At 43.4% G+C, this 1,153,433-nt stretch overlaps 1 protein-coding gene across 10 annotated transcripts; it reads left to right on the top strand.

Annotated features, from left to right (window-relative positions):
• The first annotated feature begins 535,627 nt into the window (after positions 1-535,627).
• On the top strand, positions 535,628-1,138,276 carry adgrl3.1 (adhesion G protein-coupled receptor L3.1). Of its 10 annotated transcripts, XM_067983443.1 has the most exons (23): positions 535,628-535,996; positions 656,926-657,035; positions 712,624-712,678; positions 745,397-745,566; positions 820,780-820,993; positions 898,510-898,619; positions 966,104-966,901; positions 1,019,824-1,020,117; positions 1,022,084-1,022,187; positions 1,031,055-1,031,240; positions 1,038,482-1,038,520; positions 1,054,238-1,054,421; positions 1,055,378-1,055,500; positions 1,057,511-1,057,716; positions 1,060,238-1,060,411; positions 1,067,712-1,067,921; positions 1,074,352-1,074,572; positions 1,076,820-1,076,886; positions 1,077,749-1,077,840; positions 1,093,737-1,093,905; positions 1,103,017-1,103,142; positions 1,105,931-1,106,027; positions 1,136,271-1,138,276. In XM_067983443.1, the coding sequence occupies exons 4-23, from the start codon at positions 745,437-745,439 to the stop codon at positions 1,137,071-1,137,073; spliced, it is 4,347 nt and encodes a 1,448-aa protein (XP_067839544.1). In that variant the 5' UTR covers positions 535,628-535,996; positions 656,926-657,035; positions 712,624-712,678; positions 745,397-745,436; the 3' UTR covers positions 1,137,074-1,138,276. The 10 variants fall into 10 exon arrangements, with proteins under 10 accessions (XP_067839544.1, XP_067839540.1, XP_067839548.1 ...); XM_067983439.1 differs by lacking the exon at positions 712,624-712,678; XM_067983444.1 differs by lacking the exons at positions 535,628-535,996; positions 712,624-712,678 and adding an exon at positions 536,266-536,282.
• Positions 1,138,277-1,153,433: the final 15,157 nt, after the last annotated feature.

Genomic DNA, 1,153,433 nt, shown 5'->3' with positions numbered 1-1,153,433 from the left:
TCAGCTTCCTTGACCTGTCTGAGGAACAGTGCTTAGGAGTCTCAGATTGTCAAGGCAGGTGGTCGTGGACCTCTGCAACCTCCTCGAAGAAGACCTCCTGCCTGCTGGAACCGGTGGCCATTTTATGCCAGTACAGTGAAAGTGACCACTGCCCTCAACTTTTATGCCTCTGGATCATTTCATGCTGCCATGGGGCAAGTAGAGGGTGTCTCAGTCAACCACCCACAAGTGCATCAGGCAGGCAACTGATGCCTTATTTGCCAGGGCCAGTCAATATATCTCCTTCCCAACTGATGATAGCGGTCAGCTGGAGAGAGCATTGGGATTTGCAGCTCTGGCTGGCTTTCATAGCAGGTTGCCATAGACAGCACACACAAAGCCATCAGGGCATCCCAATCAGCCAGGAACCTTTGTTAACCACAAGTGCATCCACTCCATTAATGTTCAACTCGTGTGCAACCACAATAAGAGGTTCATGCAGGTATGTGCCCGATATCCAGGGAGCTGCCACGATGCCTTTATCTTACGCTAGAGTAATATCCCCCCCAATGTTTTGCCCTGGCACCAGTCTTAGAGATGGCTGCTTGGGGATAGGGTTTACCACTTCTATCATGATTGATGACACCTTTTTGAAACCCCACCACTCCACAACAGAATAGGTACAACAGCAGCCACGTTATCACAAGATGCATCATAGAGCAAGCCATTGGGATGCTGAAGTTGAGGTTCAGGTGATTTGACAGGTTTGGAGGCTCCCTGCAATAGTCGCCAGCCAGAGTCTCCAGAATAATTGTGGTATGCTGTGCCCTGCATAACATCACTCAACAGAGAGGACTGGAGGTGCAGGAGGAAGAAGGCTTGCAGGACTCAAAATCTGATGAGGAAGAGGAGGGTGAGGAGGAAGATGGAGGACATGGCTCACAGAGTCTGGATCATCTTGTGGCCCAAGATGCAAGGGATGCTCTCATAGCACAGCGCTTCACCTAGCCAGCTGTCACTTCTACCACTCTTATGGCCAGCTCCTTACACTAACAGTCCTGCAACCATCATTCCATTGCTGTACAATCCTCCAAATTGTCACCTTGTAAACATTGAACTGACTTCCACATCTATGACATAAAAAGCAGGCACAGAAATTGCCTTGAAAACAGAGTGCACACGAAAGTGACAGAAGTGAAAAAGGTTTTAACGTGCACAAGAAGACAAATATTAACAAATCAATTAGTGTACCACCCAAGTGTGAACCCTGAGTGCTCTTTTTAGCCGATGACTTCCTAATTCTACCACTTCTACGAAGTGCTACCCCTGTGGCTTGAGCAGCGATGGTGGCAGGCTGCTGTGTATCTTCCTCAGACTCCTGAGATGCTTGTGGCTGATGACCTCTGGGTACTCGAGCCCAAGGATCCTGCTATGGACTACTGCTCCTGGACTTCTGTCAGGGCAGTCTGGACCAGCTGGAGTTCAGACACCATCTCGCACATTGGTTGAGGGAGTGGTAATGGATGACTCCTGCTGATGTCTTGAGAGAGGTCTATATGTACGGTGTCCATTCTTCCAACCTCCCTCCCTTGGGGCAGCAGCACATCAGTCCTGCTGGTCTGCGGGGGAGCAGGCTGGAGGAGATGAGTGACGCCTTGGAAGTCTCAATCTACTCTGTCCACCAGCTTCTCTAGGGTGGAGCAGACGTTGGAGCCCAGAATCTGCATTGCAGCAGTATGAGTCTCTAGGAAGGTTACAAAGGCTGGTAAGAATGACTTCTGTTGTGAGGGCCTGGCACCAGTGACCACATGCTCCAGGATAGATTGCAGAGTTGATAACTCCTGCAAAAGCATCTCACAGATACTAGAAGTGAACTCCACCATCCTCCTGCCATGGTGGACAGACTGCCTGGCAGGACTTCCAACACCTCACACATTTGTTCCTATGCCTCAAGTATTCTCCTTTTCATGGCTGGCCCCTGGAGTTTCTTTCTCTGTTCTGCTGGGCAGAGCTTGGAGAGGACAGCGCCTTCTGGCACATATTCTCCTCAGATGTCCCTATCACCACTATCTGCTCCTGCTCACTTGTGCTATGAGACTCACCTCGTGCCGGCCCATCTATCTGATTAACACGTCCACTCAATGTGCCAGTATTTGCGCTGGTGCCTGCAACGCATGTAGCATATGACTGCATCTTCAGGATGGAAGATTTCCTCTAAGGAGTCTTCTTCCTCAGTGGGCAGGGGCTCCTGTCCTACCTGTGAAGGCCCTGGAGGAAAGAAGAAAGGGTGAGGATTTAGTAACGGTACTTATAAGATGTTAATGTGCATATGAAGTGCTTGACCATATTGGTTGATGTGTCGGAGTTGGCTGAAGGTGCAGGTGGTTGTGGGAGATGAGGGGCTGTGAGTTGAAATCAATCACCCTGCTCTGCTGAACGGCCAAACTCACTATCAGCAATGTTCAGGATGCTAGAGGTGCCGTATATTTCCAGTGCCTCCTCCTCCGCCGGGGTCATTTCCACGAACTCTGGTGGTCCTCCACCGGTCCTGGCCCTCCCCCTGGTATTCTGCGCTCTCTTCTCTGGCAAAAGGGGTAGGACAGCGTTATGAGTGGCTGGCAAGGATGTGTCCTTCTTCTTCATGTAGTGCATACGGTGAAAGTGAGAATCGAGCAGATGTAATAGGAGTGGGGATGTCATGCATTAGCGGAGATTGGCTACAGTGCGAATTGAGCTTTGCTGAGAGGAGGTGCAGGTCGAACAGCTCGCAGGAGATATGATTAGGATGAGCGTATTGGCAGCAGTGAAAGGAGGAAGCAGGAGGTGAGGATTTGTAAGAAGTGAGGATGAGAGGTGGTGCAGTATACCATTGTGGTGTGGAATGGTATGGATGGTGTAGGAGGGACAAGAGGGAGTGGAAGGAGGTGCATTGCAGGAGATGGGTAAAGAAGAACCTATACTGACCTTTCCTAACCTATTCAGGCCATTGAAACATTTCCTACACTGGACTCAGGTCCTCGGTGTCACATTCGTGCTGCTCACTTCCTCAACCACCTCAATTATGTGAAATATTACAAATCAACTCTGTTTCACAACAGCAACTAAACAAAGCTACCATACCGAACCAGTGCCTATCTAATAGCCTGTGCATCACACTGTCTTAATCCGCATTTACTAGAACCGTAGCATAGAAGGGAAGTGGTTTCACTTTACACTCATGCCAAAATAGAGTCAGGGGCTAACCTGATGCCAGAGCGCATTGGAGTGAGTCTCCGTCATCCAAGCAGTCTCACTCCACTAAGTTCCAGAGTCCGGTTGGGTCCTGACTTCACATTTACACTGCAACTTTTCTTTCCCGCATTACAACAGTGACAATTCTTCAGAAGTATTTCATTGGCTGTGAAGTGCTTTGGGGCATCCAGAAAGGCACTATATAAATGCAAGATCTTTCTTTCTTCTAACCTTTTGCACCAGCACTTCACTTGTTGTGTAAATGCAGCATTATAGCCTTTCAAAGTATTGTGTTGTACCAATTCATCGTTACTTATTTCCTCATGGCTATCCCTCTTGGGAATGTACAGAACACTCCCTTGATTCCTGCAAATTATTCCGAATGAAAATTAAACACGATCCAACAACAAGAACTTGCAGTTGTGGAGCACCTTTATCGTAGCAAAATGTCCGAAGGCGCTTCACAGGAGTGTTATCAAACAAAATTTGAGACAGAGTCACGTAAAGAGATTTTAGGACAGCTGACCAAAAGCTTGGTCAAAGAGGTAAGTTTTAAGGAACTTCTTGAAGGAGGAGAGAGAGGTGGAGAGGCAGAGAGATTTAGGGAGGGAATTCCAGAGCTTAGGGCCTAGTCAGCTGAAGGCATGGCCACCAATTGAGGAATTTGAACACAAGGATGCAAATTTTAAATCTGAGGCGTTGCTGGACCAGGAGCCAAAGAAGGTCGACGAGCACAGGGGTGATGGGTGAATGGGTCTTGGTGCGAGTTAGTATAAGGGCAGCAGAGTTTTGGATGAACTGAAATTTACGGAGGGTGGAAGATAGGAGGCCGGCCAGGATAGCATTGGAATAGTCGAGTCGGGAGGTAACAAAAGCACGGATGAGGATTTCAGCAGCAGTGAGCTGAGGCAGAGGTGCAGACGAGCGATATTACCGAGGTGGAAATAGGCGGTCTTGGAGATGGAGAGGATATGAGGTCATTAGCTCAGTTCAGGGTCAAATAGGACTCTGAGATTGCGAACAGTCTGGTTCATCCTCAGACAGTGGCCAGGAAGGGGGATGGAATCAGTAGCTCGGGAATGGAGTTTGTGGCGGGGACCAAAGACAGTGGCTTCGGTCTTCCCAATATTTAATTGGAGAAAATTTCTGTTTATCCAATAGTGATTGTTGGATAAGCAGTGTGACAAATCAGAGGCAGTGGAGGGGTTGAGAGAGGTGGTGATGAGGTAAAGCTGGGTGTATGAGCGTACATGTGGATTCCCGCAGGGATCTGTCTTGGGGCCTCAATTATTCGCAATATTTATTAACGACTTAGATGAAGGCATAGAAAGTCTCATATCTAAGTTTGCCGATGACACAAAAATTGGTGGCATTGTAAGCAGTGTAGATGAAAACATAAAATTACAAAGGGATATTGATAGATTAGGTGAATGGGCAAAACTGTGGCAAATGGAATTCAATGTAGACAAATGTGAGGTCATCCACTTTGGACCAAAAAAGGATAGAACAGGGTACTTTCTAAATGGTGAAAAGTTAAAAACAGTAGATGTCCAAAGGGACTTAGGGGTTCAGGTACATAGATCATTGAAGTGTCATTAACAGGTGCAGAAAATAATCAGCAAGGCTAATGGAATGCTGGCCTTTATATCTAGAGGACTAGAGTACAAGGGGGCAGAAGTTATGCTGCAGCTATACAAAACCCTGGTTAGACCGCACCTGGAGTACTGTGAGCAGTTCTGGGCACCGCACCTTCGGAAGGACATATTGGCCTTGGAGGGAGTGCAGCGTAGGTTTACAAGAATGATACCCGGACTTCAAGTGTTAAGTTACGAGGAGAGATCACACAAATTGGGGTTGTATTCTCTAGAGTTTCGAAGGTTAAGGGGTGATCTGATCGAAGTTTATAAGATATTAAGGGGAACAGATAGGGTGGATAGAGAGAAACTATTTCCGCTGGTTGGGGATTCTATGAGTAGGGGACACAGTCTAAAAATTAGAGCCAGACCTTTCAGGAGTGAGATTAGAAAACATTTCTACACACAAAGGGTGGTAGAAGTTTGGAACTCTCTTCCGCAAACGGCAATTGATACTAGCTCAATTGCTAAATTTAAATGTGAGATAGATAGCTTTTTGGCAACCAAATGTATTAAGGGATATGGGCCAAAGGCAGGTATATGGAGTTATATCACAGGTCAGCCATGATCTTATCGGAGCAGGCTCGAGGGGCTGAATGGCCTACTCCTGTTCCTATATTCCTATGTTCTTACCTTTCGTGTTTTTGGATGACGTCGTCTAGGGGCAGCATGTAGATGAGAAATAGGAGGTGGGTCAATCAAAGGTCCTTGGGGTAGTCCAGAGGACATCCATCCAAAATGTAAAATAACATCAACAAAACAGAAATGCAATGAGCCTGACATCAGATATCCAAACAATCCTCTTCCTTCCTATTTCCCCGCTGATGAGCAGTCTGTCTGCCTGCCTGTCTAACATTTCTCCTTCTTTTGAATATGTGGAAAAGGAAAACCCAAAGTGAGTCCATTGTGGCAATATTACGTGAGACTATGTATGTAGGCATGTGTGTCTGAACAGATGGATGCATATGCGTGCACATATTGGACGTAGGCAAGCTTTCAACCAATGATTTTAGCTGGGAGTTTCTGCTAGTTGGACTGATTTTTTTTTACATATGCTTTTCACGAGGCCCTGGCTTATTGTGCGGAATCCATGAAACCTGTGAATAAAAAGAGACCAGCCCTAAGCGCACTGTGTGTACCTGTTAGATAATAGTATGGAAACATACAGCTAAAGGAGCTTTTCTATGTAAAAAACAGAATATATAATATAATGAACAACAATTGTGTTGTGGGTGAGTTGAAGGTTGTAATTCCACTGAGTCCTTTTGATAATTTTGATGTGGGACTTAAATTTGTTCTTGTGGTTTATAACATAAAACAAGCCACTTTATTTAACAATTACTGACTTATATCTTGCTGTCATTCATCTCATTCAAATCTAATGTTCAAGGTAAGAAATCTAGAGCAATTTTACTTGCAGAGTGTGTACAAGATGAGTGGGTGTTCTGAAAGCTGTTCAGGAAACGTATTGCCTGAAGCAGGTCCAACTTCACAACAATGGTCAAACTATTATTTTAACTGCAGTGGTGATGGACAAATAAAAATTGCACTCAACTTCTCCACTGTAGATAAGGTGGTTAAAAAGGCATACGGGATGCTTGCTTTTATTAGCCGAGGCATAGACTATAAAAGCAGGGTTGTTATGCGAGAACTGTATAAAACATTGGTTAGGCCACAGCTTGAGTACTGCATACAGTTCTGGTCACCACATTACAGGAAAGATGTGATTGCACTACAGAGGGTGCAGAGGAGATTTACGAGGATGTTGCCAGGACTGGAGAATTTTAGCTTTGAGAAAAGATTGGATAGGCTGGGGTTGTTTTCTTTGGAACAAAGGAGGCTGAGGGGAGATTTAATTAACGTATATAAAATTATGATGGGACTAAATAGAGTGGGCAGGGAGGACCCATTTCCCATACCAGAGGGGTCAGTGACCAGGGGGCATAGATTTAAAGTAATTGGAAGAAGGATTGGACAGGAGCTGAGGAGAATGTTTTCACCCAGAGGGTGGTGGGGGTCTGGAACTCACTGCCTGAAAGGGTGGTAGAGGCAGAAACCCTTAACTCATTTAAAAAGTACCTGGATGTACACTTGAAGTGCTGTAACCTACAGGGCCATGGACCAAGTGCTGGAAAGTGGGATTAAGCTGGATAGCTCTTTTTCGACCGGCCGATTGGCCTCCTTCTGTAAATTTCTATGATTCTATGGAGCATCGTGTCAGGTCCCTGGCATATGTAAAATGTAATTGGTGATAGTTTAGCACTTTATAGAAATAAATACGTGTGCTGTGGCAGATGGAAGAGCCTTTCCGCTTGTAGCAGGCCAACATTTGTTTACTTCTTGTAATGTGACACATGGGGTTTGATATGACACAAAGTGAACAAAACGTACCCACAGCGTGTTACTGGATCAGAACATCAGATGTTCTGGCCTTAGATTTCATAACAGTACTACATTGATGTCAGTGCAGAATAAAAGTCCACTGGTATCATTTAAAGGTTACTGTGGCTCCAAGCATAAACACAAAAAAAAATATGCTGATGTCTTTTTGGTCAAGGATCCACTGAGCGAGAGAGAGAGAGAAAGAAAGAAAGAAAGAATGGCAACATCCTCGTAAATCTCCTCTGTAACCTCTCTTGTGCAATCACATCTTCCCTGTAATGTGATGACCAGAACTATACGCAATACTCAAGCTGTGGCCTAACTAGTGTTTTATACAGTTCTAGCATAACCGCCCTACTCTTATATTCTGTGCCTCAGCTGAAAAAGGAAAGTATCCCTTATGCCTTCTTAACCACCTTATCTACCTGTCCTGCTACCTTCAGGGATCTGTGACATGCATTCCAAGGTCCCCCTGTTCCCCTACACCTCTCAGTATCCTCTCATTTATTGTGTACTCCCTTGCCTTGTTTGCTCTCTCCAAATGCATCACCTCACATTTCTCCGGATTGAATTCCATTTGCCACTCTTCTGCCTCCCTGGCCAGTCCATTGATATCTTCCTGCAGTCTACAGCTATCCTCCTCACCATTAACCACACAGCCAATTTTTATATCATCTGCAAACTTCTTGATCATCCCCCCACAAAAAGCAAGGGACCTCGTACTGAGACCTGCGGAACCCCACTGGAAACAGCCTTCCAGTCACAAAAACACCCGTCGACCATTACCTTTTGCTTCCTGCCATTGAGCCAATTTTGGATCCAACTTGCCACTTTCCCTTGGATCCAATGGGCTTTTACTTTTTTGACCAGTCTGCCATGTGGGACCTTGTCAAAAGCCTTGCTAAAATCCATGTAAGACTAAATCAAACGCATTACCCTCATCTACCCTCCTTGTTCCCTCCTCAAAAAATTCAATCAAATTAGTCAGATACAACCTTCCCTTAACAAATCCATGCTGACTGTCCTTGATTACTCAGTGCCTTTCTAAATGACGATTTATGCTGTCCCTCAGAATTGATTCCAATAATTTGCCCACCACCGAGGTTAGACTGACTGGCCCATAATTAATCGGTCTAACCCTTTCTCCCTTTTTAAACAACGGTACAACGTTAGCAGTCCTCCAATTCTCTGGCACCACGCTTGTAGCCAGGGAGGATTGGAAAATGATGGTCAGAGCTTGTGCTATTTCCTCCCTTGATTCCCTTAACAGCGTAGGATAAATTTCATCCGAGCCTGGCGATTTATCTACTTTCAAAGATGCTAAACCCTTAAATACTTCCCCTCTCACTATCTTTATCCCATCCAATATTTCACACTCCTCCTCCTTAACTATAATCTCTGCATCGTCCTACTCTTTTGTGAAGACAAACGCAAAGTATTCATTAAGAACCGTACCCACCTCTTCTGCCTCCACACATAGGTTACCTTCTTAATTTCTAATAGGCCCTACTCTTTCCATAGTTGCCCTGTGTGTATTTTTTTTTATTTGTTCATGGGATGTGGACGTCGCTGGCGAGGCCGGCATTTATTGCCCATCCCTAATTGACTTTGAGACGGTGGTGGTGAGCCGCCTTCTTGAACCGCTGCAGTCCGTGTGGTGAAGGTTCTCCCACAGTGCTGTTAGGAAGGGAGTTCCAGGATTTTGACCCAGCGACGATGAAGGAACTGCGTTATATTTCCAAGTCGGGATGGTGTGTGACTTGGAGGGGAACCTGCAGGTGGTGTTGTTCCCATGTGCCTGCTGCCTTTGTCCTTCTAGGTGGTAGAGGTCGCGGGTTTGGGAGGTGCTGTCGAAGAAGCCTTGGCGAGTTGCTGCTCTGCATCCTGTGGATGGTACACACTGCAGCCACGGTGCGCCGGTAGTGAAGGGAGTGAATGTTTAGGGTGGTGGATGAGGTGCCAATCAAGCGGGCTGCTTTGTCCTGGATGGTGTCGAGCTTCTTGAGTGTTGTTGAACCTGCACTCATCCAAGCAAGTGGAGAGTATTCCATCACACGCCTGACCTGTGCCTTGTAGATGGTGGAAAGGTTTTGGGGAGTCAGGAGTTGAGCCACTCACCGCAGAATACCCAGCCTCTGACCTGCTCTCGTAGCCACAGTATTTATATGGCTGGTCCAGTTAAGTTTCTGGTCAATGGTGACCCCCAGGATGTTGATGGTGGGGGATTCGGTGATGGTAATGCCGTTGAATGTCAAGGGGAGGTGGTTAGACTCTCTCTTGTTGGAGATGGTCATTGCCTCGCACTTGTTTGGCACGAATCTTACTTGCCACTTATGAGCCCAAGCCTGGATGTTGTCCAGGCCTTGCTGCATGCGGGCTCGGACTGCTTCATTATTTAAGGGGTTGTGAATGGAACTGAACACTGTGCAATCATCAGCGAACATCCCCATTTCTGACCTTATGATGGAGGGAAGGTCATTGATGAAGCAGCTGAAGATGGTTGGGCCTAGGACACTGCCCTGAGGAACTCCTGCAGCAATGCCCTGGGGCTGAGATGATTGGCCACCAACAACCACTACCATCTTCCTTTGTGCTAGGTATGACTCCAGCCACTGGTGAGTTTTCCCCCTGATTCCCATTGACTTCAATTTTACTAGGACTCCTTGGTGCCACACTCGGTCAAATACTGCCTTGATGTCAAGGGCAGTCACTCTCACCTCACCTCACCTCTGGAATTCAGCTCTTTTGTCCATGTTTTGACCAAGGCTGTAATGAGGTCTGGAGCCGAGTGGTCCTGGCGGAACCCAAACTGAGTATCGGTGAGCATGTTATTGGTGAGTAAGTGCCGCTTGATAGCATTGTCGACGACACCTTCCATCACTTTGCTGATGATTGAGAGTGGACTGATGGGGCAGTAATTGGCCGCATTGGATTTGTCCTGCTTTTTGTGGACAGGACATACCTGGGCAATTTTCCACATTGTCAGGTAGATGCCAGTGTTGTAGCTGTACTGGAACAGCTTGGCTAGAGGCGCAGCTAGTTCTGGAGCACAAGTCTTCAGCACTACAGCTGGGATGTTGTCGGGGCCCATGGCCTTTGCTGTATCCAGTGCATTCATCCGTTTCTTGATATCACGTGGAGTGAATCGAATTGGCTGAAGACTGGCTTCTGTGATGGTGGGGATATCGGGAGGAGGCTGAGATGGATCATCCACTCAGCACTTCTGGCTGAAGATGGTTGCAATCGCTTCAGATTTGTCTTTTGCACTCACGTGCTGGACTCCGCCATCATTGAGGATGGGGATGTTTACAGAGCCTTCTCCTCCCATTAGTTGTTTAATTGTCCATCACCATTCACGACTGGATGTGGCAGGACTGCAGAGCTTTGATCTGATCCGTTGGTTGTGGAATCGCTTAGCTCTGTCTGTAGCATGTTGCTTCCGCTGTTTAGCATGCATGTAATTCTGAGTTGTTTATAAAACATCTTTGGGTTTTCCTTGATTTTACTTGCCAGTATTTTTTCATGCCCTTTCTTTGTTTTCCTAATTTCCTTTTTAATTTCACCCCTGCACTTTCTATACTCCTCTTGGCTGTCTGCAGTATTGAACTCTCGGTATCTGACATAAGCTTCCATTTTTTGCCGTATCTTACCTTGTATGCTCCTTGTCATCCAGGGGGCTCTTGATTTGGCAGTCCCACCCTTTTTTTCTTTGTTGGAACATGTTTGCTCTGAACCCTCACTGTCTCTCCCTTGAATGCCTCCCACTGCTCTGACACTAATTTACCTTCGAGTAGCTGTTTCTAGTCCACTTTTGCTAAATCACTTCTCAGTGATGTCGGTTGAGAGCTAAATATTGGCCAGGACACTGAGAGAACTTCCCTGCTCTTCTTTGAATCATGCAATGGGATCTTTTTCATCCACCTATCAGGGCAGACGGGGCCTCGGTTTAATGTCTTGTCCAAAAGATAGCACCTACGACAGTGTAGCGTTCCTTCGTTACTGCACTGAAGTGCCAGCCTGGATTATGTGCTCAAGTCTATTCTTAATGTATAATGGGGTAGACTAGTTACCTATTATACATTCAAGGCTGAGTTAGACAAATTTTTGATCAGCAAGGGAGTCAAAGGATATGGGGAAAAGGTGGGAAAGTGGAGTTGAGGTAAAAATCAGATCAGCCAGGAATTCATTGAATGGCGGAGCAGGCTTGAGGGGCCGAATGGCCTACTCCTGCTCCTATCTCTTATGGTCTTATGGGAGCGCTCATCAGAATATCGGACATGGAGGTTAGCGCACCCAAGCGATGCCTTCTGATAGTCTGCATCCCTTAAAGTTGATTGGATGGAAAATCAGGCAGCTAACAAATTGCACCTCCACGCTGAATATTGCAATTAACACTCCTGTTGGGTGAAATTGCACATCAGGAAGTGTTGAATCATAACTTCAGTATGTGCCACATAATGTTTAGTAACTTGACAGGAGAATTATCTCAAAAGGACACCATCTTTATAAACGTTATCAGATAAATGGTTTTCCTTTTGTTTGCGTACAATCACGCAATGATGTAAATCGAGACTCTTGCTTGCAATGTCATCCTGATGGAGATGATGTAAAACACGACTAGATCCTTCTTCACCACCAGTAAATAAGAAAGGTTTGACAAGACACTTTTTCTTGAGAACAGAACCCCTTTAAGCTTTCGTGTCTAATAAGCATGCTGGATGACACCTGGGCATCTACTGCACACAAAACCAATTCAGAACATGATATGAGACACAGCAAGCTAGGACGTCCTTTGCAAATAAATCATCATAACAATGAATTTTTAACCTGCAGAAGCAGGATGGTTCATCTTTCGGGGAACTATTTCCTTTCAAATTCAAATTTCATTCGTTGCTCGAGTACACTGCTGACCCAGCTGGCCCCACCTCTCTCCAGGTGAGCTGAAGTGTCATTTGCAATAATGAGCCGATCACATCTGCCATACTCGCATGGGTAGCCTGTGAGATGGAGTCAAAATATAAGTGGGCAGGAGTGTACATCTGCAGTCTATTCAGCCCACATGCTTAAGATGATGGGCTCTCGCAAGGGTACTGCACCAGCAGAAATTAAAAGATACTAATTATCAGATCGTCAGTGGCAAAATCAACACACTCAGATATGTTGAGGATAATACCAAATAAAGAAGGAGGTCCTTTAAATGTTGATATATACATGAACCATTGAAAGCCAACCACTGAAACTGTATGCTGCCCAGGGAAGTTCATAGTAAGGGGATGGATTATATGAGTTTGTAGCTTTTCAGAATGACTTGTATTGAGGGGGAGACCTACCTTCATGACACCAGTGCTGCTGGCACCATCGATATAATCTAGTCCTGCCTGGTTGATGCACATATTAACAACTAAAAGTCATCCTAGGTATCTGGCCTTCAGAACTGAGAAATGCTCTCGAGCCAGTATTTAAGAGATGTGCCCATTGCCAGTGAGTTCTATGGTTTAAAGGTGTGATATTACATAATTCTGTAGCACAATAAGGTATTACCTTTACACAATAGAGTACTTTTAATACCACAGAATTTTTTTTAAAAATTTCAAAATATACTTTATTTCATAAAATTTAAGCAAAAGTTCAATGTAAATATCACAATTACAATTCAAAACAATACAATACAGATTGTATACACTACAATCCCATTATTACAATTCAAACACAGTACATATCTTACAATAAATGGTGAATAATACAAGGTAGGATGGCCTTACATGGTGGCCTTCCCCATAGAGCCTTTGCGTAGGCCGCACCTCGCTTCAGACAGCCTTGCAGCATGTAATCCTGGACCTTGACAACACTCGGTCGGGGACAGCTCCTTCAGCTTGAAGATAAGCAGGTTTCGGGCGGACCAAAGGTCCTCCTTCACTGAGTTGATGGTCTTCCAGCAACAGTTGATATCTGTCTCGGTGTGCGTCCCGGGGAACAGCCCGTGGAGCACAGCGTCCTGTGTCACCGAGCTGTTGGGGATGAACTGGGACAAATGCCAATGCACCTCTTTCCACACCTCCAGCTGGACGGAACATCCTGCGTCTGCTCGGCCAGCATGGCTAGACCCAACCTTGTCAGTGTGGTGGACAGGTAGAAACTCAGCACGTAGTGACACTTGGTGTTTGCGCACCGGCAGCCACACACAAAGGTGGCCATCAGGATCAGGATGGCATTGGTGACGCCCTTCCCCCTTTGTCTGGGGGCTTGTACATGGTGTCCCTGCAGAAGTGGTGCATCTTGGACCTCCAGACAAAGTGGAAGATGGCTCGGTGGACTGGCGGGGAATGGACCAGACCTGGGCCACGTAGAGCAACACCGTGAGCACCTCACACCACATCACCAGGCTCCTGCCGGCCATGGAGAGGGAGCGCCGCCCCCCACATACCAAGCTTCTGTTTGGCCTTGGCGAGCTGCTCCTCCCAGTTCTTAGTGCAGGCCTGGGGCTCCCCAAACCAGATCCCTAGCACCTTCAGTGTAGTCAGAAATAATCATCCAACTCATTCAGTGATTTCAGGAGTACACAGCCATAACAAGGCCCTCCATGACCTCCAGCCCCCAGTGAACTATGGTTTAGTCACTGTTGCAGTTCTGGTGTATGCTCTCTGTGAGAGTAAGTGTTTGTGTAACATTATAAAGAGTCAACAAATGAATGGAGTACCAGAGTGAGCAATCTATTACTCCCAACAGTGCTGGGTCTGAGAAAGGGACTCAGTGAAGGATCAGAGACAGAGACCTCGATATTAATCCTCCCCCCACCTCCCCCCCACCCCACCCCCACCGTGACAGGCGGGAGAGGCTCGGGGGTGTTAAAAAGTGGAATCTGAGTAACCCGACCACGCGTGCACGGCCGCCGCCATTTTTACAGCAGCGGATATCAGGGCGTCCAAATGTCCTGACGTGGAGAGGCAGGACGCTTATTAACATATTTAAATCAGACTCCTACAGTGCAATTGGGAGACCGATTTGAAATTTACTCATGCTGCACGGGTTTCCCAGGCGGGAAACTTGGCAGTGAAATGGAGGCGGGAGCTGCCGGCCCCACAAGGTAAGTGGCTCTTTCAGGACTCCTTGTGGGCCAGGAGGTGCAGGAGTGCTCCCCCCAGGCCCCTCAACGAAGCCTTCGGCCTCTCCAAGCCTCGGTCTTCAACCATCCCCCTCCCCAGCCCTCCCAATTGCCAACCTCCCCCCCTCCACCGATTGTCAAATGGAGCTTCCTCCCCCAACTCCTGATTGCCGATCCTGCCCCCCCACCCCCATTGCCGATCTTCCCCCTCCCTCCCGAACGCCGGAGACCATCCACAAGGGTCCACGTGGCCTGCTGCCGGGCAGAAGGCGGCCCTACAATATGTTAATGAGGCCTTGCTGTTAAGATCGGCAGGGCCTCCACCTCCTCGGCCTTGCCGGGTTCTTCCGCCATTTTCAGCCTCCCCCACACCCTCCACCCGTGCCCATTAATATCGGGGCCAGAGAGAGAGGGACTCAGGGAATGATCAGAGACTGAGTGAGGGACTCAGTGAAGGATCGGGGACAGAGGAGCGACTCATTGAACGGTCATTAGAATGGCGGTCGGGGGTGGGGGGTGTTTGCATTATGTTCCTGTCTGCCGCCTTTTTTACCCACCTCAAAACAATCATGGGAGAGCCTCCCGTCCCAGGCTATCTTGAGTTTATTTTACATTCAACGGTCACAGCCCGATTATGTTATTGGCACCTCAAAAAATTGGGAGGCCGGCATGGGTCCAATCCCAACAGCCAGACATGGTGGGAGTCAGAAGAGTGGCCAGAAGAGACCAGGGTGGGTATTTTAATTTAACTTTACTGAGAATTCTTTGTGGACCAGGAGAAGCAGGAGTGCTCCCCTGGGCCCTGCAAGGAATCTTTGGACCACCCCAGTTCTGGTCTTGCCTCTCCCTCCCAGCGCTGGTATCTCCTTTCAAACACTCCCCTCGGCAATAACTTTATGCCGGGGACTGTTCCCTTGGGTCCCTGGTGGCGTCGGGCTTCCACCCAAATTCACGTACCCACTCAACCGCCCTGATGCTACCCTCACTGGTTTTGGATGGAAATAGCTCTGCCAAATACTAATGAGAACTGGGAGTTAAAATGGCCTGGGTCTCATGTTCATGTGTCCGGGAGAATTCCCAAACATCCCATGCCTCGTCCATCCTGAATGCACCCTGATTTAAAATCCGGGCTATTACTTCAGATATCTTCACAGATGAGGGGTTTCCTTACAGCACAATCCTTGCGGTCGCCAAGATCACTGTTGTCTGTTGCAGCTCCACAACTTTGCAATACAGAGGCCTAACCATGGGGGAGGACATCCCAAGTCTGCAGGAGGCAGACGCCAACCAAGAGGATGCAGCTGGGAAACACCAGGGAAGACTGATGCACTATCTGCTAGTCACTTACCCACAAATCATTCATGCAAGTACATGACATAAGCAAGCAATACTTTTTCCATTGCTATCATAGTTTCATAGTCGGTACAGCACAAGAGGAGGCTATTCAGCCCATCGTGCCTGTGCCGGTTCTTTGGAAGAGCTATCCAATTAGTCCCATTCCCCTGCTCATTCCCCATAGCCCTGTACACTTTTTCCCTTCAAGTATTTATCCAAGTTCCTTTTTGAAAGTTACTATTGAATCTGCTTCCACCATCCTTTCAGGCAGTGCATTCCAGATCATCACAACTCGCTGCATAAAAAAATGTTTCCTCATGTCACTTCTGGCTCTTTTACCAATCACCTTAAATCTGTGTCCTCTGGTTACTGACCCTCTGCCACTGGAAACAGTTTCTCCTTGTAGATATTTACTCTATCAAAACTGTTCATGATTTTGAACACCTCTATCAAATCTCCCCTTAACCTTCTCTGTTTTAAGGAGAATAACCCTAGCTTCTCCAGTCTCTTCACATAACTAAAGTCCCTCATTCCTGGTATCATTCAAGTAAATCTCTTGCACCCTCACTAAGGCACTGTCATTCTTCCTAAAGTGTGGTGCCCAGAATTGAACACAATACTCCAGCTGCAGCCTAACCAGCATTTTTTAAACTATCATAAGTTCCTTGCTTTTGTATTCTATGCCTCTATTAATAAAGCCCAGGATCCCATATGCTTTTTTAACGGCCTTCTCAACTTATTCTGCCACCTTCAAAGATTGGCATACAGACACCCCCAGGTCTCTCTATTCCTGCACTCCCTTTAAAATTGTACTATTTAGTTTATATTGCCTCTCCTCATTCTTCCTACCAAAATGTATCACTTCACACTTCACAGCGTTCAATTTCATCTGCAATGTGTCTGTCCACTTCACCAGTCTGACTATGTCCTCCTGATGTCTGTTATTATCCTACACATTGTTTACTACATTTCCGAGTTTCTCGCCATTGGTAGCTATTCTGCTGCCTCTTAATCAGTCTCTGCACTGAATGATGCCTTATCCTCTGTGATTTCAAGCGGCATCGCAACTCACCTTGTCCTCTCTCTTCTGACTTCACCAGCCTCCTGTCCTCCCTAAATCTCTCACTCCAAATAAACTCTCCTACTCATTGTAGGGAAATTTGGGTCTTTCGTGGACCTGAACGATAGTTCAGACAAAGAAAGGCACCCTTACGCAGTAGTTTCATTGCTCAAAGTGATTATTTAATCATTTAAAAAGGAATACATAAGCATGAAGCAACTCAATCAATACATAGATTACTCTACCCGATTCCTACAAGCAGGCATAAAGCAAAAGCAAGTAGCGCACACAACCTCTATAAAATATCAAGGCAGCCATCTCGAAGTGGGGTGTCGATCACTGCAGTAACAGGTGCATCGTTGAGGGATGTGTCGAGTGATGTGTCAAATGATATGTCGAGGTTCTTTGTCTTCCCATCAAGGTTTGACTCTTTGTCAAAGTTCAGAAGCAAAGTATTGAAGTGCTTATTGTTGGAGGAGCTCTAACCGCTGTAATTGTTCAACTGTTGCTCCTGCAACTGTTGACCATTGAAGCTTCTACAATGTCCTATCTTTATATGGTTTTTAGTTGATAGGTTGTACTCCAAGTCACAAGAAGGCCCTGTTTGGCCACTCACCCATTATTACATTAATGATGAATGGTTGGTTGGACCACTCAAGAACCATGTGAATCCACTGCATCTTCTTCTCCATGTGAATCCAGGTGCATTTACGAGCTTTTGTTTTGAGAACCAGGACGTTGTTGAGCATCAACGTTGTCCTGAGGACAGATGTCGGTAGAACCTTCTCGAAGCTTCTCTACAACTGTTGTCTTATCAGTTGTTTAGCCTTTGCATTTACGGTGAGACCGAAGCCTCTCGAACCTTCTGGAAAGTGATGAAAGCTTCTGTCTTTCATGCTTATCGGTTGTTATTGAAAACCACAGCTTGTTGATGTTTCTGAACTCTGCTACTTTTGCAGTTTTAAACTGATGTCCAAATGTCCAGTTTAAACTGACTGGACACTTTGCTGACTTTGCAGTTGTGAATTTATACTGTCCAAATGTCCAACGGTAATGTCAAGGGGCGAGTTAACCCTTGCTTTCACATGTACTATCCTTAAAGGGACCAGTTGACCCTTTATGTTGAGTCGTCCAGCAGTTCAAAAGAGTAAAATGGGGTCTGATCCAAAGTCCAAAATCCTTACACCGTATCCATTGCCAATTCCTTGATCTTGCCATCTCACATGATCTCTGTACTCCCATGGTCTCGATCACAGACAAGGCCATCTCCAATCACTTCCTTGTATCCCTCACCACCCACATCCCGTACCCCCTTCCAACACCATACCTCTGCCCCTGGAAAAAAAAAACTCTCCCCAAGTCACTTGCAATGTTTAAACTAACAACTGCCGAGCCTTTGACCTTCCATTCACCACAGTACTTCTGCAGTTGTTGATCTGCTCAACCATTCCTTCACCTCCACCTTTGATGCCTTTGTCCCCAATCAATTCTTTAATCTCTCCCATCCTGGTTGTTTCCTCTGGTATGCTCCCTAGCTTTGCTCCCTCAAGTTCAAGGGGTGCAGACTTGAGTGTATGTGGTGGGCAACTGGTTAAGCCATCCATCACCAGATCTATCTGGATCACATGAAGCGCTACTGGGCTTCACTCTCCTCTGCCAAAATTGCCTGGTATTCCGGGATCACCTTGGAGAGTAAACATAAACCCCATCTTCTTTTCTCCACTACCAACTGTCTCCTTAATTCCCTCTCCCCTGCTCCCTCCACCCTCACCTCCAACAACAAGTGCGAGGAGCTCATGGACTTTGCCACTAAAATTGAGACGATACCTTCAGCTGCCTCTGCTGCTTCCCTCTTCCCCTTACCTACCAAACCAAACCTTCCACAGGCCCCCCCTACCCTACCGCTGATCCCACATATTTCACTAGTTTCTCCCCTGTCTCCCCTTGTGCCCTCTTCAAGCTCATCTTGACCATGATACCCCATTCCCACTAAACTGCGGACTGCCCAACTTCCCTTTCTGGCTCACATGCGTACAGTTTTGGTCTCCTTATTGAAGGAAGGATATACTTGCCTTAGAGGCAGTACCACGAAGGTTCACTAGATTAATTCCAGCGATGAGAGGGTTATCCTATGAGTAGAGTGGGCCTATACTCTCTGGAGTTTAGAAGAATGAGAGGTGATCTCATTGAAACAAAAAAGATTCTGAGGGGGCTTTACAGGGTAAATGCTGAGAGGTTGTTTCCCCCAGCTGTAGAGTCTAGAACTAGAGGGCATAGTCGCAGGATAAGGAGTTAGCCATTTATGACTGAGATGAGGAGGCATTTCTTCACTCAGAGGGTTGTGAATCTTTGGAATTCTCTACCTCAGAGAGCTGTAAATGCTGAATCATTGAGTATATTCAAGGGTGAGATAGATAAATTTTTGGACTCTAGGGGAATCAAGGGATATGGGATCAGGTGGGAAAGTGGAGTTGAGGTTGAAGATCAGCCATGATCTGATTGAATGGTGGAACAGGCTCGAGGGGGCCTATGGCCTATTCCTGCTCCTATTTTTTATGTTTATGTTCTTATGACATTGTAAATATGGACTGCCCTCCTCCCTTTCAAAATAACCGTAATCACCCCCTTTTGAATAAACCCACCCTCGACCCATTTGTCGTTGCAAACTACCACCCCATCTTCAACTCCTTTTCCTCCCCAATGTCATTGAACATTTGTTGCCTCCCAATTCGATGCACACCTTTCTCCCAACTCCATGAAACAGCCCTAATCAAAGTTACAAATTACATCCTCTGTGATTGTGACCTTGGTGCATTTTCCCTCCTTTTCCCCCTTGATCTTTTTGCACCCAGAGCATATACATCAATGGCTTCTCTTCCTGTCCCCACACTGTTACCTCTGGAATCATCCAAGGATCTATCCTTGGCCCCCTCCTATTCTTCATCTCCATGCTGCCCTTAGCAACATCATCCAAAGACATGGGGTCAGCTTTCACATGTATGCGGATGCTGCTGTTCCACTGCCACTCTGCTGACAGACTGCTTGTTCAACAGCCAGCCTTGGATGAGCCGCAATTTCTCCAGTTAAACATTGGGAAGTCTGAAGGCATCATCTTCAGCCCCCACTACAAACTCCGTACCCTTGCCACCGATTCCATTACTCTCCCCAGCCACTGTCTCAGGTTGAACCAGACTGTTTCCAACCACAGTCTCCTAGTTGACCCCAAGTTGAGCTTCCGATCCCATATCCTCTACATCACCAACCTCTGTCCCTTCTTCAGTCCATCTGCTGCTGAAACTCTCATCCTTTTTGAGCATTCCAATGCCCTCCTGGCTGGCCTCCCATCCTCTATTCTCTGTAAGCTTCAGCTCATCCAAAACACTTCTGTCTTATCCTATCCCACAACAAGTCCTATTCACCCATCACTGACCTACATTGATTCCTGAGTCACCCATGCCTCCAATTTAAACTTTTCATCCTTCTATTTAAATCCCTTTATAGCCTGGCCCCTTCCTAGTGCTGTAATCTCCTCCAGCCTTACAAACTCCCCCAGAGATCTCTGTTTCTCTGACTGTACATCCTACCTTCCCTTCACCCCACCATTGTCGGCCGTGCCTTCAGCCATCTAGGCTGCACACTCTGGAATTCCCTTCCTAAACCAATCCACCTCTCCATCTCCCTCTATTCCTTTAAGACCCTGCTTAAAACCACATTTTCGACTAGGCTTTTGGTCAGCCCTCATAATATCTATTTCTGTGGCTCAGCGCCATTTTTGTCTGATTGTATCTCTGTGAAGGGCCTTGGGATGTTTTATATAAATTCAAATTGTTATTGTAGACAAGGAAGTAATTTCTCTGACTGGGTTGGACAGCATGAGAATTAGATTCAGTGAACTTGGCTGAAGAGGACCAGGAGGAACAGCAGAAAGCAGTCAGTGAGGTTAGGTGGCAGAGAAGGTACATGATCAGTCCCACAGATATCTCATAGAGTTGCCTAGGAATGACTAACGAGCAGTGCCTTAAGAGTTAGCCTGCAGGCTGCACTCAACTAAAGTCCTCCCATTACCTGGTGCATGAAGCCCTGGTCCGAGCCAGTTTAAATTTCCTGGGTTTGGAGGAATGGGAAGGTTGCTTCCAAGTGGTAGATTTAGACCAATCAGGTTGCAGCCTTTGCCTGTCCTCCAGGCCCAGAGATTCAAAAAGCTTTTCTGTTAGTGTTTAGGGAACTTGGAGCTCAGAGGGCATGACTGGTAGGCAGGCAGGCGGCAGAGGCAGTGATCAGCAGCAGTGGAGTAAATCACACTGAGTAGCATGGTGGAGGATGGCAATGGTCCAGAGCAGATTTGGAGCACAAAAAGGTGAGATACAGGCAGGCAGCCAGTTTATTGTGCAAATGTAACCATCCTTAACTCCCTCCGTTATCCCAAATCTTAGAAGGAAAAGGAAGAAAAACTGGCATCACATAACAAGCAAAAAATGGAGTGAGAAAAATCTGAGGACAGTTGTCAGCACTTGAAGTGCCTAAAAATTAGTACTTTAATTCCTTTGAATGGTGGCGCATCAAAATATTAATTGCACGAGCTAGATCTCCCCCTGGTAGGCCTGCTGAGGGAATTGATGTCACGCATGTACAGAGACCCAAATAATACTAGGAGAGAAGGACCAGCAGAAGAAAGCATCAAACACAAGCCCCAGTCCTCCAAGAAACAGTATGCATTTGGGAGCAAACCATATTGGACAGATTTCCATCAGGTCTTGGGCAATTCAATGGGCAAGTTTAAGTTTAATCCTTTAAAGTTATCCTCGAAAATGCATTTTTCAATGTAAACATTCAGCTACTTGGAGAGACAGCATGGTTATTGAAAGAAATAGGAGAAAAAAATTATTTGAGTGATTTATCATTTACCTATTACCCACAAATAAAATAAGCTAGCAGAATATAGATTTTAATGTGTCTATTTTGCTGCAGCTACTGGTTCCTGTTTTTTTTATATTCATACATTCTCGGGATGTGGGCTTCGCCGGCGAGGCCAGCATTTATTGCCCATCACTAATTACCCGTGAGAAGGTGGCGGTGGGCCTTCTTCTTGAACCGCTGCAGTCCGTGTGGTGAAGGTACTCCAACAATTCTGTTAGATAGGAAGTTCCAGGATTTTGACCCAGCGACGATGAAAGAACAGTGATATATGCCCAAGTTGGGATAGTGTGTGACTTGGAGGGGAATCTGAAGGCGATGGTGGCAATACTTATGGAGTTGTGCGAATCAGGCTCTTACCTCTGTCCTGCTATTATGGCGGGTGTTAATCACTCCCAGAGAGAACATAATACCAGGCCAATGTCACAGCAATTGTGTGGCTTTTTCAAACCAGAGAATAAGCCCTGGAGTTTGGAAAAGAGGTGCAGTGGGAAGTGGAGGTTTCTGGGAATGGGATGTGCCTGTGCCCTAAACTAGATGGCATTCCTGCTTCTGTTGCAGTGGATGTGGAGCTACTGTCCCACTAGTACTGGGCAATTGGGAGCTGTTGCAGCATGTACAGTTGAAAGAGAAATTGGAGTCAAGGGCTGATGTTGGAAAATGGGGTTGGAATGGAGCTACCAGGGCTTGGAGCTGAGACAGAATGATGGGTTGAATGGCAGAAAGTAGGCACTGAGGGCTGGGAGGGAGAGAGCAGAACTCCCTTGTTGGTCTTGAGAGAGGGAGTGAGACATGAGGAGAGAATGGACACTAGGGCAATGGAAGAGAGGAGAGGTTGGATCTTGAGAGTTAAGTGAATTTGAAAACTTAAATCTGAAAGAGACCATTATTCAATTATATTGACCAAAGTGGACTATGAGGTCAATGGATGTGTTTAAATAGCAGTTTTTCTTTTATATAAAGTTATTGCAGCATGTGACGAGGAGTGTTTGAAAATTTGAAATAAATGCTCACAAATCCCCTCCCACCAGCTGAGCTAAAATAAGAAAGTGGGTTGAGTTCAGTAGCTGTTGGCGAAGTCAGTGGGTGAAAGCAGTGCCTGAGCAGGATAGGGCTGTGAAGCTGACTCAGTGATCTCCCATTCTCTTACTCTCTCACTCTCCCTTAAACTGGGACTGGAACACCATACGGTTGTGGAGGCCTTTCAATTCTTTCTCTTTATTTTTCTCTTTCCCTCTCTCCCCAATCTCTCTTTTCAGTCACTCTTTCTTTCCCAAACTCTCTTCCCATTCTCTCCTCAATCTCTCTCTCCAGTTTCCCGCGCTCTTTTTCTCTCCCCAATCTCCTCCTTTTCCCAATCAATCGCTTCAAAGTGTCGCTGCCCCCATTTTCCCTCTCTCCATCCAAGTTCTGTCCTCAGTTTTTCTGCACCAATTTTCACGCCTTACCAGTCACATTCTACCACATTCTCTCTTAATGATGTGGAGATGCCGGTGATGGACTGGGGTGTATAAATGTAAGGAATCTTACAACACCAGGTTATAGTCCAACAGTTTTATTTGAAAATCACAAGCTTTCGGAGGCTTCCTCCTTCGTCGGTTGGGGGTCGAGATTCATTGAAAATTAACGCATATATAGTCATAGAACAATGCCTGGTGATTACAGATAATCTTTCCAACTGCCCGTTATCAAGGCCATCAAATGAATTGAATAGTGTTCAGACAGAGAAACCTTAGATACCCCAGACAACTGAATAGACAAACGGCCAGAACCAAAGAAAGAGAGGGAGAGAGAGAGAGAGAGAGAGGGAAACATCCGAAAGGAAGAGAAAGAGAGAGAATGACCCGTTGTATTAAAAACAGATAACTTTTTTTTCCCCTGGTGGGGTTACGTGTAGCGCGACATGAACCCAAGATCCCGGTTGAGGCCGTCCTCATGGGTGCGGAACTTGGCTATCAATTTCTGCTCGACGATTTTGCGTTGTCTTGTGTCTCGAAGGCCGCCTTGGAGAACGCTTACCCGAAGATCGGTGGCTGAATGTCCTTGACTGCTGAAGTGTTCCCCGACTGGGAGGGAACCCTCCTGTCTGGCGATTGTTGCACGGTGTCCGTTCATCCGTTGTCGCAGTGTCTGCATGGTCTCGCCAATGTACCATGCTCTGGGGCATCCTTTCCTGCAACGTATGAGGTGGTCAACGTTGGCCGAGTCACAGGAGTATGAACCATGTACCTGGTGGGGGGTGTCCTCTCGTGTGATGGTGATATCCATGTCGATGATCTGGCATGTCTTGCAGAGGTTGCCGTGGCAGGGTTGTGTGGTGTCGTGGACGCTGTTCTCCTGAAAGCTGGGTAATTTTCTGCGAACGATGGTCTGTTTGAGGTTGGGTGGCTGTTTGAAGGCGAGTAGTGGAGGCGTGGGGATGGCCTTAGCGAGGTGTTCGTCATCATCGATGACATGTTGAAGGCTGCGGAGAACATGGCGCAGTTTCTCCACTCCGGGGAAGTACTGGACGACGAAGGGTACTCTGTTGGTTGCGTCCTGTGTTTGTGTTCTGAGGAGGTCTATGCGATTTTTCGCTGTGGCCCGTCGGAACTGTCGATCGACGAGTCGAGGGTCATATCCCATTCTTACGAGGGCGTCTTTCAGCGTCTGTAGGTGTCCATCACGTTCCTCCTCGTCTGAGCAGTTGGGGAACACTTCAGCAGTCAATGACATTCAGCCACCGATCTTCGGGTAAGCGTTCTCCAAGGCGGCCTTCGAGACACAAGACAACGCAAAATCGTCGAGCAGAAATTGATAGCCAAGTTCTGCACCCATGAGGACGGCCTCAACTGGGATCTTGGGTTCATGTCGCGCCACACGTAACCCCACCAGGGGAAAAAAAAGTTATCTCTTTTTAATACAACTGGTCATTCTCTCTCTTTCTCTTCCTTTCGGATGTTTCTCTCTCTCTCTCTTTCTTTGGTTCTGGCCGTTTGTCTATTCGGTTGTCTGGGGTATCTAAGGTTTCTCTGTCTGAACACTATTCAATTAATTTGATGGCCTTGATAACGGGCAGTTGGAAAGATTATCTGTAATCACCAGGCATTGTTCTATGACTATATATGCGTTAATTTTCAATGAATCTCGACACTCACCTGACGAAGGAGAAAGCCTCCGAAAGCTTGTGATTTTCAAATAATTCATTGACAACTTTTACAAGCATGGAGTCTCATTCCTTCAGCTTTTAATTATTGTTGGAGATTTAAAAAATAAATGTGTTAAGGTCATGAAAGGCGCTATATAAATCCAAGTTCCTTTTTGCTTGGTAGTCACTGACAAAGCCGTATTGTTGTGGAAACTACGATTCCCTAAAGAGGTTGTTCTCGACCTGTGCACATTCCTGTAGCCACAATTAGAAACCATTTCCACAACAATACGGCTTTGTCAGTGACTACCAAGCAAAAAGGAACTTGGATTTATATAGCGCCTTTCATGACCTTAACACATCGCATAGTGCTTCATTGTCAATGAATTACTTTTTGAAGTGTATTCATTGTTGTAATGTAGATAAAAGCAGAGCTTAGAGGGAAAAATGTGCTTTCTGGTGATGAGAGCAGAACCCCGAATTCAGAATGGCAGTGAGAAGGTGGGAGCTATGCTTATGGGTGAGTCGCTGGAAGGATTTGGGTTGAGGGAGAAATGGGCGGGTAATGCTGCCAGATTTGTTTAGTCTGTTATAAATTGTAGTTATTCAACCATACAATGGAGCGTGTGAGGAAACAACATCCCATTGAAAATGTACACAGAGACAGCACAGTCATTGTTAAGTATTTTTGACAGAAAATATACAACAGATCTATCGCCATATAAAAAGAGAAAACAGATTACTGTTATTTGGTGTAGACCCTTCATCTGAAATAGACAGATCTTTGTTTTTGATATTTTATATATTTTTCTAAGCAATTAGTATGATACCATGGATATATAGAATATTAACAAACTTTTTACACCTGAGGAAAGAATAAAACACTTTTATCGATTCTGAATTCGTAAAGCATTCCGCAGTATTAAAGGAAAAAGTAGGGTAAGTGTACGTATAGGATTAAAACATGAGTGAGCATTGTGGTTATATGCCCTAACCCTCAATCAGTGGGTTTTTATGTAAGATGTCTTTTGTCAACACTTCAGAGAAGTGATCAATTTTCACTGCATAGTTTTTGTTACTTCGAAAGAATGCATAGTCCTCTCCAATCTCAGTATATGCTGGGAACTCTGGCTGTCACCACAGCATGTGGGGAACAGGGGGAATCCAAGACCTGTTCTTGGGCAGGTATAAGGAAAGGTGAACCGACAGGCTAATTAGATACTGTTCCAGAGGACACTCATGATTCTTTTTATCAACTGATGGAATGTGTCCTCTTGTGTGCATGCCTGAGGACATATCCAAAAGATGAGAAGTACAATGGCAACCTCTGCACAATGATCTTGAACCCAAGCCCCCATACCTCCCCCAGCACCATAAGTGAAGCTTCACGGGCATGAAGTAAACCCCCTGCAGTATCTTCAGTTGCCTCTCTCATCGCCAATTGCTGGTAGTAACCCTATAAGGAGTAATCAAGCTTTATTGTGCAACGTGAACTTATCTACCTTCTCCAGCTGTTGCAGAGCCCAGGCCTGCCCTGAAGCTATCCAGGCACTGACGCCTTTCGTTCAGGCGATCCAAAGCCCATTTGATGATGGGAGTTTGCAACTTCTTACTTACATCTGGCTGCACCAAAATGGAAATGTTTGCTGCTGATATCTTTAACTGTGGTTTCAATGGGTAACCATGCTCTTAAAAGCCAGCTTAATAGTCCATTATTCTTCAAAAAATATTCAGTGACCTTCAACTGGTCCAGGATAAATGAATGAATGAACAAATTTGTTGATCTTGGGAATTTGACATTCACAAAGATAACTTATTTTACTGGATCTTGCAGACTGCCTCCACAACATTATCCCCAGCTTCTCCCCTGATCCTGAGGTTGGGCAATGGATTCCACTGCCAAAGATTTGAGGTCTCCTGGATCTCACTACATCCATTAAGGGGGTCCTCCACATATTCTGCAAAATGTAACTTGCAGGTACTTTTTGGACCCAGTGCCATATTCTGATTAGTTGTCCCATCATTGTCACCATTTGGTGGCTTATAAGGATCAGGTTGTTCAGGAGCTTTACTGTGATTACCAAATATTAGTTTACCTACATTACAACAGTGACAATACCTCAACTGTATTGGCTGTGAAGCGCTTTAGAACTTCCCAAGGAGGGCAAAAGCACCATATAAATGCAAGTTCTTTTTTTCTTTCGAGCTTCCACCAACAGATTAGCAAAGTCCAGGGGAACTGAAAATCTGAGCATCAGCTCAGCAGTAAATGAATGGAGTTCAGTGAAAAACTGTCTCAAGTGCTTTAGCATCAGAGAGGAAGAAAATCCCATGTCCTCATGTCTGGTTAGTATATCATAGCTTAGAGTTATGTAAAGTTACACAATCTCTAACTTATTTTATGGAGTGCATTTTATAATAAAAATTGGCATGTACAAAGCAGCAGTTGTAAGTTAATGTTGCTGGAGAACTTCAGTGAATTGTGTTGTTTGTAGAGTCGGCTTCATTGTAGACTGAGCTCAACTTTCATCCCTCGCAGACTTTATTTGGTTATTACTTGTCACAACAAAGATGTCCTTTTACAAAGCCTTTTTAATCAAGGAGGACCAAGAATTTATTTGCATAAATTAACTCCACATAAATAAATCACATGTATTTTCAGTAACATTTTAATCTTTCTGACGCGAGGATTTGAATAATGTATAGTAAGAATTACTTACTTATAAGAAGACTAATTCAAATAACTTTATTTAACAAAGCAACATCTATTTTAAGAGATGTTTACCATCAAACCATCTCGTATTTCTTTACTGTTCCATAAACAAGCGTAAAACAATATCTAATATTAATTTTATTTGTTTGATTTGGTGGCATAATCTCAGTGCCTGTTTCATTAAGATCGCAGTGATTGCCTACTTTATTTTTTCCTCTTCATAGGTTGAGGTAATCAGGCAGTGTATTTAAATGGGAATTCATTGTTTTGGTGCTTTCACGAGTCAAAGGCATTTCTTTCAGAACCGCACTGTCAGGAAATGGCTAATCAACTTGGATAAATTAAAGAGGCTTTTCCCCTTCCACTTTATTTTATGCCATAAATGTGGTGTCAATAATTTAAAATAATTAATTTGTAACTGAGATGTACTTGAGGTGCACTTGATTTTCATATCAGCATTTGTATTTGAAATGGTCATTGTAAGCACCTCCTCGATTGGATTGCAACACAGACTAGAGAAAATAGAACAAAATAAGCCACCATTATTGCTAACCTAAATACTTATTACTCAATTCTACCCTGCCACTCTGAAGGACAAAATAATTCTCTTTATAAATAGATTATGCTTTTTAGAGAATGTTCCTCATCTATTGCAAAAATGGGCTGCATTTCCTTTAGTAGGAAGATATAAAGGGGGTGAAATTGGTCTTGGGCGGTACGAATCGCCACCCGATTTACACGCCGTCCAATTTTCTTTTCCAAAGAATGGCAAGTAAAACAGTAAATGAGCAATGGGAGGCTATCAAAGAGGAGATGGTTCGGGTACAGTCTGGACACATTTCTACAAGGGGGAAAGGAAGGGCATCCAAAGCTAGAGCTCCCTGAATGACTAAAGATGTAGAAACAGAAAGGGGAAGCTAATGATAAACATTGGGTTCATGATTCAGTAGAGAACGAAGCTGAATACAGAACGTATAGGGGAGAACTGAAAAAGGAAATAAGAGGGGCAATGAGAGTGTATGAGAATAGATTAGCAGGTAACATAAAAGGGAAACCAAATGTCTTTTATAAACTTATAAATAGTAAAAAGGTAGTCAAAGGAAGGGTGGGGTCAATTAGGGGCCAAAAAGGAGATCTTCTTGTGGAGGCAGAGAGCATGGCTGAGGTACTAATTGAGTACTTTGCATCTGTCTTCACTAAAGAAGACGATGCTGCCAATATCACAGTAAAGGAGGAGGTGGTAGAGAAATTGGATAGGATAAAAATAGATAAAGAGGAGGTACGAGAAGGTTGGTAGCGCTCAAAGTAGAAAAGTCACCCAGTCCGGATGGGATGCATCCTGGGTTACTGAGAGAAGTAAGGGTGGAAATTGCGCAGTCCCTGACCACAATCTTCCAATCCTCCATAGATATAGGAGTGGTGCCAAAGGATTGCAAATGTTACACCCCTGTTCAAAAAAGGGGAGATGGATAAACTGACAACAACAGGCCAGTCAGCCTAATGATGGGGAAACTTGTAAAGACAATAATCCAGGACAAAATTAATTGGCACTTGGAAAAAATATGGGTTAATAAATGAAAGCCAGCACGGATTTATTAAAGGCAAATTGTGTTTGACTAACTTGATTGAGTTCTTTGATGAAGTAACGGAGAGGGTTGATGAGGATAGTGCAGTTGATGTTGTGTATGTGGACTTTCAAAAGGCGTTTGGTAAATTACCACATAATAGACTTGTTAGCAAAATTGAAGCCCATGGGAGTAAGAGGCAGTGGCTGCATAGATACAAAATTGGCTAAGGGACAGAAAACAGTGCAGTGGTGAACGGTTGTTTTTCAGACTGGAGGAGAGTATACAGTGGTGTCCCCTAAGGGTCGGTTTTGGGTCACTGCTCTTTTTGATATACATTAATGACCTGGACTTGGGTGTACAGGGCATAATTTCAAAGTTTGCAGATGATACGAAACTCGAAAATGTAGCAAACAGTAAGGAGGATAGTAACAGACTTCAGGAGGACATAGACAGCCTGGGGATGTATGTACACAAGCCTTTGAAGGTGGCAGGACAAGTCGAGAAGACTGTTAAAAGGGCATATGGACCTTGGCTTTATATATAGAGGCATAGAGTACAAAATTAAAGACGTTATGCTAAACCTTTTATAAAATACTGGTTAGGCCCCGCCTTGAGTATTGTGTCCAATTCTGGGCACCACACTTTAGGAAGGCTGTCAAGACCTTAGAGAGGGCACAGAGGAAATTTACTAGAAAGGTACCAGGGATGAGGGACTTCAGTTACGTAGAGAAACTAGGGAATCTGGGGTTGTTCTTCTTAGAGTAGAGAAGGTTAAGGGGAGATTTGATAGAGGTGTTCAAAATCACGAATGGCTTTGATAGAGTAAATAAGGAGAAACTGTTTCCAATGGCAGAAGGGTCAGTAACCAGAGGACACAGATTTAAAGTAATTGGCAAAAGAACCAGAGGTGACATGAGCAAAAAAATGTTTTACATAGCGAGTCATTATGATCTGGAATGCACTGTCTGAAAGGATGGTGGAAGCACATTCAATAATAACTTTCAAAAGGCAATTGGATAAATACTTGAAGTGGAAAAATTTGCAGGGCTGTGGGGAAAAAGCAAATGTAAGGAATCTTACAACACCAGGTTATAGGCCAACAGTTTTATTTGAAAATCACAAGCTTTTGGAGGCTTGCTCCTTCATCAGGTGAGTGTGTGATTCCTTGAAGGTTACCGCATTTATAGTCAGAGAACAATGCCTGGTAATTACAGATAATCTTTCCAACTGCCCGTTGTCAAGGCAATCAGACAGAGAGACAGTACATACAGGACTACTGAATATACAAACGGTCCGAACCCAAAGACAGAGAGAGAGAGAGAGAGAAACATCCGAAAGGAAGAGAAAGAGAGAGAATGACCAGTTGTATTAAAAACAGATAACCTTTATTCGCTGGTGGGGGTTACGTGTAGCATGACATGAACCCAAGATCCCGGTTGAGGCCGTCCTCATGGGTGCGGAACTTGGCTATCAATTTCTGCTCGACGATTTTGCGTTGTCGTGTGCCTCAAAGGCCGCCTTGGAGAACGCTTACCCAGAGATCGGTGGCTGAATGTCCTTGACTGCTGAAGTGTTCCCCGACTGGGAGAGAACCCTCCTGTCTGGCGATTGTTGCGTGGTGTCCGTTCATCCGTTGTCGCAGTGTCTGCATGGTCTCGCCAATGTACCATGCTCCGGGTCATCCTTTCCTGCAACGTATGTGGTAGACAACGTTGGCCGAGTCACAGGAGTATGAACCATGTACCTGGTGGGTGGTGTCCTCTCGTGTGATGGTATTTTCTGTGTCGATGATCTGGCATGTCTTGCAGAGGTTGCCGTGGCAGGGTTGTGTGGTGTCGTGGACGCTGTTCTCCTGAAAGCTGGGTAATTTTCTGCGAACGATGGTCTGTTTGAGGTTGGGTGGCTGTTTGAAGGCGAGTAGTGGAGGCGTGGGGATGGCCTTAGCGAGGTGCTCGTCATCATCGATGACACATTGAAGGCTGCGGAGAAAATGGCGTAGTTTCTCCGCTCCGGGGAAGTACTGGACGACGAAGGGTACTCTGTTGGTTGCGTCCCGTGTTTGTCTTCTGAGGAGGTCTATGCGATTTTTCGCTGTGGCCCGTCAGAACTGTCGATCGACGAGTTGAGCGTCATATCCCGTTCTTACGAGGGCGTCTTTCAGCGTCTGTAGGTGTCCATCGCGTTCCTCCTCGTCTGAGCAGATCCTGTGTATTCGCAGGGCCTATCCATAGGGGATGGCCTCTTTGACGTGGTTAGGGTGGAAGCTGGAAAAGTGGAGCATCGTGAGGTTGTCCGTGGGCTTGCGGTAGAGTGAGGTGCTGAGGTGCCCGTCTTTGATGGAGACCCGTGTGTCCAAGAAAGAAACCGATTCTGAGGAGTAGCCCATGGTGAGTTTGATGATGGGATGGAACTTGTTGATGTTACCGTGTAGTCTCTTCAGGGATTCTTCGCCGTGGGTCCATAGGAAGAAAATGTCGTCGATGTATCTGGTATATAGTGTTGGTTGGAGGTCCTGTGCAGTGAAGAAGTCGTGCTCGAACTTGTGCATGAAAATGTTGGCGTATTGGGTTCATGTCACGCTACACGTAACCCCACCAGCGAAAAAAGAGTTATCTGTTTTTAATATAACTGGTCATTCTCTCTCTTTCTCTTCCTTTCGGATGTTTCTTTCTCTCTCTTTCTCTGTCTTTGGGTTCGTACCGTTTGTATATTCAGTAGTCCTGTATGTACTGTCTCTCTGTCTGAGTGCCTTGACAACGGGCAGTTGGAAAGATTATCTGTAATCACCAGGCATTGTTCTCTGACTATATATGCAGTAACCTTCAAGGAATCACACACTCACCTGACGAAGGAGAAAGCCTCCGAAAGCTTGTGATTTTCAAATAAAACTGTTGGACTATAGCCCGGTGTTGTAAGATTCCTTACATTTGTCCACCCCAGTCCATCACCAGCATCTCCACATCATGGGAAAAAGCAAGGAAGTGGGACTAATTGGATATCTCTTTTAAAGAGCTAGCACCGGCACAGTGGGCTGAATGGTCTCCTTCTGTGCTGATTCATTCTATGATTCTATGATTGACCTTAGTGGAAAAGAAAGTCAGGCAATGTGTAAGACGGGCTGCTGATTCGCTATCGCTTGTTTTGCACTATTGCCAGAGACCAATTTCACCCCAAAAGACTCTCAATTTATTTAATATTCTCTTTTGACCTGTTGGCAGTTAATTTTTTTTAAATTCATTCATGGAATGTGAGCGTCGCTAGCAAGTCCAGCATTTATTGCTCATCCCTAATTGCCCTTGAGAAGGAGGTGGTGAGCCGCCTTCTTGAACCGCTGTTAGGTAGAGAGTTCCAGGATTTTGACCCAGCGACAATGAAGGAACAGCGGTATATTTCCAAGTCGGGATGGTGTGTGACTTGGAGGGGAACGTGCAGGTGGTGTTGTTCCCATGTGCCTGCTGCCCTTGTCTTTCTAGGTGGCAGGCTTGGAAGGTGCCGTGGAAGAAACCTTGGCAAGTTGCTGAAGTGCATCCTGTGGATGGTGCACACTGCAGCCACAGTGCGCCGGTGGTGAAGGGAGTGAATGTTTAGGGTGGTGGATGGGGTGCCAATCAAGCGGGCTGCTTTGTCCTGGATGGTGTCGAGCTTCTTGATTGTTGTTGGAGCTGCACTCATCCAGGCAAGTGGAGAGTATTCCAACACACTCCTGACTTGTGCCTTGTAGATGGTGGAAAGGCTTTGGGGAGTCAGGAGGTGAGTCACTCGCCACAGAATACCCAGCCTCTGACCTGCTCTTGTAGCCACAGTATTTATGTGGCTAATCCAGTTAAGTTTCTGGTCAGTGGTGACTCCTAGGATGTTGATGATGGGGGATTCACTGATGGTAATGCCGTTGAATGTCAAGGGGAGATGGGTAGACTCTCTCTTGTTGGAGATGGTCATTGCCTGGCACTTGTCTGGCGCGAATGTTAGTTGCCACTTATCAGCCGAAGCCTGGATGTTGTCCAGGTCTTGCTGCATGTGGGCACGGACTGCTTCATTATCTGAGGGGTTGCGAATGGAACTGAACATTGTGCAATCATCAGCGAACATCCCCATTTCTGACCTTATGATGAAGGGAAGGTCATTGATGAAGCAGCTGAAGATAGTTGGGCCGAGGACACTGCCCTGAGGAACTCCTGCAACAATGTCCTGGGGCTGAGATGATTGGCCTCCAACAACCACTACCATCTTCCTTTGTGCTAGGTATGACTCCAGCCACTGGAGAGATTTCCCCCTGATTCCCATTGACTTCAATTTTACTTGGGCTCCTTAGTGCCACACTCGGTCAAATGCTGCCTTGATGTCAAGGGCAGTCACTCTCACCTCACCTTTGGAATTCAGCTCTTTTGTCCATGTTTGGACCAAGGCTGTAATGAGGCCTGGAGCCGAGTGGTCCTGGCAGAGCCCAAACTGAGCATCGGTGAGCAGTTAATTGTTGAGTAAGTGCCACTTGATAGCACTGTCGACGACACCTTCCATCACTTTGCTGATTATTGAGAGTAGACTGATGGGGCGGTAATTGGCCGGATTGGATTTGTCCTGCTTTTTGCGGACAGGACATATCTGGGCAATCTTCCATATTGTCGGGCCGCCGCCGGGGACCCTTGAGGATGGCAATCGGGAGGGCCGAATGTCGGCGTTCGGGGCTTGGGGGTGGCAGAGGTCGGCCGCGATTAAGGCGTCGAGAGCGAGGTATCGGGGCTTGCGGGGAAGGCATCGATCGTGGCAGGGGTGAAAGGGAGGCCACGATCGGCAGAAGGCTTCCTTGAGGGGACGGGGGAACACTCCTGCTCCTCCTGGCCCACAAGGCGTGCTGTAAAAAGCGCTTACCATGTGGAGCCGGCAACTTCTACCTCCCATTCACTGTTGGGTTTCCCGACCCCTGGGAATTAAAATTTAAATCGGGCTCCCAATTACATTGTATGGTGAATTTTAAATATGTTAATGAAGTGTCCCTCCTCTCCACGGTGGGATACTCCGACGTCACGAAACCCGCCGCCATAGAAACGGCAACGGGCGCGTATGGTTGGGGACGTGTACCCCATTTTTTCATTTTTCACCCCCACTACCCCGCCGACCCTCTCCCACCCATTGTGGGAGGATTAATATTGAGGCCAACGTTTCAGGTCGATGACCTTTCATCAAGTTCAAGTCATCGACCTGAAACTTCAACACTGTTTCTCTCTCCATAGCTGCAGTGTTTCCAGCGTTTTCTGTTTTTATTTCAGATTTCCAGCATCCGCAGTATTTTGCTTTGTAAATTTGAATAAAGTTTGAATTCATAATTAGGCTGTCCCATGCCGTCAATGAGAGCCTCCTGGAATACCAGCAAGAAAAACACGACTGTGTGATTTCGGCACAATGTCAATCCAATGCCCACTCCTGCGATTTTCTGATTTCACTCCCACATATGTACAATTGGCACATTCAATGGCAGAATAAACCTTCATATTTCTTCTTGAAGAACATTGTGTTACTGATTATTAATAAAAAAAGACTTAGATATAGCACATTTCATGACTTCAGGACATTCCAAAGCACTTTACAACGAATGAAGTATTTTTGAAGTGTAGTCATCGTTGTAATGTGGGAAATGCAACTAATTTGTGCACAGCAAGGTCCCACAAACAGCAATAAATGACCAGATAATTTGTTTTAAGCATTGGTTGAGGGATAAATGTTGGCCAGGACAATAAGCAAATAAAACAGTCAACAGTATGAGTTGAAGAAGCCAACATAGGCAGCATTGGTAATATGATACAATATGATTGAAACTCTGGATCCATTTTACTATCTCACCTGGTAAATTCGCCTTTACAAAATGAAACACTGACCTGCTGTCATAATCCCAATTGCTGCATGTGTACCCTCTAGTTATGTTTTTCCATTCACATTAATTGAATTAGTGGTGATTTGTGACTAAATAAGAATGCCTCAAACATTGATACATGAAACACAATGTTTGATGATGTTTTAGCCATTCTTATTACACAACTTGATATGAGACTCATAGGTTTTACCAGTAATTGTGCCATATTATGAATTAAACAGGGCCTCGCAATTGAGTACTCCTATTTTTTTTATTTTGTTGCAGTAATTTGTACAATTATTTTTGTCCAATTAGCTTACTTACTAAGTGTTTAAATTTGAGTTGGATGCATTGGGCAAAATGAACAGCAAAGCATTATGATTAAGTGTGTTGATTTTGTCGTGAGTTTCATCACACCCCTAACGTGATATTCTTCGTGGCAATCATTACCTGACTTTATAATGTCACAATTTACAAATGCGTAATTCTGGGAACTGGGGAAAATCTGGGACAAATGACAGCTAAATAGCTGGAGAACACATATAAAAAGTATATTATCAATGTATCAACTCTACTGAATATGCACGTGTGTGTTTGTGTGTGTGTGCGTGTGTCCGTGCCCGTGTCCTTGGGTTCCAATACATAAGATGCATTTATCATACCGAGCTGTAGGTTAGGGAATGGGTCAGTGCTACAGTACAGAAAGGGCTCAAGGTTACCCTGGAGTGCAGGCTGCCGAAGTAGTTTACTGTCAGTGAGCTAGTTCCTTCATAGATAAAGATATACTGCAGCTGACTCTTCCAAAGGCTCAACGAGTTAAAGCAGTAGCTGGTTCTTGCATTTGATCACTACTGAACTATCACTGCTTATCTGTGTGCATGTTTGTATGTGTGCGCATGCATGCCTATGCATGTGTGTGTGTGATGGTGAGAGAGAGATCTGAGGACAGGATTGTGATGCCTCAGCTGTTGTATAGGTTGCCAACATTCACTTTCAAGGCTGATTGGTCAGTTATCTTAATAAATCCTTAACACTATTCAAAGAAGAGCAAGGGGATTCTCCCGATGTCCCTCAACCTTTATCCCTCAACCAACAGCACCAAAAAAAAGATTATCTGGTAATTTATTTCGTTGCTGTGTGTGGGAGCTTGCTAAGTACAAATTGGCTATTGTACTTGCCTGCATTACAACATTGACTGCACTTCAGAATAACTCTTTGGCTGTGAAGCATTTTGGGACATCCTGAGGATGTGAAAGTTCTTTATTATCTATCAGGCTGACTATGACTCATTGGTAGTGAAGCTTTTTAGGACATCATGTGAAAATGCAACTTCTTCCCCTCTTCAAAGCATGAAAAATATGCACTCAGGCTCTGTGATGAAGGATGACTCGCACCCATGGAACTGAGCAGACATGAGAGAAAATGAACAGCTCAATACCTTCCCATGGAGAAGGAGGGAAATAACTGAGGGCCATCATCCCAAACCATATTAATAGATCTGCCAGCAAATTATAGAGGAGAACTGGCAGAAACATTCAAGCAGATTGTTTGCCCACTCTGTTGGCTAGGAATGGTGTATAGATAAGCTTTCTGATTTTGGGCATTACTTTTTCTTGCATTTGGGTCCAAAAGTTGCATGAGGTCAATTGCAATCTCATTCCTCAATGGGAAAAAAAGACAATCTCAAGACAGCTTGTGTACTGAGACTTTATTGTTTCTTTTATGAGAATGTAGAAAATAAATTGTTGTAAATATATTTCAAGGATGGGACACACTTGACGAGTTAGGGTAGCATCTCAAATAATGACAGTGCACTCATCTGGGAGGACCCCAGATCATCTATGCCAACTCACAACTAAAATGTTTCAAGGAAATCTCTCAACTGCCCTGCTCCAAACAGTTTAACTGCAATATCAGGAGTTGGGAACCAGCACAGGTTGTCCATCATCCTTGTAGACAGATTGGAAGGCTTGTAAGGTATGTAACAGTCATCTGTGACCCCACAGCATGTTATTCAACTCCACAACATCTTTTATAATAGATTCTTTTCTCCCTTCCTGCCCTTGACCTTCTCTGTTCACTATTTACCTTCAAAGTTTCTATCTGCCTTGAGTTGCCATTGTAGCTTTGCATCACATCACAGGAAGAATACATCCATGGATTTTTTTCCAATTTTACTAAAAGCATTTCACAGAGAACATTGTACTGAAAAATATTGTGTTTGGTTGGGTTCCAAGACTTCTGTTTATAACACAAGTTTATCATGTAGCAAATAAAGCTTCTGTTGTATAAACTGCAATACCGCATGTTTTGGATGCATTATAAATATGCTGCAACTGTATGAACAACAGCATAAAATTTTGTTGTGCGTTTTTTTGTTTTCATAAAGTGCAAATGACCAAACATTGGCCATGGAGGCCAGCTGAACCCTCAGTGCTATACAAGACAACGACAACTTGAATTTATATAGCACCTTTAACACAGGAAAATATCACAGTATAATCAAACAAAAATTGACACTTTGCCAAAGAAGGAGACATTGGGATGGGTGACTAAAATCTTGGGTGAAGAGGTAGATTTTAAGGAGAGTCTAAAAGGAGGAGAGATAGGTGGAGAGGCGGAAAGGTTTAGGGAGGGAATTCCAGAGCTTCCAGTCTATAGGACTGAATGCATGGTTGCTAATGGTGGGGTAAAAGGGTTGCACAAAAGGCCAAAGTTGGAGGAATGCAGAGTTCTTAGAGGGTTGTAGGCCTGGAGGAGGTTATAGAGTTAGGGAGGGGCAAGGCCATGCAGGGATTTGAAAACATGGATGAGAATACTACACAAGTTTGGAAACGAGGCGTTGATGGACTGGGTGCCAATGTAGCTCACCGAGCACAGGGTGATGGGTGAGAAGGACTTAATGCAGGTTAGGATACGGCAGCAGAGTTTTGGATGAGCTCACATTTCTGGAGAGTGGAAGATGGGAGGCCGGTCAGGAGAGCATTGGAATAGTCGAGTCTTGAGATAACAAAAACATGGATGAGGGTTTCAGCAGCAGCTGGGCTGAGGGAGGAGTGGAGACAGGTGATGTTCTGGAGGTTGAAGTAGGCGGTCTTTGTGATGGAGAGGATATGAGGTCAAATAGGTTGTCAAGGTTGTAAACAGTCTGGTTCAGACTGAGACAGTGGCCAGGGAAGGGAATGGAATAGGAGGGGGAAGATGGCTTGTAATATCCTGTGTCAGCAATGTGCTTCGCAAGCAGCACCTGGATACTCATATCACTGCGGTACTTCAGTTAATAACTTTTCTTTTAACATAACTTACCTGTGAAGTAATGGATTGGAACCTGAAATGTGATCCTTCACTTATCACTTTGATTTTTGTTGCATTAATGTATGGCATTCCTGCAAATAGCTCTTAAAACAATACTGCCTAACTTAAGTCACAGATTGTCTATATCAGATGCATTCCATTCACATTTGTGTCCATAATAGGAAAATAGCATAGACGCATCGGGACAGTACATAATATTGCAACAGGATGATATCACATGTATAAGCATGTGGTTCTGAATTCTTAGCTGCTAGGATAAAATTCTAGTCAGTGTATTTACCAGGTTTAAATTCAGAGCCAAATGAGCCACCTGCAATCATTTGAAGTATAGAAACCTTGTTAGGAACATAGGAACATAGGAACAGGAGTAGGCCATTCAGCCCCTCGTGCCTGCTCCGCCATTTGATAAGATCATGGCTGATCTGTGATATAACTCCATATACCTGCCTTTGGCCCATATCCCTTAATACCTTTGATTGCCAAAAAGCTATCTATCTCAGATTTAAATTTAGCAATTGAGCTAGTAACAATTGCAGTTTGCGGAAGAGAGTTCCAAACTTCTACCACCCTTTGTGTGTGGAAATGTTTTCCAATCTCACTCCTGAAAGGTCTGGCTCTAATTTTTAGACTGTAACCCTTACTGCTAAAATCCCCAACCAGCTGAAATAGTTTCTCTCTATCCACCCTATCTGTTCCCCTTAATATCTTATAAACTTCGATCAGATCACCCCTTAACCTTCTAAACTCTAGAGAATACAACCCCAATTTGTATAATCTCTCCTCGTAACTTAACCCTTGAAGTCCGGGTATCATTCTAGTAAACCTATGCTGCACTCCCTCCAAGGCCAATATGTCCTTCCAAAGGTGCGGTGCCCAGAACTGCTCACAGTACTCCAGATGCGGTCTAACCAAGGTTTTGTATAGCTGCAGCATAACTTCTGCCCCCTTGTACTCTGGTCCTCCAGATATAAAGGCCAGCATTCCATTTGCCTTCTTGATTATTTTCTGCACCTGTTCATGACACTTCAATGATTTATGTACCTGAATCCCTAAGTCCCTTTGGACAGCCACTGTTTTTAACTTTTTACCATTTAGAAAGTACCCTGTTCTATCCTTTTTTGATCCAAAGTGGATGACCTCACATTTGTCTACATTGAATTCCATTTGCCACAGTTTTGCCCATTCACCTAATCTATCAATATCCCTTTGTAATTTTATGTTTTCATCTACACTGCTTACAATGTCACCAATCTTTGTGTCATCGGCAAACTTAGATATGAGACTTTCTATGCCTTCATCTAAGTCGTTAATAATTATTGTGAATAATTGAGGCCCCAAGACAGATTCCTGCGGGACTCCACTAGTCACATCCTGCCAATGTGAGTACCTTCCCATTATCCCTACTCTCTGTCGCCTTTCGCTCAGCCAACTTCCTAACCAAGTCCGTACTTTTCCCTCGATTCCATGGGCTTCTATCTTAGCTAACAGTCTCTTATGTGGGACCTTATCAAATGCCTTCTGGAAGTCCATATAAATAACATCCATTGACATTCCCCTGTCCTCTACTTTAGTCACCTCTTCAAAAAATTCAATCAGGTTTGTCAGGCACGACCTACCTTTCACAAATCCATGCTGGCTCTCTCTAATTAACTGAAAATTCTCGAGGTGTTCAGTCACCCTATCCTTAATTATAGACTCCAGGATTTTCCCCACAACAGATGTTAGGCTAACTGGTCTATAATTCCTTGGTTTCCCTCTTTCCTTTCTTAAAAAGCGGAGTGACATGTGCAATTTTCCAATCTAGAGGGACAGTTCCTGAATCTAGAGAACTTTGAAACATTATAGTTAGGGTATCTGCAATGTGCTCACCTACTTCCTTTAAAACCCTGGGATGGAAACCATCTGGTCCTGCGGATTTGTCACTCTTAGTGCCATTATTTTCTTCATTACTGTTCCTTTACTTATATTAATTTTATCGAGTCCCTGTCCCCAATTCAATATTAGTTTTCTTGGGATTTCCGGCATGCTATCCTCTTTTTCTACTGCAAATACTGGAATGAGATATTGATTGTCCCGTTCTGCTGGTAAAAGTTATGTTTTAGGATCGAGGAAGCAATAAGTACACTAAGGGGAAAGTTGAAATTCATAAGTGCTGTTATGTATATAAAAGACTCATGCTATTTATTTCTGCCTTAGTGAAAGATTCAATGATCATTTCATCTTGGATTATGCAGTGACACTTGGTAGGTGATTTTTAAAAAATTCATTCATGGGATGTGGGTGTCGCTGGCAAGGCTGGCATTTATTGCCCATCCCTAATAGCCCTTGAGAAGGTGGTGGTGAGCCGCCTACTTGAACCGCTGAAGTCCGTGTGATGACGGTTCTCCCACAGTGCTATTAGGTAGGGAATTCCAGGATTTTGACCCAGTGACAATGAAGGAATGGCAATATATTTCCAAGTTGGGATGGTGTGTGACTTGGAGGGGAACGTGCAGGTGGTGGTGTTCCCATGTGCCAGCTGCCCTTGTCCTTCTACGTGGTAGAGGTCGCGGGTTTGGGAGGTGCTGTCAAAGAAGCCTGGGCGAGTTGCTGCAGTGCATCCTGTGGATGGTACACACTGCAGCCATGGTGCATCGGTGGTGAAGGGAGTGAATGTTTAGGGTGGTGGATGGGGTGCCAATCAAGCGGGCTGCTTTGTCCTGGATGGTGTCGAGCTTCTTGAATGTTGTTGGAGCTGCACTCATCCAGGCAAGTGGAGAGTATTCCATCACACTCCTGACTTGTGCCTTGTAGATGGTGGAAAGGCTTTGGGGAGTCAGGAGGTGAGTCACTCGTCGCAGAATACCCAGCCTCTGACCTGCTCTTGTAGCCACAGTATTTATGTCCATTCCTATGTTATGGCTATTTAGCACTAAAACAATGGTTCTATGTGAATATTTTTAATCTACAGTGACACTTGAGCTGACCATTCTTCTTGGTTTTTGATATTCAGTAATAGTAGAATTACTCTTCCTGTAAGTATTGTTGTACTGACTCAACTGCAGTGCTCAAGAGGTCCTGGCTGTTTTGTTCCTTCTGATCTGAGCACTGGCATCTGTGGGTAATTAAAGTGCCACTATATTACAACAGCGTTAGCAATTTGCTTGTGAAGAGTAGTTATTGGTTCCTTGTTATATAGATGTCCAAAGAGCTGTGGTTTATGGCAAAATAAACAACTTTATGGCATGCTCAGATAATTCAGAGATGTGTGCGTGTTTATTCCCCATAAACCGCTAGTCTCCGACAAGCATCCTATCTATACAACATAGATGCTTACCAGGGAGAAAGAATTGAGGTTTAAATCAATTTCATTGTTTTCTGGCCAGATCTGCTGAGAAGCTGTTGACTGACAGAAGCATAAGACATTTACAGATGAGGAAGGCCATTTGGTGCACCTTAATTGATCCAGAGAGATCCAAGAGACCCATGTTGCAGTATCTAATTGTTTCTTAAACGATTCCAATTTTTTTGACTCCGCTGCTCTATCTGGAAGTCTGTACCATTTGTTAATCAATGTTTGTGTGAAGAATGTCCTGTTATTAATCCTAAATTTAGCTTGAATCTTTCATAGTCTCGCAATTTAATTTAAAGTAATGTTCTGGATTTACCTTTTCCAATTTCATATACCTTTATTGGATAACCTCTCAGATGCCTCCTTTCCAGAGAACAAAAGAATTTGCATTTATATAGCACCATTCATAACCTCAGGGCGTCCCAAATTGGTTCACAGCCAATGAAGTGCTTTTGAAGTGACGTCACTGTTGTAATGTAGGGAAACACATCAGCCAATTTGTACTCAGCAAGGTCCCACAAACGGCAATGAGATAAATGACCAGATAATCTATGTTTAGTGATGTTGGTTGAGCGAAAAATGTTGGTCAAGTACACTGGGAGAGCTCCTCTGCTCTTCTTTAGAAAATGCAATTGGATCTTTTATGTCCACCTGAGAAGGAAGACGGGACCTCTGTTTAACATCTCAGCTGAAAGACAGGACCACCAGTTCTTCACTACAACACTGAAGTGTCAGCCTAGGTTATATGCTCAATTCTCTTGAGTGAAGATTGGATACATGACCTTCTGACTTAAAGGTGAGATTACTACCATTGAGCCGAAGCTGGCACTATTGGCTGTAAAGCCCAAGTCCCTCAATCATTCCTCATAATTCAGCTATTTGACACAAGAGATTGTCTTCATAGCATTTCTCTACACTGCCTCTAGTGCTTGAATCTCTCCATGTTTTTCATTGACCAGAACTGGATGCAGTACTTAAGGTATGTTCTGACCAGAACACGATGTAATTTGCCCATGACTTCCTCTGACCTGTGTTCTGCTGTTCTGGCTATGTAGTTCAACATTCTAATACGTTGTTGATTGCTGCTCTGCATTGGTTCGATCTATTGAGCATGAAGTCTACCAAGAGTCCTGGTTCTCATTTTGCTTTTGTCTTTGCCTATTCAAAGCTATTCACAGCTTATTTTTTTCTTCCGATATGCAGAACTTTATATTGAATCAATAAAATTTCATCTGGCATCGTTTTGCATATTTTACACAACTTGGTCTGTAATTTCTGAGCTGCCTTCCCCAAATCCACTGCCCCTCCTAATTTGGCATCATCTACAAACTTGACCAATCACGTTGATGATATCCTGCCAGTGGCTCAAAATAAAAAACAAATAAAGTAAAATTGATTTAATTTCTCTATAAAAACATCTTTACACATGGAAGCAACATGTTGGGACTGAGTGCTTTATAAAAAAATCAACCCAATAGTCTATCTGCTAAAATCATGTTTTCCCTCTGCTGTGCAAGACATTTTGGGGCATCTTTTTGTGTGTGACCAATGCTACAAAAATGGAAGCTGCTGGTGTGATGATAGCTCCCCTTCAACCTCCTTTAACTTCTTTTTTCGTTTTCTCTTTTTATTATCTTTTTTCCTTTCATTTTATTGCAATCATTTTTTCTTTAACTATTTATTTTGTGTCCCTATCTTTCTTAGAATCTGTTGTGATTGTATTTTTAATAATTAGCGTTTAACCAATCCCCTGTTAGAATTAGATTGTCTTATCTTAGTTGCTCGAACTGCTCAATGCGTTGTTGTTCTCACAGTGGGAAAAAATAAACCAGATTGATTTTCTGTCTAATATTTAGATTTCACAAGAACTGTGACAGCCAGAAGCTTCTGAAATCTGTTGTTATGGACCAGGACAGTGAAATCAGAAATTGGGAAGTGGCTATTTGGATTTTTGAGGCCAATTATTCATGACTGTAAAATACTGAGTAGTCTCTCAAGTACCACTCACTGTTTGCATTGCCCATTTCCAGTTATTCTTTTAGAATGTTTTCCTATTAAGTCTGATTTGCAGAAAAATGAACTCCTTGATTGGTGTTAATTACAGAAGTGATTGGGAGAGATCAGGACAATCAAGGAATTACAGAGAAGGAAACATATTGGGCAAAATATTAAAGAGAAACAGACCAAAGCCCATAGGAAAAGCAGAGAAAATACGACACGTCTGATATCTAAATATAAAGTATAAACTCTGTATTCACTATCATAAGAACATAAGAAAAAGGAGCAGGAGTAGGCCAATCGGCCCTTTGAGCCTGCTCCGCCATTCAATAAGATCATGGCTGATCTGATCCTAACCTCAAATCGAAATTCATGTCCAATTTCCTGCCCGCTCCCCCTAACCCCCAATTCCCTTTACTTCTAGGAAACTGTCTATTTCTGTTTTAAATTTATTTAATGATGTAGCTTCCACAGCTTCCACAGGCAGCAAATTCCACAGACCTACTACCCTCTGAGTGAAGAAGTTTCTCCTCATCTCAGTTTTGAAAGAGCAGCCCCTTATTCTAAGATTATGCCCCCTAGTTCTAGTTTCACCCATCCTTGGGAACATCCTTACCGCATCCACCCGATCAAGCCCCTTCACAATCTTATATGATTCAATAAGATCGCCTCTCATTCTTCTGAACTCCAATGAGTAGAGTCCCAAACTACTCAACCTCTCCTCATATGTCCGCCCCCTCATCCCCGGGATTAACCGAGTGAACCTTCTTTGTACTGCCTCGAGAGCAAGTATGTCTTTTCTTAAGTATGGACACCAAAACTGTATGCAGTATTCCAGGTGCGGTCTCACCAATACCTTATATAACTGCAGCAATACCTCCCTGTTTTTATATTCTATCCCCCTAGCAATAAAAACCAACATTCCGTTGGCCGCCTTGATCACCTGCTGCACCTGCATACTAACTTTTTGATTTTCTTGCACTAGGACCCCCAGATCCCTTCGTACTGCAGTACTTTCCAGTTTCTCGCCATTAAGATAATAACTTGCTCTCTGATTTTTCCTGCCAAAGTGCATAACCTCACATTTTCCAATATTGTATTGCATCTGCCAAATCTCCGCCCACTCACCCAGCCTGTCTATATCCCCCTGTAGGTTTTTTATGTCCTCCTCACTCTCCACTTTCCCTCCCATCTTTGTATCATCTGCAAACTTTGATATGTTACACTCGGTCCCCTCCTCCAAATCGTTAATATAGATTGTAAAGAGTTGGGGACCCAGCACCGACCCCTGTGGAACACCACTGGCTACTGGTTGCCAGTCCGAGAATGAACCATTTATCCCAAATTTCTGCTTCCTGTTAGATAACCAATCCTCCACCCATGCCAGAATATTACCCCCAATCCAGTGATTCTTTATCTTGAGCAATAATCTTTTATGTGGCACCTTGTCGAATGCCTTCTGGAAGTCTAAATACACTACGCCCACTGGTTCCCCTTCATCCACCCTGTACGTTATGTCCTCAAAGAACTCAAGTAAATTTGTCAGACATGACTTCCCCTTCGTAAAGCCATGCTGACTTCGTCCTATTAAGTTATGTTTATCCAAATGTTCCGCTACTGTCTCCTTAATAATAGACTCCAAAATTTTACCCACCACAGATGTTAGGCTAACTGGTCTATAATTTCCAGCCTTCTGCCTACTACCCTTTTTAAATAAGGGTGTTACATTAGCAGTTTTCCAATCTGCCGGGACCTTTGCCGAGTCCAGAGAATTTTGGAAAATTATTACCAAAGCATCCACAATCCCTACTGCCACTTCCCTCAAGACCCTAGGATGTAAGCCACCAGGTCCAGGGGATTTATCCGCCTTGAGTCCCATTAATTTACTGAGTACCAATTCTTTAGTGATTTTAATCGTATTTAGCTCCTCCCCCCCTAGAGCCCCCTGTTTGTCCAGTGTTGGGATATTCTTAGTGTCCTCTACCGTAAAGACTGAAACAAAATATTTGTTCAGCATTTTTGCCATCTCCATGTTTCCCACCATTAATTTCCTGGTCTCATCCTCTAAGGGACCTATGTTTGCCTTAGCCACCCTTTTTCTTTTTATATAACTATAGAATCTCTTGCTATCTGTTTTTATATTTTTTGCTAATTTATTTTCATAATCTATCTTCCCTTTCTTAATCAATCCTTTCGTTACTTTTTGCTGTCTTTTGAAGACTTCCCAATCTTCTATCCTCCCATTAAGTTTGGCTGCCTTTTTTGTCCTTGTTTTTAGTCGGACACTATCCTTAATTTCTTTACTTAGCCACGGATGGCTGTCATTTCTTTTAGACCCTTTTTTCCTCAGTGGAATATATATTTTTTGAAAGTTGTAAAATAACTCCTTAAATGACCACCACTGCTCATGTACCGTCTTACCCTTTAATCTATTTTCCCAGTCCACTTTGATCAATTCCGTTCTCATACCATCATAGTCTCCTTTATTCAAGCTCAGTACGCTTGTTTGAGAACCAACCTTCTCACCCTCTAATTGGATATGGAATTCAACCATGTTATGGTCACTCATTCCAAGGGGATCCTTAACTAGGACATTATTAATTAATCCTATCGGGTGTAAAGGATTATCAACAATAACAAAATTCTATTCTATTGCCCTAAAAAATGAAATACAAAGACCTCCACTGGATATTAAAACTCTAAAAAATATAATCTTTTTGACGGTTAAATTTGCATCATGTATTCTGAGCTGGGGATAGGATCCTCTGAAGATAAGGCATACTTTTCATAACAAATGTCATACTTTCCATAACAATCTGTTAATTGTGCTTAATGGCACAATTGGTAGGTGGTGGAAAGTTTTTTGTACTCATTCTTATGATGTGGGTGTCACAAGGCCAGCATTTATTGCCCATCAATACTTGCTCTGAGAAGGTGGTGGTGGGTCTTCTTCTTGAACAACTGCAGTCCATGTGAGCAGTTTAATACAACCGAGTGGCTTGCTAGAACACTTCAGAAGGCAGCTAAAAGTCAATCACATTGGTGTCGGCCTGACCGGGTAAGGACAGAAAGATTTTTCTCCCAAAACGACATTAGTGAACCAGTTGGGTTTTTAACAACAATCTGACTGCTTCATGGCCACTAGTATTGAAACCAGTATTTTATTGCCAGATTTTTTAAACTGAATTTAAATTCACAACCTGCCGTGGTGGGATTTGAACTCACATTTTCTGGATTATTAGACCAGGCCTACTCAATTACTCATCCAGTAACATAACCACTTGCTACTATACCCACATCAATTTCAGGCCCAAGTTGCATTGTTAGTATAAGAAATTAACTCCCCATTCCCCGCTACCATTACCATGATTATTATCTTTGGAAAGCCAGCAGTGGGGAAAATGTATATAATTAGAGGCCTGCTTGCTCTCCAGACACGACCTTCTGGGAGACAAGCCTGCAAGGGTATAATTCAGCTTGCATTGTACTGTCCTACATTTTAATTCAGCTACAGAAAAGTAGTCTGCTATCAAGCATGTGATGCAAATTCACCAGAATGATACCAAGGCTGAGAAATTTCTGTTCTAGAGAGAGTCTTGATATACCAGGACTATTTCCATTGGAGCAGAGATGGCTGAGAGGAGATTTAATAGGGATTTTTTTTAATTATAAAGGGTTTTGAAAGGTCAATTAGGGAAAGACTCTACTTAGGGAGTCAGTGATATGGGGTCATCAATTTAAAATTGTTACTAAGAGTGAGGAGAGAGGTTAGAAGAAATGTATTTATGTAGAGAGCATAGAATGTCAGAAACTGCTGCACACTTTTAACGGAAAAGTTGTTAAATACTTGAAGCAAAGGAAAATACAGGGCAAAGGGGAGAAAGCAAAGGATTTGTTTTAGACTGCTATAGCAAGGAGCCAGCACAGAATCAATGGGCCAAATGGCCTCCTTCCATCTATGATTTAATGTATCAATATTGGTGTTACTTTGTATCCATAGTCAAGTACAGGATGTTCTCTCTGACCTGTTTGTGTAATGGACAGCCACAGGAAGATCAATTGAAATTGGTGATTAATACACGGTACAAGTCTTGAAATTCTGAAGTCTTTTCTAGTTTGTTACTAACTGAAACTAATAATAAATGTTGCATGCCAAAGCTTTCTGAAGACTGAGACGTGATCTGGTGGCTTTGGTTGTAAGCTTATTTGAGACAGAAGTAGCGACATGGTAACGTTGGAACCAAATTTGCATTCATTAATACCCCATGTGTGTCAGTTTATGGGGCGTAACAGAGTGGGAAAGCTGTCGGTAATCCATTTCACCGGATCCCTACCGAGTTTGTACTCGACATTCCACGTTTAAGAAGGTTATGGGTGGAGTGGGGGTGGGGTGGTGTAAGGTACAGGATTTTTAGTAAAGGTTAGTATGGCCACTTAGTAAAATGTGATCAACTTTGGACTTTTTGGCTAATGGAAAAATCCCAGCCTGTAAGTTGTTAAACAGGCATTTTGTCAGTTAACCACAAACCACAGACCTTTGTCTGCTGCTAAAATAAATAGGAAACATTCATATGACAGAAAAAGGTCACGACTTTGGATACTGCATCAAAAAAATGGCAGAGAAGAGAAAAAAAACCTTTTATAGTAGTCGGAAGCCATAAAATTAAGGCAAAGGATATTGCCATAAAAGGTATCGACAAGGCTCACCTCAAAACTGTATAAAAGGAGAACGAACTGTGCTATCATCAGGAGAGGCAAAAAGACGAAGAGGAGGAAGAATCACTTCGATAGACACTTCTGGCTCTCCCCAGAACAACGGTCTGGTCAATATACATTCTGAACCATATTCCACAGTTGTGAGTATTGCTTAGAGCTGTTGCTTATTGTTTTTTGGCAATCAAATAATGTGATAAGTAATCTTGATACCAGTTTCTGTGGTTAGAACTAGTAATAAGATTATTTCCCTAAACATAGGGACAAACATACAAGATTCCGAGGGGGCTTGACAGGGTAGATGCTGAGAAGTTGTTTCCCCTGGCTGGAGAATCTAGAACTATGGGGCTCAGGATAAGGGGTCGGCCATTTAAGACTGAGATGAGGAGCAATTTCTTCACTCACAGGGTTGTGAATCTTTGGAATTCTCTACCCCAGAGGGCTGTGGATGATGAGTCATTGAATATGTTAAAGGCTGAGATGGATAGATTTTTGGACTCTAGGGGAAGCAAGGGATATGGGGATTGGGCGGGAAAGTGGAGTTGAGGTCAAAGATCAGCCATGATCTTATTGAATGGTGGAGCAGGCTCGAGGAGGCGTATGGCCCACTCCTGCTCCTATTTCTTATGTTCTTATGTTCTTAACAAAATTAATAATAATCCTACAGGGGGGATTGGTGTGAAACTGACAAGAGTTTTGCAGTACTATTTAAATGAATCATTTCAATGTGCTCCAATTTTTAGATGTTCCAGTGTATATTATGCACAGTGGTCTTCATGCAACCACATTGTGGGCATCCAAGTTTGTGGGCACCAAGCTGCACACAGAAGTTAGTTTAAAGGACTGAGTAAGAGGATGGTTTTAAAGCCATTTCTGCATTTATTTTTTTCTAGTGCTACAGGCTTTGGGACAATTGTTCCAATGCTTTTTTTTCTGTTAAAAGCATTAGTGCTACCAATGGTTTTCCCAGCAGGAATCCCCATATATATGAGCTTTTTTTGGAAGAAGAGGAGGGAAATTAATTGTGGGATGCCAGCCCAGTCAGGATGTACTAGAGGTGCACGGTACCTACAATCCTCACTTTGGTGGAGGATTAGTGCATCCAGAGGCTCCAATTACCAAAGAATGCAGCAGAACAATGACATGACCAACGATGTTGCTGGATGGTTCTTCAAAGGCACCCTCATCACAGGACATCATGGTTTCAGTGATACTGCATGAAAGACAGCTTGGCCAGGTGATTGACAACCAGGTTATCCTGATTGGCCACACCCACCAAGATGCCACCAAACCATATCTGCAGGCCTGCCACACCTACTTAGCAAAGACAACAAAGAACTGTCTTCACAGACTCCAGTCAACAGGATGCCAGATGCAGAGCTGTACCATATGCTGCGAGGACACCTGCAGCTATCATGAAGTATTGGGCAGGCATACTCGGTGACAGTAATGATTAGGTGCTACCTCCAACCTACTCCACTTCTTTCCAAGCATGCTACAATGATGTTCCATTGGGGATCTGGAGTGGTAAACAGGGCCATCTATCCCTGGACCATTTAAGCATGATAAATTAGGATTCCAGCCTAGACCCACAGATGGGCCCTACATCCCACATACATCAGGTCCGAACAGGCATGAGGGGCTGAATGGCCTACTCCTGTTCCAATGTTCCTAACTGAGGGCTAGGGTATGGGAACTCCATACCCTCGGGAATGGGAACTCCCGAGTTAGGGAGTCCCCAGCTCCCTTTCGTTAATGACTTTGTAGGGGAAGACAGAAGCTCTATCCCTACAAGGCGATAAAGTAAATGTCAGCACAAGGACAAGACCTGACGTAAATGTCTTCCAACCAAGTTTGGGACCATTCTGGCATTCTCCCCCCTGGACGTGTGGTCGCACTCAACAAATAAAACCCCATCCTTACTAAAAGGGAACACAAGGTGAATCGCTGATCACCAGCGAGGGAGCAGATTGCGTGGTTAGCTGCCTGTCAAGATGAGCATGGCCACAGTTTCTGCTGAGTCCCTTTGCGATTCTGACCTCATGGGGTCACCGATAAAATGGAACACATTTCATGAGAATGAACTGGTGAGCATGTCAGTTGCTTCATTGCAGAATACAGTGGAAGTTGGTTTGGAAGAGTTGCAGACTTGATCACACAGTTGGGCAACATCATGAAGCAAGGGTTGTACTGCAGGCTGTTGTTGAGCAGTGTCTGGCATCAATTGCACCTGCAGTGGACACCTCAGGCCAATAGACAGTGAGCACCATTGAAGCATCAGTCAAAAATATTCCCACTGATGCTGAGAAGTTGAGTTCACAATCCAAGAAACAATAAAGGCTGGTTTTGATGTGCTGGGAAACATGCTCGGAGATTTGCAGACTGTCGAGAGATCACTGGCTACCCCCAGGCATCGCCCTCCAGCAGTAGTGTGTGAGCAGAAGCACAGAAACAGACCTTCTTGGCATGTGGCTGTGGGCAAGTGACAGAAGAAGCACCCAAAAGCATTTTAGCCCTACAGTTGGAATAGACCAAGCTACTGCTGGCCCACAAGTAGAAACGTCTAGGTGTGGGACACATCGAGATACTCAGACCAGTAGAATCACAAGCAGCTTCATAGTCTACCTCACAGGATACCTATACATCTGTATCTTCCAATTGGGCATCATTTAAGAGAGTAAGAAGAAACAGTATCACAGGGGGACAATACAGTGGTGCATCAGGCTGAACATATTGCACAGATGCACTCTTGAGATAGTAAAAGCAAATGCTCAACAATTAAAAGTTTGTTTTTAAAATGAAAAGGAAGCAATTTATTTGCACTTAATGCAAAACAAAGCAATTAGTCCAGTGTACAAAAGAAACATTAGTCTTGTGTTAAAGAAAGCAACCAGACAACTTTAATTAAAATATGTGTACAAAGGTCAGCATTCTGTCACTGATAAGTACCCATCACATCAATGTCTCTTTGAGTACTGGCTGGTGTACTGCAGGGAGTTCTTGGTCTCCCTCATTTTTCCTGGGGCCTGCCATGTTGCAGTTACTCTTCCACAAGCATAAGTATGCCTCTTCTACTGGCAATTTAATGCAGCATTCAATATACCAAGGTTATCTGCCAATTCCCTAGGTGCATTGTGCAAGGCATCACCAGAGTGGTCCAAACATCATAAACATTTTTTTTTAACCAAGCCAAATTCCTGAACTTTTATTTTTCTGTGTTCAACAAAAGACTCCATTTTGACGAGTTTTATAAGCTCTGTCCTATTGTGCTCACCTCTAAAACTCAGTCTGCTGACTGTGCTGTTTTTATGCCAACTTCAATTATAAGATATTAACATGATCTATGGCTGAAGTAACTCCTGAGTAAATTTTAATGCCTGCCTTTAATTGCTCCTTAACAAGCAAGAACACCATTAATGCTGGGGCAGGACATTTCACATGTTTACTCTCAGAAGCAATGTTAGGAGTGTGGGCAAAAGTTAACACTCAGTCTAGTAACGACGTCTCACAAAAATTATGATACCAGCGATGGCAGTCAGCACCTGTACTATCTCACCCAAATTGGGGTTTTTGTGTAACCAGAATGTTCGTCTTTGTGTGTCATTTTAATCCATTTCCTATGTACTTCCAAAAGTTAAGCACAGCCAAAGAGAGCATGGAAACATCAGAACTGCGTACGTTGACATTTTACTAAATATTGCTATTTACTGAGGATCTCATAACTAGTTATTATTCACAGTCCATCCATTTAATCAGATGTATTTCGAGTCACACACAAGAGGTCTGTTCGCAGAGTTAAAGATGTTGAAAATGCACAGCATGACTCTCATTGCTTCTGAAATGCGTATTGTGATATGATTTTCAAGTGTAAATTGAATAATAATTAGCAAATATTATTTATTACTTAACCACAATTTTGGTGTCTGGGGTTTGGAACAAAACAGAATTTTGGAAAATAGCACCTAGGAAATTAGATGGGGCAGAGATGTGGAGAATTGGACCAAGACTTGTTGAAAAAGAGTTGCTGCCTCAATTTTCTGCATGATCCACAGGAAACTTGTGCAACTGCCATCACCTTTCCTCCATCAAACAAAAAGTAAAATACTGTGGATACTTCAAATCTGAAATGAAAACAGAAAATACCAGAAACACTCAGCGGGTCAGGCAGCATCTGTGGAGAGAGGGAGGTAGGGTTAATGACCTTTCGTCAGAACTTATGTAATTCACTCAGGTAGCACACATAGGAACCCTGATGCTGTGAAATCAACCAATGATGGCCTTATAAGGAAAAGTAGGTTTGCTACTCTTGCATCATAACACAGGTGGAGATACAGCTATTCTCAGTGATAATAGCCACTTGTGCTAAAGCATTTATGTTCCATTAACTCTGAAACAATTTCTTCTAACTTCCCTCTTAATTCCTCTGATTATCCTAAATCTATGCCCCTTTGCTACTAATTAGCCACTGGAAACAATCTTTCACTATTACCTTCAGAAAACTTTTTATAATTTTGAAAACGTCTGTTAGATTTCCTTTAACTTTCTCTGTTCCAGTAAAGAAAATGTTCCATTCTAGTGAATCATTGTTGCACCTCTGGCTCTCATATCCTTCCTATAATGGGGTTCTGAGAACTGGGAACAGTACTCCAACAATGGCCTACCCAATGTCTACAAATTCAAAGTTGTAGAATCCCATTTCCTTTTTTTGACTTTTTCTGCCTCTTCGACATCCAATATTGGATGAACAGAAATTTCCTCCATTGTCCTCGGTACCCCCCACAAACTCTGTTCCTTAGCCACCGACTCCATCCCTCTCCCTGGTCATTGACTGAGGCAAACGTAAAATCTTCAACGGACCAACGCAATCGGGCTGTGTAATAGAACGTCATCGTTACTCTTTTTCCTTTCTATTAAAAAGTATTCCTTGATGTATTTAAAAGTGATGACCTGGTGCAGTTTTATTAGTGCAGCTGAAAATTGGCTTATCACCAAAAATAAGCATTTTTAACAAGAATGACCAGTCTTCCACTTGTGAGTAACCTGATATAAAATCCCTGAAAATGACTTTAAATAACTGTACTGAACCATTTAATAGTTTCATTGGTGTACACTAGTCAGTTTGTTAGTAAATTAAATATTTTTTGATCTGAAAAAACGTTTAAAACGTGCCCACTAGAGCCTGTGTGCCTAAGAAAATGAGCCCAATTTGAAGAGCCTTCCCGAACCAGCGGAATGGGCGGAATCCTTCAATTTCAACCTAGGGGTGTGACCAGTTATGTGGGCGGGGCCTGATCCAGCGAATTGAATCTTAAACCAGTGTAAAAGATCACGGAAAACACAAACGTAAGTAGTTTTGGAAGTGACTCACTTACGTTTAAAATTCCCCGATCTTTTGCGCTGGTTCGGCCGATTCCGCCCAGATTGCACTCATATTACTGATGGAAACAAATGGAAACTCAACCCCAATGAGTCTGATCATAACGGTAACTCTTTATGTTCAGTTGCTATGAAAGCAGCTTAACAATTCGTATCAAGCCTCATCTTACCGAGTGTTTCCTCCACCTGCCTTTGAAAAGATTAAAAAACCACACGGGGGGACACGTGCAAAAGACACAAATGTTCAGTTCAGATCACAAGGGGATGCCACTGCTAGAGCCTGGCTTACAGCATCATATAGTTAGATATTGAGTGGTACCGTCACACTGCTGAATGTCAGATACTTATGGGAGTGAACTGCTGTACCCAAGAGAATATCTAAAGCAAGACCCCACACTTATAAAAATTGGATTCAGATAATGTCATAACCCTCAAAAATGAAACTCAACACCAAAGTCTTTAACTTCTCCAGGCATCCCTTTATTATTCATTGCGTAGTTCAGGAGATTTTATTCAGTTTGAGGGAGAAGGACCATCTGCCAAAAATGTCAATTGCAATAGATGCTGAAATCAATTGTCTTTGAATTTATTGATATGTACTAGAGGATTAATGATTGTGACATAACTATTGCAAGTAATACTCAATACTTAGCTCCCAAAAAATTGTCAGTCATTTTCATAATATTGGGGGAGAGGCAGCCAGTCATAGTTGACCTGAATCTAACTGCACGAGTTTAGCTGCTTTTACATCACAGCACAGGTTTTGGCGAAGGGCGCTGCTGTCTAACATTTACCTGTGGGCGGTGTAGCCGAGCTGCTTGTAAACAGTCTGTACCTGTAGGGCTTGCTATTCGCATGTACATCTTCTGGTTCACTGGCTTTATAAAGAACCATGACCTTTACGGTACAGCAGGCTGCAGAAGTCTCATATTGGGAGCCATTGCCACAAGTTGAGCATGAAAGCTTTCTTTTAGTGCCCCTAGGTTAGCCATTCACGCAACAATCATTTCTTTTTATTTGTGCCAAGTTAACTGATCAGTGCCTTTATTAACAATAATGCAGCTTTAAAGCAGATGGTCGAAATTATTCTTGAGCAGTGAGGACTTTGTACAGGACTGAAATGTTTCTAGGGAATAAGTGTTATTATGGCTGATGAGAGAGATTCCCTGAAGGCACATAAACAGCAGGAGATCTTTATCCTCCTGCTACAATGCATTACCTTGATAAATATGTTTTGTTTATCAAGATAGATCACAAGAAAATGGGGAATGTGTTGATGTGTGATGATAAAGTACTTTGTGATAAGATACCAAAGAGGAAGAGGGCAAAACATCGGCATCTTCAGCTTAATTTTGTGTTTTTTAACATGGTATTAATTTTGTGCTGATTTTTTGAAGATCTTTGAAAATTATCCCCATGTTTCCAAAGGATTGGAGATGGAGTTGGTCACCCTCAGAGACCATGATGAGAACATGCTGTGCATGTAGGCTGCAGAAACTGGCTGAATTCTAACCAGCAATGAGCGTCACAGTCAGTCCAAGTTAACGTTGTTTCCAATTTTCTCCCTTCCTCTCCTGAAATCACTAACTGTTGGTATGGTCCTAGCATCACACCTATTTATCTATTCCTTATGCGAGAGCCTCTTCACTAGCACTTTGACAGTAAGAAGCCTTCAAAGTTTAGCCCAATCTTGTTCTCACATGATAGCAATATATGCACTCTCATGGAAGATGCTCTGGATAACAATCGAGAGCTGGGACCATGTCTGATATTTATTTACCCCTTTCTCTACCCAGGGGGAGTGGGGTCAATTGTCGCACCCCCAACTGCTGCCCTAGTTGAGATCCATGATGTGGAGATGCCGGTGACGGACTGGGGTTGACAATTGTAAACAATTTCACAACACCAAGTTATAGTCCAGCAATTTTATTTTAATTTCACAAGCTTTCGGAGGCTTCCTCCTTCCTCAGGTGAATTTTGTGGAATCAACTAACTCAGCAGAGACCAAGGATTGAACTCAGGGCCTTCCTGGTCTGTATGAATGAGTACCACATTGTGCAGTGCATTTAAGCACTAAGCTGTTGGGTGATCTGTCACAAGATCAGATTTAAAGGCTCCAGATTCAAACTACGGTAAAGCAATAACTTGAACAATGATGCATAAAGAGTTGGCATGAAGAGCCATTGCAATCACTTGCGGAATTTGCACCTCAGATTGTTATTCTCTCGGGACCACTGGGGCACTGAATGCCTTGACTACAAACAGCCCCATTGCCACTATAGAAAGGGATGCCAAGGTCAGATAGGCACTGGGTCAGTGTAATTGAACATTTCGAGACAAAATGATAGGAACTGAAAAAACAGTCTTTTCTAGTTGCCAGGATGAGAATGCTATGAAGTGCAGAGCTGGATATATTTTGCTTTGGATGCAAATGAATAGAGCAGTGAGTGAAAACACATTGGAGTAAATGTTCACTTTCACCGTTGGGTGGAAAATGGGCGGTTGCAGCTCAGCCGACCATTTTACATACTGCTGGATTTTTATTTCCATTGTCTTCATCGGGCGGGGTATAAAATGGGTGCTGAGCCTTTACCACCCATCTTCGTGCCCAGCGGTAAAAGTGAAGATTCACCCCAATGAAGGAAGTTATGTTGAACCTTTATAAAACATTGGTTCAGCCACAACTGGAGTATTGTGTCCAATTCTAGGCACCGCACTTTAGGAAGGATGTGAAGGCTTTAGAGAGGGTGCAGAAAAGATTTACTAGAATGATTCCAGGGATGAGGGACTTCAGTTACATGGATAGACTGGAGAAGCTGGGGTTGTTCTCCTTAGAGCAGGGAAGGTTAAGAGGAGATTTGATAGAAGGGTTTAGTTAAAGTAAATAAAGAGAAACTGTTCCCATTGACAGAAGGGTTGAGAACCAGAGGACACAGATTTAAGATGATTGGCAAAAGAACCAAAGGCGACATGAGGAAAAACTTTTTTATGCAGAGTAGTTATGATCTGGAATGTGCTGCCTGAAAGGGTGATGGAAGCAGATTCAATCGTGGCTTTTAAAACGGAATTGGATAAATACTTGAAAGGAAAAATTTGCAGGGCTACCGGGAAAATGTGGGGGAATTGGACTAACTGGATTGCTCTTACAAAGAGCCAGCATGGGCTTGATGGACTGCATGGCCTCCTTCTGTGTAGTAACCATTCTATGATTTTATCATTCACACATTGCTGCATTGCCATTTTCTGAAAGTGAACCTCTGAATCAAATTTGATTTTTTCTGAATAAACCTGAATAGCCCCAGTTTGGATTCTAAAGGTTTTGAGGTTATCCTGGATAGGTTATAGGGACATATGTAGAGTCTGCACACTGCCAGTTTTTAAAAATGAATTGGTAGATATTAGCTTCATGTGAAAAGACAAGATTTTGTATGGTAGATGGTTATGCCTTACTTTGCCTTGGAGTTACTCAGAAACACATCTGTTTATCTTGACTGCAGGTGCTGTGGAATTTGCCTCATTTGTAGGATGGACCCACCACACCAATGGCAAGTGATATACAATTGTGAATGTGCAAGATTGCCTCTGGGCAGTTGTTTAAAACTTGTCAATTGTGACTCTCATTTTCTGGCTGCAGGTTTTCTCCACTAACAGTGGAAGACCCATAAAGGCTATCAATTTGAAAACTGACCTGCCCAACAAAAATGGAAACTGTTGGTGGCTGTTTACTTTGTTGTTCTGCCTTTCCTGTCACCAGCAGTGCAAGGAGAGAAAAGACACTTCTAGGGGTGATTCTTCCCACTTTTGGCACCAGCCCCCTTTACATAACAAGTTTGCTACCAAATTTCCAGCCTGTTCTGCACTTTAGGACCCTCATGAGTGTGGACCAAGCAGGAACCTTTATAGACAACCAGATTCCTGCCTTGTAATCACTCCCAAGTAGCCACTAATTCCTGTTATCAAGAAATTTGGAACATTCCAATTCAAAAACAAAGTGCATGTTGATAACACTTTATCCTCCCTGGGAGTCTTGAACTTATTGAAAACAGTGACTAGTAACGTCAAAGAATTAAGAGCAAAGGTTCTGCTAATCAAAAAGTTTTCTCAACCCGAAGGAGTGTTAAAGAGAGTTTTATGGCTTGCCAGTCAGAAATTCCACAGTGCCAAGAATGGTTTACCACAATGATTTCAGGAGTGTCACAGTCCGAGGTCATGAAAGTCTTGCTGCAGTTTTCTCTATTAGAATGTTTTTGATCAGTTTCAAAGGGATAAGAAATCAGTCCAATTCAGACAATCTAGATTTTGCAAAAGTTTTGTGAATCTGAATCTGCAGCAGTTTGCTGCATTGGATGTCATTATAAAGTGCAATCCAGCAACTAGCCATTTTTCTTTTTAGTTTTGATCTGAACAACCAACTAACTGCTGCAGTGCACAAGTATTGGCAGTTCTGCTCAACGAGTATGAATCCCAAAGGGGGCAATTTTACCGAGAGATGGGATCGGCGAATGGGGAGGCCAGGGAAAATGACAAGTTCACAACTAGGCGCCACCTGAGGCCTGGAGAGATTTTGAGTTCCTGGGCCTGATTTCCATAACGTAGATAGGACTCCGACCCAAACCCAGCCGGAATCACTGCCTGATGGGCGGTCAGAAGCGGGAATTCAGGCGGCAGGAGGCCGCTGCCAGGGATCCGACAGAACAGCCCCAAGCAGTCAGGTGTATCAGAGGGGGGCAGTTGTGTATTGATCGCAGTCATGGGAGGGGAAATAAGCCCTGGGCAGGGGAAGTCCAGAGTTTCCTTATAGAGTCCAGAGGAGCACGAGAAATTTTAAACTTATCTGGGTCTCTTCGTGGGAGCCTTGATCCAGTTCCCGGCAAGTTTGGCCTGGCGGGTATCTTTGGTGCCCATAATTTAAGATTGCAATCATCCAGATTGGGGTGATAAGACAATGGGTAAATCCATCCATCCAATTTAACTCCCCCAATCCTGTTTTCACCGGTCACAACAAGCATTTTCATTTTGGCATTCCCTCGGGGGCAAGGTGGCATAGCTTCAGCCAGCTCATCTGAGGCAAAGTGGCTGAAGGGTTTTGCTGATGGGCATTTCCCAATCACCCCTCCTGATGGAATCATCCGATTGTCAGCTCGGATGGTGTCAATCCATAAATTCAACTGTCCCACCATCAAGTGTGTATCCAGAAAGGGGGAGAAAATCATCCCAAATAAGGCAATAGTGACTAGTACAGTTTTGTTTCCCTTTTGTCCTTTGTAGTTTCAACTAAAGGATTTGCCCGTAGTTCTTCTGTAATGGCTGTTTCGGAATTATTCAAAATAATTCCCTGTTTCAGTAGCTTATGCAATGATCGTGAGGGACTGAATTGTAAGAAGTTGAAGTTATGGCTTTCTGCAACCCTGGAGAAGGGGAAAGGGAAATTTGGCACATATCGCAACACCCGGAAGGTTCTGAAATGCTGTGTGCTGTTGAGCTGTACCACATTTCTGGTTATTATTAAACACGCTCTGTTCTGTCTTTTCTTTGGATTTTCTTTGGAAGATGTAGAAGCCCTATTATCCAAATTGGATGTGGGTCTTCACATTTGTCACTTTTTTTCCCAGATCCAAATCAATATCTTTGCCTCTGGTTCTAAGAACTGTCATTCCGCCTCCTGTCGAGCTTAATCACCTTGAACTGGAAAATTGTTCTGCTGCAATGCAACAACATACTGATCTAGTGTTAATATTGGAAAGGCTGTTGGTGAAGACCTGATTGGTCTTCAGGGCTCCTTGCAACTTGTGGTAAAATAGAGCTCCAAAATAACCATGCAACAGAAATAACTAGAATTTATTTATTTGAATCAAGAAGAGTTGGTAAAATTTTCATTTTTTTTCATATCTCCTGAATTTGGGTTTTTTTCATAGTTCAGTTCTCATCTCTATGATATAAATTTAGTCCCTAACTTTTCAAAATTATCAGAGTCCACTCACACGGCTATATGTCAATTTTTACCAGCAAGCCAGAAATGAACAAACACACAGTGACCCCTTAAAAGAGTAACCAGGTTTAAACCTGAATGCAATAAGCTAAAGTAAAATGTAGCACAGAGCGTGGGAAAGCCATATTTTTTGTGCCCAAAGAATCCAAGGAGATTGGTCTGTTAGAATTGTCAAAGGCTATGATATGTAAAAGACATGAATATAAACTCAATACTGAACAACTTGAACTAGATTAGCACTAATTTAGGGCTACGTAACTTGATGTGGTTTCTTAGGTATTTTGATTGAAGTACCATCTTCTTCAGACCAGTGCTTCATGATAATGGGCTCTATTTTAGCACCCGCGATCGGGTGTGTTCCTGGCGGGGGGGGCTCCGAAAATCAGGGAATCCCGGAGCGGGTCCGGAGCCCGGCTCCAACCCGCCCACTTCCGGGTTCCCCACAGACGCGCCGACGCACGCGCGCAGCCCCCGCATGTGGGAATCCCGCAGGCAATTAAAGCCAGCAGGGTGCCACTTGAGAGTATTTACCTTGCTATTTCAGGTCATTAACAGACCTGATTAAGGGAATATGTCAGGAGGGGTGGGATTTTAGAAACAACTAGGACTGTTTCCCATACTGGGGGAAACACTCCCAGTTGAAATGGACGTGTTGCAGCTATCAGCCTGTGGCAGCTGCAAAGGTCCATTTGACAGGTGGGGGGGGGAGACCCTCACTCATTGCAGGAGGCCACTCTGTCACTTGGGACAAAGTTTGGCCTCCACCACCCTCCTCCTGACAATCAAATTCACCAACTTGCACACTTACCCCGGTGTCCAGACACATGTACCTACCTTGCAGACCCCCTCAGATGTTCATCTTCCGGATGGGGGCCGCCGTAGCTGCAGTCATGACCTCCTTGGAGGACGAACAGCATCACCAGCCTCGACGGCCAAGCCGTCCACCTCTGACACGTGGAGCTCCACAACACAGTGCTGTGACACATCCACCTGCACAGCAGGAGGGAGGGCAACTGCAGAGAGAGATGCATCGCAGGGGGCACTACCCTCGCCACAGGGTCTACAGACCGAGGCTCAGCTTCCTGGACCTCTCTGAGCAGCAGTGCACACGGAGGCTCAGAGTCACTCGACATGTAGTCGTGGACATCTGCAGCCTCCTTCATGCCGAGCTGCTCCTGGCTGGCCCGAGCACCATCTTCCTACCTGTCGCTGTCAAAGTCACCACTGCCCTCAACAACTTCTCCTTCGCATCCTTCCAGGGTGCCACCAGGGACATTGCCGACGTCTCTCAGTCGTCCGCGCAAAAGAGCCCTGCAAATACACCTACACCCACTCTGCAGTGACACAATGGGTGGCATCAGGTGTGGGTCTTCATTGTGATCCTCAGGAAAGGGCATTATTGCACCAACCAGACAAGATTTCCAAAGATGTGGCAATAGTGGTGCCAATATAATATGTGATGTGAGTTGCTCAGAAATTAAATATAAGTAAAAACCATGACAAACCCTCAAACACCCTTGTGCATCCCCTTCATGCTCACAACACGTTTGCCTTACGCTTCCTACTGCACATATGTGATGCATGCCCTGTGGCTGCAGCACAGGTAGTGGCAGGTTGAGTGAGGCTAACTGTGAAAGGGATGCATGAGAGGGTGAGTATGAGAGAGAGCCATGAGATTGTATGAGGATTGGGTTGAGTGGTAGTGGCGGGATGAGTACTGGTGAGGTGAGTAAGAGCAGGTAAGATGAGGATGAGGTTTGAGTGGGTGTGAGGGGTGATGTGACAGAGTAGTGTTGGCAGTGCAGAAGGAGATGTGGGGTGGGGGCAGTGATGTGGCAGACGGAGTGTAGGGGAATGAGTATGTGTACTCACTTTCGCTGACCTACTGAGGTCATTGCAGCGCCTCCTGCACTGTATGCAGGTGGGCGATATGTTGGTGGTGCTGGTGACCTCCTCTGCCACCTCGAGCCAGGCCTTCCTGGTGGCAGAGGCAGGCCGCTTCCTCCCGCCCGCCGGGGGGAAGATCTCTGTCCTCCCCCTCCTCCTCACCCCATCTAATGATACCTGGAGTGAGGCATCATCAAACCTGGGAGCAGCCTTCCCCCTGGGCTGCTCCATGCTGTATTTTTTCCTATTTGTTGCAGCATCTGTCAGTGGAGGACTGCCCCTTTAAATAGAGCTCCTCCAGCTGACAGAGCTTACTGCGCATGCGCAGCCCGCCCGACGCGCAGATCAGCAGTGGGGAACCCGGAAGACCAGGTAAGTGGATCCAATTCGGCTGCGATCGTGCGGGGGGCAGACTGATTTCGCCCCGCCGCGAACCCGCAGCCCTGGCAATATCGAGCCCAATATGTCAGTTTGCATTCCTTCATATAAAGAGCAACATTTCTTTTGTGTGAAAAGGTAAAAACTGAATGACAGCGCCTAAACAAAGAGTGTCATTACAGTAAAAATGTTGATCATCCAACTTCAAAAAAAAATTAGAGGATAACCAAAAAGAAACCACATCAAAGGACCTGCACCATAAAGGAACCAAGATTAATCATTTACTCATTTGTAATACAACTAAAATAAAACATTTGTAACATTTGTGTATGTCGGCAAGGGGAAAACTTGTGTAAGTCGGCAATAGTAAAAGCACATGGCGGGTCGCCTAATTGTCTTCTAAGATGTTCTTTAAGTGCAGTCGTTACATAGAATTACATAGTCTACAGCACAGAAACAGACAGTTCAGCCCAACCAGTCAATGCCGGTGTTTATGCTCTACATAAGCCTTCTTTCGCCCCTCTTCATCTAACCCTATTGGTATCCTTCTATTCCTTTCTCCCTCATATGGTTATCTAGCATCCCCTTAAATGCATCTATGCTATTCGCCTCAACTATTACTTGTGGTAGCAAGTTCCACATTCTTACCACTCTTTGGGTAAAGATTTTTCTCCTGAATTCCCTATTGGATTTATCAATGACTATCTTACATTTATGGCCCTTAGTTTTGGTCTTCCGCACAAGTGGAAACACCGTCTCTACATCTACCCTATCAAACCCTTTCATAACCTTAACGACCTCTATCAGGTCACGCCTCAGCTTTCTCTTTTCTAGAGAAAAGAGCCCCAGCCTGTTTCAGCTTTTCCTGATAATTATATCCTCTCAGTTCTGGTATCATCCTTGCAAATCTTTTTTCCACCTTTTCCAGTGCCTCTACATCCTTTTTATAATATGGAGATCAGAATCCTCCCAGTATGATCTAACCCAGGTTCTATACAAGGTTAGCATAACTTTTCGGCTTTTCAATTCAATCCCTCTAGAAATGAACCCCAGTGCTTGGTTGGCTTTTTTTAACGACCTTATTAATCTGCGTCGCTACTTTTAGTGATTTGTGTATGGTGTTCCCCTCGATCCCTCTGCTCCTCTACCCCATTTAGAATCTTGTTATCCAAGCAGTATGTGGCCTCCTTACTCTTCCTATCAAATTGTAAAACCTCACACTTATCGATATTGAAATTCTTTTGCCAATTACAAACCCATTCTGCAAGTTTATTGATGTCTTCTTGTATTTTTCAGTCTTCCTCAGTATTTACTACACCCCTCAATTTGGTGTCGTCCGCAAATTTTGAAATTGTACTTCTGATTCCCGAGGCCAAATTGTTTATGTAAATTGTGAACAACAGTAGTCCCGGCACCAATCCTTGTGGAACACCACTTCCCATCTATTGTCAGACTGAATGGCTATCCTTAACCCCTACTCTCTGCTTTCTGTTCTGTAGCCAACTTGCTATCCATTCTGCTACATGTCCCTTGATTCCAGAAGCTCTGACCTTAGTCATGAGTCTACTATGCGGTACCTTATCGAAGGCCTTTTGAAAATCCTTCAGGTTGTTTTTGTACGATAATGATATGAGTGTATTGTGTAATCAAATCTAAAGAAATAAACCTGGTTGATTGAAGAGCATCATCAGAATTTTCAGTCATTAATACATACTTTCTTTCCATTGAATATCTACTTTTAACTGTTTGGGTCACAGAATGACTGTGCTCTATTCAGTACTGTACATTTTTCTGATAATTTTCTGAATGGCTGAATTTAAATTGAATAGTGATGGATTTTTTTGGTTATATTTTATAGATTGATGGACAATAAACATGGAAAGGCAGTGATCTATTGAGAAAGGGAAATTGGGTGTAGGGAGATAGAAGGAAAGTAGGGATATGGAAATGCCGTGATCTATTCAAATTGAGGGTAGTGGTGTAGGGATAAGGAAGGGGATATGGAAATGCAGTGATCTACTGAGAATGTCGATCACTGACGAATAACCTCACAGCCAGGCCATTGGAGGGTGATGGGGATATGGAACTGTAACCCAGCAGGAAGTCAACACCTTCAGAAAAAGATTGGAGAAAATTGCAATAAATAAAGAAAATTAAAAATTAACATTTTGTATATCATGGGATGAATCAAAATAATTTTTTTAATTTGATGTATATTAGTGTTTTCTGTGTGTTTCCGTATGTATGTGCAGTACTGAGGGACTGCCGCATTGTGGGAGGTGCCCATTTTAAAATGAGATATTAAACTGAGACCTGACTGTTTGTTCAGGTGGTTGTAAAAGAGCCCATGGCAATTTTGTGCAGAATTCTTGGCCAACATTCCTTCCTCAACCAACACCATCAAAAACAGAATAACTGACATTCAACTTGTTGCTGTTAGTGGGGCCTTGTTGTGTGCAGATTGGCTGCTGTGTTTACCTACATAACAACAGCAGCCACACTTCAAAAAAGGATTTCATTGATTGCCAAATATTTTGGAATGTCCTGAGGATGTGAAAGATGCTATATAAATGCAAATTTATTTTTTTCATTCATGTTAAGGGTATGAGAAAATGAGAATAGAAGCAGTTTCGACTTTTGGTACCCAGTGTGCTAAAGTGTCCAGACCCCAATTTAATAAATAAAGAAACGATCAAAAATATCTGTCAATGAATTTGAAAATCCATAGATTTTGAGCCGATACGCTATAACTAATAATAATATTTAATATGTGAGAAATATATTTCTTGTAAGCTCTTAGCTAGAGGTTGCTAAACAGTTGTCCAATGTTCTAAAAATTAACATTACGCAAAGTTTGATTTTGTAGGGTAGATTTTATGAATTTGTGCTCCTAGCAGAGGGCTTTTTATACTGGGACAGCATATCAGGAAATTCAGCACGGAGCTTTTCGTGTCCCAGGGATTCTCCATCTATTTTTGGATAGAAAGCCCTGCAGGGCAGGTGACCTCTGCACCTGAGTTCTCACTATCACTCCAAGCCAAGGAGATTTCATTGAGGTCTTTAAACTATTGAAATGATTAGATTCAATCAAATTGGATGAACTATTTGAATTGGATAGGTTATGGAGGACCAGGGGACACGAGTATGAGCATAGAGCTAGATTCGATGTTAGGAGCTGCTTCTTTTCGCAAAGAGTCATTGACCTCTGGGAACAAGTTGCCACCAAATGCAGTGAGTGGGGATTCACTGCCAGCGTTCACAAGGGAGCTGGATGAGTTCCTGAGTGTAACCAACATAACTCTGTGTGGAAGGCAGGTGGATATTGGTGTCTCCCAGTCATTGTGGACTCCTGGAACTTGTTTGATCGCCTTCAGGGGTCCGAAAAGAATTTCCCAGAGTTTTATCCTAAGTTGGCCTAAATTTTTTTCTCTATTTTATTGCCTCTCCCAGGAGTTTGAGTGGTGGGTGGTTGGGGGGAGCGCAGATAGAAGTGATGGGGTAGAAGTCACACCATGGCAGAGCTATCCCATAGTCCCACTCCCCTCCTCTTTCCCTGTAGCCATGCAATTTTTTTCTTTTTCAAGTATATATTGAATTCCCTTGTAGAATTTACTATTGAATCTGATTCCATCATCCTTTCAGGCAGTGCATTCCAGATCATATCCATATTCCATATCGCTGCGTAAAAAACAAAATCGTCCTCATCACTCATCTGGATCTTTTGCCAGTTATCTTAATTAAAGATCAGCTGATCTTTTCCTGTCATTTGTTTTCAAATGTTTTAGACCATAAAAGATAGGAGCAGGAGTAGGCCATTCGGCCCCTCAAGCCTGCTCCGCCCTTCAATGAGATCATGGCTGATCTGATTTTTACCTCAACTCCACTTTCCCACCTTTTCCCCATATCCTTTGACTCCCTTGCTGATCAAAAATTTATCTAAATCAGCCTTGAATGTATTCAATGACTCAGCCTCCACAGCTTTTTGGGGTAAAGAATTCCAAAGATTCACGACCCTCTGGGAGAAGAAATTCCTCCTCATATCCGTCTTAAACGGGCGACTTCTTATTCTGAGACTGTGCCCCCTAGTTTTAGATTCTCCCATGAGGGGTAACATCCTCTCAGCATCAGTTCTGTTTTATTCTAGTAGTTTTATTCTCCTTTAGCACAGTATTGATGTTCAATATTGCAAGGAGCTTCTGTTGATGGATAAATGTAGCAAATGATATGGCACTGAACCAATACAAAACTGGAGCATCCAAAGTTTCATCTGTGCTTTCTGCTAAGTGGACCGATATCAACTGGAAGGATGGTGTGGGGATGGCAGTGCTGCTGGGCCAGCGAGGGCAAAAATCAGTCAAGGTCTTTGCTTCAGATCATTATCCAGTGATACCCTTTCGTAAACAGAATGTGTGTTTGTGTGTATGGACATCAAGGGCTCAATTTTCCCGGGAAATTGCGGGTGCGTTGGGGGCTCTGAAAATCAGGGAAAGCCCGATCGGGTTCAGAACCCGGCTCCAACCCATAGACTTCCGGGTTCCCCACTGACACGTCTGGGTGCACACGTGCCTCCCAAATGCGGAAGTCCCATCGGCAATTAAAGCCGGCGGGATGATATTTGACACAGTTGTTGAGATAGTTTAAGTAGTTGAACAACTTAATTTTCCACACATTTTGGCAGGGGTGCGATTTTGAAGCATCCTCAGCGTGTTTCCCGTGCTGTGGGAAACACTCCATGTTGCAACAGATGTGTTTCAGCCAGCAGCCAGTCACACATACAAATGCTTATTTGACAGATGGGGAGAAAAGGTCACTTATTGCAGAAGGGCACTCTGTTATTTCAGACAAAGTTTTGACTGCACGATCTTTGTGTTTTCACTGAAAAATTCTTACTTTCCACTCAACATTGTTCAGTTCAAATGTACTTAACGACTTTGCGGACCCCTGCAAACTCACACATTAGGATTGGGGGGGTGGGGGGGTGCGCCATGGCTGCATTCACCACGACGTCCGAGGACGAGCAACATCAGCAGCCTCGCCAGGCACAGCATCCACCTCCGCCACTTGGAGCTCCACAACACAGTGCTGCACCACAGGCACCTGCACAAGAGCACGGAGGGCAACAACAGAGAGAGCAACGTTGTAGGAGGCACTACCCTCGTCACAGGGTCTTCAGGCCGAGGCTCAGCTTTCTGGACCTCTCTGAGGAGCAGTGCATATGGAGGCTCAGAGTCAGTTGCCAGGTAGTCGCAGGCATCTGCAGCCTCCTTCATGCAGAGTTGCTCCCGGCTGGGATGAGCAGCATCTCCTTACCTGTCGCTGACATAGACACCACTGCCCTCAACTTCTTTGCCTCTGGATCATTCCAGGGTGTCACCGGGGACATTGCCTGGGTCACTCAGTCATCTGCACACAAGTGCAGGTGACTGACAGCTTGTTTCGCAGGGCCTCGCAGTACGTCAACCCATTAATGAAGTAGTGAACCCATCTGGTTCACTAATGTCCTTCAGGGAAGGAAACCAGACGTCCTTACCCGGTCTGGTCTATATGTAACTTCAGACCCACAGCAATGTGGTTGATTCTCAATCGCCCTCTGAAATGGCCTAGCAAGCCACTCAGTTGTACAATCTTGCTACAGAAAGTCACAATAAGAATAAAACCGGACGGGCCACCTGGCATCGGACCACTAGGCACCGGACACGATAATGGCAAACCAAGCCCAATCAACCCTGCAAAGTCCTCCTCACTAACATCGAGGGACTTGTGCCAAAATTGGGAGAGCTGTCCCACAGACAAGTCAAGCAACAGCCTGACATAGCCATACTCACAGAATCATACCTTTCAGCCAACGTCCCAGACTCTTCCATCACCATCCCTGGGTATGTCCTGTCCCACCGGCAGGAAAGACCCACCAGTGGTGGCGGTACAGTGATATACAGTCAGGAGGGAGTGGCCCTGGGAGTCCTCAACATTGAATCTGGACCCCATGAAATCTCATGGCATCAGGTCAAACATGGGCAGGAAAACCTCCTGCTGATTACCACCTACCGTCCTCCCTCAGCTGATGAATCAGTCCTCCTCCATGTTGAACACCACTTGGAGGAAGCACTGAGGGTAGCAAGGGCACAGAATGTACTCTGGGTGGGGGACTTCAATGTCCATCACCAAGAGTGGCTCGGTAGCACCACTACTGACCGAGCTGGCCGAGTCCTGAAGGACATAACTGCCAGACTGGGCCTGCGGCAGGTGGTGAGCGAACCAACACGAGGGAAAAACCGACTTGACCTCGTCCTCACCAATCTACCTGTCGCAGATGCATCTGTCCATGACAGTATTGGTAGGAGTGACCACCGCACAGTCCTCGTGGAGACGAAGCCCCGTCTTCACACTGAGGACACCATCTAACGTGTTGTGTGGTACTATCACCGTGTTAAATGGGATAGATTCAGAACAGATCAAGCAGCTCAAAACTGGGCATCCATGAGGCGCTGTGGGCCATCAGCAGCAGCAGATTTGTATTCCAGCACAATCTGTAACCTCATGGCCTGGCATATTCCTCACTCTACCATTACCAACAAGCCAGGGGATCAAACCTGGTTTAATGAGAAGTGTAGAAGAGCATGCCAGGAGCAGCACCAGGCGTACCTAAAAATGAGGTGCCAACCTGGTGAAGCTACAACACAGGACTACATGCATGCTAAACAGCGGAAGCAACATGCTATAGACAGAGCTAAGCGATTCCACAACCAACAGATCAGATCAAAGCTCTGCAGTCCTGTGTAGGATGTTTTGGGGTTGTTCCCACCCAATTGATCGGTGCAGATATCTGGACCCTGGTCTAGCCAAGGAACACTTATACCTCACGGATCGGGGTTTCAGGAAAACCGGACTTACGCTAACGCACCCGGTGATGGATCACGTAGTTGAATAGCACAGAGAACACACAAACTCGTTGTTTGAATTGAATTGGAATATTGGTTTTATTATACCATCAACACGAAGAAAATAATGATACAAACGGTCCTATGCAGTACATTGAGTTACACACACCCACTACAGTACTTTATCCCGCTAAACTAAGAGGTTGGTGGGGACCCTGGAGACACCTATCACACACACACACACACACACACACACACGTATGGTCGAGGCTCACCAATCCTTTGCACTTGCAGGTCTGGCTGACCGGTTCTCTCACATAGGGTTCGTTGATTTCGCTGGAGGCTGCTCCCCTCCCTGGAGAGCTCGGGTGAAAAAAAAAGGAAAGAAGAGCAAAACAAGAGGAGCAGAACATGAGACACCAAAAGCAAGACTGCAAAAACAAGCGAGAGGCAGAACAAGAGCAAAAGCAAAAGAACAAACCAAGAGCCAGGCAGAACAAGAGAGAGAGAACACAAGAGGGAGAGGGGTTTCGAGTTTCCACTTATATACCCGTCCTTTTACAATGGTCTTCGTCACTTAAATGAGGCACTTCATGTCTGTTTAAACAGTTCTTACAAAGTCCTTAAGAATCTTTGATGGCTTTTGATGGTCTCTCATCATGTTGCAATTGCTTTTCTCGATGGGCCATTGTTCATTCCGATTTGTAGAGCACTTGCCACAAGGTTTCCTTTTGCATCCAACGTACTAGGTGTTGATCGGTTTTGCTTTAAAACAAAGACATGGCCCCACCATGTCTGGAGCAGTTGCCTCTTTCAATGGCCGACTGCCTTTCTGATCGTTGACCACCTGCTGTAGGTTTTGCATTAAAACAGAGACATGTCTGAAGCAGTAATTCTCCCACACTCCACTGTGTGTTGTTGATTCGTCTGGTAACCTCTCACCTATCCTTCCATCTTAGGATTTCAGTCAATGGCCAAAGTTTTCCATAGAATTCCCAGAATTCTTACACCAGCCACATCCAGTCGTGAATGGTGGTGGACAATTAAACAACTAATGGGAGGAGGAGGCTCTGTAAACATCCCCATCCTCAATGATGGCGGAGTCCAGCACGTGAGTGCAAAAGACAAGGCTGAAGTGTTTGCAACAATCTTCAGCCAGAAGTGCCAAGTGGATGGTGCATCTCGGCCTCCTCACGCTATCCCTACCGTCACAGAAGCCAGTCTTCAGCCAATTCGATTCACTCCACGTGATATCAAGAAACGGCTGAGTGCACTGGATACAGCAAAGGCTATGGTCCCCGACAACATCCCGGCTGTAGTGCTCAAGACTTGGCCTTGAAGGGAGTGCAGCGTAGGTTTACTAGAATGATACCCGGACTTCAAGGGTTAAGTTACGAGGAGAGATTACACAAATTAGGGTTGTATTCTCTAGAGTTTAGAAGCATAAGGGGTGATCTGATCAAAGTTTATAAGATATCAAGGGGAACAGATAGGGTGGATAGATAGAAACTATTTCCGCTGGTTGGGGATTCTAGGAAGAGGGGGCACAGTCTAAAAATTAGAGCCAGACCTTTCAGGAGTGAGATTAGAAAACATTTCCACACACAAAGGGTGGTAGAAGTTTGGAACTCTCTTCCGCAAATGGCAATTGATGCCAGCTCAAATGCTAAATTTAATTCTGAGATAGATAGCTTTTTAGCAACCAAAGGTATGAAGGGATATGGGCCAAAGGCAGGTATATGGAGTTAGATCACAGATCAGCCATGATCTTATCATATGGTGGAGCAAGCTCGAGAGGCTGAATGGCCTACTCCTGTTCCTATGTTCCTATGTTCCTAGAACTAGCCGTGCCTCTAGCCAAACGGTTCCAGTACAGCTACAACACTGGCATCTACCTGACAATGCGGAAAATTGCCCAGGTATGTCCTGTCCACAAAAAGCAGGACAAATCCAATCCAGCCAATTACCACCCCATCGGTCTACTCTCAATCATCAGCAAAGTGATGGAAGGTGTCGTCGATAGTGCTATCAAGCGGCACTTACTCATCAATAACCTGCTCACCGATGCTCAGTTTGGGTTCCGCCAGGACCACTCAGCTCCGGACCTCATTGCAGCCTTGGTCCAAACATGGACAAAAGAGCTGAATTCCAAAGGTGAGGTGAGAGTGACTGCCCTTGACATCAAGGCAGCATTTGACCGAGTGTGGCACCAAGGAGCCCGAGTAAAATTGAAGTCAATGGGAATCAGGGGGAAATCCCTTCAGTGGCTGGAGTCATAACTAGCACAAAGGAAGATGGTAGTGGCTGTTGGAGGCCAATCATCTCAGCCCCAGAACATTGCTGCAGGAGTTCCTCAGGGCAGTGCCCTAGGCCCAACCATCTTCAGCTGCTTCATCAATGATCTTCCCTCCATCATAAGGTCAGAAATGGTGATGTTCGCTGATGATTGCACAGTGTTCAGTTCCATTCGCAACCCCTCAAATAATGTAGCAGTCTGTGCCCACATGCAGCAAGACCTGGACAACATCCAGGCTTGGGCTGATAAGTGGCACGTAATATTTACGCCAGACAAGTGCCAGTCAATGACCATCTCCAACAAGAGACAGTCTAACCACCTCCCCTTGACATTCAATGGCATTACCGTCGCTGAATCCCCCACCATCAACATCCTGGGAGTCACCATTTACCAGAATCTAAACTGGACCAGCCACATAAATACTGTGGCTACAAGAGCAGGTCAGAGGCTGGGTATTCTGCGGCAAGTAACTCACCTCCTGACTCCCCAAAGCCTTTCCACCATCTACAAGGCACAAGTCAGGAGTGTGTTGGAATACTCTCTACTTGCCTGGATGAGTGCAGCTCCAACAACATTCAAGAAGCTCGACACCATCCAGGACAAAGCATCTCGCTTGATTGGCACCCCATCCACCACCCTAAACATTCACTCCCTTCACCACCGGCGCACAGTGGCTGCAGTGTGTACCATCCACTGCAGCAACTCGCCAAGGCTTCTTCGACAGCACCTCCCAAACCCGTGACCTCTACCACCATAGAAGGACAAGGGCAGCAGGCACATGGGAACATCACCACCTGCACGTTCCCCTCCAAGTCACACACCATCACGACTTGGAAATATATCGCCATTCCTTCATCGTTGCTGGGTCAAAATCTTGGAACTCCCTTCCTAACAGCACTGTGGGAGAACCTTCAACGCACGGACTCCAGCAGTTCAAGAAGGCGGCTTACCACCACCTTCTCAAGGGCAATTCGGGATGGGCAATAAATGCCGACCTTGCCAGCGATGCCCACATCCCATGAACAAATAAAAAAAACTTCCCCATGGACGACCTCAGCCAGACGGAGAGGGCAGTGGGATTCCACTCGTGGAGGGCTTCCCACGGGTGCAGAGTGCAATCCATTGCACCCATATAGCAATACAAGCACCTCCACACGAGCCAGGATTGTTCATCAATAGGAAGGGCTATCACTCCATCAACACTCAGCTCCTTTGTGACCACCGCAAAAAATTCCTTCACGTGTGCGCCAGATACACTGGCAGCTGCCACGATTCCTTCCTCCTCAGGGAATCCAACATCCCGCCCCTCTTGCACGGTCCAAACACCCTTAAGGCTGGCTCTTCGGGGACAAGGGATACCCCCTGCACACGTGGCTCATGACACCTCTGAGGATCCCCATCACCAAGCAACAGTGTCGATATAATGAATGCCACATCGCCACCAGGTCTACTATTGAGTATGCAATAGGGCTGCGCAAGATGCGATTCAGCTGCCTTGATCTTTCTGGGGGAGCGCTTCAATACTCACCAGACGGAGTGGGACGCATTATAGTCGTGTGTTGTTTCCTGCACAACATGGTGCAACAGAGAGGGGTGCCACTTGAGGAGGCCGCATCCACATCTGCCATCCACATTGAGAAGGAGGCGGCGGAGGCGGAGGAAGAGCAGGAGGAACCCATGGGCAGAGCAGCGGATCACTTGGCTGCTCATGAGGCCAGGGAGTCACTCATATGTGAACGGTTCTCCTAACATCAGAAAGTGTGAAGAGTCCAATCCTCACACCACCTGGAAAGAGGAGCGCCCACAACAGCACCCCCACCACCCCTCACTGTACAAAACAGTCCTGCAACTACACACACACGCACTGTAAAGTTACCCAATGGGTGGCATCAAGTGTCGCCGTTCATGGTGAACATCATGAAAGGGCCCTATCACAAAAGCCAGTCAAGAGTGGCCAAGACGTGGCAGTAGTGGTGACAATAATAATATTTAATGTGAGTTTAACAAAAAGCAAATCTAAATGAAAAACATGACCAACCGTCAAACACCCGTGTGCATCCCCTTTGTGCTCACAAAACCTTCGCCTTTCTCTTCCGACTACTTCTACATGGTACAGCCCCTGTGGTTGTAGCAGAGATAGTGGCAGGTTGTTCTTGTTCATGCCCTGACTGCTTTGATGCTTTGGGCCTACGCCCTCTGTGTATCTGTCAGCCTGTTTAAGGCAGCAGAATGTTGTGAGTCCGAACGGCCGTTGTCAGGGCCTGAATGGACTCATTTGTGAGCCGTGCTTGAAGCTCAATGGAGGCTAGCCTTCTGTCTATTGCAGACATTCCCGCACTTACCTGTGACAGTATCTCAGAGAGTTGCTCATGTCTTTGTGACACTATCTCAGAGATTCCCTGCTGTACCTGTGCCATCATTCCACATGCAGGAGTTGGACTCCTCCATCCTCTGCGCTATCATGGAGAGTGCGCATGGCACCTGTTCCAGCACCTCGCAAATGTGCTACTGTCCCTCGATCATTCTCCTTTTAAAGGATGGCCCCTAGGGTTCAGCATTTGTGTCCAGCTGAGCAGAGCCTGGAGAAGAGTGCTCCCACTGATGCGGACTCTCCACAGCTGGCCCTGCCACCAGTGTCTGCTCGTGCTCACGTGTGTGGTAACTCACCAGGTACCAACCCAACTAACTGAGGACTAGGACCCACCAAGGTGAGTATCTGCGCTGGTGGATGGCTCGCTAATATGTGACGGTGCATCCTCAGAGGCCAGCAGGTCCTCTGAGGAATCGCCCTCTGCCATCACAGCAATCACTGAAGGCCCTGTAAGAGCACAGAAGGCAATATTCATCACAGATGTGTCACGTTGCGATGAGCGTACTGAGGTGCTGAAGATGGCGGGGCATGTTAACATTAATTCATATTGTGGAGATGCCGGTGATGGACTGGGGTTGACAATTGTAAACAATTTTACAACACCAAGTTATAGTCCAGCAATTTTATTTTAAATTCACAAGCTTTCGGAGATTTTCTCCTTCCTCAGGCAAATGTTTCAAGATCTCTATTGTGTGTGCTGAATGTTAAAGTTGTGTCACCAGATGTTTGTGGGGTGCCAGTCTCAGCTTCCCCGACGGACAGGCACTCGGCTGAGCTCCAGCACCTCCTACTCCACCTCTGTGAGAACGACGAGTTGTTGCAGCCCCCCTCCGGTCCTTGCCCTCTTCCGTGCATTCTGAGCTCTCTTCCCCTATAAGGGGAGAAAGTACAGATGTGTGAGTGAGTGATGGTAAAGTGGCCAACCGATGAATGCATTGGTTTGGGTGAGGCTGACCGTGAAAGAGATGCATCAGAGGATGAGTATGAGACAGAGCTATGATGTTGTATGAGGATTGGGGTGAGTGGTAGTGGTGGAGTGACTAATGGGGGTGAGGAAGTGCTGAGGAAGTGCAGGTAAGTTGAGGATGAGCCTTAAGTGGGTGTGAGGAGTGATGTGATAGAGTAGTGTTGGCAGTGCAGAATGAGTTGGGGGTGGGGGCAGTGATGTGGAAGACGGAATGTAGGAGAATCAGTAAATGTACTCATTAGGTACAGTTAGGTCATTGACACGCTTCCTGCACTGGATCCAGGTGCGGGAGATGTTACTGCTGCTGGTGACCTCCTCTGCCACCTCGAGCCAAGCCTTCTTGGTGGCAGAGGCAGGACACTTCCTCCCGTCCGCCAGGTAAAACAGATCCCTCCTCCTCCTCACCCCATCCAGTAGCACCTGGAGTGAGGCATCATTGAAACTTGGAGCAGCCTTTCCCCTGTGTTGCTCCATTGTGCTGTCTGGGTGTTTGCTCCAGGAGCAGCCATTGGAGGACTGCCCCTTTAAATCGAGCTCCTCCAGCTGACAGCCTGTGATGCTTAGGACTAGACAGACTAGATGCAGGGAGGATGTTCCCGATGGCTGGGGAGTCCAGAACCAGGGGTCACAGTCTCAGGATACGGGGTATGCCATTTAGAACTGAGATGAGGAGAAATTTCTTCACTCAGAGGGTGGTGAACCTGTGAAATTCTCTATCACAGAAGGCAGTGGAGGCCAAGTCATTAGATGTATTCAAGAAGGAGATAAATATATTTCTTAATGCTAAAGGGATCAAGGGATATGGCGAAAAAGCGGGAACAGAGTACTGAGTTAGACGATCAGCCATGATCATTTTGAATGGCGGAGCAGGCCCGAAGGGCCGAATGGCCTACTCTTGCTCCTATTTTCTATGTTTCTATGTTTCTATGCGGGCGCGCAGTCCGCCCGTTGCGCAGCTTTCAGACGGCAAACCTGGAAGTCACGTTAAGTAGTTCCAATTGACTCGCGATCACATGGGAAACGGACAGATTTTATTAGACACGCAGTCACACCACCCCCCCACTGTCATCCTGCCTCCACTCGAATATCAGGGCCCAAGTGTTGAGAGAATTCGACATGAGGCATGAACATGTTGGTGAAGTATTCGAAGTCTGCTGCTGGTTGCAGACTTTGGTACAGCAAATAAAAATGGAGAGGAAATGAGAAAAATAAAGATCGAAATTTGCAATGCAATTGTCCCAGTCAGTAGATGTGGTGCATAAATAATCATCAGAAGTCACGTAATAATTCCAGTATTCAAAGAATTAATATGTACCAATGGTTCTTTTTCTAAACACTGTTTATCCTGTTAATTGGGGATGGGCAAATTTTACGAAGCTGCAAAGTGATTTAGCAAAAGTGGACTGGAACAGCTACTTGAAGGTAAATCAGTTTCAGAGCAGTGGGAGGCATTCAAGGGGGAGATTCAAGGGGTTCAGAGCAAATCTATGTTCCCACAAAGAGAAAAGTTGGGACTGCCAAATCGAGAGCGCCCTGGATGTCAAGGAGTAAGATAAGGCAGAAAAAGAAAGCTTATGTCAGACACTGAGAATTCAATACTGCAGAAAGCCTAGAGGAATATAAAAAGTGCAGGGGTGAAATTAAAAAGGAAATTAGGAAAGCAAAGAGAGGGCATGAAAAAACATTGGCAAAAAAAAATCAAGGAAAACCCAAAGATGTTTTTTAAATACATAAAGAGCAAGAGGATAACAAAGGGAAGAGTAGGGCCTATTAGAGACCAAAAAGTAACCTATTGTGAAGACGGAAGATGTTCTCAATGAATACTTTATGTCCGTCTTCACAATAGGGGTGGACGTGCAGACATTTTAGTTAAGGAGGAGGAGTGTGAAATGTTGCATGGGATAAACGTAGTGAGAGAAGAAGTATTAAGGGGATTAGCATCTTTGAAAGTAGATAAATCGCCAGGCCTGGATGAAATGTATCCCAGGCTGTTAAGAGAAGCAGGGGAGGAAGTAGCAGAGGCTCTGACCATTATTTTCCAATCCTCCCTGGCTACAGGCGTGGTGCCGGAGGATTGGAGGACTGCTAATGTGTGGTTGATAGTGAGGAGGAAAGCTGTAGACTGCAGGAAGATATCAATGGACTGGCCAGGTGGGCAGAAAAGTGGCAAATGGAATTCAATCCGGAGAAGTGTGAGGTAATGCATTTGGGGAGGGCAAACAAAGCAAGGGAATACACAATAAATGGGAGGATACTGAGAGATATAGAGGAACAGAGGGACCTTGGAGTGCATGTCCACAGATCCCTGAAGGTAGCAGGACAGGTAGATAAGGTGGTTAAAAAGGCTTACGGGATACTTTCCTTTATTAGCCGAGGCATAGAATATAAGAGGGAGGTTATGCTAGAACAGTATAAAACACTAGTTAGGTCACAGCGTGAGTACTGCATACAGTTATGGTCACCACACTACAGGAAAGATGTGATTGCACTGGAGAGGGTATAAAGGAGATTTATGAGGGTGTTGCCAGGACTGGAGAATATTAGCTACAAGAAAGATTGGATAGGCTGGGGTTGTTTTCTTTTGAACAAAGGAGGCTGAGGGGAGATTTAATTGAGGTGTGTAAAATTATGAACGGCCTAGATAGAGTGGATAGGAAGGACCTATTTCCCTTAACAGAGAGGTCAATAACCAGGGGGCATAGATTTAAAATAATTGGTAGAAGGATTCGAGGGGAGCTGAGGAGAATATTTTTTCACCCAGAGGGTGGTGGGGGTCTGGAACTCACTGCCTGAAAGGATGGTAGAGGCACAAACCCTCATCACATTTAAAACATCGTTGGATGTGCATTTGAAGTATCATAACCTACAGGGCTACAGACCAAGTGCTGGAAAGTGGGATTAGGCATGATAGTTCTTTTTCAGCCGGTACAGACATGATGGGCTGAATGGCCTCCTTCTGTGCCATAAATTTCTTTGATTCAAGTAATTGGCAGATGGAGATTTTTATGGCAGCTCTCATTTTGTAATATATTTTTCCTGCAGCTTATCTCACTTCATTTAAAATGTTCAAGCCCAGAGCCTGTAATTCGGAGGGCTGACCTGTGAATGGACTACAAGAATTAGCATTCCCATATAATAATCCACCTTTTGGTACTCAGGAATGTAGCGAATATATAATACGTTTCAAAATCATTCTTTTGTCACCTGTAAAATTGTGAAAGATAAATACAGCGGCAGTCTAATTACACAATTCAAAAAATTTTATTTCATCATTGATCCCAGTGGGTATTTTATGATATAATTGAATATTCTACATCTTTTATCAGAAATAATGGCCGAAAAATTGCTGGAGCGGCACATCTCAAGGCAAACACTGTGATTTGGATTTTTGACCTCCCCTTTCAGATCGTGTTATTTTTGCGCATAAATTGCTGGAAATGTGAGCTGGTAACGGGGCAGTGACATCAACGAGGCATCTGAGACCTCGTGAACGTCAGGTCCAATGGTCGATCTCCTTAACCAATTAAATTTAAGGATAGAGAAAGGAACAGAGGGAATGACAGAGAATAAATAAGGTGAATTAGAGTCAAATTATATACAGAAAGAGAGGGAAAGAATGAGAGTGGATTAAGAGAGAGAGAAAAAGAAGACAGAAAGGAAAAGAAAGAAAAAAATGTTAAAAGATTAAAAATTTTAAATTTTAAAAACCTCTAGGAACAATTTACTACCTGCAGGAGTGAATCTCCACAGTTTCATTGTTCCTATTCTGGGCCTCTTAGGTTGAGAGGCATCTCAGGACCAAATATTATGTCATTAACAAGGTCCTTACAACGTGAAATACCAACCTTGAATGTCTGCGGTGAGATTAATTTATATTAACAGCGCAAGTCCAGCAATTTCATGATGCACAAGGGGGAGGCTCACGGCAAGATGGTAATTTTTTCATTTTTTTGGGAGGCTAGCAGCAAAGCTGCACAAATCGTCCAGCAATTTGTGGTGAATTGGAACTCATGGCATTTCTCATCATCGCCACAAATTGTAGAGTTTTTTACACACTAATAATGGCGGGCACCGTGAACTCACCATTATTTTTCCAGCAATTTCTGGGATTAGTGGGACCATTTTGAATTTATAATAAAAAGTTAAATGCTTTCCTATCACTCCGAGTTTTAGAAGTGCATCTGCCTTGCACTAGTTCCGCTGATTTGAATTCCGTTGGAAGCATCTCTTTGAAAATGCCTGGCCCCAATTCAATAGCTGCCTACCAAAGCACTGTCACCTGTCACCCACTACCCTGACTATTGTGTAGGTTGGCAGCCTGAGTTTAGACCAGACGTCGCAATGGCCAGCTTTTCATCTACTCGGAAGAAAACTGGACGAGCGAGGGGGAAAAAAATACTTAATGGCAGACCTTCCTTTACAGGTCGACTCATGGGATTAAATACAGATTTTCATCAAGTAGATGAAAAATTAGCCGTGGGGAATAAAGCTTATTGATATCTGCTTGTGAATTGTTATTTCTTTTGGATCCTGTCCCATGATTTTTTTTTATTCGTTCATGGGATGTGGGCATCGCTGGCAAGGCCAGCATTTATTGCCCATCTGAAATTGCCCTTGAGAAGGTGATGGTGAGCTGCCTTCTTGAACCGCTGCAGTCCATGTGGTGAAGGGTCCCCCACAGTGCTGTCAGGTAGGGAGTTCCAGGATTTTGACCCAGCAACGATGAAGGAATGACGATATATTTCCAAGTCGGGATGCTGTGTGACATGGAGGGGAAAGTGCAGGTGATGTTGTTCCCATGTGCCTGCTGCCCTTGTCCTTCCAGGTGGTAGAGGTCGCGGGTTTGGGAGGTGCTGTCGAAGAAGCCTTGGCGAGTTGCTGCAGTGCATCCTGTGGATGGTACACACTGCAGCCACGGCGCGCCAGCGGTGAAGGGAGTGATGTTTAGGATGGTGGATGGGGTGCCAATCAAGCGGGCTGCTTTGTCCTGGATGGTGTTGAGATTCTTGAGTGTTGTTGGAGCTGCACTCATCCAGGCAAGTGGAGAGTATTCCATCACACTCCTGACTTGTGCCTTGTAGATGATGGAAAGGCTTTGGGGAGTCAGGAGGTGAGTCACTTGCCACAGCCTCTGACCTGCTGTTGTAGCCACAGTATTTATGTGGCTGATCCAGTTAAGTTTCTGGTCAATGGTGACCCCCAGGATGTTGATGGTGGGGGACTCGGCGATGAATATGCCGTTGAATGCCAAGGGGAGGTGGTGAGACTCTCTCTTGTTGGAGATGGTCATTACCTGGAACTTGTCTGGTGCGAATGTTACTTGCCTCTTTTCAGGCCAAGCCTGGATGTTGTCCAGGTCTTGCTGCATGCGGGCACGGACTGCTTCATTATCTGAGGGGTTGCAAATGGAATTGAACACTGTGCAATCATCAGCGAACATCCCCATTGCTGACCTTATGATGGAGGGAAGGTCATTGATGAATCAGCTGAAGATGGTTGGGCCAAGGTCACTGCCCTGAGGAACTCCTGCAGCAGTGTCCTGGGGCTGAAATGATTGGCCTCCAACAATGACTACCTTTGTGCTAGGTATGACTCCAGCCACTGTAGAGTTTTCCCCCTGATTCCCATTGACTTCAATTTTACTAGGGCTCATTGGTGCCACACATGGTCAAATGTTGCCTTGATGTCAAGGACAGTCACTCTCACCTCACCTCTGGAATTCAGCTCTTTTGTCCATGTTTGGACCAAGGCTGTAATGAGGTCTGGAGCCGAGTGGTCCTGGCGGAACCCAAACTGAGCATCGGTGAGCAGGTTATTGGTGAGTAAGTACCACTTGATAGCACTGTCGATGACACCTTCCATCACTTTGCTGATGATTGAGAGTAGACTGATGGGGCGTTAATTGGCCGGATTGGATTTGTCCTGCTTTTTGTGGACAGGACATACCTGGGCAATTTTCCACATTGTTGGGTCGGTGCCAGATCAACCAATTTCATGTGGTCAAGTGAGCACAGCAGTGGGGGTTTGTGTGACAGAGCTACAATGAATATTATATTCATCTTCCATTCTTCTCATTCTGGTCTACTGCGCATCACCTCTTCTCTCTGCAACAGTGACAGTGCCTACACCCAAATACTGTGGAATTCTTTCCTTAACCACCTGCTTTGCTGCCTCTGTCCTAACCTTAGAAAGCCTCCTCAATACCCATCACTTTGACCTTGCCTTCTTGTCACCTCCTGTAACTTGTCTCCCAGTTCCTGCTGGGTGACATTTGGTTACATCAAATGCACTTTGCTCCTATTTTAGTGCAAGTCGTTATTGTACATGTGTATTTTTACTCCTATCTCAGATACAACATGGTTAGATGTAGAGTAAGGCTCTCTCCACTCTGCCCTCACAATGTATCTCAGCCCTAAAATCAGAATAGTGCACCAGTATGCCATCTATCTATTCTCTATAACAAGCATTCTGTGACTTAGCCAGGTAAAATTGTCAATTTAATGCCGCATAGTTCCTGCTTTATGCTGTGGACTCACCCACGAGAAGCCTCATGAAGGTTGATCTTCTTAACCCCATTTCAGCACAGTTCTTAATAATCTTTTCAAAAAATTAAATGCACAATGTTAATTGTAGTTTAATTTAATAGCTTTTGAATTTTAAGTTGCTGTTATTTTCCATATTTCCTGTCCCTTGGCTCAGGAGGATGGAACAGAGTATCTCATAGGCATCTCATGCTGCCCTTTGGTCAACTCACCAGGAACCGTGTTTGTGTGCTACGGGAGGGATTGGCAAATGATCCAGCCAGGACTGGTGAATATGATGATATTAGTTGGGACTAGGATTAAAACCCAATCTCCAAATTGCAAAATGTTAATCAGTATTCTTGCACTATAACTGCCCAGAACGTTGGTTTCTTTCTTTCAATTGAGAATTTTTCATTGTTAACCGATTGTTCTTTCACCCTTTCTGACGATATTCATGCACCCAAAGGATCACTGACAACAGGAGAGGCACGTCACTCAAGCAGACATTCTGAAGTGCAATGAAGCTGGACAATGAGTGTCAGCAGGTCACTGGACTTTGGAGGTCATCACAACCAGGCCCAATCCTGTGGTCACTTTCTGTCCATAGAATAGAATCATAGAAAATAACAGCACAGAAGGAGGCCATTCGGGCCATTGTGTCTGTGTCGGCCGAAAAAGTACAATACAGCTTAATCCCACTTTCCAGCACTTGGTCTGTAGCCCTGTAGGTTACGGCAGTTCAAGTGCACATCCAAGTGCTTTTTAAATGAGTTAGAAGTTTATAGAATCATAGAAGTTACAACATGGAAACAGGCCCTTCGGCCCAACATGTCCATGTCGCCCAGTTTATACCACCAAGCTAGTCCCAATTTCCTGCACTTGGCCCATATCCCTCTCTACCCATCTTACCCATGTAACTGTCCAAATGCTTTTTAAAAGACAAAATTGTACCCGCCTCTACTACTGCCTCTGGCAGCTCGTTCCAGACACTCACCACCCTTTGAGTGAAAAAATTGCCCCTCTGGACCCTTTTGTATCTCTCCCCTCTCACCTTAAATCTATGCCCCCTCATTATAGACTCCCCTACCTTTGGGAAAAGATTTTGACTATCTACCTTATCTATGCCCCTCATTATTTTATAGACTTCTATAAGATCACCCCTAAACTTCCTACTCTCCAGGGAAAAAAGTCTCAGTCTATCCAACCTCTCCCGATAAGTCAAACCATCAAGTCCCGGTAACATCCTAGTAAATCTTTTCTGCACTCTTTCTAGTTTAATAATATCCTTTCTATAATAGGGTGACCAGAACTGTACACAGTATTCCAAGTGTGGCCTTACTAATGTCTTGTACAACTTCAACAAGACATCCCAACTCCTGTATTCAATGTTCTGACCAATGAAACCAAGCATGCTGAATGCCTTCTTCACCACCCTATCCACCTGTGACTCCACTTTCAAGGAGCTATGAACCTGTACTCCTAGATCTCTTTGTTCTATAACTCTCCCCAATGCCCTACCATTAACGGAGTAGGTCCTGGCCCGATTCGATCTACCAAAATGCATCACCTCACATTTATCTAAATTAAACTCCATCTGCCATTCATCGGCCCACTGGCCCAATTTATCAAGATCCCGTTGCAATCCTAGATAACCTTCTTCACTGTCCACAATGCCACCAATCTTGGTGTCATCTGCAAACTTACTAACCGTGCCTCCTAAATTCTCATCCAAATCATTAATATAAATAACAAATAACAGCGGACCCAGCACCGATCCCTGAGGCACACCGCTGGTCACAGGCCTCCAGTTTGAAAAACAACCCTCTACAACCACCCTCTGTCTTCTATCGTCAATCCAATTTTGAGGGTTCTGCCTCCACCACCCATTCAGGCAGTGAGTTCCAGATCCCCACCACCCTCTGGGTGAAAAAATTTCTCCTCAGCTTCCCTCCAATCCTTCTACCAATTACTTTAAATCTATGCCCCCTGATCACTGACCCCTCTGCTAAGGGAAATAGGTCTTCCCTATCCGCTCTATCCAGTCCCGTCATAATTTTATGCTCCTCAATAAAATCTCCCCTCAGCCCCTTTGTTCCAAAGAAAACAACCCCAGCCTATCCAATCTTTCCTCATAGCTAAAATTCTCCAGCCCTGGCATCATCCTCGTAAATCTCCTTTGCACCCTCTCTAGTGCAATCACATCTTTCCTGTAATGTGGTGACATGAACTGTACACAGTACTCAAGCTGTGGCCTAACCAATGTTTTATACAGTTCTAGCATAGCCTCCCTGCTCTCATAGTCTATGCCTCGGCTAATAAAGGAAAGTATCCCGTAAGACTTTTTAACCACCTTATCTACCTGTCCTGCTACCTTCAGAGGTCTGTGGACATGCACTCCAAGGTTCCTTTGTTCCTTTACACCACTCAGTATCCTCCCATTTATTGTGTACTCCCTTGCCTTGTTTGCCCTCCCCAAATGCATTACCTCACACTTCTCTGGATTGAATTCCATTTGCCACTTTTCTGCCCACCTGACCAGTCCATTGATATCTTCCTGCAATCTATAGCTTTCCTCCTCACGATCAACCACACGGCCAATTTTTGTATCATCTGCAAACTCCTTAAACATGCCCCCTACATTTAAGTCCAAATCATTAATATATACCACAAAAAGCAAGGGACCTAGCACTGAGCCTTGCAGACCCCACTGGAAACAGCCTTCCATTCGACAAAACATCTGTCAACCATTACCCTTTGCTTCCTGCCACTGAGCCAATTTTGGATCCAACTAGCCACTTTCCCTTGGATCCCATGGAGTTTTACTTTTTTGACCAGTCTGCCACGTTGGACCTTGTCAAAAGCCTTGCTAAAATCCATGTGCACTACATCAAACACGTTACCCTCATCGACCCTTCTTGTTACCTGCTCAAAAAATGTAATCAAATTAGTCAGACACGACCTTCCCTTAACAAATCCATGCTGACTGTCCTTGATTAACCCGTGCCTTTCTCAATGACGAATATGCTGTCCCTCAGAATCGATTCTATTAATTTGCCTACCACCAAGGTTAGATTGACTGGCCTATAATTACTCAGTCTATCTCTTTCTCCCTTTTTAAACAACGATACAACTTTAGCAGTCCTCCAATCCTTCGGCAGCACTCCTGTAGCCAGGGAGGATTGGAAAATGATGGTCAGAGCCTCCGTAATTTCCTCCCCTGCAGCCTGGGATACATTTCACCCGGGTCTTGTGATTTATCTTCTTTCAAAAATGCTAAACCCTTTCATACTTCCTCTCTCACTATGTTTATCCCAACCAATATTTCACACTCCTCCTCCTTAACTACAATATCTGCATTGTCCCCCTCTTTTGTGAAGACAGACGCAAAGTATTCATTAAGAACCATACCCACATCTTCTGCCTCCACACAAAGGTTACCTTTTTGTTCTCTAGTAGGCCCTACTCTTTCCTTAGTTATCCTCTTGTTCTTCATGTCTACACTTGCAAACTTACCAGCAGGGGTCCATGAACAAAAATTAGGAATGGGAAATCTGGCTGTTGTTTCTTCCCTCCTCCCTAATCCCATGGCCACTGAGACCCATTTGTGAATGATCACTGCCATGCTGGCTAACTCAGCACAGACCAGGGATCAAACTGTTCTGTATGTCTCTGTACCAACTGGGTAGTGCAGCTACCACTGAGGCCCAGTCATGGTTTTATCATTTGAAAGCTAAGGATATCACCATATCGTCAGCAAACAATTTTCCGAGTTCAAAAGACTGGTCGGGAGCCCTGCCCACTGGCAGTGTGTATGGGAAACTCAGACGCATGGTACTCACGATTTCCAATATAAGCTACCGGTGGATGAAGCTCCCCACCATCCTTGCAAACTTGGAATTTGACCTCATGTGTGCCAATACATAGGGCCAGAATGGAAAACACTTAATCATTGTAAAGCTGCAATTTAGTGCAGTTAATCAACATATTCCTGTAGTTAAAAAATATCACTCAATCAGCAATACAGAAGAAGGGAAAGGTGAACAGCCTACACTCATTTCAAACCGGGTGGAACACAGGAGAGCTAAAGGGACGTCTCATGAACTCGGAACGATTTTGGTAGCTATTCCAGCAAAATATGTCATTTATTTAAATTCTGTCCTAGTCTCAGTACCAAATATTTAAAACATCTAGTTAGCACAGGATTATCTTGTAGTAAATGATCAGATTTAGAATGTCTTGGGATTTAATAAGAAGAGGGCAGCCTGACCTGGCAGGATGAGTATGAGTGAAGGAAATGATTCATTTTGAAGAGGAAATTGACCCAACCACAGATCTTCAAGGTGATACTGTGGCTCATGTTTATTGAGTAATCTGCAGTCTAGGCTAAGCATATGCAAATGTTAGAGTTTATTCCTTTAGAGAACATGCCAAAACATAGGAGATAATTTTAACCCCCAAGAACGAGTGGGTTGGGGGGTTAAAATAATAACTTTTTGGAGTGGGACCGCATCCCAGCTCCAACGCGCCCACTTCTGGGTTTAACCCAGGCAGGTTTGTGTGCGTGTGTACAGCAGACATCAAGAGGTCCCGCCCCCACTTAAAGCCAATACTTAAAGGAGCAATGTACCTCATTGAAATACGTGAGATACTTAATATTTTGTGTATTGGAAAACTTAAATGAGTTTAACCTTACCTGTTCAGATTTCCCATCGCTTCCAATTCACGTCAGGTGAAAGCAGGCGGGAAGGGCCGGATCCATGAGGTGAGTGCTTTTATTGCACTGCTGGTGGGCCCGGAGGAGCAGGTGTGCTTCATCCAGGCCCAATAAGCTCACCTGGCCGACAGGACCCCATGGTCGGCTGACCCCACCCCCCCACCCTCCCCCTCTTCCTGATGATGTACCCCACCGCCGATGATGGACTCTTCCCCCCTCCCCTGATACCCGATGCTAGCTGATCCCACGCCCTCCCGACAATCTCCGATGCTGGCTGTCTTCTCCCCCCCTGCCTCCCGCCCCCCGATATCGTCAGTAGCTGACTTCCCCATGATCCCCGATGCTGGCTGGACCTCACCCCGATTGCTGGACCCCCGATGCCGTCGCTGGCTAACTCCCCTGCTCCCCAATGCTGGCTGGACCCCCCCGACCCCCAATGCTGGCTGGACCCCCCGATGTCGTCCACAACCTCCCACCTCCCCCCCCCCGCCACATCCGATATTTTGCAGTACCTCCCGACGCCCACTCTCTGACTTGCAGCTCCTTTCACTGCTGCCAGGCAAACAGCCTGTCAATCTAACTGCTTGGCACGTGGGAAACCCGGAAGCATAAATACTCACCTTCAGTTGAGTTGCAATCACAGATTGCAACGCAATCAATTTGCTTCCGGGTTCCCCACGCGAATATCTGCGGACACGCTGGGTACCCAGCTCCGAGTGAAAATCATGCCCAAAATCCTCCATTTCCCGGAGTGCATAATCCTTGCCCCGACTTCAGCCTCCTCACCCAGGATGTAAAGAAGTTCGTGTGGGATCTCAGTGTGTATGTGGCAACAGCGGTAAACAAAGAAAAAAGAAACACAACTTATGTCTGCAATCACATCAGGCTTTATCTGTTTATTTGCAAAACAGAGCACAATAACATTGTTTGAATTATATCAAAAGGACATATAAATCTGTATTATGACTCAGCTTGCAGCAAAGAGACATTGGTAAGGGCAGCTTTTGGATTTATTCTTCTATTTGTAATGCATAGATACCACAGCAAAAATGTTAATTTTAAGCTCAGCAGGAGAAGCATTGACGGAAGTAAACTAATCTGGTCCTTATTCCGTTGAAAAATCCTTGACATTTGCATGGGAAATAATTATTTATTCATCACAATTTTCACAGCAAATTCGTACCAGGAACACTTAAGTCCTGATTTTAACTGTTTAACGACACGTAAGTAGGCCGAAGTGAGTGACAGGCCTGCATGGCCGTGCCGGCTTAAAGTCCGAGCCATTTTAACTCTCAGACCTCAGTTAAATTTTGGAAAGCTGACTCCCGACTGAACCTGGCGGAATGATATGGAGGTCAGCGGACGGGAGCGGGATTTCTGGAGGCTAGAGGTCGCCGCCAGGGATTGCAGGGAATGGTTTCCAGGACTAAAGTAAGTCATTGGGTGAAGGTCTGATTTGAATCGCTTCCGGGGAAGGGGAAGGAGAAGCCTGGGCAGGGAGGCCCAATTTCTCCTTGTGGGGCCGAGTGAAGCACTCCTGCTCCTCCTGGCCCACAAGGAAACATTAAGAAAATTTTAAAAATCATTTACCTGGGCCTTTTAAGGTCCTGGATTCATTTTACGGCAGCTTTCCCCAGTGTGATGGACATTGTGCGCGACCAAGGTTAAAATCTCGTTGGGGTCCGAAGGATGTCATTAGACCGAACTTATGAATATTTATAAGGCCCTCACCTTTCTGCAGCAAAGACCTCACATGCCTTCAGAAACACCAGAGCTAAAATAGCGGTTGGCAGGAGTGCACTGCTAATGGGGAGGTAAGTACCCCTCCCCTATTTAACCCCCACTCCGCGCACCCCATTCTCGTTGGGCATGGGGGGGTTAAAATTGGGACTTCAGTATTTCAAGATTGCTGTCAGCATAATTAAAAATGATTTAATGATGACTTAACATGCAAAAGTGTCTTAAGTGCAGTTCTTTTAGACTCAGCTTTTCACAAGTGTACTAATGGAATGTGGCTTTAAATATGACTGTCTTCAGTCTATTTACAGGTGTACACAAATATAATACTGTCTTCAGTCTATTCACAGGTTTATACAAATATAATGCTCTCTTTAGACTATTCACAGGTCTACACAAATATAATACTGTCGTCAGGTGCAAAAATGTTCCTTTGGTATTTTTTCAAGGAGTAGAATTTGCTGCTTACAAAAATGTTGACTGTGAGCTCTGAAGGGAGCTTTGTATTATTTTGTATCATGTCATTGATATAAGGCAGGGCATGATGACTGAAGTGTGCCTGATTCATATGTGCATCCGTTTGGATCTGTGTTTCCTGCTGCTTGACTCAGTGGCGAGATAGGCATCTCCCGGTTCCTGGCTGGATGTTCAAAGTTGGAAAAAGGAAAGGTTGACGATAATGAGCATGTTGAAAAGGCTGGGATTTGACAGATACATTCAAAGAAAAGCACAACTCTATTCAAAAAGATGAAACATTTGGGAAAAGACTGCGTGGCACGGTGGGTTAGACTACAGTCACCTTGAAGGCAGATGCAGAAATCTGCCCATGACTGACAGCTTTGAGGGCCCCAAATGAAATTAGTTTGGGCAATGTCAATCTATTGGCAGGAGTCTTTAGTGGCAATCTCACTCGAGGAGATACTGGTGCAGTGGAAGAATGCACTTCTGAGGATGAGATTAAGATGTGTTGGGCAGAGTAAAAAGAGCTTTACTCTCTATCTGTTCTGTTATACTTCACCCAGGAGTGCCTGATGCTGGCAAAGTGTAAATTGTTCCAGTCTTGCCACTAACATGTAACACCAGCATGAGGATAAAACAATTTGTAGATTCTCCAGGATGATTCCAGGTATGACATCAATTAGATCAGCCGTGGTCTAATTGAATGGCAGAACAGGCTCGAGGGGCTGAATGGCCTACTCCTGTTCCTATGAGAAACTATAGTTTGAGGAAAGAGATACTGGGACTTTTTCCACTGGAGTAGAGCTGGCTAAAAGAGATTTAAAAGAGGTCTTTAAGGTCATGGCGTTTGACAAAGTGAATAGGGAAAGATTATTTCTTCTGGTTGGGGAGTCAGCAACGAGGGGTCAATAATTAAAAATTGCCACAAGAGGTTGAGGAGAGAGGTTAGGGGAAATTTCTTTACAGAGAGTGTTGTTGGATCCTGGAATGCTTTTCCACAGGGACTGGTTATGGCAGAGACCATTGTATATTTTAAGGGAGAACTGGATGATTTTGAAACAGGGAAAAATGCAGGGCTTTGGGGACAGTGTGGAGCAGTAGGATTTGTTTTGGATTGATCTCGCAAAGAGTCAACACATACATAATTGGCAAAATGGCTTCCTTCTGTGCTATAAACTTCAGTGGGTCTAACTGAAAAACATTGAAAAAAATCTCTCGTTTCAACGGAAGGAATAAGGTGGGGTGTCTCTCATCCTCCTGCTCTGGTTGTTATTTGATAGTTCAGTGTTTTACCCCCTCCTGCTCTGATTGTTATTCGATAGTTTGGTGTCTCACCCCCTCCTGATCTAGCTGTTGTTCAACAACAACAACAACTTGCATTTATATAGTGCCTTTAACGTAGTAAAACACCCTAAGGCGCTTTACAGGAGCGTTATCAGACAAAATTTGACATCGAGCCACATAAGGAGATATTAGGACAGATGTCCATAAGCTTGGTCAAAGAGGTAGGTTTTCAGGAGATAGAGGGAGATAGAGATGTGGAGAGGTTTACAGAGGGAATCCCAGAGCTTAGGGCCTAGACAACTGAAGGCATGACCACCAATGGAGGGTCGAAGGAACTTGGGGATGCACAAGAGGCCAAAATTGGAGGAATGCAGACTTCTCGGAGCGTTGTAGGGCTGGACTAGATTACAGAGATAGGGAGGTAGTTAGGGAGATAGTATTCGATAGTTCAGTGTCACTCCATCTCCTGCTGTGGTTATTATTCAATTGTTTGATGTCAGGCCTCCTCCTGCTTTGGTTGTTATTAATTAGTTTGGTGGCTCTCGTCATGTAGCAAGGAAACAGATGCCATCTGAGCCTGTGATCAGCATCAAAAGAAATTTCCAAACAGATTAAAATGTCCCATGAACTTCATAATGTTTATTATAAACTTGCTGGTCTGAAATGAATCCAAGACTGTAAAGGGATCAGATAATATTCTTAAACCGTTCAGGCTTCACTCTGGTGGTTTAAGTTTCACATCTGATATCTTTGGTGAGATCACTTTTATGTACACTCTCTCAGTTTCTCTTTTTCTATTTTTATTCATTCTTGGGATGTGGGCGTCGCTGGCGAGGCCAGCATTTATTGCCCATCCCTAATTGCCCTTGAGAAGGTGGTGGTGAGCCACCTTCTTGAACCACTGCAGTCCGTGTGGTGAAACTTGATTGGCGCCCCATCCACCACCTTAAACATTCACTCCCTCCACCACTGGCGCACCGTGGCTGCAGTGTGTATCATTTACAGGATGCACTGCAGCAACTCACCAAGGCTTCTTCAACAGCACCTCCCAAATCAGTGACCTCTACCACCTAGAAGGACAAGAGCAGCAGGCACATGGGAACAATACCACCTGCACCTTCCCCTTCAAGTCACACACCATCCCAACTTGGAAATATATCGTCGTTCCTTCATCATCGCTGGGTCAAAATTCTGGAACTCCCTACCTAACAGCACTGTGGGAGAACCGTCACCACACGGACTGCAGCGGTTCAAGAAGGCAGCTCACCACCACCTTCTCAAAGGCAATTAGGAATGGGCAATAAATGCCGGCCTCGCCAGCAATGCCCACATCCCATGAACGAATTAAAAAAAACCTCCTTCTCAGTCCTTCCATTGTTTATTTCCCAATCCTAAACCTCATTAGTTAAGGAGATACTCTGTTCACTCAGGTCCCAGATGCCTTGTTTCCCTCGCTGCGCCATTATCAGCTCGCATTGTCAGCAACTTTATGGGCAAAAATGTTTTGAACTGAAGAGTGCAAGGGCAAGTCTAACCAATGGCAGATGTCATTAGATGCCCTGCTACAGCAAAATCTGGCCCATTAACTCCTTGCTGGGTGCACATCCACATCCACAGGCACTGGGCACCTCCTGGCTTTTGCCCAAGTGGCAATTATTCATGTATCAGCCCTGACAGTAAGTGTCCACAAACTATTTGACTGCAGCCAAGGCCAGTCGCGTCCACCATTCCACACACATTGCACTTTCAGCAGGAGTCGCTGGACAACCATCGGGAGCAGAAGCCCCGGCTAATTTTCCTCTCCTTAACACGAGAACACTAAAGTCAATTGTAACATCACGACCACCATCCTAGCTGAGACCAGTTTACTCAGCATAGACTAGGGATCAAACCTGAGACCTTCCTGGTCTGTGAAGATTCATCTACTCACTGGATACATTCATTGAGCCATCACTGAGCTTCTAAAGATAGTGGCCCTTTAGCAGATTTATTTCAATGTACCAAATTTGCTGGATGACAGGGCATTGCCAAGATATTTGGTCACATGTGTATTCCACATGTGGACCTCTTTCAACTGAAATGTTATTTGGATCAATTTTAAATGGTCACTGTGCATACTTGAAGTTATACATTTCCTGTTCGATAGTGACAAAGTAGATTTTGTTTGGTCAGCCGGATGTCTGACTTGCACAGAAACCTATCACCACGTCTCCAAACCAAGCTACCGAGAAATCTACACAAGTAGCGTTTCTGTTTGTCTGATTATAGAGGGCAGACACTCTCCCCCTTTACAGTCTGGAGACCTTAGGCTCAGCTTAGCAGAGCCAAGGCTTTGGGACCCAAGGGAATCGCTGGAGTTTAAGTAGCTATAATCATGTTTCTTTCAACTGGCTCCGGAGTCCAAAAACAAGTGTGTGGTAATTCATTACTAACATTCTATGCCTTGTGAATGAAATTGCAGTCTTAGGAATTGCACATTTCAAAATCATTGGTTATAAATTAAGTGGAGTAGCCATTTCTCTGATTTTTTTTCCACCAGAGATAAATGTAACCCATGATTTTTCTTAATATGTTGAGGTCAATTCTGTCTTTTTAGCGCCAATCGCCATTACCCGTTGCAGCTGGCCAGATTGAGGTCTTCCAATATTGGGCTGCCCCGGGTGGGGGGGGGAGGTTGTGATCACGGAGGGTGGGGGCCTTGGAGGTCACAGCAGCCCAAATTATTTTTGTGGGGCCCAGACGATGCTCCGACCAGTTTTGACCTTAAATGGCAAGGACCCCGATTTGCATAATAAAAGGGGTCTACCGCCTGAGACGGGTGATTGCTTCAAGCACCCAGCAGTAGGCCCCTTTCAAAATGTCGCCGACCTCTTTGTCGGCATTAATGAGGCGGTAAGGTTACAGGCCCCATTCTGAGGCCGTTACCGCTCTGTTTACGCCAGGCGATAGAAGTGAAAATTGACCCCATCGTCTTCAAGGCAAGTTTCCATGAATCTCTCAAAATCAAACACTGACAACGAGCCTTTGCTAAGTACTGGAGTCACACCACAGTTCAGGAAACTACACATTTTCCATGTACTGAAAATATATTTGTCCTTAGTCACATAATACCAGTGCTAAGAATACATAATCATCACTTTTCCAATCTATATTCTATGGAAATATTATGTAAATGAATATCAGAAAGCTGCTTGCTTTCTAACACATCGGGTCACAGCAAGTTTTTTCCCTGCTGGTTATTCACACACTTCTGAAAGTGTTCCTGCAAATCTACTTCTTTTTTGGCCAGTTTTCTTTCCCTCTTTTGAAAGCCTTGGCATACTGGGATACGGCACCAGCCAACACCAATACCTCACCCAAGTAGTCATTCTTCATAATTTAGCCAAAACAGTGAGTGTAAGCAGGCTATTCAACCATGCAGTGCGTCACGGCAGAGCCTACACTATTGTTCCTACCCAAGGTCCACGCATGCAAATTTTTCTTACAGGGATTATGGACAGTGATGAGGAACAAAAACCCAGGCTGATGTTGACACCTTCTTAATGCAGGGCAATGAGGCATCACCTTTGTTTGTCTTTCAGACCGTTTTGACGTGTGCATGAGTGCATGTGCACAAGTTCATTTCCCACAGTGTTGTTTGCAGGGTTGAGTGCTTCTGAAACTTTTTCTGTTGCAGTAACTGGTGCTTGGTCCACTGGAATGCAGGGCTGGGAACTGCATGAGTGAAGTGCCAGGGATGAAAAACAGTGTGTCAAGACCAACCTGAGAGCTTCTTCTGGTTGCAGAGTGTGATCTCTTGCTGAATTTCTGTGGGTTGGAGACTGCTAAGTTACTGGTTGTGGAGCCTGAGATCCAAGTGACACCTACATTAGAAGCATCAATTGCTTCCGTCCCTTTTGCACCCCTTCCCCTCCTTGCCATGGTCTCTCCAGCCTCCTTCTTCACAGAATAGTCTCTCATTGAAGATGAGTGACCTGGCAGCAAGACTGGGACAGTGCAATAGCCAGCATCAAGGCTTGAGACTGAGAGAAAGGCCAGGGCCTTGAGTCACCGCCGTTACTGAAGAAAGAGACAGGGCTCGGTAGGAGCACAGAGGCCTTTAGCCAAGGTGGCAGCCAAATGATACTTGGACCTAGTTGGTCCCTGCTAAGTATAGGCTGTGGGGCAGTTGATGAGAAGTGAGTCACCTGTGACCAATCAGAGCACAGATTCAGTGGCCATGTGGTACCCATTGGCAGATCACAGCCCTCGATAAATAAAACAACAGGTCAGAGGCTGTGAATTCTGCAGCGAGTGACTCACCTCCCGACTCCCCAGAGCCTCTCCATTACCTACAAGGCGCAACTCAGGAGTGTGATGGAATATGCTCCACTTGCCGAGATGGGTGCAGCTTTGATAACAATCAAGAAGCTCGACGCTATCCAGGACAAAGCAATCTGCTTGATCGGCACCCCATCCACTGGCTTAAACATCCACTTCTTCCACCATCAGCGTACCGTGGCTGCAGTGTGTACTACCTACAAGATGTACTGCAGCAACTTGCCAAGGCTTCTTCGGCAGCACCTCCTAAACCCACAACCTGCACCACCTAGAAGGACAAGGGCAGCAGATGCATCATCACCTCCAAGTTGCCCTCCAAGTCATACACCATTTTGACTTTACCATTTGTTCATTGTCGCTGGATCAAAATCCTGAAACTCCCTATCTAATAGCATTGTGGGAGCATTTTCACGATATGGACTTCCGCTGTTCAAGAAAACCCGCCACCACCTTGTCAAGGGCAACTAGTGATGGGCAATAAATGCCGGCCTTGCCAGTGACACATTCTGAGAATGAATAAAAATTAGTCTCCCGACTCAATCGTTCACCCCATTTCAACTTGGTTTCTTTTAGAAATGCTCTCTGTTCCCTTCCGTAAGTTACTAATCCAAGTTCATACCTTGATATCCGCAGACATTAGTTTGTAAAGGGTCTCTCAAGTGAAAGCCGAGGTACTCTATGGAATTGGCTCTACCCTGGCTTTGCTACTTAGTCTGTAATTGCCAAGTATGGCTCTGCAAATGGTTTGTTCCACTTGCTGCCCTGCACATACCTTCTGCACCCACTAAAGAAGGTACAATATTGGGGAACAAAGTCACAAACCATGAAGTGAAAACAAATTTGCATGTGTAAGCTTGTGAATGCCTAGCTGTGGAATTGAGCCCACGATATAAAGGGACAGACTCCACAGCACCAAGACCTCAAATGGTTCTGAAATATAACTGTGCCATAGAAATACATCTTTTACCCAGTGTGAATGACTGCTTTCCTAGCATTTGAAGGCCTAATAAGCTACCTATTAATTGAATAGATAGCATATAGCAAACTACAATTCCCTGCCACATGATCCAGCTACCACAATTTGAGAACCTTCACCATAACATAGGCATTGTTCATCTAATTATGTGATCGTGTTTGCTAGCAACAGTTTATCAAATAAACAAGAGTACTGAATAAACTGAATCTGGGTTGATGCACCAGTACAGTAAATGAGTGCTACAGTGTGTTCCATGTGCCATGGAATGTTAGCACTTGAGTTCACACCCATGGTTTACCATACACTGAGTTCCTGATTGGTACTTCCCTGAACAGCACTATTGCAATCCAAGGCCAAGCTCTTCTGCTTAGAAAAGAATAAGAAGGGAGCCAAGGGGAAACTGAAAAGAGATATAACAGCTGATGTAAAACATTACGCCAAACATTCCTCCAAGTGGGTAGAAATCAAAAACCTTAGGGGCCTAATGTGTTAATGTGCTACATGATTGTTTCTTGGAATGTTGTACAATGGGTGGACACTAAAATTATATAATCTAAAATCAAAAAAATATGCCGTGTGTGTCCTGGGACTTTGACATTGGTGAACCAGAAATTCGAGATGGGTTGAAGAAGCTGAAAACCAAAAATGCTTTGGTACCAATAACCCAGGAATATTTAAAGAAATTAGATAGGACATTTGTGCAGTGGGATAACAGAGAGACATTAAACAATAAAGGGATTTTGAATGACAGACAAATATAGATTGTTTATTCAGGAAGGTGACAGACCCAGCAACTGTAGACCCAATAGTGGAATCATAACCAGCAACTGTAGACCCAATAGTGGAATCATACCCAGCAACTGTAGACCCAATAGTGGAATCATACCCAGCAACTGTAGACCCAATAGTGGAATCATACCCAGCAACTGTAGACCCAATAGTGGAGTCATACCCAGCAACTGCAGACCCAATAGTGGAATCATACCCAGCAACTGTAGACCCAATAGTGGAGTCATACCCAGCAACTGTAGACCCAATAGTGGAATCATACCCAGCAACTGTAGACCCAATAGTGGAATCATACCCAGCAACTGTAGACCCAGTAGTGGAATCATACCCGGCAACTGTAGACCCAATAGTGGAATCATACCCAGCAACTGTAGACCCAATAGTGGAATCATACCCAGCAACTGTAGACCCAATAGTGGAATCATAGCCGGCAACTGAAGACCCAATAGTGGAATCATAGCCGGCAACTGTAGACCCAATAGTGGAATCATACCCAGCAACTGTAGACCCAATAGTGGAATCATAGCCGGCAACTGTAGACCCAATAGTGGAATCATACCCGGCAACTGTAGACCCAATAGTGGAATCATACCCAGCAACTGTAGACCCGGTAGTGGAATCTTACCCGGCAACTGTAGACCCAATAGTGGAATCATACCCAGCAACTGTAGACCCAACAGTGGAATCATACCCAGCAACTGTAGACCCAGTAGTGGAATCTTACCCGGCAACTGTAGACCCAATAGTGGAATCATACCCGGCAACTGTAGACCCGGTAGTGGAATCTTACCCGGCAACTGGAGACCCAATAGTGGAATCATACCCAGCAAATGTAGACCCAACAGTGGAATCATACCCAGCAACTGAAGACCCAACAGTGGAATCATACCCAGCAACTGTAGACCCAATAGTGGAATCATACCCGGCAACTGTAGACCCAATAGTGGAATCATACCCAGCAACTGTAGACCCAACAGTGGAATCATACCCAGCAACTGTAGACCCAATAGTGGAATCTTACCCAGCAACTGTAGACCCAATAGTGGAATCATACCCAGCAACTGTAGACCCAATAGTGGAATCATACCCAGCAACTGTAGACCCAACAGTGGAATCATACCCAGCAACTGTAGACCCAACAGTGGAATCATACCCAGCAACTGTAGACCCAATAGTGGAATCTTACCCGGCAACTGTAGACCCAATAGTGGAATCATACCCAGCAACTGTAGACCCAATAGTGGAATCATACCCAGCAACTGTAGACCCGGTAGTGGAATCATACCCGGCAACTGTAGACCCAATAGTGGAATCATACCCAGCAACTGTAGACCCAATAGTGGAATCTTACCCGGCAACTGTAGACCCAATAGTGGAATCATACCCAGCAACTGTAGACCCAATAGTGGAATCATACCCAGCAACTGTAGACCCAATAGTGGAATCATACCCAGCAACTGTAGACCCAATAGTGGAATCATACCCAGCAACTGTAGACCCAGTAGTGGAATCATACCCAGCAACTGTAGACCCAATAGTGGAATCATACCCAGCAACTGTAGACCCGGTAGTGGAATCATACCCAGCAACTGTAGACCCAACAGTGGAATCATACCCAGCAACTGTAGACCCAACAGTGGAATCATACCCAGCAACTGTAGACCCAATAGTGGAATATTACCCGGCAACTGTAGACCCAATAGTGGAATCATACCCAGCAACTGTAGACCCAATAGTGGAATCATACCCAGCAACTGTAGACCCAATAGTGGAATCATACCCAGCAACTGTAGACCCAGTAGTGGAATCATAGCCAGCAACTGTAGACCCAGGAGTGGAATCATAGCCGGCAACTGTAGACCCAATAGTGGAATCATACCCGGCAACTGTAGACCCAATAGTGGAATCATACCCAGCAACTGTAGACCCAACAGTGGAATCATACCCAGCAACTGCAGACCCAGTAGTGGAATCATAGCCGGCAACTGTAGACCCAATAGTGGAATCATACCCGGTAACTGTAGACCCAATAGTGGAATCATACCCGGCAACTGTAGACCCAATAGTGGAATCATACCCAGCAACTGTAGACCCAGTAGTGGAATCATACCCAGCAACTGTAGACCCAGTAGTGGAATCATACCCAGCAACTGTAGACCCGGTAGTGGAATCATACCCAGCAACTGTAGACCCAATAGTGGAATCATACCCAGCAACTGTAGACCCAATAGTGGAATCATACCCAGCAACTGTAGACCCAATAGTGGAATCATACCCAGCAACTGGAGACCCAACAGTGGAATCATACCCAGCAACTGTAGACCCAATAGTGGAATCATACCCGGCAACTGTAGACCCAATAGTGGAATCATACCCAGCAACTGTAGACCCAATAGTGGAATCATACCCAGCAACTGTAGACCCAATAATGGAGTCATACCCAGCAACTGTAGACCCAATAGTGGAATCATACCCAGCAACTGTAGACCCAATAGTGGAATCATACCCAGCAACTGGAGACCCAACAGTGGAATCATACCCAGCAACTGTAGACCCAATAGTGGAATCATACCTGGCAACTGTAGACCCAATAGTGGAATCATACCCAGCAACTGTAGACCCGGTAGTGGAATCATACCCAGCAACTGTAGACCCGGTAGTGGAATCATACCCAGCAACTGTAGACCCAATAGTGGAATCATACCCAGCAACTGTAGACCCAATAGTGGAATCATACCCAGCAACTGTAGACCCAATAGTGGAATCACACCCAGCAACTGTAGACCCAATAGTGGAATCACACCCAGCAACTGTAGACCCAGTAGTGGAATCATACCCGGCAACTGTAGACCCAATAGTGGAATCATACCCAGCAACTGTAGACCCAATAGTGGAATCATACCCAGCAACTGTGGACCCGGTAGTGGAATCATACCCAGCAACTGTAGACGCAATAGTGGAATCATACCCAGCAACTGTAGACCCAGTAGTGGAATCATACCCAGTAACTGTAGACCCAATAGTGGAATCATACCCAGCAACTGTAGACCCAGTAGTGGAATCATACCCAGCAACTGTAGACGCAATAGTGGAATCATACCCAGCAACTGTAGACCCAGTAGTGGAATCATACCCAGCAACTGTAGACCCAATAGTGGAATCATACCCAGCAACTGTAGACCCAATAGTGGAATCATACCCAGCAACTGTAGACCCAATAGTGGAATCATACCCAGCAACTGTAGACCCAGTAGTGGAATCATACCCAGCAACTGTAGACCCAATAGTGGAATCATACCCAGCAACTGTAGACCCAGTAGTGGAATCATACCCAGCAACTGTAGACCCAATAGTGGAATCATACCCAGCAACTGTAGACCCAATAGTGGAATCATACCCAGCAACTGTCGACCCAGTAGTGGAATCATACCCAGCAACTGTAGACCCAGTAGTGGAATCATACCAAGCAACTGTAGACCCAATAGTGGAATCATACCCAGCAACTGTAGACCCGGTAGTGGAATCATACCCAGCAACTGTAGACCCAGTAGTGGAATCATACCCAGCAACTGTAGACCCAATAGTGGAATCATACCCAGCAACTGTAGACCCAATAGTGGAATCATACCCAGCAACTGTAGACCCAATAGTGGAATCATACCCAGCAACTGTAGACCCGGTAGTGGAATCATACCCAGCAACTGTAGACCCAATAGTGGAATCATACCCAGCAACTGTAGACCCAATAGTGGAATCATACCCAGCAACTGTAGACCCAGTAGTGGAATCATACCCAGCAACTGTAGACCCAAAAGTGGAATCATACCCAGCAACTGTAGACCCAGTAGTGGAATCATACCCAGCAACTGTAGACCCAATAGTGGAATCATACCCAGCAACTGTAGACCCAGTAGTGGAATCATACCCAGCAACTGTAGACCCAATAGTGGAATCATACCCAGCAACTGTAGACCCAATAGTGGAATCATACCCAGCAACTGTAGACCCAATAGTGGAATCATACCCAGCAACTGTAGACCCAGTAGTGGAATCATACCCAGCAACTGTAGACCCAATAGTGGAATCATACCCAGCAACTGTAGACCCAGTAGTGGAATCATACCCAGCAACTGTAGACCCAATAGTGGAATCATACCCAGCAACTGTAGACCCAGTAGTGGAATCATACCCAGCAACTGTAGACCCAGTAGTGGAATCATACCCAGCAACTGTAGACCCAATAGTGGAATCATACCCAGCAACTGTAGACCCAGTAGTGGAATCATACCCAGCAACTGTAGACCCAATAGTGGAATCATACCCAGCAACTGTAGACCCAGTAGTGGAATCATACCCAGCAACTGTAGACCCAGTCGTGGAATCATACCCGGCAACTGTAGACCCAATAGTGGAATCATACCCAGCAACTGTAGACCCAATAGTGGAATCATACCCAGCAACTGTAGACCCAGTAGTGGAATCATACCCAGCAACTGTAGACCCAGTAGTGGAATCATACCCAGCAACTGTAGACCCAATAGTGGAATCATACCCAGCAACTGTAGACCCAGTAGTGGAATCATACCCAGCAACTGTAGACCCAATAGTGGAATCATACCCAGCAACTGTAGACCCAATAGTGGAATCATACCCGGCAACTGTAGACCCAATAGTGGAATCATACCCGGCAACTGTAGACCCAATAGTGGAATCATACCCAGCAACTGTAGACCCAATAGTGGAATCATACCCAGCAACTGTAGACCCAATAGTGGAATCATACCCGGCAACTGTAGACCCAATAGTGGAATCATACCCAGCAACTGTAGACCCAATAGTGGAATCATACCCGGCAACTGTAGACCCAATAGTGGAATCATACCCAGCAACTGTAGACCCAATAGTGGAATCATACCCGGCAACTGTAGACCCGGTAGTGGAATCATACCCAGCAACTGTAGACCCAGTAGTGGAATCATACCCAGCAACTGTAGACCCAATAGTGGAATCATACCCAGCAACTGTAGACCCAATAGTGGAATCATACCCAGCAACTGTAGACCCAATAGTGGAATCATACCCAGCAACTGTAGACCCAATAGTGGAATCATACCCGGCAACTGTAGACCCAGTAGTGGAATCATACCCAGCAACTGTAGACCCAATAGTGGAATCATACCCGGCAACTGTAGACCCAATAGTGGAATCATACCCAGCAACTGTAGACCCAGTAGTGGAATCATACCCAGCAACTGTAGACCCAATAGTGGAATCATACCCGGCAACTGTAGACCCAATAGTGGAATCATACCCAGCAACTGTAGACCCAATAGTGGAATCATACCCAGCAACTGTAGACCCAATAGTGGAATCATACCCAGCAACTGTAGACCCAATAGTGGAATCATACCCAGCAACTGTAGACCCAATAGTGGAATCATACCCAGCAACTGTTGACCCAATAGTGGAATCATACCCAGCAACTGTAGACCCAATAGTGGAATCATACCCAGCAACTGTAGACCCAATAGTGGAATCATACCCAGCAACTGTAGACCCAATAGTGGAATCATACCCAGCAACTGTAGACCCGGTAGTGGAATCTTACCCTGCAACTGTAGACCCAATAGTGGAATCATACCCGGCAACTGTAGACCCAGTAGTGGAATCATAGCCGGCAACTGTAGACCCAATAGTGGAATCATACCCAGCAACTGTAGACCCAATAGTGGAATCATACCCAGCAACTGTAGACCCAACAGTGGAATCATACCCAGCAACTGTGGACCCAATAGTGGAATCATACCCAGCAACTGTAGACCCAATAGTGGAATCATACCCAGCAACTGTAGACCCAACAGTGGAATCATACCCAGCAACTGTAGACCCAGTAGTGGAATCTTACCCGGCAACTGTATACCCGGTAGTGGAATCATACCCAGCAACTGTAGACCCAATAGTGGAATCACACCCAGCAACTGTAGACCCGGTAGTGGAATCTTACCCTGCAACTGTAGACCCAATAGTGGAATCATACCCGGCAACTGTAGACCCAGTAGTGGAATCATAGCCGGCAACTGTAGACCCAATAGTGGAATCATACCCAGCAACTGTAGACCCAATAGTGGAATCATACCCAGCAACTGTAGACCCAACAGTGGAATCATACCCAGCAACTGTAGACCCAATAGTGGAATCATACCCAGCAACTGTAGACCCAATAGTGGAATCATACCCAGCAACTGTAGACCCAACAGTGGAATCATACCCAGCAACTGTAGACCCAGTAGTGGAATCTTACCCGGCAACTGTATACCCGGTAGTGGAATCATACCCAGCAACTGTAGACCCAATAGTGGAATCATACCCAGCAACTGTAGACCCGGTAGTGGAATCATACCCGGCAACTGTAGACCCAATAGTGGAATCATACCCAGTAACTGTAGACCCAATAGTGGAATCATACCCAGCAACTGTAGACCCAACAGTGGAATCATACCCAGCAACTGTAGACCCAGTAGTGGAATCATACCCAGCAACTGTCGACCCAATAGTGGAATCATACCCGGCAACTGTAGACCCAATAGTGGAATCATACCCAGCAACTGTAGACCCAATAGTGGAATCATACCCAGCAACTGTAGACCCAGTAGTGGAATCATACCCAGCAACTGTAGACCCAATAGTGGAATCATACCCGGCAACTGTAGACCCGGTAGTGGAATCATACCCAGCAACTGTAGACCCGGTAGTGGAATCATACCCAGCAACTGTAGACCCAATAGTGGAATCATACCCAGCAACTGTAGACCCAATAGTGGAATCATACCCGGCAACTGTAGACCCGGTAGTGGAATCATACCCGGCAACTGTAGACCCAATAGTGGAATCATACCCAGCAACTGTAGACCCAGTAGTGGAGTCATACCCGGTAACTGTTGATCCAATATAGAATCATAGAAAGGTTTCAGCACGGAAGGAGGCCATTCGGCCAATCGAGTCCGTGCCGGCTCTATGCAAGAGCAATCCAGCTAGTCCCACTCCCCCCGCCCTATCCCCGTAGCCCTGCAAGTTTTTCCTTTCAAGTACTTTTCCAGTTGCCTTTTGAAAGCCATGATTGAATCTGCCTCCATCTCCAGCTGGGAGGTGGAGGCAGATTCTAGCCACTCGCTGTGTAAAAAGGTTTTTCCTCATGTCACCTTTCGTTCTTTTGCCAATCACCTTAAATCTATGTCCTCTGGTTCTTGACCCTTCTGCCAATGGGAACAGTTTCACTTTGTCTTTTCTGTCTCGACCCTTCATGATTTTAAATACCACTATCAAATCTCCATTCAACCTTCTCTGTTCCAAGGAGAACAACCCCAGCTTCTCCAGTCTATCCACGTAACTAAATTCCCTCATTCCTGTAATCATTCTAGTAAATCTTTTCTGCACCCTCTCTAAGGCCATCACATCTTTCTTAAAGTGTGGTGCCCAGAACTGGACAAAATACTCCAGTTGTGGTCGAACCAGTGTTTCAGAAAGGTTCATCATGACTTCTTTGCTTTTGTACTCTATGCCTCTGTTTATAAAGCCCAGGATCCCGTATGCTTTTTTAGCCACTTTCTCAACCTACCCTGCCACCTTCAATGATTCGTAAACATATACCCCCAGATCTCTCTGTTCCTGTACCCCTTTTGGAATTGTGCCCTCTAGTTTGTATTGCCTCTCCTCATTCTTCCTACTGAAATGTATCACTTTGCATTTTTCTGCATTAAATTTCATCTGTCACGTGTCTGCCCATGCCACCAGCCTGTCTATATCCTCTTGAAGTCTATCACTATCCTCCTCACTGTTCACTGCACTTCCAAATTTTGTGTCATCTGCAAATTTGGAAATTGTGCCCAGTGCACCCAAGTCCAAGTCATTAATGTATATCAAGAAAAGCAGTGGTCCTACTTCCGACCCCGGGGAAACACCACCATATACCTCCCTCCAGTCCGAGAAACAACCGTTCACCACTACTCTCTGTTTCCTATTACTTATCCAATTTAGTACCCATTGTTGCTACTGCCCCCTTTATTCCATGAGCTTCAATCTTGAAGCCAAGCCAATTAAGCGGAACTTTATCAAACGCCTTTTGAAAGTCCATATACACCACATCAACCGCATTGCCCTCATCAACCCTCTCTGTTACCTCATCAAAAAACTCTATCAAGTTAGTTAAACACGATTTGCCTTTAACAAATCCGTGATGGCTTTCGCTAATCAATCCATATTGTCCAAGTGACTGTTAATTCTGTCCCGGATTATCATTTCTAAAAGTTTCCCCACCACCGAGGTTAAATTGACTGGCCTGTAGTTGCTGGGTTTATCCTTACACCCTTTTCTGAACAAGGCTGTAACATTTGCAATTCTCCAGTCCTCTGGCACCACACCCGTATCTAAGGATATTTGGAAGATTATGGCCAGTACCTCCGCAATTTCCCCCCCTTAATTCCCTGAGCATCCTAGGATGCATCTCATCTGGACCGGGTGACTGATCTATTTTTAGTCCCTCCTCTTTATCAATTATTAGCCCATTCAGTATCTCAACTACATCTTCCTTTACTGAGACTCTGGCAGCATCTTCTTCCTTGGTAAAGACAGATGCAAAGTACTCATTGAGTATCTCAGCCATGCCCTCTACCTCCATCAGTAGATCTCCTTTTTGGTCCCTGATCGACCCCACCCTCCTCTTACTGGGAGTTTAAATTCCTATAGTTTACATTCCAATAGAAGACTTTTGGATTCCCTTTTATGTTTGCTTCCAGTCTATTCTCATACTCACTCTTTGCCCCTCTTATTTTCTTTTTCACTTCCCCTCTGAACTTCGTATATTCAGCCTGGTTCTCACTTGTGTTATCAACCTGACATCTTTCATATGTCCCTTTTTTCTGCTTCATCTTACTCGCTATCTCTTTTGTCATCCAGGGAGCTCTGGCTTTAATTGCCCTACCTTTCTCTCTTGTGGCAATGTCCCTGGACTATACCCGAACCATCTCCTCCTTAAAGGCCACCCATTGTTGAATTACAGTTTTGCCTGCCAATCTGATATTGGCCCTCCTCTAATTGGCTATTTTTACTTTAGAGTGGTCCTTGTCCTTTTCCATAGCTGATCCAAACCTTATGATACTATGATCACTGTTCCCTAAATGTTCCCCCATTGACACTTGATCCACTTGGCCCGCCTCATTCCCCAGAAGCAAGTCCAGCAATGCCTCCTTCCTCATTGAGCCGGAAACGTGCTGGTCAAGAAAGTTCTCCTGAACACACTTCAAAAATTCCAACCCCTCTTTGCCCCTTATATTATTACTATCCCAGTCTTTATTAGGGTAGTTGAAGTCCCCCGTTATCACTACTCTACATCTTTTGCACCTCTCTGTAATTTCCCTGCAAATTTGCTCCTCTGTCTCTTTCCCACTTGTTGGTGGCCTATAGAATAGTGTGTTGGCACCTCTATTGTTTCTTAACTCTAACCAAATAGATTCTGCCTTTGTCCCCTCTAGGACATCCTCTCTCTCCTGTACTGCAATATTCTCCTCAATCAATACTTCCACCACCCCCCTACCTCCTTTCTTCCCTTCCCTATCTTTCCTGAACACCTCGTATGCAGGAATATTTAGTACCCAATCCTGCCCTTTTTTGAGCCAGGTCTCCATTATCGCCACAACATCATATTCCCATGTGGCTATTTGTGCCTGCAGCTCACCAACCTTGTTTACCATGCTTTGTGCGTTTACACACATGCACTGCAAACCTATCTTAGACTTTCTTGTATTCTCTCTTAGTCTGATCCCATCTAATACTGTATTATTTCTTACTCCAGAGCTATCTTTCTCTCCCAATCCTTTGTGCACCCTGTTTCTTCTTTCCAATGCTACATCCTGTTGCCCATCCCCCTGCCAAATTAGTTTTAACCCCCTCCCACAGCACTAGCAAACGTCCCCACAAGGACATCGATCCCAGCTCCGTTGAGGTGCAACACGTCCGGCCTGTACAGATTCCATCTCTCCCAAAATTGGTCCCAATGCCCCAGGAATCTAAAGCCCTCCCTCCTGCACCATCTGTCCAGCCACCCATTCGTCTGCTCTATCCTCCTATTTCTATACTTGCTAACTCGTGGCATCGGGAGTAATCCAAAGATTTACGACCTTTGAGGTCCTGCTTCTTAATCTCTTTCCTAACTCCTTAAAATCTGATTGCAGGACCACATCCCTCTTTCTACTATGCCGTTCATACCGATATGGACCACGACCTCTAGCTGTTCACCCTCCCCTTCCAGAATGTTCTGCAGCCGCTCAGTAACATCCTTGGGGAGGTGCAACGGGACCTGGGTGTCCTTGTACACCAGTCACTGAAAGCGAGCATTCAGGTGCAGCAAGCAATTCAGAAGGCGAATGGTATGTTGGCCTTCATTGCAAGAGGATTTGAGTACAGGAGCAGGGATGTCTTACTGCAGTTATACAGGGCCTTGTTGAGACCACATCTGGAGTATTGTGTGCAGTTTTGGTCTCCTTATCTGAGGAAGGATGTCCTTGCCAGGTAGGGAGTGCAATAAAGGTTTACCAGACTGATTTCTGGGATGACAGGACTGACTTATGAGGAGAGATTGGGTCGACTAGGCCTATAATCACTTGAGTTTAGAAGAACGAGAGGTGATTTCATCGAAACGTATAAAATTATAACAGGACTAGACAGACTAGATGCAGGGAGGATGTTCCCGATGGCTGGGAGTCCAGAACCAGGGGTCACAGTCTCAGGATACGGGGTATGCCATTTAGAACCGAGATGAGGAGAAATTTCTTCACTCAGAGGCTGGTGAACCTGTGGAATTCTCTACCACTGAAGGCAGTGGAGGCCAAGTCATTAGATGTATTCAAGAAGGAGATAGATATATTTCTTAATGCTAAAGGGATCAAGGGAAATGGGGAAAAAGCGGGAACAGGGTACTGAATTAGACGAACAGCCATGATCATTTTGAATGGTGGATCAGGCCCGAAGGGCCGAATGGCCTACTCTTGCTCCTATTTTCTATGTTTCTATGTTTTGACCCTGGCACGAGGGAGGCAACGTACCATCCTGGAATCATGTCTACAGCCACAGAAAAGCCTGTCTGCTCCCCTAACTATAGAATCCCATATCGCTATCGCTCTCTTGACCTTTCTCCTCCCCTTCGTACAGCTGAGCCACCCATGGTGCTATGGTCTTGGCTCTGGCTGCATGCCCCAGAGGAACACTCTCCGCCACCAGTATTCATACCGATTAGAGAGTGAGATGCCCTCAAGGGACTCCTGCACTACCTGCCTGCTCCTCCTTGTCTGTCTGGCGGTCACCCAGTCCCTCTCTGCCTGCATTCTCTTAAACTGTGGGGTGACCACCTCCTGAAATGTGCTATCCACGTAGCTCTGAGCCTCACAGATGCACTGCAGTGACGCCAACTGCTGCTCAAGCTCCGAAACCCAGAGCTCGAGTTCCTCCAGCTGACGACGCTTCCTGCACCTGTGGTTGTCCAGGACACGGGAAGCGTCCTGGAGTTCCCACATGACACAAGATGTGCATTCCATGGGAGTGAGGTGCCCTGCCATGCCTCGATTTATTAGATTATTAAATAAACTTAACTGAATATAAACTAAAGACTTAAAAAAACACTCAAGAGCTCCTTCCCTTGTGCAGATGTCACTTTGGTTTTTTTCTCTCTCCCTGAAGCTTGCGTTCCAACTCCCGCCTTTTTATGGGCCGTTCCCTCTCCTCTGCTCTGCTGCCTCAGCTACTCTCGGGCCTCCGACTCCCGCCCTTTTATGGGCCGCTCCCTCTCCTCTGCTCTGCCGCCTCAGCTGCAGTAGAATAGTGGAATCATACCCGGCAACTGTAGATCTATAAGCAAAGCCATAGCTAATACTACAGACCCAGGAGCAGAGCCATACTCACAACTTCAGATCTATTAGTGGAGTCATACCTGGCAATTGCAAACCCATTAGTGGAGGCATATTGGCAACTACAGACCCATTAGCAGACTCATAGCTGGCAACATTGTTGGCCTATAGTTGTGCACTGAGCTGTTCAGTCTGCCAGTGGCAGAAATGTGGCTGCCTCTGTTTCTAATGACAATGTTGGCTGCTCCAAGTGTTCGTGCCACTTCATTCATTTTAGTGTCCTTCTGCTATTGGAATGGTCTTCATAGTGACACCCAAGCCAATAACCTGGCATCATTGACTCATCCTTGCTTTAACCTAGTCTAGCAATTTTTGAATGTTGTAAAGTAATCTATGTGAGCACAGAGGATCTGAAAACCACCTAATTAAAAAACTAGATTGTGTTTGAATCTTTAATCAGCACTGTCTCGTAATCTAGCAGAAAACATCTTATCTGCATTAATTGAAACCAGTAAACTTGCTTATTTGCATTATCTTCTGACTGTGATATCCACAACCATGGTGAATGTAAACGGGGCTGGGGCGTGTAGTTTTGTCAAGCATCGTCGTTATTGAGAAATAATCTATCTGAACAGCTGAACGAAAATTGGGATTAATGAAATATTTGAGAGCCCTTGATATCTTTTAAAAGCACCCAACCAGATTTGGAGTGATTCGTCGTTGTGGAAGCAAATTAACCAGCCATTGAGAAGTTAGAGACTGAGACCCAGTGATGCACAAGCAGACCTCCAAAATGTTCAAAAGGGTGTCGTCACAGTGAAAGCACTTCCGATTGAGCCATTAAAACAGACTCCATGCAGTTTGACTGAGCTCCAGGTGCCTTATGAAGTGGGGTAACCTGCAGTGAGGGCTGCAGTGTGCCTAGGCCACATTCTGTCCTTGAAAGTGAGTGTAATATGAACAGGAAAGTGGCTCTAATGTATTGCCTTTGTATCTTCACTGTTTTTTTCAAAGGGTTCAAAGTGTTCTGAGGCATTGACGAAGCTTGTGGCACATTCAAAACATGGAATGAAAATGTTTCAGCGAGGGTAATGAACAAAACACTGCTGTTTCTTAAAGTTGCTGAGGCTAACTAGTGGGATGTCAGGGTTTCAGAGACATACCATGTTCCTGAAATATTATTGAGAGACTACTCAAGATACTGCACCTTACAATGTTTGCAAAGCCACTTTTACACTGCTGATTGTTTGGATCAAATTCCAGGAGAATGGCATCAGTGAACCAGCTCATGGAATTCACACTGCTAAATCCTGTTCTCTTATCCTGGGGACAGAACCATTTTCTATGATCCTGCTACTGGAGTAAAGGAATAAAAATAGAAAATGCAGGAAAAGCTCAAAAAGTGAGGCAGCATCTTTGGAGGATGAAATAAAGTTCACGTTTCAGGTTGAAGGCCTTTTGTCAGAACTGGTAGCTGTTAAAGAGTTAAAGTTTTTAAGCAAGTACAGAGCCAGGGAAAGGGGGGGATGGAGGGAAGGGGAGGAAACAACAGAAGGGAAGGTCTGTGATAGGGTGGAGGGCAGGAATGATTAAATGACAAAAGAGTTGACGGTGCAAGGCAAAGGGGGTGGTAACGGGACAGGTTAAGAAACAAAAGATCGGTCTAGAAGAGCTGTGAATGGCAACAACAGAACCATTACCAGCACTTGCTGTTGGAAAAAATGGGAGGAGTGGTTATGATCTGAAGTTATTGAAATCAATGTTGATTCTGGAAGGTTGTAAAGTGCCGAAACGTAAGATGAGGTGCTGTTCCTCGAGCTTTACGTTGAGCTTCATTGGAACAGTGTAAGAGGCCGAGGACAGAGAGGTCAGAGTGGGAGTGGGACGGGGAATAAAAATGGCAAACGACCGGCAGGTCAGGGTCCCGCTTGCAGACAGAGTGAAGGTGTTCAGCAAAGCGATCACCCAATCTGCGTTTGGTGGGGAGACCAATCTACATTGGGGAGACCAAACGCAGATCGGGTGATCGCTTTGCTGAACACCTCCACTCTGTCCACAAACATGACCCTGACCTGCCGGTCGTTTGCCATTTTTATTCTCCGTCCCACTCTCACTCAGACCTCTCTGCCCTCGGCCTCTTACACTGTTCCAATGAAGCTCAACGTAAGCTCGAGGAACAGCACCTCATCTTACATTTAGGCCCTTTACAACCTTCCGAACTCAACATTGATTTCAATAACTTCAGATCATAACCACTGGTCCCAATTTTTCAGACAGCAAGTGCTGGTAATGGTTCTGCTGTTGCCATTCACAGCTCTTCTGGACCGATCTTTTGTTTCTTAACTTGTCCCATTACCACCCTCCTTGCCTTGCACCATCAACCCTTTTGTCATTTAATCACTCCTGCCCTCCACCCTATCACAGACCTTCCCTTTTGTTCTTTCCTCCCTCCCCTCACCTCCATCCCCACTTCCCCTGGCTTTGTACTTGCTTAAAAACTTTAACTCTTTAACATCTTCCAGTTCTGACGAAAGGTCTTTGACCTGAAACGTTAACTCTTTTTCTTTCTCCACAGTTGCTGCCTCAATTGCTGAGATTTTCCAGCATTTTCTGTTTTGATTTCAGATTTCCAGCATCCGCAGTATTTTGCTTTTGACTGGGATAAAGGAGTTGGATTTGGCAATGTAAATGCTAGGAGCCAACTCACAGATACTGGACCCGCAGGATCCAAACGAAACAAATGCCAGTATCAAACTGGCTTAAGACTGAATGCCACATTTAGTGTTGGAATCGCATTAATGACGCGAATGTTGAATTCACCTTACAGCATTGCTGCCATTGGTAAATGATGCATCACTGTATGAATTATAGCCAAATAGAGTCTTTAAAGTAAGATTTTAATACAAAGTTAGATATAAATTACTATTAGTGTAGGATCTGCAGATTTCTCGGTAGCTCCTTGGATAATGTATATAAAGTGACAGTTTGCAAATGGACACAATAAGCAGAAAGAAGAACTGATTGGACTAATGCAGATTAATTGGTCATTTGTTCCATAGGTTAAATGTACTCATCAGCACATGGTAATGTAGTCAGTATTCAAAAGAATATTCAGGCAACTGTTAAGACAAAGGCAAATGACTCCACCACAAATGTGTACGTTCAAAGTATGGGGGTAGAAATTAGTCTGGGCCCGTCTTTGGGCCCAGACTCAGCGTTGCACGAGCAGGGTAAACCCACACCAAGAGGCCAATTGTTCCTCGGGCCTCATCCACACACTCAGGGTGACCTGCTGGTGCTTGTCACACCTCCACAAGCAGCACGCCTGGCTAGAAAAAACAATTCAAGGCCACCTGCCTTGCCAGCAGCGGCCCTCAGGTAAGTCCCAGGAGGGACTGCTATTTGGAGACCGTCAGATCCCCTCCCTTAAATAGGACGATTTATTACCTTAAAGGCACTACATAAATGCAAGTTGTTGGTGTTGTTGTGTTACAGCTCCTTCATCACCAGGTCAGAGTTGCAGTATTTCCAGGTCACATCGAAACATAGAAAATAGGAGCAAGAGTAGGCCATTCGGCCCTTCGGGCCTGCTCCTCCATTCAAAATGATCATGGCTGATCGTCTAACTCAGTACCCTGTTCCTGCTTTTTCCCCATATCCCTTGATCACTTTAGCATTAAGAAATATATCTATCTCCTTCTTGAATACATCTAATGACTTGGCCTCCACTGCCTTCTGTGGTAGAGAATTTCACAGGTTCACTATCCTCTGAGTGAAGAAATTTCTCCTCATCTCGGTTCTAAATGGCATACCCCGTATCCTGAGACTGTGACCCCTGGTTCTGGACTCCCCAGCCATCGGGAACATCCTCTCTGCATCTAGTCTGTCTAGTCCTGTTATAATTTTATATGTTTCGATGAGATCACCTCTCATTCTTCTAAACTCAAGTGATTATAGGCCTAGTCGACCCAATCTCTCCGCATACATCAGTCCTGCCATCCCAGGAATCAGTCTGGTAAACCTTTGTTGCACTCCCTCTATGGCAAGGACATCCTTCTTCAGATAAGGAGACCAAAACTGCACACAATGCTCCAGATGTGGTCTCAACAAGGCCCTGTATGACTGCAGTAAGATATCCCTGCTCCTGTACTCAAATCCTCTTGCAATGAAGACCAACATACCATTCACCTTCCTAACTGCTTGCTGCACCTGAATGCTCGCTTCCAGCGACTGGTGTACAAGGACACCCAGGTCTCGTTGCATGTCCCCTTTTTCCCAATCTATCACCATTCAGATAATAATCTGCCTTTCTGCTTTTACAACCAAAGTAGATAACCTCGCATTTATCCACGTTATACTGTTCTTGCCCACTCACCCAGCTTTTCACAAATCAGCTTTTCCTGTACATGTTTTCCCTTTAACTTTATTGGAACTCCAGCTTGTTTTCCTGTGTGTTTCCCTGTTTACCCACATGGTTGAGCACGCACTATGAAAATTGAGAAACAAGCTGGTAAAATAATTTCATCCAAGGTGTGAGCGTGCAGTATTACCAAGGAAGTCCAGACTTTTATTTCAGTGTCTAACTTTTTATTACACTTTCCTCCCAATTTTCTCCTCTGCTGTCTTGAAGTTGCTTACTGGAGCTGTACTCTGCTATCTAACTCACTCTTGCAGTGTGATGCTAGATAGTAAGCGTGACCTGTCTATTCGACCACAGGAGACATCGCAGTAGGCATTCAAATGTGTGCTGTCTTCAAGTGCTGGATAGTGATCAGGAACAGGAATCCTGACAGATTTTTCAGCTTCTTAGCCCTGATGTCAATTGTAGCACTCCTCCCACTACCCCAGCTAAGATTAGCTAACTTGGCAGGAACCTGGGTCCCTCCTGTTTTGTGTGGTTCAACATGCCACACAATGCATTTTCCTAGTGAGCAATTGGGTGGGTCCAATGTGTATTATTTCAATTTGATTTTCTGGGCCTGAAGATAAAATGCTCACAAATAAATATTGTTGGGAGGGGAGCAGAATAAAGAGTAAAAAATAATAGAAATGATAAAACTGACAGGTAAAACTAAGCATTTTTAATAATGTCATAAACATATGAAAGTTTGCAGAATTAGAAACATATCTTGAAGGTAAAATGCAGTGTTAGTGGAATAACAGATAATTGGTACAATTAAAACATGGACAGGGAGATGAAAATTCAAAATCCAAAATGAGTTGGTGATGTGGTGATATGGGTGAGAGAGGGACAGCAGCCAGGGAGAGAAGTATAAGTATCTTGGCTGAAAGAACAAAGACAGTTTATGTTAGATATTTTGGACAGGGAAAAATAGCAGAGGAAAACAGGAGAATTGCATGTTTCTGCAGATGGAGCAGGACTGCTTCCTTATTCAATTTCTTGTAAACAGCCAACACGGTCAGGGCAATTTAGGAAGTAATCTTTAGCAATGACCCATGGAAAGGAAGAAAAAATACTGGTACTTATATAGCTTTTATCATATCCCAATGTGCTTCAGAACCAATGAATTATTTTGAAGTCAAGTTACTGCTGTGTTGGTAAGCATAGCATTCAACTTGCACACACAGCCCCACAAACAGCAAATCAGATGAATGCTCAATTAATTTGTTATTTAGTGCTGCTGATTGAGGTTGTGATGTTTGGCAGGACAGTGGGGGAACTCCCTGCTCTTCATATTATGATAATGAGCTCCTTTGCATCGACTTGAGTAGGCAGACGGGGACCTTTATCGTCTCATCCGAAAGCCAACAACTCTGATAATGTCACACTCAGCACTCTCAGTAATACCCTGAAGTGCCAGCCCAGATTTTTTTTATTCTTTCATGGGATGTCGGCGTCGCTGGCAAGGCCAGCATTTATTGCCCATCCCTAACTGCCCTTGAGAAGGTGGTGGTGAGCCGCCTTCTTGAACCGTTGCAGTCCGTGTGGTGAAGGTTGTCCCACAATGCTGATAGGTAGGAAGTTCCAGGATTTTGACCCAGCGATGATGAAGGAACGGCGATATATTTCCAAGTCGGGATGGTGTGTGACTTGGAGGGGAATATGCAGGTGGTGGCGTTCCCATGCGCCTGCTGCCCTTCTAGAAGGTAGAGGCCATGGGTTTGGGAGGTGCTGTAGCGAATTGCTGTAGTGCATCCTGTAGATGGTACACACAGCAGCCACAGTGCGCCAGTGGTGAAGGGAGCGAATGTTTAAGGTGGTGGATAGGGTGCCAATCAAGTGAGCTGCTTTGTCCTGAATGGTGCCGAGCTTCTTGAGTACTGTTGGAGCTGCACTCATCCAGGCAAGTGGAGAGTATTCCATCACACTCCTGACTTATGCCTTGTAGATAGTGGAAAGGCTTTGAGAGTCAGGAGGTGAGTCACTCGCCGCAGAATACCCAGCCTCTGACCTACTCTTGTAGCCACAATATTTATGTGGTTGGTCCAGTTAAGTTTCTGGTCAGTGGTGACCCCCAGGATGTTAATGGTGGGGGATTCGGCAATGGTAATGCCGTTGAAAGTTAAGGGGAGGTGGTTAGGCTCTCTCTTGTTGGAGATGGTCATTGCCTGGCACTTGTCTAGTGAGACTGTTACTTGCCATGTATCAGCTCAAGCCTGGATGTTGTCCAGGTCTTGCTGCATGTGGGCGCGGACTGCTTCATTATCTGAGGGGTTGCGAATGGAACTGAACACTGTGCAGTCATCAGCAAACATCCCCATTTCTGACCTGATGATGGAGGGAAGGTCATTGATGAAGCAGCTGAAGATGGTTGGGCCTAGGGCACTGCCCTGAGGAACTCTTGCAGCAATGATCTGGGGCTGAGATGATTGGCCTCCAACAACCACGACTATCTTCCTTTGTGCTAGGTATGACTCCAGCCACTGGGGAGTTTCCCCCCTGATTCCCATTGACTTCAATTTTACTAGGGCTCCTTGGTGCCACACTCGGTCAAATGCTGCCTTCCTGTCAAGGGCAGTCACTCTCACCTAAACTCTGGAATCAGCTTTTTTGTCCATGTTTGGACCAAGGCTGTAATGAGGTCTGGAGCCGAGTGGTCCTGGCGGAACCCAAACTGAGCATCGGTGGGCAGGTCATTGGTGAGAAAGTGCTGCTTGATAGCACTGTCAATGACACCTTCCATCACTTTGCTGATGATTGAGAGTGGACTGATGGGGCGGGAATTGGCCGGAATGGATTTGTCCTGCTTTTTGTGGACAGGACATTCCTGGGCAATTTTCCACATTGTCGGGTAGATGCCAGTGTTGTAGCTGTACTGGAACAGCTTGGCTAGAAGCGCGGCTAGTTCTGGAGCACAAGTCTTCAGCACGACAGCTGGGATGTTGTCGGGGCCCATAGCCTTTGCTGTATCCAGTGCACTTAGCCGTTTCTTGACATCACGTAGAGTGAATCGAATTGGCTGGAGACTGGCTTCTGTGATGGTGGGGATATCGGGAGTAGGCCGAAATAGATTATGTACACAGGTTCTGGACTGAGGCTGAAACCCACAACCTTCTGACTCAGAGAGAAGAGAACTATCAACTGAGCCAGGCTGACACTTGGGGCATGATTTTAGCATGGTGGCAGGAACTCATCGGGTGGGTGACTAGTCGCTTGGGAAACCCGGAAGTAATTTTAACGCATCAGATTGAACGATCGCAACTCAATTGAAGGCACTTAATTTTACTTCCAGGTTTTGCATCTCCAAGTTGTGCAGCGGGCATACTGTGCACTTGCATGACGTGCTGTGAACTGGAGTATTTAAAGGGCCAGTGCAAAAATGGATTTTGAAGGAGAACGAAGGAACATGTAAAATGGAGCAACACAGAGCCAAGGTAGCACCCAGGTTTAGCAACGCCTCCCTTAAGGTGTTACTGGCTGGTGTGAGAAGTAAGAGGGATGCCTTCTGCCCAGCTGACAGGAGGAAGAGTCCTGCTTCTGTCACTAAGAAGGTGTGGCTGGAAGTGGCAGAGGAGGTGAGCAGCAGGAGCACGTTGCACAGGCCCTGGGTTCAATACAGGAAGTGGTTTAATGACCTAACCAGGTCAGGAAAAGTGAGTACATTTGCTGATTCACCCACATCCTGTGAAAAGAACCTTCCCACCCCGTCTCTCACTCTGTGTTGGCAAGCCGACTCCATCACATCACTCCTCGCACCCAATTAAGTTTCAGCATCAACTTACCTTCACTTTCTGTGCACTTCCTCACCTCCCCATTTGTGAACCACTGCCACTCACCCCATTCCTGATGCAATGTGATGAATCTGTCTGATAGTCACCCTCTGAGGCATCTGTTTCATTGTCAGCCTCACCTAAAGCACTGCATCCATTGGACGACCACGTCATCTTCAGTCTTACTTTCTCCCCTTGTAGGAGAAGAGAGCGCAAAATACAAGGGAGAGGAGTAGAACTGGAGGCAGACCACCACAAATACTCCCCTTGACAGATGCGGAGGAGGAGAAGGCAATGGACATAGAATCATAGAATCATAGAAAGATTACAGCACGGAAGGAGGCCATTCGGCCCATCGAGTCTGCGCCGGCTCTATGCAAGAGCAATCCAGCTAGTCCCACTCCCCCGTCCTTTGCCCATAGCCCTACAAATTTTTTCCTTTCAAGTACTTATCCATTTCCCTTTTGAAAGCCATGATTGAATTTGCCTCCCTCGGGCAGTGCATTCCAGATCCTAACCACTCGCTGTGTAAAAAAGTTTTTCCTCATGTCACCTTTGGTTCTTTTGCCAATCACCTTAAATCTATGTCCTCTGGTTCTTGACCCTTCTGCCAATGGGAGCAGTTTCTCTCAATCTATTCTGTCTCGACTCTCCATTATTTTAAATACCTCTATCAAATCTCCACTAAACTTTCTCTGTTCCAAGGAGAACAACCCCAGCTTCTCCAGTCTATCCACGTAACTAAAGTCTCTTACCCCTGGAATCATTCTAGTAAATCTCTTCTGCACCCTCTCTAAGGTCATCACATGTTTCCTGAAGTGTGGTACCCAGAACTGGACACAATGCTTCAGTTGTGGTCGAACCAGTGTTTTATAAAGGTTCATCATAACTTCCATACTTTTGTACTGTATGCCTCTATTTATAAAGCCCAGGATCCTGTAAGCTTTTTTAAACGCTTTCTCAACCTGCCCTGGCACCTTCAACTATTTGTGCACAAATACCCCCGATCTCTCTGTTCCTGCACCCTTTTTAGAGTTGTGCCCTCTCGTTTATATTGCCTCTCCTCATTCTTCCTACTGAAATGTATCACTTTGCATTTTTCAGCGTTAAATTTCATCTGCCACATGTCCACCCATGCCACCAGCCTGTCTATATCCTCTTGAAGTCTATCACTATCCTCTTCACTGCTTACTACCCTTCCAAGTTTTGTGTCATCTGCAAATTTGGAAATTGTGCCCTGTACACCCAAGTCCAAGTCATTAATATATATCAAGAAAAGCAGTGGTCCCAGCACTGACCCCTGGGGAACACCACTGTACACCTCCCTCCAGTCCGAAAAACAACCCTTCACCACTACTCTCTATTTCCTGTCCCTTAGCCAATTCTGTATCCATGTTGCTACTGCCCACTTTATTCTATAGGCAGCAATCTTGATGATAAGCCTATTTTGCGGCACTTTATCAAACGCCTTTTGAAAGTCCATATAAACCACATCAACTGCAATGCCCTCATCCGCCCTCTCTGTCACCTCATCAAAAAACTCTATCAGGTTAGTTAAATACGATTTGCCTTTAATAAATCCGTGCTGGCTTTCCCTAATGAATCCACCCTTGTCCAAGTGACTGTTAATTCTGTCCCGAATTATCGTTTCTAAAACCTTCCCCACCACTGAAGTTAAACTGACCAGCCTATAGTTGCTGGGTTTATCCTTACACCCTTTTTTGAACAAGGGTGTAATATTTGCAGTTCTCCCATCCTCTGGCACCACCCTCATATCTATGGATATTTGGAAGATTATGGCCGGTACCTCCGCAATTTCCACCCTTACTTCCCTCAGCAACCTCGGCTGCATCCCATCTGGACCAGGTGACTTATCTACTTTAAGTACAGCTAGCCTTTCAATTACCTCTTCTTTATCAATTTTTAGTCCATCCAGTATCTCAACTATATCTTCCTTTCCTGAAAGTCTGGCAGCATCTTCTTCCTTGGTAAAGACAGATGTAAAGTAGTCATTTAGTATCTTGGCCATCCCCTCTGCCTCCATGAGTAGATCTCCTTAATGGTCCCGAATTGGCCCCACCCCTCCTCTTACTATCTGTTTACTGTTTACATACCTGTAGAAGACTTTTGGATTCCCTTTTATGTTTTCTGTCAATCTATCCTCATACTCTCTCTTTGTCCCTCTTGTTTCCTTTTTCACTTCCCCTCTGAACTTTCTATATTCTGCCTGGTTCTCACTTGTGTTAGCAACCTGACATCTGTCATACGCCCTTTTTATCCGTTTCATCTTCCTCACTATCTCTTTTTTCATCCAGGGAGCTCTGGCTTTAGTTGCCCTACCTTTCTGTCTCGTGGGAATGTGCCTAGACTGTACCCAAACCATCTCCTCTTTAAAGCCGCCCACTGTTCAATTACAGTTTTGCCTGCCAATCTTAGATTTCAATTTACCCGACCCTGTTCTCATCCCATTGAAATTGGCCCTCCGCCAACTGAGTATTTTTACTTTAGAGTGGTCTGTGCCCTTTTCCATAGCTATTCTAAACCTTATGATACTATGATCGCTGTTTCCTAAATGCTCCCCCACTGACACTTGCTCCATTTGGCCTATCTCATTCTCTGGAACCAAGTCCAGCAATGCCTCCTTCCTCGTTGGGCCGGAAATGTACTGGTTAAGAAAGTTATCCTGAACATATTTCAAAAATTCCTCCCCCCTGTGCCTCTTATATTATTGTTATCCCAGTCTATATTAGGATAGTTGAATCAGTCGGACGTTTGCATGCCTATCCGTCTGAGATGATGAGACGGGCAACCCGCAGATGGCTGGTGACAGAACTTTAATATCCTTCACACACATAGTGAATTGATGTTATTGGAGATTGAACAGTTCCAGACCTCATTGGAAAGATTGTCACTTTTCCGACGAGTAATTAATTTTGGTTTATGTTGTCTTTCAGGGCCTTCACAGATTCGAAAAGAATCAGCTGCAATGGAAGAAAGCGATTCCTCAGAGGAGCTCATTCCTTCTGAGGGTGCACTGTCACATGACGTACAGCCATGCACCAGCGCAGATACTGGCATTTCGGTGGGTCCTGTTAGCCAGATAGTTGGGTTGTCACCTAGTGATTCACCACTCACAAGTGTGCACAAGCAGACACTTGTGGCAGGGGCAGCTGTGGAGAGTCCATGTCAAGGGGGCGAACTCCTCTCCAAGCTCTGCTCAGCCAAATACAGATGCTGAACCCCTGGGGCAATCATTGAGGTTGAGAATGATAGAGGTACAGTTGCACCTTTGCGAGGTACTGGAAAACGTGCCGTGTACACTCTGCACAATAGTGGAGAGGATGGAGGAGTCCAACTCCATCGCCGGTCGATTGGTGGCACAGGTAAGTGCGGGAATGTCTGTGATGGAGAGAATGCTATCCTCCATTGAGCTTCAAGCACGGCTCTCTAATGAGTCCATGCAGGCCATGGCAACGACCGTGCGGACTCTGGATGCCAAAATGTTTGCTGCCCTAAACGTGCAGACAGATACTTTAGCCGTGGCCTTAGAACGTGGCACATCTGCTCGCCAGCAGAGTGGTGGGAGTGTTATTTCTCGGGAGAGGGATGCGCCCCCACCTCTTACCCATTGCCTCCCCCCCCCAAACCAGTACCTGCAATGCTGCCTCCTCTCCTGATTGCCGAGTCTGCCCCTGCACAGGTGCAGATGGAGCAATCTTTGAATGGACCCTCACGGGCTCCAATACCCAGAGGTTATAGGCAGTAAGCATCTCAGCAGTCAGGACTGGGAACTGAGCACCCTGCCACTACCTCTGCTGAAGTCACTTGGGATGCACCACGTAGAAGTGGTAGGAAGAGAAAGGCTAAGGTGTTGTAATTCACCAAGGGTATGCACAAGGGTGTGTGACGAAATGTCATGTTGTTAATTTATATTGTTTTTTTGTTTATGTCTCATTAAATGTAATACTTCTCACCACCACTGCCACATCTTGCCCATTCTTGAGTCCCTTTTGTGATTACGCCCTTTCATGTGGTTCATCATGAATGACAAGACATGATGCCCCCCATTGGGTGCGTATGTAATGGGTGTATTTGTAGTTGAAGGCCTGGTTTGCGCAAATGGATACCTTAGCATAGTGGTTATGTTACTGGATTAGGAATCCAGAGGCCTTGGACTAATAACCCACAAAACATAAGTTCATCATCCCACCATGGCAGCTGGAGAATTTAAATTCAGTTAATTAAATAAAATCTGGATGAAGAAAAAGTTAGTATCAGTAATGATGACCATGATGCTATTGGATAGTTGTAAAAACCCATCTGGTTCACTGATGTTCTTTAGGGAAGGAAACCTGCTGACCTTACCTGGTCTGGCCTATTTGTGATTTGAGACCTACAGCAATGTGATTGATTCTTAACTGTCCTCTGAAATAGCCCAGCAAGCTACTCAGTTATCAAGAAGGTGGCTCACCACCACCACCTCAAGGGCAATTAGGCGCTGCTCTGATGATGGGTTCCCCATCTTCATTTTCCTCCTCATCCTCTTCAATGTTGCCGGCAGATAAGGATGCTTTCACCCGTGACCCTCTCTGCTGAGCTATATTGTGCAGGATGCAACACATGACCATTATTCTGTACACCCTCGCTGGTGAGTACTGAAGGGCTCCCCCCAGATCTATCCAGGCACCTGAAGCACATCTTCAACATTCCTATGGCTTGTTCAGTGACAGACCTGGTTGTGATGTGGCTCTGGTTGTACTGCTGCAGTGCCTTGTTGGTGGAGTTTGTCACAGGTGCAGGGGGTATCCCTTGTCTCCAAGGAGCCAGCCCTTAAGATTATCTTGTGTGTGGAAGAGGTCCAGGATTTTGGATTCACACAAAATGAAGGAATCCGGACAGCTGTCAGGGAATTTGGCACAGACCTGCAGAAATCTCGACTGGTGGACTCACACCAGCTGTGCATTGATGGAGTGATATCCCTATTGGTTAATGATCAGTTCTGGCTCATGTGGAGGTCCTCAGATTGCTACGTGTGTGCAATCAATTGCACCCTGCTCCTGTGGAAAGCCAGCCAGAGAGTTGAAACCCACTGCCCTCTCCGTCTGGCTGATGTTGTGGCGGGGGAAGTTAATGTAGTCGGCTGCCCTGGCAAACAAGCCATCCATCACCTGTCATATATACTTATATGCAAATAACTGAGAGACCCCAGCGACGTCACCGGTGGCACCCTGGAAGGATCCAGAGGCAAAGAAATTGAGGGCAGTGGTGACTTTAACTGCAACGGGCGATCCGTGGCCACCAGGCCCAAACGGGAACAGTTCTTCATGAACGAGCATGCAGATGTCTGTGACCACCTGCCAACTCAATCTGAGCCTGCGTAGGCACTGCTCTTCAGAAAGGTCCAGAAAGCTCAGCATTTGCCTGTGGATCCTCTCACGTGGGTAGTGCCTCCAGCGACCTCGGTGCCTCTGTTGATCCCCTCTCTGCTCTTCTCCAGGTCCTTGTGGCACACCTCTGTTTTGTGCACCTACTGATCCCAGAACTGCACGCCGTACCTGCCGCAGATGGTGATGTGCCTCCTCCTAAGATAACTGCGGAATAGATCCATTGCGTCCCCCCATCCTGATCTTATCATTTTGAGGGGCTCCAAAATGTAGGTGAATTTGTCTGAACACAAGAATTCTCAGTCTCAACAAAGAAATCTCAGTCTAAACACAAAAAACTCCCAGCCGAAGGTTTGTATGAGAGAACTTTTTATTGAGATGTGTCAATCACTTGAAGGGCCAAATGAGCTTCGGCTGCAATTTGCCTCCGATTCTATGGCGTGTTTCAGAAGTCGTAGGAGACACGTTCAGGAGAAGTTAAATTCGATTCTATTGCAGAATCCATAAAAAGTTAATTGCCTTAAGTCTTTCAAGTACCTGAATTGGCCCTTTAAATATCGACCGCGCTTAAGCCAGCGGGACTTCCGGGTTTCTGTTGCGCGCGCGCATCCTAACGCGCCTGGGTTAAACCCGGATGTACGTGCGTTGGAGCCGGGATGCAGTCCTGCTCCAAAAAGCTGGTACTTTAACCTCCCACCTGCCCCCAACCCACCCTTTCTTGGGGGTTAAAATTGCTCCCTTGATGTAGGATCGAGTGAGGGTAATATGGGGCCCATTAAAACTGGAAATGCTCACAAGAGTATCGCTAACTCAAGAATATTGGACATTAAAAAAAAGACTTAAAGGGAATGTCAAGTGACTATAAAAGGTTAATTAGAGCACATAAATGCTGAGAATTCTGCAGTTTAGAAAAAGTGAGAGGTATTTAAGAGACTATTTATAAGGCTACAATCAGAACTGATTTTGGCCAGATTTGAGGGCAGTGGAGTTCAACTCAATTAAGCTGTAATGTAGAAAATATTATGAATGATTGAAGAATGCTTTCAACCCATCTAAGAGCATTAGTGGACAGAAGGATTGTGTACATTTTAAAAGCAAAGAGAGGTTAACTAGTTGGAGAAGTCAAATACAACAGTGCTCCAAACTTTTAAACAGCAATTAAGGGGTTTTCAAATACATATGCAATAAATCAAGGGTAAAATAAATAAAGCACAGTTTCAGTCCACGCATTATTCACAACCCTTGAGAGTGCTAGGATGTGTTTTGGTTACTCCATCACAAATAGTACAGAGGCAGGGAATGAAGATGATTCTGGGTATCAGGAAATTAAGAATGAAGAAACGTTAAGGAAGTTGGGCTTGTTTCCATGAAAAAGACTTGGGGCTCAATTTTAAAAGTGAAAAATGGCTGGGTTGGGGGTGGGGAGCATTGAAAATTGCCACCATTTCAGACCCGTACCCAACCCTCCTCGAACCCACCCATTTCTGGTTTTCACTAGGACGGGAAGAGGGGCGGGCGACCAACCTGCTCCCAGGAGGCGGGTCGGGCCTCAAAACCTTTCAAGGAGGCTTCAGCCTCCATTTTTCTGGACTTCCCGATTTCAACCCCAGGGGGCCGTGATTCCCAGGCCTTCTGTTTTCCGCCTCGTGAAAGGAGGCGAGAAGGCCTGAGACTAACAGGTAGGTGCTTAGAAAGGCAGAGTTTGTGGGCCCGGAGGAGCAGGAGTGCTTCCCTCAAGCCCAACAAGCCTACCTGCACCGACCGCACCCCCGCCCCCCCATGATCGCGGATGCCCGATCACCGACCCCAATCCTCCCCCCTGACCCCCCATCCCCCAACCCGATCCTCCCCTCCACTCCGATCCTTCAACCCCCAACCCCCGATCCTCCCGACAAAAAAAATAAAAGACATCCTTACATCAAAATTGTACTTCCAGTTTTCCCGACTGCAATTTGACCCCCCTCCCCCCAGCCCCCTTCCCAGCTCGGTTTTAAAATTGAGCCCCTGGAGAGGACACAATTTAAAGTTTTCAAGATTGTGAAGGGAGTTAACAAAATTGATTCACACAACCTACTCACTGCCAGTAGGAATGCAAGTTGGACACAACTTTTTCATCCAAAGAGTTGTAAATTAAATTAAACAAACAACTTGCATTTAGATCGCACCTTTCTCATTCTCAGGGCATCACTAAACACTTCACTTTGTAGGCCAAACGCAGCAGCAAATTTTTGCACAGGCAGGACGCACATATAGCAAATGAAGTAAATGAACGGTTAATCCTGTTTTTTTTTAGTGGTGTTGGTTAAGGGGTAAATGTTGGTCAGGACACTGGGAGAAGTCCCCTGTTCGTCTTCAAATTGCACCATGGGATCCTTTATGTCTACCTGCGCAGGACCTTGGTTTAGCATCTCATCCAAAAGAAAGTACCTCCAACAATGCTGCACTCCCTCAATGTTGCACTGAAATGTTGACCTACATTAGGTCAGATTTTGCTTTGAAAATAACGGTGAGGCTAACAGTATTTATGCACAAATTAGACAGCAACTTCCAGCAAGCACACATGCAAAGTTAAACCCGAAAATCTGGAAGTTGCTGTCCGAGATGCACTGCCCTCCGTAAGCTGCATGAAAACGGCATCTCACCGTCTGGCTCCCCATTCAAATGTACTGAACGGTGTGAAGTTCCTGTACTGACGTCGTAGATATGGACTAAACTCACAAAATGTTAGGACTTGTCCATTCCAGTCTAAGCACTCTTTTAATGGTGTGGTAAATCTTAATTACTGCCAAACAATCTCTCTGGCAGTGAAAATTAACTTTTACAAGTGCAGAGTCTCATTACTTCAGCTTTAAAGTATTGTTGGAGATTTTAAAAAAAAATTTAAATAAATGTTTATTTTACTTTATCTTTCTGCCTCTTTTATCTCTCTCTCTTAATTCAATCTTTCTTACCTTCTCTTTATTTCGATTCCTGTACCTGATTTGACATTGAATTCACTTGTCCAGCTTACACTTCCTGGTCCAGACTTTGCGCTGCTAATTAACAATTCTTCAATCTGATTGGTTAAGGATATACACAGCTGCTTGCCCTGTTCACACAGGTCCCAGATGCCCTGTCGAGGACTCTCTAATTTACACTAACTTGCCGTGCAAAACTCCATAGAAAGTCTCTGGGCAACTAGCTGTTCGTTTGCTGCTCACAGCAAATGTGCTCAACTCGAAGAGTAGAGTTTGAAGCTATGACCTTCTGACTTAGAGGTGAGAATGCTACCATTAAAAGCCAAGTTGGCAGGGGTAGCAATTGAAGTGAACAGTGTAAGCCTGATAAAGAGACAATTAGATATGTTTCTGGAGAGAGAAGGTATTGAGGAATAAAGTAAGATGCCGGGTAAATGGAGTTGATCTGTCACTAAGGGACGATCCTGTGAGCCTAATGGCCTTTTGCTTTTCCTGGAAGTTCTTACTTTCTCTGTTTCCGAGTTGCATGATTCTCTTTGTGTTGCTTTATTTTCTCAATGTTATCTTTATTTGTTTCTTTTATTTATTTCCTGCCATTCATTACTTCCTTCCTTCGTTTTCCTTTAAAGGGATAATTCTGAGCCTCGAAGATTTGGATACAGCAACAGGAAATGGCACAGGCTTAATAATTGGCTACTTAAGCCATGGTGTAGTTTTAGTGGCATTCAGAAACATGGGGGTATATTCTTGCTTTCGTTGATGTCAATGGAGTGAAAATTGGATGGTTTCTACAACAGGTGGACGATCCACTCCACCAGATTAACGCCCAGGCCGTGAAGACAAAAATTGCCCTTTGATGAGGAGTCTGAACAGACTGAAAAACTACAACTAAGATGGCCCTGATCTTCTCAAAGTACCTCATAATCTTGGAAACCTCTTTGATTTTATCCTTCAGTGAGTTGCATATTATTCCAGAAAGTTGCAGTGATATTTTGTCAGTAAAATTGCTTTGAGGCCCTGTAGGCATTTGCACTTACCTTCCCTGTACTCTGACCTTGCGTTGCATTTCTACTGCCATTTGCGAATCAACGCACAGTGGTTTCAGCTGTAGATCAATGCAAAAGTGATAGTGTAATCTCAGAGGCAGATTCTGATTCGACTCTGGAACACAGTAATGCCAAGTGTCAGACCCTCTTCGTAGAGGATATCGCAAACCACTTGGGTTTGGCATGGTGTGCAGTCTCACTCCCTACCTAACAGCACTGTGGGAGAACCTTCACCACACGGACTGCAGCGGTTCAAGAAGGCGGCTCACCACCACCTTCTCACGGGTAATTAAGGATGGGCAATAAATGCTGGCCTTGCTAGCGACGCCCACATCCCATGAGCGAATAAAAAAATCTCTAGTGCATGTGAAGCCAAGTTTAGAATGTGCTCAGGCTATCTGGTGGTCTCTAGAACATTTTTGTAAACTATTTAATGTTTAAAAAGCAGACACTCCCACGTGTGTGCTCAAAACATTACAAATCTTCTGGCCAGGAAGCATAGCTCTGCGAATTATGTGTAAGTGCACAGTATGCAATTTGCAGCCCCGCAATAGGGGACTTGTTGGCTGCGCTTTATACTCACCATTACCGATCTCAGACTAGTATGCAATATGATTGCAGCCTCATGTGGTAATTTCCTAGGCACGGGAGCATTGATGTTACCTCCATGTGGATAAAGGAACCTGGCAATCAATGTATGAATAATTCAGTAAAGACCAGGTATGGCCGGGATACAGTGGCGTGACACTATGCGTTCACTTTTGCAATAGATCATTATAAATGTTAGCAAAAAAACGGAACCAATTAATTGGCTGTAATGAGATATACTTTGGGGTAGAAATTGAAGGGTAGAAATTGAACCTCATTCCACCCATTTTGGAGGCATAAAACAGGTGTAACGATGACCAATTTCGGGGACCAACGTTCTGCGCCCTAAGGGTGCCTAAAAGACATCCCACCCGATGTTGAGTTGGGCCATTTTTTAGGTGCCACTGGCAGTCACCTAAACAGGCGTTAGGCCCAGTTACATATTTGAATGAGGGGCCTGTTTTGGGACCTTTTTCCTAAATGGGGTTGCAATGGGAAATTCAGGGAAATTCCTCTCATACTCCCTAAGGCAATCAAACAGAGCACTAGAATACCATTGTAAACAATTTTACAACACCAAGTTATAGTCCAGCAATTTTATTTTAAATTCACAAGCTTTCGGAGGCTTCCTCCTTCGTCAGGTAAATGTTCAGGAGCTCCTTGAAGCCTACGCATTTATACATCACAGAACAATACATGGTGTTTACAGACTGCCCCTGCAACTGCCCGTTGCCAAGGCAATCACCGTGTTCAGACAGAGAGGTGTCACCTGCAGAACCCCCGAATACACATTCAACAAAAAAACAAACAGGAAAAAAAAAACAGAGAGAGGCAGAAACATCCGGAAGGCAGAGAAAGCCAGCAAATGACCCATTATATTAAAAACAGATAACATTTGTTCGCTGGTGGGGTAACGTGTAGCGTGACATGAACCCAAGATCCCGGTTGAGGCCGTCCTCATGGGTGCGGAACTTGGCTATCAATTTCTGCTCGACGATTTTGCGTTGTCGTGTGTCTCGAAGGCCGCCTTGGAGTACGCTTACCCGAAGGTCGGTGGATGAATGTCCATGACTGCTGAAGTGTTCCCCGACTGGGAGGGAACCCTCCTGTTTGGCGATTGTTGCGCGGTGTCCGTTCATCCGTTGTCGCAGCGTCTGCATGGTCTCGCCAATGTACCATGCTCTGGGGCATCCTTTCCTGCAACGTATGAGGTAGACAACGTTGGCCGAGTCACAGGAGTATGAACCATGCACCTGGTGGGTGGTGTCCTCTCGTGTGATGGTGGTATCTGTGTCGATGATCTGGCATGTCTTGCAGAGGTTACCGTGGCAGGGTTGTGTGGTGTCGTGGACGCTGTTCTCTTGAAAGCTAGGTAATTTGCTGCGAACGATGGTCTGTTTGAGGTTGGGTGGCTGTTTAAAGGCGAGTAGTGGAGGTGTGGGGATGGCCATAGCGAGGTGTTTGTCCTCATTGATGACATGTTGAAGGCTGCGGAGAACATGGCGTAGTTTCTCCGCTCCGGGGAAGTGCTGGACGACAAAGTGTACTCTGTTGGTTGCGTCCCGTGTTGGTCTCCTGAGGAGGTCTATGTGATTTTTTGCTGTGGCCCGTCGGAACTGTCGATCGATGAGTCGAGCGTCATATCCCGTTCTTACTAGGGCGTCTTTCAGCGCCTGTAGGTGTCCATCGCGTTCCTCCTCGTCTGAGCAGACCCTGTGTATTCGCAGGGCCTGTCCATAGGGGATGGCCTCTTTGACGTGGTTAGGGTGGAAGCTGGAAAAGTGGAGCATCGTGAGGTTGTCCGTGGGCTTGCGGTAGAGTGAGGTGCTGAGGTGCCCGTCTTTGATGGAGATTCGTGTGTCCAAGAAAGAAACTGATTCTGAGGAGTAGTCCATGGTGAGCTTGATGGTGGGATGGAACTTGTTGATGTTATCGTGTAGTCTCTTTAGTGATTCCTTGCCGTGGGTCCATAGAAAGAAAATGTCGTCGATGTATCTGGTGTATAGTGTTGGTTGGAGGTCTTGTGCAGTGAAGAAGTCCTGCTCGAACTTGTGCATGAAAATGTTGGCGTATTGGGGTGCGAATTTGGTCCCCATGGCTGTTCCGTGTGTTTGGGTAAAGAACTGGTTATCGAAGGTGAAGACATTGTGATCCAGGATGAAGCGGATGAGTTGTAGGATGGCTTCCGGAGATTGGCTGTTGTTGGTGTTGAGTATTGATGCTGTCGCAGCGATGCCGTCATCGTGGGGGATACTGGTGTATAGTGCCGAGACGTCCATCGTGGTGAGAAGTGTTCCTGGTTCAACTGGTCCGTGGGTACTGAGTTTTTGTAGGAAGTCTGTAGTGTCGCGACAGAAGCTGGGGGTTCCCTGTACGATGGGTTTCAGGATGCCCTCGATGTATCCAGAGAGGTTCTCACACAGGGTTCCGTTGCCTGATACGATGGGACGTCCGGGTGTGTTGGCTTTGTGTATCTTTGGGAGGCAGTAGAAGTCTCCCACGCGGGGATCACGTGGGATGAGAGTGCATAGGATGCTTTGAAGGTCTGGATCGAAGGTCTTGATCAGTTTGTTGAGCTGGTGGGTGTGTTCTTTGGTCGGATCTGCGGGTAACCGTCTGTAGTGTTCCTGGTTGTCCAGTTGTCGGTATGCTTCTTTGCAATAGTCTGTTCTGTTCTGTATGACTATGGCTCCTCCTTTGTCCGCTGGTTTGATGACGATGTTGCGGTTGGTCTTGAGAGCGTTGATGGCGTTGCGTTGTGCTCGGGTGATATTCTGGACTGTCTTCTGAGTGCGGCTGATGAATCTGGCATTGACGCATTTCCTGACAGCTTGAGCATACATGTCCAGCTGAGGGCAGCGACCCTCCGGAGGAGTCCAGTTTGACTCTTTCCTCTTCGGTTGCTGTACCGCGGATCCCTCTGTCTGCTGTTCCGGATCGTCGATTGTCTCATTGGGTTCGCTGCTGAAATCTTGGGGTTTGTGGTAGAATTCCCGGAGCCTCATTCTCCTGATGAATTCCTCTGTGTCCGCCGCGAGACTAGTGGGATCCATTTTGGTAGTGGGGCAGAAATTGAGATATTGAATACCATGGCAGCCCAGTAAATTATCAATTTATCCTCTATCACTGGAAACATCCTCTGTCTACCCACTTTAGGACTCCGTGCCATGTCTTACAGAAAACCATTTTAGTTTGAGTGGTTTGCTTTTCACTAATTTTAAGAAGGCTGAAATGATATTCATAATTTTCAACTGAAGAACTGAGTTATAAACATAATACAAGTATAGTAGGAGCATGTTTGATGCCTTAGGGGAAGTGTAACTTTATTTTCTCAATACTTATAAATAGCTACAGTTGTAAATTAAAATGTAAAGCAATTCTCACCATATATATATTCCCAGAGTTTTAAATATGCACTGTGGCAAAGATATTTGATATGGGAAACATCTTTTAGAAGACCAGAAATATTCAAGATCGTCATATTCCCCTTCTGTAAAACAGATCAAGATAAGCTTGCTGTCTGCCACTATTTTGGATGCTGATGTTTTGTCTGATAGTTATGAATTCTGTATCTATTCTGATTGGAAGAACTGATGGCAATGATGAAGTGTTTCAGCTCCACAGTGACTGCTCTTCTGGTGTCAGACTTGATTCGGTGGCAGCACTCTTGCCTCTGAGTCAGAAGGTTGTGGGATCAAGCCCCACTCCAGAGGCTTGAGCACATAATCTAGGCTGACATTCCAGCTCAGTACTGAGCTGTCTTTCAGATGAGATGGTAAACCGAGGCCCCGTCTAGTGGACGTAAAAGATCCCATGGCACTATTCGAAAAAGAAAAGGGGAGTTCTTCTGGTGTCCTGGCCAACATTTATCTCTCAACCAACACCAAAAATAAATCATCTGGGCATTTATCTCCTTGCTATTTGTGCGACCTGCTGTGTGCAAATTGGTTTTTGTGTTTTACGACATTACAACAGCGACTAGTCTTCAAAAATATTTCATTGGCCGTGAGGCACTTTGGGATGCGCTGAGGTTGTGAAAGGTTGCTATATAAATGCAAGTTCTTTCTTTATTAATTTTTATCCAGGTATAACAATGCTTATTCATTAAAGAAACAATGGGCATATCATTGGGCATCAACAACTGGGATCTTCAATTCCTTTCTTTCTACTGCCCATTCCACATGAAGTGGCTGAGAATCATCATCCACGTGATATTTCACCAGAGACTCTTAAAACCTACTGAAAAGAATTACAAAGACCTCATACTCTTTATACTTTTTCAACAGTTTATGTGCGAAGTAAGCCAAGTAGTTTACTGCTAGTCTCTTGCTATGTTTTCTTCTTCTATGAGTTCACTTTATTGTAAATAAATCTTAGTTTACTGCCTTTTGGAATAGACAGGAGAGCATGGTGGGGCATCCCAAGTGGTCTGCTGTGTGTTATATCATATTAAAAGGGAAACTGCTGGTCCTGTGGCATGCTATCCCATTCACGGCATGCATAAGGGTACAAGTTTCAGTTCATAGGAAACTTGGTCTGCTTATGGAAACTGCCTTTTTGCTATGAACACTGATTAAAAGTGTTGGACAAAGCCTAACTCATAATGCAGCCCTCCCAGGCATGCCTGGGATGTGGTTTCTCACTCATTAACCTCTATGGATATTCCCCGGCCATGGGGAAAGTCAAATTTCTGGTACCAGCAGGCTTTGGTCAAACAGTAACTTCATGGGATATCCAGTAGTCAATTTAATAAATTCAGATTTATGAAGGAAAGCTCTCGTCCATACTGTGTTGGGGCCAGGAGCTCACCAGAGAGGGGGCCTTTGCATGAAAAAAATATTGACTGCAACAATCTGTGGAGACAGGAAATAGAGTCTATAACTAAAGGATGGGGCCTGTTTGCTGACTGGCAAAATGGAGATGCTGCCCATGGGTCATGGGTAAGGGGTGTAGCCCTGCTTGGCACTCCGGGACACTCTCTCAGAGGAGAAAACTGCAGCGTGGAAGGATTGAGGTTGTGACCAGACTTGAGAACAGATGTGTAATAAATTGGAAGCTGCCAATGGAAGCCTATCCAACACTACCATTTACCAAGTGCATAGCACAAAGTGTTGCTGGATATTCTTTTGCACCGTTACTGCTGGCTCCTCTCTACTTTGGGAAATGTTGCAGCACAGTGATATTGGTCATCCATGTTATGTTCCTAGAACTAGTCAGTAACAAAGGAGTTTAAATAGCTGGCTATGCTGATGGATGCATCAGTCACTTGATCTACACATCCATGAGCTGCACATTGGCTAATGATTCAGACTGTCCCTAAGTTAGACTAGAAGGAAACGGAGGCAAAACAGTTGACTGGACTGTTAACCTTGCCTGTTACTGACTGTGTTATTTCTATGGTGCATGTAGGCTATGGGTGTCCTGACCAGTAAAATTCTCCCAGATTGATGACAATCCCTGTATCACCAACCTCTAGTTCTATCGGTCAACCAATTACATATCCATTGTAAAATATTTCCACTGATTTCCGCTTTCTTTATATTCAGAGGTACTGTATCAAAGGCCTTACTGAAATCCAAGTACACCACATTCATTGCCTTACCCCATCAAGCTCTTTTGTCATACCCTCACAGAAAACCAGTAAATTAGATTAGCAAGACCACCATTCCATGAACCCATATCGCCTATCTTTTATGATTTTATTTCTATCTGGATGCTCCATGATCTTATCTTTAATGAGGGTTTCCACAACTTTATCGACAATGGACATCAAACTCACTGGCCTGTAATTTCCTGCATCACTTTTGCTACCTGTTCTAAAATTAGGAGTAATATCTGCTTTTCTCCAATCTCCAGGTACCTATCCAGCACTCAGTGATTTCTGGAACATTTGTGCCAGAGTTCCTGAAATTTCCTCTATTTCCTTAAGAATCCTCCAATGCATCTTATCAGGCCCCTGAGACTTATTCACCTGAAGGTTGCACAGCTGCTTGGCAACCATGTTGATAGTAATGTGCATAGTGTCACAACTTACCTTTGAAACACCCTTCAGTTCATTTTCTAGATCAAATAAGTTACCTGCCTCCTCCTTGGTAAAAACTGAGAGAAACAACATATTTAGTACTTTCGCAGCTAGTGTAGCATCAGTTGTCATGCCTTCAACCAAACCCACTTTCAGTGGCCCCACACCAACCCTCGTTCTTCTTTTTCTCTTAATACAACAAAAAATCTTTTTATTATTATCCTTCACTTCCCTTGCCATTTGCAATTTCAAATTTTTTTTTGCCATTCTAATACCTTTTTACACTTCTGGCATTCCTTTTGGGATTGAATCCATCTTAATTCTGTGCTGTTTTCATTCATGGCCATACTTTTTTTCCTTCTTTATGGGTTGCTTGGTAGTCCAATTCAACCAGGCAGGAGTGTTTTTAAAGTTGGTACTGTTGTTTTGTTTGGGTGCACATTGGTCCATTGCAATCAGAATCATCTCCTTGAAGGAGCTCCATAGTTCTTCCACTCCCTTAGCCATATTCAAACCTTCCAGGCCCACTGTGACAAGACATCTAAAGCGCATTAAGTTGGTCCTCTTAAAATTTGGCAATTTGGTTTAGGTTTTAGTAACCTCTCCAATTCTTGTTATGTCAAACGTGATCACATTCTGACCCCAGGTACTTAAAGCCTCACCCACCTTTCTGTTGGAGATTTGATCATCCCCATTACTCAGAATCAAATCCAGATGTTTTCTCCCCTTGTTGGTTCCTCTACAAACTGAGTCATAAAACAATCATCCAGTAACTCTAGAAATCCCTTCCCTATCTCCCACCGTTGGAATTAGACTTATTAAAATTTGATTAGTGTTTTCACTGGTACACTTTAAGGTTTGCTCCAATCGATATGGCTGTTCACTTATGCCTAACGCAATCATTCTCCGCCCATCCCCCCCATCTATCCTGCCTGGCAACATCTCTAATCCCCCTTTTGCTTAGGTGGAGCTCATCTGTAAAGGCTATCCCTATTCTAAAAGGTATCCCACTGTTTGAGGAACTGGAACCTTGGGCCCGATATTAGGAGGGCGGCGGGTTTGCGGCGGGGGGTCGACTGGGACGCGCCCAGTGAACTCGGGGTGCTCTTCACGGAATCGCAGGCTAGTTGGATCCACTTACCTGTGCTTCCAGGTTTCGCTCTGGAAAGCTGCGCGTCGGGCGGACTGCGCATGCGCAACATAAACTGTCAGCTGGAGGAGCCCTGTTTAAAGGGGCAGTCCTCCACTGACTGATGCTGCAGGATATAGCAAAAATTACAGCATGGATCTGCCCAGGGGGAAGGCTGCTCCCAGGTTTAATGATGCCTCACTCCAGGTATCATTAGATGGGGTGAGGAGGAGGGGGAGGACAGAGATCTTCCCCCCGGCGGGCGGGCGGAAGCGGCCTGCCTCTGCCACCAAGAAGGCCTGGCTCGAGGTGGCAGAGGAGGTCACCTGCACCACCAACATATCGCCCACCTGCATACAGTGCAGGAGGCGCTGCAATAACCTAAGTAGGTCAGCCGAAGTGAGTACACTTACTCATTCCCCTGCACTCCATCTGCCACATCACCGCCCCCACCCCACACCTCCTTCTGTCACATCACCCCTCACACCCACTCAAACCTCATCCTCATCTTACCTGCACTTACCCACCTCACCGGTACTCATCCCGCCACTACCACTCAACCCAATCCTCATACAATCTCATGGCTCTATCTCATACTCACCCTCTCGTGCATCTCTTTCACGGTCAGCCTCACTGAACCTGCCACTACCTGTGCTGCAGCCACAGGGCATGCATCACATATGTGCAGTAGGAAGCATAAGGCAAACGTGTCGTGAGCATGAAGGGGATGCACAAGGGTGTTTGAGGGTTTGTCATGGTGTTTACCTATATTTGATTTCTGATCAACTCATATAACATATTATATTGTCACCACTACTGCCACGTCTTTGCGAATCTTGTCTGGTTTGTGCAATAATGCCCTTTCCTGAGGATCACTATGAAGACCCACAACTGATGCCACCCATTGTGTTACTGCAGAGTGGGTGTAGGTGTATTTGCAGGGCTCTTTTGTGCAGACGACTGAGAGACGTCGGCGATGTCCCCGGTGGCACCCTGGAAGGATGCGGAGGAGAAGTTGTTGAGGGCAATGGTGACTTTGACAGCGACAGGTAAGAAGATGGTGCTCGGGCCAGCCGGGAGCAGCTCGGCCTGAAGGAGGCTGTAGATGTCCACGACTAATGTCGAGTGACTCTGAGCCTCCGTGTGCACTGCTGCTCAGAGAGGTCCAGGAAGCTGAGCCTCGGTCTGTAGACCCTGTGGCGAGGGTAGTGCCTTCTGCGACTCATCTCTCTCTGCGGTAGCCCTCCCTCCTGCTATGCAGGTGGATGTGTCACACTCTGTTGTGGGGCTCCACGTGTCAGAGGTGGACGGCGTGGCCGGTGAGGCTGGTGATGCTGTTCGTCCTCCGAGGAGGTCATGACTGCAGCTACGGCAGCCCCCATCCACAAGATGTACATTTGAGGGGGTCCGCAAGGTAGGTAAATGTGTCTGGACACCGGGTTAAGTGTGCAAGTTTGTGAATTTTATTATTAGGAGGAGGGTGGTGGAGGCCAAACTTTGTCCAAAGTGACAGTGTGGCCTCCTGCAATGAGTGAGGGTCTCTCCCCCCCCCACCCCCCAACCTGTCAAATGGACCTTTACAGCTGCCACAGGCTGATGGCTGCAACACGTCCATTTGAACTGGGAGTGTTTCCCCCAGTACGGGAAACAGTCCCAGTTGTTCGCAAAATCCCACCCCTCCTAAAATGTTATGTTAATCAGGTCTCTAAACGACCTGAAATACCTTAATGATTACCTTAAGTGGCACCCCGCTGGCTTTAATTGCTGGCGGGAGTCCCACATGCAGGGGCTGCGCGCGCATGTCAGTGCGTCACTGGGGAACCTGGAAGTGGGTGGGTTGGAGCCGGGCTCCAGACCTGCCCCGGGAATCCCCGATTTTCGCAGCCCCCCTGCCGCGAACGCACCCGCTCGGTGATGCGAAAATCGAGCCCGTTGATTCCCTACACCAAAGCCTTAGCTATGCATTGGTCTGTCTAATTACCCTTTGTCTCTCTTCACTAGCATGTAGTAGTATTTCAGAAAATGCTACACTTGAGGTCCTTCCTTTAAGCTTCCTTTCTATTGCCCGAAATTTAGCATAAAAGACCTCTGGTCTACTTCTGCCTACGTTATTTGTCCTCATATTTGGTTCCTCCCCTGCTCCCTCTTGCATTCTCTTAACCTGGGACATCAGATCCTTGACTTCTGCTCCCGGGGGGCAATATACCATTCGTTTTTCGGCACCCAATTTGCATGGAATTCTATCTGATAACCGAATACTCAAATCTCCCAATACCACAGCTTATCTACTACTCTTTCTCTTTTTCCCTCCTTCTCTGACAGGCTGCTGGATTGCCTGAGTGCATGGCACATGTCGCAGCCACCCCTTGAGTCTCCAAATCATCTCTCTCCAGTGCAGAGAAACTGTTGGAGAGCCCTGGGGATGACTGCTCCTGCCCCACTCTCCGACCATGACTTCTTGCCCCCTTTCTAACAGAGACCCACCCTCCTCCTCTAGATACAGGGGTCTCCTCCTTTACTCCGACCCTCAGCAAGATCTTCTCTACATCCTCATCTCTAAAAACTTCTCGCTCCCTAACATTTTTATGGGTGACCAGTTGCTCACCAAAGCTGACTACTTCAGCCTTGAGTGCATCGGCCAGCTTCCAGTTGTTGCAGATGGAACAATCTGGGCCTGGAAGGCAAACATTTCACAGCTTCTACAAAGCACAATGTATTTAATCTTCATTATTGCCCGGTAGATATGCCAGAGTCTGTTAGATATGGTTGATGGCATCACGGTGGGCATAGCCATCCTGGCTCTGATGCCTGCTTACCTCTGTGGCATGCCGCCTTTCATCTAATGCTGCTTAAGCCTATGATTGTAAAACTGATTGAGTTTATTTCAAAGCATTACAGTAATAGTACTTTGCAGAAGGTCATTACATTTATTGTAGCTTCCAGGGTTGGTGTTTTTGGATACACTTTGCAGATCCTGTTTTCTTTAAGGGTCTTCCTGTTCTGCTGAACTGTTGGACAGCGTTTCTATACAATCGGTTTCTCTGTGATACTGGGAACAATGACACAGCTGCTTTTCTCATTTCACATGTGTCTGAGCCAGAAAACACAGGGAAAATATATTAAACATTAGCAGGGGCTGGGGGGAGAAATATCTTAATATTCCAAACACTGGCTGAAACATAAATAATTAAATGACTGCACAAAACATTAGGTACAAAATTAAAACCATAAATAATTACTAAATGTCAATTGAAAAGGAAAGCATATTTGAAAAAAAAATTTTTTCCTTCTGTCCCTTTATATTGGGACTTTTATGCCTGTTTATGGAAATGCCAGCAGGCGGGACTTAGGCTCAAATTTTAGGCATGTGAAGGGGCCGTCTAACAGCCTCCATTCTCATGTTGTATGGGTGCATAATTAGGCTCCTACTCAGAATGAATAGGAGTGAATAATGTGTACAGCCCATAACAAAATCAGCACAGGGCACATTTGCAGCAGTGACCAGTCTCATTCCCCACTCATCTGAATCCCACTGGCTGTACAGATACCGTTGGGTGGATAATCGCTGCTATGCAGTTTGTCATTCTCATGCTGTTGAATCCGCCTTGCAACATACATGAGTCAGAGTCCATTGCACACAGAGCCTTAGGTTCTGCAATGTGAAGAGGCCAAGAATGAAATGCCTTTGTACTGTATGATAGTTCAAATTTTGGTGGATAACGCTCCTGTGAAGCCCCTTGGGACGTTTTACTACGTTAAAAGCATTATATAAATGCAAGTTGTTGTTGTTGTTCAGTAATGGCATTTGTCCCATCGATTTTGTAGTTCATAGGAATTTTTACTGAAATATACTTATGGAATCTGCTTCAGGGTTTATCCTTCTGTACAGCTGGAGGTGGATTCTGTGCACTGTGCTGACCAGGTCAATGATTCCACAGCTTAGAGATGGATGGTTGTTGTGCAGCATGGTGATTGCACAAGAATTCTTGATTTTTTTCGAGGAACCAGCAGGGAAGGAGCATTGTATTTTGTCTGATACTCTCCTGTGAAGCACCTTGGTACATTTTTACTACATTAAAGGCACTATATTAAATGCAAGTTATCGTTGTGTTGTTGTTGTATTACTGCAGAACCATTTATGGATAGCAAATCAACTCTAGGATTGTGCCCACTTCCTTTTCTCCATGCAGATAAATATGATGTGGTGCAGGCATTACTCTAAGAAGTAGGACCCACTATTACTTCAACAAATCAGGCCCACCATTACTCTAAGAAGTTGGGCTCATAGTTACTTTAAGAAGTGGGGCTCTGGTGTGAAATGATATCTGAAAGGTTGACTTGGGTTATATGAAGATCATTACAGCACCGTACAGTTCTTAATTTATAGCAGATAGACGAATTTTCTATTATGCCTCAATATAGGTTGGACTTTTTTTATTGGTGGTTTTAATAAAAAATTGTGAAATGGGAAAAGGTACCCGTTGCTTCCAACAACAACTTACTGCTCACATACAGGAGAGGCTCGATGGGGAATCGCAGGCATGATCAAAGAGGAAAGTTTCGAGGACAATTTTGGAAGCAAGGATGGAAGACACAAGGCAGAAGGAAACTGGTAGACAATTCCAGAGCATATCAACTGGTGGAGCAGAGTGAGGGGGAGGTTGAGGTCCGAAATTAGAGAAGCAGAGAGCTTGTGCAGGGACATAAGGCAGGAGGAGATCACAGAGATAGGATGGGATGAGGACTTGAGTGATTTGAATGCAAGGCCAAAACCATGCATAATGAACACTTATCAGGGACTCTCATTTCCTGAGGGGAAATTCTACGTAATTATCCCCTGACTATGGGCAAAATAAGGATAGTTGAGCAAAACTCCAGAATATCTAGTAGAATTGCACAGATGTAAGAGCTATAGCACTTGAAAAACTTTTCTTCCCCCAGCATTTTGGTGCAAAACATCCTCCTGCGCTTACTGACAGACTGGTGCTATCATTATTACAAGAGATCTGATTTAACAGTGAGGTAGCTGCTCTTGCTGGCATTGTGCTGAAAGGTGTTTCTTGTTAGAAATGTGCATTTAGTTATGTTTCAGAAGTTGTCACTGTACAACCGTGATGCTCAGTTGATAGACTTCTCCCGATTTGTCTTGAAGTCTCAAGCCTCTCAAAAGCTTCAGTATAACTGTGGGGGGGAACATCATCTCCTCATTATGGTGCATATCATTGTGTCTTAATATGACAGCATTGCTTTTACACTTTTTAAACAGCTTAGCTCAAATACTATTTCAAGTAAACTGAAACCATTTTTTAACATTAATTGTGAGCATTGCAGTAGCCTTTCTGCATCAAAATAATATATTAAAAAAATAAGCCGATCTCTTTTTGAAAAGTATCAAATTCCTCAATTCTCTCTGTAGTTTCCCTCAGGCCAAACACTGGAGGTTCCTGGGTATTTGCCAGTACTGCTCGCAGCTGACTGAAAAGAGTGCGCAAGAGGCGCTGAGGGACTCCCCATCTGATTTGCCACTTCCACCAACCCTGTACTGGAGACCCTTTACACCACGGAGGTAAGGAATTCAGCCAAATGGGACATTGAACTTTAACCCCCTCCACATAATCTGGAGAGTAATGTGCCTGTTTTTCTTTTTATGTATTCTGCTTTGTATTATGAGAAAGGAAAATGCCCACAAATGAAATTCAGAGCTATCTAACAGAAAAATAATACTTTATTTTTAAGAGATGGGAACAAATTGACTGGGGTTAAGAATTGTGAGGTTGTAGCACACTCCAGGGATTCCATTAAATGTGTCTCACATTTTAGGAAGCCTGCAGAACCAGAAGATAGTCCTCCACACCCACCCCAACCAATGACTCCACATCTAAATGTAGTGTGGTACTGAGCCATACAAACAAGGAATCAAAAACAGAAAATGCTAGAGGTACACAGTAGGTCAGTCAGCATCTGTAAAAAGGAACAACAGGTTAAGATTTCAGGAGGAAGCCTTCATTAGGACTGAAAACTGAAAGATAAATATTACAATCAGAAAAAAGTAGGAGGGGGACAAAAAAAAACAACAGGTACTTCAGCTACGGAGAAGAAGTTAATGGGCTGAATGATCTGTACCCTGCTTCAGAGAAAAGCAGGATATTATTGGATGATATACAGCAACGACTTGCATTTATGTAACACCTTTAATGTAGTAAGATGTCCGAAGTCGCTTCACAGGAGCAGGTGCAGGCCTTTGTGTTTGTTCCTAGTATTTTACTTTTTATTTTAGACCTGCTTCTGCAGGCTTTCCCTGTTATCATTTCTAATTTCCCCCATTTCCTCACCTTCTTCCTTGGGTGGTTCTCCCATCATATGAGCCAAATGCACCTTCTGCTGTTTTGTTAATGTCTTTCTATTGCCTCATTCGGGTGAACTTTTATATCTGGCAAAAACTCGATTATAAAATTCTCATCCTTGCTTTCAAACCCATCCATGGACTCACCCCTTCATATCTCTGTAACCTCCCCCAGTCCTTCAACCGTCCGAGATCTCTAAGCTCCTCCAATTCTGGCCTCTTGCATGACCCCAATTTATATTGGCGGCCGTGTCATCAGCTGTCTAGACCCTCAGTATTACCCTCCCTAAACCTCTCTACCTCTCCCTCCTCCTTTAAGACACTCCTTAAAACCTACCTCATTGACCAAGCTTTTGGTCACCTGTCCTAATATCTCCTAACATGGCTCGGTGTCAAATTCTGTTTGCTGTTGCTCCGATGGACGTTTTACTGTGTTAAAGGTGCTGTATAAATGTAAGTTGTTGTTATTAATGACAGGACTCCATCGTACGACGTCATCCCTGTCATTGCCATCCACTTTGCTTAAGCCCACCCATATTTGGATGGACATATTCAACAGTCGGCAGACAATACTTCCAACAGATAATCCCAGAACTGGTGGTGACCAAAAGGGTGCTGGCCAATTTCCCATTCCCACCTACCCTAGGTCTGCCCCTACAGGATCAGAAGGTTGGGCCTGTGAGTGCAAACCCAAAATGGTTAATGTGACTGTACTGTAAAAAAATGAAACTCGAAATCTGAAATAAAACCAGAAAATGTTAGAAATCCATCAGCATCTGTAAAGGGTAAAGTTAGGTTAATGTTTCCGTATAAAATCCTTTGACATTTTCTGTTTTAGAGACCCCCTCCTGAAGTCTTGTAAAATTTTGAGAGTGATTTTTCTTTTTCAGTATTAAATACGGTGTTTCATTATTTTTGTGAGCTTTGCCATTTTTTTTATTCGATCATAGGAAGTGGGCATCGCTGGCAAGGCCAGCATTTATTGTCTATCCCTAATTGCCCTTGAGATGGTGGTGAGCTGCCTTCTTGAACCGCTGCAGTCCATGTGGTGAAAGTTCTCCCACAGTGTTGTTCGGTAGGGAGTTCCAGGATTTTGACCCAGCGACGATGAAGGAACAGCGATATATTTCCAAGTCGGGATGGTGTGTGTCTTGGAGGGGAACGTGCAGGTGGTGTTGTTCCCATCTGCCTGCTGCCCTTGTCCTTCTAGGTGATAGAGGTCGCGGGTTTGGGAGGTGCTGTCGAAGAAACCTTTGCAAGTTGCTTCAGTGCATCCTGTGGATGGTACACACTGCAGCCACAGTGCACTGGTGGTGAAGGGAGTGAATGTTTAGGGTGGTGGATGGGGTGCCAATCAAGTGGACTGCTTTGTCCTGGACGGTGTCGAGCTTCTTGAGGGTTGTTGGAGCCGCACTCATCCAGGCAAGTGGAGAGTATTCCATCGCACTCCTGACTTGTGTCTTGTAGATGGTGGAAAAGCTTTGGGGAGTCAGGAGGCAAGTCACTCGCTGCAGAATACCCAGCCTCTGACCTGCTCTTGTAGCCACAGTATTTATGTGGCTGGTCCATTTAAGTTTCTGGTCAATGGCGACCCCCAGGATGTTGATGGTGGGGGATTCAGTGATTGTAATGCCGTTGAATGTTGGAGATGGTCATTGCCTGTCACTTGTCTGGCGCAAATGTTACTTGCCACTTATCAGCCCAAGCCTGGATGTTGTCCAGGTCTTGCTGCATGCAGGCAAGTACTGCTTCATTATCTGAGGGGTTGCGAATGGAACTGAACACTGCAATCATCAGCCAACATCTCCATTTCTGACCTTATGATGGAGGGAAGGTCATTAATGAAGCAGCTGAAGATGGTTGGGCCTAGGACACTCCCCTGAGGAACTCCTGCAGTAATGTCCTGCAGCTGAGAAGGGGCCTCCAACAACCACTACCATCTTCCTTTGCGCTAGGTATGACTCCAGCCACTGGAGAGTTTTCCCCCTGATTCCCATTGACTTCAGTTTTACTAGGGCTCCTTGGTACCACACTTGGTCAAATGCTGCCTTGATGTCAAGGGCAGTTACTCTCACCTCACCTCTGGAATTCAGCTCTTTTGTCCATGTTTGGACCAAGGCTGTAATGAGGTCTGGAGCCGAGTGGTCCTGGCGGAACCCAAACTGAGCAACGGTGAGCAGGTTATTGGTGAGTAAGTGCCGCTTGATAGCACTGTCAACGACACCTTCCATCACTTTGCTGATGATTGAGCGTAGACTGATGGGGCGGTAATTGGCTGGATTGGATTTGTCCTGCTTTTTGTGAACAGGACATTCCTGGGCAATTTTCCACATTGTCGGGTAGATGCCAGTGTTGTAGCTGTACTGGAACAGCTTGGCTAGAGGCACGGCTAGTTCTAGAGACAAGTCTTCAGCACTACAGCTGGGATGTTGTCGGGGCCCATTGCTTTTGTTGTATCCAGTGCACTCAGCGGTGATTTTATATTTTCCCCCGCATTACCATCTGTCATTATGAACTTTTTCAAGTAGTTTCGCAATGTGTGACAGGAAAAGAAAATTTATGCATCAAAAATAAAATGTGGTTTTAGATGACAAGAAGGAGTAGCTTTACTTAAATGAACTGCCCTCTATATATAAACACTTTAATATAGGTCAGAATAGTGTTATTCAGTAAAACAGCTGTATTTTTCTGTTGTAATTCCAAACTTGTCATGACTTTAAGTTAAAAAGAAAAACTCCTTTGCCATAATGACAAGGGGTAAATGAGTCTGTATCACGATTAAACAAAACAACTGACTGGGTATATTCAACTGTCTGCATGATCACTTTCACATGTTGCATGCTATCTCTAAATCAGTTATGATAGTAGGACTTTACTTAACTGCTATTAACCCAGTGTACACCAGCTACCCGTAAAGGTTCAGAAAAAGGGATCCAGACAACTGAGGAGGCAGAAACATAGAGGAATTTTCTTTCTACTTTTCCTTTATAAATGTAATGCTCAATCGATTACAAACTATTTGATAGGCACCTATATTTCACTAGTTAAACAGGGAGAATCATGATAGCAGGGGTCTTCTTTCTTTGTCTGGTGGTCTCTCCCCAAACTATTTTAACTTGGTATAGACCAACTATCCGTAAAGGTTTAGAAAAGGGATCGATAATTTTCTTTTCCTCTCACACAATGTGAAACTACTTGCAAAAGCTCATAATGACAGATGGTAATGAGGGGGAAAATATAAAATCAGTGTTAAGACATGAACGACAAAAATAATGGAACACCGTATTTAATACTGAAAAAGAAAAATAATTGTCAATGGTTTACAAAACTTCAGGAGGGGTCCTCCAAAACAGAAAATGTCAAAGGATTTTAATTGGAAATGAAGTCTTCTTTCTTCTTCCACCAGTAGTGTCTCCCCCGAGGCTGGGGCATGATCTTTACTTTTTCTTCCTTCAGAAGGTCCGGAACTTGGCTGTTTTCTAGTTGGATGGATGGTTCTATTTATGTCCCATTTGTTTATAGCAAAGTTCTGACAACCTAGACAGCCTTATCTGCTTTTCCTTAGAGCAGATGTATAGGTTCCAATTGTCACAGTTTCAACAATGGGACGTTGCTTAACTCAGACATTTACAAGTGATCCATCCCTCTTTCTTCTTACTGTTAATTAGTTTTTCTTTCAAGATTGTTTATAAAGAGCTTTTATTTCATTAGAGTTACCAGTTGACCTTGTGACAAGCAAAGTTGCCTCAGTAGAATGCTTTTGCTCCTGGATCCTAACATGTTGGTCTTGCATACCCAGCAGCAATCCCACTATAAACTTGCTGGAAAACCAACAGCCCAGCCTTCACAAATCCACCAAATTAATATTGGGGCTGCCGCCAGGAGTGAAAGATCCGCATGACTCGGGAACTGGCAATGCAAGCATCCTACTGAAGCTAATGTAAAAGCAACTCCATTTAACAATTATTCTTTGTAACTGCACAGTTTAACATTGTACCCTAGATACTATCGTTGGTGCACTACTGAAGATTAACTGAAACTTATAAAGGAGCTGTTTAACACATGATCTTACCGGGGTGTATTTTCTGTTCCTGTACGAACATTTAAAATTTCTTACTAAACTCTCTGTGTACTTTTTAAACACAGGAATTAATCCATTTATTTTAAACAAATTAATGGCCAAGTTTAAAAGGTGTACTTATTGTTCATGCAAGAATAACACTGGGCAGAAAATAAACCCCATTGTTTTCAGTACATAGCTAAAAAGTGCATTTTGACACCTGCACAATGGGTCATGCAGTGTAGTGGAAAAAGTGATAATCCTCAAAATCAATTGTGAACTGCAATTATGAGTCATTTAAAGAGCTGACAAAGCAACAGGGAGGCCAGGACAGATAGTAACTCAGCAAAGTTTGGTAAGGAATGGAGCATTATGAAGTAACTGTCCATATGCTGGAAGCCCTATTGCAAGGAGACAACAGAAGAAGGATGTACTTCCTGGGATTGATGACCAACTCCGTCCCTTCGCAGAATTACCTGGTACAACATACACTGGATGAGGTGAAAAACAGCAAGTACAACCAGCCAGCCACCACAGTACTGACTGAGGCTGACTCAGATACATCTCCACAATGCAAAGCCCAAGGAGGTTTAGGGCCACCAGAATGCCAACAGGCTGCCAGGGAAACCCTGCAGCCACACAGCACATTTACTCCTTCCACAAGGGAATCACTTCGAGTGAGCAGTAGCTTAGGTATTGTGTGTCTGAAACAAAGCACAAGGACCAAGGGGCAGCACTGTGCCAACTCAAGCTGCCAGCATTCCCACATCACACAACGGAAGAATGTACTGCATTTGATTTGAACATTATGCTGAGTATTTACTTGTCATTGACTCGAACATAACAGGAGCCCAGCAATAGGTGGCATTTGAAGAATTGAGTATAGGAGATGGTGATTTGGATTTAGTTACTTGACACATGTGGTTTACAGCTTTAGTAAATGGTGACACTGTGGCACTCAATGAAAGGCATCTTGAATTATTGTCCGTGACTATAGCCTTACTTGTCACATTGCTGGTTCCAAGCTAATTCTTTATTGTCATTTTCACAGGGGCCTGAATGGCAAAATGGGTGCAATTAATGGTCCTCCAGGTTCTGGGAAATCCAGCAGCTCTTTAGAATTGTGTTGTCCATTAACATTGCTGCTGTTAGTCAGTTGCAATAAATTGGTTGACCTGCTGAATATTATAAATGTGGTCTCCTTAACATATTGAACAGCAAACTGCTAGACTTCTGCCAAAGACCTAACTGATGAACAGTAGCACTAACATGGCTTTCATGGAAACATGGACAGAATCATGGACTTCAATCCCCGATGGAGTTGAGGGAGAGATTTCCAAAAATGAGGGCAGAAACAATTAAAAGCTTTGCCAGTTTTAAAGGAAGGGCAGGACCGAAGGGTGCAGAATGGTATGTAGTGCTGTAGGAGTTTGTGTAAGTGGTTTGCCTTGGTGGTTCGAATCACCCCCCCCCCTCCTTACACAGTTCTAGATGGCGGGAATTATGGTGAACAGAACTGACTCACGGACAAGTTTCTCGGACTCAATCGTACAGTGTTTATTACGGTTAACACACACCGCCGTCTTCAACATATCAAAAAAAAAACGGTGGCGTAAGACAATGCAGTATGTTACGTCACTACCCAGCGTAGAGTATACGCTATACCCCACCCACAGAACCTTCCCACAAAACCCCTATGGCTTGGTTGGGAACACACAACACCCCTTCACACAATACCGGTGGTCTTAAGGATGTGGACTTTGCCAATGCTCACCCCGATTGTCCCTTGACTTTCTCGCTGCTTCCCCTTGTAGAAAACGTGTCTCCTGGTTCCATACCACCGACGCAGTATTCAAGTCTCAGTTTGAGGGTCGCCCATACAGTTGAAGAGCGAGGCTCTGCTTCTCATGGTGATTTCTTCTCTCCGCCCCAGCCGGAGTGCTCGGTTCTTGTTGTGAAGGTGAGGACAAGTGAAGACGAGAGCAGGCGAGGAAGCAAGAGAGAGAAAAGTCCCAAAACTGCCTCCTCTTATACCCCCCCATAGTTCCAAACATCTTCACGACAAAAAAATGAAACGTTCCTTTTCCTGCGGTGCTGTTTTTGTAGCCTGCTGTTTTTGTGTAGTCAGTAATCTTACAGTGATGTCCTTTTGCTTGAACCAGTCTGGGATTTTGATGGCCCTCCTTTGTTTGGTTTCCCACCCTTCGGGGTTACCTCATCTGTTGTTGGATCAAATTGTTGGACTATAACCTGGTATTGTAAGATTCTTTACATTTGCCAACCCCAGTCCTTTACCTCATCTAGGCAGTGGTGGTAATGGCTGATAGTAGGTTTCACTTCACACCCGGTCCTGGGTTAAGTGGTTTAACATTGATTAACAATGGTGTCTCCATCTCCTGCCAATTACCGTATGCATTGCCCTTCCTGGCTCATTGTGTTCCCAGAGAAACTCTGCCCGCTCAGACATTTCCCTTAATTGGTTTAGGGGTCTGGTCGGAATCCCTTGTCCATCACACACACCTGGGCCACACCCACTTTTCAAACGGGCTGCTGTTTTTTTCAGCAGGAAAATCTTAAAACACAAAAGTCCACAAAATGTCTGTTTGTAAATCCCTGGGGCCTGCGCCGATGCTTACAGTTGCACAGGTAGCAAATTGCAAGGCCACGGAGGAATTTGAACACAAGGACAAAGGATTTTAAATTAGATGCATTGGAGGACAGGGAGCCGTTGTGGTTCAGTAAATTTGAGGTGATGGGCAAACAGGGCTTGTGGCAGGACCGAATGCGGCCAGCTGCATTTTTGACAAGTTGTAGTTTATGGAGGGTGGATGATGGAAGGCCAGCAAGGACAACATTGGACTAATCAAGTCTGGAGGCAACAAAAGTATACATCCAACTTTAATTATAACAATATCCAGAAATGGTAAATTTCCATAAACTATTTGGAAAAATAATATAATTTATGCTGTTAAAAAAAGTGATCTAATTTAAGACCTTTGCAACATGATGCAAATTAGCTCACTCCCTTAAAGATATATCTTTGAACCAAAGAGTATAAGGACAGAAACACTCACTAACAATCATTACAGTTTTCCTTTCATTTTTATTTAGCTTCCTGTTTCAACTTTTGCCATTAGAATTCACATTTTCCATTGCCACCATTAAATTTCCCTCACCTTAAGCATCATCTTTCTGACCAATAGGTTTTGGTTTGCAGCTTTGTGTAATGTGGCAGAACAGAGGGGCTTTTAACTAGTTGGTTAACAAGGATTGTACTGGTAGTAACTGACGGGGAGAAAATGTTGTACTGAACTCTGTTTTGCTCATCTGTAAAGCTCAAATACATATACATTTATTAAGTATCACAAAATGTATTATTTCTCTCTTTGCTTCATGAAATTGCTTAGCTTTTAAATGTTTGTTTATGTCCACTTGAATCTCGCCATTGGAAAGTATGTTCAACATTTACATTTATCAGCACTGAAGGAGTATTCATTTATTTATTTAACATAGGAACATAGAAACAGGAGTAGGCCATTCAGCTCCTCAAGCCTGTTCTGCCATTCAATTAGATCATTGCTGATCTGTATCTTAACTCAATTTAATCACCTTGTTTCCATAACCCTTAATACCCTTGCCTAACAAAAATCTATCAATCTCAATTTTGAAATTTTCAATTGGCCTAGCATCAACAGCTCAACAGAGTACATCTAAAAATAAGTCTTATTACAGTATTATCACAATTAGCTCCTCAGATAAGACACATTTTTGTGAGTGTAGCAATTAGGTTTCTATTCATAGAAAATGAAGTCTTGCAACATCTTAATTTCATGGCATTGATTCAGATTAATATGAGTTCTTCGCTGACCTATTGGTTAATTGCTGGGCCTCTTGCAGAGAAAAGTGAAGTAAATAACACAACAAAAATATGAGACGAGCTACATGATAGGGAGCTAATCCTTATTCACAGGATAAAGCTGCATATACTGTCTTTGTAGACTTGCTGCCATGTTTCAATGTATGGCCTGCCACAATAAAGCTTACTTAAATATTCCATGGGTGAATGTGTCACTCATAACATAGCTAGGATATTCAGCTTTCAACAGTGACATATTTAACATCATGTTTGAAATCATACGATGATAAGTTCTGTCTTGCAATGTAATAATTAATAATTTCCATGTCGTTCCACTTTTCTTTTAATCATTGTCTTTTTTTTTGTTCCGTGTCACCTCTTCATACAAATGACAACCAAGGAAATTTAGTGTTTTGAGGACAAGAGGATTTTTTAAATTGTAAACCATAAATATTTGTTTTATGAAGGCAAAATTTTGACCAAGTAACCATCTTCAAATAATCTCAAGACACAGCAAAATCATAGAGTGGTTCCAGAAAGTGGATTAGGTTCACAATCTGGTCTGACACCCTGTGTTACCATGGATTTAGATTTAACAAACAAATGCTGCATGACCAGTTTGAGCAGTTACAAGAAGATCTGGACCGTCATGTGCCATTAATGATATCCTGCCAGTGCCAATCAGGATAAATGTATAACTCGCCTTCTATGCCAGTGGCACATTTCAACTCCAGCTGGTGCCACTGCAGGCAGTGTCGAGGTCTATGTCTCAGGTCACCGCTTCAAGAAGTGAATGCAACATCTGGTTCATTTTCAATCCCATGTCATAAGCTGAAGAAAAATAGAACAGAAGATTTTTAGACATTGCAGGATTTCCAGGTGTCTGGGGAGTCATCAACTGTAGCTACACACTGAGTTCCAGTTATTTTCAGAAACACGAACAGGTTTCAACCTGTGTTATCCAAGTAGGAATTGATACCCAGAATATCGTGGCAGGTGTATGTGCCAGTTTCTCAGCCACACCATATTCAGTCAATTATCTCTGCGCTGGAAATGTAAACAGTGGAGATCTGTCTGGTAGCTCGCTTCTTGATGAGATGTGCATGGTCGATGCCTGCATTATATATTCGTTGTGGATTTTTTTATTAACTTCTTGGCATCCAAGTTTACAGTCTGAAACCCTGACCCATGACTCCAGTGGCAAGTTCTTTGAATTTCAGCACAATTGCATTATAATCAAAATCAACAGCCATGCATTTAGTATTACAGAACAGACTTTGGATACTAAAGGCAGGTTTCTAATCATATTTCACTGAGGGGTGAGGGGATCACAGCATTCCCTTTGAAGGTCTGACAGCTACTCTCAATTACATAGCCTCGACCTGTTTTTAGTGGGACCTTTCAGGACTAACAACAGCAAATCTGATGCAGAGAAGTGTGCAGCAGTGTGAATGAACAGTGGGCACTGGGGATCATGCTGCGGCTCAACTCATTCATGATAACTTCATTTTATGTAACATCACAGATTGCATAGCGAACACATGTTACAGAGTGACAGCTGGGTCTGTGTTCGGGATGTGGAGGTTTTGCTTCGTCAATCCTCTGTTATACCTTTGCCACCCTGTAAAAGGCTTGTCAGAGAATCTGCTATGGTGTTGGCACAGCACTGTGATCCTTATTGGCATGCTTTGGTTAATTTTTTACTGTTGTATGAAAATACAATATGAACATGAACTATGCTATCCTTGTACACAAGGAATGCCATCCCATTGATGAGAATAAGGCCTGCATAACATCCCAACTGTGGCACAGGAGCTTAACAATAAGCAAGAGGTTCAGACAAGGATTTGAAGCAAATATTTAGACAAATTATGCAAAACTACCATCTGCTTTGTAAACTTTCTTAAGGATCCTGCCACTCCATCTCCATCCATGAATAGATGGAGATGGGGTGGCCTGTTCCAGCTGGAATTGTGGTGCAGGAGACCAGGCAGCTCCAATTAGGAACATCTATGATGTGGAGATGCCGGTGATGGACTGGGGTTGACAATTGTAAACAATTTTACAACACCAAGTTATAGTCCAACAATTTTTAATCCCACAAGCCTGAGGAAGGGGAAAGCCCCCGAAAGCTTGTGGGATTAAAAATAAAATTGTTGGACTATAACTTGGTGTTGTAAAATTGTTTACAATTAGGAACATCTAAACAGAGTTGGCAGTAGGTTGGGTCCTTATGTTGGATGGAGTGAGAACTGAATTAGAAGGGCCTTTGGCTATTGTCCCTCTGGGCAGGCTTCACTTCATTCACTTTGCTGCATATTTTGGTGGTCTTCTTTAAGAGACCCAGAAAATCTTGCTCAAGTGGATGTGGGCTAGATTTTACAAACCATTCATCATGATTGGTCAGAATACCAGCCCCATTTATGTCCAGACTGACAGTGAGAAGCATTTCACTTCATCTGGGCTGTCAGTAAAATAATGGGACTCAAGGCGGATAAATCCCCTGGACCTGATGGCTTCCATCCTAGGGTCTTGAGGGAAGTGGCAGTAGGGATTGTGGATGCTTTGGTGATAGTTTTCCAAAATTCCCTGGACTCAGGAGAGGTCCCGGCAGATTGGAAAACTGCTAATGTAACACCGTTATTTAAAAAGGGTAGTAGGCAGAAGGCTGGAAATTATAGGCCAGTTAGCTTAACATCTGTGGTGGGTAAAATTTTGGAGTCTATTATTAAGGAGACAGTAACGGAACATTTAGATAAGCATAATTTAATAGGACAAAGTCAGCATGGCTTTATGAAGGGGAAGTCATGTCTGACAAATTTGCTTGAGTTCTTCGAGGATATAACGTATAGGGTGGATAAAGGGGAACCAGTGGACGTAGTGTATTTAGACTTCCAGAAGGCATTCGACAAGGTGCCACATAAAAGATTATTACTTAAGATAAAAAATCACGGGATTGGGGGTAATATTCTGGCATGGGTGGAGGATTGGTTATCAAACAGGAAGCAGAGAGTTGGGATAAATGGTTCATTTTCGGACTGGCAACCAGTAACCAGTGGTGTTCCACAGGGGTCGGTGCTGGGTCCCCAACTCTTTACAATCTATATTAACGATTTGGAGGAGGGGACCGAGTGCAACATATCAAAATTTGCAGATGATACAAAGATGGGAGGGAAAGTAGAGAGTGAGGAGGACATAAAAAACCTGCAAGGGGATATAGACAGGCTGGGTGAGTGGGCGGAGATTTGGCAGATGCAATATAATATTGGAAAATGTGAGGTTATGCACTTTGGCAGGAAAAATCAGAGAGCAAGTTATTTTCTTAATGGCGAGAGACTGGAAAGTACTGCAGTACAAAGGGATCTGGGGGTCCTAGTGCAAGAAAATCAAAAAGTTGGTATGCAGGTGCAGCAGGTGATCAAGAAAGCCAACGGAATGTTGGCTTTTATTGCTAGGGGGATAGAATATAAAAACAAGGAGGTATTGCTGCAGTTATATAAGGTATTGGTGAGACCGCACCTGGAATACTGCATACAGTTTTGGTCTCCATACTTAAGAAAAGACATACTTGCTCTCGAGGCAGTACAAAGAAGGTTCACTCGGTTAATCCCGGGGATGAGGGGGCGGACATATGAGGAGAGGTTGAGTAGATTGGGACTCTACTCATTGGAGTTCAGAAGAATGAGAGGCGATCTTATTGAAACATATAAGATTGTGAAGGGTCTTGATCGGGTGGATGCAGTAAGGATGTTCCCAAAGATGGGTGAAACTAGAACTAGGGGGCATAATCTTAGAATAAGGGGCTGCTCTTTCAAAACTGAGATGAGGAGAAACTTCTTCACTCAGAGGGTGGTGGGTCTGTGGAATTTGCTGCCCCAGGAAGCTGTGGAAGCTACATCATTAGATAAATTTAAAACAGAAATAGACAGTTTCCTAGAAGTAAAGGGAATTAGGGGTTATGGGGAGCGGGCAGGAAATTGGACATGAAGCTGAGTTCGGATCGGTCAATGCCCTGTGGGTGGCGGAGAGGGCCCAGGGGCTATGTGGCCGGGTCCTGCTCCGACTTCTTGTGTTCTTTAGATTTGTGGTTGGGATCAGATCAGCCATGATCTTATTGAATGGCGGAGCAGGCTCGAGGGGCCGATTGGCCTACTCCTGCTCCAATTTCTTATGTTCTTATGTTCTAAAATGAAGGGGACCTGGTGGTGGCGTTGTGCCTTTGATATTCTGAGTTGGAAAGTTGTGCCACTGGTCATTTTTCCCTCCATCTTTAGTGACAACAAGGAACAAAATAATTGAACTAACTATTTTGGTCATAAAGTAACAATGCACAATTTTTTCAGATGGGATGCTTTATATTACTTGACTGAGGGAAGCCAATTTGTGGTTGGATCATCTCATGGTGCCTTCCTTTCCTTTGCCCTTGTTGGGGTTTCAAGTGTATCCTTTGTTTTCCCGCTGGTTGGTGCTTTTCTAGGAGCCTTTGGCTAAATTTTAAAACCGAAGAACAGGTGGGTTGGGGACAGGTGGGGAGCGAAAATTGTCAGTTTTGGGAGCAGGATCGCATCCAGGCTCCAACCCACCAACTTCAGGGTTTATCCCAGATGCATCTGGGTGCATGAAACACGGAAGTCCCGCCGGCACTTAAATCCGGCAGGATGATATTTAAAGGACCATCTGAGCTATTCAAACTGCTTAAGGATGTTAAATTTTTGTGTATTGAGTTACACCAGCCATTTTAAATGTTTCTGGACGTGTCTCCCATGGCCTCTGAAACATGGCATGGAAACGGAGGTGAGTTGCAGCTGGCACCTATTTGGACCTTTAAACCAGGGATTGAAACATGTGAAGAAAAGGTGAATATGCAGCAGGGCAATCAGTTCTCTCAGACAAACCATTAACTAGGAGTTCTTTGTGTTTAGGCTGAGATTTCTTTGTTCACACTCAGAATTCTTGTGTTCAGACATATTTACCTATTTTTTGGGCCTTCTCAAATTGACACCATCAGGATGGGAGGATGCAATGGATATATTCAGCAGTACATCTGAGGCACATCACCATCCATGGTAGGCACGGCCTGCAGTTCTGGGAGTTGCAGCTCCACAAAGACCTGCAGAAGAGCAGAGAGGGGACCAACGGAGGGGCTGTGGTCGCAAGAGGCACTACCCTCATGAGAGGGTCTATAGACAGAGGATGAGCTTCTTGGACCTCTCTTAGGAGCAGTGCCTACAAAGGCTCAGATTGAGTCACCAAGTGGTTGCAGACATCTGCAGGCTCCTTCATGCAGAACTACTCCCGGCTAGGCCTGGTGGTCACGCATTGCCCATCACAGTTAAAGTCACTACTGCCCTCAATTTCTTTGCCTACAGATCCTTCCAGGTGCCACCGGTGACATCACCAGGATCTCTGTCGTCAGCACATAAGTGTATACGACAGGTCACGGATGGCTTGTTTGCCAGGACATCCCACCACGTTAACTTCCCCATCGATGACATCAGCCAGACAGAGAGGGCAGTGGGTTTCCACTCTCTGGCTAGCTTCCCACGGGTACAGAGTGCAATTAAGTGCAGTAGTAATCCAAGGGCCTGCACATGAGCCAGGACTGTTCCTCAACCAAAAGGGATATCACTCCACCAAGGCACAGCTGGTTTGCGACACCAGAAGAGGTTTCTGCAGATGTGTGCCAAATTCCCTGGTAGCAGACCACGATTCCTTCATTTTGCGCGAATCCAACATCCCAGCCCTCTTTCATGCACAAAACAGACTTAAGGGCTGGCTCCTTGGAGACAAGGGATACCCACTGAAGAAGACGAGGAGGAGGAGGAGGAGGTGAAGGAAGACGATTGGCAGCCCATTGGAAGAGCAGCAGCACTACTCCTGGCTGCTCGTGATGTCAGGGAGTCACTCATATTTGATAGAATCGCATAAGGAGATCTGCAAAGTAAAAATAGTCAAGTACTCAGACCACCTGGAATGGCCACCACCAACATCAATACCAGCCCCTGCCCCCCTCCCTCTGTTTGCACAAAACAGTCCTACAACCACACACACACCCATAAACGCTCCCAATGGGTGGCATCAAGTCTCGCCGTTCATGATGAGGGACATGCAAGGGCGCTTTCACAAAAGTGACTCAAGAATGGACAAAACGTGGCAATGGTGGTGACAAGTATGATGTTTATTGTGAATACAAAGAAAAACAAAGAGAAATGAAAAACATGATATTTCGTCAGACACCCTTGTGCATACCCTTGGTGATCACAAAACCTTTACCTTCCTTTTCCTACTACTTCTACAGGGTGCATCCCTCATGGCTTCAGCAGAGGGAGTGGCAGGTTGCTCAGGTCCCTGCCTGACTGCTGAGATGCTCTCGACCTACACTCTCTGGGTTTTGGAGCCTGTAAGGCCCCTATCAAAGACTGCTCCACCTGCACCTACGCAGGAACAGACTAGGCCATCTGGAGAGGAGCAGCATTGTGGGTACCAGTTGAGGGGGGGACAATGGGTAAGACATTGGAGCGCTTTGAGTGGTGTCCCCACTTCCATGTCCCCTTTCGCCATCATCCCTCTCCTGTGCCAGGGCCACATCACTCCTACCAGTCTGCTGGACAACAGCATGGAGTACATGTGTGATGCTTTGTAAGGCCATTGCTAATGTATCTGTCTGCCTGTTTAAGGTGGCAAAATGTTGGTAACCCTGAGTCTGCACGGCTGTTGTCAGAGCCTGAATGGACTCATTTGTGAGCCGTGCTTAAAGCTCAATGGAGCCTGCCATTCTCTCCATCGCAGACATTTCCGCACTTACCTGTGCCACCGGTCCACTAATGCTGGAGGTGGAGTATTCCATCCTCTCCGCTATTGTGGAGAGTGCGCGTGGCACATTTTCCATTACCTCGCAAAGGTGCATCATTCTCCTTTTAAAGGATGGCCCCAGGGTTCAGCACCTGTGTCCAGCTGAGCAGACCCTGGAGAGGAGTGCGCCCACCGACACAGACTCTCCACAGCTGTCCCTGCCACCAGTGTCTGCTCGTGCTCATTTGTGTGTGATGACTCACCAGGTGACAACCCAACTAACTCTGTAATAGGACCCTCTGAGGTGTGAGTACCTGCGCTGGTGGATGGCTCGCTATAATGTGACAGTGCGCCCTCAGAGGCCGGGAGCTCCTCTGAGGAATCACCCTCTTCTACATCGTGTGCCTCTTCAGCTCTCCTTGAAGGCCCTGGAAGAGAACATACAGCAATATTAAGAATCATCACAGAAGTGATGTTGCGATGAGCATCCTGAGGTGTGCAATAGGTCACTCATTGATAATTAATGATGTGTGTGAGGATGTTAGAGTTCTGTCACCAGCCATTTGCGAGCGGCCAGACATGCAAGCGTGTGGCTCATCTAACGCCTCCTCCTCCGTCTCTGTCACGGCCACAATGTGTGTGGGCCCTCTCCGGTCCTACTCCTCTCCCATGCATTTTGCATCTTTTCCTACAAGGGGAGAAAGAACAAATATGTGCGTGAATGAAGGTGATGTGTTCACCTGATGGATACATTGCTTTGGGTGAGGCTGACAATGAAGCAGATGCATCAGAGGGTGACTATCAGACAGATTCATCACATTGCATCAGGATTGGGGTGAGTGGGAGTGGTGGGTTCACAAATGGGAAGGTGAGGAAGTGCACAGAAAGTGAAGGTAAGTTGATTGTGAAACTTCAGTGGGTGCAAGGAGTGATGTGATGGAGTAGGCTTGCCAACACAGAGTGAGAGAAGGTTCTTTTCACAGAGTGTGGGTGAATCAGCAAATGTACTCACTTTTCCTGATCTGGTTAGGTCATTAAACCACTTCCTGTATTGAACCCAGGACCTGTGCACTGTGCTCCTGCTGCTGATCTCCTCTGCCACTTCCAGCCACACCTCCTTCGTGGCAGAAGCAGGTCACTTCCACCTGTCAGTCGGGTAGAGGATGTCCCTCCTGCTTCTCACATCAGCCAGTAGAATCTCTAGGGAAGCGTCGCTGAACCTGGGTGCTGCCTTGGCTCTGTGTTGCTCCATTTCCGTTGTTCCTTCTTTCTCCTTCAAAATCCATTTTTGCACTGGCCCTTTAAATACTCCAGTTCACAGCACGTCATGCAAGTGCACAGTATGCCCGCTGCGCACCTTGGAGACGTAAAAACCGGAAGTAAAATTAAGTACCTTCAACTCAGTTGCGATCTCTCAAATCGATGCGCTAAAGCTTTTTCCGGGTTTCCTATGCGACTGATTACCCACCCACTGAGTTCTCGCCGCCATACTAAAATCATGGCCTTTATATTAATTTGTGAAGTCTTCATTGGTCTTTTTGCAAGATTAAGAAAGTAAACTGTATTGTGTTGGCTGGTCCGTCTTCAATAGTTCTTATCTCTTTTTTAATGGAGGTAGTTTTACTCTGAGACCCTTTCTGATTATTCCACTTCTTGTTTTGTAATTGTCCCTCTTTTAATTGAAGAGGTGATAATTTTGTGCCCATGCTTTCAAAAGTGGTTGTAAGGAAGTTGCAAATCATTTTTTTTCCTTTTCCATTTGGAATTATCTCCTCGAGGAAAATGCCGACATCTCACTCCAAAACGATTTGTTCCTCAGTCTCAATCTCTCCTGATCACAATCACTTTTGTTGCTCATTTGTCATGCTATTGTTAGGAATACGAAAGATCCTTGCATTTTTCATACAATTGGTGTGCCACTACAAATAGTGTCACATTATAGTCTAGGATAGGATTTTTAACTCACACACAGTGAGAATAGAATAGTTTTCATTTTAAACAAAGAACATGTATGTATATTGTGCCTTATCTTTAGCATATCCCAACATGTTAAGAAAACAAGAAAACATACTTAAGAAAAGACATACTTGCTCTCGAGGCAGTACAAAGAGGGTTCACTCGGTTAATCTCGGGGATGAGGGGGCGGACATATGAGGAGAGGTTGAGTAGATTGGGACTCTACTCATTAGAGTTCGGAAGAATGAGAGGCGATCTTATTGAAACATATAAGATTGTGAAGGGGCTTGATCGGGTGGATGCGGTAAGGATGTTCCCAAGGATGGGTGAAACTAGAACTCGGGGGCATAATCTTAGAATAAGGGGCTGCTCTTTCAAAACTGAGATGAGGAGAAACTTCTTCACTCAGAGGGTGGTGGGTCTGTGGAATTTGCTGCCCCAGGAAGCTGTGGAAGCTACACCATTAAATTTAAAACAGAAATAGACAGTTTCCTAGAAGTAAAGGGAATTAGGGGTTACGGGGAGCGGGCAGGAAATTGGACATGAATTTAGATTTGAGGTTAGGATCAGATCAGCCATGATCTTATTGAATGGCGGAGCAGGCTCGAGGGGCCAATTGGCCTACTCCTGCTCCTATTTCTTATGTTCTTATGTTCTTATGTTTCATTAGCAATGAATTAGGATTTTAAATGCAGTCACTGTTGTTATGTAGGTAAACGTAGCAACCAATTGTGCGCAGCAAGATTCTGATAAAACAAATGAGGTGAATGGCCAATTAATCCATATTGGCAGTGTTGGTTGAGGGACAAATTTTGACCAACACAAAAGAAGAACTCTAAGCTCTTCTTCAAATAGTACCATGGATCTTTTACTTCCACTGAAACAAGCAGATGGGACCTCAATCTAATGCCTCATCCAACAGATGGCACCTCCGACATTGCAGCACTCTCAGAACTGCACTGGAATGTCAGCCTACATAAGGCGTTCAAGACCATGGTTGGGCTTGAACCCACAGCATTCTGACTCAGAAGCAAGAATGTTACCAACAGAGACAAGCAGGCACTTAACATTAATTCCTTTAATGCCAATGAAAGAAATGATTTCAAACAGAATTTGATCCTTGCAGCTCTCACCTGGCATTTACTGTAATAATAAAAATCAAACTTATTTTCTGTCACTAAATCGTTGTGTGATGCTCAGAGAACTGATAAGCAAGTGAGACTGGAGATTAGATGAAATTTCCCCCATTATTACACAGAGCAGTTGAAACAAAAACAGAAAATGCTGGAAACTTTGAGCAGGTCAGGCAGCCTCTCTGGAGAAAACAGACAAGATGTTTCGGGTATGGATCCTTCCTTGGAACAGCGTAGTTGCTTTGTTTGAAAAGACTCCCATCAAATACAGTTAATACTACACTTACCAACTCCTTAAAAAGGGGCTCAGTAAATAATTAGTTAAAAATAAGACTGTAAGTTATGATGACATGGATGATCAAATAGTGCATGCATCACAAATGGTTTTAGTCCTGTCATTTGTTACTGTGAGAATGTCAACTGTGGAATGCAACTGATCAAGTCTGAATCATATAGGTTGTAATGTAAAACTGACATCCCATAATTTTCACTCTTTGCACCTTTTGGGGATCAAGGAGAAATGTTACAGTGCTTCACCTTCAAGTTGAGAAGGCTCGCTCTTAATAAAGCATACGGTGTTCTTGGCTTTATGAACAGAGGCATAGAGTACAAAAGCAAGGAAGTCATGCTGAACCTTTATAAAACACTGGTTAGGCCTCAGCTGGAATATTGTGTCCAATTCTGGGCACCGCACTTTAGGAAGGATGCCAAGGCCTTGGAGAGGGTGCAGAGAAGATTTATTAGAATGATACCAGGGATGAGGGATTTCAGTTGCGTGGAGAGACTGGAGAAGCTGGGATTGTGCTCCTTGGAGCAGAGAAGGTTAAGGGGAGATTTAATAGAGGTTGTAAGGGGTTTTTACTGTTTCTCGGGCTTATCATAGGTCAGCCAGTTATATTTTTCCTGAGCTGCCCTGCCCGCTGTGCGGTTGCGAATCGCTTTCCCCTTCCTGATTCTGAGCTGAGGACTTATCGGGCGGTAACAAAGACAGACTAACAGACCAGTGGATTGGTACAAGGAAAACCAATGTTTATTAATAAGAAAACTAAAACTACAAGGTAAACAGTATTATACAGAAGATAAAAGAAATCGCTATGGATGCAATACAGTCTTACACTTAACGGGGTGGAAGAAACGGACACATCGAGGGAAAATTCTAAAATCACAATTTTAGCAATACCCCTTTAACCCCCACCCTTATACCTAGCTAGGTTGTCTTGTGGCGGCCAGAAAATTAATGCTCACCGGTGAAACAGATGAAAAGGCCTGGCCCCTGTGCCCTGCTGCTGCCGTTGACATGTGGTTGCGAGGTTTACTGGATGGCCTTCCTTCTTAGTTGCTAGCAGGCAGACAGGACACCGGGCCAAGAGGCAAAGAGAAGAGAGAGAGAGATACTGGGAAGCCCCAGTTATATCCTCCCGGTATCAGGTTTTTTTCGTGCCTCATCAGCTTGCTCCATTGTTCGATTTGAGCACGAAAACGTAAGACAAAGGACCCCAATCCCTAGCCCATTTACATAAATGGCCGGTTCCTGTACTGATCTGTTCCATAACTGCTTTCCATTGTTCCGAATGTTCCTTGACGGGCTATCTTTTGTCCTGGGATTTCTCCTGCTCGAATTTTGATGTGTAGGCCGGCAATGTTGATGGCTTGCCTCAGGGCGTGAATGCAACTGCATTGTTCAAAGAGAATCCAATTTCAAATGCGGCAGGCCTTTGGCCATGTGTCTGACCGCAGCCATTTTGAGAGACCCTGGATTTTTTAAAACACAGTCACACCAGGGTTATTTTTTTTTAATAACTCCAATAAATCTTCGGGGAGGGGGGGGAACATGTGAAATTTTGCGAATCCCTTCAAGGTGTTCAAAATCATGAAGGGTTTTGATAGAGTAAATAAGGAGAATCTGTTTCCACTGACAGAAGGGTCAGTAACCAGAGGACACAGATTTAAGATAATTGGCAAAAGGGCCAGAGTTGAGATGAGGAGAAATTATTTTAACTCATTGAGTTATTATGATCTGGAATGCATTGCCTGAAATCGTGGTGAAAGCAGTTTCAATAGTAACTTTCAAAAGGGAATTGTATAAATACTTGAGGGTGAGAAAATTGCAGAGCTGCAAGGAAAGAGTGGAGGAGTGGGACTAATTGGATAGCTCGTTCAAAGAGCTGTCACAGGCACAATGGGCCGAATGGCCTTCTTTTGTTCTGTAAGATTCGATGATTTTTTTAAATTTGTTCATGGGATGTGGGCGTCGCTGGCAAGGCCAGCATTTATTGCCCATCCCTAATTGCCCTTGAGAAGGTGGTGGTGAGCCACTTCCTTGAACCGCTGCAGCCCGTGACGTCGTAGCGAGTTGTACAACTGAGTGGCTTGCTGGACGATTTCAGAGGGTGATTAAGAATCAACCACATTGCTGTGGGTCTGGAGTCACATATAAGCCAAAGCGGGTAGGGACGGCAGGTTTCCTTCCCTAAAGGACATTAGTGAACCAGATGGGTTTTTACGACAATCTGGTAGTTTCATGGCCACCATTACTGATACTAGTTTTTTTATTCCAGATTTTATTTAATTAATTGAATTTAAATTCCCCAGCTGCCATGGCGAGATTTGAACTCATGACTCTGGATTATTAGTCCAGGCCTCTGGATTACTAGTCCAGTAACATAACCACGATTCCATGAAAAGTAGGCAGCTCACCAATCTGGCGAGGGAAATCTGGTGGGGCAGCAGAATTTGAATTTGAATGGCCTGCAGCAGCACCTTAAAGGAAGGGGTAAAAGTGTCAGGTGTGAAAGGAAGCACAAGTTTATAGTGGCAGGGAAAACTTCTGTTGCATCTACAGCAGTAGGAAGCCTTTAAAGCTCAAAGCCCACTTGTGCACTCAAAAGGGCCGCTCCCTGACTTCTACCGCCCATGTTTGACGGGCAAGACCAGTTACTGGTGAGAGCAATACGAGCAGAGGTAAAAATGACATCAAGAGTCATCTGACCCTGATTTGCATTTATTGATCCTGTTTTCCCGTGGGAGCTCTGACTGTCGAGATCAAGGCCCGTCCCAAAAACCGAACAGGCGGACATAAATGGTAAGTCGGTGCTTCAATATTATTCCCGACTTTAGTCCTGCTACTGCCCTGTTTTTAGACACAAACAAGCAGTGGGAACACAAAATTCCCCCTCCCCCCACCACGTGTTGGAAGAAGTGGACGAGATGGCCAAATGGCTTTTGTCCCCCTGTTTGATATTTTATTACCCCCTTGACATTAAACTATGGAAAATGCTGGCAAGATGTACAAGGAGTTTTTATGAACTCTGCAGAATGTTGTGTACATATTTTTCCTTATTAATAAGAATGTTGTAAATATATATTTTATATGAAAAGAACAAAGAGGTAATAACATAGTGACTTTTATATAAGATCAGGATTTTCTGTTTTGCAGCTTGCATAATTTGGATACTTGCAAACTCAAAGACTGATCTCATTATCTGAGCTTATCCAGGTTGTAAGGGAACAAGGATAGATCTCTTTCCCTATATTAGTACATACGAAATCACCAGATGCTGACCAGTGAGACTGCCAATATTACCTGAGAAGGTCAATGTACTTTCCTTTAATTTCTCCCTCGACCATTACAGGTAAAATGCATGTCCATTGCGTTACTACGCCATTGAGTGGAGAGGTGCACAAAATCAGCGTGCCAATGGTAGAACATGGAAAAGAACAGCTCATGTGCATTGAGGGACACTTTGCCTTTGTGTACCCCTATATTTATTTCCTGCCAAAATTATATAATCCAAATTTGTTTATTTTAAGAGGGCAGCATATAGATGAGGAAGAGGAGGCAATCAAGGATGGATTCCTGGAGGTATTGGGAGGAGAAGTCATTGCTGGACGTACTGTGGCTATGTTCAGATAGGTAGGACTGGAACCAAGTGTGGGCAGTGCCCTGGAGCTGAACAACATGTATCAGTTGATACATGGATCCAAATAATCATCTGCATAAAGAGAGGTTAAAGTGCCAGGAATGATAGCAGATGTGAGAATTTTACTTTCACTTTTTGACTCGTGTAGTCAGTCCTTAATTAAAAGACCTGTAACCATGAAACCTTTTCAGACTTATTTAGTTAATTGAGCAATGTATGCCAATTGAATAAATCTAGACCATTGTTAGATCCCTTTGTATCCTACATATTTAAAAATCTGAGCTTGCTGTTCTCCGACTGCTTGGAATTGTTTATCTTTTCCACCTGCAGCTTTGCTGCTTACATGGGGAGAGGGAGTAGGATCAAGCTTGATGAAAAGAAAAGAAAAGAGAGTCTGCACCATCTTTTGAATAGTTTTCATCTTTCCCAAGAAATGATTCCTGGGTCCTCTTTAGGACATTGCCTCCTCCATGTTTCATTTCTCGATATTCAATCCTAGTTAGCTGGTAATAGTTCAGGAATCATGGTGCTTCATTTATTCCTATTGCATTGTTAAAGTTCATTACTTCACCATTGATGTGTCCATCATGGTTCCAGCAGATAATTTCCAAGGGAGCAAGAGGAAACCAATTCATTCGAAGAATTCAGGTTCAATAGGTACAACGTTTTGAGCACTGACGAACTGTTAGGATTGATATTTATGAGTGACACAGATTGCAAACCCATGGAGCTGTGCTTATTTTTAGGTGCGACATACATCAAAATAGGTTACATTTTTAAACTAGAATTGGTGATTATCAGTCTGAATGAGTGATACTTTCTGAGTCTCTGCATAGCTGCATCTTCTGGAATGGTAGAAGTTTTCACATTGTTTTAGTCGGGCAGACTCATCACCTGCCTTTTGCAAGTGGTGAGATTTCTTCCAAGCTGGAGTAATCGCATTCAAACAGTTAGCCAGGAGTTGGTAGGATATGTTTTACATAAATAGAACAATGACCTAGATACGTTGGAAATGTTAATAACATAAAAATATAGTGAACAAACATTAGAAAATAACATTTTGTATTGAATTATTTCTGAGAGGTATTTCAACTTCAACCTCTGGACCCCATGAAATCTCATGGCATCAGGTCAAACATGGGCAAGGAAACCTCCTGCTGATTACCACCTACCGCCCTCCCTCAGCTGATGAATCAGTCCACCTCCATGTTGAGCACCACTTGGAGGAAGCACTGAGGGTAGCAAGGGCACAAAATGTACTCTGGGCGGGGGACTTCAATGTCCATCACCAAGAGTGGCTCGGTAGCACCACCACTGACCGAGCTGGCCGAGTCCTGAAGGACATAGCTGCCAGACTCGGCCTGCGGCAGGTGGTGAGCGAACCAACACGAGGGAAAAGCTTACTTGACCTCGTCCTCACCAATCTACCTGTCGCAAATGCATCTGTCCATGACAGTATTGGTCAGAGTGACCACCGCACAGTCCTCGTGGAGATGAAGTCCCGTCTTCGCACTGAGGACACCATCCAACGTGTTGTGTGGCACTACCACCGTGCTAAATGGGATAGATTCAGAACAGATCTAGCAGCTCAAAACTGGGCATCCATGAGGCGCTGTGGGCCATCTGCAACAGCAGAATTGTATTCCAGCACAATCTCATGGCCCGGCATATTCCTCACTCTACCATTACCAACAAGCCAGGGGATCAACCCTGGTTCAATGAGGAGTGTAGAAGAGCATGCCAGGAGCAGCACCAGGCGTACCTAAAAATGAGGTGCCAACCTGGTGAAGCTACAACTCAGGACTACATGCGTGCTAAACAGCGGAATCAACATGCTATAGACAGAGCTAAGCGATTCCACAACCAACGGATCAGATCAAAGCTCTGCAGTCCTGCCACATCCAGTCGTGAATGGTGGTGGACAATTAAACAACTAATGGGAGGAGGAGGCTCTGCAAACATTCCCATCCTCAATGATGGCGGAGTCCAGCACATGAGTGCAAAAGACAAGGCTGAAGCGTTTGCAACCATCTTCAGCCAGAAGTGCCGAGTGGATGATCCATCTCGGCCTCCTCCCAATATCCCCACCATCACAGAAGCCAGTCTTCAGCCAATTCGATTCACTCCACGTGATATCAAGAAACGGCTGAGTGCACTGGATACAGCAAAGGCTATGGGCCCCAACAACATCCCAGCTGTAGTGCTGAAGACTTGTGCTCCAGAACTAGCTGCGCCTCTAGCCAAGCTGTTCCAGTACAGTTACAACACTGGCAACTACCCGACAATGTGGAAAATTGCCCAGGTATGTCCTGTCCACAAAAAGCAGGACAAATCCAATCCGGTCAATTACCGCCACATCAGTCTACTCTCAATCATCAGCAAAGTGATGGAAGGTGTCGTCGATAGTGCTATCAAGCGGCACTTACTCACCAATAACCTGCTCACCGATGCTCAGTTTGGGTTCCGCCAGGACCACTCGGCTCCAGACCGCATTACAGCCTTGGTTCAAACATGGACAAAAGAGCTGAATTCCAGAGGTGAGGTGAGAGTGACTGCCCTTGACATCAAGGCAGCATTTGACCGAGTGTGGCACCAAGGAGCCCTAGTAAAATTGAAGTCAATGGGAATCAGGGGGAAAACTCTCCAGTGGCTGGAGTCATACCTAGCACAAAGGAAGATGGTAGTGGTTGTTGGAGGCCAATCATCTCAGCCCCAGGGCATTGCTGCAGGAGTTCCTCAAGGCAGTGTCCTAGGCCCAACCATCTTCAGCTGCTTCATCAATGACCTTCCCTCCATCATAAGGTCAGAAATGGGGATGTTCGCTGATGATTGCACAGTGTTCAGTTCCATTCGCAACCCCTCAGATAATGAAGCAGTCCGAGCCCGCATGCAGCAAGACCTGGACAACATCCAGGCTTGGGCTCATAAGTGGCAAGTAGCATTCGCGCCAGATAAGTGCCAGGCAATGACCATCTCCAACAAGAGAGAGTCTAACCACCTCCCCTTGACATTCAACGGCATTACTATCGCCGAATCCCCCACCATCAACATCCTGGGGGTCACCATTGACCAGAAACTTAACTGGACCAGCCATATAAATTCTGTAGCTGCGAGAGCTGGTCAGAGGCTGGGTATTCTGCGGCGAGTGACTCACCTCCTGACTCCCCAAAGCCTTTCCACCATCTACAAGGCACAAGTCAGGAGTGTGATGGAATACTCTCCACTTGCTTGGATGAGTGCAGCTCCAACAACACTGAAAAAGCTCGACACCTTCCAAGATAAAGCAGCCCGCTTGATTGGCACCCCATCCACCACCCTAAACATTCACTCCCTTCACCACCGGCGCACTGTGGCTGCAGTGTGTGCCATCCACAGGATGCACTGCAGCAACTCGCCAAGGCTTCTTCGACAGTACCTCCCAAACCCGCGACCTCTACCACCGAGAAGGACAAGAGCAGCAGGCACATGGGAACAACACCACCTGCACGTTCCCCTCCAAGTCACACACCATCCCGACTTGGAAATATATCGCCGTTCCTTCATCGTCGCTGGGTCAAAATCCTGGAACTCCCTTCCTAACAGCACTGTGGGAGAACCGTCACCACACGGACTGCAGCGGTTCAAGAAGGCGGCTCACCACCACCTTCTCAAGGGTAATTAGGGATGGGCAACAAATGCCGGCCTCGCCAGCGACGCCCACATCCCATGAACGAATAAAAAAAAAAGTTCTTGTCTGTAATCCCAATCCCCTCTGGATACAGTTATTCATTATCCCTGTTATGTATATTGGAATACCAGGAACTATGTGTGTAAGTAGGCCACTAAGCAGATGAAGCCAAACATTTGCAATGCACAATGGGGCTAAGAAGCAATTAGAAGGTTATTGCAATGTTGACTAGAGGCCACCGGGCAAGGTTTGAACAATGGAGATATGAGGTTGGATGAATATTATGGATTATGCTTGATTGCCTTTGGGAACCCAGAAGTATCATTGCAGAACTACAAATTGTACCTGATCTGCAGAAGTAGCAGAATTGTTTGGCCAATTTATTTCTTCATCCTCTGCTTTCTGTTATGTCGAAGAGGCTGGACCATGAACCAAGTGGGAACCTGAGAATTTGGTGAGAGTGGGAATTAGGTGTAAAGGGGGAAGGAGGTGTTAATTTTTTTTAAAGAAACAAAAAAACCCCCAAAAAACCACAACAGACTAAAAAGTAATTATCTATAAATAAATATAGACTAAGATATGGCAGAGCAGGTTGTGTGTCTGGACTGCAGTATGTGGGAGTTTGTGGACAGCGAGAGTGTCCCGAGTGAACACATCTGTAGTAGATGTCTCTGCCTCGAATCTCTCCAGCTCAGCGTCATTGAGCTGGAGTGCAAGTTGGAGACACTCTGACACATAAGGGAGGGGGAGGAGTATCTCGACAGTTTGCTCCAGACCTCGGTCACACTTCGTAGAGTGGTATAGGATCAGATCGGGGTTGGTGTGACTGATAGTGTACAGAGTAAGGGGAACCCAGGTGAGATAGAGAACAAGGATCAGCAGAAACTGATCCTATCCAACAGGTACAATGTAGTTGCTATATTGAGGATAAGGATAAAAACTGTACGAAGGACAGCCAGAATGCTGATCATGGTAGAAGTGAGGAGGAGGAGGAGAAGTGTAATTAGGGGAACAAATAGCATCCTTTGTAAGCAGGATCAAGAGTTCCACATGGTATGTTGTCTACCTGATGCCAGGCTGAGGGACATCTCCAAACCGCTCGAAAGGATATTGGAGAGGGAGGGGGAGGATCCAGTCATTATGGTCCATGTTGGGACCAACAACATAGGAAAGAGTAGGCAAGAGGTCCTTTTTTTGACAAATCATAGAATCATAGAATGGTTACAACACGAAAGGAGGCCATTCGGCCCATCGAGTCTGTGTCGGCTCTTTTCAAGAGCAATCCAGCTAGTCCCATTCTCCCGTCCTTTCCCCGTAGCCCTGCAAATTTTTCCCTTCAAGTACTTATCCAATTCCCTTTTTGAAAGCCACCATTGAATCTGCCTCCTCCACCCCCTCAGGCAGTGCATTCCAGATCCTAACCGCTTGCTGTGTAAAAATGTTTTGCTTCATGTCGCCTTTGGTTCTTTTGCAAATCACCTTAAATCTATGTCCTCTGGTTCTTGCCAATGGGAACAGTTTCTTTCTATTTCCTCTGTCTCGACCCTTCATGATTTTCAGTACCTCCATCAAATCTCCTCTCAACCTTCTCTGCTCTAAGGAGAACAACCCCAGCTTCTCCAGTCTATCCACGTAACTGAAGTCCTTCTGTACCCTCTCTAAGGCCCTCCCATCCTTCCTAAAGTGCAGTGTCCAAAAGTTGACACAATACTCCAGTTGTGGTTGAACCAGTGTTTTATAAAGGTTCATCATAGCTTCCTTGCTTTTGTACTCAATGCCTCTATTTGTAAAGCCCAGGATCCCATATGCTTTTTAAGCGCTTTCTCAATCTGCCCTGGCACCTTCAAAGATTTGTACACATATACCCCCAGGTCTGTCTGTTCCTGTACCCCTTTTAGAATTGTACCCTTTAGTTTATATTGCCTCTTCTCAATCTTCCTACCAAAATGTATCACTTCTCACTTCTCCACGTTAAATTTCATCTGCCACGTGTCCGCCCATTCCACCAACCTGCCTATGTCCTCTGGAAGTCTATCACTATCCTCCTCAGTGTTCATCACACTTCCAAGTTTTGTGTCATCTGTAAATTTGGAAATTGTGCCCTGTACACCCAAGTCCAAGTCATTAATATATATCAAGAAAAGCAATGGTCCTAGTACTGACTCCTGGGGAACACCACCATATACCTCCCTCCAGTCCGATAAACAACTGTTCACCACTACTCTTTGTTTTCTGTCAATTAGCCAATTTCATATCCATGCTGCCATTGTCCCTTTTATTCCATGGGCTTCAACTTTGATGACAAGCCTATTATGTAGCTCTTTATCAAACGCCTTTTGGAAGTCTATATACACTACACCAATCAAATTGCCCTCATCAACCCTTTCTGTTACCTAATCAAAAAACTCAATCAAGTTAGTTAAACACGATTTGCCTTTAACAAATCCGTCCTGGCTTTCCTTTATTAATCCACACGTATCCAAGTGAGTGTTAATTTTGTCCCTCATTATCTTTTCTAAAAGATTCCTCATCACTGAGGTTAAACTGACTGGCCTATAGTTGCTGCGTTTATCCTTACACTCTTCTTTGAACAAGGGTGTAACATTTGCAATTCTCCAGTCCTCTGGCACCGCCCCCGTATCAAAGGATGTTTGGAAGATTATGGCCAGTACCTCCACAATTTCCACACTTACTTCCCTCAGCAACCGAGGGTGCATCCCATCCGGACCGGGCGACTTCATAGAATCATAGAAAATTTACAGCACAGAAGGAGGCCATTTGGCCCATCGTGTCCGTGCCGGCTGAAAATGAGCCACACAGACTAATCCCACTTTCCAGCACTTGGTCCAAAGCCTTGCAGGTTACGGCACTTCAGGTGCACATCCAAGTACTTATTAAATGAGTTGAGGGTTTCTGCCTCGACCACCCTCTCAGGCAGTGATTTCCAGACCCCCACCATCCTCTGGGTGAAAAAATTATTCCTCAGCTCCCCTCTAATCCTTCTACCAATGACTTTAAATCTATGCCCCTTGGTTATTGACCTCTTTACTAAGGGAAATAGATCTTTCCTATCCACTCTATCTAGGCCCCTCATAATTTTGTACACCTCAATTAAATCATCCCTCAGCCTCCTCTGTTCCAAAGAGAAAAACCCCAGCCTATCCAATCTTTCCTCATAGCTAAAATTGTCCAGTCCTGGCAACATCCTTGTAAATCTCCTCTGCACCCTCTCTACTGCAATTACATCCTTCCTGTCATGTGGTGACCAGACCTATACACAGTACTCAAGCGGTGGTCTAACCAGTGATTTATATGGTTCCAACACAACCTCCCTGCTCTTATATTCTGTGCCTCGGCTAATAAAGGAAAGTATTCCATATGCCTTTTTAACCACCTTATCTATCTGTCCTGCTACCTTCAGGGATCTGTGGACATGCACTCCAAGATCCCTCACTTCCTGTACACCTTTCAGTATCCTCCCATTTATTGTGTACTCCCTTGCCTTGTTTGCCCTCCCCAAATGCATTACCTCACACTTCTCCAGACTGAATTCCATTTGCCACTTTTCTACCCACCTGACCAGTCCATTGATATCTTCCTGCAGTTTACAGTTTTCCTCCTCACTATCAACCACATGGCCAATTTTTGTATCATCTGCAAACTTCTTAATCATGCCCCCTACATTTAAGTCAAAATCATTAATATAGATCACAAAAAGCAAGGGACCAATAGTGAGTCCTGCAGAACCCCACTGGAAATAGTTTTCCAGTCACAAAAACACCCGTCAACCATTACCCTTTGCTTCCTGAGCCAATTTTGGATCCAACTAGCCACTCTCCTTTAAATCCCAAGGGATTGTACTTTTATGACCAATCTGCCATATGGAATCTTGTCAAAAGCCTTGCTAAGATCCATGTAGACTACATCAAATGCACTACCCTCATCGACCCTCCTTGTTATCTCCTCAAAAAATTCAATCAAGTTAGTCAGATACGACCTTCCCTTAACAAATCCATTCTGACTGTCCTTGATTATCCTGTCCCTCAGAATTGATTCCAATAATTTGCCCACCACCGATGTTAGACTGACTGGTCTGTAATTACTCGGTCTATCCCTCGCTCGCTTTTTAAACAATGGTACAACGTTAGCAGTCCTCCACTACTTCGGCATCATGCCTGTATCCAGACAGGATTGCAAAATGATTGTCAGAACATCTGCTATTTCCTCCCTTGCTTCTTTTATCAGCCTGGGATACATTTCATCCGGCCCTAGTGATTTATCCACTTTCAAAGATGCTAATCCCCTTAATCATTCCCCTCACTAAGTTTATCCCATCGAATATTTCACACTCCTCCTCCTTAACTACAATGTCTGCATCATCCCTCTCTTCTGTGAAGACAGACGCAAAGGGGGTGATTTTAAACCCCAAGAACGGGTGGGTTGGGGGCGGGCGGGAGTTGAAAATAGCATTTTTTTGGGTCGCAACTGCCTTATTGCCGAGTTTAACGTCGGCACGTAAAAGTACAGGCTTCCCACTGGGAATGCAAAGTTCGAAAATTTTGCAGTTGCAACCCAAAGAAACAATTATTTTCAACTCCCACCTGCTCCCAATCCACCCGTTCTTGGGTTTTAAAATCACCCCCAAAGTATTCATTAAGAACCATACCAACATCTTCCGCCTCCACACATCGGTTACCTTTTTGGTCTCTAATAGGCCCTACTCTTTCCTTCGTTATCCTCTTGCTCTTAATGTATTTATAAAACATCTTTGGGTTTTCCTTGATCTTACTTACCAATATTTTTTCGTTCCCTCTCTTTGCTTTCCTAATTTCCTTTATAATTTCACCCCTGCACTTTTTATACTCCTCTAGGTTTTCTGTAGTATTGAGTTCTCAGTGTCTGACGTAAACTTTCCTTTTCTGCCTTATCTTACCCTGTATGCTCCTTGACATCCAGGGGGCTCTAGATTTGGCAGTCCCATCCTTTTTCTTTGTGGAAACATGTTTGCACTGAACCCCTTGAATCTTCCCCTTGAATGCCCCCCACTGCTCTGACATTGATTTACCTTCCAGTAGCTGTTTCCAGTCCACTTTTGCTAAATCACTTCTTAGCTTAATAAAATTGGCCTTTCCCCAATTGAGAACTTTAACTCCTGTTCTATCTTTGTCCTTTTCCATAACTATGCTAAAACTAACTGAATTATGATCTCTACCATCAACATGCTCTCCCACTGATACTCCTTCCACCTGCCCAGCTTCATTTCCTAAAACTAAATCCAGAACTGCCCCCTCTCTTGTTGAGCTTGCTACGTACGGCTAAAAAAGTTCTCCTGTCTGCAATTTAAGGATTTTGCGCCCTCGAAACCCTTCACACTTTTGTGTCCCAGTTAATATTAAGGTTGTTGAAATCCCCCTATTACTGCCCTACTGTTTTTTGTGCACTTCTCAGAAATTTGCCCACATATTTGCTCTTTTTCTCCCTCTGACCGTTTGGGGGTTTACAGTACACGCCCAGTAGTGTGACTGCCCCTTTTTTTGTTCTTTAGCTCAACCCATATAGCCTCGTTAGATGATCCTTCCAACATATCATCCCTCCTCACAGCTGTAATTGTTTCTTTAACCAATATTGCCACCCCACCTTCTTTAAATCCTCCTCTCTATCTCATCTGAAAACCGTGTAACCAGGAACGTTGAGCTGCCATTCCTGCCCCTCTTTAAGCCAAGTTTCAGTAATAGCCAAGATATCGTACTGCCAGGTGTCGATCTGTCCCCTCAGCTCATCTGCCTTATTCACTATACTCCTTGCCTTGAGGTATATACCTTTAAGCACTGCCAAACTAACTTGCTGTTTATTTTCTAACCTTTCCTAAGTCACTTACTAATTTTCTGCCTGCTATCTGAATTCCCATCTGAATCTACACTCAGGTTCTCATCTCGCTGCCAAGCTAGTTTAAACCCTCCCAAACAGCACCAGCAAACCTGCCCGTAAGGATATTGATCCCAGTCCTGTTGAGGTGAAACCCGTCCGCCTTGTACAGGTCCCACCTCCCGCAGAACCGGTCCCAATGCCGCAGGAATCTAAAGTCCTCCCTCCTACACCATCTCTCCAGCCACTCATTCATCTGCTGTATTCTCCTATTTCTATACTCACTAGCGCGTGGCATCGGGAGTACTATCTTTGAGGTCCTGCTTCTTAATCTCTTTCCTAACTCCTTAAAATCTTCCTGCCGGACCTCATCCCTCTTTCTACCTATGTCGATGGTACCGATATGGACCACGACCTCTGGCTATTCACCATCCCCCTCCAAAATGTTCTGCAGCTGCTCAGTGACATCCTTGACCCTGGCACCAGGGAGGCAACATACCATCTTGGACTCACGTCTGTGGCCGCAGAAACGCCTGTCTGCTCCCCTAACTAGAGAATCGCCTTTCACTATTGTTCTGTTGACCTTTCTTCTCTGAGCTGAACTACCCATGGTGCTATGGTCTTGGCTCTGACTGCACACTGCAGAGGAACCCTCTCCCTCACCAGTATTCAGAACTGAATACTGGTTAGAGAGTGAGATGCACTCAGGGGACTCCTGCATTACCTGCCTGTTCCTTCTTGTCTGTCTGGTGGTCACCCAGTCCCTCTCTCCCTGCACTCTCTCTTAAGCTGTGGGGTGCCAACCTCCTGAAACATGCTATCCATGTAGCTCTCAGCCTCGCGGATGCACTGCAGTGACGCCAGCTGTTGCTCAAGCTCCGAAACCCGGAGCTTGAGCTCCTCGAACTCCTCCAGCTGACGACATTGCTGCACCTGTGGCCATCCTTGACACGGGAAGTGTCCTGGAGTTCCCACATGGCACATGCCATGCATTCGACAGGACTGAGGTGCCCTACCATGCCTTGATTTATTAAATTACTAACTAAACTTAATAGAAATAAACTAAAGACTTAAATAAAAACTCACTAGTTACTCACCAATCAGAGCAGAGTTTAAGTACAGCCAGCCTTTCTAGTACCTTCTCTTTATCAATTTTTAGCCCATCCAGTATCTCAACTAACTCCTTTTTACTGTAACTTTGGCAGCATCTTCTTCCTTGGTAAAGACAGATGCAAAGTACTCATTTAATTCCTCAGCCATGCCCTCTGCCTCCATGCGTGGATCTCCTTTTTGGTCCCTAATTGGCCCCACCCCTCTTCTTACTACCCATTTACTGTTTATATGCCTATAGAAGATGTTTGGATTCCCTTTCATATTAGTTGTCAGTCTATTCTCACACTCTCTCTTTGCCCCTCTTATTTCCTTTCTCACTTCCCCTCTGTACTTTTTATGTTCAACCCGGTTCTCACTTGTATTATCAACCTGACATCTGTCATACGCTGCCTTTTTCTGCTTCATCTTACTCTATCTCTTTTTTCATCCAGGGAGCTCTGGCTTTAGATGCCCTACCTTTCCCCCTCATGGGAATATACCTAGACTGTACCTGACCCATCTCCTCTTTAAAGGCCGCCCATTGTTCAATTACAGTTTTGCCCGCTAATCTTTGATTCCAATTTACCCGGGTCAGATCTGTTCTCAACCCACTGAAATTGGCCCTCCTCCAATTGTGTATTTTTACTTGAGATTGCTCCTTGTCCTTTTCCATAACTAATCTAAACCTTCTGATACTATGATCATTGTTCTGTAAATATTCTCCACTGACACTTGCTCCACTTGGCCCACCTCGTTTCCCACAACCAGATCCAGCAATGCCTCCTTCCTCGTTGGGCCGGAAATGTACTGAACACACTTCAGAAATTCCTCCCTATCATTGCCAATTACACTATCCCTATCCAGTCTATATTAGGATACTTGAAGCCCCCATTATCACTACTCTATAGTTCTTGCACCTCTCTGTAATTTCCCTGCAAATTTGTTCCTCTATATCCTTCCCACTAGTTGGTGGCCTACAGAATACATCCAGTAGTGTAATGGCACCTCTATTGTTTCTTAACTCTAACCAAATAGATTCTGTTCTTGACCCCTCTAGGACACCCTCTCTCTCCAGCACTGCAATATTCTCCTTAATCAATACTGCCAACCCCCTCCTTTTTTTCCTTCCTTATCTTTCCTTTCCAGGAATATTTAGTAGCCAATTCCGCCCTTTTTTGAGCCAGGTCTCCGTTATCGCCACTACGTCATATTCCCATGTGACTATTTGTGCCTGCAGCTCACCAACCTCATTTACCATGCTTCGTGCATTTACATACATGCACTCTAAACCTATCTTAGACCTTCTCGTACTCTCTCTTAGTCTGACCCCACCTAATACTGTACTATTTCTTACTCTATTGCTATCTGAATTTCCCAATCCTTTGTGCACCTTGTTTCTCCTTTCTAATGCTACATCCTAGTGCCCATCCCCCTGCCAAATTAGTTTAAACCCTCCCCCAGAGCACTAGTGAACCTCCTTGCGAGGACATTGGTCCCAGCTCTGTTGAGGTTCAACTCGTCCATCTTGAACAGGTAAGAGGCCGGCCATTTAAGACTGAGATGAGGAGGAATTTCTTCACTCAGAGGGTGGTGAATCTTTGGAATCCTTTACCCCAGAGAGCTGTGGATGCTCAGTCGTTGAGTGTATTCAATTCTGAGATCGATAGGTTTTAGCATCAAGAGATATGAGGATCGGGCGAGAAATTGGAGTTGATGTCGAAGATCAGCCATGATCTTACTGAATGACAAAGCAGGCTCGAGGGGCCGTATGGCCTACTCCAGCTCCTATTTCTTATGTTCTTATGTTTTCAGAGAATACCAGGAGCTAGGAGCTAAGTTAATAAACAGGACCTCAAGGGTTATAATCTCTGGATTATTACCCAAGCCACTTGCAAATTGGTGTTGGAATAAGCAGATTAGGGAGGTGAACAAGTGGCTGAAGGAGTGGTGTGGGAAAGAGGGGTTCCATTTCATGGGTCACTAGCACCAGTACTGGGATGGGAAGGAACTGTACTATTGGGTCAGGATCCACCTCAACTGGGCTGGGCCCAGGGTCCGAGTGGAAAGGATAAATAGGGCAGTCACAAGGACTTTAAACTAGTAATTGGGAGGGAGGGCTCAGGTGGAAATGGTAGCAGAAATAATAATTCTAAAACAAATGAAAAGAAAGAGAGTAGAGTAATAGTCAGAAATTATGCTTTAGGCACTACAGGTAAAGAGAGAACTAAAAGATGTAAAATAATTAAATCAGAAGAAAGAAATAAGAAATGTGTGAGAAAAACAACATTAGAGCAGAAGGACCGGTTAGGCCCAAATAAGTGTTCTTTATACAAACGCACGGAGTATAAGGCACACGTTGAATGAATTGTAGGCGCAAATTCAACTTAGAAGGTACGATGTGGTAGCCATTACTGAGACATGGCTGCAAAACCTTCAGTACTGGGAACTGAATACACCAGGTTAGAAGGTCTACAGGAAGGATAGGAAAACTGGTAAAGGTGGGGTGGGGGGAGTAGCCTTCGTGATTGAGGATGAAATTACTTCAACGACAAGAGAGGATATAACGTGAGATAAACAGGTAGTGGAGACCTCATGGGTAGAATTAGGAAATAGAAAAGGATTTAAGACTGCAGTGGGAGTAGTATATAAGCCCCCTGGTAGCAGCTGTGAAGTGGCAGAATGTATAAATGCAGAGATTAGACAAGCATGTAACAAAGGCAGAGTGGTTTTAATGGGGGATTTTAACTTTCCTATAGATTGGGATAAGCAGACGAGCTCATGTCAGAAAGGGAGCAAATTTCTTGAGTGCGTTCAGGACATCTTTCTGCAACAAAAGGCAGTATTTTAAAAGAAATCTGCAGGTGCACTGTGGTGGGGGGGGGAGAAAATCGGTTTTTTTTGGAGTGGGCAGGAATCCCGGCTCCAACCCGCCCAAGAATGCAAACGACCCACAGTCATCTGGGTGCGCGCGCCATTCCTGAACCCAGAAGTCCTGCCAATATTTAAACCACTGAATCAAGTACTTAAAGTACTTGAAATGTCCATAAATCCAATTAAAAATGAAGGCAAGCGATTTCAATGCTGCCTCAACGTGTTTCTTGTGCTCTGTGAAACACGGCACTGGAAAGTAGTCGGGTATCAGCCAACAGCTGTTTGGACATTTAAATCCCTGTTTGACAAATTGTGATAAAAGGCCAGTTATTGCAGCAGGGCACTCAGTTCTCTCAGACAAACTTTTGGCTGGGAGGTCTTTGTATTTAGACTGAAAATTCTTGGTTTCCACTAAGAATTGTTCTGTTTGCACATATTTACCAACTTTTCGGACCTCCTCAAACTACACTATCAGGATGGGGGGTGCGATGGCTGCACTCACCAGTACATCCAAGGACGAGGAATATCACTATCCTCACCAGGCACGGCGTGCACATCCGCCACTTGTAGCTCCACAACACAGAGGGCTGTGCCACAGGCACCTGCACAAGAGCACAGAGGGCAACAACAGAGGGAGTGACATCGCAGGAGGCACTACCCTCATCAGAGGGTCTACAGACCGAGGCTCAGCTTCCTGGACCTCTCTGAGGAGCAGTGCATACAGAGGCTAAGAATGAGTTGCCAGGTGGTCACAGACATCTGCAGCTTCCTTCATGCTGAGCTGTTCCCGGCTGGGCCTGGTGGCATCTCATTACCCGTCGCTGTTAAAGTCACCACTGCCCTCATCTTCTTCGCCTCGGGATCATTCCAGGGTGTCGCTGGTGACATCGCCGGGGTCTCTCAGTCATCTGCACTCAAGTGTATAAGGCAGGTCACTGACAGTTTATTTCACAATACGTCAACTTCCTCATGGACGACCTCAGCCAGACGGAGAGGGGAGTGGGATTCCACTCTGTGGTTGGCTTCCCACGTGTACGGGCTGCAATCGATTGCACACATATAGCAATTCAAGCACCTCCACACGAGCCAGGACTGTTCATCAACAGAAAGGGTTATCACTCCATCAACGCTCAGCTCGTTTGTGACCACCGCAAAACATTTCTTCACGTGTGTGTAAGATTCCCTGGCAGCTGCCATGATTCGTTCATTCTGATGGGAATCCAACATCTCGGACCTCTTCCACGTACCAAACAGCCTTAAGGGCTGGCTCCTCGGGGACAAGTGATACCCCCTGCACACATGGCTGATGACGCCTCTGAGGCACCCCATCAGCAAGCAACAGCGTCGATACAATGACAGCCACATCGCCACCAGGTCAATCATTGAACATGCGATAGGAATACAGAAGATGCCATTTCGGTGCCGCATTCTTTCTGGGGGATCGCATCAATACGCACCAGTGAGAGTGGGTCACATTATAGTAGTGTGTTGTGTTCTGCACAACATGGTGCAACAGAGTGGGGTACCGGTTGATAACACAACATGCCCTCATCCTGCATCCACATCTGCAATGAATATTGAGGATCAGCAACACCATGAGCAGTAGCAGGAGCAGCAGGAGGAGGATACAACAAAGGCTATGGGCCGGGACAACATCCCGGCTGTAGAGCTAAAGACTTGTGCTCCAGAACTAGCCAAAAAGTTCCAGTACAGCTACAATACTGGCATCTATCAGACAATATGGAAAATTGCCCAGACATGTCTTGTCCACAAAAGGCAGGGCAAATCCAATCCGACCAATTACCGCCCCATCAGTCTACTCTCAATCATCAGCAAAGTGATGGAAGGTGTCGTCGACAGTGCTGTCAAGCAGCACTTACACACCAATAACCTGCTCACCGATGCTCAGTTTGGGTTCCACCAGGACCACTCGGCTCCAGACCTCATTACAGCCTTGGTCCAAACATGGACAAAAGAGCTGAATTCCAGAGGTGAGGTGAGAGTGACTGCCCTTGACATCAAGGCAGCATTTGACCGAGTGTGGCACCAAGGAGCTCTAGTAAAATTGAAGTCAATGGGAATCAGGGGGAAAACTCTCCAGAGTCATACCTAGCACAAAGGAAGATAGTAGTGGTTGTTGGAGGCCAATCATCTCAGCCCCAGGACATTGCTGCAGGAGTTCCTCAGGGCAGTGTCCTAGACCCAGCCATCTTCAGCTGCTTCATCAATGACTTTCCCTCCATCATAAGGTCAAGAATGGGGATGTTTGCTGATGATTGCACAGTGTTCAGTTCCATTTGCAACCCCTCAGATAATGAAGCAGTCTGTGCCCGCATGCAGCAAGAACTGGACAACATCCAGGCTTGGGCTGATAAATGGCAAGTAACATTCGCTTCAGACAAGTGCCAGGCAATGACCATCTCCAACAAGAGAGAGTCTAATCACCTCCCCTTGACATTCAACGGCATTTCTATTGCCGAATCTCCCACCGTCAACATCCTGGGGGTCACCATTGACCAGAAACTTAACTGGACCAGCCACATAAATACTGTGGCTACAACAGCAGGTCAGAGGCTGGGTATTCTGCAGTGAGTGACTCCTCTCCTGACTCACCAAAGTCTTTCCACCATCTGCAAGGCACAAGTCAGGAGTGTGATGGAATAATCTCCACTTGCCTGGATGAGTGCAGCTCCAACAACACTCAAGAAGCTCGACACCATCCAGGACAAAGCAGCCCACTTGATTGGCACCCCATCCACCACCCTAAACATTCACTCCCTTGCACCACCGGCGCACAGTGGCTGCAGTGTGTACCATCCACAGGATGCACTGCAGCAACTCGCCAAGGCATCTTCGACAGCACCTCCCAAACCCGCGACCTCTACCACCTAGAAGGACAAGAGCAACAGGCACATGGGAACACCACCACCTGCACGTTCCCCTCCACATACCATCCCAACTTGGAAATATATCGCCGTTCCTTCATCGTCGCTGGGTCAAAATCCTGGAACTTCCTACCTAACAGCACTGTGGGAGAACCGTCACCTCACGGACTGCAGCGGTTCAAGAATGCGGCTCACCACCACCTTCTCAAGGGCAATTAGGGATGGGCAATAAATGCTGGCCTTGCCAGCAGCGCCCACATCCCATGAACGAATGAAAAAAAAGGACGACTAACCCGCGGGCAGAGCAACAGCTCACCTGGCTGCTCGTGAGGCCAGGGAGTCACTCATATGTGAACGGTTCTCATAAGATCACAAAGTGAGAATAATCCAGTCCTGGAAAAAGCAGCTCCAACACCAGCACCCCCCACCACACACACAAAACAGTCCTGCAACGACACATACACCCACTGTAAAGTCACCCACTGGGTGGTATAAAGTCTCGCCGTTCATGATGAAGAACATGAAAGGATGCGATCACAAAAGGCAGTCAAGAATGGGCAAGACGTGGCAGTAGTGGTGAGAATGATATTATTTAATGTGACTTTAACAAAAACCAAATATAAATGATAAACATGACAGTCTGTCAGACACCCTTGTGCATACCCTTCGTGATCACAAATCCTTAGCCTTTCTCTTCCTACTACTTCTATGTGGTGCATCCCCGGTGGCTGCAGCAGAGGTTGTGGCAGGTTGCTCATGTCCATGGCCAGACTGCTTGGATGCTTGTGGCCTACACCCTCTTGGTTTTGGAGCCCATGAGGCCCTGCCAAATACTGCTCCACCTGGACATGTGCCGGGGCAGACTCGAGAGGAGGCAGCATTGCGGGTATTTGTTGAGAGGGGGACAATGGGTGAGACGTGAGAGCGCTTTGAGTTGCATCCCCACTTCCATGTCCCCTTTCGCTATATTCGCTCTCCTGCACCAGGCCCACATCACTCCTGCCACTCCTTCCACCCTGCTGGACAACAGTTTGGAGGACATATATGATGCCTTGGAAGACCAGTTGTAAAGTTTCTGTCTGCCTGTTTAAGGCCGCAGAATGTTGTTCACCGTGAGTCCGAATGGCCGTTGTCAAGGACTGAATGGACTCATTTGTGAGCCGTGCTTGAAGCTCAATGGAGGCTAGCCTTCTCTCCATCGCAGACACTCCCGCAGTCACCTGTGACACTATCTCAGACATTTCAGCAGTTACATGCGACACTTTCTCAGACAGTTCCTCACATCCCTGTAACACTATCTCAGAGATTCCCTCACATACACGTGCCACCATTCCACTAATGCAGGAGTTGGACTCCTCCATCCTCTGCGCTATTGTGGAGAGCGTGCATGGCACCTGTTCCAGCACCTCACAAATGTGCTACTGTCCCTTGATCATTCTCCTTTTAAAGGATGGCCCCCAGGGTTCAGCATTTGCGTCCAGCTGAACAAAGCCTGGAGAAGAGTGCGCCCCCCCGACGTGGACTCTCCGCAGCTGTCCCTGCCACCAGTGTCTGCTCGTGCTCACTTGTGTGTGGTGACTCACCAGGTGCCAACCCTACGAACTGACTACTATGACCCACCAATGTGTGAGTATCTGCGCTGGTGGATGGCTCACTAAGATGTGACAGTGCGCCTTCAGAGGCTGGCAGGTCCTTGGAGAATCGCCCTCTTCCGTCACTCCGGTTGTTAAAGGACCTGTAAGAGAACAGAAGGCAATATTAAGCATTATCATAGATGTGTTATGTTGCAATGAGATGTTCAACATGCCAATTCATGTTGTGTGTGATGAATGTTAAAGTTGTGTCACCAGACGTTTGTGGGGTGCCAGTCTTGCCATCCCCGATGGACAGGCACTCGAGAGTGCGGCTGATCTCCAGGCCCTCCTGCTCCGCCTCTGTGAGGACCACTATTTGTTGTGGCCCCCCTCCAGTCCTCGCCCTCTCGCATGCATTTTGCGCTCTCTTCTAGAAGTGGAGAAAGTACAGACGTGTGAGTGAGTGATGGTGAAGTGGTCAATCGATGAATTAATTGCTTTGGGTGAGGCTGACTGAGAAAGAGGTGCATTAGAGGATGAATATGAGACCGAGACATCACATTGGATCAGGATTGGGGTGAGTGATAGTGGTGGGGTCACAAATGGGGAGGTGAGGAAGTGCTGAGGAAGTGCAGGTAAGTTGAGGATAAGCCTTAAGTGGGTGTGAGGAGTGATGTGATGGAGTAGTCTTGACAGTGCAGAATGAGTTATGGGGGAGGGGGTGCAACTCGGAATGCAGGCGAATCAGTAAGTGTACTCACTTTTGCTGACCTAGTTAGGTCATTGAAACACTTCCTGCTCTGGACCCAAGTGCAGGATATGTTGCTGCTGCTGGTGACCTCCTCTGCCACCTGGAACCAGGCCTTCTTGGTGGCAGAGGCAGGGCGCTTCCTCCTGTCGGCTGGGTAGAATGGTTCCCTCCTCTCCTCACCGTGGCCAGTAGCACCTCAAGTGAGGCATCGCTGAATCTTGGAGCAGCCTTGCCCCTCTGTTGCGCCATTTTTTCTTCTTTGCTCCAGCAAAGTCCATTGGAGCAATGGCCCTTTAAATCTAGATGCTCCAGCTGACAGCCTGTCGTGCGGGTGCGCAGTCCGCCCACTACGCAGCTTTCGGACGGCAAACCCGGAAATAGGATTAATGACCACCAATTAAGTCGCAATCGCATGGGGAACACGTTTGCCGCGTGCTCATTGACCCCCCCGCTCCCCGCTGCCATCCTGCCACTTTATTAAAATCGTGCCCAATATGCCCTAGAACCAACAAGGGGGCAGGCCATATTAGATTTAATAATGAGTAATGAGCCAGATTTAGTTAACAGCCTAACGGTATGTGAACAATTATCTAATAGCGATCATAATATGATCGAGTTCAACATTGTGTTTGAAAGGGAAAAACCCGTATCAGCTACTAAGATTCTAAACTTAGGTAAGGCGGACCTCAATGGGATGAGTGAGAGACTGTCCGCAGTAAACTGGGAAAATCCGTTAATGAGTAAAATGACAGAAGATTAGTGGGAGGTGTTCAAAAAAGAATTTAACGTGATACAGAATCAGTTTATACCCCGAAGGGGCAAGAGTTCTACTTGCCAAAAAAACAGCCATGGATGATAAAAGAGGTAAGGGACAACATAAAACCAAAAGAAAAAGCGAAAAAAAAGTAGCTCAGATCCAGGCGACCGGGAGAGATACAAAGAACAACAAAGGGTGATAAAACAAAGGGTAAGAGCTACAAAAGGGAGTATGAAAAGAAACTTGCAAGGGATATGAAAATCAACACAAATATTTTTTACAACTATTTTAGGAAGAAGAGGGTGGTCAAGAGCAATTTGGGCCCCTTAAAAACTGATAATGGTGATATTATAAATGAAAATAAGGAAATGGTGGACATGTTAAATAGTTACTTTGTGTCAGTATTTACAGTGGAGGAAGAAGATATCATGCCAGACACCCCAAGGAGACAAATTTTGAATCAGGGACGGGGACTCACCATAATTAATGTAAGCAAATTTTAGTAATGGCACTAAAGAGTGACAAATCCCCAGGACCAGATGATTTCCATCCTAGGATGTAATGGAAGTAGGTGAGAACATTGCTGATGCCCTAACTATAATCTTCCAAAGCTCTCTCGATTCAGGAACCATTCCTTCAGATTGGAAAATTGGACATGTCACTCCGCTATTCAAGAAAGGCGAGAGAGAGAAACCTAGGAATTATAGACCAGTTAGCCTAACATCTGTTGTCGGGAAATTACTAGAGTCTATAATTGAGGATGGAGTGACTGAACACCTTGAAAATTTTCAGCTGATCAGAAAGAGCCAGCATGGATTGTAAAGGGTTGATCATACCTGACGAACCTGATTAAAATTTTTTGAAGAGGTGACTAAAGTAGTGGACAGGGGAGTGTCTTTGGATGTTGGTTTATGGACTTCCAGAAGGTTTTCGATTAAGTATCTCATAAGTCACTGTTACCTAAAGTTGAAGCTCATGGAATTGAGGGCAAATTATTGGCCTGATTAGGAAATTGGCTGGGCGGCATGAGACAGAGAGTAGGATTAATGGGCAGATACTCAAATTGGCAGGATGTGACTACTGGTGTCCCACAGGGATCTGTGATGGGGCCTCAACTATTCATTGTATTTATTAACGACTTAAATGATGGGATAGAGAGCCACATATCCAAGTTTACCGATGACATAAAGATAGGTAGCATTGTAAGCAGTGTAGACGGAAGCATAAGATAACAGAGAGATATTAATAGATTAAGTGAATGGGCAAAACTGTGGCAAATGGATTTCAGTGTAGGCAAGTGTGAGGTCATCCACTTTGAACCTAAAAAGGATAGATCAGAGTACTTTCTAAATGGTGAAAAGCTCGAAACAGTGGAGGTCCAAAGAGACCTAGGGGTCCATGTTCATAGATCATTAAAATGTGATGGACAGGTATCGTAAATAATCAAAAAGGCTAATGGAATGCTGGCCTTTATATCTAAAGGATTAGAATACAAGGGGGTAGAAGTTATGCTACAGCTGTACAAAGCCCTGGTTAGACCACATCTGGAGTATTGTGTTCAGTTCTGGGCACTACACTTAGTAAGGACATATTGGCCTTGGAGGGAGCGCAGTGTAGATTTACTAGAATCATACCTGGACTCCAAGAAGCATAGAATCATGGAATCTTGGAAATTTACAGCACAGAAGGAGGCCATTCAGCCCATTGTGTTTGTGCCGGCCGAAAAAGAGCTATCCAGCCTAATCCCACTTTCCAGCTCTTGGTCCGTAGCCTTATAGGTTACGGCACCTGAAGTGCACATCCAAGTACCCTTTCAATGCAATGAGGGTTTCTACCTCTACCACCCTTTCAGGCAATGAGTTCCAGACCCCCAGCACCCTCTGGGTGAAAACATTTCTCCTCAACTCCCCTCTAACCCTCCTACCAATTACTTTAAATCTATGCCCCCTGGTTATTGACCTTTCTGCTAAGGGAAATGGGTCCTTCCTATCCACTCTATCTAGGCCCCTCATAATTTTATACACCTCAATTAAATCTCCCCTCAGCGTCCTCTGTTCCAAAGAAAACAACCCCAGCCTATCCAATCTTTCCTACTAGCTAAAATTCTCTAGTCCTGGCAACATCCTCATAAATCTCATATGTACCCTCTCTAGTGCAGTCACATCTGACCTGTAATGTAGTGACCAGAACTATACACAGTACTCTATCTGTGGCCTAACTAGTGTTTTATACAGTTCTAGCATAACCTCCCTGCTCTTATACTCTGTGCCTCGACTAATAAAGGAAAGTCCATAAGACCATAAAAGATAGGAGCAGGAGTAGGCCATTCGGCCCCTCGAGCCTGCTCCGCCATTCAATGAGATCACGGCTGATCTGATTTTTACCTCAACTCCACTTTCCCGCCTTTTCCCCATATCCTTTGACTCCCTTACTGATCAAAAATTTGTCCAACTCAGCCTTGAATGTATTCAATGACTCAGCCTCCACAGCTTTTTGGGGTAAAGAATTCCAAAGATTCATGACCCTCTGGGAGAAGAAATTCCTCCTCACTTCCGTCTTAAATGGGCGACCACTTATTCTGAGACTGCCCCCTAGTTTTAGATTCCCCCATGAGGGGTAACATCCTCTCAGCATCTACCCTATCGAGTCCCCTCAGAATATTATATGTTTCAATAAGATCTCCTCTTATTCTTCTAAACTCCAACGAGTATAGACCCAACCTGTTCAATCTTTCCTCATAAGACAACCCTTCCATACCCAGAATCAACCGAGTGAACTTTGTCTGAACTGCCTCCAATGTCCTTCCTTAAATAAGGGCACCAGAACTGTACGCAGTACTCCAGGTGTGGTCTCACCAGCACCCTGTACAGTTGTAGCATGACTTCCCTGCTTTTATACTCCATCCCCCTAGAAATAGAGGCCAATATTCCGTTTGCCTTCCGGATTACCTGCTGTACCTGTATGTTGACTTTTTGTGTTTCATGTACGAGGACACCCAGATCCCTCTGTACCACAGCATTTTGTAGTATTTCTCCTTTCAAATAATATTTTGCTTTTTTATTTTTCCTCCCAAAGTGGATGACTTCACATTTTCCCACATTATATACCATCTGCCAAATTTTTGCCCATTCGCTTAACTTGTCAATATCCCTTTGCAGACACTTTGTGTCCTCATCGCAACTTGCTTTTCCACCTATCTTTGTATCATCAGCAAATTTGGCCACAAGACACTCTGTTCCTTCATCCAAGTCATTGATATATATTGTAAATAGTTGAGGCCCCAGAATTGAGCCCTGCGGCACCTCACTAGTTACAGATTGACCCTTTTATCCCGACTCTTTGTTTTCTGTTAGTTAGCCAATCCTCTATCCATGCCAGTATATTACCTCCAACACCATGAGCTCTTATCTTGTGCAGTAATCTTTTATGTGGCACCTTATCGAATGCCTTTTGGAAATCCAAATATACTGCATCCATTGGTTCCCCTTTATCCACCCTGCCCATAACTTCCTCAAAGAACTCTAATAAATTTGTCAGACACGATTTCCCCTTCATAAAACCATGTTGACTCTCCTTGATTATATTATGAGTCTCCAAATGCCCTGCTACTACTTCCTTAATAATGTATTCCAGCATTTTCCCAATGACAGATGTTAGGCTAACTGGTGTATAGTTACCTGCTTTCTGTCTCACTCCCTTCTTGAATAGGGGTGTTACATTTGCGGTTTTTCAATCCACTGGGACCTTTCTAGAATCTAGCAAATTCTGGAAGATTACTACCAATGCATCCATTACCTCTGTAGCCACTTCCTTTAAGACCCTCGGATGCAAGCCATCAGGTCCAGGGGACTTGTCAGCCTTTGGACCCATTAGTTTACTTAATACTGTTTCTCTAGTGATAGTGATTGTTTTTAGTTCCTCCCTCCCCTTTGCCCCTTGATTTTCTACTATTATTGGTACATTATTAGTGTCTTCTACTGTGAAGACAGATACAAAATATCTGTTCAATTCCTCTGCCATTTCCTTGTTTTCCATTATTATTTCCCCAGTCTCATCATCTTTAACTACCTTTTTCCTTTTTATATACTTGTAGAAGCTTTTACTGTCAGTTTTTATATTCCTTGCTAGTTTACTCTCATAATTTATTTTCTCCCTCTTTATTTTTCTTTTAGTCACCCTTTGCTGGTTTTTAAAGTTTTCCCAATCTCCGGGCTTACCAGTAATCTTTGCCATGTTGTATGCTTTTTCTTTTAACCTGATACCATCCTTGACTTCCTTAGTTCGCCATGGTTGGTTCACCCTTTTTGTGGAGTCTTTCCTCTTCACAGGGATATATTTTTGTTGGGAGTCATAAAATATCTTTTTTAATGTTTGCCACTGCTTATCCACCATCATACCATCTAATCTGCACACCCAGTCCACTTTAGCCAATTCTGCCCTCATTCCTTTGTAATTGCCCTTATTCAAGTTTAATACAGTAATTTCAGACCCAAGATCCTTGCTCTCAAACTGGATGTGAAATTCTATCATGTTATGATCACTGCTTCCCAAAGGCTCCTTTGAGATCAATAATTAATCCTGTTTTGTTACCCATTACCAGATCCAAAATGGCCTGTTCCCTGGTTGGTTCCCTGACATATTGGTCTAAGAAACAGTCCCTAATACACTCTATGAACTCTTCCTCAGGGCTACTTTTGCCAATTTGATTTGTCCAATCTATGTGAAAGTTAAAATTACCCATGATTATTACATTACCTTTTTTGCAAGCCCCCCTTATTTCCTGGTTAATATTTTGCCCTACAGTGTAGCTACTGTTAGGGGGCCTATATACTACTCCCACCAGTGATTTCTTTCCCTTGCTATTTCTTACCTCCACCCAAATTGATTCGACATCTTGACCTTCTGAGCCAAGATCATTTCTCATTATACCAATTTCATCCTTTATTAACAGAGTTACCCCATCACCTTTACCTTTTTTCCTATCCTTCCGAAATGTTAAATAACCCTGAATATTTAGCTTCCAACCTTGGTCACCTTGCAACCACATCTCTGTAATGGCCACGAGATCATACCCATTTGTTCCTATTTGTGCCATCTATTCTATTTGTATCCTTAACCACCTTATCTACCTGTCCTGCTATCTTTAGGGATCTCTGGACATGCACTTCAAGGTCCCTCTGTTCCTCTACACTTCTCCGTATCCTACCATTTATTGAGTATTCCCTGGCTTTGTTTGCCCTCCCCAAATGCATTACCTCACATTTCTCTGGATTGAATTCCACTTGCCACTTTTCTGCCCACCTGACCAGTCCATTGATATCTTCCTGCAGGCTACAGCTTCCTTCCTCACTATCAAGGGTTAAATTACGAGGAGAGATTACATAAATCAGGGTTGTATTCCCTGGAATTTAGAAGATTATGGGGTGATTTGATCGAAGTTTTCAAGATATTAAGGGGAGTTTATAGAGTAGATAGAGAGAAACAATTTCCGCTGGTTGGGGAGTCTAGGACTAGGGGACATAGCTTAAAAATTAGAGCCAAGACCTTCAGGAGTGAAGTTGGGAAACACTTCTACACGCAAAGGATGGGAGAAGTTTGGAACACTCTTCCACAAACACCAGTTGATTTGAGCTCAATTGTTAATTTTAAATCTGAGATTGATAGATTTTTGACATCCAAAGGTATTAAGGGATATGGGGCTACGGTCAGTATATGGAGTTAGGTCACAGATCAGCCGTGATCTCATTGAATGGCGGAACAGGCTCGAGGGGCTAAATGGCCTACTCCTACTGTTCCTGTGTCTGGAAGCCACAGGAACTAAAGACATTGGAGAAAGGATTATGGCAAGGATCTTTGGGGTTCTGTGGTTATAGTTTGATTCACACAATGTAGCACAATTTGAGATGCAACTACAAATGTAACCTCTGCTCTCCCTTCTCTTCATGTCTTTATTTTCCTCTCTATCTAGCTCAAAGTTATAACAAGAATATGTTAGCACATGTAATGATGTGTAACTGTGTGAATAGTAGATTGCTTGGTCTGATGTTACTGTATACAAAGTGCATGCTGGGTTTAATTGATGTATTTGACTTAAGTCTTATGTATCTGTAAGCTAAAGTAGGCTTCCTTATGTGCTTTTTGCTGTGGCTGTTTCGAACATAATCTACTGTACTAATTGAAAATCTGTTTCTGTGTCTTGTTTGAAGCTCTAGCTTCCTGTGGAGAAAATGATGACTCTGGGCAGAGTCTTCAAATAAATATCAATGGTACCAACAAACAAGAGATGGCTCAAGGGGGAGATAAGCAACACAGCTAGAAATGCAGTAGTGATAGGGAATTCAATAATTTAGGAGCAGGACTTCAGAGGTGGTAATCTTAGGATTACTTTCCCGGCTATGAATAGGAAGGACAGGAAGATGAAGCAAATCAATGGATGGCTAAAGGAGTGGCGTCAGGAAAAGAGAGTCCACTTTGAGCACTGGCACCAGTTCTGAGACAGAGGAGCTATTGTGCAAGGATGGGCTTCATTTGAACAAGGAGAGTGCGAATGGTGGAAAAAGGGGCAGGGTCCCAGGGTAACTAGGTTCCATCCTAATTTCCATCCCTGTCTAAATTATGGCAGTTTACTGCCTATTTCACTGCAAAAAAATCAGGGTCATCTGGTCTACTGTCACACCTCTGCTTTCTCCCTTTAATGTTCTTTTCAAGCAACTAACTCCCTTTTAAAAGATTTTATGGACACTTGCTCCCATGGTTTGTGGCAAAGAATTCCACATTCCAGTCACTCTGCAGAAAGATTGTTTTTTTAACCTCCCCTCTAATTCTTTTTGTGATTATCTTAAATTTGTGCCCTCTCATTACCATCTTGCAGATCAGTGGAACAATCAATCATGAATCTTGATGATTCAAGACTTCTATTAGCTCAAGCCCTTAACCTTCATCGTTCTCGTGAAAAAAGCCTTAACTTCTTAAGTCCTTGTTCAGAATTGTTAGCCGTCATCCTGGTAACATCCTAGTGAATCTATGCAACCCTTTTCCATTGCTTTTATATCCTTCCTAAAATGAGGTGCTCAAAGCTGCACAAGGACTGCAATGGTTCAAGAAGGCCCACCGCCATCTCACGGGCAACTAAGGTTGACTTTGCTAGTGATGCACACATCCCGAGAATGAATGAGAAAAAATTACAATCTCACTAAGGAGCTGTACAAGTTTAACATTGCTTCCTTGCTTTTCTATGCCTGTAGATAAAAAAATCAAGTATTCTTTTTTTAATTCGTTCATGGGATGTGGGCATCGCTGGCGAGGCCGGCATTTATTGCCCATCCCTAATTGCCCTTGAAAAGGTGGTGGTGAGTCGCCTTCTTGAACCGCTGTAGTCCGTGTGGTGAAGGTTCTCCCACAGTGCTGTTAGGAAGGGAGTTCCAGGATTTTGACCCAGCGACAATGAAGGAATGGCGATATATTTCCAAGTCGGGATGGTGTGTGACTTGGAGGGGAACGTGCAGGTGGTGTTGTTCCCATGTGCCTGCTGCTTTTGTCCTTCTAGATGGTAGAGGTTGCGGGTTTGGGAAGTGCTGTTGAAGAAGCCTTGGCGAGTTGCTGCAGTGCATCCTGTGGATGGTACACACTGCAGTCATTGTGCGCCGGTGGTGAAGGGAGTGAATGTTTAGGGTGGTGAATGGGGTGCAAATCAAGAGGGCTGCTTTGCCCTGGATGGTGTTGAGCTTCTTGAGTGTTGTTGGAGCTGCACTCATCCAGGCAAGTGGAGAGTATTCCATCACACTCCTGACTTGTGCCTTGTAGATGGTGGAAAGGCTTTGGGGAGTCAGGAGGCAAGTCACTCGCCACAGAATACCCAGCCTCTGACCTGCTCTTGTAGCCACAGTATTTATATAGCTGGTCCAGTCAAGTTTCTGGTCAATGGTGACACCCAGGATGTTGATGGTGGGGGATTCGGCGATGGAAATGCCGTTAAATGTCAAGGGGAGGTGGTTAGACTCTCTCTTGTTGGAGATGGTTATTGCCTGACACTTGTCTGGAGCGAATGTTACTTGCCACTTATCAGCCCAAACCTGGATGTTGTCCAGGTCTTGCTGCATGCGGGCTCGGACTGCTTCATTATCTGAGGGGTTGCGAATGGAACTGAACACTGTGCAATCATCAGCGAACATCCCCATTTCTGACCTTATGATGGAGGGAAGGTCATTGATGAAGCAGCTGAAGATGGTTGGGCCTGGGACACTGCCCTGAGGAACTCCTGCAGCAATCTCCTGGGGTTGAGATGATTGGCCTCCAACAACCACTACCATCTGCCTTTGTGCTAGGTATGACTCCAGCCACTGGAGAGTTTTCCCCCTGATTCCCATCGACTTCAATTTTACTCAGGCTCCTTGGTGCCACACTCGGTCAAATGTTGCCTTGATGTCAAGGGCAGTCACTCTCACCTCACCTCTGGAATTCAGCTCTTTTGTCCATATTTGGACCAACGCTGTAATGAGGTCTGGAGCCGAGTGGTCCTGTCGGAACCCAAACTGAGCCTCGGTGAGCAGGTTATTAATGAGTAAGTGTCGCTTGATAGCACTGTCAACGACACCTTCCATCACTTTGCTGATGATTGAGAGTAGGCTGATGGGGCGGTAATTGGCCGGATTGGATTTGTCCTGCTTTTTGTGGACAGGACATACCTGGGCAATTTTCCACATTGTCGGCCAGTTGCCAGTGTTGTAGCTGTACTGGAACAGCTTGGCTAGAGGCGCAGCTGGTTCTGGAGCACAAGACTTCAGTACTACAGCTGGGATGTTGTCGGGGCCCATTGCCTTTTCTGTATCCAGTGCACTCAGCTGTTTCTTGATATCACGTGGAGTGAATCGAATTGGCTGAAGACTGGCTGCTGTGATGGTGGGGATATCGGGAGGAGGCCGAGATGGATCATCCACTCGGCACTTCTGGCTGAAGATGGTTGCAAACACTTCCGTCTTGCTTTTTGCACTCACGTGCTGGACTCCGCCATCATTGAGGATGGGGATGTTTACAGAGCCGCCTCCCCCCCGTTAGTTGTTTAATTTTCCACCACCATTCACGACTGGATGTGGCAGGACTGCAGAGCATTGATCTGATCCATTGGTTGTGGAATCGCTTCGCTCTGTCTGTAGCATGTTGTTACTGTATACAGTTACTGTATCTATGTGCGGGTCCTGTTTTAATGAACTGCATATCAGCACGCCATGCCCTTTGGTCCCCTACTCCTTTACAATCTTATCATTTAAAGCCACACTTCACCATACTTCCCAATTTCATGTATTCAGTAAATTTCCGTACTTTTCCCTCAATTAGGAGGGGTGACCAAATGCGTGAAAAAAGATGAGGCTTTTATGAAGCGTCATGAAGCTTCTCAGCACAGATTGTCCATGTATTTAGTGATGAAGAATGGCCCCAACACAGACCTCTGCAGAGCACCACTCATCATATCTTTCCACTCACGGAAATTTTTATCCCACCTCTTGCTTTCTGCCCTTATCCATATCCAATTAATTAGTACTTAGGTGTCATCTCTTCACATCATTTCTTGCAGATGTCACAAGATTTAACAAGGTCTTCGAATTTTCCTTCATGTCAAAGCTTAATGAGTAAATGCACGTTGTAGTATGTTACTGAACCACAGAGACCAAGATTGAATTCTAACAGGACCAGACAGACTAGATGCAGGGAGGATTTTCCCGATGGATGGGGAATTCATAACCAGAGGTCACAGTCTCAGGATACAGGGTATGCCATTTTGAACCGAGATGAGGAGAAATTTCTTCACTCAGAGGGTGGTGAACCTGTGGAATTCTCTACCACAGAAAGCAGTGGAGGCCAAGTCATTAAATATATTCTGTAAGGGGTTTTGTTTCCGGGGCTTATTGTAGGTCAGCCAGTTATGTTTTCCTGAGCTGCCCTGCCCGCTGTGCGGTTTCGAATCGCTTTCCCCTTCCTGATTCTGAGCTCAGGACTTATCGAGCGGTAATAAGGACAGACGAACAGACCAGAGGATTTGGTGCAAGGAAAACCAATGTTTATTAATAAGAAAACTAAAACTACAAGGTAAACAGTATTATACAGAAGATAAAAGGAATCGCTATGGATGCAATACAGTCTTACACTTAACGGGGTGGAAGAAACGGACACATCGAGGGAAAATTCTAAAATGACAATTTTAGCAATACCCCTTTAACTCCCACCCTTACACCTAGCTGGGTTGTCTTGTGATGGCCAGAAAAAAAATAATGCTCACCGGTGAAACAGATGAAAAGGCCTGGCCCCTGTGTCCTGCTGCTGTCGTCGACACGTGGTTGCGGGGTTTACTGGACGGCCTTCCTTCTTGGTTGCTAGCAGGCAAGCAGGACGCCGGGCCGAGGCGAAGTGAGAGAGAGGTTCTGGGATGCCCCAGTTATACCCTCCCGGTAATAGGTTATTTTCGCGCCTCATCAGTTTGCTCCATTGTCCGATTTGGGCGCGAAAACGTAAGACAAAATGGGCCCCTATCTTGGCCCATTTACATTTATGGCCGGTACCTGTACTGATCTGTTCCATAACTGCTTTCCATTGTTCCGAATGTTCCTTATTGGGTCACCTTAGTCCTGGGATTACTTCTGCTCGAACTTTGATTGTGTAGAAAGGCAACGTTGATGGCTTGCCTCAGGGCTTGAATGCAACTGTGCTTGCCTCACTGCATTGTTCAAAGAGCCCTGTCTGCTCTTGTGGAAAGGTGTTTGCAGAAGTGTTAAACACGGAGCCTGCCAAGCTGTCAGAGAATCCAATTTCAAATGCTGCAGGCCCTTGGTCATGTGTCTGACCGCAGCCATTTTGAGAGGCCCTGGATTTTTTTAAAACAGTCACACCAGGGTTTCTTTAATAACTCCAATAAATCTTCAGGAGGGGGTGGGTGGGGGTGGAAGATGTGAAATTTTGAAAATCCCTTCAACTCAAGAAGGAGTTAGATATATTTCTTAATGCTAAAGGGATCAAGGGATATGGGGAAAAAGCCGGAACAGTGTACTGAGTTAGACGATCAGCCATGATCATTTTGAATGGCGGAGCAGGCCCGAAGGGCCGAATGGCCTACTTTTGCTCCTATTTTCTATGATTCTATGAATCCTGTTCTAGACTGAATTAGCTGATCTCAGGCAGGAATGTCATTCAGGGAAATTCAGTTGGCCTCAGTAGCTTCGATTAGGGATGAGAGAAAAAAATCAGCTAAGGTTCTTGCTCTTGATGACAATTTGTTGATTCCTATTGGAAGTGCAGTATGTGGCCATTGGGTGAAGACCATTTGGACTTGGCTTGGTACCGATCGTATCAAATAATCTGCAAACACACACTATCTATTTGTTTGGACTCCGACAAATTTGCTCTGGATTTAAAAGCAAAATACTGTGGATGCTGGAAATATGAAATAAAAACAGAAAATGTGGAGAAGCTCAGCAAGTGAGACAGCATCTGTGGAGAAAGAAACAGAGTTAACGTTTCAGGGCAGAATTGATGAAAGGTCTTCGACCTGAAACGTTAACTCTGTTTCTTTCTCTACAGATGCTGCCTGGCTTGCTGAGCTTCTCCAACATTTTCTGTTTTTATTTGCTCAGGATTTACTTCAATTTCACATCACATTAGAACAGCTACGGAAAAGGACATGGACCACTCTAAAGTAAAAATACTCAATTGGACGAAGGCCAATTTCAATGAGATGAGAACAGATCTGGTCCAAGTAAATTGGAATCAAAGATTGGCAGGCAAAACTGTAATTGAACAATGGGCGGCCTTTAAAGAGGAGATGGTTTGGGTACAGTCTAGGCAAGGTCCCACGAGGCAGAAAGGTAGAGCAACTAAAGCATGGTAAACAAGGTTGGTGAGCTGCTGGCACAAATAGGCACATGGGAATATGATGTTGTGGTGATAACGGAGACCTGGCTCAAAAAAGGGCAGGATTGGGTACTAAATATTCCTGGATACAAGGTGTTCAGGAAAGATAGGGAAGGAAAAAAAGGGGGGTGGGGGTGGCAGTATTGATTAAGGAGAATATTGCAGTACTGAAGAGAGAGAATGTCCTGGAGGGGCCAAAGACAGAATCTATTTGGTTAGAGTTAAGAAATAAAAGAGATGCCATTAACTACTGGGTGTATTCTATAGGCCACCAACTAGTGGGAAGGATATAGAGGGGCAAATTGACAGGGAAATTATAGAGAGGTGCGAAAGCTATAGAGTAGTGATAACTGGAGACTTCAACTATCCTATTATAGACGGGGATAACAATAATAATATATGGGGCAGAGATGGCGAGGAATTTTTGAAATGTGTTCAGGATAACTTTCTTAACCAGAACGTTTCCAGCCCAACGAGGAAGGAGGCATTGCTGGACTTGGTTCTAGGGAATGAGGCGGGCCAGTGGGGGAGCATTTAGGGAGCAGTGATCATAGTATCATAGGGTTTAGAATAGCTATGGAAAAGAACACGGACCACTCTAAAGTAAAAATACTCAATTGGAAGAGGGCCAATTTCAGTGGGATGTGAACAGATCTGGCCCGGGTGAATTGGAACCATAGATTTGGCAGGCAAAACTGTAATTGAACAGTGAGCGCCCTTTAAGGAGGAGATGGTTCAGGTACAGTTTTGGCAAATTCCCACGAGGGAGAAAGGCAGGGCAACTAAAGCCAGAGCTCCCTGGATGACAAAACAGATAGTGAGTAAGATGAAACGGAAAAAAGGGGCGTATGATAGATGTCAGGTTGATAACACAAGTGAGAACCAGGCAGACTATAGAAAGTTGAGAGGGGAAGTGAAAAAGGAAATAAGAGGGGCAAAGAGAGAGTATGAGAATAGACAAGCGGACAACATAAAAGGGAATCCAAAAGTCTTCAACGGGTATGTAAACAGTAAACAGGTAGTAAGAGGAGGGGTGGGGCCAATTCGGGATCATAAAGGAGATCTACTCATGGAGGCAGAGGGGATGGCCGAGGTACTAAATGAATACTTTGCATCTGTCTTTACCAAGGAAGAAGATACTGCCAGAATCTCAATAAAGGAAGATGTAGTTGAGAGACTGGATGGGCTAAAAATTGATAAAGTAGAGGTACTAGAAAGGCTGGCTGTACTTAAAGTAGATCAGTCACCCGGTCCGGATGGAATGCATTCTTCCAAACATTCGTAGATACGGGGATGGTGTCAGAGGACTGGAGAATTGCAAATGTTACACCTTTGTTCAAAAAAGGGTGTAAGGATAAACCCAGCAATTATAGGCCAGTCAGTTTAACCTCAGTGGTGGGGAAACTTAAAGAAACGATAATCCGGGACAGAATTAGCAGTCACTTGGACAAGTGTGGATTGATTAGGGAAAGCCAGCATGGATTTGTTAAAGGCACGTTGTGTTTAACTAACCTGATAGAGTTTTTTGATGAGGTAACAGAGTGGGTAGATGAGGGCAATGCAGTTGATATGGTATATATGGACTTTCAAAAGGCGTTTCATAAAGTGCCGCACGGTAGGCTTATCATCAAGATTGCAGCCCATGGAATAAAGGGCTCAGTAGCAAAATGGATACAGAATTGGCTAAGTGACAGGAAACAGAGAGTAGTGGTGAACGGTTGTTTTTTGGACTGGAGGGAGGTGTACAGTGGTGTTCCCCAGGGTTCAGTGCTGGGACCATTGCTTTTCTTGATATATATTAATGACTTGGACTTGGGTGTACAGGTCACAATTTCAAAATTTGCAGATACAAAACTTGGATGGGTAGTAAACAGTGTGAGGATGGTAATAGACTTCAAGAGGACATAGATAGGCTGGTGGCATGGGCAGACACATGGCAGATGAAATTTAACGCAGAAAAATGCGAAGTGATACATTTCGGTAGGGAGAATGAAGAGAGGCAATATAAACTAAAGGGCACAACTCTAAAAGGGGTACAAGCACAGAACGATCTGGGGTTATATGTGCACAAATCATTGAAGGTGGCAGGGCAGGTTGAGAAAATGGTTAAAAAAGCATATGGGATCCTGGGCTTTATAAATAGAGGCATAGAGTACAAAAGTATGGAAGTCATGTATTGTGTCCAGTTCTGGGCACCAGACTTCAGGAAAGATGTGAAGGCCTTAGAGATGGTACAGAAAAGATTTACTAGAATGATTCCAGGGATGAGGGATTTTAGTTACGTGGATAGACTGGAGAAGCTGGGGTTGTTCTCCTTGAAACAGAGACAGTTGCGAGGAGATTTGATAGAGGTATTCAAAATCATGAAGGGTCGAGACAGAGTAGAAAGAGAGAAACTGTTCCCATTGGCAGAAGGATCAGGAACCAGAAGACATGGATTTAAGGTGATTGGGAAAAAAACCGAAGTTAACATAAGGAAAAACTTTTTTACACAGCGAGTGGTTAGGATATGGAATGCACTGCCCAAGGGGGTAGTGGAGGCAGATTCAATCATGGCTTTCAAAAGGAGACTGGATCAGTACTTGAAAAGAAAAAATTTGCAGGGCTACGGTGAAAGGGCGGGGGAGTGGGACTAGCTGGATTGCTCTTACATTGAGCCGGCGCGGACTCGATGGGCCGAATGGACTCCTTCCGTGCTGTAACCTTTCTATGGTTCTATGATTCTACATTAATGTTCCCCAATTGAAGCTGGCATAGAGACAGCAGAGGCAGCCAGCAAATTTCAAAGATTAAGCAGAGCAGGACATATCTTGCAGAAATAAAGAAGTTATCAGTGCTTTATTGGTATAATATCAAATCTTATTGTTGGGCATATTGGAGATGGTGCACGAAAGAATGAGTCTGGTGAATCAAGGGCATAGGAAATGTACTATCAGGACTCACTACTACCAAAGCAGCATGAGTAATACACATGTACCAATTTGTATATCAACGGAGATGCATTGTAACATCGCCTGGTATAGGCTATTATATAAGTAGATTTTTTTTTAATTATTCATTTTCTGGATATGGGTGTCACTGGCAAGGTTGGCATTTATTGCCCATCCCTAGTTGCCCTGAGAAAGTGGTGGTGAGCCGCCTTCTTGAACTGCTGTACTTTGTGTGGTGAAGGTACTCCCACAATGCTATTAGGTAGGTAGATCCATTATTTTGACCCAGCGACGATGGAGGGACAGGGATATATGTCCAAATCAGGATGGAGTATGACTTGGAGGGGAACTTGGAGGTGATGATGTTCCCATGCAGCATCTGCTCTTGTCTTTCTAGGTCGTGGGTTTGGGGGTGTTGCCAAAGAGGCCTTGGTGAGGTGCTGGAGTGAATCCTGTAGATAGTATATACTGCAGCCACAGTGGAGGGAGTGGACGTTTACGCTAGTGAGTAAAGTGCCAATCAAGCAGACTACTCTGTCCTGGATGGTGTTGAGCTTTTTCAGTGTTGTTGTAGCTGCACCCATCCAGTTGAGTTTCTGGTCAATGGTGACCCCCAGGATGTTGATGGTGGGGGCCTCAGTGATGGTAATGCCATTGATTGTTAAGGGGAGGTGGTTAGTCTGTCTTTTGTTGGAGATGGTCATTGCCTGGCACTTGTGTGGTGCAAATATTACTTGCCACATATCAGCCTGAGCCTGGATGTTGTCCAGGTCTTGCTGCATGCGGGCATAAAATGCTTCATTATCTGAGAAATTGCAAATGGAGATGAACACTGTGCAATGATCAGTGAAAAGCCCCACTTCTGACCTTATCATGGAGGGAAGGTCATTGATGAAGCAGCTGAAAATAGTTGGGCCTCGGACGTTTTCCTGAGGAACTTCTGCAGTGATGTTTTGGGGCTAAGATGATTGGCCTCCAACAGCCACAGCCATCTTCCTTTGTGCCAGGTATTTTATCCTGATTCCCATTGACTTCAGTTTTACTCGGGCTCCTTGGTGCCACACTTGGTCAAACGTTGCTTTTAGTTCAAGGGCAATCACTCACCTCATCTCCGGAATTCAGCACTTGTGTCCATGTTTGGATGTATCCATGTTTGCATGGCTGCAATGAGGTCTGGAGCCAAATGATTTTGGTAGAACCCAGACTGAGCACTGTAGCTTTGAAATTTGATGGCATCACTCCCGTTCTAAAGGTGTAAAATGGGCGCCTAAGGGTCCAGTATGGCCAGCAGCGTGCCCTGTGTTGGAAGGGCATGTTGGATCGGACTCCTCATTAGGCAGTTCGGGGCTTCAAGTCTGATGTTCACCGGTGCATCAGGGAGGTCACCAAGGCTCTCTACACCACAAGGAACAGCTACATCTAAGGCAAAATACTGCAGATGCTGGAAATATGAAATAAAAACAGAAAATGCTGGAAATACTCAGCAGGTCAGACAGCATATGTGGAGGAAGAAACAGAGTTAACGTTTCAGGTCTATGACCTTTCGTTGGATCCAAAATTGGCTGGAAGCAAAGGGTAATGGTTGATGGGTGTTTTTGCGACTGGGAAGGCTGTTTGCAGTGGGGTCAGTACCAGGTCCCTTGCTTTTTGTGGTATATATTAACGATTTGGACTTAAATGTGGGGGGCTTAATCAAGAAGTTTGCAGATGATACAAAAATGATAGTGAGGAGGAAAGCTGTAGATTGCAGAAAGATATCAATGGACTGGTCAGGTGGGCAAAAAAGTGGCAAATGGAATTCAATCCAGAGAAGTGTGAAGTAATGCATTTGGGGAGGGCAAACAAGGCAAGGGAGTACACAATAAATGGGAGGATACTGAGAGGTGTAGAGGAACAAAGGGACCTGGGAGTGCATATCCACAGATCCCTGAAGGTAGCAGGACAGGTAGATAAAGTGGTTAAAAAGGCATAAGGGATACTTTCCTTTATTAGCCGAGGCATAGAATATAAGAGCAAAGAGGTTATGCTAGAACTGTATAAAACATGGTTTGACCACAGCTTGAGTACTGCGTACAGTTCATGCCACCATATTACAGGAAAGATGTGATTGCACTAGAGAGGGTGCAGAGGAGATTTACGAGAATGTTGCTAGGGCTGGAGAATTTTAGCTATGAGTAAAGATTGGATAGGCTGGCCTTGTTTTCTTTGGAACAAAGGAGGCTGAGGGGAGATTTAATTAAGGTATATAAAATTATGACAGGACGAGATAGAGTGGATAGGGAGGACCTATTTCCCTTAGCAGAGGGGTCAGTGACCAGGGGCATAGATTTAAAGTAATTGGTAGAAGGATTAGAGGGGAGCTGAGCAGAATTTTTTTTCACCCAGAGGGTGGTGGGGGTCTGGAACTCGCTGCCTGAAAGGGTGGTAGAGGCAGAAACCCTCAACTCATTTAAAAAGTACTTGGATGAGCATTTGAAGTGTCGGAACCTACAGGGCTACGGATCAAATGCGGACCAAGTGGGATTAAGCAGGATAGCTCCTTTTCGGCCGGCACGGACACGATGGGCCAAATGGCCTCCTTCTGTCCCGTAACTTTCTATGATTCTATGATTCTATCTGTGTCTAATATTTAACAGGAATAATTTAGAATCACCCTTAACACCTTTGTGCAACCCCTTAGCACCTTTCTTGTGTGCTTGTTTACCTTTCCTAGTTCTCCTATGAGAAATATCCCCATTGAGGACACTTCAGATGGCCGTGGTGGGTGACCTCAAGCAGTTTTGTGCTTTGAGGCCCCGGCTGCAGCATCGCGATGTGGGCCGGAGCAGCTTAGCCCAGCGAGCTGTGTGGCACTCAGAAAGGCATAAGTGAAGTGGGTGGTGGGGGAGTAGCATGCTGTCATCCTGAGAGAGAACAGCAAGTGCCTGTCCTATGGAGCCAAGGCCACTCTCCTGGGACTGCATCTCAGCACTCCTACAGCTCTGTGTGCAGCAACAGAGTGCTGGAGCGATGTGAGACGATGGAACCCCTGTCAATACGGTCCCCAGAGTCAAGAAGGGCCACAGAGCTAAAATTTCTATATTTCTGTTTCAAAGTCAATAGTATGTGAAGACTGGTGATGGGTCTTCACCCACTATGAGGGCGCCATTATGCATATTGACTGGGAGGTCTTCCATGAGCTAGGCAATGCTAAATTTTGTGGTGATGACAATGGTCCTGGTTTCCTCCAGCTAAATATTGGGATGACAGAAACCATCGTCTTCAGTTTTTCCTTTGCGCAAATTCTGTACACTCCAGCCACCAACTCCATTCCCCTTCTTGGCCACTGTCTCAGGCTGAACCAGACTGCTCTTAACCTTGACATCCAGCTCAATCTGACTTGAATTTCTCAGTCCATCTCCTTTCCATTACAAAGACCACCTTCTTCCACCTCTATAATGTTGCCTGCCTCCACCCCTACCTCAGCCTATCCCTCCAGCCTACTTTTGAAAGGCAACCTTTTTTGCAAAGAGAACAGCATGCATGCCAAGATAAGAAATTATTCAGACAGAAACAAAGGCTGCAGCCTAATATTTGTATTGCAAGGTAGACTGGAATAAAGCATCTAACACCTTGCTAGCTGAACTTCAAAGAGCAGGTGAACACTTTTGCACTGTCAGCCACACAGAGTTAGTGATCAATCGTTCTCACCTGAATCTTTGAAGATTTCTCTTTTCTGGCCTATTCGAATACTGCTGAAATATGCTCATTTCTTTGCTGTTGTGCTCCATGACTGGATAAACTCAGGTTATCAATACTCTTTTGTGAAAAAATTCAGGCAAAACAGTCTGGGACTTGCAACCTCCTTGGGTAGCCAATTCAAGCAGTGTGAGATAATTGACAATCATTCTTAATATCTTCAAATTTAACACTTTCTCTGTGTGACACGTGGGAGGCACTACATTCACCCTCCGTGCAATCATCTCCACAGTTGTTGAACCCTGGGAGATTTATGGGCTACCTCCTCACATTGGGACAGGAAATAATGGAGCAGCTTGGCCTTGTTTACCTGATATGGTGGGCAAAGCTCCCTCCTGTTCATAAAATCAGCCCCAGTATTTGATCTTGACTCTCTGTTGCAATGCCATATCTAGAAATATAAAAGTGAGCAATGCCATGGGGAGATGAGTTATCTGATATAACTCATCTCCCCATGGCATTGCTCATAGGTAGTCTAAGGTCTGGACATTTTGTGTAGTCTCCTTCCAAGCTGGGGAATGGCACATGGATTTGGGGAGCAGATCACAGAGAAGGAGTGTGTGGGGAAGTGAATGACTTATAGGGGCCGATTTTCGGGGAGCTCTGAAAATGTCGGAATCCCGGAGCGGGTCTGGAGCCTGGCTCCAACCCACTCACTTCCGGGTTCCCCAATGACGCATTCGGGTGCAGGCGCAGCTCCCACATGCAGGACTCCCACCGGCAACTAAAGCCGGTGGGATGGTAATTTAGATAATAATTTAGCTATTTGAGGTACTTGACAGACCTCATTGAGTGGAGAATTTGGCAGGGGTGCAATTTTGAAGGATCCTCAGCATGTTTCCCATGCTGTAGAGCAGACGTGTTTCAGCCAGCAGCCAGTGGGAGATGCAAAGGATTTTTTGACAGTTGGGGGGAAAACCTCATTTATTGCAGCAGGGCACTCTGTCACTTCAGGCAAAGTTTTGGCTGCAACACCTGTGTCTTTCCACTCAAAATTATTAATTTATACCCAAAACTCTGCTGTGCAAACATGTTTACCAACTTTGCGGACCCCCTCAAACTCACAACGTCAGGATGGGGGGCGCCATAGCTGCATCACTTCATCACTTCATCCGAGGACGAGCAACATCACCAGCCTCGCCAGGCATGCCGTCCACCTTCGCCACGTGGAGCTCCACAACACAGTGCTGCGCCACAGGCACCTGCACAAAATAGTTGTGCAACTACACATACACCCACTGTAGAGTGACCCAATGGGTGGCATCAAGTGTGGTTGTTCATGGTGAACCTCATGAAACAGACTTATTACACAAGCCAGTCAAGAATGGTCAAGACGTGGCAGTAGTGGTGACAATAATAATATTTAATGTGCCATTAACAAAAATCAAATATAAATAAAAAACATGACAAACCGTTAAAGACCCTTGTGCATCCCCTTTGTGCTCACAAAACCTTTGCCTTACGCTTCCGACTATTCCTACGTGGTGCCTCCCCTGTGGCTGCAGCAGAGGTAGTGGCAGGTTGCTCTTGTTCATGCCCTGACCGATTAGATGCTTTGGGCCTACGCCCTCTGGGTTTCGGTGCCCGTGAGGGCCCCTCCAAAGACTGCTCCACCTGCACCTGTGCAGAGGCAGACTCGAGCACCTGGAGAGGAGGCAGCGTTGCGGGTACTGGTTGAGAGGGGGGCAACGGGTGAGACATGGGGGTGCTTTGAGTGGCGTCCACACTTCCATGTCCCCTTTCGCCATCATCCCTCTCCTGGGCCAGGCGCACATCACTCCTACCACCGTGCTGGACGACAGTTTGGAGGATATGTGTGAAGCCTTGTAAGGCCAGTGATTGTGTATCTGCCTGCCTGTTCAAGGCGGCAGAAAGTTGCTCACCCTGAGTCTGAAGGGCCGTTGTCAGGGCCTCAATGGACTCATTGGTGAGCCGTGCTTGAAGCTTCATTGAGGCTAGCCTTCCCTCCATCGCAGACATTCCCGCACTTACCCATGACACTATCTCAGAGACTCCCTCACGTCCCTGTGACAGTATCTCAGAGATTCCCTCCTGTATCTGTGCCACCATTCCACTCATGCAGGAGTTGCACTCCTCCATCCTCTGCGCGATTGTAGAGAGTGCGCGTGGCACCTGTTCCAGCACCTCGCAAATGTGCTGCTGCCCCTCGATCATTCTCCTTTTAAAGGATGGCCCCCAGGGTTCAGCATCTGTGTCCAGCTGAGCAGAACCTGGAGAAGAGTGCTCCCACTGAAGCGGACTCTCCACAACTGCCCCTGCCACCAGTGCCTGCTCGTGCTCATGTGGTGACTCACCATGTGCGACCCCAACTATCCTCCTCTTCCTCACCCCATCCAGTAAGACCCAGAGTGAGGCATCAGTAAATCTGGGAGCAGCCTTTCCCCTGGTCTGCTCCATTCTATAATTTTGGTTCTTTGCTGCAGGAGCAGTATTGGAGAACTGCCCCTTTAAATAGAGCTCCTCCAGCTGACAGCCTGTGATGCGGGTGCACAGTCCGCCCGCTGCGCAGGTTTCCGACCCGGAAGCCATGTTAAGTGGCTTCAATTTACGCACGATCGCGTGGGGAACGGACGGATTTCACTGGGCGGGCTACCCACGCACCCAGTCGCCCCTCCCACCCCCGCCGCCATCCCGCCTCCCTGGTAATATCGGGGCCATAGAATTTAAACAAGAAAATTAAAATCATTGGACCTCAGGAGACGTTGCGGCTCACCCAATTAATAGCACTGGAACATCCTCTCCCGTGTGCCCTCCCAGAAGCATTTTTTTTTACATGATACAGAAAAGGACATAGTCCAGATTGGACCAAGTCCCACATCAAATTTCAAACCCCGGACCCCTTTGGACCTCTTGGGACCTCTTTGTGATTCCATCCTCGGCCCAGGAGTTTCGGGGCCCTTATTTTTATGACTGCCCCATGAGTTAACTGGTAAACTAAGTTGGAGGCAATAATTCGTAGTGAGCAGCCAGATGTAGTCGGGATAACTAAAACATGGCTATATAAAAGACAGGACTGGCAGTTAAATATTGCAGGATGTTATTTTTTAAAATTCATTCATGGGATGTGGGCGTCGCTGGCGAGGCCAGCATTTATTGCCCATCCCTAATTGCCCTTGAGAAGGTGGTGGTGAGCCGCCTTCTTGAACCGCTGCAGTCCGTGTGGTGAAGGTTCTCCCACAGTGCTGTTAGGAAGGGAGTTCCAGGATTTTGACCCAGCGACAATGAAGGAACGGCGATATATTTCCAAGTCAGGATGGTGTGTGACTTGGAGGGGAACGTGCAGGTTGTGTTGTTCCCATGTGCCTGCTGCCCTTGTCCTTCTAGGTGGTAGAGGTCGCGGGTTTGGGAGGTGCTGTCGAAGAAGCCTTGGCGAATTGCTGCAGTGCATCCTGTGGATGGTACACATCGCAGCCACAGTGCGCCGGTGATGAAGGGAGTGAATGTTTCGGGTGGTGGATGGGGTGCCAATCAAGCGGGCTGCTTTGTCCTGGATGGTGTTGAGCTTCTTGAGTGTTGTTGGAGCTGCACTCATCCAGGCAAGTGGAGAGTATTCCATCACACTCCTGACTTGTGCCTTGCAGATGGTGGAAAGGCTTTGGGGAGTCAGGAGGTGAGTCACTCGCCGCAGAATACCCAGCCTCTGACCTGCTCTCGTAGCCACAGTATTTATATGGCTGGTCCAGTTAAGTTTCTGGTCAATGGTGACCCCCAGGATGTTGATGGTGGGGGATTCGGCGATGGTAATGCCGTTGAATGTCAAGGGGAGGTGGTTAGACTCTTTCTTGTTGGAGATGGTCATTGCCTGGCACTTCTCTGGCGCGAATGTTACTTGCCAATTATCAGCCCAAGTCTGGATGTTGTCCAGGTCCTGCTGCATGTGGATATGGACTGCTTCATTATCTGAGGGGTTGTGAACGGAACTGAACACTGTGCAATTATCAGCGAACATTCCCATTTCTGACCTTATGATGGAGGGAAGGTCACTGATGGAGCAGCTGAAGATGGTTGGGCCGAGGACACTGCCCTGAGGAACTCCTGCAACAATGTCCTGGGGATGAGATGATTGGCCTCCAACAACCACCACCATCTTCCTTTGTGCTAGGTATGACTCCAGGCACTGGAGAGTTTTCCCCCTGATTCCCATTGACTTCAATTTTACTAGGGCTCCTTGGTGCCACACTCGGTTAAATGCTGCCTTGATGTCAAGGGCAGTCACTCTCACCTCACCTCTGGAATTCAGCTCTTTTGTCCATGTTTGGACCAAGACTGTCATGAGGTCTGGAGCCGAGTGGTCCTGGCAGAATCCAATCTGAGCATCGGTGAGCAGATTATTGGTGAGTACGTGCTGCTTGATAGCACTGTCGACGACACCTTCCATCACTTTGCTGATGATTGAGAGTAGGCTGATGGGGAGGTAATTGGCCGGATTGGATTTGTCCTGCTTTTTGTGGACAGGACATACCTGGGCAATTTTCCACATTGTTGGGTAGATGCCAGTGTTATAGCTGTACTGGAACAGCTTGGCTAGAGGCGCGGCTAGTTCTGGAGCACAAGTCTTCAGCACTACAGCTGGGATGTTGTCAGGGCCCATAGCCTTTGCTGTATCCAGTGCACTCAGCCGTTTCTTGATATCACGTGGAGTGAATCGAATTGGCTGAAGACTGGCTTCTGTGATGGTGGGGATATCGGGAGGAGGTCGAGATGGATCATCCACTTGGCACTTCTGGCTGAAGATGGTTGCAAACGCTTCAGCCTTGTCTTTTGCACTCACGTGCTGGATTCCGCCATCATTGAGGATGGGGATGTTCACAGAGCCTCCTTTTCCTGTTAGTTGTTTAATTGTCCACCACCATTCATGACTGGATGTGAAAGGACTGCAGAGCTTTGATCTGATCCGTTGGTTGTGGAATCGCTTAGCTCTGTCTATAGCATGTTGCTGCCGCTGTTTAGCATGCTTTTAGTCCTGATTGGTAGCTTCACCAGGTTGGCACCTCATTTTTAGGTACACCTGGTGCTGCTCTTGACATGCTCTTCTACACTCCTCATTGAACCAGGGTTGATCCCCCGGCTTGTTGGTAATGGTAGAGTGAGGAATATGCCGGGCCACGAGGTTACAGATTGTGCTGGAATACAATTCTGCTGCTGCTGATGGCCCACAGCGCCTCATGGATGCCCAGTTTTGAGCTGCTAGATCTGTTCTGAATCTATCCCATTGAGCACGGTGGTAGTGTATTTCGAAAGGAAAGGGATGGAAGAGCGGGGGTGGGGTAACTATACTATTTAGAGACAACATAATAACAATAGAAAAAAGGGACGTAAGTAATGTTAAGTTCGAAACAAAATCCACATGGATTGAGACAAAGGATGAGAAGTGATTGCTCACATTAATAGGTATATTCTACAAACCACCTAATAGTGGAAGGGAAGGGAAGTGGAGGAAGAAATATGTAGTCATATCTATGAAATGAGTAAAAAAACACTGAATAATAATCAGGGGAGATTTAACTACCCCTAGATAAACTGGCAAGAAGTAGTAGATGACGGCGAATGGGGAATGGAGTTTTTACACTGTGTACAGGACTCCTTTCTTTTACCCAGATTGTGAGAACCCCCACAAGAGAGGAATCACTGCTGGATCTCGTAATGGGAAATGAACTGGAGCAGATAAGAGAAGTAAGCGTCAGGGAACCTCGAGGCAATAACATAATAAAGTTTAAAATGATGATTGAGAAAGATGTAAGTAAGACAAAGACCAAAGAAATAAATTGGATAAAAGCTAATTTTGAGGGGATGAGAGTGGAACTAGGGAACATAAACTGGAAAAAAATATTGACAGACAGAGATAAAACAGCAGTGGGAAATATTTAAAGCAGTGATCAATAGAGGTCAGGAGAAATATATCCCACAAAAAAGCAAGAACAAACTAGCCAATAATGAAACATCATGGATGAATAAAGAGATATGGGTAAAATTAAAACTAAAGAAAAAGGCATACTCTAAGTATATAGACAATAAAGGAGAGGACGAGAAAAGGGAAGACGAAGAGGTTCGGAAAGAAGTCAAAAAAACAATTAGGAAAACGAAGAGGTTAAATTAAATTAAATTACCAAGAGATATAAAAATAAATAGTAAAGTATTCTACAGACACAAAAATAACAAAAGAAAAATCAGGATAGGAATAGGACCACAAAGGGATGCATAAGGTAAACTCACAGGTAATGACAGCGAAGTGGTTCGATGTAACTCAATGTGAACAGGGTACATATCCTAATTATCATAACTTGCCTTTTATTTTTACAATTGCTGACTGGCCCACTTTATATTTACTACTTTTGCCATTTTTATTTCAGATTTGCAGTTCTTTATCTTTTTTTCTGAACATTCAGATGTCATTTAATAGCAATTTGAGTTTCACTCTTGCAGCTGATGACCATATGTCTGTGCAGTTAGTGAGGCAATTAGGGATGGACAAATTTTAGATCTGGTTTTTGGTAGTGACCTCCATGTGAGGGAACACCTGGTCAGCTCTGGTCATAATATAGTTAGGTTTAATCTTATTGATCAATCTAAGGCTGCAGCCAATCTAATTGGTCCCAGAATTTAACAGCACTAACTTTACAAAAATGACTGAAGATCTGGCAAAAGTTGATTGGGCAACTCTACTAAATAGGCAATTGAGGACTGGGAACCATGGTTCTATTTAAAACCATTCTCAATCAATATGAAGCCATATTTGTCCCAGTGGTTAAAAGAAGGACACATGTTCAAACAAAACCATTATGGTTGACAAGGAATGTTCAGAGGCAAAATCAGGTTGAAACAGAAGGCATTGTACACACGAAAGGAATTTAACTCACAGAAGAACTGGGACAAGTATCACATGTAGTTGAGGGAGACAAAAACTGTCATTAGAGTAGCCAAGAGATCTCTGGAAAAGAAGACAATATCCACAATTGTGATATTGATAGCAAAAGCTTTTTCAGCTATGTCTGAAGACAGAAGACCATATGGGGCCACTAAAGAATACTTTTGGGCAGATTCAAACTGATTCTCAGGTAATGGCGGAACGGCTAAATAACTATTTTGTATCAGTTCATATTCCTGTAGATGATGCTTCTGTTCCAGATAGGGTGGGGGTGCTCTGTATTGAATAGTATTGCTAATATTAGAATAGATAGTAATGTTATCTTGGATAGATTAGGAAAGCTCAATATTGTTAGGGCTCCAGGTCCAGATAATATCCATCCAAGGGTGATTAGAGATGGGACAGGTGCTTTGGGAGCCCTTTGCCCATGTTTTTAACAGCTCATTCGAGTCAAAGATAGTTCCCTTGGACTGGAAGCTAGCTCATGCAGTTCCTATTTTCAAAAAACTGGACAAATTAGAGCCAGGGAGCTTCAGTCCTGACATCCATTGTTGGGAAGATGCTAGAAGGGATCATAAGCAATGCCTTTTAAGATCACTGGGAAAGGGAAGGGACCATTAGAAATTCACAACACTGCTTCTGGAAAAATAGGTCGTGCCTAACAAATTTGATAGAGCTTTTTGAAGAAGTCACTCGGGTAGTGTATGAGGGAAATCCGGTAGACATTGCTTACCTCGTCTTTCAGAAAGCCTTTGATAAGGTACCTCACACTAGGTTATTTCTCAAGATAGAATCTTGTGATATCAGTTGGAATTTGATATGCTGGATTAAGAATTGGCTCCAATCCGCAGCCAAAAAGTTGTAGTTACCACAGATGTGGTTCAGTCTGGAAACACATTTCTAGTGGTGTCCCCCGGGATCGGTCCTAGGCCCGCTACTGTTCATGGTCTTTATTAATGACCTGGACAGTGGTGTTGGGAACATGGTCAGTGAGTTTGCAGATGACACCAAAATCTGTGCTTGTGTTAAGGCAGTAGAGGAGAGCAAAGAACCTCCGTTACTTAAATAGGCAGAAGGACCTTGGTCTATTTACTTTAGAGCAGTGACCTAATAGAGATCCATAAGATAATTGAAGGGCTGGACAGCTTTGATGGACTAGCTGGTCTTTTCCTGCCCATCAATTTTGTATGTTTGCAGTGCTGAGGGAGTCTGGTGATGTCAGAAGTGCCATCTTTTTAATGATATTAAACTGAGGCCCCTTCTGCCTGTTCAGGCAGATTTAAAAAATAATCCCCTTGTAGTATTCAAAAGCAGAGCAGGTGAGTTCTCCTAGTGTCCTGATCAACATTTATCCCTCAACCAACACTCCTGAAAGCAGATTAACTGGTTATTGATCTCATTACTGTTTGTGGAACCTTGCTGTGCATAAATTGGCTGCTGCATTTGCTAAATCAGAAGTAATTCATTGGCTGTGAAGCCCTTTCTGATATACTGAGTATGTGAAAAATGCTATAAAAATGCAAGTTCCTTCATCTTTCATATAAGAGCATCAAATCAGTTGTATTTCATTGCCAGCTGTACATTGTCCAATCTATAATAGTTTCCTATCTATAATACATTAGTAGTGTAGAATGTGTTGTGTGTAGGAGATATGTGTCCCCTTAACAGACTATGCTTTAAGGTGGATGATACATATTATATCAGCTATCTGAAAGCTTCTTTCTAGAATATAGCTACTACTTCTAAGAATATGTCTTTAATATTCCTTAATTAATATTAAAATAGATAGTAACGCCATCTTGGATAGATTAGGAAAGCTTAAAATTGTTAGGGTCCAGGTCCAGATAATATCCATCCAAGGGTGATTAAAGATATGGGACAGGTGCAATGTGATCTCCTTGCCCATAGCTTCAATAGTTCATTTGAGTCAAGGATAGTTCCCTTAGACTGGAAGCTAGCTCATGCAGTTCCTATTTTCAAAAGAGGACAAATTAGAGCAAGGGCACTACAGGCTGTTCAGCCTGACATCCATTGTTGGGAAGATGATGGGGATCATAAGAGATGCCCTTTATGATCACTGGGGAAGGGACCATTAGAAATTTGCAACACTGCTTCTGAAAAAAAAAATAGGTCTTTAAGTGGGTAAGGTTTCTCTCTCTCATTTTCCTAGTTGTGTTTTTTCTTTGTTTTAAAATACTGACTTTGTGACATGTTGTAGGTTTATTCCATCCAGTGATTACCGAAATTTTAAATGTGTTGAAATTCAAACCTTATCTCTTCATTGACTTTAAATGTGATTATGAAGCCCAATTTGAACAGCTAAATTCCACAGGAGTGCAGAACACCTCAGTGTCAGACAATTCAACTATTTGCCAATTTATTCTAGAAGCAGCAATGTTTTTTTTAAATTTGTTCTCAGGATGTGGGTGAAACCGGTAAGGCCACATTTATTGCCCATCATTGCCAGAGGTGGTGATGGGCCTTCTCCTTGGATCACTGCAGTCTTTATAGTGCTGGTGCTCTCAACAACTTGAAGATGATATAATTAAACCTGGTAAAGGATTTTTTTTCACTGAGATTAAACAAAGGATTTATGCAAAAGATACACAGAAATTGCCTTGAAAACTTTGTAGTGTCTCCTCCAAGTGCAAACAAATAGGTACAAACCATTTGGCCATTGATGGTGTTTAGCAGTCTGAATCAGTATTAATTTGAGTTGAAAAAAAACAGCTTTTATGTTTACCTTGCTTGAAGTCATCAGAAAGTAAAAGTTCCACTAACTACAGTCTGACATTAACAGTTTATTAAACAGAGGGAGATTCTAGGGTCAAGGCCACAGCATAGTTCCAAAGATCTTTTGGGATTACCAACTTGACATCAAATTTACCTGAGTGTTGACATAAAATCCAACACCAAATTGGTTTTATAACATTACAGTTTCCTGATTTGTTTGTAATTGATGCCCCTGTTGGACTTCCTGCTGGGGCACTCTCAAAATGAGAGTCTACATCATTCACAGATCAAGGACAATGCCAAGAACTGGCAGAGCAGGAATCATCTTGACCCAAATATCAGCTTTGCTTAATTAGTACCACTCTCCCTTCCGGCTCAGAAGATTGTGGGTTCAAATCCTGCACCGAGTCCTGAGTCTCCGAGCAATAGTACTAGAGTGTTGCATTTCTGAGGTGCCATCTTTAGCTGTTCCAGTAGTTCTGGTGGGTTTTGAAGACCCCATGGCTCAATTTGACAAAGAAGAGAGTTCTCCTGATGCTCTGAGCCTCCCTCAACCAGCACTACCAAAACCAGATTGAAACGTTATCTGCTGGATAAATAGCTGTCACATTTGCTTCCATAACAACTGTAATTACATTTTAAATCCATTGTATGTGATGCACTTTGAGACATTTCCAAGAGATGTAATAAAGTGCTATATAAATGCAAGTCTTGTTTCTTTTCAGTCAGTGTTGATCCAGGTGTACATCTGAAATACCTCACCCTAGGTCAGTAGACTAATAAAATTGAAGCACGGTCAATGACTGCTCTGGTTTTCTATGAAAATCAGAGTACCACGCTAGACCGCCTAGTCGCACTTCCACAGACACCACAGAGACAGTGATGCATCTGTGTCCACCTCACCTACACTGCAACTAAAATAATTATCCACGTCTTTGTCAGCTTCAGGCTTGATTCCTCCTGTGGTCTCTTTGCTCAGGGCAGAAATCAGAAGGATGGCAATCTCCTACTTATCCAGAACTGTGCAGTTTTTATCCTATCTCATACCATGGGACCCTTATTTTTTTGGCCTCAGTTCTCACTGACCTCCACTGGCTGCCCATTCCACAATGTTACTGCTTTCAAAATCTTCACCCTTATCTTGCCTCCATGGCCTTGCTCCACTCCACCTCTAACTTCCTCCAGGCACTGTTCTTCTTGGTGTGAACTACCGTGCATCTCATTCCCGCCTTCTGCTCCAGAATTTATTGCACAGTCTTTAGCCGTCACAGCCTTGTTGTCTGGGTCTGTCTTCCAAAACTCCTAAACCTTGCTTCAGCTCTCCCCACTTTCAACAGCTTCCATCAAAATCTGCCTCTTGAACCTCACATTTGGTCACCTCCCAATTCCTGCATAGATTCTGAATTTTCCACACTCTCTTGCGAAGTGTCTTGGGATGTACCACCACATTGAAGATGCTATGTAAGTGTGGTAGGTTGTTGTTGCCACTGGTTTCAAAGGAAGCTGGAACAGAAGCCCAAGAAACACAAAGCGTCCTTTGAGTGTTTAACGCTGGCTCACTTACTCAGTGACAGGACTGTCACTCTTAGATTACTGCCTTATGATCATTATTCTATGTTTTGCTGATGTGCCACTTTTAGGCCTCACAGAACATATTGTGAGTGAAAAAATGTTCTTCAGCTTTGTACATTCCACTTTCTAATAACAGGACTGTTAACTTGAGTGAGACTCCCTGAAATAAATGTAACCTGTTTGTGTCTTATGGTAATAAAATAAACAAAGTGCTATTCATTTTCATACACTTACTATATATATTGGGTTATGTTATTTTTATTCCTTAGAAAATTTCAATCTCAAATAGTGGACCTTGGCAGCTGTGCAATAATTTGGATTACAGCTGTGCAATATATTTAACACAAGATGTGCAAGTGCTCAAATGTTAGTTCGGGTTCCAATATGATTGCTTTTTGAACAATGTTCAATTTCCCTGTCATTTAAGCACTTATGGCAAACAGCGGGAGTGACATCAGGAGATTGCACACCTCTGCTTCAGCCATGTTTTTCATTGATTATGATGAATGAATGGACTTGGTGTGTACCATTTCCTAGTATGTGCTCCCAGCATGCATTGTTTTAATAAAGCTTATTTTGGACTTAAATTCATACACAAGAAGTTCACAAGTGCACTAAATGCTCTCTAATGCTGTCTGTGGAAGAAAAGTAAAAAAGCAAGCTAGAAAGGCGGTCTTGTTGAAGGAATGGGGATGGTATTGTTGGTGCTGGCAATGTTATTGTCTACTTCACTGCCATGTGTGTAGTGATAGACCAGACTCCAAGGGTCCTGCCCTGCTTATTATGATAGAGGTTTAACATAGCACTAAATCATTGCTGCAGGAGCTCCTCCTGAGGGCCGCTGCTGGACCACAACTGACCCTCCTCCCAGGCCTTACCTTACTGCACTGCCAACGAGGCAGGCAGCCTGAAATTGAGACCCTTAAATCAGGCGAGCTGCCTCTGGAGGTGCAGCAGCTTGCCCAAATTATTAGTGAAGCCTGAGGATCAAGTTCAGACAAGCCAGTTTGGGTGCACAATCTGCCTGAAAACAGGCCAGAACCAATTTTTACACCGGAGTCTCAAATGAGTAAATAAGCTCAATAAAAGAGATTTTTTAAAAAAGACAAATCATACAAACCGTACATGGAAAAAGAAGGGCCAAACTCTGGAAGGAGTATAGAAATTTGTTAGAATAGATTAACAGTAATATTAGAGGTACAAAGAGAATCCTAGAGATAAGTATAGCTAAAGATGATAAATAATAGTGCTTGGAGAGGAAGTTAAAAGATAAACATGGTCGTAAAATTGAATGAGAAAATAAAATAGTTGAATTATTACTTGAATTTATTCAATTAATATGCACCAGAGAGAAATTACTAACTTACCATCCATCTTGTGTAATACATCCAATATCCTAGAGGATTTTGAAGCCAGCTACATGATCAATTAAGGGGACTTTAGATAAACAAATCCCCTGGGCCAGATAGTATGGATCCTAGGAATTAAAGTTTTAGAATACTGACATCATGGAGGATTTGCAGTGAGTTTTTGCCAGACTTGAAACCAGGCAAATGTAGTCTCTGGGAGTTAAATTGAGTAACCTCCGAAACCGGGCACATGGGGCGGGGTGTGCAATTAACCCATGCCCGGCCGTTGAGATTCAGGCAGCACATAATATTTGTGCTACCTGGTGATTTACCTGATATCTGTGAGCAGCCAGGCCTAGCTGCGCTGTTGAGTGGCTGCTTGCCAGCATGGGGGGCCCAATATCCCGTGAGTGGCTAGCACCACATAAAGGCAGCCTGCACCTCTTATTTGCAAAACATAGATACGGCTTTGCACGGAGTCTACATACGTAAAACACAGACGCAGATCCCATCCCTATGTTTACAAACTGTTGAGTTAAGTTAAAACGTTGAATAAAGGTTGCGCACTATTAAATCCTACATACTCCAATCTGCACCTCACCAATCTGCCGATCTGAGTTTGTACCAGGCCTGCGAGAGAGCGTGCACCAAGGTTCTCTGATGATGTACTAGAGGTCTTGGCGCAAGAGGTGGACAGAAGGAAGGGCAAGAGGCCCTCCAAGTATATGCTGCAGAGGCAATGGGAGGTAGTAGGTTACAAAGTCAATGCCAGGCACGTAGCACCACGAACATGGGTGCAGTGCAGGAAGAAGTTCAATGCTTTGACATGAGTAGTCAAGGTCATCTCCTACTAACTGCACCACTAGCCGCATCCACTGCTCCACGCACTACACCCCCCCACCCCCAACACCCACATACCAACAAACTTTCAATCAGTACTCAACTCTTCCAATCAGATACTTCCTCCTACCTTCACGCATTACCACTGTTGCAAGCCGCACACCCACAACTCACAGGTCACACTGACTGGCAGCTAGTCAACCATGACAGAAACATTACCCAAACATCTTGCAGGACACTCACCGATATACGTCCTGCTTTCTTGCAGGAGAAGGTGGCGCATAACAGAAGGCAGCAAGTGGCAGTGGCTCCATGGAACATGAACCTGCTGTCCTCTCTCAGGATGACAGCATTCTTGTCCCACCCCTGCCACTCTGCCAGTGCCCTTGCTGTTGCCTGTTAGTTAGCCAGCCCATTCCCTGTAGAGTATGAACTTTATTATAGGAACATAGCAAGATAGGAACAGGAGTCGGCCATTTAGCCCCTCGAGCCTGTTCTGCCATTCAATGGGATCAGAGTTGATCTATGACCTAACTACATATACCCGCCTTAGCCCTATATCCCTTAATACCCTTGGTTAACAAAAATCTATCAGTCTCAGATTTAAAATTAACAATTGCGCTAGCATCAACTGCCATTTGCAGAAGAGTGTAACAAACTTTTACCACCCTTTGTGTGTAGAAGCTTTTCTAACTTCACTCCTGCAAGTCCTGGCTCTAATTTCTGGGCTATGTCCCCTTGTCCTTGTATTCAAATATCGGCGACCTCCAAAAACAGGTACAAATGAATCAGCAACCAAAAACAATAATCCAGCAACTAATCTCTAACTCCTGCATGATCCCTTTAAACGGCACTGGTGGGGGTCCTCCATCGGTTTACAACCTGTTCAGCTGTGCGTGGTTGGAGCGTTGAATTCCAAAATTGCATCTGTCCCTTTAAATCAGTGTTGCACACTGATCTACACCATATTCTCCCTACTTTACATGCTGCTGGTGTTCGTTATCAGTGCATACGCAAATACCTTTACCAAGATGGCGTACGGCGCATGTCATGCCAGAATTGTGCGCGTGCATTCAGGACGCCATTTTGGGTCCTTAGGAGGCCATGTAGCACCTAAAAAAATGGGCGCTGCATGGCCCAATTTATGGCCCTCCTTTTTTAAAAAGAATGGAAAAATTAAACTAGGGAACTACAGGCCTATTAGCCCAACATCAGTGACAGTCAAAATAATTGAACCTAGTCTTAGGACTTTGCTGGAGAAGTAACAATGTAGTAATAACCTGATAAGAAATAGCAAGCATGAGTTTTGAAGGGTTAGATCCTGCCTGATAAACTTCAGTGTCTTCTTTGAAGATATTACAGATAAATTCGATGACACTCAATTTCCAAGGAGTAGGTGGTCTTAATTATCCTAACAAAATGCACCACCTTGCACTTATATTGAAATTCATTTGCCATTTACACGCCCATTCTGAAAGTTTGTTAATGTCTTCTTGTATTTTGTCGACGTTTTCCTCAGTATCAACTATACCTCCAATTTGGTGTCATCTGCAAATTCTGATATTATACTTCTGATTCCCAAGTCCAAATTGTTTATGTAAATGGCTAACAACAGTGGTCCCAGCACTGATCCCTGTGGAACATCATTTCTCAACTTCCATCAGTCTGAGTAACTATCTTTATCCCTTACTTTCTGTTTTCTGTTTTGTAGCCAGTTTGCTATCCATTCTACTACTTGTCCCCGGACTTCACATGAATCTACTATGCGGTACCTTATTGAAGGCATTTTGAAAATCCAAGTATATTGCATCCACTGTATTACCCTTGTTGTCTACACTTTCTGTTACTTCTTCAAAGAATTCAATAAGGTTGGTCAAGCATAACATAGCCTTTTGAAATCCATGCTGACTATTCTTTATTATATTTTCAGTTTCTACATGTTTTTCTATTACATCTTTAAGTAGAGAGTCCATTATCTTTCCAACCACCGATGTCAAGCTCACTGGTCTATAGTTCGCTGAATTTGTTCTATCTCCTTTTTTAAAATATAGGAATAACGTTAGCTGTCCGTCAGTCCTCTGGCACTATTCCCCTTTCTATTGAATTTTTATATACGTAATAGAGGCTCTGCTATCTCTTCCCTAACTTCTTTTAATACGCGCGGATGCAATCCATCTGGACCAGGGGTTTTATTCTCTCCAAGTTTGATTAGTTTATTAATTATCTCCCCCTTTTCTATCTTAAATGTCTTAATATTTTTTTTGGTCTCTTCTAATGTCATGTCCACCATGTTAGTCTCCCTGGTAACTACCGAGGCAAAGTAATTATTTAATATTTCTGCCATTTTGCTGTCCTTACCTGTGAGTTTATCTTGTGCATCCCTTAGTCGCCCTATTGCTATCTTAATTTTTCTTTTGTTATTTATGTGTCTATAGAATACTTCACTATTTCTTCTTATATTCTTTGATAATTTCATTTTGCAGTTCCTCTTTGCCCTCCTAATTGTGTTTTTTTACTTCTTTCCTAACCTTTTTATACATATTTCATATATTTCAAGTCCCAAGATCTGGTTTTCCTGAGCACAGCCTGTGCTGGCTGCCTCAGGAAAAATCAAGCTTTCAGTGGGGGCCTCAAACAGGAATTAGGCCCCTTATTTGCATTTGCAAAGTGCCTACCACCTTTTTCAGGCATGAGCACTGCACAGCGATTTTATTTCCTCTCCCAATATGGCGGGCGGCACACTTCCAAACGGAAATGCCCCCCATATTGAGGGCTGAAAAGGCCGGTTAGCACCTGAGAAATGGGTATTGTGCAGATGAATTTATTGGTCCATGAGTTCTCTCAGGAACTTGGGAACGTGAAAATGTCAGACATGATAGGCAATGAGAAAACTCAGGTGGGTATCCTTTTTTTTTGGCCAATTAATACTTAGCCTCAACCTCGTCTCCATTCTTGTAACTCAGTTGTTCCTATCTCAGCAGTTTGATTATTCCAATTCCTATTACTCATTCCAGTCATGGATGTTGGTCATGTTCTTCCCAAATGAGAACTACTTAATATCCCCCAAAAATATTATCCTAAATGCAGTTCAGTTAACCTATGTGCAATTTTCACTGTCATAGATTCATAGAATTTTACAGCATTGAGGCCATTTAGTCCATTACACTTGTACTAGCTCTCTAAAAGAGCTCCAATTTTCCTGCCCTTTCAGTGATGTTGAACGTCCGTCAGCTATGCTGAGTAAGAAATAGCCATCCATATCTAAAACTTTCTCCCCAGATAAATATTCCTATAATCTAACAGGCAACTGAGTCTTCAGATTTGAGGAATGGTCTGATCAAAAGGTTTGTACTCCAAAGAAAGATGATGAGATTCAGAGACTGGTGCCCAACTTGCTGTCACAAATCAAGGATTGGCTCCCCAAATTTAGGACAAGATTCATCCTCTTGACATTCTTCCCTGCAGCGCACATGTTGCAGTTCTTTGTTTCGAATCACCATGCGGACTTGATCTAAGTTTATACTGGAATGTTGGCTAGACACATTGATTTAATCTAGCTACTGCTCAAAAACAAGCATTAGGAATCCTTAAGAAAATTTGGAAAAAAGGCTCAATGAAGTTGCTTAAGGTCTTGTTAAATGAGCAGTTATTTAGCAAAACTAAACACAATATTTGAAGGGATTTAATTTAATGCAAACATATTAGCCAGTGTGCTAAAAATAGTGCACTGAGGAAATTAAATCCTTAAGTGTAGCATGATGAAGTGCATTGTAAAGCCATAGCTGTAGACTTGTACTTCAATATTTAGCTATACAAGATAGCATTTATGAGGTTTTTCATTTGCTTTCTACATTGTTTGGAAAATGACTGGTCCATTATTATTCCTGGACCCCTTTCCAAATGTCTCTGGGCTAATTATATTCTATTCATTGTATCCTTATTAACTGTGCTTCTTTGGCCAATGGCAATTCTTTACAATTATCAATGTTCAAAGTCATTTGCCATTTGTTACTCAAATGCATAACCAATCTAAACCCTTTGGCAAATATTCAACTGCATCTCTCTTGACCGCTGTCTCTTATTTTAGTGTCATCAAAAATTTGACAAGTTTACAGCTGTTTTGATATCCAGGTGTAAAGGTCTAAATGGGGTAGAGAAGCAAAGGGTTCTAGAGGTATAGATTCACAAATCATTGGAAGTAGCAACGCAGGTTAACAAAGCCATAAAAAATGTAAACAAAGCACTGGGGTTCATTTCCAGAGGAACAGAATTCAAAAGCAGAGAAGTTATGTTAAACTTATAAAGAACCTTGATTAGACCACACTTAAAATATGGTGCTGAGTTCTGGTCTCCATGTTACAAAAAGAATATAAAGGCACTTGGGGAGGTGCAAAAAAGATTTACAAGGACGATACCAGAACTGAGAGCTTATAACTATCAGGAAAGAATGAATAGGCAGGGGCTCCTTTCTTGAGAAAAGCGAAGACTGAGAGGTGACCTGATAGAGGTCTTTAAAATTATGAACCAATAGGGTAGATATAGAGAAGATGTTTCCACTTGTGGGGGGTCCAAAACTAGGGGCCATAAATATTAGATAGTCACTCATAAATCCAATAAGGAATTCAGGAGGAACTTCTTTACTCAGAGTGGTTAGAATGTGGAACTTGCAACTACATGGAGTAGTTGAGGCGAATAGCAAGGATGCATTTAAGGGGGAGTTAGATAAGTACATGAGGGTGAAAGGAATAAAAGGATATGTTGATAGGGTGAGATGAAATACGGTGGGAGGAGGCTCATGTGGAGCATGAACACCAAAATAGACCAGTTGCCAAATGGCCTGTTTCTGTGCTGTAAATATTGTGTAATGCTATGTAACTTTTCAACTCAAGTTGTCAAGATTTTTCAATATTCATACAGAATTAGGTGTAAGTAATGCAGTGCCATTGACAAATTAAGGAAATGGGGTTTAATAACATTGTTAAACTGTACTTATACCAGAATTTCAAAGTGTTTTTGGCTCGAAACTGTGTTTACTTGTTGGGGGTTCCTCACAATAACTAAGTTTTAGATTCCCTGTTGCAACAGTAACTTGCTGTTGTGTTTAAAAAAAATGCAGAAATTGGTACACAGCTTTATGCTAATTATCAGGTTCCTTTCAGTTTCAGACAAATCAGTCGCAATAATAAGACAGAAACTACGTCAAAGATTTGGATCATAAACATACACAAAGAAAAGTATGCAAGTTTGTTTGAGTTTTTCATCCTTTGTGTTGAAATATGCTTTCCTAATATGACATGTGTGGAGAAACCACTCCCCCCCCCACCCCCCCCCCAAAAAAAAAATTCAATGAAGACCTTTTAGCAGGACTAAAATTTAAAGAAGTGCACACTTCATAAATGGTAACCTCAAAAAGTCTAAACTGCAGGCACATATCCTGTTATGTAAGATCTTGCTAGATTTATTTGTCTTGTATGAATCTGGAGGGTTGTTTTTCATTGTATTTCTGGAGCAGTGCTGAATCTTCTGTGGCTTTAGTTTAACAAAGTGAACTCTCTGACACTATTGATTACTGAGAACGTCACAGAGCTGCTCAGGAGCTCAGAAAGTAACCGCAGGTCAGTAAAAATAGGCAGTTAGGAATCTAAAATAGAGGCTAAAGTGTAAGAAAGTGCCAGCAACTGTTAACAGAAGCACGTACAGCCCAGGAAGTGATCAAAAATGCTTCTCTCATTATAAGACTACTAACCATCTGCTTTAAACCATACTATATGCCCCCTGTATCATTAAAAAGATCATTATCATATCCCTGTCAGAAACTAACCTGGAGAAAGCAAATAACTGGAAATGTCTATTATAAATTGGCTTGCAGAATTACAGATGAGGGTTTCATAAATCTTAAGTGAAATAAATAGCATCACTTTAGTAAAAACAACACAGTCGCTGTTGTAAATTCCTATATGATTATTTGAATGAACCATTCAGTTTATTTTATATTTTACAATCTATGGTCAATACCCATCATCCTTTATTTCTGGGCAAAATGAATCATAATTCCAAACTTGTAACTTTTTAATTGACTCTGAATTTCTCAGTCAACACAAACCTGGGGCCCGATATTAGGAGGGAGGCGGGTTGCCAGCGGGGGGTCGACTGGGCGCGTGGGTAACGCATCCAGTGAAATCAGTGGGTTTGGTACGCGATCGTAAGTAAATTGAAGCCACTTACCTTGGCTTCCAGGTTTTGCGCTGGAAAGCTGTGCAGCGGGTGGACTGTGCACCCGCATCATAGGCTGTCAGCTGGAGGAGCCCTATTTAAAGGGGCAGTCCTCCACTGACTGATACTGCAGAAAATAGGCAAAATTACAGCATGGAGCAGCCCAGGGGGAAGGCTGCTCCCAGGTTTAATGATGCCTCACTCCAGGTACTACTGGATGGGGTGAGGAGGAGGGGGAGGACAGAGATCTTCTCCCCGGCAGACGGGAGGAAGTGGCCTGCCTCTGCCACCACGAAGGCCTGGCTCGAGGTGGCAGAGGAGGTCACCAGCACCACTAACATATCACGCACCTGCATACAGTGCAGGAGGCGCTTCAATGGCTTAAGTAGGTCAGCCGAAGTGAGTACACTTACTCATTCCCCTACACTCCGTCTGCCACATCACCGCCCCCACCCCACATCTCCTTCTGCACTGCCAACACTACTCTATCACATCACCCCTCACACCCACTCAAAGCTCATCCTCATCTTACCTGCACTTACTCACCTCGCCAGTACTCATCCGACCACTACCACTCAACCCAATTCTCATACAATCGCATGGCTCTATCTCATACTCGCCCTCTGATGCATCTCTTTCACGGTCAGCCTCACCCCACCTGCCACTACCTGTGCTGCAGCCACAGGGCATGCATCATGTATGTGTAGTAGGAAGCGTAAGGCAAACGTGTCGTGAGCATGAAGGAGATGCATAAGGGTGTTTGAGGGTTTGTCATGGTTTTTACTTGTATTTGATTTCTGATCAACTCACATTACATATTATATTGTCACCACTACTGCCACATCTTGGCCATTCTTGACTGGCTTGTGCGATAATGCCCTTTCATGAGGTTCTCCATGAACACCCTTGATGCCACCCATTGGGTGACCCTACAGTGGGTGTAAGTGTAGTTGCACGACAACTTTGTTGCAGGTGCCTATTGTGCAGCACTGTGTTGTGTAGCTCCACGTGACGGAGGTGGACGGTGTGCCTGTTGAGGCTGGTGATGTTGCTCGTCCACCAATGGAGTGATGAATGCAGCAATGGACCCCCCCTCCCCCCAATCCTGATGGTGCGAGGGGGTCCACAAAGTAGGTAAATGTATTTGGACAGCAGAGTTTGGGGTATGATTTAATAATTTGGAGTGTGGAGACAACGGTGTGGCAGGCAAAACTTTGTCTGAGGTGACAGAATGCCCTGAATAAATGAGGGTTTACCCCACACCTGTTAAATGGATCTTTGTAGCTGCCACTGGCTGCTGGCTGCAACACATCTGTTTAAACACGGAGTGTTTCCCCCAGCATGGGAAACACACTCTGGGTAGTCCAAAATCCGAATCCTCCTAAAATCTCCAACTAATGAGGTCTGTAAACAACCTCAAGTACCCAGATAATGACCTTAAGAGGGATCCCGCCGGCTTTGATTGCTGGTGGGAGTCCCGCATCCGGGGGCTGCGCGCGCACCGATTCGCGTCATTGGGGAACTCGGAAGTGGGCGGGTTGGAGCCGGGCTCCGGACCCGCTCCGGGAATCCCCAATTTTAGGAGCCCCCCACCACCACGAACGCACCCGCTCGGCCATCCAAAAATTGACTCCTTGGTTTCAGGAAATCGTAAATAAGCCTTTTGAATACCTTCAAGGAATTAATACTTCTATTTGTGCCTATTAGTGGCTGCACAGCAACATTTTTATTCCAGATTAGTGGAAAGTTTGAATAAGAGTAATATGTAGTATATCAAGTGCTAGCAAAATACAATTAACACCCTAATATAATGGTATGATTGCAGCATATGCGTTTATATCACTATCTCAGGCTGAACCAGACTGTTTGCAGCCTCAGCATCCTGCTGTGCCTCCAACCCCATATCCTCTCCGTTATAAAGACCGCCTACTTCCACCTGTGTGGCATTGCACGCCTCTACCCCTTCCTCAGTCATTCTCCCACTGAACCCCTTTGATACCTCCAGACTTGATTATTCCAATGCTCTCTTATCAGCCCTCCTATCTTCCACTGTCCATAAACATAAAAAAACTGACAAAGTAATAGAACAGCAGGGGGAAACTTTTATAACAGTGATCAATAGAGTCCAGGAGAAATATATCCCACTAAAAAGCAAGAACAAACTAGCCAGTAATGACTCACCATGGTTGAATAAAGAAATAAGGGCAAAATTGAAACTAAAGAAAATGGCATACACCAAGTACATAGAAAACAAAGGGGAGGATGACAAAAGGGAAAACAGAAAGGTTAGGAAAGAAATCAAAAAAACAATTAGGAAGTCAAAGAGAAACTTCAAAATTAAATTATCAAGGAATATAAAAAGAAATAGTAAAGTATTCTGCAAACACATAAATAACAAAAGAAAAATCAGGATAGGGATAGGGTCACTAAGGGATGCACAAGATAAACTCACAGGTAATGACAGCAAAATGGCAGAAATAGTAAATAATTACTTTGCCTCAGTATTTACCAGGGAGACTTACAAGGTGGGCATGACATTAGAAGAAGAGATCAAAAAAGATATAAAGACATTTAAGATTAAATGGGGGAAGATAATTGATAAACTAATCAAACTTGGAGAGGATAAAACCTCTGGTCGGGATGGATTGCATCCCAAATATTGGAAGAAGTTAGGGAAGAGATAGCAGAAGCACTATTACAAATATATTAAAAAATCATTAGAAATGGGAATAGTGCCAGAGGACTGACGGACAGCTAATGTGATTTCTATATTTAAAAAGGGAGGTAGAACAAGTCCAGGGAACCACAGACCAGTTAGCTTAATGTCGGTGGTAGGAAAGATAATGGAATCTTTACCCAAAGGTGTAATAGAAAAACATCTAGAAACTGAAAATATAATAAAGAATAGTCAGCACGGATTTCAAAAGGGAAGGTCATGCTTGACCAACCTTATTGAATTCTTTGAAGAAGTAACAGAAAGAGTAGACAAGGGTAATGCATTAAATGTAATATACTTGGATTTTCAAAAGACCTTTGGTAAGGTACCGCAGAGTAGACTCGTGACTAAGGTCAGAGCGTGTAGAGACAGGGGACAAGTAGTAGAATAGATAGCAAGCTGTGTTTCACAAGGATCGGTGCTGGGACTACTGTTGTTCACCATTTACATAAACGATTTGGACTCGGGAATCAGAAGGACAATTTAAAAACTTGCAGACCACACCAAATTGGGGGTATAGTTAATACTGAGGAGGAATGCGACATAATACAGGAAGATATTAATAAACTTGTAGAATGGGTGTGTAATTGGTAAATGAGTTTCAATATAGAAAAGTGTGAGGTGATATATTTGGTAGGAACTATAAGGAGGCCACATACTCCTTGGAAAATAAGAGTCTAAATGGGGTAGAGGAGAAGAGGGATCTAGGGTTACGGATACACAAATCACTAAAAGTAGCTACTCAGATTAATAAGGCCATAAAAAAAGCAAACAAAGCATTGGGGTTCATTTTTCAAGGGATAGAATTGAAAAGCAGGGAAGTCATGTTAAACTTATATAGAACCTTGGAATACTGTGAACTGTTTTGGTCTCCATATTATAAAAAGGGTATAGAGGCACTGGAGAATGTGCAAAAAATATTTACTAGATGATACTAGAACTGAGAGGTCATACCTATTAAGAAAGATTGAACAGGCTGGGGTTCTTTTCTCTAGAAAAGAGAAGACTGGAGGATGACCTGATAGAGGTAGTTACGATTATGGAAGGGTTTGATAGGTTAGAAATAAAGAAGATGTTTCCACTTGCTAAGACACCAGAACTAGGGGCCATAAATATAAGATAGTCACTAATAATTCCAATAGGGAATTCAGGAGAAACTTCTTTACCCAGAAGGTGGTTAGAATGTGGATCTCACTACCAGTTGAGGCGACAAACATTGATGCATTTAAGGGGAAGCTAGATAAACACATGAGGGCGAAAGGAATAGGAGGATATGTTGATGGGGTTAGATGAAGAAGGCTGGGAGGAGGCTTGTGTGGAGCATAAACACCGGCATGAACCTGTTGGGCTGAATGGCCTGCTTCTATGCTGTACATTCTATGTAATTCTATGTAATCAGCTCATCCAGAACTCCACTGCCTGTATCCTATCCCATACCAAGTCCTGCTATCCCTTAATCCCTGTCCTCACTGACCTACATTGGCTGCTGGTCCCTCAATGCCTCAAATTTAAAATTCTCACCCTTGTGTTTAAATCTTTTCATGGCCTCACCCTTCCTATCTCTATAGCCTCATCCAGACCTACAATTCTCCTCCCAGCCCCTGAACTCTTTATTCTTTTAACTCTGGTTTCTTGTACACCCTCCCTCAATTCAACATCAACAACAGCTTGCATTTATGTAGTGCCTTTAACATAGTAAATTGTCCCAAGGCATAGGATCGTAATCAGACAAAATTTGACACCGAGCCAATGAAGGAGACATTAGGTGAACAAAAGCTTGGTCAAAGAGTTGGTTTTAAGGAGGGTCTTAAAGGAAGAGAGAGGTGGAGAGGTTTAGGGAGGAAATTCCAGAGCTTAGTGCCCATTCAGCTGAATTTATTGCCGCCAATGGTGGTGTGAAGGAAAGAGGGGAAGGACAAGAGGCCAGAATTAGATGGAATTCGCAGCATTCTTGGAGGGTTATATGGCTGGAGGAGGTTAGAGATAGGGAGGGTCAAGGTCATGGCCGGATTTGAACACAAGGATGAGGGTTTTAAAATCGAGGCATTCGGGGCATAGAAGCCAATGTGAGTCAGTGAGCACAGGGGCGATTGGTGAAGACTTGGTGTGAATTAGGATACAGGCAGCAGAGTTTTGGATGAGCTTAAGTTTATGGAGGGTGGAAGATAGAAGGCCTTCCAGGAGAGCTTTGGAATAGTCGAGGTAACAAAAGCATTGGTGTGGGTTTCAGCAGCAGATGGGCGAAGCAGGGGTGGAGATCGGCAACGTAACGGAGGTGGAAGTAGGTGATCTTGGTGATAGAGAGGATGTGGGGTCGGAAGCTCAGCTCGGGGTCAAATCGAACGCCGAGGTTGCAAACAGTCTGGTTCAGCCTGAGACAGAGGCCATGGAGGGGGATGGAATCGATGGCGAGGAAATGGAGTTTGTGGCGGGGGCAGAAAACAATGGCTTCAGTCTTCTCAATGTTTCTTCTTTCCACCATTGGCAGTCATGCCTTTGGCCCAAGTCCCACTCTTCAGAATTCCCTCCTTAAACGCCTTTGTCTCTCCTCCTCCCTCTCTTCCTTTAAGGCCCTCCTTAAAATCCACCTCTTTGACCAAATGTTTGGACACCCCTCCTTCTTTTGCTCGGCATCTGTTTTTCCTTCAAGCCCCTGTGAAGCATCTTGGGGGTGTTTTTCTGAATAATAAATGTAGGTTATTGCAGAGAGAGTGTGAGGGGAGAGAATGGCAAAGTGCTGATGTAGATGCTGACTTATATCATTGTTATGGGTTCTTTATTACATACACACTGTTCTGTATAAATAACCGTGTTTGGAGCTTTGTTTGGAAGAAGTTAAAGACCCTGTCCACCGGGGTTGCGGGGATCTTCAAAAACTATAAGAGGAGGAAAACAAGCATTTTCTTTTATTGTACTTGTTGAGAAGCAACCTGCAGTATATTTAACGGCAGTAATTTCTGTCAGAGATGTTATCATATGAATACATTCATATTCAATTCTTCTCTGCTATTTTGACGTGAGGCACTAAGCTATTTATTTTAAGTTACACTTCAGTTCTTGTTTATCCCCTGATTAAACTGGCCATTTTGGTTATTGTGCAGTTGGCATGTTTTAATCTTTTAAGCAGTTGTCAGTGATTTGAATGAAATGAAGACGCAATGAGAATTCATAGACTGTCAAGGTTCAGGGCCATGTCATCAATCTCTGTGAAACTGCTGTCATCGAAAGAATGCTGCCCTCTGTGGTTATGACACCAATCCTAAAGGGCACTGCCAACTTCCATGAGTTAAAGCACTGTGAAATGTATTGTGATAGCTTCTCTGGGTGTGCTTCTATTTAAGTGCAGATTCCACCAACCTCTGAGATCACCACTGTAAAGACACTGCTTGACTCTGCATCAGTCAGCATCACTTACAAAGTCAAACTTTCTGAGGCTGCTGTCCACCAGGATGCAGCTAACTTCTCTGAAACTGCTACACGTGTTCTAAATTCCCCACAACTTCCAAGAACACTGCTATTGGCTCAGATTCACCAGCACTGTCACTGTCCACAAAGAAGCCACCAGAGTCATGGGCCCCAGACTATTTTTTATGAGGTATTGATAGCCTACTCAAGCACATTGCTGTCAGAGCTCTTGAAGCCATTGCCATCTTTGGTGATTCTGCCTCACTGAGATGAGCCACCACATTCACAGAACATGAGGACAATTTGCTACGTGTCACCTCCTCTGAAAATGCCAGATCCTCCAGATATGGAGATGCCGGTGATGGACTGGGGTGGACAAATGTAAGGAGTCTTACAACACCAGGTTATAGTCCAACAGCTTTATTTGAAATCACAAGCTTTCGGAGCTTTCCTCCTTCGTCAGGGCATGGAGGGGGAAGAATTTCTGAAGCGTGCTCAGGAGAACTTTCTTGATCTGTATATTTCTGGCCCAGTGAGGAAGGAAGCATTGCTGGATCTAGTACTGAGGAAAGAGGTGCATCAAGTGGAGCAAGTGTCAGTGGAGGAACATTTAGGGAACAGTGATCATAGTATCATAAGGTTTAGATTAGTTATGGAAAAGGACAATGAGCACTCTAGAGTAAAAATGCTTAATTGGAGGAGGGCCAATTTCAGTGGGTTGAGAATGGAACTGGCCCGGGTAAATTGGAATCAAAGATTGGCAGGCAAAACTGTAATCAAGCAATGAGCAGCCTTTAAAGAGGAGATGGGCCGAGTACAGTCTAGGTACATTCCCATGAGGGGAAAAGGTAGGATAACCAAAGCCAGAGCTCCTTGGATGACGAAAGAGATTGCGAGTAAAATGAAGCAGTAAAAGGGGATGTATGACAGATGTCAGGTTGATAACACAAGTGAGATCCAGGCTGAATATAGAAAGTTCAGAGGGGAAGTGAAAAAGGAAATAAGAGGGGCAAAGAGAGAGTATGAGAGAGACTGGCAGCCAACATAAAAGGGAATTCAAAAGTCTTCTATTGGCGTATAAATAGGAAACAGGTAGTAAGGGAGGGGGGTGTGGTGGGGCCAATTAGGGACCAAAAAGAAGGCCAAATGATGGCAGAGGGCATGGCTGAGTTACTAAATGAGTACTTTGCATCTGCCTTTACGAGAAGAAGATATTGCCAAAGTCACAGTAAAAAGGTAGTTGAGATACTGAAAGGGCTAAAAATTGATAAAGATGAGGTACTAGAAAGGCTGGCTGTACTTAAAGCAGATAAGTCACCTTGTCCGGATGGGATGCATCCTAGGTTGCTGAGGGAAGTAAGGGTGGAAATTGCGGCAGTACTGGCCAAATTCCAATCTGGGCAATTGCCGCCCCATCAGTCTATCCTCAATCATCAGCAAAGTAATGGAAGGTTTCGTCGACAGTGCTATCAAGCGGCACTTACTCACCAATAACCTGCTCACCGAAGCTCAGTTTGGGTTCCGCCAGGACCACTCGGCTCCAGACCTCATTACAGCCTTGGTCCAAACATGGACAAAAGAGCTGAATTCCAAAGGTGAGATAAGAATGACTGCCCTTGACATCAAGGCATCATTTGACCAAGTGTGGCATCAAGGAGCCAGAGTAAAATTGAATTCAATGGGAATCAGGGAGAAATCTCTCCAGTGGCCGGAGTCGTACCTAGCACAAAGGAAGATCGTAGTTGTTGTTGGAGGCCAATAATCTCAGCCCCAGGACATCACAGGAGTTCCTCAGGGCAGTGCCCAAGGCTCAAACATCTTCAGCTGCTTCATCAATGACCTACCCTCCATCATAAGGTCAGCAATGGGGATGTTCGCTGATGATTGCACAGTGTTCAGTTCCATTCGCAACCCCTCAGATAATGAAGCAGTCTGTGCCCGCATGCAGCAAGACCTGGACAACATCCAGGCTTGGGCTGATAAGTGGCAAGTAACATTCGTGCCAGACAAGTGCCAGATAATGACCATCTCTAACAAGAGAGAGTCCAACCACCTCCCCTTGCCATTCAACGGCATTACCATCGCCGAATCCGCCACTATCAACATCCTGGGGGTCACCATTGACCAAAAAACTAAACTGGATCAGCCACATAAATACTGTGGCTACAAGAGCAGGTCAGAGACTGGGTATTCTATGACGAGTGACTCGCCTTCTGACTCCCCAAAACCTTTCCACCATCTACAAGGCACAAGTCAGGAATGTGATGGGATACTCTCCACTTGCCTGGATGAGTAAAGCTCCAACAACACTCAAGAAGTTCGACACCATCCAGGACAAAGCTGTCTGCTTGATTGGCACCCCATCCACCACCCAAAACATTCACTCCCTTCACCACCGGAGCATTGTGGCTGCAGTGTGTACCATCCACAGGATGCACTGCAGAAACTCGCCAAGACTTCTTCGACAGCACCTCCAAAACCCGCGACCTCTACCACCTAGAAGGACAAGGGCAGCAGTTGCATGGAAACACCACCACCTGTACATTCCCCTCCAAGTCACACGTCATCCCAATTTGGAAATATATCCCCGTTCCTTCATCGTCGCTGGGTTAAAATTCTCTAACTCCCTACCTAACAGCACTGTGAGAAAATCTTCACCACACGGACTGCAGCGGTTCGAGATGCTGTCTCACCACCACCTTCTGAAGGGCAATTATGGATGGATAATAAATGCTGGCCTTGCCAGCGACGCCCACATCCCATGAATGAATAAAACAAAAATTTTGCAATCATCCTTAGATACAGTGGTGGTGCCAGAGGACTGGAGAATTGCAAATGTTACACCATTGTTCAAAAAAGGGTGTAAGGATAAACCCGGCAACTACAGGCCGGCCAGTTTAACCTCGGTGGTGGGGAAACTTTTAGAAACGATAATCAGGAACAAAATTAACAGTCACTTGGACAAGTGTGGATTAATAAAGGAAAGCCAACACGGATTTGTTAAAGGCAAATTATGTTTAACTAACTTGATTGAGCTTTTTGATAAGGTAACAGAGACCGTTGATGAGGGCAACACAGTTGATGTGGTGTATATGGACTTCCAAAAGGTGTTTGATAAAGTGCCACATAATAGGTTTGTCAGCAAAATTGAAGCCTATGAAATAAAAGAGGCAGTGGCAGCATGGTACAAAATTGGCTAAGTGTCAGGAAACACTTTCGGAAGGATGTCAAGGCCTTAGAGAGGGTGCAGAAAAGATTTACTACAATAGTTCCAGGGATGAGGGACTTTAGTTACGTGGATAGATTGGAGAAGCTGGGGTTGTTTTCCTTAGAGCAGAGAAGGTTGAGAGGAGATTTGATAGAGGTATTCAAAACCATGAAGGGTCTAGACAGAATAGATAGATAGAAACTGTTCCCTTTGGCGGAAGGGTCAAGAACCAGCGGACATAGATTTAAGGTGATTGGCAAGACAACCAAATGTGACATGAGGAAAAACTTTGTTTATGCAGTGAGTGGTTTTGATCTGGATTCCACTGCCTGAGCAGTGGTGGAGGCAGATTCAATCGTGGCTTTCAAAAGGAAATTGAATGAGCACTTGAAGGGAAAAAAATTGCAGGACTATGGGGAGAGGGCAGGGGAGTGGGACTGACTGGTTGCTCTTGCAGAGAGCCGGCACGGAGCGAATGGCCTCTTTCTACGCTGTAACCATTCTATGATTCTAATTCTGAGATGAATCAATAAACCCAGGTCCCATCTGCCTGTTTAGGAGGATGATAAAGATATTAACGCTACTATTCAAACTGGAGCATGAGAGTCCTCCTGATATCCTGGCCAACATTCCTTCAACAACAAAAGAAACAGATTATCTGATCATTTTTTTCACTCACTGTACAGAAACTTGCTGCCACATTTGCCCACATAACAGTGACTGCACCTCAAAATAATCCATTACCTGTAAAGGGCTTTGGCATATCAAGATAAGACACTGCAGAAATTCAAGTTCTTTCTTTAATCATGTTTTCTCGATGATTCTCCTTTACTTCGCTCTTACTGTCTTTGGATTTTATGCTGCTGGGTTATTGGCCCTATATCTGCATTAATGGCTGGCTGAAGAACAATCATTAAAAGCAACACAGCGGTTCCAAACAGCAATATTTTGCCTTCCTGTGTTGCTCACTTTATGCCAACAAACCAGACTAACATACCAAATGCAAGTAAAAATAACTTCAGGTCAAAGAGCTTTGAACTGGGCTCATTGAAGCTAAACTTTAAGAGTTAGCCATCAAATAAACCATTAGCTTGGTCACGATTGATTGATTCATGTTCCCTTGCGCTGGCACTTTATATACCACAAAACATGCTGAGCACAGGTAGTAAATACTACTACCGACTTTATTGTTTGAACTTAATTTAATTCAAGGTTAATAGATACTGCTTAAGGAAGCACTGCTTTCCTCAACAAGACACATGTAAAGGCAGATTCTGAGATTACCTGTAAAGGGCTTTGGAATGTCATGAGAAGACACTACAGAAATACAAGTTCTTTCTTTATTGTTGTCCTCAGGATTTCTTTTAATATAACTAATTATATTATGTCATTCCTTGTTATCAGAAATGAACTCAAAGGAAGTACATTAAGTTTGCAAATAGATAAAAGAAATGAATAAATCTGTGCTCGGTATCAGAGGCTGGGTATTCTGCGGCGAGTGACTCCCCAAAGCCTTTCCACCATCTACAAGGCACAAGTCAGGAGTGTGATGGAATATTCTCCACTTGCCTGGATGAGTGCAGCTCCAACAACATTCAAGAAGCTCGACAACATCCAGGATAAAGCAGCCCACTTGATTGGCACCCCATCCACCACCCTAAACATTCACTCCCTTCACCACCGGTGCACTGTGGCTACAGTGTGTACCATCCACAGGATGCACTGCAGCAACTCGCCAAGGCTTCTTCGACAACACCTCCCAAACCCGCGACCTCTACCACCTAGAAGGACAAGGGCAGCAGGCACGTGGGAACATCACCACCTGCACGTTCCCCTCCAAGTCACACACCATCCCGACTTGGAAATATATCGCCATTCCTTCATCGTTGCTAGGTCAAAATCCTGGAACTCCCTTCCTAACAGCACTGTGGGAGAACCTTCACCACACGGACTGCAGCGGTTCAAGAAGGTGGCTCACCACCACCTTCTCAAGGGCAATTAGGGATGGGCAATAAATGCTGGCTTCGCCAGCGACGCCCACATCCCATGAACGAATTTTTAAAAATGCTGACTTTTAACAACTAAGATCCCAGGTAGGATTTTTAAAAAAATTTTTGTGTAAAAAAATTGGCTATTAAAATAGTATAAAATATTTATTATACCTTTCATTGGGCAAACAAGAGAGAGGAGGGTCCAGAAATTGCTTTCAAAATAACAGTGAGCCCAACAGCGCTCACCGTTATTAGTGGTGAAATCGAAGAGCAAGTTCTAGTGAGGTAAGTTTTAATGACTGCCAAACAACCTCCCTGGCACTAAAAATTAACTTTTACAAATGTGGAGTCTCATTACTCTTGATTTTAATAGTTTTTGGACTTTTAAAAAAAAATTAAATTAAAAAATGTTAATTAAAAAGAATTCCTCTATCTCTTTTATATCAGTCTTTTAATCTTATCCTTTCTTTATTTCGCTTTCTCTGTCATTTTATAATACCTTATTGGGCACATCCAGGTTTTTAGTCCTCGGTGTTTGTCTATGAACTGCACTTCCTGGTTCTCACAGCGTGGCTTGCTTCAAGCTGATTGGTTGAGGGGACATCACCACTCGCACAGCCTGAGAAAGAACACTGCTGTTTTTTGAAGTTACAGTTCAAGGAATTTGCCACCAAAAAGAACGCAGTAACTTAGTGGGTGAATTTAAATCTAATGAGTGGCGAGCACTGTTGGTCCAGGAACAATTTATGGGCTAAGATTCCCTTAGTGCATTATGTGCAATGAAATAATAAACATGTTCTGGAAACGACTTTATGATTTTGTTATTCATAGCATACCTGAGGAACTTTTCGTCCATGATGCATAGTTTCAGAGATTCTCAGACCTTCTTTGACTCCTTTACCATGAGGCTTCATGATCTCTCAGGTTCCCCACATACCCAGCATCACCTGATCAAGTTGACCCATAATTCTTGGTGCATGTGTGTGATGCAGTAATTTGGAGCTCCTTGTTCAGGTGTGGATGGCACGGAGAGAATTAAGGGGCGCTTCTTTGCATTTTACTTCACTGCACTCGGGCTGATTGTTGCTGTTGTAAACAGCAGTGATCTTGCAACTTTCTTGCATATAAATGAGATTGATGTCTGTCAGACACTGTGGGTGGCAACAAAAATTCTTGGGAGAAGTTTGGAGGGAGGAGATTAGATTAATAGACAACGTTCACCCTAAATAAACTTTACAATTTAAATTTTGAGCACCATTGCTTTCGGGGACCCTCAATTCCATTCCAGCAATGTTGGTTCACAGCAAAAACCTACACTGGCAAGACAGTAAGGTAGTCAAAGAATTGAAGTTCAAACCTGATATAACTAAGTGTGGCTGCTTCAGGAAAGAGCTCAACTTTGAGTTTTGTGGTATTTATCACTTTCACAGAAAATCAAAAAGTAATTTCTTAAAAATCTTGAAACAGGACCTTGTCTTATAACAAAGTAACTGGTGCATGCAGCTAACTTTTATATTTCATTTCTTTTTGCACTTTATTGTTGATATTTCAGATTATTGCTGAATGGCAGCAATTCTAATTAGTCTGGCGGTGCCAGTGTATTTCTCTCTAAACTTGGTCAGTCTACTGTGTGTATCTGTTATCTTTCAAGTTAGTTATGATGGTTTATGTCTGTGTGTGTCTAATCCTTGGAAGTCTAGTGGTAGAGTGGCATATGTGTGTGTCTAATTCCTGACAGTCAAGCATTGGAACTCAACAAGAAGTAATGAACGTGGAGGGTATTGTTCTATTTCAACTAGTCCTGCAGCTAAAGAACAACATCCCGATGGCACACACAATGGCAGTAACACATCCTATGCTTCTGGATCCTCCCAAGCACAAGCAAGAGACAAAAGTCTGACCAGCCAAAATGCAATTCATCGCTACATCACAGAGGATAAAGATGTCACCATATGTCAACACTGACATGCTGCATCAAATGGATAGACAGACATAATCTTTTGAGTGATATGGTAATCTTTAAGTAAATACATTCACATCACCTGCAGGCAACACCATGCCTTTCATCGACAAGAATGGGTTACTGCTCCCTTAATGTACACTGACAAAGAATTGTGAAAGAGAATACTTGTTTTCCAGGGACCGCTTAGAATGCACATATGTTGATTGAATCAAGGGTTCCCCAGTAGTTTTAGGAGGAAAACTGGATGCAAGGTTGACCCCTGACAGATATGGATTGTCTACTCAAAATGTGGCTGATGATAGCTGTGCATCATCCCATATTCCTCAAGAAAGGCCCTCTAACAACAACACATTTGAGAGAACATAAAAAATAGGAACAGGAGTAGGCCATATGGCCCTTCGAGCTGGCTCTGCCATTCAATGAGATCATGGCTGATCGTCTACCTCAACTCCACTTTCCCGCCTTATCCCCACATCCCTTGAATTCTTAGTGTCCAAATATCCATCAATCTCAGTCTTGAATATACTCAAAGACTGAGCATCCACAGCCCTCTGCGGTAGAGAATTCCAAAGATTTACAACCCTCTGAATGAAGAAATTTTTCCTCATCTCGGTCCTAAATGACCGATCCTTTATCTTGAGACTGACCTCGAGTTCTAGACTCTCCAGCCTGGGGAAACAACCTCTCAGCCTCTACCCTGTCAAGACCCCTCAGAATCTTTTATGTTTCAATGAGATCACCTCTCATTCTTCTAAACTCCAGAGAATATAGGCCCATTCTACTCAATCTCTCCTCATAAGACAACACTGTCATCCCAGGAATCAATCTAGTGAACCTTCATTGCATCCCCTCGAATGCAAGTATATCCTTCCTTAAGTAAGGAGACCAAAACTATACACAGTGCTCCAAGTGTGGTCTCATCAGAGCCCTATATAATTGCAGCAAGACCTCCTTACTCTTATACTCCAACCTCCTTGCAATAAAGGCTAACATACCATTTGCCTTCCTAATTGCTTGCTGTACCTGCTTGTTAACTTCCTGTGATTCATGTACAAGGACACCCAAATCCCTCTAACTACCAACATTTCTTAGTCTCTCACCTTTTAAAAAATATTCTGCTTTTCTATTCTTCCCACAAAGTGGATAATTTCACATTTCCCCACATTATACTCCATCTGCCACCTTCTTGCCTACTCACTTAACCTGTCTATATCCCTTTGCAGTCTCTTTGCATCCTCCTCACAGCTTACTTTCCCACCTAGCTTTGTATCATCAGCAAACTTGGATACATTACACTCGGTCTCCTCATCTACGTCATTGACATAGATTGTAAACAGCTAAGGCCTGAACGCTGATCCTTGTGGCACCCCATTAGTTACAACCTGCCAATCCAAAAATGACCCTTTTATTCCTACTCTCTGTTTTCTATCCATTAACCAATCCTCAATCCTTGCTAATATGTTACCCCCAATCCCATGAGCCCTAATCTTGTTTAACAACCTCTTGTGTGGCACCTTATCGAATGCCTTTTGAAAATCCAAATATACTACATCCACTGGTTCCCACTTTATCTACCCTGCTAGCTACACCCTCAAAAGATTCTAATAGATTTGTCAAACACAATTTCCCTTTCATAAAACCGTGTTGACTCTGCTTAATCATATTCTGATTTTCTAAGCGCCCTGTTACTATGTCCTTAATAATAAGTTCTAGCATTTTCCCTAATACTGATTTCAGGCAAGAATGTTCTTTGCACAGCACACTTCTGACGGACTAAAGCCACATTACCAGTGTTTGGGTCGCTCTTATTGGTGCCTTGCTTTATAACCGGGATCAAATTGACAGAATAACAGTAGTACATTACATGACACTGCCATTGAAAGAGGAATACGGATGCTTGCTTAACAGAAATAGCAAAAAGCCAAGATCTAGGAAGAGGATTAGAAAGAACATGAAGCCCCTCTGCTTTATTTTAATAAAGAAATTAATGAGAGCAAGCTTTTACAATGTTGAGCATTTCTTTCATAGAATCATAGATTGGTTACAGCACAGAAGGAGGCCATTTGCTCCATCGAGCCCGTGCCAGCTCTTTGTAAGAGCAATCCAGTTAGTCCCATTCCCCCATAGCTCTGCAATTTTTTTCCTTCAAGTATTTATCCAATTCCTTTTTGAAAGCCACAATTGAATCTGCATCCACCACCCTTTCAGGCACAGCACTCCAGATCATAATTACTCGCTGTGTAATTCCTCATGTCACCTTTGGTTCTTTTGCCAATTATCTTAAATGTCCTCTGGTTCTCAACCCTTCCGCCAAGGGAAACAGTTTCTCTTTATTTACTTTATGTAAACCCTTCGTGATTTGGAACACTTCTACCAAATCTACTTTCAATCTTCTCTGCTCTAAAGAGAACAACCCCAGCTTCCCAGTCTATCCATGTAACTGAAGTCCCTCATCCCTGGAACCATTCTAGAAATCTATTCTGCACCCTCTCTATGGCCTTCATATCATTCCTAAAGTGCGGTGCCCAGAATTGTACACAATACTCCAGTTGTGGCCAAACCAGTGTTTTATAAAGGTTCATCATAACCTCCTTGCTTTTGTACTCTATGCCTCTATTTATAAAGCCCAGGATCCCTTGTGCTTTTTTAATCACTTTCTCACCTTCAGATATTTGTATACCCCCTGGCCTCTCTGTTCCTGCACCCTCTTTAGAATTGTACCATTTAGTTTATATTGCCTCTCCTCATTCTTCCTGCCAAAATGTATCACTTCACACTTCTCTGCATTAAATTTCATCTGCCATGTGTCCGCCCATTCCACCAGCCTGTCTATTTCCTCTTGAAGTCTATTACTATCCTCCTCACTGTTTACTATACTTCCAAGTTTTGTATCATCTGCAAATTTTGAAATTGTGCCAAGTACACCCAAGTCCAAGTCATTAATATGTATCAAAAAAAGTAGTGGTTCCAGTACCGACCCCAGGGAGCACCACTGTACACCTCCCTCCAATCTGAAAAACAACCGTTCACCACTACTCTGTTTCCTGTCACTTAGCCACTTTCGTATCCATGCTGCCACTTTCTCTTTTAATCCATGGGCTTCAATCTTGCTGACAAACCTATTATGTGGCAAGTTATCAAATGCGTTTTGAAAGTCCATATACACAACATCAATCACGTTGCCCTCATCAACCCTTTCTGTTACGTCATCAAAAAACTCAATCAAGCTAGTTAAACACGATTTGCCTTTAACAAATCTGTGCTGGCTTTCCTTTATTAATCCACATTCATCCAAGTGACTATTAATTTTGTCCCGGATTATCATTTCTAAAAGTTTCCCCACCACCGAGGTTAAACTGACTGGCCTGTCGTTGATGGGTTTATCCTTACCCCCTTTTTTGAACAAGGGTGTCACATTTGCAATTTTCAGTCCTCTGGCACCACCCCCGTAGCTAAGGATAGTTGGAAGATTATGGCCAGCACCTCTGCAATTTGTACCATTACTTCCCTCAGCATCCGAGGATGCATCCCATCCGGACCAGGTGACTTATCTACTTCAAGTACAGCTAGCCTTTCTAGTTCTAATCTTTATCAATTATTAGCCCATCCAGTATCTCAACTACCTCCTTTTTTACTGTGACTTTGGCAGCATCTTCTTCCATGGTAAAGTATTCACTTAATACCTCGGCCATGTCCTCTGCCTCCATGCGCAGATCTCCTTTTTAGTCCTTAATCGGCTCCACCCCTCCTTACTTCTCGTTTACTATTTATATGCCTATAGAAGATGTTTGGATTCCCTTTTATGTTAGCCGTCAGTTTATTCTCACTCCCACTTCGTCCCTCTTATTTCCTTTCTCGCTGCTTCTCTGTACTTTCTATATTCAGCCTGGTTCTCACTTGTATTATCAGCCTGATATCTGTCACATGCCCCTTTTTCGGCTTCATCTTACTCTTTATCTCTTTCGTCATCCAGGGGAGCTCTGGCTTTAGTTGCCCTACCTTTCCCCCTCGTGGGAATGTACCTAGACTGTACCCGAACCATCTCCTCTTTAAAGACCACCCATTGTTCAATTACAGTTTTGCCTGCCAACCTTTGATTCCAATTTACCCAGGCCAAATCTGTTCTCAGCCCACTGAAATTGGCCCTTCTCCAATTAAGTATTTTTACTCAAGATTGCTCCTTATCCTTTTCCATAACTAATCTAAATCTTATGATACTATGATCGCTGTTCCCTAAATGTTCCCCACTGATACTTGCTCCACTTGGCCCGCCTCATTCCCCAGAACCAGATCCAGCAATGTCTCCTTTCTCGTTGGGCCAGAAACATACTGATCAAGAAAGTTCTCCTGAACACATTTCAGAAATTCTTCCCCCTCTTTTCCCTTTACTCTAATACTATCCCAGTCTATATTAGGATAGTTAAAGTCCCCCATTATCACTACTCCTTCCTTTAATATGTGTTCCCATTTGCAGTGTGTTCAATATGGTGTGCGGCTATATTATTCTCTTCTACTCTGTGTATTAGTGTGCCTCGTTCATTCTTGCGTAACCCTAAAGGGAAGAAGTAGTTGTGATGTCTTCCACAGCACCTGTTTGTGACTCCCCGGCCCCCTGTCTCTACATTTGCAGATCCAAATGTCCTGCACGTGTATCAGCCCTGTACCAGCGATAGGAGCCCGGCTGCTTTGATGTGGTCTTTTGCCTGTTCTTCTGTACACATGTTGCTGTTGGAGACCGAATCCCAAATTTCCGAATACGTAGGGAAAGATTATCAAGTGAAATGGAAGGATAGTTCCCTGACCCCTTGGATAATGGGTCATTGCATCACTGATTGTGGTAATGAGTCATTAATACAAAGAAGCTCCTAGGTTTGATCTCCGGTCTATGCCCAGGTTAGATGATCTCAGCCAGGGTGATGGTAGGGACACCACAGTTGGTCCTGAGCTAGGGAAAGGAAGAAAATCAACCTGGGTTTCCACTCCTGGTCATGATGCACTTGTGGACAGAGCAGGATTAAGAATTCTTGGGGTCCTGGACATCAAGAACATTCACAGCCCCTCTACACACATCCCTGATCCATTAAAACACAGATGTGTAGTAAAATACATAAAGAAATACGCCTGTAGAATGTTTACACACAGCATTGATAATAAAGCAAATCATATCACAATATACCACACTTAAATGAAACTGATCCAGCAGTTGTTTTCTCCGTTATAATGATTTTTATCGAGCGCCCCATATATGGCTGGGGCCCCTGGGCATGAACCCTTTAGACCCGTGCATTAGTCCACCCCTACTTGTGGACATTAGGAGTGAGCATGGTTGAATAGTTTGCCAGATCTCACTCTACAGGCTTACATGTAATGTCTAGCCGCTTTTGTAAGGCAGCAATGGGCTGCCACTGACTATGGAAGCATACCCCAGCAAGAATCATCACCTTCATGGAAGTAAATTGGTAGGCAAAAAATCATTAAAGTGTACTTTGAAGTTATTTTTTGCATACAAGAAAGTTAGATGTAAAAATTATTTATGGGTATTAACTTTCCTTTCAGTTGACCAGCATTACAGAAAATGATTGTTTGTATTTTTAGTAATCTTGCACAGTTTTTACATATGAAAGAAAATCAATTGGTAATACTTGTTGCTTCACTAATAGGGGAAGATCTTGACTTTGTGGCGATAGTGTAAAACGGATGATAGCAAATCGGCAGCCCGCTTTACATCTCTCCCGATTTTTATTTGTATTTAATTCAATGGAAATAAAACATAGTCTCCAAAGGAAGACATTATATTCTCTCTTCATGGTATCTATAACTGAACACCAAAAAATGCATCACATTTCACATTTTTAAAGTTCCCACTGGCCCTATTCCTCCTTCAGTTGCTTTTAAAAATTCTGTATTAGTGATGGTTAAAACAAATTTTATGTTTGTCACATATGGCAAAGTCCAGGGGCGATTTTAAATCTCCCCGATTGGCGAGAACGGAGCAGGGATGCAGTTAAAATGGAACGGCTCCATTTGCCGCCGATCTGCGATTTTAATGCCTTGATTTTGGCGGTGGATAAGGTTTCCGGCAGGAGTTTCAGTAATAAATGAGGTACATGGGACCATGATGGAATTTTAACCAGCTCCACAGTTGTTCTGCCACGGTTGCCTTGCCAGGTAAATCTGTTGAAGAAGCCAATGACACCTGCGAAAGTAAGTTTTAAAAGAAAAACATTCCTTCGTGAGGCCTGGAGGAGCACTCTTGCTCCTCTCGATCTCACGAGGAAAGTCCAAGCCTCTGCTGCCCCAGGCTTCGCCCATCTTCCTCAGCTGCAAGACTCTGCAAACAGCCCCCCTTCCTGGACTTAACTTGCTGCCGATAGCCCTCTTCCGATGCCAGCTGCCACATTCCCTGGAAACGCTCATATAGCTGACCGATGGGATTCAAAAGAGGCCCAGCAGTTAAAGTCTGCCTGACCTCTGACTGACACTCCTACGTGGGATTGCCATCCATTCCCATCGGCTTCCCACCGTGAGTTAAAATCGACCCTTCTGTGTTAATCACATGACTGTTACAAAACCTTTGGTCACAACAGTGCAATATTTCTGTTTGAAGTGATTTTTGCTTAAAATGTGGCTTGACATTGTGACCCTAACTTTTAGCTTACCTAAGACTTTATTGAATTACATTGGTTTATTCCAGGCACAGATTGGCAGATAGATGTGCAATATCATTAAATGCACTAAAAGGAATCTAGTCCAATAAAACTAGAACTGCAGGTTAATGCCATCCCAGAGGCACGTTTTGAAAACCAAGAAGATTCATGCCAGTCCATTATTTCTGATCAAAGCTGATGGCTTAAAACATGTATCTACTTGCTTTAGATACTAATACTTTTGTTCACTGGATTAACTATACGCACAGTCAGAGTAAGGATGTGGCTTGGGGTGTCTGTAACATTGGGTTAAGACTTGAACAAAAAGTAAAATACTGCAGATACTGAAAATCTGAAACAAGAACAGAAAACACTGGAGACACTCAGCAGGTGAGGCAGCATCTGCCAAGAGAACAAATCAGTTGATGCTTGAGGTGTAGACCCTTCCTCAGAAATGAACGGTATTATAGACGCACAGTATTTAAAAAGGAACTTAACAAAGGAAAGGAGGAAGGTAGAATCACACAACGATCAAACGTACAGGAAAAGACATAGTGACTAAAGCTAAGCGACAGAAAGCAGAGAGTAGTGGTGAACAGTTTTTTTTCAGGCTGGAGGGAAATATAGAGTGGTGTCCCTAGGGGTCGGTATTAGGACCACTGCTCTTTTCGATATAAATGAATGACCTGGACTTGGGTATACAGGGCATAACTTCAAAGTTTGCAGATGACACGAAACGTAGAAAAGTAGTAAACAGTGAGGAGGATAGCAGCAGACGTCAGGAGGACATAGACAGACTGGTGAAATGGGCAGACACATGGCAGATTAAATCTATTGCAGAGAAGCGTGAAGTGATTCATTTTGATAGGAAGAATGAGGAGAGGCAATGTAAATTAAGTGGTACAATTTTATTATGTGTGCAGGAACAGAGAGACCTGGGGGTGCACATACACAAGTCTTTGAAGGTGGCAGGACAAGTTGAGGAGGCTGTTAAAAAAGCATATGGGATCCTGGGTTTATTAATAAAGTACAAAAGCAAGGAAGTTATCTTTATAAAACACTGGTTAGGCTCCAGCTGGAATATTGTGGCCAATTCTGGGTACCACACTTTAGGAAGGATATCAAGGCCTTAGAGAGGATGCAGAGGAGATTTACTAGAATGTTACCAGGGATGCAGGATTTAAGTTCTGTGGAGAGACTGGAGAAGCTGAGGTTGTTCGCCTTAGAGCAGAGAATGTTAAGGGGAGATTTGATAGAGGTGTTCAAAATCATGATCAGTTTTGATAGAGTAAATAAGGAGAAGTTGTTTCCAGTGGTAGAAGGGTCGGTGACCAGAGAACACAGATTTAAGGCAATTGGCAAAAGACAGAAGAGGTGACATGAGGAAAATTTTTTATGCAGCGAGTTGTTATGATCTGGAATGCGCTGCCTGAAAGGGTGGTGCAAGCAGATTCAATAGTAACTTTCAAAAAGAAATTGGATAAATACTTGAAGGGGAGAAAATTGCAGTGCTATGAGGAAAAGGCAGGAGAGTGGGACTAATTGGGTAGCTCTTTCAAAGAGCAGACACAGGTACGATGGAACGAATGGCCTCCTTCTGTGCTGTAAGACTCTATTCTACGATTCTGTACATGACCTGTAAAGTGCTGAGGTGGGGTACAAGAAATGGTTAAATAGCAGAAGTGATTTACACAGAAAACAAAAAGAGGCATGATGAGAGAAATCAAAGGAATAAAAGAGATATACGAGACGCTGAGAGTGTGAGAAGAGCTGGAGGGGGCGTCTGAGATGCACGCACACACTTCCGGTGTGCCTTGCGCAGGGTGCCATCTTGGTAAAGGTGGCTGCGCATGCGCATCTAACGATCGCCAGCAGTATGTAGAGTAGGGAGATTGTGACATAAATCAGTGTGCAATGCTGATTTAAAGGGACTGCTGCTATTTTGGAACTCCACACTCCAGCCAATGCACGTCTTAACCTTTCACAGCTGAACAGGTCTTAAACGTCATAGAGGACCTCCCACCTGCGCTAGTTAAAGGGATCATGCAGGAGTTACAGGTTCGTTGCTGGATTATTGCTTCTGGCTGCTGGTGCATTTGTACCTGTTTTGGAGGTCACCTATATTTGAATACTAGGATCAGGGATCATTGCCTAAAAATTAGAGCCAGGACTTGCAAGAGTGAAGTTGGGAACTCTCTTCCGCAAACAGCAGTTGATGCTAGCTCAATTGTTAATTTTAAATCTGAGATTGATAGATTGTTGTTAACCAAAGGTAGTAAGGGATATGGGGCTAAGGAGGGTGTATGGGTGTATGGAGTTAGGTCACAGATCCGCCATGATCTCATCTTGACAACTCATGTTAAATCATTGAACATCTTCCTGCACTGCATCCATGTTTGTGGTGCTATGCTCCTGGCATTGACCTCATCCCTTGCTATCTCCCACTGCCTCGGGAGCATATATCTGGAGGGCCTCTTGCTCCCTTGAGGAGAAAGTATATCCCTCCTTCTGTCCACCTCTTCCACCAAGGCCTGTAGTGCATCATCAGAGAGCTTTTGTGCATGCACTCTCGTAGGCCCGGTACAAACTCAGATCGGAAGATTGGTGGAGTCTGGTTTGCAAATTGGAGGATGTGGGATGTAGTTTTGTGAAACCATTATTCAATATTTTAAAACAAAACAACAGTCTTTAAACATAAGGATGAGACTTGCAACTGTGTTCTACGTGTGCGATTTCTGATCTCTGTTCAGACCCCTATCCAATATTTTGAAAAAAAGCTTACGGGATCCTGGGCTTTATAAATAGAGGCATAGAGTACAAAAGTATGGAAGCCATGATGAACCTTTATAAAACACTGGTTTGGCCACAACTGGAGTATTGTGTCCAGTTCTGGGCACCGCACTTTAGGAAAGATGTGAAGGCCTTAGACTGGAGAAGCTGGGATTGTTCTCCTTGGAACAGAGAGGGTTGAGTGGAAATTTGATAGAGGTATTTAAAATCATAGAATCATAGAGGGTCTAGACAGAATAGATAGAGAGAAACTGTTCCAATTGGCAGAAGGGTCAAGAACCAGGGGAGACAGATTTAAGGTGATTGGCAAAAGAACCAAAGGTGACATGAGGAAAAACTTTTTTACACAGTGAGTGGTTAGGATCTGGAATGCACTGCCCAAGGGGGTGGTGGAGGCAGATTCAATCATGGCTTTCAAAAGGGAACTGGATAAGTACTTGAAAGGAAAAAATTTGCAGGGCTACGGGGAAAGGGCGGGGGAGTGGGGCTGGCTGTATTGCTCTTGCATAGAGCCGGCGCGGACTCGATGGGCCGAATGGCCTCCTTCCGTGCTGTAACCTTTCTATGATTCTATGATCCTATAAGAGTCCCGCAAACTTTGAGCTGCCAAGTTGTTGCTCAAAATTCCAGAGTTCCCATCACCACCATTCTTTACAGCACAAATTTACTTCGCAATGGACTTAAAGCACTTCCTACAGCCACAGTGCACCTCCCCTTTAAGAGGTGCAGACTGTCTTTAAGTGGTGCTCGCCACTCCCAATATCGGGGCCGCCTGCTGGTGCACGAATGTTGCGTGCTGCCTTCATTGCAACCAAAGGGTGCGGGTTAATCATGCACCTCGTTTTTGGGGGTTATCCAATACAACTCCCCCATATTTCTATATTTAGATATATCTAAAAGCTACCTAAGAATATTTTTCTAAAAGAACAGTCAGAGCTGAGAGCATTGCACCAAAAATACACACAATAAGAAGGGTAATTTTACGAGGTGAATCTCCTAACGTGGTCTCTCACTTGCCAGAAGTGCAGATCAGAGAACTGGCCATGAAGGTCAATACTCAGGATTTGCAGCAATCCCGATTTTCCAGTCATCAACAGTTTTCGTAGGCGGCCTTTAAAGAGGAGAAGGTTCGGATACAGTCTCGGTACATTCCCATGATGGGGAAAGGCAGGGCAACCAAAGCCAGAGCTCCCTGGATGAAGAAAGAGGTAGAGAGTAAGATGAAGCAGAAAAAGGGGGCGTATGACAGATGTCAGGTTGATAATATAAGTGAGAACCAGGCTGAATATAGAAAGTACAGAGGAGAAGTGAAAAAGGAAATAAGAGGGGCAAGGAGATTGTATGAGAATAGACTGGCAGCCAACATAAAAGGGAATCTAAAAGTCGTCTTTGCACGATTAACCCGCACCCTTTGGTTGCAACGAAGGCAGCACGCAACATTCGTGCACCAGCAGGCGGCCCCGATATTGGGAGTGGCGAGCACCACTGAAAGACAGCCTGCACCTCTTAAAGGGGAGGTGCACTGTGGCTGTCGGAAGTGCTTTAAGTCCAATGGGAAGTAAATTTGTGCAGTGATGAATGGTGATGATGGGAACTCTGGAATTTTGAGCAACAACTCAATATAAACAGTAAGCACGTAGTAAAAGGAGGGGTGGGGCTGATTGGGGACCAAAAAGGAGATCTACACATGGAGGCAGTGGGCATGGCTGAGGTAGTAAATCAGTACTTTGCATTCGTCTTTACCAAGGAAGAAGATGCTGCCAAAGTCACAATAAAAGGGAACTACAGGCCAGTCAGTTTAACCTCAGTGGTAGGGAAGCTTTTAGAAACGATAATCCGGGACAAAATTAACAGTCGCTTGGACGAGTGTGGATTAATAAAGGAAAGCCAGCACGGGTTTGTTAAAGGTAAATCGTGTTTAACTAACTTGATTGAGTTTTTTGATTAGGTAACAGAGAGGGTTGATGAGGGCAATGCGGTTGATGTTGTGGATATGGACTTTCAAAAGGCGTTTGATAAAGTGCTGCATAATAGGCTTGTCAGCAAAATTGCAACTGGAATATTGTGTCCAGTTCTCGGCATTGCACTTTAGGAAGGATGTGTTTAAAATCAGTAAATAAAGAGAAGCAGTTACCATTGGTGGAAGGGTCAAAAACCAAAGCACACAGATGTAAGGTGATTGGCAAAAGAACCAAAGGCGACATGAGGAAATTTTTTTACGCAGTGAGTAGTTATGATTTGGAATGCGCTGCGGGAAAGGGTGGTGGATGAAGATTCAATTGTGGCTTTTAAAAAGGAATTGGATGAATATTTGAAGAGAAAAAGTTTGCAGGGCCGTGGGGAAAGAGCGGGGGACTAACTTGATTGCTCTTACAAAGAGCCGTCACAGGCTCGATGGGCCGAATGGCCTCCTTATGTGCTGTAAGGGGTCTATGATTCTATGATTTCATGATCAAAATATCCACATCCAGCTACACCACTTCATGCAGTACAGGGCTATCACGAGTCAAAAGTCTACAAATTATCTGACAGCCAGTTTGGATAGGATTAAGTGGACAACCTTGAGTGCTAAGGTTGGTTTTTGTCATTATCTTCTGAGGCTGATCCTTCAAAAGAATCAGATTAGTTTTGTTATTTGTTTAATATTAGGTGAGAAATTACATTCCGTTATATCAGCAGAGAAACATGTAACGTGTTCGTATGACATTCTTCTGCTCATTGTTTTAACAGAGGCATTAACCAGTTTATCTTCAATGACTTAACAATTCTATACAAAAAGTGGATGGAGAAATGTCATATGAATGTGTTAAGTGTTTGTCTGGTAATATTTCCAATTGTTACTTCCGGGCTATTGTAGAATCATAGAAATTTACAGCAGAGCAAGAGGCCAATCGGCCCATCATGTCTGTGCCAGCCAAAATAGAGCTATCCAGCCTAATCCCACTTTCCAACTCTTGATCCGTAGCCTTGTAGGTTACAGCACTTCAACAGCATATCCAAGTATTTTTTAAATGCGATAAGGGTTTCTGCCTCTACCATCCTTTCGGGCAGTGAATTCCAGATCCTCACCACCCTCTGGGTGAAAAAGTTTCTCCTCAACTCCCCTCTAATCCTTCTACCAATTACTTTAAATCTATGCCCTCTGCTTATTGACCTCTCTGCTAAGGCAAATTGGTCCTTCCTATCCACTCTATCTAGGCCCGTCATAATTTTACACACCTCAATTCAATCTCCCCTCAGCCTCCTCTGTTCCAAAGAAAATAACCTCAGCCTCTCCAATCTTTCCTCATAGCTAAAATTCTCCAGTACTGGTAACATCCTTGTAACTCTCCTCTGTACCCTCTCTAGTGCAATCACATCTTTCCTATAATGTGGTGACCAGAACTATACACAGTACTCTAGCTGTGGCCTAACGAGTGTTTTATACAGTTCTAGCATAACCTCCCTGCTCTTGTATTCAATGCCTCGGTTATAAAGGAAAGTATCCCGTATGCCGTCTGAACCACCTTATCGACCTATCCTGCTACCTTCAAGGATCTGTAGATCTGCACTCCAAGGTCCCTCTGTTCCTCTACACCTATCAGTATCCTACCATTTATTGTGTATTCCCTTGCCTTATTTCCCATCCCCAAATGCATTACCTCACACCTCTCTGGAAAGAATTCAATTTGCCACTTTTTTGCCCACCTGACCAATCCATTGATATCTTCCTGCAGTCCACAGCTTTCCTCCTCACTATCAACCACACGGCCAATTTTTGTAACATCTGCAAACTTCTTAGTCATGCCCCCTATATTTAAGTCTAAATCATTGATATGGACCATGAAAAGCAAGGGTCCTAGTACTGAGCCCTGTGGAACCCCACTGGAAACAGTCTTCCAGTCACAAAAACATCTATCGACCATTACCCTTTGCTTCCTGCCACTGAGCCAATTTTAGATCCAACTTGCCACTTTCCCGTAGATCCCATGGGCTTTTACTTTTCTGACCAGTCTGCCACATGACACCTTGTCAAATGCCTTGCTGAAATCCATGTAGACAACCGTCATCGATTCTCCTTGTTGCCTCCTCAAAAAATTCACCCAAGTTAATCAGACACGACCTTCCCTTAACAAATCCATTCTGACTGTCCTTGATTAATCCGTTCCTCTCTAAATGATTATTAATACTGTCCCTCAGAATTTTTTCCAATAATCTGCCCACCACCGAGGTTAGGCTGACTGGCCTGTAATTACTTGGTCTATCCCATTGTTCCTTTTTAAACAATGTTACTACGTTAGCAGTCCTCCACTCTTCCAGCACCACTCCTGTGCCAGAGTGGATTGGAAAATGGAAGCCTCCGTCATTTCCTCCCTTGCTTCTCTTAACAGCCTGGGATGTATTTCATCTCGGCCTGGCGATTTATCTACTTTCAAAGATGCTATGTTTATCTATGTTTCTCACTATGTTTATCCCATCCAATATTTCATACTCCTCCTCCTTAACTACAATCTCTGCATCGTCCTCCTCTTTTGTGAAGACAGACGCAAAGTATTCATTAAGAACCATACCCACATCTTCTGCCTCCACACACGGGTTACCTCTTTGATCTCTAATAGGCCTTACTCTTTCCTTAGTTATCCTCTTGCTCTTTATGTATTTATAAAACATTTTTGGGTTTTCCTTGATTTTACTCGCCAATATTCTTTCATGCACTCTCTTCGCTTTCCAAATTTCCTTTTTAATTTCACCCCTGCACTTTCTATACTCCTCGAGGCTTTCTGCAGTGTTGAGCTCTTGGTATCTGACATAAGCTTCCCTTTTTTGCTTTATCCTACCCTGTATGCTCCTTGACATCCAGGGGGCTCTAGATTTATGAGTCCCACCCTTTTTCTTTGTGGAAACATATTTGCTCTGAACCCTCACCAGCTCCTCCTTGAATGCCTCCCACTGTTCTAACACTGATTCACCTTCAAGTAGCTGTTTCCAGTTCACTTTCTTAATATTCTTAAAACAATTATGTTATCAATTTGTAGTGAAGTGAACTATATTAATACCTTCTTTCATGATAAAAATAACAAACATAATTTAATTACCTTCTGAAGATTTATTAAATGCATTCTCTTTCTCATCAGTTATGACTCCATTTGCTTTTGTTCTCAATGCAGGTAATCAGCTGCAACAACAACATTTTAAAAATTAAATTACTATTTGGTGTGGTGCACAGAGAAAATTACACATGCAAACGCGCACACACACACACACACACACACACACACACAGGCATTCACATGCACTTGTACACGTACATGCACACACAGGCATTCACATGCACTTGTACACGTACATGCACACACATGCACATATGCATGCACTCACAGACACACACGTACAAATACACGGATACACCACGCACACGCACAAACACACGTACAGACACACGTGCACGCATACATGCACAGACACATGTACACACACATACATGCATACGGCCAGTGTATTCAGTTGTCTGGCACACCTGCTCTTTTATCCCCAAGGCCTTTGTTTTATACAAATTTATTCCATTAAAAAGTGGCTTGTCTGGTGCCAACTTTTTGTTTAAATGTGGTATAATCAGAACAGCCTAATATTAATGCAATGCACCCCTTTAATCAAGTGTGTCATGTAATGTTTCAAAATATTTATTTTTCCTAAATAAAACCTAACTTAGTAGAATTAAAATGCATCAGGTATCGCATAGTATTGAATTATAATGAGGTTTCATAGTTGTACATCTAATTGCAAATTAATATTAATGAAAGAAACGTTGTAAGTATTAGTGTAAAGCAGCAGAAGGTATCAAACTGTTTTCAATCTGATTCAGCGGGTAGCTTTTTTTTAAAAAAGGAACAATACCAATCTGGCTTATTCAAATGAAATCTTATCTCCTAGTAATTGATGCAACACTGGCGATGAATGGCATAAGTGTTACACCATTGTGCACCTCGGATCCTCCAGTGGCGAATATAAGTCAAAATTTGTTGGAACAATAATTAGAATATGTTGCAGCGAGCACAACGGCGAATCAGAAGGGACAAAGCCAATGGCCAATCCTTTGACTCACCATTGAAATGCATTGAATGGCATGAAGTTCCCATACTAGTGCAGCAGATACAAACTAAACTCGCCACCGAAAGTGAAGTCTTGTCCATTCCAATCTAAGTACCCTTTTAACGATGTGATAATTGTTAATTACTTCCAAACAATCTCGCTGGCACTGAAAATTAACTATTACAAGTGTGGAGTCTCATTCCTTCAGGTTTTTAATTGATAAATAAAAACAGAAAATGCTGGAAAAGCTCAGCAAGTCGGGCAACATCTGAGGAGAAAGAAACAGAGTTAATGTTTCAAGTCGAAGACCTTTCGTCATTGACCTGTAACGTTAACTGTTTCTTTCTCCACAGATGCTGCCCGACTTGCTGAACTTTTCCAGCTTTTTCTGTTTTTATTTCAGATTTCCAGCGTTCGCAGTATTTTGCTTTTGGTTTAGGTTTTAATTGTTGTTGGATATTTTAAAAGTGTAAAATTTAATTTTTTGTTTACTTTTCCTTTCTATCTCTTTTTTCTCTCTCTCTTAATCAAATCTTTCTTTCCCTCTCTTTATTTCTCTTTCTATACCTGATTTGACATTGAATTCACCCACTCTAACTTACACTTCCTTCTCAGTCCTTGCACAGTTAATTTCACAATCCTTCGATCGGATTAGTTAAGGAGATACCCAGTTGCTTGCCCTGTTCACTCAGGCCCAGATGCCCTGTTGCCCTCACTGCGGTGTTATCAGCTCACACTTTCAGCAACTTGTGACGCAAAATATTGTTGAGATTAAACGGGCAAGGGCAAGTCTAACTACCAATGGTTGCTGTTAGATTCACTCCTACAGCAAATTATGGCCCATTCTTTTTCAGTCTAAGTGGCAGCAGCATGAAAACTGGCTTTAGTCCAGGAATATGGTGATCACCATTGATTTAATGGGGGTGGGACGCTGATAATTAATTTTTCAATGTTTTCAGCAGAGCGGTGCAAAAGTGACCTTCAATATTCTTGGTGAAGTGTCAAAAGGAAGGAGACTTCACCTCCCACATAACAAGCAGGTTCCTCAACAGAAGTGCAATTTAATCTCGGAGGATGTCACAATGTTGTATGAGTATCTGCGGATTAAGTTTTAACCCAAGGATATAGAAAATCTCTAGTTTGACACGGTCTCCAATTGTAGAACTGTAAAAACTATATTCAAATGTTTATAGTTTCTCCCATCAGAAAAGGAAAGGTTCTAATTGTGGTAGAAAACAGCCGACTGGAGTCCTGCTATATCAGCTCTAACAGATCCATTGGGGTAATGTCCATGATGAATTTGGCTCCAATATTAACAGAAAGGCGGGTTCCGAGCAAGGTTTGGGCGGGGGGGAGGGATTGCATGCGTGAGACCTGGAAGAAAATTAGCAGGTTGGAATGTCTGATTTCAACTTGATTGCCCAATTAAATTTTTCCTTCCGGGTTTCACGTCTCCAAGCTGCAACAGCGGGCACGATGCACACCTGCATGACGCAACCTGAACTCGACCATTTAAAGGGCCAATGCATAAATGGAATTTGGAGGAGCTAAGAGGTTTTGAAAGGAGACGGTGAGAGTTAGTGAACATGGATTGAGGACGAGCAAGGCAAGCACCTAGATTTAATGTTGCTTCCTTTGACTGCTGGATGCAGTCAGGAGCAGGAGGGAGATTATTTTCCCCAGCAATGGGTGGAAGAAACCTGCAGCTGTCACCAAAAAGGTGTGGTTGGAGGTGGCTGAGGAGGTGAGCAGCAGGACCATTGTGCCCCAATCTTGGATGCAGTGCAGGAAGCGGTTTAATGACCTAACCAGGTCAGGAAAAGTGAGTACAGTTTCTGATTCACATCCTGTGGTGTACAACACCCCACCTTCTCACTCTGTCTTACAAGGGGACATGGAAGTGGGAACTCCACTCAAAACGCTCACGCTTCTCATCTGTTGCTCCCCCCGACGCCCCCCCCCCCCCCCCACTCTGCCAGTACCCACAATGCTGCCTCGTCTCCCGATGGCCTAGTCTGCCCCTGCACAGGTGCAGATAAAGTAGTCTTTGGCAGGGCCCTCAGAGGCTCCAAAACCCAGAGGTCATAGCCCAAGAGCATCTCAGTAGTCAGAGCAGAGAACTGAGCAGCCTGCCTCTACTTCTTCTGAAGCCACAGGGATGCACCACATAGAAGCGCCAGGAAGTGGAAGAGAAAGCTATTGTTTGCACATGGATGTTTGACAAAATGTTATGTTGTTAGCTTTCCTTTTTTATAACGGCACATAAAATTTAACGATTTGTCCATCGTTGCGTCCCGAGTGCCAACTTTACCTTTCAGTTGCTTCATGAGTAATGTCAAGACATGACGGGACCCAGTGAGGGATGTGCAATGGGTACAAAGGGGTGGGGGGGTGGGGGTTAGTGCTGGTGGTGGGAGCCGGCTAGACAATTTCATTTTTTTTTCCAGAGTGAGTCACTAGTTGAACCTTCGAGCTATTAGGGGATCCCTGACTTCCCGGGCAGCAATATACGCGGCTGGTCTGGTGATGGGTGCCCCATCTTCATATTGCTTGTCAACCTCGTCGTCTTCTTCCTCCTCCTCGTCTTCAGTGATCTCGTCATCAGAAGATGATTGATGAGCGCCTTGGTCGTCCTCCACCTCTAATCCTCTCTGCTGCGCAATGTTGTGCAGAACACAGCACAGCACTATGATTCTGGACACCCTCACTGGCGAGTACTGAAGGATGCCCCCAAACCTATCCAGGCACCTGAAGCGCATCTTCAACATGCCAATGGCTTGCTCAATGCCACGTGGTCATGTGGCTTTGGTTGTAGCACTCTTGCGCCATATGGGTGGGATTCCTCACAGATGTCATGAGCCAAGTTTGAAGGGGGCATCCCTTGTCTCGAACAAGTCAGCCCTTAAGTCTGTCTCCAGGTAGGAAGAAGTCTGGAATGTATAAAAGCATCTGTGGCAGCTCCCAGGAAATCTGGCACATACCTGCATGAACCTCTTCTTGTGGTTGCACACCAGCTGTACATTGATAGAATGAAATCCCTTGCGGTTGATTGAAAAACTCCTGGTTCAGCTAGTGGTTTTTGGATTGTGCAATCGATGGCACCCTGCATCTGTGGGAAGTCAGCCACAGATGCGAATCTGACTGACTGCTCATTCTGGCTATTGTCGTCACAGGGGAAGTTGACATAAATCGCGCCCTGGCAAACAACCCATCCGTTACCTGCCTTATACATTGAGATACAGACAACTGAGACACCTTTGAGAAGTCTCTGCTGGCACATTGGAAGGAAATATAGGCAAAGAAATTGAGGGCAATGGTGACTTTTACAGTGACAGGCAATGCGTGACCACCAGGTCCTGCAGGGAGCCGCTCTCCTTGAAGGAGGCTGCAGATGTCTGCGACCGCCTGCCATGTCAATCTGAGCCTTCAGATAAGTTAAGGAAGCTGAGCCTCTGCCTGTGGACCCTTTCACGTGCGACCTCGGCCCCTCCGTTGTTCTCCTCTCTGCTGTTCTCCAGATTCCAGACTTCTGTTTCTCCAGATTTGTGCTGCGCACCTCTCTCTTGTGCACCTCTTTGTTGTGTTCATGCAGATCCCACCACAGCACGACATCGCTGCCGTGGATGGAGCTGGTCTTCCTTGTCCGATGTCTTATCAAATACATCCATAGCGCTTCCCATCCTGATGTTTGTTTGAAAGCCTCCAAACATCTGAAACATGTCTATGATCATAAGAACTCTCTGCACAACGTCTGCCAGAAGGAACTGAGAAAACAATTGCAAGCACTGAGCCTTTATTCACATCGGGCAATCAGATCCTTAAAATCCCCCATGAAGTGCCGACCAATCTCGACTCCGTTTCACTGGAGAGTTTCCCGAGCTTTGGGAAACACGTGCTGGAGGCATTAAATTCAAATCCCTGTCGGAATCTCTTCAAATGCTCCTCATTAGCATGCGATAATGATCTCGGGTTTGAGAATATAAGATAAGAAATAGGAGCAGGAGTAGGCCACACGGCCCCTCGAGTCTGCTCCGCCATTCAATCAGATCATGGCTGATCTTCGACCTCAACTCCACTTTCCCACCCGATCCCCATATCCCTTGATTCCCCTAGAATCCAAAAATCTATCCATCTCAGCCTTGAATATATTCAATGACTCAGCATCCACAGCCCTCTGAGGTAGAGAATTCCAAAAATTTAAAAATTTTACCTTCACAGCCGTCCCAAACCCACCCGCCCTTGGGGGTTAAAATTCCCCCCTTCATCTTTGGACAGCTCTCATGTTGAGAAGAGAAGGTCATTCTTCCCAGACATTGGTGCCAATCTCAGTAACCCAGTAAAAAAGCTTTGTACTTGCTCAGGATCAAATCCCAGCCTATGCTAGGCTTGTGAATGACATTGGGGTACTGGGATGAGCAACTCAGGGAATGCTTTCGACTTAAAGCCCTTCATTGCAGACAAGTGACATTTAACCTTTTACAGAGCTCGCGTCCTGTGTCGAGCTTCAAGTCTCTCAAACGAAGAGAGAGAAAATGTATATGTTAATACAAGTGCAGTAGTCAGGATAGAGTGTACCAAAGCGCACAGATGATACAAATTTTCAGCCACAATAAACATAGTTGTTTATTTTAAACATGTTTGAAAATATGCCTCCATTAATGTGGTGTTGGATTTGCATGACTGTATCTCTTTGTCTGAAATCAAGCTCTTATTATAACATTAACCTCTGGTTGTGTGGAATTTGTGTTTGAAGTTACTTTTTTGTTTATCATTTGTCTGAGTTTTGATATTAACCTCCATTTTTGTTTCATTGCACCTTTATTAAATTACATCTTTGTGTTCCATTAACAGAACAGCACACGGTTGTGAAACACTGTAGAATACACAATATATTCTGCTGAAGTATACTTCCACCTTTTGAGATAATAAACATTTTTAGTCTGTTGTTTATTTTAAATAAACTATGGTCTAAAGTGTGTGTTTTCTACATATAAAATCTATACTCACATTTTCATCTGACTGAGTTTAAAGAGGTTTAACTCTTTGTTTCGGTGGCATAACCTGTTTGTGGGAAAGGAACTGTCTGCTGTGTGTCCATATGTGTGAAGACAGCACTGCACAATGTACTATTATATTGCCTACTTGTGCCTTCCATTTGCCTTAGTACAACATACATCCCTTTGAAGCTATTCCTATACAGATAATTAAACCCATTTTCTGCCAATGTGTGAAAGTACTGAGTATGTGCGTCCTTATTGTTGTTGTCTGGTTCACTTTTTGTTTTGGTCAGTGCCATGAAGAAGCTGTCCTCCCAATGATGCCAGTTCTGCTGAGGGGGTGGCAACTCAAACTTCAACTTACCTGATCTCTTTTCAGATACTGACTTGCCATCTATTTCCAGAACCGAGGGCTTTCTGGTCGATATCATCCAGTGTTACATTGGGTGGAGCCATTGGGGGATCTGGGTTAACTGATTTCAGCTGAGGCAGCAGTTGCGACGCTACAATTGGCTTTAGTGTCCCTGGGGTAGAGAGAGAGAAAAAAAAATCAGCTAGAGTTCCCACCCCTGATTGATATCACGACTCCTGCTCGAGAATAGGCATGTGAATGTCAGGTGAGGAGAGGTTTGACGCCCGCCACATTTATGGAACTTGTTGACACTTAACATAAGAACATAAGAAATAGGAGCAGGAGTAGGCCAATCGGCCCCTCGAGCCTGCTCCGCCATTCAATAAGATCATGGCTGATCTGATCCTAACCTCAAATCTAAATTCATGTCCAATTTCCTGCCCGCTCCCCGTAACCCCTAATTCCCTTTACTTCTAGGAAACTGTCGATTTCTGTTTCAAACTTATTTAATGATGTAGCTTCCACAGCTTCCTGGGGCAGCAAATTCCACAGACCTACCACCCTCTGAGTGAAGAAGTTTCTCCTCATCTCAGTTTTGAAAGAGCAGCCCCTTATTCTAAGATTATGCCCCCTAGTTCTAGTTTCACCCATCCTTGGGAACATCCTTACCGCATCCACCCGATCAAGCCCCTTCACAATCTTATATGTTTCAATAAGATCGCCTCTCATTCTTCTGAACTCCAATGAGTAGAGTCCCAATCTACTCAACCTCTCCTCATATGTCCGCCCCCTCATCCCCGGGATTAACCGAGTGAACCTTCTTTGTACTGCCTCGAGAGCAAGTATGTCTTTTCTTAAGTATGGACACCAAAACTGTATGCAGTATTCCAGGTGCGGTCTCACCAATACCTTATATAACTGCAGCAATACCTCCCTGTTCTTATATTCTATCCCCCTAGCAATAAAAGCCAACATTCCGTTGGCCTTCTTGATCACCTGCATACTAACCTTTTGATTTTCTTGCACTAAGACCCCCAGATCCTTTTGTACTGCAGTACTTTCCAGTTTCTCGCCATTAAGATAATAACTTGCTCTGATTTTTCCTGCCAAAGTGCATAACCTCACATTTTCCAATATTGTATTGCATCTGCCAAATCTCCGCCCACTCACCCAGCCTGTCTATATCCCCTTGTAGGATTTTTATGTCCTCCTCACTCTCTACTTTCCATCCCATCTTTGTATCATCTGCAAACTTTGATACGTTACACTCGGTCCCCTCCTCCAAATCGTTAATATAGATTGTAAAGAGTTGGGGACCCAGCACCGACCCCTGCGGAACACCACTGGCTACTGGTTGCCAGTCCGAGAATGAACCGTTTATCCCAACTCTCTGCTTCCTGTTAGATAACCAATCCTCCACCCATGCCAGAATATTACCCCCAATCCAATGATTCTTCATCTTGAGCAATAATCTTTTATGTGGCACCTTGTCGAATTCCTTCTGGAAGTCTAAATACACTACGTCCACTGGTTCCCCTTTATCCATCCTGTACGTTATGTCCTCAAAGAACTCAAGCAAATTTGTCAGACATGACTTCCCCTTCGTAAAGCCATGCTGACTTTGTCCTATTAAATTATGTTTATCCAAATGTTCCGCTACTGTCTCCTTAATAATAGACTCCAAAATTTTACCCACCACAGATGTTAGGCTAACTGGTCTATAATTTCCAGCCTTCTGCCTACTACCCTCTTTAAATAAGGGTGTTACATTAGCAGTTTTCCAATCTGCCGGGACCTTTGCCGAGTCCAGAGAATTTTGGAAAATTATTACCAAAGCATCCACAATCCCTACTGCCACTTCCTTCAAGACCCTAGGATGTAAGCCATCAGGTCCAGGGGATTTATCCGCCTTGAGTCCCATTAATTTACTGAGTACCAATTCCTTCGTGATTTTAATCGTATTTAGCTCCTCCCCCCTGGAGCCCCCTGTTTGTCCAGTGTTGGGATATTCTTAGTGTCCTCTACCGTAAAGACTGAAACCAAATATTTGTTCAGCATTTTTGCCATCTCCATGTTTCCCACCATTAATTTCCCGGTCTCATCCTCTAAGGGACCTACGTTTGCCTTAGCCACCCTTTTTCTTTTTATATAACTGTAGAAACTCTTGCTATCTGTTTTTATATTTTTTGCTAATTTATTTTCATAATCTATCTTCCCTTTCTTAATCAATCCTTTCGTTACTTTTTGCTGTCTTTTGAAGAATTCCCAATCTTCTATCCTCCCACTAAGTTTGGCTACCTTATATGTCCTTGTTTTTAGTCGGATACTATCCTTGATTTCTTTACTTAGCCACGGATGGCTGTCATTTCTTTTAGACCCTTTTTTCCTCAGTGGAATATATATTTTTTGAAAGTTGTAAAATAACTCCTTAAATGAACACCACTGCTCATGTACCGTCTTACCCTTTAATCTACTTTCCCAGTCCACTTGAATCAATTCCGCTCTCATACCATCATAGTCTCCTTTATTCAAGCTCAGTGCACTTGTTTGAGAACTAACCTTCTCACCCTCTAATTGGATATGGAATGTAACCATGTTATGGTCACTCATTCCAAGGGGATCCTTAACTAGGACATTATTAATTAATCCTGGCTCGTTACACAGGACCAGGTCCAAGGTTGCCTGCCCCCTTGTAGGATCAGTTACATCCTGCTCAAGAAATCCATCCCTAATACATTCAATAAACTCTTCCTCAAGGCTGCCCTGCCCAATTTGATTTGTCCAGTTAATATGATAGTTAAAATCCCCCATAATTATAGCTGTTCCCTTATTACATGCCCCGACTATTTCCTGATTAATACTTCTTCCAGCAGAGTTGCAACTATTAGGAGGTCTATATACTACGCCCACTAGTGTTTTTTCCCCTTATTATTCCTTATCTCTACGCAAACTGTTTCATTATCCTGATCCTTTGTCCCAATATCATTTCTCTGTATTACAGTGATTCCTTCCTTTATTAACATAGCCACCCCACCTCCCCTTCCTTCCTGCCTGTCCTTCCTGATTGTTAAATACCCTGGCATATTTAATTCCCAGTCATTGTCACCCTGCAGCCATGTTTCTGCAATGGGCACAAGATCATACCCATACGTAGTTATTTGTGCCGTTAACTCGTCCATTTTGTTACGAATGCTACGTGCGTTCAGATAAAGAACTTTCAAATATGTTTTGTGACACTTAGTTCCTGCTTTTTCCTTTTTTAACACTTTACCTTTTATTCCATACCTTCTGTCCCTTCCTGACACGCTTTCCTCTGTCGCCCTGCTCAGGTTCCCAACCCCCTGCCACAACTTTGCTGGATTAATCGCCTTACGCTTTCTAGTTTTTATTTTATCTGTTGTGCCTAAAGTACACTTCCTTTCCGCTGCTCTACGCTTTTCCCTTTCACTTGTTCTTGAACAACTGTTTGTACTATTTGTATTGTAGATTTCCCCTGGGTCTTACCCTCTCTTGCTGCTCTCAACTTTATTCCCTTCTGACTCCCCGCTCAGGTTCCCATCCCCCTTCCACTCTCGTTTAAAACCTTCCCCAACAGCACTAGCAAACACCCCCGCAAGGACATTGGTCCCGGTCCTGCTCGGGTGTAACCCGTCACACTTGTACAGGTCCCACCTTCCCCAGAACCGGTCCCAATGTCCCAGGAATCTAAATCCCTCCCTCCTGCACCATCCCTGCAGCCACGCATTCATCCTGTCTATTCTCCTGTTCCTATACTCACTAGCACGTGGCACCGGTAGTAATCCTTGTGAGGTTAGACTTGCTGTCTAACCTCACATTGAATGAAGTCCAAGTGGGTGACTGGTGCACCGTGGAACTGTACTCCAGCGGGTGTCAGCACTGTCAGGAGAAGAGTGAACTATGTTTATGAATAGTTCCTTGAACAGTTTTCAAGGAACTATTCATAAACTGGTCCATCTGTAATTTTGCACATTGCTAAAGTAGTTAATGACATGCAAAATGAATTGTCAGTACTAGTGAAGAACTGGAGCTTTGCATGGAAATGTTAACTTTTGTATGAACTGGGATCCGTTATTAACGGCAATTTGCTTGTCATAATCTCAGTACTGGAAATTAAAGGCAAGTGCAAAGAGTTGAGAGATAATTCTCGAAAATTGGTGTGTAGTTAACTCACAATTAGCATAGTTTGACAGGTGCTTTCACTGGTTGCATTCACAGACCCACTTCTGGAGCTGGTCTAACAGAAATAACAAGTGCATTGCTGGGTGGTCGAGAAGTCAGACTTAGAAGCAAACATACCAAAGGGAATTTACAGAAATATTCTGACCCCAGCTCCATTTTAACTGCTATTAGCATTAAGATTGTACTTAAGCCTTCCGTGTGCCGATTGACTCTGAATACTTTCACGAACAAAACAAGGGAAGCATTATCATATCTCATCCATGTCAATGACCATTCCATTGGGTTGTTATACTGTCACAAGTATGGAGATAGAGGAAAATTGCTCCACAATCACCAGACCACACATGTGGTATAATTTAGAATAATTAATGCTTAGAAGATACAAGAAATAACACATCAAGTGGTTCAGATGTTTCAGAAACTGCAAGTGCCAAACTGAAACAGAGTATTAACTTTTTGAGTGCCGCAGATGCGTTTACTCCTCTGGGTTTTGTTTAACTTCAGGGGCCACTGCCAAGCATATTATTTGGCAGCTTCTTCTGTGTTTTGACATGTAAAATGTCAACAAAGATTAAGCTGCTCATATCAAATAATGCAAACATGTCAATCTCCAATGCCAGGGCTTTTGATGGGCTAAGAATACAGTCCTGGAACTGATATTTCACAAATGCAGCATGGGATGGGGTATCTCAAGAATACAACATGTCATGGAATGTAAGCTAGGGTACCTCACGGATACAACATGTCATGGAATGTAAACTAGGGTACCTCACGGATACAACACGTCATGGAATGTAAACTAGGGTACCTCACGGATACAACACGTCATGGAATGTAAACTAGGGTACCTCACGGATACAACACGTCATGGAATGTAAACTAGGGTACCTCACGGATACAACACGTCATGGAATGTAAGCTATGGTACCTCACGGATACAACATGTCATGGAATGTAAACTAGGGTACCTCACGGATACAACACGTCATGGAATGTAAACTAGGGTACCTCACGGATGCAACATGTCATGGAATGTAAACTAGGGTATCTCAAGAATACAACATGTCATGGAATGTAAGCTCGGGTACCTCACGGATACAACATGTCATGGAATGTAAACTAGGGTATCTCAAGAATACAACATGTCATGGAATGTAAGCTAGGGTACCTCACGGATACAACATGTCATGGAATGTAAGCTAGGTTACCTCACGGATACAACACATCATGGAATGTAAGCTAGGGTACCTCACGGATACAACACGTCATGGAATGTAAACTAGGGTACCTCACGGATACAACACGTCATGGAATGTAAACTAGGGTACCTCACGGATACAACATGTCATGGAATGTAAACTAGGAAACCTCACGAATACAGCGCGCGATGGGATATAAACTAGCGTACCTCCCTAATGCAGCATGTGATGGGAATTAATCAAGGGTACTCTTGAATACATCATGTGATGGGGTATGAACTAATTAGTGCCTTCATTCTTAGCTGTGAAGATTTCTACTTCTTAGCTGTTTTCTTAGTGTTATTTTATGCAGGGTAGCATCGCTTTTCTGCTGGAAACTATTGGGAAAATAAATAATCTTATTTTGCTCATGGAGTATATTGAAAAATAAAAAATTGCTATTTTATGCTGAGAAGAAGATTGTGAAATAAAAATTCCAGTTACAGAGTTAAAGAAAGCTGTATGTTCTTGGCTTTTTCCTTTTCTACCAAGTAGCAGAAAAGTATATAGTAGCACTGTGTGTTCATAGCTAAGGGATCAGTCATTTCCTGTGTTTAGCTTAAAAACTTCCCTTTTCACTTATTGAAAAAATGATCAAGTAGCAATAATGTATTTCCTCCTCTAGTGCAGCAGAGATTCAGCAGAGGTAGTTCAAGTCAAGGACTCAACCTGGTGCCCTCATCTTTCAAGCAACTGACTGTATCTGCAGTACATGGAGGTGTCCTTTATTGCTTAATTATATAGCGTGGGTAGATCGTTCAACAACAGGCTATCATTTTGAGTATCTACTTGCAGATACAGTATCTACTTTCATTTAATCCAAAATAAATGTGCAATGCCTTGAACCTGCTACATCTCCCATTAATTTTGAATGTATTCAGCAGAGGCTTTCAAAAGAAAACAAGGCTCCACACAATCATTATTAGCAGAGAATCACTGCAAAATAATAGTGGTAACTTCGTGGCATAGTGATTTGTACCTTGTTCCGTTCAGCGAATGAGAGCAATCTTCTGATACATCGCAGAAAAGCGGAGAGTTGAGTAAGGCAATGTGACCAATGGAAAATGCACCAACTGATGAATCTTTCAATAGAAGCTGCACTTCTGCATTTCCTAAAACTTTCATACATGATCATAGAAACATGTTTAATATGTCTACTTATTCAGTTCATCAATCATTTTTAATTATTTTATCAAAAGTTGTTATCTCCTCCATGAGACATTTTCTAGCAGGTCTAATTTGTCAAAGATACCGTCTTGGCCATCAGTGAGTATCTACACTGCAGCCAGTGCTGCATCGAATGGAGTGTGAACTTCGGCAATGCCTTTCTTCTTATCCTGTTGGCTTTGTATTCTTTTTATTGAGGGTGAAGCTGCCTTTTACAGGTATTTTTTCCTCCACCTCCTCCTCATCTTCTTGGGTCTCCCAACTCAACGTACCATCCATGGCCTGGTTGTGGGGAGTGCTTGACCAACTCCTGAGCCTCTCCCAATCAATTCTGAAGAAGCAGATGTAACTTTCTACTCTTCGCTTTCCTTTACAGGAGCCTGGCTGAGGTTGTGTGGAACTCAGCTGCGACCGTGCCCCTCTCATTGAACAAGGCAATGGTGCAGAATTATGGAGGAGCAACATGCCACGTCCCAAATCATTGGGATGCATGTTTGGTTACATGAGTTCTCAGCCCATGCTCCATTGCTGCAGTAACAGAAGGTCGAATGGCCTCCTTCTTTGCTGTAAACCTCAAAGTGGCCAGGTCACCTTTCTAAAAGCAGCATCAGAGGTGACTCAGGAGCCAGCCAACTGCCCTCTCTCCTCAGACACAGAATATACAATGCCTCAGGGATTAGTGTGGGAAGACAGTGGAAGCAGATAGTATTGATTTGTTCAAATGCAAATTAGTTATTTAGAAAATAACACTTTGGCTTACAGTATATGAGTAATTTGTGACATGACATGTGGGAAGTGTAACATGCTTGGAAGGAAAACATGAATTTGGATCTATGGTTCCCAAAGCTCTCCACCACTGGTGTTTTGCTCGTGTCATGTCTGGGTCTGTTTTAGACTAATTGACAAAGATTGATTGCTATGATTAGTCAACAACCCCATTATTATTGTATCATGTGACTACCAGGATGGTAGAAGGTGAACTAAACGAACCGTGGTCTTTTTTTCACCCATGAGTTCAAGGTGGAGAAGGAAAGAGTGTACATGACCTCATAATGTTTCAAGATTCTCAAAAAAGATAATTAAACAGCAAATGTAATTAATCATCTCCATTAGTAGGCTTAACATTTTTTTTCCAGTTAGTAACGTAGGAATCCTTTTGCAAGGTAACTCACTAAATGACAATGCTCCTTTAAGTGTGATTTATTGATAGCATAGCTTCAAAAATTCGCAGGGATTCTGCTGGATTCCTGGCAAATGGCAGGGACCCAGCTAGGCTGTGTCTTACCAGTGACAAGATTCTATGACCAGCCTTGTAAGGGCAGAAAAATCACCCACTCCTTACAAGGCAATGATGCCAAGTATAGCACCAGCGTTCTGGCCATTTTTATGAATCATATTTTAAATCCAATACCCCCAAGAAAGAAGTGTACTGTTTGGCAAGCTTGTGGGAGTTGCTTAGAGAACAGGATTGACTGACAGGAGTTTCGAGCCAAGCTAACCCGACTAAGGTGCATTCATATGCAAACGGACATTTCACACTGACAGGCTGGGTGGAAGGGAACCCAGGCTGATTGACGTCATCACCATTAAACATGATTAGTGGAAACAATACCCCGAGAGGTAACTCAGAGACACTCAGTCTCCTGGTGGAAGGCAGGAGATGGCCAGGCCATTGTCTTCCAGGAGAGAAGCCAGCGAAGAAAGCAGGAAACAACAGACACCCAATAACAGCTCCCATTGTCTCTCCAGGTACAGGGCCTGGGAGCGGGAAAACGAAATAGCATTTTTCACAAAGATTTCAAATGTTATGAGTCACTCCAGGTTGGGGGGGGGGGGGTCTAGACAGATCACCTGAGTCAATACATCGATCAGTATAGGATCTGCTCAGCTCTGCTCTCTGCTCACCTCTCTGCTCCTCGCCATCAATCTACAGCAAGTCTCCCGAGTGGGGCTCGGCTCGATTTAACGGAACACCGCCAGAAGCTGAGCGCTGCTCTACATCCCTCATCAACGGACCGCGACTCAAACTGAAACTTGAATACTGCGTCAGTGGTACGGAACCAGGAGCGAGACGTGCAGGAAGAAACTGCAAGCAAAACAACGGGCAATCGAGGTGAGCATATTGCTTGCGCCTACACATCCACAAGACCACTTAGCTGTGTGAGGGGGTGATTGTAAGTCCCAACCGAACCCTGGAGGGTTTTAGTGCTGGGGGTTCAGTGTTAGTTTATTTCACGGGGGGCGGGGGGTTTCTCTTATTAGGCCGTGGTAATTTAGTACGGTACGGCTTATTGAACAAGCCAGGGTTGTTCTGTTTGTACTGTTTACTAGTGTCATTGTTAATCTTATTAAACACAATACGGTTGAGCCCGAAAACGTGTGTCCGAGTCTGATCTGTCCTTATAATCCCTATCGTTCCAGAACTTACAGTAAAAGGTGTGTTTTTGGTATGCCCGAGAAAACTACTTACTCAAGAGGACTACATCAGGAGTTCTCACTTCCAGGCTCAGTTGGATTCCAGCATTGGACTGCAGGCTGGTACTATGAGAAGATGAGGCATAGCGGCCTCTCGGCCTCCAGATATGCAAGCAGGGGGGGAGGGAGGAGGAAGGACTCCAGGCCAAAGGGCCCATAGACAACTGCTTGGTGGTGGGGGTGAATAGGGCAACCCCCAGCTCCCAAACACATCCATGGACTGCATTTTCCAGACGCATGGAGAAGGCTGGAACCGGAGATGCGTCAGCAGTGGTGCTTGCGCTTAGTGGCCCCGTGCAAATTTAGTGCACTCTCGCTGAACTGGTAGACTCCTGTGGACTGAGGGCTGTTGGGCACAGAGGGTGCAATCTTGGCATAACCATTGGGATTGCTGCCTGTGGATTCTTGGGGTCCTTGTTTCTAAATCTGCAACTCCATTGAGACTACTGATTGATTCTGAATTTATGAAGTTTATCCTAAATAGACAATACAATCTTTAGAGGAGAAACTCTGCTGGTATTCAAGCCCTACAGAAACTCTTCAGCTGAATTACTGATAATTGTGAAATCTAAAATGGAAAAAACTGCTGCAACATTTTTGAGCATTGGTGGGCAGCAGAACCTGGGAGCTTCAGCACACTGACCTGTTGACTGGTGGGGCATGGGTTTGTGCATATGGTAATTTAAATTATCTCACTGTGAGAAGGCACTAGGATGAAGCCAACAATTTTTTCACAGGGAAGGAAAGAAAAATGAGCCAGTGAGTTCCCCTGGGCCAGTGCCATACACCTTCTAGAGGCTAGCTATAAAGTGACGATGATAGAGGCTTGGGATTAGTTTCACTGTTCATTTCATCAGCCTGGAATGGATGTAGAGAGACCTATAAAGAAGAAAGGAGAATATAATAAATAGTACTACGTTGGAGGACTGGCCAGTACAGTCAGTTAGCACACTATCCCTTTATCTCTGAATTCCACTTGGTTTAATCTGATGGAAGTCTCCTCCTCTTGATGCCAGTAAGAGTCCCATGTGAAATGAATTGGGAACAATCTCAAAACAGTTCCTAACAAGCACAAATCCTGAATGCTAACTGTCTGTAATTTTACAAAATTTGGCACTAAAATGGCACTTTCATTCAGACAGGCAATAAGACAACTAGTGTAGGAAAGAGAAACATTCACAGTGGTGTAAGGGGGGATGGATCACCTTCTGAGGCTGGGGATGAGATGCATTGTTGGTGAAAGTTAGGGGGAGCTATATTGTGCATCTGCCTGCACTTGATATTGACACTGGGTAGCAGAAGTGGAACATAGTCAACACAACAACATCAACTTGCATTTATATAGCGCCTTTAACATAGTAAAACGTCCCAAGGCACTTCACAGGAGCGTTATCAAACAAAATTTGACACCGAGCCGCATAAGGAGGTATTAGGACAGGTGACCAAAAGCTTGGTCAAAGAGGTAGGATTTAAGGAGCGTTTTAAAGGAGCAGAGAGAGGTAGAGAGGCGAAGAGGTTTAGGGAGGGAATTCCAGAGCTTAGGGCCTAGGCAGCTGAAGGCACGGCCGCCCATGGTGGAACGATTAAAATCGGGGATGCACAAGAGGCAAGAATTGGAGGAACGCAGAGATCTCAGAGGTTTGTAGAGCTGGAGGAGGTTACAGAGATAGGGAGGGGTGAGGCCATGGAGGGATTTGAAAACAAGGATGAGAATTTTAAAAACGAGGCATTTGCAGACTGGGAACCAATGTAGGTCAGCGAGCACAGAGATGATGGGTGAATGGGACTTGGTGAGAGATAGGATACAGGCAGCAGAATTTTGGATGAGCTCAAATTTATTAAAGACACATTAACTGAACAAAATGTGCATCTATAATGTATTAACAATCTTGTGTCTGCTTACACTACCTGTCAACCTTTCTCATGATAAATTCGTATGTCCATATTTCTAATGGAAACTGCCGATGTCAACATGTCATGATGTAATTATACCTTCCTACCAGTGATGGTGCTGTAGCCCCTCAGTTTTGCATCTCCCAGTTCCTCAGCCTGCACTGTGAAGAAACTCCTATGCTCAACCATCTGTTTCCCAAATTACCAGAGGTTTTGCAGTTTAACTAAAAATAATAGAAAATTGAGGTATTTCATAACAATAAGGACAGGAAGTATAACTTTAAATAGCAACTGCATTATGTCTGCATGGCCTGGTACAATTATCACTACCCTCCGATCCTATGGATAATTGGAGCAGGGTGTGCAGATGTAATTCACTCCCCATTGTAAAGTCATATATTCTGTCCTTATTTTTAGATTTCCATTGTAAAGGTGAACAAAAGAATTTATAGTGGAAATTGCCCATGTAAACTTGTCACACTGTTATTACATTCTCCTCCTCCTACTGCAACACCTCTACTGGTGGGAGGGTGTAATTACAGCATGATAAGTTCACATTAGAAGTTTCCATTATAAATGTGGATGTAAAAATTTAGAATGGAAAAAAGTTGACAGGACGTATGGGCAGACTTAGATTTTTAATATTATCTTAATCTCAAGACCAAGTGTTGTCTTCAGGCCAAGTGAGGTTAGAGGACAGAGTATGGTTAAACCATGGAACGTCGTCATATTTCAGTCCCCATTTTAAAATCACAAGTCCTAGTCCTTGTATATTGACAGTATTATGATTTTATATTATGAGTAGATCCATTGGCATTGCTCATCAGGAATCAGAGGATTTGCTGTTTAGTAACAATAGGAGTGTTTATGCCATGTTAGTGATAAATGAGGGCCACTGATTCACAGTGTATGAACATGATAAATTACATTTTTATTAAAATGTTTTCTGGGATTTATACCGGTGCTTTGGAATTTGAATTTCCCAACTCTATCAATTACTCTGTGAAAGCTATAAATATATTATGCCTTTATATTTTATATATGTTTCTTTACATGTTTATTTTTTTATCCCATATAATTTTTAAAGTTCAGAATACTCAGTAAGATGATATGCAAAATGCACAAATTAGAAATAGCTATCTGGTCTTTTGCAGTACTGGAGGGAGGGGACGGGCAGGGGGTTAACTGCAAGTCTTGTGCTTTGCCCAGGACAATTTCCCATTGCTACCAATGATAGCACTGGGGAAAGGTCCTGGGATGCCAGAACTGCTGGTGGTTGGCAACATAAGGTGGGGGAGGATCCTTTGACGTGATATCATTGTGGAGGGGGAACCTGGGGTTTCGAAGAACTGTGGAAGGCTGAGCTGAGGTTTGGCGCATCTGGGGTTGAATGTAAGTTTGGCTTGCTGGTGGATTCCTGGGGCATGATTTTAGCAAGGAGCCAGGAACTGAGCAGGTGGTTAGATAATCTTGTGGGAGACCCGGAAGTCAAGCGAGTGCATCGCAATCTGCGATCTCAACTCAATTGAAGGCACTTAATTTTGCTTCCGGGTTTCGCGTCTCCAAGCTGCGCAGCGGGCTTACTGCACACCTGCGGGACGCGATCTGAACTCCACTATTTAAAGGGCCAATGCAAAAATGGATTTTGGAGGAGAAAGGAGGAAATAAAAGCTGTGGATAGACATAGAGGAAAGGCAGCACCCAGGCTCTCAGATGCGTCGCTTGAAGTGCAGCTAGTTGATGTGAGAAGCAGGAGGGAGGTCATCTATCCAAGTGATCGGAGGAAGAAACCTGGTTCTGCCATCAAGAAGACATGGCTGGAGGTTGGAACCTACGATTTTTTTTGTGGACTTAAAACAAAACTTGAAAGCTTAGTGGCCATTGTGGAAAATGGCAGAAAGCAAGCTAAAGTTGTCAAGGTATGATTTCCCTCCGATGTTTTCGGAGTTTGACCCGTATGACCAGTGGAAGAATGAGGTTGATATGTGGTCATGGGTTACTACACTGCCAAAGAGAAAACAAGGCATGGACTTGGCATTGTCACTTCCCGAACAAAGTAAAATCAGAAGTAAGGTATTTTCTGAGATGGTGCAGATCTTTTGGATAATGATGAAGGTTTTACCTTTCTAATAGAATTTCTGGATCAAATCTACAAGAGAGATAACCTGTTAACTGCCTATAAGGTCTGGTCAGCATTTGATAGATTTCAGCAAATGGACAGTCATTCAATAGAAGAGTATACCATGGATGTTAACAAATTGTACAAAAGGTTGACAAAGTTCCAATTGGGAATCTCTGGATCAGTATTAGCGTTTAAATTACTAGATTGTGCTAAGGTGTCTCGCATGGACAGGCAACTGCTCCTAACTGGCATCCAGTTCTCGGAAAAGGAGACTCTGTTGGATCAAATGTCTGCTGCCTTAAAAATATTTTCTGGGGAAACAATCATTCCCTTCAGCCTTCATGGAACAAATGGGAACTTCCACTGTGACACAAAGAATGGAAGATTCGATGGTTACCAGGTTTCGAAATGTTCCAGATAATAAACTCAGGCATCAGTCCAGGTTTCAAAATTTTCAAGAGACCGGATGAAGGTGTTGATATGATGGAAGGATTAAAGGCAGCCAGATAGGTAATGAAAGCAGGCACAGCAAATCCAGTTATATCAAAATTGGGACAGTAATAACGGGCGAATGAATCCCAGGAATGCCCAAGGAAAAATCAGGAGATGCTTTAGATGTGACTCTAAGTATCATTACGAGGCCAATTGCCCAGAGCGAAGAGGCAGGATCCTTGAAATGACGCATGAAGAAAGTAGTTCTGAGGAAGAGGATGAAGATAATGATGAATGTGAACAGGTTACATTGGTCACCAGGAGTTTTAATCCTGTGATGAATGCATTAGTCATGGATTCCTTTAATTGTGCAGTGTTAGTGCATGTACTTCAACTGTATGCAGGGTAGATTGGTTAAAATGTTATCTTGATTCACTAAGTAGTGAGGATCGATACAAGGTTAAGGAATATAAAAGTTCTACATGTTTTAGGTTTGGAGATGACAACACCTTGAGGTCACCCAAGAGAGTGGTAATTCCATGTAAGATAGCCAGAGTAAGCCATTTTATAAGTAAAGATGGAGTCCCTAGTGAGACCACAAAGAATGGGTTTACATTGGGTAAACCTTCCATGAAAAAAATAAAAATGAAACTTGACATGGACCGTGGTGAGGCAATCATTTTTGGGAAATCAGTTGATTTGCAGTTTACCCAGTCAGGGCATTATTGTATCCCCTCAATAAAACCTGATGTTTCTCATCAGCGTGTTAGGCAAATATTAATGGCATAAGGATAAGAGACAAAAAAAACAAATTGCCTTAAAGTTACATAGACAATTTGCCCACCCTACTTGTCAATGTTTAAAGATCCTGCTAAAAGATGCAGGTGTAGTTGATGAGGAATATACAAGGCTCATAGATGAGGTTAGTGAGAACTATGAAATCTGTAAGAAGTGGAGACGGACGCCCCCGTGACCTATTGTAAGTGTTCCATTAGCACGTGACTTTAACGAGGTGGTTGCTATGGACCTAAACGTGTGGGACAAAGTCAAAAATGTTTTCTTCTTAAATTTTATTGACCTGGCTATGAGATTTAGTATTTCTACACTAATATATAGCAAGGAGAAGAAGGTTATTCTAGATAAAATTGTGGAAAAATGGATAGGGACTGGACTTGGGACACCAGCAAAGTTTTTGACCGATAATGGAGATGAATTTGCTAACGCGGTGTTCAGAGATATGTGAGAGAATATGAATATAATTGTCATGAATACAGCAGCTGACAGCCCTTTTAGCAATGGTCTTTGTGAAAGGAATCATGCTGTGATTGAGAGCATGGTGCATAAAATTTTGGCTGAAAGAACAGAGTGTAAATTGTCAACTGCCCCAGCATGGGCAATTCGTGCAAAGAATTCTCTTCAGATGGTTGGAAGATACAGTCCTTACCAACTAGTCTATGGGTGCAATCCAAAATTACCTTCTGTTCTTTGTGATAATCCTCCTGCTCTGGAAGGTACTACAATTAGTGCCTTTTTTTTCTGAGTGTTTAAATGCAATGCATGCAGGGAGACAGGCTTTTATCAAGTCTGAGTTATCAGAGAAATTTCATAGAGCATTGCATTAGACCATCTGAGACAGAGTTCAATTCAGGAGATTTGGTATACTATAAAAGAGAGGGTCATAGGGAATGGAAAGGTGCTGGTGAGGTAATAGGTCATGATCGTAAGACTGTAATTGTCCAAAATCATTCCTCACTATTAATTGGAATTAATTATAAAATCTCGGACTCTGAGCAGTTGATAGAAATAAATGAGGCACCTTGTGCCTCAGATGGTCATGATTTTTTTGATGAGATTCCTGAGGTACAGACTGAGGTAGCCCAAGGGACCATTGCTTTTCTTGATATATATTAATGACTGGGACTTGGGTGTACAGGGCACAATTTCCAAATATGCAGATGACACAAAACTTAGAAGTGTAGTGAACAGTGAGGAGGATAGTGATAGACTTCAAGAGCACATAGACAGGCTGGTGGAATGGGCGCCCACGTAGCAGATGAAATTTAACGCAAAAAAATGTGTCGGAAGAACGAGGAGAGGCAATATATACTAGAGGGCACAATTCTAAAAGGGGTACAGGAATAGAGAGTTCTGGGGATTTCTGTGCACAAATCGTTGAAAGTGGCAGGGCAGGTTGAGAAAGCAGTTAAAAAAGCATACGGGATATTGGGCTTTATAAATAGAGGCGTGGGGTACAAAACCAAAGAAGTCATGGTGAACCTTCGGCCATAACTGGAGTATTGTCTCCAGTTCTGGGCACAGCACTTTAGGAAAGATGTAAAGGCCTTAAAGAAAGCGCAGAAAAGATTTACGAGAATGATTCCAGGGATGAGGGACTAAGTTACATGGATAGACTGGAGAAGCTGGGGTTGTTCTCCTTCGAACAGAGTCGGTTGAGAGGAGATTTGATAGAGTATTTAAAATCATGAGGGTCTAGGCAGAATAGATAGAAAGAAACTGTTCCCATTGGCGGAAGGGTCAAGAACCAGAGGACATAGATTTAAGGTGATTGGCAAAAGAACCAAAGGTGACATGAGGAAGAACTTTTTTATGCAGCGAGTGGTTAGGATCTGGAATACACTGCCAGGGTGGATAGATTCAATCGTGGCTTTCAAAAGGGAACTGGATAAGTACTTGAAAGGAAAAAACTTGCAGGGCTACAGGGATAGGGCGGGGGAGTGGGACTAGCTGAATTACTCTTGCATGGAGCTGGCATGGACTCGATGGGCTGAATGGCCACCTTCCGTGCTGTAGCCTTTCGATGATTCTATGATTCTAAGGGCTGGATAGTGGTAATGTCAGTGATCAAGAAACACATGACAGAGCTATGACATTGACAGAACAATTACCTAAAGTGGGTACATGGGTGACATATGTTTCAGAAGGGACTAATGAATAGAAGGGTGCAACAATTTTGGGACATGTAGGCAAAGCTACTGGTTGGTTTAAATTTTGGTTGAATCTTCAGGATGATGGCCATGCAGCAAGGTCCATGGACTGGCAGAATGGGATAAAAGAGTGGAGAGTACAAAAGCAGAGTACAAGTAGTGATAGGGAGTCCGGAAGTGATTCTCATGTCAGAAAACCATCGCAAACGAGAGATGAAAGAGGGAGATTGCGCAGTAGTACTCCCTCCAAATATAGAAATGGAAGTAGAAGACGTAGCTTGATTCGGTCAGACAATGAAACAAAGACCACAGATCAGTCACGTAACAAAACTAAGAGCAAAAGTCCTCATGAACATGAAGTTTTGGTGGCTGCCAATAAACTTGAGGCTAAACGAGTAATAGAGGCAAAACAAAGGGAGTTAGATGGTTGGAAAGAATTTGGAGTTTATTCTGAGGTAACAGATAAGGGTCAACTAGCTTTGTCGCATAAATGGGTTTGTTCTGAAAAAGTCCTTGCAGCTGGCACTTATAAGGCTAAAACAAGGTTTTGAAGAGAAACTGGGTGATACAGATGTTTGAGTGGATTCTCCCACTGCTGGAAAGGTAATCCTAACAATCTTTTTGGCTCTTTTGGCAACATATTCATGATAGTGTTACTCCCGTCCCGGTGAATCGTACGAGGTCATCACAGAAAGGTGATTTTAAATCTAAAGAAGAGACAGAGCAATTATGAAGCTTGATTGGTCAGTTGAACTGGTTGTGCACTCAGACTGGACAAGATGCTAGTTTCGATGTGTTGGAGTTAGGTACTTCAATGAAACACCCCACAGTAAAGAATGTTTCAGGGGCAAGTAAAACATTACAAAAATTAAATATCGATAAATGCGTACTTAAGTTCCCATTCTTAGGTGACCCAAAGAAAATGAAGCTAGTTATCTTTAGCAATGTTTCACATGCCAATCTTCCTGATGGGTATTCTAGTTCAGCTGGTGTCATAGTATGTCATAGTGTCTTATGGGTGAGAATGGGAAATGTTGGGTGCTGAATTGGGCCGTGCAGCGCTTGTTGTTTCGGTGCTACACGGCCTCTCTGACATCCAAGGTGGCGTCTTGGATGCGCACACACGTTTCCTGTGTGACATGCGCCAGACGCCATCTTGGTATAGGAATTAGCGCAGGCGCAGATAACAAACGCTGGAATCATGTAAAGTAGGGAGAAAATGGCTTCAATCAGTGTGCATCGCTAATTTGAATTGATAGACACCATTTTGGGACTTAATGCTCAACTCAACGCACATTCTTAACCCCGAGCATCTGAACGTGTCTTAGAGAGCCTGGAGGACCCCCCACCAGTGCTATTTAAAGGGACCATGCAGGATTTACAGGTTAGTGGCTGGATTATTGCTTCTGGCTGATGAGACATTTGTAACTGTGTTTGGAGGTCTCCTAGACTTCAATACTAGGACGCGGGGACATAGCCTAACATTTGGAGCCAGGACATGCAGGACTGAAGTTGGGAAATGCTTCTACATTCAAAGAGTGGGAAACGTTCGGAACGCTCTTCTGCAGATGGCGGTTGATGCTAGCTCAATTGTGAATGTTAAATCTGAGATTGATAGATTTCTGTGAACCAAGGGTATTAAGGGATGAGGGGCTAAGACGGGTATATGGAGTTAGATCACAGGTCCACATGATCTCATTGAATGGTGAAACAGGCTCGAGGGGCTAATTGCCACTGCCACTTGCTGCCTCTTGATATGCACCACCTTCTCCTGCAAGAAAGCGGGACGTGTGTCTGGGTGATGTGCCTGTCATGGCTGAATAGCTGACAGTCTATGTGGCCTGCAAGTTGTGGGTGGACGGCTTGAAACAGTGGTAATGAGTAAGGGTGAGAGGAAGCATCTGATTGGAAGAGTTGAGTACTGATGGAAAGAGTTTATTGGTATGTGGGTGATGGGGGGGTGTAGTGCATGGAGCAGTTGGTCGGAGACACCACTTGACAGTTGACCTCACTCACCTTGACCATTCACGTCAAACACAGAAACATAGAAAATAGGAGCAAGAGTAGGCCATTCGGCCCTTCAAGCCTGCTCCGCCATTCAATATGATCATGGCTGATCCTCCATCTCAATACCATATTCCCACTCTCTCCCCTTCCCCCTTGATGCCTTTTGTGTCTAGAAATCTATCTAACTCCTTCTTAAATATGTTCAATGACTTGGCCTCCACAGCCTTCTGTGGTAGAGAATTCCACAGGTTCACCACCCTCTGAATGAAGAAATTTCTCCTCCTCTCAGTCCTAAATGTCCTACCCAATATTCTGAGACTGTGACCCCTCGTTCTGGACCCCCCAGCCAGGGGAACCATCCTCCCTGCATCCAGTCTGTCTAGCCTTGTCAAAATTTTATATGTTTCAATGAGATCCCCTCTCATTCTTCTAAACTCGAGTGAATACAGGCCGAGTCGATCCAATCTCTTCTCATACGACAGTCCTGCCATCCCAGGAATCAGTCTGGTGACCCTTCGCTGCACTCCCTCTATGGCAAGTATATCCTTTCTGAGATAAGGAGAACAAAACTGCACACAATACTCCAGGTGTGGTCTCACCAAGGCCCTGTATAACTGCAGTAAGACATCCTTGCTACTGTGCTCAAATCCCCTTGCAATGAAGGCCAACATACCATTTGCCTTCCTAGCATTGAAGCATTGAACTTCTTCCTGCACTGCATCCATGTTCATGATGCTGTGCGCCTGGCATTGACTTCATCTGCCGCTGCCTCCCACTGGCTTTTGAGTGTATGTCTGGAGGGCCTCTTGCCCCCCCACCAGCCCCTGCGGATATAGGATGTCCCTCCTTCTGTCCACCTCTTGCACCCAAGGTCTCTCGTGCATCAGCAGAGAACCTTGGTGCATGTGCTCTCGCAGGCCTGGTACCAACTCAGATCGGCAGATTGGTGAGGTCTGGCATGCAGATTGTCGGATTTAGTAGTGTGCAACCTTCATTCAATGTTTTAACATAACTCATCAGTGTGTAAACATAGGGATGGGACCTGCATCTGTGTTTTACGTGTGCGATGTCTGATCTCCGTTCAGACTCCGTGCAGACAGTAGACTGTTATTTTCAGCAAATGTCAGGTACCAGCTACCTTTAAGAGATTTCGAAGAAACATCCTCCCTTTAAGAAATTGAGCTCTCTCTGGTGGTGGAAAGTGCAAATTGCATTGATTCCACGTGCAAGGCCGGGAAAGGAACGCTGATTGCAGGTAAGTGCTCCGGTGGGTCCAAACTTGCGTCCTGCCTGCGCAGGGGCCATTGGGCAATGGGGTAATAGTGCATCGCACTATCTACATCCAAAAACAGCGCCAACCAAATTTTTCCCCGATTTTCCTTTAGCTTGGGAAGCTAAGAAAATAAAAAGGGTTGTTAAAAGTACTCTGGCTGCTGAAACACTGGCTCTTGTCGACACAGTGGATATGGGATTCTATTTGGCAAATATTTTGAGTGACATCCTGTACAATGGGAGTACTGAAGATCGTATACCCATTGAATGTTATGGTAGACAATCGTTCAATATGGGATAATGTACACTCTACGAAAAATGTGAGTGAGAAAAGATTACGGATTGACCTTGCTGGCTTGAAACAAATGCTGGAGAGAACAGAAATCTCTAAGATTAAATGGGTGGATTCAAGCCATCAACTGTCAGATTGTTTGACGAAAAGAAGTACATGTATGAGGAAATTATAAGGGGCCCTGGAGAAGGGTCACCTCACAATGTAATGCTTTGAATAGTATAAGTTGTATAGAGAATGGACGTTTTTGATTTTTAAAATTTTTGTTTTTATTGTGTATATATAAAATTTTTTTATTATTTAAAGAGAGAGAAGGGCATCTGTTAATTGTATCCATGTGATTTATGTCAATTAGTGTTAATTGTATTTAGGTGGTACGTGTTTACTGTTCTCCAGGTCCTTGTTGCGCACCTCTGTCTTGTGCACCAGCATATCCGAACAAAGCATGACGTGGCTGACGTGGATGTTTTTTTTTATTCGTTCATGGGATGTGGGCGTCGCTGGCGAGGCCGGCATTTATTGCCCATCCCTAATTGTCCTCGAGAAGGTGGTGGTGAGCCGCCTTCTTGAACCGCTGCAGTCCGTGTGGTGAAGGTTCTCCCACAGTGCTGTTAGGTAGGGAGTTCCAGGATTTTGACCCAGCGACGATGAAGGAACGGCGATATATTTCCAAGTCGGGATGGTGTGTGACTTGGAGGGGAACGTGCAGGAGGTGTTGTTCCCATGCGCCTGCTGCCCTTGTCCTTCTAGGTGGTAGAGATCGCGGGTTTGGGAGGTGCTGTCGAAGAAGCCTTGATGTTCATCTTCCTCCTCCTCAGATGCCCTCTCGAATACATCCATTGCGTCCCACCCACCCATCCTGATCTTGTCAGTTTGAGAGGCTGCAAAGCTGTCTCAACAAAGAACTTTCAATCTCAACAAAGAACTTCCAATCTCAACACTAGAAAAATTCTCAGCCAAACTTTTGCCTGAGAGAACTGAAAAACCAGATGCAATGCTTCAGCTTTTGTTCAGGTGTGTCAATCACAGGTTTAAAGGGCCAAATGAACTTCTGCACCGAATCTTGCCTCCGTTTCACTGGCGAGATTGAGAAGCCATGGGAAACCCGCGCAGGTGAGGTTAAAGTCATTTCAGACTTAGAATCCACAAAATATTAAGTACCTCAACTATTTTAGTGAGGTAAATTATACCTTTACAATCTGCTCACCGGCAGTCAGTGGGGACGGGACGTCCAGGTTTTGGTTGTGCGCTATCATCCAAATGCCCCTGGTTTAAACCCGGATGTAGGCACGCTGGAGCCAGGTTGCAGTCCCACTGATGAAATCTACAATTTTGACTACCCACCCACCCCCAGCCCACCTGTTTTTGGGGGTTAAAATTAACCCCTGGTGTCTGTGAATACAGAGAGAGTCAAGGCCTGAGCCTGACAGCACTGCTGGTGGTTGCGGGAAATCCCATGTGTGGCAGCGCTGGTTTGTAACTTCAGTAAACATTGAATTTGGTGTTTTGTGAATGGTTCCTGGACGTGTATCTCTGTCTTTCTTTCTCCTTCTCTCTAACAGCTACAAGAAAAAAGTACACACTCTAATTACTAACTATAAGAAACCACAGGTGGTAATTAGAGCTGACAAAATTCAACTCATTTGTATTTTTATTTGCAAAGACAAATTAAGTGAGTGTCTCTTTATGTCTGACAGCTGTTAGAAACTGTAAACATTATATTGGTTAACTGTTCACATAACACAGGTGATAATAATCTAAGATAATTGGAGGTTGTTTGCTTCAAAATTCATCTAATTTCTTTTGAAAAATGAACTGAGAAAAGACCCAATCTCTCTATCTCTCTCTCTTTGAGCTTAATGCACTTTCTGAAGTTTGTAGAACACAAAACAAAAGCCACAAGTGTGTAATCAGTAGTCTTTTTTTCCTCACTCAAACTCACACACCTTTTTTGCTTCAAAAACACACACCCTCTCTGTTTATAAAAACACTCAATATAAATTTTACCTGAATAAAGATTTTGACATTTATTTTCTACCTTTTCAGCAAATAATCTTGAAAAACTTTGGAGCAGCAACTTAAGAAAAACTTTCATAATTTTGTCCTTTAGTCTGCTGGTTAACTTTTGGTCATTATTTGGCCTATTTTCTCACTACTACAACTGATATCTGACTTCTGAGAAGAAATTTTTGCTGGACTGCTTTTGTCAGCTTTGAAAACAAGTTTCACTGTAGTCATGGGTAGTCTGGTAGGGCAGCCTTTGGGGCTGAAAGACAAGGGAGACAGGAGAGAGCAGGAGCAGCTGGTACAAGAGGGAGGAGGAGGGCACTACACAGGAGATCATACCCACAGTGGGTCTTCAGGGAGCATGTCTCCTACCTTAACTTCTCTGAGGAGCAATGTCTCAAGCAGCATCGTTTCGCAAAGGAGACAATCACCGAGCTATGACACCTGCTGCGGCCATAACTCCAGCCTTGAACCAGGGCATGGACAGCACTGCCTATGGCTGTTAAGGTCACCGTGGCCCTTAACCTTTATACAACGGGTTCCTTCCAGGCTGCAGCAGGTGACACCAGCGACATCTCCAGTTGGCAATCCACCGCTGTATCAGGGAGTTCATCGAGGCTTTCAATGCCAAGAGGAACATCTACATCTCTTTCTCCATGGACAAAGCGAAGCAGGTTGAAAGACCACTAGGCTTCGCCCACATTGCAGGCTTCCCCAGGGTGCAGGGTTCCATAGACTTCAACCACATTGCCTAGTGTGTTTCCCATCACCGTCCTGACATCTTTCTGAATAGAAAAGGATTCAACTCTCTCAACGCCCAGCTTGTTTGCGACAAAAGACAGCACATCATGCAGGTTGGTGCTTGCTTTCCTGGTAGCAGTTGTGATTCATTCATCCTGCGCCTGTCCTCCGTGCAACCTTCATTACAACAAGGTAGGTGGATCGTAGGCTATTGGGTGACAAGGGCTATCCCGTTCAGACTTAGCACATGATCCCTGAACAGAGTGCAGGATAACCCTGTGAAAGCCCCTATCAACACTGGCCCCAAAAGCCAAGATGGTAGCTGTCTGAACTTCCATGGCAGCGGTGTGCACTGTCAGTAGAGGCTCCATCACTGTGGGCATCACTGTTGTGTTCATGGAGCTGACCACTTGCTCCATGTTGGACAAAATGATCACCATGCTCTGCTCGAAGCCCCAACACAAGTTGGAACTGGACTCCTCCAAGCTCTGATCTATTGCACACAAGCTCTCCGGGAGGCTGCCCAATGCACGTAGCATCTGCTGTATGCCGATCAGCCTTCTTGAGTAGACTGGGCCTTCGAAGTCTGCATCTGAGTCCTCTGCAACAGAACTAGTATGTGATCTCGCCCTCAGGTGAGCTGGCACCTCAGCTGCTATCTCCCTGCCCTAGCTCCGGCACATTTGTGCCCATTAATTCACCATGTGAAAACCCCTCATCTAGCCTAGCCTCGACAGTATGTGTGATGGCTGTCTCTGAGATGGTGCTTGCTAGAGTCAGATCGAGTGACGGTGCATCTTCAGGAAGGCTGGCCTCCTCTACCTAAAGTGGCAGAGGTGTCTCCACAGTTTCAGCACCTGAAATGAAAGAGAGGGAGAAGGCTTAGATTTTAGTGTGAAGGGAGAGCAGAGAAAGAAGTGGTTGGTGAAAGCAGCTGCAGTTTGTCATGCAGATTAGAGCTAGAAGTGAGAAGGGTATGAAGAAACCCTGCATGCCATATTCTTCAATATTGCCACTCACCACTCTCCCCCTGCCCATGTTGGATACAGGGGAGAGGATGTGCAGTTGGGTTTGGTCCCCTTCGACGCAGCCTCCCGGTGCAAGCTGTGCGTGATGTTCTCCTGCAAGAAAGAAGGGAATGTGTTAGTGATATCCCTGTGAAGTGTTTAGAGAATGTGCCTGTTTTGTTCAAATAGCTGGTATGCAGTTGTAAACAATTTTACAACACCAAGTTATAGTCCAGCAATTTTATTTTAAATTCAGAAGCTTTCGGAGGCTTCCTCCTTCCTCAGGTGAATGTTGTGGAAATGAAATTGCATTTATAAATCACAGAACAATGCTTGGTGATGACAGACAGTCTTTTCAACTGCCCGTTGCCAAGGCAATCAGTGTGCAGACAGACGGGTGTTACCTACAAGGTCTCCGAATATACAAATCACCAAAAAAAACCCACAGAGATAGAGAGGTAGAAACATAGAAAAGACAGCAACTGACCCGTTGTATTAAAAACAGATAACATTTGTTCGCTGGTGGGGTAATGTGTAGCGTGACATGAACATGGATGCAGTGTGTAAGATGTGAGGAATGGTGAAGTGAGGGTTGTAATATTAGTGAGTGTGTGAGTATGAGAAGGTGTCGTGAAGTTTGATGCAGAGATTGTAGGAGAGACCACGTGCAGTCCCCTGCGGCCTGTTTTCGAGCACGATCAAATTTCTAGGCCAAGATTTTTAATATATTAAAAATATTATATAACAACATGTAAAATAAACTGTTTGATATTTACTAACATTTTCCGGTCCCTGAAACTTCTACAAGGACAATGTCAATGATATGAATAATGAAATTGGGGGCAATCTTTTAAGATATAGTGGGACAGGGAAAGAAATGGATGAAAACCCAGGTAATGAATGCTTTCACAATGCACTCAAGCCTTGTTAAATCCTTGTTAACTTGCGATGATATGTTATAGCTGGACCCAAATCCTACATGGATTAGTTCTTATATAAATAGTCATAAGAATGACTGAAAACAGTATGTTGGAACTCAGCCAACCAGTGACTGACACAAACAGTGACACCTCTGACAGTGGATAATCCCTGATTCTCAAGTTATGCTTTTCATTAAAAAGGCCGAAAATTTAAAAGGAATTTTTAAACATTTTTTCTTTCTCTTCCTGCAAGACGGAATTTTGAGAATAAAGCAATGTTTTAAAGGTTTTAAGTGAAATGAGATACATTTGCCCCAGTGTAATCACTCATGGCTACAGAATGACAAAACAAAGGAGGCAGCACCAGCTTAATAGTCTTGGATTCAAAATGCTTCTATTCAAATTAAGAACAAAAACAAAAAGATAGTGCTGAGGCTGCACATTATAGAGGTTGGACAAAAGGAACAGCACATCCAATTATGAGTAGAATAGCTAGTCAAGGGGGACTCAGCACTACCATGCAACACAACTGAATGGTACTACCTGAATTTGCCTGGTAATATCTAGGATCCATCCAGTAATCTATTTTTTGCCCATACAAACATTGTGTAAGTGTCAGGCTTGTCTCAATGGTAGCACTTTCACTTCTGAGTCAGAAAATTGTGGGTTCAAGTTCCACTCGAGAGGCTTGAGCACATAAGAACATAAGAAATAGGAGCAGGAGTAGGCCAATCGGCCCCTCGAGCCTGCTTCGCCATTCAATAAGATCGTGGCTGATCTGATCCTAACCTCAAATCTAAATTCATGTCCAATTTCCTGCCCGCTCCCCATAACCCCTAATTCCCTTTACTTCTAGGAAACTGTCTATTTCTGTTTTAAATTTATTTAATGATGTAGCTTCCACAGCTTCCTGGGGCAGCAAATTCCACAGACCCACCACCCTCTGAGTGAAGAAGTTTCTCCTCATCTCAGTTTTGAAGGAGCAGCCCCTTATTCTAAGATTATGCCCCCTAGTTCTAGTTTCACCCATCCTTGGGAACATCCTTACCACATCCACCCGATCAAGCCCCTTCACAATCTTGTATGTTTCAATAAGATCGCCTCTCATTCTTCTGAACTCCAATGAGTGGAGTCCCAATCTACTCAACCTCTCCTCATATGTCCGCCCCCTCATCCCCGGGATTAACCGAGTGAACCTTCTTTGTACTGCCTCGAGAGCAAGTATGTCTTTTCTTAAGTATAGACACCAAAACTGTATGCAGTATTCTAGGTGCGGTCTCACCAATACCTTATATAACTGCAGCAATACCTCCCTGTTTCTATATTCTTTCCCCCTAGCAATAAAAGCCAACATTCCATTGGCCTTCTTGATCACCTGCTGCACTTTTTGATTTTCTTGCACTAGGACCCCCAGATCCCTTTGTACTGCAGTACTTTCCAGTTTCTTGCCATTAAGATAATAACTTGCTCTCTGATTTTTCCTGCCAAAGTGCATAACCTCACATTTTCCAATATTGTATTGCATCTGCCAAATCTCCACCCACTCACCCGGCCTGTCTATATCCCCTTGTAGGTTGTTTATGTCCTCCTCACTCTCTACTTTCCCTCCCATCTTTGTATCATCTGCAAACTTTGATATGTTACACTCGGTCCCCTCCTCCAAATCGTTAATATAGATTGTAAAGAGTTGGGGACCCAGCACCGAACCCTGCGGAACACCACTGGCTACTGGTTGCCAGTCCGAGAATGAACCATTTATCCCAAGTCTCTGCTTCCTGTTAGATAACCAATCCTCCACCCATGCCAGAATATTACCCCCAGCTGACACTCCAATGCAGTGCTAAGGGAGTGCTGCACTGTCAGAGGTGCCGTCTTTCAGATGAAATGTTAAACTGAGGCCATGTCTGCCTGCTCAGGTGGGTGTAAAAGATCCCATGGCACTATTAGAAGAAAGACAGGGTAATTCTCCAAGTGTCCTGGCCAACAGTTATCCCTCAACCAACGCCACAAAAAAAAATCTGTTGCTTTGGCCTTTTATCATCACAATAAATTAAACCAAAAGTACATTTATCTCATTGCTGTTGTGGGACCTTGTTGTGCACAAATTGGCTGCCACTTTTACCTATATGACAACAGTGACTACACTTCAAAAGTACGTATCATTGGCTGGAATGTGCTTTCAGACATGAATTGCTGTATAAATGTAAGTTCCTCTGATATAACCAGTAATTGCTGCTGGGTCCTGTATTTTTGGTTTCATTTATTGTGATGATAAAAGGCCAAAGCAACAGATTTCCCACTGCTCTCTCTGATTCCACTTTTAAAAAAGTATTCTACCACTTTTATCTTGACCGATGACTCATGGAGGGGAAAATCTGCCTTAATGGAAAATCTTGTTCCTTTTAAAAAATGCATTTCACCATTGGGACTCACAGCCGATGTAGCCATTAACTATGACAGAACCCAAGAAAGATAAATAAGCGCAACCTCAAACAAGTCATGTCCCTACCACCATGTCCAATACCATCACACAAAGAGGAAAATCAGTTCATAATAACAACAACAACAACTTGCATTTATATCGTGCCTTTAACGTAGTAAAACGTCCCAAGGCGCTTCACAGGAGTGTTTTCAGACAACATTAGAGACTGAGCCACACAAGGAGATATTAGGACAGGTGACCAAAAGCTTGTTCAAAGAGGTAAGTTTTAAGGAGCATCTTAAAGGAGGGGTGAGAGGTAGAGAGATAGTTTTCCCTCCAAAAAACTATTTAGATCAACCTGAGCCTTGACAAAAGCTCCTCATGCATTGGGCTTGGGGGAGGAAAATGGAAGAATTCAGTGCATGAAAAATTTCATAATGATTTAGTTGTCAAAGAAGAGTGGATTTTTACATTTCTTTACGTGAGGATCACTAGATCATTAGATAGACACGAAGGAAGTCGAATTGACTCTCATTCAGAATAAAAAGCTTATAACCTCATCATTTAACGAACTGCTGAATGAGGCACTCAACCTAGAAGAGCTGAACACTCTGTATGATGAAGCTCTTTCTTATATCCATCCGAAACTTTCCTTTCACCAGACTTGGTACAAGATAGGATACAGGCAGCAATGTTCTAGATGACCTGAAGATTATGGAAGGCGAAGATGGGGGGTTGTCCAGGAGAGCATAGGAGTAATCAAGTCTGGAGATGACAAAGGCATGAATGAGGGTTCCAATGGCAGGTGGGCTGAAATAGGAGCATAGCTAAGTAATATTACAGAGGTGAAAGTAGGCGATTTTTGTGGTGAAGAGAATCAGGAGTTGAAAGCTCAGCTCAGGGTGGAATAGGATGCTGAGGTTGCAAATAGTGTGGAGTCAGTGGTGAGGATAGGGACTTTGTGGCAGGGGCTGAAGACAACAGCTGCAGATTCCATGATGTTCAACTGGAGGAAGTTGCAACTCATCTAAAACTGGATGTCGGACAAGCAGTCTGACAGCACAAAGGCAGTGGAAGAGTCGAGAGAGGTGGTGGAGAGATAAAGCAGGGTGTAATAGGCACATATATGGAAGCTGACCTGTAAATTATGTTGTCAAGATGCTGCCAAAGTCACAATAAAGGAGGAAGTAGTTGAGATACTGGATGGGCTAAAAATGATAAAGAGAAGATACCAAAAAGGCTGGCTGTACTTAAAGTAGATAAGTCACCAGGTCCAGATGGGATGCATCCTAGGTTGCTGAGGGAAGTAAGGGTGGAAATTGCGGAGGTACTGGCCATAATCTTTCAATCCTCCTTAGGTATGGGGGTGGTGCCAGAGGACTGGAGAATTGCATATGTTACACCCTTGTTCAAAAAAAGGTATAAGGATAAACCCAGCATCTACAGGCCAGTCAGTTTAACTTGGTGGTGGGGAAACTTTTAGAAACAATAATCCAGAACAAAATGAACAGTCACTTGGACAACTATGGATTAATTAAGGAAAGCCAGCACAGATTTGTTAAAGGCAAATTGTGTTTAATTAACGTGATAGTTTTTTGATGAGGTAACAGAGATGGTTGATGAGGCCAATGTGGCTGATGTGGTGTATATGGACTTCCAAAAGGCGTTTGATAAAGTGCCACATAATAGGCTTGTCAGCAAAGTTGAAGCCCATGGAATAAAAGGGCTATTGGCAGCATGGATATGAAATTGGCTAAGTGACAAGAAACAGAGAGTAGTGGTGAATGGTTGTTTATCAGACTGGAGGAAGGTATATAGTGTGTTCTCCAGGGGTTGGTACTAGGACCACTGCTTTTCTCGATTAATGACTTGGACTTGGGCACAATTTCAAAATTTGCAGATGACACAAAACTTGGAATTGTAGTGAACAGTGAGGAGGATAGTGATAGACTTCAAGAGGACATAGACAGGCTGGTGGAATGGGCAGACACGTGGCAGATGAAATTTAAAGCAGAGAAGAGCAAAATGATACCTTTTGGTAGGAAGAACAAGGAGAGGCAATATAAATTAAAGGGGACAATTCTAAAAGGGGTGCAGGAACAGAGAGACCTGGGGGTATGTGTACAAATCTTTGAAGGTGGCAGGACAGGTTGAGAAAGCGGTTAAAAAAGCATACAGGATCCTGGGCTTTATAAATAAAGGCATAGAGTACAAAAGCAAGGAAGTTATGATGAACTTCTATAAAACACTGGTTTGGCCACATCTGTGGAGTATTGTGTCCAATTCTGGGCACGGAACTTTAGGGAGGATGTGAAGGACTTAGAGAGGGTGCAGAAGAAATTTATGAGAATGATTCCAGTGATGAGGGACTTCAGTTACATGGAGAAGCTAGGGTTGCTCTCCTTAGAGCAGAGAAGGTTGAGAGGAGATTTGATAGAGGTGTTCAAAATCATGAGGGGTCTCGACAGAGTAGATAGAGAGAATTTGTTCCAATTGGCAGAAGGGTCAAGAACCAGAGGAGACAGATTTAAGGTGATTGGCAAAAGAATCAAAGGCGACATGAGGAAAAAATTTTTTACGCAGTGAGTGGTTATGATCTGGAATGAACTGCCTGAAAGATTGGTGGAGGCAGATTAAATCATGGCTTTCAAAAGGGAATTGGATAAGTACTTCAAGGGAAAAATTTGCACAGCTAAGGCAAAGGGGCGGGGAAGTGGGACTAGCTGGATTGCTCTTGCAGAGAGCTGGCACGAGTTTGATGGGCCGAATGGCCTCCTTCTATGCTGTAACCATTCCTTTTTTTAATTCATTCATGGGATGTCGACATCGCTGGAAAGGCCAGCATTTATTGCCCATCCTTAATTGCCCTTGAGAAGGTGGTGGTGAGCCGCCTTCTTGAACCACTGCAGTCCGTGTGGTGAAGGTACTCCCAGTGCTGTTAGGAAGGGAGTTCCAGGATTTTCACCCAGCGACGATGAAGGAATGACGATATATTTCCAAGTCGGGATGGTGTGTGACTTGGAGGGGAACATGCAGGTGGTGTTGTTCCCATCTGCCTGCTGCCCTTGTCCTTCTAGGTGGTAGAGGTCGCGGGTTTGGGAGGTGCTGTCGAAGAAGCCTTGGCGAGTTGCTGCAGTGCATCCTGTGGATGGTACACATTGCAGCCATGGTGCATTGGTGGTGGAGGGAGTGAATTTTTAGGGTGGTGAATGGGGTGGCAATCAAGCAGACTGCTTTATCCTGGATGGTGTTGAGCTTCTTGACTGTTGTTGGAGCTGCACTCATCCAGGCAAGTAGAGAGTATTCCAACGCACTCCTGACTTGTGACTTGTAGATGGTGGAAAGGCTTTGGGGAGTCAGGAGGTGAGTCACTCGCCACAGAATACCCAGCCTCTGACCTGCTCTTGTAGCTACAGTATTCATGTGGCTTGTCCAGTTAAGTTTCTGGTCAATGGCGACTCCCAGGATGTTGATGGTGCGGGATTTGGCGATTGTAATGCCGTTGAATGTCAAGGGGAGGTGGTTAGACTCTCTCTTGTTGGAGATGATCATTGCCTGTCAGTTATCTGGCGCGAATGTAACTTGCCACTTATCAGCCCAATTCTGAATGTTGTCCAAGTCTTGCTGCATGCGGGCACGGACTGCTTCATTATCTGAGGGGTTGCGAATGGAACTGAACACCATGCAATCATCAGCAAACATCCCCATTTCTGACCTTATGATGGAGGGAAGATCATTGATGAAGCAGCTGAAGATGGTTGGTCCGAGGACAGTGCCCTGAGGAACTCCATTACACAAATTAGGGTTGTATTCTCTAGAATTTAGAAGGTTAAGGGGTAATCTGATCGAAATTTATAAAATATTAAGGGGAACAGATAGGGTGGATAGAAAGAAACTATTTCCGCTGGCTGGGGATTCTAGGACTAGGGGCCACAGTCTAAAAATTAGAGCCAGACCTTTCAGGTGTGAGATTAGAAAACATTTCTACACACAAAGGGTGGTAGAAGTTTGGAACTCTCTTCCGCAAAGAGCAATTGATGCTAGCTCAATTGTTAATTTTAAATCTGAGATAGATAGCTTTTTGCCAACCAAGGGATATTAAGGGATATGGCCAAAGGCAGGTATATGGAGTTAGATCACAGATCAGCCATGAACTTATCAAATGGCAGAGCGGGCTCGAGGGGCTGAATGGCCTACTCCTGTTCCTATGTTCCTATGTTCCTGCAGCAATGTCCTGGGGCTGAGATGATTGGCCTCCAACAACCATTACCATCTTCCTTTGTGCTCGGTATGACTCCAGCCACTGGAGAGTTTTTCCCCTGATTCCCATTGACTTCAATTTTACTAGGGCTCCTTGGTGCCACACTCGGTCAAATGCTGCCTTGATGTCAAGTGCAGTTACTCTCACCTCACCTCTGGAATTCAGCTCCTTTGTCCATGTTTGGACCAAGGCTGCAATGAGATCTGGAGCCGAGTGGTCCTGACGGAACCCAAACTGAGCATCGGTGAGCATGTTATTGGTGAGTAAGTGCAGCTTGATAGCACTGTCGACGACACCTTCCATCACTTTGCTGATGATTGAGAGTAGACTGATGGGGCAGTAATTGACCGGATTGGATTTGTCCTGCTTTTTGTGGACAGGACATACCTGGGCAATTTTCCACATTGTCGGGTAGATGCCAGTGTTGTAGCTGTACTGGAACAGCTTTGCTCGAGGTGCGGCTAGTTCTGGAGCACAAGTCTTCAGCACTACAGCCGGGATGTTGTCGGGGCCCATAGCCTTTGCTGTATCCAGTGCACTCAGCCGTTTCTTGATATCATGTGGAGTGAATCGAATTGGCTGAAGACTGGCTTCTATGATGGTGGGGATATCGGGAGGAGGCCGAGATGGATCATCCACTCGGCACTTCTGGCTGAAGATGGTTGCAAACGTTTCAGCCTTGTCTTTTGCACTCATGTGCTAGACTCTGCCATCATTGAGGATGGGGATATTTGCAGAGCCTCCTCCTCCCGTTAGTTGTTTAACTGTCCACCACCATTCACGACTGGATGATGCTGGACTGCAGAGCTTTGTTCTGATCCGTTGGTTGTGGAATCCCTTAGCTCCGTCTATAGCATGTTGCTTCCGCTGTTTAGCATGCATATAGTCCTGAGTTGTAGCTTCACCAGGTTGGCATCTCATTTTTAGGTATGCCAGGTGCTGCTCCTGGCATGCTCTTCTACACTCCTCATTGAACCAGGGTTGATCTCCGGCTTTGTTGGTAATGGTAGAGTGAGGAATGTGCCGGGCCATGAGGTTACAGATTGTGCTGGAATACAGATCTTCTGCTGCTGATGGCCCACAGCGCCTCATGGATGCCCAGTTTTGAGCTGCTAGATCTGTTCTGAATCTATGCCATTTAGCACAGTGGTAGTGCCACACAACACGTTGGATGGTGTCCTCAGTGCGAAGACGGGACTTCGTCTCCACAAGGACTGTGCGGTGGTCACTCCTACCAATACTGTCATGGACAGATGCATCTACGACAGGTAGATCGGTGAGGACAAGATCACGTAGGTTTTTCCCTCGTGTTGGTTCGCTTACCACCTGCCGCAGACCCAGTCTGGCAGTTATATCCTTCAGGACTCGGCCAGCTCGATCAGTAGTGGTGCTACCGAGCCACTCTTGGTGATGGACATTTAAGTCTCCCACCCAGAGTACATTCTGTGCCCTTGCTACCCTCAGTGCTTCCTCCAAGTGGTGCTCAACATGGAGGAGGACTGATTCATCAGCTGAGGGAGGGCGGTAGGTGGTAATCAGCAGGCGGTTTCCTTGCCCATGTTTGACCTGATGCCATGAGATTTCATGGGGTCCAGAGTCAATGTTGAGGACTCCCTCCTGACTGTATATCACTGTACCACCACCTTTGGTGGGTCTGTCCCGCTGGTGGGACAGGACATACCCAGGGATGATGATGGGAGAGTCTGGGATGTTGACTGAAAGGTATGATTCTGTGAGTATGGCTATATCAGGCTGTTGCTTGACTAGTCTGAGGGACAGTTCTCCCAATTTTGGCACAAGTCCCCAGATGTTAGTGACGAGGACTTTGCAGGGTCAACTGGGCTTGTTTTGCCTTTGTCGTGTCCGGTGCCTAGTGGTCCGATGCCAGGTGGTCCGTCCGGTTTTATTCTTAATATGACTTTTTGTAGTGAGAATTTACAACTGAGTGGCTTGCTAGGCCATTTCAGAGGGTGATTAAGAATCAACCACATTGCTGTGGGCCTGGAGTTACATATCAGCCAGACCGGGTAAGGACGGTAGGTTTCCTTCCCTGAATGACATTCGTGAATTCTATGGGTCTATGGTTCTAAGACCATGTAGAAAAGGAAGATGAGGAGGACAAGGACTGATCCTTGGGGGCTCCAGATTTGATGGTGCAGAGGTGGGAAGGGAAGCTGTTGTTTGAGATGCTCTGTCTATGCTCAGATAGGCAAGAGTGGAACCAAGTGAAGACAGTGCCACCAAGCTGGACAATGGAGAAGAGGCATTGCTGGAGGATGTTATGGTCGACCATGTCAAACACTACAGAGCAAGACACGGAGAGATAATGTACCAAGGTTGCAGTCACAGTGAATGTGATGCATGACTTTGGTTAGGGCTGTCTTGGTGCTGTGGGAGGGCCAGAAACCTGATTGGAGTGATTAAAACGGGAAGTTGCGGCAGAAATGGGTATAGATCCAGAAGGCAACAACATGTTCAAGGGCTTGGGAGATAAAAGTGATGTTGGGCATGGGGCAGTAGTTTGCCAGGACAGAGGAGTCGATGGTGGGTTTTTGAGGATTGTGATAGCTTTGAAAGGAAGGAATGGCAGTGCTTGAGGAGAGGGAACTATATACAATGTCAGCTGGCATGAGGACTAGGATGGGAAGTAGGATGATCAGAAGTATAATGGCAATAGTATTGAGGGAGCAGGAGGTAGTTCTCATGAATGAGATGAGGTCACGAGAAGGGAGAAAATCTGGAGAGAGACAGGGGCTCAAGGCTAGGATTGGGGAGGTTTGGCTTGACGGGCAAGGAAAAGGCAGAAAACAGCAGGAGCAACTGAACGGATGGGGCCACTGTACAGTTTAAGCATGTCATCTTCAGCCTTGAGCTCAACTGACCCAGCAATATAATTAAGCATTTTCTTTATTGTTGCTCCACAATGATTTGATGCTAAGTGCTAATTCCACTACCAGTCCCAGATCTCTTCTACATCACCTTTAGCTATTTCTGCACCATTCAGAGTACACTTATGACATCCATTTTTCCTACCAGATGAAAAAGGAAGCATTTGAAAGCAGAATACCATAAATAGTCCAAACTGTGGTTGAAGAAAAAAAAACAAAATGAAGCATATTATTGGTGCAAATGCCAATGAAAATAAAAATCGTATTTCTACAGGCTCACAAAACAATGACAATGTAATGTTATGAAGCAACTTTAACTGATTTTTCTGCATAACAAAAATTAAAAGTACTCATTAAGTTCGTAACTTTCTGATTCAAAACATACAGGTGTTATAAATAGAATGTGCCATGGCCAGAGAAGTATCTCTACTTGTGGGGTACATGTAACTAATTCATCATCTGGTCACCTTCACTTGTGGAGATATTTATCATAACTCAGTAAATCGAGACACCAAACTAATATAGCCTCCACATAATAACTATCTGTCCCAGTCGTTTCCGTGTCTTACCCTTATGGTGGCCATGTACCAGTTTGGTATTCGTACTGGACTCTAAATCAGCTCTCTAAATTTAACATTGCACCTTTACTTGGGCAAAATGAAGCTCTGCACACATATCTTAGATGGTGAACTTGTTACTGTTCGTAAAACATGACATTCAATAGTTCACTAATGTTACAAATGTAAAATCAGGGGTGGATTTTAACCCGGATCGGGTTTCGGGTGGGAAAATGGTTGAGGGTATGGTGGGATTGGGAGGCAGGCAAAAAAAACATCCATGAGAGGAAACTCCAGCCATATCTCTTTGATATGGTCTTGCACTTCATGAAATTCCAGTCACCCTCTAATAAGCAACTGCAAACCATAGTTATGCCACATGAATGCTATGTGAAAACTGCAGCACTTCGGTACAAAGGCTGCAGCATAACCGGCCTATTGATCTCCAGCATCTAATAATATTTTATAGCAACCATTCTGAGAAATCTTCTTAGTACTTCAGGGAAGCTATTGCATTAAGTATTTACCATTAACCAAATTATCCCTAATATATTAAAAGTCTTTCCTCTGCATGCACTTCCTGTTGTGTAACTGTCACATTTTTTTCTGTTACTGTCATGCTTTTGCTATCACACTTTTGCTGGCATAGTTAGCTGATTGACTCAGGTAAAATGGTATCAAATCAGAAATAAAGAGGTAGTGAAGGTGTGGAAAGTGGCAAAAAACTATCAGTAAGTAATGACTAAGGACTTACGAAAATAACAAATCATGACCAACCAATAAAAGGAAAGAGAAGATGCATCAATTGATCACTCAAAGTGCTTTCTGAAAGTAATTTCTCCCTCCTTTTTTCCCCAGTAACTGAAATTATAGAAAATGAAAACATCAAAATGTTATATATTAACAACAAAATGATTTGAATTTACCGACTGACTTGTCTTTTGTGAATACCTTCATTAAAGTTTTTACTTCAAGCTCTGTATCATTGGCCTAGGCTTTGATTGGATAATTTTCCCCGAACATTTGAAGGGCGTTTGAAGGGAGTTACCAAGCTTGTATTCTGAGCACGTGCGGTTTGCGTACATTCCCAGCAGTATATTTCTCTGAGTTGACGTGGAATGGGTCTCCACTCATCTTGTGAGGAGTTTTGAGTTAATAAAGAAAGACATTGTGACTTTCATGCCCTCAGGATGTCCCAAAAAGCTTTGCAGCTAATGAATTATTTTTGAAGTGTAATTACTGTTGTAATGTCGGCAAATGCAGCAGCCAACGTGCACACTGCAAGCTCCCACAAACTGCAATTTGCTGATGATCTTTTCATCTGTCATCATCGGTGTTCGTTGAGAGATAAATATTTGCTTTTTCCAAAATACTGCAAAACAAATTGGAAACTGAATTCTCAAAGCTTTATTTAATTCAAAATATTAGCAACTGTTCCTATTCTATTACGAATTATTCAGTTAGTACCTCAGATAGTTAGCCAGCATCTGTGATCAACAACATCTGTGGTTGCTTTTATTAAAAAAAAGGCTCGCATTTATATTGCACCTTTCACGTCCTCAGGACAACCCAAAGTGCTTTACAGCTAATTAAGTACTTTTGAAGTGTAGTCGCCGTTGTAATGTAAGAAACATGGCAGTCAATTCGCGCACAGCAAGGTCCCACAAACAGTAATGTGATAATGGCCAGATAATCTGTTTTAGTGATGTTGGTTGAGGGATAAATATTGGCCAGGACAATGCCATGGGTTCTTTTACGTCCTCCTGAGAGGGCTGATTCGGCCTCCGTTTAACATCTCATCCGAAAGGCGGCACCTCTGACAATGTAGTACTCCCTCAGTATTGCACTGAAGTGTCAGCTGACATTTAGAAAGTAAAAGAAAGATTATTTATTTGTTTGCGGGATGTGAAAAAGTTGAAGAGGATTTCAGTTTGTTTTCTAAGTAACTTAAACGTACCTAGAAGATGAATTTAATATACTGGGTTTCTCCTGTTAGCTGCAGTCTATGTCAATCATGATGAGCTACCGCCAACCTTTTTATTTTGGTTCACATTCTATTAAAATCTTTGAGTCTTCTGAGAAAGACAGCAAATCATTTTTGGGGCTTAAAGGTACTTTTTTGTATAAAAATTTGGAAACTGCATAAACTATGAATTTCTGAGCATTTTATGAGGTACTTTATATTTGCTTGTGGAAATTTACATTTATTAAAGACTGTGGGGGTAATTTTGATTTTGGCTGACAGTGTAAAATGGGCAATACTGATTCAACCACCCATAAGGAGATGTAAAATGGGCAACTGAATCGATAACGCCCGTTTTACACTAGCGCTCAAAGTCAAAATTGACCCCTGTAAGTTGGCAAGCACTCTAATAGTGCACTTACTGTTTAATGCAGAAATGTAAAGGCAAAAATCAGCTCACAACAGAGAATACAGCAGGGGAGGGTTACCTGACAATCCAAAAGGAATCACAGATGGGACAATTGGGAACAGGGGAGGCATGCCTGATGGGACCACGGGTCGGTCAAGCTTCATTATCCTGGTCCTCCCCCCTCAAGACTGCTAGACCCTAGACTGGCGTCCCTGGCTCCAAGACCACCTCATTGCTCCCAGCATCTGCTACAATGCTCCTAGATGCCAGAACCTCGAATTCCAATGATTGCAGATTCCAAGATCTGCTCCTGTGCACCCAGAATCCCCCTCTGTGGTGCAGCTAGATTCGGGGTTCCCTCTCCCCATGCTCCCAATAACTGAGACCTCATCCCAGGCCTCTTTCCCAATACTCCCAGATCCAAGGGCTAGCCCAATGTGATAAATCCATGATAGTATTGCTTGGCATAACTCTTGTTCTTATTGAACCTCCAACTCAATGTGAATAGTGCCAAAGAACATCAGTTATTTGTAATAACATTATTGGATTTCCTTTTTAATATTATTATAAAATATATTACAATTGTTGTCATCAACAGTGAGACAAAAGTAGTCTATATTGTCTCTTACTCTCTCTTCCGTTCCCCAGAAGTCAGCAAGAATATCGGTTATATTTACCTGGGATGTTCCTTTTTTACAATGATTGTATCTGCATTCCTGGCCTCCTTACTGCAAAATTTCCTTTTACAATTTCTGAAGTCCCAAATGACCAATATCCTTCTCTAATTTGCATACAAAGATCCAAGCACAAATGACTCAACCATTCCTTCATTGGCTGAAAATCTTCACATCATGCCTTCTACTGTAGTAAGATTAAAATTCACATTACATCGCAGTACTCTAACATTTATGAAAACAATCCAGCATTTCATTTCAGCTAGGAGTACATAATCTGTTAAATTTTATTTAAAAATTTGTGCAGATTTTACCGAACAAATTTGTCAATAGTAATGAAGGATGCAACTATTGATGAGCGAATGTTTCAAATTTATCGTTTAGTACATTTGCAAAGGATTTAGCCCTTTTAGAGGCAAATCGAATCTGGACTGTTTCTTAATCATTGATGGAGTCTGTGAGTAATATTGGTTCTGCTGACATCTAGACATTCAAAGTTTTGATTTGGAGCTGATTCCTATTAATTTCAAGTGACCGTCCTTTCTCCTTTGTCCATAATCTCTGCTTCACAAGAAGCTGGTCACAAAAAAGGATCTGAAAACTAAACCTTGTTTGTGTCACTTCTTTCTAGCTTTGCAGAATAGCTGCTACTGGGAGGGAATTGGGCTCGTGATATGACACATTGGGCAGTAGCAGGTAACACCTGCAGTACAGTAGGGTGCAGTTTGCACTAGTGATACAATATGAAGCCTTCTCCAATCATACCTGTGCAATTGAGGAAATCAATGAGTGAAAGGAAGGTGCTTCCCACAGGCAAGGAGTGGAAATCAGAAGGTGAATCACCCAGAACACTATGGTGCACCTCTTTTGGCCGGTTGCGGAAGAACACTGACAGAGGCCTGAGAGTAGGCCGAACTCCCAGTTCTCTGCATCAGCAAATGATGAGTGGGTGGAACAGAAGAGCATAAAGATCGGAAGAACATTATTATTTGGACAGAAAAATACATTTAAAATATATAAATATCTCAATGTGGAATCTTGATGTATATTTTAATATTCCTGTTGGTGGTGTGGTTAAGATGGATGGGGAAATTCATTTTGACTGCAAGGATTTCTTTTTACTAACATGACAATATCTTAAAATAATAACCCACAGGTTTAAAATGTATACCGAATGCTCGGTTTGCACTGGCTGCTGTATTTTAAGACCTGAGCGGTTTTTGTTCCCCAAAGGATAATGTGAACATATTGAAATTAGAAAATCTATTGTACAGATTGAGAATCAATAACAACTTTCAAATGATGTGTCACTCTCAGGCCAAACAGATCATTCATAAGGAAACGTATTATAAACAAAGCAGTGAATATGTGTTCCAAAACACCTGTGGCATTTTACAGTTTAAAGTGGACCTTCGTTTGAATTAATGTGATGTGGAGATGCCGGTGATGGACTGGGGTTGACAATTGTAAACAATTTTACAACACCAAGTTATAGTCCAGCAATTTTATTTTAAATTCACAAGCTTTCGGAGATTTTCTCCTTCCTCAGGTAAATGTTTCAAGATCTCCTTGAAGCCTACGCATTTATACATATTGAATAATACATGGTGTTTACAGACTGCCTCTGCAACTGCCCGTTGCCAAGGCAATCACCGTATTCAGACAGAGAGGTGTCATCTGCAGAACCCCCGAATACACATTCAACAAAAAAACAAACAGGGAAAAAAAAACAGAGAAAAAAAAAGAGAAAAAAAACAGAGAGAGAGGCAGAAACATCCGGAAGGCAGAGAGAGCCAGCAAATGACCCATTATATTAAAAACAGATAACATTTGTTCGCTGGTGGGGTAACGTGTAGTGTGACATGAACCCAAGATCCCGGTTGAGGCCGTCCTCATGGGTGCGGAACTTGGCTATCAATTTCTGCTCGACGATTTTGCGTTGTCGTGTGTCTCGAAGGCCGCCTTGGAGTACGCTTACCCGAAGGTCGGTGGATGAATGTCCATGACTGCTGAAGTGTTCCCCGACTGGGAGGGAACCCTCCTGTTTGGCGATTGTTGCGCGGTGTCCGTTCATCCGTTGTCGCAGCGTCTGCATGGTCTCGCCAATGTACCATGCTCTGGGGCATCCTTTCCTGCAACGTATGAGGTAGACAACGTTGGCCGAGTCACAGGAGTATGAACCATGAACCTGGTGGGTGGTGTCATCTCGTGTGATGGTGGTATCTGTGTCGATGATCTGGCATGTCTTGCAGAGGTTACCGTGGCAGGGTTGTGTGGCGTCGTGGACGCTGTTCTCTTGAAAGCTGGGTAGTTTGCTGCGAACGATGGTCTGTTTGAGGTTGGGTGGCTGTTTAAAGGCGAGTAGTGGAGGTGTGGGGATGGCCATAGCGAGGTGTTTGTCCTCATTGATGACATGTTGAAGGCTGCGGAGAACATGGCGTAGTTTCTCCGCTCCGGGGAAGTACTGGACGACAAAGGGTACTCTGTTGGTTGCGTCCCGTGTTAGTCTCCTGAGGAGGTCTATGCGATTTTTTGCTGTGGCCCGTCGGAACTGTCGATCGATGAGTCGAGCGTCATATCCTGTTCTTACTAAGGCGTCTTTCAGCGTCTGTAGGTGTCCATCGCGTTCCTCCTCGTCTGAGCAGACCCTGTGTATTCGCAGGGCCTGTCCATAGGGGATGGCCTCTTTGACGTGGTTAGGGTGGAAGCTGGAAAAGTGGAGCATCGTGAGGTTGTCCGTGGGCTTGCGGTAGAGTGAGGTGCTGAGGTGCCCGTCTTTGATGGAGATTCGTGTGTCCAAGAAAGAAACTGATTCTGAGGAGTAGTCCATGGTGAGCTTGATGGTGGGATGGAACTTGTTGATGTTATCGTGTAGTCTCTTTAGTGATTCCTTGCCGTGGGTCCATAGAAAGAAAATGTCGTCGATGTATCTGGTGTATAGTGTTGGTTGGAGGTCTTGTGCAGTGAAGAAGTCCTGCTCGAACTTGTGCATGAAAATGTTGGCGTATTGGGGTGCGAATTTGGTCCCCATGGCTGTTCCGTGTGTTTGGGTAAAGAACTGGTTATCGAAGGTGAAGACATTGTGATCCAGGATGAAGCGGATGAGTTGTAGGATGGCTTCCGGAGATTGGCTGTTGTTGGTGTTGAGTATTGATGCTGTCGCAGCGATGCCGTCATCGTGGGGGATACTGGTGTATAGTGCCGAGACGTCCATCGTGGTGAGAAGTGTTCCTGGTTCAACTGGTCCGTGGGTACTGAGTTTTTGTAGGAAGTCTGTAGTGTCGCGACAGAAGCTGGGGGTTCCCTGTACGATGGGTTTCAGGATGCCCTCGATGTATCCAGAGAGGTTCTCACACAGGGTTCCGTTGCCTGATACGATGGGACGTCCGGGTGTGTTGGCTTTGTGTATCTTTGGGAGGCAGTAGAAGTCTCCCACGCGGGGATTACGTGGGATGAGAATGCGTAGGATGCTTTGAAGGTCTGGATCGAAGGTCTTGATCAGTTTGTTGAGCTGGTGGGTGTGTTCTTTGGTCGGATCTGCGGGTAACCGTCTGTAGTGTTCCTGGTTGTCCAGTTGTCGGTATGCTTCTTTGCAATAGTCTGTTCTGTTCTGTATGACTATGGCTCCTCCTTTGTCCGCTGGTTTGATGACGATGTTGCGGTTGGTCTTGAGAGCGTTGATGGCGTTGCGTTGTGCTCGGGTGACATTCTGGACTGTCTTCTGAGTGCGGCTGATGAATCTGGCATTGACGCATTTCCTGACAGCTTGAGCATACATGTCCAGCTGAGGGCAGCGACCCTCCGGAGGAGTCCAGTTTGACTCTTTCCTCTTCGGTTGCTGTACCGCGGATCCCTCTGCCTGCTGTTCCGGATCGTCGATTGTCTCATTGGGTTCGCTGCTGAAATCTTGGGGTTTGTGGTAGAATTCCCGGAGCCTCATTCTCCTGATGAATTCCTCTGTGTCCGCCGCGAGACTAGTGGGGTCCATTTTGGTAGTGGGGCAGAAATTGAGCCCTCGGCTGAGAACTTCGATTTCGTCTGGTTGAAGGGTGTGGTCGGATAAATTGACAATAGACTTCCCTGTGGTTGCAACCGTGGTACCAGGGGAAGCTTGGTCGTTGCTGGTGGTGATGCCGAGTTTCTCAAGCTTCCTGCTCTTGGTTTTCATGTAGGCAGCGTAGTTCCGTTGCCTCGTCTGTTTGGCGGTATAACGTAGCTGGTCTGCTGTGTCCTGAGTACAGGTTGAGAGTATGGACTCTATCTTGGTTTCGAGGTTGTGGCGTCTGCTGTAGAGTTGGTGTATGAGATGGTTGCGGAGTGTGCGAGAGGTACGGCGGCAGAGTCTCTCAGCGTAATCCGAGTTGTATGTGGACTTGAGTGGGTTCGTGATCTGGAGTCCTTTCGGGATCTTGTCTGCTTTCTTGCAGCTCTGTAAAAACTTGATGTCTGTGTCTAAATGCGCGATCTTCTTGGATATCCTTTCCACTGTGAGCCGGCAGTTTGTGGTGTCGATGGTAGTCATGATGTGGAGATGCCGGTGATGGACTGGGGTTGACAATTGTAAACAATTTTACAACACCAAGTTATAGTCCAGCAATTTTATTTTAAATTCACAAGCTTTCGGAGATTTTCTCCTTCCTCAGGTAAATGTTTCAAGATCTCCTTGAAGCCTACGCATTTATACATATTGAATAATACATGGTGTTTACAGACTGCCTCTGCAACTGCCCGTTGCCAAGGCAATCACCGTGTTCAGACAGAGAGGTGTCATCTGCAGAACCCCCGAATACACATTCAACAAAAAAACAAACAGGGAAAAAAAAACAGAGAAAAAAAAAAGAGAAAAAAAAACAGAGAGAGAGGCAGAAACATCCGGAAGGCAGAGAGAGCCAGCAAATGACCCATTATATTAAAAACAGATAACATTTGTTCGCTGGTGGGGTAACGTGTAGTGTGACATGAACCCAAGATCCCGGTTGAGGCCGTCCTCATGGGTGCGGAACTTGGCTATCAATTTCTGCTCGACGATTTTGCGTTGTCGTGTGTCTCGAAGGCCGCCTTGGAGTACGCTTACCCGAAGGTCGGTGGATGAATGTCCATGACTGCTGAAGTGTTCCCCGACTGGGAGGGAACCCTCCTGTTTGGCGATTGTTGCGCGGTGTCCGTTCATCCGTTGTCGCAGCGTCTGCATGGTCTCGCCAATGTACCATGCTCTGGGGCATCCTTTCCTGCAACGTATGAGGTAGACAACGTTGGCCGAGTCACAGGAGTATGAACCATGAACCTGGTGGGTGGTGTCATCTCGTGTGATGGTGGTATCTGTGTCGATGATCTGGCATGTCTTGCAGAGGTTACCGTGGCAGGGTTGTGTGGCGTCGTGGACGCTGTTCTCTTGAAAGCTGGGTAGTTTGCTGCGAACGATGGTCTGTTTGAGGTTGGGTGGCTGTTTAAAGGCGAGTAGTGGAGGTGTGGGGATGGCCATAGCGAGGTGTTTGTCCTCATTGATGACATGTTGAAGGCTGCGGAGAACATGGCGTAGTTTCTCCGCTCCGGGGAAGTACTGGACGACAAAGGGTACTCTGTTGGTTGCGTCCCGTGTTAGTCTCCTGAGGAGGTCTATGCGATTTTTTGCTGTGGCCCGTCGGAACTGTCGATCGATGAGTCGAGCGTCATATCCCGTTCTTACTAAGGCGTCTTTCAGCGTCTGTAGGTGTCCATCGCGTTCCTCCTCGTCTGAGCAGACCCTGTGTATTCGCAGGGCCTGTCCATAGGGGATGGCCTCTTTGACGTGGTTAGGGTGGAAGCTGGAAAAGTGGAGCATCGTGAGGTTGTCCGTGGGCTTGCGGTAGAGTGAGGTGCTGAGGTGCCCGTCTTTGATGGAGATTCGTGTGTCCAAGAAAGAAACTGATTCTGAGGAGTAGTCCATGGTGAGCTTGATGGTGGGATGGAACTTGTTGATGTTATCGTGTAGTCTCTTTAGTGATTCCTTGCCGTGGGTCCATAGAAAGAGGGATCCGCGGTACAGCAACCGAAGAGGAAAGAGTCAAACTGGACTCCTCCGGAGGGTCGCTGCCCTCAGCTGGACATGTATGCTCAAGCTGTCAGGAAATGCGTCAATGCCAGATTCATCAGCCGCACTCAGAAGACAGTCCAGAATGTCACCCGAGCACAACGCAACGCCATCAACGCTCTCAAGACCAACCGCAACATCGTCATCAAACCAGCGGACAAAGGAGGAGCCATAGTCATACAGAACAGAACAGACTATTGCAAAGAAGCATACCGACAACTGGACAACCAGGAACACTACAGACGGTTACCCGCAGATCCGACCAAAGAACACACCCACCAGCTCAACAAACTGATCAAGACCTTCGATCCAGACCTTCAAAGCATCCTACGCATTCTCATCCCACGTAATCCCCGCGTGGGAGACTTCTACTGCCTCCCAAAGATACACAAAGCCAACACACCCGGACGTCCCATCGTATCAGGCAACGGAACCCTGTGTGAGAACCTCTCTGGATACATCGAGGGCATCCTGAAACCCATCGTACAGGGAACCCCCAGCTTCTGTCGCGACACTACAGACTTCCTACAAAAACTCAGTACCCACGGACCAGTTGAACCAGGAACACTTCTCACCACGATGGACGTCTCGGCACTATACACCAGTATCCCCCACGATGACGGCATCGCTGCGACAGCATCAATACTCAACACCAACAACAGCCAATCTCCGGAAGCCATCCTACAACTCATCCGCTTCATCCTGGATCACAATGTCTTCACCTTCGATAACCAGTTCTTTACCCAAACACACGGAACAGCCATGGGGACCAAATTCGCACCCCAATACGCCAACATTTTCATGCACAAGTTCGAGCAGGACTTCTTCACTGCACAAGACCTCCAACCAACACTATACACCAGATACATCGACGACATTTTCTTTCTATGGACCCACGGCAAGGAATCACTAAAGAGACTACACGATAACATCAACAAGTTCCATCCCACCATCAAGCTCACCATGGACTACTCCTCAGAATCAGTTTCTTTCTTGGACACACGAATCTCCATCAAAGACGGGCACCTCAGCACCTCACTCTACCGCAAGCCCACGGACAACCTCACGATGCTCCACTTTTCCAGCTTCCACCCTAACCACGTCAAAGAGGCCATCCCCTATGGACAGGCCCTGCGAATACACAGGGTCTGCTCAGACGAGGAGGAACGCGATGGACACCTACAGACGCTGAAAGACGCCTTAGTAAGAACAGGATATGACGCTCGACTCATCGATCGACAGTTCCGACGGGCCACAGCAAAAAATCGCATAGACCTCCTCAGGAGACTAACACGGGACGCAACCAACAGAGTACCCTTTGTCGTCCAGTACTTCCCCGGAGCGGAGAAACTATGCCATGTTCTCCGCAGCCTTCAACATGTCATCAATGAGGACAAACACCTCGCTATGGCCATCCCCACACCTCCACTACTCGCCTTTAAACAGCCACCCAACCTCAAACAGACCATCGTTCGCAGCAAACTACCCAGCTTTCAAGAGAACAGCGTCCACGACGCCACACAACCCTGCCACGGTAACCTCTGCAAGACATGCCAGATCATCGACACAGATACCACCATCACACGAGATGACACCACCCACCAGGTTCATGGTTCATACTCCTGTGACTCGGCCAACGTTGTCTACCTCATACGTTGCAGGAAAGGATGCCCCAGAGCATGGTACATTGGCGAGACCATGCAGACGCTGCGACAACGGATGAACGGACACCGCGCAACAATCGCCAAACAGGAGGGTTCCCTCCCAGTCGGGGAACACTTCAGCAGTCATGGACATTCATCCACCGACCTTCGGGTAAGCGTACTCCAAGGCGGCCTTCGAGACACACGACAACGCAAAATCGTCGAGCAGAAATTGATAGCCAAGTTCCGCACCCATGAGGACGGCCTCAACCGGGATCTTGGGTTCATGTCACACTACACGTTACCCCACCAGCGAACAAATGTTATCTGTTTTTAATATAATGGGTCATTTGCTGGCTCTCTCTGCCTTCCGGATGTTTCTGCCTCTCTCTCTGTTTTTTTTTTCTCTTTTTTTTTCTCTGTTTTTTTTCCCTGTTTGTTTTTTTGTTGAATGTGTATTCGGGGGTTCTGCAGATGACACCTCTCTGTCTGAACACGGTGATTGCCTTGGCAACGGGCAGTTGCAGAGGCAGTCTGTAAACACCATGTATTATTCAATATGTATAAATGCGTAGGCTTCAAGGAGATCTTGAAACATTTACCTGAGGAAGGAGAAAATCTCCGAAAGCTTGTGAATTTAAAATAAAATTGCTGGACTATAACTTGGTGTTGTAAAATTGTTTACAAATGAATTAATGTGGTGTGTACTTGGGAGATCGAGCCTGTGATTTGGCTCAGTGCTGGTACCTACAACTAATGAGGTAGGGATTAGTGATGTGCTTGGAGGTCAGTGCAGGATGGGACTGTCAATTTGATGCCGGTGTGTCATCAACGCCAAGCTGCTGTTTGACAAGCAGATTTCATTCCTGAATACCTGAACCTGGCCTCTGCTGAATAGATTATGTCACTGAACTGCATTATTTCACTTCTGGACTTCATTCAAATCCCTCGAGTGCTTTCACTCTGTGTCGCCAACCTGTGAAGTCTTACAGAATGAAAACTTTCCCCTCCCCCTTTTTTTGAATGTGCTGCGATTTGATGGATATTTGTTTTTATTGGGATAATTGTCAAGCATATTGTGCGCTGAATGCTATGCAACGGAGTGAGCTGTGACTTCGTACAAAATGAGTACATTTTCACTATGCGTTCTACGTGCCTCATAATTATCCAACTAAAAATAAATATCCTGTAAATATACAGGTAGATGGTATTAGTGGGTCAAAATCTGTGCATTGATATTGTGATATACTAAAAGATTATTTATCTTTATCTGCAGAATTTGGACAAAGTGCGTATTGTAGGCCTGAGGGGGAAGCGCTCATTCTGAACTGAGTGCGGCAATACCGAGCACAGAGAGGTCAGTAAACATTTCATTACTATTCTTGCCAAAACTTTCCCAAATACTTGATTATTGTTTGTACAGGTTTGTGTTAATCTGGCATCAAAAGCATACGATGGCAGTGGCCAAGGGGTAAGGAATAGTGGGATAATCTTCATTGACACTTGTTGCTGTGCTTAAGGCAATTTACCAGCGTTCTCTTGTCATGGTTTTACTGAAGTAAAGTGGTCTATAGTACAAACAGACTTCTATATACATGTTCAACCTCTTTTTCATCTGCTACAATGTTATAGGAAATCCAGCAGATATACATTTTATTTGGGCTGTAATATCTTATATAAGAGCAAGATTTTCTACTTTTTATCATGATTATGCAAAAGACTGATCTTAACAGCGGATTTGGCACTTTGCTTATTATCCCAAAATCTTGCTCACGTGTTAAATCTACATATTTACAAATCATTTGTGAACTTATTTATTGTTTTGCAATTTGTCAACATGTCACTATTTACAGAAAAAGCCAAGTAGTGCTGGAAACTTCATCTTTACACATCCACGATAGCTTTGTAAAAAGGGGGAATTCTCCATGGCCAGGTCCAGTCTAGGCTGAAAATACTTAAATCGTCTACCTGAATGCCCCCTCTCTTGCTGAAGCCACAGAAGACCTTACAATTTTTAATATTCTGCCAGTCTGCCAGACTGTCGTAAGATGGCTGTCTCAGCATTTCACCTTGTAGTGGCAGAAGCTGCTGGCTTTTCCCAGTGCTTAAATACATTTCAGTGATAGTTTCAAGCTGCATTTACACTGCAAGTTTAGCATTTGTGCAAACAATTTCAGCTCCTTGCCAATGCAAATCTGGCAGTATAAATCTGGAGTCAGGGCACGATTTGACTCCAGAGCGAAACCGAATCAGATTCCCTGTGGGTAATCTCACACCACTTAGAGTGGAAATCCCAGTGTGGTATTAAACCTAGTTTGCGAAAGGATCAGAGAGTCTCTGAGAAACTTTTTAAACCTATCTAAGAATTTAAATGTGTGGAGGGCAAGGATTCTCCCTTCTGTGCTCTCTCAACACTTCAATTTCTAACTGTGGAGAGAGAGTCTGCTTAATTGTATATCCAGGTATGTGTCCAGCTCTGTTCTGGATAGGTAGATTGGAATTGGAGCCAGACAGGAGCCAAAAATGTCAATAAGCTTCGACCTGGCTGGAATCCAAATTGTGCCTATCAGTCTCAGAGAGATAGCTGCAATGTAAATGTACACATAACATTTCAGGAAGCATCTATTGGTCTTCAGGCTAATTAAAAACCTGTAAAATAACCTTTCATCGTATCATAGTAGGTACAGCAGATGAGGAAGCCATTCGGCCCATCGTGCCTGTGCCGGCTCTTTGAAAGAGCTATCCATTTAGTCCCATTCCCCTGTTCTTTCCCCATAGCCCTGTAAATGTCGCCTCTGGCTCTTTTGCTGGTCACCTTAAATCTGTGTCCTCTGGTTGCCGACCTTTTGCCACTGGAAACAGTTTCTCCTTATTTACTCTGTCAAAACCCTTCATGATTTTGAACACCTCTATCAAATCTCCCCTTAACTTTCTCTGTCCGAAGGAGACCAACCCCAGCTTCTCCAGTCTCTCCACATAATTGAAGTCCCTCATCCCAGGCACCATTCTAGTAAATTTGCCGCGAGTTTTTTTAATAGAAACTTCTGGAAGCATGTCTGATCCAGGTTTCAATTTGAAAAGACAGCTCAGATAATTCATTTAACCTGTCAATCATTTGTAACAGTCCCTTCTATTAATTCGTCATAAGATGGAAGAATTTTCTGAAAAAATGTTGCAAGTGTAATGTGTGGTGATTCTAAATTTAAATATATTACAGTAGAAGGTTCTATTGATCTCAGTTTACAACAGTTCAACAGCTACATGATCACTTTTATTAATGCTAGCTTTTTTTTCCCAGATTTTTTTTTGAAACTGAATTGAAATTCTCAAATTGCCATGGTGGGATTTGAACACATAGGGTGCTAAATTGGGCCATGTAGCACCTATTGTTTCGGTGCTACACGGCCTCTCCGACATCCAAGATGGAGTCTTGGATGCGCACGCACGTTTCCTGCGTGACGTACGCCAAACGCCATCTTGGTATAGGAGTTTGCGCAGCTGCAGATTAGAAACGCTGGAATCATGTAAAGTAGGGAGAAAATGGCTTCAATCAGTGTACAACGCTGATTTAAAGTGATAGACACCATTTTGGGACTCAACGTTCAACTCAACGCACAGCCTTAACCCCCGACCATCTGAACGTGTCTTAAAGTGCCTGGATGACCCCCACCCCGGCACTATTTAAAGGGACCATGCGGGATTTACAGGTTAGTGGCTGGATTATTGCCTCTGGCTGCCGCAACGTTTGTAACAGTTTTTGGAGGTCTCCTAGACTTCAATGCTAGGACACGGGGATAAAGCCTAACATTTAGAGCCGGAACGTGCAGGAGTGAAGTTAGGAAATGCTTCTACATGCAAATGGTGGGAGACGTTTGAAACGCTCTTCTACAGACGACAGTTGATGCTAGCTCACTTGTGAATGTTAAATCTGAGATTGATAGATTTCTCTGAACCAAGGGTATTAAGGGATATAGGGCTAAGGCGAGTATATGGAGTTAGGTCACAGGCCCACCATGATCTCACTGAATGATGGAACAGGCTCGAGGGGCTAAATGCCACTGCCACTTGCTGCCTCTTGATATGCGTCACCTTCTCCTGCAAGAAAGCGAGGCCTGTGCCTGGGTGATATGCCTGTCGTGGTTGAATAGCTGCTAGTGTGTGTGGCTGTGAGTTGTGGGTGGGCGGCTTGAAACAGTGGTAATGTGTAAGGGTGGGAGGAAACATCTGATTGGAAGAGTTGAGTACTGATGGAAAGAGTTTATTGGTATGTGGGTGATGGGGGGGTGTAGTGTGTGGTGCAGTTGGTAGGAGACACCACTTGACAGTTGACCTCACTCACCTTGACCACTCATGTCAAAGCATTGAACTTCTTCCTGCACTGCATCCATGCTCATGAGGCTGTGTGCCTGTCATTGACTTCATCCCCCGCTGCCTCCTACTGTCTTTTGAGTATATGTCTGGAGGGTCCCTTCCCTCACCCCCCCACTGCAGATATAGGATGTCCCTCCTTCTGTCCCCCTCTTGCACCTAAGGTCTCTAGTGCATCTGCAGATAACCTTGATGCATGCACTCTCACAGGCCTGGTACCAACTCAGATTGGTAGATTGGTGAGGTCTGATATGCAGATTGGAGGATGTGGGATTTAGTAATGCGCAACCTTTATTCAATGTTTTAACATAACTCATCAGTGTGCAAACATAGGGATGGGACCTGCATCTGTTTTTTACGTGTGTGATGTCTGATCTCTGTTCAGACTCCATGCAGACAGTAGACTGTTATTTTCAGCAAATAACAGGTACAAGCTACCTTTAAGAGATTTCTGGAAACATCTCCCCTATAAGAGATTGCACTCCCCCGGTAGTGAAAAGTGAGAATTGCATTGATTTCACGTGCAAGGCCTGAAATGGAACGCTGATCGCAGGTGAGTCCTCGGGCTGACCCAAACTCAGGTCCTGCCTGCGCAGGGGGCATTGGGTGCAAGGTAATAGCACATCATGCTACCCGCGCCCAAAAATAGCCCTTATCCAATTATTTTATCCCCCACATTCTCTGAAATTATTTGTCTAGGATCACTAACATAACCACTGCACTACCGTACCCAAAGGTTTACAATCACAAACTAGCAAAAGAATTTCATTAAGTTTTCACACTAAAGAAAATGTACACCTTGGTTGTTAACTGCACTTTGAAGTATAAAATCGAAATTACTTGAGTCTCCGAACTAATGCGGACTGTGGTTTAGCTAATGGTGACTAATACTACCTTTATCCCATGCTCAGTGCCAATTTTCTAGCCTGCTGATCTTTATTTTCCCATGTGAGGTGTATGCAGTGATTTAACACTCATAACTATGACTTTCCTATTCACAAAACTGTGGCATTCGATATATCCTATCTGTCACAGGAGGAATTCTTCTGACATCTCTGTTAATGAACATGCTCCTGTAAAGGAGTTTTCTTAAGCTTCTGATTTTAATTGTCTGGTGAATGTGAAGCTCCAAGATTACCAGAGAAGATATCAATTCCCAAATTTGCAAGGCTGCACAGAGTTTCGCCATGGATGTGCATAGTAGGGACAGCAAGAGAAAAGTGGAACCTAAGGAGGCTGCGCTGACGGCCAACATCCAACTCATTGCAAAGGAAGAGTTAAGTTAATAAGGTCTCATTCATGATATTTGAGTGCGTTCCACTCCCAGTCCTCCCCACACCCATATAAGGTGGGAGGATTAGTCAGCCAGTAGCATTGGCCTGATGTCGTTGAATTTTCAAAGCCAGGTTTCTATTCTGAAAGTACATTGAAAAGTTGTGTTGTTTTGGTGGAAGCAGAAGCATTTATTTGCATTTTACTCCCTGCATTTGATTATTTTGATGCGGAGGCTGCCATTTTCCAGTCAGTCCCCTTAGGGGGTTGCTCCTGTTGGTGTCAGGATACAGGTATAGGCTGCCCATGTATCTGCAGTGATAACATAGCCTACTGAAAAGTCCTCCCTGGACTCAGAAGAGTGAGGGCCACCTCAGACACAAGAGGCTCATGATGCCACAGCACAACGAAGTAGATTGGCACCTCTGGCACTTAGGTTTCACTTCAGTGCAGGACCAGGATACAGGCACCAGGGGTAGACACCCTGGTAATAAGAATATATGGGCTAGAAATTGGGCCGTGTAGCGCCTGTTGTTTTGGCATTACATGGCCTCTCAAAATGCCAAGTTGGTGTCCTGGCTGCGCTCGCACGTTTTCAGCTTGACATATGTATTCACAGAGAGCGAATGCCGGCAGCATGTAAGTAGGGAGAAAATGCGTACAATCAGTGTACAACGCTGATTTAAAGTGATAGACACCATTTAGCAACTTAATGCTCAACTCAACGCACAGTCTTAACCACACTCGTGAACATGTCTTAGACAGCCTGGAGGACCCCCACCAGCACTTTTTAAACAGACCATGCAGATATTGCATGTTAGTTGCTGGATTATTGCTTCTGACTGCTGGTGGAATAGGAAATGTTTTTTGAAGCTCCCTATACTTACTGAGAGTTGCTGGAGTGGTTTGGCAGGTACTGCCTTACGGTTTGGAAAGTTACAACCGTGGTTGAACAACATTCCTGGCAACCATGGGTGGTCTGCCATGACTCCCGTTAGGCATTGAGCACGACTGGGAGCATGCAGAGAGGCCACGCACAGCAGGTCAAGCTGCGAGGAGAGGGAGGAGCCTCAGGGCACTGAGCAGGAGGCCCTACCCAATGAGGGCCTTCCGGGACCAATTCTCTTACCTCAACATGAACGAGGAGCATTGCATCCGACGCCTGAGGTTCACCAAGGAGGCCATGATGGAGACCTGTCAACAGGTGTGGCCTCAGAGCAGGGCGAGGACAGCATTGCCTGTGGCTGTGAAGGTCACCGTGGCGCTGAACCTCTACAGCTCAGGATCATTTCAGGCCTCTGCTGGCGACATGTGCAACATCTCGCAGTGTGCAGTGCACTGCTGCATAGGGGAGGTCACAGACTCACTGTACCACATGAGGAACAGGTTTATCACCTTCCCTCTTGGCAGAAACAAGCAGAACGAGCGAGCACAGGGGTTCGCTCGCACTGCTGGCTTCCCCATGGTGCAGGGTGCCATTGACTGCATGCATATGTCCTGCGTGCCCCGCATATCAACTCGGCCGTCTTTGTCAACCGAAAGGGCTTCCACTCCCTAAATGTGCAGTTGGTGTGCAACCACACGCATCGAATCATGGAGGTTGATGCCCGCTACCCTGGGAGCAGTCATGACGCCTTCGCCATGCAGCAGTCCAACGTGCCAGCTATCTTTCACCCGCCTCGGCAAGTCAAAGGTTGGCTACTGGGCAACAAGGGTTATCCCCTCACGCCGTAGCCCATGACTCTGGTCAGGAACCCATGCACACGTGCACATCAGGCCTATAATGAGAGCCATGCTGCCACATGCAATGTCATGGAGCACACCATAGACTTCCTCAAACAAGGCCTCCGCTGCCTGCACCATTCTGGAGGAGCCCTCCCATTCTGCGCTGAGTGGGTGGGAAGATTCGTGGTGGTATGCTGCATGCTGCATGACCTCACTATCATGAGGGACCAGCTCTTGCCACCGATGATCGGAGAAGACCCTGAGCCAGAGGTGGAAGAGAAGGAGGAAGAGGCTGTTGACGAAGAGGATGAGGAGAAGGAGGAGGAGGAGGGGGAGGAGCTGGAGTAGGAAGTGGAAGAAGACGCAAGGGTGCAACAGGAGAACCACACGCCTTGTCTGCAAGGTCTCTTTGTGCTCATCTGATCTGTGCCCGCTATCAATAATGTGAACTACATCCCCCAACTCACCAACAGTCCTACACTCCCCACCTGTCCACTCCCACAAGACAATCAAATCGCCCTCCATCTGATTATGCATTGGTTTCCCCCTCAGCTCATCGCAAAAATAAAAACCACCACCAAATGCAAATTCAAAGTCACATTCATCAATTAACAAATTAAATTATGGAAACAGAACAGGACGATTCACCCTTGTGCATTCCCTTAGTGCCTGTTGTTAGTGTGCCTTTACCTATCCTAGTGTTCCTACGAGGTGCTTCCCCAGTGGCTGGAGCATGGGTGGTGGGAGGCTGCTGGCCTTCAATGGAGGAGAGTGCAGATGGTCTTGGAGGATGACCTCGAGCAGCTCTGGGCCAGAAGGGCCCAGCTTAGACTGCTCCATCTCAGTATTGGCTGCAGCAGTCTGGCCTGGCTGGTCAATAGGCAACAACAGGGGCACTGGCGAATGCTGTCATCCTGAGAGAGGACAACAGGTCCGACTGCCATGGCGCTACTGCCACTCTCCCGCGGCGGTGCCTCAGCAATCCTGGTGATCAGCTGGAGAACGGTTTGCTGGAGTGCTGTGACACCCTGAAAGCCCTGTTCCACAGTGGTCCCCAGAGCCATGATAGCAGCAGTCTGAGCTTCCATTGCAGCAGTCTGAGCTGCAACCGTAGCTTACAGACTTTTGATCACATCGGTTTGTGCTGTAATGGCAGCTGTTTGTGCTGCGATGGAAGCCGCGACATCGGCCATCAGGCGTTGCGTCTTGGTGGGTTCCACAGATGTGTTGATGGAGGTGACCACCCGTTCCATGTGAGAAAGTATGGGCTCCAATCTCTGCGTACAATGAGAAGGGGTATGGAGTGCCAAGTTGGAGTGGGACTGCTCCATGCCCCCTCTCATTGTGCGCAGGCTTTCCAGTGCCCCAAGCATTTGTTGGTGTACGCCCATCAGCCGTCTTCTGTAGCCTGGCCCATCGAAGTCCTCATCTGACTCCTCTGCAGCAGAACTAGTGAGCGACCTCGCCCTCCGGTGAGCTGTCACCTGTGGTATCCGTTCCCTCCGCCCTGGCTCCTGTGCACTTGTGCTCGGTGTCTCACTGCGTGCAGATCCCTCCTCTAACCTAACCTCTAAAGGATGCGCAGTGTCAGTCTCTGAGCTGGTGGAAGCAAGTGTCAGATCGAGTGACGGTGTGGCTTCAGTGTCCTCCTCCTCCTCCTCCCTCTCGGACGGTGCCGTCACGTGTTCTTGGATATCTGCAATGACAAAGGGAAACAGGTTGAGTTGTGGAGTGGGGAGAGAAGCAAATAAGAGGTGTGTGCTGACAGCATCTGCAGCACGTGAGTCAGAAAAGATTATGGGAGGAGGGAGACGTGGGAAACAAGAAGGAGCATTAGATATGCAGTGTCCCCCTTCATTGGGACCTCCAGCGTAGCAGGTGGTCACGGCTGCAGCGTTGGCCCGCCCAATGATCCAAAGTACAGTCTACTCCATGGGGGTGAGGATGTGTAGGTGTGCCTGTCCACGCTCAGGTCTTTCCTGCTGCCGGCTGTTGTGCGCCACCTTCTCCTGCAAGACAAAGGGCAGTGTGTCAGTGAGTATCGTGCAAGGTGTCTGGATGATTTGCCTGTCATGGTTGTATAGCTGCAAGTGTGTGTGACCTGTGAGTGGTGGTTGTGTGGTCTGCAAGTGTGGTGCTATGTGCGGGTGAGATGCAGCATGCCGAGTGCAGCATTGCGTATAGATAGGCAGTGTTTGTTGGTGGGTGGGTGACGGGTGTGATGCGTGGAGCAGTGGTGCAGTTGGTAGGATGTGCCACTTGACACTTGCATTCACTCACCTTGACGACTCGTGTCAAATCGTTCAACTTCTTTCGGCATTGCACCCTCTGGCATGGTGCCATGCTCCTGGCATTCACCTCCTGGGCCACAGCTTCCCAATGCCTGCAGTGCTGGAGTCTGGAGGGTCTCCTGCTACCCTGCGGGTACATCTTGGCCCTCCTTTCGTCCTCCCCCTCTATCAGGGCCTCCATTGCATCGTCGGAGAAGCATGAGGCCCACTCTTGTGCCCTTCCCGCCATCCTTCCAGCCCTCTTTCCCTCCTCCCAGTGGACTGTGCATATGCCATTTAAAATGTGCACCTGCACCTTTAAGGGGTGCAGGCTGCCAATGACGTGCGCTGGCCATGCCCCATTTCAGGCTTCCTGATTCTCCGTGCAGCTAACACTACCCGTGCTGCTGAGAGGCTGCACTGAGCTATCATGCTAATTAGCAGGCAGCACAAAGTTCACGTGCTGCCTACACAGAGGCCACTGGGCATGGGTTAGTAGCAGATTGCGCTACCCGCGCCCAATAATTGGCCTTATCCAATTTAACCCCCTATATGTGCTCAGGAAGCCACTTTGTGATATGAAGTCCATGGTTACTGAAGTCAGTCTGTTTCTTTTTTGGAGGAAGGTTACAATGGGAAAAGATTTTTTTAACACATTCTTACTGAACTGTTGCCTCCTATCTCCTCTTTTGAGATATCATAGGATCATAGGAACAGGAGTAGGCCATTCAGCCCCTCGTGCCTGCTCCGCCATTTGATAAGATCATGGCTGATCTGTGATCTAACTCCATAAACCTGCCTTTGGCCCATATCCCTTAATACCTTTGGTTGCCAAAAACCTATCTATCTCACATTTAAATTTAGCAATTGAGTTAGTATCAATTGCCATTTGCAGAAGAGAGTTCCAAACTTCTACCACAATTTGTGTGCAGAAATGTTTTCTAACCTCGCGCCTGAAAGGTTTTTATAAAGGTTTTTAGACTGTGCCCCCTACTCCGAGAATCCCCAACCAGCAGAAATAGTTTCTCTCTATCCACCCTATCCGTTCCCCTTAATATCTTATAAACTTCGATCAGATCACCCCTTAACCTTCGAAACTCCAGAGAATACAACCCCAATTTGTGTAATCTCTCCTCGTAACTTAACCCTTGAAGTCCGGGTATCATTCTAGTAAACCTACGCTGCACTCCCTCCAAGGCCAATATGTCCTTCCGAAGGTGCGGTGCCCAGAACTGCTCACAGTACTCCAGGTGCGGTCTAACCAGGGTTTTGTATAGCTGCAGCATAACTTCTGCCCCTTTGTACTCTAGTCCTCTAGATATAAAGGCCAGTATTCCATTAGTCTTATTGATTATTTCTAGACAAGCCCTTGAAAATGGGTTGATCTAACTGCAATATTGAGATGTGTCAGCTCCGCAATAACACATTATTTTCCCATTTTTCCTTGGCTTTAAATTCCAGTTGGTAAGAATCAAAAAATGTTGCCTCAGTGCCAAAAAAAGCCTCACAAAAATGCCAAGCTTTAACTAAGCCCTAATTAAATGAAATTAGTGTAGTTTGTCAGTACCTGGGTTGTATTCAGATTTAAAACAGTTTTTTTTATGCTTCTAGAATTTTATGGTGATATCATGACAGGACTTCTCCATTGCAAGTACCTGCACAAAGCTAGTGTTCACGTCATTCTGGGTGACAAATTAGGGGTTTGTCGGAATTAATATAAAAACAGAGGTGTAAGATGAGATGAAGAGGAGAGTGTGATTCAATTACTACCACAACTACAGTGTTTGGAGTAGATTTTGACTTTGAGCGATGGTGTAAAATGGGTGATAGCAATGGGAAAAATATCTGGAGAGATGTAAAAAGTGCTGCCAATTCTCTTTCACTCGTTTTACATTATCTCATAAAGTCAAAATCTACCCCTTTGTCATTTAAAGAGGACAGAGCCCAATCTAGCCCTTCTGCATTGAGTGGGCTTTTATCTCTGTATTTTCTCTTTTGAAGGAGATCACTTTCATTTCAGGAATTTAACTTTTTACAAAATTTTAATTAATGTTATTTATTCCAGGGAAGTATCATGATATTCATGCTCCTGTATAATGGCCAGAATTAAGTGACCCTAAGGCTGCTGCTGTGTTCTGTCCTTTATGGTGAAGTGAATGAATGGAGCTGACGACCAGAAAGTCTAATATGTTAAAAATGTAGTAGTAGTCTGACTTAGTAACTTCATTCTTTCTGCCTTGAGCCACACGTCAGCCCAAGGCACAAGAGACAGTGAGGCTGGTGAAGTACTGACCTCTGCCCTGCGCCCTCCACCCCCCACCCCGCCCCCACCATAGCACTAGGAAAATTAACTCTAAGAAAAAACTTGCATTTATATAGCACATTTCACTCCCAAAGCACTTCGCAGCCAATGAAGTACTTTTTGAAGTGTAGTCACTATTGTAATGTAGGAAACACAGCAAGCAATTTGCACACAGCAAGGTCCCACAAACAGCAATGAGATAATGACCTATTATCTGTTCATAGTGATGTTGGTTGGGGGATAAATGTTGGCCAGGACACCAGAGAGAACTCCCCTGCTCCTCTTCGAAGAGTGCCATGGGATCTTTTACCTCTCATCCGACAGTGCAGCACTCCCTCAGTACTGCACTGAAGTGTCAGCCTAGATTATGTGCTCAAGTCTCTGGAGTGGGATTCGAACATACCACCTTCTGACTCAGAGGTGAGAGTGCTATCAACTGAGACAACCTCTAATGCAAGATACTTTTAACTTGAAAATCCAGAGCAATTTAAAATCAAGAAAGCAGTGAGATCTCCCTCACTGTACCTGTCTCTTTTGGGTTTTTTATTATTACAAAACAGTGGTTCTGCGTGATTTCTCATTGCTTCAAACTATTACCCCCCATGTGATTGATGAGCTGCCTCTGGGGCTGCGACTGGCACCTGTCATTCGCTGGTACTATACTAATGAGGCCGACGGACCAATTTGCCGTAGTCCTCATTAGGCATGTACTGCATGCCCTGTATCCAGATAGCTTCCCGATTCAACCCACTAGTTGGTATTTCCCCTTTCTCTTTATACCAAATCCAAACCAGTATGTAAAATCAATACTGACTCTGATATTTAATGTTCTCCCTTCATATCAGTCCCATTCGACCAAAACAGGCAATCGTGACTCGGCTGGAAATTATGGGAATCTTGGAATATTTTGGATGGAAAAGGGTTAAACAACCTTCCCCTAGTAAAAGCCATGCACTTATCAGTTTTGTTTATTGCATGCCACTGTCTTTAATAATATCATGATACAGACATTACTATTAAACAAATTTGATTTCAATCAGGTAGAAGAAAATCATAGCTATCAAAGTTCCACTAAAACAACAAAAGAATATTTTTTCTTGGATATAACAAAAGCCCAGTGAAAATTAAATCTACTCAAACACTCAGTCAGTGCCTACAGATATTGGTGTAGAATTTCCAGGGGCATTCTCCCAGTCGTCTGCTGCAACTTCGGCAGAAGATCCATGGAAATCCCAGAGATACGGCGTTAATGCCGTTTCTCCAAGGTTTCCATGGACCTTCCATTGAAGTTATGGCAGGAGATCAGAATCTCCGTGGAAATTCATGGCGATTGCCTTTGGCTCAGCACCAAGCTCCCATTCCATCTCCAAAATTGCAGAGCTGAGATGAGAAGTGACAGCTGCTTTGATTTGAACAGGTGACAAATATCAAAGCAAATGTTTCTGTTGATAATACAAATTTACATTTCTCAGGTGTAATATCATATCCTGTCCCTATAGATCAACAAGAAAAGTCAGACTGAATGGTTAGGTCCTACAATTATGAGGACTCAATTCAGTTTCCTAGTCTACCTCATTCTTTCCCAAGACCTCAAAACTGTGGATTTCCATCAGTTCACCCTTCTTCCTACAACCTACAAGCTTTTAAAACCCAAGCTTAGTGATACTTAATCACTATTTTGTGATTAATCTGGATCTGGGCCCCGATATTTAGGGGGAGGCGGAGCGGTTGCGGGTGAGGCCAAGAACGGCTAAAGAACCCGACAAGGCCGGAGATGCAGAGGTCCTGCCAATCTTAAAGGCAAGACCTCATTAACATTTTTAGCTCCATTTCCAGCCTGGCAGCCGGTCAAATGGACAGCCTGGCTGGCGAGCGGGAAGGAACACCAGCTGCAGGGGATCGCAGTTGGGGACACTTGGGGTCAGTCCCTGGCAATCAGGAGGGGGGAGAGGCCTGCGATCGGGAGGGGGGAGAGGCCTGCGATCGGGAGGGGGGAGAGGCCTGCGATCGGGAGGGGGGAGAGGCCTGCGATCGGGAGGGGGGAGAGGCCTGCGATCGGGAGGGGGGAGAGGCCTGCGATCGGGAGGGGGGGAGAGGCCTGCGATCGGGAGGGGGGGAGAGGCCTGCGATCGGGAGGGGGGAGAGGCCTGCGATCGGGAGGGAGGGGGGAGAGGCCTGCGATCGAGGCTGGATGGGGGAGGCCAACAATCTGGGCTGGGGAGGGTAGGCTGGCGATCAGGACTGGAGGAGACCGAAGGTTTCCTTGTGGGGGCCTAGGGGGAGCACGCCTGCTCCTCCTGGCCCACAAGGAGTGCTGAAAGAGGCACTTACCTTGTGGAACTGGCAGATTCTGTCTATCTTTCACTAGTGGGTTTCCCGACCCCCGGGAAACCCGTGCAGCAGCAGCAATAAATTTTAAAACAAGCTCCCAACTGCACTGTGGGAGCCCGATTTAAATACGTTAATGAAGTGTCCCTCCTCTCGATGGCCGGACTTTTGGATGCCCCGATATCCACTGCTGTAAAAAAGGAGGTGAGTGAGTGAGCAGCGTGTTGGGGTCGCATTCCCTGTGTTAAATTTTTTGAACCACCCCTACCCCCCCAATCCATTCCCGCCCTTCGTGGGGGGGTTAATATCGAGACCTTGGTGTCAGTGACCATGAAGCTGTTGTAAATACCCAACTGGTTCACAAATGTCCTTCAGGAATAAAACCTTACCTTACCCACTCTGGCCTATATGTGACTCCAGTCCCACGTCAATGTGGTTGATTCTTAACTGCCCTCTAGCAAGCCACTCAGTTGTACTAAACTGCTAGCAAGAAAAACAAGAATCAAATTGAAGAGACTACTCAGCTACATCCCAGGCATCGAATCAGGACATGACAAAGCCACACCTAGCCCAGTCAACCCTGCAAACTCTTCCTCACTAACATCTTAGACTTGTGCCAAAGTTGGGAGAGCTGACTCACAGACTAGTCAAGCAACAGCCTGACATAGTCATACTCACAGAATCATACCTATCAGCCAACGTCCCAGACTCCTCAATCATCTTGGGCATGTCCTGTCCCACTGGCAGGACACACCACCAGAGGTGGGGTTACAGTCAGCAAGGAGTGATCCTCAACATTGACTCCGGACCCCATGAAGTCTCATGCCTGCAGGTCAAACATCGGTAAGGAAATCTTGAAGGACATAACGGCCAGACTGGGCTTGCGGCAGGTAGTGAGAGAACCAACATGAGGGAATAACCAACTTGACCTTGTCTTCAGCAACCTACTTGTTGATAGATGTTTCTATCCATGGCAGCATTGGTAGGAGTGACCACCGCTCAGTCCTCGTGGAGACCAAGTTCCATCTTCATACTGAGAACACCCTTTCATCGTGGCACTACCACCGTGCTAAGTGGGATAGATTAAGAACAGATCAATGCGCTCAAAACTGGGGATCCATGAGATGCTGTAGGCCATCAGCAACAGCAGAATTTATTCCACCACAATCTATAACCTCGTGGACTAGCATATCCTTCATTCATCCATCATCATCAAGCCAGATGGCTATTCCTGGTTCAATAAGTAACGTAGAAGAGCATGCCAGGAGCAGCCTCAGGTGCACCTGAAAATGAGGTGTCAACCTGATGAATCTACAACACAGGACGACATGCATGTTAAACAGTGGAAACAGCATGCTATTTGCAGGGCTAAACGATCCCACAACCAACTGATCAGGCCAAAGTTCTGCAGTCCTGCCACATCCTGTCATAAAGGGCGGTGGACAATTAAGCAACTAACTGGAGGAGGAGGCTCCATGAATATCCCCATCCTCAATGATAGCAGAGCCCAACACCCAAGTACAAGAGACAGGGCTGAAGCGTTTGCAACCATCTTCAGCCAGAAGTGCGGAATGGATGATCCTTCTCTGCCTCCTCCTGAGGTCCCCAACTTCACAGATGCCAATCTTCAGCCAATTTGATTCACTCCACATGACATCAAGAAACAGCTGAATGCATCTGACACAGCAAAGGCTACGGACCCCGACAACATCCAGCTGTAGTGCTGAAGACTTGTGCTCCAGAACGAGCCGCATTCCTAGCCAAGCTGTTCCAGTACAGCTACAATACTGGCATCTACCCGACAACGTGGAAAATTGCCCAGGTATGTCCTGTTCACAAAAAGCAGGACAAATCCAATCCAGCCAATTACCGCCCTATCAGCCTATTTCAATGGCTTTCAAAAAGGAATTGGATAAATATTTGAAGAGAAAAAATTTGCAGGGCTACGGGGACAGAGCGGTGGAATAGGACTAACTGGATTGCTCTTACAAAGAGCCGGAACAGGCTCGATGGGCCAAATGGACGCCTTCTGTACTGTAACGATTCTTTGATTCTATGATTTTATGATTCTATTCTCAATCAGCAAAGTGATGGAAGGAGCCTTTGACAGTGCTATCAAATGGCACTTACGTAAGTGATAACCTGCTCACTGATGCTCAGTTTGGGTTCTTCCAGGAACACTCAGCTACAGACCTCATTACAGCCTTGGTCCAAACATGGACACAAGAGCTGAATTCCAGAGATGAGGTGAGAGTGACTGTTCTTGACATCAAGGCCACATTCAACTGAATGTTTTACCAAGGAGCCCTGGTAAAACTGAAGTCAATGGGGATCAGGAGAAAACTCTCCAATGGCTAGAGTCATACCGAGCACAAAGAACGACAATTATGGATGTTGAAGACAATAATTTCAGCCCCAAGATATCGCTGCAGAAGTTCCTCAGGGTACCACTCAAGTGCTTCATCAATGAACTTCCCTCCATCATAAGGTCAGAAGTGACCTATTCCCTGGCGATTGCACAATGTTTAATTCCATTCGCGATTCCTCAGATAATGAAGCAACCCATGCCCGATGCAGCAAGACCTGGACAACATCCGGGCTTGGGCTGATAAGTGGCAAGTAACATTCACACCACACAAGTTCCTTTCAAAGGAACAGTTCATCATTTTATTACTAATTCACTGACAACACAAAAATGTGTGTGGGGGTTAGTAATTCTAACTGAAACAATAGGTTGCAAGCCAATTTAGATAAGTTAGGTGAATGGGCCAGCGTGTGTCATTCAACGTGGATAAATACAGTGTCATGCACCGAGAGTTAGGAAACTCCAGACACATTTATACTATGCAGGGTATTGTGCTGCCCATCAAGAAAGAGACCTGGTGGTAATAGTTCATCATTCTTCAAAGGTGCGTAAGCAGTGTGAAGTGACAATAGAGAAAATAGTTGGGTTTCAGGGTGCATTACCAGGACCACTGTATATAAAATGAAGATTATTATACTTTTTTTAATATACATTATGGGATGTGGGCAAGGCCAGCATTTATTGCCCATCCCTAATTGCCCTTGAGAAGGTAGTGGTGAGCCACCTTGAATCGCTGCAGTCCGTGTGGTGAAGGTTCTCCCACAGTGTTGTTAGGTAGGGAGTTCCAGGATTTTGACCCAGCGAGGATGAAGGAACGGCGATATATTTCCAAGTCGGGATGGTGTGTGACTTGGATGGGAACGTGCAGGTGGTATTGTTCCCATGCGCCTGCTGCTCTTGTACTTCTAGGTGGTAGAGGTCGCGGATTTGGGAGGTGCTGTCGAAGAAGCCTTGGCGAGTTGCTGCAGTGCATCTTGTAGATGGTACACACTGCAGCCACAGTGCGCCGGTGGTGAAGGGAGTGAATGTTTAGGGTGGTGGATGGGGTGCCAATCAAGTAGGCTGCTTTGTCCAGGATGGTGTCGAGCTTCTTGAGTGTTGTTGGAGCTGCACTCATCTAGGTAAGTGGAGTGTATTCCATCACACTCCTGACATGTGCTTTGTAGATGGTGGAAAGGCTTTGGGGAGTCAGGAGGTGAGTCACTCGCCACAGAATACCCAGCCTCTGACCTGCTCTTGGAGCCACAGTATTTATGTGGTTGGTCCAATTAAGTTTTTGGTCAATGGTGACCCCTGGGATGTTAATGGTGGGGGATTCGACGATGGTAATGCTGTTGAATGTCAAGGGGAGGTGGTTAGACTTTCTCTTGTTGGAGATGGTCATTGCCTGGCACTTGCCTGGAGCGAGTGTTACTTGCCACTTATCAGCCCAAGCCTGGATGCTGTCCATGTCTTGCTGCATGCGGCCACGACTGCTTCATTATCTGAGGGGTTGTGAATGGAACTGAACACTGTACAATCATCAGCGAACATCCCCACTTCTGACCTTATGATGGAGGGAAGGTCATTGATGAAGCACCTGAAGGTGGTTGGGCCTAGCACACTGCCCTGAGGAACTCCTGCAGCTATGTCCTGGGACTGAGATGATTGGCCTCCAACAACCACTACCATCTTCCTTTGTGCTAGGTATGACTCCAAGCACTGGAGATTGTTCCCCCTGATCCCCATTGACTTCAATTTTACTCGGGCTCCTTGGTGCCACACTCAGTCAAATGCTGCCTTGAGGTCAAGGGTAGTCACACTCACCTCACAACTGGAATTCAGCTTTTTTGTCCATGTTTGGACCAAGGCTGTAGTGAGGTCTGGAGCCGAGAGGTCCTGGCGGAACCCAAACTGAGCATCAGTGAGCAGGTAATTGGTGAGTAAGTGCCGCTTGATAGCACTGTCGACGACACCTTCCATCACTTTCAGTATGTAAAGCTCTGGTATGTCTGCACTTGGAGTATTGTGTCCAGTTGTGGTCCTCGCAGAAGGTGAAAGATATTGTGGGTCTGAAGAAGGTGCTGAGGAGGATGACTAGGATGATGCATAAGTGTCAGCCTTGGGCCATTGGTAGCACTCTCACCTCTGAGCGAAAAGATTTTGAGCACAAAATATAGGCTGAAACTTCGATGCACCACTGAAGGATCCATTGCACTCAGAGGTGCTATCTTTTGGTTGAGACGTTAAACCACATTAAACGTTAAATATCTGACCTCTCAGGTGGATATAAAGGATCCCATGGCACTATTTGAAGAAGAGGAGGGAGGTTCTTCTAGTGTCCTAGCCAACATTTATCCCTCAACCAACACCATAAAAAGCACGTCATTCGTCTCATTGCTGTTTGTGGGACTTTGCCATGTGAAAATTGGCTGCTGTGATTGCCTACATTACAACAGTGACTACATTTAAAAAGTAATTTATTGCCTCGGAAGTGCTTTGGGAAGTCCTGAGGATGCGAAAGGTCTAATGTAAATGCAAGTTCTTCTCTCTCTCATTATGAAGCTAGACTCTGAGAGTTAGGGTTATTTACTTAGGAGGAACCCAGGCTTGAAGGAAATATGATTGAGGTTTTTAAAAGGATGGCCATTGGATTAGGTATCAAGTATCTGTGGGACTGTACCCCATGATGGACTCAGTGCCTTCAGGAGAGTAGGAGTGGGAGGGAAGAAAATTGGCAGAAAGTGGGATATGAGAAAAATAATTGGGATTGGGATTGACACGACAGCAGGTACAACCACATAGGGTTTGTGCCCAGGTTCAACCACACATTGAACATTCCATTTCTTTTTCCATACCTGGACTGCTTCAGTAATACTGTAATGCACATCACCAGCAAGAATAATGCTCAGCTCGTGCTTCCCAATATTGTACATAGGTAAACCCCCAGAAGCTGATCTTATCTGTGCAGAATGTGATGTCACAATGGTTTTAGTAAAATAAAACACGAATCCGGAAAATTGGAGTTTTGTTCTTTTTAGGACAGGGATCCAGATCATATCACATTTCATTAAAAATATCAAATACTTTCAAAGATGACTCACTGAGGATAATCAGAGCAATTGTTCTTTGCGAATTTGACATGAATAATCTGATCGGTTTTTTGTTTACTATCCCAATTAATTGTAAATTTTCTGTTCCAGAAGCATGAACATTTTTTTTAAAAGATGATATTGCAGTTCAGCAAGAATGGCTACTTTAAACTTAATGTGGAAAATCCTATTCAATAAGTGTTTAAGAAATAAACAAAAGGACTGTACACTTATTATTTGAGTACTTTACTGCACCTTTTTCTTCCAAGTACACCAAAGATGTCCATAAGGTGGCAAAGATGTGTGAATGCCTAATATAAATATTGTTCTCAACTAGCTTCAGTGGTGCATGTACTCAGAACATGGAAACTTTGCATCACAGTACAACGTCCAAGTACAAGTTAATGTTGGAAAAATAATTAATACCAGAAAACAGGTAACATTGAGCCTGTTATTTAATGGTAAAACGCAGAGCTAATAAACCATGAAATGGTTAAATATTTCTTTATTTGTATTAAAATGATGGTTTGAAGTGCGTCCAACAATTACAATAAGGAAGACCTAAATACATTACTCATCAGCTATGGATGTTGCTCTGAACAATACCTTCCATTACATTTATAAAAGGTGGCAGTACAAAGATTAATGATAATGATCAGTTTTAGGCCCCAAGCTCAGACTGTGATGATGCGCATGAATACACGCAGTAAATAGGATGCACTTACTTAAATGCAGCTTGGTGTGTAGTGAGAGGTGAATATTTAACAGAATGACGGTAATTCGCTGACATTATTCTATTCTGTCTTCAGTCATGTTGCTAATGATAGCTGACAGTGCCTTAGGCACTCAGGTCGATGAATGTTATGAACACTGTTACATTCCACCAATAGAGTGGGTTTTCTATGTATTGAACTCAGTAGGTGTTGGCATCAGAAATGCATGAGTCTCTTTTGTGAAATTTATAGAAATCCCAGTAGAAGGCTGTCATTATTTTACCAATCGATAATTTTTAGCTTATGGGCATCTAAGGAAATCACTGGGGCCGTGCAATAGAATTGAAGAATAGAAATGTCCAATTTGAATGCTCAGGCACGATTACTTTACTGAAAACACTTTCAAACCATTCACACAATATTCTTTTCAGACCCTTGAATTCATAATTACTCGGCTATGATTCCAAAGGCTCTGAAGCAAAATATCACCACATCTGGTTTAATACTAGATGCTTTACAACACTGAACTGTCCTGTTTTTAAAATTCGTATTAGAGGTATAATGGCATATTGATATTTCCCAGTTTTCAATGGTTGATAAACATTCAATAAATTTGCAATGAATATCTCGCAATTACTAATCCTCCTATGTGGATTCATCGTGACCTTGAAATCACTCTGTGCGATATTAGCGAACGTGCACTTAACAGTGAAATTCCTTTGTCCATTTTTTTTTAAACGGGTTTGTTTATTCATTGAAATAGCAAAGAAAAGGATTTGAAATGAACAGTTTTACGTACTTATTTGCTACTATCACACAGAATAATTTCAAGGCCCAGGTCTCTATGATATGAACCATGCTGGGTGCTAAGCATGTGGTACAACAGATGCTGCCATCAGTCAGAGGAACCCCAAACTGAAAAACCACCTTTCCGTGAACTCTACAGTGTTTATTGTAAAAAGTTATACTCACCCCGGAGTGACTACAGTCTTTAAACTCATTTCGAGGAACGGATGACTGTTTAAGTTGCTTAAGCTTTGCTTCCACGGTTTGCAATGTTCTTTGAGTGTTTTACAGCACTGAAACACACTCTCAGCCATAGCTTATTCTGGGTGTGTTTGTGTGAGGGATATATATTTAGCAATCACTCTCTCTCCCATATATAAATATGCATTTGCTGTCAACTTTTTCCGTGATAAACTCCTTTATACACATTTATAATAAAATCTTATCACACTCCTGTCAGTGGAGCCGCTGCAGTGCCATCACTGATAGGAAGGTGCAATTACAGTTTGACAAGTTTGCACAGGCAGCTTCCATTATAAATATGGGCATAGGAAATTATCATGGCATTATATAAAAACAAGGACAGAATGTATAACATTAAAATGGGAACTGAATTACATCTGCATGCCCTGGTCCAAATAGATACCCTGTCTCACCCTGCAATATCATGGAGGACTTTGTATGTGCGTGAATGAAAAAGTACTGTTTTCTCATGTAATTCACTGAAGAAATTAACCAAGTTATACTTCAGCTCTTGAATGAGAAACTCAATATACCTTCAGGCCGTAAAAATTGATCAGGTTTAAGTCCCAGTGGAGATGGAACTAAGGTACTTTATACCAAGAGAAAGATATGAAAAGGAAACTCACAGCCATATACATATTATTAACAATAATGGGCACCTCTCAGTGAATTTCAGGCAATAACACAGGCCCCTTGAAACTCGCTGGCAACTTTATAATAATATGTAAACCCCTTCAATTGGATCACTGTCTTGTAAATCTGTGAAGCATCCAGTATCTTTTATTACTTAGCACATTAATATTGTATCAGCAATTCACATAACTGATATTTTCATTTGTGTGAGATACTATTAAACGGTTAGCCTTGAAATGGTGAGCTTCTGGGGTAGAAATTGAGCCTTGATGTGCTCGTTTCACAGGCATGAAATGGGTCCAACAAGGTCCAATTTCGGGGACCAATATCCTGCAGCCCAAGGACGCCTGAAAGACGTATGACCTGATATTGGGTCAGGCATCCCTAGCGGCCACCTAAAACGGGCATTAGGCCCCTCTGTGAAATTGGATTATGGTAAGAGGATTCTTCAGCCATTGCTGCGGCCTAAACAGCGACTGCCACCAAAAGGTCAATGTTTTTTTCAATTTGTTCCTGTGGAGCCAGGAGGAGCAGGAGCAGTGTTCTCCCCGACTCCACAGCACTCAGGATCACCCTCCCCTCATTGCTGGTTCTCCCCCCTCCCAACACTTACCTTAGGGCTGCTACCAGCAAGACAAACGGCCTGAAATTCATTTAGTTAAAATGGCGGCCATATCACCACCTTCAGGCCCAAAACCGGGAATCGACGAACTTCTATCCCTCCATTTTTTAAGCAAAGTTTCATGCAATGGGAATGCACATTGGAAAACCAGATGTAGAGTTCAATGCTCCTTATTTCAATTAGTGGCTGAAAAATCGGGATTTCGTGAATTGAACGTGTTGCCCATTTCTGTGACCCACGCTCCCATTGAACGAGACTCCACGCTGGGAGCGCAATCATGCAACTTCAGGGATATTGCGTCCGGCTGACTTCTGTATGATCTTTGCACCCACATCGTGCTCCCTGTAACATGCTCTGCAAGCCCACTGCAAAATAGAAAGAAAATAGTAAAATGTACACCGTATATTAAAAAGAATAGCAATGACCGACAGTGAATTCAACCTCCCGGTTCTGCTGATGTTCGTGAAATGCTTGAGCAGTTTGTGACATTATTAGAGTTGAATCAGTTGAATTACTGCTTTTAACTTGCTGCCAGAAAGCACTGGTCACACATGCAAGCTGATGTTATGACGACAGTTAACCCATATCACACCGCCCAGCAAAATTATCACTCACTTCCCAGAAAAAAATTCAAAGAAAACCATTACAGGAAGGAGGTTTTTATTAATACTATAGTCTCCATATGATTAAGTGCATCGGGATATTTTTGTTATGTTAAAGTTGCTTTATAAATGTATGTTGAATGACTAGGAATAAGATATCAAAATTAATGTTACTCCTGAGAAAGATCTGTATATCCACACTTGTGAAGTAAAAATCAATACAGTCTGTGCTTAATTCAAAATCACTGAAGTCAAATTATCTGATCATTTGGGCATTTGTAGCACTAAATTTCCACTTTGTTGTGTTATTTATGTTGCTTAATTCAAATTATTGGAAAATTCATTATTTTTAATACTTAAAAATGACTTTGAATTATCAGAAGTATACTGTATCTCACTTCTTACGAGGTCTGCATTCTGACATTTACTGTTGCTTATCTAACTACCCACACTTCACTCTGATCAAGAAATGTATAATAATGCAAACTCCTTCTCAGTTGTGTAAGAATGTAAGTGACAATCAGAATAAGAAGGAATGACGTTGGTACTACTTTTTATGTACTATTTTTCCCAAAGTTTAAAAAAGTGATTGCTTTTCTCTACTTCCAAAGGCATTATGCTATCTTTGTTCTTGTAAATGAAATTCTAAGTCTAAATATCAGATGCTGCGTTTTACAAGTGTTAGTAAGATGGGAGTCTGTGTAAACCTCTCCACCTCTTTCTTCTCCTTAAGAAGCTCTTTCAAACCCATCTCTTTGACCAAGCTTTTGGTCACTTGTCCTAATGTCTCCTTCTTTGGCTCGGTGTCAATTTTTTTTTGTTGTCTGATTACACTACGTTAAAGATACTATATAAATGTAAGTTGTTTTTATTGGACCCAACCATTCAATTCAGAATCAGTAAATGAATTTCCTCATTCACCATAGACTCAAATGTAGTTTCATTGTGCTTGCATGTTAAAACTGGCTAATTGGTAAGACCATGGGTTTTCCTGAACCTACACAGTGTTATTTCATTGTGTTTTAAATGTCAGTTTGCCTCGGAGTCATGAGATTTGTGGGTTCGAGCCCGACTCCAGGATTTGTTCACGTAACCTTGGCTGATACTTTAGTGCAACACTGAGGGTGCCCTGCATTGTGGGAGGTACTGTTATTTGGATAGGACACTAAATTCCTGGTAAGGTGGATGTAAAGCATCCCATGGGGCAATTCAAAAAGGAGGAGTGAATTCTCCCATTGTTTTGGCCCAACACCACTAGAAAAAAATAAACTGGTGAATTATTTCATTTGTTTTCTATGGCATCTTGCTGGGTGCAACTTGGTGACCCTGTTTGCCTACAAAATAACGATCACTGTGCTCAAAAGAAATTTGTTGGCTTGGAAGTGCTTTGGGGCATCCTGATCTTTATATTTTGTTGGGGAATCATTTTCAAAATTCATCAGCTTTCCTTCTTCGAAGAAATTAAGTGGATAAAGAGTAGGGTCTGGCCACAGATTATTTTGTTCCTGTTGGATTCTGAGGAGGATTGAGATTCAGTTAATGTTTTGCTTAAGAACTCCATGCGAAACTCCCTCTGTGAGGCTTAGGACATGAGATAACATCCAGTTACTATGGGGGCACAGGCAGAGTGGGCTATCATTCACCATGTGGTACTAAGGACTGTGTTTTATTCTAAGAGACTGTACTAATTGCTGAAGAAGAGCTAGTGATAGCTCTGAGGGATCGGAAAGTCTAGACTTTCATTCTTGTACTGGGTCTGCACTTGGCCTGATTTGGTTCCAGGGATTCAAGGGGCTTGGTGCTGCCCTTTGATGCAAGCCTCGTGAAATATTCCGTCGGTACATTGAGGGGAGCGTTGCATTACTTTGCGTTGTTGGCACACTGCCATCCTGGCGCATGAAAAGAAGCTGAAGCAGAGGGCAGGGCAGCTAGCATGGCTGTCCCTGCAACCTCTTAAAGGCCAACTCACTGTCATTATAACCAACTTTGATAAACATGCCATGGTTTCTTTGTTGTGACAGTTTAATTTGAGGCTGTACTTGACTTGAGAGAATTTTGAAACTTCTGTGTTGTTCGTCCTAATGAAGAATGGAGCAGCCACTTACTGACATTTGTTTGGGAACTCCACTTCGCCATCACAAAACATCCAGGTACTTTTTCTGCCAAAGGCAACTTGACCCACACCATGGGCATTCCTTTAGGAGTTCTGTTATGTCTTCTCAAGATGGAGGATGAGGAAGAAATGGACCAGCAGCAGCAGAGGAAGGCACCGCAGAGGAGTCAGGACAAGAGCCACAGTGTGTGAACCTATCAGTCCGTTTGAGCAGCAACACGCAAAAACATTTCTGGATCAGTTTCTCCCTGGCAAAAAAATAGTGAGGGAGCCTTTAGTGGGCCCAACCACCATCAGTGGAAGATTTCCTGGCAAGGGCAAGGCAAAGGTAATAAAGCTTTCCATGTGGGTATGAAGCTGACGAAGATGAAAGGGTATGAGTATGTTACAGGCATGGCATTACAGACCAGTACAAAGAGATAAGTAGAGGACTGACATACCTCAATTTATGAGAGTCTTCCTTTCTCATCTGGAAGGCTGTTCTCTTAACTTAAGAGATTGCACTCAACTGCTCCACGAACTCTTCCCAAGCATCTCAGTGTTTTGTTGAGGAGGGGTGCCCCTCATATCCTAAGATGGCATGTCTCTTTGCATCTCCTTCAAACATGATCTCCAAGGCGCTCTCAGTAAGACAGCATTCCTGCCTGCACCTTGGGAATGATCAGACTTTGTACTCACATTCCAGCACTTTCACCAAATCTGCTCTCCAAACTATCCTTTTCGGGCCCCACAGGAAATGCCAGTGCAGCTTCAAGGTGTTGCACTTTCAAGGCATTTTTCCAGAATCTGCGCCCCCCTCCCCCCTTCACCCGCCTCTCCATCTTGTTTCTGTGAGCTGGGTATAATGTGCTGGCAACACAGCACCCATCTGCTAATAAGGGTGCAGTGCAAAATCTGGAGACGTCCCTGCAGAGTACATAAAGTGCCCTCCACAAAGTGCCCCTGTGGCAGGGAGGTGCACAATTCAGGCCCTATGTGTTATACATCACAGCATTTTGTATTCTTATACTCATCTCCTTCACTGTATTTTATAACTCCACATAATCTTGCTTAATGAAGTAGCAGTACTGCAATCGGGACAGTTGTTAATCCCTGAGTCTACACATTCTGTGGGGCCAGGAAATGAAATGGCACTGATTTTGGATTGTAAGGGATGTGATCTGCTTATGGAAACTCCAGCCATTGAACAAGAAATAGATGCAAAAGGACCCAAACTGTAATAACCCACGCAGACCACTTTCACACACCTGCAATTTGTTGGGAAAATATTTTCTGAAATCAGCACCAAGGGAACAAAATAATGCTAATTTGTCTTGAAATAGTTTCTGTATTATATTAAAAATAAAGTTGTTGCTTTTTTTAGTCTGTGGAATTGCTGGGAATATCTGCAAGTTCCAAACTGAAAATATGCCAGAATCAGAATTCTTGCAGTAAAAGGGACTTCCAGGACAGTGTGAATCTCTTTCTCTTTTAAAAATGAGCTCTTTAAGAGATCCAGTCTAAAATACTATGCCTCCCTGTGAGCTTTCCATACGGCAGATACTTCCAGTACATACAATTGACATCTTTGCAGTAATGGCCCCTTTAAGAGTAAACAGTCACATTAAGGGCAAACAGTTATTGGGATCTCACGTTTCATTCAAGGCCATATAAACTTTCAGTTGAGATGTATCTTCCCCAAGATCAAGCTTTTGTTCATAACTTCAAAACACCAACAATATTGGACTGTTACATGCAATTGACACCATAATAACTTAGGGCCAGAGCAACCCACCACAGATGATTCAATACAAAAGCCACATGGATCAATATATTAGATTATTCTTGGAATTATATCATTCGTATGATTTTTGATGTAAAGGGCATCAATTATTCCAGAATCACATTGCAGTCTACTTTATTTCCTCAGTTGCTGCCATATAAGACCTACCTTGAAATTTATCCTTCTTAAATAAAATTTATTATCCTTCTTTGTTGCCTGAATCAGCTGCTTCTTTCAGGTAGTTATGTAACTGTGATATTGTTGAGTCACAAATCAATGTGTTATTAAGCATTCTGTTAAAGACTGCAGTAACACTACATAGAGAATAATAGATGGTGATCTCATTGAAGGATTCAGATGATGTTGTAACTGTGAAAGAAAAAGAGGAACAACTTGTATTTATATTGTACCTTTTATGTCTTCAGGACATCCTAAAGTGTTTCACAGCCAATAAATTATTGTTATATAGGAATACATGGTAACCAATTTGCACACAAGGTCCCAGAAACATGAGTGCAATAAGTGGCCAGATAATCTGTAGTGATGTTGGCTGAGGGATAAATATTGGACAGGACACCGGGGAGAACTCCCCTGCTCTTCTTCAAATATTGCCATGGGATCTTTTATGTTTATCTGAACAGGCAGACAGGGCCTCGGTTTAATGTCTCATTCGAAAGACAGCACCTCCGACAGTGCAGCACTCCCTCAGTACTGCACTGGAATGTCAGCACAGATTATGTGCTCAATTGCAGAAACGGGGCTTGAACCCACAACCTTCTAAACTCAGAGGCAAAAGTGCTACCACTGAGCCAAGCTGATATTAAAGTGAAGAATTATCCCTTTATAATATGTATCTATACCATGAATTAAGATTGCAGCATTAACATTGCTGTATTATACCATTAGTTTTAATAATATACAAGGTGACAGTCATTCTCAACCTCATCGTGGTCCATATTTTTGAAGAGAGCGGCTGCCATTCTGAACAACATGGCTGGTGTGCTGCATGTTATTGATGTGTGACATTCAAAGCAGAAGGATTAGCGACCGTGATAGGGCTGCAGTGTTAAGCTGCATTGTCAGAGGTGTCATCTGAGACGTTAAACTGAGACCCTGGCTGTCTACTCAGGCTCTATTTGAAGATTAGCAGTGAGTTCTGGTCTCCTGGCCGACATCTCTCTCTCAACCAACATCACCAAAAACAGGCTACCTGGTCATTCACCGCATTGGGTTTTTGTGGGACCTTGCCGTGTGCAAATTGGCTGCCGCATTTGCCTGCATAACAACAGTGACTACACTTCAAAAGTAATCCATTGGTTGTAAAGCATTGAGGGCCGTCCGGAGGGTGGGAAAAGCAGTGTATAAATGCAAGCTCTTTGTTTCTTTGTAATACCCAGAAGTTTATACATTGGGCTGGATTTTGCTGTAAAAATAATGGTGAGTTATTCATGTGCAAATCGGACAGTAACTTCTGACGACCGCACATGCGCAGTGAAACGCTGAAATTTGGAAGTTGCTGGCTGAGATGTGATGCTCCTCCAAAAACCGCATGAAAATAGCATCTCTCTGTCTGGCTCCCTGTTCAAATGTGTTGAACGGGTGAAGTTCCTGCACTTACCTGATAGATACAGGCTAAACTCCCAAAAAAAGTTAAGTCATGTCATTTTAAGTCTAAGTACCCTTTTAACGGTGTGGTAAGTCTTAATTTCTGCCAAACAACCTCCCTTGAACTGAAAATTAACTTTTACAAGTGTGGAATCTCATTCCTTCAGATTTTAATTATTGCTAATTTTTTTTTAACTTTTTCTTTCTGTCTCTGTTATCTCTGTCTCTTAATTCAATCTTTCTTACCCTGTTTTTATTTCACTTTCTGTACCTGATTTGACATTGAATTCACTATTCTAACTTACACTTCCTGGTTCAGACTCTGCGCTGTTATTAACGATGCTTCAATCTGATTGGTTAAGGAGATACACAGCTGCATGGCTTGTTACTTTTTACAAACATTCAGAATGTTATGTTCTTGGCTAAACTTCCTGAGAAGCTGTGCCCACTGTCTGCATGGAGATGGAAAACAACTTTCTAATGTCATAGGAAATACACAGCAGGTCAATCAGCATCTGTGAGGAGAAATGACAGATTCCTACATTACAACAATGACTGCACTTCAAAACATACTTCATTCGTTGTAAAGTGCATTGGGACATCCTGAGGTCATGAAAGGTGCTTTATAATTGCAAGTTCTTTCTTTTAATGTTTCAGGTAATGATACTTCACCAGATCTCTTATGAAAACACCAACCGATCTTTTCTCTTCGCAGATGCTGACTGAATTGCCGTGTGTTTCCAGTATTTTCTCCTTCTGTTTCAGATTTCTTTTTTTCCGATTTCCAGAATCAATCTGAGTTTTACCCGACATGATCCATGTCTCCATGATGATTCATTGGCAAAATATAAAACAGATTTTTCATTGCTAATTTATTCCTCTCACACAATCAGTGTCGCATTTTATTTAAAATTGTTGTTAAGTTAACAATGAGCTCTTATTTGAGCATCATACGGTGAGATGATTTCCTGGAAAAGGAAATTGAAACCACTTTTGCCAGTGGAAAGCATTTTGCTTTTTTAGAGAGAAAAAAATCAGTCACAATTGCTCTTTTAGGTTCACTCCATGTGAGATCCGGTACAGTGTTAATTTGAAATGCAGTTTAATGATCATGAAAAAGTGCCTGTTGATTTTAGCAAGGAGCTGACTGAGGCCAACATTGTAGCTTTTCTACACAAAGAAAAGCTGAGAATTGAGAACTATGACACCTGTGGAGTGAAAATAATAAAAATGGTTTGTTTTTCTGAAGCTCTGTGTTACTGTTTGCTACATCTTTGACAACACCCTGTGACTCCTGACACTGCCCACTAGCTGATCTATGTGCAACTAATGAATTGGTATCTGTGCCAGAAAATTATGCATGTTCTGCTCAAAAGCAAAATACTGCGGATGCTGGAAATCTGAAATAAAAACAGAAAATGCTGGAGAAGGTCAGCAAGTGAGACAACATCTGTGGAGAAAGAAACAGAGTTAACATTTCAGTTCTGACTGACCTAAAACATTAACTCTGTTTCTTTCTCCACAGATGCTGCCTGACTTGCTGAGCTTCTCCAGCATTTTCTGTTTTGATTATGTAAGTTCTGCTGCCTGCATCACACAGGGCTGTTTGGACAGGGCTTTCATTGTTAATAGAGTCAAATAAACAGTATCCACTTTACTTTTACTCTGCTTACACACAATATATTTCAAACCCCTGTACCATATTTCCTTCAAACCTTAGCAAAATAATCCCATATTTCTTACAAGTACAAAATTTTTAAATTATGTGGTACAAGTCAATGGAATAGAAAGATGGATGTCGCCTGCAGCAGATTTTCTTTCCCGTTTTGTCAAGAATTGCAGAAGTTTTATGGCCAATTAAGGCTACGTTAATAATGGTTCCTTGCTGGACATACGATTTCAGATGGAAAAGCGAGGGCCCACGAATTGAGCCCGGGCCCAGGAATCGAGCACGGGCCCACGAATCGAAAGGAGCCCATGAGTCGAGCCCGGGCCCACGAATCGAGCATAGTTCCACGAATCGAACACGGACCCACGAATTGAGCATGGGCCCATCACGAATCGAGCCTGGGCCCACCACGAATCGAGCCCGGGCCCACCACGAATCGAGCCCGGGCCCACCACGAATCGAGCCCGGGCCCACCACGAATCGAGCCCGGGCCCACCACGAATCGAGCCCGGGCCCACCACGAATCGAGCATGAACCATAAATTTCTGGCACACAAAGCTCTGTGCCATGATTGCTAAAAATGAAAATTTACCACCTTCCAATGGCATAAGGCTCTTCTAGCTTTTGCTCACCTCCAAGTGAAGACAATGCTACTTCATAACCAACTAATTGTTGGTTGACATGTGCTCTTGGTTAATGGTTCACTTTTCATACAACCATTTGTCTTTTTTTGTTATTTGTTCTCGAGATGTGGGCAATGCTGGAGAGGCCACAGAAAATTCCCAATCATATTTGACACTGAGTGGCTTTCTTGGAACATAAGAAATAGGAGCAGGAGTAGGCCTTACAGCCCCTCGAGACTGCTCCGCCATTCAATAAGATCATGGCTGATCTTCGACCTCAAAAGTTATTTGCAAAAGCTATGGAGTAGTGATAACTGGGGACTTCAACTATCCTAATATAGACCAGGATAACAATAATAATATAAAGGGCAAAGAGGTGGAGGAATTTTTGAAATGTGTTCAGAATAACTTTCTTGACCAGCATGTTTCCAGCCCAACGAGGAAGGAGGCATTGCTGGGCTTGGTTCTACGGAATGAGACGAGCCAAGTGGAGCAAGTGTCAGTGGAGGAGCATTTAGGAGCAGCGATCATAGTATCATAAGGTTTAGAATAGCTATGGAAAAGGACACGGACCACTCTAAAGTAAAAATACTCAATTGGAGGAGGGCCAATTTCAATGAGATGAGAACAGATCTGGCCCGGGTAAATTGGAATCAAAGATTGGCAGGCAAAACTGTAATTAAATAGTGGGTTGCCTTTAAAGAGGAGATGGCTTGGGTACAGTCTAGGCACATTCTCACAAGGCAGAAAGGTAGGGCAACTAAAGCCAGAACTCCCTGGATGACAAAAGAGATAGTGACTAAGATGAAACGGAAAAAAGGGGTGTATGACAGATGTCAGGTTGATTAACACAAGTGAGAACCAGGCAGAATATAGAAAGTTCAGAGGGGAAGTGAAAAAGGAAATAAGAGGGGCAAAGAGAGAGTATGAGAATAGACTGGCGGCCAACATAAAAGGGAATCCAAAAGTCTTCTATAGGCATGTAAACAGTAAAAGGGTAGTAAGAGGAGGGGTGGGGCCGATTAGGGATCATAAAGGAGATCTACTCATGGAGGCAGAGGGGATGGCTGTGGTACTAAATGAGTACTTTGCATCTGTCTTTACCAAGGAAAAAGATGCTGCCACAGTCTCAGTAAAGGAAGATATAGTTGAGATTCTGAATGGGCTAAAAATTGATAAAGAAGAGGCTGGCTGTACTTAAGGTGGATAAGTCACCCAGTGCGGACGGGATGCATCCTCGGTTGCTGAGGGAAGTAAGGGTGGAAATTGCAGAGCTACTGGCCATAATCTTCCATACATCCATAGATAGGAGGTTGGTGCCAGAGGACTGAAGAATTGCAAATATTACGCCCTTGTTCTAAAAAGGTGTAAGGATAAACCCAGCAGCTACAGGCCAGTCAGTTTAACCTCAGTGGTGGAAACTTTTAGAAACGATAATTTGGGACAGAATTAACAGTCACTTGGACAAGTGTGGATTGATTAGGGAAAGCCAGCACAGATTTGTTAAAGTTAAATCGTGTTTAACTAACCTGATAGAGTTTTTTGATGAGGTAACAGAGAGGGTAGATAAGTGCAATGCAGTTGATGTGGTGTATATGGACTTTCAAAAGGCGTTTGATAAAATGCCGCATGGTAGGCTTATCATCAAAATTGCGGCCCATGGAATAAAGGGGGCAGTAGCAGCATGGATACAGAATTGGCTAAGTGACAGTAAACTGAGAGTAGTGTTTTTTGGACTGGAGAAAGGTGTACAGTAGTGTTCCCCAGGGGTCGATGCTGGAGCCACTGCTTTTCTTGATATATATTCATGACTTGGACTTGGGTGTACAGGGCATAGTTTCAAAATTTGCAAATGATACAAAACTTGGAAGGGTAGTAAACAGTGAGGAGGATAGTGATCGACGTCAAGAGGATATAGACAGGCCGGTGGCATGGGCGGACATGTGGCAGATAAAATTTAACGCAGATTATTGCGAAGTGATACATTTCAGTAGGAACAACGAGGAGAGGAAATATAAACTAGAGGGTACAACTTTAAAAAGGGGTAGAGGAACAGAGTGATCTGGGAGTATATGTCCACAAATCGTTGAAGGTGGCAGGGTAGGTTGAGAAAGTGGTTAAAAAAGCATACGGGATCCTGGGCATAAATAGAGGCACAGAGTACAAAAGTATGGAAGTCATGATGAACCTTTATAAAACACTGGTTCGACCACAACTGGAGCATTGTGTCCAGTTCTGGTCACCGCACTTTAGAAAAGATGTGAAGGCATTAAAGAGGGTGCAGGAGAGATTTACTGGAATGATTCCAGGGATGAGAGACTTTAGTTACGTGGATAGACTGGAGAAGCTGGGGTTGTTCTCCTTGGAACAGAGACGGTTGCGAGGAGATTGGAGAGAGGTATTCAAAATCATGAAGGGTCCAGACAGAGTAGATAGAGAGAAACTGTTCCCATTGGCGGAAGGGTGAAGAACCAGAGAACGTAGATTTAAGGTAATTGACAAAAGAACCAAAGGTGACATGAGGAAAAGTTTTTTTACACAGTGAGTAGTTAGGATCTGGAATACACTGCCCGATGGGACGGTGGAGGCAGATTCAATCATGGCCTTCAAAAGGGAACTGGATAAGTACTTGAAAGGAGAAAATTTGCAGGGCTACGTGGATAGGGCGGGGGAGTGGAACTAGCTGGAATGCTGTTGCATCGAGCTGGCGTGGACTCAATGGGCCGAATGGCCTCCTTTCATGCTGTAACCTTTTTATGATTCTATGATTCTATGATTCTAATGCCACTTTCCCTCCCTATCTCCATATCCCTTGATTCCCTTAGTGTCCAAATATCCATCGATCTTAGTCTTGAATATACTCAATGACTCAGCATCCACAGCCCTCTGGGGGAGAGAACGCCAAAGATTCACAAACCTCTGAGTGAGGAAATTTTTCCTTCCCTTGGTCCTAAATGGCTGACCTCTGATCTCGGAGACTATGACCCCTAGTTCTAGACTCTCCAGCCAGGGGAAAGAGCCTCTCAGCATTTACCCTGTCAAGCCCTCTAAGAATTTTACACGTTTCAATGAGATCACCTCTCATTCTTCTAAGCTCCAGAGAATTACAGGAAAGATGTGATTGCACTAGAGGGGGTACAGAGGAGATTTACGAGGATGTTGCCAGTGCTGGAGAATTTTAACTGTGAGAAAAGATTGGATAGGCTGGGGTTGCTTTCTTTGGAACAAAGGAGGCTGAGGGGAGAATTAATTGAGGTATATAAAATTATGACAGGACTAGATAGAGTGGATAGGGAGGACCTATTTCCCTTAGCAGAGGCGTCAGTGACCAGGGGGCATAGATTTAAAGTAATTGGTAGAAGGATTGGTGGGGAGCTCAGGAGAAATTTTTTCACCGAGAGGGTAGTGGAGGTCTGGAACTCACTGCCTGAATGGGTGGTAGAGGCAGAAACCCTCAACTCATTTAAGAAGTACTTGGATGAGCACTTGAAGTGCCGTAACCTACAGGGCTACAGACCAAGTGCTGGAAAATGGGATTAAACTGGATATCTCTTTTTCAGCCGGCACGGACACGATGGGCCAAATGGCCTCCTTCTGTGCCGTAACATTCTATGATTTTATGGTTCTATGAAATCCTCTGACTTCGAACATTTCTTCGTCTCTCACCTTTTAAAAAAAATTCTCCTTTTCTATTCTTCCCACCAAAGTTGATAATTTCACATTTCCCTCATTAAGGCATTAAAAAATCAACCACACAATCTGGACTCACATTTAGGCCAGACCAGGTAAGAACAGCAGGTTCCCTTCCCTGAGGGCAGTAGTGAACTAGTTGTTTTTTTAAAATAATCGAGCACCTTTTATGGTCCTATTTCTGGTCTCAGCTCACAAGTCAGTTTCCCAACTTGCCATAGTTGGATTTGAACTCACAACCTCTGTGTTGTTACTCCAGTACCATACCAATTTATCTTTCTTTTAACCCTGAGATGTTTGGTTTTATAAATAGCACAAGGTATATGTTAACCAGTTCTGTTGCTTCACAATAAGAATGTTATGAACCTAGCAACAATTTATTTGCACTGTCATTGTGGAACCCTGACTCTAGGATATGAAGTTATTGTTACATGATGTCTTGCTGCATCACATTTAATCACATCACCAGAGATTAATTACTCGTGTGCTCTAATTAAGCAACTGTTTTGCCTGAAGCGGGTCGGATCTCAAGGTCTGACTCACTTTCATGGATGTGACTGCCTATCTACACAGGATTAAATTGCCTTCTCTTTGGCCAGCAATGCTCCCTGCATCTTGCCCAGGTAGTCATTAGGCCTGAAGCATCTCCATTGCTTTGCCCTGTGCCTTTCTGTATGGTATACCTGGAGTGCTCTGGATGCTTGCTTGGTACCTCACTGGGCACTAGGACTCGGTTGCCTGCACTTCCAGCTGATAATCTAAGCTGATACTTCAATGTAATACTGAGGAAATGCTTTATTAGCTTTCAAATGAGGTGTTGAACTGACTGTTCAGGTGGACATTAAAGAACCCATGGCACCATTGGGAAAAGAGCCAAGAGTTCTCCTGGTGTCCTCACCTACAATCCTCCATCAACTAACGCTATCCAAGATTGGCCTTGAAAATACACGGCCATTCTGGTAATTTGTTGGGAGTATGCTGGAATAGCCAGACACTAGGCCAGGTCTCTGATATGCTGGGTCCTAGTCTTAAGGTGGGGATTCCACAATGGCCTTTTGGGCCAGAACCTCCCCTGCACCAAACATGTGCATTGGTGTAGAAGTTGGGAGTTCCTGCATTCCAGCTGTCAGTGGGACCTGTTGTATGGTGGATGTGGGGATGACCTATGGGTCCAGGTGACGATCATGGCCTAGACCCGCCCCAAAAGCCATATTATTTTAAAGTGGGAGGGAGAACCTAGCACCTGGCATCCCCGTCTCCGGCCTGGCTTTGTTCGCCTGACTGTATGGGCCCTCTCACTAGATGTGCTCCTAGTGGTGCAATTGGTGGACATCCCCCAAACCTGCGAGCTTCAGCAGGGTCAGCGGTAGAGTTTGGACCAGGCATATCTCGGCATTTAGGCTGGGATGCACCCCTCCCTAACCAAAGGATTTTTGTGGCCTTGACCTGGTCATTCATTCATTGTTTATAGGACCTTGCTGTGTCCAAATTGGCTGCCACATTTGCCTGTAAAACAGTGACTGCAGTTCAAAAGTAATCCATTGTTGTAAAGCATTTTAAGACCTCCGGAGAATGTAAAAGATGCGATATAACTGTAAGTTGTTTCTTTCATGGCTGTAAAAATGGAGTTGAGGTGCAAATCAGCCATGATCGAATTAAATGGAGTAGCAGACTCAAGAGGCTGAATGGCCTACTCCTGTTCCTAATGTTCTTATGTTTCTAATTCAGCCTCAAAATTTATTATGAATTTGCACTCATGTTTCATGATGTTATTCTCCACATTCCATTGGTTTTTCTGCATAGAATATAGGATAAAGAGCACTAGGGAAGGAGTATATTGGACAACAATAAGCAGGGTTCCTCTGCAGAGTGCAGCCAGAGCCAAGACCACAGCACCATGGCTGGCCCAGCTGTACAGTGGGGGAGGAGAAAAGTCAGGAGAGCAATAGTGATAGGGGATTCTACAGTTAGGGGAGCAGACAGGGGTTTCTGCGGCTGCAGACGTGATTCCAGGATGGTATGTCGCCTCCCTGGTGCCAGGGTCAAGGATGTCACTGAGCGGCTGGAGAACATGCTGTGGGGGGAGGGTGAACAGCCAGAGGTCCTGGTCCATATTGGTACCAGCAACATAGGTAGAAAGAGGGATGAGGTCCTGCAGGCAGAGTTTAAGGAGTTAGGAAATAGATTAACAACCTGGACCTCAAGGGTAGTAATCTCCAGACCACTCGGCTCCAGACGAGCCTTGGTCCAAACATGGACAAAAGAGCTGAATTCCAGTCGTGAGGTGAGAGTAACTGCCCTTCACATCAAGGCAGCATTTGACCGAGTGTGGCACCAAGGAGCCCTAGTAAAATTGAAGTCAATGGGAATCAGGGGGAAAAGTCTCCAGTGGCTGGAGACATACCTAGCACAAAGGAAGATGGTAATGGTTGTTGGAGGCCAATCATCTCAGCCCCAGGACATTGCTGCAGGAGTCCCTCAGGGCAGTGTCCGAGGCCCAACCATCTTCAGCTGCTTCATCAATGACCTTCCCTCCATCATAAGGTCAGAAATGGGGATGTTCGCTGATGATTGCAGTGTTCAGTTCCATTCGCAACCCCTCAAATAATGAAGCAGTCCAAGCCCGCATGCAGCAAGACCTGGACAACATCCGGGCTTGGGTTCATAAGTGGCAAGTAACATTCGCGCCAGACAAGTGCCAGGCAATGACCATCTCCAACAAGAGAGAGTCTAACCAGCTCCCCTTGACATTCAACGGCATTACCATCGCCGAATCCCCCACAATCAACATCCTGGGGGTCACCATTGACCAGAAACTTAACTGGACCAGCCACATAAATACTGTGGCTACAAGGGCAGATCAGAGGCTGGGTATTCTGCGGCGAGTGACTTACCTCCTAACTCCCCAAAGCCTTTCCACCATCTACAAGGCACAAGTCAGGAGTGTGATGGAATACTCTCCACTTGCTTGGATGAGTGCAGCTCCAACAACACTCAAGAAGCTCGACACCATCCAGGACAAAGCAGCCCGCTTGATTGACACCCCATCCATCACCCTAAACATTCACTCCCTTCACCACCAGCGCACAGTGGCTGCAGTGTGTACCATCCACAGGATGCACTGCAGCAACTCGCCAAGGCTTCTTCGACAGCACCTCCTAAATCCGCGACCTCTACCACCTAGAAGAACAAGAGCAGCAGGTACATGGGAACAACACCACCTGCACATTCCCCTCCAAGTCACACACCATCCCGACTTGGAAATATATCGCCCTTCCTTCATCATCGCTGGGTCAAAATCCTGGAACTCCCTTCCAAACAGCACAGTGGGAGAACCTTCACCACACGGACTGCAGCTGTTCAAGAAGGCGGCTCACCACCACCTTCTCAAGGGCAATTAGGGATGGGCAATAAATGCCGGCCTCGCCAGCGACGCCCACATCCCATGAACGAATAAAAAAAACCTCCCAGTGCCATGCGCTAGCGAATTTAGAAATAGGAGGATAGAGCAGATGAATGCGTGGCTGGAGAGATGGTGCAGGAGGGAGGGCTTTAGATTCCTGGTGCATTGGGACCGGTTCTGGGGGAGGCGGGACCTGTACAAGCCGGACGGGTTGCACCTCAACAGGGCCGGGACCAATATCCTGGTGAGGAGGTTTGCTAGTACTGTTGGGAAGGGTTGAGCTAACTTGGCAGGGGGATGGGAACCTGAGAGGAGATTCAGAAGGGAGAGTAACAAAGCTGGAAGGGTAAAGCAGAAAAGTAGTAAGTGAAACTGGAAGGCAGCGGAAATAAAGGCCACCATCAAATAAGGTCAAAATAGGAGAAAATGTTATTTGAATGCATGCAGCATTCACAGCAAGGTAGATGAATTCATGGCACAAATAGAAGTAAATGGGTATGATCCAATTGCCATTACGGAGACGTGGCTGCAGGGTGACCAAGGCTGGGAACTTAATATTCAAGGATATTCAACATTTAGGAAGGACAGGCTAAAAGGAAAAGGAGGTGGGGTAGCACTGTTAATGAAGGATGAGATCAGTACAATAGTGAGAAAGGATCTTGGCTCAGAAGATCAAGATGTAGAATCAGTTTGCGAGGAGTTAAGAAACAGCAAGGGGCAGAAAACATTGGTGGGAGTTGTTTATAGGCCACCAAACAGTAGTGGTAATGCAGGGCATGGTATAAGGCAGGAAATTAGAAGTGCATGTAACAAGAGTAATACATGGGGGACTTTAATCGACATAAAGATTGGGCAAACCAAATTAGCACTAATACTGTGAAGGACGACTTCCTGGAACGTGTACGAGATGGTTTTCTAGATCAGTATGTAGAGGAACCAAGTAATGAACAGGCTATTTTAGATCTAGTATTATGCAATGAGAAAGGGTTAATTAATTAACGTGTTGTAAAGAAGCCCTTAGGGAAGAGTGACCATAATAAGATAGAATTCTTCATTAAGTTTGAAAGTGATGTAGTTCAATCCGAAACTAGGGTCTTAAATCTAAACAAAGGAAACTACGAAGCTATGAGGCGCAAGTTGGCTATGGTTGATTGGGCAACTACATTAAAAGGTATGACAGTAGACAGGCAATGGCTAGCATTTAAAGAGTTAATATATAATTTGCAACAAATATATATTCCTTTAAGGCACAAAAACCCAACAGGAAAAGTGGTCCAACCCTGGCTACAAGAAAAATTAAAGAGAGTATTAAATGAAAGGAAGAGGCGTATAAAGTTGCCAGAAAAAGCAGTAAGCCTGAGGATTGGGAGCATTTTAGAATTCAGCAAAGGAGGACCAAGAAATTGATAAAGAAAGGGAAAATAGAATATGACAGTAAATTGGCGAGAAACATAAAAATGGACTGTAAAAGCTTCTATTGGTATGTAAAAAGGAAAAGACTGGTGAAGATTGGTGGCATTGTGGACAGCGAAGAAGGTTATCTCGGATTGCAACGGGATCTTGATAAATTGGGCCAATGGGCCGATGAATGGCAGATGGAGTTTAATTTAGATAAATGTGAGGTGATGCATTTTGGTAGATCGAATCGGGCCAGGACCTACTCCGTTAATGGTAGGGCGTTGGGGAGAGTTATAGAACAAAGAGATCTAGGAGTACAGGTTTATAGCTCCTTGAAAGTGGAGTCACAGGTGGATAGGGTGGTGAAGAAGGCATTCAGCATGCTTGGTTTCATTGGTCAGAACATTGAATGCAGGAGTTGGGATGTCTTGTTGAAGTTGTACAGGGCATTGGTGAGGCCACACTTGGAGTACTGTGTACAGTTCTGGTCACCCTATTATAGAAAGGATATTATTAAACTAGAAAGAGTGCAGAAAAGATTTACTAGGATGCTACCGGGACTTGATGGTTTGACTTACAGGGAGAGGTTAGACAGACTGGGACTTTTTTCCCTGGAGAGTAGGAGGTTAAGGGGTGATCTTATAGAAGTCTATAAAATAATGAGGGGCATAGATAAGGTAGATAGTCAAAATCTTTTCCCAAAGGTAGGGGAGTCTATAACGAGGGGGCATAGATTTAAGGTGAGAGGGGAGAGATACAAAAGGGTCCAGAGGGGCAATTTTTTCACTCAAAGGGTGGTGAGTGTCTGGAACGAGCTGCCAGAGGCAGTAGTAGAGGCGGGTACAATTTTGTCTTTTAAAAAGCATTTGGACAGTTACATGGGTAAGATGGGTATAGAGGGATATGGGCCAAGTGCAGGAAATTGGGACTAGCTTAGTGGTATAAACTGGGCGACATGGACATGTTGGGCCAAAGGGCCTGTTTCCATGTTGTAACTTCTATGATTCTATGATTCTATGATAAGGCAAATGTGGGTCCCTTACAGACAGAGACAGGAGAATTTACATTGGGAAATAAGGAAATGACAGAGAAATTAAACAAATACTTTGTGTCTGTCTTCACGGAAGAAGACACAAAAAACCTCCCAGAAATACTAGAGAACCAGGGATCTGGCAAGAATGAGGAACTGAAAGAAATTAGTTTTAGTAAAAAAATAGTACTAAAAAAATTAATGGGACTGAAAGTCGATAAATCCCAAGGACCTGATGATCTACATCCCAGGGTTTTGAAAGAGGCGGCTATCGGGATAATGGATGCATTGGTTGTCATCTTCCAAAATTCTATAGATTCTGGAATGGTTCCTGCAGATTGGAGGGTGGCAAATGTTACCCCACTATTTAAGAAAGGAGGGAGAGAGAAAACAGGGAACTACAGACCTGTTAGCCTGACATCATTAGTAAAGAAAATGTTAGAATCTATTATAAAGGATGTGATAACAGGACACTGAGAAAATAATAATAGGATTTGGCAGAGTCAACATGGAATTATGAAAGGGAAATCATGTTTGACAAACCTATTTGGAGTTCTTTGAGGATGTAACTAGTAGAATAGATAAGGGGGAGCCAATGGATGTGGTGTATTTGAATTTTCAGAAGGCTTTTGATAAGGTCCCACCGAGGAGGTTGGTGAACAAAGTTGGAACACATGGAATTGGGGGTAATATACTGGCATGGATTGAGAACTGGTTAACAGACAGAAAACAGAGAGTAGGAATAAACGGGTCTTTTTCGGGGTGGCAGGCAGTGACTAGTGGGGTACCGCAGGGATCAGTGCTTGGGCCCCAGCTATTCACAATTTATATCAATGATTTGGATGAGGGAACAAAATGTAATATTTCCCAGATTTGCTGATGACTAGATGTCTTTGCAAACAGCAGAATGCAGTTCTCCCATATCATCTCCCATGCCACTCAGACCTGAAGCTGTTTTCCTGTTTCTGCCTCAGATCCCAGCACAAGGCCCTATGAGGCCCTGCACTGGGAGTGCATCTAAACCTTGCAAATGGCTGGGACAAGAAATACTGTTCACTCCCCTCCTGTTCCCGGCAAAACCCACTTCAGATACCCTTGTAGACGCTCAAAGAGGTAAATTGGCCCCAATATGTTTCTCCTCTTGGACACTTTGCTTTTCTTTTTCTTCCTGGTGCTGTTTTCCTTTGTCTTCTCTGTTTTTCTTCTTGCTTTTCATATGTTTTCTGTATATGTTGGCTTTTGATGTTCATTTTTAGGTACATAGGAATAGGAGTAGGCCATTCAGCCCCTCGAGCCTGTTCTGCCACTCAATTAGATCATGGCTGATCTGTATCTTAACTCCATCTACCCGCCTTAGTTCCGTAACCCTTGCCTAACAAAAATCTATCAATCTCAATTTTGAAATTTTCAACTGACCTTGCCTGAACAGCTTTTTGGGGGAGAGAGTTCCAGATTTCCACTACCCTTTGTGTGAAGGAGTGTTTTCTGACATCACCCCTGAACAGCCCAGCTCTAATTTTAAGGTCATACCCCCTTGTTCTGGACTCTCCCACCAGAGGAAATAATTTCTCTCTGTCTACCCAATCAAATCCTTTCATCATCTTGAACACCTCAATTAGATCATCTTTTAATCTTCTATACTCGAGGGAATACAAGCCTAGTCCATGCAACCTATCCTCATAATTTAACCCTTTTAGCCCCAGTATCATTCTAGTGAATCTGCTCTGCACTCCCTCCGAGGCCTATATATCCTTCCTGACATGCAGTGCCCAGAACTGAACTCAGTCCTCTAAATGGAGTTTAACTTGGTGTCCTGGCCAACATTTATCATCAATCATCACCACTAAAAAGACATTTTTTGCTTTATCTGTGCCTCTCTGCTGTCTCTTTGTTGTTTCTTTTGCTTCACTGTTGTGTCTTTGCTAATTATTTATGTCCATTTTTAATTCTTTCATTTGCTCCTGGAGTCCCTGTTGTCAGGACCATAAGGTAAATAAAAGTGCACGGTGACAAAATAGGCACTCAGCTTGATCTGACATGTAGTTATCATTTGTATGTTGGACAATAACAGCAAGTACTTATATTACATCTTTAATCTGGAAAAGCAAAGAACTAAATTTGGGTCATTTTGGGTTCTGGAGCAGTTTTTGCTTTAACAAAATGGTACTACACCTGAAGAACAGTATAAAATGCACAGGAAATGCCTCCAGTTGCTCGAGCTCAAGCTGAGGGTTTCTGAGATTGAGGGGCAGCTGGAGTCACTGCAGAACATAAGGGAGGCTGAAGGTTTCCTGGATCGTTCATTCCAGGAGGTGGTCACCCCACAGCTACAGGGAGTTCAGGATAGCAAGTGGGTGGCCATCTGAAACAGTAGGAAGAGGCAGGCAGTGCAGGAATCTTCTGGGTGTGTGGCACTCTCAAACTCACAAACCTGTATGAAACGGTATTCAGCATTGAGTACCAGTGAGGGTTATGACACCTCGAAGGAGTGCAGTCCATGAGACAAAGGAATGCACAGGGGGCTACAGTGAAGTGTAAAATGCAGTAGTCATAGGGGACTCGATAGTCAGGGGGACAGTCAGGTGTTTCTGTGACTGCCGATGTGAATCCCGTGTGGTGACTTGCCTCCCTGGTGCCAGGGTAAAGGACATCACGGGAAGGATGCAGAACATTGTGTGGGGGGAAGGGGAGCAGCCAGAAGTGGTGGTCCTTGTGGGTGACATAGGGAAGAAAAGGGATGAGGTCCTGTGGTCAGAGTTTCAGGAGCAAGGGAGGAAGTTAAAAAGTAGGACGTCAAAGGTAGTAATCTCAGGATTACTCCCAGTGCCACGCGCTAGTGAGCACAGAAATAGAAAGATAAGGCAGGTTAATGCATGACCAGAGATATGGGGCCCGATGTTAGCAGGGCTGCAGGTTCTCGGCGGGGGGGTTATCGGGCACGTGGGTAACGCGCCCGTTAAAATCAGTGTGATTCGCGCACAATTGTAGCATACAATCCACTAATTGGATCCACTTACCTGCTCCTCCAGGTTCCCCACTGCTGATCTGCGCGTCGGGCGGGCTGCGCATGCGCAGTAAGATCTGTCAGCTGGAGGAGCTCTATTTAAAGGGGCAGTCCTCCACTGACAGATGCTGCAACAAATAGAAAAAATCACAGCATGGAGCAGCCCAGGGGAAAGGCTGCTCCCAGTTTAATGATGCCTCACTCCAGGTATCAATACATGGGGTGAGGAGGAGGGGGAGGACAGAGATCTTCCTCCCGGCGGGCGGGAGGAAGCGGCCTGCCTCTGCCACCAGGAAGGCCTGGCTCGGGGTGGCAGAGGAGGTCACCAGCACCACCAACATATCGCCCACAGTGCAGGAGGTGCTCCAATGACCTCAGTAGGTCAGCCAAAGTGAATACACTTACTCTTTCCCCTACACTCCATCTGCCACATCACCGCCCCCAACCCACATCTCCTTCTGCACTGCCAACAGTACTCTGTCACATCACCCCTCATACCCACTCAAACCTCATCCTCATCGTACCTGCACCTACTCACCTCGCCAGTACTCATCCCGCCACTACCACTCAACCCAATCCTCATACAATCTCATGGCTCTATCTCGTACTCACCCTCTCAAGCATCTCTTTTACGGCCAGCCTCACTCAACCTGCCACTACCTGTGCTGCAGCCACAGGGCATGCATCACATATATGCAGCAGGCAGCGTAAGGCAAACGTGTCGTGAGCATGAAGGGGATGCACAAGGGTGTTTGAGGGTTTGTCATGGTTGTTACTTATATTGAATTTCTGACCAACTCACATCACATATTATATTGGCACCACTACTGCCACGTCTTCGCAAATCTTGTCTGGTCTGTGCAATAATGCCCTTTCCTGAGGATCACTATGAAGACCCACAACTGATGCCACCCATTGTGTCACTGCAGAGTGGGAGTAGGTGTATTTGCAGGGCTCTTTTGTGCAGACGACTGAGAGATGTCGGCGATGTCCCCGGTTGCACCCTGGAAGGATGCGGAGGAGAGGTTGTTGAGGGCAGTGGTGACTTTGACAGCGACAGATAAGAAGATGGTGCTCGGGCCAGCTGGGAGCAGCTCGGCATGAAGGAGGCTGCAGATGTCCATGACTACATGTCGAGTGACTCTGAGCCTCCGTGTGCACTGCTGCTCAGAGAGGTCCAGGAAGCTGAGCCTCGGTCTGTAGACCCTGTGGCGAGGGTAGTGCCCTCTGCGACGCACCTCTCTCTGCGGTAGCCCTCCCTACTGCTGTGCAGGTGGATGTGTCACAGCACTGTGTTGAGGAGCTCCACGTGTCAGAGGTGGACGGTGTGGATGGCGAGGCTGGTGATGCTGTTCGCCCTCCGAGGAGGTCATGACTGCAGCTACGGCGGCCCCCATCCGGAAGATGTACATCTGAGGGGGTTCGCAAGGTAGGTACATGTGTCTGGACACCGGGGTAAGTGTGCAAGTTGGTGACTTTGTTTGTCAGGAGGAGGGTGGTGGAGGCCAAACTTTGTCCCAAGTGACAGAGTGGCCTCCTGCAATGAGTGAGGGTCTTCCCCCCCCCCCCCCCCACCTGTCAAATGGACCTTTGCAGCTGCCACAGGCTGATGGCTGCAACAGGTCCATTTGAACTGGGATTGTTTCCCCCAGTGTGGGAAACAGTCCCAGTTTGCTCTAAAATCCCACCCCTCCTCACATAATCCCTTAATCAGGTCAGTTAATGACCTGAACAAGCCAAATAAATACTTTCAAGTGGCATCCCGCTGGCTTTAATTGCCTGCGGGATTCCCACCAGCGGGGGCTGCGCGCGCACGCCGGCGCGTCAGCGGGGAACCCGGAAGTGCGCGGGTTCGAGGCGGGCTCCGGTCCCGCTCCGGGATTTCACGATTTTCGGGGGCCCCCCGCCAGGAACGCACCCACTGGTGGGTGCTAAAATGCTGCCCATGGTGCAAGAAGGAGGGTTTTAGATTCTTGGAACGTTTGGACCAGTTCTGGGGCAGGAGGGACCTGTTCAAAACGGACGAGTTTCACGTCATCAGAGCTCGGACCAATGTCCTTGTGGGGAGGTTCACTTGTGCTGTGGGGGAGCGTTTAAACTAATTTGGCAGGCGGATGGGCCCTAGGATGTAGCATTGGAGAGGAGAAAGAAGGTGCACAAAGGATCGGGAGAGACAGATAGCACAAGAGTAAGAAATAGTGCAGTATTTGGAGGGATCAGACTAAAAGAGAATAAGAGAAGGTCTAAGATAGCTACCAAAGTCACTGTAAAAGAGGAGGTAGTTGAGATACTGGATGGGCTAAAAATTGATAAAGAGGAGGTACTAGAAAGTCTGGCTGTGCTTAAAGAATATAAGTCACCATCATTTTCCAATCCTCCCCGGCCACAGGCATGGTGCCGGAGGATTGGAGGACTGCTAACGTTGAACTGTTGTTTAAAAAGGGAGAAAGATATATACCGAGTAATTATAGGCCAGTCAGTCTAACCTCGATGGTGGGCAAATTATTGTCATCGATTCTGAGGAACAGCATAAATCGTCATTTAGAAAGGCATGGGTTAATCAATGACAGTCAGCATGGATTTGTGAAGGGAAGGTCAAGTCTGACGAAATTGATTGAATTTTTTGAGTAGGTAACAAGGAGGGTCGATGAGGGTTTGATGCAGTGTACATGGATTTTAGCAAGGCTTTTGACAAGGTCCCACATGGCAGACTGGTCAAAAAAGTAAAAGCGCATGGGATCCACAGGAAAGTAGCTAGTTGGACCCAAAATTGGCTCAGTGGCAGGAAGCAAAGGGTTATAGTTGACGGGTATTTTTGCGACTGGGAAGGCTGTTTGCAGTGGGGTCCCGCAAGGCTCAGTACTAGGTCCCTTTCTTTTTGTGGTATATATTAATGATTTGGACTTGAATGTGGGGGGCTTGATGAAGAAGTTTGCAGATGATATAAAAATTGGCCGTGTGGTTGATAGTGAGGAGGAAAGCTGTAGACTGCAGGAAGATATCAATAGACTGGTCAGGTGGGCAGAAAACTGGCAAATGGAATTCAATCCGGAGAAGTTGAGGTAATGCATTTGAGGAGGGCAAACAAGGCAAGGGAGTACATAAGAAATGGGAGGATACTGAGAGGTGTGGAGGAACAAAGGGACCTTGGAGTGCATGTCCACGGATCCCTGAAGTTAGCAGGACTGGTAGATGAGGTGGTTAAAAAGGCATACGGGATACTTTCCTTTATTAGCTGAGGCATAGAATATAAGAGCAGGGAGGTTATGCTAGAACTGTATAAAACATTGGTCAGGCCACAGCTTGAATACTGCATGCAGTTCTGGTCACTACATTACAGGAAAGATGTGATTGCACTAGAGAGGATGCAAAAGAGATTTACGAGGATGTTGCCAGGACTGGAGAATTTTAGCTATGAACGAAAATTGGATAGGCTGGGATTGTTGTCTTTGGAACAAAGGAGGCTGAGGGGAGATTTAATTGAGGTATATTAAATTATGACAGGACTAGATAGAGAGGACCTATTTCCCATAGCAGAGGCGTCAGTGACCAGGGGGCACCGATTTTAACTAATTGGTAAAAGGATTAGAGGGGAGCTGTGGAGAATTTTTTTCACCCAGAGGGTGTTAGGGATCTGGAACTCACTGCCTGAAAGGGTGGTAGAGGCAGAAACCCTTAACTCATTTAAAAAGTTCTTGGATGAGTACTTGAAGTGCCGTAATCTACACGGCTACGGACCAAGTGCTGGAAAGTTGGATTAAGCTGGATAGCTCTTTTTCGGCAGCCACAGACACAATGGGCTCGATTTTACCGTCGGGTTTCCTGTGCGTTTCCAGCGGGCGGGCCCCGAAAATCCCGATATCCAGTCACGTGACGGGATCCCGCCACGATCCCGCCCACTTCCGGGTTCCCCGATGACGTGCGGGGGTGCGTGTGTGGCCCCCGCTGGTGGGAATCCCGCAGGCAATTAAAGCCAGCGGGATGCCACTTGAGGTTATTTATTTCGCTTGTTCAGGTCATTAACTGACCTGATTAAGGGACTGTGTGTGATTTTGGAGAAACACGGGACTGTTTCACACACTGGAGGAAACAGTCCTAGTTGAACTGGACATGTTGCAGCCATCAGCCTGTGGCAGCTGCAAAGGTCCATTTGACAGGTGGGGGGGGGGGTGGGGGGGAGACCCTCACCCATTGCAGGAGGCCGCTCTGTCACTTGGGACAAAGTGTGACCTCCACCACCCCCCTCCGGACGGTCAAAGTCACCAACCTGCACACTCACCCCGGGGTCCGGAGACATGTGCCTACCTTGCGGACCCCCTCAGATGTACATATTGCGGATGGGGGCCACCGTAGCTGCAGTCATGACCCCCTCGGAGGGCGAACAGCATCACCAGCCTCGCCATCCACGCCGTCCACCTCTGACACGTGGAGCTCCACAACAGAGTGCTGTGACACATCCACCTGTACAGCAGGAGGGAGGGCAACCACAGAGAGAGATGCATCGCAGAGGGCACTACCCTCACCACAGGGTCCACAGACCGAGGCGCAGCTCCTCGGACCTCTCCGAGCAGCAGTGCACACGGAGGCGCAGATTCACTCGACATGTAGTCGTGGAGATCTGCAGGCTCTTTCATGCCGAGCTGCTCCTGGCTGGCCCCAGCACCATCTGCTTACCTGTCGCTGCCAAAGTCACCATTGCCCTCCACAACTTCTCCTCCGCATCCTTCCAGGGTGCAGCCGGGTACACCGCCGATGTCTCTCAGTCGTCTGCGCGGAAGAGCCCTGCAAATACACCTGCACCTACTCTGCAGTAACACAATGGGTGGCATCAGTGGTGGGTCCTCATAGTGATACCCAGGAGCGGGCATTATTGGACACAACAGACAGGATTCGCGGAGACATGGCAGTGGTGGTGCCAATATAATGTGTGATGTTTGTTGCTCTGAAATTCAATATAGGTAACACCCATGGCAAACCCTCAGACACCCTTGTGCATCCCCTTCATGCTCACGACACGTTTGCCGTACGCTGCCTACTGCACATATGCGATGCATGCCCTGTGGCTGCAGCACAGGTGGTGGCAGGTTGAGTGAGGCTGGCCGTGAGAGAGATGCACGAGAGGGTGAGCACGGGATAGAGCCATGAGATTGTATGAGGATTGGGTTGCGTGTTAGTGGCGGGTGAGTACTGGCGAGGTGAGTAGGTGCAGGTAAGATGAGGATGGGGTTTGAGTGGGTATGAGGGGTGATGTGACAGAGTAGTGTTGGCGGTGCCGAAGGAGATGTGGGGTGGGGGCAGTGTTGTGGCAGACAGAGTGTAGGGGAAAGACTACGTGTTCTCACTGTGGCTGACCTACTGCGGTCATTGCAGCGCCTCCTGCACTGTATGCAGGTGGGCGATATGTTGGTGGTGCAGGTGACCCCCTCTGCCACCTCGAGCCAGGCCTTCTTGGTGGCAGAGGCGGGCCGCTTCCTCCCGCCCGCCGGGTGGAAGATCTCTGTCCTCCCCCTCCTCCTCACCCCATCTGATGATACCTGGGATGAGGCATCATTAAACTGGGAGCAGCCATCCCCCTGGGCTGCTCCATGCTGTAATTTGTTCCATTGGTTGCAGCATCTGTCAGTGGAGGACTGCCCCTTTAACTAGAGAGCCTCCAGCTGACAGATCGTACTGCGCATGCGCAGCCCGCCCGACGCGCAGGCCAGCGCCGCGGACCCCGGAGGAGCAGGTAAGTGATTCCAATTAGTGGATTGCCTGCTACGATCGCGCGGGCAACCCACTAATTTCACCGGGCGCGGAGGCCACGCACCCAAAACCCAACCCGCCGGAAACCCGCAGGCCTGCTAAAATCAGGCCCAATGGGTCAAATGGCCTCCCTCTGTGCTGTAACGTTCTATTCTATGATGTCACCCGGTCCAGATGGGATGCATCCTAGGTTGCTGAGGGAAGTAAGGATGGAAATTATAGACGTGCTGGCCATAATCTTCAAATCCTCCTTCGATACGGGGGTGGTGCGAGAAGACTGGAGAATTGCAAATGTTGCACCCTTGTTCAAGAAAGGGTATAAGGGTAATCCCGGCAACGATAGGCGTTGGGGAAGCTTTTAGAATCGATAATCCAGGACAAAATTAATACTCATTTGAACAAATGTGGATTAATAAAGGAAAGCCAGCATGGATTTGTTAAAGGCAAATCATTTTTAACTATCTTGATTGAGTTTTTGATGAAGTAACAGAGATGGTTGATGAGGGCAATGCAGTTGATGTTGTGAATATGAACTTTCAAAAGGCGTTTGATAAAGTGCTACATAATAAGCTTGTCAGCAAAATTGAAGCCTATGAAATAAAAGGGGCAGTGGCAGCATGGATACAAATTTGGCTAAGTAACAGGAAACAGACAGTAGTGATGAATGGTTGTTTTTCGGACTGGAGGAAGGTATACAGTGGTGTTCCCCAGGGGTCGATACTAGGACCACTGCTTTTTTTGATATATATTAATGACTTGGACTTGGGTGTATAGGATACAATTTCAAAATTTGCACATGACACAAAACTTGGAAGTGTTGTAAACAGTGAGGAGGATAGTGATAGACTTCAAGAGGAAATAGACAGACTGGTGAAATGGGCAGACACATGGCAGATGAAATTTAATGCAGAGAAGTGCGAAGTGACACATTTTGGCAGGAAGAATGAGGAGAGGCAATCTAAACTAAATGGTACAATTCTAAAGAGGGTGCAGGAACAGAGAGACATGGGGGTATGTGTGCACAAATCTTTGAAGGTGGCAGGACAGGTTGAGAAAGCGGTTAAAAAAGCATACGAGATCCTGGGCTTTCTAAATTGTGACATAAAGTACAAAAGCAAGGAAGTTCTGTTCTTTATAAAACACTGGTTCAGCCACAGCTGGAGTATTGTGTCCAATTCTGGGCATCACACTTTAGGAAGGATGTGAAGGCCTTAGAGAGGGTGCAGAAAAGATTTACTAGAATGCTTCCAGGATTGAGAGACTTCAGTTACATGGATGGACTGGAGAAGCTGGGGTTGTTCTCCTTAGAGCAGAGAAGGTTGAGAGGAGATTTGATAGAAGTATACAAAATCATGAAGTGTTTACATAAAGTAAATAAAAAGAAACTGTTCCCATTGGCAGAAAGGTCGAGAACCAGAGGATGCTGATTTTAGGTGATTGGCAAAAGAATCAAAGGAGACATGAGGAAAAACGTTTTTCTGCAGCGAGTACTTATGATCTGCAACGCGCTGCATGAAAGCGTGATGGAACCAGATTCAGTAGTGACTTTGTAAAAGGAATTGGATAAATACTTGAAGGGAAAAAATTTGGAGGGCTACAGGGAAAGAACGGGGAATGGGACAAACTGGATTGCCCTTTCAAAGAGTGGGCGCAGGTTCGCTGGGCCGAATGGCCTCCTTCTGTGATGTAACCATTCTATGATTCTATAAAATGTCCTTTGATGCATGTGTGATCTAGGTCTGGTGTACCATTATGCTGCCATTAAAGGAATATGTGTACCAAAACATGTGTTGATGCTTAGAAGTCTAATGAAATGTACTAAATCCTTGATAGTCCTGTAATGTATTGCATCAGGTGGTACATTGGGTGCGACAGTAATGTATCAAATTCTTGATAGTCTAATGGTGGCAGGTGATCTCTGGTAGCTTAATTTGGGGATGTTACATACCTGGCAGCTGTGTTTACGAAGATCATGCATTTACTATTTGGTAGTCCAGTGATGACATGTCCTCTGGTTGGTGAAAACCAAAAACTTGGCCTTTGCAACCAGCGATAATTCTTCGAAATATAAGCCCTACGTTGCAGGCCTCCTGTCTTTGGCACGAATGGCGAAAGAATTAAGTTAACATTTATTTTATTACTGCTAATGTTCTTGCTAAATATCAGCCTTGGATCATTGGTATCACTCTCGCCTCTGAGTCAAAAAGTTGTGGATTCAAGCCTCACTCAAGAGACTTGAACACAATAATTGACGCTGACACTTCAGTGCAGTAGTGAGGGAGAGCTGCATTGTTGAAGTCTTTCAAATAAGATGTCTGCTGTTTCAGGTGGAAAATAAATCCCACGGCACTATTTGAAGAAAAGCAGGGATGTTCTCTTGGTGTCCTGCCCAACATTTATCCATCAGCCATCACCATTAAAAAGACAGATTGGGTTATAAATTGTTCAGGGGCGGTCGCGCAAAATAGGCTGCCGACTAGCTATTGCCCATGTTGCACTTCCGCTCAAGATGAATTTCTACCCCTTGATCTGGTTGTTTATCTCGTTGCTGTTTACGGGATCTTGCTGTGCTCAAATTAGCTGCCACATTTCTCTATATTACAACAATGACTACAGTTCAAATGTATGTCATTGGCTGTGAAGCACTTTGGGATGTCCTAGGTCATAATATCTAAGAGCAGTATAGAGCATTGATGTCTTTCTCCCATGCCTTTAGAGTTTTATAGTGTCATGTGACTGTCATGAAATGAAAAAAAGGGGCTGATGACAGATGTCAGGTTGACAAGTAAGAACCAGGCAGAATATAGAAAGCTCAGAGTGGAAGTGAAAATGGAAATAAGAGGGGCAAAGAGAGAGTATGAGAAGAGACTGGTGGCCAACATAAAAGGGAATCCAAAAGTCTTTTACAGGTATGTAAACAGTAAACGGGTAATAAGAGGAGGGGTGGGGCCGATTAGGGACCATAAAGGAGATCTACTCATGGAGGCAGAAGGGATGGCTGAGGTACTAAAAGAGTACTTTGCATCTGTTTTTACCAAGGAAGAAGATGCTGCCAGAGTCTCAGTAAAGGAAGATATAGTTGAGATACTGGATGGGCTAAAAATTGATAAAGAAAAGGTACTTGAAAGGCTAGCTGCACTTAAAGTAGATAAGTCACCCGGTCCGGATGGGATGCAGCCTAGGTTGCTGAGGGAAGTAAGGGTGGAAATTGCGGAGGTACTGGCCATAATTTTCCAAACATCTGTAGATACAGGGGTGGTGCCAGCGGACAAAAAAGGGTGTAAGGATAAACCCAGCATCTGTCGGCCAGTCAGTTTAACCTCAGTGGTGGGGAAACTTTTAGAAACGATAATCCGGGACAGAATTAACAGTCACTTGGACAAGTGTGGATTGATTAGAGAAAGCCAGCACGAATTTGTTATCATAGAATCATAGAATCATCGAAAGTTTACAGTACGGAAGGAGGCCATTCGGCCCATCAAGTCCGCGCCGGCTCTATGCAAGAGCAATCCAGGTCGTCCCACTCCTCCGCCCTATCCCCATAGCCCTGCACTTGTTAAAAAGAAATCGTGTTTCACTAACCTGATAGAGTTTTTGATGAGGTAACAAAGAGGGTAGATGAGGGCAATGCAGCTGATGTGGTGCATATTGACTTTCAAAAGGCGTTTGATAAAGTGCAGCATGGTAGGCTTATCATCAAGATTGCGACCCATGGAATAAGGGGGCAGTAGCAACACGGATACAGAATTGGCTAAGTGACAGGAAACAGAGAGTAATGGTGAATGGTTGTTTGTCACACTGGAGGAAGTGGTGTTCCCCAGGGTCGGTACTAGGACCACTGCTTTTTTTGATATATATTAATGACTTGGACTTGGGTGTACAGGGCACAATTTCAAAATTTGCAGATGACACAACACTTGGAAGTGAGGAGGATAGTGAGAGACTTCAAGAGGATATAGTCAGGCTGTTGGCATGGGCGGACACATGGCAGATGAAATTTAATGCAGAAAAATGCAAAGTGATACATTTCGGTAGGAAGAACAAGGAGGGGCAATATAAACTAGAGGGCACAATTCTAAAGCGGGTACAGGACCAGAGAGATCTGGAGGTATATGTGCACAAATCATTGAAGGTGGCAGGGCAGGTTAAGAAAGTGGTTAAAAAAGCATACGGGATCCTGGGCTTTATAAATAGAGGCATAGAGTACAAAAGTATGGAAGTCATGATGAACCTTTATAAAACACTGGTTTGGCCACAACTGGAGTATTGTGTCCAGTTCTGGGCACCGTACTGTAGGAAAGATGTGAAAGCCTTAAAGAGGATGCAGAAGAAATTTACTAGAATGATTCCAGGGATGAGGGACTTTAGTTACGTGGATAGACTGGAGAAGCTGGGGTTGTTCTCCTTGGAACAGAGAAGATTGAGGGGAGATTTGATAGAGGTATTCAAATTCATGAAGGGTCTAGACAGAGTAGATAGAGAGAAACTGTTCCCATTGGCAGAAGGGTCAAGAACCAGAGGACATAGATTTAAGGCAAAAGAACCAAAGGTGACATGAGGAAAAACTTTTTTACGCAGCGAGTGGTTAGGATCTGGAATGCACTGCCCGAGGGGGTGGTGGAGGCAGATTCAATCATGGCCTTCAAAAGGGAACTGGATAAATACTTGAAAGGAAAACATTTGCAGGGCTATGGGGATAGAGTGGGGAGTGGGACTAGTTGGATTGCTCTTGCATAGACCTGGAGCGGATTCGATGGGCCAAGTGGCCTCCTTCCGTGCTGTAACCTTTCTACGATTCTATGACTATTTTAGTTATTTACACTTAAGACTTTCTGATTCATTATCCTCCATGTACCATGGGAGACAAACTGGTAAAATGGTGACATGCCTGTCCAATTTAGATTTTTTTAACTACATCATTTGCCTTCTGGCATCAGTGCTTGAATGAGATCCACATCTTCATGACTTTCTCTTAAACTGTCAAGTATCATTAACATTTGCACACTGGCAAGTGAGTAAGAAAATGCTGTCTGTTAAATAGTACAAAACACATTTTGTGAATTCAAACATGTTTTCTCACTTAATATTTCAGTAATTATTTGACATGTGCTCAGAATCTGCGTAACATGCCAGAAGGAACTTTCATCATTGGCCATTGTAGTAATGGCTCCAGTGCTTTCCTTCTGAGTGAGACTTTATATTGTCAGAATTCCATAAGATGTTCAAGGGAAGAGCCAACAAAAAAGTTCAAAGAGCTCATGAAATCCATGGTCACAGAAACAACAGGTACCTTTTCGAATCCAAGCCCAAAAAGAAGGCCAAGCTGGCTCACAAGTCAAATGAAGGAAACAAAGTTAACGTTTCAGTTTAATGACCTTTTCTCAGAACTGGAAGATGTTCGAGATGAACAGCTTTTAAGCAAATACAGAACCTGGGAAAAGGGGGCAGGAAAAGATGGGTGGAGGGCAGGAGTGATTAAATGACAAAAGTGATGATGATGCAAGACAAAATGAGGTGATAATGAGACAAGTATAGAAACAAAAGATGGGTCTAGAGGAGGTGTAAATGGTGACAGCAGAATAGCAGAGGAGGAGTGAAGCATGGAAATCTGGCTCCCATGTCCTGGGAGTGTGGCGGAAGAAATTCGGTATCAGCGTTAAGGCAGTATCGGGATTGAGGCAGACTAGTAGCTATGTAACTTATCCTTAGTCTCATTATCAGTGCAACATTGACATCTACTTCTAGCAATACACTAATGCCTATTTTCCTTGTACAACATAATGGGCTCAATTGCGGGTGTGTTGGGGGCGGAGGGGGGGCTCCGAAAATCACAGAAATCCCGTTCGGGTTCGGAAGCCAGCTCCAACTTGCTGACTTCCGAGTTTCCGAAGGACGCACCTGTGTGCACGCAGGCATCCTGAAACCGGAAGTCCCGCCCGCAATTAAAACCGGCAAGATGACAGTTAAAGAGCCAAATGTACCTCATTGACGTACTTAAGGCACTTTACTTGTGACAGATTAAGTGATTATAAAGATTTTTAATGTACCTGGGTGGCTTGCCCACCGCTTCTGATTCACGCCTGGTTTCACCAGGAAAGGGCCGGATCAGGGAAAAAGAAACGGAATAAAGTATATCAAAAACCATAGAAGGAATTTAAAACACAAAATCAACCTACCTTTCCACCCTGCTCTGATGTCCGATGACTCCCTTTCTGATGTCCCCCTCTTCACCCCCCTGATGTCCTCCCGATGCCTCCCTCTTCACCCCCCCCGATATCCTCCGAATGTCCTCTTCACCCCACCTCCCCCCACGACCATCCCCTCTCCCCCCGAACTTCCACACTCCCCCCCCACCCCGATCTTCCACTCTCTCACCTGATCTTCCCCTCTCCCCCCACCCTGATCTTCCCCTCTCACCCCCCAATCTTCCACTCTCCCACCTGATCTTCCCCTCTCCCCCCACCCCGATCTTCCCCTCTCACCCCCCAATCTTCCACTCTCCCACCTGATCTTCCCCTCTCCCCCACCCCGATCTTCCCCTCTCCCCCCACCCCGACCTTCCCCTCTCACCCCCCAATCTTCCACTCTCCCACCTGATCTTCCCCTCTCCCCCCACCCCGATCTTCCCCTCTCACCCCCCAATCTTCCACTCTCCCACCTGATCTTCCCCTCTCCCCCCACCCCGATCTTCCCCTCTTCCCCCCCGATCTTCCGTTCCCGTGCCCGATGACGTCTCTCTCTTTCTCTCTTCACCCCCCCCCCCCCCACCATGTTGCAGCTCCTGACGGCAGCCAGCCTGTCAATCAGGCTGGCTGCCAGGTGCAAAACCCGGAGAGCACGTTAATCATCAGCAGTCACCATGCGACCGCGTCGGAAACGGTAAGTTTCAATTATGCAGGTTTGCCACGGCGCACCTTAACGCCCCCCTGCTGCCAACCCACCACCATTTCAAAATTGAGCCCACTATATCTGGCCTGAGTTCCTTGGCTGCCTGCTGTATTGTTTTGGGACTAGGAACATTGCAGAAATTTATTAGGTCGTATAAAATACAGAATGCACAAAATCCTCCCAACAAACATTAATATGAAAGCAAACACTTCAGGAATCCAAGTACAAATCTCGATGAAATGCTTGTTGCTCATTCATGGTACACATTGCTAAAAGGATAAAGAAACCCAATATAAAATATACTTGGTTCTTCACACCATGACAATGCATCTTTATGCAACTCAAAAATAACACTATCAATTCATAGAATAGAATCATCGAAGATTTATGGCACAGAAGGAGGCCATTCTGCCCATCGTGTTCGCGCCGGCTGAGAAATGAGCCACCCAGCCTAATCCCACTTTCCCGCATTTGGTCCGTAGCCCTGCAGGTCACGGCTCTTCAGGTGCACATCCAGGTACTTTTTAAATGAGTTGAGTGTTTCTGCCTCGACCACCCTTTCACGTAGTGAGTTCCAGACCCCCATCACCCTCTGGGTGAAAAAATGTTTCCTCATTCCACTCTAATCCTTCTACCAATCACTTTAAATCTATGCCCCCTCATTATTGACCCCTCCGCTAAGGAAAATAGGACCTTCCCATCCACTCTACCTAGGCCCCTCATAATTTTGTACACCTCAATCAAATCAGCCTCCTCTGTTCCAAGGAAAACAACCCCAGCCTATCCAATCTGTCATCATAGCTAAAATTCTCCAGTCCTGGCAACATCCTCATAAATCTCCTCTGCACCCTCGCTAGTACAATTATATCCTTCCTGTAATGTGGTGACCAGAACTGTGTGCAGTACTCAAGCTGTAGCCTAACTAGTGTTTTATACATTTCCAGCGTAACATCCCTGCTTTTATATTCTATGCCTCAGCTAATAAAAGAAAGCATTCCATATACCTTCTTAACCACCTTATCTACCTGTCCTGCTACCTTCAGGGATCTGTGGACATGTGCTCCAAGGTCCCTCACTTCCTCTACACCTCTTAGTATCCTCCCATTTCATTAGATCAAGACAATTCATTTGATCCTTTTTACTCCACATTCATCCTTACAAGACAAACCTGAAAATGAAACCAACCTCCAATTCGAGAACACCTCTTTTCCCTCTATTTTAAGAAATATAATCCTGATTATTTCTCATACTGTACTGTCATCTCTGTATCTGTATATATTCCAAACTTGCATCCTTGCCCACTCCTAGGCTTGTTTTATTGAATTTGTATCAAGCTTCCTGAAAGTCTTCATTTTTTAGCTCACAATTTTGATCATAAATTATTTCTCACTTTGTCAGAGCAGATTCATCCATTAAATTATTGAAAAGGCTGAGCCCTCTCTGCCATTCATTTTTTGCAAAAGAAACCTTGAAAAATATACATCCCACATCTTTTTTTCATCATTTCACCTCTCTCTAATACACCTTTTTAAATCATACATGAAATTTAGTAAAGAAAAAAGCTTTGTACTGAAGTGTCCTTCTGTTCACCTGTTAAACTATGATGTAACACATTGCTCTAAATCTTCTCAATCACTTCCTTTGGAAACTTGGCAATTAGTAAAATTGGGCAATTTTCCTTATCACCTGTGAGTCCAATTCTGAAAGCCAGCGAGTCCAAATTATATTTGAATATAAAATTTCTATATCCTCTTTTAATTGAACAGTGGGCTTCATGTGTCTTTTTTCACGAACCTTCGGCTTTGTAAACCCTTCGCAAACAAAAAAAAAACCTTTTGAGTTTGTTCAAACCTGGCACACACAAGCGGCCAATAAAATCAAAAATACGCCAGAAATCTCCTTCTTAACCAAAACTACTTCTCTTCCACATTTGCCATATGCACCCATAAAAATTTAAATATTGACTTACTTGTGAGCTGTTGCTTGGAAGAAAAGTTCTTATGACGTGCAACATTGAGGGTACAATCTCCACCTTGATTACTAACATTCTTCTAGTCCAGTAGAGAAACCTTCACTTTAATTCTCAGTAACATCTCTGTAAAGCTTCTCGCTGTATAAAAATCACTTCCAAGCCTTCCACGTACTTTAACCCCCTCTAACCGAAGTGAAGTACATTGGCAATCTCTTCCTGTCTTCTAAAATCAAAGCCTCGCTTTTACTAGCATTCATCTTGAATCAAGACACCTCCCCAAAAAGTGATAGGAATTACTCTGTGATAGATATTGATGGGTTGTCCCAACCAAATTATTGCTACATCGTTCATTTTGGCTGTTACCTTAACTTGTTTCCCTTTATCTCCTGATATGAGCATCTCAGATAGCATGCAAAAAAGGCTCCAAAGAAGAGATATACATTAATGGAAACAAAGACCAACTTTGTTTTGCCTCAACTCCATGATAATAAAAGCTCTCCAAAATCTTGCTAACTAAATACGTACACATGACTGTTAGGAATGCCAGAAAATTACTCCCGAAAATGTGTTTCTCTAAAATTACATAATCATGGATTACTCTATTGATTATTGATTGACTTCTTTAATCTATGGTCCCGGATATGAGCCAACCTTCCCCTCCCTTACCTTGGTCCTTTGAGAAATCATCAGTCTTTGGAACATATGTTCCACCTATCCACGTAAATTGCACCTTTTAAATTCAGTACAGTCTTTGCTATTATGGTTGCCCATATTTTCTACACTTACTTTCTGGGTACACTGCCACCAAATGTCCTACTTTGCCACAATTTCTGCATTAATTCAGCATCTCATTAATAATTCACAAAAACTCTGGCCGAACCCAAAGCAATGCTGTTTGGTGAATGCCTGGGCTTAAAGTTTTCAACATTAACTGAATCTTCCATTTCTTGCATCAATCCAGATTCTATCTTTTTAATTTAGACACTGGTAACAATACTTGAAAGCATAGTTTCCACCACATCTCAACAATATAATTGCAAAATGCATCATTGTAATGTTGTATCTTAACCACTTTTACTTCTCTGCCCAACAAAGTCCCTCATGCATTCAATGGTGCTTCATACTTCTTTTTGTTATTATTATTCCAAAATACTCTTTATGCACTCTTATAGCTCACCTCTTCGTAGAATTATAGAAACATTACAGCAGAGAAGAAGGCTATTCAGCCCATCGAGTCTGTGCTGGCTCTATGCAAGAGCTGGTCCCATCCCCCACCCTATCCCTGTAGCCCTGCAAATTTTTTCCTACAAGTACTTATCCAGTTCCCTTTTAAAAGCCACAATTGAATCTGCCTCCACCACCTCCCAGCAGTGCATTCCAGATCCTAACCACTCGCTGCGTAAAAAAGGTTTTCCTCATGTCACCTTTGGTTCTTTTGCCAATCATGTCCTCTGGTTCTTCATTCTTCCGCCAATGGGAACAGTTTCTCTCTATCTACTCTGTCTAGAACCCTCATGATTTTAAATACCTCCATCAAATCTCCTCTCAACCTTCTCTGTTCCAAGGACAACAACCCCAGCTTCTCCAGTCTATCCACGTAACTAAAGTCCCTCATCCCTGGAATCATTCTCGTAAATCTTTTCTGCACCCTCTCCAAGGCCTTCACATCTTTTCTAATGTGCGGTGCCCAGAACTGCACACAATACTCCAGTAGTGATCGAACCAGTGTTTCATAAAGGTTCATCATGATTTCCTTGCTCTTATACTCTATGCCTCTATTTATAAAGCCCAGGATCCCATTTGCTTTTTTAATCGCTTTCTCAACCTGCCCTGCCACCTTCAATGATTTGTGCACATATATCCCCAGATCTCTCTGTTCCTGTACCCCTTTTAGAATTGTGCCCTCTAGTTTATATTGCCTCTCCTCGTTCTTCCTACTGAAATGTATCACTTCACATTTTTCTGCCACGTGAGCGCCCATTCCACCAGCCTGTCTATATCCTCTTGAAGTCTATCACTATCCACCTCACTATTCACTACACTTTCAAGTTTTGTGTCATCTGCAAATTTTGAAATTGTGCCCTGTACACCCAAGTCCAAGTCATTAATTTCTATCAAGAAATACAGTGGTCCCAGCACTGACCCCTGGGGAATACCAGTGTACACCTCCCTCCAATCCGAAAAACAACCGTTCACCACTACTCTGTTTCCTGTTACTTAACCAATTTTGTATCAATGCTGCTACTGCCCCATTTATTCCATGGGCTTCAATCTTGATAACAAGCCTATTATGCAGCACTTTATCAAACGCTTTTTGAAAGTCCATATACACCACATCAATCACATTGCCCTCATCGACCCTCTCTGTTACCTCATCAAAAAACTCTTTCAAGTTAGTTGAACACGATTTGCCTTTAACAAATCCATGCTGGCTTTCCCTAATCAATCCACACTTGTCCAAGTGACTGCTAATTCAGTCCCGGATTATCGTTTCTAAAAGTTTTCCCACCACCGAGGTTAAACTGACTGGCCTGTAGTTGCTGGGTTTATCCTTACACCTTTTTAGAACAAAGGTGTAACATTTGCAATTCTGCAGTCCTTTGGCATCACCCCCATATCTAAGGATGTTTAGAAGATTATGGCCAGTACTGCTGCAATTTCCATCCTTACTTCCCTCAGCAACCTAGGATGCATCCCTTCCGGACCGGGGGACTTATCTACTTTAAGTACAGCCAGCCTTTCTAGTACCTCCTCTTCATCAATTATTAGCCCATCCAGTATCTCAACTAGATCTTCCTTTGCTGAGACTCTGGCAGCATCTTCTTCCTTGGTAAAGACAGAAGCAAAATATTCATTTCATACCTCGATCATGCCCTCTGCCTCCAAAAGTAGTTCTCCATTTTGGTCCCTGGTCAGCCCCACCCCATTCCTCTTACTACCCGTTTACTGTTGACATTCCTATAGAAGACTATTGGATTCCATTTTATATTGGCCGCCAGTCTATTCTCATACTCTCTCTTTGCCCCTCTTATTTCCTTTTTAACTTCCCCCCTGAACTTTCTATATTCAGCCTACTTCTCACTTGCGTTATTACCTGACATCTGTCATATGCCCCTTTTTTCTGCTTCATCTTACTCTCTATCTCTTTTGTGATCCAGGGAGCTCTGGCTTTAGATGCCCTACCTTTCTCCCTTGTGGGAATGTACCGAGACTGTACCTGAGCCATCTCCTCCTTAAAGTCCACCCATTGTTCAATTACAGTTTTGCCTGTCAATTTTTGATTCCAATTTACCCGGGCCAGATCAAATCTCATCCGACTGAAATTGGCCCTCCTCCAATTGAGTATTTTTACTTTAGAGTGGTCCATGTCCTTTTCCATAGCTATTCTAAACTTTATGATACTATGTTCCTCCACTGACACTTGTCCACTTGGCCCGCCTCATTTCCCAGAACCAAGTCCAGCAATGCCTCCTTCCTCATTGGGCCGGAAATGTGCTGGTCAAGAAAGTTCTTCTGAACACACTTCAAAAATTCTTCCCTCTCTTTGCCCCTTCTATTATCAATCTCCCCATCTCCTGGGATCTCGATTTTAAAAAGTACAGATCAAATGAATCAAATCCTAACATTTTTTGTAACACTTGCCTGCAAAAGTCAATCCTCAAAAGCCTTTCTCTATCTTTCTTCATTAAGACCATTTTTACTCCATTTACCCACTTCATCTTCACCGAACATTTTCTCACCCACAGGTTCACTTCATCAGGTCAAGCTCCTCCAAATGCTGTCACCAGCCTTTCTAATTATATTCTTGATTGTTTGTATGTTCATTCAGCAAGACTATTTCATTTGAGGTATAAAATATGAGAAGTATAATGCTTAAAGTTAGTCTTCCACAATTTACAGAAATCCATGTAATCACAATAAGGTCCCATGTTACTGAAGACCTGTTCTGGAGATATGGATTCCAGGGCTTGAATGGCCAATTTATTTCTATCATCTGAGTAATTAGGATGATAGTTTAGAACTGTTGTATTGGGTGGAGGATAAATGCCAACACGTACTGGTTCGGCCAAATGGCCTGTTTCCGTGTTGCAACTTCTATGTATTTCTCTGTAGATGCCAAGTGCTGCTTTATTGCATTCAAAGAGATCTGAAGCAACTTTATTTAATGTACTTTTGATTGCCAGATATTGTCTGTGCTGTTAAGTGAGGCAGGAAGCATAGAATCATCGAAAGTTACAGCACAGAAGGAGGCCATTTGGCCCATCGTATCCATGCTGGCCGAAAAAGAGCTATCCGGCTTAATCCCACTTTCCAGCACTTGGTCTGTAGCCCTGTAGATAATGGCACTTCAAGTGCACATCCGAGTACTTTTTAAATGAGTTGAGGGTTCTGCCTCTACTACCCTTTCAGGCAGTGAGTTCCAGACCCCCACCACCCTCTGGGTGAAAAAAATTCTCCACAGCTCCCCTCCAATCCTTCTACCAATTACTTTAAATCTATACCCCCAGGTCACTGACCCCTCTGCTAAGGGAAATAGGTCCTCGCTATCAACTCTATCTAGTCCCATCATAATTTTATATACCTCAATTAAATCTCCCCTCAGCCTCCTTTGTTCCAAAGAAAACAACCCCAGCCTCTCTAATCTTTTCTCATAGCTAAATATCTCCAGCACTGGCAACATCTTCGTAAATCTCCTCTGTACCCTCTCTAGTGCAATCACATCTTTCCTGTAATGTGGTGACATGAACTGTATGCAGTACTTAAGCTGTGGCCTAACCAATGTTTTATACAGTTCCAGCATAACCTCCCTGCTCTTATATGCTATGCCTCGGCTAATAAAGGAAAGTATCCCGTATGCCTTTTTAACCACCTTATCTACCTGTCCTGCTATCTTCAGGGATCTGTGGACATGTACTCCAAGGTCCCTTTGTTCCGCTACGCCTCTCAGTATCCTCCCATTTATTGTGTACTCCCTTGCCTTGTTTGCCCTCCCCAAATGCATTACTTCACTTCTCTTGGTTGAATTCTATTTGCCACTTTTCTGCCCACCTGACCAGTCCATTGATATCTTCCTGCAGTCTCCAGCTTTCCTCCTCACTATCAACCACACGGCCAATTTTTGTATCATTTGAAAATTTCTTGCTCAAGCCCCCCACATTCAAGTCCAAATCATTAATATATACCACAAAAAGCAAGGGACCTAGTACTGAACCTTGCGGGACCCACTGGAAACAGCCTTCCAGTCGCAAAAACACGTGTCGACCATTACCCTTTGCTTCCTGCCTCTGAGCCAATTTTGGATCCAACTAGCCACTTTCCCTTGGATCCCATGGGCTTTTACTTTTTTGACCAGTCTGCCATGTGAGAACTTGTCAAAAGCCTTGCTTAAATCCATGTACACTGCATCAAACGCGTTACGCTCATCGACCCTCCTTGTTACCTGCTCAAAAAATTCAATCAAGTTAGTCAGACACAACCTTCCCTTAACAAATCCATGCTGAGTGCTTGATTAACCCGTGCCTTTCTAAATGACGATTTATGCTGTCCCTCAGAATTGATTCCAATAATTTGCCCACCACGAGGTTAGACTGACTGGCCTATAATTACTCGGTCTACCTCTTTCTTCCTTTTTAAACAACGGTACAATGTTAGCAGTCCTCCAGCACCACGCCAGTAGCCAGGGAGGATTGGAAAATGATGGTCAAAGCCTCCGTTATTTCCTTCCTTGCTTCTCTTAGCAACCTGGGATACATTTCATCCGGGCCTGGTGATTTATCTACTTTCAAAGACGCTAAACCCCTTAATACTTCCTCTCTCACTATGTTTATCCCATCCAATATTTCACACTCCTCCTCCTTAACTACAATCTCTGCATCATCCTCCTCTTTTGTGACGACAGACGCAAAGTATTCATTAAGAACCATACCCCCATCTTCCACCTCCATACATAGCATAATTTTTCACAAGATTATTTTATAGCTTGGTTCAGTCTTGGCCAATTCATAATCTGATGGGTCAATTTCACTTCCATTTCTCCACACCTATATATCCCACATGACATTTTGAAACATTTCTTTACACAGGCTGAGAAGAATTACCTCTTGTCTGCCTTTGACAACGAGACCCTTAATCACGGAGATTGTCTCCTCAATTCCAATAACCCACAGTTAAGTAGTGCATTGGAGAATCTGCACATCTCTGTCTTTCTGTCTGATCTTTTCAAGTCTTTGTCCAGAAATTGGTTACTGATGCTATCACACTATGCACTAACGCTGTTGCTTCATCATCACTGGAACTCCAATAAATCTTTACTCAGAGTTTCAAACAAGATTGCAGCTGTGTAAATTAATTGTCCATGTATAGAAATCATGTGTATGTCATACGTAGATCATAGTTCTGCAATATTAGGAGTAATCTTTGTAGCATTGGCAGGCAATCATTGAGTGACCAAAGGCTCCACTTTTATAATTTGACCACAGATATACTGGTGGAAATGTTGACAAACAGATCTCATTGCTGTTGTTATTTGAGCATATCTGCACTTACTGTCTTTCATCCAGCAAGAGACATGGGTGATCAATTTTTTGTCTGTCACTAACTGTGGCTCAATTTTCAAAATTCATATGGTGTAGACAGCCACATACTGGTCGATAGTTTCATATAATCTTTGAACCCTGCGATTGTACTTAATGTCTCTCATATGTTGTGTTCTTATGCAAGTTACATCAGAGCTTGAAAACACTCAAAGTGCACATCAAGCTTATCATTTTGTTCCTCTGTAAGTGTAAATGTATTGGAAACTTATCTTAACCATCTTAAGCAAAGTCTTGCCGGAACAGGAACACCTGCTTTTTTTCACCTGCAGTATCAGTCAGGTACAGGTGAAAACTTCACTTCTAATCTCACCATTTTTCATTCAGATTGCCTTCTCGGCTCAAAGATCGAGACACTTTCAACTGCGACCATTTTCTATAACATTTATGCAATTCTACTTCTTGATATTGTATAGTATTTCAGGCATTAACAATGTCACTGAACTCAGGAAACCTTTGTTATCTTGCAAATGAACTACCACTTTTGTGTCAGTTCCTGCTTCGCATGGACACACAAGTGGAAGTATAACTCAGGAGTCAAACTGGTGACCCGACTCCCAAGCAAATGAATAAACAGACCAGAGCAGCAAAAGGCCCCTCCTCCACCCCTTCTCTAGCTGCCTGAGTTTGGATGCAGAGCAGAAAACTGGAGAACCATGCCACAATCTGAACCTAGGAGCCACATTAGTAAATCCCATTATGGCTGAAGTGCTTGCCCCAAGGAATACATTGGGGCCAATTTTCGGATGGCTGAGTGGGTACGTTGGGGGTGGGGGGTCTCCTAAAATGGCGGAATCCTGGAGCGGGTTCGGAGCCCGGCTCCAATCCGCTGACTTCCGGGTTCCCCAGTGACGCGTTCGGGTGCGCGCGCAGCTCCTGCATGCGGGACTCCCACCGGCAATTAAAGCCAGCAGGATGCTGCTTTACATAGTTACTTAGATACTTCAGGTACTTGACAGACCTCATTGAGTGGAGATTTTGGCAGGGGTGCAATTTTGAAGGATCCTCAGCATGTGTCCCGTGCTGTGGGAAACACTCCCTGTTGGAGCAGACGTGTTTCAGCCAGCAGCCAGTGGGAGATGCAAAGGATTATTTGACAGTTGGGGGAAAACCTTATTTATTGCAGCAGGGCACTCTGTCACTTCAGACAAAGTTTTGGCTCCAACACCTTTGTCTTTTCACTCAAAATTCTTCATTTATACCCCAAACTCTGCTGTGCAAACACATTTACCTACTTTGTGGACCCCCTCAAACTCACACCGTCAGAGTGGGGGGGTGCCATAGCTGCATTCATCACTTCATCCGAGGACGAGCAACATCACCAGCCTCGCCAGGCACGCCGTCCACCTCCGCCACGTGGAGCTCCACAACAGAGTGCTGCGCCACAGGCATCTGCACAACAGCACGGAGGGCATCAACAGAGAGAGCGGCGTCGCAGGAGGCACTACACTCGCCACAGGGTGTACAGACCGAGGCTCTGCTTCCTGGACCTCTCTGAGGAGCAGTGCATATGGAGGCTCAGAGTCAGTCGCCAGGTCGTCGTGGATCTCTACAGCCTCCTTCATGCCAAGCTGCTCCCGGCTGGTCCGAGCAGCATCTTCTTACGTGTCGCTCTCAAAGTCACCACTGCCCTCAACTTCTTCACCTCCGGATCGTTCCAGGGTGCCACCGGGGACATCACCGGGGTGTCTCAGTCGTCTGCACACAAGTGCATAAGGCAGGTCACCGACGGCTTGTTTTGCAGGGCCTCGCACTATATCAACTTCCTCATGGATGACCTCAGCCAGACGGAGAGGGCAGTGGGCTACCAGGCTGTGGCTGGCTTCCCACAGGTGCAGGGTGTAATCGATTGCACCCATATAGCAATCTGAGCATCTCCACACGAGCCAGGACTGTTCATCAACAGGAAAGGCTATCAATCCATCAACACTCAGCTCATCTGTGACCATCGCAAAAGATTCCTTCACATGTGTGCCAGATACCCTGGCAGCTGCCACAATTCCTTCATCCTCTGGGAGTCCAACATCCCGCCCCTCTTTCACGCACCGAACACCGTCAAGGGCTGGCTCCTTGGGGACAAGGGGTACCCCCTGCACACGTGGCTCTTGACCCTCTGAGGAACCCCACCACCGAGCAACAGCGTTGATATAACGACAGCCACATCGCTACCAGGTCTGCATTTGAGCATGCCATAGGCCACCAGACAGAGTGGGATGCATTATAGTCATCCGTTGTGCCCTGCACAACATGGCACAACAGAGAGGAGTGCCGTTGGAGGAGACCCCATCCACATCCGGCACCCATATTGAGAAGGAGGAAGAGGACGAGTCGGAGGAGGAGGAGGTAGAGGAGGAGGAGCAACCCATGGGCAGAACAACAGCTCACCTGGCTGCTTGTGAGGCCGGGGAGTCACTGATATGTGAACGGTTCTCCTAACATCGGACTGTGTGAAGAGTCCAGTCCTCACCACCTGGACAGAGGAGCAGCCACACCACCACCCCCACCCCCACCCCCTTCACAAGATAGCCGTGCAACTACACATACACCCACTGTCGAGTGACTCATTGGGTGGCATCAAGTGTGGGAGTTCGTGGTGAACCTCACAAGAGGGACTTATTACACAAGCCAGTCAAGAATGGTGACGATAATAATATTTAATGTGCCATTAACAAAAAACAAGTATAAATAAAAAACATGAAAAACCGTCAAACACCCTTGTGCATCCTCTTTGTGCTCACAAAACCTTTGCCTTACGCTTACGAGTACTCCTACATGATGCCTCCCCTGTGGCTGCAGCAGAGGCAGTGGCAGGTTGCTCTTGGTCATGCCCTGACCGTTTAGATGCTTTGGGCCTATGTCCGTGAGGGCCCCTCCAAAGACTGCTCCACTTGCGCCTGTGCAGGGGCAGACTCGACCACCTGGAGAGGAGGCAGCATTGCCGGTACTGGTTGAGAGGGGGGCAACGGGTGAGACATGGGGGCACTTTGAGTGGCATCCCCACTTCCATGTCCCCTTTCACCATCATCCCTCTCCTGGGCCAGGCCCACACCACTCCTACCACTCTGCTGGACGACAGTTTGAAGGACATGTGTGAAGCCTTGCAAGGCCAGTGCCAGAGTATCTGCCTGTCTGTTCAAAGTGGCAGAAAGTTGCTCACCCTCAGTCCGAAGGGCCGTTGTCAGGGCCTCAATGGATTCATTGGTGAGCCGTGCTTGAAGCTCCATGGAGGCTAGCCTTCCCTCCCATCGCAGACATTCTCGCACTTACCCACGACACTATCTCAGAGATGCCCTCACATCCCTGTGACAGTATCTCAGAGATTCCCTCCTGTACCTGTGCCACCATTCCACTCATGCAGGAGTTGGACTCCTCCATCCTCTGCGCGATTGTAGAGAGTGCGCTTGGCACCTGTTCCAGCACCTCGCAAATGTGCTGCTGCCCCTCGATCATTCTCCTTTTAAAGGATGGCCCCCAGGGTTCAGCATCTGTGTCCAGCTGAGCAGAGCCTGGAGAAGAGTGCTCCCACCGATGTGGACTCTCCACAGCTGCCTCTGCCACCAGTGTCTGCTCGTGCTCATGTGTGGCTCACCATGTGCGACCCCAACTAACTGCGGACAGGGACCCACCGAGGTGTGTGTATCTGCGCTGGTGGACGGTGCCCCCTCAGAGGCCGGCAGGTCCTGTGAGGAATTGCCCTCCACCGTTACGGCGGTCGCTGAAGGCCCTGTAAGAGAACAGAAGGCAAAATTAAGCATGATGGCAGATGTTGAGGTGCTGAAGATGGCAAGGCATGTTAGCATAATTTGCTATTGTGAGTGCTGAATGTTAAAGTTCTGTCACCAGCCGTTTATCGGGTGGCAGTCTCGGTGTCCCCGACGGACAGGCACTCGAGGGTGCGGCTTAGTTCAAGACCCTCCTGCTCCGCGTCCGTGAGGATGACCAAATGTTGCGGCCCCCCTCCGGTCTTCGCCCTCTCCCATGCATTCTGGGCTCTCTTCTCCTATAAGGGGAGAAAGCAGCGAGGGCGTGAGTGAGGGATGGTGCCGTGGCCAATCGCTGAATGCATTGGTTTGGGTGAGGCTGACCGTGAAAGAGATGCATCAGAGGGTGAGTATGAAACAGAGCCATGACATTGCATGAGGATTGGGTTGAGTGGTAGTGGTGGGATGAGTACTGGGGAGGTGAGCAAGTGCAGGTAAGTTGAGGATGAGGTTTGAGTGGGTGTGAGGAGTGATGTGATAGAGCAGTGTTAGCAGTGCAGAAGGAGTTATGGGGTGGGGGCAGTGATGTGGAAGACAGAGTGTAGGAGAATGAGTAAGTGTACTCACTTTGGCTGACCTAGTTAGGTCATTGAAGCGCTTCCTGCACTGGATCCATGTGCGGGAGACGTTGCTGCTGCTGGTGACCTCCTCTGCTACCTCGAGCCAGGCCTTCTTGGTGGCAGAGGCAGGCCACTTCCTGCTGTCTGCTGGGTAGAAAATATCCCTCCTCCCCCTCACCCCATCCAGTAGGACCCAGAGTGAGGCATCGGTAAATCTGGGAGCAGCCTTTCCTCTGGTCTGCTCCATTCTATACTTTTGGTTCTTTGCTACAGGAGCAGCATTGGAGGACTGCCTCTTTAAATCGGGCTCCTCCAGCTGACAGCCTGTGATGCGGGTGCGCAGTCCGCCCGCTGCGCAGGCTGACGATGGGAAACCCAGAAGCGGTAAGTGGCTTCAATTTACCCACGATCGCATGGGGAACAGACAAATTTTACTGGCCAGGTTACCCATGCGCCCAGTCGCCCCCCCCCGCCCTGCTGCCATCCTACCTCCCTGGTAATATCGGGGCCATTGTATTAACTGCAAACTCTTACTCAACATCCCATTTTGCAATGCATTTTACTGTGCGCATGAACATTCTTGCTTCGATGTGTCATCACATCAACATCATTCAAATGACTGTCCATGGTGATGAAATTGCTCGCTCATCATATAAAGTATGAGAAAAATTCTACCCCATGGTCTGGTAACAAGTTCACAGTAATGCACTATTTTCCACACTGTAATGCCTGATATTGGATTTGTTAGGACACATACATAACTGATAAGCCAATTATTTCTATTTAAGGCCTAGCATGTATGATATTCATGCACATATTTTATAAAGCAAAATTATATCTTTGAAAATCAAAATAGGATTCCACAGCTTACTTCAAAGTGCAGTAAAACACTGCCAGTGTATACTTAAAACTGCAATGCTGAAATCTTCACTGTTATAGTTACAGGTGCGAAGCTGGTTACTGTAGCAGCAGCCAACTCCTATTCACTATTTGTCTCATCACAACCTGGAAATACAGGGATCCTTCTCAAGTACTGAACTTAAATGCCTCTTACTCTGTGGAAAAGCAGGTTGAGTGTAAATGGGCTTCGTAAATGGCAACAGATGTGTTGACCCTATGTATGTAATCGTTTACAACATATTTACATCATGGCATTTCTGCCTTTGCGTGTGAAAACTTGCCGTACCGCAGAAGCATAACTGATGGACTTGGCATTAATAGTAATACATGCCCTCGGCACCCACATGGTGTTTGTGGGATGTGGAACACTTTCCCATCACAATAGCCTGTGGTTTTCTCCACTTTCTATGCAGTTTGCTTCCCCACTCTCCCATATGGTGTTTTTCACTGTTTCAGTTCACCTTCCAAATCCTTCCTGTGCTCTAACGCCAGCTGTAAACAGGCCAAATTATATCCCTCTGACAAGTGGGGTCTACAGCAGAAGAATTTTTCACAAGGCCTCTGCCAAGGTTGCCCTGATACTGTTTACGTAGCCAGTGAAAACCAGTTCCTTATGAAATAATTACTTACAGCTGCTACGCATAATAGTAGACAGATACTGAAGTATCAAAATCAGACCTGGTATTAGATTTGTTGACTGTTTGGCAAAAATGTGCTATTCTTGCTTGTATAATTTTGGCTTGATGGGTATCCCTTTACATCCAGGGAGAATGCATAAGCAGTTTAAAGCCAGCTGCAATATAAGATACAAACTGATGTCCCAGCCAAATTGGATATAAATGTTCAGGTTAGTTCAATCTGTGTTTTGAGTTGATGGCTTGATGGCAGGAATCAATCTACTTTTGAACAAACATAGAGGCCCAGAAATTGGGCCATATAGCGCCCGTTTTTCAGGCGCTACGCGGCCTCCTAAGTCCCTAAAATGGTGGACAGGAAGCACATGCACATTTCTGACCAGAAATGTCCCGCCGCCATATTGGTTAACGACAAACAAGAGGCTCCACTACCTACGCTTGAAGCAGACATTAGACCCTATGGATATGCAAAGAAAGGGCTTAATGCCTGCTTGAGGTCCCCACTGCAAGATTGGTTTTCCCTGAGAGAGCTGGTGCCATCGCAGGCTGCACTCAGGGGAAACCAGCCCTACAGAACACCTACCAACAAAAAAGGTAAGTTACTTACCTGAATGTGGAGCTGAGAGGAGCAGGAGTGCTCCTCCCCATCCTCATTAAAGGACCCTCCCGATTGCCACCACTCCCGGTCCCTCCGACCCCGAGATCCCTGACCCCCGATCTCCAGGCCCCGAGACCCCCGCTTTCTCTTCCCCTCCGACCCCGAGATCCCCGAACTCCCTCCCCCCAATTCCCGACCTCGATCTCCCGGCCCCGTGATCTCCGATCCCCAATCCCGCTGTTGGCTGCTGCCACCCCCCACCCTCCCCTGGCTACTGATCTCCCCTCCCGAGTTCAGGAATCTCCCCCATCCCAATGCCAACACTCCCTCCCCGAGACCATCACTTACCTGCAGTCCACTCCTCTTCATAGAGTCATAGAGTCATAGAGTTATACAGCACGGATGGAGGCCCTTCGGCCCATCGTGTCCGCGCCGGCCATCAGCCCTGTCTACTCTAATCCCATATTCCAGCATTTGGTCCGTAGCCTTGTATGCTATGGCATTTCAAGTGCTCATCCAAATGCTTCTTGAATGTTGTGAGGGTTCCTGCCTCCACAACCCTTTCAGGCAGTCAGTTCCAGACTCCAACCACCCTCTGGGTGAAAAAGTTCTTTCTCAAATCCCCTCTAAACCTCCCGCCTTTTACCTTGAATCTATGTCCCCTTGTTATAGAACCCTCAACGAAGGGAAAAAGCTCCTTAGTATCCATCCTATCTGTGCCCCTCATAATTTTGTACACCTCAATCATGTTCCCCCTCAGCCTCCTCTGCTCCAAGGAAAACAAACCCAATCTTCCCAGTCTCTCTTCATAGCTGAAGCGCTCCAGCCCTGGTAACATCCTGGTGAATCTCCTCTGCACCCTCTCCAAAGCGATCACATCCTTCCTGTAGTGTGGCGACCAGAACTGCACACAGTACTCCAGCTGTGGCCTAACCAGTGTTTTATACAGCTCCATCATAACCTCCTTGCTCTTATATTCTATGCCTCGGCTAATAAAGGCAAGTATCCCATATGCCTTCTTTACCACCTTATCTACCTGTTCCGCCGCCTTCAGGGATCTGTGAACTTGCACACCAAGATCCCTCTGACCCTCTGTCTTGCCTAGGGTCCTCCCATTCATTGTGTATTCCCTTGCCTTGTTAGTCCCTCCAAAGTGCATCACCTCACACTTTTCCGGGTTAAATTCCATTTGCCACTGTTCCGCCCATCTGACCAACCCATCTATATCGTCCTGCAGACTGAGGCTATCCTCCTCGCTATTTACCACCCTACCAATTTTTGTATCATCAGCGAACTTACTGATCATACCTTTTACATTCATATCCAAGTCATTAATGTAGACCACAAACAGCAAGGGACCCAGCACCGATCCCTGTGGTACCCCACTGGCCACAGGCTTCCAGTCACAAAAACAACCTTCGACCATCACCCTCTGCCTTCTGCCACTAAGCCAGTTTTGTATCCAAAGTGCCAAGGCACCCTGGACTCCATGGGCTCGTACCTTCTTGACCAGTCTCCTGTGGGGGACTTTATCGAAGGCCTTACTGAAATCCATGTATACCACATCCACTGCGTTACCCTCATCCACACGCCTAGTCACCCCCTCAAAAAATTCAATCAAATTAGTCAGACATGATCTTCCCTTGACAAAGCCATGTTGACTATCCCTGATTAATCCTTGCTTCTCCAAGTGGAGACTAATTTTGTCCTTCAGAATTTTTTCCAATAATTTTCCTACCACTGATGTTAGGCTCACTGGCCTGTAGTTCCCTGGTTTTTCCCTACTCCCCTTCTTGAATAATGGTATTACATTAGCGGTTCTCCAGTCCTCTGGCACATCCCCTGTGGCCAGAGAGGTTCTGAATATATGTGTCAGAGCCCCCGCAATCTCCTCCTTTGCCTCACACAGTAGCCTGGGATACATTTCGTCCGGGCCTGGGGATTCATCCATTTTTAGGCCTGCTAAAACCGGCAATACCTCCTCCCGCTCGATGTTAATATGTTCGAGTATATCACAGTCCCCCTGTCGTATTTCTCTGTCTACATCGTCCTTCTCCATAGGACTCCTCCCGCAGGGCCATCTTCTTTCCGATGAGATCTGAGGCCCAATGTTCGGATCTCCTCGGACTTCTCCATTCGTGTGCAGGGCAGCCAATTTGAGCACAGACAAATGGATACTCCCGAACCTCTCGGCCAGATTGTGATTTGTCCAGTTAAAAATATGGCCAGCAATTTGCATCTAACTGGCGTTCCAAAAATCCAAATGAGACATAGGGGTTGATTTTGAAATGGTGGCGGGTTGGCAGCAGGGGGATGAAGGTGCATGTGGTAAACCCGCATTAACAAAACTTAATGTTTCCGACGCGATCGCATGATGATTGCTGATGATTAATGTCCTCTCCAGGTTTCACGTCCGGCAGCCAGCCTGATTGACAGGGAGGGGGGGAGAGGGGAAGATCGGGGGAGGAGAGGGGAAGATCGGGGGAGAGAGTGAAAGATCGGGGGAGAGAGGGGAAGATCGGGGGGGGTGAAGAGAGGGATGTTGGGAGGATATTGGGGGTTGAAGAGGGGGACATCGGAGAGGGAGACATCGGACATCGGAGCAGAGTGGAAAGGTAGGTTGATTTTGTGTTTTAACTTCCTTCTATGGTTTTTTGATGTACTTTATTTTGTTTCTTTTTCCCTGATCCAGCCCTTCACACCAGGTTTCACCAGGCATGAATCAGAAGCGGTGGGCAAGCTGCCCAGGTAAGTTAAAAATCGTTATAATCACTTAATCTGTCACAAGTAAAGTGCCTTAAGTACCTCAATGAGGTACATTTGGCTCTTTGACTGTCATCTTCAGGTTTCGAGTCGCCCACGTGTACACAGGTGGGTCCTTGGGAAACTCAGAAGTCGCGGGTTGGAGGCGGCTTCCGAACCCGAACGGGATTTCTGCGATTTTCGAAGCCCCTCCCCGACTCCCAACGCACCCGCAATTTCCCCCTAAAATTGAGCCCATGACATCTGGTAAAAGGGTATTTAAATGGCTGGATCGGTTCTATCAAGTGACGGTTAGCAAGAGCAATTGGAATCTTTACAAGAAATGATTAAGTAGATTAAGTAGCTCCTGTAGTTAGAAAAGATTACAAGAAAGAAAAAGAGAACAGATAAAGACCTTGCGTTTATAGTGCCTTTCATGACCTCAGAGTGTCCCAAAAGACTTCACAGCCAATGAAATGCTTTTTGAACTACAGTCGCTGTTGTAATGTAGAGAATCGTCTCAGCCAATTTGAGCACAGCAAGATCCTTCAAATAGCAATGAGATTATGACCAGATAATAGGGGGAAAATTCAACTTTAGCGAGGGCACAAAACAGGTTGGAGCAGATCGACTGCCTATTATACGCCCAACCCAATATTCCTTTCCATTGCTTTTTGCACCCTGCCAATGTTGAATTTTACTCCTAATCTGTTTCAGCAGTGTTGGTTGTCGGATAAATGTTGACAAAGACACTGGATAACTCCCGATAAATATGCCCATGGGATCTTTTACGTCCTCTTGAGAGGATAGTGGGGGGGGGGGTCAGTTTAATGTATTATCTTTCGGCGCAGACTCGATGGGCCAAATGGCCTCCTTCCGTGCTGTAAACTTTCTATGATTCTATGATTCTATCTGAAAGACAAAGGCCCCGATATTTGCGGGGAGGCGTGAAGGGAGGGAGACAGTCCCCGGCAATCGGAAAAGATCGGAGCATGGTGTTGGGGGGCGGCTCAGAGCGCAGCTGTGAGGAGGGAGGGAAAGATCGGGGCAGAATGGTGTGGGTCAGCAGATCACAGTAGAAGATTTGCTTGAGTGGCTGGGGGGAAGTACTCCTGCTCCTCCTGGCCCACAAGCAGTACTCTTAAAAGCACTTACCTGCTGGATCTGGCAGCTCCCGCCACCTTTTAGCTGCCGGGTTTCCTGAGCCCTGAGAAACCCGACCCACAGCCATTAAATTCAAATGGTTCCCAAAATCTGAGGAACGGAGCTTCATTTAAATATTGTAATCACTGACCCGGCTCTCCAGACCAGGTTACTGGGACGCTGCCAAGCCCAGCGTGGTTAAACCGGAAGTAGGAGCACTCGCGGCGGGTTGGGGTCGGGTTACTTACCGATTTAACCCCCGCCCGAACCTCTCCCTCCGCCGTGGGGGAGGTTAAAACTCCCCCCATACACTCTCTCAGTACTGCACTAAAGTATCAGCTTTAAACTATGTACAAAAGTCTCTGGAGTGGGGCTTGAACCCACTGAGTCAGCAGCAAAAGTGTGCCAACTGAGATGACGCCTGTTTAACATTAGATTATGACTTTTTAATTGCTTTTTTCTATGCAAGCAGTTAGATTGTAGATTTTCTGTTGCACATATATAATTGTACGATATCACTCAGTTATTGGCTTGTTTATTGTTCAGTAAATTTACTTCAAATGAGGCTGAATGTGATGCTGTGCTGGGGTTTTGAAGACTGGAGAGATACTATGGAGGAAATGGATAAATTCCAGCAGGTAAAAGTAATACCAGTCTGGGTTTTCTGTTTTATTATCCTGGGGATGTTACAAAAACCTTGCAAAGATATAGGTGAGGTGGAGACTCTCAAAAAATTGGGACTGGCCCATGAAAGTGACCGAAAATACAAGAGCTGAAATAATCTGGAATAAGAAGGGTAGAAAAGATCCAACATTGTAATAGGCTGTATAAATGGTTGTACAACAAGCAGCAGTTGGTATTTTCAAATGCTCTCTGTGAACTTCCTTGGGGATTCACTTGATGGGCTGCCCTAACTTCGGTGGAAACCCCATTTACATATTTATCCGGGTTCCTGCTGACCTTCTGCTGATGTTACGGGGCCGATCAAGAAAACCCCTGGGGAAATTCCCAGAGTCGTCCTCAAAAACAGAGAGTTGGGGGAGAATAAAGGAGACTATGATGGTATGAGAGCGGAATTGATTAAAGTGGACTGGGAAAATAGATTAAAGGGTAAGACGGTACATGAGCAGGGGTGTTCATTTAGGGAGTTATTTTACAACTTTCAAAATAAATATATTCCACTGAGGAAAAAAGGGTGTAAAAGAAATGACAGCCATCCGTGGCTAAGTAAAGAAATCAAGGATAGTATCCGACTAAAAACAAGGACATATAAGGTCGCCAAACTTAGTGGGAGGATAGAAGATTGGGAATTCTTCAAAAGACAGCAAAAAGCAACTAAAGGATTGATTAAGAAAGGGAAGTTAGATTATGAAAAGAAATTAGCAAAAAATATAAAAACAGATAGCAAGAGTTTCTACAGTTATATAAAAAGAAAAAGGGTGGCTAAGGCAAACGTCGGTCCCTTAGAGGATGAGACCGGGAAATTAATGGTGGGAAACATGGAGATGGCAAAAATGCTGAACAAATATTTTGTTTCAGTCTTTACAGTAGAGGACACTAAGAATATCCCAACACTGGACAAACAGGGGACTCTACGGGGGAAGGAGCTAAATACGATTAAAATCACTCAGGAGATGGTACTCAGTAAAATAATGGGACTCAAAGCGAATAAATCCCCTGGACCTGATGGCTACCATCCTAGGGTCTTGAGGGAAGTGGCAGTAGGGATTGTGGATGCTTTGGTGATAGTTTTCCAAAATTCCCTGGACTCAGGAGAGGTCCCGGCAGATTGGAAAACTGCTAATGTAACACCGTTATTTAAAAAGGGTAGTAGACAGAAGGCTGGAAATTATAGGCCAGTTAGCCTAACATCTGTGGTGGGTAAAATTTTGGAGTCTATTATTAAGGAGACAGTAACGGAACATTTAGATAAGCATAATTTAATAGGACAAAGTCAGCATGGCTTTATGAAGGGGAAGTCATGTCTGACAAATTTGCTTGAGTTCTTTGAGGACATAACGTATAGGGTGGATAAAGGGGAACCAGTGGATGTAGTGTATTTAGACTTCCAGAAGGCATTCGACAAGGTGCCACATAAAAGATTATTACTTAAGATAAAAAATCACGGGATTGGAGGTAATATTCTGGCATGGGTGGAGGATTGGTTATCGATCAGGAAGCAGAGAGTTGGGATAAATGGTTCATTTTCGGACTGGCAACCAGTAACCAGTGGTGTTCCACAGGGGTCGGTGCTGGGTCCCCAACTCTTTACAATCTATATTAACGATTTGGAGGAGGGGACCGAGTGCAACATATCAAAATTTGCAGATGATACAAAGATGGGAGGGAAAATAGAGAGTGAGGAGGACATAAAAAACCTGCAAGGGGATATAGACAGGCTGGGTGAGTGGGCGGAGATTTGGCAGATGCAATATAATATTGGAAAATGTGAGTTTATGCACTTTGGCAGGAAAAATCAGAGAGCAAGTTATTATCTTAATGGCGAGAGACTGGAAAGTACTGCAGTACAAAGGGATCTGGGGGTCCCAGTGCAAGAAAATCAAAAAGTTGGTATGCTGGTGCAGCAGGTGATCAAGAAAGCCAACGGAATGTTGGCTTTTATTGCTAGGGGGATAGAATATAAAAACAGGGAGGTATTGCTGCAGTTATATAAGGTATTGGTGAGACCGCACCTGGAATACTGCATACAGTTTTGGTCTCCATACTTAAGAAAAGACATACTTGCTCTCGAGACAGTACAAAGAAGGTTCACTCGGTTAATCCCGGGGATGAGGGGACGGACATATGAGGAGAGGTTGAGTCGATTGGGACTCTACTCATTGGAGTTCAGAAGAATGAGAGGCGATCTTATTGAAACATATAAGATTGTGAAGGGGCTTGATCGGGTTGATGCAGTAAGGATGTTCCCAAAGATGCGTGAAACTAGAACTAGGGGGCATAATCTTAGAATAAGGGGCTGCTCTTTCAAAACTGAGATGAGGAGAAACTTCTTCACTCAGAGGGTGGTAGGTCTGTTGAATTTGCTGCCCCAGGAAGCTGTGGAAGCTACATCATTAGATAAATTTAAAACAGAAATAGACAGTTTTCTCGAAGTAAAGGGAATTAGGGGTTATGGGGAGCGGGCAGGAAATTGGACATGAAGCTGAGTTCGGATCGGTCAATGCCCTGTGGGTGGCGGAGAGGGCCCAGGGGCTATGTGGCCGGGTCCTGCTCCGACTTCTTGTGTTCTTTAGATTTGTGGTTGGGATCAGATCAGCCATGATCTTATTGAATGGCGGAGCAGGCTCGAGGGGCCGATTGGCCTACTCCTGCTCCTATTTCTTATGTTCTTATGTTCTTATGTAAGCAGTGCTCATGGATGAATGCTCCATTGGTGCTCTATGCACACATTGCTCCACTTTATACAACTGTTTATGTAGTCACGAAATGTCACAACAGGGCTAAATTTGACCCCTTAGTGTTTTTAACACAAAAAATGTTTTAGTGTATGGCTGCTTTTATACAGACCAACTGTAAGTGATTATCTAATGAGCAACCAATTTCCAGTGACTATATAAACAGCATCAGGAGAGCAGGATATGAATTTTTTTTTTGTATCCGTTCATGGAATGTGGGCTTCTCTGGCGAGGCCAGCATTTATTGCCCATCCCTAATTGCCCTTGAGAAGGTGGTGGTGAGCCGCCTTCCTGAGCCGCTGCAGTCTGTGATGAAGGTTCTCCCACAGTGCTGTTAGGTAGGGAGTTCCAGGATTTTGACCCAGCACTGATGAAGGAACGTGATATATTTCCAAGTCGGGATGGTGTGTGACTTAGAGGAGAACGTGCAGGTGGTGTTGTTCCCATGTGCCTGCTGCCCTTGTCCTTCTAGGTAGTAGAGGTCATGGATTTGGGAGGTGCTGTTGAAGAAGCCTTTGCGAGTTGCTGCTGCAGTGCATCCTGTAGACGATACACGCTGCAGCCACTGTGCGCCGGTGGTGAAGGGAGTGAATGTTTAGGGTGGTGGATGGGGTGCCAATCAAGTGGGCTGCTTTGCCCTGGATGGTGTCGAGCTTCTTGAGTGTTGTTAGAGCTGCACTCATCCAGGCAAGTGGAGAATATTCCATCACATTCCTGACTTGTAGATGGTGGAAAGGCTTTGGGGAGTCAGGAGGTGAGTCACTCGCCACAGAATACCCAGCCTCTGATCTGCTCTAGTAGCCACAGTATTTATGTGACTGGTCCAGTTAAGTTTCTGGTCAATGGTGACCCCTAGGATGTTAATGGTGGGAATTCGGCGATGGTAATGCCATTGAATGTCAAGAGGAGGTGGTTAGACTCTTTCTTGTTGGAGATGGTCATTGCCTGGCACTTGTGTGGCGCAAATGTTACCTGCCACTTATTAGCCCAAGCCTGGATGTTGTCCAGGTCTTGCTGCATGCGGGCTCGGACTGCTTCATTATCCGAGGGGTTGCGAATGGAACTGAACACTGTGCAATCATCAGCGAACATCCCCATTTCTGACTTTATGATGGAGGGAAGATCATTGATGAAGCAGCTGAAGATGGTTGGGCCTCGGACACTGCCCTGAGGAACTCCTGCAGCAATGTCCTGCGGCTGAGATGATTGGCCTCCAACAACCACTACCATCTTCCTTTGTGCTAGGTATGACTCCAGCCACTGGAGAGTTTTCCCTCTGATTCCCATTGGCTTCAATTTTACTCGGGCTCCTTGGTGCCACACTCGGTCAAATGCTGCCTTGAAATCAAGGGCAGTCATTCTCACCTCACCTCTGGAATTCAGCTCTTTTGCCCATGTTTGGACCAAGACTGTAATGAGGTCTAGAGCCGACTGGCCCTGGCGGAAACCAAACTGAGCATTGGTGAGCAGGTTATTGGTGAGTGAGTGCAGCTTGATGACATTGTCGACGACACCTTCCGTCACTTTACTGATGATTGAGAGTAGACTGATGGGGCGGTAATTGGCTGGATTGGATTTGTCCTGCTTTTTGTGGACAGGACATATCTGGGCAACTTTCCACATTGTCAGGTAGATGCCAGTGTTGCTGTTGCTCTGAAACAGGTTGGCTACAGGTACAGCTGGTTCTGGAGCACAAGTCTTCAGCACTATCGCCGGGATGTCGTCGGGGCCCATAGCCTTTGTTGTATCCAGTGCACTCAGCCATTTCTTGATATCATGTGGAGTGAATCGAATTGGCTGAAGACTGGCTTCTGTGATGGTGGGGACATCGGGAGGCGGCCGAGATGGATCATCCACTCGGCACTTCTGGCTGAGGATGGTTGCAAACCCTTCAGCCTTGTCTTTTGCACTCATGCACTGGTCTCTGCCTTCATTGAGGATGGGGATGTTCACAGAGCCTCCTTCTCCCATTAGTTGTTTAATTGTCCACCACCATTCAGTTTAGCATGCATGTAGTCCTGAGTTGTAGCTTCACCAGTTTGGCACCTCATTTTTAGGTACGCCTGGTGCTGCTCTTGGCATGCTTTTCTACACTCCTCATTGAACCAGGGTTGATCCCCTGGCTTATTGGTAATGGTAGAGTGAGGAATATGCCGGGCCATGAGGTTTCAGATTGTGCTGGAATACAATTCTGCTGCTGCTGATGGCCCACAGCGCATCATGGACGCCCCGTTTTGAGCTGCTAGATCTGTTCTGAATCTATCCCATTTAGCACGGTGGTAGTGCTACACAACACGTTGGATGGTGTCCTCAGTGTGAAGACGGGACTTCGTCTCCACAAGGACTGTGCAGTGGTCACTCCTAGCAATACTGTCATGGACAGATGCATCTGCAACAGGTAGCTTGGTGAGGACGAGATCAAGTAGGTTTTTCCCTCGTGTTGGTTCGTTCACCACTACCGGAGGCCCAGTCTAGCGGCTATGTCCTTCAGGACTCGGCCACCTCGGTCAGTAGTGGTGCTACCAAGCCTCTCTTGATGATGGACATTGAAGTCCCCCACCCAGAGTACATTCTGTGCCCTTGCTACCCTCAATGCTTCCTCCAAGTGGTGCTCAACATGGAGGAGGACTGATTCATCAGCTGAGGGAGGGAGGGAGGTAGGTGGTAATCAGCAGAAGGTTTCCTTGCCCATGTCCAGAGTTAATGTTGAGGACTCTCAGGGCCACTCACTCCTGACTGTATAATTACTGTACTGCCACCTCTGATGGGTCTGTCCTGCCGGTGGGACAGGACATACCCAAGGATGTTGATGGAAGAGTCTGAGACGTTGGCTGAAAGGTATGATTCTGTGAGTATGGCTATGTCAGGCTGTTGCTTGACTAGTCTGTGGGACAGCTCTCCCAATTTTGGCACAAGTCCCCAAATGTTAGTGAGGAGGACTTTGCAGGGCCGACTGGGCTTAATTTGCCTTTGTCGTGTCTGGTGCCTAGTGGGCCGATGCCGGGTGGTCTGTCCGGTTTTATTATTATTGTACAATCTCGCTACAGAAAGTCACAACTGAGTGGCTTGCTAGGCCATTTCAGAGGGCAATTAAGAATCAATCACATTGCTGTGCGTCTGGAGTCACATATCGGCCAGACCGGGTAAGGACAGCAGGTTTCAATGACTCATTGCAAAAGCCATTGGGATAGAGTCATTGCAACTTGCCATCACTGTAATGTCAGTAGGGTGTGAGACCTCAATACGAATTAATTCTCCTGAATGAAAAGGAAGTGCCACCATCGGGCATAAGTAACTTCTAGGATCTCATTTCTCATTCCTGTAACTGCTGTTGCTCCCTTGCAATGTGGTACAGTCCCTAGCGCTTATAGCGAGCGCGTTGGTGTCAATGCAATTTGCCCGCTTTACGCGGTGGCTGGTGTAACGAATAAATTTTAATGAAGCATGGTGGGCATCTTCATCCTCCGTCTCTCCATTTCTCTCCTGCTCCCAGCCACTGTGAAACAAAATAGTTAAATATAATGGTGCTGTTCTCATAGAAATTCATAAAGCATTTATGTTAAATTCCACTCCATGCTTTTTTAAATGCAGGCTTTAATCTGGTTGGACAAAATGTCCCAAAGATTCGGACGCACCAAATCTCACTTATTAGGAGAGACAGTCACTTTGAGCTTCTTTTCTTGTCTGTTTTTAAATATGTTTGTGGAAAATATTATAACAACAACAACTTGCATTTATGTAGTACCTTTAATGTAGTAAAACGTCCCAAGGCGCTTCACAGGAGCGTTATTGAACAATATTTGACACCGAGCCACATAGGAGATATTAGGACTGGTGACCAAAAGCTTGGTCAAAGAAGTTGGTTTTAAGGAGTGTCTTAAAGGAGGAGAGAGAGGTAGAGAGTTGGAGAGGTTTAGGGAGGGAATTCCAGAGCTTTGGGCCCAGGCAGCTGGTGGGATGGTTAAAATTGGGGATCTGCAAGAGGCAAAAATTGGAAGAGTGCAGAGATCTCGGGGTGGGTGGGGGTTGTAGGGCTGGAGGAGGCTGCAGAGATAGAGAGGGGCGAGCCCATGGATGCATTTGAAAACAAGGATGAGAGTTTTAAAATCAAGGCGTTCCAGGACTGGGAGTCAAGCTATGCGAGATGGAAGCTTTTTCACCATACTCAAATATGGAGATCTGAAAGGGGCTTAAGTATGCAACGATCTGGTCAGTTTCACCTCTGATCAATTTCACCTCTGGTCAGTTTCATCACTGGTCAGTTTCACCACTACAGCTGGTAAATGCAGTTCGAGTTTCAGCAGGCTGTGACAGAAGGTGTCTTTCATCTTTGCCACTTGTTTGTGAGAAGCAATCGCAGGAGTTCTAGAGAGCATGTAAGGTGGGTCGGTGGGGAGGTGAATGAAGGTGATGTGGGGCTGCTTGGAAATACTCGTGGCAGGTAATCACACTTTAACGAGGTGCGAACAGCGACTTGATTTGCCCGAAATATTCGGCCCGCTTTTACAGCCTTTGAAATTGATACCTAAGGTAATGGCAAATGGTTTGCACCGATATAGGTGGCTGTCCGGGATAAGCAGGGATGGTGTAAGTGGTCAGCAGTGTCATTCCTATCCTGGAAGCCAGTGTAAGCGCGACATCTCATTGACAGTTGTGGAGTCTCAGTTCAACTTTGACCAACAGAGAAGGCAATATTCCCAGGTATTTTGGAGTGTTGGTGTTCCACGTGGTAAATAACGACCTCCAGAAGAGGAAGGATTAAAGTATTGTTCATCGAAAAAAGAAAAAGCATTGGGCATCAAAATGGTACCAATTTAGGTAATCCTGGACAGACCGCTTTCAGTTGATTGGCAACGCAACTGCCATCCTCTTTCATATCAGTAGATGGTGATGTGGGCACCAGCACATTGTAAAGGTTGACACATGATTATGCACCATTTCTTTACATTAATCTTTCTTTTTGGCATTTTCAGATTATCCGTAAATACTTCAGCATCAAATGTTTACATGAGGGATTGCAGATTTACAGCTCTGTGCTGGCTGTCAAGTCTGCCAGAGTACAGTGAACCTGTCAGACCCATTCATATCAAGCTGGCATCCAGTCATACTATCTCTCTCTCCCTCCTGCTCGTCTCTGCCATATGTGTATTTCCTTGGTGAATTAAGAAGTTATCTTTTACCGGAGATACAATTCTGCTTAATAGTGGGGCAGGTGCACTTAAAGTTGGAAATTCTGTGACAGTCGCTATTAATTGCAGCCTGGCATGAATGCACTGCTCATATTCTGTGACCTGTTTTGAAAAGTATGTACTGAGAGAAAAAGAAATCATGTTATTTGGACAAATCAGTGACTGCAGCAAAATATACTGACTGTAATTATATTTTCCTAGCTATAATTTTTTCTGATTATACATTTATTAATTTCATGGGAGCAGGAAATTCCTGTTGCAAAAAAAAACTGCTCAGTTGTTCATGCCCTGTGGAAATAAAATCTTCCGTAAGTTGGTCGCCAAACAAAGGGTCACTTATTAAATATATTCATATTATTAGCTTGAAGGGAGAATTTTCCTTGGTACAATTAAGAACCATTCAGCACAAGGACCAGCCATGTAGATAGGTTACCCTGAGCTATGTTTCACTGGCATGGAGTAATCCACATGGTTTACCCAAAGGAATATTGTTTGACTAATACCAGCTGTAGTAGTCATTCTTGGAATGAAGTTATCCTCCACAGACAAGACTTCTCACTGCCCTCATCAGGTTATCATTAGTCCACATTAATTGGCTTCTCAGCTTGGAATTTCAGGATTATGCTCTAAAATGTAACTAACTAGTATGGATGCCCAAGAAATGACTGTTGGTAATATTGCTAAATAACCACTCATTTGACATTCCTCTCTCATTTATTTTATATGGGTTAACACCTCTCGTAAAATAATGGACACGGGAATGTCACATGAATGAGTTAAATGTTCATCAGCTAATAGTACAAACATCAATTTCTAGGCTTATGCGTCTGTGTATGTGTGGCAGGTGTACCATTTGGTGTGCGCTTTAATCCAATTGACTGGTATATTTGAGGCAGTGAGTAAGAAGATCCTGGCTGAATTTCCACACATCACAAGACAAATATGTGGCAGATAAGTCATCATGTATAATCATCAGCACACCAAGAAATGGTCTCTTCCAGGAAGTAAAATACGTACAAAGATACATATCTGTGTCCTTGTAATCTTTGCATCATGTGATTCATGCTAAAGTACAGTTCCACAGATGCTGGCAGCCATCGGATACCTCACCTGACTTGAGGCTTGTAAATTTTCCATTTGTGTCCTCTAGTACTATGCTCATTGTTCAACTTAAGTAGTTTGCTTACTTCCACCCGGCATTATTTTGAAGACCTGCACCATGTCTCTCCTCAATCTTCTTTCCTCCAATCAAAGTAAATTTAGTTGTTGAGCTTTTCTTCACAACTTAGTGCCTGGGATCCTAACCACTCTTCTCTGAATCCTTTTTGAAATCGGGTGACCAAAAATGCACATCACGCTCCAAAACACGCCTCACCAGTGTCAGTTTAATGGAACATAGGAACATAGGAACAGGAGGAGGCCATTCAGCCCCTCGAGCCCGCTCCGCCATTTGATAAGATCATGGCTGATCTGTAAGGGTTCTGATTTATAATTTGGTGCTTTGCAGAAGCAGCCCTGCACCAAGGATAACATTTAAAATTAATGTATTTTGGATCTGTATGACCAACCGATTCTTTAACTGATAAGTTGCAGTGTTAAAACACCAAGAAATCTGTACAGTGATTTACAGTTTAGGCAAGATCTCACGCTCACTAAGATCTGATGGTCTGATTTGGCATGGCTATTGGAGGTTCAATTTAAAATTTTGTTTAGTCAAGAGAAATGGTTGATGGTGACAGTGCAAAATGATGGGATTTTTATTTGTAAACAATCAAGGCCCTTAAAAAGTCAGTGTAAAAGCCAGTCACAGTATCCAAGCTTTGTGGATGCATTTTGTTCAGTAAGGCCAGGAAAAAGGGAAATAAATTCAGATTACTTCTCATAATGTAAATTATTTACAATACTTCAATGGCTTCTAAACATTGAGTGTGAAAAGAGAATAGAGAAGAGACAGGTATCTCAGGAAATACATTTGGAGATCTCAGAGCATTTTATTGCAGTCCTGGGGTTGTTAAAGCTGCAGATGCCTTGTGATTTGAAATGTCCCTGATGTGTAGGTTGAAGCTAAAAAACCTGTCCAAATAAAAAGGCTTCCTATCACCACCTATTATGAAGATATTCAAATTTTTGTAGGAGCGATCATACTCAGCAAAATGCTGCATCTGACCTCCAGTCGTAACCCTGAGCACCAGCTCTGTGATTGACAGGAATGCAGGCAAATGGTACTGGGATGGGGTTGAGATGAAGAGCACAGGTCAGGTGTCTAAGTACACAAAATGGTATCCCTAATATTGAACTCTGCTGTGGAAACATGAATATCTTTAGAACAGATGGTGCTCAGAAGAACATTTTAACAGGTAGGCAACCTTACCTCCTGTCTATATGTCAGAAAAATGTAATTACAGGACAGCATAGACCACTGCTGGTTTAAGATCTGCTGCCAAGTATAAAAAGGTTCGGTGTTAGCAACAAAAGGAGGGATATGCTGATAGGGTTAGATGAAGAGGGGTGGGAGGAGGCTCGTGTGGAGCATAAGTGTCGGCATAGACCACTTGGGCAGGATTGCCTGTTTCCATGCTGTAGATTCTATGTAAAAAAAAAGGACGAATTGGATTTATAGAAACCTAAATCTATAGTGACACCCTAAAGGACAAATCATTAAGGCTACAAAATAGTATAATGTCCTTAAACCTCCAGGACCAAGTTAGTTTGTGTGCAATAAAGTGAAATACAAAATTACCTTCTTCCTAAATTTAAAGAAAATACTGTGAATAAGGAAATGCTGTGCTTCTGTACATTTACTTAATCCAATTTTCTGGATTGAAACAGTATTTGCACATTTATAAAACTTATCAGCAAATTAATGGGACGGATTTTGCTCTGAAAATAATCACGAGCCTAACAGCGCTCACCGTTATTTCAGTGCAAATGATAGAGCAACTTCTGGTGACTGCACATGTGCAGTTAATCACAGAAATCTGTAAGCTTCTCCTGCTCCTCTGTAAGCTTCATGGGAAGGAAAACTCGCCGGCTGAATCACCGTTCAGATGAATGGAGTGGCGTGAAGTTCCTGCACTGCCCTAATGGATATGAAGTAGTCTCACCAAAAAAAGGTGCGTCAAGTTAAAGACTCATAGAAAGTTACGTGGCACAGAAGGAGGCCATTCGGCCCATTGTGACCATGCCGGCTGAAAAAGAGCTAACCAGCTTAATCCCACTTTCCAGCACTTGGTCTGTAGCCCTGTAGGTTATGGCACTTCAAATGCACATCCAAGTACTTGTTAAGTGAATTGAGGGTTTCTGCCTCTACCGCCCTTTCAGGCAGTGAGTTCCAGACCCCCACCACCCTCTGGGTGAATAAATTTCTCCTCAGCTCCCATCTAACCCTTCTACCAATTATTTTAAATCTATACCCCCTCATCACTGATGCCTCTGCTAAGGGAAATAGGTCCTCCCTAACCACTCTATCTAGTCCCATCATAATTTTATCCATCTCAATTAAATCTCCCCTCAGCCTCCTTTGTTCCAAAATATAACAACCCCAGCCTATCCAATCTTTTCTCATAGCTCAAATTGTCCAGCCCTGGCATCATCCTTGTAAATCTCCTCTGCACCCTCTCTAGTGCAATCACATCCTTCCTGCAATGTGGTGACCAGAACTGTATGCAGTACCCTCGCTGTGACCTAATTAGTGTTTTATACAGTTCTAACTTAACCTCCCTGCTCTTATATTCTATGCCTCGGCTAATAAAGAAAAGTATCCCATATGCCTTTTTAAACATCTTATCTTATCTACCTGTCCTGCTACCTTCAGGGATCTGTGGACATGCACTCCAAGGTCCCTCTGTTCCTTTACACCTCTCAGTATCCTCCCATTTATTGTTTATTCTCTTGCCTTGTTTGCCCTTCCCAAATGCATTACCTCACACTTCTCTGGATTGAATTCCATTTGCCACTTATCTGCCCACCTGACCAGTCCATTAATTCCTTCCTGCAGTCTACAGCTTTCCTCCTCACTATCAACCACACGGTCAATTTTTGTATCATCTGCAAACTTCTTAATCATGCCCCCTATATTTAAGTCCAAATCATTAATATATACCACGAAAAGCAAGGGACTGAGTACTGAGCCCTGCAGAACCCCACTGGAAACAGCCTTATTTAAGAGTAAGCAAACTTTTAACGGCATGATAAATCTTAATGATTGCCAAACAACCTCTCTGGCATTCTCTGAAAATTAACTTTTACAAGTGTGGAGTCTCATTCCTTCAGATTTGAATTGTTGGACATTTAAAAAAGATTATTTTAATTTTTTTACTTTTTCTTTCTGTCTCTATTATCTCTGTCTATTAATTCAATATTTCTTACCCTCTCTTTACTTTGCTTTTTGTACCTGATCTGGCATTGAATTTACTATTCTAACTTGCACTTCCTGGTTCTGACTGTGTGGCTTATTAACATGCTTCAATCTGGTTGGTTAAGGGGATGGACAGTTGCTTGCCCTGTTCACACATGTCCCAGATGCCCGACAGAGGGCGCCACACTGCATTGAGAGCCCCATGAAAGGAACTTGCCGTGCAAAAACCCATGAAAAGTCTATGGGCAAGTCCAACAAATGGCACATGCCGTTCGTTCACTGCTCAGTCTGCCCCAATATTTGTAATCAAGCAGTTTCTTTCTAAAAGGGCATAGAACAAGAAAATGACAAACTGCCCATCAAGTCAGCTCTTCTTCCAAATCATTTACAATCTTCTCCGTCATGGACTCTCTTTGTTTCTCCTTTCTAATATTGCTAGTCGATCTCCCATGGCGGTGCAATTAGGAAGTCAAGATCAAGTAAAGTGGGTTTAAAGTGTGGAGATGTAATTCAGTCTCCTTTTTGAAATCATACTTCCTGTCCTTATTTTTATATTTCAAATGCTGCACTGGTGGGAGTGTGTGATTATAACGTGACAAATTTACATAGGCTGCTTCCATTATAAATGTGGACATAGGAATTTATCATGGGAAAAGTTGACAGGAATTGCACACTGGTGAAGCTTTTTAATATATCATAGTTAATGGGGTAGCATTTCTATGGGAGTTCTCCTGATCTCCCACTGTAACTTCAACAGAAACACCGGAGAAATTATCTAAACTGCTGTTTACAGCATTGCTCCAGGGTTTCTGCTGATCTTCCGCCAAAGTTATGGCAGAAGATCAGGAGAAACCCAGTGGAAGTTCTATCTCAGTATAAATTTATATGTTATTATATATTTTCCTGCATGCGTTGCACCTTTCATGCATTTCCCTAGTGATTGTATAAGTACAACTTCAAAATATTATTATTTCACTTATTATTGATTTCTCTCCACACTTTTCTTGGTACTTTTTTTTGTGTAAAGGCATATATAATAGGCCAATTTTGCCCCAGAGCAGGCGGAGGGTGAGGCAAATCTTATCTCAGCAGTATGAGGCCTGAGCGATTTTAACTGCCAGGCCTTATTTCTATTCCCCCAGTCAGTTGGCAGCTGGTCGGTAGGCGGGAGCAGAATGTTGGATGGCAGGAGGCCACCAGGCAGTACTCAGGTAAGTCGCAGGGAGGGGGCTTCAGGAGGGTCTTGCGTTTGGGAAGGGGGGAGCCCAGGGCAGGGGAGGCTCCTGCTCTACCTGGCCCCACAAGGAGAGTTAAAAAAAAATTAAAAGACTTAGCTGTTTGGGCCTGTTCTGGCCCCGGCTTCTCCTCCTGCTATCTTCTCCTAGCGTGAAATCCATAACAGCTTTGCCAGGCAAGCTCCCAGTTAAAATTGCAGTCAGGGCCCAAATACATCATCGAACCTTGATCTGCATATTTAAAGAATGACACCACCAGCTTCAGATGCAGGTCCTTGAAGCCTGCTGAGAAGAGAAGATTAAAGTAGAAGAGAGCAGCAACGATTTGGGACGTTGGCTAGTATGTCTCCCTGCTCATTTTGAGTGCCCTCTCCTCCCACAACAACAACAATTTGAATTTATGTAGTGCCTTTAACAACGTCCCAAGGCACTTCACTCAAGTAGAATCAGACAAAAATTGACACCGAGCCAAAGAAGGAGACAGGACATGTGACCAAACGCTTGCTCAAGGGGGTAGGTTTAAAGCAGCATCTTAAAGGAGGAGAGGTAGAGAGGTGAAGAGGTTTAGGGAGGGAATTCCAGAGCTTAGGGCCTAGATGGCTGAAGGCACGGCTGCCAGTGGTGGAGCGAAGGAAGTGGGGATGCACAAGAGGTCAGAGTTGGAGAAATGCAGAGTTCTCGGAGGGTTGTAGGGCTGGAGGAAGTTACAGTGATAGGGAGGGGCAAGGCCATGGAGGGTTTTGAACACGAGGATAAGAATTTTAAATTTGAGTCATTGGTGGACAGGGAGCCAATGTAGGTCAGCGAGCACAGGGATGATGGGTGAACAGGACATGGTGCAAGATAAGATATGGGCAGCAGTCCCTTGTTTTTGCCGGGCGAATAGGGTCAAACTCATCCCTATTGAAGTATATCAGCAAGACAATACACAAGAAAAATACAAGGTAAAAAATTGTTAATCTATATAAAAATCAGATGATGATCTGAGAAATATTGGTTGCCAATGTCAAAAATTCTGTTGCAAATGTGATTCCACTTCAATTTCTACAGAGTGAGAGCTTCATAGGCACTCCTTTCTACAAAGGTTAATGACTTGAAATCATGCAAAAATAAAACTATTTTAAAAAAACTGCAGCACACTTGCTTGCACGCTTCTCTTTTTAATTTAACTTTTCTGACCGTCTCACTGCAGTTACATCATAGGTATCACATAAGCTTGTGCCATAATTGTTCCACTTATCCATCCTTTCATACAGGACAACTCATGTGAGTCAGAGAAATGTGTAAACCTGTTCCTGGAAACCTGCAATTAGAATCCAGATCTCGTAGCATTAAAATGTGTTTCCTTGCCCTGACCTTGGTAACTTAACATTATATTTGAGAAGATTGTAAACTCCCTACATATGCACAGTGGGGAGCTGTGCATTACTCTGAAGAACTAGACAGAAATAACAGCTTTACTGGGATATCACACTGCATAAGAAAAAGTGTTACATTACAAAACTGTTTCCTTATCTCAGCAACCTTTGAATTGCAAGAGGAAAATAAATTTTGATCACATGGAATATGAGAGAAAATTACTTGTGAACTTGCGAGAGAAAATTACATGCAAACCTTATTTTGTACAACATTAGCAGTTAATTTCAACAGTGCAGATCAATTTACATTTCCATATTTACTTATGACAAATGTAAGGTTCATAATACAGTAGAGAACCAGGCTGAATACAGAAAGTACAGAGGAGATCTAAAAAAGGGAATGAGGGGCAAAGAGAGAATATGAGAATAGATTAGCGTCTAACATAAAGGGAACCCAAAAGTTTTTTATTAACATATAAATAGTAAAAGGATAGTCAAAGGAAAGATCGGGCCAATTAGGGACAAAAAGGAGATCTTCTTGTAGAGGCAGAGGGCACGGCTGAGGTACTAAATGAATACTTCACATCTGCCTTCACTAGAGAAGAGAATGCTGCCATTATAGCGGTAAAGGAAGAGGTAGTAGCGATATTGGATAGGATCAAAATAGATAAAGAGGAGGTACTTAAAAGATTGACAGCACTCAAAGTAGAAAAGTCATCCAGTCCTTTGGGATGCAACCTAAGTTACTGAAAGAAAGACTTGCATTTATATAGCGTTTTTCACAACCTCAGGACGTTCCAAAGCGCTTTACAGCCAATGAAGTATTTTTGAAGTGCAGTCACTGTTGTAATGGAGGAAATGCAGCAGCCAATTTGTGCATAGAAAGCTCCCACAAACAGCAACTTGATAATGACCAGATAATCTGTTTTAATGATGCTGGTTGAGGGATAAATATTGGCCAGGACACCAGGGATAAATTCCCTGGCTCTTCTTTGAAATAGTGCAATGGGATCTTTTATGTCCACCTGCAAGGACAGACAGGGCCTTGGTTCAACATCTCATCTGAAAGACGGCACCTCCAACAATGCAGCACTCCCTCAGTACTGCACTGGAGTGTCAGCGTAGATTTTGTGCTCAAGTTCCTTGTGTGGGACTTTGAATCCACAACCTTCCGAATCAGAGGTGAGAGTGCTACCAACTGAGCCACAGTCGACACTGAGGGAAGTAAGGGTGAAAATTGTGGAGGCTCTGGCCACAATCTTTCAATCCTCCTTAGATAAGGGGACGGTGCCGGAGGATTGCAAATGTTACATCCCTGTTCAAAAAAGGGGAGAGGGATAAACCTGACATTTACAGGCCAGTCAGCCTGATGTCGGTGTTGGGAAAATGTTCAGAGACAATAATCCGGGACAAAATTAATTGGCACTTGGAAAAGTATGGGCTAATAAATGAAAATCAGCACGGATTTGTTAAAGGGAAATCGTGTTTGACTAACTTGATTGAGTTCTTTGATGAAGTTATGGAGAGGGTTGATGAGGATAGTGCAGCTGATGTTGTCTCTATGAACTTTCAAAAGGCATTTGATGAACGACCACATAGTAGACTTGTTAGCTAAATTAAATTAAAGGGACAGTGGCAGCATGGATACAAAATTGGCTAGGGGACAGAAAGCAGAGAGTAATGGTGAACAGTTGTTTTTCTGACTGGAGGAAATGATGATGTGGAGATGCCAGTGATGGACTGGGGTTGACAATTGTAAACAATTTTACAACACCAAGTTATAGTCCAACTATTTTATTTGAAATTCACAAGCTTTCGGAGGCTTCCTCCTTCCTCAGGTGAATGTTGTGGAAATGAAATCCTCGAATCCTTTGCATTTATAAATCACAGAACAATGCCTGGTGATTACAGATAGTCTTTCCAACTGCCCGTTGCCACGGCAATCACAGTGTGTAGACAGAGAGGTGTTACCTAAAAGGCCACCGAATATACAAACCACCAAAAAAAAAGAGAGAGAGGCAGAAACAAACATAGAAAAGACAGCAAATGACCCGTTATATTAAAAACAGATAACATTTGTTCGCTGGTGGGGTTACGTGTAGCGTGACATGAACCCAAGATCCCGGTTGAGGCCGTCCTCATGGGTGCGGAACTTGGCTATCAATTTCTGCTCGACGATTTTGCGTTGTCGTGTGTCTCGAAGGCCGCCTTGGAGTATGCTTACCCGAAGATCGGTGGCTGAATGTCCTTGACTGCTGAAGTGTTCCCCGACAGGGAGAGAACCCTCCTGTCTGGCGATTGTTGCGCGGTGTCTGTTCATCCGTTGTCTGCATGGTCTCGCCAATGTACCATGCTCTGGGGCATCCTTTCCTGCAACGTATGAGGTAGACAACGTTGGCCGAGTCACAGGAGTATGAACCATGCACCTGGTGGGTGGTGTCCTCTCGTGTGATGGTGGTATCTGTGTCAATGATCTGGCATGTCTTGCAGAGGTTACCGTGGCAGGGTTGTGTGGTGTCATGGACGCTGTTCTCCTGAAAGCTGGGTAATTTGCTGCGAACTATGGTCTGTTTGAGGTTGGGTGGCTGTTTTTAGGCAGTGAGTTTAATGATCTGGAATGCACTGCCTGAAAGGGTGGTGGAGGCAGATTCAATAGTAACTTTGAAAAGGGAATTGGATAAATACTTGAAGGGAAAAAAATTGCTGAGCTATGGGGAAAGAGCTGGGGAATGGGATTAATTGGATAGCTCTTTCAAAGAGCCGGCACAGGCATGATGGGCCAAATGGCCTCCTCCTGTGCTGTACCTACTATGATACTCTGCATCTATACCAATTTCATAATGCCATTCAATCTATAGCAAAAAAAACTCCATAATAAAAGGTAATTAGCTAAAATGCAGTTTAAGACGCTGTGGATGTGACTTGGCTGAGGGTCCAGAACTAAATCCTGGTTAATACTGTTTGAGAGCACTTTCTGTTTTGTTCCAGTGCTCACATCAGTGACCTCTTAAGTATTTTCAGCAACCTCTTTTGGAGCTATTTAGTTAGTTAGGGGTGGGTATGCACAACTCTATTTTCTTGTCCAATTAAGAATAATTAGCAGGAGATTGAGAATCCCAATGTTCCCAGAACATGCTGGGGGAAAAAATTGGATAAGGGTCCGTTCGCAGGCAGCACGTGAACTTCGTGTTACTGCTACTTACCATGAAATCTCCGTGCAGCAAGCGCAGCCCTCGCTGCTGAGAGGCTGCACGGAGAATGAGGAAGTTGGAAATGGGGCGTGGACAGCGCACGTCGTCAGCAGCCTGCACTACTTAAAGGTGCAGGCACATTTCCAATGGCAGATACACAGTCAAGGATGAGAAGGGAGAATGGCATCACGAGTAGCTGCACCAGCAAGAGAGCGGGCACTAAGATTCTCCAACGATGCTCTGGAGGTCCTGGTGGAAGGTGTGGACCAAAGGAGGGTAGTCATGTACCCTCAAAGTGGCTGGAGACCGTCTAGACTACAGCCGCGTAGGCATTGGCAGGCCACGGCACAGGAGGTGAACGCGAGGAGCGTTGCACCACGCACGTGGGTGCAGTGCCGGAAGAAATTTAATGATTTGACACGAGTGGTCAAGGTGAGTGAATGCAAGTGTCAGGTGGCACATCCGACCAACTGCACCAATACTCCATGCACGACACCTCCCATCACCCACCCACCCACCAACAAACACTGCCCACCATACGCAATGCTGCATCTCACCCGCACATAATGCCACGCTTGCAGGCCACACAACCACCACTCAAGTCACACAAACTAGCAGCTATTCAACCTTGACAGGCACATCACCCACACATCTTGCAAGACACTCACTGACACACTGTCCTCTGTCTTGCAGGAGAAGGTGGCGTGTAACACCCGCCAGCAGGAGGGACCCGTGGCTGCATGGGCATGTCTGCACGTCCTCACCCCTGTAGAGGAGACGGTGCTGCGGATCATTGGGCGGGCCGTTGCTACAGCCGTTACAACGTGCCGCGCTGGAGGTCCCGGTCAAAGAGGGTCTCTGCATATCTAATGCTCCTTCTCCTTTTCCACATCTTCCTCCTCCCATAATCTTTTCTGACTCACGTGTTGCACATGCTGTCAGCACACACCTCTTACTTGCTCCTCTCCCCACTCCGCAGCTCAACCTGTTTCCCTTTGTCACTGCAGATATCCAAGAGGAGGAGGAGGACGACACTGAAGCCACACCGTCACTCGATCTGACACTTGCTTCCACCAGCTCAGAGACTGACACTGCGTGTCCTTTAGAGGTTAGGTTAGAGGAGGGATCTGCACGTGGTGAGACACTGAGCACAAGTGTGCAGGATCCGGGGCGGAGGGAACGGATACCACAGGTACCAGCTCGCCAGAGGATGAGGTCGCTCACTAGTTCTGCTGCAGAGGAGTCAGATGAGGACTTCGATGGACCAGGCTACAGAAGACGGCTGATGGGCTTACACCAACAAATGCTTGGGGCACTGGAAAGCCTGCCAGAAAGCCTGCGCATAATGAGAAGGGGCATGGAGGAGTCCAGCTATAACTTGGCGTGGGGCTTTGCGCAGAGCTTGGAGCCCAACCTTTCCAACATGGAACGGGTGGTCACCTCCATCAGTGCATCTGTCGAACCCACCATGATGCAGCGTCTGATGACTGATGTCACAGCATCCATTGCAGCACAAATATCTGCCATCCAAGGTCTGACTGCTGCATTTGCAGCTCAGACTGCTGCCTTGGAAGCTCAGACTGCTGCTATGATGACTTTGGGGACCACAGTGGAACGGGGCTCCCAGGACGTCACAGCACTCCAGCAATCCGTTCTCCAGCCAATCATCAGGAGTGCTGAGGCGCCGCCCCGGGAGAGTGGCAGTGGCGCCATGGCAGTCAGACCTGCTGTCCTCTCTCAGGACAACAGCATTCCTGCTCCCACCCCTGCCACTCCGCCAGTACCCCTGTTGTTGCCTCTCGGCCAGCCAGGCCAGACTGCTGCAGCCCATGCTGAGATGGTGCAGTCTGAAGCCGGGCCCTCCAGGCCCAGAGCTGCTCGAGGTCGTCCTTCAAGACCATCTGGATGTTCCTCCATTGAAAGCCAGCAGCCTCCCACCAACCATGCCCCAGCCACTGGGGAATCACCTTGTAGGAGCACTAGGATAGGTAAAGGCACATGAACAACAGGCACTAAAGGAATGCACAAGGGTGAATAGTTCTGTTATGTTTGCATATTTTCATTTATTAATCCATAAATGAGAGTTTGATTTTGCATTTGGTGGTGGTTTTTATTCATGCAATGAGCTGAGAGGGACATCAATAAGTAATCTGATGGAGGGCGATTTGATTGTCTTGTGGGAGGGGAAAGGTGGGGAGTGTAGGACTGTTGGTGAGTTGGGGGATGTGGTTCCAATTATTGATAGTGGGCACGGATCAGGCGAGCACGCACAGCCCTTGCAGACAAGGCCTGTGGTTCCTGCTGCACCCTTGCGTCTTCCTCCACCCCCTCTTCCGGCTCCACCCCCTCCTCCGGCTCCACCCCCTCCTCCTGCTCCTCCTCAGCCTCTTCCTCATCCTGCTCCTCCGCCTCTTCCTCCTCATCCTCCTCCTCCACCTCTGGCTCAGGATCTTCTGCAGTCATTGGTGGCAAAGGCTGGTCCCTCATGATGGCAGCAGACCACCACGAATCTGCCCACCCGCTCAGGGGAGTACTGCAGGGCTCCTCCAGACTGGTCTAGGCAGCGGAAGTGTTGTTTGAGGAGGCCTATGGTGTGCTCCACGATGTTGGGTGTGGCAGCATAGTTCTCATTATAGGCCTGCTGTGCACATGTGCGTGGATTCCTGACCTGTGTCATGAGCCATTTCATGAGGGGATAGCCCTTGTCGCCCAGCAGCCAGCCTTTGACTTGCCGAGTTGGGTGAAAGATAGCTGGCACATTGGACTGCTGCATGACGAAGGCGTCGTGACTACTCCCAGGGTAGTGGGCATCGATCCCCAAGCTGCGATGCATGTGGTCGCACACCAGCTGCGCGTTGAGGGAGTGGAAGCCCTTTTGGTTGACGAAGACAGCCGAGTTGATGTGTGGGGCACGCAGGGCAATATTTGTGCAGTCAATGGCCCCAATGGGGAAGCCAGCAATGCGGGCGAACCCCCGTGCTCGCTCGTTCTGATTGTCTCTGTGGAGAGGGAAGGTGATGAACCTGTTCCTCATGTGGTACAGTGCCTCTGTGACCTCGCTTATGCAGCAGTGCACTGCATACTGCGAGATGTTGCACATGTCGCCAGCAGAGGCCTGAAATGTTCCTGAGCCGTAGAAATTCAGCGCCAAGGTGACCTTCACAGCCACAGGCAATGCTGTCCTCACCCTGCTCTGAGACTGCAGTTGTGGCCGCACCAGTTGACAGATCTTGGTGGCGGCTTCCTTGGTGAACCTCCGGCGTCAGATGCAATCCTCCTTGGTCATGTTGAGAATTGATCCCTGAAGGCCCTCATTGGGTAGGGCCTCCTGCTCAGTGCCCTGCGCCTCCTCGTCCTGTCTCTTCGCAGCTTGACCTGCCCAGCGGGAGCCCGAGCAGACCGCCCATGATCGGCAGGAATGTTGTTCCACCAGGGTTGTAACTTTCCGACCCGTAAGCCAAAGCACTCTCAAAAGTAGTGTAGGAACTCTCAATAAGAAAAGGGAGCTTCAAAAAACACTTCCTACTCCTCCAGCAGCCAGAAGCAATAATCCAGCAACTAACCTGCAACACCTGCGTGGCCCCTTTAAATAGCGCTGGTATGGGGTCCTTCAGACACTGTAAGAAACGTTTAGATGGTCGGGGATAAGACTGTGCGTTGAGATGAGGGTTAACGTCCAAAATGGTGTCTATCACTTTAAATCAGCGTTACAGACTGATTGCAGCCATTTTCTCTCTACTTTACATGCGTCCAGCGTTCGGCATTTGCGAATGGGCTAACTCCTATACCAAGATGGCGTCTGGCGCACGTCACGCAGGAAACATGCGTGCGCATCCAAGATGCCATCTTGGATGTCGGAGGGGCCGTGTAGCACCGAAACAACGGGCACTACACGGCCCAATTTAGTGCCCGCTCTGTTTTACCTACCCACATTGGAGTTCAGAAGAATGAGAGGCGATCTTATTGAAACATATAAGATTGTGAAGGGGCTTGATCGGGTGGATGCGGTAAGGATGTTCCCAAGGATGGGTGAAACTAGAACTAGGGGGCATAATCTTAGAATAAGGGGCTGCTCTTTCAAAACTGAGATGAGGAGAAACTTCTTCACTCAGAGGGTGGTAGGTCTGTGGAATTTGCTGCCCCAGGAAGCTGTGGAAGCTACATCATTGAATAAATTTAAGACAGAAATAGACAGTTTCCTAGAAGTAAAGGGAATTAGGGGTTACGGGGAGCGGGCAGGAAATTGGACATAAATTTAGATTTGAGGTTAGGATCAGATCAGCCATGATCTTATTGAATGGCGGAGCAGGCTCGAGGGGCCGATTGGCCTACTCCTGCTCCTATTTCTTATGTTCATATGTGGGCATCGCTGGCGAGGCCAGCATTTATTGCCCTAATTGCGCTTGAGAAGGTGGTGGTGAGCCGCCTTCTTCAAACGCTGCAGTCCGTGTGGTGAAGTTTCTCCCACAGTGCTGTTAGGTAGGGAGTTCCAGGAGCGGCGATACATTTCCAAGTCGGGATGGTGTGTGACTTGGAGGGGAACCTGCAGGTGGTGTTGTTCCCATGTGCCTGCTGCTCTTGTCCTTCTAGGTGGTAAAGGTCGCGGGTTTGGGAGGTGCTGTCGAGCAAGCATTGGTGAGTTGCTGCAGTGCATCCTGTGGATGGTACACACTGCAGCCACTGTGCGCTGGCGGTGGAGGGAGTGAATGTTTAGGGTGGTGGATGGGGTGCCAATCAAGCAGGCTGCTTTGTTCTGGATGATGTCGAGTTTCTTGAGTGTTGTTGGAGCTGCTCTCGTCCAGGCAAGTGGACAGTATTCCATCACACTCCTGACTTGTGCCTTGTAGATGGTGGAAATGCTTTGGGGAGTCAGGAGGTGAGTCACTCACCACAGAATACCCAGCCTCTGACCTGCTCTTGTAGCCACAGTATTGATGTGGCTGGTCCAATTAAGTTTCTGGTCAATGGTGACCCCCAGGATGTTGATGGTGGGGGATTCGGCGATGGTAATGCCGTTGAATGTCAAGGGGAGGAGGTTAGATTCACTCTTGTTGGAGATGGTCATTGCCTGGCACTTGTCTGGAGCGAATGTTACTTGCCACTTATAAGCCCAAGCCTGGATGTTGTCCAGGTCTTGCTGCATACGGGCACGGTCTGCTTCATTATCCGAGGGGTTGCGAATTGAACTGAACACTGTGCAATCATTAGCAAACATCCCCATTTCTGACCTTATGATGGAGGGAAGGTCATTGATGAAGCAGCTGAAGATGGTTGGGCCTCGGACACTCCCCTGAGGAACTCCTGCAGCAGTGTCCTGCGGCTGAGATAATTGGCCTCCAACAACCACTACTATCTTCCTTTGTGCTTGGTATGACTCCGGCCACTGGAGACTTTTCCCCCTGATTCCCATTGACTTCAATTTTACCAGTTCTCCTTGGTGCCACACTCGGTCAAATGCTGCCTTGATGTCAAGGGCAGTTACTCTCACCTCACCTCTGGAATTCAGCTCTTTTGTCCATGTTTGGACCACGGCTGTAATGAGGTCTGGAGCCGAGTGGTCCTGACGGAACCCAAACTGAGCATTGGTGAGCAGGTCATTGGTGAGTAAGTGCCGCTTGATAGCACTGTCGACGACACCTTCCATCACTCTGGTGATGATTGAGAGTAGACTGATGGGGCGGTAATTGGCCGGATTGCATTTGTCCTGCTTTTTATGGACAGGACATACCTGGGCAATTTTCCACATTGTCGGGTAGATGCCAGTGTTGTCGCTGTACTGGAACAGCTTGGCTAAAGGCGCGGCTAGTTCTGAAGCACAAGTCTTCAGCACTACAGCCGGGATGTTGTCGGGGCCCATCGCCTTTGCTGTATCCAGTGCACTCAGCCGTTTCTTGATATCACGTGAAGTGAATCGAATTGGCTGAAGACTGGCTTCCGTGATGGTGGGGATATCCGGAGGAGGCAGAGATGGAACATCTACTCGGCACTTCTGGCTGAAGATGGTTGCAAACGCTTCAGCTTTGTCTTTTGCACTCACGTGCTGGACTCTGCCATCATTGAGTTTGGGGATGTTTACAAAGCCTCCTCCTCCCATTAGTTGTTTAACTGTCCACCACCATTCACGACTGGATGTGGCAGGACTGCAGAGCTTTGATCTGATCCGTTGGTTGTGGAATCGCTTAGCTCTGTCTGTAGCATGTTGCTTCCGCTGTTTAGCATGCATGTAGTCCTGAGTTGTAGCTTCAACAGGTTGGAACCTCATTTTTAGATGCACCTGGTGCTGCTCCTGGCATGCTCTTCTACACTCCTCATAGAACCAGGGTTGATGCCCTGGCTTGTTGGTAATGGTAGAGTGAGGAATATGCCGGGCCATGAGGTTACTGATTGTGCTGCAATACAAATCTGCTGCTGCTGATGGCCCACAGCGCCTCATGGATGCCCAGTTTTGAGCTGCGAGATCTGTTCTGAATCTATCCCATTTAGTACAGTGGTAGTTCCACACAACACGTTGGATGGTGTCCTCTGTGCGAAGACGGGACTTCGTCTCCACGAGGACTGTGCGGTGGTCACTCCTACCAATACTGTCATGGACAGATGCATCTACAACAGGTAGATTGGTGTGGACGAGGTCAAGTAGGTTTTTCCCTCGTGTTGGTTCGCTCACCACCTGCCACAGGCCCAGTCTGGCAGTTATGTCCTTCAGGAATTGGCCAGCTCGATCAGTCATGGTGCTACGGAGCCACTCTTTGTGATGGACATTGAAGTCCCCCACCCAGAGTACATTCTGTGCCCTTGCTACCCTCAGAGCTTCCTCCAAGTGGTGCTCAACATGGAAGAGGGCTGACTCATCAGCTGAGGGAGGGCGGTAGGTGGTAATCAGCAGGAGGTTTCCTTGCCCATCTTTGACCTGATGCCATGAGATTTCATGGGGTCCGGAGTCAATGTTGAAAACTCCCTGGGCCATTCCCTCCTGACTGTATATCACTGCACCATTACCTCCGGTCGGTCTGTCCTGCCGGTGGGACCAGACATACCCAGGGATGGTGATGGAAGATTCTGGGATGTTGGCTGAAAGCTATGATTCTATGAGTCTGGCTCTGTCAGGCTGTTGCTTGACTAGTCTGTGGGACATCTCTCCCAATTTTGGTCCAAGTCCCCAGATGTTAGTGAGGAGGACTTTGCAGGGTCGACTGGGCTTGGTTTGCCTTTGTCGTGTCCGGTGCCTAGTGGACGGATGCCGGGTGGTCCGTCCGTTTTTATTCTTATTATGACTTTTCGTAGCGGGATTTTACAACTGAGTGACTTGCTGGGCCATTTCAGAGGACGATTAAGAATCAATCACATTGCTGAGGGTTTGGATTCACATATAGGCCAGACCGGGCAAGGACAGCAGGTTTCCTTCCCTGAAGGACATTAGTGAACCAGATGGATTTTTAACGACAATCTGGTAGTTTCATGGCCACCATTACTGATATAAGTTGTTTTCTAATTCCAGAATTTTTATTTAATTAATTGAATTTAAATTCGCCAGCTGCAGTGGCGGCATTTGAACTCATGATTCTGGATTACTAGTCCAGTAACATAACCATTATGCTACCGTACCCGTTTTGTCCAGGGATTGTGTCTGGCATTTGTTTAAGGCAACTACACATTTGGGGTTTCAGGGCTGCCCCATCTGTAAATAGTTGTTTGCAACCTCCTGGGTCTTCCAGAAAGGCAAGTAGGTTAATTATTATGCAGCAGGCCTTCACAGTGAGGATGGAGGGAAGATACTGAACAACTTGCCTTTGCATAATGATACAAAATAATGAAAATGCAACACTTCCCCACATCAGTGCATCATCTTGCTTGATTTTTAACTTTTCTCCTGGATTCTCACCTTCTCGTCATCTTTGCTGGACCTGATTGTGTTCACAGCTTTCATAGGAACATAGGAACACGAGTCAGCCATTCAGCCCCTCGTGCCTGCTCCGCCATTTGATAAGATCATGGCTGATCTGTGATCTAACTCCATATACCTGCCTTTGGCCCATATCCCTTAATACCTTTGGTTGCCAAAAAGCATCTATCTCAGATTTAAATTTAGCAATTGAGTTAGTATCAATTGCCGTTTGCAGAAGAGAGTTCCAAACTTCTACCACCCTTTGTGTGTAGAAATGTTTTCGAATCTCGCTCCTGAAAGGTCTGGCTCTAATTTTTAGACTGTGCACTCTACTCCTGGAATCCCCAACCAGCGGAAATAGTTTCTCTCTATCCACCCTATCTGTTCCCCTTAATATCTTCCAAACTTCGATCAGATCACTCCTTAACCTTCTAAACTGTAGAAAATACAACCCCAATTTGTGTAATCTCTCCTCGTAACTTAACCCTTGAAGTCCGGGTATCATTCTAGTAAACCTACACTGCACTCCCTCCAAGGCCAATATGTCCTTTCGAAGGTGCAGTGCCCAGAAACTGCTCACAGCACTCCAGGTGCAGTCTAACCAGGGTTTTATATAGTTTCAGCATAACTTCTGCCCCCTTGTACTCTAGTCCTCTAGATATAAAGGCCAACATTCCATTAGCCCTATTGATTATTTTCTGCACCTGTTCATGACACTTCAATGATCTGTGTCCCTGTACCCCTAGGTCCCTTTGGACATCCACTGTTTTTAACTTTTTAACATTTAGAAAGTACCCTGTTCTATCCTTTTTTGATCCAAAGTGGATGACCTCACATTTGTCTACATTGAATTCCATTTGCCACAGTTTTGCCCATTCACCTAATCTATCAATATCGCTTTGTAATTTTATGTTTTCATCTACACTGCTTACAATGTCACCAATCTTTGTGTCATCCTTTCTTTTTTTTAAAGAACATGACTGACGTGTTTATGTTTGTTTCTGTCTCTGTTTTTTCAATCTCCCTGTGTTGCCTACCAAAGGGAAGGGCCTATACCAGGCAACCCCTGCTAAGTGCCCAGGACTAGATACCTCACAACATGATGAGTGTGAAGTGTTTTATCGATTACTGAGACAGGCTTAATGTTAACAGTCTTCAAAGAAACAACTTCAAAATGGGGAGGAAACCCAGCGGAATGGGATCCACCCCAACTTCCAGCCCTGAGTGGGTACAAACACATTCCAGCACCAAAATATAATTGAAAAAGTTAAGAACGCTTGGGACCATATGTCTTTTATTGCTTTTAAGTTATCAGATGAAAGTAGGAATGCAGCATCCCACTACGTGCAATGGACTAGCCTCGCCCTGCGAGAAACAACTTCTTGACACGGTCTCGTCCTACTTATCAATTTAGCAAATTACTGATTTGAGTTATCCCACTGACAAATGGCTTTATAACAGTCCACTAGTTTGGATTTAAAATGTAACTTTGGAGCAGAAATAAGAAATTTTATTTCTTAAAATATCCTTTCCTTACATTTTCTATTGACTTTCAGAAAACATGTGATCTGAGTGCTTAAAATGAAACTGAAGCAACTGCTTGAGAAATATAAACAATGCACAACAAAATAAATGAATTAAGTTGATTAAGTGAATCTTACTCTTTAACGTGTCGCAGGTTAAGGTCACAAGTAAGAACTGTTAAATTGCATTTAATGGTTGTTTCATGACATTAAAAAAACCAATACCCTAAAATGTCAACACCTCGTGTTGAAGAAATACCTCTGTTCTATTCAGTTATCAGCAATTAGTACCTACCCTCACCATGTATTCTGTGTTACCTTATTTTTTCTAAATGAAATGCAATTAAAATAAAATAGATTTCCTCGCTTGCAACAGAAGAATTAATATGTCTGACTCTCTTCAGCTTATTAACATTTTTGCAGCTCGGAGAGTATTATGCATGCCAGCTTTCAGTTTGACTTTGCAGAACCCTTTATGTTCAGTTTCTAAAGCAGCAGCAGCATTTATTCTTTGCAGATGTTGCCTGTATTGCCAAATTGTTTGGTGGGGGTTTTCATTAGCTAGGTGGACTAGTAACTGCTGTTTGTATTAGCAGTATCTCAAAAGCTGTTAGACAGTGATCTCATCTTTTAGCTGGTTCAAGGTCTACTTTCTATTAACCTTGAAGAATATAAAAGGGCTTTTATATAGAGCATTTCTACAAATTACGAGGAGCATTCTCAAAGCACTGCTTTGTGAATTCCTTCCACACTTACATGCCTCTAAAGAGTTCTTTCAATAAAGTTTTCAGAGGTAGTAACAATACTGCTCAGAGCTATTTTATCCATGTATTTTCTCTTCAGTGATTCATTCGGTAGTTATTGAAGAATTGGTGTTTATTTTGGAGTTCTCCATCTCCAGAATGCTAAATGTTCTGGATTTCAACAACTGTGTGAAAATGTCACTTTTATTTTTTGCAAAATGAATGAAATTCTTTTCTTTTTGCTTTCTAATCAACATTTACTGTGCATTTGTTCTATTAATGTCTTTAGCGTATAGGCAGAAAGTTATGTTTACTTCAAAAAAAAATGTGCATTTCGGCACAGAATGTAGCATTCATTGATTGAATGGTTAAAGGAGGCTGCACAGAGATAATTTACATTTTCAATTTGCATTATCTTGTGAGCGCAGCTGTAAACAGCAAGTGGAGACTGAGGTTCCTCTGAATGATTCAATGTTTTGTTCAGGCAGGGCAAATAAACACAGGAGTGAGTGTGCAACAAACTTGTGGGACTTTTCACTATTTATCATCAAAGCAATGGACTGTATTTTGAAGGGCCTGCTGGACTGAAGGTCTCCTTATTATTTTGTACTACTGTTTTACATTGAAGCCCATCAGAAACAACTCCATTTTACATCTTAAACTGCAGAAAATAATGATCACTTCTCAGTTCTTCTGAACTTAAAGATATAGGATGCAAAAATATTCTTACATATTTTATCACATCTTTATATGTGATTGTTTGATGCCTTGTTACCAAATTCCTCTGTGCACTTCAGCATAGCAATTGTGGTGTCCAAGTTTTTGCCTGAAAAATCTGACATGGTTCTTCCACAATGTAAAACACGCCTCACCATTTTATATCGAACAGTAGCTTATTTTAAAGGGGAACTCCAATAATTTTAAAACCAAAGCTGATCACCATTCACTAAGTATTGTCCCACTTTACATTACAATGAAATAGAAAGGATAACATCACTAAAAACTATAGGACAGAATATTTTCATTTTGTAAGGATTTGAATCTCTATTTTTCTTTCTGGGCCCCAGTCTCCCTGGGCTATCGATCATTTTCGGCCAATAGGGGCAGGAGTAGATCAGCTTTGAACTGAGGCAGGCCCATAAGAGCAGTACAGAGATAACACTCTGACTTTCCCTCCACTCAGTGCCTCCACTGAGCAGTTTATCTGAAATCAGCATCTTAACAATGTAAATAATTGAACCCGTTCTTCAAAGCTTTGGGACTGTGTCATTCAGCTGCACTATGGACACATGAAAAGAAGGGCAAGATCATCATCTCATTCAGTGGACAGTGTAACCTCACACAGCATCCTCCTACCCACTAGTTATAATACCGTCTGTCAGAAAAGACAAAAGGAAAACAATTGTTCCAATTCAGGAAAAAATGAAGAATTTCCTCTCCAGCTCTGTAAGGCAATGAAGCACGCCCCAGGAGACCGCTGGATCACAATCAAAATGAACTAACCACTGACCGTTATAGCTTACACCATTCTCTCGAACATTTAAAGGACAGTAATAGCTTTGTGATCATCGTGTTACGACGGTTTGTTTCAGAGGCTTGTGACTCTCTTCAAAGAGAAATGCTTCCAGCTGTCCAACCCAGCTCTTTGCCTACAGATTTTATTGACAACATTTTTGAGGTCTCCATTTCAAATAACCTATCTAACCAAACTGCATCCAACCCCTTCATCTTTTAAAAAAAATGATCAGATCCCCTCCAAACCTGTGCTTTTCTAAAGTGATTAACTCTAACTCTTACAGTTCTTAGTTATGAGTCACCGTCCTCTGCATCTGTTCCAGACTCTCAATATGCTTCACTGTGTGGGAATGTAACAGTTCCTTCTACAACCTAAGTATAGAGCTCTTCATTTTTTGTTTGATGGTCTTAGGTGTGCAGCCTAAAACCCTACTTGCTTTTACGACAGCCCCTCTCACTGCTTGTGCACCTTTTATGTGGTGAATTGGAACCCTCAAGTCCCTTTGCTGGTCCATTTCTTTTAACATAGATATTACCCAGCTTTTCCCAACACCATGTGCACAACATTATACTTGTCTGCATTAATTAACATCTGCCATATATGGGTCCTTTCACTCAACTTATCTAAATCAGCCTGTATCCTATTGATTTGTTCTGCATTACTAACCCCTAGACACATTTTATAACCTCAGTGGACTTGAGAATGGTTCTGTTTAAGCCTTCCTCTAGATCATTAATGAAAATGATGAACAGTAATGGACTCATTAGAGTCCTGAGGAACTCTGCTCATAACTGAGCCCCATTCAGACCCACTACTATTAGTAGCAACCCACTGTTTATGTGGTTTCAACCAGCTGCCTATTCATTGTGCTAACTACCCTATAATCTCAAGAGATCTACTTTTCCGAGATACCTATCTATGTGGTACTTCATAAAATGCTTTTTGAATTCAGGATATACAACATCAACCAGTCTATTCATCCACCATTCTGGTCACTTCCTCAAAGCACTCAATAGATTTTGTGAAGTAGGACCTGTGTTCCTAACGCCACCTTGCATATCTATAATAATCACTAAACCCTCTGAGTGATCATATAACACATTGTGCAAAATAAAGAAAGAAAAGATTGAACTTGTATTTATATCGCACCTTTTCATGTCCTCAGCCAATGAATTGCTTTTGAAGTGCAGCCACTGTTGTTATTTAGGCAAACAGCAGTCAATTTATGCACAGTAAGGTCCCACAAAGAGCAAATGAATGAATGACCAGATCATCTTGGTAGTGTAGATTGATGAATGAATATTGATCAGGATACCAGGAGAATTCCCTTATTCCTTCAAATAGTGCCACGGGATCATTTATGTCCATCTGGGCAGACACACAGGGCTTCACTTAGAATCTCATGTGAAAGACCACACTCCAACAAGGCAGCACTCCCTCAGTGCTGCACTGAAGTGTCAGCTTAGATTGCGTGCTCATTCCTGTAGCGGGGTTTTACCTACCAGCTTCTAACTGAGAGGCATTCCATAGTTGCCCTACTACCAAAGTTAAGCTCACAAGCCTCTAATTTTCAAAGTCTAATTTCTTCCCTTTCTTAAATAGTGAACCACGTGAGCCAATTCTTGAGGGACAAACTGGAAATCAGTGAGCTATTGAATATGTGAGCCAGTGGCACTGTCCAACTCCAAGCTCTGGTATATCTCTCACTTGTTTGACATTAGGACTGAAGCATTGTCCAGATCTGCAATCACTACACTAGTTGCAGGCCACCCACATGCCTGCCTCTTGCCCTAGCTGTACCTACCTGTATGCCATGGTCCCGTCCTATACTCATTGTTGTTTGACAGACATGGCAAATGTGATGGAAAAAAATGTTAAAAATATAAATATATTCCGCACACACACATAAATACAGGGCCTCCATCTATCTCTTGTATTTCTTTTCACCCACTCCCTCAATAGAATGTCCTCAATCACCACAATTACTGACCTCCATCGCAGATAGCACAGCAAGTAAAAGAACTTAGGTCAACATCAGTCAGCAGTAGGGACTCAAGCCCTGCCTTTGGGTTGAAGCAGTGGGAGATTACATTGGATAGCAACAACAGTGGGATGCAGGCCAAGGATTTTTCGGTCAGGCCATTCTTTTTAAGAGATTAAGGTCCATGGTATAAAGGTAAAGAAAAAGTGGCATGGACAGAGGGATGTCTGAAGGATAGAAAGCAGAGAGTAAATGAATGTTTCTTGGATTGGAACAATGTAGTTAGTGATGTGTCGCAGAGATCTGTACTGGGACCTGCCTCATTCTCTTGTATACTTCAATGATTTAGACATGGACATAGTATTAAAATTTGCTGATGATGCAAAGTTAGGTGACATGAGGAAGAATGCAGGAATGAAGGATGACAACATACATGGGATAGGGAAGTGACCAGTTTTGTTGCAGATGCAGTTTAATATGAATAAGGAAGAAGAACAGAGATTGGAAATAAAGCCTCAGTGATAACACTCTACTAAGTGAAGAAACAGAGAGATCAAGGAGTGCAGATACACAAATCTTTAAAAGCAGGACTGCAGATGGAAAAAGCCATAAAAACAGCTTTTGTGATTATACAGGGGCATTGAATCCAAAAGGAAGGAGATGGTGATGACATTGGTTATGCCACAGTGGGAATATTATGTACAGTTAATGGGCACCCCATTTTATTAAGGATATTGGCGCCATGGAAAAGGTGAAACATAGATTCACATGATAATATGAGAGGATATATTTATAATTGGAGACTTGAAAAACAAGGATTGTATTCAATGGAGCAGAGGAGGTTAAAAGGGGTCAATTAGAAATACTGTTGGTAGCAATCCTGTTGTGCTCCTGCTAAGAATATCAGTCACTGTTTGCTGTCTATTTTTATTCCCACAGTCTCACCAACAGACCAGCTATTTCTACTGCCAGTTTTCTTTTGGGGGGGTGGGGGTTAGCACAGTTTATCAACAACGCTCACTTCAATTATTTATGGCTCTGTGGGGGAAGGACCTGTTAAAAGGACTAGCTCCACAGGCTGGATCGAATTGGGAAGTGGCCCTAGGGCTGAACACCTCACCTGCACACTGGACCACTGATAATGCAGCTTCTGCTGTCCCGCCTGAGTCCCCACCTGAGCCCTACCGCTGGTGCCCCCAGTTTGCCCATTTACCTGAGACTGATGCTGCTTCCTCTAACTCAGTCACTCATCTTAGCCTTGATACTGTGCTTCTAACTCACCCTCTCACTTGACCTCAAATACTGGTGCCTCTAACTCACCCTCTCACCTGAGCCCTGATACTGGTGCCTCTAACTCACCCTCTCACCTGAGCCCTGATACTGGTGCCTCTAACTCACCCTCTCACCTGGGCCCTGATACTGGTGCCTCTAACTCACCCTCTCACCTGAGCCCTGATACTGGTGCCTCTAACTCACCCTCTCACCTGAGCCCTGATACTGGTGCCTCTAACTCACCCACTCACCTGAGCCCAGATACTGGTGCCTCTAACTCACCCTCTCACCTGGGCCCTGATACTGGTGCCTCTAATTCACCCTCTCACCTGGGCCCTGATACCGGTGCCTCTAATTCACCCTCTCACCTGGGCCCTGATACTGGTGCCTCTAACTCACCCTCTCACCTGAGCCCAGATACTGGTGCCTCTAACTCACCCTCTCACCTGAGCCCTGATACTGGTGCCTCTAACTCACCCTCTCACCTGGGCCCTGATACTGGTACCTCTAACTCACCCTCTCACCTGAGCCCTGATACTGGTGTCTCTAACTCACCCTCTCACCTGAGCCCTGATACTGGTGCCTCTAATTCACCCTCTCACCTGAGCCCTGATACTGGTGTCTCTAACTCACCCACTCACCTGAGCCCTGATACTGGTGCCTCTAACTCACCCTCTCACCTGGGCCCTGATACTGGTGCCTCTAACTCACCCTCTCACCTGAGCCCTGATACTGGTGCCTCTAACTCACCCTCTCACCTGAGCCCTGATACTGGTGCCTCTAACTCACCCTCTCACCTGGGCCCTGATACTGGTGCCTCTAACTCACCCTCTCACCTGAGCCCTGATACTGGTGCCTCTAACTCACCCTCTCACCTGGGCCCTGATACTGGTGCCTCTAACTCACCCACTCACCTGAGCCCAGATACTGGTGCCTCTAACTCACCCTCTCACCTGAGCCCTGATACTGGTGCCTCTAACTCACCCTCTCACCTGGGCCCTGATACCGGTGCCTCTAACTCACTCTCTCACCTGAGCCCAGATACTGGTGCCTCTAACTCACCCGCTCACCTGAGCCCAGATACTGGTGCCTCTAACTCACCCTCTCACCTGAGCCCTGATACTGGTGCCTCTAACTCACCCTCTCACCTGAGCCCTGATACTGGTGCCTCTAACTCACTCTCTCACCTGAGCCCAGATACTGGTGCCTCTAACTCACCCGCTCACCTGAGCCCTTATACTGGTGCCTCTAACTCACCCGCTCACCTGGGCCCTGATACTGGTGCCTCTAATTCACTCGCTTACCTGAGCCCTGATACTGGTGCCTCTAACTCACCCTCTCACCTGGGCCCTGATACTGGTGCCTCTAACTCACCCGCTCACCTGGGCCCTGATACTGGTGCCTCTAATTCACTCGCTTACCTGAGCCCTGATACTGGTGCCTCTAACTCACCCACTCACCTGGGCCCTGATACTGGTGCCTCTAACTCACCCTCTCACCTGGGCCCTGATACTGGTGCCTCTAATTCACCCTCTCACCTGGGCCCTGATACCGGTGCCTCTAATTCACCCTCTCACCTGGGCCCAGATACTGGTGCCTCTAACTCACCCTCTCACCTGATCCCAGATACTGGTGCCTCTAACTCACCCTCTCACCTGAGCCCTGATACTGGTGCCTCTAACTCACCCTCTCACCTGATCCCTGATACTGTTGTCTGTTCAAAATTACAGAAACAAAGAGAAGAGAAAGGTAAAAGTAGAAATGTTATAAAGGGAAAGAAAAAGGAAAGTGAAAAGAAATTAGTGGAAGGGAAAGAGAAATAAAGGAGAATGGAGAGAGACAGAACTGAAGGTAGAAAGGAAGAAGAACATGAAGGAGAAAGAGACTGAAGTGAAAGAGGAGGGAAAGAAAGAAACAAAGTGGGGAGGAGAGACTAAAGTGAATGGGGGGGGGGGGAAATTTAGATTGAAATGAAAAAGGAAAACGAGAGACTGAGGTGGAGGAGGAGGAAAAGAGAGACAAAAGTGAAGGAGAGAGAGACTGAGATGGAGGAGGGAGAGAAGAGAGGTAAAGATAGAAGGAAAGATAGAAGGAAAGAGAGACAGATAGACAAAAATAAAAGACAGAATTTGAAGAGCGAAGGAGGCAAATAGAGAGAAGACAGATGGGCAGAAGAAGTAGATAAGCAGAAGTGAAGGAGATGATTAAGAGGAACATAAGTGAAGGCATGGTCAAAGCATTACAATAAATGTGAAATAGATTGGGAGTTGGATGTGGCAGTTAATCATGACTCAAAAGTGATTTAATCAGAACTGGCCCCCTCATTAGTTGGATCACAAAGATTAAATCCACTGTCCTAAAAGGATGAACCCTTGTCCTACTACATGTTTGTTCCTGTATTTCAGGTCAGGTTAGGAGAGACTTCTGCCTAACCTAGGTCAGTGATACCAGCAAGATTGAAATCACAGGCTGATTAGTTAGACAATGGCCATTTCCAGCACAGAGCACAGGCAATGGCAAGTGAGAACAGGAAAAGATGAATTTTCTGTTTAAAACCTTGGCGACTAGAAGGTAGTTAGTGCCAAATGGTGGAATAGGGCAAATGGGCAGTGGAATTATCGATCCATTTCCCAATTATTTTTAAAAATGCAATATTCTTTTTCATCCTTTTCTCTCTTATGCTGTCACTGTGGTAACACACCATTCCTGGCTGAGAGGGCAGGAAGGTGTCCTTTTCCCAAGACTTTGCTTATGCTGCTCTATGACTGAGCATCAGGGGGTGTAATAGAACTCTCCTGCAAATTCCCTCCTATGGCAAAAGTAGCTGGTCTCTGCTCTGCAACTCTTTATGGTGGCATGCTTGGTGCTGGTAACTCACTGAATGGAAAATCACTTGTGTGAACTCATATGTTGCTACTTCACTACATGTCGCCCTGCACCCCCAATGCCCTGTGCTACGGAGCTGCCCTAACTTACAGGTTTTCCTGTGTTCATGGTGATGAGACCCATGCACTGGTGAGGTTTAATTTTTAATTTTTCCAACAGGCTGGTATAATTTCATCAGTGAAGCAACACTGGGTGTTCAAAACGTATTGTGGGGGGTGGGGCACAACAGAGAGATTGCACTGGTTTAGAATTCAGCTCCTACTTGTCTCTTCAGCCAGGCTTCCTTTGCACTGTTCAGTGCCAGCAGCGGCCCTGTTTCCAGCATAAACACAAGCCCATTAGCACTAGCAATACAAAATGTGCCAAGGTTGGCAGAATTCCTGTCACTGATAGCTTCCTGCTGGGAAGAACATCGATGCTCTTTGATCAAAGGCAGGTTTTAGCTGTACGCTTTTATTGGAGTTTCTATTGAAACAATAACAGTTACTTACGGTCGGTGATTGCTATCATTGCTGCGAATATTAAAACATGATGTAAGCATAAATTCAAGTGAGGGAGATACAGCGAAAGCTTGTGCAAGAGCTACGTGGCCCAAATAGACAAGCTGAAAACCAAGTCCTTCCTGGGTCACAGTTCACAACTATAGTGAAGGATGTATCAATTCAATCCTCCACCCACTATGGAAAAACTCTATTGGGATAAAACAGGTGCAGGAGCTCCAACGTAACCAATATGCTTTTAGATTAGGGATTTTGGTAGAATTATACAACATCATGAAACGTACGCCTAATGTTGAACATTGCTTCGATAAGATAACTTTACTGTACTCGTGTGTATTAAAATGGAGAGTTTGGGTGGAGCTCACATGCATGATTTCCCTGGAGTCCAGGAATAACAGACACAGTTAGGAATGGATGGATGAAGGTTAATGACCCATGCTGTATTAATGGTTCAACAAACTACGACATGACTGTGTATGCAGCACACTCTCTGAGCCTGCCTAAGTACATTAGCTTGTCAGACTGAAAATGGAAGAGGCAGTTTAAAATATAACAAAGATAACAGACAAATGATTGATACAGGTCTGGTTACAGCAGGTTGGTGGGTGTGCAGAGTTAGCTGCACAGGCAGGGTTTTATGTACAGAGAAAATACCAATGCTCTGCAATACATTATTGTAATTTTAAAATGTAACCCAGTTGAGCACCTTCACTATATAAATGATATCAAAATCACAGTTCCAGAGCACTTTGGAAGGCTGAGTAAGTAAATACACCACTCAGTGTGATATTGAATTATACTACTACTACTACTACTACCACTACCACTACTACTACTACTACTACAACAACAACAACAACAACAACTTGCATTTATGTAGCACCTTTAACGTATAAGATGTCTCAAGGTGCTTCACAGGAGTGTAATCAGACAAAAATTGTGACCGAGCTAAAGAAGGAGATTAGGACATGTGACCAAATGCTTGGTCGAAAAAGTAGGTTTTAAGCAGCATTTTAAAGGAGGAGAGAGAGGTGGACAGGCAAAGAGGTTTGGGGAGAGAATTCCAGAACTTAGGGCCTAAATGGCTGAAGGCATGGCCCCTGATTGCAGGTCGATGTAAGTAGGGGTTGCACAAGAGGTATACAAACCAGGAAAGTCCCAGGTTCAATCCCCAGTCTGTGCTGGGTTCGCTGTTCTCAGCCAGGGCAGTAGGTGGGGCACTACAATTGGCATTCCCAGGTTAGGGAATGGGAAAACGGGTCCGAATCTTTGAGGAAGTGATCAGGTTGTGGTCACTGTGACCTGCTTCACAGTTGAGGAACCTGCTGACAGTCATTGTCTAGACCCACGCAATGAAGAATGGTTGGGCAAAGTTCCAAAAGGTTTCTAACAGCTGAGGAACTAAACCCCAGAACAGACAACACCTTCAAGAAAGGAGGGAGAACAATGGGGAAAAAGCACTGTGTGACCCGGGCCAGTAGATCGAATCGGGCCAGGACCTACTCCGTTAATGGTAGGGAGTTGGGGAGAGTTATAGAACAAAGAGATCTGGGAGTACAGATTCATAGCTCCTTGAAAGTGGAGTCACAGGTGGATAGGGTGGTGAAGAAGGCATTCAGCATGCTTGGTTTCATTGGTCAGAACATTGAATGCAGGAGTTGGGATGTCTTGTTGAAGTTGTACAGGGCATTGGTGAGGCCACACTTGGAGTACTGTGTACAGTTCTGGTCACCCTATTATAGAAAGGATATTATTAAACTAGAAAGAGTGCAGAAAAGATTTACTAGGATGCTACCGGGACTTGATGGTTTGACTTATAGGGAGAGGTTAGACAGACTGGGACTTTTTTCCCTGGAGAGTAGGAGGTTAAGGGGTGATCTTATAGAAGTCTATAAAATAATGAGGGGCATAGATAAGGTCGATAGTCAAAATCTTTTCCCAAAGGTAGGGGAGTCTATAACGAGGGGGCATAGATTTAAGGTGAGAGGGGAGAGATACAAAAGGGTCCAGAGGGGCAATGTTTTCACTCAAAGGGTGGTGAGTGTCTGGAACGAGCTGCCAGAGGCAGTAGTAGAGGCGGGTACAATTTTGTCTTTTAAAAAGCATTTGGACAGTTACATGGGTAAGATGGGTATAGAGGGATATGGGCCAAGTGCAGGCAATTGGGACTAGATTAGTGGTATAAACTGGGCGACATGGACATGTTGGGCCGAAGGGCCTGTTTCCATGTTGTAAACTTCTATGATTCTATGATTCTATGATGACCCACACTGTGATACCAATATGATAGTACTCCAAATCTTTGATAATCTTTGCTTCAGAATTAAGCAGCATCCTAACAGAAGCCAAATGTCTGCCATTCCCTTCTAAACGACCATACCTATTTTCTAGATGAGTTAATACTGCTCACTGCATTGCTGTACCACATGTGTGTATTTGAATACAGATTCAATATTTACTACAACACAAGCAATTCATTACACCGTAGTCAAACCTAAGGCTGCACAGCATATTCCCAAAAGCCAGAATTTTTGCTTCAGAGTTAGTACAACAGAGATTATGTGAATCATGATGGAAAATAAAGCAAATTATAGCTGTATTTTCAAAATGATGGGAGCTATGAAGACAACTACATCAGTTCACTTGTGTAATAGAGCTGATGTCACATACTTCATTTAAGAGTCATGTATCTCAGTCACTGCATTAGGTGCATATAGAACAGTGTTGCATGAGAGTGAACAAACTGAGATTCATGATTCAAATCAAATATAAATCACCAAAATAGCTTTAAACAACAAACAAAACAGTGCTGTTGCAGTGAAACATTGTGGTTTTCCACTAAAGAGTCCATACAGGGTGAATTCCTTATTTCAACCAGGCTGCTGGGGGAAGATGACAAGTAAATAAGTACCTGTGAGTTCAATTCTACTCCAGAGACTTGAGCACATAATCTAGGCTGGCACTTCAGTGCAGTACTGAGCGAGTGCTGCACTGTCAGAGGTGCCATCTTTTGGATGAGCCCGAAGCCTCTTCTGCCTTCTCAGGTGGATGTAAAAGATCCCATGGCACTATTTGAAAAAGAGCAGAGGAGTTCTCCTGGTGTCCTGGCTAATATTTATCCCTCAACCAACACCTAAAATAGATGATTTGGTCATTTATTTCATTGTTGTTCTTGGGAGCTGGCTGAGCACAAATTGGCTGCCTTATTTCCCACACTGCAACAGTGACTACACTTCAGAAGTACTTCATTAATTGTAAAGCACCTTCGAATGTCCTGAGGTCATGAAATGTGCTACATAAATGTGTGTTTTCTTTCTTTTTACCTTTCAAAGGAGGAGCAGGGGAAGAAAAAATAAGAGGCATGTTTGAAGTGATATTGGCAGAACCTGAAAAGAGATCAGCTGCTTGCCTCTTGAATGAGGATTTGAATGAGGCAGGGAAGCACCCAAAAATGGTGGGATGGACGTAATTTTCTTGTTTGCTGTAATGGCAGTGGATGTTTGGTAGGTTGGGATAGGACTTTGAGCTGCCCCTTGCCTGTACCCATGACCCTTACCCATTTCCTGGCATCAAGTTGATTTACATAATTAGTGTGAGTGCCAGGTTGATTTATGGATCCATGTGGGTGCCTGCCTTGGGCATGGGTAGGGCCAGAAGGAATGGTCTCATCGCTTTGCAGCAGCTTGGTGTGAATTTTTGTTATATAAAATTGGAAATATTGACAATTCCCACTTTGACTAAGGCAACCAATTGCTGTGTAGCCATTTAAACTTTAATACATCCTAAAGCAACGCCAGGAATGCACCAGCGTTGCTAGTACACAAATGATGGGAAATATACCATATGACATCAGCTTGTTATTTGTGTCCTTTGTAATGTACCCACCCATTTTTCAGTGGATATATTGGGGTAAATTTTAACCCCAAGAATGGGTGGACCCTGCTCCAACTTGCCCACGCCTGGGTTTAACCCAGGAAGGTTTGTATGTGTGTGGACAGCAGACACCAGGAAGTTCCACCCCCACTTAAAACTGGCGGACTGATACTTAAAGGGGCAATGTACCTCTGAGATACTTGAGGTACATAATATTTTATGTATTGGACAATGAAAATGAATTTAACCTTTCTTGTTCAGGTTTCCCATCCCTTCTGAATCACGTCAGGTGAAAGCAGGTGGGAAGGGCCGGATCCATGAGGTGAGTGCCTTTATTGCACTGCTTCTGGGCCTGGAGGGGGAGGAGTGCTTCATCCAGGCCCAACAAGCTCACCTGGCTGACAGGAATCCTGCGATCGGCCACCGCCCCCCACCCCCAACAACAGTGGACTCCCCCCCCCCCCCCCCCCCCCCCCACCATGGTGGACCCTCACCTACCTCCGACTCGTCACCTGACCTCCAACGACCTCCGATCTTCTTCCCAGCCCCCAGTCTTCTTCCCAGTCTCCCGATCTTCTTCCCAGTGCCCTGAATTGCTTCCCAGCCCCCCGATCATCTTCCCAGCCCCCCCAATCTTCACCCCGGCCCATGATGCCTCCCTCCCTCCGATCCCCGGCTGATGCCTGATAGCCAGCCAGCCTGTCAAAATTAATTGGCCTCATTAAGATCGCGATCCACCTATTTACCTTTCAAGTTTTGCACCCTAAAATCTTTCCCCCCGCTCCCTTCCTGGATCAAAGTTAAAATTTACCCCATTGTGCATCTAATGTCAGGCAAAAACCCCCAACATGGCATTGGGTGGCGGAAGCTAGCAGGACAGCTCCCTGCCCAATACCCTTCCCTGGCCCTCCCAGGTTACTGGCGTAACATTTGATGAAAATGGGAGCCAGGATGTGTGGTAGATTTACACTGTTTTAATATTGGTGTCAGTGGAATGTTGTGACGCCAGTTCCCAAAACACGTGTCTTGCACAGCCAGTAACAATTACAGCGTAAGCCTGCCAGATTCTTTAAGGTCTTAGCAGACCCCAGCAGCTTCACCTTCAAGTTGTGAGCTGTGTGAGAGCCACGTGTCGGAAACAGGCAGTCTTAGCATGGATCTCGCACAGTATGAGTACAGCCAAGACTGACTGCTCTACAGATTAGTACTTTTGTTTCCAGTGTGAAAGAACACGTAGGAACTAAGTTTGGAAGATGTTAATAGATCCATTTTTCAAGGCTCTGTTAATGTCACTTTGTAACATAGCCTCTTACTTTTCTCTCCCATCCTGTTGAGATATGGTATAATAATTTAATTTCAAACTAAAATGAAAGCTGCATCAAATACTTCAATTACAGTACCACATTACACTTCAAAGTCCAGGTGCTTCTGCACTTAACAGATTTATACTGCATTATGTTAATTTCTTTGTTGTGCTGCCAATATACATACTGGCCTCCGGTTTTGAGCAGTCATAGAAGCTTCCCTCTTCCCTGGAAATGTGAACCAGAGATTAGAACAAAAAAAGCTTTCGTACCACTCATTTGATCTCCTGAGAAACTTGCTTATCAGGGTATGGTACATGTCGTACTGAAAATGTCACATGACCTTGAGCGATTATCATCAGTTTGTGTTTATTTATCTTGCATTAAAGTGTCATACAAATAGCATTTCTGATTACAAACATTAGGAAAAAAGCAAAATTATTTACCTCATAGTGTCAGGGAGTCTGCGACCATGAGCTTGTGGGTGATATCTTCCATGAGCTCGTGTATTATTTTGTTGCAACCATCACCATCTGTTAATTCATTGATATTGAACCCATCACTTTAGCGTCACAAGCATTTGTAAATGATGTGAGTGATACATTTATCATTTTGATATTGTTGAATGATAAAACTGCAATAAATTGCAGGGAGATTGTTTTGTTACCTTGAGTGTCTGCAGTTTGTTTACAAAAATTATGTGAAGGTAAGAATATTTGAACATTTGAAATTAAGTAAAAAACAGTAATTTCGATTTCGGCACTCCATAACTATTAGCCATTAACAGTATTGGTTGGTAGGGGTGAGCAAAGCAGGCTTGGTACAAAGGGTCAGTTTAGACTGGCACAATGGGTAAGTGATTGGTGCAAAGGGTGACTTTGGTCTGATATGAAGGGTCAGTGGTCCTAAGAAAATCCATGTGTTTGTCTTTGAGGGAAATCAACGGTGAAACCACTCATTGTCACTTATGTGCAGAGATTATATTAAATGATAAAATGAAGAAAAAGATTCCAGGCTGTGTGTCCTCAGTGTGATATCTTTGCCCTGATTGTAAACAGAGCAAAGATACTTAAGCAGAATGCCTAGCCTTTGATATTGTATTCCTGCCTTTCAGAATCCCCTGTCATCTGGTTTATTGATGTAATTAAATATAAGATGAGAAAACAGTTCTACTGTATACTGAGACACCACAATATTGTTTCACCTCTGGGACTTGGGTTCAAATTGAGAAATAGAAATCTCTGATGGGATGGAAGTCCCTTGTGGGACAGGAGTCTCTAATGGGATAAAAGTCTCTTATAGGAAATAAATCTCTGATAGGATAAAAGTCTCTGATGGGGTGAATCTCGGATGCAATAGGAGTCTCTGATGGGATAGGAATCTCTGATGGGATAGGAATCTCTGATGGGATAGGAGTCTCCAATGGGATGGGAGCCTCTGATGGGATAGGAGCCTCTGATGGGATATAAACCTCGTATTGGGTAGGAGTCTCTGCTAGGATAAAAGTCTCTGATGGGATAGAATCATAGAATCATAGAAAGGTTACAGCATGGAAGGAGGCCATTTGGCCCATCAAGTCCGTGCCAGCTCTATGAAAGAACAATCCAGCGAGTCCCACTCCCCACTCTTTCTACGTAGCCCTGCATATTTTTTTCCTTTCAAGTACTTATCCAGTTCCCTTTTGAAAGCCATGATTGAATCTGCCTCCACCATCCCCTCGGGCAGTCCATTCCAGATCCGAACCACTTGCTGTGTAAAAACGTTTTTCCTCATGTCACCTTTGGTTCTTTTGCCAATCACCGTAAATCTGTGCCCTCTGGTTCTTAACCCTTCCACCAATGGGAACAGTTTCTTTTTATTTACTTTATCTAAACCAGTCATGATTTTGAACACTTCTATCAAATCTCATCTCAACCTCCTCTGCTCTGAAAAGAACAACCCCAGCTTCTCCAGTCTATCCACATAACTGAAGTCCCTCATCCCTGGAACCATTCTAGTAAATCTTTTCTGTACCCTCTCTAAGGCCTTCACATCCTTCCTAAAGTGTAGTGCCCAGAATTGGACACAATACTCCAGTTGTGGCCGAACCAGTGTTTTATAAAGGTTCAACATAGCTTCCTTGCTTTTGTACACTATACCTCTATTTATAAAACCCAGGATCCTGTAGGCAATGTTTTCTCTAAAATTAGCGAATAGAGGAATCCTCCCCCCAATGTTGGCATTCACACTCAGAGAGGTGACAAAGAGTCATGGGTTGAGGTGAGGAATCATTCACACTGATACAGTAGGGTGCTCGGCTTCCGGTGCTGCATTGCGCTCTTTCATGCTTTTCTCTTTCCCCAGCTAGTGGATGCCCCAATAACGTGCATCCTCCTGGTTTCTTTTTGTGATCTCTTCCTGCTTTGCTTTGGCCCACTGGTGGCAATATAAAATTATATATTGTTATGAATTCTATGAAATTTTAAAAAATTGGGCAATATTTTTCATTCAACCAACATCACCAAAAAGAACCCAGATCAATTATCTCATTTGCTATTTGTGGGACCTTGCAGTGCACAATTTTGGCTGCCATGGTGGCATGCAAAAGAACAGTGATTACATTCATTGTGAAGTGCTTTGGGATAAATGAGGATATCAAGGGCAGTATATGAATGCAAGTTCTTTATTTTTAATTTTTAAAAAGTAACATACTGCCGCTAACATCACTGAGTTCCTAGTTCTTGAGTTGCAGCAATGCTTCTGTGCAGAAGACCAACAGGTCCATCCCTCCCTCCCCAACTTTGATGAGGTGTGCTGCTGACTTGACTTCGTGGTGTGACTCAGTCCAAAACTCAACAAGTTGAATGACACTGAGACTCTCATTGTGTTAACCGAGCCACAGCAAATTAAATGTAAATTTGTGAATTTGTTCTACTTGCAATATCAAGTGATCCAGAGATAGCCTTGCTCCTTATGTTGGACTAGCTTTGGAGGTTACACTTGTGGAAAGACTGGTAGACACTCACCAACAACAACAACAAGCTGCATTTATATAGCACTTTTAACGTAGTAAAACGTCCCAAGGCGCTTCACAGGAGCAATTTTAAACAAAATTTGGCACCGAGCCACATAAGAAGATATTAGGACAGGTGGCTTGGTCAAGAGGTAGGTTTTAAGTAGTGCCTTAAAGAAGAAGAGAGAGGTTGAGAGGCAAAAAGGTTTAGGGAGGGAATTCCAGAGCTTTGGGCCTAGGCAGCTGAAGGCACAGCTGCCATTGGTGGAGAAATTGAAATCAGGGATGCGCAAGAGGCAAGAATTGGAGGAGCGCAGAGATCTCAGAGGGTTGTAGGGCTGAAGGAGGTTACAGAGATAAGGAAGGGCGAGGCCATGGAGAGATTTGAAAACAAGGATGAGAATTTTAAAATTGAGGCGATCCCGGACTGGGAGCCAATGTAGGTCAGCGAGGACAGGGGTGATGGGTGAACAGGACTTGGTGCGAGTTAAAATACGGGCAGCAGCATTTTGGATGAGCTCAAGTTTATGGAGGGTGCAAGGTGGGAGGCCAGCCAGGAGAGCATTGGAATAGTCAAGTCTAGAGGTAACAAAGGTATGGATAAGGGTTTCATCAGCAGATGAACTGAGGCAGTGGAGGAGACGGGAGATGTTACGGAGGTGGAAGTAGGCGGTCTTGATGATGGAGCGGATATGTGATCGGAAGCTCATCTCCAGATCTCTGACCATCATTAGAGAAATCTTCGAGGCTCACAGAGTGTATGACCATATTGTCAGATGTAGTTATTATGAAACTTTTGCCCTTTTTTTAATAGAGTAACCCAAGTGCAGATGTTATCATCATTAGCTGAAATAGCACTCACAACTGTCACATATTGTTACATTTTATTCCCAGTTGTGGACTTTATGTTTCAAGGATGATGGTATTTGACAACACAGGCCACTGTTTGGCTAAACTAATAATTACACTTACACAATGTTATTTTTATTCTCAGCGGTGGACGACTTGTGCTAGGGATGATGATGATTTCTAGATAGTCACACACTGTTAGATTTTATTCTCAAATGTAAACCGTACCACTATGACTGATGATAGCATTGCAGCCTACGTTGTGGCTAAACTAATAATCGCAGTCGCACACCATTTCTATTTATTCTAAATTATTGATTTCTGTATTATCCAGCATTGAGCTACAGCCCAATCTTGCCCACAATGACCAGTAAACTGTAAAAATAAAGCAGGCAAGATTTTGTCCTTACAATTGTTGTTGCTCAGGAGAATTTACAGTTAAAACAAAATGATGATAACGATGATGATTAAAAACCTCTGTTTTTAATATTTTTTAGTCGATCTCCTGTAGCATGGCACACACAAAGTCAAGACCAAATGTAGTCTTCAGGTGAAGTGGGGTTAGAGACCGGAGGATAATTGGAGCAGGATGTGCAGACTGTGATTTTAAAGTCATATATTCTGACCTTATTTTTGCAATGCTTATTTTTTACATTATTATTTTATAAATAACTAGCAAAATGGAAGAAGGGAGAGGGGATACATGAAAGAAGTGGGGAGGAGAGATAGAGAAGGAGGGTGTGGGGGAGAAAGGATAGCAGAGGATGTGAGGGCAAGAAATGGGGAGGGGAGAGAAGAAGTGATGGGTGGAGGAGGCAAAGGGATGGAGAAATGAGCAATGGAGGATGGTGGAACAGGGGAGAGGGGGTGGGGAGTGAGGACGGGGAGTAGCAGAGGGAGGACGAGGAGGGAGACAAGAAGAGGGATCGGAGAGGTGAGAAGGAGGAAGAGGGAAAAGGAAGCGGAAGGAATGAAGACGAGGAGGGGGAGAAGGGGCAGAGGGGAGCAGAGGGAGAGAATGGGGAACAGAGGGTAGTATGTAGGGGGGAGCAAGAGGAAGGGAGCAGTAGTGGAATAGTAGCAAAGGGCGATGAGGGAGAGCATGGGATAGGAGGATACAGCAGCAGATCAAAGATTAAGGGGACAGGTTCATTTTGATATTCTGCCTTCGGTCTTTGCCTCACTCACTCCCCCTCCCCTTCTTTCTTCCTTCCTCCCATTCCCCTCTCCCCCTCCCTTCTCCTCTTCTCCCTTCCCCATTTTGCCCTTTTCTCCTTCCCCTCTTAACTGCCCTTCTCCATCACTCCCCATCGTGCTCTCTCTCTCTTTCCTGTCCTCCCCCTCTCTTTCTCTTTCTTTCCTGCCCTCCCCTCTTCTCAGTTCCCCATTGCCATCTCCCTTACACTCTTCTTCCTACCCCCTCCTCCTCGAGAGCCCTTCCATTGTCTGCTCCGCCTCTGCCCGCTTCTTCTCCTTTCCCCATTCTGTCCCTCCTCTTCCTTGACTTCTCCCCTTCCTCCCGCTCTTCTACCTTCTTCCCCTCCTCTCCCCTCTTTTTTGCATTCTCCCTTCTTCCCCCTATTCTCCATCTCATCCCCTCCCCTCTGCTGCTCTTTTCACTCTTCCCCCATCCCCATCCTCTCCCCTCTGTCCTCCCTTCTCTCTTCCCACCCCTTTTCTCTCACCTTTTTTCCTCTCTTCCCCCTTTCCTTTCCTCCTCTTCTCCCATGCCCTCCCTTCTCTCTGCTACACCCCACCACCCTCCTCGCTCTCACAGAGAAGACATCCTGTATTCCTGTAGTATCTATCCTTTCATATGCAACATACTTTGTGTGTTGCATGTCACCTCACATCAATTAAATGGAAACTTTTATAGTTGATTTATAGATTTCATGTGGGTTCTCTTATCTCCTTGTGAGTGCAGTCAATGACATCAAAACTTTAGGGCGGCCAGCAACGGTGGAGAAATGTTGCTGTCTCTCCAACTGAAACTCTTTAGCAGCAGATGAGCCTATAACTCCTCTGTCACCACATGAATGCAGGTGGACTGAGCTCGTGATCAGTGTGCCTTCACAGACTGATCAGTTCGAGACACAGTGAAATAATGTCTTAATATTTGAACAGAACTTCAATAGGTGCCTTGCTGCAGAGCCTGAACCTCCATATACATTTCTCCTCCAATAATCCCAGGTATATTCAGGATCAATTTAGCCTTTTTTCAGATGTGATTATCTCCTGAGAGAGCATGAAGCAAAGGTTCCTTTTGCTGATCTTGGTGTAAAGAATTGCCTGGGTGCAATACAGAGAGGGAAATTGGGGGGAATTTTAACTGGGAGAGGGGCGGTGGTTGGTGGGGGTGATTAAATTCTTAAAAATCTGAAAGTCCACCCAATCCGCCACGAAAGCGCATACTTCCGGTTTAACCGGGGCGGGTTGGAGGGTGGGCGAATAATCTGCTCTCGAGAGGCCGGTCAGTAGTTTAAATATGTTAATGAGGTTCTGTGCCTCAGATTTTAGCGGCCGTTTAGATTTAACGGCTGCAGGCCGGGTTTCCCAATGCTTTGGAAACCCAACAGCTGAAGAGAGGCGAGAACTGCTGGATCCAGAAGGTAAGTGCTTTTCTAGCACTGCTTGTGGGCCTGGAGGAGCAGGAGTGCTTCCCCCGGCCTCCCTACCTAATCTGCCACAATCGGCCTGCCTCCCTGGGATCCGCCGACCCCCTCCCCGCGATTTCCAGACCCCACACCCGCGCGACCTGCCGATCCCCCAACCTCCAGGCCGACCTGCGACCTCCAGGCCGACCCAAGATTTCCAGGCAGACCTATGATTCAATGCCCCCCCGCCCCACTCCCCGATCTCCTCCCGGCCATCTCTACCCCCCGGCACGATCTCTCCCTCCTTCCCTCCTCTCCGGTTCCAGGCTGCGGCCTTCTAGCGCAGGCCTTCCCGTCCCACCAGCCAACCAACCAGCCTCTCAATTTGGCTAGCTGCCAGCCAGGAAATGAGGAAAAAAAAATTCAAATGATGTTCTGTCGTTAAATTCGGCAGGACCTCCGTGTTCCCCACAATAGCGGGTTTCCCGACCGCTACAACTCCCCTCCGCTCCTTCCCTGTCTCCCTGTAAATATCAACGCCATTGTGCGAGCTCCATTAGTGGCATGTGATCCTCTCTGGCCAATATTCCTCTCCATGCTGCACCCAGGAGATACCGAGTGCAGTAACAGGAAAATCTGTCCCCATAAATCTGCGCCAGAAACTGGGAATTTCCGTCCACAGTGAGCTACCTTTTTGATTTCATAATATTATTTGTTCTGGATGTTTTACGACCACTGGAGATGTCACCTATCCCTGAAAACACCCCCAACTTGTCAGTGGGAAAAAAAAAGCAAACCATAAAACCCTCTTGCACTGAAGTATTTAACTTAAACAGTGGCAAAGTAATTTGTCATAAAAATATGGTAAAATATTTCATTATCATATCACAATGACATGACTTTTACACTATCATTTTTTTCAAAGCTTAAAATTACATGAAGTGAAGATATTAAATAAATACCTTCAATTACATTTCATAAAATATAGTGGCACAGTAAATCTGTCACATCAAGACATATTTTAAATTGTAAGGAAGAAATTTAAACATGAAATAAAATGGTAATTATACTTCTTTTTAAATCAGTCAAGCATATTTAAGCAGGTTAGGCTGGATGGTGCTTTCACGTCATTATACTTCTGTTTCTTCACTGCTGTAGTTTCAAAGACTATTAGCGGAAACAATTCAGATCTGTTAAACATGGCTGAAGTTTTATCGGCTTCTAAAGAGAAAGAATTATAGAATCTCCTTCATCTGGCTCCATAATTTGGTTCCATTCCGTATGGAACTCTGCAAGCAATAGTCATGAGGTGCTGCTGCCGGTGATTACCACATTCTTCATAGCTTGATATGTAATGACAGGTAGAACAGCATATAGGTTTATGTTGGAAATTATTTTCAGAATATTTAAATAGCCTAATGCTTTCATTTCAGCCTGAATGATTTAGCAACCAAAGAAGGTGAATTCATCTTTCATTATATAAATTTATATCAGCCAGATCTTTTTTAAAATAAACCATCAGAAGTAAATACTCAACTTTTGCTCAAATCAGCTACTGTTGGATCTGGATTGCGATAACGTTTTTTTTTAAATAAAGGTTGAATGAGGTTCCCCGAATAGCTGGGTGGTGAATGGACTTCATCCTTTGCTATTCAGCCATGCAGACCAGTAAAATCCTGAGGGATCATTTTAACTTTTAGTGTGGGGCGAAAACGGGTGGAACAGAAAATTGGGTGAGGTGCAAAACAGGCTGCCGGATGCTATCTCCTGCTTTAGCCCCATGATAAAAGCTAAAGCTACCCCCTTCATCTCTGCTATTAGCTTGTGTCAGCTCGGGTGATAATGGAAGCACTACAATTGTGAAAACATTCTGTTTGGTTGATTGGTTTATAATTCTGCCCTGGATCTTGGACAGGCGAGTCCCTGTGAGTAAGCAACCCAAACTATATAACTGAATGAACAAGAAAGGTGGGTTCTTCAACCTTGTGTGTGATGCCTTTCACTTTTTAAGTGAAGATTAAACGCCACAACGTACGTTCACCGGCTTTGGACTCCCAGCAGGGAGCCACACTCAGAGGAAGGTCAGAGATAGGACTAAAACAATACAGCATGATTCTCTGATTCGCATTCCCTTCTAGTGTGGCTTCAATCTAGCAGTAGGCGATGAGTGAATTTACTCAAGTTTATCATCCCTCTCTCCTTCCCTGTGGACGGAGATTGAATGTTCTCCTCGGACTCCAGCGGCTGGAGTCATACCTAGCACAAAGAAAGATGGTAGTGGTTGTTGGAGGCCAATCATCTCAGCCCCAGGACTTGGTGCAGGAGTTCCTCAGGGCAGTGTCCTCGGCCCAACCATCTTCAGCTGCTTCATCAATGATCTTCCCTCCATCATAAGGTCAGAAATGGGGATGTTCGCTGATGATTGCACAGTGTTCAGTTCCATTCGCAACCCCTCAGATAATGAAGCAGTCCGTGCCCGCATGCAGCAAGACCTGGACAACATCCAGGCTTGGGCTGATAAGTGGCAAGTAACATTTGCGCCAGACTAGTGCCAGGCAATGACCATCTCCAACAAGAGAGAGTCTAACCACCTCCTCTTGGCATTCAACGACATTACCATCGCCGAATCCCCTACAATCAACATCCTGGGGGTCACCATTGACCAGAAACTTAACTGGACCAGCCACATAAATACTGTGGCTACAAGAGCAGGTCAGAGGCTGGGTATTCTGACTCCCTAAAGCCTTTCCACCATCTACAAGGCACAAGTCAGAAGTGTGATGGAATACTCTCCACTTGCCTGGATGAGTGCAGCTCGAATAACACGCAAGAAGCTCGACACCACCCAGGACAAAGCAGCCCGCTTGATTGGCACCCCATCCACCACCCTAAACATTCACTACCTTCACCACCAGCGCACAGTGGCTGCAGTGTGTACCATCCACAGGATGCACTGCAGCAACTCGCCAAGGCTTCTTCGACAGCACCTCCCAAACCCACGACCTCTACCACCTAGAAGGACAAGGGCAGTAGGCACATGGGAACAACACCACCTGCACGTTCCCCTCCAAGTCACACACCATCCCGACTTGGAAATATATCGCCGTTCCTTCATCGTCGCTGGGTCAAAATCCTGGAACTCCCTTCCTAACAGCACTATGGGAGAACCTTCACCACATGGACTGCAGCGGTTCAAGAAGGCGGCTCACCACCACCTTCTCAAGGGCAATTAGGGATGGACAATAAATGCTGGCCTTGCCAGTGACGCCCACATCCCATGAACGAATAAAAAAAAGGACTTTAGTTTCTACAGCTACCTGTAGAGGTCAATAATGTGACCCTGGCACAGTAGCAGTAGGACTGCTGCTCTTTGAGAACTGCATGTATCTGTAGCTCTGTGAGCTGATTTTGCACTATAACATGCAGTTACTCTGCATAAATTCTCAGCATTCCTGGTACACAGCAAGTGAAGCAAGATGCATGTTACCTGGCGCCAGCATCTCTTAAAGTACTGCTGGTCACCTTAAAGGTGTACTGCTATTGAAGGGGAGAAATGGCTGCAGCAAGATTAGGATGGCAGATGGCACCTTACCAGGATGCAGCTTTGGATGTCCTGCTTCAAGAGGTGGGGGATAGAAGGAGCAGATGGGCAAGTCCCTTTGAAGAGTATCATGAAAGCAGCTTGAATAGAAGCAGCAGAAAGAATGAGCACAGTCTCACCTGTGGCCAGATCCTGGGAACAGGTGAGGAAGAAAGTTGCTGGTCTTCAAACGTTTGCCAAGATCAGGTCCTCTTTAGGCAAAACTCAATTACAGTACCTTTGGCTAACAACATAGTTGGTAATGAGAAGCTGCTTTAAGAAGTGAAACCATGAAATATCCTATGAAATTGCATAGATCAACAAACAATTACTGTTGTGGATTCAAACCTCAATCCAGGATTTGAACATATAATCTGACTGACACTTCAGTGTAGTATTCAGGGAGTGTTGCATTGCTGGAGGTGCCATCTTTTAGATGAGATGTTACACCAAGGCCCCATCTTCCTGCTTAGGCACTATTGAAGAAAGAGCAGTGGCGTTCTCCTGGCATTCTGGTCTACCTTTATCCCTCAACCAACACCATCAAAACAGATTCACAGATCATTTATCTCATTGATGTTTGTGAGACCTTGCTGTGCACAAATTGGCTGTTGCATTTTCCTTCATTACAACAGTAATTAGGCTGCAAAATCAATTAATTGTTTATAAAGCACTTTGGGATGTCTTGGGAACTTGAAAGGTGCTATATAAATGCAAGTCTGTCTTATTCTTTTACTTGATATAATTAGCAAGGAGACTGCTCTTTAAGGAACATAACTAAATGGGCCAACCATGCAGCGCCTGTTTTAATGGGCGCTGATTTCCACTAGGATGCTCCCTGGAATGAGAAAATACAAATACGAAGAAAGGTTTGAAAAATTGGAGCTTTTTTCATTAGTTCAGTGCAGATTACCAATAACCTGCTCACCAATGCTCAGTTCAGATTATATCAGAAGTAAAGTAAATGAACTGTAGCTGTGATCAGGCCCAAACCTGTGTTTTCAAGAATGGTTTCATGTCTGAATGTACAAATGATTTTTTTCCAAGTTACAATGTTACAAAGGTTTTCCAATCGATTAATACTAAGTAAAATTGACTATCTTTTACCAATATCCTCAGTAACTGTTCAATTCCAGCTGGAGGCTACAGACCTCAATACAGCCTTACCCGAGACATGGATGCAAGAGCTGAATGCTGGAGGAGAGGTGAGAGTAGCTATGCTGAACAGCAAGGCAGGATTCAACCAAGGAGCCCTAGCAAAACTGAAATGAATGGTGTTCTGCCGAATGGTCAAAATACTAATGAAAGCTTGACCCCATTATTTGTAGCCACACTGCATTTTCTGAATAGTTACACGGTGCACACATGATAAGATATAAGTCACACGCAGAACAGAACTACACTGGGTGCAAAACGCAGCAAGAGGAGAGCAATCTAACGGTTGCTCCTGCCGTGACAGCTATTGTGCTTTCGGGTATCAAATAGGAAGGCTGGACGTACAAATGAAGGACTATCAGGGGAAGACCTGATCATGGAAAGGATGTACAGAGCCAGAATGGCTGACCCAAGCCAAAGAGACGATTAGCATATAAGGAGGTTTAATCTTTGCAGAGAGGCACTACAAAAGTTTGTGAAATGCTAGCAGGATACACAGCATGCCTTAAAATGCTCTGTTTGTGGCTTGAAGTATCACAGTCGTTTTGAACTTTGTTTACCATTTCACTATTTTTGCATTATCACATGTTCATTCATTTCCACAGGTGTGCAGATAAACAATTGGAAACACAATTTTACAAATTTTCACACCTGACACAGAGTTTACCCCTCCCTGCACCCCTGGAACACATGTCGTGATTTGGGGCATGAAGATCAGTGGGACCCACAGGATTTTCCATCCATACATCCCAAAATATTACCCATGGTGTGTGCCTATTGAAGCACAGGCATAGGTGAAAGCAGTTTTTGCAATTCATGTTATAAGCTAAGCAGCATATTAGTTGCAATGTGGTGAACAATATTGCATGAATAGGAAAGCACTAACTGTTTTCATTGGCAATAACCCCATATTGACCTCTGTTACCTCCTCGAGATGCTTGAGGTCACACAGTTGGGCTACATCTTTTTTTGGCTTTGTGAACACTTTTAGTTGCTATATCATCTCCTAGTACTCTTCTAGGCCTGGTGATTGAATGCAATTTTTTTTGTTGTTTTTTTTTACATTGTTAAGCCATATTTCAGGCCTCCTGCCAAGTCCTTTGGTTGCTGAAGATGGCATTAAGCTATCTTAGATTTTCTCCTCAGCTTATTTTGTGCCAAATGGAGCACAGTCAGTTGGGGGAGAGCATTCTTTTGCCAAAGATCCTCTATCCTAGCCATTAACTCCTGTAAAATGCACATTCTGTATTTTGTGGTCCAATTTTCATACCAGCTTGGTTGCTTGGTGAACTGCAGTATGTAAGGGTCTCTTTTCCTGCTTCTTAAGGTACTGAACAGTCATAACTGTGGCTAAGTGCTAATTGCGAGTCATGCTCTGTTTATTAGATGCTGCTGCTGCCTGGGTAGTCCCCAAGGGAATCCTCAAAGAATAACTGCTTAAAGAACCTTAAAATCTGGCACCTGAAAAGCCATCCTAATAGAGTTATTTTTATTCATTCATGGGATGTGGGCGTCACTGGCAAGGCCAGCGTTTATTACCCACCCCTAATTGCCCTTGAGAAGGTGGTGGTGAGCTGCCTTCTTGAACCGCTGCAGTCTGTGTGGTGAAGGTTCTCCCACTGTGCTGTAAGGCAAGGAGTTCTAGAGTCTCACCTTAACTCATGTAATGATGTCTTGCAGGAGAGGAATTCATCTATTTTTGACAAGCATTGGAGTTGTTCAATATGAGTTTAAATCAAACAATAGTTGCAAGATCTTAAATGCTTAAATGTTCAAAAAGTGGACCTCTGTCTATGAAAGCCCAAAGTTGACCATTGACCATTCTGTTGCTAAGCTTATAAAGGTTAAATCTTCCAAAGAACAAAGTACAGAATCAATATTATATTACTTTAGCTGGGATCGTGTCATTTGGCAAGCTCCACCTCTGAGCCAACTTTTAGAATGTCACTGTTTCTATTTTGCTTATTTTTGAATGCAAAATTGCTCTATTTTTCCTTTTGTTTTCACTCCACACGAGCCTTGGCCCGGCTTCACACCACTTCAGCTGCAAGGATGTGTGTTTGTCTTGCTGCTAGTATCTTCCAATATTGTTCTTCAAGGGGATGATAGGAGGCAGGTGATGGTGACCTTTGGACTTGTGTTCCTTGGGATTTTCTTTCCATTGTGAGACGATATTGAGTGGGAGTCAGACACCCACAGTTATGTGACTAAGACTGGGAACTCAGTAGAAGTGGCAAATCCAACCTACCACCTCTCACTCCACAGTGCTGTGTCCATAAGTTATTCTTATGGACAGGACGCCATCTTGGTAAAAGCATTTGCGCATGCGCCCCTAACGAGCGCCAGCAGCATGTAGGGAGATTATGACATTGATCAGTGTGCAACGCTGATCTGAAGCAGCCGGCGACATTTTCGAACTCCCCGCTCCAGCCAATGCCCTGTCCTAACTTCGCACAGCTAAACAGGACTTAAAGGGCATGAAGGACCACCCACCAGTGCTATTTAATGGAGCATGCGGGAGTTACAGGTTAGTTGCTGGATTAGTTATTCTGGCTGCTGGTACAATTGTGGAATTTCCCTAAACCTGGAGAGAGTTGCAATATTATACAGAAAGTGGTCTGGGTGGTCTTGCAGTACATTTAGTGGCATTTAAAATAGTGTTCTGAACAAGGTTTCTGCCAACCATGGGTGGCCAGCTAGGGCTTCCTCTGCGAATTGAACATGACTGGGAACATGCAGAGAGGCCATGCAGAGCAGGACAAGCTGCTAGAAGAGGGAGGAAGAGGAGGAGGGGCAAGGCACTCAGCAGGAAGCCATATGCAACGAGGGTCTTCAGGGACCAATTCTCTTACCTCAACTTCAGCGCCGACCAGTGCGTCCGACAGCTGCGGTTCATGAAGGAGGCCATGACTGAGATTTGTCAACTGCTACAGCCTCAGAGCAGGGCAAGGAAAGCATTGCCTGTGGCTGTCAAGATAACCGTGGCGCTAAATTTTTACGGCTCTGGCTCCTTTCAGGCTGCTGTTGGCGATATAAACAACATCTCTCGGTTTGTAGTGCACTGCTGTATAAGGGCGGTCACGGAGGCTCTGTGTGGCTCAGAAACAGATTCATTACATTCCCTCATGTCAGAGACAAGCAGCATGAGCGAGCGCGAGGGTTTGTTCGCATAGCAGGCTTCCCATGGGTACAGGGTGTCATTGACTGGACACAAATTGTCGTGCGTGCTCCACATCTGAACTTGGCCAAATTCATGAACAGAAAGGGATTCCACTCCCTCATTGTGGAGCTGGTGTGCGACCATACGCAGCGCATCATGGAGGTCAATGCCCACTGTCCTGGCAGCAGTCATGACTCCTTCATTCTACAGCAGTCCAACCGCCACCTATATTTCAACCAGCATGGCAAGTCAAAGGCTGGCTACTGGGCGACAAGGGCTATCCCATCATGAAGTGGCTCATGGAGCTCGGCTGTTGGAAGGCTGCTGATCTTCAATTGAGGAGAGTGCAGATGGCCTTGGAGGACGACCTCGAGTAGCTCTGGGTTGGGAGGGCTCGGTTGCAGACTGCACCATCTCGGCCGGGGCTGCAGCAGTCTGGCCTGGCTGGCTGACAGGCAACAGCAAGGGCACTGACAGAGTGGCAGGGATGGGAGCAAGAATACTGTCATCCTGAGAGAGGACAGCAGTTTCGTCTTCCATGGTGCTACTGCCAATCTCCCGGGGTGGGGCCTCAGCAATCCTGGTGATCGGCTGGAGAACAGATTGCTGGACTGCTATGATGCCCTGGAAGCCCTGTTCCACAGTGGAACCCAGAGCGATTATAGCAGCAGTCTGAGCTTCCAAGGCAGCAGTCTGAGGTCCAAATGCAGCAGTCAGACCTTGGATGGCAGATGTTTGTGCTGCAATGGAAGCTGAGACATCCGTCAACAGATGCTGTATCATGGTGGGTTCCACAGGTGTGCTGATGGAGGTGACCACCCGTTTCATGTGGGAAAGGATGGGCTCCAAGCTCTGCCTAAAGCCCTGTGCTAAGTTGGAGCTGGACGACTCCATGGCCCTTGACATTTTGCGCAGACATTCTGGCAGGCTTTCCAGTGCCCCAAGCTCTTGGTGGTGTACGCCCATCAGCCGCCTTCTGTAGCCTAGCCCATCGAAGTCATCATCTGACTCCTCTGCAGTTCTGGTTAAGTGTGCGACCTCGCCCTCTGGCGAGCTGGCACCGTGGTATCCATTCCCCCCCCCCCCACCCCGGCTCCTGCGCACTTGTGCCCGGTGTCTCACCATGTGCAGATCTCTCCTCTAACCTAGCTTCTAAAGTACCCACAGTGTCAGTATCTGCGCTGGTGGCTTCGAATGTAAGATCGAGTGATGGTATGTCTGCATCATCACCGTCATCTTCCTCTGCCTCCTCTGATGGTGCCACTTCCAGTTCTTGGGTATCTGCAATGACAAAGGGACATGGGTTGAGTTGTGGTTAGGGGAGTAGAGAAAGTAAGACGTGTGTGCTTACACTATCTGCAGCACGTGAGTCAGAAAAGATTGTGGGATGAGGGAGAAGTGGGAAGCGAGAAGGAGGATTAGGTACGCAGAGACCCTCATCATCGATACCTCCAGCACCATCAATGGCCATGGCCGCAGCGACGGCCCACCCAATGATCGACAGCACTGTCTGCCCCATGGGGGTGAGAATGTGTAGATGTGTCTGTCCACCCCCAGGTCTTTCCTGCTGCCCGTTGTTATGCGCCGTCTTCTCCTGCAAGAAAAAGGGAAGTGTGTCATTGAGTGTCCTGCAAGAGGTTTGGGTGATGTGGCTGGCATGGTTGAATAGCTGCCAGTGTGTGTGACCTGTGAGTTGTGGGTGTGCAGCTTGTAGCAGTGGTAATGTGTGAGGATGAGATGCAGCATCTGATTTGAAGAGTTGCGTACTGATAGAAAGAGTTTGTTGGTAGGTGGGTGATGGGGAGTGTAGTGCGTGGAGCTGTGGATGAGGCTAGTTGGTAGAATATGCCACTTGACAGTTGAAGTCACTCAACTTGATCACTCGTGTCAAATCATGGAACTTCTACCTGCGCTGCATCCATGTGCATGGTGCAATGCTCCTGGCATTGACCTCATCCACTATTGCCTCCCATTGCCTCTTCAGCATGTGTCTGGAGGGCTTCCTACCCCCACTACAGATATAGGATGCCCCTCCATCCATCCACCTCTTGCACCAAGGCCTCTAATGCTTCATCCGAGAACCTTGGTGCACGCTGCCTCGTGGGCCCAGCCATTCTTCAGTATATTCCAGCACAAAGTTCGTTGCCATACCAATTCCAAGTCTTCCTGCAGCCATAATGCACCTCCCCTTTAAGAGGTGCAGGCTGCCTTTAAGTAGTGCTAACAACTCCTGATATCGGAGCACCCTACTGGTGCGTGCAGCCAATCAACAGCACAGGTAGCGCTGGCTGCATGTAGCAATCACTGCAATCACGAGGCAGCACGAATGTCACATGCTGCCCACATCTCAAAGACCAGGCGCGGGGGTCAACCAATATGACCCCCACTAAGTAAGCTTTAAAGTGTAATGCCTACCCTGAAATGTAACTCATTGTAATGGATATTCCCCAACTTCTCCCCATAGCATGGGCAAAGAGCTGATCTTCATCCACTCCCCTTATGTTATTTAAAGTATAAGGAATCCAACTGGACTATAACCTGGTGTTGTAAGATTCCTTACACTTGTCAACCCCAGTCCATCACCGGCATCTCCACATCATTATTTAAAGAACACCACCTGCAGACAGTATTCTATGTAGTCTCCACCCCGTCTCAGCTCATCTGCTGCTGAAACCCTCATCCATGCCTTTGTCACCTCTAGACTTGACTATTCCAATGCTCTCCTGGCCAGCCTCCCATCTTCCACCCTCCATAAACTTGAGCTCATCCAAAACTCCACGGCCCATATCCTAACTCACACCAAGCCTTGTTCACCCATAACCCCTGTGCTCGCTGACCTACATTGGCTCCTGGTCCGGCAATGCCTTGATTTTAAAATTCTAATCCTTGTTTTCAAATTGTTCTATGGCCTCATCCCTTTCTATCTCTGTAACCTCCTCCAGCCCGACAACCCTCCGAGATCTCTGCACTCCTCCAATTCTTGCCTCTTGCACATCCCTGATTTTAATCACTCCACCATTGGTGGCTGTGCCTTCAGCTGCCTCGGCCTTAAGCTTTGGAATTAGCACCCGAAATCTCTCCGCCTCTCTACCCCTCCCTCCTCCTTTAAGACACTCCTTAAAACCTACCTCTTTGACCAAACTTTTTTGCCAGCTTGTACAGGTCCCACCTCCCCCAGAACCAGTCCCAATGACCCAGGAATCTAAAGCCCTCCCTCCTGCACCACCTCTCCAGCCACGCATTCATCTCCTATTCCTATATTTGCTAACGCGTGACACCGGGAGTAATCCGGAGATTACTACCTTTGAGGTCCTGCTTCTTACTTTCTTTCCTAACTCCTTAAAATCTATCATCAGGATTCATAACCACAAGCTTTCCAAAGTCATCTCTGGTAAGAAGACATTTTTATGAGCAATATTAACACACCCTAATTTATAGAAGTGATGTCCATTTGAAATAACATTGTTTTAAAGTCCCATTTTTTTCCATTAAGCTCCCTGTCTAATAACAGATCCCCAGGCATGTGCAACACACTCAAGAGATACAGTTGATGGCATAAATTCCAAGGTTATTTTTTCCCTTTGAAACAATTCTTGTGTTTTTATTCATGTTATGTGACATATACAAGACTTTGTGGAGCTTTTTTACTTGTTCCTGTTGAGGGGTTATTGGTGTAGAATCTGACTGAAGACCTGATGTACAGTGAGAACAGACTGTGGGAAGTTCATCAGCCTGAGTATAATGGTGTGGGAGAGAACTGAATGTCACTGTACTCTGGCGATGTCCTGACTCAAATTACATGATATTGTGATTCACATTAAGGAATCACACACTTTTTCTTTGCTGGTGAGTACCTTCCTTCAAAGTAAGTGTGCGACAATAAAGTGACAGCTGATCCACTGCCATGATAACATATCTCTTATAACTCATACACACAAACACACACACGTAGAAAGACAAGCATTTATATAGCGCCTTTCACAGCCTCAAGGCATCCCAAATCGCTTTACAGCCAATAAAGTAATTTTGAAGTGTAGTCATTGCTGTAATGTAGAAAATGTGGCAGCCAATTTGCACGCAGCAAGTTCCCACAAACAGCAGTGTGATAATGACCAAATAATCTGTTTTAGTGATGTTGGTTGAGGGATAAATATTGGCCAGGACCCCGGGGATAACTCCCCTGCTCTTCTTCAAAATAGTGCCATGGGATCTTTTACGACCACATGAGAGGGTAGATAGGTCCTCGCTTTAACATCTCATCCAAAAGACAGCACCTCCAACAGTGCAGCACTCCCTCAGTACTGACTGGAATATCAGCCTGGATTAGGATTTATTTTTTATTGATACAATTGATATTATTGGGGAGTAAGACTGTAAGTTACAAAAATTAGGCCAGCAATACTATTCGTGCCAGCCAGTGACATTAGGATGCTGCAGACATAAGCCTTTAAGCATTGAATTATGTCCATTGTTTGAATATTAAAAAAACATTTGAATTATACTGTCACGTTAACTTTTTATTTGAACCATACAGACCAGGAGGGTCTCAGGTTCGATCAACTCTCTGCACTGAGCTAGCGAGTCACATGCAATGAGGCATAGGAGATTTCCAGTTGGCCTCAGGATGATTGCTGTCCACCCTGGAGAGGTGTGTGTGTGTGTGTGTGTGTGTGCGTGTGTTAAAATGTTAGCAATGGCTCAGTGGTAGCACTCACGCCTCTAAGTCAAGAAGATTGTGGGTTCAAGTCCCATTCCAGAGGCCTAAGCACATAATCCAGGCTGATATTCCAGTCAGTACTGAGGGAGTGCTGCACTGTTGGAGGTGCTGTCTTTTGGATGAGATGTTAAAGCGAGGACCTATCTACCCTCTCATGTGGTCGTAAAAGATCCCATGGCACTATTTTGAAGAAGAGCAGGGGAGTTATCCCCGGGGTCCTGGCCAATATTTATCCCTCAACCAACATCACTAAAACAGATTATTTGGTCATTATCACACTGCTGTTTGTGGGAACTTGCTGCGTGCAAATTGGCTGCCACATTTTCTACATTACAGCAATGACTACACTTCAAAATTACTTTATTGGCTGTAAAGCGATTTGGGATGCCTTGAGGCTGTGAAAGGCGCTATATAAATGCTTGTCTTTCTACGTGTGTGTGTTTGTGTGTATGAGTATGGACATCGGTTGAGGACAGGATCGGACTTGGATACGATGGTTCACTCATGAAGAATGGCCATTAGGGTGAAGCACTCTAGGGTTGCTGGCACCCTTGGAGCAAAACCTTAGCATGGATCAGAACTCTCAAGAGAAAAGGAGATAAAAATTGGGGAACAGAATGGTGTACAGTACAATTTCAGTTTTCAGATCGGCTCTGGAGATGTAGTTTATTTTAAATATATGTTCAGATAACCAGAAGTCAGCAGCTAAAGAATTAATTTGACCACACAATGCATTCGATTACCCAAAGTCAGACGAACAAAATAGACAACAGTCAACGGTTTCTGTTCAGACTGAAAACTCAGGAGGCACCTTTTGCCTTGTTGCTGGAGCAGTGCTGGCTTAGAGGTATGGAAGGCTGACTTCAAGCAGTGTCTTTCACTTCAGCAGCTGTTGCTTATTGATTAACAAGCTTTTGGTGCTTGCTTCTGAATACAACCATTGATACAGTTATCAAAAAAGATATGAGCTGTTTTCCCCACAGTAGCATTTATCTACAATACATTAAAGGTCTTACATGGAGCTTGCACTTCCTGTCACAATTACTTCCTGTAAGACCGTGCCCCCTCACACTTTTTTGATTTGTTGTGAGCAATGCCACAGGAGGACCTGCACCATTTGTGTCCAAGCTCCCAGAATGACTTTGAACAGAAGACAGCAGAATAAAGAATACTTCCAGAAGGTTCCTCATGGTGACACATCTTTGGATAATCAGTTGTGTTATTCTTTGTAAGGATATTTCTGTTGCTCTTATTTCATTTTTCATATCCAGCTGCAAACTAGTTCTCGTATCAATTGTCAATGACAAAAGCAGCTCAGCCTTTGCCAGAGTAGTGTGAGACTAGGTATTGTATAAAACTAGTTGACAGTTCTGATAAATGATTTGTTAAATATGTTTGGAAAAGATTCATAGCCTGCTTTATTGAACCTACAAATGCAATAAATTCTTCAGGATCGGAGTATCTGGATCGAAATCTGTCACATAAAACTCATAAACTAGAATTTGAGAGCTTTTCTTCCAGTCAGGTAAATCGTTTACATTTATATGATTGAACAAGTAGCTTATTTGACAGATACTGTTATTTTTATAAAACTGGTTTAGATTAATATGGCACATGGTATATGAGAATTATTTGATGAATCAGTTTTTGAAAAAAATCTGTATTGCTTTTGTGCTGAAAATGATTGACCTGATGATTAAAAGATAGCTACAGCGGATTTTCTCACCTATTTAAACAGCGGCTGTGTCATCATTTTCATCATTTCCCTATGTATTTTAGTTGCAGCTGTCACATTATAATGTGAAAAGCTGCTCTCGTCATTGACTGCAAAGTCAAATAATGAAAAACAAGAAGTTCAGCAGAAACTGCCTTTTGGACCTTTTAGTAAATAGCAAATTGAGTCAATAGAGGTGATTCCCCGATCACATACTGCCAGCGGGAGCCATGTTCGCCAGGAGCACAGGTCGGGTTGAGGTCACAGAACGAACCTTAACCCTAACTCCCATGTATCCCAAAGGCCGCAATGGACTTTGGAAGGAGAAGGAAGATTTGCCTGAGGTGAAAGGATTAATATTGCCTGGAACCTGACCTATTTAAGTATTACTTTCTAGTACTTTGCCTTGATTACTGCTCTGCACGGTGCATTTGAGACTATAATGCCCCCAGTAGAAGAAATCGATCATGGTGCAATACAATCTTTTTTCAGTTGGAGCATCTCCCAGGAATGTTCCAGTTGATGATGTTGAGGATTAAGGTCTATTCTCCAAGACGTGATAAAAGCCGATATTGATATGCTTGAAAACAGATTGGGGACAGCCGTGACAGGGAGATTTAGGGATCTTGCAGCACTTCAACAATCTCTGCTCACAGAGACCGATGGCCAGAGTCAGAGCTTGGCCTCCAGTAGCAGCATGTGCACAAAAGCACAGGAGCAAACAGGCAGCTTTCAAGAGATCACCAATCCCGTGTCAGCACCTGCCTCTGGGAAAGTGACAGAGGAAACCCGAAGCACGCAGGCCCACACAGGTGGAATAGGACAGGCTATTCTCGGCACACAGGCAGGACAACAACAACTTGCATTCATGTCGTACCTTTAACGTAGAAAAACATCCCAAGGTGCTTCACAGGGGCATAATCCAAAGAATAGATGCCGGGCCAAAGAAGGAGGGGTGAGCAAAAGCTTGATCAAAGAGGAAGATTTTAAGGAGGAAAGGGAGATGGAGAGGTGATGGAGTTTAGGAAGGGAATTCTATAGTGTGCGGCCTAGAAAGAAGACATTTGTACTCATAGAAGAATGGGATAACATAGCAGTACATCACAGAAAACATACTGCACACTTCACTCATACTAACAGGAGCAAATGCTGAAATCATAACATTCTTAATGATACATATTTTTTAACTGCCTGGTAAAGTTTGATCAGACTTTGTTGGTGGATCTCACACTGCATTGGGTACTATCCACTCCGACAACATCATACCCCCTTCCCGAACTCTCTGTTCAACCGACTCTGACATTTTGTACTCCTTTGGCGACCATGTCTTCAGTTGCCTAGGCCCCATACTCTGGAATTTCCTCCCGTTCCTCCTTTTAACGCCCTTAATTAAAACCCATCTCTTTGACCAAGCTTTTGGTCATTCCTACTAGCATCTCCTTCTTTGGTTCAGCGTCCATTTCTTTTCTGATTATGCCTCTTTGAAGTCCCTTGGGATGTTTTTCTATGTTAAAGGCACTATATAAATACAAATTGTTGTTGTATCAAGTCCTGAAAGTCTATTTCTTAATACTTAAAGCTTATGGGTCATGGTCTCCTACTATTACAGTTCCTCATTTTCAAAACGATCTAGCTCTACCAGACATGATGTGACTCCTATGATGTAGAGGTCAATGAAAGCCAATATCTCTTGCTCTGCTCACCACTGATAAATTTCCAAGTTCCCTCCAGTGCTTTGACACTAGCTTCAAATGGGAATAAAGTAAATCCTTACTAAATCTGCACATTTCCTGTTAAAATGTTTTACTACCTAGTCTATGTGTTAATATTCATTTGGAAACATTTATTCCCAGAAGTAAGATTAGGAGCATGGGCTGAAGTAAACACCTGTTCACTTTTAATGTTGGCTTACAAAGCTACTTTTACATAATACACAATTGGTGCATGCGTTAGTTTTGATGGATAAAGCTGGTTAAACTGCCAGATGAGCACCATGAACCTCATTAGGAGAGCAGCGGTGGCCTGCAAAGACCAAACTGGCTCCTGGTGCAGCCTGGTCCAAAGTGGCCGACACTGACCTACATTGACCCTGTGCTCACTCACCTACATTGGCTCACAATCCACCAACACCTCAAATTTAAAATTCTCATCCTTGTGTTCAAATCTCTCCATGTGTCGCCCCGCCCTACCTCTGTAACCTCCTCCAGCCCAACAACCCTCCGGGATCTCTGCGTTCCTCCAACTCTTGCCTCTTGTGCATCCCCCACTTCCTTAGCCCCACCATTGGCAGCCATGCCTTCAGCTGTCTAGGCCCTGAGTTCTGGAATTCCCTCCCTAAACCTCTCTGCCTCTCCACCTCTTTATCCTCCATTAAATGCTCCTCAAAACCTGCATCTTTGACCAAGCTTTTGGTCAACGGTCATACTGTCTCCTTCTTTGGTTCGGTGTCAATTTTTGTCTGATTACACTCCTGTTCAGAGCCATGGGACGTTTATAGCTATATAAATGTAAGTTGTTGTTATTGTAATCATGATAAAATGCATGATTTGGGCACAAACTATGATCCGACCAATTTTTAAGTAATACCTAATTGAGACTAGGTTGTAACAGCTACCAGCAGATAAAATGTTTTTTCCTTCTACATTAAAGTGGCAGCATAATGTTAAGTATATCAGCAAATATGATAAATTTTATGAGATATGTTCCTGGGGGTCTTGCATTCCATTTGCTCCATTTATATAAAAGCCTTTACTGAGGCAACATACAGCTTGACTCAGATTGACTCCAAACGAAATGCAAACTCCCAAGTTCTACACTGAGTGCTGCTCAGATCTGATTTGTGTTCTGTGCAGCATTTAATTACTAGCCCAATATAAGCACTGATGTTTTATACAGCAAATGGCAGGAGATTCACAACACACCCCCTGCTTTCTAGTGCAAGTAAACAATGAAGCCAGAGGAAGGAGATTGCACATGAAATGTTGAATAGCTCAGCCCCCTTTTGCTTGACTGTTTCATGCACATCAGCTGCAAATATAATACTGTATAAAAGATTGTGGGCTACAGATAAGCAACAAGTTGCTTCTGTTTTGGTACGTTGTGCAGAACTTGTTGCATAGAATAATATTTGAAGTAAAAATAGTTAATCTATGAGATATTTATGTTATCTATACGTTTGGAACGTCCAACTCATATTTGAAACCTATGAAATGGTACATGAGAGATTCTTGTAAGGGATGTGCGGTTGATGTGTATATGGACTTTCAAAAGGCATTTGATAACGTACCATATAATAGACTTGTTAGCAAAATTAAAGCCCATGGGATTAAACAGACAGTGGCAGCATGGATACAAAATTGGCTAAGGGACAGAAAGCAGAGAGTGATGGGGAACGGTTGTTTTTCAAACTGGAGGGAAGAATATAGTGGTGTTCCCCAGGGATCAGTATTAGGACCACTGCATATACATATGACCTGGACTTGGGTATAGAGGTTATAATTTTTAAAGTTTGCAGATGACACGAAACTCAGAAATGTAGTAAACAATATGGAGGATAGTAACAGACTTGAGGAGGACATTGACAGGCTGGTAAAATGGGCAGACACGTGGCAGATGAAATTTAACGCAGAGAAGTGTGAAGTGATGCATTTTGGTAGGAAGAATAAGGAAAGGCAATATAAACTCAATGGTACAAATTTAAAGGGAGTACAGGAACAGAGAGACCAAGGGTATATGTACACAAATCTTTGAAGGTGGCAGGACAAGTTGAGAAGGCTGTTAAAAAAGCATATGGGATCCTGGGCTTTATTAATAGAGGCATAGATCAGAAAAGCAAGGAAGTTATGCTAATCCTTTATAAAACACTGGTTAGACCGCAACAGGAGTATTGTGTTTAATTCCAGGCAGCACATTTTGGGAAGGAAGTCAAGGCCTTAGGATGCAAAAGAGATTTACTGGAATGGTACCAGGGATGAGGGACTTTAGTTCTGTGGAGAGACTGGAGAAGCTGGGGTTGTCCTCCTTAGAACAGAGAAGGTTAAAGGGAGATTTGATGGAGGTGTTCAAAATCATGAACGGTTTTGATAGTGTAAAAAAGGAGAAACTGTTTCCAGTGGCAGAAGAGTCACATATTTAAAGTGATCAGCAAAGAGACAGAACCGACATGAAGAAACATTTTATTATGCAGTGAGTTGTAATGATCTGGAATGCACTGCCTGAAATGGTGGTGGAAGCAGATTCAATAATAACTTTCAAAAGGGAATTGGATAAGTAGGGAAGGGAAAACATTTACAGGGCTCTGGGGAAAGAGCAGGGGAATGGGACTAATTGGATAGCTCTATCAAAGAGCAGGCACAGGGACGATGGGCCGAATGGTCTCCTCCTGTGCTGTACCTACCATGATACTTTGATATTCAAGTATTATGGTGAGGGCTATTGGGATGGATTGCTGTTTGAGTCAAGTCTCCAGTGAAGCTTAAGTACTTTCATGTGGGGGAGGAAGAATCAGTGGACAGTTCATCTGGTCTGGTCTCGTACATCTCCTAGTGCTTGGCTTATCCAGGTGGCCATTATTCATTTGAATATTAATGGGCTGTTTCACTGCAGGGGCATCACAGATAAGCACAATGCTGTTCTCATGCACACACATTTCCAGCACGAGTCTAGCAATTAGGAACAGGAACCCTGGATGATTTTCCCCCTCTCCCCCCTCAGCACACAGGCTAATTGTAGCTGCCGTGCATTTGGTTCAGCACAGAGTAGGGATCAAAATTAGGATCCTTTTGATCTGTATTGCTCAGCTGCTCACTGGAAAAACTCACTCAGCCATCAGGGCGGTCAGTGAGAGCTCATATTGGGGTAAATCTTATAAGTTAGTGACCCAGTGCGGAGCCCTGCTCAACGGGATAGTATGTTTGGTCAATGAGGGCAGCACATCTGATCCAAGTCTTCCAGTCATTAAAATTAATAACCAGGAAATTGGGAATGCCGTAAATGGAGCCTGTTGATCCCTATTCCTGATCGGCCCTCCCATTGAGTATGGCTTTGTGCCTGGATTGCAAACTCATGAGATTTATCCCATTAAGCGAAATATAATTCCTGGTGATCACAGGTCATGTAGAGCTAGTGGAATAAGTGGTCAGTTAAAGAGAGAGGTATAGAATACAATATGTTGCTGCTCTTAAGCTGCTGCTAATATCAGTTGGATAACACAAATTCTACCATGGGATATTAGAGGAAATTCAATTAGATAAATACACGTCACATCCACGTCACAGGAAATTCCAATCAGGTGGAACAGCAGCCAAGACAGCCTTCCAAAAAACACATGGCTACATGAAAAATGTTATTGCTACATGCTTTTGAAGCAACTATATCTGATTCTCTATTCTATATGTAACGTTCTTTCAAAAAAAAGCAGCGAGCTGTGCTATCTATTTGCTCTCTGTCACTCACTTTCCACCTAATACAACATTTAATCAATTCCATGTGCTCGTTATTTTGCACGCAATCCGTCTTTCTTAATGCTATACAGTTTCATGGATTGTTTATATGATTGTGAATATGCAAAAAGAGAACTTTGTTTTCTGTGAATGAGGGGCTTTCCTCACAAGTGAAATCAGCTGGGTTTTCCACACTGTTCTCCTCTGTGTGCCGCATGTGTACCGCATGATAGAATTCTAATAATCAGTTGAATGAGGATTTTTGTGCTACATTCATAGTTTCATAGTATCGTGGTAGGTACAGCACAGGAGGAGGCCATTCAGCCCACCTGCCTGTGCCAGCTCTTTGAAAGAGCTATCCATTTAGTCCTATTCCCCTGCTATTTCCCCATAGCCCTGTAATTTTTTTCCCTTGAGGTATTTATCCAATTCCCTTTTGAAAGTTACTATTGAATCTGCTTCCACCACCCTTTCAAGCAGTGCATTCCAGATCATTACAACTCACTGCATAAAAAAATGTTTCCTCATGTCGCCTCTGGCTCTTTTGCCAATCACCTTAAATCTATGTCTTCTGGTTACCGACCCTTCTGCCACTGGAAACAGTTTTTCCTTACTTACTGTCAAAACCGTTCATGATTTTGAACACCTCTATCAAATCTCCCCTTAACCTTCTCTGCTCTAAGGAGGACAACCCCAGGTTCTCTAGTCTCTCCACATATCTGAAGTCCCTCATCCCTGGTACCATTATAGTAAATATCTTCTGCACCCTCTCTAAGGCCTTGACATTCTTCCTAAAGTATGGTATCCAGAATCGGACACAATACTCCAGCTGAGGCCTAACAAGTGTCTTATAAAGGTTTAGCAGATCTTCCTTGCTTTTGTACTCTTTGCCTCTATTAATAAAGCCAATGATCCCATATGCTTTTTTAACAGCCTTCTCAACTTGTCCTGCCACCTTCAAAGATTTGTATGTGCACCCCCAGGTCTCGCTGTTCCTGCGCCCCCTTTAAAATTGTACCCTTTAGTTTATATTGCCTCTCCTCATTCTTCCTACCAAAATGCATCACTTCACACTTCAGTGTTAAATTTCATCTGCCATGTGTCTGCCCATTTCACCAATCTGTCTATGTCCTCCTGAAGTTTGTTACTATCCTCCACATTGTTTACTACATTTCCAAGTTTTGTGTCATCTGCAATCTTAGGAATTATACCCTTTGTACCAAACTCCAGGTCATTAATATATATCAAAAAGAGCAGTGGTCCTAATCCCTGGGGAACACCACTGTATAGTTCCCTCCAGTCTGAAAAACAACCCTTCACCACTACCCCCTGCTGTCTGTCCTCTAGCCAATTTTGTGTCCACGCTGCCACTGTCCCTTTAATCCCATGGGCTTTAATTTTGCTAACAAGTCTATTATGTGGCACTTTATCAAATGACTTTTGAAAGACCATATACACAACATCAACCGCACTACTCTCATCAACCCTCTCCATTACTTCATCAAAGAACTCAATCAAGTTAGTCAAACACGATTTTTTTTAACAAATCCGTGCTGTCTTTCATTTATTAGCCCATACTTTTCCAAGTGTCAATTTATTTTGTCTTGGATTATTGTCTCTAAAAGTTTCCCCACCACTGACGTTAGGCTGACTGGCCTGTACTTCTCGGGTTTATCACTCTCGCCTTTTTTGAACAGGGGTGTAAGATTTGCAATCCTTCAGTCCTCCAGCACCATCCCCATATTTAAGGAGGATTGGAAGTTTGTGGCCAGACCCTCTGCCATTTCCACCCTTACCTCCCGCAGTAACCTAGGATGCATCCCCCGCAACCGGGTGACTTTTCTAAGTGACTTTTTGAGTACTGTCTCTTTATCTATTTTTATCCTATCCAATATCGCTACTACCTCCTCCTTTACTGTTACACTGGCAGCATCCTCTTCTCTAGTAAAGACTGATGTGAAGTATCCATTTAGTGCCTCAGCGTGCCCTCTGCCTCCACAAGATGATATCTGTTTTTGTCCCTAATCTGTCCCAAGCTTCCTTTGACTACGTTATATTGCATAATAAAATGGGGCAGCATAGAAGAAGTGTAATAAGGGCAGATGTTTCAGATATGTAACTTTAACAGTTGCTGGAGGAAGAGAAAGACTTGGAAAAATAGTATAGGGTACCAATGGGTAAGTTTGAGTTCCCATAGCCTAATGTGTGCTCCAGCAAGTGATCAGCAAGTGATGGTTAACTCTATACATGAACTTCTGCTCACAAGGGACAGAATTCCAGGTGATGGCGTTGTCTGAGAGGAAGTTCTGCAGGCCGGAATAGTTTTTAAAAATTTATTCATTCATGGGATGTGGGTGTCACTGGCAGGGCCAGCATTTATTGCCCATCCCTTGTTGTCCTTGAGAAAGTGGTGGTGAGCCGCCGCCTTGAACCGCTGCAGTCCGTGTGGTGAAGGTTCTCCCACAGTGCTGTTAGGAAGGGAGTTCCAGGATTTTGACCCAGCGACAATGAAGGAACGGCGATATATTTCCAAGTCAGGATGGTGTGTGACTTGGAGGGGAACGTGCAGGTGGTGTTGTTCCCATGCGCCTGCAACCCTTGTCCTTCTAGGCGGTAGAGGCTCCGGGTTTGGGAGGTGATGTCGAAGAAGCCTTGGCGAGTTGCTGTAGTGCATCCTGTAGATGGTACACACTGCAGCCACGGTGTGCCAGTGGTGGAGGCAATGAACATGGTGGTGGATAGGTTGCCAATCAAGTGATGTGTGAAACTTTGCAGCTTTTATTCCGGATGGACCATTCTGATAGCTACTGCAGCCCCGAAAACCCGTCGTATCCCAGATTGAAATGGAATGCAATTTGTGCTGGTGGGAGCAGAGTTTGGAGCAGAGTTTGGGGCAGGACCCAATTGCGTAGGGTCTCTGCCCTGTTGGGTATCTGCCCTGTTTGGGTGGCACTAGGGTTTTCTCAAGTATTCTGGGTATAGATGCCATAATCAAGGCAGAGTGAGACTTGCATCAGCTTGTCCCAAGTGCACTGGCCTCGTCAGAATTGCTGAGGGAAAGGTATTTATATAAAGTGAGCGGGAACCCAAGATTCTGGCCTTGAATCAGCTAAAGGAACCACTGAATCCAATCTTTATCCTTCATGAAACAATCAAGGTTTTCTTTTGGCTTTTGCCTAAAGTAGATTACAAAATGTCTCATTTTATAGATGCAGTTGTTGCTTTTTGCTGGCATAACTAGGAGTAACTTGAACACTACAAAGTTTGAGTTTGCCGACCGTTGAATTGATCCCAACATATGGACCTGCTGTGGGGCTATCACTACATATAAGTGGCACCTTGGCTTGATCAGTAGCTTTTGCGTCTCTGCATCAGAAAATTATGGGTACAAGCTGCACTCCGGGACTTGAGTGCATAATTTAGACCGACACTTTAAAACAGTACTGTCAGAGGTGAGAAGTTACAACAAGGCCCCATCTCTCGTGCCACCATCTAAAAAAGTGTAGGGAGATTCCCCCTCTGGCCTTCCCCAGCCGACACCATCAAAAGAAAATTAACTCATCATTCTTGCTCATCTGCTGTCTGTGGGAACTCCTGTGCAAATTGGCTGCCATATTTTCTACATAACAAAAGCAATTTGTTGATTGAAAAGTGATTATGTGAGTGGGTAAAACTGTGGCAGATGGAGTTCATTGTGGGAAAGTGTGAGGTCATCCACTTCAGACCCAAAAAAGGTAGATCAGAGTATTTTCTACGTTTTCCGGATCCATAACAGGCGCCATAAAGTTGAATTTTGCAGTGCAACGTTCTGCACCTCAGTGGCGCTGTAAGTGTTAGCAATGCCATATTGGTTCAGGAACTCAATAGGTCTTCCTTGTGGCCGTATGTAACAAACGTCGACACAATTTAGATACGTTAGTAAGGGTCTTGAGCCACAACAACAACAATAATAATAACAACAACATCAACTCGAATTTATATCACATCTTTAACATAGTAAAACGTCCCAAGGCACTTCACAGGAGCAATTATCAAACAAAATTTGACACCGAGCCACATCAGGAGATATTAGTCATGATGTGGAGATGCCGGTGATGGACTGGGGTTGACAATTGTAAACAATTTTACAACACCAAGTTATAGTCCAGCAATTTTATTTTAAATTCACAAGCTTTCGGAGGCTTCCTCCTTCCTCAGGTAAATGTTCAGGAGCTCCTCGAAGCCTACGCATTGACACATATAGAACAATACACCATGTATTGTTCTATATGTATAAATGCGTAGGCTTCGAGGAACTCCTGAACATTTACCTGAGGAAGGAGGAAGCCTCCGAAAGCTTGTGAATTTAAAATAAAATTGCTGGACTATAACTTGGTGTTCTAAAATTGTTTACAGGAGATATTAGGACAGGAAGAGGTAGGTTTTAAGGAGTGTCTTAAAGGAGGAGAGAGAGGTAGAGAGACAGAGAGGCAGTGTGACAAATGAGAGACACCGGAGGGGTTGAGGGAGGTGGTTGTGAGGTAGAACTGGGTGTCATCAGCGTACATGTTTTCAGAAACTTTTGATTATTTGGTGTCTGTGTGCATCTGTAACATCACTTCCTAAACCTGACTAGCATGTCACGGTGGGAACAATTGGCAAGCAACTTTCACAAGCGGTATTTAAAAGAATCTTCACATCCATTAAAGTAGATCTCTGGTAAGTCGTTTTAAGCTGCTTGGCTGCTTTTGGGACAGATTTTTGGATGTTTTGGCAAGTGCTTCTATGTTTAATACGTTTGCAGAGGGAGTTTATGGAGGGCAAGAACTGTTTTACAGGATTTGCTTGTTCTGAATTACTGAACATAGGAATGCTGTTGGGCTTACCATTAAGGCTCCCAAATCAGGAGGCAATGCAGCAGCAAGGAAGGCAGCCAAGACCTGCACAGGCTGCAAGAAGAGGGTGCAGGAGACATGACAGCATGCAGGTCTTCAGAAACAGAACATCATACCTGAATCTCACAGAGGATCAGTGTGTAAGGCAGCTGCACTTCAACAGGTAGACAGTCACTTACTTGTGCCACTTGTTGCAGCAAGAATTGGAGCCCAACACCAGGGCATGCACTGCACTGCTTGTGACAGTGGAGGCCTTTGGTTCCTTCCAAACTGCTTCTGGTGACATCAACAACATCAGTTTGCTTTGCACATGGCAATCTGACAGGTCACTGTTGCACGGTTTGCGAGGCATCAACAGTTCATTAGCTTCCATGAGGAGCTTAATAAGCAGACAGAAAGAGCAATGGGATTTGCCCGCATTATTGGATTTCCACGAGTGCAGGGCTTCATAGACTGCACGCACATAGCTTTGTGCGCTCCCCATCACGAACCAGCTATGTTTCTCAAGAAGAAGGGCTTCCATTCAACCAATGTTTATGACCACAGGCAGTGACTCATGCAGGTCTGTGGCTGATTTCCTGGTAGTAGTCTTGACGCTTTCATTCTGTCCCAGTACTCAAAATTCCCTCTGTTTCACCGAGACCATCGGGTGGCAGGTTGGCTGCTGGGGGACAAGAGCTGTCCACTCACCAGCTGGATCATGACTCCTCCCATGAATCCAGACCGACGTGAAGTGCTGATATAATGAGAGCCATGGAGCAAAAAAGTTCCTGAAACAATATTTCGCTTGTCTGGACAGCTCGGGACGTGTCCTTCAGTACAGCCCAGAGCGAGTCTCAAGATTCATAATCGTTTGCTGCATGCTCCACAAACTTGTTGTAAAAAGGTGAGTTGCCTTGGAGTGCCTGAGGAGGAAAAAGTGGAGCAGGAAGATGAAGAAGGGGATGAGGAACCGAAGGATGTAGAGGAAGAGCATGGCCCAGCAGTGTTGCAAGCTGCCAGAGCTGTAAGGCAGCAAATTATTGAGGAGAGTTTCTCCTGAACCATCCCTCCCCAGAGCATCAATACTCCCTCCTTCCATCTGATGCAGTCCTGACACCCACCATATCAATTCCCACAAACAGGGTTACATCACTGAGATTTTGAAGACCAACAGCCATAGCAAAACAAAACATTTTACTTCACTACTCCAAAAGACTCCATTCTTGATTTGACCTGATTACATGAATTATGCTTATCCATAAATCACCCTTGGGTAAAGCCCTGTTTTGTGTGCTTGATTACCTATTCTAGTGCTCCTATGGGGTGGTTCTCCAGTGGATACAGTTTGGCAGGTGAAAGGGTGCTGAACATTTGCTGAGGGCACTTGAGATGTTCATGGTGGGCGATCTCAAGGAGCTCTGGCCGGATGCAGACTGCTGGGACTTGGCTTCAGTCAGCGCAGTCAGGGCCATCTGGCTTTCTGGCACCAACAAGGGCTCTGATTGATGGAGATTCTGGACCCCAGAGCCAAGATGGCAGTAGTTTAACCCCCCATCGAAACTGCCAGAGCTGTTGTCAGAGGCGCCATCATTTTGGGAACCCCTGCAGTGCTCATAGAGCTGACCACTAGTTCCATGGTTGACCTCATGGTCTCGATACTGTGCATGAAGACAGCACACAAGTTGGAGCTGGCCTCCTCTCTGCTCTCTGACATTGTACGCAAGCTCGCTGGCAGCCAGCCCAGTGCACTTAAAGGGCCTGTGTGGTTTGCCATCAGTCTTCTTATGTATGATGGGCCCTCGATGTGTTCATCGTACCCTGTTCTGCACGGCTAGGATGCGAGCTCTCCCTCCAGCGAGCTGCTTCCTGGGCTGTCCTATATCCCTGCCCTTGTTCCTGCATATTAGTGCTGGCTGAATCTCCACGTGCAGACCCTTCTATCCCACCCTCTGAATTACACACAATGCCAGTCTGAGAGCTGGTGTCTGCAAGTGTAACGGCAAGTGACACTTCCTGTTCTGCAGTGCTGCCCTCTTAGTCATCTTCTTCTTCTGAGGGTTGTGTGGAGCTTCTGGACCTGAAATAGAAGAAAGGGACAAGAGTTAACATTTAGTGGTATGGGTAAGCAGAGACAGATGAGTGGCTTCTGAAAGCAGCGGCAATTTATCATGCATAAGACCGTAAGAGACCATAAGAGATAGGAGCAGGAGTAGGCCATTCGGCCCCTCGAGCATGCTCCACCATTTAATGAGATCATGGCTGATCTGATTTTTCCCTCAACTCCACTTTCCCGCCTTTTCCCCATATCCTTTGACTCCCTTTGATGATCAAAAATTTGTCTAACTCAGCCTTGAATGTATTCAATGACTCAGCCTCCACAGCTTTTTGGGGTAAAGAGTTCCAAAGATTCACGACCCTCTGGGAGAAGAAATTCCTCCTCATTTCCGTCTTAAATGGGCGACCTCTTATTCTGAGACTATGCCCCCTAGTTTTAAATTCCCCCATGAGAGGTAACATCCTCTCAGCATCTACCATATCGAGTCCCCTCAGAATCTTGTATGTTTCAATAAGATCTCCTCTCATTCTTCTAAACTCCAATGAGTATAGACCCAATCTGTTCAATCTTCCCTCATAAGACAACCCTTCCATACTTGGAATCAACCTAGTGAACCTTTTCTGAACTGCCTCCAATGCAAGTATATCCTTCCTTAAATAAGGGCACCAGAACTGTACACAGTACTCCAGGTGTGGTCTCACCAGCACCCTGTACAGTTGTAGCATGACTTCCCTACTTTTATACTCCATCCCCTTCAAAATAAAGGCCAATATTCCGTTTGCCTTCTGAATTACCTGATGCACCTGTATGTTGACTTTTTGTGTTTCATGTACGAGGACACCCAGATCCCTCTGTACCGTTGCATTTTGTAGTATTTCTCCATTCAAATAATATTTTGCTTTTTTTATTTTCCCTCCCAAAGTGGATGACTTCACATTTTCCCACATTATATTCCATCTGCCAAATTTTTGCCCATTCGCTTAACCTGTCAATGTCCCTTTGCAGACACTTTGTGTCCTCATTGCAACTTGCTTTTCCACCTATCTTTGTATCATCAGCAAATTTGGCCACAAGGCACTCTGTTCCTTCATCCAAGTCATTGATATATATTGTAAATAGTTGAGGCCCCAGCACTGATCCCTGCGGCACCCCACTAGTTACAGATTGCCATTTTGAAAATGACCCTTTTATCCCGACTCTTTGTTTTCTGTTGTTAGCCAATCCTCTATCCATGCCAGTATATTACCCCCAACACCATGAGCTCTTATCTTGTGCAGTAACCTTTTATGTGGCACCTTATCGAATGCCTTTTGGAAATCCAAATATACTGCATCCATTGCATAATGTGTAAGGGTGAGATTAAGTGAGAAGGGAGGGAGGGAAAGATGGGTTAAATCCCTGCAGTACTTGTCCTTCAGTCTCGCCAGACGCGTCACTTGCCCATGATATCCATAACCTGTTCTTCAAATGGGGACAATACATGGATGGACCTTGGCCCTCCTCCTGTGGCTGCCTACTCCCTATTATTATTTGTGAGCTTGCCCTGCAAGAAAGAAGGAGGTGTGTCAATGTTAGAATAGTGAGAAGTTTTGAAGACATGCATTTCAGCATACAATAATGTTGCTGGTGTGTGAAAGATGGCAGAGGTGGGAGGAGGTGAAGGAAGTAATAATGAGGAGAGTAGCAGGTGCAGAGTGCTGTGTGCTGCAGTGATTGGAGGAGACTGCAAGTAATCAGGGGAGTGAAGAGTTGTGAGTGCTGGGGGAAAGGTAGTGCAAGCCTGGTCAGATTAATGAGAGGTTTTAGTTAGAAGGCTTACCTTAGCCATCCTTGGGAGGTCCTTGTATATTTTCCTGCATTGCAGCCTTGTCCTGGGGGCGACATTTCTGGTACTGTCACGCTCTGCCACCTCTGCCTACTCCTGGGCAGTTTGCCTTGATATTTTCCTGCCACCTGGAAGATAGAGGATATCCCTCTTCCTGCCAATCTCCTCCACCAATACCTCCAATGCAGCATCAGAAAACTGGGGGGCCCTTGCAGTTTCTCCTGTGCCTGCCATTGTCTGCAATCTTCAATTATAGTTGCCTGCAGCCAAAGTGCACCTCTCCTTTAAGAGTTGCAGGCTGCATTTAAGTGGCTTCAGCAATATGCAATATTGACTCCCCCCATTATACGAGCTGCCAATGAACAGCGCAAGTAGTGGTGACAGCCTGCCCATTTTATTTTAATTAATCAGGGGCACCAATTTTGGGCCTTAGTGTCGTCCACGTGATTGGGCACATGCTCCGAGCGCAACACCCATTCTGCATCCGAAAATACACTTAAAATAATTTCTACCCCAGAATATCAACCTCCTGAGTGTATGTGCAGGAGAAGAAGGGCGTTTGATGCAGATGTGATGCCAAAAAATACACTTGAATGCAGTTGAGAAATCAAGAAATATGGGGGTAAATTTCCATCTGCACCGCATGGGCAGTAATCTGGTGGAGCAGATCACTCACCATTTATGGAACCCGCCTGATTTTCATTCTATTGATTTCAATGCATTGAAAAGCAGATGGGTTCCATAACAGGCAGGCGATGCACTCCACCAGATTACCACCATGCAATAAAGACAAAGATTTACCTCATGGTTTGAACATCATGGACCCTCCTTCCACTTCATTGAGAAGGAAGAGAAAATTATTGCTGAAACTTCAATGGAAATACATTTGTGAAATTTCTCTCTGACCCTAGAAGGTCTACAAGTTAAACTTTCGGCGAGAAGTTAGAAGTAAATTTAAATGGATTAACACCTCTGTTACAATTTTTGGGTCTGTCTTAGATGTTGTCTTCTGTACAATGGTGCTGGACACTCCCATAAGCAGTCTGAATGTTTTATATTCAGGAGTGTGCCCATACTACCCAATATCTGATTATCCGATAGTGTAACCCAGGGGTGTAATAATATGACGCCCCCTATTATCTTAACTGGATGTTGAGTCTTTCTCACGTCCTCAAATGCATTTGTCAATCTTTTTGAAGGTGGATTGAAACACTTGAAACACTTGGTGTGATGAAGCCAGGTACAAATGGTTAAATTATTTTATTTCATAGACGGCAAGTAACAAAGCAAATTCCATTTACTTAGCTCAGTCTCACTTCTTTCCTCGAAAACATAGGAAAAGAAGCCTAGGGCTGTGTGGCACATAGAAATACATAGAATTTACAACATGGAAACAGGCCGTTCAGCCCAACCAGTCCATGTCAGTGTTTACTGTCCACATGAGCAGATAGTTCTAATCACATTTACAGCCCCTTTTTCTTCATCCACCTATCCAATCTAATCTTGAATGTTTGCACAGTCCCATGCTTAAAACCTGCCTACCCATGTGGCTCTTATGTGTCCCCAGCTTGGGGAGGGCGACAACACTGATTTCTTTCCTGTAGTGATTCACCAGTAGGCTTGTCAATAAAACCAGTTATCTCACCTCCCCTGCAGGGTGTAAGTTTTGAAGAAGGCATCTCCTGCTGTTCTCAAGATGAATGTGGGCCATCTAGGCTAATAAGCCTGGGATAAGACATTTGACCCTCGTTGTATCAGTTTAAAGCTGACCACATTTCACAAACTGGCCCATTTGGTTTCTTCAATGCCTGCAGCTTGTGGTTTCTCACATTTTAAATATGTACAAATTCACTTTGTGTCAAAACACAACACTTCAACCCAACTCAGTACCAAAATTCTTCCCATGAAAAAAAAAATCAGAAATCCTGACAAGTGACAGCCTGTGTTAAATTAGCAGACGGGGAACTTGATAGCAACATGTTAGGATTTGTCCACTGTTATTTCCAACAGTCATTTCTAGCCTTTAGTCATCTACACCTATACTTATCCTCATAATTTTCAGTCTCAATGTTCAACTAGGTATTCATCCAGTTCTTGTTTAAAGGAATTAGTTGCCCAACCCATAACTGATTTTAATGGAAGTCTATTCTGCATCTCTCCTATTCTGCAAAAAACATAAATAATTCTCCTGATATCCAGTCTGACTTGAGGCTTGTTAATCCTGTACTTTTTCCTCAGTGCAACTTAAATAGCTTATTTACATCTGCATTATCTGTGCCTACCTGCATTTTAAAGACCTGGATGATGTCCCCATTTCAATAATCACGTTTAATTCTGTAAGTCTCTCTTCTTATCTCACTGCATTAAATAATGAATACATTAAGAAAAACAGTTACTGTCTATTGCAATTTTGGAAAGAGAAATTTCATACATACTTGTTAATGCCTTCATCAGCAATATTGCACAGTAGATTTCACAGCTTTAGAATTTTTAATTTAAGAATTGTTCTCCTCTAAATCCTCTCTGATGAATATATTATTTATTGAAGGTAGCATACCTGCAATTGTACATACCATTTCAAATATGGCCTTAACAATGATTCATAAAGAGATGCAATAGTTTGTTTGACATATGCTCAAATTCCATTGAGATGCATCTGAGTACTGGAATTACTTTGTTGCTAATAACTTCAAACATGCTAATAGGGCACCCACAAACAAAAGATTGGAAGGTAGGAAATTTAATAGTCGTAGTGTTAATTGAAGTGAGAAAGCTTCATCTGATGCTTTTGGGATATGGGCAGGATTCTTTGTGCTTGACATTTTTATGACAATATGAGATGCACATCGATATGAGATAGGACAACCATTTCTGAAACAGCAAGCTGGTCTGATATATCTATTTAAACAACCAGCGTATTTGATAGGATATAACACACTTGTGGGTTTGTTGCTTGCTTGTTAGGCTGGTCCATTCGTCGTTTAAGTGAAGTATCACAAAAGGACCTGTGTGCTATCCTCTGCGTGTGTAATACATCATGTACATGTTACTTAGTAACAGGGTGTATTTTCATCTGTGTATAAAGTTAAAGAATAATTATCTTATTATGTGATTATAAACCAATTTTAAAAGCCTTTACTAAAATGGTAGAGGAATTCCAGACAGATGTCTTGCATGTCCATAAACCAGTATCCCACATTGTAATTTCAAGACCATCATTGTTTTCATCTGAATAAAGTGTTGTCGAAGCTGCCAGGTGCTACAAGATGTAGCCGAAGCCTATGGTTTACGTAGAAATCGAGCTGTGTCTGTAATAACTGTTATTTTATATCATAATATAGGCTCACATAATCCTTGCCTGCAGAAAAAAAATGAGAAGCAGATGCTTGCTAATATATATAGGCAACAAAAACACTGTGTATCATTCACAGCAAATCCCTTCCATATGTAAAAATATCTGCTTCATATTTATGTGTTGTTCTGTGTTAGCATGTGTCAATTTAATAGGAGATTGTGCAATAGAGCAGTATAACCGATAAGCAAAAATGATTGGAACCATAAGTATTTCCAAAATTTTCCTACTCAGCAGAAATGATATCTTGCAGGCACTTGTTTCTTTGAAAGAAGGTGCTAATGTGGTCTGATAGCAGTTTCTTTCTTGTCAATTTTCTCCCCCAGTTTTCAATCCTTCTCTTGAAGCAGTTGGCTCTTTGCAGTTACAGCTCTATGGAGGGTGGTCTCCCTCAAGCCCCCACCCAAGTGTCCATTATTCTTATGTGAAACTTGGCAGCGAGTGTCAGCCAACTATTGGACCAGCGGAGGGGAGGTCGTGGTCAAGCTCGAGGTGCACAGTTGTGGACAATTACCAGGGTGGTTACTAGATACCAATCAGTAATGGGAACCCTGAACAATTTTCCCCTCCCTGCCAGATAGGTGCAGAGGCCAGTTATCGTGTCACTACCTCTGCCATGGCTGTGAATCAGCACTGACTGGGAATCAGACCTCGATCCTTCCTGGCCTGTATGGCTTAGCCACTGGTAAGGCGGTCTGATATCAGTTTCTTTCTTGTCAGTTTTCTCCCCCAGTTTTCAACCCTTCTCTCTTTAAGCAGTTGGCTCCTTGCAGATACAATTCTACGGAGGGTGGTCTCCCTCATTTATCACTGGATAAATTTGCGGAGGACCTCACTTTGATTATATTGGATCTGAAAATATTTCATGGGAGTTGTATTTGTTAGAGCTAGCGCTGTGCCAGTTGTTTATTAATGGGTAGTTATTTCATGACAGCGTTCATTGAATGCATGTTAACTTGTACCCATGCTCCTAAATTTGCTCTTGGGAATAAATATTTCCAACACCTATTAAGACACATACCTGCCATTAATATTATTTGACTTTTAACTGCCTGTTAAGCAGCAATTAACATGGAACAGGAAGATTTAGTTAGGCATTACTTCATTTCAGTATTGCGCTAATTTTTCCAATTTAAAACTGGCATTAAAGCACCAGAGGGAGATCATAGAGTTTCAGTAGTGGCAGGAACCAGAAACCATGACCTGAGGGGTTCAAGGTTACAAGGTCAGACTTACAGGACCTTCTACCACCCAATGCAGCATGAGTTCCCCTGATGTATCACCTACCTGTACCTTAGTGGGAAGCAATGTGTCTCAACAGAGCTGTGATCCCAGACCTTCCACGACTCTTGAAACCAGATGTGCAGCTGCAGGGCAACATCTGGTTGGCACTCTCAGTGAAAATGAAAGTGACTTGATGGTCCCAGTCACCGACAGTTAACATTACTCGTATCAACCAGTATGCAGTTCACCATTACGTTACTGATATTCTTTTTTGCCATGGATTCCACAAGGCATCATTCACATCACCATGCATGCACCTGCCAGTTGTGCGTGCCCTTTTACTAATAGAAAGTGTTGTTGTTCATTTAACTTTTAATTGATATATATGACCAATGGCAAAAGTTATGCAACTTTAATGGTCATTATCCAAAAAGTGCTCACAATGTACACATTTTAAAGGAAGTACTGAGTTCACAATTGTTTGGGAGGGAAGACAAAATGCAAGGTTGGCTTCTGGGAGACATGAGTTCACCTCACCTAAATTTCCTGACCCAACAAGAGAAAGCTTACAATAACACACATTCATGATGCAGAAATATAATGAGCACACCTTGGTCTCCTAGAACAACAACAGTGTGAGTCAGACTCAGTGTGAGTTGACAGAACGATTGTAGTATGTGGCATGCTGCAGAATATTGCAATTGGAAGAGGCATGCTCATCAAAAAGAGCTGCAGCAAAGCAGGTTCCAGGAAGAGATTGAGAGGAACATGAACTCCCTGCAGCACACCAGCCAATGTGCTAAATGGCACAAAAATATGATGGGCACTGATCGACAATCTCTCCCTTTCTGAAAACAGAAGGACGGAATGCAAAATTCTGTATAGGCCCTTTAACTGAAATTGGCCGGCATTTATTTTTTGACACAAGTATTTTGCCCAGAAGCAGTTGCTAACTTGGAGTTAATGACAACTTGAGAGCCACCTGCCTGCTTCTGTGCTTCTGCACAGATATCTTCTCTAGACGCTAAGTGCTAACTGCAAGCAATGAGCACTACTATGAGATCTCTGAATTTCTCTTTCACTGCTGTCTCTCCGCCCTCACCACCAACAATTATGAGGAGCTCATGAACTTCTTTGTCACTGAGATGAGACCATCTATTCAGCTACATCTGTTGTATCCCTCCTTCCCCTTGTCCACCAAACCAATCATCCCCTGAAGCTACCCCTGCCCTAGCCCTGAACACACATCTCACTTTAGTTTTTCTCCCATCTCCCCACCTCCTGCTCCTTTGACCACATTCCCACTAAACTACTGACACCCAACTTCCCTCCCTGGTGCCCCCTCCTTTTCATCATCGACATGCTTACCTTCATGTCATCATTCATGGAACATAAGAACATAAGAAGTAGGAGTAGGAGTAGTCCATACGGACCCTCGAGCCTGCTCCGCCATTCAATAAGATCATGGCTGATCTTCTACCTGAACTCCACTTTCCCACCCTATGCCCATATCTCTTGATTCCCTTAGTGTCCAAAAATTTATCGATCCCAGTCTTGAATATACTCAATGACTAAGCATCCATAGCCCTCTGGGGTAGAGAATTCCAAAGATTCACAACTCTCTGAGTGAAAAATATTTCCTCATCTCGGTCCTAAACGGCCAACCCCTTATCATGAGGCTGTGTCCTCTAGTTCTAGATTCTCCAGCCAGGGGAAACAGCCTCTCAGCATCTACCCTATCAAGCTCTCTAAGAACTTTATACATTTCAATGAGATCACCTCTCATTCTTCTAAGCTCCAGAGAATATAGGCCCATTCTACTCAATCTCTCCTCATAGGGCAACCCTCTCATCCTAAGAATAAATCTGGTGAACCTTCGTTGCATCATCTCTAAGGCAAATATATCCTTCCTTAGGTGAGGAGACCAAAACTGTACACAGTACTCCAGGTGTGGTCTCACCAGAGCCCTATATAATTTCAGCAATAATAAACATGGGGTCAGCTTCCACAATCAATGCTGATAATATACAGCTCGATCTCTCCACCACCTCTCTCGACTTCTCCAGTGCCTCTGTGTTGTCAGACTGCTTGTCCAACATCCAGTCTCAGATAAGCCACAATTTCCTTCAGTTAAATATTGGGAGACCGAAGCCACCATTGAAGCCCCAATCACAAACTCCGTACTCTTGCCACTGATTCCATCCCCTTCCCCAGCCATTACCTAGACTGAACAAGACTCTTTGCATCCTCGAAATCCTATTTAACCCCGAATTCAGTTTCCAACCCCATTCCCTCTCCATCACAAAAACCGCCAACTTCCACCTCTGTAACATTGCCCATCTCTGTCCCTACCTCAGTCCATCTGCTGCTGATACCCTCATCTATGTCTTTGTCACCTCCAAAACCAACTATTAATGCTCTCCTGGCTGGCCTCCCATCCTCCATCCTCCGTAAACTTCAGCTCATCCAAATCTCTGCTGCCTTATCCTTTCCTGCATCAAGTCCCGTTCACTCATCACACTTGTCCTCGCTGACTACATTGACTCCATGTCTACCAGTACCTGCAATTTAAATTTCTCATACTCGTGTTTAAATCCCTTCCAGTCCCTGCCCCTCTCTATCCCTAGAACCTCCTCCTGCCCCAAACTCTCTGTTCCTCTGACTCTGGCCTTTTGTGCATCCCCTCCTCCTTTCACTTCACAATTGGTGGCCATACTTTCACCGAGTTAGACCCCACACTCTGAAATTCCCTCCCTGAAGATGACAGCCTTGGCTTAGTGGTAGCACTCTGAGTCAGAAGGTTGTGGGTCCAAGACCCACTCCAGAGACTTCAACACAAGATCTAGGCGGACACATCAGTGCAGTGCTGATGGAGTGCTGCACTGATGGAGGTGTCACCTTTCAGATGAGATGTTAAACTAAGGCCCTATCTTTTCTCTCAGGTGGATGGAAACAATTCCATGGCACTATTTGAAGGACAGGAGAGGTCTCCCGATGTCCTGACCAATATTTATCCCTCAATCAATATCACCGAATACAGATTCTTTGGTCAGTAACCTCACTGCTGTTTGTGGGACCTTGATGTTGGTAAATTGGCTGCTGAGTTTCCCTACATTATAACAGTGAATAGACTTCAAAAGTAATTCATTGGTAGTGAAGCAATTTGGGATGTCCTGAGATCATGAAAGATGCTATATAAATGCAAGTTATTTCCTTCTTTCCTAAACCCCTCTCCTCCTTTAAGACCCTCCTTCAAACCCGCCTTTTTGCCCAAGCTTCTCTTCCTTGGTATGGCATCCACGTTTTTGGTTAGGCCTCTGTGCTGCGCGTTGGGACAAAAAGGTTGTCGTTGTGGTAGATAAAGGCTCTGATTGGGAGGAGGTTCGGTGCTTGCACAGTAGACGGGACGATAGCAGACTAATATCTATGCAAACTATAGCAGACTAATACATATGCAGGCTATACAAGACTCTTGAGTTTGCAAGTTATAATGGACTATTATATATGCAGGCTATAGCAGACTAATATTTATGCAATCAATAATAGACGATTAAATATGCAGGCCATAGGAGACTAATACATATGCAGGCTATAGCACACTCTTGCATTTGTAAGCTATAACAGACTAATACATATGCGGGCCATGGCAAGCGAATACATATGCAGGCTATAGCAAATGAATACAATTGCAAACTATAGCAGTCATTGATACTACTTATTCTGAACAAATACCCCAGAGACTTGAATGATGATCTCTATTTACAGAGAGTAATGGTGAATGGTTGTTTTTTGGACTGGAGAGAGGTGTACAGTGGTGTTCCCCAGGGGTCGGTATTGGACCACTGCTTTTTTTGATATATATTAATGACTTGAACTTGGGTGTACAGGACACAATTTCAAAATTTGCAGATGACATAAAACTTGGAAGTGTAATAAACAGTGAGGAGGATAGTGATAAACTTCAAGAGGAAATAGACAGGCTGGTGGAATGGACGGACACATGGCAGATGAAATTCAACACAAAGAAGTGCAAAGTGATATATTTTGGCAGGAAGAATGAGGAGAGGCAATATAAACTAAATGGTACAATTCTAAAGTGGGTGCACAAATCTTTGCAGGTGGCAGGACAGGTTGAGAAAGTGGTTAAAAAAGCATATGGGATCCTGGGCTTTATAAATAGAGGCATAGAGTACAAAAGCAAGGAAGTTATGTTGTATCTTTATAAAACACTGGTTTGGCCACGACTGGAGTAGTGTGTCCAATTCTGGTCAACACACTTTAGAAGGCCTTAGAGAGGGTGCATAAAAGATTTACTGGAATGGTTCCAGGGATGAGGGACTTCAGTTACATGGATAGATTGGAGTTCTTCTCCTTAGAGCAGAGAAGGTTAAGAGAGGATTTGATAGAAGTGTTCAAAATCATGAAGCGTTTAAATAAAGTAAATAAAGAGAAACTGTTCCCATTGGCGGTAGGGTCGAGAACCTGAGAACACAGATTTAAGGTGATTGGCAAAAGAACCAAAGGCAACATGAGGAGAAACTTTTTTATGCAGCGAGTAGTTATGATCTGGAATGCGCTGCCTGAAAGGGTGGTGGAAGCAGATTCAATTGTAGCTTTTAAAAAGGAATTGGATAAATACTTGAAGGGAAAAAATTTGCAGGGCTACGAGGTAAGAGCGGGGGAATGGGACTAACTGGATTGCTCTTACTAAGAGCCAGCACGGGCTCGATGGGCCGAAAGGCTTCCTTCTATGCTGTAACCATTCTTTGATTCTATGATTTATGAAGCACTGTTGGTAAGTTGTAGGAGCCTTCTTTTTCAATTCTCCTTACAAGAGAAAGTCGTCCAATTTTAGTTTCAGGATTTTTCTCATCCAACAATGGTGTAAATGATTTAATTTTTTTCCCTATGTGTCCTTTATGGCCTGTGTCTCAGCATCACGTAAAAATGGTGTTCCAATCATGTTGCTATATGCCTTCATCTTAGATTTTTAATCCTGATGTTTCGACTCCTCCGGATTTTATCAAATTTCTTGAAGCTGCTTCCAGTTTTTCCAACTTTTTTTTGAACTTCCTTCCCAGCATCTGCATCATTTGTCACTCCTGCTTTCCAAATACATGAATGTATCAGTCTCTTCAATCAGTTATTCATCAGCTTTAAGCACAGGCGTCAACTCCAATGTTCACACACTGGGCTATAAATTGGGCCGTGTGGCGCCTGTTTTGTAGGCACTATGTAGCCTCCTAAGAACCCAAATGGCGTCCGGAATGTGCACGCACGCTTACAGATAACGAACGCCGGCACAATATAAAGTAGGGAGAATCTGCGGTAGATCAGTGTGCAACGCTGATTTAAAGGGACAGATGCGATTTTGGAACTCAACGCTCCAGCTTGACCAAGCACTGTCTTAACCAGGTCATAGAAGGCCTGGAGGAGCCCCCAACCGACGCTATTTAAAGGGATCATGCAGGTGTTGCAGGTTAGTAGCTGGATTATTACTTCTGATGCATTTGTATGTGTTTGTTGAAGCTTCCTATACTTGGAGAAAGTTGCAATCGAATATAGAGTGGTCTGGCAGGTCCTGCATTACTGTGGTGGCATTTAAAACAGTGTGCTGAACAAGGTTTCCGCTAACCATCGGTGGCCTGCTCGGGCTCCTGCTGGGCATCGAAAACAACTGGGAGCATGCAGAGAGGCCACGCAGAGCAGGTCAAGCTGTGAGGAGAGGGAGGAGGCGGAGGAGGCAGAGGAGGCGCAGGGCACTGAGCAGGAGGCCATATCCATTAAGGGCCTTCAGGGAACAATTCTCTTACTCAACATGAGCGAAGATCAGTGCATCCAACAGCTGCGGTTCACCAAAGAGGTTGTGACGGAGATATGTCAACTGCTGCAGCCATAACTGAAGCCTCCGAGCAGGCCAAGGACAGCATTGCCTGTGGCTGTGAAAGTAACCGTGGTGCTGAACCTTTACGGCTCTGGGTCCTTTCAGGCCGCTGCTGGCGATATGTGTAACATCTGGCAGTTTGCAGTGCACTGCTGCATAAGGGAGGTCACTGAGGCACTGTACGAGCAGCACAACAGATTTATAGCATCCCCTCTTGACAGAGAGCAGCAGAATGAGCGAGCGCAAGAGTTTGCTTGCATTGCAGGCTTCCCCATGGTGCAGGGTGCCATTGTCTGCAGGCATATTGCCATGCGTACTCCACATCTCAACTCGGCCATCTTCTTGAACAGAAAGGGGTTCCACTCCCTCAGTGTGCAGCTGGTGTGCGACCACACACAGCGCATCATGCAGGTCAATGCCCGCTACCTGGTAGCAGTCATGACTCCTTCATTCTGCAGCAGTCCAACAGCCCACCTATCTTTTAACCGGCATGGCAAGTCAAAGTCTGGCTGCTTGGTGATAAGGGCTATCCCCTCATGACGTGGCTCATGACACCGGTCAGGAACGCACGCACACATGTAGAGCAGGCCCACAGTGAGAGACATGCGGCCACACGAAATGTCATCGAGTACACCATAGGCCTCCTAAAGCAAAGCTTCCGCTGCCTGGACCGTTCTGGTGGAGCCCTGCAGTACTCCACTGAACGGGTGTCAAGATTCGTCATGGTATGCTGCACGCCGCACAACCTCGTCCTTATGAGGGAACAGCCCTCGCCACCGCCTATCCGCAAGACCCTGAACCAGAGGCCGAGGAGGAAGAGGCCGAGGAAGATGCAGGGAGGCAACAAGATGCACGGGCCCTGTCTGCCAGGGCTCTGTGTACTCACCTTATTAATGAGCGATATCACTAACCTCACCTCCCAAGTCACCAACAGTCCTACACTCCCCACCTTTCCTCTCCCTCATGACCATCCAATCATCCTCTTTATGATTACACATTGCTTCCTCCCGCAGCTCATCGCATAAATAAAAACCAAGTGTGATGTCAAATACAAATTTATAAACCAATACATGAAATGATGTAAACAACATTACACTATTCACCCTTGTGCATTCCCTCTGTGCCTGTGGCTCGTGTGCCTTTTCCTTTCCTAGTGCTCCTACGAGGTGCATCTCCAGTGTCTGGAGCGTGGGTGGATGAAGGCTGCTGACCTTCAATTGAGGAGCGTGCAGATGGCCTCGGAGGATGACCTCAAGCAGCTCTGGGCAGGAGGGTCCAGCTTCAGGCTGCACCATCTCGGTCTGGGCTGCAGCAGTCTGGCCTGGCTGGCTGACAGGTATGAGCACGGGCGCTGGCGGAGTGGCAGGGGTGGGAGCAGGAATGCTGTCATCCTGAGAGAGGACAGCAGGTTCGACTGCCATGCCGCCACTGTCACTCGCATGGGGCGGCGTCTCAGCAATCCTGGTGAGTTGCTGGAGAGCAGATTGCGGGAGTGCTGTGACACCCTGGAAGCCCCGTTCCACAGTGGTGCCCAGAGCCACTATAGCAGCAGTCTGAGCCTGGAACGCAGCAGTCTGTGCTGCAATGGAAGCTGTGACATCAGTCATCAGACGCTGCATCATGGTGGGTTCCACAGGTGTGCTGAAGGAGTGTCCACCTGTTCCACGTGGTAAAGGATGGGCTCCAAGCTCTGCGCAAAGCCTTGTGCCAAAGTGGAGCTGGACTCCTCCAAGCCCCTTGATGTTGTGCACAGACTTTCTGGCAGGCTTTCCAGTGCACCAAGCATTTGGTTGTGTGTGTCCATCAGCCTTTTTCTGTGGCCTGGCCCATTGAAGTCATCATCTGACATCTCTGCAACAGACCCATTGTGCGACCTCACCCTCCGGCGATCTAGCACCTGTGGGATCCATTCTCCCCACCCCAGCTCCTGCGCACTTGTGCTCGGTGTCTCACCACGTGCAGATCCCTCCTCTAACCTAACTTCTAAAGGACGCGCAGTGCAAGTATCTGAGCTGTCAGATCAAGTGACAGTGTGGCTTCATTGTCGGTGTCCTCCTCCTCGTCCACCTCGGACGGTGCCGGCTCCAGTTCTTGGGTCTCTGCAATGACAAAGGGAGACGGGTTGAGTTGTGGAGTGGGGAGAGGAGAAAGTAAAATGTATGTTCTGACATCATCTGCAGCAGGTGAGTCAGAAAAGATTGTGGGATGAGGGAGATGTGGGAAACGAGAAGGAGGATTAGTTATGCAGAGACCCTCACCGTCGATACCTCCAGCGCCACCAATGACCACAGCCGTAGCGACAGCCCGTCCAATGATCCCCAGCACTGTCTCCTCCAAGGGGGTTGAGGACATGTTGTGTGCCCGTCCTCCATCCGTTCTTTCCTGCTGCCGGCTGATATGTGCCATCTTCTCCTGCAAGACAGAGACGGTGTGTCATTGAGCATCCTGCAGGATGTTTGGGTGATGTGCCTGTCATGGTCGTATAGCTGCCAGTGTATGTGACCTGTGAGTTGTAGGTATGTGGCTTGCAAGTGTGGTATTATGTGAAATGAAGCATCCAAAATGCAGCTTTGCGTACGAATGGGAAGCATTTGTTGGTGGGTGGATGATGGGGGGTGTCGTGCCTGGAGCAGTGGTGCAGTTGATAGGACAACTAAAGAGGTAAGGGACAGTATAAGACATAAGGGCATACAAAAAGGCAAAAATGGCACAGATCCTGGCAAATGGGCAAGATAAAAGATCAACAAAGGGTCACAAAACAGATAGTAAGAGCTACAAAAAGAGAGTATGAAAAGAAACTTGCAAGGGATATCAAAACCAATACGAAGAACTTTTATAGTTATATTAAGAAAAAGAGGGTGGTCAGGAGCAGTGTTGGCCCCTTAAAAACTGAAAGTGGGGATATTGTCATTGACAATGGGGAAATGGTGGACATGTTGAATAATTACTTTGCATCAGTATTTACAGTAGAAAAAGAGGATAGCATGCCGGAAATCCCAAGAAAACTAATATTGAATTGGGGACAGGGACTCAATAAAATTAACATAAGTAAAGCAACAGTAATGAAGAAAATAATAGCACTAAAGAGTGACAAATCCCCAGGACCAGATGGTTTCCATCCCAGGGTTTTAAAGGAAGTAGGTGAGCACATTGCAGATGCCCGAACTATAATCTTTCAAAGTCCTCTAGATTCAGGAACCGTCCCTCTAGATTGGAAAATTGCACATGTCACTCCACTTTTTAAGAAAGGAGAGAAAGAGAAACCAGGGAATTATAGACCAGTTATCCTAACATCTGTTGTGGGGAAAATGCTGGAGTCTATAATTAAGGATAGGGTGACTGAACACCTCGAAAATTTTCAGTTAATCAGAAAGAGCCAGCATGGATTTGTGAAAGGTTGGTCATGCCTGACAAACCTGATTGAATTTTTTGAAGAGGTGACTAAAGAAGTGGACAGGGGAATTGTCAATGGATGATATTTATATGGACATCCAGAAGGCATTTGATAAAGTCCCACATAAGAGACTGTTAGCTAAGATAGAAGCCCATGGAATCGAGGGAAAAGTACGGACTTGGTTAGGAAGTTGGCTGAGCGAAAGGCGACAGAGAGTAGGAATAATGGGAAGGTACTCACATTGGCAGGATGTGACTAGTGGAGTCCTGCAGGGATCTGTCTTAGGGCCTCAATTATTCACAATATTTATTAACGACTTAGATGAAGGCATAGAAAGTCTCATATCTAAGTTTGCCGATGACACAAAGATTGGTGGCATTGTAAGCAGTGTAGATGAAAACATAAAATTACAAAGGGATATTGATAGATTAGGTGAATGGGCAAAACTGTGGCAAATAGAATTCAATGTAGGCAAATGTGAGGTCATCCACTTTGGACCAAAAAAGGATAGAACAAGGTACTTTCTGAATGGTAAAAAATTAAAAACTGTGGATGTCCAAAGGGACTTAGGGATTCAGGTACATAGATCATTGAAGTGTCATGAACAGATGCAGAAAATAATCAAGAAGGCAAATGGAATGCTGGCCTTTATATCTAGAGGACTAGAGTACAAGGGGGCAGAAGTTATGTTGCAGCTATACAAAACCCTGGTTTGACCACACCTGGAGTACTGTGAGCAGTTCTGGGCACTGCACCTTCGGAAGGACATAATGGCCTTGGAGGGAGTGCAGCGTCGGTTTACTAGAATGATACTCGGACTTCAAGGGTTAAGTTACGAGGAGAGATGACACAAATTGGGGTTGTATTCTCTGGAGTTTAGAAGGTTAAGGGGTGATCTGATCGAAGTTTATAAGTTATTCAGGGGAACAGATAGGGTAGATAGAGAGAAACTATTTCCGCTGGTTAGGGGGCACTGTCTAAAAATTAGAGCCAGACCTTTCAGGAGTGAGATTAGAAAACACTTCTACACACAAAGGGTGGTAGAAGTTTGGAACTCTCTTCCGCAAATGGCAATTCATGCTAGCTCAATTGCTAAATTTAAATCTGCGATAGATAGCTTTTTGCCATTAAGAGATATAGGCCAAAGGCAGGTATATGGATTTAGATCACAGATCAGCCATGATCTTATTAAATGGCGGAGCGGGCTCGAGGGGCTGAATGGCCTATTCATGTTCCTATGTTCCTATGTGCCACTTGAATTCGCTCACCTTGACCACTCATGTCAAATCATTGAACTTTTTCCTGCACTGCATCCACATGCATGGCGCAATGCTCCTGCCATTCGCCTCCAGAGCCACTTCCTCCCACTGGTCCCGCAGCTGGTGGCGCGAGGGTTCCCGCCACCCTGCGGATACAGAATGGCCCTCCGTGCATCCGCCTCCTCCACCAAGGCCTCCAGTGCGTCATCGGAGAACTCAGTGCACGCTCTATTGCAGGTCCAGCCATTACACTTGTCTTCCACCACCGATTGCATTGACAGTGTACCTCCCCTTAAGAGGTGCAGGCTGCCTTTAAGTAGTGCTGGCCACGCCCCATATCAGCCCCCTGCTGGTGCATGCAGCCACTCAACAGCACCGGTAGCACTGGCTGCACGTAGAAATCATGGAGATGATCCAACATCACGAATCTAACATGCTGCCTGCATCTCAACGACCGGGCACAAGTTAATCATGCACCCTGACCCCCAAGCTTGGATTCAGGGGTTGTCCAATTATCCCCCACTGTGTTTTCTTTAAATTGGATAAATTGATGATCAGTCCAAAACCCTGCACTTTTCCTTTGGGGTTCTTCTGTGACATTAAGAACAGAATCCAGGCAGTCACAGCTCTATGATATATGTGGGCTGGAAATTGGTATGCATTGCACCCATTTTTCAGGCATAAAATGGGTGCAAAACTGACTAGTTTAGCAGTGGGTCGGCCTGCATCCAATCTGTGCATGCGTTTGGGCTATTGCTAAATTTGTCGGGCCCATTTTGTTAGGCCGCCCAAAAAGGCATTAGGCACCTTGCATATGTTAATGAGGGGCCAAAGGCCTGGTTACGAAACCCTCTGGGAAATTTGCGTCTGATGAGTGGAGCTGTTGTTGGGCCTGCTGTGCTCAGGATTCTTCATCGGCCACCAATAAAAGATAAAATCAATTTTTTTTAAAACTTAAAAAGCATTCCTGCAGAGTCAGGAGTGCTTCCCCAACTCCACAGTGCTCACAATTACCCCCCACCGTTGCCCACTCCAACCCCACTCCCAAGACTTACCTTCGGGCCGCGGATGGTGAAGCAAGTGGCCTGACATTCGTCCTCTTCAAATGCGCGAGCTGCCTGTGGAGGCACAACAGGAGGTGGCAGCTTGCACAAAAAATGTTAATGAGGCCCACGGACCAATCTTGGAGGGGCCTCAAGCCTCCCTGTCGACGCACCGCGGGTCACAGACCCAAAACAGGCCATAACAAATTTCCACCTCATTCTCTTTATTCCCAGACGTGTTGTCTATCCAATGATTATTTTTTTCAATGCTCCATCTGTAAAAATTCCAAACAAAATTGGTAATAGAATGAAGCCTTGTCTCACTCCATTTGTTCGGGATGATTTTCCTCTACTTTGTGCACAAGGAATGCTCATTTCATGGGCACAAAGCAAAGAAACAATGGGGAGAAACCTATTAGGCTGAGCCTCTGTCTCTTTTGTTGTGCCTTTATATTTTCCCCTGTGAACAGGCCGAGTGCTTTCCTTTGCAGTAGGTGCAAGCCACGGAAATGAGGGGAGTGACATCACCATGACTCCCTCCTCATTTCCTGGTCTGCACTTGGCAGTGAGTGGCCTGCGCGGAGCAACGCCCACAATTAGTGGACCTTAGTCCTTGTGCCCAAGATAGACGACCTGAGAAGTGCAGGTAGCAAGGATGTGCCCAAAGAAAGGTAAGTGATAGGGTATTTTTTTTTTAACAGATGTAGCAAAAAACAATTTAGGCTTGAGGGCTTCTGGCTGCTGTCCAAAAATGGCTGGATTCAGAGCGGGCACTTAGCTTTTTGGTCTCTTCAGCAGCCATTACCACTCAGGCAAGCCTCTTGGATTGGACTTCCGTCCCCACTTCTGGGAGCAGTTCCCTTGCCAAGGGCTCGGCCTGAATCAGGGAACACGGGTCTCATGTAATGACTAGAACTCGGAAATACAGGGATGGGGCGGGGGGCGGTCTGAAGTCAATTGGAAAGTAAAATCGGGCAGCGTGTAAAACGGGAGGGGATCAGTTTCTTACCGGGTGGGCTAAGTTAAAATTACCCCCTATGTCAGTAATAAGAGGTTGTCTAAGAGATTTCTGCATGGTGTCTCTATTTACTGAATCAAATGCTGGGAGACAGGGTGGTGCAGTTGCTTAGCAAACTACCCTTCCACCTCAGTAACCTGGATTTAAATCCATTCCAGATTGCTGAGATGAAAGTTTCCTTTTCCCCTATACTGACAATAGGGATTCTATGCAAAACTAGTTACCCAATTTTAAACCCAATTCTGCAGCACAAAACTGTCCCCAATTTGGCATTAATTGACAATCATACATAGGAACCATAGGAACAGGAGTAGGCCATTTAGCCTCTCGAGCCTGTTCCAACATTCAATGAGATCATGGTTGATCTGTGACCCGCCTTAGCCCCATATCCCTTAATCCCTTTGGTTAACAAAAATCTATCAATCTCAGACAATTAACAATTGAGCTGGCACCAACTGCCGTTTGCAGTAGAGAGTTCAAAACGTCTACCACCCTTTGTGTGTTTCCTAACTTCACTGCTGAAAGTCCTGGCTCTAAATTTTAGGCTATGTCCCCTAGTCCTAGACTCCCCAACCAGCAGAAATAGTTTCTCGCTATCTACCCTATCAGTTCTCTGTAATGGCTTGAAAACGTCGATCTTATCACCCCTTAATCTTCTAAATTCCAGGGAGTACAACCCTAATTTGTGTAATCTCCCCTTGTAATTTAACCCTTGGAGTCCAAGTATCATTCTAGTAAATCTACACTGCACTTCCTCCAAGGCCAATATATCTTTCCTAAGGTGCATAATTTATCAGCATAAGAATAACTAGTGTACAAAGTGTTAAAAACTCACACCTATGCAGTGGAAGGTGCTCTTCTAATGTTGGGAAGAGTAGAGATAGTTTGGCCCTCCAGCTGGCCTTGCGAGATTTGCCCTGGGAGTGCTTTGTGCTGTCACTGTGCACCTGAAATAGGAAAGTGCTCCATTGAAATTTCTTACCTTGGTGTGCAAAAAAATCATAAAGGGGATTAATTAGCTCTGTGCAGTGTTGGTGGCACATGAGTTAAAAGGTTTCCATCAAATTTCTATTTGCTCTGTTTTAACCTGTTTAAAGTAAATGATGTGGAGATGCCGGTGATGGACTGGGGTTGACAATTGTAAACAATTTTACAACACCATGTTATAGTCCAGCAATTTTATTTTAAATTCACAAGCTTTCGGAGGCTTCCTCCTTCCTCAGGTGAACGTTCACCTGAGGAAGGAGGAAGCCTCTGAAAGCTTGTGAATTTAAAATAAAATTGCTGGACTATAACTTGGTGTTGTAAAGTAAATGAGTTAACTCCTGTGTAAAAATAGAACAAACAGGAATTTGATGGTAATTTAGCAAACTAAAAAAAAAATCTCACAAAAGAAATTAAACTCCCAAAGCTTTTTTGAGGGAAAAATGGAATCAAATGCCTTCTCAAAGTGGTGAAACTTATGCACAAAGGGTCTCTGAGATTCAATGTAAATTCTTGATTACACCCCAAGTCAAAGCACCTGGTGCATACTGAGTCTATCTGGCCAGAAGCCTCTTTGATCTTTGAAGTTATGAAGGCCAACTTTCCTGTCACTTTCACCCTGGAACTGGCCTTTTTTCAGGTGCAAAGGTCAGGAAAATAGATGCATACTGGTTTTGCTTGGTCTCTACCCTTTTTACATTGCTGTGGGATTTTCAGGTATTTCCTTTGGGAGTGGGGGGTGGTGCATGGAGTTCAGAATAAAGCTACACTTGGTGCAGGCCGATTGCAGCAATGTTCATAAGGTGAGAATGGGCGTTCCTGGCCTGGGGCCTCATTTTCCACTGATGGATTGCTGGCTCGGCACCTCATTGCAGGGACACCTTGAGAAACATGATGTTGCGGCCTGACCTGAATTCTTGCTGAAGACTCCAAAGGTTAATAAATTTTTAAGAGTTCAAACTATCCCCACCCCAGGATGTTTAGGTCTTAATTAGGATCGTTTGGTTGCTGAACTCCACCTGACCATAATCTTCCAAACATCTGTCGATACGGGGGTAATGCCAGAGGACTGGAGAATTGCAAATGTTACACCTTTGTTCAAAAAAGGGTGTAAGGATTAACCCAGCAACTATACACCAGTCAGTTTAACCTCGGTGGTGGAGAAACTTCTAGAAACGATAATCCAGGACAGAATTAACAGTCACTTGGACAAGTGTGGATTGATTAGGGAAAGCCAGCACGGATTTGTTAAAGGCAAATCGTATTTAACTAACCTGATAGAGTTTTTTGATGAGGTAACAGAGAGGGTAGATGAGGGCAATGCAGTTGATGTGGTGTATATGGACTTTCAAAATGCATTTGATAAAGTGCCGCACGGTAGGCTTATCATCAAGATTGAGGCCCATGGAATAAAGGGGGCAGTGGCAACATGGATATAGAATTGGCTAAGGGACAGGAAACAGAGAGTAGTGGTGAACAGTTGTTTTTCAGACTGGAGGGAGGTGTACATTGGCATTCGCCAGGGGTCAGTGCTGGGACCATTGCTTTTCTTGATATATATTAATGACTTGGACTTGGGTGTACAGGGCACAATTTCAAAATTTACAGATGACACAAAACTTAGAAGGGTAGTAAACAGTGAGGAGGATAGTGATAGACGTCAAGAGGATATAGACAGGCTGGTGGAATGGGCGGACACGTGGTAGATGAAGTTTAACGCAGAAAAATGCAAAGTGATACATTTCGGTAGGAAGAACGAGGAGATGCAATATAAACTAGAGGGCACAATTCCAAAAGGGGTAAGGAACAGAGAGATCTGGGGGTATATGTGCATAAATCGTTTAAGTTTGGCAGGCAGGTTGAGAAAGCGGTTAAAAAAGCATACGGGATCCTGGGCTTTATAAATAGAGGCATGGAGTACAAAAGTATGGTAGTCATGATGAACCTTTATAAAACACTGGTTCGACCACAACTGGAGTATTGTGTCCAGTTCTAGGCACTGCACTTCAGGAAAGACGTGAAGGTCTTAGAGAGGATGCAGAAGAGATTTACTAGAATGATTCCAGGGATGAGGGATTTCAGTTACGTGGATAGACTGGAGAAGCTGGGATTGTTCTTCTTGGAACAGAGATGGTTGCAAGGAGATTTCATAGAGGTATTCAAAATCATGAAGGGTCTGGACAGATTAGATAGAGAGAAACTGATCCCATTGGCGGAAGGGTCAAGAACCAGAGGACATAGATTTAAGGTGATTGGCAAAAGAACCAAAGGTGACATGAGGAAAAGCTTTTTTATACAATGAGTGGTTAGGATCTGGAATGCACTGCCCAAGGGGGTGATGGAGGCAGATTCAATCATGGCCTTCAAAAGGGAACTGGATAAGTACTTGAAAGTAAAAAATTTGCAGGGCTACAGGGAAAGGGCAGGGAAGTGGGACTAGCTGGATTGCTCGAATTGCCTCCTTCCATGCTGTAACCTTTCTATGATTCTATGATTCTATCAGCCAGAAAGTCCTGATCTCGGAGGCCTGACCCACAGCTTCAGGGCTGAGAGGCTGTACTTCAATATCCTATGCCTTCTATCGGCATGAGGCCCTGCCAAGGGCTGCCCGACACCAGGAGTGTCCTCAATCCACGTTAATGGTCAGGGGTTGGAAATCCCATTGCTCCTGGCATTGGACAAGAGTAGTACAGTTCGGGTAAGCTGCTACTGTCCTGAGCCAGGGTGGGAAGGGGCAGGGAAACTGACTCTATGAACTATTGATGTCCTTACTGTTTCAGTAAGCTTTGCACTTCTCTGGGTACAGAGAAGTGGCAGCATGTATTTGGAAAATTATCCCTTCAGATGAAAGTTTCAGTTAAGTCACCTTTCTTTGGTAGTAGAGCAGTGATTCTTCCCTGCCAATTTTTGTACTATTTCCCTGGCGCAATTTTATTCAGAAATATTGTTAACCTTTGTATTACTAATCATCCTGCAGTCAACTATTTCTGATATAATGCCACCTACTCACAGCAATTTGCTATTCATCAGTTCCTTTGTAGCCTTACGATGCTCAATAGCATAAGAACATTCAAGGACTAGAAAAAGCTGCTTGGCCAATCAAAGCTTATCCCTGCCAATCTAGCATCCAACTACCTTGTGGTTTAATTTGCTTTTAGTGCACTAATTGTACATTAAATGACAGTTAATTGTTTCTTTTTCTGAGCACAACACGCAGCTTCATTCAGAGAACATTCTTGGAGATTGGGTGCATTAAGGTGAATTGCAACTGAGCAGCTGCAGTAATACTGTTGAGCTTCTTGCTGAGCTGATAACCAGGCATTTAATGAGCTCAGACCTGCATGAACTGATTAATTCTCCTGGGTAATGTGCGTGCCTCTCGTGCTTTTTTGTTCTGATTGATGTAAAGGTATGAGAATGTGTGTTCGGGATGTCCCACATTAGTTCATGTCCACAGTGACAAGCATAATGGTTTTTACTTACTAAAAGATATAAGCATGTGTTGAAATAATTATTTGCAGGACTATTCCTTCCTGTTCTTTCATATAGCCTATCAGCAGCTAAAAGGATAAATGCACATGAGATTAATCAGTATTTTTTCAGAATTGCAAGGACAAAATCAAATAAGACATAGGTATGTGTTGGAAAAGAAAGAACTTGCATTTATATAGCACCTATAGAGTAGGCACTGTTGTAATGTAGGAAGAGGCAGCAGCCAATAAGCACACAAGGTCCCACAAGCAGCAATGAGATGAATGACCAGATAACCTGTTTTTAGTGGTGTTGGTCAAAGGATAAATGTTGGCCAGGACACCAGGAGAACTCCCCTGCTCTTATTCAAATAGTACCATGGGATCTTTAATGTCCACCTGAGAGAGCAGAAGGGGTCTTGGTTTAACATCTCATCCAAAAGGTGTCACCTCCAACATTGCAGCACTCCCTCAATACTGCATTGATATGTCAGCCTAGAATATGTGTTCAAATCTCTGGAGTAGGACTTGAACCTATGACCCAGAGGGAATCTGACTCAGAGGAAAGAGTGCTACCATTGAGCCAAGGATGTTAAATGATATACTGGAGGCAGATTTTATCTCCAAAGTCAGTCAGTGAGTATAAAGCGAGGCGAAAGAATGAGATAGATGTGGTTTGGGGCAACATTTCACCATGTAAAAAGTGAACAAGGATTAACTTTATGTTGAAAGGTAGTGCAAGAGAAGTGTTTTTGTTACTTTAACAGGTTGTCAGCATGTGTTAGGAGTAAAGATTATTACATCATCATGCACAGCAAATGCAAAGAACTGTTTAAAAGAGAAGAAAAATTTTAAATCTCGAAATAGAAGCAGAATATGCTGGAAATACACAGCAGGCCTATCAGAATCTGAATGAGAAAACATTTTGGGGTAAATATTCTTTGTTGGTTTTGAAATGCTGATTAACCAGCTGAGTATTTCTACAATTTTCTGCTTTTATAGAGAATGTAATTTAGTCATGCCTGTTATATAGTCTTACATATTCACGATGTGGGTAAAATTCTTACTATTTTGCAGATCCAGTAAGGGAAAAGTGGCAAAGCATTTAAATATTCCTGAACAGGAACTAGGCATTAGCCAAGTCCAGTGCTCCGTTCAAGAAGAGTAATTTTCAAATATCACAACCTGTCATCCAAAACTCCGCTGCCCGTAGCCTATCCTGCACCAAGTCCTTCTTGTCCATCTCTCCTATCCTTGCTGACTTACATTGGTTCTCGATTCCCCAATGCGTCCAATTTAAAATTCTCATCCGTGCGTTTAAATCCCTTCATGGCCTCAACCCTCCCTAACTGTGTAACTCCACCAGCCCCAAAGCACCCTAGAACTCTCTGTTGCTCCAACACTGGTCTCGTGTGCATCCCTCTCTCCCTTCACCCCACCATTGACAGATGTGTCTTCAGCTGCCTAGGCTCCACACTCTGTAATTCCATCCCTAAACCCCTCCGCCTCTCCACCTCCCTCTTTTACTTGAAGACATTCTTAAAAATCCACCTCTTTTACCAAGCTTTTGGGCATCTGTTCTAATAGGTCCTTTTTTGGCTCGGCATCCATTTTGTCTGATTATATCTCTGTGAAGTGCATTGGGTTGATTTTCTATGTTAAAGGCTCTATATAAGTGCAAGTTGTTGTTGTGAATACATCTGTCCTCTTGCGTCCTTTTTATGTGTCCTATCTGAATACCAATATGGGAAAGTCAAATGTAATCATGTCATGCTAATAGCAGTTTGAATACAGTAAATATCAATAGTATTTGAAGTGACATGCTGAGCTTAAACACAGACTCATTCACAATACTAAGTTCAGCTTTTCAGCTCTGCCTTCTCAGGTGTTGATACAGCAGCATCACAATGGTGCAACACAAGCATCAATGGAAACACCTGCCCGAGGCGCACACATGAGGGTGTTTGTGACATGTGGAGTACTTTCCTATTAGGACAGCTTGGGGCTTTCTGTGCACTCTTGCCACTGTGCATTTGACGCAGCATCACCACCATGCCACGTGCTGTTTTTTCTGTATTACCCAATTTCACCAGGAAATTAGCTGGGGTCAGGAACAGTGTTAGGGCAGGCAGAAGCCCATGCTGCTAAAGTTCCAACAGTGTAGAAACCAGGAGGAAAATTGCCCTTAACAACTATAGACTTGTACTCCGCTGCTCTGTCTATATTTCCCAAAATTCCGTTACTCTTTTAATTGCTATGCCACATTACCTGGACATTGAAAGTGATAATTCCACAATTACTTGTAATTTCCATTCTAGGCCTCACTGTGCTGGTACTATTCCATTTATAATAGATTTATGTCACTCTTTTTGTCTACTAATGTGCAGTACTTTGTATTTGTCAGTCCATCTGTAGGCCAGGTCCTAACTGAAGTCTCACATATGAGATTCTTGAGCCATTTATTAGAGAAGAGTAACTGAGGTGGTTTCCCATTTACTTACTCACAGTTTTTAATCTTCAGAGTATCGTCTCCTAGGTGGGCTGCAACTAAGGCTAAAGAGCTCCACCTACCCTTTAAAGTTAGGGGGGGCCACATCCATGCTCATCAGGCACAAGTACTCTGGCTTAATATAAAACCAGTATTTAGAGATCATATTCTAGTCTTCACTCGCCATGACTCTCTGGAGTGGGACTCAAACCCTTCACCATCTGACTCAAAAATGTAGTCGCTTTATAATGTAGGAAATGCAGCAGCCAAGTTGCACACAGCAAGGTTCCACAAACTGCAATTAAATAAACGACCAGATCATTTGTTTTTGGTGGGAATGCTACAACTAAGTCAAAGCCACACTCTGTATTTGTAAGTATTACAATTTATTTGTCATTTTCACTATTCCACGACTTTTTTTTTATTCGTTCATGGGATGTGGGCATCGCTGGCAAGGCCAGCATTTATTGCCCATCCCTAATTGCCCTTGAGATGGTGGTGGTGAGCCGCCTTCTTGAACCGCTGCAGTCCGTGTGGTGAAGGTTCTCCCACAGTGCTGTTAGGTAGGGAGTTCCAGGATTTTGACCCAGCGACGATGAAGGAACGGCGATATATTTCCAAGTTGTGATGGTGTGTGACTTGGAGGGGAACGTGCAGGTGGTGTTGTTCCCATGTGCCTGCTGCCCTTGTCCTTCTAGGTGGTGGAGGTCGTGGGTTTGGGAGGTGATGTCGAAGAAGCCTTGGTGAGTTGCTGCAGTGCATCCTGTGGATGGTACACACTGCAGCCACAGTGCACTGGTGGTGAAGGGAGTGAATATTTAGGGTGGTGGATGGGGTGCCAATCAAGCAGGCTGCTTTGTCCTGGATGGTGTCAAGCTTCTTGAGTGTTGTTGGAGCTGCACTCGTCCAGGCAAGTGGAGAGTATTCCATCACACTCCTGACTTGTGCCTTGTAGATGGTGGAAAGGCCTCATGGAGTCAGGAGGTGAGTCACTCACCACAGAATACCCAGCCTCTGACCTGCTCTTGTAGCTACAGTATTTATATGGCTGGTCCAGTTAAGTTTCTGGTCAATGGTGACCCCCAGGATGTTGTTGGTGAGGGATTTGGCGATGGTAATGCCATTGAATATCAAGGGGAGGTGGTTAAACTCTCTCTTGTTGGAGATGGTCATTGCCTGGCACTTGCCTAGCACTAATGTTACTTGCCACTTATCAGCCCAAGCCTTGATGTTGTCCAGGTCTTGCTGCATGCGGGCACGGACTGCTTCATTATCTGAGGGGTTGCAAATGGAACTGAACACTCTGCAAACTTCAGCGAACATCCCCATTTCTGACCTTATGATGGAGGGAAGGTCATTGATGAAGCAGCTGAAGATGGTTGGGCCTAGGACACTGCCCTGAGGAACTCCTGCAGCAATGTCGTGGGGCTGAGATGATTGGCCTCCAACAACCACTACCATCTTCCTTTGTGCGAGGTATGACTCCAACCACTGGAGAGTTTTCCCCCTGATTCCCATTGACTCATCCTTCTCTAAATTGTTACCTGCATCCTCTGTCTCTACTGAGTCCAAGCACTCCTGTTAGAAGTCTTTCATATACTCCTCCAATCTACTTTTTAAAATGGTTTCCATTATTTTATATGTTAGTGAAGTTAGATTAATGGCCTGTAGTTGTCTGGGTCAGATTGGCCCCCACTTTCTGAACTAATGACTCATGCTGGGTTATGATTCCTTAGGTATCAGTTGCCCTTTGGTACCTTGCCCAAGTGGCCATTCTTAATGTGTTAGCCTAGACAGTGAGCATGCAGCACTGCCATTCCTTCCTTGTCAGCTGTGGCTCAGTAGCAGCAGCAGCATTCTAACTTCTGAGTCAGGAGGATGTGGGTTCAAGCCTCACTCCAGAGACTTCAGCACATAATCTAGGATGATACCCCAGTGCAGTACCGAGGGAGCACTACATTGTCAGAGGTGCCATCCTTCAAATGAGGCATTAAACCAAGGCCCCATCTGCCCTCAGGTGGATGTAAAAAATTTCATGGCACTATTTCGAAGAAGAGTGGTGGAGCTCTCCTCGAGTCCTGACCAACGTTTATCCCTCAACAAACACCAAAAACAAATGATCTGGTCGTTTATTTAATTGCGGTTTGTGGGACCTTGCCATGTGCAATTTGGCTGCTGCATTTCCTACATTACAACAGTGACTATTTCAAAAGCACTTCATTGGCTGTAAAGTGCTTTGGGACGTCCTGAGATCATGAAAGGCGCTACATAAATGAGCATCTTTTTTTTCCTGTAACTCCTTCCCAAAATCACTCTGCCTTCACTGTATTTGGTCTGTCTCTTTAGGGCAGCGCTGTCCTTGTAACCATACATTTTTCTCCTTGCCTTACCTACTCCTACTCCGATGGTTTTAATTAAACAGCAGTATTTTGATCCCCTTCCAAACATTCTGCAGTCTTTTATGAACATTTGCTTTTGTCCTTTCACTTATTTTTCTTCATGCCTTATGATTTGGTTTCTTAGATTTGTTCAAATTCTGATTGTCTCTCTCCCCATTTTTGAGTCTGTCTCCTCTACTTGGATTATATACATTTGTTTTAGTCGAGAATTTCTTGTGTGGTTTCTGTTGCTGTATTACTGAATTCTGCCTATTCTACTAGTAAGTCATGATGTATATAAACCAGTGCTGCAAACTAATTCTAGTTGTTACTTCAAACTGTTGTCTCACAGATTTACATCACAGCTTGTTGGTGTCATCTCTACTTTTATTTCTATATTTTTGGTTGCTTTGAGTACAAAATATCAGTGTTAGAGAATGGAATATTTTATCACTTTGCAATTAGTTTCAGTGTCAAGCTGTTTCAGGTCATACATGATAAGCCTCCCTCTAGACCACCCTAGCTGGAGAAGAGTACCTGCTAATGCACTATTGCAATATTTCCATTTTCTGCAGTGGCCTCTCTGAGACTTAATCTACATATGACCACAAAGAAAGAATAAGCAAAGACCCATCAGGTCCACCCATGCTAATCCTATCTGTTGAATGGTGCAACTTTTACACCATCCTCCCAATTGTTCGCAATGCTAATACTATTGGTAAATTAGTACCAAATTATGGGCAGTTTTGTTTTTTTTATTCATATACATCAGCATTTGGGTTGAAACTGCCTCAACTCATTTCAGCCAGCACACAGAGGAAAGGTTACCTCATCAAACTGGTATGGAATTTGAGATGAATTCCAGAGGTGAAAGGACAATAGCCTAGAAATGACACAGTGGAAGATCATGGGGGTCATTTTCTAAATTCCTGCTACTTTACCCACCAGCTGCACATATCAGGAAGTCATGTGCTGAAAATCAGTCCTTACAACTTATCAAACTTTATACTTAGAACTATTCTTGTTGCTGTTCTGCATCTTCCCCACTACATGTGTGTCCCTTTGGAAATAGGACTAGCAGAACTGCACAGTGTACTCCAAGTATGGTCTAGGCAGTGCACCATAAAGCCTCAGTATAATATCTGTAGACTTAAAATACTTTCTTCGAATGATGTATTCCAACATTCTGTTTCCTTTTAAAATTGTTTCTCCACATTTAGTCAACATTGGAAGAGACAAGTTTACAGAAAGAGCCTCTAATGTTCCTTTCAGAGTCTTTCTGCACTAACTCTGCCTCTTTCTTTGCACACCTATATTGTATATTCCTTCTCCCCGTATGCAATACTTTATTCCAGATGGTACTGATTCCTGAATGTGCATTCTTGACACATGGACTTGAGTTGATCTGCCAGTATCTGATTGGCTCAGTTGTTAGGACTCGTGCGCCTGTAATTGAAAGGTTGTAGGTTCAAGCCTCACTACAGATCTGAGCACATAATCGAGGTGATAATTCAGTATTGTACAGTAGGAGTCCTGCACTGTCAGACATACCATTTTTGGACGGGCCATTAAACTGAGGCTCTGTCAGCTCATTCAGATGGACCTCAAAGATCCTACGACATTATTCAAAGAAGAGTACCAGTATCATCCTCCTTGATCCAACACCACCAAAAATAGATTATTTGTTTATTCAACTCACTTGCTGCTTGTGGCACTTTGCTGTGTGTACATTGGTTTCCATGTTTGCCTACATAACAACAGTAACTGCACTTCAAAGGTAACCCCTTGGCTGTAAAGCACTTTGAGACAACTGAAGATGCGATAAACAAGTTAGTTCTTTCTTTCCCACCAACCAAACTAGTTCCCTAAATGATTCTGACATTTTATGTTCTATATTCACAACCTACATTACTTCAGTTACCATAATGATTGATGTTTGATTTTCTACCAAAATACTAAGCCAAAAGCATGAAATAGCTTCCACATTATACATTTGTTGTAATTATAATTCAGTTTGTAAACTAAGTGTAGCTATGAGCAACGAATTTATTGCAAGTGACCTTTGTTTTATTGCACACATGGAATAACAATGACAGGATAATGAAATGAAATTTTTCTTCATAAAGATGGCATCATATCAGAGGTGCTACTCTCGTTTTTGTTTCATTCGTGAAAATGATTGGAACACACCATTAACTGAGGTGATATATTTAATTACAATATTGTGACATGTTTTTTAAAAATCTAGTACACAAAATTCAGAAAAATACCCTTTTCAAATAACAATAAAAAAAAGTTACACAAGCCTTTAAAACTTTGTAGCTTCCTTCTCTGCCCCCACCGCTTCCCACCACCAACACTCCTTTTTTCTTTCACTTTCGGCCTCCACACTCTATGCATTATTCCACAGCCAAGAGAAAGGTCAGATGATCTTCTCCTCAGCCTCTGTTATTAATGAGGAGATGAATGCAAGAAGTTGACTCATGCTTCAATTTTCTGTCCCTCTATAGCAGACTACTGGCCTCCATTTAACAATACTGCCTGTTGGGAATTAACCACGAGGGCAATAGCTTGTCAATCTGTGGCATGGTACAGTGGCTTCCCAGCATGCTGTGCTACCAAACCATTCCGCTAAATTTCTTACTCTGAAGCTACCTATGTAGTTTCAAATGTTTTAGGTAGATTTTACCCCAGTGTGGATTTTGGGAGCCAGCCGATGGAACGCAATGCCAGATGCCCAATAGTCCTGCACACTCCGCCCAGTACTGTCCTAAAATGACAAGCAGGGTCCTATGTATGTCACTGGACCCCGATTTGCATATTACAAGGGTCAACTGTCTGACTCAGGGAGCCACTTTGGCCATTGGGAACAGGGTGGTAAGTCATTCCCCACCATTTTCAGGATGACACTGCCCCATTTCTGCTGGGTGGGAGGTCTCAAAATCTCCCCCTTTGTGTCAAGTGTATTTAACCTTGAATATTGCAGGCTGGGCTGTTTGTTTAATGACTGTATTTAATAAAGGGCTAAAAATCTTTTCAGAACCCGGTGTGTGGTCTTAAATATGTATAAAGTGATTTTTCCTTTTATTGATGTGAAGCATCTGTCAGTGACTGTCAAAGTATCAGGAATGCCCAGAGAATAAATTCAAATATGATACAGACTTGAAATATCTCTGAATTTAATCAGTTCTGTTATTGCTCTAATACATTACAGTATTTAACACTGTCTACATCTCTCCGTTTCTGTATTATTTCATTTGAAAAGAATTTTAATTTATTTATGTGAGGATTACATTACTTTCCAGTGATAAATACAAACCACAAAAAAAACCTGAGAAATCTGAGGGGTTTGTTTGTAAATTCACCAATCGTCCCTTTGGACGTGTGCAATACTATTCTTGACTTGCTGCCATGTCAACTGCTGTTACATCATAACTAATGGAGGTTGGCAGCAGAGTTCAAAGCACCAAATGAAGGTTGTTTCATAATTTGAAAAGTTAACACTCTTTCACACACCTGCACCCTCCCTCTCTCTCATATATGTGCAATTTATTAATTTAAAGGTAAAATAATTTGCTTCATACTGATAGTAGTGGTTTCTGACCTCTAGTGGTTTTATGGTGGATATGTTTTTATGTTCCTATCCAATCTCTGTCCCCTGGAGTAGTGATGGGTAACATGAATCTCATCCCAACAATCTCACTATAACCATGCAATGTTGTTCAATGGCTGCTCTTGCATAGAGCCGGCACGGACTCGGTGGGCTGACTGGCCTCCTTCTGTGCTGGAACCTTTCTATGATCCTATGATTCTGTCATGCAGTTCATGTAGCAACACTTAATGGGTAGACACGCCTCTGATCCATTACTGACGAGTGAGAGGAGGAAATGTGTCCATTTACCCTGGCTTTCAAAAAAGGCTTCTAGCTTCCCCCAGTACCTTAACGGGCAAATGCACCAAGTGGTGTGATTTGATACAGTATAGCCTTGAAAGTCCCAGGTTCAATTCCTGGTCTGCTGAGTTTGCTCATCTCAACTGGACTCAGTGCTCTTTAATTAGGGAGGAATAAAAGTCAGCCAGTGGCCCTGTTCCAAATCACAAACAAGTAATCCATGCGACAAAATGCCTCTTTGTGAGTGTCAGGTGACGAGAAGTTCAGGCTTGAATGTGATACTCTCCAGGATCAAAGAGCCTGCCAAAACTCAGGGGTCAATTTTAACTCTGGGTGCGAGTGGAGTGGGTAGGGTGTAGGCGGGAGGGTAAACCCCCGCAGAGGGATCAGTGTGAGGCCCCGGCTATTTTAATTTATGGGCCTCATTGAATATTGCAGCACAGTCTTCCATCTGAAACCGGCAGGAGGGTCATCACAGCCGGTGAGCAGGAGTGGAAAGTGGGAGGGGGCCCAAGAGAACAGTCCCCAGCATGAAATTAGTGCTGGGGGCTAGGGTTGACAGCAGATGCCGATACTGGGAGGAAGAGGGAAGGCCAGGGCTAAGGAGGCCCAAGGACATCTTACAGGGTCCAGGAGAGCATTCCTGGCCCACAAGGAATCCTCCTAAAAGGTACATTTATATATTTACCTTGGTGTCTTCTGGCCACTCTGCTGAGTCCTGCTAAATCCTGCTGTCGGGTTTGACCCATGCAGGGATCCCGGATTTTTTAGTTAAAATGGTGTGGCGGCACCAACGACATCATCGGCCTGGGAGTTTTGAATGTAAATTAGGGCCCTGCCTGCCTGGGGCGGGCGGCCCTCCAGTGCCTGTTTTGCAGGTGAGTTTAGATGATGGGGGCCGGGAACGTTTCGCAACCCACAGTGTCATTTTAACCCCTGCATGTACTGTTAACCGTCAGTTCGGGAAGTGGGGGAGGGGGTGGGAGGTGAAAATCGACCCCTCATTGTTTGCTCTCACAATACAAATTTGCACTTATAGCAAGATATCAGAGAACCACTGATACCGATGGCACCGTAGCTGGTACTCTCGGGAGAGAAGGAAAGAGAAAGAGAGAATTTCTTCTTAAAAAAGGGCTTGTGCCCAATCTTGGCATGTTGAAGAGCTGATGTCAGTGATATAAATTCTCAATATTGGCTGTATTTGCCATTGTGGCCTATCTGGTTGCAGATAGCCTGGAAAATGGTCCAGGCAGAGAAGATTATTTTCACATATTGGGGCCGATTTTCGGATGGCCGAGTGGGTGCGTTGGGGGCGGGGGGGCTCCTAAAATGGCGGAATCCTGGAGCGGGTTTGGAGCCCGGCTCCAACCAGTTGACTTCCGGGTTCCCCAGTGACGCGTTCGGGTGCGCGCAGCTCCCGAATGGAGGACTCCCCCCCCCCCCCGGCAATTAAAGCCGGCGGGATGCTACTTTACATAGTTAGTCAGATACTTGAGGTACTTGACAGACCTCATTGAGTGGAGGTTTTTCGCAGGGGTGCAATTTTAAAGGATCCTCAGCATGTTTCCCATGCTGTGGGAAACACTCCCTGTTGGAGCAGACGTGTTTCAGCCAGCAGCCAGTGGGAGATGCAAAGGATTATTTGACAGTTGGGGGGAAATCCTCATTTATTGCAGGAGGGCACTCTGTCACTTCAGACAAAGTTTTGGCTGCAACACCTTTGTCTTTCCACTCAAAATTCTTAACTTATACCCTAAACTCTGCAGTTCCAACACATTTACCTACTTTGCGGATCCCCTCAAACTCACACCGTCAGGATGGGGGGGTGCCATAGCTGCATTCATCACTTCATCCGAGGACAAGCAACATCACCAGCCTCGCCAGGCATGCCGTCCACCTCCGCCACGTGGAGCTCCACAACACAGTGCTGCGCCACAGGCACCTGCACAAAATAGTCGTGCAACTACACATACACCCACTGTAGAGTGACCCAATGGGTGGCATCAAGTGTGGGTGTTCATGGTGAACCTCATGAAAGGGACTTATGACATAAGCCAGTCTAGAATGGCCAAGATGTGGCAGTAGTGGTGACAATAATAAGATTTAATGTGCCATTAACAAAAATCAAATATAAATAAAAAACATGACAAACCATCAAACACCCTTGTGCATCCCCTTTGTGCTCACAAAACCTTCTCCTTACGCTTATGAGTACTCCTACATGGTGCCTCCCCTGTGGCTGCAGCAGAGGCAGTGGCAGGTTGCTCTTGTTCATGCCCTCACCGATTAGATGCCTGTGAGGGCCCTTCCAAAGACTGCTCCACCTGCACCTGTGCAGGGGCAGATTCGGCCACCTGGAGAGGAGGCAGCATTGCAGGTACCGGTTGAGAGGGGGGCAGCGGGTGAGACATGGGGGTGCTTTGAGTGGCATCCCCACTTCCATGCCCTCTTTCTCCATCATCCCTCTCCTGGGCCAGGCCCACCTCACTCCTACCACCCTGCTGGATGACAGTTTGGAGGACATGTGTGAAGCCTTGTAAGGCCAGTGCCAGAGTATCTGCCTGCCTGTTGAAGACGGCAGAATGTTGCTCACCTGAGTCCGAACAGTCATTGTCAGAGCCTCAATGGACTCAGTGGTGAGCTGTGCTTGAAGCTCCATGGAGGCTAGCCTTCCCTCCATCGCAGACATTCCCGCACTTACCCATGACACTATCTCAGAGACTCCTTCATATCCCTGTGACACTATCTCAGAGATTCCCTCCTGTACCTGTGCCACCATTCCACTCATGCAGGAGTTGCACTCCTCCATCCTCGCGCGATTGTGGAGAGTGCGTGTGGCACCTGTTCCAGCACCTCGCAAATGTGCTGCTGCCCCTCGATCATTCTCCTTTTCAGGGATGGACCCCAGGGTTCAGCATCTGCGTCCAGCTGAGCTGAGCCTGGAGAAGAGTGCTCCCACCGACGCGGACTCTCCACAGCTGCCTCTGCCACCAGTGTCTGCTCGTGCTCACGTGTGTGGTGACTCACCATGTGCAACCCCAACTAAGTAAGGATGGGGACCCACCGAGATGTGTGTAACTGCGCTGGCGGGTGGCTCGCTCAGATGTGATGGTGCTCTCTCAGGGGCCGGCAGATCCTCTGAGGAATCGCCTTTTGCCGTCACAGCGGTCGCTGAAGGACCTATATGAGAACAGAAGGCAATATTAAGCATGAAGACAGATGTTGAGGTGCTAAAGGTGGCAAGGCATGTTAACATCATTTGCTATTGTGAGTGCTGAATGTTAAAGTTCTGTCACCATCGGTTGGCAGTCTCAGCGTCCCCGACAGTCAGGCTCTCGAGGTTGCGGCTTAGTTCAAGAGCCTCCTGCTCTGTGTCTGTGAAGACGACCAGATGTTGCGGCCCCCCCTCCGGTCTTCACCCTCTCCAGTGCATTCTGGGCTCTCTTCTCCTATAACGGGAGAAAGTAGAGAGGCGTGAGTGGGGGATGGTGGCGTGGCCAATCGCTGAATGCATTGGTTTGGGTGAGGCTGACTTGAAAGAGCTGCATCAGAAGGTGAGTATGAAACAGAGCCATGACATTTTATGAGGATTGGGTTGAGTGGTAGTTGTGGGATGAGTACTGGGAAGGTGTTGAAGTGTAGGTAAATTGAGGATGAGGTTTGAGTGGGTGTGAGGAGTGATGTGATAGAGTAGTGTTGGCAGTGCAGAATGAGTTGTGGGGTGGGGGCGGTGATGTGGAAGATTGAATGTAGGAGAATGAGTAAGTGTACTCACTTTGGCTGACCTAGTTAGGTCATTGAAGCGCTTCCTGCACTGGATCCATGTGCGAGAGACGTTGCTGCTGCTGGTGATCTGCTCTACCACCTCGAGCCAGGCCTTCTTGGTGGCAGACAAAGGCCACGTCCTCTCATCCGCTGGGTAGAAAGTATCCCTCCTCCTCCTCACCCTATCCAGTAGGACCTGGAGTGAGGCATCGGTAAATCTGGGAGCAGCCTTTCCCTGGTCTGCTCCACTGTATAATATTGGTTGTTTGCTGCAGGAGCAGCATTGGAGGACTGCCCCTTTAAATAGGGCTGCTCCAGCTGACAGCCTGTGATGCGGGTGCGCAGTCTGCCCATTGTGCAGGTTGACGACAGGAAACCTGGAAGCCACGGTAAGTGTCTTCAATTTACCCACGATCGCATGGGGAACGGACCGATTTTACTGGGCGGGTTACACACACGCCCAGTCGCCCACCCCGCGCCTCCCACTGCCATCTCACCTCCCTGGTAATGTCGGGGCCATTGGCTCTGGCAGAACAAATTTCTTCAGATCTTGTTCTCTTTGCTTGCCTACTACCAAGACTGTCGGCCTGCATTTTCCAAGTTGGAACAGATTCCTCAATAGAATTGTGCACTGCATGATTCAGGGTCCTCCCAATCTTCCAGACAGTAGCGGAATCTTGCAATTCCAAGGCTTAAAGGTAAAGAATTGCTCCCCATAATATACTCAGAGATGTATTTATTTAAATAAATACATTTATTTATTTACATGTAGTGGACAAAGAGAGACTTATTTATTTTCCAGGAACTCCTCGAAAAACATTTACCGCACCATTGCTCGGGAGATCTCTTTCAAACTTCTTTCCAGATTTTCTCAGTGGAAATGTATACCCCTCTCCCACTTCTACACATCTCATTGTATCAATGTAAATCCTGACTAAAAAGGTTCAGTGCCACAAGAGGTGAAAAAAATGCAATCTGAAGTATCAAGTAAAATATAATTCTACCTTGACGCAGATGAAAAATAAAAGAAAAACAATTGAAAAGCATCAGGCCCAAACCTTTTGTGCCTCTCCACTGCACAGTTCAACCCAAATACTAAATTCAACCCAATAAGTAAAGCACACTGACAGAGTGATAGACAACATTGCTACAATCCTCCAAATATCACTAGAAAACCCAGTTTATCAAATAAGTTAGAAAAACAGAAAATGCTGGAAATGCACAGTCAGCATCTGATAAAAACAAAGATATGTTAATGTTTTTGGTGGTGACATCATCAGAAAGAAGATAGGCAAGCTCCCTTAACGTGCCTGATTGTGAACCCATGATCATCTATGGACTGGAGCTCCACATTCATGGAGTGGAATTTCTTCCTGTTCAAAAAGTGTGAAAAAATGTAAGGAATCTTACAACACCAGGTTATAGTCCAACAGTTTTATTTGAAAATCACAAGCTTTCGGAGATTATCTCCTTCGTCAGGTGAGTGAGTGAAAGGTTCTCAAATCGCAGATCTTATATTAGACTGGGACACGATCACACCAATCAAAGGTGTCGTTGGTGTTCAGACAGGTTAGCCACGGAAAACGGTACATCCCAGTATACTGAATACACAGTGGGTCAGATTACAAAGCCAAAGAGAGAAAGAGACCCGAAAGGCAGAGAGAGAGAGAGAGAGAGAATGTCCAGTTGTATTAAAAACAGCTAACTTTTTTTTCCCTGCTGGTGGGGTTACGTGTAGCATGACATGAACCCAAGATCCCGGTTGAGGCCATCCTCATGGGTGCGGAACTTGGCTATCAATTTCTGCTCGACGATTTTGCGTTGTCGTGTGTCTCGATAGGCCGCCTTGGAGAACGCTTACCTGAAGATCGGTGGCTGAATGTCCTTGACTGTTAAAGTGTTCCCCGACTGGGAGGGAACCCTCCTGTCTGGTGGTTGTTGCGTGGTGTCCGTTCATCCATTGTCGCAGTGTCTGCATGGTCTCGCCAATGTAGCGTGCTCCGGAGCATCCTTTCCTGCAACGTATGAGGTAGACAACGTTGGCCGAGTCACAGGAGTATGAACCATGTACCTGGTGGGTGGTGTCCTCTCGTGTGATGATGGTATCTGTGTCGATGATCTGGCATGTCTTGCAGAGGTTGCTGTGGCAGGGTTGTGTGGTGTCGTGGACGCTGTTCTCCTGAAAGCTGGGTAATTTGCTGCGAACGATGGTCTGTTTGAGGTTGGGTGGCTGTTTGAAGGCGAGTAGTGGAGGCGTGGGGTTGGCCTTAGCGAGGTGTTTGTCGTCATTGATGACATGTTGAAGGCTGTGGAGAACATGGCGTAGTTTCTCCGCTCCGGGGAAGTACTGGACGATGAAAGGTACTCTGTTGGTTGCGTCCCATGTTTGTCTTCTGAGGAGGTCTATGCCATTCTTCACTGTGGCCCGTCGGAACTATTGATCGACAAGTCGAGCGTCATATGCACAAGTTCGAGCACGACTTCTTCACTGCACAGGACCTCCAACCAACGCTATACACCAGATACATCGACGACATTTTCTTCCGATGGACCCACGGCGAAGAATCACTGAAGAGACTACACGATAACATCAACAAGTTCCATCCCACCATCAAACTCACCATGGACTACTCCTCAGAATCGGTTTCTTTCTTGGACACACAAATCTCCATCAAAGACGGGCACCTCAGCACCACACTCTACCGCAAGCCCACAGACAACCTCACGATGCTCCACTTTTCCAGCTTCCACCCTAACCACGTCAAAGAGGCCATCCCCTATGGACAGGCCCTGCGAATACACAGGATCTGCTCAGACGAGGAGGAACGCGATGGACACCTACAGACGCTGAAAGACGCCCTCGTAAGAACAGGATATGACGCTCAACTTGTCAGTGCTGAAACTGAAAAACGCAATGCAGAAACAGATAAATTGTTGAATCAACTTGTAGCAACTACCTATCTGATTCCCTTTTAAAAGCAGGACTCAACATGGTTGAATGGGCCTATCTGACAGCACCTGTTTTATATAGATGCTGAGTGACTGGAGCCCTATTTGGGCATCCTGGGAGCCACCACTTATTTTGTATACTTTTCAAGGCCCTAATGAGCCAAGCACATGCCAAGGGCACAGTGCCTCAGCATCACAGGCACTTCCCAGCCACATGATCGCGAGCTATGTGAAAGAAGGGTAAAGCAAGCCTGAGGCCCGATCACCCAATAATTTGGGTGGTTTTTGTTTAATGCACCAAAACCAACCACTACCCTTTCAGTCTCACCACTCCAACACTTTCCACTTTTTTTTAAAAAAGAAATTAATTACCAGGCTGTTCAACTCAACAGCTGCCTCTTTGTACAACTATTTCGTATATTCAATCTATGACTTCTACCTGTTGTTCTCCCTTCTTTGTTCGACAAAAGGACTCACCTTTGTTCTTCTTTCAGGTTGACAATGGGTCTACACCTGAAATGTTAACCTATCCTCTCTGTTTTCAGATGTTGACAGACGTGCTGTGTACTTCCAGTATTTTCTGCATTTACAGTTCTTTTATTCCTACCAAACAAGTTTGCTTTTACAGAACACCCCTGGCTTACACGGGAACGATCTCCTGCCTTAAACTGGAAAAGTGGTGTTGAAGATTTTTAACTTTGTGTTAACTCTCGTTTTATTCCTTTGCATTCTGTTAATATGGAGTAAGCTTTTTGAGTTTGCTCTTCCACCCCGGGAGGGCCACTAATCAGGAGCACTGATCTCTGCATCTGATTCTCCAACATCACATTCTATTTAGCAGGTCTCTGCACTGGGAGCACTAACTCAGGAAATGTAACCTCCAGTGACATCCAACTCCCCGCAGCGCATAAGGAAATCTGTCTAGTTCAGGCATAAACTACATACAGATTAACTTACATGCTGTGGGGAGCTGGATGTCATTAGATTTGTAACCAATTGATGAGGTGATTGTACTTGTAATGAATAATTAGTAGAAATCATGCAAAGGTAAACTATTCCACTAGACAGAGAAGTGTTATTTGCACACGGTCCTTATCAACTTGCACTTTCATACAGCTGTAAAAAGTAAACGTGCACTCATCGTGTGATACGGCTTTCCCAGTCTGTTTCATCAATGCACTTGAACAACTGTAACACTCCAAATCACAATGACAAATAATTTATTTCTTGCACTAAATGAACAAGCATAAAGATGTGGAATAACCTTCGAAGGACAAGTGCAACTGAGCTGCAGAGCTGAGAGTCAGGGGGTTAATCTGACGTTAACAATGTGGTGGAAGCTTCCAAAAATAAAGTCCAAGAGTTCAGGGAACAAGCAATCAGCCGTGTTGTTTTCATCTGACTGGAAAAGGGAAAACTTGTTGTTTGACATTTGAAAAGAGCAGCCCATGATAGAAGTTTTTGAAATCGACAAATATTTACAACACACAACAAAATTGAAAATTCAGGGCACCCTGTCCCCTCTTTCCTGTTGCACTTTGAGGTCACAGGGACTTATATGATGGGTATTACTGGCGTACAACCATCTCCATCATTTAACCAACCATGTTGCAGGAGTAGGCTTGATTTGGGTCTTGGCTAAACATGACTTAATGGAATGGGCAGACAGGTGGCAGATGCAATATAATGTGAGTAAGTTGAGGTAATACATTTTGAAGAAACAACAAGGAATGAGAGTATACACATAACATAAGAAATAACATAAGAACTGGAGCAGGAATAGGCCATACGGCCCCTCAAGCCTGCTGTACCATTCAATAAGATCATGGCTGATCTTCGACCTCAACTCGACTTTCCTGCTGGCTCGCGATATTCCTTGATTCCCTTAGAGTCTAAAAATGCTGTGAATATACTCAATGACTAAGCATCCACAGCCCTCTGGGGTAGAGAATTCCAAATAGTCACGACCCTCTCCTCATCTCAGTCCTAAATGCCCAACCCCCTATCCTGAGACTATATCCCCTAGTTATAGACTCTCTAGCCAGAAGAAACATCCTCTTAGCATCTACCCTGTCAAGCCCTCTTAGGATCATACATATTTCAATGAGATCACCTGTCATTCTTCTAAACTCAAAAGAATATAAGCCCAATCTACTCAATCTTTCCTCATAGGACAACCCTCTCATCCCAGGAATCAATCTAGTGAGCCATCGTTGCACAGCCTCTAAGGCAAGTGTAACCTTCCTTAGGTTCGGAGATCAAAACTGTACACTGTAGGTGTGGTCTCACCAAAGCCCTGTCCAATTGCAGCAAGACTTCCTTACTCTTGTACTCCAATCCTCTTGCAATAAAGGCCAACATACTATTTGCCTTCCGAATTGCTTGCTGTACCTGCATGTTAACTTTCTGTGTTTCGTGAACAAGGACACCCAAATCCCTCTGAACACCAATGTTTAATAGTTTCTTGCCATTTCAAAAATATTCTGTTTTTCCGACCAAAGTGAAAAATATTCCATTTTTCTATTTTTCCTACCAAAGTGAATAACCTCACATTTCCCCACATTATACTCCATCTGCCACCTTCTTGCCCACTCACTTAACCTGTCTATATCCCTTTGCAGTTTCTTTGAGGCCTCCTCACAGCTTACTTTCCCACCTAGCTTTGTTTCATCAGCAAACTTGGATACATTACACTCAGTCCCTTCATCTAAGCCATTAATATTGAACATAAATAGCTGAGCCCAAGCACCGATCCCTGCAGCACCCCACTAGTCACAACCTGCCAACCCGAAAATGACCCGTTTATTCCTTACACTCTGTTTTCTATCTGTTAACCAATCCTCATTCCATGCTAATATATTAGCCCCAATCCCATGAGCCTGAATCTTGTGTAACAACCTCTTGTGTGGCACCTTATGGAATGCCTTTTGAAAATCTAAATATACTGCATCCACAGGTTCCCCCTTATCTACCCTGCTAGTTACATCCTCAAAAAACTCTCGTAGATTTGTCAAACACGATTTCCCTTTCATAAAACCGTGTTGACTCTGCCTAATCATATTATGATTTTCTAAGTGCCCTGTTTCCACCTCCTTAATAATAGATTCTAACATTTTCCCTACCACTGATGTCAGGCTAACTGGCCTATAGAATAGAATCATAGAATCATAGAAAGTTTACAGCATAGAAGGAGGCCATTCAGCCCATCGTGTCCGCGCCGGTCAAAAATGAGTCACCCAGCCTAATCCCACTTTCCAACACTTGGTCAGTAGCCTAGTAGATCACGGCACTTCAGGTGCACATCCAGGTACTTTTTAAATGAGTTGAGGGTTTCTGCCTCTGCCACCCTTTCAGGCAATGAGTTCCAGACCCCCACCACCCTCTGGGTGAAATATTTTTTTCCACAGCTCCCTTCTAATCCTTCTACCAATCATTTTAAATCTATGCCTCATGGTTATTGACCTCGCTGCTAAGGGAAATAGGTCCTTCCTATCCACTCTATCCAGGCCCCTCATAATTTTGCACATCTCAATTAAATCACCCCTCAGCCTCCTCTTTTCCAAAGAGAACAACCCCAGCCTGTCCAATCTTTCCTCATAGCTAGAATTCTCCAGTCCTGGCAACATCCTCGTAAATCTCCTCTGTACCCTTTCTAATGCAATCACATCTTTCCTGTAATGTGGTGATCGGAACTGTACGCCTAACCAGTGTTTTATACAGTTCCAGCATAATCTCCCTGCTCCTATATTCTATGCCATGGCGAATAAAGCCGTCTGCCTTCTTAACCACCTTATCTGCCTGTCCTGCTACCTTCAGGGATCTGTGGACATGCGCTCCAAGGTCCCTCTGTTCCTCGACACCTCTCAGTATCCTCCCATTTATTGTGTAATCCCTTGCCTTGTTTGCCCTCCCCAAATGCATTACCTCACACTTCTCCAGATTGAATTCCAATTGCTACTTTCTGCCCACCTGAACAGTCCATTGATATCTTCCTGCAGTCTACAGCTTTCCTCCTCACTATCAACCACACAGCCAATTTTAGTATCATTTGCAAACTTCTTAATCATGCCCCCTAGTACTGAGCCCTGTGGAACCCCACTGGAAACAGCCTTCCAGTCACAAAAACACCTGTCGACCATTACCCTTTGCTTCCTGCCACTGAGCCAATTTTGGATCCAACTTGCCACTCTCCCTTGGACTTGTACTTTTTTGACCAGTCTGCCATGTGGGACCTTGTTAAAAGCCTTGCTAAAATCCATATAGACTACATCAATTGCACTATCCTCATCAACCCTCCTTGTTACCTCCTAAAAAATTCAATCAAGTTAGTCAGACACGACCTTCCCTTAACAAATCCACACTGACTGTCCTTGATTACTCCATGCCTTTCTAAGTGATGGTTTATCCTGTCCCTCAGAATTGATTCCAGTAATTTGCCCACCACCGAGGTTAGACTGACTGGCCTGTAATTACTCGGTCTATCCCTCGCTCCCTTTTTAAACAATGGTACAATGTTAGCACTCCTCCAATCCTTCGGCACCACGCCTGTATTCAGTGAGGATTGGAAAATGATGGTCAGAACTTCCACTATTTCCTCCCTGGCTTCTCTTAACAGCCTGGGATACATTCCATCCGGCCCTGGTGATTTATCTACTTTCAAAGATGCTAATCCCCTTAGAACTTCCTCTCTCACTAAGTTTATCCCATCCAATATTTCACACTCCTCCTCCTTAACTTCAATCCCTGCATCATCCCTCTCTTTTGTGAAGACAGACGCAAAGTATTCATTAAGAACCATACCAACATCTTCCGCCTCCACACATAGGTTACCTCTTTGATCTCTACCCTTTCCTTAGTTATCCTCTTGCTCTTAATGTATTTATAAAACATCTAGTTCCCTGTTTTCTCTCCCCCTTCTTTCTTGAATAGCGGGGTTACATTTTCTACCTTCCAATCCATGGGGACCATTCAAGAGTCTAGGGAATTTTGGAAGTTCACAACCAATGCGTCCACTATCTCTGCAGCCACCTCTTTTAAAACCCTAGGATGTAGGCCATCAGGTCCAGGGGATTTGTCGGTTTTTAGTCCCATTAATTTTTCTAATACTTTTTCTTTACTCATCTTAATCACTTTAAGTTCATCCTCATTAGATCCTTGGTTCCCCATTATTTCCGGTAACGGAATGACACCGAAGGATGTGGATGAACAGAAAGACCGAGGGGGTCAAGTATATTATTCCCTGAAAGTGCAGGTAGATAAAACCATAAAAAAGGCCATTGGATGTTGAGGTTTATAAATAAGGGCAAAAGTCAAGAAGTAATGATGAATTTATACAAACCATTAGTTAGGCTACAGCTAGTGTACTGTGTGCCAGGAATGGGAAACTATAGTTATGGGGAGGTCGTGGGACTTTTTCCACTGGAGCAGAGAAGGATATGAGAAGATTTAATTGAGGTTTTAAAATTTATAAAGAATTTTGACTGAATGAACAGGAAAGGTCTAGTTCCTCTATTTGAGGGGTCATCAATTTAAAATTATCACTGAGAATGAGGAGAGAGATTAGCAGAAATTTCTTAACCCAAAGAGTTGCTGGAGTATGAGTGCTTTGCCAGATGGAATGGTTGAGGCAGAGACCATTGCATCTTTTAAGGGAAAATTGGATGAACATTTGAAACAGCGGAAGATACAGCAGAGAGGGGCATTGGGATTAGGTATGGATTACACTAATAAAGAGCCGGTTCAGACATAAGGGGACAAATGGCCTCTTCCTGTGCTGTAAACTTCTATGAAATGAGGACTTGTAAACAAAAAAGTATTCCTGGTGGCAGGGTGAGATTTTAATTTTTCTTTCAAGGAGAACACCAAAATCTGAGCAGATTTTTAACCTTTGTGTCAGATTCCACATGTATGCTGACTACACTCAGTTCTACCTCACCAGCACCTCTCTCGACCCCTCCCCCAGCCCACCCCCACTGTCTCTCATTTGTCACACTGCTTGTCCGATGAGAAAAATTTCCTCCAACTAAATATTGGGAAGACCGAAGTCATTGTCTTTGGTCTGCGCCGTAAACTCCGTTCCCTAGCCATCGACTCCATCCCTCTCCCTGGACACTGTCTAAGGCTGAACCAGACCGTTCGCAACCTTGGCGGCCTATTTGATCCTGAGATGAGCTTTCGGCCACATATCCACTCCATCACCAAGACCATCTACTTCCACCTCTGTAACATCGCCCGTCTCCACCCCTGCCTCAGTTCATTTGCTGCTGAAACCCTCATCTATGCCTTTGTTACCTCTAGACTAAACTATTCCAATGCTCTCCTGGCTGGCCTCCCATCTTCCGCCCTCCATAAACTTGAGCTCATCCAAAACTCTGCTGCTCGTATCCTAACTCACACCAAGTCCCGTTTCCCCATCACCCCTGTGCTCACTGACCTACATTGGCTACTGGTCTGGGAATGCCTCGATTTTAAAATTCTCATTCTTGTTTTCAAATCCCTCCATGGCCTCACCTCTCCCTATCTCCGTAACCTCCTCCAGCCCTACAAACCTCCAAGGTCTCTGCGTTCCTCCAATTCTTGCCTCTTGCGCATCCCCGATTTGAATCACTCCACCATTGGCGGCCGTGGCTTCAGCTGCTTAGGCCCTAAGCTCTGGAATTCCCTTCCTAAACCTGTCCACCTCTCTCCCTCTCTCACCTCCTTTAAGATGCTCCTTAAAACCTAGCTCTTTGACCAAACTTTTAGTTACCTGTCCTAATATCTCCTTATGTGCCTCGGTGTCAAATTTTGTTCGAAAATCACGCCTGTCATTCGGCTTGGGACGTTTTACTATGTTAAAGGTGCTATATAAATGCAAGTAGTAGTAGTTGTTGTTGTTCTTTAAATTAGTCGTTCTGTGATCCCCAGTGGGGAGCAGTGCTCCAATGAGAATGCTAGTTGGAGAACAGGGCTCTCTCTCCAACCTGAACTCTCTTCAAGCAAAGGCTCCCTCCCTGGGAGCACGAATCACCTATCACATTTTATACACTACAAGTTACAGAAACAATGGGGTGAATTTTAACCCCTCCGCCCACCACGATGGGTGGAAGAGGGTCGGGAACAGGGGTTAATTTGCTAAAAATGGGAAACCCAACCCCAACCCACCACAAACTCTCCTCATTCTGGTTTAACTGTGTTGGGTTTGGGGAAGTCCAAGGAACCCACTCTGGAGAGGCGGGTCTGTGATAATAATATTTAGATGAGGCTCTGTTCCTCCACTTGAATTTAACGGCTGCGGGCCGTGTTTCCCAGGGCTCGGGAAACCCGACGGCTGAAGGGAGGCGGGAGCTGCCAGATCCAGCAGGTAAGTACATTTCCAGCACTGCTTGTGTGCCAGGAGGAGCAGGAGTGCTTCCCCCGGCCCCTCAAGCAAACCTTCTGCCACGATTTCTACCTCCTCGCAATTGGCTGAAACCCCCGAGATGTACCGATTCCTCCCCGGGATCTGCCGACCCGTCCCGCAATCAGCCGACGCCCCCATTGATATCTCCCCCCACAATCTCTTCCCCCCCAACATTCTCTCTCTCCCTTCCTCCCTCCTCACCGCTGCGCTCCGAGCCCCCCCTCCCTCGACCCCCGATCTTCTTGATTGCTGGGGACCGTCTCCAGCTATCCCCGGCTGCGATCTTGTACCGCAGACTTTCCCATCCGGCAGCTGACCAGCCTCCCAATCTGGTCGACTGCCAGGCGGGAAACAGAGTAAAAGAATTCTAAAGAGGTCCTGCCTTCCCGGTATTTCCGGGTTTCCTGGCCGCTGACACGCGCCCCCGCCTCCCCCTAAATGTCGGGACCAATATATCTACCTGCTGCCCACTTTCTTTTATGTAAATTTCTTGTAATTAGAAGGTGTTGCATGCCATTGATTATAGTGAGTCGGAGGGTATGTTGTTTGGGGATGTTTTCAACAAAGTATAACATGGAAAGTGTAACAGGAAAGTGTTACAGGAAGGAACTGTTACACTTACAAGAAGTATGCGCGATACACAAGACTTTTAGTATATTATGGATGGTTTGATACAGTTATTGAACGTGATGCCCCATCATAGGACATGGCTGCAGACATGGCCTATTATGACTAATTGTAAATATTTGATGGAGCTGTTGTGCTGCAGATAATACTTTGAGACCACTGGAGCAATGTGGAGTTGGCAGTACTGAGTTATATTGCTGGATCAGCAGTTGGTCTTTCAACATTGTCAACACTTGTAATTTTCAAAGGAGTCCGCTTGCCATATCCAAGCTTGAATCTTGAGTCTTATGCTTGCATACTGCATCTGGATACTTGAACTGACTACTTCATCTTTGCTTCAACACTATTTCAAGAATCCTGCTTCGCTGCTGTGTTAGGATTATCTTTGAGAATTGCAGGTGTTGGCAACTTCTCTATGCAGGTCCAATGATGATTCGATTTTTACAGTTCAATAAAGAGGTAACAAGATAGTCAATTCTTTGCTGACACTGATGTGTGACAGAAAGTAACTGTGACACCTAAAGAAAGCTCTGCTATTTGAAAGACATACTACTTGTAGATGGTCAGATTTAGTTCCAAGATCCTGACCTTCTAGCAGAGTCACACTTGCAGGGATCACAGGTCAAAGAATCAAGGTGACAGTGCTGTAACCCTATCTCTGAACCACAATTGCTTATGCTGCAAATGCAAATTATATCTTCTAGATGGTCTCACTCATCTTCCCAAAATGCAGTGGTCAGTTCAATTACTTCATTCCCCGCATCTGCCACAGTTTTTGCACTGATGCAATGTAAAAACCGTGTCACGTCAACACAATAAGTGTAATGCAACTGAACTCTAAGAGTTTTCAAAGAGAGGAATGAGATAGTTCCTTGTCCTTTCACCTCTGTGCTCAAATCCAGCAAAACAGATGGGATGAAGGTCTCCTCTGTTGGCTACAATATTCACAAGTAAAATGTCTTTGAGAAAGTATTAACCCATTCTGAATGGGTGCAGCCTCACAGCACAAGCTGCCCATAATTTCAGCATTGAATTGCATAGTCAGTAATCTTACATCGAGTTACGAAAGGATGGCTGGTGTAGAAAATGGAGAGTGGTGCCGCAGAGGATATTCTTCTGAGGTTGATCCCCTCCAATTAAGTTTCCGCCCCTGCCACAGCACTGAAACAGCCCAAATCAAAGTCACAAATAACAACCTATGTGACTATGAGAGTTTTTTTTTTATTCGTTCATGGGATGTGGGCGTCGCTGGCGAGGCCGGCATTTATTGCCCATCCCTAATTGCCCTTGAGAAGGTCAAAGACAGTGGTGAGACACCTTCTTGAACCGCTGCAGTCCGTGTGGTGAAGGTTCTCCCACAGTGCTATTAAGAAGGGAGTTCCAGGATTTTGACCCAGCGACGATGAAGGAACGGCGATATATTTCCAAGTCGGGATGGTGTGTGACTTGGAGGGGAACTGCAAGTGGTGTTGTTCTCATGTCCCTGCTGCTCTTGTCCTTCTAGGTGGTAGAGGTCGCGGGTTTGGGAGGTGCTGTCGAAGAAGCCTTGGCGAGTTGCTGCAGTGCATCCTGTGGATGGTACACACTGCAGCCACGGTGCGCCGGTGGTGAAGGGAATGAATGCTTAGGGTGGCGGATGGGGTGCCAATCAAGCGAGCTGCTTTGTCCTGGATGGTGTCGAGCTTCTTGAGTGTTGTTAGAGCTGCACTCATCCAGGCAAGTCACACTCCTGACTTGTGCCTTGTAGATGGTGGAAAGGCTTTGGGGAGTCAGGAAATGAATCACTCGCCGCAGAATACCCAGCCTCTGACCTGTTCTTGTAGCTTACCACTGTGACAGTAGTAAACTATTCCTCCTCATCCTTTTTGACCTGTCTGCAGCCTTTAATACGGTTGACCACACCATCCTCCCCCAACGCCTCTCCTCCATTGTCCAGCTGGGTAGGACTGCCCTTTCCTGGTTCCATTCCTATCTTTCCAGTTGTAGCCAGAGAATCTCCTGCAATGACTTCTCTTCCTGCTCCCGCACTGTTACCTCTGGAGTCCCCCACCGTTCTATCCTTGGCCCCCTCCTATTTCTCATCTTAATGCTGTCCCTCGGTGACATGATCCGAAAACATGTCAGATTCCACATGTACACTGACGACGCTCAACTCTACTTCACCACCGCCTCCCTCAACCCCTTCACTGTTTCTGGTTTATCACGCTGCTTATCTGACATCAGTATTGGATGAGCAGTAGCTTCCTCCAATTAAATATTGGGAAGACCGAAGCCATTATCTTCAGTCCACGCCACAAGCTCCGTTCACTAACCACTGACTCCATCCTCCACCCTGGCCATTGTCTGAGGCTGAATCAGACTGTTTGCAACCTAGCCATCCTATTTGACCCTGAGCTGAGCTTCCGACCTCATATCCTTTCCATCACCAAGACCGCCTACTTCCATCTCTGTAACATCGCCCGTCTCCACCTCTGCCTCAGCTCATCCGCTGCTGAAATCTTCATCCATGCCTTTGTTACCTCCAGACGTGACTATTCCAATGCTCTCCTGGTCGACCTCCAACCTTCCACCCTCCATAAACATGAGCTCATCCAAAACTCTGCTGCTCGTATCCTAACTCGCACCAAATCCCGTCCACCCATCACCTCTGTGCTTGCTGATCTACATTGGCTCCTGGTCTAGCAATGGCTTGATTTTAAAATTCTCATCCTTGTGTTCAAATCCCTCCACGGCCTCGTCCCTCCCTATCTCTATAACTTCCTCCAACCCTACAACCCTCCGAGATCTCTGCGCTCCCCCAATTCTGCCCTCTTACACGTTCCCAATTTTCATCGCTCCACCATTGGTGGTCGTGCCTTCAACTGCCTAGGCCCTAAGCTCCAGATTTCCCTCCCCAAACCATTCAGACAACTTTTATATCAATGACATAGTGATTCAAAAACTACTATTGAATCACACTGCAGATCAAAATACCAAATGTGATAAAGGTGTTTGATTTAATGGCAAACATAATAAATGCCTTCAATTCATTTCTCACCCAAGTGGTTTACTAACTCTACTACTCCAACGAGTGCTCCCCTAGTGGCCTCGGCAAAACTGGTGAAAGGCTGCTGTTGCTCATGTTGGGACTCTTGAGATGTTTGCGCCTGATAACTTCTGGGGGTTCGAGCCTGTGATGGCCCCGCTGCAGATTGCTGCACCTCGGCTGCTTCCAGGGGAGTCTGGCCCAGCTGGCTTGCTGGCGCCATGGTGGGTATTGGTTGAGGGGGTGACAAAGGAGCAGACATGCTGACATCCTGAGAGAGGGCAACACATACTGCTTCCATCAAGCCACTGCCATTCCCATGGGGCTGGGGCTCATCGCTTCCACTGGTCTGCAGGAAAGCAGACTGCAGAAGGTGAGTGACTCCTTGAAAGCCCCTAACCGTTTGTTCAACAAATCTGTCTAAGGTGGACGTCTGCCCCTCCTAGGTGGAGCACACGTTGGAGCCCAGAGTTTGCTACAAAGGCTGGTGACATTGACTCCCTTTATGAAGGCTGAAGCACTCCTGAAGGTGACAGTAGTCTCTAGGGTAGACTGCAGAGTGCCGATACCGTGCAACAAGATGCCACACAAGCTGAAAGTGGACTCTTTCATACATTCAACCATGGTGCAGAAACTCCTGGGCAGGCCATCCAATAGCTCATACAACTGCTTGTGTGAGGCAAGCAGTTTTCTTTTCATAGCTTGGAAGTCCTCATCTCTGTCCTACTCAGCAGAGCTGGGAGAGGACCTCGACATCCAGCGAGCTATCTCCTGGGCTGTCGTTGTCAGCAGTACCTGCTGCTGCTGATTTGTGCTGGGTGTTTCACCAGGTGCAAAAATTAAACCAGGGAATTCAACCGCGGTGTATTCCCTCTTTAAATAGACCTCAGGAAATTGCATGTGTCATGCGAGCAGACTGCCCAATTCCTGACACGATCGGGAGGGGAGCCCATCAGTCAAATGGAAGTGAGTTAAAATTGCCCGGGCATCACGCCAATGATGTTGTGGGGGCTTGCCGCCCCACCCCCCCTCCCCGCCCCATAACAGCCCCTCCACCCACCCAATTCACTCCTCAAGTTAAAATCAGCGCTCAAGATTTGTCCCTGCAAGGTTTGTCAAAGAAAGTCATTGATATTCATGTAAGGTTTTCATTATATTATCCATTTGTATTTATCTCTCGTTTTGTGTGTTTGTGGGTAGGTGTGAAAACAATTAAACTATAATTATCACATTTATTTTATATTCTGTATCTGATGCAGAAAATAATCAGAAACTGCTGTAAAACAAAATGAAAGTTCACTTCAGCTGTAGTTCTCAACATGGTGTATGTGGAAAGCTGCTCAACAAATAAATGACTTTGTAAGGCAGAAGAACTGTTTTGTCGGGTGTTCCATCTCACCATTACGCTTGTCATATTGGTACATTTTTGTAACAATGAGACTGAACTACCAAGTTACACAAGCCTTGAGTCTTGAGCACTGCTCTGGAGGTTAGATGGTACATTTTAGGAAAGTACACTCCCTTGGCGGCACCTCATCCACCAGGAATGTATGTCAGGAAGCGGTAGGCATGCTCCCCATAATTTTACATCCATTAAATTTTGCTACTTCTCTCTTAACATCCAATGGGTGATATTCTACATTGGGAGTACTTACTCATAAGATTTACCCTTAGGTAACAGCTCTAAACATGCACACTCGATTTACCAAACTCTGATAGTACGGATGTATTCTCCATGATTGAAAAGAACTGACGAGATGGTCGGCTCTCCTCAGTCAAAGGAATTTAGAGTGGAAGTGTCGGAAACTTGCCTACCATTTTAAAACACAATTAAATAAGGACACTGTGATGGCACTGCTCAAAGAAAAGCAATTTGAAGCCTCCACAAGGTGGTCTCACCTACATCACCAATTCTGAGGATAGATTAGCTGTTCCAATGCTGTACTACCCTTTTAGGATCTTTGCGAGGGAATCACAGAGCAGCACCAGCCCCTAAGATACAACACAGGTTATAAATGTTGCTTTGTTTTCATAGAATCATAGAATCATAACGGCACAGAAGGAGGCCATTCGGCCCATCGTGTCCGCTCCGGCCGAAAATGAGCCACCCAGCCTAATCCCACTTTCCAGCATTTGGTCCGTAGCTTTGTGGATTACGGTACTTCAAGTGCACATCCTTTTTAAATGTGATGAGGGTTTCTGCCTCTACCACCCTTTCAGGCAGTGAGTTCCAGATCCCCACCACCCTCTGAGTGAAAAATGTTTTCCTCAGCTCCCCTCTAATCCTTCTACCAATCACTTTAAATCTATGCCCCCTGTTATTGACCTCTCTGCTAAGAGAAATAGCTCCTTCCTCTCCACTCTATCTAGGCCCCTTATAATTTTATACACCTCAATTAAATCACCCCTCAACCCCCTCTGTTCCAAAGAAAACAACCCCAGCCTATCCAATCTTTCCTCATAGCTAAAATTCTCCAGTCCTGGCAACATCCTCGTAAATCTCCTCTGTACCATCTCTAGTGCAATTACATCCTTCCTGTAATGTGGTGACCAGAACTGTATGCAGTACTCAAGCTGTGGCCTAACTAGTGTTTTATACCGTTCGAGCATAACCTCCTTGCTCTTATATTCTATGCCTCGGCTAATAAAGGAAAGTATCCCATATGTCTTCTTAACCACCTTTTTTTGCAGATTTCAATACTATAAAAGGGTTGCATATCTAATCTTTGTATCTTCCTTGTTAATCACTTTCTTCCTGTGGTTCCATGAATTCCCTAACCTGTCTCTCCTTTTAATTATGTGCTGCTGTAATTAATTTGGTACCATCCCAGACTGGAGATTCAAGTGGAATTTTTTTAAATTCATTTATTGGATTCGTTGAAACAGCCATTGTAAAAAAAAATCAATTCTTTAAATATTTTAGTTTAACTTGCTCAAGGTCAGAGGACAAAATCAAATGTGTTCCCCATCCCCAAGGTTGAATGGAGTAATGGAAATAGTCTTGAAAAGTGAAAACTAGGAGCTCCTCTGATGGACTGGGTGAATAATTATAATGCCGAGTGTGGAACTGATTCATACAGACTTGGATCCACAATCTGATCTCAGCCAGAGTGACGGGCAATTTTAGAAACTGTTTTACACGAGGCATTATAAACATGGGATGCTGAGTCGTAGTTCAGATTCATTCTTCTTTGAAACCATGCTCTATCACTTCTCCCCTACCCTCACTAATCTCATCTTGTCCATGAAGCCCATGACCAGTTCCCCCGGCCCCCACTCTTTCCCTCCAGTTGCTGACCACCTAACTTTCCGCCTCAGCCCCTTGTTTACCAACATCACCAATCTATCACTATCCTGCAGCATTATTTCTTCAAAACAGCCACCATCACTCCCTCCTGAGAACAGCTCACCTTAACCCCTTTTACTCTCTCCAATTAGCATCCCATCTCAAACCTTCACTTTGTCTCCAAAGTCTTTCTTGCCTTGCAGCTACATATCACTGTCCCCCATTATGCCCTGCTTGAGACTTCTCAACCTGATTTCCACCCACGACACAGGGACAACACTTGGAAAACTCATAAATTACATCTTCTGTGACTGTGATCACAGCTTACAGTCCCTTTTCATCCTTCTTAACCTCACCTCAGTCTTAGATACCACTCAACATTTACTCTTCCTGCAGTGTTTCTCCCCAGCATGTCGATCTTTATAGTGGCCCTGCTGAACTCGGCAGGGGCGGTGATGACAATGCAACAGTGGCCAAAATAATCCTGGGCTCAGATGAGAAAAATTAAAGATGAGCAAACAGTGGTGTAATATCAAGGGAAAGAATAAACAGACTATTCACCCATATTTAATGTTGATCTGGTAATTCGTACCCTTACAAAAGTGGGTTAACGAACATCGGTGGAAAGTGATCAAAACGTCCATTTCTTGTTTCATCAATAATGAAGCATTTGTTATATTTTTACTGCCATGTATTAAAAAAGGCACCCGTTGTTGCTATGCAGCATTTCATAACAGCATCGTCAAATCAAAAAATGAGTAATACACTCTTTGCAGACATGAAGTTATTGACCTTCATGAAGGGAAATATCATCACAACATGATCATCACAGAAGTTTAAACAAGTGAATTTTACATCATATTGTTCTGCCTGCTAGCCCCTGTGTAGCAGTTACTGGTAGACATTTGCAGTAGAACAAGAGAAGAAGGAGCAGTCCGGGATAAATGAGGGCATAAGAACCACATAAATTGTAGCAGGTACTACCACAGACATTGGGTCCAGTGCAACAGAGTTAGCTGTCTGGAGGAGAGCTGCATGAGAAAACTAAGGCTTGTCAGGGAAACTATGATGGAATTATGCCATCTGGTCCACAAAGACCTATGGGGACAACCAATCATCTGTAACACACTTCCAGTGGCAGTGAAGGTTACCATTGCCCTCCATGTTTATTCAATAAAGAACTTTTAGGCACCCACAGAGGACACCTCAGGAGTCACTCACTTTGTTTATTTGGCTTTTGGACAACTGGTGCCTTTTTTTATACACGACAGTAAAAGTATAACAAACTGCTAGATACATTAATAGTGATGTAATTTTCTAAACCTGCTGTGCTTATGATGTACATGTTTAATGTGTTTCGCTCCCATGACTGTCCCTTATGTTTGGTGAACTTCTCTGTCTTGTCCGCTTATATGTCCTATGATCAAGGGCTCTCCTAGTTGAAGAAGTTTGCTACTTCTGTGTTTGTTAGTTGTCTATATTCCCGAAAATAAATACTCCCTTGGTTGATGAGGCAGTTCTAGTGGGTGGCTGCATAGCTACATAGGATACAATAAGGCTACTACCTGTAAGTATCAGCCGTGGCTCAGTGGTAGCACTCTTGCCAATGAATCATGGGTTCAAGCCTCACTCCAAAGACCTGAGCACATAATCTAGGCTTACACCTCAGTGGAGTACTGTCGGAGGTGCAATCTTTCAGATGAGACATACATTCAAGGCCCCTGGACATGAAGAGCAGGAGAGTTTTCTCTGGTGTCCTGGCTAATATTTATCCCTCAACCAACATCAAAAATAGATGATCTGGTTATTATCTCATTGCTGTTTGTGGGACCTTACTGTACGCAAATTGGCTGCTGTGTTTTCCCACATTTCAAAGTGGGTGCACCTGTGCCGGTATCCTCTTCCAGCAAGGGTCAGTGACGATTGCTGGTCGGGGAATGGTGCTTTTCAGACACACCTTGTAAGCCATTGGGTTCTCCTCGGTCTGTGAAGAGAACAAATGGAACATTTTAAGTACATAAGCAAACTTTGGATACTGCATTGTCATAATGTGCATTATTATACACTTAGAATCATAGAATCATAGAATGATGCAACACAGTCGGAGGTCAATCGGCCCATCGTGCCTGTGTCGGCTCCTTGAAAGAGCTGTGCAATTAGTCCCACTCCCCCTTTCTTTCCCCATAGTCTTGCAAATTTTTCCCCTTCAAATATTTATCCAATTCCCTTTTGAAAATTATTATTGAATCTGCTTCCACCACCTTTTCAGGCAGCGCATTCCAGCACATAACAACTTGCTGCGCAAAAATGTTTTTCCTCATGTCGCCTCTGGTTCTTTTGCCAATCACCTTAAATCTGTGACCTCTTGTTACCAATCCTTCTGCCATTGGAACAGTTTCTCCTTATTTTCTCTATCCAAACCGTTCATGATTTTGAACACCTCTATCAAATCTCCCCTTAACCTTCTCTGTTCTAAGGAGAATAACCCCAGTATCTCTAGCCTCTCCATGGAACTGAAGTCTTTCATCTCCGGTACCATTCTAGTAAATCTTCTCTGCACCCTCGCTAAGGCCTTGACATCCTCCCCAGAGTGCGGTGCCCAGAATTGGCCACAATACACCAATTAGTTCCTAACCAGCGTTGTATAAAGGTTTAGCATAACTTCTTTGCTTTTGTACTCTATGCCTTTATTTATAAAACCAAGAATCCGTATGCTTTTTTACAGCCTTTCCAAATTGTCCTGCCACCTTCAAACACTTGCATACTACAACCCCAGGTCTCTCTGTTCCTGCATCCCCTTTAAAATTGTACCATTTAGTTTATATTGCCTCTCCCCATTCTTCCTACCAAAATGAATCACTTCACACTTCTCTGCATTAAATTTCATCTGTCATGTGTCTGCCCATTTCACCAGTCTGCCTATGTCCTCCTGAAGTCTGTTACTATCCTCTTCACTGTTTACTACATTTCCGAGTTTCGTGTCATCTGCAAACTTTGAAATTATGCCTTGTATGCTGACCCCTGGGGGACACCACTGCACACTTCCCTCCAGTCTGAAAAACAAGCGTTCACCGCTACTCTCTGCTTTCTGTTGCTTAGTCAATTTTGTATGCTGCCACTGTCCATTTAATCCCATGGGCTTCAATTTTGCTAACAAGTCTATTATGGGATACTTTATCAAATGCCTTTTGAAAGTTCATATACACAACGAAAACCGCACTACCTTCATCAACCCTCTCCGTTGCATCATCAAAGAACTCAATGAAACTAGTCAAATATGATTTGCCTTTAATAAATCCATGCTGGCTTTCATTTATTAACCCATATTTTGCCAAGTGCCAATTAATTATGTCCCGGATTATTGTCTCTAAAAGTTTCCCCACCACCGACGTTAGGCTGACTGGCCTGTATTTGCCGGGTTTATCCCTCTCCCCATTTTTTAATAGAGGTGTAACATTTGCAATCCTCCAATCCTCGGGCACCACTCCCATATCTAATGATGATTGGAAGATTGCGGCCGGAGCCTTCACAATTTCCACCCTTCCCCCAGCAACCGAGGATGTATCCCATCTGGATCGGGTGACTTTTCTACTTTGAGCGCTGCCAACCTTTTAAGTACCTCCTCTTTATCTATTTTTATCACATCCAATTTCTCTTCTACCTCCTCCTTTACTGTGGCATTGGCAGCATCCTCTTCTTTAGTGAAGACAGATGCAAAGTATTCAATTCATACCTCAATCATGCCCTCTGCCTCCATAAGATCGCCTTTTGGGTCACTAATCAGTCCCATCTTTCCTTATAGAATCATAGAATCATACAAGGTTACAGCACTGAAGGAGGCCATTCGGCCCATTGAGTCCGTGCCGGCTCTATGCATGAGCAATCCAGCTAATCCCACTGCCCCGCCCTATCCCCAAAGCCCTGCACATTTTTTTGTTTCAAGTACTTATCCAGTTCCCTTTTGAAGGCCATGATTGAATCTGCCTCCACCACTCCCTCAGGCAGTGCATTCCAGATCCTAACCACTCACTGTGTAAAAAAGTTTTTCCTCATATCACCTTTGGTTCTTTTGCCAATCACCTTAAATCTATGCCCTCTGGTTCTTGAACCTTACGCCAATGGGAACACTTTCTCTCTATCCACTCTCTCTAGACCCTTCATGATTTTGAACACCTCTATCAAATCTTCTCTCAACCTTCTCTGTTCCAAGAAGAACAATCCCAGCCTCTCCAATCTATCTATGTAATTAAGTCCCTCATCCCTAGAATCATTTTAGTAAGTCTCCTCTCACCCTCTCTAAGGCCTTCACATCCTTCCTAAAGTGCGGTGCCCAGAACCGGACACAATAATCCAGTTGAGACCAAACCAGTGTTTTATAAAGGTTCATCATGACTTCCTTGCTTTTACTATTTATATGTTTATAAAAGATTTTTGGGTTCTATATAATCTCATACATTCTCTTTGCCCCTCTTATTTCCTTATTCAGTTCTCCCCTGTACTTTTTGTGTTCAGCTTGGTTCTCTACTGAATTGTGAACCTGACATTTTATCATAACCGTCCTTTTTCTGTTTCATTTGAATCTCTATAACTTTAGTCATCCAGGGAGCTATAGCTGTGGATGTCCTTCTTTTCCCCTTTGACTTGCATACAATCATTGTGTATTGGCATATTGATGTAACATTTATGAATTATAGAATATGTTATTAGTATAGTACATACCTTCTCTCTAATCTCCATAGTCCCAACATCTTCCAGAATCTCACTCCCAAGTAACACTATTGCTTCTTAACATTTGGGGCTTGAAATCCACGGCCCTTCCAGTGTTCTCCCATTGTAACTTCAGAAGGACTGGGCACTGGTATTGAATATGTCAGGTCCCAGTCTAATTTTGAAGTATCTATGATAGCCTGTTGTGGGGGTGGAGCCTCTGTTCTTCACAAACACAACCATCAATGTAGAATGGGTCAGAGTGGGACTGGGGACTAGATCGCCCAATGTCAGGAGTTCCCTGTGACCTTTTCCCGCAAAGTGTGGTAAAACTGGGCATTCCTGCTGTCCTAGGAGCAGATGTGGGACCCACCTGGGGTTCCCAGGCCAGGGTCATAGCCTAGACCCCTGAAAATAACTCCCAAAGATCTGCACGGGAATGTTTTTTTATTTTAAGGCTGCCCCATTTGTAAGAAGGCTTCGGGGGCACCTTAAAGTTACTTTGGGGGTGGGGGAGGGGGGAGAAACCTGGCGCCCTTCTGGCCCAAGACTCTTCAGCTGGACTGTTCATCCTCTTCAGTAGGGACCGCTCCAGATATTTCCCCGTGGATTTTCAGGGCTGTGGTGAATTGTTTCTTTCACATAGTATAGGGGTGTTTGACCTATTACCCTCGATCCCTCGCAATCTGATTCTCAATTGCCTCGGCAACTCAATTGTATTTTGGTTTATTTTTTTATTTTCTGGTTCATTCTTTTTGAATTTCATGGGCCTGGAGATTAGAAGAGGGAAGTTCTTAACACTGTTGCCTGATTGGTGGATAAATATGAAATCAGAATGCCAGGAACTGTTGGTATCAGCAACATGAGATATATGCAAATGAATGGAAATGTTGATTTAAACTTAGTGTGGTCAGCAAAGCTCCTTGGTATGAATGGTCAATGAGGGCAAAACCTGGGACAGCCCTGGTATAATGCACCACCTGTAACCTCCTAATACAGCTAATTTTGTCTTTAAACATAAGAGCAATGGGGATTGAGAAAGGGTGTCTTGGACCCTTGCTAACATTTCGCTCCTTCAGTACAACATTTTTTTTTCATATATCTTTAACAGCTGTTACTTTTCTTTAAGAAAGAAGGAGAAGGATTTGAGAAGATGGATGAGTGGGGGATGTACGTGAGATGGCAAACCCATTATATGTTTGAATGAATGCCTACAAAGCAGATGTCTACAATAGGGGCTGTCTTGTTTTATTTTATCCCAGAAACTTTCCAAGTTGGATCCATCATTTTTTTTTAACAAAATTATTTACATGAGAGATATGGGGCTTGATATTAGGAGGGAGGTGGGTTGGCAGCGGGGGGTCGACTGGGCGCGTGGGTAACGTGCCCAGTGACTTCGGGATGCTCCGCACGCGATCACAGCCTAATTGAAGCCGCTTACCTTGGCTTCCAGGTTTCGCACTGGAAAGCTGCTCAGCGGGCAGACTGCGCACCCGCATCATAGGCTGTCAGCTAGAGGAGCCCTATTTAAAGGGGCAGTCCTCCACTGACTGATGCTGCAGAAAGGAACCAAAATTACAGCATGGAGCAGCCCAGGGGGAAGGCTGCTCCCAGGTTTAATGATGCCTCACTCCAGATCCTACTGGATGGGGTGAGGAGGAGGGGGAGGACAGAGATCTTCTCCCCGGCGGACGGGAGGAAGTGGCCTGCCTCTGCCACCACAAAGGCTTGGCTCGAGGTGGCAGAGGAGGTCATCAGCACCACCAACATATCATGCACCTGCATACAGTGCAGGAGGTGCTTCAATGACCAAGTAGGTCAGGCAAAGTGAGTACACTTACTCGTTCCCCTACACTCCGTCTGCCACATCACCGCCCCCACCCCAAATCTCCTTCTGCACTGCCAACACTACTCTATCACATCATTCCTCACACCCACTCAAAGCTCATCCTCATCTTACCTGCACTTACTCACCTCACCAGTGCTCATCCCGCCACTACCACTCAACCTAATCCTCATACAATCTCATGGCTCTATCTCATACTCACCCTCTCATGCATCTCTTTCACGGTCAGCCTCACTCAACCTGCCACTACCTGTGCTGCAGCACAGGGTATGCATCACATATGTGTAGTAGGAAGCGTAAGGCAAACGTGTCGTGAGCATGAAGGGGATGCACAAGGGTGTTTGAGGGTTTGTCATGGTTTTTACTTATATTTGATTTCTGATCAACTCACATCACATATTATATTGTCACCACTACTGCCACGCCTTTGCAAATCTTGTCTGGTTTGTGCAATAATGCCCTTTCCTGAGGATCACCATGAAGACCCACAACTGATGCCACCCACTGTGTCACTGCAGAGTGGGGGTAGGTGTATTTGCAGGGCTCTTTTGTGCAGACGACTGAGAGATGTCGGCGATGTCCCTGGTGGCACCTTGGAAGGATGCAGAGGAGAAGTTGTTGAGGGCAGTGGTGACTTTGACAGCGACATGTAAGAAGATGGTGCTCGGGCCAGCCGGGAGCAGCTCGGCATGAAGGAGGCTGCAGATGTCCACGACTAATGTCGAGTGACTCTGAGCCTCCGTGTGCACTGCTGCTCAGAGAGGTCCAGGAAGCTGAGCCTCGGTCTGTGGACCCTGTGGCGAGGGTAGTGCCTTCTGCGACGCATCTCTCTCTGTGGTTTCCCTCCCTCCTGCTGTGCAGGTGGATGTGTCACAGCACTGTGTTGTGGAGCTCCACGTGTCAGAGGTAGACGGCGAGGCTGGTGATGCTGTTCGCCCTCCGAGGAGATCATGACTGCAGCTATAGCAGCTCCCATCTGGAAGATGTACATTTGAGGGGTCCGCAAGGTAGGTAAATGTGTCTGCACACCGGGGTTGAGGTTCCAAGTTGGTGAATTTTATTGTTAGGAGGAGGGTGGTGGAGGCCAAACTTTGTCCAAAGTGACAGAGTGGCCTCCTGCAATGAGTGAGGGTCTCCCCCCCCCCCACACCTGTCAAATGGACGTTTGCAGCTGCCACAGGCTGGTTGCTGCAACACGTCCATTTCAACTGGGAGTGTTTCCTCCAGTACAGGAAACACGCTCAGTTGAATTGAAAATCCCAGCCCTCCTAAAATATCCTACAAATCAGGTCTGCTAACGACCTGAACTATCACATTAATTGCCTTTAGTGGAATCCCGCCGGCTTTAATTGCCGGCGGGATCTAATCGCGTCACTGGGGTACCTGGAAGTGGACGGGTTGGAGCCGGGCTCTGGACCCACCCCAGGAATCCCCGATTTTCGGAGCCCCCCTGCCACGAACCCGCTGGCTCGGACGTCCAAAAATCGAGCCCGTGATATCAAGTCATGGTGGATATTGAGTCGTTTGGTTGTCAGGAACAACAGGTGATGTATTAATATAGAAATGATCTGGATTTAGGAATTTAGGGAACAGTATGGAAATTTGCTGAAATTCGGGGCATGGCAAATTGTGACGAGGATAGTGAAAGTCATTGATAGGCTAGTAGGTTGGGCAGATTGGTTGCAAATGCAGTTCAATGTAGAAAATTATGAAGTAATATATTTTGAAAGTAAGAATAGGGAAAGGAAATACACCTAAATGGGAAGATTTTAACTGGAATGGATACGCAGATTGTAGGCTTAAAGCACTTGAGATATTTTGTTTTAATTATAATGTGCTTTTTGAAGTATAGGTCATTTAAAGGTGGCAACAGACGTAGATAAAAAATGGCAAATAGAATCCTGGGTTCATATCTAAAAGTATAGAATACAAAAGCAAGGAGGTAATGTTGAATTATTACACAAACTCACACAGCTGAGCATCCAATTGCATTTTATGCCCCTGCCTCTAATATTTTACCTGGAAGAATATGCTTAACATTTATCATCTTTGATACCCACTGGCCAGGCCCACACATGAAGCAAGGTGACTCAAATGCCCAGGAACCATACCCAGCACTCCAAGGATGGGAAGGAAGAAAATTGAGAGTCATCTTACTACAAATTGTCTTGTGCTCACACAAAAAGTATGTTAAATACTGAGAGGGTGGTTGTTTGGGTACCTACACAGAAACAAAACTGCTTAAAACTTAATTATTATGCAAGGTACTTAGTGAAGATGTGTAAGGTCCCTTTCGGCCTGATACCTTGGCTCCGATATTTATGGGGAGGTGGGGGTTGGGGGGGAGGGGTCATAGCAGAAATGCAGGTAACGCTGAGTCTTGCTGAATTTAACGGCTGTCGGGTTTCCTGAGCCTGGGAAACCCAGGTTGCGACCATTAATTTTAAAACTGTGGTAAAATTTGAGGCACGCAGCCTCATTAAAATATTTAAATTACAGACCCGCCTCTGGAGAGCAGGTTAGTCGCCCAGCCCCCAACCGTCTCCGTTAAAACCGGAAATGGGCGTGTTGAATTTTTGAAATTTTATCCGCCCCTCTCCCACCCTTCCGGGGGGGTTAAAATTCCTCCCTTTGTATTATGTTAGTAGATAGATTAAACTTAAGGAGAGATTTAACTGTCCTCGGCAGTGGGTATCAATGCATGGTAAAAGCTTGCATTCCTAAAATGGTTATTACCGACTGATAGCATTAATAACAATTTCAACACTTCAAATGGTAGAATAATGGATCTTGTTGATTAAAACACTTGACTGTACCTCATGTTTAATCATTTTCCAGTCCCCTATTCTACTATAAAAACGTAATTATCACCATATTATTCTTCACAGGAACTTGCAATGCAATGAGAAATTATTGTTTAACCCATACGAGTCCGAGTCAATGGGCACGATTTTTACCTGGAGCCGGGAAGAGAGCGGGTGGGTAGATTTTTCGCGTGGGAAACCCGGAAGTGGAGTGAGTGCGTCGGAATCTGCGATCGCAACTTAATTGAAGCCAATTATTTTTGCTTCCGGGTTTCGCTTCTCCAAACTGTGCAACGGGCATACTGCACAACCGCATGACACAATCTGAAGTCCGCTATTTAAAGAGCCAATGCAAAAATGGATTTTGGAGGAGAGAAGAGCAAATGAAGCAATGGAATAAAAACAGAAAATGCTGGAAAGACAGAAAATGCCGGGTGTGAGGAGTGATGTGATCGAGTAAGCTTGGCAAGACGGAGTGATGGGAGGGTGTTGTACACCACAGGGTGTAAGTGAATCAACGACTGTACTCACTTTTCCTGACTTATTTAGATCATGAAACCGCTTCCAGCACTGCAGCCAAGATCTGGTCACCATGCTTCTGCTGCTCACCTCCTCAGCCACCTCTAGCCATGCCTTCTTGGTGGCAGAACCAGGTTTCTTCCTCCCATTGTTGGGGTAAATTATGTCCCTCCTGGTCCTCAATGCACCCAGCAATACTTCAAGGGAACCTTCTGGGAAGTTGAGTGCTGGCCCTGCTCTCCTTGAATCCATGACTTCATTTAAAAGCAAAATACTGCGGATGCTGGAAAATCTGAAATAAAAACAGAAAATGCTGGAAATACTCAGAAGAACTGGAAGAAGTTGAAGACTGAACAGTTTTTAAGCAAGTACAGAGCCTGGGAAAGAGGGGGAAGAAGGGGAGAGGAGGAAAGAACAAAAGGGAAGGTCTCTGATAGGGTGGAGGGCAGGAGTGATTAAATGACAAAAAGAATGATGGTGCAAGGCAAGGAGGGTGGTAATGGGACAAGTAAAGAAACAAAGGATGGGTCTAGAGGAGCTGTAAATGGCAACAGCAAAACCATTACCAGCATCTGCTGTTCGAAAAAATGGGAGCAGTGGTTATGATCTGAAGTTATTGAAATCAATGTCAAGTCCAGAAGGTTGTAAAGTGTCCAATCGAAAGATGAGGTGCTGAAGCTCTAGAAATAGTACCTCATCTTTCGATTAGACATTTTACAACCTTCTGCATTGGTGCACAGAATTCTCTCTGAAAACCAAATAATCCCTGAATACCACAATACTCTTTGGCCCCGATATTACCAGGGAGGCGGGATGGCAGCAGGGGTGGGGGGGGGAGGGGGGCGATTGATCACGTGGCAAACCCGCATGAACCAAACTTACCGTTTCCGATGTGATCGCATGTTGATTGATAGTGGTTAACATCCTCTCCGGGTTTCACGCCCGGCAGCTAGCCTGATTGACAGGCTAGTTGCCATTGGGAGCTGCAACGTGGAGGGGGGGAAGAGAAAGAGAGAGCGCCAGACGTCATCCAGTTGCTGGAACGGAAGACTGGGGAGGGGTGGGGAGAATGGAAGATCCGGCGCTGGACTGGAAGATCGGGGGGGAGAGGGGAAGATTGGAGGGGGAGAAGGGAAGATCGGAAGGGGAGAAGGGAAGATCGGAGGGGGAGAAGGGAAGATCGGAGGGGGAGAAGGGAAGATCGGGGGAAGATTGGAGGAAGATCGGGGGGACATCGGGGGAAGATTGGAGGAAGATCGGGGGGACATCGGAAGGGTGAAGATGGGGACATCGGAGCGGGAGACACCGGACATTGGAGCAGGTTTCAAAGGTAGGTGCATTTAGTGTTTTCACTTCATTGCATGGTTTTTATTTAATTTATTTTGTTTCTTTTTCCCTGATCCAGCCTTTCATGCCTGGTTTCACCAAGTGTGAATCAGAAGAGGTGGGCAAGCCGCCCAGGTAAGTTAAAAATCTTTCTAATCCCTTCATCTGTAACAGGCAAAGTGCCTTAAGTACCTCAATGAGGTACATTTGGCTCTTTAACATCCGTTTTCGGGTCGTCCGCGCGCACACATGCGAATCCCTGGGAAACTCGGAAGCTGGCTGGTTGGAGATGGCTTCTGAACCTGAACGGGAATTGTGCGATTTTCGGAGTGCCCCCACCCCCAACACACCCGCATTTGCCTCCTAAAATCACCCCCTTTCTCTTTTTCGTTCCTTCTCTGATAGGCTGCTGGATTGCTTGAGTGCATGGTCTGTCACAGCCATCTCATACAGTGAGATACTTTTGGTATGGGGGAGCCTATACACACCAGGTGGGCTCCATCTAAACAAAATGCGGGTAGAGCTGTTGACAGGCAGAATAGATAGAATGGTGGGGGGGTGTTTATACTAGATGCGGGGGTGGTTACGGTCGCTGTAAGAGAACATTCATATCGATTAGAGCAAACCTTAAAATGCACCAGTGAAAATACTAATCAAAGTTTCATAAATCCAATTCCAATAGTGGGAGAAAAACAAGAAAAAAATGTGAATAAGGCAAATGGAAAGGTAAAAAAAATAATTGGAGCTGTGCTTGCATTAATGCAAGAAGTTTGACAAATAAGATGTGTCATCTGGAAGATCTTGCAGGTGTTGATAGATTGGACATCATTAGTACCACAGAGACATGATCAGTATCAATGCAATACATATTTGGAAGCATATAACTTGTTTGGAAGGTACAGTTTCTGTGGAAAAGGATGTGGTGTGGCAATGTATATTAACTCCAGTAATGAGGTACAAGTTAGAGAGGATATAAAAAAGGAAAGAGCAGATCACTTTGGGTAGAATTAATAGATGGTGACAGATGTAATCTATTATTGGGGGTATGCTATAGACCCCCAAGCCAGGATGAAAGCCTGGATCTGGAACTATGAGATGAGGTAAGGAACAAACTATATTAGTTTGAAGATTTTAACTTGCCAGGAATTGAGCGTAACAATAATGTCTCAACTGGCAAGACGGAGTCAATGGAAGACTGTTTTATGACTCAGATTATCATAAAGGGAGAAAACATCTGGATTTGATTACGAGTAATAGGGACAATCAAATCTCCAATAGAAAAGGTGGGTGAGGCTTTAAACACCAGTGATCATAATGTGATCACATTTGACATTATAAGGATTGGCGAGGTTATTAAAAAACAAACAAAATTACTAAGTTTTAAGAAGACAAACTTTATGCGGTTGAGAAGTCTTGACAGAGTGGGCCTGGCAGGCTTGTATATGGCACAGAATTTAAGAAGGATTCAATACCAAAAGACATGGTAAGATTGTAAAAATGACATCAGAATCAAAAAGCAATATTTCAAATTGAATATGGCAAGAGAAGTGAAGGATAATAATAAAAAGTTTTTTAGTTCTTTTGAGAAAAAGAAAAAAAAAAGATGGAATGGGGCCTCTGAAAGTGGGATCAGGTGAAGGCATTACAACTGATATCACAAATGCTCAATAAGTTTTTTGCCTCAGTTTTTACCAAGGAGGAGACAGGTAACTTACTTGATCTGGAAAGGCAACTAGAGGGTGTTGTAGAGATAAGTCTTAACACTATTCATATTACTACCAGCATGGTTGCCGAACAGCTGTGCAACCTTAAGGTGAATAAATCTCAAGGGCCGGATAAGATGTATCCGAGGATTGTTAAGGAACTAAAGAAGGAAATTGCAGGAACTGTGGCATAAATCTTCCAGAAATCACTGAATACTGAAGAGGTGCCTGGGGACTGGAGAAAGGCAGATGTTAATTCTTTTTTTAGAAAAGGTAGAAAAAGTGACCCAGGAAACTACAGACCAGTGAGTTTGATGTCCATTTTGGATAAAGATATGGAAACCCTTATTAAAGATAAGATCATGGAGTATCTGGATAGAAATAAAATCATACAAGATAGGCAATATGGGTTGACGAAGGGGAGGTCTTGCCAATTTAATTTATTGGTTTTCTTTGAGGGTGTGACAAAAGAGCTCGATAGGGGTAAGGCAGTGGATGTGTGTACTTGGATTTCAGTAAGGCCTTTGATACCATTCTTAAGGAAAGGCCAGTACTGAAAATAAAGGAAGTGGAATCTGTGGAAATATTTTACAATGGATACATTATTGATTGACTGATAGAACCCAGAGGGTGGTGATACAGGGATTGTCATCAGCCTGGGAGAATGTTACCTGTGGTAAATGATCTGGAACCAGGGGTCACAATGATTAAAGTTGCTTGTGATGCAAAGCTAATGAAGTTGGTAGACTCCAAAGCTGAACAGGATAAGCTACAGGAGGATTTCAATATACTTGGGAATTGGGCAGACAGATGGCAGATGAAATTCAATATAGAAAATTCAAAGTGCTTCATATGGAGACAAAAAATCCAGGAAGGGACTGTTACTTAAATGGAAAGAAAATAATGCGCATGAAAAATGAAAGTGATCTGAGGGTCTTGATTGACAACAAATTGAAGCTATCGCAACAATGCTCAGTGTCAGTGAGTAAAGCAAACCAGATGTCGGGATGTATTAAAAGATCAATATTAAGCTGAAACAGTGAGGTAATCCTGGCACTTTATAAATCATCGGTGTGACCGCACTTAGAATACTGTGTGCAGTTCTGGTCGCCACAGTACAAAAAGGATACAGAAGAAGCCAACCAGAATGATTGACGGGGTTGGAGGAATTGCATTATGAGGAGCAATTACGTAAATTGGGCGTGTTCTCACTAGACTAAAAGAGGTCGAGAGATGATATGATTGCTGTTTTTAGGATTCTAAAGGAATTACATAATGTAGACCATGTCAAGCAATTTCATTTTGTCCAGAACAGTAGAACCAGAGGAAATGACCTTCGCTTGAAGGGAGGTAAATTCAAAAGTAATCTGCAGAAACATTGGGGCAGAAATCGTTCGCGAAATAATGGTGAGCTCAACAGCGCTCACCGTTGTTAGTGGCAAAATGGAGGAGCAAGTTCCAGTGTTTGCACATGTGCAGTGAAACGTGGAAATTCAGAACTTGCTCCTGCTGGTTTGCCGACAATATGACAGCTTTGAATTAAAGGTATATCGCTCGCTGCAGTCAGGGAAATCATTGAAAAGGTGCAAACTTGCTTATCTGCTCAACTGGAAAGTAACTAATTATGCCACAAAACAGGCACGCTTAAAAATATGACTGCCAAACAACTAAAAATTGACTTTTAAAAATGTGAGTCTCATTAGTTCTTATTTTAATAGTTTTTGGTCATTAAAATTTCTTTTTAAAAATTAAAAATGTTTCATTTTACTTTTCCCTTCTGTCCCTTTAATTCAATTATTTCTTACCCCCTCTTTTTTTTCGCAGTCTACAACTGTTTTTACATTGTTTCTAATGTTGTGCCTTTCACTTCCTGGTTTAACGCTGCAGAGACAGTGAACGCAGCTGGTCAAAAATGCTGCGATCTGATTGGTCAAGGGGAGAGTGTGATCCTCACGCTTCTCCCAGGGTCCTAGCTTTGCTTGAACTGATGCTGGGCTCTTCTCCACTTCCTGTTCGAGGAAGTGCCCGAAGAAAAGATCGCGGTAAGCTAGAGGGTTAGTATAAATCTATGGAGCGGTGAGCACTGTCGGTTTGCTGCTCCGAGCAATTTCTACCCCATTATAGGTAAATACGAACAGGAGTAGACCATTTAGCCCCTCGAGCCTGTTCTGCCATTCATTGAGATCATGGCTGATCTGTAACCTAACTCCACATACCCGCCTTAGCCCCATATCCCTTAATACCTTTGGTTAACAATCAATCTCAGATTTAAAATTAACAATTGATCTAGCGTCAACTGCCATTTGTGCAAGAGAGTTCCAAACTTCTACCTCCCTTTGCATGTAGAAGTGTTTCCTAAATTCACTCCTGAAAGTCCTGGCAATAATTTTTAGGCTATGTCCCCTAGTTCTAGACTCACCAACTAGCAGAAATAGTTTCTCTCTATCTATCCTATCAGTTCCCCTTAATAGCTTGAAAACTTTGATCAAATCATCCCTTAATCTTCTAAATTCTAGGGAATACAACTCTAGTTTGTGTAATCTCTCCTCGTAATTAAACCCTTGGAGTCCAGGTATCATTCTTGTAAATCTATGCTGTACTCCCTCCAGGGCCAGTACATCCTTCCTAGGGTGCGGTGCCCAGAACTGAACACAGTACTCCAGGTGTGGTCTAACCAGGGCTTTATGTAGCTGCAGCATAACTTCTACCCCCTTGTATTCCAGCCCTCTAGATATGAAGCCCAGCATTCCATTAGCCTTTTTGATTATTTTCTGTACCTGTCCATGACATTTTAATGATCTATGTACATGGACTTCTAGGTCTCTTTGGACCTCCACTGTTTTGAGCTTTTCACCATTTAGAAAGAACTCTGATCTATCCTTTTTAGGTCCAAAGTAGGTAACCTTCCCTACGTTGAAATCCATTATTATTTCAGTGAGCCAGTGATAAATCCCTATGGAGATGATGGATGCAGTTAGCATTGATTCATTCAAATGCAATTTAGACCGACTTTTTTTTCAGAAAATAATATATCAGGATACAGTATATGAGTGTTTTGAGATATAACATATGGTAAGTATAACATGCTTGGGAGCAACAGGTGACTTTGGACCTATGGTTCCCAAAGTTCTCCACCACTGCGGATTTCCTCGCCTCACGTCTGGGTCTATTGTAGACTAATTAATAGAAATTGATTGCCATGCTTCGTCAACAACTCCATTATTGTTGTATCATGTAACCACCAGGATGATAGAAAACAAACTAAATGGATCTTTTTTTTTGTCTAGCAATTCCTATGTTCCTATCTAAATTTCAAAATTATTGGAAAATTTGAAGTTCTTTTCCCTATGCCATGTTTCAATGTCAGGCTGGAATAACAAATGAAAATAAAATGACTCAACGTTTCTACAACTTGTCCCCAATGGTCCGATAACCAAATTCAAGTCACGATAAAGACATTTATTACTCAAGTTTTTCTAAACGGTTGTGTGACATTTTCGAAAACCCCAGTGATATGGCTATATGCCAAATAAGTCATTACCATTAATCAGTCATTTACATAGGCACATACCTGCACCATTTTCTATCGGAAATAAGTGAAAGACCACTTAAAAAAGCATTTTTTTGTATGTTGATAAGGAAGGCACATCACACATGGAAGTTGTATACTAATAGTGTCATCTTTCAAAATCAGGTCTGTTGTTTATTTTAATAAATTCTATTTACATGCTGCCAAGTCATCTCCATAAACTTATAAAAATGGGGAGCATTATTGCCCTCTTCTTTGATTAAACATATTCAAAATGCCTTGAATTTTATTAGCACTCGGGCAGTTATAACATCCACCTAAACTACCAGAGCAGGTAGATCGGGCCTCTTATCTACTAGGTGACACCTCCAGCAATGCAGTATACCTTCAATACTGCACTGTTAAATTGAGCCCTGAAACAAGTGCACCAGAAGATCTTCATACCATAAGTCTTTTGAGGCTAATTTGGCCCAGTTCATGCTGTTCAATATTAGGCTTCAGTTCAGTTTATCCTGCTCAGCATTGGGCTTTGGTCTAGCCTGAGCTCATAACATTAGGCTTTGGCCAGGTTTGGCCAACCTATGACATTAGACTTTTACACAGTCCATGCTTCTTGACATTAGGGTTTGGCCCTATTTGTACTGTTAGATATAAAATGCACTTGTTCTTTCCAATAGCTGATCTATAATTTGCCCTGTCATGGAATCTATCCAACTTATTTAATGTTCTGAGGGAGGTAAACTTCAAACAAGCTAAAGTAGTGAAATCTTTCTCTGATTCTGCCACATACAATTTAATCTACAGTATTCCAGGAGATCAATATAATGCTGCAATTCACATTATTCACTCCTGACTAGTTCTATTCCTCTGATGAAATTTCCATGGTTTGAGCAACATAAAAATCTTTGTATTGCCTAAGGTATTTGATCAAATATGCCTTAGCTTATTCATATAATGTTGAATCTTGTTCTTAATCAAATATTCATCCAACTCTTTTTAAAATAGTTAATCAGCAATGTATCAACTGATTCTGATAGTAGTCTATTACACAGACCTAATGCTCTGTGGGAAAAACAATTTCTTCAGTCTGATGTGAGGGTTGTTAGTTTCTGCTAATATCTTCCAGTTGTACAATCACAATTTGAATTAAATAACCTTTCTAATCTGCATTATTTATATTCTTAAGTATCTAAAAACCTGGATTACGTCCCCTCGAAATCTTCTTTTCTCAAATGCAAACAGATTCAGCTCTGTGCATCTCTCTCCATAATTAACAATTATCAATCCTGGAATCATCTTTGTCACTCTTCTCTGAATCCTCCTCTCCAATGTTGGTTTGAAGGTGAAATCTTGAAAACTACACTTAATATTTGAAATGTGAACTTGCTGATGAGTTATACTGGATCCAAATAGTCACTTTCAAATAATAAGCAATGTGCTGTAAATGTATCCCAGTACTTGATTAGCTTTATTGAAAATATATTCACATTGACTGGAAAGATTCAGTGAATGGTGAGTGAACACAACCATATCTTTTTCTTTTCCTGTCTTTGCTAATGGATAACCAATCATTTCCTACAGTCCATTTATATTTCTTGTATAAATGTATAGGACTTTACGTTTATCCACACCAAAATCCATCTACTATTCCATAGTGCATCCACTTAATTAATCCAATTTCCTTTGAATGTGATCAATCTCTCTTATAGCAGCCACATGGACCCATAGTTTGGTGTCATCAGCAAACTTCTGTTCCTGGCAGTTCTGTTCTTTGTATCACTAATGAACAGAAATTTAGGATTTTGGCCCAATATGTACTTTTGAGTGTTGGGCTTCAGGCCAGATTGCAATGCTTGAAATTAAGTTTTGATAAAGCCTGTACTGCATAACATTAGGCTTTGATGCAGCCTGTATTTCACAATATTAGGGTTACAGTGCCTTAAGGCATTGGACCATCCCAGTTCATTGCATATTAAGAATATCATTAGGCTTTAGAATGTGCCACACACTTGACAGACTTGCATTACACTGCCAGCTGCAGCACTCTATGCCTCACAGTCTGCTTTGGTGGATAGAACTCTGTGGATGCGTGTTTGCATGCATGTCCGTACAAGGCTCTGCTTCCTAGACAGTTACATTTTATTGCTAGGAGAGCATAGGTGGAAGAATGCACACTCTCTTAATGTTAAACTAATTAAAACGGTCAGAAAATGACCAAACAATAATGACTAAACTTCAAAAGTACTTAATTGGCTGTAAAACACTTTGAGATGTCCTGAAGTCATGAAAGGCGCTATATAAATGCAAGACTTTCTTTCTCTCTTTCAAACAATTTTAAAATGTGGCTTTGCACCAGGCTTAAGTTATACTAGAACCTGTGCAAAGCCCATATGGTCTGAGCCTATCTAGGAACATAGGAGAATAGGAACAGGAGTAGGCCATTCAGCCCCTCGTGCCTGCTCTGCCATTTGATAAGATCATGGCTGATCTGTGATCTAACTCCATATACCTGCCTTTGGCCCATATCCCTTAATACCTTTGATTGCCAAAAAGCTATCTATCTCAGATTTAAATTTAGCAATTGAGCTAGTATCAATTGCCGTTTGCGGAAGAGAGTTCTATCTCCTGGAGATGGTTTCCCATCTGCTGCTTTTGGTGTCTCCTGGGTTACATTGCCACTTTCGTGTTGTGGCCCATCCAAAACTGTTTTATATTGACATGAAAGTGATAGTAGAAGAGCACTGTTACATAGACTATTACATGTAATAGATAGATGTAGAACTACTCTAATTATTGTAATTAAAACTCTATTACCAGCCTTAGACTTGCAATTAAATTTCTATTGTAAATAACAGGAACAAAAGGTATCCGCTTTATAAAGAAATGGTGCTGCGAGCAGCATTTGTTTTCATGCTATTACATTTTTGTAGCGGGGATAAATTTCAGTGACATGCAGTTTGTGTACTTGTGCACTGTCCTTTGCTCCCTAGCCCTGGATCCCTGCCAATCACAGAACCAACTCTCAGGGGTCAGGGTACTAAGCACACAATGTGGCACTGAAACCGATCTTTGATGCAGAAACTTAAATAATATTAAACTGGATGTCAGTTAAAAGGACTTATTTCAGGCATCACTTTCATGGAGCAACATATGTGACAAAAATCAATCTCACTTCTGTATTTACTAATTAACAGCAACCTTTGTACAGTGCTCCTCATGCAAAATAACATCTCAGACACCTAAAGGTAGGCACTGGCCAACAAAGGAAGGAATTTGGGAGGTGGGACTGAAGGAGATTTCAAAGAGGCTTTTGAAGCTAGGGGGAGATATTAGCAAGACAGAAGAGTTTTGAAAGAGAATTCCAGAAGGCAGATGCAAATAACTAAAAGATTGGCTTCAGATGGCAGAGTGAAAGAGCATAAGCAGCAATCTAGAGTCAAAGGATTGTAGAATGCAAGTTAGATGAATGGTTGGAGAAGATTCCCTAAGTAGAGTTGGGCAAGACCATGAAGTGATTTGAAAGTAAGGACAGGGTTCTTAAAATGGATTTTCTAAAGCTCAGACAACCAGTGGAGCTTGGAGAGGTTGGGGTGATGGGAAAGTGGGGTTTTTGTGCAGCAGAGGAATCAGGTCACTGAATTTTAGATTAGCTGAAATTTGTGAAGAATAAGAAGACCACTAGAGAAATTGATCCTCAAGGTGGTGAAAGCATGGCTAACGGTTTTGGCAGCAGTAAAAGTATCAGCAAAGCTTATGTTGACAATGTATTGGAGATGGAAGAATGCAGCTTTGGTGATAGATCAAATGTGGGGTTGAAAGCTCACCAAGGTTGCACAGATACAACCTCAGTGAGCCTGATGAAGTTGGGGTCAGAAGCACTTACGTGCTGGTGAGAACTGAACAGAAAGGTTTCAGTTTTGTCCATATGGAAATGTAGGAAGTTTTGATTCATCCGGGACTTGATGTCAAATAAGCAGTTGGATAGGTATGGGTACATCCTGGTGTCAATGGTGGTAGCAGAGAGGTATCATGGTATTACAGTAGTAAAGCACAGGAGGAGGCCATTCGTCCCATTGTGCTTTTGCCGGCTCTTTCAAAGAGCTATACAATTAGTCCCACTCCCCTGCTCTTTCCTCACAGCCCTGCAATTTTTTTCACTTCAAGTGTTTATCCAATTCCCTTTTGAAAGTTACTATTGAATCTGCTTCCACCACCCTTTCAGGCAGTGCATTCCAGATCATTACAACTCGCTGTGTAAAAAAATACTTCCTCCTGTCGCTTCTGGTTCTTTTTCCGATCATCTTAAATCTGTGTCCTCTGCCAATCTGACCCTTCTGCCAATGGAAACAGTTTCTCCTTATTTACTCTCTCAAAACCATTCATGATTTTGAACGCTGCTATCAAATCTCCCCTTAACGTTCCCTGTTCTAAGGAGAACAACCCCAGCTTCTCCAGTCTCTCCACAGAACTGAAGTGCCTCAAGCCTGGAACCAATCTAGTAAATTTCTTCTGCACCCTCTCTAAGGCCTTGACATCCTTCCTAAAGTGTGGTGCCCAGGATTGAACACAATACTCCAGCTGAGCCTAACCAGTGTTTTATAATGGTTTAACATAACTTCCTTGCTTTTGTACTCTATGCCTCGATTAATAAAGCCCAGGATACCATATGCTTTTTTAACAGCCTTCTCAACTTGTCCTGCCACCTTCAATGATTTGTGTATGTGCACCCCCAGGTCTCTCTGTTCCTGCACCCTCTTTAAAATTGTACCATTTAGTTTATATTGCTTCTCCTCGGTAGAGCCGGATGTTGTTGCCATTCAGATGCAAATTTTGAAGCTTTGGATGCACATATTACTTTGTTAGCACTACAAATTCATTGTAGGACTAATTCCCAGACAGGAGACGCAGGGTGTGTGAATCAAAGAATTGGGGCTTGAATGTTGTAACCCTATCTCTGATCTACATTCCCCTTGAGTATGACCCCCCTGCAGGGAATGCAGGATCATATGATTATCCCTTATTAACAATAGATCGATCATAGAATCATAGAAAGGTTACAGTATGGAAGGAGGCCTTTCGGCCCATCGAGTCCGTGCCAGCTCTATGCAAGAGCAATTCAGCTTGTCCCACTCCTCCAGCCTATCCCCGTAGCCGTGCAAATTTTGTCCTTTCAAGTGCTTATCCAGTTCCCTTTTGAAGGCCATGATTGAATCTGCCTCCACCACCCCCTCGGGCAGTGCATTCCAGATCCTAACCATTCGCTGTATGAAAAGGTTTTCCTCATTTCACCTTTGGTTCTTTGGCCAATCACCTTAAATCTATGTCCGCTGGTTCTTAACCCTTCTGCCAATGGGAACAGTTTCTCTCTATCTACTCTGTCTAGACGCTTCATGATTTTGAATACCTCTATCAAATCTCCTCTCAACCTTCTCTGGTCCAAAGAGAACAACCCCAGCTTCTCCAGTCTATCCACGTAACAAAAGTCCCTCATCCCTGGAATCATTCTTGTAAATCTCTTCTGTACCCTCGCTAAGGCCATCACAGCTTTCCTAAAGTGCGGTGCCCAGAACTGGACACAATACTCCAGCTGTGGCCGAACCAGTGTTTTATAAAGGTTCATCATGACTTCCTTGCTTTTGTACTTTATGCCTCCATTTATAAAGCCCAGGATCCCATCTGCTTTTTTAATTGCTTTCTTAACCTGCCCTGCCACTTTCAATGATTTGCGTACATATATCCTAAGATCTCTCTGTTCCTGTACCCCTTTTAGAATTGTTCCCTCTAGTTTATATTGCCGGTCCTCGTTCTTCCTACCAAAAAGTATCACCTTGCATTTTTCTGCGTTAAATTTCATCTGCCATGTGTCCGCCCATGCCACCAGCCTGTCTATATCCTCTTGAAGTCTATCACTATCATCCTCACTGTTCACAACACTTCCAAGTTTTGTGTCATCTGCAAATTTGGAAATTGTGCCCTGTACACCCAAGTCCAAGTCATTAATAGAAAAGCAGTGGTCCGAGCACCGACCCCTGGGAAACACTACTGTACACCTCCCTCCAATCTGAAAACCAACCATTCACCACTACTCTCTGTTTCTGTTACTTAGTCAATTCTGTATCCTTGTTGCTATTGCCCCCTTTTAGTCCATGGGCTTCAATCTTGATGACAAGCCTATTGTCAAATAGGCATTATCAAATATAAATAGGCCTTAAAATTTTTGGATTTTATTTTTTTCTGAATTTAGAGAAGAAAATCATGTTGTCAGTTAGCTGTCAGCAAATGCATGATTTTTAAGTTAAAAAATTAAACCGAATAGGGGAGATTTTCACTGGTGCTGCTGGGTAGAAACAGAATGGTAGCACCCCTAAAATGGTGGAGAAGAGCATAACTCCCCGTACCTGCTCCCGATTCAGCTGACGCCATCTTTGGATGGCTGGAGCTTTTATCTGAGTCAGCTGGTAAGCCCTTTTACTATGCAAATTGGGGTCCTATGACTTGTGATCAGTTTAAGTTTATTGCCTAGTCTACTTCAACTATTGTAAACAATTTTACAACACCAAGTTATAGTCCAACAATTTTATTTGAAATTCACAAGCTTTCGGAGGCTTCCTCCTTCCTCAGGTGAATGTTGTGGAAATGAAATCCTCGAACCCTTCGCATTTATAAATCACAGAACAATACCTGGTGATTACAGATAGTCTTTCCAACTGCCCGTTGCCACGGCAATCACAGTGTGCAGACAGAGAGGTGTTACCTAAAAGGCCACCGAATATCCAAACCACCAAAAAAAAACAGAGAGAGAGGCAGAAACATAGAAAAGACAGCAAATGACCCGTTATATTAAAAACAGATAACATTTGTTCGCTGGTGGGGTTACGTGTAGCGTGACATGAACCCAAGATCCCGGTTGAGGCCGTCCTCATGGGTGCGGAACTTGGCTATCAATTTCTGCTCGACGAATTTGCGTTGTCGTGTGTCTCGAAGGCCGCCTTGGAGTACGCTTACCCGAAGGTCAGTGGCTGAATGTTCTTGACTGCTGAAGTGTTCCCCGACTGGGAGGGAACCCTCCTGTCTGGCGATTGTTGCGCGGTGTCCGTTCATCCGTTGTCGCAGCATCTGCATACTTCAACTATGACTGCTCTCTGGCCCTGAGGCCCATCTCAGGTGTCATGGTTCACAGTTTGCAATGTATTCAGAGAAAGTGCAGGGGCAGACAATTACATCAGTCGTAACCGTTCCCATTCCCAGTGTGTTAAGGAGATTTAGAAACTGTAAGGTGTGAATTCCATCTGTAGAGCTTTCAGATCTTAAAGACTTTCTGGATTTTATTTTTTTCTGAATTTCAATAAGAAATTCATGTAAAGTTAGTCTACTTCACTTACGTGAATATGATAAATAACTATTTGCGGTGAATGAATAAAATCAAAACTCAAAACCATTCCCACCTATTGTATTAATTCCTATTTGCTGAACAACCTCAGCTGTTTACTTTGTTTCTTTCCCAGAGTTGACAGTCCAAATTTCATACCAACATGCTGCCTATTATTTTTGTAAACTATTAATTAAAAAATTATAGCTGTACAAAACAATTACATTTCAGAGCATATCCCATTCCGGTCAAAAATATGTAAAAGAAATTCCCCAATATTGTATTCTGAATTTCGATTAAATGAGTACTCCTGACAAGAGAGTGTAATTTTGGGACACATATTTGTTATTCACTTAACAATAATAGCTGTATTTTAAGATTTTATGGAGCACTAAAGCAATTACTGAACGCTGCTAACCTGTTGGTGAGTTTCCAGAGGCAATGTTTTATGCAGTGGCATGTAGGTTTGAAAAGCTCTGCTAAAGCTGTGATCTTTCAAATCTGCAACTCAGAATGGAACTGAGAAGATCTTGTCTGATGGGGTTTTATTTTTTAATCTGGGAAGTTGTGTTCAAGCAGTCCTCCCTCACAGTCCTGTCCTGTGATTCAGGGTTGTGCCCAGGCCTCTGCAAATCCCTACAGGTGTGAGAGTAAAGCTATTGGCGAGAAAGCCTTAAGTTAGACCATTGTGCTCCCTCATTCTCCGGTGAAAAATTTGTTGGAAAAATAATTAGCAAACACCACAGCGAGCATAGTGGCAGATTGGATGGAGCGCGGAAAATGTCTGATACACACTCAAGGTACCGGGGACCATCACAGAACAGAACAACAGGTTATAATTAACAGGGACAAGTTTAGAAGCAATGGCTCCAATCTGATAATGTGGGGTTGGGTCGCAGTATGTTGGGTTTCATTTGATTGATTAGTTTGTACTGAAACTGTATAAATATATAAATCACCGTTGAGAAGGGATGTTTATGCATAGGGTTGCGATCCCAGCCATATTTCATTACAGGTTGCAATCCTTGCTTAGTGCACAAGCTCAATAATTATTAATATAAAAATAATATCAGTCGGGAGAAAATCAGAACATGCCTGGCTGTCAAAACACTTAATTTACGTAATTAAGGTTTAAGATTTGAGTGAAGTTCCTAGAACAAGTCAGTAAAAATGTTACCCTCAGGCAACCTGCTGAACGATTAAATACTTTACTGATGCTGAGCCCTCCAGCGCCAATCTGTAATGGTCTAATTAACTGTGGTGATCACGGTGGTGTTAATTCAGCAAACTTGATCTTGCCATTGATTTTAATGGGGGGGGGCAGAGCTATGATAATTAGCCGTTCAATTTTTTCAGCGAGGGTCTCTGTGGAGCAGTGCAAAATTCCCAGGAAACTACGCCATAGTTTCCTGAAATAACAGAAAATGCTGGAAACACTCAGCAAGTCGGACAGCATCTGTGGAGAAAGAAACGGAGTTAACGTCAATGACCCTTCATCAGAACTGGAAGAAGTTGAAGATTAAACAGTTTTTAAGCAACTTTTTAAGCAACTGTTTAATCTTCAACTTCTTCCAGTTCTGATAAAGGGTCATTGATCTGAAACATTAACTCTGTTTCTTTCTCCACAGATGCTGCCTGACCTGCTGAGTGTTGCCTGCATTTTCTGTTTTTATTTCAGATTTCCAGCATCCGCAGTATTTTGTTTATAATTTCCTTGAAATTATGCTGTAGATGCACCAACAAATTCAGGCCCATTAAATTTTATCTAGGCTGCTCTCCAATGTTGTGAAACTTGAATGCCAACTCTCCCTCTTGGCTTTCGTCCTAGCTCCCGCTGCTTTCATATGGCTGTCAATGGGGTGCCTGTGCACCAGGGCAAACCAGCTAGATTTGCTAAGCTTGCCATCCCGGAGGACCCATATTTTATTGAATCGTCCTGAATGCCGCTGGCCTTAGTTTATTCAGCAGGTTTACACTGGAGTTGTCGCCAGGTGAACTTTGAGAACCTACGTACAAACACCCACACTGACACCAATATAAAACCTGCTCTGCCTTTCTCTGTCCTGCTGGACTGTCTTGGATTTTAAATCAGCTGCGGGAACCTGGACTGAAGTTGGGAATCAGAAGGGAGTGTTGGAGGTACTGAGCAAAAGCTGGCAGCAATAGGAAGTGCACACTACTCTCATCTTCCGCATCGCTATTTCTTAGCCTTTTGAACTCATTCAATTCAAAATCTCAGTGAAGTACAAGACCTGGCCTTCTGACTTACTAACTCAGTTTCAACCATTTTGTTGCTGAATTCATCAATTTCAGATTTTGTCAGCTTGCAAATTCACCCATCTTTTCATCCACAATAATTTTCATTTAAGTAATTTTATTATACATTTTAGTTTGAAATTTTAGATGTAGGGTCATTTATTTGGAACAAATTAGCTGCAGAAGTTAAATAATGTTTTCATGTACCAATCCATGAAAATCTGATTGAACTGAACAACTATTCACCTATCTGGCCAAAGTGAGTCCAGCTAAGCAGCATGGGCTCAAAACAAACCAGACTGGGTTTACTGTAGGAAACAAACCAATACTATAAAGCGTTTTCAGGTGAAATAAATGAGCTCCTGCTGGATTCGCCAAGATAGGCATCCTAAATTCGGTCCTGTCTTCTGCTGTTGATTTAAAATCAGAAACAGCTTCTTAGGATAAGTACAGGGAGAGAAGATTTAAAATCAGCAATGAGACCTGGGATTGAAATCAGGAGGCAGAGGAGTTAAAGAAAGAAAGATAGGGTTGCATTTATTTGGCAATAAAAGACCTTTTATGACCTCAAGTCACCCCACAATGCTTTGCAGCCAATGAAATAATTTTGAAGTCTAGTCATTGTTGTAAAAGTTGGAAAATGTTGGAAAAGCAGCAGCCAATTTGCGCACAGCAATCTCAAACCTAGCACCTTACTTGCTACATTTTGGTTAGCATTTCTCTGTGTTGGTTCAGTTGAATTTTATTTCCGTGCATGTTTTGCAACTGCAATGTTCCTTCATGTGCATAGATATATTGTGCAGCCCACGTTATATTAATATCCATACCTTAACTTGGTGCTTCCTTCAGATTTACTGCCAAGTCCTCCCAATAAAAGGACATCACAGATGCTGCCAGCATATCTTGCCATGTTTGACACATTCTTTGAATGGTAGGGAGCTCCAACAAGAATGTGCTCCTGTCTCTCCATTACTTTGTGTACCAGCACTTGGAAAGAAAGAAAAAAAAGTTTGCATTTATATAACGCCTTTCATGACCTCAGGACATCCCAAAGAGCTTTACAACCAATTAAGTACTTTTGAAGTGTAGTCACTGTTGTAATGTAGGAAACACGGCATCCAATTTGCGCAGAGCAAGGTCCCACAAACAGCAATGTGATAATGAACAAATAATCTGTTTTAGTGAATGTTGGTTGAGGGTTAAATATTGGCCAGTACACTGGGGCATCTCCCCTGCTATTCAACGGAATAGTATCATGGGATCTTTTACATGAGTTGGCATCAATATTAAATATCACAGTCCTGGAGGAGAGGGGAGTGAATCAGCAGCAAATAGGGATGAGCTCTGGGGCACACATATTTTCCAGAAGGAAAAGAAAACAATCACTTTTTGTTCCTGTAACTGGTGATCAAACTTTTGAGGATGGGGTTGTTCTAAAATCCTGGGGCACCCTTGCCTAGATACACAAATTGGCAGGTATAAAATGCAGTAATTTTACCAAAACACAGTGCAGTACAAGGTGTCCCCATGGATTCCCTCTCTCAGCATCTCTGTCTTGCTACCTCCTCTACATCTTCAAAAACCTCCTTAAGACCCTCTTTTTAAACTATGCTTTTGCCCTTTCCTGATCCGCTTCCATTTTGACTTGATGACCACTTGCTATACACTGGACACTAAGGAAAGAAAGAATTTGCATTTTTATGATGCCTTTCACATCCTCAGGACCTCCCAAAATACATCACAGCCAACGAATTGCTTTTGAGGTGTAGTGACTACTGTTTTGTGAGCAAATAAAGCAGTCAATCGGCACACAGCAAGCTCCCACATACAAAACATTCCATCCCTCAAGTCTGTTCTGCCATTCAATTAGATCATGGCTGATCGAAACCTCAATTTCATTTACCCACCTTTGCTCCATATCCCTCGATGCCCTTAGCTAACAAAAATCTATCAATCTCAGTCTTTGTAAAAGGTGTCATGAGGTCTTCTATGAGCACCTGAACAGTACTGCACTGAAGTGTCAGCCATAGGTTACATGTTCAAGTCGTGGAATGGGAGCTTGAACCCACAAACTTCAGACTCAGAGGTGAGAGTGATATCAAGGACAACACAAAGTTTTTACAAGTACATTAAGAGAAAGAGAGTGGCTAAGAGTAACGTGGGCCCCTTAAAGACAGACACAGGTGATATTGTAATTGAAAATCAGGAAATAGCAGACTTGTTAAATACTTATATTGTATTTGCCCTCACGGTAGAGGATGAGGATGAAGTGCTAGAGATACGTGAAAAGCTGAAAAATAAATCAAGGGGAGGAACTTACCAGATTTAATATAGGTAAAAAAAATAGTAATGGAGAAAATAATGAGACTAAAGATAGACAAATCTCCAGGACCTGATGGTTTCCACCCCAGGGTATTAAAAGAAGTTGGTGAGGAAATTGTAGATGCTCTAGTCGTGATCTTCCAAAACCCTCTCGATTCAGGAATTGTCCTCTTGGATTGGAAAATTGCCATTGTCATTCCATTATTTAAGAAGGGAAGGAGAGATAAACTAGGAAATTATAGGCCTATTAGTCTAATACCTGTTGTGGGGTAGTTACTAGAATCTGTTATGAGGGATAGAGAGACTAGGCTCATGGACAAATCTGAACTGATCAGAGAGAGCCAGCATAGATTTGTAAAGGGTAAGTCATATTTAACAAACCTAGTTGAATTTTTTGAGGATGTAACTAATATGGTAGATAAGAGAATGTCTGTGGATGTTATTTCTGTGGACCTCCAGAAGGCATTCGATAAGGTTCCACATAAGAGACTGTTAACAAAAATAAAAGTGCATGGAATTGGAGGCAACCTACTGACATGGGTTGGGAATTAGTTAGGAGGTAGGAGACAGAGAGTAGGGATAATGGATATGTACTCCAATTGGCAGGATGTGACTAGTGGTGTCCCCCAGGGATCTTTACTGGGGCCTTAGCTTTTCACCATATTTATAGATGATATAAAGAAATAGTGAGCCATATATCCAAGTTTGCTGAGGACACCAAGTTAGGTTGCACAGTAAATAGTGTAGATAGGAGTAGCAAGTTGCAAAGAGACATTGATAGATTAAGTGAGTGGGCAAAACTGTGGCAGATGGAGTTCAATGTGGGGAAGTGTAAGGTCATCCATTTTGGACCCAAGGATGATAGATCAGAGTATTTTCTAAATGGTGAGAAGTTAGGATCTGTGGAGGAGCAGAGAGATTTAGGGGTCCAGGTACAAATAATAATTTAAAAGGCTAATAGAATGTTTGCCTTTACCTCAAGGGGGCTGGAATACAGGGGGGTGAAAGTTATGTTACAGTTATATAAAGTCCTGGTTACACCCCATTTAGAGTACTGCATTTAGTTCTGGGCCCCGCACCTCAGGAAGGTTATATTGGCCTTGGAGGGGGTGCAGCATAGATTTAGCAGAATGATACCAGGCTAAAAGGGTTAAATTTATGAGAACAGGCTGCATAGAATAGACTTGCATTCCCTTGAGTTTTGAAGATACTTGGTGAACTAATTGAGGTGTTTAAGATGATTAAAGGATTTGATAGGGTAGATGGAGAGAAACGATAAATAGATAGATAGATTTTTGTTCGGCAAGGGTTATGGAACCAAGGTGGGTAGATGGAGTTAAGATACAGATTAGTAGTGATTTAATTGAATGGCAGAACAGGCTCGAGAGGCTGAATGGCCTACTGCTCTTCCTATGTTCCACTGAGCCATGTTGAGACTTCTTTCTGTATGTAATGACCGCTATAGTAATGAAGCTACAACATGAATTAATGAAAATTGCTGAATGCACTTTGCAAACTGAGGAGTCGGAACAGAATCAACCATTACACAGACTCCAGAAACGTGAGTTAAATTCAACGAGTTAAATTTGGAGTAAATGAGGCATACGTTGGCAACAAGAGTCTGATAGTTTTCCAAAATTCCCTGGACTCAGGAGAGGTCCCGGCAGATTGGAAAACTGCTAATGTAACACTGTTATTTAAAAAGGGTAGTAGGCAGAAGGCTGGAAATTATAGGCCAGTTAGCTTAACATCTGTGGTGGGTAAAATTTTGGAGTCTATTATTAAGGAGACAGTAACGGAACATTTAGATAAGCATAATTTAATAGGACAAAGTCAGCATGGCTTTATGAAGGGGAAGTCATGTCTGACAAATTTGCTTGAGTTCTTCGAGGATATAACGTATAGGGTGGATAAAGGGGAACCAGTGGACGTAGTGTATTTAGACTTCCAGAAGGCATTCGACAAGGTGCCACATAAAAGATTATTACTTAAGATAAAAAATCACGGGATTGGGGGTAATATTCTGGCATGGGTGGAGGATTGGTTATCAAACAGGAAGCAGAGAGTTGGGATAAATGGTTCATTTTCGGACTGGCAACCAGTAACCAGTGGTGTTCCACAGGGGTCGGTGCTGGGTCCCCAACTCTTTACAATCTATATTAACGATTTGGAGGAGGGGACCGAGTGCAACATATCAAAATTTGCAGATGATACAAAGATGGGAGGGAAAGTAGAGAGTGAGGAGGACATAAAAAACCTGCAAGGGGATATAGACAGGCTGGGTGAGTGGGCGGAGATTTGGCAGATGCAATATAATATTGGAAAATGTGAGGTTATGCACTTTGGCAGGAAAAATCAGAGAGCAAGTTATTTTCTTAATGGCGAGAGACTGGAAAGTACTGCAGTACAAAGGGATCTGGGGGTCCCAGTGCAAGAAAATCAAAAAGTTGGTATGCAGGTGCAGCAGGTGATCAAGAAAGCCAACGGAATGTTGGCTTTTATTGCTAGGGGGATAGAATATAAAAACAAGGAGGTATTGCTGCAGTTATATAAGGTATTGGTGAGACCGCACCTGGAATACTGCATACAGTTTTGGTCTCCATACTTAAGAAAAGACATACTTGCTCTCGAGGCAGTACAAAGAAGGTTCACTCGGTTAATCCCGGGGATGAGGGGGCGGACATATGAGGAGAGGTTGAGTAGATTGGGACTCTACTCATTGGAGTTCAGAAGAATGAGAGGCGATCTTATTGAAACATATAAGATTGTGAAGGGTCTTGATCGGGTGGATGCAGTAAGGATGTTCCCAAAGATGGGTGAAACTAGAACTAGGGGGCATAATCTTAGAATAAGGGGCTGCTCTTTCAAAACTGAGATGAGGAGAAACTTCTTCACTCAGAGGGTGGTAGGTCTGTGGAATTTGCTGCCCCAGGAAGCTGTGGAAGCTACATCATTAGATAAATTTAAAACAGAAATAGACAGTTTCCTAGAAGTAAAGGGAATTAGGGGTTATGGGGAGCGGGCAGGAAATTGGACATGAAGCTGAGTTCGGATCGGTCAATGCCCTGTGGGTGGCGGAGAGGGCCCAGGGGCTATGTGGCCGGGTCCTGCTCCGACTTCTTGTGTTCTTTAGATTTGTGGTTGGGATCAGATCAGCCATGATCTTATTGAATGGCGGAGCAGGCTCGAGGGGCCGATTGGCCTACTCCTGCTCCAATTTCTTATGTTCTTATGTTCTTATTTCTGTGTTTTTAAAAAATCATGGCGTGCTATATAAATTAAAGTAACACGAGCATATCTACATTGCTTATGGCAAGTCAGAGATCACGCTATTTTACAACGATAGATACTTATACCACGTAACACATTCTGCATGCAAATGTGGAGCTATGTGCGAATCTGGACGGTCTCTTTAAGGCCACAAGATCTGATTGGTCTCAGGATGTGCTTGTTTATAGCAATCAGTGGCTAATTCCTGTGAGGTTTTATTCTGAGTTCACTTTGAGGGTATTTATTTATCTGTAGATTGGCAGCTGATAGTAACTACCTATTTTAGTTCCTCGCCTGGGTCAAAAAATAACAGGAAATGACTGGCTTCTTTCTCTTCTTAAAGGTTGTTTTGCACCTGCAACTAAGTATGAGATCTGTGCACTAGCTAAAAAAAACTTTTGTTACATAGATGGTGTAAGTCAAATTTGTAACTTGAAGGGCTGGAAATGCAACTGAACAGTTAAACTTCGAAAGTCCATCTCCGATTTCATTCACTTCTTATCAAAAACAAAATCCTTCAAAAATATATGGTAATTGTATCGTATTTATTTTTAACACTTCAATTCATGTAATATTTACGTCCCTTGAAAATGTGTCACATTTATTGACACAGGTTGATATTTTCCATCCAAAAATGCAGCTTCTTGTGATGTTTTATGCAGGAACGTATTGTTGCTCTTTTTTTATTGGGTAATATTTTTGATAGATTTGTGAAAATTCGACATAAAACGCAAGATTGAAATCCGCTGAAGTGAAAGCAATGAAGTGCGTGGTCCCTTTAAAAGTGCAACGTGGTTTCTGGTGCTGAGAAGATTGTTTTCCAGTAGAGGGCACATTGAGCCCCATAGATGGACCGGAGACCCTACAGGTGAAAATGTTTAGGAATATTTTTACACCGGGATCTGAAGAGACAGGAAACTGACAAAAGGCACGACTTGTATATTCGACCGGATTTATGGTTACTTTTAAGTAACTGTGCTACAAAAGATTCTTAGTGGCTGCAGGCTTCAGTGCGGCACTGACACAACTACAATGCAATTCCTCCTCCTTCTCCATGGAATCCCTATTGATCATTAGTTTAACAATCTGATGAGAGTTTAATTAGATCAAGGCTAGAGCTGAGGCGAGCGGTATCGATATCCAGGACGAGTACAGATTACAGTTTGAAGATTTGCTACATGTCCCTCATCCAGCCCACCTACAGACTAGGGAAGTCGCCCAGACACAGCCCTGCTCACTCGGGTGGATAAACTAACACACAATGAGAGGTCTCTTTTAGGCAAAAAAAAAAGTTTCCGAATTTCCTATTCATTTCATATTCCTTTCTCCTCTCTATTGTTGTTGAGTCTCTGTACAGGATTGCATTTCATAAAAAGGCTGACTGAGCCACTGAATGGGGACAACTCAACCACCCGGCATCGGATAGCTCAGGCCGCTGGAATGGAGCATGCAGCTACAATGTATGTGTGGGGGGGTTGTTTTTTTAACCAAAGAAAACATTTTTCTGTACCTCAAGAGCATTAGGAGGCCGAACATATTAACAGTAACAAACTGAACTTTTGTTGCAAATAGTAATGAAATCAGGCATTTCTGCTTGTTTTGAGGCGGGTTTAATTCTCTAATAAAGTTATGGGAACTTTTGCCACATTGTCTTTTTTTGATAACCACCCCCCCCAAAAAAAAATAAATGGACTTCAGTATTAGATAGTCATGTCTCCATAGCAACAGGGACTGATCTGTCAACCTGCAATGTATGTTTTCCACCTTTTCGTGATTAATACACAAATTGCTAATTCCAGCGCCAATAGCACGCAAATTTAAGAATAAAAATGTGTTCATATTTACCCAAAGTGACATGATCTCTATGGTAACTAAAATGGAGTTGTCTGCTTTAGTTTAAAACATTGTTTCCCACATTTTATTTACCATTTGCGTGTTTTATAAGGGGAAGAGAGGTGGGATAGAGATGCAGTGAGTCAGAAGGGCTACCTGGAAATATTTGCAGAACGATAAATTGTATCAAAGCTAAATTATTAGGATTCGTTCCGAAATGCAATCTGCTGGCCCGATCCAGTGCCAGGATTTGTTCTCTTCCCCTCTTTTTTTAAAGCAGCACCAGAGCAAGGTTTAAATTGGTTTATCATTTGGCGGAGCTCTGTTTGTAAGCAAACATTTTGCTTGCTCTTCGTGTGCTTGTAAATATATATATATATATATATATAAGGGGTGGAGGAGGAAAGAGGAAAAAAGGGCAGATCATTTGTGAGAGGATAATGAGGAGAGAGAAAGAAAAAAAGAACAGGGACAGCTTTGTTTAACAAGGGCATTTTCCCTTTTTTTGTGTAGCTGCGTAGAGAGGAGTATGGAATTGTGTTGAGAGGAACGCCGAGCTTCTGGAAGAGGAGGAGAGATAAGGGGGGCAAAAACGAGAGGGGGGGGGGGGAAATAACTGGATACAAAAGAGGTTGTGAGACTGAACTGCGGCATAGGGATTGCTCAGGGAAACGTGTGAGAGAGAGAGAGAGAGAGACAGACAGTGAAAGGATTGAGAGTGCTGCCGGCTGCAAAGTCTTGTCCATCCGCCCAACCTTCCGAGGGAAAAGTGCCCGCGAGTGAGGGGGGGAAAATAGGTGGAGCTGGACCCCCCCTCCCCAGTCATGGAGTGGGGGAGGAGGAGGAGGAGGAGGACATGAAGAGCCCGGAGTAAACCAGCGAGCCGCCAGTGCTTTCCATCCCAATGGCAGCTCCCGAGGACACCCTGCTGCACCTTCCACTACTGAAAGGGACTTGCACACGGCCAGAGCTACCTGCACACAGTAAGCCGCTGCCTTTTTCTAACTTAATACAGTCTGTTTATAACCGGGAGGGGGGAAGAGAGAGAGAGAGAGAGAGAAAGATGGATAGAAATGGACACTGGCAGCGTTTCGGTTTGATTTGAGGTTACCAGTGGTGCCTGCTCGATAGGTGCATGAATGAATGAATGGACGGGCTCTCTCTCTCTCTCTCTCTTTTCCGCTGCTGCCGCGTTTTGATTGCCTGTGAACCAAGGTCCTTATCCAGCAGGGTCCTCTTCCTAGAAGGAGCACTCAGTCTGTCTGTGTGGTAAGGATAAAGAAATTGGGAATTTGCACACTTGTGTGCACACACGCTAACATTCACATATTAGGGAGCATGCATTTCATCTCCATGCTTCCTATACGCAAACGGTTCCTACGTTCACTTATTCATCCCCTTTCGCAGAGATTCGTTTGCTCCGATTTTTATGCTGTAATAACCGTTTTTTTTCTATTCTCGGTTGTTTCTTTTTGATCTTGTGCATTCTTTGATTAATGCATGTTGAATTTGTTTTCCTATTTACACTATGTTCTAATGGAAAGCGACCGTATTTCTTTCACGATTGATTCCCCTCATATATGTTTGTGTGTGTGTGTGTGTGTGATTTTCATCTATAAGGTGCAAAAAAACCACGATCCTTCCTGATGGGAATACTAATGCAAAAGCATAGGTTCCATAAGGGAATATATTTATCCTTATTTACAGTGTGTTTTATTTTACATAATTTTTTAGATGAGATGCCTGGCGGAAACCTGCAGTCCCGGAATGCTGTCTGTATTAAAGCGGTGACGCTCACTAATAATGATGAAGGGTTCAGTTCACAGCCCTGGGATAGTTGAAATTTATTCAATTGGATTGTAGGACTCTCAGGGAAAGGATGGTTTCTGCTGGAGTCGACCACACAGTACGTGTGAGCCCGTGTGTTTTTCTTAGTCTCGTTTTATCCACGTAAACGATCACTATCGTGATTGTGTTCAGCTGATTCCTGTGGAAGAATGTCACAGTGGAGTGCTGCCGATGTCCAGTACTGCGATCGAGATCACCTTTTATCCATGTTGGTGAAAAACTCAATCAATGTATATTCGGATTGAGTACTGGATTACACTGTGTGTGTGTGTGTGTGCATTCGAGATTTCCCAGCTATTGAATCAGCTGTACATTGCACGGTATAATGAATATGAAGTATATGGTCATTTAAACCCGTTTAGATGGTAGTTTAGTCATGAATGAAGCATGAAACGTGTGAACATGTTAAAATCTGTGGGAGACTTGTGTAGTCAAATTGAGACACTTGTATTTATTACATTTTTTTAATAGCACTGTCATGGGCTAACAATGTTGTGTGTTTTATTTTTAATAAGTAGATCTGGTGGAGGCTGTCTGTGTAAGGTGTTTACTTGCTCAGCAGTTTCAGTGTATGTGTTATTCAATAGAGAAACAGTATTGTCTTGGTAACTCTGCATTAACTTAAGCCTGTGAGAATAGCGAAGAGCTGGAGGTTTTTTTTTGATGTTCTGCTTGGTTGGGTAACTTGAATACTAAAAAGCATTCCATCAGCAGCTGACCCTGTTAGCAGTTTTTCAATGGCACCCTGTTTTGTAAAGCTATTGCAAGGGTCCAGGGAAAAAAAAGGATCCTGGTGACTCACTCTGAATAGCTCTCACTGCCAGCAGGTTTTGAGTGGGGGCTAGATGGTGTTCCCTCTTTGTAAAGGAAACTATCCACCATTACTGCTGCAGTAGCTGTCATTCTATCGATTGTAACCAGGGGCAAATTCCACTCATTTAACTTGAACTGTGGAAAGAGATAGCTTATTTTGTTCTATGGGGTGATCAAATGGGTGCGAGGAATCAGCTGTCACTGTGTTGCGCCATTTCTAACAAATCGTGCACTTATGTTAAAGCGAATTTCTCCTTTATGGACAGAACTCTATCTATTTGGTCATGACAGCACTAATTCCATTTATCCCTCTCAGACGAGGTACTGATTTAAGAAGGTGGAATGCCTGCATTGAGGCTTTTGAAATCCATATGTGTCAGACATACCTCAAACAAGGCCTGGTGTACAATTCAGAAAATTAGCCTGTGGTTATATAGTGGGACCGACAAATTGCTGTCATTACAATTGAAAATGGCTAAGAACTGGGCATCGCTTATTGCACAAAAATAGACATTTCTTTTAATATACTACCATTTTACATTGATAACTGTAAGCATAGAGTTTGTCAACTTGTGCTGATTACATGTCTGCTCAGTTAGGTGGTAGAAATTTGCAGAATTAGTATAGACAGACTACCTTCTGTCCAGAAAGTTCTTGTATTAGAAACCAATTTTTTGTCTTGCCTTTTGCACTTCTAATGATCCTTGCAGTTAGTATGATTGCTAATGCATTTTAAACTTTGATACACACCCACGCAAATTCTAGCCTTTATTTTAAATATACAACAATATTGCTGTGTTCCTCGATGTTCGGCTAAACACAATTATGTTGAAACTCCAAAGGGAAAACAATTACTGAAGAAGGCTTCTAATAATCTTATCAAGCATTCTGTAAACTTCCAGCTTTTTTATTTGGCAAACCCGCTGTTTCATTTTCATGGCTGAAATTAAAAGCACGGCCCATCATTTCGGAATCTGCTCCTATGTTGGAGATAGCGGATGTCGAAAATGAAATTTGCTCAGAACACACTGTGGACATTTATTCATAAGGACCGGAACACAGAGCTGTGCAGCTTTTTACATGAGAAAAAGAAAGAGGTTGCTACAGCTATGTGCTTAAACATAGGGCCCTTGTTTTCTTGTTCTGCAGACAGCCTTGAACAGCTGGTTTGGGATTTTTCCCTCAATATTGTACCAAAATCAGGAGGAGCAGTGGCTGAGTGCATAACTGTAAGCATAGAATTGCTTTTTGAAAATAGAGGCTTAAATCTGTGTGGGATTTTCACCTTTAGTTTGATTTCTTAAACTTAGTTATGATGTTTAAAGGAAATCCTAGTGTCCTTGGTAATCTGGTTTTACATCACACATTTGCTGTTTGATAGTAGCCATGTCACATGAATGGTATGGTCATTTTTTTAATAAGTATTTTGGCACAGTTCAGTTTAGATCCAAGCCTGAAATTCGATTGAACCATTTCCAATCACTGTTGCTTTTGAAATCCCAACTCAAATCAATAGTTGTATATTTGCATTCAGCTGCATATTGATAGTCATGGTGTAATGAGATGTCAGTAACCTATAATGTTGTTCTCCTTCTCTTTCTCTCCCGACCCCCCCCTTCTCAATTTCTGAACAAATTTGATGGAGTGGGTGGGATATGGGATGTAATTGTCTTGGTTTTATACATCCTAATATATTGTGGTCTCCCTGACCTAAATGTGATCCAGCAGCACATTTTCAGAAGAGTAGCCTATTAATTAATTATTGGGTAAGGATATTGTGAAACTGAGGGAACTGGACCAAAATGGAACTGTAGTGCATAATTTAAAACTGGACCGTGGCTCCATGGGACTTGCTGTTTTCTTCATAGTCTTGAGCCTGTTCATTTTAAAAATGAAAAAACTTCAGTAGTAAGCCATTGGTAGCTAGAGATGGTTGTATGTATGTCTTTGGATTTTGGGGAGAAGGTGTAAATCATGAATGAAAAGTTTCACTTGCCAGTCACCCGGGGATGAGTTACTTTCCAACTCAAGGGAGCTAAATAAGAAAGCAATTCATCAGCTTTCATTTAATATCAATGTGTTTATCCTTCTAGCTTTAATCCTTCCTTCCTTTCTTCTTTCTTCTTTCTTCTTTCTCTGCTTTCTGATCATCTGGTTTGTGGCAGAGCTGCTCAGTTCATAATCTAAGCCCAAGGTGTCTTTTATTTTAATTTACTTGGTTTCAAGTTGTTGGCAAGTGAAAAGCTAATGAGCGAGTTCCAAAGTGTGTGTCTTTCCAAATGGTGAGCAATTTTGAAACCTTGCCCTCCCTTCTGGTTTGAACGTGGTGAACAGGGTTGATTTTGCCCCGCCCCCCGGCACTAATGATCCCTTCTTGAAATATTCTAAAACTAGTTTGATGCTACTCAAAATACCTACCAGCTATCATTGAGCAGGACTTTGACATCTCACTTCTGACAGGACAATTAATACAAGTCTTTAGTTATAATGATTCAGCATTGGACAGTGGCTGCAGAGATTAATATTTTCAGTTCCATGTTCATATTTCATAACCTAAGAATCAGCTGTTGAATGCTATAGCATTGCAGTCATATGCAGCCAAGTGCAGATTCCTTTGACTAGATACTGCAAACAACTGCATGCTGTCTAAGAGGGGAGGGGGGGAAGGAAATCAGCTTATTAAAATTATTTTATCCCCCAAAACCCTGTTCTGTTCACAGAAGAAGGCACTAATTATTAGGTCTGTTGCAAGATGACCTCAACCAAATTTGGTTGAGATCATCCCCAAAAGACATAATAACTTGTGTGTGTGCTGTACTTGTGATATATGGATTTCTTGTGTTTTTGGACAGTATGTTTGCTGTGATATCTTTGTGCAGTTTTAAAGGAAAGCACAATGCTTATTGCTAATCTTTTGAATAAGATTGCCAATAAAGGCTGAATCATTAAAACCTCTTTAATGGGATGGGTGTTGCTACACTGTAATTCTCTCTGCTTCTCTATCATGCTAACCTGGTCCTGAAGAGTCAGTAAGGTGTTGGTGGAACGTTGTGAACCATTATTAGTTTAGCAACAAAGCCATTTGTCTTTTCATTGCGACTCTGTCTCCTCGGCACACTCCAGGGAAAAACAACATTTCAGGAACATGTGTGCAGACAAATCCACAATTCAAGGCCTTTTGTTAAGGGATGAACTTCAGATATGGCTGTGGTTAAATTGCTTTGTTATTTGCATAGAGGCAATTGAGGAAAGTGAAGTGGACAAAAGTCTACTCCCTTGACATAAATCTCCTTTTGGCAATAGTTCAATGCTAGTTAATATACAATAATTGCAACACAGTGCCTTGTCACTTCATTTTGGCACATACATAGAAATACATAGAAGTTACAACATGGAAACAGGCCATTTGGCCTAACCAGTCCATGTGAGCGTTTACCCTCCACTCAAGTGAATAACCCTAATCGCGTTTACCCTCCCTGTTCCTGTACCTCATCGTTCCCTTTTCCTTCATCCACCTATCCAATCTAAACTTGAATGTTGACATAGTTTCTGCCACAGCTGTTAACTCACTTCCAGGTTTAGCTGCAGAAATGAACCTTTTACTGTTTGAAATTAAAGCATAAATGGAGATAGATTGTTTATAACTGTGGCGTGTTTTCTGAACATATGTGGGTTGTAAACATTTGAAGCAAACACAGTGCAGGTCTTCTGTGATCTGCCTGAGGTGTTTCTAATACTTAGTTCAGTAATCATTTTGGCTTTGGTTTGATTTTAGCCTGGAAACTTACATTTGCTGGATAATTTGATGATGGCTAGAGCCACCTCATATTAGCACTTTGTTTTCCGATTGAGAATGATGGCAGTGCATCTTTGAGCCCTGATACCTGGAGCAAGGTGCATTTTCATTCCTGCTCCTATTTGTAGTTAATGGAAGTGCACAGAGGGAATTTGTTGAAGCTGCTTGCCTTATCAGAATATCTGGTCATCCTTAGCCTAGAATCACAATGACTGCAACAAAACCTTCCAAAAGGTGAACAGATTCCTTATTTACTTCCAATGCACATGCAACTTGAAGAGTCCAAATTATATCCTTGCAAGGGATTTAAAATTGGACTGCACACCATATTACTGTCGATGTCAATTTTTTTTAATTGCCTCTATGCATATCTTATGAACACAAGTGTTAGAGTTCTGGCAAGAAGAATATAAGCATTACAAAGTGCAGTGCATAATTATATCAGCTTATAAAGGTAAAATTGGGTATAATTGTACTGTGTGTTTCTAAACATTGTAATATGTGTAAAATTGTTGCCTTGTGACGTGCTGATAGTGTACAATTTAACAGTTTTCTTTTATTGGATAGTTCTGAGTTTCACTTTTTATCTTCCAAATTTAACATTTAAGATGGTTCTTTGCATTCCTGTTTTTCTAAAATTTGGTGCCTGCGCTCAGTGGCTTGTGTCCCCTCTATTTCTGGATGCGCATTTGGGAATTTAAATCTATATCTAGGTCTCAAATGTGAATCGCTGCTTGTTAGCAACTTGTTCACTCGGTTGAGTGTTGGAGAATTGTCTTGCTGTAGATTGGAGCTGATAGTGGACTATCCTTTTTTGTCTTGTGCATTATCCATCTTGGCCCAGATGACATCTGGATTCATCCAGGCTAACTACCCATTTTCGGGGAGGGGGGGGGGAATTTTAGTGCAAGGCGTTAAAGTATACTTTTTTTTTCATATGATAGTGATGTACATTGCACATCTGTAATATACAAGTCAGAAAGCTGTGTAAGGAATTAGATATATATTTCAAAAGAAATTTGCAGGGCTATGGGGAAACATCAGGGGAGTGGGACAAATTGGATAGCTCTTTCAAAGAGTTGGCACAGGCATGATTGGTGGAACGGCTTCCTTCTGTGCCGTAAGATTCTATGCCGTTGTAAGAGACAAGACCACTGCTCATAGAAGCAAAAGTGAAGGCAACATCAAATCAGTGTTCCATTGGGTTCCATTTGTTATTGGCCTTGCCCTACTTGTATTTAACAGCCTTTTTTTTTGGAAAGCCCTAGTGCTACGATCAGCATCTTAAATGAAAATACTTGCCAGATTTTAGTGTGAAACTTATCAAAGGAAATGGTTGAAGACTAAATTAGCTGTATGTTGGCTGTCGAGCCTGTTAAGATTTTGATTATTCTTGCTTCAATAGGCTTCCGCCTTTATCCTCCTGTGCTCGTGTGGTTGGCTTCTTTTGATGTGGATTTCAGTTACATACTAAACCTATGCTTTTGAAAGCTGGAGAAATGATTAAAAATTCATACCAACTTTCATTCTTTGGGGGGGTGGTGGTTGGGGGAGGAATCAGTTTGACTGGCAAAAATAAAGCTTATACTGTTTTGATTGTCTTTGACTCAGTTTTTTTCCTTTTAAACCAGGGGGCTTGTAAGAGCTAAAGGAGTTCCCAAGCGTTATTTACACACGGACGTGTTTTAATAGTATATTGTATACGTGGACATGTTTATCTTTTTTTCCTGGATGTTTTTAAGTGTGATGCCATTTTGGAATTTTCAGGCAAGGTTCCTCTCCTGGAACAGAGTACTCTGAAACCTCAATTGGAGTAATTATAGTGCAGATTCCGTAGGACTGTTCTATAACTTTTTAAAAGAAGTATTTGTATTTGAAAACAAAACCCATTAGAGCTGATACTTTGGATTAATATATCATTGAGCACCAGCTTACAAACACCTGGTAAAATGAGACGGCTATTACTTCCATGTTACAGTACTAAATTACTCATCAAAGGGGGCCTGGACTTGTTGTTTGGGTTTAAATCTTCAGAGATGGTTGAAACCATGTGAATATAAAGTAGTGCCCAGGAAATTGATATTAAAAAGAAAGATAATGTATGAAAAAGCAAGTCAGCTATTGCATAGAAGATACACAATAGGACTGTTGAAATTACTGGAAAAGTGGAGTATTATCAGACCACAACTTTCACAGGTGTGAGTTAGGAATGTGCTCCAACTTGGAATCAGTTTGCAAAAATCCACTGAGACAAATCCATGAATCTAGCTTAATGAACAATTTTTTTAAAAAGAAATGTTTTTAAGTAAAAATGTTGCTGAGACTTTTTTTTAATTGTTGAAGAAAATATATAAACCAAAAGCTGCTTGTCACAGATGCTGAGGTACTAGTACTGCAATACTTTGAAGCTGCTTCAATGTAGCACACGTGAGCTGAACCTAAAAGCAGTTCTATTTGGGTAATTTGCAGTCGGTTAATTTCCATTCATTGTATGCCCTCATCTGTGGTACAAAGCTTTATTAGCAACAGAGGGAGCTATTATGACAAATCTTGGGGAATCCCATCATTCTCTCAGCAGCTATAGAAGCCTCACTGTGGACTGCTGCTGAAACAGTTTGCATAATGCTGGAGCTGTGTTGTGGTCTGCTTGCTGGTTTCGGGAGTATAGTCCTTTTATTGTGGTAACAGATTTGCTGTGACAGCAGGTCATTGTTTAATTTCATGTGTATGAACTAGTTGTCGAAGCATTTCAAATAGTGCAAATGGGCCAGAAGATCTTTATATATTAAAACAGACCAGAGATTTCCCAGTGCTATTCTGTCGCTTGCTGACTCACCCGTGCAGCTGAATAGTGAAGACTTCAAAATCAACATGCAGTTTGAATAGAATTAATAGATGTGCAAGTTTGGGTTTATAAGAAAGGAGCATGCTTTTTGGAGTTGGTTTGGAGTCAGTATGTACAATTACTAATTGGCACAGGTTCATTATATGTATGCGTGATCAACAAGGGGCTACTCTCCTCACTGTACCTTGCTAATTATTCATTGGTGTATGTATGTATGCATGCATGCACCCAGATCGGCTACAAACCATAATGGCAGCAAGAGTCCCACACTAGTGTATCCGCCAGATTCAGTGCTCTGTATATAGTTTATATCTTCAGTTAATTGAGTGCAGAATTGCGAATGTGGAATCCATATTGAACTCAGCTCGAGTTCAGTTTTTATCCACTTAGAGATACAGGTGCATTGACTTGTGTGGATTGATTTGGGGAGGGGAATGACTATTACATGATGTTGAACAACGGTTTCCTTTTATTTTCAAACTTATTTCTGCTCCTAGATGACAGAGGCTACTTAAAACACTGCAACTTGGGAGTTTTTGACTAAAACAATAACTCTTGTTTATATAATGCGTTTCCCGTAGAAAATAACCCAAGGTACTTTACAGAAGAAGGGGGTGGGGGAAAAGGGATTAAGGGAATAAAGAAACGTATGCAAGCTATGGTGTGAGGGTTTGGAGAGATGAAAGCTTCGTCGAAAACATGGGCTTCGAAAAGGTTTTTTAAACAAGTGGAGGTTTCTTATTCCTTGGGATATGAGTATGACTGGCAAGGAAGGCAATTATTGCCCATCCCTGGTTGCCCTTGAGAAGGTGGTAGTGGGCCTTCTCCTTGAACCGCTACAGTTTGTATGGTGAAGGTACTCCCACAGTCCTGTTGGTTAGGGAGTTCTAGGATTTTGACCCAGAAATGATGAAGGAACGGCGATATATGTCCAAGCCGGAATGGTATATGACTTGGAAGGGAACTTGGAGGTGATGGTGTTCCAATGTACCTGCTGCCCTTGTCTTCCTAGGTGGTGGTGGTGGTGGAGGTTTTGAGTTTGGGAGGTGCTGCCAAAGAAGCCGTGGTGACTGGCTGCAGTGCATCTATCTTGTAGATAGCACACACTCTGCCGGTGGTGGAGGGAGTGGATGTTTATGCTGAAAAGATGATTCTGAAGAGAAGGCTGAGGTGGCACAAGGCTTTTCCCCAATAATACTGGCATAAAAGCATTAACTATTGTGGCACAAGAGAAGTGTTGCCAGATAACTGTTGTCTTGTAGCTGAATTTGAAATAAAACCTTGCATCCTGTGAATTGCTCTAGATGGTGTGATCAGCTCTTAAGGTACCTTATTGTACACACAGCATGAATTGACAGAAGAATTGCTTTATCAGAAATTTATGCTGCAGGTGTTGAGGCCTTATATAATTATAGTAATAAACTCAAAGGTGTGTTTAAGTGGTGCAAAAATGCACTGCAGGGTTAGATGCTCATCACAGCCTCCTTCCCAAATTAATCTTAGTGTGCATTAATCACATATAATGAACACTTTTTATGGGTGCTCAATTAAACACTTGGCATAGAGCTGTGGGCAACTTGGCTGATTTGGAAGATTACGGTCTTTCTGTGCTCTGAAGTGTAACATTTTGCCAATCTGTTCGAAGTCATCCTGTGAGCTGTACTTCAGTTTTCTGTGAAACCATTTTTCTTACTTCTAAATTATTTTATTCCATCTCTGAATATAAATTGAAGGCACAGGTATTTTATTTTCCACCTTTTTGGAGTTTTTCCGTTTTGCAAGTGGTGTCATATTTCTAGGAATGTAACGGTCCTTTATAAAGACTTCTGGACTGAAAAATGTGAGGTAATTTGCTGATCTGTATCTTTTTTATATAACTAAAATGGCTTTCAAGAATATTGAGTTCTGATGATGTTGAGGAAGCTGCTTGGTAAACAGTCTGCCACATGTTGTTGGAGTGTTTAGTGAGGATGTCCTGAACTAATTAATCTACACAGTAGATCAATCAGCAGACGAAGGAGAAAGATGGGTCAATGCCTTGGGTGGCACCTTCATCAGACTTCAAGGATCACCACACCCAGAGTGTTGGCCTTTATCTCTCTTTTGGTGGCTAGTCAACCTGCTGTGCATTTCCAGCATTTTCTGCTGTGACGTTTAGCCTTTGTTGTACAAATGTGAATGTTTCACTGCCTAAATGAGTGATACTTCAATATGGAGAATACTGCGTGTAACATCCATCAGTTCCACACATCTACCAATTGTAAATAGCTCCCTTTACAAATAATTCATGCGGCAAACCTTGTCGGGGCTGGGGAACAGAACACTTTGAATGTCAGGGTTATAAATTTTTGTTAGTCGTATTTTTGGGGGATGCACACAATAAAACCCCACCCATTTAGTGACTGAGTCAGTTTTTTAAAACTAATTGCCTCTCAGGATTCTGTTTCTTCTGCATTCTGTAATAAAGTCTGAGGGGTGAGCTAATAGAGGTCGTTAAAATTATGAAGGGATTGATGGGGTCGACATAGAGAAGATGTTTTGACTTGAGGGAGTCCAAAACTAGGGGCCATAAATATAAGATGGTCACTAATAAATCCAATAAAGAATTCAGGAGAAACTTCCTTACCCAGAGTGGTGAGAATGTGGAACTTGCTACCACATGGAGTAGTTGAGGCAAACAGCATAGATGCTTTTAAGGGGAAGCTAGATAAGTACATGAGGGAGAAAGGAATAGAAGGGTATGCTGATGGGGTGAGATGAAGTAGGGAGGGCGGAGTCTCGATATGGAGCATAAACCGGCCCAGTCCAGTTGGGCCGAATAGCCTGTTTCTGTGCTGTAAATTCTATATAATTGGAACACTCTAATTTGACTTTCAGGGCTTGAAAATAAGGAATAATGTATGAGGCATTGTCATTTATCTATACAGAGCAGCAAGGCCCCAGGTTTGATCCCTGGTCTGTGCATAGCTATGGCTGGGATAGGGGTGCTACAATTGGCTGCACCACCCTGGGATTAGGGAGTAGGAAGTAGTTGACCAATGTCTAGTTCCTGATCACTGTGCACAAGTAAAGGCACCGGGCGAGGACAGGATGGGGCTTAGGTGTGATGAGTGCACAGTCTAATAGCTTGCTGATACTTGGTCAAAATTTGGAACATAAATAATTGCCATAGTACTGAAGGATGATCACTGCTTGTGGTTTGATATCCCAGCACTGAGTCAAACCCTCGGGAGAAAAGAGGAGCTGGAGAAAGTTTTTAAGAAGAAATGAGGTAGCATGCAAAGCAGGCACACTGTACTGAGGATCGAGGACAGGTTGACTGTAGGATGAGCACCTCAGTTCGTTGTCACGTGTGAGTATATTACTGCCATTCAATCATTCTGTCAACATTTTAAGGAACATTACTCACTTGGTGTATAAACCTGACTTTTTAATTAAAACGGTACTGATCTTTGCCTCCGGGTTGGATTAGGCCAGCATCATCCTGCCGGGCAGGATATTGTCAATCAAGTGTGATGGGATGGACAGGAGCCAATCAGAGTGCTGAGATGTTAGTGTGTTTCACAGGATTGATTGCTTCAGCACTTCAATGAGATTGAATTTCCTGATCACTTACATTCTCTTCCCTGAAATATGTAGCAGCCATTTATGACCACTTTATTAATCCTAATCTGAAAACTTGTTTCCGTGCAAATTGAAGTGGGAATGCTCTGAAGGTTTATCCAATAGCCATAATAAACTTAAATGTGTGCTTTATTCGATGATCAGTGCATTGTGGGGTGAGTCTGGGCAAAAGGTAAGTCACAGAATCTGAATTAATTTAGGCAAATGTGTCCCACCTCATTCAGTTGCTTAAGCAAGGTAGCAGCACATAAGCAAACTAGTTTTGTGACTGTAGTCCCAGTAGATCTCTGGTCTGCAAAATGTAGCATACATTAATAGTTGCCATTTGGACTGCAGCATTAGAATTTTGAACATTGTAAATTGAAAATATTGTGTTTGTGTGCCGTACTCCTTTTTTCAGTTTTGCAAGCTGTATTTAGTGGCATTGGAACAAACAGAAACTGAGATTGACATTGGAAAACAGAATACTTGTAGAGAGCAAGATGTTTGAACTCTCTCCTTTTATGGTCATTATTGCTGCATTCTTTGGAAGTATTCAATCTTTCAGTGTTGATTTTGTAGTAAGGTCTGCCTAGTTATCCCGTGTCAGAGGCGACTAGTGGGGTTCATTCAGCGATGGAGCCATTGCCTCGACTGTCCATTCTATTTGTTATCTTTCGCAGTTACCTTGTGCAAACTGTGATCACTGTACAATAATTTTGTTTTCTGTCAAAAATCAAAAGTTGTTTTGTAAATTTGCAAGTGGCATTGTAGAGGAGATTGCGTTGAATGGAATTTATATCATGGCATAGTCCAGAACCAGACATGAAGAGTGAGTATACAGAATTGCTAAGTGTTTCTGCCTGATGCCGAGCTGGGCCCAATCCAAAAAGTACCAAATTCACCACTGAGAGGTGGGACGTGGGTTCAGATTCATAATAACAAGCACTGTGTGTTCCTAATCTCTGTCCTATCGAGGGATGGTGCGGAATAATATTGAGGCATCTGTACAGGAAGTGGGAGAGAACTCTGAGAAGTCCAGGAGTATAGCATAGTGTTGGTCAGAGAGTGATGCACGCTTGGGAGATTGAGCAGGGAGCGAAGCATTTTGTCACTAAAAATCTATCTTTTACAAGTGTGATGCGGTATTGTGGAGGAAATCTGGAGAACTTAAATGTTCCTTTTTCATTCATTCAGTGCTTTATGGGAAGGATGACACCATTGTGGACAATTGGTTTTCTTCTGGAGCAGTGTTTTATCCGATTTAGTTTGCATGGCTCCTCTGTGACACTCCAGTTGACATTGTAAGGGAAGTTTCTCTGCTTGTTTATTTATAGAATTAAACATGGCTAGAAAATACTGCACCCTTTCATTGGATATTCAGTGAGAATTTTGCAGCCAACTTCTGCAAATGTCTATCACCGGAGGCGGTGCTGGTTCCAGCCATCTGTCCCCTGGGTGATTGACTTTCTAATTAAATCTCATATAAAGGATCAAATGGGACAACTTGCCACTGCAATAAAAAATCAAGTTTGATGCAGTATTGATCTGCAAATAGATATTACTGGCATATTTAGTAAGACATAACAAAATTGTACTTAGAAAACATGCCAAGGAAAACAGCATAACAACTGGATCAATGTTGAATTTGAGTCCATGCATCTAATATTCTACAGCTGGAAGCTGCGAGTGAGTGGGGTGGGGCTGTTTGGGCCTGAATGCTCGATTGAGAATCTTTTCGATAGTGGTTAGAATGATTTTTTTTAAACTGGTGCACTTGTTCAACATTCTGGAGGAAAAAGCTTTCACCGCAATAAGAAAATTGGGGAACGAGAAAGGGAACACTGTAGATGGGGGAAGGTCTAGAATTAAACAAAATTAGATAAGAATGTACTTGAGCATGAAGTGTTTAGTGAAGGAGGAAGGAAAATGGCATTGTAGGCTTTTTTAATGTTTGCATCCGTTTTCAGTGGTGATAAGCTGTGTCAAATGCTTTCTAAGTAACAGTAAAGTAAATTGCTTTTATTCTGAAGTAGATGGTGATGCGCAAGTCACAGTGGTGGCTTTTAACAAATGTTGTAACAAGTGTAACCCATGCACAACCCTGCTCGTTATTAACTGTTTATTTACTGATGCCCTTTCAAGTGGCAATTTGTGATATTAAATTAACAATATTGCACAAAGATGGTCCCATTGCTTAAGTAAAAGTGTCATGGTACACCTCTACAATAATGGGTGGTTGGTTTCTCTTTTTTTCGCTCTCTCACAGTCTCTCTAACTTTGAAGAATAATCCTAGTAATATCTTCGATAGTGTGTGCTACAGAATGACATGATTACCTGTTTTGATCTGACCAAAAGCAGCACTGCTTAAATGAGTTCCGTGGTATTGCAGTGCTGGGTGCATTTTAGCAGATTGGGATATGTTGCATGCACTACAGTAAAAAGTACATAGTCTAAGCTTCATATTCCAGTGTGTGTTTGTACAGAAAAGCTCAAAACCACACCTGCCTCGAGGCCATCATTTTGTTTTAATGTAAATACATTTACACTCTCCTTACCTCCCCACTCCTTAACCCCTCCAAATTGATGCTTGTGATTTATTTAGCTATCATGCAGGTTTTTTTTGTCTGCTGCTCCCATGTAGTTGGAGGCACAATCTGCAGTAGTGATATCTGTGACTGAATCGAGATCCATTCAACCGTTGACTTGTTTGAAACATAGAAAATAGGAGCAGGAGTAGGCCATTGGGCCCTTCGAGCCTGCTCCGCCATTCAATATGATCATGGCTGATCCTCTTTTTCAATACCATATTCCAGCTCTCTCCCCATTGCCCTTGATGCCTTTTGTGTCTAGAAATCTATCTAGCTCCTTAAATACATTCAGTGACTTGGTCTCCTCTTCCTCTCTCTGGTGCTGGTAGTCACCAATGCTTGCAAACCTGTCACTGTGTCTTCATCTCTTACTGTTATTTTGGAGCTAGCAGAGAGAAGGCTAGTTTGAGGTTGAGACACCTATATAGATAGTTCCTAGGTGTTCCACTTCCCTAATGGTAAGGAAATTATACAGGGTGTCTACCTTGCAGTGGATGAACTACAGTTTATATAACACACTTGGGGTAAACCTCATTATTGGAATGATTTATGTTTTGGATCATTTGGCTTTCCCAAGGAATAGGAAAGATGTGTGTGTGAATATTTTCATGCCACTTATGCATTCAGATTGTTTTGCCTATTGGTATAAGGGAAAATACAAAGTCTTGATGCAAGTGAATTCTGCCCCTACCCCTCCCTGGCCATCGGATAAGGAGCAGGTGGTGTTGCTACTTGCTCTAATTCTAGTTTTAATTTTTTTTTAACATTCTTCGCATTGAACCTTCATTTTTATTTTATGAGCAGAGCTTCAGGGCTATGATTTGTGAACACAGTGCAGTGCTAATAAACACTAATACATGCAGTGTTTGTCGCTAGGATTTCAGTAAAGTGTAATGCCCTGGATGGATCAGCAAATGCAGAGCGAATGGCCTTTCTCAGTCGTATTTATCTAGTCAGTGTGTGAGACTTTCATAGTATGTTCCATTGAACAGTAATGAAACTGCCCCAGTTATAGATTTTGTTCCTATAATTTTGGGTTATGTCTGGAGAGACGGTCTTGAACTATCAGAGTAGAGTGAATTATTGATGGTCACTTACTGTGTTGGTAAAATTATTTATTATGCATTTTGGCTGGTGTGAATTTTTATTTCCCATAGCATATTAATAACCTATAAGTATTGTGATAATATTCAATAGTTACATTACGTTCTGGCTAATGCCTTGGGTGACGCAAGGAAGATTGTTAAGTAACCTGTTTTTAAAACAGGTTACTTATACAACCTTTGATTCCACAGTAGAAATTGCTTTTCTTGGACACTAATAGTTTAATAAAGTTGTCAAATTTTCCTGTGAATCATTCGATAATCTAACTGTACCAAGTCATTTGCAGGGCTGTTCATTTATTAGCACACTTACTAGGAATGAGAGTGAACTAATTGATATGGAATTGTGCATCACTATTATTGACTAATCAGAGTAAAGTACTTGGTGTTTGGAGGGTGCTTGCTTGTTTTGGGGAACATTTCAGAATTTCTTTTTAGATTCTAGGTATTAGATCAGATTATTTTCTACCAATGTACTTGTGCGTTTCACAGTTGTCCTGTCACATTTTTTAAACGATCTAGAGAATTACCAATGAATGTAATATTGTATATGTGCAGTAGGAAATACTGCAAAGTAACTTACTTATTATGTGGCCAGTTTCTGAGAAGTTTTGCAATGCGTTATCTACAGATGATTAGTGTATTATTTGAATTAACTATAAAATACCTCAATGATGAGTTATTCTTAGTGTCTGATTGATTGAAATTCAAAATTGAGGGCAAAATGTAATGAAAAAGGGGCTTTATCTTACTGGACAGAGTATTTGCATGAGATAGGATCCAACACAGATTTCCTTACTACTGTATTACATAATGTATTAAAGATGGCATCCATCTATGCCTGTATTTTTCCAGCTATCTCTGGCCCATCTGATCATCAGTGTATTATTGGTCACAAGATAATTACGGATAAAGGCGGCTGTTTAGCTCATCTTAATTCATCCATTTAAAGAGATCCCAAATATGCCCATTTCAGCATCTAATTGTTAAATGATTTCAGGGTTTTTGCCTCCACTACTTTTCCTGGAGGCCTATTCTATATGTTGGTCGCTCTTTATGTGAATTCTTGACATAAGTCCTAAATTTGCTTTTGATTAGTTTGAACCGATATCCCCTTGTCCCGCTTTTGCAATCCAATTTAAAGTCATATTCCGGAACTACTGTTTCTATTCCCTTAACTATCTTGTATATCTCTCTAAGATTGTCTCTCAGAACCTGCCTTCCAGGCTGAAAAACCCAAGTCTCTCCATGTTTCCCAGAACTCTGACACTAGGGATCAGCCTCGGGGAGGGGGAGTGGGGATGCAGGCTGAACGCTTGACTCCCTCATGTTACAGCAACCGGAACTTGGCAGAATGCTTGCGGTGTGATCCCGACAGTGCTGTACAGTGTGACTTATGTTGAATTATGCTCTACTGTTTTGGCTACATAGTCCAGCGTTTTACTGACTGTTGATTAGATCTGTTGAGCATCCAGTCTACAAAGATTTCTAGGTTTCTTTCAGATTCATCCATGACTATTATAACCATTCATGGAGTATGTGTGCTGTTTGCTTTTCCTTCTTATGTGGAGTACATTATGCTTGTCTGTTAAATTTGATCTGCTATTTTTCTTTCCATTTGCACTCTTAATTTCTGAGCTGCATCTTCAGGTTCCGTTAGTTTGGTTTCACCCACAAAGTTGACCACTTTGTTTTGCACATGAGTCCAAGTCACTTGTGACTTAGAAATAGCATCAGACCCAACTCCGAGCTTTGGGGCACCCCGCTTAGCACTCCCCCCTCACCCCAACATAACTCCTGTAATGAGTACTGATTGTCTTCTGCCCTTCAACCAATTTCTTATCCATTCTAACTAAGGTTTACCATGAATCCCTACAGCTTTGACTTTAACTAATAGTCGTTAAGGTGGAATCAAATGATTTTTAGAAGCTGAAGGCTTTACACAGTCCAATTTATCACTTCCTCAAACAAATCAAAGAGGTTGGTCAGACAGAATGTTCCCTTTCTGAATCCATGTTGATTCAGAAAGGGAACTACTATTTATTAGATTGTTGTATAGATAGTGGTGAAGTTTACTCCTGATTATAGATTCTGTTATTTTACAGGGAATGGAACGGACACCAATGGGCCTGTGGTTGCATGTGTTCATTTTGTCCCTTATTGAATATGGGCCCTCCATTAGCCTGTTTCCAATCCACTGGCACATCTCAAGTACTCCCTCGTAATGTCATTACCTCACAAATCTCCTCCCAAGTCTCCCTCAGCACTCTATACATGGGGGTTTATTTGTTTTGAGCCTGTTTAGCCTATCTGGGACTTTCATCTCATTTATATCGAAGTCATTGATTTTTGTTATCTTTGTCTGGGGGCATTCTTAATAGCCAATAAAATTTAATTGCTCTGCTCTTCTCCCAGTAGTACATTTGAAGGAGAAAACATTTCACTGGTTTATTTAGCCTGGCAACTCCCCAAGTGCCAGTTCTACAAAAATCCTCCAGGCCCAAGTATACTTTTCTTGAGCACCTCCTCCAATGATTAAATTAATTGAACAGAAACTTAAAATAGCTTAGAGAAAGTCCTTTCCCTGCCCCCCACACCCCGCCTCTCTGAAGCTACAAATGTCCTTCCTAGTCTCAGATTATGCCCAACCCCTTTCTTCCTATCAGGCCATGGCACTGACAGCCACTCCCATTGTATGCAGGGAGAAATGAGACCATTTCTGTGTTCCTGAGTTCCATGCTTCTGATTATCATCTCTGTGGGAGGTAAGAGAAATAGGAGAGTCTGAGAGACATGTAGGGAATAGAAGACCACAACAGAAAAAATGTGGGAGATATATAAATAGAGGAAAAGACATGGGTTGAATTGGGCCCTTTAGGTGTTTCGCGGCCAACTAAGATTTCAAAATGGTGTCCAAGATGAGTGCGTACACTTCCGACGGGAAGTGCGCAGGCTGCCATCTTGGTAAAGGGGTTTGCACGTGTGCGCATAATGACCACCAGCAGTATGCAGAGTAGGGAGAATGTGACGCGAATCAGTATGCAACGTTGATTTAAAGCCACCACTGGCACTTTTGACTGCCACTCTCCAGCCAATGTGCTGTCTTAAACTCTGAGCTGAACACAACATTAAAGGGCACAAAGGACCCCCCACCCCGCCAGTGCTATTTAAAGGGATCACGAAGTACTTACCGGTTAGATGCTGGATTATTTCTTCTCGCTGCTGGTGCAATTGTGCATGTTTTTGGAGGTTTCATATACTTGGCTAAAGTTTAAGTAAGTAGTCTACAGGGAGTGGTCTGGCTGGTTTGGCAGTACCTTTTGTGTCATTTAAAATATTGTGCTGAGAAAAGTTGCTTCCAGACATGGGTGGTCTGGTAAGGCTTCCTCTGGGAATTGAAAATGACTCGGTGAATGGAGAGGTCGCACAGAGCAGGACAAGCTGCTCGAAGAGGGAGGAGGAGCAGGGCACTCAGCAGGAGGCCATATCCGCAGAGTGTCTTTAGGGAGTAATTCTCTTACCTCAACTTCAGCGACGACCAGTGCATTAGACGTCTTCGGCTCACAAGAGGTAACAGGTGAAATCTGTCAACTGCTGCAGCCACAATTGCAGCCTTAGAACAGGGCAAGGACAGCATTGCCTGTAGCTGTCATGGTGACCGTGGCTCTTTTTATGCCTCTGGCTCCTTTCAGGCTGCTGCTGGAGATATAATCAACATCTCGCATTTTGCAATGCACTGCAGTATAAGGGAGGGCACTGAGGTGGCTTTCTACACAATGAGAAACACGTTCATCTCATTCCCTCTTGCCAGAGACCAGCAGGAGGAGCGAGCATGAGGTTTTACACGGATCGCAGGCTTCCCTACGGTGCAGGGTGCTATTGATTGCAGGCACATTGCCAAGCGTGCTCCTCATCTGAACTCGGCCATATTCATAAACAGGAAGGGATTCCTTTCCCTCAATATGTAGCAGGTGTGAAATCACAGGCAGCGCATCGTGCAGGTGAATGCCCGCTATCCTGGCACCAGAGTGGTGAAATGGGCAGACATATGGTCGATGAAATTTAACTGTGAAGTGATACATTTTCATAGGAAGAATGAGGAGACGTAATCTAAACTAAAGGGGGTGTAGGAACAGAGACCTGGGGGTGGACATGCACAAGTTGAGAAGGCTGTTTTTAAAAAAAGCACATTGGATCGTGGGCTTTAATAGAGGCGTAGCGTACAAAAGCAAGGACGTTATGCTAAACCTTTATTAAAACACTGGTTAGGCCTCAGCTGGAGTATTTTGTTCAATTTTGGGCACCACACTTTAGGAAGGATGTTAAGGTCTTGGAGAGGGTGCAGAAGAGATTTACTAGAATGGTGCCAGGATTGTGTGCCAGTGGAGTTGAGGTTGAAGATCAGCCTTGATCTGATTGAATGGGGGAGCAGGCTTGAGGGGCCGTATGGCCTACTCCTATTTCTTATGTTCTTGTGTACAAAGACTGGAGAAGCTGGGGTCGTTCTCCTTTAGAACAGAGAAGGTTAAAGGGAGATTTGATAGGTGTTCAAAATCATGAACGGTTTTGACGGAGTAAATAACGAGAAACTGTTTCCAGTGGCAGAAGGGTCAGTAACCAAAGGACACGGATTTGAGATGATCGGCAAAAGAGCCAGAGGCGACATGAGGAAACGTTTTTTTACACAGCAAGTTGTAATGATCTGGAATGCAATGCCTGAAAGGAACCCAGCAGGCCCACAATGAGAGCCATACTGCCACAAGGAACATTGTAGAGCACACCATTGACATCCGCAAGCAATACTTCCGCTACTTGAACCACTCTGGAGGAGCCCTGCAGTACGCAACTGAGCGGGTATCGAGATTTGTGGTTGCATTCTGCACAACCTGGCTGTTAGGTGGTGACAAGGGCTGTTCCCTCATATCGGGCAAAAAGCTGAGGAGCAGGCGCACGAGGAGGACGAAGTGGAAGGGACGCTACAACGTAGACAGTCCTTTTCTGCCAGAGCTCTATGTGATTAGATTATTCATGAGCGATATCAGTAACAGTCCCACACTCCTTACCTTTTCCTTTAAGACTGACCATCATATCGTCATCTTTCTGACCACACTTATTAGTTCCTCCCTCGGTTCACCACAAGACTACGTGCGTGCTAAACAACGGAAGCAACATGCTGTAGACAGAGCTAAGCGATTCCACAACCAATGGATCAGATCAAAGCTCTGCAGTCCTGCCACATCCAGTCGTGAATGGTGGTGGACAATTAAACAACTAACGGGAGGAGAAGGCTCTGTGAACATCCCCATCCTCAATGATGGCGGAGTCCAGCACGTGAGTGCAAAAGACAAGGCTGTTCAGCCAGAAGTGCCGAGTGGATGATCCATCTCGGCCTCCTCCAAATATCCCCACCATCACAGAAGCCAGTCTTCAGCCAATTTGATTCACTCCACGTGATATCTAGAAACGGCTGAGTGCACTGGATACAGCAAAGGCCATGGGCCCCGACAACATCCCGGCTGTGGTGCTGAAGACTTGCGCTCCGGAACTATCCGCGCCTTTAGCCAAACTGTTCCAGTACAGCTACAACACTGGCAATGTGGAAAATTGCCCAGGTATGTCCTGGCAACAAAAAAAAGGGCAGCACAAATCCAATCCGGCCAATTATCGCCCCATCAGTCTATGCTCAATCATCAGCAAAGTGATGGAAGGTGTCGTCGATAGTGCTATCAAGCGCCACTTACTCATCAATAACCTGCTCCGCCAGGACTACTCGGCTCCAGACCTCATTACAGCCTTTGTCCAAACATGGACAAAAGAGCTGAATTCCAGAGGTGAGGTGAGAGTGACTGCCCTTGACATCAAGACAGCATTTGACCGAGTGTGGCACCAAGGAGCTCCATTAAAATTGAAGTCAATGGGAATCAGGGGGAAAACTCTCCAGTGGCTGGAGTCATACCGAGCAGAAAGGAAGATGGTAGTGGTTGTTGGAGGCCAATCATCTCAGCCCCAGGACATTGCTGCAGGAGTTCCTCAGGGCAGTGTCCGAGGCCCAACCATCTTCAGCTGCTTCATCAATGACCTTCCCTCCATCATAAGGTCAGAAATGGGGATGTTCGCTGCTGATTGCACAGTGTTCAGTTCCATTCACAACACCTCAAATAATGAAGCAGTCCGTGCCTTCATGCAGCAAGACCTGGACAACATCCAAGCTTGGGCTGATAAGTGGCAAGTAACATTCGCGCCATCTCCAACGAGAGAGTGTCCAATCACCTCCCCTTGACATTCAACGGCATTACCATCGCCGAATCCCCCACCCTCAACATCCTGGGGGTCACCATTGACCAGAAACTTAACTGGACCAGCCGTAGAAATACTGTGGCGACAAGAGCAGGTCAGAGGCTGGGTATTCTGTGGCGAGTGACTCACCTCCTGACTCCCCAAAGCCTTTCCACCATCTCCAAGGCACAAGTCAGGAGTGTGATGGAATACTCTCCACTTGCCTGGATGAGTGTAGCTCCAACAACACTCAAGAAGCTCGACACTCTCCAGGACAAAGCAGCCCGCTTGATTGGCACCCCATCCACCACCCTAAACATTCACTCCCTTCACCACCGGCGCACTGTGGCTGCAGTGTGTACCATCCACAGGATGCACTGCAGCAACTCGCCAAGGCTTCTTCGACAGCACCTCCCAAACCCGCGACCTCTACCACCTGGAAGGACAAGAGCAGCAGGCACATGGGAACAACACCACCCGCACGTTCCCCTCCAAGTCACACACCATCCCGACTTGGAAATATACCACCGTTCCTTCGTCGCTGGGTCCAAATCTTGGAACTCCCTAACAGCACTGTGGGAGAACCTTCACCGCACGGACTGCAGCGGTTCAAGGCGGCGGCTCACCACCACCTTCTCAAGGGCAAATAGGGATGGGCAATAAATGCTGGCCTTGCCAGCGACTCCCACATCCCATGAATGAATTTTAAAAAAACATTGCCAAATGCAAATTCAAATCCAAATTTATCAATTCACTCATTAGTTTCATTTTGTAAGTATTATTTAATCACCCTTGTGTGTTCCCTTTGTACCTATCTTCTGTGTCCCTTTACCTTTCCTAGTACTCCTACGAGGTGCTTCCCCAGTGGTTTGAGCATGGGTGGTGGAAGGGTGCTGACCTTCAACTGAGGAGACTGCAGATCGCCTTGGAGCATGACATCTTGCAGTTCTGGGCCTCGAGGGCCTGGCTTCAATCAGACTGTGCTATTTCTGCTTGGGCTGCAGCAGCCTGGGCTGGCTAGTTGACTGGAACAGCAAGGGCACTCGTGGGGTGGGAGCAGGAATGCTGTCATCCGGAGAGAGGACAGCAGGTTCCTGTTCCATGGTGCCACACACCTGGGGCGGTGCCTCAGCAATTCGGGGGATCTGCTGGAGAACAGATTGCTGGACTGCTGTGATGCCCTGGATGCCCATTTCAACAGTAGTACCCAGAGCCACGAAGACAGCAGACTGAGGTTGTAATGCAGCAGTCAGACCTTTGATGGAAGCTGTCACATTGGTCATTAGACGCTGCATCGTGGTGGCTTCCACAGGTGCACTGATGGAGGTGACCACCTTTTTCCATGTGGGAAAAGTTAGGCTCCATACTCTGCGCAAAGCTCTGTGCCAAGTTGGAGCTGGACTCCTGCATGCTCCTTGACGTTGTGCGCAGGCTTTCCAGTGCACCAAGCATTTGGTTGTGTACACCCATCAGCCGCCTTCCATAGCCTGGCATATCAAAGTCGTCATTTGACTCCTGTCCAGCAGAACTAGTGTGCGACCTCACCTTCATGCAAGCTGGCACCTGTGGTATCCTTTCCCCTCCGCCCTTGCTCCTGCGCACTTGTGCCCAGTGTCTCTCCAGGTGCAAATACCTCCTCCTATCCTAGCCTCTAAAATACATGCAGTGACAGTTTCTGAGCTGGTGGCTGCAAGTTTAAGTTCGAGTGACTGTGTCTTTTCATCATCACTGTTGCCTTCTTCCACTGACTTGGAAGGTTCTCGCTCTAGGGTATCTGAAATGAAAAAGGGACAAGGGAGGCAGGGTCATTGAATATTTTTAAGGCTGAATTAGATAGATTCCTGATTAACAAGGGAGTCAAAGGTTATAGCAGATAGACGGGAAAGTAGGGTTGGGGTCACAATCAGATCAGCCATGATCTTATCAAATGGCAGAGCAGGCTCGAGGGGCCGAATGGCCTACTCCTCTTAAATCGTATGATGAGAGGAAAATAAGAAGTGCATGCTTACATCATCTGCAGCTCGTGAGTCAGAAGAGATTGTGCGAAGAGAGGAGGAGGATTCTGTATGCAGAGACCCTCACCGTTGATCCCTCCAGTGACGACTGCCTCAGCGATGCCCCTTCCCATGATAGCCAGCACTGTCTCCTCCGTGGGGATTAAAACATGTAGATGCGCTTGTCCTCCAGTTTTTTGCTGCTGCCACCTGTTATGCTCCATCTTATCCTGCAAGAAAGAGGGAAGTGTGTCAGTGAGTGTCCTGCAATATGTTTAGGTGATCTGATTGTCATGGTTGAAAAGCTGCCAGTGTGTGTGAGTTGTGTGAGGCTTGCAACAGTGCTAAGTGTGTGAGGGTGAGGTAAATCCTATGAAATGAACGGCTGCGTACTGATTAATAGCGATTGTTGATAGGTAGGTGATATTCTTCCAAACTCCAGAGAGTATGAGGGGTGATCTAATTGAAACATATAAGATTTTGAGGGGACTTGACAGGCTAGATGCTGAGAAGTTGTTTCCCCTGGCTGGAGAATCTAAAACTAGGGTGCATAATCTCAGGATAAGGGCATGGCCATTTAAGACTGAGATGAGGAGGAATTTCTTCACTCAGAGGTTGGTGAATCTTTGGAATTCTCTAGCTCAGAGGGCTGTGGATGCTGAGTCATTGAGTATATTCAAGACTGAGAAAGATTTTTTTGGACTCGAGGGGAATCGAGGGCTTTGGGGATCGAGCTGGAAAGTGGAGTTGAGGTCGAAGATCAGCCATGATCTTATTCAATGGCGGAGCAGGCTCCAGGGGACGTATGGCCTATTCCTGCTCCTGTTTCTTATGTTTTTATGATGGGGGTATAGTGAATTTAGCAGTGGATGAAGCTTGTGGTGCAGTTGGTAGGGCGTACCATTTGAAGGTTGAACTCACTCATTGTGACAACTCGTGCCACGTCATCAAACTTCTTCCTGCACTGCATCAGTGTTCTCGGAGCTATACTCCTGAGTGACCTCCGCCGCTACTTCCTCCCACTGCCCCGAGCATATGTCTCGAGGGTCTCCTACCCCTCTGTGGATACAGGATGTCCCTCCTTCTCTTCACCTCTTGCACCAAAGGCCTCCAGTGCATTATCAGAAAACCTTGACGTAGGTCGCTCACAGATTGAGCCATCTTGACATTCTTCAAAAGCATTCCACTTCCTGACACCATTTCCAGCAGCCACAATACACCTCCCCTTTAAGAGGTGCAGGCTGCCTTTAGGTCGCGCTAGCCACCCGCGATATTGGGATCCCTGCTGATGCGTGCAGCCAGTGAACAGTGCAGGTAGTGCTGACTGCCCGCAGCAATCATTAAAATCGGCAGGCAGCACGAATTTAACATGCCGCCGACAGCGTAATGAACGGGCACAGGTTAATTGTGGACCACGATCCCCAAGCCCGTTTTCGTGGCTCATCCAATTTAACCCCCATGATGAGCCAGAGGGAGTGAGAGAAAGTGGCATATACAGAGAACAGAAGGGAGAGGAGTCAGACAGAGTTTCACAGAGAGGAGGGAAATAATGAAAAATAACTGGAAACAGGTGCAGGAGAGGGCTAGTGTATGAACCAGACAGATAATCGGAACAAAAAATGCTTGAGATATGAGCAGAGAGAATTTTGTTTTACAATTTGTCCATGTGCAATGGATTGGAGATCAGTTAATTGTTTTATTAAAAATTCAAAGAGGTGGTGGAGAAAGCAAAGTAAAAAGCTTTATTTTGGTTTGAAACCTTGGACTTGGACTAAAATAGTGATGAATTCTGAGCATTTGGATTTGGAAATAGAATCCACAGCAGCTTTTCAATTTAAAAAAAAATCACCATAACTAAAGCATACTTAAACTTCAATCTTATTTGCACGGTTTGCTCATAATTACTGTGTAGTCTAGGCATCCTGGACATCTGACATCAGCCCAGATGTTGCCTTCCTGATTCAGGATCTTATTCCCCCCACCCCACCCCACCCCCTTTCCTAGAGAATCTGACTCTTCTGTATTTTGAGATACGCTTAGTGACAATTGGGCATTGGGAGTACTGGGCTTATTGTGTAAGCAAATGAGAAATTTAATTAGTGGAAAGTGCCCTTTAGGCCTGAATTTAGCTTATTCTGGCATGCTTTCTTCATCAATAATATACATAGTCTTATACATTATTGATTGATTGGTAAACAACATATTTGCACTGTCAGGACTTAACTGCTTTGCTAGGGCAAGATACCTTTCACAACAGAAAAGCTGTCAATTCTATAAGCTTCTGTCATCAGCAGGGGCTGCTATAGATTCTTTGCACATTCCTTTTTGTCAGAATGTCTATGTTGTCTTGTGTAGTTTTAGTATTTTTAGTTTTACTTGTTTATTGCTGAGCAGGGTTTATTTGTGATGTGAACCGTCATTAAAGGTACTTTGCCAGATTTTAGTGTCTTGCTTCTTTAATTTGCTCTCATCAATTTTCTCTTCATAAATTTACACTATGCTTAAGAATTTTCCTAGTCAAAGTAAACAAACTCACCCTTTTTAACTATTCCTAGAACTTGCATAATTCTTAGGAGATGACGATATTTTTAGGAAGGCTGTGTTTCAATCGGATGGTTGCTCTGAAAAAGGAATTTTTACTGGCAGTGGATAGCTGAAATGGGCCAGAATGTCTCTTGAGGTGATTGCCACCATGTGCTATTACCTGTGTATAGCATCAGATAGTGTCAGATGTTGGGTAAAGCTTGTTTTAATCTTGAGACACTACCTTCCAGTGTGCACAATGTGAGTTTTTCTGTTTCCCTTATCAACCATCCTTATGATTGAAGATAAGAATTTTTTCATAGTTGAACACCAGGGATTTGCCTTCTCACTATCATTTAAACCTACCTCCTTCCAGAAACAGTAGTTTGCTGAACCCACTTGTATTGTCCACTTCATTGGCTGCCTCTGGTATTCTATTCCACAACCCATATAACCTTGTAGGTGGAATAAGTTTCACGAGATTTCCCTTCTTTCTCCTAACTTGTCAACCTGTTTTAAACTTGTTTCTGGGGAGTGGAACTGTTCACTGTTTAGGGCTCTGTGGTTTGATTAACATGTTGAGATTTGGAATTTGATCATATTGCATTTTCTCTGATGACTCCGGACATTCCTGGAGATATGGAGGACCAAGGGAATCATTATCACAGAGACTGATGTGTCTCCCCATTTGCCAGTGCCTTGAGCTATTGTAATTGATGCATTTGCTGGCTGTCTTCTATTTCGTCTCCATGACAGAAAATTTCCAGAGCTGTCATCACCTCCCTTTGCAAGAGGTGAAAGATGTAACCATTAAAATCATTCTTAAAAATTGTTATAATTACTGCGCACTGCTATCAGTTTGGACTCCCCTGCCCCCTTTCATCGGACATTAATACCTCCATGAAAGTTTGGAGTGCTCTGTTTGAAGACTCATTTGTTAGTTAAATCCGATGACCACTTTGGCAAAGTTTCCTCACGTAATCTTGACGTAAACTATCTTCAGCCTTCTACTATTCAGTATCTCATCTATATTGCCTACTATTTGTGAATGAAACTGTTTTAATAGTTTAGTATGTTATGAAAGCTGTCTTGTATGGCTAGTATTATCAATCATTTGAAATTTCATGAGATGTGGTGAAATGTGACATCTTATCCAGTGGTGACACTCTCTACAAAAGAAAGGATTGTGTCCTGGCCAATGTTTATCCCTCAACTAACAAGACTAAAACAGCAGATTATCTGGCCATTATCTCATTGCTGTTTGTGGAACCTTAGCTGCATTCCCGACATTACAATATTACGACAGTGTCTACATTTTAAAAGTAGTCACTACATTAAAAAAAATTGGCTGTAAAGCGTTTTGGATGTCCTGAAAAGCGCTGTATAAATGCAAGTTCGTTCTTTCTTTGTCCTATTACATGCAATGTTCCGTATAGTAAACTTCACCCTATGCATTTAACAACGTAGGGGAGCTGCCTTTTGCAGTGTGAACAAGGACACCGTTTTGTGAGAAACATGAATCATAATACACTGATTATTCAAAAAAAAATTACTAATTGGAAATTCTGTGTGTTTACCTGCTCATGTTTGACACTATCATGGCGATTGAAATATTCAGGTATAATAATTTAAACTGTTATTAATGCTAAATATATCCATTTCAAAACTTCAGTTAAGTGTTGAAAGTAAGAAGGATCTCATCATTTTCTGATGGTGAATTGAATTCAGTTTCAACTGGCTCTTCAAGCAGTGTCTGACAGTGCAATGCATGGCCATTAAACTGCATACAAATTAAACACTGCACATTTCATAAGAATTATCAAACATTAACTCCCGTCTAAAGTGAGGAGGGCTTTTAGAACAGCTCTGAAAAAGGTTGAATATAAATTGAAGGTAAACCTGGTTAATTCAGAGTGTCTTGTTTCTTGAAAAAAACAAATGGTGTTAAGTACCCAGAGCTGTCAGTATTGCTGAAATGTTGAATGAAGTTTATGATCAAAAGGAGGGAGCCTGATCCCAAATCACTTCAAACCATGAAGTGTTGTTTCAAAGTGAAATTCAAGAAAAGCCCACGCCATTTTTTTCACCAATTTTCTCCTCTCTTAGAATCATACAGCACAGGAGGTGGTAATGTGGTCCATCGTGCCTGTGCCAGCTCTTTGAAAGAGCTATCCAATTAGTCCCACTCCCCTGCTCTTTCCCCATAGCCCTGCAAATTTTTCCTTTTCAAGTATTTATCCAATTCCCTTTTGAAAGTTACTATTAAATCATCTTCCACCATCCTTTTCAGGCAGTGCATTCTAACATTCTTGAAGGCAGTGACCCCCTCCTAGGGTATTGTTCTGTGTGTTCAGTAAGTGTTGGACTTTATTAGAACAGTGCTCCACCCATCTGACATCCCGATATAATGGGTTGCTGGATCACAATGGTGGGTGAGACCATGGCCTACTTTCCTCCTCTCCGACCAAGGGGCAGTGACTCCAGTTTTAGGCTCCATATTCTGCCCTGGCTGAGATCAGCTAATTTAGGGAGCGAACCTGAGATTTCTTCTGGTTTGTTTGCTTCAATTATTTCATGGGTAAACGCCAGAGGCATTGGGTGAGCTCCATGTCACATTTAGAAACCAAAATGAGTTTGAGTTAGACTTTACTAAGGAAAGCTTGATTACCAGGACTTGAAGTAGTTCCCTACCTTCTTGTCGTGTGTGTGTGTTTGTGTTCCAAAATATTAGTCGTTGCTGCATGTCCTCTCCTCTAACATGAAATTACAGGCTTCAACAAAGGCCCCTGAAGCCAAATGAGGTACCTTTTTTATAAATGGGTCCATATGGCAGCATCTGTCTGTGGATTCCCTTCAGTAGATTATTTCACCTTTTGACTATTATCTCAGATCTGCCAACTGTTAGTAGTGAAAATTACCCATTTTAAAAATATAACTTATTTTACTGAAAGTCTCTCAAAGTAAATACTCTGCTTATATTTAAATAGGTTTGGATTCTGCTATTCTTGCCAATCACAAATAACACTCCTTTTGATGCTGACAGCTTTGCTATCTAGACTGTTGGTGCTACATTTCCTAAACCGCGTGTGCTTCAACTTTCTGGACGGTGTTTCAAATCCCCAACAGTATTTCTTGTTCACAGTTGGTTACGTTTTTCAAGTCCTGAGATGGCTGAATTCCACAGGCAGCAGCACTGTACCTTCTACCTCACTAACCACCATTATTACCTCATGGATGCTTGTGGAGAAACAAAAGTCTGAGCTCTTGTGACCGTGTTTTATAGAGAAAGCAAATTTTATGATGATATTTGTCTCAGGATTCTGAGCACAGTTCTGAATGAAATACATTTAGGTCTGGACTGACTAAATGGATCATGTTTAGGCTAGTTTTGCTGGCCCAGATTCATCTGCCTCCCGAATTGAAACATTTAATATAATGTTGGTATTGGTTTTAGCCTCTTTAGTTTTTGGCTTTGGCTTTCTTTTTATCTTGTTGCATTTTAACAACGTGAATCATCCTCAAACTGCAATGTGTTTCTGTGGGAAAAGTCGTTCGCAGTTCAACAAGGTCTGCTTCTATCAGCTCAAACAATGCCTGGCTTTGGGTTTGAGACGTTGTTTGAGGGAGAAACTTAATGCAGTGAGAACTCGTGGGATAAGGAAATAATCATTCCCTGTTGGCCACAATTTTTGTTATCTATAGAACTTGATTATCACTAAATGTGTCACATATTTAACTACTGGGTAGGCTGGGCAAATTGAGTCGTTTCCTGTCGGTGCTCAGATGAAAGGGAGGAATGTGGGATGCGGAATGCAGCTGCAAGATATCAGGTGTTGAGTGGTGGAACACTGAGGAGTGTTTAGAAAGCCGAAAATGGTTGCAAGTATTCGATCTTCTGAATTTGTGCAGGGCCACACTCAAAAGGCCCTTTTATGAGATTATCTTTTCGTTAAATGTTGAGCTTTACTTGAGCAACCCCCCAAATCACCACCACCAAAATAGTGCTGATTGCTGATAAGCAACCCTGATACAAACCTTTGATAAAGAGCTAAAGTGAGAATGAGGTAGGGCATGGATTTGACATAACTTAAGCTGTAAATACACCCAACATTAAAAGATTTTTATTGTGGGGAGGGGTAGAGGATAAAGTGTAAAGTACATATGAGTGAGATTTACAGGCATATTGAATTTATTTAATTACTAATGGAAGGAAATGCTGGAGGCATAATTCATTTTTGGGGGTCATGGGGGCACACACCCCTTAACCCTGAAAATACAGTTTTTAATCCATTTTAATTGGGCATTTTCAGATGTTGTAGCTCACTGTAACCTTGCTTTTCAAGCCAAAAATAATTTTCTCCTGTGAGACTTACTGATTATTTTAAATATAAAAGTAGTTGTACTTAACACGGTCTAGTTCCTTTCACTGCAAATCTAACCTTAGATAAATCATGTTAATTTTTTAACACACCTGCAAAAATCACAACCTCCATTTGCAAGACAAATGCAGCTCACTGACACATCTGTTGCTGTCCTGGATTCGTTGCAGCTCAAGGATAGGTTGGAGATTACCTGTGTTGAGGGTGCGCTGATTTAACTAAAAACATTTCAAAGTAGTTTCAGGAGGGGTGAAAATATTATCCAAACTAAACCTTAAATAAGTTTTGATGAAGGGTTACTACTTGTCTTTTTGATCACTCTGCTATGCATTGAAAACATTTTCTGTTTTCAAAATTTTGAAAGGTTAGAAGCTACTGCAGTTGACAATAGCTAATGAGTGCTGAATATTTTCATGGCATTCCTCTTTCTGTATTTAACTATGATGTGGAGATGCCGGTGATGGACTGGGGTGGACAAATGTAAGGAGTCTTACAACACCAGGTTATAGTCCAACAGCTTTATTTAAAATCTCAAGCTTTCGGAAGCTTCCTCCTTCGTCAGGTGACTCACCTGACGAAGGAGGAAGCCTTCGAAAGCTTGTGATTTTAAATAAAGCTGTTGGTCTATAACCTGGTGTTGTAAGACTCCTTACACATGTATTTAACTAAAGTGTTGACCATCAAGCTTTTCCTTTAAAATCACAGAGCAATGTCATGAACACGTTAAGCATTTGCCTGCTGTTACCACCAATCGAGCCGATAGGTTTATTTTCTTGTGCTGCAAATAAAAATCAATATGCATCCATTTTTTAAAAAAATGGCACGAAAATACAGTTTGGAGAAATGGGCACAGGGATATGAATCTTGTGCTTCTGGGTGGACCTGACTGACTTCAGTTTATGCTTCGCAATCTAGAATTGTTCATCATTCCTCACATTTTTCCACAGATGTTGCCTGCTGTAATATGGAAGGTATGGGCATGCTTCCTGGTTACTGCACGGTAACAGTAGGATCATCACTGCAAGCGCATAAACTAATTGAACAGCTTTCAAAGTTACACAACATAATTGGGCACTGCATTCATCCATAAAAGGACCAGTGGCATGCATCACGCATCCGGGGAGTGTTCTATAGTAAAATCCAAAATGTTGGACTCTTAACTAAAACTCACCATCAATCCAATTCCATTCTCTTTATTTCCAAACCCTGGCAATTTCACAAGGGGAATGCTGAAGTTAATAAATGGACACCAGGAAACATCCTCCTTATAGCAAAACAAAAGTGGCTGCAACTATTCTTGAAGGAAATTTTCAGGAAAATGAAAACCTGTGTTTTTAGCAGCTTACTTGCTATATATAACTTTAGAGACAAATATACCATGTAACTATAACTCTTAAAACTGATTGCATATAAACGTGAGGCAAATCAGTGTGATTTGATTCAGATAGCCAAGCTGCCTAGGCCCCAATTTCTGGAATTCTTTCCCTAATCCTCTCTGCATCTCTACCTCTCCTCCTTTAAGACCCTCCTCAAAACCTATTTCTTCGACCAAGCTGTCCTAATGTCTCCTTCAGCACAGTGTTAATTTTTGTCTGATTACGCGACTGTGAAGCACCATGTGAAGTTTTACTAAATTAAAGGCACAAGTTGTTCATCTAACATGATTGGTTGATAACTAATAATCGCCAATCTCAGTGGAGGGAAAATGTCAACAAGCTGATGCATGGTTTCCATATGCATATCTTTATGAAAAGATGATTAGTTCCAAAGTTCATGTCTTACCAAAGCATGCCTGTTCTTAATGCCATTACTTCTGTATCATTGTGATGGTCTGTTGATTTCTGTAGTGCATGGGGATGTTTGATGCCGTAAGAGGCTTGGCTTCTAACCCTAAAATGAACTGCCAGATTCCCTTTCAGTTGTGAAGTTTACCCAGGGTATTAAAAGAAATAGATGAGGAAATTTCAGGTGCATCAGTCATAATTTTCCAAAGCTCTCGAGATTCAGGAATTATGCCTTTTGGATTGGAAAATTCCAAATATCACTCCATTATTTACGGAGGGAGGAAGAAATTAGGGATCTATAGACCTATCAGTTGTGGGGAAGTTACTGGAATCTATCATCAGAGACAGAGTGACTGAGCACTTGGACAAGTATCAGCTGATGAGAGTCAGCAGAGTGTGAAGGGTATGTCATGTCTGACTAATTAGTTGAATTTTTTGAGGAAGTCGCTATTACATTGGATTGGGGAGTGTCTATGGTTGTTGTCCATAAGGACTACCAGAAGGTGTTTGGTGTTCCGCACAAGAAATTAGTAGCAGAAATGAGAGTGCATGGAATTGGAGGTAACCTTGTGACATGGGTTGGGAGGTAGAAGACAGAGCGTAAGTATAAAGGGTTTGTTCTCTGATTGGTGGGATGTGACAAGTGGTGTTCCCCAGGAATCTGTACTATACCTCAGCTTTTCACCATACTTCAATGAGTTAGATGAAGGAATAGAAGGTTGTATATCCAGTTTTGCAGATCACACTAAGTTGTGTGGATGGGAGCAGGAAGTTCCAAAGAGCATGGATAGACCAAGTGAGTAGGCAAAACTATGGCAGATGGAGTTCACTGTGGCAAAGTGTGAGGTCATCTACTTTTGTATCTGGGAAAAACAAATCAGAATATTTTCTTAATGGTGAAAGACTAGGAGCTGTGGAAGTATGAAGGGATTTAGGTGTCCATGTACACATCACTAAAAGTAAGTGCACAGGTACAAAAAGTAATCAAAAAGGCAAATGGAATGTTGGGGTTGGAATTCAAAAGTGAGGAAGTTATGCTTCAGTTGTACCGAGCCTTGGTCAGACCCCATCTGGGACGCTGCATTCAGTTTTGGGCACTGGACTTCAGGTAAGATGTGTGGCCTTGGAAGGGGCACAGCACAGATTTACCAGAATGATTCCTGGGCTGAAAGGGTTAAATTATGAGACCAGGTTGCATAAACTTGGCTATCTTTACTTGAGTTTAGAAGGTTGAGGGATGATTTTAATTGAAGTTTTTGAAATGATTAAGTGATTTGATAGGGTAGATACAGAGAAACTGTTTCCTCTGGAGGGGAAAATCCAGAACAAGAAGGCATAAGCTTAAAATTAGAGCTGGCCATTTTAGGAGTGAAATCGGGAAGCATTTTTTCGCACAAGGGTAGTGAAAATCTAGAACTCCGGGATCAATTGAAATTTTCAAGACTGAGGTAGGTAGATTTTTGTTAGGCAAAGGTATCAAGGGATATGGAACAAAGGTACTAAACAGAGTTGAGGTACAGATCAGCCATGATCTAATTGAATGGCAGAACAGACTCGAGGGGCTGAATATGAGGTCATGTCATGTTACAGATGTGGTGCCAAACTTACTGTGGAACTCAGTGGAATCCAAAATTGGTGATACCTACTTAATCTGATGCTGGTGGTTATCTCTACCAGTTCTCGTGTATAGCAGCTGGAGCTAGCACCCTCCTCTATCTGCCCCCCCACCCCCCAAACACACCTGACTGAGGCCAGCAGACTGCAGAGAATAAGTACATCAGCTGCATCATGCTGCACTCTCTGGTTTCCTCCGAAATTTGCTCTTACACAAGCACGTTGTGATGATCATGATCAAATGAGATAGACCTATGGATCATAGAGACTAGAGTTTCAGAGGAAAAGGGAGTGCGTAACACGGCCACATTCACCAGTTCTCCAAGTGTAGTCAGAAATGTCCTGATCATGTAACTGTTTCAATATTTTCTGTCCGATCTAAAGTAATTCTTTTACTTTTGCCTAGGGCTCGAAAAGCCGTTGTTTCAGATGAGAAAGTGAGCTGTTAATAGCTTGTTATCCCTGCAAAATACCGTGTCTTAACAATCTAATAATGGCTTAAAAGTCAACTCCTTTTGTTGAGAGTCAATGCCAAAATCAAGCAAAGTGCATTTGTTTGTGTCCCACTTGCTTTTGAAATTCATATGTGCGTACATTCCAAACCCCCACACCATTAGTCATTGTTGCACTTGCCTTCAACTGATGCAGTTGGCACTAGCTTCAGACTATTAGTTTTCTGACTGGTACACCGTGGCTCCGTTTTGTGAATAATGTATGATGCTCCACTCAAGAAATCTTCTAGTATTTTCTGGATACAGGTGTTTCTCCTTGCGAGTCAGTATATTAACGTACTTCATTATTTTGCGCTGTACGCTTATTTGAATTTACAGAATCTCAAGTGAAAGTGACAGTTCCTTACATAACTATTTAAATTCTGGCACAATTGCACTGCATTTACTTTGAGGATTTTTTTTTTTGTTCATGCTCCATTGCCACTGATGTCATTTCCCATCTCTAGCCACCTGCTCAGGCTGAACAAAAGTATACACGACTAACAGTGTCGTATTTGACCCTGAACTGAGTTTTTAAAATTTGTTCTTAGGATGTGGGCAATGCTGGCATGGCCACATTTATTGCCCATCATCTACCTAGTTGCCCAGAGTAGGTGGCATTACAGCATAGAATTTGCCCATCTTACCTGTGCCAGCTCTTCACAGTGCCCTTTCCCACAGCTGTAAACTTTATTTCAAATATTTGTTCACTTCCTGTTTTAAAAAGCTATTATGGATTCTAATTTTATGCAGCGAGTTATGATCTGGAATGCATTGCCTGAAAGAGTGGTGGAAGCAGATTCAGTAGTAACTTTCAAAAGGGAATTGGATATCACATAGTAGATACAGCACAGGAGGAGGCCCATCGTGTCTGTGCTAGCTCTTTGAAAGGGCTATCCAATTAGTCCTATTCCCTTGCTCTTTCCCCATAGCCCTGTAATTTTTTCCCCTTCAAGTATTTATCTAATTCCCTTTTGAAAGTTACGAGTGAATCTGCTTCCATCACCCTTTCAGGCAGTGCATTCCAGATCATTACAACTCGCTGCGTTTAAAAAAAGAAAATATATATCCCCTTGTCGCCTCTGGCTCTTTTGCCGATCACCTTAAACCTGTGTCCTCTGGTGACTGTCCCTTCTGCCACTGGAAACAGTTTCTCCTGATTTACACTCTCAAAACCATTCATGATTTTGAACACCTCTATCAAATCTCCCCTTCACCTTCTCTGTTCTAAGGAGAACAACCCCAGCTTCTCCAGTCTCTCCACATAACTGAAATCCCTCATCCCTGGTACCTTTTATGGTAAATCTCTTCTGCACCGTCTCTAAGGCCTTGACATTCTTCCTAATGTGTGGTGCCCAAATTTGACAACACTACCCCAGCTGAGACTTAACCAGTGTTTTATAAAGGTTTAGCATAACTTCCTTGCTTCCATCCCACCATCAAACTCACCTTGGACTACTCCTCAGAATCGGTTTCATTCTTGGACACACGAATCTCCATCAAAGACGGGCACCTCAGCACCTCACTCTACCGCAAGCCCACGGACAACCTCGCGATGCTCCACTTTTCCAGCTTCCACCCTAACCACGTCAGAGAGGCCATCCCCTATGGACAGGCCCTGCGAATACACAGGGTCTGCTCAGACGAGGAGGAACGCGATGGACACCTACAGACGCTGAAAGACGCCCTAGTAAGAACGGGATATGACGCTCGACTCATCGATCGACAGTTCCGACGGGCCACAGCGAAAAATCGCATAAACCTCCTCAGAAGACAAACACGGGACACAACCAACAGAGTACTCTTCGTCGTCCAGTACTTCCCCGGAGCGGAGAAACTACGCCATGTTCTTCGCAGCCTTCAACATGTCATCGATGATGACGAACACCTCGCTAAGGCCATCCCCACACCTCCACTACTCGCCTTCAAACAGCCACCCAACCTCAAACAATCCATCGTTCGCAGCAAATTACCCAGCCTTCAGGAGAACAGCGTCCACGACACCACACAACCCTGCCACGGTAACCTCTGCAAGACATGCCAGATCATCGACACAGATACCACCATCACACGAGAGGACACCACCCACCAGGTACATGGTTCATACTCCTGTGACTCGGCCAACGTTGTCTACCTCATACGTTGCAGGAAAGGATCCGGAGCATGGTACATTGGCGAGACCATGCAGACACTGCGACAACGGATGAACGGACACCGCGCAACAATTGCCAGACAGGAGGGTTCCCTCCCAGTCGGGGAACACTTCAGCAGCCAAGGACATTCAGCCTCTGATCTTCGGGTAAGCGTTCTCCAAGGCGGCCTTCGAGACACACGACAACGCAAAATCGTCTAGCAGAAATTGATAGCCAAGTTCCGCATCCATGAGGACGGCCTCAACCGGGATCTTGGGTTCATGTCACGCTACATGTAACCCCACCAGCGAAAAAAAAGTTATGTTTTTAATACAACTGGTCATTGTCTGTCTGTCTGTCTGTGTCCTGACCGTTTGTGTATTCAGTAGTCTGGGATGCAATGTTTCTCTGTCTGAACACCATCCACTCCTTTGATTGCTTTCATTATATCTCTGCTGAGGTGTGATAACGGGCAGTTGGAAAGTTTATCTGTAATCACCAGGCATTGTTCTGAGTATATATGCTATGCCTTTATGGAATCCTACACTCGCCTGACGAAGGAGGAAAGCTTCGAAAGCTTGTGATTTCAAATAAAGCTGTTGGACTATTACCTGGTGTTGTAAGACTCCTTACATCTATTAATAAAGCCCAAGATCCCATGTGCTTTTTTAACAGCCTTCTCAACTTGTCCTGCCACCTTCAAAGATTTGTGTCTGTGCACCCCTGGACTTTCAGTTCCTGCACCCCCTTTAAAATTATACCATTTAGTTTATATTACCTCTCCTCCTTCTTCTTCCTAATAAAATGTATCACTTCACACTTCTCTGCATTAAATTTCATCTGCCATGTGTCTGCCCATCTCACCAGTCTGTCTGTCCTTCTGAAGTCTGTTATTATCCTCCACATTGTTTACTATATTTCTGAGTTTCGTTTCATCTGCAAACTTTGAAATTATATCCCCTATACCCAATTCCATGTCATTAATAAATATCAAAAAGAGCACTGACCCCTGGGGAACACCACTGTATCGTTCCCTTCAGTCTGAAAAACAACCGTTCACCACTACTCTCTGCTCTCTGTCCCCTAGCTAATTTTGTTTCCACGCTGCCACTGTCCCTTTAATCCCATGGGCTTTAATTTTACTTACAAGCCTATTATGTGGTACCTCATCGAATACCTTTTAGAAGTCCATATACACAACCATCAACAGCACGACCCTCATCAACCCTTTCCGATCAAAGAAGTCAATCAAGTTAGTCAAACACTATTTCCCTTTAACAAATCTGTGGTGACATTCATTTATTAACCCGTACCTTTCTATGTGCCAATTAATTTTGTTCCTGGTTATTGTCTTTAAAAGTTTCCCTACCACCAACGTTAGGCTGACTGGTCTGTAATTGTCAGTTACCCCCCTCCCCTATTTTGAACAGGGGTTTAACATTTGCAGTCCTCCAGTCCTCCATATCTAACGAGGATTGGAAGATTATGGCTAGATCCTCCGAAATTTCCATCTTTACTTCCCTCAGTAACCTAGGATGCATCCCATCTGGACCGGGTGACTTTTCTACTTTGAGTACTGCTAATCTTTTAAGTACCTCCTTTATTTTCATCCTATCCAATATCGCTACTACCTCCTCCTTTACTGCTACAATGGCAGCATCCTCTTCTCTAGTAAAGACGGATGTGAAGTATTCACTTAGTACCTCAGTCATACCCTCTGCCTCCACAAGAAATTCTCTTTGTCCCTAATCGGTCCCACCATTCCTGTGACTACCGTTTTACTATTTATATGTTTATAAAAGACTTTTGGGGTTCCCTTTTATGTTAACTGTTAATCGATTCTCATACTCTCTCTTTGCCCCTCATATTCCTTTTTTTTAGATCTCCTCTGCACTTTCTGTATTCATCCTGGTTCTCTACTGTGTTATGAACCATACATTTGTCATAAGCCTCCTTTTCTGTTTCATTTTAATCTCTATATCTTTAGTCTTCCAGGGAGCTCCAGCTTGAAAAGGATAAATTTGCAGGGCTATGAGGAAAGAGCAGGGATGCTAAACCATCACCTTGGAGGTCCAATCTACCTTAAATAAATCTTTGCAAATTAAACTTCAGCCAAAGTCCCCAGAAAGAGAACTTTACTGTACTACCTTTGCTGGTAGAACATGTTCATTTTGCTTTCATCTACGTTGCCCTACATGTTCATTTTCCGTCTCACATCTTCTCTGTGTTGAAATCAACATTTGTCACACTGTCTCCTTTCTTTCCCCAGGACCTCAAAATTGCAACACTTCTGACCTCCTTTGGTCTAACCCCTCCACTCCTTTAAAAATAAACTACAGGCTTTTAAAGCCCAAACTTAGAGTCACATCGTTGTTGCTGGATTTACCTTGTTTTCCTTCCTGACAGCGTTCCATGTCTTGGGCTTTCTCTTTCCTCCCCTCCATCCCCGCCCCCAAACAAAAAGACTGCACTTCAAAACTAGCTTCCACCTTTCAGGCTGATCACATGTCATGTACAGACTTTACGTTTAATAGCCTTGTTCTACCTGAGTGGCTGCTGCTTATTGAAATGTGTGTGTAACTGTGATCTATTTTATCATTGAAGCTTGAGACCTTTAGTCTGTTTTTTTGTGTGCTGCTGTAATGCAAGCTGGTTAAATAATTACAGCAGTAAGAGAATGATGAGTGTACTTTGAGTCTGAGCATTTTAATTAAACCTCTGCTGTTCTGCGTCTGTGTTCCGGTTCTACTGGTTGGTAACTCCTTTCTCTGCCCACCCCAATCCCCCCAGTAGGGTAGGACAATGCATGAGTGGGACAGATTAAGGTATGGGAAGTTTAATAATCCATTTTTGCCACGTAGAATTGAGAGGAAAATGTACTAATGCTGCCAGTGAGGTAGTGGGTGAGTGTTGCTTTTCATTATCTTTCGCCTTAATGTTTCTTTGTATTCTGCTTTAATTATTACATTTCATTTCCATTTAAAACGTTCCGCTGCATTTTTTTTGTGTAACTTTTTTGCTAAGCCTCCAAGTTCAATAGGAAACAAAACGTGAACAGTTCCATTTTGCGGTGCATTTACTACCACTGTAGGGTTGATGCGAAGCAGTTTTGCTTTGCATCGATGTTGCTGTTAGGGCCCAATCTGACACCAGAATGAGGCTCCTTGGAGAAATGAGTTCAAGTCTTTACACCCGATTTATGCTCCCAAGTTTAGCATCCATGCAAAACACTTTTGGTACACGTTGTTAATTGTGAATGAAATATAAGGCTGTATCTACAAACATGAGTTAGCCAGTTGGATTTGAAAATTCTTCACACGCTTGATATTACTCTTCATTGTCCCTTGAAGTTTTGACAACGCTACAATTGAGTTTTCTCCCCTGTCCTGAAGATGCTGACTCTTACTCTGCCATAATTCTGTGGGTGATGGCAGCTTTCCAGTGCCTCACCAAATGGCCACTCTTAATGTGTCAAACTAAATAGTGACTGTCAGCAGGATATTACCCTGTAGGTGTTACAACAGCTGACTTTTAGGTGCTGGATACTGACCTTTATGGGGAAGGGAAGGGGATTCCTTATGTTCCAAACTTTAGGTATTCTTTTGAACCAACTGTGCAGTACACCCGTCATTATGACTGGTCTAAAAAAAACTTGTATCCTTTCCTAATGCTGGCTGAGCAGCATAGGGGATAGGGCACTTCCATTGGGCGGGGATAACTGAAGTATCTGCACAAAGGCTTCGGCTCACTTGTGGTTTTGTATTCCTCCTTGTCTTTCCAGATTTTGTTATTTTGCATAATTAAAATATTTGTGGTGCAGACATGTTTTTCTTCTTGTATTGCAATTCTGTTATTGGGTAACCATGGCTCTGACAGCAGCCTATTCAGAACCTGAGATTAAAAACCATTTGCTGCATGTTGAATCAACAAAAAGCAAATGGAAGTTGCCAACCTTTTGTTCACCCTTTCATACCAGTCAAGTTACTGCTGTGCACACTGGGTACAGGTGGGGAAATCTGAGGTAATGTCCAAAAACTAACATCAGAAACCAATTTAAGTTCAGACAGGCATATTAATCAATAGAATGGCAAGTTTATTTACCAGTCCTGAAACTGAATGTTAAGTGAATATTCCAAACTGTGGTATTGTTTCTCCTCTCCCTCTCTCCAACACCCCCCCCCCCCCCCCCCCATCCCCCTCTTTGTGCCTTGGTCATTTTTAAAAAAAAATCAAGTTTTCTATTGAAAGGACAAATTTATTTTGTACCAACATGTTGCCCAGATCAGGTGGTTTACATGCTGATGATGCCAAAATGCAATACAGAAAGAACTAGTACAGTTACTGGTGTCTTTGTCACCTCTTGCTTTTTGATCTCACTTGTGGATTTAGATTGATGAGGCTGCCTGGCAGCAGACATTTTGTATAATTTTCCCTGTACAGTGCCAACAGGAGTTCAGTTCTAATGACATAATTGGATTGCCAGCTGCACTTTATATCTTTAAAATGTCTGATGCCAGGCTGTCTGTAACCAAGTTTGCACATTTTGTTTATGCTTTAAAGTGAAGTGACTTAGACGCCAGTAAATGTATAGGTTTATAACCTTAGAGCCATTCAGTTGATACGTCCCCTTTTAAAGAGCTGCAGTTTGACAAAAGGATAGGATCTCCTTTTTCTGGTTGATGTCCTTGTGATTGCCTCTTGGGTTAGTTTTGAGCATTATATCGCCAAATTTATGATGCTTATACAAAACAAGACTTTCCTGAAAGCAAAATGGGGGAGGAGGAGGGAGAAAGAAAAGCATCAACATCAATCCCTTTGTGTTTGATGTCCATGCTCATGAAATTAAAGTTGTCAAAAGTGATTGCATTTTTAAAAATGTGATTGCAGAGGGCTTGACAACAAGCTGAGTTTTGAATTCTTTCAGTCTTCATCTTGAGCAACGATTTTACTTTTGGAGATGTAAGTGATGCTGTGAATGTAGTATTGAAACCTGTTTTATATTCTGAGCTCACTCAAAGTCGTGAAGCAGAGTCACACTTCAGGATTGCTGCTTCTAATTGGAAAATTATGATCTGTGCCTGAAAGAAACAAAGTAAAAACCCAATTGAGGTGGAAGGTCTTGCAATGCTTTGCAACACTTATAAATTGGACTCTGTGCTACAAGAGCCAGTTAGCATAAATGCTTTCAATAAGTCACATGAGTAAAATTGAAAGTTTTTTTAAATGCATGATTTAGTTCAGAATAAGCTATAATTACAACAGTTGATGAATGTTAATAAGGTTAACTGGAGAGAATGCTATTACAGGTTCAGCGCCCACTATATGCATGTAGCTTTTCTGTACTGATGCATTTGCCCCGTTATAGCCAAACTATACAAGTTGATGTTTCCAAACCAAGATGAGGGAACAAGACTTGCCGAAGTTGCATTATAAAATACCAGCATTTTATGAAATGATCCACCTTTAAGGTTATGGAGGTTGGGTGTAACTTATTACCATTGCTATGTTTGGTAGTTTTGATGGCTTAGTTGGTGGGTGTGTCAACCAGTGTGGCCCCTGCTGTAAATACCTGGATGTGGCTACTGGGTGACGAGATGAGGCTTATCCGTGATGGACCATATTGTTAAATAGCGATTTGGGCTCATAAATTAAGAATGATCCTCTGGTTGGGCATGCCACAATTTAGTATCTCAATGTGAGTAGGTACCTTCAGGACAAGGAAAAAATTAGAAAGGGGTTAAAAAAAATACCACATTTGTAGGTAATTTTATGATGGTAACCCATGAACCCATAAAGACATACATTTGTTTACTTGGCTATCGATGCCAGTGGTTTTTAAAAGCTGCAATCAATAAATAACTAATAGTGAGCATGAACAAGGAGAGGTAGAAGTAAGTTTGATGTAGAGCAGTTACTGAACCCAACTCTGTGAGGGAGCAGGATTAACAGGAATCATCTGAGTTGATGATTCTGCTCCATTCATATTCAGCTCCTTTACACTGGCATGGAGTTTCCTCCAGGGCGCACTTGGCAAATTGTTGCCAGAATGCACCCGTCACTGCGCTGGTTTTGCTGAAGTGAAGTTACACCCAAGTTTCCATGCAAACTCATTAGCATAAGTCCTAGCATAAAATTTGTCATGAATCAGCACAATCGAGCAGCATTATCGAATGTGTTATCTGTGTGACTGGAACAGGGCCAATGGGCCTCAAAGCGCTGGTGTGGGGTTGTGTAAAAGGTAAGAGGAAAATAAATTCCCCTTCAGTGAGGCTGGAGACCACCAGTAAGCAGCACATTTCTCTGTTGATGATTTCTGCAGCAGCATGGCAGATCTGTGGCTTCAGTTGACTGCTGGTCAGGTAACTGATGCTGGATTAATGTGACCGCAGGTGTCTGTGTGCAATGGCACACCTAGGCGCAATGTGATGAACCCCATCCTAGATGGGTGCAATCGGCAGAAACTCGCCTTTCCAACCTTGGAGTGTGGCCAGTTTTGTGAGCGGGGACTGGTTCGGGCGAAAAGACTGTTGAATTAGCGTAAAAGATTGCGGATACTTGAGCGTAAAGTAGTTATGGGTGCAACATTCACTTACGTTTAAAATTTCCATGATCTTTTGTGCTATTTGATTTGATTCTGCCCTGATTCCACTGTTGGGGTGGAAATCATGCAGAAACCCCAGGCCTATTTTTTTGACATGCAAGAGTGGATTCACCAGAAACAGGTAGGTTAAAAGGATACTGCCTTTGCTTTTGATGCCTGACTCTCCAAGCTATTTACTTCATTTCCACTTAAATATTCAAGAGATTGCTAAAACTGCTTTGCATTTCTGTTGAACTTGCTTCAAAGCTATTTGGATTATTTCTAAGATGAGCACATATACTGAAGCACAGAAGGTATATTATGGGCACCAGGGAGATGTGATAAATATCTTCACCAGCAAGGCTGACTGGATTACTCATGGATAAAGTCTCATGTGAGTTATATTCACTATCAAAAGTGGAGATATCCTATCTCACTGCTGACAGTGACGCATTGTGTTACTGGACTTAGAATGCTTTTACTGTAGTTTTATTTTATTTTTGGTGTTTATTTTAAGGTGAACTGATGAGGTTGGGGTCTATTTGGTTGATGCGTTGAACTGGGTGAGTTGCAGTTCATATCTCTCCTGAGATACATAACTACCAATTTGAAAATGCATTCAAGTGGACGTGGAAGCTAACCGGTCTGAAAGTGTCGAGTCTGCTGATAATATCATGCTTTTTGCATTAAAAACATTGAATTATTCAGTTATTTGAATTAAACAACATTAATAATACAACCAAGTGGGAATTTAGTGCTGAAAAAGAATGAATCGTCAGATAATTTGAATTATGTGACTTTGCATTAAAAGGAGGAGGAATGTAATGTGGTCAGGAACTAATCTAGATTTCTAGCTTGTTGACTTGAAAGAAGTGAATATTCAGCAGAACTAGTAGTTCTTTGTGGTGTTGTGCTCAGTAAGTTGGAGGACAAGCAGTGTTATCAGAATAGGAGCATTATACCATGTAACATTCTGCTGCTAAAATGCAGCTGTGTGTAACCTGACCTGTGCCTTTTAAAGCCACAAGATCTAATTGCTGTAAATGGGTCAGTTGGAGATGAGGAATAGCTGAGATTAATTATGATGTGGAGATGCCGGTGATGGACTGGGGTGGACAAATGTAAGGAATCTTACAACACCAGGTTATAGTCCAACAATTTTATTTTAAAATCACAAGCTTTCGGAGATTATCTCCTTCGTCAGGTGAGTGAGCGAATGAGAGGTTCTCAAATCGCATATCTTATATTAGGCTGGGACACCATCACACCAATCAAAGGTGTCGTTGGTGTTCAGACAGGTTAGCCACGGAAAACAGTAGGTCCCAGTATACTGAATACACAATGGGTCAAATGACACAGACAGCGAGAAAGAGACCCGAAAGGCAGAGAGAGAGAATTTCCAGTTGTATTAAAAACAGATCACTTTTTTTTCCTGCTGGTGGGGTTACGTGTAGCGTGACATGAACCCAAGATCCCGGTTGAGGCCGTCCTCATGGGTGCGGAACTTGGCTATCAATTTCTGCTCGACGATTTTGCGTTGTCGTGTGTCTCGAAGGCCGCCTTGGAGAACGCATACCCGAAGATCGGTGGCTGAATGTCCTTTACTGCTAAAGTGTTCCCCGACTGGGAGGGAACCCTCCTGTCTGGCGATTGTTGCGCGGTGTCCGTTCATCCGTTGCCGCAGTGTCTGCATGGTCTCGCCAATGTACCATGCTCCGGGGCATCCTTTCCTGCAACGTATGAGGTAGGCAACGTATGAGGTAGACAACGTTGGCCGAGTCGCAGGAGTATGAACCATGGTGGGTGGTGTCCTCTCGTGTGATGGTGGTATCTGTGTCGATGATCTGGCATGTCTTGCAGAGGTTGCCGTGGCAGGGTTGTGTAGTGTCGTGGACGCTGTTCTCCTGAAAGCTGGGTAATTTGCTGCGAACGATGGTCTGTTTGAGGTTGGGTGGCTGTTTGAAGGCGAGTAGTGGAGGCGTGGGGATGGCCTTAGCGAGGTGTTCGTCGTCATTGATGACATGTTGAAGGCTGCGGAGAACATGGCGTAGTTTCTCCGCTCCGGGGAAGTACTGGACGACGAAGGGTACTCTGTTGGTTGCGTCCCGTGTTTGCTTTCTGAGGAGGTCTATGCGATTCTTCGCTGTGACCCGTCGGAACTGTCGATCGACAAGTCGAGCGTCATATCCCGTTCTTACAAGGGCGTCTTTCAGCGTCTGTAGGTGTCCATCGCGTTCCTCCTCGTCTGAGCAGATCCTGTGTATTCGTAGGGCCTGTCCATAGGGGATGGCCTCTTTGACGTGGTTAGGGTGGAAGCTGGAAAAGTGGAGCATCGTGAGGTTGTCCGTGGGCTTGCGGTAGAGTGAGGTGCTGAGGTGCCCGTCTTTGATGGAGATTTGTGTGTCCAAGAAAGAAACCGATTCTGAGGAGTAGTCCATTGTGAGTTTGATGGTGGGATGGAACTTGTTGATGTTATCGTGTAGTCTCTTCAGTGATTCTTTGCCATGGGTCCATAGAAAGAAAATGTCGTCGATGTATCTGGTGTATAGCGTTGGTTGGAGGTCCTGTGCAGTGAAGAAGTCGTGCTCGAACTTGCGCATGAAAATGTTGGCGTATTGGGGTGCAAATTTGGTCCCCATGGCTGTTCCGTGTGTTTGGGTAAAGAACTGGTTATCGAAGGTGAAGACATTGTGATCCAGGATGAAGCGGATGAGTTGTAGGATGGCGTCTGGAGATTGGTTGTTGTTGGTGTTGAGTACTGAGGCTGTTGCAGCGATGCTGTCATCGTGGGGGATACTGGTGTAGAGTGCCAAGACATCCATCGTGGTGAGAAGTGTTCCTGGTTCAACTGGTCCGTGGGTGCTGAGTTTTTGTAGGAAGTCTGTAGTGTCGCGACAGAAGCTGGGGGTTCACTGTACGATGGGTTTCAGGATGCCCTCGACTTATCCAGAGAGGTTCTCACACAGGGTTCCGTTGCCTGATACGATAGGACGTCCGGGTGTGTTGGCTTTGTGTATCTTTGGGAGGCAGTAGAAGTCTCCCACGCGGGGAGTACGTGGAATGAGAGCACGTAGGATGCTTTGAAGGCCTGGATCGAAGGTCTCGATCAGTTATTGAGCTGGTGGGTGTGTTCTTTGGTCGGATCTGCGGGTGACTGTCTGTAGTGTTCCTGGTTGTCCAGTTGTCAGTATGCTTCTTTGCAATAGTCCGTTCTGTTCTGTATGACAATTATTCCTCCTTTGTCCGCTGGTTTGATGACGATTAGAGGATGATTGTTTTTCTGGCAACATTTTGTTTTTTGTGTACTTTTTATTTAAAAGTGTGACACAGAACTTTGCATGTCTGACAGAGCACGATGCCTGAAGTGTGAAAGAAGCATCTCAAAACAATGTGCACATAAAGTGAAAGAGCAAGGCCTCAGCAGTAATGCTTGCTGCTGTTCCCTATTCAGCAACTCTGGGAGATCAGCTGCGAGCCAAGCACAAGTGCAATTGTGGCATTGCTCACAGTAGGCCAGTTTTGCTGTTGCTGGGGGAGAGGGATGCATATCTTAGAGAGCATTCGGTAAGATCTCCTTAGATAGTGCGATCAGTATTTGGTTCCTGGGAAATAATGTTTTTCGTACCATCCGCAAGAAGGTAGATAAACAAATACCACAGTTACTTAAATAAATCTATGCAGCTCTTGCTACCCGTCCATTTAAGATGAGCTTTTCTAGGAAAGGTTAAGAAATGTCTAAAACGTAAGAGTGAATCTTTTTGCATCTTTCCTTTACCAAATAACTCTGCAACTTATGTCACTAAAAGATTGTACTTAAATGCATGTTTAAATCAGAACTTGTATTCGGAACCTGCCTCCAAACTTGACTACAGTCCTTCCAGAACCTGTTACTGTTTACATGAACAATGGTTATTCATGAGTTCTGTATATAAACACAAATTAAAGAAATACATTTGGTGAAACTGTTTGAATGCAATGGAAAGTATAAAGACCTACTTTGAGTCATTGCTATCCAAATCCTCTACTGGGCAACTTTATTTTCAGGAAATCAACTAGTACATCATTTACACCCTTTTAACTTTGGAAGTTAGCTCAAGAAAAAGTTCAAGAGCTCATGTTTTATCTTAGTTTCTTTGTAGAAAACATCAAAAACGATACAAATTACCTTAGCTGTTTCTAATAATGGCTTCATTGGAGGTTTCCTTCACAGTAATTGTCCATTGATGAATACTAGTGCAGGAGGGAGTGTAGTTTACAAACATTAAGATCTAGCATTCTCTGTAAATAGGGAAGCCTACTGTCAATCCTATATAAAAGCATAAATGCTCTGATCTGCAACCTGATAGCTCTCGCTCTGCAAATCCACATGAAGATTAGGCTGAAGCTTACCACAGAGAAAACATTTCAAACACACAAAATGATGCTGTATTTTTCATTTTGTGTCTTTATTCTGTTGGACAAATTATTTTCTATTAAGTGCTCAGCTTTGCACAGAACCCAAGTTAAAGGCGTTTTCAAAAATTTGGTGCCTTTTTATTGGTAGACTTTGCTATCTGTTCATGGTTGATTCTTTGTTTTCATATGTCCTTTCCGGTTCCTAATTGGAATTCAATATACCTGCATCCCTTAAGCTCACATTTGTATGTTCCCTACCTCTTCAGTTGTGATTTGTTATTGTTTTCACCCTACCTAACAACATTGTTAGCCTCTTGCACATCCTTGGTTTTCATTGCTCCATCATTGAAGGCCATGCCTTCAGCCGCCGAAGCCCTAAGCTCTGGAATTCCCTCCCTAACCCCTTCACCTCTCTACCTCTCTCGGTTCCTTTTAAGATGCTCCTTGAAACCTACCTCTCCGACCAAGCTTTTGGTCACCTGCCCTAATATCTCTTATCAGCTAGGTGTCAAATTTTGTCTGATAACGCTCCTGTGAAACGCTTTGGGACGCTATATACAACGTTAAAGGTGCCATATAAATCCATGTTGTTGTTGCATCTTCACCACATGGACTGCAGCGGTTCAACAAGGCGGCCCACTGCTACCTTCTCGAGGGGAAATTAGGGATGGGCAATAAATGTCAGCCCTGCTTCACCCTAACTGTAACATCGTCCAACCCTCCCTCCAGACTTGTGCCCATCAAATTCTGGCCTTTTGGTCTCCCACTGCTCCTGCATTAGAGATGGTGCTTTCAGCCATTCTGTTTTTTTTTTCAAAAAAGGTAACCATTTGAAAATACTTTTACCCTCCTCTCTGGGATTCCCTTCCTCCCCCTTTCTGCTCTCAACAACAACCACCACCGCAACAAGTTGCATTTATATAGCACCTTTTAACATTGTAAAATGTCCTGAAGCGCTTCACAGGAGATGTAATCAGACAAAAATTGACACCAAGCCACATAAGGAGATATTAGGACAGGTGAGGCAGGTTTTAAAGAGAGAGGTAAAAAGATTTAGGGAGGGAATTCCCACGGCCGCCAGTGATGGGATGAAGGAAATCGGGGATGCGCAAGAGGCAAGAATTGAAGGAGCGCAGAGATCGCGGAGGGTTTTAGGGCTGGAGGAGGTTCTAGGGATAGGGAGGGACAAGGCCATGTAGGAAAATTAACTCGGATGAGAATTTTAAATTTGAGGCATTACTGGACCGGGAGCCAATGTAGGTCAGCAAGCATAGGGGTAATAGGTGAACGTGCCTTGGTGTCAATTAGGATACAGGCAGCAGAGTTTTGGATAAACTGAAATTTATGGAGAGTGGAAGGTGGGAAGCTGGCCATGTGAGCATTGGAATAGCCAAGGCTCGAAGTAACAAAGGCATGGATGAGGCTTTCAGTAGCTGATGGGCTGAGGCAGTGGTGGAGACGCACTGTTAAAAGCCTCTACAAATCAACCATGTTTTTAGTTATGTCGCCTAATTCTACTAGCACTTGGCATGTATTCTCTTCTCTGTGTAACACCTCAGGCCATTTATGTAATTAAGACTTAGGCTATACATTAGAGGTGCAATATAAATGTAATTTTTTATGAATGCAAAATATGAATGGGTGGGCTGCAAAAATTTGCATATACACGTAATTAGTTGGTCTTCTGTGGCCCTATTTATACATAAACAAATAAAATTCCATCTCCATTCCTTTGATTGTGCCGCTTCCTTTTTATTGTCATGTCATAGAATCATACAGCACAGAAGGAGGCCATTTGGCCCATTGTGCCTGTGCCAGCTCTTTGAAAGAGATGTCCAACGCCCCAACATTTTCCCCAAAGCAATGCAAATTTTTCCGTTTCAAATATATTTCCCATTCCCTGGCTCACGTAGATAGGAACAGGAATAGGCCTCTCAGCCACTCGAGTCTGTTCCGCCATTCAATTAGATCGTGGCTGATCTGTATCTTAACTCCATTTGCCTGCCTTGGTTCGGAAGCCCTTAATGCCCTTGCCGAACAAAAATCTATCAATCTTGGCTTTGATATTTTTATTAGCCTAGCCTCATCAGCTTTTTGGAGGAAGAGTGTTCCCAGATTTCCACTACCCTTTGTGTGAAGAAGTGCTTCCTGACATCTCCCATGAATGGCCTAACTCTAATTTTAAGATTATGCCCCCTTGTTCTGGACTCTCCCACCAGAGGAAATAGTTTCTCTCTATCTACCTTATCAAATCCTTGAATCATCTTAAAACACCTCAATTAGATCACCCCTTAATCTTCTATACGCAAGGAAATACAAGCCTAGTCTATGCAACCTGTCCTCATAATTTAACCCATTTATGATTCCATCCAACTCCGTTTCTCATTTCTGTGTTTCTGTCTCGCTTGTTTTGTTCTTTTAAAAGTAACCATTTGAAAACCCCTGTGTTGTAAAAGTTCAGATCAAAATTTCATACCTAACCTTGTTTTGAAGTCTTTAAAACTCAAATGTTGTTACAGCTTGTTTGTCATTGTGCTTTAAGTATTGCAGATCACCTGCAGAAAATAATGATTTGTAGCATTTTAATTTTTGGTGATTTTCATTCCTCCTTGCTATTTGTTGATGGGGAATCTGTCAAACACTTCATTTGCAATTTTGTTGCTGATGTGTAAGTATGAAATTTAAGGAAGTGTGACTCAAAGATTTGCATGTAAGAAAGTGTGACCCATGTGTGACAAGCACATAATTTGAGTAAGAAGTTAGATTATGCATAATGGTTCAATATACAAAGCTGGAGCAGAAAGTGCTACAGATTTGTAATTCATTCTTGGGATGTGGGCATTGCTGGCAAGGCTACCCTTTATTGCTGGTCCCTAGTTGCCCTTTTACAACTGAATGGCTTGCTAGGCCACTCCAGAGGGCAGTTAAGAGTCAACCACGTTGGTGTGGGACTGTCACACCATTTAAGGACAGTGGATTTCCTTCCCTCAAGGGCATTAATGTACCAGTTGGGTTTTTTTTGGCAATCGGACAGCTTCATGGTCACTTTTACTGATACCAGCTTTTTATTTTATCTTTTTAAACTAAATCCAAATGATCAAACTGCAATGGTAGGATTTGAACTTGCGTTCTCTGGATCATTTTTCCAGGCCTCTGGATTACCAGTCCAGTAATTGAGACTAAATCCCACTTTACTCAAATTGTAAACAATATTTAGTTCGTAAACATGTCTCCAGCGATAGAAATTGGAATTAAATCTAGGACTGGATGCTTCAATTTTCCGATCCCCTCGCCCCAAGTTGGGCATTCTGACTTTGTATTAATGAGACCAGATTTAAATGTTCCAGTCTGTCTGATAATTGTGATTGGTGTCAAAACTATATAATTAGTATACTGTATATCTAAAACAGAAAATGCTGGAACTACTCAGCATTTGTGGAGAGAGAACAGAGTTAATGTTTCAGGTCGATGACCTTTTGTCAGAACTGGAAGAAGTAAAGATTTAACAGTTTTTAAGCAAGTACAGAGCCTGGAAAAGGAAGGGGGTGAAAAGAGGGGCGGAAAGAACAAAAGGGAAGGTCTGTGATAGGGTGACACCCACAGCTACCTTGATTATACTTCCTCTCACCCACTTCCTGTAAGGACTCTCTTCCATTCTCTCAGTTTCTCCGTCTCCGACGCATGTGTTCCGACGATGCCACCATCCACATCGGTGCTTCAGATATGTCTTCCTTTTTCCTCAACCGAGGATTCCTCTTCACTGTGGATAACAGGGCCCTCGACTAGCTTACGCAGTATTTTGCTTTTGATTTGGTATATATCTAATATTGGTTTAGAGATATTCTTTGTGGCATGAGAAAATATTTGCTTATTTCAAGCTCTGTACAGTATTGTCACAGCATTTCTTTTTGACAGAGTTCCAAAAAAGCATGCATTGCCCTAATTCATTTGCAGACTTGACCACCAGCTAAAATTGGTGCCCTGACACTCTTCTATCAGTTTCAGTAACCTGAAACAGTGTAAGATCTATCTGTTATAAGGTGGGACTGAATTTGCTGCAAACTTATGCCACAGTAATGACGTTTTAATGACATGCGCCATTGTTAATACATAAAAATTCCAGGAAACTATGGAGTAATTGGATAGGGTGCTTCTTTAGTAAAGACAGTGTTTGTGGACTCCTTGTCCTTCAGCCAACGTGTTGCTGACTTGCCTGGGATTGCATTCCTTTTAAAGCTTTTTTTTCACTGTTTAGTCTGAGACTGGCATCCCATGTGTAGAAACATGTGACTTTAGCAGGTAATGTATAGCAATGCGCTTTCCCATGGTTCCCAGAATTTGGAACAGATATTAATTTTGAAAATACCTGTACCCAAAAATTTCAGTGCAACTATGTCCTGTGGGCCGCCCATGAAACTGGCTCAATTGGCTGTAACATTTTGTACAGTGTGGAGTGGGGTTACATTTTTGGGCCTTTCTTACCCCATTATTTTTTTTTTGACACTCACATCTTTGGATCACTTTGAGACTGTCTTCACTGGTCTCACTGTTCTGTTTGGGTAAGCTAGTCAGTAATATGCCTAGGATAACAAATGCCTGGTTTGTCCAATATTTTGAATCTACAGGCATTACCTCCACAAGATCTGTCTCCAGTCCTCAAGCAACAGAATATCACATCAGACGTTGTTCTAGTTTTAAACCATTAAGCCGAATCCCCCACCATCAACATCCTGAGGGTCACCATTGACCAGAAACTTAACTGGACCAGCCATATGAATACTGTGGCTACAAAAGCAGGTCAGAGGCTGGGTATTCTGCAGCGAGTGACTCACCTCCTGACTCCCCAAAGCCTTTCCACCATCTACAAGGCACAAGTCAGGAGTGTGATGGAATACTTTCCACTTGCCTGGATGAGTGCAACTCCAACAACACTCGAAGCTCGACACCATCCAGGACAAAGCAGCCCGCTTGATTGGCACCCCATCCAGCACCCTAAACATTCACTCCTTCACCACTGGCGCACTGTGGCTGCAGTGTGTACCATCCACAGGATGCACTGCAGCAACTCGTCAAGGCTTGTTCGACAGCACCTCCCAAACCCACGACCTCTACCAACTGGAAGGTCAAGAGCAGCAGGTAAATGGGAACAACACCACCTGCATGTTCCCCTCCAAGTCACACACCATCCCGACTTGGAAATATATTGCCTTCATCGTCGCTGGGTCAAAATCCTTGAACTCCCTTCCTAACAGCACAGTGGGAGAACCTTCACCACACGGACTGCAGCGGTTCAAGAAGGCGGCTCACCACCACCTTCTCCAGGACAATTAGGGATGGGCAATAAATGCTGGCCTCGCCAGCGACGCCCACATCCCATGAACGAATAAAAAAAAATTATTAAATGATGAAGCAAATTTGTAACTATCATGTGGATGTATATAAATATTATTTATATGTAAATAAAAGATTCTTTTTGCCTTCTCAAAAGATCACAATCTATCAACGAAACTGTCCCTTTTTTACAGAGCTTTTCCCAGCTCAGAGGCATGTGCTGAGTTTGCTCCTTTTATATCGTGCTCTATTTGATGCCGAGGCTCATTTAGAAATTCTTAACAGCCCACCTCATCCAAAAAAAAATAGGCTTTCATATTCATAACTGAACCAATCACAAAGTCTGTACATATCTGACAGTCATGTATTAGACTCTTTCTTCAGTCTGTTACCAGGGAGACAATAACAAAAAAAAATGTGCTACATACATGGTGATTTTGGCTGAGGCAATACAGGTGTTAAACTGTCACGGACAGTGCATGACTCGAAGGGATAGCTGCAAGACCAAAACAAGACCGAACTACTTGATTATCACAAGGACAACTCCTCAAACTAAACACTAATATTTGATCTGTTGAGGTTTATGTTTGAATGCACTAAATAGTTTTTATATTCAACATTCAGAAAGAAAAATTGCATTTTTTGAAGCAGTTTTGGAGGATTAAGTTGGCCAGGGAATTCATTACACGCAATTTAACCTGAAATTGTGACTTTGGGGGCATTGAACTGTGCTGTCAGCATATCTGTTGCTGGAAATTGATTTTTCCGCAGTTCAGCTCAATAACCTGATCATTGAGATAATCCAACGTATAAAGTGGATGACCTCTGCTTATTTGAATGACAGCTGATTTTATTGCTTTTGTTTAAACTGCCACGATTGACTACATTTTCTCAGTTTGTGTGAAATTTGTAAGCAACATCTGTGAAGAATTTTAATCGGGCCATCGAGAATGCTAAAATCCTCTCATATTCTAGGGAACCTGGATAATTGAATTTCCAATCTAGTACAGTTAGCATTGAGGTCCTGAAAGGTGTTGGGTCTCAGAAAATTAGATGAATGCATGATCACCTGGTTTGTGCCATCTTACATTTTACGATTTTGACCCTATGTTGCTTCGATGTGACCATGGACCTCAAGTGGTTAATGTTGCATCTGAGAACATGAGATCCAAATGGATGTGTCCTTGCACACTCTCATTAGTGCTTTGTAGTATAGACACAGTACCATTAAGTGTTCTTGTGTACTCCAGGTCCATCTGCTCTCGTAACAGAGCTTGGAGAACTAAGTGGTCAACAAGAAGAACACTGACCGAGTCCACATGCACGCTTGTATTAAGCATGGACCCGATGCAGGCACTTTGTAACAAATGTATAGTGATGTACAGGATATTGGTGCTGAAGTATTAATGGGGGTGGCAGTCATTGAGGGTTCATCAGGTTTACTTTTGGGCACAGGTTTGACTTGGTCTCCCGAGTGTTTGTGGGATCCAGATCAGAGTGGGCTTGCCTTCTAATATTTGATATTACAACAAGCATTGATTAGTGCTTGGCTTCCTGTTCATGGCAATGGAAAGAATGAACAAATGCTTCTCTGCAGTGGTGACCACAGAGATGCAGGATATACCCACAGCTGCAGGAGCGCCTCTCGTGGAGCATTTTCAGATTGGGGGCTCAGAATACGATAAGCTGTCAGGGTTGCTTCAACCGTCCTGCAAAATGCTTCCAGACAACAATCGGGAAGGGACTAACGGAGCGACATTGAGTTAAATCGAGTTTATAGCAGAGAAATAGGCCATTTGGCTCAACCGGTCTATGCTGGTGTTTATGCTCCACACGAGCCTCTTCCCTCCCTACTTCATCTCACCCCATCAGCATACCCTTCTATCCCTTTCTCCCTCGTGTGCTTATCTAGCTTTCCCTTAAATTCATCAATGCTATTTGCCTCAACAACCACTTAGAGTGGTTAAAAATATGGAATGAGCTACTACAAGTAAAGAAGTTTCTGCTGAAATCTATTGGATTTATTAGAGACTATCTTATATTTATAACCTCTAGTTTTGGTGCCTCCCACGATTTTCTCTCTGCATCTACCCTAGCAACTCTGAGGCGATGAGGTCACCCCTCAGCCTTCTCTTTTTTTCTAGGCAAACGAGCCCAGGCCTGTTCAGTCTTTCCTGATAAGTATATTCTCTTAATTCTGGTATCATCCTTGTGAATCTTTTTTGCCCCTCCTCCAATGCCTCTATATCCTTTTTTATAATATGGAGACCAGAACTCTGCACAGTACTCCAAGTGTGGCCTAACCAAGGTTCTGTACAAGTTTAACATAACTTCTTTGCTTTTCAATTCTGTCCCTCTACAACAAAATCCAGTGCTTGCTTTGCCTTTTTTATGGTCTTATGAACCTGTGTCGTTACTTCATGATTTGAGTATCAATACTCTGAGATCCCTTTGCTCCTCTATCCCTAAAGACTCTTTTCCAAGCAGTATGTGACTTCCTTATTCTTCCTACCAAAATGTACCACCTTACACTTATCTATATTGAAATTCATTTGCCAGTTACGTGCTCATTCTGCAACTTTATTGTCTTCTTGCATTTTGACACATTCTTCCTTTTGTATTAACTACACCCCCCAATTTGGTGGTGTCTGCAACTTTTGAAAGCTAATAGAGGCCCACTGTTCTGCACTCGGGCAATTCATTGGGTGTTGTAAGGAGACGGCCTCCAGCAATGCTGTCCGTGGAGCAGCACACAAACAGCTGGGCGACGGTCTCGTCAGCAGAGAATTCTGTGCTACCAGGTAGCCTAGTGCGGGTTGGGTGCAGGCACTGCCTCAGAAAGCAATCTGACTTCAGCATCTCCAGCAAGAGATACTCCCGGCACTGATGCTAGTACATCACAGTCCAGCTGCAGGCAGTCAGCATGCCAAGTTGGCTTAGGAGCCGCTCCATTCACCACTGCTATCCCCTCAGCTGGGGGAGCACTTTGAATTAGAGCACCCAGTACTTGTATAGCAGTTCACAAATCAAGGATAAACACAACAGAAAAATATATTCAAGTCTTATATTGCATGTTCTGAAGCACCACATGAACTCGCTCACTAAAAATAACTCCCTTTTTAATATATTTTGCAGTCTCTCTTATTGTGCAGAAAGGCAAGTGTCAGTTGTCCAAGGGTAAAGCCAATGAAACATATTCAGTTCTTACAACATCTAAATCGGTAACTATCAGTTTGGTGATTGAAAGTGTTAAATGAAGTAAAATTGGCCGATTTGTAGAGCTCAGTAGAATTGGGAATCAAGACTCTGGTACACCTCTGTCCCTAGTTGCAGTGGTTGGTTTACTGATGCCTGTTGTGCATCATTCTCCTCCTTGTCTTGCATGGCTTGTTGGTGCCCCTCGTTCAAATTCACATTGAAGGCTGTCCATTGCAATGTTATACAGCGAGCAGGATACTGTTGCAGTTTTGTTCATCTTCATATTGTAAAGTTCCCCTCCCCCGATGGGTCGACATGAGTTTGTTTAACGAAGGCCCTGGTTTTCCATGTAACTCATTGTAGCCGTTCTTTACTGGAGTATGAGGGGTGGGGGGAGAGAGGGATTGTGCAGAACTGTCATCAGCCATGGTTACTGCAGCTTGTAGTGCGGTGTGGATTGTTGACTATCTTTACAGAGCTCAGAAGCTGGTGACACACACACAACTTGTTACATTGTCCCTACTGAGGCACTGATCCTCCATCACACTCAGATCGCTGTGTTTGTGGCGGTGAAAGGATTTCTTGGGTATTTATGTGAGTTGTGCACCTCCAATGCACTCTTAGGCCTCAAAGTCTTCCAGCACTCAGACATTGGCTGCTGCATCCATGTTGTGGGGCTCAGAATTTCCCCTCTGTGCTGCAGTGATGCTTTGGAATCTTGCTCCTTGCTGAGGTGTTAAATGCCAGTTCTTAGATGGAATTCAGCCCTTTCCATTTTATAACCCCACCTCTCTGCTTAATTCTGCGTATGAAGCCTTAAGAGCCCTTTAACTGACACTTTTTCTCCCTATAATTGCTTCTGATGCTTTTTTGGATAGGAACAAGACTCTGCAGCAGTAGAAATTGTTGCAAGGTCTGTTGTTGCTGGTCTCTCAGTCTTGTTCTCCTGTTTACTTTGGTCTGTTTCTGATTTAATTGTAATACTGGGAGAAAAATATGCCCCTCTTAATAGCTAAAGATCTAAATTAGCTAATTTATTTAAAAAAACGGTGGCCTCCCATATGTGACCCTAAAGTGTTTTTTTGCTTTGGGGCACATATTCAGTATTTGCAAACAACAACATGCATTTATATAGCATCCTAAACATAGAAATACATCTCAAGGCACTTCATAGAGGCGTAAGGAAGAAAGAGACCCAAAGAAGGGGTGACCAAAAACTTGTTTGAAAAAGTGGGTTTTATGGAGGGCTACAAAGGAGGATAGTGAAGTGGAGGGGTTGAGAGAGGGAATTCCAGAGCACAGGACTTACGTGGCTGAAGGCGCAGCTACCGATGGTCGAGGGAAGGGAGGGGAGCTGTACAAGTGGCCGGAGTCGGGAGCGGAGAGTTCGCGGGCAGTTGTAGCACTGGAGGAGGTTTTAGATAGGGAGAGGTGAGGACGTGGAGCGATTTAAATACAAGGATGAGAATCCTAAATTTTAGGCATAGGGGGACTGGAAGCCAATGCTGATCAGCAAGGGTAGGGGTGAGTGATGTTCAGAGAAAGGAAATGGGGTAGCAGAGTTTTGGAGGAACTGAAGTTTGCAGAGGATGGAGGATGGGACAGCCTAAAGGAATCAATGTTTCTAGTAGCCTGCTTGTATCATGAGCTTAGATCCTGTGTTAAAGATCTCTTGCAATTCTCCATAATGAGAAATTGAAGTCGTGGGAAAATGCCCGGTATTTAAATTTGCTCTTCATGGAATATTGTACAGCATCTCATATTCCAGTTCAAAAAAAGTAGGGGCTGCAGAAGTGTTAGAACAACTTCTATCTTTTCCAACTTTAATTGTTTAAAAATAATAATTTCTTAGTGCTGGTTTTATTAAAATGTATGAAGACTTTCCTTCTAATGGTTACTAAACTGCAAGGATGGGTACAATTGATTACTCTTATTTTTATCCAGCTGTGCTAAGCAGCTAGTGTTAAAGTACATATTGCCTCTGAAGTTCCCAGAATCTGCATGGTTAATTGGCAACAGGCCATGCAGCTGTAAAGTCCACACAGCTGGAGCTGGAGAGAGGTGAGACCTCCAGTAAGAATTTCACAGCCTGCCTCCATTAAAGTTGCTGTGACAGTGTGATAAAGTTTGTCGTCATTGTAGATTACATAAACCTCTGCTTCTTCAGGTCCAAAGCAAATCATTGGCTGCGGCATAAGCTGCTGTTTTTTTAGTTGAAGTCTGTACAGGATGAAGTCTCCACTGTGTAGGCCAATATGGGGAAATTGGGTGAGTTTAAAAATGCAAAGGAATAGTATCATAGTAGGTACAGCACAGGAGGAGGCCATTCGGCCCATCATGCCTGTGCTGGCTCTTTGAAAGCTATCCAATTAGTCCCATTCCCCTGCTCTTTCCCCACACCCCTGTAATTTTTTTCCCTTCGAGTATTTATCTAATTCCCTTTTGAAAGTTGCTATTGAATCTGTTTCTAACACTCTTTTCAGGCAGTGCTTTCCAGATCATTACAACTCGTTGCGTAAATAAAAAAGTTTCCTTATGTCACCTCTGGCTCTTTTGCCGATCACTGTAAATTTGTACATTTGCTTTCCTTTTTCCTTTTGCATAAATACCAAATTATTATGAGATTTTCACCCAAGTCGTGGAGAACCTGTTGGGAAATGTACTTTGCTGTAAATAAGGCTCATCTTGTGTGCAACTGTGTGTCCTTTTGATCCGAAGGAAGTAGTGTTGACTTCATTGTAAAATGTAGTTTCATGCATTTTTGTTATAATGAAAGCCCTTTACTCTGTTCTGCAATTTTTTTTCTTTTTCAAGCAGTGTTTTGAAAACAGCAAAGGATAGTGCAACTTTAACCCAGCTGGCCTCTGTCCCTTTTGATACTGGCTCTGGGATAGCTACAATTGAGAGATCTGATAGGCCTATTGGGGCTGTCCCTGAGCAGCTTGCTCTCCAACACACTGGGCTCGTAGTGCTGTGGAATCTGTGTACATTGCATTGTAGGGCAGGTTTCACAGCATGTGTGACAAGTCATATATTACGGTCTCCACACAAAATTATGCACATAGGCTCATTTAAAGTGGTTTGCGACTTGCACTTCTGATCGTATTTATTCCTCGGTGGCTGGGGAAGGTCCCTGCAGGCCAGCTTGTGGAAAATAACGTTGCTCAACCCACCTGCATTTGTTCCCCAGGGTGTTTATATTTACAGCCACTGCCACTTCTGCAGGAGCCCAGGGAAGCCACCTTTTGAGGTGATCCTCTGCTCCCCACAGAGTTCAATTTTGCTGAGCTGCACTATCAGTTTGACCACATGAAAAATGGTGGCCCTGGTAGATCAGCAGGAGTGGTCTACCGTTTTGGTTTAAACTTTTTAAAAAAATATACATTTTAGTACTAATCAAATGTGGAGTGCTGGGGATTGGTACCCTTCCCATTTCAGACACCAAGTACTCCCAGGCCAAGAATAACATAGCTAGATGCAATGTAAAGCTCACTCTACTTTGCCTCCAAAACCTCAGCTTCAACCTCAGAAGATCACTTCCGACTGAATCAGTACAACATTTTTTCCATTTTTCACACCAGCTTCTGGGTGAGATTTCCAATTAATCCCTATTTTAATGTAGGTCAAGCTCACAAGGAACTGGATTGAGACTCCCAAACTCACTTCACGTAAGGCCCTCAGAGCTAGCAGAAAGAGAGGAGTGATTCATTCCATCTGTCTCGGCTGGATTTGCACCCAGGTCGGAGAGGTGAAATGTCAGTGTCTTAGCAAGGTCCCTGGTCCTTTTTTTTTAAATATAGTTGATCAGATTTCCAATATGATCCTACTACAGGCACATGTGCCAATTGTATTTCTTCTCGATATCTGCATTGGTAATGGATACAGTGAATTTAATTAACTGTTTTTCCAATCAATCACCTTATTCCTAAGCAAGGTTTAGTATGTCGATCAGTGCTCATGTTGCATCGAGTTACATCGAATCTACAGCACTGAAACAGGCTATTTGGCTCAACTGGTCTATGCCAGCGTTTATACTCCATATGGACCTCCTCCCTCCAAGCATACTCTTCTGTTTCTTTCTCCTTTGTGTGCTTATTTAGCTTCCCCTTAAATGCATCTGTGCTATTTGCCTCAACTACTCCTTGTGGTAGTGAGTTCCACATTCTAACCACTCTCTGGATAAAGAAGTTTCTCCTGAATTCCCTATTGGATTTATTCGTGACTATCTTATATTTATGATCTCTAGTTTTGGACTCCCCCACAAATGGAAACTTTTTCTCTACGTTTCCCCTATCAAAACCTTTCATAATCTTAAAGACCTCTATCAGGTCACCCCTCAGCCTTCTCTTTTATAGAGAAAAAAGCCCCAGCCTGTTCAGCTTTTCCTGATGATAAGTATATCCTCTCAGTTCCGGTATTATCCTTGTGAATCTTTTTTGCACCTTCTCCAATGCCTTTGTCCTTTTTATAGAATTACATAGAACTTGGAGCATTAGTTGTTGCTGTGTTTTGGCTGGGTTGGAATTGAAAATACTCACTTAATTATCAGTTCCTACATACATTTTTAAAAACCTGTTCTCCTGACATGCTACATGTTTATCATTTTATGTGTGTGAAGAACATTGCCTATTCAAATCAAATTCACTTGCAGGGGTGACATTTACACTGGACAAAATGAATTCTTAATTTAAATTACACGATGATTGTGTCCAGCAGGTTCATGGAAGTTTAATTTGTCCTATTCCCCGTGTTTTGCAACTCGAATACGTGATTCATTTATGGTGCATTTATTTATTTAAAAAAAAGGTGGAGGGACCTTTTCTGTCTAAGGATTCAAAGGAAGAGTGTTTTCCAGCTGAATTAGTCTTAAACTTTTTCCTACTGACTGAGATTAATGTGATTAAGGAGAGACGTGTTTGATCTGTCTGTATTGTAGAGGGACTGGAGCAGCGATGCTCCCCTGGAATCCTTATTACGTGCATCACACAACGACGGGGTAGCTTCTTCGTGACATCACACAGCTGCTTCACTACTTCCTCTGCTGCATTGCATTTTATTTTTCAAGCCCTTCAGTAGAGATGAAGGTCCTGGCATTCCTCAGGGGTTCTGCTGGTCTCCTGCTGTTGAAACCTTGGAACTTTCCAGAAAATGACGTAGACCTGTTGCGCTGGGTCTCTGCCGTTTCTGGGAGTTTCTTGTTGGCTTGGTAAAGGGCAGAACCTCCATCTGCTCCTTTCAAGGCAAATGATGGCAAGGTATCAATACCAGTGGCAGGGACTTCATACACCGGGAGTTCCCACTCCACAGGCTCAATCAGGACCCGTCGTTTTGAGGAGGCTGGTACACTGAGTGAGGTGAAGGGCACTGGCCTCTGCAAGGGTGCATGTGGACCCCACCAGTGGTGTCCAGGCCAAGCGAGAGGCCTGCACCCCTGTAGAAAAGTTCTTTTTCCCACTACTTTGGCAGATTCTTTACCAAGGGAGTTGAGAGGGGTGTGGCTGGTGTCGGGGGAGCGGTGCCCTGGACATCCCCAATCCCAGAGGCGAACGGACGCCGGAGTTTCTGGCTGGCATCGAAGATTTACATGAAGTGGTTCTTATGGCCAACTGTTTCATGGTAATGGGATGCTCCCCCACTGACCCGACAAACTGTGGTGGGACCATCGCTCGAAGGCACTGGCTGGCAGAATCATGGCCTAAGCACCAGGATTGTAACCCGCCGGATTTTTGGCCCTGAGATTTTTCTTTACCGCCTACCTTCAGAAACAGTATTGATCTGAGGGCCTATTTCAGACGGTTAATTTTGTATGAGTTTGAAAATTGTAGAATTGTTAAGATCATTTGTGATTTACTTAATGATGTATAACATACGTTTTTAATTTTCCGGAGGTGAATTTTGTTTTCACTGGTCAGGTATATCAGTGCTGAAGTAATTTTAGCCTGTGTTTCCTCCCCAGCCAGATGCACTGTGAGGCTCATTGTATTCTGTGCCAACAATGTGCTTTGTGACTTTGTGACTTTTCTCTGTTGGTGCACTAAGCCATTCTTATTGGTCACTCTGAGTTGTGTGAGTAGGAAGTGAGTTCAAGCTCATTCCACACAGGACCCTGGTCCCAGAACTGAAGGGCTTGTGTCTAATCCATTGCACCATCCAGATTTCCCCCTCCTCCCTGTCCCCATTTTGAAAGTATTAAAACTTCTTGTGAATTAATTTCTGGAGATGTTATGGTTAGTGGCATCAGCAAATGCATCTTAATCACATGACATGTTCTGGTGCAGACAAATGTAAATCACGTGCTCTAGGTTTGGTAAAGCAGCTTCTTGGGTAGATTGCACTTTTTTCATTTTTGTACGAACTTTTAGCATAAGCAGTTAATCTAATAGGAAATCTCACTTCCAGCATCAAACCTACAATCTGTAGTGTGCTGTCCAGTTCATTTCATGAATCTGGCAATGTAATGACATTTGCATAATTAGAAATAGATTGTAGCAATAGGATCCAGGTTTAATTCCTTCACCACAGAGGAACATAGGAATTGCTGAACAAAAAAAAGACCAAGGCCCATCTAGTTCGCTTCTACCATCCTGGAAGTCACATGATACAACAAAAATGGAGTTGTTGACTAATCATAGCAATCAATTTCTATCAGTTAGCCTGCAACAGACCCAGGCATGAGGTGAAGAAAACCCCAGTGGTGGAGAGCTGTTAGAACTATAAGCCCAGTCATTTGTTCCTCCCAAGCATGCTATACTTACCATCATTCCCAATTTCAGCTTTGTTGTCATCAGGGGCCAGGTGCTTCCATTTAGAGAAGAAACCACAGGGGAGAACCTTTCCCAGGACACTCATCCAATTGGTGGTACCCATGTTTTTAATGATGACAGTGGAGACCTGGGAACAAGACACTTGACTGTATCACTGAGGAATAGGCAGTCGATAAATAAGTCGTTCGCCCATGAATGACAGACTGTTATCTTTTAAGCATTAGGATTTTAATCAGTACTCCCCTCGCCTAGTGATTTTTTTTCTGTGTCTTGTGTGTCAGTAATTCCTGAGAAATGTAGAAACAATGAACCTTGTTTTACACTGCTCATTTGTGGGTATTCAGGAATATTTTTAATCTAAGGGTATAGTATATTTATAAACTGTTGTTTACTCTAACCTTTGGCTTCTCCTTGTTTGTCCCCTGACTTTTTTCCCCCTCTATTGTTGTTTTGCCTGCCCTCTTTCCACCCCCCCCCCCCCCCCGCAGTTCTTTTACCTTCGATTTACCTCCTTGAGTCTCTGTCACTGCATCCCTGAAATAATTTACTCTAGCTGTGCTTTGCACATGCACACACGTACTCCTCAATCCTGCCTAATGTAATCTGTAGTCACGTCACTGATGTTCAAGAATACTACAAGGCAAAGGAGTTTTTCCACACTCCCCTGTGCTCAAATTCTTTTGATCTCCCTACTGTTCTCTGGGGCTGGGATAGGTCTGCCTTCCATTAGATGCATTCTTTTAATTGCAAAGAACATAGATTTAGAGGCAGGTTGAACCGAAGAGGGACAGGGATGTAAGTTGGGTTGGAAATCCACTGCATTTTATCCCCTCCCGCCCTCATCCTCTGCCCACCTTCCCTGTATCCTGAATCTAGGATCAAACCCTCTTAAATACAGGAATTCTCATGTAAATCTCCAATTGATCTCGAAGGAAAGGTTTGCAATAATGAGGATACAAATCTGAGATGGTGTAAATGAGTTTAGTCTTCTATTCTGCAAATAGTTTTCTTTACATTTTGGAAATACTGAATGTTATGGAGAGGCCAGAATTGAGCCAATGCTTGGGATGATTTCAGGGACACACTGTATCCTGGTGGTTGTGCTTTCTTTTACCCTGGAAAAGGATGGTGAGAAATTTGCAGAATCCAGGTTGTTGGGATTTGAATTGGTGTATGTCTGTTTTCTGTTCACGAACGGTTGTAGCAAATCATGCATTTTGGTTTAAAGATCAAGTAGTAAATATCTTACTCCTGGGGATGATAATCCCTGATAGTTTTGTCTGAATTGTCATTTGCAGGGATTAGGCCCTTAAAAGCTGTTCTACATCCCTCTGTTCTTATTAATATGCTAATGTTGAACTCGATGCTTCCTCTCTGCTAATGTCTGTCAGGATCAAACTAATTGCATTGTTTAATGAAAACTACTAGGAAGCTGAGTGGAACCTGTTTTAGTTTGGAGGAGTGAATTTAAAGGGGCACTTCATCTTCAAATTAACCCCCCTCCCCTTTGCTATTACTTCTCACCTCTTAATGTGCAAAATAATGCAGGGATGGTTTTACAGAACCCAACAATCTCCAGGACCACCTAACTCTTCGTATGTTGGCCTAGATGGTGAGTGCTGGCAGGCTGTTGAACTCAGTGTCTGTATCTGAGCTGAGCCCAATCCGGCATCCACACATGCACCCTTTCTGGCAGGGATCACTGGATAACGGTTAGGAGGACTGCTTTATTTTCTGTTCTTCGCTCCCAGCTTGGAGTGTGGAGGCTAATTGTGGCACCTCTGCTGGAGTTCTGGCTGAAATCAGCTAACTCTGGACAGACCAGAGACCTTCGTGTGCGCATGTGGCTCACGCACTTACCTACTAAGTTATCAGGGGAGCTTGGAGGAGAGTCAGTCATGCATCAATTTCTTCAGTGTTGCACAGAAGTGCCACCTCCAGTGCACTTGGGCAATGTTTACATCCTTGTTGTTTGGTTTAGTTAATTCCATTTTTAAACCTTTTCCAGTAGATAAATCTTTTAGTATTTAAGTTATCTTTCGTGGGTAGGGAAATGTTTTGGTGAGAGCTGGAGCTGGTCATATGACATAAATTTATATCAGTTTCGACACTGCAGCTATCGTGTAAATGCAGCCTGAATCAGGAATCTTGAGGGAGCGCTTCACTTAAGGCTTGAACTGATTCTGAAGATTCTGAACATCATGCAAGTTGGGTATCTGTGCAAAACTGAATCCATTTTGTACAACTGTTAAACTTCTAGTACATAATACTCTCTCAAACTTTGGCACATACTGGGTAAAGTGTAGGGGGTAATTTTAGTATGAAAGAAATCCTGCCAATGGCAGTTACAGGCACATCACGCAGGTGCATCGAATGGTTAGGATCTGGGACCAGAAAAAAAAACAGTACCAGCCGGATACACAGCAGTAGGAGCTGGGCCATACTGAAGTGAGCTGGCTCAGTCATATGCTGATTTGAGGAAGTTGTGCTTGCTGCTCGCCTGCATCTAACATTAGCCAAGTGATTTGCTGGTGAGTAGATAGAAGAGAAATCCGAATGGTAGGACACAAAGTGCTGGACAAATTAAATGAGCAGCATCTCTTGTATGGTTGAAACTCCCTGGGGCCAGTTTCAAGTGCCTTCACCTGACTGACTTAAACAGGGCAGAAGCAACCTGAAAATGGGTCAAAATGTGCAATTATGAGGTGCAAATAGGTGAATGTGCCCCCCGGCTCATCACAGCTTCACTGGCATTGAGCGTCCTGACCAGCATTCCTTAAAGGGACCACTGGAGGCCGCTCGATAGCAACCCAAATATATTTGAAAGTTTTTATTTTTGTGGGGGCAAGAAGAGGAGGGGTACTTCTGGTCCCACAAAAGCACTCCAGTTTGCTGCTAGCACATTCAATCGTGTATATTTCAATGAGATCACGTCTCATTCTTCTAAACTCCAGAGAGTATTGGCCCATTCTACTCAAAAGAAGTACTTAAATGGAAAATGGTACCCTAAATAACTGCTTTAAGACTACAGTTTTATTTTGGATTTACACAAGAAGCCTCACTTCAGGGGTTATTTGGAAAATGCAATTTAAGCACCGTCATAAAGTTTAAAATTAACTCCTAATTATAAAGTATAGCCTTATGGCACTCTGGGAAATTGCTGCCATTTGTGGCTGCTTGTCAGCTGCTTCCATTCATTTCAGAAGAATGAAGTTGGCAAGGAATGAAAGTGAAGAGGCAAAGGAATAACACTGGAGGGCAAAGTATAAGTAATAGGGAAACAATACCACTAACTATACACTGCCAAAACTTTCCTGAAAGTATTATGAAATCCTTGACTTGAAAGACTTCGATTTATATCGCGCCTTTCACGATCACAAGATGTTCTAAAGTGCTTCACAGCCAATTAAGTACTTTTAAAATGTGGGCACTGTTGTAATGTTGGAAACATGGCAGTCAATTTGAGCACAGCAAGGTCACACAAACAGCAATGAAATAAATGACCAAATCATCTGTTTTAGCGGTGTTGGTTGAGGGATAAATATTGGCCAGGACACCAGGTGAACTCCCCTGCTCTTCTTTGAATAGTGTAGTGGGATCTTGTACGTCCCCCTGAGAGGGTCTCAACCGAAAGATGGCATCTCCCACGGTGCAGCACTCCCTCAGTACTTCACTGATGTGTCAGCCTAGATATTTGCTTAAGTCTGTTGGAGTGGGGCTTACCGCTGAGCCAAGGCTAAATAAGGAGTACTACTGCCTTTAGAGTCAGCGAGACACACTTGATGATGTGGTTTCTTCCCTTACCCACAGCACCTAAGCTGCAATGTATATGCTACTTATAGCAGCCACTATTCCTGGGGCTGAGGACAGTATAGGCCAGCCATACAGTTTCCCATCTGGTCATGAGCCGTGACTTCAAAACATTCGTGCATGTGTAAGCCTTTGCTTACAGGGCTGTTCAAGCCGTCAGCACTAGGAGCCAAGCTGAGGTGGTTATGTAAGATTAATACAAAAGGGGATGAAAGAGGAAAGGAACATTGTTCAAGAGGAATGAAGTGAGAAAAAGTCTCCGATGAACCAAGCCATTAAGACTCAAGTTCTCACACCAGATTCTATAGTTTCTAATTGTGTTCAGTTCCTAGTCTATCTAGCTAGACACTGAATTAGTCTTTCCATTTAATCAACCCGAGTAAACTGTAAACAGGCCTACCCTCTGTTTAAAGTGCATCGGTGCAGGTTGAACTTTCCACATGCCGAGGAGGCCTCGACTCAGCAAATAATCATGAATGCCTTTAATACAAAGCCACCTGAGGAGGGAATGCTGGAAAAAATGTGGGAAAAATCTGCATGTGGAAATGGTGTGCTTTCTGGAGACCCACCTGGTAGGAGAAATATCAAATTTTTATTCTTTCCTTGGCCTGACATCTCATATATGCAATGGGACATAAGACAACATCTTGGCAAAGGAATTGGGTTAGCAATCTGATGTTTGCCTCTATTTCCTGCACAATTTCCAGTCCACTGATGAAACTGCTTTAGAAATGACTCTTCAATGAACTCTTTAGTAGTTCAGTGCTCATGTGTCGGTGAGTTGTCTCCTCAGAGTATGTTGGTAGGGTGAACCTTCACATTCTAAGTCAAATAGTTTTGTCAATCAAAAATCAATAGAAGGAAAAAGAATTGCTTTCAGTCCAAAAAGAAAGGTCACTTCAGTACGTGCTTGCTATTTATCCCATAAAATGAAACACATGTTTCTGTGTAATAATACATACATTTCGTGGTTGATTTTAAAAATAAATTTTGCCATGCCCTGGGTTTAACAACTTGGGTAACCAACTATGTCATTTACGATGTAGTGTGCTGAGCAAGATCCTTGACTTGCAGGTGATCTAGCTTATTGGCACTAAGGCATTTGTGCTACAGACTGAAATAATAGAGGTAAATTTATGATGATCCCATTCCAGGTAAAGATGATCTGACCTGAGGAATGTTCTTGGAGGGAGACTGGATTCCGCATGGCTCCAGCACTCTTGCCTCTCAGTAACTTTTGGCAGACATCTTGGAATAATTGGTTGGAGTTTGGTGAATTGGACCCAAGTGAGGGAACAATTAGTTCAATCTGGGGTTGTGTGTGTGTTTACCATCCCTTGCTTGCTTACTTCCTTTCCAACTTCTCCATGATGAGGTTCTCACTCTCTCATCTACCATCATCCTGTTTGACAACCCTGTCGCTTACTCTCCTGCCTGCTACCATTCTTTCCTTAATGTCCATCCCACACTCACCTGTTTTCTCTAATGACTGCTGACTTTTCAAAGCGCCCTGCTGCCCACCACTTTGAGTGGACAAGCTTAGGCACCATTGCGTGCACTCCTCTGCACTCAGGCTACATCAAACCAAGACCTGCTGTCAAAATCCCCCTATCCCCTGAAAATGTAATGATTTGCTTCAAATTTCACAAATGAATTCTTAGTACCACATAAAGACATGGTATAAACAAAATGCACTGTTGTGGTTTACCAGAAAGTAGACCAATGGGCTTGGGTTGGGTGGTTGCCATCACGTGGCAGTTTATTTCTCATTAAGCAGAGCCCCATCGTGCATCTCGCATTTATAGTAACAGAAGGCAGCAGATTGTACAGAAAATACCAATTGTTTCTAACACTGTTGTGTTGGATAAACCACATTGTGACATGTTTAATTGTGAAGAAACATCTGCTTTTATAACTCTTGGTTCTCATGTTTTTGAATTGCAGTATGCAGTTTTCCTAGGTGATTTTCACCTGATGTAAATTTCAATAAAACATTTTTTGTTCTGGCAGATTTTAATAAAAAAATGTGATATACAGCTAGCTAGATTGAAGGCTAACCATGCAGAAAATTACAGAGCCATCTCTGGGCAACAGCATAAATCTGAAGCTGTGTACAGGAATTCTCCAGAGTACTTTGCTGATGCAATATTGGTGATTAAATTGTGCTTGAATAAGTATGAGATGAGATGGAAAAGGCTTCATCTAAAACACAGATTTAACTGAGGATAAAACCTTCCTACAGTATATTGGTAACCAGCATCAATTTGCATTGAAGCATTGATGAGCAATGAATTGTTGATCATAAACAGACTTAGTTTCTTAACAAACCCTCCTTAGTTTGCAATACTGGCTCTGTACAATATTTTGATGGTCCAGTCAACACTGTGTTCCCAATGTTAATAAAAAGATCCCATATGTTATATATTTTATGTCCATTTTAAATGTGAAACTTTGCGTTTTAAGTGTGTGCTAGTTAAATATGTGTAAAATTTAGTAGAAATCACTTTCAGGAGTGTAAACCATCTAACTTTTAGTGCCTAATACCAGATTTTCTTATTGTGGGTGCGGGTGCATTTAGCCCACCCTCTCATTTCACCAAGAATTAATTTCTTTACTTTTGACAGCTCTATAGTATTCTTCATTCAACCTGCAAGCTTTTAGAGTACAATGCCTCCACTAATTTAGCCAAACTTTATCAATAAAGCTAGTATTGCTGAGAATCTAGGGCTTTGCAAGCCAAATATTAAGCAGCGTCAGTGGCCAACTCAAAGGAATTGATACTGATTCAACAGTTCATACCTATCCTGATAACCTTTATTCCCAAGCAAATATTAACATTTAATCCACTTTTTGAAGGAGTTAATCAGTCATGTTTCAGCAGCTTTAGGGAATCTGTTCCAAAGATCCACTGTTCTCAAGGAAATTCCTGTGAAAAGTTTGCTGTCATTGCTGTACTGTCTGTTCTCCTGGGTGTTGCATAGATCTGCAATTGTAGAGAGTTTGGTAATAATTCTGCCCTGACCATTTTCTTTCCGAAATCCAGCTATCTAGTTATTTATCTGTATATGATTTGTATAGCTTACATTTTGCCCATCACACGTCATCTGTCCCACACTTCTGTTCAGCAATATTTTGCAGCACACTTGCACCAGATTAGCTGTAAATTCATTGAAAAGCCATAAATCTCAACGGAACAGGAAGGGTAAGTTCCAATTAGGAACAAGTGCACAAGCTTCCAATGGAAAGCCACTAACGATTTATGAATTCAACCAGGAGAAGTCAATAAAAGCGATCAATTTAAAAAAGGAGAAAAAAATGAAATTAGTAGTATGTTTTGAGAATTATTTTGGCTGCCATCTCGAACTCTCACCAGCCAAGAAACGTGGTGCTGGAAATAAGATCTGCAGCATGATAGACACGAATTTACAGTTTTACCTTTTTTAAAATGTTAACTTTATCAAAACAATACCACTTTCTGGTATCTTTAAATATGTTGAAGTTTTTTTTGTGAATATTTGAGAAACCGTAGTCTCAAATTCATGGGCTTCAGTGCCACCATTGTCAGTTTAAAAGTAGCAAGTTACAACTTCCAAAAATGTTTCATGATGGACAGCAAGATTAGCCATTCAGACTGTACCAGTTCCAGCTGTCTGTAAGCCTCACCCACCTCCTCTGCCCTGTGTATCGATGTAAAGTATAGAAAAACCCCAGGGAAAGCATTTTAGGAGTTGTAAAATTATCCAGAATTTTTAAAAACAAGATAAATGACTTAGAATTACATAGAATGCACAGCACAGGAACAGGCCATTCGGCCCAACAGGTCCATGCCGGTGGTTATGCTCCACATGAGCCTCCTCCCTCCCTACTTCATCTAACCCATCAGCATATCCTTCTATTCCTTTCTCCCTCATGTGTTTATCTAGCTTCTCCTTAAATGCACCTATGCTCGTGGCCTCAACCACTCCTTGTGGTAGCGAGTTCCACATTCTAACCACTCTCTGGGTAAAGAAGTTTCTCCTAAATTGCCTATTGGATTTATTAGTGACTGTTATATTTATGGCCCCTAGTTCTGGTCTCCCCAGCAAGTGAAAACATCTTCTCTACATCTAAAGATGAACTCTTCAATTTAATGAAGTAAAGAACAATATAGGCTACTGTATGCAATGGGTTTGTTTGTTCAGCAACTAAAGTATGTTTGTGTGACAAATAAAACTTTTTGATCTTGGCATTGCTTAATCTTTATATTTTGTAATGTATTCTGAATGGTTACACCAGCTGCAATTCTGTTTCAGTTTTATTTATGCTTTTGATTCTATCTTTAAACAGTGAATATTCAAGAAAGACTGCATCATTATTCAAGTTTGTAGGGAGGTCCTAAATAAAAGTCCTGAATTTATAAATGTTTATTTAAGTGGAACCTTGCTGGAACACCTAGTGCCGTTAGAAATTTTTAATAAAGAAGGGAAATCATTTTATCTTAAGTTTCATTTTTTCGTACCCATTGCTATGCAAACTCATACCTTAAACAAGGGATTGATAGATTTTGTGTTTCTGTTGTCAGTGCATTCTCACATATTTATTTATCACCTGGGTAAGGAAAGCACTTTATTTACCAGAAGCCAATCAAATTGCACCATCCCTGAGGAGCATGCTTAGAAACTTGAAAATTCTTCCAGCAAAGATGACCCTGTTAATTTCTTCTGAACGCCACACAATCTGCATAAGAGCAATTATCTTCTAATTGACTTCAGGAAGGCAGAGCAATTGTGCCCTGAAAAGAATGCAACAGATTACATTGTGCTGCATCTTAGCAGCAGAATAATATCAGTTTAAATGGTGTAATGTCCCTATCCTTGTACATTGAACAATGCCATGGGTGATCAGCTAGTGTATTAAAATTCTGTCACTGCCTGGTCATCAGGACTGCTGTAAAATCAAATCATCACAAAAGAATTTGGATTTTTTTTTCTGCCTACTTGTCAATGACCTCATCAGGGGAAACTGGCTTGAAGTTAATGAGCATGACACAGAGAAGAGAGCTGAATTAATATTGGTAGAGAAGAGTCATTAACCCAGAATGATTTAGAGATTCAAGTACATGTTCATCACCCTCACTATCAGACAGAGAAACTGCTCCAAATCAATTCCCCTCATGTCATTAGTGCTCAGTTTTAAACAAAAATATTCAGGAAAGAAAAAAAGGATGTTGAAGTTAATCACAATTCTTTGGAACAATTTGATTTTCAAGAAAGGTCCTCTGCTTGAGAGACTGCATCTAAGTAACAATAAGTGTAGCTTGTATCTTATCAAATTCAGGATCGGTTGGATGATTGAATCAAGCAGCAAGAGCACACAGTCACATTTTCCACAAGTCTGCTGTTCATTTAATTCATTGCTATGTATAGCTTGTGGTCAAATCTAGTGATATCACACAACTATTCTATTTTCACGGAACGATCTTCAAGCTCCACTGTTCTCTGTACTTTCTAGGCACTGATTATTCAGGATTTGAGATGTAATTGAATTACGTTCCTAAATGAACTGATCGGTGCCTGTTCAATCCCGGTTTTGAAAAAAAATACATACATTATTAAATTGGCTTTGAGATTAATGGATCAATACAAACACTCGCAGGTTCAAGACTGAAATTGCTGGTACACTCAGAACATAAACTGAACTATTCTGGGCTTTCCTGATTTGTACAGCATGTAATTGAGCCATGCAGACCAGGAAGGGCCTAGGTTTGATTTCCTGTGGATTTCAGCTCGCATACTAGTGGATATTAGATACTGATTGCTATCCTGTGGAAAATCCCACTGGAAATGTGCATGTATGTATATCAGGTGAGGGGTTTTGGCCGGCTATTCAAACTTAAAGGACATCCTGGCCAAACCTGATCCGGTTATGATGCTCTGAGTTTGAATAGCTGGATGAAGCGCAACATCAAGGCTCACATGTGAATAATACTGCACTAAAGTGTCAGCTCAGATTTTTGTGCTCAAGTCCTGCAAGAAAACTTGAACCCATGATGTTCTGACTCAGTTGAGGCAAGAGTGCCACAACTGAGCCAAGGCCAGTGCTGAACTTCGAGCAGAATTTTCCAGAACAGGGCTAACCACCCAAAACCAGTGAAAATGAACCCTTTTAATGATGTGTATGGTACTTTGAAATGCTTGAGGTATGGAATAAAAAAAAGTGAATTGCTGTAAAGTTCCTAATATAAGGTGGCCACTTTCAGCATTGAGGCACTGATGGAGACGACATATTCGTAGAAAGAAACGTGAGTAATAGATGGTAAACACAAGTTTGGTTAACTTAGGCTGGAGCAATGCTCTGCTCAGCTCTTGTGCTGCTTCATTAACTGACATTTGCTTTGAAGGCATTTTTAGATAACGTGGTCTTTGTTCTCGCTGGAAAGTAACTTTCCCTCCTTCTGACACCTCTCAGCCTCCAGTTTCAATTTCTCTCATTAGTTCTAGTTCTACATTTAATCTGGCTGCTTTGTTTTGTGCATGGCCAGTTATCTAGTTTGAAGGGCTGTCTTCACATTATGTTGCTCGTATCAACTATTTTGGGAAAAATGAATTCGTTTTCAGCTTCCATTGCAAACTTGACTGCCTTTTTAGAATGAGCAGGGCGTAGCAATCCACAATTATCTGTGCAGGTCAGCCAGTGCTCCGAGAAATGATGGGGAGCAGTGCAGATTCAAATATTGTTCCTCGGGACAATACATGAACGTATGGCTTTATCTTTGAAGTACTTAAATGAGCAACCCCCACCAGCTGTGTTGAGAAGAAAGCTGTATGGCATTACATTCCTATTTGTAGAACATTTTAGCATGGTACCCCACATATATTCATACATTTTAAATGTGATGCCATTTTGTCTAATGTACGCATGTTATTTTAGTTGTGTGTGGTACTTGGCAGTATTTACTACAAGACTATATTTAGTACCGTTCGTTTACTTTGAGACACCAGATTATACTGCCTTGAAGTGGTCAGTAGGGTGTGCAAAAAAGACCCCACGTGCATTGATGTGCTCTCCAGATGAGCTTGGTTGAGGTGGGGGAGAAAGGGGTGGAGACAAAATTGTTAGAGATGTAGCAAACCAAATAAAACTGTTTTAGGTTATGCTCTGAATACGTGGAGCCCTCTGAATACCAGTTTGTATATGGTGCTGAAACACAGATACCAAAGCAAATGGTGCGCTGTTTATCGGAAGACTTGCGAGTTTTATTTAAATCTATATGTTGCCTCCAATCGCAACTATTTAAAAATGTATGAAAAACTTGTATGTTCCTTGGGAATGAAGAGTTTTCAGAGGTAGAGTGATGAAGCTACTTTAAAAAGGAATATCAGGTCTACTTTTAATCCAATGTCGTATTTTGCTCAAAAATTGAATTATCCAGGAGTTCAAATTAAGCAATTGTAATCAATAGAAAGTGGAACAAGGGAACAGGCCATTTGACCCAACCCGGCCCATGCTGGCTTGTACCCTCCACGCGAGCAAATAGTTCTAATCCTATTCACCTGCCCTGTTCCCTTATCCCATTTTCCTTAATCCACGTATTCCAATCTAATCTTGAATGTTGACACAGTTTCTGCTTTAACCACGAACCCTGGAATTAAATTCCACAGCTTCACTCAGTGTGAAGAAGTTTCTCTTTCCCTCTGTTCTAAATCTCTTACATTTAATCTTTTATCTATGACCCCTCATTCTAGACCCTTCAACTACTGGAAACAGTCTGCTACTATATACCCTACCCTGTCCAATCCTTTCATAATGTTAAACATTTTTATTATATCACCCTGTAATCTGCATTGTCCTATCAAAAGAAAATGCGATTTTTCAAGTCTCTTCCCATTTCAAGTCTATTCCCTTATACCAGGCAACATCCCAGTGAATCTGGGTTGCACCCAATATAAAGCCTCAATTTCCTTCCTATAATGCGGAGCCCAATACTGCACATAGTATTCCAACTGAGGCCTTATTAAGGTTTTGTATAGGCTCGTCATTAACTCGTGACTTTTATACTCCATACCTCCTGAAGTACAACCCAGAATTCCATTAGCTTTTTTTGACAGCCTTATGAACCTAAGGTGCTGCCTCAACCTAGGAACAGGTATAGGTCATCCAACCCCTCAAGCTGTATCTCTACTCCATTGACCTGCTGTTGATCCATATCCCTTGATATCCTAAACTAACAAAAATCTATCGTTCTCTGTTTTGAAAATTTCAATTGACCTTTTAGGCGAGAGTGCCAGATTTCCATTCCCCTTTGTGTGAAAAATGCTTCCTGATTTCACTCCTAAATGGCCGAGCTCTAATTTTAAGATTGTGCCCCCTTCTGGATTCCCCCGCCAGAGGAAGTAATTTCTTTGAATCCCATTATCATTTAAACACCTCCATTCGATCACCCGCACAAGTTTATGCAACTTGTCTTCATAATTCAATCCTTTTACGTCTTGGTATCGTTCTGGTGAACCTGAGCTGTACCCCCACCAAGGCCAATATATCTTCCCTGAGGTGCGGTGCCCAAAATTGAATGCAGCACTCCAAATGGGGTCTGACCAAGGCCCCACATCTGAAACATAACTTCCTCCCCTTTGTATTCCAGCCCCTTTTGAGGAAAAGGCCAACGTTAACCTTTGAGTACCTTTTTATTCCCGTGCACTAGCTTTTACATACGAGCAGGAGTAGGCCACGTGGCCCCTCAAGCCTGCTCCGCCATTTAATAAGATCATTGCTGATGTTTGACTGAAATCCACTTACCTGCCCGATCCCCATATCCCTTGATTCCCCTCGAGTCCAGAAATCTGTCTATCTCAGCCTTTAATATATTCAATGACTCAGCATCCACAGCCCTCTGGGATAGAGAATTCCAAAGAATCACAACCTTCTGAGTGAAGAAATTCCTCTTCATCTCAGTCTAAAAATGGCTGACCCCTTATCCTGTGACTATGCCCCCTAGTTCTAGGCTCTCCAGCCATGGGAAACAACCTCTCTGCATCTACCCTGTCAAGTCCACTCAGAATCTTATTTGTTTCAATGAGATCACCTCTCATTCTTCTAAACGCAAGAGTATAGGCCCATTCCACTCAACCTCTCCTCCATAGGACAACCCTCTCATCTCAGGAATTACTCCAGTGAACCTTTGTTGCACCACATCTAAGGCAAGTATATATTTCCTTTAGATAAGGAGACTAAAACTCTGTACACTTCTCCAGGTGAGGTCTCCCCAAAGCCCTGTACAATTGTAGTAAGACTTCCTTACTCTTATACTCCAACCCCCTTGCAATGAAGGCCAGCTTTCCATTTGCTTTCCTAATTGCTTGCTGTACCTGCATGCTAACTTTTTGTGTTTCTTGTACGAGGACATCCAAGTCTCTCTGAACACCAACATTTAATAGTTTCTCACCGTTTTAAAAATTATTCTGTTTTTCTATTCTTCCTACCAAAGTGAATAACCTCACATTTCCCCACATTATACTCCATCTGCCACCTTCTTGCCCACTCACTTAACCTGTCGATATCCCTTTGCAGACTCTGTGTGTTCTCCTCACAGCTTACTTTCCCACCTAGCTTTGTATCATCAGCAAACTTGGATACATTATACTCGGTCCCTTCACCCAAGTCATTAATATAGATTGTAAATAGCTGAGGCCCAAGCACTGATCCTTGCGGCACCCCACTAGTTATAGCCTGCCAGCCTGAAAATGACCCGTTTATCCCTACTCTTTTCTGTCCGTTAATCAATCCTGTATCCATGTTAATATGTTACCCCCAACCCAATGAGCCCTTATCTTGTGTAACAACCTTTTATGTGGCACCTTATCGAATGCCTTTTGAAAATCCAAATATACAACATCCACTGGTTCCCCTTTATCTACCTTGCTGGTTACATCCTCTATAAAAATTATAATAAATTTGTCAAACACAATTTCCCTTTCATAAAACCATGTTGACTCTACCTTTTAAGTGACTTGTGTACATGGACACCTAAATCCCTTTGCTCCTCCACAGTTCCTAGTCTCTCGCCATTTAGAAAAATGGATAACCTCACACTTCCTCACATTGAACTCCATCTGCCACAGTTTTACCCACTCATTTAATCTATATCCTTTTGCAACTTCTTGTTCCCATCTACAATTTACTGTGCATCCTAACTTGGTATCATCTGCAAAATTAAATGTTCAACTCTTTATTCCTTCATCCAAGTCATTGATATATATGGTGAAAAGCTGAGACCCCAGTACAGATTCCTGGGGAACACCACTTGTCACATCCCACCAATCAAGAATGCATTCCCTTTATCCATACTCTCCTACCTCCCAACCAATTGACAACTGAAATCACAGGGTCCTGTCAACCTGTACCCCCAGTCCCTCTGCTCTTCCACAGCACTGAGCCTACTTCAGTTCAACACAGAAGTGGCCCCAGAACTAAACCCTGAGAGACACCACTACCCACTTGTAACCATTTTGGAAAAATTACCCTTAACTCCTGCATTGTTTTCTCTCTTGCAACCAGTTTTTAATCCAGTTTGCTACTCTTCTCTTTCCCCTGCTGCCCCCCCCTGCCCCCAACCCTGGCAATTCCATGTCCCTTCACCTTCTCTAGCAATCTCCCCTGTGGTACCTTGACAAAGGCTTTCCTAAAGTACATGTGCACTACATCTACCATGTCTATGACCTGCTCAAGGCGTTCTATGAGGTTTTGCAAGCACAATTGTCCCTTTTGAAATCTCTGCTGGCTGATTCCAACTCTGTCTTTTCTCTTTATCTCGATATGTGGTAATTTCATCCTTAGATTTTTATTTAGCACAATTTCAATTCAAATTAACAGATACTCTGAATTAGGTAAATATGAATGAAGAGAAATAGGCTGTACAGTCTTTTGACAAGACTGTACTTGGTTTTTGTGTGTTCCCCTATCAAATTTATTTAATGGGTGAAGGGATAAATTTGAAATGACACGTGTTTAGGAAGTTGTTAAAACAGCGGTTTTACCTGTGCCATTAATGCAACAGCAGAGTGAAGTTGTTAAGTGTAATTTGCATTGCTAGTATAAACAAAGCCATTCAGCCTCTCAGTATTCTTCCTGTATCCATTCAAATTGTCATTGGAAGTATCTTTGTACGATAATAATAGAGAAAAATACAGATAAGCCAGTTGTTCGAGAAATCTGTGTTTTGCAGCTAATGTAGTAACAGGGCCAGAGGTGGATTGGGAGCGCGTCTGTTATTCAAGTGAGTGTGTGTTCTTTTCTGTACACTGTATTTACGAACTGGGTTAGTTAGCTGTTGGACCTGGAACTGAGGCCCTTCAGCATTTACATACATAAATAGAGACTTCTATGTATCTATATATCTGAACGTAACTTGACCATTTGAAGAGATAAATATCAAGTGAAACTATTATGGCAGTTGCAGAATAATTGTACTTTTTTCAATGGCTTTGAGGCATCAAGTAGGGATAAAAGCAATCTTATCAATATCTCAGTAACTAATTAATATTTACATGAATTTGTCATTCTAAAGCTTCATTACTTAAACAAAGTGATTAGATTGGCATTGAGCGATGTGTTACAATGTATATAGACACTGGATAATGCCATGTCAATTTTAAATTTTAGGTGGTTTAAAGGAACACCTTTTCACCATGTGTACCCCTCTCAAATTAACCCCCAAAATTTCTCAAATCATTTTGTTCCCCATTAGAGATGAAAGTTCTGGTTTTACCTTGGGATGTCAAAGAGCTTTTGTTGAAGTGACTGATATCCAGTATGAAACTGATCAGGAAGGTCTTTGGTTGGTGTTGAGTTAGCAGATGCTATTCAGTGCTGTGGTTCAGCTGCTATGATTGACCCTTATATCACTCACTTGCTTATAAGAGGAAGCATAAGGGGAGAAAACCGAGAAGAAAGTTGGTGAAGAACAGTAACGGTGGGTCCGCAAGTGTACACGCGAACCCAAGAGATCAAAATGTAGTGCAAATTTCAAACTTAATTCCAACAAAGCGAAGGAGACTGAAGGGGATGAGAACAACTGGAAAGGGTGGGGGGAAGGGGGAGGAGGAGACGGACGAGTGACTGGAATCTCCATTGGCAGGGTGGAGAAGCTAGCTTAGCCACTTGGAGAGAAGAATCAATGCCTTTCTCTGTTGCTGGGGTGAGATTTATTTGAGGAAAACTGACTTGGAAAGCTGAACTGTTCAAATGAATACAGCTATTTTATTTTTTTTAATACAGTAAAATGCACAAAGGCTGCACTTTATCACAATGAATAGTGACTGTCCGAGAAATTAAGTGAAACTTGATGGCCCTGTTATGTCATCAGATAGACGTCTAAGCGATGCCACAGTCAGGCTCTTGTGTTCATTTTATTGTTAATGGCAGTTTATGTAAAGAGGGGCAAAACTGCAGACGATGGAGTAGGATTGACTGGCAGGTTAATGAGCAGCTGGCCCATCAGGGTTGTGGGATTGCTAATCACTCGAGCCCATATTCACAGTTTATATCGATGCAGTTCTCCAGAAAAATTCCACGTGACCATTTGTTGGATCACAGGAAATCTTGAAAATTACATTTTTTGCAGGTCTTCAAGAAGTTTCCGTGGCTCCCTGGTCAGTGCTGGCATAGCTTGTGCTGGCCAGATCTGGCTGTATGCCATTAGGTTTTTGTTCCCTCTACATTCTCAGTTGTTACTGTTCAATGGGTTTGACCGTCTTGCATTCAAACGAGAGACTTTAAATTGTCCGACATTTGAATGTAGAACAAATGAGCAGAATGCAACCTTGCCCCTCTCCGCCAGCTAATTCAGCATTTCTATCGGCAGCTTTGGTGGTTTCTCTTAGATTTGTCTGGAACAGATGGAGGTAATATGGGAAGAACGTTCGATACCCAGTCTATACGGAATTAGCTGATATCAGCCAGGGCAGTGGTAGGGGTACTACCCTCAGTGACCCTGGTTTAAGAAAGGGAAAATCAGCCAGGTTTCCCACTCCTAATCACGATTCCAGCAACCCATGTTGGAAATTGTGCATACATGGATTTCGGAGGTTGGCTATGATGCCTTCTGTAGTTAGGTAGATTGTCCAATTTCATGCCAAGAATGGTGAAGTAATTGGAGGTTCTAATGATGCTCTTGGAATTGTTTCCCAGCATCAGTTAGCACCTTCAGGGAAGGAAGGAAAAAATCAGAATAAAAGCAAATTAGAACTCAGTTTAACTTTGAAGAGCAACATTTTTGCCTTCCCATCAATTGGCTGTGGTTAAGCTTTTGCACCCTTTTGTGCACAATGCACACAATTGAAAATGAAATGAGAGAACACTACTTTTTCCCAGAGAGCTTAGATCAATATCATGCAATATGTGGGCCATTGCTTTCTTTCCACCCCTGCACCGTTGCTTCTGGCATTCTCCAAGGATCTGTCCTTGGCCCTCTCTTCCTCATCTACATGTTGCTTGGCGATACTGTCCACAGACATGGCGCCAGCTTCCACGTGCATGCTGACAATACCCAGTTGTGCACCTCTCTTGACTCCCACTGCCTCTGTTGTCAAACTACTTGTCTGACGTTCAGTCTTGGATGAGCTGCAATTTCCTCCAGCTATATGTCGGGAAGAAGGAAGCCATCATGTTTGGCCCCCACCACAAGCTCCATAGCCTTGCCACCAATTACAGTCCCCTCACCGGGCATAGTCTCAAACTTAACCAGACTATTTGCAGACTCGACATCCTAGTCGGCCTTGAATTGAACGTCTGACCCCACATCTTCCACATCACAAAGAGCATCCACTTCTACGCCTGCAACATTGCCCATCTCCACCTCTACCTCAGCCCATCTGCTGCAGAAAATCTTCTCTATGCTGTTGTCACCTTCCAGGCCTGACTATTCCAATGCTCTCCTGCCAGCATCCTATCCCGCTCACCATATCCAATACTGCTCACCCATCACCCTTGTCCATGATGACCGACATTGGCTCCTGGTCCCCAACACCTCCCAGTTCTCATCCTGATGCTTAAATCCTTTTATGGTTTTGCCCTTATCTCTAGCCCCTCGAACCCTATAACCCCCTCCCCATAAATTCTCTGTTCCTCTAACTCTGGCCTCTTGTACATCCCTCCATAAGCCTATCTATCTCTCTCGCTCTCCCCTTAACACCCTCCTTTTAAAGACAACGTCGTCGCCCCTTCTAATATCTCTGTTTTTCTATGTTAACAATGCTGTAAGTTATTGGTACAGAATAAAGTGATCTACCATGTGCTCTACTGCACCTCAGTTTGAAGTTTTCAAAAGTAACAGCAATTACCCAGTTTAACATAAACACTTGGGCAATTTTAATTTGCAGTGGGATGCACCCAGTTGCATTTACTTCATCACACTACTGCTGAACACAGCCATGATTTTGGCGATAACATGGTAAAGTAAACAAGGCAGTAGGCAATATAAAGATCTCCATTGAAGCTGGGGAAAGTGGTAGTGATGTTTTCTGGCAGGCCGAGCAGCACATCCTGCCCATATGGACCAGAGAAGTGTTCTTTTTTAAACTTGCTGGTTCTCTTGTATGTTCCCCAATCATTGGGACTGTACAACAGTCAAAGTGGCAAATCATGGCGTGATCACAGCTGTGCATGCACAGGCTTGTTTTTCTGTTCCATTAGAAATCTCGGACACAATTACAGAATTATCAGAGGTGGTTTTTGGTACGTGTGAACTGTGGTGTTGTGTAGGTAGCAGGACAACTTAGAAAACAGGGGTGCAAGAGAGAACACCAATAAGGAATATGGTAACACCTGCAGTTCCTTGGGGACACCAGTGCAATGGGTTTTATCACTTTTTGTCAACTTTTTCTATTGTCAATTCCTATGTAAGCTTACCATTGTATAATATGGCCAAAATGAGTTTTAACATTTTTTAAAAGTGACATATTTAACAATACCCATTGAATTGACTTTTGTGTCTTTTAATGCCTTCATTAAGGTCTTTACTTGAAGGCCTCAGCCTCTTTCAAAAGCCTGGGCTTGGAGTTGATATTGGATATTGAATTTTGAAAGCGAACAAAACCTTCTGAGGGAAATGGAGAGGAAGGTAGGGTGGGAGGGGAGGAGAGAAACTGGTTGAGGGTGAGGACACCTCTGGTGCAGGGTAAGTGGATGGAGACTTGAATGACAGTGGAGCAAGGGGGAGGGAAGGATATAGGTTCAATATGTAGTCTGAAGGGGAAGAGGTAAGGAGAGTGATAGGAGTGAAGATATGGCAGAGTGATGGGAGGGATAGGGTGGGGAGGATGCTTAAGTGATTGGGGAGGGAATGGGAAAGAATCCTTTTAGCGCCATATTTTCCTTGCAGTACCCACCCCAAATGCAACCTGCAGGGATAATTGGACCAGGGCACGCAGAGTAATCCAATCCCCATTTTAAACCATCGGGAACGGGGCAGCCGCAGATTGAACTGGCAGTGTACCACTTACTACCCCATTCCCGGTATGGCCACCGCCATTTTTTTTCTTGCTCTTTTCCCTGCCACACCACGTCATGCCATCCACGACCTCCAACCCAAAGGAAAGAAGACCAGAAAGAGAGAAGCAGAAAGAAGTTAAAGGGCAAGACAGAACCAGAGAAGGTGAGACAGAGATAGGAACAGCAACAAGAAGACAGGAACCATATGCTCTGTGCAATGCCATGGGATAAATATAATTCAACTTTTAAGTCAGTGCATACTTCCTGTCAATTTGTCATGCTGGAATTATATGCTCCAACCATCGGTGATCTGCAAGGCCTCCACTGCTGGAATGGCACAGTTAGAGTGGTGACTCGTTTATATCAACAATTTCAATTATAAATGTGGATATAGGAATTTATAATAGAACTATAAAAGTAAGGACTATATTGGTTAGATTTTCACTTGGGAGGTGTGCTTGCTTTGCCCACCAAAGTACTTGCTGTGAGATCCAAGCTATTTTGTGGGTTGGGCTTCATTTGGTTATTGTCGGCAGACTGCGAGCATTGCTCTTCCTGGTTCCATAAATATTTTTTTACAAAAATTTAGCTGGGTTGTTTTCTGAGCAGCCTGCAGTGGTCCGTTTAAGAACCCCAATTAGCATTTTACAAATAAGCTCTCGGCAGAAATAGGCGGCCGCTTAGTCCACCTATGCGAAAGTTCCAATGAAAATGGCGGCAGCCATACTCGGAATGGAGTAGTAAGTGATAGAATGCTGAAACAGTTAATCTGAATGTGATATGTTGCGTGTCTAAAGTTATTTAAGAACTTTGATTATTAATGAATGAGTCATTCGATGTTCTAGGTAGTTAATCCCCCAAAACTAATTTTGCTGGGTGGGTGAAATTCTAAGCCCTGCTTTGAGAAGCATAAGAACATAAGAAATAGGAGCAGGAGTAGGCCATACGGCCCCTCGAGCCTGCTCTGCCATTCAATAAGATCATGGCTGATCTTCGACCTCGACTCCACGTTCCCGCCCAATCCCCATATCCCTTAATTCCCCAAGAGTCCACAAATCTATCTATCTCAGCCTTGAATATACTCAACGACTCAGGATCCACAGCCCTCTGGGGTAGAGAATTCCAAAGATTCACAACGCTTTTGAGTGAAGAAATTCCACCTGATCTCAGTCCTAAATGTCCGACCCCTTATCCTGAGACTATGTCCTCTAATTCTAGACTCTCCAGCCAGGGGAAATATTCTCTTGGCATCTAACCTGTCAAGCCCTCTTAGAATCTTGTATTTCAATGAGATCACCTCTCATCCTTCTAAACTCCAGAGAGTATAGGCCCATTCTACTCAACCTCTCCTCATAGGACAACCCTCTCATTCCAGGAATCGATATAATGAAGCTTTGTTGCACAGCCTCTAAGGCAAGTATTTCCTTCCTTAGGTAAGGAGACCAAAAATGTACATGGTACTCCAGGTGTGGTCTCACCAAAGCCCGGTACAATTGCAGCAAGACTTCCTTACTCTTGTATACCAACCCCCTTGCAATTTGCCTTCCTAATTGCTTGCTGTACCTGCATATTAACTTTTCTGTGTTTCATGTACAAGGACACCCAAATCCCTCCTGAACACCAATGTTTAATGGTTTCTCACCATTTTAAAAAATATTCCATTTTCCTACCAAAATGAATAACGTCACATTTCCCCACATTATACTCCATCTGCCACCTTCGTGCCTACTGACTTAACCTGTCTATATCTTTGTGTTCTCCTCACAGCTTACTTTCCCACCTAGCTTTGTATCTTCAGCAAACTTGGATACATGACACAGATGAACGGACCAAGTGTAATTAATATAGATTGTAAATAGCTGAGGCCCAAGCACTGATCCCTGCGGCACCCCACTAGTTACAACCTGCCAACCCGAAAATGACCCGTTTATTGCTACTCTCTGTTTTCTGTCTGTTAACCAATCCTTAATCCATGCTAATATATCACCCCCAATCCCACGAGCCCTAATCTTGTGTAACAGCATCTTGTGTGGCACCTTTTGAAAATCCAAATATACTACATCCACTGATTTCCCCCATATCTACCTTGCTAGTTATTTCCTCAAAAAACTCTAATAGATTTGTTAAACATGATTTCCCTTTCATAAAACAGTGTTGACTCTGCTTAATCATATGATGATTTTCTAAGTGTCCTGTGACTACGTCCCTAATAATAGATTTTGGCATTTTCCTTACTACTAATGTCAGGCTAACTGGCCGACAGTTCCCTGTTTTCTCTGTCTCTTTTTTTCTTGAATAATGGGGTTACATTTGCTACCATCCAATCCACAGGGACCTAGTTCGAGAATCTAGGGAATTCTGGAATGCATTCACCTCTTTTAAATCTCTAGGATGTAGGCAATCAGGTCCAGGGGATTTGTTGGTTTTTAGTCCCATTAATTTTTTTAATACTTTTTCTTTACTTAATTACTTTAAGTTCTTCCCTCTCATTAGACCCTTGGTTCCTCACTATTTCTGGTATGTTTTTTGTGTCTTCTGCTATGAAGACAGATACAAAATATTTGTTTCATGTCTCTGCCATTTCCTTATTCCCCATTGTAATTTCTCCTGTCTCTGCCTCTAAGGGGCCCATGTTTACTTTCGCTACTCTCTTCCTTTTTATATACTTGTAGAAGCTCTAACAATCTGTTTTTATATTTCTTGCTAGTTTACTCTCATGTTCAATTTTCTCCCTCTATCAATTTCTTGGTTATTCTTTGCTGATTTCTAAAACCCTCCCAATCCTCAGGCTTACTGCTCTTTTTGGCAACATTACAAGACTCTTTTAATCTAATTCTATCCTTAACTTCTCTAGTTAACTGCGGTTGGATCACCTTTCCCATGGAGTTTTTATTGCTCAAGGGTATGTATGTTCGTTGGGAATTATGAATTATTTCTTAAATGTTCGCCATTGCTTAACTACAGTGATATCTTCTAATCTAATTTCCCAATCTACCGTAGCCAGCTCGCCCCTCATAACTACACAATTGTCCTTGTTTAAATTTAAGACCTTCGTTTTAAGACCCTAGTTTCAGACTTAACTACACCACTCTCAATTCAAATATGAAGTTCCATCATATTATGATCACTCTGCCCCAGAGGATCCTTTACTATAAGATTACTAATTAACCCTGTCTCATTACACAATACTCGATCTAAAATAACCTGTTCCCTAGCTGGTTGCTCGACATATTGTTCTAGAAAACCATCTCTGATGCATTCCATGAACTCGTCCTCCAAACTACTTTTGCCAATTTTGGTTTGCTCAGTTTATATGAAAATTAAAGTCCCCATGATTATTGCATTACTCTTGTTACATGCCCTAATTTCCTGATCTATACTCTGTCCAACACTGTAACTACTGCTAGGGGGCCTATAAACTACTCCTACCAGTGTTTTCAGCCCCTTGTTATTTCTTAGCTCCACCTATACTGATTCTACACCCTGATTTTCTGAACTGAGATCGTTCCTCACTACTGCCTTTACCTCATCCTTTATTATTAGGGCTACCCACGCCCCCCTCCCCCCACCTCCTTTTCCATTTTGCCTATCTTTTCTAAAAGTCTTATACTCTGGAATATTTAGTTCCCAACCTTGGTCATCCTGCAACCATTTCTCAGTAATGGCTACCAGATCAAACCCATTTATCTCCTATTTGTGCCATTAATTCAGCTCTCTTGTTACGAATACTTCGTGCATTCAGATACAGCGCCTTTAATTTTAACTTTTTACTTTTTTTCTCTGATGTGATCCTAGTCACTAATGCCTCTTACCTTTTTGTTAAACACTTTGTTTTTCCAGACACATTCTGCTTGTTTTTAACCAAATCGCTAATCTGCTCTACAGCTTGACTTTTCTTTTTAGATTGATAAAATTACCGTTACCTGAAACCCCCCCTTATTAGTTGAAAGCCCTAGCTATTCGATTTGCCGGGACACTGGTCTCAGCCCGGTTTAACTGGAGCCCGTCCCAACGGATCAGCTCCCTCTTTCCCCAGTACTGGTGCCAGTGCCCCATGAATTGAAAACCCTGCTTCCCACACCACTCTTTCAGCCACTCATTTAACCATCGAATCTGTTTGTCCCTATGCCAATTTGTGCATGGCTCAAGAAGTAATCCAGAAATTATTACCTTTTTGAGGTTCTGCTTTTTAATTTGGACCCTAGCTCCTTATACTCCCTCAGGAGAACCTCATTCCTAGTTCTATCCATGTCGATGGTTCCTACGTGGACCACAACAACTGGATCCTCCTCCGTCTCCGTCTCCTCCTCCGTCTCCTCCTCCGTCTCCTCCTCCGTCTCCTCCTCCGTCTCCTCCTCCGTCTCCTCCTCCGTCTCCTCCAGCCGTGAGCAGACATCCTTAACCCTGGCACCAGGCAGGCACACCTGCAGAAAACAGTATCTATCCCCCGGATTATACTATCCCCTAACATTACCATATTCCTGTTCACTCCCCCACTTGAATGGCCTCCTGTACCACAGTGCTGTGGTCAGTTTGCCCAAACTCCCTGCAGTTTTTGTTCTCATCCACACAGGTAGCAAGTACCTCGTACCTGTTGGACAAGGTCAAAGGCTGAGGCTCCTCCGTCACTGCGTCCGGGTCCCCATACCTGCCTGACTCGCAGTCACACCCTCCTGTCCCTTACCTCTGAACAAATCTAAACTACTACCTAACGTAAGGGGTGTGACTGCCTCCTGGATCAAAGTGTCCAGATAACTTTTCCCACCCCCCCCCGGATGCATCGCAATGTCTCTGCAGCTCGGACTCCAGCTCAACAACTCTGAGCCGAAGTTCCTTGAGTTGCAGTCACTGCAGATGTGGTTGCCTGGGATCTCACTGGTCTCCACCAACTCCCACATGCTGCAGTTACCCCACACCACCTGCACTGCCATCTCTATCTAACCTTGTTTTATGTAATTAATTAGTTGAAGTTTTTATTTGCTCGATGTTTTTAGTTTTATTAACTAATTAGTTTGTTATTGATTCTAATAAAGTAATAGTTATAGTTTCCCAGTTCTTTAGTTTAGCCCACTGCCCTAGCTTATGGAGCAAAACAAACCGGGTAATACTCACCAACCATTCAACTACCTGCTGTCCTGTGACGTCGCTTCTCAATGTTTTTTCTCTTTCTCTCCGTTCTCTTTCTCCCCAGCCGCTGGGGTGGGGGGGGGAATTCCCACGTGCGCTCTCCGTTCTTTTTATACCCGCTGCTGGGGGGAGTTCCTGCTTGTGCTCTCTCTCCACTCTTTTTATACCCGCTGCTGGGGGGAGTTCCTGTGTGCTCTCTCTCCACTCTTTTTATACCCACCGCTGGGGGGAGGTGGAATTCCCACGTGCGCTCTCCGTTCTTTTTATACCCGCTGCTGGGGGGATTCCTGCGTGCGCTCTCTCCACTCTTTTTATACCCGCTGCTGGGGGGAATTCCTGCGTGTGCTCTCTCCACTCTTTTTATACCCGCTGCTGGGGGATTCCTGCGTGCGCTCTCTCTCCACTCTTTTTATACCCGCTGCTGGGGGGAATTCCTGCGTGCTCTCTCTCTCCACTCTTTTTATACCCACTGCTGGGGGGGGGGGGGGGTTACCGTGTACGCTCTCTCCACCCTCTTTAACACTTCCTGAAGCAGTTCTGGAAGATAAATCTGGCATAGATTTCTGTTCTCCCTTGCCCTAAAACTGGTATAATGACTTGGATTAGTGACTACACTGGTACATGGGCATTACTTTGGTTACTTTGCAGTGGTTTGAAAGATTTCGTATTTATTGCAAATACAGTGGCATTGTAAAAGACTGAGATATCCTGTGGCTGCAAAGATGAGCTTTGTGTTTTCTACCCATAGTAATTTTATCTCTTGCATTCTTTGCAAACTTGTTTCTTCACTTATTTGTTCAGCATCTGTCTTAGTGTTATCGTGTTCAACTGCTGCCTGTTAAACGAGTACAGCCATTGTGTGAATTGAGCATGGTCTGTTGGATAAGGAATGCGCAATAAGTATTTCCACACATCCTAGGCTGAATTTGGTGTGTGTTTTCTTTCTGGTTACTGAGGCCCCAGCTGCATGGCAAAATGTGACAATGGTGCAGATCCATACGTTTCAATCATGTAGAGCTTTCGTGCATTGTAACATGAATTAAGCGGACAGTGAGAAACTCAGTGACAGCAATTGTGTCTTCAGATTGGAACTATTGTTCATCTTAAAGGTGCAACTTCGCTACATAGTTTGAAATGCAGGCTGCCAGCTTGAGAGATGCTGAGTAGATCAGTTTCTAAGTGGAAGCTGCGCAAGGTGGGAAGGAGAGGAAAGAAATAACACTTTTTCATCTTAATACAATATTTGCATTGGTAGGTTGCTGCTGGTCCCAGTTCTAGATTTATCTCCAAACAATGAATGTATGTGAGGTGATGTTTGTTCTGTCAGCAGGAGAGCTCACCACCATAGAATGTGGTACCTAACCCCAAAACAGCTTCCCGTTGGAGGCACGTGTGCTTTTTTTTTGGTGCTGACAAGCTGAATGGCAAAGCGCTCAAGCCTGCTCCCTTATACACGCCAGCAAAATTGTTGTGCTGTTGTCCTACGTGGTGTTTTCACAGTCATTGATTATCGGAGGGGTCCCTCGGAAACAGTTGACATTTTGTCACTTTGAAGTGACTGGGCATGTGAATGCTGATGCATCTGACTGCTGCAGAATATAAACTGGGCAGTTTCTTTTAGGAATGGGAGCCATAGCTGGCATTGACGAGCCGTGATTCTGCAGTATAAAGGCAGCAGAATTTGCCAGTATCTTTTGAAACGGATGTTGTGAAGTAGACAGACGTGAGCTACCTAATGCGAGTAGAGTTTAGTACCCTTTCCTTCAAGAAGAATCATATTGATGTGGAAAATGATATCAGTGGACTAATAAATTCATTACTGTTTGTCATCTTCTGAGATTTTATGCTTGGCTATTAGAGGTCAGCTGCTAGATAATAGATGGGGCTGACATGAAGTGAATAACGCCTCCTTTCAGTTTGACATGTCTAATTTTATCGGGGGTTTTAAAAGAAGCAGCTTGAGTAGCGAGAAAATGAAAAACAGTGATAAGAGCAGGAAATACTGCTGGAAGGAAGCAGGAATTCATAAGCAGTCAGCCTGGGCAGAACACTGCCAGTGCTGATATCGACCCTGTGGCAAATTAAGCCTAGATTAACGGATGTTACGTGTATACATTTAAGCTGTTTGACACTCTCCTGCATGTGTGTCTTATTTCACAGAAGAAAGCACAACATGTTAAGATTGGGGAACATTTCATTTTGAAAGGACAGTCTTTTTATCAGATTTAGAACTTGGCAGCAACAAATGTTTATTTTGTATGTGTAAGTGCATCAAAGATGATTATTTAAGTAAGTCTAAGATTCAGAACAGTGAAATATCACTAAATCAGGAGACTGGAGGAGTAACATTTCAAAGCAGCTACCATAAAATTTTGATTGTAAAAGATACAAGTACTGTGCTAAGTTTTTCAGGATTTTTAAAATTGCCAGGATAGGCTGTGCTGAAGTGAAGGAAGGTACCAACTCCTGAACTGGAATTCAGTATTGTGAAATTGAGATTTTCAATCTAATCTAATAATCCACTAGAATGAAATTTGCATTTCTATTCGGATTGAGGGTTTTTGTCAGGTCAGTCCTGCATGTAAATACCAATGCGTAGTGAATGACACTAATGTCCTTCCCTTGTCTCAGCATTCAAACTATTTTGACTTTATTTTGGCTTGTGTATGCCTTAGTTGTGTACTTGTGAATTTATTAACATTCAGGCAACTATACACGCAAGTTTGGCCGTATATAGTTGCATGAAAAAGTAATGGAGGTTTTTTTTCCTCCTTCGTTACTTAATGGCACAGAGGCTAAATAGACTGTCTATTGTAGCATCGAGCTGCACTGACCAGAAAAGTTCCAGATTTGGTCCCCAGTTTGTGTTGAGTTAACTGAACTCAATTGGGATAACAGTTGGGTGATACAATTGGCTTCAATAGTTAGAGAGGAAGAAAGTCAGCCACTATCCCCACAATCATCCAATGATCCCTGCTGCAAAATACCCACATGTGGATACTGAGTGAGGACAGGATCATGCTGTGCTGCCTTGGCCTCAATGATTAAATAGCTTGCTGACATGGTTTGGGCTCACACGAGATATCGGCACCGCTGCCACTGCAGAACTGCAACCAACATGTCAATGTCTTCAAGGGAGAGTAGGAGAAAATTAGAGGTGAAACAAAAAAAACATTGTACAAACTGAATTAATGTTGCAGCCATGAGAATTCTTTATTTCAAAGAGCATTTGGCCTGTAACTGTCCTTTGGTTTGTCCAAAGATAGTTTTGGGGGTTTTCTTATTTGTGCTTCTGTTGTTGGGAGGCAGTAGAGTGGCAATTGAACACTTACTCCCAGGGTTTACCTTGCTAAACCCATGTCTCTTGTATTGATGGCTGAATCATAGACACATGAAAATATACAATTCTGTTGTTGAGATAAAGGAGCCAATTTTAACCAAGTAACGTAGGCATTGGTGCAGCAATGTCACAGTCTCATAGAAGGCAAATATAAAAGTGCCTTCAATGTGGCATCACTTCAGATTATTTTTATTACCTCAAAGGAACATGTTGTGACTCTACCTTGATGCCAAGATTTCTGCCTGTCTGAATGTATGAAGCTGATTTTGTATGCACAGTCCTCTGGCAATGTCACCCTTTGTACATATACAACATTAGTAAATATAAAGGGTTAATTTCTGAGCTGATGTCATCTAGGTGCTATGCAAATATCCTATCATGATTTGTGTCGATATGGCTTCATTTAAATGAAGTTTGCAAAGTGAAAATTTCAGTTGTCTAAACATATCTCCTCAGTAATGGGCTGTAAAAGGTTATCAAAACATTACAGAACTCTGAGGTCAGAGCAAAGTCAGACAATTTTTTTTTGCCAGATAAGAATTCTCGGCTTGTTTGTTAAACTTGTATGTGCAAATTAATTGTTAAAAGACTTTGGAGCAAGGTCAAAAACACAATGCAGGGATGCAGTTTTGTGTGTCCAAAGCAGAGTGTGCATGCCTCTCCAAGTGGATGGGGAACAGCTACCAGGACCTCTGCTATGATGCCCTCTGTGGTCAAGCAGCTTGCCAAGCTTCACTGTCTGGGCTCTCAAAAAGAGTAGACACTTGGGTGAGATACTGGATGGAGCCTTCTACTCTTAGCACTGTGCCCATTGCATTATTGGCTTCAAGAATGGAGGCAAGAAAATTGGAGGGAGAAAATTAATATTTGAAGAAAAAGTATTATTATTAACAATAAGTGGTTGAAAACGTGGGTGTTCAATGCATATTCTGAAGCAGCCAATTCCTACATTAACAAACGTATTCAAAGAAATGATTGAACAGTATAATTTGGATAGTCAGCGACTATTGGTGCTATGTTTTTATCGACTCACTATTTCGGTCATGTGAGATGCCACCTTTAGAAGTTGAGTGGAAAGCACCAGTTGGCAAAACAGAATAGAAGGCAAGACAACTGGAGGAAATCGATGAATCAGGCATGTGTGGAGCTGTGAAAGAAATCAGAGCAGCCAAGAGGAATGAACGTGGAGAAAGTGATTTTGAGGTAATGAGAGGCTAATTGAGATAACTTGGGTGGAAGGTGTAGCAGAGAGCTTTTCATTGGAGATGGTGGAGAGAGAATATGGAACAGGATGATAGAGATGGGCAGACAGATCTTACTGAGACTTGTGGTTGCGTTCAGTATGTTTGAGCACTAACAAGTGAGAGAGAGCCATTGGAATTAGAGGAAGGACCTGTGGGAATTCCTTATTGTTTTATAAATCCTGATGTTTTTTTAAATTTTTTTTTTGTATAGTAGGGCTGAGCATCTTTTCAGTTGCTGCAATGCAGTCCGCGGAGCAGTGTTATGAGAACCAGACTTGCTGATTTGTACTATAACCATTGTGTCAAAGCTGAGATACACGAGGAATGTTTCTATTTATTTGCGCTGTTCTTTAAGCCATAGGGGGTAATTTTTGACTTTGGGGGATAGTGTAAAGCGGCCGATAGTGATTCAAGTGGAAAAAGATGTCGGGAGAGAATATCACCTGAATCAATATCACCTGTTTTACACCATCACCCAAAGTCGAGATTAACCCCATTGCATATTATTCCATAATTCTCTTGGGGGTGGGGGGAATCCTAGTAAACTTAAATTTTTCAGCCTTATGCATCCCTTTTTCCTGTAATGCTGTATTTTGCCTTTCTAATACCATAGGCTCCTGATGCTGAGGAATCTGATCTTAGTAGGCCAGATACCATAGCATTGTAGTAAGAGATAGATGTCTGCAAATGTGTAAGGGTGCAATTGTTTCAGTTGCAGTTGTTGACTTCGTGTCTGGTTGCTGGGTTTTTCCCCCAATGGCCATGGAAGGTTTGTATCAGGGAAGTAACAGCAACATTCCTGGGATGCCGGATCAAGGTGTGGTTGCATTACACTTTGGCCTGCAAAATGACTAAGGAAATCCACCTCTTCAGACAAATTTCAGTGACGCCATATAAAGCGAACAATCTGGCACTAGTGCTGGGTGCCAATAGTGACAAAGATAAATGGCTACCATTGATGACACCTGATCTGGGCCTACCATTTGAGGTCAGGTCTGTACAGGCTTTCTCCTGATGTTCAAGATTTGGTATCCAGTGAAAGTTGTGCAACAACAAAAACAACGTGCATTTATATAGCTCCTTTAAAATGGTAAAACTTCACAGGAGCGTTACCAAAAAAAATTTGACACCGAGGCGCATAAGGAGGGATTAGGACAGGTGACCAAAAGCTTGGTCAAAGAGGTTGGATTTAAGGAGCATCATGAAGGAGGAGTTGGAGAGCCGGGGAGGTTTAGGGAGAGAATTCCACAGCTTAGGGTCAAGGCACCTGAAGGCACGGCCACCAATGGTGGAGTGATTTAAAATCGGGGACGTGCAAGAGGCAAGAATTGGAGGAGCGCAGAGATCTCGAAGGGTTGTCGAGCTGGAGGAGGTTACAAATATAGGGAGGGGCGAGGCCATGGAGGGATTTTGAAAACGAAGATGAGAATTTTAAAATCGAGGCGTTTCCGGACCAGGAGCTAATGTAGGTCAGCGAGCACAGGGTTGATGGGAGAATGAGACTTGGGGCGAGTTAGGATATGAGCAGCTGAGGTTTGGATGAGCTCAAGTTTGTGGAGGGTGGGCGATGGGAGGCCAGGCAGGAGAGCTTTGGAATAGTGCAGTCTAGAGATAACAAAGGCGTGGATGAGGGTTTCAGCAGCAGATGAGCTGAGGTAGGGGTAGAGACGGGCGATGTTTACAGAGGTGGAAGTAGGCGGTCTTGGTGATGGAGTGGATATGTGGTTGGAAGCTCATCTCAGGATGAAATAGGACGCTAAGGTTGTGAACAGTCTGGTTCAGCCTCGTACAGTGGCCAGGGAGAGGGATGGAGTCGGTGGCTAGGGAACGGAGTTTGCGGCGGGGACCAAAGACAATAAGTCTTCCCAACAGGCATAGCTGTTTTAAAGTCCACATGCATGACGACTGAGCATCCGCACATGTGCCTGTTGTTCTTTTGGTGCTGAAACCTCCCTGCAGTATTGTTGGCAGCAATGAATCTACGTTGTATTATAGAACGGTTTCCATTGAAAGAGATTCTGTCGCCTTGAGTTTTAAAACCAGTTCAAGATGGGATATCTGTCACAATTTCAGCTGATCAAAGATGTTTTAAATCCTCCATGCTTGCTTTTTCATTGCAGTTCCTCAGCGGTTGCCTCATTAATTTGCGGTCTATATTAGGCTTTGCGCTTCTCTTACTTGTGCTGTAACCCATTTATTTGCAAAGGCCCAGCTTTTGCTACTTGTGGCTTGACTTTGAAATTGTCCTTTGTGCTCCTTGAAGTGTTACTGGTAGAAGAAATAATTCAGAGGCTGATGTGTTGAGGTAATGTGTGAATAGACAATAACATTTTGCACGGTACATTTTGTGAGATATATATCTCTCTATTTTAGTATAACATACATGAATACGCTGCATTGAAGGAGCGCAACTTCCTCCGTCTGAGAAATGCTGAACAATTTTTATATATACAACATACATACACGGACCCAGAGAAATGTATATTTTTTTCAATTACAAAATGATTTGATCTTATGGTTCAGGACATGAAAAAGAAAGGGAACAATTCAGTCTAAGACTTATCTGCTGTAATGTGTTTGAACACAGTTGGAAAAACAAACACTTTCTGACACTTTTTGAATGACATTGACGTTGCATTCACTCCAGGGACGGGGTTCATTGCTTGTGCCCTCCCCTGTCTGCCTTTTTTCCCCCTAGGCATTTTAATGGACGGTAAAATTGTGGGCTGGCTAGTGATGAAGAGGAAAGCACCAGCCCCCACCTGTTTATCGTCTGTGTGAAGCTGAAATCGCTGATGTTGTAGTATCAGTGTGCCCGATATGTGCTCAGGCAGAATCCTCCTCCCATGTGATTCAAATGTTTCACAAAGACTCTGGTTTTGGTTGTTTCAACACTAACCTTGATGATATTAGAGATTTTTGTTGGGGGAGAGGAATGGCTGTGAAGCATAATTGTCAAATATTTATGCATAAACCTATATCCCATGTTTTTTTTAAGCTAAGCGTCAACATTTAGGTGCAGAAAGACAAATGTAGACAGGACAGTGTAAAGTATTTGTGGCTGTTTGTGACTTCAGTTACTTAGAATCATCTCCCTCAATGTAACATGTTTGACAACACAAAAATCAACTAAGTTTCTGTTATTGAATGAATAGATTTATTAAATCACAACTTACGGTCCAGTGGATGTAGATTTGTGTACAGCAAGGTGCAATGAAACTCTGGCTGGCAATTCTAATAGTGCTGTGAGGACTTGCGATTGCTGGAATGACAAGTGAGAATTCCGTGGACCAGTCATCGACTCACCAAGGACTTTGTCCCTCGGGCTAACCAATCCGATTGAAACATGTGGAGTTTCAAACCTTTGGAATTTAATCCTATAGAGGCTGAAAAAGCCAACAGTAACAAAATGGCACTGATCTGCAGTCTGCCTTTTTCTTTGTTGCGACTGGTCATGGGGAATCCAATTGATATTCGGCTTAACTTGATGTGAAAACTCACTTAGCTTTGCATTTTGCCATTTGTGTTAAAGGGGTTTGTTCCCAATTCTGCTTGCCTTTGCAATCTCTTTACAAGACAGGCAGAGTACGAGAGAAACCAGTGCATTTTGCAGTGTAGTTAACAGGTAATTTTGTTTTTACTCTGCAGTCTTTAGATGGTGCCGTAAATACTAACTTGAGCCCTTTGCCTCATTGGTTAAATGCAATGTACAGACCAGGATGTTCCTGGTTTGAATCCTATCTGTGCTGAGTTAGCTGATCTCGGGCAGGGTGACATTAGGGTTAATGTAGTTTTGCCTCAGTGCTCTTATGTTAGCAGAAAATCTTAGTGACTACTTCTGGGAAAGCGTGTGTGAATGTCGGCCAAACTCAAACCTGTCCTGGTCTATTATGTCCTTCGTGTTAAATAGCCTGTCAACACTCTGCTCTTGTCACGAGAATGGGCAAAGAATTGGAGGGTTGCTGGCACTCAGTAAGAACTGGCACCTCCGAAGAAAGGGAGGAAGTTAACATATCACAAGTTTAATGGATAAATTATCCGCAACCTCCTCCAGCCCTGCTGCTTTTACTTTGGCATTTTGCACATTTGTCCCTTCCCTTTGCCTCACCAATGCTGGCAGAGTCTTCAGCTGCCTCAGCCCTACTGGATAGAACTCCCTTCCTAACTCCATCGCCACTCCCCTTCTCTCAGCACTTCTTAAAAACTTACTCATATCGCCTTTTTGACCCAGCTTTCCATCATGCCTCCCAATCTCTCCTGCCAAGCTTCAGCATCTGTTTCCTTATCTACGCAGAGAGTGGTTAGAACATGGAACTTGCTACCACAAGAAGTAGTTGAGGCGAATTGCATCAATGCCTTTTAAGGGGTAGGCTAGATAAGTATATGAGGGAGAAAGGAGTAGATGGATATGCAGATGGGGTGAGATGAAGTAGGGCGGGAGGAGGCTCGTGTGGAGCGTAAACACCGGCACCAACCAGTTGGGCTGAATGGCCTGTTTCTGTGCTCTTAATTCTATGTAATTGTGAAGCACCTTGGAATGTTTTTTGATGTTAAAAGTGCTATGTAATTTGCAGGAGAGGATTTAAAATCTTTCGTTGTTGCATTTTCAGTTTTTGCAGACATGCAATTTGTACTTTGTCAATTCTATAAAGCTGTTACTGTGATGAAAATGACTGGACTGGTGTATGCTTGATGTAACCCCAGTGTGTGTACACTGTGGAAGTAATGGAGTAAAAAAGAATCAATTTCCGGGTAAGTGGTTCCAGAGAATGAGGATATAGCAGTGTTTTGAGAATACAGCTCTGGCTTTGTTCTATAGGGTGCAAAAGCATGGAAGTTATGCTAAACCTTTATAAAACACTGGTTCGGCTGCAGCTGGACTATTGTGTTCAATTCTGGCCACCACACTTTAGGAAGGATGTCAAGGCCTTCGAGGCGGTGTAGAAGAGATTTACCAGAATGATACCAGAGATGAGGGACTTCAATTATGTGGAGAGACTGGAGAAGCTGGGGTTGTTCTCCTTAGAGCAGAGAAGGTTAAGGGGAGATTCGATAGAGGTGTTGAAAATCATGAACAGTTTTGACAGAGTAAAGAGCCAGAGACCACATGAGGAAACATTATTTTGTGCAGCAGGTTGTAATGATCTGGAATGCACAGCCTGAAAGGGTGATGGAAGCAGATTCAGTCGTAACTTTCAAAAGGGAATTGGATAAATACTTGAAGGGAAAGAATTTATAGGGCTATGCAGAAAGAGCAGGGGAGTGGGACTAATTGGATAGCTCTTTGAAAGAGCCAACACAGGCACGATGGGTTGAAAGGCCTCCTCCTGTGCTGTACCTACTGTGATTTAATACTATGATGATTGTCCTATCATTCATTTGAAATATTCTCCTTTTGTGTTCTGGGACATCCTGATGCAGTTACAAACTGATGCTGTACGCACTTGTGGAGACAGTGACTTTACATGTGAAGGAAATCCGGATATGGAACATTAGTTTAAATCGGACAGAAATTCTCTTAATTTACTGTGATACTAGATGAAAAAGCCGCAATCGGTGATACGGATGATAGTTTATTTAGAAGTTTTGGTTAACATTGAGTGGAGCTGTGAAACTTGTCTACTGCTTACTTAACATTGACAGTTTTGGAGTGGTAGTGCAGTGGTTATTTTACTCGACTGGTAATCCAAGCCTGGACGAATAATTCAGAGAACGTGAGTTCAAGCCGTACTATGGCAGTTTCAGAATTTGAATTCAGTTTTTCCTTAAAAATCTGGAAATAAAGAGCTGGTATCAGTGAAAGTGACCATGAAGCTGTTGGATTGTTTCTAAAAACCCAACTGGTTCACTAATTTCCTTTTAGGAAAGGAAACCTGCTGTCCTTACCTGGTCTGGCATATATGTGACTCCAGTCTCGCACCAATGTGGTTGACTCTTAACAGCCCTCTGAAGGGTAACTAGAGATGGGCAACAAATGTCACTTTGCCAGCGATGCCCAGATCCCAAGAATGAATTTTTAAAAATACTTACAAGCAGTGTAAGTCCCTTTTACTGCTACTAAATAAGTGAATGTGGATATGTCTTAAAGCAGCAGCTTTATTACCGGCATTGGTTCTACTTGAGAAGCAGAAATTTTACCAATTGGCAAGTATATTTAAGATACCATTTGATGGTTCATTTGGCAAATGCACTTTGATGTGAGGACCTGAGTCATACAGGCCAGGGAAGTCATAGGTTCAATCCTCACTCTGTACTAATTTAGCTAATGTCTCTCAGGGTGTTGGCAAGACTACGGTGATTGGTCACAGGTACCTTGCTTCCGGTTTGATTGCTATCTGTTGACCCTCCCGAGGAAGCGCTTGTGGAAAGCCCTGGAGTGAGAATAGGATCAGGCTCGTCTGGGATAGTCCAAGATTGCTGATCATTGGCTGGGCCCTTGCATGAAGAATAGGTAAAGTTCTAGAGGGGGGAAAACAAAGAAATCTTTTGTGCTTCTCATTCTATTATGACACTTCATCCTAGGGTCTTAAAAGAAGTGGCTGCAGAGATAGTAGATGCATTGGTATTAATATTCCAAAATTCCCTAGATTCTGGAAGGGTCCCATCAGATTGGAAAATAGCGAATGTAACTCCTCTATTCAAGAAAGCAGGAAACTACAGGCCAGTTAGCTTAACATCTGTCATAGGGAAAATGCTAGAATCTATTATTAAGGAGGTTATAGCAGGGCACTTAGAAAATCTCAATGCAATCACATAGAGTCAACACTGCTTTGTGAAAGGGAAATCATGTTTGACTAATTTATTAGAGTTCTTTGAGGAAGTAGCAAGCAAAGTGGATCCAGTGGATGTGGTGTACTTGGATTTCCAGAAGGCTTTAGACAAGGTGCCACATCAAAGGCTACTACACAAAATAAGAGCTCATGGTGTAAGGGGTAACATATTAGCATGGATAAAGGATTGGTTAGCTAACAGGAAACAGTGAGTAGGCATAAATGGGTCATTTTCAGGTTGGCAAGATGTAACGAGTGGAGTGCCACAGGGATCAGTGCTTGGGCCTCAACTATTTACAATCTATATCAATGACTTGGATGAAGGAACCAAATGCATGGTTGCTAAATTTGCTGATGACACAAAGGTGGGTAGGAAAGTAAGTTGTGAAGAGGATGTAAGGAGTCTGCAAAGGGATATAAATAGGTTAAGTGAGTGGGCAAAAATTTGGCAGATGGAGTATAATGTGGGAAAATGTGAACTTGTCCACTTTGGCAGGAGGAATAGAAAAGCAGTATATTATGTAAATGGAGAGAGATTGCAGAACTCTGAGGTATAGAGGGATTTGGGTGTCCTAGTACATGAATCACAAAAAGTTAGTATGCAGGTACAGCAAGTGATTAGGAAGGCAAATGGAATGTTGTCATTTATTGCAAGGGGAATGGAATATAAAAGTAGAGATGTTTTGCTACAGTTGTACAGGGCGTTGGTGAGACCACATCTAGAATACTGTGTGCAGTTTTGGTCTCCTTATTTAAGAAAGGACATAATTGCTTTGGAGGCGGTTCAGAGAAGGTTCACTCGACTGATTCCTGGGATGAGGGGGTTACCTTATGTTGTGGGAAAATCACCACTCGGAGTCAGACTTAAAGATTCAACATGCAGTTTATTGGACAAAGTACTTTGGGAGAAGAACTGGACGCTCCGCAGCGTTCGCAACTACCTCCTCAACTTCAAAATGGTTGTCATGCTTTTTTATACCTTTTGAAATACAGACTTTCAGCAGCTATTACATCATTAGTCTTTATTAGTTTACACATTAGCCAATTAGGCCTCCACAGCAACAAAGGACCTCCAATCATATTAAAACAACTGTTATCACCTTAAGACAGTATGGTCTTTGTCTATTCAGTCTGGTTCTGTAGTTTTTATCAGCTCGTTGTGAAATGTCTTTTGTATTCCCAGACTGTAAGTCAGTTTTGGAATATACAAACTCAGCACTTTTAACTGTCTTTCCCACAGTCACAGAATCCATTTTGTTTAGTAGTGTCCATTTTGTTAGTAGTCAAGTGTTATGTTTAAGCTCTTAATTAAGGTTAGTCTGGTCTGCACAAAGCGCATTTCGGTGTGGTTTTAGGGTAATGACCGCCGCCATGCACACAATAGTCACTTCATCTTCGCCTTTAACCCAACAGCCCAAATTTTACGCTAACACCTTATGAGGAAAAGTTGGACAAGTTGGGCCTGTATACACTGGAGTTTAGAAGAATGAGAGGTGATCTTATTGAAACATATAAGATCCTGAGGGGACTTGAAAGGGTAGATGCTGCGAGGATGTTTCCCCTTGTGGGAGAGACGAGAACTAGGGGCCACAGTTTAAAAATAAGGGTTCTCCCATTTAAGGTGGCGATGAGGGGAATTTTTTTCTGTGGGGGTTGTGAGTCTGTGGAACTCCCTTCCCCAGAGAGCGGTGGAGGCAGGGTCATTGAATATTTTTAAGGCTGGGTTAGATAGATTCCTGATTAACAAGGGAGTCAAAGATTATAGTAGGTAGACCGGAAAGTAGGGTTGAGGTCACAATCATATCAGCCATGATCTTATCAAATGGCAGAGCAGGCTCGAGGGGCCATATGGCCTTTTCCTGCTCTTTGTATGTTCGTATGTTCACGAGGGACACTACATGCATTTAGTAGAATCTTTCCAGCTGCTTCACTCAGTGATGGTAAACAGCCTAGTTTAGCAGCCATGTAGAAATGTAGTGAGCACAGCTGTGCTGTACACCCTGTAGCTGTGTGATCCACTTAATGTATAAATAGTAAACCAATAAAACAGCGCACATGTTGGCATGTGTGGTGTGAACAGAACTGAGCAGACTGGCTGTGAAAGTGTCCTGCTGAGAGCCAGCAATGGGGCAGCTCCAATCAAGTAGAAAGCTCTCACGCCCACATTAAAGCACTGCGGCTTTGTATGAACACCGGGCTGAGTTTTCCTCTCTGGTTCCCCAGCATTCACTACATTCAAAATGCCACCTTTTAATTTGGAAATCAGACAAGTGGGTTGCAGCAAATTTAGATTTCATGTTTTCCTACCTGTTTTATATAGGTCAGCAAAAAGGCAGCTGTCTTCCTTTCTGTCAGGATACCCTTAGCTGCAACCTTTCCTCCTCCTACATGTCTGATTGTGGTGAACAATTCCTACTCAAAGTCTGTCATGTCATGTGGTACAGTTGCGACTGTTTACTTTGTGATGGTAATTTTGGTCATGTTGGGATTTGGACTGTACAGCTGCATAGTTTGCTGCTTATTCTTTCATGACAGTGGATTGAAGGAGAGTGAGGCTCTGCACAATTTTTGGAAACCAAACTGCAGTCTTTTTGGAAGTAATTTGTTAAAGATGACTTTTGAATGAATAAACAAAGGTTGTTTATTCCCCTATAAAGCTGTCTCTACAACACTTCCAAACCAATTGATATTTGTTTTTCATGCCTCCAGAATCTGTGTGTTTTTTCATTTGGGCTCGGCGTTGTAAACGGAGCAAATGCATGTGCACACATTGCACTTAGTATAGCTCTAATAAACTTGTTAAACCTTCCTGCAATTTAGAATGGATGGCTCTGGTGAAATGCTGCATTTTGCTTGTGGCCAGATTTTCACATTCCCTGTTGCTGGGTTTTTTTTTGTATGGCTGAGTTAGCTGCAAATGGAAAACTGGATTGTGTTTGAGTTATGTTTGTCTTGTACTTTTTGGTGTTGGAGTGATTCCTACAAAAAGTGCCCATGACCAAGATGAGCTTTTTTAAAATCTAGTTTTAGCTTGGTGTTGCCTCCTTTTTTAATTCAGTTATGGTTCACAAGTTGAAAACCAATTGCTTTCTTATAAACCTTGCCCTCTGCTTATTTATTTATTTATTTTTTTATTCGTTCACGGGATGTGGGCGTCGCTGGCAAGGCCGGCATTTATTGCCCATCCCTAATTGCCCTTGAGAAGGTGGTGGTGAGCCACCTTCTTGAACCGCTGCAGTCCGTGTGGTGACTGTTCTCCCACAGTGCTGTTAGGAAGGGAATTCCAGGATTTTGACCCAGCGACAATGAAGGAACGGCGATATATTTCCAAGTCGGGATGGTGTGTGACTTGGAGGGGAACGTGCAGGTGGTGTTGTTCCCATGTGCCTGCTGCCCTTGTCCTTCTAGGTGGTAGAGGTCGCGGGTTTGGGAGGTGCTGTCGAAGAAGCCTTGGCGAGTTGCTGCAGTGCATCCTGTGGATGGTGCACACTGCAGCCACAGTGCGCCGGTGGTGAAGGGAGTGAATGTTTAGGGTGGTGGATGGGGTGCCAATCAAGCGGGCTGCTTTATCTTGGATGGTGTCGAGCTTCTTGAGTGTTGTTGGAGCTGCACTCATTCAGGCAAGTGGAGAGTATTCCATCACACTCCTGACTTGTGCCTTGTAGATGGTGGAAAGGCTTTGGGGAGTCAGGAGGTGAGTCACTCGCCACAGAATACCCAGCCTCTGACCTGCTCTCGTAGCCACAGTATTTATATGGCTGGTCCAGTTAAGTTTCTGGTCAATGGTGACCCCCAGGATGTTGATGGTGGGGGATTCGGCGATGGTAATGCCGTTGAATGTCAAGGGGAGGTGGTTAGACTCTTGTTGGAGATGGTCATTGCCTGGCACTTATCTGGCGTGAATGTTACTTGCCACTTATCAGCCCAAACCTGGATGTTGTCCAGGTCTTGCTGCATGCGGGCTCGGACTGCTTCATTATCTGAGGGGTTGCGAATGGAACTGAACATATATGAATATTACAAGGAATATTTTCCGTTGTCACCAAGGCGTTGGTTTGAGGGTAGGAGCCGAACCACATAATTAAAACAGAAACATAGTGTGTAATTTGTTCAGTCTCATGTCTGATTGGCAGCTTTGCTGGAATTGGCTGATATTTATTCAAATCCACAAGCCCCAGTCACTGGGGCTTGTTATTAGCCTGGACTGTTCAAATCAGAGTTGGACTGGAACTTTCAAAGAGCTGAGGTCAGGCCAGGTAATTCCCTCAGTTAGGAATATAAGTGTTTTTGAAAAGAAAAATCCTTATTTAAGGATTTAACATGGGTTAAATCAACTCTTATATATTTAAAGAAAAGCAAAATACTGCAAATGCTGGAAATCTGAAGTAAAAACAAGAAAAGGTGGAAACACTCAGCGGGTCAGGCAGCATTTGTGGAGGGAGAAAGAGTTAACGTTTCAGGCCAATGACCTTCCATCAGAACTGGAAGAAGTTAGAGATTTAACAGTTTTTAAGCAAGTGCATAGCCAGGGAAAGATATGCGGGATTCGGTGGGGGCGGGGGGGGGGGTGGGGGGCGGTGGAAAAGAGAGGAAAGAAAGAACAAAAAGGGAAGGTCTGCAATAGGCTGGAGGGCAGGAGCGATTAAATGATTAGAAGTGTTTCTTTACTTGTCCCAATACCGCCCTCCTTGACTTGCACCACCATCTCTTTTTTGTCATTTAATCACTCGTGCCCTCCACCCTATACAGAACTTCCCTTTTTGTTCTTTCCTCTCTTTCTCCCCTCTCCCCTCCCCTCCCCCCCACACCTTGTTTTTCCCTGGCTCTATACTTGCTTAAAAACTGTTAAATCTCTAACTTTTTCCAGTTCTGGTGAAAGGTCATTGACCTGAAATATTAACTGTTTCTCTCTCTACAGAGGCTGCCTGACCTGCTGAGTGTTTCCAGCATTTTCTGTTTGTATTTCACATACATTTAATATAGTTTTATGTCTGCATACATTTCCTGTCTAACAAACTTTAATTCCTATTGTCATGTTAGACTTCTCTGAACTTTGTCCACGTTTTTTTTTATTCGTTCATGGGATGTGGGCGTCGAGCCACTGGAGAGTTTTCCCCCTGATTCCCATTGACTTCAATTTTACAAGAGCTCCTTGGTGCCACACTCGGTCAAATGCTGCCTTGATGTCAAGGGCAGTCACTCTCACCTCACCTCTGGAATTCAACTCTTTTTTTTGTCCATGTTTGGACCAAGGCTGTAATGAGTTCTGGAGCCAAGTGGTCCTGGCGGAACCCAAACTGAGCATCGGTGAGCAAGTTATTGGTGAGTAAGTGCCGCTTGATAGCACTGTCGACGACACCTTCCATCACTTTGCTGATGATTGAGAGTAGACTGATGGGGCGGTAATTGGCCGGATTGGATTTGTCGTGCTTTTTGTGGACAGGACATACCTGGGCAATTTTCCACATTGTCGGGTAGATGCCAGTGTTGTAGCTGTACTGGAACAGCTTGGCTAGAGGCGCAGCTAGTTCTAGAGCACAAGACTTCAGCACGACCGCCGGGATGTTGTCGGGGCCCATCCAGTGCACTCAGCCGTTTCTTGATATCACGTGGAGTGAGTTGGATTGGCTGAAGACTGGCTTCTGTGATGGTGGGGATATCGGGAGGAGGCCGAGATGGATCATCTACTCGGCACTTCTGGATGAAGATGGTTGCGAACGGTCTAGCCCACATGTGACCCAAGTCCCACACCAGTGTGGTTGACTCTTAACTGCCTTCAGAAGTGGCCTAGTAAGCCACAACTACCAAGCTTGCCAGCGATGCCCACATCCCGAGAATAATTATTTAATTCATGTTTTTATTCAAAGAAAAACAGTTGCAATTTACAGCGCTCAAAAATGACCATTTTACCATAACTTCCATGTTGTTGCAGGAGTCCATCTGAGCTTTGAATATACTGGTCATAAAACTTTCAAGTGAAACGCCGATTGAATTAAGTCTGCATAGCCTGGTGAAAAGGATACAATTTTTAGTTTATAACTTACTGTATTCAATTCCTTCCTGCCACAAAACGTGAGAGTCAGTGCCCTAAAGGAAGTATCAACGGAAAATTAACGAAGTAACATCTTGGTGAAAAAGAGGATTTAAGGAATGCAAAAGCTTTCCTACTCTGTAAAGCTGTGAGTATTTTGTAATTAGATGTCTAGCACTGTCAATATAGACCTTTTATATAAAAAAAACTTTTCCCATTATCCCTTGTAAACTCCACAACTACACGAGGGAGTTTTTTTTCTTTTACTATACATATATTTTTGCACACAGTCCAACAGGGCAGTAAGCACACCACTTCCTTCAGAAACAGCGACATTTCTCAGACTCTCCTGTCCCATAACGATATGTGGTTGTTTCCAGACTTGTTTTTGTTAATTTAATCCTTCTCTCTCCTTTCTATCTGTCTATCTATCTATATCTGTCTATCTATTGATTGATCTATCTACCAACCACTCTTATCACCCAAAAGACGACGTCCTAATTTACCAAGTCATTTCCTATACCCTTTTGAACCTCGGTGGTGTCCTACAACCTTTCACCTTGGCTTCTCAATTTTTTTTCAATGTTCTTGCAGCAGTTTATTGCAGGAGGGTAAAGACAGATCATAACACCTGGAACAGAATATTTTGTCACAATCGCATTTCTGAGCAAATTGAAGCAGGGAAGACTCAGTGATTTCACCTCTCAGACAAATTACCAGATGCAGTCAGGCAAAGTGTACTAATTTTCCAGTTGCTTGCTAGTGAAATTTGGTCACTGCTGGTCAGAAGAGAATGCCTTCCTTTTCTTAAATCTTTGCTTTCTCATTCTCAACAGCATCAGTGGACTCGAACTCAAGTTTTACTAGCAAGAATTTTCACTTAGATCTGCATGAGGGCACCATTTTGTTTTAATGTCTTTCTGCCATTTAAAAAAAAAATCAATATATTTTTGACCTTTGCATCATCTACTACTCATAACATGAGCCTCTCCCTCCATCTTCAAGAGTATTTACAGTTTCCCTAACATCTGGACAATTTTGATACTGTGCCCAGGATAACACAGAAATTTGGGTTGCTTTGTTGGTGGATCGATGCTGCACCACGACACGATCTTCCTCACGTCTTTGAGAAGTAGGTGTACCACAACAGCAGACCTTGTTTTAGGCTTCAACGGCCAAATTAATTTATTGAACAACAGATAAACGAGCAACTAAATTATTATATACTAATCGACAAACCATGACAATGCAGAGAGGGGCACAAGACCAAGTCAGTCTTCAGTGAAACGGGATTTGAGAGCAGTGATCATATGACAGGAAGGCTTTGTGTAATACATTATGACCGTATTTATTTGTAATACTAGTCGATTATTCATGGTGTAACCATGGATTTATATACAAATGGCAACAGAGTCAGGAGAGAATCTTCACAAACACACTCCACAAAGCTACATTGTGGCCAGAGCTTAGAACTACATACAGGTAGTTGACATAGCAAACTTGAATGAAAAATGTTGACTTAACAATTCATAACACTAAACACTGATACAGAAGTATAACCAACATCTGTGACAATAGGAAGTAAGATTTGTGTGTCAGCAAGTGCGGGTCGTATGGAAGATCTTTTAATAATAGACTGGTCAATTTCCCGCAACATTGTGCACAGAGAGGCAAGAGCAAGAGAAGCCTTCATGTGTAGCAGGGTAGGTGGTGGGGGATAATTGGATCAGGGCGTGGAGCAATACTTGAACCCCTTTATGCCCTTATTTTTATGTAATATCTTGACTTTTTATAGTTAAAAAGGAAATCTTACAGCAATTTGAGAGAGAAGTAGATATGAGTATAGCACAGGAGTTTCTCTACAGTACAGGCCGAGGAGCTGAGAAATACGTAAGATTGGCAGAAGGGTATAACTACATCATGACAAATTCTATTATGTGGTTGATTCTTAATCGCCCCCTGAAATGGCCTCGCAATCCGCTCAGTTGTACAATCGCGCTACGAAAAGTCATAAGAATAAAACCGGACGGACCACCTGGCATCGCACCACTAGGCACCGGACACGACAAAGGCAAACCAAGCCCAGTCGACCCTGCAAAGTCCTCCTCACTAACATCTGGGGACTTGTGCCAAAATTGGGAGAGCTGTCCCACCAACTAGTCAAGCAACAGCCTGACATAGCCATACTCACAGAATCATACCTTTCAGCCAATGTCCCAGACTCTCCCATCACCATCCCTGGGTATGTCCTGTCCCACCGGCAGGAAAGACCCACCAGAGGTGGCGGTACAGTGATTTCCAGTCAGGAGGGAGTGGCCCTGGGAGTCCTCAACATTGACTCCGGACCCCATGAAATCGCATGGCATCAGGTCAAACATGGGCAAGGAAACCTCCTGCTGGTTACCACCTGATGCCCTCCCTCAGCTGATGAATCAGTCCTCCTCCATGTTGAGCACCACTTGGAGGAAGCACTGAGGGTAGCAAGGGTACAGAATTTACTCTGGGTGGGGGACTTCAATGTCCATCACCAAGAATGGCTCGGTAGCACCTCGACTGACTGAGCTGGCCGAGTCCTGAAGGAAACAGCTGCCAGACTGGGCCTGCGGCAGGTGGTGAGCGAACCAACACGAGGGAAAAACTTACTTGACCTCGTCTTCACTAATCTACCTGTTGTAGATGCATCTGTCCATGACAGTATTGGTAGGAGTGACCACCGCACAGTCCTCGTGGAGACGAAGTCCCGTCTTCACACTGAGGACACCATCCAATGTGTTGTGTGGCATTATCGCCGTGCTAAATGGGATAGATTCAGAACAGATCTAGCAGCTCAAAACTGGGCATCCATGAGGCGCTCTGGGCCAGCAGCAGCAGCAGCAGAATTGTACTCCAGCACAATCTGTAACCTCATGGCCCGGCATATTCCTCACTCTACCATTACCAACAAGCCAGGGGATCAACCCTGGTTCAACGAGGAGTGTGGAAGAGCATGCTAGGAGCAGCACCAGCCGTACCTAAAAAAAAAAAAATTAGGTGCCAAACTGGTGAAGCTACAACACAGGACTACATGCATGCTAAACAGCGGAAGCAACATGCTGTAGACAGAGCTGAGCAATTCCACAACCAGCGGATCAGATCAAAGCTCTGCAGTCGTGAATGGTGGTGGACAATTAAACAACTAAAGGGAGGAAGAGGCTCTGTAAACATCCCCATCCTCAATGATGGCAGAGTCCAGCACGAGTGCAAAAGACAAGGCTGAAGCGTTGGCAACTATCTTCAGCCAGAAGTGCCGAGTGGATGATCCATCTCGGCCTCCTCCCGATATCCCCACCATCACAGAAGCCAGTCTTCAGCCAATTCGATTCACTCCATGTGATATCAATAAACGGCTGAGTGCACTGGATACAGCAAAGGCTATGGGCCCCGACAACATCCCAGCTGTAGTGCTGAAGACTTGTGCTCCAGAACTAGCTGCGCCTCCAGCCAAACTGTTCCAGTTCAGCTGCAACACTGGCATCTACCCGACAATGTGGAAAATTGCCCAGGTATGTCCTGTCCACAAAAAGCACGACAAATCCAATCCGGCCAATTACCGCCCCATCAGTCTACACTCAATCATCAGCAAAGTGATGGAAGGTGTCGTTGACAGTGCTATCAAGCGGCACTTACTCACCAATAACCTGCTCACCGATGCTCAGTTTGGGTCCCGCCAGGACCACTCGGCTCTAGACCTCATTACAGCCTTGGTCCAAACGTGGACCAAAGAGTTGAATTCAAGGTGAGGTGAGAGTGACTGAACTTGACATCAAGGCAGCATTTGACTGAGTGTGGCACCAAGGAGCCCCAGCAAAATTGAAGTCAATGGGAATCAGGGGGGAAACTCTCCAGTGGCTGGAGTCATACCTAGCACAAAGGAAGATGGTAGTGGTTGTTGGAGGCCAATCATCTCAGCCCCAGGACATTGCTGCAGGAGTTCCTCAGGGCAGTGTCCTAGGCCCAACCATCTTCAGCTGCTTCATCAATGACCTTTCCTCCATCATAAGGTCAGCAATGCGGATGTTCGCTGATGATTGTCGAGTGTTCAGTTCCATTTGCAACCTCTCAGATAATGAAGCAGTCCGTGCCCGCATGCAGCAAGACCTGGACAACATCCAGGGCTGATAAGTGGCAAGTAACATTCGTGCCAGACAAATGCCAGATAATGACCATCTCCAACAAGAGAGAGTCTAACCACCTCCCCTTGACATTCAACGGCATTACCATTGCCGAATCTCCCACCGTCAGCATCCTGTGGATCACCATTGACCAGAAGCTTAACTGGACCAGCCACATAAATATTGTGGCTACAAGAGCAGGTCAGAGGCTGGGTATTCTGTGGCGAGTGACTCGTCTCCTGACTCCCTAAAGTCTTTCCACCGTCGACAAGGCACAAGTCAGGAGTGTGATGGAATTCTCTCCACTTGCTTGGATGAGTGCAGCTCCAACAACACTCTAAGCTCGACACCATCCAGGACAAAGCAGCAAGCTTGATTGGCACCCCATCCACCACACTAAACATTCACTCCCTTCACCACCGACGCACTGTGGCTGCAGTGTGTACCATCCACAGGATGCACTGCAGGAACTCGCCAAGGCTTCTTCGACAGCACCTTCCAAACCTGTGACCTCTACCACCTAGAAGGACAAGGGCAGCAGGCACATGGGAACACCATCACCTGCATGTTCCCCTCCAAGTCACACACAATCCCGACTTGGAAATATATCGCCATTCTTTCATCGTCGCTGGGTCAAAATCCTGGAACTCCCTTCCTAAAAGCACTGAGAGAACCTTCACCACAGGGACTGCAGCAGTTCAAGAAGGCTTCTCAAGGGCAATTAGGAATGGGCAATAAATGCTGTCCTTGCCAGCGACGCCCACATCCCATGAACGAATAAAAAAAAGACCGGGTAAAGACGACAGGTTATTCATGAACCAGTTGGGTTTTTACAACAATCCAACAGCTTCCTGGTCACTTATATCCAGATTTTTAAAGCTGAATTGAAGTCCTCAAACTGCCATGGTAGGATTTGAATTCTGGATTACTAGTCCATTTACATAGCCACTACACTACTGTGCCTGTAATGTTTACCATCTTGCATGAAGAACATATTGCCTGTTTGGTCCTATGGCTTCATGATTCTATCCTGGAGAAATTTCTTTCCTGTGCAGAGTAAAGATGTATTTACAGTTCTGTAATATTGGCTCCCAGTTTCGGTACTGTTGATTTATTTTTACCTTGTTGATTCTTGTGGGGTGTTTTCAAAGCAGCTTTAGAACTGCAGATGACACTGTGATTAAAGAAGGTGGTCCTGAATTTCCACAGGGTTCTCCCAAACTCTGCCATCACTTTGCAGAAGATTTGTGGAATTCTTGGAAAGATGGCGTAATGGCCGTTAAACCATTTACACCAATTCTCTGGAGGTCCCACCAGGTTGCACTCCTATGGAAATTCCAGGTGAATATTTTCAATTGTTTAACTAGTTGACGAAGGTCAGTATAGGCCAGTGATTGCAAAAACAGCTTTCTGGCTTTTAAGAGGCATGTGTGATGCTTCAACCATTCACTGTCCCTTCAGCAAGCAGGTTTGTGCTTGGGTTGCTCCATCTCATGAAAATGAAATGGCAAGACCATTTGATGAACATTAAAGTCCTGCAAAGCCTCAGTGTGGCTGGCATCAAAGGCATGATTCTACAAGTGCCGATTGGGTGAGCCATACATGTCTGTGTGTCACATGAATATCTTAAAAACATATTTTACAAGCAGCTGACAAGATGGACTGGGGTGGTGTTCAGAGAAAATGGTTCAAGACTCAATATATGTGACAGTCCAAATAGAAACCTGGGAACATTTCAAGCCAATGGGAAGCTGCACACTTTGAAACGAACAAGTGTGAAGGTGAGAAACAAGTATTGTTGCAGGAATGTTGACTCGCAGCAATTGGCAAATAGATAAGTGATGCATGTGGAGGGTACAGAGGGGGGTCCCTCTCCTGCCTCCTGTTCCAAGAAGTAACATCAAGGACTTCAAGAAATGAATTTCGCATTGTATGAAGGACTGTTAGACAGCCATCAGTTCTGAGCGATTGTTTTTAATGCTTAAAAAAAAGTCTAAATTTCCAGAGTGGTTTTGAAATTTTTTCAACTCTAGTATCTAGTGGAAAAAAATGGGGAGGGTTGAAGGATTTTTGGACAACTGATATTCAGTAGTAACTTCTAAGTTAAATTACAGAAATAAATTGATCATCAAATTGAATGCAGTGCACACTGAAAGAATGAGATGTGTGGGAGGTTAGAAGGGAGGGGCAGGGGCTCACTGGCAGTAGGACACTTAATTTATTTTTCTTGGCTGCTAATAAATTTTGGTAGAATGTGTAAGTTGTGACTTGCTGACAGCTGTTTAAACAATTAATTGCAGAGCAATGATGGTTGAGAAGACACATTCCAGAAGTTTCTCAAAAAATGGTGATCACCATAAACCTCCAAGTGCAATATCTGATCTGATCACTCAATTGTCATAGGTGTCAATTTTGAGTGCCCTTTGCATGGTGTTAATGGGGTGGCAATGGCCTCACAATGGGGTTGGTAGCCGTTAACACCAGCGAGCAATGTGGCTGGCTTCATTCTGAAGGGAGCCTTTCGCTGGGTGTCCATTGTGTCCACCTGTTACAGGCGATATGCCCCTATTAATCTTGAAATCGGGGTCATGTTACATAAATTGGACCCTGATTTGCCATTTTGGGTCCAGCAGGGGCCCTCAAAAATAATCTGGGCTGCTGCTTGCCCAGGACCCCACCCTCTGCAATTGCGACTTCCTCCTAAACTTACCTTGCTGGCAGCTACTCCTACCCGATCTTGAGGCATCAATCCAGTGAGCTGCACTGGGGTGCCTGTTTGGCGCCCCGCAACTTGCCTGCTGGATTTAAATGAGGCTGGGACCTCAAAATCGTGAGGGCCTCTTCACCGCCATAATGGGCGACTGACCATCTTGCTCTACCAGTTGGTCACCCAAAAGTCAAAATAGACCCCATACTCTGGCTTTGAGAGCTGTGGTATATTTCAAAAATGTGTTGAGATGGCCAATTATTGAGATATTTGGTATTTTTTATTTACTTGTATTTTTTAAGGAAATTCTTCCTCTTCCTCCTCCCTCTTTCCCCCTCCTCCACCTTCCCCCTCCTCCACCGCCCCCCCCCCCCCCCCCCCAGCCAAATATGGGCAGGCAAGCCACACTCTGCTCTCTGTCAGTTCTTGCCCCACCTGTCAGGTTGCAGTGACTCTGGTTTTCTCATACCACAGTGGTTCAGGGAGATTTGGTGTAATTTCCCCAACTCAGCCAGTTGGGGAAATTACACCAATCTCACCAAACTGGAGCTATGCATTGGTGCTCCTATCCATTAGATCACCACGCTACTCTGATTTTATAAGAAACTAATTATGGCAATCTTCCACTTGCATTTGCACTTTGCATCTGTGAAGCTTCATTTGCCTGTTGGAGTTGGTCTCAGAGCTCCAATCCATTGGAATAGCAGTGTAACTGAGTTTGAAATTTTTGGCTGCGCAGGATTTAGCAGTCCATCACCATATTTCACTTTTAAATATATATATATATAGATGTCAGGAATCTGTGCAACTTGTGGATGAAATTGGTTTAATCAACATGAAGCTTGGGGTGGGCATGGAGAGAAAAACATATCTTGTTATTCGTGAACAGATGCTCAGGGAATGAGACACAAATTCCCCCCCACTTCCCAATTTCTGTTGATCTGGCTGCTGCTCAGCCCTTTCTCTATCCGAGATCAGGAACCCTCACTCTATACAGGCCTGCCAAGTGTTATTCATGAGAAGTGACTATGTCTTAGTTTATAAAATGTGACCTATTTTAACGCTCATCACTCTTGGGGAAGTAAAAGAAACATGCTCACCATTTGCCAGTGGCACTCCCGCTGACCATGTTACTGCAAATAATTCCCATATGTTGACTGTTATGCGAGTAGGGAATTGCAGGTTTGCACCTATGGTGTATCCCTCTCTGCTGCCCATAGTTGAATATGAAGTAGTATTCACATGCCAGACTTAATTTCAGTCCAGTATGGTGCATCTCTGGCTTGAATAAGGAGTGCACTATTACTGTTAAGGAGCATGCAAGTGTGATCCTCACCCACCAACCGTGCATGTAGGGAAATCGCAGCATGTTGCCCACAGTTTCTTGACCGTATGTGGCTGGTGGGCAAGGCTTAGAATCATCGAATGTTTCAGCACAGGAGGCGGGCCATTTGGCCCATCATGCCTGTGCCGGCTTTTTGAAAGAGTTATCCAAAATTAGCCTTACTCTCCTGCACTTTCTCCGTAGCCCTGTAAATTTCTCCCCTTCAAGTATTTATCCAATTCCCTTTTGAAAGTTGTTATTGAATCTGCTTCCACCACCCTTTCAGGCAGTGCATTCTAGATCATAGCAACTTGCTGCGTAAAAGTTTTTTTTCTTCATGTCGCCTCTGGTTCCTTTGCCAATTACCTTCAATCTTTGAGATCTGGTTAATGACCCTTCTGCCATTGGAAACAGTTTTTCCCTGTTTACTCTATCCAAAACCTTCATGATTTTGAACACCTCCATCAAATCTTCCCTTAACCGCCTCTGCTCTAAGGAGAACAAACCCAGCTTCTCCAGCATCTCCATGTAACTGAAGTCTTTCATCCCTGGTTCCATTCTCGTAAATCTCCACTGCACCCTCTCTAAGGCCTTGACATTGTTCCTAAAGTGTGGTGCCCAGAATTGGCCACAATACTCTAGTTGGGGCCTAACCAGTGTTTTATAAAGGTTTAGCATAACTTCCAGGCTTTTATACTCTATACCGCTATTTGTAAAGCCAATGACCCTGTATACCTTAACAACCATTTCAATTTGTCTTGCTACCTTCAAAGACTTGTGTCCGTATACCCCCAGGTGTCTCTGTTCCTGCATCCCCTTTAAAATTGCACCATTTAGTTTATATTGTCTCTCCTCATTCTTCCTACCAAAATGCATCACTTCACACTTCTCTGCATTAAATTTCAGTTGCCACGTGTCTGCCAATTTTACCAGCCTGGCTATGGCCTCTTGAAGTTTGTTGCAATCCTTCTCATTGTTTGCTGCATTTCCGAATTTCGTGTCATCTGCAAACTTAGAAATTATGCCCTGTATACCCAAGTCCAGGTCATGAATATATATCAAAAAGAGCAGTGGTCCTAATACCGACCCCTCAGGGACACCACTGCACACTTCCCTCCAGTCTGAAACACAACCGTTTACCACTACTCTCTGCTTTCTGTCCCTTAGCCAATTTTGTATCCATGCTACCACAGTCCCTTTAATCCCATGGGCTTCAATTTTGCGAACAAGTCTATTATGCGGTACTTTATCAAAAGCCTTTTGGCAGTCCATATACCCATCAACCGCACTACTCATCAGCCCTCTCCTTTACTTTATCAAATAACTCAATCAAGTTAGTCAAACATGATCTGTCTTTAACACATCCATGCTGACTTTCGTTTATTAACCCATATTTTTCCAGGTGCCAATTAATTTTGTCCTGGATTATTGTGTCTCAAAGTTTCCCCACCACCGAAGTTAGTTTGACTGGCCTGTAGTTGCCGGATTTATCCCTCTCCCCTTTCTTGAACAGGGGTGTTCATTTGCAATCCTCCAGTCCTCTGGCATCACTCTCATATCTAAGGAGGATTGGAAGATTGTGGCCAGAGCCTCTGCAATTTCCACCCTTACTTCCCTCAGCAACCTAGGATGCATCCCATCTGGACCGGGTGACTTTTCTACTTTGAGCAGAGCAAACTTGGAAAATCGGCCTTTATAACTGTGTTTTCATTACAGTTTTATCATGTGCAAGTGAAGTGAAATGTTTAACACAATCTTTACTGGTCTTTATGTAATGTACAAACAAAAAAAACGTTTGCCATTAAGGCAGTGCTCTTTTTAACACGAAGCACGTACTTAGGTCACTGAAACCGATGATGCCCATATTTTCTATCCTTGATTTGGCACTCACAAGCATGACGAAAATCATCTCTTTTTCGAGCACTCAGCTTATTAAAGTGGGTGTGTTTCAATCTCCCCTTCAAAACAAATGGAGCTCCGCTTGTAAAGTTGTCTTTTGGCTGACCGTCTCAAAAAGAAGCGACTTGGGTTGATGTCCTTCCTGTGACACAAACCATGCAAAAAACCTTTTTTTCCCAGAAATAAATAACCAATTTTGCTAACGGGCATTCCTGAGTGATCTGTTAATCTTTTGTGGATTTTACTGCTGGACTTGAGCTACATGTTTGTTGCTGGCCGTTAAGAATTGACTACTGTATAGACCTTTCTTTTGGATTTGGTATTTCAGTGAAGGCACTTTAGCTTGTGTCTTTGCCGCCTGATTCATCCACATCAGAGATAGTGTCTATTAATTTGTAGCACTGATTAATGGAACGATATTATTTTGGCATTCGTCTTTAAAATATCTATTCACTATTCTGCAGAGTGGTGATAAGGCGAGGTTGTATTGTGTAAGTCGAGAGGAGATTCAGTCGCCAGCAACTTTAATGCAATGGGGATCAAACTGAAGTATTCAGATCGTCCTGAATTCATGAGTGCTTCAAATTTGATTTGAACCCTTCATTAAAATTAGGGAGACAGCATTCATTTGGATGATTTGCTCGCATGCATCAATCATTGTGCGTGTTTGGTGCAGATATCAAAGCAAAGTACTACAGTCTTTCAAAATCTATGTGCCTTGGAGTAAAATCTGTCAAGGGAAGAGTATGCTTAACCTGGCAGTTATTGAACATAAACAAATCTTGTCTGTGACTAATTGGTTGAATACTGTAATCTAAGCTATCTCCAAGATTGTTGCACGGCTTTGGTTGAGTTAAGTTATTCAAGGCTACAAGTCAAGCTAACGGGAGTTTCTGTGTAAATGAACTTTGTGCTTTCTCCACCCTTCAGTGACTGCTGTCTGTTGAAGCTGTAAACAAGTCTGTGTTTTAAAGCCAGCATCTCATTGAGCCACAGCTATCAATAATTGACTCATAATGTGTATTAGTAATCAGCTTCTCTCTAAGATGGCAGACAGCATGACTAAACCTTTTTTGAGGAACATTAATTTGAATAAAAAGCCAACTGCACTCAAGGGAAAAAATGAGATTTACTCATTTATTTTCTGTGTGTGTATGTTTGGGGGGGAAGGAAAGAATGTTTGTTTGCATTTGTAATAGCTTCTGTTCAGATGTATTTTTTTGATTAAATGAGGGGTTTAAAAATTACATGTTTTATGTTGCCCCCATTTTACACAAATTGACAGAAAAGCCTGTGTTCTATATAAGTTGTAGTTTTCTCTAAAAAGGGATTAGTTTTGAGAAGTGTTATCACGACAGCCTACTGGGAAATCTGTTGACAGAGACTTAATCCCAGCATGCACTGCAGGAGCAAAGATGGAAAAGTCAAAGCGAAAGCCTTTATTGAGAAATGCCTTTTTCATAAAGTTTCTCAACTATTTTCTTCAGAATTTGATTGTGGCAATCTCTGCAAAAAAGCCTGTAATACAAAAGTACGTATGTCACTTTTTAATTAGAAAGAATGGTTGGCTCTGCTGCAGTGATGCATCATTTCATCAATATATTGATCTTGGGCTACGATGGAAACTGTCAATATAACTATCTTTCATGAGGGTATCTAATATAACACTTCATCTTTCAACAAGTCCGGAAGTAGTTGTTAATGCAGGAAGAATTTCCCCCCAACAAATCTGTAGATGAGGTCTGTAAAGAAATGTGTGATAAAAATGTGGCCAGCTAATGTTCCTACATTTAAAAAGCGAGATAGAACAAGTCCAGGGAGCTATAGATCAGTTAGCTTAACGTTAGTGGTAGGAAAGATAATGGAATCTTTACTCAAAGATGTAATAGAAAGACATCTTGAACAAAAATATAATAAAGAACAGTCAGCATGGATTTCAGAAGGGAAAATCATACTTGATCAACCTTACTGAATTCTTTGTCTACTCTGTTACTTCTTCAATGTAGTAGATGTAATATTTGGATTTTCAAAAGGCCTTCAATAAGGTATTGCATTGTAGATTCATGTGGAATCAGGAGACAGGTAACAGAATTTATAGCAACTTGGCTATCAAGCAGAAAACAGAGTAGGGGTTAAGAGTAACTACTCAGACTGGCAAAACGTGGGAAGTGGTGTTCCACAGGGATCGGTGCTGGGACCACTGTTGTTCACAATTTACATTAACGATTTGGAGTCGGGAATTGGAAGTACAATTTCAAAATTTGCAGACGACATCAAATTGGGGCGTGTAGTTAATACAGGAAGAATGTGTCAATGCAAGAGGACATTAATAAACTTGCAGAATGGGTGTGTAATTGGCAAATTAATTTCAATATAGATGATTGTGAGGTGGTGCATTTTGGTAGGATGAATAAGGAGGCCACATACTGCTTGGATAATAGTCTAAATGGGATAGAGGAGCAAAGGGATCTCGGGGTACAGATACACAAACCACTAAAAGTAGTGACGCAGGTTAATAAGGACATTAAAAAAAAAGCAAATCAAGCACTAGGGTTCATTTCTAGAGGGATAGAATTGAAAAGCAGAGAAGTTATGTTTGACATGTAGAGAACCTTGGTTAGACCACACTTGGAGTATTGTGCACAGTTCTCGTCTCCATATTCTAGAAAGGATGTAGAGGCATTGGAGAAGGTGCAAAAAAGATTCACAAGGATGATACCAGAACTGATCAGGATTTCCTTATCAGGAAAAGCTGAACAGGCCGGGGCTTTTTTCTCTGGAAAAGAGAAGGCTGAGGGGTGACCTGATAGAGGTCTTTAAGATTATGAAAGGGTTTGATAGGGTAGACGTAGAGAAAATGTTTCCACCTGTGGGGGAGTCCAAAACTAGAGATCATAAATATAAGATAGTCACTCATAAATCCAATAGGGAATTCAGGAGAAACTTCATTACCCAAGGAGTGGTAAGAATGTGGAACGCGCTGCCACAAGGAATAGTTGAGGCAAATAGCATAAATGTGTTTAAGGGGAAGCTATTTAATTACGAAAGAGAAAGGAATAGAAGGATATCATGCACAACATGCTGAAGAAGCTCAGCAAGTTAGGCAGCATCTGTGGAGAAAGATTTCCAGCATCTGCAGTATTTTACTCTTGAGAAGGTTATCATGATAGGGTTAGATGAAGGAGGGAGGGAGGAGGCGAGTGTGGAGTATAAACACCGGCACAGACCAGTTGGGCTGAACAGCCTGTTTCTGTACTGTAGTTTCGATTAAATTAAGGTGGCCTGATGTGTAGTGGACAAAATCAATGGAATAAATATCTGGGAGCAGGGTCCAGGCCCGTGTTTGATATTGGATACACTGTTAGGTTGAGAGGTGGTTTGCCATTTTGTATGAAAGAGAGATAAGCTGGGTGGTACAAACAATTAAACAATTTCCCCAATGGCTCATTGCCATCAGACCAGGAAGGTCCAAGGTTCAATTACTGGTCTGAGTTAGTGAACCTTCAACAGGATGGTGGTGAAGAAATTGCAGTTGGCCTTTTTGCCCTGTGCCTGATGTTGCATGATGATGGGATTCAGGCTCAGTTATGGTTCATTCTATAGTACAGAAACTCACCAACACTAACTGTACAGGCCATATCTGAGACCATATATCTGTGTTTGAGGAGAATCAGAAGATTTGGGTGGTGGGGGAAAGTTATTTTTTTCCCTTTTTAAGAAAACAGCAATATAGTGTTGTGAGGTGTTGTCTTTCACTCTCTGCTGATGGCCTGGTTTGAAGCTAGGGTGAGGTAAGGCGCGATGAAAGGCCTAACTATTAAATCAGAGGATCAGATAGTTTTAGCAGCTGTAATCCAGTCCGAAGTATGACGCCCAGCATGTAGATCAACTGTGTCAGAGTGCTGAGAAGACAAGAATGCACTGTGGAGAAAAGAAATGAAGGGTTGGTGTCAAGAATAAGCAGGGTAGCCAGGACAGTGTAAGTTTCTGGGCAGTGCAGTTGACCCTTGCAGTACATTTTTGTTGAGGTGCTTCATCTCATCACAAATGTAAAGTGGATGCCATTTTTCAAAATTCATGGATCCACAAGAGCAATGTGTGAAAAAAGGCCAAACAGACCACTGCAAGCATGCTTTGCTGTCTCTTGGATAGACAGACAGTGATTGAGATGTACAGCAGGCCTGTCAGCATTTGTAATGTTTTCATCTCATCTCCACATTAATGCGTGCACCCAAGATCTATGCAGTGACCGTATCCAATCACCTGCATTGGTTCCTGTTTGCCACTAAGTTTAGCAGAAATAAGGGGCAGTTCTGTCAGAGAACATCTACTGTTAGGTTGGGTAGTTTTAATCAATTGAATTTTTGACTTTTGATACATAAACTACCAAGTCTGACATAACTTGGCAGTAGTTGAGTGAAAATTTAGCTGATTTGTACCCTGCTCTGAAAGGGAAAAACCTGATTGGCCAAATGCTTTATTATAGCTATAATACAACAAACTGATAGGCAAGATGCACGTTGCAAAACGCAGTTTTTGAAGTGCTAACTGAGATTGTGGATTGAAGCCGTGCTTTGATGAGAAAGATGCATGGACTCTCTTCAGAGGAACTTAGTAAACTAGTATCCTCTCATGTATCAGCATGACCACTGTTGATGTTTTAATGTTTTAAAGGATTGTGAGCTGATAAAACCACATTAATTTCTTCAGTTCGTAAACTTTCATCTGTCTCTAGTTTTCAATGTGGGGGAACAATAGGAAGATTACTAGTTCCTATTGTTTTTCCTCCACATTCAAAACTAGAGATGGATGAAAGTTTATCAACTAAAGATGACTCGTTGCTATCTGTGGGTCTCTGGCCTTCTGAGAGCATTAACACGACCTCTAAAGTTTGTGAAGATTTTAATTTATGTTCTACTCAAATGATATTTTCCCTTACATTGGAGAAAGTGAGATGGTAAAGCAGCAAAATACTGTGCTTCTGAGGTGCCTTTTGTGCTTTGAAAAATTCACCTGAGCGTCATTGGGCCCTGTCTTTTGCAGGGGTATCGTTCCCTGACTTTTGCACATCGCCTGACAGCTGATAAGATTGCCCTAGCTTTTCGTCATAGCATTTTATTCCTCTAGCATGCGAAACAGCTTCTTTATTGCTTTCGTTTCTCACGTAGCCTGGTTCTTTCACCATTTACCGTTGAAGGCAGACACAAAGGTCTGTCATGATTTAATGGTTCATCATTCACAGAATAGAAAATCATTTTCATTGTACTTTGTACTTTGCTTTTTTTTTAAAAAAAAGCAGGTCTTATTTCAACTGTTGAAATGAAGATCTGTTTTTGCTCTGACAAACTGATGTGGACAAAATAAGAGAGGATTTGCTATGTTTTCCTACCCTTCTGCAGCCTTAATGCAATGCAAGTAGGACCCCCACATCGAGTCAGTTCTACTTACTTTAAACAAGGGTGTTCTAATGTCTGGTGTTGTGGAAATTCACTTCTTGACACTGCGTGTAGGTGCGAAGAATGATTGTGTTTAAATGCAGGCGTTGTGAAAAGGCACCTGACTAAGCCATCAACCTTGCCACTTGTACAGGCACAGATATCCTTCCATTCTAATGGAGTATGTTATATTTTTAACTGTGTCTTAATGTGATTATTTTTTGATTTTTTTTTCCTCTGTATATTACTATTTCAGAATTAATAACCAGGTGGTGGTTTTTAAATCAAAAATTTGAATCGTATCTTTCAAATTCTCTCATCTTGGATTTTTTTAAAAAATGTCCTCCCATAAAAGGGTGTTGGAATTTTATTACTAGTGGAATTTATTTCTGTTACAAAAGTTCGCAGTGTATCATGGCAGTTCCTCGACTTTTAAAAATTTAAGATTCAAATAGGCCACCTACTAAATTTTTACATTTCAAGTGCATCTCATCACACACCAAAAATGTACTTTGAGATAATTAAACTCTACACCTCCATGTTTTTCAGGTGTCCTTCATTGATCCCAGAACAGTTTTGTTTCGGCTGCTAAGGAATTGATTTGACGATTTGGTGCTGACTTTCTGCTTGGTTAACAATTTCGATCAATTGAGAGTGAGGTCAGTATTGCTCATTTATTAAATACACAAGAGGAATTGTTGAGTGTACAAAACAAAACTCCTTTGAAATTGATCTGTTAGAAATGAGGAGGTCGATTGTTTCTAATTTTAAATCGGAAAAATGGGAAGTGTGGCTGCAGGGGGTCTGCAGATTTTAAATACATCAGGGTTTGATCCCATAATCCTGTGTGTATAAATCAACCAAGCAAGGCTAATTGGAGTTACTCTTTTTTTTATGGTGGCAGGGCAGTTGGGAGAAGCCGTTGTCTGTGGGGTCTGATTAGCTGTTGTTCAGTCTGTAATGCGTTGCTGCACTGTACTGGAATTTGGTCTCCACAAGTTGCAGGGGTTTTTCTTTGGCGTGTAACGGTTTAACCATTTTTGTTTTGATCTTTGATGTAAATTTAAATCCCTCGTGTAAGCACTGGTGCAATTCTGATTTAGCTAATGGGTTCACTGTTGAAATGCGGTTACTCTTAAATTATTCCACTGAATTTCTCATTCATAGTTCACAGCTGAGATTCAACCTAGAACTGCGGGGAATTTTGCCAGCAGGCAGCAATGCGTAATGGGAAAAATGTGCCAAGTATAGTCTGGTATTAATATCAATATGAACAGAGATCAGTCATTCCCCAAAATATTGAAGAGTTGATTTTTTTTCAGATTGAAGATATGCTTTTGAGGAGAATAGGGACAATATGTTGAACTGCCTTTCCTGAACTATGTTTTCAATACTAATCCCATCAAGATGGCAAGCACTTGAGCTGAATGCACCCGTTATTGCTGGATCTGAAATGTTCCAACGCACATCGAGAAGGCTGATATTTTATACAGTTAATTGATTTTAAAGTTTCAGTAAAGCTTCTGCATTATAGGTTTTGCTCTATGTTCAGTTTTCAAGAATTAGTTCATACGATCCAATAATATTGTACAGGATTTACTGTTTCTTTTTAGGGCCATTTTCCCGTCAGTGTCAACAGGAGGGACAATTCAAATCTAGATCTTTGTAAGAACTTTCCACATATTTGGCTTCTGATCTCTTTACGATGAGCTGTATCTGCTCCTCAGCAATTCTTTTGACCAAAGAAGATAACAAAGTCATTCAGCACATTTACATAAGAGGGGTTTAAATCTTTGCGTTCCTTTTAAATTTTCAACAGGCTCAGCCATTTCTTCTATATTACTCGTCAAATTGTTCAGCAGCACTTTGAGTTCAGCTCTCAGAATTTGGTGGATTCATCATTCAAAATGATAATGTATCGTGACCAAATGGATATGAATTCTAGCTGAAATCTAAAAGCAGAGAGGGGCAATGAAGGGGAAGATTAGCCCATTCAGCTTGGATGAGGCATTCACCTGAAACATTAACCTGAATTTTTTTTGATATGCTGATTGACCTGATGTGTATATTCCCTGCAACAACTATTTTGGTTAATTCTTGAACTCTGTTTATCAACGTGTCATGGGATGATCTATTTGATGCTTCATGTTCTTCATATGCAATGAAGATTAATTCTTGTGCGATCATAATGTGCAGTAAAAATTATTGCACTAGGCAGTACTATAATTTCCTTCACAAAACAGTGAGGAATTGATGAGCCCGTTCTAACATATATTTTCTTCCTTGTCCTCTTCGAGTTCAGGTGTCATGATTTTTGTTTCCCTTTTTGCCACTAAGCATTCCTGTCTTCGGTGATGAATTCAACATACACTGGTTGCCAAATTTTAATAGCAGTCATTGGAAATTCTATCCACACATGTCCTCTTAGAATTAGTCTTCAAATTCCAGTGGTTATGAAATAGAGATTCTTTTTAATCTTTGCAGTTAATAAACGTAGAATTGACTGACCTTTTGGTAAAGAAAAGATTCTGAGAGAAGGCAAAGGTTCTCTGACAATAACATTGCTTATGAATATTATGGATGTGGTGAATACATTATCCAAGAATGAGATCTGTGGAAAGTTTGTCAATTAATCTTTCATTTCGTAGCAAAATGAGGGAGAGGTGGAAAAAAAAATTGAGACGGTTTTATTTTCTCCTCTTGCAAGCTGCTCATGGCAGCTGCTTCCAGTTGTTCAGGGTAATGGGGGCTGCAGATTCTCCATGCTTGTGGTGTACAAGATTCAAGTAGTTCAAATCAATGCACATGTCTGTGTTCTTCCCTTGCTAATACAGCTGTCCCAGATTTATTGGGATTCCTGTATTTAACAGAAACCTTGAATATGATGCTGCTGCTGGTAGAAGCATAGTAAATCTTATTCATCCACTGGTTAGCAGTTTCCCATCCTTTTAAAACATCACTGAACTTTTAGAAGTGGTTTTATTTTATTTTTCCCTTTGTCCCAGCCTCCTGCCTACTTCATGTTTTCATGCTAATCGAACATTTTAATAGTGCCAGGGAGACCGGCTATGCCTCTACAACCTACTAGATTCACCAGGCTCCCCCTCTCGCTGAGTGAGGGCCTGAGAAAATGGGATGCTGGATGCACTGATATGGGAGATGGGAGGTAGAGTGTCAGAAAGGGTGGAATTTGGAGAGGACAGGAAGGTGACTAAGACATGGAGCTGAGGACAGGGAGGGAATGGAGGAAGAATTGAGACCACAAAATTGAGGTGTATCGTTATAAGAGAAGGAAGTGGGAGAACAAAATACGACACCTGAACATGAAGACCGAGAAATTTGCCTCAGTCATTCCTGTTGGAGTGAGGGAGAAGAAAATGAACCAAGGTTCTCATTCCTGCCCATTGTCTGACCTGAGCCAGAAAGCATAAGTTTATTTGATGGGCATCGCCGGGGGTGTGTACATATTTAATGGTAGCAAAATCTCCAACAAAATTATTCCCTTTTTACATTTTTTTATATATATATTATATATATATATATATATATATATATATATATATCTCATGTGAGGTCATCCTTTGCAGTTTGAACATTGAGATGCTGTTCTATGTTGCTCAGTGATCGATCATGTAGGCTTTAGTGACAGCCACTCAAGACCTCTACGCTGCCCACAGCAATGCTGGGTGCCAGGGGCGAACAAGCATCCCTGGCATCTGGTGTTTCTGTGGTACAAAATATACGTGAGATGATGTGCTTCTATGAAGTTACAATCTTCCTGCTGATATATGGGTGGACATAGTGTACATCCCAAGTCACTTCCAGCAGGAAAATTGAGGGACGCAAAAATGGACAGGAATAAATGTGCATGCCCACAACCCAATTGCCTTCCCAAAAATTTGCAGAAGGAGCATGGAAAATCATTGCCTAAATGTCCAAAGCTAATGCCCCATGTCTGTAGTATTGGCTTTATTTTACCCAGTTAGCCATGGATCAAACAATGTAATGGAACTTGGATTATACTAGAAAATTGAGGATCTGCTGGTGAGACTTTTGATGTCAAATTTTTATTCTTCTCCTGTCATCTGCAGTCAAAAAACATACGCAGTCTGATTTGTGGACTTCGACTAGTGCAGCCCCCAAACTGTCTGCAGCAAGGTTTTAATTCTATTTATCCCCTAAAGTTCAACACACTAATGTAGAATTAATTTTGTTCCCTGATAATGAACTGGATGAGCAAATTGTTCATGTTGGTAAAGTTAATCCTGCAGTGTGGATTTTGCTGATCAATTTTATGTGGAGCACACTGGCAGTAATGCCCATCACTGGCATCATTTCAAAAATGAAAACTGGATTAACAGCCATTTTTTCTCTTCCCCCCCCTTCCCCCACCCCCCAGGCCAAAATAAATACTGGCAACATAATTGACGGAAATGGATAGCTGGGCATGATTCGAAAGAAGGACCTGCATTTATACAGCATTTTCGTACATCTCAAACATTCCAAAGCACCTCACATGCAATAATTTACTTTTGAAGTGCAGTCACTTGTGTTATGTTAGTGCACTACAGGGTAGACATGTTACCTTTTGGGGGGGGTTGGGTTCTGATGAACATGAGAAGTTATTTGAGGTTCACTCAAATGATTTGCCATTCTAGCACCCCTCAAATGAGATTACTGTTTTGCGATCACTCATCTCTAGACTGCAGTGAAACTTTTTGAGGAAAAAATCTTAATTTCCTCCATTGGTTCAATAAAAACAGTATCAAGCTAAAATGATGACATTAGCAAATTTGAAACTTTCACTTTCTGTGTTAATTTGATATGTTTAAATCAAAACCTGTGGAATGAATGGTTTTAAATATTAAAGTAAATGCTTCAAAATTACTTCATTATAATTATGAAGCTCAACATCATGTGACTTGTTTTCTGCACTTCAATCAATATATTTAGATGAGTGAACAAGACAGTCCACTAGTTTTGTATTGCAATTTAAGAATTATCTTGACTGGATTGAGAAAGAAAGATTTAGTAACCTTTGCTTTTATCTTTTTATCTGTTTCCCAAGTTCTGCTTCTTCCCTCCCCGATATGCAGTGGACACTCAACCGAAACTGATGCATATCAAACAGTATGAGACTTAGGGGGCGAAATTGGTCCTTGATGATGGCGCTAAATGGGAAATAGCGAATTGGCAGCCCGTTTTACACCCCATCCGAATTTCTCATGCACTGAAGTCTGAAAAAGAAAATCGGGCGGAGTGTAAAATGGGCTGCCGATTATTCATCACCCGCTTTGTACTTTTCACCGAGGATCAATATTACCCCCTCCATTTCTTTTCTGGTGTGTAGTTGATGATCTGAACACCGTGTCTTTTAGCCTCATTTCCTAGCTCAGGAGACATTCAATAAGCTGCTAACTGCTGCTCTGTACTTCCCTTTCTCTCTTTCCCCCGCCCCCCCCCCCCCCCACCCAGTCGCTGAGCATACGCATCGTTCTCTGGACTTGAAATTGGTGGATAGTTTGTGTTCAAATGTCAGCTTGGCTCAGTTGGTAGCACTTTTTCCACTGAGTCAGAAAGTCATGGGTTCAACTTCCAGTCCAGGACTTGAGCACATAATCAAGTGCAGTACTCAGGGAGTGCTGCACTGTTGGAGGTGCTGTCTTTAAGCTGAAATGTTAAACTGAGGCCCCACCTGCCCTCCAATGGGTGTAAAAAATCCCATGGCACTATTTGAAGATCTCTCCTGTTGTCCCGGGCCAACATTTATCCCTCAACCAATATCACTAAAAACAGATTAACTGCTCACTTACCGCTTGCAGTTTGTGGGACCTTATTCAGTGCAAATTGGCTGTTGTGTTTGCCTACCTTTGAGGTGTCCTGAGGACATAATTGCAATTTAATTTCCTTTACTCCCCACCCCCCCCCCCCTCCTTGTGGCATTTTCAAAATCCACAAAATAACCCATTTTAATGCGTAAATTGACAAAAATAAATGTGAATTTGTGAAAGGATGCTCAGCGCCTCGTAGGATCAGACTCCAAAGTGATGCCTCGACGCCATGGAATAACTAACTGATGCTCATTGGTCGGGACAAGCATCATGCATAAAAATAGCCACTTGGTGAGTAGCAGAGGGCTGAGGCACCTGTGCAGCTTTACTCTGATGTGTTAATGCCTTCAGGGGCGAAGGATGAAGAAGAAAAGTATTCTGGGGTTTTCCTTGATTACCTTTGGGGGCTGGGGAATATTTACGCAGAACTTTCCCTCTTGAGAATGAATAGGTGGGGTATCTAATTGGATAGATTGTGCGTGGTCTGTGGAAGCCATGAGCTGGCTTGGTGCCTTTTAACCTACACAAGTATCCATATCCATGTTACTCTGAATGAAAGATTTTTAAAAAAACAACTATATATGTGGGAAATCTGAAATAAAAACAAAAACTGCTTGCAATAGAAAAGATAGATTAATGTTTTAGGTGTAAATCCTTCATCAGAAATTGGTTAAATAAACAAGCTCCACTTATAGAACTGAACAAGATACGGCTGGGGAGAAGAGAAGGAACAATGGGTGCAAGAGTTGAATGCAGATTCCTTTTACTGAGGTGGTCATTGGCATTGAGCTCTCTGGGGGGCTCAGTTCCTGTTTCTGACAAAAGTTTTACCGCACAAAATATTAATCTGTGTTTTCTCTTCAATAGCTGAATGACCAGCTATATATTTGCAGCATTTTCTGTTTTTGCTTTGAACTAAGATAACTTTTGATTTAGTTGTTTACTTTGCCTAGTGGTGTCATCAGCTACAGCTTCTGTCCATTCTGCACAGCTGCAGTCAGAATGCCATCTGGTGTCTTCCTGAGATCAGGAGGTGCGATTGGAATTCTGTCTTCAGCAGTGAATGAGTTAATTTCAAAACAGCTGCGTGAGGTGATTGTACAAGCTGATTTTTCACTGAAAACATCACAGCTTACCCGGATAAAGAACTCTAAATGCATGTGTTTTGTAAGAACTGCAGTACAATGTAGATCTATCAGCAGAGAATGGGTAATTCCAAATACTTAATTGTGCAGCACCATCTGCTGACTCCAGGGAATACACAAGACATGTGACCGTAACCCGGCAGGTTCCATATTGAAGCTCGGGGATGTCGAGGAACGCCCTAGTAAAAGCTACTTTCACTGAAGTAAAACTGCAATGCAGATGTAACCTTAAAAAAAACCCACTTCCCAGTTCAGGGTCACCGACTTTGTGACTCGAGACAAGGAGGAGACTGCCTGTCTAATGCATGATTGTGAAATGGAAATATGTCTTGAGGCCCCTCTGTTCATTGTTATTCAGCATGAGAGTCTGTTGGCACACGGACGATCTCCACTGTAAATTATGCACAATTTACATGGGAAGCTCATTAATTCCCTGACACCAGACTTAGTTGGTTTAATTTGTAATGGTGTCATGTGTTTTAGACCATTTTGAATGTATTTATTTCCCCTCTATTGAGTTTCAGACACTGACGCATTGAAAGAAAAATGTGCAGGTGTCATTCTTTGTTACAGATTAATCCTTGGAGAAGGCAGAAGGTGACTGTTGTTTTGTGCCTGATGCCTTTTCATCTAATTACTTTTACGGGACACTGCTTCAGGGAGGTGCTGTCGAGGGCACGGCCTTGGGATTGGAACTTTCCCTAAGAGGGAATTGGTCAAGAGCATGGCCTGTAGTTTGGAGAACTGCTGGATTCCTGACCTCCGGTGTCAGCTGCATTGACTGTTCAGTGAGCACCCCACCCTTCCCCAATCCTGTTTGTTTGGAGGCCTTGATAATCAAACCAATCCTTATTCTTCAGCGCATCTGTACTCTGGAGCAAATCATTTCAAATTGGGTGTGTTTCGGGAACATTAGATAACTTAGATTGTTACCTTCTGAGGTCATTTTATCCCTAATTCTTCCAGCATGGAACTGAGCTGATTGATGTGTGGAATTTGAGGGTTTTCTAATTATGGCACCTTTCCTAAGTTGAATATTATATGTCATATTAACAGCAGTATTGTAATTCCTGTAGGAGGAGATGTATATACTGTTGCCTGACCCTTTTGCAACCTTGGTCTGGCATCATAGTGTTGCAAAACACTCCCCTCTTTGTATCAAACGGAGCTTTACAGAAATGTTCAGCAGCCGTGTGGTGTTAATGGTTCATACCAGAAGTGAGAAATAACCCTTAAAGAGGGAAAACTCTGAAAGGATGGATATTTGCAAGTGTGTTGAAGGCTATAACTTGCTTTGAGGTTTTGCTTTTGCAGTTTGACATCATTCAGATATTGCATGTATTTTACTTGCTTGCCTCTCCAGTCCCCAGCATGCTTCCATTCATTCTGTATAATACATATTGTATTAAAGTTAATGAACAATGCAATAATGAGTGAAGAACTGAGCGAAGATTGCATTGTGTGCGTGCATATGTGCATAAATTTCTGTAATTCTGATCGTCAGGCAGTAATAATTATATGTGGCTTATTGGAAGGAGTTAGCTTATTGGACGAAATGGTACTTTTGCTGTCCAGTGAACACAAGCTCAGTATTAACTTTGTTTACTTTCCACTCCATTGATTACTCAACTACCCTTCCTAGCTCTCATGGCAGCTTTCTTTTCCTTTGGCACCATCCTGCTTCCTTTTAAAATTGGTGTCGTCTATTGCCTACTCAAAAAAAAAGCCCAACCTCGATTTGTTCTCTCCAATTATTGCCCCTATCTCTGTACTCCCTTTCCTCTAAAGTTCTCAAGTACTTTTTTGTGTCTCAGCTCCGTGCCCATCTCACCTGAAATTCCTGTTTGAATCTCTCCAGTCTGCCTTTGGCCCATCATAGCGTCAAAACTGCTTTAGCCAATGTCATGAATCATCTGACTGTGGCCATGATATGTTGCCGTCCTTCTCAACCTCTCCACAGCGCTTGACGCTGTTGACTGTGCTGATCTCCTTCACCACCTCCATCTGTTGGCCAGCACTGGGGGACCACCCTTGCTGGATGAGAATGGATTAGGAAAAAAAGGAGGGCTTTTGGCAGATACAAAAGGCTAAGGACGGAGGAAGCCCGAGAGGAGTACAAAAAGTGCAGGGGGCTACTTAAAAAGGAAATTAGGAGATCAAGGAGGGGCCATGAAAAAACTCTGGCGAGCAAAATAAAGGAAAATCCTAAGATGTTTTATAAGAACATAAGAAATTGGAGCAGGAGTAGGCCAATCGGCCCCTTGAGCCTGCTCCGCCATTCAATAAGATCATGGCTGATCTGATCCCAACCACAAATCTAAAGAACACAAGAAGTCGGAGCAGGACCCGGCCACATAGCCCCTGGGCCCTCTCCGCCACCCACAGGGCATTGACCGATCCGAACTCAGCTTCATGTCCAATTTCCTGCCCGCTCCCCATAACCCCTAATTCCCTTTACTTCTCGGAAACTGTCTATTTCTGTTTTAAATTTATCTAATGATGTAGCTTCCACAGCTTCCTGGGGCAGCAAATTCCACAGACCTACCACCCTCTGAGTGAAGAAGTTTCTCCTCATCTCAGTTTTGAAAGAGCAGCCCCTTATTCTAAGATTATGCCCCCTAGTTCTAGTTTCACCCATCTTTGGGAACATCCTTACTGCATCCACCCGATCAAGACCCTTCACAATCTTATATGTTTCAATAAGATCGCCTCTCATTCTTCTGAACTCCAATGAGTAGAGTCCCAATCTACTCAACCTCTCCTCATATGTCCGCCCCCTCATCCCCGGGATTAACCGAGTGAACCTTCTTTGTACTGCCTCGAGAGCAAGTATGTCTTTTCTTAAGTATGGAGACCAAAACTGTATGCAGTATTCCAGGTGCGGTCTCACCAATACCTTATATAACTGCAGCAATACCTCCTTGTTTTTATATTCTATCCCCCTAGCAATAAAAGCCAACATTCCGTTGGCTTTCTTGATCACCTGCTGCACCTGCATACCAACTTTTTGATTTTCTTGCACTAGGACCCCCAGATCCCTTTGTACTGCAGTACTTTCCAGTCTCTCGCCATTAAGAAAATAACTTGCTCTCTGATTTTTCCTGCCAAAGTGCATAACCTCACATTTTCCAATATTATATTGCATCTGCCAAATCTCCGCCCACTCACCCAGCCTGTCTATATCCCCTTGCAGGTTTTTTATGTCCTCCTCACTCTCTACTTTCCCTCCCATCTTTGTATCATCTGCAAATTTTGATATGTTGCACTCGGTCCCCTCCTCCAAATCGTTAATATAGATTGTAAAGAGTTGGGGACCCAGCACCGACCCCTGTGGAACACCACTGGTTACTGGTTGCCAGTCCGAAAATGAACCATTTATCCCAACTCTCTGCTTCCTGTTCGATAACCAATCCTCCACCCATGCCAGAATATTACCCCCAATCCCGTGATTTATAAGTATATTAAGGGTAAGAGGATAACTGGGGAAAAAATAGGGCCCATTAGGGACAAAAATGGCAATCTGTGTGTGGAGCCGGAAGATGTAGGAGGGGTTCTAAATGAATTTTTTTGCATCTGTTTTCACTATGGAGAAGGACGACGTAGACAGAGAAATACGACAGGGGGACTGTGATATACTCGAACATATTAACATCGAGCGGGAGGAGGTATTGGCTGTTTTAGCAGGCCTAAAAATGGATAAATCCCCAGGCCCGGACGAAATGTATCCCAGGCTACTGTGTGAGGCAAAGGAGGAGATTGCGGGCGCTCTGACACATATATTCAGAACCTCTCTGGCCACAGGGGATGTGCCAGAGGACTGGAGAACCACTAATGTAGTACCATTATTCAAGAAGGGGAGTAGGGAAAAGCCGGGGAACTACAGGCCAGTGAGCCTAACATCAGTGGTAGGAAAATTATTGGAAAAAATTCTGAAGGACAAAATTAGTCTCCACTTGGAGAAGCAAGGATTAATCAGGGATAGTCAACATGGCTTTGTCAAGGGAAGATCATGTCTGACTAATTTGATTGAATTTTTTGAGGGGGTGACTAGGCGTGTGGATGAGGATAACGCAGTGGATGTGGTATACATGGATTTCAGTAAGGCCTTCGATAAAGTCCCCCACAGGAGACTGGTCAAGAAGGTACGAGCCCATGGAGTCCAGGGTGCCTTGGCACTTTGGATACAAAACTGGCTTAGTGGCAGAACGGGATATGACGCTCGACTCATCGATCGACAGTTCCGACGGGCCACAGCAAAAAATCGCATAGACCTCCTCAGGAGACTAACAAGGGACGCAACCAACAGAGTACCCTTTGTCGTCCAGTACTTCCCCGGAGCGGAGAAACTACGCCATGTTCTCCGCAGCCTTCAACATGTCATCAATGAGGACAAACACCTCGCTATGGCCATCCCCACACCTCCACTACTCGCCTTTAAACAGCCACCCAACCTCAAACAGACCATCGTTCGCAGCAAATTACCTAGCTTTCAAGAGAACAGCGTCCACGACACCACACAACCCTGCCACGGTAACCTCTGCAAGACATGCCAGATCATCGACACAGATACCACCATCACACGAGAGGACACCACCCACCAGGTGCATGGTTCATACTCCTGTGACTCGGCCAACGTTGTCTACCTCATACGTTGCAGGAAAGGATGCCCCAGAGCATGGTACATTGGTGAGACCATGCAGACGCTGCGACAACGGATGAACGGACACCGCGCAACAATCGCCAAACAGGAGGGTTCCCTCCCAGTCGGGGAACACTTCAGCAGTCATGGATATTCATCCACCGACCTTCGGGTAAGCGTTCTCCAAGGCGGCCTTCGAGACACACGACAACGCAAAATCGTCGAGCAGAAATTGATAGCCAAGTTCCGCACCCACGAGGACGGCCTCAACCGGGATCTTGGGTTCATGTCACGCTACACGTTACCCCACCAGCGAACAAATGTTATCTGTTTTTAATATAACGGGTCAGTTGCTGTCTTTTCTATGTTTCTACCTCTCTATCTCTGTTTTTTTTTGTTTGTTGTTTTTTTTTGGTGATTTGTATATTCTGTGAGACCTGGCAGGTAACACCTGTCTGTCTGCACACTGATTGCCTTGGCAACGGGCAGTTGAAAAAACTGTCTGCACTCACCAAGCATTGTTCTGTGAATTATAAATGCGATTTCATTTCGAGGATTTCATTTCACATCGTTCACCTGACGAAGGGGGAAACCTCAAAGCTTGTGAATTTAAAATAAAATTGCTGGACTATAACTTGGTGTTGTAAAATTGTTTACAATTAGTGGCAGAAGGCAGAGGGTGATGGTCGAAGGTTGTTTTTGTGACTGGAAGCCTGTGGCCAGTGGGGTACCACAGGGATCGGTGCTGGGGCCCTTGCTGTTTGTGGTCTACATTAACGATTTGGATATGAATGTAAAAGGTATGATCAGTAAGTTCACTGATGATACAAAAATTGGTAGGGTGGTAAATAGCGAGGAGGATAGCCTCAGTCTGCAGGACGATATAGATGGGTTGGTCAGATGGGCGGAACAGTGGCAAATGGAATTTAACCCGGAAAAGTGCGAGGTGATGCACTTTGGAGGGACTAACAAGGCAAGGGAATACACAATGAATGGGAGGACCCTAGGCAAGACAGAGGGTCAGAGGGATCTTGGTGTGCAAGTTCACAGATCCCTGAAGGCGGCGGAACAGGTAGATAAGGTGGTAAAGAAGGCATATGGGATACTTGCCTTTATTAGCCGAGGCATAGAATATAAGAGCAAGGAGGTTATGATGGAGCTGTATAAAACACTGGTTAGGCCACAGCTGGAGTACTGTGTGCAGTTCTGGTCGCCACACTACAGGAAGGATGTGATCGCTTTGGAGAGGGTGCAGAGGAGATTCACCAGGATGTTACCAGGGCTGGAGCGCTTCAGCTATGAAGAGAGACTGGGAAGATTGGGTTTGTTTTCCTTGGAGCAGAGGAGGCTGAGGGGGGACATGATTGAGGTGTACAAAATTATGAGGGGCATAGATAGGATGGATACTAAGGAGCTTTTTCACTTCGTTGAGGGTTCTATAACAAGGGGGCATAGATTGAAGGTAAAAGGCGGGAGGTTTAGAGGGGATTTGAGAAAGAACTTTTTCACCCAGAGGGTGGTTGGAGTCTGGAACTCACTGCCTGAGAGGGTTGTGGAGGCAGGAACCCTCACAACATTCAAGAAGCATTTGGATGAGCACTTGAAATGCCATAGCATACAAGGCTACGGACCAAATGCTGGAATATGGGATTAGAGTAGACAGGGCTTGATGGCCGGCGCGGACACGATGGGCCGAAGGGCCTCTATCCGTGCTGTATAACTCAATGACTCTATGACTATGACTTTAGTGATATGCAGGCACATGCTCAACTTCCATATGTTTGCTGATGACGGCAGCTTTGAGTCTCCACCACCTTTCTTGATCCCAAGAGCACGTGCACGCTTTCAGATCCATTGTTATCGGCGTTTGCCATAAACTGTGTTGCCACTGATGAGTCTATACCTGTCCATTAACTTGGTGAACAAAAGCTTTGCCCTGACCTGAGTTTTTAATTTGTTCTTGGGACGTGCACAATGCTGGTAAGGCCGCATTTATTGCGCATCTCTGATGCCCTGAGAAGGTGGTGCTGGCCTTCTCCTTGAACCACTGCAGTCCTTGTCCTGGTGGTGCTCCGATAATGTCTTTAGGTAGGGACTTCCAGGATTTTGAGCCAGCGACGATGATAGAGTGGTGTTATATGTCCAAGTCCAGGTGGTATATGACTTGGAGGTGATGGTGCTCCCATGACATTACTGCTCTTGTCCTTCTCGGTGGTAGAGGTCGTAGGGGAGGGAGGTGCTATTGAAATAAGCTTGGTGAGTTGCTGACTTAGATGATATCTCCTGCAGCCACAGCGTGCTGGTGGTGGAGGGAGTGGCTATCGAATCCAGTGGCAGAGGCGCAATCAAGTGGACTGCTCTGCTCTGCCCTGCATGATGTCAAGTTCTTGAGTGTTGCTGCCGCAAGTGGTGAATGTTCCATCTCACTCTTGACTTGAACTTTGTAGTTGATGGAGATGTTTTGAAGGTTCAGAAGATGAGCCACTTGTTGCAGAGTATCCATTCTCTACCCTGCTCTTGGGCAATTGTGTTGACAAGGTTTGTCCAATTAAGTTTCTCGTCAAAGTTGACCTCCCTCCCCCTTGCTCAGGATGTTGATGGTGGTGCTGTTGAAGCTAGAGGGGGATAGATGTGTCTTTTCCTATTGGGTATGGTCATTGTCTGCCACTTATGTGGCACAAATGTTAACTGCCACTTGTCAACCCAAGCTTGGATATTGATCTGGTCCTGCTGTGGCCTGGCATGGGCAGTTTCATTATTAGAGGAGTTCTGAATGGAGCTGAACACTAGAATCGTCTGCAAACAGCCCAATTCCTGACCATACAGTGGAGGGAATGTCATTAATGAAGTAACTGAAGACGGTTGGCAGAGGACATTGCCCCGAGGGAGTCCTGCAACGATGTCCTGAGACTGTCGTGATTAGTAACTCGCATCCTCTTAATTACCAAGACTGCATATTTTTACTGTGGTAACACTTCCTGCCTCTGGGCCTGCCTCAGGCCCCTGCTGTTTATTCACAAATCACTCCACAGCCGTACTCTATCACCCCTCTGCAACCCACTGCGGTCTTAGCTCACACCAGTTGCCCTTTCGAATCTGGATAATAACAGAGGCTCACTAGCTGAGAGGAGCCGAGCCGAGCGGAGGGAGCGTCCGATAAAAGGCGGGATTTCAGAGCGCTGAGAACAGCTGAGAGGAGCCGAGCCGAGCGGAGGGAGCGTCCGATAAAAGGCGGGATTTCAGAGCGCTGAGAACAGCTGAGAGGAGCCGAGCCGAGCGGAGGGAGCGTCCGATAAAAGGCGGGATTTCAGAGCGCTGAGAACAGCTGAGAGGAGCCGAGCGGAGGGAGCGTCCGATAAAAGGCGGGATTTCAGAGCGCTGAGAACAGCTGAGAGGAGCCGAGCCGAGCGGAGGGAGCGTCCGATAGAAGGCGGGATTTCAGAGCGCTGAGAGGAGCCGAGCGGAGGGAGCGTCCGATAAAAGGCGGGATTTCAGAGCGCTGAGAGGAGCGGAGCGGAGCTGCGACCGAGTTCGAAGTGACGTCAGGAATCAGATCGGGACGCGACACAGGGGAGGCACCTGATTGGTGAGTAGGTTCAGGTGAGTATTTCTCCTTATCTACAGTAACTGAAGTAAAAGGAAAGGGAAGGTCTGCAGGTCTTATAGGAAGTAGCGTTTATTTTTTAGTGAATCAAGATCCCTAGTGTAGTTAACATTCTCTAAATTGAGAACAATTTAAAGGAGTAAACTCCTTAAAGGGAGTGGTAAGTAGTTTTTCTTTCCTTTTTTTTCTCTTGACATTGTAGTTGTTCTTAAGCTAATTTAAGGGTTAAGTCATGGCAGGAGATCCCAGCGCCGTGTCATGTTCCTCTTGTGGGATGTGGGAATTCAGGGCTCCTTCCTGTATCCCTGATTCCTTCACCTGCGGGAAGTGTGTCCAGCTGCAGCTATTGTTTGACCGCTTGACGGCTCTGGAGCTGCGGATGGACTCACTTTGGAGCATCCGCGATGCTGAGAAAGTCGTGGATAGCACGTTCAGTGAGTTGGTCACACCGCAGATAAAAATTACTGAGGGAGATAGTGAATGGGTGACCAACAGACAGAGGAAGAGTAGGAAGGCAGTGCAGGGGTCCCCTGCGGTCATCTCCCTCCAAAACAGGTATACCGTTTTGGATACTGTTGGCGGAGATGGCTCACCAGGGGAAGGTGGCAGTGGCCAGGTTCATGGCACCGTGGCTGGCTCTGCTGCACAGGAGGGCAGGAAAAAGAGTGGCAGAGCTATAGTGATAGGGGACTCGATTGTAAGGGGAATAGACAGGCGTTTCTGCGGACGCAACCGAGACTCCAGGATGGTATGTTGCCTCCCTGGTGCAAGGGTCAAGGATGTCTCGGAGCGGCTGCAGGACATTCTGGAGGGGGAGGGTGAACAGCCAGTTGTCGTGGTGCATATAGGCACCAACGATATAGGTAAAAAACAGGATGAGGTCCTACAAGCTGAATTTAGGGAGTTAGGAGTTAAACTAAAGAGTAGGACCTCAAAGGTAGTAATCTCAGGATTGCTACCAGTGCCACGGGCTAGTCAGAGTAGGAATGACAGGATAGCTAAGATGAATACGTGGCTTGAGAGATGGTGCAAGAGGGAGGGATTCAAATTCCTGGGCCATTGGAACCGGTTCTGGGGGAGGTGGGACCAGTACAAATTGGACGGTCTGCATCTGGGCAGGACTGGAACCAATGTCCTAGGGGGAGTGTTTGCTAGTGCTGTTGGGGAGGGTTTAAACTAATGTGGCAGGGGGATGGGAACCGATGCAGGAAGTCAGTGGGAAATAAAGTGGTGACAGAAACAAAAGGCAGTAAGGGAGAGTGTACAGAACATGACCGGACAGATGTTCTGAGAAAGCAGGGCAAAGACCAAGGGAAGACTAGATTAAACTGCATTTATTTCAATGCAAGAAGTCTGATGGGCAAGGCAGATGAACTCAGGGCATGGATGGGTACATGGGACTGGGATGTTATAGCTATTACTGAAACATGGCTAAGGGAGGGGCAGGACTGGCAGCTCAATGTTCCAGGGTACAGATGCTATAGGAAAGATAGAGCAGGAGGTAAGAGAGGAGGGGGAGTTGCGTTCTTGATTAGGGAGAACATCACGGCAGTAGTGAGAGGGGATATATCCGAGGGTTCGCCCACTGAGTCCATATGGGTAGAACTGAAAAATAAGAAGGGAGAGATCACTTTGATAGGATTGTACTACAGACCCCCAAATAGTCAACGGGAAATTGAGGAGCAAATATGTAAGGAGATTACAGACAGCTGCAAGAAAAATAGGGTGGTAATAGTAGGGGACTTTAACTTTCCCAACATTGACTGGGACAGCCATAGCATTAGGGGCTTGGATGGAGAGAAATTTGTTGAGTGTGTTCAGGAGGAATTTCTCATTCAGTATGTGGATGGCCCGACTAGAGAGGGGGCAAAACTTGACCTCCTCTTGGGAAATAAGGAAGGGCAGGTGACAGAAGTGTTAGTGAGGGATCACTTTGGGACCAGTGATCATAATTCCATTAGTTTTAAGATAGCTATGGAGAAGGATAGGTCTGGCCCAAAAGTTAAAATTTTAAATTGGGGAAAGGCCAATTTTGATGGTATTAGACAGGAACTTTCAGAAGTTGATTGGGAGAGTCTGTTGGCAGGCAAAGGGACGTCTGGTAAGTGGGAGGCTTTCAAAAGTGTGTTAACCAGGGTTCAGTGTAAGCACATTCCTTATAAAGTGAAGGGCAAGGCTGGTAGAAGTAGGGAACCTTGGATGACTCGGGAGATTGAGGCACTAGTCAAAAATAAGAAGGAGGCATATGACATGCATAGGCAGCTGGGATCAAGTGGATCCCTTGAAGAGTATAGAGATTGCCGGAGTAGAGTTAAGAGAGAAATCAGGAGGGCAAAAAGGGGATATGAGATTGCTTTGGCAGATCAGGCAAAGGTGAATCCAAAGAGCTTCTACAAATACATAAAGGGCAAAAGGGTAACAAGGGAGAGAGTAGGGCCTCTTAAGGATCAACAAGGTCATCTATGTGCGGAACCACAAGAGATGGGTGAGATCCTGAATGAATATTTCACATCGGTATTTACGGTTGAGAAAGGCATGGATGTTAGGGAACTTGGGGAAATAAATAGTGATGTCTTGAGGAGTGTACATATTACAGAGAGGGAGGTGCTGGAAGTCTTAACGCGCATCAAGGTAGATAAATCTCCGGGACCTGATGAAATGTATCCCAGGACGTTATGGGAGGTTAGGGAGGAAATTGCGGGTCCCCTAGCAGAGATATTTGAATCATCCACCGCTACAGGTGAGGTGCCTGAAGATTGGAGGGTAGCAAATGTTGTGCCTTTGTTTAAGAAGGGCGGCAGGGAAAAGCCTGGGAACTACAGACCAGTGAGCCTGACATCTGTAGTGGGTAAGTTGTTAGAGGGTATTCTGAGGGACAGAATCTACAGGCATTTGGAGAGGCAGGGACTAATTAGGAACAGTCAGCATGGTTTTGTGAGAGGAAAATCATGTCTCACGAATTTGATTGAGTTTTTTGAAGGGGTAACCAAGAAGATAGATGAGGGCTGTGCAGTAGACGTGGTCTACATGGACTTCAGCAAAGCATTTGACAAGGTACCGCATGGTAGGTTGTTACATAAGGTTAAATCTCATGGGATCCAAGGTGAGGTAGCCAATTGGATACAAAATTGGCTTGACGACAGAAGACAGAGGGTGGTTGTCGAGGGTTGTTTTTCAAACTGGATGCCTGTGTCCAGCGGTGTGCCTCAGGGATCGGTGCTGGGTCCGCTGTTATTTGTTATTTATATTAATGATTTGGATGAGAATTTAGGAGGCATGGTTAGTAAGTTTGCAGATGACACCAAGATTGGTGGCATTGTGGACAGTGAAGAAGGTTATCTAGGATTGCAACGGGATCTTGATAAATTGGGCCAGTGGGCCGATGAATGGCAGATGGAGTTTAATTTAGATAAATGTGAGGTGATGCATTTTGGTAGATCGAATCGGGCCAGGACCTACTCCGTTAATGGTAGGGCGTTGGGGAGAGTTATAGAACAAAGAGATCTAGGAGTACAGATTCATAGCTCCTTGAAAGTGGAGTCACAGGTGGATAGGGTGGTGAAGAAGGCATTCAGCATGCTTGGTTTCATTGGTCAGAACATTGAATGCAGGAGTTGGGATGTCTTGTTGAAGTTGTACAGGGCATTGGTGAGGCCACACTTGGAGTACTGTGTACAGTTCTGGTCACCCTATTATAGAAAGGATATTATTAAACTAGAAAGAGTGCAGAAAAGATTTACTAGGATGCTACCGGGACTTGATGGTTTGACTTACAGGGAGAGGTTAGACAGACTGGGACTTTATTCCCTGGAGAGTAGGAGGTTAAGGGGTGATCTTATAGAAGTCTATAAAATAATGAGGGGCATAGATAAGGTCGATAGTCAAAATCTTTTCCCAAAGGTAGGGGAGTCTATAACGAGGGGGCACAGATTTAAGGTGAGAGGGGAGAGATACAAAAGGATCCAGAGGGGCAATTTTTTCACTCAAAGGGTGGTGAGTGTCTGGAACGAGCTGCCAGAGGCAGTAGTAGAGGCGGGTACAATTTTGTCTTTTAAAAAGCATTTGGACAGTTACATGGGGAAGATGGGTATCGAGGGATATGGGCCAAGTGCAGGCAATTGGGACTAGCTTAGTGGTATAAACTGGGCGACATGGACATGTTGGGCCGAAGGGCCTGTTTCCATGTTGTAACTTCTATGATTCTATGATTCTATGGACTACTACCCTCACTACTTAGCCTTCCAATTTCTCCATTCCACCATCAGCGGCAGTCCCTGCCTTCTGGAATTTTCCTTCATCCTACTTGCCCGATCTCTTTCTCCATTTTCAAAAACATTCTCAAAACCTACTTCTTCAACCATGCCTTTGGTCACCTCCTGTAATCGCCCTACTCTTGCTGTGTCTCTGTTGTACTTTTTTATGACATTTATTTTGATGTTTTACCATGTTCAAAGTGTTATCAGTACCTATTGCTTTTGTTGCAGGATTAATACTTGTCTGATCTTGACTATACATATTTATTATGTATAATCTACTGTGCTTGAGTACAAATGACACCTTCCACGCAAATACACGTGTATGTTTTCCTATTGCCCGCTTGGAAGTAGCTGTTTTCCTTTGCCTCCACCATGTTTAGAATGAGAGCGGATTTCAAACAACAGGCAGGGCTGTTTCACCATCCTCGTACTCTGGCATTAGTCTGTCATCCCTGTTAGTTAGCAACTGGTTTTCAAGCGTGAGGGAAATTGGAACATTTCTGCCTAACTATAACGTCTTTTGCATATTCACCCTTGCCTGCTATATGTCACGGGGGCGGTGGGAAGGTGAGCAATTTTACTGAAGGAAGTGGAAAAGGTGGCGAGGCGTGGACAGACAGAAAGAGAGAAAATGGGAAGAGAAGGCAAGAAAAGTCCTACTCATTGATCAAGTGCCTGAAACACTCCCTGTGCCCGCAGAGACCATCATGCAGGCACAGGTCATGCAGGTACTTACTAATGTTGACCTCTGAGTAAGTATCCTGTTCCACATTGCCTTTAACTACATCAAGTGTGAAAGTTACTCTTTTTTTAAGAAAAGACCGGAGAATGGCAAAGTTGGTAATTGTGTACATGTTTATATAACTAAAAGACACTCATTCTTTTGAGGCAGCCTGTGCTGAAATTTAGTTTAACTGTAACACCCTTGTGTCGGCTGTAGCAGGAACTTGACTAACAGCTGCTATATCTAATGCACAGTATATTTTCACTTCTGTAACTCAAGTGCTGGTGACAAAAATGAATGAAAGAATGACTGAGTAATAGCAAGGTATTGAGATAAGGGACCAGGAAGGATACCAAAGGCATAAATGTGTTTTTAAGAATGGGATGCGGGGGGTGGGAATTAAAGGCAAATTGGTTTAAGGATTCAATTCCAGAGGACAAGGTGGGTGGTGACTGACTGACTGAATAATTGGCCTCTGATGATGGAGTAGAAGGATTAGAGAGTGAGTAACAAGCCCAAATTAAGAGTGGATGGTGCAGGTATGGCCACAAGGCTGGACAAGATTGCTCGGATTGGATGGATCAGAGCCATGGAGAAAAATAAAAAGAGAATAAATTGATTTGTTGGGCCCTGGAAAACTCATGGTGTTTGGCAAGGGTGGGACTGGTGGGTGTGTAGAACATTGTGCATGGATTGAGGAGTTCTGTATTAACGGAGTTTTCTGAAGGGCAGGGGATAGGAGAGGAAAATTTTGGAGAAGTTAAATCCGTTCTGACATTGAAAACATTGATTTCGGTTTTAGCAGCAATGGGGAGAAGTAGAAGTGTAAGTAGGGCAATGTTCTGGTGATAGAAGAATGTAGCCATGGTGACTGACCGGATACAAAGGGTCAAACTGGGCACCAAGGCTGTGTGTCGATGGATTTAGCTTGATTGAGTAGCTGGGGAATTACATTAGAATTACAACATGGAAACAGGCTGTGTTGGTGTTTATCCTCCACATGAGCAATACTCATCTCGTATTCCTTCATCACCCTTTCCTTCATCCACCTATCTAACCTATTCTTAAATGTTGAAATGGTCTCTGCTGCAATCACTAACTTCAATAGTGCATTCCACAGCCTAACAACGCTCTGTTTTTAAAAAAAAATGTTTCTCCTGCCCTCAGTCCTAAATCAATTACATTTAATTTTGTAGCTATGTTCCCTTGTTCTAAAATCCTCAATCATTGGAAACAGTTGGTTTCTATCTACTCTGTTCTGTTCCTTTGTTGGAAGGGGGCTAGAAGCATAATGGATGCTGGTAGGAGTTGAAATGGATGATTTTGGTTTTGCCAGTGTTGACCAAAAGGAAATTTTATCTCGTGCAAAGTTAAATGTCAGACAGGCAATTGGAAAGTATTGCAATGATCTAGGAGTTGGTCGTGGAGATCTGGGTTTCATTGGTGTATGTCGGAATCTGACTTGTGGATGATGTTCCTGTGAGCTAGCAGTTTTATGGTACATTTTTGTATTGATTGATGAAGACGTCACCACTTTGCATTTGCTTACTCCTTGCAGATCTCTTAAATTTTCATATAGTTTACCAGCTGAGAATAGTACATCTTTAAAATCTTTAGATGTTGATGTGGAAAGTTGTATTTAAATCAATCACTTTTGTTTCAGCACAAAGTTCAGCCCATCACTTATAAAGACTTGATGTTTAGACTCAGCGTTGGAATATTGGATGGAGATTCAGAGGGCAAATTTAGCGAGGCTGAGCTCCTGGAACAGAACCTCACTAAAGTGGAATGCCAGTTTGAGGTACAGCTGTTAGTCGATAGCCTCAATTCTCTGACCCAAGCTCCCATCTAGAAATGCCCCATTCTGGGAGCCCAGCCTTGGTGAACTTGTCAGGACTAAAAGCACAAGTTGTGATGTAATTTTTTATGTTCCATTTTTCTTCTGCGATCGCTTTGGGAGAAGCTTTTGTGTGGAATAAACCAAGGTGCTATTGTAGTCTTCTGCAAATTGTTTCTGCCGCCTTGTGGAATATTGAATTGGTGGTTAAGTTAGTGAAGATTTTGACCATTTCAAAAGCTTTGAGGAACATTGTGCTTCATTTAAGTACAAATGTGTTTCATTTTTGCCAGAAACTCTCAAATGACTTGTAGAACAGTAACTAGAAAAATAAATCACTTGCAAAGGCCTCACTTCCTGCATTGCCTCTGGATCAATGACTGGAAAATTCAAAAATCTAGCTTAAAAAATTAGCAGCAGCCTTTGTTTAACAAATGCCAACTGCTGTGTGTTTTACGTGCCTGTTCCAGAGATTATGGATTATGTTATACTCGCAAAACAAAACAGATTTGAATGTGCTGTCATTTTGTATTATTTAGCTACAAACTCTGATGCTGGAAGAATTCAAAATGTAAACCACTGCAAAAAAGAAATGCATAAAGGCCATCAATGTCTTGGATGTTGAACACAAGAGATATTCCAGGAATGTGAAAGAGGACATAACTCATGAGTGACAGGTTGCCAGTGAATTATAGCAGTCTCTCAGAGAAGTGAGATGTCAGCTGTATTTTTTTTCTTCTTTAGGACGAGCTTTGGGTTTATTTGGCGATTTCTCCAGTTCTCTCTCTTTCTCCTCCCACTACCCCCAACAGCAAGCTTCCAAATTTAGTGACTTTCACAAACCCTTCCCGGCATTGTGGCTGGAATTTCAGTAAGGCACAATGGAGAGTGTGTGGAAATCTTGCACAATGACAATCAGAAGGATGAAGGGGAAAGAATCCAATGGTACAATTCTAGACTTAGTCGTCTTAAAATTTTGATTGTCCGGAGAGTATTTTGAACTATATTATGCAAGCATGAACTATTGATGGGTACCAATCTGTTGCGAGGAGTTGCCAACTCTGGTTGGATGTATTTCTGGAGGTTTTGTCACATGAACGCCCACCTCCAACCTCGCTGCCAAGTCTTTTTTCCCATCTCCAATATTTTAATAACTTAACGAAAGTGTTCAAAGAAAATGAAAAGAAACACTCTTTTTATCGCCTCTATGATTTTTCTCCCAGGTTGTTTGCAGCAGTGTCCAGGAGATTAATATTTAATTCCTAGAGACTTCAGGACAATCCCGGAGGGTTGGCACGATGTCTGTCGCTGATGGTGATAGTGGTTTAAGTTTCGGTGGTGAATTAAGAATGTGACAGAAACTTAAAGTATTTTGGCACAAATGTGTTTCTCTTCCCTCTTCTCCTACTTCGCCCCCCCCCCCCCCCCCCCCCACAAATAACCTATTGGTGCCAACATGTTAAAATAGGCTGAGTGCTATGCTACTGAATAGGACAAACCTTTGTGTGGCTTTGTGTTTAGACAATTAATTTTTGTTGTATTTTACATATTGCGACAAGGTTTTCCACACCCGAATGTGAAGATTTTTGGAGAGTGATTCTAGAAGGCTGCGAGTCCCAGGCCTCAAATCTGAAGTTAGTGAAACACCATGGGCAGTTCAATTGAAGCCAGCCAAGTCTGAGGTTTGGAAGGTTTGTGCTGGGATAAGACCTGATTTATTATGTTTTCTCCCCAATGGAGACTTGGAGCTGAACCACGTTTTTACTCTCCCATTGAACTGGAGGAGGATAAAGCTATTTTAATGTTCTGGATTTTGGCCGACTAAGTGGGAGGCCATTTGCTCATTTCTGCATGGTTTATTGGTACCAGGAAACTGAGAATAAAGGAGTTAGTACATCGCAACTTTGCATCCACTTCATTTTTAAAATTGATGTTTGATTAGGAAACCAGAATTGGGAGAACCCAAAATGAATAATGCATTTAAGGATTAGAAATCATTATGAAACAGCACGATTACAGCCGCCTTTGTTTGAAAGGTGCACTGAAGCCCAGTGGTGAAGTCATTTCTTAGATTACATTGTTTTTTCTTTGTTTTAATTGCTATGTGGTGTTTATCGTCTGTTCCTTATTCTTCTGATAACACTATCTGCTGGCTTAATATAGGCACCTGGGTTACCATGATATTTTTCTCTTTTGAAGGACTTTGTACTCATGAGTACCTTTAACTTCTTGCCTGCCTGCATTTTGGTTTCATGTCTGACAATGCTATCACTGGGGTGTTGGGTTTCACAGATGAGCTCAGTTTGCAGCCTTTATAATTTATCTGAAATTCTGAAAGAAAAATGTTCAATAGTTTATTCCTGTAATTTTGTTTAAATTACAGGAATAAAACTATTGAAAGACTGCAGTAGCAAAGAAAATGAATGGTCATTGGTGACAATAGAGTTTATTCCTTTTTTTTTAATTTCCCCACTTTGAGAAATAATCCAATTTAATTTTACTGCCCACCTGACCAGGCTCCCATCTTCCACCCTCCATAAACTTGAGCTCATCCAAAACTTAGCTGCCTGTATCCTAACACTCGCCAAGTCCCGTTCTCCCATCACCCCTGTGCTCGCTGACCTACATTGGCTCCCGGTCTGGGAATGCCTCAATTTTAAAATTCTCATCCTTGTTTTCAAATCCCTCCATGGCCTCTCCCCTCCTTATCTCTAACCTCCTCCAGCCCTACAACCCTCCGGGATCTCTGTGCTCCTCAAATTCTTGCCTCTTGCGCATCCCAGATTTTAATTGCTCCACCATTGGCGGCCGTGCCTTCAGCTGCCTGGACCCTAAGCTCTGGAGTTCCCTCCCTAAACCTCGCCACCTCTCTACCTATCTCTCCTCCTTTAAGACGCTCCTTGAAACATACCACTTTGACCAAGCCCTGCCCTAATAACTCCTTATATGACTCGGCGTCAAATTTAGTTTGATAATGCTCCTGTGAAGCGTCTTGGGATGTTTTACTATGTTAAAGACGATTACATAAATGCAAGTAGTTGTTGTTCTAGTCAACAAATAAATTTGATGTAGAATTGGCTTTTAGAAGAGGCTGATGTTTTGCTACAAAAGGTTGTGCAAGAACCATTGTGAACTAATTCATATTTTTAACTTTTTTTAAAAAAGTACAATCTTTGACTTCAGCTGTAGTGAAGCATGTGATATGGCATAGAAAGGGCAGCTTAATGGTTGAAGAGAGGGTGAGGGGGGACTTCATTTGCAGGTCATGGTACACTTCATGCATAACAATTTTCTGGAATGTGAAGACGGAGGCAGAGGCTTCTGCCTCTATCAACGGTTTGGAATGAGAGCTCTATCTCCTTGGCTTATGTTACCAGCAAATATAACTCCTGTAGCAAATCTGCAACAGTTTGATTTGTGGCTCAATGACTGGAGGTGTGTGTGTGTGTGTCAGGATCGATTGCCTTTTATACACAATGCAGCTATTCAGATTTGAATATTTTTGCACTGAGTAATTTTCATGGTATAAGTTTTCAAGTTGCCTGTCCCACTAAAAAAAAAATGCACTTTGTTCTGTTGATTCAGGTATGAAACTATTGTTAAAGTGAATTATAGAACATAAAGCAAATCTACTTTAGCTTTGGAGAAAACACTAATTACCTCAAGTCAGTCATTTGCTCTGTGTCTTGGTGGCTTGAGATAAACAAAAACTTGGAATCCTGTGGTGCCAATTGTTGTTTCTGTGTTTCAATGTTAAGCCACATCTGACCTCCCTAAATGAAACTGGCAGGTAGTCTTTTGGGATGGAGCAGGTGGTTCAGCTTTGGCTCCCTTTCATGTACGCAGTCACAATCGAGCATACAAATCCTACCTTGAAGATCATCTGTGGTGATTCCCAGAATGAGGTTCTGTGTCAAATCAATGTCAGTTGATTTTTGACAACCAATAGGACCCGAAACCTGTGAAGTATGAAAGCAGGAGGTGCAGCGTATTCAGTAATGATCGCTTTCAGAGAGCCTGATGAGATGGGGAAGTGTGGGACTGAATATTCTGTTTAACTGCGTTCGGTTGTTGGAGAGTGGAAATCCGGATAAATATGATTGAGATGCCAAAGCAACATTCATTGGCGTCTGAGTTCAGTGCTGGAGGAAATCCCAGGGTTTGCCCTGCCTGTTTGCCAATCACAGAAGCTGTAAAGCTTAAGGTATTTTAATACAGGACACCATATGTGACTGATATGTAGCTTTGTGTAGCCACTGTCTTAACTGATGTTATCGTTTAGTAATTCAGTGGTTGGTTTAGAAACAATAGCAAATGCTGTGCAATGGGGAATACTGAGAAAATATTTTTAGGTAAAATTGTAATGGTGTGGGTGGGGGGTGTGGGGGGGGGGTGGTGAAGATCAGCTGGGTGCGGGTGCGGGGGGGTGGTGGTGAAGATCAGCTGGTTCCCCGTGCCTATATAGTAGCACGTTCTGCTCCCCTAAAACCTAATGTGTTTGTGTGAAATGCCACATTGACCCCAGTGACCTGAAGTTCCTGTGTTGGCGTGAAACCATGGTGTGATTTTATTTCAGACACTATCAGCCCAATAAATGGTGAGAAATTGAAATCACATTCTTTAGTACCTACACCTGTCAGACTTCATGTTGAATGGATAAATGTACCTGAACGTTCCTGTCGAGAAATTATAGTTGAAGTGTATTAATTGAGATGGTCTGGTAGAGATTAAATTCAACATTTATTAACAAAACCTCTGATAAATATGTTCTGTTTGACCTGATTTACGAAACACTGGGAATTGACTGGCGTCTGAGAAAATGGCACCTTTGCCTGAATGTCTCCAGCAAAGCTGTGGTGCCCGATGCATTTATTGATCGAAGTTACAAAAGCTTAGGATTTTTTTCTTTCTGAACCTTTCATAGAAACATAGAAAATAGGAGCAAGAGTGGGCCATTCGGCCCTTAGGGCCTGCTCCGCCATTCAAAAAGATCATGGCTGATTGTCCAACTCAGTACCTTGTTCCCGCTTTTTCCCCATAGCCCTTGATCCCTTTAGCATTAAGAAATATATCTATCTCCTTCTTGAATACATCTAATGACTTGGCCTCCACTGCCTTCTGTGGTAGAGAATTCCACAGGTTCACCACCCTCTGAGTGAAGAAATTTCTCCTCGTCTCAGTCCTAAATGGCATACCCTGTATCCTGAGACTGTGACCCCTGGTTCTGCACTCCCCAGCCATCGGGAACATCCTCCCTGCATCTAGTCTATCTAGTCCTGTTAGAATTTTATATGTTTCGATAAGATCACCTCTCATTCTTCTAAACTCCAGTGAATATCGGCCTAGTTGACCCAATCCCTCCTCATACGTCAGTCCTGCCATCCCAGGAATCAGTCTGGTAAACCTTCGTTGCACTCCCTCCACGGCAAGGACATCCTTCCTCAGATAAGGAGACCAAAACTGCACACAATACTCCAGATGTAGTCTCACCAAGGCCCTGTATAACTGCAGTCAGACATCCCTGCTCCTGTACTCAAATCCTCTTGCAATGAAGGCCAACATACCATTCGCCTTCCTAACTGCTTGCTGCACCTGAATGCTCGCTTTCCGCGACTGGTGTACAAGGACACCCAGATCTTGTTGCACCTCCCCTTTTTCCCAATCTATCACCATTCAGATAATAATCTGCCTTTCTGTTTTTACAACCAAAGTGGATAACCTCACATTTATCCACGTTTTACTGCATCTGCCATGTTCTTGCCCACTCACCCAACGTGTCTAAATCACATTGGAGCCTCTTTGCATCCTCCTCACAGCTCACATTCCACCCCAGCTTTGTGTCATCTGCAAACTTGGAAATGTTACATTTAGTTCCCTCATCCAAATCATTGATACATATTGTGAATAGCTGGGGGCCAAGCACTGGTCCCTGTGGTACCCCACTAGTCACTGCCTGCCACCCGGAAAAAGGCCCCGTTTATTTCTACTCTCTGTTTCCTGTCTGTCAACCAATTCTCAATCCATGCCAGTATATTCCCCCCAATCCCATGTGCTTTAATTTTGCACACTAACCTCTTGTGTGGGACCTTATCAAAAGCCTTTTGAAAATCTAAGTACACCACATCCACTGGTTCTCCCCTATCTGTTCTACCAGTTACATCCTCAAAAAACTCCAGTAGATTTGTTAAGCATGATTTCCCTCTCATGAACCCATGCTGACTTTGTCCAATCCCGTTAATGCCTTCTAAGTGTTCTGTTATCACATCTTTTATAATAGACTCTAACATTTTCCCCAGTACTGATGTTAGGCTAACTGGTCTGTAATTCTCTCCCTTATTTAAATAGTGGGGTTACATTTGCCACCCTCCAATCTGTAGGAACTGTTCGAGTCTATAGAATTTTGGAAGATGATCACCAATGCATCCACTATTTCCAGGGCCACTTCCTTTAGTACTCTGGGATGTAGATTATCAGGCCCTGGGGATTTATCAGCCTTTAGCCCCATTAATTTCCCCAGCACTTTTTTTATTAATACTGGTTTCCTTCCGTTCCTCCCTCTCACTAGACCCTTGGTTCCCTAACATTTCTGGCAGGTTATTTGTGTCCTCCTTTGTGAAGACAGGACCAAAGTATGTGTTTAATTGTTCTGCCATTTCTTTGTTCCCCATTATAATTTCCCCCATTTCTGACTGTAAGGGACCAACATTTGTCTTTACTAATCTTTTTCTCTTGACATTTATAGAAGCTTTTACAGTCAGTTTTTATGTTCCCTGCTAGTTTACTCTCGTACTCTTTTTTTTCTCCCCCCTCTTAATCAATCTCTTTGTTCTCCTTTGCTGAATTCTAAACTGCTCCCAATCCTCAGGATTGCTGCTTTTTCTGACAATTCTGTATATCTCCTCTTTGGATCTAATACTATCCCTAATTTCTTTTGTAAGCCACGGTTGAGCCACCTTTCCTGTTTTATTTTTGCGCCAGACAGGAATGAATAATTGTTGTAATTCCTGCACACGTTTTTTAAATGTTAGCCATTGCCTATCCACTGTCATCCCTTCCAATAAAGTTTCCCAATCGATCATAGCCAACTCACACCTCATACTTTCGTAATTTCCTTTATTTAGATTCAGGACCCTAGTTTCGGATTCAACGACTTCACTCTCCATCTTAATGAGGAATTCTGTCATGTTATGGTCGCTCTTCCCCAAGGAACTCAGCACAACAAGATTGTTAATTAATCCTTTCTCATTGCATAATGCCCAGTCTAGGATCGCCTGTACTCTAGTTGGTTCCTCAACGTATTGGTCTAGAAATCAATCACGTACACACTCCAGGAATTCCTCCCCCACAGTATTATCGCTAATTTGGTTTGACCAATCTATATGTATGTTAAAGTCACCCATGATTATAGTTGTATCCTTGCATGCGTTTCTAATTTCCTGTTTAATACCCTCCACTACTGTTTGGGGGCCCACAGACAAACCCCCACCAACGTTTTCTGCCCCTTGGTATTTCATAGCTCCACCCGTACAGATTCCACATCGTGATTTTCCGAGCCAATATCCTTCCTCACTATTGCATTGATTTTTTTTTTATTCATTCATGGGATGTGGGCGTCGTTGGCGAGGCCGGCATTTATTGCCCATCTCTAATTACCCTTGAGAAGGTGGTGGTGAGCCGCCGCCTTGAACCACTGCAGTCCGTGTGGTGAAGGTTCTCCCACAGTGCTGTTAGGAAGAGAGTTCCAGGATTGACCCAGCGACGATGAAGGAACGGCGATATATTTCCAAGTTGGGATGGTGTATGACTTGGAGGGGAACGTGCAGGTGGTGTTGTTCCCATGTGCCTGCTGCCCTTGTCCTTCTAGGTGGTCGAGGTCGCGGGTTTGGAAGGTGCTGTCGAAGAAGCCTTGGCGAGTTGCTGCAGTGCATCCTGTGGATGGTACACACTGCAGCCACAGTGCGCCGGTGGTGAAGGGAGTGAATGTTTAGGGTGGTGGATGGGGTGCCAATCAAGTGGGCTGCGTTGTCCTGGATGGTGTCGAGCTTATGGAGTGTTGTTGGAGTTGCACTCATCCAGGCAAGTGGAGAGTATTCCATCACACTGCTGACTTGTGCCTTGTAGATGGTGGAAAGGCTTTGGGGAGTCAGGAGGTGAGTCACTCGCCGCAGAATACCCAACCTCTAACCTGCTCTTGTAGCCACAGTATTTATATGGCTGGTCCAGTTAAGTTTCTGGTCAATGGTGACCCCCAGGATGTTGATGGTGGGGGATTCGGCGATGGTAATGCCGTTGAATGTCAAGGGGAGGTGGTTAGACTCTCTCTTGTTGGAGATGGTCATTGCCTGGCACTTATCTGGCGCGAATGTTACTTGCCACTTATCAGCCCAAGCCTTGATGTTGTCCAGATCTTGCTGCATGCGGGCACGGACTGCTTCATTATCTGAAGGGTTGTGAATGGAACTGAACACTGTGCAATCACCAGCGAACATCCCCATTTCTGACCTTATGATGGAGGGAAGGTCATTGATGAAGCAGTTGAAGATGGTTGGGCCTCGGACACTGCCCTGAGGAACTCCTGCAGCAATGTCCTGGGGCTGAGATGATTGGCCTCCAACAACCACTACCATCTTCCTTTGGTATGACTCCAGCGACTGGAGAGCGTTCCCCCTGATTCCCATTGACTTCAATTTTACTAGGGCTCCTTGGTGCCGCACTCTGTCAAATGCTGCCTTGATGTCAAGGGCAGTCACTCTCACCTCACCTCTGGAATTCAGCTCTTTTGTCCATGTCTGGACCAAGGGTGTAATGAGGTCTGGAGCCGAGTGGTCCTGGCGGAACCCAAACTGAGCAGGTTATTGGTGAGTAAGTGCCGCTTGATAGCACTGTCGACGACACCTTCCATCGCTTTGCTGATGATTGAGAGTAGACTGATGGGGCGGTAATTGGCCGGATTGGATTTGTCCTGCTTTTTGTGGACAGGACATACCTGGGCAATTTTCCACATTGTCGGGTAGGTGCCAGTGTTGTAGTTGTACTGGAACAGCTTGGCGAGAAGCGCAGCTAGTTCTGTACCACAAGTCTTCAGCACTACAGCTGGGATGTTGTCGGGTCCATAGCCTTTGCTGTATCCAGTGCCCTCAGCCGTTTCTTGATATTACGTGGAGTGAATCGAATTGGCTGAAGACTGGCTTCTGTGATGGTGGGGATATCGGGAGGAGGCCGAGATAGATCATCCACTCGACACTTCTGGCTGAAGATGGTTGCAAACACTTCAGCCTTGTCTTTTGCACTCACGTGCTGGACTCCGCCATCATTGATTGGATGGGGATGTTTGCAGAGCCTCCTCCTCCTTTACGAACAACGCAACCCCACCTCCTTTCCCTTTTTGCCTGTCCTTCCTAAATATTGAATCCCCATGGATGTTCAGTTCCCATCCTTGGTCACCCTGCAGCCATGTCTCCGTAATCGTAACTATATCATAACTGTTAATATCCATCTGCGCTGTTAATTCATCAAGCTTATTGCGAATGCTCCACACATTAAGACACGATGCCTTTAGACTTGTCTTTTTAAGATTGCTAGTCATCTTAGTTTTATTTTGCACTATGGCCCTATTTGTTTTTCGCCCTTGTTTTCTCTGCCTTCCACTATTGCTTCTTTCCTTTCTGTCTTTTGTTTCCATCCTTGTTTCCCCCTCCTCTGTCTCCCTGCTCAGGTTCAAAATTTGCTTAAGCTGCCAATTTTGATACATTGGTTTGCACCCTGTTCTGATCCTGGTTCTGCGATGCTGCCTAAAATTGGCAGAAACGTTACCGAGTAACCACTTGTCTGGGCGTTCCGAATTTAAAGACCTTTTCGCTCCTGTTACTAAATTAATGTGCAAGGGTATAATGTTGAAGCCACCTTTATCTGTACAGTTTAACTGTATAGGTGGCAGAGTTTTCAATCTGCTGTATATTCCACAGTTGATTTGAAGGAGCCGCTTTATAAATGATATATTTAATGCAAGTGGTAATGCTTGTCTATAAACTGATCAGTTTTCAAGATGCCGCAGTAGCTTGTCCATGAGACAAAGTTGTGTGACAACCCTCAGTGCTTCAGATATCAAAAGTAAATTTAATATGTTTTTAAAAGCCCATTTTTTTATTTCTGCAACTATAATAATACAATGGGGATTTAAAGTGGATACTTTTGTAACGCTCTGTTATACCTTGGCAAGGATCAGCTGCCCAACTCACTTTGAATAGGTTGTAATGAGTTTATCCTGATGAGCAAAATAAAAAGGGGTAAAGGTGCAAAGGAAAAAGGCTCTTGGAATGCTGGAAACTTGAAATAAATATTCAAAATGCAGGAAATACACAGCTGGTTCATCAACATCTGTAAAGTCAAAAGACAGGCTTCCCCCCTTCATTGCCATTGACTCCTCCCCTTCACTGCCACCCAATTCCTCCTCTCTCCTCCCCATCCACTAGCCCCACGTTCTATCCTTTCCCTTCCCTTGACCATGCGTTCTGCCCATTCTCTCCCCTCCACTTGTCATGCCTTTCTCTCTAACTACTTCTACCCCAGCCTGGTGACTGTACAGGTCCTGCTGTCCCTTACTGTGTGCTTCCAGTTCTAATGATTTGGATTGACTCCTATGTATATTAGGGGTGGGAACTGCCTTTGTTATGAGTGTATAGAGGTGACAATCTTGGCCATACCGTTTCTCCCCCGCTCTCATGACACTAGCATTTTCATCTTTATCCTACTTGGAAATAGTATTCAATGTGTTGATCACTCTGCAAAGAACTTGGTGACATCAATCCTAAATTTGCCTGTAATTCACTTTCAGAAACCATGTTGTGTATTATGAAATGGAGAGTGTGCGTAATTTGACTTGGGGCACTGCACTCGACCATGAAATGTACAGAGTAATGCTGCCTTTATGCTACACCTTTGACACCAGTGCACTTCTGCCACTTTTGGTCACTGGTGCCCAAAAGGCAGTATGAAGGTAACCATGCAACCTGGTATCCGTGCAATGTACGAAGCTCTGTTCCACTGTGTCAGTATGGAAGCTGGCTGGTAAGCTGTACTTAGCAGAAGTCTTTTTGAGTGTGAGTGCAGGAACCTTTACCGAACCCTCCAGCTATACAATGATGCGCGTAGACATTGGCCTCCCAGTCACGCCACGGCTGAAGGGCTATTGACACTCCGATGCTAGATTCAGCAGGGGAAGGGGGTAAAACAAATTCCATTTTCTTTGGGATTTTTGAAAATAATTGAACATTGTTTTGATCATGTCTGATTATTGCACGTTGTTCAGCTGCGTTCAATGGAACTATTTGTAATTGGGACAGATTGGTAATTTGAATCCATTAATTAATTTTTCTCCGTATTTCTAAGTACAGTTTTTTTATGTTATGTTTAATTTAATTTTACCTTAATACGCTCAGAAGTAACCTTGATTAGCTTATCTTCAATTGTGTAGGCAGAATGGGGGGACAAAACAGAATTAATTAATTTTTATAAGTGAATTGCTGGTTTTCTGTAATGCTCTTCATGTAATTGGATCATTTTAAGGTTATTCACTTGATGGGAATTGACCCATTTCAAGTGATAGCTCCACAGAATTGTGAATTGCCACTAGTCTGCAGTGGATACAAAGGAAATGGAGAATGATCGCCATAGTACAGAAAAATATTGGAAATTAACTTCCAATTAACGTTGCATTGCTACCCACCTGACAAGTATTTGAGAAGTCATTACTGTTATCAAGAGACACAGCAGTCAAGATGGTAAGCTGTATCGCTTGTGTACCAACAGAATATATGGCCTGGTACATTCAGTAAGAGGTGGTGTTTTGGAGGAGGATAATTCATGATAACAGTGTGACTATGATGATAATTCATCTTTGTTGTAAAGGTGATTGGAGTCTCTAAATGGTTAAGATTGCCTGGTGAGACAGAGGCACCTTGAAGATGGTGTTATGGTAACCAGTGCAGGGAAATTGTTGTGACGTATAGTGGAAGATTTTTTTTGTTCATGGGAGGTAATTAGTGACTTGAGTGTATTTAATGAACAAATGTTCCATGGAGGAAAGTAATTAAAGCTCTATGGACTAAGTGATGCTGCAGACAAGGGTTGCTTTTAGTTGGAACACATGGCTGCCTAATGTCATTTAAGGAAGTGTCGTGTCAAGGTTGCCTGTAGTGCTGGTGAATTATTTTGCTGCGTTCGTGGTCCACTTATGCGATGGCATAGATCCTACATCTTAGTGATGGTTGACGTGAGCTTGATTAATACAAACTGCAGGAGTTCATGCTACAGTGTGACAATAACAGATTATTGAAAGAAATGTACGTTGGGGGTCAGAAGGTGGAACACTAACTGCCTGAGGTTCTGAAACAACATCTCAGTTAGTGGTTTTTTTGTAATCCGTCCTTTGATTAACGTGAATAAGTGACTTGTGAATATTTTGTGTCCATTTCTTTGCTTTTTGGAGGCATGCTTCATGATCTTTGAACCTTTATAAAACACTGGTTCGGCCACAACTGGAGTATTGTGTCCAGTTCTGGGCACCGCACTTTCAGGCCTTCACATCCTTCCTCGAGAGGGCGCAGAAAGACTTACTAGAATGGTTCCAGGGATGAGGGACTTCAGTTCCTTGGATAGACTGGAGAAGCTGGGGTTGCTCTTCTTATATCAGAGAATTGTAAACAATTTTACAACACCAAGTTATAGTCCAGCAATTTTATTTTAAATTCACAAGCTTTCGGAGATTTTCTCCTTCCTCAGGCAAATGTTTCAAGAGCTCCTTGAAGCCTACGCATTTATACATATTGAACAATACATGGTGTTTACAGACTGCCCCTGCAACTGCCCGTTGCCAAGGCAATCACCGTGTTCAGACAGAGAGGTGTCACCTGCAGAACCCCCGAATACACATTCAACAAAAAAACAAACAGGGAAAAAAAAGAGAAAAAAAACACAGAGAGAGGCAGAAACATCCGGAAGGCAGAGAGAGCCAGCAAATGACCCATTATATTAAAAACAGATAACATTTGTTCGCTGGTGGGGTAACGTGTAGCGTGACATGAACCCAAGATCCCGGTTGAGGCCGTCCTCATGGGTGCGGAACTTGGCTATCAATTTCTGCTCGACGATTTTGCGTTGTCGTGTGTCTCGAAGGCCGCCTTGGAGTACGCTTACCCGAAGGTCGGTGGATGAATGTCCATGACTGCTGAAGTGTTCCCCGACTGGGAGGGAACCCTCCTGTTTGGCGATTGTTGCGCGGTGTCCGTTCATCCGTTGTCGCAGCGTCTGCATGGTCTCGCCAATGTACCATGCTCTGGGGCATCCTTTCCTGCAACGTATGAGGTAGACAACGTTGGCCGAGTCACAGGAGTATGAACCATGCACCTGGTGGGTGGTGTCATCTCGTGTGATGGTGGTATCTGTGTCGATGATCTGGTATATCAGAGAAGGTTGAGAGGAGGGTTGATAGAAGTGTTGAAAATCATGATAGCTTAGATAAAGTAAAGAGAAACTGTTCCCATTGGTGGAAGGGTCGAGAACCAGAGGGGACAGATTTAAGGTGATTGACAAAAGAATCAAAGGCGATGTGAGAAAAAACTTTTTTTACGCAGAGAAGAGATATGATCTGGAATGTGCTGCCTGAAAGGGAGGTGGATGCAGATTCAGTCATGACTTTCAAAAAGGAATTGGATAAATGTTTGAAGCGAAAAAAATTGCAGGGCTATAGGGAAAGAGCAGGGGAAAGGGACTAATTGGATTGCTCTTAGAAAAAAACGGCAGAGGCTCGATAGGCCGAATGGCCGCCTTCTGCACTGTTACGATTCTATGATCTAGCTCCTGCTGTAGGTTGGTGTGAGCACTTTGTTCTCACACTGGAGGTGATGGCAGAATGAGTGAAAAACATACTGCATGGGTGGAGTACCCTATTGCCATCCTTTGTATTTTTCTGTCTCCAACTTTTTCCCCCTCTAAAAGACAGTGACTCAATGCTGGGGTACATAGACAAAATTAATGAAAAGATGATATTAAAGGGAATGTGACAGTATAGATATGAAGTGGGGTAAAAAACAGTAGTAGTTTTTTTTCCAGGTAGATGGCAGGTAAGAAAGAACAAACTTGCATTTATATAGCACTCTTCATGACCTCAGGACATCCCAAAGTGCTTCACAGCCAATTAAGTACTTTTTGAAATGTCGTCACTGTTGCAATGTAAGAAACACGGCAGCCAAGTTGCACACAGCAAGGTCCCACAAACAGTAATGAGATGAATGATGACATAATCTGATTTCGGGGCATTGGTTGAGCGATAACTCTTGTCCAAGGCACTGGGAGAACTCCCCTGCTCTTTGAATAGTGTCATGTGATCTTTTGCATCCACGTAAGAGGGCAGACAGGGCCTCGGTTTAACGTCTTATCCAAGAGACTGCACCTGTGACAATGTAGCACTTCATCAATACTGCACTAGGGTGTCAGCCTAGATTATGTGCTCAAGTCTCTGGAATGGAGCTTGAACCCACCATGGTAAACAGTGCCGTCCTCCAGGAGTCGGTGTTAGGACCATGGCTTTTTTACGCGTATGTGCGTGTCTGTGTCTCGTTTTTTTTTACTAAGATACTTAATGTAATTATCTACATTTGGGTATGGGGAGCTCAATATTAAACACAAAAATAGGGAGCTTGGTTAACTGTGAAGAGGACTGTAAGCAACTTCAGGGTTAAATTGTGAGGACAGGTTGCATAAACAAGGCTTGTATTCCCATGAATGTAGAAGATTAAGGGGTGATCTAATTGAAGTGTTTAAGGTGATTGAAGGATTTGAAAGGGTGGACAGAAACAATTTCCTCTGGTGGGAGAGTCCAGATCAAGGGGGAATAACCTTAATATTAGAGCTAGGCAGTTCAGGGGTGATGTCAGAAAGCATTTCTTCATTCAAAGGGTAGTGGAAATTGGAAATCTGGAACTTTTTTTTGCGCCCACGCCCCCCCAGCTCTGAAACCTGTTGAGGCTCGGTCAATTGAAAATTTCCAAACTGAGATTGATAGATTTTTGTTTGGCAACGGTTATGGAACCAAGGTGGGCAGATGGAGTTAAAATACACATCAGCCATGATCTAATTGAATGGCCGGACAGACTCGAGGGGCTGAATGACCTGCTCCCATTCCTATATTCCTCTACATTTTGGGGAATGGGGGGGGTGAAATATACCCTAAATGGTAAATTGTTAATAGGAGTACAAAATAAGAGACTTTGGGATTCAGACCCACACATTTTTCAAATTGGGATGACAAATTAGTGTCCCCTCAAAGCTGTTTGATGGCGGGGATCCTGTGTCATATACACAGGGCAGGGAGTACAAAAGCAAAGAGGTAATGTTAAAATATGCAAATAATTGATTGAGTGGTTAGGTTGCAGTTAGAATGTTTTGTCTAATTTGGGTGCTCTACTTTAGGAGGGATGTGAAAATAGTGCAGACTAGATTTCCTAAGATGATCCCAGAGATGAGAGACTATAGTTTTAATGAGAGATTCGAGAAACTAGGGCTCATTTTGCTAGAACAAAGAAGGATGAGAGTAGATCTGATAGGGATTGTGATGAAAAGGAAGCAGTTTTGTCTAAATTTTAGCTTGGTAATGGATCGTTTAAATTTTGTCACAGTATTTAAGGAGTTTAAAAACCAGCTTCAATCTCCGTCATATCCCACCTTAACTCAATACAGTTTTGTGATTATTATTTGGTTGGTTGCTGGGCTGCTCGCTTGAAGGTGGAGCCAAGTCACTCAATTTAGATGCAAACTTGCTGTGTGATTTTTTTTTATTGTTCATATGTGTTGAGCTGCATGTAGAATTTTAACAAGCAGTTATTCAAATTCTGTTTGGCTCCAGTTACTGTTTCAGGGTCGTTTATTAGTGTGGACCTTTCAAATTTAACGAGTTTGATAGAAGAGAGTTTGTCTGATTGGAACTTCTGAAGAGAATAAGATGAACCAGTCTGCTTCTCTAGTTGGTGAGAAAAGGATTAGAGATGTAGTCATAGTTACAGTTTTAGCATTAGAGAACCATTTATTAATTCATACTATGCTAGGAGCTGGTGGAATGTTTTGTTTCTGTTATTATTCACTTGTTCTATTACAGTTTAATTAATTTGTTTGGCAGTTAAAATACTTGACCAAATCCAGTGTAATATTCTGCCACTTTAAAAGAAGAGGTGAACAGAATAGAACCAATAGCTGAAAGGGTTCTCCGTTCTTCTTCTCAGGCCGACTATGATTTTTACCTAAATATCTGAGCAAGTGATACCTCTGATGTAGCGAGTTGGGCTCACCCACGTGAGTAGCCTGAAATATGTATGTCAAAAACATCTGGAGTAAAAGAACCCCAAAAACGTAATTGAGGTGCTCAACATTTTGAGGGGTTTTGATGAGGTAAACCAGGTTAAAATATTTTCTGGTTGCTGAATTGGTAACTAGAAGGCATAAAGTTAAGACCATCACAAAAGAACAAAGGGAGAGGTTAGGAAAAAAAAATTCTGAGGATTTTTAGGACATAGAATGCCTGACCAGGGACAGGTGGTGGAAGCAAAATCACTAATTGAGGTTCATAAATATTTGAAGAAAAATTTAAAAAAGATATGGGGAAAGGGCACAGGAATGGGACCAAGTAGAGTGGGTGCAATGGGCAAGTCGTCTCCTGTGTTGTAAAATTCGATGATTCCCACTGGCTTCTCTCGTTTACTTCATCCAAGTAAGTGGCTGTTCATGTCTGAGCTCATAGTGTGTATCACCAGGCTATTGGATCATAGGTGACATCACGTTTGAGCCCAACCATTTCCTCACTTGACATCCACACATTTGACAGCAGGAGTCATTGCATAGTGATCAGGTGGAGGGAAAATTAGGCAGTTATGGTGCTCCAATTGCTACCTAGGCTGAGATCAACTAACTCAATACGGACCAGAGAATAAACTTGGGACCTTCGTGGCATGTACCGTTCAGTAAGTACCTCACCAAAATGTGTGTTGCCACATTACTCCATGTGGGGAGCTCTTGTTCTTAATGGAATTTCAAGTTGGGGATGTATTGCAACACAAGTTTTGGTCTCTTCCGACTCTCCAGGTCATATGTTACTATTAGGTGTTTCTAGGCTTCTGCCAGTGTTTCTACTAAGTGGCCACTACAAGGTGCACGAGAGGGGCTTGCCATTTGACTTTTTTTTCTCCTTTGTTTCTTTTGGATGAAGCACCTCACCTCTGCTCACAGCCTGGATTTCCTGCCATAGTTAAAATGTCTAGTGGAGAATTGCGAGTGCAGCTCTACACTCCAAGCTACTTGACTCTGTTGTTCAATTTATTTTTAAATAAGATACATAATAATTGAAATGATGGTCAATAAAATCATATCGTTACTGATGAAATAATCTGCAATGCCTGGATGTGATTAGTCTATTTCCGCAGGATAGTCGGGGATTTCTAAGTTAGCATTCCAATATATATCTGTCGGACAACAACAGGAGGGCAAAATCTATGATTGTTGCAGTGATGCTTTGATGCTTCATGAAGTAGATGGTTATGTGAAAGTCTATACGTTAAGGATATTGCTTTCCAAAGAGCCTGTTGATCTAAAATAGATAGAATACTGTATTTTGACCTATTCCACAATAGTATACTGTCTGCATTCTGCATGTTCTGTGTTTTGAGTTGTTCTGAGTTCTAAGCAGCTGCTATAACTCCCACTGCACTTACAGGATGGCATTGGACTAATGTTCTCGTTCTACTTTTAGAAGCAATGGGTGAAGTGGTACCTGATGACCAGGAATGATCCAATGAAGATTCAATCCCCTGATGCTGAGGCTGTGAACCTTGCAGGCAAAATATTACCAATGGCTTGCATCCAAGATATTTTAAAAAGAAATGTCATCACCATCTTGTTCTAACATTCAATTTGAACCTTGGCACTGGTTGTCCAAAATGACAAAGGTGGCCCTTAAGAGATTGTGACAATATATATGGCTGAGAAAGAAGCAAGTGTGAAAATATTTTTGTATCCTGGCAGTGAGGGGAGGAATAATGATTAAAGCTCCAGTATCTCTCTGCTGGAGTGTTCACGTAATGATTATAAGGAAGCAAGAATGTCATGTAAAGTCAGACTATGAAGATTTTAAATGTATTTTGCAAAAGCCTCCTTGGACCTCATCACACTTTCTAATATTAAAAAAAATAGATAAAATGTAATCTTTTTTAAAAAGGAGTCCCCACCAATATATATATTTTTTAAAAATCGAAACCATAGCCAAGAACTGAATGGAAGCGTCCTCTTTTTCATTGCATGTCTGATTAGTGTTTTTTTCCCAAAATATCTTAATGTAAATAGCAATTAATGATGACTTCATCAGAGAAAGCAACTTGTGCAGGTTGCTGAACATGATTGTGTGTGGGTGCTGGAGCTGAATTACTGTTTATGGATTGTCATTAATCTAAAATTCTAAAGGAATACTGTCACTTCAGTTTTGTATGTTGATGTAGCTCCTTTGCACCTTGAGCAAGAGAACTCCTTTTGAGCTTGTTCGCCCAATGTTATAAGCAATCATCAGAAAAACATTTTTTAACCTTTTCAGAGCAATAAACAGCAAAAGGATGTTAATTATAATCATTTGTAACTGTTTACTTTTGAAAAAGTTGTTGGATTGGTGAAATTATTAACACTCCAATGCCCCTAAATATGCTTCTTTTAGTTCTTGCAATTAAATCTAGAGAACATTCAAATTTGTAGCCAGACTTCCTTTTTAGATGCTTTAAATCTTCCTCTTGCGCTGGCGACCTGATATACATTGTTTAAACAGTGCAAACATTGATCGTGAGTTCCCAACTTAGTGACTTGGGAGGAATTAAAGTTTGACATCCATAAAAATAAACGGGGGTGGAAGATTCCTTAAGCTGTTCTTGATTGGGGGGGGGGGGGGGGGAAGGGAAGACACTTTTTTTTTAAAAAAAGGATGGAATCCATTCTGCCAAGTTTGAAATCATAGAATCATATAGCACAGAAGGAGGCCATTTGGCCCATCATGCCTGTGGCGGCTCTTTGATAGATCTATCCATATTAGTCTCACTCCTCTGCTCTTTCCCCAAAGCCCTGAAAATTTTCCCTTTTTAAAAGCTTGGCAGTGCAGTGTGTTGTAACTCTGCCACAGTGTTCAAAGATGGGAGTGCACATGTTCCCCACAGGATGAATTACCAACCCTATGATGGGGAGGCTGGATTGGGGAGGGAGTCCTATCTGCTACATCTCCTAATATCAGCCGAGGTCTACCTTGCCTCTTAGCAGAGGGTCTCTTTTGGCATGGGAGACAATGCAAGAACAGTGGAGAGGATATCCTGCATGTGAATTTATGAGACACAGTAGTTTTAAGGAGGGAAAAAAAGAGTAAAATCTTTGCCCTCCTGAACATTGAGAGAGGATTGGCACCACTTCTTGTATAGCAATAGAGAAGTGTGTTATTTGGAAATAAGATGACTGTTGTGAGCAAATAAATCTCTGGATCAAAAGTAATGCAGTTGCATTTCACAATGATTGGTGAGGATACGTCTAACGTCGAGCAATGCCCAGACATTATGGTCGGTCCCATGGTCACATCGCAGGTTGTGGAAGGAAACTTAACACACTCCAGAGACAGTTCACCTATTAATCATCTAGACAATGTGAATCTCGGAAGCCATAATGCTGTGAAATTCTCTGCTTGCCATCCTTCCCACACACATGTATAGTAATCCAGGCTCTCCTTGACCTGTCTGTCTCCCATGAAATCTACAGAACTTACTCAGAGTCTTGTAAACTAACTGCATTAGAAGCAACTGCAGAGCAGTTCAGCGCTGCAAAGCTCAGTCAGCAGACTGCAACATGAATCAACGTTCCAGTCATTTCTAATGAAATGTGAAATATTGCAGCTTTTAGAAAGTTTGTCCAGTTTAAATTGGTGGCTTAAGTTAATAGCAAAACTTGTCAGCAAGAAAATGCAAGGTTTCCATAATGGCTAGAAAATAAGTGAACTTTATTTTTGGAAGTAGCCATGCTGTTTTATTTTATTCCTTCATAGCAATACCATAATTTATTAGAGCAAACAGTTCTGTTCTTCTTCGTTTAAGCTATAAACCAGATCAGTTCAATATTTTGAATTTTGTTCAAGGCAAGTTGACCTAAAACGCCTAATTTGTATTATTTTGTGGTATTTATAAACCTGCCTAGGGGCTCTGCCACGCACATCTTCCCATTCAATATATCTTGCATTTTTCAGGGAATAGAAACCTCCTGTTCAGAGCTAATTACCCAGCAAGGGTCACACAGAAGAGATTGATAGCACTGGGAAGGTAGAAACTTTTAGTTTCCAGTTTTAAGTGGGTGGAGGGAGGGGAGAAGAAGGAATAGAATAGAATGAAGAATTGCCATCATCCAGTAATGTGGAGATGTGGTGATGGACTGGGGTGGACAAATGTAAGGAGTCTTACAACACCATGTTATAGTCTATAGTCTGGTGTTGTAAGACTCCTTACAATCATCCAATAAAGGAGAAAGAAATCTCCTGCAACACTGTCTCAAAATTTCAAGCCAGGATGGTTGGATGGAACAAGTGATAAAGGCATCTGTTTTTTTTGGCGTGGAATTTGATGTACTGTTTAAGTGCTATGATTAAATGGTCGTCACCTCCCTAAATGACCACCATTTCTCCAACTGCTCGCAAACTGTAGGTAGCTTGGACAACCCCATGTGTGAATTAGCAAGGCCACTTATCTGCTTTTGAACTACAAACTCCAGTTTTAGGAGCGGGTGTCTAATAATTATAAACCGGACCTTTGCTGTCAGGTTTTCATGGCTGCAACTCTAGCGGGGATGTGTCTTTATTTTTGCTTGGGGATTTCACTTTGAAGGGCGAGGCGTTGATGACCATGTGACAATCTATGATTGTGAAACGTCCTTGGGGACGTGTTACTTGTAGCCTATAAATTGAGTTAGCACTTCCCTAAATGACCACCACTTCTCCAACTGCTCACAAACTCTGCAGCTAGCTCACAAAACCCCATGCACGAGTAAGGATGGCCACTTATCTGCTTTTGACTCACAATCCAGTGTCAGTGACTGTCTGTCTAGTAATAAAAAACCTGATGGCAACGGTTTGGTTTACAATCACCAAACTTAAGAAAATTAAAAACTGTGGTATGAATGGAACCGTTTCATGTTCACACATTTGCCAGCAGACACTCTTATTGCTTTTTTATGTTTCTTACAATGTAACAAGCTCCTTGCCAGACCTGCTGGGATCTGGTTTGGATTGGCCAAAAGGGAGCAACTCTAGCAGGGACGTGTATTTATTTTTTCTTGTTAGGGGATTTCACTGTGAAGGGAGAGGTGTTGTTGACCGTGTCAACACCTCTCTTTTCTACAATCTTTATGACTATGGAGCATCTTTGTGGAAGTGTTATCTGTATCCTGGAGGCAGAGAAATAATGAGTTGCAGTCTCTCTTTTCTACAATCTTCAAATAACGTAAAGAAACATGGCATTTTGTGAAGTTTTTTCATTTTTTGAAAATCCTGCGCTATTTGTGATCTCTATTCAGTCTTAATGACAGATATGGGGAGTGATACATTCAATCGCCTCCAGTGTCCCCCAAGAATCCATCCTTAGCTCTCCTCCTCTTCATCCAAGTGCTACCGCATGGAGTCGGCTTCCATATGAATGCTGATGGCGTGCAACTCAACCTCTTGACTTCCTTCAACCAAATGTCAGGAAGACTGAAGTTATCATTTCTGTTATTTGCTCCCTTGCTATTTTCCTCCCTGGCCGTTTGCACAGGCTGAACCAGACAGTGTGAAAGCTTGGTGTCCTGTTGGACCAAGAGCTGGGTTTCAACTACCACAGCCTGTCCCTCACTTACTTTCACCCCCATTGTTGCTTTTGTCACATCTTTGCTTTTGTCACATCTAAACCCAGTTGTTCCAATGCCATTGTCTGCACTCCATAAAGCCTAACTTGTCCAAAACTCAGCTGCCTGAATCCTGCCCTACACCAAGTCTTGCTTGACTGTCACCCCATCCTCATTGATCTATATTGGCTCAACGCCTTAAATTCTAATCCTGGTCTTCAACTACCTCAATGGCTCACTGCACCCTATCTCTGCACCCACTTCTGGCCTTGTATCTCCAGCAGCAGTGAAAAGATATAAACCTAGTGGTTGTTTAGCCAACAAAAACACTGACTGTATTTATTGTGATGTGGAGATGCTGGTGATGGACTGGGGTTGACAATTGTAAACAATTTTACAACACGAAGTTATAGTCCAGCAATTTTATTTTAAATTCACAAGCTTTCGGAGGCTTCCTCCTTCCTCAGGTAAATATTTACCTGAGGAAGGAGGAAGCCTCCGAAAGCTTGTGAATTTAAAATAAAATTGCTGGACTATAACTTGGTGTTGTAAAATTGTTTACAATTGTATTTATTGTAGTGAACCTGACTGTGTTATTCATCAGTTGCCCCAAAAAATGCTTTAGAATTACTGAAAAGGTATATTCTCTTCTGTTCTACTTGCAAATGAAGACGAATACAGTGATGAATGTTTCACTTGTCGTTTTAAAACAAGCGAACTTTGAGCTGACACTTCTGTTTGGGAGTACTCTGGACACTTAATGTTGACTGTCATGAATATGAAGAGACTATCCATCTTATAAACGCAACTGGCTGTGGAAAAAGTTCAAATGATCAATATCAATCAGTCCAAATTCATCATTCCAAAGCTAGTTAAAGTTAGGCACAATGTGGCCTCTTGTTAAATGATACCAGAAGCAGTACAATTTTTGTCTCTTACTGTCCTTCGACTAGACAGGTGGTGCTTTATGTGAGGAAGGTTTGCTGGCTTTTCTGTGGGCTGTAAAAAATGCTCCAAAAGTTAAAAATGGGAACTAATAGTATCACCTCTGCTGTCGCAGGAGAGGGGGTTCGAGATGGTGCTGAGCAAAGGTCACACACTTCCTCACATGAGTGCGCTGAATAAATCAGTCATTCACCATAGGCTAAGAGATATGTTTAGGCAAGTGCTGAGAAAATGGCATTTTCACTGCCTTCAGAACCTTTTACAAATATGAGTGTGTGGGTATACATGCACTGAGTGTAGAAATACGTGAATCTACCACTCTTAACATTCACTCCCTTCACCACCGGCGCACAGTGGCTGCAGTGTGTACCATCCACAGGATGCACTGAAGCAACTCGCCAAGGCTTCTTCGAACAGCACCTCCCAAACTCGCGACCTCTACCACCTAGATTGACAAGAGCAGCAGGTACATGGGAACACCACCACCTCCACGTTCCCCTCCAAGTCACACACCATCCCGAATTGGAAATATATCGCCGTTCCTTCATCGTCGCTGGGTCAAAATCCTGGAACTCCCTTCCTAACAGCACTGTGGGAGAACCGTCACCACACGGACTGCAGCGGTTCAAGAAGGCGGCTCACCACCACCTTCTCAAGGGCAATTAGGGGTGGGCAATAAATGCTGGCCGAGCCAGTGACGCCCACATTGATGTTTTACATTTGAAACAAGGATGCCAGCAATTGGTACTGATGGAAAACACTCCTTCCCTGTCAGCTTGCTAACGTCGTCCCTACATGAGAACCATTACAATACCATATTAAGAATGAAGAAAGTATTAAATGCCTGAGTATTTAATAAATTTATTGTACTAATAAACATAGCATATTCGGTTGCAGCATGGTTATTTGCAATGAGTTTTAACCTGTCTGGAGCAAATATGTTATAGGGATAGCAGGGAAAAATTTGTTGTTAGTTGGTCATTCTCTTTTATCTGAGTAAATATAGACAACCTACAGAAGTACCCTCGCACTCCATCTGAATGCCACTTCACTTCAATCTCTGCTAGTAACACTGAGGCACATCCCAGCAAGAACATGGGGCCAACTTCACATTGGGGAAAAAAAATGTGTTTATAAAATCATGCCAACAGATGAGAGAATTTCTGCCCATTCCCCAGGAGGTGGGAATGAGGGGAGGATTACAGTCTGGTGTTCTAAATTAAAATGATTGTGATGGTTTTTGTAAACTTTATATTGCAGCGATATTAAATACATTTTTCTACCTCCTCAGCAGAAAGACGTTTATCCCTTGAGCTGCAGGAGAAATTTGTTAAACATTAGGAACAATTCAGGAATGAATAGTTCTGTTTTTTTTAATAAGCCCTGAATTCTAGCTGAATTTATGTATATAATATATTCCTTCAAACGTTCACCCATCCTGACCCATTTACCACTTGGGAGTTCTATACATTTCTCTTATGGCTTTCATCAGCTGTTTGATGTGTCATATTCCTGTTGGACTTTATTTCCAAAATACTGTGGAGATTATTTGAAGTGAATTTGAAATCAAATTCATTATAGACTTGGGCTCAAATTGCTTACAAGAGCAGTGCAGTCTAATGCCCAGGCCACTGCTCTCAACTGCTACAGACTCTGTAATGCTTGTTGTACAATACTGTACATCTTTGGCAGTGGAAAGAACATTTTTGTTGTGACCCTGAGACTGAATTTTGTTACCCTTTTGCACCTCCCGACCAAGTAAAAGCCATTTATCTCTTTCCTTTCACCCAATTCAGTTAATGAATCAAAATAGTGCAGAGGTAGGCAATTGCGGGTGTCCTTGTTTCAAATGTAAAACATTAATTTGAAAGGATTTCAATAGAATTAGATGTAAAATTTTAGCATTTGGTCCAGAGATCAATTTAGCGTTAATTCAACCTGTGCAAACTGGGAAAATATGGTTCAGATTGATGTGTAAACTACAGTATCCATTTCTAGTTTTGAAAACTGAAGTGCGCATCATGATGAGAATAGACTGGCAGCCAACATAAAAAGGAATCCAAAAGTCTTCTAAAGGTGTATAAATAGTAAATGGGGTAGTAAGAGGAGGGGTGGGGGCAATTAGGGACCAAAAAGGAGATCTACTCATGGAGGCAGAGGGCATGGCCGAGGTTCTAAATGAGAACTTTGCATCTGTCTTTACCAAGGAAGAAGATGCTGCCAAAGTCACAGAAAAGGAAGTTGAGATACTGGATGGGCTAAAAATTGATAAAGAAGAGGTACTAGAAAGGCTAGTACTTAAATAGATAAGTCACCCGGTGCGGATGGGATGCATCCGAGGTTGCTGAGGGAAATAAGGGTGGAAATCGCAGAGATACTGGCCATAATCTTCCAAACATCCTTAGATACGGGGGTGGTGCCAGAGGACTGGAGAATTGCAAATATTACACGTTTGTTCAAAAAAGGGTGTAAGGATAAACCCAGCAACTATGGGCCAGTCAGTTTAACCTCAGTGGTGGGAAACTTTTCGAAACGATAATCCAGGACAGAATTAACAGTCACTTGGACGAGTGTGGATTGATTAGAGAAAGCTCTGTGTTGCAGTTTGAATGAACCACTCTGAACATGGGCCGACCCTCTGTATCGCCATGTTTGCTGACATTTACTTCACTTGACACAGGTAAAGGTTTTGCCTCTGAAAAGTCAGTGTCTGTGTTGACCAGTAAGAAAACTTAATATTATCGGTTTAATAGTGTCTGAAAGAAAGTATAGAGGCTGTACATTAAGGGGCTTTATCCGTCTTCAGAAGTCGTGAGCAGATTTTCTTTCTTTTGGTGATGCTCAAGGTACAAGAAGTGAAATTTTACGAGGAACCTACTTTAATTAGTCAGAGTTTGTGAAACTGATGAGGTGATGTGCCGTTATTAGTGAAATGGCCCACATTCCCTTAACTTTGAAAAAACTGATTATCGTAGAATGATGCAACACAGAAGGAGGCCATTCAACTCACTGTGCCTGTGCTGGCTCTTTGAAAGAGCTATCCAATTAGTCCCACTCCCTTGCTTTTTCCCCATACCTCTGCACATTTTTCCACTTGAAGTATTTATCCAATTCGCTTTTGAAAGTTGTTAATAAATCTGTTTCCATCACCCTTTCAGGCAGTGAATTCCAGAGCATAACTCGCTGCGTAAATTTTTTTTCCTCGTGTCACCTCTGGGTCTTTTGCCAATCACCTTGAAACTGTGTCCTTTGGTTACTGATCCTTCTGCTACTGGAAACATTTTCTCCTTGATTACTCTATCAAAACCGTTCATGATTTTGAACACCTCGATCAAATCTCCCCATTACCATCTCTGCTCTAAGGAGTGAAAAAACAACTTCTTCAGTCTCTCCATATATCTGAGGTCTGTCATCCCTGGTACCATTCTAGTAAATCTCTTCTGCACCCTCTCTAAGGCCTTGACAGTGCTGTTGGGGAGTGTTTAAACTAGCTTGGCGGGGATGGGAACCTGAGTGTAGATTCAGATGGGACAGAATCAGAACTGGAGATAGAAGGCAGAAAATTAGTAACTGACTTAGGAAGGTAGAGGGAACAAATTTTAGAAAATAAACAGCAAGGGAGTTTGGCAGTGCTTAAAGGTATATACCTCAAGGCAAAGAGCATAGTGAATAAGGCAGATGAGCTGAGGACACAGACACGTGGCAGTACGATATCTTAGCTGTTACAGAAACATGACTTAAAGAGGGGCAGGAATTGCAGCTCAACGTCCTGGTTACATGGTTTTCAGATGAGATCGAGAGGGGGATTTAAAAAAAGGAGGGGTGGCAATATTGGTTAAAGAAACAATTACAGCTGTGAGGAGGGATGATATGTTAGAAGGATCATCTAACGAGGCTATATGGGTTGAACTAAGGAACAAAAAAGGGGCAGTCACACTACTGGGTGTGTACTGTAAACCCCCAAACATTCAGAGGGAGATAGAAGAGCAAATATGGAGGCAAATTTCTGAGAAGTGCAAAAACAGTAGGGCAGTAATAGGGGGATTTCCACTATCCTAATATTAACTGGGACACAAACAGTGTGGAGGGTATAGAGGGCACAAAATTCTTCATTTCCATCCAGGAGAAGTTTTTTAGCCAGTACGTAGCAAGCTCAACAAGAGAGGGGGCAGTTCTGGATTTAGTTTTAGGAAATGAGACTCAGCAGGTGGAAGGAGTATCAGTGGGAGAGCATGTTGATGGTAGTGATCATAATTCAGTTAGTTTTAGCATTGTTATGGAAAAGGACAAAGATAGATCAGGAGTTAAAGTTCTCAATTGGGGAAAGGCCAATTTTACTAAGCTAAGAAGTGATTTAGCAAAAGTGGACTGGAAACAGCTACTTGAAGGTAAATCAATGTCAGAGCAGTGGGAGGCATTCAAGGGGAAGATTCAAGAGGTGCAGAGTAAACATGTCCCCACAAAGAAAAAGGATGGGACTGCCAAATCTAGAGCCCCCTGGATGTCAAGGAGCATACAGGGTAAGATAAGGCAGAAAAGGAAAGCTTCTGTCATTCACCGAGAACTCAATACCACAAAATTTTCAAACTTTGCATTCCCAGTGGGAATCCTATACTTTTATGTGCCGATGTTAAACCCGGGTTGCGGCTGCGACCCCAAAAAAACGCTATTTTCAACTCCCACCCGTCCCCAACCCACCCGTTCTTGGGGTTTAAAATCACCCCCCTTGTGTCTGTCTTCACAAAAGAGATAGATGATGCAGACATTGTAGTTAAGGAGGAGGAGGAGTGTGAAATGTTGGATGGGATAAACTTAGTGAGAGGGGAAATATTAAAGGGATTAGCATCTTTGAAAGTAGATAAATCACTAGGGTCGGATGAAATGTATCCCAGGCTGTTAAAAGAAGCAAGGGAGGAAATAGCGGAGGCTCTGACCATAATTTTCCAATCCTCGTTGGATCCAGGAGTGGTGCTGGAGGAGTGCTAACATTGTACCATTGTTTAAAAAGGGAGCGAGGTATAGATCGAGTAATTACAGACCAGTCATTCTAACCTCGGTGGTGTGCAAATTATTAGAATCAATTCTGAGGGACAGGATAAACTATCACTTCGAAAGGCACAGAGTAATCAAGGACAGTCAGTGTGGATTTGTTAAGGGAACATCATGTCTGACTAACTTGATTGAATTTTTTGAGGAGGTAACAAGGAGGGTTGATGAGGGTAGTGCATTTGATGTCGTGTACATGGATTTTAGCAAGACTTTTGACGTGATCCCACATGGCAGACTGGTCAAAAACGTACAAGCCCGTGGGATCCAAGGGAGAATGCCAAGTTGGATCCAAAATTGGTTTAGTGGCAGGAAGCAAAGGGTAATGGTCGACGGGTGTTTTTGTGACTGGAAGGCTGTTTCCAGTGCGGTTCCGCAGGCTCAGTACGAGGTCCTTTGCTTTTTGTGATATATACCAATGATTTGGACTTAAATGTAGGGGGCATGATTAAGAAGTTTGCAGATGATACAAAAATTGGTCGTGTGGTTGATAGGGAGGAGGAAAGCAGCAGACTGCAGGAAGATATCAATGGACTAGTCAGGTGGGCAGAGAAGTGGCAAATGGAATTCAATCCGGAGAAGTGTGAGGTAATGCATTTGGGGAGAGCAAAGGCAAGGGAGTACACAATAAATGGGAGGATACTGAATGGTGTAGAGGAAGTGAGGGATCTTGGAGTGCTTGTCCACAGATCCCTGAAGGTAGCAGGACAGGTAGATAAGCTGGTTAAGAAGGCATATGGAATACCTTCCTTTAATAGCCGAGGCATAGAATATAAAAGCAGGGATGTTATGCTGGAACTGTATAAAATACTTGTTCGGCCACTGCTTGAGTACTGTGTACAGCTCTGGTCACCACATTGCAGGAGTGATGTAATTGCACGAGAGAGAGTGCAGAGGAGATTTAATTGGATGTTGCCAGGACTGGAGAATTTTAGCTGTGAGGAAAGATGTGATGGGCTGGGCTTGTTCTCTTTGGAACAGAGAAGGCTGAGGGGTGATTTAATTGAGGTATATAAAATTCTGAGGGGCCTATTTCCCTTAGTGGGGAGGTCAATAACCAGGGGGCATAGATTTAAAGTGATTGGTAGAAGGATTAGAGGGGAGCTGAGGAAAAATCTTTTCACCCATAGGGTGATAGGGGTATGGAACTCATTGCCTGAAAGGGTGGTCGAGGCTGAAACCCTCAACTCATTTAAAAGTACCTGGATGTGCACCTAAAGTGCTGTGACTGACAAGGCTACGGACCAAGTGCTAGAAAGTGGGATTAAGTTGGTTGCCTCATTTTCAGCCGGCGCGAGTCTGAGGGGCTGAATGGCCGCCACCTGTGCTGTAAATTTTCTATGATTCTATGACATCCTTCCTAAAGTGTGGTACCCAGAATTCGACACAATACTCCAGCTGGGGCCTAACCAGTGTTTTATAAAGGTTTAGCATAACTTCCTTGCTTTTGTACTCTATGCCTCTACTTATAAAGCCCAGGATCCCATATGCCTTTTTAACAGCCTTCCGAACTTGTCCTGCCACCTTCAGAGATTTGTGTGCATACACCTCCAGGTCTCTCTGTTCCTGCATCCGCTTTAAAATTGTACCATTTAATTTATATTGCCCCTCCTCATTCTTCCTACCAAAATGAATCACTTCTCACTTCTCTGCATTAAATTTCGTCTGCCATGTATCTGCCCATTTCGCCAGTCTATCTATGTCCTCCTGAAGTCTGTTACTATCCTCCTCACTTTGCTACATTTCTGAATTTTGTGTCATCTGCAAAATTTGAAATTATGCACTGTATACCTAAGTCCAGGTCATTAATATATATCAAAAAGAGCAGTGGTCCCAACACCGACCACTCAGGGACACCTCCAGTCTGATAAACAACCGTTCACCACTACTCTCTGCTTTCTGTCCCTTAGCCAATTTCATATCCACACAGCAACTGCCCCTTTAATCCCGTGGGCTTCAATTTTGTTAACAAGACTATTACGTGGTACTTTATCAGGCATCTTTTGAAAGTCCATATACACAGCATCAACCCTTTTCTGTTGCTTCATCAAGGAACTCAATCAAGTTAATCAAACATGATTTTCCTTTAACAAATCCGTGCTGGCTTTAATTTATTAACCTATGTATTTCCAAGTGTCAATTAATATTGTCCCGGATTAATGTCTCTAAAAGTTTCCCCACTACTGACATTAAGCTGACTGGCCTGGAGTTACTGGGTTTATCCCCCTCCCATTTTTTGAATAGGGGTGTAGCATTTGCAATTCTCCAGTCCTCTGGCACCACTCCCGTATATGAGGAGGATTGGAAGATTGTGGCCAGAGTCTTTGCAATTTCCACCTGTACTTCCCTCGGCAACCAAAGATGCATGCCATCCAAACCTGGTGACTCTTCTACTTTGAGCTCTGTCAACCTTTATATTACCTCCTCTTCATCTAGTTATATCCTATCCAACTTCCCTATTACCTCTTCCTTTATTGTGACATTGGCAGCATCCTCTTCTTTAGTGAAGACGGATGCAAAGTACTCATTTAGTACCTCAACCATACCCTCTGCCTCTACAAGAAGATCTCCTTTTTGGCCTCTCATCGGCCCCACTCTTCCTTTGACTACCCTTTTACTTTTTATATGTTTATGAAAGACTTTTGTTTCCCTTTTACGTTACCTGTTAATCTATTCTTATTCACTCTCTTTGCCCCTCTTATTTCCTTTTTCACTTCTCCCCTGTACTTTTTGTATTCAGCTTGGTTCTCTACTGAATTATGAACTCAACATTTATCATAAGCTTCCTTTTTCTGTTTCATTTTAATCTCTATATCCTTCGTCATTCAGGGAGCTCTAGATTTGAATGCTTTTCCTTTCCCCCTCATAGGAATGTATCTGGTCTGTACCCGATCTGTCTTCTCTTTGAAGGCCTCCCATTGCTCATTTACTGTTTTACCTTCCAATCCACCTGAGCCAGATCCCTTTTCAACTCTGAAATTACCCCTCCTCCAATTGAGTATTATGTCACAGTCCCTTACAGTTCTCAAAGCACATGTTTTAAATTATATCCAAACTTCTGTTTTTGTAAAACGTTTAACTGGTTAAAAACATACTTCAAACATGTGACATAAAGAGGATGTGTGATGTAAGGCAGTTCCTTAAATCGTGAGACATCAGGTCTGGATCGCATCTGGAGATGTTCGCTGCATATTTTGTTGATCATAATGATGTATCCTCTGTTTCACTTAAAGCATAAATATGGCTAGGCGAAGCACAGCCATTATCACAAATGCACTCTGGACTCTGAGCCATAAAGTACTTATTGTGAATAGTCAGTCGAATAGACTGTTGGTTTGTTCTTAAATAGAAAGGGTGAAGTTTCTCAATTGATTTTAAATCCAAGGGTGCAACTTATGAACTGCAGTCTTAGGTTTGTAATTTATTATTTCCCCCCCCCACCACCCCCAATACACCAGTGACCTTGAGTTTGCAGCCATACCCTCAGACTCCAACTTTACCCTCGAGAGTCTTCAACATTGAGAGTAAATCTTGGTTACCTCGGCAACCCTCAAAATAGAGTAAAAATTTGTGCATGTTACTGGCATGGCTGCTGCCCTTCATTTGACACATTTTATAAAGCCTGGCTGAATAAATGTTCATTAGAATGAGTTTTTTATTGAAGTCCCTTTCTGCTCTCCCACCCCCTAAGAACCAGTTGTAAAGGTTTTGAATAACCCTTCCTTGCTGGGTTCCCAAAGCTCCCCATTGTCTCAATTTCCTTTTCTGGTGGATGCCAAGGCACCAAAGCATGTGTGGTGCGGAACATGAGTGGAAATACGACACTATTAAATGTGTCTAAACTGAAGACCAACCAATCTCGACCACTCTATTTTTCTTCCCTGCCACCAAAGAAAATTTGAAGTTGAGTTTGACGTAGAACAAGCAGAAGTTCTCCTTGTTCTGACAGTTGAGTAACAGCATGGATTACAAGAGCTGTGGTGATTTTTATTTTAAATGATTTTGTTTTGCTTTAAGCTGACCACTATTGGCATGGTGCATCACAGGACAGATGCTTGAATCGGTTTCTTATCTTGTTTGGCACAGTACAGGCAGGCAGCGTAGTCACCATAGCAAACTCAAAAGCTGAAGGATGTTTCTCGGGCTGATAATGCAAAATGGCTTCATAAATTTTTAGTTGTGGAAGATGCGTGTCTGGCATACGTCAAATATATTCACGTTGCTCAATTTATACAATTTTTTTTTGCAGAGTTAGGGTTAGGTTTATCTGTGCAGCTGGCATGTCTATTAGCTTAAAAACTGATAAAAGCTAAAATTTATTCAACATTGCTATCCCTTACTGTGATGGCATTAAATGCATATTTTGCTATAGCTTCTATAATTTTTTAAATAAAATTCTTATTGCCTACAGCCCAGGACTAATTCTGTGCCCATCTCGGTAATTGAGGAATGATGATAATCTCAAAAGAATTTAGCAGCAAAATTAAGTGTAAATCCTGGGCATGCTGGAAATACTCAGCAAGTCAGGCAGCATCTGTGGAAAAAGAAACAAAGTTAACCTTTCAGTTTGATGACTTTTCGTCAGAACTGGAAGAAGTTAAAGAGTTAGCCGTTTTTAAGCAAGTACAGAGCCAGGGAAAGGGCGGGGAGAGGGAAGAACAAAAGGAAAGGTCTGTGATAGGGTGGAGGGCAGGAGTGATTAAATGACAAAAGAGGTGATGGTGCAAAGCAAGGAGGGTGATGATGGGACAAGTAAAGAAACAAAAGATAGGACTGGAGGAGCTGTAAATGGCAACAGCAGAAACATTACCAGCATCCGCTGTCTTAAAAAAAATGGGAGTAGTGGTTATGACCTGAAGTTATTGAATGTCAAGTCCAGAAGATTGTAAAGTGCTTAATCGAAAGATGAGGTGGTGTTCCTCAAGCTTACGTGGAGCTTCAGTGGAACAGTGTAAGAGGCCGTGGACAGAGTGGGAATGGAAGGAGTGAAACAGTACTTGTACTTCTTTCAATTTAATATACTGTATTCTCTGCTCACAGTGTGGTCTCCTCTGCACTGGGGAGACCAAATGCAGATTTGATGTTGGCTGTGCTGAACACCTCCATTCAATCTGCAAACATGACCCTGACCTTCCGGTCGCTTGCTGTTTTAATTCTCCGTCCTGCTCCCGCTCTGACCTCTCTGTCCTCTTTTGATTAGATGCTTTACAACTTTTTGGACTCAACATTGATTTCAATAACTTCAGATCATAACCACTACTCCCATTTTTTCCGACAGCAAGTGCTGGTAATGGTTCTGCTGTTGCCATTTGCAGCTCCTCCAGTCTCTACTTATGTTTCTTCACTTGTTCCATTACCACCCTCCTTGCTTTGCACCATCAATCCTTTTGTCATTTAATCACTCCTGCCCTCCACTCTATCAGAGACCTTCCCTTTTGTTCTTTCCTCCCCATCCCCACCCCCACTTTCCCTGGCTCTGTACTTGCTTAAAAACTGTTAAATCTTTCACTTCTGACGAAAGGTCATCGACCTGAAACATTAACCCTGTTTCTTTCTCCACAGATACTGCCTGACTTGCTGATTATTTCCAGCATTCTCTGTTTTTTGCTTTTGATTATGTGTAAATCCTTTTGGTTTTAAAATAAAAACAATTTGGAAATAGTATTCTATGAAAATGACAGTGCTGTGAACAAAGATTATCCATGCAGCATGCCCATAATGCAACTATCAGGAAAGATTGAGCAGGCTGGGCTGTTTTCTCTGGAAAAGAGGAGACCTGATAGAGGCCTTTGAAATTATGAAATGGTTCGATAGAATGGATGTGGACCAAGTGATCCCACTTGTGGGTGAGTCCAGAACAAGGAGGCATAAATATAAGATGGCCACTACCAGATCAAATAAAGCATTTTAGGAGGAATTTCTTTACATCAAGAATGATGAGACTGTAGAAATCGCTGCCACGTGGAGTGCTTTAAGCAGATAACATTGATGCATTTAAGGTAGGGCTTGATAGATACATGAGGGAGAAGGGAATCGAGGCATACACGGGGCAGGGTGGAAAGAGGTAATCAGAGTGGGAGGATGCTCATGTCGAGTATGAACACCGGCATACACCAGGTGGGCCAAATGGCCTGTTTCTGTGCTGTAGATTCTATGTAATAATCTAGCTTTTGTAGATTGGCAGTAGCATGTTGTATGCCGATGGTCCGAAACCAGTGACACCTTGAGTTGTTCAGTGACTCGCTGCGGCATCTGAAGGATAGTCAGATAATAAATGATCTTTTTATTGACAGTGGTTGCCTGAGATAAAACCGAACCTGGATCTGAGCTGAGGAAGAAAGTTGAAAGGTAAGAGTGAATATCCAAGTAGAATGATCGAATGAATGAATGAATGAACGAACAAAATAACTTGGCGGGCAGCAGCAGGACTTTGTTCAACATCAATGCTTACCAAAAGCTGCTGCTGCAAAATGTGGACTGGTGAAAGAAAAACCTGCAGAGACTAGAGTAGATGAGGCAGAATATCAGCATCATTTATCTTGGGCCCTGTGTTTGTTGGCTGATAGCCAGAAACCCAGAGGTCCAGATCCAGTGCTGCAGAAATATTAGATGAACTTCTAATTGTGAAAAATACTTTTTCTGGTGAACTGAAGGGTCGGAAGTTTCAAGGTTAATTTGTCATTGTAGCTCATGCAAGAGATTGTGCATTGCAATTCTCTGAATAAATGACGCATCAGATAATTTAAAGTTCAAATAAACTTTGTGAAAACCTCAACAGTCCGTGAATACATGAGTGTTTCACTTGAATGGGATTTGAAATTCTCAGCTACAAGGTAAAACGCCTAAACTACATAAACGGGAATTAGGACAAACTGGTGTGGAATCTTGGGGCAAAATTTTCAGCAGGCAAACCTAAAATAAGGTTTTACAGCAAAAAGGTAATCTGCTGTGAATAAGGCATCAGGATAATTGCCACATGCCATCCAAACATGAGGTGATTGTTGGAGGGTTGCTCCTTCCTAATGGCGGTTAGCTGGTAACAGCTGGTTGTGCACTTATGTCTGAATAATCGTGAGGTTTTCCTTTCTCCCTGGTTGTGGAAGAGGGTTTTCTTTGGTACGGACACCAGCTCAGTCAGCATCTGTGGACAGGCGGATAAGTTTATGTTCTGGGTGAAGAACAATTTTGATGAATGGTTTGCACCTGAAACATTAACTCCTCTGTTTTCTCCACAAATACTGACAGACTTGCTGAGTGTTTCAGCACTTGTTTTATTTCCAATTTCCAGCAGCTTCAGTTTTCTTTTTGCTTTTTTTGGTTTTCTTTTTGCTTTTTGTTGGTTTTCTTTTGTTCTTTGGCTGCAAGGTGATGGTAGGAGTGGTGGGGTTTAGTTTAGCCCCTTACTGTGAGGAGAATTCAGGGAGAAGTGGGGGGGTTGATTTGGCATCTGGCTGAGGGCAATTTTATTTGTGTGTGCCCCTGTTACTTAATGCTGGAAAAGTGCTGGTAGCATCGTCTGCTTGGTGATTTCTGAATGTGATTTCGTAGGAACACGACAACAGGAGTGGGCCGTTCCACCTCTTGAGTCTCTGCGGCTATTCTTTGAGTTTATGGCTGATCTGTATCTTGAAATCCTTTACCCGCCTTTGCTTCATATCCCTAGATACCCATACCTAACAAAAAAATCTATCAATCTCTGCCTTTTGGGGGACGGAGTTCCAGATTTCCACTCCCTTTTGTGTGGAAAAAGTGTTTCCTGATTTCACTCCTAAATGGCATACCTTTTAAGATTGTGCTTCCTTGTTCTGGATTCACCCACCAGAGGAAATCGTTTTTTCTGTATTTGCCTTATCGAAACCCTTTATCATTTTAAACACCTCGATTAATCATTCATCAACCTCATACACAAGAACGTGTGTCTCCTAGCAAGTCCAACCTACAAAATTCTTCTTCGTACGTGCAAGATCCAAATTGCAAAAGGAACAGTACAGTTCATTTCGCCTGGAAGCTGATTCCAGAGTGGAATGGGCGATGATGGCTGGGAGCTCGGGCATGCATTCATCTTGTCAGATCTCTGCCTGTTGTGTCCAGAGCATTGCCTCTCCGGCCAGCCTAAAAACATGAGAGCCACATTTTAGTATGAAAATTGGGGATAATACAGCAATGAGCACAGGTGAGATTCTGCAGTTAACTGAGCATGTAGCATAATTGCTGTAAATCACTTATATAAAATGGGTGATCAGGATCAAGCTTGTACTGGATTGAGGAAGATTGTGTTTGAAGGGGAGGAGCTTCTTTGGCGCACACATGGAAGTGAATTTTACCGTTGCATTTGTGACAGCTGATTTTTTCAGCTTTTCTTAGTATTTTATAAGTAACACTTATTGTTGCCACATTGAAAATTCTGGATTCTGATAGATCTTAATGGCATTGCTCATGGTGAGTCTTTTGATCACCAGATTTGTCATCTTCGTTACCATTGTAGCTCCAATGTCTGTCCCTGTTTCTGTACTCCTCATGCGTCTGTGTGTGTACGTGGATGTCACACTAACGTTTATTGCTCCAGCGATCAGATGCACCTGTGGCCCTAAAACCTCTCCCTCCTATAATATGATTAGAGCGCTATGGGTTATGGAAAAATGGAGTGTTGGTACCAATTTTGGCACTGCATCCTACTACAGACATTTTTTTTGGGAGAGGATGATGGATAGGCAGTGATGAGCAGTTCACAAATAGGCCGTGGATAAGACGACAGCAAGCCAACTGGCCGGGTGACGGGAATTCTGGCGAACAGTTCATTTGAGGAGAGAGGGAGAGGCTGCACTGGGAACTAACAGGGTGGAGCAAAGCTGAGGTAACGGCAGCATCCGCCACATGTGGTGGAGAGGGGCCAGGGTTCTGGCCTATCGGACCCGGGGGTGGGAGCGAGGCCACTGAAAAAATGGCAGCAAGGTGCAGCAGCTAATCGGGGGGAGATCTAGCAAACGTATAAACGGCAAAATATTAAATACATGAATGCTAATTCTTGCCTCCTTTACTTTTTACGCGAACAAGGCTGATGGCTGACACACCAAAGGCTGAGAGACTTGGGTTACTTCATAGTGACGCAGGCTCAACCAGATCTTATAACCATAAACTCTCTGTATATTATACCAGCTTGTGTTGCATGACATTTCAATTGAAAACATCTAGCACAGCCCCGCCAACACGCGTAACAGGTAAATGTTGATACTTTTAAAATAGATTTTCCCATTGACAAAACCTAACTGTAAAATTTCAGTTGCAGTATTATGCCCCCCTCAGCATTTTTAATATCTAATAGATGGGAATTCTCGTGAGAATTACTCCCTTTATATTATTTGGAGGAGAAATGAGATGAGAGGAGGCATGTGGAATAGGTTCAATTGTACCAAAGTAATTGCCTTCACCTATTTTTACCCACAAAACTGTATCCATAAACCTAACCACACTTATCTGTTAAGTTTCTGGAGAAACTACATGAGCCAGCTCTGCTTCATAAGGGAAACAGCAACAGGATTATGTTCTCTGTTCTCTGACCTCCAGTCAAAATTCATCACAGGGACTGGCAATGGCAGTTAAGGTCACCAAAACTCAGAGCTTTTATTCCTCAGGCACATTTCCAGATACCACAGGGGACATCAGATACATCAAGCAGGTCACTGATTTGTTGATTCACCAGGGCAAAAAACTTCATCATTTTCCACCTGGAACCCCAGCAGCAGAATGAGGGAGCCCTGCAATTCTTTCACTTCACTGTATTCCCCAAAGCTCAAGCCATCATTCATGGCATCTATATGACTGTCCTACACACAGTCCATGCTCTTTGTGAACCGCAAGGGATTTCACTCTATCAGCATAGGTTCATGCAGGTCAGTGCCTGCTTCCCAGGCAGCAATCATGACTTAAGCTTCAGTTTAATGTACAATCCCACCAGGAGCTCCAAGATCATCTTAGTCTGTTGTATACTCCACAATTATGCCATGCAGAGAAGCCTAACTTTAGAACTGGTGGTGGAGTAAGAGGTGGTGCAAGACGATGGCGATCAACCAGTAGATATCCTGACAGAAACATCACTGGAGGCAGCAGTGAGAATAGTCCTCTCCACATCTGCACAGTGTAGTGGCCTAAAACATCTTCAGCAATATAGGCCTCTGCACTAGCTCAACTACCACTAATGCCAATCTTTTGATTTGCTCATTCATTATTCTGTGGCTCGGGAAGAAAATGCTCTGGACACAATGGAAATGAAAGACAATGAAATTTAATTCCTTATAAATTATTAGTGTGGTATGTGCTTTTTGTCCCACGACTTCCCCTTGGTGATGGTTCATGTTTTGTGTGTTCTGCATCCTAATCTTGTCCTTTTTAGATGCTTGATCAGTGACTACAATAAGTGAGGTGACTAGCTGTGTTAAGCCTCTTGGGATTGAGGTGCCACTGTACTTCCTTGTGTCGGGTCATGAGATGCCCCTGCAGCTTCTGCCCTCGCATCTGCTGCGGTGACTGGCTGGTCCTGTCTGCCTTCTGACCCATCTTCAGCCATTTTTGTGAGGTGGGGGGGGGGGGGGGGGAGCTGGACAGACCAGATGTGGCATTGTCTTCAGAGCTAGCAACCTCATCTGTCCCTAACCCAGCCATGTTCTGGGCACTCCTTCAGTATGGGCACTCCTTCAGTATGCCCGCAGATTTGGAGAGGGTTAGACTTTAGGGTAGCTATGAGAGCAGTGAAGCCTGGCATACTGGTGCTTCCTCTGATTTCATCATATATGTTGAAGCTGAATAAGTAAACTGGAAACAGCTACTTGAAGGTAAATCAGTGTCAGTGGGAATCATTCAAAGGGGTGATTCAAGGGGTTCAGGGTAAACATGTTCCCACAAAGAAAAAGGGAGGGACTGCCAAATCTAGAGCCCCCTGGATGTCAAGAAGCAGTCAGGGTAAGATAAGGCAGAAAAAGAAAGCCTATGATAGACACCGGGAACTCAATACTACGGAAAGCTTAGAGGAGTATACAAAGTGCAGGGGTGAAGTTAAAAAGGAAATTAGGAAAGCAATGAGAGGACATGAAAAAATATTAGCAGGTAAAATCAAAGAAAACCCAAAGATGTTTTATAAATACATTAAGAGGAAGAGGATAACTAAGGAAAGAGTAGGGCCTATTAGAGACCAAAAAGGTAAACTATGTGTGGAGGCGGAAGATGTGGGTATGGTTCTTAATGAATACTTTGCATCTGTCTTCACAAAGGAGAGGGATGATACAGGGATTGAAGTTAAGGAGGAGGAGTGTGAAATATTGGATGGGATAGTGAGAGAGGAAGTATTAAGGGGACTAGCAGCTTTGAAAGTGGATAAATTACCTGGGCCGGATTAAATGTATCTCAGGCTGTTAAAAGAAGCCAGGGAGGAAATAGCAGAGGCTTTAACAATCATTTTCCAAACTTCACTGGATATAGGCTTAGTGCCGGATGATTGGAGGACTGTTAACGTTGTACTGTTGTTTAAAAAGGGAGCGAAGGATAGACTGAGTAATTACAGACCAGTCAGCCTAACCTCGGTGGTGGGCAATTTATTGGAATCAATTCTGAGGGACAGGATAAGCTGTCACTTAGAAAGGCACAGATGAATCAAGGACAGTCATCACGGATTTGTTAAGGGGAGGTCGTGTCTGACTAACTTGATTGAATTTTTCGAGGCGGTGACAAGGAGGATCGATGAGGGTAGCGCAATTGATGTAGTCTACATGGATTTTTAGCAAGGCTTTTGACAAGGTCCCACATGGCAGATTGGTCAAAAAAGTGACGGCCCATGGGATCCAAGGGAACGTGGTAAATTGGCTCAGTGGCAGGAAGCAAAGGGTAATGGGCGACGGGTGTTTTTGCGACTAGAAGGCTGTTTCCAGTGGGCTGCTGCAGGGCTCGGTACCAGGTCTTTTGCTTTTTGTGATATACATTAACAATTTGGACTTAAACGTAGGGGGCATGATTAAAAAAATTTGCAGATGACACAAAGATAGGCTGTGTGGTTGATAGTGAGGAGGAAAGCCGCAGACTGCAGGAAGATATCAATGGACTGGTCAGATGGGCAGAAAAGTGGCAAATGGAGTTCAATCTGGAGAAGTGTGAGGCAATGCATTCGGGGAGAGCAAATAAGGCAAGGGCATATACAACAAATGGGAGAATACTGAGAGGTGTAGAGGAAGTGAGGGACCTTAGAGTGCATGTCCACAGATCCCTGGTAGCAGGACAGGTAGATAAGGTGGTTAAGAAGGTATATGGAATACTTTCCTTTATTAGCCGAGGCATAGAATATAAAAGCAGGGATGTTATGCTGGAACTGTATAAAATACTTGTTCGGCCACTGCTTGAGTACTGTGTACAGTTCTGGTCGTCACATTACAGGAATGATGTAATTGCACTGGAGAGGGTGCAGAGGAGATTTACGAGGATGTTGCCAGGACTGGAGAATTTTAGCTGTGAGGAAAGATGGGATAGGCTGGGGTTGTTTTCCTTGGAACAGAGGAGGCTGAGGGGTGATTTGATTGAGGTGTACAAAATTGTGAGGGGCCTAGATAGAGTGGATAGGAAGGACCTATTTCCCTTAGCGGAGGGGTCAATAACCAGGGGGCATAGATTTAAAGTGATTGGTCGAAGGATTAGAGCGGAAATGAGGAACATTTTCTTCACCCAGAGGGTGGTGGGGGTCTGGAACTCACTGCCTGAGAGGGTGGTAGAGGCAGAAACCCTCAACTCATTTTAAAAAAAATACCTGGATGTGCACCTGAAGAGCTGTGACCTGCAGGGCTACGGACCAAATTCGGGAAAATGGGATTAGGCTGGGTGGCTCGTTTCTCAGCCGGTGCAGACACGATGGACCGAATGGCCTCCTTCTGTGCCATAAATTTTCTATAATTCTATAAGTGAGCCTCTTGCACTAAAGCCCAAGGCCTCCAGAGCAACAGTCTGAACATTGATTAGATTTGTTTTTTATTTCAGATTTAGGCAATTCTCGCAAAGCCCATCCCTAGTCGCCCCTAAGAAGGTGCTGGTGTCCTTTTTATGATGGCATTCCCACAGTGGTGTTAGGTAGGGAATTCCAGGCTATTAACCAGTGATGATTGATGAATGGCGCTATATGTCCAACAACAACAACTTGCATTTACATAGCACCTTTAGCGTAGTAAAACGTCACAAAGAGCGTTATCGGACAACATTTGACACCGAGCCACGTAAGAAGACATTAGGACAGGTTGGTCAAAGAGGTAGGTATTGAGGAGTGTCTTAAAGGAGGAGAGAAGGTTAGAGGGGCAGAGCGGTTTAGAGAGCGAATTTCAAAACTTGGGGCCTAGACAGCTGAAGGCACGGCCAAATCAGGAAGATGTGTGATTTGCAGGGGAACTTAGAGATGATGGTGCTCCCAAAATATTGTTGCTCTTACCCTTTTTTCGTAGTACAGGTCACTGTAGTTTAAGATCTTGGTCATGGGGCTCAGTTACAGGTGGCTCTGGAATTGCTATGTGCACTGTGGCAGGCTGGAGTTCGATTAAGAATCGTGCAGGATCACACTGATGTTGCTGGACTTGCCACACTCTGTAATAACAACTAGAAATGTTGATGCACAGATAACTTTATTTTAAATGCAGGTGCTATAATGTATGAACCCTTGTGCCTTGAAGCTGAGGAAGGATACGAGCTGGACCTCTGGCTAACAGATACCTACACCTGATGTCACCATTATCTGCTCCTCATACAGTCTACCTTTCTCAAACTAACTTTCTAAATCCCCCAAGGTGGATATCACTGCTGGTACTGACTATGGAAGGAGTGTGTGATGCAAGGTGCAATGTGTTGCTGAATTTGTAGGTGACAATGGGATCTGTGGTTTGGTTCTTGGAGTTCACCTGTAGAAAAGGAAGAGGAACATATGCTGGAATGCTGACAGCAATTGATTCTTTCAAACAGAGTTTACAGAGCTAGTTATGTGTGTCATGCTGGTTTGCTAGAATGTGTTCATGTGAGTGAGTGAAATGGAAAAAGATAACACAAAAAGTATGGTACTGACCTGAATTTGGGGACACCTCAAGTTTCAGTTTGGACCACTCTCTCCATTCTTAGGCCTCAGGACATTGAGCACGACCTGTTCAAATTAACTTGATGGCCTGAAATTAGGGACCCGTTTTCTGTTTTTTTTCCCCACCTGTCATGTCGGTAGGTTGTAGTGTGAGGTTACTTTGCAGACTCACCTTTCCAAATGGTAGTGAGAGAACAACTTCAGCTTGAAGTGGTAGCAGTAATGTGTGCTTTGCTGCAGCTTGGGGATATGTGTGAATCTCGGAAAGAACTGTTTTCTGAGAGCTCAGTATGAAGCTTCAGTTGGGGTTTTCAACGATGAGAGGAAAGTAAGCGTAATTTGTCGATCTACTTGTCCTCAAATACTGGCTCGCTTTACCTTGGCAGACTTACTAATTGAATCCATGTTCTTTGCCAGCAGAGAGTATACTTCTCCTTTTTGAGGAGGTTGCACCGGAATCCCAAAAAAGACAACCCTCCTTTCTGCATGTCTTAAGTATCATATTGACTCGGTTGGCAGCACACAATCTTCTGAATCAGAAGATTATGGTTTCAGGTCTCATTACGGACTTGAGCACATACCTAGGCTGACACTTCAGTACGTTTTTGAAGGTACCATTTTTCGGATGAGATGTTAAGCAATGGTTTTGTCTGCCTGCTCAGGCGCTTGTGAAAGATCCCACAGAACTACATCAAAGAAGAACAGGGAGTTCTCTGTGTCCTGACCAACATTATTTCCTCAATCAAACTATGAACAATAGATTGTCTCGTCATTAATTTGTTTGCTGTTTGCAGGACCTTGCTGTGCACAAGTTGGCTACCACATTTATGCACAGAATTGCGGTGGCACTTCAAAAAGCACTTTGGGATATCCTGGGGGTCTGTAGAAAAGCAGTTTTTTTTCTTCTCCCCTCCCTTCTTGAATCCAAAAGCAGCATCTGAAAATGGAGGTACTTTGTATCATTGGCTCACCATTTGCAGCTTTCTTCTTCAGTCTATCTGCATAACTGAAGTCCCTCATTCCTGGAACCATTCTAGTAAATCTTTTCTGCACCCTCTCTAAGGCCTTCACATCGTTCCTAAAGTGCGGTGTCCAGAATTGGACACAGTACTCCAGTTGTGGCTGAACCAGTGTTTTAAAAAGGTTCAACATAACTTCTTTGCTTTTGTACTCTATGCCTCTATTTATAAAGCCCGGGATCCCATATGCTTTCTCAACCTGTCCTGCCACCTTCAAAGATTTGTGTACATATACTTCCAGGTCTCTCTCTTCCTGCACCCCCTTTAGAGTTTTACCATTTAGTTTAGATTAGTTCTCCTCATTTTTCTTGCCAAAATGTATCACTTCGCACTTCTCTGCATTAAATTTCATCTGCCACGTGTCCGCCCATTCCACCAGCCTGTCGATGTCTTCTTGAAGTCTATCACTATCCTCCTCACTGTTTACTACACTTCCAAGTTTTGTGTCATCTGCAAATTTTGAAATTGTGCCCTGTGCATCCAAGTCCAAGTCATTAATATAGATCAAAAAAGCAGTGGTCCGAGTACCGACCCCTGGCGAACACCACCGTACACCCCCCTCCAGTCCGAAAAACAACCGTTCACCACTATTTTCTGTTTCCTGTCACTTAGCCAATTTTGTATCCATGCCGCCGCTACCCCTTTTATTCCATGGGCTTCAATTTTGCTGACAAGCCTATTATGTGGCAAGTTATCAAATGCCTTTTGAAAGTCCATATACACAACATCAATCTCATTGCCCTCATCAACCCGCTCTGTTACCTCATCAACAAACTCAATCAAGTTGGTTAAACACTATTTGCCTTTAACAAATCTGTGCTGGCTTTCCTTTATTAATCCACGATTGTCCAAGCGATTATTAATTTTGTCCCGGATTATCGTTTCTAAAAGTTTCCCCACCACCAAGGTTAAACTGTCTGGCTTGTCATTGTTGGGTTTATCCTTACACCCCTTGTTCAAAAAGGGGTGTAACATTTGCAATTCTCCAGTCCTCTGACACCACCCCTGTATCGAAGGAGGATTGGAAGATTATGGCCAGCACCTCTGCAATTTCCACCCTTACTTCTCTCAGCAACCTAGGATGCATCCCATCTGGACCAGGTGACTTATCTACTTCAAGTACAGCTAGCTTTTCTAGTATCTCCTCTGTCAATTTTTAGCCCATCCAGTATCTCAACTACCTCCTCTTTTACTGTGACTTTGGCAGCATCTTCTTTCTTCGTAAAGACAGATGCAAAGTTCTCATTTAGTACCTCAGCCATGCCCTCCGACTCCATGCGTAGATCTCCTTTTTGGTCCCTAATTGGCCCCATCCCTCCTCTTACTACCCATAGACTATTTATATGCCATAGAAGACTTTTGGATTCCCTTTTATGTTAGTTGCCAGTCTATTCTCATACTCTCTCTTTGCCCCTCTTATTTCCTTTTTCATTTCTCTCTACTTCCTATATTCAGCCCAGTTCTCATTTGTATTATCAGCCTGACATCTGTCATACGCCCCTTTTTTCTGCTTCATCTTACTCTCTATCTCTTTCGTCATCCAGGTATCTCTGACTTTGAACATAAGAACATAAGAAATAGGAGCAGGAGTAGGCCAATCGGCCCCTCGAGCCTGCTCCGCCATTCAATAAGATCATGGCTGATCTGATCCTAACCTCAAATCTAAATTCATGTCCAATTTCCTGCCCGCTCCCCGTAACCCCTAATTCCCTTTACTTCCAGGAAACTGTCTATTTCTGTTTTAAATTTATTCAATGATGTCGCTTCCACAGCTTCCTGGGGCAGCAAATTCCACAGACCTACTACCCTCTGAGTGAAGAAGTTTCTCCTCATCTCAGTTTTGAAAGAGCAGCCCCTTATTCTAAGATTATGCCCCCTAGTTCTAGTTTCAGCCATCCTTGGGAACATCCTTACCGCATCCACCCAATCAAGCCCCTTCATAATCTTATATGTTTCAAAAAGATCGCCTCTCATTCTTCTGAACTCCAATGAGTAGAGTCCCAATCTACTCAACCTCTCCTCATATGTCCGCCCCCTCATCCCCGGGATTAACCGAGTGAACCTTCTTTGTACTGCCTCGAGAGCAAGTATGTCTTTTCTTAAGTATGGAGACCAAAACTGCATGCAGTATTCCAGGTGCGGTCTCACCAATACCTTATATAACTGCAGCAATACCTCCCTGTTTTTATATTCTATCCCCCTAGCAATAAAAGCCAACATTCCGTTGGCCTTCTTGATCACCTGCTGCACCTGCAAACTAACTTTTTGATTTTCTTGCACTGGGACCCCCAGATCCCTTTGTACTGCAGTACTTTCCAGTTTCTCGCCATTAAGATAATAACTTGCTCCCTGATTTTTCCTGCCAAAGTGCATAACCTCACATTTTCCAATATTGTATTGCATCTGCCAAATCTCCGCCCACTCACCCAGCCTGTTAAAATCCCCTTGTAAGTTTTTTATGTTCTCCTCACTCTCTACTTTCCCTCCCATCTTTGTATCATCTGCAAACTTTGATATGTTACACTCGGTCCCCTCCTCCAAATCGTTAATATAGATTGTAAAGAGTTGGGGACCCAGCACCGACCCCTGCGGAACACCACTGGCTACTGGTTGCCAGTCCGAGAATGAACCATTTCCCCCAACTCTCTGCTTCCTGTTAGATAACCAATCCTCCACCCATGCCAGAATATTACCCCCAATCCAGTGATTCTTTATCTTGAGCAATAACCATTTATGTGGCACCTTGTCGAATGCCTTCTGGAAGTCTAAATACACTACGTCCACTGGTTCCCCTTTATCCACCCTGTACGTTATGTCCTCAAAGAACTCAAGCAAATTTGTCAGCCATGACTTCCCCTTCATAAAGCCATGCTGACTTTGTCCTATTAAATTATGTTTATCTAAATGTTCTGTTACTGTCTCCTTAATAATAGACTCCAAAATTTTACCCACCACAGATGTTAGGCTAACTGGTCTATAATTTCCAGCCTTCTGCCTACTACCCTTTTTAAATAACGGTGTTACATTAGCAGTTTTCCAATCTGCCAGGACCTTTGCCGAGTCCAGAGAATTTTGGAAAATTATTACCAAAGCATCCACAATCCCTACTGCCACTTCCCTCAAGACCCTAGGATGTAAGCCATCAGGTCCAGGGGATTTATCCGCCTTGAGTCCCATTAATTTACTGAGTACCAATTCCTTAGTGATTTTAATCGTATTTAGCTCCTCCCCCCCCCCTCGAGCCCCCTGTTTGTCCAGTGTTGGGATATTCTTAGTGTCCTCTACCGTAAAGACTGAAACAAAATATTTGTTCAGCATTTTTGCCATCTCCATGTTTCCCACCATTAATTTCTCGGTCTCATCCTCTAAGGGACCTACGTTTGCCTTAGCCACCCTTTTTCTTTTTATATAACTGTCGAAACTCTTGCTATCTGTTTTTATATTTTTTGCTAATTTATTTTCATAATCTATCTTCCCTTTCTTAATCAATCCTTTCGTTACTTTTTGCTGTCTTTTGAAGGCTTCCCAATCTTCTATCCTCCCACTATGTTTGGCTACCTTATATGTCCTTGTTTTTAGTCAGATACTATCCTTAATTTCTTTACTTAGCCACGGATGGCTGTCATTTCTTTTACATCCTTTTTTCCTCAGTGGAATATATATTTTTTGAAAGTTGTAAAATAACTCCTTAAATGAACACCACTGCTCATGTACCGTCTTACCCTTTAATCTATTTTCCCAGTCCACTTGAATCAATTCCGCTCTCATACCATCATAGTCTCCTTTATTCAAGCTCAGTACGCTTGTTTGAGAACCAACCTTCTCACCCTCTAATTGGATATGGAATTTAACCATGTTATGGTCACTCATTCCAAGGGGATCCTTAACTAGGACATTATTAATTAATCCTGGCTCATTGCACAGGACCAGGTCCAAGGTTGCTTGCCCCCTTGTAGGATTAGTTACATACTGCTCAAGAAATCCATCCTTAATACACTCAATAAACTCTTCCTCAAGGCTGCCCTGCCCAATTTGATTTGTCCAGTTAATATGAAAGTTAAAATCCCCCATAACTATAGCTGTTCCCTTATTACATGCCCCGACTATTTCCTGATTAATACTTCTTCCAGCAGAGTTGCAACTATTAGGAGGCCTATATACTACGCCCACTAGTGTTTTTTTCCCCTTATTATTCCTTATCTCTACCCAAACTGTTTCATTATCCAGATCCTTTGTCCCAGTATCATTTCTCTGTATTACAGTGATTCCTTCCTTTATTAACATAGCCACCCCACCTCCCCTTCCTTCCTGCCTGTCCTTCCTGATTGTTAAATACCCTGGCATATTTAATTCCCAGTCGTTGTCACCCTGCAGCCATGTTTCTGTAATGGCCACAAGATCATACCCATACGTAGTTATTTGTGCCGTTAACTCGTCCATTTTGTTACGAATGCTACGTGCGTTCAGATAAAGAACTTTCAAATATGTTTTGTGACTCCTAGTTCCTGCTTTTGGTTGCCCTACCTCTCTCCTTTGTGGGAATGTACCTAGTCTGTACTCGAACATCTCCTCTTTAAAGGCCGCCTATTGTTCGATTACAGTTTTGCCTGCCAATCTTCGATTCTTGTTTACCCGGGCCAGATCCGTTCTCAACCCATTGAAATTGGCCCTCCTCCAATTAAGTATTTTTACTCTAGATTGCTCCTTGTCCTTTTCCATAACTAATCTAAACCTTATGATACTATGATCACTGTTCCCTAACTGTTCCCTCACTGACATTTGCTCCACTTGACCCACTTCATTCCCCAGAACTAGATCCAGCAATACCTCCTTCCTCGTTGGGCTGGAAATGTTCTGATCAAGAAGGTTCTCCTGAACACAATTCAGAAATTCCTCCCCCTCTTTGCCCTTTACACTATTACTATCCCAGTCTATAATTAAGATAGTTGAAGTCCCCCATTATCACTACTCTATAGTTCTTGCACCTCTCTGTAATTTCACTGCAAATTTGCTCCTCTACATCCTTCCCACTTGGTGGTGGCCTATAGAATACACCCACCTCTATTGTTTATTAACTCTAACCAAATAGATCTGTCCTTGACCCCTCAAGGACATCTCTCTCCAGCATTGCAATATTCTTCTTAATCAAGACTGCCATTTCGCCACCCCCCCCTTTTTTCCTTCCCTATCTTTCCTGACATGACTGACTGACTGATTAATTGAAGTATAATGCACATCACCTAAATCTTGGGGAATGAGATTCAAAAATTAAGTAAGCCTTGGAAGCGAGGCGGCTGAGATGTGATTTGAGGTAGAGAGCTTCATTGAGTAGGAGTTGAGGGACAGCTGTAAAATGGGAATCGTCTGCCCTAGTTTAAACCAGTGGAAGTTCTATATCCACGCGTAACAAAGTTGAACTGGACTCATCGTATTAAAAGCGCATTGGCCAGTAAATTTGATTTGCAAAGCATTTTTTTCCACTGCGTATCACAACCTCAACCAACAAATTAAATGATTGTCTACAGTCTGCCTTGATTGTGTTGGTCGATGGAGGAATGGTGGCTAAAATATGGGGAGAGCTCCTGCTGCTCCTTGGTGACCAGCAATCTTTCACGCCAAGGCATAGGGGGCCTTGGTTTAATATCTCAACTGAAATACAGCACCTCTGATCAAACCCTTAGTGCACTGTAGTGTTAGCCTAGATTGTGTGCTCAAGAGCTGAAGTGGAGCTTGAACCCACTATTAAGTGCCCCATGGTAGGCTTATCAAGATTGCAGCCCATGGAATAAAGGGAGCAGTAGCAACTTGGATACAGAATTGGCTAAGCAACAAGAAACAGAGAGTAGTGGTGAACAGTTGCTTTTTGGAGTGGAGGGAGGTGTACAGTGGTGTTCCCCAGGGGTCGGTGCTGGGACCACTGATTTTCTTGATGTATATTAATGACTTGGACTTGGGTGTACAGGGCACAATTTTTTTTTTATTCGTTCATGGGATGTGGGCATTGCTGGCAAGGCCAGCATTTATTGCCCATCCCTAACTGCCCTTGAGAAGGTGGTGGTGAGCCGCTGCCTTGAACCGCTGCAGTCCGTGGGGTGAAGGTTTTCCCGTAGTGCTGTTATGTAGGGGTTTCCAGGATTTTGACCCAGCGACCATGAAGGAACAGTGATATATTTCCAAGTCGGGATGGTGTTCAGATGACACAAAACTTGGAAGGGTAGTAAACAGTGAAGAGGATAGTGAAAGACTTCAAGAGGAAATAGATAGGCTGGTGGCAAGGGCGGACATGTGGCAGATGAAATTTAATGCAGAAAAATGCGAAGTGACACATTTCGGTAGGAAGAATGAGGAGAGGCAATATAAACGAGAGGGCATAATTCTAAAATGGGTACAGGAACAGAGAGATCTGCGTATATGTGCACAAATTGTTGAAGGTGGCAGGACAGATTGAGAAAGTGGTTTTAAAAAAAACATACGGGATCCTGGGCTTTATAAATAGAGGCATAGAGTACAAAAGTATGGAAGTCATGATGAACCTTTATAAAACACTGGTTTGGCCACAACTGGGGTATTGTGTCCAGTTCTGGGCACCACACTTTAGGAAAGATGTGATGGCCTTCGAGAGGGTGCAGAAGAGATTTACTAGAATGATTCCAGGGGTGAGGGACTTCAGTTACGTGGATAGACTGGAGAAGCTGGGGTTGTTCTCCTTGGAACGAAGACAGTTGTGAGGAGATTTGATAGAGGTATTCAAAATCATGAAAGGTCTAGACGGAGTAGATAGAGAGAAACTGTTCCCATTGGCGGAAGGGTCAAGAACCAGAGGACATAGATTTAAGGTGATTGGCAAAAGAATCAAAGGTGACATGAGGAAAAACTTTTTTTACACAGTGAGTGGTTAGGATCTGGAATGCACTGCCCGAGGGGGTTGTGGAGGCAAATTTAATCATAGCCTTCAAAAGGGAACTGGATAAGTACTTGAAAGGAAAAAAATTGCAGGGCTACAGGGAAAGGGCTGGGGAGTGGGACTAGCTGGATTGCTCTTGCATAGCACTGTCACGGACTCGATGGGCCAAATGGCCACCTTCCGTGCTGTAACCGTTCTATCATTCTTTTGAGTCAGTGGAGAGAGTGCTCCAAAGTGAGCCAAGCCAACATACTAGACCAATATGGAAAGAGCAACATGGTTGGCCTGAGTGCACCATCACATCACTGCTCATATCTGCTGCTAAAATGACTTGTGTTTGAAACCAAGCTGCTATTGCAGAAAACAACCGTATTGAAAAGTTTGTCACGTTAATCGATGTAATGCATAAATGTCTCCTTGGTGGCCAATGTGCTAGTACTGTCGTGGAGTCTTCAAATTGTTCTGTTTCTGTTCTTGGAGACTAAAGTTCTGTTACATCAAGCAAAGACCAACTGAGTTTTTCTTGTCCACTTCCTTCCTCCCCTCACCAAGCTGGATTGAAATCTGTTATCTGCTATTTTCGGCTGAACTTTGTTTGCATCTTTTTTTATTCACCCCATTAACCTTTTGAATTTATTGTTGACGTTTGGCTGTTTGACATGTACTGTAAGTGTAATAGTAGCTGACATATATAAAAACTCCCATTTGTGTAGTATATTGCCACATAAAAGGGTCTCACTTATCCAATAACATGCACATGAAAAGGTCAGGTTGGTTGCTAATGGAGTTGCTTTTTGGTCTTGAATTATTTGATTGCCCGGTTTAAGTGTTTGTACTCAATACAATTTTTTTTAGATAAATAAGTCTTTTGATTGATTATCTGGATCAGAATCTCATATGGCTGTTAGAAGCTAAGTCCTTTACGTTTGTTTGTATTTCATGTGAAGAAAGCAGAAATTATGCAAAAAATAAATTAGTATTAAAATAAATTCCTGATCATTTACAACCATGTAAGTTGGTGATGGTGTATAACTTTAAATGTGTGCATACCTAATAGATGGATACTGAGAACTTTTTCATCGATGAGTCACAACTTCCTTCAGTTGAACTTTGGGAAGACCGAAGCCATCATTTTTGGCTCGTACCATATGCAGTGAAACCTGTAAATTAGGGACACCTAAGGGACTTGCATCAGGTGTCCTTTATTTGCAGGTGTCATTATTTTCAAAATAGTCATTGTATGTACAGTGAATTATCTGGGACTGTTAGTGAATATCCCTTTTTCAGGTATCCCTTTTTTGCTGTTGTCCCATTGTATATAAAATCATAGAATGGTTACAGCACAGAAGGAAGCCATTCGGCCCATTGAACCCGTGCCGGCTCTTTGTAAGAGCAATCCAGTTAGTCTCTTTTCCCCCACTCTTTCCTGTCGTCCTGCAAATTTTTTCCCTTCAAGTATTTACCCAATTCCTTTTTGAAAGCCACAATTGAATCTGCTTCCACCACCCTTTTGGGGTACAGGTTTCACTGTACTCCACTCTCTCATCAACTCCACTCCCTTACCATAGATTCTATTCCCCTCCCTGGTCAGTCACTCAGGCTTCACCATACACCATGCAAAACCTTGCAATCCTTTTCAACCCCAAGATGAGCTTCAAATCTCTCACCCTCTCCATCACCAAGACTCTTAATTCCACCGTCACAATATTGCTGGCCATTGTCTCTGCCTCAGTCCGGTCATAGTTGACACCCTATCTTTTTATCAACTTTAAATTGGATTACTCCAATGCTGGCCTCCGACCCTCCACGATCCATAAACTTCACCTTGTCCAAAACCCAGCCACTTGTGCCCTGTTCCACACCAAACCTCTCTCACTCATTGTCCCCATTCTTGCTGGCCTCCACTGGCTCCAATTCTCCCAATGCATTCATTTAAAAACCTTGGCTTAATGTCCCTCTGCAGCCTTGTCCCACGTTATCTCCAACGCCCTGCATCCTTCGGTCTTTGGACTCTAGCCTTTCGTGCATCCGGCCCTTCTCCCCACCATTGGTGGCATAGCCTTTAGCCACCTCGATCCTACACTTTGCAAGTCCCTCCTTGAACCTTTGCACTTCACCTCTTCACTCCCCACCTTTCAAAAAAAATTTGCTCTGAGCTCATTGTTGCAACTGACCTCTCCCTTCATGGCTTGGCTTCAGTTCTCCATCTCTACTTGTAAAAAAAAAAGTCAAGTTGCTTTACATTAAAAATGCTGTGTAAACGTTTGGCCTGTCATTTTCGGTCCATGTTCTTTTCCTTCTCAATATTTTAAGACAATGCCTATTTCATTTGATACTGCACCTAAAGTGATTAAAAATTAGAATTGTAAGGAGCCACCGTGGTTGCCGAATGTAGTATTCCTGAAATAATGATGATGAGCCTATTATCATCCATCCATGTGACCTTTTTCACTATTTTCTGTATGTTCTGAGCTTGATTGTTGCTTTGTAACAATTTCGGAAATGGTGTGTGTGCTTTGATGCTGCTGCCCAGAACCTGCTGTTGAGTTACCAGCCCTTGTTGCCAACAGCCAGAATCATGGCCTCAAAGTTGTTGATTAATTCTCAGGAAATGCTGCAAACTCCTGTGCTCTAACTAAATTGACTTATCTGCTTCCCAAGTCTTGCAATTTAATTATAAATAATGTAACGTCAAAGTAATATACAAAAGTGAGGACTAATATGTGACTTTAAAATGGGGACTGAATTACATTACGAGAATTGGTTTTGAAATAGTTCTTGCAATCACAAAGCAAATTTTCAGAATGTTAACTATTATCTATAATGTAATTAAAATCTTACATCTGCATGCACTTCCTGCCTACTACATCACAGTTCTTGTCATGTTTTTCATAGATTCATAGCATTTACAGCACAGGAGGAGGCCATTCAGCCCATTGTGCCTCTGCAGATTCTTTGAAAGTGCTGTCCAGTTAGACCCACTTCCCTGCTCTTTCCCCATAAGCCCTGTAAATTTTTCATTTTCGATTAAATATCCAACTATCTTTTGAAAGTTACTATTGAATCAGCTTGCACCACCCTTTCAGGCACTGCATTAAAAAAAAAATTCTCCTTGTCTCCCTTCTGGTTCTTTTGCCAGTTGTCTTAAGTCTGAGGTGACTGACCCATCTGCCAATGGAAAAGCTTTTGTCACACTTTTCTGACAACTTTTTCTGTTACAGATTTGCTATGTCCACACTTACAATGGAAACTGCTAATGTAAACTTGTCACCATGTAATTACACTCTCCTGCCAGTACTGATACTGCAGCAATTTTGTCTCCCAATTCCTCACCCTGTCCTGCAGAGAGACGCCTGTGCTCCAACCAGCTCTGCTTATCTGCTTCCCAAATTGCCTCGAGTCTTGCAATTTATCTATAAATAACGTAATGTCAGAGTAATATACAAAAGTGAAGACAAATGTATGATTTTAAAATGGGGACTAAATTACATTTTAAACACTGATCCCTCCACCTCTAATCCAGCTTCACCAGTGTTCATGTTTCCTTCGCAATCACAATTGATAAACCAGTTGAATTATTGAGAGTGTTTTTTGAAAAAAAAATGGCCATTATGTTTTCTCTCAGTAACTGAAAAGTCTAATATCCAAAATTAGGTTTTAAGTAAAATGGGGGGCAAAATTCACAATAACATGATTAAATTTACCCATTCAATTATCTTTTGTATGTTTTAATACCCTTATTTCAAGTTTTTACTTTAAGCCTGTTTCAAAAACCTTGGCTTCGAACGTATATTTTTGTCTCAGCAGTTGGAGAGCACTTTCAACCACATTCTGAGCATGTGCAGTTTGCTGAATTCTCCATCTACCCGGGGTTGAATGGTGCAACTTCTTGCCCTGTGAGGGGTTCAGAGTTTCTTTGCTTTTTCTAAAAGACTTTTGAAAGAAACTGGAGATGGAATGTTCAAATCTTTATTTCAGGCAAATGATGACACTTAAGAAATTCTGTGTTCTCTGACGAACTGCTCAGCCAGACATCTGTCAATAGCAAAACCTGTGATCATGGTTTATTTGATGGTTAGGAAGGAAAACAGAAAACAGATTGTTTATAAGAGAATTGATTGCTGTTTAGTGCTGTTGAAATTCAGTTGGAAAAAAATCTCAACTATTTTTGAGGCATAAGGAAATTGTATAATATATTTAAAAACTTGGAAATTGAACAAATGAACCTTTGAAGTAATTTGTGTTTATTAAAGACAGTATAAGTTGGCAAACTGACTAATAGCGCAGCAAAGGGTGAATTATTTCCTCCTGCGCTCTCCCAGTCCTTGGTTTTCTATTATAAGTTTTAGGAAGCAGAAAATGTAAGCTTAAATGCCTTTTAAGGCAGGAACGTAAACACCAGCTGGCTGGAGAAAGTAGTGGTGGGGTATCTGAGGGCACAAAAGGGGCTACCACTAGATTGGAAGATAAGGCTGATAGGAGGGAACGCAGTGGGGTAGTTTGGTTCCCTTTCACCTGGGTCCCTTCCCCACAATGAGTCACAAGAGTTACACGCTTCTGATGTGAAAGCAAAATACTGCCTCCCAAAACTGTCCAATCCCAGCAACTAACACTGCAGAGCCCCACCCCCACTTCCTCACTTTCAGATACTGCAACACCATCTCAGTGTTGAGAAACTTCTGGACCACATTCCCTGTGGTCCCAGACTCTCCCCTAATGCTATCAGTCTCCAGGACCTCCCTCCTCACTGCTCCTAGGACCGTCCCAGTGTTCCCAGACCATCTTTCTCTAGTCTTCCAGGAACTCGAGGACTCCCTCCCAGTTCTCATAGAGCCTGGGACTCTTCAATATACTTTAAAAGAAATGCTTTCTATGGCAGCTGATTTCCAAATGCTTGGAGATAGACATTGGTGCAGTAGGTCCTTGGACTTAGTAGAGGTGGGATCGCTGGTGGGAAGTCCATTGTCAGGCACACAAGAAGTGCCCATCGCATCCTTACAGAATTTCTGGCTTTTTTTAAACATCTTAATAACTAATAAACTGGAAAATGGTTTAAGAGGGAGTTGGGATGAATCAACAAGGAAATTATGTACTTGCACCGTAAGCAAATATTGCAAAAACCACTGTGTGGGAGATGGATCAAAATTTTAAAAAATATCTTATCAATGGTTTTGTGGACGAAACAACACAACTACTTGCCTCTTAAGTTTTGTAAATGGTTGGTAAATGCTAACAGCTAGGATATCGGTGAGGCCTGTATTGTTCAGTGTAAGGTATATAATGGTTTCATGGCTCCATCGTGTGATATGATGCCTCAGTAAATTATGCTGTGTCAAAGGGATGAGCAGCAGCAGCTCAGTAAACATCAGGAAACACATTCCAGTTCTCTGTTTACTTGTGAGTAATGCCTCGGGAAATCTTAAAAAAATATGGTTGTTTGTATCATGTCTTATTTTCGGTGATGCAGGTTTTGAAGTATCAGATTCCCAACATTTCTTGGCCTCAGACCTCTCAACAATCCCATGCATTAATTTCTGTGATAAAGACCATTACAAAATTACAGGTGTTCCTTTCTCCCCACCCATCCCCCACTGCAACTGTGGAAATAGATTTCTTTTGGGATCTTGGCAGGTGCTGTCTAATTGGCTTTGTTTTAAATGAACACCTCCAATTACTTTTAATCTGAACAAAGTATCGAAGCGCAGTACCTCCTCCATCTTTGAATCTACTCTGTCCATTCCAGACAGCAGCTTGTCCCATCTGCCTGTTCTAGTAATTCAGTTGACATTAAGGACCCTCTGACACGAGTCAAAGAAGATCAGGGAGTCTCTTGGTGAATAATGGAGACCAAAAGCAGGTTAACTGATCATTCAAGCCATTGTTTTTTTGAGAGACATGGCTGTGCACAAAATGCTTGCTGTGTTTGCCTAGATAGTATTCACTGCACTTTGAAATAATTAATTGTATATGAAATGCTTGGCATTTGAGCGACATGAGATGTCATGTAGATGCAAGTCTTTCTCATCTAATAATGCTCTGGTACTGGCTGCTGCATGTAAGGGAAAAAAGAACCTGAATTTATCAAGTGTATCTTGTCTCTCAGAAGCCTCAAAGTGGGATTTTTTTATTCCCACCTAAACCCCGGGCACAAGGAGATGGGATACCAAATGTCTCATCAAAGGACAGCACCTTCGACAATGCAGCACTCCCTCGGTATTACACTGAAGTGTCAAGTCCTGGAGTCAGACTTGAACCACCTTCTGACTTAAGAGGCAAGGGTGCTTCCAACTGAGCCAAAGTGACATCTGATGAGTAGCCTAAATGCATTCAGGCTCCCCAACAGCAGTTGCTGTGGGGAAAGCTAAATTACTGCTTGATATATATTGCAGAGGCCCCGCGAAGATTAAAAATTTAGCGTGTGGGGAAAATGCGATATGAATCTGCGTTGTGCGAGTCCTTGGTGGCGTACAGTGATGTAGAGATTTGTCTGAACACTTCTCATTGGTCATGAGTATGATCTATGATGATCAAACAATATCTTTCCAAGCGTTACCAACTGAGGTTTGTTTTTTAAAATTATATATTTATTCTTGGGATGTAGGTGATACTAGTAAGGTAGTATTTATTGCTCATCCCTAGTTGCCCTAAGAGCATTAAAAGCCAACCATATAGTATAGGACTGGAATCACATGTGGGCAGACTTGGTAAGGGTGACTGGTTCCCTTCCCTGAAGAACATGAGTGAACCAGTTGGGTTTTTATGACAATGCTAAGTGTGTGGTTTATGCAGTGTTTGCTGTTTACTACAACATTATAGAATGCCTTGTGGAATTGCGAGCAATTGTGGATTTCATATGAGGAAATCTGATATTGTGAAAGCAGCTGGAAATTTCAGTGAAACATTGAAAATAACAAAAGTAGATTTGTTTCAAGGACTGGGTGCTGCACTTGTTTAAGACCTCTTTTTCTTTCTTTTACCTCAGGGATTTGTATTTGAATCTACCCAGACATTTTTTCTCTGCCAGCTGTGAAGTTCTAAGTGAAATAAAGTGGGAAGTTTCAAACCAGTTTTTAGAGAGCTTCATCGACAACAGAATTGCTCCATGTTGGGTTCTAGTTTCCACTAAATTAATGTCCTTAATCCCAAATATCGTTGGTGTGGGAAATGGAAAAACTTAGACTCAAATGGTGCAGAAATGAGGTTTAAGCACATAATTGGAGCAGAGCAGAGAGAATTTTACTTGGCAGCTGGGAATGTTTGATACTGGGTGTCCAAGTGGGCATGTATCCCATTCTTTGGCACTTCCCTCACCTTGTGTATAAAATTCAACCTTCAAAAAAAAAAGGGCTGCACATCTACATTTTTCCAGGTTTTTTTTGCCACTAACGTATTTGGTGCTGTCTCAGTAGATTAAGATTTTCATGAGGTGACTGACCACTGCCTGGATAATTACTCAGTTTAAGACAACCTGTGACAGTGGTGCACAAAAGCCATGTGTGTCTTAATTGTGACATTTCTGTTGGCCAAGTTTTAATTACATTAAACTGGCCAAGCATTTTGCAATAGGACTGATTTAACTCGTTCCAATAACGTTTCCATACTTGGGTTTAACATTTTTTTTCTGATTGGCATTTTGCAACTGATTGCGGAGCCAATCGCTTTGAGGCCTTTCAGGTGACCTTTTGGTCTCAAAGGTCAATCCAAGGGGACTCTATGAAATGATGAACGGTAATGAGCTGTAAAGGACAGAGAGGTTCATATTTTGCTAATGCATTGCCTGTAATCTAAAATAGAGAGTAATCCTCCTCCTACTACAGTTTATTTACTTGCTACACCTTCAATAAATATGGACACTTGTACAAATACATTTTTTCTGTCGGCATTAATTCTTCAGTGGTGGCTGTGATGTTGGTTTTATATTGATGTCATAAGTTTTGCTCAGTTGCATTATCTCAATTTACTCATGCCTAAAAAAGCATATTGGGAAGGTAGATTACTGTTTTATGAAGTAAACACCTGACACTAATTAACAAAATTGCCTGCCCCAGCTTCTCTTAGTTTAATGGGCTCAATTCGAGAGAGCCAGAATCTGACTTTGGGACCAAATGAGTCTGCTTACAGCAGGAGAAAGAAAAAAGTGATAAATCCCATCAGAGTGTCCTTTTGACCCGTTGAAAGTTGTTTCTCTAGTGCTTAACTCATCAAGACTAACATCCAGCTGTATTTTGAACCACCTCATGTTTCCAACTCGACAGCCTTCTCTGGAAGATTATTCCAAAAGTTTATCACCCTTTGAGTAAAGAATTTTTTTCCCATCTGTTTTTTAAATTTACTTTTCACTCATTTAAATTTCATAGACAGTTACAGCACAGGAGGCCATTCAGCCCATCGTATCCGTGCTGGCCGAAAAAGAACTATCCAGCTTAATCCCACTTTCCAGCACTTGTTCTGTCGCCTCGTAGGTTACGGCACTTCAAGTGCACGTCCAAGTACTTTTTAAATGAGTTGAGCGTTTCTGCCTCTACCGCCCTTTCAGGCAGTGCGTTCCAATCCTCACGACCCTCTGGGTGAAGAAAATTCTCCACAGCTCCCCTCCAATCCTACTTTAAATCTATGCCCTCTGGTCACTGACCCCTCTGCTAAGGGAAATAGGTCCTCCATATCAACTCTATCTAGTCCCGTCATAATTTTACATACCTCAATTAAATCTCCCCTCAGCCTCCTTTGTTCCAAAGAAAACAACTCCACCCTATCTAATCTTTTCTCATAGCTAAAATTCTCTAGTCGTGGCAACATCTTGTAAATCTCCTCTGTACCCTATCCAGTGCAATCACATCTTTCCTGTAATGTGGTGACCAGAACTGTACGCAGTGCTCAAGCTGTTGCCTAACCAATATTTTATACAGTCCCAGCATAACCTCCCTGCTCTTATATTCTATGCCTCAGCTAATAAAGGAAAGTATTCCATAAGCTTTTTTAAACAGCTTATCTACCTGTTCTGCTGCCTTCAGGGATCTGTGGACATGCACTCCAAGGTCCCTCTGTTCCTCTACACCTCTCAGTATCCTCCTATTTATTGTGTACTCCCTTGCCCTGCTTGCCCCCCCCCCCACCCAAATTCACTACCTCACACTTCTCTGGATTGAATTCCATTTTCTGCCCACCTGACCAGTCCATTGATATCTTCATGCAGTCTACAGCTTTCCTCCTCACGACCAACCACATGGCCAATTTTTATATCATCTGCAAACTTCCTGAACAAGCTCCCCACATTCAAGTCCAAATCATTAATATATATCACTAAAAGCAAGGGACCTAGTACTGAGCCTTGCAGAAACCCACTGGAAACAGCCTTCCAGTTGCAAAAACAATAGTCAACCATTACCCTTTGCTTCCAGCCACTTTCCCTTGGATCCCAGGGCCTTTTACTTTTTTGACCAGTCTGCCATGTGGGACCTTGTCAAAAGTCTTGCTAAAATCCATGTAGACTACATCAAATGCACTACCCTCGTCGACCCTCCTTGTTACCGCCTCAAAAAATTCAATCAAGTTAGTCAGACAAAACCTTCCCTTAACAAAGCCATGCCTTTCTAAATGATGATTTATGCTGTCCCTCAGAATTGATTCCAATAATTTGCCAACCACCAAGGTTAGACTGACTGGCCTATAATTACTCGGCCTATCTTTTTCTCCCTTTTTAAATAACAGTACAATGTTAGCAGTCCTCCCATCCTCCGGTATCACGCCTGTAGCCTGGGAGGATTGGAAAATGATGATCAGAGCTTCTGCTATTTCCTCCCTTGCTTCTCTTAACAGCCTGGGATACATTTCATCCGGGCCTGGCGATTTATCTACTTTCAAAGATGCTGAACCCTTTAACACTTCCTCTCTCACTGTTATCCCTTCCAATATTTCACACTCCTCCTCAACTACAATCTCTGCATCGTCCCCTTCTTTTGTGAAGACAGATGCAAAGTATTCATTAAAAATTATACCCACAATCTTCCGCCTCCACACGTAGGTTACCTTTTTGGTCTCTAATAGGCCCTACTCTTTCCTTAGTCATCCTCTTGCTCTTTATGTATTTATAAAACATTTTTGGATTTTTCCCTAATTTTACTTGGCAGTATTTTTTTCATGCCCTCTCTTTGCTTTCCAAATTTCCTTTTTAATTTTACCCCTACACTTTCTATACTCCTCTTGGCTTTCTGCAGTATTCAGCTCTTGGTGTCTGACATAAGCTTCCCTTTTCTGTCTTTTCTTACCCTGTATGCTCCTTATCATCCAGGGGGCTCGAGATTTGGCAGTCGAGATTTCTTTGTGGGAGCATATTTACTTTGAACCCTTTGAATCTCCCCCTTGAATGCCTCCCACTGCTCTGACACTGATTTACCTTAAAATAACCGTTTCCAGTCCACTTTTGCTAAATCACTTCTCAGCTTTTCCCCAATTGAGAACTTTAACTCCTGTTCTATCTTTGTCCTTTTCCATAACTATGCTAATTCTGACTGAATTATGATCACTACCACCAAAATGCTCTCCCACTGATACTCCTTCTACCTGCCCAGCTTCATTCCCTAAAGCTAAATCCAGAAATGCTGCCCCCCCCCCCTTTTTGGGCTTGCTACGTACTGGCTAAACAAGTTCTCCTGAATGCAATTGAAGAATTCTGCGCACTCTATAACTTTTGCACTGATTGTATCCCAGTTAATATTAGGATAGTTGAAATCCCCTACTGTTACTGCCCTATTGTTTTTGCACTTCTCAGAAATTTGCCTACATATTTGTTCTTCTATCGCTCTCTGACTGGGGGTCTATAGTACATTCCCAGATGTGACTGCACCTTTTTTGTTCCTTAACTCAACCCATATGGCCTCATTTGATGATCCTTCTAACATATCACCCCTCCTCACAGCTGTAATTGTTTCTTTAACCAATATTGCCACCCTCCCTCCTTTTTTATCTTGTCTATCTTGTCTGAAAACCTTGTTGAGCTGCTATTCCTGCCCCTCCTTAAGTCATGTTTAAGATATTGTACTCCCACATGTCTATCTGTGCCCTTAGCTCACCTGCCTTATTCACTATACTCCTTGCCTTGAGGTATGCACCATCAAGCACTGCCAAACTCCTTTGTTCATAGAATCATCGAAAATTTACGACACAGAAGGAGGCCATTCGGCCCATCGTTTCCACGCCGGCTGAGAAACGAGCCACTCAGCCTAATCCCACTTTCCCGCATTTGGTCCGTAGCCCTGCAGGTCACGGCTTTTCAGGTGCAAATCCAGGTATTTTTTAAATGAGTTGAGGGCTTCTGCCTCTACCACCCTCTCAGGCAGAGAATTCCAGACCCCCGCCACCCTCTGGGTGAAAAAGATTTTCCTAATTTTTGATGTAATCCTTCTACCAATCACTTTAAATCTATGCCCCTTGGTTATTGACCCCTCCGCTAAGGGAAATAGGTCCTTCCTATCCACTCTATCTAGGCCCCTCATAATTTTGTGCACCTCAATCAAATCACCCCTCAGCCTCCTCTGTTCCAAGGAGAACAACTCCAGCCTACCCAATCTGTCATCATAGCTAAAATTCTCCAGTCCTGGCAACGTCCTTGTAAATCTCCTCTGCACTCTCTCTAGTCCAATTACATCCTTCCTGTAATGTGGTGACCAGAACGGTGCGCAGTACTCAAGCTGTGGCCTAAGTAGTGTTTTATACAGTTCCAGCATAACATCCCTGCTTTTATATTCTATGCCTCGGCTAATAAAGGAAAGCATTCCACATGAAACGTTTGTTGTCTAGTATATAACCTTTGTTTCCTCTGCCTTCCAAACTCACTCATTTTCTGCTTTCCTTTTCCAGCTCTGCGCCTCGTCCTTCTGAATCTACGCTCAGGTTCCCGTCCCCCTGCCAAACTAGATTAAACCCTCCCCAACAGCACTAGCGAACCTCCCCGCGAGGATATTGGTCCCCGGCCCTGTTGAGGTGCAACCCGTCTGGCTTGTCCAGGTCCCACCTCCCCCAGAATCGGTCCCAAATCCCCAGGAATCTAAAGACCTCCCTCTTGTACCATCTTTCCAGCCATGCATTCTTCTGCTCTATCCTCCTATTTCTATACTCACTAGCGCGTGGCACTGGGAGTAATCCGGAGATTACCAACCTTGAGGTCCAACTTCATCTTTTTCCTAACTCCTTAAAATCTGTCAGTACCTCATCCCTCTTTCTACCTAGGTCGTTGGTATTGATATGGACCACAACCTCTGGCTGTTCACCCTCCCCCTCCAGAATGTTCTGCAGTCACTCAGTGACATCCTTGACCCTAGCACCAGGGAGGCAACATGCCATCTTGGAATCACGTCTGTGGCCGCAGAAACGCCTGCATGTTCCCCTAACTATAGAGTCCCCTATCGCTATCGCTCTCGTGACCTTTCTCCTTCCCCCCCCCCCCCCCCCCCCCCTCCCCTGTACAGCTGAGCCACCTTGGGCAGCTGTCCTTAAATCTGACTTACCATGAGGCTATATTCAGGATTCACCGTTTTATGTCCTATATGGCTTTGTACGCCTTGAGGTCCTGCCTTAACTTTCTCTCTGTAGTGTTTGAGCTTCTCTAACCTTTCCTCACAACTCACCATTTTATTTTTAGGATCATTCACATTGTTGCTCTTGCACCCTATCCATTGCATGAATGTCCTCTCTGAACCTTGGTGATGTAACTGTAAACAATATTCTGAGTGAGATCTGACCAATGTACCATAAAGCCTCAGCATAATCTCTGTAGACTTGGACTCCATTGTTTTTTCATATATTCCGACATCCCAACGTTCTATTTATTTTTAATTGCTTTGCCACACTGCCCCAATGTTGGCAGTGATGAGTTTACTATTCTAAGCCTCCTTGTGCTGCCCATATATCTCCCATTGTGCAACACTTTTGCATTTGGATTGATTTTGACTACTTACAATTACTTAGCTGCTCATGATGAAATTTCATTCGGTTCAACTTTGAAATAAAATTATGAGCAGGTTAGCACCCAGAGCTCGTGCTGTGCCAGTGGGGATATCTCATTGTCAGTTCCTAACCTTAGTTTAGGCACAGACGAGAAGGGAGGGGCAGGAAAGCAAAAAAATCCAGGGAGCTTTTAGTTTACTAGTGCCATGTGTGTTTCTTAGCAGCCTGTTATTGAGCTACCATGGTAGTTTGAAGCAGGTTGCCTTGAATGAAATGAGGGGTGTGCGTCAGTGGAGAGATGTAATAAAAACAAAGTATTATAGACAATTTCATGGAATTTTAGCTCCTTCTCATATAACTTTATCAGAGCACTTAGAGTTCTGTCTGCACTGCAAGTGTGGCCTAATTGTTCCCTTAAGCACCGTTTACCAGCCAAGCAGTTCTGTGTGACAAGGAGGGTTCAGATACCACTGACGACATGGAAAGAACCAACTCGGGCTGCCATAATGAGTTTAATTTAGTTTTATCCTTTCACTTATTGTAATCTTAATTTTATTAAGCCTTCTCCTGAGACCTAGCACCCCCTATTGGCTCAATTTTAAATGAGCCATCTCAAGATTTAACAATGCTGCCATAATCCCTGGTTACCTGGTAACAAAATGTAGTGCAGTCTTGATGGTGAAACATATATCCTGTTTGTTGGTGAGTGTACAGGGCTTAGGTGTTTTGCAGCCGTAGTTGGAGGAGGGGGATAACGTCTTTATAAATAGTTATGGTGATTTCACAGTCCTACTAAAGATTTGACTCCACTTCTGCCTTTCTTCCCTATATGGATGATGCAGGATTGTGAGGGAAGTACAGATTACTACAGTTTGGGAATATGCTGCAGCAAGTGACACAGGACTGGTCGGCATATGGAGCTGGAACGTGGATACTGGACCAAAAGCTGCCACAGGCCCCTGGGAGTGGTGTTCAGGCCCTGTAATTTTGATTTAGTGCATCCAATAATGTGACAGAACTTCTGTTTTATTTAATGCCTCTGTGTAGACTGTACTGCACAGATGTCAGCCTTAGCTCAGTGGTAGTGCTCTCACCTCTTAGTTAGAAGCTTGTGGTTTCAAGCCCACTTGAACACACAGAATTTGCTGGAGATTGGAATGACGCGTCTACAGGGTTGGGTTTGTTTTCTAGTGCAAACACAAAGGAAATTATGGTGTAAATGAGTTTTACTGCTATTCATGCTATGCCGTATGGGGTAAGTCATTGACTGCACCACTTCTAAGGTCCCTGATTCTCCGTTATGCACGCTGCGACTTATTCAAATTACTTTCCCAGGAAATTTTGGCTTAAGTTTGCAATGAGAAGATTTTTGAGCGAAAGGGCATAGTTTATAGTGTGCGTCACTGATAGTGTCGTTCCAGGAATTTCTAGGCCATAATAACCTAGGCTGACATTTCATTGCAGTACTGAGGGAGTAAGGGTTGCTCTCAGAGGTGCGGTCTTTCGGATGAGATGTTAAACCTGCCTTCTCGGGTGGACGTGAAAACTCCCATGGCACTATTCGAAGAAGAGCAGGGGAGTTCTCACGGTGTCCTGGCCAATATTTATCCCTCGTCCAACATCGCTAAAACAGATTATCTGGTCGTTATCATACTGCTGTTTATGGGACCTTGCTGTGGGGTTTCCTACATTATAACAGTGACTACACCTCAAAGTACTTCATTGGCTGTGAAGCGCTTTGGGATATCTTGAGGTTGTGAGAGACGCTATATAAATGCAAGTTCTTTGTTTTCTTTCTTTTACTAAAACTGGGCAAATTAAATGTTGCATCATGTGCCCACAAGCTGGAGTGTGTAAAAGACACTAAAAATAAATGCAACGTCAGGCTAAGCTGTGAATTAGGATGTGTTTTTTTTTTCCACTGCCTCCTCCTCATCCCTCCACATCAGCCTTGAATGAAGCCTGCAGATGTTTCTTGAGTTTCAATGTGCTGAGCATGGTGATGTCAGGCAACCTGCTCTCCAGCTGCTGTCCTCAGAGTGGCAGTGATCAAGATGCCATATGAGGAAGAGGAGGGACTGGTTTTGAATACAATTGCATTCACGTCCTTGAGTTTGCTGGCCAAATCCTTAAAACTAAATCAGTACTGGTTATCTGTGTGTGGAAAATGATTTCATCATTTTACAAAAAAATCATTATAAATTCCAAATATTCCTAAAGCAGAATTTAAAACCTGAGGTTGCCACATACATCATGGGCAGTAGCAACTGAGAAATACTCATCAAAGTGAAAAGAGGAGCTGTTGCTTGCTGAGTTTGATGATTTGCAAACATTAGGAAGTGATTTTGTTTTTTGTTTAAATCCATGCCACAGAAAAATACGTAGCTTCAGGTGTGAGCAGATCACAGTGATGCTGCTGATGGTGGTGATGCAGCCCAAAAGGTCACCGTTCAAGAGAACCTTGACGTAAATTGATGTGATTTATGCTGCAGCTCAGAAATATAGCCTCTGTAGGTCAATTGTAACTTCTAATTTCCTCATGTTGGCCATTGAGTGAGCAGGGTGATGGATGGAACGTCCAGTATTGAACAACTTGTAATAATGTATCTTGTTCAGGAGGCGGTGGCTTGTTTGAGATGTAAGGCCAACTTGCTTATTTTGAGTCAAGGGGAAAGTTAGATCATCTGTTCCTTTGGCCCTTTATAGTTCCTTTGGCGATGTAATGTTGCAGTGAAAGTGCTTGAGCAGTGTATCTACATTATTACAATACATTACCGATAGGTTTCTATGTCATTAGTATAATTGTAATTTATTACTCCTTTTGGATTAAATCTAATTGGATGAGGAGCTATTGTGGGTGACAAATTTAGTTTTAGTATTTGCCCGCTAATGGGCCTTTGCTGGTAATAGTGAGAGACATCAGCAGAGCTAGACTCTGTTGCCCACTCATGAGCAAGTTTTTGGCCTGCTCTAAATGTTTTCTATTCTTAAAATGTATTCTTAAAATGTTTTGAGGTTAAGAGGGTAATAAAAGACATACTGAGCATTCTTCCAATTACATAATTAAAATATTTTTACCCCATTTTTATTTCAGACCAATTTATGGTAAATGATATGAGCTGGTTCCTGGGGAACTGAATTTGTGCCATTTTCAATCGTGGGACAGATTTGGCTACATCGGAAGTGTTGCAAATGTATTGCGGCCCATCCCTGATGTTGAGGAATGGATCAGTTTCAGGTTTTGGGATTTTTAACCTTTTTTTCTTCAGTGATGTTCGTGTCTTTTTTAAAAGAAGTGAATTCGCACGGATTTAAAAAGCCACAGACTGCGGCAGTGAGATGGCAATGGAGAGGTCTCCACCGTGCCCGAGAACATTAAACAACGTATTTTTTTCATTTCAGATGGCCAACAAATATTGGCACCCATTGTGATGATGGCATTTTGTTCACGAGGTGTCTTGAGAAATATATTCCTGAGAGGGGGAGTTATTTTTGTTGACTAATCCTTGTGTGGGGAAGGTGTCAGAGGCACTGGCCCTTTTCTTTCTCATGTCAGAATTAACAAAAAGAAAGAGAATTAAGAACATTTTCAGGGGCCAATCAGCGAGATTTCAACAGAGATTGAGAGTTCTAGTCCTTGGGCCTGGATCTGGAAGCTAAAATGTTGGTTGTTGAAGATGTTTAGAAAGAAAGTTAATGCCCCAAACAATTAAATCAGCCCACAAAAATGACAAGACTTGTGATTTATCATTTGTTTCTCACTTTTTGAGCAGTGAGATTGAGTCGAGTGGAATTTGCATGATCACTAGCTGTGAAGTCAAGAACTTAACAGTTCGTACCTGGTCTCGTCTTAGTCTGCCTTTGAAAAGATTGGAGAAGCACATGAGAGCACGTCTGAAAGACATGGTCTCCAGTTCAGATCACAAGAGGCCTTACTGTTGGGCTTCTGCATAGTAAATAGAAATGATCGTTCTGGTTGGCATTTTCACTTATGAAATTTTAATGCAACATCGACTTTTATTTTCACCACAACATAAAATTGAGCTGGGATCTTGTTCAAGTTAATCTTGTCACTTTTTTTATAATCAAGTATTCCTTTTTCTTTGTTCTTTCAGCTCTACAGCCAGTCAATGACGCGTCTAATTTACTGAAGGGATGTCGAGTGGGAGCAGTTCCTGTGCCTCGCCAGAAAACTTTTGGTACACTTTTACAACCGGACTTCATACAATGACCATGTGGACCTCATGGTTCCTGACGATACTCGTCGGTACAGCGGCAGTGACTGGTAAGTTATTCTTAGATTACGATAATAACGCAAACCTTTGGAATTAAAATGGAAAGGTTTTGCCGCGTTCATTTCGAAGTCAGAGCAAATCATATTGAGTGTGATTCAGGAAAACTATGCAAGTGTTTTGTCTTCATGGGCTACTTGGGTTAGCCACAGAAATGTCCCCATTAATTTGCATGTATCTTCATCAGCTTATCCTGTTCTAGAATTTATCCATCAATGAGGCAGCAGCATTAAGAACGACCCGATCCAAACCTCCAGCCCCATGATATTCGAACAGAACAAACCAAAGAGAAGAAATATAAGCACAAATAGAAATTGAGTGGCCTGAATTTTGAGGGGCTAGGTTGCCATTGCTCAAGGGCTCCATACGACCCACGGGTCATTGTTTGGCCACCACTGCTATCTACTGTGTAGAATTTTCTAATAATGAATGGCAGGTTTTTAGTTGACAGTCCAGTTGGTAAAGGCAGTATCAGCTAAGCTCTGCAGACTGAAGGGTGGTAGGTTTGATTCCCAGTCTGTCAAGTTACCTGACCTCAGTTGGGGTGGCACTTAGAGTGCTACAGTGGGCAACAGGAGGGAACATTAGTCATGGTTCCTGCTCCTGATGGCTGTCCATTGACCCCTGTTGGAAGTGTGCGTGCATAGACATCGGGTGATTAAATAGCCTGCCAATACTCACTGTTTAGAATAACATGAGAATGGCTAATTGGTGAGGTGCCCGAGGGCTATGGAACAAAAACCGTGAGGGGTGTAGCAGCCAAACTTCACACCGCAGACGTTCACTCACGGAGGATGATTATAGACCCTCCACTGACTGATTTCAGTTAACTCTGCACAAATCTGGAGCTTCTTCGTCTGTACGGCTTAGTTTATTCAGTCGATAAACCCATTGAGCTAACGGGAGAGCTTGGATTGTCCCTCTTTATAATGTATTGACACTCTGCAATGTTTGAGGCCCATGCTCATGACTTCCACTCCAGTAGAGAAATTATATAAACCTTCCTCTCTCACATGCCTGCTACTATGAAGCAGTTTAAATGGCTCGGAAAGTCGGCATTATAGAGATGAAAATCCCCCCTCCTGCTTTTAAAAATTCTGAGTATAAAACTTGGGACACCGTACTTAGGCATTTACGGTAACTCTCTACTTGTAGATAATTACATAAAGCCACCCCAGTAAATGATATTGCCAATGAATCACAAACATTGCAATAATGCACCACATCAAACTGTGGTAAACCAGTCCCTCTGATGCCATAAGATTAAAGCTGAAGAGTCTTGCAGCAACAGTTTATTTAAACAGGAAGCTGTGATGTGTCATTATTTGCATTCCTGGTGAGACCTGCTGGTCCTTATTTGTACCTTGACTTCAATAAATTTTTAAAAAAAGTGTTAAAGCATATATTGCAGAAGTTTTTCGAACTGGAGGGATGTGAACAGTGGTGTCCCCAAGGTGTCGGTATTGGAATACCTTATCTATTTATAAGATTATATCTAGTTTTGGGCATAGAGGGCACAATATCAAAATTTGCAGAAGACTCAAATAGTGAGTGTGCTTAACTGTGAAGTGACTTCAGGAGAAGACAGACGAAAAAATGGGAGTTGATACATTTTTGAATGAAGAATAAGGAGGAGGCCATGTACACTAAATGGTAAAACTTTAAAAGGACTGGAGGACGAGAGAGACTTTAGAGTTCAGATACGCAAATCTTTTGAAGTGGGTGGATAAGTTAATAAAGCTGTGGAAGAAAAAGCATGTGGATGCTCGGTGTTAAAAATACACATGTAGAGTACAAAACCAAAGAGGTTTTGCCAAACTAGACAAATCTTTGTTTAGGCTTCAGTTAGAATATCGTGTCCACGTTTGGTCACCTTGTTTGAGGAAAAATATCAAGACTGTGGAGAGGGTGTAGAAGAGGTTTCCTATGATGAAACTAGGAATGAGAGACTTTAGTTATGAGTAGAGACTAATGACAGTGAGGCTCTTTTCACTAGAACAAAGAAGGTTAAGAGGGGATGTGATAAAGTTTTTCAAAATTATCAGGGGTTTCCAGAAGGTAAATCGTGAAAGACCCTTTCCACTGATTGGTGTGTTAGTAAGTAGAGGGCATAACTTTAAGACGATCATCAAAAGAATGAACGGACAGGTGAACGGAAAGTTTTTTACACAGAATGTTCTAACAGAAACAGTGGTGGGTGCAAAATCCATAATAGCTTTTAAAAGGGACATGGGTCAATGAAAAATTAAAAGGCTGTGGGAGAAGGGCATGAGAATAGGACTGTAGATAGCTCTTTCAGAGAGCTAGCACAAGTGCGATGTGATTGAATAGCCTCCTTCTCTATTGCAAAATTCTATGATCTAAACTACTATAATTTAATCTAATCTAATGTAACAATTACTGTGGTGCAAATATGCTGTGAATGCTGAAATAGCAATTTTTTTTGGAGCAGGCATATGGAGGAATGGCATCTACCTGAAAAACCCTTACTGAACCAAAAACACAAGACTTGCAAATCACTGCTGATGCCACTGAGTTCATTGGTAGCTGAACCAAGTGGGATGCAAAACTGTGTTAAGGGGATGTGAACCTCTTCAATTGAATTCCAGTATATGACAGTAAACTGTACTTCAAAAATAGTGTTTGAAAATGCAGCAGCATCATTGGCTGAATATTGAACATTCAAACCCAATTAAAGATCCTCTCAAAAGATACTCTGATACATCATTGGTTGACATGCAATCGCTTTCTTCTGTGTGTCGGTAGCAGTGCAGAGTTCTATCCTCATGTTTCAGCAACTTTATTGATTTGATTGATCTGAAAGCTGCAAAGCACCAGAAAAACCAAGTAACTGAATCTGTGTCTCGATGGTAATAATAGACTCTGCTCGTGGTGTCCCAGGGAATTGAGGATAGCTGGCCGATTTAAAGGACGTGACCAGCAGTCTGTCTCATCTTTCAGATCAACCTGTCTGTCCTCAGTTTCCAAGTGTAGTGCAGACAGTCGCCTGTTACGACTTCACTGTAGAGAATTAGGTCCTGATAACAGAAGCATTACAAGGCATCAGGATGATAAATGAGGAAGTCGCCACAAAGAATGGATGTAAATGATTTATTCTGTAGCACTTGATAACAGAGGAGAATGTAGTGAAGAGTGGATGGGATGCTTTAAAACCTTTGACTTCTGCTGGTTGGTTCTGCTGAGCTGTTTCATAGACATATTTTGTTTCAATATTTCGGTCATTATTCTAAACAAAACTTGCATTAATGACTCATTGGAGAATCTTCGGATTGGTTTTGTTCTTGAAAAATAAAAGGCATGGAACAGCCTACTGAAAATACCAATATGACTCCACCGTATTAGTTTCTAAGGAGTCGTACTACTGCAGCAGATGTTACACTTGCTGCACTGCTTAATTCATATTGCTGACTTCATTTTCTATAAATATATTTTATGCCTTGGTCCTCTTCTGTATTTGCTGGATAACCTTACAGGGTACTCTGCTACCTGACCATGCCCTTTACTATGCGAGTGCCACATGAATGGCTTTAACCGATTCGTTCCAGCAGAGGAGCCATTTCGCAGAATCATACTGTACAGGATCCATTTTTAAATTAATTTTTCTAATGTCATCCAGCAAATACTGATTAGATCGTCCTGTGGCAACCCACTTAAAAAAAAATATACATTTATTGGCTGTGTCTGTAGTAATGGCAATGTACTGATTCAGGGGAACTCTTGGAATGCATTGTTGCACAGTTAGGACATTATTTACAGAAAGGAGCACTTGCTTGGCTATGTTTTTATGAAGCATAACCAGCCTTTCCCTGGCGAGGTCTGCCAAGATTTTGTGTTCTTTTGCTCGATCCTTCAATAACAATCAACTTTAAGTTCCCTTCTTAAAACAACAAGATTTTGCCCTTAGGAAATAATATTATGGTGGCAGTCCAAAGTAAAAATCAGAACAAATGTAGAGCAGGTCAGTCGCTATCGACCAGCTGTTTGGGGAAATGTAGCATGTAGTACTGTATTGATCTATACAGACCACAAAATGTCCCAGATTCAGTGCCTGGTCTCTAAATCAGCTGGTCTTATTTGGGTTAATGGTGATGAAAGTACCACCGTCAGCACTTTTGGATGAAGTAGGGCAAAACTTGCCAAATTGATGGTTTTCTCCTTTGATAAAGTCTGTTTCGGGCCTGTACATTATGTTGAATGATTATTCTGTCGAAACTTCCAAACGATTTTTACACTTAACTGTGGTGGATTGATCAAGCTGTATAGGACACATTTTTAAAGATATAGAAATGGGCTTCCTGATGACTCTATTTGGCACCTTTATAGAATCATAGAAATTTACGGCACAGAAGGAGGTCATTCGGCCCATCGTGTCTGTGCTGGCCGAAAAAGAGCCATCCAGCCCAATCCCACTTACCAGCTCATGGTCCGTAACCTTGTAGGTTGCAGCACTTCAAGCGCACATCCAGGAATTTTTAAATGCTTTAAATCTATGCCCCCTGGTTATTGACCTCTTCGCTAAGGGAAATAGGTCCTTCCTATCCACTCTATCTAGGCCCCTCATAATTTTATACACTTCAATTAAATCTCCCCTCAACCTCCTTAGTTCCAAAGAAAACAACCCCAGCCTATCCAATCTTTTCTCATAGCAAAAATTCTCCCGTCTTGGCAACATCCTCGTAAATCTCCTCTGTGCCCTCTCTAGTGCAATCACATCTGTCCTGTAATGTGGTGACCAGAACTGTACGCAGTACTCTCGTTGTGGCCTAACTAGTGTTCTATACGGTTCTAGCATAACCTCCCTGCTGTTATATTCCGTGCCTCGGCTAATAAAGGTAAGTATCCTGTATGCCGCCTTAACCACCTTATCTACCTGTTCTGCTATGTTCAGGGATCTGTGGACATGCACTCCAAGGTCCCTCTGTTCCTCTACACTTCTCAGTATCTTACCAATGGATCAATTGAGATTGGAAACATCTTGTTTGGCAGAATGTGCTACAACAGTGGCATGGTATCATAGTATGTTACAGCATAGAAGGAGGCCGTTCGGCCCATCATGCCTGTGCTGGCTGTTTGAAAAAGCTATCCAATTAGCCCCACATATTTTTCCAAGAGCCATAGCTCTTTCCCCATAGCCGTGCCATTTTTTTCCCTTCCAAGTATTTATCCAATTTCCTTTTGAAAGTTATTATTGAATCTGCTTTCACCACCCTTTCAGGCAATGCATTCCAGATCATAACAACCCTCTGCGTTAAAAAAAAATGTTTCTTCCTGTTGCCTCTGGTTCTTTTGCCATATTACCTTGAATCTGTGTCCTCTGGTTACTGACTCTTCTGCCACTGGAAACAGTTTCTCCTTTTTTACTCTTATCAAAACCGTTCATGATTTTGAACACCTCTATCAAATCTCCTCTTAACCTTCTCTGTTCTGAGGAGAACAACCCCAGCTTCTCCAGTCTCTCCACATAATTGAAGTCCCTCATCCCCGGTACCATTCTGGTAAATCTCTTCTGCACCCTCTCTGAGGCCTTGACGTCCTTCCTAGTGCCCAGAATTGAACACAATACTCCAGCTGAGGCCTAACCAGTGTTTTGCATAACTTTCTTTTGTACTCTACGCCTCTATTAATAAAGCCCAGGATCCCGTATGCATTTTTAACAACCTTCTCAACTTGTCCTGCCACATTCAGTGATTTACATCCCCAGGACACACTGTTCCTGTATCCCCTTCAAAATTGTACGATTTAGTTTATATTGCCTATCCTCATTCTTCCTACCAAAATGGATCACTTCACACTTCTGTGTTAAATTTCATCTGCCATGTGTCTGCCCATTTCACCAGCCTGTCTACGTCCTCCTGAAGTCTGTTGCTATCTTCCACATCGTTTACTACATTTCCAAGTTTCATGTCATCTGCAAACTTTGAAATTCTACTCCGTGCACCCAAGTCCAGGTCATTGATATATATCAAAACGAGCATTGGTCTTAATACTGACTCCTGGGAGCACCATTGTATATTTCCCTCCAGTCTGAAAAACAACCATTCACCACTACTCTGTGCTTTCTGTCCCTTAACCATTTTTGTTTCCACACTGCCACTGTCCCTTTAATCCCATGGGTTTTAATTTTGTTTAGAAGTCTATTATGTGGTACTTTTGAAAGTCCATATACACACCATCAACTGCACTACCCTCATCAACTTCATTAAAGAACTCAATCAAATTTGTCAAACATGATTTTCCTTCAATAAATCTGTGCTGACTTCCATTTATTAGCCCTTACTTTTCCAAGTGCCAATTAATTTTGTCCCAGATTATTGTCTCTAAAAGTTTCCCCACCACCGACGTTAGGCAGACTGGTCCGTAATTGCCGTGTTTATCCCTCTCCCCTTTTCTGAACAGGGTGTAACTTTTGCAGTTCTCCAGTCCTCTGGCACTGCCCCCATATCTAAAGACAATTGGAAGATTGTGGCCAGAATCTCTGCAATTTCTACCCTTACTTCCCTCAGCAACCTCTGATTCGTCCCATCCGGACCGGGTGAAGAGGTGTAGCAGGCTGCTGCCTTACCATATCATGCAAAATTTCCAGTTTTGCTTCAGTCAGCTCTCAGTAAAAAAAAAACTTGCCAGTTCATGAGAGAAGTAGATAGAAAAGACAATGTTTTATTTACTAAATGTTGATGCGAGTATCAGGAAGTTATTTGACAAGTAATTGTTCAATGACCAGAAGGAACTAAAACGTACAAAACCACAATTTGGAGGGATATAGCTTTGATTTCCCCCTCTTAACTGAGTCCTCTTTCTCAGGGTTGGCTTTGCCCAAAGCACCAATGAGCAGGGCAAGGTTGTGACGATGTGGCAAAGTTGACACTTGTGAGGGGAGGGTAGAAAAGAGGAGACTCGGGCAAAAAGAGAACGGTGGAACAAATTGAAGAGCTATTAGAGGAGGTGTGGAAAGAGTCAAGCACCATTGTGACGGTAAATTGGGAGGTATTGCGAAGCATGCAATCAGGAAGGGGTGGCAGCAGTGGAAAAGAAGGGCAAGGATATCGGAGAGATTGAACTGGGAATGAAATACTGCACTAATGGAAAGTTGGAGACACTTCACAAAGGAGTTGGGGATATTTTTAAAACATTTTTTGAAATTTAGCACACAGCAGAGGAGAATTAGGCTAGAGGTGTGAAAATCAAAACTGTGACAAAGAATTGTAGCAACAACAACTTGCCTTTTGTATTGTACCTTTTAATGTAGTAAAATGCCCCAGGGCACTTACCAGGAGCATTACCAAACTAAATTTGACACCGGGCCACATTAGGAGATATTGGGACAGGTGCCCAAAAGCATGGTCAAAGAGATAGGTTTTAAGAAGCGTCTTAAAGGAGGAGAGAGAGGCGGAGAGGTTTAGGGAGGGAATTCTAGAGCTTAGCTCCAAGGCAGCTGAAGGCATAGCCGTCAATGGTGGAGCAATTAAAATCGGGGATGCACAAGAGGTCAGAATGGGAGGAGCGCAGAGATCTCGGAGGGTTGTAGGGCTAGAGGAAGTTGCAGAGATTGGGAGGGGCGAGGCCATGAAGGGATTTGAAAGCAAGGATGAGAATTTTAAAATCGAGGCGTTGCCAGACTGGTAGCCAATGTAGGTCAGCGAGCACAGGGTTGATGGGTGAAAGGGACTTGGTGCGAGGATACAGGCAGCAGAGTTTTGGATGATCTCATGTTTTATGGAGGGTGTAAGGTGGAAGGCCGGCCCGGAGAGCATTGGAATAGTCGAGTCCAGAGGGGAACAAAGGCATGGATGAGGGTTTCAGCAGCAGATGAGCCGAGGCAGGGGTGGAGACGGGCGATGCAATAGTTTGAAAGTGCGCCTCTTTGGTAACCTTTCTTCTTTCTATTATCTGTTTTGTTGATTTTTAAACCTTATCCAATCCAGATTGCGATATAAAAGTTGAGAGGATTATTTTTGTAGATTCCTTAGAGTTTAACACATGTTTGCTGCAGCTGTTTTGGAAGGAGGATGCTGTGATTTTATTAAATAATACAGTTCAGGAATAGGGGAGATCACAGTGAGTGAGACCCCGATTACGTGATTTTGGTTGCAGGGGATAATGTGCAGCACATTTTCTCACAGTATAGTTCAATCGTCTTACAATTGTAGCTCTATTTTGTTGCACTTTATGTTTACAGTGTAGGTGTGTGTTGGACTCAATAGCATAAAGTGTGAGACAGGGAACCTGAATTTGTTAATTAGTTGAAGAAAATTGCAACTCTTAAGTTGTACGTTCTGCATTTTAGAGCCATTTTCATGAACACGTGTGACTGGCGGGGAGCCTCATTCCTGGCAGTGCACATTGGGAAATAGTGGGCTCAGCACCGCTGATTTCTATCCCTTTGAGTGGCTGAAGGAGGAAGGGGCACCTGCATACATTTGTAAAATCGACCTCAGAGAGATTGAACTGTCTGTTTAATCTCGCATTGGGAATGAAATGCTGCTTTATCTTAAAGTTAGAGACACTTCACAAAGGAGTTAGGGAGTAAGAGGTCTCCCTAAAGTCAGCTGGCATGCTGAGGAGGGGTGAGTCGCTCAAAAGATGTCTGTATTTTTGGCCTTAAGGGTGGCCATGCTTCTATGCATGTACCTCAGTCCAGTATCAGTGTCTGTTTGGCAAAGCTTTTGACTATTCAGAATTTCTGTCAATCAGTTTGTCAGTAGGGGTCTACGATTTCAAGCGGCTTGTACCCACAACCCCTAGATCTGACAAAATAGCTCTAAGCCGAAGGAGGTTTCTTCCCTGTGACCTAGATATGAATCCAGCCCAGGCTGACTGGATGGAAATCCCCTATTTTGCTGTCTGTTAGGATCCTGCACAAAATGAGTTTGGGTAACCACATTCCAATTCCAAGTGATTATGTTCCCACAACACAAAACTATATGTAACGTAACACCGATTGGCATTAAATTGCTAATCTCAGCTGGACCAATAAGGCCAGCTGGTGAGTAAAGTGGAAAAGTTCACACTGATGCTCTTGAGCTTGGAATTAAGACCCACTGGGGGAAGATTGCCTCAGTTTGCTATGTGTAATGAAATCATGAATGAGTTCTTACATTTACAGTATCGCTACAAATACCGAGCAGAGGAAAGCTTGCCCCTTCGCTGGGCTAGAGGAATGGCAATTCTACATTCTGGAATGCTTCCAGTGAAAATGATTGCACAATGTGTAATGGCTGCTGATAGCCTGGATGGTGGTGAGAAAGGCCCCCTCTCCATGCTGTCCTTCCGACACGCACGGAACCTCAGCGTCACCGCGAGCTGCCCTCCAGGCTGCGGTGGGGAGGAAACCGTCATCCACCTCCTGATGGGCTGCCCCTTCGCACAGAGGGTGTGGAGAGAGATGTCTTGGTACCTGTTCTGGTTCATCCCCAACAGCTCGGTAACCCAGGACGCTGTGCTCTACGGGCTGTTCCCCGGGGCGTACACCGAGACAGGTATCACCTGCAGCTGGAAGACCATCAACTCGGTGAAGCAGGCCCTTTGGTCCATCCGAAACCTGCTGGTCTCCCAGCTGAAGGAGCTGTCCACGACTGAGTGTTGCCGACTGGCACACTCCAAGATCCAGGAGAACATGTTGTGGGACGCACTGAAGCGAGGTGCGACTTACGCAAAGGCCCTTTTGGGGAAAGGCCACCGTATAAAGCGACCTCACCATGTATTGTACAGAATGTATTAGAAAATATGTACTCTGCTTTTAAAATTGTAACAATGAGATCATAGTGTATACGATCGGTACTGTATTGCTTTGAACTGCTGTGCTGCATTTTGTGCCCTTTATTTGAACTGTGTGTAAACCGTTTGTACCTTTAAATTTTATAAAATTAAGTATATTTTGAAATTTAAAAAATGTAGAATGGCTGCTGGTGCTCTGAATTCGCCTTGAATACACAGGGGCTTGGTTTCAGAGTACAGGCAGCAGCACTGAAATAACTGTGCATGCATGATTTTGCACGTGTAGTTTTTTTTATTCGTTCATGGGATGTGGGTGTCACTGACGAGGCCAGCATTTATTGCCCATCCCTAATTGCCCTTGAGAAGGTGGTGATGAACCGCTGCAGTCCATGTGGTGAAGGTTCTCCCACAGTGCTGTTAGGTAGGGAGTTCTAGGATTTTGACCCAGCAACGATGAAGGAATGGCGATATATTTCCAAGTCGGGATGGTGTGTGACTTGGAGGGGAACGTGCAGGTTGTGTTGTTCCCATGCGCTTGCTGCCCTTGTCCTCCTAGGTGGTAGAGGTCGGGATTTGGAAGGTGCTGTCGAAGAAGCCTTGGCGAGTTGTTGCAGTGCATCTTGTAGATGGTACACACTGCAGCCATGGTGTGCTGGTGGTGGATGGGGTGCCAATCAAGCGGGCTGCTTTGTTCTGGATGGTGTCAAGCTTCATTGAGTGTTGGAACCGCACTTGTCCAGGCAAGTGGAGAGTATTCCATCACACACCTGACTTGTGCCTTGTAGATGTTGGAAATGTTTTGGGGAATCAGGTGAGTCACTCACCACAGAATACCCAGCCTCTGACCTGCTCTTGTAGCCACAGTATTTATATGGCTGGTTCAGTTAAGTTTCTGGTCAATGGTGACCTCCAGGATGTTGATGGTGGGGGATTCAGCGATGGTAATGCTGTTGAATGTCAAGGGGAGGTGGTTGACTCTCTCTTGTTGGAGCTAGTCATTGCCTGGCACTTGTCTAGTGCAAATGTTGCTTAAAAGAGGGGGACTTCAACCTTCACATAGATTGGGAAAAGCAGACTAGCAATTGTCAGAAAGGTAGTGAATTTCTTGAGTGTGTCTGGGATAGTTTTCTGCAGCAGTGTCCTAGAGGCAACAAGGGGGCAAGCCATACTAGATTTAGTAATGAGTAATGAACCAGATTTAATTAACAGCTTAACTGTGCGTTAACATCTATCCAATAGCGATCATGACATGATCGAGTTCAAGGTAGAGTTTGAAAGGGAAAAAAGTGAATCAGCTGCTAAGATTCCAGACTTGGGCAAGGCTGACTTCAATGGGATGAGACAGAGACTGTCCACAGTAAACTGGGCAAATCTGTTAATGGGTAAAACGACTGATGATCAGTGGGAAATGTTTAAAGAAACATTTAACGTGATACAGAATCGGTTTATACCCCTGAGGGGCAAGAACTCTACTTGCCAAAAAAAACAGCCATGGACAACCAAAGAGGTAAGGGACAGTATAAGACATAAGGAAAGGGCATAAAAAAAGGCAAAAAATAGCACAGATCCTGGCGAATGGGAAAGATTCAAAGATCAATAAAGGGTCACAAAACAGATAGTAAGAGCTACAAAAAGAGAGTATGAAAAGAAACCTGCAAGGGATATCAAAATCAATATGAAGAACTTTTATAGTTATATGAGGAAAAAGAGGGTGGTCAGGAGCAGTATTGGCCCCTTAAAAACTGAAAGTGGGGATATTGTCATTGACAATGGGGAAATGGCGGACATGTTGAATAATTACTTTGTGTCAGTATTTACAGTAGAAAAAGAGGATAGCATGCCGGAAATCCCAAAAAACTAATAAATCAGGGACAATAAAATTAATATAAGTAAAGCAACAGTAATGAAGAAAATAATAGCATTAAAGAGTGACAAATCCCCAGAACCAGATGGTTTCCATCCCAGGGCTTTAAAGGAAGTAGGTGAGCACATTGCAGATGCCCTAACTATAATCTTTCAAAGTTCTCTCGATTCAGGAACCGTCCCTCTAGATTGGAAAATTGCACATGTCACTCCGCTTTTTAAGAAAGGAGAGAGAGGGAAACCGGGGAATTATAGACCAGTTGGCTAACATCTGTCGTGGGGAAAATGCTGGAGTCTATAATTAAGGATAGAGTGACTGAACACCTCGAGAATTTTCAGTTAATCAGAGAGCCAGCATGGATTTGTGAAAGGTTGGTCGTGCCTGACGAACCTGATTGAATTTTTTGAAGAGGTGACTAAAGTAGTGGACAGGGGAATGTCAATGGATGTTATTTATATGGACTTCCAGAAGGCATTTGATAAAGTCTCACATAAGAGACTGTTAGCTAAGATAGAAGCCCATGGAATCGAGGGAAAAGTACGGACTTGGTTAGGACGTTGGCTGAGCGTAAGGCGACAGAGAGTAGGGATAATGGGTAAGTATTCACATTGGCAGGATGTGACTAGTAGAGTCCCGCAGGGATGTGTCTTGGGGCCTCAATTATTCACAATATTTATACGACTTAGATGAAGGCATAGAAAGTCTCATATCTACGTTTGCCCTGACACAAAGATTGGTGGCATTGTAAACAGTGTAGATGAAAACATAAAATTACAAAGCGATATTGATAGATTAGGTGAATGGGCAAAACTGTGGCAAATGGAATTCAATGTAAACAAATGTGAGGTCATTCACTTGGATCAAAAAAGGATAGAACAGGGTACTTTCTAAATGGTAAAAAGTTAAAAACAGTGGATGTCCAAAGGGACTTAGGGGTTCAGGTACATAGATCATTGAAGTGTCATGAACGAGTGCAGAAAATAATCAATAAGGCTAATGGAATGCTGGCCTTTATATCTGGAGGATTAGAGTACAAGGGGGCAGAAGTTATGCTGCAGCTATACAAAACCCTGGTTAGACTGCACCTGGAGTACTGAGCAGTTCTGGGCACCGCACCTTCGGAAGGACATATTGGCCTTGGAGGGAGTGCAGCGTAGGTTTACTAGAATGATACCTGGACTTCAAGGGTTAAGTTACGAGGAGAGATTACACAAATTGGGGTTGTATTCTCCAGAGTTTCGAAGGTTAAGGGGTGACCTGATCGAAGTTTATAAGATATTAAGGGGAACAGATAGGGTGGATAGAGAGAAACTATTTCCGCTGGTTGGGGATTCGAGGACGAGGGGGCACAGTCTAAAAATTAGAGCCAGACCTTTCAGGAGTGAGATTAGAAAACAGTTCTACACACAAAGGGTTGTAGAAGTTTGGAACTTTCTTCTGCAAACTGCAATTGATGCGAGCTCAATTCCTAAATTTAAATCTGAGATAGATGCTTTTTGGCAACCAAAGGTATTAAGGGATATCGGCCAAAGGCAGTTATATGGAGTTAGATCACAGATCAGCCATGATCTTATCAAATGGCGGAGCGGGCTCGAGGAGCTGAATGGCCTACTCCTGTCCCGATGTTCCTAAAAGCTTTATTGTGTTGCCTTCAAGTTTCTGGTTGTGGATTTCTCTCTTCCCTCTTTGTTCTCTCTCCCTCGCCTCAAGTGCTCGCTCTCGCCTCTGTGGGGGCCCCACCCGTGCCCTCTGTGGGCACACCACCTCCCCACCCGCCCGCACCCTCTGTGGGGTCTGCGCCCTTTCTGGGCCCCTCTCCCAGGGTTGGAAATGACTCGTGAGCTGCACTATGGGCACTCTTGCTATAAGAGGCATTGGGTATGCATTCATCCCGTTTTATATCAGACCTGGGTGTGCTTGATTTACACAGTGGACGATAGCACTGGGAAAGGTATTTGATTCCCCAACACTAATAGCTTGATGAGCATTTTAATGAACCCAGTGTGAGATGGAATGTCGAAGAGGACTCTGTAGCTGTGTTGTTGGCAGCAGCTTGGACTGCTCGCACAATCAGCTCCTTCACTCCCTTACCCGGTGAGGTGGTACAGACTATTTTTTGATCACTCCATAGGTGTGGTACTGCAATTATCTTTCCGATTTAGTTCGGACAGTTCAGACTCTCATCAGGCTGCTCCTTCAAGTATGAAGTGTATGGGAACCAGATGGGGTTCACTTCAGTTTGTACATGGCTTATTTATTTTGAAGTAATTAAACAAAATGTGTTCCACATTGTTAAAAATGCAAAACTGTATAGATTATTTGTTTATTTTTGGATTGCGATATTTGGGTTTCCGGGCTGACTAATTTATGGGACTGGTTTCATGTGTGGCTCCGTCACAGTCTAATGTACGGGACCTAAATGGTGAAGAGCCCAGGGAAGCAGATGGGCCAAATTTACACTTAGTTTCTTTGTCAATGTGTGCCTCAGATTTTGAGCGAAATCATTGCTTTTTTTTTAAACATATTAAGTGGTGTAAAGAGTGTGGCTGAAAGCAACTCTAAGCAGGACGGATATCTCAGGAAATTGAGCCTCGTGTTGCTTACAGCGCAAAGAATTTGAGATGTTGTATTGGGATGTCAAAAAGTCACAGGCTCCTCAATCTCCCCGTTTGCAAAGTTATCAAAACCCTTTCTCGCACTGCAGTGCTGTACCGCACTCCAAAGCCGCTGTTTATTGGTTAAGGGCTGAGAATCTAAACTTCCTGCTGCAAAAAGAACATGGGCTTTATAAGTGCGTTAATATGGTGTATAAAACTGACCTCCTGATGTCCAACTGGCATTTGCTCAGTCGGGGAAATTTTTCATCTGCGAATTCCGCTTGTGGCTCAGCTTTGTTGGGTCAAAACACTGCACTTCCTAGTCATTGTTGTGAGGGTAAATGACCCTGAAGGGACTATAGGATCAAAGCTGTATTTTTCCCAATATTTTACAGTTGAAGTCTTCAACCCAGGTCCATGCAGACAGGACTTGTCTGTTCAGATGTATAACTGGTTGCGATGAGTGAACTGTTCCGCTTGGAGGGGAGGAGAGGAGAGCAGAAGAAAAGAGGAGTTACTGTTGACGAAGGAGAAGTGTTGAGAGAATCTTTCAAGACCACCTGCTGCGGCATACATTCTCAGGCCACACATAGGTGCACAGATTGTGTCTGTGACAATTCCAATCACTGTACCTAATGAAAAAAAAATCATTGCATTGCAGGCAGGATCTTAAGCAACAGAGGCTGGGATGAGGGTTGCTTGGTTTGTTGGATGTGTTATGGAGGGGGCTGAAGAGAGTTGGGCCAGAGTCCTGTTATCTCTGAAAATAACCACAAAAATGTCACATTTTATCCATGAATAAAAATGTGATCTTTTTTGATTTGCCTTACTGTAAATAATCACTTGCATATTTGACCTTGAGTTCGTAAGTGCTTTAGCTGTAATTTAAACCCCATTATCACTGGCTGCATGCAGAATCTCATAAATGGGATACTTACACTGCAACAAAAATGTCTGGAAAAAGGTAATTTATTGCAGGGTTAAGTAATGTACACAACATTGAGGAGAGCATTTCTGCGATAAGTGAATTGATGGAGAATTAATTAATGTGTTACTTTTTGAAGAGCTTGGTTTGGTGTGCCAACAGGTTGATAGTAAATGAACAATTTGAACAGTTATGTTGTTTGTTCACCCTTAATTACAGGCAAGATTCTCAAACTGAGATATTTCTTGAGAAATATTACTATTAGACTACAGGATTCATCCAAAACATTGCCTTAAACCTTATTCCTGAAGTATAAGCCACAGCTTAGAGTATGGTGCAACTGTAGCTTTACACAGTTTTTTTCCACACAGTTGCTGCAGTTTTGGTTTCAGCGAAGCCTGACTCGGCCCATGCTGGAGTGAGACTCCGACTCTCACTTTGTATTGTTTTGGAGTCAGGTTGGGCTGTGACACCCCATTTACACTGCACAAGCTTTGTGTCGCTGCAAAGCTGAAACCACTTTGCACCATAATAAACTTATAGTGTAAATGTACCCTAAGAAATATGAAAGCGCCCAGATGACAGCTGCACGCTTAACACAAGGGTGCATGAAAGGAACACCTCATGCTGAACAGGAATCTAATACCATACACAAGAGTGGGAACTATAATGGGGGGTGGTCACAACATCACAAAACATGGTAAGTGAAACCATTTCAAACAATTGAGAGTTACTACCAACAATATTTTGTTGCACTTTTATTTAAACAATTTGTTTTGGTTAACCTGAGTCGATGGCAACACTGGAGTATTAACCTTAAGGAGTGACTGAGGTTAACTGTTAGGGACCTGAGGGAGTGACTGAGGTTGGGTGTTGGGGACCTGAGGGAGTGACTGAGGTTGGGTGTTCGGTGACTCCATACAAGTTCATAATCATCTGAGGTCATTCAGTTTGAATTCAAGAAAGACAAATCGAATATTTTTTTTAACGGTGAGAGAAAAGGAGCTGTAGAGGAGCAAAGAGACTTGTGTGTCCATTTGCACAGATCACTAAAAGCTAGTGCACAGGTACAAAAAGTAACCAGAAAGGCTAATGGAATGTTGGCTTTTACCTCAAGGGGGTTGGAATTCAAAAGTGAGGAATTGATGCTTCATTTGTACACATTCTTGGTCAGACCCCATCTGGAGTACTACATTCAGTTTTGGGCACTGAACCTCAGGAAAGATATGTTGGAGGGGGTACAGCACAGATTCACCAGAATGATAACTGGGCTAAAAGGGTTAAATTATGAGGTTGCATAAACTTGGTTTCTGTTTAGAATGTTGAGGGGTGATCTAATCGAGATCTTTAAAATGATAAACAGATTCAAAAGTGTAGATACAGAGAAACTATTTCCTTTGTTGGGAGAATCCAGAACATGAAGGCATAATAAAATCAGAGCGAGGCCATTGAGGAATGAAATCAGGTAGCACTTTTTCGCACAAAGGAAAATAAAGAGGTGCTACATAAATGCAAATATCAGGACGTCACAAAGAGCTTTGCAGCCAATGAAGTACTTTTGAAGTGCAGTCACTGTAATGTAGGATGTAAGGGGAGAGGAAATCTGGAATGATCTTTTTTCCCCCCACCCCCAAAGGCAGTTGATGCTAAGTCAATTGAAATTTTCAAGATTGATAGATTTCTGTTAGGTAAGGGCATCAAAGGAAATGGAATAAAGGCAGGGAAATTAAGTTGAGATCCAGATCAACCATGATCTAACAGAATGGCAGAACAAGCTCAAGGGGTTGAATGGCCTATTCTTGTTCCTATGTTATAATGGATGTAACTTACCACCCACAGTGAATACTTCCAAAAAGATAAAGCTCTATGAAATGATTCCCTGATCCTTGATCAGATTTGAGCAAAATTTCAAGGTATCAATTTAACATCATAGCCAATGTTTTTTTAGCTTTTGTTAATTGCAGTTGACAAGAGAATATTTCAGTGGTTGAAATAGCACGAGGGTATGGTAGCATAGTGGTTATGTTACTGGACTAGTAATCCAGAGGCCTGGACTAATAATGCGGAGCCAACAATAATCCAGCAGCTGGTGAATTTAAATGTAATTAATTAAATAAAATCTGAAATTAAAAAAAACCTAGCATCAGTAATGGTGGCCATGAAACTACCAGATTGTCGTAAAAACCCATCTTGTTCACTAATGCCGTTGAGGGAGGGAAACCTGCCTTCCTTACCCGGTCTGGCCTATATGTGACTCCAGACCCACAGCAATGTGGTTGATTTTTAATCGCCCTCTGAAATGGCCCAGCAAGCCCCTCAGATGGACAGTCTCGCTACAGAAAGTCACAATAATCACAAACGGATGGACCACCCAGCATTGGGCCACTAGGCACCGGACACGACAAAGGCAAATCAAGCCCAGTCGACCCTGCAAAGTCCTCCTCACTAACATCTGGGGACTTATGTCAAGATTGGGAGAGCTGTCCCACAGACTAGTCAAGCAACAGCCTGACGTAGCCATACTCTCAGAATCATACCTTTCAGCCAACGTCCCAGACTCTTCCATCACCATCCCTGGGTATGTCCTCTTCCACCGGCAGGACAGACCCACCAGAGGTGGCGGTACAGTGATATACAGTCAGGAGGGAGTGGCCCTGAGAGTCCTAAACATTTGACTGTGGACCCCATGAAATGTCATGGCATCAGATCAAACATGGGCAAGGAAACCTCCTGCTGATTACCACCTATCGCCCTCCCTCAGCTAATGAATCAGTTCTCTTTCATGTTGAGTACCACTTGGTGGAAGCACTGAGGGTAGCAAGGGCACAAAACGTACTCTGGGTGGGGGACTTCAATGTCCATCACCAAGAATGGCTCTGTAGCACCACAAGTGACCGAGCTGGCTGAGTCCTGAAGGACATAGCTGCCAGACTGGGCCTGTGGCAGTTGGTGAATGAACCAACATGAAGGAAAAAGCTTACTTGACCTTGTCCTCACCAATCTACCTGTCGCAGATGCATCTGTCCATGACAGTATTGGTAGGAGTGGTAGGAGTGACCACCGCACAGTCCTTGTGGAGATAAAGTCCCGTCTTCACACTGAGGACACCATCCAACGTGTTGTGTGGCACTACCACCGTGCTAAATGGGATAGATTCAGAACAGATCTAGCAGCTCAAAACTGGACATCCATGAGGCGCTGTGGGCCATCAGCAGCAGCAGAATTGTATTCCAGCACAATCTGTAACCTCGTGGCCCGGCATATTCCTCACTGTACCATTCCCAACAAGCAAGGGGATCAACCCTGGTTCAATGAGGAGTGCAGAAGAGCACGCCAGGAGCAGCACCAGGCGGACTGAAAAATGAGGTGCCAACCTGGTGAAGCTACAACACAGGACTACATGCATGTTAAACAGCAGAAGCAACATGCTATAGACAGAGCTAAACGATTCCACAACCAACGGATCAGATCAAAGCTCTGCAGTCCTGCCACATCCATTCGTGAATGATGGTGGACAATTAAACAACTAACGGGAGGAGGAGGAGACCTGGACAACATCCAGGCTTGGGCTGATAAGTGGCAAGTAACATTCATGCCAGACAATGACCATCTCCAACAAGAGAGAGTCTAACCACCTCCCCTTGACATTCAACGGCATTACCATCACCGAATCCCCCACCATCAACATCCTGGAGGTCACTATTGACCAGAAACTTAACTGGACCAGCCACATAAATACTGTGGCTGCAGGAGCAGGTCAGAGGCTGGGTATTTTGTGGCAAGTGACTCACCTCCTGACTCCCCAAAGCCCAAAGCCTTTCCACCATCTACAAGGCACAATTCAGGAGTGTGATAGAATACTCTCCACTTGCCTGGATGAGTGCAGCTCCAACAACATTCAAGAAGCTCAACACCATCCAGGACAAAGCAGCCTGCTTGATTGGCACCCCATCCACCACCCTAAACATTCACTCTCTTCACCACTGGTGCACCGTGGCTGCAGTGTGTACCATCCTTGGGATGCATTGCAGCAACTCGCCAAGGCTTCTTCGACAGCACCTCCCAAACCCGTGACCTCTATCACCTAGAAGGACAGGGGCAGCAGGCACGTGGGAACACCACCACATGCACGTTCCCCTTCAAGTCACACAACATCCCGACTTGGAAATATATCGCCATTCCTTCATCGTTGCTGGGTCAAAATCCTGGAATTCCCTACCTAAGAGCACTGTGGGGGAACCTTCACCACACTGACTGCAGCGGTTCAAGAAGGCGGCTCATCACCACCATCTCGAGGGCAATTAGGGATGGGCAATAAATGCTGGCCTTGACAGCGACGCCCACATCCCATGAACGAATTTTTAAAAAGCTGCCATATTCTGCATTTGATCATCTAGATTTAATTTTTTCCCTGTCGCCTTCAACCTGATTTTAGCTAGATATTTATTCAGCTTTTTTAAAAAGTATCTAGAGTTAATCAAACTAGCAGTAAATGCTTCTGACAGGAGTCTCTTTCATCTTGGGAGAGGTGGGAGATTGCTTTTGGCTGGTTAATTTCAGGCATCCTTTTGATCGAAGTTCACTCCAAGATGATGTCCATGGCAATGAAAAATGTAAAGCTATTCAGCCCTCTGACAGACTTGATAATCTCTTATGATTCTGCAGCACTCTTGATGATTGACCGGCTTGTCTGCCTCATTAGTTGGACCTGGGAGGAGTAGACCTGTTACTCGGAGAGTAGGGAGGGGTATGGGATTCTTCCCTCCAGATAATCCTGCAATCCAATTCCCTGAATGGTCGTGTGATCCTGGACAGACATGTGATCCTGGACGGACATGCAGCAGGAAATTTACCAGTGCTCTGTGATGGTAAACTCATGGTTTCAGCTAGTTAATCTCTAGCAGTACCGCAGCACACACTTGGTGATCCTCAAGCCTTGGATTTTGCTAGGTTTTCTGGACTTAGGCAAATAAAATGCCTCTCTTTCGGGGAGAGGGTGTGCTCTGCATGGGGAGGAGAATGCTCTGCTAAATCTGTGTATCAACATTGTATATACATTCAAAAAGAATGTGAATCATCTCACGTAGCAACTTTTCCCCCATTTGGAACAAACAGGAACTCCAGCTTTGTGGAATTTGCAGTATCCCAGTTTGGAAAAACTTAAGCATGGTGATCATTTTCCACTTGTGCCTGACAAACCCTCTCCCCAAAAATAGGACTGCTCAACTTCTGAGATCCATGTTAAATAATTTGTATCCTTTTACATTATCTATGCCCTCAACCTTTTAAGATTTGGATCATGTCCCCCATTATTAATCTCCTTTCTCCAGTGAAAACTAGTTGAATTTAGAGTGCATCATTTCTTAACTTAAGTACAAGAATCTTCTCTCTTCAAAGTATCTATCCTCTTGAACGTTAGGTACACAAAATCACCATAAAGTATACTAAATGTAGCCTCAATAAGTTAAATAGCTTTAAATAACCTGTTTCCACTTGTAGCCTTGAACATTGTTAGGCTGATAGTTTCAGTGAATGGTCAATCATACCCAAATCCTTTCCATCAATGGGATACCTGTTCATTGTGGACATGTCCTTGTTCCAAAATGTAATTAGTACCTAGTATTAATCCAGATTAAAATCGATCTTCTATTCCTTCCTATTCGATCTGCTAAATTTGTTCAGACCTCTCTGAATACTGCCCATCTCTCAATCTTTCTTTCCCTCTTTATTTCTCGTTCTATATCTGATTTGACATTGAATTCACCCCCCTTCTCTGTTTATTTCTCAATCGTTAAATCTCATTGGTTAAGGAGATACACTGTTGGTCCCAGATGTCCTGTTGCTCTCGCCGCACTGTTATCAGCTTGCACTTCCAGCAACTTTGTGGGCAAAAAATTTTAAAACCTAAACATGCAAGAACCAGTCTACTGGGCACGCCATGAGATGCCCAACTCCCACAAAATCTGAGCCAATATGTCCCTTGGGTAGCTGTTAACTACTAGTTCAGAAACTCCTAAGAATTTCATTAGATTTGCGAGATATGATCTGTGACCTCCACAGAAGTGTTGACTACTCCATGGGGTTCTACTAATTTTGGAAGAACATTAATAGTACTTTTATAAAATACCATTCACCATTTTCCCAACAATGTTGGGTAAATTGACCCTTGGTGTCCCATTCATGTCTTGTCCCTTTTTTAATACTGTTAGAATAACATTCATTGTTTTCAAGTCTTCTGCCACTGCCTCTATTTATGGAACTTTATTAGCCGGAACCTTGTTTATTTGATTGATTTTTTTTTTGATTCTGGAGTGTTCTGGATTCTTTTGACTTCATCTGCGCATCCCCCCCCACCCCTCCCTCTACTCCATTCCATCAGTGGCACAACCTTCAGCCATCCTACCTTGTGCTCTGGAATCCTCTTTCTTAATCTCTCTTCCCCCATGCTACTTCTCCCCACCTTTTAAAGTCTTCTCAAAACATTTCACTTGACCATGCTTTCCGTCACCTCCCTTACCTACTCCTCTACTTCTTGATCAGTGTTGATCAGTACTCCTATAAGGTGTGCTGGGCTGCAATATTCATTGTGAAATTTCCATTGTGAAAAATAAAGAATTTATTTCATGTACGACCAATGCCTGATATCTTCACCCCTACCAGAATGATTCCAGGGATGAGGGTCTTTCGTTACATGGATAGACTGGAGAAGCTGGGGTTGTTCTCCTTGGAACAGAGACGGTTGCGAGGAGATTTAATAGAGGTATCAAAAATCATGAAGGGTCGAGACAGAGTAGATGGAGAGAAACTGTTCCCATTGGCAGAAAGGTCAAGGACCAGAGGACATAGATTTAAGGTGATTGGCAAAAGAACCAAAGGTGATATGAGGAAAAACTTTCTTACACAGCGAGTGGTTAGGATCTGGAATGCACTGCCTGAGGGGGTGGTGGAGGCAGATTCAATCATGGCCTTCAAAAGGGTACTGGATGAGTACTTGAAAGGAAAAAACTTGCAGGGCTATGGGGAAAGGATGATGGAGTGGGACCAGCTGGATTGCTCTTGAGCCGGCACGGACTTGGTGGGCCAAATGGCCTCATTCCCTGCTGTAACCTTTCTATGATTCTGTGATTCCCTCCAATAATATTTTGGGTCATTTTATTGCTTAAATGATTTATCTGGCCTCTGTTGACTATTTCTAACAGAGCAGAAAGAGCGATCCAAAGATTTTGTTGAGTTACTAGATGATTCTTTGTGGTGTTGCACACGAGAAATCAAGACCAAGTTTAGTCTTCAGGTGAAGCAGGGTTAGAGGGTGGGGATAATTCGACTGGTATGCACAGACATAATTAAGTCATATATTCTGTCCTTATTTTTATATAATTCTTGGATTTGCTATTTATAGTTAAATAGTAAAACTTGGGGCAGTTTGTGAAACCGTGTCAGAGATTGGTAGGAGCATACAAGTTTCTCTGCGGCATCGGCTGAGGAACCAGGTGAGAAAACTGAGACGCGACAGTGCCAGCACTGGTGGGAGGGTGTAATTACAGTGTGAGAAGTTCATCTGGCTGGTTTCCAATTTAAAAAAAAATGCAGAAGTGTGATGAAGTGGCAACACAAAGTAATGTTTTGTAACAGGAAGTACGTGCAGAAGTGATTTGTGTGTGTGTGTGTGTGTGTGTGTGTGTGTTACACAATTCTTTTCACACTCTATACTGCAATTTGGCATTGTAGTCTTGGGTGTTGAATGTCAGGCGTGGAGTATAAAGTAGAGACATGTACCTGGGTGATGAACTTCATGCTGATGGTAAGACACAACTGAATGCGATGGTAATAGTAATGTGCACTGGCCACACTATAAATGCACATGATGTGCCATTAGTCAAAACAAATTGCTTATTTTGGACTATTTAATGCTGACTTACTTGAAGTGGCTCAGTTCATCGGATGCTGTTGAAGAGTGTGCTTAGGAATGGATAGTGATGTGACTGGATGTATAAAAAGGTGCTTTCTGCTCACACTCCACTGATATGCAGCACAAGTCATTCCCAAGTTCTTGCTCTTGGGCTCAGTATCGTGCCCCCACCCCACCCTCAGTGCCGCCCATATTGACTACTTAAATATATATTTTTAAAAAGGAATCACTTCTATTTATATAAACTTGGTGCAAGATCCCAAGGCGCCTCATAGAGGGGAAATGAACAGAGCAGTCATCAGAGATGGATTAAGTGCCTGTGGTTGAGTGTGGGGAGGCTTTTTGAAGGTGGAAATAGAACTATGCAAGGTGAAATTTAGGGAGAGAATTCCAAACCATTCCGACGTTCAGAGTTTCACAGATTGCGCCTATTGCACCTCTACTTCCACAACCAAAAAGTGTGTCAGGAATTGTACTAAGTTTCCAGTATTTAATTGTCTTACAAATAACTCAGCATTTTTTGCTTCTCTCCCATAGCCAATAATGTTAGAACCAGTTCCACCACAGCCAGTAATGTTATTTTCTACTATGCACTGACTAAATTGGTTTGATCGGTCACAAGTCTGTGGTACTGCTGTTCAGATGTCCAACTTTCTTTCTCAGTCATATTTTGTGGAAGTTGAGGGAGGGCCTCTTCAACTAGTATTCTGGTTTGGAGTTAGACAAGTATTTTTATGGCTCATTTTTTTGTTTAAGTGTGATATGAATGGAACTGATATCGTCTGTTCACCTGAGCTGTTTTGAACAGAATGGTTACTGCATACTACATAAAGTCTACTCAACTGACATGAGCTTCTTCAAGGTAAACTGTGATGGTATGTTAAAACTGATGGAAGACAAATGTCGGACTCCGATCAAGAAATTCTGATTCACACGGAGCACAAAGTGTTCAGCATTTGGAATAAATCTCTGGGTTGGGTAGGGTAGCGGAGGCAAATATTTTGGAGTCCAGTGAAGAAACAGTTGGAGGTCGTCATCGGGGGAGGTACTTTTTCTGGATTGGATGATTTAGCATGTGCTAAATGGTCACTTAAATCCACATCTGCCCTGTTATTTTTCATCACTGAGCGGAATTTTTTTTATTTTGGATGGAAGCTGATATACAGTCAGGGCACAACTGTACTTGAATATTAAACTGTACCTGTGAATTTGAGGAAGTGATGATGGGGTAGTTCTTTTCTTTTTTAATGCAGTTTATTGACAATGGCACCGTAAGTATACAGCAGCATACCAGGGATCCCACTGTAGTATATTCTTCTTCTTTCACCAATGGAGAATGACTGCCACTGAGAGAAGATAATCTGTGAGCAATGTGACATATGAACTGCTCGATGAAATAAGACCAAGGTCCATCTAATTTACCTTCTACCATCCAATGATAATGGAGTTGTTAACTAATTTATAGCAATCAATCTCGAACAATTAATCTACAACAGACCCAGACACGAGGCGAAGAAACTTCCATTGATGGAAAACTTTGGGAACCATGGGTTAAAGTCACCTATTCCTCCCAAACATGCGATACTTACCATATGTCATGTTTCAAATTACTCATGTACTAGATCCCAAAATGTTACTTTCTGAAAGAAATTTATCTTATTTGCATCAATACTAGTTGCTCTCTTTTGTATCCTTTCAATAGCTGCAATATCCTTTCTATATTGAGGTGACCAGAACTGTACACAATTCTAAGTGCTGTCACACCAATGATTTATAAAGTGGCAAGATTACCTCACTATTTTGACTTGCATCAAATCTGAGGTTTCATTTGAAACCATTCCTAAAGTTCGAAGCTTATTATTGCCCTGGAAGGAACTATTTAAGTTTATTGGAACCAGAGACCTGGGGCTCCATTGATAGCTCAATGGGCTGATTCAGTGAGCAGCTGAACCATACAAACCCAGGTTCAATCCATGTCCTGTGCTAAATTCACTGATCTCCGTTGAGTTGCTGTTAATGTAATCAGAACCTTGATGTTAGAGAGAAGACATTCGGCCAGATGTCCTGCTCCTACCATTATCCATTGAACTCTGCTCGAGGTACATGTTGCATGATGAACTGATTGAGGTCAAAATAGTTTGCCAGCAACACTTGCCGTTGAGGCTCACATAAATAAAGTCCACTTGGGCAAAATACTGAAGGACAACTTATACTCGTCGAACAGCAAGGAATCATTACCTTCAAGATGGGAGGGAAAGGAAGAAAACTGCTGAGAAACTATAAAATAAAACAAAGGAACAACCAGTCTGACATATATAGTGTGGGATAACACCAAGGATGAAAACAGTCCGAGAAAAGGAGATTTAAAAAAATTGCTTAGGTAGGCTAAGCCTGGGTTTTAAAAATCTGTAGGTTGTAGAAGGAAAGGAAGTCTGAGAAGTAACGAGTTCCACAGTCCATTAAAGGTATAAAAGTTCTCTTTGTAAAAGTTTATAATACTGCAGGTAAAGTTCTGAGAACCTCATTTCCAGAGCTCTCTGAATAATTGCTTAGCCATTGCCTCCATTTCATTGCACTATTGAGATGAAAAAAAATCTTCTGATTCCCATTACATATAAAATAATTGATTTGAGCAGGTAACTGTAAGGTTGTAATTGCTATGACGTTAGAATGGTACATGGATGTCGGCTGAATACTAACAGAGTTCGAACTTCAAATGTTCTCCCCGGAATTTGTTCCTTATATTTGGAACTGCATAATAGATTGCTCATGGTTTAGAATTACGGGAAATTGCTGATTTGGGATGCTATGGGTTAAGTTAGCAATGATCAAACACACTACTTATTCATCTTATAAGACTGTTCAAAGGATGTAGGGAGGAACATAGGAACAGGAGTAGGCCAATCAGTTTGTTCTGCCATTCGATTATATCATGGCTAATCTGTATCTATATCCATATACCTGCCTTGGTCCATAACCCTGAATATCTTCGCCTACCAAAAAATCTATCATTCTCAGTTTTAAAATTTTCAATTGGCCTAGCCTCAACAGCTTTTTTTTTGGGGGTGGGGGTGGGGGTGGGGGATGGTGTTCCAGATTGTCACTATCCTTTATGTGAAGAAGTGCTTTCTGACATCACCCCTGAACAGCTTAGCTCTAATTTTAAGGTTATGCCCCCTTGTTCTGGACTCCCCCACCAGAGGAAATAGTTTCTCTCTGTCTACCCTGTCAAATCCTTTAATCATCTTACGCACCTCAATGAGATCATCCCTTAATCTTCTATATTCAAAGGAGTACAAGCCTAGTCTATGCTACCTGTCCTCCATAATTTAACCTTTTTAGCCCAGTATCATTCGAGTGAATCTGCATTGCACCCCCTCCAAGGCCAATGTATCCTTCCTGAGGTGCAGTGCCCAGAACTGAACACAGTATTCTAAATGGGGTTTAACCAGAACTTTATATAACTGACATAACTTCCAACCCTTTGCATTCCAGCCCTCTTGAGATAAAGGCCAACATTCCATTAGCCTTTTTAATTATTTTTTGCACCTGTCCATTTGGACCCTTTAATCTCTCTGCTCATCTACAGTTCCTAGCTTCTCACCATTTAGAAAATACTCTGATCTATCTTTCTTAGGTCCAAAGTGGATGACCTCACACTTCCCCACATTGAATTCCATCTACCACAGTTTTGCCCACTCACTTAATCTATCAATGTCCCTTTGCAGCTTTCTGCTCTCATCTGCACTATTGTGCCACCTAACTTAGTGTCTTCAGCAAACTTAGATATATGGCTCCCTCTTCCTTCATCCAAGTCATTTATAAATATAGTGAAATTCTGCAGCCCCAATACAGATCCCTGGGGGACACCACCAATCACATTTTGGCAAATGAGGTACATACCCATTAACCCATCTCTGTGTCCTATCTTCTAACCAATTCCCTATCCAAGCCAATAGGTTGCCTCCAATTCTATGCACTCTCATTTTTGTTAACAGTCTCTTATGTGGAACCTTATCGAATTCCTTCTGGAAGTTCATATAAATAACATCCATAGACATTCCCTTATCTACCACATTTGTTACCTTCTCAGTATTTTGTCCAAGTGGACTTTATTTATGTGAGCCTCAACGGCAAGTGTTGCTGGCAAACTATTTTGACCTCAATCAGTTCATCATCCAACATGTACCTCGCGAGACATGCCTTACCCTTTACAAACCCATGCTGGCTCTCTCTTATCAGATCATATTTGTCCAAGTGCTCAGTCACGCTCTCGCTAATCACAGATTTTAGTAACTTTCCCACAACTGACATTAGACTAATAGGCCTGTAATTTCCTAGTTGATGTCTCTTGGGATGTGCTCTGTATTAGTTTTATGTACTGTATGCCACAGAGTAAAATGTGGATATCATAAAATAGTGTGGAGCTGGTTCAAGGAAGCATAGCAAAGCCAGCGTAAAGCTAAGCAGAAACATTTACCAATGTTAAAATGTGCACTTGCTGTGCGTCTAGGTTTTCCAGTTTGTCTGGCCAGGTGTAAATTCTCTTGAGCCACTCTGGGATGCCTGTCAGAAAAAGTCAGGATTGAAATGTTGCACACCATGCAGTTGCCTTGGAAAAGCAGTTGCTTTGTAGTTTATAATGCCTCTTAAAGCAAATTAAATTTTATTATGATGGCTTGCAAGAAGTGGCTATTTTATGGAGTACTCTTCAGTGAGACGGAAGCAAATTATGGGGGGAATGGAGCTTTAATTGTCTGTAAAATGGCAAATATTGTGCTGATTTTGATACAGCGGATCAGAACATATTGCTGCGTTCTTCAACAAATACCCTGTGATTAGAAGGTGCCTTCTGGTGGTCATTATACTGACTAGCTCTTGCGGATTTGAACTGAAAGCCAATTAGATTTATGAGCGCACTAAAACATCCATCTGCAACGTAATAAAATGCTCCTGCTATAATTTGTGATCTCTGTAATAACACATACCACCCAATTAGTATTTACTGATCCATGCACCATGTTGTAAACTGTTTATTTAGTAAACTATGTGCAATTGTCTGCCTTTTGAGATCAGCTGATTGACTGCACACGGTTGTGTTGTCACTTGCACTCCCACATCCACTCGGCCCAGCTGCAATAATGATGCTGTCTGACATTTTCCCTGAACTGTGGACTGCAGTGGGAATGATGCCAGTTTGTTTTTAATAAAGGATTAGTTAATAAAACTGAGCCAGACGTTTCCTAATTGTTGACATTTTATTGTTTGCCTTTTGTATAGGTCTCAGCAAGATGGTGTCATGAGGATAATTTTGTTCCATTGGGCTCATAATGATCAAATATCCTCCACAGCCCATCTCGAAAGTATTTTATACTTGAAAAGTCTTTCATTCACAAAATCTTTAGTGTATATTGTTCAGAGCAGTCCACAGTTAAACAGGCATCTATGAACTAACCAGGAACACTTGGGGCTTGGCGATAGTGAGTTAGCACAGTGCCCTTTCACCTCTAAGAATGGAGTATCAATCCAACCTAGACTAACGGATGACAATCTCCTCATTCCTATCATGAGTTTGGGCAGTCTCCACCCACTTCCAAATAAGCAGCCATTTATATCCCAAATTTTGCACTAATTGACACTAAATTGGCAATCTCTCTTCAAAGGAGCAACCCCCCCCCCCCCACTACTATACCCTGGGATGATGTTACACTGTGGCAGTAAGAGCTGCACTTTGGAAGTTGAGATTAAAATACGTTATTGAGGGAGACTCACGCTTCAATTGACTTTGCTGGATTTAGGAATGTTTCATGCGAATATTTGGTGCCTGCTGAAAAATTCGAACAACATATAATTTTACATTTTCTTAACTCAAAAATGGGCTGTACTGTCAGACATTCTAAAATGTGTTGCTGTGTTGGTAGAAATGCTTTATATAACATGGATACATTCTTTCTCCATACCTCATAATCAAAGGGGGTACCATTACTGCTCCTTCCTGCAGTGGACTTTGAAAAGGGTGCTGTCAATGCTCCGAGCATGTGCTTTAGTTGCACTGCATCATAGGATTTTATAGCATGAGAGGAGGCCATTTGGCCCATCGTGGTTGTACTGGCACTTTGAAAGAGCTATCAACTTATTCCTTTTCCCCCTGTCCTTTTTACATTTTTCTTTTTCAAATATTTACTTTCCCTTTAAAAGCACACAATTGTCTGTCAAAATAACAGTGAGACTAATGTCATTCATTCTTATTCATCCGCAAATGCTACAGCAACTTCAGGCAATGGTAGATGTGCGGTTAAACATGGAAATACAAAGGTTGCTGTTGGAGATGCACCACACCGCCGTTAGCTTAGAAAACATGTCTTGCCGTCTGCCTCATCACTGAAATGCATTGAATGGTGTGAAGTTGCAGTATTTGAACAGTAGGTATGAATTAAACTCGCCACAGAAAGTTAAGTCATTTCAAGCCTGAGCACCCATTTTAACGATGTGATAAGTGTTAATTACTGCCAGTCAACCTCTCTGACACTGAAAATTAACTATTACAAGTGTGGAATCTCATTCCTTCACGTTTTAATTGTTGGAGATTTTTAAAAAATAATTTGATTTTTTTTTACTTTTCTTTTCTGTCTCTTTTTTTTCTCTCTCTCTCAATCCAATCTTTTTCTCTTTATTTCACTTTCTGTACCTGATTTAACGTTGAATTCACCCACACTAACTTACACTTGCTTCTCCGTCCTTGTGATGTTAATTTCCCAATCCTTCAATCTGATTCGCCAAGGAGATACACAGTTGCTTGCCCGGATCATTCAATGTTTCCCTCACTGGGATGTTTCCATCTTGCACTTTCAGCAACTTGTGTTGCAACTAGGAGCCCTAGTAAAATTGAAGTCAATTGGAATCGGGGAAAACTCTCCAGTGGCTGGAGTCATACCGAGCACAAAGGAAGATGGTGATGGTTGTTGGAGGCCAATCAACTCAGCTCCAGGACATTGCTGCAGGAGTTCCTCAGGGCAGTGTCCTAGGCCCAACCATCTTCAGCTGCTTCATCAACGACCTTCCCTCCATCATAAGGTCAGAAATGGGGATGTTTGCTGATGATTGCACAGTGTTCAGTTCTATTCGCAATCCCTCAAATAATGAAGCAGTCCGTGCCCGCATGCAGCAAGACCTGGACAACATCCAGGCTTGGGTTGGTAAGTGGCAAAGTAACATTTGCACCAGACAAGTGCCAGGCAATGACCATCTGCAACAAGAGAGAGTCTAACCACCTCCCCTTGACATTCCATAGCATGACCATTGCTGAATCCCTCACCATCAACATCCTGGGGGTCACCATTGACCAGAAACTTAACTGGACCAGCCATATAAATACTGTGGCTACAAGAGCAGGTCAGAGGCTGGGTATTCTGCGGCGAGTGACTCACCTCCTGACTCCCCAAAGCCTTTCCACCATCTACAAGGCACAAGTCAGGAGCGTGATGGAATACTCTCCACTTGCCTGGATGAGTGCAGCTCCAACAACAGTCAAGAAGTTCGACACCATCCAGGACAAAGCAGCCCGCTTGATTGGCACCCCATCCACCACCCTAAACATTCACTCCCTTCACCACCAGCGCACTGTGGCTGCAGTGTGTACCATCCACAGGATGCACTGCAGTAACTTGCCAAGGCTTCTTTGACAGCACCTCCCAAACCCACAACCTCTACCACCTAGAAGGACAAGAGCAGCAGGTACATGGGAACAACACCACCTGCACGTTCCCCTCCACGTCATACACCATCCCGACTTGGAAATATATCGCCGTTCCTTCATCGTCGCTGGGTCAAAATCCTGGAACTCCCTTCCTTACAACACTGTGGGAGAACCTTCACCACGTGGACTGCAGCGGTTCAAGAAGGCGGCTCACCACCACCTTCTCAAGGGCAATTAGGGATGGGCAATAAATGCCGGCCTCGCTAGCGACGCCCACATCCCATGAACGAATAAAAAGAAATCATCAAGATTAAACACGCAAGGGCAAGTCTAACTAACGGCAGATACCATTCGTTGCTGTGCTACAGCAAATTCTAGGCCATTATGGATTCTGCTTACAGCACTGTTTCTGATGGGGCATTCCACATCTTAACAACCCTCAGTATAAAAGTAAAGGATAGAATCCAGTGCTTCAGGGAAGAGCAGTGGCCATGTTCTCCCAGAGGTGCAAATTCAGAAGCGTCACTGATCGTGTTTTTCAACAGTACAGCAGTAAGTGTTTCAGCAGAGTAGGTGAATATTGTTAGTAACTAAATTTGAGAAAAAATAAGATGGGATGGGGAGCTGGGTTATAAGAGACCAGGAAGCTGTTAGGTTTGATCGCTTCTCTGTGCTGAGTTAGCTGATTGAGTTAGCTGATTGCGGCTGTTTCAGGTGGTGAGTTGTTAGCTGTGATGGCTCCCATACTTAAATAACCTACTGATACTGCTTAAGATCATTCATGAAAAATGTCCCAGGTGAGATACCAGGGGTCTAATGCCATTCACAGTGCAGTATCTCAGCAAGAGTCATTAGAAGATGTTCTCCTAGACTTGGAACCAAGCGCACTGGTGCGGCGAATGTGAGGGACTTGGGCTGATTGGAGTGCATGCTTATGAAGGGAGCTACCTGATTTTCTGATGTGTACGCTCGGGTGATCCCAGGGTGCAAACCCAGGATGATCTCTTCTGTTATCTTTGTGAGACGAAGCAGCAGGGCAAAATATTGGAGAAAGCAAAACATTCTTGTGGGGAGAAGAAACTAGTTTGGGGCTGATCGTTGCCATTTTCAAGAGGGTAAAAGCCTAGAAGAACCCAAGTGATGCAATGTTTTTGCAACGCAAATGATATTCTGTGATTGTACATGTTTAACAGAAGGGAAAAGCTTCTCAACAGCTTTTCAGAGGGGAAGATAGCCCTTTGGTGTCAGCTGTGGCTCAGTGGGTAGCAATCTCGCCTCCTGAGTCAGAAGGCTGTGGGTTCACGTCCCACTTCAGGGACATGAGCACAAAATCCAGGCTGATGCTCCAGAGGTGCCATCTTTCGGATGAGATGTTAAAACCGTGGCCCCGTCTGCCCCCTCAGGTGGATGTAAAACAGCCCATGACATTATTTTGAAGAACTGCAGGGGAATTATCCCTGATGTCCTGGCCAACAATTATCCCTCAACCAACACGACTTTTTAAAAAAAACACATTATCTGGTCATTATCACATTGCTGTTTGTGGGAGCTTGCTGTGCGCAAATTGGCTGCTGTGTTTCCCTCAATAGTGACTACATGGCAAAAAAGTACTTTATTGGCTGTAAAGTGCTTTGGGACGTCCTGAGGTCATGAAAGGCACTATATAAATGCAAGCCTTGCTTTCTTATTTCTTTCTCTTTAATAGACTTTTATATGTGGTGACCCATTCAGATTTCTGAAATTTTTAAAATTAGTTCGGTTTTGTTTTGGAGTTAAATTGCTCGCTTTATCGCAGTGGATTAACATTGAAAGTGAAAGAGTTAATCTACGTAGTTACATAGTATAACGTACAGGACAGAAACAGGTCATTCGTCCCAACTGGTCTCTGCCGGTGTTTATGCTCCACATGAGCCTCCTCCCACCTCTCTTCATCTAACCCTATCAGCATATCCTTCTCTTCCTTTCTTCCTCGTGCTTATCTAGCTTCCTCTTAAATGCATCTATGCTATTCACCTCAACTACCCTTGTGGTAGCGTGTTCCATATTCTTACCAATCTTTGGATATAAAAATTTCTCCTGAATTCCCTACTGGATTTATTAGTGACTATTTTATATTTATGACTTCTAGTTTTGGTAAGAATGTGGAACACATTAATGTAAATTGTGAACAACAGCGGTCCTAGCACTGATCCTTGTGGAACTCCACTTCCCACCTTTTGCCAGTCTGAGTAGCTACCCTTAAATCCTACTCTATCTTCTGTTTTGTAGCCAGCTTTGCTATTCATTCTGCTACTTGTACCCTGACTCCATGTGCTCTGACCGTAGTCATGAGTCTACTGTGCGGTTCCTTATCGAAGGCCTTTTGAAAATCCAAATATATTACATCTACGGCATTATCCTTGTCTATTCTTCCTGTTACTACTTCAAAAAATCCAATAAGGTTGGTCAAGCATGACCTTCCCTTTTGAAATCCAAGCTGACTACTCTTCATTATATTTTTGGCTTCAAGATTTTTTTTTATTACGTCTTTGAGTAAAGATTCCATTATCTTTCTTACCACCGACATTAAGCTAATTGGTCTATAGTTCCCCGGACTTGTTTGATCCAACTTTTTAAATATAGGAATAACATTAGCTGTCCGCCAGTCCTTTTTCCAATGAATTTTTATACATATATGTAATAATACCTCTGCTATTTCTTCCCTAACTTCTAACTGTAAAACTAATGAAGATTTCACAAAGTGAAACTGCACATATTATTTATATTTAAAGCATGTTTGAAAGCAGTCCACTGGGACAGTTAAAAGTGCCTGGTGAATAGCGTCCAGCACAGTTAAATCTGGGCAGAGTGACAGTTAAGATGTCTAAAGGCAGGGCCATTAGTAAGCAATTTCTTAGAGTGCCAAACTTACATTAACAGGTTGGTATTGACATCAAACTTTGCGAATCTCGTTTTACCATATTACTGTCAGGAAATCTAGATGGATGACAATGATATAAACATTAGCTGAGTTTGCTTGCACTTCCAGTCCAGTACAATAGATTTTGAAAGGTTTGCTCAGCTGTAAATTAGAGACAGTCACATTTTAGTGTCCATACATTTTTGCTATTACATAGTGAGATCTTTTTCGTACTGATGATAGGGAGGTGAAGATTTACAAGGATTTTTCTTTAGTTTGAATGCTAATAGAATGTGATTGAATGTTGATTCGGTTACGATTGAATTTAAAACCTGCCATTAGAAAGAAGATTGGCAATCTCGAAAGCAATTTATGTGTGCCTCAAACTAACGTGCATGCAATGTTTGAAACACAATCAGAGTTTGTCCTTTTCCAGGCTGCGGAAGCACAGTGAGACTGAATAAGCATTCATGAATGAAAACTAAGGTCTTTAGTCAACGTGATCAGTCAACTTGGTGATAGCAGTTCTGTGCTCCAGCTTGCATCTCTCAACTAGCTGTTCAGCACTACAGCCTTCTACAGCTTCACATTGCTGTGTGTCCTCACTTTTCACTCCTGCTGAAAAATATTCCCCACATCCTGAACCTCTGGGACTTTATTCTTTGTCTCTAACTGCCATTGTTTACACTGCTGCACATTCAGAAATAAAAACAGAAAATGCTGGGAAATACTAGCACATGTGGAGAGAGTAACCGAGTTGAGATTCAAAGATGCACAAACCTTTGAAGATGGCAGGATAAATTGAGAAGGCTGTTTTTAAAAAAAAAAGCATATGGGATCCTGGCCTTTATTAATAGAGGCATAGCGTACAAAAGCAAGGAAGTTATGCTAAACCTTTATAAAACACTGGTTAGGCCTCAGCTGGAGTATTGTGTTCAATTCTGGGCACCACACTTTAGGAAGGATGTCATGGCCTTTGGGAGGGTGCAGAAGAGATTTACTAGAATGGTGCCAGGGACAAGGGTCTTCAGTTATGTGGAGAAGCTGGGGTTGTTCTTCTTGGAACAGAGAAGGTTATGGGGAGATTTAATAAAGGTGTTCAAAATCATGAACAGTTTTGACAGAGTAAATAAGGAGAAACTGTTTCCAGTGGCAGAAGGTTCGGTAACCAGAGGATACAGATTTAAGGTGATCGGCAAAAGAGCCAGAGGCAACAGGAGGAAACATTTTTTTACGCAGCGAGTTGCAGTGGTCTGGAATGCACTGCCTGAAAGGGTGGTGGAGGCAGATTCAATAGTAACTTTCAAAAGGGAATTGGATAAATACTTGAAGGGAAAAAATTTACAGGGTTATGGGGAAAGAGCAGGGGAATGGGACTAATTGGTTAGCTCTTTCAAAGAGCCAGTACATTTACAATGGGCTGAATGGCTTCCTCCTGTGTTGTACCTATTATGATACCCAGATGGAGAAGACTGCCAAAGCTGTGAGAGTAATAATTTAAAAAGAATTCCTGGAGATATTACTACCGGTATAAAACTATTTTGACAAGAGAGTTACTGCACGCTCATTTGTTTGTCCCAATTTTCTTCCCTTGTTTCATCACACACATGCACTGACCTAGAAAACATGTAAAAGCTGATCAACAGCTTCAAAAAACGCTGACAACACACAAAATAGAGAGCTTTCAGCGACCTCCTTTGAAGCTCGAAGAAGTTAAATTCTGTATTTATTGTCGAAGATTTTTACCAGTGTTTTGGGGGTCGCTTTTCACAATTCAGCCTGTTTTCTGTTAAAAAACAAAATTGCCGGGTCCTCCCTGTGACAAATAATTATACCAGAAATTGCAGGAGGCTTTTTTTTTTTAAGTTCAGCTGCAAGTATATTCAATATAGAATCATAGGTCACAGAGAGGCCATTCAGCCCATCGAGTCCGCATCGGCTCTTTACAAGAGCAATCCAACTAGTCCCACTCCCGTGCCCTATCCCCGTAGCTCTGCAAATTTTTTCCTTTCAAGTACTTATTCAGATCCCTTTTGAAGGCCATGATTGAATCTGCCTCCACCACCCCCTCGGGCAGTGCATTCCAGATCCTAACCACTCGCTGTGTGTAAAAAAAAAAGTTTTTCGTCATGTCACCTTTTGGTTCTTTTGCCAATCACCTTAAATCTATGTCCTCTGGTTCTTGACTCTACCGCCAATTTTGAACAATTTCTCTTTATCTACTCTGTCTACACCAATACCTCTATCAAATCTCCTCGTAAATGTCTCTGTTCCAAAGAGAACAACCCCAGCTTCTCCAGCCTATCCACGTAACTGAAGTCCCTCATCCCTGGAATCATTTTAGTAAATCTCTTCGGCACCCTTTCTAAGGCCTTCATATCTTTCCTAAAGTGCGGTGCCCAGAAATGGACACAATACTGCATTTGTGGCTGAACCAGTGTTTTATAAAGGTTCATCATGACTTCCTTGCTTTTATACTCTCTGTCTCTATTTATAAAGTCCAGGATCCTGTATGCTTTTTTAACACCTTTCTCAACCTGCCCTGTCACCTTCAACGATTTGTGCACATGTACCCCTTTTAGAGTTGTGCCCTCTAGTTTATATTGCCTCTCTTCCTCCTTCCTACCGAAATGTATTACTTTGCATTTTTCTGCATTAAATTTCATCTGCCACGTGTCCGCCCATGGCACCAGATAGTCTATATCCTCTTGAAGTCCATCTATATCCTCCTCACTGTTTACAACCCTTCCAAGTATTGTCATCTGAAAATTTTGAAATTGTGCCCTGTACACCCAAGTCCAAGTTATTGATATATATCAAGAATATATATCCCAGTACTGACCACTGGGGAACACCACTGTACACCTCCCTCCAGTCTGAAAAACAACCATTTCCCATACTCTGTTTCCTGTCCCTTAGCCAATTCTGTATCCATGTTGCTACTGCCCCCTTTATTCCATGGGCCGCAACCTTGATGACAAGCCTACCATGCGGCACTTTATCAAACGTCTTTTGAAAGTCCGTATACAGCACATCAACTGCATTGCCCTCATCTACCGTTTCTGTTACCTCATCAAAAAACTCTATCAGGTTAGTTAAACACGATTTGCCGTTAACAAATCTGTGTTGGCTTTCCCGAATCAATCCACACTCGTCCAAGTGACTGTTAATTCTGTCCCAGATTATCGTTTCCAAAAGTTTCCCCACCACTGAGGGTAAACTGACTGGCCTATAGTTGCTGGGTGTATCTTTACACCCTTTTTTTGAACAAGGGTGTAACGTTTGCAATTCTCCAGTCCTCTGGCACCACCCTCTTATCTAAGGATGTTTGGAAGATTAAGGCCAGTACACTGCAATTTCCCCCCTTACTTCCCTCAGCAACCTAGGATGCATCTCATCTGCACTGGGTGACTGATCTACTTTCAGTACAGTTAGCCTTTCAAGTACCGCTACTTTATCAATTTTTAGCCCATCCAGTATCTCAACTATACCTTCCCTTACTGAGACTGTGGCAGCATCTTCTTCCTTGGTAAAGACAGATGCAAAGTACTCATTTATTACCTCAGCCATGCCCTCCATGATTAGATTTCCTTTCTGGTCCCTAATCGGCCCCACCCCTCTTCTTACTACCCATTGACGCTTTACTTTCCTGTAGAAGACTTTTGGATTCCCTTTTCTGTTGGCTGTCAGTCTATTCTCATACTCTCTCTTTGTCCCTCTTATTTCCTTTTGCACTTCCCCTCTGAACTTTCTATATTCTGCCTGGTTCTCACTTGTGTTATCAACCTGACATCTGTCTTACCCCCTTTTTTCCGTTTCATCTTGTATAGGGAAAACTGAAGGGCAAAAAAGTGCAATTTTGTAGTGATGAAGTTAGAAATCGCCGAAGGAAGACATGAACACTGAATACAAAAACTTTGACTTTTTTTGAACACTTTTGTACATTTTCCAGCATTTTGGGGCTCCATTTTAGCACCCGCTATCTGGTGCGTTCCTGGCGGGGGGGGGGGGGCTCCGAAAATCGGGGAATCCCGGAGCGGGTCGGGAGCCCGACTCCAACCCGCCCACTTCCGGGTTCCCCACAGACGCGCCGACGTGCGCGCGCAGCCCCCGCATGTGGGACTCCCGCAGGCAATTAAAGCCAGCGGGGTGCCACTTGAGAGTATTTATACTGGTATTTCAGGTCATTAACAGACCTGATTAAGGGAATATGTCAGGAGGGGTGGGATTTTAGAAACAACTGGGACTGTTTCTCATACTGGGGGAAACACTCCCAGTTGAAATGGATGTGTTGCAGCTATCAGCCTGTGGCAGCTGCAAAGGTCCATTTGACAGGTTGTGGGGGGAGACCCTCACTCATTGCAGGAGGCCACTCTGTCACTTGGGACGAAGTTTAGCCTCCACCACCCTCCTCCTGACAATCAAATTCACCAACTTGCACACTTACCCCTGGGTCCAGAGACATGTACCTACCTTGCGAACCCCCTCAGATGTACATCTTCCGGATGGGGGCCGCCGTAGCTGCAGTCATGACCTCGGAGGGCGAACAGCATCGCCGGCCAAGCCGTCCACCTCTGACACGTGGAGCTCCACAACACAGTGCTGTGACGCATCCACCTGCACAGCAGGAGGGAGGGCAACCGCAGAGAGAGATGCGTCGCAGGGGGCACTACCCTCGCCACAGGGTCCACAGACCGAGGCTCAGCTTCCTGGGCCTCTCTGAGCAGCAGTGCACACGGAGGCACAGAGTTGCTCGACATGTAGTCGTGGACATCTGCAGCCTCCTTCATGCCGAGCTGCTCCCGGCTGGCCCGAGCACCATCTTCTTACCTGTCGCTGTCAACGTCACCACTGCCCTCAACAATGTCTCCTCCGCATCCTTCCAGGGTGCCACTGGGGACATCGCCGACGTCTCTCAGTCGTCTGCACCAAAGAGCCCTGCAAATACACCTACACCCACTCTGCAGTGACACAATGGGTGGCATCAGGTGTGGGTCTTCATAGTGATCCTCAGGAAAGGGCATTATTGCACAAACCAGACAAGATTCGCAAAGACGTGGCAGTAGTGGTGCCAATATAATATGTGATGTGAGTTGGTCAGAAATTAAATATGAGTAAAAACCATGACAAACCCTCAAACAGCCTTGTGCATCCCCTTCATGCTCACGACATGTTTGCTTTACGCTTCCTACTGCACATATGTGATGCATGCACTGTGGCTGCAGCACAGGTAGTGGCAGGTTGAGTGAAGCTGACCGTGAAAGAGATGCATGAGAGGTGAGTATGAGAGAGCCATGAGATTGTACGAGGATTGGGTTGAGTGGTAGTGGCGGGATGAGCACTGGCGAGGTGAGTAAGTGCAGGTAAGATGAGGATGAGGTTTGAGTGGGTGTGAGGGGTGATGCGACAGAGTAGTGTTGGCAGTGCAGAAGGAGATGTGACTGGGGGCGGTGATGTGGCAGATGGAGTGCAGGGGAATGAGTAAGTGTCCTCACTTTGGCTGACCTACTTAGGGCATTGCAGCGCCTCCTGCACTGTATGCAGGTGGGCGATATGTTTGTGGTGCAGGTGACCTCCTCTGCCACCTCGAGCCAGGCCGCTTCCTCCCGCCTGCCGGGGGGACGATCTCTGTCCTCCCCCTCCTCCTCACCCCGTGTATTGATACCTGGAGTGAGGCATCATTAAACTGGGAGCAGCCTTCCCCCTGGGCTGCTCCATGCTGTAATTTTTCCTATTTCTTGCAGCATCTGTCAGTGGAGGACTGTCCCTTTAAATAGAGCTCCTCCAGCTGACAGACCTTACTGCGCATGCGCAGTCCGCCTGACGTGCAGATCAGCAGTGGGGAACCCGGAAGACCAGGTAAGTGGATCCAATTAGGCTGCGATCGCGCGCGGGGCAGACTGATTTCGCCGGGCGCGTTACCCACGTGCCCAATCGCCCCCCCCACCGCGAACCCGCAGCCCTGGCAATATCGAGCCCTTGGTGTCTATTGACGTTCCATCTTTGAAGCTAAAACTAACTTATTATATTAGGGTGAAAATTACTTTAATATTTGAAGTAGTTTTAAGAGGTAACAACTGACTATTGATTTTTGTACCATCAAAGGAAAGGAAGACTTGAATTTATATAGCACCTTTCACGACCTCAGGAAGTCCCAAAGCACTTTACAACCAATGAAGGACTTTTCAAGTGTAGTCGTGGTTGTAATATAGTAAGTGAGACAGTCAATTTACGCAGAGCAAGGATCCCACAAACAACAATGTGATAATGACCAGATAATGTGTTTTTAGGTGTTGGTTGAGGGATAAATATTGGCCATGACACCGGGGCGTATTCCCTTGCACTTCTTCAATATAGAGCAATGGGATCTTTTACATCCATCTGAGAGGGCAGACGGGGTTTCGGTTTAATGTATCACCTGGATGACTACATCTCCAACAGTGCAGCACTCCCTTCTGACTCAGGTGAGAGTGCTACCACTGAGCCATGGCTGACCCATAGAAGATAATACATAGTGACTGTAACAGTATTTCCCTGAACATTTTATGTCTATTGAACTTGCTTTTGGAATATGGTTACTGTTGCATATGCAAACATGGCAGCCAATTTGCACACAGGAAATGAATGACCAGATGTTTTAGTGGTGGTGATTGAGGGAAGGATATTGGCCAGGACACTAGGAGAGCTCCTTGCTCTTTATTGAATAATGTTATTGGCTCATGTGCATGCACTTCAGTAGGTAGCATTCCCTCAACGCAGTCCTGATTTATCAATCTACATTGTGTGTTCCAGATTGTCATGGGGTTAACTCACAATCTTTGGCTACAAACAAAATGTAGCATTTTATCAGAGCCATCCAGTCTTAATTGCAGGAAGGCTTAACAAGTTTATTAGAGTGGTACTAATCTGGTGCTGTAATAGATAGACCTGAAAATGCACCCCAGTACCCTATTTGCTTTAGCTATAGCTTCATGGCATTGGTTGTCAACCTTGAGAGTTGTGCACTGTACATAACTTTTGGTCTTGTCCATGTGCGTAACAATGCACTTCAGTGGAACTGTCCCTGACTCTTAACGAGTTGTCTCAACCTCCCGGTGCTCCGGCTGTAAGTGCATTGGAGCACATTGCGGGTAGGGAGGAATTGCAATGTCCATGGAAATTTCAAAATACTCAGCAATGCACCAAATTAAATATCAGAAGGCACTCCCCTTCAAATGAATATCGTGCCTTCAATATTTGTATTCCTATTCAGGCCTCCATGTACTCTGGCAGCACCTTCTTCCTTGGTAAAGCCAGATGCAAAATACTCATCAGCCATCCCCTCTGCCTCCATGAGTAGATCCCCTTTATGGTCCCTAATCTAGCCTCACCCCTCCTCTTACCACCTGTTTACTGTTTACATGCCAGTAGAAGACTTTTGGATTCAGGCCTCCATGTTGTTTTCACTTCAATTAAGAGTGAAAGAATCTTGGGCATACCTGCAGATTAAGTTTTAAGCCTGTGCCCTACTGCAGTTTCAGGGTTGTTACTTGTTTTTACATGTCATTGGGCTTACATTCAGGGCTGTTTTACGTGTTGGCTTTTTTGAAGCTGCTGCTCAGCTTTTGCCAGATTTCTTGGTTGGTTTGTATATGAACAAGTATTTTAGGTTTTCTTTACTGCCTCCAGGCCCCAATCTCAAGCCAGTGTGGGAGCCACATGATTACACATGTGCATAAGCTCCTCACTTGCAGCAGAGAATTGTGAGGGATTCTGGGGTGACCAGTGCTGATTTTTGAGAGTGAATATGGCACAACTCTGCAAACGCTGTCTGCTTGAAATGCGGTCAGTTGCACGTTTGCTTTCCTGAAGGTGGTGAATGCTGGGCTACAGCTTCGTATGTGCTAACAAGTGACTCTTTCATGAGTCTGGCAGTGACTATAGTCAGACCGTGGGTGTGGGGGAAGCATTATAGCTGGATTTGATACTGTCCTCAATCAATGTGTACACGCACATACGCGCACACTTTGGACGGACGGGCGCGCACGGACGCACCCGCACGCATGCTTTGGACACCCGTAGGAACAGGAGTAGGCCATTTAGCCCCTCAAGCCTGTTTCACCATTCAGTGAGATCATGGCTGACCTGTGACCTAACTCCACATACTTAGCCCCATATCACTTAATCCCTTTGGTAAACAAAAATCTATCAATCTCAGATTTAAAATTAGTGATTTGAGGCTCCAACACAGATCCATGTGGATCACCACTTGTCACATCCTGCCTATTTGAGTACCTGCCCATTATCCCGACTCTCTGTCTCCTGCCACTCAGCTAGTTTCCTAACCAGATTAATAATTTGCACTCAATTCCATGGGCTTCAACTTTAGTTGATAGTCTTTTATGAGAGACTTTATCAAATGCCTTCTGGAAGTCCGTACAAACAACATCCATAGACAGTTCCCAGTCCACTACTTTAGTCACCTCTTCAAAAAATTTAATCAGGTTCGTCAGGCATGACCTACCCTTTACAATCCATGCTGGCGCTCTCTGAGCAGCTGAAAATTTTCAAGGTCTTCAATCACCCTATCCTTAATTATAGAGTCTAATAATTTCCCGACAACATGCAATTTTCCAATCTAAAGGAACGGTTCCTGAATTGAGAGAACTTTGGGAGATTATAGTTAGGGCTTCTGCAATGTTCTCACCTACTTCCTTTAAAATCCTGGGATGGGAGCCATCTGGTCCTGGGGATTTGTCACTCTTTAGTGCCATTATTTTCTTCATCACTGTTAATTTGCTTATGTTAATGATGGTGAGTCCCTGTCCCTGATTCAAAATTGGTTTCCTTGGGGTGTCCAGCATGCTTTCATCTTCCTCTACTGTAAATACTGACACAAAGTAATTATTTAACACAAGCACACTTTGGACACGCACGCACACGCCCACTTTGGACATGTGGAACCTCGGCTTCTATCACCATTTTGGCTGAGATGGCTAACTTAGCACAGGCCAAAGATTGAACCAAGGAGCTTCCTGATCTGTATGGCTCTGTACTATGTTAGATAAAGCATTTGTCCTCCAAGCTACCCAGCTCCCTTACTTCTAATAAATTTTAGTTTGGAACCTTGAACATTTTTGGGTAGGTGACCAGAACAAGGAGTGTTCAGTGAAGGAAAAAAAGAACTTGGATTTATATTTATAAAGAGGGATGGATTTCATGATCTCTTTCACAGAACTCAGTGCTAGCATTCTTGCCTCTGAGTCACAACGTTGTCAGTTCGAGCCCCACTTCAGAGACTTGAGCACATAATCTTGGCTGATACTTCAGTGCAATATTGAGTGAGTGCTGCACTGTCTTGGATGCGATGTTAAACCAAGGTCCGGTCTGCCCTCTCAGGTGAATGTAAAATAATCCATGACACTTCTTAAGAATGATGTGGAGATGCCGGTGATGGACTGGGGTTGACAATTGTAAACAATTTTACAACACCAAGTTATAGTCCAGCAATTTTATTTTAAATTCAAAGGAACATCGTTCACCTGACGAAGGAGGAAGCCTCCGAAAGCTTGTGAATTTAAAATAAAATTGCTGGACTATAACTTGGTGTTGTAAAATTGTTTACTTCTTAAGAAGAGCAGGGGAGTTCTCCTGCAGTCCTGGCCAGTATTTATCACTGAAACAGATTATCTGGTCATTTATCTCATTGCTGTTTGTGGGATCTTGAATTGCACAAATTGACTGCTGCGTTTCTCTATATTACAACAGTGACTACACTTTTTAAAAAGTACCTCATTGGCTGTGAAACTCTTTGGGATAGCCTGAGGACGTGAAAGGTGCTATATATAGATATAGCTTCTTTCTTTTGTTTTAGTTTGTCTGTTTTTTGTGGAATTGTGACTTTAAAAAGAGAACAGTCCCTAGTTCTCAAAGTTTGTTCTTCATGGTTAAGAACAGCTGTGGAATTAACAATCACCACTCAACATGTGCATTTCAAACATGATTGCACCTTATATTAACTATGCTATTAATTAATGTTAGCATTCCCAGAACTAGGATATGCTTTATGTTCCTATATTGGAGCCAGTTTTCAAATTATGCATTGCTGCAAAATTGTACATCATTCTACTCGGTAAAAATGTAACTCAAACCTATCAGTCGTGGGGTGTAGAACAGGGATAACAGCCTTACTTCACATGCTCCTACAAACATTTATAGCCAAGGAACGCAAGCTGGAGGGCCTGGGGAGATGTCCAGTTCTACAACTGCCAAAAACCATAATGCTCTGCATTTTTTTTCCCCACTTATTTTCAGTAATAATTTAAGAATAACTTGCATTTGTGCTTCAGTATAAGCAGGCTGGCCAGCTGTAGTTGAAGGTATTTTGTCCCACTAACAGCTATTGCAGGATTGTGAGTTGCCGCTATCAGTTTTTAAAAAAAAATCTATTTATAGTGGAAATCTGTATCTTTTGTTGTTTTCCATACTTTGGGCTTATTGCCACTACTGAAGGTTATCCTGGGGACCAGGACGAATCCATGGTGGTAATTGTGGACCAAAATGGGCTTCGTTCTAAGTCATGTTAAAAATATTTATTCTATTAGTTCATTTGAAACTGTAGTTAACGCAATGGGATTTTTAAAAACTGAAGCCATAGCTTTCCTTTCTGATAAGGTGTACTTTATTCCTTATCTGGAACCTATGGATGGAGTGAAAATGCAGTGTTGCGTCAAGTTAGGTGTGAGCTAATTGTCAGTGATAACTGCAGCCATTAATGGAAGCATCATGCCAAAAGAAAATTTCAATAGGCTTTGTTTCTGGTGCAAGCTACTAAACAACTCATGAGATACCTTCCACTGCCCATTTTATCTGGGTGATAGAACTCATGAATGTTGATTTTTAGGCTAGTGAGAATTGGGATTTCCTGTAAGATATTTCACTTGTGAAAGGTCTGCTTTTGATCTGAGATGTCAGAAGCAGTCTAGACCAACATCTGGGGCTTGACCAGGACCTACTTCCAGTTGGGATACCATTAGCTAATTTTGTCTAGTCCGAGATTCTGTTCAAGGGGTCTTGGCCTTCACTTGTGGGATTGTTTGCATTCATCATAAGCTGCATTGTGCAGAGTGCTGAAGGATCCTCAAGACCATAGGTCCAACTGTGGAGAGCTTAACAGACTGTCCATAGCTATACTCAGATGACTGGAATATGTCAGTCCTTGTACAATCCCTCTGGCAGTGCTGTTTTATGCTTTGTTTACAAGGTGTACCAATTATGTGGCATTGGTATGAGTATGGTACAGCACAGAAGTAGGCCATTTAGCCCATCCTGCCTGTGCCAGCACTTGGAAAGAGCTATCCAATCAGTGCCATTCCCCTGCTCTTTCCCCATAGCCCTGTAATTTTTTTCCCTTCAAGTATCTATCCAATTACCTTTTGAAAATTAATGTTGAATCTGTTTCCACCACCCTTTCAGGCAGTGCATTCCAGATTATAACAACTTGGTGCGTAAAAAAATGTTTCCTCATGTTGCCTTTGGTTCTTTTGCCAATCTGTGTCCTCTGGTTACCGACCCTTCAACCACTGGAAACAGTTTTTATCAAAACCGTTCATGATTTTGAACACCTCTGTCAAATCTCCCCTGAGCCTTCTCTGTTCTGAGGAGAACAACCCCAGCTTCTCTCGTGTTTTCACATCACTGAAGTCCCTCATCCCTGGCACCATTCTAGTAAATCTTTTCTGCACCCTCTCTAAGGCCATTACATCCTTCTGAAAGTGTTCTGCCCAGAATTGATCACAGCACTCCATCTGATGCCTAACCAGTATTTTAGAAAGGTTTAGCATAACTTCCTTACTTTTGTACTCTATGCATCTATTTATAAAGCCAAGGATCCCATATGCTTTTTTAACGGCCTTCTCAACTTGTCCTGCTACCTTCAAAGGTTTGTACATACACCCCCAGGTCTCTTTGTTCCTGACTCTCTTTAAGATTGTACCATTTAGTTTATATTGCCACTCCTCGTTCTCCCTACCAAAATATATCACTTAAATTTCATCACCATGTGCCCATTTCAGCAGCCTGTCAGTGTCCTCCTGAAGTCTGTTACTTTGCTCCACGTTGTTTACTACATTTCTGAGTTTTGTGTTATTTGCAGACTTTGAAATTTTACCCTGTACTCCCAAGTCCCGGTCATTAATATATATCAAAAAGAACAGTGGTCTTAATACTGACCTCTGAGGTTGAGAAAAATACACTTAATCGATTATGTTGTTAGTAGCTTGACACGCGATTCTACTTTCCAATTGTATTGTTCAGTATTACTGTGAAAGTTCGGACCACTGGCCAGTTACCCCCACCTTCAACAGGGCAGCTGTAAATTGACTCAGCAAAATACTGGCCTTGAGACAAAGAGCGACTGCCAAGTCAGAGTGGCTGACAGCTGCAGTGCTATGACCGATTAGACCAAGGCACTGAACCATAAGAGGGATATTGGTGACCACAAACGTGCAGTATAGGTTGCAGCTTTTTACCAGGTCACGGAATGTTATAAATGTTATAAAGCTCAGGAGAAACCCACATGTGCTGCTCTCATTGAATTTTGTCAAGTTTTTGCCTAGCTGTTTGTGGCCCTCATGACGAAGCTGGTAGCTATGAGGGAGGATTTCATGGGTGTCAAACACCCAGCTGACCAAAAAAAAATCTTATCTACTGCAGTCTTTCGTTCATTCCGTGCAATTGGATTTGTCTTGCAACAGTGAGACTGAAATGTGTGGGTGCAGAAGTTTGCCCCATGTAAAAGATCATGAAAGGGCTCTGCTTAGAAATTTGGAAAAGGTACTTGTATGATTCTAGAAAGCCTTGTTGTGTTCAAGTCAAGAAATAAGATATGCACGGCTAACTTTGATCTGCTGTAATGATCAACCTGTGATGATTCTTGCCATTTCCAGTTTCTTGAGGCAAAATAGCTTTTTTTGGAGCCGAAGACTACTGCAGCTACTTTATACCTTCAAACCAGAAAAACTGGCAGACTGGCTGTGACCTGCTCTGCTTCACAAGGCAAGGTCAGGGCGGATGCCACTGAAGCCGCCTTGCAGGCATTAACAGCCCGCCCCGATCATGCAAATGACCTTATCCTTGTGATTTGGGACAGAATTAATGGCCGTGCTTGTGGGCGGACAGGGATTCTGCTCTGTCACTCTTATGGCAGTGCAGCAGTCCCAATGGAGTTTCTGGCTTTCTGTGTAGGTAACTCTGTGGTACCAGTCTCTGTGCCCCAACATAGCTAGCACATCTGCTACCAATTATTCTCCCTCTTTGCCTGCACTTTCACCTCTGGAATGCCCCAATGTTTAGACTTTGACCTTTTTCTATTTTATAATCGATATGCTGCGTTATCTATAAGCATGAATAATCTGTAAGCTTTCATATGCCTTACCTCTCTACCACTGTCCTTGACTCATTAACGTGCAGCCCAACTGCTTGTCCTGGATGAGCCAGAATTTTCTGAGCTTACTGTTGTGAAGACTGAAGATGACTTTACTTTGCTCCTGCCATACATTCCTCAAGTGCTCACCCTGCCTAGTTGCTTGCTCAGTTTGAACCAGGTGGTGTGGATTTTCAGTGTTCTGTTTGAACCTGAACTGAGCTTCAAACACTATATCCTATCCACCACCAAAACCATCTATTTCTGCCTCTAACATTGCTCACTTCCATCCCTGCCTCACTGCAAATGGAGCTGAAACTCTTATCCATGACTTTCTCCAGTGCTCTCCTCCTGACTCCCACCCCACACAAACCCTCAACGGATCCAAACCTTCACTACCCACATCTGTCCCATACTAAATGCTGCTCTGTTTTGTCCTAACCAGCCTCTATTTGCTTACCCCCTCCCCCCTTTGCTGTGTGGAATCCGAAATCCTTGTCCTCATTTACAAATTGCTCCATGACCTTGCCCCCATTGTATCTCTGCAACTTCCACCAGCCCTACTATCTGGTTTGTATTCTCTGCTCTTCCAACTCTAACTCACTGTGCACTGCTTCCTCTGCCTCACTGACAGAGCCTTTGACCATCATGGCCTTGGGACCAGAATTCTCTTCCTATACCCTTCTGTCTTGCTAAATTTCTCCCGGTATTCTGAAGTCCCCTCAAAATCTCATTCTCTGAGCAAACGTTCAGTTAGCTGTCCTAACTCCTCAGTGTCAATTTTCCCTCCACCTTTATAAAGTACCATTGACTGTCTTGCATGTTAAGGCTCTAGATGATTAGAGGCAATACAAACTAAATGGTACAATTTTAAAAGGGGTGCAGGAACAGTGACCTGGGGGTCTATGTACACAAATCATTGAAGGTGGCAGGACAAGTTGGGAAGGCTGTTTTAAGCATATGAGGTCCTGGGCTTTATTAATAGAGCACAAAAGCAAGGAAATTATGATGAACCTTTATAAAACACTGGTTAGGCCTCAGCTGGAGTATTGTGTTCAATTCTAAGTGCCACACTTTAGGAGGTATGTCAAAGCCTTAGAGTGGGTGCAGAAGAGATTTACTTGAATGGCACCAGGGCTGAGGGACTTCAGTTATGTGGAGAGATTGGAGAAGCTGGGGTTGTTCTCCCCTTAGAGCAGAGAAGGTTAAGATGAGATTTGCTAGAGGCGTTCAAAATCATGAACGGTTTTGGTAGAGTAAATAAGGAGAAACCATTGCCAGTAGCAGAAGGGTCGGTAACCAGAGGACATAAATTTAAGGTGATTCCAAAAGAACCAAAGGCAACATGAGTTAACATTTTTTTACGCAGTATGTGGTTATGATCTGGAATGTTCTACCTGAAAGGGTGGTGGAAGCAGGTTCAATAATAACGTTCATAAGGAAATTGGATAGATACTTGAAGGGAAAATTTTACAGGGCTATGGGGAAAGAGCAGGAGACGGACGAATTGGATAGCTCGACCAGAGAGCTGGCACAGGCACGATGGGTCAAATGGCCACCTTCTGTACTGTATTATGTAGAAACTGGTGTTATAATGGTGCTGCTCCATTTTTCCAACTCCACCCTGCTGTTCAATTCATAACCATTTATTTCTGTACATTTTTGTTTTGCTTTTCAGTTTAACGTTCCACAGAGCTCCAAGGGTCTACATTAAACATACGCTGCACTTTTTATGACTGAGGGTGAAAAAGCAGATTTCACTAGATTAAAATTGGAGTTGCCACCTAGTTGGTTTTGGACCAGAGGATCTAAAAACCCAATCTGGAAATGTTTGTGGAATGTTAAACTGAAAAGCAAGACAAAAAATTGACAGAAATAACTAGGCATCAGAAGGCTGCTTCTCAGAATAGGAGTATTACGAAATCTTTGTGTCATCAGATAAAGGCAATAATTTTTAAGGAGATTCCATCCTGTCTTGTTGAGTACTTGACACTTGATCTCGGCTGGGGGCTGAGAATAATAACCACGTTGTTGATCAGGCTTCTGGTTGTTGGTGAACCCTCCACCGCCAAGGTGTTGGTGCGGGAACTTGGCGATACCTTTTCCACTGAAGGTCAGGGAGTTGATGGAGCCTTTTCTTGTTAGAGATGGTGATTGCCTTGTATTTAATACCTTCCCTACCACTTGTCAGCCGAAGCTTGGATGTTGTCCAGGTACTGCTGGTGGTCAACAAAGGTTTCTTCTTTCTTGGAGTAACTGTGTGAATGGGGCAGAACACTGTAGAACTGTCAGGAAGCTGTGGAAGCTACATCATTGAATAAATTCAAAACAGAAATAGACAGTTTCCTAGAAGTAAAGGGAATTAAGGGTTACGGGGAGCGGGCAGGAAATTGGACATGAATTTTGATTTGGGGTTAGGATCAGATCAGCCATGATCTTATTAAATGGCGGAGCAGGCTCGAAGGGCCGATTGGCCTACTCCTGCTCCTATTTCTTATGTTCTTATGAAACAGCCTCAATCCTGATCTTCTGACCCAGGGAAGGAGTTGCTGAGGTGCTTCCATGAAGAACTCCTAACCTGGGACTGCGATGATTGGCATCCAATAACCACGACCATCTTTTGAGTCAGTTATGACTCCAATCACTATACGGATCTTTCCTTTGGCTCTTGCTGACTTCAGCTTTGTTTATGCTCTTTGATGCCATATGTGGTGAAATGCTGCCTTGAGGTGGTGCAGTTACCCTCACCTCTTCTGGTATTGAGGTCTTATGTCCATATCTGGATCAAGGCTTTTATGAGGTCTGGTGCTGAGTGTTTCTGCCAGAACCTGTACTGAGTGTCGGCGAGCAGGTTATTGGTGAGGTAGATGTCGCTTGAGTGCACTGTTGATAACTTCTTCCATCACTTTGATGTTAAAGTGAGGGCGATAGAGTGGTAATATGTCAGGTTAGAGTTGTCCTTTTTTTTAGATAGGGCATACTTTTGAAATATTCCACTGTGTCATGGCTGTACTGAAACAAGTTGGCTCGCTCTGATGTGCTTATCTTCAGCACTACAGCTGGGATGTTGTCAGGATGTTTGCTGTGTCAAATTTACTTAGCTGCTTAATGTCACATGGAGGGAACCAAATTGGCTGGGCGATCCCATGTATGTTGGTGGACACTTCCATCTATGTACTATCTACCTTGCGAGGGGGTCGAGTGTGATTGTCCATTTGGCACTTTGGCTGAAGACACTTGGAAACATTTCAGCCTTGTCTCTTGCACTCATGTGTTGGGCTCCACCAGTTACAGATTCGCATGAGAAAAAGTGGGAAGAGGTCAGTACTGAACTCTCAACTGAGGGATGCTTCAAGTTGGGGGATTTGAGAAAAGAAAATTTTATGTATTTTTAAAAAAACTTAATTCAATCTAAATTGCCATTTGAGGTATGCTTTGTAAATATGCCTTTTCTTTCCTCATTCCCTTCTCTTTCCCTTCATTTTATTTTTTCTATGCAAGTTATCTGAAACTAAATTTCATTACTCTGTCTGCCAGGTTTTTAAAGTGGCTGAGATGGTGCCTGAATATTTTAGGCAATGAATGGAGGGTAAATAAGAGGAAAGCTGTTTGTATGTTTGGAATTCTCATCTCCTTCTCCAAAGGAAATCAAAACAATCACTGTGTATGGCAGAACAAAAGTCAGTAACTTCAGTCCCTGGCTGAGAAAAATACTTCCCTTTTGGGCATTGATTTGAGTTTGTTATTCAGCCTGGATTTAGCACAAAAAATGCAACCTGAAATGCTGATTGTCAGGCTAATCTGAAAGGCAAGTTTGCCACCAGTTGTTACTTCCCCACCTCTTTCCTTAGTCCTTCCTTTGAAACTTCATTGCAGAGAGGCAGCTTCGTGTTTAACAGTCACTTGTGTTTTATTTTTTAAAAAGTAATGCACAATTTATGTTGGAGCATTATTCTCTTCAACTGTTTCTTGCCCACCCCAACACCACCCCATCCAAGTTTCTCCCTCTCCTGAAGTGATGACTCAGGGATATACAAGGGCTCTTTTCAGGGGCACTGCTGTAATGTAAATGATTGTAAACAATTTTACAACACCAAGTTATAGTCCAGCAATTTTATTTTAAATTCACAAGCTTTCGGAGATTTTCTCCTTCCTCAGGTAAATGTTTCAAGATCTCCTTGAAGCCTACGCATTTATACATATTGAATAATACATGGTGTTTACAGACTGCCCCTGCAACTGCCCGTTGCCAAGGCAATCACCGTGTTCAGACAGAGAGGTGTCATCTGCAGAACCCCCGAATACACATTCAACAAAAAAACAAACAGGGAAAAAAAACAGAGAAAAAAAAACACAGAGAGAGGCAGAAAGTTTCTGTGAATTTAAAATAAAATTGCTGGACTATAACTTGGTGTTGTAAAATTGTTTACAATTGTCAACCCCAGTCCATCACCGGCATCTCCACATCATGACTACCATCGACACCACAAACTGCCGGCTCACAGTGGAAAGGATATCCAAGAAGATCGCGCATTTAGACACAGACATCAAGTTTTTACAGAGCTGCAAGAAAGCAGACAAGATCCCGAAAGGACTCCAGATCACGAACCCACTCAAGTCCACATACAACTCGGATTACGCTGAGAGACTCTGCCGCCGTACCTCTCGCACACTCCGCAACCATCTCATACACCAACTCAACAGCAGACGCCACAACCTCGAAACCAAGATAGAGTCCATACTCTCAACCTGTACTCAGGACACAGCAGACCAGCTACGTTATACCGCCAAACAGACGAGGCAACGGAACTACGCTGCCTACATGAAAACCAAGAGCAGGAAGCTTGAGAAACTCGGCATCACCACCAGCAACGACCAAGCTTCCCCTGGTACCACGGTTGCAACCACAGGGAAGTCTATTGTCAATTTATCCGACCACACCCTCCAACCAGACGAAATCGAAGTTCTCAGCTGAGGGCTCAATTTCTGCCCCACTACCAAAATGGACCCCACTAGTCTCGCGGCGGACACAGAGGAATTCATCAGGAGAATGAGGCTCCGGGAATTCTACCACAAACCCCAAGATTTCAGCAGCGAACCCAATGAGACAATCGACGATCCGGAACAGCAGACAGAGGGATCCGCGGTACAGCAACCGAAGAGGAAAGAGTCAAACTGGACTCCTCCGGAGGGTCGCTGCCCTCAGCTGGACATGTATGCTCAAGCTGTCAGGAAATGCGTCAATGCCAGATTCATCAGCCGCACTCAGAAGACAGTCCAGAATGTCACCCGAGCACAACGCAACGCCATCAACGCTCTCAAGACCAACCGCAACATCGTCATCAAACCAGCGGACAAAGGAGGAGCCATAGTCATACAGAACAGAACAGACTATTGCAAAGAAGCATACCGACAACTGGACAACCAGGAACACTACAGACGGTTACCCGCAGATCCGACCAAAGAACACACCCACCAGCTCAACAAACTGATCAAGACCTTCGATCCAGACCTTCAAAGCATCCTACGCATTCTCATCCCACGTAATCCCCGCGTGGGAGACTTCTACTGCCTCCCAAAGATACACAAAGCCAACACACCCGGACGTCCCATCGTATCAGGCAACGGAACCCTGTGTGAGAACCTCTCTGGATACATCGAGGGCATCCTGAAACCCATCGTACAGGGAACCCCCAGCTTCTGTCGCGACACTACAGACTTCCTACAAAAACTCAGTACCCACGGACCAGTTGAACCAGGAACACTTCTCACCACGATGGACGTCTCGGCACTATACACCAGTATCCCCCACGATGACGGCATCGCTGCGACAGCATCAATACTCAACACCAACAACAGCCAATCTCCGGAAGCCATCCTACAACTCATCCGCTTCATCCTGGATCACAATGTCTTCACCTTCGATAACCAGTTCTTTACCCAAACACACGGAACAGCCATGGGGACCAAATTCGCACCCCAATACGCCAACATTTTCATGCACAAGTTCGAGCAGGACTTCTTCACTGCACAAGACCTCCAACCAACACTATACACCAGATACATCGACGACATTTTCTTTCTATGGACCCACGGCAAGGAATCACTAAAGAGACTACACGATAACATCAACAAGTTCCATCCCACCATCAAGCTCACCATGGACTACTCCTCAGAATCAGTTTCTTTCTTGGACACACGAATCTCCATCAAAGACGGGCACCTCAGCACCTCACTCTACCGCAAGCCCACGGACAACCTCACGATGCTCCACTTTTCCAGCTTCCACCCTAACCACGTCAAAGAGGCCATCCCCTATGGACAGGCCCTGCGAATACACAGGGTCTGCTCAGACGAGGAGGAACGCGATGGACACCTACAGACGCTGAAAGACGCCCTAGTAAGAACGGGATATGACGCTCGACTCATCGATCGACAGTTCCGACGGGCCACAGCAAAAAATCGCATAGACCTCCTCAGGAGACTAACACGGGACGCAACCAACAGAGTACCCTTTGTCGTCCAGTACTTCCCCGGAGCGGAGAAACTACGCCATGTTCTCCGCAGCCTTCAACATGTCATCAATGAGGACAAACACCTCGCTATGGCCATCCCCACACCTCCACTACTCGCCTTTAAACAGCCACCCAACCTCAAACAGACCATCGTTCGCAGCAAACTACCCAGCTTTCAAGAGAACAGCGTCCACGACGCCACACAACCCTGCCACGGTAACCTCTGCAAGACATGCCAGATCATCGACACAGATACCACCATCACACGAGATGACACCACCCACCAGGTGCATGGTTCATACTCCTGTGACTCGGCCAACGTTGTCTACCTCATACGTTGCAGGAAAGGATGCCCCAGAGCATGGTACATTGGCGAGACCATGCAGACGCTGCGACAACGGATGAACGGACACCGCGCAACAATCGCCAAACAGGAGGGTTCCCTCCCAGTCGGGGAACACTTCAGCAGTCATGGACATTCATCCACCGACCTTCGGGTAAGCGTACTCCAAGGCGGCCTTCGAGACACACGACAACGCAAAATCGTCGAGCAGAAATTGATAGCCAAGTTCCGCACCCATGAGGACGGCCTCAACCGGGATCTTGGGTTCATGTCACGCTACACGTTACCCCACCAGCGAACAAATGTTATCTGTTTTTAATATAATGGGTCATTTGCTGGCTCTCTCTGCCTTCCGGATGTTTCTGCCTCTCTCTGTGTTTTTTTTTCTCTGTTTTTTTTCCCTGTTTGTTTTTTTGTTGAATGTGTATTCGGGGGTTCTGCAGATGACACCTCTCTGTCTGAACACGGTGATTGCCTTGGCAACGGGCAGTTGCAGGGGCAGTCTGTAAACACCATGTATTATTCAATATGTATAAATGCGTAGGCTTCAAGGAGCTCCTGAAACATTTACCTGAGGAAGGAGAAAATCTCCGAAAGCTTGTGAATTTAAAATAAAATTGCTGGACTATAACTTGGTGTTGTAAAATTGTTTACAATTGTCAACCCCAGTCCATCACCGGCATCTCCACATAATGTAAATGAGGCAGCATCCATGACCCCGAGGCAGGGAACATTACTTTTGAGAGGTGGTTCTCTTTCTTGGCCTCTGGAGGCAACATTTTGCCAGTGACACTCGTGTTTGGGGCTGCTGTTTTCTAGGTGAGGGAAATGTCTGCAGGAAAAACAGGAACGTCAGATTTGTGATTTTTAAACAACTCTGCGCAAATCCTATACGTGTGTCACTTGTTTCTACATTGCTTCTGGCTTTTGAGTCCCTCTGGCAATATAAATGGGCAAATTTGAAGGCATGTTGCTGAACTTGGGTATAAATATTTACATTTTTGATATTGAAAATATCGAGTAACCTTTTGGGATGGGGGTGAAGAGCCTGTTGGTAGGGACCTTGTCAGAACAGAACAGTCATTGTTCATTATTATGCTGAGATAATGTATGTCCTGTACTTCTGGTAGTAATATGAATTTGCTCTGTGTGGCATTTTGCCAGAGAGTAATCCTGGTGTGCAGGAAAGGCAAGCTGCACAGATTTGTCAGTTTTAATTATGGATGCCGTTAAATGTAGATTGGCTGTACAGTGCTGTACTAAATAATACTTTATTCAGAATTTTTTTTCTCCCAAAACTTGTCATTAGGTTCTTCAAGTCATTATAAATACTGCATTGATGGAAGCCATAGTCTAAACGAGACATGATACACAATATTTAACCACCAATTTACATTACACGTCCAAGTTTATTGCTGCTTCATTACATTCCTTCCTACATTCAGTCCTTAAAGGTGCAATCCTCAAACAACTAAACTTCTGTCTAAATAATTGAAAAATATTCTATTGGCCTAAGGGTAGTGGAAATCTGGAACACTCTTCCCTGAAAGGCTGTGGATGCAGGGTCCATTGAAATTTTCAAGACTGAGATTGGTAATTTTTTATTAAGTAAGGGTATCAAGGGATACGGATCAAAGATGGGTAAAATGGAGTTGAGGTACAGATCAGCCATGATCTAATAGTGGCTGAATGGCCTACTCCTGCTCCTATGTTCCACCTTTTAATAAGTTCTCTTGTTTCCATTTGTTGTTGCCATGGAACACAAGTTCTGTTTCTCTCTGCCCTTAGATTTCATACAGGGTGTATTCAGAAAGGGAGTTGTTTGTTTCAGGCAACCCTTGTAAGACGAGGCATTAAGTTTCTGTTACTATTGACCCCGAGGATATGTGACACTTAGATCAGATTTAATTTCCGATGTTGAAGGGCCTTATGCCTGTAAGGCAGAAAATATTCAATAGCTGTATTACTTTGTATTTTGACAGTCTCTCTTTTTAAGGTGGTTTGCTGGGAATAGGGTCTTCCCTTTGTTTGGTAGCGACTGGCTCCCAAGTCTCCAAAGTAGTACTTAGAATCTGTCTACTGGGAAGTGCGTGAGAGGTTTGAGGATAATTATTCTTTCTTCCTCTGTGAGGGGAACGCAGCCTCTATTTGTCCTTACCCACAGCCATCACCAGTCTGGTGTAGTGCTTTATAACAACCTGTGCTACTCTGCACTGCCTCTGCTAAACATTTTTTTAAAATCCAGGAACACCTGCAACTGAGGAGATGGGCAGTTTATTATGAAAATACATGCGTTTGTGTTTTTGTCTCTTGCTGTAAAGAATTTATAAGAAGCCACAGTGCCATGGGCATTTTGGAACACTCTCATATCAGATAGATTACCTTGGGGATCAGAGAGTTTACAGCATTGCAGTAAAAGAACACCACTTGGTCTTTGGTGGCCTAATCAAACATCCATTAGAAGGCAAATCACAAAGGAGAGACTGGGTTCATGTTACAGGATGTTTTTAAAGGTTAATGTAGTAAGAAAGCAAGACTTAAAGGGCCATAGTGACAGCAGCTCGTCTTACTTCACCCTTTGACTTGTGGTTTTCACCCATCCTTTTGTCTAGGTGACAGGCTCAGTCTCTAACCTGTCTAACAGCAAATTATTTAATTTAATGATTTTGCGGCAAATTCTTGGTGAAAGAGGAGCCAATGATTTTATGCTAACTATAGAAGTATTTTGTTTTAGATGGGTCCCAAAGGTAATTTCCCCCCGCCCCCCCCAACCCCCTCAAATGAGATTGCAGGGGGAATGTCAAGCATGCTCAGTTCCTGGAATAGTCAGGGACAGTCTGCTTCAGGAACCTTGCTGCTGATGCCACTGTGCTCAAAATGGTGCCAAGTTTGCTCTGAAAAAAGCTCTCCATTTGTAGTGCAAACTTTTGTGCGTTGAAGGCAATTTATTTTCCAGCAAAGATGAAAATTAAGAATGGCAGTTATGATTGCATCACTGCATTGCTGGCGGTGGTGGTGTTACGGCTTCTTGACAATTCTCCTAAAGAGAAAGCACAAAGTACACTTTCCATACCAATGTACTTCTGGGACCAGGGGAGTTAAAGCAAGTGGGAGTATTTTGGCAAAATGTACTTCACTATACATGAGTAAGCATGAAAGAAAAATTATTTGACTTAATATACTGCCTCTTAGCACATCCAATAGGAGAAAAGAACCACAGAGGAGTAACAAAATAATGCAATTATAATAATGCAAACGTTTGCTGGAAGATATATGCTCCATATTAGGAGAAACCCTCTGACAGGACCCATCAGAAGTACGGCAATGAATTATTCTCCACGTCTGATGAGACTACTTTTATATAGTGCAGCTTCATTCTGGTTAACCGTACAAAACCATTGATGGACAGGTTACAAAGGTGACAACATTCAAGAATTCTTCTAAATGTTTTCCTGCTATCAATTCTCTGGATCTGGATGGAGACAGACTCTCAATAACAATAAAATAGTTCAGATTTAACATTACTCTAAGAACCTTCAGTTCATCATACTTTCATATCTTTAATGCAAAGCAAAAAAAAACTATCTTTCATCTCTATATCTAGCACTGCTACTTGTCTATCTGCACACCTAAAATGCCTAATTGCCTTGAAATAAGACAAAATATACCAAATTTATTATTTTTCCCATACTTATATATATTTCATGTCTCATTCCACAATGTATCTTTTCTCTAATTTGTTTCACATCACTTACAAAAAAAATTAGTTTGAGGCCAAATGACATAATGCAAAACATAAATTACAAAATCAAATCAAGGAGATTGAATGTTGTAGAGATATTAATAGATTCATGTGGTGGTTATAAAAATACTATAGAGATCTCTGGTGGGGAGGGAGTCCACAACTGAGGTGGTCATACATGGGTTCTGGGACAAGTAGCTTAATTTAGTCTGGAAAGGAGGTGTCTGACAGGTGATCTTTAAGAGGTATATAAAATACTACATAGTGTGGAAAAAGTAAATCCAAAATATTACTTTGAATTAAATTGTGTGAGTAAGACAAGGAGACGCACGTTCAAACCAGTAAAAGGTAACTTGAGAACTGATATCAGGAGGTGGTACTTCTTGCAGAGAGTGATCAGCACCTGGGATGGACTTCGAGGCGTGGTGGTGGTGGCAAAAACCCTTGATGCATTTAAGAAGCAAATGGATGCTCAAATGGGGGACTGTAGGGTGCTTCTATTTTTTTTTCCTTACACCTCTGTGAAGCCGCTTTGGACGTTTTTCTTTGTTAAAGACAATTGTAATCTTGCACGTGTACTTGAGGTCCCACGGTATTTGTATAATCTATAACATTTTCGAAAAAGCTTTAAAAGCTGCCTTGATAGCACCAGTCAACTCGCAATGAGGTTGAGTCTCAGAATACAGTGCACGGTGGAAACAGTAAGAGGGGTGAAATTACTCCTGTAGATTAATTATAGCAAAAAAACAAGATTTCTGCTAGTATTTTTTTTTAAATTACTGACTAGGAATTTTACCTCCGTTGTTACAAGTTGCTTTTCTTCACATCGAGCCTTTGACTGAGAACTTTGTGAGATAACTGAGAAATATTAGTAGAATTCCGTTTTAATTGCAGGGGAATGACTCAATTTGTTGGCAAAAGCACATTTCTACAGTTCGGGGATATCGTCATGCAGAAACTTGATTAGAGAAATGGAGCACATCTGAGATGTTTCATTGTCTTAATTACTCAAATTAAATAATTATCCGTATCTGTGGAAACTATTTTTGCTTTATAGAAGTTGGCATCATGTGCTCACAAGAACTGTAAAAATTACGGCCAGATTGATTGAGAAAAGGTGATTTAGTACCAGTAGCAGGATTTTTTTCCCTCAAAATTGAAAAGGTGTTGTGCTCAATGAGGTACAGTGTGAGGGGTTTCACTCCCAAACCTACACATTACTGGGAATCCAAGGCTTGTAACCCAAGCACTTTTATCTTCACTGGAGCCCTGCTATGTCGTTTCACACAAGTGTGCCTAACTCCCAGCGTGCAATGTATTTATCCAAAAACATGAACTTGAGTAATGAGATGAGGTTGATTTTGTTTAAAGCGGATATGCAAACAGACACACGATGATCTTGTGCCAGTTGGTAAAACATGTCTCTGCAGGCCCCACTTTCTTTCCATCTGTTATTTTCTATAGCCTTTTATTTTAATCCTACCATCGATCCTCCTTTGCCGTTTCTAGCAGCGCTACAGAGCTTTAACAATAAGTAGGACAGAGAGAGTAAATCCAGAACACAACTTCAAATTAAATCATGGCAATAGGACAAGCAGGCACAGGTTGAAACCAGCAAAAGGCAAATTGAGGGCTGATGTCTGGATGTATTTCACAGAGAGCGATCAACACAGCTTTCCCAATGGTGTAACAGAGGCAAAAGCCTTGAAATCATTTAAGGAACAGTTGGATGCTTTGATGGGGGGGTGAGGTTATTTGTGGATGGATGAGTGAAGATGGGCCCAATTGACTTTCTTATCTGCATCAATATCTGTGGCAGCAGCTATCTTTGTTCCTATAGCACACTACCAGTCTGAGGAGTAGGGGTAGTGAGGCTGATAAATGGAGACCTTTAACATAATGTGGATGCTCAATTGTACTGCATATCCCTGGGTACCTTCAAATATACACACCTGTTCTGTCAAGCCCTGCTTTGATGAAGAAATAAAGGGCTTGTGCTTGACCTTCAATACAAAATATTGACCTTGATGTGAGCCTGTGTGCTCGCTGTGGGTCTGGTAGCTACCCCTGTGCAGGTATTTAATGAATCAGAACTCCAAGGACCTGAGTCAACTACTACACCATTTCTCATGATAAAACTTGGCTGCCCCTCTAATACAAGTGTTAAACTGTTCTATCTATCCACCACACTGAAGGTTGGGGCTGGCCGAGCAGATGCAGGACATCCCGTCCAGTTGGACCGTATCCCATCACCTGTCCCATGTGGTGGTGTTCCTGAAGAGGAACCCTTTCGACCACAAGGCCGTCAGACAGTGGTCGGCACGGAATGTTCTGGTGGTCCTGCAGGGAAGGGAGAACGTGGATCTGATCAGGCAGTTCCCCGAACAGACAGTCGAAGCCATTTGGTAGAACGTCTTGTCGCCGGAACTGACCAACAGGCACCAGGATGTAGCTTGGATGGCGGTGAGAAGGGCCCTACCGGTACAGTCTTACACGCACGGCATCTCAGTGTCACCGCAAGCTGCCCTCGAGGTTGCAGCGGGGATGAAACCGTTGTCCACCTCTTGATGGACTGCTCCTTCGTGTAGATGGTGTGGAAAGAGATGCGTTGGTATCTGACCTGGTTCATCCCCAATAGCTTGGTAACACAGGACACTGTGCTCTCCGTGCTGTTCCCTGGGATGCATACGAGACAGATATCAACTCAGTGAAGGAGGCCCTTTGGTCCACCCGAAACCTGCTGGTCTTCCAGCTGAAGGAGCTGTCCATGATTGAGTGTTGCCGACTGGCACACACCAAGGTCGAAGAGTACGTGCTAAAGCGAGGAAAGGCCACCACGTAAGGCATGTATTAGAAGATATGTACTGTGTTTTAAATTGTAATAATGGAATCGTATTGTGTATGATCGATATTGTATTGTTTTTGGATTGTAATTGTCACATCTACAAATTAAGTTCAATGTAGATGTCACTTAAATTTTATGCATCCTTAAATTTTATGAAATAAAAAAGTATATTTTCAAATTTTAAAAAAATGTTGTGAACAAACTAATGACCAATATGAAAATATTAATGGCCACACACTTCTGTTGAATGAAGATTCCCTTTGCAGTGATGCAATCCAGTCCAAATCTTGAACTCTTCAAAGGCATTCAACAGCTTTGGGGGAAAAAAAGGTGGAAAATATTAGTGGATAAAGACCAGTCTTCCGCAATCCAATAAAGCTAATGTTTGTAGAATTAAACCATCTAGTAGCAGCGTAGGTGGCACTGTATGCTGTCTGCGTGGGGGTTGTACCCTATTTTCAAGGCTCACGCCCCTGTCTGAGTGGGTCAGGCAAATCAATACCAGTTTCTCTGTCACCACTGCTGCTTGCCCTGATCTCAGATGTCAGCTCAGTTAGATTTGTTGGTAGAATTGCAATATTAGTAATTCTGCCAAAGAAAAATAGATGATTATTTTTCAAAAGAAAACATAATACTACTGCTGCTACCTGAGTAGGATTGGCACCTTCTCACCCAGCTGCAGGATGCCCTTTCCCTGGCAGCTGGATTGGTATGAAATGTAAAAATGTTTATTTTTAAAAATATCAAAGCAATAAATCACACACAGCACCATCTGGAGGGAGAAGGGCAATTTTTACTTATTTTAATAAAGGAAGTAGACTTTTTTTTGAAGAGACACTTTCTCACCGTTAACCTACACGTGAATCTGATCTTTACACAGTCAGGATTTGAAGCAGTTGTAAATCTCACTTTTTATCTTAACTGTTTTTATGGGTTCTCATTCTATCTAAACAGTGAGGGGATTGATTCACTGATCCAGCCCCTGCTGAGTCCTGACCTGCAGGGACTGGTGTTTCTCCCCCTGTGTCGCGTGCTGCCTAGTGCTGAAGAGGGACTGAGTATCTTGCTATGAGCTGCTTTTACATTGTATGAAACCCATGCTGTTGCTGCCAGGTCCCATGGCTTCATGCTGAACATATAACTGCTGGAGCACTGAGACTGGCGACTGGAAGATCGGTGTGGAGCAGCTTCACAAGGGGGTTGCCAGCGGGTGCGCGAGACCCACACTTCTAGAAACGGCGACGCATAAGTACTGCTGACACCAATATACTGGCATTTGAACTGCTCGGCTCAAAGAGATGCAAAATGGTAGCCTAATAGGATAAGAGAGTGACTCTCTGCTTGAAATTATATTTCAAAAAATTATATGAAATATGTTCTTGTATTTGCAGATTACGAGTACGGGATACTAGTATCCCATTTTTGGAGGAATTAATTACTTTCTCAATCATCTTTCCTTCCCAGTGCTAACACTGGAAATGATCTACTGTCAGCCGTTCGTTGTCAGTATGACTGATGACAGAATTATTATTGTCTTAGTCATTTCATTTATCTGAGGGATTTGGGAGCAACTCTTATTCACGTCACAAAATGCAAGAATCTTTGACTGCCACTTTAAGTCTGTTCTCTTGAACCCAAAAGAATAGTAGCCAATTGCATCCGTTCCAGCAACATGTCTGTGTGTTCGGTCTTTCTGTTGGGCAGTAGAGCGCTCAGAATTTAGCCTAGAGGACAAAGTACTGCACCACTCATTTAATCTCTTTGCCTTTTAGTCTGCTGTTAATCTGATGTATGGCCAGATTTTGAAGGAATTTTACTTGTACTGAATTAATTAAATGAGAGAGGAGAGGAGTGTTGATATCAACATTCTAAATGATTATTTGCACCCCTCTAATCCTGCTCTTCCAGCTCTAGTGTTTTCTTGTGTGTCCCCTCCAACTAATTGTACCTGCTTTCATTGCTGTCAGTTTGCTTTAAAAAAAAGCACTTTGAAGTTTGCCAGTATGATTTATTCTTTAAAACTGAGACTGGAATGTTCTCTCTGATTCTCTCCATGTACAATGTACTAATTTACACCAAACTGAAGGTGCTTCTCTAAGTTTTCTTCATTAGTGCGACCTCCCTAAGCTTTCACTGCAGATCATTGATGGATGAGATCTCCTCATATACAATAGGTCAGTGAATGTAAATTTGCAGAAGGGCTTGGATCTACGTCATGATATAAACATCCACCATCTGTCCATGCCTTAATTACTGAAACTGGTGTGAGGCTGAAATTACTATTGAAGCAAATTGCAGCGTGCTGATCATATATTAGAATAGTTTTAATGAAATTTTTGCACTATTAAGTAGATAAATTAGGTATTTGGTACCTTCAGTTTTCATGAGGTAGAAGCCTATTTCTTTGGCCTCCAGAATCTCAACCATCCTCTTGGATCCGTTTTCATTCCTTTCAGGTGTTTTTTTCTTTTCTTTTCCTGCCCTGCCCATTGTGACATGGCTGAGCATTGAAAGCAAGAGTTGTGTATATGGAATGGGCGAGGGGCTACAGGCAAAAATGCGCCCTGTTCACTTAATAGCATAGCTGCCTGATGCTCCATCATGCAGTGCCACCACATGACATACCTTGTATTTAGCTTCAGTGCTTCCACATTTTAATTACATTGTTGTACAGTAATTGTAAATGCTGTCCAAAGCAGCTATATCCCCAGTATTTTTCTATTAGTTGAATTTTGTGCTCCATTAGTGTAGAAATTATCAGGAGGATGGAGCAGTTTTTCCATGTTGGATTTTCAGTGTATGTGCCAAGTGTAATTCATGTTAGATGCACAATAAAACGCCTTCCACTTGACCAATGCTTTAATGTAACCTCGGAGATTCCTTTGTTAAGATTTTGAGACATCAAAGTGAGAAGCCAAGGCAGGATATCACCAGGGTTGGAAAGGGTGTAAAGGAAGACTGCGTAAATCAGGAAGTGGTGCTTAGGTGCTATCAAGGTCTGGTTTAACAGATTATTAAAGGAAGAGAAGACTGAAGAAGATTGAGTTGAAGAGCTTTGATGATCTCGGAAAGATTGAGTTAAAGACTTTAAAATTATGAAGGGGTTCGAAAGGGTAGACGTAGAGAAGATCTTTCAACTTGTGGGGAGTGCAAAACTAGGGGCTATAAATATAAGATAGTCACTAATAAATCCAGTAAGGAATTCAGGAGAAATTACTTTGTTCAGAGGGTGGTGAGAATGTGGAACTTGCTAACACATGGAGTGGTTGAGGTGATTAGCATAGATGCATTTAAGGGGAAGCCAGATAAGTACATGAGGACGAAAGGAATTGAAGGATATGTTGATAGGGTTAGATGAAGTAAAGTTGGAGGAGGCTTGTGTGGAGTATAAACACAGGAATGGACAGTTGGGCTGTATGGCCTGTTTCTCTGCTGTAAAATTCTATGTAAGACTGCATGATGATTCTTGATTTCATTGTAGGGAGGATAAAGACCATTTTGTATGGTATATTCTGTGCTTGGGAGGAGGAAGAAAGTACGAAGTAGCATTAACGATAGTAATATAGGGGAAAAAATGGAGAGTTACAAAGAAAAAAGGAGGAGATGGGACAGAGGCCACTATGTCGACAAAGCTTTTTCTTGAATTCTGTCTAGGATGGTGAGCGAGGGTGTTTGAAGAGCCACCTTGAAGATGAGAGCAGTATTCGTCTTGGGTGACCTCAGTCACTCTTGCGTGCCACCTGGTGGCACTGTCAGAAGCCTGGGAACAACACTCTCCCATATCTCCTTCTTGCTTATTTAATAGGTTCATACATCGTATTCGTGCAATATGCTAATGAGACATTCCATTTATCTCACAAAGCAATAATTATTGAAGTATTTGCGCTATAATGCAAGGGAGAGGAAAATCATTTAAAACAGTCTATTTTAGGGGGTGCTACAATTTCCCCAATGTTTGAATCTTGTAAATTAGAAAATATCCTTACTCATGACTGACTTTGGAATCAAATGTATTTCAAAGATGGACTTTTTCCATTCTTTTGCAATGGTGCTCAACAGAATTTTATGTCCATTTTTAGCACTAATTCTTTTTCCTTGATGATACAATATGCTGCTACATAACATACCAGTTACCTTGTTTAATAATTCAGTTGGATGTAATGCAACCAAAAGAGTTACTCACGAACATAATACTCTGTTAAATATTTAGACAAAAGAGATGCCATCGTTTTTTTGAGGTTATGTGCACATTATTGAAGATCGATACCCCAAGTATTGGTTGCTAAAGACAACTGGAATACAGTTAGCATCATCTGTTTGTATAGTGTGTCACTCACCCATCGGAAATGAGCAAGTTACTGAGATACTATCCTTCTGGTAAAACTCACACTTGCCCTTTTCACTGCCCATCACATTAGGGATTGCTTTTAAGTGACGACCAAACATGTTTATGAACATAAGAAATAGGAGCAGGAGTAGGCCATACGGCCCCTCTAGCCTGCTCCGCCATTCATTAAGATAATGGCTGAACTTTGACCTCAACTCCACTTTCCTGCCCGATCCCCAGAACTAGCTGCGCCTCCAGCCAAGCTGTTCCAGTACAGCTACAACACTGGCATCTACCCGACAATGTAGAAAATTGCCCAGGTATGTCCTGTCCACAAAAAGCAGGACAAATCCAATCCGGCCAATTACCGCCCCATCAGTCTACTCTCAATCATCAGCAAAGTGATGGAAGGTGTCGTCGACAGTGCTATCAAGCGGCACTTACTCACCAATAACCTGCTCACCGATGCTCAGTTTGGGTTCCGCCAGGACCACTTGGCTCCAGACCTCATTACAGCCTTGGTCCAAACATGGACAAAACAGCTGAATTCCAGAGATGAGGTGAGAGTGACTGCCCTTGACATCAAGGCAGCATTTGACCGAGTGTGGCACCAAGGAGCCCTAGTAAAATTGAAGTCAATGGGAATCAGGGGGAAAACTCTCCAGTGGCTGGAGTCATACCTAGCACAAAGGAAGATGGTAGTGGTTGTTGGAGGCCAATCATCTCAGCCTCAGGGCATTGCTGCAGGAGTTCCTCAGGGCAGTGTCCAAGGCCCAACCATCTTCAGATGCTTCATCAATGACCTTTCCTCCATCATAAGGTCAGAAATGGGGATGTTCGCTGATGACTGCACAGTGTTCAGTTCAATTCGCAACCCCTCAGATAATGAAGCAGTCCGAGCCTGCATGCAGCAAGACCTGGACAACATCCAGGCTTGGGCTGATAAGTGGCAAGTAACATTCGCGCCAGATAAGTGCCAGGCAATGACCATCTCCAACAAGAGAGAGTCTAACCACCTCCCCTTGACATTCAACGGCATTACTATCGCCGAATCCCCCACCATCAGCATCCTGGGGGTCACCATTGACCAGAAACTTAACTGGACCAGCCATATAAATACTGTGGCTACGAGAGCAGGTCAGAGGCTGGGTATTCTGCGGCGAGTGACTCACCTCCTGACTCCCCAAAGCCTTTCCACCATCTACAAGGCACAAGTCAGGAGTGTGATGGAATACTCTCCACTTGCCTGGATGAGTGCAGCTCCAACAACACTCAAGAAGCTCGACACCATCCAAGATAAAGCAGCCCGCTTGATTGGCACCCCATCCACCACCCTAAACATTCACTCCCTTCACCACCGGCGCACTGTGGCTGCAGTGTGCACTATCCACAGGATGCACTGCAGCAACTCGCCAAGGCTTCTTCGACAGCACCTCCCAAACCCGCGACCTCTACCACCTAGAAGGACAAGGGCAGCAGGCGCATGGGAACAACACCACCTGCACGTTACCCTCCAAGTCACACACCATCCCGACTTGGAAATATATCGCCGTTCCTTCATTGTCGCTGGGTCAAAATCCTGGAACTCCCTTCCTAACAGCACTGTGGGAGAACCGTCACCACAAGGACTGCAGCGGTTCAAGAAGGCGGCTCACCACCACCTTCTCGAGGGCAATTAGGGATGGGCAATAAATGCTGGCCTCGCCAGCGACGCCCACATCCCGTGAACGAATAATAAAAAATTAAAAAAAAAATCCCTTGATTCTCAAAAATCTATCTCAGCCTTGAATACACTCAACGATTCAGCATCTACAGCCCTCTGGTGTGGAGAATTCCAAAGATTCACAACCTTCTTCCACATCTCAGTCTTAAATGGCTGACCCCTTTTCCTGCGACTGTGTCCCCTAGTTTTAGACTTTCCAGCCAGGGGAAACAACCTCTCAGCATCTACCCTGTCAAGCCCCGTCAGAATCTTGTATGTTTCAATGAGATCACCTGTCATTCTTTTAAACTCCAGAGAGTGCAGGCCCATTCTACTCAATCTTTCCTCATAGGACAACCCTCTCATCCCAGAAATTAACCTAGTGAACCTTTGTTGCACCGCCAAGTATATCCTTCCTTAGATAAGGAGACCAAAACTATACGCAGTTCTCCAGGTGAGATCTCACCAAAGCTCTGTACAATTGTAGTAAGACTTCCTTACTCTTGTACTTCAACCCCCTTGCAGTAGAGGCCTACATACCATTTGCCTTCCTAATTGCTTGTTGTACCTGCATACTAACTTTTTGTATTTCTTGTATGAGGACACCCAAGTCTCTCTGAACACCAACATTTAATAGTTTCTCACCATTTAAAAAATATTCTGTTATTCTATTCTTCCTCCCAAAATGAATAACCTTACCTTTCCCCACATTATACTCCATCTGCCACCATCTTGTCCACTCACTTAACCTGTCTATATCCCTTTGCAGACTCTTTGCATCCTTCTCACAGCTTACTTTCCCACCTAGCATTGTATCGTCAGCAAACTTGGACATATTACACTTGATCCCTTCATCTAATCATTAATATAGATTGTAAATAGCTGAGGCCCAAGCATCGATCCTTGTGGCACCCCACTAGTTACAGCCTGCCAACCTGAGTGACCTATTTTTCCATCCTCTCTCTTTTCTGTCTGTTAACCAATCCTCTATCCATGCTAATATGTTACCTCCAACCCCATGAGCGCTTGCGTAACAACCTTTTATGTGGCACCTTATCGAATGCCTTTTGAAAATCCAAATATACTACATCCACTGGTTCTACTTTATGTACCCCTGCTAGTTACATCCTCAAAAAGCTCTAATAAATTTGTCAAACACTATTTCCCTTTCATAAAACTATGTTGACTCTGCCTAATCATATTATGATGTTCTAAGTGCCCTGTTTCCACTTCCGTAATAATGGATTCCAGCATTTTCCTGAGGACTGATGTCAGGCTAACTGACCTGTAGTTCCCTGTTTTCTCTCTTCCCCCTCCTTTCGTGAATAGCGGGGTTACATTTGCTACCTTCCAATCTGCTGGGACGATTCTAGAATCGAGGGAATTTTGGAAGATCATAACCAATGCATCCACTATCTCTGCAGCCACCTCTTTTAGAACCCTAGGATGTAGGCCAACAGGTCCAGGGGATTTATCGGCTTTTAGTCCCATTAGTTTTTCCAGTACTTTTTCTCTAGTAATATTAATTGTTTTAAGTTCCTCACTCTCATTTACCCCTTGTTTCCCCACTATTTTTTGTATGCTTTTTGTGTCTTCTACTGTGAAAACAGATACAAAATATTTAACGCATCTGTCATTTCCTGATTTCCCCATTATAATTTCTCCTGTCTCAGCCTCTAAGGGAGCAATGTTTACTTGTGGTACTCTCTTCCTTTTTACATACTTGTAGAAGCTCTTACAATCCATTTTTAAATTTCTTGCTAGTTTACTTTCATATTCTATTTTCTCCCTTTTTATCAATTTTTGGTCGTCCTTTGTTAGTTTCTAAAACTCTCCCAATCCGCAGGCGTACTAGTCTCCTTGGCAACTTTATAGGCCTCTTCTTTTAATCTAATACTATCCTTAACATCATTAGTTAACCACAGATGGATCACTTTTCCTGTGGAGTTTTTATTTCTCAATGGAATGTGTATTTGTTGAGAATATTGAAATATTTCTTTAAATGTTCGCCATTGTTTATCAACAGTCATACCCTTTTAATCTAATTTCCCATTCTGGGGGGGGGGGGCGGGGGTGGGTGGCAGTTTTGGTTAAAGAAACAATTACAGCTGTGAGGAGGGATGATATGTTAGAAGGATCATCAATTGAGGCCATATGGGTTGAGCTAAGGAACAAAAAAGGGGCAGTCACACTACTGGGAGTCTATTATAGACCCCCAAACAGTCAGAGGGAGATAGAAGAGCAAATATGTAGGCAAATTTCTGAGAAGTGCAAAAACAGTAAGGCAGTAATGGTAGAGGATTTCAACTACCCTAATATTAACTGGGATACAAACAGTGTGAAGAGTATAGAGGACACAAAATCCTTAAATTGCATTCAGGAGAACTTTTTTAGCCAGTACATAGCAAGCTCAACAAGAGAGGGGGTAGTTCTGGATTTAGTTTTAGGAAATGGGGCTGGGCAGGTGGAAGGAGTATCAGTGGGGAGAGCATTTTGGTGGTTGTGATCATAATTCAGTTAGTTTTAGCATAGTTCTGGAAAAGGACAAAAATAGAACAGGAGTTAAAGTTCTCAATTGGGGAAAAGCCAATTTTACTAAGCTAAGAAATGATTTAGCAAATGTGGACTGGAAACAGCTACTTGAAGGTAAATCAATGTCAGAGCAGTGGGAGACATTCAAGTGGAAGATTCAAGGGGTTCAGAGTAAACATCTTCCCACTAAGAAAAAAGTTGGGTCTGCCAAATCTAGAGGCCCTTGGATGTCAAGGAGCATACAGGGTAAGATAAGGCAGAAAAGGAAAGCTTATGTCAGACACCGAGAACTCAATACTGCAGAAAACCTAGAAGAGTATAAAAAGTACAGGGGTGAAATTAAATAAGAAATTAGGAAAGCAAAGAGAGGGCATGAAAAAAATACTGGCAAGTAAAATCAAGGAAAACCCAAAGATGTTTTATAAATACACTAAGAGCAAGAGGATAACTAAGGGAAGAGTAGGGCCTATTGGGTGGCCTATTAGGTTACCTCTTTGGTCTCTAATCTACGTGTGGAGGCGGAAGATGATGGTATGGTTCTTAAAGAATACTTTGCGTCTGACCTCACAAAAGAGAGGGATGATGCAGACATTGTAGTTAAGGAGGAGGAGTGTGAAATATTGGATGGGATAAACATAGTGAGAGAGAAAGTATTAAAGGGATTCGCATCTTTGACAGTCACCAGGGCCGGATGGAATGTATCCCAGGCTGTTGAGAGATGCAAGGGAGGAAATAGTGGAAGCTCTGACCATCGTTTTCCAATCCTCACTGGATTCAGGCGTGGTGCCGGAGGATTGGAGTTAGCTAACATTGCACCATAGTTAAAAAGGGAGTGAGGGATAGACTGAGTAATTACAGGCTAGTCAGTCTAACCTCAGTGGTGGTCAAATTATTGGAATTAATTCTGAGGGACAGGATAAACCGTCACTTAGAAAGGCACGGAGTAATCAAGGACAGTCAGCATAGATTTGTAAAAGGAAGGTCATATCTGACTAACTTGATCGGATTTTTTAGGAGGTAACAAGGAGGGTTGATGAGGGTAGTACATTTGATGAGGTCCAGGTGGATTTTAGCAAGGCTTTTGACAAAGCCCCACATGGCAGCCTGTTTTAGGCTGGGCAGCTCATTTTCGGCTGGCGCGGACACGATGTGCCAAATGGCGGCCTCCTGTGCCGTAAATTTTCTATGATTTTACCTTAGTCAACTCGCCCCTCATACCTATATAATTGGCTTTATTTAAGTTGAAGACTCTAGTTTCTGACTTATGTACGTCACTCTCAAACTCAATGTAAAATTCTATCATATTATGATCACTCTTCCCCGGAGGATCCTTTATTTGAGATTACTAATTAACCCTTTCTCATTAAACAATATAAGATCTAAAATGGCCCATTCCCTGGTTGGTTCCATGACGTATTGCTCTAGGAAACCATCTTGAAAGTGTTCCATGAACTCATCCTCCAAACTACCTTGCCAGTTTGATTTGCCCAGTCCATATGAAGATTAAAGTCCCCCATGATCACTGCATTACCTTTGTTACAAGTCCCATTGTTTCATGATTAATACTCTGTCCAATGGTATAGCTACTATTAAGGGGCCTGTAAACTATCCCCACCAGAGTTTTCTGCCCCTTGTTATTTCTTACTTCCACCCATATAAATTCTACTTCCTGATCCTCCGAGCCGATATCCTTTCTCACCACTGTCCTTATGTCACCCTTTATTATTAGTTACCCCGCCTCTTTTTCCATTCTGCCTGTATTTTCTAAACGTCATATACCCTGGAATATTTAGTTCCCAACCTTGATCACTGCAACCATGGGGGCGATTTTAAACCCCAAGAACTGGTGGGATGGGTGGGAGTTGAAAATAGTTTTTTTGGGTCGCAACAGCAAAATTTTCGGAATTTGCATTCCCGGTGGGAAGCCTGTAGTTTTACATGCTGACATTAAACCGGGAAATAAAGCCAGGTTGCAGTCGCGACCCAAAAAGCAACTATTTTCAACTCACACCCGCCCCCAACCCACCCGTTTTTGGGGGTTAAAATCACCCCCTATGTCCCTGTAATGGCTATTAGATCAAACCCATTTATCTCTATTTGTACAACTAATTTGTCTAACTTGTTACGAATGCTCTGTGCAGAGAGAAAGAGCCTTTAGTTTTGACTTTTTACCATTTTTTTCCTGCTTTGACCTGATTTGCTGATGCACTATTATTGGTAAAGTCTCTGTCCCTTCCTGCTACACTCTGATTATCTTTACCCATATCACTGTTTCTGAACCGGTTTGTTGCTGTGATGTGATTGCAGAGGTCAACAGCATTGATTGTGCCTCTACAATGGTTGTCATTCTTCAAATGTGATTATGCAGCATGAGAACCAATCTCAGTAAGGCCTTCGATAAAGTCCCCCACAGGAGACTGGTCAAGAAGGTACGAGCCCATGGAATCCAGGGTGCCTTGGCACTTTGGATACAAAACTGGCTTAGTGGCAGAAGGCAGAGGGTGATGGTCGAAGGTTGTTTTTGTGACTGGAGGCCTGTGGCCAGTGGGGTACCACAGGGATCGGTGCTGGGTCCCTTGCTGTTTGTGGTCTACATTAATGACTTGGATATGAATGTAAAAGGTATGATCAGTAAGTTCGCTGATGATACAAAAATTGGTAGGGTGGTAAATAGCGAGGAGGATAGCCTCAGTCTGCAGGACGACATAGATGGGTTGGTCAGATGGGCGGAACAGTGGCAAATGGAATTTAACCCGGAAAAGTGCGAGGTGATGCACTTTGGAGGGACTAACAAGGCAAGGGAATACACAATGAATGGGAGGACCCTAGGCAAGACAGAGGGTCAGAGGGATCTTGGTGTACAAGTTCACAGATCCCTGAAGGCGGCGGAACAGGTAGATAAGGTGGTAAAGAAGGCATATGGGATACTTGCCTTTATTAGCCGAGGCATAGAATATAAGAGCGAGGAGGTTATGATGGAGCTGTATAAAACACTGGTTAGGCCACAGCTGGAGTACTGTGTGCAGTTCTGGTCGCCGCACTACAGGAAGGATGTGATCGCTTTGGAGAGGGTGCAGAGGCGATTCACCAGGATGTTACCAGGGCTGGAGCGCTTCAGCTATGAAGAGAGACTGGGAAGATTGGGTTTGTTTTCCTTGGAGCAGAGGAGGCTGAGGGGGGACATGATTGAGGTGTACAAAATTATGAGGGGCACAGATAGGATGGATACTAAGGAGCTTTTTCCCTTCGTTGAGGGTTCTATAACAAGGGGACATAGATTCAAGGTAAAAGGCGGGAGGTTTAGAGGGGATTTGAGAAATAACTTTTTCACCCAGAGGGTGGTTGGAGTCTGGAACTCACTGCCTGAAAGGGTTGTGGAGGCAGGAACCCTCACAACATTCAAGAAGCATTTGGATGAGCATTTGAAATGCCATAGCATACAAGGCTACGGACCAAATGCTGGAATATGGGATTAGAGTAGACAGGGCTTGATGGCCGGCGCGGACACGATGGGCCGAAGAGCCTCTATCCGTGCTGTATAACTCTATGACTCTATGACTCTATGACTTTTGAAGACCCTCAAATTAATGGCAGCTGGCAAAATGCAGCTTTATTAAATTTTGTATTAATACAAGATGTTTGGATTTGGGCTTTGACTTGTGTTGACAGCAGAAAGGGCAATTTCCACAAGCAGGCTGAATCTCCCATGAAACCTGTTTCCTTTATATATGCCATGAATGGGATTGTGTACTGCTAACCCTAACCTTTTAGTTATGGTATGATGCACGCACCACAGACCACATGAGATGCACTCTTATCTATTCCGAAAGACAGCGAATTCCGCACTGACCGTCACATTCAGGCTAAAACTGATAGTCAGATTTATTTCTAGGATAATTGCACAGAAGTAAAACTACACAGGAAGTTAATAATAGTGCAAATACTTAAACAGTGAAATTGAACCGATCCACAAGAGGTTACAACATTTTCAAGTTTTTGGAGGAAACGGTCTTTCATAGATTTTCTGATATTATGTTTGTACATGGGTGAGGCAGTATTCCTGCCCACCCCTTCGTGTCCATTCCAGAAATGAAAATACAAATTGTAAACTGAACTCTAATCTCGTACACTGAACTGAAGATATTGAGGAAAATTAGCATTATATATCCCAGACTTCTGAATAGAGCAGCTGTAAATCATGCTCAAAGACACATTGATTTATCGTATCTATTAAATTACGTGATGAGTAACGGTTCACACCTTGCCCCGGCCTCATATATAAGTATGATTAGATCAGCACCAAGGACCAAGCTTCCTCACTCCAGTTTATCTATATTCAGAAAAGCCACCTGCATTCTCACAGATAACTGTGCTTCAGGCTCCAAGTATCTATCTTGATACTTTTCTAATACCACATTTACCTTGTGTATCAATAGTCATATAATTAAAAGAGAGATTTTCTCTCTATGGTGCAGGATGAAAGGTTTGCTTTTGTCACACAAGGTACAGTCCATTGATTTTAGGAAGTCAATCATCTGACTTCTGCCACTTCAACAGGAACCTGGATTATTGTAGGATTACAATCAGTAAAATATTGATTCTGATATGGACTGGATAAAAATAGATTTGAACAGAGATATGTATTTAAATTGAAAAGGTTGCAATGACACACTAATGAATTCTACTGTTGAGGTGTAATGAATAGCCTCTAAAGCTGGGTTTACCAAAAGAAACGACTTTACACTGGGGCAATATGGCATTCTAATCATTGGTGTGATGCCTACTATTTGTATCCTTCGATACTTTATATGCTGGAACACTGATTACTGCTTCTAGTTTGCAAATCCATTTCCTAATTATTCTCTTGTTTCAGGATCTCTAGCCCATTGAAAATAGCTATGTTGAGACTATTTGATACTGTACACCAGTGAGTTAAGAGCAATTTGATGGTGTTAATACCAGGATTTTGGTCAGTTAGCAGGAACACCTTTTTGTAATGGAAATGATGCTGATGACTGTTAAAACTCTGACTAAACCATTGGAGCAGTCCCCTCCTTTAACATGTTGCAACTTGATGAGAGTTTGTTCTTCATTTTCCTGGATGGTACTTCAATTCCAATGTTGGCTCAATGTTAGGGAACGATTTCATTTCAATAGTCCGCTGATGATAAATTACAAAGTATAATCCAATTGGTTTTTAGACTAACTATAAAAGTGGCTCGTGAAACTGGTAGTTCAGCAATATCACAGACCCTCTGCTTGCCTCATTAATGGGTCCTCAAATTTCAAGTTGTATGTTGTGCTTTAAATTTGTCTTTCAAAAATAACTGCCTTTTAATATTTATCATGGGAATTACACTGCTATTTGCTTCTGTTCGGTGTGCCTTTACTGTATTAGTTTTAGGTGCTTGCGGCTCAAGTTGTGCAGCAATGCAAAACACATGGGGTAATTTTAACCTAACCTGTCGGGTGGGAAATGGGTGAGTTCGGCTCGACTGCTTATTTTGCACCTCGGGTGAATTTACTGTCCATTGAAGTCGATGAGTAAAATCGAGCTGGGTGTAAAACGGGCATCCAACCCAAACCCACCCGTTTTTCATCCGGCAGGTTAAAATTACCCCAGTAAACTTGTCAATCGTTTGCTCTCCTATTTCATTATAATGTGCATGCACTAACCTAAAGCAGTCATGTTACATTTTTTTTGTGTAGAAACCCTAGGCAAATGCCAAGGACTACAGTGTAGGGTACCATCAATGTTGTAAAGAGACGAGGTAAACTGACAAGTAATGGTTAGGTAACACAAAACTTGTGTTTTAAAAGTCTGAAGACTAGGAGAAAGTGAAGGCAGATTATGATTTGTGCAATTTTAAGAGAACAAATGAATTAGAGTAGGAAGTGCTGTGATGAGTCCTTGTTTAAACTCAGTGGGGGTGCAGGGAGAAGGAAGAGCCTATAGGAAAGGGTATTTGGAGCTTGGGAGGAATAAAAGAGGAAAGTTCCGAGGAGCACTGACCTGTCATATTGATAAAACAGAGCAAAGTAAAATTGTGACTAGGATAACCAGATTGTTTGCTGGAGGTGAGATAAGAAATTGCCTTTTGCTCTTTCTTGTGAAAAAGTTGAAGCATTAAAAGTGCACGCCAATTCACATTTTTGTCTGGTTAATCTTGCAGCCTTTAGCCGAGCTCCAGTTCCGATGGCTGTGGTTAGGAGGGAACTGTCCTGTGAAAGTTATCCAATTGAACTCCGCTGTCCTGGAACTGATGTCATTATGATTGAAAGTGCCAATTACGGAAGGACTGATGATAAAATCTGTGATGCTGACCCAGCCCAGATGGAGAATATTCGGTGCTTCCTACCAGATGCCTATAAGATAATGTCACAAAGGTAAGTTCGTAGAAAGCTTAACTCACGATGCCCCTAAATGATGTACGTGGCTGGTTTCTACAATTGAGCTGATTCTTCTTGCAATTTTTGTTTTCTTTTTCTAGAGCACAGTAAGAGTGTGTGAGACAACAGATAGCACATTATCCATACAGTCTTGGAGCAGGCACAGCTCTCGAACTGTGCGACTACAACATTGCACAGGGACAGCATGCCTGACAGACTCAACTTGGTACAAAACTGGGTGTTCTGTTTATTTATTTAATGACAAATTGGGAAGCACATTAGAACTTCAGTATTGCAGGAACAGCATATTATATAGTTGTCTGAGCTTGGAGCTGAATGATTCTCTCCATTCAAAAGGCATGCTGTCTCTACTAACCAGTTATTATCTGAGGCCAAAGCACAGTTCACTGCTAGCAAATGAAAGGGAAAACGAAGCCTGCACCCTGATAATTAGAGCCACAAAATATAATGACAGAGCAGCCTTATCGTTTTTATAACACCACACTAGAGAGACACTATTTTGTCATTTCCTTTCCCTTATTTATTTTCTACATGTGTTTTTAGTTGACTGGTAATTTAATCTGGTGGAAACTGATGGTTTCTTTAGGCAAACATTCTACAATATTTGACTTGTTTAATCTGAAAATGAAATGATAATCTTATCATTTTTTTTGGCATGTGCGCCAACACTTACTGCTTTGAGGGGAACCCTATTGAACAACTTTAAGAATGGACATTTTGGAGAATTTGAGCTTTGGATTCTGAGGGTCTGGGCAGTCTCCTAAATTCAAAAACCAGGCTTGACAGCAAGGGAGGGCCTCCATTGACCCACAGCGGGCACAAAATGCATTTGCTGCTACTCAGGATTACCGTATTTATCTATTTCCACCCTTTTTGCATTGTTTTTTTTTGGCCTTGCCTGTCCCACCCTCCCCTTGGAAGGTCGTACACCTCTTGTAGTCAAGAGAGTAGTGAGTAACCTGGTCCCAGACCTGCACTGGCATGGCTAATGAACCAGGCTAAGAGGAGATAATGACTCGGGGGTCGAGTTTCTGTCAGTAATATCAGCGTAATCCGGGCGGAATCGGCTGAACCACGCTAAAGTTCGGGGAATTTTAAACGTAAGTGCTTTACACCCCAAAACCAATTACGTTCGTGTTTTGTGCAATCTTTTGCACTGGTTCAAGATTCAGTTTGCCCCGATCAGGCCTCGCCCACAAAACTGGCCAACCCTTAGGTCGAAATTGCGAGATTCCATCGATTGTGCTGATAAAGGAAATGCATAACCAAAAATATTTAATTTACTAAAATGCATAACAAAAAATATGTAATTTACTAAAAAGACTGACTAGTGTACATCAATGAAACGATTAACTAGTTCAGTCCAGTTTTTTAAAGCCATTTTCAGTGATTTTAAATCAGGGTACTCACAAGTGGAGGACTGGACAATCTTATTAAAAATGCTTATTTTTGGTGATAAACACATTTTCAGCTGTAGTAGTAAAAGTGCACCATGTTACTACTTTTAAATACATCAAGGGAAAAAAAAAGAAACCATTATGCTGCCCAATCGCACTGGGGCATTGAAGATTTTACTTTTGTGATTATGTAAATTAATTTTAGTGGAAACTTGAACTGTAACATAACTAGCGCAATTTTGGGTGCAATTTCGCGATCGCATCCAAAGCGGAAACTCTACCCCTAGGTGTCTTACCTGTGCACATCACCCTAGTGCAGCACAGCTAGGATCAGGGGCATGATTTTCACCCGGAGCCGGGAAAGGGGCTGTAGAATTCCTGACTGGAAACCTGGAAGTACAGGTTGACAGGCTGGCTCTCAGTTGGATGGGAGAAGAGGAATCAGAGGACGTGATCAGGTAAGTGTTAGATTTGAAGGGTGGGTGGGGGGGGGGGCAGTGGTCAGGGTTCATCGAGGGGTTGGAGGTCTCTTTCTCTCTCTCTCTCTCTCTCTCTCTCTCTCTCGTGTGCTCTGTGTCCCTTTGTATTTTTTTTAATAACTGGCTGAGAGGGAGGGTGACCCGTTCCCAGGCCTCTGCCCGTGCCACTCTACAACCAACTGCTAGAAGATGTGTGAGTGATCTGTGGTGACCTGACCACCGGGCACTTTTCCTACAGCAGGGTTGGGATTTAGACCTTATTGTCTGGGGCTCTGCAACTGCAAACCCACTTTGTACTATTCTGTGGCTCAGTATGTTGTTAATCAGCACTGTCAACTCTGTGATGTGAAAGTTTAAAATATGAAGCAAAATGATGTTCATTGCCATTTCCTTGGGTTGATACAGCCAGAATGTCAAGTTCCCCAAAAGTGTACGGCCATCAAGATATGCAGAGAACTTCAAAAACCCTTCTGGCACTTGACCTGAGCTTAGTGCTCAACAACTGACGAGAGATGGCATGTTTAGTGTTCTGAACAAAATCATTCTGAAGACTTTTACAGCTTCAGTAATCTGCACTTCAGCTTAAATTTGATGTCACGCTGATACAATTGCAAAATCTGTTTACCAGAAAAATTCAACTGAAAGTGTCTCTGTCTGTCTGTTACGGGCATTTTTTAAATGAGCAACATTTACGAAGGCTTTAAATGTCAGAAATAAAGTATGGTCCACTTAGCAGATGATGACCCAAATGGCCCATGTGGTTAACTCTAATTGACGGTGTATATTGCTTTGCATTATATAGTATTAAATGCAAAAACATTTTTATCAGCTTGCTGATTTAAAGAGTGGAACAAACATTTTCAACACTATTTACCATCTGAATATAAAAGGCATATTTGAAGTTCTTTACCTTTTTCGATCCTAGGGTATCAATCTCAGTATATTTCAGTGGTGACTAGTATTCTACTTGAATCTCTAACCCTTGAATTTCAAATGTCGGTGATTGAAATGGTTTCAACTAGCAGAATTACTTGTTAAGTGTCACGTTCGGATTTACTGAATTACTTGATTTCCTTAAAAGTTTCAGAGTTTTGTAAAGACACGTGTTTTTATATTACTCCAATCTAAAGGATTGGCCTTCTGATTCAAAATAAAACTCTGGATCAGACAGACTTACATTCACACAAGTTCCTTTTATTTGGTTTCAGATTAGTAATGAATCTTAGCCAGATGCTACTGTATAATTATTTGTGTTGTCAATTGACTGAAATGACAGTAATTTCACTGAATGTATTGCACACTACAGCTGATATTGTGTCTTGCCATGGCATAACAAAATGCTGCATTGTTAAACCATGAGAAACCTGTATTGTATTATCCAAGGTTTTTATTTTGGTATTATTTTGAATGAGCAATTGCAACGTGTGATTGTTTAATTATTGGTTATCCCCTTTCTCTGTAACTGGACCTGCTGCTCAACATACTCTTTGTGCCAATTAGACAATTCTGTCCTGGACACAGAAACTTCTTCAGTTGTCATGGTCAGTGCATGACTTCACTGCACATTTATTATTCGTGCTCACTCCCTTGTCACTTCACCTATTTTCCAGTTGATAACCCTCTGCATATCCGTTTAGGTGATTATTCGCTGTAAATTCAGTGACAAGAGGTAACATTAAATTTTCAGAACAAGGGCTGGTTTAACAGGGAGCCACTCAAATGTTGTAAACAGCATTCAGTTCATACTTGAGGGAAATTTGTTAGCTGGGGCCATGGTGTAATGAGGAAGATTTAAGTTTTGATGAGCCTAGTAGCTATAGTGACAATGTGGAATTAGGCTGGCTCTGTGCTCTTTACAGCAGAGTGGCTTGTCAAACCCCTCCTGCTGAGCAAATGTCAGCAAGAGTGGAATCTGTTAATTGATATTAATAAGGCCATGTGATTAGCTGTCTTCCTTTCATTTCCTATTCTTTTTCACTTTTTCTTGTTCTTTTGATGTGTTTGCACAGAACTGGCTCCGTACTTTTTCTCTTTGAAGCGGGTTTCATTGTAGTAAATGTATAATTGGATCGACTCGGGGGGAGAAAAAACGGCAGGCACCTATTATGAAAGCTGCTGCTTTTTGGAGGTACGCACAGCAGGGAAGGAGCCTGTCAAGGAAGGAGGGGGTGGGATGTCTTTCAGTACAAAACATTACAGCAAGGGTGCTTTTTTCGTCAAATGTTTCAATGTGTAGCATCATTTAAATCTGTACCAATGCAGTCAAATTTTAATCTCCACACGCTGAGAGTAATGGAGCTTACTACACATTGGAGTGAAATTGAACGCAGACCACTGTGATCAGGAGGCAGCCCACTAAGACATCATTCTACTTAAAGAAGCATCCAGATACAAGGGATTGCATTTTAGGGATTTTGAACTAAAATTGTAGCGTAACTCACATTTCTGGCATGGGAAATTCCTAACAATATTTCAGCAGAAATCTCCCCTAATGCCTTACAGAGAGAGTTCACCATCCTGAGTACAACAGTAGGGGAGAATGAGCTGCTTGCATTATACCCATTATATCCCTTCCAATTTGCATTGTAGGGGAGGGCAGATGTAGTAAATAGAGGATTTGTGAATTAATGCTTTTATATTATGTAAATTGATTTAAGTGAATGTAACTTTTCATGAGCTTGGCAAAAAAAAAGACCTTGGTATGTTTTTCCTAAATGGTGTTAGTAATATATATTAATGAAGGGAAATATTTGCTTCATCAATAGTAATGTCACTGGAATGACATTATGTTTTTAAATGCATTAACTCTGTGTTTATCTCAATGGGTTTAGATTTTTAAAATATAAATTGCATTTGCATTGCTCCCCTATACCGGCTGGATTTAATTTGGCAAGTGCTGGAGCAATACAGCCAAGAATAACTCTTTGGAGTGTGTCCAATTTGTAACAATGGGGTCAGAAGGATCTATCTGTTTCAGAGCAACTAATCGAATTGGAAAAGATGTTAGTATAATGAAATGAAATGTCAGGCATACAACCCTCTACCATGGAGAATGATATAAATTCCAATATTTAAAAAAAACACTTTTTAATCAAAGACTTTGGACAGGTTTGGAAAGCACAGGTTTCAGCTCTCTGACCTAGGCTCAGCTACAACCCTAACTAATGGGGTGGAATTATCTCCTTTAGTAGGTGCAGGTCAACAACACTAAACTTGGGACTGATTCCTTTGTCTCGCCCCAGAGAATGTCAGGATAGCTGATATGGAAAGCAGAAATCTTAGCCTGATGCAGTAAGTATGGGATTCAGGCACATTGGTGAAACAGTTTAAAATGAGCTTCCGGCCCTCATGCTATGAATTTTCTACTGGATTTATATCTGTACCAGTCTAAATTTAACCTGCAATTCATACTATGTAGTAGCTAAAATTTGATGCACTTTGCTGTTCCCTGCGTGGAGTTGGGTTATACCTGTGCACAATTATTAGTGTGCTTCACTCATCCTATCAAGGTTAGTGTTAGATTTTTAGATTTCTTAACACTTTCTTCTCGAGATATTTTTGGTGTCTGAAATTGATTAGTCTTGTAGGTGAGTCCTTGTGCCCCTCCATGTTCCAGAGAATGCTTTCATTTGCCCTGATGTCTAGGAGAAATTTATAGCATGCCCAGGAAATGAAAGAGGGACCATTTAAAAAAAATTATCTCAGTTACTGATTCTATCCTTTGCTTCCCTGGGATCCTTCTTGGTAGCAGAATAATTCTGCGCTATACCTTATTTTGGGTTTTAATTGCCATATATATTAAAAAGTAACAGAACTAGCAAATAGTGGCAGTAACATGACATTTTTTAAAGTTCTTAGCTCTTTGCAATAGAAAATAAATAACTCAACTTTTTTCTAAATTATAAGTTGTTATTGTTCCTTTGTTCCTGTTATGTCACCAACTATAGGAATATCTGGTGTATTAACATTCTTCACAAGTTCCAGGCTGACTCACTTCAAACGTTATAGTGAGACTTGTCTCTTCGAAAGCCCAGATAAACTCCCTAGTCTGAAAAGGGCATGCTGATAAATACCTTCGAAAATGGTGACTGGCACTATGCAGAATTTAAATAATTGTTTGTTCCATTCAAACAGCTGCTAATTAGATGCACATTTAGGCAAATAGCAAAGCAAATTTGAATTGAGTGGCTTGGCTCCTCCTTCATGCAGCTGCCCAAACCGATTAATCGTTGCAACTGCATCGATTTCAACTGAGACATGATTTGTGTGAATGAGGCTGGTTTTAACCCCTTATGTACAGTGGAAGAATTAAAGAAGCCAGTATCAAGATAAATTTTAGACACACATGCTTCCTCTTTTTTTGCAATTGGAATAGCAAGAGCTTCATCCTGTACCTGATCTGTGGTATGCCTGGCTCAGCTATGTTTAATGCTCAACCCCGGGATGTCTCTCGTTGATGATCATGAAATTTACCCAAACTATAACCATAGAGAGAATGCATGAGTAAGAGTTGCCTTCTCCTTTCAAGGAACTTTCAGTATGTTGACCTTCACCTTCAAGAATGTTGAATAGGAGTAAAATTGCACAACGCCATTATGGAACTCGAGAGAAATTATAGTGAAACAATGATCTAAATTTGCATATTCCCATATTGATTACAATAGACTATGAGCTGCACAATGAAATTGTAATCCTTTTTTCCTCATAAATCAAATAATGAATCACTCTTGTAAAAATTTATTGTCCGACATAAGGCATATCTATCCATTCAGTCAATAATGCTTCACTTACCAAACTCTTCAAGCTGACAAAACCATTTCTTGTTAACGGTTTCCCTCTCCTCAAGTACTGTCCCCCTCCCTTTCAAATCTGCTGTCATCACCTCTCTTCATCGCCAACCTCCCTTTCCTCTCCAAAATTGTTGAACGCATTGTCGCTTCTCAAATCTGTGCCCATCTTTTCCGCAACTCCACGTTTGAACCCCTCCAACTAAGTTTCTCCCCGCCACAGTACTGAAACAGTCCTTATCAAAGTCACAAATGACATTCTATGTGACTGTGACAATGGTAAACTATCCTTCTCGACCTGTCTGCAGTTTTGACATGTTGACCACACCATCCTCCTCCAACGTCTCTCCTCTGTCATCCAACTGGGAGGGACTGTGCTCACCTGGTTCCATTCTTATCTATCCAGTCATAGTCAGTGAATCACCTGCAATGGCTTATCTTCCTGCTCCCACACTGTTACCTCTGGAGTCCTCCAAGGATTTATCCTTGGCCCCCTTCTATTTCTCATCTATGTGCTGCCCCTCGGTGATATCATCCGAAAACACGTCAGAATCAACATGTACACTGACAACACCCAGCTCTACCTCACAACCACCTCCCTCGACCCCTCCAGTGTCTCTCATTTGTCACGCTGCTTGTACAACATCCAGTACAGGATGAGCAAAAATTTCCTCCAACTAAATATTGGGAAGACCAAAACCATTGTCTTTGGTCCTCGTTGCAAACTCCGTTCCCCAACCACTGAATCCATCCCTCTCCCTGGCCACTGTCCAACTGAACCAGACCGTTTGCAACCTTGGCGTCCTATTTGACCCTGAGATGAGCTTCCGACCACATGGATGAGGGCAATGCAGTTGATGTGATGTATATGGACTTTCAAAAGGCATTTGATAAAGTGCCACATGGTAAGCTTGCTATTAAGATTGCGGCCCATGGAATAAAGGGGGCAATAGCAACATGGATACAGAATTGGCTAAGTGACAGAAAACAGAGTAGTGGTGAGCGGTTGTTTTTCGGACTGGAGGGAGGTGTGCAGTGGTGTTCCCTAGGGGTCAGTGCTGGGACCACTGCTTTTCGTGATATATATCAATGACTTGGACTTGGGAGTACACGGCACAATTTCAAAATTTGCAGATGACACAAAACTTGGAGGGGTAGTGAACAGTGAGGAGGATAGCGATATCCATCAAGAGGATATAGACACTCTGGTGGCATGGGCGGACACGTGGCAGATGAAGTTTAACGCGGAAAAATGTGAGGTGATGCATTACGGTAGGAAAAATGGGGAGAGGCAATATAAACTAGAGGGCACAATTCTAAAAGGGGTGGAGGAACCGAGGGATCTGGGGATGTACGTGCATAAATCGTTGAAGGTAGCAGGGCAGGTTGAGAAAGCGGTGTTAAAAGCATATGAGTCCTGGGCTTTATAAATAGAGGCATAGAGAACAAAAGCAAGGAAGTCATGATGAACCTTCATGTAACACTGATTCGGCCACAACTGGAGTATTGTGTCCAGTTCTGGGCACTGCATATTAGGAAGGATGTGAAGGCCTTAGAGAGGGTGCAGAGGAGATTTACCAGAACGATTCCAGGGATGAGGGACTTAAATTACTTGGATAGACTGGAGAAGCTGGGGTTGTTCTCTTTGGAACAGAGAAGGTTGAGAGGAGATTTGAAAGAGGCGTTGAAAATCATGAAGGTTCCAGACAGAGTAGATAGAGAGAAACTGTTCCCGTTGGCGGAAGGGTCAAGAACCAGAGGGCATAGATTTAAGGTGTTTGGCAAAAGAACTAAAGGTGATATGAGGAAAAACTTTTTTACACAGCGAGTGGTTAGGATCTGGAATGCACTGCCCAGGGGAGAGGTGGAGGCAGATTCAATCATGACCTTCAAAAGGGGACTGGATAAGTAATTTAAATGAAAAAATTTGCAGGGCTACGGGGATAGGGCGGGGCAGTGGGACTAGTTGTATTGCTCATGAATAGAGCCGGCGCGGACTTGATGGGCCGAATGGCCTCTTTCCTTGCTGTAACTGTCTATGATTCTATCTGCTTCATCACCAAAACCTCCTATTTCCACCTCTAACATCGCCCGGGTCCACCCCTGCCTCAGCTCATCTGCTGCTGAAACCCTCATTCATGCCTTTGTTACTTCCAGACTGGACTATTCCAATAGCCTCCTGGCTGGCCTCCCATCTTCCACCCTCCATAAACTTGAGCTCATCCAAAACTCTGCTGCCCGTATCCTAACTCGCATCAAGCCCTGCTCTCCCATCACACCTGTGCTCGCTAACCTGCATTGGCTCTCGTTCTGGAAACGCCTCAATTTTAAAATTCTCATCCTTGTTTTGAAATCCCTCCATGGCCTCGCCCCTCCCTACCTCTGTAACCTCCTCCAGCCCTTCAACCCTCAGACCTCTGCGCTCCTCCAATTCTTGCCTCTTGCGCATCCCCGATTTTAATCTCTCCACTGATGGTGGCCGTGCCTTCAGCTGCCTAGGCCCTAAGCTCTGGAATTCCCTCCCGAAACCTCTCCACCACTCTACCTCTCTTTCCTCCTTTAAGGTGCTCCTTCTGTCCTGATATCTCCTTATGTGGCTCGGTGTGAAATTTTGTTTGACGCTCTTTGAAGTGCCTTGGGACATTTTACTATGTTAAAGGTGCTATATAAATGCAAGTTGTTGTGGTGTAAGAACAGGAGTAGGCCATTCAGCCCCTCGAGCCTATTCTGCCATTTAATTAGATCATGGCTGATCAGTACCTCAAATCCATTTATCCGCCTTTGTTCCATATGCCTTGATACCCTGACCCAACAAAAATCTATCTATGTCGGTCTTAATAATTTCAATTGACCCAGCAACCACAGCGTTTTGGGGGAGCAAGTTCCAGATTTCCACTACCCTTTGTATGAAAAGGAGCTTCCTGATTTCATTCCTAAATGGCCTAGCTCTAATTTTAAGGTTATGCCTTCTTGTTATGGATTCCCCCATCAGAGGAAATAGTTTCTCTGTATCTACCCTATCGATCCCTTTGTTATTTTAAAGACGTCGATTAGATCACCACTCAACCTTCTAAACACGAGGGAATACAATCTAAGCTCATGCAATCAGTCCTCATAATTTAACCCTTTAAGCCATGGTATTATTATAGTCAATTTGCACTGTAACTCTTCCAAAGCCAATATATTTTTCCTGAGGTGCCCAAAACTGAACACAGTACTCCCATTGGCGTCTGACCAAGATTTTGTACAATTGAAGCACCACTTCCGCTCTCTTGAGATAAAGACCAACATTCCATTTGCTTTTTGATTACTTTTTATACCTATGCACTAGCTTTTAGTGATTTGTGTACATGGACACCTAAATCCCTTTGCTCCTTCACATCTCCTAGTCTCTCACCATTATGTTGATGGAAGAGCTCTTGACTTTTGGTCTATTCCAGAATGATGTCTGATGAGCAAAAGGGTTCTGAAGACCTTCATTACTTTCTGCAGGATTGCACTCGAATGTAAATTATTTGGGCAAATCCAATCAAGTCTGAAGACCAAATTAATTTCTGACTAGACAGTCTCATAAGTTGATGTTTTGGGTGTCCAGGCCAAAATTCTCAAGAGAATTTGTGTACCTATATGCAACATTCTTTTCATGTTAGTTATGTAAAGGAACATTAGAGAATCATAGAATGGTTATAGCATGGAAGGAGGCCATTCAGCCCAATGAGTCCATGCCAGCTGTCTGCAAGAGCAATCCAGCTAATCCCACTTCCTACAACCATAATAAAGTTTCAACTGGGATTCCAGCAACGCGCTGCGAAGCCACCATTTGTTTGAACAGAGAGAAACCCATGGAGTAAGGGATGCTTCAAGAGGACATAGACAACCCCAATACCATGGTCCACTTTATCTGCTGTTGATTAGGTCAGCTGCCATGAGTCATGCAGGCAGACAAGGAAAAGGTATACTCTGTCACTAGAATCCCAAATGGGTGAGGGAATACTGTGGGGAAAGTAGAACAAAGATTTCCTTGATGTAAAGAATGACCATGGTGCCACGAGTAATAACTGTTATTCAGGCAAAGGAAACAATTAACATCTTGGCACGAAAAAATGGTGCACTCAAAAAAGAAAATTTAGTTTTGTATAGCACATGATCAGTTCTCGGGATGTTTCACAACCAATTATATATATATTTTTTAAGTGCAGTCACCATTGTGTTGGCAAACACAGCAGCCAATTACATGTAGCAAGGTCCCACCAACAGCAAGTGAGATAAATATTCAGTTACTCTATTTTTTGGTGGTGTTGATTAAGGGAGGAATATTGGCCAGGACACAGGAAGTGCTCCCAGATTGTGCAGTTATACGGATGCAGCATGATGGTGTTCTGTTAAATGTTTTCCACAAACTTCATTATCTGAGCAAAGATTGTGAATAGCGATATTGAAATAAGCCTTATGATGATTTGATTCTTATGTGGAAATGTTCCCATTCATTTCTGTGCCATAGAATCATTTACATCTGCTTGAACAGGAAGACAAGGCCGAGGTTTAACATCTCATCCAAAAGATGATATCTCCAACAACGCAGCACTCTCTCAGTACTGCACTGAAATGTCAGCCTAGAGTATATGCTGAGGTGCTGAACTCTGGCTGGGGGCTGAAATCTACAACCATCTGATTCAGGCAAGAGTGCTCGAATGACAAGAGTGACATAAATAACATCCTGGGAATAGCATGGCAGTATGGTGCGCTCAGAGAGTAAAGAAAAAGAAAAAGCTTACCCCATTCATTTGATGAAAATGAAGTACATTCTCAGTTTGGTCAGGGTGCAGAAAGTTAACTCATTGAAAGAGCCATGTCAAGCCTCACCATGCTCTGAATGAAGCTGATCACCTTCTCTGCTGTTTGGAGTGCAGTCTTTTAGCCGGACAATGATCAAAGAGTTCAGCAATGCGATCAATGGTATAAATGTCAAAGTCAAACCAAATCATGAGTCATGGAAAGTGAGAGCCTTTGAGCAAGAAACATCAGGTAAGTTTGGATGTTGAGTGGCAAGAAATATGAGACTCTGAATTCTTTGCATTCATTGCTTCAGATTGCGAGGTGAAGCATTGTGTGACTTGAGTGCAAGATGATAGATTTTCAAATCTGTAACTACATAAAGGTTACTCACCATTATAAATAACCGTAAACTTTGTTATCACTGATCTAACAGAATAGAAATGCATTTTGATTATTTGAAAGTGCAGTTTTCAAGGTTTATAAAAATTACTGTCTTAAAATGGTATAATGCAGGTCGTTGGTATTTGTGAATGATTCATTGCCTAGTTGTACTGATTGTGCAGTTATACCGATGCAGCATTGTGTTCTCTTAAATGTTTTCCACAAACTTCATTATCTGAGCAAAGATTGTCAATAGCTATAATGAAATAAGTCTTATGATTTGATTCTTATGTGCAAATGTTCCCATTCATTTCTGTGGCTGCAAGACTGTGATCAGTATTGAAGATGTAAGGATAATGACTATCTATTGACTGAGTGTTTGTAGGCTTTAATTTGATTAACTTACAAAAAAACGAAACAGCCCATTGCTGTTTTTAATATATAGCTATAAAAATTTGATTTAAAGGAAATTTATGTTACAGTTTTATATTGTACAGGGGCTGGGTGTGTCTCTAAAGTGACCAGTTACAGTAATATGAGCTGAAAATTATGTTCTGGCTGTTTTTATAGCATGAACAAAGAGTTCTCTGTTTTCTCAGCAATAGTGTATCCTAGTAGACTACGGTAACCTTGCACATTCTACCTTCTGGTGCAAGTTGACTGGAATTCAAACTTTCAAATCCTTATACATTTGAGTCTCAGACAATATTGTCTATCTTAATTAATTGTCTCAAACTGGTGAATCTCCCATGGCTTTGTTGGACAAAAAGATCTTTTAGTTGTGTTTGTTGTAACAGGCTGAGAGGTTACAGTGGCCCCTCTTTGTAAGTAAGAATAACATCCATTACTGTTTGTGTTACCCATTGATTTCAATGTACTGGGAGTGTTGGAGCATTATCATCTCTAGAATTTTATATATTGCATCAATGGATACATGAGGACCTTTTTATTTTATCAAAAATTAGTTGAGAGTGGGAGTGATGGATTGTAAGTGAGATATTATATCAGATTATAATTGCACTTTCTAATTTATTTCTAGTGATGTATTGCCAGGATCAATCAAACCATGGCGCCGAGCTGAATTTTGCTCAACGGAATTGTCATATCTGTGACACTGTCAGCTAACTCCATCTGTGCTGTGAATGACCCTCATAATTATCCAGTAGTTATGTAATAAAAAGTGCCAAGGCCTGTTAGAAGCCAGTACAAAAAATTACCTTTTGGTACCCATGTCACCCCACTGACACAATTATACTTAGGACTTTCTTTAGTTCAGTCCTCCAACAGTTGCAGGTTTTTGTATATTTTGGGATTTCAACGCTATGTTACTTTGTACTTTCTCAGTTGTCTACTGAAAAGCAATTGGTTGATGGCCAGTTTGGCCCTCTATACTAGAAATTGAATCAGTTAGAATTCCTGATGAGTGATTTCAACTACCAGTTTGTTGAGAAAACAAATCTTGCTTTTTCTTGCCTTTCTGCCAATCAATTGATGCCGTAAATACAAAAACTTACTCGTAATGACGAGATACTGTCAAGTAATGAAGCAGATATATACAACATACTCTCACACTCTCTCACTCACACTTTCTGTCTCTCACACACACTTGCGCAATGCAATTAATGTCAATGCTCTAAGAAATTGATGTTAAAAAATCTTGGAACTCCTGTAAATTGGCTACTCTAATTGAAACACCGTACATTAGACAAGCACAGCTTAAACGTGTGTGTGTGTGTGTGTGTGTGTGTTTGTTTTCTGATGGCACTATTTAATTAAGAATGCATGAGATGTGCCTACATCATTACAGCTCCCCCTCCTCTGCACTATCATGTTGCATGTCCCTGCGTCAGGTAGTTGATCGTGCAATATCTGAGCTCTCACCTTGTATGGAGGCATTTGGTCAGTTAATGAGGCTGGTCGTGCATGTTCAGAAATCTCACTTGGAAGAGACAAAGGTCTATGCAAGTTCATCCCCGAGCAAGACTAAAAGGGAGGAGGGGAAAAGAAAGAGGCGAGGCTTCCTTCAGAAGGAATACTAAATAAGTTTAATGCTGTATATCCAATGTCTGGGATTCTGGTTGTAAAAGTACACTTCATAAGGGGACAATGCCTTCTCCTTCCAACTGTCACTTGTGATGGCTTCTTGAACTGCCTGTGATATTTTTGGCTTTCTTTTCACTTTTATTTTAGATATTTTTTGGCTTCTGTGTTTCAGACTTCTCTTAGAGGTGATAGTGTTTTCACTTGTCAAGATATCGGTGTAAATTTGTAACATATCCAAGGATTGAACAGTGAACCCTCTTGAATTTATTTCAGCTTATCACATGATGTTCAATATCTTTAATGTGGCAAAATAACACTATACTGGTTTTGACTTTAGCTTTAATTGCCAAATAATTTTATTAAACTGTAATAGAACGAGTGAATAGTAGCAGTAAATATGTTACAGTAGTTACTAAGCTTCACTAGTTCCTTGATGAGCAGAGCTAGTTTGATTGGTTTGCTACAGTGATACAACTAACGTTTCTTATTTAGCGGTTCCTTTTTCTTTCACACTGTCTATGGCAGCTCTCTGGTGTGGCTATCTCTTTTTGAAGGGTTCAGACGGACCTTCCGATTTGAACAACAGCAGCTTGCATTCGTATAGCGCCTTTGACATAGGAAAGCGTTGCCTGGTGCTTCATGCGGAGAAAAAAAGGGATGCTGAGCCAAAGGAGGAGATTTGGGTGGATAAAGGGGAACCAGTGGACGTAATGTATTTAGACTTCCAGAAGGCATTCTACAAGGTGCCACATAAAAGATTATTGCTCAAGATAAAGAATCATTGGATTGGGGGTAATATTCTGGCATGGATGGAGGATTGGTTATCTAACAGGAAGCAGAGAGTTGGGATAAACGGTTCATTCTCGGACTGGCAACCAGTAGCCAGTGGTGTTCCGCAGGGGTCGGTGCTGGGTCCCCAACTCTTTACAATCTATATTAACGATTTGGAGGAGGGGACCAAGTGTAACATATCAAAGTTTGCAGATGATACAAAGATGGGAGGGAAAGTAGAGAGTGAGGAGGACATAAAAAACCTACAAGGGGATATAGACAGGCTGGGTGAGTGGGCGGAGATTTGGCAGATGCAATACAATATTGGAAAATGTGAGGTTATGCACTTTGGCAGGAAAAATCAGAGAGCAAGTTATTATCTTAATGGCGAGAAACTGGAAAGTACTGCAGTACAAAGGGATCTGGGGGTCCCAGTGCAAGAAAATCAAAAAGTTAGTATGCAGGTGCAGCAGGTGATCAAGAAGGCCAACGGAATGTTGGCTTTTATTGCTCGGGGGATAGAATATAAAAACAGGGAGGTATTGCTGCAGTTATATAAGGTATTGGTGAGACCGCACCTGGAATACTGCATACAGTTTTGGTGTCCGTACTTAAGAAAAGACATACTTGCTCTCGAGGCAGTACAAAGAAGGTTCACTCGACTAATCTCGGGGATGAGGGGGCGGACATATGAGGAGAGGTTGAGTAGATTGGGACTCTACTCATTGGAGTTCAGAAGAATGAGAGGCGATCTTATTGAAACATATAAGATTGTGAAGGGGCTTGATCGGGTAGATGCGGTAAGGATGTTCCCAAGGATGGGTGAAACTGGAACTAGGGGGCATAATCTTAGAATAAGGGGCTGCTCTTTCAAAACTGAGATGAGGAGAAACTTCTTCACTGAGGGTGGTAGGACTGTGGAACTTGCTGCCCCAGGAAGCTGTGGAAGCTACATCATTAAATAAATTTAAAACAGAAATAGACAGTTTCCTGGAAGTAAAGGGAATTAGGGGTTACGGGGAGCGGGCAGGAAATTGGCCATGAATTTAGATTTGAGGTTAGGATCAGATCAGCCATGATCTTATTGAATGGCGGAGCAGGCTCGAGGGGCCGATTGGCCTACTCCTGCTCCTATGTTAGGAGGTGTGACCAAAAACCGGCCAAAGAGGTGAATTTCAAGGAGGGCCCTAATTGAGGAGATGGAAGTAAAGAAGCAGAAGTGTTTAGCGAAATAATTCCAGAACATGCAGCCTAAGTGGCTTAAGGCACAGACGCCAATGTTGGGGCAAAGGGGCGGAGGATGCACAAGAGGCCAGAGCCAAAGGAACAAGAGTTTGGAGCGGGACAGGTTTTGTAGTGCTAGAGAAGGTTACAGTAATGGGGAGGGGCAAGGCCATAGAAGGATTTAAACATAAAGATGAGAATTTCAATTTGAGGCATTGGGGTGGGGGGGTGGGGGGGAAATGGGATGGGATGGAACGGGACTAGGAACCAATGTAGGTCAGCAAGAATGGCCATGATGGATGATTGGGGCTTTGTGTGGGCTAGGATACGGGCAGCAAAGTTTTAGATGAGTTGAAGTTTAGAAAGGATGGAAGGGTGATTAGGAGCCAATTGGTTTAGTTGAGACTGGAAATGACAAAGCAAATGGGCTCTGGTGGAGGTGGAGGCAGACAATGTTCGAGAATGAAATAGCGAGTCCTTGTGATGGAGAAAATTTGGGGTCAGAAGCTCAGCTCAGGTCAAATAGAATGCCAAAGTTGTGAACAGCCTGGTTCAGCCTAAGACAGTGACCATGGAGGGATGATGGAGTTGTTGATGAGGATAGAGAGTTTGTACCTGGGGGCTAAAGGCAACGGCTTCCGTCTTCCGATTAATCAGCTGGAGGAAATTGCGGCTCATCCAAGACTGGATTTTGAACGAGCAGTCTGACAGCACAGAAGCAGTGGAAGCGTCAAGAGCTGATGTCATCCGCGTACATGTGGAAGCTGACCCCCATATTTGGAGGTGATTTTGTCAAGAGGGTGCATGGAGATGAAGAGGAGTAGGCCTTGGGGGGACTCCTGAAGTGATTGTGTGGGGATGGAAAGAGATTCCATCGGTAGAGATAACCGGAATGTTACGATCCGATAGATGAGTGGGACCAAGCGAGGGCAGTCCCACCAAGTTGTACAATGGAGGAGGGTGGTGTAGCCAATTGTATCAAAGCTTGTAGCAAGGTTGAGGAGGATGAGGAAAGAAATGGTCAAACTGATGTAGAATGTCGCCTGTGACTTCGGTTCGGGTTGTTTTGGTATTGTGGGAGGGGTGGCAACCTGATTGGAGAGATTCTAGCAAGAAAAGTGCATGAGATCAAGCAAATCTACATAGCTTAAATTAAAAAAGGAAGCAGTTAATCAAGAATATGTTGGAACAAATCCTAGACTATGTTTTCATTTGAATCATGTTACTTGGCCCCTCCCACATAAACCAGGTGCACAGAAACCAACTAAAAATAATTTAACCAGTGCAACAATTTAAGCTGGAATATGTTTTCTATGATTGAAGCTGGCTCTTAACCCCTGAGGTAGTGTAACAGATTTGATGAAGCCAATAACATGCTCAATCTTAATTAAAAATGCTTTTCGTCATACAGCCTACCCCTCTGAGCACCAGACGACAACAACACTACCACCTTGCATTTATATAGACGAGTAATGACTATGTGAAGGAATCGCAAACAATACACTGCAGTGCTTAGACTATGCCAATTCACTAGTTACGAACGGGATGTTAATTGTTGCTTCAGTAATGTTGTGATGGCCCCCTATTCATAACAAGTCAATTTAAGATTATTTCCATAGCTATATTCAGTTCAGTTCCTGGGAAAATATGCAAATATATTGGAAGTGTTTCACAGTGCATTTTCGTGTTTCAGTTTGTACAATGGAGTGATATATTGCCATATCGTCATATAACCCATTTAATAATCTACTGAAGTGGATTTGGAGGACAGTGAGCTAGGTCCCCATGCACTCTTATACATCATCTGAAATTACTTATCTCCCTTTAATGTCTGTTCATCAATCCTGTAAAAATAAAAGAGCAGCTTGAGGAAATATTTGAATAAAACAACTTGGGGAATTGTGTGTCAGCCATGGCTCAGTTGGTAGCACTCTCGCCTCTGAGTCAGAAGGTTGTGGGTTTGAGTCCCACTCCAGAGACCTGAGCACAAAATCTAGGCTGATCCTTCAGTGCAGTACTGAGGGAGTGCTGCACTGTCGGAGGTGCCGTCTTTCAGATGAGACGTTAAACCGAGACCCCAACTGCCCTCAGGCGGATGCAGAAGGTTCCATGACACTATTTTGAAGAAGAGCATTGGAGTTCTCCTGTGTCCTGGCTGATATTTACCCCTCAACCAACATCACTAAAACAGATTATCTGGTCATAATCTCATTGCTGTTTGTGGGAAATTGGCTGCCGCGTTTCTACATCACAAAGTGACTACACTTCAAAGTTACTTCATTGGCTGTAAAGCGCTTTGGGGTGTCCTGAGGTCATGAAAGGCGCTATATAAATGCAAGTTTCCCTTTCTTTCTTTTGGGGAATCCAACTGTGAGAATCAACCAAAAATCCATCCTGAAGAGGAAAACTAGCATTAACCACGCATGAAACAAAAGCAAAATCTGAAATAAGAACAGAAAATGCTGGAAACGCTCAGGAGGTCAGGCAGCATCTGTGGAGTGAGAAACAGTGTTGGTGTTCCGGGTCGATGACCTTTCATCAGAACCATGTGTCAAAATTATTAACCATGTATATTTGATTTGAATTTGGAAACAAAATGCCAGCACAAAAACAGTAGGTTGTCTGCCTAACACAGATCACTTTCAGTACCTCAACCAGGGTGTGCAGCCATCATTTGAAACTTGAAAAGATGCTGCAGTAATAGGAAATGTCAAGATTGTGAGACTGTGCCATAAGTGCAGCTTATATGAGCTACGATGCCAGGAACTTAGGAAGGCTGCCAAATCTCTCATAGCTAGATTAATAAACTCTCTCTCCTTTCAAATCCCAGCTGAACTAGAATAACTCAAATCAATGTTCAGTTGTCCAGTTTGATGTGAAGTGACGGTTTGGCTTAGCTCCAAACTTAGACCCTAGGAAAATTAAATCCCTGACCTATCAAAGCTTTTATTTTTGAAAGCGCCTGTTTGGATAGGCTCAGATATCAGCCACAGATTATGGCTGTCCCTCTTGCTGGGTGTTTGTTTTCCCCCCCACACGTGCCTTCTGATTTGGACTTCTGAAATTGTAAGTTGATTGAACTGAATCCCCATTGCCATTAAGTCTATGGCAGTGCTTCCTTGGCCTAAACACTATGAATCCGTCTGTAATCAGTTACGATTATAAGACTCTGTGATGACACCAAGCTATGTGGCCTTGTGTTAATGTAGAGAAATTAGTAGAAAGGTTAAAAGGATCGGGACAAATTAGGTCCATGAATGGAAGACAGCTTTAAATGTGGAGAAATATTCCAGTGTGCAGTGCCTTACGAGAAACAAAGGGGGTGATTTTAGGAGGCAATTGTGGGTGTGTTGGGGGCACCGGAAATCCCGTTTGGGTTTGGAAGCCGGCTCCAACCCACCGACTTCTGAGTTTCCCAGGGACCCCCTGTGTGCGCGTGGGCGACCCGAAAATGGAAGTCCCGCCGGCTTTAATTGCCGGTGGGATGACAATTGAAGAGGCAAATGTACCTCATTGAGCTACTTAAGGCACTTTACCTGTGACACATGAAGTACTTAGAACGATTTTTAACTTACCCTGGCAGCTTGCCCACCGCTTCTGATTCACGCCTGGTGAAACTGGTCTTCTCCAGATGTCCTCCCAGTCTTCCCCTCTCTCTTTCTCTACCACCCCCCCGGTCTTCCAGTCCAGCGCCGGATCTTCCATTCCCCCCTCGCCCCCTGGTCTTCCAGTCCAGCGCCGGATGACGTTTCTCTCTCTTTCTCGCCCCCAGTCTTGCGTTGCAGCTCCTGACAGCAGCCAGCCTGTCAATCAGGCTGGCTGCCGGGCACGAAACCCGGAAAGGATGGTAATCATCGGCAATCAACAGAAACGGTAAGTTTTGTTCATGCAGGTTTGCCACGTGCGCCTTCACCCCCCCTGCTGCCAAACCCCCACCATTGTAAAATCAAAGTGCATTCAATGAATGGGTATCCATTAGCAAAGGTTGCAACTTGGAAAAGGATATGGGTTTGATCAATAACCATTCACAGAAAATATTCAGTCACTATGAAGCTGTTCTCAGTAAAATCTAATCAACTACTGGAACTGCCCTGTAGAGCATATTATTCGAGTGAACTGTTCAATTTAATCTATATAATTTAATATTAATGCCATTGGAATATTTCATACAATTTTGGGCAATCTAACTTCAAAAGGACACTGATGCTTTGGAGAGGATACAATGAGGAATGACTCGCATGACTGTGGGGATGGGGAGGATCTAAATTATGAAGAAGGGGATTACAGAACTGAGCTTTCCACTGAAGAAAATAAGTTTGACAGGAGATATATTTCAGGTCATTGAAATGCTGGAGAATGAAGATATGATTTTTTTTTAAAAGTGAACCCAGATCAAGGCTCATCTCTGATAAAGGGTAGTGTGTTGAGCAAAACCATCATTGCTGTAAGTTACTTTTCATACTTTCAGTAATTTTCAATAGCTGTCTAGCTAAAAGATGGAAAGCTTCACACTCTTCAAACTTGTGTTGTGTCGTAATGGAAGACAGCAGACACTTGATGAGTCAATTGCAGCAAAACCCCCACAAAATAAAAGAAGTTGGAAACCCAGTGTGGGAAATACTGAAACTTTTTAAAAACAAAAAAACATTCTGCATAAGGAGATGAGACGTGATACCAAAACGTCAATTCAATTGGAACAAGATTACTTCCAAAGCTTTAAGTTAGAATCAGCAGATTCCATAAACAGAAAGGGAAACATCAAGAATTTCATTGGAAGAAATTTACTTAAGGACTGGTTTGTTGAAGTGATCTTTAAGCCACAAGGAAATAGGGATGATTATATGACTCGTAAGATTGCAGTCCATATCTAAAATGCATAAGCAGTGCAGGTCAGAGAGAGAGAGATTCATCCAGCATAGAGTGATATTTGTTGCCGGTCTCTGATGTATTGTTTGATGTACCATCTTAATATAACGAGGGTAAAAGCATTGAACTCTTCTGGGATCTACAGTCTGTCTCCATATCTTGGTTCAATACGTTGAGTTGCAGAGAGAACTCTGGCACTCTGAAGGTCCAGATCGTGATGCTTGAGCAATGCAGATCTTTGGAGCCGATGTTGGCTTTGGCCTCTTGAAGATTTTCCGTCCAATACCTTGATCAATAGAGTCGGTATCAAAACCAAAATCTTGGCATTGCAGTTACCCTAACTGATGTTTATGCTCAAACGTGACTGAGCCCATTCCTCCAGCTGGAATGTTTGGCTGGAAGATTATTTTGAGTTTATCTGTGGTCTCAAATCGTCCATCCCTAAGGATGCTTTTGGCTGAAGTATTGGTTTCAATTTGAAGATCAGGTGGATGAATTTTGCCATCTGGAGGCTGGACAATCACTTTCCAATTAATAAGTTGTGGCAGCCTTCCTTTATTTGGAATATTTGCTTGAACAAAGCCAAACACCTAGCTCCATCAGGGTTTGTTTGTCATCTGCTGCAGTCTAGCATCTACTTGGAGGTGAAAAATCTATAGGATAAGCACCTCTGATGTAAGTGTTGATTGAGGGATACCTTGACCCCAAACCTCAGTGCTGCCTTTGTGTAACATTTCATTCTGCTGTACAAGCTATTGCCGTAGCCTCTCATGAGTGAGATTGCGAATTTATTGCTCAGTGATGGGGAATTTCGTGCTGTTGACTTGTGCGGATGGTAACCCTCATTTAGACTATCTGAGCATTATTATAGCCATCATGTGATCAGAGCCACTGCCACAATTTAGTCGTCATTCAGTAAATTCTAAAAAATTGTTTACGCTTCTTTCATATGAACTGTGGTTTATTTCTTTATATTGGAGTTCATTGTAACTTGGATTCCCTAAATGCAGCTCTTTTTATTGCTTTCCTGGCTGAGGTATCATTTTTTTACAGAAAGTAGAATGGAACATCAGAAATAACAATTTAAACTTTGCTATTTATAAAATTGCTTTTCAGTGATCGTTTGTAGAAGAGGAAGTATTTTGTGATCTGCATTTTGTCTTATGGAAAAAAAAACTGATTACCTTCTCACAAGGCAAGACATCACATGATGTTCCTTGTATAAATCTGTTGGTGCTTCCTTTTGAGAAATACAGCTGAATCTTGCCATCAAATCACAATCATAAATGCAAGTAGTACCATTTTATCCCACATCACTTTAACAATTGAGTGTTCCCTTTGCTTAGTTGGTAATACATTTACCTCAGAACTTGCTGAAGGACCTGAGCACATAATCTGGATGGGCACTTGAGAGCAGTACTGAAGGAGTGCCACATTGTCTTTAGGTTAAGACTTTAAAATTGAGGTTCTACACGACTGTTGTGGCAGTTCATGTAAAAGATCCAGGGTCGATCTTAACTGTTCCTGTCTGTCTGCCGGGAAATGGATGGCAGCGGGTCAACCGCCCATTTTAGATGTCGCATGACTTTTTTTCCATTGAAAGGAAAATAGGGGGCAGTGTAAAACGTGCAACCAACCCGCTGCATCCTGTTTCCTGCCTGGCGGGAACCGTTAAAACTGCCCCCCACCCCACATCCCCATGATATCATTCAAAGAATATCAGAGCCTTCTCCCAATGTCTTGGACAAAATGGCTGCCCCCTTTACCAGCGTAATAATCATAAATACACAAAGTAATTAGTTCTGTGTGAAGTGCTTTGGGGTGTTTAAGAGACATTGTAAGGTGCTATATATATGCAAATTATTTTAGGAGCCATATAACTAAGATAATGTTTAGCTTCATCACAATTTTATCTTATTCCCATGATGTGGATAACAACCAATTTGACATATTGTACAGGTGTTTGTTAAGATTCTTATACCTAGAAAAAGTATTATTCAGTAAAATATTTCTTCCTTTTGGATTTCTGTCATCTTGGATTCTTTCATCCGATCACAGAACACAAACGGGGACTGGCCACAATTGCATACAACGCAAATGGTGGGATTTTTGCCTCCTGTAACAATATTACTGACATTACAGTGAGCACTCAGACACATCTACAGGTCCAAAAGCAGAAGTGATGTGTACTGTTATCTTGCCTACATAGGATTTATTTCACGTACACGAGGTAATAATCTGACTCAAATATGAATTCATGCTAACGGCGCAGAGTTTTGTGCACACACTGGGTATTCAGACGCAGAGGGCAGCTGATTCTCCAGTATTTGTGGATGGAACATGCTAGGGGTCACACTGCCTTCTGTGCCCAAATTCTGGACAGGTGGTGCATGTGCAGAGCTTCCTATACTAAGAATGCAAATTGACAAAATCAACCCTTTCATTCCCTTGATCCACTGGCTGATGTGTGTTCATAGAAATCATTTTAATATCAGCTGTAACCATGATGGTTATCATCTGATGACCATTGAGCGATTTGGGATGTCAACAAAAAATCCAACTGTTTCACACAGCAGGCCCATAACAAATGGCTACAACTAATGCTTCAAATTAAATTGTACTAAACAAACCTCCCAACAAGGCCTTATTTTAAAATCACAAACTCTCATTACACTCTCTTCAACAAAATGACAACGTTACACGTAATGTGGTGATAACTGCTTTAAGGATTCTGGGTGCAATTAGTTAACTTTTCCACTGGTGTTCAAGGGTGTAAAGCTCAACTCATTATGTCCAAATTTCTTTATAATTTCTAGCTTTACCAAATGTAAATATGGACATTGTAAAGAGAGCATACCACATACCAAGTTGTTGAAAAGGATAAAGACCAGTATCATTTATTATGTTTGTAGAATAAAAGCTATATTGAACAACTTTGTGCAGGGGTGTGTGTGTGTGCGCGTGTGTATTTTATGGTAGCTGCAGTGCCTCATATGCCAGCTGTGCCATAGCTGTGAAAAGTTGGTCTCTTTAACTAAGCTTCTGCATGTGACCTTTGAACCCAAGGATAATAGAATTGTGTAATATGTTACCAGAGAAGGCTGTTGAAGTGAATAGTAGGAATGGGTCCCATGTGTTTTTGGAGAGAAGAGATTAAGCGATATGGTGGGAAGATGGGTTTATTTGTGAGAAAGGAACAGATTTGTTGACCTAATGGCCTTTTGCTGGCCCTAAAAATTCTAGCGAATACATATATGCAAAATGTGCATCTGGGAGATAGTGCTGACACCTTTGCACATTCCTTTTGGTTTAACATCGTCTACACCCATAATATGCTAGGAATTAACATTGGTCATACTGTAATAACATGTACTGCCCTTGTACTAAATTCACCCATTTATTTTGAATGGGTTCTCACCTCTGTTAGAGAGATGAATTTGCTGAGTATGTTAAACATTTGTACAACTCCGACAGTAGTTTGCCAACTAATGTTGCACGCTCCGATCCAATATCCGATATATATGCCCAGAATGTTCTGGAGTGGGGCATCTTGCGGTGTGCCCTGGTAGTTAGACTTTTCCCCTCTCCCTTCAGCTCAAGTTTTTTGCCCTGGAAGTGCAAGCTGATAACGGAGTAACGGGGCATCTGGGACTTTGGTGAATGATGGGGACCACAATCTGTCTCCTTAACCAATGAGATTTAAGGATTGAGAAAGAAACGGAGGAATGACTGAGAAGGAGGATGAATTAGAGTCAAATCAGGTACACAAAGAGAAATAAAGAGAGGGAAAGGAAGATTGGATTAAGAGAGAGGAAATAAGAGGCAGAAAGAAAAAATAAGTAAAATTTAAATTCTACATTTTAAAAATCTCTAACAAATTACTACTACCTGTAGGAATGAGACTCCACGGTTTAAATTGTTCCCTTTCTGAGCTGGAGAGGTTGATTGGCATTATAGGAACATAAATCTCCTCATTAAAAAGGTTCTTATCCTGTTAAGTGCTAGCCTTAACTTTCTGCAGCGAGTTTAATGGACAATTAATGTACAAATGCAGCAATTGCATGAAACTCACGGGGAGGTTGAGGGTGAGCTTCAGTTTTCACGAGGCTAACGGTGGAGCGGTGCAGCTCATCCAGCAACTTGTGGCCATTCGCAATTCACGGAGTATCTTTACCTCGCCACAAGTTGCTGGATGATTTATACGTTAATAATGGCGTGCACATTAAACTCGTCACTTTTGGGCAGCAAACTCTGGGCCATTGTAACGATTGTTAAGATATTGCAGAAATTTCTGCAGTGCATATACATGAATGTCGCAGCTTGCTGACTTCCAAAACCACATTAATTGAAGCATGAAAGCATCCTCTCCAACCAAATGAGTTGGAAACATGAGCACCATATTTATCTGCGAGAGTCATTAAGGAGTCACTTTCGGGGATACTACAATATTTTTGAAAAGAAACCAGACGGCAATTAATTCAAATATCCGAATTTGGTTATTTGACCTTTTTAGCTCGTGCCTTGTAGTTGTAATTTAAAGCTCCTATCAACAGACACCCATCAGTCAGTGCTTTATGATAAGAGAGAATGACAGACTCATTCCAGGTCAATAAGTATATGCTTTAATCAAGCCAAAGGCTTCATTCATTGTCTCCATCTTATCTATCAGAAATCACTTTTTAAAAAATGTATGTCCAGGTGTAATTAGACTGGTTGCTTTTTAAAGTCTCTATGACTAACCTTTAGCACGAGAGTAACACTAAATCGATAATCCAAGTACATTTGTTGAAGGTGGGTTTTATTGGTTTAGTGAGACTTGTGTATAGAATTGCAACTTGGACCAAAAATCATGCCAGTGTTATGACCAATTTATGCTGCTCTGTCATACTCTCCCAATTAGCAAGAGATTAATGGGATATTGTTCAGGGGGTGTAACTATTAAGCAAAGGATACTGGGTTTGAAAGAGGTTGTATTCTTTGTACTCGGCAAACAACTATTGAATAGAGTCTAGAGTTAAATACAGGAATAAGTGGAGAGCTCTGGAGTGATTGTCAGAGCGTAACACATTTTAAATTTGATCAGTTCAAAAATACCCCTAGATCATGGAAGGGAGCCTGCCCCTTGCCGGCAGGTAATAGATACTGGCAGATAACTGTGAGTCTCCAGTATCACTCCTGCTGCCAAGGTTAAGTGGCACTCGATCAGACAATCTATCAATTGATCTGCCAGCTGAAAACAGTCCCATGCACCTGCCTACCAGCCTCGGGAACAAAATGATAGTGTGCAGATTCATTTCACCTTCAGGATCTGGGTTCTATTCTAGCCCAGAAAGATGAGAAAGAATGATGGGATGAAAGTCCCACTCAATTTGAAGCAGATGAAGATACAGGACTATGGGAAGAGAGCAGGGCATTGGGATTAGCTTTGTTTGCTCCAGCAAGTGACATGATAGGCTGAAGGAGTTCCTTTTTTGTTGTAAACTGCTATGGTTCCAGAAGCCAGACCTGAGCTAGCAGGCCAAAAATCTTTCCTGTAATGTCAACCATATCCCTTCCCACCACCACCTCCCAGCTATAAAGGTGAGCCTCAATCGCAGAATGTGCTCGTCTCTTGGCAGTCTACTTAGCACCAGCCTCAGCGGAGCTGCCCATTTCCAAGCCATAAATAGAGCCTTTCTGTTTAAACGTGCACTTGTGCTGGTGAGAGGAGCATGTATTGAATGTAACTTCAATAGATATTCGCTGTTACTTGGGACTGCAAAGTGTGGCTGCAAATACAGGTTTGACTGTATATAGGAAAACGTGTGTATGTGTAAATACCTGATCAGGATGTGGAAGCACTGACAAATTGGGAGGCTTGAGCCCATCTTGGTTTGAAACATTGTTGAACTCATTCCTAATTAAGTAATAGAATCCAGGATGTTGTGATTGGAGCTAATTCCAGTGCTTTGTGCATCAGCCAACTAATAGCAAAACAACAGACGTGTAACTTGTATGGACCCAGTAATAAGATTGCAGCATGGAGGATATCAGGCAGACGCACAGAAATAATTCCTTATGGTTGAGATGCTGACTCCACCAGACTGGAACTTCTGTGCACCCAACGCACAGTGGGGAAACAATTCAATCCATGTAAGCCTCTGGGCTGAGATTACACGCTGACTAAATGAGCTTCAAGCAAATAGTCCAATTTCTTCAGTTGCTTCACTATCACCATTCTGATGTTTTCATCATCCACATCTGTTGTCTGGGCAAATGGAGCACTGTCATTCTGCCACTGGGTTTGATTTATCTCTGAATCGATTTCAGGATGATTGAGGGCACTTGAATCACTGCATTTGAAATTAAAGGGAAAACCCTTCAAAATATCTGATTGCTGCTCAACCCCCTCCATGCTTATTGAAATGGAAATGGGCTGGAGTGAATTATGTACTCCTGTCGATGTTGTGACAAGCTAATGGAACTTGTTTTGACATGTGATTTCACCTTTGTCATCCATTACGATGATGTTGCCAGGACTGGAGGATATTAGCTGTGATGATAGATTGGATAGGCTGGGGTGGTTTTCCTGGGAACATAGGAGGCCGAGGGGTGATTTAATTGAGGTCTACAAAATTATGAGGGGTCTAGATAGAGTGGATAGGAAGGACCTATTTCCCTTAGCGGAGGGTTCAATAACCAGGGGGCATAGATTTAAAGTGATTGGTAGAAGGATTAGAGCAGAAATTAGGACATTTTTTTTCACCCAGAGGGTGGTGGGGGTCTGGAACTCACTGCCTGAGAGGGTGGTAGAGGCAGAAACCCTCAACTCATTTAAAAAAAATACCTGGATATGCACCTGAAGAGCCGTGACCTGCAGAGCTACAGATCAAATGAGGGACAGTGGGATTAGGCTGGGTGACTCATTTCTCAGCCGGCGCGGATACGTTGGCCTCCTTCTGTGCCGTAAATTTTCTATGATTCTATACTTATTGAGCACTTCTAGGCCAAATATAGAATCAAACTCCCTGTTGTCTGTCCCATCTATTTCCTTTGTCCCCACCACAGAGCATTCCCTACTGCACCTGAATGACATTTCTCTTTCCATTTACAGGCATTTTGGGTCAGTTTCAGTGAGATTGTCAATTTGTGCCAAATAGTTGGTAGCATTTTGCTATTGACATGATGTAAATTTTGCCTCTATCATGTGTGTGTTTGGCAGTAGGGAATGGAAAGACCAGAGTTTGCTCTTTTACAGAACAGCTTTGTGCATGGGAGTGGGAGAGATTGATGTTTTGGCTCTGATCAATGATGTCAGTCACAGAGTAATTGAACACAAAATGGCCACTACCAGTGTGGAGCATGGGCTTGCTCATGGTTAAGAGTTTTTCTACATGAAAGATTTGCCCTTTTGTTTTACGCCCTGGATCAATGGTTTTCAAATTCTTTCTATTTCCCTGCACGTAAATATTTACAGTACCAGGACAGTATCAGCTGTATACAAAGGAAAAACTGTGCTATCTTTGCAGCAAACATTGTTACCACATTACAACAGAATTAACTTCTCCGCAAGTCGATAGACATGGAATAATTCAAAATGTGATGATGATGGATAGAAATCAGATGACCTCTGATGCCCATGAAATTCCTTGTATGTTCCCCTAACGATCTGGGAGCCCCAATTTTAAAAAACCATCATGCTTGGGAAGTATTCTGGATCATGATTTTATTTTATGAAAAGGCCTGTCACTCGCAATTAATCTGAACAGTCTCAGAGCAAAAAGTATCTAGTGGGAAAAAATGAAATCTTAGACAAATGTATATATTCCTCCGGGTAAATGATAACATTTCTGATTAAATACTACAAAATGCTCCGCTTTGATGTTCAGCCCCTTACTTGGTACAATTGTTGGTGCTGGGCACAGATGGCATTTTAAAGATATGCTAATAAAACGGCTGTGCGAAAGTAGGACCTTTGCCCCAGTCTGGCTGGAATTGGCAGAAGGAAAAGACGGCAGACCAGCTTTATTTTTAAAATTGTTGGCACAGACAAGTTTTTTTTTAAATAAAGTGTTTTTTATCCACAGCACTGATGCTAGTTTTCATCATGTTGTATTAAAATCTGTCTTTTTGTTCCTTTGCATTTGAGGGAAAGTGTAAAGACCAGGATGAAGAGGAACAACTACTCCCTTTATTGACCTTTCTCGACATCCTTGTACCTAATGCACAGCCTTCCCAATGTTAGCAAAGTTAACTAGCACAACAATCAAAACTGCATTTCGAAAGTAATCCGTTGTGTAAAACTCTTCGGGATGTCCTCAGGGTGTGATATGATGCTATATCGTTCTTTTCTTTTTCCCTTTCCCTTTCCTCTTCCCCTTCTCTTTCTCCAGTTGTACCGATGGAAAGCAGTCCAGATTGATGGATTGGGCAATTACATTGTACAATTTTTACTGCCCCCTTCTTATGTGGGTAGATGGTGTTTGCAAATATGTTTATGCCAGTATGAATTGTATCATTAATTTCAAAAGCATATCCCTAATCCATATTATGCAGAAATACATGTCCCCTTATTCCAGTCGTATTGAGAAAGTATTGGGAGTAACTTGAAAATATTTGACTCCATTCAGTGCTGCAGAGTAAACGTGCATTTTTCTGCGCCATAGCACTTAATCATGGCAAGTAAAATTCAGTGCATCATCAGACAGTTTTGAATATGATGATGAGCTCAAATGAACTACACCAAGAAGGCTGGAAAATAAGAGAAAGACCCAGTTCTGTTGCATACTTGATTATGGTATAGAGATGGTGTTGCTGTGCTAGGAGGGTGAGCCTGGATCTACTCCTCCCTTATGTAGGTGAAGACCCTTCACTAAAATTGGGTTTGTTGGAGAGAAAGAAAACCAATGGAGTATGCTTCATGCTCCTGAATATTTCTCCTTCATATTTCAAGATAAAATTAGTAAGCATTTAGAAATGCATGGGTTAATCAGGGACAGGCAGCACAGCTTCTTTAAAGGCGAGTGTTTGGCAAATTTAAGGATTTTTTTTTGAAGAAATTTGGATCGATAAAGTAGATGTAGTGAATGTGGATTTTTAGAAGGCTTCCAATAAGTTGTCACAAAAGAGGCTTGTTAGAAAAATTCAGGTGTATGGTACAAAAGAAATGTAGCAACTTGGCTAGAGACTTGGTTGAATGGCAGAAAACAGTGTAGAGTAAATGAATGTTGCTCAGACTGGAGAAGGGTTGGAAGTGATGTACCCTGAGATCAGTCGTGGGTCCACCTTTGTTCTCTCTATGCGTAGGTGATTTGGACTTGGGTATACAGAACACAATCTCAAAATTTGCTGATGAAACAAAAGTAGGAAGTTTGGCAAACAGGGCGGGAGACAGTAAAAGACTTCAGGTAACAGAAGGGGCAGATGCAATTTACAACAACTTGCATTTTTATAGCACCTTTAACGTAGCAATCCACCTATCCAATTTAATTTTAATGTTGATCTAGTTTCTGCCTCAACCATTAACCCTGGAAGTGAATGCCACAGCCTCACAACTCTTTGTGTAAAGAAGTTTCTCTTGCTTTCTAATCTAAATCTTGTATTTAAGGCCCTTCGTTTTATATGTCTCAACTACTGGAAACAGTCTGCTTCTAATTATCCTCTCCCACCCTTTTATAATTTTACACACTTCTATCATATCGCCCTGTAACCTGTGTTCTAATGAAAAAAGCTTCAATTTTTCAAGGCCTTCTTCCTATTTGTATTTCCTCAAACCAGGCAGCTCCCTCGTGTTCAAGGGGCGCAAACTTGAACATGTCTGGCGTACAACATGTTTAGCTATCTATCATCAGATCTATTGGACCACTTTTCAAGTGCTATTGGGCTTCAATCTCCTCTGCTAAAACGACCCACTACTCCAGGATCATCCTGGAGAGCAAAGATCACCCTTGGCTCCTTTTCTTCACTATTAACTGTCTTCCTCTCCCATGCCCCCACCACCCTCACTGCCAACAAGTCTGAGGAGCTAATAGACTTTTTTGTCACTAAGATTGAGACCATCCGTTCAGCTGCCTCTGCTGCTTCCCCCCTTCCTATTGTTCAACAAACCAAACCTTCTCTCAGGCTCCTCCCACCCTAGCCCTGAACTTGTCTTTCACTAGTTTTTCTCCTAGCTCCCCTCATGCCCTCTCAATGCTCATCTTGTCCCAGAGACCCACCTCCTGTTGTCCCCATTCCCACTAAACTACTGACCACCCAACTTCTCTTCCTGGCCCCCATGCTAGCTGAAATTGTGACTGGCTCCCTCTTCTCAGGTACCGTTCTTCCCACTTTCAAAACCACCATCAACTTCTCAAAAAAAACCTTTGACCCCTATGGCCTTGCAGACTATCACTCCATCTTCAACCTCCCTTTCCTCTGCAAAGTGTTGTCACTTCCCAGATCATGCCGATCTTTACCACAACTTCATGTTTGAATCTCTCCGATCAGGTTTCCCCCTCCACAAAATCACTCAAACGGCCCTAACCAAAGTCACAAATTACATCCTCTGTGACTGTGACCATGGTACATTATTCCACCTCATTGTCCTTGGCCTCCGTGCAGCCTTCGATTTAGTCGACCATACCATTCTGTTCCAACGCCTCACTTCAGTTGTCTAACTCACTGGGACTGTTTGGTTCTGTTCTTAACCATCCAATCGTAGCCAGAGTATCTCCAGCAATGGCTTCTGTTCCTGAGCCCGCTATCATTACTTCTGGGATCTATCCTTGGCTCTTCCTCTTCCCCCGTCTACGTGCCAGCTCTTGGCAACATCACCAGAGGCATGGGATCAGCTTCACATCTATTTTGATGACACCTCGCTCTACCTCTCCACCACCACTCTCGACTCCTCATGCGCATTTGTGTTGCTGAACTGCTTGTTCGGATGAGCCATAATTTCCTTTAGTTAAACATTGGGAAGACCAAAGACGTCGTCTTTGGCCCCCTGCCACAAACTCTGTACTCTTGTCACCAATTCCATCCCCCTCCCTGGCTGCTGTCTCAGGTTGAACCAGCATAATCACAAACTCGCGTCCTGCTGACGCTGAACTTCAATCCATATCCGCTGCATCACAAAAATCGCCAACTTCCACCTCTGACATCACCCACTTCTGCCCCTGCCTCAGCCCAAATGCTGTTTAAACCCTCATTCATGCTTTATCACCTCCAGACTCAAGTTATTCCAGTGCTTACCTGGCTGGTCTCCCATCCTTCACCCTCCAGGAACTTCAGTTCATCCAAAGCTCTGTTGCCTAAATCTTATCACACACCAAGTCCTGCTCACCCATCACTCCGGTCCTTGCTGATCTATAATGCCTCCAAAGTCAGAAAAACAGATAATGTTTGAAATGAACAGCAGATCAGTCAGCAGCTGTCAAAAGAAAAGTTATTGATGTTCAGTGTAACCCTTCATTAGATGTTCTCCTTGAATGGTACATACCTGAATCTGCAATAATTATGCTAATTTATTGACCTGCTGTGCATTCCAGCCTTTACTGTTTCTATTTCAGGTTTCTAAAATGATATTTTAAGATGTTTCTATTTTATTGAGGGAAGTCCTCTTGTTTCAGAGGTGTCAGCCTTGGCTCAGTGGTAGCACTATTGCCTCTGAGTCAGAGGTTCTGGGTTCCAGAGATTTGAGCACATAAATCTAAAATGACACTTTGGTGCAGCACTGAAGGAGTTGTTGTGGGAGGCGAGATGCTAAACCAGGGCTCTCAGGTGGACGTAAAAGATCCCACGATATTTTTCAAAGAAGAGCAGAGGAGTTCTCCCGGTGAATATGTATCAGTCAACCAACATCAGTACAACAGATTATGTGGTCATCTATCTCATTGCTGTTTGTGGGACCTTGTGTACAAATTGACTCCAGCATTTCTGTACGTTACAACTGGGACTGCACTTTGTAAGTACTTAATTGGCTGTAAACCACTTTGGGACGTCCTGAGTTCTTGAAAGATGCTATATATAAACGCTAGTTCTTTCTCTTCTATTTGCACTTAGGGTGAACAGTGCAAATTGAATAAATTTTTTTTCTAAAAGCTGATGAGGTAATGCATGGTTAGGCAGGAGGTTTGTGCCCCATTCTGTGCCAGCATGTGAGAATGCGATTTATGCCCGCTGTTCTCCGTACTGTACCTCAACCTCATTGTGGATGGCACATGTAAAGCTGAACTCAGTGGCTCTGGCCTCTAGGAGCACAAGAACAGGGGTAGGCCATTCTGCCCCTCGAACCTGTTCTGGTATTCTGTTAGATCATGGCTCATCTGTACCTCAACTCCATCTACCTGCCTTTGATACACTTATCTAACAAAAACCTATCAATCTCAGTCTTAACATTTTCAATTGACCCAGCATCCACAGTCTTTTGGGGGACCTGATTTTCTTCAAATCTAGCTTTTGGAGAAGTGGCAAGTGTGGGGTTGCTTCGTAAAGGCCCTTCAACAGAACTAACGTGCGGATGCAGTAAAAAGTTCAAGGCTCTTCAGTGGAGCCCTCCCCCCGCAATGCCATAGCATCAGTACAACAACGCTGTGTGTGTGTGTGTGTGTGTGTGTGTGTCTGTCAGTCGTTCTGTCTTTCTCAGCATCTTTATAGCCAATTAATTACTTTTAAAATTTGGTTATGGTTTTGTAGGCAAATGTGGCAGCCAATTTGTGCACAGTAAAGTCCTATAAACAGCAATAAACAACCAGTGGTGCTGGTTGAGGGATAAATGTTGGCTAGGACTCTGCAGAACTTCCCTGCCCTTCAAATAGTGTCATGGGATCTTTTTGTGTCCACCTGCACAAGCAGATGGGGTTTTAGTTTAACATCTCACCTGAAAGACACAAACACTGACAATGCTGCAGTGAGGTGTCAGCCTATCTTATATGCTGAAGTGCCACACTGGGGATTGGTGCACAATGTAACAGAAGGCGATGATGTAACTGAGGAATTTAATTATACATAATTGGTTAAGATTCAAAAGCAAATGTTCCTGAAATGCTGTTTTGACAGATCTATATTTTGTGAGCCCATTCCCCATCCTGGCGCTGCCATTATTGAGGGAGAGGATATTCGATTTTCTTGAAATAGTTGCATATAAATTGGAACAGTTTGCTTAACTCTTAGGTACCGTTGTTTTGTTTAGAAAACAGAAAGGTGATGTTGCTGTCAAGGTTAAATCCGTCCCACGTAATTTGTGGAGGGATAAGTTAACTCTCGGATGAAATCTTAAATGCCTTGATTTATATACGAATGAAGTCTGTTTAATTGCCTAATCTATATCCTGTTAGCTGGTCTTTTGCTAGCCAGCATGCAATAGATTTTGTTCTTAAATAAATTACCCTACAGTGAACACTGAACTTGAATTACCTCAGTCTCATCACATCTTGCATATTTTCAAAGGTGTGGCACATGTTCAATTCTGCTTTGAGGTGTGCAATGTTTTTAATGGGCTCGTTTAATACCATAAGTAAGAAATGGTACTCCCGGCGATCTGTTTATAAGATGTGTGATAGGCTTCTTGTACCATGCCCTCAATTCAACACGTGCGGTTTCTTCCACCGTCACCATGACTGCTTGACAGCTCACAATGCTCTCTCCAGACACAGCCCAAGTTTGGAAGCACAAAGTTGTACTGCTAGATGTATATATGTTTAAACTGGTCAATGGACTTGGTGCAAAAACTTGACACACTCAGCACTGCGTTTTACTGAAAGCTTCGTGACAACACTGATTTGTATTGTGTAACTGGTTGTTCCTAGGGAATATTTGAAAACACAAGTGTTTAATTTTTATCTAAAAAATATTTTCCTTTCTACATCTGAAAATGTAATCAATTTCACATGGTGAAAGTATGAAAACCACAATGAAGAGGGGTGGGGGTTACATTTGAAATGGGGGAGGGAACAGTCATTGTTTTACCAACAAAAAAACTGGAGTGTACAGCGACTTCACCATGGAATGTCACTTTAATATTCTTTCGTTACTATAAATCACACAATATAATTGCTCCTCTGCTAGCTTTAGAACAGATTTTGTCACCCTTTAATGGAAAAACGTGATAGATAGTGGCTAATACAGAATCAGCAGTGTAATCTCACAAATGCCTCAGAGCAGTTTGTCTCCTGAGTCAAACAAAATGCCGATTACATTGTCTTATTATGTACTGCTCTTTTTATTATTATTGTGTGTGTGACTTTATTTCCCCTCAACAAAAGGAAGCTGTTTTGATTCCTGATGAAAGTCAGTAAGTGTGCCGAAATCCAGCACCTGTTTTGCTCGGTGCCTGTCAGGTACGAGTAGTATCAATCCATATTAAGGCAGAGCTTCATAGCCAAACATGGCACCTTTCATCGTCACATTCAGTAAAGGCAGTGATGCATTGTTATAGCTTGCATTCACACTTAATCTTTGTCAGAACCATTACTGTACAGTTTATCAGTGAAAAATATCAACTTACCATCTAATTGAAATAACTATACAATTATAGCTGACTTCTCATTCCAGTTTGATGAAGGTGAGTTTTTCTCCATGCACTTTTAATCATTCATAGTTTCTGATATATTTAATTTGGGACTTTCTTTGTAGCTCAGTGGGTTGTTTTTTTCTTCCTTGGCAATTTGAAAATGTCATGTGATATTTAACGTATGCAATGAGTATGGTATGGTGACTGAAGTACAATGTGAATGTTATGGCGACTGTTACTATGGGAATGGTTTGGTGACTGATCTATTGTAACCAGTCCTTTCTCAGCAGTCATGCAGATGTAGTACTTCATTTACCAAACAGGAAGGGGAAAATGAACTGATTCCATTCGACAATCTAAGCTTTTCAGTAAAATATGAGGGTCCTCACGAGGGTAAGGGAGATATTGATCTGACTGGTCACTGTGCACTTCCAGATTTCGGATGCCCTTCTTCATGTCCACCCTGCCATGTAGTACTCTATACAGTAAAATAGGTGGGTGACTCTTTATTTTTTGAGGTGGAAGAGAGGAACATGCCTAGAACAAGTTTGGTCTATCTAGATTAGAGTGTTTTCTGAACTTTCATCAGGATGAGAAGGGATTCAGGAAGAAGAGGATGTCAAGGTCATATTCAGTGCTACCAATACCTAGAAGGATCAGGTCAAGGCAATATAGAAGGAGCCCAGACATTTGGATGCAGTTATGTGTGACTGGCTGGACACCCATGCACAGCGCTGACACATATCACCTGCATCGTCAGTCTTTTACTCCCACTTTACAGCAGTTCAAGTGTTGTACTCCTGTCCCTCTGTCACATGTGGACATGGGAGTTTCTTCTGAAGGGATGATAGAGAAGGAGGCATTCTACTGTACGTTTCGTGGCACAGTTCCAAAAGTACGGCATCGATTGTTATCTTGGACATACTTAGATTTGCAATTGAGAGATGTCCAGACGAATAAAATTGGTCGTGTAATAGCTTGGATTGGAGAACTCAATAAGGCCCTACCTTTTTGGGTGAGTTTTTTTGCAGAATTCTCCATAGTCTGAGGTCCCACAGCTCGAGCCATATTACCACTGCCTGCCCTTCTGCCTGTCCTTCTAACCTGGATTTGGAAGACCGACCAAGCTCTGAGTATGGCTGTAAAAGGCAGCTAGCAAAAAAACCCACAACTGGATACAGGCCACCACACAGGGGAGCATGCAAAAAATGTTAGCATATGCACTGTTATTAAAATCATATACATTTTCTAAACTCCCTTCAAAAGCTCCAGCAGGATTGGTCACGTTCAGTGAAAACTGCTTGGGGTGGTTGGAGGGATATTCAGCTTGGCAGCACCATTGTTTATATTTGCTGTTAACATCTCTCTTGTATTGGGGAAACATCCTTCTTTCCTTCCTCCATGCTCCCCCTCGCCCGCCTCCACGCCCCCCAACCTCCTCCAACAGTATACATATGGCTCTGTCATCCTAAGAGAGAAACCCTATGTGCTTACAAAATCGTGGCTTTGTACAACAATAACTTAGATTTATATAGCACCGTTAATGTAGTAAAACATCCCAAGGCAGTTCATAGGAGTGTAATCAGACAAAAATTGACACCGAGCCAAAGAGGGAGACATGAGGACAGATGACCAAAGGCTTGGTCAAAGAGAGAGATTTTAAGGGATAGTCTTAAAGGAAGAGAGAGGGGCGGAGAGGTTATGGGAGGGAATTCGAGTTTAGAGCCTAGATAGCTGAAGGCACGGCCGCCAATGGTGGGGTGAAGGAAGTGGGAATGGACAAGAGGCCAGTGTTGGAGGAATGCAGAGTTCTCTGAGGGTTACAGAGAAAAATAGCATAACGGTTGTCTTGGAATCTGCTCTGAAAGATCCCTGATCCCTCCCTGTTCTGTACTTGTGATTCCAAGTATCACTTGGTGAGTTAAACATCAGTATGGTGATCCTGGAAGGACACAACAGGCAGCTCTCAATTGATTTAAGTGCAACCAGTTTGTAAGTTTGGGAAAAAAATTAAGAGTAAACATTTCTGAAATTTAGATGTGACAAAAGTTGGCAGCTGTTTGTTAACGCCGTGGGGAAATGTGGTTTGGCTAACTGACATGCTAAAGGGTAATTGTACTGTTAGAATTATGTGTGTGGTTCCTGTATGACACAGTTCTGTAAAGATTTCCACTTTCCCATGCATTATTATCAACAGTTCAAGGGATCTCTCTCTCTCTCTCTCTCATTTTGTGTGTCTCCCATTTTGTCATTTACTCTCTCGTTTTGTCTTTTTCTTTCTCTCATTTTGTGTCTCTTGGGTTTTATCTCTCTCATTTTACATCTTTTGTTTGCTGAATTTGTCTGTTTCTCTTGCTCTTTATCCTCTCTGAATATTACAGGAGTGAACTGCTGGGTTAAGAGATTAAATTTGGACTTTGCCCTCTACAATACTTAATGTTACCATAATAATGGACTAAATAGACACATAGGGCTCAATTTTAAAAGTGAAAAACGGATGGGTTGGGGGCAGGGGGGCATTGAAAATTGCTACCATTTCAGACCTGCCTCCAAATCACCCATTTCTGGTTTTCACCGGGATGGGAAGAGGGGTGGGCGACCAACCCGCTCCCAGGAGGTGGGACGGGCCTTAAAACTTTTCAAGGGAGGCTTCAGGCCTCCATTTCTCCAGACTTCCTGATTTCAACCCCAGGGGGCCGGGATTCCCGGGCCTTCTGTTTTACGCCTCGTGAAAGGAAGCGAGAAGGCCTGATACTAACAAGTAGGTGCTTAGAAAGGCACAGCTTGTGAGCCTGGAGGAGCAGGAGTGATTACCCCAGACCCAACAAGCCTACCTGCACCGACCCCCCAATGATCGCAGACACCCAAACCCTGATCGTGGACCCCCCCCCCCTCAATCACGGACCCCGATCCTCCCCCTCTCCCCCCTCCCCCCCCCCCCCTCCCCCCCCCCCCCAATCTAATCCTCTGACCCCCGATCCTCCCTCTCAACGATCGCAGACCCCCGCGATGACCCCTGATCCCGAAACCCCTCCCCGCCGTGACTGACCCCCGATCCTTCCCCCCTGCAGGAAGATAGCAATAGACTGGTCAGGTGGGCAAAAAAGTGGCAAATGGAATTCAATCCAGGGAAGTGTGAGGTAATGCATTTGGTGGGGGGAGTGCAAACAAGGCAAGGGAGTATACAATAAATGGGAGGATACTGAGAGTTGTTAGAGGAACAGAGGGACCTTGCAGTGCATGTCCACAGATCCCTGAAGATAGCAGGATAGGTAGATAAGGTGGTTACTTTCCTTCGTCAGCCGAGGCACAGAATTTAAGAGCAGGGAGGTTATGCTAGAACTGTACAAAACACTAGTTAGGCCACAGCTAGAGTACTGCGTACAGTTCTGGTCACCACATTACAGGAAAGATGTGATTGCACTGGAGAGGGTACAGAGGAGATTTACGAGCATGTTGCCAGGACTGGAGAATTTTAGTTCTGAGGAAAGTTTGGATAGGCTGGGGTTGTTTTCTTTGGAACAGGGGAGGCTGAGGGGTGATTTAATTGAGGTGTACGAAATTGAGGGTCCGAGATAGAGTGGATAGCAGAGAGGTCAATAACCAGGGAGCATAGATTTAAAGTGATTGGTAGAAGGATGAGAGGGGAGCTGAGGAAAAATCTTTTCACCCAGAGGGTGGTGGGGGTCTGGAACTCACTGCCTGAGAGGGTGGTCGAGGCAGAAACCCTCAACTCATTTAAAAAGTGCCTGGATATGCACCTGAAGTGCCGTAACTTGCAAGGCTACGGACCAAGTGCTGGAATGTGGGATTAGGCTGGGTGGCTCATTTTCGGCCGTCACGGACACGATGGGCCGAATGACCTCCTTCTGTCATAAATTTTCTATGATTCTACGCCCACCAATGACCCACCCCCCATCCATACAAACAAAGACTTACCTGCAGACTTACCTGAATACGTCCTGTCCCTGGCTGGTCTCCCGTCTGACTGAGACCAGCCTGTTAATCAGGCAGGTCAGTCGGACGGGAAACCGACAAAAAAAAATTAAAGGCGTCCTTAAGTCAAAATCGTAAGGACGTCCGGGAAACCCGTACTAATGGGTTTCCCGTCCTCAATTTGACCCCGCCCCCTTCCCGGCTTGGTTTTAAAATCGAGCCCGTAATGACTGACTTACACTAGCACTTTTTGGGGAGCGATGATGTCAGAACCCTCTTCTGTTTGCAATTAGTGCTTCCTCCTGCAGAGAACGGATTGAAAAGGAGAACGTTCCAGTGTACTAAAAATTGGTCAAATATACGAAATTGCTCTACGTCCATTATTTTTGCCGGGCCTCTTTAGTTTGAGGATAAGTGGTGATTACATTTCCTGCTTACATATGTCCCTTTCAATTCATTACTTCCCATTCTGTCAGCTTTTTGTCATGTGGTAATCTGCCAACATGACAAACGACAGATGAGAGAGCTTAGACAGTGAAACCAAATTGAAAAATTATGAGGAAATCTCAGCTTGGAATGAACTCATTGAATATTAAAATCCTAATGGTTTGACATTTGACAGAAACAGCCAATAAAATTAATATTTGGTTTTAACATTTTTAAAGCCTTTACAGTGAGTTTGCATTGAATGGAATGTCTATCGTCCCATTTTTTTTTTGCACATGGTAAAAAGAAAAATAACTGCTCATATTTTAAGAACGTCTTTTCCTGCTCCCTGCAGAGCTGCTCAGAGGGTGTCCTGCTGGAGGATGATGTCATTCAGACTGGGAGGTGATAGCTGCTTCGTGATTTGAGAGTTCATTGCAAGTTGTGTGGTTTAGCCTGAAGCCAAGCCTTAAAAAGATTCCCGTATAATTTTCAAGGAAGATTCATGCATAGGATTGGTATGCTTGGTGCACCTCACAAAAAAAGTTAATAAAACACTGGCAGTGGGCTTTGTTTATATTGAGGGAGAAATGCAAAGAGAAAATTAAGTTCTTGAAATATGTAGCTATTTTAAAAAGTGAACCGACATTTGAGTTTTATCGGTTTAAGTTATATTTTTGGATCACAACTAAAAATTCTATTTTGGTTGCAGTAATTTTTTTGGGATGTGTTTGGTGGACTGCTTCTTTGCCAATAAAATATATTAAGCACTGTGAAGTCTGGGAGTTTCAACCATTTGGCCTCCAGATTTGAAATTCAATCAGTTTTTAAAAAAAAACTATCTTTAATTCCATATTTTAAAAAAAACCTCGAGTGTATTTGACACAGGGAGCAGACTTGGCATTAGTGTGAAGGAACCGAATTAACAGGAACACAGTTGAAATGGCTGAACATCCTGGGCTATTTATCTATTTCAAGTATCAGCTCAGTATACCTATAGCACTCTTGCCTCTTAAGTCTTAAGGTTATAGGTTCTCTCTTCCTAATATCTCCTCCTTTTGTTTAGTGTTAACTTTTGTCTGTTTATGCTCCTGTGGAGCACATTGAGACGTTGTCCTACATTAAAGGTGCTATATAAATGCAAGTTATTCAAGCCCCACCCTAGGTCTTGAGCACATAATCTAGGCTAACACATAAGTATTGATGGAGCACTGCATTGCGAAAGGTTGCATCTTTTGGCTAAAGCACCTTGCTCAGGTAGGTGTAAAATCTACCATGGCACTGAAAGGAAAGCATGGGAGTTCTCCTGGTGTCCTGGCTAACATTTATCCCTCAACCAACACCACCTAAACAGGTTAACTGGTCACTTATCTCATGGCTGTTGGTGGGGACCTAACGGTGCCCAAATTGGCTGCGCGTTTGCCTACAAAATTATAGTGACTGCACTTAAGTAATTCACTTGGCTTTAAAGTACCTTTGGATATCCTGAGGATGTGGATGGTGCGACATCAATGCTAATTCATTCTTGTAATGATAACTCAGTCCTTCGCACTGTGGCTCCATTAGATCCTCTCAGTCAGTTCTTTTTCCTTCAATATAAACAGTATAAACAATATTTGTTTTAAATGATAAAATAAATCAAAACTTTGATTCTTTTCCCCATGAAGATTGGAGATTTCATTGATGGGATTTAGATCACTTGCTTATACTCTTTCCACCAAGTACCAGGTCAGGTACAGCATGGGCGAGATGTAGAGCAAATCTGCCCCAATAGTTTTGTAAGACCACGCACACTAGAAACTGGCTGCCATTGCCCAGAATCATTTTAGCTTGCGGAGAATAGGGCGCCTTCTATCCATTAAGTATGGCTGGATACAAACCAAGGTTCTAGAAGTAAAAGGACTGTGTTCTAACTCACTGAAGCACGACGTCATTTATTGATTGCAAATCTGTCTGCTATATGTTAATATTTTAACAAATGCATGAGTGTGCTGCTCTCCTCCTGAAGTCTGGGCTCCCCAGCTGCTTTGAACTACTTTGTAGGATAGTTATTTTCACAAAGGCGGAGACACAAACAGCTTCTAACTTGTAGGTTTTTCCATACACACTGCACCGGTAATGAAAATCATTTCGCAAGCAGATTGTCAACCTAGCTCCTCTCCTGAGCTCTGTAATCGCTGGCATTATTGCGGGAGCAGCTTGTTGTTGTGTTTTTGAGCACTGCTGACAGGTTTCAGCTGAAGGTAACCCTTATCTCCAGTTTAGTAAGGTGGAAGATCTCTCACAATGTGTATTCCCTTTGTCAATCTTTTTAAAAAAAAAATTCTGTAACTCAGTTTCAGATACAAATTCAGGTTTTTGTTTAAGGCAGTTCTTTGGGGTAATTTTCACCATCAGCACTTGAGTGATAAACCAGTGAAGCGGATCGCCCACCCGTTAAAGTGCCCGCCTGATTTTCATTTCCATTAATTTCAATGGAAATAAAAATCGGGTGTGCAATTTGCTCCGCCGGTTTACTGCTCAAGTGTTGAAGGTGAAAATTACCCTCTTGGTTTCTAAAACAGTGCCAGTCAACTAGTGCCAGTTCACTACAGTTCAGAGGGAGTTCTGATATTTTTTTGCATTATGAAACACAAATGGTTTTCTCACATCCGCAAGAAAGATTTTGTAACAGAACACAAAGGATGTGATCGTATTAATTTTTCTAGAGCCTGTCATTGTATCTTTGCATTGCTTGCATTGTTTTTGAAAGAAATGCTTTTATATAGTTGTACATATGGCATTTGTTGTCACCCTTTTTCCAAAATCAAGATACATACCTAATCTACTCAGAAGGGTAATGGAAAATGGTTTAAAGGGACAATGCCACTAATCTCTTAGTACATCCTATTACAAAAACTCTGCTTTATTGCTACCAAGATGGGGACATTTCATTTCATGCCATGGCTGAATTTTGAGTCCACCTGTTAATTTAAATAGAAAATTGTACTTAAAAAGTTGGTACTCCAGAAAGTCCAGTGACGATTCAAGATTAAGTTGCAGCCGATATCATTGGTTCCATGCTGATATTACATTTCTAGTTGTCCCCTATTTATATGCTGACATGGTAGTACATGTTACAGAACACTGCAACAACATGACAGTGTTCTTTTAAGTTTCAGTAGCTACGAGACTCAACCTGAGAAACCAGCAGTCATTATTTTTGATTTTGCCACAATAAAACGACATGTATTGGAGTTCTGTGCACTGTACCTTCGATTTCCAAATCCTCCATCTTTATATTAGGTATGGAATTGTATGCAATGGCTAGGTATATACATTTTAGAAAAATTCACAGCAATGGATATTAGTGAAATGAACAGTATTTAAGTTACAATCATGAATCATCTTGCTATACATGAAAAGTATAATGTAGTCACTCCCTGTGATAAGATTTTAAACATCCAAAAGATAGAGCGATAACACTGAAGTGATTTATGGTTGGCCTTGCAAGTGTATGTACAAATAGAGATGTGACTATTACGTGATGGAATTATGTTGCTATGTTTATTCATCTTGTAAAACAAGCTAACGCCTCATTATTATATATTCGGATTGTGCTGCAGCTGGATTTGTGTGCATTCCTTTTTTAAAAAATCAGTCTGTATATTGTTTTTACTAGTGGGAAGTCCAGGTCAAATGTAGCATTGAGGATAAGTGGAGTTAGGGGTCAAGGGATAAGTGAAACAGAATGTAAAGACATAATTCGATCCCCATTTTGAAGTCATCCATCCTGCCCTTCTTTTGATTTATAGTTAAATAGCAAAACTTAGAGTTTGGGAAGCTGGGAAGTAGACTTGGGTGGAACATAGCAGTTTTTCTGCAAAACAGGCTGAGGAGCTAGGAGACACAATACCTAGATCGTACAGGAGGGTGTAATTTTAGTGTGACAAGTTTATATAGGCAGGTTCCATTATAAATATGGACTGAGGAATTTATAATGAAAAAAAGTTGAGAAGAATTAAGGTTTTGTAGAGAAGAGGTACATGTAGACCTAATATATTGCAGATATATAGGGAAGGGAAGGGAACTAACATGAAGTACTGCTCTATTTGGGTGAGCTGACGGTTATGGTTTATGGTGCTGGGAGTTGGCTGGAAGGTACCAGCCTTGGCTCAGTAGTAGTACTCTCGCCCCTGAGTCAGGAGGTATTGGGTTCAAGCCTCACTCCAGAGACTTGGATACATAATCTAGGCTGATACCTCAGTGCAGTACTGAGGGAAGGCTGCACTGTTGGAGGTGCCGTCATTCAGATGAGACGTTAAACCAAAGCCCCATCTGCCCTCTCAGGTGGACGTAAAAGACCCCATGACACTATTTGAATGTCCTGGCCAATATTTATCTCTCAACCAACATCAGCAAAGACAAGTTATCTGGTCATTTATGTAATTGCTGTTTGTAGGAGCTAGTTGTGCGCAAGTTGACTGCCCTACACTTCAAAAGTACTTAATTGGCTGTAAAGCACATTGAGATGTCATGAAAGGCACTATATAGATGCAAGTTCATCTTTCTTTCTTTAGGAGGTAGATGAGAACAAGGAACCCGTTTTATTATCGGAATGGCTGCGGCTGGACTGAATGAGTATTGACGATTGTATTGGATGAATGTGAGTTTGCAGCAGACTGGTTTTGTTTTACTCCCTTTTTTTTTTGCAGACATTGAAAAAATAACTTTTAGATGATTTAAAACATGGTTTGGTTTCATATCAAGCTGCCAGACTCAAAGTTTTATCCCATCGTCAATAGCTCCTGATCACTTGTGCAGATCTTCCTGCTTGAGTACCGATGATATATTTTATTTACAATGCAATTATTGCTATTTTTAAATTGAATTGTTTTTTTAAGGACGTGCATTTGAGGAGTAGTCGCTTCAATGTTTCTCACTGTGCCATGCAGAGGATGCTCACGATTGTTGCAGAGGTCGATCTGGTTGCCATCTTAAAAATCCTTTTAGCCAGGAGCTCAACCACAATTTATTGGGGCTAGCATGCCTCAAACATGATACTTTTGCATTTTTCAACATTGAATTCATCTACATTGCTCTTTGCCCACAAAAGATCAAAATATTGCAATCCTATAGTGGCACTTGTTGGTGGAGTATGATGTGTCAGTAACTCATTGTGGGGCCACTCTGTGTATAATGGAAGTCACACCTTGAAGTGTCAGCCTTGGCTCACTGGTAGAATTCTCACCTGAGTCAGAAGGTTATGGATTCAAGCCCCACTCTAGAAGCTTGAGCCTATAATCTAGGCTGACACTCCAGTGCAGTACTGAGTGAGTGCTGCCTTTCAGATGAGACATTAAGTCTGCTCTCTCAAGCATAAAATATCCCATGGCACAATTTCAAGAAGAGCAGGGGAGTTCTTCCGGTTTCCTGGCCATCGTTTATATCCCAACCCACACCACCACAAACAAATTATCTGATCATTTAGCTCATCACTGTTTATAGGACCTTGCTGTGTGCTAATTAGCTGCAATCTCTACATTGTAACAATGGCTACGCTTCAAAAGTACCTCATTGGCTATGAGGTGTTTTGGGAGGCCCTGAGGTCCCGCATGGCGCTATGTAAATCCAAGTTCTTTCCTTTATTTAGGCTGCTGACTTTGAACTGGAGTAGGAATGTATAGAAACATAGAAAATAGGAGCAGGAGTAGGCTATTTGGCCCTTTGAGCCTGCTCCGCCATTCAAAATGATCATGGCTGATGCTCCAACTCAATACCATGTTCCTGCTCTCTCCCCATACCCCTTGATGCCTTTTGTGTCTAAAAATCTATCTAGCTCCTTCTTAAATATATTCAGTGACTTGGCCTCCACAGCCTTCTGTGGTAGAGAATTCCACAGGTTCACCACCCTCTGAGTGAACAAATTTCTCCTCATCTCAGTCCTAAATGTTCTACCCTGTATCCTGAGACTGTGACCCCTCGTTCTGGAACCCCCAGCCAGGGGAAACATCCTCCCTGCATCCAGTCTGTCTAGCCCTGTCAGAATTTTATATGTTTCAATGAGATCCCCTCTCATTCTTCCAAACTCGAGTGAATACAGGTTAAGTCGACCCAATCTCTCCTCATACGACAGTCCTGCCATCCCAGGAATCAGTCTGGTGAACCTTCGCTGCACTCCCTCTATGGCAAGTATATCCTTTCTTAGGTAAGGAGACCAAAACTGCACACAATACTCCAGGTGTGATCTCACCAAGGCCCTGTATAACTGCAGTAAGACATCCTTGCTCCTGTACTCAAACCCTCTTACAATGAAGGTCAACATACCATTTGCCTTTCTAACTGCTTGCTGCACCTGCATGTTTACTTTCAGTGACTGGTATACAAGGACACCCAGGTCCCTTTGTACATCAACATTTCCCAATCTATCACCATTTAAATAATACTCTGCCTTTCTGCTTTTCCTTCCGAAGTGGATAACTTCACATTTATCCACATTATACTGCATCTGCCATGTATTTTTCCACTCACTCAACTTGTCTAAATCGCCTTGAAGCCTCTTTGCATTTCCCTCACAACTCACGATCCCACTTAGTTTTGTGTCGTCAACAAACTTGGAAATATTACATTTGGTTCCCTCATCCAAATCATTGATATATATTGTGAATAGCTGGGGCCCAAGCACTGATCCCTGCCTGCCACCCCGAAAAAGACCCATTCATTCCCACTCTCTGTTTCCTGTCTGTTAACCAATTTTCAATCTATGCCAGTATATTACCCCCAATCCCACGTGCTTTAATTTTGCACACTAACCTCTTATGTGGGACTTTATCAAAGGCCTTCTGAAAATCCAAATAAACCACATCCACTGGTTCTCCCTTATCTATTCTACCAGTTACATCCTCAAAAAACTCCAGTAGGTTTGTCAAACGTGATTTCCCTTTCATAAATCCATGTTGACGTTGTCTAATCCTGTTGATTTTTCTAAGTGTCCTGTTATCACATCCTTTATAATAGACTCTAGCATTTTCCCTACTCCTGATGTTAGGCTATAACCGTCTGTAGTTCCCTGTTTTCTCTCTCCCTCCTTTTTTAAATAGTGGGGTTACATTTGTCACCCTCCAATCTGCAGAAACTGTTCCATAATCTGTAGAATTTTGGAAGATGACAACTAATGCATCCACTATTTCCAGGACTACAGCGAAGAGCATGACATTCAAGCCAGTTACTTAAGTATTTTATGTTTGGTAACTTGCTGAGCAAGTTGACCTCACATTTTTCTATTACTTTCCAATGATCCATTTTGGTGCCTGTCTGACTGAGATCAACTCTTTATGCTGCAGTATTTCTAGTTTTGTGGTGCGGGATTGTACTGTCTAGGAATTGAGTGGTGACTGTTCAACCCCATTTCTTGTACGGGCAAATTCAGTCAGGCTGGTTTTTAGAGTAGAGTCTCTGTATACGGGAGCACGAGTCATAGATGGGGCCCATAACACCAGAGCTCTGATTCTCTGACTACACTCCCGTCTTATGAGGTTGAGTCCAGGAGTGCAGCCTTGTTGAATTTGTCCAGTAGTTTGCCTACAGAGAACGAGACAGAGAGTGAAAGTAAGTAGACTTTCGTCTCATCATTCTGGGCTGGTTCTGATCCCAAGTCCTAAAAATGAAAGGAAAGTCTTAAATATTCAGATTTGAAAATAACTAAAGCTAGTGCAAGCTGGAACTACATCTTAATCTTTTTATTGATGGAATAAAAGCTAGTAGTTGCTAAGAGTAAAAGCATTACCGGTCCCTGCAGCTGAAACTTCACACTCAGAAATTATATGTCTAGGGTTATTGGCCACAGCTGTGATATTAAATGGCTTTATTTATAGTACAGTTTTAATTCCCAGCAAGAATTTATTGGCAGCATAATTGGTAAGAAAGTGATCTTGTGGTCTTTTGACTTGTTGCTTCTGAAAGTTTTTTTTGAAATACAGTAAAAGTTGAAGAGCTAGCAATTTAAAGCACGATAGGTAAGTAAAAGCTGCTGTGTAAAATCAGAACAGTCTTTAACTTCCCAGTAAGTAGATCTTCAAGATGACAGACAGTTGCCTCTGAAGAGTGACTAAGCCAGTCTTGTGACTTGGTCCAGCTGATTTGTGTGGGTGCTCCTCTGCCACCTCGGAGTATTCTTCAGGTCCAGGCAGGGTGGCACAGTGCAGGACTAATCCATCCCCAGCCAGGGTTCTGCTCAGTTGTAGGTCAACAGGGAAATGTGCTACAACAGGGAGATCTAAGTAAGACAATAACGGACAGCTCTGGGAAGATGGGAACATAGGTACAGGAGTAGGCCATTCGGCCCTTCGAACCTGCTTCGCCATTCGATTAGATCATGGATGATCTGTACCTGAACTCCATTTACTCACCTTAGCTCTATATCTCTTGATACGCTTACCTAACAAAAATCTATCAAGCTCAGTTTTGAAAACTCCAATTGTCCTAGCTTCCACAGCCTATTGGGGGAGAGAATTTCAGATTTCTACTACCCTTTGTGGAAAAAGTGCTTCCTGATTTTTGCTCCTAAATCGCCTACCTCAAATTTGAAGATTATGTCCCCTCGTTTTTGATTCTCCCACCAGAGGAAATAGTTTCTCTGCATCTACCATATTGAATCCTCTTAACATTTTAAACACTATGATCAGATCACCCCTTCATCTTCTTCACTCAAAGGAATTCAAGCCAAGTTTATGCAACCTATCCTTATAATGTAACCCTCTAAGCCCCAGTATAATTCTGATGAATCTATGCTGCACCCCCTCCAAGGCCAATATATCCTTCCTGAGCTGCGGTGCCCAAAACTGAATGCAGTACTCCTGATGGGGTCTGACCAAGGCTCCATACAACTGATGCATAACTTCCTCCCCTTTTTATTCCAGCTCCCTTGAAATAAAGGCCAACATTCCATTAGCCTTTTTGATTTTTTGCACTTGGGAATCAACTTTTCAGATGTCTCCTTCTACCATTTCTATAGACTAGCGACCCCTAATTTTTTTTTAAAAATGATTCGAGTATCTGACAAGTATGGAAACAAATCCCCATAGTCAAGAATCTGCAAACCAAGGTACTGAGAAATCCATATGGGTAGAGTTTCCATTTGCCTAAGGATGGAATGTGTGCTCCTTCCCCATATATGCTTCAACAGTGCCTTGATATTTTGAAAGAAGCACAAAAAGATGACATATATGCACTTTGTACGTACATTGACCTGATGTTTATTAAACACCATATTCAATGTGCTTAGGTCACTCTTTTGGGCGTACCAGTCATAGTTTTGAGTGCACTGAAGTGACTTGATTGTTCCATAGCCTTTGCTAATGCTTACCTATAGATGAAAGTACAAACCTGAGGAGTAGAAAAGAAATGTTAAAGGTAACTTAGGCAATGGGGCCGATTTTCAGATGGCCGAGCGGGTGCGTTGGAGGCTCCTAAAATGGCGGAATCCCGGAGCGGGTTCGGAGCCCGGCTCCAACCCACTGACTTCCAGGTTCACCAGTGACTCGTTCGGGTGCGCGCGCAGCTCCCGCATGTGGGACTTCCACTGGCAATTAAAGCCAGCGGGATGCTGCTTTAGATAGTTAGGTAGATAGTTGAGGTACTTGACAGACTGCATTGAGTGGAGATTTTGACAGGGGTGCAGTTTTGAAGGATGCTCAGCGTGTTTCCCGTGCTGTGGGAAACACTCCCCGTTGGAGCAGATGTGTTTCAGCCAGCAGCCAGTGGGAGATGCAAAGGATTATTTGACAGTTGGGGGGAAAACCTCATTTATTGCAGCAGGGCACTCTGTCACTTCAGACAAAGTTTTGGCTGCAACACCTGTGTCTTTCCACTCAAAATTCTTAATTTATACCCTAAACTCTGCTATGTAAACACATTTACCTACTTTGCGGACCCCCTCAAACTCACACCATCAGGATGGTGGGGTGGGGGGGGGGGGGGCGCCATAGCTGCATTCACCACTTCATCCGAGGATGAGCAACGTCAACAGCCTCGCCAGGCACGCCGTCCGCCTCCTTTGTAGGATGACCCAATGGGTGGCATCGAGTGTGGGTGTTCATGGTGAATCTCATGACTGGGACTTGTTACACAAGCCAGTCAAGAATGACCAAGACGTGGCAGGAGTGGTGATAATACTTAATGTGTCATTAACAAAAATCAAATATAAATTTAAAAAACACATGACAAACTGTCAAACACCCTTGTGCATCCCCTTTGTGGTCACAAAACCTTTGCCTTATGCTTCCGACTACTTCCGACTCCCCCGTGGCTGCAGCAGAGGTAGTGGCAGGTTGCTCTTGTTCGTGCCCTGACCGATTAGATGCTTTGGGCCCACGCCCTCTGTGTTTCGGTGCCCGTGAGGGCCCCTCCAAAGACTGCTCCACCTGCACCTGTGCAGGGGCAGACTCGAGCACCTGGAGAGGAGGCAGCATTGTGGGTACTGGTTGAGAGGGGGGCAACGGGTGAGACATGGGGGCGCTTTGAGTGGCGTCTCCACTTCCATGTCCCCTTTCGCCATCATCCCTCCCCTGGGCCAGGCCCACACCGCTCCTACCACCCTGCTGGATGACAGTTTGGAGGACATGTGTGTAGCCTTGTAAGGCCAGTGCTAGTGTATTTGCCTGCCTGTTCAAGGCGGCAGAAAGTTGCTCACCCTGAGTCTGAAGGGCCGTTGTCAGGGCCTGAATGGACTCAATGGTGAGCTGTGAATGAAGCTCGATGGTGACTAGCCTTCCCTCCATTGCAGACATTCTCGCACTTATCCGTGACACTATCTCAGAGATTCCCTCCTGTACCTGTGCCACCATTCCATTCATGCAGGAGTTGGACTCCTCCATCCTCTGCGCGATTGTGGAGAGTGCGCGTGGCATCTGTTCCAGCACCTCGCAAATGTGCTGCTGCCCTTCGATCATTCTCCTTTTAAAGGATGGCCCCCAGGGTTCAGCTTCTGTGTCCAGCTGAGCAGAGCCTGGAGAAGAGTGCTCCCACCGACACAGACTCTCCACAGCTGCCCCTGCCACCAGTGTCTGCCCGTGCTCACGTGTGCGGTGACTCACGATGTGCGACCCCAACTAACTGAGGACGGGGACCCACCGATGTGTGAGTATCTGCGCTGGTGGATGGCTCGCTCAGATGGGACGGTGCCCCCTCAGAGGCCGGCAGGTCCTCTGAGGAATCGCCCTTTGCCGTCACGGCGGTCGCTGAAGGCCCTGTAAGAGAACAGAAGGCAATATTAAGCATGATGACAGATGTTGAGGTGCTGAAGATGGCAAGGCATGTTAACACCATTAGCTATTGTGAGTGCTGAATGTTAAAGTTCTGTCACCAACCATTTGTCGGGTGGCAGTCTCGGCGACCCCGACGGACAGGCACTCGAGGGTGCCGTTTAGTTCAAGAGCCTCCTGCTCGGTGTCCCTGAGGACGACCAGATGTTGAGCCCCCCCCCCCCTCTGGTCTTCGCCCTCTCCCATGCATTCTGGGCTCTCTTCTCCTATAAAGGGAGAAAGTAGAGAGGCATGAGTGAGGGATGGTGACATGGCCAACTGCTGAATGCATTGGTTTGGGTGAGGTTGACCGTGAAAGAGATGCATCAGAGGGTGAGTATGAGACAGAGCCATGACATTGTATGGGGATTGGGTTGAGTAGTGGTGGGATGAGTACTGGGGAGTTGAGGAATTGCAGGTAAGTTGAGGATGAGCTTTGAGTGGATGTGAGGAGTGATGTGTTAGAGTGGTATTGGTAGTACAGAATGAGATGTGGGATGGGGGCGGTGATGTAGAAGATAGAGTGTAGGAGAATGAGTAAGTGTACTCACTTTGGCTGACCTCGTTAGGTCATTGAAGCGCTTCCTCACTGGATCCATGTGCAGGCGACGTTGCTGCTGCTTGGCGATCTGCTCTACCACCTCGAGCTAGGCCTTCTGGATGGCAGAGTCAGGCCACTTCCTCCCATCCGCTGGGCAGAAAATATCCCTCCTCCTCACCCCATCCAATAGTACCTGGAGTGAGGCGTCTGTAAATCTTGGAGCAGCCTTTCCCCTGGTCTGCTCCATGCTGTACTTTTGGTTGTTTGCTACAGGAGCAGCATTGGAGGACTGCCTCTTTAAATAGGGCTCCTCCAGCTGACAGCCTGTGATGCGGGTGCGCAGTCCGCCCGCTGCGCAGATTGGCGACGGGAAACCCAGAAGCCACGGTAAGTGCCTTCAATTTATCCGCGATCGCATGGGGAACGGACCGATTTTACTGGGCGGGTTACACACACACCTAGTCGCCCCCCCCCCCCCCCCCCCCCCGGTTGCTGCCATCTTGCCTCCCTTGTAATATCGGGGCCAATGTGTCTGTTTTTCTGTTTTGCCCTCCCTTCCTGTGGAGAAGCAGCTATCCTGTGTGGCATGCCTTCTCAATAATACAGCCAAGCTTAGAAAATGTTAAATGTTTATTAATACCTGCTTCCTACTTCTACATGCTCTGCTGTAGAGAAGTGGCAACACATTACCTCTCCCAGCCACTTTGTTTTGAAGCTTTTTTTAAATATTGTTCCTCCCTGTGTTCAGCCCCCCCCCCCCCTCCTCAACTCTAACGGTGTAAGGATGCTGGGGTGTCAGTTCAGCTGAAGATTAAATGGTTACTGTGGTGCTTTTGTTTCTGCAGTTTCCCTTCAGCAAGCTCCCTTATCAAAACAGAGTGCAATATCCAGCAGCTGAGAATGGCACCATTTGTTTGTTACAGCTTGATAAATTTAATTGGGTGAAATTTCAAGTTAAACTTTGGGGACCTTTTGGATTGTTTGATGGATGGCAGGAATTGTTCTTTTACCAAAACTTGTTCAGCTCCATAAAGTTTTGGCAATGAATTCAGTGCGAGCTGAGCTCAGCAGAATCCTGGCCAACAGTTATAGCTCTAATGATAAAAGAAGACACTTGCCGACGGTGACTGTCTCTTAACATAAATCTCAACAAAAAAAAACATTTTGACCTGGGATTAATTGTCATCTAGATAAATCAGATGACAAGTTTGGATCAGATCAGATCAAATTAATCTTCTAGTAAAATTACAGGGACAAAATAAAAACCTTCCTTTAGGCAGTTGCTAATGAATCAGTTTTAATTTATGGGTAAAAATGAAAATCCTCATTATACCTGACAAATCATAGCCCTAGGTAAACATAGAACCTCTCCAGCATGACCTAAATAAGTTCAGTTTTTCCACTGGATGTTCTGTCAGTAGGAGAAAAAAACCAAAGGTCAGCTGCTTGTACAAGTGCACAGCAATAGCTTGGAGAAAGTCACTGTGTATATGTAGCCAAATGAAACGAAGCTGAAATAATTAAATACAGACAAACCTCATTAGTATATACTCAATGAGACCAGTCAGAAATGTCGTCTTCCACGCAGGGGTGATTTTATGGTCCTCTGAATAGCAGGGAGGGGAAAGCTAAGCTTGGAAATGAACACTGAAATAAAAATGATAATGACCAAACCATAGAGTAGAACATAAGGAGATTGCTGGTGATTAGAGGCAGCCAAGGCTTGTACATTTTAATATGGTTTCTGCTGGTAGCAATGTGGTAGCACTCCTGCCTTTGAGTCACAAGGTTGAGAGACTTGAGCACCTAATTTAGGCTGACACTCCAGTGAAGTACTGAAGGAGTGTTGCACTCTTGGAGGTGCTACCTTCAGATAAAATGCTAAACTGAGGCTCGTCTGCCCTGTAAAAGATCCCATGGCAGTATTCGAAGAAGAGCAGGGAAGTTCTCCCAATGTCCTGGCCAACATTAATCCCGTAACCGACACAACTAAAGCAGATTATTTTATTACTTATTTCATTACTGTTTGTGGGATCTTGCTGTGTGAAAGTTGCTATTTCCCCACATTACAAGCGATTCTACTTCAAAAGTACTTCACTGGCTGTTGGGACATCCTGAACTCATGAAAGGTGCAATATAAATGAAAGTTTTCTTTCTTTACTGGGCGATTATTATAATGAATGTTCCAAAATGCAGATCTTAAAATTGTAAGAAAAGCCATATTTCACACAGTAAAGTTGGCAAACAGTGCTAAGTAACTAGGAAACAGAATCTTGGATAATGGGGGATTTAATATGGTGCTCTACATAATGGTTTAAAGCTAATTGTCTTTAATGATATAATTGATGGGTGGTGTGAAGTCATGTAAATTCTCATAATCTCATTAAGAAATGTCTTATCCCGTCCTCTATAATACTGCATTCCACCCTCATGTGGGTAACCACTGTGGTGAATGTTGGAGAAGAAACCAGTCAGGAAAATGTAAATTGGCTGTTGTAAGTCTGGCAGGTATAATTCAAAGTGTGTTTTCAAACTCTATTTTTGTATAACCTTAGTTTTTGGCACCCTGGACCTTGACTCTGTAGTTTGGACTCTAGATTTAATATCTAAGAAAAAGAGTCAATCGAATTTTAGCTTCTGAAAAATATACATGCAATTCATTGTGTAGCTCGTTAAGGAAACACACCACTATAATTATCCTGGTCGCAGTGTAACATATCAATCACTTGCAGCCATGTATGAAAGATGTGGTAAATCATGTGTTTTAATCTAGAATATTCATAATAGAAGCAATAGTGTGATTCTTGGCACCTGTAGTGCTGATGTGCATCAGGGGCAGGTGTATAACTGCGTTGTGCATTGTGAGGCATATTGCAGTGGGAAACCACCTGTGCAACAGACTACCTATGTACCAAGAAAGTGCTCGTTTTTTTTTTGTTTGATTACGCTCCTGTGAACTCCTTGGGACGTTTTACTACATTGAAGTTGTTGTAGTTTGATTAAGACCTCAAAAAAAACTGTTGAAAGTTCTTTGCCATATCGTAGTGTAGTGGTTATGAGTCTGGGCAAGCATGGGTTCATAGCCAGTGCTGAAAGTGAATTGGAAAAAAATGACCACAAAAGCTGCCAGATTGTTGTTTTTTTTTAAAAAAAACCCTGGTTCACTCATATCCTTCAGGGAAGGAAACGTATTGAGTCCAATACTATGCTGCCTTTGAAATGGCCTAGCAAGCCACTCAGTTGTAAAAAAATAATTGCAATCCCACCAAGAATTCTCAGAGAAGCTTAGGCAGTGTAATAAATGCAGCCTTGGAAAAGTGGTCCATGTCCCGAGAGAAAATAAGAAAGAAAAAACTATTCTCAGCACCAGGATAGAAAGATATTTTCTGCAGTTCTTTCTGTTACTCTCCCTCCCCCTTTCTCTGTCTCTGTGTTGGTGAGGCGGTGGAGGGGGGGTGGTGGTATGACAGCTGAGACCAATCCCCCATGCGCATTTCCAGCAACGGTCATTGAATCATCATCAGATGAGGGCATTCTAGTTACTTTTCGCCAGGGATACTGATGACAACTGTAGCACAACCTCCACTGTGATTCGCAAATTCACCACAGGCTAGGGATTAAACCTGGAATTGGCTACTCCTAAACCTGGGATTGGATAAACTTGTTTGACCTATCTAGGGCATGGGGTTTGTAACATTCAGTTTATTGTGGAGGCACAATCCAAGCATTGGTGACCCCTTCATTCTTGGGGAGAGAAACAAAACTAATGGGATCAAAGTGCCAAGTTTACAGCGGTAGTTTTGATTGAGATAAAGTAATCTGTATTAAAACATGTCTGGACTAAAAGTTGGAGGTAGCAAAGCTTTGCAAATAACTCAGTACCTGTTATGTTTAAAGAGCAAGTGTGGTCTGTTGAATTGGCATATAATCATAAACATTAAACAGATCTCCTGTCTCCCTTGCTTCCTTAGTGTTCCATGCTAGAAAGCCTGGCTCAAGGCAGCCCAGAAACAGATATTTTGTGTTGAATTTCGGTCATGTGACATTGCAAATGAGAAATGGTGATCTTGCATTCTGTTCAAGTATGTTCATATGTATAGGATTCCATTGCGCTTGTCAAAGAGCAAGGAGTTCTACAGCTGCCCTGGTCAACAGGTCAATTAAGACTATTTTAAAAATACAGATAAACTGGTCATTGCTGTTTATGGCAACCTGCTGTGTGCAAATTTGCTGCCTAATTAGCGGTGACTACATTTCAGTCGGTGAACCACTTTGGGAATTCCTGAGACTGTGATAAGGTGCTCTATAAATGAGTGTTCGTTTCAAGGTCCAAGCACCGGACCTTAACATGTAATTTTGGTGCAACAGATAATGCCTGGAATTTCTGCAGGGCTTCTATGGGGTAAAATTTGCAAAAACTCCTGGATATAACATTAACGGCTAAAAACGTTAATTTCTCTGCTGATGATCTGCTGAAGTTATGGCAGGAAATTGGAATGACCATGTGGAAATTCAGGGCTCATGTGATTTTTCTGGTGTTGCACACAATGCTGTTTCTGCTTGTGCTTAACAATTAGGGACATTTTTCTGGCCATTATTGCTGTTGGTGCTGGAGGACAAGAAGCACTCGGAGAAGGTTGTGGGGGGAGCGAGTCCAGGATCGACCTTGCTGGATTCCCACACATTCTGCAGTGTATGTGAAAATTTGAATGGGATTTAAGGAGCTCGCATCACAAACAAGCGAGCTTCATTTTAATATTGAAATCTATTTTCATGCCATGTATATTTGCGCATGTGCAATTTCCCATGATTCTCCCTGGGAACGTGCTGTCTGCGGAGTTTGCCTGTAGGAAATAGGCAATAGGGGCAGGTGGAGGAAGTCTGCATTTGAGGTTGGGACCATGCGTGCTTTGAGAATAAGTGATGGAATTTATCTTTGGTTTCATGGTATTTTCCGCAGCATTTTTTTGAGAGGTTATTTTTTGAGGTTTTCGCCCAAAGTTTTAATCGCTGCAGTTATTATTTTGAAAATCCACATGCAAATGGGGATTCCTCTATTTTTGTGCTTGAAGGACAAAGAGGATAGAAGTGAGTTGCAGTGCAGATGAGATTGGATAAGACTGCCCTTACCCATGAAGCTAGAGGCACACCTACCTTGCAATGTCAGAGAATCCTGCTTTTGCAGTTTGCACTTTAGCCAGTCTTCACTCAGAGGGTTGTGAATCTTTGAAATTCTCTACCCCAGAGGGCTGTGAATGCTCAGTCGTTGAGTATATTCAAGACTGAGTTTGATAGATTTTTGGACACTAAGGGAATCAAGGGATATGGCGCTAGGGTGGGAAAGTGGAGCTGAGGTCAAAGATCAGGCATGATCTGATTGAATGGCGGAGCAGACTCGAGGGGCTGTATGGCCTACTTCTGCTCCTGTCTTATGTTCTTATGAGATGGTGACAAAGTTGTGTCATCCCCTAGAATCTGCCCTTCAGCCAGCCTCCAAGTCGAGAGCTGGTCACAGAGGATTATTAGCCATCTCAGATTGTGATGGTGTCATTTGTTGGTTCCCTCAGATAAGCTCAGTTCCAAGCACCATTATGAACTTTAAAGTAAAGTACCCTCTGTTCATCTGCTTCCAGTAAACCAGTCCAAGATTAGTGTCTGTACTTGTTAGTGAAGGAAAGGTTACAAGTCAACTCAATCCAAAATGCTCTGGCATGAACGAAACAGGAAACCTTACCGATTCCCAGCTTTTTCTAGGGAAAACATATGTGCTTCTCTGTTTGAGTCTTCAACTGGATTAGTGTCAGAATTTCAGAAAGTGTTATCATGTTTTAGCAAAGCTAAAATAATCCAAAACAGACTTTTGCCCAATTTGATATCCAACTGTGTAGTATTAAGCGGACTGTGAAGTAAGCTGTGTCTCAACAATAACTATGGAGGGCGCTAACAGGATTGAAATGAAAAGGCAAACAAAATCTGCTAGTGTAAGCAGGTAAACGAGTAACCAAGGTAGAGGGGTGGTTATTTTGGAGCAGAAGAATGCAGCTTACAGTCAGCCAAGTGCTTGAAATGGAAAAATCTCACAGTTGCTTTAGGTAAAGCCATCCTAGATGGGAAGCGGTACATTTAGAACTAAATACCTCAAAAAGTGATTCCATAATATGAAAATACTAAGAGTGTGAGCTGCTATGCTGTGAGAAAATAACAAAGATAATGGAAACTCCTTGGAAATTTTGCAGAGAAAAAAAAGTTACGTAGTTGGATGGACAAAGACAGAGAGAGAGGTTTGTATGTATGTGTGTGTGTGTATATATAAATATATATAATACTGTTCACAACCTTGACCCTGAGATGATCTTCCGACCATCTATCTTGCTCTATCACTAAGACCATCTACTTCCACCTCTATAACGTCGCCTGACCCCGCCCCTGCCCTCAGTTCATCTGCTGCTGAAACCCTCATCTATGCGTTTGTTATCTCTAGACTTGACTATTCCAATGCTCTCCTGGCTGGCCTCCCATCTTCCACCCTCCATAAACTTGAGCACATCCAAAACTCTGCTGCCCATATCCGAACTCGCACCAAGTCCCATTCACCCATCATCCCCGTGCTTACTGACCTACAGTCCAGCAATGCCTCGATTTTAAAATTCTCATTCTTGTTTTCAAATCCCTCTGTGGTCTCACCTCTCCCTATCTCTGTAACCTCCTCCAGCTCTACAAACCCCCATGATCTCTGTGCTCCTCCAATTCTGGCCTCTTGTGCATCCCCAATTTTTATCGCTGTACCTTTGGCGGCTGTGCCTTCAGCTGCCTCGGACCTAAGCTCTGGAATTTCCTCCCTAAACCTCTCCGTCTCTCTCTCCGTCTTTAGGACGCTCCTTAAAATCTCACTCTTTGATACCTGTCCTCATGTCTCCTTATGTGGCTCGGTGTCACATTTTGTTTGATTATTAGTTCCTGTGAAGCGCCTTGGGACATTTTACTACGTTAAAGGCACTACATAAATGCAAGTTTTTTGTGTGTGTGCGTATGTGTGTAGGTATATATCTATGTATAGATAGAGATATACTTAGTATTTTGGACACCGATCTGGCTTAATCAGGCCATTGTATATGAATTGTAGTCTTGCCAAACTCCAGCATTAGGCATTAGTAGTTGAATAAAGTGTGAGATTTCATGATAAAGAAACGTTGTAATTATTTATTCAAATAATAGTTTTATTTTTTCGAACAGTGCCATATTTGAGAGCATAGCTGGATTAAATAAAATTGCAATGTTACAAATGCTGGGAATGGTGTCAGATATCATCTGTGTTGTGTGCAGTTTTGGGTATCCATTGGTGACTTTCATTTATATAGCACCTTAAACATTAAAAATAAAGTCTCAAGGCATAAAGGGAAAAAAATTGATGCAGAACCAAAGAAGGAGATATTAGGAGGTGTGACCAAAGGCTTGGACAAGAAGAGGATTTTAAGGAGGGCCTTTAAGGAGAAGAGGGAGATGCACAAGGAGATGGTTTTGGGAAGGGATACCATAGTGTGGGTCCTAGGTGGCTGAAGGCATGATTGCCAGTGGTTGGGTGAAGGTGTTGGGGGGGTGGTGGCTGGTGGAGATATATAAGAGGCCAGAGTCAAAGGAATGGAGAATTTAGGGAGGTTTATGGTGATGGAAGAAGGGTGAGGAATACAAACATTTGGATGTCAATTTTAAGTTTAAGGCATTAGGTGACCAGAAACCAGTATCAGTCAGCGGAGACAGGGTGATAGGCAAGAGGGACTTGGTCTAGGGTAGGATTCGGGCAGCAGAGTTTTGGATGAACTGAAGTTTATAGACAGTGGAGGATGGGAGACTGGCCAGGAGAGCATAGGAGTAATCAAAGCTGAAAATGATAAAGGCATGGATGAGGGTTTCAGAGCACATGGGCTGATGTAGGGGCAGAGGCATAAACATGTAAAAACAAAGGAAAAGGTGCACTGTTAAATCACTCGGACGTTACCAGGGAGGGGCTATGGGCCTGAGGGAGACTTGTGAAGTTAAAACCTTTTTCCACTGGAGCTGTGGGGTGACCTGATAGAGGCCTTCAAGATTATGAAGGGTCATCATAAGAGAAAAGAATTGAAGGAGAGGTTAGAATAAATTTCTTTACACAACAGGAAGTTAGAATGCGTTATTCTCGGCCACAAACCATTGCTGAAACAGGGTCCATAAATTCCTTTTGCAAGAAAGAGAGGAATGTTAAATGGTATGGGGAGTGAGCAGGAGAGTCCGATTGGACTCGATGTGAAGAAAAAAATTGCATAAACTTGATGGGCTGAACATTCTGTAACGTTCTATGATTCTAATAGCCTGAAAATTGATTTATTTTAAAAACTGCAGTAATAAGGCTACACATGTTTTCTGAAAAATTCTTCACCTTTTGACTACGGCTTCCCTCTGAAAGGCTGCGATCAATCTCCAATGACGTATCCTGTAGATAGTGCTGTCCCATATGGACATTTCACTATGCCCTGCTATCCCTGGACTTTGTTTTCTCAGTTATTGTTGATCTTTTATCAAAATGGAGAACAAGACGGTTATGAATGTAAAAAGCACAACTCCGATATTTTTGTGGTGCCCAGAAACATAAAGTTATTGAACTGCATTTCAAGCAGATTTCGTTTCGGAGTTCATTCTTGCTAAGACTTCGCTCTATTCAGGGAGTAGCCTTTGCTACTTTGGGCTGGTACCCCACTGAGCAACCCGAATGATAAATGAATGAATGGATTGCTGTAAAATGAGGATAGTTACCTCTGTGGTTGAAGGTAAGTAGAATGGCAGGGAGCCAAAATTCTAAAGCCTTTTACTTAAGCATTATACAAATAATAATTAGAAATAAATATGTGTTTATATATTTTCCGTTATTCCTCTCGTGAACTGGAACACTCTTCTTGTTGGGTTACGTTATCCACGAATGCCAGCTGCTTTCCAGTACTTCACCGAGCAGTTGTCCTTTAGATGGTTTTACATTGGGTTTGCTCCGTGTCAGTGCCACCAGCTCCTGGCGCTCTGGTCATCTCTGGCCCTGAGAGAGATGTTTCCAGATTGCCTGAGGCTGGCCTCCAGGGAGACCCAGTGGCCTTTATGGATTCATCGAGGTTACCTTGGGGTTGTCGCCTGCTGCACGAAACCTGCATGTCAGTATTGGCACACCACAAAACCACTATAAAAGCAACTGAAGTGCAAGTTCAAGGGAGATTTTCGGTTAGGCCATTTGGGTAGTGGAGCAGGGGGTAAAATCTCAGTCAAGGCCAATCCTGCCCTCACCTGATGCCCAGAAGCATGAATTTTCTAGTAGAAGTTATTTCATTGGATAGAACCATGACTGATCTTTAGCCATGACACAGAGACCAATTATCCTGAGATTGGCAAATGCAGCACAGGCCAGAAATGGAACCTGAGAACTTCTTGGTCTTTTTTATCTCACAGCATCAGGTCCATTTAATATCCTTTCTAGTTGGATTGCAGGAGGCATTAATGCTGTGATATGCTGGTTCTGTAGATTGGTGGCAGTTTCACTGTTTGTCTATAATTCTGCTGCTGGTATACGAAAGCCAGAAATAGCAGTACCAATGCTGAAAGGTGATTTCTGAAATTGGGCTTAAAAGGGCAACCAGTATAAAAGCTGCTTGACTCACTGGCCCATTAGAGGAGCGTGTTTACATGTTTTTAATGCGTGTTCTGAAATTCAAAGAAGGTGAGGTGTTTTCAATTCACAGTAGCGATTTTCTTATATTTCCATTGTTTACTTTCTTCTTTCATTGGCTGCTCATATTGGGGTCAGTAGATTTTCCACTGGGGTAAGGGGACTGGAGGTATCACCATAAGTGGTAGGAGCTGGTTCATGAATGCCTCAGTTTAATGGTGCCAATAGCAAAGCAGATAAAAATAGATAAAGAGGAGGTACTTAGAAGGTTGGCAGCGTTTAAAGTAGAAAAGGCACCCAGTCCAGATGGGATGCATCCTTGGTTGCTGAGGGAAGTAAGAATGGAAATTGCAGAGGCTCTGGCCACAATCTTCCAATCCTCCTTAGATATGGAAGTGGTGCCAGAGGACTGAAGAATTGCAAATGTTACACCCTTGTTCAAAAAATGGGAAAGGGATAAACCCAGCAATTCCAGTCAGCCCAATGTCGGTGATGGGGAAACTTTTAAGAAACAGTAATCTGAGACAAAATTAATTGCCACTTGGAAAAATATGGGCTAATAAATGACATCCAGCACAGATTTCTTAAAGGCAAATTGTGTTTGACTAACTTGAGTTCTTTGATGAAGTAACGGAGAGGGTTGATGAAGATAGTGTGATTGATGTTTTGTATATGGACTTTCAAAAGGTGTTTAATAAAGTATCACATAATAGACTTATTAGCCCATGGGGTTAAAGGGGCAGCATGGATACAAAATTGGTTAAGGGACAGAAAGCAAAAAGTAGTGGTGAACAGTTGTTTTTCGGACAGGTGAGAAGTGTGCAGTGGTGTTCCCCAGGGGTTGGTATTGGGACCATTGCTCTTGTTGATATAATTGACCTGGACTTGGGTATACAGGGTATAATTTCACAGTTTGCAGATGACTTGAAACTCAGAAATGTAGCAAACAGTGAGGAAGATAGCAACAGACTTCAGGACAGACTGGTGAAATGGGCAGATACATGGCAGATGAAATTTAACAGAGAAGTGTGAAGTGATGCATTTTGGTAGGAAGAATGAGGAGAGGCAATATAAAACTATGATGGGCCGTATCTGTGCTGTATGATTCTAAGAGTCACTTGCAGCATTCTTCAGGGATGCAGAAGGAGTAAGCATTATAAACCTTCCTCGTTACACCACTAATGTCACTCTTATCTTCAATGTACATCCATTACCACCGTTTAACTCATTTGCTTCCTTGTCACTTTAGGCTTGGCACAAATCAGAGATTGGTGGTGTCAGAATTTCACATCTTTAATTGTAATGGTTCTTTTAAGGATTCTTACACCTTACTGATTGTTTTGAAACCCCCACAAAACCTGCAAAATAGTTTTGCTTTGTGAATAAGTTCTCGGGGGAAATGCTGATGCACAGGTGGCACTTTCCCTGGTGCCAGCCCCATTTAAAATTGGCAACTGATCTTTGCGAGTAACATCATGATCAGCACTAAGTTACGTATATGCATCGTACCAGGGCCATTAACTCTGCAGGTACAAAATAATGCATCCTTAAAGGGGAAGCATGTCCAAGGGAAGTGTTTTTATTCCAAATGCCCCCTTTTTAATCAAAGAAAATGGGAACTTAAAATTTCCTATCAACACGGAGACAGTCAAGGAAGGGGCTTTTCCAGCTAGAGCACTTTGGTGACATAAGTTACAGAACACACCTGAGAGCGGCTCCATAGCCACAGTTGGGAGTTCGGACTTCAAACCAATTTAGGTGCCACCGGATTTACCTGGCCCCACAGACATGCAGCTGCCTGGGAAATCAAATAATATCCAGTTCCCCCATTCAAATTTATAACTGTTACATTTTAGAAACAAGAAATAATATTTCATTACCTCTCTTTCATGGACCCAGGAACAGGCAGCTAGCTGCTAGAAGGCACACAATATCTCTTTGATGGCTCATTCTACATTCCATGGAGAAGTTGCTAAACTTCCTAGATGGTGCTGCCAAGATCTGGAACTCTAGTTATGCAACACTTGTAAACTGAGACTTTTATGCTTCTTACAAGCAGTCACCCAAGCTCTCATGTGATACATTAATGTTTTGGGACTGGGCATGAGATTTTTGGGGGTGATGCATACAGATGGGATAGGGCGGGGGAGTGGGACTAGCTGGATTGCTCTTGCATAGAGCCGGCGGGGACTCGATGGGCCAAATGGCCTCCTTCCATGCTGTAACCTTTCTATGATTCTATGTAAAATGCATCCAAATGAAACTGTTAATCATGCCGCAAAAACGTAATACAATCAAGCTCTTGGCACGCTGGTACCAACTGTAGACTTTGTGCTCATTGTATCAGATCTCTGTCCAGCATAGCATCTGTAACCACAGTCCGCATACCATCACAAAGATTGCTAATCTATTCATTAGCCTGTCATTCTCCACCTTCCTGGCAAGATCTAAGTTCTTCACATACAAAGAAACCTGTTCAAATGGATTTTCTCCATGTTTTGTACTAACTTGCCCATGAAGCACCAGATGTCAGAAGATGATTTAAAAAAAAGAACCAGGGAAGCACCTGCTCATCATGGACCTCGACATATCTCCCTCCACAGCCCAAAAGCAGTCATATGCAGGGTCGCTGTCTTTTGGTGACAGCATGAATCAGATTCTGTTCTCATTCCATGTGATTGTGATTTTCTGGCATTTTTACCAGCGTTTTGGGGATCAGGCTTTTGCGATTCCATCAGTTTTCCTGTGAAAACTTTAAATCAGTGGCCTAGGCGTTAAACAACAAAAGAAACCTACTAAACATGCTAATTATATGTCTTTTTTAAAAATTCATTCATAGGATGTGGGCATCGCTGGCAAGGCCAGCATTTATTGCCCGTCCCCAATTGCCCTTGAGAAGGTGGTGGCGAGCCGCCTTCTTGAACCGCTGCAGTCCGTGAGGTGAAGGTTCTCCCACAGTGCTGTTAGGAAGGGAGTTCCAGGATTTTGACCTAGCGACAATGAAGGAACGGCGATATATTTCCAAGTCGTGATGGTGTGTGACTTGGAGGGGAAGGTGCAGGTGGTGTTGTTCCCATGTGCCTGCTGCCGTTGTCCTTCTAGGTGGTAGAGTTTGCGGGTTTGGGGAGGTGCTGTTGAAGAAGCCTTGGTGAGTTGCTGCAGTGCATCCTGTGGATGGTACACACTGCAGCCACGGTGCGCCGGTGGTGAAGGGAATGAATGTTTCGGGTGGTGGATGGGGTGCCAATCAAGCGGGCTGCTTTGTCCTGGATGGTGTCGAGTTTCTTGAGTGTTGTTGGAGCTGCACTCATCCAGACAAGTGGAGAGTATTCTATCACACTCCTGACTTGTGCCTTGTAGATGGTGGAAAGGCTTTGGGGAGTCAGGAAGTGAGTCACTCACCGCAGAATACCCAGCCTCTGACCTGCTCTCGTAGCCACAGTATTTATGTGGATGATCCAGTTAAGTTTCTGGTCAATGGTGACCCCCAGGATGTTGATGGTGAGGGATTCAAGAGAGGTGGTTAGACTCTTTCTTGTTGGAGATGGCCATTGCCTGGCATTTGTTTGGAGCAAATGTTACTTGCCACTTATGAGCCCAAGCCTGGATATTGTCCAGGTCTTGCTGCATGCGGGCATGGACTTCTTCGTTATCTGAGGGGTTGTGAATGGAACTGAACACTGTGCAATCATCAACGAACATCCCCATTTCTGACCTTATGATGGAGGGAAGGTCATTGATGAAGCAGCTGAAGATGGTTGGGCCTCGGACACTGCCCTGAGGAACTCCTGCAACAATGCCCTGGGGCTGAGATGATTGGCCTCCAACAACCACCACCATCTTCCTTTGTGCTCGGTATGACTCCAGCCACTGGAGAGTTTTCCCCCTGATTCCCATTGACTTCAATTTTACTAGGGCTCCTTGGTGCCACACTCGGTCAAATGCTGCCTTGATGTCCAGGGCAATCACTCTTACCATTATACGTCATATGCACATATATATCAGGATAGGGGTCTGCAGAAAGTGGCCACTCTTGTCACATCCACAGTATCTGACTGATGCTTACAATATCAGTTATATAATATTGCAGCCTTGAATTTCCACAGGGGTTCTCTTGATCTCCTGCTGTAACTTCAGTGGGAGATTGGGACAATCCCTCAGAAGTTTACAGCCCGCTTCTCTAACCAGTGCCGCTTGACTCACTTGGTGGCACTCTCACCTCGGAGGTGGAAAGTTGTGGATTTAAACTCCCCTTTGGACTTGAGCAAATTATCTAGGCTGACACTTCAGTGCAGTACTGAGGGAGAGCTGCATTGTTAGAGGCGCCTGTTTAGCTGGACATAAAAGATCTTATAGCACTATTTAAATGAGAGCCAGAAGTTCTCCTGGTGTCCTAGCCAATTTCTTTCATTAACCAATACCAGCAAAAAAAGCTTATCTACTCATTCATTCTTTGATCGTGGGACCTTGCTGTGCTTGTATTAGTTGCTGCATTTGCCTGCGTAGCAGTGATTGGACTTGGAAGGTAATCCATTGGTTGTAGATGATATATAATGAATGCACATTTGGTCGTCTTTAATCTCTAGTTCCTGATGCAGATACTCAAGTTAATATTGATGGCCAAGTTCAGTTACTCCTTCACTTTTGTCACAAAGGATAGTTTGCTTGTCAAAGAAATATAGCATACAGTAGGCCTTTATTGCAAGGGGGTTGGAGTACAAGAGTAAGGAAGTCTTGCTACAATTGTACAGGGCTTCGGTGAGACCACACCTGGAGTAGCATGTACACTTTTGGTCTCCTTACCTAAGGAAGGATATACTTGCTTTAGAGGCGGTACAACAAAGGTTCACTCGATTGATTCCTGGGATGAGAGGGTTGTCCTTTGAGGAGAGATTGAGTAGAATGGGCCTATATTCTCTGGAGCTTCGAAGAATGAGAGGTGATCTCATTGAAATGTGTATAAAATTCTTAGAGAGCTTGACAGGGTAGATGCTGAGAGGCTGTTTTCCCTGGCTGGAGAATCTAGAACTAGGGGGCATAATCTCAGGATAAGGGGTGTGCAATTTAGCACTGAGATGAGGAGGAATTTTTCCACTCAGAGGGTGGTAAATCTTTGAAATTCTCTACCCCAGAGGGCTGTGAATGCTCAGTCGCTGAGTATATTCAAGGCTGAGATCGATAGATTTTTGGACACTAAGGATATGGGGATCGGAGTGGGAAAGTGGAGTTGAGGACGAAGATCAGCCATGATCTTATTGAATGGCGGAGCAGGCTCGAGGGGCCATATGGCCTATTCCTGCTATTTCTTATATTCTTATGTTCTTAAAATGTGTCATTTCCACACAAACGTAGTAACATTCAGTTTGAATGAGAAATAATTTCAGCTGCATATGTTGCCTGGTAACATATTAATATAGCTGGGAGTCATACAACTATGCACTGACTCCACAAAGCATTTAATAATTAAACAAAGTTATAAATGAAGCAAACTGTGTCAATAAGTGAAATGAATCTCTATGCTTGCAATTATGTTTGTTTGGATCACTTCAGTGGTTTCTTGAGTCCCTGGGCTCTTGTTTTTCATTTTAGTAGGTTTATGATGAAAAGCTGACTAAATCTTTGTTTTCCATTCCTGCTGACTCTTAAGGTTAACATATCTCTTCACAGAACGATGTGCAAAAGGGAAACAGAGTGCTCTATAATCCTAGATGGAGGCTTTCTAAAAATCGCAGCAATGTGACAAAGTGTAATTACAATTAACAAAAAAATGCCTAATTACGGCACCAGCAAATTTTATCAGCCATGTTCTCTCTTTATTGCAAGTGTTTGGAGTCCGTGGACTGCAGCAGGCAGTTGTAATGAACCACTGTACTTGTCAGACATTTAGTGAAGCACAAAATGAATGAGAGGTTGCAGATTTATCGTGGGTTTTAACATTCCACTGTCTATTCAGCAAGAAGATGAATGTGATCTTCAGTTGCCCTTAAAGAGATGCAGTCTTGCCATCAGGAACCCCTCTTTAAAAAATCAATATGGTGGGGGTGAGAGGTTTTGTGGCCTTTTGATTCTTTCCTCCTCTGTTCAAACAGTGAATTCTGATGACGTGGGAACTCCTGACTAGAAGTTAGTGTCTGACTGTTTTGAGAGAGAGAAATTATCAGAGGTAGTCAGTAATCCAGGATACTTCATGAAGCTTGTTGAACTCCATCAAACTGTCAAGCATCGGAACCCATTAACATTTGTTGTTTAATCCAAAATAAGATGTTACATCTTTTGAACTGTTTTTTCTAAAAGGAATACCGATGGCAAAAGGTTTTTTTTAATCAAGTAACGTGTCATAAATCTGAACCTTGTTTTGTTCCTAATTAAAGAAGCCCGATGGCTGCTTCTGAACCTGCACCAGGTTTAGTTCACTGACATAGATTGTTAACGGCTGCCGTGAAGTAAATAGCAAATGTTTTCTGAAATCAACCAATTGCTTCTTCATTTTGAATTTCTTGTTTCAAAAAAAAATGGAGTTTGGAAACTTGTTAATGTTTGGATCTTAACAGACACAAATGTATTCTTTGGGCCATGAGATTCTGTGATACTCTACACTTGTCTAATGTGATTTTTTTTTTGTATATTGTAGGGTAATGTTATATGTAATAAGTTTGTCTGATAGCCTCACCTCAAAAGAATTAATAGGTTGAAAGAGGGAGTTTGTTTCGGTTTTAGTACCGTCTGAGTTCTCGTGTGTGGTGACATGGAATACTCCATTTTATTCCTGTGTGACAGATGTGCCACATATACATCATATTTCAAAACTTTATGGTGATACTGAAATTCATATGAGATTATGGAAATGGACAGAATTTGCCATTCAGCGACAAAACTTTTTGCCAACAAGGATCAGAAGCACACTTATTTATATCTAGAGTTGTTCTTTCGAAGGATGATGGACCTTTTAAGGAGTGTTTTGTTAAATTTATTTTACCTTGTGCTTTGTAGTATTTATGTTCGTACTTAATAGTTCCAATTAATTGTGAATATATTTTGTTTTTAGCCTGTAAAATCTGAGCTGAGTTCAGTAACTGTATTCCATTGTGTGTCTGGTAGTGCAGTGTGGGTCTGTGTTTAATCAAGTAAAGCATTATTGCAAATAGGACAGTTGTTAACCCTCAGGTGATACAACCCTACAAGGGCAGGTTACTAATATGGTACAGTTTTCAGACCGTAGGGTACAAGGTCCAGTTACAGGAATTGCTGTTAAGGTAATGAGAGAACAAACAATTTTATGTAGTTCTGTTAAAAAAAAACACAAATTGCAATCTGTAGTTGGTCTCCTTCATTTTGGTATTTTTATCCTCATTTCCTTGTCTGTTTGGCCCGGTCTCTGCAGCAAATAAGGCGGGCTCACAGCTTATTCCCTAGTGGCTGCCAGTGTCTCCGGTCGCCAATCGTAGGATGCACCAGAAACCTCACCCAGGAATGACTCTCCTCTAATTTTCACTCTACCTGCCCTGGCTGACACCTCTGTTTGGCATCTCCCTGCTCAGTGAGCCTCAGATCACTGAGTGACCAAGACTCGAACTGGCTTTTAGCCCCCATTTTGTTGGGCTATGAATGCTCTGATACCGTGCTGTCTATTGACACTTTAATAACTTCCATATTTATTTCCTTGTGAGTTTAATAGAATAACTATCTGATTGGACCTTCCTAACCAAATCTGGATGGCAGTCAGTTGGAACATATGTATAAATCTAGCCCACATTAATGGATCAAATATCATCTCTGGATATAAAGATCATTAGAGAAATTGGCCTGCTGAAACCCCTAGTGGCTGTGGGGGTGCAACACAAATTAGTGTTTAATTTACATCCCAGCTGAGCTCAGTGGTCACACTCTCACCTCTGAGTCAGAAGGTTGTAGGTTCAAGCCCCAGTTTAGGGATTCAGCACATCATTATGCTGACATTGAAGTAAGGAAGTGCTGCATTGTTGGAGATGCCATCTTTCGGGTGAGGCATTAAACCGAGGCCCCATCTCCCTGCTCAAGTGGAGTGAATGATCCCATGGCACATTTTCAAAGAAGAGCAGGGAGTTCCTCCTGGTCAACATTTTTCCCTCAACTACCATCACCACCAAATCAGATTAACTGGTCATTTATCTCATTCGCTGTTTATGGGACCTTGCAATTTGCAATATGGCTGCTGCTTACAAAGCGCCAGGATGGGCCGAATGGCCTCCTTCTGTACTGTAACCATTCCATGATTCTATGCTTTTCATTGTATAACAGTGACTATCCTTCAAAAGGGCTTTATTGTATATCATTGTAGGTACAGCACAGGAGGAGGCCATTCAACTCATCATGCGCATATAAATGAAAAATTCTTCCTTTAATCACAGTCTCACCAGAACCACTATTTTGGGAAATTTTGTTTCGTATGAACTATATGTTCATTTCTCTCTACTCGAATAAACAGCATATGTCCAAATCTCAAAAGGACAATTCCAGGAGATAGAAATATTTTCTACGGTCATCCCTTTGAAATTTGAGCTTTCGCTCTTTGGTAGGCTAGAGATAAGTGAGCTTTAGCCTACATTTATTTAATTCTACACCTGACGTGGGAGTGCTTCAGTATTGGCAAAACTTCACATATTTCTTCTGTGCACCATTGTTTTGTAAACTGCCCTGACAGGAATTTGAACACATGGTTAACCATCACTTGCTGCATTAGGTTTCTTGGAGTATGGAATAATTCGCTGGAAAATCTTTACTTGCCAGTTGGTACCTCAGTTCAGCTTTTCAATAGTTCAGGTGCTGTCAGCAACCACCTACTTTGAGATGTATGTCCTTGTCATGGTGGTCTTTGGCTGCACTCTGCTGAAGAACACCACAACATGAGGGGCAAAATGTGAACAAATATTCAACTCCCCAACACTGTGGCATTCCATGTATAGAAATAAAACTGGATCCTGGGGAAGCATTATTTATCCTCATAAATACTCAAGGAGATGACCATTGTAGGCCCTTATTCAGGAGCATTTGCCCAGAATTCTGTCCTTGTTCTGCTTTTGTGATTTTTTTTTGCTTCTCGCGGGAAGAGATGGGAACATTGTGCCAAAAGAAGGTTTTGGAAGTCTAGTTTGCCTTGTCAGTTAAGTAGTTATACCATCAAGTCACTTTATTCTCAGCTGTACTTTCAATTTAGGCTTACTTTTGAAGAAATAAACAAACTGGAGTTGGAATTGAGTTGCAGCAGTTGGAATGTTCTACACTTCCTTTTCACATGGATATCAGCAGAGATCCCAAAAAACCTAGCAGCCCCATTAATCTCTCCGGTGTCACCTAAATACCTTACATATTGAAAGGACGTCTGTGCGACGATGTAAAGTGTTTTCTATCCAGTTTATCTTGAAATCCAGGACAGACAAACCCGGACTAGTCAGGAAACTAGGTAGTTCAGGAGGATTGCTGGAAATTGAAAAGTGATTGGGATCTCTACGGTAGCATTTTTGACAATTCTAACTGTGTGGAAAAAATTCCCAAAAAGACAACTTCACACAACATATGAGGGAACCCTGATGGTACATTCACTGAATGAACTTTTCCCCCCGTAGTTCTATCCACAGCGTTTTAAATTGAGTTCCTTTCAAAAAGGGCCATATGGTAACATTCTACAAGAAACTGTTGCTGTGCAAAACTGATTAAACTAACCTGTGAAGGAAGGAAAGAATCATTTCAAAGATGCATTGATCTCTGCAAGGCGCTGAACATGAAAATGCAATAAATTTTGTCTGGAAATGTTATAAACACTTGGAAAGTATTAAACCTGTCCAGCTGTTGAGGTACAAGCATTACTTATGGAGCTGTTATTTTTGCTGTATGAGTAATATTGGGCACAGGGCTGCTGTCGCTAGATTTGCCCATTGCTACCTGGCTCCAGTTTACAGTGAGACTTTGAGCACGACTATGCATTTGCAGATATAGACCATGTTTGTGGGTACAGGGTTTTGAAGAACGTGGTCCCCACTGTGAATGATCCACTTTACCCAACCCCACATACGATTAATCTACAGTACCTGCAAAGGCATTAGTGGTGTTTGGTTCACACCAGTAAGTAGACAGTGTAGTTTCCATTTGCCTTGTGATGTTTTGATATCAAGCTAAGCTTCAGCTTTTGAGTTGTCGTTTCATCTTTGGCTGTTACAGTTAACGTGGTGAGAGCACGGTGTCACTTCCAAGATTTTCAGTGAAAAAAAAGTTCCTTGTCACAAACGAGTTTTCCTGATGTGCATTCTTTTTCACACTTGTACACTCCATAGCAGAGTTTTACTAGAAAGTTATCTAAAGCAGGGCCCCATTGGTTGATTCTGTCTCCACTGCAAGCCCAGGGCACTGAGGCCAATTTTAGCATTCTCACTGGCTGAGCAGCAAATTGACCATTCAACCTAGGATGTTTTTTGGCTTGTATAGCTCAGTACCATACCCGGGTTAGCTATTGGTGGAATGGAATATCATTCTTAAATTGAAAGGGCCAAGTTTTGTAGCTTAATTTTCAGAATAAACCAGAAAGAACACAAAGATCAGCATCCCAAGGCCTTGAGTCATTTCAAAACCTGATATCAGTCAAGGTAACGTAGACCAGTGAATATCTGAGCCCTCTCTATTAGTGAGCATAACGCGAGGGTTGACTAACAGCAAAGGACAGCTGGGCAGCTCTGTTGAAAGATTATTTGTGAAATTTGGTTCTGGTTGGGAAAGGACCATGGACACAAGGTATGAACTAGGATGTGTGGCGTACTAGATTAAAATTTCACATTTTCCATAGAGTAAACGACCAAAACCAGAAGACCTTAAGCCCTCGAAGTTTCAGATAGAGAAATTCATAGAGAAGCCAACAAAGCAGCTGCTAAGTGTTTTATCAGGCTCACAACATAACATCTTGACACGCATCTTGAAAATTTTGATGAAAGATAAACCACTGCTGCTCAAGTGCACGCTATATACAGAGCAATCTCTGATGATCCTTTGTGCATTTTACACTCTGCCTCCCTGTCATTTAGATCCGTATTAAAAAAAAATGCTTGTGCCCATTTTCCTATAACCTGATGCAATGGGAGCACCTTTTAAAGGGAGTGTGGCAAGTAAAAAACAAGCCAGCGCTTATTTTTATATTTCATATATCTTAATACAGATTGTTAATGTGTTTGATGTTTCTACATACTCTTGGAACAAAGCCACTTATGCTCATGTAAGCAGAAATGAAGTGTGGATTGCTTCTTCCTCGATTATTAACCCCAGATGTCTAGTGTCCTCTTTGCACCAATATCATGCCAGTTTTCTGAAGCACAGTTTGTGTTGTGTTGTCCCAACAAAATAATATTTTGCGTAGCTTGATTCTAAACATTCCCTAAAATGATTGATGTGTTACAAATACTTGATGTGTTACAAATTTCAGATCTGAGCTACGAATACTCTCAGGTTAAGCATCACCAGTCTCTCCTGTAAGCAGATTGGGACTTTGCCTTTACTGCCTAATATCTAATCATATGATGGCAGGACCTAGGGATCATAATATTGAGACGTCTCGTGGTGTGAACTGGGTACTGTAAATTCGACATGGCTCCCTGTGCATTACTCCTTGTCGACTGGAAAGTGGACTGATGAATTCTGCAGTGAGATCAGGCCAATTGTAAACCAGCAAGCTGGTTTATTTTAAATGTAATGTATGAACGATTCGAGTACACTTTTCAATGAGTTTTCAAAGTATTTTATAATGGCCCAGAAATTTCATGGTGAGGGCATGAATTAGATTTTTTTACCTTACCCTTCAGGTCATATTATTTTTATGTGACAAATTGCTGGAAATGTGAGTTGATAATGGTGCAACGAGGTCAATGGGGCATCTGGGACCTCCTGAACATCCAGTCCAATGGTCTATCTCCTTAACCAATTAAATTTTTAGGATAGAAAAAGGAATGGTGATCAGTGGAGAAGGGAATAGGATGGATTAGTCAAATTAGATACAGAAAGAGAAATAAAGAGAGGGAAAGAAAGATTGAATTAAGAGAGAGAAAAAGGAAGATTTTTTTTTAAAAACTAGGAATAATTTACTACCTGCAGAAGTGAGAATCCACAGTTCCAATTGTTCCCTTTCTGGGCCTCCAAGGTTGAATTTCAAGTCGGGACCATAAATCATATCATAAACGGGGTCCTTATGACATGAAATACCAGCCTTAAATGTCTGTGGCGAGATTCATTCGTATTTACGGCGTAAGTCCTGAAATTTCTTCACGCTCATGGGGAGGTTGACAGCGAGATCCCGTTTTTGTGAGGCTCACGGCAGAGCGGCGTAAACCAACCAGCAATTTGTGGCGATTCATAACTCATGGGGTATCTCTTCTTTGCCACAAATTGCTGGCTTTTTTACGCACTAATAATGGTGGATGTTGTGAACTCGCCATTATTTTTCCAGCAATTTCTCGGCCAATGCTTCTGGTAACATAGAAAATAACAAAGCACACCACCCCTGTTAACTAGCTAAATCCCGGAATCTAGTCAGAACTAACCTTGGAAAGAAAATTTCCTCCTGTGTCTCTCATCCACTCCATTTATGCAGACTGTATTTCTGCTCAGCTAGACAGGTAGCCAAAAACTGACTTCTGACCTTCCGCCAGCTCCCCATGTCAGAGATTGCCCATGTGAGCTATCAATACTACTGCTCAATTTGATGTGGGTCCCCTGGCAGCTACCAACCCGATCCCCTCCACTGAGTTCAAATGAATCAAACCATTCCAACATATTAGGTGCGAGTGTCATGAGAATGACTTGACATACCCCATTGTCTCAAGTTGATGTGGTGTGCAAGAAATACCATTTTAAGCAGAAGGCTTCAACTGGATATAATTTGAATTCCCAACAGCATTGTGTGCATTTGACCTCTTATCAGCTGCATTTTAACTTAACATCATCATAACATAAATCAACACATAAATCGTCCCAGGCCAATTCTGAAATGTGACATTGTTCATCTGCTGTAGAGTAAATCTGACCATTAGTGTCCCATTTGAAAAATCAGATACTAATACAGAATTATGACTATTTACGAAGCGTACAATGCTGATATAGGGAGGAGCTAGCTGGTAGATGTAAATTGTACCCTGAATCTGTAAAGCTACTTATCCACTTAAGATCAGCACAGACCCTGGGTTAATCAAACTTTTATTTCAGTTGGTTTTGTTAATTTGTGCTACATTATACTGCAGCTACCAGTCTGAGATCTGCATCTGTTGTATAGGTTCCAGCCAGGCAGTGCCCCATTTATCCTGTTTGGCTGGAACTGTAATTTTCATGCCCAAACAGAGCTTTGCTAACAGTTCAACGCATGTGCAGGGCTCCTCTTCCAGCGGCTAAAATCTAAATGTTTAGAAAGCACAGGTTAGTGTCTACACTCTTAACATTTAAATCACCAAAGGATCTTCTCTGAGTGCTCTCTGTTGACCAGAAACTTAACTGGACCAGCCACGTAAATACTGTGGCTACAAGAGCAGGTCAGAGGCTGGGTATTCTGCAGCAAGTGACTCACCTCCTGACTCCCCAAAACCTTTCCACCATCTACAAGGCACAAGTCAGGAGTGTGATGGAATACTCTCTACTTCTCTGGATGAGTGCAGCTCCAACAACACTCAAGAAGCTCGACACCATCCAGGACAAAGCAGCCCACTTGATTGGCACCCCATCCACCACCCTAAACATTCACTCCCATCACCACCGGCGCACCGTGGCTGCAGTGTGTACCATCCACAGGATGCACTGCAGCAACTCGCCAAGGCTTCTTCGACAGCACCTCCCAAACCCGTGACCTCTACCACCGAGAAGGACAAGAGCAGCAGATACATGGGAACAACACCACCTGCACGTTCCCCTCCAAGTCACACACCATCCCGACTTGGAAATATATCGCCGTTCCTTCATCGTCGCTGGGTCAAAATCCTGGAACTCCCTTCCTAACAGCACTGTGTGAGAACCGTCACCACACAGACTGCAGCGGTTCAAGAAGCCGGCTCACCACCACCTTCTCGAGGGCAATTAGGGACGGGCAATAAATGCCGGCCTCGCCAGCGACGCCCACATCCCATGAACGAATTTTTTAAAAAAGCTGGACTCCATGCAGTGTCAAACCTCAAGTGGTGTGAGTCTATCTTCTCCCAGGGAGCTTGTACTACTTCTCTCCCGAGTCACATTGAACTCTGACTCTGGATTCAAACTGCAATATTTGGGTAGTGGAGACGAGGAAATCGCTTCATGTTACAATTGCAGTATAAGTGGACCTTTGAACCACTTAGTCTGCTGGGCTCTGTTTTCCAGTGACATTAGTACCGGTGATTTCAGCAGAAATTCAAGTTCTGTCGTCTCTTTTAAATCATGTTAATGGTAACAGAACCCCCTCTTACTGATTTTAAAAGGGATCTTAAGGACAAGCTGCGTCTTTAATTATAACCTGTTTGCTCACCTGCATAAGTCTGTTTGCTGTGAAGCAATATATCTTTGATGAAAGCTAATGCACCAGCAGAATTATTTTGAAATACAAAAGATTGTGGGTGGATTGCTAAGGTGTATCCAGCCCCTCACTGGACAGGTGTCTGTGCTTCTGAGTGGTGCCAGTCTCAAATTCAAATTCACATGGAGACCACACACACACACCTTCTTGGAATGCATTTGTGATCGTACATTACTCAACAGAACTAGCTGCGCCTCTAGCCAAGCTGTTCCAGTACAGCTACAACACTGGCATCCACCCGACAATGTGGAAAATTGCCCAGGTATGTCCTGTCCACAAAAAGCAGGACAAATCCAATCCGGCCAATTACCGCCCCATCAGTCTACTCTCGATCATCAGCAAAGTGATGGAAGGTGTCGTCGACAGTGCTATCAAGCGGCACTTACTCACCAATAACCTGCTCACCGATGCTCAGTTTGGGTTCCGCCAGGACCACTCGGCTCCAGACCTCATTACAGCCTTGGTCCAAACATGGACAAAAGAGCTGAATTCCAGAGGTGAGGTGAGAGTGACTGCCCTTGACATCAAGGCAGCATTTGACCGAGTGTGGCACCAAGGAGCCCTAGTAAAATTGAAGTCAATGGGAATCAGGGGGAAAACTCTCCAGTGGCTGGAGTCATACCTAGCACAAAGGAAGATGGTAGTGGTTGTTGGAGGCCAATCATCTCAGCCCCAGGGCATTGCTGCAGGAGTTCCTCAGGGCAGTGTCCTAGGCCCAACCATCTTCAGCTGCTTCATCAATGACCTTCCCTCCATCATAAGGTCAGAAATGGGGATGTTCGCTGATGACTGCACAGTGTTCAGTTCCATTCGCAACCCCTCGGATAATGAAGCAGTCCGAGCCTGCATGCAGCAAGACCTGGACAACATCTAGGCTTGGGCTGATAAGTGGCAAGTAACATTCGCGCCAGATAAGTGCCAGGCAATGACCATCTCCAACAAGAGAGAGTCTAACTACCTCCCCTTGACATTCAACGGCATTACCATCGCCGAATCCCCCTCCATCAACATCCTGGGGGTCACCATTGACCAGAAACTTAACTGGACCAGCCATATAAATACTGTGGCTATGAGAGCAGGTCAGAGGCTGGGTATTCTGCGGCGAGTGACTCACCTCCTGACTCCCCAAAGCCTTTCCACCATCTACAAGGCACAAGTCAGGAGTGTGATGGAATACTCTCCACTTGCCTGGATGAGTGCAGCTCCAACAACACTCAAGAAGCTCGACACCATCCAAGATAAAGCAGCCCACTTGATTGGCACCCCATCCACCACCCTAAACATTCACTCCCTTCACCACCGGCGCACTGTGGCTGCAGTGTGCACCATCCACAGGATGCACTGCAGCAACTCGCCAAGGCTTCTTCGACAGCACCTCCCAAACCCGCGACCTCTACCACCTAGAAGGACAAGGGCAGCAGGCGCATGGGAACAACACCACCTGCACGTTCCCCTCCAAGTCACACACCATCCCGACTTGGAAATATATCGCCGTTCCTTCATTGTCGCTGGGTCAAAATCTGGGAACTCCCGAACAGCACTGTGGGAGAACCGTCACCACACGGACTGCAGCGGCTCAAGAAGGCGGCTCACCACCACCTTCTCGAGGGCAATTAGGGATGGGCAATAAATGCCGGCCTTGCCAGCGACGCCCACATCCCGTGAACGAATAAAAAAAAACATACCTTTCCAATACTGCCTTCAAATAGGCAATACAACAGTATTCAGGTGGCTTATACTTGTTGGAGCCAAATTATTTTCTGTCAGGGATAGGGAGTACTCCTCCTGTTTCCTGTATTTGTGACTGGGCCTTGGGATTGAAGAATATGCTGCAATACTGGAATTATTTGACGGCATTGTTAACAATGGATTCTTTCTTTCTTTTCCAGGTGTAATAACCGTACTCAATGCGCAGTTGTAGCCGGACCTGATGTGTTTCCAGATCCTTGCCCAGGAACCTACAAGTACCTGGAAGTTCAGTATGAATGTGTTCCTTACAGTAAGTGTGCTCTTGTGTTTGGCACTTTCTCTAATTGAACATTCTGTTTTGTTTTTCTCCAAAATGTCACCACAAATTGTTGTGTAGAGTTGTATGCTTTCCTTGGAACATACAGTGAAATAAAAGTCCATGCTACAGCATTGTACGTCGCACAGTGCAATGACACTGCAGATTGAGACACACACCTTTTGTGAATTGACTACTCAACTCTGCTGCCATTTTTCATAAAACTGCAATTATTAAAAAAAAAATTATCAAGGAGGTAGGAGTGCACTTCAAGTACACATCTCAGAATTGCAGTGATATGCGCCTGTGTTTTTTTTATCCAGACCAATTGATCTGTTCAACCCTTGTATCTCGCCGTAACTGTGATATTGAAATTTGAGAACTGAGCAGCATGATTTACTGGGCAGCACAACTCTGCAAAGAATTTTTAAATTTTTACAATGAGGTTGCTGCACTGTGTACTCAGAGCCTTTATACCTTTCTATGTTTTTAAAAAAAAGAGTGCGCTTGTTAAGCAATCTCATCAGGCTTCTTGAATTCTGAGCTACCATTAAAAAAATATTTATTCTGCAGTGCTGATCATGGTGTCAGTATTTACTAAATGAATGAGTTAGCCCGTAGGCAGATTCAATGTTGTTTTCCAACTCTATCCAATGAGAATAGCCATTGAATAAAAAATGTCACATGGTGTCTTGGACAAATTGAAACTAAATATACCAGGAAATTAATGACGAAAAATGCACTACTTGTCTGTTTCATTCATCCCTAAATTGGTTTTACAGCAACTGAAAAATCCCTTTGTTTCATTCCATCACTAGGAGTTCCAGCTTCCCAATATTTGTTGTCTGATTTTGAATGTCTCACCTGTGGAGGTGTGTGTTTGTTTGTTTGTTTGTTTGTTTGTGTGTGTGTGTGTGTATTTTTGAGAAATCAATTCTGATTTGACGCGATAATGATTTGATCTGCCACCTCCTGTTGGGATGGCTGGCTATTCCCAGGCTCCTGACATGATTGCTGACAGCACATGCTAAACAGGAATCCTGATGCACAAGTGGAAGATGTGACGGTAATTAGTTTAACATGGCTCTATAAATGATTAATTCTGCTACGAAAAGATACCTGTTTGTTTTATCAATTTATAGCAATCTTGAGAAACCAATTATATATCCATAAAATAGAAGAACACTTTGCATGTATTCTGAGATCTTTAATTGATGTTTATTGCACTGTGAAGGACAGTAGTGGTTCAACAATATGAGGTTGAGTGTCCTAGTTAACCAGTAGATTATGCCTTCAAGGAGCTGGGGTAATATTTCACGTGGTCCTTCAAAGGAGAACAGAACAGAATGTAATGTGTCTGAGGATGTGATGGAACATTGCTCTGTGATTTACCTAGGGTGAGAAAAGATAGTCAGGCTGATATGTGCTTGTCCCAACTTTTCTGATGGATCTCATGCCCATGGACCAGTCAGTACTCCCTCCCTCCCACCTCCTGGGAGAGACCAAAATCAGAGATCTGCTGCAAATTCAGGAGTCCTCTGCCAAAAATTCCTCTTTGACCCCTCATAGATGATCTCGCAAATCCCAGGAGGCCCCAAATGCTTATTATTTTAATGAATAATTCGTCTTACTTTCCATGTGCTGCAATCACCTCGTTTTATAAAGGTCCTTCTTAAGTCAGGAGTCGGTCTCAACTACCATCTCCGGAATCCTCTTCCATTGGTCAGTCGCCATCTGAGAAATGGGACATCTGCAAATACTGACTGCCATCTTCACTACCTGCTTTCTCAGTTCTTGTGGGTGGCCCCAAGTTCTAGGCTATCCCATCACCTCAAACAGTCCACTTGCATTCCCTCAACACCTGTAATAATTTTTATTTATTCGTTCATGGGATGTGGGCGTCGCTGGCGAGGCCGGCATTTATTGACCATCCCTAATTGCCCTTGAGAGGGTGGTGGTGAGCCGCCTTCTTGAACTGCTGCAGTCCGTGTGGTGAAGGTTCTCCCACAGTGCTGTTCGGAAGGGAGTTCCAGGATTTTGACCCAGCGACGATGAAGGAACGGCGATATATTTCCAAGTCGGGATGGTGTGTGACTTGGAGGGGAACATGCAGGTGGTGTTCCTATGTACCTGCTGCTCTTGTCCTTCTAGGTGGTTGAGGTCGCGGGTTTGAGAGGTGCTGTCGAAGAAGCCTTGGCGAATTGCTCCTGTGGATGGTGCACACTGCAGCCACTGTGTGCCGGTGGTGAAGTGAGTGAATGTTTAGGGTGGTGGATGGGGTGCCAATCAAGCGGGCTGCTTTGTCCTGGATGGTTTTGAGCTTCTTGAGAGTTGTTGGAGCTGCACTCATCCAGGCAAGTGGAGAGTATTCCATCACACTGCTGACTTGTGCCTTGTAGATGGTGGAAAGGCTTTGGGGAGTCAGGAGGTGAGTCACTTGCCACAGAATACCCAGCCTCTGACCTGCTCTTGTAGTCACAGTATTTATATGGCTGGTCCAGTTAAGTTTCTGGTCAATGGTGATCCCCAGGATGTTAATGGTGGGGGATTCGGCGATGGTAATGCCGTTGAATGTCAAGGGGAGGTGGTTAGACTCTTGTTGGAGATGGTCATTGCCTGGCACTTGTGTGGCGCGAATGTTACTTGCCACTTATGAGCCCAAGCCTGGATATTGTCCAGGTCTTGCTGCATGCGGGCTCGGACTGCTTCATTATTTGAGAGGTTGCGAATGGAACTGAACACTGTGCAATCATCAGCGAACGTCCCCATTTCTGACCTTATGATGGAGGGAAGGTCATTGATGAAGCAACTGAAGATGGTTGGGCCTAGGACACTGCCCTGAGGAACTCCTGCAGCAATGTCCTGGGGCTGAGATGATTGGCCTCCAACAACCATTACCATCTTCCTTTGTGCTAGGTATGACTCCAGCCACTGGAGAGTTTTCCCCCTGATTCCCATTGACTTCAATTTTACTAGGGCTCCTTGGTGCCACACTCGGTCAAATGCTGCCTTGATGTCAAGGGCAGTCACTCTCACCTCACCTCTGGAATTCAGCTCTTTTGTCCATGTTTGGACCAAGGCTGTAATGAGGTCTGGAGCCGAGTGGTCCTGGTGGAACCCAAACTGAGCATCGGTGAGCAGGTTATTGGTGAGTAAGTGCCGCTTGATAGCACTGTCGACGACACCTTCCATCACTTTGCTGATGATCGAGAGTAGACTGATGGGGCGGTAATTGGCCGGATTGGATTTGTCCTGCTTTTTGTGGACAGGACATACCTGGGCTAATTCTGGAACACAAGTCTTCAGCACTACAGCTGGGATGTTGTCGGGGCCTATTGCCTTTGCTGTATCCAGTACACTCAGCCGTTTCTTGATATCACGTGGAGTGAATCGAATTGGCTGAAGACTGGCTTCTGTGATGGTGGGGATATCGGGAGGAGGCTGAGATGGATCATCCGCTCGGCAGTTCTGGCTGAAGATGGTTGCAAACGCTTCAGCCTTGTCTTTTGCACTCACATGCTGGACTCTGCCATGATTGAGAATGTTTGCAGAGCCTCCTCCTCCTGTTCGTTGTTTAATTGTCCACCACCATTAACGACTGGATGTGGCAGGACTGCAGAGCTTTGATCTGATCCATTGGTTGTGGAATCGCTTAGCTCTGTCTATAGCATGTTGCTTCCACTGTTTAGCATGCATGTAGTTCTGAGTTGTAGCTTCACCAGGTTGGCACCTCATTTTTCGGTATGCCTGGTGCTGCTCCTGGCATGCTCTTCTACACTCCTCATTGAACCAGCGTTGATCCCCTGGCTTGTTGGTAATGGTAGAGTGAGGAATATGCCGGGCCATGAGGTTTGCAGATTGTGCTGGAATACAATTCTGCTGCTGCTGATGGCTCACAGCGCCTCATGGTTGCCCAGTTTTGAGCTGCTAGATCTATTCTGAATCTATCCCATTTAGAACAATTGTAAACAATTTTACAACACCAAGTTATAGTCCAGCAATTTTATTTTAAATTCACAAGCTTTCGGAGATTTTCTCCTTCATTTGCCTGAGGAAGGAGAAAATCTCCGAAAGCTTGTGAATTTAAAATAAAATTGCTGGACTATAACTTGGTGTTGTAAAATTGTTTACAATTGTCAACCCCAGTCCATCACCGGCATCTCCACATCATGTATCCCATTTAGTACAGTGGTAGTGCCACACAACACGTTGGATGGTGTCCTCAGTGTGAAGACGGGACTTCGTCTCCACGAGGACTGTGCAGTGGTCACTCCTGCCAATGCTGTCATGGACAGATGCATTTGTGACAGGTAGATTGGTGAGGACGAGGTCAAGTAAGTTTTTCACTCGTGTTGGTTTGCTCACCACCTGCCGCAGGCCCAGTCTGGCAGCTGTGTCCTTCAGGACTCGACCAGCTCGGTCAGTCGTGGTGCTACCGAGCCAATCTTGGTGATGGACATTTGAGTCCCCCAACCAGAGTACATTCTGTGCCCTTGCTACCCTCAGTGCTTCCTCCAAGTGGTGTTCAACATGGAGGAGGACTGATTCATCAGCTGAGGGAGGACGGTAGGTGGTAATCAGCAGGAGGTTTCCTTGCCCATGTTTGACCTGATGCCATGAGATTTCATGGGGTCCAGAGTCAATGTTGAGGACTCCCAGGGCCACTCCCTCCTGACTGTATATCACTGTACCGCCACCTCTGGTGGGTCTGTCTTGCCGGTGGGACAGGCGATACTCAGGGATGGTGATGGAAGAGTCTCGAACGTTGGCTGAAAGGTATGATTCTTTAACTACCTGAATCGGATACCATGTAAGGTTACACCTCTCTTGCTTTGAATTGTTTTGCATTGAGATTTTCAAAAACTCAAGAAAATGGTAAGATGCCCCAACTAGAAATAATTTTAAGGTACTTAGCCTCTGCTGCCAACAGCATCTCAATTTGAAGCAATTTTTATAAAAATATAGAAATGAATGAGGAGACTTAATGAATAGCTTGTAATGATCTGCTTGGTAGTTGCCTTACCCAGTTTTGAAACTCTGCCATACAGAGCTGGATGGTCCCAGGTTCAGTCTCTGCTATATTAGCTGAATTTATTGGCTGTAGGGGTGCTACAATTTGCATCAATAACCCTGGACTAGAGTGAGGGTAAATAACTCGGGGATGTTGCTCCAGCTATCCATTGACTCTTGCTGGGAACTCGGTATGTGTGGATGTCGGATTCGGAGAAGACTGTCTATGATGCATCCTCCCCCTAACGGACAAGTGCCCTGTCGATGCCCACTGAATAAAATAATAACAATGTAAAATAAATGATCTGGACTGAGGAATTTAGGGAACAATATTGAAATTTGCTGATGGGAGGGAGGGGGGGGAGGAGGCTGGAATGACACATTGTGACAAGGACTATGAAAGACTGCAGGAGGACATAGAGAGGCTTGCAAGATGGACAGATAGGTAGCAGTTGCAGCTCAGTGTGAGGAATGAGAAGTAATATATTTTGACAGTAAGAATAGTGGAATCATCAGCACCACAAGAACTCCAGCTGTTCATGAAAGTGGCCCACCACCACTTCCTCGGGGCAGCTGGGTTTAAGCAATAAATGCCACCTTTCCAGCATCAGCTACACCCTGAGAACAATAAAATGGGAAGGAAATACATCTTAAATTGTAAGATTTCAATTGTAATAGAGGAGCAGAGGGACCTTGGTGTTAAAATGCACAGGTTGTTAAAAGTATCAGGGCAAGTCGATAAGGCCATAAAAAAGTCAAATAGAATATTTGGTTTTGTATCCAGAGATCAAGATAACAAAAGGAAGTAATGCATTTGGCATATTGTTTTAGACACCTCATTGTAGGAAGGACATAAAAGCAATGGAAAAGATGCACATGAATTCATTAGGATGTTACCAGGGGTGAGGGTTTAAAGTTCTGAAGAGAGACTTGAGTTGGAGCTTTTTTTCTCTGGAGCTGAGAAGGTTAAGGAATAACCGCTGATAAAGGGTTATGGCAGAGTAAATAGTGATGGATTGTTTTCACTGGTTGGCAAGAAAGTTTCGAAAGGGCACGAATATAACCAAGTATGGATGGGGAAGTTAAGAAAAGAAAAGTGGGTGGTCGGAATGTTGAATTCTCTGCCACAAACAATTGTTGAAGCAGAATACACAGGTACTTTTAAAAGGGAATTAGATAATTGCTTGAAATGGAGAATCATTGAAGGCTGTGGGGAGCAAGCAGGAGAGTCGTGGAGAAAAACACTGGTGCAAACTCGATGGGTTTAACCGTCTGTTTCTGTGCTGTACCATTCCATGATTCTATGAATGGCCACTGAAGGTGAGGTATTGGATAGCTGCCATACTTGATTAGTGCAGGAAGATGAGAAATTGGTGTTGGGAGAAGTAAAATTTTAAATCCATTTAGAAAAAAATCAGTTTAACCACAAGCAATCAGTGTAATGCTGTCGGCACCATACCTGGCATATTCTGAGAAGGGTTGTGATGACAACAGGCTTTAATAAACTATGGGTTACATTCTAATCAAACCATAATGACTTCATATGGAAACAACTAATTATTGTTTTAAGTACTGATTATTTTTCTGCAAATTAAAATTCAGCAAAGCTATAGCACTGAATATGCAGACTAGTAGATTTGGAAGTAGCTGAGACTTTGAGTGGTCTAAGATATAAAATCCTTTTTAGGTGTGTCTTAAAGGAAGGCGAATGTTAGTTCTTCTTATCTACTACCAGCATAGCTTCATTCGTCATTCCCCAACCCTCTGCCCATCCCCCCCTCCAACCCGATCTAGCTCTGGTAGCTTCAAAGTGACCCATTGCACATGTCAGTTCAAGCTGTCATCGATCTGCTTCAGCCCAAAGATTTAAAAGTAAATATGCAGCAGCAAAGATCACAGCAGTGGTGGGCTCCCTCAATCATGATTTTACATTTCACATGTCAACAACATTTCTATTCCTTTTCATTTCTCCAACTGCAGAAGTGGCAGAAACATTAATTAACATAGATTGGTGATACATGCAAGTAACCAGCTTGTGATGCTGCAGCTAAATCACTCCCTTTCACTGCAGGCTCCTGATCTATACAGGAAAGTATTGTTCACAATTTTTTTGTACATTGCACTGATCCAATATTCATTATGTACGTAGGTATAATCATGCAGTGCGCCAACAGAAAATTGGTTTTCATTTTATGATGCATGCCAGAGAGGTCGTGCAGAAGGGAAGATGCTCGAATAAAGTTCCGTATCAGTTTCTTGACGTATTAAGAACCATTCAAAGGCTAACCTAAAAATGTGCTTGCACTACCCTGCAAGCACATGTTGCGGTAATGATGATAGCTGTGACAACTATGAAGGTGCTGTCAAGGCAGGTGAGAGAGTGGGCAGAGGTCCCAACATGGAGCAGAGCTAGAAATATTGAAATGAGTAATTCATCTGTTTCAGTTCACACAGCACTATGGGTGTACCTGTGAGTTTTACTGTACCAGACATGTTGTTTACATGTCTGGTACAGTAAAACTCACAGGTACACCCATAGTGCTGTGTGAACTGAAACAGTCTCTCGCCATTTTCTTAATAGCGAGAGACTGGAAAGTACTGCAGTACAAAGGGATCTGGGGGTCCTAGTGCAAGAAAATCAAAAAGTTGGTATGCAGGTGCAGCAGGAGATCAAGAAAGCCAACGGAATGTTAGCTTTTATTGCTTGGGGGATAGAATATAAAAACAAGGAGGTATTGCTGCAGTTATATAAGGTATTGGTGAGACCGCACCTGGAATACTGCATACAGTTTTGGTCTCCATACTTAAGAAAAGACATACTTGCTCTCGAGGCAGTACAAAGAAGGTTCACTCGGTTAATCCCGGGGATGAGGGGGCGGACATATGAGGAGAGGTTGAGTAGATTGGGACTCTACTCATTGGAGTTCAGAAGAATGAGAGGCGATCTTATTGAAACATATAAGATTGTGAAGGGTCTTGATCGGGTGGATGCAGTAAGGATGTTCCCAAAGATGGGTGAAACTAGAACTAGGGGGCATAATCTTAGAATAAGGGGCTGCTCTTTCAAAACTGAGATGAGGAGAAACTTCTTCACTCAGAGGGTGGTAGGTCTGTGGAATTTGCTGCCCCAGGAAGCTGTGGAAGCTACATCATTAGATAAATTTAAAACAGAAATCGACAGTTTCCTAGAAGTAAAGGGAATTAGGGGTTATGGGGAGCGGGCAGGAAATTGGACATGAAGCTGAGTTCGGATCGGTCAATGCCCTGTGGGTGGCGGAGAGGGCCCAGGGGCTATGTGGCCGGGTCCTGCTCCGACTTCTTGTGTTCTTTAGATTTGTGGTTGGGATCAGATCAGCCATGATCTTATTGAATGGCGGAGCAGGCTCGAGGGGCCGATTGGCCTACTCCTGCTCCAATTTCTTATGTTCTTATGTTTACATGCCAACCGAGAAAGCTAGCAAAGCAGGTCAACAACTTTAAAAGGACAAGCTGGCACAAGCCTCCAAAAAGCTAGCACCTGAAGAATGGCTCTGATTACAAATTTATGATGGAGTTACACAGCTTCTGTACCTTAAACAGTTGGTATACACAACATGAAAGCCTGAAGGAGAAATCCAAATGTTGGAGGTATAAAATTGATAGTGCATTGCTGGAATGAGCTCGAGGGCATGCTGCTCTAGAAAAATTTTGATTCATTTTTGAATTAAAAATGATGCATTCTGATTAAATTCTAAGCACTTTTATACTTCACAATGAATAAATATTTAATCTTTAAAAAAAACACTAAAATGACATTTGGATTTTCAGCAAACAAATCAGATCATCAAATACTCAAGGGTTACTTCAACAGCCACTCCCCCACATCCAACCCCTACCACCCCAGTTCTCCAAAGACCCAGTTCTCAGGGAAATGGCACCCCCTACCCTTTCACGGAGACACTTTCTGCTCTTCCTGCCCTCCCACTTCATACTGACACTCTTCTCCTCCTTCCTTAATTGGGCATTTTTCTCCCACTTCTCCAGACCCTCCAACTCTGATAGAAATCTTCCACCCCCCCACCCTTGTCTCTCCCTACTTTCCCTCAGTTAATGTTGGCATTCTTCTTCCTCCCCCACCCCAAAGCACTACTCTCGGCTTCTGCCCTCTTCCCTCTCTCTCTCATTACCATCCATTTTCCCTTCATTGCCATGCATTTGTTTTTCATTGATCCCTTTCATTGCCATCTATTCATGCACACTGCCATGCTTTCCCTCCCTTGATTGCCATCTCCTATTGCCATGCATTCGTCTCCCCTTCCACATTCCTACTTGAGTTCAGCTGCTAATAGACTCGATCGGGATTCCTCTCCCCAGCACCTGGATCCCACAACAGTAATCCCAGCCACTACGTACTATAGTGGGACTTCCTGTTCTTGCGAGAGCTCCCGCTTCATTGTGTTTCATTGTGGACTGTTTGGTCAGGTGTGTAGGGGTTTTGCAGCAGTCTCGCACACTGGGTTTTTTAAGTGGTAATTCATATCTTTGAGGAACCAACTGTTCATTGTTATCACCCACAATTCCCTTAAGATATGGGTTTTATGGGGACACTGTAGGAACTGGACACTTAAATGCATAGGGTGCTAAATTGGGCCGTGTTTAACGCGTTGTTTCGGCGCTACATACCTGTCCGACATCCAAGATGGCGTCTTGGATGTGCATGCACGTTTCCTGCGTGACGTGCTCCAGACGCCATTTTGGTATAGGAGTTAGCACATGCGCAAATACCGGATGCTGGAAGCATGTAAAGTAGGAGAAAATGCGTGCAATCAGTGTGCAACGCTGATTTAAAGTGATACACACAATTTTCAACCTTAACGCTCAACTCAACGCACAGTCTTATCCCCGACCATCTAAACTTTTCTTACAGTGCCTGAAGGACCCCCCACCACCACTATTTAAAGGGACCATGCAGGTGTTGCAGGATTATTGCTTCTGGGTGCTGGAGGAGTAGGAAGTGTTTTTTGAAGCTCCCTGTTCTTATTGAGAGTTCCTAGACTACTTTTGAGAGTGCTTTGGCAGGTACTGCCTTACGGGTCGGAAAGTTACAACCCTGGTGGAACAACCTTCCTGCCAACCGTGGGCGGTCTGCTAGGGCTCCCGCTGCGCATTGAGCATGACTGGGAGGATGCAGCGAGGCCACGCCCAGCAGGTCAAGCTGCGAGGAGACGGAGGACGAGGAGGCGCAGGAGGCCCTACCCAATGAGGGCCTTCCGGGATCAATTCTCTTACCTCAACATGACCGAGGAGGATTGCATCCGACGCCTGAGGTTCACCAAGGAAGCCGTGACCGAGATCTGTCAACTAGTGCGGCCACAACTGCAGCCTCACAGCAGGGTGCCTGTGGCTGTGAAGGTCACCATGGCGCTGAATTTCTACGGCTCAGGATCATTTCAGGCCTCTGCTGGCGACATGTGCAACATCTCGCAGTATGCAGTGCACTGCTGCATAAGGGAGGTCACAGACGCAATATACCACCAAGAAAGACAAGAGCAGCAGGCACATGGGAACACCACCACCAGCACGTTCCTCTCCAAGTCACACACCATCCCGACTTGGAAATATATCGCCGTTCCTTCATTGTCGCTGGGTCAAAATCCTGGAACTCCCTTCCTAACAGCACTGTGGGAGAACCGTCACCACACGGACTGCAGCGGTTCAAGAAGGCGGCTCACCACCACCTTCTCAAGGGCAATTAGGGATGGGCAATAAATGCTGGCCTTGCCAGCGACGCCCACACCCCATGAACAAATTTTAAAAAGGAACAGGTTCATCACCTCCCCTCTCAACAGAGACGATCAGATCGAGCGAGCACGAGGGTTCGCCTGCATTGCTGGGTTCCCCATGGTGCAGGGTGTCATTGCACGCATACTGCCCTGCGTACACCGCACATCGACTCGGCTGTTTTCGTCAACCGAATGGGCTTCCACTCACTCAACGTGCAGTTGGTGTGCGACCACACGCATCGAATCATGGAGGTCGATGCCCGCTACCCTGCGAGTAGTCACAACGCCTTTGTCATGCGGCAGTCCAACGTGCCAGCTATCTTTCACCTGACTCGGCAAGTCAAAGGCTGGCTACTGGGCGACAAGGGCTATCCCCTCAAACGTGGCTCATGACACCGGTCAGGAATTCACGGACACGTGCACAGCAAGCCTATAATGAGAGCCATGCTGTCACACGCAACATTGTGGAGTGCACTATAGGCCTCCTCATGCAACGCTTCTGCTGCCTATACCGGTCTGGAGGAGCCCTGCAGTAGTCCCCTGAGCGGGTGGGCAGATTCGTGGTGGTCTGCTGCATGCTGCACAATGTCGCCATCATGAGGGACTAGCCTTTGCCACCAATGATTGAGAAGATCCTGAGCCAGAGGTGGAGCAGGAGCAGGAGGAGGGGGTGGCGCCGGAAGGGGAAATGGAGGAAGACGCAAGGGTGCAACAGGAACCACAGGCCGTGTCTACAAGGGCTGTGCGTGCTCGCCTGATCCGTGCCCACTATCAATAATTGGAACGACATCCCCCAACTCACCAACAGCCCTACATTCCCCACCTTTCCACTCCCACAAGACAAACAAATTGCCCCCCATCTGATTACACATTGGTGTCCCTCTCAGCTCATTGTATGAATAAGAACCACCACCAAATGCAAAATCAAACTCTCATTTATGGATTAATAAATGAAAATATGCAAACGTAACAGAACTATTCACCCTTGTGCATTCCTTTAGTGCCTTTTGTTCATGTGCCTTTACCTATCCTAGTGCTCCTACAAGGTGCTTCCCCAATGGCTGGAGCATGGGTGGTGGAAGGCTGCTGGCCTTCAATGGAGGAACATGCAGATGGCCTTGGAGGATGATCTCAAGCAGCTCTGGGCCGGGAGGGCCCGGCTTCAGACTGCACCATCTCAGCATAGGCTGCAGCAGTCTGGCCTGGCTGGCCGAGAGGCAACAACAGGGGCACTGGCGGAGTGGCAGAGGTGGGAGCAGGTCCGACTGCCATGGCGCCAATGCCATTCTCCCGTGGCAGCACCACAGCAATCCTGGCGATCGCTGGAGAACAGATTGCTGGAGTGCTGTGATGCCCTGGAAGCCCCGTTCCACAGTGGTCCCCAGAGCCGTCAGAGCTCCAGATGCAGCAGTCAGACCTTGGATGGCAGATATTTGTGCTGTAATGAATGCTGTGACATCAGTCATCAGACGCTGCATCATGGTGGGTACCATAGATGCGCTGATGGAGGTGATCACCCATTCCATGTTGGAAAGGCTGGGCTCCAAGCTCTGCGCCAAGTTGGAGCTGGACTCCTCCTTGTCTCTTCTCATTGTGCGCAGGCTTTCCAGTGCCCCGAGCATTTGTTGGTGCACGCCCATCAGCCGTTTTCTGTAGCCTGGCTCATCGAAGTCCACATCTGACTCCTTTGCAGCAGAACTAGTGAGCGACCTTGCCCTCCGGCGAGCTGGCCCCTGTGATATCCGTTCTCTCCACCCCGGCTCCTGTGCACTTGTGCTCGGTGTCTCACCACGTGCAGATCCCTCCTCTAACCTAACCTCTAAAGAACGCGCAGTGTCAGTCTCTGAGCTGGCGGAAGCAAGTGTCAGATCGAGTGACGGTGTGGCTTCAGTGTCCCCCTCCTCCTCCTCCTCCCTCTCGGACGGTGCCGCCACGTGTTCTTGGGTATCTGCAATGACAAAGGGAAACGGGTTGAGCTGTGGAGTGGGGAGAGGAGCAAGTAAGAGGTGTGTGCTGACAGCATGTGCAGCACATGAGTCAGAAAAGATTATGAGAGGAGGGAGATGTGAAAAAGGAGAAGGAGCATTAGATATGCAGAGACCCCCTTCACCGGGACCTCCAGCACGGCATGTTGCGACGTCCTGCCCAATGATCTGCAGCACCATCTCCTCTCGGTGGGTGAGGACGTGCAGCCTCGGGTCCCTCCTGCTGCTGGGTGTTATATTCCACATTCTTCTACAAGACAGCGGACATTGTGTCAGTGTGTGTGTGGGTGATGTGCCTGTCATGGTTGAATAGCTGCCACTTTATGTGACTTGAGTGGTGGTTGTGTAGCCTACAAATGTGGCACTATGCGGCTGAGATGCAGCATTGTGTATGGATGGGCAGTGTTTGTTGGTGGGTGGGTGACGGAAGGTATCATGCGTGGAGCAGTGGTGCAGTTGGTAGGATGTGACACTTGACACTTGCATTCACTCACCTTGACCACTCGTGTCAAATCATTAAACTTCCTCCGGCACTGCATCCACATGCGTGGTGCAGTGCTCCTCGCATTCACCTCCTGCGCCACAGCCTGCCATTGCCTGTGCAGCTGTAGTCTAGAGGGCCTCCAGCCACCCTGCAGGTACATGTTTGCTCTCCTTTGGTCCATTCCTTCCACCAGGGCCTCCAGAGCATCGTCAGAGAAGCATGGAGCCCTCTCTCTTGCTGGTGCAGCTACTGTCATGGTCATTTCCCTTCTTCTAGTTAGCTGTGTACCTGCCATTTGAAATGTGCCTGCACCTTTAAGTAGTGCAGGCTGCTGATGACGTGCGCTGTCCACGCCCCATTTCCAACTTCCTCAATTTTAGCAGCGAGGGCTGCACTTGCTGCACAGAGATTTCACGTGCTGCCTGCATAGGGTCCGTCAGGCGCGGGGCTACCATCGCCCAGAAAGGACCCTTATCCAATTTTTCCCCCATAATTCCTTGGTAATAATTGCCCATCATTTGGATGTGCGTACAGTCATTTTTTTTGCTTATGACCATCTTGGCATGTTGCTTAGTTGCTTCAACGCCACATGGGTGCATCTACTCTTGAAATGTAAAAAGTACCCTGTCAGACTTTCCTACTGTGATTGCTGCCTCTAACATTAAATTTAATGTATTTAGTAGCATGTCGAAACAGTAAGTCCATAATATCACTCGTACTGTGGTGAACTGCAAATTGACTGATCATTGCCAAGTCTTTTGCCATTGCCTGGAAGGAACCTCCTAGAAAAAAAGTTGAGTGCCATTGTCGCTTTAACCTTACTGTCAGAATAGTATTGACGTTGCTTCTCAGTTAAATGTCTGGTTGTTGGAGATAGCATAATTCACCAGTGGTTTCCTTGGTGAGGTCAAGGTCGCTGTTCACCCTTGGTAGGCACATTGCTGGGTTAATAGTAAACCCTGGTGGTCCTCTTCCTATGACCTGGCACAGGACTTACACTGAGGCAATCAACACTATCTAAAGGAAGGAGGGCATGAGGTTGCACTGTCCTGCATGAGACTTCCGCTGAATGCAGGACAGTTTGCCATTTGGGTTGTACCCTAACTTGTGTGGCAAAAATGAATACTTTTCTCTTTGTACCGTGTTATTAGCTTCTTTCTTTCTGTCACGATATGAGGTTTAAAGCCTGGTATACTCTCAGAAGCTGCCCCAGTTTGCTTGGATATGTTAGGGTAGATTTTTCCTCTGGGGCTCTCCTGCTGGGTGCAGTGTGACCGAGAGGCCTGCAACAGCACCCTATGCTGCTGGCATTCGGGCCTTCTGGCTGTTGCTGGAGAATCCCGAGGCCCTTGGATCATCGAAGGAGGGTGTTAGTTTGAGAGACTTGAGCACTTAGGCTGGCACTTCGGTGCAATACTAAGGAAGTGCTGCACTGTAGGAGCTGCCACCTTTCGGATGAGATGTTAAACCTGCCCTCTTAGGTGGACATAAAAGATGCCTCAGCACTGTTCAAAGAAGAGCAGGGGCGTTCTCCTGGCGTCCTGGCCAGCATTTATCCCTCAAGCAACAGCTTTAAAAAAACGATCTTGTCGTATATTTCATTGCTGTTTGTGGGACCTTGCTGTGTGCAAATTAGCTGCCATATTTTCTACATTACAACAGTGACTACACTCCAAAAAAAAACTTATTTGGAAGTATAGCACTTTGGAACGTCCGGAGGCGCTATATAAATGCAAGTCCTTTTTTAAAATGAGAAAAGCCTGTTTAATCTTAAGGCTGCCTCCGAGATTCCCATAGATCCTCTGATCCATGTGGCCCCAGCAGAAGCCCTAACACCAGGTTTCTTCAAGCGCGTCTCCACTGGGGCACCCAACGGTTGAACAGTGAGCAAAGTGAGGCAGGAGGTCAGGTCTTGTCCCTGGAATTCCAGAATAAAAGCACAACACAATGGGAATGGCGACCTGATGTTTCCACTCTTTCTTCTTCATTGGATCTGAGAACTAAATGTTCCCCAGGCACGAGGAAGAGGAAACTCCACCTTAATAGCTGTAGAATGTAAATGTTATAACTGTGATCAGATACCCTTGAGATGCATCAAGCCATTAAATTCAAATACCAGCATCTTGCAGGTTTTGTTTGCATGTATGTTTGATTGGCAGCTCATTTTTATTTTGAGACACAAAATTACATTTTCTTGTGTCCCAGTCATTTTTTGGGTTGGGGGGGGGGAAATATATTTCTCAGCCTCGCTTGTAAAATTGGGTAGTCTGTCTGAAGCCATCAGAGAGGAAAAGGTGGGCCAAAGAGACTCCATGGACAGTTAGCAACAAACTGCCACACAAACGTCAATATTTAGGGGCCTGTTCAGTTTAAATTGCAGATTAGCACTGCAGGCATAACGGTTACTTTTCTATTGAGTCCAAAGAGGGATAGTTAAGCTTGGAACAACTATAAATCTACAGTGCTGTATTGCTTTCATTCAGCAATCCATTTACTACTCCATAAATGTGTGACAGTTTATATCCTAGGCCATAATGTAGTTTATTCAACCATCTTCCGAGATCAAGGAAGATCACGTGAGGACGTGTGATATAATCGTGAGAATGATAGTAGCAACACTGTATCATAGTGAATATTAGGACTCCCTGGTCGAGCATGCTCTGGTCTCATCCAACAATGAGGAAGCATTGACCATGTCTTGGAATGAGACGAGAGTCTCATTGTTCCTCTCCTCTTCTCTCCCCCCAGCCCACCAGGCAGATTCACAATTTCTACAACTAAGTTTTTAAAGCTTGCCACCCAGTGTGCTCTTTAGCTTTTCATTCTATTGATATACTGCCTTTTCCCAGCAAAGTATTTCTTGCCAAAGTAAATTTGAAAAGTTTCCTTTTTTTCAGTATTGGCTGAAGTTCAAATTTAAAGAAAAAACTATGTACAAGGCGTCCTGTGTAGTTTATCTTGGCTTCATAACAGACGATCTGTAAGAGTATTATAGTGTTTGGGGAAGTTGGTCTGTTGTGTTTCGATAATTAAGTAGAACTTATATGTTATATGTTATAAATTGACTTAGGCTGTGGTATGGTTTCAGAGTACTGAAGGATCAAGCTAGTTATTGTGAATTCTGGCCAGGAGAAGACTTCAGCTGTCTCACTTGGTGCTGTTGAAACTAGAAGCAGAGCAGTGAGGAGCAAGCAGGTGTTCGGCTGGCCAGAATGTTTTTGATCCAAATAGTCGAGTACAAGTGTGCTAGCCACAGAGTGTCATTTGTAATCTGGAATCCCAATCCATGGAGAAATCATTTCAGTAAAAGAGAGTAGGGGCAAGTTAAACTTCATTTTAAATGTACTTTCAAGTCAGGAAATGTGTCCGCGACAAATGTGTGTTTAGCTTATGCAGTTGCTGTTGGACCAGCCTTCACTTTAGTAGTATTCCATTTAACTTTTAGTTTTTATAAGTCTCTGTTTAAGCTGTTGCAGCAGCAGTAAGGTGAGCCGTGCTCTCCAAAACTAAATTAAGACTATTTATGTAACTGTGCTTTACGCACCCTCTGACCTCTAATGGGGAATACAGCTATTTGAGTCCAGTCGTGTCAAGGAGTTAAATTAACATTATATTTTTGAAATGTTCGTATCACTAAAGCATCCTCAAATTAGTGATTCAGGTTACTGATGCTGCACCCCCTCCAACCCCCCGGCCGAGGATTGCACAGACTTCAATGTTTAAGCAATCTCTCCGTCACACAGTGACTGAAAATTAGCCTTTTTTTTAAGAAAAGGGGGACATTGATGGTGAGAGTGAAATGAATGACTTGCAAGCATGAAAAGTGATACACATCTACACTGGTGATTCTTTGTCGGTTAATGAGCCATTTCTGTACAAGACTGAAGAAATGGAGGGGGAAGCAACATTAAATAAAACTGGCTTTATATGAGTTTTGGCTTTGTGCTCAGTGCACAGTGCCAGGAAAAGTGCATTAAAGAGTTCGTAAACTTGGACATTTTTAAATGGATTAACAATGTATCTGGCTAGCTGGAACGAAATGCTCCATGTTTGAAAATTACAGATATGTCCGTTGCTTTTATTTCAATAGCTGCCAGAAGAAATGAAAAATAAATACGTAAAGGAAATGAAGTGAGGAAAGCAAAAAAAAATGTAGAAATTGTCATTTAGAAGGATCTCAGTAATTGAGTTGTTTTATTAAATGAGCTGTCTGTCATTTGATAAACAAAAAAAAAATTATGACTTGCGTTTGGATACTCAATTGCACATAATCTGAATGCTGCTGCCAAATTTTGATGTGAAGATTAAGAAGAAATCCCGAGCAATCTGCTAATGGCGAGCAAACCACTTGTGACAAAACAGAGCCTTTCTAACTAGGCGAAGGCCTTTTAGATGCTCTCCCTTCAGAAATTGCTATTGTTGTATCTGACTGAAAGATTGAGCAAGGTTAAAAGGCCAATTCTTTTTATTTTTATAAATGCTCTCTGAAGTGAGATGGCTGTTTAATTAAATTTGTGAACCAAGAAAAAGGATGAGATGTTGCTGTAAGCCATTGTGTGGGGTGGATATTACATTATACTGTGCAAGATTTTGGAAGTCTAATTGGCTTGGAGCTGGGCCCAAGGTAAAGTTGTTCACCTTAAGAATATTGTTAGAGGCATCTAAATCAGCAGATCTGGAGCTATATTGCCAACAGCTTTTCCTGACCAGATTAAATTGTGTGTGGCACCAAATGAAGCCTCAGATAGGTTGGGCCTCATGTTTGTGCAGGTGCTTAGTCTCTGTAACTGCAGTCCCCACCGCTTATAGCAGGCGCGTTGGTGTTAACACGATTTGCCTGCTATATGCAGCTGATGTAAAACCCTAACCAGCATATTTTTTTAAAAAAACAGGAAATCTCACTGAACAACTGCCTCTCCTAATTGTTAGCAGTTGCATCCAGAATCTTATCACTAAGGTAATATCGCACATTAACCAGGTGTGAGCACCTGATTGAAATGCTTGAAGATCCGACTTCACCTGAAATCAGCAGAGCCTTTTTAAATGGGTCTGTACAATACAGGGGATTAACAAGGTGTGAACAGCTCATTGAAACTGCTTGAAGACCTGGGTAAGTACGGAACAAATAATTATTGAACTGCCTGAAATAGTCGGCACGCTTAATACCTTATAAGCAACACCTTTGTAATGGACTCCTATGGAAATGGAAAATGGTTAGTGCTATTTGCCCAATATTGGCAGTTGCCCATGTTAAGCGTGGATGGTGTAAGTGGTGGGGACTGTACGGAGTTCTTGAATAGTTTCTTATCTCATTATTGTCTCAATAACTGTTCTCCCCTTTCCACTCTTGAAGGTATTGACTGCCCAGTGGGATGCAGTTCCATGGGCAGTAATCAGTCTCTGGTACCTCACCCAAACGGCTGTTGTTCATATGTGAGGCCTAATGTTGAGTGCTGATAGGTTATATGTTTCCATTACATTCACTAAGGCAATTGTTCTGGGAATTCCAAAGTATATTTTTAATTTTTTTTAAATCTAGGGAAAAATTGACCAAACTTACAACTGTGCATGTATTGAAATCAATTAAAATCTGTGGAATCAGAATGAGTTGAACATAAGATGGGAAGTATGTCCTCAGTGCAACACCCTAATTCACTACTGCCTACAAGTATCTCACCTGTTGATACCAAAAGCATGGAATCCATTCTATAAAATTTGTGGCAATAATCTGATTTTTGTCATTTGGGTCCTATGGATTCTGTTGCAATATATATCTACTGGCATTATCTATACTCAAAAAAAAAAAATCAAGCTCATTGCAATAAATTTTTGTTAATACACAGGAGGAGGCCACACAATAGACTTACCTGTGAGCGTTCATTTGAAAAGGATATCCCTATTGTAGAAACTGTTGACTATGTGCTGTGTTTCTGAGGCAAGGTGTGATACTCTGCGGCTTAGCCTCCCTCCTAGCACCACATGGGAAGCAGCATCAAAATGGTAGTTCTGATTGGGAAGGCAGCCACCCTAAGGCATACTTCTTAGTTTTAATTTGGTTCTGATATATTTTTCAGGTTATACTACAGAACAGAGCTTTCCTGTGACCTTTTTTCCTGAAGCAGGATTTTATCTTAAATTTGAATTTTTTGCTCATCAAAGTGAACTCCTTATGCTGTGCACAAACAATTTGCCTCAGCTCCAGCCTCAGAAGAGCACCCTTAGTTTCCATCTCATACACCAGCCATTTTGTGGGCATCTTCTGAGTTAGATTGTTAATTTAGTGTGGAGTTCCTTTGTTTTAAAATCCTTTACTAGTTTAAAATGAACATTTCTGATGACGGGGAAGGGAAACTGATTTGGGGAAATTATTGAACATGGCCGTTTAATAGAGCTGAATTAACACCCATAATCCAGCAGTAGTTCAAATTCCTGGTTCAGTCGAGCTCCAAGCCAGTACCCTGAGTCTTTAAGAAAGGAACAGATTAACATTGGGCTGTGTAAGCACAATCCAGAATGCTTATAGAAAATAAGTATTTTTAAATAAGAATTTTTCAAACCAAAAGCAGGGAGGAGAACTGAATGAGGTTGGGTTAAGGCAGATTGTTGGCGCAGATTAGAGGAGTGTCAAAATGAGTGATTCTTTGTAACTCAGGTCCAGATGCGAACAGCTCTTTAATTTGGGAGACTCCCGAAGGATTAAGGACTTTGCTTACTATTACTTTGATTTGGAGTGTGGTGTTCAGTTCTCCACCATGTAATTTATAGATCTCCTGACTCTTAATTGTAGTGTATCTTTGAATAGTGATACTGCCCTATATGTTCAGAATGCCTTGCCCTGAATTGTGATGTTGGCAGTCTGCAATTTCCAAATGTGTGTGCGCTGGGTTGTTAACATTAGTGATAGCTATTTTCAGCCATTGGTTAAAATAATAAATAAAATAAAATAAAAGACTGTAAATACTGCTATACTTGGATAGTCATTCATCATCGACCATTTCAGTCCTGATTTGAGGGAGCCAAAACATGGCTTCATCCATCCGACCACCTTTCCATTGATCCATACGTCACCTGATTTAAGGGAATGAAGATTACTTTCTGAAAAATAACTCCAGATATCTATCCAGCCACCACAATCCACCCATCTACCTACCCAGCCATCCAGAAAACAATCCTTGAACATTGTGTGGGTAGGCTTCTCTTCCAGTAATTTAGCATCAGAAAATTGAAATAAAATAGTGTCTGAAATCAATGAAATTACTGTTGAAGCAGCTTTGTAGCTGAGATGGGAATATTAATATTGATCAGAGATTGTAGCATTCTTGAATTATCTTAAGGGCAAAAGGAGGGGAATAATAGATTTTTATCCCACATCCAGTAAGCCGCAGAGCCATCTTCAGAGATGGTCAGTTGTTGCTGACCGTGAAACTTGAGTGCCTTAACTACAATGAATTTGATAGCAAAGCCTCGGGTCAATCAAATTAACTTGAAACTTTATTGCATTGGTTTTTAACTCATTTTATCTGAAAGATGAGTAGGTATTGGGTAAGGTGATATCAGCACTGTGTGCGCAGGAGCTTTTTATGCCTTCATCTGTTAAGCCATTATTAATGGCTGATGCTGTTAAGTTTCCCATTGCCTTCAAAAGCATTGATGTCAGTGTTACTTTCATCTGACACCTGTCATTTTATATTTGAGATGGTCTCTACATTTCTCTCCAGAATCCTGTAGCATAACCAGAGTGAACTGCAATCAATTGTTTGGAACAGTTTTTTGTGTATGACGCACTCAATGTAAAAGCAAGTTGGGATTAAAGGGTTGTAGAATATGGAGGTCGAGTTTCCGCTTGGGCAAAATTAGCATTTGGGCTCAAATTGCACCCAAAATTTGCGCAAGCTATGTTACAGTTTGAGCTTCCGCTGAAATGCATTAATATAATCACAAACACAAACACAAAATCTTTCATGAACCAGCGCAATTGAGCAACTTAATAGAACGCAATTGTTTTTTTTGCCTTTGCAATAAAAATATTAATTGATGTATTTAAGAGTGGTAATGTTGTGCAGTTTTATTAAAGCTGAAAATGGGTTTATCACAAAAAATAAACAGTTTTAATGAGTGTTTAGTCCTCCATCTGTGAATAATCTGATTTTAAATCACTGAAAATAACTTTAAAAAAAAACTATACTGAACCATTTACTCGTTGTGACTGCTGCCAGAGATCGAGTACTTCGTCTTTCAATGACTTGCATGCTAGGGACAGCAATCTTACCGCGCATGCACATTGTAAGTTACCAAGTGCCCTCGCTGCCGTTAACTAAAAGCGGGGACCGGAGGCCCATGGCTGAGCACCAACAATGCAACTGATGCAGGTGGTCATAAGGGGGAAAGGGGTGGAAGCAGAGGGAAGGGGGAAGCAGAAGCACGGGGGTGGGGGGGGGACGACACAGAAGCATGACGGGTGGGGGCGGGTTAAGCAGGAGGCCGGAGGGAGCAGAGTACGGGGTGAGGTGGGAGGAGGGGAGAATGTGATCCAGGTCTAAGGTTGGGGGCAGGGGGACGGGGAAGAGGAAGAGGAGGAGGAGGAGGAAAGAGATGGAGAACGTGTTTCAGACGGGGAGATGGATCATGCTCTCCATGAATGGCAACGAGTTATCGGATGCAGTGTCACTATTCACTTTGTAATGTAAAAGGTGACCCCTAGCCCCCACTTTCTGAAAACAATCCATGGCCCGCACGCAATGCCCCATTAGTCACTGCAGCCCTCTCTGAGTGTTTAGTTTGATGGAGTGATTAGTAACAGTGTGAGTACTTCTGGTTGTTGATCGACTTGTGACGTCCTCCTGTGTATGCACGGAGCCACCCGATGATGTCACTCTCAGCGCATGCTAAAAAGCTGTGGCTCCGCTCGTGACCTCACTTCCAATGACGTCCCCTCATCTTTCCTCATTTAATGAAATACGCCTCACAAAACCAACCTTGCAGCTCAAATTATGTTAAATAGTCATTGCTGTGGATTTGTTAAATCAGGCCTCACCGAGAAATAGCTACAGTCCCCCATATGATCTTGCAGTGCCCGTTCATGGGGCTACATATTTGAAGGAGCCCACAAGTCAATTCCTGGCTTGGCCTGGCGTGGAGTGTTTTCAGAGTCAAAGCGAGGTGGGAGGCTGCTCAACGTGGAGGCCTCACTGCTGCAGCAGATGGGAGTTTTTACAGATCATGCTGATAGTGTGCCATGCATGATGCCAGGTTCACAACAACTGGCACAAATTGGTGCCATACAGTCCTCTATAGAGGGGGCCTGGCTTGCCAGTGGAAATAATCTTTCACTATTTACTCACAGTAAGAGCCCCAGGTTTCATTCACCCCTTCACTAGCTGCTCCTCTCTTGGCATCGCTCCCACTCACTATGTTCTTGCTGCTCTTGGCTCTACCCGCCCCTATTCCCCAGTCACCCTCTTATCAGGTGGCATCTAAATTTACCCAGCTCTTTATACCTATCTGAGTAACTATGGTTCTTTAAGCTAGGAATTATCCTTGTAGCTCTCTTTTGAACCTTTTCCAAGGCCACTATGTCTCCACCATGTGAGGGGACCAAAACTGGGTGCAGTACTCCAGATGCGGTCCAACCTGCAACCAGAATAATAATGACAGAAGGTGGTCCTTTGCTTTGTAATGAATGATTCTATTAATACAACCCAATACCATTAGCTTTGGCTCCAGCTTCTCCACAATGATCATAAACCTTCAGTGATCTGTGCACAATAACACCTAGATCATTTTCTTTCTCATCCTCTTTCAGTATTATTCCCTGTAAATGATAACGTATTCTGTGTTGGTCCTTCAAACATGCATGAAACTACATTTATTTGGTTTTTAGCGGCAGGCAGGCAGACCTTCCCTGGAGCTTCACTATGTTTGTAGGCCATTGAAAGGTACACTTGCTGCTGCTCCCGAGATGCCCTTCCACACCATGCATTGCAGCAGGTCTAGTCACCAGGCATGATGGTGATCGATGACTATGGGCCATGAGATTGAGGCCGAGGTGGGATAGTGCACCACGGCAACAGTGTTTGTCTCACAACTTGTTGGAGGTGAGGGGTAGGTCAGGGCAAGTTTATGGAAATGATTGATGGTGCAGTAAAGAAGCGGAGGATTATTATTGCTCTCCAGGATGACCGTAGAGTAGTAGGCGGCCTTGGCAGAGAAGGGGGAGGCCTGAAAGCGCTTGATGTTGTCCATCCTGATATGGTGATGGATGGTTAAGCATGTTGTGCACCGATTACATCCTATGCCCCTTGGGCTTGCAGGAGTGAAGATGGGCCACACCGGGAGAAGGAAGGAAGGAAGGACAGAAATAAAGGAAACAAAACACGGCAGCCAATTTGCACACAGCAAGGTCCCACAAACAGCAATGAGATGGTGTTAGTGAAGTAGTAGGGTGGGACTGATGCAATCCCGCCAGCAATGTGGAGGCCTCGCTCCCCCAGCAGATAGGGGAGTTTCATTGGCGTTTTTACAGATCATGCTGATAACATTCAACAAGGTTCCACATAAGAGACTGTTAACAAAAATGAGAGCATGTGGAATTGAAGGCAACCTATTGGCTTGGATAGGGAATTGGTTAGTAGGTTGGAGACAGAGAGATGGGATAATAGGAATGCACTCCAATTGGCTAGTGGTAACCCACAGCGATCTATACTGGGGCCACAGCTTTACACAATATTTATAAATGACTTGGACAAAGAATATATCAAAGCATGCTGATGACACTAAGTTAGATGGGAGCAGAAAGTTGCAAAGGGACATTGATAGATTAAGTGAGTGGGCAAAACTGTGGCAGATGGAGTTGAATATGGGAAAGTGAGGTTATTCACTTTGGAACTAAGAAATATAGATCAAAGTATTTTCTAAATGTCGAGAAGCTAGGAACTATGGATGAGCAGTGAGATTTAGAGGTCCAAGTCCAGAAATCACTAAAAGCTAGTGGACAGGTAGAAAAAATAATTAAAAAGGTTAATGGAATGTTGGCCTTTATCTCAAGAGGGCTGGAATACAAAGGTGGTAGAAGTAATGTTGCAGCTGAACAGTGCTCTGGTTAGACCCCATCTGGATTGCTGCATTCAGTTCTGGGCATCACACCTCAAGAAGGATATATTAACCTTGGAGGTGGAGCATTGCAGATTCACCAGAATGATACCGGGGCTAAAAAGGATAAATTATAAGAATGGGTTACATCGACTAGGCTTGTATTCCCTTCTGTGGAAGATTAAGGGGTGATCTAATTGAGGTGTTCAAGATGTTTAAAGGATTTGATAGGGTAGATAGAGAGAGACTATTTCCTCTGGTGGGGGAGTCAAGAACAAGGGGGCATAACCTTAAAATTAGCATCAGGACGTTCAGGGGTGATGTCAGAAAGCACCTCTTCACACAAAGGGTAGTGGAATTCTGGAAAGCTCTTTTCCCCCTCATTCCCCCCCCCCAAAAAAAAAAGCTGTTGAGGTTGGGGGTCAATTCAAAATTTCTAAACTGAGATTGATAGAATTTTGTTAGGCAAGGGTATTAAGGGATGAAGAACCAAGACGGGTAAATGAAATTAACATACAGATTAACCATGATCCAATTGAATGGCGAACAGGCTTGAGGGTTCAATGGCCTACTCCTATTCCTATGTTCCTATGGCAGTCCAGGAGATCAAAGTAGCCGAAAGCCAAACATTAGAAGGAGGGAATAGCATCTGTTGTCACTTCTTTAGTGGCAATAGTTACTGCCTGTGTGTTTGAATTTAGCAATTCCACCCCCCCCCCCACCCCTGTTCATTTGATTCCCGATGGGTGCGCTGCCAGCAAAATGATCAGGGCCACAGAGGGATCATAAGAGGGAAATCAAGGCAAAAATCGAGGTGGTCAGTTCTGGTGCAGAGTTTTGGCTGAGGTGCCTTGCCCCACATTACTTGCCAGACCACCACCCAGAAGTGGATGGCTTTCATAAGGAAAGTCCAGGTCTTTATGTCAGAGGAAGATATGAACAGTCTGCTGCTCAGACCACACTTTGACTCCCTTGTGCAGTGCTGGTCACTGAGGCACAAGGGAGCTATTGATGTGCTGTGGCCTGTGTGGAGAAAAGCCACAAGGAGGATCGTTATATAGGAGAAAACAACATAGATTCAAATGTAGGAATGATATCAAGAAATCATTCTTCACACAAAGAGGGATCAATACTTGATTCAAGGCAAGCCATATGGTCTTGCTCATCCATAGTCATCTTGCGATCTCTTTTTCTTGAATGAAGAAGAGAAGGAGCAATGGAAGGAGGATGAGCAGCATTCTTAGATACACATAACCCAACTGGCAGGGCAGTTGTAGGAACGAAGAGAAGGCACTGTGCAGTTTGTGTTGCCTGTAATTACCAACAGCTGTCGCCTGTATTCCAAAAGACACTGTGTGTTATCTGCAGCTGTGGAGTAGAAGGCAATGCTGCTGTCTGTTGGCCCCATACCTGTCTGCCATCTTTCCCGCAACTCCATGTTTGAACCGCTCCAATCAGGTTTCGGCCCTAATCAAAGTCAAGAGTGACATCCTGTGTGACTGTGTCCGTGGTGCACTATCACTCCTCATCTTTATTTCAGTAGTTCGTGAACACGGTTAACCACACCATCCTTCTCCAACGTTTCTCCTCCATTATCCAGCTGAGTGGGAATGCCCTTGCTTTGTTCCGCTATTGCCCATCCAGTCATAGCCAGGGAATTCCTGCAATGGTTTCTTTTCCCGCCCCCGCACCGTGAAGTTCCCGGTGGATTTGTCCTTGGCCCCATCCTATTTCTCAACCGTGTGCTGCCCCTTGGCGACATTATCCGAAGACATGGCATTAGCTTCTACAAGTATATTGATGACACCCAGCTCTATCTCAGCATCACCACCTCTCTCGACCCCTCCACTGCCTCTGTGTTGTCAGACTGTTTATCCAACATCCAGTCTTGGATGAACGGCAAATTCCTCCAATTAAACATTGGGAAGATCAAAGACATTGTCTTCGGTTCCCGGCACAAACTCCGTTTCCTCGCTACTGATTCCATCCCCTCCCTGGCCACTGTCTCAGGCTGAAACAGACTGTTTACAAGCTCAGCATCCTAATTGACCACGAGCTAAGCTTCCAACCCCATATCCTCTCCATCACAAAGACCACCTACTTCCACCTCCACAGCATTGCCCGTCGCAGACACTACCTCAGTCCATCTACTGCTGAAAGCCTCATCCATGTCTTTGTTACGTCCAGACTCAACAATTCCAATGCTCCCCTGACCGGCCTACCATCTTCCACCCTCAATATACTTGAGCTCATCCAAAACTCTGCTGCACGTATCCTAACTCACAGCATGCCTCGTTCACCCATCACCCCTGTGCTTGCTGCCTACATTGCCCCCTGGTCCACCAACACCTTAATTTTAAAATTCTTATCCTCATGTTGAAATTCCTCCAAAGCCTTACCCCTTCCTGTCTGAATTCGGTAGTGTCAGCGCTGTGCGATTTCTGAACTCGGTAGTGTTAGCCTTTAAAGTCAGTAGTCTTAGCACTGTGCCTTGTCTGAACTCTGCAGCCTGCCTGGATATGACTGGATCAAATTATGCATTCCAGTCAAAGGGTTGGATGAGTTTTGTCCTCCCATTTCCTGTCAGTGGCAATAGCAGATTATGTTAGTTCCACCAAAGTGGTGGTAATAGACATGACCCTGCATTTGCTGCTTTCATTGGTGTATACTAGTCAGTTATTTTAGTAAATTAAATATTTACTAATGTTTATAACGTGCGTACTAGTGCCTGTGCGCCTAAGAAAACTAGCTTAATTTTAAGACCCTCCGCAAATGGGCGCAATCGGTAGAAACTTTCAATCCTTGTTATTCCGATCAGCGGCGTTGCTAGTTTTGTCAGTGCAATGATTTTTGAACCAGCGCAGAAGATCGCCGAAACTCACAACTCCAGCTGAAAAAGCCAGGGCAATCCAGTGGAAACTCTACGCCTATATATTTAATGGTGCAGATGTTAAAGCTAATTAGTATTGATATTATTAATATGCTAAAAAATAACAAATGAAGGAAGCAGGAAACACTAAAGTGATTTTCATTATTAGTATGTCTTTAAAGACAACATTAGTACTTTGGCCATGCTAATATAGAGCATTGTTTGTCTGCATACAATCTTGGACAATGCGAGATAATGGCTAACACGCAGCCTTCAAGCACAATCCAGCGTGCCTACAAAAAGCAGAGCATCCTGTTACAATTACAAAATTAGAAGTTATTGGCTTCTCTCCCTTCCCTCTTTTCTGGTAGTTGATTTCCTTCATAGAAGTGTTTCAATGACAAGTATATCCATAATATAACTGATAAAATAAAAGGCAAAAGACTTACCATCCCTTCAGCCAACAGCAGATCCCTTATGAAACTATAGTATCTTGAATCATATTTTCAAATTGCTTTTCAGGAATATTTTTAGTTACTCAATCTTGTGGCATTGCACATGGGGAATCAAGAGTAAGTACAGAAGGGTTAATTGAACATGGGTGTGCAGGTGTAATTGAGTCCCCATTTTAAGTTTATACATTGTCATTATTTTTATGTAATATTTGAGTTGGTATTATCTATATATCTAAAATATATTAAAAGTCTTGTGTCAACATGCACTTCCTGTCTTATTTTTCCATTTTCAATTCCGATATCCTGATAGAGTTTCCCATTGAATCGACGGATGAGTCTGTTGTTATGGTTGCGCTGATGGGAAAAGAGCGTGATCCTGGACACACACACACACACACACACACACACACGGATAAACGAGTTGCCTTGTGTGCCAGGCGCTCGGCAGCATGTGCCAAGGTGTCCACATTTATAATGGAAACTGCCGCTAGAAATTTGTCTCACTGTAATCGCACCCTCCTGGTTGTTGAGGTGCTGCTGGTTCCAGCTCAGGATTGATGGGCTGTGCTGTAATTTCTATGGTTATGTTACTCGATCCCAGTGACTGTAACCATAACTGACTTCTGTAAGGTGTTCCGTTCCCTTCCACCGTACACTGGTTCTTGGACCTCTGAATTACAAGATCAAAATTGCATGCGACAAACAGGCTTTGGCTCAACCCAAACTTGATAGTTTATTAGACCAAAAAAACCCCAGTACAAACCCTTCTATGATTTGACTGAAACTTACAATCACCCATCCGGCTCGTCGTTACCAGTGCTGATCGTAGGCCTGGATCTGGAAATGACCGGTTTCTGTCCTTCTTCCCTTGACTGTAGCCTCTGCAGTACAAACACCTTAGTGGTTTGTCTGAAACTTATAATCACCCACGTGGCTGGTCGTTACCGATGTTGATTGTAGGCCTGGATCTGGAGGTGACTGGTCTCCATCCGTCTTCACCTGACTGCAGCCTCCACGTGCTGCTGTTGTACCTTCTTAAAGTGCTCCAGTCATGCAAACCCCTACCTGGGCCTCAACTGTGATTTCAGCCATCAATCTGTTAATTGTAAACAATTTTACAACACCAAGTTATAGTCCAGCAATTTTATTTTAAATTCACAAGCTTTCGGAGATTTTCTCCTTCCTCAGGCAAGGAGAAAGGAAGGAGAAAATCTCCGAAAGCTTGTGAATTTAAAATAAAATTGCTGGACTATAACTTGGTGTTGTAAAATTGTTTACAATTGTCAACCCCAGTCCATCACCGGCATCTCCACATCATCAATCTGTTAGTTGCTTGATATTCACACCTCTTCATCTGGGCATCTCGGTGATTCAAAACTCCTTAGTTGGGCAGAGCTGTGAGGTTGAGAGACTTATTACCCCCTCCCTCTCCCCTCCCCCACCCCCCCCTGCTACCTGCACAGCATCAGGACAATGCAGTATTCCTCACTGTGATGGCTCACAGCATTGTTTAGGTGTGAAAGGCCTTCCATTCTTGACCGATACTGAACATGGCTCAGAGGCTCAGTTTGATTATACGTTGTCTCGACGTTAATGTGTCTTTGCCGGGCCTCATTGTTTGATGTAAATGAGTCTCCGAAACTGATCATGGGTTGGAGTCTCTTTGGCACCTGGGGTTAACTGTTTCATATCTCGCGGCCTGATCAATGTCTTGCAGTTTTAAATTGATTTTACAGTATTTTCCGTATTTGTAGTCTTACAGTCCCTCCTTTAATATTTTGTAGACACTAGAGATATTACTTTTGATGCTTCTCCTCCACTCTGAGGTGCAGTGCTGGTTTCAGCCAAATCTTATTTTTTTTTAATCACACCAATACATTTGGTCTAATCATCCCAAATCCGCTTTTAACAATCTTACACATTTTTCCTTCTTAGCCTTTTCTTTTAGTTTACAGAGCAGTATCAATAAATACAATACAATAATCAGTTGCACAATCACTAACACATGCGATGCGATTTGAATCCAAGACGGGTCCAAAATATTGGACCCAATATCCCACCAAGGAGGGGTAACTATTTCTTCAATTTCATCCCTCACTTTATTATTCTGTTGCTGTAGCGTATTGTAATGTTCTACATCCTTTACCAGTTTAGTCAAGTGTTCTGGTAATGGCGGGATATCATATCCAAAATGTGATAAGTATTCCTGGAGGTTCGGCAAATTTCCATTAATTGTGATATTGATTGGAGTGTGATCCAAGATGGGGATTATCCTTTCCTGTGCTACCTGGACCTCCACCTGGGGTCTGAAGCAAAAGGCAGAATCTTGAACTGGGCACTAGGTATCATTGTGTACCCTATATCGGCTTTCACTAGTGGTGACACAGTAAGTTCCATTGCCCTCATACGCAACCTGGGGCGGAACGCGGCCCTGAGCCATTGCTTCCATAGTACAGTTGATGGGCTGTCCGCCCCCAAATTCGAACCCACATACTGGCCGATGGAAAAGTTTCAGGTGGTATGGGAACAATACCACGTGTACCTCCTCCCTGGCATCCCGTTATCATTTGTTTGTTATGGCCACAGTTGACCGGGACTGGGTATGCTTCAGAGGCCAACCGTAACTGACACGGATTCATATGGTTGTTATATGTACTTATAGCTCTTCGATGTCTGTTGCCAATCCATGACATAGAAACATAGAAAATAGTAGCAGGAGTAGGCCATTCGGCCCTTCGAGCCTGCTCCGCCATTCAATATGATCATGGCTGATCTTCTATCTCAATACCATATTCCCACTCTCTCCCCATACCCCTTGATGCCTTTTGTGTCTAGAAATCTATCTAGCTCCTTCTTAAATATATTCAGTGACTTGGCCTCCGCAGCCTTCTGTGGTCTTATTAATGTATTTATTAATGTATTTATTGTCTGGGCGTGAGTTTTCAACTCAGCTATTATTTCCTTCAAGTGAATTATCGTCACTTGGCCTTCCTGCAACTCTTGTCCCTCAATATCATTACCCTCCCCTAGTATTTCCTTTAGCTGGTCATTTAGGGTGGTCACCTGCATTTGCAGCGGAGCTTAATCGATACTGTTGACCAGTGACGTCCCTGTATTAAACACTGTGGCCACATCTTTGATCAATCCCCTTTTTCGTCTCCCCATACCTGGGTGACTGATTTTTACCGGTTTATATAAATCTTCCCGACTCTCGTCCCCATGGTCGTTCTCATAAAATTGCTGGAACATCTTCTTTAGCAGTTTCTCACACGACCTCTCCGTTTCTGGCGGGCACCACCTGGGTAACTGTAACTCTGTTAAATTGAGAATGACCGAGGCTATCTCGTAATGTACATTGTGATACACCACTTTCCCTGATGGAATCAACACCATCCCATTTCTAGGTCCGGGTGTCGTTATGGGACACTTAACCTCTATATCCCGAGTCTTTGGGGTTTTTGGTGGGGACTTTATTTTGTGCGCGACCAGTTCAGTAGCATTGACTATCCCTGGAGGATCGGAGATCACACAAGAGTCGAAACTCTGGGTCCAATTCATTCCTGACCTGGAGACTTGCCATTGTCGTTTAAAAGCAATTGTGAACCCTTCTTGACATTTATGTCTCGACCCGACCCCACACACAAACTCCTTGCTCCCTCTTCCACCATTTGTCCCAACACAATTTTACCCCTTCCTTAGTTCCCACAGTCCAACTGTTTGAGTTATTGTCCAGTTTTTCCCAATCTGTGGATACGTCACCTTTCTTTTTGTCTGTCTTTCGTAGCCACCACCACCATCCCATGGAGGTGCTCCCTTGGCATTCTAGACAAACCTGCCTACCCTCCTTCACCTGTACCTTGCTGGCTGTGATATTTACTTTTGGACAGGACACCGATACTTCCCTAATTTTGTACCCGGTTTGAGCTGAGTACTTGGTGGAATTTGACCCTAGCCAGCCTGGCCAATTCCCATCGTGGGAATATGTATCCGTACCATTGTTCCCTCGTGTCCCCGCCACCCCCCGCAGTTACAGTGGGTCTGATTCCTCCCATACACCAGTAAACGAGAGACATCTCAATGTCCCCCTGGCTCCCCTGCTCTGCTCCAAATTGGATCACCAACACGTTCAGCCACAGTGTCCACTTCATCTCCCGTCCTTGGTTCGACTCGCTGCTACAAAAGAAAAATAAAATACGAAGTACTGCTCTGTGAGGGGTCTTCCCTTCACAGGTTCGACTAAAATCATTCACATATTTACATAATACGGGTTAATCACCGCTTTCCTTTCCCTCGAGGTTTGAGTTGCTTGGGGCCCGGGGATGACGTAGGAGGAGGTGTCCAGGACACTCTGGGCTGAAGTATCCAACTTCTCCTTCTCACCGCCCCTCCCCCTGAGTTATCCTCATCATCCCACAACATGGGAGGAAGGCTTGCACTGATCAAACTTATGATCGTTCCCTGGGCTTTAGTTTGTTTTGTTCTCCTCTCTTCGGGGTCATAGAGCTTACACTGGTTAATATGGAGCCATTTTACCCGTTTCGACAGTTGTACCACATATACCATGGGACTTGCCTTATCCACAATACTGTACGGCCCTTTATACAATGGTTTGACTGCTCCTATTCTCGCCTAATTTCTGATCATGACCTGGTTCCCTACTTTCCATTCCTGCGCTTTCCGTGGTTCTAACAGCATTTTATTTTTTTGGTGCTGTTTTCCCATGTTATTAGTTGCCTCCCAATGCAGCGTCCTAAACTATCATGCAGATCCCTCACAAACCTGTCTCGGATAACCTCCTTAGTCTGCGTTTCTGTGAGGATCGGCACCAGCACGAGTCGGAGTCCTCATTGACCTCTCTGTCATCAGCTCATGAGAGACTGGCCCTGATGTTCATGAGAATTTTGTTTTGCTTTTGCAGACACTGTAGCCAAATCGCCTTTTCCCTCGATTTTCAATGGTTACTACCCATTGTCCACTCTGCTGCTTTTTCCTGCGGATTAAACATAAGAACATAAGAAATAGGAGCAGGAGTAGGCCAATCGGCCCCTCGAGCCTGCTCCGACATTCAATAAGATCATGGCTGATCTGATCCTAACCTCAAATCTAAATTCATGTCCAATTTCCTGCCCGCTCCCCGTAACCCCGAATTCCCTTTACTTCTAGGAAACTGTCTATTTCTGTTTTAAATTTATTTAATGATGTAGCTTCCACAGCTTCCTGGGGCAGCAAATTCCACAGACCTACTACCCTCTGAGTGAAGAAGTTTCTCTTCATCTCAGTTTTGAAAGAGCAGCCCCTTATTCTAAGATTATGCCCCCTAGTTCTAGTTTCACCCATCCTTGGGAACATCCTTACCGCATCCACCCGATCAAGCCCCTTCACAATCTTATATGTTTCAATAAGATCGCCTCTCATTCTTCTGAACTCCAATGAGTAGAGTCCCAATCTACTCAACCTCTCCTCATATGTCCGCCCCCTCATTCCCGGGATTAACCGAGTGAACCTTCCTTGTACTGCCTCGAGAGCAAGTATGTCTTTTCTTAAGTATGGAGACCAAAACTGTATGCAGTATTCCAGGTGCGGTCTCACCAATACCTTATATAACTGCAGCAATACCTCCCTGTTTTTATATTCTATCCCCCTAGCAATAAAAGCCAACATTCCGTTGGCCTTCTTGATCACCTGCTGCACCTGCAAACTAACTTTTTGATTTTCTTGCACTGGGACCCCCAGATCCCTTTGTACTGCAGTACTTTCCAGTTGCTCGCCATTAAGATAATAACTTGCTCTCCGATTTTTCCTGCCAAAGTGCATAACCTCGCATTTTCCAATATTGTATTGCATCTGCCAAATCTCCGCCCACTCACCCAGCCTGTCTATATCCCCTTGTAGGTTTTTTATGTCCTCCTCACTCTCTACTTTCCCTCCCATCTTTGTATCATCTGCAAACTTTGATATGTTACACTCGGTCCCCTCCTCCAAATCATTAATATAGATTGTAAAGAGTTGGGGACCCAGCACCGACCCCTGCGGAACACCACTGGCTACAGGTTGCCAGTCCGAGAATGTACCATTTATCCCAACTCTCTGCTTCCTGTTAGATAACCAATCCTCCACCCATGCCAGAATATTACCCCCAATCCAGTGATTCTTTATCTTGATCAATAATCTTTTATGTGGCACCTTGTCGAATGCCTTCTGGAAGTCCAAATACACTACGTCCACTGGTTCCCCTTTATCCACCCTGTACGTTATATCCTCAAGAACTCAAGCAAATTTGTCATTCTCCCATGTGCCCATGTGCCCATGGCTCAGAAATGTTTACTTTTTTAAACACACATGCGAGGATATCCTATCCTCCATTGAGGGTTTCTTGCCTCTGACCTTATTCATCATTTTGTTCTAGACCTTGAGGTCCCTTCGTGGTCGCCAGGATCTGTAAGGTGTTCCATTCCATTCCGCCTTGCACCAGTTCTTGGACCTCGGAATTACAAAAACAAAATTGCAGGCAACAAATAGGCTTTGGCTCAACCCAAACTTGTTAGTTTATTAGACCAACAAAACCCCAGTTCACACCCTTCTATGATTTGACTGAAATCACCCATCCGGCTCGTCGTTACCAATGCTGATCGTAGGCCTGGATCTGGAAATCACCAGTTTCCGTCCTCCTTCCCCTGACTGCAGGCTCCGCAGTGGTTTGCCTGGAACTTACAATCACCCACATGGCTGGTCGTTACTGATGTTGATTGTAATGATGTGGAGATGCCAGTGATGGACTGGGGTGGACAAATGTAAGGAATCTCACAACACCAGGTTATAGTCCAACAGTTTTATTTGAAAATCACAAGCTTTTGGAGCTTACCTCCTTCGTCAGGTGAGTGAGTGAAGGGTTCTCAGAACTCATAGCATATATTAGCCTGGATCTGGAGGTGACTCGTCTCTGTCCGTCTTCACCTGACTGCAGCCTCCACATGCTGCTGTTGTACCTTGAAGTGTTCCAGTCATGTAAACCCCCACTGGGCCTCACCTGTGGTTTCAGCCATCAATCTGTTGGATTGCTTGATATTCACACCTCTTCATCTGGGCAGCTCGGTGATTCAAAACCCCTTAGTTGTGCAGAGCTGTGAGGACGAGAGACAACTCCTTATCTCCTCCTTGCTACCTGCACAGCATCAGGACAATACGGTATTCCTCACTATGATGATGTGGAGATGCCGGTGATGGACTGGGGTGGACAAATGTTAGGAATCTTACAACACCAGGTTATAGTCCAACAATTTTATTTTAAAATCACAAGCTTTCGGAGATTATCTCCTTCGTCAGGTGAGTGAAGGAGATCACCTGATGAAGGAGGTCACCTGACGAAGGAGATAATCTCCGAAAGCTTGTGATTTTAAAATAAAATTGTTGGACTATAACCTGGTGTTGTAAGATTCCTTACATTCACTATGATGAGCCCTTGACTCACAGCATTGTTTAGGTGTGAAAGGCCTTCCGTTCTTGTCCAATACTAAGTATGGCTCAGAAGCTCAGTTTGATTATACATTGTCTCTATGTTGATATGTCTTCGCCAGGGGATCATTGTTTGATGTAAATGAGTCTCCGAAACTGATCATGGGCTGGAGTCTTTTTGTCTGGTTCACTGTTTCATATCTCGCAGCCTGTTTCATGTCTTGCAATTTTGCAGTGTTTTTACAGTATTTTCTATATTTGTAGTCTCACGCTTGTAACTGATTACTTGTGATTTATTTGGGTCAGCACAGTTGAGTTTTAAATTGTGATCTTTACATCTTAGTAGCACAGAATTTAACATATTGTGCAATTTTTTTCTCTGAATTGAAACCATGTGTGGTCAAGCCTTGAGACCTGCTAAGTTTTGTTCTCTTGAAGTTATTCTGTGCATTTTGCTTTTTGCTAATTTTGTATTTGTCCCCATCTTTGCAAACACATCTCCATTATTCAGAGGGGTCTGTCATCTGTTTTGATCTTTGTGCTCATCTGTGAAATCACACTGCTAGTAAAGTGGCAATGTTAGTGACTGCACTGCTGATGATTTGTGATGTGTTATTGTGGATGTGCTGCGATAGACAAATCTTTCTTGTTTTACTCTTGGTTGTTTTGGTGCGTTACGTTTTTTATTTTCGTCAGTGTAACCTATTGGGAATGTTGATGAATAGCAGCCAAAAAAACATAGGAATCTGATCACTTAGCTGTGTCTCCCAAGTTCACTGGCATTTCAGAGCATGCAGCTTAGCATCCTAGTGTGAGTTCACACCTTGGCACATGCTAGCTCAGGGGGATAAAAGTGGACACAGCTGATTTGCTGGGATGAACCACACAGTGCTGAAATGGTTGGAGACCTGGAGAGAAAATAATCTTCGGTTAAGGTTGAAATCTGAAGCCTGACGTTTCAGGAAGCTGACGGGAAACAGTCTGGTGAATGGTCAATTCTTAGCGGGTCTGGGACATCTCCTCTGTGTGTGGTTCAGTGAAAAAGAGCTGATAGCAGCTACATGGTCATCATTTTCAAATCCACATCCATGCGCAGCCCCCAAAATAAAATGCCTGCCTGACTGTATTAATTCTCATTACATTCAAGCTTTTGGGCACAGTAAGAACCTGTGTGAGCTAATCAACGTCCTCAACAATGTTCCTCTTTTGAAGGTGGTGAGTCACACTAAGGTACAATTTCACGAGTGCTGGCCTCACTCACTTGCCCTTGACCATCAATGTTGGCAGGCTCATCAGTCATAAGAGGGCATCGGAGTCAAGCCGGATCCTGCCTTTGGCCAATGTTTACTGCGGTACTCCCAGTTCATGAGTTATTGGATAGGAATGGGGGCCTTGACCATTTTTTCCCCCCCTACCCCAGCTGCATGGAGCCCAATTGTGACTTTCTGTTGCTGAGAGCACATATCAGCAATGGAACCTGGGATCTTGCTGGTCTTTCTGGCTCGGCTCCATACTGGGTAATGCATGTACCAACTCAACAATCTGTTTTCCTTTTGAAATGGCAGAGCAGATACAAAGAACCTCTCCATTGCACATCAACTGTCACTCTCCAATTTCTGTATCACATTTAAAAACAAGTAAAGGCAGGCATTTGGAATGTATAGAGGAACGCACCCAACAAATTAAAATATCTAAATGGCACAGGAGCCATTTACCTGTTGCACTCTTATTTTGAAAAAAAGTGAGAGAAAGCCAGGGTTTTCACCTGTGACCTGAGGAGCAATTGAACTCTGACCTCACCCAGTGTTTACCTAACAGAAATTAGATTTTGTCTCTCTGAAGGGACACAGATTTAGTGGAACAGAATGATACATTGGGCATTACATGATATTATACAGCTATTCTTATTAAGCAGCATATTATCTGATTTACCATGAGCAACACCGCAGGAAATCTGCAGTAATATCATGGCACGGAAATTAATGCAGCCAAAAAAAGCCTATTCAAGGACTGTACTTGTTACTGAACTAGATGGGGGGGGGGGGGGGGGTGGTGGGCAAGCTCCTCAAAGGATAAGACTCTTCCTTTTGAGTTTGGAATTGGACAGTCGTAACTGGGATCTGTAGATATTGCAGACTGTTAATCATTACAGCTGTGCTTTTTTTGAAAAATGTAAAGGCTGAAGAAATAATTTGATCTAGCGTCTCTATTACAAAGCTGGTCTATTCTAAGTATGCTGCCTGCATGAAATTTGGGGGCATGAAATCTGATGACTTATTCAGAAATGAGCGCTAACATGACATCTTACCGCTTCACCAAATTAAATGAATCAACCAGGAATACCACAGGTATTGAAATTTTCAGTAAATTTGTCGTTTATTTTTTCCACAGTAACTGAACCATCAGATTTTATGTAAGCTGCCATCATAAACATCCTGCAGTCATTACGCTAGGCTTATGTGAGTGTAGACCATATGTGCGATCCAGTGGTGCAGTAATATAAGAAAGTCTCAACTGTAATCTGTCGAAGACTGGCAAACTTCCCATCCACTAAATCAGTGAAATGGGGAGACGTTGCCAAAATCATATCAGTTTTTAAACTTACTTCTCGTCATATATATATTCTGTTGTAGCTGATCATCTTAGTTCTCAGTTGGAATGCTTTCATTCTTTGAGTACTGAATATTCTTAATGGATTTTACAATGCTCACTTCTTAAATCATAAAGCGTCTATTTAAATCGCTGTGTGGCATCGAGAATAGAAAATGGGAAGTGGTTGTTCAGTGGATTAGAGCGTTTTCTGAAAGAAAGCTGGTTTTGAATTTAGTCCAAACTGGTGAGATCCCCTCACCCTTATCCTTGCCCTGGCCACACTTTTTATATATCTATCCGTGTCTCTCCTGTTTTTTTTTCCTCAATGTATTTTGAATGAGTTGGAGCCTTTTCTAGTGACACTAATCCACAACACAGACCTGCTTATAAATTACTGCTGGATTAGCATTTTTACTTGTACTGCAAGAGTGAACTGCGTGACAGCATTTGGAATGTTCAGTACAGTAAGGGCTATTCATTAAAGGTTATGGTTAAGGCACATTGTTGGGGCAGTGTAGGGAGAGTGTTATCTTGTACATAACATGTCTAGCACTTCTAGGTGAAAGCTTCTTGCTAAATGCGGGTTGAAAAATTGAAGAAGGTTCACATGGAGAACAGCTTTTAGGTTCTCAGGAGATCAGTTAATTCCTTTTGCTGTGCAGTCACTGTTATATATGCAAATTTGATAGCTGATTTGCACATAGCAAAGACTGCAACAACAACTCGCATTTATATAGCACCTTTAACATGGTAAAACATCCCAAGGCGCTTCACAGGAATGTTATCAAGCAAAATTCGACACCGAGCCACATAAGGTGATATTAGGACAGGTGACTAAAAGCTTGGTCAAAGAGGTCGGTTTTAAGGAGTGTCTTATAGGAGGAGAGAGAGGCGGAGAAGTTTAGGGTGACAATTCCAGAGCTTAGGGCCTAGACAGCTGAAGGCACGGCCGCCAACAGTGGAGAGATTAAAATCGGGGATGAGCAAGAGGCCAGAATTGGAGGAGTGCAGGGATCTCGGAGGGTCGTTGGGCTGGAGGAGGTTACGACGACAGGGAGGGGTGAGGCCATGGAGGGATTTGAAAACAAGGATGAGAATTTTAAAATCGAAGCGTTCCCGGACCAGGAGCCAATGTAGGTCAGCGAGCACGGGGGTGATAGTTGAATGGGACTTGGTGCGAGTTAGGATACGGGCAGCAGAGTTTTGGATGAGCTCAAGCTTATGGAGGGTGGAAGATGGGAGGCCAGCCAAGAGAGCATTGGAATAATCGAGTCTAGAGGTAACAAAGGCATGGATGAAGAACAGCAAATCTTTGAATGATACTCTGTTTTTGGTGGTGTTGGTTGAGTAAGGAATGTTAGCTTGGATACCGGAAGAACTTGCTAGAGTCCTATGGGATCTTTTTTGTCTGCCTAAATAGGCAGATAGGGCTTTGATTTAATGTTTCACCTTCAATGACACCCTGACAATGCAGCGCACTCTCAACTACACTAGAGTGTCAAATTGGATTACGTACTCGTGCTCAAGAGTGGAGCTTAAGCTCTCAATTTACTGCCTCAAACTGACGGTGACACAGAAAGATCTATTGAAAGAAAGAAAAGAAAAAGAAAACTTGCATTCATGTAGTGTCTTTCATAATCTCAGGGTGTCCTAAAATGCTTTACAACCAGTGAAGTACTTTTGAAGTGTAGTCACTGTTGTAATGTAGGAAATGTGGCAGCCAAGTTATGCACAGCAAGGTCCCATAAACAGCAATTTAATAAATGACCAGTTAATCTGTTTTAGATGTTGGTTGAGGAATAAATATTGGCCAGGACACTGGGAGAACTCCCCTGCTCGTTGAGTAGTGCCATTGGATCTTTTATATCCACCTGCGAGAGCAGTTGGGGCCTCAGTTTAATGACAGTGCAGCACTTCTTCAGCACTGCGCTAAAATGTCAGTCTAGATTATGTGCTCAAGTCCCTGGGGCTTGAACCCATGACCTTCTGCTCGGAGGCGAGAGTGCTACCTCTGAGCCAAGTCTGACACAAAAACGAGCACACAAAATGACTCCAGCTCCAGGAAATATTGCAGAGTAGAATTTGGGAAAACCATTTTCAAGGTCTCCTGATTCTGCTAAGATACAGTATCATAAAATGTGCTGACAATCCTGAAGTAGTCTCAGTCACTTGGGTCTGCAAGTTATGCTGTTTCTGTATTAGTATCTAAACACTTAATGCGTTTATGTGAAATTCCTATTTCCATTATTTTAAAGGAAGCATTAAGCATCTTTATGATAAAATCACATGAGGCCTACATTAAAGTATTGGACAAATGAAATTCATATTGACGTGTTAAGCATTCGCATGCTAATACTGCCAGGTGCGCCTTTCAAACCTCTCCACTATGTGAAGTTGTTTTGAGAGGTTGTGACATGAATATTTGACGCACGCTCCGACAATTGGTTTCAGGGTGCCTCCTAAACTGAGGACCTTTGAACGCATCTGGAAATGATTTTAAGATCTGTTGAATTACATTTTAAAGTACCTCAGAAGTATTTTAAACCGTATTAAAATATTTCAAGATGTCTTAAATTAAATAGTCATGCCTGTAGCAGGGCTGCAGTTTGCAAGATTAACAATAATCTTGGAAGTGGAAGTGGGAGGGGGAAGAGATGAGTTATATAAATAAAATGAGATTTGCTACAGTGCATTATATTTCACTAAAAAGTGGAAAGGTGTCCTTTAGAGTTGCCCCTTAGTTTTGAAGGATGAGTTCTTTTGACAACCCAAGAATGCCAGAGCACCTCAGTTAGCTGTTGGCATGAAGCTATCTTTGCCTTTTAAATGGTTCCTGGAGGCAAACAGTCCTGTGGTAGTGGCTGGAAAATTCATTTCAATTGCTGTTTCTAACTTGCTATTTTATTTCTGCAGCAATGGACATGATGCAGCTCAATTAATTCAAAGAGCTTGCCCCCTTTTTAAAAGACTTCATGTTTTGCTCCTGAGCTAGATATAGAATGCGATGAAGCATTTCTTGTTTTAAAAAAAAATTATTTCAAAGGTACCATGTCATGTCCTGGGGTCGTGTTTACTCCAGGGCTGTTTTCAAACTCCTGTTCGATCAACTTACTAGAAATTCACAGATTGATTTTTCAGATATTAGTGATGGAAAGGATGCATGTGTTTTAAAATCCACTAACGCCTTCTGTGCTGTCACTAGGACCCTAATGATGGGATGGGGTCAATGACATTTTTGTAATATAAACACCGAGCAGGACAACTCTAGATTTTGTCTTTCTAAATTTGTCTTGTGTCTGGAGAGAGCATTTTGAGCTTCACAATGCTAGGAGGAAATAGTGGTGGAAACAATTTGAGGTGATGAAACAGGAGCATCACACCAGAAATGAGTTGCATGAAAAGCATTTCCGCTTAAGTATGATTTTTTTTTCTCCTCCATAGTGTGTCAACGTAAATATGTAAGATAAGGCAATAATGGTTTCAGTACTTAGAAATGAAGAACACCCAAGTGATGCCTAGTCCTATATCAGGAAAACATTAAGGCTGCTTCATTGACTTTCTTAAAAGGGGAACATTGATTGAAAAAAATGATGCACAAGTAAATAAAGTTTTCTCTCTCTCTCTCTCTCTCTGGTCATAACTTCAGTCCTTCAGGCTCTGCTTTGCTGTTACTGATGAATAATGAGCTGCCCAGGAAGAATTCAATGTAGCAGACTGATCCATTTCTTTATTTCCTAAACCTGGCACTACAATGTGGAATCTTATTGACATGGTGTACCAGGCTATTGGCATGACACACAACAACTGTGTAAAAGAAAAGTTTTATTTTTGTGGGCCCAAGACTCATAATTTTGGATAGTCTGTTGTTTTAATGTGCTTTTGTATTTTGCCCACCCCACTATTCTCCTGAAGGTGCCGACTCATGTCAGGTCTAACTCACCAGTTCCTGACAGCCCTCCGTTACAAGTGACCAATGGTGTGCCCTTGGACACGGAGGCCCACATTCACAGCTTCACCTGATGGGTGCCCCTATTGCAATCAGGCATGTGCTACCCACAATTCTTAGGCCATTAAGAATAACAAACAGAAAATTGTGAGCCGTTTGCACCCGTATTTGAGATAGGCACTCTAACGTGCAAAACTCGTCCATCGGGGAACTGAAGAGGAAAATCTGGGCCTGCGTTTTGGCAATTCAGTCACAGGGACACAATAGTTGAGCCTGCTCTTGTGCTTGTTCAGTATCCGCATACATGCACTTTGCAACTGGAGTCACTAGAGAGTAAGTACCTTGGCTAGATTCTTTATTTGTCTCCAACCTGAGGACAGAGAGGCCAACCTTAGTCCCATTGTCATCCTGGCTGAGATCCAGAACTCGGCACAGGGCCCAGGAGGATAGAGACCTTCCTGACCTCCTTGGCTTGTTGCCATATCTGTTTTCCTTTACATGTGTCAATAAAAAGAGTTTATTTTTGTCATAACTTGAAACAATTTCTGTAAAATGCTGTGCTATGAAAGTTCTCATAAGTAAGGATTGGGGATTTTTTCCCCTTTTCCATATTGCTGTTTCTGTTGAATTTAATCTTTTTGTAGTAATGGCAGCCTGTAGTTTTTGGATTGTGCACAGATGCATATGTAAGAAATGAGATTGGCTAATAATACAGGAAACACTTGATTGTACTGTTTTAAGATTATACACTAAACAAGATAATTAGATATAATGGAGCAAAGCATCTATTTGAGGTATTATCACTACATTATTTATTATAATTGCCATTTTAGTGTTAATCATTGTTGTGCATGGTTAGACGTTAACTACTTTCTTTTGTGATGGGAAGATTAAGAGTTTCTGGAGCAAACTTTGAGATTAGATGTTTTATTACAATGACTGTCTGAATATATAATCTTTTTGCACAAGTATATAGAGGATGTTTGATCTGAATTGTTGGTCTAATTATTATCAGCGCCTTTTTAAACTTTCTGCAAGATCTCAACTTAGCAACGATGAGCGAAACAAACAAAGCATGAATTTGAATCCAGACTACTTGGATAGTTTTAGGAAAACCTTATTTCCTTTCTTTAAAAAAAATGGTAATAAGGGTCAACCGTAAATAACTGGGGTTAGTCAATCTTTGTTTCTCCATGATAGTATGGTGGGGAGGGTGAGTGAGAGCCCCACGATGACATGTATATATATTTGATCCCTGGTATTCCAAGGTGGGGGGGTAGGGAGGGAGGGAGGGAGGGAGGAGAGGGTATGCCTTTAGCCCTATCCCATGCAGTTTAGTGAGAAAGAAATAACTTGTATTTATAGAGACATCCCAAATCACTTCACAGTCGATGAATAACTTTTGAAGTGCAGTTACTGTCATTATGTAGGCAAACACGGCAGCCAATTAGAACATAAGAACATAGAAATAGGAGCAGGAGTAGGCCATACGGCCCCTCGACTCTGACCTGTCATTCACTCAGATCATGGCTGATCTTCGACCTCAACTCCATGGGGGGCAGTTAAATTGGCGAGAGGGACCTCCACCTATCCACTTATCTCAATGCTGGGAACCATTCCCTCTGGATCCCAGCAACTGCCTTCGACAGGCATGATTTTAACAGCCGGGCAGCTGAGCCCTGCCAACTTCCAGACCGTTTTGGTGGGGAAGTTGGCAAGTGGCATGTTAATGAGGTCGTTAAAATGGGCCGAGCCTGCCTGCCTGCTGTTGCTCCTGGACGGACACCCAGCTTACTTTGCTGTGCTTCAGCCCAGGAGTACAAATCGATGCCAGTGTCTCACAATACAGTGTTAAGAGCCATTATATATGGTGCCCACTGCAAACATTTGGGTCTACGTAGACTTGAGAACTATTTTAAAAGCAAATGCAAACAAATATCACAAGATATTAAGACCAAAAGATGCCGTTGCTTCAGAGCTGGGAAGGTATGAATTTATATATACTAAAATGTGGGTGCGATTTCTGAATTTCTACTGTATAAAATTTGGTGTTGCTGTCATGGGATGTGATCCCATTTCTCTGTTTGATATCAGCCTTGGTTCGGTGGTTGCACTCTTGCGTCGGAGTCAGAGGGTCGTGGGTTCAAGACCCACTCTAGAGACTTGAGGAGCACTGAGGGAGTGCTGCACTGTCTTTTGGATTAGACATTAAACCAAGTCTACCCTCTCAGATAAATGTTTTTTTAAAAAAATGTAAAAGATTCTCTAGCAATAATTGAAGAGGAGCACTTCTCCCAGTGTTCTGGCCAACATTTATTCCTCAACCAATACTGTCAAAATTGTCTGGTCATTTATCCCATTGCAGTTTGTGCGACCAAGCAGCTTGACCGCTGTGTTTCCCTACATGACTACAGTTGAAAAAGTAGTACGTTGACTGTGAAGTGCTTTGGGACATCCTGAGGTCCAGAAAGGTGCTATATAAATGTAAATGCCTCCTCGGATGGAAAGCCTTCTGATGACATTGGCCTATTTGATAAATTAAAAACGGAGCGGCTAAGGTTAGGAGCACATTAGAATACTGCTGCTTACATGTTGTTTAAACTCACTCATTTTGTCTAGCTTCAGGGAACTTGCATTCCTTTTGTCTCATCCTGTAGCTGAGTAAACTGTCCAGCAACACGCTGCATACAACAACAACTTGCATTTATATAGCAACTTTAACATAATAAAATTACCCAATGTGCTTCACAAGGTTATCAAACAAAATTTGAGACAAAGCCACGTAAGGAGACATTAGGACAGGTGACCAAAAGCTTGGTCAAAGAGAGAGGTTTTAAGAAGTGTCGTAAAGGAGGAGAGAGAGTTAGAGACGGAAAGGTTTAGGGAGGGAATTCCGGAGTTTCCACTAGAAGCTGCTGAGTAATTGATTTGTCTTTTGTGAGAATGACAATACTGTGCTTTTGGTTGGCTAGTGAAAAGAAAGGGGAAAGATCAAAAATATTTGAGCCATTTTAGTAATCTTCACTGACCACTTTGTTAGAAAAGCTGCTTGTGCCATGAAAGGACTTAACAAGTATGCTTGTGTGTACAGAACATTTTTTCATTGCTGTATCCTTTTGAAGACTGAAGTTAATTGAGCTTTAACAGTACACTGGATTCAACATTCCATCCCATCTGGCAGTAGTCAGGTTGGAAAAAGTAATGAAGATAATTACCATGTTTTAAATCGAATGGATTTGAGTATTAGTTAACTAGAAATTCATTTACTTTGAGGAAATCTTTTCTTTGTATTGTATACTCGTGGTAGGTCTGCATGGAAATGAAAAATCAATCCTCTGTACTGACAACAAATCACATTTTTAAATAAAGACTTAATGTCTCTGCTTGTCATTAGTTTAAGTGCACATTATTAATCAGGGTTTCTGGTTCAGAGCCCTTTGTGATGCCCTCAAAGTATTAATATTTAACGGCCTACAGTCACATTTCTCAATCAGTGAATAAAATTACAAGAAAAATGTTTTTGATTTTAATCGTAGCAAATTATGTGGTTCTCCACATTACTATAATGGTATTTCAAAACCTTTTTGCAACCTGTTTTCTTATGTATTTTTATTGCCTCGTGCCCTTTCACCCCTTTGTCCAATCCCAGTGCCTTGCTCCATTCTTTAGCCAAGTTTCAGGCCCGTGGTCTGCTTAAGATGGACATTAGGAGCATGGTGGCTCATTGTTCAATTTTCCTTGCCTTTTGCTGTGCTCCTCCTTGATCGCATGTGAAGACAGGAATTTACTGCGTGAGGGAGTGAAAGTACAAACCTGTGCTTTTCCATTCCACTTGAAAAGCATTTGGGATCTCTGAACTACTGCAATGTCCTCCCTGTAATCTGCACTTAAACATTTTGCAGGAAAGGTTTTCAGCCTTGCATGTAACTTTAAAATTGCAAAAAGCTTTCAGTTAACTGTTACATTTTGTGCTCACATGAAAATACATTTGTCTTCAAACTGGCAATTAAATATTTGTCAGTGTGCGAGCTCTCCATGAGATGCTGGCAATTACCACTTTTATTCAACTATCTGGCAGTGAACTTTGTGTTTAGTTTTATTGATCCTTAGTGGTTTAGGCACCAATTATTTCCTTCCATCATGAGTCTTGCTAAAGAGCTGGATAAAACCAGACCCCTTATGGTATATATAGTTATTAATGAGTTTTGAACCAGCTCTCCAAAAATAATGGCCTGGAATTTACTTGTATTTTTCAGTGCAGCGACTGTTGTGCTGTTCTTTTCTGAGGAAATTTGCACTTAGGTGACGTTGGTTACTTTTACGTTGGAACCTCGCTACGCGCGTATTTCCTTAACCGTTTGGACTACTCCCGAGTTACATCCGCTGAAACCCAACTGAGCTCATAAACTTAGTTCTTTCCCATGCAAAAGACCAGCGAACATGAATTTTTTGCATTTACTCCAGTTCTGAATGGGCATAAATGTACGCCCAAAAATTTAGCTACAGCACATCCGCACCTAAACCAAGATCGACTTAACAGAAGAGTTTCAGCCTTGAAACAGGCCCCAAACTTTATTTCTGGAGTTTGATCGTGATTTTCTTTGCGATTTCTAAAAAAACCAATTCTCACTGGGACCTTTACTGTTTTATTTATCTTTGAATGCTTAATTATGGCATCAGAATCTGTAACAGTAAGAAGAGAAAAGCCTCCACAATTGCATGCACTGGTGCTTAATGTGCATGAATGATGGTTTGATGGCTTCAAACTAATTTTCATAACAGCAGTAAGATAAAGAGGGACTTAAAGAAGGAAGATGGCGTAAGCTTCACATGTTTCTTTGGGTCCCCAATCGTTATACTGAATTTGTACTTGTTTTTAATGTTACAGCATATGCAAATGAGATCTGCAAGAAATTTTGGCATAAATTATTGACTGCAAGATCAGCATTAAATTCAGTTTGATATCAGCATATTTGGATTGAGAAAATTTCAGGCCAATAATACTTTCAATTATATAAATTCTCATGAAGCACTGAGATTTTTGATAGGATGAATTGCTTTTTCAGTTATGTAGGCCAATATAGCTGCCAATCTGTACCAGCAATATCTCCTACATAGGTAATGAAATCATTACTCACCTAATCTGTTCTGTTTTTGCTATTGGTTGAAAAGGAATGTTGGCCCGGACTGTACAATGCACAACCAACCAGAATTGAGGTGTCTGGTTTTATGCAGCTCTTCAGCAAGCACTATAAGATCTTCATTGTCGCTTTCAACTACCAGAAAATGCAGACAGGACCACACTTCAGTGTTTTATCTGAAGAACAGTATACCCGACAATGCAGAACTCCCTCAACACTCCACTGGAGTATTAGGCTAGATTATGCGCTCACCTCCTGGGATGGACCTTGAACACATAAACCGCTAATCCACAGTTGAAAGTGTTACCAACTGAGCAAAGCTGACACACAAATCCTGTAACAGTGAGTCAAATGTCCCTAAGTTGAGAATCTATTCATTGTACTGAAGACGGGAACTGGGCAAAGACTCAAATCCTGCTTTCAGTACCAAGGGATGGTTTCTACGGATATTTTGACCATTTTTTGTGGGTTTGTCATCAAATGGGGAGCGAGGATGTCACAAAGGAGTCAAACATCAACAACACTGCAAGTGTGTAATATGTTATATGGATATATATAATATATGAGTATATTTTGTTCATGATGGAAAATATCTCTAATGCTTGTATTCTGAAATTTGTTCATGCATATGACAGTTGGATTTGAAGCAAGTAAATCGCAAACCGAAAGGAAAGAGGATTCACAGTATAGATACAAATAACGAAGGCCCTTCAGCTCATCAATCCCAAAAAACCCGACATTCCCTCCGTCACAGAATCCCATTGTTTCTTAAATAATTCCAAGGTTTTTACCTCCATTACTCTACATCAAACTCTATTCCATGCATTGGTCACTCTTTGGGGTCCTTCCTGTATCATTAGGACACTGATTTGCATAGGCGAGAGGCCTACCACTTCTTTCAGGCAGGCACTTTGGCCGCTCTGCGGTAGCCTCTGTGAAAGTTACAGTGGGCTGATTGCCAGTGTTAAAGGAGTGATAAGGACCTAAAAAGGGGTTGGTATTCTTACCGTGTGGCAGAAGCTCCTGCCTGAAAGAACCAGTTGGCCTCTTCCCCATGCAAATCAGAGTCCTAATGATGTAATTGCGACACGAATGCTTCGCCCATGTGTACTGGCGATCCAATCAGCAAACGGCCAATAACATTTTTAAAATGGATTTTTTTTGTGTGGAGTCAGAAGGAGCTGGAGTGTTCCTTCTGGTTCCACAAAAATACTGCGCGCCACTGTCAACCTGGCCTCGGCATCGCGTTTCCCCCGCCCCATCTCCGAGCCTTTGCTAATGTTTCAGCCGGCCGACGTTCCTGAGGCCAAAGAGTTTGGCATCCGCAACTCGCCTGCCAAATTCATATAAGGCCAGGGCCTCAAAATCAGAGCCACCTCTTCACCGCCGGAAGAGACGTCTGGCCAACGTGCTCCTCCAGTCAGTCGGCCGAAAGTCAAAATCAACCCCGTTGCGTGAAAACCAACTTCAGACATCAGTCCTAAATTTGTCTTGATTGGGTAGATAAAGGGAATTGCAGTTAATGTCATGGAAAAGACATTCGATAAGAGGTCTCTCAAAAACCTGCTTACAAAAATTCAGGCAAAAGGAAATGTAGCAGCATGGATAGAAAGTGCAGGGTCCGCTTTGCCACAGGATATCATTGATGCAGAGGCCATTGCCTCTTTTAAGGGATAATTCCATAAATACTTGAGGCAGAGGAAGTTATAGGACTAGGGGAAGAGAGCAGGGCAGTGGGTTCAATTTTGAATTGTGCTGGCAACAAGCCAATGCAGATGATGAGCTGAATGGCCCTGTTCTATTGTGTAAACTTACATTTTTTTTTACTTGTCCTACTGTCATGGTTTTATTTGAAGTGTTTCAGATCTATATTTTCCATCATTTGCTTGTTTTCAATGCTGAAAAGCCCAAGTTTCTCCAGTGTCTGAAGAATTAGTCTTGTGGCTCTTCCCTGAAACATCACCAGTGCTAGAATGCCTCCCTTGTGTCTCAGTGACGTTAACTGGACCCAATACTCGAGATGTGGCATATCCATTGCACTACAATTTGAGTGTGAGAAGCTCTGACTTGTACTATACTGTTTTGCCTTTATAGTGAAGTATTCAGTTTGCTTCCTTGATTGCTACACTGCCATGATAAGACATGTTGAGTGTAGAGTCTACTGAACCCTAGATATTTTTCAGTTTCACCTTTCTATACTTTAATATCATTCATGGAGTGCTTGCCATGGAGAGTCCTGGAATAAAAAGGTAAATACATTGAGAAATAGTTAAAAATAATCGGATAAATTAATTAATTACTAATTACAAATCACATTAAATCCATTTACTAATTGTTAAATAAGTACATATATAAATAAATAGTAATTAATTAGATCTAAGGGGATAAAATAAAATAAGTAGGGGATACTAAAACTAAAGGGATCTGAACTTGAATTAAGAAAGAATCTGTCATACATAAATATTAAATAAATATAAGTTAAAGGGACACTAAGATAAAACATAAGTAACATAAGAGGCCTATAAGCAGACACTAAATAGAATGGAGGGACAACTGAGACCAATTACCTGCAATTCCTGTGCTATGTGGGAACTCCAGGACGTTTCAGGTTTTTCTGGGTGACCATGTGTACAGGAAGTGCCAACAGCTGCTCGAGCTCAGAGTTTCTGAGTGGCTGGAATCACTCAGGGCATACAGGCGTCTGGGAATTTCCTGGATCATACATTCCAGGAGGTGGTCACTGCACAGCCACAGAGAGCTCAGAACAGTAAATGAGTGGCCATCTGGCAGCGTAAGAAGAGGCAGGCAGTGCAGAACTTCTCTGGGAGCGTGGCACTCACTAACCAGTTTTCAGTATTTAATACTGGTGAGGGTGAAGACACCTCGAAGGAGTGCAGTCTGGAGCCTGGCACAGTGGGGCAAAGGGTTGCACAGGGGGACACAGTGAAGTGTAGGAATGCAGTGGTTATAGGGGATTCGATAGTTGGGGCAGACAGGTGTTTCTGCAACCGCCGACTCGAGTCCTGCATCATGTGTTGCCTCCCTGGTGCCAGGGTACAGGATATCACTGAGAGGGTGCAAAACATTTTGAAGGAGGAAGAGGAACAGCCAGAAGTCATGGGCCACATGGGAACCAATGACTTAGGAAGGAAAAGGGTTGAGGTCCTGCAGTCAGAGTGTCAGGAGGTAGGAAGGAAGTTAAAAAGCAGGACCTTAAAGGTGGTATCACTGGATTACTGCCAGTGCCACGCGCTAGTGAGTATAGGAATAGTAGGATAAAACAGGTTAATGCATGGCTGGAGAAATGGTGCAAGAGCAGGAGTTCAGATTCCTGGGGCATTGGGACCAGTTTAAGATGGACGGATTGCACCCAACAGGGCTGGGACCAATGTCCTCGCCATGCTGTGAGGGAAGGTTTAAACTAATTTCACAGGGAGGGGCACCAGGATAAAACATTTGAGAGGAGAAACAAGATGCACAGAGGACTGGGAGAGACAATGAGCATTAGAGTAAAGAGTAGTTCAGAAACAGGAGGGATCAGACAGGGGGCAAATGCAGGGCAGTCTAAGATGGGTTTGAAGTGCATGTGCGTAAATGCACGTAGTGTGGTAAATAAGGTTAGTGAGCTGCAGGCACAAGTCGCCTCACGGGACTATGATATAGTGGCAGTAACAGTGACCTAGCTCAAAGAAGGGGAGGATTGGGTACTTAATACTGCTGGCTACAAGGCATTCAGGCAAGATAGGGAAGGAAAAAAAGGAGGGCTGGGGTGGGTGGCAGTATTGTTCAAAGAAACCATTATTGCACTGGAAAGGGATGATGTAATTGAGGGGTCAAAGACAAAATCTATTTAGAATCATTGAATCGTTACAGCACAGAAAGAGGCCACTCGGCCCATCAAAGCCTGTGCTGGCTCTTTGTAAGAGCAATCCAGTTAGTCCCATTTCCCCACTCTTTCCCCTTAGCTCTGAAAATTTTCTCTCTAAATATTTATCCAATTCCTTTTTGAAAGCCATGATTGAATCTGCATCCACCACCCTTTCAGGCAGCGCATCCCAGATCATAACTACTCACTGCGTAAAAATGTTTTCCTCACGATGCCTTTGGTTCTTTTACAATCACCTTAAATCTGTGTCCTCTGGTTCTTGACCCTTCCGCCAATGGGAACAGTGTCCACCCATTCCACCAGCCTGTCTATGTCCTCTTGAAGTCTATCCCTATCCTCCTAATTGTTTACTTCACTCCCAAGTTTTATGTCATCTGCAAATTTTGAAATTGTGCCCTGTACACCCAAGTCCAAATCATGAATATATATTTTAAAAAAAAGCAGCGGTCCTAATACCGACCCCTGGGGAACACCACTGTATGCCTTCCTGCAATCTGAAAAACAACCATTCACCACTACTCTCTGTTTCCTGTCAATTAGCCAATTTCGTATCCATGCTGCCACTGCCCCTTTTATTCCACGGGCTTCAATTTTGCTGACAAGCCTATTATGTGGCACTTTATCAAACACCTTTTGGAAGTCCATTACACATTATCAACCACATTGCCCTCATCAACCCTCTCTGTTACCTCATCAAAAAGCTCCATCAAGTCAGTTAAACACGATTTGCCTTTAACAAATCCATGCTGGCTTTCCTTCATTAATCCAAGCTTATTCAAGTGACTATTAAGTTTGTTCCAGATTATCATTTCTAAAAGCTTCACACCCCCGAGGTTAATTTGGTTCGAATTAAGGAACAATAGAGGAGCTATTAAGCTACTGGGTATACACTATAGGCCATCAAACAGTGGGAAGGTGATAGAGGAGCAAATTTGCAGGCAAAACAAAAGAAAGATGCAAGAGCTATAGAGTAGTGATAATGGTATCCTAATATCGACTGTGATAGCAACGGTGTAAAGGGCAAAGAGGGGGAGGAATTCCTGAAATGTGCACAAGAGAACTTTCTTGATCATTGTGTTTCCAGCCTATTGAGGAAGGAAGCAGTGCTGGATCTTGTTCTGGGGAATGAAGTGAGGCAAGTGGAGCACATTTCAGTGGGAGAGCATTTGGGGAACAGTGATCATAATGAGTGAGGTACGAAATGAGTACTGTGCATCTGTCTTCACTGGAGAAGAGGATGCTGCCAATTTGGCAGCAAAGGAGGAGGTAGTAGCGATATTGGATCGGATAACAACAGATAAAGAGGTGGTACTTAAAAGGTTGGTAGTACTCAAAGTAGAAGAGTCACCCGGTCCAGGTGGATGCATTCTAGATTACTGAGGGAAGTGCGTGTCAAAATTGTGGAGGCTCTGGCCACAATCTTCCAATCCTCCTTAGATGTGGTGGTGCCAGAGGACTGGAGAATTGAAAATGTTACACCCTTGTTCAAAGAAGGTGAGAGGAATAAACCCGGCAATTACAGGCCAGTCAGCCTATCGTTGGTGGGGAAACTTTTAGAGACAATAATCCGTGACAAAATTAATTGGCACTTGGAAAATTATGGACTGATAAATGAAAGTTAGCATGGGTTTGTTAAAGGAAAATCGTGTTTGACTAACTTGATTGAGTTCTTTGAATGAAGTAATGGAGAGGGTTGATGTTGAGTTTATGGACTTTTAAAAGGCGTTTGACAAAGTACCACATCATAGATTTGTAAGCAAAATTCAAGCCCTGGGCATTAAAGGGACAGTGGCAGCATGGATGTGAAATTGGTTAAGGGACAGAAAGCAGAGATTGGTTGTTTTTCAGACTGGAGGGCAGTGTGCAGTTGTGTTCCCCCAGCAGTCAGTATTAGGACCACTGCTCTTTTTAATATATATATTAATGACCTGGACTTGGGTATAGAGGGTATAATTTCAAAGTTTGCAGATGACACAAAACTATAATGAGACCAGGAATGTGGGACTTCAGTTATGTGGAGAGACTGGAGAAGCTGGGGCTGTTCTCAGACCGGAGAAGGTTCAGGGGAGATTTGATAGAGGTGTTCAGAATCATGAACGGTTTTAGAATCATAGAAATTTACGGCGCAGAAGGAGGCCATTCGGCCCATCGTGTCCGTGTCAGCTGAGAAATGAGCCACCCAGCCTAATTCCACTATGCCGCATTTGGTCCGTAGCCCTGCAGGTCACGGCTCTCCGGGTGCAAATCCAGGCATTTTTTTAAATGAGTTGAGGGTTTCTGCCTCTACCACCCTCTTAGGCAGTGAGTTCCAGACCCCCACCATCCTCCGGGTGAAAAAGTTTTCCTCATTTCCGCTCTAATCCTTCTACCAATCACTTTAAATTTATGCCCCCTGGTTATTGACCCCTCCGCTAAGGGAAATAGGTCCTTCCTATCCAATCTATCTAGGCCCCTCATAATTTTGTACACCTCAATCAAATTACCCCTCAGCCTCCTCTGTTCCAAGGAAAACCACCCCAGCCTACCCAATCTTTCCTCATAACTAAAATTCTCCAGTCCTGGCAACATCCTTGTAAATCTCCTCTGCACCCTCTCTAGTGCAATTACATCTTTTCTGTAATGTGGTGACCAGAACTGTGCTTAGTACTTAAGCTGTGGCCAAACAGTTCCAGCATAACATCCCTGCTTTTATATTCAATGCCTCGGCTAATAAAGGAAAGCATTCTATATGCCTTCTTAACCACCTTATCTACCTGTCCTGCTACCTTCAGGGATCCGCACTCCAAGGTCCCTCACTTCCTCTACACCTCTCAGTATCCCATTTATTGTGTATTCCCTTGCCTTGTTTGCTCACCCCAAATGCATTACCTCACACTTCTCCAGATTGAACTCCATTTGCCACTTTTCTGCCCATCTGACCAGTCCATTGATATCTTCCTGCAGTCTACAGCTTTCTTCCTCACTATCAACTGCACAGCCTATCTTTGTGTCATCTGCAAATTTCTTAATCATACCCCATACGTTTAAATCCAAATCGTTAATGAATACCACAAAAAGCAAAGGACCTAGTACTGAGCCCTGCGGCACTCCACTGGAAACAGTCTTCCAGTCACAAAAACACTCGTTGACCATTACCCTTTGCTTCCTGCCACTGAGCCAATTTTGGATCCAATTTGCCACATTCCCTTGGATCCCGTGGGCCTTTACTGTTTTGACCAATCTGCCATGTGGGACCTTATCAAAAGCCTTGCTAAAATCCATGTAGACTACATCAGTTGCGCTACCCATATCGATCGTCCTTGTCACTTCCTCGAAAAATTCAGTCAAGTTAGTCAGACGCAACCTCCCCTTAACAAATCCGTGCTGACTGTCCTCGATCAGTCTGTGCCTTTCGAAGTGACAGTTTATCCTGTCCCTTAGAATTGATTCCAGTAATTTGCCCACCATCGAGGTTAGGCTGACTGACCTGTAATTACTCGGTCTATCCTTCACTCCCTTTTAAACAATGGTAAAACGTTTGCAGTCCTCCAATCTTCCGGCACTACGCCTGTATCCAGTGAAGTTTGGAAAATGATTGTTAAAGCCTCTGCTATTTCCTCCCTGGCTTCTTTTAACAGCCTGGGATACATTTCATCCGGTCCACTTTCAAAGATGCTAATCCCCTTAATATTTCCCCTCTCACTGTTTATCCCATCCAATATTTCACACACCTCCTCCTTAACTTCAATCCCTGCATCATCCCTTGATAGAGTAAATAAGGAGAAACATTTTCCAATGGCAAAGGGGTTGGTAACCAGAAGATACAGATTTAAGGTGATTTGCAAAAGAGCCAGAGGCGACATGAGGAAACATTTCTTTACGCAGCGAGTTGTAATGATCTGGAATATACTGCCTGAAAAGGTGATGGAAGCAGAGTCAATAGTAACTTTCAAAAGGAAACTGGATAAATACTCGAAGGGAAAAAAATTACAGGGCTATGGGGAAAGAGCAGAGAAGTGCGTCTAATTGGATGACGCTTTCAAAGAGCCAGCACAGGCACAATGGGGCTAATGGCCTCCTGTGCTGTATCATTCAGTGATTCTAATATAGTGGCATATTCTATTGTTTTCCTCTGAGTGAGAAACCCCAGTGAGTTGAATAGGTTTTTCTTGCAATTGAAAATCATAGTATTCAGCGATCTCACATGAGTTGTTCTGTTGATTAGATTTGATCGGCTTTCCTCAATAGGCATGGGTATTTGGTTTAGTGCTGGTCGTCAGCACAAGTAATTGAAAAGCGTTTCTTCATCTGAGTGAATTATTATTTTCTGCTTCCACTCACATGAAATAACACTTTGTTCAGGCAGCAAAATTATCACCCATGCCCACAGAACAAATAACATTTTCCCACAGCACCTCATAAAAGCAGCTGTTAATAAAATAATGTGATGCAGTTCTCGAGCTTTAGGAGCCTGCGTTCAGCATTAATGACATGACATATTGGTTCTTCTGAGTGTTGTAAAAAGCAAATAATCTCTTCATCATAGGTTTGTCTAAGGGATTCATCAATAAAATATATTCTTTTCCTGCTTTGTGACCCATAACCCCCCTTCATAAATGTACTAAACCTTGCCGAATGACTTGGAGCTGCCGGGGAGATAGGACCAATTTGGCACCAAGGCAGTGCCTTGTGAAAATGAGCGGTTGAAAGTTCAGTTGCTCGTCTCCTAGTTCCCAAATAGCACAATGACATGCCGAATAGCTTCTGATTTCTCTTTTGTTTCTCTTTATAAGTGGTCGTGTAGCCAGTGTGCCAGGACATTTCATGCCATTCTACTGATTGTACCAAACAATGGAAACTAATGGAAACAGCGTTTGTGACAGAAATTAAAATGATTGTTATTTTTTAGGTTCTTTTTCTCTGAGTCAGCACTGAGCGCATTATTGGATTAAAAAGAAACGTAAAGAGAGGGTTCATTAAAGAGCATTGGAGTCATATTTTTCGGCCTTTCAGGGGGGGAATTGTAATGGTGCTTTGGATCAGAATATGTATCCCATAATGCAGGATTGACAGTTCGATTTGTGACCAAACACTAATCTTTATTTTATTTGTTCTGGCACACACGAGGGAGGGAGAAGAGATTTCCTCTCGATTATTTGCAGCAACATCCTAACAACAAGAACAACTTGCATTTATGTAGCGCCTTTAATGTAGTAAAACATCCCAAGGCATTTCACAGGAGCATTATCAAACAAAATTTGACACCGAGCCACTTAAGGAGATATTAGGACAGGTGACGTAGGTTTTAAAGGAGGTAGTCAGATTGAGAGGTTCAGGGAGTGAATTCCAGAGATTATGGCTTAGGTAGTTGAAGGCATGGTCGCCAATGGTGGATCGATTAAAATCGGGGATACGCAAGAGGGCAGAATTGGAGGAGGATTGTAGGGCAGGAGGAGGTTACAGAGGTAGGGAGGGGCGAGGCCATGGAGGGATTTGAAAACAAGGATGAGAATTTTAAAATTGAGGCGTTGCCGGACCCAGAGCCAATGTAGGTCAGCGAGCACAGGGGTGATGGGTGAACGGAACGTGGTGCGAGTTAGGATACGGGCAGCAGAGTTTTGGATGAGCTCAAGTTTATGGAGGGTGGAAGATGGGAGGCTGGCCAGGAGAGCATTGGAATAGTCAAATATAGAGGTACCAAAGACATGGATGAGGGTTTGAGCAGCAGATGAGCTGAGGCAGGGCAGAGTCGGGCGATGTTAGAGGTGGAAGTCGGAGGTCTTGGTGAGGGAGCGGATATGGGGTTGGAAGCTCATCTCGAGGTCAAATAGGATTCCACTTTCAGCCAGAAGTGCCGAGTGGATGATACATGTCGGCCTCCTCCCGATATCCCCACCATCACAGAAACCAGTCTTCAACCAATTCGATTCACTCCATGTGATATCAAGAAACGGCTGAGTGCACTGGTTGCAGCAAAGGCTATGGGCCCCGACAACATCCTAACTGTAGAGCTGAAGACTTGTGCTCCAGAACTCAATGCACCTTAAGCGGCACTTACTCACTAATAATCTGCTCACCGATGCTCAGTTTGGGTTCCGCCAGGACCACTCGGCTCCAGACCTCATTACAGCCTTGGTCCAGACATGGAGAATAGAGCTGAATTCCAGAGGTGAGATAAGAGTAACTGCCCTTGACATCAAGGCAGCATTTGACCGAGAGTGGCATCAAGATCCCCAAGTAAAACTTAAGTCATTGGGAATTAGGGAAAACGTTCCACTGGCTAGAGTCATACCTGGCACAAAGGACGATAGTTGTGGTTGTGGGAGGCCAATCATCTCAGCCACACGACATCGCTGCAGAGTTCCTCAGGGCAGTGTCCTAGGCCCAACCATCTTCGGCTGCTTCATCAATGATCTTCCCTCCTTCATAAGGTCAGAAGTGGGGATGTTTGTTGATAATTGCACAGTGTTCAGTTCCATTTGCAATTCCTCAGACAATGAAGCAGTTCGTGCCCGCATATAGCAAGACCTGGACAACATCCAGGCTTGGACTGATAAATGGCAAGTAACATTCGCACCAGACAAGTGCCAGGCAATGAACATCTCCAACAAGAAAGAGTCTAACCACCTCCCCTGAATGTTCAACAGCATTACCATCGCTGAATCCCCCACCATCAACATCCTGGGAGTCACCATTGACCAGAAACTGAACTGGACCAACCACATAAATACTGTGGCTACAAGAATAGGTCAGAGGCTGTATATTCTGCAGTAAGTGACTCGCCTTCTGACTCCCCAAAGCCTTTCCATCATCTACAAGGCACAAGTCAGGAGTGTGATGGAATACTCTCCACTTGCCTGGATGAGTGCAGCTCCAACAACACTCAAGAAGCTCGACACCATCCAGGACAAAGCAGCCCGCTTGATTGGCACCCCATCCACCATCTTAAACATTCACTCCCTCCACCACCGGCACACCATGGCTTCAGTGTGTATCATCTACAGGATGCACCGCAGGAACTCACCAAGGCTTCTTCGACAGCACTGCCCAAACCCGCGAACTCTACCACTTAGAAGGACAAGAGCAGCAGGTACATGGGAACAACACCACCTGCACGTTCCCCAAAAAATGAAACACAACATCCCGACTTGGAAATATATCATCATTCCTTCATCGTCACTGGGTCAAAATCCTGGAACTCCCCACATAACAGCACTGTGGGAGAACCTTCACCACACGGACTGCAGCGGTTCAAGGAGGCGGCTCATCACCACCTTCTCAAGGGCAGTTAGGGATGGGCAATAAATGCTGACCTTGCCAGCAAAGCCCACATTCCATGAATGAATTTTAAAAAAATATAGGATGCCACGGTTGCGAATGGACTGGTTCAGCCTTAGACAATGGCCAGGGAGAGGGATGAGTCGATGGCTGGGGAATGGAGTTTGTGGTGGGAACCAAAGACAACGGCTCGGTTTTTCTAATATTTAGTTGGTGGAAATTTGTGCTCATCCAATGCTGGATGTCGGACAAGCAGTGTGACAAATCAAAGGCAGTGAAGGGGTCGAGAGAGGTGGTGATGAGGTAGAGCTGGGTTTTATCCACATACATGTGGAACCTGACATAAAAACTGAAAATGCTGGAAAAACTCAGCAGGTGAAGCAGCATCTGTGGAGAAAGAAATAGAGTTAACATTTCAGGTCAAAGACCTTTCATCAGCACTGGAAGATTTAAAGAGTTCAAGTCTTTAAGCAAGTACAGAGCCAGGGAAAGTGTGGGGGTGGGAGAGGGGAGGAAAGAACAAAAGGGAAGGTCTGTGATAGGGTGGAGGGCAAGAGTGATTAAATGACAAAAGGGATGATGGTGCAAGGCAAGGAGGGTGGTAATGGGACAGGTTAAGAAACAAAAGATGGGTCTCGAGGAGCTGTAAATGGCAGCATCAGATCCATTACCAGCACTTGCTGTCTGAAAAAATGGGAGCAGCTGCACTGAGCGACTTCTTACCCTTGGTGATTTCAATCTCCATCCCAACTCATCATACCCTCTCTCCAAATTTTGCTTTTGGTCTCAATCTGAGCTCCTCGCGCTTGTTGTTGAAGGTGAGGGTGGAGGAGGCAGGGAAGATGGTTTTAATAGTGGAGAAGAGAAGCCAGGGGTTATTTTGCATGATCCTGGAATAGTGAGCAGTTTTGGCAGAGGAGAGCAGGACCCGATAGTGCTCTGTGGTCCAGCCAGATCAGGGATGAATGGCTAAACCAGTTGTCCGCTATAAACGTTCAAGTTTGCATCCCTTGGACTTAAGGAAGCAGAGATGAGGGCCATACCACGGGGAATGACCAGGGTGAGAGACACTAGTCATTTTAATGGGGACAAGGGCATCAAAGGTGGAGGTGAGAGTGTGACTGAGCAGATCAGTAGAAATGTCGTGGTGAATGAAAGACCAATGGCTAGACTGTTGGGAATTTGGAAGTGCTGTTGTAAGTGACTTGGGGGAAGAGTTTTTTCCAGGGGCGTATACAGAAGGAAGTGGGATTGGGAGGGGGGATGGGGGTGTGAGTGTAGAGGGATACAAGGAAGTGATCAGAGATGGCCTTATCTGAGATTGACACGATGGGAGTAAAGACGCCACGTAAGATGGCAAGGTCGAGGGGGTGGCAATGAATATTGTTAGGGGAGCTCATATGACATGAGAGATTAAGGGAGAATAGGAGAGCAGTGAGCTCAGAGGAGAGAGGGTTTAATGAGTTGAGATGGAGGTTGAAATTGCCGAGGGTAAGAAGTTGCTCAGCGCAGAGGCTGAGGGAGGAAAGTAGTCAAGATATCTCAGTGCAAAATTTGGCGTGGTACCTGGGTGGGAGGTAGAGAACGAGGATTTTAAAGGAGAGGTAAGATGGATGAAACAAGTTGAGATGCTCAAAGGAGAAGCAGGTGCCAGAAGAGTAGGGGGACAGACCAAGGTGTGATTTGGTGATAAGGGTCTCACCACCACTGCACTGATCTGGCCGGGGCAAGTGGTGGAAGATATAGCCAGGTGGGGAGGCTTCATTAAGGGGGAAGGTGTCATCACCCATCAGCCGGGTTTCTGTCAAGGCCATGATGTCGATGCAATCATCCACATTAAGCTCATGGATGGCAAGGGCCTTGTTCACAAGTGAACGGACATTCTGGAGGAAGATGCGGAGAGGGGCGGTGAGAGCTGATCTGCTGGCAGAGTCCACAGGGTCAGCGTTGGGAGGGGTGAGTGAGACGGGAAGGAGATTCACGAGATTAGCCCCCAGTGGGCACGCTGGACGGGAAGGTCGGTGAGAGAGCAGAATGGGGCAGTTGGGGTTGCTACTTGTAAGGAGGCAGTGACGAGTTTCTCGATTGGCCCTTCGGAGGATACCAGGAGAGGCACAAAGGGAAGCTGTAGGCTTATCCAAGAGGGAGTCAAGCCTGGGAACCTGGCAGGAGAGTAGGAAGGTCGAGGAGTGCTGAAGGGTTGGGGTAGAGATTTGGGGGGGCCAGAGTACCTGTGAGGGGAGAAATGAAAGGAGGCATGATGACAGGAGAGAGGGGCCCAGGAGGGGTATAGAGAAAAGAAGGCGGGGGGAATAAAGGGAAATAGAAGTAATGGGCTCGTGTCTGGAGCGGCACCCAAAATACACATGCGAATGGACACAGGAAAACTCATGTTACAAAGGCCTGGTTACATGGCAAGATTAGGATAGATATGTCCTGGTAATAAATGGGGAATAGAGAGGAGACAATGGGCTCAATTTTGAAATGGTGGCGGGTTGGCAGCAGTGGGGGGGGTGGTGAAGATGTGCGTGGCAAACCCGAATTTAAAACTTACCTTTTTCGACGTGATCACGATGTAATTGACGGTGATTAAAGTTCTTTCTGGATTTCGCGCCTGGCAGCCAGCCTGATTGACAGGAGCTGCAACACCGAGGGGGGAAGGGGGGAGTGAGAGAGAGAGAGATGTCATCTGGCGCTGGAACAGAGAGTGGGGGACACTGAAGATCGGTGGGAGGGGGAAAGGAGAAGATGTGGGGGAGGAGATCGGAGAGGGGGACATCAGAGCAGGGTGGAAAGGTAGGTTTATTTTGTTTTTTAACTTTGTGCAATGGTTTATTATTTTATTTTTGCCTGATCCGGGAATCGGAAGCTGTGGGAAAGTCACCCAGGTAAGTTTAAAATCGTTTCAACGATCTACTACGTCAGAAATAAAGTACCTATTTGGTTCTTTAACTATCATCCCGCCGGCTTTAATCGCCGACTTCTGGATTCGTGAAGTGGGCGCGCACACAGGCGCGTCTGTGGGGAACTCGGAACTCGGAAGTCAGCAGGTTGGAACCGGCTTTCGAACCCGCTCGGGATTTTCGCAGCCCCAACGCACCCGCAATTTGGGCTCCATTTTAAAATCAATGTGTGTTTCAGAAAAAGGTAACTATTTCACTATCAATAGCAAACTGAGGGGATCTCCTTCCCCCTTAATACAAGCTGTAGTCTTTTGAGCAATTAAATTTTATCTTAAATAACATTTCTTATTTCATAGAATCATAGAAATTTACGGCACAGAAGGAGGCCATTTGGCCCATTGTGTCTGTGCCAACCGAAAAAGAGCCATCCAGCCAAATCCCACATACCAGCTTTTGGTCCGTAGCCTTTTAGATTGCAGCACTTCAAGTGCACATCCAAGCACCTTTTAAATGCAATGATGATTTCTGCCTCTACCACATTTCCAGGCAATGAGTTCCAGACCCTCACCACCCTCTGGGTGAAAATGATTTTCCTCAGCTCCCCTCTTATTCTTCTACCAATTACCTTAAATCTATGCCCCCTGGTTATTGACCCCTCTGCTAAGGGAGATAGGTCCTTCCTATCCACTCTATCTAGTCCCCTCATAATTTTATACCCCTCAATTAAATCTCCCCTCAGCCTCCTCTGTTCCAAAGAAGACAACCCCAGCCTATCCAATCTTTCCTCATAGCTAAAATTGTCCAGTCCTGGCAACATCCTTGTAAAGCTCCTCTGTACCCTCTCTGGTGCAATTACATCTTTCCTGTAATGTGGTGACCAGAACTGTACACAGCTCTCAAGCTGTGGCCTAACCAATGTTTTATACAGTTCTAGCATAACCTCCCTGCTCTTATATTCTATGCCTCGGCTAATAAAGGAAAGTATTCCATATGCCTCCTTAACCACCTTATCTACCTGTCCTGCTACCTTCAGGTCCCTCTGTTCCTCTACACCTCTCAGTATCCTACCGTTTATTGTGTATTCCCTTGCCTTGTTTGCTCTCCCCAAATGCATTATCTCACACTTCTCTGGATTGAATTCCATTTGCCACTTTTCTAACCAGTCCACTGATATCTTCATGCAGTCTACAGATTTCCTCCTCACGATCAACCACACGGCCAATTTTTATATCCTCTGTAAACTTCTTAATCATGCCCCCCTACATCTAAGTGTGAATCATTGATGTAGACCACAAAAAGCAAGAGACCTAGTACTCAGCCTCACTGGAAACAGCTTTCCAGTCACAAAAACACCCGTCGACCATTAGCCTTTGCTTCCTGCCACTGAGCCAATTTTGGATCCAACTTTCCACTTTCCCTTGGATCCCATGGGCTTTTACTTTTCTGACCAGTCTGCCATGTGGGACCTTGTTAAAAGCCTTGCTAAAATCCATGTAAATTTCATATGTTTTCTGTATAAAAAGGTGAAAATAATGTAATTATAGGACTGCTGCAAGATCAGAGTACACAATTGTCTTGTCCCTATGTCTTGCTGGCCAAGCCTGTTTTTTATGCTTGCATGCTTTCCAAATAGAGAATAATGAATACCTAAGAGTGTAGTAATTTCACTCAACAGTGCCTGAGGGTGAGCTCACCACCTTCAATTCACTTTCATCTATTCATTTTTTTTTTAGCCCCATTTTATTTGGTATTTTTGTTGCTACTGATTGCCATCATGGCAGATATTTGCTGGATGTGCAGTGGAGCTGATGCATTATGACATCCCCACTGAATCAATGTTCATCACTCAAAATTTTAATGATTGCGTCTCAATTAGTTGATAGCTGGTTAGTAACTCATTCAGGAAGATGATATGACTAGTTTTTAATTGGAGCTGCCATTTTCCATCAGTTTTTGACTTCTGGTGCGACAGGGTCACTGAGTCATGAGATTTAAGAGTAGCCCAACAGTCAACCACTGACGTACATTGATGGGTTTGAGACTTTAGGGTCAAGGTTAATCTTCAGGGAAATTTCAAGATGGGCAATCCTACTGCTCACAACAACTGCACTCCATTGTTATAGCTGGAAAAGTGGTAAACATTGAGAGCATGTCAGAAATTCAGGCAAGGAAGTCAGCATGCTCAAGTCACAGCCCAGGCAATCTTTCCATGGATAGAAAATGGTGCGAGCAACAGATCGGGTGCTAAACATTCACCTCGCCATGCCTCAGCACTACAGTCTGACTAACAGGTGGGAATCGAGAGAAAATGGCAGCTGCAATCAGAAGACTTGCCTTAGGAAAGTGATTTTTAAAATCTGTTAAATAGTGCACAAGGCAAATTATGCAGCAATGTGATTGCTGGGCAAACTCTAGAATCATGGCATACCACCCTTGAAATTCCTATTTTCCATTGTGGCTTCAGACTGGAGTAGAACATGTTTCTTTTTTTGTACCTGTAGTCAATGGGGTAGATTTTCGTCTTTACTGCCTGTGCATTCAGCAGAGCCCAGAAAGAAAAATATGGATGGGACGATTGCAGGCCTTTGACAGAACCCGCCCAATTTTCCTTCCGTTAAATCAGGCGGATTCTGTAAGGGGCGTGCGAGCCTTCCACCAGATTTTCCTTTCTGTGCTCCGCTCCAGATGATATAGAATGCCCAGGCAGTGAAGATGAAAATCTACCCCAATATCATTCACTTATGCACCCTTGCTCCCAACCACAAGATGAAGCACATAAGGCACAGAGCTCCCTCTCGCTCTGAGCTAAACTTGCTGTCAAAATCCTTGGTTTATTATTTGCTGCAAATGTTTTTTTTTAATAATTTTGGGACGTGGCAATAGCTCAGGAATAAATGAAACGGTGATTGTATTAACTGGGGTGAGGGAAGCTTGTAGAAAGAAATAGGTTTGTTTAATGGTCTGACAAACAATCGGCATGGTTTGAATGGCCCAGGGCCTTAAATTCACCCCACTTGATGGAAAATGGGCCTTGAGAAGCCTGCAGTCCTGACCTACCTTAGCACCTCAACTACACAAAAGCAGTTGTGTTGAGGCAAGAGGTTCCAGATAGAAAGAGAATGCATTTTATAATTTCTATTAAGGAAATGTAGTTGGACAAAATGTATTTACTTATGTCAAATATTTTGTGTCCTTATTTCATTTTGCTTTCAAAGAAAGGAAACCGACAGCGTTTAAGTTTCTTCTCTTTTAATCGTTAGACTTAAAAGTCAGGGGTTGAAATATTTAGAAATAAATTGAATGGGTGCGATTGGAAAGTCCAACATTTTTTCGTGAGGGAGCAATGTGGGGATTGAGGAATGAAATTAAAACCTGTCGGAATGCTTTTTTGGAAACTATTTGTTTTTTTATCTGCACACCTGACACTGCAAATTCATTTGGTAACAGATATTGTAAAACTGCTTTGTACGAAGCTGTTATATTACAACTGCTAACGTTGGACCTCTGTTTAAAAAGGGAGAAAGAGATAGACCGAGTAAATATAGGCCAGTCTCACCTTGGGCAACTTATTGGAATCAATTCTGAGGGACAACATAAATCGTCATTTAGAAAGGCACGGAGTAATCAAGACAATCAGCATGGATTTGTTAAAGGAAGGTCGTGTCTGATAACTTGATTGAATTTTTTGAGGAGGTATCAAGGAGGGTTGATGAGGGGTAACTCATTTGATGTAGTGTACATGGATTTTAGCAAGGCTTTTGACAAGGTCCCACATGGCAGACTGGTCACAAAAGTAAAAGCCCATGGGATCCAAGGGAAAGTGGCTCAATGACAGGAAGCAAAGCGTAATGGTTGATGGGTGTTTTTGCGACTGGAAGGCTGTTTCCATTGGGGGTCCCTTGCTCTTTGTGGTATATATTAATGATTTGGACTTGAACGTGGGGAGCTTGATCAAGAAGTTTGCAGATGATATAAAAATTGGCCATGTAGTTGATATGAGGAGGAAAGCTGTAGACTGCAGGAAGATATCAATGGACTGGTCAGGCGGGCAGAAAAGTGGCAAATGGAATTCAATCTAGAGAAGTGTGAGGTAATGCATTTGGGGAGGGCAAACAAGGCAAGGGAGTACACAATAAATGGGAGGATACTGAGAAGTGTAGAGGAACAAAGGGACCTTGGAGTGCATGTCCACAGATCCCTGAAGGTAGCAGGACAGGCAGATCAAGTGATTAAAAAGGCATATGGGATACTTTCTTTTATTAGCTGAGGCATAGACTATAAGAGCAGTGAGGTTATGCAAGAACTGTATAAAACATTGGTTAGGCCACAGCTTGAGTACTGTGTACAGTTCTGATCACCACATTACAGGAAAGATGTGATTGCACCAGAGAGGGTACAGAGGAGATTTACGAGGATGTTGCCAGGGCTGGAGAATTTTAGCTATGAGAAAAGATTGGATAGGCTGGGGTTGTTTTCTTTGGAACAAAGGAGGCTGAGGGGAGATTTAATTGAGGTATATGAAATTATGACTGGACTGGATAGAGTGGATAGGGAAGACCCATTTCCCTTAGCAGAGGGGTCAGTGACCAGGGGGCATAGATTTAAAGTAATTGGCAGAAGGATTAGAGGGGAGCTGTGGAGAATTTTTTTCACCCAGAGGGTGGTGGGGGTCTGGAACTCACTGCCTGAAAGGATGGTAGAGGCAGAAACCCTTAACTCATTTAAAAAGTACTTGGATGTGCACCTGAAGTGCCGTAACCTACAGGGCTACGGACCAAGTGCTGGAACGTGGGATTAAGCTGACTAGTTCTTTTTCGGCCGGCACGGACGCAATGGACGAATGGCCTCCTTCTGTGCCGTAACTTTCTACGATTCTATGAAGATAGTCCAGAAGCACTTTCATTCTCTGAAGCACAGAGATTGCTTGGATACGGTTTAAAAACCACAGCTCAGAATTCCAGTGCTGAGGTTAATCCTTACTGGGCTGAAATACTGGATTATAGCCATGTGTGCTGAAAAGAAACCTCAGCCTGTCAGAGCCTTTCTGCCCAATAAACTATATTTTTAATGACTGCCTTATCAGTCGAACCCTGGAGCTCTTTCATTCATGTGTGGTAAGATTGCATGCCTTGTATGTGTACAGCAATCTCCCCCTCCCCATCCCCCACCCATTCTGCCTTCGACCCGTGTTAAAAGTGAACCACAAACAAATGGATTTGTGTGAGAAACGTGACATACCCTCTTCTTTTAACGCTTTAATAAAGTGGACTGGATGCAGAATCCTTGTTTGCAACCCGGATCTCTCCTCGGGTCAAATGTCCGCTGACCATTTAGCCAGCTGCTTCAGTAATCTACAGTGTTAGTCTGAACTCCTTGGTATTTTAACTGACTGCTGATGTGCAGAAATCCACAACAGACAAACCATTTGGGCATTGCTTTCAAGTCTGAGATCTTTTGTGGATTTAAGTCAGCGCTGGGCTTCTCATGTTCATGCTTGGCAGATAGTTGTCCATTTACCTGAGCTAAAATGGTCAAAACTGATGTGCAGCGACTATAAACTAGCCAGAGATGACTCGAGACTTGCACTTGCTGTTGAGTTAAAATGGTGTTGCAACGTCAGACTTTGCCTCGCATTGTGTGTTGATTATCCAACTGGTGTTGTCAACCTGTCCTGTCAACCTTTTTAAAACAAAATTGTCTTGCTTGAGTATTGTTTTGTTCTTTCTCACCAGGTTTTACAAAATAATTATATCTAACTGTTTCAGTAATGATAAATAGTTTCCCCAAACTGCCTGCTTCCTCTCACCTTTAATGTGTTTTTACAGTAATGCCATGCTGGTGAAGACCATTAATCTGTTCTCTTTTCTCCTTCATTTCTTTCTTCCTTCTCCCAATGCCTAAGTAGAAGTGGAACAGAAAGGTAATAAAATACCTTAGAAATTACACATTTACACTCTCTATTGTGCACTTACCTTATTAACATTGTTTAAGCAAGTACTTTGCTCTTGTTTTGGTTGTGTAGATGTTTGTTTAACAAAGTTTAGGTGTTTCTGTTGTTTGTTAACAGGACATGCGTATTTTATTTCACAACTTGCACATTTCCTGCTTCATTAGAAGAGATCAGATCGTGGAAGACTTAAATGTTTCCCTGCTTTTCTCCTTGCCCCAAAATAACCTTCCCATATCATGCCTCTTTAATTTTGTTTTATTCTTAGCATCCATTTAGCGAAAGTTGCTATTTATTTTTTTTGCTATTAAACTATTAGTTTTAATTCAGAGCACATCAATAGATATTTGTAATGAAGTGACAATTGATAGCACCCTGAAAATCCCAAACCACTACTCCCCTTTTATTAAAAAAAAATTCATTAACCTTTTGAGTTTCTAGATATCAAAAACAATTTATGTGGTATTCTGAAAATTCTCAGCAGTATTTTAGGAATTTCAAAACTTTGTTTATTTATGATTTTTTTAATATATATATATATATATAGTTTTGTAACTTCATGCTTTGAGTGAAGAAAATTTCTGAATTTAAACTATTTGAAGGATGCTCAGGAAAAATTGAGAACAAAAATCCATTGATTTTACCAAGCTGAACTACCTTATGGGATTTTAAAGTGTCTATCTTATCTTCTGTTTCCACAGTTTTCCTATGCCCTGGAACACTTAAAGCCGTTTATCAAATGGACCACTTGTTTGAATCTGATCACCAGTCAGGAGCTTGGTGCAAAGACCCACTTCAAGCTTCAGACAAGGTCTACTATATGCCTTGGACCCCATACAGAACGGATACATTAACTGAATACTCTTCAATGGGAGATTTTATTGCAGGACGACCGACCATCACCTACAAGCTTCCTCATAGAGTGGATGGAACAGGGTTCGTAGTGTATGACGGAGCATTGTTTTTTAATAAAGAGCGTACAAGAAATATTGTGAAGTTTGATCTCCGGACTAGGATCAAGAGCGGTGAGGCCATCATAGCCAATGCCAATTACCATGACACATCGCCGTACCGATGGGGAGGGAAGTCGGACATTGACCTTGCAGTGGACGAAAATGGTTTGTGGGTCATCTATGCAACAGAACAGAACAATGGTAAAATCGTAATTAGCCAGTTAAATCCTTACACATTGAGAATTGAGGGTACTTGGAATACTGCTTATGACAAGAGGTCAGCTTCAAATGCTTTTATGATTTGCGGGATTCTGTATGTGGTGAAATCAGTGTATGAAGATGATGACAACGAAGCTACTGGGAATAAGATAGACTACATCTACAACACTGAGTTAAGCATGGATGGGAATGTTGATGTCTCGTTTCCCAACTCCTACCAGTATATTGCAGCAGTGGATTACAACCCCAGAGACCATAAATTATACGTGTGGAACAATTACCATGTTCTGAAGTATTCACTGGAGTTTGGCCCACTCAACGAGAAAGGTATGTGGTGTTAGTCTGATCCTGCTTGACTCTGTCAGTATTCTGCAGTATGTTGGACAGAAATAACTTCTATGCAAAAGCTTCTCAAATTTCTCTTTGGTTGTGCTGCTGAACACTTATTATCCCCAGTCCCCTCTCAGTGGGTTCGAGCAAGTGAATGCAATTAAAATACAAAGTTTTAGCACAGTCTGCTGCAACTGTTCGGTGCCCTTTCTAAAAGCTTTGAACTTACTGAATGGTGACCTCTTGTTCCTTGAGAAATGTGTTGTCTCAGGCATCAATTGTTTTGTTATTTTCTTTTCAAATCTTTAAGAAGAGACCATTAGCTAGAAGTTGCGTTTATGTAGTGCCTTATCGTGTTCTCAGGCTGTACAAAGTGCTTTGCAACCAATAGATTACTTTAAATTAAAGTAAGTGTTATTATGCAAGCAAATCTGGCAGGCAATTTGAACACAGCAAGGTCCAACAAATAGTAAATCAACAAATGACCAGTTAATCTATGCTTGTTTGCTGGCTAGGAAAAAAATATTGGCCAGAACTCCAGGTGAACTCTCTGCTCTTCTTTGAAAGGTGCCAGAGGATCTTTTACATCCACCTGAACAGGCAAACAAAGGCCCAGTTTAATGTCTTACCCGAAAGACAGCACCTCCAACAATGTAGCACTCCAGTACTACACTAGAGTGTCAGCCTAGAGTAGGTGCTCATTTCTTGGAGCAAAGCTTGAACCTATCACCCATGGTTCATTGGTAGCACTCTTGCCTCTGAGTCAGAAGGTTATGAGTTCAAGTCTCACTCCAGAGACTTGACCACATAATCTAGGCAGACACTTAAGTGCAGTACTGAGGGAGTGTGGCACTGTTGGAGGTGCCATCTTTCGGATGAAACATTAAACTGAGGCCACGTTTGCGCCCTCAGGTGGATGTAAAAGATCCTCTGGCACTGTTTTGAAGAAGAGAAGGGGTGTTCTTCCAGGGTCCTGGCCAATAGTTATCCCTCAACCATCCTCTCTAAAAACAGATTATCTGGTCATTATTACATTTCTGTTTGTGGGACCTTGCTGTGCACAAATTAGCTGCCGCGTTTCCTACATTACAACAGTGACTACACGTCAAAAGCACTTAATTGGCTGTAAAGCACTTTGGGATGCCCTGAGGTAATGAAAGGCGCTATATAAATGCAAGCCTTTTTTGACAGGCAAGAATGCCACCAACCGAACAAAGCTGATGCTTAAGATGGTGCATTATTAATGTTAAAAGTTGACTGTAAGTGGGCTGTGAATAAGCAGAGGGAAAGGGTTAAAAAAAAAAGCAAAAGGAATATGCTTATTCTTTCACAAACATACTTCACAATGAAAAAAATCAGTTACACTCTTCCCTTTGTGATATCTCCTTAAAACAATTTTAAAACTGACTGAACTCCGTATCACCTGCAGTTTCTGTTTTTATTTAAGACAACGTGATGAGCTAACTTTTCAAGATAAAGCGTGTTTTTTTTTCTTGCAAAGTGAAGTAATAAGGAGAAACTGTTTCCACTGGCAGGAAAGTCGGTAACCAGAGGTCACAAATTTAAGATTATTGGCAAAAGAACCAGGGGGGAGATGTCCATTTTTTGTTATGATCTGAAAGGGTGATGGAAGTAGATTCAATAGAAACTTTCAAAAGGGAATTGGATAAAAACGTGAAAAGGAAATATTTGCACAGCTATGGGAAAAGAGCAGGGGATTCAGAATAATTGAATAGCTCTTTCAAAGAGCTGGCACAGGCATGATGGGCCACATGGCCTCCTTCTATGCTGTAAGATTCTATGATAATGTGAAGTATAAAACAAGAGGAAGCCATTCAACCCATCAAGCCTGTTCCCTCCTTAGAATATGTGCAATTTGCAGTATCGTGGATTCTCCCAAACCAGATCTATCTCCTGATTAAGGCAACTGACTGCAGACAAACCTCCAAGACAATAAAGCTCTAATATTTCTCCCTTATGCCCAAAGTTAATTATGCAATATTAATGCAACTTTGCAGACAAACTCTGAACTGCTCCATTTCACAGGCGACTCCTACATGATCCCAGAAACACATTGGTGATTTTACAGTGGTGGCGGGTTGGCAGTGGGGTGGGTGGTGAAGGTGCTGCATGAACAAAACTTAGCGTTTCCGACACAATCGCATGTTGATTGATGATGATTAATATGCTCTCTGGGTTTTGCGTCTGGCATCTAGCCTGATTGAGAGGCTGGCTGCCATCAGGAGCTGCAACGTGAGGTGGGGGGGCCCGAGAAAGAGAGAGAGAGAGAGTGAGAAGTCATCCGGCACTGGAACGGAAGACTGGGCGGGAGAGGGGGGGAGAATGGAAGATCCGGTGCTGGACTGGAAGACTTGGGTGGGGGGGGGGGGGGTAAGAAAGAAAGGATGATCGGGAGGACATTGGGGGAAGATCGGGGGGGGGGAGGTGAATAGGGTGACATCGAAACATAGAAAATAGGAGCAAGAGTAGGCCATTCGGCCCTTCGGGCCTGCTCCTCCATTCAAAATGATCATGGCTGATCGTCTAACTCAGTACCCTGTTCCCGCTTTTTCCCCATTTCCCTTGATCCCTTTCGCATTAAGAAATATATCTATCTCCTTCTTGAATACATCTAATGACTTGGCCTCCACTGCCTTCTGTGGTAGAGAATTCCACAGCTTCACCACCCTCTGAGTGAAGAAATTTCTCCTCATCTCAGTTCTAAATGGCATACCCCGTATCCTGAGACTGTGACCCCTGGTTCTGGACTCCCAGCCATCGGGAACATCCTCCCTGCATCTAGTCTGTCTCGCCCTGTTAGAATTTTATGTGTTTCGATGAGATCATCTCTCGTTCTTCTAAACTCGAGTGAATATAGGCCTAGTCGACCCAATCTCTCCTCATACATCAGTCCTGCCATCCCAGGAATCAGTCTGGTAAACCTTTGTTGCACTCCCTCCATGGTAAGGACATCCTTCCTCAGATAAGGAGACCAAAACTGCATACAATACTCCAGATGTGGTCTCACCAAGGCCCTGTATAACTGCAGTAAGACATCCCTGCTCCTGTACTCAAATCTTCTTGCAATGAAGGCCAACATACCATTCACCTTCCCAACTGCTTGCTGCACCTGAATGCTTGCTTTCAGCGACTGGTGTACAAGGACACCCAGGTCTCATTGCACCTCCCCTTTTCCCAATCTATCACCATTCAGATAATCTGTCTTCCTGTTTTTACAACCAAAGTGGATAACCTCACATTTATCCACGTTTGACTGCATCTGCCATGTTCTTGCCCACTCACCCAACTTGTCTAAATCACATTGGAGCCTCTTTGCATCCTCCTCACAGCTCACATTCCACCCCAGCTTTATGTCATCTGCAAACTTGGAAATGTTACATTTAGTTCCCTCATCCAAATCATTGATATATATTGTGAATAGCTGGGGCCCAAGCACTGATCCCTGTGGTACCCCACTAGTCACTGCCTGCCACCTGGAAAAAGACCCGTTTATTCCTACTCTCCATTTCCTGTCTGTCAACCAATTCTCAATCCATGCCAGTATATTCCCCCCAATCTCATGTGCTTTAATTTTGCACACTAACCTCTTGTGTGGGACCTGATCAAAAGCCTTCTGAAAATCCAAATACACCACATCCACTGGTTCTCTCCTCTCTATTCTAGTTACATCCTCAAAAAACTCCAGTAGATTTGTTAAGCATGATTTCCCCTTCATAAACCCATGCTGACTTTGTCCAATCCCGTTATTGCCCTCCAAGTGTTCTGTTATCACATCCTTTATAATAGACTCTCGCATTTTCCCTACTACTGATGTTAGGCTAACTGGTCTGTAATTCCCTGTTTTTTCTCTCCCTCCTTTACATTTGCCACCCTCCAATCTGTAGGAACTGTTCCAGAGTCCATAGAATTTTGGAAGATGATTACCAATGCATGCACTATTTCCAGGGCCACTTCCTTTAGTACTCTGGGATGTAGATTATCAGGCCCTGGGGATTTGTCAGCCTTTAGCCCCATTAATTTCCCTAGCACTTTTTTTTACTAATACTGGTTTCCTTCCGTTCCTCCCTCTCACTAGACCCTTGGTTCCCTAACATTCCTAGGAGGTTATTTGTGTCCTCCTTTGTGAAGACAGGACCAAAGTATGTGTTTAATTGTTCTGCTATTTCTTTGTTCCCTATTTCTGACTGTAAGGGACCTACATTTGTCTTCACTAATCTTTTTCTCTTGACATATTTATAGAAGCTTATACAGTCAGTTTTTATGTTCCCTGCTAGTTTACTCTCATACTCTGTTTTTCCCCTCTTAATCAATTTCTTTGTTCTCCTTTGAATTCTAAACTGCTCCCAATCCTCAGGCTTGCCGCTTTTTCTGGCAATTTTATATGTCTCCTCTTTGGATCTAATACTATCCCTAATTTCTTTTGTAAGCCACTGTTGAGCCACCTTTCCTGTTTTATTTTTGCACCAGACAGGAATGAATAATTGTTGTAATTCCTGCACACGTTCCTAAAATGTTAGCCATTGCCTATCCACCGTCATCCCTTGTAATAAAGTTCCCCAATCTATCATAGCCAACTCGCACCTCATACTTTCATAATTTCCTTTATTTAGATTCAGGACCCTAGTTTCGGATTCAACGACTTCACTCTCCATCTTAATGAGGAATTCTATCATGTTATGGTCGCTCTTCCCCAAGGAACTCAGCACAACAAGATTGTTAATTAATCCTTTCTCATTGCACAATACCCAGTCTAGGATCGCCTGTTCTCTGGTTGGTTCCTCAACATATTGGTCTAGAAAACCATCACGTACACACTCCAGGAATTCCTCCCCCACAGTATTGTTGCTAATTTGGTTTGACCAATCTATATGTAGATTAAAGTCACCCATGATTATCGTTGCACCCTTCTCGCATGCATTTCTAATTTCCTGTTTAATGCCTTCCCCTACATCTCCACTACTGTTCGGGGGCCTATGGACAACCCCCACCAACGTTTTCTGCCCCTTGGTGTTTCTTAGCTCCACCCACACAGATTCCACACCGTGATTTTCCGAGCCAATATCCTTCCTCACTATTGCATTGATTTCCTCCTTTACTAACAACGCTACGCCACCTCCTTTCCCTTTTTGCCTGTCCTTCGTAAATATTGAATACCCCTGAATGTTCAGTTCCCATCCTTGGTCACCCTGCAGCGGCGGGGGTGATGAGGGGGACATTGGAGCAGGTTGCAAAGGAAGGTTCATTTCGTGTTTCCACTTCCTTCCATGGTTTTTTATATAATTTATTTAGTTTCTTGTTCCCTGATCCGGCCCTTCACGCGTTGTTTTACCAGGCGTGAATCAGAAGCGGTGGGCAAACTGCCAAGGAAAGTTTAAAAAAAAAATCTTTCTAAGTATTTAATCTGTCACAGGTAAAATGAGGTACATTTGGCTCTAACTGTCACTTCCGTTTTCGGGTCGCCTACATGCACACTGGTGAGTCCCTGGGAAACTCGGAAGCCAGCGGGTTGGAACCGGCTTCAGAACCCGAACGAGATTTCCGTGATTTTTGGAGCCCCACCCCCAACGCAATTGCCTCCTAAAATCACCCCCATTGTGTTCTGTACAGTATTTGATCATCTCTGTTCATTCTTATTTCCATAAAACATTAATTCTATTCTGAAGCTCATAAAGCTTTTCTTTAAATGGAGCTAACACAACATTATCTCAGGAGATTGAAATGCTTTGGGAGAATACACAATACTGCAACTTGCACAAGTTCTATGGAGGGAACAGGATTAATGGGTTGAAGAGCGTCCTCTTGTTTTATACTGACCATTCTTAAGAAAAAAGTCATCCTTTATTTTAAAAGCACTTAAGTTACATAACATTAAGTTACCTGAAATTTGGACAGTTACATGGGTAAGATGGGTATAGAGGGATATGGGCCAAGTGCAGGCAATTGGGACTAGCTTAGTGGTATAAACTGGGCGACATGGACATGTTGGGCCGAAGGGCCTGTTTCCATGTTGTAAACTTCTATGATTCTATGAAATAAAAACTGGCAATCCGCAGCTGGTCAGTCTTTTGCTTAGGGTCTATTACAATACTCTGAAGAAAAAAATGTTCTCACTTCGGGCTTGTTGATGTTGCACGGAAAGCCTCTAGTGTGCTTTTTACAGTCTAAGCTAAATAACCTACTTGCATTATACCCATGCTTCTGAGCATTTTAAGACCTGGATCCATTTTCCCCTTCCCTTCTTTTCTCGATTGAAACAAGTTCAGTTTTGTGAGTCTCTCAAAACTTTGAGACTTCTGTCATGGAATTCTCTCTCTGAATTTTATCTATTTTGGTCCCCTTGTACTAAGTACTTCCTTGTGCCCCATTTCCACGTTTTCCAAGCAGGATGACAGGTGGCCAAACCTCTGCAGCAGCTGTGAAGTAATTAGGTGTTGGATGTATTGGAGTGTCTGGGGTGACCTTGCTGGTACTTTTTTGACTTAAGAATGCCAGAAATATTAAAAAGTTTTTCACTCTCCAGCACTGGTGAGAACAATAAGTCAACCTTTCCAATTACATTTATTATTCCTATTTATTGCCTGTGGTAATATATCCATCCTATACTTGAAAGTCCTGTAGGGAGGATGGCTTGTAATTAAGCACTGTGTGACACACAATCTTATAGGAGAGCTTCACCTGTGCTAAGGAGTATGGGTATGAATCACTGCCATTTTGACTTGGGTGCCATGGCATTCAGAATTTGAAAACGAGCTTCCAAGGACTCAATTCTGAACAGACTCTGAAGCCAAATCTGATTTTGCAGTCTATGCTAATCTGTACTGTCCAAAATCAGTACTGTAACTCCCCTCCCAAAAAAAAAACACTTTCAAGAGTTGCTGATATGTTTTATAGAAGGCACTAAGCTCAAAACTCTCTTCTTTTTCAACAGACATTGCGTTTCTATTAAATAATGGAGGAATTAACTCCCCTCAGCCTGAATTGTACATGCACTAGGGGCTGGTGCACTACATGGTGGGATCGAATTACTTGAATGGCAGCCTTGTGATGGGTTAGATGTGCTGATATGGAAATCCTTGTAACCTTTAGCTACCTATTTGTAAATTTTTAACTATAGTGATAACATGTTAACTGAAACTATTCTGCCTACATGTATTAAAATAAGCAGCTGCTAGTGTGATTACCAGCCCATAATTCTCCAACCTCATCATATCAGTAGGCCTCACCTCTTCCCTAAATCTGCTCCTCAGCATCATTATTTGGACACCTGGGACAATCAAAAGCCTGCTGGTAGAACCTCTTCCAAATACCACTAACAGTAAAATCACTCCTGAAGAAGTACCATTATCGTGACTAAATTACATAGATGCTAATTTTGAGCGATTTTTCTATCTGTATGAAATATGAGTAATATGTTCTCAAGGCCATATAGAGTTGAGCAGGTTTTCAACGCCCTGTCTGACTTGCTGATGGGGTATGAGGTGCAGAACTCTGGCTCTCAGCACTTCCCAGACACCACAAACTGCCAGAAAATGAGTAGAAGAAAGTACAAGAAACAGTATTGTAACCGGGAAACTATCCACTCCCTTTGGCTATTGTATTAATCCAACAAGCAGATATAGCTGATTTCACAGGGGTAGTTTTCACCTTCACCGCCTGGGTGATAATCTGGCGAAATGCTTTGCCCGCCCGTTGTAGAACCCAGTCAATTTTTAGCCTATTGCAATCAATAGAATGGAATTCAGGCGGTTTGCACAATGGACGCTGATGGTAAAAATGACCCATTTGTCACTGCTGTCGTGTTTATGGGGAATCTCTTTGAAAACTTTACTTTAATTTCTGAGTTTTTGAAATTGGTTTGAAGTATTTTACTAATATGTCAGCATTTATTTCTTGTGTGTACAAAATGGCATAGCAATGCTTACACAAGTTGGACTGAATTAAACTGGGTCCTGCAGCCATTTTCTGCCAAGTTGGGGAGGGCAGTGAGCAGGAGGAGCCGGGGGAAGCATATCATATATGTGCTAGAAAGATAGCATATCAAATGTTATTTTGGTATGTCCTAAATTGGCAGAACAACAGGTGACTCCGGCACTGTTTGAGAGAGAGAGATGGACGGTACATTTTAGTCCACATTTTAAACTCCTTTTGTTGAAAATTTATCTGCTGATCAAGTTGACACTTGTTCAGTGCTGGAGAATATGTTTCCCATTTTTGTCATTCCCAGGTCAGGGTATAGCACAGCCAGAAGTCAGGTGAAGCTCCCTCTGCGAAACCCCAATAGTCCTTTGTCACAATCTCAAATGATTACCAGAAATTGAAAACATCAGTTCTTGCACTTGTGTAAATTTCTATCCTCCTTACATAGAAACATGACAATGGAATTCCATGCGCAGATTAATGTCTAACTAGAAAATGTCCCACAAATCGGGTGATGGTCCATTCAGGTCCATACAAAATGGTGGGACCGACCAACACACTAGCAGGCAACATTGTTTTTTTTGCCAGCTAGAGTTTTGATTGGAGACAGTAAGTAAGAAGGGTGTTACTGCATCCTACAGCAAGTATGCCAGGTTATTGAGACTGCACAATTGCAGTGCTCTGGCCATCGCAGGCAGCCCTGTGGTATAAAGCAGGAATTCATATCGATTTCGCACAGAACTGCCAACAGTTCAACATAACAGCTGTCTGCATTAGGGACTGGGTTCAGATTATTTAAACTCGTATCACTCAATATGCTTACAAAAACAGTCGGGAAGCCTTTAAACCCCCCCTCGGTCTCAGTTGAATTGGACTATTCTTCATTTCTAATATACATTGTTTTCAGCACTTCGTCCTATTTGTAATGATCACGCTCGATTCAGGGCTGTTGCAGTTTTCTTTTCCTGAGAGTAAATTTATATTGGGAACGGCATCACCGTCCATATGTCCCAGTGTGTGCAGTAATGCCAATTTCACTAACAATAGAATGGAATGGTCCACGTCCTTTTCCATAGCTATTCTAAACCTTTGTAAACAATTTTACAACACCAAGTTATAGTCCAGCAATTTTATTTTAAATTCACAAGCTTTCGGAGATTTTCTCCTTCCTCAGGCAAATGTTTCAAGAGCTCCTTGAAGCCTACGCATTTATACATATTGAACAATACATGGTGTTTACAGACTGCCCCTGCAACTGCCCGTTGCCAAGGCAATCACCGTGTTCAGACAGAGAGGTGTCACCTGCAGAACCCCCGAATACACATTCAACAAAAAAACAAACAGGGAAAAAAAAGAGAAAAAAAACACAGAGAGAGGCAGAAACATCCGGAAGGCAGAGAGAGCCAGCAAATGACCCATTATATTAAAAACAGATAACATTTGTTCGCTGGTGGGGTAACGTGTAGCGTGACATGAACCCAAGATCCCGGTTGAGGCCGTCCTCATGGGTGCGGAACTTGGCTATCAATTTCTGCTCGACGATTTTGCGTTGTCGTGTGTCTCGAAGGCCGCCTTGGAGTACGCTTACCCGAAGGTCGGTGGATGAATGTCCATGACTGCTGAAGTGTTCCCCGACTGGGAGGGAACCCTCCTGTTTGGCGATTGTTGCGCGGTGTCCGTTCATCCGTTGTCGCAGCGTCTGCATGGTCTCGCCAATGTACCATGCTCTGGGGCATCCTTTCCTGCAACGTATGAGGTAGACAACGTTGGCCGAGTCACAGGAGTATGAACCATGCACCTGGTGGGTGGTGTCATCTCGTGTGATGGTGGTATCTGTGTCGATGATCTGGCATGTCTTGCAGAGGTTACCGTGGCAGGGTTGTGTGACGTCGTGGACGCTGTTCTCTTGAAAGCTAGGTAGTTTGCTGCGAACGATGGTCTGTTTGAGGTTGGGTGGCTGTTTAAAGGCGAGTAGTGGAGGTGTGGGGATGGCCATAGCGAGGTGTTTGTCCTCATTGATGACATGTTGAAGGCTGCGGAGAACATGGCGTAGTTTCTCCGCTCCGGGGAAGTACTGGACGACAAAGGGTACTCTGTTGGTTGCGTCCCGTGTTAGTCTCCTGAGGAGGTCTATGCGATTTTTTGCTGTGGCCCGTCGGAACTGTCGATCGATGAGTCGAGCGTCATATCCCGTTCTTACTAGGGCGTCTTTCAGCGTCTGTAGGTGTCCATCGCGTTCCTCCTCGTCTGAGCAGACCCTGTGTATTCGCAGGGCCTGTCCATAGGGGATGGCCTCTTTGACGTGGTTAGGGTGGAAGCTGGAAAAGTGGAGCATCGTGAGGTTGTCCGTGGGCTTGCGGTAGAGTGAGGTGCTGAGGTGCCCGTCTTTGATGGAGATTCGTGTGTCCAAGAAAGAAACTGATTCTGAGGAGTAGTCCATGGTGAGCTTGATGGTGGGATGGAACTTGTTGATGTTATCGTGTAGTCTCTTTAGTGATTCCTTGCCGTGGGTCCATAGAAAGAAAATGTCGTCGATGTATCTGGTGTATAGTGTTGGTTGGAGGTCTTGTGCAGTGAAGAAGTCCTGCTCGAACTTGTGCATGAAAATGTTGGCGTATTGGGGTGCGAATTTTGTCCCCATGGCTGTTCCGTGTGTTTCGGTAAAGAACTGGTTATCGAAGGTGAAGACATTGTGATCCAGGATGAAGCGGATGAGTTGTAGGATGGCTTCCGGAGATTGGCTGTTGTTGGTGTTGAGTATTGATGCTGTCGCAGCGATGCCGTCATCGTGGGGGATACTGGTGTATAGTGCCGAGACGTCCATCGTGGTGAGAAGTGTTCCTGGTTCAACTGGTCCGTGGGTACTGAGTTTTTGTAGGAAGTCTGTAGTGTCACGACAGAAGCTGGGGGTTCCCTGTACGATGGGTTTCAGGATGCCCTCGATGTATCCAGAGAGGTTCTCACACAGGGTTCCGTTGCCTGATACGATGGGACGTCCGGGTGTGTTGGCTTTGTGTATCTTTGGGAGGCAGTAGAAGTCTCCCACGCGGGGATTACGTGGGATGAGAATGCGTAGGATGCTTTGAAGGTCTGGATCGAAGGTCTTGATCAGTTTGTTGAGCTGGTGGGTGTGTTCTTTGGTCGGATCTGCGGGTAACCGTCTGTAGTGTTCCTGGTTGTCCAGTTGTCGGTATGCTTCTTTGCAATAGTCTGTTCTGTTCTGTATGACTATGGCTCCTCCTTTGTCCGCTGGTTTGATGACGATGTTGCGGTTGGTCTTGAGAGCGTTGATGGCGTTGCGTTGTGCTCGGGTGACATTCTGGACTGTCTTCTGAGTGCGGCTGATGAATCTGGCATTGACGCATTTCCTGACAGCTTGAGCATACATGTCCAGCTGAGGGCAGCGACCCTCCGGAGGAGTCCAGTTTGACTCTTTCCTCTTCGGTTGCTGTACCGCGGATCCCTCTGTCTGCTGTTCCGGATCGTCGATTGTCTCATTGGGTTCGCTGCTGAAATCTTGGGGTTTGTGGTAGAATTCCCGGAGCCTCATTCTCCTGATGAATTCCTCTGTGTCCGCCGCGAGACTAGTGGGGTCCATTTTGGTAGTGGGGCAGAAATTGAGCCCTCGGCTGAGAACTTCGATTTCGTCTGGTTGAAGGGTGTGGTCGGATAAATTGACAATAGACTTCCCTGTGGTTGCAACCGTGGTACCAGGGGAAGCTTGGTCGTTGCTGGTGGTGATGCCGAGTTTCTCAAGCTTCCTGCTCTTGGTTTTCATGTAGGCAGCGTAGTTCCGTTGCCTCGTCTGTTTGGCGGTATAACGTAGCTGGTCTGCTGTGTCTTGAGTACAGGTTGAGAGTATGGACTCTATCTTGGTTTCGAGGTTGTGGCGTCTGCTGTAGAGTTGGTGTATGAGATGGTTGCGGAGTGTGCGAGAGGTACGGCGGCAGAGTCTCTCAGCGTAATCCGAGTTGTATGTGGACTTGAGTGGGTTCGTGATCTGGAGTCCTTTCGGGATCTTGTCTGCTTTCTTGCAGCTCTGTAAAAACTTGATGTCTGTGTCTAAATGCGCGATCTTCTTGGATATCCTTTCCACTGTGAGCCGGCAGTTTGTGGTGTCGATGGTAGTCATGATGTGGAGATGCCGGTGATGGACTGGGGTTGACAATTGTAAACAATTTTACAACACCAAGTTATAGTCCAGCAATTTTATTTTAAATTTTATTTTAAATCGTCGAGCAGAAATTGATAGCCAAGTTCCGCACCCATGAGGACGGCCTCAACCGGGATCTTGGGTTCATGTCACGCTACACGTTACCCCACCAGCGAACAAATGTTATCTGTTTTTAATATAATGGGTCATTTGCTGGCTCTCTCTGCCTTCCGGATGTTTCTGCCTCTCTCTGTGTTTTTTTTCTCTTTTTTTTCCCTGTTTGTTTTTTTGTTGAATGTGTATTCGGGGGTTCTGCAGGTGACACCTCTCTGTCTGAACACGGTGATTGCCTTGGCAACGGGCAGTTGCAGGGGCAGTCTGTAAACACCATGTATTGTTCAATATGTATAAATGCGTAGGCTTCAAGGAGCTCTTGAAACATTTGCCTGAGGAAGGAGAAAATCTCCGAAAGCTTGTGAATTTAAAATAAAATTGCTGGACTATAACTTGGTGTTGTAAAATTGTTTACAATTGTCAACCCCAGTCCATCACCGGCATCTCCACATCATTCTAAACCTTATGATACTATGATTGCAGTTCCCTAACTATTCCCCCACTGAAACTTGCTCCACTTGGCCCGCCTCATTCCCCAGAACCAAATCCAACAATGCTTCCTTCCTCATTGGGTCGGAAACGTATTGGTCAAGAAAGTTCTCCTGAACGCACTTCAAAAATTCCTCTCCCTCTTTGCCCTTTATTATCACTATCCCAGTCTATATTAGGATAGTTAACATCCCCAGTTATCACTACTCTATGGCTTTTGCATCTCTCTGTAATTTCCCTGCAAATATGCTCCTCTATATCCTTCCCACTAGTTCGTGGCCTATAGAATATACACAGTAGCGTAATGACACCTCTATTGTTTCTTAACTCTAACCAAATAGATTCTGTACTTGACCCCTCCAGGACATCCTTTCTCTCCAGCACTGCAATATTCTCCTTAATCAATACTGCCACCCCACCCCCCCCCCCTCCTTTCCTTCCCTGTCTTTTCCCTGAACATCTTGTATCCAGGAACGTTTAGTACCCAATCCTGCCCTTTTTTGAGCCAGGTCTCCGTTATCGTCACAACATCATATTCCCATGTGGCTATTTGTGCCTGCAGCTCACCAACCTTGTTTACCACGCTTCATGCGTTTACACACATGCACTGCAAACCAGTCTTAGACTTCCTTGTACTCTCGCTTAGTCTGATCCCACCTAATACCGTACTATTTCTTATTCTAGTGCTGTCTTTCTCTCCCAATCCTTTGTGCCCCTTTCCAATGCTACATCCTATTGCCCATCCCCCTGCCAAATTAGTTTATCCCCCACAGCACCACTGAACCTCCCCGCGAGGACATTGGTCCCAGCTCCGTTGAGTGCAACCCATCTGGCCTGTACAGGTTCCACCTCCCCCAAAATTGGTCCCAATGCCCTAGGAATCCAAAGCCCCCCCTCCTGCACCATCTCTCCAGCCATGCATTCATCTGCTCTATCCTCCTATTTCTATACTTGCTAGCACTTCGCATCGGGAGTAATCCGGAGATTACTACTTTTTGAGGTCCTGCTTGTTAATCTCTTTCCTAAATCCTTTAATTCTGCCGGCAGGACCTCATCCCTCTTTCTACCTATGTCATTGGTACTGTTATGGACCACGACCCCTGGCTGTTCACCCTCCCCCTCCAGAATGTTTTGCAGCCGCTCAGTGATATCCGTGACCCTGGCACCAGGAGGCAACATACCATCCTGGAATCACGTCTGCGGCTGCAAAAACACCTCTCTGCTCCCCTAATTATAGAATCGCCTATCACTATCTCTCTCCTGACCTTTCTCCTCCCCTGTACAGCTGAGCCATCCATGGTGCTATGTTCTTGGCTCTGGCTGCACTCCGCAGAGGAACCCTCTCCCCCATCAGTATACTGGTTAGAGAGCCAGATGTCCTCGGGGGACACCTGCACTACCTACCTGGTCCTCCTTGTCTGCCTGGCAGTTACCCAGTCCCTCTCTTAGACGATGGGGTGTCCACCTCCAGAAACGTGCTGTCCATGAAACTCTCAGCCTCGCGGGTGCACTGCAGTGACTCCAGCTCCTAAACCTGGAGCTCGGGCTCCTCCAGCTAACGACACTTCCTGTGGTTGTCCAAGACACAGGAAGCGACTTGGAGTTCCCACATGGCACATGATGGGCATTCGATGAGACAGAGGAGCCCTGCCATGCTTCTATTTATTAGATTATTAACTAAACTTAACAGAAATAAACTAAAGACTTAAAAAAAACACTCACCAGCTAATTAATTACATTGTCAATCACATTGAAGTCAATGTAACAATGGGCGATTCAGTCGCTCAATAATCAAATGGTTTTTTGGGAGGTTTTTTTTCCTTCAATTTTCTTCTTCCTTTCAGGCAAAGTGGTCTGTAATTATTGAAGGGGAATTTGGTTGCAGCTTCATCTCCTGGGAGAGTTTGATCTGAAAATTCACTTCCAGAATGAACCACAGAGAAAGTTTGCAGTACATTAAGTGTAACTTGACCGGTTTTAGTAAAAGGAGACATTTTAGTTGGGGCGGCTTTTATGTTTTTAGTTTTTATTGTCACAGACAAAGTCATCAAGGTATGATGCCATTGAACATCTGCGTTCATGAATATCACATCACTATTGATGAGTAATGTCCCTTTAAATGTGGGGGTGGGAGGGAGCAGAGGCATGCAGCCTCCAGCCATAGTGTTAAAAAAAGAAAGACTTGCATTTTTGCAGCGCCTTTCATGACTTCGGGATGTCCCAAAGCGCTTTACAGTCAATGGAGTAATTTTGAAGTGTAGTCACTGTTGCAGTGAAGGAAATGCAGCAGCCAATTTGCACACAGCAAGGTCCCACACACAACAATGAAATAATGACTAGATAATCTGTTTTAGTGAGATTAGTTGAGGGAAAAATATTGGCTGGGACAAAGAGAAGAACTTCCCTGCTCTTCTTGGAAATAGTGCCATAAAATATTTTGCATCCACCTGAGATGGCTGATATTGGTTGAGGGATAAATATTGACCAGGACACCAGGGAGACCTCCCCCCCTCTTCTTGGAAATAGTGCCATCGGATCTTTTACGTCCACCTGAAATGGCAGATGGGCTCCAGTTTAACGTCACATCCGAAAGATGGCACCTCTGACAGTGCAACAATCCTAAGGGAGTCGAGGGATGAGGGGGAAGGGGAGTTGAGGTAGAAGATCAGCCATGATCTTATTGTATGACTTGAGGAGCCGTATGGCCTACTCCTCCTATTTCTTATGGTTCTTCAGTACTGCGCTGGAGTGTCAGCCTGGATTATATGCTCCAGGCCCTGCTTGGAGCAAATTCTGCTAAGCTTTGCTTCCCCCAACCACCATCATAATGCCTGGAGTGTGTTGATGTCACTATCAAAGCTTCTGCTTCCTTAAAATCCTTAAATGGAGTGGGGGAAGGAAGGGAACTGTGCAGCTGAAAGTTTGCTGTAAACAATGGGGGTAATTTTAACCCCCCAGGTCGGGTGGGTAGGGGTTAAAAATTAAAAAATGGGAAACCTGACCCAACCCACCTAAGTGCAGACCTCTTGTGTCAGAGTCCTCCAGCTCGCTGCAATGAACAGAGTAAGACACAATGATTGATTTAGTTTTGTGCTTATTTGCTTTCTTGAATTTAAAAGTCAGAAAGAACCGGTGCACCCAAGCATCGGATAATGGCAAATCGACCCTAGTTGTAGGCAGCACAATCTTGTTTGGCTCCTTGAACTGGCTGTGAAAAGCTTTCCCTTTTGTTTCAAGTACAAGGAGCATTTGCATCCCTACCAGCTCAGCTCAGCTAAACAAAGTACGGTGTGCAGGTCCTTGCAGCTCTCAATGAAAAAAGCAAGTGAGCATAAACAAAGGCCACCAGGATTGAGCTGATGTGGGTATTTTATTTACACCAATGTTTTATTGGTTTTGAAAGAATAAAATGCAGATTATTCTGACCGTCAAGTGGTTACAATCTCCCATTTGTGTAGTTTTTTTAATGAAATATTACTGTGGGGAATGACCCTAGGGCCTAACCAATTCAATGTGCAGTGGTTTTACAGCACAGTTCAAACACAGCAACTCGTATTTAGATCTCATTAACATGCGTTGTTAGTGGCAATCTGTCCAATTGAAAAATAGCCTTTTATACTTGGACATGAATTCACAACATTATATCTAATTTAATGAAGCTATTTTATTCAATAACCTGCTTCAAGTAGCTAGAAAATGGTAAATAAGCTTAATACCTTTTGTATGGTGAAACTTTTGATGGGGTCGACTGAGCGATGCCAAAGGAAAAACGTGACTTTTAAAATAAAGAGCTTGTTAGAGAAGAAATCCCAGTAAAATAATCAGGCCCACTCGACTGCCAGAACATGCATGTATCACAATGGACAACCAGAGAATGTGAACAGGGGAGGGACTCAGACAGGGAGCTTGGACTACAATGAAGAAACATATGCCCTTTGGATTGCTGGGAAGTGTTGGGTCAGCGATCGTCCAACATAAACTATTGTACTGACAGTCAAAATCCCAAGACCAGCATTCTTAAAAACACACGGTGAGACTTCAGCACCTGGAGTGCTACTGATGGCAAATCCTGTGCGTGTTATGGATGCACACAGATCAGACAAAAGATTCCCCATGTATGCATCCTGTATTTTTTGTTTAAAGGGCACCCGGTCTGTTGAAAACTGTTTCTCAGAATGTTCTAGGCAGTGTTTGTATGTGTGTCATGATTTCTTTTTGCACCAAGATCTCAGTGCATCATTTCTGTATGCGGTAAAATGGTGCACAGCTTCTCTCTCAACAAAGTAGTAATAAATACTAAGTGAGACCCCATTAAGGTTTTTTTTAATAAGTTGAAGTTTGCTGGCACATGTATGCTCAGTAATTTCCAGCATCAGGATATATTTCTACAACAACTTTATAAACCTTGATTTTCATTAAAAAAAACAAATATAGGCATAGAATACGGTGGTGAAGTGCAGCCTGTATAGTGGAATAGCCCAGTTGCATGGAGCTCCCATTTTAAAGTAGCAATCCCGGCCGCCTTACAATACATAAATTAGTATAATAAACAAAGAAAACATTCCCAAATGTTCCATATGGTGTGGTACTGAGTCATGCAGAACACACAGGCCAGATTCGATCCCAGGTCTGTGCTAAGTTAGCTCATCTCAATAACTTGCAGCAGCTGAGTGCCTACAATTGTCCTTATCATTCTGGGTTAAGGAATGGGAGGAGCAAAGGGGGAAGAGATCGACCATGGGCTCTACTCCTGGCTCTTATCCAGTGACCGTTGCTTGAAAGTATATATGGATGCATGTTGGCAGAGGATAGGATTGTTGAGCATGGCTATGGTGCCACAGTGAACCTGCCCATTCCCTGTGATGAAATAGTCTGCTGACAAGGCTCACATTAAATAAATCTACTTTGAGGTACAAAGATTGTTTAGGGAGAGGTTTAGTGGTTTGTAAATTGTAATCAATTCCAAGGCTCAGAATTGTAGCAAAATTTGTGTGACTGCATATTCATTGAAAATTTTGTTTGTGGCTCATTCCTGTTAAATCTTTTAAGTACAGATGAACCCTGAACCAAATTGGACTAATTTTGATTCATGTGCAAATGTCATCAAAAATTTATGTGGCGAATGCATATTGAGCTCTGTTCTGAAGCCCTGCCCCTTCACCTCGAGACTCCAGCTTGAATTCAATCCAGGGAGAAAGGAGGGAGCTCTCTGACCTCTAATAGATGTGAAGGGCTGCAAGTAAATTTCAAGTTCTGGCAATCTCTAGTCTTTGTCCCCAGTGAACATGATCACATTGTGTAAACCTGAACTGAATTTGACACTTCATTTAGCAGTTTGAATTGTAACTAGCCTGAGAATGCGGAGAGCTGAATTGTCAAGATGGTGCAGCTCTGCTGTTCCAGGGGTCCAAACTCAAGCTCATTCTTGGGATAAGTGACCTCTGCCACTTCTGACCCAAGGCTACTTAGCACATTCAATAGATGTACTATTCTCTGTCACTGACATTTCTCACTTTCATGTGCTCCATGGAAACGCTAACAATGTTGGTGTATTGTATGTGTACCAGCTGCTGAATGGACATCCCTGTGGCAAATGTTGACGTTCTCCCTATCTATTGTGCGTGGATAACAGCAATATATATATATAGTAATTCTCCAACTAAAGAAACCCAGTATTCTGTAATATCCCACATCCGTTTACATCATCACCCAACAATGGTGGAAGTAAAGCAACGTTTAAAAGAAAAATGTTAGCAAAATTGTCAAAAGATGACATCCATTCCCAGGGTTCAAGTGACTTGAGGTTCACTTTTGCAGTTTTAATATCATTTGAACCCTTAACCTTATTAATGCTTTATAATTTATTCCCTTCAATTCCCACCAATCTGATGATAGATGTACTGCATCTTTCCTGGAATAATTTTACCCTATTTTTTTTTTCAATTTTTAAGGATGTGAAATTATGCTGTCCAAACATTAACATATCATTGCTTAACACATTCATATTAAAGTCCTTTATTTTAATCGGGACATTAACCTACTTACTTTAAACATCTTAAAATTGAGGAGGTGGGCTGAGAAATTTTGTATGAATGAGTTGAGTGTCTGAATGCTAATTTTGATGCAGCATAACTTCAAGGCTAAAGTTTCTAATGAAGGAATTTTTTTAAGCGGTTGAGAATATTTTAGAATTACTTTTCTAACGCAGTCTGATGGCTTGCCCTGGAAAATGTCTTATCAATAGTTTGATTGTGTAATTGCTCGGATGGATAATTTTAATTGAATATTTAAAAAATATTAGTCCATCTCCTGTGGTGTTGAACATGGGGAGTTGAGACCAAATGTAGTTCGTTATGTTAAGTGGGATTGGAGGGCCAGGGATAATTGGACCAGGGCAGATTTAATTCAGTCCGCATTTTGAAGTCATACTTTCTGTCCATTTTTTATATAATACTTGGATTTTATACTATTAATAGTTAAATAGGAAGTCGCAGCAATTCGGGAAGCAGAAAGGAAAGTTGACTGGAGCAGAGATGTTTCGCTGCAGTGCATGCTGTAGGGCTGGGAGATGCAAAGGTACAGAAGGAAACAGTGCTCAATTGAAGTCCAGGTCCTGGAGGTGAAAGGACAGTCTTGTAATCCATTGTGCCACCCAGTTACCCAGGTGGAAGTGTTTGCCTTTGCCTTATTTAATTGAATTTTTTTTGGTTTCCAGTTTTGTCCCCTCCCCTGCTCACTGGAAGGCATTGACTTACAGTGGAGTATCATTCCACTGGTGCTGGCAGCCTTCTAACATCTGACCAAAGTGGCCATTCTTTGTGTCAGCTTAGAAAGTAAGTGTCGACAGGCTATTTGACAATGCAGCTGAGCTTTATCCTGCCCCCTCCCAATATCCATGTGCATGCCTTTTCCAGCAGGAGCCATTGGATAGTACTCAGATGCAGGAACCTTGGCTGATTTCTTCTCTCCAAAGCCTGGCTGCCCTACCGCTGCTTGTTGAAACAAGTTATAATACAAAAAAATCATCAATCCGATCAATATGCTAAAGGGGTAATTCTGTAATCACAGAAGAAAGCGTGAGGCAGAAATAGGGCTAGAACATTTTTGCTTCAATTTTCAGACCCATGCGCCCTGCAAGCACGGCTTCCCACTGGGACGATAGAATTACCCCTTACATGGACACAAAAACTATTGGAATTTACCTGGTCAACATCAAAGGAACACCAATAATGAACACTTTGGTTTTTTTACAAGGTAGTCTCAGTCCTCCTCTATGGAACTCCCCCCTTAAACCCCTTCATCTCGCTTCCTCTCTCCCTGCCTTCAAATGCAACGTGAAAACATACATATTCAAGCATGCCTTTGGTCATAACTCCTCCATTTATGCTTGGTGTCCATTTTGACTCTTTGGTGAAGTACCTTGGGATATTTATCTGCCTTTAAGACGTTAAATAAATGCAAGATGGTTGTTGTAGAGAGCACATTACTAGTTGGAGAGGTTCGGTCCATTGATTTTTCCTTCCCTGTGTAAAACTCAGTAGTCAAAGTTGAGCTTAGAGCAAGTGGGTACGTTGTGTTATGGTACTGTCCATAGGTGGTAGTTGATCATGAAAAAGGTTACCAAATGCAATTGCTCCAAGTTTGATCCCTTACTACTGGAAAAAAAAAATGGGTTAATTGGGTGAAGTTCAGAATAATTGGCCCCATCAGATTGACTTCTGAAATCTATATGTGCCTTTCCTTTCCCCTCTCCCCTTTCAAAGCAAAGGGACTGAACACGCCTTCATGGTGCACCAGCTCTAATATAATAACTGAAGCAAGATCCTGTGGATGGAGTACGATCAACCGCGTTACTGGTTCACGTGCGGTCATACCCTGGGCCAGCACACTGGTGGTAATTGAGCCCAAACCTCTGAGCTAGCATTGTTTTAATGTTGCTTCATTCATCTTCAGTCAGTATCCATACAGCAATCTTGCATAACATTTGTACTGTAACAGGGCTCCCACAATTCCTCTGTGCAGAAGAAAATCTTGCTTATAATTAGCCCTTCAGAGGGATAATCATGCCACTGTTTGGATCAGATTTGGGAGCAAGAGGCTACATATTCTTGGATATGGAAGTTATCCCAGAGGACTGGAGGGTTGCCAATGTAACACCTTTGTTCAAGATGGAAAAAAAGGATAAACTAGCTAACTGTAGACCAATCAGCATAACAATAATAAGCTTCTCGAGGGCATAACACAGGATAAAATTAATACTCACTTACAAAGACATGAATTAAGAAACGCAAGCACAGATTTGTAAAAAGACAAGTCGTGTATGGCAAATTAAATCGAACTCTTTGAGGAAATAACTGAATGTATTGATGAAGGAAATGCAGCGGATATGTATTTTAAATTTAGGTTTATAAGATGCTGAATAGGAGGTTTGTTAATAAAGTTAAGGTGCATGATCTTAAAGGGACTGTGGCAATTGCCTAAAAGACAGAAAAGAGTGAGTTGTGGTCAATGGTTTTTCAGATTGTAAGGCTGAAAACAGTGGTGACCCCAGGGATCAGTGTTGGAACCATCGCTCTTAGTATATATAAATAATAACCTGGACTAGTGTACATGGGATACAGTATCAACATTTTAGGAAAAATGGACAGATTAATAGACGGAGAAGATAGAAGTTACATGAAATTGAATGAGAAATGTGAGGTGATACATTTTGATAAGAAAAATAAGGAGTGGAAATATAAGTGATAAAATGTAAAAGGATTAGAGCAGTAGAGAGAAAACGAGATTGAGAAACACCAAACTTTACAAGTGGGAGGACAAGTAGATAACATTATTTTAAACAAATGCAGCTTATGGGATCCTAGGTTTTATAAATAGAGGCATAGGCCCCAATTTTCAAAGGAAACTGGGGGTGGGGAGGGGCTGCGAAAATCGGGAAAATCCCAAGCGGGTGAGAAAGCCGGCCCCAACCCGACTTCCTTCCAGGTTTCCCACAGATGCACTTGTGTGTGTGCGCATGCTTCCCGAATGCGGAAGTCCCGCCGGCAATTAAAGCCGGCAGGATGATAGTTATAGAACCAAATGTACCTCATTGAGTTACTAAAGTACTTTATTTCTGATATAGTAGATAGTTAAATCGATTTTATGCTTACCTGGGCGGCTTTCCCACGGCTCCCGATTCACGCTTGGTGAAAGCAGACATGAAGGGCTGGATCAGGCAAAAATAAACAAAATAAATTTAAAAAACCGTTGCACAAAGTTTTAAAAAAAACAAAATAAACATACCTTTCCACCCTGCTCTGATGTCCAATGTCCCCACCTCTGATATCCCCCCCCTCCCCCGATGCCTCCCTTTCTGATGTCCCTCTCAGCCCCTGATGTCTCCCTCTCCGATGTCCCTCTCAGCCCCTGATGTCTCCCTCTCCGATGTCCCTCTCAGCCCCTGATGTCTCCCTCTCCGATGTCCCTCTCAGCCCCTGATGTCTCCCTCTCCGATGTCCCTCTCAGCCCCTGATGTCTCCCTCTCCGATGTCCCTCTCAGCCCCTGATGTCTCCCTCTCCGATGTCCCTCTCAGCCCCTGATGTCTCCCTCTCCGATGTCCCTCTCAGCCCCTGATGTCTCCCTCTCCGATGTCCCTCTCCGATGTCCCTCTCAGCCCCTGATGTCTCCCTCTCTGATGTCCCTCTCAGCCCCTGATGTCTCCCTCTCCGATGTCCCTCTCAGCCCCTGATGTCTCCCTCTCCGATGTCCCTCTCAGCCCCTGATGTCTCCCTCTCCGATGTCCCTCTCAGCCCCTGATGTCTCCCTCTCCGATGTCCCTCTCAGCCCCTGATGTCTCCCTCTCCGATGTCCCTCTCAGCCCCTGATGTCTCCCTCTCCGATGTCCCTCTCAGCCCCTGATGTCTCCCTCTCCGATGTCCCTCTCAGCCCCCGATGTCTCCCTCTCCGATCTCTTTCTCTCCCCCGATCTCCAGCGCTGGATGCGTCTCTCTCTCTCTCTCTCTCACTCACTCTTTTTCCACCCCCCCACAACCGGCGTTGTAGCTCCTGTAAGCAGTCAGCCTGTCCTGTCAGTCAGGCTGGCTGCCGGGCGTGAAACCCAGAAACAACTTTAAACACCATCAATTACATCACGATTGTGCCGGGTTTGCCACGCGCATCTTCACCCGCCCCCGGTGCCAACCCGCCACCGTTTCAAAATTGAGCCCATAGAGTACAAAAGGTAATGCTAAACCTAAACAAATCATTGTTTAGATTGCAGTTAGAATATTGTAAATGTTTTAAGTGTTCTTTTAGGAAAGCTGTGAGGAACATGGAAAGGGTAAGTAAAAGATTTGCTAAGATGATACTAGTGATGTGAAGCTTCAGTTATCGCAAGAGACATGAGAAACTGAGACTCCATCCACTCGAGCGGAGAAGTTAGAGATCTAAACAAGGTGTTCAAAGTTATAAGGGCTTCAGATCTCAGTTGGTAGCGTTCCGGCGGGAGTCGGGGCCCGGGAGCCAATCAATAAGTACTTGATTGCGTGTAAAGCGCTTTGAGATATCTTGAGGTGGTGAAAGGCACAGTATAAATGCTGGTCTGTCTTTCTTTCTGTGCTGTCATTTTAACCATTGTCTCAGATGTCTGAAAATTTTCAGTCCCAACTGTATTTGAAGCTTCAAGTTAAACTTTGTTTCTGCTGTGGCTGATGAGAGGTAAAGACACTGTTAAGTTTGAAGGCTTAATGACTGTACTTGCAGGACATGGGAGGCATAACACCATGTTGGAACAGGCTGGTGTAACGCAAAGTGGAGAAGGGTGGACTACAAACAGAGAAGCAGGAGTGGTGTTGTCTGGGTCACTGATTTTATTTGGGTGGGGGGGGGGGTTGCTGGGTGTGTACCCATTGCCCCTATCCCTGGTTTGGTGCCTGTTGACCCTTGGCTGCTAAAATTATTTTTTAAAAAACAGAAAAATCTTTTGTATTTTCTGGATGGCAACAAATAAAGAAAAGGACAAGTCATTAAATTGGAGCTGTTTTTTGTCCAAAGGGAATAAAATTATTGATGTGGCTTTGTGTTGCAACCAAACTCTCTCACTGCGATCCCCTCCACAGCTTACGTTGTTCATGGATCTGCAGCACTAAGTCAGACATTTGAGCCTCTAATTATGTTTCTCAAGCTCTCACAACGTGCTTAGTTGCAATCTTCTGTTCTTGAGTTTTAATTTTCGGGCGGAAGTGTTTATAGTTCTGCAGAAAGAATAATCTAAACACTGCAATTGATTGCGCTGTATATAATTACGGTCCTTGTGGTATTTATTTCGCTGGAATCCCAATCTTAATGCGTTAAGTACCTGTAGATTTCCCAAGCCTTTAATACTATTCCTTAAATTGCCACTATTAAATTGGTTCTGAAGCAGACTTGGGAAAGATACTGTCACGTGATTTAGAGCAGACCTCATGGTGGAATTTACAGACCTGCCAAATATTCTTGAATTACCAGGAATGAGAGCTTTATAAGTATAATAAATGCAACAGCTGCCAACCCCACTTACTGTAGATATATGGGGCCATGTCCATTTTTGAAGAAGTGAGACACGTAGAAACAAAATAGAGTTTTTGTAACCAAAATGAGCCAATCTCGCTGATAATGAGTGAGAGCTGACTGCCCCAATTTGCCTGTTTTTATTTCCTGAGCGCACTGATACAGCCCTCATTGCCCACACACACAGTGTTGGTCTTCAGCTCCCATTTGCTTATTAATCAAAACTGTGCATTTATATAAGCATTCTAATAATAAAAATAGAGAAGGGAAATTATGTTCAGAAAATGCATGTGAAGATATTTATGTTCCAAAGGTTTTTAATTAAATATATCTGTGCTTGAACTCGATTTTTGATTTCCACCATCACCCAGATAGTACGCCGTCTCTCCTTTAGAAGTTACAGTTTGGGTGCTACCTATTTTATTCTTCATTGCTCTTCATTCCCCCCTTTGCTTTATTTGGGGCTATTTTAATTGTTTAAGTTTAGCAGTATGACTGAATGTTTCTTAAAGACTAAGCATAGCCTATTGAATTGACCCACAATCCTAAACGTTAGGCTGCCACATGATGATTATAGCACATTTCTTGACCTCAGGATGTCCCAAAGCGCTTCATCACCAATGAATCACTGTTGATGTGCAGCCGCCGTTGCAACGTAGGGAAACGTGGCAATCAATTTCCGCACAGCAAGATCCCGCAAACAGCAGTGAGATAAATGACCAGATAATCTTGTTGGCTAGAACAACAGCAGAATTCTTCTGCTCGTTTTCAAATATTGCTTTGGGATCTTTTGCATCCACCTCGATAGCAGATGGATCCTCTGTTTAACGTCTCATCTGAAAGACAGTGTGGCACTCCCTCATTGAAGTGCTGAAATCCTAGAGTTGGGCTTGAACCCACAACCTTCTGTCTCAGAGGCAAGAGTGCTACCATTGAATCAAAGCTGACACAAATGGGAGATTGTAGGTATATTTTTTGGTATTTTTGTCAGCCTTTACTGAACTGCTAGTTTTGTGTACACCTCACGATTATAACATCATAAAGTACAGCTCCATTAGATGGGTGTGGGCATCATTCACCATTTATCATGTCCCAGGGACAAGGGTGGTGGAAATTTCTGCACAAAATGCCCACTCCTAAATTGACTTCTAGCATTTCTAAAACATAAAACGTAGTTTTAAAAAAAAGTGACTCGAGTCACCAGTAAGTGTATGGAAATGTGTCTTTATACCCAAAATGATTATAGGACAATTCAGCTGACTATACTTTAAATAACCACAACTTTAATTTGAGTTGGTGGGTAATATTTCTGAATCAGTGCATGCAACTCAATTCCATGCTCAAAATGACTGGTGACTTGACCAAGCCTTGAGTTCATTATTGAATTTTCTGCTGATTCTTGTTGGTAAGCAACTATGTCGATAGTCGGAGAGATCCAAGACATTTATAGCAGCTGGTTAAGAATTCTTCCATCAATCTCAGCCACATTCTTTTTAAGATAACTTATATGAGGAAGGAAACCGTCCCAACTATAATACAATATACTACCACTTATTTAATTGGTGCCTTGAGCCCCTACTTGACTCGACCTGCAGCAAAGCACTCTTGAGTATCCTCTTTTTGATTTCTGCTTTCAGTTAGTATGACTGGGAAACCAGGTCTCCTTTAGCATGTTGGTGATCACTTAAACAACACTCTGCAAGCACAGTTGTGTTGTCACAATGCTATGCATTCTGTAACAGTTCTGGTTTTCTAGCCATTGTCTCTGTCTTAGAATATGGGGATGTTTGAAAAGCAAAAAAATAGTTTAAAAATAAAATATCCTTGATCAACACCTTGCAGACCTATAGGTACATTTCTTTACTCCATCTTATCAATATCACTATGCCTCAGATTTGAAGTTGGTGACTGAAGGAAATTAAAGAAATGATGCAAACAGGCATCCATTTGTATCTCAAAAAAAAAACAGGTGCAGGACTATAACCTGATCTTGTAAGCTCAAAGGACTGTTCGAGAATGCTCCAGCTTCTCCTGACTGAGTAATCATCTGAAGCCCCACATCGGATACAGACTCACTCCTCACTACTGTTGCCCCCTCTCCATCAAAATTGAAACTTAAGGGAGATGCATTTTATGACATAGTTTGTCATAATTAATAACACGTCACTTGACTGATGAAATTGGTTCAAATGGCTGTTAAGATCATACAGCGGGTGAAAGCTGAGCTAGGTCCTGAAAGAAACCTGATCACTGAATAACCGCAGTTGGCCTTGTTGGGTTCTCTTATCCTTTTTAAAATAAGTAAATCTGGCAGTACCCATGAGGAATGACATGTTTATCTGCATGTTCCTCTTGCTACTTTCTCTTTTCCATGGAGTAGGGATGGGTGGTGGCCATTGGTTGTCTTTTGTGGCAGGGCCCACAACAACAAAAGTAATTTTTAAAAAAAACGTTGACTTGTGCAACAGGGTGGTGGGAAATGAATGTACTCACACCACTAGAGATTTGAGTCCAGTCCTTGTGTGCTGCAGAGGAGGCTGGAAGTCACACGGTGGTGATGCTGTGTACGGTCCGCTGTGGGTTTATAAAAGTTTTGATTATTACCCAGTGAAGTTTAAACCTACTTTAGAATCTTCCAGGATTTCAGCTCCTCTAAGGAAAATCAGCAAAAACAACTGCTGGGTTGGCTCACCCTTATTGTTTGGAGAATGCATGGTCTCTGTTGACCACTTACTTTGGTCAGGAAGTCACCACAAAAGGAAATTTGAGCACAGAAGACAATGTTTCACCACTTATTTCTGGTTGTGACTCGTGAATGTGCGTTGCATTTTGTGGTCTCACAATAAACCAGATTTCACCCTTGGCTTGACACTTTCTGTACATCCAGCATTAGTTGCCCAGAACAACTAAGTTCCTGGTACTCAGTGATCTGTGCTTTGTAAGAAGCCTATGAGCATAAACAAAGAACCAACCTCTCTTCCCACCCCCCTCAAATAAAGTACCAAATTCCATTTGTCAGTTCAGCAGACATTCTAGAGCACTGATGGCAACCCAGTGGCTTTGGCAAACCATAGCCATTTCTAGGAGGCACAACAGTGAGAGAGTGGCAGCTCTGGCTCAGTGATAGAACTCTCGTCTGAGTCAGAAGGTTGTGGGTTCAAGTCCCGCTCCAGAGACTTGAGCATATAATCTAGGCTGACAATCCCAGTGCAGTACTGAGTGACTGCTGCACTGCTGGAGGTGTCGTCTTTCATAGAATCATAGAAAATAGGAGCAAGAGTAGGCCATTCGGCCCTTTGGGCCTGCTCTGCCATTCAAAATGATCATGGCTGATCGTCTAACTCAGTACCCTGTTCCCGCTTTTCCCCCATATCCCTTGATCCTTTTTGCATTAAGTGCTTTCAGATGAGACGTTAAACCACCCTCTCAGGCAGATGTAAAAGATCCCATTGCACTCTTCAAAGAAGAGCAGAGGAGTTCTCCCCAATATCCTGGCCAATATTTAACCCTCAACCAGCATAATTAAAACAGAAAATCTGGTCGTTATCCCATTGTGCTGTTTATAGGACCTTGCTGTACACAAATTGGCTGCTGCCTTTCCTACATTACAACAGTGACTACACTCCAAAAGTACTTAATTGGCTGTAAAGCGCTTTGGGATGACCTGAAATTGTGAAAGGTGGTATAGAAATGCAAACCAAGATGTAGCACAAGCAGCATCCAGAGCATGTAGGAAGTGAGGAACATCCAAGTGCAAGAGCAGCATCTGGGTCACTGGAGACAAGCAGAATGGTGCAAGAATAGTCGCAATTTAAAAGGCAAAAGTGAGCCTGAGTTCAAAAAGGTCTGAGCAAGAAAATCGTTGAGTAAAATGCAAACAGTAATAGGAGAACAGCTGCACCAGAATAAGTCAAGGAGAGAAAAGAACAAAAAAGGTTATTGAACGTGAAGGGGAACAAAGCAGGAATTGAGCTTTGAGTAGAGGCAAAAGCAAAATTGTCAGAGATTCAGTTTGAAAAGAATAAAATAACTAAATGTAAAGAAAAGCCCATTCCTGAAAACCAAAGGGAATTTCCGTAAAGTGGAGAGGAAAATTGAGGTGAAAACTCCAGACTGTACAGTTACTAATCGCTCGAGGCACTGAGTAGAACAACACACAAGGATTTCAGCTGCAAGATCAGACTGATACACTTGAAACCTTCAAATGTTGTTGTTTGAGCCTCTAAAGTAACTAAAAGTTTTTTTGGCGTGAGGAGAGAGAGTTGGAGCCTGGAGCGAGGAGAGGCAGTAAGCTTGGAACAGTTTGCCACTTTATGGCATGTAAGATGAGACATCCTGATACACAGAGTAGTTTATTTCCATGTAATCTGCTTTTGAAAAGAACTTGTAATACTGAATCGTATCATAGGAGCTAAAAGTATCTAACACCACCAGAAATCCTATACCCTACCTTCAGGCAGAGCGGGAAGCATATTTCATTACCAAGGGAGTGGGACTGTGGGCTGGAATAAGATAGACCACTTAAACTTTAAACTGCTTTAAATATTTTTAACACCTGTTTATTAGGACAGAAGTAAGGCAACAGAGTTGCATTTCAGCAAGGACGAGGGGTCATATAGAGCGCAGTTTAGCTCATTTATTGTCATTAAAAAAGGGAAATAATCACTAAAGAATAGCTGGGCATCTCTTGTGTTGCATTCACTAAGTGTGTGTGTGACATGCAGCCCACAATACAGGATTCCTACATCTGCCTGAAGTTCAAGGTAATTGAAACACTCAAAATACAAATCACAAATCTTGGGGTTGGTGGGTGGTGATTTGCCACGTTAAGGAAACGTGAGCGTTTAATATTTTTCTGACCATAAAAAGGTAGAGGCCAAGAGTGGCTACGAGGTAGGGGCAGAGGAAGGGACATGTGCAGAGTGTGGTCACAAGCAGTGTGAGAAGCTGCACGATCACCACCACAACAGTTATGCAACTGTGGCCAGCATCATGTCGGATCAACAGGGACTTAAACAAGTGACTATGACATCTCACAGCACCAAAGATATTTTGGTAGCCAGCAGAAGAGATCAGTAATAGTTATGGGAGATTGTAGCATTAGATATCGAGACAAGATAAGCAGATGTGACCATGAGAACTACTAGGTGTGTTGGTCTCGGGCGTGATGAATCTCAGCTCACCTCCATCCTCCAGGTGGATGGTACATTAAAGAGGTGTAGGGAAATATCCTGTTATTATGGTCCACATAAGTAAGAAGGTATCATTTGGCAGTCTGAAGTAATTTCAGGGAGCTGGGGAGAAAGCAGAAGGGAAAGACCAACATGGTAGCACTCCCTAAAATACTGTCAGTAACGTTCAAGAATAGGGAGGCAGACTGGAGAAAGATGTCAACACATGGCAAAAGGTGTGGTGTAGGGGGCAAGGTTTCAGGTTCTTGGGCAACTGGGGTCTTTTCTGCGAACGAGGAAGCTTGTACTGACGAGAGGGGCTTCACTTGAACGGAAGAGGAACAGGGATACTGTCAGAACGGACAGGTAGATAGACTGATGGAGGGATATTTACTCTAGGAAGGCAGGTGCACAGGACAGCCAGGAAGGTTTTGGTAGGTGGCAAGAAAATCGTGTGTATACCATAGTACAGGATGTCATTGCTGAATCTAAAGAAATGAAGGGCAAGGCCAGTTAGGAGCAGTGAGGGAAGAAAAAGTCCAGCACAAGTGGGGCACGGGTGAATGGATGGAAAGGGGTACACATATTTTAGAAATGTTGCAGCGAAAATAGCTGAATTAGAAGGGTTAATGCACACAGGATATGTAGACTTCATAGATGTGATGGAAACTTGGGAGGAGTACTCATGGGATATGACACTGTTCAGAAGGGATAAATGTAGACAAAGGGGTGGAGGAATCACGTTTTATATAAAGGATAACAAAGGTACAGGGAAAACAGGACTTCAAAGAGTATATGGGAGAGTGAATTTCTCTGGGTAAAGCTAAGTGAGGGAAACTACCGGTGGCAATTTACTGCCATTCGCGAGACCAAACAGCCAACATTGAGTCATTTTGCAGGAGAGCAAGGAAAGCATATGGGAGGATATTAGTCATGGGAGATTTTAACTACCCGGATATTGAATGGAGTTTGTGTAGTGATAGAAGTGAAAAGAGTCAGGAGTGTTTGTGTGTAGTAAGGGACTGCTACACGGAACAACATTTTGGAGGAGGCTAAAAATGAGTCTGTACCTGACCTAATGCTCAAAAGTAGCCCTGCATATAGGCCTTATGACACATGAAGATGAGGGATTGCACTGCAAGTGCTGTGGGACATAGGTAGGTAACAACTTAAGCTGCTGGTATACTGAATGTCACTTTTATTGTAGAGGAAAAAAATTAAAGCATATAAAATCACATCCGTTAAAATAACGGATAAAGGAATGTCAAACGAACACGTTAAGCGTTTGTCTGATATTATCGCCAGCAGTAATTTGCAATCTAGAACATGTCAGAAAGGTTCATTTTACTAGAATAAAAATGATTATATTTTGCAATCGTTAAAAGAAAGTTACGTGCACAATCATGTGGCTTTCAGGAACAGGCATGGCGAGCTAAGCTTTGCGCACCTGCCTGAATGCCTCCAGACTAGGAAATGCCATCACACTTTAATGATCACTAATGCCATTGTTCATATTTTCCCATGGATGGTTTGGGCTCTTTCCACAGCAAAAAAAAAGTGATCTCGACTATATGTGTGTGGAGAGCCGGATCTCACAGCACAGCAACATACTAGTAATAAGTCCTATGAATAGGAATCTGAGTAATTTGTTTAAATTAAGCAAATTTCTGTTCCACCAGTTTAGTGACTGGAAGGCTCGATAAAGCCAGTTAATATATTCATGCCAGAGAACCTTCACACTGGACAACAGGTGGGCGTGCCTGTTTCTCAAAAAGTTCTTTGAGGAAAATTTAAAGTTATTAAAAGCTTTATTTTAGCAGTTTTTTTATTTAAGGACAAAAACTAAATAAAATAACTGGATTCTCAATAACCATCAGTCCATCTTAAAACTTTTGGCCTCAAGTTTCTGCGCATCCAACGGTGGCAGATGCAATCTGATTGGTTCTGATATCCTCCAGTTATGCCTTCCTGTGATCTGATTGACAACCTCTAACCCGCGTGAAGAAAGGTTTGAAACACTGATAAGCTGACATGGGGTTGAAAAGCTGATGATTGGCAGGTATGGAGTTATCAGTGGTAACTCATTGAATTCAATCCCCAGAACGCCAGTAAAAATCCAGGAACGTAATTAAACATTGAATATGCATAAACCAATAGGTTTAATTGTAAGATGGTGGAATACAGTCCCCAATCTTCAAATACTGGTAGAACCCTGTGATTGCCTGTTTGGAACATTCTTTCCCTCTGCAGTCACCGATTTCAGGTCCTGAGTGAAATATCATGTACCTCAGACATGAAGTAAGGCTGAAGACAATTTGGAGGTGGTCAGAGTGCAAGACTGTTGTGAGGGGAGGTTGTCCTTCTCAGTGACCAAAGATTGTGACTGCTTTGCATTTCCTGCCTGACCATTTAACCTGAGAGCCGCCTTTGCAGCAGCAGATGGTGAGATGCACAGCGGCAAACTCCTAATGTACAGAGCATGTCCGATTGTTTATGAGTAAAGGAGCCATTTTGGCACTTCATCCTAATGATTTGTATGTCCTATCATCTGTGCACCTGGCACTGAGAAAATAAATGGGCAGTTAATAGCCCAACAATGTGTAAGTTCCTTCCATTATAACTTAATTATGTAAGATATTATTGTCCATTACTGAGTGTCTGTTGCATAATTTATGATGGCCTAGCTTGGCAGAGTGGCCCTGCAGCAAATGAGCACTAGATCAACACTGCAGTGGATGCTTTAACATAAATGGAGCCTCCACTGAGCATGTTGACTTGGCTTATGAAGACGACAAGATTTGTTTTGTTTTGCAGATCACACTTGAAATAATGAAAACTCTTTGTGTGCTATGGTTTTTGTGTACACAACAGTATTGTACCCCAGACTACAAATTTGCTGTTGCCCAGCATGAGTCACGTGGTTTCTCGCTTGTAATTAAGATGTCACTGTTGCGTTAGTTAATATGATGGGGAAGCCAGGCCCCGTTGAGGCTAGCAGTGCTTAAAAAAGAATATTAAATAAGTACAATAGTCTATTCACAGAATGATAGTATGTTAGAAACAGGTCATTCGATTCATAGTAGTGTTTTCTCCACATGAGCCACCTAGACTAATCCCACTTTCTTGCTTCCCATAATAGTCTATTTTTCAAGCAACAATCTAATTCCTTTTTAGAACAATTTATCCACTCTGTTCAAACAACAGTTTGTAGCAGAGAATTCAACGTTCTAATCACTCTCTGTGCAAAGATTTTTTCTCACCTTCCCTTGAATTCTTTTTGTGATTATCTTAAATTTACCGTTACAATAATATATTCTTAAGGTCTGATATCAGTTAAACCCTTCAATTTGTTTGCCAGGCAACAAACTCCTTAAGTACCTATTATTGTCTATGTAGAACTAGTACGTTTATGCCCTTGGATCTAATGAAGTGTTTGATTTGGCTTTCAAGTGAAATGGTGAAGCGCTTAAAGGTTTTTTTTCAGTTGCAATATTACATACAAATCTGTTTTCTGTCAACAGCTTAAATTGAGGAAAATCACATCTAATGAGTCTACTCATTGTACTGTTCTTGCGTGGTTAATTTAGTTCAGAGAACTTCAAAACATTGGAGTGCTGCAGGGCAATCAACAAAGTGCAACAAAACATGGACGAATTACTATGCACTTTTTTCAATCCTGGATAAAAGGCAGGGGGGTCAATTTCCTCGGATCTTCTCTCGCTCCGCCACTGTACCTTCGGTAGTTTGGCGAAATCCCCCTTTACGTGGGTTAATGGGGTTTCCACCGAAGTTACAGCAGCAGAGTGGAAGATTCTCCGAGGAAATTCTCGCACATGGTTTAAAAAGGCTCTCTCGACTGTGTGTGAGTGACCGTAAGTGCTTTCCTGCAAAGAAAAGTATTACTCCATTTTATGAATAATTACAACTTAAAAAGAGATCTGAAGTCCAGCTGCTAATAAAAATTGAAAATTAACATCTCTCCCCAAAGAGATACTTGTAAACTCAACGGTGTGCTACGCCCTACTGTGTCAGTAAGTCCTGGATCTTGGATGACTGCGAGAACCCTGAGGGAAAAGGGAAACAGTCAGGCTGAATGATTTAATAACAGCAGGGTATGTATGGGTACACTGAAATGGTTTAAGGCAGTTTCCTTATAGGCAGATCTCTGTTAGAAGGAGAATTCCTCTGTTAGAACGGATTGGGGTAGTTAGAAACAAACAGATTGGCAGAACTGTTGGGAGAGTTCATAAATCTGTGCCAAACACTTCTATCTAACTAAAGTAATGAATTGCTGGCATACTTTAAATAGTGTTTTCAATAAAGCTAAAAGGTAAAGCCTAATATTTAATTTCACGACCGTGAAATGCTGCACCATGTAATCCTGTCATGTACGATTTGTTTTAATATATAGTAACCATGCAAAATCACTTTAGAGATGCCAAGGTATTTGTTTCACAAAGAGTGAGCAGAGCCTCATGAAAGGTGTTCCTGCTTGAAGATAAGGGATAGGATACTGGAGATTTAGAAGAGGTTGTAAGGTTTAGTGGGAAAGCTGAACGTTTTTCTTGGCCTTTTCTCTTCCTCCTCACCTGAAGTTGTTAATTCACTCTGTCATCTTGACCAAGAGGCCATTCTTCAAGTGTGAGCCTCGACAATAATTGCCTTTAGGCCATTTGATCACAGGAGAGAGAAATCACCATCAGTCCTGATTCTGTCCTTAAGGCAACATCCTCGCACATCCATTTTGCTGGAAGGGCTAATTGGTTTGTAACCAGCGGCCCTAACTAATTCTTCCTTTTAGAGGTTCTGAGGCCTACTGTATTCCCTCCCTAAACCTCTCTGTGCCTCTACCCCTCTCTCCTCCTTTAAGATGCTCCTTAAAACCTACCTCTTTGACCAAGCTTTTGATCACCTGTCCTAATATTTCCTTATCTGGCTCGGTGTCAAATTTTGTTTGAAAACGCTCCTGTAAAGTGTCTTGGGATGTTTTACTGCACTGAAGGTGTTATATAAATGGAAGTTGTTGTACTGTAGCATCGCAGCTGTTGCCCAGCAGAGATCCACCGGCCCGGCACTGATGGGAAAGTCAAACCTGGAACCTAGTCTGTACTGTCTCTACCAGCTGGACCACAGGGAGAGCTGGGTGCTTTTAAGGAGCAATATGTTTTGATTGGTGTGGTTGATGGTAGAATCACTAATATTGAAATTGTAACAAAATGCAGAATAAAGGTCAACTTTTAAACCACAAGCATCGCTGTGCTCCTACTGCCCTTACGCTGCCACTGTTTTCAACATAAGTTTGTCCGAGACATCCACAGTCGTGGGTTCACACCAGCCTCTATGCTGATCCTGACTCAGCTTTCCAGGGATTGTGAGGTACAAGGGCAGCTGATTTGGTTTAGGGATCTGTTCAATTAAACATTAAGCAAAAAATTATCATTTGGAGACACAAAGATTCTTTTTAAAAACTGGAAATGCACAGTAGGTCAGTCAGTCTCTGTAAAGAGAAAGGTAGATTATTGACATTTTGGATATGTGCCTTTCATCAGATCTGAAGATGGCTTCAGTCTTCATTTCTGAAGGGTACACACCCAAAACATCGTAACCTGTCTTTTCTCTTCACAGATGCCTTGGAAATGGTCTTAATGAAATGAAAGGCCCCAGTCAGTTCTTTTTAAATGTTCCATGAAAGTTGGCCATTGAACATACTGTATTAAAATCTTCATAAGATGCTTTTAACTTCATTAAGCTTAAATAAGGAATGACGACTAAATATTGCAAATCACCGCACCTGATCATCATTTATTATCAGGGGCGTTTAGTAAATCTTTTCGTATTAAAAGGTTTTGAGAATTTTAAAAACCTTTTGAGAAGGCCTTTATAAATTTAATGTGGATTTTGGATCATTTTGAAACCAGAATATGTCTACACACTGAAGATCCTGTTTCTTCAATATCGAAGATTTAATAAGACTACAAGCGTCAGAAGACCTAGGGTTCAGGTGGTGCAGTGGCTTGGTTTTCAGTGCTATGTTTCGAGTCTGAGTCTCAGTCAGGCCCAGTGCACTGAAGGCCAGCTGTCGGCTATTAAATAATCCCTGGTGAAATGAGTTTCCAACTTGACGTCGTAGCGAATGTCAGATGTCCATGGTTACAAAAAAATGTCAGGCCAATCCTTGATGATTGTATTTTGTGTCCCAGGTTCTAAAAGGGGTCTACTGAATGGTCATCCTGTATGATAGTTAGAGGGTTACCACCACTCGTCTATCTAGTGCTGGTGTAAGATAACAAGCAGCAGCAATACCTGGCAACCTAAATGGACAACGCATGTTCTTCTTGGTGATTTATAGGGTAGACTTGAACAGTAGACAATCCATGTACATGCAGTGCACCCTTATAAGAGTTGTAAATTGCCACTTTGTCTCATTTATTTATGGTATTCTAAATAAACTGGAAGGCCTTGGTAAGGACAAATTGCCGCATGTTTTTTAACAAGTCGCACAAAAATAACTTGATTTCAGGAACTTCAATGTAAACGTTTTGAGAAAGGACTGATACTCAAAATAGTACTTGGTGACCCTCGGGCCACTTGTAGTCCACCTTCTCACCTCAGCAGACTTGCTCAATCCTTTGATTCTCTTGACCTTTGCTCATGGTCTTGTTGACTGAAACTGGGAATTGGTACTGTCCCCTCTCCACTTGTTCTTCGGTGGCTGAAAACTGGATACTGCCAGTTGGGGGCAGGGCTATCCCTATGTCCAATAGCACAGGCCTCTTGGAAACTCCACACTGCTACGCAGTTCAAATCAAGAGCCTTCTGTGTGAGAAATCGCTGGTATAGAGCTGTGTTGTATCACTCGGCTGTACAACATGTCAGAGCAGTGGACCTCAAGCAAGATATTACTGGGGATTGTGGTCCTTGGGGAAAAAAATACTGAAGTACAGTATGGAAAAGTAAGATGGTTTTTGATAGTTTTGAAATATACCCCAGCACTAAAATATGGAATTAAAATGGAAAATGCTGGAAATAAGCTATTTTCTTTTGAAGAGAAAGGCAGGTTATGACATTTTAAGTATGTAACCCTTCATCAGAACTAAAGGATACACAACCCAAAGCATCAAAAACTGTCTTTTCTCTTGACAAATGCACGTGCTGTGTATTTCCAGCATTTTATGTTTCTATTTCAAATTTCCAACATTTGACGTTTTATTTCTTTTTATTTTACTAGAAAGGTCCATCACCATGGGTCAGTAGTGATGTTTATTTCACACTACTAAAACAGCTAACTCGTCCTGTAATTAGCACAAACTGTAAATATTCTGTCCAGCCAATGGCAAAACTTTGGTCGAGATAACCTGAATGAAATTTCACATATTGAGGATGTAAAAGTCCTGTGAAATAAGTTTGTCCAAAATATTATAGTACCCTGTCCTGACTCCTACAGGTAACTCACACACACACTCAAATATACAGCTGACAAGACAGTTACTCTTAATATGGAGAGGCTAATCATATATGGATCTAAAATCATAGAATCATACAGCACAGATGGAGGCCACTCATTGCATCATGCTTGTGTCGGCTCTTGGGAACAGTTCTTCAATTAGTTCCACTCCCCTGCACTTTTTCCCATAGCCTTCAAATTTTTCCTTTTTAAGTATACATCCAATTCCCTTTTCAAAGTTATTATTGAATCTGCTTCCACCACCTCTTCAGGCAGTGCATTCCAGATCATAACACCTCGTGTCAAAAAATTACTCATCGTCTCCCTTCTGCTTCTTTTGCCAATTTATCTTAAAAATATGAATGAAATAAATAGCTAACCTGAAGTGCATGAACTTGTGGAAAACGACTAAATTTCCAGCCTTTTGTTGCCTGTTACTGAGTCCTTATTGATGCCTTTACATCGGCAATGGGAGTTGAGACAAAGTATCTAAAATGGCAAAAGTGAAATAAAATTGGATAATCTTTATTTTTTTAGAAAAAAGCAAAGTGAAGGGCTTAAGGCTCATAGTACAGAAATACCACCAAGGCTGAAAAGAGTTTTTAAAAAGCAGTTAAGTTAATAATAGCCATAGTCCATCTACCAAAGCATAATTCTTATTTGTGAATGAAAATTTTGGAGTCAAATTTTCCAATTGTCAAAGATTTTTATTTTAGACAATTAATTATGGCCGACCAATTTTTAAAAAAAGGTGTCGAGCTTTATAGCTTTGTCTTTTTGATTAGTATCCTTGGGGTTTAAAGCATGAAATGTCACAGTGGGCTGTGGCACAGTGGATTATCAGATTACCTTTTTATTTCTGGGACCTGTCCACATAGATGAGATTGAAGTTATTTCTGCCTGCTTCTGTGAAAAGTGTATTGAATATCCAGTTTGTAGTGAGTCCAAGTTCACATGACTAAAATGGCAATAATTCAGCATTAATTGGCACTCTGGCGATCTTGTTAAGAGAGGTCAGTATGGTACAGTGGGTGTTCTTTTAAGTTTAGGTATATTTTAGAATCTGCTTTACTCTGCATCATGATCCATGGTAAACCCAATCAAGAGTAATGTTTCTGCTGACACTGAACACCCAAAGTGTTCCATACCACCAATGCCTTCAAAAAAAATTGCCCAAAAATTAAATTTCCAAACTATGAAAGAGTGTATTTTTATAAATTAATGTACCTGGCATGAAAATAGGCAAAAAAAACCCCTGACCTCTGTGCTCATATTTCCAATGTGTGCTCTCGGCGTCAAAACTCCACGTTAGGAGTGCACATTGATAAAATGAAGCCTGAAATGTTACGTTAATACCCATTCCAGTCCCTTGTCCTTGTACCCATTTGTTTTCCCCTCTTGTAGTGAATTAGTTGCCCTCAATAAAATGCTCATCTGTAGTCATATATGGACATCAGAACCGCTCTTGGGTGTCCGCCGATGCAGCCCTCTAACTATGCGAGAAAGTGTTTTCAGATGATCTCCCTTCCTTCTCCCTCCAGCCCAAGAGGAAGCACCTGCTCTTCACCCTGAACATGTCTGATGACCTAGCTGAAAGGTCACATTTGTTTCGATAAACTGGGATGTTTGTCAGAATTGTCGCGTGATCTGAAATGTTTGAAGAGATCTAGCTGTACACTCACTTCTAACTTATTCTCGTGTAATAAATTCAGAGCATTGCCCACAGACTTCTGTCTCATTCATAACATCATGGGAGAGTGGCTCCTACACAAAATGACTGCTTCCAAGCTGCTTCTGCCCAGTCATTTCAAAGTACAAAGCACAGCAAGAAGGGAGCTATGAGAGATATCAATATGTGTATAGCTGTCCCCATTTTAGGACCTTTTGGATTATGTGGGTGTTCAGGAAAATATCATTTCCCTTTAATTCTTGGAAGCTCAGATCTGAAATCTTAGCCCATTGGCATGTGTCTACCGATTGGATACCAGAATCAGAGAACAACAGTCAAACTGAATGTGGACTTGATGTCATTTGTGTTGCAATACAGAAATCCCAGCTCTTTCAGAGAACTTTCTTCAGTGGAAGAAGTACTACTGAAGGAATTAAACACAATTATGTTTTTGTTGCAGTCTTTTGGCAAATATGATTCTACTGATGAGTACTGTATAATTACAGTATTATAAAATTGCAAGTTCCCCAGGAAGGACGTTTGATTGAAGCAGCATCGTCCCCTGAGCTTGATGGTCATGCTATCTCCTCTCTCACCCCAGCTATATTGTGGAGGATAACCTGCATTCTCCCCATCTCCATTTACATCTGTGGAGATTGTATGGATTCTTCCCTTACCTCCTCAAATTAAGCTAAACCAGAAAAGTATTGGATATCCTTGTCTTCCCTGCTAATCAAGAGAAGGAGGATTGGATGTATTCTGTCTCCTTGAGCATAATATATAAATGAATACCACTATGCCGACTGCCAGACTACTAGGAAACACACATGCATACCCACCATAAGAAATCTAAGAATAAGATACGTATTTCTTATGCTCTTGTGTTCCCCCAAATCCTGTCACATTAAATTTTTTTGTTAAATGCGATTCTCCACCTCAAATTCAGCATGTCCCAATTATCCTTTGATTACAAATTTCAGCTGAAGATAAATCACCTTACCAAAAGTTTCACACACCTCTCCACTGCAAACCTGCCCCAAAATACAATACAGAAATATGTTCAGACAAAGGTAATGGATGACATTAAGAGAAAATTATTCCAGCAAATTACATCTTGTAATGCAGTTTGGGATTGTACAGAACAATTCAGTGATCAGCTATGTATGACACAAAATACAGCTTATTTTTCTTTGGCAATCCATAGTAAAATGCTGGGAGGGATATTAAAGCAGTTTCCACAAGCTTCTTCTAAGGGACATGGGCAAGATCATTACTTGTCAGAGATCTCAGAAAAGAAAAAAATAATATTTTCAAAAAATAACTAGAAAAGAACAAGATTGAAAAATACATAAAGGTACAAGCTACGGCAATAGTATGGCAGCAAGTTTGAGACATTTCACAACCTTTTCACTGAATGAAATGATAGTAATATTCCCTGTCTCAGTAATTGGTAAATGGGGAATACATCAGAGTTTGACCAAATAGAAATTCATAATGAAATAGGCACTCAATTACAGTACTTGAAAATTCATAAGGTACAGGGGCCAAGAGAACTAACTTAAAGAAATGATAGTTGAGGTGGTGGCAGATGTTTTGGCAACTCATTGGTAACAAAGTCGACACAGGGAGATGGAGGCAAGAGCTAATATTGTTCAAATCTTTTAATAACGTCAAAAGCATGACACTGGGAATTATAAATCTGTTTACTTGACATCTTTAGTGGGACTATATTGGAAACAATTCAAGTGCATTTAACAGAAATAAAGGAATAATTCCAACCAGCAAAGATTTATAGAAGACAGATTATGCCTAATAGATGCATCAGAATTCTTTTGAACATACACCAAATTATGAATATTCTATTTCATCTTGACTTTCTGAAAACATTTGTTAAAATCTTATTACCAGAGCCTTGGACTAAACTGGTAGCTCGTCAGATGAAGGATGAAATTGTATGGGATAATAAATGTGACAAACTATAATGGGAAACAAAAGGGGTTGATCAGTGGTGGTTCTAATTCAATTACTCTTTAGTTTTCTGATGCTTCAGTATTTATCATGAGCATATCAAAAGCAGGACGTCTTAAATTTGACACCTAGCTGTTAAAGCACGCAAGACCTGCAGAAGAAAGGTACATTTAAATGACGACGGCAGGTACATGAATAAATATGTTCAGCTGAGAACTGATGTTGAATGTAACGTATTATTGCAAAGTGCAAGCTATAGGAATGAAAAGAGTGCACGACGGAATTGATTGCATAAAAAGCTTGCGTTTAATCTATGCCAGGGAAAAGGAGTAGTAAATAGAGCTAGAGACTTGGTAGAAGACCAGGGAAAACCAGTCCAAGAATTCATGAAGATTTTCCTAGTTAGTAACTTCAAGAGGCAAACCATAAAGGATTGATTTACAGGAAAAAATATTCTATAAGAGGCGGCCAGAAGAGCCCAGTGATGAGGAAACAGATGCAGTGCAAGAAGTCTAGAGATAAGGAAATGACCGAGGACATTAATTGAACCACAAGGCCTTTCAAGGTCATTCAGGATAGCTTACTTAGTCAGTAGAGGAGAAGGAGAGCCAATGCTGATGGTGAGCATTCTTGCCAAGAACATTGAGCTCAGCTGCAGGAAAGTAAAAGTTAGTACATCTGACCTTGCTTGATACAAAATTTGAATGGTCCTGGAAAGCTATTTGGTTGGGAAAGTGATAGAGACAGCAGATGGTTTTAGTGAGCTGTGGGAAAGATACTTCTCGCCATATCAGATAATTGAAGTACTTAATACAAACAGCAGGGAAGCTGGAACATGAGCAAATACCTTTCTTATGGATTGGAAGTTGAATTAGAAAGAGTAAGAGGCAAAGAGGAAGAGTTAGAAAGAAAAGGAACTTGTTCTTCAGCAGGAATCAATAGATGAGGGCAAAATGACCAGAGGGAAATGCACAGAATTGAGATTCAAGGAATTAGAAAGAGGATAAACTTGGGGTTCAGGAAGAAATAGACCAAGGCAGGATGATGGGAGTTGTGTTCACAGATATGAAGAAATGACACAGCTGTTGTGGGATAGAGAGAGAGAACATTTTTCTGATCAGCCTGGCCAAGAGTGTCAAAATGCTGTTCTACTGTGGATATGTCATAACCACACTCAATTCCGTTATCAAATGCACTTTCCAACAGGGGTCGCTAGATGGCAATCAAGCAGGAAGAGTGACTGGTTATTTTTGCCTCTCCCTAGTTTAGAGGTATCGAGTCAATTGCAGCACCTTTACTGCTGCCCTAATCAGCCAACTCACTACAGAGTGAGGACCAAAACTGGGACTTCCTGGTCTGTACGGCTGAGTTGCACACCAGGCAGTGAATTTTCCAATTACATAGAATTTACTGCACAGAAACAGGCCATTCGGTCTATGCAATGGTACGGTTAGGGGAGCCTCTCCATGAATTGTGAATACAGCAGCCCTGCAAGATGTGTCTTTTGGTACCTCGTGCACTTTCTGGAAGCCATGCTCTGTTGGCAGTAACCACCAGAGATGTATTCCTAAGAGCTCTGTTGGTTACACAGGTACATCTGCTGCATATTGTTATGCCATCCAACATGGGTATGTTACAGTATATCACACTGGTTGCGAGGGCAAAGAGAATGCTGTGATTCAGAGGATAAGTCAAGCGGAGATATGCTGACCCACTATGAAACATTGTTGAGGCCACATTTAGAGTATTGTGCCCAGTTGTGGACATTGTACTTAAATAGTGAGGTGGTGAAAAGGACTCGGAGAAAAATGATGCCAGCTTTTGATCTATGAAGAGAGATAAGGAAACTATTCTTCTTGGAAAAAAAGATTAAGATGGCACATGATCTAAGTTTTAAAAATAATGAAGCGGTTCATATGAATGTTAGTGAGGCATATTATGCGAAACAGAGGTAAGAAATCTGCAGCACGTTGTCGTAAGTTGCAGAAACCACCTCCTGAAGCTAATTTTAAGGCAATATATTCCATGGAAGGCAAACAAAAGTCTCATTTGTGCAAATGAAAGCTGTCACTATAGGTTTCTTATGTAAATCTGGTTGACATTTATCTGTCTATTAAATTAGTGTTTTTAATTTCCCAAGTGGCTGTTCTGAGTATGCCAGTAGGTGCTGTCATTTGATGTCTTAACAGCCCTGTTCTTGAACTATCCTGACTCATTGATGCAGGTTGACGTAATACCGTGTAATTCTGGACTCCAAACCTTTGACTTGAGTGCTACTTCATTAAAATCAGATCTAATGTTCAGAATTTCTTGGCTTCCTAGCTGACAGGCTTGTCTGTCATTCACTGTGGCTTGAGATGCACCATGCAGATTTGCAGCAGTGATCCTGCACATCACAAGTTACTGATGTCAGCTGAGACCCAGAGTCTGTCTTCCCTGGACGAAGGGAGCGCCCCTCAGCACAGTTGCACACCGCCACCTGATAACTGGTTTCAGAGATGTACTGAGCTAGGCCTGGCAGCAGAGAGGGCCAGTCAGGTATGGTGCAGGAAAACCCAGGAGACTGCAAAGAGGAGCAAATACCTTGAAGAGGAATATAACAATGGTAGAATGAAGAAAATGTATATTTTTAACTCGACTTTTCTGAGCTGGGATTTAATTGTCCCTACTTGGATGCCTAATGATTGACAGTCAAGATTCATCTGCAGGTTTCTTATGGATGTTGGCGATGCTGGTTACTGATTTCCGTGAATTGGTTCCCAACTTTTGACTAGGGACCTGAAATGAATGGTGGTCTTGGGGAAAGAAAGGGAACAAATTACAAATATCTCCTCTTGGTACTTTTAAAAATAGTTTTACGGAATATTTAGCTTGGGAGAGCAATTTTAGATTAATTAATGTTTGCTTACTTCCCCCCCCTCCCCCCCAATAATCTTTCTCTCAAAAGTCTTGCCTTCCCAAAAAAGGATAAGCATTTTGGATTGACTGATCATGAACCTACATCCTACTGTACTGATAGTAATCCTATCAGATCCTCTTCAGACAAGAACTTTCTCCACAGTGAAAATAATCTGATGAAGTGCTGGCAATATGGAATAAAATGACAACAGACAACAAATTTATTGGAATCTGCTTTAATCACAGCTAGCACTTTGAAAATGCCTTTTATTTTGCATAAATTTGCTTCATTGGCACATTCAAACAATTAGGGTTGAAAGTTTTTGGCCTTGCAATTTGTGTTAATGAGTACATAGTAACAAGAAAATTTGGTATTTTTTACAACTTATTGGTTGCAAATATACAATAACGGAGAGTCATGGTGCATCTGTGCTGTGCACACATGGCAGTTTGTGACTGTTTGACAAGTGGCAGAATGCTGTGCGTTTTTTGACAATCCAGGGACCTTCCGTTTATGTTTTCTGTGGGGGTAAAGAGAGGTAAATTTCAATGAGGTTTCTGTGCAAATTGCATAGCTCTGTAAAGCCACTGTTAACTTCTGTCAGTTAGCCCAATGCAGATGTTTAATGTCATTATAGAGCCACCTACTATGGGTGGGCAGTGTTTTTTTCTCCCCAGTCATATTGTATTAATTCCACACCCACAAAATCACTAAATACAAGTGTACTAAAGTGTCTCTTTCCAGCATCCTTGCTTTATACTTCAAAAGCCGCCTTAAAACTACCTGTTTAACTGTGCCTTTGGTCACCTCTCCTAATTCCGCTCCTCTAAGGATCCGATCCCAAACAGTGGAGCACTTTGAAACGTTCGGTTACATTACCAGGTGCTACATAAATGTCAGTCGTTGTTTCTGCCATCCAAAAAGTTTATAAATTTGTGCCTTTGGAGATTCCTTGATAACTTTAGTGTTTAACTCATAGCATTTACTGCATGCCTCTGCTGTCAGCTATATTTTCTGTATTTCCAGTTAAATTCTCTCCTGCAGTAATGAGACATCTATTTTGATTATCACAACTTCATCAAGCAACCTTTTCCTTAGCCGCAGTCGATGGTAAACTGATTCTATGATAAACAGAGAAGCTCAAACCTTTGTGAATGAGATGAAAAATATTCTGCTGATTCCTACATGTTTGTAGTAATGAACTTTGACTGCGTGTGGTGGGGAGGCACAACGGGTACACAAAAGGGGCAGCTTAACGTCAGCTGTAGCCACTGCGCTATTCCCCAAAACAGTGACTCATCAGTTTTTTTCTGCAGTACTTTGTACCATTTTAGACCACTTATTTTTCCGTCTCACTTAATTCACACCTTCAGGCTCGAGATTGTAATTTATTTCCCTATGGACATATTTTTGAAAGGCTAATATTTGATATAACAGTGCCCTTCAGGCCCTGATTCAGGCAAATCAGATGGCAAAGAGCTGGATTGACTGACCGATTTTAAAAAGAAATCAACCTTTTATTTCATTAAGCTATAATTTTGCAGTACAAACTTACTGTTCCACCTTAAACATCAGTAACCACAACCTGTGCAGAAAACATCTGGAACTGGGTTCAAGTCCAGCAGATGGATTGCAAAAACTTCTTTCGATAGCTGTCAAGATTTCTTAAAGTAAATGAGTTTGGGCAGCTTTGACCTATTTCCCAATGGACCAGGAGTCCACTGCACAAACTCCCCTTAAAAGTTAGTGTAATTTAGCTTTCTTGGAGAGGTCAATAAAGACAAGTAGTTTGGGAAATAAAGAAAAGTCACACTGGAGTAGATTACCCTTAAGAGGTTATAATATTAGGACCTTGTGACAGTCAGAGAAGCACTGCATTGCATCCTGAACATCTTTACCTGAACTAAGCACGGTAAAGGGAAAGAAACAGAAAGCTTTAAAAGCACACAAACACAAATGATTAATGAAGAAAACAGTCGCCACTGTAATCTACTGATCTGCCAGTAAAATATGTTGGCAGACCACTGTAATAATATAATTAAACATCCATATTAGCCTTGCAAAGTAGAGCAACAGGTGACCCAAACAGCCCTCAACAGAGAGCATGGAAAAGGTTAAACTAAGATTTGGACAACACACATCTTGGCACAATTACATTTTTAACATTTAAGAGTCAGCTCACGTCTAACAATCGATCGACTGTTAATGTCCTCACTGCATGTGAAATGTTTAGCCACAGTATTCGAGGAAACACAGATTGGAACAGATGGACTGAGAAATTAAACAAAAATGTTTTGGTTATTAAAAAGTACATTTAGTCCGGAGCAGCACATTGGTCATTCACAATTTGGAACCCTCTTGAATTGTGTTTTTGTTTCAGCTTCTAGCTTTACATCATTGTCTTATGCTAGATAATGAAATACAGCAGCCACTGTTTCATTGCTTTTGATAACAGGCAAACAGTCTGAGGATTCAGTGTGATGTCATTGTAATGCTGTAGGCCTCATTACATCAGTACTTTAAAGTACAATACTCTGAATCTGCATAGTGCCCTTGTCTTTTCTGATAAATGCTTTACAGGCGTTACAAGGCTTTGTGAACATGAAGATGTCTCTGACACCAATATCATTGGACAGAACAGTGTGCGATAAAAATGTGGTATTTGTGGGTTTCCTCGCTGTACTGCATTCTTCAGCTTAAAAATAAATTCTGATCAGAAAGAATATCAAAATACCAACCTCTGCCTCTGGGAAAACAATTCTGTAACACATCCACGTGCTAGAAATGATTAACGTGTCTCACTAGACTATTAATTAATGACACGATCTTATAAGGATAGCCCTAGCATTAACAGCACTTGTCCGACAAACAAGGTGACCATCACCATGGTCTTGTGCATGTTTATGGGGCTCCCTGTTCATTGCTGAAGTGAAGTGCCTCTGTTGTACAACTTCTCAAAGGTGAGACTGTATTTCAGTGGGTTTATGGGGATAAGGATTCCGAGTCAGTTATGGTTTGGATCTGGCCCCAACGGTCGTGGAGGTGAGAATATGGTGGGAACATCCATATCTTTGATGAAGTAACGGAGAGGGTTGATGAGAGGAGTGTGGTTGATGTTGTGTATATGGACTTTCAAAAGGCATTTGATAAAATACCATATAATAGACTTGTTAGCAAAATTAAAGCCCATGGGATTAAAGGGGCAGTGGCAGCGTGGATACAAAATTGGCTGTGGGACAGAGAGTAGTGGTGAACAGTTGTTTTTCAGACCTGGCCTTGGGTATTGAGAGTATAATTTCAAAGTTTGCAGATGACACGAAACTCAGAAATGTAGTAAACAATGTGGAGGATAGTAACAGACTTCAGGAGGACACATGGTAGATGAAATTTAACGCAGAGAATTGTGAAGTGATGCATTTTGTTTGGAAGAATGAGGAGAGACAATATAAACTAAATGGTACAATTTTAAAGGGAGCGCAGGAACAGAGAGACCTGGGGGCATATGTACACAAATCTTTGAAGGTGGCAGGAGAAGCTGAGAAGCCTGTTAAAAAAGCATATAGGATCCTTGGCATTATTAATAGAGGCATAGAGTACAAAGGCAAGGAAGTTATGATAAACCTTTATAAAACACTGGTTAGGCCTTAGTTTGGAGTATTGTGTTCAATTCTGGACACCACACTTTAGGAACGATGTCAAGGCCTTAGAGAGAGTGCAGAAGAGATTTCCTGGAATGGAACCAGGGATGAGGAACTTCAGTTATGTGGAGAGACTGGAGAAGCTGTGTTGGTCTCCTTAGAACAGAGAAGGTTAAGGGGAGATTTGATAGAGGTGTTCAAAATCATGAACTGTTTTGATAGAGTAATCAAGGAGAAACTGTTTCCAGTGGCAGAAGGGTCAGTAACCAGAGGACGTAGATTTAAGGTGATCGGCAAAAGAGCCAGAAGGGACATGAGGAAACATTTTTTTACGCAGCGAGTTGTTATGATCTGGAAAGCACTGCCTGAAAGGGTGGTGGAAGCAGATTCAATAGTAACTTTCAAGAGGGAATTTGATAAATACTTGAAGGGAAAGAATTTACAGGGCTAAGGGGAGGGGACTAATTGGATAGCTCTTTGAAAGAGCCGGCGCAGACACAACAGACTGAATGGCCTCCTCCTGTGCTGTATCTACTATGATAACACCACAATAGACTGAAACCGGCTCTGAACAGCAACTCCCTGCGACAAAAATGAAGCAGTTTTGTCTTGTTTTAACTTTATAGAGCATCCCTATCATTTGGGACTAATCAGAAGTTGCTAGTAGTCAGAATCTCATCCCATTAAATGTTGTAAAATTTCGTCAGTTGTCTGCACAGCTTTAGGGAGGAGCAACGTTACTTGTGAACAGACACAGGCTGTGGTTAATCAGTTGTGTGTATGTCAGCCGGTTATTATTTAGTGTGGTCGACAGTTACTAAAACCCTGAAAGTTCTGGTAAATGCTTTTGGAGATATTTAAAGTGCTGTGGTTGTTCAAATGTGTGTGCATTAGTTTGGAACTTCCAAGAGATATCGTTCAGACTAGCACAGCTCCTGCAGTGAGAAGAAAAGAAACACTGTTCATGTACAAGATATTTGCACAAGAAATAGCTTAACATTTATATTGTGACCTTTTATTGTTTTTCCTTCATGGAGGTAAATGGTAGGGTTTCTGCTGTAACTGTATAAATGTTTTGAATCACTGCTCGTTATTCACATGTACATCGTCTGGAGAATAAATTAACTTAATAGTTTAAACCTAAAATGAGGTCTGATGTGATGCCCGACTACTTATAAAAGATGGGAGAGAGAGTTCTTCGGAGGTGCAGGATAATTACAGCAGCGAAATTAACAGAAAGATTGTTCCATATATAGATCTCATACATTACTGAAAGCTTACTTAAATATCAAGATTAGTGAAGATGCTCTTGAAGGTGCAGCGAGTTGCAACGCCCCAATGAGAGTGATCTGAGTTGCGGGATCTGAAAAATCTAGATTCGGAAGGGTAGAAAACACCCAAAAACATAACATAAGGCATGTCTGTCTAAAGTTTGTGTCTGACGACCTGCAGAGAGCTGTTAAAAAGAATGCAACAGAACAATGCCTCTGTTTCAAAACTGTTGTGTAATTTGTACTTACTTCAACAGCTCGCTATTGGTGCTTGCTGCTCTAAATCGTGTAATCTATGATAAAACCTGTTTGGTAGTTTCACCTGTTACTTTTAATGGCATGTAGTGGAGATCTTGCCTATACTTTTAGAGATGATATGCCTTTGACACTGACAGACTCGACTGCTTTGAAGTTTCTCCAAGTTCTACCTTCTACATATTGCAACTCATCCAAAACTCTGTGATCATGTAGTATTCTGCACTGAGACCTGTTCCGCTATTAGCCATGTGGTTGCCAGCCTTCCTGCTATGGATCAGTTTTATAATCCTTGTCCTTGTCTACAAATCCATCTTTGGCCTGGTCCTTCCCTAGATCCACAAACTCATTCAATCCAATGCTTCTATACAAGTTCCCCCTCTCTTTGCTCCACTTTTGGCTGCAGAGCCTTCAGCTGTTCGGCTCCTTGCTCTAGAAATTCTACCTAAGCCCCTTCGCCTCGCTACCTCTCCCCTCCTTCAAAAGCTTCCTGAAAACATACCTCTTCGGTCTTGCTTTCACTCACTACCCCTTACTCCCTTCACTGCTCAGGTTTTGGTTGGTTTCCATCTTTCTGAAGTGTTATATTACATGAAAAGCACTACATAAATGTAAGTTGTTGTCTCTTACCTTCCAGGAGATGCAAGACTTTCTATGGGAACTAACTTTTGTATTGGGCATAAAAAAATGTATCCAGAGAAGCTTGAAACGTAACACAAAAATTGGAATAATTACAGCAGATGCATCTGATGTTGCTGCTAAAAGTCATTGGAACATTGGGTGATAATGATCCTGGTTGTGTTGAGCTGAATGAATAGGCCCCTAATAAATAATCAGATGAAAAATATATATATTACAGTGTAGGAACAAGAATACAATGAATGAATATTTTAAATAAGAGGAGGATGCTGGAACTGCACAGCAAGTCCATCGGCATCTGAAGAGCTGTTTTGTGGCTACAGAAAAGTCATGATCCAGAACTTCCGTGATCCACCAACACGAAGGGACCTCTCTTCTCCTCCCGCCCCCCCCCCCCCCCCACGGTGAATAAGGGAAATTAGCATATAGTCAAGAGTTCCCAAAGTTCGATCTTACGAACATACAAATTAAGAGCAGAAGTAGGCCACTTGGCCCCTCGAGCCTGCTCTGCCATTTGATAAGATCAAGGCTGACCTGATTGTGACCTCAACCCTACTTTCCCGTCTACCTACTATAACCTTTGACTCCCTTGTTAATCAGGAATCTATCTAACTCAGCCGTAAAAATATTCAATGACCCTGCCTCCACCGCTCTCTGCAGAAGGGAATTCCACAGACTCACGACCCTCAGAGAAAAAATTTCTCCTCATCTCCGTCTTAAATGGGAGATCCCTTATGTTTAAACTGTGGCCCCTAGTTCTAGTCTGTCCCACAAGGGGAAACATCCTCTCAGAATCTACCCCTTCTAGTCCCCTCAGGATCTTATATGTTTCAATAAAATCACCTCTCATTCTTCTAAACTCCAATGTATACAGGCCCAACTTGTCCAACCTTTCCTCATAAGATAACCCCCTCATCCCAGGAATCAGTCGAGTGAACCTTCTCTGAACTGCCTCCAAGGCAATTATGTCCTTTCTTAAAGGAGACCAAAACTGCACACAGTATTCTACATGTGGTCTCACCAATGCCCAGTACAACTGTAGCAATACATCTCTACTTTTATAGTCCATTCCCCTTGCAATAAATGATAACATTCCATTTGCCTTCCTAATCACTTGCTGTACCTGCATACTAACTTTTTGTGATTCATGTACTAGGACACCCAGATCCCTCTGTACCGCAGAGTTCTGCAATCTCTCTCCATTTAAATAATAAATGTACTGCTTTTTTATTCCTCCTGCCAAAGTGGACAAGTTCACATTTCCCCACATTATACTCCATCTGCCAAATTTTTGCCCACTCACTTAACCTATCTATATACCTTTGCAGACTCCTTATGTCCTCTTCACAACTTGCTTTCCTACCTACCTTTGTGTCATCAGCAAATTTAGCAACAATACATTCGGTCCCTTCATCCAAGTCTTGCATGCATGATGCAGTGATACCCAAGGCACAGGAATGAAGGAGAAAAAACATTACATTGTTGAATTCACTAAAAAAAGGAGCTGAAATATAAATAACACAAATAGCTGTGCAATGAGGCAGTGTCTTCAAGCAAGGCTTTATTTTGTGAAAATGCTGGCAGATAATCGGGATGGTAGGTAATAGGTGTGCAGATAATAGGGGTTTCTCTGTAAAGCTTGATATTGTGTGCTCTCACTCACACGCTCTATTTTCTTCCTCTCTCTCTCTCGATGTTCTTTGCATCCAGTAGTGTTAACTGTCTCTGGTGCACAGCATGTCCTTCTGCAATTCATCCTCCGTTGTTTATGAAGTACTGAAAATCTGAAGATGCAGATTTTCAAATTACTTGGAATCCTTTTGATTACCTCCATAAATATTTTTCTTTCATTCACTGATGACTGCAAGAATATTAGAGTATTGATGGTGCATAATGATAATTGAATTGAAGTAGACTGCAATAAATTGGATTCTTTTTGATCAAGGCAAGTTAGCCATTTTCTGGGGGGAAAAAATCTGTCAAAGAACGGATGATGTGTTATAGGAATGTATTGTTGAGAGTCTGTATGTGAGGATGAATCTGTATTTACTTATCCCTCTCCCCAAAGTTCCTCCAGGCTCTCCTGAAAGGAGGTACAGTACCACAGGTGCCCACAACTCTCTGGTACTTTGGTTAAGTGACATTCTGCCTCCATAAGCCTACACAGTGAATGATGGCAGGGTCATAAATTGTGGGAACGTGACACCCAGCTTTAATCCAGTTAAATCCTGCAACTCGTGTGTGTGTGACGCAGACAGACAGAGACGCACACGCACTTACTTTTCAGCAGGAGTCCCTTCACAATCACAAGTGGGAATGCTCTCTGATTCTTCCATTTCCCCCCTTCCACTCCACCCCCCCCCCCCAGGAATATGGAGGCAAATTATAATACTCCCACCATTGCCTAAACTGAGGGTTGCACACATCAGAAGTCAAATATGGATCCTTTCTGTTCTGTATACATCAGCACCACACTACACAGTGCAAAAACCGACTGGGCTATTAAATGACTGTTTTTCATTGAAAATATTATTTGATGGGTGGAATTGTAATGAGAATAATATTGGCAAATGATGACCATCACGATGGAATCAGTAATAAATGCCCAATTCATTATTCTTGTTCCAGTACATTTATCAATACTTAACTGTGTCTATTGTATTTAATTGGAATGGACTGAGTGTTTATTGCTAAGTTTTAGTGAACTCTGACAATCATGCACTGGAATGATTTTTGAATAGGCTAATGGTGCAAAATAGTGTTGTGAAATAGAATTTTTTGTCTTGAAATATTGAGGAATGTTGAAAGAATGTTAGGAGGAGTACTTGGGAAACGTCACCTGATTATGGTGGTTCTGTATGTTGGCAGTCAGACATGTAATGCCACTGTGTAACAGGATGTGGGTCAGTGTCTAGGGCCAGGCACTTCCCTGCTGAGATGTGACAATGGAAAATGGGAGGGACAGTAGGTGTGGGACTGTTTGTTTTTGTACAGCTCTGGATGGTTAGCTGAAGATTGGTATGGGTGGGGCAAAGGAGCAGCTCACAGATGATGTGTAGTTCGATGAGGCTGGGGGACAATATAAAGAAAAACACAAGGCTCTGGATGTAAACTCATCCAGAAAGACACTCATGTTGAGAGGGGAGGAAAGCACTTTGAACACATTTCCTGCTCCTGATTATTTAAAAGTATTATGGGGTGAAGCTGTGAAGTCTCCATAGTTGAAATATCCCACTAATACCCGCTGCCTAGGCTCTCGTATAAACAATGGCTCCTTTGGTGAGATATCAGCGGACTGTTATCACTTTTGAAATCACATCTTGGGAAAGCATTACTGCCTTCAGGAGAGGCGAGAGGAGGAAACTTTTTTTGGAGGATGAGTTATGTGTTGTCTGTTAATAACTGGGGATTATAAGTATGCATCTTAAGTGAAAAGGTTATTCACTGGACTAATATTTTGATGCTGTACTGGAGAGCAGTTCACTTTGGATACTTTATGCTGTTTTCATGGAGAAATGGACAAAATCATTATAATTGAATTCCATTTATTCCATCACTGTAAATAAGTGGGGCCTAACTATAAATCAATATAAATCAATACTCCTCATATGTATGCCAGAACCCCATGTAATAAAAATGGAACTTTTCTTATTTAGTCACTGTAAACCCAGTGGCCCTGAAAATGAGTGCTATAATAATGTTTTTTAGATAGATAACCTTAATCTTGGATTTTTGTTTCAGAATCAACATCATCATCATTTGTCATGGAAGCTACAAAAAGCTCCAATGTTAAGATGACCACCACCACCACAGTCGCAACGACAATGGCTTCAGGAAGGAGAGTCAAGACCACAACAACCCCAGCACCGGAGAATCCTCCATTACTTCATGGGACCACTGCAAAGGCACCAATAGCATCACAGCTCCCTGCTGAGGGAACAGAGTGCTGTGAAGCCACAGACAAACGTGACATATCTTGGCCCAGAACTCAACCAGGCGAGATGGCTAAAAAGCCGTGTCCTCTGGGAACAATAGGTAAGAAGCCTAATTCGTGTAAAGTTCGCTTCTGAAATTTTAAATTGACCAATGGCTTTATTTTCTTAATTGAAACTTTTTCACACTGTGATTTACTTCTAACGATTGACTTTGTAAGATTTAACTTGCATTATTTGGAATCAAAAAAATGAGATAGGGTTTTATAAGTAATAAACAGTGATTCAGGCACTTTGAATATCTTCGGCCTGTAGTTTGAGAGATTCTACAGCCTGTACACACTCAGAAATGCTAAGGTTTCTTAAAAGGTTATTTTGCTGTGCCATATTTATTTGAAATCCCAGTCTGACCTCGGTAATGCTTTATTGAATGTTAACATAGGAGGAGGTCATTCAGCCCATTGTGCCTTTCCCAGGAACAGCTCCACATAGAATCATAGAAAGGTTACAGCACGAAAGGAGGCATTCGGCCCATCGAGTCCGTGCCGGTTCTATGCAAGAGCAATCCAGCTAGTCCCACTCCCCCACCCTTTCCCCGTAGTCCTGCAAATTTTTTCCTTTCAAGTACTTATCCAGTTCACTTTTGAAAGTCGGATTTGAATCTGCCTCCACCACCCCCTCGGGCAGTGCATTCCAGAACCTAACCACTCACTGTGTAAAAAAGTTTTTCCTCATATCACCTTTGGTTCTTTTGCCAATCACCTTAAATCTATGCCCTCTGGTTCTTGACCCTTCCGCCAATGGGAACAGTTTCTCTCTATCTACTCTATCTAGACCTTTCATGATTTTGAATACCTCTATCAAATCTCCTCTCAACCTTCTCTGTTCCAAGGAGAACAACTCCAGCTTTTCCAGTCTATCCATGTAACTAAAGTCCTTCATCCCTGGAATCATTCTGATAAATCTCTTCTGCACCCTCTCTAAGGCCTTAACATCTTTCCGTAAGTGTAGTGCCCAGAACTGGACACAATACTCCAGTTGTGGCCGAACCAGTGTTTTAAAAAAGGTTCATATTGACTTCCTTGCTTTTGTACTCTATGCCTCTATTTATAAAGCCCAGAATCCCGTATGCTTTTTTAACCACTTTCTCAACCCACCCTGCCACCTTAACGGTTTATGTACGTATACCCCCAGATCCCTCTGTTCCTGTACCCCTTTTACAATTTTGGAATCAGTCAGAGCTTTACAATGTAATCTCATTTCCCTAGTCTTTCCTTATAGCCTATAATATTTTAAAACAACCAAAATGAAGACTGCTAGAAAAGAGAAGACTGAGGGGTGACCTGATAGAGGTCTTTCAGATTATGAAAGGGTATGAAAGGGTTTGATAGGGTTGATGTAGAGAAGGTGTTTCCACTTGTGGGGGAGACCAGATCTGGGGGTCATAAATATAAGATAGTCACTAATAAATCCAATAGGGAATTCAAGATAAACTTCTTTACCCGGAGAGTGGTTAGAATGTGGAACTCGCTACCAAAGGACTAGTTGAGGCAACAAGCATTGGTGCATTTAAGGGGAAACTAGGTAAATATATATGGGAGAAAGTAATAGAAGGATATGTTGATAGGGTGAGATGAAGTAAGAAGGGAGGAGGCTCACGTGGAGCATAAACATGGACCTGTTTCTTGCTGTACATTCCATGTAATTCTATTTAAGACCAGATATTGAGGAATATACTATGATATGCATTAGTGTATCTATAAATTGCTAATGCTTGTCAGCAAATTAAGTCGGCTGGGGGGAATAATTTTCAACGTTGCCACATGGGCAGAATCGCCAGCCCATTGTAGAACCCGGCTGATTTTCATCCCATTGATTTCAAGAACTAGTAGATGGTTAGAGAGCAGTGTTGATAGAGATCAACTGGCTGGCTGGCTGCCTGTCTAGCCCACTTCCATGAATTAAAATAGTCTATGACAAAAGAACAGCCTGAAAATTTAGGGAGGGAAGAGGAATGATTATTGTACCTGTTTACAAATATACACTTGACATTTTTTCAATATCTACAGGTGTAGCCACTTATACATGCTTGTCACCTGAAGGATTCTGGGATCCATTGGGTCCAGATCTGAGTAACTGCAGCTCTCCATGGGTAAACCTGCTGTCTCAGAAAGTAAGTCTCCCTATTTAAGCTGATTATATCTGTATTTATACAGTGTCTACATTGTCATTAAACCACCACTTCTCAATTTGCCTTGTCTTCCCTGCTTGTTCAACCTTGGTGAAGCCATACACCATGGATCTTGGCCCTTCTCTGGAAAAAGAAAACGAGAAAGTATTGAAAGAAAAATATGGTCTGAGTAAGAAGCAGATTGGTGGTGAATTGCTCCATCACACTCTCCCATGCTCCGATTGGAGATTGTAAGTGCAAAGCTACGGTCATTGCTACATCAGTAGCTTCCTCTCCATTCTTCAAAATGGCATCAGTACAATTCCCTTTCTTGCACAGTTCTAAATGCTTATCGAGGTACAGGTGGATTTTTAAAAAACTGTTGATCAAATTGTTTCCACAGGGCCGGATTTTCCTGTGGGCAGCATTAGTTAGACTTGCACTTACCCGTAGACTTTCTATGAGCTTTTGCATGACAAGTTCCTGTAAATTAGAGATCCAAGAAGCACGGCGCCCTCTACAGAGCATGTGGGACCTGTGTGAACAGGGCAAGCAGCTGTGTATCTCCTTAACCAATCAGATTGAAGCATCGTTAATAACAGCGCAGAGTCTGAACCAGGAAGTGTAAGTTAGAATAGTGAATTCAATGTCAAATCAGGTACAGAAAGTAAAATAAAGAGAGGGTAAGAAAGATTGAATTAAGAGACAGAGATAATAGAGACAAAGAAAACATTTTTTTAAAATGTATTTACAATGTTTTTTAATGTCCAACAATAATTAAAATCTGAAGGAATGAGATGCCACACTTGTAAAAGTTAATTTTCAGTGCGAGAGAGGTTGTTTGGCAGTAATTAAGACTTACCACACGTTAAAATGGTACTTAGACTTGAAATGACTCAACAACTTTTTTTTGGTGAGTTTTGCCCGCATATATCTGGTAAGTACAGAAACGTCATGCTGTTCAATACATTTGTATTGTCTCCGGACCTCGAGATGCCATTTTCCCGCAGCTTTTGGAGGAGCATCGTATCTCGGCCAGCAACTTCCAGATTTCCGCATTTCATTGAGCACGTGCAGTTGCCGGAAGTTACTGTCCGATTTGCATGTGAATAACGGTGAGCGCTGTTAGCCTCACCGTTATTTTTACAGCAATATCCAGCCCATGGTGTTTAATAGACAGAATTGTTCTTTCGCAAAATACCTGTTGTTTGGATTTATAATTGTGAACCATTTGCCCAGTCAAAATGCACAGCCCCTTTAAGTACTGGTCACGGTTTGCTGCAGTCTGTAGGAACTTAATGAGCTGCACCATAAGCACTTCATTTTGTGGAGATCTGAATGCATTCAGTTCCTCTTCAGCTGTTTTTAAAAATGTTAATGTGTCATAAACATTCATCAGCGTTAAAAAGGCATTAAAATGTGGAATACAGTTTTTCACAGATAAAAATGAGGCGAAATTAAAGTATCTGTTGTGTCTTGAATCCACATTAGTAATGTGCAGTGATGCTGTAAATTGATTTTATTAGAAAATGAAGACCAGATGGGACTTTTCACCATGAAGTTTTTAGTTTAGATTTTTCTTTTGCATGCATGCTTACGTGAAAATGTGGTACAGTTTGAGTCAGTTCAGTTTGTTTGCTCATTGGACCAACATAATGAAGGATTGCCTGAAAGCTGGATAAATTAGTCAGGCTGCTGCCAATTTGACTGAGTTGGAGAAGTGTTTAACTTCTGTTTGCCATGTTTGTGTTAAAGCTGCGATAATGGATAATATTTCTGCTCCAGTGTGTGTGCTTTTTGTTGAGGAGTGGTCCACTTCAGCTCTTGTAAATTGAGTAATTTCAGCTCGGTTTCTCTTGAGTAGCTTCTCATGTTTGGTACCTTTTATGTTGCCAAGATTTTTCTGTCTGTGATTGTTGGAGTTTGTTTATATTGTTATGATAAAGAATGCAACTTGAAAATCTACATTTTAAATATTTTTTATATTGGAGCTCGCTGCTGGAAGGAGCATGTGCAATTCTTAAATTTGAGATTTTCTGCTTTTTTAAAAAAGAATGTTGGAAATACCATAGAAGATTCAGACATTGGAACAATCTACGCATCGGTTAGGTGTCAGCCTTGGCCACGTGGTAGCACTCTTGCCTCTGAGTCAGAGGTTTATGGGTTCAAGCCCCACTCCAGAGACTTGAGCATCTGAAGTGTTTAGATAAAGTAAATAAAGAGAAACTGTTCCCATTGACGGAAGGGTCGAGAGCCAGAGGACTCAGATTTAAGGTGATTGGCAAAAGAACCAAAGGTGACATGAGGAAAAACTTTTTTACACAGCAAGTACTTATGATCTGGAATGTGCTGCCTGAGAGGGTGTTGGAAGCAGATTCAATCATGGCTTTCAAAAAGGAATTGAATAAATACTCGAAGGGGAAAAATTTGCAGGGCTATAGGGAAAGAGTGGGGGAATGGGACTAACTGGATTGCTCTTGCAAGAGCCGGCATGGGCTCGATGGGCCGACTGGCCTCCTTCTGTGCTGTAGCCATTCTATGATTCTATTCTATGATCCTGTGCAATGAAGGCTGACACTAGAGTGCAGTCCTGCCCTTTCAGGTGGATATAAAAAAATCCCATGGTACTATCTGAAGAAAAGCAAGGGAAGTGACCTGGCCAACCACATCACTAAAACAGATTATGTGGTTAGTTATCTCATTGCTGTTTGTGGAATCTTGTTGTGTGATTTCCCTACACCAGCAGTGACTACACTTCAAAAGTATTTAATTGGCTGTGAAGCGCCTTGGGACGTTCTGTGCTCAAGAAAGATGCTATATAAATGCAAATTCTTCAATTGAAACTAAACCCAAACAGCATTTGAATGTTCGAAACAGTTCAGAACCTTTTATTTTCATGGGCTCATGGAATCAGACAGAAACAAAATATTTTGTTCAATTAAAGTTTTATTTCTTTCCAGAAAGCATCCCCAATTCCTCAAGCTGAAGCTTTATACAAGTGTGCATAATTTTGTTTGGCCAAGAATCAAATGATGCATATGTGAATTTAAAAGAAAACAAACAAATCAAGCAGCAACATTCATCACATACAAGCGTAAAGTGTAAACATGTAAAAAATGTAAAGGTCATTACACCCTCAAACAAGAGGGATGATTTCCAGCTTTTACAGTGTGATCTCCCCTCTGCTTGATTCCCCCTCTGTTATCCCTGATCCTTATCCCAAATTTGTCGAAGGTCACTCAAAGATCTATAAACAGATGAGAAAGGCACTTTGACCTGTCTTACCTCACACATCCTGAAAAGCTACAGTTTCCCCATCACTGCATTCAACTGTGTACATGTCTGTTAAATTAATCCAAAGGTTTTTACAGTCAGTATCATATGGGAGTCCATTCCATTCATTGATTGCTCTTCAGGTGAAGAACTACTTTCTGACATCAGTACTAACCTTGCCAGTTTGAACCAGTGCACTGTGGTTGTGCTGTCAAGATTTATCTTCAGTAATGCTCCAGATTTGTATTGTTCAGTGTCCTGTATCGCTTTATAAGGCTCCTCTAAGTTACCTATTTTCAAGGATGACGAGCCCAAGATTCTCTCGTCTTTCCTTGTAATTCCGGCCTTTGACACCAGAATTAGTCTTGTGCCTCATCTCTGCATCACCTCCAGGGCTTGAATGTCTCCCTTGTACCTCATGACCAGAAATTAGTACAATTTACATGATACAGTCTGTCCAGAGCACTGTACAGTTTCACCATTGTAACTTGTACTCTACTGATTTAGTAATCTAATTCAGCATTTTTTTTTGTTTTGTTTCCGTTTGCTCCACTGTGACCAAACATGTGAATCCTTGGCTCCCTGATTAGGCTCGACTGCCCCTTTCCCCATGCTGCAAATTTGGCCAGTTTTCATGGGGTTTCTGAATCCAGATTGTTGCTGCAAACCAGAAGCACCACTGAAAGTCAGTATATAGAAAGAAAGAACTTGCATTTAGATAGCTCCTTTCACAGCCTCAGGTTGCCCCAAAGCACTTTACAGCCAATGAAGTACTTTTGAAGTGTAGTCACTGTTGTAATGTAGGAAATGTGGAAGCCGATTTGCGCACTGCCATGTCCCACGGCAATGTGATAATGACCACATAATCTGTTTTTGAGATACTGTTTGAGGGATAAATATTGGCTAGGAGAATGCCCCTGCTCCTCTTGGAATAGTGTTATGGGATCTTACACACCCAGGTGAGAAGGTAGAATGGGCCTCTGTTTTAACGCCTCCTGTGAAAGACAGCACCTCAGAGTGTAGCACTCCCTCAGTACTGCACTGAAGTCAGCTTACTCAAGTGTGACTTGAATCCACAAATTTCTGACTCAGAGGCGCGAGTGCTACCACTGAGCCATGGCTGACACCTGAACCAAGCAGCCATGGCTAGCTGCAACTCACCGTGAGAGTGCCTACAGACTAACAGAAAGAAAGAAAGACTTGCTTCCACTGAGCCACAGCTAACATCATGTTGGAGGGATTCAGAGAACTCATGACTGCATGCTGATCTATGCTCTCTCAGATCATAGTAAAGAGGTGCCCGGAGGAGTCAGTTGACACTCATGTCAACAGCAGTTCTTTGTCATCATGTAACACTGCACAAGTGACTGCATACTTCACTCCTGTAACCAATAAGCTCCCAAAGACCTGAGCAAAGGAACCCCAAATGTAAATGCATCAGGAGACATTGTTTGACAGACTCTCTGAACGTCCTGTAGCTGGTCATTTAACTGGGCACCAAGCCAATACTGCTATTCCCTCAGTCAGTGGGCGTTTAGGAGCAGAGCAACTACACAAAACACACAGGCAAATTCACAACTAAAAAGGGGTAAATGTATGGAACATATACAGCAGGTGCACTGAATCAAAATTCCATCAATTCTAATCCTGTTGTCTGCCATTCTTTAACGTGCAAAATAGAAAGTGTTATTTGTCCAAAAATAAATGAGTTTGTTAAGAACTGCACACAAAGTAGAAAATAATGGTGACCAATTGCAAAGCCCCCTGGGAGAAATGGGTAATGAGTTCCTCAGGCACTCATCTTCCTGACTGCAATAACTGGTCCCTTCCCCCAGACCAGTTAAAGCATATGAAACACTGCTTTTATCACCCCACATATCTGCTCTCTGCTGGGTACAGGCATGCAGAGGTGATGTCAGCCATGGTTGAATTGCAAAGCCATGACTGAGGAGCCAACTGCCCATCCTTTATCCATGATGTTTGATTGCCTTGAATAAAAAGAATCATTTGTATCCCTAGGAACAATGCAATGGTTTAATCATTTTCTGGTGGGATTGTATACCATTTACAAATAGATGGAGTAATAGAATCATCGAAAGGTTACAGCACAGGAGGAGGCCATTCAGCCCATCGAGTTCACGCCGGCTCTATGTAAGAGCAATCCAGCTAACCCCACTCCTCCACCTTATCCCCGTAGCCCTGCAATTTTTTTCCTTTCAAGTACTTATCCAGTTCCCTTTTGAAAGCCATGATTGAATCTGCCTCCACCACCCCCTCGGGCAGTGCATTCCAAATCCTAACCACTCAGTGTAAAAAAGTTTTTCCTCATGTCACCTTTAGTTCTTTTGCCAATCACCTTATATCTGTGTCCTCTGGTTCATGACCCTTCCACCAATGGGAACAGTTTCTCTCGATCTACTCTCTCCAGACCCTTCATGATTTTCAATACCTCTATCAAATCTTCTCGCAACCTTCTCTGTTCCAAGGAGACCAATCCCAGCTTCTCCAGTCTATCCATGTAATTAAAGTCCCTCATCCTTGGAATCATTCGAGTAAATCTCTTCTGCACTCTCTCTAAGTGCGGTGTCCAGAACTGGACACAATACTCCAGTTGTGGCTGAACCAGTGTTTTCTAAAGGTTCATCATGACTTCCATACTTTTGTACTCTATGCCTCCATTTATAAAGCCAGGATCCCGTATGCCTTTTTTAACCACTTTCTCAACCTGCCCTGCCACCTTCAACGATTTGTGCACATATACTCCCAGATCTCTCTGTTCCTGTACGTTTTTAGAGTTGTGCCCTCTAGTTTATATTGCCTCCACTTCCTTCCTACCTAAATGTATCACTTCGCATTTTTCTGTGTTAAATTTCATCTGCCACGTGTCCGCCCATGCCACCAGCCTGTCTATATCCTCTTGAAGTCTTTCACTGTCCTCCTCACTGTTCACTACCCTTCCAAGTTTTATGTCATCTGCAAATTTTAAAATTGTGCCCTGTACACCCAAGTCCAAGTCATTAATATAAATCAAGAAAAGCAGTGGTCCTAGTACCGAACCCTGGGGAACACCACTGTACACCTCCCTCCAGTCTGAAAAACAACCATTCACCACTACTCTCTGTTCCCTGTCCATTAGCCAATTCTGTATCCATGTTGCTACTGCCCCCTTTACTCCATGGGCCGCAATCTTGATAATAAGCCTACTGTGCGGCAGTTTATCAAACGCCTTTTGAAAGTCCAAATACACCACATCAAATGCATTGCCCTCATCTACCCTCTCTGTTATTTCATCAAAAAACTCTATCAGGTTAGTTAAACACGATTTTCCTTTAACAAATCCGTGCTTGCTTTCCCTAATCAATCCACAATCGTCCAAGTGACTGTTAATTCTGTCCCGGATTATCGTTTCCAAAAGTTTCCGCACCACTGAGGTTAAACTGATTGGCCTATAGTTGCTGGGATTATCCTTACACCCTTTTTTGAACAAGGGTGTAACATTTGGAATTCGCCAGTCCTCTGGCACCATCCCCATATCTATGGAAGTTTGGAAGATTATGACCAGTACCTCAGCAACCTAGGATGCATCCCATCTGGACCGGGTGACTTATCTACTTTAAGTACAGCTAGCCTTTCAAGTACCTCTTTATCAATTTTTAGCCCATCCGGTATCTCAACTATATCTTCCTTTACTGAGACTCTGACAGCATCATCTTCCCTGGTAGACAGATGCAAAGTACTCAATTGTACCTCAGCCATCCCCTCTGCCTCCATGAGCGGATCTCCTTTATGGTCCCTAATCAGCCCCACCTCTCCTCTAACTACCCGTTTACTGTTTACATGCCTGTAGAAGACTTTTGGATTCCCTTTTATGTTGGTTGCCAATCTATTCTCATACTCTCTCCTTGTCCCTCTTATTTCCTTTTTCACTTTCCCTCTGAACTTTCTATATTCTGCCTGGTTCTCGCTTGTGTTATCAACCTGACATCTGTCATACGCCCCTTTTTTCCGTTTCATCTTACTCTCTATCTCTTTTGTCATCCAGGGAGTTCTGGCTTTAGTTGCCCTACCTTTCTTCCTTGTGGGAATGTGTCTAGATTCTCCTCTTCAAAGGCCGCCCACCGTTCAATTACAGTTTTGCCTGCCAATCTTTGATTCCAGTTTACCCAGCCCAGATCTGTTCTCATCCCATTGAAATTGGCCCTCCTCTAATTGAGTATTTTTACTTTAGAGTGGTCCGTGTCCTTTTCCATAGCTATTCTAAACCTTATGATACCATGATCGTGGCTCCCTAAATGCTCCCCCACTGACACTTTCCCTGGAACAAAGTCCAGCAATGCCTCTTTCCTCATTGGGCTGGAATCGTCCTGGTTAAGAAAGTTATCCTGAACACATTTCAAAAATTCCTCCCCCTCTCTGCCCCTTTTATCATGATTGTTATCCCAGTCTATATTAGGATAGTTGAAGTCCCCCGTTATCACTACTCGATAGCTTTTGCACCTCTCTGTAATTTCGCTTCACATTTGCTCCTCTCTATCCTTCCCACGAATTGGTGGCCTATAGAATATACCCAGGAGTGTAATGTCACCTCTTTTATTTCTTAACTCTAACCAAATAGCTGTTTCGAATTGAATTGTTGGTAGGTGCACGAATAGCTCTATGCAGACATTAGGGCAAGTTTGCAGTGTACTAAAACTGTAGCTGTCTCTGTTGCTGGTGGTCACTGCTGAAATGAATATAGAGGTGGATGAAACAGGACTTCTCTGGACCAGTGGATGCAAAGCGGTTGTCTCTTCTGTCCCATGTGGGTGACTTTTGTTGCATAAAACTTGACCTGCACGAGTTTCTTCTGGTTGGCCTTTTAACAAGCTTTAACAATTCTAACTAATTTAACATATTTTGCAGTGGCAGGAAGAATCAGGATAACAGTAAAGCCGGATGAAAAGTCCATTATGGCTTTCTACCAGTCCTGCTTCCCTATTTACCCTTTCATTAAAATTAACACTCAGAAGAAAATACAGTCTTTCAGTGTCCTAGTTGCCATTCTTTAAATCATGTTAACTTTTACATAACCTAGGTCTTATCTTATATTGCCAGACAGAATTCTACTGCACTGATAGAGTTTGGTGTGTGGATTTTGTAGTTACTTGTTCATGTAAAAAAAAGTGATTTTTATAAAAATGTGTGCTACTTGGCAACTTTTAGATTATTGGGTTACTTCTTTCAACAAAAAAAAGTACCCAACAAAAAAAATGAGTAGCTTCCCATCGAGTTATTCAGGGGAGTTTACATTGTGTGTGGGGAGAGAGACTTTATTTGTCTCGTTGCTGAACACTCTCCTCCTCCAAATGCTGTGGTAGCTTCCCCCACCTGGAAAAGAACCACAGATGACCTTGGAGGACAATGGCTCGCTGCTATATAGTAAGGACTAGCCACATGATACTGACCAAGACGCCTCTTAATAGGACTATTCCTTAGTTCTCTGATGGGGCAGTTTGTCTTATCCCATGGTAATGGAAAATGCTTTGAAGAATAAGGCCTACTTCACCAAAGATGATCTACCTTTCTAAAAATAAAAATTGATTTTTTTTAAATCACAGGTTCGATCTGGAGAGACTGCTGCCAATATTGCTCGAGAGCTTGCAGAACAGACAAAAAGTCTGATTCATGCTGGCGACATTTTGTTTTCAGTAAAACTCATGGAACAGTTAGTGGATTTGTTAAATGTGCAACTCCGTAACCTTACTCCAGGTGGAAAAGACAGTGCAGCTCGGAGCCTGAACAAGGTAGGAAATCTATAGCTTTGTTTTGTTTTATTCACCTTTCTCTTCCCTCCCCTTTCTATGATTCAGATCGAATTGAATAAGACCATTGGTACATAAGATGGAAAGGTATGGGAGGGGGCTTTGTAGTTTGGAAAGCGTGGTCATTTCAGTTTCCATACACTGTCATTCTATAGGATATCTGACTGAAAAATCTCTCCAAAATGTGTTTGAACAAATCCTGCAGAATTACTTGAGACGTTGTTTTCTGTGTGTTGTATTTTTCAGATGGGTTCAAAATTCCGTGAGATTTTTGTCAATTATTGCCTTTTGCTGCATTAAGTTTTGGGGCAGCCTATTTCTGTGGTGTTCTGCACTACTTTTCACAGGCTCTTGAATTTTAGACTGATTTCCAGCTGCTTTCTAAACTTAGTTTTAATCCCCCGGTTAAAACTCATCTAAAATCATTCCTTTTCATATACAAGCTGGTTCTGACTCCCATAAACCAAATGATTACACTGCCTTGTTGGAGGACTCTTGTAGCAGAAATATACTCGAATTGGGCTTTAATCTCTCTGCTTAGGATAGCTACTGGGTATTTAATTTCCTGTGACAGCTAATATTTAATGTGTTCATGTAAAACTCCTTTGTGCGCTCTCTAAATGGGCTAACAATTGCAGAAAAATAACACATTAAAGAACTTTGTGCAAACTTGTTAAGTAGTACAGTGCCAGAGGAAATTAAACCCCTGGGAGCTCAACTGTTTTGATTTTCTCTCTTTTTTAATAATCAATTGATATCTTTACATCACTTTTACAAAAATACAGCAAACGTCAAAGTGAGACATCTGGAGCCTCATCTGCGTGAGGTTGGGAATGATTTGTGTATCTGCACTGAGCTAACAGTAGGCATTTCTACATTGGGGCTTGCTCAGCTCAGAGCAGGAGAGTGATGTTGGTTTACTGCCTCCCTGAGTCTACACAGCCGAGTGCAGCTCTCGTATCACAACAGATTTGTAGATCCATTTTTTTGTGGATTTACGACGTGTCGTTGGGATAAAGGAGCCGGTTTAAGCAATGTAAACACAGGGGAGTTGCCTCGCTTCCCGTTCTGAATTCAGGAAGTGCCTCTATAAAAGCATCTTTTTCTGTTCCAAGCACCTGGAATGTTTTACTGGGAGATAACTCAGTGGCGGAAGAATTAAAGAATGCACCAACTCTGCATGTAAAATAAACTCACCTACTCCAAACCAAATTTATATTCTCATCTTTGTGGTAACCATGCTTTTTACCAAACAAGGCTCAAAATCATGGACTAGAATTTTATTCTCAGGGTACTGCTAAGTAACATTAGTAGGTGATCAGTTATACCAACAGTGTTTAGCTGTGTGTAAACCAAGTGGGATTGTTGAATTCTGCCCTCATCAATAATAGTGTGTAGTAAAACAATTCTGTGCAGTGGTAAAAGGAAAAATGGACACATTTCCTAGCATCTGGCATCTCAAAACCAACCAACATAATGAATGTTTTCTGGGCAATGTGCACGCCTCTGCCCAGCAGCACTGATCTCCTCTAGTGGAAAAACATTTATCTCAAAATATCGAACGTTCTCAAAACAGAACATGCAGGGGGCAGAAATCCAACTATCTTGCTATCCTGTGGATTAAAAAAGTTGTTTTGTGTTTCCTTGCAGCCATTCATTCTTGTGCTTCTGTATTTGGGGTGGGGGAAGATGGACCCTTAAACTCTTGGTGACTTGTTCAGTTATTCCTTTTTAAGTAGTCTGGTTAAGCTATGGATGGCTTGCAATAGTGCATCAGATGTTTACTCAAAACACCATTTGGCACAGTACAGTAGCCTGCATATCCAATCCACACCACTGAACAAAATTGATTTTCAGTGATCAGGTACTACAAATTGCCCTTAATGTCAGCATTTATGTTTATAACATCTTAAGCGCATATTAAATTGAACTCCATTTCAGTTCAATCAACAGAAAACCAGTGCTATACTTAATGATGTAGACCTAAAGCTTTAAAAATTATTTAATATCAAGAGGCAACAAAATCATTCAGTGGCAGTGGCTATGGTTAGATCAGAACTACAGACCTCAGTTAGAAACATCCAAGGCTGATGTATAATGAGCCAATTCATCACCAAGTATGACATTTTTAATGAAGAGGTCAATATTAACCCTGCCCGGTGGGGTTGGGGGGGGGGGCATTAAAATCGATTGATTTGACTTACTTTCCCGTTCCTGCTGTAATAGCGCTGGCTGCCACTTTTTCTGACCAGGTGAGACGGCTGCTTGTAGAATGTTTACCCAGCCCTCGGGGTCGATAAGCCAAGAGTCTCTGGGAGCAGTCCATGAGGAGACTGTTCTTCACCAGGCAGGCTTTTGCTGATCAGTGCAGGCTCCTGCAACAGGACCTGCTGCCTGCTGGGCCAGATGGCCATGCTCTGCCAGTGGCTGTCAAAGTCACCATTGCTCTTAACCTTTTCACCCAAGTCGTGTTCGACTCATATCGCCCAGTCTGCACTGCACAGCACAGCTCAAAAAGCAGGTCACCAGGGCCAACCAATATACCACCTTTCCCATTGACGCCAACATTCAAAATGAGAGAGCTCTGGGATTTGCAGCAGTGGTTGGCTTCCCTCGTGTCCAGGGCATTATAGACTGCACTGATGTAGCTATCAAGGCATCAGAAGATGAGCCAGAAGCATTCATCAACAGGAAAGGCTATCACTCAATTACTGTTCAGTTGGTCTGAGATTACCACATGAAGTCTGTGCCTTTATCCAGTAACACTCATCTCTCCCCCCGCTATTCCGCCCTTTCACGAACGTAAAAGGATGGCTGCTTGGAGACAAGGGCTACCCCCTGCACACCTGGCTGATGACACGCCTCCGCTACCCCACCACGCCTGAACAGCTCTCTACTTTATACCCCACACAAAGTCTGTCAGATCATTGTAGTGTGCAGCATGTTGCACAACATGGTAATACAGAGAGGATTGCAGATGGAGGAGGCAGAGTAACAGCAACTGTTATCATCTGATGAGAAAGAATTGGATGAAGGTGAGAGAGAAGCAGAAGTAGGGCGAGCAGAGGGCACTGCAGCCAGAGAGGCTAAGGAGCAGTTGAGAGAACAGCACTTCCAGTGACTTCCTCATTCTCCTCTCCTGAAGTTACACAAAGCCCCTCTGCATTAACAGTCCTCGTTACCCCCTTCACCCGTCCCTTAATTCTGGAAACCATTCAGCCAACTTTATATGAATGAGATACTGACAATGCAAACTCAGAAGCTGTTATGAAAAGACACTGCGAACAAAGTGCCAAATATGATAAAGATGTTTAATTTAATAATTGTCGACCCACAGTGCCTTTCTTAAAAGAAGATTTACTAACTCCGCTACTCCTATAAGGTGCTCTCTCAGTGGCTTCAACAAAGTTAGTGGAAGGCTGCTGTTGTTCATACTGGGCCCCTTGGGATGCTTGTAGCTAGCGATTTCTGAGGGCTTGGCTGCAGACTATAGAACTTCGGCTGAAATTGGGGTAGCCTGGCCCAGCTGGCTTGATAGCACCATGGAGGCTATTGGCTGAGGGGTTGGCAAGGGGGCTGAGGGGTTGGCAAGGGGGCTGAGGGGTTGGCAAGGGGGCAGACGTGTTGACATCCTTCCATTGGTGGGAAAGAGAACTTCCCTCCTTATGCTCACCTTTTCGACCAAGATCACCAGAGAGGCCTCAAAGGAACTGGGGACTTGCTTCTGACTCATTGTTGCAGAAAATCCTCTTGCTGCAATGCCACAGAACAATCTGCTAGAAGGGAATGCAACCGTCCTTTAAGAGGTGCATTCCTGCTTTAAATAGGTCTCTGGAGGACAGTTGGAAATTACATGCTGAAAATGACGGGCTTCCCATTCCTAGCGTGATCGGGTGGGAAACCCATCCGTCAAATTTAAATGAAGTCCAGGAGTTAACGTACACTGGGCCTATATTATGGCCCAGCGAGTGTGTTTGCATTTGCCCCGCCCACTCGAAACTCGCCCTGGGCTAAAACCCCAAAATCTTTATGAAACTCATGTTGGGGCTATTAATGGCAGAGTGTCTGTTGTGTCAGTGAGCTAGCAGCTTACAAAGATCTTTGTTGGTTTGCTGGTATGCTGGAACACAAAATAGCAGGATATGGTTTTCCAGCAATGATTTTCCACAAAGCGAGTTCCTGATTTCAGCTGGGTTGTCTGCGTAGTGAGGCCTTCCCAGTTAGGGAGGCAGAGTTGGAAAATGAGGGTTGCTTCGTTCCTTCTTCTGTACCTGTAAGCAATGACTAGTAGAGGCCTAAGATGTGTTTGTCTCTTTGGCCTTTTGGTTTGTGATAATGCATGGCAATTGTAGAGCAAAAAAAGGTGATATGAATTATTAAATACAAGGTTTAAAAAAAACTATTGAACATTCATTATGAAGTGATATGGAAGTTTTCTCCACAATTATTCAGTGAGTGATAACCGAGGCTTACTAATTCACAGTTTTCACGGAAAAGCAGACTGAATCTGAGAATACAACCCCTAAAACACTGGTTAAAACTCCCAGAAAATCCTGTAATCCCATCTAATAAAAATGGAATTTGACTTATTCGGTCAGTGTAGTTGCCCTCGTAATGACAATTGTTCAGTGACATTTTCTGGTAGCTCTCTGCTTTGAGTGTTGGATTGCCATATCTAAGGCTTGACTGCCTCACTGATCACTTGTTTTGGTGCCTTATAAGTTCAACAAGAACAATAAAGACTCCAGCAAACTGATTCATAGACTGGTGTACGGGATGAGACTTGTGTGGGTGGCATGATGTCACCCACTTAGTCCGGAAGTTAGATTAAAATTGTATCCCATCCAGCTATGTATGAGATTCTTCATAATCTTCCTGCAGAGGGGAATTTATAACACACCTGTTCAAGTTCCTACCACTGCAACTGCCAACTCCGTTCAACCGAAAGAAAAGAAATGGTTGATTGATGTGAGAAAAGGCTCAAGTGTTTATATGTACACAAACTTGGACCAGTCTGCAAAAGCTACACTGTTATTCAATGGGAGATGGCCCCACTGACTTGAACCTTAACAAGATGATCAAGCTGATATATATGTAATTCAGTTTGAGTCCATTTTATTAAACCAATTCCAGCTCCTTTTGGTATCCCCAGTGCCTTCAGTAGACCTTGAGTGGTACACATTTTCTAATACCCTGATGCTGCTGGTCTAGGGTTGTCAACTCTGGTTGGATGTATTCCTGGAGGTTTCATCACATGACCTCCCCACCCCCCCTCCAAAACCCCACATATTCCAGTACTTTTATAACTAATAAATGAAAGTTTCAAAGAAAATGAAAGAAAACATACTTTTTTAATCCCCCCATGATTTTTCCCCTGGGTTGCACATGGAGTGTCCAGGAGATTAATCTTCAATTCCTGGACACTCCAGGACAACCCTGCGGGGTTGGCAACCCTATTCTGGCCACACGTGCAAAATGTAGCAGTTAAGGTGCATGATTTGATTTGACCTATCTCTGGAGAACTTCCAACATAGACCAGTTCATGCTCCAAGGATACAGTCGATACTAATCAATTGAGAGAATTTGTAGTGTGCACAAAGCCATGGTAAACAGCAATCTGAATCACTGTGCCAAATGACAAGCTCAGTAATTTTCTTGCAGTCGTTCGTGCTCAATTTATGAGAGAAGTGACGGCTTTCCATTTGTGAATTAAAGCTCCTTAAAAATGCGGTATACAAAAGATAGTGAAGAGCAATGTCATTGGGTGGCTTGGATCATTTTCCACTTCAGCAGTGACAACTGTTGCAGAGAAGTGATTTTCAAAGCAAATTAAAAAGCCAAGACTCTTCATTTTCTTCCTGAATATTGCGCCATAATGTGTTGATTACCATTTTGGATGATGCATTGAACTATGTTTGAGATTATTTCTTGTTTTGAACCTTTTAGGTCTCAAGGCAAGCTTGAGTGCCCAGTAGCTAAAATGTCCCATTGTGCACAAGAAGTATTAGGGCAGTGAATTTTAAGAGCCTTCTTAGAGTTGCATGAGTTTTGAATCTGACTAATTTGGTATTCGTCCAGGTCACGTAACAGGAGTGGGGAGGGGTATGTGAATTTGTTGTGTTGAATTCTATAATTAATGGACATTTTTGTTCAAAGGTTCCAAGATGTCTCCAAAAACAAGTTGTTCATTTACTCAAACGTAAAAGGTTAACAATGCAGCTGTTGAAAAGTTGAAATATTTGCATTGCATGTGAGATATTGGTATGAAAGAATTAGAAAAGAAATGCTGACTTCTATTTCTGCAAAATATTTGACCTCCAGATCAGATATAATGATGCTAAAGGTGAACTTGTTACAATCCTGGGCAGTACCACAATATGTGGCATCTGCTAATTACCATAGAAATGTTAAGTATTGATGATTAGGAATATTACATTTTAAACATGCTAAAATCTTAAAATTCAATTTAGTGGTCCCCTCTCTTAAAAAAAATTGCACGGACGTCATTGGCATCTGATCAGCTTTACCTTAATTGGCCTTGAGTGATCACTCCCCGATCTTGCTGATAGAGCAATGTAATGGCATAAAGTAATTGTGTTGTAAAAAATCTTGTGACCGAGCAATGGACATGATGTGAACTTCAGCAAAATGCCCGATACTCTCAAAATTGCTGTCATAGTTGGTTGTTTCAAATTAGCTATTTTCAGAGTCTACAGTTTATTAGCAAATTCTTCAGCGCCATGTGCCTGACACTGCCTGTGTCTTTTACCAGTAAGTTAGGACAAGGATTCAATCAGTCAAATTCAAGTAATTCATCAATGCAGACCTGAACATCTCAGTGCAGTTTGAATCAGCTCCATATAATGGGCTGTAGAAATTGCAATAAAACATTTAAGGGAACATTATAATGGGAAGAAATTAAGTACAGAAATTCAAACTGGGGTAATCTGGTCTCATCATGTGACTGGAAAAGCAATCTGAATGTTCAATATTTGTCATTAACCTGAATGCTAATGGGGGCAACTTAGCATCCAAAAAATAAAATGGAAAAGCTAGCAGGCTGAACTATGTTTTTACAATCGCCTCTAATGTTGGTTGGTTCTTCCTGTTGTGCACTCAAAAGATGAAACTGCAGTGTTTTTCTTATCCGATCATGTCCTCCTATTGTCATTAACTTTACAATATTCTGTGTTTCATTGATAATGCTGGCTCTGTGGATTCAGCTTCAGAAAAGAGAGCGCTCTTGCAGGGCCTACGTTCAGGTAACTTAGCCACGGCTTTATTTTACTATGTCGTTTCACCATTAAAAACCCCATTGTGCGATGGCATTTCTCCTGTGCTCTGCGCCTCCCTGAGGCTTACTGATTGCCTAAATTATCTGTCTTAATTTATTGCTCTGTAGGTTGGCTCATGGGATTAGACATAAGGTGTTTGTTTTCCCTTCCTCTAAGCAGGCCATTCTCTCCATACTGGTGTCACTGGTAATGGCTGCAGTCTTGTAAAATTATAGCAGCAAAAAATAATTTGTGCCATTCACAAACAGCCCATCTGCCACTGCTTACAGTTTCCTGTTAAGGTGGCCTGACATTACTATGCACTGTCTCGCAAAGCATGGATATTTTTATATGTGAAAATCAGTGCGAAATTCAGAAACATGAAATCTTTATGGTATAATACCTGTAGGGAAATTACCTTCCATTCTTTATTTGCACACTAATTGCTTGTAATTGCTTTAATATTAGAAGGTTAATTGCACTGAATCTCTTTGGATAAGCACTCAGAGCTCTGCACAAATACCAGTGGTCATGGTTTCAGCTATGCTGATTGCACAAAGGATAGCATAAGATGACAGCGTGTGGCTCTTGTTAAAGCTATTGCTAAACACAGCCAGCGGGCCAGGATAAATTGATGGAAGGGAAGGTGATTCCATAGGGGAATGTTTTGGCCCCATTTCTGTGATGATCTCAGTTGGGTGCTACAATTGATCTCAGTGCCTCTGGAATAGGGAGGGGAACATCAAAAGAAAAAGGGTTCCTGCTCTCAGTCACTGCCCATTGACCCCTGCCCAGCTAGAAAGTATATATTGTGAACATGAGGTGAGGACAGGTTTGAGTTCAGCTCTAATGACCCCCATAATCTAGGCTTACATGTAAGAACAGCCACTTTGTTAAGATACCAGAGGGTGACCGGTGCCCAGTGAACAGTATCCCAGTGGGCAGAGGATAGAATAGGAGAGAAATTTGGGGAGAGAAAATGGAAAAGGTCTTCCAGGAGAGCAGAGGGGCACCTTGGCTTTGCAAATTCTTCAGCAAGCCCATACCTTAAAGGTGCTCCTGCAGGAAAGGCTGTGTGCTGAGAGGTGTTCCACTGACAGTGTCTGACTTAACCCCTCGCTTGCTGCCTGTGGTTTTCAATGTGAATTTCAAGTCATCAGCAGGTTCAAGGTCAGGAATGCAATATTCCACTCCGTGCTTATTTGCAGAAACCTTGTGTCTGTTCTTTTGAGCTAACCAGCAGTGCCAGTGTGCAGAACTACATTTTGATAAGCTATGCTTTGGCTGACCCTGTGCTGCCATTTTGTCATGTAACTTTTTTAGAAAATGCCACTTAACAACCAGCTAAAACCTTGAAGGGGAGGAGGTGGAGGCAGTCCTCCAATCAAACTGACATTTGCTTATAGCTTTTCCTCTGTACATTAAAATAAAAGTCTATGTACAGGAAAGTGTGTCACCAAACAACCTGTTTCTCTGAATAAAACTGAATAATCAGTACTTGAACTGAGAATTTTCTTTCTTTTTATGTTGCAAGTTCTCTCTCTTCCCCGCCCCTCCCCCCCCCCCCCCCCCCCCCCAGCCTCCCTAAAAAATCCAATTTGGGTAATATTTGAGCCCACTAAACCCAAAGTATGTCGGACATTCTGATGGTTATTAATTGGGGCCGATCAAAGTATAGTAGGCACCAGAACAAGTTGTTGTGCTGACACACGCATTACATCTATTTTTCACTGTGCCTCTGCCTTGACTGATGCGACTGAACCAAAATCATTTTAATGCCAAATGAAAGGCGAATTAATGAGGACGCTGTTTCCCTTGTTTGACCACTGAATTGGCTGTTTGTTGAGGTGTTCTGTGGTGCGTGACAAACAACTTTCTGAATCTTCTAATTAACTTTGCCTTTTTGACTTCTCATATCATCCTGTGAGGGCCCATTTGGCTTGACATCCTTGGAATAAATTGGCATGCTGTATGCTAGTGTGCTGGGTACTGAAATAATTGGAATGGCAGTGAAGAATGAATCAGAATGACAATAATTTGATTAATTATGGAAATAATAGTTGTGTATTAAAGTCAAATATCAAATAATTTTTCCCGATTTTCTTCTTCAATCACTGAGCCTATTATATGTAATATCACCTGTACTAAATGTCAAGTGACTTGATTACCTCCCTGGTGTTAGAATTGTAAAGAAAGAACTACAGTGACCTCAAGGAACAAAAGCTGTGGTGCTATTTCCTGAAATAACGTGTTGATGCTGCTGGTTCATTTCATATGTTCTAATCTATTGTGGAAATGTGGTTTGAGTAATAATAGATAATATTAATAACAGTACCAGCTTAACTGAATGGGGAATTAGGATAGCCAGGTCAGGTCTTTCAATTGGAATATTACCTTCAGTTTACCAGTATTGCCAGTTTCTGTTGCCGTTTGAGTTACTAATTTGTTTTCATTTTCCCTCTAGTTCTTTGTAACTTTTAGAAATATCTGTTCATACTCAAAAGGTAAAAGTATGAACAGAGCTGATTCCTCTCCTTAGCCGATGGCACTCAGTTGTTTTTCGGACTGTTTCCTGAGGGAGTCTTACATTGGGCCTGACTGTCCTCAATTTGTTGATATAGTATTCAAACAAACAGAATGTAATGTTTTAAAACAATGATCAAAAAGACAACAGTGTGCAAGAAGATTTTGAGTGAGTGAGTGTGTGTCTGTGCGCGTGCACGCAGAAAATGGTTCAACCATCAGGGAGTGTTCAATAGAGGGCTGAGGGAAGTGCTATTCCGATTGCTGCTGGATAGATCCTGGGGGAGTGCATACTTTAACACTAGTATTTACCTTTAGGGGTTAAAAGATTTGTTTTTTCATCAACACTGATAGATTTCCTAGGACCTTGCTCAGGGTGAGTTTGAGAATGTGCCATTTTATAATGACTGGGATATTATTCTATATAACATGCTGTATTATAATATGCCTTTGACGTTGTTCACAGAAACAGAAAATCTCTCTCAATGTATGCTTTTTTTCTCATTTTGGCATCTGTATCATTCTGACTGGATTTAATGTTTCTGTCTCATATTTTTGTAAGCCTTTCCACCCTGTGTATCTTTTTTTTCTGTGTGTCTCACACATGTTACTTTATTGACACAGTCAACAACTATCTCATCTCTTTTTGAGAGAGAAGATAAGTGTGACTGTCAAGCTAGAAAGTCCTTGGGTTGGGAGCTGCAAGCAGAAGGAAGCAAAAAGTTGGGGTTGGAATATGGGAGGGAGTGGGGGCCTGGGGGCACTGCATTTTGAGAGCAGTTAGAAATAGGATTGAGGATACTGGGGAGCAGGGAGCATTGGTGGCAGGCTGGAGTGTAGAAGTCCTGGGTTGTGGAGTCTGTAAACTCTGGTGGGTATATGTTCTTGAGGGGAACTAGGTAGTGGGAGCACTGAGGAGGCAACAGGAGCACTGAAGGTGACATGGGGACAGAAAGTACCATGAGAAGCTGGGGACTGGACACGGGGAGGAAGATAGGGGCTGGATGTGCATTGAGGGTGTGGTAATGGAAGCAGTCCAGGGAACACGGTCGAGCTCCGACTACAGGCCCAGACCCTGACTAATGGCACAACAGTGGCCAAACCCAGAACCTGCCATAGGCACTGGCTGGGAGCATAGTGCAAATGTTGTGCCAGAATCAGCAGCAGTGGAGACTGGATAGTTTGGGGCAGCTGGCAACAACTGCAGGTGGGTCGTGGTGGCTGAGAATGACTAGCCCAGAATGAGCCCAGCTTGTAGAAGGGAGCCAAGGAAGTGGTTTGGTTGCTGGAACGACAGCAGAGGTAGTGTGTGGAGCCATTATATGGAGGATAAACTTGCCATGATTGGCGTAGCGTGCTGCAAATTGGTAGAAATCAATGAATATGTAAAAGATACAGGAAACAAACCTCAGCCAAGGACTCCATACTAAGCTTTAGACTTCCAACACAAGAGCAGGCCTTTCCAAGAAATCGTTTGTCAGGGATTTACATTGTGATATAGGTACCTCGAGGAATAATTTATTCCGAATTGTTCAATTTTTATGGGGAGTTTTTGTTCTAATTGTTAGTTATACAGGTAAATTTCAGATAGGTGGAAAAAGTCAAGTTGACAGCTGATGCCAAATTAAGACTTTTAGAGCAATTTATTTCATTGCTTTTTTTTTTATTCGTTCACGGGATGTGGGCGTCGCTGGCAAGGCCGGCATTTATTGCCCATCCCTAATTGCCCTCGAGAAGGTGGTGGTGAGCCGCCTTCTTGAACCGCTGCAGTCCGTGTGGTGACGGTTCTCCCACAGTGCTGTTAGGAAGGGAGTTCCAGGATTTTGACCCAGCGACAATGAAGGAACGGCGATATATTTCCAAGTCGGGATGGTGTGTGACTTTGAGGGGAACATGCAGGTGGTGTTGTTCCCATGCGCCTGCTGCCCTTGTCCTTCTAGGTGGTAGAGGTCGCGGGTTTGGGAGGTGCTGTCGAAGAAGCCTTGGCGAGTTGCTGCAGTGCATCCTGTGGATGGTACACACTGCAGCCACAGTGCGCCGGTGGTGAAGGGAGTGAATGTTTAGGGTGGTGGATGGGGTGCCAATCAAGCGGGCTGCTTTATCTTGGATGGTGTCGAGCTTCTTGAGTGTTGTTGGAGCTGCACTCATCCAGGCAAGTGGAGAGTATTCCATCATACTCCTGACTTGTGCCTTGTAGATGGTGGAAAGGCTTTGGGGAGTCAGGAGGTGAGTCACTCGCCGCAGAATACCCAGCCTCTGACCTGCTCTCGTAGCCACAGTATTTATATGGCTGGTCCAGTTAAGTTTGGGTCAATGGTGACCCCCAGGATGTTGATGGTGGGGGATTCGGCGATGGTAATGCCGTTGAATGTCAAGGGGAGGTGGTTAGACTCTCTTGTTGGAGATGGTCATTGCCTGGCACTTATCTGGCGCGAATGTTACTTGCCACTTATCAGCCCAAGCCTGGATGTTGTCCAGGTCTTGCTGCATGCGGGCTCGGACTGCTTCATTATCTGAGGGGTTGCGAATGGAACTGAACACTGTGCAGTCATCAGCAAACATCCACATTTCTGACCTTATGATGGAGGGAAGGTCATTGATGAAGCAGCTGAAGATGGTTGGGCCCAGGACACTGCCCTGAGGAACTCCTGCAGCAATGCCCTGGGGCTGAGATGCTTGGCCTCCAACAACCACTACCATCTTCCTTTGTGCTAGGTATGACTCCAGCCACTGGAGAGTTTTCCCCCTGATTCCCATTGACTTCAATTTTACTAGGGCTCCTTGGTGCCACACTCGGTCAAATGCTGCCTTGATGTCAAGGGCAGTCACTCTCACCTCACCTCTGGAATTCAGCTCTTTTGTCCACGTTTGGACCAAGGCTGTAATGAGGTCTGGAGCCGAGTGGTCCTGGCGGAACCCAAACTGAGCATCGGTGAGCAGGTTATTGGTGAGTAAGTGCCGCTTGATAGCACTGTCGACGACACCTTCCATCACTTTGCTGATGATTGAGAGTAGACTGATGGGGCAGTAATTGGCCGGATTGGATTTGTCCTGCTTTTTGTGGACAGGACATACCTGGGCAATTTTCCACATTGTCGGGTGGATGCCAGTGTTGTAGCTGTACTGGAACAGCTTGGCAAGAGGCGCAGCTAGTTCTGGAGCACAAGTCTTCAGCACTACAGCTGGGATGTTGTCAGGGCCCATAGCCTTTGCTGTATCCAGTGCACTCAGCCGTTTCTTGATATCACGTGGAGTGAATCGAATTTGCTGAAGACTGGCTTCCGTGATGGTGGGGATATCGGGAGGAGGCTGAGATGTATTATCCACTCGGCACTTCTGGCTGAAGATGGTTGCAAACGCTTCAGCCTTGTCTTTTGCACTCACGTGCTGGACTCCGCCATCGTTGAGAATGGGGATGTTTGCAGAGCCTCCTCCTCCCGTTAGTTGTTTAATTGTCCACCACCATTCACGACTGGATGTGGCAGGACTTCAGAGCTTTGATCTGATCCGTTGGTTGTGGAATCGCTTAGCTCTGTCTATAGCATGTTGCTTCCGCTGTTTAGCATGCATGTAGTCCTGAGTTGTAGCTTCACCAGGTTGGCACCTCATTTTTAGGTACGCCTGGTGCTGCTCCTGGCATGCTCTTCTACACTCCTCATTGAACCAGGGTTGATCCCCTGGCTTGTTGGTAATGGTAGAATGAGGAATATGCCGGGCCATGAGGTTACAGATTGTGCTGGAATACAATTCTGCTGCTGCTGATGGCCCACAGCGCCTCATGGATGCCCAGTTTTGAGCTGCTAGATCTGTTCTGAATCTATCCCATTTAGCACAGCGAAGACGGGATTTCATCTCCACGAGGACTGTGCGGTGGTCACTCCTACCAATACTGTCATGGACAGATGCATTTGCGACAGGTAGATTGGTGAGGACGAGGTCAAGTAAGTTTTTCCCTCGTGTTGGTTCGCTCACCACCTGCCGCAGGCCCAGTCCAGCAGCTATGTCCTTCAGGACTCGGCCAGCTCGGTCAGTAGTGGTGCTACCGAGCCACTCTTGGTGATGGACATTGAAGTCCCCCACCCAGAGTACATTTTGTGCCCTTGCTACCCTCAGTGCTTCCTCCAAGTGGTGTTCAACATGGAGGAGGACTGATTCATCAGCTGAGGGAGGACGGTAGGTGGTAATCAGCAGCAGGTTTCCTTGCCCATGTTTGACCTGATGCCATGAGATTTCATGGGGTCCAGAGTCAATGTTGAGGACTCCCAGGGCCACTCCCTCCTGACTGTATATCACTGTACCGCCACCTCTGGTGGGTCTGTCCTGCCGGTGGGACAGGACATACCCAGGGATGGTGATGGAAGAGTCTGGGACGTTGGCTGAAAGATATGATTCTGTGAGTATGGCTATGTCAGGCTGTTGCTTGACTAGTCTGTGGGACAGCTCTCCCAATTTTGGCACAAGTCCCCAGATGTTAGTAAGGAGGACCTTGCAGGGTCGACTGGGCTTGGTGTTTTGCCGTTGTCGTGTCCGGTGCCTAGTGGTCCGATGCCGGGTGGTCCGTCCGGTTTTATTCTCATTATGACTTTTCGTAGCGAGATTTTACAACTGAGTGGCTTGCTAGGCCATTTCAGAGGGCAATTAAGAATCAACCACATTGCCTGTTACTATTTCCTGTTACTATTTCATAATATGATACAGCACAGAAGGAGGCCATTTGGCCCATTGTGCCTGTGCCGGCTTTTTGAAAGAGCTATCCAGTTGGTCCTATTCCCCTGCTCTTTCCCCATAGCCCTGCAATTTTCTCTACTTCAAGTATTAAATTCCCTTTTGAAAGTTATTAAATGGGGGGAGGAGGAGGCTCTGCAAACATCCCCATCCTCAATGATGGCTGAGTCCAGCACGTGAGTGCAAAAGACAAGGCTGAAGCGTTTGCAACCATCTTCAGCCAGAAGTGCCGAGTAGATGATCCATCTCGGCCTCCTCCCGATATCCCCACCATTACAGAAGCCAGCCTTCAGCCAATTCAATTCACTCCACGTGATATCAAGAAACGGCTGAGTGCACTGGATACAACAAAGGCTATGGGCCCAGACAACATCCTGGCTGTAATGCTGAAGCCCTGTGCTCCAGAACTAGCCGCACCTCTCGCCAAACTGTTCCAGTACAGCTACAACACTGGCGTCTACCCGACAATGTGGAAAATTGCCCAGGTATGTCCTGTCCACAAAAAGCAGGATAAATGCAATCCGGCCAATTACCGCCCCATCAGTCTACTCTCAATCATCAGCAAAGTGATGGAAGGTGTCGTCGACAGTGCTATCAAGCAGCACTTACTCATCAATAACCTGCTCACCGATGCTCAGTTTGGTTTCCGCCAGGACTACTCTGCTCCAGACCTCATTACAGCCTTGGTCCAAACATGGACAAAAGAGTTGAATTCCAGAGGTGAGAGTAACTGCACTTGACATCAAGGCAGCATTTGACCGAGTGTGGCACCAAGGAGCCCTAGTAAAATTGAAATCAATGGGAATCAGGGGGAAAACTCTCCAGTGGCTGGAGTCATACCGAGCACAAAGGAAGATGATAGTGGTTGTTGGAGGCCAATCATCTCAGCCCCAGGACATTGCGGCAGGAGTTCCTCAGGGCAGTGTCCTCGGCCCAACCATCTTCAGCTGCTTCATTAATGAACTTCTCTCCATCATAACGCCAGAAATGGGGATGTTTGCTGATGATTAAACAGTGTTCAGTTCCATTCGCAACCCCTCAGATAATGAAGCAGTCCATGCCCGCATGCAGCAAGACCTGGACAACATCCAGGCTTGGGCTGATAAGTGGCAAAGTAACATTCGTGCCAGACAAGTGCCAAGCAATGACCATCTCCAACGAGAAAGAATCTAACCACCTCCCCTTGACGTTCAACGGCATTACCATTGCCAAATCTCCCACCATCAACATCCTGGGGGACACCATTGACCAGAAAATTAACTGGACCAGCCACATAAATACTGTGGCTGCAAGAGCAGGTCAGAGGCTGGGTATTCTGCGACGAATGACTCACCTCCTGACTCCCCAAAGCCTTTCCACCATCTACAAGGCATAAGTCAGGAGTGTGATGGAATATCTCCACTTGCCTGGATGAGTGCAGCTCCAACAACACTCAAGAAGCTCAACACCATCCAGGACAAAGCAGCCCGCTTGATTGGCACCCCATCAACCACCCTAAACATTCACGCCCTTCACCACCGGCACACTGTGGCTGCAGTGTGTACCATCCACAGGATGCACTGCAGCAACTCGCCAAGGCTTCTTCAACAGCACCTCCAAAACCCACGACCTCTACCATCTAGAAGGACAAGAGCAGCAGGTACATGGGAACAACACCAACTGCATGTTTCCCTCCTAGTCACACACCATCCCGACTTGGAAATATATCGCCGTTCCTTCATCGCCGCTGGGTCAAAATCCTGGAACTCCCTACCTAACAGCACTGTGGGAGAACCTTCACCACACGGACTGCAGCGGTTCAAGAAGGCGGCTCACCACCACCTTTTCAAGGGCAATTAGGGATGGGCAATAAATGCTGGCCTTGCCAGCGATGCCCACATCCCATGAACGAATTAAAAAAAAATCTGCTTCCACCACCCTTTCAGGCAGTTCATTCCAGATCATTACGACTCACTGCGTTAAAAAAAATGTTTTCATGTTGCCTCTGGCTCTTTTGGGAGCAGGGAGGAGGAAATTGAACAATTTTCTCATTTTCTGCTGCTTTCCATTTCTTATTGGCTATTGATATTTTGATACAGTTGCCGTTAGTCAATCTGATATCTGGTTGACTTGATTTTTGGGTAATCACTCATTTTTGCCCTACAGAAGTTTGGCACTTAAAAAAAATGAAATCTTTGATCGGCGTGGTGTGATGGATGCGCACAAGACCGTAGACGTTTGATGATGTAGTTCAGAAATTCTTTCCTGGTGCTGCTGAAGATAAGGCAGCGGATTCACTTTTATGAGACCAGGAATATTATACCATGGAATGTGTAGGTGTGGGCCCCTTTTAGATGTCAGCTGTAGCTCAGTGGTAGAAAACTCGCATCTGAGTCAGAAGATTGTAGGTTCAAGTTTCACTTCAGAGCCACGAGCTCAAAATCTCGGCTGATTGGAGGTGCCGTCTTTTGGATGAGATGTTAAACCGAGGCCCTCTCAGGTAAAAGTAAAACTCCCCTGGCACATTTCGAAGAAGAGGGGAGTTCTCCCCGGTGTCCTGGCCAATATTTATCCCTCAACCAACATCATTAAAAACAGATTATCTGGCTATTATTATATTGCTATTTGTGGGAGCTCACTTATACAAATTGGCTGCCGCATTTCTTACATTACAACAGTTCCTACAGCTGAGCTTCCGACACCCATATCTTCATCACAAAAACTGCCTACTTCTACCTCCGTAATATTGTCATCTCCACCCCTTCCTTAGGCTATCTGCTGCTGAAATCCTCATTCATGCTATTGTCGCCTCCAGATTTGACTATTTCAATGCTCTCCTGGCCAGACTCTCATCTACCACCCTCCATAAACTTGAGCTCATTCAAAACTCTGCTGTCCATATCCTAACTTGCACCAAGTCCCGTTCGCCCATCACCCTTAAGCTTGCTGACTTACATTGCCTCCCAGTTCACCAATGCCTCGATTTTAAAATTCTCGTCCTCATGTTCAAATCCCTCCATGGCCTTGCCCCTCCCCATCTCCATAATTTCCACCAGCCCTACAACTGTGGCTAGCTAAAGAAGTTAGGGATAGTATTAGATTAAAAGAAGCACCTTATAATGTTGTCAAGAATAGTAGTAAGCCTGAGGATTGGGAGAGTTTTAGAAACCAGCAAAGGATGACCAAAAAATTGATAGGGAGAAAATAGAATATGAGAGGAAACTAGCAAGAAATATAAAAACAGATTGTAAGAGCTTCTACAAGTATGTAAAAAGGAAGTGAGTAGTAGGTCCCTTAGATGCTGAGACAGGAGAAATTATAATGGGGAATAAGGAAATGTCAGAGATCTTAATCAAATATTTTGCATCTGTCTTAAAAATATACCAGAAATAGTGGGGAACCAAGGGTCTAATGAGAGTGAGGAACTTAAAGTACTTACTATTAGTAAAGAAAAAATACTGGAGAAATTAATAGGACTAAAAGCTAACACATCTCCTGGACTTGTTGGCCTACATCTTAGGGTTCTAAAAGAGGTGGCTGCAGAGATAGTGGATGCATTGGTTTTGATCTTCCAAAAATCCCTGGATTCTAGAGCAGTCCCAGTGGATTGGAAGGTAGCAAATGTAACCCCGCTATTCAAGAATGGAGGGAGAGAGAAAACAGGGAACTACAGGCCAGTTAGCCTGACATTAGTAGTCAGAAAAATGCTGGAATCCATTATTAAGGACGTGGTAACAGGGCACTTAGAACATCATAATATGATTAGGCAGAGTCAAAATGGTTTTATGAAATGGAAATCATGTTTGATAAATTTATTAGAATATTTTTGAGGACGTAACAAGTAGGGCAGATAAAGGAGAACCAGTGGATGTAGTGTATTTGGATTTTCAAAAGGCATTCCATAAGGCACCACATAAAAGGTTGTTAGACAAGATAAGGGCTCGTGGGGTTAGGGGTAATATATTAGCATGGATAGAGGATTAGTTAACGGACAGAAAACAGAGAGTAGGAATAAATGGGTCATTTTCAAGTTGGCAGGCTGTAACTAGTGGGGTGCCGCAAAGATCAGTGTTTGGGCCTCAGCTATTTACAATCTATATTAATGACTTAGATGAAGGGACCGAGTGTAATGTATCCAGGTTAGCTGACAATACAATACCAGGTGGGAAAGTAAGCTGTGAGGAGGACACAAATGACTCGATTTTCAGACATCCGAGCGAGTGCGTTCATGGCGGGGGGGTCCGAAAATTGGGGATTCCCGGGGCGGGTCCGGAGCCTGGCCCTAACCAGCCCGCTACCGGGTTCCCCAGTGACGCACTTAGGTGCGCATGGGACTCCCGCTGGCAGGATCCCACTTAAAGCAATTAATTTACTTCAGGTCATTAGGAGACCTCATTTGGAGGATATTTTAGGAGGGGTGGTATTTTCATCCAAACTGAGCGTGTTTCCCGTACTAGGGGAAACACTCCCAGTTGAAATGGACGTGTTGTAGCCACCAGCCTGTGGCAGCTGCAAAGGTCCATTTGACAGGTCGGGCGGGGGCGGTGGCGGAGACCCTCACTCATTGCAGGAGGCCACTCTGTCACTTTGGACAAAGTTTGGCCTGCACCACCCTTCTCCTAACACTAAAATTCACCAACTTGCAACCTCAACCCCGGTGTGCAGACACATTTACCTACCTTGCGGACCCCTCAAATGTACATCTTCCAGATGGGGGTCTCCGTAGCTGCAGTCATGACCTCCTCGGCAGACGAACAGCATCACCAGCCTCGCCGGCCACGCTGTCCACCTCTGACACGTGGAACTACACAACACAGTGCTGTGACACATCCACCTGCACAGCAGGAGGGAGGGCAACCGCAGAGAGAGATGTGTCGCAGAAGGCACTACCCTCGCCACAGGGTCTACAGACCGAGGCTCAGCTTCCTGAACCTCTCTGAGGAGCAGTGCACACGGAGGCTCAGAGTCACTCGACATGTAGTCGTGGGCATCTGCAGCCACCTTCATGCCGAGCTGCTCCCAGCTGGCCCGAGCACTATCTTCTTACCTGTCGCTGTCACAGTCACCACTGCCCTCAACAACCTCTCCGGATCCTTCCAGGGACATTGCCGGCGTCTCTCAGTCGTCTGCACAAAAGAGCCCTGCAAATACACCTACACCCACTCTGCAGTGACACAATGAGTGGCATCAAGTGTGGGTATTCATGGTGATCCTCAGGAAAGGGCATTATTGTACAAGCCAGTCAAGAATGGCCAAGATGTGGCAGTAGTGTAATATATGTGATGTGAGTTGATCAGAAATCAAATATGAATAAAAACCATGACAAACCCTCAAATACCCTTGTGCATCCCCTTCATGCTCACAACACGTTTGCCTTACGCTTCCTACTACACATACGTAATGCATGCCCTGTGGCTGCAGCACAGGTAGTGGCAGGTTGGGTGAGCTTGACCGTGAAAGAGATGCATGAGAGGTGAGTATGAGATAGAGCCATGAGATTGTATGAGGATTGGTTTGAGTGGTAGTGGTGGGATGAGTACTGGCGAGGTGAGTAAGTGCAGGTAAGATGAGGATGAGCTTTGAGTGGGTGTGCGGGGTGATATGATAGAGTAGTGTTGGCAGTGCAGAAGGAGATGTGGGGTGGGGGCGGTGATGTGGCAGACGGAGTGTAGGAGAATGAGTAAGTGTACTCACTTCGGCTGACCTACTTAGGTCATTGAAGCGCCTCCTGCACTGTATGCAGGTGCGTGATATGTTGGTGGTGCTGGTGACCTCCTCTGCCACCTCGAGCCAGGCCTTCATGATGGCAGAGGCAGGCCACTTCCTCCTGTCCACCGGGGAGAAGATCGATGACCTCCCCCTCCTCCTCACCCCATCTAGTAGGACCTGGAGTGAGGCATCATTAAACCTAGGATCATCCTTCCCCCTGGGCTGCTCCATGCTGTAATTTTGGCTCCTTTCTGCAGCATCAGTCAGTGGAGGACTGCCCCTCTAAATAGGCTGTCAGCTGGAGGAGCCCTATGATGCGGGTGCACAGTCCGCCCGCTGCGCAGCTCTGGAACGAGAAACCCGGAAGCAATGGTAATTGCCTTCAATTAGGCTGCGATTGTGTGCGGAGCACTCCGAATTCACTGGGCGCGTTACCCACGCGCCCAGTTGAACCCCGCTGCCAACCCGCCTCCCTCCTAATATCGAGCCCAAAGAGTCTGCAAAGTTAAGTGAGTGGACAAGAAGGTGTCAGATGGAGTATAGTGTGGGGAAATGTGAGGTTATTCACTTTGGTAAGAAGAATAGAAAAACAATATTTTTTTTAATGGTGAGAAACTATTAAATGTTAAGAGGGATTTGGGTGTCCTTGTACACGAAGCACAGAAAGTTAACATGCAGGTACAGCAAGCAATTAGGAAGGCAAATGGTCTGTTGGCAATAAGCAAGAGGGTTGGAGTACAAGTGTAAGGAAGTCTTACTGCAATTGTACAAGGCTTTGGTGAGACCACACCTGGAGTACCATGTACAGTTTTGGTCTCCTTACCTAAGGAAGGATATACTTGCCTAAGAGGTGGTACAATGAAGGTTCATTGGATTGATTCCTGAGATGAGAGGGTTGTCCTATGAGGAGAGATTGTGTAGAATGGGACTATACTGTCTGGAGTTTAGAAGAATGAGAGGTGATCTCATTGAAACATAGAAGATTCTGAGGGGGCTTGACAGGGTAGATGCTGAGATGCTGTCTCCTCTGGCTGGAGAGTCCAGAACTTGGGGGCATAATCTCAGGAAAAGGGGTCGGCCATTTAGGACTGAGATTTCTTCACGCAGAGGGTTGTGAATCTTTGGAATTCTCTACCCCAGAGGGCTGTGGATGCTCATTCGTTGAATATGTTCAAGGCTGAGATCGATAGGTTTGTGGACTCGAATGGAGTCAAGGGATTATGGGGATCAGGTGGGAAAGTGGAGTTGAGGCTGAAGATCAGCCGTGATCTTATTGAATGGCGGAACAGTCTCTAGGGGCTGTACAGCCTACTCCTGCTCCTATTTCTTATGTTTTTAACCGTCTGAGAACTCTGCCTTCCTCCAACTTTGGCCTCTTGTGCACCCTCACCGTTGGCGGCCGTGCCTTCAGCGATCTAGGCCCTAAGCTCTGGAATTCCTTCCCTAAACCTCTCCTCCACTTTCGCCTCCATTAAGATGCTCCTTAAAGCCTGCCTCTTTGAGCAAGCTATTGGTCACCTGTCCTAATGTTTCTTTCTTTGGCTCAGTGTCATTTTTGTCTGATTATGCTCCTATGAAGCACCTTGGACATTTTACTATGTTAAAGGTGCTATATAAATGCAAGTTGTTGTGACAAAATGTATTGATCATCTAATATGATTTGCTTGTTCATTTCTCGTCTAAACAATGAGTCGCTGTGGTGAGGAAGCTTGTATCTTAAATATTTTGGTGTTTCTTGCTCATTAACTACTGTTCATTTTGCATCAGTAAGCCACTGGCATCTGTGACTCCACCTGTTGAGCTACTAAAGCAATTGGACCATTTTACACATATAATGTTGGCATGAAGCATCGTTATTATCTCAGAAAGTGAAAGGGACAGAAGGAGAGTGTTCAAATCAGATGGGAATGAATGAATGAATGAATCTTGGCATCTAAAGTAATATGATGCATGCAGGGTGTGAGGACATGACCGTCTTTGTATACATGAATATATTGGGCATAGAAACACTGCTTGTCCATTTGTGAGAACTGCCCGATAAGAAAATGGCACAATTTTTGCTTATTAACTGTTGCAACTGATATTTTATTTTCTATTTGCACCATATTCTTGTCTTGCATTTGATATGTTTTTCCCTAAAGAAAAATGAAATTGTATTAAAATGTTGAAAATGTATCTTGCTCACTCAAGAGCTTTGAATGAATTAGCACTGTTTATTGGAAAAGTCAAATTGTTCCACAGTGGGTACCAGCAAACAGTAGGATGGCCAGCCTGCCTCCATGATAATAACTGGATCTAAGGCAGTGGCTTCTTGGACAAAGAAACAATATTCCTTTTCACGAACCCGCTCAAGCTAAATCAGATTAAAAAGGGACCTTTTATCCCAAACGTTCAATGCAAGAAGATTGTTTTCAGTGCATCGATATTTATTGACTGTAAATACATCAGAACTGTAGTAATGCACGAGTTCTTCTACACATGTCTAATTTGAACATCCATAAAGAGAGCATAGTTTCTTACAGTAAAGTAATGAATTGTTCTGAAACTCAGCATTGCAAGAAGACTGTGCTTTACTGTTGTGGACTTGAGATGCACGCCAGAGTGGCTGGGGATTGCCATCCCTTCCTTGTAGGGATGCGCTTATCTTCCACTCTGTGCCTCCTCATGCTGGCACTGCTGAGATTACATGGGTGGTCGTGGCATGATCCCATGGCTGTCCTCAAGTGGGCAAAGTTAAAATCCAGTGTTGTTCTTTTCCCTGATCTGCAGGCCATGGTGGAGACGGTTAACAACCTCTTGCAGCCTCAAGCTCTGGATGCATGGAAAGACCTGATGACAAATGATCAGCTGCGAGCGGCCACTATGTTACTTGATACAGTGGAGCAGGGCGCATTCGTCCTTGCTGACAATCTGCTCAAGACAGACATAGTCCGAGAAAACACAGAAAACATATGTGAGTGCAGTCATTTTGAAAACTGTACGACAGTTAAACCAGTTACAAAATCTCTTTTTAGTAGTAAGCACTGCTTGATGGCATCAGAGATATTTATTTGGTGTTCTAAGAGCAAACAGATGATTCCTCATATGCTAAGAATTGATTTTTTTTTTCTCAAAAGACTAAATTACAGGAGTCACAGAAAATATCGACAAAATTATCACATAGGCTTCTACAAAATATGTTGAAGGAATTTGAATCTTGGAGGCCACAAAATGCTGATACTTGTGTCGTATTCTTTTCCTCCAGTGTGGCTTTGTGTTTTGAGCAAATTTATTATACAATAGTGGAACATGTGAAGCCTGAACGTTACATGTTCCACCACTTTATAATGTGTTTGCTCAAAAAGACCTTTCAAAATACAGTTCAATCAAATTCTCATTGCCACGCATTGGCCTTGTTTAAAATCATACCAGGCAATCTGCATATGGCTCGATCTGCCGAGCCACCGTGGTTACACTGGCGTCCTAACCCTTGTGTCACCATGGATGAAATCAAGTAGAAGAAAAACTTCTTGGTCTAATTTTTAAAATTGCACCGCACATGAGCAGGGAGGGTAACAATTGGACTGCCTGAACTTCACATCTTGCACGACAATAGTGAAGACATGTCCAAAACCAGCAAGAATTAGAAAACATCCCTTTTAATCAGGATTTCTAAATTTTGGTTCAACACATGGCCTCCCATTGAGAACATGTTTTGAGTTGCAGGAAACCTTAATGTGGAAACGCATACACATAGATCTTTAGTGTGTTGTCGTTGATGTTCAAAATGTCTGGTTGCCACAATACTAAATGCTTATAATAAAAACAGAAAACGCTGGAGAAGCTCAGCAAGTCAGGCAGCATCTGTGGAGAAAGAAACAGTTAACGTTTCAAAAAATTGCTTGTTTTGTTCTCTCTTGGGGATAACAGTGTTGGAGGTTGCCCGCTTGAGCACAGATGGAACATTGGAGGATCTGCAATTTCCACAAAATGGAATAAATGGGAACTCCATTCAGCTTTCAGCAAGTACTCTGAAAAAGAATGGCCGTAATGGTAAGTTAAATTGAAATCGTTAACTTGAAATACGAGGTGTCATAGAATCATATGGTGTGGGTTTGTGGCTTTGATTATCCACATGCCTCAGTCCGGACTGACTTGAAGAAGGTAATGAGCAGAGTCAAAGCACAAGGAGGGAGAGATGCCCTCACCTCTCCAAATCTGCAGCTTGCTAAAGGAGAACTGGACAGAGTGTGCACATTGGGGATGTAGAAAAGGACCCTGTCAGTAACGGAAGATCATGTTATCAGAGATACCATGCTGTCATCCCATTGCCAACCTTGCTACAGGTGTTGGCACTGGTACTATTTTATTTCATAACACCCATATATTTTTAGCAAATCACAGACTTGCTTTAAACTGAGGCAACATTCCCTCAGTACATGCTCAAAAGCCAAATGTGGGGGTGGAGGGCAAAGAAATGGGATTTTTACCAATTTATTCAAGGCTGCTAGTTATAACTCCTCAATTTACTCAATAAACCCTGTAGCATATATTTCCTTTATTCCATGAAAATAAAATGTTCCCTAATGCTTTATAGGTTGAATTATAGCTTCTCTACTATGTTTGGCATAGCTTAAAATGTGTTATTTATTTGTAAGAATTAATGGTTTTGAAATGTTGTGAAATTCTATCAGATTTGGTATAATCAGTACATCACTGAATCATATCACAGAATCTTATCTTTAGTCTGACACATTGTTGCAATTGATTCATTTCTATATTTCCTTCAAACAAACTATAATTGAAGTTTGAGTACTGAACACATAAAAGCTGCAATTTATGCTTAATAAAATACTGACATCTGAATTACCTGTAGCATTGTTGTGTTTTTATTGGACAGTTTGATATATCTAGATTATTTTAGACAGTATTAACTGCACAGATGCATTACAATGTTGTCCTTCATTCACATAGCTAACTCACAAGTCTGAATATGAGTCCATAATTCAATTTCTACATCAATCCCTTGAGCAAATCAGCGTGAGTTTCTCATGATTGGTCTTTAACTAGGCCTAAATGAGCTTTTTAGTGGTTAATTTTCATTAACACATTTTAGCATGGGGTAGATCTTTGTCTTCACTTACTGGCCGGTAATCTGGCGGAGCAGATCATCCGGCTGTTACAGAACCTGCCTGATTTTTATTCCATTGATAGCAGCGGAACGAAAATCAGGCAGGTTCTAGAAGCAGCAGCCAATCCTCCTCGGTCGTTAAGGTGAAAATTTACCCCGTAAGAATATTGATCAACAATGAAAGAAAAGTATATTACTGCTTTCCTTCCATTTTTCCCTCTTATTTATTCACATCTACTTGTTCATTAAACTTAACTTCAAAGGAAAACATGACCCTATAATACTAACACAGGCAAATGAAGCCTAAATATCGGTGCTTCAGCATGGATTTCATTTTTCAGTCCATCAGAAGCCTTAAGTGTTGAAAGTCTGTGGGACAATTTATTTTAAATTTCTACAGATTGTCAAATAGAATATGAGGAACAGCAGGCATAGTGGAGGCCTCACAGTATTTTTGTTCAGGGTTTTCTCAATGAACTGAAAGCTCGCAGTTAGGCAGTTTTGTTTCATGCCAAAATTGTCCTGTGGTACTCAAAGGATGGCTGCTGATATGTCATCTTTGAAAATGATAAATACATGTAGCAGAAGCCAAATATTGTATCTGTGTGTATTAGTGAAATAAGTGTAGACCAGATATTTGGTTCCAGCATTTTTCTCATCATGACTGGAAGCTCCTTTTCTGAGTGTACTGCAACACAGACTTTACAGATCTTTAGGCTCTGAAAATCAGATTATCTAATAATGCGACATTTTATACTGACAGAGAAAAGACAGTTTTCCTGAACCATCAGGTCATGAAAGGGTAAACTGCACTGCATTCAGTCTTACAGGAAGGCACAATTACTCTCTCAATCTCTACCTTTAAATAATCGCTGCACTTTCCATTTTTCGAAATGTCAGTAAAGATAATATGCCTTATCCCTTTGTTGCAGGTGAGATAAGAGTGGCTTTTGTCCTCTACAATAATCTGGGAAGCTATCTTTCTACGGAGAATGCCAGCTTCAAGCTAGGAAGTGAGGCGATGTCAACTAATCATACTGTTATAGTCAACTCACAGGTCGTCTCTGCGGCAATAAACAAAGAAAGCAACCGAATCTACCTGGCAGCACCTGTGGTTTTTACCTTAAAACATACTGATGTGAGTGAGGAAATCGACTCATTGGTCTATATTTGTTTTCTGTATATGTCTCCCTCGACTATCCCACCCCAACCCACTGAAGTCTATGCCTTTCTCTGCATCCCTCATATGCAGATTAAACCTGTCATTACCGTCACACTTGATAGAACATGTTGCAAGATAGTGGAATGATGGGGTTCCTTCCGTAGGATGAGATGTAAAGTCTGTAGGTTGTCACTACATACAGGGCTGATTTCAATATATTCATGACATCTTGACTATCATGTTGAGATACTGTGGATCTGTCAACATTTGTCCACAAAAGTAAAAAGGAACAAGCAAGATACTGTGGCAAAATATATTAAGATGTGTTGTGCCTTGTATTTTCCAAGAAACACTTGAAATGTGTAAAATTTCTCCAAAAACCAACCTGGCCTCTGTGTCCTTTCAGTGACTCGAGGAGTCCAGAACTTCTGTTGTCTACAATAGGAAACCATCAGACTAGTGAAGAGAAGATGCTGCCTCAGTGCTTAGACACTGAGAATCAATGGCAAAATGTTGTCCAATTGGGCAGCCAGCCATCTGGGTGTAGTCCGGTTCCATTGATTATTTTAACAGCTGAAGAGATGTTTAAAGCATAATCAGGTTCTGAAGCATTCATGTATTTATTTTCTTCAGAATTGTTTGCTTGGATGTTGATGAGTTTTTACGAATCTCTCCAGTATCATTAGCATTGCTTAAAGCTTCCCTCCCATATAACCTGAATTGACAGGAGCAATGTGATATTGTCAACTTTGTCACGTCAAACAGATGTTCATAGTTTACAAATATTCCAGTAGGTGATAAAGTTCAGGTAAACTGTCCCTTTTTTTGTTTGATTGGTCTAAATGATAGTTTAAAAAAATCTGGAATTAGTATTCCACTGTATTGGTGTTCTGACTCAGTGGGGTCAATTTTAACCTCCCATTGCCGCTTCCCCTCCCAGGCTGGGCGGGAGCAGTGCGTTGGGAGAGGTTAAAATCAAGTGACATCCTTAAGCCCAATTGAGTCCTAAAATGGCATTGGGGTGCTATTGACGTCATGGGACCCTGATTAACTGTGTGTTCGCTTGGGGCTGCCTATTCTGGCAATGGTCACAGCGATGGTGGGAATAGGTAAGTTCTTCCTCGTATTTTATCGAGGCACTGTTTCTGCCAGGTGGGAGGTCTCATAATCTCCCCCTTGATCTGCGAGCTAATCTAGATTTCCCAGCTCCGCTGTCCTATTCCCTTGAGAGCTACATTTAACTTGATATTAGAATATTTAATGTAAATTACACAAAGATCCTTCACAAGGAGGCAGTGTCAGAAATCCCAAAACGTGACAATTGTACGCTACTACTTTGGCTATAATAATATAAGCACTCTATCAGCTTTATTAATTACTTTTACATATCACCTAGATAATGAAAATGTATTGTTACCCCAAGCCATTTCTAAGGGGGAAGATTGCTGCTGTTTGCGAATAATAGTCAAATTGTGAATACGTATATAAAAAAACTCTTAACAGTTTGCTATCTGTCACAAACACCTCATTGTCCCTGTTCCAATGCTTTTCATGCATTGTATACTTGTCATTTTTTTGTTAATAGCATTGATTTGTCTACTCAATTGTATAACTATTCTGACCCCCCCTCCCCCACCTTCAAACCATTAATTGTGTCCTCTGTCCCCAAGGCTCACCCCATTCTACTGTTGTCTGCAGATTTGACAGGCTTACCAATGGTTTGAGCATTCAGGCTATTTGTGCAGATATGAAACAAGAAGGGGTACCAGCAATGATCCCTGTGGAACTCCACTCAACATCTTCCCCCGCACTGCCATAATTCTCATGAGTATTATCGGTCTCCTATCTTTTAACCATCCCCATACTTTAGTCTGAATTCATGGCATTTAGTTTAATTAGAAGTTTTTTTCATGTAGAAATTTGCCAAAAGCTTTCTGAAATTCTAAATAAGCCAAATGCAAGTTCCATTCTACTTTATCTGTAATGCCTTCAAAGAAGTTGGCGGTTTCTCGTTCTAATTCCGGACTGGCTGTTTTTTGGTTCATTCTTATTAAAATGTTACAGGCATACAACAAAGTAATGTGCTCTCCATGTAACCTGTTAAAATCGAGATCTGATGGCAGAGATACCGTCTTAAAATTAATTCTCTCACAATGTTCAGCGGACATTGCCATTTTAACAGTCAAATGGGGTCACTGTCATGCACGATTGGCAGGAACTGTTAAATTGCCTCATCTGAATTGCAAATGAAGCAGATGGTTGTTGCAGAGTTGATTTTAGTTGTGGGTTCAAATTAATCAAAACCAAAGAATTAATTTGGTAATAGTGAAGTGCTTGATAGCAATCTGAATTTTATAGTATCTACATGGAAAATGTGACACGTAACAGATTGCTTCTTGACTAAGGGAATGGATGTATTGAAGAACTGGCTGGGGGTGTGGGGAGGAGAGATTGTACTTGTCACAGTTTGAAAGGTTTTATAATTTTTTTGTTTCAGCTCCAAAACAATTTTAACCCAAACTGTTCCTTCTGGAGCTACTCGAAGCGCACAATGATGGGGTATTGGTCTACGCAGGGCTGCAGAATGCTGGGGTCAAACAGGACACACACCACGTGCTCCTGCAATCATCTGACAAACTTTGCCGTCCTCATGGCACACAAAGACGTCAAGGTAAGGACTTGCAGGACATAATAGGGCAGAAATTGCTTGGAGCGGCGAACCAACTGCTGGAGCTCTCCATAGATTTATACTAACCCACAAACTTACCGTGGTCTTTTCGTTGACCACTTCCTCTAATAGGAAGCAGATAAGAGCCCAGTGTCAGTTCAAGCGAAGCTAGGATGCTGGGAGAAGTGAGAGGATCGATTTCTCCCCTCGACCAATCAGATTGCAGCATTTTTGACAAGCTGCGTTCACTGTCTCTGCAGGCATGGAAAGTTAAAGCAGAAAGTGAAAGGTACAATATTAAAATCAATGTAAAAACAGTAATTGACAGTGAAAAAAAAGGGTAAGAAATAATTGAATTAAATAAAAGAGACAGATGGGAATTTTTTTTTTAAAAACTTTAATTTTTTAATTTAAATTTTTTTTAATGGCCAAAATCTATTAAAACAAGGAATAATGAGACTCCACATTTTTAAAAGTTAATTTTTAATTATTTGGAAATCATGAAGTATTTTTAAGCATACCTGTTTTGTGGCGCAGTTAGTTACTTTCCAGCTGGACAGATAAGCAATTTTGCACTTTTTCAATGATTTCTCTGAATGCAGCGTGTGATATACCTTTAATTCGAAGCTGTCATATCGCCCACGAATCGATAGGAGCAAGTTCCGGATTTCTGCGTTTCACTGCGCACGTGCGAATGCTGGAACTTGCTGCTCCATTTCGCCACTAACAGAGAGCGCTGTTGAGCTCTCCATTATTTCGCAAGCGATTTCTGCCCCAACGTCTTATTCTCTAAGTACTTGAAGCTTGCCTACTGTGGAAGTCAAATAGCTCTATTATTTCAGAGGAGCTCAATACATCTGGCTCCAGGTGCCTGTTGTTGCTGGACCACTGAAAGGAAATTCATTGAACAAGAATGAAGACACATTAAATATTTGATGATGCATCTTGGGAATGTACTGTCTCCCCAAGTGAAGGAAATTGAATAACACATGTGAAGGGTATCAGCACGTGCTGGACCTTTTCATCGCCATACACAAAGAACTGAGGAAGACCCAGTGTAGAATGCACATTCTCTCCACACATGATTTATTTAATCCCTTCTTGATTTCTATAGCGCACAGATTGAACCTGAGCCACATTAAGATATTCATTTTTTGTCTGTCTGGTTAAAGACTTTTTATCCCATTGATTCAATAGTTTTGCATGCTGAAATTATTCATAATTTTCATTTGTATTTTGAGACACTTTATTGTGTCGTAATCTAACACCAGCAACATCTGATTTCTGGACTTTTTTTTTAAAGAGGGTGAGGGAGTAACATCTAACAATCTGAAAAAATTCTCTCTCACACACACTAAATCACAGTTGTGTGTTTTTGTGTGAAATTCTGTAAATCCCACAGACTGTGAAGTGCATGTGTCATTGTTGATACATGACCAGAAAAAGAGATGTGTCCAGAAATATTTCAATTTGTTAATAAAACTTCAAGTGAACTTTAATCTTTAAAACCTTGTATTTTTTTATTATTATTTCACTTAATTACTCTCATTCTGCATATTCTTCCAAATATGGAGAAGTCACAGAACAGTATCTCTTAAGATTTGTTCCTTTCACTTTATCCCATCCCACCTCTTTTTTCTCTGTCACTAACTGCACCTTCCTATTGAGGATCCACAAAAGGAAAAAGGTTCTTTAATTGGCATTCGTTGACCCTTTCCTTTGATTATTTTTTTTAATTAAAAAAAAGTACATTCCCATATATTTCTGAGGACATTATACATTTTCATTGCACTGTGCTTGCAGATTGAGCTCATTGAAGGATCCAGGTTTAGTGGCATTATTGTGCACGCACTGCTAGCAATACAGTCGAGTTTGAGGCAGCTTGTTTGGTCTTGGTTTCTGGCAATTAGTTAGGCCTGAGTTTTAATCAGTTCATATGTTGTACTGTCATGTTTTTATAGTTTTTCTTAGCATTTCTATCCTAGTTCTCAGCAATAACATTTTATTCTCCGCTGTATATATGTACCTTGCAGGCTTCCAGTTGGCTGAAATGAACCTCAAACCTTTTAAATCTAATTTAACATTTTGATAGCTTTACTTACGAATAATACCATCTGTCAAGTGTTCTCAACTGTATAGCTATGTGGAGCTTGTAATGTTGCATCCAGTTGGAAGAGAGAAGTCAGCACTGTCTCTGCTTCATTCTGCTAATGTTAACTTCACAGAGAAGTGACAGAATACATATGGTCCTGCCTGATAATTGACTGCGAACCAATCTGAATCTGCAGAAAAGTAGTGGCACTCTTTACACTCTGCCCCATAGACATAGGTTCAAGACGTGGCGAGATCAGTACCCAATCAAAGTGACACCGACCACCAAATGATTGTACTTAATGTATCCACTGCAGCAAATCAAACTTTGAGTTTAATAGCACTTGCCGAACTACAGCTTTAATGTTATACAGTTCAGTCTTCAACAGCAAATTTGCAGCTGTTGCACTGATCACTTATTGACTGCAGCTGTTGCAGTGCCGCCTCCTTGCTAACTCTGGTATGTGTAATATCCTGCCAGAATCCTATCACTGTTATTGAACTCCCAGTCAGGCAGAATGCAGCTTGCCCTGAGTGCATTCAGTTTGTTGAAGTAATCAGGTTTGCAGCAGATTGAGCTTTTTGGGTCTTGGGTGAGTTCCTTGCAGTGCTGTGATTGAGTACAAGTGCCGAGGCTGGTGACTCTCATCGTATGCTGTTGCGGGTGTACTCACTGATGTGCTGATAATCTAAAAAAGCTCACGATGATGCTGGTGGAGTACAGCTTTGCACTGGAGCTCCGAACGTTCCACTAATTACAGGAGTTTTGCTGATCTGCCTGCGATAGATTATAATTAAAAAAAACATCTGCTGATGCAGCTCCATACACTGCCTGTTTAATGCAAAACAAGTGAACACATATTTGATTACAGATGGTTGGAAACAGCTAGGAAGATTGAAGCTTACTTCAGAGATTCAGAGCTTACATCATAGCCACAAGAGAAAACTTGAAAGGTTTATGGACACCTAGGAACCCTGGATTAAACTATAGCTTTATACTTCCTTATACTTGCTCTCAGCCATGTGTTACTGTTTTATGTCTTAATAAAATGAAAACCATATCATTGACATTTAAAAGTAGGTGCAGTAAATTACATTGATGGAGGACTTTGAGAGAGGTTATTGGAATATCATTAGTGCAGAATAATCCCACGTGGTTTACAAAAGGATATAATGGGATAATTTTACAATTGTAAAGCAGCCAGGGAGAGTCTAGTGTATATAATCAGGCAGATTGGGGCTGTCAGGCCTGTTCTATGCAATAGATTGGTGTTGCAGACAACTGTGAGCTGGTGCTGTGTTTGAACTCTATCACTGAAAATCACAATCCAAATCAACAGTCTCGGAGAGTTAGATTCTGTCCGTTCATAAATGATCGGCCCTTTCATCTCTTAACATTTGGAAAACACACATTTGGAATCTTTCTATTTGAAATTTTTTTTTAAATTTGTGTGATGGTGAATGTAAATCTTCTTGGGGCCAAAATTCCAAGGGATCCAATCCCGGCAATTAAAGGGTCAGTGCTCTCCAGTGCTGACCCCGTCAGAGTTTGCAAGGCCAGTGGGAGGGCACCTAATTAACATGGGCAGGTGGGTGCAAACGCCACTTCAAGTCCATCTCTGGCACCCACTTGCCCCATGTGCTTGGAGACTTCAGCCTCTGCCCCGTTAAGGAGTGGGGGCGATTCCCAATCGCACCCACAGCTGCCCCTGACCATGATCCCCCTGGCCCCTGAGTGAAGGGCTGGCCCGATTATTTTTTTTAACTTTTAAAATTATTTTCTTTGGCAGTCCATGCCACTTGCCTGACCTGGATCCCGTCGTTGGGGCCCATGTCTGCTCTTGTGCAGGTCGGTATGCCTCATCTCACTGCACGCACCTTTCTCCGCTAATATGTCAGGTCCCAGTCTTGCATGGGGAGTCCGTTCCTCTTTCCCCCCCCCTTTCAACTTCTTCCCTTGCCATGAGATGCTTTGTAAGAGGCAGAAGGAGGTCGCACCCTTTGCAAGGCAAACAGGAAACTCCCAAAGGCAGGTTTCCGACATTTTCCTGGAGGCTCCAACGAATTCCCGCCGGAGTTATGGTGGGGGATCACCATGGAAATTGGACGGATTCCAGCCAGGCACAATGTGAAGGCAATACCTACCTTTTACTCGCTGCTAGCGACTGATGAGAAGTCTAGAGACATTGGGCTATTTGCATTTTAATGTTGCATCAAAATGCTTCACAGCCAATGTAGTATTTTGAAGTGTAGTCACTGTTGTAATGTAGGGAAACACTGCAGCAAGTTTGGGTACAGCAATGAAATACATGCCCATATAATCTGTTTTGGTGGTGTTGGTTGAGGAATAAATGTTGGCCAGGGAACCGGGAGAACTCCCTCCGATTCTTCGAATAGTGCCATAGGACATTTTATGTCAATCTGAGAGAGCAGACGGGGCCTCGGTGTATCATCTCATCATGAAGATGGCACCTCCAACAATACAGCGCTCCCTCAGTGCAGCACTGAGTTGTCAGCTTAGAAAATATGCTCAAGTCTCTGGAGTGGGGATTGAACCCACATCTTTTGGCCTGGAGGCAGGCGTGCTACCACTGAGCCAAGGCTGACGCCTTGGCTCAGTGCAAATCATCCAATAGACAATACTGTACACGTAGACCGTGACTTAGAGGTTCAAGCCCCATGATCCAAATTTGTCAAATTGCTTTTCAAAATTCTGATTTATCTAAACAAATGCATTTTAACTAAACTTGATGTGTACCTCATCTGTAATTTTATTCCTGCCTCATCTGCCACCAGGCTATTTTTTAATTGGCTTGATAATCTAGAAGGATATGAGCCCTGTTGATTGTGAACCATATCCATTAGAGTGTAGAATGCAACATTATATGTGCTAACATTTTATGGAAGGTTATGCATAAAATACACGTATGCAGATTATAAAGGAAACAATGAAAATAAATTTGAAGTGTGAGATATTTATGTAAATAGATGGATATTTTGATGGAACAATTGGACTATTTGGGAATTAATGTCTGCCTTTCTGGGCTCACATTGGAGAAGCAGAGTTACTTTATGCTATTTTTTTAATGATTTGCTGAGTTATTTTGGTTTTTTACTTTCATGCTGTGGTCTTGTGGTTAATGGCATATGCTCCATGACTAAAGGCAGTGTACATGGATTTTAGCAAGACTTTTGACAAGGTCCCACATGGCAGACTGGTCAGAAAAGTAAAAGCCCATGGGATCCAAGGGAAAGTGACAAGTTGGATCCAAAATTGGCTCAGTGGCAGGAGCAAAGGGTAATGGTCGACAAGTGTTTTTGTGACTGGAAGGTTGTTTCCAGTGGAGAAACGCAGGGCTCAGTACTAGGTGCCTTGCTTTTTGTGATATGTATTAATGATTTAGACTTAAATGTAGGGGGCATGATTAAGAAATTTGCAGATGATACAAAAATTGGCTGTGTGGTTGATAGTGAGGAGGAAAGCTGTAGACTGCAGAAAGATATCAAAGGACTGGTCAGGTGGGCAGAAAAGTGGCAAATGGAATTCAACCCAGAGAAGTGTGAGGTAATGCATTTTGGGAGGGCAAACAATGCAAGGGAGTACACAATAAATGGGAGGATACTAAGAGGTTATAGAGGAACAGAGGACCTTGGAGTGCATGTCCACAGATCCCTGAAGATAGCAAGACAGGTATATAAGGTGGTTAAGAGGGCATACGGGATACTTTGCTTTATTAGCCGAGGCATAGAATATAAGAGCAGGGAGGTTATGCTAGAACTGTCTTAAACACTAGTTAGGCCACAGCTAGAGTGCTGCGTACAGTTCTGGCCACCACATTACAGGGAAGATGTGATTGCACTCGAGAGGGTACAGAGGAGATTTACGAGGATGTTGCCAGGACTGGAGAATTTTAGCTATGAGGAAAGATTGGAAAGGCTGGGGTTGTTTTCTTTGGAACAAAGGAGGCTGAGGGGAGATTTAATTGAGGTATATAAAATTATGACTGGCCTAGATAGAATGGGTAGGAAGGACCTGCTTCCCTTAGCAGAGAGGTCAATAACCAGGGGGTATAGATTTAAAGTGATTGGCAGAAGGATTAGAAGGGAATTAGAAACTTTTTCACTCAGGGTGATTGGGCTCTGGAACTCACTGCCCGAAAGGGTGGTCGAGGCAGAAGCCCTCATTGTGTTTAAAAAAAACTTGGATATGCACTTGAGGTGCTGTAACCTACAAGGTTACGGACCAAGAGCTGGAAAGTGGGATTAGGCTGGATAGCTCTTTTTCGGCTGGCACAGACAAGATGGGCCGAACGGCCTCCTTCAGTGCCATAAATTTCTATGATTTTAATGCATTGAACCTAGTTGCTCCTTGCATTTTCCTATAGGCTGCTGCAAACAGCTAATCTACAAGATTACTGTCAAGCTCACTATAGCTATAATGTCAGTTTAGTTCAACTGGTAGCCCCTGAGACAGATGCTTGCGTGCTCAAGCCCCACTATGGACTAGGGTATGTAATCTAGGCTGAGACTAAATTACAGTACTGATGGAGTGCTGCATTGTCAAAGATCTTTTGGGCGAGATGATAAACCTAGACCCTATATACCAGTTGAGATGGGCATAAAAGATCCCATGGCACTATTTGAAGAAGAGCAGGAAGTTTTCCTGTGTCGTGACCAACTTTGCTCACTCAACCAAAACCACCAAAAAAAATTGCTGTTTGTTGTTATGTTATTAAATGTGCTCGGTTCCAGGAAGTCCCACAATGACTGCACTTTAAAAGTAATTCATTGGTGGTAAGGTGTTTTGGGACATCCTGAGGGAATGAGAAGGTGCTATGAAAATGAAAGTTCTTTCTTACAAACAGAAGTTGAAATCTTAATTTAAAAAAATGAAAATTGGCAATTTTAACTCATTGGTGGTCTTTAGTGAGGTGTAAATTGCCACCTTGTCATTGTCACATGATCTTTGCAATTTGTGCAGCACATGCTTACATAAAGCATACTGACTTATTTCAATGAAGGAAGTGTGTTAAAGGGTATGTGCCTTGTTTTGAAAATTATTTCCTGCAATCAAAGCTAACAGTAATGGTTTGAGGCTGATAACTTATTGGCACAGCCTATCCTGCCAGGCCACAGTAGGAATAGCCTAATGTGAATTATAGATTAACTAACACTTGTCTGCTGACTGATAATTTCCTTATTGTGTTCCCAGTTTAGTGACCCTGTCCATGAACTGCTGCTGGAGGTTATTACCTGGGTCGGTATCCTGATATCACTTGTCTGTCTGCTGATCTGCATCTTCACTTTTTGTTTCTTTCACGGACTTCAGAGTGATCGAAACACCATTCACAAAAACCTCTGCATCAGCCTATTCGTGGCCGAGTTGCTTTTCCTAATTGGGATCAATCGTACAGATCAACCGGTGAGCATGTTTAATTGTTGTGTGTGATACACTTAAGTTAGCAATCCTGTGGGACATTTTTTTAAAAATTAAATAATTCAGGGCACTATAAATGCCTGTTCAATACAATTTGCTTTGTCTCACATAGTTGAGGACAATTTGAGTTTCTTCAAATGACGAGGCCCACTGATACCACATCCAGGTTGTCATTCTTCACAAGTGAACTTTGAGAATGACTGAACTCTGGTCAGTTACTCTCCTCTCTAGTCAAAAGCAGCACTAAGGTCAATTTTAGTGGCTCTACTACCAACCTGACCAAGATTAACAAACTCACAACGGACCTGGGATTAAACCCGAAGAAAATTTTCGGGGAACAGGTCAAATCTAATAGTTAAAGAGAATCGTTGTTGGGAGGCATTGGTAGGATTTTTCCTTCCTTTTTCATGCTTTTCTGCCTTGTAAAGTACTCTGAGACATTTTTATTATTTTGTGAGGAATGCTATGCCAATTTATTTATGATGAACAATTATTGCAGTAATGGTGGTACCTACTTAGATCCTCACCCTCATACAACTCATTTGAGACCCTGTGCATGCTAGGCCTCTGCCCGATATCAGCTGTCCCCTTAGCAACATAGAAAATAGGAGCAGGAGTAGGCCATTCGGCCCTTCGAGCCTGCTCCGCCATTCAATATGATCATGGCTGATCCTCGAACTCAATACCATATTCCCGCTCTCTCCCCATATCCCTTGATGCCTTTTGTGTCTAGAAATCTATCCAGCTCCTTCCTAAATATATTCAGTGACTTGGCCTCCACGGCCTTCTGTGGTAGAGAATTCCACAGGTTCACCACCCTCTGAGTGAAGAAATTTCTCCTCATCTCAGTCCTAAATGTCCTACCCCGTATCCTGAGTCTGTGACCCCTCATTCTGGACCCACCAGCCAGGGGAAACATCCTCCCTGCATCCAGTCTGTCTAGCCCTGTCAGAATTTTATATGTTTCAATGAGATCCCCTCTCATCTAAACTCAAGTGAATACAGGCCGAGTCGACCCAATCTCTCCTCATATGTCAGTCCTGCCATCCCAGGAATCAGTTTGGTGAACCTTTGCTGCACTCCCTCTATGGCAAGTATATCCTTTCTTTAGTAAGGCGACCAAAACTGCACACAATACTCCAGGTGTGGTCACACCAAGTCCCTGTATAACTGCAGTAAGACATCCTTGCTCCTGTACTCAAATCCTCTTGCAATGAAGGCCAACATACCATTTGCCTTCCTAACTGCTTGTTGCACCTGCATGTTTTCTTTCAGTGACTGGTGTACAAGGACACCCAGGTCCCTTTGTACATCAACATTCCCCAATCTATCTCCATTTAAATAATACTCTGCCTTTCTGTTTTTCCTTCTGAAGTGGATAACTTCACATTTATCCACATTATACTGAATCTGCCATGTATTTGCCCACTCACTCAACTTGTCTAAATCGCCTTGAAGCCTCTTTGCATCCTCCTCACAACTCACGATCTCACCTAGTTTTGTGTCATCAGCAAACTTGGAAACATTACATTTGATTCCCTCATCCAAATCATTGAAATATGTTGTGAATAGCTGGGGCCCAAGCACTGATCCCTGCGGTACCCCACTAGTCACTGCCTGACACCCTGAAAAAGACCCAACCACCACCATTCTTGACTCTCGCATAGGAATTCTCCACTCTTGGTACAGGGCCAATGAAAGAGAGATTGGCATTCCACCTATTGTCTTTGATGAAGGGCTGAGTGTAGGCAACTTTAACGGATTGTTACAAGTTTAGGGTCTTGCCTTGGTTGAATATGGGCTGAAACATGGCGAGACGAAGCCAGATATGAATTTTGAAGTTGCTTTTTTTTTTAAAAGAGACCATTTGAACATGCAGAGTAACAGTCAAAGCGAGTTCCACTTAGCTCTGAAACAAGGTCTGTGTCTATTAATCATCTGTCCAAAACCTGTCTGCCCGGTGGCAGAATCCCGATTGGAACGATTAAAATAGGGAATTGTGTGAGAGATGGGCACAGATTTTGGGAAGCGACAACACCTTGGAGAGGAAAGGGAGGTCGCAGAAAGTGCTTTTTGTCTCTGTGTCCCCAGCCTGAGTGAGGACTAAGACACTGATTTCCTCCCTGTCGTGATTTACTCGCCACCTCTCCTCTCCCCTCAGAGTGTGAGGTTAAAGAGGATGTCTGCTGCTGGACCACGTCAAACTCTACTGGGCCTCACTTTTCTCAGCCAAAACCACTCTGGAATCATCCTGGAAAACAAAAATAACCCCCATTTCTCCACTAACAACCATATCCATAAACCCCTTTCCCCTGTCCCCTCCACCTTCACCTCTTTTTTTTAAAAAATGTGAGGAGCTCATAGAATTCTTTGTCACCAAGATGGAGACCATCCATTCAACTGACTGCTGCTTCCTCCACTTCCCTTCCCCCACCCCCCCAACCCGGGCTCCTCCCTGACCTAGCCCCGAACCCCATCTCTCTAGTTTCCCTCTCAACTCCCCCATGCCCTTTCTGAGCTCATCACATCCATAAGATCCACCTCCTGCTCCCTTGACCCCATTACCACGAAACCTCTGATGACACAACTTTCCTTGCTGGCCCCCATGCTGGCTGACATTGTAAATGGTTCCCTCTCGTCAGACACGCTCTTTCAAAACAGTTGTCATCTCCCCACCTAAAAAAAAAACGCCCTTGGCCCCTCTGTCCTTACCAACTAATGCACTATCTCCGACCTCCCTTTCCTCTCCAAAGTGTTGCCGTTCCCCAAATCTCTCCATCTCTCCTGCAATTCTGTATTTTAGGTTGGAATTTAGGCTCAAAAGGCCGAATGGCCTACTGCTGCTCCTGTGTTCTAAGTTTCTGCCAATCCCACAGCACCAAAACAGCCCTAACTGAAGTCACAAACAATGCATTATCCCTCCTCATCCATCTCCTCTTCTGTGCAGCCTTTGACATGGTCAACAACACTGTCCTCCTCCAGAGTCTTCCCTGCTTTGTCCAGACATGGGATCAGCTTCCACTTGTACGTAGATGACACCCAGCTCTATATCTCCACCACCTCTCTCTTGACCTCTGTCCACTGGCTCTGTGTTGTCAGACTGCTTGTCCAGCATTCAGAATACCAAAACCATTATTTTTGGCCCCCACCACATTCTCTGTACCGTTGACAACAAATCCATCCACCTCCCCGGACTCTATCTCAGACCACACCAGACTGTTAGCAACCTCTGTGTCCTATTTGACCTTGAGCTGTGCTTCTGATTCCATATCCTCTCCATCACAAAGACCGCCTATTTCCACCTCTGTAACATCGGCCATCTCTGCTCCTAGCGCAGCTCATCGGCTGCTGAAACCCTCATCTATGCCTTTTTTTAATTACACCTTTGTTAAGTGTTTTACTACGTTAAAGGCACTATATAAAGGCAAGTTGCTGTTGCTGCTGCCCTCAAGGTAAATGGGGGCTATCCTAGCTAATGGACTTGGGATGAGACTATTGAGCCTCAATGCATCAGTTGCATATTCTATAAACTGGTCTGTCTGGCATCAGTACACATGTTTCAGTGCCTGTGACCTTTTTAAACCTGTGCAAATTAATTTTGTTTCAAAACATTACTCTTAAACTTAAATCAATACCGCAGTTCTTCTTATGAGGAAAAAAAAAGTCAGAAATTCCAAAATGTGACCAACCTTAATCGGCATACTTTCCAAAGGAAGCTATTCCTACAGCAGGGCTGTATTGAGCCATTTGCCTCCTTGCATGCGACATTGGAAAGTGTTTTGATAAATTGAAACAGCCGAACACCCCAATTTGAACTTCTATCTCGTACTTGAGTGGTGTCACGGAGCGTTAGTTGTTTGCATTGCATCTACCATGTGGCGACACTAGTGCCAGTTGCAGTGGAGACTTGAAGGCTGATTTTAACTTTCGGCAGTGACAGAAAGCTAGCAGTAGCAGATTGGCCACCCATTATACACCCTGCTCGGTTTTCCTTTCCATTGACCAGTGGAATTTTTGTGCCAAATTCCAAGAGGCTGTCATGACCAACTTTAACACTCTTCAATATATGCAGCTATGAGGACCTTTTGAAATAGTTAAAGTTCACAAACGAGCAATTGTGTTGCACATCAAAAGTTGAATGCTTGATGAAATTCCTGGGATAAGCGAGGATTATGAATGCCAAGAGTTATGGATAGTTGGTGAGCAGTGATTAGAACTGGTGTTTTCTTACTATGACTAGAGCTTGCCTGGTAAATAGTAATGGTGAATGAGGCAGAGAGGGAGTTCAAGAGCACACAAGGCTCAGCAGGCACTATACTTATATTTAGCATTACAGGCCTTACCAACGCCCAGTGTTTTATGCTCATGCGGATCAGTGGCACCTGGGGAGCTGCCCACCACCAATGGCATATGTGGAGTTACACAGGAGGAGCCAGTTCACTCACTTGGTAGCAGCACTAGTGACGGTAAGTGCTGTCTTTGAAAATACTGAGCTCAAGTCATCAGAAAGCCCTGGCAGTAATTCAGTTCCTTCAGGGTTATATACTGGCATAGGTAGCAAGCCTTCTGTATCCTTCACAGCTTCATAGTTAGGTATAGGGCCATCTGCCACTGCTACTCATTCAACTATGGCAACGTGGGGTTTGGGCATATCTATACTTGGCATGGAAAAATTCACAACACAGAAAGAACAAGCACAGCAGCAAAACGTAGGTGCTCACAGCACTTCATTTCTTAATAAAATGAATTCACTGTTACTATTATTATGCAGTCTGTTCTTTTCTTGTGCAGAAAATAAAGCCTTAGTTGTCCGAAAGATAAAATGGCAGAACAATACGGGGTCACTTTCAATATCACTTCCTGGCAAGTAACCTGGTGGAACAGATCCCCTGCGCATTGTAGGACCCACTTTTGATTTCAATGAGACGTAAATCGGATGGGTTCTACAATGGGTGGGTGATCAGCTTCAGCAGGTTACTGCCCAGGCGGAAAGTTCGAAAATGACCCCCATAAGGTACGCCGCAAAAAGTAAATTGGAATGGTAAATAGCCATTCTGTGGTTGTAAATATAAGCGTAGCACCTGCCGTTACTTTTAAGCTACTTATGTCTCTTACACTCTTCATCGCCCTCTCCTCCGCATTCACTACTGCCATATGCCTGGCAATCAATATTCATAGTCATGATCAGAAACCACCAGTACTAATCACTGTTCATGCGCTATTTACAAATCTTTGCATTTTGTAATCCTCACTTATTCCAGAATATCCATCAAGTGCTAAACTTTGGATGTGCTGCAAATTGCTTGTTCGTGCACTTCAACTAGATTTTAACCAATTCGTAGGTTATATTTTCCAACTTCTCACAAGCATTTCTAACCTGTTTTTGAGGGATCGAAATGCCCAGAGCAGGTATGATTAAAATGTAGTTGCTTCCTTCCATCATTCCACCACTGTTCAAGCATGACTACTTTTTTGTAAAGCATTGTGAACAGCAGGATTTTCCCCCATAATTCTTCAACCCTTTTCAACTGTCCACTTAGTAGTGAAATTGGTTTTTAAATGAGTGATTGATGGTTCATTTACTGCAATACCTGTGATACATCCTGTTGGTTTTCTTGGTTGGCTGTGTGTTGCAGTATTTAAGTGCTTTAAGTCAAAACAACCAAAGTCTATAAAGTTTAATGATTCCAGGAATGACTGATGGTTTCTGGAAAGCCGGTTGTGGAACGGGTCAAGTCCCAATGAGACATCTTTATCGTGGCAGTTGAGGGTCACATGAGTTGAATTGTGATGGATTTGTTTATTCCATGAGCACAGTATTCCCCTGTCAAAAGCTAGTCACTAAATTTTGAGGTTGCTACATCAGAAGGAGATTTTCAAATTCACGGAGGGTACTACGCACTGTTGGAACTAAAGGAAAGCAATGGCTGACCTTAAATGGACGAAGCCCCTATCTCCCGATGCTTTCCCTCAGACTCAGTTGCCATGTTGCTGCATCTCACCCAGCGGTTGCTACTGCCTTCTTCGACATCATTCGTCCTTCCTCCCTCTCACATTGCTCTCACTCTACTGCCTCTCGGACACGGAAACAATCATTTATTTTAACAAAATAATCAGATCAATGGATCTCTGCAGAACTAATGGAGGTTTTTACGGTGTTTACAAGCCCTATAACTGAGATAAATGAAATGCTTGCCCTAAAACTCTGCCCCTGTCAAATGTGCAAACTTGCTGACTTGTGCATCAGATGGTAAGAGGGAAGCTTTGCATTTCTGCTGATTCTTATCAACTGTAACCTCAAATAGTCATTAAGTAGAAAATTGGGATATTTGTTATACCTGGATTTAACCTGCATTGAAGAGGTTAAGGAATGAGAGAGTAAATCTTGTTAATCTGCCAGTTTGGTTTCTTACAGATTGCTTGTGCAGTATTTGCTGCTTTGCTTCACTTCTTCTTCCTGGCTGCCTTCACATGGATGTTCCTGGAGGGCGTTCAGCTCTACATTATGTTGGTGGAAGTCTTTGAAAGTGAGCACTCCCGCAGAAAGTACTTCTATCTGGTTGGATATGGAGTACCTGCACTTATTGTCGCTGTTTCAGCTGCCGTGGACTACCGAAGTTATGGAACAACAACAGCGTGAGTTTGCTGTTTTGCTTTGAAAATCCCCTACCAGGAGCACTGATTGCTTCTGTCTGATTGACGACTTCATAAACACAGGGGTTCAAAGTAATTTATTTTGATTAATTTAACTAGCTTTTATCGCACTATGACTACAGATTGGCATGAAGAATATAGATCGAGAAGAGTACATATCGAGATACATCATTTTGTTAAACACTAGCTGTGTTAAAATAAAAGCAGCTGGTTAAAATACTGTTACACAATGGAAGTTGCTATTAAAGTCATTAAACATCTGTACCATCATCAGAATCCTATTCACTGGATAGAAAATGTGTTTTTGGGGACGAAAACTGAGGAAATTGAAAGAAATGTTTGCAAAAGAAAATCTTCAGATAGAGAACATGGGGATAGAGTTTCAGCTTTGGATGCAATTGGTAATTGGGCTGGTTAGGTTAGAGTTCAAGTTTCTGCCAAAGTGTATTTGCATAATCACAAACGTAAAATCTTCCATGAACCAGCGCAATCGGGCAACTTAATACAGCGTAATCGTTCATTTTTTTTTCTTTGAAATAACAAATATTCATTGATGTGTTTAAGATGTAATTAAGAGTGGTAACCTGGTACAGTTTTATTAATACAGCTAAAAATGGGTTTAACACAATGGATAAGCATTTTTAATAAGAGTATCTAGTCCTCCACCTGTGAGTAAACTGATTTTAAATCACTGAAAATAACTTTAAAAAACTATATTGAACCATTTACTGCTTTCATTGGTGTGCACTAGTTAGTTTCTTAGTAAATTAACTTTTTTAATATGTAAAAACGCTTAAAACATGCCTATTAGTGCCTGTGCGCCTAAGGAAACTAGCTTAATTTGAAGACCCTCCTCGAACGGGCGCAATCGGCGGAAACTGACCATCCCTATTATTTCGTTTAGGGGGCGTGGCCAGTTTTGTAGGCGAGGCCGGCTTCGGGCAGAACAATTTATGAACCAGCACAAAAGATCGCCGAAACTCAATTTACGCTTGACGTAAATTGGGCTTGATTTTCCGCAATCTTTCACGTTGGTTTGGGTGAATGTGCTGATAAAATCAGTGCAGTCTATTGGAAACTCTACCGCATGGTCTTTAGTGAAAATGGTGAAGAGCTTCAGCGCCTGAGTTTGCTTGTATTGAAGCTTTTTACTGATGTTCTCTGGGAAGCAAATTCGGATTGTTTAAGTGTTTGATACTTCAGGATTGGTTAATGTGAGTGAGCCGTCTGAAAGTGGAACTGCCAAATGGTGCAAGATTGTTATACAGATGAATACAGAAATTATATATTTCCCAGCTGTAATTAGTGCCCTCCGATGCAGTACTTTGTTTAATCCAGTGATCTCTTCTGTATAACAAGCGACTTGTTTTTTCCATGGCTATTACTACACTATAGACACCCAACTGAAATAGCCTGTTACAGATTTTTTTACGTGCCTTAGTGTAATCATGTGACCCAATATGCAATCCCACCTCATTTTGAATCCATGGGCAGGTACTTCTAGTAATTTTTTTCAAGTATATCATTCTATTTGAATGTATTTGTCAAATTCATTATTCCCATCTGTCACGTAAATGAAACTGGAAAAAGAAGGGAATTTTCAAGAGAACCACAAATTTGATCCTTTGAATATAAAGGAAATTACGTAATTAATAATTTAGTTGAAGGTCATAAATCTGACTGAGCATTCTACAATGTTTTCAAACCAGGAATTATTCCTGATAATGGGATGTAATTTTAACAACCTGAAAGGCTGCTCACCTCAACTCATCAAAGTTCAAACCGTGTTCTTTATTTTACTTTGGATATGGCTTTGCTTTGATCTGTGCCAAAGCCAAAAGCTAGCACTGTTAGAAAAATGATTGACAGGTTATAGTCAGTAGGGAGGAGAAGAAAGCTTAGAGCTGGAAGATATAATGGCTATGTTAAGTTTTTATTCCCTTATGATGATTGTCTGACAGCTGAGGAAGGTGCTGGCACACAAGTGGCGTCATCAGGCCTGATACCATTTTTCTGCTTTCTTTTCCAAGAGTTAATTATCTTCCTCCATCAATGGTGCTGTCAGAAATTGGGCCTATAATTCAACATTTAAATGAACAACACTGTAATAATTCCTGGCTCTCAGTGGTCTGTTTGGCATAGTGCATTCTTCTCTGTCAGTCCACTACTGTTGATGTATGTCCTGCACTCAGTCCTTGAATGCCTGCTGTCCCCTGCGTTTCATTACAGATGTTGGTTGAGGCTCGACACCTACTTCATTTGGAGCTTTATAGGCCCTGCGACCTTGATTATTATGGTAAGTACTGCTAATTAACACAGCACCTCCAAGGGCATAAAATAGGACTTTCACTGGACCTTTGCTGTACGTCCTTAATTTATGGGCATTCATTTTAAAAAGGAATGTTCCTCCCTGACCCACTTAGTCACTGCATAATTATAGGGCATCAGTGTGTAAAAGGAATATGAAGGTGATTTCTGTAGCAATGGGTCCAAAAAGAATAACTGTAGTGAAATAGTCAATTAAGAATTGTAAAGTATAGGTGCTTTAATATTTGGTACCTTAAATCTATGAAAATACATAATAGCATTGCTCATTATAATCTGTGCAGTGCTTTTTTTTAAAAATCATACTAGGCTCCATTTAAAGTCAAGTTAGCTACTTCTTTGCTCCTAATTACACCTATAATTTTTAAAACAAAAAGCCAATTCTGAGTCACACTAGAGTTCTAATTAATATATATCTGAAGCAGTACGTCAGCCGTTAGTTGTGTAATGGGGACTGAGGTGTGCTGAATGCTGGTATACCAGTGCACTAAGAACATTGGAACAGGAGTAGGCCATTCAGCCGCTTGATCCACTGTGGATCGATAGTGTGCTGATTCTATCCTGCAGTTCCCCATGTGGCAAATACGTGACTCCAGACTTGGGGAGAGGGAGGAGTGGTGCTGAATGAAAGTTGAACACTTGCTCACTGAGGAAGAGTGAACTCCCAAGGGAAAGTCACCTAGCCATGGAGCTCTCATATCTCCAGAAGCTTGCAGGGTAAAAGTTCTGTCTTCATGTGGGGAATAGTGTGTGGGATGGGAGAGACCCTGAAAGAGGGGACATTTTAAAATTTAAATAAATTTAATTTAGTTTTCCTTTTCTTAATCTTGCAGTTAAATGTGATATTTCTTGGAATTGCTCTTTACAAGATGTTCCATCATACAACTGTGTTGAAGCCAGAATCTAGCTGTTTGGACAATATCAAGTAAGTTTCTGCTGTCAGCTTCTATGAGCATTTTCTTTGTTGAGGAAGCTGTTGTTAATTTGGGATGCAAAAATGAGTAGATACTTACCAGATTTCCACCTGCTTTGCATTGCTTAACAATTGAACACTGCATTATCCTTTGAACATAGTTTACTAGCCAGAAAGGGTCGTATTGTGTAAAGATGCAACGTGCCACCAATGTGAGGACCATCTTATTGTTTAACCAGATCAGATCTCCCTTTTACATTTTATCGACTCGCACACAATTCTTTAAATGGATAATGGTATTTTTGAAGCAGCCAGAACTATTTTCAAACTCCAATAATATATTAGAAAACCAGCTATTACAGCTGCTATCTATACCTCAGCTGCAACACCACTATGGATCCCATTTTCCAATAGGGTCGTAATGGGATGACCTGAGGAAGGAGAAAATCTCCGAAAGCTTGTGAATTTAAAATAAAATTGCTGGACTATAACTTGGTGTTGTAAAATTGTTTACAATTGTCAACCCCAGTCCATCACCGGCATCTCCACATCATGAAAGAAAGTAGCCATTGTGTCGGTCTAAGCTTTACTTCTCCTTAAGTCCGCACCAGCATCTCTTTTTTTTCTGTCACAAGTAATTTCATCTGAGACTCTCTTTCTTCCCCCCTCTCCCAGCCACCTCCATTAAAACAAGTTGCAATTTTTTTTTAAAAATCCTTCCAGGATTCCCATGCTCCACGCACAAGTTGTGAAGAAGATTGTCTGCTGTGCTTCAGGTCCCTGCCTACGCTGCCATTTAAGGAGCTGCTTGGCAATGCAATGAGCTGGAACTCCAACTCACTGCTCCAGCAGGCAGCCAGTTCTAATAACATTAAAGGGACGAAGTGCTGGAAATGAAAATCTGTGGCTTTCTTGCAACAAATTTTTATGCAGATGGCAAACTAGCGTGCTATCATCTGATATTTAAGCACTGCTTTAGGACAGGTTAACACGAATACACTGCAAGTAGGATGTGCTGTTTGTGTGGTGGTTGTGTGTATGTGTGTGCAGTTTTTATTTTAATTTTGAGGATCCCTGTGGTCTTAATTGTTGCAAAACTTGTGGCTCTCAATAGTCTAATCCAACATCAAATCCATTGGTGTGGGTTTTTTTTTTAACAAGAGCCCAGTATGACTTTTCCATTGCTTAATGTTTGGAAGAATGGCCACCAATTCCCTGGATAGCTCAGCTGGTTCGGGTTGTGCACAGCTGAGCCAAATATAAGAAAAGATAGGAAATGAGAGAAAGCCATTTGATCCATTGTAGTTCATCTCTCCAGTACATCAACTCTCCCATCATTGCATTCTGAGCAATCCCATTTTGTTTTGCCTCTATTATGTTGCTTGGTAGATTATTGCAAACATTCATCACCGAGTCCAAAAATATTTCTTGAAAGCTTCCCTAAATTTATTTTTCACTTACGTCTTCTGGTCCAATTTTCCTGACTTACTTTCAAATAATAAACTGGTTTTGCCTTATCTATACCGCATAATGTTATATACTTGGAAGAGGTATTCAACCTTCTTAAGCTTCTGTATTAGAAGAGGAAGCCCAACTTTAGCTGGAAGATCACATATAGAGAAAAATAGTCTGCAGAAGTAAAACTGTCCACCTGATTTCTTGAGCAACTATTAAGATTACTAATGAGTATGGTTGTTCAGCCTTCATTTTGTGGGCAGACCTTTTTAATTTTCCTTTCCCCCCCCACCATCGTTGCCAACATCTTGCATTATGGGAGTTTCTTTTAAATTAAATATTAATTTTAAATATTTTTGAGAGCATAGAAGTGGAATTTTACACGGGCTTTTACAAGAGCCAGCAATTGTTTTTTTTTAAATTTGATGTGGACAACACTGACAAGGCAATGTTTACTGCCCAGAAGGTAATAAGAATCAGCCCCATAGTCACATGTAGGGGTGGCAGGTTCCCTTCCCCGAAGGACATTATTAAACTGGTTGGGTTTTCACAACATATGAAAATGACGGGCAGGAAAAGACCAGCTGGTCCACCAAGCCTGCCGCACACTCATGATGGATAGAGAATCATGACTAGACACTTCTTACCCCCCCATCCCTGCAGCCATGTATTCTCTTGAGAGAGGCAACAAAACAGAGAAAAACCCAGGGCCAACAAGGGGGGAAAAACTCTTGGAGGTGGGGGGGAAGAAATTCCAGCAGCTTTCATGGTCATTTTGGTTCTGGTGCCAGCCCACAAATGACCAGATTTATTGAATTCAGGTTTACAATTAAAATTTGAACTCGGGACGTCTGGGTAGCTCGACCAATCCCACAACCATTCGACTACCATACCCTGGTTTAACAATGTAATTTGATCAGGTTACAATCCAAATCTCAGACACACTTTTACAAATGATGTAGACCTGTCTCCCTGGGGTTTAACTTCATTATCAACACAAGTGAAAAGAATAAGAACTGCATGTCTGACTGCAAAATACACCAGGAGAGCAGGGGTCATGCTTACACTGTGGTTTGAGTCTCCAAACCCGGTGCACATAGTTTTTGCTGCTTGGTGGTAAATTCTAAACAAATCTGTGGAAACAATATTTCAGTGAGAGTGTGTTCAATCTATGGAACAGATTCTGGGTCATTTAAATGCATATTAGATAGATTTCTTTCCGGAAAATAATATTTTGGGATACAGTATACGAGCAGTTTGAGACATGACATTTGGTAAGTGTCGCATGGTTGGGAGGGACGGATGACTTTGGTTCCCAAAGCTTTCCACCACTGGGATTTTCCTCACCTCAAGCCTGGGTCTGTTGTAGGCTAATTGATAGAGATTGATTGATTGCTATCATTCGTCAACAATTCCATTATCATTGCAACATGTGACTACCAGGATGAGGTGAAGGTGGGCTCTTGTAATTCCTATGTTAATTCCTATGTTCCTTCCTATGAAGAGAATTGATCCAAAATTACGCTAAGCTATATTTGGGGTTATATGCTAGGAAACTTTCTGGGCATCTCAAGCTCTGCTGCCATAACTTCGACAGAAACCCCATTTACGTTGTAAACAGGGATTCCGCCAACATTATGTTGAAGGTGAGCAGAAACAAGCTTTTATAAATGTCAAAATATGCAGATGATGCTGACTATGTCTCAGTGAATTACAAAACAGTAGGCCAGTCAGCTTCAGATAACTTGATAAGCCATAAGGATGGAATTTGAAGTAGTGCGTAATGGGTGTTGCATAATCATAATACTATTGACATGGCATCAGGGGACTTATGGTTTCGTGCTACGATTTTACAGAAAAAGTTATTGTCTTGTGAATATTCTTGTGAATTATTGCGGGATTTTCCAATCAGCATAAGCCTCGGTGAAGGGGCAAGTGAGCTTAATCAAATCCTGCAGAAACTCCCATATGGGTAGGACTGCGTATCTGAAATTTGATTTACTGCAATAAGTAGTGGTTTGCTAGTCCATTCAATTACCTTCCAATCTTAAAGTGTCAAAAAAAAATGTTTAAGTAATTAATTTTTGGGTCTTTATTTCTTCAGAATGTTGAACATCTTTCCATGCCCTGATCTTATTGACCTGTAAAATTAAATTAATGTCTGATGCCTCCGAGAATCAAATTAACATCCAGCTCTTGTATGGTGCACAATAGTCTGTGACGCGTGATCTGCGTTCTCTATCAAACAAACTGTAGTGTTGTATGCTGAATATGCCTGCAGTTGTGTGGTATACACATTGTTGATGTGGACTTAATAACTGCACTCTATTTGTTTTCCTTTTAATGCTTCAACTTTTGGTTGGTGAATTTTGTTTTTATCAGTGAGAAATGCACAGATTCACATTTACAACTTCCTGTCAGCGTCATGCACTCCCAGGTCATTATATAGAATTACAAAGAAATTGCAACATGGAAACAGGCCATACACCCCTCCGAGTCCGTGTTGGTGTTTGTCGTCCACATGAGCAGTAATCCTAATCCCATGTATCCTCTGTTCCGATATTCATTATTTCCTTTTCTATTAACAGCCTATCTAAACTATTCTTAAATGTTGACGTGGTCTCTGCTTCGATCATTAACTCGGGTAGTGCATTCCACAGCCTCTGAGTTCTCCAGCTCTCAGTCCTAAATCTCTGGCATCTGGAGTAATAATAGGAGCTTGTAGGAAAGGTAATGCAGTAATCATGGGGGACTTCAATCTTCATATAGACTGGGCAAATCAAATTGGCAAAAGTAGTTTGGAGGATGCGTTCATGGAATGCATTGGAGATGGTTTCCTAGAACAATACGTCATGGAACCAACCAGGGAACAGGCTATTTTAGATCTTGTATTGTGTAATAAGACAGGGTTAATTAGTAATCTCACAGTAAAGGATCCTCTGGGGAAGAGTGATCATAATAGGATAGAATTTCACATTGAGTTTGAGAGAGATGTGCTTAAGTCCAAAACTAGAGTCTTAAACTTAAATAAAGCCAGTTATATAAGTATGAGGGGCGAGTTGGCCAAGGTAGATTGGGAAATTAAATCAAAGGGTATGACAGTTGAAACACAATGACAAACATTTAAAGAAATATTTCAATATTCTCAAAAAATATACATTCCATCGAGAAATAAAAACTCCATGGGAAAAGTGAATCACCCGTGGCTAACTAAAGAAGTTAAGGATGGTATTAGATTAAAAGAAGAGTAGTAAGCCTGAGAATTGGGAGAGTTTTAGAAACCAGCAAAGGATGACCAAAAAGTTGATAAATAGGGAGAAAATAGAATTTGAAAGTAAACTAGCAAGGAATATAAAAACGGATTGTAAGACCTTCCAAGGAAGCAAGTAGCAAAAGTAAATGTTGGATCCCTGGTTGACAGGCTGGCTGCCGACAGGAGCTGCAACGCTTTGGGGGGGTGATGGGAGGGAGGGGAAAGAGAGAGAGACGTCATCCGGCACTGCAAGAGAGAGTGGGGGGCGGGGGTGGCAAAGATCGGGGGTCGGGGGGGGGACATCAGGCGGGGTGGGGGGGAGACCTTGGAGAGACACCGGGGGGTGGGTGGAGAGACATCGGAGCGGGGGGTGCAGGTGACATTGTTTCAAAGGTAGGTTTATTTATTTTTTATGTTAGGAAATGTTATTTTATTTCATTTATTTACTTCATTTTTGACCAATCTGGCCCTTCACGCCTGGTAACCAGGCGTGAAACGGAAACCATGGGGAAGCCGCCCAGGTAAGTTGAAAATCGTGTTAACTACCTCATATGTAAGAAACAAAATACCTTAAGTACCTCAATTTGCTTCTTTAAATATCGTCCCACCAGCTTTAATTGCCGGCGGGACTTCCAAGTTTGGGAATGGCGCATGCACCCAGATGCGTCTTTGTGAGATGCGGAAGTCGGCGTGTTGGAGCCGGGTTCATTTCCCGCTCCTCATTTCTCCGATTTTCGTAGCCTCCAATGCACCTGTACTTCCATTTTAAAATTGAGCTCAAAGAATCTGCAAAGGGATATAGACAGGTTAAGTGAGTGGGCAAGAGGGTGGCAGATGGAGTATAATGTGGGGAAATGTGAGGTTATTCACTTTGGTAGGAAGAATAGAAAAACAGAATATTTTTTAAATGGTGAGAAACTATTAAATGTTGATGTCCAGAGAGACTTGGGTGTCCTGGTGCAAGAAGATAGCATGCAGGTACAGCAAGCAATTAGGATGGCAAATGTTATGTTGGCCTTTATGGCAAGGGAGTTGGAGTACAATTATTCGGGGCTTTGGTGAGACCTCACCAGGAGCACTGTGTACAGTTTTGGTCTCCTTATCTAAGGAAGGATATACTTGCCTTAGAAGCAGTGCATCAAAGCTTCACTAGATTGATTCCTGGGATGAGAGGGTTGTCCTTTGAGGCGAGGTTGAGTAGAATGGGCCTATACTGTCTGAAGTTTAGAAGAATGCAAGGTGATCCCATTGAAACATATAAGATTCTGAGGGGGCTTGACAAGGTAGAGGCTGAGATGTTGTATCCCCTGGCTGGAGAGCTTGGAACTAGAGCACATAGTCGCAAGATAAGGGATCGGTCATTTAAGACTGAGATGAGGAAGCATTTGTTCACTCAGGGTTGTGAATCTTTGGAACTCTACCCCAGAGAGCTGTGGATGCTCAATCTTTGAGTATATTCAATGCTGAGATAGACAGATTTTTGGACTCTAGGGGAATCAAGGGATATGGGGATTGGGCAGGAAAGTGGAGTTGAGGTTGAAGATCAGCCATGATCTGATTGAATGGTGGAGCAGGCTCGAGGGGCATTATGACCTACTCCTGCTCCTATTTCTTATGTTCTTAATCTTATATCTATGTCCCCTTGTTATAGATTCCTTAATCACTGGTCAAGTGTAGCACAGCCAGCTACAGAACCAAGAAGCCTTTCTTCTTGCCCAACAGCATGGTCTAGTCTCTATTCCTGAAAAGTGTCCCTCCCTGCACGAATATGATGGTTACCATTTCCCACGCCAGCTATCCTGTGGCCTGTTTGAATTAAATTGCTAATTAAGTGCATTTTCACACTATGAGCTATGTGGCTACTAGGCACTGGGTTCCTATTGTCCAAGCTCATTTCACAGTCAATAGACAAAGGGGACTTCCATCTCATCAGTTCAGACGAGGTTCAAGACCCAGAGGTGAAAGGCCAGTGTCTGATCCACCGTGCCTGTACCAGTACAATTACAGAATTAGATTGAGATGCTTCTAAGTAGTCTATAATAAAAACTCTCAGAAATGTTTCAAGTCGTTTACAATAGCCCATATATAAAAAACATTACGTAAGGTGCTAGGGAGATAGTCATTGCGCATTAGTGCGCGCGTTCCCTCTATGTTCTTATGTTTCATTCAAAATGGCAAAAAAACCTGAATAATGGAACAAATTCCTCTCGGCACTGCAGTTAGTCCTGCCTTAATCAGTTTCTAATAAAAATGGGGGGATCGGGTGGGGTTCTTGCTATGTCATTTTGAGCATTTAATCATCTCTTAGCTTTCTGGAAGCTTTCTTTTTCAAAATATAAAAAAAAATTGCCACAAGGAGACCATTTTTCAGTTTTTCAGAGAAAGATGGTGACTGACTCTTCAGTATTAAAATTGACTTTTTATGTCTAAATTGTTTTCACTTCAACCTCCAGGACCCATTTAGGATCAGTAATAAACTTGTGTAAATTAAATTTCTGGTAGTTTAGAAAAGGTCACAAAAGGGATGGCGAAGCAGACTTAAATGATTTTGCTCTGTTTGCTTTGTCAGCCAATAATGTAGGAAAACAAATAAAGGTTGGTAAAGGTTTTTGTTTTATTTGTTGGTCTGACCCACACTGAAACCCTTTGAATTAATATGTGCTCTCCAATTCCTTCAATGAGGATCTTAATGACTGACATTAATGGTGTTGTAGAACTGTCAAGTGCAATAGAATGCTTGTGACATAAGAACAAATCATTCAACCCATTGAGCTGCTCCTTCCACAGATAATATATAACTTGATTTACTGCAATAAGTAGCAGTTTACTATTCTATTCTACCCCACCGATTCAAACTTTTGAAGGAATGTACGCTCGGATCCTCAAAGCTTTCAGAATTTAGCTCTTATTTAAGAGGTTACAGGGGTGTCTATCTGGCTGTTTACTGGTGACAAATTTCCTGAACAATCTAGAAAACAACATGTTCACCTTCAAGAGTGCAATGATGAAAAAAGAATCTCAGAAACCTGGGAGCAGTAACAATTGTACGTGCGCACGCAGCTCATTTTTCTGATTGCAGAATGCTTCTTGAACACAGCTTTCTGAGGCTCTCCATTCCAAGTATTTAACCCTCTGTGGTAGTCACAGACCTGTGACACTAGGACCAAGCATCTGTGTATTGCCAGAAGATAAGTCTGGCATATTTGTTTGTTTCTTCTGATCTTATTGATAGTCATATGGATTGGATTAAATGTCGTGTACTCTGGGAGTCCGTGTATTTTGAGTCATTACTGTAACCTATTGAGTATGGATGCCTGGGGCAGGGGGTTGAAAATGATTCTTTGATTAATAATTGGCCAGGGTCTGTAATCCATTTGAGAGAATAGAAAGCAATCTGCTTTTAGGCAATTGGACATAACCACATTGAAAGTTGTACTGAGATGTCTGAGGAATGCAGGCTGTGTTTTTCTTTGCAAGGCACTATTCCTTGTTTCTTTTAAATATATCCAGTTTATTTTGCTTTTCCCCCCAATCTCCTTCAAATGATCAAAGCGTGTTCAAGTATTGTTGTGGAGACTTGCTGCATTTTCACAGTAATCACTGTTGCCGGTTGAGAATTGGTGCCAGCCTTTGAGATGAACATGACATTTGAAAAGTGAAATTACACTGTCCTTTCAAGCTTTGGGGCCATCTGCCTGTTTTACCGAATAGGCTTTCACTGTGTGTTTTAGTCGTTGCATGTTCAATATTTTGTTCTTTTTACAATAAATAAATTATTTATCAGGGCTGTTCAGGACCAACTTAACACCCATGACCTTTTAGCACTGATCAATCTACTTCAGTAGGCCTGGTCTTTTTGTTCAGTTGAAGCTTCCATCAACAGCAAGTAACATGGTTGTTGAAGACATGAAGATTCATAGAAGCTGCAAAATCTTCTCTTCTTTATTAAAAAAAAACAACTTTTCAATAATATTATTGTAGGTGCTAGCCCAGCTTGTTTGCATGGAAACAATTTACTTTCGCAAGATTTACATTCCAGGCTATCCTCATTGACATATGTTTGAGAGCTTACAAAATTCCTTCACTTTATTTTCCTGTGGTTTTCTTCCCTTTTCTATGGTCCTTTGGAAGTGATACAATATACTTGGTGAGATAATTACCCGCTAAGAGGCAGTTTGAATTTTACTCAGAAAAGGTTGCTTATAGGGCTGTTCACTTTTAATAATCAAAATGTTTAAAGGGATAGTGATGCAGTGGTCAAATGTCTGCAAAATTTATTAAATGCAATGTTAAAAATGCAGAAAAAAACAGCAGACTGTTTATTGCAGCTGTAGCTGACTGAGGGATGGTCTTCCTGTAGCATTACTATGATTTCATTTTCAGCCCTACAAGTGGTAGTAAGAATGGAGTTTTTCCTCTTTATGCCTTCTCCATAGTGCCAGTCATGGACAACTACCAATGGAGCTTGGGGAAGAGGAACATGGATAGTGGTTCTGTGGCATATAATTTTTGTCCATAGTGTGGCACCGTAACAGGCATTACGCACTATTTGTATATCACTGTCACCTCCTGTAATCCTCGATAGCAAATTTGGGTGACTTTGCTCGAAATGGCACCTTTTTACACTGCCAGTGTTGTTTTGAATTTTCACATTTTTAATGGTGAACATCAATACGTTATATTCCATTTGTTGATGCCTTTAAACGTTAATAGGCGCAAATTGGTACAAAACTTCTTGACTGAGTTGATAAATTTGCATTTTTGTAGCTTTCAATCCAACTTCTTACATTGCAGCAAAACTCTTCAATTCCATGGAACTCCATTGCTCCATTTGGAAATTACTATCTTTGTTTAATTTTTATTTTGTTGTCTATAATTAACAGATGTAGCTTTGATCTGGATTTTTTTTTTAAATCAGCAAAATGAAGATTTGCTACATTGCCTCATTCAACATTTCCTCTTTTTTCCTGATAGTCCAACTTTTTGCTCCATTTTAATTTTATACTGCCTGGTAATGTGTACCAATTCATTGTGAATCAATGTGAACAATTCTGTTCTATTTTCATAGAATCATAGAAGGGTTACAGCACAGGAGGAGGCCATTCAGCCCACTGAGTCTGTGCTGGCTCTATGCACGAGCAATCCAGCTAGTCCCACTCCCCCGCCCTATCCCCGTAGCCCTGCAATTTTTTTCCTTTCAAGTACTTATCCATTTCCCTTTTGAAGGCCATGATTGAATCTGCCTCCACCACCCCCTCGGGCAGTGTATTCCAGATCCTAACCACTCGCTGTGTAAAATAAGTTTTTCCTCATGGCACCTTTTGGTTCTTTCACCAATCACCTTAAATTTATGTCCTATGGTTCTTGACCCTTCCACCAATGGGAACAGTTTCTCTCTATCTACTCTGTCTAGACCCTCCATGATTTTGAATACCTCTATCAAATCTCCTCTCAACCGTCTCTGTTCCAAGGAGAACAACCCCTGCTTCTCCAGCCTATCCACGTAACTAAAGTCCCTCATCCCTGAAATCATTCTAGTAAATGTCTTCTGCACCCTCTCTAAGGCCTTCACATCTTTCCTAAAGTGTAGTGCCCAGAACTGGACACAATACTCCAGTTGTGGCCAAACCAGTGTTTTATAAAGGTTCATCATGACTTTGTTTTTTTTTCTCCATTGCTTGTTTCAGCAATCGATTTTACGATGGCTGCTTTAATGTGGAATAGCTAGGGTAAGAGCTGGTATCCTCTTGAAGAGGGTTGAAATGACAATCATCAGTATTTAAATAATCTCATTGATTTGTGATTACCGACTATATTAGTTCTCCAAGAGCTTGCAGAGAAACTATTTAGAGAGATTAATGATTTCTCTAGTGCCATTAACAAAAGCCTTAAGCATCTGCTCAGCAAGTAACCTTGTCATCTACTGCTAAATTTGCCAAATCTTAATCAACTCATTACACTATCTCAAGACAATGCATAAAAATGGCCAGTGTCTGGCTACAATTATGAAAGATTTATTTTAGAACTTTTTACAAATGGTTTACCACTTAAGATCCTCCCAGGGGAGGGATCGAGCAGCTACTGCCAATCCTGCTATCAAACCAGCAGCAAACCAGTTGGAGAATCCTTGGTGGAGTCGGCGCCTTTCTGCTCTTGACGTGCCCCGCCACAGCACTTGACTCATCTTTGTAAAAAAAAATATTGCTTTTTGCCTTTGGAATGCATGTTTAAAGCTTCAAATCCCCCTTATTGAATTGATCGATATCCCTGGAATGTTTCAACATGTTTCTGATGAGGAAGGCATCATAATACAGTGCCAGGGAAAGCCTAGGATTTACAATATTGACGTGAACCTGACTAATAGACTGCAAGAGTGTGTCTGTAGTATCGGGCGCTTTATAAATCTAAGTGGTTTCATTCACACACGGTGCCACTGTATTGCTTTACCCTCTACTAGCCGATTGGCTGAAGGTCACTGAAATTTAGTTTTAAAAAAAGGCGCACAATGCATGTTACGTTCAGCCATTTTATGTATGCATTGTAAAAGGAATTCTTCCGAGTCACCAAACAAAGAAGTAGATTAATCTTTCAATTCCTTGTAACAGTGGTCAGTATGTTCAAAGTAACTGCTGGTGTTTAAAAGATGTCATTCCAACCCAAGTTCAGAGTTTATAGTTAGTGTGCTGTTCATTTTGTCAATGTAGCAGAATTTCTTTAGTTCTGTCACAAATTGGCTTTCTTCCTACCAGCTAGAGTGTACAACTGCATACTGATGCTGTTTGATCCCTTCCTCCCTTTCACCTCCTTCAAGACAGTTGAAAGGCATTTACTGCTCAGCAGCAACTAATGCCCCTTTTGTTAATCTTCTCAGGGTAGTTAAACTCTATGAAAAGACCTGTCTAAAAGATGAACATTGTTTTGCAGACGCTGTCTAAAACCATTAGTTGGCTGGGAAAATACTACTGATGTACATGGCAGCAATTCTATTCACAAATGATTGGCTAGCTAATCTAATTAGTACTTTTTGAATGTACCTTATTCTCTTGATCCTTGCCTCGCCCCACCAAAAAGTGCGCTACTTTGCCATACAGTGTGGAGCAGCTGCAGCTGCACATTCTCACCCAAGTTGGTGGCACTGGTGTATCTCGCTCAGTACCATGCCTACAGTGACTTTGAAGCACCCCTGCAGTGTTGTTACAAGGCCAGCATATTGTTTTGGTGAGAAAAAAATGATCCTTAATTCATCACTTCAAATTGCTTGCATATTATAACTGCAGTGATACCTTCGTGTGAACTCAACATGCTCTCTCCAGACAACAGATCAATTTTGGAAGGATAGAAACTGTGATTATGCTGCTCGGTGCTTTTCACAGTTCAAGTGGTCACACTGACCATTACATCTTACTGAAACCCTACTAAGCAGCAGTGCCCTGGCTTAGGCGCTCTGAGAATTAGCCTTAAAAACTTCCCCATTGCAATGAGAGTAAAGCAAATATTTTAATTTTTATAACCAAAGATACGTAAACATTGCTTCCGGACCATCAGTAAAATCTGTAATTGGGTAACGTTAGTTCTTCCTTTATCTCCAAACCCCATGAGATTTATTTGCAACAGCCCTGTTTAGTTATTTTGTCACACATGTCAAAGTCCCCTATAATGTAAAACAAGATGAAAGTACAGTTGAAGCTGCAGTAATTCAATTTGTTTCAAGGGATCCATGAAGTATTTCCTGACTATAAAATTGTCAGTCAAGTTTGACTGTTTTATGCGTGACTTGTTGAAGATGGCTGAGTTGTGAAGTGTTGGAAATGCTTTAGTCTGTCCTTTTGTAGCATGTTGTGTGCCTATCACTGACTCCGCGACTGTCTTCCTGTCTTCCAGAGATTGCTGCCTGTGGTGCTCAGTGCACAATCAACTTGGGAACTTTTTTTTAAACAGTTTGCAATCCATTAACCCTTTCCTGCCAACTATTGCTTCTGGCCAAGGTCACAGTGGGCTAGATGCACAGTGTACTATCGCTATCTGTCTACACAGCTCTATAAGTGCCAGTTTGACACTCTGCTGATGTGGGGAATCAGTCATTTGACTTTATAGAGAACGTAGTTTCCTAAATCTGATTTTGTTTGGTTTAATTTTATGAATTATGGGACTGATCATGAAAAAACATTAAAATTTATACCACTTTATATTAAAACAAAAAGTAAATCTCAGTAATCTTCATTGATTTTTCCAGTTAAAACAGCATTGCCGATCCTTTCAACATTACCGATCATTTCAACATTATTGATGCTAGACTAATAATGGGGAGATACAGTACTTGGGAACTGATGACAGGCAGGTTGAGTTGCACCTCTATATAGTCTCCTGTGTAACTCCTTTGCTGGCCACAGCTTCTTGTTTTTTTTCCATTCTCGTGATGTGGGCTTCGCTGGCAAAGCAGGCATTTATTGGCCTAGTTGTCTTGAAGTGATTTGATACAACTGAGTGGCTTGGTAGGCCACTTCGGAGGGCAGTTAAGAGTCAACCACGTTGGTGTGGGACTGGAGTCGCGTATAGGCCAGACCGGGTAAGGACAGTAGGTTTCCTCCCCTAAACAACATTGATGAACCAGTTGTGTTTTGTAACAATCTGAGAGCTTTGTGGTCACTTTTACTGATAGCTTTTTTTTAAACTACAAGTGACTGTTTTGCTGTTCGATCAATCACTGATGCACATAGCTTCTTCCTGGCAAACCTTTCATTGCTGCTGTTGACATGCTGAAGTGCGAATTTGCCAATGCCAATTTATGTGTTGGAGCATGTGGTCAATTGGAACAGTTTATTTTAATCAAAACTTAAGTGATGGTAAATAAGGTCCTAGGTGCAATCAGTTAATATAAAATAAATCGTTCCGTGAAGTTCAATTCTACCATGCTGCAGTTGTTGTCGTATCTTCAGACTCTTCCCTTGGAGAATAGTGTGAGCTAGTGAAAGGTGATTAACAGTCTGACAGACCACAATGTGAACACTTTCAAAGGCTGTAACCATCTTTCATACCAGCCAATAGTGGTTAGTCTTATACGGCGGGAGGGTTTTATGGGCACCCGCAACCCATACGATGAAAGGGGAACCACCCACACCCACCAGACACGAGTATCCCACTGGATGTCAACCCAGAATTTAAAGTCGGAGCTCCATTCTCCATTCATCAGGTTCAAACCCTGCACCTTCTCACTCAGAGGCAGGAATGCGAACACTAAACCAGTGTTAACAGGCAGTAGTTAAACCATGAGTATACCAAGACTGAAAGAGAGATCGAATGAGTTTGATTGCTGGAATCAGATTATTAAGTCCCATTGCTTGAAATACTTTGAAACATCTCAGTCTCATAATCCATTTTACAAGGCTGCCCACAGTATTTTGCATGTGGGGAGGGCATGTGAAACTCAGTAATATGCTGGTGGTTGTATTCCTCACTAATAGTGAAGAGGAACTGCTTTATAGTACTGTGCGTCAATTTGCTTTGGGTGGTGCGAAGCGAGTGATAAAAGTTTTGTCCTGGTGGTTCAATTTCCTCTTCTTTTTAATTTTTTTATTATTTGCAGCTGAAATGTTGGTGTTTTTGTCTCTGCATCCATGTATTCTTTAGCTATGAGGATAACAGACCCTTCATCAACTAAGAATGATTTGAATGGCTTACAAACGTCATGTTGTGTGGCCTTTTGAGATGTATTGAAAGCTGGCCCCATCCATAATATTTTTCTTCATTGTAGCTTCTGTCATTTACATAAAGACGGAAGAGCAAACTGTGCAAAGAACCAGTAAATTTATTTAAATATTCGCATTTGCCGAGCTGCTTCGCAACCCAAGATTGATTCAGCAGCGTTGCTGTCCAACATATTCATAAAAGATCTATTGCTTTATTCAAGAAATGGAATGTTAAGGATGTACTGCAAACCTGTTTTAAAAATGCTGTGCATCAGTGAATCACATCCAAATACCTTCAGGGATCCTTTTGAATAATGTCTACATTTCAATCTAATATTAAAGATTCCCAAGGGTAAAAAGGGATTGACAATTTAAGGTTTCCCACCTCACTTTGATGTCTCCTAATGTAGACCTGGTTATGGTGTCATTATAACAAAGTAAAGCCTGCTGAGCTTCTTGTAATTGCTACAGAGCATGATGGTAAGCAACAAATTACTTACAATCTTTGATTAAGTGCTATGTTGTGTTTGGGTACAGCTCAGAAATGTGCATTTTGCTGCACTTAGTCACATTGCATAATTGAATCACAATGAAGAAGATGCGTTTAAAATAAGTGCGTACTTTTTTGAACAGTAATTGAAGGATTAGAAAATCAGTGACTGCGTTTGCAATTTTTTCAAACTACATCGAGACACTAGAAGCAATGACATTCTCGAAGCAAGAAGCTAATTTCCTCAAAATGAGCAGCTTGTGGAAGAAGCAGCAATGTTCCAGTGAATGCTGACTGGTTTAATAATTTCAGCCTGTTCTTCTGGTGAAGAGTCTTCTCCTTAGTCTGTTGTCATCCCCATCCCAAGGCAGGAATGATCCTTACTCTCTGTTGCTGTGACATTTTTGCTTTCAATGCTGACAATAGAATAGCTTGCTTACTTATTTTGTCTTATTTTGTTTCTCTGGCTCTTTTGGTTTTGTCATGTTTTTTCTGTCTTGTATTTCTGGGGAGGGGGGGTGGAAAGACTGTGGAATATGTTTCCTGATGGTATTGTTGCAATTTACAAATCCTGATCTAAATTCGTGGAACCATGTTCGACTGATGATTTAGTTACCCTGAAAGCTACTCTTAAGAAACGATTCATCTACCGCAAAAGGCAGTGCAGTGCCTGAATTTATTGCTGCCATTTTGTTTTTGACCGGTAACATCCAAAATCAAAGACATTTAAACTTCAGTTCTCTCTAAGTTTTATACAATTGTGTAAGGAAATAATAATCTTGTTGTAGATCAGTGAATACACATTGGGTAATCCTGAATCATGGTTAACTGATCCACATACAATTAAACATCAACATTAGGAAGAATGTATATATACCAGACTATGAAATGTAATTTGAAAACTTCCTTTTTAATTGGGAATCGAAAGAACAAAATGCCCAAATTTGATGAGAGTAGCCATTTCTTAGAAAGGAGAAATGTGCAACCATGTTGAATGACTTGTTTTTTTTCCCATTCTTTGCAGATCATGGGTCATAGGGGCCATAGCTCTCCTTTGCCTCCTTGGACTAACTTGGGCTTTTGGACTTATGTTCATTAATGAAAGCACTGTTATCATGGCATACCTCTTCACCATTTTCAACTCACTGCAGGGAATGTTTATATTCATTTTCCACTGTGTCCTCCAGAAGAAGGTTAGTTTTATATGTCAAAGGAACATATTTTTAATTCTGTGCTTTGGGGCAGGGGAATGAGACATCTGGTGACTTCCCTTGATCTTCATAGTAATGGTTCTACTGTGTTATCATGATATTCCAGAAGTCAATTGCTTTATTACTCAGTAAGGAGACAGAAAATACTTGTCAGAGTTCATTAATTTTTCTATGGGCATTAACCTTTACTCTTCTTTAACTATCCTTAATTGTCTTTTCAGATTTGAGTGTTTGTGGTTTAAACTCTGACCTTCTGAAGTCAGGAAATAGTAATTTCAGTGTGATCAATTTTCTATTAATGGTTTAATATGTATGTGTCAGCACAAAGATTGTCTGCTTTGAAGTATTTGTAATCATAATGAGTTCATTAAGATGAGATGTTACTGTTGTAGAACATCGGTTTCTTTGCAGAGTTGGTACTGAGGAGGTGGAATTTACAAATTAGAAATCAAACTGAGGTTAGAAGATTCCTTTCCATTCCAACAGACCTGAGGAATTTACAACATTTTATGATTTTGGATATTGGATCTATCTATCTTCTATATGATGTACTAAAATCTTTCAGTTTGATATCAATTGTATCTAATACATGAAAATCAATGGATAACATGGTAACAATAATTCTTGTTGTACTTGCTTGCTCCAGAGGTGGCGCTGTAACCTCTCAATGTGTTACAACAAACACTGCTAAAAGACAGATGGGCCTGTAGTTTCCGCTAGGGGCGCAATCAGTAAAATGCACCCAGAATGCGCTGGACACTGAACTGGTTTTGCCAAGGTGAAGTTATGCGCAAGTTTCCACTCAAACTCATTAGCATAAGCCCGAACGTAAAATCTCCCATGAATCAGCTCAATCGTGCGCCGTTATCGAACGTAATCGATTATTGACTGAAACATAATTCAAATAATAACAGGCCAATCAGTGGTTTCACTTGACTGCTGGTCACAGGTTTTATGCACCAAGGGCAAATTATTGACTGAATTTGAACTAATTTAAACTAATTTAAAATAATTGTAGCATCAGTATGAGAAACAGACCTGAGTGAGGCATCAATTGAACTGCTGGTAACTGTAGCCGCAGGCCATTAACGATGGATTAATGTGACCAAAGGTGCCTGTGCACCCAAGAATCTGGGTGCAGTTTGATGAACACCTTTGAACAGGCTCAATGGGCGGAAGTTCAACATTGCAGTTTTGTGGGCGGATACTGCTTCGGACAAATGGACATTTGAAACAGCCTAAAAGATCATGGAAACTCCAGTGTAAAGTGGTTATGGGCGTAACTCACGCATAAAATTCCCCAATCTTTTGCGCTATTTCATTTCATTTCATTCTGCTGTTATCTCGGCGGAAATCATGTGAAAACTCAGGCCACCCTTTCCTCAGTTGAACTGAGTGGCACCATGGGTGGTTTACTAGTAATATATTGCTGAAAGCACACATTTCCTGTCACATTTTAGCATATCCTCTAACTCATCGTGCATACTACTGGAGATCTTCTAGTAGTTTTTAAATCTTCACTGATAATTGGCAGGTGTAATGATTTCTTTGTTGAAGAGAACACATCCCCCTCCCCTCTGCCCCATCATATAACATGCTACTTGCATTTATGCAAAACAATTTTTGCCCAGTGGTGTACAATAGCACCTGAAATTTTTTGCCCCTTGGAAAAAATTGGACACTTTAACCTAATTTATATTCAAATTCTGCTTGTTCACCCACTAAAAATAAATTGCTCTTAAAATTCCCTTTAGGAGAAACGGCTGCATGTTTTTTTGGATGTGGCCCCTACATCCATTTCTCCTTTGCACAGTCCGCTGCTGGCACTACTAGACTGTATACTCATGGAATTTAAGTACTAATTATGCCTTTTTTAAAAAAAAATCCATTTTATATCTTTATGCACAGTTACTATTCACCTGTTGTGTATGAAATCGAACCACTCATTTTAATATTTAAAAACTCTTCATTTCCTCAATGGTGAACCATTTAGAATATCATCAAAGTTCACCTGTCAAAACCTGATCAATAATTGGATAATTTCTCATAATAGAAATGCCAACTTGAAAGGTTAGAGAATGTAACTATCTTGTCAGCCTCAATTGAATTTATTTAATTTCAAGTCAAGTCAACAGAACATCCTTAGCTATATAATCCAGTATTTACATAAACACCTAAAGCATTCGAATTAAATGTAATCAAATAGGGAAGAAATAGCAACAGTATATTTCCAAAAGGGACTAGGTGTTACCCTTTCCATTTGCAAGCTTAAAGATAACCACACATTTTCCACCATTTATGCAACTTGAATCTTCTGCAAGTATTCTGTAAATGATAGCAAATTGCTTATTATGATTGTCATTCTTCAATCAGGACCCACTCACCATACCATGGGTTAGATGTCTAAACCAATTGTGAGTTTTAGTGGGGTGCCTCTCCCTATAAAAGACTTTAGCCTGTTGCTGCATGATCTTTACTGTGCTATAAAGGAATGTCCTGGACCGGACACTTTCAATTCTTGAATTGCAGGAGATATGAGGCAATAATGAGAACCCAACTCATTCCCCTTATTCTTTTAAACATAGTTCTGCCCTCAGAATTGTCACTGTTTACATTGTTTGTGCCTTGTTTTCTTTCCTCATCTCCTGAAGGCACTGACTTAAGTTGGGGTATGGTTTCACTGGTCATATCTCGTGCAAGTGGTCATTTTTTATTTGTAAATAAGAAGTGTTAGCAGGCTCCAGCCCCCACCCCCACACCTATCAATTCCCCAGTTCATACAATCAAGACCAATGCTAACAGCAATCAAGCTTGAATAATTGTCTTGTGCTCAGTGGCTCCATAGTGGGCTGCATGGTCTTGAGCAATAAGAATTGACCCCTGGAAGGCGACCAATTTGTTTAATTAAAGATCTAATGTGTCAAGTTCCTTTTGATAAGCCAGGATATTAGGAGACAAACACTCAGTGTAGTGTCAGTAGCTTTATTTGGCATATTGGTATTAATACACTTAAAGAAAATTTGCACTTTGGTCATCGTGCTTTAATGCCCAATATGCTCCCTGTGTGATACTGTTAACACTTCAAATTTCTCTCACTAAAGTAGTAGACTTTTAAGTGACAGTGCTTTACCCTAATATTATACATAGCTAAAAATACTCTTGTTTAGACACAACCTAAGTTTGGAAGGACCAAATCTGTAATGCAGTTTTCTGCTGGATGTTTTACACAGTTCACATGAACATAGTATGGAGATTTCCTACATTCATCAACGTGCTTTACTAAGTTCCTAATGACCAGAAGAAGGTAGAATTAGCTAAACTGAGCTTGGATTCAGATTTAGATTCAGGATGTTTCACCACTGAAGCAGTACTTTCAATAGTTTTACACAAGGTTGGGGCCAACCTTTATCCTTACTATAAAGTTAAATCTTTTCCATTTCTACTAATGCATTTGAGTAGTAGGCTAAAAAAACACAATTGTGTCAAGTGTGAGGCAAAGATTAAGAGATATAAGCAGTGTCGCTCCTCCAGTGGACTTGTAACTATATAGATAGTCAAACCTTGTCCGGCAAACTGAGAGAAGAAAAACAGTTCTTATCAGGTTAAACTTCTCATCTGACAAAGTTCCAGATGGGACCAGGGAAAAAGTCTGTAATAATGAGGGTTGATAAAGTCTAAGATGGGTTTGCAGTGCATGTTTGTAAACGCACGAAGCGTGGTAAACAAGGTTGGTGAGCTGCAGGCACAAATAGCCACATGGGAATATGATGTTATGGAATTATGGAGAACTGGCTCAAAAAAAGGGCAGGATTGGTTTCTAAATATTCCTGGATACAAGGTGTTCAGGAAAGATAGGGGGAGTGGGGGGAGGGTGGAGTGTGGCAGTATTGATTAAGGAGAATATTGCAGTGCTGGAGAGAGTGGATGTCCTGGAGGAGTCAATTTGGCTGGAGTTAAGGAACAATAGAGGTGCCTTTACACTAGGAGTATTCTATAGGCCACCAACTAGTGCGAAGGATATGCAGGAGCAAACTTGCAGGGAGAGGTGCAAAAGCCATAGAGTAGTGATATAGGGGATTTCGACTATCCTAATATAGACAATGATATAAGGAGCAAAGAAGGAGAGGAATTTTTGAAATGTGTTCAGGATAACTTTCTCGACCAGTACAACCAACGACGAAGGACGCATTGCTGGACTTGGTTCTAGGGAATGAGACAGGCCAAGTGGAACAAGTGAAAGTGGGGAGAGCATTTAGGGAGTAGCGATCATAATATCATAAGGTTTAGAATAGCTATGGAAAAGGACTCTGACCACTCGAAGTAAAAATACTCAATTGGAGGAGTGTGATGAGAACAGATCTGGCCTGGGTAAATTGGAATCATAGATTGGCAGGCAAAACTGTAATTGAACAATGAGTGGCCTTTAAAGAGAAGATAATTCGGGTACAGACAAGGTACATTCCAACGAGGGAGAAAGGTAGGACAACTAAAGCCAGAGCTCCCTGGATGACAAAAGAGATGGAGAATACGATGAAGCAGAAAAAAGCGGTGTATGACAGATGTCAGGTTGATAACACAAGTGAGAACCAGGCAGAATATAGAAAGTTCAGAGGGGAAGTGAAAAAGGAAATAAGAGGGGCAAAGAGAGAGTATGAGAATAGACTAGCGACCAACATAAAAGGGAATCCAAAAGTCTTCTCCAGACATGTTAACAGTAAGAGGAGGGGTGGGACCGATTGGGGACCATAAAGGAGATCTGCTCATGGAGGCAGTGGGCATGGCTGAGGTATTAAATGAGTACTTTGCATCTGCCTTTACCAAGGAAGAAGATGCTGCCAGAGTCTCCGTAAAGGAAGATATAGTTGAGATACTGGATGGGCTAAAAATTGAGAAAGAAGAGGTACTAGAAAGGCTCGCTGTACTTAAAAAAAGAAATAAGTCCCCTGGTCCGGATGGGAGGCACACTCGGATGCTGAGGGAAATAAGGGGGAAAATTGCGGAGGTACTGGCCATAATCTTCCAGACATCCATAGATACAGGGTGGTGCCGGAGGACTGGAGAATTGCAAATGTTACACCCTTGTTCGAAAAAGGTTGTAAAGATAAACCCAGCAACTATAAGCCAGTCAGTTTAACTTTGGTGGTGGGGAAACTTTTAGAAATGATAATCCGGTACAGAATTAAGTCACTTGGACGAGTGTGGATTGATTAGGGAAAGCCAGCATGGATTTGTTAAAGCCAAATCGTGTTTAACCAACTTGATAGAGTTTTTTGATGAAGTAACAGAGAGGGTAGATGAGGGCAATGCTGTTGATGTGGTGTGTATGGATTTTCAAAAAGCGTTTGATAAAGTGCCACATGGCAGGCTTGCTATTAAGATTGCGGCCCATGGAATAAAGGGGGCAATAGCTACATGGATACAGAATTGGCTAAATTACAGGAAACAGAGTAGTGGTGAGTGGTTGATTCTCGGACTGGAGGGAGGTGTGCAGTGGTGCTCCCCAGGGGTCGGTGCTGGGATCACTGCTCTTCTTGATATATATTAATGACTTGGACTTGGGAGTACAGGGCACAATTTCAAAATTTGCAGATGACATAAAATTTGGAAGGGTAATGAACAGTGAGGAGGATAGCGATAGACTTCAAGAGGATATAGACACTCTGGTGGCATGGGTGGTCACGTGGCAGATGAAGTTTAACGCAGAAAAATGCGAGGTGATACATTTCGGTAGGAAAATGAGGAGAGGCAATATAAATTAGAGGGCACAATTCTAAAAGGGGCGGAGGAACAGAGGGATCTGGGAGTGGACGTGCATAAATCGTTGAAGGTAGCAGGGCAGGTTGAGAAAATGGTTAAAAAAGCATATGAGGTCCTGGGCTTTATAAATAGAGGCATAGAGTACAAAAGCAAGGGAGTCATGATGAACCTTTATAAAACACTGGTTCGACCACAACTGGAGTATTGTGTCCAGTTCAGGGCACCGCACTTTAGGAAGGATGTGAAAGCCTTAAAGAGGGTGCAGAGGAGATTTACTAGAATGATTCCAGGGATAAGGGACTTAAATTACATGGATAGACTGGAAAAGCTGGGGTTGTTCTCCTTGGAACGGAGAAGGTTGAGAGGAGATTTGATAGAGGTGTTTAAAATCATGAAGGGTCCAGACAGAGTAGATAGAGAGAAACTGTCCCCATTGGCAGAAGGGTCAAGAACCAGATGGCATAGATTTAAGGTGATTGGCAAAAGAACCAAAGGTGATCTGAGGAAAAACTTTTTTACACAGCGAGTGGTTAGGATCTGGAATGCACTGTCCGAGGGAGTAGTGGAGGCAGATTCAATCACGGCCTTCAAAAGGGAACCAGATAAGTACTTGAAATGAAAAAAATGTGCAGGGCTACGGGGTTAGGGCAGGGCAGTGGGACTAGCTGGATTGCTCATGAATAGAGCCGGTGCGGACTCGATGGGCCAAATGGCCTCCTTCTATGATTTTATGATAAATTGATAAATTTTGTTGTAATAATTTCTGAAAACAGTTTAATTTCACTTCTTGATCCTTTCCCCATTTTTTTTTCAAATAATTATCCAATTCATTGTTGAATAATGCTCAGTGTGAAAACACTGCTGATTTTTCAGAGCACCAGTGCCAACTTCAAGGATTCGCAAGCTTAAGGCAGTGAAACAATGATAGTAAAAATACTAACTCTAGTTCAGCCCTAATAACCTTTTAATTGTCAATCTGAGTTAACTGATCTCTGCTGGGGTAGTGATAGAGGTAGTACAATTGGTTTCAGTGCTCCCGGGCCAGGGAGAGGAAAAAATTAGCTGTGGCTTCTGCTTCTGATTGCTATCCACAGACTTTGAATAGAAAGTGTGTATATGGACATCTGGTGAGGTCAGGATTGAGCTCCTCTGTGACTTGACAGAATTGTCTGCTAACACCCTGCCTTTTACATGAAGAATGGCCATTTGAGCGAGGTACAAAGGGCACCTCTGCACCCAGAACTCTATCCCAATATGAGTTAGGGCTGGAGGATGAGAGGAGGAGAAACCTGGAGAGGCTGTGTATGGGAAAAGTGACTTGATTACAGGTCTTATAGTGACCTCGTCATTTAAATCATGAAAGCTGGAACATAACTTTCTTAGTGTTAAGTGATTGGCACTCTGTATTGAATATAGCAATAAAGCTCACTTCAGATGATGTTTCCAGTCTGCATGGTCCAGGCAGTGTTTAATCACTGGGCTTTCTGCTGTTTTGATGTCAGCTATGAAATAACTAAACTGGGAGAAAATGTTGTGAATATGGGCTCAATTTTGAAAAGGTGGCGGGTTGGCAGCTGGAGGGTGGGGGGTGGAGTGAAGATGCGAGTGGCAAACCCGAATTTAAAAAAAAACGTACCTTTTCCGACGGGATCGCGATGTAAGTGATTAAAGTTGTTTCCGGGTTTCACGCCCGGCAGCCAGCCTGGTTAACAGGCTGGTTGCCGACAGGAGCTGCAACGCCGGTGGGTGGGAGTGGGGGGGAGAAAGAGAAAGAGAGACAGCGAGATGTCATCTGGCACTGAAACAGAGAGTGGAGGGCGCTGAAGATCGGGGTGGGGGGAGAGGGGGAGATCGGAGAGGGAGACATCAGAGCAGGGTGGAAAAGTAGGTTTATTTTGTTTTTTAACTTTGTGCAATGGTTTTTTTATTTAATTTATTTCATTTATTTTTGCCTGATCTGGCCCTTCATGTCTGGTTTCACCAGGCGTGAATTGGAAGCCGTGGGAAAGCCGCCCAGGTAAGTTTAAGATCATTTTAACTCTACTATGTCAGAAATAAAGTACCTTAAGTACCTCAATGAGGTACATTTGGTTCTTTAACTATCATCGGGCCAGCTTTAATTTCTGGCGCGCACATACACAGGTGTGTCTGTGGCAACCCCGGAAGTTGATGGGTTGGAGCCGGCTTCCGAACCTGCTCTGGATTTTCACCATTTTCACAGCCCCATTTCACCCGCAGTTTGATTTAAATTGATCCCCGTATTTCAATTGTAGGATCAGGTGCTGTCACTATCACAATTTGTAAATGTCCTCTGAGATTCAATTGTAACGTTTAAGTAACTCCCAGCTATTGTGCATTTGTACAAGAAGTACTTAGCAGTACAAAAAAAATGCTGCACTTTGGATGGATTCATTTACTGTAGGAAGAAAGGTTGCGATGGGTCTGACGTAGACCTAAGGTTATTGCTAATTATAATATATCCAAATGATAACATTGCTGAATAGGTACTGTAGTAATGGATCATTTTAGCAGTGGTTTACAATGTAGATAGTTACCTGGAATTGTGAGTAATCATTTGAAAATCACATCTTCATAATCCTGAATCATTGATGCCACTGTCATGTGTGAGCATCATTGTATTTTCAGGATGTGGAGCACACTGGTCATTGACAGCTGCTGCTGGTGCAAGAACTGACAAGAACGCATAATTAAAATGAAGCAATAGCATTATAAGAACAATTAACTGGGAGTGAATTCAAGCCAGTAATCTTGGAATTCAGTTAATGATGAACTGGGACAGCCAATCACAGAAAAATCCTTCAGTTAGACTGCTGGCTTGTAACAAGCAAGGGTTGTTCTGAATATAGTACGTAAGGTAATAGGGGTGTGCCCTTTTAATGACACTGGAGGAAATCCATCATAAATTCAGTGTACAATACCTGCAGATCCTGTGTCACACAGCATCTTCAAACGAATGTTGCTCCACAATGATGAGAAAATAACTGTAAAGAAAGTTCAGTAATATGTACATAATAAATGATGTCTTAATCTCAGAGTTTTGATGATATAAATTGCTTACGATGATTTATGTTATAATTGGAATCCCCCATGACTTAATGTTTTTATTTTATTTGACTCTTGACCCAGCAGTAACTTCCTTTCAGGTAGCCTTTTTTTTTGGTGAAGGCCTAAGTAATACTGTTTCAATTCAAGACAAGTAGGAATGAATAATAATTTGAAGGAACCCATTGATGGGTCAAATAGCCCTGCAAGACTTAGTGAGCTGTTTGAGAGATGAGACTGCCTTTTTATGTAAGTTGCTATTTTATTGCCTAGGTGAGGAAAGAATATGGCAAATGCTTCCGTACACACTGCTGCAGTAGAAGGAGCACAGACAGCTCGCTTGGTTCAGCAAAGACATCTGGTGCTCGAACTCCTGGGCGATATTCTACAGGCTCTCAAGTAAGCAATTGACTTGTAAAGCAGGAGTTTTCTTCATTTGGACTTTCTTGAATTGTTGTAGCTGATGGAAAATATCCATCTAGGATCTCCTGTTATTGTCCAAATCTGTTGACCCCTCGTATTTCCTGGAAAGTATGTCTTGGTTATCTTCTGTCAGAAAGAATGAGTTATTTCCCTCTAATTAGACTCCTCCGTCATCAGAGTTCCATTGTTCACCAGTTCACATGATGTCCTGTACTCTATTATCCACAACAGCTTCACCTGTACCAAATCTTCATCTTTTCCAGTGAAAATGAGTGGGGGGGGGAAAAGTGTGCATATATCCTACAAAGTAGCAAACGAGCAGCAGAGGAACTGTATGGTTGCAGAGAGAGCACAGATCATTGGCTTTTTTGGCCTGTTTGTTGATACATTGTCAAAATCGACTCAAAACTGCATGTGTTCCTGTAATTGACCGATTACTGTCTTAATATTCTGTTTTTATATATATTGACCAATGAGGTGTTCAGCTGTGCCATACTTTTACTTTAATTTCTCTAGCCCGCCCACCACACGTTATTCCCTAGTCAGAGAGCTAAGGCTGTTGGGCAATAATGATGTACAGCTGGAAGTTCCTGTTGTATGCAAGAAGTGGTCGACCACAAAGATTTCTCAGGATTTAATCCAGGTTCTTTTTGTTCATTTCCTAGTGGATGGTTAAAGAATGATCTAGGCTTGGGAGCAGGCCATCCTGCTATCTTCTTAGACTAAGGATTCAAGTGTGACTTGTACATTGCAGTGAAGGTTGGAGAAATGAAAGTAGAAATATGACAGCTTAACATCTTATTGGTTTAAATAATGTTAAGGAATGAATGCCAGGCACATATGCAGCTCTGAGTTAACTTTGCCAACTTGTACACAAACAGGCCACGAGCTAATGAGAAACTCCCTCTCCCTCCATAATTGAAGAATTTCTCTGCTATATATCTATTATTTTGCAGAATATATACACATGATACTTTCTCTCTTGAAATTGTTGAGAGTTGGCTACACACTGTCATTGTGGATAATAAAGTATGTATATGGTGCCTGGAACCAATGGATCTTTTGATGTCTGAACTTAGTTCCTAGCACTGTAGTAATGCTGACGACAGCAAAAAATGTCCATAATGATAACTACCTGTTCTCGTTGTCGTTCTAATTGACATTTAGTTACTCTTTAATGGCAGCCTTTTGCTGAATATCATATTCACATTAATATTGCAAGCTAAACAGAAGTATTGAATCTTTAAGTTGTAGATTGAAACTTTAATATCATCCTACTACAAGATGCGTGGAACAGCCTTTCTCTGTGACACTCAGCAACAATGGCCTGTTCTGATTATGCAACAAAACATCCCTAATAACCAACTGCCTCTGATCTATCTGATAACGCTCCATGGGCTGCCACAATTAGACTTCTGCGTGTTGTCCTTTAGTTACTGTTCTTCGTTGACGGTCATATTTAAAGCCCAATTAAGCTGACGGCAAACTTAAGCTTCCCAAATCCGGCAATCTCATTCGGAATGTTTACCTGTCTCACAACACAATCTGCAGCTTAAAAATGAATTTAAAATCAAGTTAGCATGCAGAATTTAAATGAAGAAAAGTAATTTTTAAAAAATCAATATCTGAAAATAGCCCTTTCAGGCCAATATTGCTTCAGCTTCACTGCAAAGTACAAAATATTTATATACATGCACAGACCACTGCCCAATTCTCCTAAATGTTGTTATTTTAGTAAGATCTTAAATTTATCTGTCAGGCAATAAGTGGGGGGGAAAAAACAAAAGGAAGTGTTAATGGGACAGTGGTCACAAACTATTATTTTTTCCTCCTCCATCTGTGTTTTGATCTTGTGTAATTAAAACAAAGCAAAACTGTTCTGCCAAATCATTCAAATCTCCACCTACATAGAGGGAAGAGTTGGGAGCAGTTTGAGATGCTTTTCAGGAAGTAAATACTAGCTCACCTGCTCTCCATAATTGAAAGTAACGCCACTAATGCAGAATTTCAGATGCTTATGTTCTGGTTGAAATGTGAAAATAACTTTTCTCCCATGCTGAAAACTACTACCTCCAGAGAGAAGCACAATGGTTTAGCAACAAACTGCTGCAAAATACTAAGTTGACCATTTCTCTTTACAGTGAGTGCCTGATCTCGGCCTGACTGTTGGGGACCTGTTCGGTTCAAATGTGGTTTGCCCTGCAGGGAGATAGAGAAAATTGCGGGCTGAATTACCTCAGTTCATTCTTGTGCATCTTCTAGTGACTTTACAGAGTAAATTTATTAGACACCTAAGAATCAGTGCTCTGTCAGCCCTCAGTCTGGCACCTGCACTGGATTGCATTGCATGAAGATGGAGGAAAATAAATAACTAAGTATTCAAGGGAGAAATCAGGACAGCTGCCTGGCTGATGAAGGGATTAATGACACAATCTGTTCAGTTTTTGATTAGCTCATTGTGCTTGTGCTGTCCGGAGGGATGTTAACACTGCTATTTAAAAGTGGTTTAATTTTATTGCTTGTATTGGATTTTTAAAAATTGCATCAGTTTTATTTGTTCTTGAAAACTTCAGAGAAGGGGGAGTTAGCAGCACCCTAATGTAAGATGGTATGGTGTCTACGAGCTCTGTGTGTTTGAGAGATGTGTGTAGATTTGTTGTGAAGAAGTTTCTGGAGGAGTCTCTGGAGCTGCTTTGTTTAGTGCACTATCTGTGCTGGACTGGAATCACTGAATTATTTGTCTGTGCGCTGTGCTTTCTTCCAGAGCCGAATTCGAAGGATGTGGAATGATACGGTTCGAAAGCAGTCTGAGTCTTCCTTTATCACTGGTGATATCAACAGTTCAGCGTCACTGAACAGAGGTTAGTCAACACAAGGAAGCTTTTCAGTTGTTTTTGCAACAGTCAGTTATAACTTTGTTATTTGTCCAAATGATTTGTAGCCATTGAGGGACTTCAGCACATCCTTGTCATGGGCAAGGATACGATCTGAATAGTTTACTTTGTTAGTCTTGCACAGTTAAGGAAATCATTGAACCATGATTGTTGTGATAAAATTTGACAGAATATCATTGCATGCTTATAATATGATTAAAAATGTCTATTTCAAGAACTGTAATGAAATTCAGTGCTTAAAAGATTAGTTCAGAAATAAAAAATAAAATATCTAATTAGTTCATCAACCAGAGGTTATACTAATCCCTAATAAGCAGACATATGCATCTTGTTCTAAATTTATTTAGGGCTTAAGTTTCCACTGGCTTGCCTCCATTTCTGCCTTTTTTTCATAATGTGTTTACTTTCAGCAGAGTATCCAATGTTACCCAATTAGTTGCCCATGTGAATTAGTCAAAATAATTATTATAATCATCAGTCAACCGCAATAGACATATTTAAAACTAGTCTGTATATCCAACATTAAGTAACTTAAAGAAAAAGCTGCTGCTTCCTCATTTGTTGAATATAATACAATCGCTAAATATAAATAAATAGGTTATCATCTGAACCAAAAACCAATGGGACCCTGTCCCTTTAAGAGCTAGGTGGTATAATGACTCTTTTAAAAAAATCCTTTAGTACATAAGGTATGCTTTTATAGCAAGATGTTATTTCTTTTTCTCCTGTCATCAACAGTAAATCACTTTTTTTGTCAGAAAATGGAAAAGTTCGTAATCACTGATTAGTTTCCACACATGCTTTTTGTTCCTTTTTTTGGTCAAAATTTTGTTGAGTTTTTGACTTTGCAACTCATCAGCATCGTCTTCCAGTCTCTAAAGTTTTGCTATTTTTACATTTTGGTTGAAAGATGGAGGCCTTAATCAAACGTCATTCCCTTGATCTATACGTCGCCACACAAATTACATGTTAAGATGTGTCCATCTAGCCATAGATCTTTCCAACTGACCTAAACACACACAGTGTTTGTGTTGCCTCCTCTCATCACTCAACTTTGAGGTGCAGTCTGTTCCAGATCAAGCAACAGGATTCATCAAGATATTTAGTTCACTGGAAGAAGATCCTATGAGATAGGGTCACCTGCACTCAGAATTTCATGTTGAAAGTAAACCTCAGGTTCAACAAAAAAAAGCTCCAACTTATGGACAGACTGTCAATGAAGTGCTGGATGAAGCTGTTCCTAGAAATGGCACTGATTAAGTTACATTTTATCTCGTCTGAGAAGATTAAGGAGGTGTTGAGGTCTGCCAGGGCTCGCACAACATCTTCCAGCATAACTTGCAAGGTTTTGTGGTCAAATGGCTCTGTAGTCACTTCAGTACACCTGGCATTGGAAAGGAAAGATGCAAGTGAATGTCACATCAATGCTGATCTAGTCTTCTGTTTCAGGAACATTAGCTGATGCTCTGAGATGAACCCTGACAGCTGTACTGGTTATGAGCAATGCCACATCAATCAGTGCAGTACAGCTTTGGAGAGTACAACCAACCCCAACATATATCCAGATGTGCTATTTTGTGACAACAAGCAGGAAATTCAGTTCTTACTGATGCCATTCTCAAAAACACTGGGACAAAGCATAAGCCAAATGTACATCCCTCTAATGCTTCTTAAGATGAATTTGATCACATCACCACATTTTTGTGAGGTCTTGCTTCAAATAAGCAGGAATACAGACCAGATTTCGGCCAAGACACTGATTAATAACAAATCTTCCAAAGACACATATACGAGCTAAGGCTCTTTTTTCTCTTCCGCTCCACTCTCCCATGCTACAAGCATCAACAGGAGGCGCTAGTTTATCTTATTTGGTTAAAGCAAGTGACTATTTAAAGATGCAGAACAGAGAGGAGCAAGAAATGAACGATGTAGACTTGCACCCTTTTCATTCTGAGGTCCATTCCTTAATGATGACCAACTATAAGACCTGCGTTGTTTTTAAATCAGGTTTTTACATGTATGAGAACCTTCATTTGAATCATGACTCTTCTCAATACATCTATTTGCCAGTTTTGTTTTTCAACTTTTTCTCCTCAAAACCATTATCAACCCCCACCAAATCTGTTTTGGAAAAATGTACGTCAACTTGGTCCAGTCCTAGGCAGGCCTGACAAATGATATTTGGTTTCCCAACCATAGAAGGAGCCTTTTTGATTCCACCTGTGGTTGATCCAGTAGTAATATTCTATGAATAGATGTATTATACTTGCCAAAGACCCCTCTCTTCCTCTCCCCTCCACCACTAACACAAGTCTCCAAAAATGTACATACTTGGATGTTTGTTTAGGACCCACACCAAATAGGAATTGCAACCAACTAAGCTTACTGGCCTAAATGGTACCAATTATTGTTATTACAGTTTAAGCCATGACACCATCAGGAGCAATTCTACTGCACAGGCCCACTTGGTAGAGAAATTGACTTTGGAGAGAAGATGGGGGAAGGAGTGATGCTGAAGAGTTTTGAGAAATACCAACAGAGCCTCAATCAGTCCCCTATTCAGTTCTAAAGTAGCGAGACACACAACTTTTAGAGGAAAAGCAGAATTTATTTTGTGCCAGAGGAAACTTAAAACCTCAGTTCAAAAGAGCCAAGTAAGGAGGATATTAAGAGCCCAGAAATAACGTTCTCTCCCATCATGCTCCAACAGTGACTCAATGTAACTACCTCTCCTGTACTGCCAGTAGTGGATTGACTGAGTGAATATGGGGAATACTGCTTCCTATATTTGTCTTAGGTTTCCTTGATGTTCTGGCACATTTTTCTTGCAAAAAACAGAAAGTGATCCCGCTGAGGATCGTTTGAACCAATAGTTGCCCAAATTGTTGCCCATGGGTGAGGTGCCCTTAGCTGAGAAAAACGTTAGGATTTGCTCTTTTTTTATCTGCAAATGGATAGAAAGTTTTCAAACCATTCTGTATTTCAAGGTATTTGAGATGGTGTTATAGTTGTGCAGGTAATTTAGGTGGTGCATCCAGATAACTGATAGATATAAACTTCAAACATATGTGCATTCACAACGGGATAGTAGAATCCTACAAAAAGTAGTCAAGCCTCTTAAGTCTTTTTAAGTGACCTTATGTTACTGGCTATCAAAACTGTTATGCCGCTCACTTATAACTTAGCTTACAATTTTGGCAAGCTTCATGGCCTTGTGCAGGATCCAGATGGTACTTTTTGGCATTCAGATATGGCAGTCCCAAGACCACATGTGAACTTTAAACCCAACAATCTTTGAGTTTCATTTCTTTCAGGATTATGTTCTGAGAATTTACCAATCAGTGCCTACTCATTGAGGAAAGAAGTGCCATTTTGTTGATGTTTACTAAGCTTTGGTGTTTTCATAGAAAGATCCAAGGACATTTCACTGATCTAGGTAGTTTTTTTTGCTTGTCAAATCTGTTGTAAATCTATCACTAAATGGTACCTAGCTAACTGGTAGAATGGATTGTATAATGCTGTTTTTGAGCTAGTTGTGATCTACCAAGGAAACTTGAAAAGCTTATTTTCTCGTGGTGGCTGGATCACATGCCAATGTTGAAGGGTTTTCTGTTAACTACACAGCAACTTGATGGAGTAATTTAAAGAGTATTTTTACCTAAATCTTGCAATTTAAACTAACAAGCACTTGGATATTGAATATTCATGGAATCTTACCACACAGAAGAAGGCCATTTGGCCCATCGTGGCTGAGCCGGCTTTTGAAACAGCTGTCCAATTTAGTTCCAGACCCCAGCTTTGACCCCAATACCCTGCAAGTTAGTCCTCTTCAAGTACATGTCCAATTGCCTTTTGAAAGTTCCTATGGAATCTGCTTCCGTCACCCTTTCAGGTAGTGTGTTCCAGATCTTAACAAGCCTCTGTGTGAAAAAATTTCTCCTAATTTCCCCTCTAGTTCTTTTGCCGATTATTTTAAATTTATGACCTCTGGTTACCTTCCCACTTGCTTCTCCAATCTTTTCACGTAACTGAAATCCCTCGTCCCTGGTATCATCCTGGCAAACCACTTCTACACCCTCTCCAAGGCCTCGACATCCTTTCTAAAGTGTGGTGCCCAGAATTGTACATAATACTCCAGCTGAGACCTAACCAGGCTTAAAGGTTTAGCATGACTTCCTTGTTTTTGTATTCAGTGCCTGTACTTACAAAGCCAAGTATCCCATACGCTTTCTTAACCACCTTATCAACTTGCCCTGCCACCTTCAAAGATTTGTGAATATGCACCCCCAGGTCCCTCTGCTCTTGCACCCCCGATAGCACCATTTAGATTATACTGCTTCTCCATGTTGTTCCTCCCAAAGTGCATCACTTCACACTTATCCACATTAATTTCACCAGTCTGTCGATGTCCTCATGAAGTTTTGCTACTATCCTCTTCACTATTTACTATGTTGCCAAGTTTTGTATTATCCGCAAACTTCAAAATTGTACTCCCGAGTTAAGTCCAGGTTATTTATATAAACCAAGAAAAGCAATGGTTCTAATACCGACCACTGGGGGACCCCACTGCATACTTCTCTCCAGTCTGAAAAACATCCATTCACCACTACTTTATCCCCTATTCCTTCGCCAATTACATACCCAAGTTATCACCATCCCTTTAATCCCATGTACTTCTATTTTCCAAATATGTCTGTTATATGGTATTTTATCAAATGCCATTTGAAAGTCCATATATATAACATCTACTGCACTACTTTCATCACCCTTCTCTGTTACTTCATTATGAACTCAATCAGGTTAGTCAGACACGATTTGCCTTCAACAAATCCATACTGGCTGTGCCTTATTAACCCATGCTTCTCCAAATACGTATTAATTTTGTCCTTGACAATGGTCTCTAGTAGTTTTCCCATCACTGATGTTAGACTGACTGGCCTGTAGTTACCAGGTTTATCCCCCTCCCTTTTTTTGAATAGAGGTGTAACATTTGTAATCCTCCTGTCCTCTGGCACCACTCCCATGTCCAAGGAGGATTGAAAGAGCTTCTGTTATCTTCACCCTTGCATCCCTCAGCAATCAGGTGCAGTAGCATAGTGGTTATGTTAGTGGACTAGTAATCCAGAGGCCTGGACTAATATTCCGGAGTCATGAGTACATATCCCACTATGGCAGCTGGGGAATTTAAATTCAATTAATTAAATAAAAAAAATACTAGTATCAGTAATGGTGGCCATGAAACTACCGGATTGTTGTAAAAACCCATCTGGTTCACTAATGCCCTTTAGGGAAGGAAACCTGCCATTCTTACCCAGTCTGGCCTGTATGTGACTCCAGACCCACAGCAATGTGGTTGATTCTTAATCGCCCTCTGAAATGGCCTAGCAAGCCACTCAGTTGTTCAAGAAGGCGGCTCACCACCACCTTCTCAAGGGCAATAAATGCTGGACCTGCCAGCGACGCCCACATCCCATGAACGAATAATAAAAAAAAATCTAGGATGTATCCCATCTGGACCGGGTGATTTGTTAACTTTGAGTGATTCCAACCTATTTAAAACCTTTCTATCTTTTTATCCTATCCAATATCTCTACTCCCTCCTCCTCTACTGTGATATTAACTTCTTCCTCTTTTGTGAAGACAGATGCAAAGTATTCATTCAGTATGTCAGTCATGCCCTCTGAGTCCAAAAGAAAATTTCCTTTTTTTGTCCCTAATTGGCCCTGCCATTCTTTTAACTATCCTTTTACTTTTTATATGTTTATAAAAGATTTTTGGCTTCCCTTTTATGTTATCTGCTAATCTTTTCTCATTCTTTCTCTTTGCCCTTCTTATATCCTTTCTCAATTTCCCCTTGCACTTTCTGTATTCTGCCTGGTTTTCTACAGTATTCTGTACCTGACATTTGTCATAAACCTTTTTCTGTTTTTTCTTAACCTCTATTTCCTTTGTCCTCCTAGGAGCTCTAACTTTGGATGCCCCATCTTTCCTCCTCCTGGGAATATGCTTGATTTGTACCCGAACTATCTCCGCCTTGAAAGTCTGCCATTGCTCATTTACTGTTTTCCTGGCCAGTCTTTGTTTCCAGTCCACCTGTGCTCGATCCCTTCTCATCACTGAAATGACCTCTCTTCCAGTTGGGTATTTTCGCCGTTGATTTTTTTTTCTCTCGCTTTCCATAACTACTTTAAACCTAATTATATTATGATCACTAGTACCCAGGTGTTCTCCCATTGAAACACACTCCACCTGCTCTAATTCATTCCCCAAAACTAGATCCAGCACTGCTTCCTTCCTTGGGCTAGAAACATACCGATTAAGAAAGTTCTCCTGTACACATTTTAGGAATTCTTCATTCTCCTTGCTCTTTACATTTTTTTCCCAGTCTATATTAGGATAATTGAAGTTGCCTACTATTACTGCTCTATTATTTTTACATTTCTCTGAAATTTGCCTGCAGATTGCTCCTCTATCTCCTTCTTACCATTTGGGGGTCTATAGTAAACACCCAGCAATGTAACAGCTCCTTTTCTGTTCCTTAACTCTAACCAAATAGATTCAGGCTTTGAACCCTCTAGTATATCATCCCTCTGTACATGTGTAATATTATCCTTGATCAATACTGCCACCCCCCACTTCTTTATTTTTTTCCTTCCCTATCTCTCCTGAACACTTTGTAGCCAGGAATGTTTAGTTCCCATTCCTGCCCATGTTTATGCCAGGTCTCAGTTATAGCCACTAAATCATAAACCTGTGTGGCAACTTGTGCCTGCTGTTTATCAACCACTGCTTGCATTAACACACCAACACCAAGCTAGTCTGCTTTGCTTTTTTCCTCCACCTAATTCATGCTCTTTCTACACTATTCTTTATTCTTTTGCTGTTTGTCCCTCCTAGTTTTCTATGCCTTGTCTCTCCTCTCAGCTCCTACGTCCTGGTTCCCCTCCCCCTGCCAAATTAGTTTAAACCCTCCCCCACAGCACTAGTTAACCTCCCTGCGAGGACATTGGTCCCGGCTCTGTTCAGGTTCAAACCGTCCATCTTGTACAAGTTCCTCCCGCCCCAAAACTGGTCCCAATGCCCCAGGAATCTGAAGTCCATCCTCCTGCATCACTTGTCCAACTACGCATTAACCTGCTTTATCTTCCCGTTTCTGTACTCACTAGCATGTGGCACTGGGAGTAATCCAGAGATTACTGCCTTTGAAATCCTGTTCTTTAATCATTTCCCTAGCTCCTGAAACTCTGCCTACAGACCTCAATCCTTTTTCTATCTATGTCATTGGTTCCAACATGGACCACAACTTCTGGCTGTTCCCCTTCCCCTTGCAGAATGTCCTGCACCTGTTCGGAGATATCCTTTACCCTGGCACCAGGGAAGCAACGCAACATTCGGGACCCACGTCTGCGATTGCAGAAACGTCTGCCTATCCTCCGGACTATCGAATCCCCTAGTTCTCACTGTTTGCCGAACCTTCAACTTTTATGTTCTCAGAAAATTTAGAGATAATGTTCCTTCTCCCGAAGTCCAAATCATCCAACGTACATTTTCATCTGACTCCACCAGTTTAAAATGCCAGTAAGTCATAGTATCATAGCAGGCACTGCATAGGAGGAGGCCATTGGGTCCATCATGCCTGTGTCGGCTCTTTGAAAGAGCTATCCAAGTAGTCCCATTCCCCTGCTCTTTCTCCACAGCCTTGTAATTTTTTTCCCTTCAAGTATTTATCCAAATCCCTTTTGAAAGTTACTATTGAATCTGCTTCCACCACCCTTTCAGGCAGTGCATTCCAGATCACTACAGCTCACTGCATAACAAAATGTTTCCTCATGTCGCCTCTGACTCTTTTGCCAATCACCTTAAATCTGTGTCCTCTGGTTACCAACCCTTCTGCCATTGGAAACACTTTCTCCATATTTACTCATTCCATTTAGCAATAAGAAGTGTTCAACTGACACCACCTCCGTTCTATTATATGATCCTTCTCATGTCAAATCGCAAGCAAATAGAGAGAGTTGGCAATAAGTCCTGTTAATGGTGGACCATACTTGTTGGCCAGACATGATTCAAAAATGAAGAGTTTAGATTTATTACCTAGATTAGAGCAAGTCTTTACTGGCTTAAAATAGTGAAGTTTCATTACATAAATTAAGTAACAATCAAGAAAACTCTGGTTTAAAAAAATCTGTGCAGATTTTGGAGAAGAAACCCAACAGTAAACAAAGCAAGAGATTATTTTTTAGGATAATGGTGAGCAAACTGAGCGCACAGTCTCCTCTCAGCTCATATTTTAATGCTTCTGTTTCCAATAATTTGCTTTGAAGGTGCTGTTTTCATTCAAGAATTTGCACTGTAAATTGTTTGGGTAAACTTGGACATTGATTTCACTTTCCCTTCATGGGTTTGAACAAATGTTGCTTGAAATAAATGTAGCTTTTTTTTGTTTGAAACGTATAAATCATATGCATCTGTTTCTGTGAACTCACCAAATTTATGCAATCTGTTTTTTCTCTTTTTTTAAAAAAAGAATAAAATGTGTCTGTATTTTTTTCTTAAAGAAGGGGTAGGAGAAACCTGATCTGACATACTCAGGTTAAAAAAAAATCTTCATTGGTAGTAACTTTGTTCTGTCGTTTGTCAATTTTATAATTTTATTAAAGATTCTAACTGTAATATAGGAATATAATCATTTTGAATCAGTTAACAGTGTAAAGGTGTTATCATAGAATCATAGAATCATAGAAGTTACAACATGGAAACAGGCCCTTCGGCCCAACATGTCCATGTCGCCCAGTTTATACCACTAAGCTAGTCCCAATTGCCTGCACTTGGCCCATATCCCTCTATACCCATCTTACCCATGTAACTGTCCAAATGCTTTTTAAAAGACAAAATTGTACCCGCCTCTACTACTGCCTCTGGCAGCTCGTTCCAGACACTCACCACCCTTTGAGTGAAAAAATTGCCCCTCTGGACCCTTTTGTATCTCTCCCCTCTCACCTTAAATCTATGCCCCCTCGTTATAGACTCCCCTACCTTTGGGAAAAGATTTTGACTATCTACCTTATCTATGCCCCTCATTATTTTATAGACTTCTATAAGATCACCCCTTAACCTCCTACTCTCCAGGGAAAAAAGTCCCATTCTATCTAACCTCTCCCTATAAGTGTTGAGGTGGAAAAGAGCAGATTAGGTTGATAACTACTGCCATGTTTAGGTACTAAAAAACAGAAAATATCATTTTGGGGTCACAGGAATGTGTATTTTGTTTTGGCATTTTAGCTATTTTCAAAATGACAAATATAAAACTTAGGTAGTTTCCTTTTTTTAAAGAAAACTATTCACACAGGTTGAAGGACACCATACTTTCTTCATTCGCAGTAATTCACACATCCTTGTCCTGTTGTAATCTCTGCTTCAGCGTAAGAGTTGGCATTTTACTTACAACCAAACCATCCTCTTCCATTGTATGTTCATAAGGGAAAAGAAGTCAAATTCTACAGCACTGGTGGAGGAGCAGCAGATCAGACTAGAATGTCTCTTATTTGACCGTGCCGAATTTGACCCGTTACAAATAGAAGAAAAAACTGCAACTTCATCTCAGTTGACGGGTTAAATAAAAAATGACATAATTAAATTAAAAATCCCATTTTAGAAAGATTGTTCTCTTTTTAAGGGAACAAGAGAGAGAGCCAGGGGGTGAGCAAGTCTGCAGTTGGAGTCACGATCTGCCACTCCTGCAGTAACTTGATCAGACAGGTTAATGAAACTGAAATTCTCACTTCGAGGTAAGGAGAGTCATTTTAACCCCAAATTGCGGGTGGGAGGTTAAAATAACAGCTCTTTCCAGGGCCACTGCAGCCCGGCTCCAACGGCCCACTTCCAGATTTAACATGGGCGCGCACGCAGAGCCGAAACCCGAAAGTCACGTCCCCAATTAATGCCGGCGGTCGGATTTTTAAAGGGGCAATTTACCTACTTGAAATACTTGAGGCAGGTAATTTTTTGTTGAATCTGAACCTGAAACTAATTTTGCTTCACCTGCACGGGTTTCCCATCACTTTTGAATCTGGCCATTGATACGGAAGCGAGATGCAGCCGAAGTTGATTTGGCCCTTTAAACCTGTGATTGACACATTATCAACAACACCTCAGGTATTGCAGCTGCTCTCTCTGCTCTCTCAGGCAAATGTTTGATTGAGAGTTCTTTGTTTTGGGTCTCTATTCACTCTTCCAGCCATCACGCAATTAATTTAAATATTCAGGAAATAATCAACTGTTAACATCTTGAATCAATCTTGAATATGTGCACAAGTTTATATTTTTAAGAATGATGACAAAATCTGAAATACTGAAATATTCTTCAGTCAAGTTACTTGAAAGAATCATAAAATTTTATAAGAACTTGGCTCATTTGTTGATATAAGTTATAGCACGCCAAATATGAAATAATTCTGATCCGTTCTTTACCTTTGTGTGGTCCATTGCTTCCTTTTTTCTGGCATTCTCTCTCTCCATCTTTGGCAATAGGCATTCCATAGATATTTATTATAAGCTCGGACTCCCACAACTATTTTGATTGTGTTTCTTCCTACCTTACTTCCAGTAAATACTTCATCCCTTTCTCTAATTTTCTCCTTCTGTCATATCTGCCCTAATAAATCTACTTTCCGCACCAGAGTTCCTAAAGGTCCTTCTTTTTCCTCAGCTGAGTCTTCTCTCAGCAGTGGTTGACAGGCCCTTAGATTGAATCCACCACATTTCCCATGTGCAGCGGAAAATAACTGCCAGGGACATCCGTTATTCTTTTTGTCTTTTAATGTTAATGCTGGTGCTGATGCTGTTAGGAAGTTCAAAATATGAATGTTGCTTATATTGCACTGATCATCAAATCACTTCTCTCCTGCTCACCCTGGTATATTTTCCTTATTCCTGGCCTGAATCTGGAGCCAGCACATCATGCCCTCCTCCCGGTGCAGCCTCAATGCAGACCGACATGTACTGCAGTGGGTGCGAGATGCTGGTGGCTCACATTGACTCCCTGCTCAACTTCAGTACATTGGCCGCGGGTCTTTCCTTGTTTAACATTGGAATATGTTGTGTGCTGGCTTCTCCCCAACAATATACGGTCAGTAATAAAAAACCTAAAGTTGTTTGTAAACATAAAATGTAGAGTACCTTAAAAATACACCAAGACGTGTAACCTGCAAAGAGTAAACGTCCATGGAAATCCAAGATGGTGGAAACACACACAGAATCAACAGTAGAATCCTCAGAGCAATAGGCAATCCCAAAGAATGAATCCCAAATAACATGCAACACAGAAGCCAACCAAAAATAATTGAAAAAGTTTGTTAACAAATCTACTTATATTACACTTGTGGCTGGCGACAGGTGGACGTGTCCTGCAAATAGCTCAGCAAACTTCCAACCTGCCGAGGAAACTGTCAATCGAAATTGTTGCTGAGTTCTTGGGAAGCACCAAGACACTTCATCCAGAAATCGGATAAATCTCAAGCTCCTGCCTCGTTGCCCCTTCGCCCACTTGATCCTCTCTCCCCCTCACCTGCTTCTTTCCCTCTCTATTCCTCCCCTCCTCTTTCATTTTCTCTCTCTCCTCTCCCTTACCATCCTCCTCTCCCCTCATCTCTCCCTCACCCCACCAATCCCCTCCCCTGTCCTCACTCTCTACCCGCCCTCTCGCCCCTCCCCATTCCTCCCCCTCGCTGCCTCTCCCCTATCCTTCCTCTCTCCTCACTCAGACTGCTTTCACTGTTTTCACCCTCTCCCTTTCTCTCACCCCTCCCTTCCCTGTCTTGGTTCAGTTACCTCCCATGGTTGACCTGAAAAGTTTCATTGGTTTTGACTCCCCATGTGCAAAGCCATGGGAGATCAACTAGCAAAAGCTGCAGCCAATGTAAATAAATCTCTCCCCCGCAGCATCACCATTACATCACTTAACACATCCCCCAGTAGAATAATAAACGTGGCCCCCTCTCAACTGAGCAAATAAATGGAAACCAAGCCGACGAGCATGTAACAACCCCCCAAAAAATGACCGTAAGCCCAAATGCATCCCCACGGCGTTGGACCACAAACACAGGGCAGAAATTCCAGGATAGGACAACAAACCTTCTCCTCCCCACCACTGAGCAGAAATTCTGGCATAGGATCACAAACTCTCATTTGCCCCAACCAACCCGTTTCAGAAATAGCTGGTTAGGATTTAAACCAACATTCACCCAGAGACCCCGTCCCCGTTCCCGTCCCTGGTGGCCAGGAACCAACCCCCCCCCCACCCCCCCGATGGCCAGAACACCCTCCACCTCCCCCAATCAGTGATGTCTCCGCACTGCCCCCCCCCCCAACCCTACCCCAGACAGGCATCCAGCCTGTCAATCTGGGCTGGCTGTAGCGCGGGAAACCTGGAAGCAAAAATAATTGCCTTCAGTTGAGTTGCGATCGCAGATTCTGACTTCACTTCCAGGTTTCCCATATTGCTTTTTGACTTTAACCTATTTTCCCCTGTCTCGTTCTGATTGTTAAATCAAACATTTGGGGACACTTCATAAGGATCTAGTTCACTGTGGGGATCCTAGAATCCAGGTCAAATCACGCTGGAGAAGGTTAAATGAGGCTGGAACATTTAAATTTATTATGATTCTTTTTGGGTCAGCTGAATCTCTCAACACACATGGAAACACATCACCATGTTCAAATCAAATTACTGAGAAATCTGCTCCTGCCTGTAGCATTTTCTGTTTGCCCAATATGTATTCTGTAATTATACTGTTGCAGCAAGGTGGTTTTGCTTTGCAGTGATGGCAAGGAGTTGCAGTATGAATTCAGAGTTGGGGCCCAACCTGACAGTGGAGTGAAATGAAGTGAGATTCTCTTTCCTCAGTCCTGACTGGATTTGCACTGTATTGGTGCAAATTGATCTTTCACATCAAGAGTACAGCTGTTGTGTAAATGCAACCTAAAAGGCTGATGAGATTACATCATCAAAACATGACCTATCAGTTGAGGGCTGGGAGTCTTCCTACTCATCGCCAGATAACCCTACAAGCCAATGCCTCAACGGGTAGGATGGTCCTAACTGGATAAGCAGTGGCAATCTTACCACTGCTCTATACTCTTAAACTGCGTAATTTTAGTCGGTTAAAACTCCTGCAGTGCCCCTGTGCACTCTTGGTGGTTCCTATGCCACGGTTCTGCTAAGCTGCATCTAAACTTTCTGGACTTGGGTAAGCAGGATGTGTCCTGACGGGAAGAGTGTGTGCTCCATATTGGCTAACAGAAAATGTTTCAGGCAGGAGCAGATTTCTCAGTAATTTGTTTTGAACACAGTGATGTGTTTCCACATGTTTCAGACATTCAGCTGACCCAAAAAGAATCAACACATCATGATAAAATTGTGGTCTAAATGGGCATGTGAGATACTGGGTGGCATAGTGTACTTTCACCTCTGCAACCCAGGTGCATTGGTAAGGGACAGGGAGCATGCTGGGCAGAGGGAGAGAGGTCTCCCCTCTCCTGACTGTAACAGTCTGATGTGAAATGACTTTAGGCGGTCTCGACCAGGCTCCTAATGAATGTGAGCCCGCAGTACAAAGTTGCCTACAAATTGGCAATCCCTCTCATACAATCTACAGTGATGGATGACATGGGATGTAGAAATATTCACATTGGTGCAATAATATATCTCCTTCTCAGGCTCTGTTTAAAGCACACTGTTGGAGCAGAGTTAAACTCTCTATTTGGCTATCTGATACCTGAGTTGAGAATGCTGGAGAAAGGAATTCTTTCCCCACCCCCAAACACACTTTTGTCACTTAGTGTCAGCACTGACATCTGATGAACACACAAAAGATCGGTTGTAACTGTTTGAAAATCCATAACTACTATTCCTAATTGAATAAATAGGACCCTAGAATTTTTCACTATTCCTCATATTTGTTTCTCCTGTCTAAAGTCCCTACTTCTGACACTTGCTGGCTACTGATTACATTCCTAATTCTCATGATCTCTTCTAATCAAATCTGCCCTCTCCACTAGTACTTGTTTCAAACTAGTCAGAAACTGATACCCATGCCAAGTTCCCATCTATCAGCATCTCAGATCCCTGAACAAAGGCCATCTTAGTCCGTAAGTGTTCTGAACGAGTGCAGAGTTGTCTACAAATTGGCAAACCACATACAACTTCCCATCCTGTGTTTGCTTATTCTGTCTCTATTCCAATTTCCACCTTCTGAAAATTGCAGGTCCGAATATCTCTGCCTACTATCTACAAGGCAACCCACAGTAACTTCTCAATACAGCTTTCATGGTGTTCAGCATTTTAAAGTTTAAAGGTAGAAGATGGAGTTTTGGATTGAACCCACATGGGAGGGCAAACAGAGGACCAGGCAACCCACAGAATGATACCTCCTGAAAGACAGTTGTGGCATGAATATTACTTTATTTGCAAACGTCAGATATGTTGTCTTAAATGTAAGTTTAACCACAATCAAAGTGAACAAAATATGCTTTACATTTTAATTCATTTCTCTTCCCTATTTTTCACCCCTCTATGTTCATCAATGGTATTCTCAGTCGGATGCCACTGGACCTCCCTAGAGATGTTGGTGACATTGTTCCTGCGTAAAACTGACAGAAGATACAGTTAAGCGCTGGACAAAGGGGTCCTCCTGATTGTTTTTGATACTCTGTTTAAAACCTGCCAATGAGGAAACCCTGAGTATGAATATCAGTCACCGCTGAGATTCAAATTCAAATTGCTGATTAGGAATCAATCGTTGCCATATTATTGATACTGGGTTATCGCAAACATTATTAGTTTTACCAAAGCTTGGACCATAATCTGCCAGAATAGGTAATGTTCCTTTTATTTCATTGTTTGGTGTCAGAAGTATTTGCATTTCGATGAGACAGGGTGCATTGAATTCAACACTTCATTTAAGTACTGCATGTCTGCAAGTTCAGTAGTTTCATACAGCAGTACCTAAACCTTTTGTCTTTGTGGTTTGCTTATGTATTGCACTGGCTAACGGGCACATATAAAGTTTAAACCCACAATCCCATTATTTTGTACACAGCTCAAGCTATTGATATTAACACACTTGGGTGTTTTGATTAAAGATTTACCCATCAATGAGGCAACAGCACTGAGGACAGATCTTAAGGCCAATGAAATTCAGACAGGACAAACCAACAATTAAGAAATATAAAATAAAAACAGAAAATGCTGGAGACACTCAGCAGGTCAGGCAGCAACTGTGGGGAGAGAAACAGAGTTTACGTTTCGGGTTGATGACCTTTCATCAGAACTGGAAGATGTTAGAGATGAATAACTGTTAAGCAAGTACAGGGGCAGGAAAAGAACAAAAGGGAGAGGTTTATGATGGGGTGATTAAATGACAAAAGGGATGATCGTGCAAGGCAAAATTAAATGATGATGCTTGATTTTCCTGTTTGTTTCAAACTCACCATTCACGCCGCTTTTTAGTCTCTCTGCAAAGCCGCCTTTACCAATATGGCGACGCCCGTTATGCAGGCTCAGATTGGACGTGAGACGCTGTACCCTGAAATAGGTCCTTTTTGCTCTAAACGACTAATTTCCATCCCTTCTAGGGAGCTGGGATAGGCACAATGAGCTGAATCGTCTCCTTCTGTGCCGTAAAATTCCATGATTCCAAGAGACAAAAGCATAGATTCAGAAATATAAAGAAACCAAAAGTTGTTTTTAATGCAATGTAACATATTGGTGCATGGAAACCACAGGTTGGTTGGGATAGAATCTATCTTAATTTTTGAACAGGGAGTTTCCAATCTTGTCCAATGCTGCCTGCAGAGCCAGAAGCTGAGATGAGCCAATTCCTGAGAGAAATTTGGCAGAATTAGTCAACCAACCTGTGGTCAGCAAGCAAGTTAGTCTAATTTGTAAGGCTTAGGAACAGGTTGCTAATTGTCCTCTTGGTGGAGATGATGCTTGGTGCAGGACACTGTGGGTGACAAGAAAATTCTACATTTTTTTATCTTTTCTTGTATTTTACCATCCGAGCACTGCGTTCCATAGACTGTCTCTTTCTCGTTTTTTGTGTGTATAAATGTTTGTGTATCTATAACATATATAAAAAATCTTACGCCTGCATGCACTTTCTGTTTACAAAACCTTACTTCCTGCTCTTCGATTATAAATTCCTATGTTCACATTTATAAAGGACCTACCTGTGTAAACTTTTCATGCTGTAATCACATTTAGGCTTTAGCAGGACCACAGTAAATCTCCAGAACCATGCTGTAGGTTGCTGGACTAACAGTGAGCAGCATTAAGAGAGACCTGCTGGTATTGAAGTCATTATCTGTCTGTAGTAATTCACGTTTAACAGTGTGGGGTCTTGTGGATTTTTGAAGACTAAAAAGAATTGGTGGAATACTCTTGTGTATCTGCTTTCAGCTGCTCAGTCTAAACGTTAAAGCACAATGAGTTTATCAACATCATCCCTTCAGGCCACATTGATAGATGTTTTTTTAGTTGAAAATCCATTTTTATATGGTGGTTAGGATCTGGAATGCACTGCTTGAGGGGGTGGTGGAGGCAGAGTCAATCATGGCCTTCAAAAGGGAACTGGATAAGTAGTTGAAAGGAAAACATTTGCAGGGCTACGGGGATAGGGCGGGGGAGTAGGACCAGCTGGATTGTTCTTGCATAGAGCCGGCGCAGACTCGATGGGCTGAATGGCCTCCTTCCATGTTGTAACCTTTCGATGATTCTATGATCTGACAGATAAAAACATTGATGGGAGGATAATGTAAAAAGAGTGCATTTTACTGGGAAATTGGAGCCCCATGCTACTTGACCCTTATATGGAACATTGCAACAAGTTTAAGATAAATGCAAAAATAATGGGTGATTTTCAATTTTGATTAACTGGGTTTCAAAATGATCTGGGAAATGGCTGGCTATCGAAACTTAAAATGTGCTTGGTGGGCAGTATTTCTAACTGACATAAGGAACTTAGGATGCGTCAAATAGAATGAAATCCCTTCAGGAATTGTGGCTTTGACCTTTGTGCACATGGCGCCATTTTTCTTTTTCTTAGTCAATTCTAACATTTACTCTAAAGCAAAATACTGCAGATGCTGGAAATCTGAAATAAAAACAGCGACTGCTGGAAGTACTCAGCAAGTGAGGCAGCATCTGTGGAGAAGGAAACAGAGTTAACGTTTCAGGTCGATGACCTTTTGTCAGATGGAAGAAGTTGAAGATTAATCAGTTTTTAAGCAAATACGGAGCCAGGGAACGGGGGAGAGGAAGGGGAGGAAAGAGCAAAAGGGAAGGTCTCTGACAGGGTGGAGGGCAGGAGTGATTAAATGACAAAAGGGATGATGGTGCAAGGCAAGGAGGGTGATAATGTGGCAAGTAAAGAAACAAAAGATGGGTCTAGAGGAGCTATAAATGGCAACATCAGAACCATTGCCAGCACCTGCTGTCTGAAAAAATTGGAGCAGTGGTTATGATGTGAAGTTATTGAAATCACTGTCGAGTCCAGAAGGTTGTAAAGTGCCTAATCGAAAGATGAGGTGCTGTTCCTCGAACTTCCGTTGCACTTCATTCGGTTTAAGAGGCCAAGGCCAGAGAGATCAGAGTGGGAGTGGATCGGGGAATTAAGATGGCAAGTGACCAACAGGTCAGTGTCACACATGCGGACTGAGCGAAGGTGTTCGGCAAAGCAATCACCCAGTCTGTGTTTGGTCTCCCCAATGTAGAAAAGGCTACATTGTGAGCAGCGAATACAGAACATCCTAAATTGAAAGAAGTACAAGTAAACCACTGTTTCACCTAGAAGGAGAGTTTGGGGCCCTGGATGGTGGGGAGGGAGGAAGCGATAGGGCAGGTGTTGCATCTCCTGCGCCCACACAGTAAGGTGCGTGGGAAGGAAAGCAGGTGTAGGAGATGATGGAAGAGTGGACCAGTGTATCGCAGAGGGAGTAGTCCCTTCAGAATGCTGAAAGGGGAGGGGAAGATATATTTGGTGGTGGGATCATGCTGGAGGTGGCGGAAATGGGGTGGATGGTGGAGTGGAAGATGAGGACAACGGGGACCCTTTCATGGTACTGGGAGGGAGGGAAGGGGTGAGGGCAGAAGTGCCGAAAATGGGACAAACACAGTTGAGGGCCCTGTCAACTAGAGTGGAGGGAAATCCTCAGTTGAGGAAAAAGGAAGATATATCAGAAGCACTGGTGTGGAAGGTGGCATCGTCAGAACAGATGAGACAGAAACTGGGAGAAGGGAATAAAGTCCTTACAGGAAGCGGGGTGAGAGGAACTGTATTCAAGGTAGCTGTGGGAGTCAGCGGGCTTATATTAGACATTGGTTGATAGGCTAACCCCCAGAAATGGAAGTAAAGAAGTCGAGGAAGGGAAGAGTCGGAAATGGACCATGTGAAGGCCAGTGATGAGTGGAAATTAGAAGCAAAGTTGATGAAATTTTCCGGTTCGGGGTGAAAGCAGGAAATAGCACCGATACAGTCCATCAATGAACCAGAAAAAGAGGTGAGGGAGGGGACCTGAGTAGGACTGGAACAAAGAATGTTCCGCGCATCCCAAAAAAATGGCAGGCATGGCTAGGACCCATACGGGTTCCCATAGCGACACCTTTTATTTGAAGTAAGTGAGTGGAGTCAAAGGAGAAGTTGTTCAACGTAAGAACAAGTTCAGCCAGGCGGAGGAGGGTGGTGGTGGATGGGGACTGGTTGAGCCTCCGTTCAAGGAAGAAGCAGGTTGTGCTGAAGGGGGATAGAGGTGTAGAGGGACTGGAAGTCTGTGGTGAAAAGGAGATGGTTAGGGCCGGGGAACTGGAAACATTTGAAGTGGCAGAGGGCGCGGAAGAGTCATGGATGTAGGTCGGAAGAGACTGGACAAGGGAAGAGAAAAGAGGTGACATAGGAAGAAATAAGTTCCATGGGGCAAGAACCGGCTGAAACGATGGGTCTACTAGGGCAGTCCTGTTTGTGGAAGGAGGTTGAAGCGGGCTGTGCAGAGTTGGGGGATTATGAGGTTGGATGCCATGGGGGAAGATCTCCAGAGGAGATGAGGTCAGTGACAGCCTGGGAAACTATGGTTTGATGTTTGGCGGTGGGGTCATGGTCCAGGGGAGAGTTGGCGTTCAGCCTCCGCAAGGTAGAGGTCTATTTGCCAAAAAACAACAACTCCCTTTTACATAAAGCACTGGCAGTTTCCATGTGGAGATTGCTTCACAGGTTATAGTTAAATTTATTTGAGAAGAATGTTTCCTGAATACTTACAACCTCTATTCCCAGGATTAACTTGTAATTAGCAAATGTTTGCATATGTGTGATACTCAGAGCATAAATCATATATGACACAAATGTAACTTATTCTAAACAACCAGAGCTTCAAACAATAAGGACGTGCGAAACTGCACAATTCTTCCTAAGTTTTAAAAATAAAATCAGCAATCTCTTATTTTTACTTTTTCCAACAGTGACTTCATTTGTTGCTGCTGCTTTTCAATTTTTGTTTGAAGAATTTTGTCAAATAGAGTAGTCGTAAAAACATAAATTAATACACTATATATCGTGTGGTAAATAAATAATTCATGTTTCCATTAAAATGGCTGAGAAAATATAAATAAATGCAGGATAATTGTTACCTAGTATCGTATGGAGAATAATGGATGGATTGGAATGTTACATGGCTGTAACACTGACCCACACCACAAAGAAACAGAAATGCATTGCTTAGTCCTCAGATATTTATAGCTGATGACAGACTCAAATGTTTTTTGAAGAATTGCAAAGTTATCCATTTTTTGGTGACCTTTTCTGTTTGATTGGCCTACTGTTTGAGTTCATATCTTGATTCACTGCTGGCAAATTTTCTATCTATTCCCCAATCGCTGCCTTTGTACGAGCCAAGATTTACTCTGCGGTGTAGAACACCAAGAAGCTGTAATGATAAATAATACATGTGGTCTCCGCAGGTATCACTTTTAACCAAAAACACAGTTTATAATTTAAAACTATTTCTTTCAGAATATCCAAGGTATAATTCAGGAAGGAACAAATTGGCATGAAATATGAAGGCTATACAAGCCAGTGCACTCAAAGTGAGTAACAGCATTCTAATGCATAGCTACAAGCAGTGGAAGTATGAGGTCGAAATCCAACCATGGTAATAGTAACCATGACGGTCTAAACCACTCACTCAAGTCAGATGTATAATCCTTCCTACCAGTAGTTGGAATTGATGAGGATCAGCAAAACAGTGGAGTAAAATGAGAAAGCAAATAAGCTGGGGCAGGACATTTATTAGGGACAAGAAGGGGCAAAGGAATCACCCCATCTATTAGAAAGGATGTAGAGATGGTTCCCTGTCTCTCCCTTGCACTTTTGCCAGGGGCAGCTTCTAAGGGAGTGGAGCTTCGTGGCCACTTTCGGCACAGGGTGTTACTCAACTCTATGTGCACTGTACTAAATGAATGGAGACCATGACTGAAGAAACTTGACCTGATTTAACCAGAGAGTATACATTGTTCTCTGACTGGACTGTTTTCCAGAACATCTGGATCCAGACAGACCATGTTGGCATCACCAGCTGGCATCACAAGACTGGAATACATCGACATGCAACTTCGAGAACAAAATCAATAAGGTGGCCCATACCATAGTTCAAAGAAATCTCCATGGGGAAAGCAGATTGGGTTCAATAGGTGTGCCCATCATGGACTTGACCACCTTCAATATTGGACTGTCTGTATGTCCAACCAACAGCATATGTAGAAGGCCTCCCCCGTAATTCCACCAACATTAAGCCCACATTAAAGGAATCGGTTGGTGGGATTGCATTGGTATAGGATTAGTACAGGACATGGGTTTCAATTGCTTTTCTCATAACCTAGTATTTATATTTTGTTTAGTCAGGCATTTACTTCCTCATCCCAAGCCTGTAACACAGGCCTCTCTTAAATGCAGGGCTCGTTGAAATTAACTTGGAGATCTCACTCTTCAATTCTATCAAAATGAGAAAGGGTGACACCCAGATAGCCCTCAGTTAATGCGAAATGCTGTATGTTAAATTACCAGTAGAAGTCATTCCCTTCATGGTGATTGACATTGTAGGAATTTGTCTGAAAGAACAGTTTCATTCTCCAAAAGATGGCAGGCAAGCTTAGAGCCTTTATCCCACCAGTCTTGTAATCTCCTTTCCACTATAGTCGGTGTAGGATAGCAACATTGCAAAGAACAGGTGAACTGATAGGTCAGTCACAATATGGAGTGATGGGGGGGGGGGGGGGGGGGGCAAGAAAATCCATTGAATCGGGAAATGTGGTATTCGAAATGAAAATTAGGTTGGAGAAAGGGATTGTTGAGCAGCATTGCAGTTTCCTGGCCAATCAGATTGGGCTGAAGTTCTCCAAACTCAATGCAACATAGCCTAACCTACACAGACTAGTTGTACAGTAGTGAAGCATTCCTTGATATTTAAGCAAACTAACATTTAGAATGTTGGGTCACTTCTTGTTCCATGCAAAGTGATATCCTGTATTTGTCAGCCAAGTTCCTTGAAGGTGGCCTTCAGAATGTGCACTGGGAGCATTTGACCGAAGCATAATGCAAGAAGGTAGTAAAAATTAACAACTTGGACAAAGGCATGGGAAACAAAATATACATGTTTTCAGATTGTACCAAAATAAGAGTCAGGGCAAATAATGAGGAATAATGCAACCAGTTTCTTTGTTGTAGTGTTCTGATAAGAATAATATGGATCTTTTAGGTACCGAGCCAATAGGTACCAAATGCAATTCATTGCGGATAAGTGTCAAATAATTAGCGTGGGAGCAAGGAACCAAAATAGAAGATTATTCAGTGTATCAGAATTTGTTACTTGGAAAGATAGAGGAAATAAAGCTCATTTCCTTTGAAAAGAGACAACTTCAAGGAGACCTAATTGAAGTTTTCAAGATTATGAAAGGAATTGATAAAACTGTTACAGGCAAATGGTTCAAATACCAGGAGACCATATATTTAATACATAGGATGGAAGGATTAGGAATGGACATCAGGTGAAATGTTTTCAATCAAAGAATGCTAGAGATGTGGAAGATGAAACAGACAGTACAAGTGTGTTCGAATCCATCAATTAGAAGTCTTCTAGGGAGCGCAGAGATTGAGGAATATGCTGAAAAGTTGGGTAGGTGGATTTGATCGATGAAAAAAAGAGAGGTTTCCTTGGTCCTTTTGGCCTTTTCTTGTTCCCTATGAGCAAAGGTGTTTATTTGAAGAATATTGGGGCTGATTCCCCAATCAGGTGCTCCCAACAAGGAGAAGTGCTCATGGGAGCGCTGGTCAAGAAATAATGAGCCCACAGCCCCTGATTTTCTGTCCGTTAATTTAAATGTATTTAAAATCAATGGCAAATTCCCGACCAGCATTCTATGAGCACTGCTCCTTGCTGGGAGCAGCCGAGCAGGAAGTTGTCCCAATTGATTGTCCACAACAAGTAAGACAAACTGAAGTTCCGATAAACGTTTTTTCTTGAATTGCAAATTGAACAGGAGAATAATTGGCTTCATGCAGGAGATGCAGGTGGAGTTATCTGCAATCCCTGCAGCCAAGCACTTGAACCCAAGTTCAGTACATCTGAAAGGAAAACATGATTTAATACCCAGGAGGCAGCAGGTGATTGGTATAATTGATCTTATCCTCTGATGGAGAGTCAAATTCTCAATAAAGGATACAATCTAATTGATAAGAAATACAGTATACTGTGTAGAGGAAAGTTTTACATTCCTGGCCAGCAATCCTGGATTTCACTTATGTCCTGTTTGGCCTTTTGGTTCTTTTGCCAAGAAATATTAATGGTGGCAGATTTTTTTAATGATTTGTTGTCTGGATGTGGGCGATGCTGGCAGGGCCGCATTTATTTTCCATCCCTAATTGGTGGGCTGCCTCCGTTTAGTCGTTATGGTGATGGTGTTCCCAGTGGTACAGATGGTACGAACCCTCTTATTAAATCAAAAGCTAGGGAAGATCTGGGGCTGCAGAAGAGGTAAAGAATCCATTGGATTAAGGTATCACCAAAATTGCACCATTTTTCCTTCCTCCAGTTTTCTTCACCTTGTGTTGTGTAGGGTACAGTTTCACAGTGCCTCAATGATTTGCCAAACCTTCACGTGGATAATGTTCTGGCAAGCTATTTAATTTTGGACCAACACAGTTATCTCTAATATCCTCTCGTGACATTCAAATCTGGGCTTTAGTAATGGGTGCTGGATAGCAGTCAGGAGTCATCTGATCCCTGGCTCATGCTGTTTTTTTCCCCCTCATTGTTTTTCTTCATCTCCTCCCCCCACTTCCCCCATCATACCACACACTACCACCCTGGCTGAAATCAGCTGACTGAGCTCAGTCCAGGTATCAAATCTGGGGCCTTCTTGGTCTTCATGGCTCAATGCCACACCATGTGGCGCATTTACTCACTGAAGCATTGAGAGTGCTATTTCCATATTTTACCAAAATAAATCTACTTTTCTGTTTATATTCGAGGTAATAATCGCTGACATTACAAACAATGGAAATGAAGCTGGAATGGATTCTTAAAATAATCTAGAACATATTATAGCTTTGAATTTCTTCTTTCTATAGTTGATGCCTTACACTTAATATACTATGACCTCCAATACAACCTGTTAAATCTTTCAAGCCTTGCTTCTAGAGAACGTAGAAGAAACACCATCCTTTGTAGAACCTCCACAAATAATAGATTTTCAGAGACCTCCAAGAACCACAGTGCTAGAGAATGGGTCTACTGTATTTGTTGATAGATATATATTATGAACTTTGTTTTTTGACAAACATTTTTAGAAACAGTGGCTTACCTTTCCTGACTTCCCACGTTTTACAAATGTAAGCAAATACGCTGTCACATGATGTGTTAGAAGGCTGTTATGTGATGTTTTCCCCTACCTTCATGAATTACTGAGTTGTTATTGATATACTGCCATATGCATTAGACTAGTGTAGGATTGAGAGTTTATTTATCTGACTTTTGCATTCTCCATAAAAGAGATCCCAACTGCAAGAAAACCTGTCAAGAAAATGTGAAAATAAATGAAAACGTCCTTTTTTTGGATGTGGATTTTCTATTAAATATGGCCAGTCAGCATAAAACCCATGCCGCAAAATGAATGTTTCAAAACATGTATTGGAATTTACATTTTACAGGTGATCTCTTTTTGTTTGAATGAAGTATTTGTAAATGTAGAACTGCCAAACTGACATACAATCACCCACCCAATGTACTAATGTAGGGTATTCATAACTCTGTGTATAAATGTGTGATGAATTTGGGAGCATAATGGATGGAATGTTCTTCAACATTTTGAATACAGAGAGATGGCCAATAATTTTGGGACCACCAAGCACTTTGAACTTAAACTGCTAAGTTTAGAAAGATAAATTTGTAACTTTCAATGCCATTTATCAAAGTATTATGGAAAAGAGCAATGCAGTTTGTCAAAAACCTGTTCACTATTTGGTGACATGCAAATAGCATTGTACATATTAGAAAAAATATTGTCCACTTAGGACAAGTTAGTCTTAACTAAAGGGACAAAATTTCATCAACATTTTTGGAAAATCTTTTTTTCATTTGTTAACAAATTAAATCACAAATAAAGTCTTTTGGCACTTGTGCCTTGAGTTCTCTCCCTCTCAAAATATTGCCAAATATTTTTTTCATGAAGCTGTGCCCTTTTAATATCTGCTGCCTTCAATGTTGGGTGTTTGCTGCAGAGACTGGGTTATCTGATGCAGTGCACCAAGGAGCTGGTCAGTAGGTTAATGAAATTGTTCTGTTTCAAAGATACCAGCTACCTGTTCAAGTATCATTTTTAGTTTTAATAATTATTGCTGATATTTACCTCTACATGCTGCTCCGAATGCTGAAAATTAAAGGCCACTGTCATAAAATGACCCTGGTTTCAAGGGTAAATGGCAAAGTTGTTTGTCATATCTATAAGCTAGATTGACATTTTTGAAGCTTTGAGCCTCACTCAGCCAGTACCTGCAATGGCCCAATACTACACCCATTTCCCTTTTACCTTGCTGCTGCAGAGTGCATAGGGAACTGGGTAATTCGATTTACAGTTGGGCACTTGGGTTCTTGGTATAGAGCTCAGGTACTTCTGCTTGCATCATTGAGATAAATGAACATCAAGAAGGGGTGAATGCATTGTGGGACACCAAACCTTGTTTGGACTGGGTTCATCTGCTTTTTATTGAGTTGAGCCAGATCCTAACAAGTTTTGAATTCAGAGCAAATCCTGTACAACAGAGGACATATTCTACTTATTAAATTTCAGATGTATTCTGAATTCAATTCCTATCAGATCTTCAGAGTAAACCCACATTAACAGCATCTACGGAAATTGGTTTTCGGCGGCAGTCCTGTAAGAGCGTCCAGTATTACCAACCCAGCCCTGCAGAAACGCACAAATCCCATACTTTGAAACACTGTTTATCTGGGACATAAACGCTTATCTCTTTAATCTGAACATGACAAATACAAAGTAGTTTCCGCAAAAGCGCATTTTTTGGCCATGATGCTTGCATATGGATGATGTTGATTCATGTTTTTAACTTTTGTGGAGTCCATATCCGATACTGTTCCCCTTGTCTTCTGTTTATTCTCTGTAAATCCATATTTCTCCAGTAATGTCACTGCTGTATTTCTCAGCTATGCTTTGGTCTGAAGTAATAAACTATGAAACCCTTTAAGCTGTTGCTGCAAATTGGAACGGAAATGATTAAAGTTAGCAGAAAAAATCAATTGGATTGCAAGCTTTTTGTTATGAGGGGCTTGATTTTACAATGTACCTGAGGGTAAATCTAAGAAATCAAGTAATAACTCTGGTTGAATATGTTAATTTTATAGAATAGGTTATAAAGGAAACCAGCATTTATCATGTTAGTCCATTTGCAATTGCATTTACATTGTCTAAAGCATTTATTAATTTTTTTTGTAAACCTCAACATTCCAGGTCTGACTGTATTCAGCTTGTTGTTTAATAATGTGACTTCAAATTTTACCATTAAGAATATTTTATTTTTCTACATTTGCCTGATTGATCTTTTTCTTTGTTTGTCTTTCTCCGTCTGGCTGCTCCAGGGGCTATGGCTAACCATCTAATAACCAATGCTCTTCTTCGTCCTCATGGCACTAACAATCCCTATAACACATTGCTTGGGGAATCTGCAGTCTATAACAACCCCTCAGTCAGCATGTACAACACACAAGGTGTGCTACTCCAAATGTTTCGCTAAGCTATAGTGACGATACCCCATCTCTGTGGTCTGTGGAGGCTGTATTCCAGAAATTTAGATTTATGAAAAAACAAATCACTATAAAATATTTGAAAGTTTCAACTTAATTCTTCTATTTCACAGTGGCCGAAAATGATCATCGGTTGCTGGAAGTATTAATTTTTCACCAATTTTTTATCCATCTGCTTTAAATGGGAAGGATTAATTTGCTTCTTGCTTTGAAGCTTAAAATGCTGTCTCTCACCAGTTTACCAATATGCAGTCAAACCTCATTATCGGACACTGTTCTCTCAAATTTCTCTTGTGCTAACAAACATTTTGCCAGCTCCTGATTGAAGCTGTGTTATAGCCCTCAATATCAAGAGTTTTTAGAACCTTCCACCAGCTTATAGTAAGGAGGCTTGACTGTGAATATATTGTTATACATTTAACTTTTTCTTTCTGTGTGTGTGTTTGAACTTCTAGCCAAATTAGTTTTGGATGTAGGCAGAGGAAGCCAGTGGAAAGTCTGTCCTTTTGCAAAGTAGCTGCCATTCTGATCATTTGGCTAGAACATATGTGGAGGAGTGGTCCTCAAAACTACATATGAAATGTCTAACAAAATGTATGGTAACATTGGTACGATGGGACTGAAATAATGGACTTTAGGTAGCTACAAATTTAGATAGTTATTCAGTACAGCCTCTATAGGCCAACAAAAGGGGTATTGTATTTAAAAACCTTTCACCAGCACAGATATCAATTTAAACATCAACTACATTGCACCTTCCAAATATGTTGCAATGTTACACATAAATATCAACAAAATTAAATTCAAGCAAAGCTATGTCAAAACTGCATTTTATCACTGACTTGATTATAATGAGCTGGTGAAAGGGTTACTATCTTTGAAAAGGTTACTATCTTTGAAAAGGTTATTCGAAATATGTATGGGTGGTTCTGAAATAAGTAGTACAGACACAGCTGTTGTCATTTAAATTGTGCGATTGTTTCCAGCTTAAAAGCATTTTAAAATAACTTCATTTATTATGTGTAGTGAAGATGGGATTTGTTAGATATTTTCTGCATATCATCAATCTATTTGCTTTTATTCATGTTTCTTCTACTGTCGCTGTATGCTTACTTGTGTTTTTTCTTTCCTTTTCTTCATGCTGTCCTTTAGAGCCCTACAGAGAGACAAGTATGGGAGTAAAACTAAACATTGCATATCAAATGTAATTTTTTTAGTTACCGTTCTCTTCCAGCCAAACCTAGGTGATAACTATGGTATAACACCAGTTGATCAAGGATTTTTTTTAACTAAAGAAATGATCATAGCTATATTTTAGTTTTCTTTCCTGTGAAGCTTTGTATCCAAACCTACTCAGTTGAACTCCAGTAAGTTTGAATAAGTCTGATTGGGAAGCTTCATTAGGAGGATACTCTATTCCACAATTTTGTTTGTTCCCCCTTTTTCCCCCCAAATATCTGTTTATTATTGGTGGGTTGCAAGTAGTCATCCTTCCATTCACAATGGATTGTTTCGTGACTAGAAAAGGTACTTCCTGCAAAGTGCATATAAAGAGCAGTTGAGATGCGTGGGAGTTCAAATGACTTAATGAATGAAAAGCAATTTGTATTACTTTGCCCACTTTGTGCAAGTTTTCTTGCAGCAATGTTTGATACTGTGAGTGGGAATCTGTACAGGAATATCCACAGTGTGCGCAGCACACCCTTATTTAAGGCTAAGATTTGCCACACATATGGTAAGCACCGTATTGTTCAGGGTTACAATGCATCTGCTTCAAATATGCAAAGACCCCCCCATGCCACATTTTTTCCTCACAAATCTGGGCATTGTACACACAGACTTCAGACTTGGGTGGACCTAAGTTTAAACTGAACATCAGGTTGTTGAAGTGAGAAATTGCACAACTGCCCATGTATCCATGATGTGAGTACACGCTGGGGTGCCCTGTGTGTGGTACACAATGTCACTTGTTTATTTTTTAATTTGTCGCATTGAATTCTGTGCTTGGTGCATATGGGTTGGGGTGGTCTTTCGAGGTGATTGGTTAAGTCCTCAAATATACACCCGTGACTAAGGGGGGAGGGGAAGAATTTGGCCTTTCAAATGTGTGAAAGTACCTGTATACTGCATAGATCAACTAGGAATCTAATCAGATATCTATATACCCAGATTTATTAATCCTTTATCATATTGATCAAAGGTGTGAAACACATTTGGGAGGAATCCCACTGCAACCCTTTACAGTCTAATGATAGCAGTAATCTTGAGCAGAAACTGCTTTCATTCATAAATGAATGTTTTTTTTCTTTTATTTGAATTTGAAAACACTTGTTCTTCAATTATACTAACTGGAATCATTTTGTGTACATTCTTACTTTCAAACAGATGGTCTTGCTGTTGCCATTGAGTGAGGATTCCATCTTTGTCAGTCAGCTCTGTTTGTAATTATGTATACATGCACCATTGTGCTTTTTAATTTGTCTGTGATTTATGTGTCCAGTTAGATGTGCAACAATTCTTTGAAATCTAAGTAATCAATACAATGGTTGAATTGAAAACACTTTCATAGTTCCTGATTTCCAAATTTTGCATTCAAGAAAACACTTATTTATTTTGCAAAAATCATGCAGTACACATTCTTTGCTGGTTACCATTTCTAATTACAGGGAAGTAGATAGCGAATATGAATTTGAGTTTCTCTATAATATACAATTCAATAGAATATTGATGTCCAACCTACATCTTTTGTCCATTTTGTTCTGCATTAATGTGGTTGTACGTGAGAGTCTGGTGAAGGAGGCTTTCAATTGATCTTTAGTTTCAATTATCTCAACCTTTTTGATAAGTGTTTTGGAAAAGTCATGACAACTCAAATTCTCCAATTTATTCAGTTAACACCTTGCAGTTTGATCCCTTTGTAATCCTTCTCTTAATTGTGCATCCCATGATTTCAGGTGATGAATACTGCAGCTCACTGAGGATGACTAATAAATTAGAAGACTGCTGAATCATTATACATGATGCATTGATACATGAATTGATAATTAATGGGGCTTATGCCAAAGGCCCAGGTTGATCATGGGACTTTGTTCTGTCAATACCTCAAACAACCCTGTGGCAGAGGCATATTCTTAATGTACTTTATATCACTAAATTTGCTTGTTGGATTCAGTGAAGAGGATTGCCCCTTGTTGGTTACCAAAATATTTTAGGAACATAGGAACAGGAGTAGGCCATTAAGCCCCTCGAGCCTGCTCTGTCACTCAGTTATATCATGGCTGATCTGTACCTCAACTCCATTCACCTGCCTTAGCTCCATATCCCTTGATACCCTTACCTAACAAAAATCTATTGATCTCCCTCTTCAAAGCTCCAATTAACCCAGCATCCACAGCTGTTTGAGCAAGAGAATTCCAGATTTCTACTACCCTTTCCGTGAAAAAGTGTTCCCTGATTTCTCTCCTAAATGGCCTCGCTCTAATTTTAAGATTATGCCCCCTTGTTCTTGATTTGCCCACCAGAGGAAGGAGTTTCTCTGTATCTACTCTATTTTTCCAGGGTATTCCCATATTCCCCATGTTTCATGGAGTTCCTCTTTCCTGAATACCATAAATGATGATGTGAAGAAGATATATTCTTTTTATAATGCACTTTGTGACCATACATACTTAATGAGTTTATGAGAGATTATATTGATTACTGAAGCATTTTAAATAATTGTTGTACTATTGTTACTCAAGTTTTAGCATATTTTGTCTGTTACCCGAGATGCCGTGATCTCCCTTCCATCCCCAGAAGAAGCTGAAAACTATAGTCATGGTTAATGTGATTCTTTGTCTTATCTTTCAGAGGTGTTGCTGAACAATGCCAGGGATACAAGTGTCATGGATACTCTACCACTGAATGGTAACCATGGCAACAGCTACAGTATTGCCAGTGGAGAATACCTGAGTGACTGTGTGCAAATTATTGACCGTGGGTACAACCACAATGAAACGGCTTTAGAGAAAAAGATCCTGAAAGAACTCACTTCCAACTACATCCCTTCCTACCTGAACAACCATGAGCGCTCCAACGAACAGAACAGGAACCTCATGAACAAACTAGTGAACAACATTGGGAACAGCAGTGAGGACGATGCGATTGTTCTCGACGATGCTACTTCATTTAACCATGACGAAAGCCTAGGACTGGAGCTCATCAGAGAGGAGTCAGATGCCCCTCTGTTGCCGCAAAGAGCGCACTCAGTAGAGAACCATCAGACCCATCACTATCCCAGCAGGAGACGGATCCCTCAAGATCACAGTGAGAGCTTTTTTCCTTTGCTAACCAATGAGCACACAGAAGAACTGCAGTCACCCAACAGGGATTCTCTGTATACCAGCATGCCCGCTTTGGCAGGTGTGCCCATGACAGACGGTAGTGCCCCTCAGACCCAAAGCGCTCCTCCGCCAACTAAAAGTAGTGACGGTGACGATGTGTATTATAAAAGTATGCCGAATCTGGGCTCCAGGAACCATGAACAGCAACTTCACACTTACTACCAGCTAGGACGTGGAAGCAGTGATGGATTTATAGTTCCTCCCAATAAAGAAGGAGCCTCACCTGAAGGGAATTCAAAAGAACCATCACACTTGGTCACTAGTCTATAGGGGCAATGACTAACCCTGGATATCTTGTTCTGGTTTCCCAGAAGCAAGTGAAAAGATGTGTGTATGCTTGAATCTAAATGCTGTTCATAAAACTGCTGAACTACTTCGAGAAGTTTTTATTCAGATCAACCTAGCAAGGCACTGCGTGGGAAGCAGCTGATAAGGAAATAGTCTGTTTTAAGGCAAAAAAAAATAAAATATTATTGAACTGAGTGAAAGGGTTGGACATGTATATTGAAATGGCATTCAGTTTTGCTTCCTTCAATAATGCTCAATTTTTAGCCTGTTTTCTCTGGTGTCTATTTTCTCGAGGACTTCTAACTGAGGCTTGCAGTAGGTCAGCACCAGCTGTACTGGTGCAAGGGTATGGATTGCTTTCCTTTTTTCTTTCTTATTTTGTTTTTATTATCACTGTATATCAGTCGTAGCTCTCACAACTTAGATGAGTTGCAGTTTATCCAGCTGCAGAATTCCTACAGTCTAAAGGAAACCTGTCCAATCTCCAAGAATGGGAACTATTCAAATTATATGCTAGACTCATTTTATGTTTTGCTGTAATAATTCTGACTATAAAACTAATGACAAGAGAATTTTGAACAATTTCTATGTACAGACACTCAGCATTGCACATATATTGTAGTATGCTTTTTTCCTCCAAACTTTTGTCCCTGTTGATGTAGTGAACAAGACAGTTTTTGTTGTGCTGGTCTTGCAAGTTTTGTCTTGCCAGTAGGAGCAGTGTTTTTTCATTAAAAGTCTTTCTGTTGGGCTTTTTTTCCCTGACAGTTCCTCTGAAGACCACAGTTTATAAAGCTCATTTTATAGTGAGGTGATCACAACTACTAAGAAAAAAAAAGTTTAAAAAAAAACTGTTTTAGGTTTTTCTCACTGTGTATTTTGAAGTGAAGTCATGTTTTTTGCCAACAAAAAAATTTTAAAAAATTAGGATTTACAGCAGGTACATTTTTGTTTACAATGCACTATGTTATTCATAAATGTGTTCAACAATGAAAGTCCACAAAGGGAGCTAGGCACTCTTCTAGATACCAAGGAGTCTTGGTAGAAAATAGTGGAACTCATGCATGTGGAGAAATAAAAAGTAGAAACATTTTTGTGTTAAATCTAGTCAAAGCACTAGGCACTTGTACCGTGGTGGTAAAAATATTGACTTATTAAAATGAAAGTTATTTTGAAGTGAAAAAAGATGAACTCTCTATCTTTTTTTCTTTCCTTCCCTAACAGGAAATTTATTTATTTGACATTAATTAGTTGACGTAGCCATCCCTTTAGTAATGATCATAGCAGCACAGTTTGTCATTCCTTTTTTTAATTTATGATCCATTTTGTATGGTTTCCAAGTTGAATGACCTCATTACTAATATTTGTTGTAAAAGTGAATCTTGTTTGCCAACAAATAAATGACTGATTACAGATTTACAAAATCTGAGTTGGCTTAAGATGATTTTTGTTTCCTCCTGATGATCGGTGTGAGCTTTGCTGTATGTGTGCCCAGCTCGTCCGTTGTCACTTATGAGACTGGCAGCAATCAAAAAGAAGTTATAATGAATTGTTTTGGGACCACAGTGTATTTCCATTTGCACTTGTGAAAGGAAAGTAGCCAATTTTACAGTCTTATCCAGCTATGCAGTCTAATTGACATGCTTTTGCTGGCAATGGTTTCACCTGCTTATTTGTGACAGTTTATTATCTATATTAAACCATAACTGGCTCTCTGTGGGCATGTCTGTTGCTACCTTTTCATAAAGTTCCATATTTACAAGTGAAGTTCATGGGCTTATTCCATACTTTTTTTAAAGACCCTATGTGTTTCCAGTCTGTCTTTCCTGACTCTTCTCTCACCCCCCTGCCCTATACAAACAACTAAGCATCATGCCAATTTGTGATCTTTGATGACAATTGTCGTCTATAGTACTGCATGGCTGGTTACTGCTTAATTCTGATTTTAACAGCTTGCAGACCTGTGTATCTGTGCCAGCTGCACCAGTGAGACTAAAAGAAAAAAAAAAATTTGCATTTATGTAGCGTCTTTCACTACCTCAGGACATCCCAAAGCTCTTTACAGCCAATTAAGTACTTCTAAAGTGTAGTCACTGTTGTAATGTAAGAAACGCAGCAGCCATTTTGAGCACAGCAAGGTCCCACAAACAGCAATGTGATAATGACCAGATAATCGATTTGTGATGTTGGTTGAGGGATCAATATTGGCCAGGACACCGGGGAGAGCTCTCCTGCTCTTCTTCGAAGTGTGTCATGGGATCTTTTACGTCCACCTGAGGGGGCAGACAGGGCCTTGGTTTAACGTTTCACCTGAAAGGCGGCATCTCTGGCAGTGCAGCACTCCCTCGGTACTACATCAAAAGCAAAATACTGCGGATGCTGGAAATCTGAAATAAAAACAGAAAATGCTGGAAAAGCTCAGCAAGTGAGGCAGCCTCTGTGGAGAAAGAAACAGAGTTAACATTTCAGGTCAATGATGAAAGGTCTTTGATCTGAAATGTTAACTCTGTTTCTTTCTCCACAGATGTTGCCTCACTTGCTGAGCTTCTCCGGCATTTTCTGATTTTTATCCCTCGATACGACACTGAGTGTCAGCCTGGAACCAAGTTTTACTGTGCTTTTTAAATTGATCTTTTATTTACTTCTTCAATATACACACGTCTTTTAGAAGTTTACAGTGTTATTAGTAATGTTTACACTGCCCCTGGTTTTCCACAACAAAGGAACTGCTCCATGAACAACCGACACTACAAGACCAGAAAGGTGATGCCATGACCCCAAGACAAATGCAAAATTAAATATTTGTTTTAATTATTTGCCCCTTAATTTCCTTTTCTATTTGCCTGCAGTGTATACAAACAGGAGGGCAGGGGGGTCATCTAAGCTGGTTGCAGCATCACAGCACCCTGCACGACTCACTCCTACCATGGCACACACCAACACAGATGCATCTATTTCATGGGGTTCAGTTAGTGAGTTGCAGGAGGGAGCACCTGCTACTTTACTGAACACAAGTGCAGAGGGAATTGGAGGAACCCCAATATGCTGGTTTTAAGGCGACTCGAGTACTCTTTCAGCAGCTGAGCTTAGCAATTTGGACCTTTACAAATGCAGGTTGGCAGTTCATGCAGTCATTGGAGAGTGTACCAAGAAACCTGCACAGCTTGGGGCATCTATGGAGGAGTCCACAACCCACATCTGTGCAGTAGTGCAGGACCACCTACTGAGCTGCGCACCACCAGAGACCACTTCAGGGCTCTCTGTACCAGAGCTCCCCTTAGCTGAGGAACTAACTTCAGCATCACAGATGCTTTAACTGGGGCTTTAGCGACCCTGGGCTCCAACTTGCAGTAGTCTGTCTTGGCTGGATTCGTTGTACTAAGCATCAGATTAAGACACCCATGATGTTGCACTGTTGCTATTCAGAAGTCTGTTCCTGCACAGCTCTCTGCCCGTATGAAATGAATACCCTTAGTTGGAAAATGTTGAGAGCTGGTGGAGCTGTCTCTCCGAGCAATGTCACAATCCTATCACTCAGCCATCTTGCTCATATAAATACAGATGTGTTTGATAGCAAACAGGTTCAGGCAGCCATCACCCACAGTGCTCATAATTGCAGAGCACAAGGTGGGACTGCACAGCTTCCTTCCCTAGAGGCAGATATTGATGGGTGCCAGCCACCCACCATTACAGACACTGATACAAAGAGGAAACACAAGGGTAAAGCTCACTTAACCACACCTGCCCTGCACATTGAGGCAAATGTCATTAGACTTAACAATTAAAACTCCAGGGTTCATTTGGGGAAAAATGCATAGTCTTGTAATTTAAAAGTAGGATGTTCAGGTAAAGCTGAAGGCAATGGAGCAGAATGTTATTTTTTGCAAGGGTATCCAGGGCCATGTTCTGTTTGGGATGTTTTAGGGACTTAAAAGCTGTCATCAGTGCCCTGCCTCATGTCTTTTGCAGAGCGTGCAGATATTTCCAAGTTCCTGGTCAGGCTTCTATTCTGCCTTTTTCTTGAACCTGCTCCATGGAAATGCCCATTTGCAGGCTGCAGTTGCAAACCACAGTAATCTTGGAGACTTTGGACTGTTACAGAGAACCCTCCCCCAAATCCGCCAATACATTAGAACCTTTGCTTAAGTATCCCTACTTTGCTTAAGTGCCACCAAAACCTCAGTGGCTGTGTGGACCTCATTAAATTTCGAACCAGGCCTTGTCCATTCACTTCTCAAAGTGGCAGTGAATAGCCTTGGATCCCATCCATGCAGTCTTCCTGTCCCTTCAAATAATGGTGGTAGCATCAATTACCACAAAGTGAATGAATTGTGAGAGCTGCCAAGAGAAGCGAGCAGTAAAGTGGATGATTAACTTGCTGTGCTCACACACCAGCTGCACATTGGGATAAAGGGCCAGAAAAGCCACATGAGTGTCACTGATAATTCCTTACACTTTGTCCAATCCAGCCAGGTGCTAAAAATGAAGGGAACCTTCTTGCTGCTGGCTATTTTCCATTGGGAAATTGGTAACGCCAAGAAAACAAGGCATATGTTGTCTCCCTGATGAACCAGTGAATCGCAGTGCGAAATATAATCCCCACTGTTGCTTGGAAGAATCCTGTGGTGAAAATATTCAAGGCAGCTGTCATGTTGACAGCCACTGATGGTGGTGTCCCTGTCCTAGATGTCAGTTCCAGGTCTGGCTGCAGCATACATCAGAGTTCTACCACAGCTTCCCTTTGGAATCTTAACCAACTAGGGCACGTCTCCTCAGACATATCCAAAGAACTACTCCTTGGTCAGGGTGGATGCAAATAGGTCATCTATGCTGTAAACAAACCAGACTTTCATGTCTCCTCTGATCCTCTGCTTCTTCCTTCAAAACCACTTGTCCCAACACTTCCTGCATAAGCAGCTGATGAGGAAGGGAATTATGAGCAAACAAAGCAAAACAACTATAAAGCAGTAAAATCGCAGTCAAACTTCAGCTCTTTCCTACAACTAAGCGAGCCGAGCACCTCTTTTTTTTAAAAAGGGATCCAACGTGGCTAAAGGGGCTTACCGAGCTGTGCCCTTTCTAAAGAGCACTCAGCAACTGTGGAACTGGTCAGACACTGAGAATATATTATAGGACCATGACCTTATTAACATTTCTTGTAGCTTAATGAGCTCACAAGCAGTGCACAACACCACATTATTACACAGTGTATGCAATAGGTGCACAGCAAGCCTTGGCATCCGATAATGTGGACTGCCCATGCCCAGTGCACGGCAGATCTACAGTGTTGGTTTACTTCAGGAATTGAGCTCGTCCACAATTAATTGCTTCCATTGTCTAGACAGTTCTGATGTTGTTACTGTGCTGGAACTGAGATATTTACATAACCATTATCTGTCCCAAGCGGACGTGTGTTATTTCCCAGCAGATAAGTTTTCCTTTAATACAATGTAAAGGGAAAAAGATTTATCAGTAAGGTAATTCGACTGTAAATCCCTCCATGGCCTCGCCCCTCCGCCTATCTCTGTAACCTCCAAGATCTCTGCGCTACTCCAATTCTGGCCTCTTGCGTATCTCCGATTTTCAGCATTCCACCATTGGTGGCCATGTCTTCAGCTGCCTAGACCCTCAGCTATAGAATTCCCTTCCTAAACCTGTGTACCTCTCTACCTCTCTCTTCTTTAAGACGGTCCTTAAAACCTACCTCTTTGACCAAGCTTTTGGACACCTGTCCTAATATCTCCTTATGTGGCTCGGTAATGCTCTTGTGAAATGCCATGGGATGTTTCACTACGTTAAAGGTGTTATATAAATGCAAATTGTTGTAAGTTATTAAAATGAATAATATGCCTAGACTAGTGAACGAAATGAACAATCTAGATTGTTTTCTTTGAAAAGTGAACGTAAGTGCTGAATACCCTTTATTTGGTTAAAACAATTGAATATTATATACAAATCCAGATTTTATTACTCATATAAATGCTCAAAAATGTAAATATATGTGGGTTGTGAAAGTGCTGAAAAGAATGCTTTAAACAAAGAGCTTTTAAATGTAATCCAGTTGTACTGGTTACCTGGTTCAGTTTGTATGGTTTAAAAATATGGGCTGGGAATATCCTTAGAGACGGCCCCACTCTGCCATGAAACGAAGTTTACCCCGCACTTCCAACGAAATCACGGCGGCAGAGCTCTGAGGGAATTTCAGGGTATCATTACAATGGTATGCTTGAATTTAAGGATGGGTTATCTGCTTTTTCAGTATAATTGAAAAGAATCATAAAACAAAGATGGGCTTATAACCTTAGGTACACATTGATTGTAGAGAAACAATATAAGCCATTATTGCCGTAATAAAAGGAAATGTCATTGTTGATCCTAGTAAAGAGGTGGCTGTAAGAATTTGACCACAAGAGACCAGGTGGAATTTTGCCCAAGAAGAATTTTACCTGATCTAAACATGTCAAACAGCTCCTGAAAGCTTAAATTCAACCATTTAAAATAGTACAAACACAATAGCAGTCAAACTAAATGGGCCAAATCTTGCTGAAGCGGGGCATCTCGCAGCATGCTCCGTTAATTAGTTTTTCTCCTGCATCCTTCAGCTAGAAAATTTTTTTGCACTGTAACTTGCTGGAAGTTCAAGCTGATAATGGTGGGTTAAGGGTAACAGAAAATCTGGGACCTTAGTGAACGACTGGGTCAACAGTGTATCTGCTTCACCGATGAGATTTAAGGGTCGAGAAAGAAACAGAGGAATGACGGAGAAGGAGGGTGAATAAGAGTCAAATCAGGTACACAAAGAGAGGGAAAGAAAGTTTTGATTAAGAGAGAGAAAAAAGAGACGAAGGAAAAGTAAGAAAAAAAATTAAAATTTGAAATTTTTAGAGTCTCTAACAACAATTTACTACATGCAGGAATGAGACTCAACAGTTTAAATTGTTGCCTTTCTGGGCCGGAGAAATTGATTGGCATTGTTATAACAATTATCACGTTAAAAGGGTACTTACGCTATTAATTATGAGCCCTAACTTTCTGCAGTGAGTTTACTAGGCAATTAATGTGCAAATTCAGCAAGTTCTTAAAAATAACTGGGCGGCTAAGGGTGAGATGATGTTTGTGTGAAGCAAATGGCGGAGCAGCGTAAATCGACCAGCAAACTCTGGAGATTTGCAACTCACGGCGTACTTCTTAATCCCCTGAACTTGCTGGCCAATTTGTCCATTAATAACAGCGTGAGTCATGAAAACATTGTTATTTTTTCAGGAAGATTTGGCCCAGTATGTTTGACTCTTTGGCAAGCGCTAGTCTGGAGATAAGCAAACATTAAGATATTTGCATGAAAACTCCACTGATTTAGTTGGAGAACATCAGAGCATAAGTCTCAAAAAGCTTTTATCATCGTTAGACCGAGCTCCCTAACTCCACACACTAGGATGAGGTGAAGAAAAATGGGAGTAATTTTCAAATTCGCAGCCTGGGCAGTAATCTGGCAGAGTGGATTGTTCATCCTTTGTAGAACCTGCCAGATTTGCATCCCATTGATTTCAATAGAATGATAATCAGGCAAGTTCTAAGACGGGTGGGTGATTCACTCCTCCTGATTACTGGCCCTGCGGTGAAGTTGAATATGACCTGTAATGTTACACTAATCCATCAGAGAGTAAGCAATTGGCCTAATACTATGAGTAGAGTACCATAGGGTAGATTTTGGTCTGTACCGCCCGCATGAATTGTATTGCCTGGATGATGCATATTGTGGAAAATTGGATGAGGAGAACGTATGCTCATCACGGAGTCTCCTGGGATTTTCCTTCCTTTTAATTTAATGGAAAGTAAATCGGGCAGGCTTCGTTACAAATATGCAATTGTCCCTGCCTGATTTCGTCTTTGCACTCCCTCTCATGAAATACGTTGTGTCAAGGTGCTGCAGATACAAATCTACCCCTATTTCTTGTACAATATGTTAGCGAGTTATACAAAATAAGAGTTTTGAAAGCCTGGTATGTCAAATCTGATACAGTTTTAATAGCTTCTTCTGTGGTCTACAAAGGGAGGGTATCTGAATATCTTACAGTTGATAAGATGCCAGATAGATTTTTGCATTGGCCTTACAGGTTTGGTAAGAAATATCCTTCCCTTTTCCCCAAAAGCAGGCGGTGCAAGCTCAATTATATCTACTGTATATGCAATAATCATTGATGTGGCCCTGCAGCACAAATAAAATGAGTCTCATGACATCAGAGGCTAATCTTTCCATAAGTACCTGGCAAAGAAGGAACAGGCAGGGGAAGTTCTGAGACATCCCTGACCATTTGGAAGTTATTGAGTTCTTCAAAGATTTCAGTTTTGAACTTACAGCTTGGAGAACCTCAGCCAGGCAGATTTGAAGAAGGCAGAACTAGTGATGAGCAGGAGATGAAGATTTGAGGCCCAGAAATCCACTGCAGGATGATCAAGATAATTTGGTCTGCAAGGGAAGGTGAGTAATCAGTGAGCGGACTCCACTGTGTACAGTTCTGGTCACCCTATTATAGAAAGGATATTATTAAACTAGAAAGAGTGCAGAAAAGATTTACTAGGATGCTACCGGGACTTGATGGTTTGACTTATAGGGAGAGGTTAGATAGAATGGGACTTTTTTCCCTGGAGAGTAGGAGGTTAAGGGGTGATCTTATAGAAGTCTATAAAATAGTGAGGGGCATAGATAAGGTAGATAGTCAAAATCTTTTCCCAAAGGTAGGGGAGTCTATAACGAGGGGACATAGATTTAAGGTGAGAGGGGAGAGATACAAAAGGGTCCAGAGGGGCAATTTTTTCACTCAAAGGGTGGTGAGTGTCTGGAACGAGCTGCCAGAGGCAGTAGTAGAGGCGGGTACAATTTTGTCTTTTAAAAAGCATTTGGACAGTTACATGGGTAAGATGGGTATAGAGGGATATGGGCCAAGTGCAGGCAATTGGGACTAGCTTAGTGGTATAAACTGGGCGACATGGACATGTTGGGCCGAAGGGCCTGTTTCCATGTTGTAAACTTCTATGATTCTATGATTCCACATACCCCATACTTAGGACACAGTGGGCAAGTTAAGGATGAAGCTCAAAGGACTCGAGAATGTTTGAATGTTGATAAGAACCCAGTAGTACAAATGGTGCTAAATATCTGTACCAAACTTGCCACTAAAGATTTCAGAACAATTGGCTCTGGCAGTGAGGCCTACTTAGCATGCAGATCACATCCAATAGGATAGCCAAAAGAAGTTCAAATTAAGAACTTGTAAGGAACTTGCATATATAATTTTGCTACAACTAATTGGTTAATCACCTGGAACAATGCAAACAATCATTGGAGATCATTCACGGGCAAGAACATTGTGAAAGATTTCCAATTGATGGCTTGAGAAATTGGGTGCAGTCTACTCCTTATAATTCAAAGTTGGTTTTTGTACTAAAACATTTCAATTATCTAATAGTTTGAATTAAGCACCTTCAAATTAAGATAAGACTAATGATAAGCGATCCACAGGACCTTCATATTTGCTGGTGAGATCTAGAGGTCCAACGATAGGGCTTTCCTATATACAGACATCAGACTCTGCAACACAGAGAGGTGAAAATGGGTTTGTAGGTCGACGCTGCTTTCTTTGGAAAGAATAACTGGTGCTGAGTTCTGAATGCCTCAAATGAATGCAGAGGATAGCATTGGGTGACGTCCTCAACCAATTCAAAAATCACTTTCCAGCCCTTGTAAGGACGGCCTCCTCCAAGAGCAGATGACAAACTGCTGAGTATTTTTCCAGCTGGTCACTTGGTTAAGACACTTTGCCCATGCTTACGACTCCAGTGCACATTTGAGAGACAATAGAGTTTGAAGCGTGCCTGTCATATGTACCTGATGGCCATTTTACAAAGTGTACTTTGCACTGTCCACTCCTTTTGTGCTCAATTTTAAATGTTTTGTTTATATGGCCAGTTATAATCACATACATTTTGAGAGTATACATTCCTGCACGATGCCTGCGGGGGCAATGTTTCAGTACATCAGGCTGTTTCCATTGGGAGCAATGCAGGATGGGGAGTCAAGACAGCTTGATTGATCCCAAGGTTTGAGGTTAGTTCGGGTTGGGAGACATTGGGAGGCAGCCTGTGTATTGGTTGGGGTCAGTGCCCCTCATGGTCAGTGTGTGGGTTGCTGCACTGAGTGTGGTAGTTGTATTGAGGTGAGTGTCCAAGAACGGGTGACAAACGGCTCGGTATTTTTCTAGTTCCAGACAGAAGCCAAACTTCACTCATTCTGATGGGCAGATGTCCTCTATGTGCTTCAGCCATATGTTTGTTGTGGGATGGAAGGCTGCACTCGGCCACGGAAAGGGGATGCATGTTGCAGCTAATAATTAGAGTTACACTTGCCTGCTTGTTGTGAGGGGCCCTTTCTCTCTAGTGGGCAGGCCCAGCAGGCACCAAACTGGGTTCTCTGGGATAGTGCGACTATCATGTGCATGTTCTCATAAAATGTGTGTGATTGTGCATATCGATATGCAAGGCCCTATAAAATTTCTATATGAATTTGCCTTTTATCGTGCAATGGCTCCATAAAATAATCTGAATGTGCACCTATCTGTATAATAGCTTTATAAAATATATGTATAGATGTACTCCTGTGTGTAAAATTTAAAAAATCCTTATTTTCAAGTTTCAAAAGTTTAGCCTTTTTTTAACTGACCTCCCTTCTCCTTTTGTCTTTATGGTATTTTTTCCTTAACAGGGAAACACTTGAGTGGATTGGTTTCATCCAACCCTGTCTATTAAAAAGTGTCCTAAAACAGAACAAATTCCAAAATCTACACAGGTGCGTGAGATAACTTCTGGTCTTTCTCCTGATCTGTGTAACTAATTTCTATTCAGAAAGAATCCAAACATGTGTTCCCTTCGATCAGTTAGGCAGTGTTTCTGTGTTGTGTTCTGACTTCTAATTGTGGACCAGCATTTCATTGTAAGCTTATGCTCATCAGTACAGAATCTTTGTAGGGTGGTTTGGGTTATATTTTTCTTCTTTATATATTTAGTGTTAAGACCGGATCACAGTTTATGGTATCAGCTTCCCGCCATTCAAACAGTTGCCCTACTAGTTTCTCCTGCATTCATTAGCTCTATCTGCTGGTTAATACCTGTTTCCATCATGTGTGTGAATATTGTAAAAGGTATTCTCTGTCCTGTGGGTATTCAGCCACTATCTCGTGCACCTAAATTTTGAATGCAGCCAGCCTTCCTTTTGATATGAGCAGGATGGTCCATGTCTTCCAACCATCCAGTTGCATCTGGCAGCAGAATTTCATTTGTAGGTGGATGCCTAAGGTCTTCCAAATTCCCCAGAGCTTTCCCAGGACTACGTGCCTTTTTAACCTGATGTCTGCTGTAGTAAACTTTTAGATTCTACTAAATGCTTCTGCTAGAGTGTATCTCTATGAAAATGGAGTAATTAATATGAAGGCTGAGTGGCATATTGGATTGGAACACTGTCCTTTCACCTTTTAAGAACTGAATTTGGATCCAGCCCAAGCTGATGAGATGAAACCCTCCTCCCTGCTGGCTGCAAGTGTGGCAAATGGAAAATTCACATTGCTCGACTCAAACTCACTGCTTGCTAACAATAAAAGGGGGTTTTCGGATCATGATTATGAAATGAAACACAAGAATGAAGGAAAGTTAAAATCACTGTAGTCTTGTTGATCTTGAACCACTTTCTTGGGGCAGCATAGAATGAATTTCCCTATACCTTTGGACAGAATTGCTTGATGTGGCACTAGGTACACAAAGTAGGAATGTCATCTGTTCCTCTCTATTGATGTTTCTCATCTTGATGAACACGAACATTCATCTGGAATTAGATTTTAAAAAAAGGGAAATTTAAGTTCTCTGATTGCTCAGTGAGTATGTAACTGAGCAAAACCGATCAGGCATTTCTGAGGGCCAGTAGTAGGAGCATTAGAAATTTACCACAATGCCCCTGGGATAGTGAGAGAGAAAAACTGGGACAGCATTTTGCAATCCTAATAACTATAACTTCTGGAAAGTGTGCACGTGTGATAGCTAAGGTCTTCCTAACTAAGGTGAAGACAAGATTGAGCTTGGCCACGCACTGTCTAGGTTCACACATAAAGAACGGCACCTGAAGTGTGGCAGTTGAAGGCTGTCAGCACCTATGGAACTGTAACCCAACATAAATCAGTGTCTTCAGAAAAGGAGAGGGGAAAAAGGGAAAATGTAAGAGTGCACCAATCTTAGGTACTGGACTCTTTCTTGGTGTATGATAATTTAGAAGAGTCAACATCTTGAAAACCTTGTATGATGTGCCTTTTCTGTTGTCCAAATGTTAGAGAAAGTGGAGTCGTGATGAGGGAACCAAAACTTTCCTTTGTAAAATTTGTCTTAAGAATGTGAGGTGGTGTATACCATAGAAGATCTAACTGATCTAACACAAGAAGAAACTTCTAGCATCATGTCCATGGAATGAAAGCCTAGAATAGAGAGTCCAAGTTGGTACAGATTTGTTGAGCTCAAACCAAAGGATAGATAGAAGATGCTAAGGGATCCTCTGTATCTTAATTAAATGTCATCTGGATGTCATGCAAGGCTAAGACTCATGATAAGTGACTTCCAGTTTAAGAAGCATAGCTGAAGTCCTCAGTACTATAACCCAAAGATCATTGCTATTCACTGGTGCCTTGCTGTGTAATGTGCAGGTGAAAGGGCACTGTGTCTCTGGCACAGAATGGGGATTTGAAAAAGTTACCTATGTATGACTAAGCAGGTTTTATTTCAATTAGTGACTTAAGGTTCTTCAAAGAATCTTCATGGATGAGGGACTTCAGTTGCGTGGAAGAAGCTGGGCTTGTTCTCCTTAGAGCAGAGAAGGTCAAGAGGAGATTTGGTAGAAGTGTTCAAAATCATGAAGGGTTTAGATAAAGTAAATAAAGATAAATTGTTCCCATTGGCAGAAGTGTCAAGAACCAGAGGATACAGATTTAAGGTGATTGGCACAAGAACCAAAGGTGACATAAAAACTTTTTTACACAGCGAGTATTTATAATCTGGAATGCGCTGCCTGAAAGGGTGGTGGAAGCAAATGCAATTGTGGCTTTCAAAAAGGGTTTGGATGAATACTTGAAGGGAAAAAATTTGCAGGGCTACAGGGAAAGAGCGGGGGAATGGGACTAACTGGATTGCTCTTACAAAGAGCCAAATGGCCTCCTTCTGTGCTGCAGCCATTCTATGATTCTATGAAATTGAAGAGAGATATTAAATTGAAGAGGTAAATTAAGCATATTACTGCTGCAAATGAAAGGAAAAAAATCTGTTGGTTCAAAATGCCAGCTTCTGGATGGACCTTGAGACAATCACTAAGGTAAAGGGAACTGGTGATATTAACTTTATTTTAGAGCCACCATATACTCAACAATTCCATATCACTCAGGTTTATGGACAATATTGGTCAGACAAGAAAGATTGTAATAGTTTTATTTTGTCTGGAGTAAAGCAAGCTTGTTATTTGCTATTTTCTATGACAGTTTCCTAGTTATTCCCCTAGCAAGGCCAAGGTCAAACAGTGATGCAGAGCGATTAAGATCAAGATTATGGCAGACAAAGAGAAGCAGGTAAACATTAACTGTTATCTTTGATTGGTTTATATGTTGAGAAGGTTTGAGATCCCCAAACCTGCAGCCAAATTTTGCAAATCAAGACCACCAATTTGGTGGAGCTGGATAAGAATCTTCATTCATATTTAATTCAAAGCAACTTTCAAAATATTCATATCTTAATATGCCACTCCTATTAAATAAGGATTCAGTGTGTTGGAAAGTGCACATTTATTAGGCTTTGCGGTAACTGAATGAGATTGACAACTGGTTAATTCTCCAAGTGTTGTTTCATGTCCTCCAAGTCATAACAGAGCCAAAAGTTCCATCTTGATACCTTGCAGCCCAGGGGGTGGTATGATAAGCTGTCCAATACACATTATCTTATTCAAATTCACCGCATCAAGAACTAGAACTGAATCAGTTAACAAATGACAGGAATTCATAATGCTCTGATGATAAAAAGCAGAAAACAATGAGCTGGAATAAGTTGTGCTGACCATGTTTCTATGACAGAGAATAGTATATTTAAGTTGAGAATATGCTGAGCAAAACCTTTATTTTTAGCATGCAAGCAAATGGTCCTATAATGGAGGACTTCAAAAGACTTGTGCTATAAATGAACACCGATATCTACAGATGAGGTGGGCCTTTCGACCTACTAAGCTCAGCTTGACACAGATATTTACAACTCACCTGTCACGGCATCTGCCTCTTGAATGATTCCAGAGATGTTGCCCCCACCACCCTCTCGGGAAGACCGTTCCAGGTATTAATCACTCTTTATGTAAATCGCCACTACTTGACTTCAGTCCAGGATTTGTCTTTATAGCAGTTTGTACCTATGTTCCTTTAGCCTGTTGCGATTTAACTTGAAATAATGCTCAGGATTAAGCTTTTCTGTTCCACTTAGTATCTTGTATATCTCTATCAGGTCCCATCTTATGCACCTTGGTCCAACTTTTATTTTTAAATCTTCCCCTATAATTCAGCCCTCTGACACCAAAGATCAGCGCATTATCCTTCTCTGCACTGTTTCCCTTGTGCCTCAGTGACCACAGCTAAATGCAGGACGCACCATGTGGTCAGACCAACGCATTTTGCAGCTTCAGCATGATGACCTCAGATGTAGTGTAGGGATTTGGCAAAGTAACTCAATATTGTTAATACTCCTCTGCAATGATTGGACAGTATAAAGTCTACAATCACTCCCAGATCAGCTTCAGCTCCTCCATGACACTAGTTTGACGCAATCTACTAAATGTGACAAAAAAGAAGCATGTTTGTCTTTGTTGAGATTTTTTTTTAGCCTCTTTATTATTGGATACAGTATATACACAGGATTAAGATCAGTCATTGCTAGCTGTTTTCTGCAAGATGGAGGGGATTTATATTACAGTCTGGTTAATATTCACACCTCAGGGCAAGGCAGACATCCATAGTTGTGGCAGAGCTTGTTATACATGGTCTGTTTGTTACCATTGTACTTGATAGGAACCCAGGCGATTTGTTATTTGCAAGTAAGTCTGTGACTGGTTCCTTTTGAAACAAAAGATCATTTTATTATACGAATGTAAATTGAAAATCAAGGCATTAGCTTGTTCTTTTATTGAATCTTTGATGGTGTAATGGACGAAGTATTAAGTTCCAACAATCATAGAACTAAAGGAGTGCTGCACTGTCAGAGATGCCGGCTTTTAGATGTGACATAAAGCTAAGGTCCCGTCAGCCCTCTCAGATGGATGTGGATGGCATTATTCAAAGAATAGCAGGGGTGTTCTCCCAGTGTCTTGGTCAACATGTATCCCTCAACCAACATCAATAAAAACAGATTATCTGGTTATTCATCTCATTTCTGTGTGTGGGACCTAGCTGTGCTCAAATTAGCTGCCATGTTTCCCTACATTACAACAGTGACTGCACTTCAAAAGTATTTCATTGGTTGTGAAGTTCTTTGGGATGTCCTGAGGTCATTACTATATAAATGCAAGTTCTTTCTTTCCTTTTCTCCTTCCTTCCCTTCTGCCTGCCATCCTTCCATCCATCCATCCATTCAAGGAACAAATGAACTGAAGTAGAATCAGTGTAAAAGGTATAGAGGGCGCAGAATTCTTAAAATGCATTCAGCAGAACTTTTTTAGCAAGTACATAGCAAACCCAACAAAAGAGGGGGCACTTCTGTACTTAGTTTTAGGGAATCAAGGTGGGCAGGTGGAAGGACTATCAGTGGGAGAGCATTTTGGTGATAGTGATCATAATTCAGTTAGTTTTAGCATAGTTATGGAAAAGGACAAAGATAGAACAGGAGTTAAAGTTCTCAACTGGGGAAGGCCAATTTTACAAAGCTGAGATGTGAATGGGCAAAAGTGGACTGGAAACAGCTACTTGGAATAAATCAGTGTCAGAGCAGTGGGAGGCATTCAAGGAGGAGATAATGAGGGTTCAGAACAAATATGTTCCCACAAAGAAAAAGGGTGGGACGCCCAAATCTAGAGCCCCCTGGATGACAATGGGCATACAGGGTAAGATCAGGCAAAAAAGGGAAGCTTATGTCAGATACCGAAAGCTCAATACTGCAGAAAGCCTAGAGGAGTATAGAAAGTGCAGGGGTGAAATTAAAAAGGAAATTAGGAAAGAAAAGAGAGGGCATGAAAAAATATTGGCAAGTCAAATCAAGGAAAACCCAAAGATGTTTTATAAATACAAAAAGA

The sequence above is a fragment of the Heptranchias perlo genome, chromosome 4 (genome assembly GCF_035084215.1).
Source record: "Heptranchias perlo isolate sHepPer1 chromosome 4, sHepPer1.hap1, whole genome shotgun sequence".
Taxonomy (NCBI): domain Eukaryota; kingdom Metazoa; phylum Chordata; class Chondrichthyes; order Hexanchiformes; family Hexanchidae; genus Heptranchias; species Heptranchias perlo.
Note: the sequence above shows the minus strand (reverse complement) of the source record. Positions and strands in the feature narration are given on the sequence as shown.

Excerpts from the sequence above, each read along its gene's own strand:
- adgrl3.1 (XM_067983447.1), top strand. The coding sequence starts at position 745,437 with ATGTCGAGTGGGAGCAGTTCCTGTGCCTCGCCAGAAAACTTTTGGTAC. Across the intron at positions 1,022,188-1,031,054 it reads TAAACCTGCTGTCTCAGAAA|GTTCGATCTGGAGAGACTGC; the intron begins GTAAGTCTCCCT and ends TTTAAATCACAG. Across the intron at positions 1,103,143-1,105,930 it reads GATATTCTACAGGCTCTCAA|AGCCGAATTCGAAGGATGTG; the intron begins GTAAGCAATTGA and ends GCTTTCTTCCAG.